The sequence below is a fragment of the Myodes glareolus genome, chromosome 18 (assembly GCF_982192425.1).
Source record: "Myodes glareolus chromosome 18, mMyoGla1.1, whole genome shotgun sequence".
NCBI lineage: Eukaryota > Metazoa > Chordata > Mammalia > Rodentia > Cricetidae > Myodes > Myodes glareolus.
The window spans coordinates 36,610,430-37,709,384 of record NC_142043.1 but is presented as its reverse complement, the minus strand read 5'-3'; the positions used below and the strand labels follow the sequence as shown (position 1 = coordinate 37,709,384).

Here is a 1,098,955-nt window from a genome sequence, read left to right as displayed (position 1 = left end):
AATGCATTCATGCTAGATGCTTAAAATTGTGAAACTTGTAAAAAAAAAACACACACACACACACACACACACACAAAAGTACATTTCTATGACCTTGCATCTGGCAACCGATTTTTCGGGATAACAGCCCCCCCCCCGAAAAAAACCCCACCAGCAACAACAACAATAACAACAAAAACTAGACCTCTTCAAGTGTGATACCTGTGAAGATACTATCACAGAATACTGAAAGTCAAAATACAGAATCAGAGGGAACATTTGTAGTAAAGACCAACTACCCTGAGCCATAGAGAAAACCATCTGAGCCCTCCGGTTATGCCTGAAACCCTGGGGGCATTGAACCTTACATTCACTCTGGGGGTTCTCATATCTACTTACAATAAAGCTCAAAGAATATATTAAGTAAGATAAGAGAGTAATAAAAACACATGATATAATGAGAATAATTAAAAGATTACTATAAAACCAAGTTATCTTAAATTTATGAGTTATTTATTCCTGAGAATTTTTATTTAGTATTCAGACCAGTAAACCAATGGGAAGCAAAAGGGTGGAAGGCAAAGCTGTGGATGGATAGAGAGGTTTGTTGTATCTGGAACAGAAAAGAACTCGTACAGCTAAGTCATAAAGGACAAATAATCCACTTAAAATGGGTAAAGGGCCTGAACGGATTTCTCCCCAAGGAGATGTATGCTGGACCTGTAAACATGTAATATATTGTTCAATATCACGAGTCATTAAGGGTATATAAATTAAAAGCACAATGAGATTCAGTTTCACATTCATTATGGTGGCTGCTGTATCAGCTTTCTTAGCTGTGACAAACACTTGAGCAGCTTAAAGGAAGAAATTCTTGTCTCGGCTCGCGGCCTCAAGGCTTCCCTTAACAGTTATTTGGATCAATTGCTTTAGGCTTGGGGTAAGGCTGAATACTGTGATGGGTGGAGCGTCCTGTGGTAGCTGCTCACCTCAGAACTCCCAGAAAAAAAGAGAGAAAGAGAGAGGTATGTCCCATAGTATGTCCCAAGTCATCCGCACCTACTTCTTGCAAATTATTCCCATTTTCTTTACCACTACATCCTAAAAATCTCCTAATATTAGGAGTCCACCTAAGACTAACCATTGATGACATCATGGCCCTCAGGATCCATTGTCCCCTCAATGACTGGATCTGCCGGTTGGGGGCCAAGTCTTCAATACATGAGCCTCTAGGAGAACACTCCACACACAAACCACAAACACTGTAGTTTAGAAAAGGATCGGAATGAAAATATCATGTGCTGCCTAGAAAAAGTAGAAACCAGGACCTTCATATCCCGCTGGCGGGAATGGGCAATGGTGCAGGCACTTTGGGAAACAGTGTGTGCCCTTCTCCCCAAGATACACATAGAGTTGCCACAGAATTTGGCTGTTCGATGTGTAACTATATACCCGAGAGAAACAAAAGAACTTGTACACAAATATTCATAACAGCATTTTTCATCAGACCTTCAAACTGGAAACGACTCACGTATCACCTGAATGGATAAACAAAACACGGTATTACTTACATGACGGAATAGTATCTGGCCATACTAGGCATGAAACACTGGCACAAACCCATGAACGGGCCACAATACAATTGTTCTGGGTGAAAGAAGGCAGCTCCAAGAACCAAGAATTCTGTTTATATGAATATCCAGACCAGCTAAAGCTAGAAACAGTGAAGAAGTCTTCTGGGAGTGGGATGGCTTGGAATTTGGTGGATAAAAGGTCTGGGGATGATGAAATGTTCTGAAATTGATGGCAATCAAGTTTATATTTTCAATTATATATCCAATTTTCAAGTGGATACTTGAAAATTCAGTCAGTGTACACTTTAAACGGGTAACTGAATGGTAGGTGAAGTATGTCTGAATGTTATTATCAAACATGATAAAAACCAGCAGTGTATTGTCCAGTTCTTTCTAGTTCCAGGTTCATCGTTGTGTACTTCAGGCCTGTGCACCCTGACCTTGGACTCTGTCCAGCTCATTCTCCCAACCTCCACAGTCCGATTAGGATGCTTTCTTTTGTCCTAATGACCCAACCTTGAAAGATGTACTGTGCCTTTAATATTACCACTAATCCCACCCCCATCATCTCTTAACACTCAGCTCTGGGAGGTTCTGATTCACTGGTTCCTCCCTTCCCATTTCCGTTGCCTTTCTTTTTTTGTAGCTCGGTCTTAATTTAGCATATTCCATAGCCTTCTTTTGGTCATAATAACCAGTTACAAATTATGAAATATGAATTGTGAAAGATGAAAAGAAAAAATGGAACTGGAGTTTAAGGAGGGCTTCCCAATTTCCTGGTGGAGGACCACAAAAAGACTATGCAGAAGAACACCAAAGGCCTGAAGGGAAACTCAATGACAAATGAGACAGGTTATCTTGAGGAAACTGATCCCGTGTGCAAGGAAGAGGTTCCAAGAGCTTCACAATGGGCCTGCAATTGCACAATGCAAGTAAGTTCCTCCAGACTGGAGGTGACACAGGGATATACTTTTGTACTAATTGGTAAATAGCTATCATTCTGAGACCCCTGGTTGTCCCCTACCATCCTCGTACCCCTGAACAGCCCCTCTGACATATCCACCCACAGCCATGAGATCCCTGGAGTCCTGTGAATGACATTCTGACTCATGGCTCTGACTCTGCAGCCAGATTAACTTTTCTATTTTTTTATTTTTTTTCTAGTTTTCACTCCGTGGATTCTCAGGGTCTATTTTAACCTGACCTTGTCCTGGCTGGGCACCTATTTCCACCGCTTCCTGCAGTGCACTCTATACATGTACAATCCCAATTCCACATTTTAGTGTATACTTTCCCCTCTCTTCCAATATGATGAAGTTTTCTGTAACTCAAGATCATGTACTGTATTATCTAAAAAGTTGTTCTTGAGTTCTTCTGCCAGAAGTGGACTCTCCTTCCTTGCTGTTACTCCCCTGTGTGTGGATAACTATCTCAATTTCTTATAGCCAAGGACCTAGAAGTTAACATTTCAGATAAAGTTGTATTATTATTATTATTATTATTAGTAGTAGTAGTAGTAGTAGTAGTATATTATTATTAGTAGTAGTAGCAATATTAGTAGTATTAGTAGTAGTAGTATATGTGTGTATATGTTTATGTGTATATGTGTACCACATGAGTGCAGTACCTGAAGAGGCCGAAAGAGGGCATCAGATCTCCTAGAACTGGAGTTAGAGGTGATTGTGAACTATACCACATGTGTACTGGGAACCACACTTGGATCCTCTGAAAGAGCATTGACTGCACTTATTGCTGGAGTCATTTCTCTAGCTTCTTAGTTAAGACTGTTTTTTGGTAGAAACAAACTAAGTCTGCTCCCTGGACATGGCCTTCAGTAGCCTCTAGCTACTTTATCTATTGATCTGGTTAGTTCATCACTTGAACAGGAACTCAGGGGCTGTAAGCTGTGAGGCCTAACACTCACAGAAGACTCTTCGGGTTAGTATTTTCCTGTTTGGTTGCCGAGGGACTGAAGGCTCGGACAGATCAGTAGACATGTGTCCCCAGTGTCCTCCCCACACTGGGAGTAGACCCACGATGGATGATGTACTATAGGTGATCTTCAGTGTACATAGCCTTTTCCAGTTCCTGATTGGTTTCTTTGAAGATAAAGTTCCATGCCCTGTTCCCACGGACCCTCTTCCTTTCCCTTAGCCTCTGGATATGGTGGCCTTGACTAACTCAACCCTAGCTCCTAGCTCCTCCTAGCCTGTGATGCTACTGCAGCCCTGCCCACATGCCCCTCCATCCTTCTTGACTGTTTTCTTGGTGTGCCAGCTCAGTCCTTGTATGGCTGGTTCAGACTTGGTCCTGCTGGGGTTTTGACAGAGGCAAACTTGACATTTTGGAAATTCTGTGGATGGCAAATAAATGAATGGAGAAATTCCTGAAGCAGTGCTCAGACCCTGATTTTTATTATTGAACAAAAGAAACTCAAGATGGAATGGGGATGGGATAAAGTAGGCCAAGAGGTCATTCAGAGACTGCCTCGTCGTATCTGAAGGCTGGCGCTGAGGCTACATGGCTGATGCCCACACTTACTCCGCTTGTTTCAGGCCTCCATCATATCTCTTGCCGACCCTCGTCTCCAGGCTCGCCCGTCCTACGTCCTCACTTTTCTACTGGAGGAGAATGTGTGGGAAAAGGTTATCTGTGGTCAAGGAACCCTACTGATCTCTTGATAAACTACAGTATTACCTTAAGTAACCTAATATGGTAATCAGGGTTCCAGCTTTCAGCTGTGGGAATTAGGCCTATGACAGCTGAGCCAGTAAAAAAACACTTGAACTTAGGCAGCTCCGTGAAGATGAGGCGAAGGGTGGAAGGCAGGGAACTTTGCAGGGTTATCCAGGTGGGGTGGTCCATTCTATTGGAGATAAGTGTAGTGGAGGGTCTTCTCTGTTTGGAAACACTCTCCAGTTGTGGATTTTTTCATGCCTTGGTTACCTGGAATTCACAAACCACGTTCTTTCACAGCTGTATATGAAGCCTTGCAGGGGCCGTTTGCCCACATTACTTGCTGTTTGCTGGGGCACTTTTCCCGCGTTATTTGAGGAGAAAGGGCACATTGGTGGTTCAGTAGCATTTCTTCGCTAGCTCTGAGTGGGAGCTGTCTGCAGCGTGCTGTGACTGTATGGAGAAAAAGAGGGCAGGACAGTCTTTTAAAATGAACTTTGGGCTGGCGCAACAGCTCAGGGAGTAAGAGTGTTTTCTGCACAAGCGTGAAGACCTGAGTTCAAATCCCAGCACCATGCAAAAAGCTGGGCCTGGCTGGGCCCATGCCTGTAACCCTAACATTGTGCAGGCCGAGAAAGCAAGATTACCAGGGCTTTCTGGCTGCCAGCCTAGCCCCAAGTTTCCAGAGAGACCCCGTCTCACCAATGAGGAGGAATGTGATGGAGCAGGACACACCAGCACACATAAGTGAACACACACACACACACACACACACACACACACACACACATACACACACACTCTCTCTCTCTCTCATACCACTTTGACTTAAAGCCTGGCTCACACCCTCATGACTGCCTGTGCCTCCTACTCACCAACAGTCTATTCCAGAAGGTTTAAATAGCCCCTGGGAAGTAGTAGCTATCCATCCTCAATGGCAGGGCCTGACTCCCACCACGCTTCTGAAAAAAGAATCCACATTTCTATCTGAGCCCAGGACCCGCATGAATGACCTGCAAGGCGTGGGAGTAGAGTCCGGGCTCTCAGGCCCTGATTTACATCTTTGTCTGCAATTAGCCCTTCAAGCTTTCTGAGAACATGAGCGTCCCCCTCCTTCATTAATGGGAGGAGAGCTGTTCTCATCCCTATGGGAGGAAAATTGCCCAGAAATGTGTGTAATGGTTTTTTTTTTTTTTTGATACTTAAAAACATTGCAGTGATTTTTCTGCTTCCAAAACAGACATGTTGATAACTTTTCCATATGGTAGTTTTCTGGGATGATTGCTAGCGGCTTGGCAATTTTTAATATTAAATTCCTAGCCGTAAGCAGAATTGCATCCAGTTTTAAACGCATCGGACCAGTTCAGGTTTCAGAAACACCATCATTTACCCATATTGTAAACGTAACTGTGGCCGCGACTGTGGCTGGAAGGTTTGTGTCTCCCCTGAAATGCTTTCAACATTTTCTTATTAAGATGTAATCGTCAAAGCTGGGTGTGGTGGTGTATGTGGGAAGCAGAGGCAGGAGGATCATGGGTTTAAGACCAGCCTGAGCTACATGAGACACTGTCTCCCAAAACTAAAATCCAAAGTGGAAAAAAAAAAAAAGTGTACTCACTCTACATAGGACTCCTGTACAGGGTGAGATTTGAATTTATGTTGAAGTCCTTACTCACAGGCCAGGCCTTCTGGAGGTGATCTGGCCTGGGGAGTGCAGCTTCCGTGTGTGTGTGTGGGGGGGGGGGGGTCGGCGCATCTATAGGGAAGCCTCAAGGACAGAAGCCATGTCCTTCCCACCACATGAAGACACAGCGAGAAGCTGTGTGTGAACTTGGAAGTGAGCCGGTGCTGGAAACCTTGTCGTTCCGCTCGTCCTGGACTTCCAGCCTCCGGTGCTGTGAGAGTAATTTTCCGCTGTTTCTAAGTCAGCTGGCCTATGTTTCTGGTTGTTGTTTGCTTGTTTGTTTGTTTGTTATGGCAGCTGGAAAAAGACCCAGAAGCCCCCAGTGCTCCTGCTGCCTGTCTTCTGCCAAGGCGGCTTCAGGCTCAAGGGAAACCTGGGGTGCGTACTCACAGGCGCCCCAACAGGCGCCCTGTGCATGGTTCCGAGGCTCAGCTTCGCATTTCCCCCAAGTTGCCTTTTCCAAATCCCATAACATTCTGTGCGTCAGCGTTGCCAGGGCAGATGCAGCCAGGCCCAGGATAGAAACCTTTCTTCCACGCAGAAATGACTCTCAGGCAGGCAGGCCTGCCTCTCTCTCCGACAACAGGCTGTCTCACACAACTGAACATTTCAAAATGCCTTTTCCTAAAAATACCAAAAACACTTGCAAAAACCCACTTCGTATCACTTATCTTTGCCCCGGTGGGTGGTATTTGCAGTAGCAGAAATCACATTTATGCACGCAGCAGAAATGGAGACGACGATCCTAAGAACGGCATGGGAGCTGGAGACTGCCCAAATGTGCGCGATGTCTGACATGGGAGGCGCATCGCAGCCAGAGTTCCGGGACATCCCTGCTGAAAACATGAATTCTCTTCAGAGAATTTATCAATTCTCTTGTCCCAATGGCTCCTGTGAAATTTAAATGGGGGGGGGAACCCAGTCTTTTGGGTACACTATTTCTACATACCTTCTCCTTCAGTGACTTTTTCTTTCCCGTTTGCCCCCACGTAAATGAATTCCTTTTGATTTGGGGGTGCTATATGAGTTAAAGTGTATCATTGCTATGGTCTAATGTCTGATGGAAGCCATTGAAGCGAGAGCTTCTTATTTTGTTCTTGGTTTTAGAGGACTCAGTCCATGGTGGGCAGGGGTAGTGGAGCAGCCCTTTTCATAGCAGAAAGAAAGAAAACAGAACTCCAGGGCTTTCTCTTTTTCTCCTTTTTTTCCTTCTGTTTGACCTCCCTGCCTGCTCAGGACGGTGACACCCACATTCAGAATGAGCCTGTCTCCTGTTGGATATACCCTCACAGACACATCCAGAGCTGTGCCTCACCGAGGTCCTAGGGGACCGTGAAGCTAAGGATGCTGATGATGAAGACAAGCCATCCCAGAGCCGAGGCAAAGTGGTGTTGGGTCTCTATTCACATCCGGTGTTAGATGCGCTGTAATGTACTAGCCCACAGATGCTGTCATGCTGTGCAGAAAGCAGCTTCACAGAAGCCTTCCCGAATGGTCCTCTGGGAAAGGGTTTTTGTGGGCCACCAAGGGGTGTTTTATCTCAAGGCTAGGCAGATCCGTGCCTGAGGGCTTGCAGTTGAGTTTTCAGAATTCACCATCACTGCTGAAGCACATTTATGAGGGATGGGCTGTCCCTTCAGGATTACCAGGAATGGTGAGAAAAGCGCCCTTCAATAAGGTCATAGAATTAATGTCCAAAGTCATGCAGTGGCCACTCAGCTAAGGAAGTTGTTGTGCTCCTGGTGTAGGAGTGTTGCCTTAGACAACACAGATGGGGTGCATGCTCTTTCTCTGTGTCACCCAGCTCAGAGTCCTGGTCACTCGTCTGATAATGTTTGCTCCAGTCTGCCCCAAACCCTAGTGGCCAAGAATTCGCAAAGTGTAAGCTTGGGTTTCCCAGCTCATTCCATTCAAGAGAGCACTTTAGGACAAGATGGAAGCCTGGAGGGATGGCTCAGCCGTTAAAGGCTAGGCTCACAGCCCAAATAAGATGGATCTGGAGGTCAAAGGATCAACCCACAGCAGCTGCCATGTGTGAAACAGACTCAGGACAGCACCAGGCATAGGGGAGGGTAGAAGTGGATGAAGAAAATACATGTTCTGGGGACATGAGGTTCATCTTTCATATGGATTTGAAAGCATATGGCTGCTGGCTAAGAGTCCAGTATGAGGCAGCTGGTGGAAAACCTGGGATTGGGTCTCTGGTCCTAGCATGAAGGATCTAAATAGCATACGGCCTCTCTGACCACCTGGAAGCCCTCCATGCCCACCACATTCAATGCTCCTGGAAGGGCAGAGATGTCAACACCATCACGTTTTTGTTTTTGTTTTTTCCCTATTAAGGGATTCAGAGGTCACTGCAGCACTTGCTTCCAAACTGCTCTTCCTCCTCTCTTTCTCCTAGGTGGGTGTTTTCCTGGGTTACCTTGCCTCTGAGAAGGTGGCAGGTGTTTCTCCTCCCTGTTGGAGCCCCGTCCACACCTCTCTTGTCTAAAATGGAATGTACCGGTTTAGACTGATTTCCATGTGCAGTTAGGGGGAAAAAAATCATCTTGTGAGTCTAGCTCTTCTTTCTCTGTTTTCTTTGTCTTTTTAGTTAGCTTTTGAAGAAATCACCAGGTTCTTAAAGCACCATGGAAACATTAAGAGGAGGCAAGCGATAACAATAGGATGGCTCTGTTTGTTTTTCCCCCTCTGCTTTTGTGTCTGTGTGTATCACCATCCTGGATGGAGGGGAGCTAGACGTAGCTATTCTCAGTGTGTAGGAGGAAGTTGTGGTTTGAATGAGAATGTCCCCCATAGACTCACACATTTGTGTGTTTGGTCCCCAGTTAGCAAAACTGTCTAGGAAGGATTAGGAAGTGTGGCCTTGTTGTAGTGGGTATGGTCTTGTTGGAGAAGGTACATCACATTGAGGTTTTAAAAGCCCATGCTGAGCGCTCTCTCTCTCTCTCTCTCCCTCTCTCTTTTCCTCTCTCTTCTCTCTCTCTGCCTGATGCCTATGGATCAGGATGGAAAGCTCACAGCTACTGCTCCAGCATCATGCCTGCCTGCTTCTCACCATAATGGGGATGGACTCAGCCTCTGAAGCTGCAAGCAAGCCCCCAGGTAAATGTTTTCTTTTAGAAGATTGCTTTCACTATGGTCTCTCTTCACAGCAGTGACCAAGGTGGAAATGCAGAGACCAAGGTGGAAATGCAGAGAGTTGAAGTTCAGAGAAGTTAGATACTGTGAAATCACACGGTAGCTCCAGAGTTCAACCCTGGTCTTGTGACCCTAAAACACGAGGTCTTCTCCCAACTACCTCACTCCATTGGCACAATAGGGTCATGAGAGACAGCTCAGCAGATAACAGGGGTTGAGAACCCCTGCTGATCCATCATGAGGTCCCAATTTGGACACTAGGACCCATGTCCAGTACCTCTCAAATGCTTGTAACTCTAGCCTAAGGTGTCTGACTTCTTCTTTTGGCCTCCAAGGGCACCACCACACACATGTACACATATGTACTCATGCACACACACACACACACACATATAAATATTTTAAACATTTAAAGATACAGACAACAATAGAAGCAGCTAGGAGGTTTTGATACTGGGTGGTGAATATGTCTGTGTTTGTGTATGTGTGAATGTCTGCAAAGGCTCATACAGATTCATTTAATTTTACATAAATGTATATGGTAACGCAAATGCAGTACATTGTAAGGGTATTGCATTTTATTTAAAAACCTTTGTTAATATTACTATTATCTGTAGTTGTGGGCTGTGTGTGTGTGTGTTTTGTGTGTGTGCATACATGACATGGTGTGAATATGGAGGCCAGAAGAGAACTCAGTGAAGTTGGTTCTTTTGTTCTCCCATTACATGGGTTCTGGGAATCAAACTCAGGTTGCCAGGTTTGTACTGCAAGCTCCTTTATGCACGGAGTCATCTCATTGGTCCCAGGTATTGCATTTTCAATTGAGAACTTCCAAACTGGTAACTTACCTTGTCAATATCCTATTGTTTACCTTAGCAAGACAGGGGCAGCAGGAGTCCATGCCTTTTGTGTGCCACATGGGACCAAATTGACAAGATGTCTACAGAGAGTGGATGCCTCAGGGATCAACACACGAGATCAGATGATCTGAGGTGAACGGAACCTGGCTTTGCCAATTAGCACCCACCATAGACTGTCAGTTCCATTTGTCATTGTTAAGACCAACAAAGATATCGATTTTGTGGCCTGCCTAAGGCCCTTCAGAAAGTTCACCAGGATCCAGCTGGCTGTGTCTGAATTAGCCCTGAGACACTCAGGAAGAGATGGACCCTCCAGTCAGGGGCGGAGGATCCAGGAAAGGGGCTGGGAGTTGGGAAGGAAGCCTGAGAAGGGCTAGGGAGAGGTAGGGGATGTGGGGAAATAGACACTGGGGAGTCCCGAGCCTCTCGTGTAAGCAGCCTCTTGCTAACTCCTACCTTTGAGGAGCCTCTAACTGTGAATCTGATGATGTGAACCACCAACGCCTACCACCTACAAAGCATCCTTCAGCTTCAGCGCCCTCTTGGTGTGCACAACAGCACCTGCAGGCAGAAGGAGCTGCCTCTGATCACTTTTTAGCGAGTGTCTCTCACGCTTAGGGAGCTGGCACTGAAAACTCTCTGCTCCACATTCCATATGTGTTTGTTTCTGTGACCTGGATGGGTTCACACTAAATTGTATTTGTAAGAGGGAATAACACTTAGGGCAAACGTGAGACACACACTCCCTTGCCCCGCAGCTCACTCTCCAGCGTAATGGCCCCCTCTTAAATCTCTGTAACCAGTGGTGGGCTTCCCTGTGTCACTGCGGTCCTTCCCACCTGCCTGTAGGGAGTCCTCACCAGCCTTGTTCCTCACCTTTGCTCTCTGTGTGACCTCATGAGACAGCCAGGGAAGGAGCTGTAACAGGTGCCAGGATCTGCCCACCTCTTTCAGGGTAGCTGAGAGGGTGGATAGGAAGGAAAGTCATCTTCAAGTCCCATGCTCTGTGTGACATGTTCCCTGGCCTCTAGGCAGTGTCCGGATCTCCCAAATCTCTCCACCTCAAGACTGGGACCATTGCTTCCTAATAGTCTCGGGAAGCTGGGGGAGTCATTGCAGGGTCACAACTCACACTGGCTCCGCGCATGAGGCAAGATAGAAGTGCAAGAGAAAAGGTACGTGCTGCAGGGAGCCTGAAAGACCGGGTGCTTTGGAGGGGCTGGGGGGTATATGGTGGGGTATTTAAAGTCCTGCATGTTCTACGGCAGGTTCATTTGACAGAGAGAACAGCACCTGCTGGGTTGGTTCTCCAGGGTTGCAGGGATAATCACCACAAGCTCTGTGGCTCACAGCCGTGAAAATCTATTCCCTTGCAGTTCTGGGAGCGGGCGGTCCCAAATCCAGGATTTGTCAATATTAGTTAGCTAATGCGCTACTAGCAGATTTGGACATTGGATGCCGATTCTGCCCTTATCATCAAGAGTGTATAAACCTGAGGGCTGGAACAGGGCTCTCATTACTGCCTGGAGGAGTGGCATGTGAGCCATCCGGCCCTGGTGGAATTGTGACATCCTGTACTACCTGGAAGTGCGTGGATAGATGACTATCTCAATGTGGCTTCAGGATCAGGAGTCCCAATTCCTACAAGATCATAAAACAGGAGGCTTTAAAAAAACCAGTGATCAAAGACATATGCTGCACCATCCTGTAAAAGTCTATCCAAAAGAAGCCTGTCAATCACTTGGACAGGATAGGTCCAAGCTGCTTACAATTGAGAATTTAGAAGTAGCATGAAGTCTGCCTAAAATCCAGATCGGCACAAGGATGCAGCCACTATCCGCTCTCGTTCACGGAGAGGACCGGACAAACTCTTCCTGCCCTTCCCATGGCCTTGTGCGTCTCATCTGAATTCCTTTGATATGATGAGCACAAGGACCAGGAAGCTGGGGATCTGGAATGCCATCCCAGTGACACTGGTATCCACTTTGCCTGTTTCCAACTGGAAATTAGTGTCGCCAGAAATCGCTGGGTTTTTTGTTGTTGTTGTTTTTGTTTTTTGTTTTTGTTTTGGCTTGTAGATACATCCTCCAGTTTCTGCCTCTATGGTCATGGGTCCTTCTCTCTGTGAGTGGCTCTGTATCCCATCTCCCTCTCTCTTCTCTTGAAAGGAAACCAGTTCTGGAACTGGAGAGATGGCTCAGTAGTTAAGAACATGGGTCACTCTTGCAGAAGACCCAGGTTTGATTCCCAGCATTTACACAGTGACTCCCAACTACCTGTAACTTTAGTTCCAGAGGATCTAAGGCCTTTTTGTGGCCTCCAGAGAAACTAGGCACGCATGTGGCGCACAGACACACATCCAGGACAAACACCCATACACATAAAAACCAAAGAAACAAATCTTAAAAAACTAAAAAGGACAACAGTGCTCCCTGAGAGCTCCAATCCAGGAGTTCAATCAATCTGAGAAAGTCTGTAAAGATGCTGCTTCCAAACAAGGTCGCCCTCGGTGGTCCTGTGGTTAGGACTTAAGGATATGCTTTTCTAGGGGAGACACCTATTCTAGAAACAGTGAAAGCCCTTTATTACTGTTAAGACAGTAAGAGGTGGTACTTTCAAATGCTGGAAATCATGGCGGGGTTTTGAGTAAATAAAGGAAAACTAAAAGCTATGGAGCAGGTATTACGTTCAGGTGTGACTGGAGAGAGGCTTGAAGTAATGGAGAAATGGCTAAGTTCTGTTTTGTGCCCTCTGACATGGTTCTGGAGCTCACCTCCAGAAACTTGACACCTACAGCGCCATGCTTATTCACTCAGGAAAGAAAACACAGCCTTGTGAAAAATAGCCTGCTCGCAAAGCAATCCTTCCTACTTGACCTTGAATAGAGAAACACAACAGTCAGAAATCTGCCTCTGACGTCGGTGAGCATCAGGTCTTACACCTGAAATTGTTTACTACGCTAAACAAAGCACCCCTCACCCCTCCTCCCCGCCTGCCCCTGGCACGCTCCACATCCTGGTTATTATTCTACTTTCTTAAGAGCAGGATGAATAAATTGTTAAGTGTGTGTGTGTGTGTGTGTGTGTGTGTGTGTGTGTGTGTGTGTACCAGTCCGTTTACTGTGGCTCCTTACACAAGCATGAATGAGGACTTGCAGGAGAATGAGAGAGCCAAAGGCAGATGCCTCACGTTAAAGCCCACCTCCTCATGAACACTGTGTACCTAGAGCTCCCTGTATGTATGATTTCCCGGCAGCGCGGCTGGAGAAAGTCCCCTTTCTACAACAATTGCTTACTGATAACCTTGGAGAGACGGCCTTGGACATTTTGTAACTTTCTGAGATTTGTGGGTTTTATCCATTTTATTAGCTTCCCAAGACTTGTGAACATCCCTTTGTCCCCAGGAAACACACACACACACACACACACACACACACACACACTCGTATATTATATCTCAGCCACAGTTTCCCCTTCCTCCTCTCCTCCCAGGCCCTTCCCCCACCTCCCTCTGTTCCAACACCCCAATCCACTCCTCTGTTTCTGTTCAGGAAAGGGCAGGTCTCTCATGGATATCAACAAAACATGACATATTCGGTTGCAGTAAAACTAAACATCTCCCCATGTATTGAGGCTGAGCAAGGTGACCCAGAATGAGGAGCAGGGTCTCAAAAGCCAACAAAAGAGTTGGAGACAATTTCTGTTCCCTTGTTAGGTGTCCCACAAGAGGACCAAGCTATGCACTGTAACATATATGCAGGGGGTCTAGGTCAGTCTCATGCGGCTCCCTGGTTGTCAGGTCTGACTCTGAGCCCCTATGAGCTCAAATTAGCTGATTCTGTGAGTTTTCTAGTGGTGTCCTTGACTCATCTGACTTCTGCAATCCTTTCCCTCCCCTCTTCTGCTGGATTCTCCGAGTTCTGTCTCATGTTTGGCTGTGGGTCTCTGCATCTGTTTCCATCGGTTGCTGAATGAAGCCTCTCTGACGACAACTGGACTAGGCCCCAATCTGATGACAGGAGAAGGCCAGTTCAGGCTATGCACCCACTGTTGCTAGGAGTCTTAGCTGAGGTCAACCTTACAGATTCCTGGGAGATTCCCTTGTGGCAGGTTTGACCCCCAAATGCCCCCTTTCCAGTAGTCTCTTTCAGTACTCTCCCCTTCTACCCCCCTCACATGATCATTCGTGTTCCCATTTCCATCTGCCCGCAGTCCAGTCATGAAATCTCTTTATTTCCTCTTCCCAGGGAGATCTAGGCATCCCCCCCACCATGGACCCTCTTTGTTACCTAGTCTCCCTGGGGCTGTGGATTGTAGCATGGTTATCCTTTATTTTACAACTCATGTCCACTTATGGCTGAATACATACCATGTTTGTCTTTCTTGGTCTGGGTTACTTCACCCTGGATGATTTTTTTTTCTAGTTTCGTGATTTGCCTTCAGATTTCCTGGTGTCCTGATTTTAACAGGTGATTAAAACTCCATTGTCTAAATGTACCACATTTTCTTTATGCATTCCTTGGTTGAAGGATGTCTAGGTTGCTTCCAGATTCTGGCTATTACAAATAAAGCTGCTATGAACATAGTTGAGTAAGAGTCCTTGTGGTATGATTGAGCGTCCTTTGGTATACCCAAGGGTGGTATAGATGGGTCTTGTGGTAGACTGATTCCCAGTTTTCTGAGAAACCACCACATCTCGTCTGCATGAATGAACTGTAAAGCACCGCAGACTAACACATATACCATTTTTGTTTTTTAGTTTAAGTGATTTATTTCATGATTTTCCCTTAGGAGGCAAAGGTCTTTCCTCAATGGAGATTCATACTTGTGATTTCAGATCTCTTTATTTGAAAGAGGGAGTTGAAGCACTCTATTTATACAAATGGACATTTTTTAAAAATATATTTAAAAATTTTTAAGTGTGTGTGTGTGTGTGTGTGTGTGTTCACTCACATGTGCATGTGAGTGTAGTGGCCTTAGAAGTGGATACAGGATACATAAGTGGCCAGAAGGGGATAGAGGATTCCCCTGGAGTTGGAGTTACAGACGCTTTTGAGGCACTTGATGTGGATGCTGGGAGATGCATGTGGAGCCTTTAGAAGAGCAGCAAGTGTTCTTACCTGTTGAACACACCTCCAGCACCAAGACAACATTCTTTTTAAATGAAGAGAACTGTCGAAAACCAGAAGATATATTTTGAAACAAGTGGATAAACTCAATAGGATGCACCACAGACTGACTACAGGGAACAAGAGAGGCGACAGAAATGAGCCAGGCTTTAAGGTCACAGCAAGTGCATGTTTCCTAGATGCGTAAAGGACAGCAATGGAGAGGCTGAAGCTGCCCTACTAGGAATGAGGATAATAGGAGACATTGGTTGGAGTGAGAGCAGATTAGAAAATCTGAGATTATTGTAGAAATAGTGATCTTAAAGTCCCCAGAAAAAAAGTGCACAGAGGTAGACAAGTAAATATGGAGGTGAGACGGAATTCACCTTGGGGTACCAGTCCAAGAGTCATCTGTATGGATAAGATTTGAGCATTTGGGAGATCGGGAGGGGAAAGAGACAAAAGAAGTTGGCTGAGCACAGAGCACTGAACACTGTCTATATTTAGGGATGCTGTGTCCAATGGATTGAATGTGTATAAACTCCAAGATTCATTTATGGAAACTCGGTGTGAAAGTGTTAGGGCATAGGGCTTTGAGAAGTGGTCAGGACATGATAGTGGAGCCCTTACCAGTGGCATCATCAACTTAAGATGAATCCAGAACAGCAGCCAGCTCTTTCAGTCGTGTGACCCAGAGCAGGGTCCATTCCAGAACCTGGTCATGCTGGCTTCTGGTCTCAGGATTCTACTTCTAGAGCTAAGAAAGGGGTTTCTGTTGTTTACAACCCACTCAGTCTATTTTGTTACACCAGCCTGCTCTAGTCTGTTTTCTGATACCATCACATATCAGCACAGACGATGTAGCTTATAAACAATAGAATTTAATTTGTCACACAGTTCTGGAGGTCGAAGCTCAAGGGACCATATCTACTGAGGGTTGTTCTGCTGGGTCAGAACTAAAGCATGGTTTATTAAAAACTCAGAGAGAGACATTGGGGTTCAACCTGAAGATCTGAAAAGCAGAAAAGCCAAACACTGGCTCTTACCTCAACCTCAGTCTGAAATGGCGATCCTGCCTCCAGGCAACTCAGAATGAGACTGTGGTCTGAGAGTTGTCTCCCCCTGCCTTATATGACTCTCTAGGACTGGGATTAAAGGCGTGCACCACTGGGATTAAAGGCATGCATCACCCAATTTCTATGGCAACTATTGTGGCTATTGGGATTAAAGGTTCGTGTTGCCATAACCTGGTCTGTAAAGCTGACCACTGGGACTGCTTTACGCTCAGATCTTCAGGAAGTCTTTATTTATTAAAATACAGTTGAAATGCTACTACATTTCCTCTTTTTGTCTAAAATAAAAAAGAAGGCTGTAACTAATATAAGAAAACTATATACAATAAGTACAATGACTATATACAATATATACAGGCAATAAATATATCAACAATGTCTAGTTCATATGCATTAGACAAATTCAGAGAAAATACTTCATATCTGTCCTGTCTTGGTGAGTCCAAAGTCTTGTACCTAATTTACTTTTTATCATAACTTGCTTTCTGTGCCTGGTAAATTATAACTATAGCTATCTAATCTTCAACTCCCCCAGAGACCCAGAAGGAAGTGATATTAACTGAGTAAGCAGGAATTGCAAGCAAGCAACTTCCAAAACCTGTGAGTTCAAAGTCTTGTACCCCTTTCAGAAACAGCTGGCTGCCTGGACAGTCACCCAAAGTTCCTCTGCAACATTGGGGCACCTATCTTCAGCCCAAAGGCCTATATATTCAATAGACTTTTCTGTGAAGCAGGGTATTTTGTGTCCTGCTTGTCTAATTAGGACAGCGTACTGTCAGCAGTCAAAGTAGGGGTATTTTCTTGCCCAGTGGCTTACTTTTGCCACAAAGAAAGTAAACTCCATGTGGAGTTTCTTCGACGCCCATCATCTTCTCTGAAGTAGATTAGTGCTGCCAGGAGTAGATATGTTCCATTGTCATAAAAAAGAAGAACCTAGGTTATTAAAACATCTTAAATGTCATATTCTGTAGACCTCTGAAGTGTTTGAAGATGACATATCTATCTAAATTATATTGTTGTTTGACCTTGAAAACATACAAGTTATATTACACTAGGTGATTAACTACTAACCTATATTTCCTTATTATCCTAAACAGTTGATAATAATTTTCAAGGACTAGAAATTTGCATTACATTGTTAAATGAACTATATAGGTAAATACCTTGAACAAGACTAGAAATGTATATATAATATACTTTAATAAAATTAATCTTAATTTTGTATCAATATACAAAATTTGCATACAATATACAAAAGTAAAACCAATGTAAAACATTTAAACGTTTAAAACTAATAGTTGCTTTTAAAAAGTAGATTCAATAATCTACCTTTTATTTTATCATGTCTATATCCCCTTTTTCTTTTTCTTCCTTTTCTCCTTCCTTCCATCCTTCCCTCCGTCCCTCCCTCCCTCCCTCCTTCCCTCCCTCCTTCCTTCCCTCCTTCCCTCCCTTCCTCTCTCTCTCTGTCTTCTTTCTTTCTTTCTTTCTTTCTTTCTTTCTTTCTTCCTTTCTGTTTTTTTTGAGTCAGGATTTCTCAGTAGCTATGGGGCCTATTCTAGAACTAGCTCTTGTAGACTAGGCTGATCTTGCACTCACAGAGATCTGCCTGCTTCTGCCTCCTGAGTGCTGGGATTAAAGGAGTGCACCACCACCATCTGGTCTTTTTTATTTTCCTTTTTTTTTCTCAAAACAAGAACCTTGAATCTAATTTCCTTTGTTTAGTTCTTTTTCCTGACCATTATCCACAACACTTGTAACCAACACATTAAACAAAACCAAATATCCATAATTTATTTTTAGGGAATGTGGGCATAGTTCTCCAGGCTACTTCCTGCTGATTGGGGTCACTGATAATTTTATGAGGACTCAAAGAAAATGTAAGAAAATGGTCTTCCTTGATCAAACCTTCATTTTTTTTAACCAAAAATGAGTCCACAGCCAATCAAACCTTACTTTTCTTAACCAATAATGAATCCACAGCCAATCAAACCTTATTTTTCTTAACCAATAATGAATCCACAGACTCTCATTTCCTGAAGAAATAAAAGCAAAACCCCTTTTCCAAAGTAACATATTTTTTTTTACTTAAATCTTGAAGTCAAAACATTTTCAAAATATATTGGTTGGGTTAATTCAGCAGCATTAATAATCAAATACCTTTTATCAGCAATTGCTCCTTCCTCAGGAGTCAAACAATTCAAAGACAACCCAGTAACATACAATTCCAGATTCTCTGTGTATTTTCCATCTTTACATGGATGCTAAACTGGGGTGAATGGGAGCTGAGAGCCCAAGTTTTTTTCCCAAACCAGCTAGATTTGGGTTCTGATTCCTAGAGCTGGAATTCTAATCCCTGCCCTGGCTTGGGTTGGTGGCTAAAAAATGTCAGGCAAATGGATTTTTCATAAATTCATGCCACAAAAAGTCGAGTGCCAAATAAAGCACGGTTAATAAAAACTCAGAGAGAGATAAAGATCTGAAAAGCAAAACAGCCAAACACTTTTACCTAACCTCAGTCTGAAATGGCGATCCTGCCTCCAGGCAACTCAGAATGAGACTGTGTCTGAGAGCTGTCTCTCCCTGCTTATATTCCTCTCTAGGGCCGGGATTAAAGATGTGTACAACTGGGATTAAATGTGTGCATCACTGGGATTAAAGGTGTGCACCACCCGATTTTTATGGCAACTAGTGTGGCTACTAGGATTAAGGGTGCATGCCATTTTGGCTACTGGAATTAAGGGTGTGTGTTGCCATAACTTGGTCTGTAAGGCTGGCCAGTGGGGCTGTTTTACTCTCAGATCTTCAGGCAGTCTTTATTTATTAAAATGCAATTGAAATGCTACTACACATAACTTTGCAGAGGACAACTCACAGTAAGAGAACAAGCCGGGGAGGGGAGAAGGAGGGACAGGAGGTTTCATCCACACCCACAGAACCCTCCTGACGTAAACATCTCTCGGCACTGTTAAAATAACAATTAAATTTCAACATGCACCCTAGAGGACCAATTAAATTCTTGCATATTGCTGTGGAATATTATTTTCAGGTGTGTTACATTTGTTTATGCTGTGGAGCATTTGTTTAATGATGTAAAGGTGTGTTGCTTTTGTTTACGTTGCGTTTGTTTAACTCTGTGAAGCTGTGATTCTTTGCCTGTCTAAAACACCTGATGGCCTCATGGCCAATAGTGAGGCAGGAGAAAGGCTAGGTGGGGCTGGCAGGCAGAGTATAAATGCAAGGAGCAAGAGCAAGGAGGAACAAGAGAACAAGGAGAGGAGGATGTCAGGGACCAGAAACCCAGCTACACAGTCAGCTACAGAGTAAGAATTAAAGTAAGATATACAGAAGTAAGAAAAAGAAAAGGCCCAGAAGCAAAGGACAGATGGGATAATTTAGGAAAAGCTGGCTAGAAACAAGCCGAGCTAAGGCCGGGCATTTATAAGAAAGAATAAGACTCCGAGTGTGATTTATTTAGGAGCTGGGTGGCAGGCCCCACAAAAGAGCAAACAGCCAAAAGAGTAAAAAGAGTAAAACCAACAAGAACGTTTTGGTGCTCCAACATGGGACTAGAGTAAAAGAAAATACAAGAACAGCATGGCTCTAACGGACTAAGTAGGGGACAAGGGCTAGAGGAGAAGCAGGGGATGGCACAGTACAAAAGATTGCTCTTGTATGGGCTGTACCTTGTTGGATAACATGACAGTCCAGCTTGGGTTGTTCTAATACAGACCAGATTGTGCCCAATCACACAGTGCCCAATGAGGCTCATGGCTTGGGAACTGGACTCAGCTGCCTGAGAGGGCAGACCTGAGATCTTGCAAGCATAGAAGTGGGGTTCCATGCAGACCCGTGGGCACAGAGCCATTGAGCAGAATGAGCTGGGCAGCTTGAGAGGATAGAAAGTGGAATCCTGTCGGAAAAATGGAGAGGTGAAGACTCTTGCCAGTCTTGGGAAGAAATTTGAATAAGACAGCCTTAAGGATACAACAGACCTGTGTTCCAATTCACTTGTCATGTGGTACCAACTGGGAGTTGGCCACCTGTCTAAATCAGTCACTGTGCTTTAACCTTAGTCTACAGAGTCAGATTATGACCAGGCAGGATGGTTGACCCTGTCTCCATCCTAACCTGTCCCTGCAGATGGCTCCTGGCAATCCTTGTGAGGACTGATCTGTGGCGTGCCTGAAGGTCAGGTGGGGACTCTGGGAAGACGCTCAGCTCAGCCTACTGCAGCTCTTGGAATCATCCTTGCCTCATCATGGATATCCCGTTCTGTGCTTGCCTTATGTTCCTGGTATAGTTATAAATGAATCCATCCAATAATATTAGTAGAGTGCCAGGCATTGCACTCACGGGACGGAGCATGACAGTGTACAGTGGTACACTTAGAAATGCTAAAATGGACTGGAGACATCAATCAGCAGTGAGGTGCGCTTACTGCTCTTGCAGAGAACCAGAGTTCAGTTTCCAGCACTCACTAGGTGGCTCACAGTCACCTCTAACTCCAGATCCAGGAGATCTGATGCCTCTTCTGGTCTCTGCTGAGTACCTAAATGCACATGCAAATACACATAAAAATAAAAATTTTAAAATTGTTTCTTTTGCTTTTTGTGATTATAATATTATTAGATCATTTGTCCCTTTCCTTTATTCCTTTTGCTTATATATCCCCTGCCCCACCCTCTTTCAAATTCATGGTCTCAGGCAACTAAGGACCCCAAGGGTAAGAGGAACAGTCTGCCTAGGGAGGGCATCAGTCGGTTATTCAATACCAAACGGTCAACCCTGAAAATATACGTACAGGAAGCATCATACAGACTGGGCATGTTGTATTTGTGCATTTCAGCATACTTAAGTCAGAAATGGTGAACATGAACCCATGACACTGCATACCTATGACCCAACACTCTTGAGATCTGGAACACCCTGAGCTACATAGGAAGACCTTATCGCAAGAAAGAGACAAAGAAAGGAAGAAAAGGGGAGAAGAATGAAAGAAACGGTTAAGGGGGCAAATTTCACATTGTATATATTTTACTATAATTTCAAGAAAAATGGAAATATACCAGATTAATTTTTGAATTACTAGGGCATACGCATTTCTCCCCAGCACCAGATTTCTATAACGAATGAAGGCACTTTAGAAAAGATATCTTTGAGTATCACAAACAACTCACTCTCCAATGTAGTTTGGGAAAAATGAAAGGACGGTTGTATCTGGCACAGAAGACCAAGGCTGCTCCCTTGTGACCAAGTGCTGTGAGGATGGGGAGCTAATACTATCAACTTCTTAGTGTTTACAGTTCCCAGCATCAGTCCTTGAGTTCACAGCTACTACATCATAATACAGCTATTTCTCATTACCACATGACCTGTTGTAGCTCCGAACACAGTGTGGCTTTGAGCAGTTTATGTAATTCCTTTGTGGGCTTAATGGATTTGGATACTAGGGCCCTCCCTTGGTAAATTTTGGATCTCATCTCACAGTCAGTCCATCAAGGTTCTTGACAAAACCCTATGTGGAGTTGGAAATGTTCTCCAGTCTTACTATTCAACATGGCAGCTCGTGAGACCAAATTAACTGAATTTGGAATCTTACTGAAACTTCAGTTGGAACAGCCATATGGCTAATGATTACCATTTTGGAAAGAAACTAGACCCAGAGAGGGTACGCCAAAGAGTGCCTGCCTTCCGAACAGGGCTAGAAATCTCCACGTAATTGTTGTGGGAGTCCTGGCTTCCTTTTAGAAACAGGGCATGGTTGATAAGGAGGTGTAATGACTGGGGCGGTCCTCTGAAAGCAGGTTCCCCAGGAGGACTGAACCCTTCAGGACACAGAAGGAGCGGTGGTTCTCAGTGAAAGAACTCAGCTCGGCAGGGAAGCTCTGGAGGTAGAGGGAGACAAATGCATCTTGGCCTTTGGATGTCTCCAGACCCTATAGTTAGCCCTTCTCCTGGAACCGGACTTGGAAGAACTGGTCTAAAGAAGTGAAGCATTAAATCCAACTTCTCGTTCCTTCCAAGGACATTTTTCTTGTGCCTATAACCACAAAGAAAGCACGAGACTGCAGCAACAGCCTGTGGAATGCCAAGCCCACTAACAGAGACCTCAGGGGGTGGCTCGAGCAGTGTGCAAGGAAAAGGCTTCTCTCCTAAGTAATACTCAGCCCTCCTTCTTTTCTTCATCATTATTCCTCCCTGAGATTCTTCTAGAGCATGCTAAGGGATCCGATTTCATGGCCACCCATGCCAGGCCTTACATGAATCACTTGGAACAAACAAAGCCCTTTAAAGAGCTTACAAGCATAGACAGGCGCACTAGATGCCGGCCTCAACTGGCATATGAATCTAATCCTTAGAATGTACGTGTAAATCATTCTGGGTCTTTAAGATAATTCATGGCTTATATTTTAAATAGAAGACAGAAGAGAATAAGGATTAACAAGAAGCATGTGTGTGTGTACATATGTTACATGTACATATATACATATTTAGACTTACATATTTTATAAAGCACACATGTATGAGCCAGACAATATAGAAATAGAAATTCAGTGCAGTCCAAATGAAAGATTCAAGACTTTTGCTGTTCTTCTGCTACATAAAATAACTGTCTACCGTGCTTTCTTGAGCCCTCCTACAAAACTGAAGAAATACGAGCCCGGCCTGTAACCTCAGCTATTCGGAAGGCTGAAGCGGGAAAGTGACAGGTTCTAGGCCTGTCTGGGTGACAGAGTGAGTGCCAGGCCAATCTGGATGACTTAGTGAGGCCTTGTCTAATAATAAAAAATATGAACTGAGGGCGTGGAATAGCTCAGTAGTGTGGTACTTTTTTAATGTGGAAAATTCAAAGTTTAATTTCCATTCTGGAAGAGAGAGAGAGAGAGAGAGAGAGAGAGAGAGAGAGAGAGAGAGAGAGAGAGAGAGACAATAAAAAGAAAAAAATACCTACTCATTTAAGTATTCAGATTCATGGGCATATGTCATTTACAGGGATGAAAGCACACAGACATAGAGACTGGCTTTTTCATGCAGTGTGCATAGAGATTTCTATCTTCCGCATGCGCAGACAGTCCTCCCTTTGTCCTGAATGCATTGCACTTATCATGATGTAACACATGGGAGCGTGTTCCTTTTGAAAAACTGATAGAGCCCTGCCACTTCAGACTATGACTTTATTTGGAGACATATTTACACAGGGAAGCAAGTTACGGTGAGGTCAGTATGAGAACCCTTCATCCCAAACGATGACCTCATATAAAACAGAGCAATTTGGGTGGAGAGACAGACACAGGTAGAGGGAATGTGTTACAAAGAGCCCAGGGCAGAAGGAAAACAACTCCAGGTAAAGGGGAAATGTCAAAGAAAAATCATTCCCTCTGGCACCTTGTACTTAGGCCTTCAGACTCTGTAACTGACACAAGAGGTTTCTTGTCTAAGCCACTCAGTCTGTGGCCTTTGTTATGACAGTCTCAGCAGACCGGTGCAGACTGTACATCATAATTTACTTCACCAATCCCTTTGATTTCAAGAGTATTTTAATACATTAAAAGAACTAATTACAGTAACTTCTTTTCCAGATGGTTAAGCTTATCTGCTTAGTTTCCAGATTGGATCATCAGGCTTGGGAAGTGACCTGTAAACGAGGTGGCTGTGCAGCAGGTGAGATGCTCATCTTGATATCCCACCTCATAGTGAAGCTGGGTGTCAGGACAGGTACAAAGCACACTGTCTGCTCTATGCTCTACGGTACTACGCCTGTAGCCCCTGTGCCACTACAGGTGGGTAAGCCAGCCGGGATCTGGGCTTGGAGACTTAAAAGCACACACACACACACACACACACACACACACACACACACACACACACACAGAGAGAGAGAGAGAGAGACAGAGAGACAGAGAGAGAGACAGAGACAGAGACAGACAGAGAGACAGAGACAGACAGAGACAGACAGAGAGAGAGACATGGACAGGGGTCATCCTTGGTACAAGAATGCCAAGTTTATTGTCCTCAGGGGAAGCTTATCTAGGGATCCTTAACTGATAGCCACGCCCTAGCTCTCAGGATCTTTCAGCTTCAGGCTTCATCAGAACCCACTCCCCTGCCATCAGGGTCTTGTGCTCAGAGCAACTGCAGGCACAGGTAGACAAGTTGTTTTGCTCAGTTCACTCCAGCAGGCAAAGGGTCTGAGGCAGGCAAAGAAAGTCAAGGGGCCAGAAAGCTACAGTTCTCAACAGACAGGTGGCACTACTGGTAATCTGGAAGTCACAAGAGAAATTCTCCCAGGATTAAGCTTGAAGCAAACTTCACAGAGAGGTGTCACTGGATTTGAACAGAACTTTGATTCAAGAAGCCCGTGTAGTGGGCATTTGCCCCTCCTATGACCTTGGGCTGTCTGGCCCAATAGCTTGTGTGAAGCTCTAGTCTGTAAGGTGTATAGGATACTAAAGTTTACATGTTATAGTCATCCATGTTTGTCATACTTATAGTTACGTTAGTTAGGGTCTTTAGATGCACAGAAATGTACTCCACATAGATAGGCAATCTTCAAATGCTTCAAAGACCTACATAGTATGGCATTTAAATGTTTTAATAATTTAGAACTCTGTTGACATGAGACACAAGTGCTCCTGACAGCACCAAGTTATTTACGAGAGGATGATGGGTACCGAAGACACTCCTTATGGAACTTGTTTTCCTCTTGGCAAAACTGACCTATCAGGCAAAGAACTCTCCTCGCCTTGACTGCTGACAGTGTGCAATGCTGTCCAAACTGGACAAGCAGTATTCAAGGAAAAGCGACTGCTGAACTTTGCCAAGGTAGGGTAGGATAGTCTTTTGAATTTTTCTGCTTCTGAAAATGGTCTGACAGATATTCTAGGCCTATAGCCAAAGTCGGTTGCCCCAACATTGCAGAGAAACTTTGGGTGACTGTCCAGGTAGCCAGTTGTTTCTGTCATTTCTTGCACCTTTTGGAAGTCACTTGCTTGAACTTCCTGCTTACTCAGGTAATATTATTTTCCTTCTCAGGTCTTTGATGGGGTCTAGATAGTCACTCACTGTCCTCTCATATTTTTGCTAAGGTATTTTAGGTACAAGACTTAGACTCCTCAGAATAGGATAACTGTTGACATAATCTCTGGCATTTGCCAATTACCTATTAACTTGTACATTCAGTATGTGTTACTTGCTTGATGTTTTTCTTGTTGGTTGTAGTTCTAGTTTTATGTTATTATCCTTTCTTTTTCCTGAACAAAACTTGATCATTGTTCTTATTGTATATAGTTTTGTTTAGAACCTTCTTATTTAGACAAAGGAGGACGTGTAGTGGGTATTTACCCTTCCCATAACCTTGTGCTATCTGGCCCAATAGAGGCAGAGCTTCTTGCTTGCTGACATAACTCCTTAAAAATAAAGAGGAGGCAGGTGCAGTGTGGTGGTTGGAGACTGGAGTGCTGGTTCCATTCACACACACCCCAGGGGCAGAGAAGAAGAACTCTGCAATTCTCTACTTTTATTCAGGCTCTTGTAGATTCACATACTTTTGCCTATACACCTGGACGAGGGACCCAGACACCACTGGGTGACTCTGCTTCTGACTTCAGGCCTGCCTCTCTCTGAATATTTGCTCAATTCTTCTCTTTCAGAGGTCTTTTTCCTCTGGCTATAGAAGGCCTCTGATGAGCTCAGCCTGTGCTGTGGGATAATGCTCTTGTACACTATAAAGATTTGCCACTCATATTAGTTTAATAAAATGCTGATTGGCCAGTAGCCAGGCAGGAAGTATAGGAAGGGTAACAAAACTAAGAGAATTCTGGGAAGAGGAAAGGCAGAGAGACTCAGTAATCATCCAGACACAGAGGAAGCAAGATGAGAATACCTTACTGAGAAAAGGTACCAAGATGCATGGCTAAACACAGATAAGAATTATGGGTTAATTTAAGTTGTAAGAGCTAGTTAATAATAAGCCTGAGCTAATAGGACAAACAGTTTATAATTAATATAAGCCTCTGTGTGTTTCTTTGGGACTGAATGACTGTGGAACCAGGCGGGACTGAAACTTTGTGCTCCAAGCCTGGTTTCTGTGTTCATCCAGGATGTAACCTATTACACCCTGATTGCTGTCTCATGGCAACTTAAAATCATTTGGATGACAGGAATGCACTAGTATGAAGAAGGACTAGTATGGGGAGAGGGGCTGCCTTTGTAAAAATAGCAGTCAGTAGAGAGTCTACCTGAGACTCTTAATTGGTCATGATGTGGATGTTCTGGAAGAAGTGAATGTTGAGTCCTGTGTCACTTGGAGAAAACCTAAGGTTTTGTGATACCTACAGAAGGACTCTCAGCTCATGTATTTTCTTTGGACCACAGAGAAAATCCAGTGCCCAAGCAGAGGTGCTTTCAACAGGTGAGGTCTACTAGACACAGTCCTCTGCTGCAGCTGAATGATCTTGCAGGCTGCAGTCAGGAATAGTGACAGCATTGTCAAAACAAGGCTGGATTTTGTCTGGTCAAAAGGTGTGCTTCTGTTGCAGCAGTGGAGCTCAGAATTCACCGAGAGACATAGCAGTTAGGAGATGTTTCTGGCACACAGCTTAGAGAACACCCGGATTAGCACTTAAGGTTATTGAGAAAATACCTTTTGGTCACATGCATTCTAGGATGTTATGTACTTGACATTCATCATCCTTGCTAGCCTGGAGTTCATTTAATTAGGATTCCCTCCCTTGTTGCCTCTTTTAAAACTTGGCCTTCTTTTTTGATTGCAATAAAATTCAACAAAATATCAACTTGGCTTTCTTATTTGGAAGCTGAGAATTCTTTCTGTAGATGGATAGTTTGGGAATAAGGGGTTAAGATGTATGGGAGAGGCCATCAACATATCCGTAAAACGGCATTATTCTGTGAGGCTGGTATGATCATTCATGCCAAAAACTGTGCTCAGCCCACAAAAAAAAAAAAAAAAAAAACCAGACATCCAAGGTGACGACACATATAGGTTCCTGACATTCAGGTGAGATCATGACAGCCACACACCCTTGATGCATGTGTTTGGAGATAAGGATTGCAAATCATATTCAATTCTGAGGTCCTAGTAGGGAGTTCCTGGTGCAAGCTTTGATTTTCTGAATCTCAGCATCCTTGCTGGCCGGGTATTGCATTTGGCCAGCCAACAGTAGCAGGAGATACAATCCTTGGGGAACTACATTTAGGCAATGCTGAATGGAAACAAATTTCAGAATGAGCCAGCGTGAAGTAAAATTGTGTTTATTAGAAAAGAGACATTATATGTACATACTTTCAAAGTAAGTGTAGGCATTCACACACACACACACACAGAGAGAGAGAGAGAGAAAGAGAGAGAGAGAGAGAGAGAGAGAGAGAGCACTTTAAGTATCCTTCGCTATAGCCCTGTGTGTTATATTGTCCCATGATTATAATTTAATCATCAGATTAAAATCTAAATCTTAAGTAAAACTTTAAAAGAGTTTTTAAATGAACTATTTTTACTTATTTTCTTAAACTATTTTCATTGTTAAATGAAATTGTAAGGTGGTTTACGAAGTGCCCTCTTTAGATTTATGATGAGATAGGAGTGCTGGAAAGGTTAAATACAAAGGTCATTTATGCTTTCAAAATTCTTTATTAAGTTTGTTTATGTAAAACATGTCTGTGACCAGAGGTTAACAATAGATGTCTTCTTCTATTGAGCTCTTTTGTGATATTTTGTTTCTGCTTTCACAAATAAAGCTTGCCTGAAGATTAGAGTATAGAGCTAATCACACAGTGAGCCATGGAGGCCAGGTCGTGGTGGCACACACCTTCCATCTCAGCACTCAGGAGTTAGAGGCAGGCAGATCTTTGTGAGTTCAAGACTACCCACGAGATTGAATCAGTCTAAAAGAAAAACAGCCAAGTGGTGGTGGCTCACACCTTTAAATGCAGCACTAGGGAGGTGGAGAGGGAAGTTATATGACTTGGCGGAGAGAGGAATATAAGGCAAGAGGAGACAAGGAGCTCAGAATTGAGTCTGAGTTTTCGTATAGATGGCATTTGGTCCGAGGACTTGTAGAGACAGGAAACAACATTCAGTCTGAGGATTTCGTAGAAGTAAGAACTAGTGGCTGGCTGCTCTGCTTCTCTGATCTTTCGGCTTTTATCCCCTAAATATCTGACTCTGGGCTTTTATTATTAAGATCAATTAGATTCATACTACATTCTGCCTTCTATTTTTTTGAGACAAGGTTTCTCACTGAGCACAGAGCTGGCTGATTCGACAGGACTGGTGGCCAGTGAGCACTGGGACACTTCTGTCTCTGCTTCCCCAGCTCTGGGATTACAACTACTCATGGTTGTGTCCAGCATTTTTTAGGTGGGTTCTGGGGGATTGAACTCAGGTCTTTGTGCTTGCCTGGCAAGCTCTTTATTAACTGAGCCATCTCTCCAGATTCCTATTTTATCTTAAACAAGAGGGATAGATAATCCAGGTGCAATATGGTGGACACCTGTAAGTCCTATCACTTGGGAGAGGGGAGGTAGGACAGTAGAGAGCTGGAGGCCATCCTGGGCTACATAGCAAGACCCTACCTCAAAAACAAATCCCAAAGCCACAAAGAAGGGACAGGTGCTTGCATGGCAGGGTGGGGGAGGGGCGGGATGGAACAGCATGGGACACATTTTCAACAGTAGGACATAAACATTTCTTTGTTAGGTATTTGAAATAGACCACCTGGGGCAACCGACCCTACCATGAGTCAGATCAACAAATCAAGGAACCATCAGCATCTGCTCTGTTGAAAGTAAGTTTTAGAGCCACAGCCAAGGGGTTGGAAGCCACAAGCCACATAACCCTTGGGGCCACCCCCATCTACGTCTCAGTTCTTCCTTTTTCTGCCCTCCTCCATGGAGGTCACTGGGTTTCCACCTCTCCAGGGCACTGTTGGCTTTCTCTAGTTCTAAAGTCCTTTCACTAAGTCATTTATTGTATGCAAGTGACTAATCATTTTAATGAAGCTGGAAACAGAGGAAACTCCTTTAGGGTAGAGTGCGGAGGAAAGGTTTCTTTGCAGACAGATCAGGGGCAGTCACAGGAAGGTGGGGAACAGGGTCCCAGGAAGATAACAAAAGACCCATGATGGGAATTCAGCAGGGAGGTCAAAGTAAGGAAGGTTGGTGGGAGCTAGCTCAGAGAGGTAGACAAGATGGTAGGCCCTGCGGTCCTTGGTTTTACCCGTGTATTTTATTCCAAACCTGACTGACTTTGCAGAATTTTTAAATTATGGTTAAGTACATATATTTTACAATATAACAAATATTTCAACAGCTTAACTGTTTTTGAATGCACAATCCAGGGGCATTAAGCACATCTACACGGACCTGTAGCAGTCACCACTGTATAGCTCTACAAATATTTTGCTCTTCCCAAACCAAAGCTCTGTCTCTATCAAACTTCAACTTCCTGTTTACTCTTTCCTCAACCCCTGGAACCTATTCCTGTCTCTGAGAAGCAGATTATTCTAGACACCGCATGCAAGTATCATGCACCTTCTTGAGAGTGGCTTGTTTCACTTAGCACCACATCCTCAAGGTTCATCTATGCTAGAACGTATGTTTGAACATTCTTCCTTCTTATGGGTAAATCATTCACCTGTGTACATACTACCAAACTGACTTCTGTTGTTGTTTGATGTAGGGTCACACTATGTACCCTAGGCTAGCCTCGAAGTTGTTATATAGCCTAAGATGGCTTCAAACTCTCTTCTACCCCAGGCTCCCAAGAGATGACACCATGCCCATCACCCTTTGATGGATGTTTGGGCCATCTCCTCCTTGGAGCTGTTAGCATTGTGAATTTAACTGTTTGAGAACCTTGTTTTTGTCTTCTGGAATATTCTAGCTAGATCATATGGTCCATCTAGTTTTAGTTGTTGGAGAAAACTCCACGTTGTTTCCATAGTGACTCACCACTTTGCATTTATACAACTGTGCACAGAGGTCCAGCTGCTTTGTGGCTTCTAAATATCTGATATTTTCCTATTTTTAATGAAGACAATTTATTTTTTACTTATGTGTATATATGTGTGCCTACTTTCTTGTTTTTTTGTCAACTTGACCCACACCTAGACATATCTGGGAAGAGAAAATCTGAATTGAGAAAATGCTCCCATAATTTCGGACTGCAGGCATTTTCTTGGATAATGATCAATATGGGAAGATTCAGCTCACTGGGATAAGTTCCACCCATAGTCACAGGGTTTGCATAAGAAGCCATCTTGAGTAAGCCATGAGGGGGAAGCCAGTAAGTAGCACTACTCTATGGCTTCCGTATCAGTTCCTGTCTTGAGGGCCTGCCTTGGTTTCCCTCAATAAACTGTGACTCCAGGATATGTAAGCCAAGCAAATTCTTTCCTTCCCAAGGTGCTTTTGGCTATGCTGTTTCTTTACAGCAGTAGTAACCCTAACTAAGATAACCTAAGCCAACGTCTACTTAGAAGACTCTCAGCCGTAAGTCTCACAAACTGTTGCTTTTCTTTTCTTCCCAGATGGTTTTTTTTTCCCTTTCCCAGTTGTTCAGTTCTTGGTCTGTGCCAGAGACTGGAATTAGGTCTAAGCGACCCCAGCCCTAGAGGACCACTAGCACCCCCATTATAAAAACAAGGTCCATGGAGGGATGTTGGTGGTTGCAGCTGCCCAGACTGGGCCCAAGCTCTGCTGCTTTCACAGAATTATTCCTCACCAGCCTTGAAACACAATCCAAAGACACTGGTCCCAGAACCACACAGTCTGCAGGATGCAGCCGCCTTCACAGAGATGAGAGCAGTAGGAGCCAGAGTGAAGGGTCCAGGGTTGGCTCAGCCCTCACGGTGGAAGTCTTGAGAGGCAGGAGGAATCGGCAGATTGGTGGTAGATGTGGGTGTGAGGGAAACAGAAGAGTCAAGGAGACCAGAGATCCCCTGTGGGAACACTTGTGAGTCCAGTTACTTTCCCTACCCACAAAAGGGAGGCTGGGTAGGAGTGGGGCAGTCACCTCCTTGGATAACAGGAGAGCAGCCTACAGCAATCCAATGGTCTATATTCATTTCATGCAGATTTCTGGTGTTTTATTAAACAATAAATGATAGAAGAGAAAATAAGGGAGGAAAAGGAAGGGAGGGGAAGCTAGTACGGAAGGTGGAAATGGAAGGAAGGAAGGAAGAAAGAAGGAAGATGGAGAACTCACATTTAGACATGGTGGAAGTGAGCTGGACATAGCTCTCTCCCTACCTTGAGCTAGGGAAGGCCCCAACATTTGGCTCCAGCAGTGGTTGGGGAAGCGAGTGTAAAAGAGCTGTTTCCCCATGAATTAGTCCAGGAAAGGGTCCACCTAGTACCTAAGGCAAAGAGGGAGCCAGGAACTCAGAATCCCCAGGCTGTGGGGAGGTAAGCACTGTACTCTCCATCCTTTGCTATGGAAGGAGCAAGGGCAAGGTAGGCAGGCTGGGAGGAGCCTGGTTAGGGAGGCTGGACTCACAGCATCGGCCTAGCCAGAATGCTGCCAAAGGAGACTGCTTCAGATAGGCTCGTTTGGGGGAAGGCCATTACTTCTTATCTAATGATTATGAAGTATATGTATGTGTATGTGTGTGTGTGTGTGTGTGTGTGTGTGTGTGTGTGGTCTGAATCTGTGTATCTGTGTGTGCCCATCCCTTATGTAGGCTAGGCTAACTCCTGCCTTGGCTTTCAGTGTGGTAGAATCACAGGCTAGTCCCACCATACCCAGCCATAATACTTTTAAAAGAATAAAATGGTTTTGGCCTCACATTTAAAGTAGAATTTCCTGGTCAGTCCTGATGGAAACGATGCGGACTCACAAGCAAGCGCTTCCACTGTCGATTTTGAATAATTTAAGACTATTGCCTTGCATAGGTCTTAGTACTGTATCCTTGCCTCCTTGGCTGGAACACAAGCTGTGTTTCCGGGACATCTCATGGGGGAGAGGCTCACCAACGGAATGATGATTTCTTTTCACCAGTTTAACTTAAGAATTCATTTACTTAGGACAATGACATTGCCACTTGAGAAATATGACGCTCCCAAGATAGGCTTTGCCTACAGGGCAGGGAAGCATACGTGGGAAGCCCTCTGATCACGGTCTATTTATACCCCATGCTACACATCTTGAAGAAAACATGTCATCATGATGGCTTTCCTAACTACACCCTGACACAGAACCACTACTGCCCTGGGTGCACTAAACCCTGTTCTGAGACCTTGCTTCTAGGTGGACCCTACAAACTTGCCTCCTTTAGTTAGCTGACTATGAGCAGCCCTAGTTCTTCTCAGTGGTCTTTGTTTTCAATACTGTGCAACTAAAAGAGATAAAAGGAAAAAAGATATCAAGACCTTTGAGCCTTCAAACTCATTTCCTCTCTGGGCTCTGACTTTGGCTAACAGTCACAACCTGGCCAAGTGCCAGCTCAGACCAAGTGGGGGCCAGCATAGAGAGATGGAACAGTTTCTCCTCGGGATCTGCCCTGCCAGGCTCTGAAACCAACCAAGCCAGAGGGCTATGTGGAGACTGAGCAATGACTGCCTTCAGATGGGCAGGTTTGGGGACACACAGATATGCTGCTAGAGAGAAAAGAGGTACCTAGGGGAGGGGAGAGAGAGGGTGAACGAGACTGAATGGACCTGAGAGGGCCCAACCCAGGGTGAGCACTCAGAGTGAAAAGCCAGGAGGTGAGATTGGGAAGTTGTGAGTGAAGAAGGACGGAAAGATGGAGGGGCCACAGCAGAGATTTCAGGGCATCCTATGCCACCCTTGAAGGAATATGGACACTGTCCCCTTTTAAGTGGCTGCTGGACTTCTGAGTTTCAAAGATTGCTGATTGTTTGGTTGGTTGATTCCTTTTTAAAATACATCTAAATTGGGAAATGATGAAAATGAGCTATGAGTGTGGTTTGAACCCCCCAAGGTCCAAATGAGGAGCAGAAGGACGAAGAAAATGACAAAGGACTGCGAGGGATGCTATCACCCACTGATACAAGGGGTCGGATCTAATGAGAGTTTACAAGGGCAGTTGGACTGCGACTGAACGAGCACGTGATCCAACCAGATTCTCTGAATGTCGCCGGATTTTCTGAATGTGGCTGGCCCGGAGTCTTTCTGAGAAGCCATTGACAATGTCACTGGGACTAGTTTCCTCTGCATATACTGGATTTTTGGGATCCAGTCTGTTTGGATACTCACCTTCCTGGACCTGGAGGGAGGGGGGACGATCTTGAACTTCCCACAGGGCTTGAAACCCTGACTGACCTTAAAAAAAAAAGAAAAAAAATATATTAAAGAAGGGTACAGGTTGTTAATTAACAAAAAAAAAAAAAAAAAAAAGGAATATCTCTCCCAAAGTTCATGTGCTGCAAACAGTCGCCAGTGCACCAGAGTGGAGAGAAGAGGCTTTAAGAATGAGTTTGGATGGGGGTGATGGCTCAGCGGGTAAAGGGAGTTTATATCCCCAGAATCCATGTACAATGCCAGGCATGCTTGCAGGTGCCTATAACCCCAGGGCCAGGAGGTAGCGGAGAACAGAGAAGCCTCTAGAGGATTTACCAGCCAATAGCCTAGCCAAGTTGGCAAGCTCCAGGTTTGGCGAGATAGTCTGTCTCAAAACGTAAGGTAGTGTGTGACTGGGGAAGACAGTTGGTGCTGATGTCAGGCCTTCGTGCACGTGCACAGTAATATCTACAGGTACACACTCAGGTACGCAACAGTGAGAGCAAGAACGCCAATGAGCGAGAGGCTCGGGCCGTGACGTAAGAGCCCTTCTCTATTCTGGATATGAGTTCATTTTAAAAGTCAGTTAGGCCCCATTTGAGCTTCCACTCTCACGCTTTGTCTTCTGCTACGCAAGGAGATCCTTGTCAGATCACACGAGACCCCCCCCCCCCCATCTTAGACTCTCTAGCACCTGGAACTGTAAGAATCAAGGCTTCGGTTTATACAACTAATTAATTAATCAGCTAATCAATTAATGTATTTTGTGGTGCTGGTGATGGAGCCCAGGCAAGTGCTCTTCCACAGAGCTGCATTCCCAGCTGCGTGTTTGCATAATGAATGACTTAACCATGGGTCTTGTCACAGCGGCACAGGATGAATGGAGGCTGTTTTTTGACCTTTATAGACACACAACTGTCTCTGCCCAAACACTATGCATCATCGCGGACCCAAAGGCTGCCCAGCTCTGCCGTCAGCAGCGGGAGCAAGCGGTGCCGAGGTCAGGGCCACAGCTTTGGAGTCACAGGTAGGCGGGAGCTGAATTGAATGGAAACTGGGCGTCAGGGACACAGCTGAAAAGCTGCAGTCTCGACCCCGTAACCTCCGCTGTCCACGGCTGTCATGTTTATCCTCATATTCACTGGACTGAGAATGGCCTTCTCATTAATCCTTCTGCTTCCACCTCTTATTCTTGTATCCCATCATCCATTTGACCACCAGAAGAAACACGCCAGAGTGCCCTGATCACTCCTCTCTGGTTAGCCACCCTCAGCTCACTAGCAGGGAGAGGAGCAGCCCCGATGCCCAAGGTTGGCCTTGAGCATAGTCCATTTGCAGTTCTGACCTTGTTTGACCTGCCTGGCTCACAAGTCTGCGGCTACAATACACTTGCCCTGCTGCATCCTTGGCCTTGATCTTGCTCTGTCCAGAGCAGGCTCCTCCTGCCCTTGGCCCCACAGCTAATACTTCCTGTCGTGCTGGACTCAGCAGAAGCAGAGCCTCCACACAGGACTTTTCCTGAGCCCCCGGTAACTCTCTCCTAAGTCACCTGTGCTTTTCCTTCATGGCAGTTACCATGGTCTGTGGGCAAAGGTCCCCGAATCGTGCCCACATTTGGAGTTCTGCTAGAAGGACTCACAGAACTTAGCGTGTAATTGTACTCAAAGCTAAGATTCATGGCAGAGACACAGGACAGACACCTTGCTACACCCCAGGGAGGAAGAGCCCGAGTCTGGAGAACCCACTTGGGACTTCTCTCTGAGGTCTCCTTCCAGAGTCCGCCAATTCCCCACCAATGAGAACTCAGCCACAGGTGTGATTCCTCTCCCCAGAGAAGCCCACTAGAGACTCATTAGTCTCGACGTTCAACGTTCTGAGTGTTCATTAAGTTCAACGTTCAACGTTCTTATTATGGTCTGGTGGCCTAGGCACCTCTGCTTGGTGCTTATGTAGACCGCCTCCTTCCCAAGACAGGTGGTCAGCATTAACCTCACTGCTTGCATAGGCTGTGCCCAGGGAGCTGTTATTACCAGTGAACTTCTGAGTCCCTAGATGCCAAAGGGCCAGACAGTCGGCCTGCCTGGCTGAGCCCTGGGCTGCTCCTTCCAAGTGGACTTGTGTGACTTGGATAAGCTCCGTTGCCTCTCTTATCTGTAGCAAGCGGCTGCACGATAATTAATCCTGCCAACTTGACAGGATCTAGAGTCAGCTAGGAGACGAGATTCTAATCACGTCCCGGAGGGGTTATCTAGATTAGGTTAATAGGGGTGGAACAAGCCACCTTAACTGTATATGGTACTGTTCTATGGGCTAGGATCGGGCTATAAAAAGAAGGCAAAGCCAATGCCAGCACCATTTCTGCTTTCTGAATGTGGGTATAACATAACCAGCTACTTCCAGATTCTCCTAGCACGACTTCCCTGCCACGATGGACAGTAACCTTGAGCCAAGATAAATCCTTCCTTCCAGAAGTTGCTTTGTCAGGACTTTTTTTGGTCACTTAATAGACAAGCCTTCAATACAGTGAGCTGACAAAGAATCGTGGCTGCTCAATGCGTTATTTGTTTGGCTGATGAAGCCTGGGAGAACAGGCCTAGCTTAGTGGGTAGCTAAAGAGGGAAGCCAGTTCTCGAGCCATTGATTACAGAGACTAGAAAAACAAACAGAGTGGTTATTCTTAGAGGCCAAGGAAAGAAAAGGCAGAAGAAAATTGAAGTCTTTGGTCTGAGTGGCGGGGGGGGGGGGAAAGGCATTATTGGAGATACAGTTGTTGAGTTCGGGACAACAGTGGCACTGGATCAGTCTTCCAAAGTTCTTGTTCATGATCATTGGCTATGTAGTTATCAATCAGTCATGCAGGTCTTCAGTTTCTCTTTCATAAAATATTCTATGAGTAGGTACTGCTAAGAAATGCTACCTCCCTCAAGTGTGGATAAATGACCCTGATTTTTGCCTGCTCTGTGGACCCTACCTACCTCCTTCCAGAGTGTCCACCTAACCCAAGCCCTGTTTGCTAGCCAAGAACCTCTTCTCAGCCCCATGAGTCCCCACCTTCGCTTTGTTGGTGCAACTGTTCCAAGCAACTTCAGAGTGGCTTAGCATCGGTTAGACAGAAGATTCTAGGTTGAAGGGACAAGCTAGACTGTGAAGATAATTTGCACAGACATCTGAAATTGGATGTTGTAACAGTTCATTTTCTGTAATTATAGCATATTATCTGAGGCTGGACAATTTGGAAAGAAAAGAGGTTCACTTAGTTCACTGCTCTGAAGGGATGGGAATGTGATATTGGCAGTGACTTGGCTATGGTGAGAATCTCATTAAAAATGGCCTCACAATATCAGGGGTGCAGAAGAAAGAGGTCATGTGGTGAGTGGGAAGCAAGCAAGCAAGGACCGACTGTCTCGCTCTTTGGGTAGCAATTACCTCTCACCAACTAAGAAACCAGCGTTCATCCGGTATGAGCGTTCCTTCACTGACCTACTTTCTTTCTATTAGACATACCTCCTACAGTGGTACCAAGACTCCAACACATGATTTCTGGGGGAGAAGAGCAGACCTTAGCAGGCTGTAACATCCAGGGCTTGGAAGCAGAGAGACTCCAATCAGGAGAATGCTGGATGTCCATGAGGGCAGCAGAAGTGATCTGGGAACAGAAGGAGGTCATAGCAAGCCAAAGTTATGGAAGTCAAGAAATCCTGGTGTATATGGTAGGAAACAGCATAGAGAAGTGTGCAGGCCAAGAAGCAGCTTAGATTCCATATTTGAGTGCAATCCTACCCAGTCATTATGTTGGAGCTCTGGATACTAGCATTTACACTGGTATATTAATTCCTCTCATACTAACTTTGTGACTTCAGACACGTCCCTTAACCCCTTGAAGCTGAGTTTCCTCTGTTATCTAATAGGAGACCAAAGTGCTTGAACGGGACAAGTTCCCCAATAGGCGCTGGTATTCGAACACTTGGTCCCCAGTTGGTGGTACTGACTGTTTGGAGGTCTGACTGTTTGGAGGTTGTGGAACCTTTAGCAAAGAGACCCTTGCTGGAAGAAGTACATCATGGGGACAGGTTTTGAGTATTTATTGTCTTGTCCTACTTGCTGTTTTCTCTCTGCATCATGCATGAAGTCGAAGATATAATTTCTTCGTTCCTGATCCAGCTGCCATGCCTGCCCGCTGCCATATCTCCATCATAATGGACTCATTCCTCTGGATCATAAGGCAATTTTCTTCCATGGGTTGCTCTTATTAATAATGTTTTCTCACAGCACCAGGAAAATAATTAAGACAAGGACTGATATTGCCGACCACATAGGGCTTTCTGGGAGGGCACTGAATGTAACATGGGCTACAGCAGTTTTTGATGTATGTACATGCCTAGGAATGCCAGCTAGTGTAGAATGTTTTCACAACTCTTTATTGTGGTCAACCAGATGACTCTATCTTCTGGCCATAACAAATCAGAAAGCCTTATGGCAAATAATTTCCTCTTAAGAGGGATTCTCCCAGGGAGATTACAGTTGGCAGCTCCCGCTCTCGGAGCTCCGCCGCCTTCTCTGTGTAGAACACGCACAGCCCTGCACCTCTGTTCGCACGACATCTGACATCCTCTCTTTCAGAGCATTCGGGGTTGTTTCCATATTTAGGTCCTGTTAGAATGTATCCATCAATCTCCACAGTCGCTTGATGAATTTTAATTCCTTGCGGACTCTGACTCTTCATAGAGCGTGGTCATCGTCAAGGAAAGTCTCCTTAACGATGTGGTTTCTGAGCTCCTCAAGTGTGTGCCTGACAAGCGTCCGTCATTCATCATCCTCAGAAACATGGGAGTATGAAGGAATGAAGTCATCCACCAGGAAAAGCTCAGAGTCGTCTCTCGAACCCTGGGACTGCAAAGGTCCCCACCCTCCCCTTCCTGTTCCCTGCGGAGAGAGACATACCAAGCCACCTTTATCCACTTGGGTCCCCCTTTCCTGCCTCTAAGATGAGCCTCTCCATTACAGAGATGATGAAAGTGACATTTCTTCTAATCACAGAGTGTTTGAGCTCATTTCAACAATAGAACTTCCAAATGTATCCCGTGAAATAAGCCTGGGGGATTTGGAGACGTGCGTTCTCCCTCAGCTTATTATATTCTCACTACAGTTTCCACCGGAGTCCTTTTGTCGGCGGAGAATTGAATACCAACTTTTGACAGGCAGAAACACCGTCTTCAAGCTGTAGATGAATGCCAGTGTTCAGAGAATGGTCCCCCTCCCGCCCCCACTGTTTTCTGGTTAGAAAGCACCACCCACCTGCCTCACCTGGGATGCTGCATCTGGCTTCCGCCAAATCTTGCTTAGTCTCTTCTCTGCCCTTCCACTGTGCCCCTTTACCACCTTCTCTGAAGCCAAGGGCGTTTACAAGTTGGACTGGGGAAATTAAGGAATGCAGAGAATCGGAGAAATAGTCTTCTCCAGGTAAGAGCCCGTCAATTGGTTATCTAATACCAAGTGTTAAGCCCTGAAAACATGAATACTCCAAAGAACGTTATGCATCCTAAACAAGTTATATTTAGAAATATGTGTGCACATACACATACGTATGTAACAACAATTAATGGAAAAAGAGGGCATGAGTTTGAAGGATAGTAAGAAGGTATATGGGAGGACTTGAAGGGGCGATAGGGATGTAGCAATTGTACTATAATCTCAAAAACAAAAGGAAAAATAGGGGTGTGGATTTGGGGCTGGAGATGTAGCTAGAGTGTTTGCCTAGTGTGTGAGAAACCCTGGGCTTGATTCCCAGAACCATGTAAAACTGGGTGTGGTGGGACATGACTGTAATCCTAGCACCCCAGAGGTGGGAGGAAGGGGGTCAGGAGTTCAAGGCCATCTTTGACTATACAGCCATTTGAGGACAGTCTGGTATACATGAAATTTTATCTAAACAAAGAGAAGATAAACAAACAAAAGCTAGAACGGATGTTCTTGTGAGAAGCTATTGCTGGCTTCCTCCCTGATAAAGTCTGACTCAGTTTGAGGCCATTGGGCTTTGCTGGCACGTATGCCTGTGCCCCACAGTGTGTCTGGTGCCTGAGAAGGCGGAAAGAGAGTGTCAGAGCCCCTGGAACTGATGGTGTAGACAATAGTGAGTAACCATTTGGGTGCTGGGACTCTAACCCAGGTCGTTGGGAAGAGCAGCAAGTTTTCTTAACTGTGGCATCATCTCTCCAGTTCTTTCCACTCCAACTGATGAGACAGTGTCTCTCAGTGAACCTAGAGCTCACCACGTTAGCAGGACCAGCTGACCAGGAAGCCCCAGGAATCCTCCTGTCCCTGTCATTCCAGCACTGTGTGCTACCAAACCCGTTTTGTGTGTGAGTGTGTGTGTGTGTGTGGGGGGGGGGGTCCTAGCTTCAGTCTTCCTGCTTGCACAACCTGCACTTTATTTACTAAGCTATCTCCCCATCCCTCCCAAATTCCTTTCTTGTAACTTTCTAGCAGACGGAATTCCCCATTCTGAAATAAAACAAATAAATACACTTAAAAGGTAAAATGAAGGGGAAGCTGTGGAAATAGCTCAGTAAAGTGTTTGATGTACATGCATGAGGTTCCCGAGTTCAATCCTCAGCACCCACATTAAAAAAAAAATCCAGGTATGGGAGTATGTGCTTAGAGTGAAAGTGTGGAATATATATGCATTAGAGTACTACTCCGCGGTAAAAAACAATGACAGCTTGAATTTTGCATGCAAATGGATGGAAATAAAAAAAACACTATCCTGAGTGAGGTAACCCAGACCCCAAAAGATGAATATGGTATGTACTCACTCTTTAGTGGATTCTAGACATTAATAAAGAACATTGAGCCTATAATTCGTGATCCTAGAGAAGCTATATAGGAAGGTGAATCCAAAGAAAAACATGTAGTTATCTTCCTGGATATTGAAAGTAGACAAGATTGCTAGGCAAAAATTGAAAGCTTGGGGTGGGGGGTTGGGGGTAAGGGGAGATGGGGAGAAAGAAGTGAGAAGGGGAGGATGGGGAGAGCTTGGGGGAATGAGATGGTTGGGATGGAGGAAGAGTGAATATGGGAGCAGGGAAGTATAGATCTTAATTAAGGGAGCCATTTTAGGGTTGGCAAGAGACTGGACTCTAGAGGGGTTCCCAGGTGTCCAAGGAGATGTCCCCAGTTTGTTCCTTGAGCAGCTGAGGAGAGGGTGCCTGAACTGGCCCTATCCTATAGCCACACTGATGAATATCTTGCATATCAGCACAGAACCATCATCTGGTGATGGTTGGAGATAGAGACATAGACCCACATTGAAGCACTGGACTGAGCTCCCAAGGTCCTTATGAGGAGCAGAAGGAGAGAGAATGTGAGTAAGGAAGTCAGGACCATGAGGGGTGCGCCCACCCACTGTGATGGTGGGGCTGATCTAATGGGAACTCACCAGCTGGACTGGGACTGATGGAGCATGTGATCAAACAGGACTCTCTGAACGTGGCTGACAAGGAGGGCTGACTGAGAAGCCAAGGACAATGGCACTGGGTTTTGATTCTACTGCATGTACTGTCTTTGTGAGAACCTAGTCTGTTTGGATGCTCACCTTCCTAGACCTGGATGTAAAGGGGAGGACCTTGGACTTCCCGTGGGGCAGGGAACCCTGACTGCTCTTTGGACTGGAGAGGGAGGGGGATGGGGAGTGGGGGGAGGGGGAGGGAAATAGGAGGAGGGGAGGAGGTGAAAAATTTTAATAATAATAATAAAATATTAAAAAATAAGTGCAATATCTTTTAAATTCTTTTAAAAATTAGAGTTGGTGGGTAAACTTCTTAACATGTTTTACAAGACCAACCTATTCCCAGGCTCATGTTGAACCATCTTTCTTTTTTTTTTTTTGAAAGTAAATTTTATTAAATTATAAAAGTTTCCATTTCCGCCCCTCTTCCCAACACCCTCCCACTCCCCCCACTCCCTCTCCTCCTCCCTCTTCGTCCCTTAGGGCAGTCAGGGTTTCCTGCCCTGTGGGAAGTTCAAGTTCCTCCCCCCTCCCTCCAGGTCCAGGAAGGTGAGTATCCAAACAGACTGGATCCCCAAAATCCAGTATATGCAGAGGAAACAGGTCCCAGTATCATAGTCAATGGCTTTTCAGAAAGACTTCGGGCCAGCCACATTCAGAGAATCTGGCCAAATTCCGAGAATCTGGTTAGATCACGTCCTCGTTCAGTCCCAGTCCAACTGGCCTTGGTAAACTCTCATTAGATCCGTTCCCTTGTATCAGTGGGTGATAGCATCCCTCGCAGTCCTGATTACGTTTTTCATGTTCTTCCTCCTTCTGCTCCTCATTTGGACCTTGGGGGGCTCAGTCCGGTGCTCCAATGTGGGTCTCCGTCTGTATCACCGTCCTTCGCCAGATGAAGGATCTATGGTGATAAGCAAAATATACATCAGTATGGTTATGGGCCACGGCCGATTCAGGCACCCTCTCCTCTGTCCAGGGAACAATCTGGGGGATCTCTCCTTGGACCTGGGATCCCATATATAATCAAGTCTCCTGTAAACCCTAAAATGACTCCCTTAGTTGAAATATATTCTTCCCTGATCCCATATTCATCCTTCCTCCCTCCCCCCCATCCCAGGCCACCGAGCTTTCCCCATTCCTCCCTTACTCCCTTCTCTCTAACCCTCTCCCCTTCCATCAACCCTCCCACCCCCCCATGCACCCGAGGTTACCTGGGACTCTTGTCTATTTCCTACCTCCTGGCAGATAGCTAAATAATCTTCATCAGGTTCATCTTCTTATTTAGCTTCTCTAGGATCACGAATAATAGGCTCAAAGACCTTTAATTATGGTTAGAATCCACTTATGAGTGAATACATACCGTGTTCCTCTTTTTGGGTCTGGCTTACCTCACTCAGTAAAGCGTTTTCTATTTCCATCCATTTGCATGCAAAATTCAAGATGTCATTGTTTTTTACCGCTGAGTAAAACTCTAATGTGTATATGTTCCACACCTTTTTTAACCATTCTAATATTGAGGGGCACCTCGGCTGTTTCCAGGTTCTGGCTATTACAAATAGTGCTGCTATGAACATAGTAGAACAAATGCATGTTAGGGAATCTCTAGGGTATATTCCCAAGAGTGGAATTGCTGGGTCCTGAGGGAGGTTGACTCCCAGTTTCCTGAGAAACCGCCACACTGATTTCCACAGTGGCTGCACAAGTTTGCATTCCCACCAACAATGGATGAGTGTTCCCCTCACCCCACATCCTCTCCAGCATAGGCTATCATTGGTGTTTTTGAGTTTAGCTATTCTGACAGGTGTAAGATGGTATCTCAAAGTGGTTTTGATTTGCATTTCCCTGATCGCTAAAGAGGTTGAGCACGACCTTAAGTGTCTTCTGGCCATTCGAAGTTCATCAGTTGTGAATTCTCTGTTCAGTTCAGTACCCCATTTTTTAATTGGGTTAATTAGAGTTTTAGTGTCTAGTTTCTTGAGTTCTTTGTATATTTTGGAGATCAGACCTTTGTCTGATGAGGGGTTGGTGAAGATCTTCTCCCAGTCAGAAGGCAGCCTTTTTGTCCTACTGACAGTGTCCTTTGCTTTACAGAAGCTTCTCAGTTTCAGTAGATCCCATTTTTTCATTGTTTCTCTTATTGTCTGTGCTACTGGGGTCCTACTTAGGAAGAGGCCTCCTGTGCCTATATCTTGTAGACTACTTCCCACTTTCTCTTCTATCAGGTTCAAAGTGGACGGATTAATGTTGATGTCTTTAATCCATTTGGACTTGATTTTTGTGCATGGTGATAGATATGGATCTACTTTCATTTTTTTACAGGTTGACATCCAGTTATGCCAGCACCATTTGTTAAAGATGCTTTCCTTCTTCCATTGTATACCTTTAGCTCCCTTGTCGAAAATTAGGTGTTCATAAGTTTGTGGGTTAATATCTGGGTCTTCTATTCGATTCCATAGGTCGACTTCTCTGTTCTTATGCCAATACCAAGCTGTTTTCAATACTGTAGCTCTATAATAGAGTTTGAAGTCAGGGATGGTAATGCCTCCAGAAGTTCTTTTATTGTATAAGATTGTTTTGGCTATCCTGGGTTTTTTGTTTTGCCATATAAACTTGATTATTGTTCTCTCAAGGTCTGTGAAGAAGTTTGATGGGATTTTGATGGGGATTGCATTGAATCTATAGATTGCTTTTGGTAGAATTGCCATTTTTACTATGTTGATTCTCCCAATCCAAGAGCAGGGGAGGTCTTTCCATTTTCTGGTATCCTCCACAATTTCTTTCTTCAAAGACTTAAAGTTTTTGTCAAATAGGTCTTTCACTTCCTTGGTTAGAGTAACCCCAAGATATTTTATGCTATTTGTGGCTATCATGAAAGGTGATGCTTCTCTGATTTCCCTCTCTGCTTCTTTATCCTTTGTGTATAGGAGGGCAACTGATTTTTTGGAGTTGATCTTGTATCCTGCCACGTTACTAAAGGTGTTTATCAGCTGTAGGAGTTCTTTGGTAGAGTTTTTGGGGTCACTTATGTAAACTATCATATCGTCAGCAAATAACGAAAGTTTAACTTCATCCTTTCCAATACGAATCCCCTTGATCTGCTTATGTTGTCTTATTGCTATTGCTAGAACTTCAAGCACTATATTGAAGAGGTATGGAGAGAGTGGACAGCCTTGTCGTGTTCCTGATTTTAGTGGAAAGGCTTTGAGTTTCTCTCCATTCAGTTTGATGTTAGCTGTCGGCTTGCTGTATATTGCTTTTATTATATTTAGGTATGATCCTTGTATCCCCAGTCTCTCCAACACCTTTATCATAAATGGGTGTTGAATTTTGTCAAATGCTTTTTCAGCATCTAGTGAGATGATCATATGGTTTTTTTCTTTCAGTTTATTTATATGATGGATTACATTGATAGATTTGCGTATGTTGAACCAGCCCTACATCTCTGGAATGAAGCCGACTTGATCATAATGGATAATTTTTCTAATGTGTTCTTGGATTCGGTTTGCCAGTATTTTATTGAGAATTTTCGCATTGATGTTCATGAGTGAGATTGGCCTGTAATTCTCTTTCTTGGTTGTGTCTTTGTGTGGTTTTGGTATTAGGGTAACTGTAGCTTCATAAAAGGAGTTAGGCAATGACTCTTCTGTTTCTATATTGTGGAATACGTTAAGGAGTATAGGTATTAGGTCTTCCTGGAAGTTCTGGTAGAATTCTGCATTGAAACCATCTGGTCCTGGGCTTTTTTTGGTAGGGAGATTTTTGATAACAGCTTCTAATTCTTCGCGACTAACAGGTCTATTTAGATTGTTCACCTGTTCTTGGTTAAACTTTGGTATATGGCACTTATCTAAAAAAATGTCCATTTATTTTACATTTTCCAACTTTGTGGCATATAAACTTTCATAGTAAGATCTAATGATTCTCTGAATTTCCTCTGTGTCTGTGGTTATGTCCCCCTTTTCATTTCTGATCTTATTAATTTGCATGTTCTCTCTCTGCCGTTTGATTAATTTGGATAGGGGTTTGCCAATCTTGTTGATTTTCTCCAAGAACCAGCTTTTTGATTCATTGATTCTTTGGATTGTTTTCTCTGTTTCTATTTTGTTGATTTCAGCCCTCAGTTTGATTATTTCCAGTCTTCTAGACCTCCTGGGTGAATCAGCTTCTTTTTTTTCTAGATCTTTCAAGTGTGCTGTTAAGTCTCCAATGTGTGCTTTCTCCGCTTTCTTTAATTGGGCACTTAGTGCTATGAACTTTCCTCTTAGCACTGCTTTCATAGTGTCCCATAGGTTTGAGTATGTTGTGTCTTTGTTTTCATTAAATTCAAGAAAGAGTTTAATTTCTTTCTTTATTTCTTCCTTGACCCAGGGGTGATTTAGTAGTTGACTGTTCAGTTTCCAAGAGTTTGTTGGCTTCCTGGGGGGAGCATTGTTGTTGAATTCTAATTTTAGTCCATGGTGATCTGACAAGACACAGGTAGTTACTAATATTTTTTTGTATCTGTGGAAGTTTGCTTTGTTACCGAGTATGTGGTCAATTTTCGAGAAGGTTCCATGAGCTGCAGAGGAAAAGGTATATTCTTTCCTATTTGGGTGGAGTGTTCTATAGATGTCTGTTAAGTCCATTTGATTCAATACCTCCAATAGATCTCTCAATTCTCTGTTTGGTTTCTGTCTATTTGACCTGTCCATTGGTGAGAGAGGAGTGTTGAAGTCTCCTACTATTAGTGTGTGTGGTTTGATGACCGCCTTGAGTTCTAGAAGAGTTTCTTTTACATATGTGGGTGCCTTTATATTAGGAGCATAGATATTCAGGATTGAGACTTCCTCCTGATGAATTGTTCCATTTATGAGTATGAAATGTCCATCTCCATTTCTTCTGATTGATTTTAGTTTGAAGTCGATTTTGTTAGATATTAGAATGGCCACACCTGCTTGTTTCTTAGGTCCATTTGCTTGGAAAACCTTTTCCCAACCCTTTACTCTGAGTAGGTGTCTGTCTTTGTGGTTGAGGTGTGTTTCTTGTAAACAGCAGAATGTTGGATCCTGTTTTCATATCCAATCTCTAAGTCTGTGCCTCTTTATAGGTGAATTGAGTCCATTGATATTAAGTGATATTAATGACCAGTGGTTGTTGACTCCGGTCATTTTTTTTTTTTTTTAGGTAGTAGAGTGTATGTGTTTTTCTTCTTTGATTTGTGCTTGTAAATGGTTGCTAGATGTTCGAGTTATTGTAGGCTGTGTTGGGAATGTTGGATTCCTTCGGTATTGATTTTCCTTCTAATATTCTCTGTAAGGCTGGATTAGTAGCTACGTATTGTTTAAATTTGTTTTTATCCTGGAATATTTTGTTTTCTCCGTTGATAGTGAACAATAGCTTGGCTGGGTATAGTAGTCTGGGTTTGCATCCATGGTCTCTTAGTTTCTGAAGTACCTCTATCCAGGATCTTCTGGCTTTCATGGTTTCCATAGAGAAATCCGGTGTAAGCCAGATAGGTTTACCTTTATAAGTTACTTGACCTTTTTCCTTTGCAGATCTTAAAATTTTTTCTTTAATATGTATGTTTTGTGTTTTGATTATTATATGGCGAGGGGATGTTTTTTTTCTGATCCAGTCTATTCAGTGTTCTGTATGCTTCTTGAACCTTCATAGGACTATCGTTCTTTAGGTTGGGAAAGTTTTCTTCTATAATTTTGTTGAATATATTTTCTGGGCCTTTGATCTGCAGTTCTTCTCCTTCTTCAATCCCTATTATTCTTAGATTTGGTTTTTTTATTGTGTCCCAGATTTCCTGAATGTTTTGTGAAGAGAATTTGTTGGATTTGCCGTTTTCTTTGACCAGAGCATTTATTTTCTCTATGGTATCTTCAGATTCTGAGATTCGTTCTTCTATCTCTTGTATTCTATTGGTTATGCTTGATTCTGTAGTCTCCGTTCGTTTACCTAGGTTTTCCATATCCAGCCGGTTCTCGGTTTGTGTTTTCTTCATTGCCTCCATTTCAGTTTTCAATTCTTGAACTGTTTCCTTTACTTGTTTGATTGTTTTTTCTTGGTTTCTCAGGGTCTCATTCACGGATTTACTTATTTCTTCAAACTTTTTGTTATATTTCTCATCTATTTCTAAACTCATTTCTTCAAACTTTTTGTTATATTTCTCATCCAATTCTTTAAGGGAGTTATTCATATCCTGTTTAAGGGACTCTATTGCTTTCATAATGGCACTTTTTTCCACTTCTTCTGGGTTAAGGTGTTCAAGTCCTTCTGATGTAGGGTCCTTGGGATCTGGTGTTTCCATGTTGTTTTTCAGATTGTTGGATGAGGTCTTGCCTTGGCGTCTGCCCATCTCTTACTTCAAATGTTCTCTATTGGAACTTCTGTTACCGGGTCAGGTTCCCTTCTTGGGCAGGGACTTCACTGACAGAATGCCCACCTTTCCTCAGGCAGGCTATTGAAGCACAGGCACTCCCTCTTTCCGGGATGCGCTTACAATGCAGGCTCAGCTTGCAAGGCAGCTGAGATGGGGAAATTTTATGGCCCCAGGGGGAAGGGAGAAATATAGGAAATCGTACCTGGATGGGAGCTGGGATGGCAGGCAGGAGGGGGTAGCCAGCACTGCAGGGCGACCTGGGCGACTGTGGGGTCGGGGAACGCCAAAGCTCCTCCTCACCAGGACCCTGTCAATGCCCGAAGCAAACTCACCCCACCGATGGCCCTCTGCTAGAAGTCAGGGCCCCTGCTTGTCAGGAATGTGGCTGAGCTGGCACCTGGTCCACCTATCCTCAGGGAGGCCTTTAAGACCCAGGAACTGCCTCGAGCCGGGCTGCGCCTAGAGCCCAGGCCTAGCTCGCAAGGCAGCTGAGCTGGGGAAATTTTATGGCCCCAGGGGGAAGGGAGAAATATAGGAATTCGTACCTGGATGGGAGCTAGGATGGCAGGCGGGAGGGGGTAGCCAGCACTGCAGGGCGACCTGGGCGTCTATGGGGTCGGGGAACACCCAAGCTCCTCCTCACCGGGACCCCCACCGATGGTCCTCTGCTAGAAGTCAGGGCCCCTGCTGGATGGCAGCTGGGATGGCGGACGGGAGGGGGTAGCCAGCACGGCAGGGCGACCTGGGCGTCTATGGGGTCGGGGAATGCCCAAGCTCCTCCTCGCCGGGACCCTGCCACAGCCCGAAGCCTGAACCATCTTTCTTAAACAATCCAGGCCCACCTGCTTAGGAATGGTACCATCCACAGTGGATGTAGGTCCTCCCCCAACAATTAGCAGTCATGGAAATGGTCCCACAGACATGCCCACGGGCCAAGACGATAGAGGCAATTCTTGAATGGAGGTCCCCTCTTCCCAGGTATGTCACCACATATTAACCACCATAATGGACATTCCAGCTTAGACAGAAAGAGAATCTTTTCTCTGCTCCCTTCTATCATCCTTCCCAGTTTTATGTCAACTTGACACAGCTAGAGTTATCTGAATAGAGATAATCTCAATTGAGAAAATGCCTCCGAAAGATCCATCTGTAGGGAGTATTCTTAATTAGTGATTGATGAGGGAGAGGGCAGCCCATGGTGGGTGGTGCCATCCCTGGGCTTGTAGTCCTGGGTTCTATAAAAAAAGAAGGCTGAGCAAGCCATGGGGAGCAAGTCAGTAAACAGCATCCCTCCATGGCCTCTGCATCAGCTTCTGCCTCCAGGTGCCTGCCCTACTCGAGTTCCTGTCCTGACATCTTTCAATGATGAGCAGTGATGTGGAAGAGTAAGCCAAGTAGACCCTTTCCTCCCCAAGTTCCTTTGGTCATGGTGTTTCATCACAGCTAATAGTAACCGTCACTAATCCCTCATCTCATCTCTTAATCCCTCAAAGGCTTTGATGATGCCTACACTTGTGAGCACAGACATGCTTTGCTCATCAATTCAGACACTAATGTCTTCTGGAAATCCTCATGGACACACCAGAAATGATCAATTATCTGAGCATCAATTAACTTGACACATGAAATCAATCATCCCAGTATCAAAGTGCTGCAAGCTCTAAAAATAAGATTTGATTGATCTAGTTTTATTATGCGCAAGCCCATGTGACTCTGTGTCACAGATCTGAAACATGGTCGGGGTGTACTGTTCATCTCTCATGGAAAGGTGGGTGGGGTCTTCACACAGCAGGTGTCTGGACCCGCCACACTAACCCCTGAGGTGTGAAGCAGGATCTGAAGGATGGTACTAGCATGGAAAAATGTATGCTGTAAGATTAAAGGGAAGAATGAAGACCGCACAACTTCCATTTAATGTAACTCTTATATGAAAACAAAAGTTTTAAATTCTGTGTATAGAAAAATATTTAAACACATAGCATCATTTTGGTAGTTGTTTTGGAAGCTGCTGCCATAGTTTATTTTGTCTTTTATATCGCCTTCTCTGAGTTTCCCACATTTTCTATAGCAGGCATATTTATATTTCTAATAAAAATCAGCAAGCTGTGATGTTTTTGTTGTTGTTTTAAGATCTCAGAATTGTCTTCTTTCTAGGACGTGTGCTCTGTCTTTGCTTTGGAACCATTTCTCAGGGGTAAAATAGGAGCCTGAAACATTGTCATTATTCACAATGTGGCGATTGGACCTTGTGATGGTTCTTGATACTCTACAAAGAAAAACACTTTATAAAGAAGAATTGTATCCAACCCAGTTCAATTAATGATCTATCATTTTTAAAAAAGTAAAATTGAATGGATTGTGAAAATGCAGCCCGTATACACAATGGGATTTTTATTTGGCTGGAGAGAAAAATGAAATTATAAAATTTGCAGGGAAACAAATGAAACTGAAAAACTATCTTACCTAGTGAGGTAATGCAGGCTCAGAAAGACAAGTATTGCACACATTTCTCTCCCATTAGCTCCCCTCTTTAAATTGTTAGATTTGTGTGTTTCCATTGTAGTGACTCTCTGTAGAGGCCAGGAACCTAAAAGCGGGCCATGTTGGGAACAGACACGGACGTTAAGGGGAAGACAGTAGAAGTAGAACATATGTTACAATATGGAAAATAGATGGGAGAGAAGAAATGCTGGGGGTGGACAGGTTTAACTGGGGATTGTTAAGTTCTCTCGTACTGACAAAACTCTGCCATTGCAATAATCCAGATTAGCCCAAATCAGACCAAATTAGAAGATGCCCAGGTTTAATGGATGCCAACACTCCCGGAGGCCCCTGGGAAAACATGGAGAGGGGGGAAGGAGAACCAGAATGACCACCGGAGAGGGATAAGGGGAGACCACATGTTTATTCTCTGGGGGGCAGTTTAAATAGCCTGTGGGAGTGGTCTTGACTTTCCCTGGGGAGGGGTCATTGTTTGGCAGACTTTCTTGGAAGAGGAGTTTGGATTGAGGCAACTCTCAGGGGAGGGGGCTTGAAATGGAACCTTCCACTCAAACATTTCAAAATGAATGCCAGGGGGCTGGGGTGAAGGCCCTAACTAAATATTCCAGACTCTTTGTATAAAGGGGTGTCAGGGAGCTGAGGTGAAGCCCCTCAACCAAACATTTTAGACTCCTTGGATAAAGGGGCACCAGCTCAAGTCTGGATACTTCCTGTGGGCATGCAGCAATGTGGGAGAGGGGAGAGCTGGGAGTTGGTGGGCTCATGCTGGGCAAGAAGTATGGCTGGAGCGGCATCCGGTTTCCTGCCATCTTAGAGATTTCAGGCAGCTGTTCCTTGAGGGAGATGAGAAGGCAGGTGGCTAGGAGAAAAATATATTGTTATTATTGACCCTATGAATGAAGCTAGCTATTATTGACCCTATGAATGAAGCTAGCCATGGGAAGGGTCATTAACTGCCAAAATGAATGGGACAGAGAAGTGCCCTGGTTGTACAGAAGAGGCACAGGTGACTGAGTGAGACACAAAAGCAGATATGCCCTTTAAAACCAGATTTTAGTTGGTAGGTGTCCTTTTGAGCCAGGAGAGTTGGTACCAATGGTGGAGTCCCAGGACCTGGTGTAGGTGTTGGCATTGTCTGGAAGGCCCTATGTAATTTGACCTTGGCCCAGACTGCATGAGTGACCTGTACAATATGACTGAAAATGGGTGGGGTTAAAATATGCTCTGGAGACTGTTAGTTTTCTTTCTTTCTTTGTTTTGTTTTGTTTTAAGAACTTATTTCTTGATAAAGCAGCAGAACTTTTCTGGGAACCTGTAGGTATCTGTAAGACAATTAAAGGGAATTGGGAAATTGGATCTCTGAAGATACACATGAAATCTGTTAATCCTGGACTATGAAACCTGTGAAAGAGGTACACCTGCCTGTTATATTTTTAGCAGGAAACTTAACAAATGAAGTAATGAGCTACTAGTACCTTAAGTCATCAAATGCCATTAGACAGAGCTGGGAGGGATAAATGAGCAGAAAGGAGACAGCTTTTTTAGCTATGCAGGCAATCCCAAGTTTCTCCGTAATCGTTGGAGAACACCAGCAATAGAAACAGTACTTGTCATTAGTTGCTGAGTCCAAGAGGCCTGAAGATTTTCCTGTGGGGGGCAGATTTATTCTACCTGTCCTGGCAGGATGAAAGGATCAATTCCCCAATGTAGTGTTCAGGAAGCTGATGAGGTGGAAGGCTGTGCTTTGCTGTGTGGTTGGTTTTGCCATACCCCAAAGCAAGCCTCGAGGCAAGTCTTCTGTACCCATGCAACTTCTTGGAGGAGCTATAGGATGCTGCAGGAGCTGTCATGTCTCTGTGTTGGAAGCTCTTTTGTTAAATGCCATACTCTCGGATCTGTAAAGGCACTTGAGAATTGGGTACCATTACCTGTTAGTTATATTTAAACTAGACATATAAGTTAATTTTAGACATGTATTTTCCTCAATTAGTTATAGCTTGCCAATGCTAGTAAATGTAAGAAGATTAAAAGGAATGTTTTAATAAGTCAAAGAATACTAACCCATATTGGTACTTTTGCCCGACATGGCAGTGAGGTCAAAATGGAGGTTACCCATGTGTTTGTATTTTCACAGAGCTGATGTAATCTGGAGAGATGGCAGTGGGGGATGAAAAAAGGGTAGCTGGAAGGGCTAACCAAATTTTAGTATGAATGAAAAAAATCCCTATGAAAACCTGCCACTTTGTAAACCAATTTTAGAAAGATGACAAAAAGAAAAGAGAAAGAGTTAGAGCAGAACTACATGGTACAGGTAGATGGCACTTCCCCCCAGAAGCCATAGGTTATTGAGCTAAAATTCCACTGCACAGTATGGGATATTTCCCTATGAGTTGTTTGTGAAGGAGGCTCCAGAGACTCTTCAAAACAATAGAGGACATTGTCTTTGCTCCTGGTTGTTCTGATGGTCCAGTGTTGTCAACTTGACCCAATCCTGTATCACCTAGGAGATAGGGCTCAGAGGCTCCTGAGGGATTATTTAGATCAAGTTACCTCTGGCAAGTCTGAGAGAGTGTCTTGATTAGACTAATTGAAGTAGGGAATACCTGCCCTACAGGAGAGCATCACCATTCCCTTGCTTGATTCCTAAATTGAACAAACAGGAAGAAGCTAACTGGGCTATGCAACCATTAGTCTCTGTCTCTGATTGTGGTTGTAATGTAATCACATCCTGATGTCAAGACCACCTGCCATGATAGACTACACCCTCAAACTGTGAACCAACACAAATTCTTTCTCCTTTAAGTTGTTTCTGTCAGAGTATTTTTTTTTAATCACTGCAACAGGGAAAGTAATCAGGCAGCTGCCCATACAACTAGATAGTAAGATCTTATTTGTGGAAATACCACACACTTCGGTTGCAGGACCTAGAGAAATTAAGTTGGAATGAATCTGAACGCTTCCTCTATGCCAGCCAGCTCTCACAGTGTTTGACAGTGCTGTGCAGGCTGCTCATGGAGAAAAAACATCAACAATCTTCCCTAGTTATGGACCTGGCGTGCTACAACACCGACCTGCCAGAAAAGATTTGCCTGGCATGCAACAGAGGCATGATGTATAGGGGAAGCCAGCTACTTTATGACTGCATTTGAGGCCTGCTCCACAGGAAGGAAATAATGCCCAACACTGTAAACCTTTTTCTTATGTCCTGGGTAATGTGTTCTAAGACCCACCCCCAATTTGTTCTAACAGATTATAAAACTCTCCAAATCCTGTACATACTATGTTTTATGGTTTTTCCTGTGTCCACAGGCCTATGATAAAGTGTTGTATGCATTAGGCACTCTTACTGACAACAGCAACTACCAAGGAGGTAGAATAGTTATGGTGATAGGCTATATTAAATGTTTTATGACTGTAGTCTTTCTTGCTCAGTATCTTTTAAAGACACTCTCCATTGTGTATATTCATTGTGTGTGGTACTGTACCATAGGGTCTTTATGCGAGTGTACAAGGTACATTCAGTGTATTCTACACCACACCCCATCTTTTCTATCTTGCCCACCCCACTCCCGCCTGTCCCTTGTCTTTTTCTAGACAACTTCAGGTCTACTTTTGTGTCATACACACATTCCTAATTTTATGTATCCATAGAAAAATCTAGGAACCAGAAATGAGAGAATGCATCCAATGCTTCTCTTCCAAAGACAAGCTTCATGTGTTTATCTCCAGTTGCTCCAATTTTCCTACAAGTAACGACTTTGTTCTTTGTAGCTGAAAAAGCTGAAATGTGGTATGTATACCACATTTCTTTCTATTTCTTTCCTTCTTTGTTCTCTCTCTCTCTCTCTCTCTCTCTCACTTTGGTCCACATATGCCCCACTACTGAGCCATATTCTCAACCCCTATTTACTGCATTTTATTTATCCATTCATCTATTGACACATCCTTAGCTTGGTTCCATAGGTTGGCATTGTGAACAGTGCAGCAACAGACATTGATGTACAAGTGACTTTGTGATGCGTTTACTTGGAGTCCTTCAGGCAAGCACCCAGGAGTTGTACAGCTGGGTCATGATGTAGCCCTGTTTTTAGTTTCTCAAAGGATTGTTTTCCATAGTGGCTAGTCTAGTAGTTTAGGTTCCCTCATATTTTCATCTACATTCTTGTCAGCATTTATTGTTTGTTTTCTTGACGACTGTCATTCTGATTGGGAAGAGATGGAGTCTCAATGTAGTTCATTTTAAGATTTACTTATTTTTATTCTCTTAATTACATGTGTGGGTGCATGCATGCATGCGTGTGTGTGTGTGTGTGTGTGTGTGTGTGTGTGTGTGTGTCAGTACCCACAGAGGCCAGAAGTGTCAGATTCTCCAGGGAACTAGAGTGATAGGCACTGGTAAGTCATCAGACATGGATGCTGGGTCCTCCAGAGTACTGCACATACTCCGAACTGCTGAGACACCTTAAAGCTCTCAACACAGTTTCATTTCATTTTACTAAAGTCTCCTGAGGTTGAATATTTTTTCTTATATCTCTTGGCTGTTTGTAGTTCATTTTGAAAAGTCTCTTCACTTCACAGCCCATTAATTGATTGGATTGCATGATTTCTTGTTTGATTTTTGAATTTTTTGCATTATCTAGTTATTAATTCCACATTAGATGTACAGTTAGTAAAGACTTTTCTTCCATTCTGTAAGATGTCTCTTCACTTGAGTAACTATTTCTTTAGCTAGCTACATGAATTGTCTTTTTAACAGCCTTTTAAAAGGACTTTTTACAAAGTCTGTCCTATGTGTCAATTGTTGGCATTTTTTTCTGTCTCTCCACATCTTATATATACTATATATCTCTTTCCTATGACTCTGTGGGAAGACACAATGTCTACATGATGAAGTAGATAAATAATAGATTGAAATGGAGTACTAAGCTACCTCACAAGGTTGACTGGGACACGGAGTTGACTGATACTCTGATAGTTGATCTGTTAATTATCTGACACTTGCTCTGTAGCCAAGGGTGAGGTAGACTGTACAGCAAGAACACACTGAACAAAGGGATGATTCACTGTACTGAGTAAGATGGAATAAGATTTCATGCTACTCACGATGCTGTGCAACTCAAAACTTACAAATTGTTTACTACTGGGGTTTCCCACTGAATGTTTTCAGACTGTGATTGACCACAGGTAAGTTAATGGGAACCATGGAAATATAAACCACGAATGAAGCAGGCATTTGTGTGTACTCAACAGGCTGTCTTGGTCATTTTTAGGTTACTGTTATAAGACACTATGAACAAAGCAACTTATAGAGGAAACAATTTATTGGGGAAATCTCATGTTTTCAGAGGGTGAGTTTATCACCATCCTGGTGGGGCGGTGCAGGACAAGTGTCTATATTCTGTCAATTATGTTTTAAATTAACGCTGATTGGCCAGTACCCAGGCAGGAAGTACAGGCAGGACAACCAGACAGGAATTAGAGGCGGGTCAATGAGAACAGGAGAATTCTGGGAAGGAGGAAGCTCATTCCTCCCCAGTCCTGTCCCAACTATAGAGGAAGGAAGATGTGATTGCCCTGCTGAAAAAGGTACCAAGCCATGTGGCTAACATAGATCAGAATAATGAGTTAATATAAGTTATAAGAGTTAATAAGAAGCCTGATCTAATGAGTCAATCAGTTTGTCATTAATATAGACCTCTGTGTGATCTCTTTGGGACTTAATGATTGCAGGACCGGGCAGGACCGAAACCCCGACAACAGTGGGGAGCATGGCAGCAGACATGATGCTGGAGCAGTAGGGCAGAGCTCACGCTTGGTCAAAAACACGAGCAGTAAGAGAGTATGTGTTAACTGGGCGTGGCATAGGCTTTTGAAACCTCAAAGCCTACCCTCAGTAATACACCTCCTCCATCAAGGCCACACCTCCTAATCCTTCCTTAAACATTTCAACCAACTAAGGACTAAGGACTCAAATAGATGAACATATGGGGGCGAGTCTCATTCAAACTACCATACAAGCACCATTCCCTAAATTGTAGCTCCTCACACATTAACTCAAGTTGTTCCAACAACAAGCCCACAAAGGAGATCATGTTCTCATTTCTCTGTGGAGGAAACTAGGGTACAGTGAGACTGACCAGGAATTTGAGCCCTGACAGTCTGACTTCTGAGCCCCCACATTCCACAGTGCAGGAGACTGGAACTAATGACTCAGCAAATCTTATGAAATGAAGCAGCAGTGTGGTTTGGAGCTGTTTCAGCCAGGACCCACCTTTCTCCCCCTTTCTCCTCATGCAGGCATTAATGGACTTTGCACTTTGCCTAACAAAGGTGGGGTGAGGTGGAATGGCTGATGGCTTGTACCCAAAGACTGCAAAAACTCCTGTTAGTAGCGGTGGTGTCTTGTGCTCCATCTTAACTGCTTGTTTGTTGGGCTTTCTAGAACTGAGGAGAATTCTGCTAAGAATCCTTGATCAATTAAAATGAACTCTGATTCATGCATGCCTCTCGTTCCTCTTCATTTACCGACAATTTTCTTGGGTTAGAGATGCCCAATTTAACAGAGAATAAATTAGTGGCCCCGAATAAATTTTAGGAAAGCGCAGAGAAAACACTCCCTTGCCACATTTGGCAAATTGAATGCACAAATGAGCTCAAGTTCTTAGAAGAAACTCCGTTCTTAGAGATCGTCCCCACCACGCATGTGTGAGGACAATTGCAGATTAATTAATTTAAGTGAATTGGAGGACATAAACACAAGAGAACATTTTCTGAAGATGGCTTTATTGGGGTTTTAAATGGAAACTGTGGATTGAAGTCTATTTAAGTGACCAGTCCATTGAGCAGGCATCTTATTTGTATGCATGGGAAAGCCAAGCAGCTCATCCAAGATGCTGGCCAGGATGGTGCTGATGGGAGATGCTCATCATTGCTCCCTCTTTTTCCATTGGCAGAAGACCAACTGAAGACTAGAGGTGTCATGTGGCTACGAGAAGCTCCAGGATGATGTACAGAGGGTCAGTTGACTTCAGTCTAGGAGGGTGGCCGTGCAGCCTTAGGTGGTCATGTCTGGAGCAGGATGGACATCAAAGTCTTCACTGAACCTGCTGATAAATGCTTCAAAATAGTAGACATTCTTTATATGTCCCACAGGGAGCTCAGGTTTTGTTCAGTAGATAATGAAGATACACCCCAGGGAACAAAGATAATTATAGTCCGTGTTTTGCTAGATCATGGAAGCTGCCCCAAGGAGAGTAGACTACAGATTATAGGAAGACTCAGAGCTGATGGCACAGAAATCTATTAGGATGAGGTTTTCATTGTCTAGGTGAGAAATAATAGAGAGAAAAAAAACCCCGAATTTTAAGGTTCTATTATGTACCAGTCTGGGCATTGCACTGGATTCTTTAATGGGGTGGTTTGAATAAGAAATGCCCCCCATAAACTCATATAGTTGGATGTTTAGGGAGTAGCATTTGGAGGTGTGGCCTTGTTGGCAGAAGTATGTCACTGAGGTTGGGCTTTGGGGTTTCAAATGCCCAAGCCAGACCCAGTGGTTCTTTCTCTTGCTGCCGTCTGTAGAAATCTCAGCTACCTCTCTAGTGCCATGTCTGCCTGTATGCCACCATGCTTCCCACCACGATGACTAAACCTCTGAATTAAACGTTTTCCTTTATAGGAGTTACCGTGGTCATGGTGTCTCTCACAACAATAGAAACCCTTGACTTGAACTTTGATTAAGGCCTGTGAAATTCCTGTACAACACCATAATTGTTGCTAATTCTGTGAGGGACTGAAAGTTACCACTGGGTAATGGACATGCTACAAGAAATGGTCTCCCTGACTCTGTCAGAGTTATACGGGCAGAGGGATGGTGAGGGCCAGCTGTGTGAGAGAGGTCCTGGAGGGAAGAGTGACTGAGTGAGGGGACCAAGAGTTGGGAGACACCAAGCACTTTTAGGTGCATAGAGAGGGCAAAGCCAGGAAAAGAGACACGGGGTCATTTAATATGGTTCAGGTCCAACTACAAAGAGCTTGTGTTTGTCAAGCCTTGTTATTAGCAGGAGGCTCAGTTCACAAGGTTCAGCGAGATGCGCGCTGAGAGCTCACTGCTGGAATGAGCTGCTAACATAGCATTCTGCTTTTGAGAAGGTAACTGAAGGGGAGGAATGAACACTCAACCCCAGGAAAACCCTGCAGTTGTCACAGGGGTGGATGGTGAAGCTTGGAAGCTGGCAGAGCCTGAGGCAGAAGCAGGGAGAGAACATTTCTTTTTTCAGATTAGGAGAGATGAGTGCGTCGGGAAGTCTGGAGGATGGAAGCCGATGCATTAGGTTTTTCAAACAGCAGAGAGAAGAAACACTAAAGGTGCCATCTCCTGTAGGGGATGCAATCAAGACTCTGTGGCAGGTCCCAGGCTGAATGCCTCATTAAGCCCCATTAAGTGCCACTGTAATAGCATAAAGTAGATATTTGCATCACCCCCTGTTACAGGTGACCCAATGCCCTTCTTCTCTGCTTCCGACTTGCTGTGCAGTTTTGCTCAGGGAAGCCATGCACCCAGCTGCAGTAGTCACCTTGTCCATTGTCATAGGCCTGAGCTCCCAGATGTGCCACGTGACCTACATCTGGCCAGCGTGTTGTTCACTGACGTCCATAGGGTGGACTAAGCTACTGTTTATTCCCCTTTAAAAACAAAACGACACACAACACTTCCAAGAAATGGAGTCAGCTGGCACACGCCTTTTGTCCTTGGCGCTTCCCTCCTTGAAGAGAGTGCGCGGATAGAGTATTTGATGACATCCAGTGTGAAAAACTTCTTTTTCAAAATGTGGGAGAGCGGGAACAGTCAAGGAACTTGGCTTTTTATATTAAATGGAACGGCATCACTTCAATAATCCATCTTAAAGGAAGCACAGTTGGCCTGCACAACGGTCCAGGACAACACACCCAGCACAGGGGACTACTTTTTACGTCAGCATCTTGCCAAATGGATGACCGAAAAAGGGAAACAGTGAGTCAGCAAGCAAGGTTGTTGTTTATGTATTTGCTAATGCACAGGGTGGGAACTGTTGGCTGAATTTGGAACAAGTGACAAACTATTTTGGTAAAGGGTTGACCCTCAGGAAGGCGGGAAAAGCTTCTGGAACATAGGTACCCTCCCTTTGTTAGGGAGGGGAAGGTGTCGCGTAACGTGCTGTGAAGAAAGCTGAGGAAGAAAGTCTGCAAGGACCCTATCGGGTCAGACTTGGTTTTGTTTTGTTTCTCAAGACAGGGTTTCTCTGCAGCTTTGGAACCTCTCCTGGAACTAGCTCTTGTAGACCAGGCTGGCCTCGAACTCACAGAGATCCACCTGCCTCTGCTTCCCAAGTGCTGGGATTAAAGGCCTGTGCCACCACTGCCTGGCCAAATATTTTTTTTAAAAAACAAACAAACAAACAAACAAAAAAACAAAGGATCTCATAGCTACCAGGCTGACTTTGATGAGTAGCAGAGGACTGTGAGCTTCCGATGCTTCTCCCTCACCTCCCGAGAGCTAGGATCCCAGACATTGCCACCACTGCTGGTTTATGCCATGATGGAGGGCAAACCTGCGCGAGCTAAATAAGCCTCCCGACTGAACCTACTCATCCAGCTCCAATTTTCATTTTCATTTTTTTTTACAGTGCTGGGGGATCAAGCTCACAGCTTCACATATGCCAGGCAAGCGCTGTCCCACGGAGTTAAGCTGCTTCTCCAAGGGCTTATTTTCCAACCATTTAGCACTCGGGTTCTCCTCCTTCTCCTGTACGAGATCCAGTTTGGATAATGGTCCGAGTATACACAGAGGGCGATAATAACGCAAGTTTCACAAAGCCGTGTTTGACCTTCGTGGGACACCCTGACGGCTCCCCTTCTTTATTCCACTTCACTGAAAGATAGAGCTTTAAATACCCAACGGCGGATGGGTATCCGTGACCTGAAGAACTCCGGATTTAAAGTCACAAAAGTGGCATTCTGGGAAACCACAGAGGATTCTGGGCGTGGCAGCTTTCCTTGCACACGTAGCTTTCTTTGCACACTCGCTCTCGGTCAGCAGTGATGAAGTCTCGGTGAGGGTGATGAAGCCTCTTGGGCTTCATTTCTGCCAGTTCATCAGAAGGCTGCAGGGCAAGATGTGGCTATCTGGAGACTTGCCTGTGGGGAGAGGCCGACAGACATGGCTAATTCCTAAAGGATATCTGAAGTTAGGTTCATGGCATTTGTAACTGAACGATTTCAAATGTAAATTTAAAAGTAAAATTCAGAATCCACATAGGATTTGTCTGAAATTGCCTGGGATTCCTCACAGGCAGAATAGGAATGAGGGCACCATACATGAATCCTAGAATAAGGTAGAAGGCATGCGGGGCTTTGTGAGCTTGAAAACACTTTTGAGACAACCTCTGGGGGCTGACTAAATACTGAGGCTGCTGCTGGCTACTACAGGAACTTGTAGACATTCCCCTGACTCTTGGGTATTCACTTTGACAGCAGGTCAATGCTGCGCCCTTTGCTGGCTCTGTGGGAGTAGGCTTCAGTGACTTTCCCTTTAACCAGTGGTGGGATATCACACCTACTACTTCCGGTTTGAATGTGAAATGTGTCTGTAAGCTCAAGGGTTTGAACATGTACCCCAGTTGGTGGCGCTATTTTAGACGCTTGTGGAAGCTGTAGGAAGTAGATCCTGGTGGGAGGAAGTGCATCACCGGAGGCGGGCCTTGAGGTTTTATAGTTCTTCCTAACTTCCTGTCTATTCTCTGCTACCACAGATACTGTATAGCCAACCTGTGTACTTGCCAAAATGCATACCCTGCAATCACAGACAGTATTTCCTCTTGAGCAAAACAAGGTTCTTTAGTCAAAGATTTTGTTACTGCAACAAGAAAAATTAGCAAATATATTACATGGTCACTCAGTGCTCTCATTATATGCTCACAATGTGCCGTGCATGGCTTATTATCTAGCAGAGAAAACAGATGTCATATTCATAATTAATTTAATTTGGGTAACTGTAATCTTGGTTTTTGGATAGTCCTGGTTTAACTCCCGCAAGCTAGTTATATTTATAAGGAGATAAATTGTGATTCTTAAATATCTGATTTTGAAATAGAAGGTCTATGGCTCTCTGGTCCAAATATTGGTCTCTCAAAATTCGTGTGTGCAAAACTGGATCACCAATGTGATAGTGTCAATTGGCGGAACCTCAAGGAGGTGATTAGGATGTAATTACTCGGGTCTCATAAGCAGGAATAGTAGCTGTGATGGTTAATGTTGGCTATCATTCTGACTGGATCTTGAATCGCCTGGAAGGCAAGCCCCTGGACACACCTGTGAGCAATTATCTACTTTAGGTTAGCCTCTTGGCATGCCTGTGAGGAGTTATCCTGAGTGGGTTAAATAAGGTGAGAAGACCCAACCTAAATGTGGGGACTTGGGCTTAATAAAAGTCCCACCATTTCCTTGGGCTGGGGACCTGGACTTAATAAAAGGAAGAAAACAACCTGAATCCCAGCATCCATTGCTCTCTGCTTCAATACAGCACCCTTGTAAAGGAGGAGCAAGGATGCTAGTCCCCTCTTCTATCACGTAAATGCACAGAGAAGGATCTCTCTACAAGCACAGGCCCTCGCCAGACACTGGATCTGCTTCCCTATTGGCTTCCAAAACGGTGAGAGGTAAGTTCCTATGGCTTATAAATTACGTCAGTGAAGAGAGGTTGTCATAGCATCAGGAATGTGTTAAGATAATGGTCTCTTCTGCTTCAGCATCATTAACATATCATCTAGTTAATGAACTCTAACGAGTTGTCTCTAAAATACACATATCAGCGCTCATATCCCATTCATTTGTTCATTTATTCTCTCGTACGCATTTTGGGTGACCCCACGGTACTACACACTGGTTGACAGAGGCAATTTGATAGGGGTTGAGAGTAGGCATGAGGAGGTAGCTATACAAAGACAAAGAGGAAGAACAGTCTGGGAAGGAGTCAGGAAGTAGAAAGGTTCTGATATTCAAGTGTGGAGGAACAGAGAGTTGGTGTATCTGGAAGACAGTGACTGGGGGTTGGGAAGGTGTAGCCAAAAGGGAAACAGGAGTGTGGCCAAGGTCCAGATAAGCCTTGCAAGCCATCTAACAAGGCTTGGTTCTTCTTTCAATCGCACTGGAAGTCATTGGAGGGCTTCACAAAGCTCTCTCTGGTTACTGTGTGACCAATAGACCACAGAAGTGTGGGAGGAGGGAGGTGGGGACCTGTGATGAGGACACTGTGATTATACCAGAGGCAGATGATGTCCGACCAGGACAGTAGAGACATTGCTCCCCTTCTGTTGAAACAACAGGCATCTCTCCAGACCCCAAACTCACGCTTTGCTTCTCGGACAAATTTCCAAGAACTTCATCTTCTGCTATTAGACTGAGTCTATCTCATTGAGGTGTGGCAGGAAAATTGAGGAGATGCCATTGGTTTGAATGCCATAGGACCAAGACACCAAAGCCCCCTCCCAAGTGCAAGACTCTCATGCATGGGCTTCCTGTTATTTACCTATTTTTGACTTAATGATTAAGAACAGACATGTCCTCCAATCTTTAGATAAGACTAGGAAAGACCGTTCTTAAAACCTGCTGTTATTTTTTTATGTATGATCAGTCAGGTAAGTTATTTGAATTCTGCGGCTTAGTTTTACGTCTATGTAAAGGAGACAATATCTGTGGCTTGATTGGACTGCTGCAGAGATTAAATGACGTGAGCGTGTAACAGTCCATCCTATTCACTCCCCTCCCCTCTCCCCCGGCTTTAGCTCTGAGGATCTGCACGTGGCCAGGAGCATTCCCAGGCTGCCATCTAGTCCTATACCAGTGTTAACAATGGGTTTGGGCTCTGGATGAACTGTGGACGATGCGCTGTGAGGAAACATTTGCTTTGGAGTATTCTTGTAGAGATTTCTTCATTCACAGGCAGAGACACAGTCAGCCTCTTCCATCAAACATTGCTGTTTTGAAAACAACGGCAGCCATATTGCGACTGAAGGTAGAACCCGAGGACTGGAAGGAGGGAGGACCTCCGATGTTGAGTTGCTGGGTTGGAGACCTAGGCGTCATCCTACGTTGGTACTAATATCGTGAGAGGTAGTGAGCCTTACTTATTGCTTGTGCTGTCCTGAGTTTTCTGTTGGAATGGAGAGATGGCTCAGTCATTAAGAGTTTCCTGTCAGCCCTATTGAAAGCACTGCTGTCACTGCTGCGCAGTGCCCAGAGCAGGACTGAAAGGTTGTCTTCACGGAGTCCAGACTCTACCAGAACCACTTCCCGTCTGTACCCAGGGTTATAACACTTCTTTTGTTCATAGTTAGGTCAGGTATTCCACAGAAAGAATACAAGGTGGTTGGACGGACCTTTGTCGTCTCAGCCACACAGCATTTAAACAAGCAGTGGCCATCCCTACTATATGAGGCAGCAAACGGAGCTGCCAGGCAGAACAAGGTAACCAGGATGTGGCCCTATCCCCAGGGCTCAGACAAGCAGACGGAATGCACTGCTATAGCAGAATAGCCAAGTCTGAGTGACTTTTCATCACACATATTTTTTTTTCACAATTCTGGGTGATGGAAAGTTCAAAGCTAAGGGTCCAGCAACTAGGGAAGTCATCTAGATGCCCATGGCAGAAGGTGGGCAGGCAAGGGAGTGGAGAGAATGTTACAAAGTTGAACTTCATTGGTCTTTTTGTATACTCTAGAAATGACAGGGTGGTGCTTAGGAAAAGAAAATGCTCTTGAATAAAATAGCTAATAAATTACCTCATTGAGTTTTTAAAAGATTTATTTTTATATGTGTACCTCTGCATCTGTGTGAGTGTATGGCATGTATGTTGGCAGGGTGGGGGTGGGGGTCCCATGGAGGTCAGGAAAGCGTGTTGGATCCCCCAGAGCTGGAATTACAGGTGGTCACGAGCTACCTAATGTGGATGTAGGAACTTAACTCAGGCTCTATGCAAAAGCATCAATTAATCTTAACCCACTGAGCATCTCTCCAGCTCTGAACCTTGGTGATTATCAAATAGAAGCTCATCAAAGGGTGGACTAGGTAATAAACACAGCCTATATGGTGCTGCAAGAAATCTTAGAATTATCAAGAGGAAATAAAAAAATAAACATGAAGTTCATCTTCACACCAGTATTATCTACTGGAACCCGATGTCTTGTTAAACCTCCAACATTTTCTATTTATATGAGGCGTGGTGAAAATAGAAATATTATAAATCAAAACAAAATAAATGAAGGCTACTCTTGGGGTGAAACACGTAGATTATTAAATGTTAGCTTTCTCTCTCTGTGTGTGTGTCTTAATTTTCTTTTGTTTGCTGTAAAATCAACAGATAATCTTTGAATAAATGAAGCTGTCAAAATACTTCTGGATAAATCCCTCGGGTCAGTGGAAAGGACTCTGCTCCTTCAGAGTGTTGAGTAGAAAATCACAGTGTGCAGGATGGCGTGCATGAGCAAATTAGCCCCCGTAGGATTCATTCTGTGGGAATCCTACTCCAAGGTCCTGAAGGCTGACTTCCCATTGTATGAGACTCTGAAAGCCGCCTACACGCCAGACAGAGCTGTCCTCTTAAGTACAAACTTCACCCGTGTCGGCCTGAAACACGACTCTTGCAGTTGCTGGTCTTTGGGTCATTAAAGATGGTCACAATCAAACTCACTAATTTATCCCTTGAAAAATGGAACTCCATGCGCCATGTGGCCCTCATCTCTGGGGAAGTGGAGACCCACTTCTGATTCTTTGGCTAAACATCAGCAAATAATGTAGTGCAAGAGAAAACCCAGAGGCCCAGAAGTCTGAGATGGAGGAAGCTTCACTCTGAGCAGGCCCTGGCTGAAGCCTGAGGGACCATCTCTGGGGAGCCGAGGAAATTCACACTGGCCTAGACCCAAGACAGCTGTTGAACTGGTCTCAGGCAAGATTTATCTGGCTGCCAAATAAGAGTTAGCCTTGCCGTGGAAAGCTCAGTGCATACACTCTGCTCCGTGAAGTTGCTCAGCAGTCTGTGTGAGATGGATTGTTCTCACAGACCCTCAGAGTTCCCTGTAGGCCAGATTCCCTCCCCGTACTCTCAGGCTGAAGATTCCAAGTCAGTCACTTCACAGACTCCACAAGGCCAGGGCTCAGGGCTCCTCAGCAGCTTGACTTCCAATTCTTCCACATTTGCTTCCAGAAATGTCTTTCTGTGAGAGCAGCCGGGGGTGGCCACCTTCCCACGCCCCCCAACTGGGTGCTGCCATAAGCCTGCCATGACTTCCCTTGGAATTGCGGTGTTAAGGGTAGATCTGTGAGGCTGCAGAGCTCTGTGGAAGACAAACCGTTTTGTGTCACTTTCATAGGTGAGTACAGTGTGTTGTGACTGCCCGGTACTAGCTCTTTCCCCCAGTTAACGCCCCTCTTACTTTCAAGTCTTTGTTTTGGCCTGGGTTTGTGCGGGCAGCCAGAGCTGTGGTGCATTTATGGTTACATGGACGTGTCATATGCAGAAGACAGCACTTCTTGGCTCTCCTCCCCACCCTCCGGGTTTTACAGTCTTTCTGCCTTCTCTTCTGCAGTGTTCCCTTAGCTTTGAAAGGAGTGATATAGATAAGCTACTTAGGTCTGAGTTCCGAACAGTTTACTTATTTTCAGCACTTTGACCGGATTCTGTGTCCCTCTATTAATACCTACCTTCTGCAAATGAAGCTGATTTGCAAGGCTGAGAGCTACAGTAATCCAGGGATATAAACATATATATTTAGGAAGCAGTTTAATAATGTCCATTTGGCAAAACACCAGTTGTAAATTCCCCTATTCAAGGGCCAATGACCTCCATAGCTGTACAATTTTGGCTATGTTTAGAGCCTCAAATCCAAACAGAATATGGTTGGTTACCCCAAACAGACATGCTGCTACTGTGTCAATGAACACATTTTGCCTGGAAAGTGAGTATGGTACCACGCAGGGTCCACTGCTGAGGAAGACTACCAATGAATTTTTCCTTCTAGCAGATAGCCTAGTATCCTCTAGCACTGTGAACCCACAGCAGCAGGGAAGAAGCTTCCAGTTTCAGCTTGATTTTTCTGTATCCTATATCCAAAGTATGTGCTGTCTCCAGCGAGAGGATCTTATTGAATGATTAGCCTTGATGTCATGTCATCTCTCACTGTCTTCATCCCTGACTGACATATTTGGATATGGGAATGAGTACGGTGATCCCTGCCATGTGATCGGCCAGCTTCATACTCCTGCCCCACATTTCCTCTAACTGCTGCCCTACCTTCCCCATCATGATGGAGAGACTCTTATCTCTCTGGAACGGTAGCCAGAATAAACCATTTCTTCCCAACATTGCTTTTGGTCATGGCATAACCCTATCAGAGGATTGAGCACTGCTGGGCTCCTGAAGGGCAAAGCTTCCCTGGGGCACCACAGCTGCTTGTAGCTGGTCTAAGGGAAGCGTGTTTTGACCAGCTCTTCTAAAACTTACAGAAAAACATCAGTGGGTCCAGCAACCGGCAGTGTAATACTCAATGTTTATGTCACAGACCTTACTTTGTGGTTTGGATGTGGTTTGAGTGCATTCCCCCAAAGATTTGTATGCAGGAAGTTTGTTCCCTGGTGTGACATTGTCAAGTTGTGGAACCTTTAAGAGGTGGAACCTAGGGAAGGACAGTTAGGTCATGGGACGGAAGAATGAACGGAATTCTTGCAGGATCCTGACTAGCTGTGACAGGAGCAAGTTGCTGTAAGAAAAGCAAGCTCAGAACATGTCCTACCAGTGAGCCACAACCCTGGCCTTCCATTTTATATTTTAAAGCATCTTCTTGATGAGATTACATTTTTATGTATTTCCAAAGAGGTTTTCGTTGTTGGTGGTGTATTTGGTGACTCTGAGACTCTTGCCGGATGATTCCAACATCAGATACATTTCATGTTGGCATCTGTTGATTGTCTTTAATTATTCAAGATGAGCTTTTTCTGGTTTGTGGCATGATGAGTAATATTTGGAGTCCAGGACATCCTGTCTATTACATTAGGAGACTTAGCATCCTATTTAAATCATCACCCTGTTTTGATTTTGTATGTAGGTTCCGGCGACTTCCAGACGACTGAGCTTCCAACAATAGTTAAATGTTTTGAGCATCTGTAGTATTCTTTGGGCTGCTTGGTTAGGCTGGTATTGATGGAGCTCACATGGGTCCTGTTGGAGCCCTGAGGGGTGAAGTGTCTCTATGGGGGTGTCTCAGTTATATTCCTGTTGCTTCAGTAAAATATTCTAGAAGAAAGGGTTTCTTCTGGGTCACCTTTGAAGGGTTTAGTACATCATGGTGGGGTAGGCAAGGCAGAGGAACTCAAGGCTTCATCTGGTCAGTCACATTACATCCTCAGCCAAGAAGAGTGTGATGAACGCTTGTATTAAGCTATGTTTCTTTTTTATACAAGCCAGAAACCCATCACAGTGAATTGTTCCACTCACAGTGATGGGCCTTCCTATTTCAGCCTAACCTAGATAATCTCTTCTAGATATGCTGGTAGCTTGACTCCTGGGTGATTTTAGACCACATCACATTGACAATGATTGCTAACTGTGGCAGTTTGAATGTAATTGTCCCCCATTGGCTCATAGGGAGTGACACTCATAGGAGGCGTGGGCTTGTTGAAGTAGGTGTGGCCTTGTTGGAGGAAGTGTGTCACTGGGGAGGTGGACTTTGAGGTTTCAGACGCTCAAGCTATGCCTAGATCAGTTCAGTTCCTATTGCCTGTATGCCTGATCCGGGATCTCTGTCTCTTTTTAAAAGAGAAATATACCACGCCCCAGTGGGCTGGTATTTCAGTGGCTATTGGCTGACGGAGTGGAAGGCGCTCCCTGCCGCGGGCTTGTGCTTCAGCGACTATTGGCTGAGGCAGTGAAAGATACTCCCACAACACCTGTAGGTCAAGATGTAGAACTCCCAGCTCGTTCTCCAGCACCATGTCTGCCTGCGCACTGCCATGTCCCACCATGATGATAATGGACTAAACCTATGAAGCTGTGAGCCATGCCATTGAATGTTTTCCTTTATAAGTGTTGACAGTGTCAAGGTGTCTCTTCACAGCAAAAGAAACCCTAGACACTAATCATCACAGTGGAAGAGGAGAGAGTCAATCCCAGAGATAAAAGGCTTCTTAGACTGTGTGCCTCTTGTGGAGTTCTACCTTTTGTTGCCCTTTAATTGCCTGGAGAGGGACAGGAGCCTCAGACCACTGGGCTAGGCTTTTTATATGATGGAATCTCTCCTCCAAGTTCATTAAACTCCTAAGGAGAAGTTTTGAGTTTCCAGTGGTAGCTGTCACATGCCAAGGGAGCCTTCCTTTAGATTTGGTTCTGTCAAGGTCCTCCTGCTTGTCAAGGTGTAGATTCTAGATGGTTTGAATGAGATATGTCTCCTATATCAGCTCATTCAGTTTGAACAGTTATTCTCCAGTTGGTGGCAATGTTTGGGAAGGTTATAGAATTTTAAAGAGGTAGGGACTGGAGGAAGTACATCACTGAAGATAGGCTTTGAGGGTTTACAGCCTTGCCTACTTCCTGACCTCGTTTTCTGCTTCCTGTGTGGATGAAAATGTGATCATCCAGCTTCATGCACCTGCCCCACATTTCCTCTAACTGTTGCCCTACCTTCCCCATCATGATGGAGAGACTTCTATTTCTCTGAAATGGTAGCCAGAATAAGCCATTTCTTCCCAACATTGCTTTTGGTCATGGCATAATCCTATCAGAGCAGAAGGTCATCAACTCAGAAATTCACAGGAAAGCAAACTTTGTGGCATACACATTTTAACCCTGAAAACTGAACCCTAACTTTACCTTCCTGTGTCCCCTTCAAGGGTGAAAGGAACACACAGTGCAGGGGAGATGTCAGCACTCATGAAACAAGTTGGGAGCATGAATATACAATGTAGGTCTACCTGTGTGTCCTGAGTCTGACCCTTGCATGATCCAAGGATGGAAGGGTCCTTTAGCATGATGAAGGTAGTGTTTGCCCATAGGTGTCCTCAGACTTCACCCCCTCATGTACACCCTCTAAAGCAACTCCCTTCCTTGTAGAGTGTCTTTGATGAAACTATAAACAGCTTTCCAAGGAGAATGCAGAATGACCAGAATGGCCAGGGAGAGAAGGCTGGACACTGAGCAGATGAGACTCTGAGCTAGCTGTTGAAAACACCAAGGGGACTGTTATGGAGGAAAGTTTGAACTCACACTGTCTTGGTTAGTTTTATGTCACCTTGACACAAACTAGAATCATTTAAAAGGAGAGAGCCTCAAATGAGAAAATGCCTCAATAATAGTGGTTCTCCCATGACAAAGAAACAGGAATTGTCATTGATTTTAAATCAGTGTTAAATTGTATTTGCTGTCTAATAAAATTGCACTCAGCTTCGGAGATAAAAAGTAAAAATTAAAAAAAAAACAGTGGTTCTCAACACTCCTAATGCTGAGACCCTTTAATATATGGTTCTTCATGTTGTGGTGACCCCGACCATAAAATTATTTCATTGCTACATCGTAGCTGTAATTCTGCTTCCGCTCCGAATCATAGTGTAAATACCTGATAGTCAGGATAACTGATATGTGACCTCTAAAGGGGTTTTGGCCCACAGGTTGAGAACCACTGCCTATAAGATTAGGCTACAGGCAAGCGTAGGAAGCATTTTCTTAATTAGTGATTGATGTGGGAGGGTTCACCCATTGTGGGTGGGGTTACCTCTGAGCTGCTGGTTCCAGCTTCTATAAGAAAGCAGCCCGAGTAAGCTATGGGGAACAAGTCAGTAAGCCCTTCCAAGACCTCTGCATCAGCTCCTGCCTCCAGGTTCCCCCCTTGCTTAAGCTCCTGTCCTGACTTCCTTTGATGATGAACAGTTACATGGAACTGTAAGCCAAATAAACCCTTTTCTCCCCAGCTTGCTTTGGTCATGGTGTTTCATCGCACAGCAACAGTAACCCTAACTGAGGCACCCACACTGTATTAAAAAGAAAGCATTCGGTTACTGATTCTTGCTTCTGTGTCCACCTGTTATTAAAGTATCTGTGGATAAATGGACTTTCAGACTCCTGCCCACACCTGTTCCTAGGGGTCAGCTACACCTGGTGAGAGCAGGCCACGGAGCTGCCCATCTGTTTGGCCAAGATGAAGCGTAGTGCCGCGTGAGCAGCAAGGCTGTTCCGTTCCCTTTATTTTGCCACACTCGCTTTGCCAAGAAAGCACAGGCTGGCAGCAAAATGTGAACAAGTGTATTTTATGTATCTTTTAAACAAACCTGCCTATACTGGCTTGTCATTCAAATGTATTCCAGCCAAGACATCTTACATTGGACATAGGGTAATGGAACCCCCCCCCCTTGTCATTCTCAGCTCCTGTTTGAATGAATCACCCTGATTGATGACATAGTTACATGGCATTCTGGAAAAGGAATTTACTTCCCAGACTCCTCTGTAGCTCATCCTGGCTACATGACTAGGTTACTGTCAACAGGGTGTGAACAGAGATGAAAGTACATTTTGCAGGAAGGAAGGATGCTCCCACCCATACTCACGATCACCTTTCTAGGGCTTAATTGGTGCCGAGTTGTCTGGGGGAATTCTAACCATGGCACAGCTGGCAAGGGGGAGGCTGAATCTCTGGGACTGTACAGAGTACAGCTAGGCATCACCAAGCGGACTTAAATCACAGGCACATAGAGCCATTATCTCGTGTGTGGATTATGATCTCAGGTCCCCAGAATGCAAAACCGTGAGGACGAAAGGAATCGTCATGCACCGGCATCTTGTCCTGTGCATCCTGCATGCGTGACAGCTCGGCTCAGGGAGGAACCCTCTAAGCTGATTGTTACTGATGTTTCAATAATTTATGACAGCTCCAAGCGGTAGGACAAGGATACGGGCAGAGGTGACAGAACAATGGCTTTATGCAAATCAGGTCTGAAGAAAAGACTATTTTCAAGATTAAAAAAAAAAAAAGAACTTTTAAACAGAAAGCCACCTGGAGGTCAGTAGAGGCCAGTGAAGGCAGAGTGGTCACTGCCTAGAGGGAAGACTTTCCCATTCAGACTTGTGTTCTGGCAGCTGGCATTCTAGGACTATGTACTAGGCGGATTTCATTGGAGGCTTAGGAGACACTGGTGAGGAAGGAAATACAATGCCATGTTGAATTTTCCTTCTGGTGTGATAAGGGTAGAGAGATGATTCACACACACACCTTCTCCCCCCGCCCCCCCCTCTCTCTCTCACACACACACACACACACACGTTAGACCTCACCATGGGCTATCTTACACAGTGGGGAAACCCTTTCTCCAAAGGTGCTGTGTGTGTAAGGCAGAGTTCTGAACAACAAAGAAGCAGTCAGGTGAAGATCGGAGAGAAGAACATTCCAGGCTGTGGGACTTGAAGTACAAAGTCTGTGAAGCAGAGCAGACCTTGACACACTGGCAAGGACAGAGAGGGGGCCACCGAGACAGGAGCTCTCAGGAGTGACCGGGAGCAGATGATGTGCAGGACCTGAAAGCCAGGAGAAGGAGGGGCTTTGTATCCTCGGGCGGACAGAATGACAGCGACGACAGACATCAGTTCTCCATCACCTGTCTCTCTCCTCTCTTCTGCCATCTACAGATGGTTTCCCCTCAATAATACACATTTTAGTCCGCCACAAACCCCAGGGCTCTGACAGGAGCCTCTGTAATTACATTTAACCCGAAAACATTCAATTCTGAGGTCAAGGGGAGGAAAAAAATCTTCAAATGGAAATGAGGAATGATCTTGAGTAAGTGATGTCTTTTTTTTTTCCAAAACCAAAAGAATAATGGTTAAAACGAATTTGTGGCTCAGTTTCCTTTACTGTTAAAGAAGTCTATACTTAGTCTGTCAGGAGTGCCATGAGACTCTTATAAAGTTATCAGAAATCAGGCTCCTTCCGGTTCATAATCTTCCATATCCAGTGACTGAGCTTTACCTTTTTGGTCCAAGAAGGCTGTTAAAACTGCATTTATTACATCTTTGCTCCAGGTAGCAGTTGGGACAGATTTAAAAAGGAGGCAGGAGGTAGGTTGTGTGCTTGCTACCTTTAGGGAAACTTAAGAATCGACATTTCCTGTTGCTGTTACTTTTATTTCATTGCCAAAATTTAATCATATGGATCCACCCAGCTTTCAGGGGCCTGAGGAGAAACAGTCTTTGAGATCGGCGGTAATGGGCTGTAGTAGAAATTTCAGCTCCCTTATTAAAGAAGGAAAGGATGGCTTTCAGAAAGCTGCCAGCAGCCTCTGCCATGAGTCATTCCTCTTCATTCTCAAGTGTCACGTGTTTTATTTAGTTGTGAGTTCACCCTGGGCAGGCCAGGGAAAACTCTTGAACCATCTAAAGGTGGCAACTTTGATTCGCAGTGACCTAGGTATGCCTCCCCAGGACCCCACTTGAATTCTGACAAAGCAACTCGGGGAAAAAAGTGATCATTTTCGCTCCCAGTTAAGGTTTCATCTGATTGTGGTGAGAGTCACAGTGGCAGTTGGTCACATTTTATCAGCAATCAAGAAGCAGAGAGTCACGGATGCTGCTAGGGCTAGTTCTCGCCTTCCCTCCAGGGAAGGGTGCTGCCCACAGAGGTCACCCCACCTCAATTAAGTCAAAATAATTCCTCATAGGCATGGCTAGACATCATCAAAGTAGCCCCTCACAGTGAGCCTGGAAGCAGATAGCTCCTGTGTGATCCCAGATCCTGTCAAGTGAACAATCATTACTAACAGACACACCCTCCTCAGAGTCCAGCAGCAGAGCTGTCACCAAAAGTCTACTTGGTGCTCTACAAACTAGACTAAAGTTATCTATCTAGTTCAATAGCCATCAAGTGGCCAACACTAAGAGGTGGTAAAATGCATGAATGGATGAAAGGCAGGTGCATTAAAAGACGAAGGTTGGGCTGAAGATATGGCTCTGCCGTTAAGTCCTGCTCTGGCACAGGGCCAGGGTCCAGATCCTGGCACCCACATGTCAGTTTGCAACAGTTTGTAACCCCAAATCTAGGGGGTCCAATCTTGGCCCCTGAGGGCATTCACATACCTAGCGCACACACATACATGCAGGTAACACACATACATAAGATAAAAATAAGCCATTTCATAAATGTTTTAAAAATACTTAAAAAGATGATCTCCCTTTCTGGGGAGTCAGGGACATCACAAGCAATGATAATGCAGTAGTCTGGAGAGGAGAACGGTGGACCAGGGGGCTTGCTACTTCCCGGGGTAGCTTGGAAGACCCCCTGTTGAACTCCTAGGACTGGAATATGAAATGGCACTCTGTCCAGATGTTCCTAATCAAGGTTCAGAGTCAAGACAAGGGTGTCCAGAGAAAAGGGAGCTGGGAAGTTGGGTTGAACCCCTTTGGGCACCGCAGATTTGGCTGCACTTGTCCTTCGGAATGAACTTAGCCGGGAAGTATGTCTGAAAGTTCAGCCTTCATGGAATGTGCCATCTCCACTGAGGGATTCTACGGAGACTGCCAAACAGCTTATCTCAATCTGACTAACCCATGCAACAGCAGCAGAACTAGGTAGAGTTCTACCCTTTCGTGAATATTTACTGTCTGCCCCAGGTCATCTGGAGCGACAGTGGCCTCAGGTTGGCTTCAATTCCTGTGTTCAGAGGCTTAAAGTTATGACCAGAGACCCACAGCTGAGGGATATATGCATTGTGAATGGTGCTATAGGAAGAGAGAGCCAGGGTCAGAGGGCTGCATGACACTGTTATCCAAACTCTGTCTAGGTGCAGTGAAGAAGGTAAGAGATACTTGGGAAAATAGTCCCTTGGAAGATATTTTATAAAATAATAATATTATAATTATTATATACACAATATATCAATGATGTCATTATATTATATGATTTATTAATATTATGGTAATTAAACTTATTATTATTATTAATTTGCTAGGGTTGGAGAGTTGGTTCAGCACTTAGGAGAACTCACTGCTCTCAAAGACAACCCAGGTTCAGTTTCCAGTGTCTTGGTGGCTCCCAGCCATTGACAACTCCCATCCCAGCTCTTGGATGCCCCATCTGGTCTCCTTGGGCAATGGTCTTACATGGTGCACTTGCATGATTGCAAACAAAACACTCAAACACATAAAATAAAATAAATAATAAAATAAATCCTTTTTTAAAAAAATTGCATAAAGGGGTTGGGAAATGGCTCAGGCAGTGAAGTGAATTGCTTATTATGCGATCATGAGCCCCTGATTTCACATGACCATAACTCAAGGAAAAGCCAGTGGCCTCTGTCCGTAACCTTGGTACTGAGGGCCAATGAGGCGAGCAGATCCTGGGGACTCTCTGGCCAGCTCTTCTAGCCAAAACATTGAGATCCAGATTCAGTAAGAGACACTGTCCCCAAAATATGAGGTGGAAAATGACAGAAGACTCTTGATGTTGACCTCTGGCCTCCATTGGCACCCATATGGGTGATATCCTCCTTTATATATTCACATACACATAGCAGTCATTGGAATAAGAACACATAGAATAAATACATTCTAAGCATACAAGTCATAATTGAAAGCAATTGATAATACAGGTCTCTAGACCTTACCTTGCTTACCTACAAGGTTATATTCATTGAGTGGTAACTCCCCACTCCCTCTCCTCAGTCTCCAGCAGCCAGTGTTGTATTACTGTTAGAATGTTAGCTATTATTATTACTATTATTAGTTATTGTTATTACTGATTAGTTATAGCTACTATATGTATTATATAGTCTATGAAACAGTGATTACCATTACCATTATGATATACTATTATATATACCCAGGTTGTAGATATCTCCTGCAGGTAGAGTCCTTTGGAATGCCTGTGACTGGCTTATTTAGTTGGCATAAACTCCTTGAGGCTCAGTGTGGCTCAGCACCCTCTCCCATCCTCAGGCTGAGTGCCATTCCCTGGTGTGTATGTGTCATGCTTTCTCTCTTTATTCATCTGTTGGTAAACATTTTGGCAGTTTCGACATCTTGGTTATGAGGACTCCTGCTCCAGGGAACATATGCATAAGAACCTCTCAAAGATCTTGTGTTTAACTTTTTTCATTTTCTATGTGTTTCTGTATGTGGTGTGCATGCATGTCTGCATGTGTGTTTGTATGTGTAAGGGTGCACATGCAAGCAGCTGCGTCCGTGGAGGCCCACATTGATTCTGAGCATCTCCCTCCATTGCTCTTCTGATCTCTTCACTGAAGTAATGTGGCGGTTTGAATGAGAATGGCGGCCGCAGGCTCATATGTTTGAGAACTTGGTCCAAAGTTGTTGGGACTGTCTGGGGACGGTTAAGAGGTTTGGCCTTAATGAAGGAGGTGTGTCCCTGGTGGGCTTTGAGGTTTCAAAAACCCATGTCATTACCTGTTAGCTTTCTCTTCTTCCCCCTTCCCCCTCCCCCCATCCCCTCACCTCATCATTGTTGTCTCAACACGCTGCAGTGCCATGCATGCATGCCTGGCACCGGATGGCCATGGACTCTAACCCTCTGGAATCTTATGCCCCAAATCAAATGCTTTCTTTTGTACATTGCTTTGGTCATCGTGTTCTGTCCCAGTAATTAAAGAGTAACTAAGATAGGAAGAGTCTCCCAACCCAGCCAGTCTCTACTTGGTAGGGCTAGACTCCATAGTGTTTGCTCTGGATGTTCTGTTTCAGCCTTCCAGGACTGGAATTTCAGGTGGGTATCCAATCCTACTCGGAAATTCTATGGGTTCCAAGAATCCAAAATCTGTCCATATGCTTACAAAGTAAGCTTTAACTTCTGAGCCATCTCCTTAGTCCTTGACACTCTTGGTTAGATATATAGATTATATTTTAATTTCATGACTTAAATCTAATTGTATGTTTTGGGGAGGGCTTTATTTTTATTTTATGGGTAAGGATGTTTTGTCTTCACACATGTATGTGCACCACATGTATGCTTTGTGCCTGCAGAAGCCGGAAGAGGGTATCATATCTCCTGCAACTGGAATTACAGATAATTGTTGGCCTCCATGTGAGTGCTGGGAATTGAACCTGGGTCCCCTGTGCCAGCTCTCTAGCTCTGGTTTTAGTTTTTTGAGGAACTGACTCATTTCCACAGAGGCTACACCATTTTACTTCACCACTAATAGTGGATAAGGTTTCCAATGTCTTCACAGACACACACACACACACATGTGCACACACAGGCTTGCACACACATACAGAATACATATATATGCACAGACATACACATAGGCATGCACAGACACATGTGCACATGCATGCATATACACACTCACCACATTAAACTAGCCACCCTAATAAATGTGGAGTAATATTTCATTGTGGTTTCAATTTGCATTCCCCTGGTAATCAGTGCTGTTTGGCACCTTTGTCTATTCCTGTTGGGTTGTGTGTCTTCTTTGGAAAAAAGTCAAATCAAGTTCTGTGCTCTTTTTCGTTGTTTTCTTTTATGCTGCACACGTTCCTTATATATTTTGAATGGATTCTTGTCAGAGAAATGGTTGTAAATGTTTTCAGCTATTCCACAGCATCCCTTTTTACTGGTCCTTTGCAGGGAAAAAGCCTTTCTGTGTTAGTTCGTGGTTTTGGTGGCACGGTTTTGGCTTTTACCACCAGTCCATTTCTTCAGCCCCAGAGTTGCCTTTTTTAAAAATCAATTTGAGAAACGTCGATTCCTGTTTACAGAGAGAATTCACTTTAGTGGGGTTTTAGCTTCATCCCGTGATTTTCCCTTTGTTCTTTCCGTATTTTTCTTTTAATTAATTGCATGAGTTACACTGATGAACTCTCCGGTGTTGAGCAGATGCTATAGTCTCAGGATGGAAGCCAGTTGGCTGTGGTGTAGCATTATTTTCATAATCGATGAGATTGATGTCCTCCAATTCCTGAAGGCATTTTGAATCATGTCCACAAGGGATATGGATTTGTGATTTTCTTTCCTTGCGATGTCTTCATCAGGTTTCGGCATCAGAGTAATAATGCTGGTTGAATGGAACAAGCCAAGAAGAAATTGTTCCTTCCTCAAAGTTCTGAAAACATTTGGGTAGGATTGGTGCTATTTCATCCTTTCAAATTTCTGAAAAAAAAATTGCAGGGATGTCATCTGTACCTGTAATTTTCCTGGTGAGGATGTTGTAATTGTGGCTTTAATTTCTTGCATATATAGAATCCTTCAGTTGGTTTGGCTTTTTGAGATAATTTTGATATTTGTTGTTTTCAAGGAATTTGTCCATTTTATCTATGTTGTTGAATATATTAGCATAAAGGTGCACAATATTTCCCACCCTTTTAAGGGCATCTTTTAAATACAATTAATGGACAATAACTTGTGCATATTGATGGGTAGTAGTCTAGAGAGTTTTGACATATTTGAAGCCATGCTATGCTGGTTTCGGCTCACTGTGAAGGCGGACCTCTTCCCTCCCATCTTCTCTCCTACAGGAGCTTTTCCTGACCTTGCAGGAGCTGCAGCTGGTGCCCTCCTCGATGTTGGGGAGCTTTTTCTACAGGCTCACAATCTGCACATCAGCCCTCTACGAGTAAGGGCTGAGGAGCCCACAGACAGCTGCTGTTCTCTGTTCAGTACTCCTCTCCGGCAGTCTGCCCCGTCATCCCGAGCCACTTCATCTCCCGGGGCCACGAGCACCACCCCCATGCACAGGGCCTCCACCAAGTTGGCCTCGTGTTCCTTATCCCTGCCTAGGCCTAGCACCTCTTTACAGATAGCTGGAGAGTCAATTACAGGATTCGTCTCTCGTTGCTTTCTGCCTCTTGGAAACCACTGGCATACTACATGAAGCCCAGTGCATGACAGACTCCGTTCCATGTATTTCTTCCAGCTTGTTATACTGTTTTGTGTAGGTGGATAAATCTAGCGACTGCTCCATGGTTTCAAAACTGTTGCTCATTGCCCAGCACTTTTGGCATTGTTACACCGTCTAGATTAATTTACCATTTTTGAAATAATCTTCTTTATTTTGGTTATTTACCACGTGCACAGGTCTGTTTACTAATAGCCCCACTCAAACTTTCTTACGAAAAGCACTTTTCCATTCTATAGCTTTTGCTCTCTCTTTTCCACGTTTGGATACACTGTTCTCACACATGTATGTGTCTGTATAGTCCCTGCCTCTTTTTCTTGTAATGTTTGTTTTTAATTGAAGATTCAGGCTAACCCCACTCAACAATTATTCTGTGACAATGGAAATGCAAAGAACGTTCTGTCACGATGGCTTCTAAGCACTTGAACTCTGCCTAGAATCATAGAGGTGCTAAATTGATTTTGTTCAGTTGTAAATCAATGTAAACAGTCCTGTGTAGTTAATGGCTAGTGCCTTAGACAAAGAGGGCTGATTATGGACTATGTATATTTAATATATTTGTTAATAAGGTTGGACTGAAGCTGGCCATCTTGTTCTCTTTTTAATTCTTTTCCGAGAGTCAGGCTAATAGCCTTGCATTTGCATGGCCCTGGGTTCCACAGCCAGCACTGCAGTTTCCATTTCTACTTTGTTCATGTATCTTATTTTCCTCTTTAAATCTACATTTTTTAAAAAAATATGTGTATCTATGTGTGTGTGTGTGTTGAATAGTTTTATGTCAACTTGACCCAAGCTACAGTCATACGAAAGGAGGGAACCTTAATTAAGAAAATGCTTCTATAAGATCAGGCTGTAGGCAAGCCTGTAGGACATTTTCTTAATTAATGATTGATGGGGGAGGACCCAACCCATTGTGGATGGTGCCACCCTTGGGCTGGTGGTCCTGAATTCTACGACAAAGCTGAGAAGCGAGTAAGCAGCACTCCTCCATGGCCTCTGCATCAGCTCCCTCTTCCAGGTTCCTGCCCTGATTGAATTCCTATCCTGACCTCCTTTGAAGATGGAACAGCAACGTGGAAGTTTAAGCCAAATAAACCCCTTCCTCTCTGTCTTTTTTAGGACTTCTTTTGCTGGGAGGAGACACCGTGATCACACCAACTCTTATAAAAGAAAAACATTTAATCAGGGCTGGCTTATATTTTCAGAGGTCTAGTCTATTATCATCATGGGGAAAGCATGGCTCTGTGCAGGTAGACATGGTGCTGGAGGAGGAGCTGAGAGTTCTTTATCTGCATCCACAGGCAGCAGGAAGAGACTGTCACACTGGGCATGGCTTGATCATCTGAGACCTCAAATCTCATCCCGTAGTGACACACCTTCTCAAGCAAAGCCACACCTACTCCAACAAGGCCACGCCTCCTAATAGTGCCACTTCCTTTGGGGACTATTTTTATTTAAGTCACCACACTCCTCGACTTGCATTTTGGTCATGGCGTTTTATCTCAGCAACACAAACCCTAAGGCAGTGCATCTGTGTGTGTGTGTGTGTGTGTGTGTGTGTGTGCGTGTGAAGGCATTGGATACCTGCCGGTGGGTTACAGGCAGTTAAGCACACATGGATGTGCTTAACTAGTAGCTAAGCAATCTTTCAAGCCCAAATGTCTGCCTTTTTGTTTCAAATAGTTTTCCTATGATTGTACTACTGTCTTAGTTCGTGTGAACTTATTTTGGATTTTTGTCATATCCATTTTTAATTACCATCTGCCTTTAAATCACAGCCCATCTCTACACACTGTAGAAGTACACCAGGGTCTCTGGGACCTCCACAGCCAAGTGGAGGCAAGAAGGTAGTTTGGTTCAAAATGACTCAGTAGCCAGTGTTGGTTCAAGCTTCAGGAGTCCGACCCCAAATAGTTTATTTTAGGCATATTTTAGCACAGCAAAATTTGGCGAAAACTATTTTGGTGATAATTAACTTCATCACATGTGCACAACAAAACACATATAATCTCCTTGAGGAAGGAAGATAAATACAGACCAGATGTGATGATATCAAAACTCTTTGTAAAGTCCATGTAGATCCTACAGACTGATTGAGGAAAAATAGGTTTACAATAGGGGGGGGGTCCAGTGGCAGAAAAGTCTCTGGCCACACAGACAGTGGGAAGGTCACCAGGTCAGTAAGCCTGTCTGATCCCAGCCTTCTGAGCGGATAACCGGTATTGCATTCCTTTTCTTAAAGGGACAATCCTACATAATCAACATTCCAAGTTCCTCAAGTGCTTATCTATGAGCCCAAAGACCCCCATGCATGCCTCCTACAGCAGTAGGCCTCCATTTCCCATCCATCACATTTTGTTATGTATTCATGTATTTCCATAAATCTTATCACCCCATAAGATATTATTAATTTTAAACAATGAATTATCTCGAGGATTTTTTAAAACTAAGAAAAAATTGTGTCATCTGTTTCTTCATTCTTCAGTCACTTCTGATTTCTTGGTGTAAATCCAAGTTCCCAGCTGGGGTCATTTTCCTTCCCTTGGAAAACTTCATTTGCTGCAGCTCCTGGTACAGCCGTGTTGGTGAAGAGTTCCACCAACTCTTGGACTTTTGATTGTTTCAAAAATGCTTCCATTGTCTTCATTTTGAAGAATTTTACTGGGTATATAATTCTTGGATGGTTTACTTTTTGTTCTGTTGTTAAATTTCACTTCATTGTCTTCTGTTTTGTTTATAGTTTCTCCCTAGAAATCTTTATCATCGTGGTAGTTTGAATAGGCATGGCCCCCACAGGCTCATGTATTTCAGTGTTTGGCCTGTAGGGAAAGGTAACGGTACTATTAGGAGTTGTGGCCCTGTTGGAGTAGATGTGGCATTGTTGGAGGAAGTGTGTCACTGTGGGGGAGGGCTTTGAGGTCTAATATATATGCTCAAGCTATGCCCAGTGTGGGACAGTTGCTTACAGATAAAGATGCAGAACTTTAACCTCTCCAGCCAGCATCATGTCTACCTGCACGCTGCCTCGCTTCCCACCATGATGATAATGGACTAAACCTCTGAAACTGTCAGTCAGCCCCAATTAAATGTTTTCTTTTATAAGAGTTTCTTTGGTCATGGTGTGTCTTCACAGCAATGAAATCTTCACTAAGACAATCATCTTCGTGTCTTTGTAGTTGAATTGTCTTGTTTGTCTGGTTGCTGCAAATATTAAGTTCCTTATGGTTAGGTTTCAGACATTAGATTACAGTGTTAACTATATGGACTTATGTATATGAGTTTATGTGGGGGAGGGGACTCTGAGGAACTTCATAGTATGCACGTTTCTCTCTCTCTCTCTCTCTCTCTCTCTCTCTCTGTGTGTGTGTGTGTGTGTGTGTGTGTGTGTGTGTGTGTGCACCATGTGTGTGCTTGGTGTCTGTGGAGATCAGAGGAACATGTCACAACCCCTAGTACTGGACTTATAGATTGCTGTGATTGTATAGATTGTATTTACTATATGAGCACTAGAAATTGAGCCCAGTCTTGTGCAAGAACAGCGAGTGCTCTTACCTACAGAACCTTCTCTCCAGATCCTGAGCTCACACCTTTTTATAAGATGCGGGGCTGGGGGTTTACATTTCTTTATCTCTATGCTCCTTTTCTTCCTCCTCCTCTTTCTTCTTGGGGTTGCAGCATTTGCATGTCCTAGGCTGCCTGCTGGGTCTCTGCCGTCATTATCTGTTTCTAGAAGTCTTTTTTCCCTTTCTGATATTTAAGACAGGTTGCTATGTCTTCAATGGAGTCATGTGTATTTTCTCCTCCAGTGTTTGGTCTGCTATGGGATCAACTACCTGTTGATAGAAGAAGAGACTATGCAAAGTTACAGAGATGGGCACAGAAAAGGAGGCTTTGGGGACCTCAGGGGTCCATGTGGCCTCACCATGCTGTTGGGGAGGCCATATTCTGAGCGGCTCCATGGAACCTCACAAAACATGAAGTAGGATTGCAACCCATTCTCACCTGTGAACTCTCCCCAGGACTGGCTTTCCCAAGTCCCTCCTCTCTTTAAGAGGTAAGTTCTCACCACTGAGATTGACCAGATTGACTTTGAACTTGGCACCCTCCATCAGTCTCCTAAACCTTGGGATTGCAATATTGCACCACCACACCCAGCTGTCCTCTTTTGTAGCACAAGGGGGGATAACCACCTTCCTATCTTTCTCAGAGGCAGCCTCTCTCGCTCCCTAATTGAAACAATCTCTTGGTCCACAGTATGTGGCACTTGGCAGCCCACCAGTTCCCATTGTACCCTCGTGCTGTCGAGGTTGCCCTGAAAAATGAAGAAATTTGAACTATGTAAGGGAAAATAGGAAACTATTTCTTGCCAAATTTGTTGTGCCAGGTCCTTAAGATTTGAATAGGATTAACAATTGACTAAGGAGCTAAACGTTGATCTATTATAACAGCCCCCAGACCTCAGTACCACTGATGCCAAGTTAGAGGCACCATTCTGACCTTAAAACCCAGCACATAGATCCCAAAACTTTTCAAAATGGGAACAAAGACCTAATCTATCAAAGACCTGGTCTATCGTTCTGGAAATGTTTGTAAACACATTAAGCTTACTTCTTGGCTTCTGTAATTCTGCTTCTTGCTAACTGTAGTGTGACAACCAAAACGTGGGTTTTGTGCACAGAAAACAAAGGGCTGTTAGGCTCAGGGCTGCATGATTTGGGCAAGTTCCCTAGGTAGCCAGAAGCTGGCAATAAAGACTTTTGCCACAACTGTAAGCAAAGGGTGTCTGTGTGGTGGTCTCTGGCGGGCTTACCTGGCAACACTATCAGTGCAGGTTACAGAGCCGAGTCTAAGTTTGTGCCAGGGTAAGGCATAAATCAGTGTTTTTATTCAACATACAAATCATCTGAAAGCCTCTCTCATTCATCATTTGTTATTTGCTTGCAGGAGAATGTTAAAGCAATGAGACCAACAGCCTTCCAGAGAAAATGCTTTGTTGCTGTTCTGAGGCTTTTCATCACCTATACTAAGAGAACTTACATAAGGAAAGATCCAGCTCCATCCATGAAGTACATTGTTAAAAATATGACAAAAGCCGATACCTCTTCATCCCTAACTTCCCAGGCTCGCAGCTAACCAATCAGGACAAATCAATTCAGCTTGGTCTTTGTTAGCTCTTTAAATTTATCACTTAGAAGTACAGCCAGAAAAGTGCGTCTTCCTTTGGTAGTCAGTATTTTCAAGGAAATGACTTATGAAAACATATGTTTCCCCTCAAACATCATTTCAATTGGTAAGGGGTGAGTAAAAGACATATTGAATAAATTCATTTGAATGAGTAATTTCAGGAATGAACTGTTTTAACACAATGGACAACAAAGTAAAAAAAGTAAATTGTATTTTTTTAATCATCATTTGGGAGGAATAAATTAATTAATGGATACCTGTGATGGCTAATCTTGGTTGGTAACTTGACTACAAATAGGATCAATTAAAACCCAAGCAAGCCACCTGGGAGGGTTTTCCAGATTGAATCATTGAAATGGGACCGTCCACCCCAAATCTGAGCCACACTTTCTGGTGGCAGCCTCTACAAAGGGACATGAAGAAGGATGCCTTTGCTTTTTGCCTGCTTGCCCCCAGTCTCCCTGGCAACTTTATCTATCCTATTGCCGAGGCGCTCCTTCACTGGTATTAGAGCCTATGTAGTCAGGATTCTCATGCTGCCTGAAGACCAGCAGCTCCTAGGGCTCCTCCAGGGCTCCAGCACCAGACTCAGACCGCAGAGACAGCCAGTCTCACAGATGGAGCAACTACCAGATTCTTGGCCTTTATATCAGGGGACAGCCATTTTTGGAATACTCAGGACACATCTGTAAGCCACGTTAATAAATCACCTTTACATATTTTACATTATACATATATCCATGCTATCAGTTGTGTTCTTGTAGAGAACCCCGGCAAATACAATAGCCAGCTGACAGTACACAACCTAACAAAATCTGTCAGGTAGACTAGAAACTAAGAAGAAGGAGAATCAGGCTCCTGATCTGCCAGGGATGGACTAAAGGGGGCTCCACAAATCATTTAACAAAGCCATAGCTTCTCCTTTTTGCATGAGTACAGTGTTATCTACCTCATAGTATTTTGTCAGTATCAAATGTCCAGAAATATACGATGGTATTTTATAAACTTCAAATGCTTCTTGTTTTAGTTGAAAACTAGGATTTCAAGACATTAAGGCTCTTGAGCACTGCCCCTATGAGAGGAGATCTGAGCAGGGTCTAAATTCTGCAGCAGGCAAACCCCATCTTTGCTGTTGCCATAGGATGCTGTTGTCTACAATTTCACCCCCGATTACTACACAGTCCAGATACAAAGAAAATTACAGGGAAAAAACCCGTATAGTATTTTAAACAAGTTTATGATTTGGCGTTGGGCTGCCTGCGTCCCACAGGCCACAGGTCGAGCACACCTGAAAGACAAGTTGGGTCTGGCATGGTAGCACATGCCTATAATCCTGGGGCTGAAGAATCACCACAAGCTAAGGCTAGCCTGAACTACATAGCAAAACCTTGTGTCATAAAGCAACCAACACAACAAACCCAAACAAGTATTCAAAAATAAGCAAAAAAAAAAAAATCAGATGGATCTGGGAGAAATGGCAGGAGGAAGACGTTCACTCCCAAGAAGCTGGAGGTCAGTATGACCCAGGAAATGCACCCCACAGGGAGCTAGCCCTCTCTCCCAGGAGCTTGCTTTCCAAGCCTGCATCAGGACCACTCTGAAGAGAGAGGTGAAGAACTAGGCTTAAAAGAGCATGGCATCCGGGTCATTCTAGCTGGAGACAAAAGTGATCTTAGATTGGTTTAGAGATGAAAGATGAACCTGTAACTCACTGTCCCAGCACTGAGAATCTATTTATACTACTTTGAAACAGGATACCACACAAAATGTTTTCCACTTCGATAAAATTGAAATCACCAACTCTGTCTTTTATTGATTCTGAGTTCTGCTGTCAAGTCTGAGAACTTCAGCTTCAAGTTGGGAAGATTTGGGGTTGTTTCTCTCTGAAAATTTTAGCATCTTGTGTTTTGTATTGTCTAAGTTAGGCATAGGGTGAAGTGGAGCTTCTCCACTTTCTAGATAATCAATTTTTTTTGCACTGTCGTAGGAATTATTTATATTCGTGTTTGTTTATCCATTCTGTTGATCCTTGCATCTCTACATCATCTTAGCTGTTGTAGTTCCGTAGTCTTAAGATTGTAGCATTCTCTCAAAGTCAGTTTGGCCAATGTAGCTTTTTCCCACATGGATTTAAAAGTCAGTTTGTCAAATATAAAGAAAGAATTCTGTCAGAATTTTAACTAAAGTTCCACCAAAACTTAATACCAATTTGGGAGAATTTTTTTTCTTTCTTTGTTAAGTTTGTATATCTATGAACATGGTATATCTTGCCAGGTTTTTATGTTTATTTTTATTTCTTCCATCAGAATTTGAGAGTTTTTAGTATATAAATTTTAAGTGGTTTTTTGGAAACATACCTACTTATTCTCTTCCAAGGGGAGATTTTATCTACAATATTTTGTTTGTCTTCAGTATGTCTTATTAACATTCAGAAGTATTATTAATTTTGTATATTGATATTATATCCTGAAACATGACTAAACTCTGTGCTGTGTATCTCATCAAACTTTATATACTGAAGCCCTGACCCCCACTGAAACTCCATCTGAAAATATGGGTGCTAAGGTGGTGACTAAGGTGAAATGAGGTCGTTATGGTAGATGCTAATCCAATAGCATCTAATTATCTAATAATCCCTAATTAGAAGAGGAGATGGCATTGAAAGTGTGCATATAGAAAGCAAAGGTCATGAGGGGACACAGTGGGAGGCAGCCATTTGTGAGCCCAGGGGACCTCTCTCCCCAAACCAACTTTTCCAGCACCTTGCTCTTGAGCCTGAAATTTCCAGATTGTGACAAAATACATTTCTGTTGTCTAGGCCACCCACTCTGCATTATTTTGTGTGGTAACCTCAAAATTAATTTTAAAAAGTTAATCATTTACTCATTTATGGGCAGTTTGAGTGGCTTTCTAAGTCTTTTCTATATCATCTGCATGTGGGGGCAGTTTTAAACCTTCCTGTCCAAGGGCATGGGTTTTCCCTTTTGTGCTTTTTTGGAGATCCTGGAACTCTGAGTAGTACATTGAACACCATGGCGAGGAAGAATGTCTTTGGTACCCGATCTTATTCCTGATTTTGAAGGCAAACCATCAGAATCTACCCCCTGGGTGTGATATCAGCTACAGAGTTTTATTGTTGCTGCTCTGCTACAGGCCCAAGTAATTCTATTTCTAACTTGCTGGGAGCATTCATCATGAACTGATGTTAGACTTTATTAAAATTGTCTTCTATGACAATAATGCATGTGTGTGTAATGTAGATACACCTTATATATTAAATATACATACATAATTTCTTCTTAGCTTTCTAATATAATGAAAAACTTTGAACAATTTATTAAACAAGTTATTGAATGAGACTTGTACATGTGGAGTCCATTCCACTGGTCATGGTAATTCCTTTCACACATTTCTGGATTCAATTTGCTAATATTATGTTGTATGCATACCTAAACCCATGAGAGATGGTAGTCTATGGAGTAAATGTTTGGTAATGCCTTTATTTTGTTCTGTTAGTAGAACAAAATTCAAATTAGGAACTTGGCTGAGACAGGTTTCTCCCTCTCTATTTTCTGGGAGAGATCAGCTATGCTGAGTTTTATTTCCTACGTACATGATAGAATTTGTCAGTGAAACTGCTTGAACTGGAGATTTCTTTGTAGAGGTGTTTAAACCCTAAATCCAATTTCTTCATAACTATAGGGCTATCTGAGCTATCTCTATCATTATGGATGAGTTCTAATGGTTTTAGGAAGTAATTGTTTCATCTAGCTGAATTTGGGTTGTAGGTTCACAGTGTTTTGTTTTATTTTTTTTTTAAAAAAACCCTTTCAAGAGAATAATACCTGTAGTGGTTTATTTTTAAAATACATTGTACATTGGTTTTTATGACTGTTTATCTTGCCAATAATATCCTATGCCATGGTGTTCACATTTGGTCTTTCCAGGTATTGGGAACAATTTTCTGTATAGGAATAGCACCAGTACCTTTTGCCTTGTTGTATATTGTTCCTGTTGGGCATTGTGCATGCAGCTATCGAGGGAATGAATACGGACCTTTGAGGATAAAGTAGGACCTTTGAGGATCACTAACTGGCATGACACAAACTCAGGCCTATGAAATGAGACTTAATTCTCATTTAATTCTCAGGTCTGTATTAAATCCTTAGACGCAGCGCCAAGCACATGATCAGAATACACTAAATACCCAGGTATCAAGACTCATAACTGTCTGTAATTCTAGCACTACTGTCCTAATTTTCTCTCTGTTGCTGTGATAAACACTATGACTAAAAGTAACTTGGAAAGGAGATGGGAAACCATGGAGGAACATTGCTTCCTGACTTACTCCCAGGGTCATGTTCAGCTATCTTCCTGATATAACCCAAACCCACCTGCCTAGGAAAGGTATTTCCACTGTAGACGGCATCCTGCTGTATCAGTTAATAACTAACAAAGGCCCCACAAACATGTCCATGGCATAACTGATTGAGACAATTTTTCAACTGTGGTTCCTCCATCCTAAGTGTGTCAAGTTGAGAACCAATATTAGCCATCACACCTAGGGCAATAGAGAGAGGAGGCCATCCTAGTCTATGTAATGAGTGATGAATTCCACTCTAGATGGAACTACACAGCAAGACTATCTCAAAAAGGCAAAAAAGAAAGAAGAAATGAAGGAAGGAAAGAAGGAAGCAAAGAAAGGAAGGAAGAAAAGAAGGAAGGAAGGAAAGAAAAAAGAAAGAAAATAAAAGAAAGGAAAAAGACATCAATGAATATCAGATGATAACCTGACAGGATACCTGCCAACTTATAGTTTTACCCTGGGCCAGTTTCATTCTCCAGATTTCTCCCTTCAGACTTTTATGTGTCTCTTTTTCCAATCATATTTTACTTAAGGTAAGAGCTACACAACCAAATTATTATTCAAATATCCATTTTTTTAGAATGTACAAATTTCACCAGGAATATGCAGATAATCTGCTCTTCCTAGAATCTGAAGGTGGGCTTCTCTGCAGGTGTGGGCCATCTCCTTCCTCCTCTCTACTCATCTTCAACCCTTTCTCCCTCCTCACCTGTCCCCTCTCCTTCCACCCTTATCCGTAAGAACACTCCACCCTGCCTCGCCCATAGTTGGTCCATCCCACTGCAGTCCTTCCGATGAACACACACAGACAACAAAGTGGTGGCTTTCTGCTTTTCTAGGGCACTCTAATATTTCCAGAGCCTCACTCTTCTTGCAACTGTACTTGTGGGCAACACATAAGATGCACTTTGGAACAAGGACTTAGGTCAAGTTGCCTGCATGTACAATTACGAGAAAGCAACATCCAGAACAATACAGGCCCCTTGTCACTGTGAGGACTACCTTCATGGCTCTCTTTGCATGTTGATGTGTATGGGTTCATACGTGTGCTTGACTGTTGTTAGAAGGCAAGTGTGTGCAACCTATACCAACAGGGGATGGGCCAGCACGCTCTTCCTTTTGTCTCCAGCCAGTTGCTCTGCCCTTATTTATAAGAACACCCACACCCTCCCTTGTCCTGCAGATTTTGGACTTGCCAGGCCCCATAATCCTGTAAAGCCCTTGATTAACTCTCTTGCTACAGGATAGACAGACAGATGATGTATGTATGTATGGATGGATGGATGGATAATATAAACAGATATAATGATAGATATAGATAATATCTATAGCTATTGTGCAGAGATATAATAATGTAATACATTCTCATTCTACTGTTCTTTCTTGAGAGCCCTGACTAATGCCCTATGTGAACTGGCTACAGAACTGTTGCCACAGACAGAAACCAATAGCATTGATGAGGATTTCTCTTTATAAGTCTGTAATTTGGTTAGAGGGTGATCTTGATGTTCTGAATAGACCTGTCACAGAGTACTTCTTTGTCACCCTTACAAGATTTTGATTCCATCTCAGGTCAATAGCAACAGTACCGTGCTATCAAAGATTCCCAGATGGAGGTGTGTCCACACAAGCCTTTAAGACTTAACCTACCTTAAAGGGATGCTGAAGGACTCTAGTAGGCCTAGGCATGGCAAACATGGCGCCGACAGGTTTTGCCTTTAACTCTTCTCCCAGGTTCCCTTTGCCTTGCTAAACCCTTAGATTATATTCCTAAAGCCAGATACCAAGGTCTATTCCCTTATTTGGCCACTTCCTCCTCCTAAAGCTGACCACCAAAGCTTTCAAAATATTAAAGCCCAGCAATCAAAAAGCCCCTTTTGGCTGCCCTAATTAACCTGTCCAGCCAAAAGTCAGGCAGCAGGGAGAAGTGGGGAAGGCTGTGGTGACCCATTGGCTGTAGTGACAGATGCTATCTTCAAATGTGTCAAACTGGTTCAGATGATACTGGCATAGCCTCTTCCCCACAGAGCCCTTGTTTGCTTATCCTGGCTTCTGCAGGTTGCCCCCTCTGAAACTCTGCCAAAGCCAAATACTTTGCTCTTTGGAAGTTATTTCTAAGACAATGACAATGGAGGAGGTGGAGTCTACCTGCAGAAATTCCTAAGGAGCCAAGCATGTTAGAAAACAGCTTAACCCACACTATGTAAACCCCTGGTCTTTGAAAGTGAAACGGGTAGGCTACTAGCTTTGCAGCACAAACTACCCAAACTGAACGTCTATGGAAGTTTTTGGAGCAGTTTACACAAAAAACCAGTGGACTTTTTGTTTTTATTGCTTGGGTTATTTGGGAGAGTGGGGCTTGGGAGCCTTCTAGAATTTAACGGTAGGATAGGAACAGAATGAGACTTCTACATTAAAGAAAAGAGCTGGCCTATATAAGTTCAGAAGCTCTGTCCTTGAAGACTCAATTGTACCTCAAATACCCCTTCCGCACAGCTACAGTGATTTACCTATGACATCAGTTTGGTGTTCATAGTGGAAGCAATAATTGTATCAGATACAGAGTGGGGAGCCTATGGATTCTTGCTCTTGTCTTTAGTCTAACAGTGCGCCCTAAAAAACATGGAAATCCACTATAAACTTCTTCCACTAGGTTCTTAAGAAAAAAAAATAATTTTGTTTTAAGAAGGTAGAGTCAAAAACCTTGGAGTAGATACCCAGGTTGTTTTATGCCAGAGTCCTCTCCACATCACTGAAGACCTCTCTGGAATGGGGACACCACACAATTTGTAATGATTCCCATCAGATCCCCATGAAAGTCCAGGCACCTGAGAGGACTCCATTCTCCAGGAGGAGCAGGGAAGATTGGACTGGGCTGGAGAGTTGGAAAGGTTTTCTCTTCTCTCATGAGCTGGGAAGAAAACATACAGAATTACCCTCATTGCCTACCAAAGTTGCAGTGGAAATCCATCCCATGGGCTGCAAGGCAGCAACAACGGACAGTGACCAGACAGAAAGTGGCACCAGGGATCCCAGCTGTGTATCCCAGAGGGAGGAGGAGCGCACGCTCTCCAGAGTCTGTCATTGCTGGCGAGCATTTCTATTGGCTAAAACGTGGCCATGTTCAAGGCAGGGTGTGGGAAGGGACAAGAAAGCAAGATGGCACCAGGAGTCATTGAGATGATCAAATGCTCTTTGATTAGTGGGTTCCCTGGGCATCCTGATTCCATGGCTAAGTTGAGGAGGAATCCAATTCTGTGACACTACTTACGAATGAGGAAGTCGGGCATTCCACAAATGGCCTTGGCCTTCCCTTCTTCCACACCTCTGCACTTGCGCATGCCAATCCTCCCTTCTGGGTGCCAAGGCGGTTGCTTAGGGTAAAGTACAAGGGTCCTTCTGTCTATCAAAGCAATAAATAAGAATTCAGCGTCATAGAACAATTAAATGTGTGGAAATTAAAAACAAAGCATGGTGAGATCCATTCTGAGAGCCTCGGCCTGTAGGAAGTTTTCAGATGGCTGACCCTTAGAGACACGTTCATTCTAAATGTTCCCTAATCTGCACCACCCAGGATGATGCTAATATACCTGCCAATATCCCCAGAACAAGCTCAACACGGGTGACTTTCCTAGTCGATCTGAAGACTTGGGAGTGTCACCCAAGCATTCCCTCTGGTCCCTAAAGTGCTCAACAGCTGCCTGCTGGCCTGCGTTGACAGCTGTGTTGGAAAGAAAATGAACTCGGTGGGATGAGGTTTTCACATTCAATTACAGTTGAAATTAGGAACAGGAAGGAAGTTAGATATATTGAGCATCAACAATGAGCCAGGCACTATTCTAGGTTTTAAGAATATGGAGCCTAAATTTGAATTTGAAACTGGATGCAAAGCTACATAAAAATAGGCCAGTGGGGATAACTGGTATAAGGTTTACAGATGTTTCTGGAGAGTCTGAAGACTCCATTGGGGCCTGGAGCAGATGTGGCAGTGGGGGAGGCTGCCCTTTACCCGCCTGTTGTTTCTGTCACTACGGCGGCGCCATGAGGGCTGTTGTCCAGAAGAGTCCAGACAAAGGCTCCTCGTCTGTTTTTAGACAGGAAGACATTTGCTCAACTGCTCTGAGAAACGTCCCCTGCTGTGGAAAGAGAGGGGCTGTCGATAGATGTCTAAGGAGGGATTATTGTATTATTCTCTCTGCTTGTCCTACTCAGTAAAGCGTTCGGCTGCCTTTTTAAGACACATGTAGGATCATTCTTGTTGTGGGCTATGCATATGTATCTGTTTAATTTTAACTCCAGTTCTCCACCAAAAGGCAAGTTCATTTACTCAGAGCCTAGACAGAAGGCTTTCCCAGTCCTGACACCTTGCTTATTTGCTACTTAAAGTCTTTGGGAAGAAAAGAACAGATTTTTGCATTTTGTTCCCTTTCCTATTTCTGGGGGGAAAAATTAAATCCTAATTTTTAAATCCAACTGTCCTAATTGGAAGAGGCTCTTGCTCTCTCTCGTGGCAGTCTGTTTATTGCTGGTAACTGTCCAGTGCTCTTGGTCTCTGCCCCATAGAGGATGCTCTCCAACAATGATCTGAGCCTGTTCCAGAGAGGTTGGGAGACCCACCGTAGCCAAGGAATCTCCATCGAGCCCCAGGTGACACACAGGGGCTTTCTTCTATGGCTCCCCCTGGCTGTTCCATCATGTTGACCTGGCTCACACGGCTTGCATCTGCCCACTCGGGGCTGCCTAGCTCCTCCCTGCTGTCTCCATCATCTGTGCGTGCTTATAAGGATAAGAATTGGTGTCATTGAAGTCTAACTCAACAAGTAACTAGGTAGGGCATGAGCCCAGGCTGCCTGCAGCCTGCCCTATCCCCAGAATGCTAGGCTGAGAACTTGCAAGACAAAAGGTACCAGTGCTATTTACTTTAGCGACACTGCAACTATCTGCAGAAATCACTTCAGCATCGATTTGTTATGGTTTATGGTTTCCGATAGGTTTAGCCATGGTCGCCGTTGGCATGGCTGAGCGACTCGGTTCATGGTGGTGGAAGTGTCTGCAAGAGGCTGTTTACATGAAGATGGACCAAGGAGTAAGGGATGGGCAGGGATGACGGACCCCAAGCTCACATTTCCAATGCCTAGGTCCCACCTCTTGTAGTATCTAAAATCTCCCCAAACAGTGCACCCGGCTGGAGATCAAGGGGTCAGACCATAAGCTAGTGTAGGACATTTCAGGTCCCAGCCGTAACTAGGCCTGTTAAAGGCAGAGAGCTCCGACTGGGACAGGGGAGAAGCTTGGGTTGTAGGGCAGAGTTAAAAAAGCAGCGTTTCTCCACACAGCATGGCGATGTAGCTGACACAGCCATCGGTTGGTTGGCTTAGGGATGGAGAAGCCATTGAGATAGCTAGAAGCCAGGGAGAGCTAATGTAAAAGCTTTAGGCAGGATGTATTGGATGGAACTCATTTAAGCAACAAAGAGGCAGGTAATGGGCGGTGTCCAGAGCCAAAAGAGATTCAGAGAGCACAGCCAGCCCGAGGATGAGGAGAAAGAGAAAATAGGTTGGAGTGAAAAATCCATAGTGAGAGACTAGTTGAAGGGTTTTTTTGTTTTGTTTTGGGAGGTTTTCTAGACACAATTTCTGGGGATAACTGCCCTACCTGTTCTGGAGCTCCCTTGGTAGGCCAAGTTGGCCTCGAACTCAAGAGATCACCTGTCTCTGCCTCCTAGGTGTTAGGATTAAAGGTGTGCGCCACCATACCCAGCTAGTTGATGGGTTTTGCTTGGTAAGGTCTCCAGTTTCCTTCTGTTGTTCATATTGAACATTGCTGTTATTGTAATGGAAGAACTCAGAAGAATGGAGCCACTCCAGGCTGACGGCCTGGGGGATGTGTTTGGAGCCTGAATCTAAGATGACGAAGAAGACCTTCTAGGTACCATCAAGAACGGGGGCAGCACACTACTGGCCCCTGGGGGGGTGTTCAGTGTTTTTAGATGACACATGAGTCCTTTGCTATAACCCCCACAACTACTGTCATGCTCACTGACTGCTTCCTTACTGCGCAATCCCGTACTACTTGCTAAAACGGTGAGTAGCGACAGACAGGAGTGGGGAAGATCATAGCTCTTTCATGCTCTGACTATACCTTACCAAAGCCTGGCAAAGAAGAGCTATCGCTGAGCTGCCCGAGATCCTCAGACTTGGAAACAAGCACGGAGGTGGTGCTTCTTTCTCTTATAAATCACTCAATTGATAATTTGCATTGAAACATAGAGACGTGTATCATTTGTATTCTCCCAAATGTGTGCAAGAGATGCATGTTCACAGGAAGAGGCTAAGGAGAAGTGGGCCGAGCTGCAGCAGACCTTAAAGGGAACAGAGGTGCCCTTTCTGGAGACAGGGTGCTGTTTCTGTCCCTGTTTGTCCTGGCTGGGGAAGGATTCATCTCTCTCTCTCTCTCTCTCTCTCTCTCTCTCTCTCTCTCTGTCTGTCTGTCTGTCTCTCTGTCCTGGCTGAGGAAGGATTCATAAAGGTCGTGGGTCTAGGAGAAGAATCTCTCTCTCTCTCTCTCTCTCTCTCTCTCTCTCTCTCTCTCTCTCTCTCTGCCTCCCTCCCTCCCTCCCTTTCTCCCTCCCTCCCTCTCAATTTTAGTTTTTCTGTAGACCAGGCTGGTCTCGAACTCACAGAGATCCATCTGCTTTTGCTTCCCTAGTGCTGGGTTTAAAGACGTGCACCACTACCGCGAAAATAAAAGCATCTTGACACACTGACTTGATCTATGTAGGGGCTCTAGATAACACAAATGCAGAGATGAAAATAAAGAACACTGAGGTAAGGGCGTTGATGAGAGAGAGTTGGCAGACTTGGGAGGGAAGTAGCTGAATGTAAGGGCAGCAGGATCAGAGCAGAAGACACTGTAGGGGAAGTAGAGGATCAGGTCAGTACAGAGTAAGGAGCAAGGAATCCATGGAGATTTCAAGGAGGCAAAGGAAGTCAATATTGGGAACACTGGAGTTCTTTGGGATGTCAGAACAATAGACTGTGACATATGTACACAAACAGAATTCAGAGACAGTCCCTCAAATTAAGCAAGACTGGACTCTACTCACTGGATGTTCCTGTACCGTTTACCAGGAAGCTTTGCCTTAGCGTGGCTTCCACGTGAGATGGAGTCTCTAAGGCTGTTGGACCTATAGGATGCCTCATTTGGACAGTGAAGCACAACACATTAAGACATGCGCAAGGAGAACAAAACTCAGGGTGAACTCAGATTTCATCAAAACAGCATTCACCGAGAGAAGAGGACAGAGAAACATTTAGAAGATATTTAAGGAAAGTGCAAAGCAAGAATTTTATATCATCCAAGCTGTTCCACAATTATAAAGGCTATGGAAAAACACTGTGAACACACACGCTCTGCTGGGGAGAAACGCCTTGAACACGCAAGAGCTTGGGAAGCAGAGTTCTGAACCCTCCGAACTTGGGTCAACTGAGAAGGGACGTAAGGAAACATTAGCCAAGAGTCTGACTATTAAAAAAAGTTGACTAGATATAGGGTCAGGGATAATGTAAACTAGTGAGTAGAATTCCTGATAGAAAAACAGTCTTTTGTGTCCTGACAAGATAGAAACAATATGACAAAATCGGAACAAGAGAGTTCAAGATGGCAGGAGCTATAGTAATCAATGCCCTGACAATATCAATTTAAAGCTGAAGAATCAAATATCAGAGACGTACGGTTTATTTTCTGTTACTACAACATAATCCCTGAGGCTGATTAAATGAATTCTTGAGGTTCAAGGACATTGTGTCTCAGCACGGCTTTGGTGAAGAGTTCATGGTGGGTGGCACATGTGACCATAAGGATCAGAAGAGGAGGTCACATCAAGACTTGTCCAGCCTTGTGACCTCCGCTGGGACTCTCATCATCTAGGGGTACTGCAGGAATTCACAGCACTACTCTGAGGACCAAACTTCCAACACTGGAGCCATTGCGGGACAGACCACATGGAAACCAGAACAGCTCTCAGAGTGAAAATATTAATAATGGCAGTATTAACCACAGCAGAGGCAGAAGGAATAAAAGGAATATTATTTTTATGCTAATCATCAGAATTTAATTTCCTTCTTTTGGGGTCTGTCTTCCTCCCCTTTCTTCTTTTTCTTTCTTCTCTCACGGGATCTGGTGCAGCATGTTGAAAGATTTTACATTGCGGTACAGAGAGTAAAATCACGTGACAGATCTGAGATGCACTCATCTACTGTGTCATTGAATATAAATCGAGACACCTATGGGGACAAATGCTTTGCAGACTGTATCATAAAGCAACTTGATTTAAATGGCTGAAAAGAGGCACACCAAAGCGGGGAATCACAGAGGTTGAATTTGGAAAAGGATAGGCAGGCAGTCACAGAGCAGAGCAGTCTAGCATTGTCAGTCAACCTGAGAGCCAAAAATAAATGAAAAAGGTCACAAATATGACCGAGAAGGAATTGTTGCAATGATAAAGGATCCATGTATAACAACACTGCCAGTAAATATCTAAGCACAAACATATATGAGCAAAAACATTCATAAGGTAAAAGTTACCGAGGCTACAGGAGGCGTGGAAATGTGTCGGCAGCAGGAAGCCTTCCCAACTGTATCAGACTGATCAGTTTAAACAACAAAAGTAAGCAGAGTCAAAGAAAGCTTATTTTGATACATGTCAAGATCTGTATCCTGGAAATGGAGAATTTCCCCTTTTCAAGGATCCATGGAATACTCGTGAGCACTTATCATATAGTTGCCTATAATGAAAATTTCCACCACCTTATCAAAGTGAAAAGAGTTAAGGAAAAACCCTCTGATCAAAATATAATTAAACTAGATGTTGGGAGTGAATCAAGAGACAAAAAATAAATGTTCCTTCTATCTAAACTTTTTTAAGAAGAAATAACTCTTTTAGACAATTGTTACATCAAAAAAAGATATTGTGGGGAAAAGAGCTTGAACACTCTGTCTATAGCAGAGGCTGGAGCACTGGCTCTGGGTTAGGATGGTTTGCTGAGCTTCTGGAGGACCTGAGTTCAGTTCCCAGCACTCCCAGAGGGCAGCTGACAAGGGCCTGTAACTCTACTTCCAGGGGATCTGACTCCTTCTTCTGGCTTCTATAGTTATCTATATACAATATATATTTGATAAATGTATATATATATATATGTTTATCAGTAAAAAGAAAAATCAATCATATTGAAAAGGCTATTATGGCAATGGTGAAAGGAGTCACACCCTGAAGGGTTAATGTCAACATAATCCAAGGAAGAGTGAGAATTATTTTAAACAATATCCTTAGTTTCCAACGTCATGATTATTTTAAAATCTAATTATCAATCATCAACCTAAACATGTTACTGAAACTGACTTCTTGAGGCATTATTGATACAGAGATGACTGCCTATTGTCAACATACATACTCCATTGACCTGAGACACAGGTAGCCACCTGTAGACCCATCACAGGATCAAGATAACAAGCACACTTGTCAAATCCTCTAAAGATCCCTTCGTGCACTTTTGCAATCCACACCCCCTCCTTGCCTCTCCCAGGCCTGTCCCCAGCTTCTAACCTACTTCCTGTCAATAGGGTTTAGTCTGCAATTTCAGAATCTAAACACATAGAATCACAAGTATGTGACTTGGGCCTGGCACCCTCCACTCAGGGTTGCTCTTTTGAGATTCACAGAAAATATTTTCAGATGTGGTGGTGTGGTATCTGGGATGTGCCTCAAAATTGTCTAGAGGCATGTATGGGTAAAAACTAAAGATAAACTCTGAACATGTACCTCTGCTTGCGCACACACAACTATGTTTGATTGTGAAGTGACAGCCATCATACTGAAGAGAGATTATGAACATAAGATGTATTATACTATTCTAACAAATGTGTGTTTTGGATTTTCTAAAAGACAAAGGTTTTATTTATTTATCACCATTATTATTATTTGTATAGGTGTGTGTGTGTACGTGGGGGTGTATGTTGAGGTCAGAGGTCAACCTACGTACTCATTTTGTATTTTTGAGACAGGGTCTCTCTCATTGACTCTGAATTCACTGTATAGGCTAGGCTGGCTGGCCAAAGAGCACCAGAGATCCAGCAGCCTCCCCAGAGTTGGGGTTACAATGTGCACTGCTATGTCCGGCTTTTACAAGGACTTCTAAGTATTGGATCCAGGTCTTCATGCTTGCACGACCAGCCCTTTACCCATGGAGCCACATTCCCAGGCATGAGAAGACAGTTTTGAAAATAACGTATGCTCACCTTGCTTTTCTTATGCTGCGTTACATAATATTCATACATGGCTTGTCTTGAATTCTTAACTCTTATTTTTAAAAATAAGTTTTCTTCATTTTGTTCTTCGAGGATTTCAGGTCTACTGAAAAGCAGAGCCAATCCTCCATTCAATTTAAACTTTTTTTTTTTTTGAGTACTGGTTATTACAGGATGTCGTGGATACTTATGGCCTTAGGAGGAGATATGACTTACCTGGACGGCTTGTGGGATGAGCACCTGCTAAGGAGAGATGTTTTCTGGTAACTGAGGGACAGATTTGCAAACCTGGCAGTCTCATTTCCCAGAACAGGAAGCATGAGGAAGAATGGAGGCCAGAGGGAGTGAAGATATGTGCTGTCCGTGAAATCTGGTGACATACGCACAGCAAATACTAAACCAGGATGTGTGCATATTCTCCTTTCCCATGGAAATAGTGAAAATACTATTTAAGTATTTTAAATACTTAATATTTATGAAATACTATTTAAGTCTACAACTGTAGTACTTTGAATGTGCCTGAACTCTTCTGATAAAACGTTATTTGAAATCACTAAAAGCAAAGAAAACAGGCCAAAACAAACAAACAAACAAACAAAAAACAATGTACTCAAGCAAGCTTCCCTCAGTGCTAATGAAAAATTTCCTGTCCTGAAGAGCTGATCAGATCTTCTTTCACACAAGCAAATCTATGTCTGCCCTAGTTTCTTCCTTGAGAAAAGTGAACGCCACAATTTGCTTCTCTAGTTCATATACACCAGACCTGTCTGTCCCTATGTGGATTCGTAGAATAATGGCTAGTGGAGACTGTTACCTTTGAAAGCCTGCCTTCCAGTGTTTTCTAGTGCGGCCTTGGCTTGGCCAAAGCACAAAGGAATGATGGCAGGAAGAAGGCAGGCAGAGGCACACCGGGGCTTGCCCTCTAAGAATGCTGGATCCTATGTTGGCCAATGACTCCCGGCTGTGGGGCCTGCCCTGGAGTGTGGTTGATAGACTCAGTGACATTCCATTGGAGAAAAAAAACTGGGTTTTCCCTTTTCCAGTAGGTATCGATCGCAAGTAGCTTTGGGAACCAGCCACCAACGCACAAGAAGCCCAAATCTGCCATGTGGGAGACCAAGTGACCTGAATGGAAAGGCCACCCACCCTAGCCTTTCAGTTACCCCACAGCCCACCAGTCATGTGGGTGGAGCCATCCAGCAACCTGACTTTAGAGCCATGAAACACCCCAAATGTGACAGAAGAAGCTTCTGAGGTCCCTCAGTCCACTGACTCACAAAATATGAGAAAGCTAAGGTTTCCAGCAGGTCTTGCATAGGCTTTCAGAAGTGAGAGAGTCGGTACACACGTCATTGTGTATAGCTCTGTCTTTGGAAAGTCGGTGTACGTTTTCACAGGCAAACCACTGAGCGGGAGGAAACAAGACTTCTATATAAGCTGTTTGCTTTTAGTACCAGGCTAGATTTAAAAAAAAAAAGTCTCTCTTGCTCATGAATTTCCTTGTGCAGGAGCAGCTGTCCAACAGATGGCACAGGCAAGGATGCCCAAAAATGGGGATGCTGGAAAGGCCTTTGCATAAAGGATGTTAGTCTGGGTTGAAATGGCTGCCTATGGCTTCTCGGGATGACAGAACCCCATGACAAAGTCAACCATACCCTACAGAGTCCACTCCCCAGGCCCCGCTGAGGACCAGGGCGGCACCAAAGGGAGGAGAAGGCCAGGCCTAGACGAGGCAGCTGCAGAAGAATTGTTCCTGCAATGAGCCCACCTTGGGTCTGGGACATTTTGGCCTTCAGATGCCAGGTTAGGGGGCAGAGTTAAAGAGCAGATGAAGGGGGCTTCATCTTAGTGGAGCCTGGGAATGCCTCACCATGTGGGCCTGGGCAGCAGCATATGTATAATCCCAGCAGGGCCCCTGCCACAGAAGGGAAAGCCAAAGAGAATGGAATGATTCCCTGGGAGCTTTGCCCTTCTGTGTTTTGCAATCGTTTCCTGTGTATATATTCTTCTCCTGAGCGAGTGAACGTGTTCTAGCTCACCGCAGTGGGTGCAAACAGACCCCACCCACCATTTCCTGGGTGTGGGTGCTGTGGGCAGACACCAGAGGAATTTTTAAAAGAAGCTGTGCTATTTAGGGCTTTAGGATCCGCTATCATGCCAAGGCAGCAATATGTCTGCCCATGAGAACTTCCCACCATCTAGCAGAGGAATGCCATTTCCAGGGCTCACATTGAGTCAATGCGCCTTTCTGGCACATTCCTTCTGAGAAACCATTCTGTGATTTCCCTTCCAATGAATTTCCATCTCAGGGCTGGGGCATGTGCCTCACCTTCTGATGTGAAACTTAGACCCCAGCCAGATTCCACTCTAAATGGCTCTAGAGTTGGGTTAACACCAAACGTCGGCAGGAAGGGGATGTTGTTGTCATATCTGCGGGCAAGTGAGACATTTGTCAAGAAGGTTCTAGATCTACTCGGTTCCTCTGGAACATAAGCTGAAATAGAAAACACAGGAAATAAGACTTGGTGGCTGGGAAGGACAGCTCTGACCCGCACAGAGCCTGTGTGCGCGCCATTCAGTGAGGGGCCATTCCGAGAAGAATGTGGAAGGCTATTTTAGGGGAAGGAAATGGATGTCAGCAGGTAAGCTAGAATGGACCTTCAATCATTCATGTGTGTGTGTGTGTGTGTGTGTGTATTTGAGAACTTCAAAAACTCAGAGGCAAAGTCCTATTTTTAGAGCCTATTGTGCGAGGCCAAGCAGGGAAGAGTGGAATGTAATGTGCTTCTGGCAACGATTCCCTGCTAAACAGAGGGCGCAGGTAACGAGGGCAAAAGCAATCACTGTTTTCTGTCCTCCAAATTCAGGGTGTTGGAAACAGAGCCTTCTGAACCACCGCCCAGTCAAAGGACTAGCTTTTTCCTGCCTTTCATCTGAGAACTCCTTCCAGATCACTTGTGGAGGGGGACAGTTTGGCAGCATTGTAGCATATTTCCTCCTAGCACCTTGCACAGGGCTCCTGCTATTTTGTTGAAAGGTCCCAGAGTTCAGTGCACACGGAAACACTGCAGTCAAATGCCGAGTCCCGGTCCAGACAGCAGAGGGACAGTTCTGCTGATCCAGGACCCCTGGCAACTGTTTCCAAAATGTTGGGTTGCCTAGCAGCCAGTGGACCTATAAACTGTGCTCCTGAGTTGAGGGAGTTTGAGACTTTGGGGATCAGAAGGACTTGATGTAGGCTTTGGGTAAAGCTAAGTGGTAGCAAGTAATCCCAGAGTCTAGCTCTTTGACTGAGAGACTGACCTGAATGCTGTGACCACCGCCAACTAAAACAGTGCTGAGATAAGAGAGGATACTCACCTCTCTCTCTCTCTCTCTCTTTCTCTCTCTCTCTCTCTCTCTCTCCCTCCCTCCCTCCTCACCTCCCTTTAAACCACAGCATAAAGGGCTTTCTAGCTCTCTCCTTCAACCATGGCCTCTTAGCTTCTTTTCCTGTGCTGTGGTAAGACACCCTAACAAAAGGAAATTAGGGCAGAAGGGATGGATTTTGGCTAACAGTTCAAGGGTAGAGAGCCTCATAGCGGGGGAAGTCACCACAGCATCATCCACACTTCCAGAGGCAAGAGCACCCTGTGCAGGGTCACGTGGCCTGTGTCTATACAGCCGCCGAGGTATGGGTTGCACACTTACGAATGCGCCGATTAGCCAGGCAGATCTGGTGCCATCTCTTGGCTGAACACAGTAGAGACAATCACGTGGCGGGAAGGAGAAGCAGAGACCAGTGACTAGTAGTCTGTCTGGAGCCTAGAAAGATCACGCCCGCAGCCAATTTGGCCAACTTCCTTCTTGGCACTTTGCACACGTGTGTGCCTCAGGCACTTACAGATGAGTGCTGAGAGAACACTTTTTTAAAATACCACCAAGTGTCCCTGTCACCCTCCCTCCCCCCACAAAGAGGAGGGGAGAACATTCTGGCAAGGTATATGCCTACTCAGACTTGCCAGCTCCGTTGCGGAGCTGGGAACTGGTTGTGGGATTCTGATGCCAGAATCAAGCAGTAGCCAGACAGCTCCAGTTTGCAGAACTGCTGTGAACAGGAGGCATCCCTGCTCTCCCAGCCTACTTTCAGTCTATTGTTCAGTCCTGAAAGACAGCCCTTCCCCTTCGGGGGCATCCCAGAGAATGGTTATCCTGCCATGGACACCTTTTAGCAGTTTCTGAATGGGACAAACAATTCTCCATTGAACATCAGACTGTGTGCTGGCCCCGCTTGGACAGATCCCCCAGGTTTGCTGGCCATGAGGATAACGTTGGACTTTCTCTCAGACTCGAAGGTAGTTCCAGCAGTTGGGCTAGATATAACAAGATAATTCATAGAGAAAATAAGCTATTTCGTGTAGAGCATTTCCCCTGCCTCTACTCTTCATCCCCCTGAGAGTTAAAATTCTCTAGGACTCGGGAGAGGACTTACTCAGTGGGTAGAGTGCTTGCCACGGAAGTATGGATGCTGGAGTTAAGATCCCAAACCTTCACATAAATGATTGCGGGTAAGGCTGTGGTCTTGTAATCCCAGCAGGAAGGAGATGGAGGTGAGGTGGAGGATGCCCGGGGCAAACTGGTGAGCTCTAAGTTCAGAAGAGAGACCCTGACACAATATTTAAGGTAGAGAGCAATTGAAAATTTACCCAACTCTACCTCGGACCTCCACACCACACAAACATGCATGTACACACACACAAACATTTTCACAAACAGCAAACTTATGTGTGTGTCACACGGTTGCGCGTGTGCGCGCACGCACACACACACACACACACACACACACACACAAAGGGGGAGGGGGTTAGATGTCTTTGAAGGAAATGCTAAGATCCAAGGTGACCCCTCAGGAAGGTACACACTGAGGGTGTATTATATTTTTGTTGGCACTGTTAAAAAGTACCAGAGGTTGGGAACTTTATGAAGAAAAAAGGTTTCTTTGGCTCACGGTTTTGGAGACAGAAAGTCCACGAAGAACAAGCAAAGCTTAGCTTTCTGTGAGGTTGCATGTCATGTTAAAGGCATGTGCAACAGGGACAGACCAGATGACTAGACCAGAAGTCAGAGAGACCCAGATGTTTTTGCAACAGCTTGTTCTTGAGGACCCTCACTCATTCTGCAAGACCAGCATCGATTCCTTCCGAGAGAAGATGCTAGAAAGCCTGTGGCCTTATTCCTTCCCACAGAGGTTCCACCATCTCAATGCTGTCATACTGAAGAGCAAGCTTTCAACACAGGGGTCTTTGGGGGTGGTCAAACCTAGAAAGTCTTTATTTACTAGCCGGCAACTACACTGGGTGTTCAGGACCCCAGTGTAACCCCAAGTCTTTCTTAGGGTGAGCTTTTAGAGCCCCAAAACATGTCCTGGACTGACATGCTTGGAGAGATGGCTCAGAGGTTAAGAGCATTGCGTGCTCTTCCAAAGGTCCTGAATTCAATTCCCAGCGACCACATGGTGGCTCACAACCATCTGTAATGAGGTCTGGTACCCACTTCTGGCCTGCAGGCATACACACAGACAGAGTATTGTATACACAATAAATAAATAAATATTTTTTTAAAAAAAACAATAACAGTTAGCCAGAAGTGGAACTACAGAAGCCAAGAAGCAAGGTTGGTGCATTTAGAGACTTTCCCAGAACTATGGGCTTTGATGGGTTAGAACTTTGTTTTAGTTTTGGCTGGTGAAACTGTTTATATGCTGAGTTTTATAGCCTGAATGAGAACCTGAAGTCTTTTTTTTAAATTTAATATATATATATTATTTATTTATTAAAAATTTCCACCTCTTCCCTGCCTCTCTTTTCCATCCCCCTTCCCACCTCCCCCTCCCCACCTTCCCCTCCCTCTCTAGTTGTAAGAGCAGTCAGGGTTCCTTGCCCCGTGGGAAGTCCAATGTCCTCCCCCATCCATACAGGTCTTTAAAGGTGAACATCCAAACAAACCAGGCTCCCACAAAGTTAGTCCATGCAGTAGAATTAAATCCCAATGCCATTTTCCTTGGCTTCTCAGTCAGCCTTCATTGCCAGCCACGCTCAGGGTGTCCATTTTGATCACATGCTCCATCGCTCCCAGTTCAGCTAGCCTTGGTGAGCTCCCGTTAGATCAGTCCCACCGTCTCAGTGGGTGGACGCACCCCTTGTGATCCTGACTTCCTTGCTCACATTCTCCCTCCTTCTGCTCCTCATTTGGACCTAGGGAGCTAAGTCCAGTGCTCTAAAGTGAGACTTTGTCTCTATCTCCATCCATCACCAGATGAAGGTTCTATGGTGATATGCAAAATATTCATCAGTACGGTTATGGGACGAGGCCAGTTCATGCACCCTCTCCTCTGCTGCCCAGGGAACAATCTGCTGCCAGGGAACAATCTGGGGATCTCTCCTCGGACCTGGGACCCCCTCTAGAATCAAGTATCTTACAAAGAGAACCTGAGGTCTTGATTTCACCCACCCCACGTATATTTCCTGTTCCCTATCCTTCTGGGTTTCCACCCATCCATCCTGGTTATGCTATTACCTCTAAAGTGCATTCTGTACTTTCATAATTTTTCACTATTTTGCTGTGCTATTGAGGCTGAACTTTATACAAAGACTCCAAACATTACTTTCAAATCCTTTTGCAGGCTTTCACTTTTATATTATACCTAGCGTGTCTGTCTCTCTATGAATAAACAAATCACTCTCTGAGCGGGAAGAGAGAATGAGTTCCCTTTGTTGTGGGGGCAACTCTTGCTTCCGTGACTGTAGCATGAATGCATTTCCACCTTCCCTCTGACAGCAGCGGGAGATGCAAACCACACCCTTCTCCACGCAGATGCAGAATGGGAATGTGCCCCTGAAAAGGCTCACCTGCAAGCTGTCTGCCTGGCGTCTTGGTCCATGGTTTCCAAGGTGACTGCCAGGGTGCTGCTGAGCTCTGTCCAAAACCGTAATAGAGAGCGGCAAAGCACAGAGGATCTAGATGGGCAAGTTGTGAATGAACGTGGAAGGAGGAAGGACAGTGTGCCACGCGACCAGCAGGTGACGATGAGAGCATCCTGTCCTGTCATGACATCAGTTCAGGGATGACATTTCATAGCCATATAACATGTATCTGCCTTAAGGAAAAGCACGGTATGGCTTGGCAATTTTTAACTCATGGTATGTGTTTTCCAAGAAAATTAGAATAGTCTAATTATTTAGCAGTCTCCCTCTTGGCTAACAAACCACGTTGCTAACACCAGCACAAAATGTCCCTACGGCTCCAAACTGCCTATTCATTTAGGAATAGGAGAGGGTGTGTGTGTGTGTGTGTGTGTGTGTGTGTGTGTGTGTGTGTGTATGTATGTATGTGTGTGTGTATGTGTGTGTGTGTTCGCGTGCGTGCGCGTGCGTGTGTGTGTGTCCCTGCAGGTGTGTGCATATATGCATGCAGGTATATATATATGTGTAATCCAGAGGACCTTTCTCAGTCTTCTCTTTTGAATAAATGGGCAGCACCATTCCCTAGGCAGGAGTTCCTAAACAGTGTAAGAGAAAGCTACCTAGAAGGGAGGGAAGGAGGGAGGGAGGGAGGAAGAAAGGAAGGGAGAGAAGGAGGGAGAGAGAAAGGGAGGGAGGGAGGGAGGGAGAGAGGAGGAAGGGAGGGAGGGAGGGAGGAGGAAGGGAGGGAGGGAGGGAGGGAGGGACAGACTTGTTTATTTTCTCTCTGCTCCTGACCGTGAATGTGAGGTAACTAGTGGCTTGGACTCCTGCCTTGACTTGCCTGCGATGATGGGCTGTCACCTGACATTGAAAGCCAAATAGACCCTCCCCAAGTCCATGTTTCTGTTTGTCAGGGCACTTTCGCCACAGTGACAGAAACGAATCTAGGACAATTCCATTTTGAAACTTGGATTGAGATAAAGTGTCTGAAAGTCTCCAGGCCCCTAGGAAGAAATGTCTGGTGGGTGATTTGAAGTCTGTTTCCCGGGCCTCAGAAGTGAGATTAGATATTCTGATCATCTTTCAAGCTGCAAGAAAGAAGAGGGGCCTATTGGGAGAGAACGGCAACGTGATTGGGTGTTCTGATGTAATTCTGGGAGGGTCTTTCAATTTGCACTTCCCTGAGGAGAAAAAAAAATGGCTAGAGAAAGAAAGGAGGAGAGAGTTGACCCAAGGAGGGAGTGAGGCTGGAGTTACAAGAGGCCTTCATCCCTTCTTGTCTTCCCCACCAATTCTTTTCCCTCCTCAGAAACCTCACAGACCTGCAGTCCCCACCTCTGCAGGAATGCTGAAGCCGAGGCAGCCTCTGCATGTCTCCCCCTCTTCTGAAGAGGAAATGAGACTGTCAGGGAGAGGCACGGCAAGGGTTGATCAGTGCTGGACAGGAAGGTAACCTGTTAGGACTAACAGGAGGAGGTGATGACTTCCCATGAAGGAAGCCCAGAGATGTGATGGCAATGAGACCAAAGGATGGAGATCTGTGGGACACTTTTGTACACAGGCCAATTAGGAAGGGTGATCAAGATTGAGGTTATGGTCCAAGGGGAAATCAGATGGGGTGGTGGCAGAGAGAGAAGCTATGTCCTGCCAGAGAAGCCTGTCCTGGATGTTCTTTAGACTCGTATTTATTTTTTACTATGTGTCTGCCTGTGTGTCTGTCTCTGTCTGTGTGCGAACAGGCATGCATTCTATGACACACATGTACAAATCAGAGGATAACCCTATAAGGTCTTTCTTCCTTCCACCTCTGTGTGAGTTCCAGGGATTGAACTCAGTCGTTAGGCCTGTGCAGTTAGCATCTTTACCCATGGGGCCATCTCACGCTCTGTTATGGAAAGTTGGTTTTAATGTCAACTTGCCACAAGTTGTTAGAATCACTAGAATAAGAAGCCTCAACGGAAGAACTGTCTCTGTTACCTTGACTGGTGTGGAAAGACCCATCCAGGTTGTGGAAGCTCCTGCTGGTAGAAGATTAAAAACCAGGGCAGAAGGAAGGTTGGTCACTGTTTGCCCGCTTGACCTTCCCTCTTAAGAGGGAAACTGAGATCAGTTTCTGCTGCTGATCTCAGAACTACGTTTCCAAGTTTCCACTGTGACTAGGTTTTTGACACCAGGCTTGCACTGCTGGGGAACCCAGCTGCAAGCACTGAGTACTTTTTGCCTGTTGCCACCCAGTAAGAAAGAGCGCGCATGCTACTGTGGGACTGCTTCATCTGCTGAGGCACCCAGCACCAAGCAACTACTTACTTCTCAGCCCCTTAGGTGTGATGCAGCTGTTCTTTCTGTCCCTCTAGAGCACTGGTTCTCAACGTGTGGGTTGTGGCCCCATTGACAAACTTCTAACTCCAAAAATATTTACATCATGATTCATAATATTAACAAAATTATAGTTATGAAGTAGCAATGAAAATAATGTTTTAGCCATCCTGTACAATAAAGGAACGTCTGGAGGCATCACAATCTCTGACTTCACTCTACTACAGAGCTACAGTACTGAAAACAGCCTGGTATTGGCATAAGAACAGACAGAAAGACCAATGGGACTGAATGGAAGACCCAGATATTAATCCACACACCTATGAACATCTGATTTTTGACAAAGAAGCAAAAATATCAAAGGGGAAAAAAGAAAGCATATTCAACAAATGGTGCTGGCATAACTGGATATCAACATGTAGAGGAATAAAGATAGATCCATATCTATCACCATGCACAAAACTCAAGTCCAAATGGATCAAAGATTTCAACATAAAGTCAGCCACACTGAACCTCACAGAAGAGAAAGTGGGAAGTACACTTGAACACATTGGCACAGAAGACCACTTCCTAAATATAACCCCAGTAGCAGAGACATTGAGAGAAAAAAATTAATAAATGGGACCTCCTGAAACTGAAAAGCTTCTGTAAAGCAAAGGGCATAGTCAACAAGATAAAATGACAGCCAACAGAATGGGAAAAGATCTTTACCAACTCCACATCAGACAGAGGACTGATCTCCAAAATATACCAAGAACTCAAAAAATTGGTCATCAAAAGAACAAATAAACCAATTAAAAATGGAGTACAGACCTAAACAGAGAACTCTCAACAGAGGAATCTAAAATGACTGAAAGACACTTAAGGAAATGCTGAACATCCTTAGTCATCAGAGAAATGCAAATCAAAACAACTCTGAAGTTTCATCTTACACCTGTAAGAATGGCTGAGAGAAAAACACTGATGGAAACTTATGCTGGAGAGGTTGTGGGGTAAAGGGAACACTTCTGCATTGCTGGTGGGAATGCAAGCTTGTATAGTTGCTTGGATATCAGTGTGGCGATTTGTCAGAAAATTAGGAAACAACCTTCCTCAAAATCCAGCAATACCACTTCTGGGTATATACCCAAAAGATGCTTAATCGTACCACAAGGACATGTGCTCAACTATATTCATAGCAGTAGCATTGTTTGTCATAGCCAGAACCTGGAAACAACCTAAATGCCCCTTGACCAAAGAACGGATAAGGAAAATGTGATACATTTACACAATGGAGTACTACACAGCAGAAAAAATAACGACATCTTGAAATTTGCAGGCAAATGAATGGATCTAGAAGTAACCCAGACCCAGAAAGACAAATATCATATGTACTCACTCCTAAGTGGCTTTTAGACATAAAGCAAAGAAAATTAGCCTACAATTCACAATCCCAGAGAACCTAGATAACAATGAGAACTCCAAGAAAGACATACATGGATCTAATCTACATGGGAAGTAGAAAAAGACAAGATCTCCTGATTAAATTGGGAGCATGGGGACCATATGAGAGGGTTGAAGGGCAGGGGAGAGGGAAGGAGGGGAGCAGAGAAAATGTACAACTCAATAAAATCAATTTCAAAAAAGAAATTAATTTTTTGGTCAGGGGTCACCACAACATGAGGAACCGTATTAGGACGGCATTAGGACGGTTGAGAACCACTGCTCTAGAGAACCTGACTGAGGACTGAGACACCCACTCTGTTCCGGGTGTTTACATGGCCCTCGAAGGGATTCCTCTTCCCAGGAGCTGATATGGTGGGAATGAATAAAGCATGTAAGTGGAGGGGGCAGATTCTGTGCAACTGGAGAGGTAGAAGGCAACAGGGAATGACAGGAAATGGCTGAGCAGTGGTTCCTGGTGAGGAGAGGACAGGTCCAGGGCTGGGCATGCTGCAGGAAGGTTGTCAGGAATAGAAGAGCCCCGCACGATTAATCTGGAGTGCAGAGGGACCAACGAATGCACGGCTGTGTGCGCCAGGCCTTTCCTTTCCGGCTACCAATCAGCTCTGAAATCACAACACAGAGACTTAATAGTTTTGAATGTTCGGCTAGCTTAGGCTCATTTCTAGCTCCCTCTTTGTCTTAAATGAACCTGTTACTCTTTATCTACTTTTTACCTTGGTGCTTTTTTACCTTTTCTTACTTTGCTGAGGTCTCCATGTCTGGTTGGCTGATGGCTGCCTGGCTTTGGCCCCAGGTATGTCCCTCGTTTTCTCCTCTCATTCCTTCTCTTCCCAAGCCTGTCTCCTCCTGTTTATTCTGTCTGCCCACCAATCCTGCCTACAACCATTCTGCTTTTTATTAGAGCCATCACGGGACTTAGGCAGACACGGAAAGACAGCATTTCATAATTAAACAAATGCAATATAAACAAAAGTAACACACCTTTATACAGTTAAATAGTCTGCAGCAAAAACAAATGTAACACATCTTTGCCCAGTTAAAATCATGTTCTACAACAGCTGTGCACGCTGAAAAGCAGGGATCTTGGATCAGGGGCCGTCCCCTAGGGAACGTGAGGCAGAGACTCGGGCACTGTCAGTGGGGGGCTAAAACTGAGAAAGGACTGGATACCAGAGAAGGGTTGAAGGAGAAAGGTTGACAACACTGAGTTGGTTGGGAACTGAGCCACCCATTGACCAAGTCTCCGGTGTCTGTCTAATCACCCCCACACTGAGGCTTCTGAAGTCTATAGTGTGGCCAGGAATTCGGCTCGAAGGCCACTCTCTGACTGAAGAACTGTCCTGATTGGCTGATGTGGCAAGCCTGGGCCAGCTGGGTCCTTTCTGCAGAGAGGGTTCTGCAAAGGCCCTGACATGCCAGGCCTCAGCCTGAAGGGACATGGCTCTGGAAAAGACGCCTTTCAGGAGAGATCCTAGAGGGATTACTGAGTCCACTGGCGGAGTGAGGGATAATTATCTGGAGCTAGTTGTAAAAATACCACAGCTCTCCACCAACGCACAAGTGCCTAAGCCTGGCCATCAACACACCATCCCATTGCTCTCTCTGGCTGACTGACTCTGGATGGAGAGGGATGGGAATGGTAGAACTTCAGTGGAAGGTGCTAGTTTGTATCTTTCCTTGATAGTCTCTTTTTGGTGACACATTATCGTCGTAATCTCCTTAATAGTTTAGATGAGATTTTCATTGTTCATCGTAACGTATTTATACTAGTTGATTTAAAATCGCTGCCTAGGGCTGTAGAGATGGCTCAGCAGTGAAGAGCATGCAATGCTCTTGCAGAGGACCCAAGTTTGGTTTCCGGCGCCCAAGTCAGGTGGTTCACACAGTAGCCTATGCCTCCAGCTCTAGAAGAGCAGACAACTTCTTGACTTCGTGAGTACCATAATCACACATGCACATACCCACATGCAGATACACACACAGAGCACTTTTTAAATTTTTAATAAAAAAATAAAATCTTTGTTTATACTTTCATAGCCGTTTTTATTCCTTAATGTGGATCATGTCATTGTTTTAACAAACAAATACTTATTTACTGAAAAAAAATTAAAGATTTATTTAATTTATATGTGTGAGCATTTTGCCTGTATGGAGGTGTGTGTGCCACATGAGGCCTACTGGCTATGTGGCCAGAAAAGACCATCAGATGCCCTGGAACTGAAGTTCAAGTCACGATGTGGATGCTGTGAAGCTGACCCGGGTTTTCTACAGAGCGGCAAGTGCTCTTGACTGGCCCCATAGTGTCCTCTTTCATTCTGTTGAGAATGTGCTATTTTAGGCAATTCATTATAACGGCTGAGCCTCGGCGCTGCACCCATCCTTTGAGAGCTATATTGTCACTTTCGCTTGTCTCTTTGATCACGCGTCTAGTGACTGAGCTAAATCATCTCTGTGCCATTTATGTCCTGTGTGCCAATGCCTCTGTGCTGTCAGGTTTATGTCGAGTTGACACAGGCCGGAGTCGTTCTGAAAGCGGGAGCCTCAGTTGAGAAGACGCTCATACCAGATTGGTCTCTAGGCAAACCTGTGATGCATTCGCCGCGTTCTCTCGATTGATTGATGTGGGCGGGTCCAGCTCACTGTGGATTGTCTCACCCCTAAGCTGGTGGCCCTTGGCGCTATAAGAAGGCAAGCTGATTAGGCAATCCATGAGGACAAGCCAGCAGTACACACCATTCCTCTACACCTCTGCTTCAGTGCCTTACCCTCGGTGATGGACTATTACCTAGAAGTGTAATAGGACATAAACCCTTTCCTCCCCAAACTGATTTTGGACATGGCATTTTATCACTGCAGAAGATACCCTAACTAAGAGAACCTCTGAGGACATTGCTTCCTCCTGAGGCTGACTACCAAAGTCCAGCAATAAAAAGGATTCACCTAATTTGATTCACTCTTTGGCTCACCTAATTAACATGCCCAATTAAAATTAATCACCTCATCCTAACTCGGGTTTCCCCCTTTATCTTTATAAACCGTCATTTGCCCATGGGCCCCTTCTGTCTGCTCTCTATCCAGAGGCAGTCCTTTGGCCCTCAGGGACAACTACCCTCCCCCATTTTTCTTCTCCTCCCCTTCTCCCTCATCCCCTACCTTCTTTACCACCGCACCCTAGCCCACTCTGACGCAGACCTCCCCTCTTTCTCTTCTTAAGAATGCCAACTGCGAGGTCATTTGCTGCTGTTTATCTGAGTCAGAAAGCAGCCACTTTAACTTTTTTTTCCCGTGCTTAATAAAGGATCTCTCTGTGAAAACAGGCGTTTGGTGTGGTTTGCTTCTAATCTGGGGTCTGGAAGGGAACCAACCCCCGATGTGCTGGTGTCCCCTTCAGTCTCCAGTTCAGTAAGAGACTCTGTCTCAAGGCTATCAGTGAGGAGGAGTGTAAAAGAGAAAGACAGCCAGTGTCCTGCTCTGGCCTTTGTATGCATGGGTTCAAGGACCTGAGTATGCTTGCGCACACGCACACACACACACACACACACACACACACACACACACAGGGTGGGGAGACAGGACTTAGTGGACAGGGCACACATGACTACTGCGTTCATGGGAAAGTGGAGACATTAGGCAAGAAACTGAGGGTAGCAACGCTTTCAACAGGGAAGAGTAGATGCTGTGGATTCTCTGGTCTGGGACCTTCTTCCCAGTCTGGGGCCAGGCTAGGCCTCCCTAAAGCAGGGTGTAGGTGGGGAGATTTAAGAATGCTTTATGCTTAATGCATGGTAGGACTCTGGCCCTGAGTGAGCTCTCAGCCAGAACCTGGGGGCGCTGAGTTCAGCAGCGGGTACAGAGGGCAGGGGTCTCCAGCAGTAGCCCTGGACCCAGATGGGGTTTCTATTCTCTGAAAATTACTGACACCGTATGGGGTGGTCTCCCAACAGCCCCCTCAGTGAGGCGCATGCTCTCCGCTAGCAAAGCTCTCTGCTTGTGGGTTTTCTGTCATCGCTCACAAAGAAAAGGATCTTTTTGTTTACCGAGAATAAATAGCTATTCGGAGTGATGAAACAGGCCCGATTGGCACTGCCCTGAGAGGGGTAAGTAGGTCAGGATGTTCCTCATTTGTGTGTTTCTTGGAGGCAGGTTGACGTTTCTCTTGTTTTGAAAAGATTCTCCAGAGAGCTTATTATCTAGGGGAGAGGTTGGTGGGCGCCCTTCCAGGGAGTTCTGAGGGGGCCATGCCAGAGGCTTGTGTCGAGGGGAGCAGGAGGGAGTAGGGAAGGAGTGTGGGGGTAGGGAGTGGAAGCAGAGATGGAAAAAGAGATCAGAGCCAATGTGGCCACCCGGCCCCATTCCACCACCTTGGACACAGTGGACTTAAATCACTGGAGAGTGTGAGGCCAAAGCGGGTTCCAGAAGCAAATGGCTCTGTAAATAGTACTTGTAGTTAAGATGATAGAAACCCTTGAATCTGGATGGGACATGCCTTTGTAGATATTTACAAATTACCCAAGTGGATTCTGCCCATTTTCTCCCAGGGTTGGCTCTGAGGTCATCTAATGGCTCAGTGGGGTGAACAGGAAAAGCAGAAACCACCAAAGGCCCAGGCTTTGACAGGGATGAGAGAATTAATGAGATGCCAGTTCAAAATACTCTCATTAGTCCTTGATTGACAGATAGGAATAACACGTAAAGGGAGGCTTAGGACTCCGTTCCTGAGTCTCTGTCGCTGTCACAAAACACCCCGACTAAAAGCAACTTTGAGGAGAGGGTCTAGTTAGCTTCCAGTTCCAGCAGGAGAGAGTCTGTCATGACGGGAAAGGCAGGACGTGAGGCAGGAACGGGAAGCTGCCCTAGTTTCACAGTGTTCAGAGATGAGATTTTGGGGAGTCAGTGGGGACTATAAAACTGTGACCTCATACATGGGTTAACATATTGGTAGATTTGTAGGTTAACTGGTTTCAGAGAAGGAGATTGCTTTTTCTTTGCTTCCTGGTCACCATAAAGCAGCTTCGCTTGATCGAGTACTCGCTGCTCTGTTGTTGTGCCTTACCACAGACTCACAGGCAAGCACAGACTGAAGTCACTGAAACAGTGAAGATAACCCTTCAATATAGTGGTTTTTTAATTTATGTTTTATAAATAAAGCTTGCCTAAAGACCAGAAAATAAAACTAAGCCAGTAGAGGCCAGGCAGTGGTGGCACACACCTTTAGTCCCAGGATTTGGGTAACAGAGGCAGATAGATCTCTGTGGGTTAGAGGCTACCCTGGGCTACACAAGATCAACGCAGAAACAGATCTGGATGGTGGTGACACCTTTAATCCCAGCACTACAGAGGAATATAAACCGGGAAGAGACAAGAACTAGCTCTCTTTTCAGTCTGTGGATTTTTTTTTTTAGATTTATTTATTTAGTTTACAGTATTCTGTCTGCGTGTATGCCTGCAGTCCGGAAGAGGGCACCAGATTTCATTACAGATGGTTGTAAGCTACCATGTGGTTGCTGGGAATTGAACTCAGGACCTCTGGAAGAACAGTCAGTGCTCTTAACCTCTGAGCCATCTCTCCAGCCCCAGTCTGTGGATTTCTTAGAGGTAAGAGCTCTCTAGTGGTTTGGAAGCTTTGCTCTTCTGATCTTCAGATTGAACCCCAATATCTGTCTCTGAGTTTTTATTATTCATGCTACTTTTGGCACCCAGTGTGGGGCTTGAACCCACAACCCTGAGATTAAGAGTCTCATACTCTACTGTCTGAGCTGGCCAGATGGGGCTGGAGCCCCACTGGTAGCTCTAGCAGGAGCCCTATGTACAGTTCCAGCCTGTGCTGGTGGCATTTTTGTGAATTCATACCCCAAACATTTTTATTTTTGGTACTATATTTATTTGGTATTGGAGTAGGTGGGCCTTCTGTCTATGTGTTACTTTTATTGGTTAATAAAGAAACTGCCTTGGCTTTTTGATAGGGCAGAATTCAGATAGGTGGAGTAGACTGAGCAGAGTGTTGGGAGAAAGAAACAGAGTCAGGCAGATGCCATGATTCCCCTTCCCAAGATGGACACTGGCTAAATTCATGCTGGTAAACCACGGCCTCATGGTGGCATACAGATTATTAGAAATGGGTTAGTCAAGATGTGAGAGTTAGCCAATAAGAGGCTAGAACTAATGGGCTAGGCAGTGTTTAAATGAATACAGTTTCTGTGTAATTATTTTGGTTGTAAACTAGCCGGGGAGCTGGGATCCCAGCGGGAACGCAGCCCACCGCTCCTTTTTGCAACATGGTATTATATTTATTTTTATTTGTACTACACTTCCCTCCCTTTATGTGTCTCCCCCAAGCATTTTGTCACAGCGATGGGGGCTGAGCAACAGGGTGGATGAACTTTATCAAAGTTGGTTGACCCTTACAGGGTAATGAAAATCTGAGACACTCAGCCTTCCTTGGGCCCATGGTGACAACACCTTACTTATGTACTATCTCTAGGTCCAGAAGAGAAGCAAAGACTTTTGCAAACCCCGCCCCCCAAATTCATTCCTAGCTCACATCTCAGATGCCCTACTGGATCTGTGTCTGAAGCACAGTGATGACCATCCATAAAGCAAGGGATGGATGCTAGAGGCTGGGGGCCATGGAAGGAGGCATCTTGGTGTTGGAGGAAACAGGAGCAAACTGAAATCATACTCGAGTTTCTAAATTCCCAACAGCAAAATTTGTTTTGATTTACACACCCTCCAGCTTTTAACATCAGCCTTAGTTCTCTTGCCTGACCCAGAACATTTTGATTTACAAATTGGAAAATAAATGGGTTTGCACATCCTGGGACTGTCTTACAAACCACTCCAATAAATTCTTCAGCAGCAGCTCTCAGCTCTTAGCCACTTCCTCTCCATTTGGGCTGCTCTGTGAATTATGGGTGAATAAATCACGTTTTAGAGAGCTCCGCTCCTGCAGCTACATTCTGCTCATTAGTCTCTCCTGGAAAAGAGGCCTTGGGTATTCTGTTAAAATTAGGCAAGAAGTACGTAGCCTGTTTGGCAGGTCGGGCTTTCTTACTAGAATCCTGTTTTCTCTACAAGGCTGAGCCTTTCTCACAGACCCGTCTCCCACTCCCATCTCTCTACCCTTTGTGCTTTCATGGGCATCTTCCACCCTCTCTTTCTTCTGCAGTTGGTGACCCCCTCTGCCTCTCCAGCAGATGCCCAATTTGCAATAGTCCTGGGGGGCGTGAGTTCTACTTTGAAGGGGTTTTTCCTTCCCCTGCAGGCTCACTGGGTGGCCACCTGAAATACAGGCAGGATGTTCTCCCCTGTGCAACTGCCAAGACCCACGCTTTCCTGTCGCTAATGATATAAGCATCAAAGACTCCTTGGAAGGACTGGGAGGGGGCAGGTCACCTTGAAAGGCTGGCTTACCTGCAGCCAGAATCTCATCACTAGCTCGCACCACAGATTCAGTACCAGTAATCTGACCAGCCTCCGGGCTATGTGCAGAAAAATCTTTGACTACACTGGATTGTAAAGTGCATTAGTTACTTTTGTGTAGCTATGGCCAAGCATAGCTAGAGGGAGGAAATGTTTATTCTGCTCACAGTTTGAGAGGGCTCAGTGCATTGGCACTTGGCCTCATGAGTTTGGATATACCATCATGGCAGGAAAGGTTATTCAGTGAAGCCCTGCTGGATAGGCAGATGTGTACATAGGGAGATAAAGAACGGAGAGGAGAATGAGGATCTGGAAGAAGCTTCTAAGGCACAATCCCAGTGACCCATTGTCTTAGTTAGGGTTTCTGCTGCTGTGAAGAGACACCGTGACCATGGCAATTCTTATAAAGGAAAACATTTGATCGGGTGGTCTTACAGTTTCAGAGGTTCAGTCCATTGCCATCCTGGAGGGACATGGTGGCATGAAGGCAGACATGGTACTGGAGAGGATCCTTGAGTTCTACATTTTGGTCCGCAGGCAACAGGAGGGAGCTGTCCCACTGAGCATGGCTTGAACATATATGAGACCTCAAAGCCCACCTCCAAAGTGACATACTCCCTCCAACAAGGCCACATCTACTCCAACAAGGCCATACCTCCCTATGGGCCTTTTGGTGCCATTTTTATCCAAACCACTATACCCATATCCTCTAACGAGGCCCTTTCTCCTTAAGTTTCTAGAACCTTCTGAAACAGCATCACCAGCTAGGGACCAAGCATAAAGTCTCTGTGTGTAATAAAGGACCACTTCATATTCAAGTTGTAATAAATAATATCCTTAGAATGAGTGTCTGTTTTAGAACCTCAGATTTATGAGCAGGGTTAGTACAGGAGTAGGGAGGTCTCACTTGAGAAGGATGGACACAATCTATCCTTACTGGCATCCGAAGGAGAGAGATGGGCAGATGCATACCTAGGGAAGAGACTGCAAAGACACACATGGAAAGTATCAAGGCAGAGAGAGCAATGATGGAGCAAAACACCGGAGACCATGAGGGATTGATGCTAATGCCAGAAGCTCGGAGAGAGGCGTGGACAAGATTCTCTCGACACCCAATGGCAATGAATCCTGAGAACACTTTAATTTTCTGGCCTTCTGAACTGTGAGGGAATAGTTTTCTCTTATCTTAAAGCAGTAGTTTTCAACCTGTGGGTGGCTACCTCCTTGGGTCGATTTGTAGCAATGGAAATATGCCATGCATATCAGATATTTACATTATGATTCCTAACTAGCAAAACTATAGTCATGATGTAGCTGTGAAAATAATTTTATAGTTGGAGGTCACCACGGCGTGAGGAACTGTAGTAAAGGGTTGATGATTAGGAAGTTTGAGAACCACTGTCGTAAGACAATAGCTGTTCGTGCTTTGTTATGGAATCCTCAGGAAACAAATACACTGGTCTTTTGAGAAATCTGGAGGACAGGTGTGTGCTTGTGGCTGAAGTTTGCAAAGGGAACCTCACTGTGAAAGCTCCTGTTCTCTCTGGTCCCCTCCTGCCAGGGAGCCCCTGAAGCTGTTGAGGAAACTGGATATTGACTAGGCTGCAGTTCCACAAATGGGAGGTCTATGGTTATTTGCAAAATAAAAAATATAGACCATTATCTCACACACACAAACTCTCACACACACACACTAGAATGTAGGTATGGTGGTATATACCTGTAATTTCATCACCTATGAAGCCAAAAATGGAAAGATCTCAAATTCAAGGTCGGTGCAGACTTTATAGTTAGCAAGCCTCACTCACCCACTCAAACTATCTAAATGAATGAATGAATAAATGAATGACCTAAAAATTTAGAAATATACAGAAATGTAAGAGTAAAAAAAGCATCCACAGAGTAACACAGAGTGGATTTACTTTGCATGTTTGTATTGCTGGTGCTTTCTATATCTGCTTAAAATATATGTGTATACTCAAAAGCATTCGGAAATCCCCATCTTGAGGTTATGTTATTCAAGTTCCACAACAGGAAGTTTTTAAGGTGTAGTATTCTCCACATTTTTTTTATGAATCAAAAATATAACTCAGAGCCCATATAGCTTGTCTAAGCAGTAGTAAAACAGAGTTGGTACTTATATGCCCCTTTCCAAATCCCATTGTTCAGCTCTTGGAGTTGAATTAAGACCAAACAGGACACAGGGCCTGGACAGCAGTGATGACAGAAGAGGCACCATACTGGGATTTGTTTTGGGTTTTGTTTGTGGTACGGGAGACTGAACCCATGCTGAGTACACTAGCAAGTACTCCATGGTTGGGTTAGAGATCCAGCCCTTTTCTTGACTTTCCTTTTGCGACAGAATTTCCTATATAGCCCACACTGGCTTCAAACTTGCAATCCTTCTGTCTCAGCCTACTTAGTAGCTGGGATAACATGCATGCATGCATCCAGATTCCCTGCAGTGCTGTGTTCATGTCCCATTTCCCAGTGGCTAGTATAGATGCCAACTAATAGCCAAAACAGTTGGATAACCTATGACCCATCAGCCCTGAAACCAGGAAGTATGTCCCTTAGATCACAGACCAAAAAAGTTTAGCCACAAGAGTTGAGGTATGAGGAAGGTTCAAAAGGAGTGTTTAGCTGACCCTGCCTCCTGAAGAGTGGGCTTAGGGGCAGCTTCCCTTGAAACTCCAATCATAGTAGAAGATGGATTTTGCATACTGTGAAGAACTTGTGAGAAACATTTCAAAAGAGATCTTCTGGAAAGACTACACACGTCCACATAGTGCTTGACACTGCATCACCTATTGAAGGCCATCATTTCCTTGACAATGCATTAAATTGTTGTGACAACCAACAATCAACCTAGGCAGAAAGTAATGTTTTCTGAAAAGAGCTAAAGATGATTCTATCAGTTTCTACCCCCAAGAAGTGCTTTCCTCTGCTCTATTTCTCTAAGTGGGATTTGGGAATAGAACACTTGGAAAAGAGAAATATTTGGTGCACGTATATCCCAAATCCTTGGACCTGAAGATCGATCTGTGAAGCGTATCCTCACTCAGAACCATAGACATTAACATGTGCACAACACCTACTTTGCTATGTGCCCAAGATAACATAAAAACAGGTAGGAACACAGTAGTCAGGGTGATATGGTTCTTTGTTATTGAACAGGAAGAGGATAGAAAGAGATGTTAGTGCATGTTCACTATAAGTGATTAGACCAAAAGAGGCAGTCCTGGTCAGTCCTGGTCCACCAAGGAGAGCTAAAGCGGGCTGTTCCAGGGTCATGGTGTGAGGACAGAGAGAAGCACAATACTAATGTCATGGTTCAGTCTCTCTTCAAATTTCTAAAAATGTCAAACCATTTTCCTTACTGGGGTCTCGTAAATCATTCCCAGGCTTGTAAAAATAGAACAGGCTGTGGTTAGGTGTGACGAGGGAAAGCAGGGATCATCATCGTGGCAGGATGATGGAAGGGGGTGTTGCCTGACTTTCCCTGGGTGATACCGGCATATGTCAGGGTTTGGTGGGCACTGGGGAGAGGTTCCAGATGCTTGTATTCCAGAACAAGAAATTGAATAGACCCAAGCTGAGAGGAAGAATTTATTAAGGAAGAAATCAGGCAGGAGCAGTTTAGAAGTTCAATGACAAATACAATACAAAGCATCCAAGTTCCCATGTCACACTGGGGGCTTTTTGAGTCATTGGCATGACTCCCTTGCATAGTGCAGGCTTGCTCACATGATTGATCTTTTGCAGGGAGTTCTACATACAACTTTATATATTACAGGTCTCATTAGGTTGTTCAACTCCCTCCAGGGGTGTGCGTTTCACAGTATTCCAATGAGCCTAAAGTCACCTTCATACATCCTGTAGTATCTTGTGCTTTTGCAGGGGCTCCAACCTGTTTGACTTGGCCCTGTCTGTTTATTCAATACTAATTTTGGAGCTTTTGTGGAAAAAAAAAAACAACCTGAACCTCACTCTATCCTTCACTCCTGTCTAGCAGGGAGATGTGAACAAATGCCTACTCATTCCTCAGATAGGGTACAGAAAATAGGCCAGGGAAACGATTCCATCAAAGGGTAGCTTGTTGAATAGATTAACTTACTGGGGTCACTTCAAGGAGCAAGGGAGAGAGGTTACTTCCAGGTGCATAGGTAGCTCTCGGGCAGCTGCATCACCAGAAAGCCCAGCCCAGAATGAGTGACGTCTCACTAAAGCTGCATCCCTAGAACTTCCTGCCCAGCTTACAGGCATCTCCACGAAAGAGTCTCCCCTTTCTCAGTAAGTGATTGCGGTGTATAAAAAACCGTGAGGAGGGACCTTGTGAGTCTTTTAATTCTCTAGGCCTCCTGGGCCACTCAAGTTCTATGAAATTCTGGAACCTTACAATTTTCTTAGTTTCCCGAGTCTTAGGAGCTGCTCTTCTGCCTTCGGGAGGACTATCTCAATTTGGAGAAAATAACCCCCCAACAGGGTATTCTTCTAGAACAGCCTCCACAAGGTCCACTTGTGGTACAATCCCTTGGAACCATAGCACACTCTAGCTGCTTCTATTTTCTGCCAGAAGCAGTTGGCTTGAGGATCTCAGGACAGCTAATGTAGTGGGAAGCTCCGCCGTCTTTTGAAAGCACTGAGGTCCTACATGTCAAAAGTGTTCTGCCGGGAAAATGGATCTGTAATACACTTAAAAGCTACGAAGTGTCTCCACCTTCACGCTTGTGTAAGAAGCAGAAGAAGCTGCTGCTTTATTCTTTTTACTTATTTAATTGATTTGTCTCTCCTTGATCTCACCTCCTGTGAAACACACAGAACTCAAAGGCACTTGCATGATTTGATAAATCCACACTCTTACTGAATTGCTGACAGCATCCCAGAAAGCCACCTAATGTCTCCCTTTTTGGGTGAGCACTGTCTTTCCCTCCCACGGGAGGTATGTAAGCTGTGAACTGAATAGCGGTATCCTCTGAACATTCCTGTGTTGGAACTTAATCCTCAATGCCATAGGATTAAAAAGTGAACCCTTGGGAGGTTATTAGATCATGAAGGTAAGACTCAGGATAAGCACCCTTGAAACGAGACTCCAGAGGCCTCCCCACCAGCCACCACTGTATAAAACACAGGGAGAAGTTGCCTGAACTAGTCAGTTTGACATGGCTTAGAGCTGTCTGAGAGAAGCAGCCGCAATTGAATAAATGCCTAGTTGTCAAGTTGACCTATGGGCATGACTATGAGGGGTTGTCTTGATTATTAATTGATATAGAAAGGTCCAGCCCATTGCAGGCAGAGCCACTCCCTGGGATCTATAACCAAGTTAGCTGAGCCTGAGTCAGCGAGAAAGCCAGAGAGTGTGCCCCGAAGCAACTTTCTTCCACCTGTCCTGACTCAATGATGGGCTATGGCCTGGAAGTGGAACCCAAATGAATCCTTCCCTCCCCAAAATTGCATCTCAGTGTTTCATCACAGCAACTCAAAGAAAGCTAGGAAAGCATCATTCATGAACCAGAACCCGAAAGCAGATCCTCTCCAGAAGGGAAACTGCTGGTGCTTTGATCTTCCCCTCCCAGCTTTCAGAACCAGGAAACAGAAATGCCTGTTGTTTGCAAGACACCTAGGCTATGAAATTACAGAAGCCACAGTGCACTGTAAGACACCTAACATGTGACCTTCTAGAAGCCACAGTGCAGCGTAGCACACCTAGGATGTGCTATTGTAGAAGCCACAGTGCACTGTAAGACACCTAGGCTGGGATGTTTTGGAAGCCACAAAACACTCTGGCTGCTGTTGACAGTCAGAAGTTGAACCTGCTTGTGCCACGGCTTCCTGTAAATGAAACCACACAGGACATACTCTTTCGCGCCTGGCTTCTTTTATACATTCCGTCCTCCTTTTTAAAGATTCATGCATGTGGTCAGGTGCACTAGATGTCCATTTAGTTATTGGGCAGCCTTCCTTTGTTTGGGTAGTCCAGGATTCCTTCAGTCATTTCGTGGTCACTTCAGCTCTTTCTGGTTTGGAATCACGATAAAGGCGCAAGCGTTTATTTGGGTCTACACATGTATTTTTATTTATTTATATTATTCTAATATGATGTCCAGGAATATAATTTAAAAGAGATAATGGAGATAGCTGTTTAATATTTTATAAGAAACCAGCAAAGAAGTTTCACTCTTTTACATTCCCATCCTTTGTAATCATAGAGTTTTGAAGCAAAATTATTAATTGCAAGTTTGGATTTCTTTAGGAAATAAAGGAAGTTAGTAATTCTTAAACTTCTTTTTAATTCAGTTTAATGGTTATGTCTTTGAAGGAATCTGTTTCATAGGTGATTGAAAATACTGGAATAAAGTTTCTATACTGTTTTCTTACTATCTTTCTCATCTGTAAGATTTGTAGTGATGGCTCCTCTTAGATATCTAAGGCGGGCACTTTCTCTCCATCTCTTTCTCTTTCAATTAGCCTGGCTACAGAGTTACCCATGTCAACTTTTAATATCATTGGTTTCTTCTAGTGTTTTCCTTTTTGTTATTTTATTTTATTTTATTTTTCTATTTTTAAAATTGATTCTGATTATTTCTCCCAACTCCTTCAAGTAGTATATTATAGGCTTATTTTAATTTATTCTTTTCTCATGTAATTAATTGCTTCTATATATTGCCCTCTAAGCTACAAGTCACAAATAGTAATCCAATATTTTTATTGATCTGAAATATTACTTTTGGTGTTGTTGTGACTATGGTGTGTATGCACGTGTATTCACATATGTGTGTGGGAGCACTCACTCAAGCACATACATGTTGAAGCCAGAAGTTAACATTGGATGTCTTCCTCAATTGTATTCCACCTTATTTCTAATTTATTGTTGTTGTTATTTTTATTATTGTTGTTGTTTTATTATTATTATGGGGATGTGGGGTGTGTGTAGGAATTGTGCATGTCAGAACACACCAGAGGAGGTCAGAGAACAACTTTATATAGTTGGTTCTACTCCTTCCAGCTTTATGTGATGTCTAGGTACCAAACTCAGGTCATTGGGTTTACAGGGAAAGTATCCTTACCTACTGAACTATGTCACTGGACCTCATTAATTTGGGGAATGATGTCTCGGTGAAACTGGAGATTATAGTTTCGACTAGATTGACTGACCAGTGAGCCCCTGAGATCCACCTGTCTCTGCACTACCAAGTTCTAGATGCCTGCTGCCATGCCTGCCTTCGATGTTGATACCAGGAAGCTGGACTCTGGTTTTCATGGTTTTGCAGCATGAATTTTACCCACTCAGTCATCACTTCAGACCCATTTCAGCTGCTAATCGCCTTTCTTCTTTCACACACAGAACAAAGCTTTATTTCCAAATACTTGTTTGGAGACTTTCAGGTATTTTATTAGTAGTCACTCTTCCAATTCTGTTGATGTCAGGGGTGTTCTTTGTTATTTCAACACTTTAAAAGCCTATTTGAGACATTTTAAAGTGGCTCATTATAGCTTCCATCCACGTATTCCTGTTCCTGCTCTCTCCCTTTGTTCCTCCCTCCTTCCTCCCTTCCCTCTCCTTCGCAGGCACTTTGCTCTACAACATCTTCCAGCAAGGTGCTCTGCCTCCCAGATCTGCAGCTATGGGCCCAGCAGCCAGGGATGGAGAGTTGAAGCTGCAGAACAACCAGGGATGGAGAGATATGCAGAGAAGCCAGGGATGGAAAGACAGATCTGCGGCTGTGAGTCCAGCATCCAGGAATGGAGAGTTGAAGCTGCAGAACAACCAGGGATGGAGAGATAGATCTGCGGCTGTGAGACCCAACCAGTCTTTTCCCCTTTACTCTTCTAGGATGTCTTGTCACAGTGACGGAGCACTGACTAACACCAATGTGGAGATAGAACCATTTAGACTCCACCACCCGTTGGTCATTAGAAGATGCTCCTCTTTGTCTCTGAGAACATTTCTTGGTGTTTACCTTGGCAAATTAAGCACTCATTTTTTTTCCCTACAGTTAGCGAAGGCAGGCTCTGTCCTTTTTCCTTCATTGACTTTTAACTCTTCTGTGCCTTTATTTAAAGTGTGCATCTAGTAAGTATAACATAAATGAACTGTTTCCTTGTATCCAGCCTGGCGAGCCACTTTTAATTGAAATGTTTAACCAATATCATGATTTGTTTTCTATTTATTCATTTTATACCATCTGTTCAGTATTACTTCTCCCCCTTTCTTTCTCCTTTTAAATTAGTTGGACAACATTTGCTCTTCAGTTGTGTCTCCTCTACTGACCTTGAGTTTTAGTGGTTAGTGTGGAGATTTATATCTGTGTGGCCAGCAAGATGACTCAGAGGTTAAGGTGGAACCAAGCAAGTATGATAGCCTGAGTTTGGTCTTCAAAGCTCATATAAAGGTAAAAAGAAAGAACCAATAACCCTCTCTCTCCTCTACCTATTTAATATCTATCTATCTATCTGTCGATCTGTCTGTCTATCTATTTATCTATCTACCTACTCTGTCTAATTCATGTCTATCCATAGTTAATATTTTAATTCATGTAGACATGTAAGAATCTTCTATACTCTTCCATATTTGTACGACTTGTTTTACACTTTAATTTTAAATTTAAATAGTTCATATAATTTTTTCTTAATGTTGTAGTTTTAGACAGTAAGCAGTGTGGGAAGAGAGAAACAAGAGTGTTCTGCCATCATTCCACCTGTCTTTACTAGTCTGAGATCCATTCAGTTCTTACCTGGTTTCATTTCCCTTTGGTCAAATGAGCTGCCTTTAATTCTCTTAATCGTGTGATATGGTGAAAAATTTCTTCAGGTTCTGAGTAGTTTGAAAATACCTTATCTTTAACTTTTTAAGGATGTGTCTTTGGGAAACTGTACCATGCTATCCAAAGATGTCACCCCTTTTTGTTTATAATGCTCAGGACTTACTAGGGTTGAAGCCTGGATATAATTCTTCAACTCTGGAATTCTTTTGCCATTATATTTTCAGCATGTTTGCAGAAATACTTCCTGGCTTCTCTTCTGAAATTAAAATGATCATGTTATATTTTTTCTATCAGTTTCTCTTGTGGGAGAATTATCTGTATTCTGTCAATCATGTTTTAAATAAACGCTGATTGGCCAGGCAGGAGGTGTAGGCAGGAAAACCAGACAGGAAGTGGAAATGATGCAAGGAGAGCAGGAGAATTCTGGGGAGGAGGAAGTTGATTCCTCCCACTCCTGCCCAGATTACCGAAGCAGCAGGATGTGAGCTGCCCCACTGAAAAAGGTACTGAGCCACATGGCTAACATAGATCAGAAAAATGGGTTAATCAAGATGTGAGAGTTAGCCAGTAAGAAGCCTGACCTAACGGGCCAATCAGCATTATAACTTACAGAGATCTTTGGGTGATTTTCTCTGGGACTAAACAATTGTGGGGACCTGGTGGGAGGACAGAAAAACCCCCAACAAGCAGGCCCCTCATGTTACATTCTCTAGAGTCATATTTGTCTGCTTATTATCCCCTCACCTTTGCTGCAAGCCCTGAAAAAGCTATGTAGTGGCTTCTGGAGGTTATCTGTCCAAAGACTCCACTCTTCCGTCATCTTTGCACCTCTGATGACCATTTTCCTCTTGGTATTGAGTGATGGTTTCCGCTTCTCATTTGTCCAGTGACTTTAGCTTGTGTGCTGTACATTGTGAAGGCAAAATTGTAGAGAGGCTATATTCCTTTCCTTCGGGAGCGCCAAACATTACTTTGGCAGGCAGTTAATTTCCCTGCAGCATAGATTGGTTTTCCACTTCAGTAGGACAAGCTAGCTTTTCTGAGGTCTTACACAGAATGCCTAGGATCCTGACCTCCTCCACCCTCACCCAGGCGTGGTTTCTTCTCTCTGACTGATAGAGTATCCCGTGTTTCCCACTGTGGGATCATCTCTGGACCCATTCACTTCTCAGCTCCCACTACTTGGTCTCTGCTGGACCTGTAGATTCCCTTGTGCGTGTAGAGCTTAGTGTCTGTTACTGACTCAGGGGGGCCCTGCACAGATCTCCAGGATACCTTCCACCATATAATCCCCTCTTTGGAACCTTCAGCACTCAAATTCCAGCCTATCTCTTCGCGACAAGCAGTATTTTTCTTCTGCTAACTGAGACTGCTAGTCTTTAAGGTAGACAAGGGGAATTTATCCACTGGGCACTAAGCAGGCATCTCGTATCATCAAAGCACAGTTTAAACCTGTTGAAATCATGAGTGTTAATGATAAGTTCTTTACTTCTTATTGTAAGCACTCCTGCTGTGTGCTTCCCTGTAAGTAAGCAAAGATGGTGGAAGATAGGGCAATTTGGCCTCATATTGGCAGCTCTTAGATTCTTTCTTGTTGCCTTGTCTACCTCAAACAAAAGGCCCATCAGTCAAACAACCAGGTGGACTACCCTTATTCCAGTAACAGCTGCTTCGAACACCTTGAGAAAACTACATAATAATTGGTGCTCACTGCCCCACGCCTTGAAGGCACAGCCTCACCCAGGGCTTTTCAAACACTCTATACCAGACCTTTTCCCATCACAGGCCTCAGTGAACTCTCCATGACCCTAAAACTATTTCCAGCTAGGCTAGAACAGGAACATTTGCCTGGTGGCCTAGCAAAGCAAGAGCTGTGATCGGTGCAAGTGCAACCCTTTGTTAACCTGTGATGTGTGCTGTAGCTGGTTCAAACACCCACGTCTCTGACTATACAAGAACACTGTTAGCGCTCGGAGGAACTCAGCTAGAGTCATCCCGCTGTGCTGTCTCCTGAGGCATTGCAACATTAGGCTCAATAAAAGACCACCTCTGTCAAGTGGTCTTCACTTGCTGACATTAAGTCAAGTGCAGTGCAGGCAGCATTGGTAACATGAGGAATGCAGTAGCAGACGGCCACAAGGAAGCAACAGCAGAGATGGCAGAACTGGAGCCATGGGATGCTGAACAGGCTAAGCCACAGAACTGGGAAGGCGGCTGGCAGCTGGCGGCTGGCAGTTGGGGCTGATGAAGCTGGATGATTGAGAATAGCCAAGGTGTTGGGGGCAGAAAGATAGCAAAAGAGGGCAGAAAATGGATGCTGAAAAGGATAGGAGGGGCCAGAGAAGAGAGCCTGTGTGCCCTGGATGCTGAAGGAGTTCTAGACAGTTGACAAATTTTTAGGGCCAGATGTCTTAGACATGCCAGACCAGGTATTGTCACAGTGGTCAGTGTTAGGGCTGAGGAATTCTAACACCTAGCCCTGTCTGCCAACGCTGTAACACGACTTCAGCCAAGGACTGAGGAATCCTGACTTCCTATGCCTTTGCAAGAGCTGTCACATTCTAGAGACTGAGCATCCCATACCCGTGGCCTGTGTGAAAGCTGTCACACCAGAGGGCACCACCTGCCGCTGTTCACGTCAGCCCGCTGCCCCCGTGCTTGCTGTCAAACGCAGTGATAGCAAAGTTGCCAAAGGCCAGGGCTTGAAGAATTCTTGCTGGCTCTGCCTGGGTAGAGTGAGGATCCCAACCAGTTGGGTGGAAATAGTTTCCTGTTTTAGTCTACTTTCCTGCCACGCTCCAGGCCAGCATGTCTCAACCTGTGGTTGCGACTCCTTTGGGGGGTCCAACGGTCCCTTCACAGAGGTCGCCTAGGTCACCAGAAGACACAGATGTTCACATTATGATTCATAACAATAGCAAATCACAGTTAAGAAGTAGCAATAAAAGTAATTTTGTGGCTGGGGGTCACCACAGCATGAGAGACTGTATTTGAGGATCGGAGCATTAGGAAGGTTGAGAAACACTGGTCTAGACTGTATTCTTGGGTAGGAACCTGGAGCACCAGTGATGTCATCCCATCCTCCCCCAGGGGCCGCGATCCCATACTATTGGTTGAACAACAGTAACAATTGGTACACTTTTCCTCCCTCCCTCCTCTAGGTCTTGTGTTTGCTTGTGGTAAGAACATAAGTCCGATGCCCATCATAGACTAAACCAGAACCTCAAGAAGACCCCAGTTTAGACGTGGAAGCAGAGCTGTGGAAACCCCATATGTATTGTCTAATCATGGTCAGTCAAGCTGTGACCTTCGGAATCCTGAGGGACTCCTGGCTTCCTTCTGCTTGTAGGTCTCTCCCTGACACATTTCATGATACATGGCAACGCAGGAAGTGCGGCAGCAAGAAGTGCTTGTTCATGCTTGGATGTAGCCTTCAGACACTTTGGGTAATAAAAGACCACTGGGGAAGCTTTGGGCTTGGTAGTCCTTAGTTGGAGTCAGATTCTCCATTCAACCTGCTGCTTTGTGTTCCTTCCTAGTCACCTTCTCAGTTCTTTATGAAAAAGGGATAAAAACCCTCCCCTTTAGAGGGGTTTGCAGTGATGAATTAATGAGTGTTCAGGAGTGTGCCTATGTAGAGATGTATTCCACAGGTAACATGTTGTGATGCTGGAACCTGGGGCAGATGTTGTGTGGCCCCCTTCCTTCCTCCTTCCCTCCCTCCGGCTCTCTCCCTGTATACCAAGCTGGTGGTGTTGTTCACTGAGGCAGTGGCTCTTGGTGTTATTATCTTTGAATCACTATACAACTCTACAAACACCCTACTTCCTTGAGCCATGTTACTGTCCCCCTCGAGACTGTGACTTGCCGGCTGCCTGACTCTCCATTCCGCAGTAGAAGATGCATTAGGTAAGAAAGCATACAGTCGGAGGAGAGGGAGTGCTTAGCGCGGCTGGCAGTGTGATGTTAGAGACTAGGAGACAATAGAGGAAAGTTACCTTCAGGAACAACTCAGCTGGGAGGAACCCAACCCAAATAACAAAGGTTTAAGTCTGGCATCAGCCTATGAGGATCTCCCTTGCTGGACTCAACACTGTCCCAAGTTCTCCAACCTAATCTGGCTTGTTGATAAAACCTTTTGCTGTCCAATCAGCCATCATTTCGGTCATCCCCTTGTCGGGGTGTGGAACTTCCAGGGAATCTGTAAATGGTTGACTGCTCAGGACCAAGCCAAAGAAAGGATCTCAGTTGAGGAAGTCTATCTCCAATCACTCCCCCTTCTCCTCTCTCCTCTCTCCTCCTCCTCCTCCTCTTCCTCCTCCTTCTCCTCCTTCTCCTCTTCCTCCTCCTCCTCCTCCTCCTTTTCCTCCTCTTCTTCCTCCTCCTCCTCCTCCTCCTCCTCCTCCTCCTCCTCTTCTTCTTCTTCTTCTCTCTCTCTCTCTCTCTCTCTCTCTCTCTCTCTCTCTCTCTCACATCTCTTTCTCTTAATAGACATATGGCCCAGTATGACTGAATGGTTGAGCATGTTAACCAAGCCATCCCAAGTAACGAAGTGACAAGCATCGGCAGGATAAACTCACAGGTTTCTGTGTATTCCAGGCTCCTATGGACCTTGGCTTTTGGCTTCTTGTTACCCAATTCCTAGCACCCATCCCTTTTCCTCTAGGTTTCTGTCAACTGTACTCTTGTCTATTCTCTTTCATACATCTTTGCTGGTAGCAATAGACTATCCTGATTTCTTCTTCTTTAACCTTGTAATGTGCCTTACGTTTATACCTAAATGTTACCCTACTACATGAGACTCTGTCTTCCTTCCTCTCTCAACTTTAAGCTCCCATGATGCCTTTGTTCTCCCATATTTTATTGGATGGTGCTGGGCATATAGTAGGTACTTAATAAGTCATTGATAAGAGAAGGTGTGACTGATTTTATCTAGGACAACAGAAGTAACTTCTTAGGCCTGCATTGATTTGCTTTGCAAACTTTTCAGGAATCAGTACCAGTCTTCAGCAGGGTTGTCTTCAAGGTCTTATGGGCTCAAACTATTGATGCCAAATCAACGGTTTATTAACCAAAGCCGATCAATTTTATTCTTGATATTTTTCTGCACTGGCAGAAAGAAAGTTCTTGACTGAGAGAGGAAACTACCAAACTAAGAATAAAAGCAACATCAGTACTAAAGGGTTTTAAATAAAAATCCAGATGAAATCAGCCATAGGCAAGTGGTTTCCCATCCACTGATCCCATCTCCAACCCTCTGTCACTGCTGGCAAGATTTCCTACCCAGCAGGCAAAGTTCACTGGAGTCTGGCAACTTGCTGGGGTAATCACATTCTTCTCAGACATTTGGATCATGGGAGCTTTAAAATGGTCCACACCGCTTGCTAATTTCTAACTGGGATCGGAGTTTTTCTGGTTCTCACTGACTGAAATGTCTATGCCAATTAATAATCTATTCACTGAACCAAGGGTCATGGCGTATAGCTTGGCTTTTTCTCTCCATTGCTTCCCGCTGTGTCTCCTAGGTTCGTCTGGAACCTGTGAATTGGGACAGCTCTTTACCCCAACCCACTGTGGGAAGACACTGCACAGATTGCCTTGAGTTCCTTCCACAGCGTATCAGGCAGGTAATATTTTTCTCAGCTTATAGATAGAAAGTGCGACCCCAAGAGGCTGGAGAACTAATGGCAGGTGACACTGGGATTGGTGTTCCTGGTAGAACATTCTCAGTTCCGGTCAGAGCCCCACCTCCAGGGATTAGGTAGATGCACTCATGAGGACCTGAGTGCAGATATCCAGCACTCATATAAAAATCTGCACACATTTGTTACCCCAGTGCTGGGAGAGTGGCCAGGGTAGGTATCTTCCCAGGTTATTCTGAGTTGTGAGCTCCATGTTTGGTTAAAAAAAAAAAATCTCAAAGCATAAGGTGAGATGACTCTGATGTTGACCTCTGACCTCTGACCTCCACATGCAGATATGTACATGTGCACCTACATGCACATACACACACAGGCACACACACACACACTCACCAGCTCCAGTTGACTTAGCAAGATACTGATCCCCACAGCTGAGAGATGTAGATCTGAGGCAGAGGAATTGTCCTTAGGACTCATTCCTTGCTCTCTTCATACTCCATGCACTCCTTCCATTGTGGAGTCAAGATAGTGGACAATGTTACAATTTTACATCATATGTTCACAGCTAGTTCAGCGAAAAGATCACCTCTCTTTTATAAAGACGGTTCCATCAAAGGTTCAGAACTGAATCCCGGTGGTCTGGTTTAAATGTCACATGTATCTAATGTTTAACCTTATACACCCCAATTCATGCCTTGATTAAGCTAACTCCCAATCAAGGGATATTTGGTGGGGGCATCTGATAAGCCGTTGGATCGTTGTGATGGAGCCCTCATTAAAGAACCCTCAAAGAGTTCCCTTCCCTTCCCAGAATGTGCAAACACAGGGAAAAGATGGCTGTCTACAAACCGGAAGTTTAATCTGACTACACCTTGGTGGGAAACTTCTAGCCTCCTCATCTGTGAGAAACAAACGCCTGTCATTGATGAGCTGCCTAATCTGTGGTCTCCTGTCTGAGCAGCTTAAATGGACAAAGAGGCCATGCCCAGGTCTGAGAAGATCGTGTAGCTGCATAGCTTGTTTAAACTGTGTTCATTCCCCAAACTGGGACACAGGTAGGACCACACAGCTGAGCCAGAGGGCCCAGGTAGGTGAAGACAGGGACGTTACCAATAGAATGGGGATGGGTGGCTGGAAGGCAGAGAAAGGTATGTAGCCCCAATGTTAATGCTTTGTCAACAGTTGTGTTCCTGAGTCTTCCCCTCAGGCAGTAGCTGGAACTATCCAGGCCGTCACCTCACTGAAAAGGCAAGGAAGAACCCATCCTAACAAAGTGACCCTTCTTTATCTCTGTATGTTCAATGAGTGAGTTATGAGGAAAATAGAAATCTGACCATTTTCCCCCTTGAAGAGTTCTCGTAGGTTCTGGGGTACGCATGTTTACCTCGGAAATCAGGAAGGGGAAGTGCATACCACGTGATAAATGCTTACCCTGTACCTATCCCTGTAGCAGAACTGCCACTGCAGAAGGTTCGCCTTTCTGGGCTCACCCCTCACGGCAACCAGAGGCTCTGACCCAAGTCATGCTGCTCCCCAGATGAAATGAATCCCACAACAGGTGTCCATCGGTCTCGCATCAACCCAAGGGGCTCCTCCCCGAGATCTTTCTACACAGATCCACTCGGACTTCATTGGCTGCCGGGTTCTAAAGCCAGGCTACCCAGGTGCGTGTCTCCTCCCAACATCGTATCACAACCCCTGACCTCAGACAAACTACGTGGCCTCGCTGAATGTCAGTGTGCCTTAGCTATAAATAATAGGTATAACTGATGTAGTTAAAGTAGTTAGCACAGACCTCGAGCGTCCCCAAAGCAAAATCAGCGTTGGCTAATACGATCTCAGCTAAGACTGTGACAGTTAAATGAGCTGATACCCATGCCGCTTAGAACAGCTACTGCCACATGGTCAGCGCTCAGCCAGTGTTCTCACTGCCGTTATTTACAAAGCAGCAAGACGTAGGGATACTAGCCTGCTGGCTAGTCTCACAGCTGCGGCTGCCTGGTCCGTCCATCTGAAGGACAGTTAAATGTGACCATAGTTGTGCTTCCCCAACACAGTGGGTCTTGACTCAGTGGAGTCACCCAGGAAGCACTGGTAGTCCTGGAGACCCGAATCGGTGCCCAGAGACCGAGGGAAACATAACGTTGTTCTGTGGAGGAGAGGGAATGTTTCCATGCTTTCCCAGTGGTTCCAGTGGATAACTGGGGATGGAAACCCTGGCCTAGGGAGATTAGCTGGTGGAGGACACACTAGTTTGCCCAGTAGGGACAGAAGAGTTGAGAGAAGGGGTGCCTTGTCATGCGAGTTTAGAAGGGAGGTGTGCACAACTTCAAGAGCACAGATATGGTCCCCTCAAAGGCATCCCAGTGAGCATCAGACCAAGGACAATCAATGGCACTCATAGACCCAACCAGGGGCTCAGCTTCTCTAGAGAGAGCAGAGCCCAAGCTTGTGCAGAGATGAATCTTTCCAAGCTGGGTGGAGGAGACACAGCTCCAAGCTAATCTGCTAACATTGGAATTCTAACTCTGGCCAAGATGACATGTCCCAAGGGAGAATTTCTTAATAGGCAAGGGCTATTGATGGGTAGTTGCAGAAAATGCGAGAGTCCTTACAACTTGGTAGGTGTTAGGACAGTCAAATAAAATAAACACACATTCCCCTGCTTTGTAGGCTAAATTGTCAAGAGAAAGGAGAGTGCAAAAATAGGAAGGCGCCATATGGGCACCTGTGTACAAGCTGCGGGCACTATTGGCTAGTGTGGCATGGCGAACGGAGCCCGCGGTTAGAGGATACAGGCTCTAAACACAACTGGCAATCATCACACAATGGCTGTACCCCATGTGTTTCCATCTCCTTGGGGAGCCTGTAGAATGACTCCATTCCAGTCTCTACCCTTACATAGCCTGCCTTATCCAGGTAGGAATCTGAATAAAACTCGAACCACCCTCCTCCAGCTAGATTCAGCATGCAGCTAGCATCTAGACAATGACTCTGACACCTAGGACAGAGCTGAACAGTGGAAGGAAGGACTCCAGGTGCACAAGAGAATTCCAGGGCCACAAACTGGCTTCTCCAGCTCTACCATTCTCTATGACTTTCTGAGTGTCATCGGCCTGGTGATGTGTCAAGGGAAAGAGACAGGACTTTCAGGGGCTACGGCAGGTAAAGGGCTCTGAGTGCTTGCACTTGTCCATTTTGAACAAAGAAAGTCCTGGCAAGGCAGGACTTGGTTTGAATTACTATACATCAAAGAACAAGAAGGATTAGAAGCATATATATCCTTCATCCCAAGCTCTTCCGGGCTGCAACTGAGGGTTTTGTAGCAGGTGGGCTTTGCTCCCCTATAAACTATCACAGGTCCTGAAAGCACCCCACGTTTTAGCAGCAGGAAACCGGTCTCCAGGGCTGCCAGCAACACTGCAGGGGGACTGAGTGGATAAGCTCTGTCCTCCAGGTCAAGCAGGGCTGGGGTGGAAGGGAGTGTCTGCCAGATGCATTTTCCTCTCAAGCACCTCTCCAAAGGACCAAACTGTTCCCATGGTAATTTGAGCCAAACAGAGGGAGAAGTGGCTCCTTGTTGCATGGTCACTTAGACATAAGTGTGGTTTTTACATAATTTCCTTTGACTGCATCTGTTACCACGGATCACACCCCACCTCCGGAGTGCACCGTGCTATTTTTTTTTTTAAGTGGAAACTGCGGGAAAGGGCACCTTTATCAAAATATCAAAATTGCCCCCTCTTTCTCTCTCTCCTCTCTCTGCTTGGAAGCCATCAGATTGATTCAGCTCAAGGCTAAATATAGGGATGACTAACAATGATTTCCACAAGAGGCTTAGAAATTGCTTGTAAGCGAGCAAACGGAAAATAGATTATCCAGCAACTACATCAACTACCATTTAAGACAACAGCCTAAATCCAGCCACTGAGAGGAAATGAAAAGTAATGTACTCTTCCTCATCCTGGCATTAGCTCAGCATCAAAGCAAGGTTGCCTCGGACGCTGGGTACCGCCAGGGCCATCATTCCTCTTTGGAGGAGTCCCTTGGGAGGGCTAGATGGAGAATACAATTCCATAGCAGATCCTGAAGTGAGTTTTCTAAAAAAAAATTGGGTAGTTAATGAGCCCTGGCTCTGTTTGTCATAGACAATGAAACTGTCACATCTTACAATTCTGAGGATGCTGAAGAAAGATAAGTCAGAGAATGCAGCAGAAGGTTAGGAAATGGCGGCAAGTCGACACCAGGCCCAGAGTCCCAGTCAAACAGCGCTCCCCATAACCATATCCCCTAATTAGCCTGGAGGGGAGCACCATGTGTGCCCAGCCCGGCAGGCACATCCACCAGCATCCTGATGCTGGGATGGAGGGCTACTAGCCTCTGCATTGTGTCCTAAGGGTTCTACTCTACTCAAGGTGAGAGGTCCATGGACCAATGGGATGTGACGGCCTGAGTTCATGTCCTCAGCCATGGAGATGTGAACAACTGTCATGCCCCACTTCTCATACAGCTTGGGCGCTAAGAAGGTGTTTCTTCTTTCAGCTATTGTGAAGAATGTAAGGAAGATCAGCATATGGAAGATACACAGGATTCAGATTTTAGGGTCCTTGGTGATGTTCTGTGGAAATACAGCCTTACGCGCTTGTTCACACAGCTTTTAGACTACAGTCTCCTAGGGAAACAGTGGTTTAGTCACCTGAGACTGCTCTCTGAGTCCCATAGAATATGTGGTGACAGGCCATACACAGAGGAGAGGTTTGCCTAGTTTATTTCAGAGTTGGAGGCTGGAAGCCCATGGTTGATAGCCCTGGCTGCTTGGCCTCTGAAGACGGCCTACTGGCTGTGTCAGAATGTGGTGGCAGAGACACATGTGAAAAGGTCACGTGATAAGGATGATGGAGGATGGGCCACTACATGTACATTGATGTCGTCATCAGAGGGCAGGTGCTCTTAGGACTAACCACCTTCCAGTAAATTCTATCTCTTAAGGAGTTGCCATCTCTCGGCATCACCACACAGGAGAACAAGCTCCCAGAGCATGAACTTAGGATGCATTCAAACCACAGCACCCACAGAGCCTGAAATCTTGACCCTGTGGCCATTTATAAACTCACCAGCTCTAGATCTGTCTACTCTATGCTTAGGACATCCCCACTTTCAAGTGTTCTACCCACAGGCCCCCACTGCAACTGTCTGCAAGGCGGGGCTTCTCTGTTTGTTATCAAGGGAAGCTAGAAGCCAACTGTCTACACTGAGCCAGATGGTATTCCCTCTGTCCTTTCTGGGATTCTTAGTATGGAAAGTGGGGCTGGAAGATAAAGGAGATGGATCTGAGTGGGAGGCCCCCAAACTGGCCCTCTCTGGCCTGGATATTCCAGCATAGAACCTTAAGGAGTCCAATGATTTGATGTCAACATTAGGCCTTTGGGGTGTAAGAAGATGAAGGAAGACATTTGTAACCTGTCCCTTTCAAGGCTCCTGTGTTTGGATACTTGGTTCCTGGTTGGTGATGTTGCTTTGGGAGGCCATGTGCCCTCTGGGACATGAGGTCTTTAGGGTGAAAGTAAATCAGCATGTGGTCCCAGAAGGCCATACCTTCCCCTGGTTCTGGTCTAGTTTTCTTTGATTTTGCTGTTATACTGAGTAGGCCCAGCCCTTATATTCTCTATGCTTTAAACTCTTTCTGCTTCCCTGTCCATGTACCTCTAAAACCAGAAACCAAAATAAATCCTTTAAGTTGCTTCTGTCAGATATTTTGTCACAGTTATAAGAAAAGTAACAAATGAGAATGGGCTTAGTTTTATTTTTTCAAAGATTTATATTTTTTTTTTAATTGTGTGTATGCCTGCATGACTGTATGAACGCAAGCAAGCAGTACCTATAGAGGCCAGTAGAGGGCAGAAGAGCCCCAGGTCTGTTGTGAGCAGCCTGCTGTGGGTGCTTAGAACAGCATTTGGCTCTGTTGTAACAACAGCAAGCAGTCTTAACCCCTGAGCCAATTCTTCAGTTCTGGTGAGGTTTTTTTTTTTTTTTTTTTTTTTTTTTTTTTTTTTTTTTTTTATCATGGTCAGTTGGCTGTACCTTTTAAATGCTTACGAGAACTACCCGAGGACCTTTATTTGTCTTCATGCGTTGGAGTGCAAACTGCAGCTCTTCCCATACAAATGCGCTCTGGGTCAGGAGTAACTGTCATCACACTTACCCAGTCCCACCCTATGCTTGCAAATTAATGAATTGTGAATGTGCAAAGAGAGACAGAAGCAAGTAGACCTCTGTGAGTTCAAAACCAATCTGGTTTACAAAATGAGTTCCAGGCCAGCCAAGGCTACACAGTGAAATCCTGCTTGAAAAACAAAACAAACCAACCAGCCAAACAAACAAAATGCTATGTTGTGGGAAAGGCCCAAGAAAGACACATCACTGAAATAACAGAAAAGAGCTAGGGTTGGGGCAAGAGGTGCATGCAGAAGTAGGAGAGCAAATAAGTTCAGTTTCATGTGTGCCCACTTTGCTCTGCTTTTGGAATCATAGACATGGTATACACCTTAATCATCAAACACTTAGAGGGGAGGGAGATGAAGTTCCAGTCCAAGGAATAAGACACCAGGCCACAGTCTTGACCATCCATCAAAGGCCAGGAAAGTGACTGTGCACTGGGCCATTTCACTTGAAAACAGTTCCGCTCTTATTGCTGTTTGAGATTTCCCACTTCCTGCTTTTAACTGACACCCCTCTTGTCCCTTCATAGTAAACACAGTTTCTGCTCATTGGGAGCGCTGCACTGAGAGTTCCATGTGAACCCCTTCTCTCATCCTTGTGAAGAATGCCTGAAAGAAGCCGCTGCTGTAGGGTCTTCTAGAGCCATCGTTCCTCAGTTTTCCCCTTCATGCTGGAGAAGGCATGCTAGAGCCCACAGTAGTCGGAGTATATGCTGGAGGCCTGACATCTCTGTGGAGCAGGCAACAAGGAGAGCTCAGAAAGCTGGTAGCAGCTTCCAGGCCAGGACGCCACTTCTGCTATGTCCCATGTCCCGGAGGTTCCACAACATCCCCCAAACAGCACCTCCTGCTGGAGGCCGGGCTCAAGCACATGAACCAATGCAAACATTTTAGATCCAAGTCACACTAGGTGTTATAACTTTACAAGGATGATTTCATTTAATGCTCACAGAGGCCCAGTGAGATAGATATTCCTTTAGCTATAGATAATGCAACTGAAACTCAGAGAGGGCAAGCCATTTGCCTGAAGTCACAAAGAAAGGGAGTGCTCCTGATTTAAAAAACAAAACAAAACAAACAAACTGGTAAGCCTAACTTCAGTGCTCTCCACATGTCAGGTTTGCCCATAGTGCACAGACTAGATGAAGGAATACAGAAGAACACCCACCGCAGTTCCTATAACTGGGTACCAGTTCTCTTCGGGAGTCTATGCTGGGTGGAGTAGATACAGCAGCAGGCGTGTGCCGTCTGATGTGCTAAAACGTGAACCTCACTCAGTGACAAACAGTAGGAAAGTTTTCAAAAAGTTTTAAGTGAACTTGTCTCCATCATATCGTTGTATGGCTTCTAAATATAAAACAGAACACTGCAAAGCGCTCGAGGTTCTGGGCTTCTCTGTCCTACATCGCCACACCCTGCTGAGTTCACTGGCCTGGCATTCTTTCCCTGCCGAGTTCACTGGCCAGGCATTCTTTGGTGGGAATTTTGGGAAGCAAATCCCTGTGGCGTGTTGTGGAGAATAGCGCAGGGTCAGGCAAAAGAAAGACCCAGGGGAGGGTTTTTGAGCCGTACCTCCTTCTGTTAGGGTTTATTTTGACATGAGCATGAGGATTTGTAGGACAGAACACTGAAAAGCGCTGTTGTCTCCGTGCTGGTAATCCGAGCTATTTCAGAGGCTGAGGCAGGAGGATTGAAAGTTCAAGACCTCACTGGGTGACAGAGTTCAATTCAAGGCCAGCCTTGTCAAATGAGTGAGAAACTGTCTCAAAAGAAAATGTTTAAGGCTCTGGATGCAACCCAGGGGTGCGGTGCTTGCCTGCCATGTACTCCCCAGTACAAAGGGGGGGGGGACGCTGTTGCCAACAGGGTACATAGCATCATATGGAAGAGAGAGAAGAAGAGGGAGAAGGGTCCAGATGTATGGGAGGGAGGTTTAGTGCCTCAGATGGACAGAGCCCGTGGGGAACTGGGAAGAGGAGAAGGCAGTGGAAGTGTCCGTCTCTGTGAGCATACCATCCTGGCAAAGGCTCCACCACACTCCCACCTCTGGAAGATACACTTACCAGGAGGATGCTTTGGAGAGAGGCACATATGATGTGAATCCCAACCTGCCAGGAATCAGCAAGTCCAGAAATCCAGGGCAACTTTATCCCAATCCCTGGCAAGGGGCCTGTGTCCCTCAACTTCTTTACAGAGCCCTGTGGTGGTCAGCCGACTGGCCCATGAGACTCTCTGAGTAGATGGTGTTTCTGGGTGTGTCTGCAAAAAAGCATTTGGGGGTGAAATTGTCATCTGGGTCAGTAGACCATGTAGAGCAGATTGCACCCCCACAGTGTGGGTGGGCTTCAGCCATTCTCTCGGGAGCCTGAATGGAACAGAAAGTAGAGGAGAAGGAATCTGGGTTTGCACCCTTCCTACCTCGTAGCTGGAGCAAAACATCTTACTTCATCTTCTGCCTCAGGTTGGGATTTGTACTATCGGCCTTCTCGGATCTCAGATGTTCAGTCTTGGGTTGAGTTATATCACCGGCTTCATGTGTCTCTGGAGAACCCCATCTGAACCTGGGCAACAGTAAAACAGCAAGATGACTATAACTCTCGAAAATGAACATGCTCGGGCATTGTTCTTGGGAGAACATCTACAAGGGGACAGGATCCTCCGAGGGAGAGGAGCCACTGAACAGAAGAATGCTGGGACCAGAAGGGTCCACTAGGGATTTGGGTTATAGTCGTCTGCTGGGGCTTTGGCTTTGACAGGACCAACTCTGCACCTGCCAGGCCTGGACCAGCCTTTCAGAAGAGTTTATTGTCTTCACAAAGCATCAGCTTCATGTCTCTCGCTGTCAGCGCTGTGAAGTCCTGATCCCACCCCCCCCCCCACACACACACACACAGATCGACTTGAGGCTAAGTGGTATTTGGTAAATGGAGTTTATTCCGTTATTGGAGGTGAGGCCAGGATTAGCAATGCTGTGGATTTCAACACACCTGAAGTATGGCATGAAAAATTTCCTTAATACTGAGTTCTAGTTTTAGTTTACTGTCATCTGAGAAGATCCAAGAAGTTGTTTTGATGGATTTGTATTTGTTAAGACTTGCTTCAGGGCCTACGCTGAGATCTGTTTTGGAGAAAGCCTCGGGTCCTGCTGAGAAGAATGTGCCCTCCATAGCCACCGGATGAAGCAGTCTGGAGAGGGACCTCTGCTGAATGCATTTGGCTTGCAGTCTGCTCTAATGCTGATGTTCCTGTGATGAGGCTGGTTTTTGTTTCTGCGTGGATGATCTAGCCATTGATTAGAATGAGTTGTTGACATCTCATTATTGTATCCAGAAATACCTGTCAGCAGTGTTTGTTTTATGAAATTGGGGCCCTGTTGCTTGGAGGATATATAGTCTCAATTATTTCACACACACACACACACACACACACACACACACACACACACACACACACACATCCCTGTAGCATATATAATACCCACCATTTTTTTTTCAGGAATGAGTCTTATTCTCATGTTTATTGTTTTCTATCTCACATACTTCCTCCATTCCTGTGTCTGAATCGTTTTTCCTTTTTCTTTCTTTTATTTTTTATTATTGATTTTTATTGAGCTCTACATTTTTCTTTGCTCCCCTCCTTTCTTCTTCCCTCCCCTTCAACTCTCTCCCAAGGTCCCATGCTCCCAATTTACTCAGGAGATCTTGTCTTTGTCTGCTTCCCATGTAGATTAGATCTATGTATGTCTCTCTTAGGGTCCTCATTGTTGTCTAGGTTCTCTGAATATCCATCATTATTATAATATCCATTACTATCATTATACCAAGGTATATATGTTATGTAATATTAAACACATCACTGATATATACATTATATAATGGTACATAACGTATTATATATGTGTATATATTATACATAATATGTATGTTTATGTAAATATAAACAAGATAATTATGATGTTATATAAAATATTATAATATCCACTAATATTGTTATAATTTTCACTATTATTATTATTCTACATTACTATTATTATATCTTTACCTCATTCTACCTCATTTGACCAATATGTCTTAAAGTGTCTATTAGAAGGTGTTAGGGATCCCATTTGCTTGATAAACAAACTCTCTATCAGTGTGTGTGTGTGTGTGTGTGTGTGTGTGTGTGTGTGTGCCTGCCAGTGAAGTATAATTTCTTATATTCAATAGGTATTTGGAACTTGGGTTTTTTGGTGGTGATGGTTCCTGCAGGTACTGGAAATTGAACTGAAGGTCTCATGAGTACTAGGCAAGTGATCTAATGTTGAGTCCCAGTCCCAGACCTCGTCTTTTCCAATCAGCTGGTGAACATCTTTTAATTTACATAAAGCTATTATTCAGAGAGATTCACTGATTCTTGTAATTCTGCTGGTTGCTTTCCTGGTTAGTTCAATTATTGCTTCTTGTCGGTTTCCTCCGCTATTTGTAATAGGGGTTTGGTAGTTGACTGTGTCAAATGTGAGTGACTCCCAATGCTAGTTTTGTGTGTTTGGATGTGTGTGTGTGTGTGTGTGTGTGTGTGTGTGTGTGGTGACAAATATCAGGTATTCTGTTTAGGGCTGAGCATTCAGCAGTCACTTATTTTCACCACTTCAACCATTTTGAGTCTCTCTATTAACCTCTGGCCACTACAATAAGAAGCTTCTCTGACGAAGGTTGAGTACTCATCTATGGATAGTTACATAAATATTTAGAATGCAGTTTTACAATCAGTATATTTTTTTATGATAAGTACAATGAGCAAAAGCATAAGTAGTTGGTTGCCCTCTGTGGCCTAAGACCTCCCTAGCCATGGCTTGTAACCAGATTTATAGTACCAGACCTAACGATGAGTGGGCCTCAAATCTAATTAAAAAGTGGTTAGTTCCCCCATAGCATCTGTAGCATCGGTGGGCATATCTGGGCATAGCTTGCCTGGAAGGTCAGGGTCTTCTTCATTTAGCAGCTCTTTTTATGCTAGAGTCTTATATGTGGTCTCTTAATTGTGTCCCGGAGCTCCCAAAGCTGTGGCCGTCTCTGTTGTTGGTATTTACTGCAGCATTTCCCCAGTCTCATCTTTCATCCCTTCGCATGAAATTATTTAGTGCAAATGGCGAAGTTGGTAGAGTTTAGATAAAGTTTAAATAAAGAAACTGGGGTTTCGGGAAGATAGAGGTCCTGCTTAAAATTACAAACCTTAGACACTGCCACCCATCAGCCGTGTGACCACAGACATGCTTCTGTTCCTCTCTGAGATTCGGGCTCCTGGACAATAAGAAGCTAGGAACTGGGCTGTTGCAGACAGCAGAGATATAATAGGGAGGTTGAATGGTGTGAGGAATGTACATTTCTCACAGATAACTACTAACTCTTATTATATTACTAATAATTAAGCTATTATTATACTACTAATAATTACTTTTTTAAAAGCCTTTGTCAGAGCTAGGTGGTGGGAGGATGAGAAGGTAAAATTAGCTACAGTCCCACATAAACTACGGAAGTGGATTTATGACAGAAAATCAAAGGCAGCAATTCCACCCAGGGCTTCTTCCTGTCGTGCCAACGCCACATGCACTACGTGATCTATTCCTCTCAACAATCCCTGTTATTTGATGAGGTCCCTGCAGCTCCTCCTGCATTAGGAACTTACCTCCGCCCCCGTCAGTGCATCAGTGTTGGGGTGTGAGGACCTAGTACGGGGTGGTTAGGCCCACGTGAATGGATCAATGTCCTTGCCTTGAGTGTGGGCTCATTACATTCGACTCTCTCTTGTCCCCCATTCCACATGACCATCGCCCTCTGCCACGTACAACACAGCCCCAAAGTCGTAACGTCAGACCATGTTCTAGAATTATCACCAAATAAATCCCTTTTCTTTACTATTTCCCCAGTCTGTGAGTGGTGCTTAATCTTGGTTGTCAACTTGACTGTATCCGGAATCAACCCCCAACTAAGAACCATGACCCTATCAGGTGCTGTGAGGGTGTTTCCAAGCAGGAAATCTACCTGAGAGGGGGAAATCTACCCCCAAAATGGGCAGTACCTTGCTGCTGTACTGGCCCGGATAGAGAATTGAAGGGAAAGCGGATGCTTTCTCACCAGCCTTTGCTCCTGGTTGATGAGGTCGTCTACCCTGTTGCTAGTACTTCCATCCTCGGCGGACACTACAGCCTCCATCCTCCGCGGACACTACAGCCTCCACCCTCTGAGGGCACTACAGTCTCTACCCTCTGCAGACACTACAGTCTCCATCCTCCGTGGACACTACAGTCTCTACCCTTTGCGTACACTACAGTCTCTACCCTCCACGGACACTACAGCCTTCAGCCTCCATCCTCCGTGGACACTACAGTCTCTACCCTTCGCGTACACTACAGCCTCCATCCTCCATGGACACTACAGCCTCCATTCTCCGCGGACACTACAGTCTCTACTCTCCACGGACACTACAACCTCCAGCCTCCATCCTCCACGGACACTACAGTCTAGCTTCTTCAGCTTTACAGCACAGACTTGAAGACCAGCAGCTCTCCATTGAATCCTCTAGACCTTCGGGGCCAGATTGGGATGGAGCATCTAGCCCCATAGACTGAGTACCTTTCACGTTGTCAGTCTCTCCAGCATACAGAAAGCACGGCTAGACTACCTGCTCATACCGTGTAAGCCAATCTAATAAGCTCTCCTTCGAAGATATGTTCATTCCATTGGTTCTATTTCTCCAGAGAACCCTGACAAATACAGTGATTCTCTACTAGCGCAGAGAAGTACCCATAGAGGCTTGTCTGGAGGGCAGAGCAGGAGCTGAGGAGGCACTGAACTGTGGTCAGCCCGTCAGGGCAGAGAGGGGTCTTTGATGTGCCACGGGTAGGTAGAAGGCAGGCCATTGCCAGACTCCTTTCCCCTCCTTGCCTCTTTAAGTCTGGCACCTTGCTGAATGCACTAGAAGAAAGGCCACGAATCAGAAACTCGCTGACTGACACACAACCTCGACTCAGAGCTGGAATAAAAGAAGTGACACTCTCCCAGTGGCGGAAGGAGTTTCTGAACAGAGACATGATGCTGACTTGACAGCATGCCTGGGAAGCCACAGTGTACTTCTGCAGAGGCGCTGCATCCTGCCGGCCTGCGAACGCTCTCCTCATCTGCTGCTGCCCTGGTCTCTGAGCTACCCCTGACAGTTGCTCTGTAACCAGCCACATCCTCTCTGCTGTGCACTCACAGTTTCTCTCCTGCAGCGGACACCATTCAGACTCCCAAGGCCCGAAGGTCTGCCTTGCCCTACTCCTCGTGAGCACACCAGTTTTGAAGCATTTCTGGACTATCCCAAGCATGTCCTGCCTAGAAGCTTCATCCTGGCTGATCCCTCTATCCATTTAGCGCTTCCTTCGGGGATCTGATTCCTTTCTGTTGTGCAGATGGCAGCTCAGGCAGTTCCTCTGCAGAAACTCTTCCCTTGCCCCACAGTTCTTTTTGTACTCTGAAGCCAATCACCATAACAACAATCTCTATCAAGGTAGCAGGTTAGCTCCTGTAGAGAACTACCAAGTACTCCATGCTTAGAGCAGCACTTGGCACAGGGACAGTGGGCCGCAGGGATATTCGTTAAGCCATGCATTGTGTAATGAAGACTTCTGGTTGGGGTGAGTGTGGCCCTTGCTGAAGGATGCTCAGGCAACCCAGAGCAGGCTCTGCAATTTGGAGAAGCCCTCATCAGACTGTTCTTATGGCCACCACAAGTTAGAGCTGTTTAGGTGTCCGATATAAAATAGCAATACAGTATTTACCCTTCATAACTGGCTTTTTTAGCATAGAGCCCTCAAGGTACACCCATGTTGTAGCATACAGCAAGACAAAATGTGAAGAGAGAATCTTTGGGTTCAGTCCCTGTGCATCCCTGTCCATCAATCCTGCTTTACTTTAAGCCACCCGCTCCCCAAGCCAAGATAAATTATAGGCCTACCTCAACACTATACAAATCAACAGGATGTTACTAAGAGCTCACAGCCTGGAAAGTTCTGAACTGAGACTGTTAATGACATGCCATTAGCACCTTTGAAGAATTCACAATGCAAAGAGAAGCAAGCAATTACAACTGCCTTACTCTGTTCTTTTAATACATCTTGAGAATTGTGCATACCTACATAATAAGTAGAAACCAAAATTTTAGATGAAAAATATTTTATAATTGCTGAAATAAAACCAAGTACTTACATCTCTTGTGAAACATATACATCTTTATACTGAAAATTATAAACTGGTAATGGAAAAAAGTCACAGAGGACCTAAATGCTTGGGAAGAAATATTGTGTAATGATTAGAATATTCTAAGTAATAAATACTTCAAGTTTCCCAAGTTGACTTATAGATTTAGCATTTCCATCAAAATTTTAGGAAGTTTCTTTTAATATACACAAGCTTATTGTTAAACGTCTTTAGGAAGCGTTTAGAACAGCCATGAGGACATTGAGTGGAAGGAATCATTATACCGTATGCAGAGCTGCAGTAGTTGGGACATTCTTCTATTGGTATCAGAGAGACAGAGAGAAAATGAATGGAATAGAGAAGCCAGAAAGGATCCAAGAAATATGTTCAATTAATTGTCAACCAAAGAAAGAGCCAACATAATCTTGACCGTGGGAAATGAACTCCTCAGTAAATGTTTCTGGAATAATTTGACTGTGGTAAATAAAAACAAACAAATAAACCTTAACCTATACCCAAAATGTAGAAAAATTAACTAGGAATGAATTATAGACTTAAATACAAAATAGTAAAGCTTTTAGGAAAAAAAACGGAAATCATCAAGCTTCAGGACAAGGTTATTGTTCTTAGACTAGGCACAAAACATGATACATAAAGAAAACATCAATACATAGGTCTTCATCATAATTTAAAACTTCAGTTCTGTGAAAGCTCATATTAAGAGAGAAATCTACAGATTGGAGAAAGCGTGGCGAATCCCATGTTTGATTAAATTTACCCAGAATGCATAGCAAGTCTCAAAGCTCAGCAATCCAGTAGAAAGAGAGCCAGAGGTACACACACTGAAGAGGATGTACAGAGGGTCAACAAGCATGAAAAGATATTCAACATGATTGGCCATGTTAAAGACACAAATTAAAATCGCAATGGAAGCCAGGTGTTTGTGGCGCATACCTTTAATCCCAGTACTTGGGAGGCTGAGACAGGTAGCTCTCTCCATGAGTTTGAGGCCAGCCTGGTCTACATAGCTAGTTCCAGGCTAACCCAGGCTTCATAGTGGGACCTTGTTTCAAAACAAGACAATATAAAAACTACAATAGGGTGTAATATCACAGCAATCTACCAGAAAGGCTAACATAAAAAACTAGAGAGACCATGAAAGGACACTGGGGGTGCAGAGAAGTTGGGTCACTTACATGTTGTGGGGGAGGAATGAAAGTTCACAGAATTCTAAAAAGCATTTGTCTAGTTTCTTCTACAACTAAAAAAAAATGAATGTAGCAAGTATAACTTTAGGAAATGGTCCTAGAAGACTGTTCTTACCTCCTCTTGCCCCTCAAATCCATCTCACGTGTCCTCTAACAGTGACTTAGCAACTGTGGTATATCCATGTCAAGGTACGTTACTCAGCGATAAGGAGGAAGGCATGGTTGATACATGCAATGAGTTGGATCGATTTCAGTTGAGTTGACAGCCAGTCTCAAAAGGTTGCATATCATATGACTCCACTTACATAAGATCTTGGAAGGGATAAAATTGTAGCGGTGGAGAAGGCTATCCATGGACACTATCCATAGGGTTTATCAGTAGGTATTTGGACAGGGTAGCACAAGGGATCCTTGGGGAAATATGTGTTGACTAGTAGAAGTCATGAATCCACAGTCTGTAGAACATATATGCATATGTAAGAGAAGTGAGATTTTAGTGGAGACAATGTGTTGCATGAACGTGAACTGGGCCTAGCTACTTCATACTACTACAGCTATGTAAGATTTTACCTTGAAGGGAAACCAGGACAGGCTACATTGGATCTCTCTGTATTGTTTTGTTTTATTTTTGACTGTATGTAAATCTACTATTATCTTCAAAGAGTATGTATATATATATGTATGCAAGTATATGCATTTTTATGTATATGAATTTTTCATGCATGACTGTGCCTTGTGTTCATGCAGTGCCTGAGGAACACCAGTAGAGGGCTTCAAATCCCTTGGAACTGGAGTTACGCATTGTTGTGCATCGCCATGCGGACAGTGGGAACTGAACCCAGGTACTCTAGAAGACCAACGAATGTGCTCTTAACAGCTGAACCATCTTTTCAGCCCATCTTTAAGGATTATATTTAAAATACACATACCTCTGAACAAAAGTATTCCCATATAAGTGTACAGATTGTCTTCCCACTTGAAAGGGATAATCAGTCTTGTTTGCCTCATATAAAGAGGATAGAAGGCTAAAAATGGTTAATGCAGGCAAGAAAAGAGCCTACCGTTAGTCCCAAGACTAGCTCTTTTCAAAGTCAGCTGGGGATACACTGAAGATGAAGCCTTAATATGCCCATTTAATCTGGGAGAAAATTTAGTTTCAGAAATACAGTATATGCAACTTAATAGTCTTAGACTATCATCTAGAACTGTTCGGTTGTAAGTTATAAAAATTGGACACAAACTGAATTAAAGGAAAAGTGTCATTGGTTGAAGTAACTAAAAGTCTTGGGGCTTGAGGCACAGCTCAGTCCAAATGCTAAATCCTTGTTTTGAGGATTTCTTATTCTGTATTGGATTTATTCCAGAGTTGGCTAATCCCAAACAACTACGAAGGCAGCTTTCCTTCACCAGCGAAGCTGTCCCATGAGAAGTCTCTCTCCTCTCATCCAGACTCACTCTTCTGTCTTGAATCCCATACCTAAAAACATGGACAAGTCTAATCGGCCTAGCCTAAGTCCCATACATAATCAGCTTTGCGTTATTATGACAAATGAATACATCAACCAATAAAGAAAAAAGGTTTGCCTATGTTCACAATTTTTAAGGTTTCAGCCCATGATGGATTGGCCCAACTGTTTTGGGGCCTGTGATGAGAGGCATCCATGAAATAAAAACAACAAGAAGGGGACTAGCAGCCCAGAGTCCCTTCATGGACACGTCTCCAGTCTCCAATGACCTATGACTTCCTTTTAGGTCCACCTGCTCCCAGTAGCTCCTAGGCCTGAGCTTCAATACTTCAATATGGGGACTTTTAGACACCAAACACAACACAAGTCTACCCCTGACCTGATATCTAGACTGAGTGCTGGGGGGTTGGCCATACACAGAAAGCTGTCCTCCTCCTTCATATGCCTCTTTCCCCATCTGCAGATGCTGACCCGCTGCTCAGGGGAGTGTGTTTGGGAGTTAACAGCTTTCGAGGCCACTGAGGAAGAAAGCCCCCTCCCATCTCCCTAGTGGCACCACAAAGGTAAACATCTGCTTTGCTACTCTTAGGATTTAGGTGATCCTGTGAAAAGGTGGAGGCATCTGGGCTCTGTTGAAGACCATTAAGAGAAAGCTACTTCCTGCTGTTTAAGATCTCAGTTCTCCCTCAGCTCTGGGTAGACATCTGACATTCTCAACTACCTAAAACATCGCATACTGTCGCCTCCTCCTTTTAAGAGTCTAGATGAACTTGTCAGCCACCTGAATCCACACCTTCCTCAACCCTCAGAAATCTAACTCACCTGAAGACATACCATGGGGAGGGGAGGATTAATTATCCCCTTAGTGAGACAATGCGCTTGTTCCAAGAAGCCCCTCCCAGGACAGACACTGGCAGAGCTTCATCATGTAGCACTAAGAGTTGGCCCATGTCTTGAAGCATAACTTTTCCTTTCCGTTTTCATTCCATCTCTTTTTCTTCCCAGTGTTGTCCAAAGTCTGAGCATGCCCTCTCCCTTACACACTGGGCTTCTCACCCATTCGCTGAAGCTCTCCCCCAAGCCTTCACCCATGCTCCACTGCTGAGCCCTCCAGATGTTTGGGGTCTCGAACTCAAAAAGCAACCCTCTCTTTCTCTTCCTCTCCCTTCTCCTGCCAACTGCCGAGATTTTTGCCTGCCCTGTTGTTTTTCCTCAAAAAGAAAAACAAACGAACAAAAAACTCTAGTAAAACTGTCCAAGAACCTTAAAGAGGGAGCCTCAGTGTCCCTGCCAATGCCAGGGGCTAGAATTCTAGGCTGTTCAAAGAACCTGGTAGCATCTCTTTCCCAAGCATGTGGACCTTCCCGCTTTAAAAAGCAAGGAAGAGACACATGAATTCATAGATGCAAATAGCTTTGCAACTTGCCCATAGGGTGAGATGCAAACACCAAGGCCTCTCACCCATGCCTCACTCCCCAACCCTGTTTCAGGATGCGTCAGTCTCCCCAAGTCACTCAGATCCACGCAGCAAATCCCGATCCATTGTGTAGCGTCGCCATCTGGGACTCCACTGCCAAGCATCCCCACTAGGGCTGTCCCTGCTGGGGTTGTCCCCCTAGAATTGCCTTCCCCACAGAGCTGGTGAGAAGTTGCTGGGGAAGGGAGCCCCATTCCCAGGAACACTACTCCTCAGTTATCCTCGCTTCAATTGCCTTCTCCAGCTGACACATTTAAAATTAATGAGGAATTTGTTCTCATCCAACTAACTAGCTAGGGCAGCAGGCCTATTTTCCCCTTCTAAATGAATCTTGTAGGTAAAAGAATGAAAAAAATAAAACATGTTTCTCTCTCCCACCCCGGCCCCACTTTTCATGGTTTTTTGGCAGTTCTGAGCAGAGCCAATATGTAAAAATACAGACACTTTAGTGCTCAGTAATTAGCCCAAACTATCCCAGGCAGAAGGAGTTTGCTGATGAGAAGAAATACTGGGGGGTGGGGGGGATGCACAGGGGCATTATGGGTATTGAGACTTTGAATAAACAACTTCCTGTACTGGGCTTCTATGAGCAAAGCGGGCGGGGAGGCTGGGTAAACTGAGCTTGGTTATTTTCTGAAGATGTGGGCCACTAACAAAAGGATTTCTGCTGTCTCGTGGTGTGATGGATGAACTGTTTGTGTCCCCCTAATTGAGGTAACCAAATTCATATGTGGAAACCCTGGCCTCCGGTGTGACTGCATTGGGAGGGGCCTCTACCACGTGGACCCTAAGCTCAGAATTACAACCTCTAGAACAGAGAGTCACAAAGTTGTCATAAGTCGCCCAGTCTCTAGGTGGTACTCTGGTATAGCACCCCACACTGAGAGTACAGATTTGGAATGGCAGGTCTTGAATGCTTCTTGGCATCTGTGCATATGGAGGGGTGAGAATGCCTTCAAGGATCGCATGGGTGTTGGACCCTAGATACTGTGTGAGGATCCACAGCGTCCTGCCCATGACATTCTCAAAGGACCTACCTCACAGAGTTGAAATAATCTTCTCACAGGGTTTTCTCCCACATGGCCAAGTGACCTCTTTAAAGGAAGGCACCACAGCTACCTCAACCTTGTACCATGATCCTAACACTGTTAGGTGCTCAGTGGTAGCGTGGCTATGCATGCTTTGTGGGATCAAGCAGACATACATCGGCGGGTCATCCCCAGCCTACAAATGCCCTCTGTGAGATGTGGGGATAGATGAGAAGATGTGTCCCTCTTTTCCTAAGCAGAAAGGCCTTCTGGAACATCCTGCCCCAGGGCAAGAGAGTCCTGGGCATTTCTACACTGCTCATGAGTCATGGTGCATTACATTACCAAGCAGGGTTCCCTGTCCCCTACCCACATTGGGACTGAGATCTTCACTCTTAGCTGTCGGTTGTTCTGTTTATGACCACTCTCTCTGCAGGTTAAGAGCCCACATCTGAAGGTCTGTCCAACTTGTTGACGGTCACTCAGCCAGGTTTGTGACTCCCAAGTGTGCAGTCACCAGGGGCTGGAGGTAAACGTGTTTCTAGTGATCTACTGCTATGGTGTGGATCTGAAATGCCCCCACAAGGCCACGTGTTAAAGCTTGGTAACTACCCTGTGTTTCTATCTGGCAGATAAAGGTACCTTTAAGAGATGGAGCCTGGTGGGAGGAAGTGAGGCCTTTGGAGTGGCTATTGGGACCCTGGCCCCTTCCTATTCTCTCCTTCACTTCCCACCTACCAAGAAGTGGGAAGATTTGCTTCTCATCTCTCCCAAGCATGAAGGGCTGCTTTGTCACAAGCCCCAAAGCAATGGAGTCAACTGACCACAGACTAAAAACCCTTAAACAATGAGCCAAATAGATCTCTCCTTGATTGTAGCTAATTGTCTGTTATTTTGTCGCAGTGACGGGAAACTGACTTAACTCTGCACCTCACTCTGACCTCAAGGGGTCAATGGAGAGATCTCACTGAACAAAACTACCAATGCACATTAAGCTCCCAAACTGAGGGGCGGGTCTGGGTCGTGAGCCAGGAGCCAGGACTAAATAGGATGTGAAAGGTGGCAGTTCTGAGGACAAATAAAGACCGCTTGGGAAATATGCAAGCAACAAAGCATTTCTAATTATTTTCTTAATTAAAATGTAATTGTAAATATGGGTATATTGCTGCATGTTTGCCTGTGCCTGGTGGCTGCAGAGGCCAGAAGAGGGCACTGGAAACCCTGGAACTGGAGTTTTAGATGGTTGTGAGCCACAGTGTGGGTGTGGATACTTGGATCTTCGGAAGGGCAATCAGTGCCCTTAAACACAGAGCCGTTTCTCCGGCCTCCATTGCTAATCCTTGAAAGTTCACCAGGACCCCCATTTACCTGCCCAGAGCAGAGCGGGAGTCAATCACAACCTTCTTATCCGACAAATGAAATCAATGCTCAGCTGATTAAAATGTCTACATGGGTATGTGAGCCCTGAGATGGAGTCCCTCCTTGCGAAGAAAACATAGGATGCCCATTTGCATATAACTTTCGGACAAGTAAGGAAGCCTTGAGTTTTAGGATAAATAAGAAAACATTGTAGTGTATCTCATGTAGCATTTGGAATGTGTTTACACTAAAAAAAACTACTTACTGCTTGTTTTTCCAAAATTTTAATTTAACCAGTAACTTGGCAGCCTTGTTCCAAGAGGTAAGCACTGCTGCTGAATCTGCAGTGTGCTCTGTTCACAATCAGTGGCCTCACACGGGAGGATGTGGAGGCACCAGACTGTCACCTGTGTCGACCCAGAGAGGCGGCTGAAACTCTGGAGAGAAAGCCACCTTGACCACGGAGTGAGTCCGCAGATCAAAATGACCCAGTTGGATCAAAACAAGAGAACAGAAAATAATCACACTTGGATAAATCCCCTTGGTCTTCAAGCTTGCATCCCGACAGCACTGGTCGTGTTTTATAAGCAAGACTCTTGGGAGACATTATAACAGAGCTAGAGCAACACAATGGCAGAGTTCAAGTGTGGGTTCAGTCTGCCAGCCTCAGAGATGCCGGATCTGTTTCGGCTGGCTCTGCAGATTTCTTTGACCTCCAGGTAGAGTATAAGACTGGAGACTTCGGGCAGGGTGTGAAGGTGGGGAATAGGGGAAGGAAGGGAGATAAACCATGATAGCTACAGAAGGATAACCAGAGCACAAAGGGACTATTTACCCAGTAACCTGTACAATGGGGAAATGTGACTTGTTTGCTTTTTCAATCACCAGGTTTAATGATCACCAAGGGAAAGGCACTTGTGAAGTGAATGGCATCCAGAAGGTGATGATTGGGAGACTGAGATGAAAATGTTTTTGTAGTTAATGCCAGGCCAGGATCCAAGAATTTGACCTTCATTGGTTGTGTATACCATGGGACGACACCAAGCCCGTGAGAGGCAGAACTGTGAGCCTGCTTTATAAATAAGGCAACTGAGGCAAGGAGTAAGTAATTAACTTGCCCAAAGTTACATAGCTATCAAATTGCAGGGCTAGTATTCACATCCATGTTAGTCTGAACTCTAAACCAAAAAGGGTTCAAATGGTCTCAATAGGCATAGAACTGAATGGAAATAGAACATGGCATATTATAATTGTCAAATGCAGCTGGTATTTATCTAGCCTATAGTATATCTAAATGGCTCTAAGTCCATCGTCTACATGACATAAGGTAATATGAGCTTATCATACTCTAGAGAGGTTGAGTCTTCTGTGGAAGATCACACAGCCAGAAGATGCAGGAGACAGGATGAGAACGCACGTCTACTCCAAACCTAGTTCCCCATACAGAGAAGCAACGCCCTTGACCTAGTTAGAGTTATTGCTGTGATGAAACACCATGACCAAAGTATCTTGGAAGGTAAGGGTTTATTGACTTACACATCCACGTCACTGTTCATCATCAGACTAAGTCAGGACAGGAACTCAAACAGGGCAGGAACCTGGAGGCACGAGCTGATGCAGAGGCCACGGAGAGGTTCTGCTTACTGGCTTGTTTTTCGTGGTTTGCTCAGCCTGCTTTCTTATAGAACCCAGGACCACCAGCCCAGGGATGGCCCCACTCACAAGGGGCTGGGCCCTCCCTATCAATCACTAATGAAGAAAATGAGTTTCTTCACTGAGGTTCTCTGCAGCACACAACACCTGTCTGAGCTCTATGCACAACCACACAGTTCGTGAGCTTTGGGCAAAGGGCTGGAGGTTGAAACACACAAAGACACACCGAGACAGACAGAGAGACAGAGACGTGGACCTCTAGTCACTGGTATGAAGCCCTTTATTCAATAGCACCATGGAGGTTTATATACCCAACAGTCAAGTGGCCAACAGGTGAAAACCTTATCCTCTGATCCTCAAGGCCAAGGCAACACGTGCTCGTGAAGCAGAGCTGGTAAACAACTTTGACACAGCTTTCAGTAACTCACATCAGAAGGAAAGTAAAGATCTCTAGAAGGGAAGAGCAGCTGGAGGCCAGGACTCCAAATGGTCCCAACATCTCCCCCTAAATTTTTTATAAGACAGAAGACACTCCTGTCTTACATCATTTCAGAAGAGTAAACCCTTACCTGTCTTTGGGAGGCCCCTTGCTTGTCTCAGACGGGCCCTCTTCTGTAGAAGTTGCCCGTCTATGGAGGAGTTTCTTTGTTGGTGCAGTATTTGCAACCAAACCTGGGGTATGTCCGAGTTACTGGCCAACAGGCTCAGAAGGACTTGCTAAGTGACCACGTGCTGCATTCTCATGGATTGTCTGATCTTACACAGGATTCAGAGACGAATGCCCATGGCAACAGGCATTAAGATTGCCAGCAAGAGGGTCCCAAATCACTACTGGACCCCGCCTCCGATTTGGGCTATGGTATTCTACCAACCCTTTGGCTAAAACAGGGCACACAGGTATCGACAATCTGGTGTGCTAATTGTAACATTCCAAGGGCTATTCAAGTAACCATTGAGCTGTTTCACCACATAAGAGACATGCGCAATATGAACAGGTGTCACACAAACGGAATGATAAGTGTGAGCAAGACATTTGTTGTACAAGCCATAAGTCCACCCTGCTCCTACAATCGGGCAGTCTGTTGATTTAAATTCAACTCACCAGTTTATCCACAGTGTCCGACACCGGTGATGTTTGTGCTATTGCCGGTCCTGCGACCGCGGCTGCAGCAGCAAACACCGCGATGACAGCAACCACTGCAGCTGTCTCTCCAAAATCTCATTTATCTCCATACAGGGGTCATCTCAGTCTGCTTAGTCTTTTTGGTAATTGGCCGTGGGACGATGGCTGGTACCCGAATCAACAAGGCAGCACTGGAGTGGTCATCCCAGCAGTCGCCCAGGCCACAGTTCCTGAAAGAACAACCAAGAATAGCTTTTCCCCCAAAGGTGCTATCCCATGCTTCAAAAAGGAAAAGAACAAAGAAAGAAAGAACTAAAACAAGGGAGCAATAATTTGAGACAAGTAAATACTATCAGTATATAAATTAATTGACTCATCAGGAAACATTTGTAAGGCTGGAATACAGGCTGCTATTTCAGCTGCTTGAGCAGAAACATTGCCAACAGGTGTTTGGGATACTAGGCTTTGAGAAACTACCACAGCATTTCCTCTGGGGGAACCGTCTGTAAAAACTGTTCGAGCTCTCACCGGAGGCCTAGGTTTTACTATCCGTGGAAAGATAACAGGATGATTTTTAAAGAAACTTAACAATAAATGTTAGGGATAATGGCTATCAATTATTGCATCCGTTGATAATAAATACAGAGTCCAATCATCATTCTATTGCTGTAAATGTAACAATTGGTCTTTATCATAGGGAAGTACCATTTTGTCCGAAAATTTGCCAAAGGTTTGTATACTCATTTCCTAGCTTTCCAAAGCAGTTGCAGAACTAACTCATAATATGGTGTAACAATACGAGAAGGAAAAACAGGCCTATGCACCCACATAATAGGTCCAACTCCAGTTGGTGCAAAATGAGATGTTAACACTAATAATTGTATAGGTTTATCATAATCTACGCTTTGTAAACGCATCTGTTCTATACTCTGCATTAAGCAATTTTAGAGCTCCTTCAGCAAATCCTACCAGCGTGCACCACCACAACTGGCCCAGGCAGCATGCAGGCTCAGAGACCTTCCGCAGCTACTATGTGGGTTGCTCGGGTGCTGCGGGAAAGCCTACTTTGCCCCGCGGCTGCCTTCTTGGGCAGCCCAGCGGGGTCTGTGCTCCAGCCTGTCTCGGCTCCAGCACCTGTTGTCACATTTACTGATACTCCAGGCACCGCTGTGGCATCCCCCAGGCTGGGCACCGACTGGGCCAGGGTTATGTGCCTTTCGCCACAGCCGCCCAGCGAAGCTCTGCTCCAGATGCCTTCTAGCCCCAGCTGCATCCGTTCTGGGTCCAAACTGGTGCATGGAGGGGAGTGGAACTCAGGGAAGCAGGCTTGCTGCTCCAGAACCACTGAAGCAGCCCCACTTAAACCATCTTTTAGGGAAGTTGGGCTTTGTCAACCTGTCTAACTCCTTCCTGCTGAGCGGGGGCGCTGGGTTCTTGGGGGTATTTTACTGCAACATTTCAGGAGGTCTCGGTGAATCAAACCACATGAATCTCAAATAAATCCACAGATTCTCAACTTCGGTGGAGACAAAAGCAGAACCTCTTTTCCAAAGCATCAAATCCTTAGGCTCGTACTTTAAAGTCAAAATACCTTTCTTAGCAGTACCCAGAATCAAAGGTCTTTTTCCAGTCCAGAACACAAAAGACACCACAATCAATACAATACAATAACATACATCTGTACACATTTTATCTTTTAGAGGTCTTCAATTCACCTTCCCACCTCCTGTTTCAGAGGGTGTCCTGTCTTAATTCCCCAATACATCCCTGCCTCCCCAGAGACGAACCTGTCCGCTGCTTACCCCTCTTTCTCGGTTGGAACCCTGGAAACCGAGCGAAAGACGTCAGGATTAACACATACCCCAATCCACCCTCACCTTCTGAGGGCGACCTCTCAGTGTTCCCTAGTTCTGTGGAACCTTCAACTGCAGCGCACAATGCCTGTCTGCGCTCTATGCGCTACCACACAGTTCACGAGCTTCAGGCCAGGGGCTGGAGGTTGAAAAACACAAAGGCACACCAAGACAGACAGAGAGACAGAGACATGGACCTCTAATCACTGGTAAGAAACCAGGACTCTAAATGGTCCCAACAGTTCTCTCCTCTCAAAGGATTTTAGTCTGAGTCAAGTTAACATAAAGCTAACCACCACAGCCCTTTCAAGGTACATTTGCAACTTGATGAAATATTTCCTCATGGTGGGAACTCTGGAAACACTTTGGCGTGAGTCAAATGATATCTCCTTCTTTGCTGCCTCTCTCTGCTGGAAAGCAGGGCTCTGAGCCCTTTCTTTCTCTGCCTTCTCTCAAACAAATTATAAAGGAGGAAGGAAGGGCCCGCCTTTGTGATGGAGGACACGGCCCAGAGCTTCCTGGCCCTCAGGAGGACAAGATGTGGAACTTACCAGCATCTGTCATGGAGGGACACCTCCCTATCCAACCCTGATGGTGAGAGCTTCGATCTTGCAGAGGTCTGGAAGTAAAACCCACCCTCTCTGGTTTTATGGGGGACATTTCTGCGTTGCTTTTTAAATTGGCCCTTTGGTTCAAAACCCGCTTCTAAGCAGGAATGCTAAGCTGTGCAGTTCAAGCAGCCGGCTTTGAATACTTGTCTGCTCTGGCCAATTTTCAGGCAGAAACCAAACCCATCATTTGTTCTTTTCATGGAAACAGAACCAAGAGAAGTGAGCCTCTAATCCCTCCAAATATTTTCTTCTTTCCAATATCTGGGTGTTTTTTATTTACAGCTCATCCCCCCCCCACCCTCTCTCTGTAGCATGTAACTAGGTTTGGGGTTCAGTAACCTCCACAAAATAGCACGTGAGAGAGACAGACAGACAGACAGACAGAGACCACTCAGTGTCACAAGCCTCTCGAAGCTAGTGCAGTACATGCCGTTGTCCTTCCTTCTCACCCGCAAGTATAGACTGTGGTAGCTGGTGCTTTCTCTGGCACAGGGGAGAATGCCTGGTAACGAATACACTGGGGGGAGAATGTGCTATGAAGATGAAGGTGGCAATCTACAAGCCCAGGAGAGAGAAGAAGCTAGCCTGCTGATGCTTTGATGTGGGACTTCCAGCTTCCTAAGCCTGAGAACATGACGATGAACTGTTGGGTCCAGTGAGGCGGAGCTATGTTGTCATGGCAACCCTTGTAAACGAATAGTGTTGCCCCATGTCTTGGCTCAGGACTACTGGCTCCAGGGCAGGTGGTCCAGGAGCCTCTTTAACTGTGTGTTTCCTTGCTCCCTAAAGTCAGTCTTTCCTACATCTTGCCTCGTCTGTGACAGTAATCAGAGCAAGAGGCCAGCAGAGACCCCAGGACCCCAGAGACTAACCTAGGAGCATCCAGATGTTTGGGGCGGGTGGAGAGTCAGAGAAGCTGCTGATCTACCACAGAGCATCTGTGTGGTCATGGCTGATGATGTCTGCTCTATCAGGGTGGAGCTGCTGAGCTTAGTAGCTTCACTAGGGTTTCTGGTAAGTAAAACTGGGAATTGGATTCTTTCCTTGAAACAGGGAGACAAGCTAAAGGTCACTCTGGAGGAGCGGGAACCCCCAGAGAAAGCAGCTCTCTCGACCTCAACCAGGAAAAGGAACTGATGCACCCCAGGATGTGGGGATGTGTGATGCTCTATTCATTGCATTAAAATCTGTTAGATTCTACTCAGAGACCTGGGATCCACTTTCAGTCCATATCTACCACCCCCATTCTTTCAGGGTTGCTCTGATACAGAAGAAACTCAAAGTAATAGAGTTGATGTTATTACGGCTTTACTAATAAAAAGACTTGCTTGGGAGACATTATGTCACACAGGAGGAATTTAGGTACGGGAACACTGCCTCCAAAATACCCCAAGGAGAAGCAGTCTGCCGACCAGGCCTGTTAAAGACAAGGGAGACTTAGGATGCTACAAGGTAAATGTTTGTTCACTAGGAGTGACAGCAGCTAGCCCCATCCCTACATCAAAGACGATGCGTCTGATGACTCAACGGGACAGTGCAGGATCACAGCCAGCATTAAAACCCCCAGTTGTCTCCCTGGAAAAACATAGTTCTGCCAGGCGGGCAAGATGACCCAGGTAATAACTGTTCAACAGGAACAGCATTAGGGTACTTAAGAAATAAGTCTGGCGATATCTTCACTGTATAACTCTTCCGTCTGCCCAAGCGGCCAGACTAGCAGTCTCCCGTCTCTGTTTAAATTGCTCAAAGTGTAACCTGGGGCCAGACCTAAAAGAGGTTTGAGGATTTCACGCTATGTAAAGTGCGTAAGACTAAGATGTATGTAAGTTAGTGAAATCCGTTTGAGGCCGACTCCTCTTTGGACATTAACCATGGCTGGCCCCATGCCTTTACAGTAACTTTTTCCATTAATCCCTAAGGGTGTGGAGTGAGTCCTCACCGTGAAGGATGCTACTTCTGCGGCAGCACGAGAAGCAGGTATCTTGTGAAGAACCAGGCGGCAGGGCTACAGTGAGGATCCTTTGAGTCATCCCTGTGCTCAGAGTCCCAAGGTCCGAAGCTTCATGGAACCAAGGTCCCTCGCTGACTCTGGGACTCTTGAGGTATGAGGTGAAGCCCCTGAGGGTTGCAATGATTTGTCCTCTGAGGTCCTGCATTCAACAAAACCTCTATCCATTCATTCTTTTGGAAATTCACCAATTCACAAGCTCCCCCATTTTTTGAAAAGTCAAAGAGTTCAGAAAGAACAAAAGCCAAGAAGGCAAGATAACATTCAGTAGACATCCAGTTGGAGGTTGAGGAGCAAGAGCAATCAGGAACAAAATGCAAACCTATACTGCGGCACCATGCATTATGCCCTTTGACGCAGAGTTGGTTCCCAGCCTTCACCTTGGACCACGAAGCCTGAAAATCAACTCAAGCCCCAGCACTCTTGCAGCTGCCTCAAGGTCACCAGATGACATCACCTTGAATACTGGCACTAAGCCTAGCTCATGGTCACAGCTACCATTTATCTAGGGTCAGGCAGCTGGTGGCCTCTGTTGGCTATCTTTAGCTCTCTCACCCTATAGGCATGATTAGGCATCATTGCCATATTCTATCCAATGGAGAGACTGAGAAGCAGGAAGGGCTTCTTAAGACTTCACAGTGGGCGGCGACTGGGAATGGGATTGGAACCTGGACCTGTGTTCTTCTGAAGTAAGCCTGTTAGGGTCCTTATGAGCAGGCATCTCGAAAATGCAGGTCCCTATGGTTCCTCTAACACAAAGGCCTGCAGAGGAGAAATTTCACTCGAGAGAGTGACAAATGGCTTAGAGAGAGCTTCATGGTTGTGATTTCCAAGAATCTGCCCTGACTCCTATTCTGCTGTGGAACTGAACACAGTTGAGCGGTAACTCATAAAGAAGAGAGGCTCATTTGCCTCAGAAGTCCAGGACTTATGAGGTCAGCCTTTGATTGATGCACCCAAGGACCCTGGTGCCACATCAGAACAAGGTAGCAGGCAACACACAGCCAGATGGAGCTTGCATGCTTATGTCTCTCATAAAACCACTAATGTATCATGGGGAACCCATTCTCTGATTTCATTCACTCCCAGACCTCTCCTAATCTCTCCCTACGAATCCTGTCAACATGAGAACTGGGGTTCAAGTTTCAGCATGGTGTTGGAGGGGGACATGCAGCACAGCAGATCCAGGTGTGTGTTTGGAAGGGCATGCCCCCCGAGGTCTGATATGCACAATGCTGTACACTGTGTAGTCTGTAGTTCTGCTTCTGGCTTCTTCTTGCTAAGTGATGTCTATCGACCAGAATGTAGGGTTTGTCCTTAAACGGTCATCCTGAGCAAGGCTTGGGACCGCACTCAGGTCCTAAGCTCCCAGGGTAGTCACCACCCAGCTAATAAACACTTTCTATTGGTTTAAGCCTGTATCGTCTCCTCTGGTGGATACCACACAGCCCTGGAGAGAAGTGCTGTGGCCCCAGACTTCGGAGAATCAGGATTCCAGAAGCCAGGGTGATTCTCTCTCTGCCTGTTCTTGCGAAGATCACTTGATTAGCAGGGTCTGTTTTGAAAGCACATCTCCAGACAAGAGCTAGGCAGGAACAGAGAAGGTTTGTGAACGCAGATGCTCGTGGACGTTGGCACCACCGCCTGGGTTCTCCATCAGCCATCTCCGTGACATCTTGCTTCACAGGGGCAACGTTCAGCCACAGGGATCTCCTGTAAACTCGTGCTTCTGAGGAACCTCCTTAATTCTACCCTCAGATCTGAGGGCTAAGAATCACTCCCCTCAGGCAGCCCTCGGCTTTGTTTTCTCTGCGGCAGCCTTGTCTGAAATCATTCTACTCATCGGGTATATTGCCCAGACAGGAAAAGTAGGTCAGGGATTAAAACAGAAGAAAGGGTTTTCCAGAAGTATTACTCAAAGCTATTTTGAACTTGAGATTGTGAAACGGAAGAATGTTTTGTGGGGACGGCTGCTTTCACTGATGACTTAGGCACAAACACTTGCCAGTGCCGGAGTTTTCCATCCGTTTGAACACGTGATCTCACGGCTGCGCCCTGAAAGGATAATCTTGCCCTGTGGAAGAACAGACTTGAGATCTAAATTCTACCCCAGCGACGCCACCTTGAGTACCCACAGATGAACAAAAGCAAGGGAAGCCTGGGAACTCTGTGAGTGCACAGACTGAGGAAATGGGGCTTGATCAGCCAGGTGTGTGAGGGCTAGGTGCCATCCAGCGTGAAAGCAAAGCTACCGAGCAGACGTGTCCAGCGTGTCTCTGCATGTCTGACCAGCAGGAGGAAGACCGCAGCCCGCTCTCCCCTGGCCCAGCTCTGCACCACGCTAAGATGGAGTCTTGGCTGCTGAGAGGAGTATATATCTTTAGGGGAATGAATTGTGGAGTAGAATCAAGGCGGCTGGGTTGAAGGTAGGCTGATCGAATTCAAAACTCCCTGCAGAAAGAGGCCTTGAGCTCAGAGCTAACAGAAGCAGGAATACCGTGAGAGTTTTGCCTGCCCACAGGAGTCTGGGCATGAGGGTAAGCCATGACCTAGAATCCCAGGTAGCTCAGGAGAGGTGGTGATCCACATGATAGGCAGCCATGGGCCCTAGTGTTTTCGGGAGAAACCACACGGGACAGTTTCAAGCCAGGCTGGGATGGGGTCGGGCTCCACTGGGGTAGAGGCATTAGCTCATGGAGTCCTGTGTTTCTCTTTCACAGGGGAAGCAGGGGGAGAAGGAGGCGACAGCCTAGCATTTAGCTCCTGAGAGATTTCCTGGAAAGTGGCTGGTTTGGCTCCCATTTTAACCCAGCTACCAGGTGCTCTCATTGGAAGTAAAACTGCAGTGGGGCCATCGCTGTGCCTGGTCAATAAAGTGACCCTACTTCCTGAAAGCACAATACAGCACAACTCCAAAGAAAGCAGTTAACACGTATGCGTTGTGACTCTGACCTCATAATTAGGCGTCATAGCCATACATATGATAAATGATCACATCTAGAATATACTAGGAACTCAAAATAAAAACCTAAACACCAAGAAAATAAATGATCCGATTCAATCATGGACTGTAGAATCAAGCAGAGTTCTTCAAAGAAGAAATAGAAATGGCTAGGAGATATCTTTTAAATGTCCAATTGAAGCATCAATCTAATTAACCTTTATCAGTAAAAAAATTAGGGGTCAGATATTGAGGTAAAAACCTGGGAGATCAAAGAAGCAGGGAGCAGCCATGTCTCCTACCTCTACTGTTCCTCTGTCCAAAAGGCTGAGATCCTCTCTCTGCCCTGCCTTACTACTTCCTGTCTCCTCTCTGTCGACAGTCCTCCAAACCTCTATGGTTAATTTAGGGCAGCTAGTGGCTAGCTCCACCCTCTGACTCCAAGCAAGCTTTATTTGTCAGAACACAATCAAATATCACGTAGCAGTCAACATCCTTAGCCGTCCCAAGTGCTAGGATCAAGAAGACTAATGATAACCAATGACATCAAAGGCAGGCCAGGATATGAGGGTGGGGGACACGTATTCACTGTTGGTGGAAGTGCAACCCAGTGCGGTCACTATGGAAATCAGCGTGGAGATTTCTCAAAAAGCTACAAATAAACCTACCACATGGTACAGCTATACCCTCCCGGGCAGGTACCCAAAGGACTCTGTATCCTACTACAGAGATACTTGCCCACCAGTGCCCATTGATGCTCTAGACACAGTAGTGAAGTAATGGAAACAGAGTCGATGCATAGAAACTGGTAGAAGTATGAAGAAAAGGTGGTTCATAGGCATAATGGACTTTTGTCCAGGGGTAAAGAAAAATGAAATTTGAAGGTAGAGAGATAAAAATGAAAAAAAAAAATCATTCTGAGTGAAGTAGTGTGAGTCAAGGAAGAAATGCTGCATGTTCTCTGTCCTGTGTGGAAGCATGTTTTTGAATCTTTAGATCTGTGTGTTTAACTTGGAGCACCTATAGATGTCTGGGAACTAAGAAGGGACATTTTAATGGAGGGGGATAGTAGCACATATGTGACATTAATGGGGAAAGGGGAATAAGAGTACGGGAGGCTTTAAGTGGGGAGGTGAATACATGGAGGACACGACAGAAATGAGTATAGAAAGGGGTAACTAAAATTAAAAATCTCTGAAATATCCATATGTAAGCCTACTAGTTCAGAATTATATATATATATGTGTGTGTGTGTGCTCTTGAGACATATACATATATCTCTATATCTTATATGTATATGTCTCAAAAGCTTAAATGAAATTACACAATATGGAAGGACAATGTTTCTCCCACATGCCATAGGCTATCATACAGAAAGCCTGTACTAGGTATAGGTTACTGTCTTAGTAAAAGTTCCTATTGTTGTGAAGAAACACCATGACCACGGCAAATCTAATAAATAAAAACTTTTAATTGGGGCTGGTTTACAGGTTCAGAGGTTTAGTCTGTTGTCATCACGGTGGGACATGACAGCATGCAGACAGACATGGTGCTGGAGAAGGAGCTGAGAGTTCTACATCTAGATTGTCAGCAGCAGGAATAACGACACTGGGCCTGTCTTAAGCATCTGAAATCCCGAAGTCCACCCCAGAGACCAACTTCCTCCAGCATGGCTGCATCTACTCCAATAAGGCCACACCTCCTAATAAGGCTACTCTCATTCAAACCACCCCAGTTACCTATCTCTGAGTTGCTAATTGAGGGGTTCTAACAGACTCCCCAAACAATAAAAGTTATTGCCATTTCTCTTGGTTATACATTAGAACTTAATGGTAAGACCCTACTTCTGAAGACACCATACTTTTGAGCTATGTGGTACGTATTCAAAGACTCAAGCTGGTACAGATCTGGAAGCTTCTTCCCTATTGTCTGGGTTTCATAAGACCAAACAGATGCTATGTGAACCCTGTGAATTACAATAGTGACTGGCTTGAGAAAACATGCCTATTATACAATAGCTCCATGACAGTTATTGGAGTAGCCAACCACTCTCTGCTTGGATTTAATGCCTGCTCTGCAAGATACTCTATCATGCCCGCTACTGTAAACCAGGCTAAGAACCCTTGGCTGGGAAGGTCATAGGCCCTGGGGGAGAACCTATAGATATTATTTTGGTTATGGACACAGTATCAAACTTCCTTCTAAATACCTATCATTATATATAGATTAGTGCAGTCCTCCACCTTCATCAAGGAGTCTGCATACTGCTGTAGATGACTATTAATACAGACTCATAGCTTGTGAGTATGAGGAGAATCAAAGACTTCAGAGTTTTCAGCCCTAAGTGAGACATCTGCATCATACCTCCTCCTGCCAAGGCTCAGATACAATCACAGAAGAGGGCACAGAAAGACTGTGAAACCAGATGTTGTGGAAAACTGCTTCAAAACAGTGTTTTCCGTTGCACATACAAAACGCACACTGGCTATGACTATAGGCATCAGACCAAAACAGTAGGCCTTCCAGTACGAACGGGGGAGGGGCACACAAAGTTCCACCCATTACTATTGGTAACTGGTGGTTACTGGGAATAGAAGTGGGGATACAGCTCCTGATAAACTACCCATGTTCCAGTGGGTGACCTTATGCCTATGTACACAGGGCAGCGCTAAACAGACCCAATGGGTTAGGAACAGAGGACGGGCAGTTGGGCGCAGAACAACATGGCTCTCAACTGTTGATCCACCTCTCTATCCCCTGCATTTCCTCTTTATGTAAGTTGACTTTTATTCTGCTAGTTGCTTCCATTGAGACAGGCAGACACTTTTAAAGTCTGAAAGTTTCGTTCACCAGTTCTCTTCACCGGTGTCATTGGCAGAATACTCAAGACAAGCAAGATCAAATATTTTGAAGTTTTTTTATTATATTTTCCTGGGGGAGTTCTGTAGTTTTAAATGGAGTTAGGCCACTAACCCATTTGCAGTTGACTTTCTAGGTGCAGTAATGTAAGGTTCAAACTTCATTCTTTTGCCTGTGTACATCCAGGTTTCCCAGTCTCGTAGGCTGAAGAAATCATTCGTTTCCTAGTGTGTGGTCAAGGTATCACTGTTTCAGACAGTTAAACCATTCAGTATGCAATTTACTTCTGCATTTTTATTATCTTTTCTCTAAAGTAATACTTTTTATTTTTTGAAAATTTCATACATGTATATAATGTGTCTTGATTATATCCTTCCCCTAATTTCCCCTCCAAAACCCTCCAGGATTCCTCTGTTACATATTCCCCTCAATACCATCCTCTTCACTTATTTATTTATAACCTTCTGGACTCAATTGGTATTGTTCACGGGATGAGTTTGAGAACAGGGGTGGGCATGAACAAAATGCATTGTAGGAAAGTTTCAGAGAAATAATAAAAATATTTTTAAAAGAGAGATCATAAAGTTGGCAAGGAGAAATGGTGAGTGGTATGAGAAGAATTGGAAGGGGGATTGGGGTCAGAGTTTGATCCAAACATGTTGCATGTGTACTTGACAGCCTCCAATGACAAAAAGAGAAAGAAGAGAGGTAGCTTCACAGAGGGAATAAGGTGGTAAAAAGCGAAGGATCTAATCCTTAATCATTCTGAACAGTTAAAATGCATGAAGTTCATGCACTATTAAAGAAGAAGTCCTTAGCGCTGGAGGTGGTGGCTCATGCCTGTGATCCCAGAACGCAGGAGGCAGAGGCAGAGGAACTGCTTTGAGTTCTGGATCAGCCTGGCCTACATAGTGAGGTTTGGGCAAGCTTAAACTACAGAAAGAGACCGTGTCTTGGGCAGAGGGGAGGAAGTACCTCTGAGCTGGTGGAACCCACCTTCGGAGTCGTCTGGGGAATGAAGAAAAAGATGCAGACAACTATGTGAAATGTTTATAAAAGGCCACAGATCTCTCTTTAAATAACCTAAAAACGCCACTTTCTCTCCCTCTAAAAGGGTCTTTGAGAAAGGGCTTTACTGCAGTAACTGTGAAGTCTTCCAGTTGCATGAAATGGAATGTTACTTCATTTGGGTTGACCTAGCTAAAACGAATGTGCTCTCAACAGAACCCATCAAATAAACTTGTAAGAACACTTATTATTTTTCCTTCTTAGCATTTGCTTAGTAGGTTTTAGGGAGATGCTCTGGACAGCCAACATTTCTTAAAATTGCTGTCCAGGGGAAACTGAATTGGTAATTTCCTTCTCTCAGAACAAAAATGTTCCTATAATAGGCAGTGACCTTTAAAATCATTTCAGAGATGAATCTTTTCTAAAAGTAGCTGTCGCATTCTTTAAGCATTTGCATTTAACTGAGTGGAGGAATGAGAAGCTTGACAGTTCCGTGGGGAAGACAAGCAGAGCCTGGAGTCATCTGTGATGATGGAAGGGGCAGATCCAGGGGAAGACGGCGGCTAGGGTGAGGAGGATGCTAGAAACAAGAAGGCAGCCATGAGGACTAAAGGCTCAGGAAAGATGGCTGTGGTTGGCGTTGGGGAAGGAAAGAACTCGTGAGTTGGCTGCCAGGGTGCTACCCTCCTTGTTTTGCATGCTAGACATTCCTGTGTGTCTCCCATGGTAGCCTTAAGCAAATGGAACATCTAAATCTCAAAAGTGCTTCAGCCTGCCCTCCACACTCACCCCTCCCTCAGCGCTGCCCTAGCCCACGACCTCTCCATGTGCTAACCCAGTGGAAACTTTGCAGCGGTCATGGCATGTGACATGCCAACAGTCTTTGGCAAGGCAAGCCGCTCTCCCCGTGGAGCATTTTTTTTCTTACTTCCAGGGTCCCGACTCAGCATATCTGCATCCTGTCCCCGCCCTGTCACCAGCAACCCCCCACTATGCAATATTGATGAGACAGGTCCTTAGAGGTTTGGGTCGCCTTCTTTACTCACCTCTTACTCTCTGCATTGACTACAACATGCAGAAGTTCCAAGGCACTGGGGAGAACAGAAACAAGGGCACCTCCATGCTAAGAAAACCCTAACGTTCAGAACCAAGGAAATTCTTCCTGCCCTTCAGATTGAACCAATAGTGACCAAAGGCATCCCTATTAGCGCCAGAGAAACCCCGCAGACCAAACACTCTGAAGGTTGGACTGTTATCCACACCATAGCCTAGGAAATCAAGGCAAGCCACATACTAAACCTAAACAGAGGGTTCTAGTCTTATTTTTGTTGCTTCAATAAAACACTGACCAAACCAACTTGGGCAGAAAGTGTTTATTTTGACTTACAGGTTTACAGTCTATTACTGAGGGAAGCTAGGGCAGGAGTTTAAGGCAGGGACCAGAAGACAGGAAACTAGGTGGAGACCAGGGAGGAACGCTGCTTATTGACTTGCTTACAGGTCCAGCTACCTTTCTTATACATCTCAGACCCACATGCCAAGGGATGGCACTGCCTACAGTAGCCTGAGCTCTCATAGCAACTAATGTGCTAGATAGTTTTATGTTAACTTGACACAAGCTAAAGTTATCTGAGAGGAGGGAACCTCAATTAAGAGAAATGTCTCCATAAGATCAGGGTCCTAGTCTGAAGGTGTTTTCTTAATTAGTGATTGATGGAGGAGGACCTAGCCCATGGTGGGTTGTGCCATTCCTGTGGTAGCAGTCCTAGGTTCTGTAGGAAAGCAAGCTGAGCAAGCCATGATAAGCAAGCCAGTAAGCAGCACCCCTCCATGGCCTCTACATCAGTTCCTGCCTCCAGGGTCCTGTCATGCTTGAGTTCCTACCCTGATTTCCTTCAGTGAAGAATTATGATGTGACTGTAAACCAAATAAATCCTTTCCACCCCAGATTGCTTTTGGTCATGATGTTTCTTCATAGCAATAGTAACCTTAACTAAGAAATTAGAAATAAAGAAAATTTCCCCACGGACATGCTGATATATTAATCCAATGGAAGCAATTCCTGAATTGAGGTTCCCAGGTGTGTCAAGTTGACAGCTGATGCTAGCTATGGCACAGAGTGACTGATTGCTAATAGGAAAGATGAATATAGGAACCAGAGTCCCCTAACATATAGCTAAGATGTAAAATGTCCACATACAGTATTTAAAGGCTCATAAAGATAATAAATCTCAACTCAAATGAGCAAAGATAAGCAACTGTTACCAGCCAGCATCATGGTAAATCAATATCAGAATTATTAAGGACTTTAGACACCATTAAAATTCTTCAATGACCAATCATGTATTCTTTTGAAATGACTAAATAATTAAATATCTGAAGAAAGAAAAAATTATATAGAAAAGTAGCCAGGCCTTGCAACACAGGCCTTCAGCCTCAGCTAGTCGGAAAGGTAAGGCTATATGATCACAAATTTGAGTCTTTTCTAAGGGACTTGGAAAGAACTTGTCTCGGAATAAAGCAAAATTTTAAAAAGGTTGGATTCGGCTTGAGAATAGAGTGGACACTCAATATGCTTGAAACCCTGGGTTCAATTCCTAGGCCCTCCTTCTGCTCCCACTTACAAAACAACAACAATAAAAAATAGAGCAAGTGAAATCATGAAAACACAAATATAAACTATATAATAGTAGAATATCCAAGAAAACTTGGTACGTGGGCTCAATAGGAGAGTGCCACTGACATGTTACAGTACTGGAAGTAACCTTTATAAAAACTATAAAGAGACAGAAAGACTAGGTAAGTCAAGATGGCATTCTAGATTTGCTCATAACTTTTGTGTTCCAGCTGGGAAGGAGGAAAAGGGTAGGGAGCAGGGGATGATACGATCTCTGAAAAGGTTTCAGTTTGGTGAAAGACACAAAACCCTCAAATCCAGGAAGCTGTGAAAGTGCCCAACAGTATAAACCCGAATCGCTCCACACCAAATGCGCATTACAATTTCACCTCCTGAAAAATAAAGTTAAATAAAAAATATCTTGATGTCAGTGGAAGAAAAATAGCAGCATGCAGGGAGACAGATGAGAGTCCGTATCTCGTAGATGAAGTCAAGGAGACTGGGAATTGGTTTCTCAGAGACAAAATCAGGCAGGCCAGAAAGCAGCCCCACAACACTCGTCAAAGAGCAGGAAGAATCACAGAGTCTGTATCAGGCAGAGTTACCCATCATGAGTGAAAGGGACACTTAAATGTATTTTCTCAGATGAAGAAAAAGTGAATCTTTTCCTAGCAATCTACATCCCTAGGAACCGAAAGACTGGCTAAAGGAAGGTCTTCAGGCAGCAAATGAGGAAAGAAGGAATGTTAGAGTATGCGGGAGGAGGAAGGAATCATGGGAAACATGAAGATCTGCACCCAGATGCTAGAGAATCGTCTTGGTTGGGGCTCTACAAACAGTCATTTGATGGTGGAAACACTGCAACCCTATCAGACAACTCAACACAGTGATATTTAAAAGTGAGAAGGGAAGAGGAACCTACGTGCAACACAGGTTCCCATGCCCCAGTTAAAAGCAAAACACCGAGAGCAGTTCTGTAATTGTCAAGGCAGAATTCTCAACTTGCTCAAGTAAACCACCAAGAAGTCAGTAAACGTGATAGGCTAAACAGCAGTAGAAGAAACTAAACTCTAGGGGCTGGAGAGATGGCTCAGAGGTTAAGAGCATTGCCTGCTGAGTTCAATTCCCAGCAACCACATGGTGGCTCACAACCATCTGTAATGGGGTCTGGTGCCCTCTTCTGGCCTGCAGGCATACACACAGACAGAATATTGTATACATAATAAATAAATAAATATTTGTTAAAAAAGAAACTAAACTCTAAAATGGCACACTGAGTGCACACACCCTCGTCACATGGAGTGTGAGTGGTGATGTTGGGGTTGGTGGCAGACTACATTATTAAAAAATAATTCACACAATTAAAACACACACACACACACACACACACACAAGAAAAGAATAAAGGAAACCCACCCACCCAAACTTCTATGACATAGGTTAAACTGGAAATAAAAAAAGATTATCAGACGAGAAGTCACGCGATGCATGCATTCACATCCACTACCTTATGAGCACACGGTCGGGTGAAAGAGCTTTAGAACACAGGGAACCACTGCTGGAAAATACGCAAACTGCATAGCTCACCAAGTGAACTAGCAATACAAAATAATACAAAATGCCAATGCACCAAAGAATCACGTTTCAAAATACGTGCAGCAAAAACATCAGAGCCAATCACACAAACAGACAATTTCAGATCTGTGGTGGAGCCTTTAACAATAGAATCATGGAAAGGAAAATTAGCAAGGACACAGAAGATCCGACCGACAAATCCGAAAAACAGCAGAAATGACATAATCATCAAGAGTATTCCAGAGCCTTTAGACAAACAGATGAGAACACGCCTTTTCCAGGTCCCGCGGAACGTGTGTCAAGACAGACCACTCATTTTATGAACCATAAAATAAATCTTTAAAAGTTTTAAGGAATTGTAACTGCAGACTGGAATCTCTAACTACAACAGGATCATACAAGAAACCAACAAATAAAACAAATGGAAAATAACATTCTGCCGCTTATTTTCTGAAGCCGACGTCACCCTAATCTGAAAACTGGGAAAAAGACGTACAAGAAAGCCACAGGCCAGCAGCTCTCAGGAAGGGAGGGCTTTAAATCCTGGACCAGTTCATCACAAAATCCATCCCATTACATGGAGGAATAATTGCACTCACACAAGAGGGCTTTCCTCCAGATGTGCAAGACTGGTTCAATATTCAAAGCAGTCATTCAGCCAGGCAGGTGGTGGTGGTGGTGGTGGTGGTGGTGGTGGTGGTGGTGGTGGTGGTGGCAGCGGCACATGCCTTTAATTGAAGCACTTGGGAGGCTGAGGCAGGAAGATTTCTCTGAGTTCAAGGCCAACCAGGTCTACAGAGGTAGTTCCAGGCCAGTCAGGGCAGTCACACAGAATAACCAGTCTCAACAAACTAAAACCAACAACAAAAGCAAAGAAACAACAGAAAAACAGTCATTCAAAAAACTAATATAGAAATATTACATAGTTCCATTGACTGATGCTAAAAACGAATTTGGCAAAAATCCAATACCATCCATAATAAAAATGCCAACACGTTAGGAATAGACAGAATTAACTTTTATAGAAACAAAAGTCACAATTCATAACTCACATAGTAGGGAAATATTGAATACCTCAGCTCTAAAGTCCGGCCCAAGGTAACGTCCACTCTTACCACTGATTCAACGTAGCACTGGGAGCAACGGGGGCAAACTGGAAGACAAAGGGTGTGTGTGTTACAAGTAAAGAAATTAAACTACACTTATAATTGGTATGCTTGAGTCCACAGAAGTTTTCCACATCTTTGATAAAACTTTTAGAACTTAGAAGGGAATTCAGCAATGGCGCAGGTCACAATTAACAGAAGTGAATTGTATTTCTATAAACTAACAACAAAAATGTGCAAGTGGAAATAAAATACATACGTCATTACTAATAATTGTAAAGAAAATGGAGTACCTAGATGTACACTTACCAAAACATACATAGGGTGTCTACACTGAAAAGTATAAAATGTTGATGAAAGATATTTTATAATGTTGTTATATTTATTTTATGTATAAGCATTTTCTCACATGTTTATGTATGTATGTATGCATGTATGTATGTATGTATCACTTGTGTACCTGGTGATTGTGGAGGTCAGAGGAGGGTGTTGCATTCCCTAGAATTGAACTTAAGGACGGTCATAAGCCACGATGTGAGTGCTTGGAACTCAACCTGGGTCTTCTGCAAGACCAGACATTGTCCTTAACCTCTAAGCTGCCTCCCCTTCCCCGAAAAGAAACTCCTGAAAACCCTACATAAATGTGGAATCATGTTCAAGCTGTGCTTTTTGGCTGGAAAACATTATATAGTAAATACGTTAGTTCCCCACAACTTAACCAGTAAATTCAAAAGCAATCACTGTCAAAAATCCAAGCAAGGCTTTTTATAGGCATAGACAACCTTAGTTTAAAATGTATATAGTAAAGCATAGATCCTAGAATGACAAGGAAGAAAGTGAGTCTGAGCTCCACCTATTATAAAGACTTAGAGATAACTGAGGTTCTTGACGGAAGGCTAGGCCATAGATCATGGAACAGTAATACGCTCAGGAACAGACCTACACAAACACACCCACACACCCGAATTTGACATATTTTACAAAGAGAAGTCGGTAGAGGAAGGGCTGTTTCCATCACAGCCAATGATGGAGCAACAGAGCCTCTGACATAGCAGTTCTTTCTTCTAACATTTTTTTTATTTTACATGCCAACCAGAATTTCTCCTCCCTCCTCTCCTTCCATTCCCTCCTCAACCACTACCATCTACCCTCTCCCCATCCACTCACACCTCCATCTCCATTCAGAAAGGTGCAGGCCTCCCATGGGCTTGCACATAACATTGTGATGGAGGAGGGTTATCTGTCTATTGTGTTATTTTCATTGGCCAATAAAGAGATTGCCTTGGCCCTTTGATAGGACAGAAAATTAGGTAGGTGGAGTAAACAGAACAGAATGCTGGGAAGAGGGCAGTGAGGCAGACGCCATGGAGCCAGCCACCAGGTCAGACATGCTGAATCTTTTCTGGTAAGCCACCACCTCATGGTGCTACACAGATTATTAGAAATGGGTTAATATCAAGATATGATAGTTAGTCAGTAACTAACTCTCTAGAGATAATGGGCCAGGCAGTGCTTAAATGGATACAACTTGTGTGTTGTTATTTCTGGGACTAAGCTAGCCATGCGGGAGCCGGGTGAGGCGAAAAGCAGGCCTGCCCGCAGCTCCTTACTACAACATTGCACATCAAGCTCCTCCCCTGTTTAATGGCTGGACAAGGTAATCCAAAGCTGGCACCATAGACAGGTCCTGACCTCACTGCTAAGAGTCTTAAAAACAGACCAAGCTGCACAACTGTTACACATATGCAGAGGTCAGTCCCATGCAGGCTCTGTAACTCTTGGTTGAGTGCATGTGTTCTCGCAAGCTGTCTCTGCGGGTTCCTCCATCATGACCTTGACCACACTGGCTCATACAATCCCTTCTCTGTCTCTTCAGGAGGACGCCCAGAGCTCAACCTAGTGCTTGGTGGCGGATCTCTGCATCTGCTTCCATCTCCGTGATGACAAAAAGGGTAGTCACCAATCTGATTATAGTAGATGGCCAGTTCACCAAATCCACATCTGACAGAGGGCTGATCTCCAAAATATATAAGGAATTCAAAAAACTAGATTTCAAAATACAAATAATCAATTAAAAATGGGGTACATATCTAAACAGAGAATTCTCAACAGAAGAATCTCAAATGGATGAAGTGCACTTAAAGAATTGTTAATATCATTTTTTTAAAAAAGTGTTTTATCGAGCTGTATATTTTTCTCCATTCCCCTCCCTTACTCTTCCCTCCCTCCTACCCTCTCCCATGATCCCATACTCACAATTTACTCAGGAGATCTTGTCTTTTTACACTTCCCATGTAGATTAGATCTATGTAAATCTCTCTGAGGGTCCTCATTGTTGTCTAGGTTCTCTGGGATTATGAATTGTAAGCTGGATTTACATTGCTTTATGCCAAAAAGCTACTTATGAGTGAGTACATATGATATTTGTCTTTCTCAGTCTGGGTTACCTCACTCAATATGATGTTTTCTAGATCCATACATTTGCCCGCAAATTTTAAGATATCATTATTTTTTTCTGCTGTGTAGTACTCTGTTATGTAAATATACCACATTTTCCTTATCCATTCTTCAGTCGAGGGGCATTTAGGTTGTTTCTAGGTTCTGGCTATAACTAACAATGCTGTTATGAACATAGTTGAGCACATGTCCTTGTGGTACGATTGAGCATCCTTCGGGTAGATACCAAAAGTGGTATTGCTGGGTCTTGAAGAAGGTTGTTTTCTAATTGTCTGAGAAATCGCCACACTGACATCCAGAGGGACTGCACCAGCTTGCACTCCCATCAGCAATGCAGGAGTGTTCCCTTTTCCCCACAACCTCTCCAGCATAAGTTGTCATCAGTGTTTTTGATCTTGGCCATTCTTAAAGATATAAGATGGAACCTCAGAGTTGTTTTGATTTGTATTTCTCTGATGGCTACCGATGGTTGATCATTTCCTTAAGTGTCTTTCAGCCACTTTAGATTCCTCTGTTGAGAGTTCTCTGTTTCGGTCTGTACTCCATTTTTTTATTGGATTATGTGTTCTTTTGTTGACCAATTTTTTGAGTTCTTTGTATATTTTGGAGATTAGACCTCTTTCTGATGTGGGGGTTGGTGAAGATCTTTTCCCATTCTGTAGGCTGTCGTTTTGTCTTGTAAATCATGTTCTTTTCTTTACAGAAGCTTCTCAGTTTCAGAAGGTCCCATTTATTAATTGTTTCTCTCAGTGTCTGTGCTGCTGGGGTTATATTTAGGAGGTGACCTCCTGTGCCAATGCATTCAAGTGTACTTCCCACTTTCTCTTGTATGAGGTTCAATGTGGTTGGCTTTATGTTGAGGTCTCTGGTGCATTTGGACTTGAGTTTTGTGCATGGCAATAGTTATGAACCTATTTTCCTTCTTCTACATGTTGATATCCAGTTATGCCAACACCATTTGTTAAACATGCTTTCTTTTTTCCATTTTATATTTTTACCTTCTTTGTCAAAAAATCAGGGTGTCGGGGATGTGTGGGTTGATATCTGGGTTTTTGATTCAGTTCCATTGATCATCCTGTCTGTTCCTATGCCAATACCAGGCTGTTTTCAGTACTGTAGCTCTGTAGTAGAGTTTGAAGTCAGTGATTGTGATGCCTCCAGAACTTCATTTATTGTACAGGATTGTTTTGGCTATCCTTAGTTTTTTGATTTTCCATATGAATTTGAGTATTGTTCTTTCAAGGTCTATGAAAAATTTTTCCAGGATTTTGATGGGCATTGCATTCAATCTGTAGATTGCTTTTGGTAAAACTGCTATTTCTACTATGTTAATTCTACCTATCCAAAAGCATAGGCGATCTTTCCATTTTCTGATGTCTTCTTCAATTTCTTTCTTCAAAGATTTAAAGTTCTTGTCATATAGCTCTTCCACTTGTTTGGTTAGAGTTACTCTGAGATATTTTATACTATTAGTGGCTATTGTGAAGGATGATGTTTCTCTGATTTCTTTCTCAGCCTATTTATCATTTGTGTAAAGGAGGGTTACTGATTTTTTTGAGTTAATCTTGTATCCTGCTACATTACTGAAGGTGTTTTATGAGTTGTAGAAGTAGAAGTTCCTTGGTAGAATTTTTGCAGTCACTTATGCAAACTATCACATCATCAACAAATAATGAGAGATTGACTTCTTATTTTCTGACTTTTATCCCCGTGATCTCCTTTTGTTGTCTTATTGCTCTAGCTAGAACCTCAAGAACTATATTGAATAGATATGGGGAGAGTGGACAACCTTGTCTGGTTCCTAATTTCAGTGGGATCATTGTGAGTTTCTCTCCATTTAGTTTGATGTTATCTGTTGCCTTGCTGTATATTGCCTTTATTATGCTTAGGTATATCCTTGTATCCCTGCTCTCTAAGACCTTTATCATGAAGGACTGTGGTGTGAGACCTTGGTCTGTATTCTGTCAATTATATTTTAAATAAACGCTGATTGGTCAGTAGCCAGGCAGGAAGTATAGATGGAACAACCAGACAGGAAGTAGAGATGGGTCAATAAGAACAGGAGAATTCTGGGAAGGAGGAAGCCCATTCCTCTGAAGTCCTGACCCCATCACAGAAGAAGCAAGATGTGACTGCCCTGCTAAATAAGGTACTGAACCACATGGCTAACACAGATAAGAATAATGGGTTAATATAAGTTATAAGAGGTTATAAAAAGCCTGAGCTAATGGAGCAATTAGTTTACAGTTAATGTAGACCTCTGTGTGATTTCTTGGGATCTAACAACTGCAGGAACCAGGCAGGACAGGAACCTCAGTCAACAGGAATGTTGTATTTTGTTGAAGGCTTTTTCAGTATCTAATAGAATGATCACGTGATTTTTTTTTCAGTTTTTTTTATATGGTGAATTATATTGACAGATTTTTACATGCTGAACCATCCCTGCATCTCTGGGATGAAGCTGATGTGATCATGGTGGATGATTGAATGATTTTTCTGATGTGTTTTGGATTAAGTTTGCCAGTATTTTATTGAGTATTTTTGCATCAATGTTCGTGAGTGAAATTGATTCTATAATTCCTATATTTCTCTTTCTTAGTAATGTCTTTATGTTGTTTGAGTATCAGTGTAATTGTAGTCTTATAAAAAGAGTTTGGCAATGTTCCTTTTGTTTCTCTTGTGTGGAATAATTTGAGGAGTATTAATATTAGTTCTTCTTTGAAAGTCTTGTAGAATTCTGAGCTGAAACCATCCGGTCCTGGGCTTTTTTTTTTTTTTTTGGTTGGGAGACTTTTGATGACTGTTTCTATTTCTTCAGCAGTTATAGGTCTATTTAATTTGCTTATCTGGTCTTGACTTAATTTTAGTAAGTAATATTTATCCAGAAAGTTGTCCATTTCCTTTAAGTTTTCTAATTTTGTGAAGTACAGGTTTTTGAAATATAACCTAATGATTCTCTGGATTGCCCCATGTCTACTGTTATGTCCCCCTTTCGTTTCTCATTTCGTTAGCTTGGATAAAGATTTGCTTATTTTGTTCATTTTTCGAAGAACCAACTCTTTGTCTTTTTATTGTATTGTTGTCTTCGTTTTTCAGCTCTCAATTTGATTATTTTCTGTTGCGTAGTCCTCCTGTGTGAGTTTGCTTCTTTTTGTTCTAGAGTTTCAAGTGTTCTGTTAACTCACTAGTGTGAAATTTTTTCCAGCTTTGTTATGTAAGCATTTAGGGCTATGAACGTTTCCCTTAACACTGCTTTCATTGTGTCCCACGAATTTTGATAGATTGTGTGATCAATTTCATTGAATTTAAGGAAGTCTTTAATTTCACATTTATTTCTTCTTTCACCCACTGATGATTCAGGAGAGCATTGTTTAATTTCCATGTGTTTAAGAACTTTCTGGAATTAATGTTGCTATTGAACTCTAATTTTAAGCCATGGTGATCCAATAAGATACATGGGGCTATTTCAGTTTTTTGTATCTGTTGAGGTTTGTTTTGTTACCTAGTATGTGGTCAATTTTTAAGAAGGTTTCATGAGTTGCTGAGAAGAAGATGTATTATTTTATGTTTGGATGAAATGTTCTATAGATGTCGGTTAGGCCCATTTGAGTCATAACATCTGTTAGTTCCCTTATTTCTCTATTAATTTTCTGTCTGACTGACCTGTCCAGTGGTGAGAGTGGAGTGTTGAAGTCTCCTAACATTAGTGTATGGGGTTAATGTATGATTTAAGCTTTAGAAGTGTTCCTTTTACATATGAAGGTGCCCTTGTATTCGGGCATAGAAGTTCAATATTGAGATTTCCTCTTGATGGGAGAGAGGGGCAGAGACAAGGGGAAGAGTGAAACAGAGAGAAGAGGAAGGAGAGAGTTAAACTCATTGCCAGTCTTACTGCTTCAGAGTCTCCGTAAAAACACCTGCGTGTGTATGAAGATGTTTCTGGAACACTTTAACTGAGTCAGGAAGACTCACCCTGAATGTGAGCAACACCATCCATGGCTGGGATCCAGGACTGAATGAGAAAGGAAAGTGAGCTGAGCATCAGCGATCATCTCTCTCTGTTTCCCGACTGCAGCTGCCGTGTGACCAGATGCCCCTGCTTCTGCTGCAACGTGACCTGCTTCCCAACTGCAGCTGAAATGTGACCTGCCACCCCTGCTTCTACTGCAGTGTGACCTGCCACCCCCTGCTTCTGCTGCAGTGTGACCTGCCACTCCTAGCTTCTGCTGCAGTGTAACCTGCCACATCTAATTCTGCAGCAGTGTGACCTGCCAATCCCTGCTTCTGCTGCAGTGTGACCTGCCAGCCCTGCTTCTGCTGCAGTGTGACCTACCGCCCCTAGCTTCTGCTGCAGTGTGACTTGCCACCCCCAGCTGCTGCTGCAGTGTGACCTGCCACCCCCAGCTTCTGCAACAGTGTGACCTGCCGCCCCTAGCTTCTGCTGCAATGTGACCTGCTGACCCCTGGTTCTGCTACAGTGTGACCTGCCGCCCCCAGCTGCTGCTTCAGTGTGACCTGCCACCCCTAGCTTCTGCAGCAGTGTGACCTGCCACCCCAGCTTCTGCTGCAGTGTGACCTGCCACCCCTGCTTCTGCTGCAGTGTGACCTGCCGCCCCAGCTTCTGCTGCAGTGTGACCTGCTGCCCCTAGCTTCTGCTGCAGTGTGAGCTGATGCCCCAACTTCTGCTGCAGTGTGACCTGCCACCCCCAGCTTCTGCTGCAGTGTGACCTGCCACCCCAGCTTCTGCTGCAGTGTGAGCTGCCACCTCTGATTCTGCTGCCAGGCCTTCCCCATTGTAATAGACTCTAATCACTGAGGTGTAATGAATGTGTCCCTCCCAAGCTGCTTTTGCCAGGTATTTTGTCATAATGATGATGAAAAAAGTAAGAGGGGGGAAGACCCACTAACCCTTTGTCCCCTAAAACATACCAGCAATGCCCTCACTTCCTCCCACTGGGCCACACATCCAGAGGTTACATATCTCACAAGGATGTCACAGGCTAGAGGCCAGATCTTTAACACATGAACCTTTGGGAGATGTGTTAGTTCTAAACCATAACACCATGTAAAGAGTTCTTAGACTTAATGCCAAAAACACTGTCTATGGTAGAAAAAAAAATGACAAGTCTGATTTTATCTAAAGTAAAAATTTACTGTGTATGTAAAAGACTTATCATAAGAGGATTTTTTTAAAAAAAAAGTTGCAAACTAGGAGAAAATATTTGCAAATCACATGTTCAACAAAGGATTAGTATCTAGAACACACACACACACACACACACATATATATATATATATCATAAAATTTTACAGCAACAGAAAAAGCAATTAGGAAAGGACAGAGATGTACAGATGACAAATAAACAGGAGGAAGAGGGCCTGCAAAGTTTGAACTAAAACTTCTAGCAGTGATTCACTCAAGTCGGCATCTTTGACAACACTAAAAATTTGCTAGGGTGAGGGGGAAGCGGCTCCCCAGTGAGCTGCTGGGAGAAGAGTGAGCTGGAGCAGCCACGGTGAACGGCAGGGCAGTGGGCTAGGTGTGCAGCTACCGTGACTCTGCACTGCCATTGCACACTCAGCTTTCAGCCTGCAGAAGCGGACATTTGTGTTTGCACAGAAACCTGCATGAGCAAGCGTAATTAGACTAGTTTTGTTTGCCATGGTCCCAAGCAGGATGGCCTTCAACAGGTTAAACAAACTTGTGTTTCTGCCACGTCCCACGGAATGATGCTGATATGGAGACAAGTGACCTGAGCGCAGGACTTAGGTGAACCTCCATGACTTGCTGGGTGAAGGAAAGCACCTGCAGATGGCTACAGACCCTCTGGTGCCAGTTACAAGACATCCTGAAATGACATGCTAGGAGAAATGGAGGACAAATGAGTAGATTTCGGATGGATGCTCGAAGCAGGAGGGAGGCAGGGGTAGCTATGGAAGGACAACATGAGAGCAAACACAACCTTTCAAAACAATTCAGAGTCTTGGCTGTGGTGGACTTAACCCTCCTGGAAGGATGAAGATGAGAGAGGATGTGTGCTCACACACAACAGAAGTTTGAGTTTCAGTGGGCTCTAAGGATGCCACTACCCTAGAGGTAATGATTTGGGTTAGCCTTTGGCTTCACTGGGAAAGCTGGGAAGAGTGGGTACGAGAGTTCCACGGAACTAATAATCTACTCATGGTGAAGACTAGGACATCTTCCCACTTCTCCTGTGACACGTGGCACTGGCCCTTTCCTCTCAGGAATTCCCAGCTAAGGCTGAGCATTGCCCACTGCCACTGATAAAGTAGATGTGAAAGAATAGCGGGGGGTTTTGTAAAATTCCTGGAAGAGTTTCTGTTATTTTTGTGTTTACCTTTTCCAATAACAATTTTCTATGTGACAACATTGTAGTATCCTCTCTATACGTGCTTCACACAAACACACACACACACACACACACACACACACACACACACCATGCACACCTGCGGTGCTACTGCACTATTGCCATGGTACCACAGAACTCTCAAATGATAGTTCTCATGGCAACCGTCAGAGCCGCTTCTCATGAGTACTTGTAAAATCTCTGAGCATGATTCATATTCTGATCCAACTTCTGCCAGGGAGCCCTTTCTTCTTGTGTTTTTTCTTTTAGCTTATTCTCAAACATGTTGTGGTTATAATTTGACAAATGGTCAATGCTATTTTGTCTGAAAAGTCCCTATACAGGGTCCACCTATGACTCTAGGTGAGAAATAAATGTATTCAATTCAATTCAACAGATGATGAGCATTTTCTATAGAGAAGGTTTTAAATGGGTTTCTAGAGAAACAAAGATGAATAGCTCGTGGTTGCTACTCTCTTGTAGATAATGGCATTTAGAGTCTTCATGTCAATGCTGTAGCAAAAGTCAACTTTGGTGTGTACCATTAGTCAGTACAGAAGTGGTAATTTAGGAGTGTGAAGGAGACTTTCTAGCCGGAAGACACCCTAGTGGAGAGACAGAAGGGTTTTTGAAAGAGTTATGAGTGCAATTGCTAAGAGTATGCTGGGCCTGCCTGCATCCAGTCTAAATCCCACCTTCACCATTTGCCAGCAAGTGATATCAGGTTAGCTCCTCATCTTAAGAATCAGAAAATATTGTCAACCACTAAGTGACCTACTTCGCACAAAGCCTGGAGCATAGTACTTTGTGGATGTTGAGTAACTATTATTTGAGTTGGCATAACTTTTTTTAAAGATAAATAAGCCATGAGGTCTCTTACTGAATCATCTTCAGTCTCACAGATGTGGGAGGTACATATTTAGAGGGCTCTTTGGATATTGGGATGAGTGCCTTAAGAGACCAGAGGGAAGTCTGGACCTGTCTTGGACCGTTTTCTGTTGTATGATAAAATACCAGGGACTTATTTAGTTCACTGGACTGAAGGAACTAGGGCTCGAGAACTTGGGAAAGATATTGTGGCTGTAGTGAGGCCTTCACAATGATGGGAAATTGTGAGAAAGTAATGTGATCCAGGGGAGATGCCAGGCTTCCTTACAATCACATTGTCTCAAAATAACCAATCCCTATGATGCCCTCTTTAATCTCCTCTGAGGTTGGTGTTCCATGGCCTAATTACCTTCTACTCTGCCCTACCCCTCAAGGTTCTACAGCCTCCACACTGCCACTGTGAAGACCAAGCAACCAACACATGAACCACTGAGGACAAACCATGTCCTAGTGACCTTACACAAGAGACTACAGGAAACCACCACAGGTACCTCTAGGTTCTTATAATGCCTTCCACTGATGCTTAGGGCAGATTTCATTTACACCGTGGCTAGCCAAGTACTAAAGAGATGTGTGCTGAACATACTAACAACCTCAGTTGACTGCACCATGTTCATCTCTGGTAACTAGCCCATGGCCATACTCTGTGTACACTACAGAAAAAGACCTTGTATAGAACAATATTCCCCCTACCTCCCATGAACCCCACCTCACCCCTGTTCTGAGAAAAGACCTACAAGAACTCCATCAACATCATAGCCCCTTCGTGTACACACATTCTCTGATGACTTCTGATCCCCTTGGGGTATTTCTTATCTCCTGCAACTTCCCCCGTTTCCTGTAAGGTTCCTATGGGGTTCTGGGAAGCAGAGAGATTGCATCTTATACCTCAATGCACCCTTTCCTGCCTGACTAAGCTGAGTCAGTTCTGTGATGCAGAAATGTGCCTTCCGGGATCCTGTGGTCCAGACAGTTTCTTAGATACAAACCAGTTTTGTGCCCAGTAGCCCCAGCTTTGTTCTTGGAGCGTGGTAGAATGTGTTATGTTTGGCTCTGGTGTCCATCACTTGTACTTTACCCAGAGAACATTTGAGTAGGAAATAAATCATAGTTTAACATGGCGGAAAACGTTTAGACTTGTGAGTGTGAAGTCCCGGAACGTTTTCTGAACATAATAAGAAGAAGCTGTCTTGTTTCTCATGAGTAAGAATGGAGTGGGCCTGGCGTGCCATTGATACTTCCTGGACTACTGCCACCTTCCAGGAAACCTGGTTAGCAGTAAGGTACAGGGTCTGGGGCCTCTGCGCAGCCTGCCCATCCCTGCTGGCTGTGGAAGGCAGCTGTAAGTAAAGCAGGTGCCATTCTGAGTAAATAGTACTCATTTTTACAGACTGAATCTAGAAAGAGGGGGAAGTCATTTAAATAGTAGGGCAGAAGAGAAGGGTAATTTATCGGATAGAGTTATCAGAAACCTGCCAAAGAGGCACAGGCCCAGGGGTGAGGAGTGAATCTGGGGGCAGGACTTCCCAGAGTGGGGGATCTGAGCACTGGGTGGGCCATCTCTGTTTCTCCCAGCCGGTTACAGTATGCATCTGTCCTTAGGGTCAGGATAGTTAGAACCAAGTCAGTTGTGACATTTGGGGCTCTCATTTCAGAGCCAACATCATATGGGAAGAGAACCCAGAGACCCATTCTACCCCAAACCCATTTTCCACTCTCTGGGGGTGTGTTTCCCACAGCACCAGCTTCGAGACCTGGAGCAAGCGTTTGACAGGACAGTCCTAGTTTGTAGACAATGGATTCCTTCCCACGTAGTCAAAGTTCCCAGATCTACCATCTTGATTCTGATCAAAAAGCAGAACATGAGGGTCGAAATTCCTGGCAGCCTTGGCGTAGGAGAGACGGCTACCTTGCCTAAGCAGACTTGGGGCCGGATATCTCCAGCCCTCCTTAGCTTTCTGTTGGTGACACCACCCAAGAGTCCATATTTTTCTGAGGGACGAGCTCTCTAGCTTCTGGGGATGCTGCCAATCTTTCTCACCCTGTCATGAAAAAAAAAATCCTCCAAACTGTTTACATTATTCTAGCCTGAACTCCATTCTGGATCCTTCACATGAATTTTCTGTTAAAAAAAAATAAATCCAACCTCCTGGCGTTGAACAAACATTAACTAGATAAAGATTATTCTCGTCCTGTCCTCTCATTGCTCAGACTAAGGCCATGCTTGAGGAACTAAAGGGCTCCTTAGTGACCAGGATGGCAGGAGTCCTGCAGGACAGACTGCCAGTGTGGCCGAGCCTGAGGGACCAATGTGAGGGAGCAGCGTGGAGTCCTCTGCAAGGGCAGAAATGGGACAACAGGTGTCCCTGGGGACTAGGGAATAAATGTCAGCGTCACCCACATGGCTCCAGGGCCCATCCACAGGCCCCTGTATTCAGCCTCTACATAGAAAAACAGTACAAAGCCATAGGCGGGGAAGCCTCACTCCAGAAAGTATGGAAAGAAAAAAGAGATTGAAGGTTGAATCCACTGTGGGGCGATCAGAGCATGCAAGCCCCACCCTACCCTGAAGCTTCAGCATGACAGACAGCAATACATGGAACCTTCCACCTAAGGGTACTGGAGGCTGGATGCTTAGGGTCCTGCCAGGGACTCAGGTGGGGGCAACTCTTACCCTGAGCTGCCAAGTTTCTTTACCACCCTGCACGGCTATGCTTCCCATGATCCATCTTGTTCTTTGCTAAGTTCTCAAGCCATGTGCATATAGCCTACAGGCACGAGGGGGAAAATGCCTCATATTTGAGCTCCTCATTGCTCGGAATGCATCCACTGTTCGTTGCTTCTATTCGCTGCAGCTGTTCACAGTTGCAGTGAGCAGATGTCCACAATTGCAGTGTAGAGACTCTCCTGGCTTGTCGCACCCTCTGCCTGCATCTTCACCTATAGTTAGCTTACTCTCATTCTGAGGGGCTCTCTTGTCCCCAGAATGCAGGTTCTTCATATCTGGCTCCTCTTCCAGGGACTCTGCCAGCACTGCCCTGGCTCCAGAAGGGCTGCCCCTTGCTGGCATCAGACCAACTGCCTTTGTACACAGGTTTGCACGGGTGACCCACTGACCTACTTTTCGGTGCTGCCTGGCATAACTCAGCATCTTTGCAAGGCAAGTGCCCTCCTCCTCGGATCTCTGATCTTTAGATTGAGTGACAGGAAACATGAGGGTGATGGCCCGGAACATAAGAACATAGTATATTAACAGTCGTCAGACTGGCTCTGTTTAATTGCACCAACGTCATTCACTGTGAGAAGCGTGATAGATTTATCTTTATCTCTCTCAGCTTATAGCTCTTCCTTCTTTCACACCTGCCCTTATTTTGTTTTCATAATTAAAGAAAAACAAACTGGTTCATTGACTCTGAGACTTTGAACTTGGCAGAGATCGATTGATTGATTGTGTGTGTGTGTGTTTCATTCACAGGGTTGGGCTATCTGGATTGAATGGGTCATTCAAACTGAATGAAATTTCCAGAATGTCTTGAGTCATCTACACACAACAGAGCCTGAAATGGCCCAGGAGGAGGGAAAAAAATGCTGCTTGACAAAATAACAATACAGACAAAACCAAATCGATGCGGCAGTCCGAGGCAAAGTCCCGGCGGTGCGTGCTCTTTACACCTTCACAGAGGGCTGCAATTATGGAATTGCTCTCTCTGCTGTATGAGTGGGTCTCCAAGAAGGGGACGACCACCAGGAAGCAAGATGACGCATGAGCTGATAGAGTTGTGCTGAGGAACTGGCACACACTTAGGCGTGGTCCGGGAGGCGGGAGGGAAGGAAGGCCCCTGTTGATAGAAGGACGCATTTCCAAGGGGCAGGCAGAAGGACAGCGCATTGGTGTCTTCTCCTGCAGTAGCGTCTTTGCTGTCAGTGTGATCAACCAGTCTGACCAAAACAGCTTTCACTTTAAGGAGGAAGAGGTTCTCTTGCCTCAGGGCTCCAAAGGGATAGGCAGAGTCCGTCACGCTAGAAGCAGGCTGATCACATTTCATCTGAACACATGAAGCAAAGAGCAGAAAGTCAGGCAGGACTTAAAAAAAAATAATCCTTGGAGCCAGAGGGGTCATGGACACCACAGGAAGGCTCACACAACCAACTAACCTGGTCAAATAGGCCCTCACAGAAAGGGATCCGGCAGCCAGGGAGCCTGAGAGTGACCTAGGCAGTCTGCATAGGTTACAGTTGTGCAGCTTGGTCCTCTTGTGTGATTCCTAACAGCAGGAACAGGGGCTGTCTCCCACTCTTTTACTGGCTTTTGTTACCCTACTTCTCTTACTGGGTTACCTTGCCCAGACTTAATACATAAGCTGGTGCTTAGTCTTACTGCAACCTGAGTTGGCCATGTTCTTTTGATACTCATGTGAGGCCTGCTTTACATAAATGGAGTCTATAAAGGAGGGGACTGGGGAGTTGGGGGGGGGCATAAGGGAGAGGAACTGTGAGGGGAGGATGAGGGGGAGCTGCAGCCAGGATGTAAAATAAACAGATGAATTTTTTTAAAAAAAAAAAAGCCTTCATAGCCCCACCTCCAGAACATACTTCCTCCAGCAAGCTTCTACTTCCTAAAGGCTCCACGACCTCCCCAAACAGCGCCACCTAGTGGAAATCAAGTCTTCAGATACATGAGTCCATGAGGGACATTTCTCATTCAAACCACATCTCTGGAGGAGAGACGGAAAAGAGAAGAGTAAGTGAGGAGAAAGCCCTTTCCCCGCCGGAAACACTGCTGGAAAAATGTGAGCAAACATCTGTTAACTCATATAGTGCACTGACACAGACCAGAGACACCATTCTAGTCACAACCAGCTTCCTGACCCAATGAGTGATTGGAGCTGCTCTTAGGAATATTGGTGAAGCGTTACTTACTGGGACATGGGTAACTCAAAGGCACCTGAAGGTCCACTGCAACACAGCTGATTAGCTCAATAAACCTGCACCCCAAAACCCCTGCAAGTGTCTAGGGGTAGGATAGGGTAGGCACCTCTCCCAGAAACTGTCCACTGATTTTATAATGCTAGGGAGGGGCCTTGAAAATTTTTTTGAGATTCCTGGGCCTCCTAAGTTGTGTAAGTCCACCAATTCCCTCCAGGAAGGAATATTTTAATTCATAGAAAATAACTACACGAGACCCTTCTTTCTTTTCTCTTCTTTTTTTTTAAAGATTTATTTAGTTTTTATGTATTCAGTGTTTTGCCTGCACGTATGTCTGCACAGCAGAAAAGGGCACTAGATCTCATTACAGATGGTTGTGAGCCACCATGCGGTTGCTGGGACTTGAACTCAGGACCCAGAAGAGCAGTCAATGTTTTTAACTTCTGAGCCATCTCTCCAGCCCCCATAAAACCCTTCTTTTAATGTACTACTATTTTCCAGTTACACCAATAATGTAGACACTGACTTCACCCCATTCCTTAATCCCAGTTTCAACTCTTCCTGGTCCCATCTAGAACTCTTAGGCATCACTTGCACTGTGTCTTCCCCACAAATCCAGGCTGGAGCATTCATTGGCATGGCTCTCTTCTGTCTCCTGGAGCTGTTTGCCTTGACTTTCAGCCTCTCTCTCTCTGTCTCTCTCTCTGTCTCTCTCTCTGTCTCTCTCTCTCTCTCTCTCTCTTTTTCTTCCTCCCATGCTGGGCCTTCCTCCTATGAGTGGCCTCCGGATAAGGACAGTCCCTGTTCTTTCTGGTACATTCCCCACCCCTCCTTGGTTCTTCCAGTGCTATGACCGTACGGTATTTATAAGATGGCAGTAATTAACATGCTCCTCTAGGATGACACCTCAGACTAGCCCTGAAAAGCCATACAGACTGATCTAGAGCAGAGGCCTTGACTTCATCCCTACCATATCTGCTTTTCTCCTCGTTTCTCCATCTCTTTGGCTCCCCTCTGTTCTGTCACCATCTGCATCATCAACAGTTCCGGGAAGCCCGACCTTCACAGCCCACCCAGAATCTGCTGGCTTCTCTGCAGAGCAGTCACCCACCTTGAACACCTTATCTAAGTCATTCCCACGGCCTACTAAATGGGTTCTCAGTAAAAATGAAAAGCAATCACCTCCTGTCATTGCTCTTGGCGACCTGCCTCGCTCAGTACAAATCTCAGTGGCCCTTTGTTGCTCTCAGCCTTCTTTTAGACCCCGTTTCTTGTTATGACTTTAGAGGGGTAGACTCACAGAGCAAGTGCTATGTTTTGTTCATGGACGCATCCCATTGTGTGCAATATCTGTGTTCTCTTTGCTCCCTCCCCGATATCAGCCCTTTTCTTATCACTACTGGAATAGACTAGTTGAGCTTTGGCTCACAGGAGGGATCCAAGGGCTTCACCTGGTGATAGCTCTCTTTCTGGTAAAGTTTCAGCATGGTTCAGAATGTATGTGCATCTCCTCTGGTCTTTCTTCCTTGGATTAAGTTTCTGCCCTCCTAATATATTCACAACCACACCTCACCTGAACTACTCTTGTGGCCTACTAATCCCACAATGAAAATTAAACTTCAACATGAGATGTTGAGACAAGCCACAGTACACACACACACACACACACACACACACACACACACACTTTGGGAAGCTGCCAAAGTATGGGGCTGCCTGGGTATGTAAGTGCTCAGTTCAGATGAGGAAAGTGAGGTGCGGAATAACTAATATGCTCCCTCCAGAATATAGAAAATAAAAGGGTCTTTTTGTAGCTTGTTTGTCACTGAATCTGTGAAGGCTCATGCATTTGAACACTTGGTTGCCACTTGGTGGCATTGTTTGTGTGTTGGGGGGTGGAGGGAATCATGGGACGTTTAGGAAATGGAAGCTTGCTGGAGGAAGCACACTACTGCGTATGGCTTCTGAGGGTTAATTATCTCACCTGCTTTCTGTTTCTGCTCTTTGCTTCATATGTCCGGATGAATGTGATCATTCCACTTCTAGCACAATGGACTCTATCTCTCCCTCTGGAACGGTAAGCCAAAATACCAATCTATCCCTCGCTGTGCTGGATTCACAACACAGCATTATCTTTTCCAGATAATCAATACAGTTCTTCAAACTGCCCACTCTACCCTTTCAGGTAGCAAAACCACTCGCTGTTAAGAAAGCACCCACACACACATGACCTTGGACTGGAAAAACAATCACAATCCTTATCCCCCATCCTTCTAAAAGTTATAAATTAGTGGATCGGGTTGCCTCTTTAAGCTAGCTCAGACCATCCGCTATCCTGACCCTCCAACTCCCAGCCAGGCAAAGACACAAATATGTCTCTTCCAAACTTAGAAGAAACTAGCTGTAAGCCCAGAGGTGACGAGGAGACGTGACTCAGAGGAAATCCACTCCTGCTTCCTGATAATCCCTGAAAGCCTCAGAACTTGCACCCACTTTGTCTGCTTCCAACTATGTACCCAAGGGGTTCTGACTCCTTCTAAGTAGCAGAAGTGCCTTTTACTGCAGAGGGACATAAAGTAGCACTTGTTTTGCTTTGAAAGATGAGATGACCATGATGAAAAAGTCTTCAAGAGTATCTGAGTCTTTAAGATACAAAATAACAACTCTGAAAACTCTCAGGAAGAACCATGCCTGCCTGATCCCTGCCACAGCTGATGGGAAAGGCAGCTGTGTGGCTTAGGGTTGCTGTCCAAGTCTTCTACAGGTTTCCCAGGTTCCCACTCTAACAACTGAGCCTCTCAAGGCAACAGGAAGGAGCTGTGCTGTTTAGGGAGAACCAGCCTGTGTTCCAGGTAGAGCAGTGGTTCTCAGCCTTCCTAATGCTGAGATCCTTTAATACAGTTCCTCAGGTTGTGATGACCCCCAACCATAAAAATATTTTATTACTATGTCATAATTATAATTTTGCTACTGTTATGAATTGTGATGTAAATATCTGATATGTGTCCCCCAAAAGAGTCTTGTCCTTCAGATTGAGAATCGCTGAAGTAGAATCAAGTCTCTGGTCTTCCTGGGTCTTAATGAGTTGGTCATACCACAGGTCATTGTAGAAGGACACCCTGTCCAGCCACCCCCTTGCCAGCAATCCAGGGTGCTGACAATGACTGAGGTATGGATGATATATGTTCCTCAAGCTCAAGTATCTGCGAGTGATTTCTTTTTCTTTTCTTTTTTAAATTGATTTTATTGAGCTCTACATTTTTCTCTGCTCCCCTCCCTTCCTTTCCTCTCCCCTTCAACCCTCTCCCAAAGTCCCCATTCTCCCAATTTACTCAGGAGATCTTGTCTGTTTCTACTTCCCATGTAGATTAGATCCATGTATGTCTCTCTTAGGGTCCTCATTGTTGTCTAGGTTCTCCAGGGTTGTGAATCATAGGCTTTGCTTTATGTCTAAAAATCACATATGATATTTATCTTTCTGAGTCTGGGTTATCTCGCTCAATATGATGTTTTCTGGATCCATCCATTCACCTGCAAATTTCAGGATGTCATATTTTTCTCTGCTGTGTAGTACTCCACTGTGAGTCTGTGTGTGATCTCTTGGCGGTGATGTCTCTGCTGCTTCAGCATGGGAGATGGAGAGGGCGGTAAAACTGGAAGACCTGTACTGATTATCTGTGGGAGGTCGTGTTGCACTGGGAATCCAGCACAGCAGGAGGAAGGCACAGACTCAGACCCAGTAGAGCTAAGTAGGGACCTAAACTTCATTCTCATCATCTTTGCTCTAGAGAGGGTTTCTTAATTGCTCCATGCATCAGTTTTTTTTTTTTTTGGCTGGAAAAACGTCAGGAAGAAGATGTGATGGTGATCCTCCTCCTCCAGATTCGTGTATTGAAACTAGCTCCACGAGATGATGCTCACGGGGGGCAGAGCTCCATGGATGGGATTGGTGCCTTCATAAAGGGACCTCAGGGGCATCCATGGACCTCTCTAGCTAATATGAGTACAGGCAGAAGGCCTTCTTTGAGCCAGGATATAGAATCACACTTAGCTAGCAGCTCTTCTGCTGTTTTGAACTTTCCAGGTTCTAGAACTAAGTTTCTAAAGCACAAATGGAGAACATATTCTTATGGCATCCTGGGCTGACTACTGCAGATAGCACTTCTCAGGGGAGGAAGTGGCCGGCTCTTTTCCCTTCTCCATAAGTAGAATTATGGCCTGCCGGGTACCATCTGTCTATGTTCCGCTCCCCAGACTCTCCCGCAGTGGAGATGTAATTAGCCCTGAACACAAGAGCAAATCAGTTGTGTTCCCAGGCTATGCTTGATTTTCTTTAAAAAAAAATTTTTTGGAGATTTATTTATGCTGCTTTTCATGTATGAGTGTTCGCCTGCATATATGTACATGTGCCATATGTGTGCTTAATACCAGGGTGGGGGTGGCCAAAGAGGGTCTCAGATCTCCTGGAATCGGAGGGACAGTTGTGAAGCAGTACACAGGTGCTGGGATCCTAACATAGGTCCTCTGGGAGGAGTCTGCGCTCTCAACCGCCAAGAGTCTCTCTGTGCAGCATCTTAAACCATCTCCTCAGTCATGGTCTCTATTTCTGACGGCTTGAACAGAAGTGGCCAGCGAGAGTTGGACGCCACGTGCAAACAACGGCAGAATAGCTACCAGCCTGACCATGTGGGCTCCCATACTGACTCTCAGATGGCCACTTAGAGAATGGAAATACACAATATAAAAGCACATGGAGTTTGGATTGTGTCCTTAGTTATGAAGGTTTTCATGCTGACTGAAATAGTGCGGCCTGCATCGCAATTTCCCAAGAAGTAATTAGCATCTTATGCCAACAAAGAAGGGAATGGAAGGGTAATTAGCAGGTGACTTTTTCAGTCACCTAGAAATATAAATGCGAAGAAGATAGATGCAACAGCTCTTTCCTAAACTTAATTTTGGTATGTGTTTGTGTTTCCTCCTTTCTCACTATGACAATGACACCTTGGTTAAATGCGTCTTCAGAACGGTCTAGGTGTCTGACCACTGCAGAACACACGGCCCTTACAGCTGTCACTCAGCAATCCATGAGCTTCCCTGGTTGCCTGGTTACAGGAGCAGAGGAGAAGAAGAGCTATAGGGAGAGGTGGGCAGGGAGGAGGCAGCCCCAGAGTTGTATCAGGTGGACTTTAGGAGAGTGGAGATGCCAGAAATCTTTCGTTTCAATCAGCACAGAGGCTTTCCCCAGCTTCACAGCATGATAGCCTATGCAGGGTAGGGTGGGGTTCCCTCGGCTTTCTGCCAACATCGATGAACATGCAATGCCCACAGAAAACCACTAGAGTTATTTTCACTGATCCCTAGACACGAATGAGCAAAACCTGAAATATCTCTTGCTTCCATGGCTGGAAGTAGTGAGTGTCCATTCTCCAGCGGCTGACTGAACTGACACCAGAGGTCTCCTTGATCTAACCAGAGGACATAGGAAGCCTACAGTGCTAAGCTCACCTGCAGTAGCCTGAGGCTGGAGACTACTCACATCATAGAAGCATGTGGGGTCCATCTCTAAATGTTGAGCCAGATAAAGGTCTCTGAGAATTGCTTGACTCCCGGTCTAACAATGGACCCCAGAACTCTATACCACCCTGTCACCTCTAAACCAAATCTAGCGTTATCCATAACATGGATGTTCTACATGTATGGTAAAGGTATGTAGACAGCACATTAGCAGAGGGGTCCCAGGCCTAACCCTGGGGCCAGAGATCTTCATTGTTCCGTTCAGTTCACAGGAAGCACAGCCTTGCTCTAGCATCTTCTCCTTCTCCTACAGAGGAGAACTCTGAGCAAATAGAGAGAAATAAGATAGTAAGGTGCTTAGCATGGAGTCTTCCACAGGACGTGTTGGGTAAATAGGATGATAATACCCGTGACTCCATCTGTGTCAATCTGATTTTCATTGTTGTGACATGTGCCTGAGAGAAAAAATGCAAAAATATAGCAAGATGGATTTGGGTTGAAGGTTTCAGAGTTTGGAGACTGTAGTAAGGCAGAAAATCACGTCATGGGATAGGAAAGGACCAAAGCTACTCACCTCACGGTGGCCAGGAGACAGTGAGAAACAAGAGACCGAGATCCTAGGGTTGTTTTCAACGGTACACCTCCAATCATCTACAGACCTTCCACTAAGGCTCTACCCACTAAGGGTTCTGCCTACTCCCAATAATTCCAAGGGCCAAACCTTTGGCACATAAGCCTTTGGAGAGCATTCTAGATCAGACCATATCACAGGACTCAGGACACTTAGAAGGGTAGGTCTGTAGAGTGTCAGAGACTCCCCAAGTCCAGCCTACACTTACTCTGCCTCTGTTTGTATTCGTTTGTGGGCACCTGTGATTGGAGGTGCCCAGCTCTGGATTAGATGCCTCCTTGGGGCTATTTATTTCCGTCCTCGCCAGAACTCCAGCATGCAGGTGTGTCTGAAAGCAGGTGCTGGCCATCTCCATCTGTACATAGGACCCAGAGGTTTCTGGAATACAGAATGTGCCCTAGCTCAGGGCAGCAATTTCCCCTGCTCCAAGAACAAAGTGAGATCATCTCCTTTGCCAGGGGGGATGAGTGGCCACAGTATTCAGGGCTTTGAGTACTAAGAGAAAATAAAACACCCAGTCAATGTGTTGCCTGGCTTCATCTTAGTGTGTGTGTGTGTGTGTGTGTGTGTGTGTGTGTGTGTGTGTGTGTACATGCATGTGCTTGATGTGAGCTTTCAACTTTTACATAGAAAATCACACAATTTAAGATTTCGTTTTTTCTCTGCAAGAAGAAATCACGGGACTTACAAGGTGTGTGAGTGGCTTAATGAGTAGGGAAGAAGTCAATGCCAGCTTTAGCACTGAACTGAAAGAAATAATGCGAGTAAAAATGTCCTAATAAGCATCTCAGCATGGACAGAAGTCAAAGCATGTGCGCATTGTGGGGTGAAGGTCGTGGTCTCCAGATGAAGTGGCACGGAAGTGGATGACCGTGTGTTTTCTGTTGCTATAATGAAATACTTGCACTCAATTGATTCAGAAAGATCAAACTCTATATGGCTCATGTTCTGGGAAAGCTGGAAAGTCCATCAGTTGGGGACAAGCAACAGGAAAGGACCTTCTTACTACATGGCAGCTTGGGAGGAAGAAAGGTACAGTGAGAAAGAGCAGGTATCAAGTTCATGTCTCTCTTCCTTTTCTCAGGAAGCCATTGGTGCCATTGTAGAAGTCATGACCTCATCTAAGCCCAGTCACCTCTCCCAACCCTATTTATGCATGGCATCAATACATGAATTTGGGGACTAGTTTCTAGCCATGCCTTTTTTGGGGACACATTCCTGGATCATGAAACACAGACAAAAGCAGGGCAGGAAGAACCTCAGGGGAGCATATGGTACAGACAAGGGTCAGAGCACTATATCCAGATACACCATTGGCAGCAAGCAGGAACTTGGTGTAGAAGGACAGGGCCTGAGTCCCTGCTCCAGGAGCTCCCCTAGGACGGGGTTATTCAGAACCAAAGCCTGTGCTAATGATTTGGACCAGTGGGCAGTGGAGGACAGGGCTGGAGGAGAGCAGCTTGGCATCCTACCCCAGGAGACCTGGTACCCGAGTGGATGTGGTGAGCAGGCAACAAAGCATTGGCTTAAACATCACTGCTACACAGAGATTTTTGGAGAGAGCCCAGAGAAGGCAGCTCTTCCGTGCTCTGACAGCACATCTCAGAAATCTTGGGAAGGATGTCTTTCGCTCATACTTCCATCAACAATTCCTTTCTCCAAAGTAGGTCAGAAGCTCCAGAGAAACTTGCAGAGCAGGCATTGGATTTTTCTCCATCTTTAAGTTCAAAGAACATGAATAAGTTTGTTGGAAGAAAAGAAAATCATGATTTTAAAAAAATAAATCTGGCCGGGCATGGTGGCACATGCCTTTAATCCCAGCACTCGAGAGGTAGAGGCAGGTCGATCTCTGTGAGTTCGAGGCCAGCCTGGTCTACAAGAACTAGTTCCAGAACAGGCACCAAAGCTACAGAGAAACCCTGTCTTGATAAACCAAAAAAATAAATAAATAAATAAAAATAAATCTATAGTACTAGGCACAATGGAAACGGAAAGCTGATAGAATTAGGGAAAACTTTGTAGCCCAGCAAACATCCTTTTGTGAGGTCCGACATCTTGCTCAAGGATGGCTCTCTAAACAAGGCAGGGCATGGCCTTGATCACAGAAACAATAGGACCAGATGAGCCACCTGACCCTCTGTGTTGCAAGTTTGCATCTGGCCCCAATTATGACCAACTCTTCTCACTGAATCTGCCCTTCTACATTGGTCACAGGACAATTTACTTTCTCAGTGAACATCGAAAGCCTCCTGTATACTCCATAATCTCCCTTATTAGGAGAAGGAATTCCAGGGGTAAGGTGTCCCTATTTCAATGTGATATAAGAGTTTTAAGAACCAGGGTCACACGGCATCTTTCTTTGTATCTTTGGTGGTTCGGGACTTTGTCCACAGTCAGACCCTGATGAATACCTGCTGGATAAATAACTAGCTACAGACTTGGGGTAACATCATATACCTGGGAGGCTTTGGGGCATGAGTTGAGAGACGAGCCCATCCTGCTTTCTCACGGCCTCGGTACATCAATTGACTTGTCCACCCACATCCCCACTGTCTCTAGGTACCAGCATCATCGCATTGACGTATCATCTCTTTCTCCTTCTCAACCCATCTGCTTTGGGTGAGCTTGAATGGCTCTGGTGGGCATGTGGCCAAACCTGGAAAACCCCAGTGCACAGAATCTAGTGAATGACTTATCGTGTTTTGTATTCCGGAGGCAAAGGACACCTACGTTAGAAAATGATTTTATCCAAATACTCCCAGATGGTGAAATTCATAATAAGCTGCCTTCAGTGGCCATGGTCTCTCCTTGGAAAGGATGACAGATGACTACAGTACAGGTTATCCTGTCCTCAGACACTGAAGAACATTTATGCAGCCGACTCATTTAGAACAAATTAGATCTCATCTTACGTTGGTACAGCTTCCACGGGAACAAGAACCTCTTTGACCTGACACCTGGACCCAGCTCTGCTGCTGGAAGATATGTTTCCAAGTTTGCAAAGACTCAGGATGGAAGTCACAGTCCACCCTGAGATCTCAAGCTGCAAACACCTACATTAATACAAGCCAGAGAAAGAGAAAGAACACCCACGGCTCGGTCAGCATGTTGACTTTGGAATGAGACTTTCTCATGGTATGTCTCTGCCTATAAAATCCCATAGTTCGTGGTCAGGTCCAAATTTCTGCTTGGGGAGTGTCAGTAGTTGTGGTGACTTGAATGAGGATGCCCCACCCATGGGCTCATGTATTTGCATGTTTACTGCCCAGTTGATGAGCTGTTTGGAAGGATTAGGAAGGTTGTCCTTGTTGGAGGAGTTGTGTGCTCCTGGGGTGGGCCTTGAGGTTTCAAAAGCCAAGGCCAGGCACATTCTCCCCCCCACACTTCCCTCTCCCATTTAGAGATTAGGATGTAGCTCTCAATTACTCCTTCAGCACCATGCCTGCCTTGTTTTCCACCATGAGGATAATGGACTCACCCTCTGAAACTGTAAGCAAGCCCCCAATTAAATGTTCTCTTTTATAAGAATTACCTTGGTCATGGTGTCTCCCTACAGCAACGGAACAGTGACTAATACTGTAGTCAACTTCAATTTCCTCTCAACTACACATGGTCTCTGTTTGGTTTGGAAGACCCTGGTGAATGCCCACAAGATGCTGCTACTGTCTGCATCTGTCTATGATGTTCCAAGTCAGGGGGCATTCAATTCTCAGCTCTCTGAGAGGCCTCTTTTGGTCCATGGTGTTTGTAAGAGTCATTCAGCCCACCTGAGGGTCATGTGTGCTCCTCAAGATAAGGACTTAAGAGGGACCACCAACTTAGGAGTGAGATGTTCTGTTTCCTTGTGTTGGGCCCTGGACAGGGTAAAAGAAGAGTATCCTCAGAATGTCTTCCTCACAGCTGTCTTCTCTATGTGAGGCCTCCATGGATTGAATTCCACCATAAGCAGGAAGGGGAGAGGTAAGCAGCGGAGGTTGCAATGGAAGCCATTCTCACTCAAGAATGTTTCCAAGGGGGCTGGAGAGATGGCTCAGAGGTTAAGAGCACTGATTGCTCTTCCAGAGGTCCTGAGTTCAATTCCTCTCTATAATGAGAACTGGTGCCCTCTTCTGGCATGCAAGCATACATGGAAGGAATGTTGTATACATAATAAATAAATAAATCTTAAAAAAAAAGAATGTTTCCAAACTAATCTGGAGGCTGAGGGGATATAGCCTCACAGAGAGCTGGACCTTTTAATGAGTCAAACCCAGAGATGATGCAATGAGCTCTGCCCCAGAAATTCTTTTTGATTCTTTTATTGCACCAAAAGTCTTATTTTACTGCATCTGACATAGAGAATGAAGAGTGCAAAACTCATCACCTTAATTATTGATAAAGCAAAATACAGGGAGTGTCAGCTCTGCCAGGAGCATGGTCCCATGTCCTGAATGCGTATACTGCTCAGCGGATGATGGTGGCAGGACCCTCCCCTTCCCCAGGAGGAAGCTGCAACCATGCATGCTTATGGTTGCAGCTGCAGAGTACTGAAGTTTCCATCCTCTTTGCTTTCACACAGAATGCCCCTTCCCAAAGGGACATTTCTCTCATCTCTCTTCTCACTGAAGCTTTTTTTTAAAAAAAAAAAAAAAAAAAACATAGTCATAGGAATTCTCGGATCCAGTCAGTTCCTTCCCCTGTGGACCCTTCAGCGTTAGCATGACTCGCACTCTCTCCTCACATCTTGCCTGACAAAGGCTGCTTTCATCATTAGCTCTGATCTGTGATTGTATCCACTTCAATCCTCAGTGACCCCTCGCTTGTCAGGTGCTATAGTTTGGAGATGAGTGACCATGTGGCAGGCTGGCGATGAGGTTAGGGGACAGGAGCACATCTGAGAAAGACACCTGCAGGGTCCCCACAAGGGCTCCTTGCTTCCATGCTTTCGGGTGCTGTTATACATCCTGCAAAGGCACCTGGCTTTCCCTGCCTGTGCTCAGAACACCCCAGGGACTCCCGCCTAGCCAGGTCTTTTCCAGGGATAAAGAGGCAGAGGCTGCTCTGAACCTGCCAGTACACTAACTACCCAGAGGCAAAACATCGGGGCCCAGAGAGTTCTAATTTATTTCAAATGAGAAGGAAAACTGAGAATAATACTATGGCCTGAACTTGGGACATATCCATCTTCATAGCAACCTACTCAGGAAATCAAGTTTTTAATGCATTTCTATAGAAGGAGGGAGCCACAGAGATAAAAATGCCCAGGCACAGAAAGCCATCTGAGACTCTGAAACCCAACTTCAGAAAATAGTAAAGAGGTGGAAAACCAAAGCCCAGACATATTTATTGCTCCTCTCTACTTCCTTCCCTCCCTCCCTATATTAGTTCATTTTCTGTTTTCTGTGATAACATGGCTAACTGAAAGCAACTTAAGGAGGATGGGTTTATGTTGGCTCACAGTTCAGAGCAACACAGTCCATCACTGTGGGGCACCACCCATAGGGGACATGCCTGTTCTCAGCTGGCTTTCTTCCCTCCCCTTTGTCTCCTGTATTACATTCAGAAAGGTGCTCATCAGATCCCTCTGGAGATCTCTTTCTCTCTCACACACTAAGGTGTGTCTCCTTAATGCCCTAGGTGAGGCAGGGGAGATGGCTCAGTTCATGCTCCAGGGACCTGAGTTTGAGCCTGAAAAACTCCTCCAAAAAAAGCCAGGCTGTAGTGAGGAGTTGTGGGCAGGCCTGCTTTTCATCCTGCCCAGCTCCCGCATGGCTAGCCTAGCCCCAGAAATAATAACACACAAGTTATATTCATTTAAACACTGCCTGGCCCATTATCTCTAGAGAGTTAGTTACTGACTAACTCTCATATCTTGATATTAACCCATTTCTAATAATCTCGTGGTAGCACCACGAGGTAGTGGTTTACCGGAAAAGATTCAGCATGTCTGACCTGGTGGCTGGCTCCATGGCTTCTGCCTCATTGCCCTCTTCCCAGCATTCTGTTCTGTTTACTCCGCCTACCTAATTTTCTGTCCTATCAAAGGGCCAAGGCAGTCTCTTTATTGACCAATGAAAATAACACAATAGACAGATAACCCTCCTCCATCATTTCCCCTTTTTCTGTTTAAACAAAAAAGAAAGACTTTCATTTTAACATAGTAAAATTACACATAACAAAACAGTTATCAAGCAAGAACTACAGTCACAATATTTATAACTATATCTTTATCATAATAATGGAGAACTATGACTATCCATTCTTCAACTCCATCAAAGACTCCAGAAGGATATATTACCTAAGTAAACAAGAAGTAAGCAACTTCCAAAACTCTAGAAATGACAGAGACATCTCGTTGCCTGGACAGTCACCCAAAGTTCCTCTGTATCGTTGGGGCATCCATTTTCGGCCTTTAGGCCCATAATATCCAGCAGACATTTCCATGAAGCAGGAAATTTCAAAGGCAGTTCAGTCACTATCTGCTGTGTCCTGCAGAATGTCTCACAGACTCTTTCATGAATCAGGAACCCCGAAAGATCATCTCACCTTTAGGCAAGTTCAGCAGTCCTCTCTCTGCGGGTTCTCTGTGTCCAGTTTATACAACAGTCCAGGCAAGAGCAGTTTCTTGCCCAAAATGGCTATCAAACTCCATAAGGAGCCTCTTCAATGCCCATCTTCCTCTTGAAGTAGATTGGTGCTGCCAGGAGCAGACGTGTCTCATTGTCATGAAAAGTCCTAAGTTATTAAAACATTAAATGCCATGTTCTGTAGTCTTTGAAAGATATGAAGAATGCCTATCTGAAATATATCTATGCACATCTAGAAAATCAAACTAACATTACTACAAGCTTGACTATTATCAATGATTATCCATTAACAACCTATATTTTTAATTATACATTACATTTTTAAATGAACTACACAATCACAATACCTCAATCAAGAACAGAAATATATATACATATAACAAAATTGACCTTAAAATCCATACCAATGAAATTATTCATATCTATATCATATCCCCCTTTAAATGTAAAAGAACATTTATAAACAATATTTGGGAATATGGACGTAGTTATTTCTCTCCAAACTTCTTCCTGCTGCATAGGGGCGCTGTTAATCAGGTCTTTCATGGTAAAACCTATCTGCCAGGTTCATCTCAGTTGGCAGTTGAGTGAAGTAATTTCTTGAGGGTATTCACAGCAACCTTTCAGGAGGACGTGGTCTATCATACCATATTGGGATAGAAGCAATCCACAGGGTCTCATCCTCTGTGAAAACAAAAGAAGAACCTCCTTTCCAAAGCATCATATTCTTAGACCCAAATTCTGAAATCAAGGTATTTTCAAAATATCTATCTTGGATTAATTCTGCAGCATTTATAAGCAAATGTCTTTTGGCGACTGTTGCTCCTTCCTCAGCATTCAAACAATTAAAAGAGAGCATAATAGCATACAGTATCAAGATTCTCTGTGTATTTTCCATCTTTATGATGGCTTTATTTTAACCTCTATTTCTTTTATTTTTACTTTTACTTTTTGAGACTGGTTCTCTGTATATCTTTGTCCTGGAATAACTCTGTAGACCAGGCTGTCCTTGAACTCAGAGATCCCACTGTCTCAGCCTCCCCAGCACTGGGATTAAAGGTGTGTGCTACCACACTTTGAACTCACAGATATCTTGTCTCTGCCTCCCAGGCATTGGGATTAAAGGCGTGTACTACCACACCTTGAGGTCACAGAGGTCAATCTACCTCTGCCCCTTGATGTCACAGAGGTCAATATGCCTCTGCCTCCCAGGCATTGGGATTAAAGGTGTGTACCACCACACCTAACTACTCTCTTTCTTCCTTTTTTTACATTAAGAACTTTTAGCTTGCATATATATTTTTAACACACTGTAAAATATTTAGAGGTTTTCTTCCTCTTTGAATCTCTCTTTACTGCATATCTCTCTTTTTCTGACCACATGAGCCTTTAAGGAGAGGACTAAAACTGTGGCTTTTACGGCTGGAATTAGCCCATTTGTTAGCTTTCCAGCCCCGTGGCTGAGATACCAGCCAGAGCTGTGTTCACTGCCACAACTCTATGGCATTTCAAGGTCCTTGCTAGCAAGCAAGCTGCAGCATTGTGCTCACAGACCACACTCAGTCAGACTGCCTGCCTGAAACAGTCAGAGATTGCCCTGGCAGGGCAGCCCAGAAAGACAGCATTTTAAAACAGCACAGCTTTTTTCCTGCTATGGCTGAAACCAAAAAGCATGCATTCAGCTTTTTATCAACACCGTTTAAGTATTTCATGGCAGGACCTCTTAAAAGAGCTGCAGGATTTTGCAGCTAAAGCTGAGTCAGGAAGCCTCTCTTAGATGAGAGCGCTTGCTTGCATCTAGCAAGCAGAGCAGACCCGAGAAATTGCTGCTACCAAGAAACCATGCTTTACTCTATTCATTCCCAAGCTTTCTCAGGCTTTTTGTGGATTCAGTTATCCACGTCTGGGCGCCATCTGTAGTGAGGGGCTGTGGGCAGGCCTGCTTTTCATCCTGCCCAGCTCCCGCATGGCTAGCCTAGCCCCAGAAATAATAACACACAAGTTATATTCATTTAAACACTGCCTGGCCCATTATCTCTAGAGAGTTAGTTACTGACTAACTCTCATATCTTGATATTAACCCATTTCTAATAATCTTGTGGTAGCACCACGAGGTAGTGGCTTACCGGAAAAGATTCAGCATGTCTGACCTGGTGGCTGGCTCCATGGCTTCTGCCTCATTGCCCTCTTCCCAGCATTCTGTTCTGTTTACTCCGCCTACCTAATTTTCTGTCCTATCAAAGGGCCAAGGCAGTCTCTTTATTGACCAATGAAAATAACACAATAGACAGATAACCCTCCTCCATCACCAGGCTTTGTGGCATGCTCCTAATGCCAGCAAAGGGAAGTAAAGTAAGTAAAATCGAAAAACCTGGGGTTCAAAGGTCAGCCAGCTTAGTCTTCTTCTTGGCAAGTTCCAGCCTGGTAAGAGACCACATCTCAATCAATCAATCAATCAATGCAGATGGTGTTTGAAGGACACAAAAGTTGAAGCTGTCCTCTGGCCTCCACACACATGCACACACGTGAATACACCCTCCCCCGACCCACACATAGGTGTTTCTTAATCCTATAAAGTTGACAGTTATACAATTAATTATTATAGTCTCCCTTCCTGTCACGTGTCTATAAATGTAGCATGAGGGCCGACTTGTTGGGGTTTCTGTCCCACCCGGTACCCCACAACCGGCAATTCCCAAAGAAATTAACATGGAGTCTACATTAGGTTATAAACTGATTGGCCCATTAGCTCAGGCATCTTGTTAACCCTTGTAACTTATATTAACCCATTATTATTATCTATGGTAGCCATACGGCTTGGTACCTTTTTCAGCTGGGCAAGTTACATGCTGCCTCTACGGTGGTCTGCGCAGGAGTGGTGGAGGGACTTCCTCCTTCCTGGAATACTCCTGTTCTCATCGCCCCGCCTCTACTTCCTGTCTGGTTGACCTGCCTATACCTCCTGCCTGGCCAATCAGCATTTTATTAAAATACATGATTGACAGAATACAGATAATTCTCCCGCACCACATAAAATGTGTGTTTGAAGGAGTGGCAGGACAGCCTGCGCTACTGAGGGATATGCAGGTAAAGGCTCCAAGTTCTGTGACCAGAAAAGCCTATATGATACCCCAAAAGACCCCTTGTGCTGTTTGATTCACAGTGCCCAGGACCAGTCTAGGGCTGAGCATGTGGATTGGCCTTGGTGCTTATACCCTTTCTATCCTGTGGGCAGCTTTGTTCAACACCAACTCGGCGGGTCAAAGACCTTTCACATCCTCTCTATGCTGTGAGGGACACCAAAGCTCACAGTATATGGCTTGTCATGTCACACACACACACACACACACACACACACACACACAATAAATGCCATGTTCTGAGATGGAATCAGGAGAGAGATGAGCTTCAGAGCCCAGTGTAGCAAGGCAGGGAGGGTCTGGGTGTGCAGGTGAGTGATATAATTGAGTTTATATTTTAGAAGGATCACTCTGTCGCATGCAGAGGACGGATTGTAAAGGGAATGAAATGGAAACAGGATGGCAATCAGAGAAGCAGCATTAAAGCACGGGAACACGAGGATCTGAGTGCCTTTGGAGGCAGGATGATTGACAAGCAGCAAGTCATATGAGCAATGGTGACATAAGATCACTGAGCCTGGAGTTGGGGGTATAGACTCCCTAGATCATAGGAAGAAAGAGAAGGTCAGAGAGGGTCAAGGAGTGGGGAGAATGTAGGTTCTCCGGGTATGTGTTATTTTAGGGTGCCAGAGGACACTTGAGAGAGTGAGGGGCATAACAGCAGGGGGGTTCCCTACAAGAACCCCCATTCTTGCCCATTCTCCGCATTACTAAAGGCACCATAACAAATATGCCAAATTCCATTCATTTATCACTTTTTACTTTGTATTGGCATAGATTTTCTACAGTATGGCTTTCTAGGCCCCACAACAGAGAGACTTTAATTATAAAAATCACAGGGTAACGGCAGCATGCTGCATTTATTGACTGACTTGATCTTTCCAATACCCCTGTACCAAAGGTCTTAGTATCTACCCTAAAACCCCCCTTCATCCATTAGTCCCCAGACGGGTCATAAAGGTGCAAGGTGACAATCCGGCATCCCATACCTTCACTACTTCCATCCCTGAGACAGAATACCCAACGTAAACTATGTGAAGAAGAAGAACGTTTTATTTTGTCTTACCATTTCAGGGGCTTCAGCCTGTGGTTGGCTGGCTCCGTTAGTGTGGCCTGTTGGGAAACAGAATATCATGGTGATGGGATCGCATGTCACAGGAGGCTGCATGCCTGACAGGAAACACAGAGAGGACGCCTGCACACATGGGATTCCTCTTCCTTCCTCTTGTCCCATGGGGGCCTTCGCCTTCAGCGTTCAGATTAGTGTTTCCCTTCCTTAGTTAATCACCTCTTGAAATGTCCCCACAGACACTCAGAACAGCGCTTTACTAATCTAGGTGTCTCTCAAGTCAACAAAATTAACCATCACACGGAGGTAAGGTTGAAAGGAGAGCAGAAGGGAAGACAAAAAATCTTCATTTCTACCCCCTGGCTACTCCTTTGCCACCTTGGGGAAGTCACCGACCCGTCTGATTCCACAGAGACCCACACTGTTGGTATCAGGAACACGTGGATGGAGAGAGTCAGGGCCTCAGGCTTGCACTGACTTTCCTGGATATGGAGAAGACCTCCTCTTTTACCCTTCACCCTTTTACAACCATCTGGGCCAAAGGGGAAAGAAGTTACAGCCAGTTGTGGCTTCAGCTGGGACCTCTCTTTGCCATGGAGGACAGCCCCGGGGCCTACCCGATGTCCCTTCCTAGTGTACCTCATGTGGCAGATGAAGGTCCAGAGGACATCTCAGTTTCTAAATATCAGTGAAATGATAAGCGTCCCCTCTCCGCCACCTTTCATACCTCAACAAGAACACAACCCCATTCTCTCTATAAGCTGCGCAGCTGGGACAAGGCTCCCCCAGTTCCCATCCCCACTCGCAGGCTTGCTACCACTGTTTAAGCAAGATCCCAACCTTTTCAGCCTGAGCCCCAAGTTCAGGTCCCTGCACTGAGGTAGAGGGATGAGCAAACAGGGTGGGTAGTCTCTGGGGTTCGGGAGGCTCAGAATCAGCCACAGCAACCAGAAGAACAAAGTCCTCCTACTGCAGTGATTCCCTGGAGAGGTTGCCATGGTAAAGAAGGATGGTAGAGCAGCTGGTGCTCTAAGAACCATCAGCATTATCAGAGGCTACCGGTGGTGCACACAGACCCACCCAGCTTCATCCCATCCAAACAGTGTGAGGCAGCAAAGGCTTTTTTGGTGTGTGTGTGTGTGTGTGTGTGTGTGTGTGTGTGTGTGTGTGTGTGTAAGAACACAGGGTCTCGAGAATGCAGCCCCCTGGACATGTTTTCTTTCTAATGACCAAGAATCCAAGTTTGGCTCAGTTAATTCTGAGGCTCAGCGTTTACTTGTAAACTTTGGAGGCTTTTTGAAGAAACCAGCAAATTTAGTGTGTGACTACTGTCACTCAAAACATAAAATTGGATTACCAAGATGCAAAAGAGTAACGCTGATAGGAAGAGATTCTCACCACTAGGTCCTGTCATCAGGATGAGGAGAGGATACCAGAGAGCTTTATGGCCAAGCGACAGGGAGAGGTTTTGAGTGGAGAAAGTCCTGGGTGGCCATTTTTTTCCACCTGCAACTCCTTCTCCTCACACATCCTCATTGGTGGAAACCTGTATTCGAGACTCTGATTGGTGGAAACCTAGGTAGTGCTGCTTCTGATAGGTAGGGGCCTGCTTGGTTGCACATTTCTATTGATGAATCCATGTAGAGTACAGATTTTGATAAGTGGGAGAGTTGGAAAAGCTGGTCTGCTAACTATCTCAAGCCATCACACTGCCTATATATAGACAGATCATTTCCATATTGCATCCAAAAGAGACATGCAGCCAAGGGTAGAGCTCAAACTCAAAACACCCTCCTCATGTTGCTAAGCCTACAAGAGTGGGATGAACACAAGGCAGATAATCTCAGAACAGGCATAATTTAATGACCAAATAGGAGGCAAATACTCCAAGCGGAGGCAAGAAAACAAAGAAGATTCTACAAGATTTAAATTCATTGTGAGAAACTGTTTGAAATTCAAGTAATTTTGTACTCTAAGCCTCTGCTACCAAAAGTCCCACAGGTAGTTTAACTCCTCTGAAGCTTGAGTCTCTCCTTCGCAAAATGTGGCCTGGTGACTCCACAGTGACATTGTGTTAAGTGCCATAACCGCCACGAGATCACTTTCAGGGGGTCTGTAGGGAACGCGGAATATCATCGTTCAGTAGATGAAGATTATGGTGAGCAATGTGTTGTGAGCACTGTGCGTGGGAGATGATGGAGTGGATCCAGAGCTGGGAGAAAGAGAATGCATCAAAAGCCTTGTGTGGTGCTACCCCCTCCTTCGGCTCCTGCCAAGCTCACTATCCACCTTCCTCAAACAGGTTTCTTCTGTTTGAGACACAGACACAAGGCAGAGAGAAGGAGATGGGAGCAGTAGCCTGATGGACCACAATCGAATGTGTACATGTATGTGTGCTGTCTGCGCTGGCCCAAGGGGACACAGAGTAGGTGATGTTAAGGCTGGAAGAACCCCATGCCTATTATCCCTGACCTTTGTAGCTTTGCCTATCTTTGGGTCACCCATCACTAGACTTGCCATCTCCCTACTCCTGGGACATCCCTAGAAACCATGGGCCTCCAAACTCTCCTTGTAGCCCACTGACACTGTGGAAAGACTTTTCTTTCGACTACCGTGTTCTCAAAGTCAAATGTTACTAATATAAAACTTCCTACATTCCTGCAATGGAAGCAGAGGAAGGTGGGAGCAGGAACTCAGGTCACCCCTGCCTACATACTGAATTCAAGGCTATCCTGGGATAGAGATCCCGGAGGTGGGAAGGAGAAGAAGAGTCAACATTAAATTGCCCATTAGACCAGGAACTAGAAAATCTTTTTTCTTCTACATAACATTTAGGAGAATTGTATTTGATTACATTCAAAAGGCTCTCAAAATCTACCAGCAAAAGAATAAAGTTGGGAAAATAAGTAATACTTCGGTACACATTCAAAACAATCAATTCAGTTTTTGGTTTTTTTTTAACTTCATTCTAAAAAAATAAATTAAAAAGATGAATAAGGTTTGGCTGATTTATTTTCTTCTGTTTTAAGCCAGTAGCTTTGGATCTATTCTGCTATTACAAGACACTTCCAGCACACAAAAAAGAGAGCCGGGGGGGGGGGGGGGGGGTTGGTCAACCAGAGACAACATAGAATCATCTAAGAAGGGAGTCTCAAGAAAGGGTGAACCACATGAGACTGCCCTATGGGCACGTCTGTGGGAGGCTGCCCTGATTGTACTAACTGATGTGGGAAATCCAGCTCACTGTGGGCGGCACCATTCCCTAGGCAGGGGATTGAAAAGGGGGAAAAGGCGAGCTGAGGGGTAATTGTGCATGCGTGCAGGCATCCTCGTCTGCTCCGGCTGTGCATGTATGACCAGCTGTTTCCACTCCCTGCCTTGACGTCTTTACAATGATGGACTGTAACCTGTCACTGGGCACCTGCACAAGCCCTCGCTCCCCTGGGTTGCTTTCTGTCAGGGTATTTTCATAACAGAAGCAAAACGAGGACAAAGAATGAATAATCAAACGACCTTGTATTTATCTACTATGTCATGTCAACAAAATATGAATTAGCCTGTGGGTGGGGGTGCCTTTTATTTCTGCTTTGTAATGGAAATTTTCACGTTCAAGGGATTGATTAATTCAAGTGTACTTGTAGGCCCAAATTCGCCACTGGCTAGACTCCAATTCTTATGCTACTTGAGGAACTTAATGCCTGTCCCTGACCATCCAAGAGGTTTGTCTTATTATCATTCTCACTGTGGGGAAAGAGAAACTTAGTGTGTCAGAGCCGCTACAAAGGCAGGTCTGTTAGCTATCAGAACCCGGGCTTGGAAGGACATTTCTAAAATGCTGTGGGCCCAGCACAGTGGTACATGTCTGTAATCCCAGCCACCGGACAGCTGAGGAAGGAGGATTGCCATATGTCAAGGTCAGGTTGAAATACATAGTCAGATCCTGTCTCAAAAATGCAGAATAAGCAAACAAGCAAACAAAGGACTCTGAAGTTCATAGAAGAAACCCAGGTCCTTGCTTCAGCAAAGTAAACAAAACAAAACAAAACTCCTAAAGAATATTCCAAGGCCAACTGGAGACATCCCATCATTGCAAGCAAAATGAGAGAAAATTCTTTTTTCCTGATTGGAAAATGGTTCGTATCATTAGCAAAAGTGTTTAGGTAAAAGATCTTTTAGAAGATGATGGAGCCTGAACCTGGTGGTCCACTGGTTGGTGTTTCTGTATTCCAACCTCAGTCCTTCATAGTGAATCGTCCCACTACTATTTGAGTGAACCCAGCAAACCATGAATCTTATCTACAAATAAGAATTATTGTATGAATGAATTTATAAATATTAGCCACAAAGGAGAGCATTTTTGTTCTTATTTTTGTTCTTGTTTTTGTTGTGATTTGTTTTTTAGAAACGATCCCACTGTCTAAAGACAAAGCCTTGGTTTTCCTAGACACCATGTAGCTCAGTCCAGCCTGGAGCTCACAGAGATCCTACCTGCCTCTGCTGGTGTTAAAGGCGTGTGCTACCACACCTGATAAACGAGAACATATTTTAAGAATTAAAATTAACAGTGATGCAGAGATAATCATTTTTACAGTAACAACTGAGGTTAGGGCAATAATAAGTATGTATCTCTTGGGAGCTTAGACTTTAAGATAGCTACAGAAGCTAAACATTCGTAAAGGACTCTCTGCCCAGGACTGTTTTTCCTTACCAAGCCTGGAGGCTCAACCAAAGCAGGCCATAAACTCAACAGGTGCTCGATTAAAAAAAAAAAAAAAAAAAATGTCAGATGTCGCTGAAAGCCCTAACTTTCCACAGCAAGGCGGACTTTACCTTAGCTCATCATGACACCTAGTGGTGACTGCTCTCCCCTTTTCTCCAACAAGATTATCAGGAAAACGCTGTTTCCTTGAAGCAAAAGCCTTCTGAGACTCAGCTGTGAGCCAGAGACATTGACTGCCTTGGATGTCGGTACAATGATAGAGTACTTGTCTAACATGTATGAAGGGTCAATTTACAGTATCACAAAAATTAAAGAAACAACAACACAATCTCAATAAATAAAATAGGTAAAGAATTGTCCTTCTTTTCAGTGCCGGGAATTGAGCCTAGGGCTTCACACGCACGAGGCAAGCATTCTAGCATAAGTCACAGCTCCAAGTCCCTTCTTCCTTGTTTTTTCTCGAGACAGAGTCTCTTCATAGTGTCCAAGGGAGCCTTGAACCTACTCTGTCCCAGGCTGTCCTTGAATTTGGGGTCCTTCTGTCACAGCTTTGCAAATGTCCGGGGCTACAGGCCTGCACCACCAGGCTAGCCTAAGAACAAGCCTTTCTTCCAAACGTATCTCTGACTCCCTTGACTCTCACCCCCATTCCACTCCTCCCAAAGTTTCCTGCCAGGTTGGAAAAGCTCAGTCTTGGGCAAGAGCAATCCCTGGACCGGATTTCGGGCTGCCACTCTGGGAGGATGACTGGACGCTCCACCCATCCTGACCTTCACTCGCGCCGCAGAAGGCCTCTCCCTCAGGAAGCTTCTGCCTCCTCCGGCGTCCTGAGTCCCACCAAGGTCTTGCCTCGCTGCCCAGGGCTGTTCTTTCCTTGCTGAAGTAGCTCTGGAAGCTCAACAGGTGCTGCACTAAAGGTTCTAACTTTCCACAGCAAGGCGGACTTTACCTTGGCTCATCATGACCCCTAGTGGTGACTGCTCTCCCCCTTTTCTCCAACAACAAGATAGGCAGGAAAACGCTGTTCCTACTGTTGAAGCAAAAGCCTTCTGAGCCCAGCTGTGAGCCAGGGACACTGAACGCCTTGAATGTCAGGTGCCTGCCCTCTGTGGGTGTACAGGCCAGCGACACTCACCCCTCCCCAGTATCAGCGTAGCACTGACATTGCCCCACGGCAGGAAGGCAGGAAGCGGCCCAGGAACCTGAGGCTCCCGCATTGTGAGACCGGCGTGGAGAAACGCGGCTGAGCCGTGGAAACTGTCCCTACTGCATGGAGTATCCTGCTGATCATCCCCTTCCAGCATGATTCGGTCCCACGTGTCAAGGTGGTATTCCAATTTCACTCGTCTTCAGCAAAGATTCCCAGAAAGGCCATAAGCAAAGCCATGTTGGATTCTTTTATTCCTCCCCATCCTCCTCTGCAAGGGAGGGCGAGGGAGGCCCTGTCGCGCCCTCAACCTTCAGTTCCCCCTGTGTCTGCTTCTGCTACCTCTTTAAGCAAATGTTGAGAATCAAATCTTAATGCGATAACATTTGGGAAGCAAACTAGACCTGGGAGCCTCGCTGTACAAGCATAACCAAGCTGGTGAAAATGTTCAAATGGCAAAAACAAACGGGAGGCATTTTCACCTGACCCCATCCATGGAAGTGCCGTGCAGGGCCAAGGCTTATGATGGAGTTACATCTCAAAAACCCACTCAAAAACCAAATGCTGAAAATGCATTTGCTACATCTAACTTACATCACAGTATGGCCCAGTCCACCTTAAACACGGGGCACTTGCCTTGGCCTGCAGCCAGGCAGCCTTCTAACCCAAAGCCCATTTTGTAACAGCACATGGAGTAGTTTCCGTAACCGAATGGGCATGGCACCGACCGGTGTGAGGATCAGAATGAGCCCGTGGCATGGGAAACCCAAGGAACTGATTTTATACACTTGTAAAGTTTAAGAACTGGGAATCAAGCGTTGTAGGTCTGGTTTTGGCCAGGAGATACAAGAGAAAATGGAGAAATATTTCACTCCGTATCACTGCCATTGATCAAAATGAAACACAAGGCAAAAAAAAAAAAAAGAAAGAAAGAAAGAAAGAAAGAAAGAAAGAAAGAAAGAAAAAGAAAAAAGAAGAAGAAGAAAAGAATCAACAACGTCTTCTGGTTAATCCTGTTGTCAATTTGATTGGATTGGAGGGCAGCTGAGGCATGCATCTGGCCAGGTTTGTGGGGGCATTTATTTCTAGAAGGGTCAGCTGAAGAGGGAGTACATTCCCACCGAGAGGGTGGCACCTTCTGGTCCGGATACAAGAGGTCTGGAGGGAAACATGGCTGCTTCGCCTGTCCACCTTGGCTCCTTGCTTCCGAGAACATCCGCTCTGCTGTTGCCGCTGCTGCTGTCATCCTTCACAGGCCACAAAACCCAGTGTCTTTGGCCTCCAGTGTGGAGTGAAAGCAGAGGCTCTCCTGGAACCGTGTAGGCTTCTGTTGCCAGTCCAGGAGGGCAGAGGCGTCCAAAATTATGAACTAAGTAGCTACCAGTTTCTCAGGCTCTCTAACGTACCATATACCAAAGTGCCAGTGCCCTTACTAGGTAAATAATGGTTCATCTAGCCTGATTGTCTCCCATTCTGCAGGCTGTCTCTTTATTCAAAAATAGGTAAATATAAATAAAGCAATAAAAATAAAGGGACATGAAACGTTGATTTGAAAAGAAGTAGTTCTTCCAAAGATATGCAAATTAGGGTCGGAGGTGTAGCTAAATGGTAGAGCTTATATATACACGCACAAGGGTTTTATCCTCAATACTTCACCAAAAAAAGGAGACACAAATCACCAATTATATGACAATTAAAATAAAATCGTTTCATTTAAAGGCAAGACATTGAAGACCTGCAAAGTTTAATGCTAACCAAAGTATCTGTGGAAGTGTTAAAGTGGTATGTTTTCAAAGAAAATGTTCATATAAGATGTAAAATAGTACATGCATTTATCTTTTACCTTGTAAATCACTCCTAGAAGTAAATCCTAAGAAAACAGTTTTGAAGACAAAGACAGCCTGCAGAATGGGAGAAAAATCCAGCTAGATGAACATGACAGGATTAGTATCTAGACTATATAAAGAACTCAAAAACTAAACAATCGAATAACCCAGTTGATAGACTAGCAAAATCAGTAAGCAGTTCCCAAAAGTTGAAATACAAATGATCAATAAACATATTTTTTTAAAATAAAACAAACAAAAACTGGAGGCTCACTTGCCATCTGAAAAGTGCAAAACAGAATTACATTGAGATTTCATCTCCCCAAGTCATAATGACAGTCACTAAGAAACAAGTAACCAGAGATGCTGGTGAAGCTAAAGGGACTCTTCTACACTTCTGGTGAACATGCAAACATGCCCTGCCACTATGGAAGCTGGTAGGCGGGTTTCTCAGAAAGCTACACAGACCCAAGATATGGCCCAGTCATGCCTACCACTTCTAAATCCTCACCCAAAGGCCTCCAAGTCAGCACATCTCAGAGACACCTGTGCACCTGTCCACAATGGCCAACTTATGGAACCAGCCTAGGTGTCCAGCCACAGAGAACGAATTAAGAAAATGTGATCTATGCACAAGCTCTCTTCCAGCTAGAAAGAATAACCAGTAAAAGTAAGAAACTTTTACTGTTTGTAGGAAAACAGACACTGCTAAAGGTCTGTTTAATAAGGTTTGTATTAAGCAGAGCAAGCTAGTCTCAGTGATTCTGAGATTTTATACATTAATAGATGCATAAAATCATGTGTGCTGAGAAAGAAGCAAAGCTGTCTAGGGATAAGTAAACAGGGCCCAATAGGAGTGGGGAGAGTTAGGGAAAGGGAGGGTAGGAAGAGTGTGTGGGTGTGCTCAATGCACAATTTGTACTCCCGTACAAAAACATCCTTACGAACAATGTTCAATGAAAAACAATAAGGCAACTGACTAAGAACACAAAGACACATTAAAGCAAAGGTGTGTGTGTCCTAAAATAATTTGCTGCCCGTATAGTAATAATTTTTATTTATAAAGCTGATAATTTAATAATGACATAACAGATCACTGATCCTGTACTATCCTATCTCAGTTTCAGATGTGCTAATGTGACTCTATGTTTTTAAACATAAATACGTGTCACCCAGACCACACCAGTGAGCCTTATCAGCTGGCAGATGTGAGAGTTCCCTGTAAGCCCACATAGAGACTGCACGCAGTTGCCTGCACATTCACTGTTCATCCTGCCTACTTAGCTCTTCCTTTCCCCCTTTACTGTCTTTCTTTAGGTCCTTGCCAGAATCCTGAGCCTAATTGTCCTGATACCATGGGCATTCTTCCTCTTACTGAAGGCACCAACCCCATCTCCACACAGCTGCTTGCAGACCCCACCCCGTCTGTCTCCACACAGCTGCTTGAATACCTCCACTACCGAATCCACCGCTTTCTTAGACCCTAACTTAAAAGGCATTATTTCTTCTCCATCTTCCCCAGTAGCTACCAGAACTTGCAACTTGCTTGCCTTATTTTTGCTTTTCTCTCAAACTCTTAATAAAATGGTTTTAAGCTTAAAGGAAAGGGAAGGAGAGAGACAGACAAACAGACAGACAGAGTGGACTGGTTTTACCTATGGCTGGATGTAGGATGTTTACTTTCTTTGTAGAGAGTTTTAAATCTAGACAACAAGCGTGCATTGTTTTAACATTTGAAAAATGTAAATTAGCTTCAGAAGGAAATAATAAGCCCCACCTTGATCAGCTCAGTTTCATTCAATGCCTGACAGCTGAGGAACATACAGGGGGAATTAGAACCACAAAGAAGCTGCATTCTCGGACTCAGGGTGAACTCCACGGTTCGCAGTTCCCTTTGGGGGAGCGTGATCTTTCCTGTCAGGCCCAGGACACTAGCCACAATGACAGCACCACACACTCCATAGGCAATGCTGATTCATAAAGCTCACCGCCATCAGCAAGTGGCCTTGCTGGGTTTCCTGTGTCACGGGTTTTCCTGTCTAGAATGGATCTTTCCCTGGGCTCCCGTTTTCAGTAAATGTAATTACATCCTAATGGCATCCATCTCGGTCTGTCACTTTTTCCACTGCTCCTATTTTTAGCCAGCACAACGGGAACATTTGTCCTCCCATTCACTGATGAGTTTTTAGGCCACGCTTTGGCTTTTAAGATGACAGTTGCCCTTAATCTCATTGCGGATTCTTGAAATAACAGCCTGTAATTAAGACAATGGAGCACAGGCAAGCTCGTGCAGTAGCAAGGGCGGCTCAGCACTGAGAGCAGGACTCAGCAGCTGGGCTGGACTGGAGAGCAGGCTCTGTCGGGCTGCCCATCTGCGACAGGAAGTCAGCCTGGGCTATTTCCTCCTCAGGACGTGTCCCAGGGAAGTGGATCTGCCTCTGGTACAGTGTCACAGGGCTGATGAATCAGCTGAGCTCTCCACCAATCCAAGTGCAATGGAGAAGTGGGTTTCCCCCGCCCCCTTGGACCTTGACCATCTTGAGAGTTTTAAGTCCTAGAATGTCACAGAGGCCACACAACTTCCACTTGGGATGCTCCCTCTTGTAGTCCCTGACACGCAAAGCTCCCCGAGAGTCCCCGTGTATCCAGCCTTCTAACCACCTCAAGCAGGCCTCAAGCATTGGAAGGATGGTTCAGGCCCGGCCCTAGAGCTCCAGCCAGCCTCTCGGGTCTTCCGTACTGAGACTCATACACCGTAGAGTGTGGACGAACCATATCTACAGGGTCTGGGTCCATGAAATTTGTAGAGTCCATGGTAGCTGTGCCATATATAGCCAGGTCCATGGGCTGTTGGGCAGCTGTGGAAGCCAGGTCTCCAGACTTGATGTGCGATTTTAATAGCACTTTCCTGGATTAGAGGAAGCAAGGTAAAATATTAGCTTGCAGTGTAATTCCAACTCATCTTTCTCTCACAGCCCTGTGGAATACACACACACACACACACACACACACACACACACACACACAAAAGTCTGGATTTCTTCAGTCCAGTAAATCAAAACTCGACCAAAGTGTGTCACGGAGGAGACAGAAGCAGGTGACTTTAAATTAAGCCAAGCAGGAGAGAGCCTTTAAATTAAGGGCACAGAGTTCCAGAGTGCCAGCCTTAAACCCCTGGACAGTTAATTTGCTCAAATCTTTCTGCCCAAAGCTATTCATGACCTCAGGGACCCATTCAACACCTCTGTTCTTTGTAGCTGGATGTGAACTGAAACGCTGGGGCAATCGCCTCTTTTGCATACCTTAACATAAATCTCCTGTGTGCCTGCCTATTGTCTCCCTAGGAAAAGCCAACCTCATTAAGCATCATTGAGACCAGCCTCAGGAAGACTCCTGATTCTGACCTGATTTCTTGCAGGCCCAGAGCAGGCACTAATTTACATCACGCAGCCAGTGCTGCAGCCTTCGGCTTCAAGCCCCCCTTGGCAGTCATTTGATTTGGGTACACATTTGAGCTCCCCGACCTCCGTGCTCCATATTTCTGTGTGCTTACTCAGCAGGCCCGCTGTCTCCAAAAGAGGACACGCAGGCAAGAGAGTGGCCATCAAGGACCTCTTAGGAGCTGAATTTCTCTGCTTCCCTAAGTGCCGACATGTGTTCCGATGGACATCTGGCTGGTCCTTTCCAAACGAAAGGAAGACTGAACAGGAATGGCCTCTTTACACACCAACTGTTTGCACTCAGTCCTTCATTCTCTCGCTCACTCTCGCTCTCCTCCCCCACCCCATCATGTTCCTGTTGGCCTACAGTTAGGTTAGCAGTGGGTCACACAAGAATAAGCAGTCGTGGGAGAGCTGCATCTATTTGGAATTAGATTGTCTCGGGTTTTTCTATTGCTGTGACGAAACACCATGACCGAAAAACAAGTTGGGAAGGAAAAGGTTTGTTTGGCTTGCACTTGCATGTCATAATCCTTCATTGAAGGAGATCAGGGTGAGAACTCAAACAGGGCAGGAACCTGGAGGCAGGAGCTGATGCAGAGGCCATGGAGGGCTGCTGCTTACTGCCCTGCTCCTCATGGCTTGCTCAGCCTGTTTTCTTATAGAACCCAGGACCACCAGCCCAGGGACGGCATCACCCACAATGGGGATGGGCCCTTCCCCATCAACCAATAATTAAGAAAATGCCCTACAGCCAGATCTTATGGAGGCATTTTCTCAATTTAGGTTCCCTCCTTTCAGATAACCCTAGCTCGTGTCAAGCTGGCAGAAAACTGCCGCGCAGCTTCCACGTCTCTGGAAGGACACCCCGACATGACCCAGAACTCATTTCAAAGGTATGCTCTCCCAACCCACTGACTGAAACATAAACATACATCCATTGACCCCGGAAGCTCATTCTTCCCGGACTTTGTCACCCAGCAGGAGCAGAGGCAGAATAGAGCCTGGGGGAGGCTTGGAGGGAAGAGAGAAACAAATGAAAGAGGTCCCAAGGGACACTCCCCTATATTACAAAGGCCCTTTCTATTTTGTGCTGTGCCTGCTTCTTCTCTCAAGCTGGCTCTAATGCCAAGAGAAATGGAGTATGTGCCTTGGACCCAGATGGCCTTCATCCTGCTGAGTGTGGGCACTGTGTGCCCCTCCTGAGAATCCACCTCTTAAAATTCTCCAGAGATAAAGGGCAGGCCCAGATGACCCAATAATGCTCCAACCCCCTCACTCCTGTTGATACCATCCCGACATTCAGAGGCTGAGACTCCTCACACTGATGAATGGCCAGATAAAACCCAAGACTGATACCATCATTATTTTAATGAGAAGTCAGTGAGGGATAACAATAAAATAGCAATTTCATCGCTTGAAGAATGGTTCTGGAAGCGATGAAGTCACATGTGACAGCTTAGAGGCTTCGTGTTTTATATGGAAAGGCTTTCTCTAGCTCAGACAATAGAAAGGAAGGAAATGATCCAGAGAGACGAGTATTTCTTAATACACTAAAATAATACGGAAGAACACAGAAAATAAATACATTATTTACATAAACACAAGGAACACTGTGTGATGGCAGACACATGAGACATAAGGAAGAGGGCATTGAGTGTCCTAAGTGAGAAAGCTAGAAGACACCGCCTAGAACATTCCCCTTAAATTTTAATGATGTGCGTACAGGTTTCCAGGTTCTATGACACTCAACTGAGAATCACAAGGAGCAGACAAAGAAACTAAGATCACATTGCAAAAATTTCCTGTGCTAACATCTCAAAATAAAATAAGACAGGATGCTGATGCTGATGACAGAAAGACCACAGACACCAATGAAACCTGCTTATCTTCACTTTAATTCCCACAACAAGGACACGGATTGGTTCCTCTGTGTAGATGAGGAGACTGAGGCCCAGGAAGGCCATGCTCTCTCTATCGACACTATGAGAGGCTTGCAAGCATAGAAAGCAAAGAAGCCATGTATTTCAGGAAGATTGGCGCCTTTAGCGTTCCCTCAGACCTCAGCCTGACACGTTCCACAAGTTCCTCAGTTGGCCCCGAGGTAATCAACCCACAGGGAAGGATCTGGACCCAACCAGCAGAGATTCAGACCCATATATTATTGTTCTTTTTAAAAATAATATGATATTGGGATGGCCCGGGTGGCCTGCAAGCCAGGCAGAAGCTGCCGCCAGAGCAGTACAGGGTCCCCGGGGCGAGCAGCAGAGTCAGGCGGCTGGATGCAGTGGACGGCAGAGTAAATGGACATAAGGCTATACATAAAGCTAGACATTTATTACTTAAAGAAAAGGAGACATAGACAAACATAGAGAGAACAAAGACACACGTACACACGTATACACTACACGAAACACACACACACACACACACACACACACACACACACACACACGAGAGAGAGAGAGAGAGAGAGAGAGAGAGAGAGAGAGAGAGAGAGAAGATGGCGGCGAGGGAGGTCTGAAGTGACTGGGGTGGACGTGGTTAGTTCTTAAAGTGACCCAAAGGAATAACATATATAAGCCAGAAAGCCCAAGAACTGCTTCAGAAGGTCCTAAATTTCCATCAGATCAGCTTGTGGTTCGCCGGTTTTTTTTTTTCATTGTGCAACTAAATTGAAAGAAATAACGACCCGTTTCTTGGGCTGGACTAGAGCTCAGCAGAAGAGTGCTGTCCTGGTGTGCACAGGACCCGGAGTTGAGTATCACACTCACGGGTGTGGGGAGTGCTAGCTACTTATTAGCTATAAGAGCCAGGCAACTTAGTAAGTTTTTCTGTCCAGCTATCTGAAAAAAAATAAATAGGTGAAAATTGGAAGAAAATGAATGTGCTTGTTCTGTTTCTTACTGACACCAGGGGAGTGAAGGATGGACGCCGCACAATGCCTCCAGCTTGGAGCTGGACGCTACTGTCACCTCACCTCCTGTCCTACCCAGCTCATAGCTCCACCTGCTATTGACACGACAAATATAGCTCTCACCTTAAAGGGAATAAGAGGTAGCTTATCCTGGAGCCACCTTGACTGGTCATGGCAGGGAACACAGATTTAGGCGACCCCAAATTCCATGCTTCAGCGTGGAATCAGTTTCATGGAGTTCTATAGATTCTACAGAACAAAAAAAGGTCATAAATCAAGGTCAGTTTAAAATACATTGGTGGTAGGTACAGCAAGATGGAAGAAGCTTTCCTATATAGCCTAAGATGCTATTTGATGGTCTTCTTAGCTTTGGGGTTGGTGGAACTTAATAGTCTGCTAAGTAGTTAGATTCCGAGAATTTGTATCCCTTAGTCACAGGGCATTAGTTCCGACACAGAAGTGGGCAAGGAATGGCTATTCCGGGGACTAAAGCTAGCCCAAGATAATGGAGTTAGCTGCTGGGACCTGCAACATTCCAGCCTCTCCACATCACTGTGACTTCAATCAGCCATTCTTTGCAAGCATAGCTTCTTTTTAGGAATTCTGGTTTACATTACTTATCAAAGCAATGGCCAAGCCTGCTTTGGAAAGATGTGGCATAGTCCAAAGTGGCACAAACTTGTGTTGAAACTGTCAGACCACCTAGAGCTGAAAATATGTAACATAGTTGCTCTTAAAACCTAGGGTATCACCTGTGTGTGGTGACATGCGTTTAATCCCAGCACTCAGGAGGCAGAGGCAGTTGGATCTCTGTGAGTTCAAGCCCAGCCTGGTCTACAAGAGCTAGTTCCAGGACAGCCTCCAAACAGAGAAACGCCCTCTCAAACAAACAAACAAACAAATAAAAACCTACAGTATCTCTTGCTCCAGAAAACTTACTGTAGGAGGTTGGGGGAAGTTTGGGAGCCAAGCCATTCATTTCTCACACTGGGTTCCCAAGAGAACTGGGACATCAAATCGGAGTCAGTAAAGGAGAGGACCTGGAGGTGCCCCATCTACTGCCCGGATGAGGTGCTCTCAATAGGACATTTCGTCCAGGTGCTCGCTCGCTCTGGGTGAGAATAACTTATCCTGCAGATGTCTTAAATTCCACCAGGAACAACGTTGCACTGAGCCAACACATCCATTTGTTAGTCAACTTTTTTCTGCACATGAGCGTTCATATAATAAATACTGCGTCGTTACTTTATGCCTCGGGTGAGAATGTAGTATCTGCTGCATGGCTCAAATCATTCCCGCTTTAGCCAACAAGAGATCTGATCATTGATGCATCATCCCCACTGTTATGGCGACAGATCTTCCTAACTGTCAGGAGCCACCTCAGAAAGTTACTCAGCTAAAGTTTCACTCTTTCTTTAGGAGGTTGTACTCACTTTAACAAGTACCCAAGGGATCGTAACAACATCACTCTTATGAGGAAGTTGGCATCCTCAGCATGCTAAAGTTTAATAAACTTAATAAACAGACACAGAGGGTTGACGTCTAAAAGCTAGAGTGGTCAAGTTAAAATAAAATAAGCTGATACATCTTTACCACTCCGGACTCAATCTACACCATTCACTCTCAGCACATTCCCTCTCAATTTTAGCATCTGTGAAGTCGTGGTACAGTCGGAAAAGTTTCCTTGACCCTAGCAATTGGGATTAAAAATTGTCAGTGTGCGCCACCTACTGGTGGGATCTAGAAAGCACCAGCATCTTAACAGGCAAGAGAGGTTCAGAAGTTGGTATCAGGGACTGGGGGCTGTGATAGGCCTGACCATGTTTTTGTTTGGAGGAACTTGCACTTTAATACTTTGGGTTATGAAATCAGAGCAGTGGTTCTCAACCTTCCTAATGCTACGACCTTTCCTCCTGTTCTGGCGACCCCCAACCATAAAATCATTTCACTGCTACTTCATAATTGTAATTTTCCTCTGTAATGAATCATAATGTAAACATCTGATATGCAGACTATCTGATATGCAACTCCAAAGGAGTCATGACCCACAGGATGAGAACCACTTCTCTAAGGCAAACGCAGTCTCTAACTTCCCAGCTATCCGCCACTACAGAGACCCGAAGGCAGCAGCGCTCCCACAAGCCACGCTGGGTCTTTACAGTGACAAACTCCTTAGACTGTTCCAACCTTGCAATTCAAACCTCACGAGCCCCTCTGAAGCCAACACCCCCAAAGGCGTGCTTCAATTCAGCAGTGTGAGTCTCACATAATAAAGAACCAGGCATTCTCACACTCAAAGCGGGGCTCTGCACATTGTCAGCCTTTTAATTACAACAAAAAATACAATGTGCGCTATAATCTGAACAAAGCCCGTGTCCTTAGACTCTTCCGTTAAGACTGTAATCAGCTATACACACTACATCATCCAGCAAAAATATTATATTTTTCTCTTATCAATGTCAATTTGACAGGATTCAGGCTCACTAAAAAACATGCTGAAACTTTTTACTGAGAGATAAAGCTTACATACATGTATGCTTAAACCTTCTTCCCAGAAACCAAATCTAATAGGATTTCATAGCCAGAACCAGCCGGTATCTTTGTAGGTGTCCTGTTTTTGTTTCTGAGACAGGGTCTTGGTGGTATAGCCCTGGCTAGCTTGGAACTTTGTAAACCAGGCTGGCCTTGAACTCACAGAGACCTCCCAGTGCAGGGATTAAAGGTGTGTACCACCACCACAAAGAACAATTGATATTTTGGCAGCCTGAGAAAATGTTAGTTTAACTAGAAGGAAGACTTAACTGAAAACAAAGGTGGCAGCAAGTTGAAATCTGTAGCTAATTGATAAAACAGTGTTTGTCTTAAAAACATTATCAGTCATTTCTTCAAACAGGACACACATTAAGATTTTTCACCCATGTGGAGATTACTCCTATGTATGTATTTTAGTTGATAATTCTTTTGCTAGCTTTACAAAATGAAAATAAACAGCATAACTATAAAGACTCTCATCTTTTGCAGTTATTTTATTTATTTTATTCACATTATTTTTTAATTAAAAAAAATACTCCACATTCCTTCCTACACAGCTGCATGTCAAAAACACTACACAGTTTGCTGAAATACATGTAGGAAAAAAGATATTTGGCATAAAGCTTATTTAAATTTTTCTTAACAAAACATTATTAATTCAGAGTTTCAAGGAATTTAATAAAATTTTCAGTGATGATTATTTCTCAAATGTACAAAATTTAAATATTATAAAAAGGTTAAACTAAAATGTGAAAACTTTTTGTTTTTTCCTCCTTAGTAAAAATTCAGACAATATGTCATATCGAGAAAGTTCAAAAGGTCACAGCGGCTGCCATCTCAGTCGCCCTCGGAATCGCTGTCCCTTCTCATGGGGACAGGGCCTCGTACTGAGGACAGCAACACGTCTTTGATGGGCTTCTTGGGGTCCTCCTCCAGGTCCGTCTTGATTGCTCCCGACTCAGACAATTTCCACTCCAGCTCTGTGCGACAAAGAAAAAGCAAATCACACAAGGCACCAGGTCTCCTCCAGGGGGTCCTCACCCACAGCCCAGCAAGACAACTTAAATTTTTCCTGACAGGTTAAAAAAAATCAAAATCTGGTGACCATTTTAGTGCCACAGTTCTGAAGTACCAAAAAGAAACTCTTAGAAAGGAAAACTTAATAACTGTTTCAGAGATGACCAAATGAAACACTGTATCAACTGGAACCTGTCTGAAAATTACAGTAAGATACAAAGAACAACATGGCGGCCATTGCCATTGGAGAGGTGGCTCAGCGGTTAAGAACACTGCACTGCAAAAAAACAAAAAAACAAAAACAAAACAACAAAAAGAAAAAACCAAAAAAAAAAAAAAAGGAAAACGGGTTACAGACAGCTGGCCGCGGTGGCACATGCCTTTAATCCCAGAACTCGGAAGGCAGGAAGGCAGAGGCAGGCAGATATCTGTGAATTCAAGGCCAGCCTAGTCTACAGAGAGTTTTGTACAGCCAGGAAGCCAGGGCTACAGAGAGAAACAGGATGTTGGATGTTACTACACAGTAAGTGTGGCACCTTTTCTCAGTCGCTCTCACACACCTCCTTCGGCGTGCACCCTCCCTTCTCCACAAGGACACAACATAACACCAGGCCTTCCCAAGAAGCCAACAGAAGTCAGGGCTATGCCTTTGGCTTCCCAGCCTTCAGAATCATGGGTCAAAGTAAACCTCCTTCAGGTGTTTTGCTTTCATAAAAGAAAATGGACTAAGGCATAACCTCACCTCACAGTGTAACCACCAGGGGACAAATGAGGTACATATTAGTTTATACTATCGAAAGCCTCTGAACACTGGAATATAACGGACATGTCTTACATGTGTGTCCACGTCCGTACTTTTCCAGGCTGAATAACTGAATGTTAAAGTACATAAAACCATGCTGAAAAAGTACAGTTTTGAAGAGAAGTAAAGCAGTTGGACAGATTGTATTTCAACAGAGATGAGGAATTTTATGTGACAGAGATGCTGCTAGCCTCAGATTCTGTGTCACACACCACACATATCTCCGTGGGTATAAGGCAATAAAAAATCTTCCTAGAGATAGAATTAAATTAAATTCAAAATTAAAAAGTACTGGGAGTAAGCTGGGTGCTGGTGGCACACACCTTTAATCCCAGCACTTGGGAAGCAGAGGCAGGTAGATCTCTGTGAGTTTGAGGCCAGCCTGGTCTACAAAGCAAGTTCCAGGACAGCCAGGACTGTTTCACAGAGAAACCCTGTCTCAAAAAACCGAAACAAATAAACAAATACAAAACCTACTGGGAGTCAACTAAGACTACACATAGAAGCAAGTATCATTAACATGTGAACTAAATTAAAAACAGAAACTGTGATCTTAAGCTGCACCTAAAAACAAAACCTTCAACCAGATGAATGAAATGTATTTGGTGCTACTATGAAGAAAAGGTGAGTGTTTAGCGTGCCTCCTCTCACCGAGAACAGCAGATCCCAGCTCTGTTCCTCGTGACTTGGCTCAGCCGTACAGAGGCAGAGGCAAACCGGACAAACCATGACACCTAGCTAAGAAACTGGCACTCCCCGTGAGGAGTGTCCCTGCCCACCTCTCACGACACCCTCACGCCGACAAGAGCCCCTCACCATCTCTCGTCAGGTTCATGCCACCGAACACCAGAGGACCAATGAACTGTGCCTTGATGTCGCCTGCCAGATAGACGAAGAGCGTGGGCAGATTCCTGTCGGGGTAATTGGGTATGCAGGTCGTTGAAATGGCTTTGACGAACTTTACGTCGGGAAACTTCCTGGCGAGCCCGCTCAAGTGCTGGTTTATCAAGGAACAGAGGGGAATCCTGGGCACAGGAAGAGAAAGGAGAGCAGCTGTGACCTCTGAGTAGACAGGGCAGCGCCCACTGGGCCTGCTACTGACACAGAAACCTCAGAAGGGCTTCCCGGGTTGCTTGCTCCAGCAGAAGGAATTCACAGTTCTAAAACAATCCATTCTAGTGTGTTCAGGGAAAGTGAGTAACTCCAAACCCAATTTAATTCAGCAGTAAGTCTGAGAAAACAGCTTTGATAGTTTTGAAAGCTGCCGTGTCTTCCTGTGAGAGTCGTTTAGGAAACACTGATGAGAACACACGATGTGATGCGTATGAAACAGGCCGGAAAGGATGCCCTGCCTTCAAGTGACTTCTAAACAAGCACCCCATTCCAGGTGAAGGTGGTACCGGAGGCTACAACAGCTCTCAGCAGTGATCTCAAGGTCACCCTGGCCACCTGGAGGTCATCGGTCTCAGACTTCTCAAATGTCAATTCCTCTACGTGGAGGGGTAACCTGATTTGGGCTTTTGTGCTTTTTGTTTTTTTAAGATTTGGGTCTTGCCATGTTACCCATGCTGCCCTTGAACTCGCTACATAGCCCAGGCTAGTCCTGGCCTCTGTCAGTCTTCTGGCCTCAGCCTCTCATGCTGGGAATGCTAGCATGTACCACCGCAACTGAACAATTCTTTTTTTTATATATATAAAAGAAATTTAAGTCCTTGTTCTATGCTTTTAATAGACACACATTACTCACAAATATTAACTTAAAAGTCTTAAGATGGAAGCTGAGTGCATCTCATCTCCTTCCGGTCTACTCAAACATCATCTCAGTGAGGTATCCTCTGGCCCAGCTGAGAACTTTCTATCCCACGGTCCATCCTTCCTCACCCTTCCAGTCTTGTTCCTTTACTTTTGTTGCTACTGAAATATAGACCTTTGTCCAGCTGTGTTCCACTAAATCTCCATTTCCCAGAACACCCAACACACGAAAATCACTCAATAAACACAGGCTGGATTCACCTTACATCTTCCTCTAAAAAACATTCTATATGAAGAGGGCAAAAGGATCAGCTCTGCTGGTCAACATCTCTCAGTCAGGAAGGGCTAGGCCAATCAACCACAAAAACACAGAACACAAGTTCAGGTAAAAACCACACAAACAAAACATAAGAACAAAACCTTCTATATAGGTTAAGCCCCATACAGGCTGAAGAGAACGTCAGCCCAACACTTTACAAACACGTGGAGATCAGCTCACCCTTGCTTGTACAGGTGTAAGATCACCCATAAGCCATCGCCGGCTCTGGTAACTTCTTGAACATAATCCTTCCCTGAGATCTCTAAAACTTCTCCAAATTTGTTCTTCAGCTGAGTTGCTTTCCACTCAGCCAGCCTTTGCTGCCTGCACAACAGGAATAATATTAAATACACAGATGAACAAACGTACACATGCATGCACGCACACGCATCTTTCAGGAGCAAATCCCCGTGAGGCTGGTTGCCCTGCCTCATGGTAAAAGTCTGAGCCCAGTTTGCACACGCTTTGGTGTCATCAAACTGCCACACAGCCCTGTGGATGGCACTAACCGGTACAGCTCAATAGCTCGTTCGTCCTCCTCATTGAACTCATCCTCGTTCTCCTCCAGCTCCTCCAAAGTCATCTCTTCATACGTTTTCACTGGATTTAGTTTCATTGACAGGAGCGTAAAAATGAAAAGATGAATAAACAAACATACATCTTAGCGTCTTTGCTTTTCTCTTATGTGTGTGCACACAACTCCTGAAGGCCCAGCCCACTCAGATAAGAACTAAGGTACTCTTTAGAGAGACAGAAGTGCCACCGCCCTTCTTAACGTCATGTTACTCTACAAAGATACAAATGACAAGTTTCCCAGATTCAGAAAACAAGAGTCCCGTTTGCCTGGAGCTGCCTGCTCTGGTCTCCAGCAACACGCTCATGGGCTGGATGTCCTAACACTCACGTCGCCTAGACTGTGTATTACACTGGCAAACCATCCTGTGCTGTGTGCATTCGCTGTGAGGCTGTCTCTAGAAATGGGGTTGTTTCCCACCCTGTCTCAGACCTGAGTACCAGTGCCCGGCTCTGAAAGCCTTCTCTACTCCTCAGACTACTCAAGCCTGGCAGGCTTCCTTGCCTTTTCTCTCTCACATGGTACAGTGATCCATCAGCAATTCTGCTGGTCCTCCTTCAAAACCCACCCAGCTCTGACTACTTGTCCTCGCCTCCACCACCACAGCAGCCAGTCCACGCTACTGGCATCTCCTCCTGAGTTACCGTATTACTTTCAGACTGCTCTTCCTGCTGCTGTTCCAGCCAGACATGCTATGCTCAGTAAGATAGTACTGTTAAATATAGGGCATGCACTGCTTCAACCTCCAATAACCCCAGCTTGGCAGAAAAAAAAAAAATCTGGGCTCTTTACCAGGAGAGTCAGGTTCCAAGTGGGTGGGCTCTGGGAAGCTTTGTGAACTCTCTACTGCTTCCCCTGCCGAAGCCCCCCTCAAGGATTTTCTAGGATCCCGGCCAGCTTTCCACTCGCTGAAGCAGCTTCTCTCACCTCGCCTCCTTCAGGTCTACTCAAATGTCACCTCAGTGAGGTTCCCTCTGGCCCAGTTAAGAACCCTCTCCATCCTATTTCCTCACCCTCCCAAGCCTCACTCCTTTCACGTCTGCTGCTAATGAAATACACAAAAATCAATATTCAGTAAACGTAGTCTGAATTCACCTTACAGCATCTTCCTCTAAATAAGCGTTCATGTATGAACAGGGCAACAGGACCACCATCTCTGCTGGTCAACATCTCTCAGTGGGGAAGTATCCACCCCACCCCCGCCAGGCACCTGTCTGTCATTCGGATGCCTTGGCCTCACGGGAATTCTCATTCAGAATGTATCAGGCTCCTTTGGACCAATGCTGGGAGAATCTGATGCAGGAGGTAAGAACTTTGAGAAAATCCCTCTCTCAGACACCATGTTCTATCTCAAACATCTTAAGCTTCCTCAAACTAGGTAAACTATTCTAAGTCAATAATCTTAACCAATCCACAAAGATTAATAAAGCACAGCCTCCAGAGAACAGACACGACAAACTTGAACAAATTTCGATGGCACTGTCCAAAGTAGGTCAGAACAACAAGTCGTGTGCCCATGTGACAGACGAGGGCTGTGGGCTGCGGGGCCGTGTGCCATGTGACAGACGAGGGCTGCGGGCTGCGGGCTGCTCACTCTCCGCTCTGCAGGTTATCTATCTAGCTACCATTGGCAATGCTGATGCCAGGGCTCCAGCTCTGGCCCTTGCCCAGAAGGTCTTTATTATAGCAGTTGGTGGCTTGTTTCCAAGCCTGACAGACACAGAACAAAGGAAGAAAGAGAGCAAGCTCACCCACTGACTGCTGGAGGACTGCCTGCTCCTCTTTTTCTGCCGCCTCCTTTTCCAGTTCTGTTAGGCTCTCCTTCGGGGGCAGGATGCCCTTCTTGCGTAGGATGTCATTCCACTCGGTGTCTGCATTGGGGTCCTGGAGCAGTAAAGACAAGGACACGGTGAGGGCAAAGTCCAGGAGAGAAGTCACAATGTGGGGTGGCAAATGGGAAAGGTGGCGAACGGGAAGGAACTCAAGCTGAACTACTCTGAGGCCTACACCTGAGAGCATCAAAAGATCTCCTACCCCCCTGTAGTCTCTAGAGGAAAACTCAGGAAATGATGGGCGGATTGATGTCAACACTGAAACCAAGGTTTTGACCTACTTTCTGCTTAGTATTTTCATTCATACTTTAGACAAATTTTATTTAGAACTATGATAAATTTCTATGATATTATCCAAAGTGAATCTGACCATAAGATCACATGGTCATTTGACAGACTTGGACTGCGGGGTTGTAGGGTAGCTTCTGAAATCTCCCAGTCCTGAGCTTAGGGAGCTGAGGACTCGAGATGCCCCCTGACTTTTCTGAGACCTCACAGAGACATGATTCCTGCAATAAAGTTTACGTGGCTACTTGCACTGTTTTTAGTTTGTTTGGTTTTGTTTTTGTTGTTTTTTTCAACTTGAAACAAACTAGTCATATGAGAAAAAGGAACCACAAAAGTCTCATCAGTCTAGCCTGTAGACAAGCCTGGGGGCGGGGACATGTTCTTGACTGACAACAGATATGAAATGGCCTGGTCCACGGTGGGCGGTGCCACCCCCAGAAGAGAGGTCCTGAAATATAGAAGAATGCAAACTGAGCAACCCAAGGGGAACACGCCAGTAAGCAACATTCCTCCAAAGGTCCCTGCTCCTCAAGCCTGCCTCGAGGTTCCTGTCTGAGTTCTTGCTCTGATTTCTTTCAATGATGAACTGTGACAAGGGAGAGGTAAGATGGAAAAGAAAAAGACAAACAAAACAAAACAAGAACAACAAACCCTTTCTCCCTGAGTTGCTGTGGGTCACGCACCAGCAGGTAAATTACTCATTTGGGCAGTAACTAAGAAGGATGTGCTAGTGGCCAGGCTGCACACAGGAGCCACTACCGTCAAGGTGACGAGGTAGGCTGTGAGCATGCACACGTGCAAACTAGATATTGTTATCGAAAGAAGCCGTGCCAAGGGCAATGGCAAACAGGTTGTTGGCCTAGAGCAGTGATTCTCAACCTGTGGGCCGCCACATACATGCAGATACCCGGCATATCAGATATTTACACCATGGCTTTTAACAGGCGCAAAATTACAGTTACGAAAGAGCAACAAAATGTTATGATGCCCCTCACCCCAACATGAGGAACTGTATTAAATGGTCGCAGCATTAAGAAGGTTGAGAATCACTGGCCTAGAATTAAAGGGTCCCCATTTCACAGAGCAGACAGAGATGCTCTCCAGAGAGGAAGGACATTTATTATTGCATGAGGGTGAAGAGAAATCAGTCAGAGTGAAAGAGAAAAAAATAGCAAGCTTTGACTGAAGTGTGATTAACAAGCTTACTTAGGAAATATTAGATTATATAGAAATAAGAAAGCAAATAAGAAACTCTCTGAATTGAGGTGACAGAGCTAAAACTGAACTATTGGCTGTGCTGGCTAGGGTTTATGTTAACTTGACTTGAGCGATAGTCATCTGAGAGGAGGGGCCCTCAATTGATAAGATGCCTCCAGAAGGCTGGGCTGTGAGCAGAGAAGCCTGTATACGGCATTTTCTTAACTAATGATTGATGGGGGAGGGACCAGCTCACTGTGGCACCATCCCTGGGCTGGTGGTCGTAGGTTCTATAAGAAAGGAGACTGAGCAAGCCATGAGGAGCAAGTCAGTCAGAAGCATCCCTCCATGGCCTCTACATCAGCTCCTGCCTCTAGGTTCCTGCCCTGATTTCTTCAATGAAGGATTATGACATGGAAGTGCAAGCCAAACAAACCTTTTCCTTCCCACGTTGCTCTTTGTCGATGGGATTTCATCACAGCCAGAGTAACTCTGGCTAAGACAGCTTATGCTGCTGTAAACCTGCTAACCCCTTCCTGTTTCTAAAAGGGGTTTACATCTATCTGGTCTCCTTCCTTGGGAAGTGACCACCACCAATATCTGCTTGTCTTAACTAAAAACCTGAAAATTTTATCTTCAGCAAAAACACCACCCTGAGATGACCACAAGAATATGACATTGCCTATGCCTACATAAAACATGAAAGATTTCTCCTTGAAGCTGGGCCTCTTTAAACAACAGGCTACAGCTACACGCTAATGAAAGAAGTTTTACCTTTATCTGTGAGTGCTGAGACTTTCTCTTTAAGGAAAGCTGAGCTACCCTGACCCAACAAGAGGTACGAGGAGACCAAGAAAACAGCATTTCAGGCAGAGTGACCAGCAAGTGGAAAAGGCCCCAAAGCAAAGACACGGGGACATCGTGAACTTCTGTCTTGAGAGGCTACAGTAGACTTGGGGAGGAGGTGGCAAGGCTGACAGATTTCTCTAAACTTTACGGGTCTAGAGGATAAATCTGGAGAGTAGACTGTCCCCCCACTCATGATGGCTTATGTTTATTAAACACTAAATGCTAGGCACTTCCCTTCAGCTGAGTCAACACTGCCATCTCTGACCATACCACCCTGAACCTATCTGATCTCTTCTGATGTCAGAAGCTAAGCAGGGCCAAGCCTGATAGTACTTGAATTGGAAGCTGATACCGCCATGCCAAACTGAAGAGGATCAAAGTGGTCTCAGACCTGAAACTCGGATACCCCACTATTCTGGGTTGGCACGGGTTGACAGAACACTGATAACAGGGCTCAGAACTTGGTTCATTCTATGAACTCAACGGAAAGGTCGTGGGACCACCAGGCTCTAATCTCACTTTCGGGTCACAATCTGGCTGAGAGAGTGATCAGGGCCATAGGTATGGGTCCATTCTATCTTGACGAAAGGTCCAGAGAATTGGAACTTCTGTTCCTTCAAGGTTATTGTCAACTGTTCAAATAACAGGTATGGCTAATACAGAGACCCGGTATTTCAGGTATTAAGGAAACAAAAGTCTAAGGATCCAACTAGGTTCCTACCCCCTCAGGGAGGTAACTATGAATCTCACCCAGGAGTGGTTTGCCTACAGAATGCTTTGGACTAGGCTGTGAGCATTACTTGTCCTGTTCTGGCAACAAAATATTTAACTAAGAATGTAGCTCATAATCCTTCAACTGGTCTGTTCATTTCCTTGTATCATGGCAATGCAGTTTTTATCTTCCTCCTACCTTTTGGGGTCAGGGTATTTAAGCAAATGGAAATTAAACGCGGGCGACTTTCAGTGGTCACTGTAAGTCCCTCCCAATACTACCCTTTGCTTCTGTCTCTTACTTCTCCTGTATCTATGTTCCTTTTGCCTAATAATTTTAATCCTCATGCTCCGACCCTGGAACATAAGAACCCGCAGCGGCAGAAGTCATCCCAAAATGGTGGCTTGCAACAAGAAAGGGCACAAGAAAGATGACGTTTTCTTTTAGAGAGGTCAGTGGTGAAGAGTGCCATTTTTAAGCAGGAACCCAGAGAATCGACAATGCAGTGGAGTTCAGAGCACTTCCTGGACTTTCTCCTCACCTCCAAGGGTACCACACCTGGTTTGTGGCCACCTCTTCCAACCTCCAATGGGGGAGCCCACAACTGTTTGCCCCACCTACCCACCCTCAAGACTCGCAGTTAAACACAGCCAGGGCCTTGGACGGTGACAACTGTGGCTGTCACAGATATTTGCTCTTAGAGGTTATTTCTGTGGCGTTTTCTAGCATTTTTTGGACTTTTGTCCAATACTATCAGCAAATTCCAGGACAAAACAGAGAAAACAAACAACCCTCAGAGGTTCTGATTTTCTTCATTAACACTAGAAGTTAACACGAGAAGTTGGTCCCGGGGTTCAGCTCTGGAAATCTGGAAGCACCCCCCAACAAAAATACTGACGTTAGATAGTCAGCTCTAGATGGCAGAAGAGTCGAGGCCTTCACCAGACCTGGAGGAGGACGACCCCAAGGTCAGGGGCCCCCAAAGGACAGAGATTTGCTGGGCCGGACACACCGGAGCAGGAGCACCCAGCCCGAATCTGGCGAGACTACACCCACCCTCTCGCAGTGCGCCTGCGCAGGGTTCTCTCGCGGCCTCGCCGCAGCCTGCCGAACTAGATAATTAGTGTAGACCTGCTTCCAGATCTGGTGCGAGCCCACCAAACCAAACGACCCTCGCCTTGGGGTTCCTACCACGCCACGCTCACCTGCATCTTGCCTCCACTCACTCAGATCAATGCTCAGCGTGACAGGCCCTCGGAATCCTCTCCGCGCAGGCGCGGCACCGCCTCCCCTCCGTCCTTCGCCCCGCCCCCAGGAGCGAACTGGAAGAAGCCGAGGAGGAAGTGAGGGCTTGGAGTCTGCGCCTGGACTTCTGGCTACCGGTGCGACTGTGTGAAGGACTGGACGTGCCCCCGACGGGTGGGACTACGGGATTGACGTCACCCGGGGCTGGTCCCAGGCGCTACCTTGTTAGGGAAAGCGGCTGGTGAATGGGGCTGGCCTGAGGAGGTACCCATAGGTCCTGCAACTGCCCTGCAGCCAACCCGAGCCTGTCTAGACGTCTCTTCTCTACGGACTGGTCAGAAACAATTGCCTTTCTGGGATCCGATGCTAGGATTGAAAATAACACCGGGTCGCCTGGAAGTCGCTCACTGTCTTTTCTGTGGTGGATGAGGTGAATTGCTCATGAGGTGGTTTACTGAGACCATATCGGCAGTTATCGCGGTAATCAATGGGTTCCATGCCTCATTCACTCCTCACAAAAAGAAAAGGCGCCGGTCATTTTATCTGGTTGAACACCAGCTGTGTGTCAATGAACAAAAACGCAGGCGACAGGCTCCAGGGCTTGTTGTCCATATCATTCCAAACTGCCGTTGGGAGCATCACTCTTCCCTGGTATTAAAAGCTGTGTGTGTCTGCATTTGGACGAACTTGCTGCCTCCTGCTTCCAGAAGGCCCTAAGCACTCCACAGGGCTCCCTACTTTAGCTGGGCTTTGGAATTACCCAAGAACCTCAAAACTGGCTCACATCTGTAATCCCAATGCTCGGGAGACTGCGGCAAGAGCCTCACTGAGCATCACTGAATTCGAAGCCAGTTTTGGCTAGTTAGCTTATTAGGGGTGAATTTGATCTTATGGTGGCTTCTCTCCACCGTATATATCCTGTACAGCCTGCTTTAGGTAATTGTTTTCTCATAGCGACAGAAACCCCAACTAAAACACATAAAAACAACAGAGAACCACACATATATCCAATAGCAACAATACCCCCAATTCATCTTTACCTTAGCATCCCCCCAAAGAAACTGATTTATTACTCAGAACGTATTTCCACTAATTTACATTTTTCTTTCTTTTGAATAAAACTTTGAGATGACTTCACTCTCCTTATTTCTGCAAGTGTGTATAAGAACGCCGAGTTCTCATGAAAAGATTCGCATATGTGTGAGTCGTGTGTGTGTACAAGTGTGCAGAGGCCTGAAGTTCACCTTCAGTGGTTTTCTTGATAGCCTTCTGCTTCATTAATTTAGTAAAGGTCTTTCACTGAATCCAGAGCTCCCTAGTGTTGGCTAGTCCTGGAAACCCCATGTGTCTGCTTCCCTTCTGGGATGGCATGGGTTGTCATGCCTGTCCAGCTTTTATGTGGGTTCTGAGGATCTAAACTTTGATGCACATGTCTGCACAACAAGAGATTTATCTAGCCAGTCAGTAGTGGCACACGCCTTTAATCCCAGCACTCGGGAGGCAGAGGCAGGTGAATCCCTGTGAGTTTGAGGCCAGCCTGATCTACAGAGTGAATTCCAGGACAGGCTCCAAAGCTACAGAGAAACCCTGTCTGGAAAAACCAGAGAGAGAGAGAGACAGACAGACAGACAGAGAGAGAAATGTATCTACTGAGTCATCTCCCCAGCTCTTTCTTGATGTTTTGCACACATATCCTTAGGGTTGGTCTGCCCGCCCTTTCAGTGCTGAGAAAGGGAGAGAAGAAAGAGAGAGAGAGAGAGAGAGTGAGATTCTGAAGTGGTCCATAGTGTGCTGACTTATTAACAGGGATGGAACTCAGTTATCTCACAAGGACTTTCCTGGGACTCGTGATTATATGGGGTATTATCTTTAGTTTACAATAGCAATTCTCTGGCTGAAATATCTGGTAATTATGCCCCTTCCAAAACCTGCTCGAAAAGCTGCTGCAACTGACATGGGGGTCCAGAGATTGTGTGTCTTTATCTTTCGGGACTCTAAGTATAGAAATGATTCTGCTCACCCATGGTTCCTCCTCCTCCTGAGGAAAACAGGAGCTCAGTCACACGGCATGCTGAACTCAGCATGTCAGTCCAATCTAAGACTGACATCAGGTGGATCTGTAAAGACGCACCTGAGTAGCCATGGTTACAAGAGCGCTTAAAATGCAGACTCTTCACGTGAACCATCACCAAAGGTGGGATTCTGTGGGTGCTGTCAAATAACCTGGAACTCCATGGCCAAACATGATTTGCATTTGCTGGTTAGATTCCTTGTGTATGGTTTCCCAGCCAGTGACAAACCATACTCCTCTTCCCTCTTCTCATTATCTCCCGTCTCAGATTATTTGTCTTTAAAGAACAGCATGGAAAATGCGTGCTGTGCGGCTATAGACGGCAGCGCACTGCCTGCCTCTGTCCATTTGGAGTCTAGAAGAGTTCAAAATCATTGATGGTGGCAGTGGGCAATGACTAGCTGCTAAGAGGGTGTCTGCAGTGGAAATGTTTGGGAGTTTAGGAACCGTGGGGACCGAATACAAAAGGCAAATACTGTGATGGAAACACCTAGGGGAAAGTTTTGGCAGCCCACTGTTTCCCCAGAAGGCTGGCTGACTGTTGGAATTCTGCAATGATTTCCCAGGGTAAGGAACAGAATGCAAAGATCATATAGCTTTGGATTTTTTTTTTTTATAGCTTTTGCAGTTTCATAAGGAGTGATTCACAGCTTTGTTTTATATGCCGAAAGGGCTAGTTCTGGGACATCTGGTTCTGCAGGAATGAGGAAAGCTCAGCAATGCTCTTTGGATGACTACGTCAGCCAATTAGAATATTGGTGGGGGGCTGGAGAGATGGCTTAGCGGTTAAGAGCATTGCCTGCTCTTCCAAAGGTCCTGAGTTCAACTCCCAGCAACCACATGCTGGCTCACAACTATCTGTAATGAGGTCTGGTGCCCTCTTCTGGCCTGCAGGTATACATGTAGACAGAATATTGTATACATAATAAATAAATAAATATAAAAAAGAATATTGGTGGCCTCTGGGCAACACTTGGTTTAACTGGAAGGAAAATAGTCATGAAAACCATCATAAGCATTTTTGTAGCATTCTAAAGACGTCAAACAGGGTGGGGGAAAGTTAGGTACAACTAGGTAATGTAGGTTCTTTGTCAACCAACAATGAATTGAAAATATTCAAAAATGAGTTGCGCTGGTACTTAACATACAGAAACATCTGCTATTAGTCCCTAAATTTATTATAGTAATTATTTACTGTGCAATAGGGATTTGACGAATCCAGAAGTTGGTAACAGCATTTGGGGGTATTGCTGTGATAGATCTGACCATGTTTTGGGGAGAAATGTGGAAGGACTTTGGAACTGGGGACTAGAAAAGACTTTGAGTACTGAGAGCTAGGTGGAGCTTGGGAGATAGGACTGTTGAGAGTAGAGGAGAAGACAGAGGCCTGGCTTGGGAAGTTTCAGAAGAAAGTTGAAGATTCTTTTGGGGCTCTTTGCTATTTTGAATTAAGCTTCTGCCATTCTGTTCAGCTGGGACTGAAGAGTCAGCCATGATCAACAAGAGACTAGCAACACTGAGGTAAAACCTTTACGCCACTGGGACAGTTGATGCTGGTTAGCGGGAACTGAGAAATTAGTAGCAGTTAGAAAAAGACCAGCCAGCGTCATTGATGTGCAATCTTCTGGGATTCTCAGAATCAGCCCACTGAAGCTGTGTTCCAGAAGTGGTCGAGGTTCTGTCTTGTGTTGGAGCTGAACTTGACAGTTGACAAGGGGTCAGTTGTGCTGGCTAGATTGATGTCAGCTCGACACAAACTATAGTCGCTTAAGAGGAGGGAATCATAATATCAGACTGTAAGGCATTTTCTTAATTAGTGATTGATGGGGGAGGGCCCAGGCCATTGTGGGTGGTGCCATCCCTAGGCTGGTGGTCTTGGGTTCTGTAAAGCAGGCTGACCTCTTTCTATGGCCTCTGCATCAGCTCCTGCCTCCAGGATCCTGCCATGTTTGAGTTCCTGTCCTGACTTCCTTCAGTGATAAACATCAATATGGAAGTGTAAGCCAAAGAAATCGCTTTCTCTTCAACTTGTTTTGGTCATGATGTTTCATTACAGCAACAGAAACCCTAACTAAGACACCAGAGAGGGCTTAGATATATAGTATAAACTGAGAGCGAGAGAGACAAAATAGTCAATTTATCAAGTAAATGGAAGCCAATATCATGAGCAATCATGGCGATTATGGTAACTGATGAAGGAGACACAAACTGAAATTTATTTTGAAGAGATAAAGTTGGTGTTAAACCTATCAAAAAATATATATTTATCAAATAGCCAGGTGGTGGTGGTACACACCTTTAATCTCGGCATTTAGGAGGCAGAGGCAGGCAGATTTCTATGAGTTTGAGGCCAGCCTGATCTACAAGAGCTAGTTCCAGGACAAGCTCCAAAGCTACAGAGAAACCCTGTCTTAAAAAAACAAAACAAAAAAAAAAACTGCTCCACTGTTATGGTCTGTCTGTCTTATTCCTTTAAAAAAACAAGCCACACCCACTCCCTCTCCCATCCATCAAGCTGATCTTCAGCTTCCAGCCTGAGTCCCTTCTCCCCACCCCTCTCTCTCAGAGGCAGCTTGTCTCTCCCTTCTTTCCACTTTTCCCCTTCCCTTCCATACCCACTAAATAAATATCCAACCTCACTCTGCATGACTTGCCTATCCATCTTGGTCTCTCACCTGTCACACGGCCTGAGATCTGGCTGCCTTCGTGGCCTGCCGTGTCTCAGGACCCACTGCCTGCCACTGCTCAGGGACCTGTGGCATGGTCTCATGGACCACTGTCCACTGCCGCCACTCGGGGACCTGCAGCATTTTACTTAAACCGTTACATTCACCAAAGTTAAATATGTCCTGACATTATAATAGTGCATGCCTCCTATTCCCCATATCCAGCAACCAAAGGGTTATCCAAACCACAAATCAATAAAGAAACACAAGTTAATCTGCATCACAGACCAAATGGACTAAAGAGACATTCACAGGACATTTCGGCAACAGCTGCAGAATACAGATACTTCTCAGGAGCCCATGGAACTCTATCTTCTAAAATAAGTCACATTTTAAGCTATTAATAAACACTTAACAAGCCAGGTGGTAGCGGCAGAGGCTACAGGGGGGAATCTCAATGAGTTTGAGGCCATCCTGGGCTACAAGAGCTAGTGCCAGGACAGGCACCAAAAATACACAGAAAAACACTTTCTCGAAAAACAAAAATAAATAAATAAATGAGCACTTAACAAATATAAAGAGTTAAAATAATTTATCTCACCAGGTTATGATGGAATAAAACATTGAAAGTTGGTAACAAAAGGAAAACAAAAAATAATACCAGAAAAATGGAGATTGATCAATACACTCTTGAATAACTAGTGGGTTTCTGACAAAATTGGAGAGGAAATTAAAATTTTTCTAGAATTAATTGAAAATATAAATACAATGTACCAGAGGTGTTGTAATATGGCAAAAGTAAGACTTTAAGAAGTCTTACTCATAAATGTTCTCATTTAAAAATCAAGAGAAAAAACTGACTTCCATATGGTGTTTGAATATTAAAAATCTATAGATTCCATGTTATACTAAATGGGAGGAAACCAGAAGTATTTCTTCTGACTCTCTCTCTCTTGGTTTTTTGAGACAAGGTTTCTCTGTAGCTTTGGAGCCTGTCCTGGAACTCTGTAGACCAGGCTGGCCTCGAACTCACAGAGATCTGCCTATCCCTGCCTCACAAGTGCTGGGATTAAAGGTGTGTATCATCATTGCCTGGCTCAGAAATAGATTTTTTTAATAGGTCCTAAAATGTACATAGAAGCACAGACAACCTCAAATGGCCAAAGCAACCCTAAACAGAAGAGGCACTGCTGGGTTTGTCACAATACCTGATGCCAAACTATACTACAAAGCCATAACAACAAAGCAGCATGGTACTGGCAGACAGAGAAGGCATACAGTCCAATGAAACAGAATAGAGGAGCCATAAGTAAGCCCACACAGCTTCTCTCAGCCAATCTTCACTGAAGATAGCAAGAGCACATATTGGAGAAAGATACCCTCTTCCACAGATGTTGCTATGACAACCAAAAAAAGAATCACATGTCAACGAATGAAATGAGATCCCCAGGTTGAACTCTGTACACAAATAAATTCAAGTGGTTTCCAAGTGGATCAAAGACGGCTCAAGCCTTTAATCCCAGCATTCAGGAAGCAGAAGTAGGCGGATCTCTATAAATTTAAGGCCAGCCTGGTCTACAAAAGCTGGTTTCCAGGACAGGCTTCAAAGTTACAGAGAAACCTTGTCTCTAAAAAGGAAACAAAACAAAAGCAAAAACAAAAACAAAAAAATAATATCTTACTTTTAAATATATTTTTTAATAAAAATATAATTATATCCCTATCCCTCCCACACTGATGGCCTCCTTTCCTTTGATTCTTATTGTTACATATATACACATATATGTACAAATAAATACAGCCTGCTGAATCTCTTTTTATTGCTTGTGTGTATATGATTTCAGGGCTGATCACTTTGCAGTGGACTCCTCCCTAGGAGAGGCTGGTTCTCTCTCATAGCCACTAGTTGCTGTGGTTATTTTTCTAGGGGTGAGACTCGATGAAAAAATTTCCCCTCCCATGTTAGCATGTCTATTGATCTTCTTCATTGCTCAGGTTTTGCTCAGACACATGGGCTTTGTTTTTATTACATGGCTTTGATACACTCAGATGTTCAGACATTCCTCATTTCATTGATGAATGTGTAGGTGGTAATATTTTATATTTTAATTTATGCAAACTATTTGCCAGTCTGTGCCATATGATGTGTGTTGTGCAGATGGTGGATGTAATGGTCTGTCCTGTCCCTTTAAAAGACAAGCCCCACCCATTTCCTCCCCCATCCACCACCTAGGCAGGCTGATCTTCCTTAGACTTCCTGTCATGCTCCCTCCCTCCCCTCTCTCTCAGAGGCAGAATGCCTCTCTCCCTTCTCCCCTCCCTTACCTCTGCTCTTCTCCCTTCCCCCTTCCCTCTTTTACCCCACATCCTCTCCAGCATAAGTTGTCATCAGTGTTTTTTATCTTGACCATTCTTACAGGTGTAAGATGTAATATCAGAGTTGTGTTGATTTACATTTCTCTGATGACTAAGGATGTTAAGCCTCTGTCTTCTCCTTGTTCTTACAGTTCTATGGCATCTCCAACTCTGCATTTCAGCTGCCTAGCTTGTCTTTTGTGGGTATATCCCTTCCAATATTTGCCATCCCTTAGGTTCTCCCTGTGAAAACAGACTCCCAGGACAGTTGTTACTTCAGCCCAATGATCTGGTGTCCACCACACTGTGGTTCTCTACTGCACAATCTCATGCATCTTGGTCCACAACTGTGGTAACAAGCCTCATGCATCTCAGAGAACAAGCACCATGCATATTCTCTCTAGCATTCTGAAATAAAGCTTACAAGGTATATTTTAAATAGAACAGTTTTTACACAAGAAACATAGTCTTTACTAGACTTGTTAAGATTGGCTCATCCAGCCATCCTCAATAGGACAATTAAAGAGTGACATGCAGAGTCAGTGAGGTCTGCATAACTAAGCAGTCAGGGCCAAGGCGTGGTCCCACCCACCAGGGATCATCGTCATCTCAGCCCTAGGCTCTCATGTGAGGTGGGCTGACGAGCTGTCAGAACTGTGAAATTACCCCTACTGCCATCAAGACTCTAAATTTTCCTTTCCCCTAGCGTGAGATCAGAAATTATAATTCCTTGGAGTCTATTATTTTAATAGATAAGCAACTAAATGGAGGCTATGGGTGTTTTTACTAGAGAGTGTCTTCACTCTTACCTGGATAGTTACAATCCACTTCTCTTTGCTCTTTGACCTGAATATTGAAGAATCTCTGAAGAATTCCTGAAATATGATTGTTCCTAAAACAAAGATCCTAAACACAATATAAGTAGGAACCAAGACTGGAAGACACCCAGGTAGTGGATATCCTCAGGTAGCCATGTATAAGAACCATCTCCCCAATTAAAAACTCAAGGAATGGTGCTAGTGACCACAACCAGGCTTGTTTCTTATACAAGTGCATCTCATAATGCAGTCACAGAATCCTTGTTCAATGAATGATGTGGGGAGTCCTTCTATGTTTTGCTTTTATTGGTTAATGAATAAAGCTGTTTCTGCCAGTGGTTTAGCAGAATAGGGCAAGGTGGGAGTTCCAAGCAAACAAATAGTGGAGGAGAGAGTAGGCAGAGTCAGGAGAAGCCGTGTTGCCTGCTGCCAGCGACAGACGCCTCCACTGGAGCCCGCCAAAACTTAGCCAGTAGGCCACGACCTCGTGGTGATGCACAAGTTAATGGAGATGAGTTAGTTTAGGATATAAGAGCTGGCTAGAAAAATGCTTGAGCTATTGACCAAACAATATTGCAAATAATGTGGTTTCTGTGTGATTATTTCAGGCCTGAGCAGCCGGGAACGAACTAACAGTCTCCCCCAACAAGTGAAGGCGAACAGATGTCAGCCAGGGTTTCAGACAGCAGACTTCCCACACGGCAGAGCTTTGTGGCTCCTACCATTGTTTCATCTGAATAGAAGTGATTTTTAAAATAGCAGAAATAGAACCTGGGAAGGAATGTCAAGAGACGCTGAATCCAGCCATCCGACCAGTCAGTTTTTATACCCTGCTTCCCGGCATAGCTCTCTCTCCCCTCAGTGTCTATCACTCTTTTATCCAGTGTCCAGAATTACCACAGCAGGCTGAATGCGTCCTTCTCAGTAATTACCCGATGTCAGACTCCACAACTCTTACTCTTTTTTCTTCTTAAAAAAGTTTCTTCTCCCAAAGAGCACAGACTGCTCTGGCTTGTAAAGCTGCTACGGCTCAGCCTCCTAAGATGAGACTGCTGCTTCTATGTCATCCGTGGATGTGTCCTTCCTGCCCATATTTCTTTCACACTCCTTTGCTCCCTGCCCTCTTTGTTTGGCCTCTTCGGTCCCCCCTTTTATTTGAATCCCATTTTTCTACTTCCTCTCTAGTAACACAATACTACCCACGAGTTTTGCTTTTCTTTTTCCTTTTCTCTCCCTTCCCACTCATACTCACCATTTATCCCTACATTGCTGACCCATAAGTGGTAATTGTATTTTAGTTGACTGTTGTTCTACGTCTACATTTACGAAGGTAGGTAGGTAGGTGGGTAGGTAGGAAAGAAGGAGAGAGGGAGGGGACACACAAGTCACAGTCCAGGTGAGGAGGTTAACCTGTGAGTCAGTTCTCTTCTTTCACCGTGTGGCTTCCATGAATAGAACTCAGGTCAACAGGCTTAACAGCAAGTGCCTTTACCCATGAGTCATCTCACTGGCCCTAGTGCTCTACTTATATGGATAGTGTCTGTTGCTGCATTATTATTATATTATTTTAGGCTATCAGACTCTACCCTCAGCTGTCTCCTAAATAGGGGAAGATGAGCCACAACCTTACCATAGCTTGGGCCCTCCTAAATATTGCAAACTCTTCAATGAAAGACTAAAACTGACTTAAATAAAAAGTCTAACCAGTGACCTAACTCCATATGTGCAAATCCTAATGCAAAAACATAGGTAGCATGGAAAATAATACATGTCTCTTCAAAGGTTACTAAGCCTACAGTAAGAACTCCCAACAAGAACGACTTAGATGAAACGCCAGACAAAGAATTAGAAGGAAGAATGATAAATACAATTTCAAAGAAACAAACAAGAATATGAATAAATAAACAACTGAATGAAATAAGTATATCAACACAGTATATGAAAATGGAATTCAATAAAGAAATACTAGATGCCAGACAGACACACACACACATGGACACACTTTAACTCACTATTCCTGAATAGTAATTTTAGCACACCATAAAAAGACAAAAATAGAAAATAATAAAATCCCAAGATTTGCTCCTCATCTTATTTCAGGGACTCTACAGTCAGGTTAAAATTTTTCCATGTTGTTTTTGACACACAGGACATAAAGACATTTTCATTTACTTGGAATGTACTTTTTTTTAGCTAGAATTCTCCTGAGGGGCACCAAGACAGTACACACTTCATGTTCTTCACATATCAAAATAGATCCCCTCTCAACATCTTATTTCTCATGTTCCAAATGGTTCAAGAGTATCCCACCAGCTAACAAGAGCCTTGGAAGCCAACATCCTTATTCCTTCCCTGTCACATGGCAGATGTTCAAATTGTTCAATAGAACTTCAAATCTTGTCAAAAAGTTGTCATGCAAATGGTACAATAGCCCAGATGATTCAACAAAACTCAATATCTCAGAAAAGCTTGAAGGGCAACCATTTGCCAAATGTGTTAGTTATTCCTTTGATCACTATCAAATACCAGACAAGAAACAGTTTAAGGGAGGGAGAGTTTGCCCTCAGGGTGGGCGCCATTCATTTGTGGTGGAGATGGCCTGGTGGCAGAAGGTGCAGGAGGGGAAGACCTGGTGTAAGGAGGGAAAGGCATGGTTGCAGGAGTGGGAGGCATGGGAGTAGGAGGGGAAAATCTGGTGGCCGGAATAGGTTATGTTGCATCCACACTTAGGAAGCAGACAGCACCAATGTTCAGTTCACTGTCTTCTTTCTATTCAGTCTGAGACCCCCAACCCATGCAATGCCTTCGTACACCCATAGTTAGGTAAGTCTCCCCACTTCAGTTAGCCCAATCTAGACAATGCCCACAAGTATGCCAACAGGCTTTACTTCTAAGAGTTTCTAGATCCTGTTATGTTGACAATATTAACTATCATACATCTACATGGCTCAAAGGAGCCTCCAAACCAACAGGAAAGCCCAATCTGGTCCAACCGGGGAAGGTTTAGTAACTGTCAGACTCTCTTAAAATCTAAAGCAAAAGTATCAACTTTGGGTTCTCTATTCCACCAAATATAGGTAAAAGCAATGGAAGCCATTTCAAGTAAAAATAATAAACAGCCCTGGAGTAAGATAATTCCATCAGCTTTTTCTTCTGACCCAGCCAAAATTCTCACTAGAGTTTTTAAGGCCAAAACCTGGCCCTTGGCAGCCCTAAAAGCTAAGCTTGGCCACCTGTCCTTAAAATGTCAATTAAATAGGTAAGTAGTTGCTGCGGATCTCGGAGCCCAGTTCATGAAACAAGAATTGGAATCTTCAAAATCTTCAGCAGAGGAGGCCTGGGGCATAAAGAGCATGGGAGAAACTCCAAGGATCCAGAGGGTCTTCTGCACTGGACCTTTATCAAGAGTAATGCATGCACCGGGCAGTGGTGGCACACGCCTTGAATTCCAGCACTCAGGAGGCAGAAGCAGGTGGATTTTCTGTGAGTTCAAGGCCAACCTGGTCTACAAGAGCTAGTTCCAGGACAGGCTCCAAAGCTACAGAGAAACTCTGTCTCGAAAAACAAAACAAAACGAAAAGAATAATGCGTGCAAACATATTATAGTCATTAAACTGTAGTGACAAGGAATAGAAGGTTCTGGTGTTGTGCCTAAGTTGAGACCCCCCAGAGATACCATCAGGAACCAGTGAAGTCCAGTATGCAAAAGCAAGGTTTATTTGTTTTGCCAGCTAGCTGGGAGTTCCTCATGACATACATCACAGCACAGTAGAGAGCTCCCCTTCCTCAGTTGGGGTTGACATACATATGCAAAAACCGCAAGCCAGGTTTACTTAGGGTCAAGGGGGTTGGTTTTACTGAGTACAGGGTATGGACTACTTCTGCTTCTGCACATGCTCCCTACCCTCCCCCCAAGCAGTTATTTCTGCTCTTGTCTAGACCACAAATCTGGGGGTTGACAGGGAGCTAGCTGCTAGGAACAGCTGGTCTGCACTTTTGCAAAGGTTCCTGTTTCCAAGTAACTCTTGATGCTGCAAAGTTTCTGGAACCCAGTGCCTTAACCAGCTCCTGATCAAGCAAAGTTTCCTCAAGTTTTCTGTGTCCTTACACTGGTTAATAGATTCCCATAGAGAACAATAATAAGGCCCAAAATACAAGGGGACAGAATAAGCCCATACATCTCCAGAGAAACACATCCCAGCCTCCTGAACGGGAAAGACTGCAGGACAGATCATTTCCCGACAGGCTTCAGGTGCCCACAGTCACAATGCTCTTAGATACAGAATGTGTTTTTCCTCAGACAAGGCTGTTGGCAGCAATAATGCAAAGCAGAGAAAGATTTCTTCTATGTGACCACACTGAAAACAGGAACAAATAAAGAGGTCTAGTGACCCACATGTCTATCGTTGGGGGTTCTGACATGAGGATTAAGCTTAAAAAGAAGCAGGTATGGTCCCTCCCATCACTGACCCACCCTTGTCTTGGTCTTCTATGAAGTGGTCTGACAAGTTGTTACAACCATGCGACATCTCTCCTTGGGAAGCAAACTTCTCTGGTTGGCACCAGGGGCCCCAGCCCTTCCTTCCCTTCCTTGGGTCTATGATTTCTTGGGAGACTTCAGTTTCTCAAAGCCCATTGTTTTAATAGTCTGGTGGAACACAAATGCCTCTCTTTAAGATATCTTTAGTCTTAGCCGGGCGGTGGTGGCACACACCTTTAATACCAATACTTGGGAGGCAGAAGCAGGCAGATCTCTGTGAGTTCAAGGCCAGCCTGGTCTACTAGAGCTAGTTCCAGGACAGGCTCCAAAGCTACAGAGAAACCCTGTCTTAAAAAAAAAACTCTGCTCTTTTGGGATGATTACAAAAGGATCTAGCTATATAGGAGAATATTATGTTTTCAATATGAAAATATGAAACATATTTTCATATTGAAAACATAATATTCTAGCATAGTTTTCATAGCTATGCTAGAAAATATAATCAAATAATCAAGTGATTATATCAATTCCTAATTCTAAAAGTGCCCATTTTCCCCATTTATGTCCCTCTAATAGATAAGCTATATTATAGATTCATCCAAACCCAAGTAGAATCACCATGAGCACAGATGATGTGCGCGAAGACTAATACTGTGCTTTGCCTGAGTGACATCACGGGCATGGTGGCTTTGTCGTCTAAGCCAGTGGGAGAAAATGGTAGATTTCCAAAGTATAATTTTTTCTCAATGTGAAAAAAGGTGTTTTCCTAGAAAATTTGTGTCTAGAAAAAGTAGTGGAAACTGAATAAAAATCCATGCTCAAAAGCAAGCAGGTTTCTTAGCTATGTGAAAGCCCCGTGCTGTTAGAAAATACGGCTTCCCTGACTCTTACTCACGAGTGCCAGCAGGAACCCACCCCCAACCCAGCTGCCATGGCAGCCAAAAGCCTCCTCTTCATTTCTGAGATGTCACTCCCGGCTTCCTGCCTAGTGACGTCATAGCCATCATTATGTCACAGCATAACACATGGCTCATGGGTTTGTGGTTATTTTGGTGTGGACAGACTGACCATGGCTAGTCCCCACCTGGGACTGGAGAGAAGGCTCAGTGATTAACAGCACTTCCTGTTCTTGCAGAAGACCTGAGTTCAGTTCCCAGCACCCATGTGGGGTGCCTCACAACCACCTGTAATTTCAGCTCCAGGGGATCTGCGATTTTGTATAACTTCACTCTGTGATAACCGCACAACAGAATTGCCTAAGGACAAATTCTGCTTTAAGACTCAGTAACCAGGGGGCTGGAGAGATGACTCAGTGGTTAATAGCACTTCCTGTTCTTACAGAGGACCTGAGTTCGGTACCAAGAACCCACATGGTAGCTCACATGTCATGGGGTAGCTACCAGAGAAGACTGCTTGGGCACTGGTTTGAGCGAATAGAAAGTCTTTAGTAGCTCACTTGGAAGACAATGCCCGTTTCTGACCTCCACAGGCACCAGGCACACACATAGCACTCATACATACAGACAGGCACAATACTCACACACATAAAATAAATATAAATAAAATAAAATAGTCCAAAAAAAGATTCACCAGCCTGCTGAATTTCTGTCTTCAATATTTAAAATTTAAAAAAAAAACCCAACATCTGCCCAAGTGTGGTGATTTATGCCTTTAATTCCAGCACTCAAGAAGTAGAGATAGGTGGATCTTGTGAGTTTGAGGCAAGATCAGTCTACATAGTTAGTTCCTGGACAGTTGGGACTATATAGAGAAACTGTCTCAAACACACACGCGCGTACACACACACACACACACACACACACACACACTCAAGCTGCCTTTCTCACTCATCCTCCACTTATAGACTCATCTCTCAGAGCCCCTTCCAGCAAAGCTTCTGGTCAAGCAATACTTATAGCTCCCCACCTTATCATTCTGTTGCTCAACTCCCTCAAGTCAGGCTTTTGTTCAGTACTTTGGTGAGCTAAAGAGAAAATGCCACTCAAGAGTTTGAACTCTTCATGTGTTAGTATTCTACTACACTTGGGTATTATAAAAATTATATATTTATTAATTTATAGATTTCTATGTCTTATAAACATAAGAAATGCTATTAAGGCACTAATTGCAATAAGTTTATAAGAGCACTAGCCAAACTCATTTATTCAACAGAAGTTACACAAAAATCTTCTTAATTTTAAAATCTTTAAAAGTATTTGTAAGTCACATGGTCTTACATTCACCATGGAAAGAAATTGAAAGGAAAGATTTGCTTAGATTTGTTAAAAAAAAAATAGACTTGGATGCTATCTCTAAATAGTTTTAGTCAGTAAAAATGGATGTTTCACCTTGCTAAGTACCCCAGAATGAATAAAAAGCTTCCCATGATTACTTTGTGTTCCGTGGGGTGAGAAATCTTTTTCAACCAGTTTCTGCTCTTATATATTAAATTCTAGAGGGGAATCATTGACCTAAGTTAGGTAGATGTATGTTATACATTTCTTAAAAGAAAGACCAAATTTGTGTCAGTCATATACTTTTAAAGCACCATTGTATTTTAAAATAGAAAAATCCAGAAAGAATGTTTTCTCCTTCCCACTTCCCTAGATCTAGCTAATTTACTGTCTTCCTATGGATTATAATACTGCATAAAAGTCCTCTGACAAACCTGTGGATCATGTCTCTGAAGAGGATCTTAGGTTGAACTTGGAGGCCCAACTTTTAATATAAAATTATGTTAGGATGTGTGACATTGACATGTGTCAGTTCTAAGCAATGAAGGTGGGTTCTACCTCTATTGCCTAAGGACTAAGAAACCCAAGATGGATTGGACAGTTTAGGCATCTCCAATGACTCATTCTAAGGGATGCTTTGCCTAGTAATATTGGTCAATTTTCTATTATCATAAGAAAATGCTTTAGGCTGGGTATTTTATAAAGAAAAGAAGTTTATTTGGCTGACAGTTTAAGATTCTTCCAATTCTGGTTAGATCTAGTGAGAACCTGATAATAAGGCAGATGGCCCTAACACATGCAGGAAGCAGGGCTTGTCTGGTGAGCCAGGAGACCAAAGAGAGCAGCCTTCTCATTTACAGCAATGAGCTTTCAGAGGAACTCACTGGGATCCAGGGGAGCTGTTTCAGGGTTTTCCAAGATCAGTAGCTTTGGCAAGATTGCTCGGTCTCCTCCCTCAAAAGGACCCTGTCCCAGGTTCCACACTCCTCTCCAGATTGCCATTTAGAACTCAGCCTTCAATTCATGAGTTGTTGGTAGGCATACCACATCCAAAGCGTTAGTCTAGTCAAAAGAAAGTTCAAAGGAAAAGAGGAGCATGGGGACCACTAAGGAGCTGATGTCAACAAGCCCCAGCACTTGCAAGGTGGAGACAGAAGAATCAGAAGTGCTGGGCCATCCTCAGTTACGTGGTGAGTTCTAGGCCAACCTGACTTTATGAGACTTTGTTTCAGTAATCAAAAGAAGCAAAAAGACTTTAAGGGGTCAACAGCAAGTAAATCACCTGCTGAACAAGCCTGACATGACCACCTGAGTTCCATCTTTGGAACCACATAAATGTAGGAGAGAAATGATTTGGAAAAGTTGTCCTCTTAACTCCCACATACACATTGTGACACGCACATGTGCTACACACACACACACACACACACACACACACTCCTCAGAGAAGCCTGCTGTTTCCCTCTAGTATAAGAAACTATATTCTAGCTCCAGGCTATAATCAACATTTGGATGGAAACGGTGGAAGAAGGAGTCATTAAGAGTATTTCAAGCAGCCAAGCAGAAAATGCTACTGAAGTTTTCCAAAATGCCACAGACATTTACTTCAGCAGAATGCCAAGCATTATGAAAATTATATCAACTACATTTCTGGTGAACATAATTTGGAGGAATGAATGATTAACATAGTTGGTTTAGTAAAACACGCTTTTTATAATCATAGAGTCATAGACGGAAAGATAACACAAAGAGGATTGTTATAGAAAACACTAGTAATTAAATCCTGTTTTTCATGGTGTCAGGTTCCACACCTGTGGCTCCAACTAATTTGTAAGTAAAAACATCAAGAATGGGACTGTGCCTATTCTGATCACGTTCAGACATTTCCTTGACTCAGTGTATAACAAGTTTATGTTGCAGGAGTCCCAATGCCCAGCTTGGACTTCCTAGTATTAGGCAGCATTTCAACGTGATAGCCAGAGACCATAAAGGGACCTGGGCTTAGCTGCTGCCTGGCAAGTGAACTCTTATATTAGACATAAGAATACTGTGAACCTGTGAACGGGGCCAGGATGCCCTAGAGCTAGAGTCATAGGTTACTGTGAGCTTTCTGACACAGGTGCTGGGAACCATGTTTGGAACCTCAGGAAGAGTAGCAAGTGCTCTTAACGAGTTAGTTATCTCTCCAACCAATCTAATTTCCTTAAGTGAAATAAAATTCCTGACATCTTAAAATATAATGATGATATTAAATACATTAAGTATATTAAATATATTAACCATCTGAACAAAGAATTTGCAACTAAGCAAGCGAAGTGATCAAGCATAGTACACAAAGGGTGGAGAGGTGGGTCAGTGGTTAAGGAACTTACTGCTCTTGCAGAGGGTCCAGTTTCAATTCCTGGCACCCGCAAGGTGATTCACAACCACCTGTAACTCCATTCCAGTTCCAGGGGATCTGGTGCCCTCTTGTGACTTCCATAGGCTCCTGCATGCACATGGTGCACACATTTACACTCAGGCCACATACACATAAAATAAGAAAGACTAGAACACAGATTTGTAACAGATAGAGATCCATAGTGAGAGGAAAGAAGAATTCCAACACACACACATGCGCACACACACACACACACACACGCACGCACACGCGCACGTGCACGTGCACGCACACATGCACACACTTCAGAAGAAAAAAGGAAGAGGACACCATGATCACCCACAGAAGCAGAATGGACCCCCTTCCAAAGCTTGGCTCAGATGCACACAATCACTTTGTAACATGTACCAGCCTAGTCTGAAAAGCTTTGATTCACCCAGTGCAGGCTTCCGGAGAAAGCAGAGCAGACTTCCCCAGCTGGTCCCAAGAACTGGCTTGTGAAAACAAGAAACGGGGGGCTGACTTGAATGTCAGGGTGGGAGAGTATGTGGTGTAGTAAGGATCCTGGGGGTAGGTTTGAGTCTTCTGCTCCTATCAGGGTTCTGAAGAAGCTCTGTGACTTTCTAAGCATTCTAGCCCAGGTGTGGGGCTTCAAAGAAAGAAGCTAGCCTATGAAAGCAAAAGGGGGAGTGACCATCGCCACTACAGAGGAGGGAAAAAATGTCCAAAGATGTAAGGCCAAAGGAGACTCAAGTTTGGAAGCAAACTGGGTCCTGGTCCAGATAAACAAGGCTGAATCCACACACACACACATAGAGTGTAGTAAGTCATAAGACACTGATGTGCAGTTTATTATCCATTTGTCCTCAGGTTCCTAAGAACTAACCTATGCCTCTAAGAACCCTGCTTCCTTGGGGCTGAAAGATAGAAAACTACATTTCCAAAACTCCTACGCCAGCGAGGTACTGACTGTATTCTTGGGGTGTAAAATCGGGAGAACAGGAGAGCATTCTGCCTGTGGTGTTGCTCCTGGCCCTGTTGGGGGTACTGGATCCCTTCCCAGACAGCAACAGAGGGGAACTCTGTGCTGTTTATGCACCCCATCCCCTTGAGAGCAGCTTCTGGCATGATAACACCCCACTGCTTTGCTGCCCTGTCTTTACTTTCAATGCTTTGAAGCGGTTCCCTGTACACATGTGCATTTGCTTGGGATATTCAGAATAGTTTTATTCAGTAGTATTTTCTAAACGCTGGAGATAAGCTATGTTTACTGTACTAGTTATTTTTCTTGCTGCTGTGACAAATGCAGCTTAAGGAAGGAGGGAAGAGAACCCTTTGGCTCACGATATAAGGGTCCAGTCCACCAGAGCAGGACAGATAGTGGTAGGGCATCAACTAGAGCACTGGTCATACTGCATCCGCAGCCAGAAAGCAGGGAAAGATGTGAATGCGAGGGTTCAGCTAGCTCTCTCCTCTCTAGGATGCCAGGTACCCAGCCCAGGAAAAGGTGGTATCACCCACATTTGGGATAAGTCTTCACACTTCAGTGAACTTAGTCTAGGAAGCCTCTGACAAGTCCAGGGGCTTGCTTTTTTGGCAAGTTGCCACTCAGTTGCTGCATCTATGATGTACACTCTGGAAACTATTGCCACTAATGGTTGTTAAGTGCTTGAAATGAGACCAGCATGTCTGAATAACTAAATACTTTGTTTTATTTAACTTAAAATTGGATTTGAGCTGGGTGGTGGTGGCGCATGCCTTTAAGCCCAACACTCGGGAAGCAGAGGCAGGTGGATCTCTGTGAGTTCAAGGCCAGGCCGGTCTACAAGAGCTAGTTCCGGGACAGGCTCCAAAGCTACAGAGAAACCCTGTCTCAAAAAACAAAAACAAAAACAAAAAATTGGATTTGAATAACCACATATGGCTGGTGGTTCTGGAATTAGATCATACATTGTTAAACATGGTCATCAGCTGTGTTACAGTTGGAGAAGGAGGATGCAGGTACTCCCTTCTTGAATCAAAGAACTTACACAAGCATCAAATGAGGAGGCATGCGTTGACAATTTAGAGGAAGTATCATAGACCAAGAAGAGAATCCTAACAAATACTTTGATACTCATGGCTTTCTCTGTCATCAGATTTCCCAGCATGCACTTATCTCAGGGTGCAAGAGATTACAGCATCCTGCTTTACCACAAGTGGAGCACCAAGGAGCATCAAGCACAGAAAACAGCACCCTTTAGGAAGAGAGAGTGCATCCCAAGACAGGCTCTTCAAAGTCTTCCAGAGTGTCAAGATCACATACTTTGAGACCTTCCTTCCCAGTCAACCCCCAAAGCTATGAGTGGAAAATGAATTATATAATCACTGGAGTCAAAGAGGTACATCGGGTCCTCCCCTGGTCCAACACCCTCTCCATAGTACATCGTTTAGAAAAGACAACAGTTCTAAAGCTTTTATCCTTCCTTCTGCCTCAAAGTGAGCGCCACCCCATGGCCCAGCCTCCTGTGCCCTGTCCTCATGTCTAATAAAGTGCACCTCTCCCTAGGCTGGCCTCCTACTTAATGCTTGGAGCAACTCTGTGCACATTAATGTGAAAACACTATCAATAGGAGCTACATGAAAGTTCTGCTCTGTGTCTCAGGAAGGCTTCAAGCCTATTCCTCACCCTGGGGTAGAGAGACCACTGATGATTAGGATACAGTGAGAGCTGGGTGCAGGAGAAAGGGCATCACATCAAGTCAAGGATTTCTGATGGGGTGGTACTCTCGACGGCTGCACCTTTGGGCTATCTCTCCATTGTGTTATTCTTGTGTGAGACAGAGGAGGGGTGTGCACTGAAAAGCATCAATTAGCCAACAAGGACTCCGTTTCCTCTTTGCTGGTATTGCTACACATTCCCTGGCACCTGGAAGAACAGATGCAGCTTTTTAGGAGATCAAGTTTTTGTTTTTGTTTTTTTTTAAAAAAAAAAACAAACCCAGAGCCCTACTTTTGATGGTGACCTGAGCCACTTAGAGGAGAAGCAGCTAGGCCCCAGGTTGGAGGGCCTATGGAGGGACAAGGCTGTGGGGCACAGGGTGTGCTGGCTCCTGTTTCTTATAGGAACCTACTGGGTTCTCCCATAGGTGATCTTGCGTACCTCCTCTTTGTAGCTACAGTGATAAACAATGTCCGTCTCTTTGTGTCTTCACCTCTTACTGTGGTTGCCCCTTGGAGGAGGATTTTTTACCATTATATCCACAGTAGGGTCAAATATTTATTGAAGGAGACTTGCTTGTCTTAGTCTACTTCCTCCAGTCATCTGTCTCCAGGCTGTACCCTTTTCCATCCAGAAGGATCCAGGAGTCAAAAGGCACAAAGCCTTCTGCACATGTTTGGAATCCTCCCTCTGCGATATTCACGGCTACCCAAAGACATCCATATTCAAGAATCAGACTCAGAGGTACCTGCCAATCTTCAGTGTCTCATGACCCAAGTGCAGGAGCTGGTTAGAAATGCGTCTCTGCCTGACAATAAGAGCAGAGTGATCACATCCAAGTGTCTCAGTTAGGGTTATTATAGCTGAGACCAAACAATGTGACCAAAGAAATTTGGGGGAGGAAAAGGCTTATTTGGCTTATGTTTCTACATCATCAAAAGAAGTCAGGACAGGAACTCAAGAAGGACAGGGACCTGGAGGCAGAAGATGGTGTGAAAGCCAAGGAGGAGTGCTGCTTACAGGCTTGCTCCTCATGGTTTGCTCAGCTTGCTTTGTTATAGAGCCCAACCCAGGGATGACACAACCAACAATGGATTGGGCCCTCTCCAATCAATCACTATTTTTTTAAAAAAAATGTCTTTTAGGCTTATATATAGCCTGATCTTATGGAGACATTTTCTAAACTGAGGTTCTCTCCTCTCATATGACTTTCGCTCTGTCAAGTTGGTGTAAAATCATCGAGCACATCAAGATTAAGTCCAGTCTCATCATGTTGGTCATGCACAGCAAATGGAGCACTCAGCAGACTATACTTGCCAATAGCCATCTCAAACATTCTTCTAGATTTCCTCAGCTTCCCAAGATCAGAACAGATACCTGGAATAATCAACATGTAAAGACCTATACTTTAGGTCACGGCTTTAGATATTCTTGTCTATAATCAAGTGAATCCATTGCTTTTAGGCTATGGTTGAGGATGCCAGATGGTAATGGCAGACAGTATGTAGAAGAGTAAAACTGTTTATCTCATGGCTGGAAAGCAAAAGAGAGAGAAAGAGAAGGTGACCAAAGTCCCATAATCCCCTTGGAGAGCAAGACTTCAGTATTCTAGAGAGACCTCCCATTTGTTCACACCTCTTAATAGTCCTACTGTGCTCAGAAACACTACCACCTTGGGAACAAGTCTTTACCACAGGTTTAGAGGATATGAAAGAACCAACCTTTAGCATCCCTAGAGCTCATGTCCGACATAATGGTAGTGAAACCTGCAGCTTTGATCTAGATCTATTTTGAGAGCACTCAGGTTCCGGGCCGTGTTCAGTGCTGCACAGGTACTGTCTCAATATAGGTTACATATTATGCATTAGTGGGCATGACTGAATTTTAGAATGTATTTGAATTGCTGGTATTTTTGGATTTGAATCTAAGACAATACTTAGAAGGTGCCTGTGAGGCACCAAATGGAAGCTTTTCTCTTATGAATTTGTGTTTCTTTCAGCGTATAAAGGCCACTCATATACAGGAAGATCCAAGAATAAGCACACCTTGACCTATTAACTAATGGTGATTCATGCTGGTTACTCAGGCTGCTTACTCACACGGTCCTTCTAGAGGATGCTGCCATCACAAGGACATCTGAAATTAGGCTTCGGAAGCAGAATTTTTTGAGCATCTAGAATCTATTTTTATAGCAACAAGCACAGGCACTTTTGTCACATCAAATGACTCAAAGCCACTGAAATGCTTACCAATCCATTGTTGAGTCTTAAGAAGCGAGCAAGGAGGCTGTGATTCCTTAAAGTATCAACATGAGTTAGGAAGGGATGAAAGGGGAGGGAGAATCAGAAATCACGACTGTAAATCAGTCTCACGATCTGGTTTTGAAGTACAGTGAAGATCTGGCAATATTCAACTGCCCATGCCTAGCACTGACCTCTTATTAATCAACCCCCAGGCTCCAAAGGACCTCTGTTCTCACATTCAGAGCAAGCAGCACAAGACTTCTGGCTCTCAAGAACTGATTATTTGAGGGTAATGGAAGGAGTCGACATTTTCCTGTTTCCTAGGGTTTTGTTTGCAGACTCTAAAAGTCAGAGATGAACTTTACAGTTCATGAAGTTTACAGTCAAGAAGCAGAGAGCCCAAACCACCTGTCACCAGCTGTAGATGGTTTGATTTTGTTTTGTTTTTAGCTCTTTTGGGGGCCCACCATCCAGCTGCGAAATAAACACACAGAACTTACTCTTACTCATGAATGTCCAGCCTTAGCTTGGCTTATTTCTAGCCAGTTTTTCTTAACTTAAATTATCCTTGTTTGGCCGGGGGCTTTACCCCAGCTCCTGGCATAAGCCCCCTCCCCTGGGAGTTGCCTCAATTCAAATTCTGCCTCTGAGAAAGTCCGCCAAACAGTGACCCTTCCCCAGAGAGGGTCAAGACCACTCCCACAGGCTATTTAAACTGCCCCCCCCCCAAGAATGAACACACGATCTCCCCTTTTCCCTCTCTGGTGGTCATTCTGGTTCTCCTTTCCCCTACTCTGTATTTTCCTGGGGAGCTACCCGTAAGTGCCGGCATCCATTAAACCTGGGCATCTTCTAATTCAGTCTAATTTGGTCTGATTGGAATTATTGTGTCGGTGGAGAGGTCTGTCAGTCAGAAAAAAACTTAACATTTGTGGGTCCCACCGAGATGAGCTGTTTTTCCCACTGGCCTAGGGCTACGTGTTAGAAAACATCCTTCTCACCCATGCTCTCTGCTAGGCTAAGATTGGCTTCATCTGGGTGAGTTCCCCTTTTGCAAGTACATGCCCCTAGTGCCCATGGCTCATTACGTTTATGTTTGTCTTTGGCGGGCATCTGTGGAAGCCACAGTCCATGCCAAGTGCCCAGCCTCTCAAGCTGCGAGGCAGTCCTCACTGAGGTGGAATTGTGTGGGTGGAGACGTCTGCCCATGTATTTCTCAAGTCCCTCTGTTTTTGACTCAATAGTCTTTATCACCGTGGGTGCATTGTGGTAGGCATTGAGTTCTGAGACTTGGCATAGACTTGTAAAAATGGTCTCTTATGATTCAAAGCCAGATCTCCAAAGGCTTTGGGCTGCCTTTTACAAAAATCCTTTCAAATTGGGGCTATCTAACACCTAACATAAAACAAACAAGGCCCCATATGCCCATGGTTTCTAGATGCTGTGCTCCCGCTCCCCCCCCCCCCACTTCCCAACCCCCTCCCGGCTTCTCTAGCTGTTTATTGTTTGCCTCCCTTCCTGGCGTTAGTCTTGTCATGCTGGGACTCTCTGCAGTGGATCCGGATCCTTTTTCTCTCTGTCCTTCCCCTCTAAAACTTTATAGGTATTCCGCCTTCTGCTTCTGTTCCCTCGCAGCTGCTAACTGGGTCCTTAATGGGACCACCTGTGTGCTTCCCTGGCTTCTGTTGCCTACACCAGGATTTTTAAATTGGTCAGCTGACACAGGTTCCTAAAAAAAGTTTTGTCTGTTTGTTAAAGTAATGTGACCACACTATGCTTTTATGTCTATCTGTGTATGTGTGTTTCTTTTCTATAGTATGTTTGTCTTATTTCTCTGTGTGCATGTTTTAAGATCTGTAAAACTTATAACTCTAGATTACAACAGATCCGGAAAAATACAAACACATGGGCAACCTCCATTTTGACCTCACTGTCATCTTGGGTAAGAGTACCCATGTGTGGTAGTGTTCTGTGACTTATTAAAATATTTCTTTTAATCTTTTTATATTTACTACCATTGGTAGGCTGTAATTAATTGGGTAAAATATATGTCTAAATTTAACTTAAATGGCTAGTTTAAATATAATTAACAGGTAATGATACCCAATTCTTAAGTGCCTTTACAGATCCAAGATTATGGCATTTAACAAAAGAGCTGCTAACACAGAGGCATGCCAGCTCCTGCAACATCCTATAGCTCCTCCAAGAAGATTATTTGTTACAGAAGACCTTCCACCTCAAAGCTTGTCATTGGGTATAGAGGAGTAAAAGGAGAAGATGAAAAGGAGGAGGAGCAGGAGAAGGAGGCAATGAAGGATGAGGAGAAGTAAGAGAAGACAGAAAAGGAAGAGAAGGAGGAGAAGGAGGAAGAAGAGGAGGAAGAAGAGAAAGAGGAGGAGGAGGAGGGTCCTTTGTAAGTTGGTCTTTGTTCAGACATCAGGAGAAACCTGTAAAATATGCTTGAAAATGGGTAGGGTTAAAATAGGCTCTGGAGACTGTTAGTTTTAACCAGAACAGATTTCTTGATAAGGCAGCCAAACTTTTTCAGCAACCTGCAGGTATCTGTAAGACAACTGGAACGGGAACATTTTAGAAGACAATTAAAGGGAATTGGGAACTCTGGATCTCTGAAGATACACCTGAAACCTGTTAATCCTGGACTATGAAGACTGAGAAAAAGGCACACCTGTCTGTATTTTTAGCAGGAAACTTAACAAATGAAGTAATGAGCTACCAGTACCTTAAGTCATCAAATGCCATTAGACAGAGCTGGGAAAGGTAAATGAGCAGAAATGAGACAGTTTTTTCTTTCTTTCTTTCTTTTTTTTTTTTACTACACAGGCAATCCCAAATCTCTCCATAGTCTTTAGAGAACACCAGCCTTAGAAGCAGTATTTGCCGTTAGCTGTTGAGTCCAGGAGGCCCAAAGATTTTCCTGTGAGGGGAAGATTTACTCTACCTGTCTTGGCGGGATGAGAAGATCAATCCCCCAGAGTAGCGTCCAGGAAGCTGATGAGATGGAAGGCTGCTTTTTGCTGTGTGGGTGGCCCTCCAGACAATGCCAATACCTGCACCAGCTCCTGGGACTGCACCATTGGTACCAACCTGGCTCAAAAGGACACCGACCAACTAAACTGGTTTTGTAAGGACATATCTGCTCTTATGTCTCACTTATTCACCCGAGCCTCACTTGTACAACCAGGGCACTTCTCTGTCCCATTCTTTCTGGCAGTTAATGACCCTTCCCATGACTAGCCCCATTCCCATGACTAGAGCCAATAATAACTATATATTTTTCTCCTAGCCACCTGCTTTCTCATCTCCTCCAAGGAACAGCTGCCTGGGTTTTCCAGGATGGCAGGAAATCAGATGCTGCTCCAGCCACACCTCTCTCTGAGCGTCAGCCACTAACTCCCAACCCTCCTTTCTCCCATATCGCCCCATGCCAGCAGGAAGTAGCCAGACTTGAGCAGGCACCCCTTTATCCTAGGAGTCTAAGATGTTTGGTTGAGGGGCTTCACTTCAGCTTGTTGGCACCTCTTTATCCAAAGAGTCTGTAATGTTTGGTTGGGGTTTCACCCCAGCTTGCTGATATCCGTATATACAAGGAGCCTCAGCAAAAATACTTCTTGCCAGGGTAGGGACATGAGGATCAGAAAAATAAGTAAAGAGTACAGAGACACGAGTAAAAATAATAAAGCAGAAAAACATAGAAAAATATCAGGAGGGAGTTAGAGTGAATACTGAAATTGCCCACGTTTAATTTTCATTTACTTAAAATATCCCAACCCCAAAAGGTAGTAAGATTTTTTTTAAAAATGAATTATTATAATATAAGGAAATGAACAGACCAGTTGAAGGTGGTGGGTTGCATTCATAGTTAAGCATTCTGTCACGTTCACATCCTAGACCAAAACATTCTGTAGGCAAACCACTCCCTGGATGGAACCCATCGTTATCTCCTTAAGGGAACTGGAACCTTAGTTGGATCCTTAGACTTTTGTTTGGAGTAGAAACATATCTACTTCTCTATTTCTGAAATATAAGAAAAGGATATTATTGTCCATACCTGTTGACAATAACCTTGAGAGAGCAGAACTCTCTGAATTAGATCGAGATGAGACCTTTGTTTGAGGTAGAAACAGACAATAACATTGAAGGAACAGAGGTGAGTTTCAACTCTCTGACCTTTGGACAAGGTGGAAATAGGCTCACATTTTTGGGACCCCTCAAATGTGTATTTGGATATTGTTAAATTTTTTGTGTATTAATTGATAAAATCTATGATTTTTTTTCTTCCTTACCCAAAAGATGGTGTCATAGGGTTTGTAAATGTAATAAAACACTGACCAAAACTAACTTGGAGAAGAAAGTGTTTATTTGACTTGTATTTCCACATCACAGTCCTTCATTGAAGGAAGTCAAAGCAGGAAGTCAAGGCAGGAAACTAGAAACAGAAGCCATGGAGGAACACTGCTTACAGACTTGCCCCTCATGATTTGTTCAGTCTGCTTTCTTACACAGTTAAGGACCATATGCCCACTGGAAACAGTGCCCAGAGTGAACTGAGCCTTCCCACATTAATCACTAATCAAAGAAATGCCCCCACTGTCTTGCCCTCAGGCCAATCTGTTGGGGGTGCTTACTCAGTTGAGGTCCCCTCTTCTCAGATGACTCTTGCTTGTGTTCAGTTGACAAGAAAACTAACCAGGACAGATGGGATGGATTACATTGATTATCCAATGCTGGAGCAATTATTGCTTCCATAGAACAAATCCTATTTCTTGGGGCATATTATTATTTTATGTTATATATTATTTTTATATGATATTGGATTAAATTTGTCAATACCTCTTCAAAAATTTGTGTGTGTGTGTGTGTGTGTGTGTGTGTGTGTATAATCAAATGCTGTTCTTTCAGCATCAGGATTATTTTGGTGTCAGAAGATATGAAAGGAAGTATTCCATAAGTTTTAATAGCTGGGTGATATTTTGGAGAATCAGCACATTCATCTTCAAATGTTTGGTCTAACTCATCAATGAAACCATATGTGTATTCTCCTTTTAGAAATGTTACTAGCTGCTGATTCAGTTTTGTTAACAGATAAAAACCTACCATTTTTTTATATCCCCTTGTGAATTCTGACTGTTCTTATCGTTTAAGAAAGTGACTCATTTCAACAGAATTAGCAGCTTTGTAAGAGTTCTTCATAATACCCCTCTGTTATCTCTCAGGGGCCAAAGGAAACAATGGTGGTTTGCTTTCCTTCTCTTAAGTTGCTATCTCCGGCATTTTGCGACAGTGATGGAAAGCTGCTTTAGCTGTATAATACACATTTTTGTAATTCATTCTTTGGTTCAGCTATATATTTACTTCTTTTCTTTTTACTTGCTCCATCGGTTAACTTATACTTCTTCATTTTCTTTTGGTGGGAGTGTGTACATGTGCAAATATGGAGGCCAGAGGACAACCTCAAGTGTCTTCTCGGTTGTCCCCATCTTCTTCTGTGAGACAGAGCTTCTTGTTTTTAACCTGGAACTTATGATGTGACCAGGCTACTAGGCCAGCGAGCCCCAGAGGGCCTCTTGTTCCAACCTTTTCAATACAAACACACAGCAGGACAACAGCATTTGTACACGGGTGATGGAGGCCCAACAGGTGATCATACCTCCACAGCATGGACCTGACCCTGTGAGTTCATGTCCCACGTTGGCCTCCACAACCCGTGTACAAATGCTGAGGTTAGAATCTTCAACTGAAGAGTGGACTAATTTCCTTCCATCCCGTCGAATTTTACCTCCCATTTTTTGGCATGCCGTTGTGAGGCTCCTTGTTGGTAAGGTGGTTTTATCGGAATGCCTATCATGGTGAAACCATTAGGCTGTGCCTGCTTTATCATTGATATTTTGACTTCCTATGACATCTACTTTGTTTGAAGTTAACATAACATATTATCTTTTATTTGATTGATGTTATCCTGGTATGCCTTTCTCTATTCCTTTACTTTTCAGCTACTTGAATCTGTATAGGGAACACATAGTTTGGTCTCACTTTTTATTCCAAGCAACAATCTGTCTTTTAGTGAGTCACACTTATGTGATTAATAGCACGGTTAGATAAATAATTACCATGTGCATGATTTTTCTAGTCATTACCAGCACCATTTGTTGAAGATGCTTTCTTTTCCCCTTGTGTAATTCTAGCTTCCTTGTCAAAAATCAGGTGATCATAGGTGTGTGGACTAATATCAGGGTCTTCAATGGACTACCATTGATCCACCTGTCTGTTTTTATGCCACTATCAAGCTGTTTTCATGACTATAGCTCTATAGTAGAGCTTGAAGCCAGGGATGATGATGCCTCTGAAAGTTCCTTTATTATACAGGATTGTTTTGGCTCTCCTGAGTTTTTGTTTTTCTATATGAAGCTGAGTATTGTTCTTTAAAGGTCTGTGAAGAATTGTGTTGGGATTTTGATGGGCATTGCATTGAATCTATAGAGTGCTTTTGGTAAGATTGTCATTCTTATTATGTTGATCCTACCTATCTGAGAGTATGGGAAATCTTTCCATTTTCTGATATCTTCTTCAATTTCTTTCTTCAAAAACTTAAAGTTCTTTTCATACAGATCTTTCACTTCTTTGGTGAGCATTGCCCCAAGATATTTTATGTTGTTTGTGGCTATTGTAAAGGGTGATGTTTCTCTGATTTCTTTCTCAACCCCTTTATCATTTGTATATAGGAAGGCTGCTATTTTTTTTTTTAGTTATCTTGTATCCTACCAGTTACTAAAGGTATTGATCAGCTGTAGGAGTTCCCTGGTAGATTTTTTTGGGGATCACTTATGTATACTACCATATCATCTTCAAATAGCAAAAGTTTGACTTCTTTCTTTCCAATTTGTATCCCCTAGATTTCCTTTTGCTGCCTTATTGCTCTATTTAGAACTTTGAGTACTGTATTGAATAGATATGGAGAGAGTGGAAGCCTTGTCTTGTTCCTGGATCCTTGTTTTGTCTTGATCATAGTGGATTATTTTTTTGATGTGTTCTTTGATTCAGTTTGCAAGTATTTTATTGAGTATTTTTGCATCTGTGTTCATGAGGGAGATTGGTCTGTAATTCTCTTTCTTAGTTTAGTCTTTGTGTGGTTTGAGTATCAGGGTAATTGTAGCCTCGTGAAAAGAGTTTAGCAATGCTCCTTCTGCTTCTGTTGTGTGGAACAATTTGAGTAGTAGAGGTATTAATTCTTCTTTGAAGTTTTGGTAGAATTCTGTGCTGAAGCCATTTGACCCTGTGCTTTTTTTTTTCTTTTTGGCTGGCACCCTTTTGATGACTCCTTCTATTTCCTTGGGGGTTATATATCTGTTTAAATTGTTCTTTTGGTATGTGGTACCTATCCAGAAAACTGTCCATTTCTTTTATGTTTTCCAATTTAGTGGAGTACAGGTTTTTGAAGTATGACCTAATGATTCTCTAGATTTCCTCAGTATCTGTTGTTATGTCCCCCTTTTGTTTATAATTTTATTAATTTGGATATTCTCTCTCTGTCTTCTGGTTAGTTTGGATAAGGATTTGTCTCTCTTGTTGATTTTCTCAAAGAATCAGCTCTGTGTTTCTTTGAATCTTTGCATTGTTTTCTTTGTTTTTATTTTATTAATTTTAGCCCTCAATTTGATTATTTTCTGTCATCTACTCCTCCTGGGTGAGTCTGCTTCTTTTTGTTTTAGAGCTTTCAGGTGTGCTGTTAAGTCACTAGTGTGAGATTTCTCCACTTTCTTTATGTAGGCACTTAGTGCTATGAACTCTTCTCTTAGCCCTGCTCTCATAGTGTCCCATAGGTTTGGGTATGTTGTGCATTCATTTTCGTTGAATTCTAGGAAGTCTTTAATATTTTTCTTTATTTTTTTCCTTGACCCAGGGGTGTTTCAATTGAACATTGTTCAATTTCTATGAATTTGTAGGTTTTCTGCAATTAGTGTTGTTGTTGAATTATAGTTTTAAGCCATGATGATCTAATAAGATACAGGTTATTATTTCAATTTTTTGTGTCTGTTGAAGATTGCTTTGTTAGCAAATATGTGGTTAATTTTAGAGACTATTCCATAAGGTGCTGAGAAAAAGGTATATTCTTTTGTGTTTGGATGAAATGTTCTATAGATGTCTGTTAAGTCCATTTGAGTCATGACATCTGTTAGTTCTCTTATTTCTCTGTTAAGTTTCTGTCTGACTGACCTGCCCGTTGGTGAGAGTGGAGTTTTGAAGTCTCCTACTATTAACATGTGGGATTTGCTGTGTGATTTAAGCTTTAGTAATGTTTCTTTTACATATGTGGGTGCTCTTGTATTTGGTGCACAGATGTTCAGAATTGAGATTTCATCTTGCTGATTTTTTCCTATGATAAATATGAAATGTCCTTACCTATCTCTTTTGATTTACTTCAGTTTGAGATCTCTTTTGTTAGATATTAGGATAGCTGCACTCTGTGTTAGATACTAGGGTAGCCGCACTCTGTGTTAGATATTAGGATAGCTACACTCTGTAATTCTGTAACATGAAAAGACCAGGACATGAGGGAGCCTGCTTGTTCGTGTTTTTCTGTCCTGCCTGCCTCCCCCCCCTGCTGTTTAGTCCCAGAGAAACATCAATTACACAGGAGATCTCTATAAGTTATAAAGCTGATTGGCCCATTAGGTCTGGCTACTTATTAGCTAACTCTCACATCTTGATTAACCCATTTTTCTGATCCATTTTAGCCATATGGCTCAGTACCTTTTTCAGTGGGGTAGAGCACATGCTGCTGCTTCGGTGATCTGGGCAGGAGTGGGAGAAATCAACTTCCTCCTCCCCAGAAATCTCCTGCTCTCCTTGCATCATTTCTACTTCCTGTCTGGTTTTTCCGCCTACACCTCCTGCCTGGCCAATTAGCGTTTATTTAAAACATGATTGACAGAATACAGACAATTCTCCCGCACCACTTCCCCCTCTTTTTTTTTTTAAAAAAAGGAAAATATCCATAGTTTATTTTTGGGGAACGTGGGCGTAGTATTCCAGGCTACTTCCAGCTGGTTGGGGGGCGCAGATAATCTTATGGGGACCTAAAGAAAATTTAGAGTTATGATCAAGTCCTGACTGAAGTATCCTGTGAGTCTTGATCATCTCAGGCAGCAGTCTTGAACCTGTTCTGGATGAAGAACTCAGACATCTGGACCTCTGTTCCTACCGGAGATTGCTCAGGTGGTCTCCCTTGGTCAAAGATGATTTTTCTTAACTCTGAATAAATCCACAGCCTCTCATTTTCTGTGGAAACAAAAGAAAAATCTCTTCTCCAAAGTAACATACCTTTTGACTTCAATTTTGAAGCCAAGGTATTTTCAAAATGCCTATCTTGGATTAATTCTGCAGCATTTATAAGCAAATATCTTTTAGCAGCTGTTGCTCCTTCCTCAGCATTCAAACAATTCAAAGAGAACATAATAGCATACAGTATCAAGATTCTCTGTGTATTTTTCATCTTTATGTGGCTTTATTTCAACCTCTATTTCTTTTATTTTTACTTTTAACTTTTGGCTTTTTGAGACAGGTTCTCTGTAAATCTTTGTCCTGGAATTCCCTCTGTAGACCAGGCTATCTTTGAACTCCCAGAGATCTGTCTGTCTCTGCCTCCCAGGCTACTCATTCTTTTTTTTTAAACTCTGAGAACTTTAACCTTTAGCCTGTATATATTTTTAACACAATGTAAACCATTTAGAGGTTTTTTTTTTTTTTACTCTTTGAATCTCTCTTTACTGTATATCTCTCTTTTTCTGACCACATGGGTCTTTAATTTGCTAAGGAATATGGAGAAGACAACATTCAAAAGCTCCTATGGCATTTCAAGGTCCTTGCCAGGAAGCAAGCTGCAACAATGTTTCCATAGTCAGAATTGCCTGCTTGAAAGAGTCAAGAGTTTTCCCTGGCAGGATGGCCCAGAAAGCCAACATTTTAAAACAGCGCAGCTTTTTTCCTGCTATGGCTGAAAACTGAAATGCTTTAGTCTAGTCTTTCCCAAGCTTTCTCAGGCTTTTTGTGGATGCAGTTATCCACGTGGGCGCCATTCTGTAAACTAAAACGGGCCTGGCCTGCTTGTTGGGGTTTTTGTCCTGCCCAGTTCCCCCAGCTGTTTAGTCCTAGAGAAAAATCACACTGAAATCTCTATAAGTTATGATGCTGATTGGCCCAGTAGGTCTGGCTTCTTACTTGCTAACTCTCCCTCACATCTTGATTAACCCATTTTTCTGATCCATTTTAGCCATATGGCTCAGTACCTTTTTCAGTGGAGTAGAGCACATGCTGCTGCTTCGGTGATCTGGGCAGGAGTGGGAGAAATCAACTTCCTCCTCCCCAGAATTCTCCTGCTCTCCTTGCATCGTTTCTACTTCCTGTCTGGTTTTTCCGCCTACACCTCCTGCCTGGCCAATCAGCGTTTATTTCAAACATGATTGACAGAATACAAAGCTGCACTCTGTGTTAGATACTAGGGTAGCTGCACTCTGTGTTAGATATTAGGATAGCTGCACTCTGTAATTCAAATCACAAAATCATAAACCTCTGGTTTTTCCATCCCATTTTACTTCCAAGTCTGCATTTCCAAATCCCCAAGAACAAGCTCAGCAAGGCGAGATGTCTTGTAGCACGCTTGCTTGGACCCCACTTCGAGGTCCTAAGGTGAAGCCAGTAGTCACTGATGCTACTTCCCAAGCCTCATAAGATGACAGCAAGCAGAAGCTCTGCTCTTTTGGAGTGTATAGGCCCTTCATGGCAACGCTTCTCACTGGTTCTTTGTATTCTGAGGGCTATATATGAACACAAATAAAAGCCTCTTTACCAAATCATATGTGTGATTAAGGTTAATTAATCTAGAGGAGTATTCATATTGTTATAAGCTAAGCTTTACTCCAAGAAAAGGAAGCTTCTTCCCCAGTAAGCATGGGAATGGTACGGACGTTATTCATCTTTAAGAGACTGTCCTGGAGGCACTCACCCAGCGAAGAGTTTAATGGGGAGAGCTCACATGTCTGAGGTATCTCTGGGATACATGCACTAGAATCAGAAAGGCATGTTAAAGGGGAAATTATTGAGCCTCCTTCCCAAACAGAATGGTGCAGCTTTATCATTGCTCAGAACCTGCCCCAAGGGAAACAGCTTGGTCAAGTTGCTGAGGGGCTGGGCAAATTCACTCATTCCCATGTCACCCCATTGGATGAGATCATTCTGTTCTCTAAATTAAATGAGATGGTGACAAATCATGCTTGTCTTCAGGTACAGAAACCTGGATGAAAGCCTTCTTGGAATTAATACAAAGTAACCTATCCATCGGCAAAGTGCAGCCCTAGGTGAGAGGAAAGCTCAGAGCTGGGGTGGGGGCGGCTGTTTCAAAGGTCATTGTGTACATTAAATACGCAGTGGTGCAGGCCTGAGAAATATGCTGCCCTCAGGCTGGAATGGGTGCCTAGTGAATGTTTTTCTCCGTATTTTACCACAATCTCACACATTGCCGTTAGTCTACCAAAAACAGACGATGGCACTCCTCCTTGACCTTTGAAGGAACAAAGACACAAAGTGATAAACGACACAGTCGAAGTGACGCACATGAAGCATGCCCGTGTTTCACTCCAAGTCCTAGGCTACTTATGGGTTCTTGCTACTGTCTGTTGTGCCTTTCCTTTAGGGCTTAGTGGTGCAAAGGCCCGAGGAATACACTAATTTATGCCAAACATGCAGGGCCTCCATCGCTGTTATAGAATCCTGGATTTTAAACTTCGTGTAATCGCATGTCTTATTTCTGTCTTCTTCAATCATAATTCAGATTTTTTTGCTGTGTCAAATACTTTTCTTGGAATCTCAGTCCAAACTATTTAGTCTCGTAGGAGAAAAAAAAATTTAGTTTTACAGGAACAACTTGACCTTTGGTGAGAAGCGTTTTCCGTCATTAAAAACACTATTTTTGCAACACGGGTAAGTGGTGGAATACATTACCGTGGCTTTGATTGGCAAGTGCATGTCACTACATCTCATCTCTACAGCTGCACCTGTCTTAATATTGGAGTTGATGCAAGCTAAGCAAATGGCCTTGAAAAATGGTTCTGTTAGTTATAAACATCTTTGAAGTGAAGTTGTCTCCCCAAATTTAACCACAGAAACACCTGGATTCACCTCTGTGATAAAAGTGGAAGGGTCAGAAAAATCCATGGAGAAAACAGAGAAATGGACAAGGTTATTTGGGGATCCTCAACAGTAGAGACCCAGAGAGGAAATCGGAGTAACAGAAGCATATGCTGGGGATACTCCTTTCTGGGGTCACACTTGCGGGGTAGTTTTAAATGTCAACTTCTACAACCGAGAATTATCTGGGAAGAGAGTTTCAGTTGAGGAGTTTAGATCAGGTTAGCCTGAGAGCAGGCCTATAGGTGGTTGTCTTGATTATTAATTAATGTAAACAGACCCAGCCCATAGTGAACAATACCGTTTCCTGAGCAGAGGGTACTGAATTATACAGGGCAAGAGAACAGTTAGATGGACAGACAAGCAGGCAGCCCTGCTGTATGGGACGGGACTATGGGACGGGATGTGACTGGCTGTTTGAGATGCTGCCTTGCCTTGCCCCCAAAGATGGACTGTTGTCTAGAATTGTAAGCCAAATAAAAATTTTCTTCCCTTACATTGCTTTTGGTCAGCACATTTCATCACAGCGAGAGTACAGTAACTTTCACCAACATTTTTTTCAGCATGTTGGTCTGCGTAGATCAGCACACATGCACCAAGGCTTGAGTCCTGACGGCACATGGCTTGGTGAGATCAACACCCTCTCCAAGCTTCAATCCCATCCAGCTCACAAAACCAGATCACCTCAGCCACACCACCCACAAGTCAGCATCAGCCGTGGGTAAATCCCACACAAGTATGGGTCTGGGAATCTTTCCCTCCACAACTGAAAAACAAAACCAGACATGAATCATTCTGTATGGAGTTGTGCTGTCTAGTTGGCTAATGATCAGTTTGAATGTTGTTCGTAAGTTTTCATTCTCTGTTTTTCTTGTTTGTTTTATGTTGTTCATTTTTTTATCTCCCCCTCCCCCAGACATCTAGTAGTTAAATCTCTCTGGGTTTTTTTGGCACATGCATCTGTGATGAGTGTGTAGTGTGTTCACATGTATGTGAACATACATATGTATGGGTGTGCTTGCATGTGTACACAAATATGTGGAGCCTAGTGACTGATATCAGCCATCTACCTGGTTGACTAAGCCAGGGTCTCTCACTGACCCTGGAGAGACCAGGGTCTCTAGTCTAGATCTCCAGCTTGCCCTGGAAACACCTTGTCTCTGTATCCTGGAAGCCGGCTGATAATAGGCAACTCACCCTCCCATCTTTTTGGGGGCTGCTGGGGTTCAAAACACCAGTGTCACACTCACACAGCAAGAGTGTTATTCATTGAGTCACCTCCCAGGTCTCTAATCAGTTTTTTCCTCTTAAAACTACCAATAGTTTTATAGATTAATTATTAGCCTACTGTGGTTTAACTTCTTTCCCTCCAGAATTTATCTCTATGACTCTCCCTCACTTTTCTACACCTGCAGAAACCTTCTCCTACATGTCTACATCTAAGCTAGTACCACCACTATCTCTCAAACCTCCAACCCTGTCCCATATACCATACCCTCCTTTTTTCATTGTTTCTTGGTTTCACTACTTAAATATTTATTTTATTGATTTTAATGTGTGTGGAGTGGTGTGGGATGTTATGTAGTAGGAGGCCATTTGTTCGTTCCAAGCTGCCCAGACCACAAAATAATCACTCAGAAACTATATCATTGGTCAATGACTTAAGCGTTTTGCTAGCTAGCTCTTATATCTTTGGTTAACCCATTTCTATCAATCTGTGTTTTACCACATGGCTGTGGCTTACTGGCAAGGTTCCAGCACATTTGACTAAGGTGGTGGCTCCATAGCTTCTCGCAACTCTACTTTCTTTCTCCCAGCATTCAGTTTAGTTTTCTCCGCCTAGCTCTACTCTGCCATATCACAGGCCAAGACAACTTCTTTATTCATTAATCAATAAAAGCAACACTAGACTTCCTACACTAGGGTTAGATAGATATGTGTGCATGAGTGTGAAAGAGGGAAGTACCCGCAAAGGCCAGAGGAGTTGGATCCCTGAGCAGGAGTTGTAGGTGGTTGTGAGCCACCTGATGTGGTTGCTGGGAACTGAACTTGACTCCTCTAGATGAGCAGTATGTGCTCTTAATCACTGAGCCATCTCTTCACCCCTGATTTCACTACTTAAATACTGATGTCCTTTGCTCTAAAATCTCAATGACTCTTATCTTCTCCCATGAGTACCCTAATGCTGTTGTCTCAAATGCAAAATGGTCTGCTATACCCAGATAAAACCAGAAACAATGTTAAACAATGTTAAATAAGTGTGATCTATTACCAGATAATTCAGAAATTCCAGCGAAGAATTCTTTGGGAGTATTCAAAGAAAAAAAAACAAACACATGATAAAAGGGGGAAAGATGCCACCATTCAACAGAAACACAAAGTATAACAAAGAAGAGCTGAAAAATAATCCATTATGCCCCACACAGAAAACCAGGAAAGTCCCAAAACTGACAAGAAAAAAGAAAAAATACACCTAAATCATCAACAAACAAAAACCCCGGGAAAAATCCTTTTCAGTAATAACTTTAGCTCAACAGTAAAAAGACAAAAACTGACTGAATTAAAAACCCAATTGTTTTCTCTAAGAAAGCACACTTAGTTAACAAAGATAACCCAAGACTGAGTGTCAAAGGGTAGAATCCAACCTAATAAGTAAACAGAAACCACAAGCAAGCAGGCATAGCAATCCTTATGTCTGATAAAGTGGCCTTCAAACTAGAACTAGTCAGAAGGGATAAAGAGGTAGGTTTACTACATCAAGAAACATAGCATTTGTAAATATCTGTGCACTCAATATCAGGGTTTCCTATTTCCTAAACACTAAAATGTGTAAAAGGTCACATAGGCCTTGACACAGAAATAGTGGGAAATCTTAGTACTCACTCTCAAAATTAGATAGGTCCTCCAAGCAAAAACTCAACAAAGACACTTTACGAGATAAAGAAAGGAAACAACCAATAATCCAACCCAGCTGTGTTGCCTATGAATCACAACAATGACCAGTATGGTGCAATTACCCTAAGAATTCATATAGTAGTGACACATTTACCCTGTTGTTAACCAACTACTCCTTCATTAGACTTAAACCCTGCTTATATGAGGGAAATCACGCCTAGTCCTGGAAGCCTACCTAGCTACCCAGGTCTAGTGAAGTCATGGACCTCGGAGGAGAACCTGCAACTGTCACTTCCCAAATCAGCGTAGTCCCTAAATTAATAAATATTTATTAATCACTAAATAAATATAAATATGTATCCTTATGCACACAGATATAATTGTAGTCCTCATCTCTCATCAAGGAAATCTCTCTTTGCAACAGAAAGAGACCATTACAAAAGACCACAATTAATCAAAATGCAGAGTTACAGGGCCCATACCAACTGATATATCTATTACATAATTCCTTCACTAAGTTTTTTTTTAATTTTTATGATTTATTTATCTTTTATGTGCATTGGTGTGAAGATGTCAGATCCCTTGGTACTGGATTTTCAGACAGTTGTGAGCTGCCATGTTGGTGCTGGAAATTGAACCTGGGTCCTCTGGAAGAACCGTCAGTGTTCTTCACCACTGAGCCATTTCTCCAGCCCCCCTTCACTAAGTTTTTAACATCAAAACTGATTTGTTTGTTTGCAGTTGAACTGAAGACCTCATACATGCTTGGCAAACACAATACCACTGACCTATATTCCCAGATACATTTTCTTTCGAGATAGGATTTGGCTAGGATGGCCTTGAGCTCAATGTGGATTCCTGGTAGACACAAGACTTACAATCCTCTTACCTCAGTCTCTTAAGTATTAGGGATTCCAGATACTGTACTCTGCAATATCAGACCCAAATAACAAACTATTTTTTGAATTAAGATGTGTAGATCATTTTAGACATGCTTATATTGTTCATCGATTAGCATAGACACAGCTACTGCATACACAGAGAGACCCAAAATATTTATATGAGTTTTCTTTATTTGCAAAAGAAATTTGCTTTGTTGTAGTTTTGTAGAACCAAAGCAATGATGTTTTAAAAAGGAGTGTAAAAGGAGTGTTGGGGGCTGGCATAGTGGCTCAGCAGGTAAAGGTGTTTGCTGACAACTGCCTGACCCTGTGCAGTAGAAGGGGAGAGACAATTCCCACAAATCATCCTCTGATTGCCACACGCCCAGACACACCACCCCCAAATAAATAAATGTTAAGAAACTTTGCCAGGCGTTGTGGCACACACCTTTAATCCCAGCACTTGGGAAGCAGAGGCAGGTGGATCTCTGAGTTTGAGAACAGCCTGGTCTACGCAGTCAGTTTCAGGACAGCCAGGGTTATATGGTGAGATTCTGTCTCAAAACAACAGCTACAGCAAAGGCACAAAAGTCCTATCCTAACTCTCTGCTTTATTAGTGATTGCAGAAGGAGGAGTGGTGGGCTGCTTACCGCCGCCCGGCTAGCTTTACCTGAAATAATTACATGGAAACTGAATTCATTTAAACACTGCCTGGCCCATTGTCTCCAGCCCCTTATTGGCTAGCTCTCACATATTAATTAACCCATTTCTAATAATCTGTATATCACCACGAGGTCGTGGCTAACGGGGAAGATTCTAACCCACGTCCATCTCAGAGAGGAGAGCCATGGCGTCTGCCTGACTCTGCTTCTTTCTCCCAGCATTCTGTTCTGTCTACTCTGCCTACCTATGTTCTGACCTATCAGACCAAGCAGTTTTCTTTATTAATTAACCAATGAAAGTAGCAGATAGATAGAAGACCCTCCTCCATCAAGTGATGTGTATCATCTGTAGAAAGTAACATGAGTATAATGCACTTTTGTTATATTTATCCCCACTGCCCTCTTGAACACGCACCTAACCCTCTTATTCCCTAACACTTCCTTCCCCTCTACCCTTATGTCCTTCTTTCCTAGGTCCTACCATCTCTCTACTTTCTTGTCTCTGCTGTTTCTGAAGAGAATTTAATGGATGATGGTTTCAGGATTCACTACACTTGATGATTCTGTTTTTCTTCCTGACTCCAAGGTTTCCTTCTTTGATGTTTAATAATTTGATTTATTGATTGAGTGTGATTCCTTCTTTTCTTTGTCTCCCTTGAAGTTCACAGAGTTTCTTATGCATAGATGAATATAATCAAATTGGGGTAATTGTGGCCATTATTTCTGAACACATTTTTTTCTCTTCATTTTTTATTCTTATTCTCCAGGTGCTCTCATTTCATGTATGCGGCTGTGTTTAATAGTGCCTCAGCTTCCTCGGAGTCTCTGTTTATTTTTCATATGCTTTCCCCCTCCTGTTCTCAATCAATCAGAATCACTAAATTTCTACCAGTCATAAAGCATATTGATTCTTCTGTCAACTCAGCATACTGTGAGCCCATCGTGAGGTTCTCATTTCATGTATATCTTTCAATCACAGCATTGTAATTTGTGATTTAATAAAATAATTCCTATCTCCTTATTGATATTCTTTATTTAATGAGGCATTTTCATCTTATCTCCCTTTAATCTTTAAGCATGCTTTCCTTTATAGCTCTCTTATTTTTAAGTCTCTCTCTCTCTCTCTCTCTCTCTCTCTCTCTCTCTCTCTCTCTCGTGTGTGTGTGTGTGTGTGTGTGTGTGTGTGTGTGTGTGTGTGTGTGTGTAAACTGTACATACTAGGGGACAAGTATACCTATGTCTGTACAGCAGCCAGAAGAGTCCCATATTCTACACTATTACTCTCCATCTTATCCCTTTGAGACAAGCTGTCTTGCCGAATCTGAAGCTAGGTTAGAGGCTAGAAAGCCTAGGGACTCCCTCTTTCTGCCCACCCCACAGTTCTGAACTCATAGGTATGCAGTCATGCCCAGATTTTTATGTGAGTTCTGGGGATTTGAACTCAGATTCTCATGCATGTGTAGTAAGTACTCAACTCTGCCATTTCTGAGACCCCACTGTATATCTCTGGAAATATTTAAAAAAGTGATTTTGGATTCTTTGCTTGCTGTTTTATCATCTCAGTCCCTGCAAAGACAGTTTCTGTTGCTTAATTTCTTTGAGTGAGTGTATGAACCACACTTTCTGGTTTCTGTATTTTTCTCGTAACTGTTTGAAAAGGGGACTGTAGAGAGATGCTACAGCAAGTCCAGATGCTGATGTCTACAGCTGTGTACTCATCTGTTTGTTCAGTGACTTGTCTGGACCACGCCATTGAAATCTGTTTTTCTTTTTTTTTTTTAGTTTCTTTTTTTAAAAAGATTTATTTATTTATTAAGTATTTGAAATCTGTTTTTCCACAGTGTATGACTTCTGATGCCCTTGCTCCGCTGCCAGTGAGCTTTGGGTGCATGCACAGTCTTGGTGACCCCGGGGCATGACTGGTTAATAGAATGTCTCTTATGCCCTCCTTCCTTGACTCTGCCAATTGAGCTTCTGTTGAATGTTTTCTATTAGTGTCAGACTTTTCCATTGCTTTTGCTAATGCCTTGGAGCATAAATTGCTCTGTCATCGGAAATGAATTCAGGTCCCCAGGGAAAGGTAAGACTCTCTCTGACCTCTCTGGGCCGTGGAAGCTGTCAATCTGGAGCTAAGGAGAAAACGAAGAACAACTGTATGTGGATCCCCTCTCCAAAGCAAGAGATGTGTGTTAGTGGTCGGAAGAGGATGCTGAGAACTGGGCTTCACAGTGTGACTGCTCCTTAGGGTGGATTTTCTGAGCCATGGATGACATGGGCCATTGGAAGCCACTGATTGACAGACCTACCCCTGCCATTCAACTCCTGAGATTCTGAAGTAACGTCCATCGATCTGTGATGGCTCCACTCCTCACCAGCTGCTCTGCTAGGACCCTTTCTGCATAGTGGGAATTGGGAGTGAGAAAACAAGTGCCACTACCTGTAGGGGTCGCCGTTCTGCGCCACCCACCTCCCACGAGTTCCATATTGTCCTAGGGGTTGAAACATAAGACGCACGCACACACAGATACAGAGTTCCAGTCATCCTCAAGAAGAGAATGCCCAATTTATTCAACTTGATCCAGGGTTAAATACCTTTGGCCCTAGTAAAGGAAAACTCCTCCCACCCAGAGGGGGCTGGGGAAACTGGCATCTGTGGGAGCTTCTCCCCAGGCAGGTGGTCGAGGGTTCAAGGCAATGTCAGACAGGTTAGATGGGCCTTGGCCCTGAGCTTCTTTTAGGCAGGTTGAGAAATTACCATTTTAAAGCAATATAGATCCCTTAGGCTAATGTACCAGGCTGTAGCAGAAGCAAGGACAGAACTTAGCAGGAAGCTTAGCTGGTTAGCGTAAACATTACTTGCATCCTGTGTTTAGGCCTCAAGGAACAGGGAGGACAGGGCCCTACAACTACCCCATGGCAATATAGGCCATTGGGTCTGCCAAGGATGACTGTCTGTCAAAACCTCACATAGTTCTTCTACCCCAGAGACCTGGGCCAGATGTTAGCTACTTCTTGATTGCCAAGGTCACTGAAAGTTCTTCCATGAGACAGCTGTAGAACAAGAGACAAAATCCCTGGCTTGACCACCATGCCTTTCCACTTCTCCTATTAAACTGAGTTTCTATAAATTCTGTTGAATTAGAACTTCTCAGTTCCTTGAGTTTATCTTGAGTTCAATGTCACCTTGAGTCGCACAATGAAATCTTAAGAAACCAAAAGTTGAGGCTGGGAAGATGGCTAGATGGGCAAGGGCACTTGTCTGTAGTGCTGTAAGATCCTGTGTTTGGATTCTAACCCCCACATAATAAGCCTGGCATGGTCTCACATGGACCTGTAAAGGGGTGACAGCAGAGACAGGAGGACCATTGGGGTTCTGTGATGCCAGCTTAGAAAACACAAACAAAAACATGAGCAGCTTCAAGGAGAGACTCTGCCTCAAAACAATAATATGGTGTGTGATAGAAGAGGACATAGAGCTCGCTCTGTGAGGTCTGATTTCCAATGTCAAAAACAAAAGAGGGTTTCAGGAGGACTGTGCAGTTGAAGAGAATATGAGCAGTTGAGGTCAGATAAGACAGCTTTATTTACTAGTATACAGATAATGAGGAAGACAGCCTCTGACAGACACCAAGGCATACACTGTCACACAAAGACTGAACATAGGCTGGCCAGGCACACACACGTGCACGCACGTGCCACACACACACACACACACACACACACACACACACACACACACAGGCACACAGGCTGCATGGAAGTAGATACACAGGTCTACAGGCAGAGATGCATACAAGCAGGCCAGCAGACCCTCGGGTTTTTTGATCTCAAGGATCACACCAAAAACGGTATTTTCCCAGAAACAGTTATATTACAGATTTTAGTACTGTTTACTTTTGAGTTCTCCAGACATCAGAAGCCATCCAGTTTTTTGTTTTTGTTTTGCTGATTCAAAGATGTCCATGCCACCTCCCCCCACATGCACATCCTGCTGAAATCCTGTGTCCAGCATTTGCCGTCTTGGTCACATATCTATATCATTGCCATGGTGTCTAAGCATAATCCAACACTTAGAGCCTTCTGTTCCTCTGGCCTTTGTGGTGGGCATCTGTATCACATACAACACACACATACACACACACTTCACTAGAAAAGTAATAATAATAATAATAATAGTAATAGTAAGTAAACAGGGGCTCAATATGTTCAGGATGAGGCAGCTAGCTGAGTCTTCAGATTTACATTACCATTTGAAAGCCACTGTGGCAGGAAAGCTGTCTTCATCATCAGTGACAATGAGGATTTGAGTGTGCTCAAATGTTAAGTGATATTCATTGATTTATTCCTTAATAAACAAGAGACAAGGAACAAACCAAATACATACTTGCTGTCGGTGAACACTAGGGCTGTACTAGAGAGAGCAGTTTCCTGTCATTGACCTTAAGAAACCACTCATGCTGAGGCACATGTGAATTCTGCTTTCTCTAGAGACACCGCCCCCCAGCTTTATCCTGAATTTAACTTGGTTGCTTCACAAACCATCCTGTTGTTTCTATGTGCATGTCCTAATCGGGCTTTGCAAGCCATCGATCCTGTGTGTGGCTCATAATCGCAGGGGTGGTGGGAAACATGAAAGCAGGGCTTTCTGAGATATTTAACATATGTTAAACCCAGTTAGGGAATCATTTGAAAATTAATCAGATTGAAAAAACAAAAATCAGATTGAGTTGAGAAGGCCTTGTGGTTCCAGCTGGAAAATAGACTTGGATAGATTCAGCTTCAGTATACAGTTGGAAAAATGTAGCCATAATCATCTTAGTGTGACCACTGTTTTATTATCCACCATGCACCAGAACTTTTTCGCTACACCCAATTGTACTATGGACATCAAAATGCTGAACCATTCTGACTGAGGACAGTACCCAGTCTTTACATGATCCTGTCTCAGACTCAGTATCCACAAGACTCATTCAGCTTCTCACCCCAGAATCTCCATGGGAATCCAGGCTTTAAAAAATCTCCCTCTGTGGAACAACACTGCACAGCTCTGTAGAAGAGACGGCTTGTTTGTTCCTGGCCACCCAGACCCGAAATAATTACGCAGCAACTATATTGTTTACAGCTTGCTTGGTCAATAGCTTAGGCTTTTTATTAACTAACTTTTACATCTTAAATTAACCCATTCCTATTATTTTATATTTTACCACAAGGCTCATGGTTTACCAATAAGGTTCTGGAGCGGGCGTCTTTTTCCTTCAGCAGCTACATGACATCTTGACTCTGCCTACTTTTCTTCTCTATTTCTGATTGGAATCCCTGCCTTACTCTATTCTGCACTGTCATGGGCCCAAAGCAGTTTCTTTATTAATCAATATTAATGACATCAAGGAGCCCCACTGTGTCCTCCTTCAAGGGGTCTATTGATCATGACTTCATTCCTTGAAGCAAAAGGATGGGTTTAATATTAAACCGAAATACCAAGAGTTGGCAAAGAGATCATAGAATTGAATAAAAATAAAATTGCTCAGAAATGAAAAATTTCAACCCTCCAAAGGAGTTTGTTTGTACCACATATATTTCCTTCTTATATTTTACTCAAGACCAATGCCTCCATAAAAACTAAGGAAGCCAGAGTGATTTAACTGGTTGGGTAGAAAGAGAATGTAAAATGCCAGCTCAACTGTACCAATTCTGCCTACCCAGACTCCTCACACAGTCCTAGCACTACCGCTTAGCATAGCCAATGCCTGTCTCATGCTCACACAGGCTATGTTCTATACTGGTAATGAATCATGGGTTATGATGATATAACCTGTAACTGTATGAATTCGTATCCAATCAGCCCTGTGTTCTCATCTTCTATCACCACTAGACTCAGCCCATGGGCAATACTACATCCCTGACCAACAGTCTCAGTTGTGAGAACTAAAGACACTGGAGCCAGTGCGACCTGGGTTTGAATTCTGACTCGGCCATATAGTGAAGAATGCCAAGAAAGGGCTTAACTTCAGTGTTCTCTAGCCCCTTTGGATAGAATTCTCAACAGAGCAGATAGCGGTCATCTGCTCACCAAGTCCACCGAGTCTTCCTCTGGGTCACACAGCTGGTTTTCATCTCTAGGCTCCTTTGCAGCAGGCCTAGCAACGTGATTGACCTCACATGACATGACCTGACGCCTACACTCTCCTTCCCGTCTTCCTCTTGTCATTTCCCATCAGTAGGAATGTGGAAGGCTATTTAACCTATCTAGGGAAAAACCCGTAAGGTGGAAGGGACCAGAGTCATTGCCATATTAGAGCTGAAAAAAATTGTCCTGTTAAGTTCCTGACAGTCTACGGTTTATCTGCTACAAAAGTTAGCATAATTCTAACATGCTGCTTCCAGAACTGCAGGGTTTATTACAATGCATTTACTCTAGTGCCTGGAAGAGTATGTACTTAGAAAATAGAACCATAGGCCTCCACATGGAAACTCATAGTAAATTTTCTATGCTAGAACAGCAGCTTGTGTGGATGTGTGTTTGTACTGTGTAGGCAGAGCACTACCAACAACTTCTATTAATCTTTGTGTTTAATCATAGCAGCATTCATATGACAGCTATCATTTTCTAGGCTCACACACGAATAAATGAGACTCAGAGAAGTTAGGCAAGTTTTGCAAAAGTCTCACAGTCTCACAGGCAATAGCTAGTGACAGAACTGAGCCCCTGGCCTGGCTCTTAACCACTATATTAAAAAGTTAGCAAGGGAGAAAATGATAGTGTGCCCAAGGGCTGATTGCTAATTTGATGTCAGAGAAGAAGATAGTTCAAATCCAGTCATGGGTGGGGCTCCATCATCGTGGTCTCAGACTCTCCTTGAAACAAACTATGACAACACTGAAGATGATCAGCAAGCACTGAGTGCACAAGAGGTGTCAACAGCGGTCAAATTCTTCGTAAAAATAATGTGCTGAGTCATGGGAGATAGTGAAGTCCTTTCTGGGTAGCCACGAGGACCTGGGTTTGATCTCCAGAACCCAGGGTGAGGGCACACAAATGTGCACACACACACACAATACACATGCAAGCATGCACACATGCATGCACACATAAACACATACACACACACACACACACACACACACAAATAATAAAACATTTAATTCTCAGGACAATTCAGTCAAGTAGTTTCTACTCTTGGTCTCATAGAAATGGCAAGGAAACAAGCCCCAAATGGTGAGATTTTCCATGACACAGGTATAAAGGTGAAATTTGGACACAGGCCTGTTTCCTCTGTGATACTTCGTGTGACGGGCACAGAGTGCTGGTTATCCTTTAGAGGACCCTGCTTCAATTCTTAGCACTTGCATGGTGGCTCAAAGCCATATGTGACTCCAGTTCTGGGGGATCTGATGCCTCCTCCTGACCTCTGTGAGCAATGCACACACACAATGCGCAGACATACATGCTGGAAAAACATCCATATGCATACAATAATAAAAATATAAAATAAACAAAGTCATTCATTTCTCAATCACATTAGCAGATATCATATTTGGCAGTACAGATGCTGGAATATTTATATAACCACAGAACTTTTATTAAGAAAAGAAGCTTTAGACAAGTGATTCTCAACCTTCCTAATGCTGTGCCCTTTAATGCAGTTCCTTATATTGTGGTGATCCCCAACCATAGAATTATTTTCATTGCTACTTCATAATTGTAATTTTGCTACTATTACAAATCTTAATATAAATTGTGGAGGCCCAAAAATGTGAGCTTATTTCCACCTTGTCTAAAGATCAGAGAGTTTGAACTTGCTCAAAGTTGTTAACAAGTGTGGCTACACACCCTGACCTAAGGTGTGATTGCTTGGCGTTTTGGACATTAGATGGCCTGTACAGGTAGATCCACTCCACCCTGGCCAGAGGTCAGAGAATCCAAGCACTTCTGCTCCCTTTTTTGAATTGAAAAGTTTGACCTAGGGAGTGGCTGCCTTCAGGATTCTTGATCTGGGGTGGGTTCACTGCATAAACGACAGGCCGCTTTTCTCAAGAATTAATGACTTGATGTCTCAAAGTATTGAAGCAAGTAGCTGTTCTAGTTGTCCTTTGTGTAATATTAAGGCTTCTTTTGTCTTCTTCTCCCTGTTGTACTGGCGTATAAAAGTGTAAGGAGAATTAAACACGGGCGATTTCAGTACTCACCGGAACTCCCTCCGGATGCTGTCCTGTGTTTCTGGTTTATTATTTTCACTTGCGTATTCATTCTCTTTACTTATTTTTCTAATCTTCATGCTCCTACCCTGGTAAGTGGTATACTTGTTGAAGCTTGTCTCTGATATATCTAATAAATATCCGATATATAGAAAATCTGATATGTAACTTCTGTAAAAGGATCGTTTGACCCCAAAATGGTTCAATCCCCAAAGGGGTTGTTAACCACCACCTGAGAATCACTGCTTTAGACATTATTATTTATTACTATTATTATTATTATCATCATCTGTAGCTAATATTTATTCTTTGTGATGTGATATTACTATGCTAAGCCTTTTGTATGCATTACCTTATTTAAATTACACAAAGAAGGCACTAAGTGAATGTTGGTATTATTGCTATTCCATTCCAAAGGTGAGGAGATTAAGTTGGGGGCAGAGCAAAGACAGAGGTTAAGTAACTTGAGCAAGATCTCAAACCAGAATTTAAACTTGGGCATTCTGACTCTAGAGCCAGTGGTTTGGCCCTTTCCTTTTCATCATGATGAACTTTGAAGCTACAGAGCCAAAGTAACAGGCAGAGAAGACCACATGGTAGGAAACCAGGACCCCAAACAAACCTTCTCTCCTTTTAAGTAATGCACATCAGGTATTTATTACAGAAACAGAAATCTGAGCAAATCACATCAAAGTCACCCAGCTAAAAAGCAGAGTTAGGATCTGATGCCAGGATCTTAGCTTATCCTAAATCTATGTGCTCAGTTATCCAGCTTGCTTCACTCCCAAGTCAGTAATTTCTCAGAAAACTATTATTAATGTAATATGCCTATTCCCACAGCCTTCCAATAAAAATAAAGATGCTTTATCAGTGTTGATTTATTTTTTATACAACTAAGTATTCTGGAGACGATAGAACAACAGAAATGTTGTTCAATATACACATGAAGTAACTCTCCTCTTTCATTGGAATCCTGCAAAACAAAAGATGTGTTCAGTGTAAGTGCAGCCACCATCAGGATTAAGATGAGGGCCAGATACAGGTTATGATAGACGTATTCTACAGTTATACAGTGATGTAGCATGTTACAAGCACCGACATTGTTTTCCTCGCAAGTAGTCCTTATGGTATTTGTTGCAAGATATTTGATGACACTATGTAAAAATATATCACTGTAGTTGGTTTATTAAAAATCTAAATGGCCTAAAATGCTAGGCAGAGGTTAAAGGCAGGACTTCTGGACAGAGAGAGCACTCGGAAGAAGAAAGGGGGAGTCACTAGCCAAATGCAGAGGAAGCAGGACATGTAAAAAGAGAGGTAAAAGCTATGAGCTGTGTGGAAGCCTATAGACTAATAGAAATGGGTTAATTTAAGTTATAAGAGCTAGTTAGAAACAATCATAAGCTAAGACTGAGCTTTCCTAATTAATAAGAAGTCTTTGTGCCATTATTTGAGAGCTGGCTGGTGGGACAGAGAATATTTATAGATATTTATATTTAATAGTATAGATATTTATCTTTGGTATTGAATTCGTTTTTTGGATTTATATAAATCTTTTGGCCTTCAGCAACACCTTACTCCTGTTTTTGCTGGATAGTTCCATCTCCCCGGGGTGATGGCAGCTTCCTCAGGCACCTTGGACTCCTAGCACTCTGATGCTGGCAACAGATAACTTTCATACCTTCATGAGGCCAGGTCCTCAGGAGAGACAGATCAGTCTAGAGTTGCCACTATGCATGAACTTCCTTGTCTGAAGGCCTCCTTGGAGTATCACCTCAACATACCAGGGTAGTGTTTTCTTCACTGGAGGGGTCAAATGGGAAGGACGGGGAGCAGCTCGGGTCCTAATCTCTAGCACAACTCTCTCCGAAAATGACAAACGTCTCAAAACCTACTGTAAAAGCAGCTGGAACACAGCTGGTAGAGTTTGCTTCCACCAGATTGGATGGTGGGGAGGTGGAGTGGGCTTCTATGTGCTGTAGACAGGCAGAGTCCTTTGTTTGAACAATAGCAACCCCACCTTCTGCCTCTACCACCTCCAGGTCAGACATAGGATGCTTGCTTAGAAGAGAAAGTCTGCAACGAAACTAACCTTGCTCTGTCTACTGGAATTTGCTGTCAATGTCTCTTCCATTCCTTGACTGAAAGAAAAAAAAAGTCAGGGCAAAGGAGAAAGTCTTATAAACACTGAGACACAACTTCTTGGACATTTTTCTCTACTGAACACAAAGGCCTTGTTTTTCTAACTGAGCTCTCACTCCCATCCTTGGAGACTTACACGGCAAGTCTGCATCCATCTTCTTGGGCAATGCTCTAGGCTCACACCATGAGACTTAGCTCATGGTGAGACCTTCTACTTTCCAGACATCTCAGCCTGGAGATGTAACAGTGATCTACTGCTTCTCAGAATTCTTCCCAGAAAACAGCACATTTGAAGGTCAGGAATATGAAGAAGGTAGACACTGGGGACAGGTGATAAGGATTCCCATGGGCAGGGATGTTCGGGGAACAAAGAACATAGGTGGGACTTTCCATGCTGTTTCCCAGAGCCTCTGTGGGACATGGTGTGCTGTGGGTTGTCAGGAAGACTAGGGGTTGCATATTCTAATCTTTTTTTTTTTTTGCAGGATACTACAACTTGGAGTAGTTATGGATTAAGTCTGACTCACTCATATTTTTATGCAAATATTGAGAAGTTGAGGCCTTGTGTGCAGTTAGTGAATACAGCAAAACTGAAAACTCCATGACTTTAGCAAGGACTTTTCTGTCACCTGGAAAGGAAGATGGCACCTGGACTCCTCATACCAGTGTGGTTTTAGGTCACATATCTGCTTGGGATTGTGGGCTCTGATTTACCCAGTATCTGTGCATCAGCAGAAGTCCTTTCCCCTTGACCGCCAAGCTCCTAGACTATGGACATGCCCAGCCTATGTCTTGTTGCTCTGTTTCCCCTGCAAGCTTGTAAGAATTTTTGGGTGAACCATGCCCCGCATGGAGAAGAGCAATGCCCATCTGGTCCCGGGATGACAACAGTGAATACAGTTACAAACAGAAGAAGAAAATGTGGTATACCCTGAAAAGGAAAAATGGCCGCCCCCAGGTGGAAGTGGAACCCTGCAACACAGAAACACAAACTGTTATGCATCACATTCTAAGTCAAAGAAACATCCTTGGAAAAGGTTTCAAACAGGATGGTCCCAGACCAGCAGCATAAAGATACCTGAAATACTTGTTATTAATGAAAATTCTCAAAGTCCATCTCAGACCTATTGCATCGCAGGGAAGAGCCCAGCTATCCCAATTTAACCAGATTCTAAGGCATGCTTAAGTCTGAGCTTCACTGGTCTAGGGGATTGGCACTGGCTGAAGTATTTGTCCTCTCTCTAAGCTTACACAATGGCATGTGGCTCCCTGAACCAGAGAGGACAAGTCCCTAGTAACAAATGGCCCAAGTGGCTCACCTGTGAGACTAGAAACGAAATATTAGCCATGTTTAACATTCACCCCATATTTCCATAATCACTTTCTACCTCAGGACAAGCCCAGGGACCCTCAACTTCAATGTTTAGAGAGGATAACCAGTGTCCTGTAGGGAGATCTGTTCTATCTAAATGGGTCTGGAAGAGTTACGGGTTCCAGCCACATCTCTGCCCTTTTTTCTAGAACTTTCTGGAAATCAGTGTTCTCACGAGGTTCACATGCCTTCTTAGGAAAGTCCACAGTAGCAGTCCCGAAATCCTGTGAAGGAACAATGTATAAATTAATTCATCAGGCATCACACCCATCACCTCACACTGCCCTAGAGTGATGGTGCCCCTTCCTGGTTCCATTTGAAGATCGCCAGAAGACAGGGGCAGAAAAGCAATCGGGGAGAATAGTTGATAGTGAGGCCGGTTGCAAGTTCCGGAAGCAAAGCTCGTTCACTCAACCAGTGTTGCAGTGTGGGATTTAAATAGGTCTCATTTGCTCACAACTCTGAATAAACCCAACTCGGCAATGTACTTCTGATTTAAGCGAATTTTCAGTGTCAAGTTATTTTAGCATCTTCCGCTCAGTTTCCATTATAACTTGGTTTAAGAATGGAGTTAGAGTCCAGCGGGAAGCCTGCGTGCAGGCGGCAGGGAGATCAGGCAGTGTTCTAGTGACTGAAAAATTTCCCGAAGTCTTAGAACTACTGGGTTTAAATCTAGGAAGTTTCTGGACCAAACAGGATATGTTGGCTGCCACAGCTGGACTCAAGATAGCCAAAAGAATTTTTTTAATTAATTTTCTTTTTTTTTGCTGTCATACACAAAACCTTGATTAACAGTTCTTTTTTTGATTAATAGTTTGAACAGGGTCAGCCATTACTGAAACTGTCCTTACTGAATTTAAGGGGAAAGAAGTAACTTAAAACAGGCAGGGAAGGCGGCAGAAGCAGGAACATCACCGGGGCAAATTCCATGACGAAACAAAAGGACAGAACTGAAAAGCAACATAAAACAAAAACAAAATGAACCAAAAGCAAAGGAAGAGAGGGATGGGACTGGATGGGGCTGAAGCACAGGGTCCCTCCCTTAGCCTTTCCAGTCACAACAGCATGGGGTTACAGCCGGGAAAGTCAAGGTTAGGGGACCAGTGTTTCTGCCCACAGCTCTCCCCACAAACTGGATATCGGGATTCAGGGAGAGAAGAAAAATGAGCAATACAGGGTGACATCACACGTTTTCCGTGGTGTCTACAATAAGCTGTAGTATTATGGTGGGAGGAAACAGGCACATACTGGATGCGGCAATTTTTTCATCCTTCTGCTGGAGAGCTTGGCAGCCAGGCGCATCAAGGGGTGCACGGGCACAAACTGCAATAGAGAGAAGCTCTGAGGCCTGAGAGTCTTAGGGAGGAGATGTAACCTCGGTGACTCCGGTGGAGAGCCCAGGGCTATGCACGTCCTTCTTGACTCGCCTCTTTTACAGATGGGTTTAATTTTCAGAGTAAAATCAATTCTGGAGCCTAAGCTTGAAACATTTATGTTTTCAATAAAGAGCTTGCTTGCCTCGATACAGGTTTCAATTCCAACACACCACTTAAAAAAATCTCCCCTCGGGATAAGTCAGCGGCTTACCGACATTAACCCTAAGCACTCTGTCTTAGCCTCAAAGTAGCGGCTGCCCTGGATTTTTTTTCTCTCCTCTGATGTGTTGTTCTGGGGAGGGGGTACCAGGGCGGTAAGCATCGGGCTCTACACTGCTTGACTTCACCTGTCTGCACACTCCCAGATAAGGGCGTCTGCTCCCCGGTGTTTTGGTTTTGTAACAACCATGGCCTCTCCCCTTTGTTCCTTTTTGCTTTGTGATAGCTGGTGCCTCCTTATCCAATCCCATTCCTAGACCCAGAACATCAGTGAGTTTGTCTCTGGGAGGAAAGATACTTTGCTGAGTATTTGACAATCTTTAAGAAGACTTGGGACGCCCTGAGTATATAAATAAATGACTTTCCTGTAGTAGAATGTCAGCTGCTGGGACAGTGCATTCAAACTAAACTCTAGATTTTAAGACCTCCCCAGTGTTTCTCAAATGCCACCTGGCAGAAATTCACCTACACAAACCACTCTTGAGGGTCGCTAAGAGTTTTAACAAAGTCAGGCAAGCATGATGACGCACACCCGGAATCTTATGACACAGTAGGAGGAAGCCCAGCCTGGACTACATAGTGAGAACTTATGCCCCCCCCAAATGGGGGTTGGGGATGTAGCTCGGTGACAGAGTGCTTGTCTACCATGCACAAGGCCTGCAATCTGAGCCCCAGAGCTGCAAACACAGGTTCGAGGTGATCGTTGACATTCCCATTGGGCATCGACACCCTAACAGTCACAGAAGATGGCATGTGTGGATCATGGGGGAGGGGCGGGGCGGACAGCACGGTATGTATCACACAGTAGTCTTCAGAATGGAAAGATGGGAAGCACTAAGAAGCAATGGGTGTTGTGCTTACTAGGCTCTCCTTGTGATCATGTTTAAGTACACGATTGCAAAAGCCCTCTTCTTCTTTAATCTCCCTTTTCTGCAGTTTCTTCTCTAATATTTCAGATCTGTCAGTTACCCACCATCCCCACCCCTGACGAGAAAGTGACAATTCTCCCCATCCTGGGCAGGGAGTGGGAACACATGGAGGGAGTTATCATGCGTGGGTATCTGGGCATTCCCTGCCTAAAGCTTGGCAGTGCATGTGCATAAATTCAGAAGGCATAAAAGGTCTGCAGAAGAGCATCGTTTGCACAGAACGTATAATAAAATACTGACCTCAGAGTTAGTGGGATGCTTTGGCTTCTGAGTTCTGGAGTACTGAAATAAAAACTGAATAAATAAGAAAGGGATATTACCACCAAGTGTCACTTGCTCCAAATATGGCACAAAATACGTGTCAGGCACCACAAGGCACTCACTCTTTTGTATACAACCTGGTTTTCCTGGAAAGAGAATTGAGAAGAAAGTTACCTGGAGTTTTACTGGAGTGGGTATCTGATGACGTTTTCAGTGTAAGTCACACTATGAGCCTGACTGGATTTACTCAAATATCATGAATCAGTCAAGACGTAGTTGACAGCAGGGCTGTAGTGGGGTACGCCTTTAAGTCCTGTGATCAGGGGCAGAGGCAGGTGAATCTCTGTGAGTTCCAGGTCAGCCTGGTCTACAGAGTGAGTTCTAGAGCAGCCAGGGCTATATAGATACGCAGAGAAACCCAATCTCAAAAAAAAAAAAATAATAAAGAAAAGAAAAGAAAGAAAGGAAAAAAAGACTGTAGCTGATTTGACACAGATTTTTAAAATAAAGTTCCTTTTACAAGTCATCTCTTCTTATCTTTTCAATCTTAAGGAGGAAAGTCTTTCCCCTATTTCATAAAAATCAATAGTTTATTCAACTCTTTTCCAGCTGCCAATCAGACTTCTCTAGATTTCATGTGTATCCTTTTTACTTCCTTCTTTTCTTTTCATAGAAAAATGTATCAACTTTTGTCAGGTAGCATTTCACTCATTTCCCCAACTGTAATGCACACATTATGAGGGCAGGTAGTTTTGTGTGGGTTGCCACTCCATCCCTAGTACCTGGCGGTGCCCTCTTCTCCTGCATCTCTCCCGATTTAAGGAACAAATGGCTCTCTGGTCACAGAACCTATTAGCTTTTCCCTGTCTAAATTCCTTCTGATCTCATGGGATAAAGAGAAAAGCTGAGCTTGAAGTGTTTCTGCACAGACATTGAGTGTAGAGTGCAACCACTTCCCGACTTGCTTGAACGCAGAAGTTTCCTACAAAGATCAGGCTTACTGTTGAGCAGTAGTGCATAGGAACCCCAGCAATTCACCCCAACACTGGACAGTTGGGGGCAGCAACTAAGCCCAGAAGAGGCAATAGCTCTCTAGTTATAATTTCGAAGTGTTGGCATCTTTGTTCACTGAATGACTGTTTTTTTTTCATCTGTAATCAGAAATAACGGGTGTGGTTGGCTCAGGAGAAATGAAAACGGTAGAAGGAAATGCAGTCCAGCTAGGTCCTTGCACCCTGGAAACCCCTCAATCCAAATGGATGCTGCGGCTGGCCATGGGACAGCTACACTTCCACTGCCCCTGCTTCGGCTGGAGACACCACAACCTTCATATAAAAGCATAAAAGCCACTGTTCTGCAAGGTAGGGAAGTAGTGGGAGTTGGGGGCCTCCGAGTTCTCACTTTGAGGCTTCGTTCAGATACCAGAGCTATAAAGGTGGTTATCTATAGTCATCTCCAAACATGTGCATAGTGGCAAATTGAAAGCAAGAGGCGCCTACTATATCTTCATGATGTTTGAGAGAGATGGTGGCACTTGGATTTTGAATGAGGAGTAGCTGCCTCAAGAGTGGCTAATGGCTATCTTTTACTAAGCTGTGGGTGCAGTTGAAAGCACTTTATGGAAGTTAGAGCTCCCATTCCTCAGGGTAGGTGGACTTGTTAGAGCAATCGCATGCATGCAACAGACAAGCCAACTAAGGTGCAGAGACAGCTCCGTTTGAGAGCCTGGGCTGTAACTACAGGCTCCCAGGAAGGCAGAGACATTACTGAGTAAAGAGAAGGCTGTATCAAGAGTTAAAGGTCTGGTGTGTTTGGGCTACAGTGAGATGTTGGATGTGACTGAACTGTGTGATGTTGTGGGCTAGGAAGTAAGTAGAGAAGAAGAAATGTTACTCAAGGTGAAAACTGATGGGCTATGCTGAGAGTTGTGAACTTGGTCCTAAGACCAATCTTTCGAAGCTTCAATTAGCCAGCATTGACTTTGTAGCCACTGAATTACTTCTGTTGCGGTCACTATAGTTACTGTTGGTACAGTCCTTCACATGAGATGTACTGTGTTAAGAGCTGTTACACCACAATGCATCAATTTATAATGTACATCATAGTATATAACTAATTTTATGATATAGATAACATAATATTAATATATATGAAGTACTAATATTTCATGGTAATTTCTATCAAAGACAGAAACTTAAAATTGTATTTTTATATACACACATACACATACATACAGCATTCTCTAGTGGACAGCAAAAACCACATATTAAACATAAGTTATAATGTAAACTTACATACTGATATAACCACAAGAGCTAGCATATGTATTAGTTTAACCTTAGGTTGGTTATAAAGTATCTTCCACTGGTTCAGAAAGTATACCAGTTGCTAAAAGACAGAATGAGGAAAAATAAATCAAATACAAAATAAAATAAAATTCTTTAGCCAGTAGAATTCTCTTACAGCATGTTTAAAATTCTAAAATCGTTCCATTTGTGAACTTTGAATTATCTCCTCACACAGTGCAGCGAATTTCAGTTCAACTCTCAGGATGTCTTAAATGAGGCCATGCAGCAATCGCAGTGAGCTTCTGCCGCAGCCAAATATCTGATCTTAAAATAGTTTTAAATGAACATTAACCACATGATATTTTCAAGGCTGAGACTAAATGCAAATCTCAAAATGCTGCATAATAGCATACCTCAAACTCCACAATATCCAAGCCATCTGGAGAATCAGCTAAAGGTTGAGAAGCTCCTATAACAAAAGACAATCAAAGCATCAATTCTAGAAAGAGATCATAGCATTTGCTTCTGCACCCATGCCAGAAAAATTATACAGAGGTCTTAACAGAATCCATCTCAGAGCTGAGCAAAAGGAAGTCATTGAGAAATCAAGTTAAAAAGTCAACAGAAGGTACAGTTAAAAGGAACCAAAGAGATAAAACACCTCTACCTAATACTATCAAATCCAAGATGTGCAGCAACACAGCTTTAAAACTCCATGTGTTTGATGTAATGGGAGTTGCTAGTCCATCTGCTAGAAAACTAATAAAGAAAGATAAAATACTTAGGGAGCAAATACGTTTATATTTTGGTGAAATTTGTGAGGATCAAATACCAGAAAGTAATATTAACAAAATGTATGCATCTAATCAGGATTTTTAAGACATGCAGGTGCCTGCCTCCACTCTACCAGTCCCTCCAGGGGTGTTCTGGGGAGAATTTCTACCAGCATGTAATTGGATCCTTACAGCCTCCTTCTGACTTACATGAACACATCTTTTCTTTTATTACACTCAGAGGTTTATGCAGCTGAAAGAATCCATAAGAGTAGGCCAACACTAACAAAATAAGATTAAATACATATAATGTCCTGAACTTGGATACTTTATAGCGTGGAACAAGGGGCATATGACTCAAGAGAAGTTTATTCTAGCAACAACAAATATATGTACATACAGTCATGCATACACACACACACATACATATACACATATATGTATGTACACATATGTATTTACACTGTGGGTCATTTGTTCTCTGCAGTCTGAGACAAAAGAAATCTAAGGCAATATTCCTGCATATTCCAACAATGGTGTTCAAGCCTTGAAGAGTAATACCCTGATTTGAAATGGTGGAAGGTAATATAGAGTCAATGTAGTTTTCTCTAGCAAGACTGAAATTGGGATACATATGTTAAGTCCCTTCAGTGATTTTGACGACCGTCACAAGCAAGAAATCTTCATCTAATATTGAATACTCCGATAGACCTTAACAAAAATCCCTGATTGGAAGTCAGATGCGATCAGGGAACAGGTTAATGGAAAGATATTTTTGATAATTATGATCATTTAGTAATGCAAAGTACTGCAAACCTGTCCTACAAGTTCTTATTGGAAGGTCTGTGCTAATACAAAAATGAAGACCACAGGATTCTACCCTCTGAAAACAAAATCAAATAGGAAAAATAGGGGATGGATATAAATATGAAATTTCAACAGCAAACTATGAACAAGATTCTGTTGGAGGCCAGAGGGACAGCAGCTGCTTGTCCTGGGCTGGCTGTGAGCTGCAGATTAGACAAAGCAGCAGAGAAGAACCTAGAAGCCTGGCTGGAAAACCACAGAGGAGACCTGATGCTCTGGAGATTTTAAAATGATACCATTTCTCACATTGCCCAGATGTTGCAATTACTCTTTAGGGCAAAACAAGCACATTGTAGTTCAAGGTTCTCTGTACCTCTAATTCAAAATTCTAAAGGAAAAGCTCAAATTTTTGTAATCCTCCTCTGTTTAAATCATAGACTTTCCTCAACGGCCTACTTTCCTACATTCTGGCTGGAGATGGTGATCTAATCATGACTGAGGACCTCAGACCTTCTCCTCACTTCCAGCTCCCTACAAACTGCTCAGAAATTGAAGAGGGACAGCGCCCGGTCAGCACCGCGGACAGCGCCCGAGGGACTGGCAGATGCTTGCCTTCAGGTTCCCCTGAGCTCTGAGAACCGACTCCCACCCGGATACAATTCCTTTCGTCTGTAGAGCTGCTCTCTGCTTTCTTCGGCTGCCCACCAGCTTTCAGTCTGAGGGACTGTAAACCTAACTTTCTTCCCTGTGTTCTCGTCTCAGTATCTCTGAAACAGACCACTAAGCGGGGTCTTACCCCAGTGCGCATGGAGACCATACCCTTCAATTTTCATCACCACAGACTCAAGACACTCCTGGGGCAAGAGTTGTTTCATCCCAGTATCTTTGGAGAAAGTCTCTGTGTAAAAGGCTGTGGGTCTCACTGTGTCCCTCACCCTGGTTGGACACAAGTGCCACGCCTGAAAACAAGAGGGTAGATGTAAGAATAGGTGGAAAAAAAAGCTCAACTCTTGTGAGAACGACCCTGCAGGGTAAATATCCCAGTCTCCTGTAGCACTCAGGTCAGGCAGATGTGGTGTCAGTCCCCTTACCTGAGGAGGGAATCTGCAGCATACAGAAGCAGTAGATGACCAGGATGGAAGGGAACTGGGAAGGCAGATGTTTCATTTTCGAGGTCTGGCTCCTCTTTGCGGGCCACAGATGTGTTGTTCAGAGAGGCAGTGAGCACTTTCCCAGGGTCCAGAGGCAGGGATGATACTGCATCTGTCCAGCCCAGGGCAGTAAGGAGCCTTATTGGCAGCATCCTAGTGCCCATTGGCTGAGCACCAATCAGCTTTGCGCAGGAGGACCCAGGCTTTCTCATAAATGTCATGCTGGGCCCTTATTTGTAGAATAATATCCTCCTAGTGTAAGCATTGTAGAGTCAAGCCAGCAATAAAAATAAGAAGTGGAGAGTCATAATTGTTATTCTATAATGACTTGAGAAAAACTTCTGACTCAGGAAAGGCCTATTCCCCCTTTCTTTCTAAATCATAGCGCTGGACATAAACCCATAAACCCTTGTATGCTGAAGTCGTGCTTCCTAAGAAACTGCTTATTTTTTCTGTAGCAACAAGGGTTGTCTCATAGTCTTTGGTACATCTAAGAACAAATCCTCAAGTCCTAGATTGGATAAACATTACAGGGGGACAAAGTTCAATTAGAATATTTCATCATTTCACCCTTTTTCTATTCCATGTCTAACCATAGAAAGCTCTTTTGTAGAAAAAAGTAATTAATCAACATGTTTACACACGAACCAAACAAGGATGATACCAGTAGATTTGCTAATGTTAATGGGGAAAGCACATGGGGTCCTCAACCACACACAAAGATCTATAGGGAACTAAAGAAGGCAGAGAGTGGGAGAAATAGTCCTACCCAGGGAAGAGCACACCAATTGATTATTCAATATTAAATGGTTAGCCCTGAAAACATACACACAAATAACATATGGACTGAGAAGGTTTTCTTTATGTGTATGCATGCATAAACAATGAAGAGAAAGGCCATGAATTTGAAAATTTAAAAGAGGGCCTGGAGGGATGTGTGGGAAAGTTGGGAGGGAGAAAATGAAAAGGGGAAATGGTGTAATTATATTAGGATCTCAAAAAATAAAAGAAATTATTTTTAAAAAGTAATCTATCAACCAAAACACAATTTTCTACAGACTCAGGCAGCTGTGATGAAGCACTCTTTTAATATCAGCACTTGGGAGGCAGGAGACAAGTGGATCTCTTGTGAATTCCAGACCAGCCAGGTCTACATTGAAACCTTCTCTCAAAACTAGATAAATACATAAATAATCATGGTTGGAAATTTACCTCTTTAAGACTTTTTCAGATTCATTTCCACAGACAAGTTAAATATTTCAAATTAAGTTGGTAATTAAAAAAAGCGTGATAGCATGGTTACATAATAAATAATAATAATAATAATAATGAATTGATTCCATGTGCTGAGTTTATGCACGCTGGGATCTGTTATCATCTCAGGTAGGTGAGCTTGTAATCGTCAAGGAGAAAAGCACAGTACACTGGTGCTGTCCTAATCTTATGAATGGAGAAACTAGATCCGGGAATCATTAAGGAACTCGCCAGACGTCACTCGGATGCTAAGGGCCAAAGCAAGAAACTGGTCCCAAGGGCAGCTGAGTCGTCTGTCTGTGGGTCCATAGACAATGAGATTTGGGTTGATAAGTTACTACTTCTAAAATAAGCGCTTTGGGAATCCTGTGAGACAGAAAGTAAATGAATGAAAGTTTCTATTTCTTGCCAAAAGGATAGTAAAATGGCAAAAAGTATTTTAGGTGTTTTTCATTATGTTTATCATTAGTTTTACCCTGTTAAAGGTTACAAGATAACTAATAGCCAATGAAGGCTTACAATGTATCTCAAATATGTTAATTTGTTTTTCTTTGATGGATTTTCTAAATCATTTAAATTGTTTTAAACATTGACTTAATTTACCTGAGTCAAAATTTTTAAATGAATGAAATTTTAAGGAACAGTTTTGATCAGTGCCGCTCTCCGATCTCGTCAAAGGAGTTGCTTTGTACAATGGATGGCTTTGTATTTGTAATGTTAATGCAGAAATTCACAACTGGCCAAAGTGCAGAGAATAAGAGTCTATGGGGTGTTCAGTCACAAATGGGACATCTACATTTTATCTCTGCCCCCAGGGCTTAAGCACCATAGAGAAAGGGGAGAAAGATTGTAAGACCGAGGTTGGGTAGTATCATATTGAGAAGGTGTCATCTGTGTCTGACAGAACTCCCTCCCTTGTGAGCTCACAACAAACGGCTCTGGCGGCCTCCAGAGGACCTGCCTGGGATCAAGCCAACCAATGCTCTGGTTGTAACCCCACCTCTGACTGAGGAACTATGAAGAGCGACAGCTTCTAGAGGAGGTGCCGTCAGTTTTCTTTAAGGACGTACGTAGCTCCCAATAGAGTGACCAAGTGGATGGCCCCACAGCTAGGAGCATGTGGAAAGCCCCAGCTAGAGTCCATTGGTTGTTTTAAAAGAATCCAAAGACAAAGTTGGGGTGGAAAGGAGATAGGGATGTGTGACGGCTATTCTCGGTTGTCAGCTTACCTACAAAGAATTACCCAAAACCCAAGTGGCTGTGCCCACCTATGGGGGATGTTTTTCTTAATTAAGTCAGGCTAAGTAGGAAGACCCACTTCTAATCCTGAACTGAAGACCAGCTGAGACATCAAATCTCACGGACCGAACAACTGCTTGACTCTTTGACCTTCCATCCATAGGCACCCATTGTTGAACTAGCTGGACCACAAGCCTGCAAGCCATTTTAATAACTCTCTCTCTCTCTCTCTCTCTCTCTCTCTCTCTCTCTCTCACACACACACACACACACACACACACACACACACACACACACACACACACGTGAGCATGCATGCGAAAACACAAACACAGCATACATAATATAGACATATGGAGAACAATTCTATATGTTCTGTTCCTCTAGTGAACCCTGACTAATATAGGATGCATCTGGGTGGAGCTACAGGGAGAAATTGAGGGTCAATATGATCCAAATACATTGTATGATATTCTCAAAAAAGTAATACAAGTGTTATTTTTGAAAGAATATTTTTGAGTGAGAGTGGCTCAGAAGGAATTATTTGTGTCTTTAAATAGAGTGTTTTCCAAAAAAATTCCACTCATAAAGGAATGGGAACTGTGACGCCGCTTTCATCACAATATCTTTTCTCCTTCCTTACGTCAGCAAGAAACAGAAACTTATATTTATTATGATATGTAAAATTTTAGTTCAAGAATAGCACCTGGTCTTTACAGGCCACAGACTATGCCACTTATATTAAAATATACTCATTGACCCCCAGAAAGCCTTTACTGAACGAAGGCATCTATGAAGGAGCATCTTTTAAGGGTCAACCACTTGCAAACACTGGAGATGTTCAACATGTAACTAGTAGCAATCATTTGCGGTGACTCTGTTGTCTGCCAGCAGGTGCTTATTGGACATCTGGAGTGTGTCGAAAAGATACACATGCTTTTCAAATAAACCACTGAAGCGAATAATCCAAAACAAGCGTGTTTTGCCCCATACTAATTCTCACATATTTGCATATGCATATTTGGTCCACACGAGTCCTAAGATATTCAAGACAAGGTGTAAAGTATCACATGGAATGTTAATTCAAAAATCTGAAGCTAGAGGGGAAAAAAACCCTCTGTACTTATAATACTATTCCTTGTACACTGCTTTGAGCTCTGTTGTGCCCTCCGCAATTTATATTGTGTTGAAGGTGCGTGCCTCAGATAAACTGTATGTAGAAGTAGAACCATCAGTATACAGTTCAGTGGAGCTGTAAGAGATCTCTGGAGCTGTAAGAGATCTCTCCCAGGCTTTCAGGGACGTGGAGGAAAGGCCTGAGAGGGCACCATGGGAAAGGAGATCTTTCCACAGCCACGGAGGGCAGCTTACCAGAAACCAACCCTGCGCAGCTGTGAAAATACAGATCTCTGCTGTTGAAGGCCACAGTCTATGGTATTTTGTTGTGGTAATTCAAGCAGAATAATACAGACACAAAGGAATTTTCTAGACAAAGAAATAAAAAGTAAAATCAAGATGTTAAAGTCGAAACCCCTCACACTGCTTCCAAATGGTGCCTGTCCACAAGAAAAAGTATCGATTGGAAACTGATGGAGTGCTTAACAAATGGTCAGATTTAGAGAAAGCTATTTTCAGGTGTGATTTTCTTAGGCATGCAAGCAAACTTTCCTCATTTTTGATGTTGACCTCAGTATCTTGTCACAGTATGGAAAGCTGACAAACACAATGCCTTCCATGTATAGACTAACAGTCTAGAGCCGTATAAACTCCATACTTCTGGGGTATTAAGTACTTCTGGGGTACTTAATACCCCAGAAGAAGAGGTCCCAGAGCAATGGGACAGGCAAGTAGGAAGCACAGCTATTTCCTGAAGTCTGGAAAAACTATTGCAACCAGGCAACCCTGTGCTGCTCACTTTTCTACCTGCCTTTTCTCGGAAACCCCAACAAAGGCTTTATCTTATCTTCAGACTCACCTTACCTTCAACTCTGCCTCCTGCTTCCTGGCCATCCTGGTGCCTTTCCCTAAGGGTCTTTGTGGAACAGCGAACCTCTTGTGTCCAGGACATCTGAGTAGAGATGTGCCTTCACTTAGGATGGGGTTAAAACTGCACAAGTTGAAAATGTACTTAGTGTTATTCCTTATACTCTGGTCCCTTTAAGGCCTAACCACGCCCACTCCCAGCCACTTCTGACCTCCCTCGCCGCCATCTTAACTCTACCTCTTCTGTCCCCCGTCTCTTGGCATGTGCACACGTGTCTTTGTCTCTCTCTATGTTTCTCTCCATGTTTCTCTATTTCCTTCTTTTTAAGTAATAAATGTCTCCCTCTTCTTTAAGTAATAAATATTTAGCTTATTCTTAGCCTTACGTCTATTTACTATGTCCTGTGAGCCTTTTATCCCCTGTACCCGCCCGCATGACTCGCCCGCCGCATGGCGGGACCAGCCTGCCACCCTGGAGATCTTGCAGGGACCCACAGCCATCCTTGTCGGACTAGCGGCTGCTCTGTGAGCCTGCCAGGGAACACACCCGCCTCTTTTAAAAGAACAATACTTAGTACACCCAACTGACGGACATCCCGGCTCGGCAACTGCCTACCCTTTACCCTGGTGATTATGAGGTTGGCAGGGAGTTGTGTCCCTTTTGTGCTGCCTCACATTGCAAGTTGGGATTGTGCCGCATACTGCTAACTCAAGAAAGAACCAAAATTCAAATTATGAATTAGTTTCTGTTGGATAGGTGTGGTTTCCACATGATCATAAACCAAAAATGTCATAATCTGCTATTTTCGATAAAATAAGCTTTGTTTAAATTGTTTTTTTCCATGTGTATGCATGTGTGTGTGAGAGAGAGAGAGACACACACACACAGAGACCAGACAGACAGAGAGACAGACAGAGAAAGATAGAGAGAGTCTGTGTCTATGTGTAAATGTGTGAAGGAATATTGGTGCCATGTGTGTGTCTGGAAATCAAAGGACAACTTGCAAAAATAGGTTCCGTCCTTCAACTATGTGGTTCCCAAGGGTCAAGTGGTGTGGGAGAATTGTCTGTATTCTGTTAATCATGTTTTAAATAAACGCTGATTGGCCAGGCAGGAGGTGTAGGTGGGAAAACTAGACAGGAAGTGGAAATGATGCAAGGAGAGCAGGAGAATTCTGGGGAGGAGGAAGTTGATTCCTCCCACTTCTGCCCAGATCACCGAAGCAGCAGGATGTGAGCTGCCCCACTGAAAAAGGTACTGAGCCACATGGCTAACATGGATCAGAAAAATGGGTTAATCAAGATAAGAGAGTTAACTAATAAGTAGCCAGACCTAATGGGCCAATCAGCTTTATAACTCATAGAGATCTCTTGTGTGATTTTTCTCTGGGACTAAATAGCTGGGGGGCAGGGCGGGAAAGAAACCCCCAAACAAGCAGGCTTCACTCATGTTACAGTCAAGCTTAGGTTATCAGGCTTGGCCACAAGCACCTTTAACCACTGCCCCAAAATTTTGTGTACTCTTTGTTTTGTCCTGCCTCTCCTTGAAGCCATACTTGCCCAACATCTAAAAGAACATAAAGGCTGGGCGCGTGTCTCAATGGTGAGCTGCTTCCCCAACATGCTAGAACTCTGGACTGAAAAAAAGAAAATTATGAAACGCAGAGATATGTGGCTGCTTATATATAAACTTACATTAGAAAATGGTAGAGGGGCTTAGCAGCTAAATAGTGCTTACTGAGTAAGCCGGAGGAACTGACTAAGAAACCATGTTTTTGTTTTCTGTTAAAAACCCAAACAGGATGTGCAGGAGGTGTCCCTGCATTCCTCAGTGATTGGGAGGTGGAGACTGGACAGTCCTCTGGGACGTTTATGAGCCAGCCAGTCTGGAGCACCCAACAGAGCTGCACTAAAGCAGGGACCTGGCCTCAGACCTGGTGGAAGATAAATGTGCACCACGACTGGAAATCATCCCTTGACTTCTTCACATGCTTGTGGGACAGCGTTCACAGAAGTGTGGTTGTCTGAGGAGACCAGAAGAGGGCTTGGGATCCCCTGGAACTGAACTGACAAGCAGTTTTGAGCTGCCCCATACGTGTGCTGGGAACCCGGTTTAAGTCTTCTGGGAAAGCAATACTTACTGCCTCTGGAAAATTGGCCCTTAAGCAAAACTTAAAATAATAAAACCATAAAAGGAAAAGATTAACAAATTGCAGTCCATTTTTAAAAGTTCTATATTTTATCAAGGTACCACAACCAACACGAACAGGAAAAATATATATAAGTATATTAGAACTTCATAAAGAGACTTGCCGGGCAGTGGTGGCAGACATCTTTAATCCCAGCACTTGGGAGCCAGAGGCAGGAGGATCTCTGTGAGTTCGAGGCCAGCTTGGTCTACAATAGCTAGTTCCAGGACAGGCTCCAAAGCTACAGAGAAACCCTGTACTAAAAAGCAAACAACAAAAAAAAGAGTCTTATAATCAGATGGAGGGGTGCGTTGTGCATCACAGACAAAATTGTAGAGGAACTTGACTAGTAACATGTAAATACATGCAGCTCTTTAAAAGATTTAGAAGGCTCTGTATGCATAGATGGAGTAAGTTCTTTATAGCACAATTTAAAAAAGAAAAATCATATATAAAATGGTATTTTACGTGCTCTGGTAACAGCTTCTGGAAACAAACTAAAGTACAGCCATCTAAATAATCAGGTCAGCAATTTGGGTGATGCTCCAGGTGAAGTTCTTACAGCATGGGCAGGGCTTCAAGGGGCGGTTCTCTTTTTGTTTTTTTGTTTTTGTTTTTCAAGACAGAGTTTCTCTGTAGCTTTGGAGCCTGTCCTGGAACTAGCTCTTGAAGACCAGGCTGGCCTCGAACTCACAGAGATCCGCCTGCCTCTGGCTCCCGAATGCTGGGATTAAAGGCGTGTGCCACCATTGCCCAGGTAAGGTGTACCTTATCGAAACAAGTGACCTCATTACGTGGAGCATCAACCATTTGAATAATGCATATGCCAGAGAGCTAAACTAAGAACACTTTCTTCTTCTCACGTTAAACTAGATTCCCTTTGTAAACGTTTATAATATTAAAACTCATCAGGCTTTCAAAGAACTGAACTTTAATCTGCAGGATGTAAAAAGCTTGACTTGTAAAGCACTGATAAATTTCCGTGTTCAAAATATAACTTGCTAAGTTCCCTAGTGGCACCTGACAGCCTTCAGGAACACCTTTGGTCCAACGTAAATTAAGATAGGGAAAGGAAAGATACATTTACCTAGGTGGGGCTGACCCCTATGAAGAAAGATAAATTAACAAATGAAAAGCAAGTTGAAGTGTCGTGAAATCGCCTTACGATTTTAAGGGCGGCGTCTCCGGTTCGTAAAGAAACAGCTTTAGTTCAGGTTGAAACAAAATGTATGTGGCAAAAGTATTCAAGGATGGACTTGGGTGGTGTTTAAATTTTGAGAGTGGGTCCTCATTCAGGTTGATAGGGAGCCTGTTCTTAGTGCTCTGCACCTCCAGAAGAATAAAGGTGCCCTCTTGGATGCAGAGAGCACCCTCACCAGACAGTGCCAGCATGTTGTTATCAGACTTCTCACCTTCCATAACTGTATGAAATACATTTCCATTCTTTATTAATTGCCTAGCCCTGGATATTTTGTTATAGCTCCACAGACATACTAATAAATATGCCTCTTGTGTATGAGGGAGGTACCAGGAAAGAGGAGCAAATCTCAAACCGGAAGTTTAAGTTCTGAGAAGGCTGGTTATGGTGTGGGCGTGGTTATGGGGAGCAGTCCAAGAAATACAGTGAGTGAGGCTTGTTAGGCTCCAGTTGGTAAGAATTTCCAGCTGGTTATTTTGCTCATCCCTTCTCCTGGCTGCAGACAGAGGCTGTCTTACGCGTGAATATTTCCTTTTTAGATGTGATTTTTCTCTTACACAGAGATAACTTCTCTTTTAAGAGCATCCGTTGTGACTGCTGTTTCCCAGAATAATCAGCTCAGAATATTCTTTACGCAAAAGAGGCTTATTTTGGAGCAGCATATTATCATCTCCCGCGGTCACATGTTTCAGGGTGTCAACTCCCCATCTATCTGAAGAGCGGGCATTCTTAGAAAGATTTATTTCAGAACCTGGCTATCAAATCCAACAAAGCTGTTAGGTGGCAGAAGCAGCCACCCTCTCCCATTGGTTGACACTGTCTCTGTCCACTTGAATGTTCTCTCTTCCCTTCCTGCCTTCTGACAATGCAGCCTCGACCTTGTTCCAACCTCTTCATCTGCTTTTATTCTGGGATTCCCCCCCTCAGGGGATTTCATATTTATTAGGATGTAAAAAAAGACCATCATATTTCAAAACACAAATAAGCCCTATCAGGCAACCATACTGCTTTGTGTCCCTAGCCACAATTAATTAACAAGACAGGATAAGAACCTCTTATCCTACTGCCCCCAAATAATTTCCATATTATGCAGAGGTCCTGCTTTACAGTCAGCCCTTGTCTTGAGCCACGTGATGTTTCGCCTGTTCTGATCTCCCAGTTCACTGCTGACTAGAATATGTTTTCTCTTCACACTTCACTGCCCGCTTCCCATGACATGAAAACAAAAGAACTTAAACTAAGACTACAGGCTATCCGCAAGTCAAAACGATTTTTATTTATTGTTTGCCAAAAACTTGTTTAAACCTCATGCATACTCTAAGTTAATCAGACTGTACCCAGGCAACATTGGAAAGAGGTTGAAATATTTCAAACGTTTCTAAAACATATTTAGTATTTATATAACATAAACAAAAAGCACCAGCTCTAGACACTAGGGTTTAGGGCTCATGTTTTTGCCTCTAAAAATGGAAACTATGCAGACCGAGAACCCCGTGTTGTCTAGTGTTCTCCTGAAACTTTATACTTGGAACTTTGCATGCTGGGGATGTTAAAAAGGCAGATGATCTGCCTGTGAGCCTACAGAGCTGGACCACACAGGCTAATTTCTGCCCAAATCTCCTCAAAACAAATAGGTCAGAATGGATGGATCTTTGCTTACTCACTTTTAAAAACATTATACTAACAACTTTAAAAGATTTCAAAATGTCTTTGTTCCTTTGATTTCTTTATTTTTCTCCATTAAAAATATTGTTATACAATAATTCTGATTATAGTTTCTCCTCTCTCTACTTCTTCCAGTCCCTCCTCCCTCTCCCCACACCCCCTTCTGTCTCTCATTAGAAAACAGTCTTCTGAGAGATAGTAATAGAATAAGATAATAAAAACAAATAAATCACAATAGGACAAAACAAAGGAGCAGAAGGAAAAGAGCCCAAGAAAAGGCACAAAAAACAGATAAAGACACAGAGACCAACACATTCACACATTCAGGAAGTCCATTAAAACACAAAACTGGAAGCCATAAAATATATATGCAAAGCCTGTAGGGTGAAAAACAGTAATTATAAAATAAAATGTTTAAAATCTCTGACATGACATTATGAGGCAAGAAACCTCCAGAGATGATACCGAGTTCACTTTCTGTTGGTCATCTCCTGGTGGGCATGCCACCTGCCCCTAAGAATAGTTTGTTTCCTTCCTGGAGACTCCCTTGGAGGAAACTGATTTTTCATTGGCAAGTGGTTCTTGGTTGGAGATAGCGTCTGGGTTCGTGATGAGCGCATGTATTCATTTATTTCGGCTTTAGGGCAGCGTCCAGTGCAGACCTGCGCAGGCCCTGTGCATGCTGCCTTAGTCTCTGTGAGCTCATACGTGTGACAGTGCTGCTGTGTTTGGAAGGCCTTTTTTCCTTAGTGTGCTCCATCCCTTATGGCCCTTATTCTCTTTCCACATCCTCCTTCACAGGCTTCCCTGAGCCCTGACGGGACAGACTGGATAGAGACATCCCATTTAGAGCTGAGTGTTCCACGGTGTCTCTCACTCTCTGCGTATTGCCTAGCTGTGGGTCTCTGTATTTGTTCCTAGCTAATGCAGGAGGAAGCTTCTCTAAGGACGACTGAGCAAGGTACTGATCTATGAACGTAGCAGAATGTCATCAGGAGACGTTTGAGTTCTACATTATTTTTATGGAACAGTAGTATTTGGTTTTTCCCTGTGCCCCTGAACTATTTAGTCTTGGTCACCTAAGCAGCAATGGGCATGGGTTCTATCTCATGAAGTGGGCCTTAAATTAAATCAGATGTTGCTTGGTGACTCCCACAAGCTTTGTGCTTGTTGCACAAGCAGATCTTACAGACATGATGACACTATTAAAGATCGAAGATTTTGTAGGTGGGGAGAGGGGAGCTATTTACATTTTCCCTTTAGTAGTACACAGAGTACCTTGTAGTACCAAGAGCACTAGCCAGTCTGGGTGAAAACTCTATTTCTCTGTGTTCAATGAGTTGTGTATGTAATATTCTGTCCCTTTAAGAGACAAGCCACGCCTACTCCCTTCCTGCTTGCAGCCTGAGAGCTGCATCTTCCTTCTTCCTGACCCTGAAAAGGCTGCCTCTGTCCCTCTCCCTCTCTCCCTCCTCTCTCTCTCTCTCTCTCTCTCTCTCTCTCTCTCTCTCTCTCTCTCTCTCCCCATTTTCCCCTTTTTTCCTTCCCTTCCATAACCCACCTAATAAATGTTTAACCTAACTTTACTCTGTATGATATGTTTATCCATCTCTCTCGCCTGCCCGCTGCAGTCACATGGAGCCTGCCGCGTGGTCTCGTGCGCCCTCTCTGCTTGGGACCCTGGCAGCTTGTAGCAAACCCATCTGCGTGGTGTGCCTATTAGTCTGCCCCTTGCCCACCCGCCACCCACATGGCTAGCCGCCGGGGATGCCCAGGGGACCAACCACCTTGGTTTGTGGGGACTTGCAGCAAATCCATAACAGTGTAGGTGTTATTTTCAGCAATAGATTCTTGCAGTCAGTTTGTGGAGAGCAACCTGTAGCCTTTGCAATTCCCTGCATTGTTTAGGGATTTCCTTGGGAACCCCTTTGGTCAACAAGTCAATTAGATGTAAACCATTCCTGGTACTGAAGCTTCATTTGGTGATGAGAGATGCCCAGTTGAGACTCTATATCGTCCATTATTTGGTGATTTTATTTAGATCATCTTCATATATAATTTATATGTGTGTAATTTAGCAGGTTTCTATTGTATTAGGTTTCCGTACAACCCCTCAAATGGCCCTTAATTTTAGCTAGTCCCCCTGTCATCCTCTCCTTCCCTCCCCTCCCTGTCTGATCAGCATGTTCCAGTCACCCCCTATCCTTAATGATTTCTCCTTCCTCAAGAGATTTGTTCTTCCTCCCTAGTCCCTTACTACACAGCAGAAAAAAATAACGACATCTTGAATTTTGCAGGCAAATGGATGGAGCTAGAAAACATCATTTTGAGTTAGGTGACCCAGATCCAGAAGGACAATTATCACATGTACTCGCTCATAAGTGGTTTTTAAACATAAAGCAAAGAAAGCCAGCCTACAATTCACAACCCCAGAGAACCTAGACAACAATGAGGACACTAAGAGAGACATACATAGATCTAATCTACGTGGGAAATAGAAAAGGACAAGATCTCCTGAGTAAATTGGGTTCGTGGGGACCTTGGAAGAGGATTGAAGGGGAGGGGAGAGGTAGGGAGAGGAGAAGAGAAAAATGTAGAGCTCAATAAAAATTTTTTAAAAAAGAATAAGAATATAGAAATGTGGATTCCAAAAATAAGAAGATAAAAATAAAGTTGTAAGCCTAAGAGAATGAGAGCAGACTGCCAGCAGCTTTCTCAGCAGCTATTAACAGTGGGTTATTTGTTTTACAACAAGTAGCTCAGTCTGCAAGCCTGAAGCAGTCCTGTACAAACTGAGGATTGCTCTGCAAACTGAGAATTAGCCCTAAGATAACACTCTGGTCACCCGTGACCAACAACAGGTATGAGGTGAGTTAGCTTTTAAATGATGGGATGTACCTGACTTTTTGGTTGTGCATTGTCCCATACCCTTCCCTGGTATGTGAAACTAGCAGTATCAGAGGAAGTGCAGAGCTTTGGTAAACACTAGCAGAAACTGCCAGGAAAAAAACAATGGGCTAAATACAAACACTAGTTTAACTGAAAAATTCTGTAAATGAAAATTGTAAAAAAAAAATTATTTCTGAGTTTTACCTTGAGATTGTAAAAATTCCTTTGTTTATGCATAATAGTTGTTACTTCTTACTATAAAAAGGGAGAGTTCAGAAACCATTCTTTGCAACAACCTTACAAGTCCATCTCTGACCGTAGTCTCAGCTAGCTGATAATTTTTTTCTGCCACATGAAGTTTTATTTTTTTTCCTGGAATAAAGTTTGCTTCTGGTTTACTAGACTTTGGTGGTCTGTCCCCATCTTTGAGCGACTCTCCCATGAACCCAACACATTTATCTGCAAATTTTATAATTTCATTTTTTTAAACCAAAGAGTAATATTTCATTGTATAAATGTACCAAAATTTCTTTAATCATCTGTCTGTTGCCAGACACTTAGATTTTCAATTCCTGGCTATTATGAATAGAGCAGCAATGAACATGGCTGACCAAGTGTCTTTGTGGTAGGATGAAATGACTTTTGGGTATATGCCTACAAGTGGTATAGCTAGATCTTGAGGTAGATTAATTTCCATGTTTCTAAGGAACCACCACACTGATTTCCACAGTGATTTCCACAGGTTTGTACTCTCACCAGCAATGCACAAGTGTTCTCCTTTCTCCACATCCTTACCAGCATGAACTGTCATTTGTTTTACTGACCTTGGCCATTCTGACGTTATAAGAAGGAATCTCAAAGTAGTTTTGATTCTCATTGCCCTGGTGACTAATGATGTTGGTAATGAACATTTCTTTAAGTGCTTCTCAGACATTTGAATTTCCCCTTTTGAGAATTCTCTACTTAGATTTGCACCTGTTTTTAATTGATTTATTTGTTTTCTTGATATTCAATTTTTGAGTTCTTTATATATTTTGGATATTAGGCCTCTATCAAAAGTGGAGTTGTTTAAAATACTTTCCCATTCTGTAGGTAGCCACTTAGTCCAAATAATATTGTCCTTTTTCCATGAAGAAGCTTCTCAGTTTTATGGTGTCCTACTTATTGATTGTTGATCTTACTAATGGTGTCCTGTTCAGAAAGTCTTTTCTGTGCCAATGAGTTCAAGGCTGTTCCCCAATTTCTCTTCTATCAGGTTTGGTGTATCTGCTTTTATGTTGAGGTTCTTGATCTATTTGGAGTTAAATTTTGTGCATGGTGATGGATATGGATCTCTTTGGATTCTTCTGCTTGCAGACATCCAGTTAGGTCAGCACCATTTGTTGAAGATAATGTATTTATTTCAAGTGTGTGTTTCTGGCTTCTTCATTTAAAAAAATAATGTGTCCACAGGCATATGAACTTATGTCTGGGTCTTCAGTTAGATTCGGTTGATCAGTATATCTGTTTTTATGGCTATCCCATGTGGTCTTCATTGCTATAGCTGCACTACAGTTTGAGGTCAGGGATGACAATCTCTGCAGCAGTTCCTTTTTATTGAAAATTATTTTAGTTCTCCTGAGTTTTTGTTTGCCTCCATATGAAGCTAAAAATTGCCCTTTCAAGATCTGTGATGAATTAGGTTGGAATTTTGATGAGGAATGCATTGAATCTGTAGATCACTTTTTCCAGATTGGCCATTTTTCCTATTTAATCTCACTGAGCCATGAGCATGGGAGATCTTCCCATCTTCTAATAGCTTCTTCGATTGATTTCTTCAATTTCACTTGTTTGGTTATAGCTAATGCAAGATATTATATATTTTTGAAGCTATTGTGAGGGATGTTATTTCCTTGGTTTCTTTCTTAGTCCACTTGTCATTTGTATATAGAAAGCTACTGATTTTGTGAGTTAATTTTGTGTCCAGTTACTTTGCTGAAATTGTTACCAGCTATATGAGTTTCCCAGTGGAATTTTTACAACACTTATGTATACTATCACATCATCTGCAAATAAAGGTGATTTGACTTCCTTCGTTGCTTCCTTCCTTTCTTCGTTGCTTCCTTCCTTCCTTCGTTGCTTCCTTCCTTCCTTCCTTCCTTCCTTCCTTCCTTCCTTCCTTCCTTCCTTCCTTCCTTCCTTCCAAATCGCTTTTCCTGGATCCCCTTCAGTTGTCTTACTGCTCTAACAAAGACTTAAGTGATGTAGGATTCCCCTCTATATGCTCTGTATATGTTTTATTACCATTGGAATAAAGAAACTGCTTTTGCCTATGGCAGGGCAGAATATAACAAGGTGGAAATCCAAGCAGAGATAGAAGAGGAAAGAAGGCAGAGTCAAGTAGATGTTATGCAGCCACAGAAGAAGCAAGAGATAACAAACCACAAGCCTCGTGGTAAAATATAAAACAATAGAAATGGGTTAATTTAAGATGTAAGAGTTGGTTAATAAGAAATCTGAGCTAATAGGCCAAACGGTGTTGTAATTAATATAGTTTCTGTGTGGTTATTCGGGTCTGGGCAACCGGGAACAAAAGTACAGTCTCTGTTTATACTTAAGTACTGTGTTGACTAAGTTTGGAGACAGTGAACAACCTTGTCTTGTTCTAAATTTAGTGGAGTAGCTTTGAGTTTCTCTCCACATAAGTTGATATTGATTACAGGCTTGCTGTAAATTGTCCATATCATGTTGACATATGTTCCTTGTATTCCTAATATCTCCAGGACTTTTTAACATGAATGGATGTTGTATTTTGTCAAAGGTTTTTCTGCATCTGAAGAGATGATTGTGTGGTTTTTGTCTTTCAGTGTGTACATATGGAGGATTACATTGATGAATGTACATATATTGAACCATTCTTACATTTCTGGGATGAAGCCGACCTGATTATTGTGGACAATTTTTTTGGTCTGGTCTTTGATTTGGTTTGCAAATATTTTATTGAGAATTTTTGCATCTAAATTCATAAGGGAAATTGGTCTGTAATTTCCTTTTTTGTTGTATCTTTATGGTTGAAGTATCAGGTAACTGTGGCTTCATAAAACAAATTGAATAATATTTCTTCTGGTTTTTTTCCAGAATAATTTGAGGAATATTGGCATTCACTTTTCTTTAAAAGTCTGGTAGAATTTTGTGCTAAAACCATCTGGCCCTGGGCCTCTCGCAGGGGGGTGGAGGAGGCTTTTAATATCTGTTTCTATTTCAGTAGGGATTATAGGTCTGTTTAAATTGCTTATCTGATCTTGGTTTAACTTTGGAGCGGACATGTGCCAAGAAAATAATCTATTTCATTTAGATTTACCAATTTAGTGGAGTTCAAGTTTTTAAAGAATGTCCTTAGGATTTCCTCTGTGTCAGTTATGCCTGCACATAACTAGTTCATCTCTAGTTTTGTGAATTTGGATATTCTCTTTTTGCCTTTTAGTTAGTTTGGATAAGGGTTTGTCAATCTTACTAATTTTCTCAAAGAACTAGCTCTTTGTTTTGTTTTGTTTGTTTGGTTTGGTTTGGTTTTTCAAGACAGGGTTTCTCTGTAGCTTTGTAGTCTATCCTGCTATTGTAGACCAGGCTGTTCTCACACTCAGAGATCAGCCTACCTCTGCCTCCCAAGTATTGGGATTGAAGGTATGTGACACCACCGCCCAGCCCAACTCTTTGTTTTATTGATTTTTATATTGTTTTCTTCCTATTTTATTGATTTCAGCCCCAAGTTTGATTTCTTATTTTATGTTCCTTTGTGTGTGTGTGGTGTGTTTTCTTCTTTCTGTGGTAGAGCTTTCAGGTGTACTATTAAGTTACCAGAATGAAATCTCTCCAATTTCTTTATGTAGGTACTTATTGCTAGGAATTTGCTCTTAAAACGCCTTCATTGTGTCCCATAATTTTTGGTAGCTGTGTTTTCATTTTCATTCAGTTCTAGACAGTTGCAAATTTCTTAATTTTTGTCTTGTCTCATTTTTCATTCAGTAGAGAGTTGTTCAGTTTCTGTGGGTTGCAAGCTTTCTATCGTTTCTGTTGTTGAAATCCAGCTTTAACCCATGTTGTTCTCATAGGGCTCAGGGTATTATTTCAATGTTCTTGTATTTGTTAAGAAATATTTTGTATCTAAGTATGTATTTAGTTTTTGAGGAAGTCCCATCAAGTGCAGAGAAGAAGGTCTATTCTTTTGTGTTTGGGTGAAATGGTCTGTAACTATCTGCTAGGTCCATTTGGTTTATGACATCCATTAGCTTCAGCATTTCTCTGTTTAGTTTGTACCTGGATGACTTGTCTGTTGACAAAAGTGGCGTATTGAAGTCACCCATTTTCAGTGTGTGAGGGTCAATAGTGGTTTAAGTTTTAGGAATATTTCTTTTATGAACCTGGGTTCCCTTATGCTTAATGCATGGATGTTAAAAGAATTACAATGTCTTTTTGGTGGATTTTTTTTATAAGTATGTAGTGTCCATCCCTATTTCTTCTGAGTAGTTTTGGTTTTAAGTCTATTTTATCTGATATTAAAATGGCTATGCCAGCTTGCTTCTCAGGTTCATTTGCTTGAAATATCCTTTTCTATCTTTTATGTTAAGGTGTGTTTCTTGGATTCGACAGAACAGATTTTGCATTCATTATGTTTGTCCATGTCTTTTTATTGGGAAATTGAGACAATTAATTTTGAGATATATCAATGAGCAGTGTTTGTTGATCGCTGTTATCTTGTTCTTGTGGTATTTGGAGGTTTTTTTGAGGGGGGGTTGGTTTGGTTTGGTTTTGCTATTTTTTATTTGCTTGCCTGGGATTATTTTTTTCTTGTGTTTTCTTGGGTGTGGTTAATCTCATCCGGTTGAAATTTTCTTCCTGGTGCTTTCTGCAGGTTTGGATTTGTAAAGAGATACTGCTTAAATTTGGTTTATCTTGAAATGTCTTCTTTTTCTGTCTATTGTGCTTGAAAGTTTTCTGTCTATAGTAGCTTGGGCTGGTATCTGCTGTCTCTTAGAGTCTGTGGAACATCTGTCCAAGCCCTTCTGGCTCTCAGAGTCCAAACTGAGAAGTCAGATATTATCCTAATAGATCTGCTTTATATGTTACTTTATCTTTTCCCCTTGCAGCATTTAATACTCTGTTTAGTATTTAATACTCTGTACATTTAGCATTTTCATTATTATGTGCCAACAGTGACAGCAGGACTTTCTTTTTAAAAAAAAAATATTTATTTATTTATTTATTATATATACAATATTCTGTCTGTGTGTATGCCTGAAGGCCAGAAGAGGGCATCAGACCTCATTACAGATGGTTGTGAGCCACCATGTGGTTGCTGGGGATTGAACTCAGGACTTTTGGAAGAGCAGGCAATGTTCTTAATCGCTGAGCCATCTCTCCAGTCCTCTTTTTTTTTTTTTTTTTTTTTTGGCTTTTTAGAGACAGGGTTTCTCTGTAGCTTTGGATCCTGTCCTGGAACTAGCTCTTGTAGATCAGATTGGCTTCGAACTCACAGAGATCCCCCTGCCTCTGCTTCCTGAGTGCTGGTATTAAAGATGTGTGCCACCACCACCCAGTTAGGACTTTCTTTTCTGGTCCAACCTGTTTGGTGTTCTGTATGCTTCTTGTGCCTTGATAGACAGCCTTTCTTTAGGTCAGTGACATTTTCTTCTGTGGAGGCCCAAAAATGTGAACCTATTTCCCCCTTAACCAAAGGTAAGAGACTTAGAACTCACCTCTTTTCCTTCAAGGTTACTGTGTTTCTACCTCAAACAAAGGTCCCACCTAGATTTAGACCAAAGAGTTCTGCTCTCTCAAGGTTACTGTCAACAGATGTGGCTAAAAGCCAGACCTTGTATTTCAGGAATAGAAAAGTAGATATGTTTCTACCTCAAACAAAAGTCTAAGGATCCAACTAAGGTTCCAGTTGTCTTAAGGAGGTAACATTGGATTCCATCCAGGGAGTGGTTTGCCTACAGAATGTTTTGGTCTAGGGTGTGAGTGTGACTTGTTTTGTTCTAGCAACAGAAGGTTTAACTATGGAGGTGGCCCACAACCTTCAACTGGTTTGTTCATTTTCTTGTATCATGTTAATGCAGTTTTTTGTCTTATTCCTACCTTTTGGGATCAGGGGTATTTTAAGCAATTGGAAATTAAATGCGGGTGATTTCAATATTCACTGGAACTCCCTCCCAGTATTATTGTATGTTTTTCTGTCTTATTATTTTCTTGTTTTCATATTCCTTACTAATATTTCTAAATTTCAATGCCCCTACTCTGGCAAGTGGTATTTTTGTCAAGGCTGGTCCCTGACATTCTTCATTAATTTTGTTGAAAATATTTTCTGTACCTTTGACCTGGGTTTCTTCTCCTTCCTCTATTTGTATTATTCTTAGACTTGATCTTTTCACAGTGTCCCAGATTTCCTGGATGTTTTGTGCCTAGATTTTTTTTTTAGAGTTAACATTTTCTTTTGCTGATGTATCCATTTCTTCTATATTATTTTCAATGCGGGAGATTCTAACTTCCATTTTTTGTATTCTGTTGGTGAGGCTTGCCTCTGAAGTCTTGTTCTAGATTATAAATTTTTCATTTTCAGAATTTCCTCGGTTTGGATTTTCTTTATTGATTCTATATCCACTTTCAGGTCTTGAACTGTTTTATCTGTTTCTTTCCACTGTCGGTTTGCATAGATTACGCGTTTCCTCTTTAAAGAAGTCTATCTCATTGCTAAAGTCTACTTTAATGTCTTTGTTTTGTGCTTCAGTTCCATTGCATTTCTTGGTATCTGCTGTAACAGGGCTGCTGGGCTCTTGTAGGGACGTACTGGCTGCTATTGATTGTGTTTTTAAGGCGTTGTCCAGGCACCTGGGTTGGGAAGATTATAAATCTAGGTGCTGTTATCTGGTCTTGTCTTTGTTGGGAGGGTGTTTTTGTTATGCATTTATTAAAAATGCTGCAGGATCCCTGGTGGTAGTAGGCAGCAGAAATGCTGTAGGTCCCCAAACAGTGGTAGTGGGCCATGTAGCAGCAGGTAGTGGTCCCCGAGAGCAGCCAGTCCCAGGCAGAGATGGCTGCCCATCCCCGAGCAGTAGCTGGTCCCAGGCAAGGAGACATGTGGCAGGCAGGCAAGAGACAGAGACATGGATAGGTACGCCATGCAGAATGAGGTAGAATATTTATTCAAGGGGGTTCTGGAGGGGGGAGGGAGAAGGGGAGAAGAGGAGAGAGAGAGAGAGAGAGAGAGAGAGAGAGAGAGAGAGAGAGAGAGAGAGAGAGAGAGAGAAGCGGGGAAGGGGAGAAGAGGGGAGAGAGGCAGAAGCTGCCTCTGAGATGATAAAGGAGAGAGTGCTCAGGCCGGAAGCTGAAGATCAGCCTGCCTCAGCCGATGGGGGAGGGAGTGGGCGTGGCTTGTCTCTTACAGAGACAGCACAATCATTACAGTTTTGTTCCTTGCTTACTGCTGTCTTCTCTGGTTCTTAGGAGGTTGTGGTGGCTGTATGTTGTCTGGTAGGGAATACTTCTGAGATTCTGTCCAGTGTGACCTGAGGACTCCAGGATGCTTAGGAATGGGGATGAACTAGAGGGGGCTGAGGGAGTCCACAGGAGGAAGAAATTTCTTCCACCAAACAAATTAATGCATCAGCTTTGAATTCAGCTTCATCCAGACTCTCAGGACGCAACGGGGTGCAGTCAGTCAGATTCTTTGCTAGAATATGACAGGAACAGCCTCTAGTTCAATTCCTGATAGACTTCCTGCTCCCCTATGAAACCCCACGAGCGCATCTTTTACTGTCATATTTCTACAGGCATTTTGGTTTTCTGAGCTCCCACCAGAATGGTTCATCAAGCTCTGCTTACAGCATTGGTTAAGAATTTAGACTCATGGGCTACAAGAGCTACCCCATGGGTCTAAATTCTTCATTCTTCCCAAAAGCCAATTTGAAAGGCCCTGGGGTCACCAGGCCAGCCAATAGTCACAATGGACCTACTTCTAAGGGCCAATTTTCTGTATCAGTTGTTTTTCCCATCACTGTGACTAGAGACCCTTGACAAAAATCCACGTAAGGGGTAAGACATGTTTCGGTTCATATGTTTTGGTCTGAAGGTATGCAGTACATTGTGGATGGTAAGGCAAGGGAATGGTGGCTTTCTCACTGCATACCTTTTATTCAGTGTTGGCCTCCAAACTTGCGGTGATGTCACCCATACTCACAGCAGATCTTCCCCTTTAGTTAATCCTCCTTTGAAACACCCTCACAGGCACACCCAAAATTATGTCACATCGGTTCCTTGGCATTTCTTTTATTTTCTTTTGCATTTGTTTACTTTTGTTCGATGCATCAGAGTGTTTTGCCATTATGTATGTACGTACACCCTGAGTGTGCATTGCCTAAGGAGTCATCCAGAAGGGGACATCATATCCTCTAGAACTGAAGTTACAGATGCTTGTGAGCCACTATGTGGATGCTGAGAGTCAAATCTGGGTCCTCTGCAAGGGACCAAGTGTTCTTAACTGCTGAGCCATCTTTCCAGCTCCACTAGACATTTTAATCCAATCAAACTCACAATTGAAATTTATCATTATAGCTGCTATCACAACATACTTAAAGCTGGGACTTATAAAGACAAGCAGTTGATCTAGTCACAGATCTGGATGTCCAAGGGCATGATGCTGGCATCAATTCAGCTTTGGCGAGAACCTCGTGATGAATGTCATGGCAACAGTGGGAGCACCAGGAGGAAGAGATCAGAGAGCAAGCAGAGCCCAGTTCTGCTGGCTTATCACATCTCCATAGGAATTAATGGAGCCTTCCCAAAGCAACACTTTTTTTTTTCCAAGACATGGTTTGTCTGTGTAGCCACATTTAATTCACCAATTAGTGAATTGAGGATCACTAAGCCTCAATTCTTTTAATTCTTTTTCTTGTTGTTGCTTGCTTTTTGTTCATTTTTTTTTTTTTTTTTTTTTTTTTTGACAGGGTTTCTCTATATAGCCCTGGCTGTCCTAGAATTTACTATGTAGACCAGGCTGGCCTTGAACTCACAGAGATCCACCATCTCTGTCTCCTAAGTTCGGGGACTAAAGGTGTTTTCCACCCCCATCCCCCAGCTTAGCCTCAATTCCTAAAAGTTCTATTTCAGTCCGGGCAGAGCCAGACAACTTCTCTTGTTTGCTCGGCAGCCCATTTTCCACTCCCTTTGGAGACCTGCCTTTTGTCTGTTATAGCGGATAACTGGCTATTATGATCACAGGTTCCCATTTCACCACCATTTAGGGATGGCCAGGACACAAATTAGCATTTCTATTCTATCTCGGGAAAATCCTTACAATGTCTTATGCCAAAAAAAAAAAAAAGGTTAAATAGCAGAAGAGTCCTCTGTAGTAAAGGGAAATAACTTGAGTGATCTCAGTTAAAACCTGACTCTAGCTCTTGCCATCTGCAGGATCTGTGAGGTTGCCTCACCGCTTACTTTAAATGTCCTCATCACTCACCTGCAGGATATGAGGTTTCAGGAAAGCATTTATGACTCAAATTTGTCATTTAGAGAAGCAATCTGCAGCAATACTTTTGACTGTCTCTCTGTCCCGCTCCCCAGGTGTTCTGTCTTTCCGTCTTAGAACCGACTGTAGCGATCCCGGAAGTGCTCTCAGTCTTAGTCAGATGTCGCAGGTTAGGTTATTTTCATTTCAGGACTATACTGTAAAGCCATTTAGCTCTCACTCTAATCGTATTCCCAGATTTCATGTTTTCATTACCCATCCTGAATAGGATATGCTCCCAGAACGCATTGAGGCATGTATAAAACCCACTGAGGAGGAAGCAATCGGTTCTCAAAATATAAAATTGGACGGCGCCAGAACATTTATCCCTCTACTTTTATTTTTGTAATCTCTGTATGTTTCCTGCACACCAGCTCATAGACTGACTTGGTTTCCCTTTGGCTGGATGCTATATAATCCTTGGAATAGTACCAACTATACATTATCCAGTGGTAATGTCAGTCACTGCCATATCTGTCGGAAACCAAATCCCCAAATTCCAAGCCCATTTCATACCAGTAAGCATTGAAGCATGTGTTTGAAAAGACTCAGCTGCTTTATGAATCTTTAAAGACTGGAATCTGTCATCAAACGGAAAGTAGAGATTGTTTTAAACATCTAGTAAGCATTTGGATTACTTCCGTTGGAGAGCCAAAAACCAAGTTAAAAAAAAACTTTTAAGTTGGCTGTTTTAATGAATGATTATATTTAAGTTATCATGTTCACAGATACCTTTAGGGATTTTTGATGTAGGAGATGTTACCAATTATTGGAAAGGTGGATCTATAATAGGCATAAATAGAAAATTAGGGGAACAGGGGACTTGGACCCAAATACTAACATAGTGACAAGTTCCTCAGACTCAGAGTACTAAGTAATCCAGCACCCAGGAATGCCAATGGGCCTCTGACACACACTCAAGATAGACAGACAGAGAGACAGACGGCAAATAAATAAATTAGTTAATTTGCTCCAAATATACAAGGCTGGTTCCAAATTGAAAGATTGTTCAATGTAACCCACTGAAGAAGGCTGAATAAGAAAATCTATAAATTTCATCAATCAATGTGTCAAAATGTTTAACCAAATTGAACACTAGCTGGTGACAAACCAAGTTTTTAACAACTCAGAAAAATGGAAAAAAATGGGAACTTCTCTAACTTATGAACAAACTTCTACAGAAGCCTCACAACCAACCCTACACTGAATAATGGAAGTCTGAACAAATTCCCCCGGGTCTGGAACACCACAGGGATGTCTGCTGCCCACTACTCTTATTTGACACTGTGTTATAAGTTATGCATATGTCCAGAGCAAAAGGACATCATTCAGACATAAGACATGCATACAGTTTGAAGAGGGAAAATAAAACTGTCCCCATGTTCAGATATTGTTGCTTATCTAGAAAATCTTTTATAAAATATTTTTTTAAAAAGTAAACTGTATGAGAACGTGTAAGCACCTGCATGTATGTGTGTGCACAGTGTGCATGCCTGGTACCTGCAGAGGCCAGAAGAGGCCATTGCATCCCCTGAACTGTAGTTAAAGGAACTTGTGAGCTGAGCTGTCATATGGGTGCTGGGAATCCAATGCAGACCCTCTGAAAGAGCAACGATAGCCCCCAGAAAATCTTAGGGCGATGAATAGCCCTAGAATTAATAAGTATATTATATATCCATACCTTATTCACCGGTTTAATTAAATTTCTATATGTGTTGACCACTGTATTATTTCTTTACCACTCTAATATAAATTAAAACGGAGAAGCCTCACAAATAAAAATAGAGTATAATGGATTATCATGAGACAAAAGTCATAAAGAACTTGGCTAGCCATCCCAAATTCCCTCCCTGAGCCCCAGACCAATAACAGCCTGCCTACATGCCAAGAGTTACTACTATCCTGACTCCCAATTGCTCTCTTGGGGTTTCTCTAGAGTTTTCTCATACATATTTCTAGTTGAAGACTACAGTCACAGTTCTCCATATAGGAAGAAGAAAATCAAGATGTCATTGACTAAGTTAATAAAACTCCTAGTTCTAAATTAAAATGGAAAGAATCAGAGTCTATTTATGAGGGTTGGTGAGATTGCTCACTAGGTGTATGTGTGGGATTCCCATCTGTATGTTGTGAATATTATTGCTTAATAATATTCTGCTTTGAGCCTTTAGTAGAGCAGGACAGAGCAGAGCTAGGTAGGGAAAACTAAACTGAATGCTGTGAGAAAGAAGGTGGAGTCAGGGAGAAGCCATGTAGCCCCACCAGAGATAGATGCCGGAATTTACTGAGTAAGCCACAGTCCCATGGCGATACATAGATTAATGGAGATGGGTTAAATTAAGATATGAGTTAGTCAAAATATGCTTAATCTGTTTTCCAAAAAGTATGACAAATAATATAGTTTCTGTGTAATTACTTCGGAAGTCTGGGCGACTAGCAAATGCACAAGCATTCTTCCTACTACAGGTTGGTGAGACTGCTCACCAGGTGTAAGCGGTTGCTATACAAGCCTGGTGACCTCTATTTGACCCCCACAAATCACCATTCTCACACACACACACACACACACACACACACACACACACACCACAAACACCATGCATGCACGTAACAATAATAAATGCATGTTAGAAATAAAAATAAAGACTATTTTTGAAATATATACCCATATTCCCCATATATTTTCCCTTAGCTTGAAGTAAAAGGCAAAACGACAATGAACAAGTCGTTGGCTGTAAGTCTACAACAAAATATTAGTCCCCAATGGTCACTTATTATGGAACAGGGAAAAGCATTCTTTGGAGAGAAGACTCCAGCTATTAGATAGGAAATATACAGGAACGTGTTACAACACCAGACAATGAGAGTGTTCTTAAAAACGACAAACAGACAAGAGTCAGCCAGGAAGAGTCAGAGCCAGTTGAAGGAGACGTTAGCAGAGCCAAGATAAGACATCAGAGCTTCATTTCTGCTGAATTCCATGTGCTGAACCCCACCAGGAGCCTGACTGGCCCTGCCTAAAGTCCACACTAGAGATGTGTTGTTCTCCCAGAGGCATCTGGCTTTCTCGACTAAGAGGCTACAAGCTTCCTCAGATGCTCTCTGTGGTGGCGAGGACTGGTCTAATGAAACCCCTCCTTCATCAATGCAAGCTCTAGTGAGAACTCTATTTCGAGAGCCCAGGACAAGCAGTACTGGAACTTTAACATCCTATTTTGACAATACTGGAACTTTAACATCCTAATTTGAAACTCAAAGAACTGTTGTAGTTAAATATCAGTGTTTCGTATGATCTCAAAAGAGAAGCAGAAATCAACACTTGCCAAGACCAACACAGTCCAGAATCTTGCCAAAGGACTTGAAATCAATTCTAACCCAGTCTGGACCAGTTGCCAAATGTCAGAAAAGACAAAGGATACAGATTATGGTGACTGAATCACAAGGGGCAATTGGTAAAGTCCAGACTGTGAGAAACTCTGCCAGTCATAAGGTCTAGTGGAAGCCAATGAGAGTTGATAGAAAAGCAGTGTTCACAGTGAGAGCCGACTCCAGATCTATCCAGGAATAACATGGTTTTCCTGTCTTCTTATAGAATGAAGTTCTGATGCAAAATATCATATAATAATCTAATTTTATCTCCTTAAAAGCCATGAATGCTTTGCCCTAGGTGCTTAAATATTTTTTTTCTTTTTTATTAAAACCCAGTACTTTTACCAGAATGTCTTTGACTGTTATCTTCAATATTTACCAGTTTTCTAATTCCTTCTGCTTTACTTCTTTTCTTTCCAGCTACTGCGTATTTGTTCTTGCATTATATTTCTTATTTTCTCTTCATTTCAAAACTTCCAATTTCCTTTCATTTTTAATCTTCTTTTGAATTTTGCTACATTTCTTGAGGCTTTCTCATTCTAATTAGGTTTTCTTTCATGCCTTGTGTGTTACAACAGTGCTTTGGTATGTGAAGTTATGCTGCTGACTTCTGAATTTCATAAGAAAAGGAAGAGAAAAAAGAGCGAGCACCAAATGTTGCCCTTCCACGTCAAAAGTTAGGCACATCCAAAGTCGTATTTAGAAATTTATAGTTTAAATGCAAATATTGAAAAATGGAAATGATGTATAGAAGTTAGCGAAGCTTCTTTCTCAGAAAAAGAGCAAAAATAAAACTTAGCTAGTAACCCCAGTTGTTTGGGAGAATGGTACAAGAGGTTCGCAAGTTCAAGGCCAGCCTGAACAAAACAATGTCGTGTAACCCTGTCACTTAGCTTTTAAAATTTATTTATTTTTATTTAATATGTGTTAGTGTTTTGCCTGCCTGTATGTCTTCATACCATGTGTATACCTGGTGCTCAAAGAGGCCCGAGAGGGCTCTGTTTCTACTGGAACTGGAATTGTAGGCAGCTGTGAGCTGCCATGTGGGTGTTGGAAATTGCATTTAAGTCCTCTGGGAGAGCCACTAGCTAGTGCTCCTAAAGACTGGTCCATCTCTCCAGCTGATTTTTAGGCCTTCAGAACTGGTTTGTAGGAGGGATTTAGGAAAATTTGGAGCTGGGGGCTAAAAAGTCCAAGGATATATATACTGAGGTCAGGAGTGAGGATTGTGGGAGATCAGAGGAGAAGTCAAGAGAAACAACACAGGCAATGTAGTCCAAGCTCGTGAGCTTGTGGGGAATAAGGACCACACCAGGGGTTGGACCAGAGGCCATTCATGTTACACTCCAGCAAAGAATCTGGCCGTGTTTTGAAAACTTGGGTGAGGCTGAATTCAAAAGGCATAGACTAATTTGTTTGACAGAGGAAGTTCCAAGCTAGAATCACATTCAGGCTATGGAGTCTTTATTACTCACTTTGTTACGAAGATTTACATCAAGAGAGAACAGAGTGTGGAGCCAAAAGATTGGTGCATTCTGGTACCATGAAATCGAGTCCTCAGGAAGGAGGTTTTCCGATCAGTTCCAGCTCAAGGCCCTCTGGGCCCTTTGTCCGGAGTACGTGGTGTCTTTCACAATTGAGACTTACCTTCCTCTAGGGGACCTCTAGGGACAACCAAGAGCAGCAGCAATAACTTGTAATGTTTGGGGAGTCACTTGGACAACCCTGACCAACCACTCAAAAGAGGGTTTTTCATGCCCAGTGTTGGGGGTTTTGATCTAAATCTCAGAGATCATTGCAGAAGTGGGGTTTCATGGGTAGGATGATTGTAAGATCCAGAGGAACACGGAATTTGCTAAGCTATGGTGTCTCCTAGAAGTGTCAGAAATTACACCCATAAGGCTTCACCAATATTATTGCCAAACACGAGTTGAACAAGGATGGCAATAGATAAGCCGATGGGGGTGGAGGAAAACACCAGAGATCTCAAACCTACACAAAGGATGACATGAAACAAAGAAATACTGAGAGAGGGAGTCTTGACCAGAAAAACACACACCAGTTGGTCATCCAACACCAAACTGTCAGCCCCCAAAACTATATGCTAGGAACATTATATAGACTGAGCAGCTTGATACTCATGGATTTAGGAGGTGTGTGTGTGTGTGTGTGTGTGTGTGTGTGTGTGTGTGTGTGTGTAAAACAGCAACTAATAAAAAGGAAGGCCAGGAATTTGAAACAGAGTAAGGAAGGGCATATGGGAGTATTTGAAGGAAGGAGGAAAGGGAAGGGAAAAATTATGTAAGTATATTATAATCTTAAAAATAAAAGAAATAATTTTTAAAATAATGTACACCTATATCTATATCTAGATAGATAGATAGATAGATAGATAGATAGATAGATAATCTTTAAAATACTAAAAGGAAAGTATTTGAACAAAGAGAGACTCTAGGGCATCCTTCTTGAGCAGTGTTACCTAAGTTCAGCCATGAAATAATACCCCGTGGCTGTGACAGGATAACGTGACACCATTCATGTAGAACTAGTGTTTGCAAATGTGAAAGAAACAAGAATGAGGGGTTCACAGAGGCCTGCACCAAAGTTCCAGGAAGCTGCTCAGGCTAGGAAACTTGTACCAGGATTGAACTCCCTGAATGAATTTCCTAAGCAGGCTGTGTGTGTAGCTGGAAAGGTGAATAAAGACCCTGGGATATGGAAGATGCCTAGAACCCGGAAAGACTTGTTGAAGAAAGTGGCAGGAACTGAGATTTTATGCCCCAAAGGCAAAAGAACTGTAAGGGTGGGTCTGTCCAAACCCACTGGAGCCCAGATGATACCACCAAAAGCCCCAAAAGCCCATATGTAGCTGAAACATTTGCTGTTGACTCTGTTGTGTTTAGGTCTTGCTTTGGTCCAGTCTTTCATTATTAGACTCCTGTTCCTCCCATTTGAAATATTAGTATCTACTCTGCTCTTGTATATTAGAAAAATGCAACTATATTACAGGTGACCACAGTTAAGAGATTACCTTGAGTCTGAGAACAGATTTGAACTTAGACCTTTCAACAGTGTTGGAATTGTTAAGTCTTACGAGACTCTACATGCCTCTTACACCATGAGATGGCCATGAGTTTGGGGACCAAGGGAGAAAAGTTACAGTTTAAAAGTGATGTGTTTCAGTGTCAGGTTGACAAGGGGTAAGCTTGTACGGTTAATCTTTCTCAACTTGACTGGATTTAGAAATCCCTGAGAGATACACCTCTGGGCGTGTCTATGAAGGCATTTCCAGAGAGACTTAGCAGAAGATGGGAAGCACATCGTTTATGAAGTGGTGGCATCCAATGGGCTGGGGACCAGAGGAAACAAAAGGAGAGAGCCTGATGAGGTAGGATCCAGCTCTCTCTGCTTCCTATCCAGCCAGACGTGAGCAAGTAGCTTAGTATTACTATGGCCACAGTTGAGAGTCACACTGGACACAGTGCCATGACAGGCAGAAGCCCCTGCATTGCAAGTCAGAATAAATCACAGCTTTAAAGTTGCTTCTTGTCAGGTATTTGGTCACATCAATAAGAAAAAATAAGCTAACATATCGTTTTTCTCTTTAGCAATATAAAAAAAATGGTATTAATATTAGAAATCTCCACCTACTTTGCAGGGTTGTGAGGATTGCATAACAGTATATCTAATCTTTGGGATTTTTCTCAACACCCAATTCTATCCATAAGTAAAGACAATTTGACTTCTTATTGCTACAGACACCTGATAATGTCTAAATCTTCACCTATTCAGTCAGCAAAGCTGCTGTTTGCTATACAACTTTTTGTGCTGTCTTTGGGTTGGGAAGATTTTTTGGTGATGATCCTGACTAGATTGTTGAAGTTCTCTTTTATGTCATATTTGCCCGTAATTTTTAACACGTGCTAGTATTGAGTGTTGTTATTGGAGCACTATAAACAGCTGCCATTCTAGAGTGAACATTGAATTCTAGTAAATTCTCGGAAATGTCTTTTCTTTATTTAATTAGGTAACCATACTGTTTTATTCTTTCTATGTGGGTTTTTTTAAATATTAGAAATATTAATTCCACCTGGGCATGGTGGCACAAGCCTTTAATTCCATCTCTTGGAGCAGATGCAGGCAGATCTCTGAGTTCAAGACCAGCCTGGTCTACAAAACAAGTTCCAGGACTTCCAGGACTCTGTTACACAGAGAAACCCTGTCTAAATATGTATATGTGTACACATATACATATATATATGAATTCTGTACATAATATAAGGTATACATTGCTATAAATACAATGCATTTTAATGATTTGGTAGAAAAATTTGGTAAACAGGATTAATTACCATAAAGAAAATACATTTTAATGGTTTGGTAGAAAAGTTTGGTGAATAGCATTAATTATCATCAGATGAGCTTTATTGGAGGGAGATTACAGCATCATATTCATGACAGTGTGATGAGACCCTGAAGAGAGAGACAGAATCTTTTATTACAAATAAGAGCTTCATTAGGAGAGCCAGCGATCAGGGAGCACATGACTGGGTACCAAAAGAAGACATCTTTCAATTCTAGAGGATAGAGAGAGTTTCTTGTTCTTACAGGTTTCAGGACCAGAGAGGGGTTGGAGGCGGTCATATTATGTGACCTCGCCTACATACCAGAAGTCATAAGGTAGGAAGTCACTGGGTAAATGGAAAAGTCTAACAGTTGTCTTGAACCCCGGTATTGAAGATAGCTAGGCTTACATCTATAAGGCAGGGGAGTCTGCAAGGGCACATCACACTTCATCCATCAAATTTCTATCCAGGAGAGCTGCAGCAGAGGGCATGGCCTGATCACCAAGAGCCAGAGGCTCCTGCAGCCCAATGGCATTGGTCTGAGAACAGTTAAAAATGTCCTCAGGAGAGCATCTACTGTTCCTTGTAATAACGTTCCACATCATTGGTTTGAAAGATGTTTAGACCCACACTGAAGGAAACGCACATTTTATTGCGACCCAGTGTGCGTGGATGCATGGGTCTGTGTGCGTGCACAGTAATTGCTTATGAAAGGGTTGCTGCATTTAATGGAAAAGAGGCACTATTTTCTAGTCAGTGTCCTTCTATCATTTTAAATGATGGCAGCGGAGCATTAAATCTAATTCTCAACCGATGTCATGTGTAGGTTGAAGAAGCATGGCTTGCATGTCATATGCACTATAGAGGCACAAGCTGCTACTACCCCCATTCTTGCTATTAACCTCTGACCTCCAGCACCTCAAGCAATGCCTGGCACGTAGCATCTGGTAACTGTCTGTGAATGAAGAAAGTGGTTGATCAGTGCCCTTGGCTGAGTGCTTTCAATAGAGGGCTCAGAGGAGTGTGTCTCGAAAAGCATTCTTCACCTTGATTCATAATGAATGGGGGTATCACCGAGGCCCATCTCTGCTTCTTAAAATTAATAGCAAAATAAATCTGTCAGCCAGCAGGAGGAAGAAAGGCTGGGATGTAATTACCATCGCCTGCACATATGCCCACTCGCTCATGCATGCAAGGCATCTCTCACCCCACTGTCACTTCATCAAGGAAATTACCTGCGGGGCCTAATGGTGGCTGAGTTCTACCTTGAACTTGGATTCTGCTTTTTATTACCAAGGGAGAGGCTTACAGACAACAATGCAGCACTGAAAAGCTGTCTTCGGCTCTTCCAAGAGCAGGAGTAACCAGCAAACCTTGTCTACCACAGAATTTCTCAAATGAGGATAGGTTTATTACAATCAGTGTATAATTTGAAATGGTCTGTTCCAATCAAGGGGACTACATCATCAAAATTCTTCAGTTGACTTTCAAAAGCATTTTCAGCATCCAGTAATGCTATCCAACGAAGAGGGAGTATGGGGAAATCAAATGTTTCCATTCAAAGAGAAAAATACAGATGAAGTGCCACTATTCCTTTGTGCGTTTCCGAGTCCCTTACCCTGAGAGCTCTCAAGCAGGCAGGGACGTGCACCCGGGTTACTAATGGCAGTTGTTTCTAAGACACTCTGTGCCACTGCCAGAGAATTGGGGAAGTCTTTAGACTGGAAACCAAGAGGGCTTAGCCCAGAACTGAATGTGGCCCTGACAACGAGGAATAATGGAACTGCAGGGAATTTATGATGGCTGTCTTCACTGAGCAAAAAGTGTTACAGAACAATTATTGCAGAATTTCTCTGTTTTGTCCCCATAAAGGCTGTTTTTAAATTAATATAGCGTTTTACAGTTCGTGATGCCTAGTACTGGGAGCCTGCTGTAACGCAGAGGCGTGACTGAGGCAGCGTTCCAAACGCTGCTCTTATTGGACTCACTGAGGGAGGTTGGTTGGTTTGTTTGTTTTTATCTTTGAGTGTCCAGTCCTAACCAGAACCTGCTAGAGTAAAGTCCACCAGGGGACAGAACTCAGAGAAGTACATTTGCTCCGCACACTCAAGGTGGTTTCCTGACGGCTCCTCACGGATAGCATTTTCACCGGGGCGCGTCTTGGTGGGAAGGAAAACAGAGCATGCTCGTGGTGAGTTCCAGCTTTCCATTCCGTGTAGAGCCTTTCTGACATCAGCCCTAAAAGAATATTCAGCCATGAGACAGCAAGGCTTGCTGCTTACAGTCTGTGCACGCTTTATTATTAATAGGCCTTATCTGTGAGGGTTCCATTTTTCCAAGCTGTATGAACTCAATATTAGAAAAGAAATAGAACCAATTTTTCAAAACGTCAACCCAGAAATACTTTGCCATTAGAAATGAACCCACTGTTGCATTCTGAGCAACACACTTACTATATATATATATATATATATATATATATATATATATATATATATATATATATTCTCTCTCTTTTTTTATTTGTTTGAAATAGAGTCTCCCTTTGTAGTGCAGGCTAACCTGAGCTCACAATGTTCTTGCCCCTGCCTCCCAAGTGCCAGATTATAGGGTTATAACACTACACCTTGCTCTTGTAATGTTATCTTGATTTTCATTCTTCTTACAAACTAAGGGACAGAAAAGGAAGGTTCTAGTCTTCCACAATTATAGAAAAATAGTAATTATATTTTCAATCAACTAGAGAGATATTAATTACCTAGCTATATGCCACATATATGAATGCCACATATACAAATATCAGTGCACTCGTTTCTTATTTTCTTCTTAAATAAACGCTTCTATGTTTTCCTTGTTTGATATGCTCCACTTCTTACCTAAATATACATGTGTAACTCACAGTGGCTGCGGTTTCCCATCCAGCTCACACAGAAGAGCTGACAATGTAGACCAGAAGAAAACACAACAGTCATTCAAAATGGCAGACCCATTTCCTATTAGAAAACTGGGTCCCGTAAGTTAGGTGATGTACCACAATCTCCAGCTGAACCAGCATGGGAACCACAACTCCTGAAGTCTGAGCATTCTTTGCATCTACAATTCTGTTCACTAAAAGCATAAAGCTAAAAGGATGTAGGTGTGTGTGTGTGTGTATGTATGTGTGTGTAAGAGACAGATAATGGTAAGAGTCAGAGAAAGGCTTTTCAGAATTGACTTAAGCAACTGTGGATGCTAAGAAGTCCTGACATTTGCTGGACAATTGCAAAACATGGGGGTAAAACTTACCACAGGTCCAAAGGGTAAAGACTCATAGCTGTAATGTCCAATGAGAAGACAGATGCTCATAGTTCAAGAGCAAAGAGAGTCCACCCTTCCTCCACATGCCCATCCCATCCCTGCCCTCAATACATTTGATGACTTTCTGAGCTCTGGTGAGTGCAGGCCTTCTCTCTCAACTACTGATGCAAAGGTTGACCTCTTCCATAAACACTGCCACAGAAGCACACGGGACTGGTATTTTAGGAGCCATCTTGGGAGTCCCTTAGCTCAGACAACTCAACGGATAAAATCAAAGATCGAAGAGAAAATATTTCTTTAAATCATTTTACATACACATATATTAGCACTGTTATTGAGATATCATATATCACAAAGCACACCCACTCAAAGTTGTAATTACAGTGTGGTCACAGACCTATAAGTAATCATTACAGAATATTTTCATTGTCCCCCAAGGAAACACTATACCTATTGCTGCTGTCAGACCAGGGCTTGGACTGCTCACTGTTTGAAAGTCAATGTTCTGGAGAAGAGACAGGAAGTAAGAAAAGGGCTTATTTAAGGGTCACTGAGGATGAAGAGTCTGTTCCCTCAAAGCTACCCCTTTGTGAATTCAGGACCATGAGAGGTTTATATGTAGAGAAAAAGGGGGCTGCCCTGGTTTGCTTTCTGTTGCTGCGATAAACACCATGGCCAACAGCAACTCGGGGAGGAGGAAGTTTATCTCAGCTTACACTTCCAGGTTCTCAGGCCATCACTGGGGGAGACAGGACAGGAACTCGAGGCAGGAACTATAGAAGAAGGCTACTCACTGGCTTGCTCCAGAAGTTAGGACTTCTCTTTAGCTAGCTTTCTTATCTAGCCCAGGACCACCTGCCTGGGAATGGTGCCGTCCATAGTGGGCTGTGTCCTCCTACAACAAATTAGCAACCAAGAAAATGTGCCACAGAAATACTCACAGGCCAATCTGATGGAGACAATGCCCCAGGGGAGACTCCCAAGGGGATAGCTGGAGCCAACTGGCAGAGAAGTGCAGTGAGGAAGTAGGCAGGAAGCTCACCTCCTTGAGTCATGCATGCATCTAGGCCCCCAAACCATCTTCCTTACTCAGATGTTGCTTTGCTTTCTCTTCAGTCTGGAGAAATGGCCATCGTCTCTTGTGCCACACGTGTAGCTTTTAGATAAATTCATTATTTTTCTTTTAATTGGATAACAGTATAAAAAATTCTTGATCCATACTTTGATAGGATTTAAGATTCAGCAGGTGTTCCGGCTTCTAAGAAACCAAGGAAAGATCACCGTGGGGACGTCTTGGGACCGATGCTTGATGTGCATGTTCCCCTCTCTGAAGCATCTGCCTCTAGGAAAGATCTCAGTCACTTAACAGGATTTTGTTTGTTGTGATTTTACAATTTTTATGAGCAAAGGGGGGGAAAGGAAATCAAGAACAGTTTCCTGAGGGGAAATTTTGCAAAATAAAGCTAGTCCTAAACAGGTGATAAAACAATAATGTAGTCTTTATTGCCAGGTCATTAATAACTGGTGTCGATTTCTGGCCCTCGTGGACACTCAGATTTCCTGTCTCTATAGATTTTTCTTCCTCTCGACATTTCATACAGACACATAAAATATGCAGTCCTTTGTGGCTGTTTTTCTCAATTAGCACAATATTTAAGGCTCACATTCGTTATAGGATGCATCGGTGCTTCATTCTTCTTGGATGCGGAAAGATACTCTATTATACGGGTATATTACTTTTAAAAAGCATCCATTGTTTGATGGGCATTTGGATTGTTTCCTTGAGTACTGTGCGTAATTATGTGAGTGTTTGTGCATTCATACAGAGACATGCTTTTATTTCTCTTGAGGATTTTGAGCATATTCTGGAAGAAGTGATTTGCTGGAGCTTTGGAAACTCTCTTTTTAGTGTCACGAAAACACAATTAGTTTTCTAAAACAACGACCATTGTACATTCTCGCCAGCAATGCATAAAGCTCTTTTCCACAATTTGCTAATAGTTGTTTCTATGATTTTTATAGTCATTTTAGTGGATGTGAAATGATAGCTCATTAAGACTTTGATTTTCATTTCCCGGCTAATAATGATGATGACCGTCTTTTCATGGCTTATTGGGTATTTATACAGCTGAACAAATGTCTAGGCAGAACTTCTGCCCACATTTAAATTAGGCTATCTGCATTTTTATTATCAAATTTAAGAAATCTGCAGATAACTTAGGTATTAGTCTGTCATGGTCAGGATCTCAAATGTTCCCCAAAGGTCATGTGATAAGGGTTTAGTTGCCAGTCTGTGGAGGGGTCAGCAGCTATTAGGAGGTGGATGTGCAGTTGGAGGAAGAGGGACCATGGCCTTGAGGGCATACCTTATTCTGGTCCTTGTTTCCAATTCCCCTCTCCCTCTGTAATTCTTCACCTTGTTCTTTCTCTTTTCTGCTCACTCTCTCATTCTCTTCCACACATTCTCTTTCTCCGGTTCTCTCTCTTCCCCTCTTTCCTCCCTATCCTCTCTTTACTGGGATTAACTCAACTACACTCTCTTTGTCCTAATGTTTCACCTGATCACAGGCCCAGAAACCACAAAGCCAAATGACCATGGACAGAAGCCTCTGAAAGCATTAACCAAAAGAAATCATTCCTTCTTTAATGCCAATTTTGTCACATATTTCTTTCATAACCACAGATATCTATCACACAGTTCTTTATTATGTGTTTTTCTATATGAGATAGGTGGGTAGTAGATAGGTAGGTAGGTAGATAGGCAGAAGATAGATGATAGAAAGTGTTTTCTCTTTGGTTTGTCTCTCCACCATTTTGCTGTAGCTTAGAACCTTAATCCCAAAAGTCATATGTTAATAATATTTGGGGTTGGGTCCATAAAGAAGTGACTGGAAGTTCTCATGTATAGGTCAATAATAACCTAACACCCATACATGAATCCATTGTGAGTGAATAGGTCAATAATAACCTATATATCTATAAATGAATCCATTGCAGATGAACAGGTCCATAATAATCTAGCTATCTATAAATGAATACATTGTGTATGAATAGGTTAATAATAACCTACACGCCCATAAATAAATCCATTGTGAATGATTAGGTCAATAATAACCTACACACCCATAAATACATCCATTGTGGATGAATAGGTCCTTGAGAGATCAATTTTTGTTATAAGAGTGAGCTCCAGCCTTTCTAGCATGATGGGGAGCCTCTCTACTGTGTTGTGGCACAGCAAGAAGGTCCTTGCCAGATGCAAAGCAGGCAGATGCCAGCCCCATGCCCTTGGCATTTTCTTAGAATCTAGAATTGTAACGCAAATAAGTGCCTGTTCTTCATACATTACCCAACCTGTAATGTGTAGTTATAGCATCAGAAAACAGATGAAGACACACCTTGGAGAAAAAAAACTCTAAACTTTGAAAGAAGTCTGTTTGTGTTTTCTTTTGTGATTTGTGGTTTCAAAACCCACTAAACCTAAAACTAACTGACCTAAAAACTACTCATCTAAAATCCACTGCTGAACCTTAAACAATGTCTGACTAGCAAGCACTGTGCAGCCCAGGCAGGCCTTGAACTTGTGACTCGGGTCTTAGTCTTCTGAGTTGTTGGATGCTAGGCCTGTACTGTCATTCCCAAATCAAGTTCACCAGTTTTTGTCATCATTAGAACTAATAAACAATTTCAGCCACTCTGTAGGACCTGAACACGACGTCAGTGCATTCTGACTATGGCCTCTATCATGCTTTCATTTCCATTCTCTTGAAAGCATTTCCCGATTTCACTGGTGAATTCTGTTTTGACTCTTCAGTTACTTGCAAGTGTGCTGTTAAGTCTCTGTGTGTTTACGACTTTTGCGGAGTTGGCTTATCACGTGGCTTGTGCATCATGGAGAGAGCTCTGTCGTCTGGAGGGCAAGGCATACTCAGATGCTGCTTCAGAACGAGATGCTCTATAGATAGTTGCTCTGATTCACGGATGAGACAAAGGGGAGCTAGGCAGAATTAGCGGGTCACTTAACACTCTGCTGGCATTTGATTTTAGGTGTCAGTTATTTCCCCAGAGGCCTGTGTGTTACAGGCCGTTTGTGCTTTCCTGTAGAAAGGGATCATAGTGTTGCAGACACCGGCACCTTGCCCAGGCTCAGGTCAACAACACCCACCACTGCTGGTGCACCGGGGTGTGGGCTCATTAGTGCCACAGCCAGGTCATGTCCAGAAGCAAAAGTTCAGCAATTTCTTATGGTTCAATGACATAGACCCCAAATTTCCCGACTTTTAATCCAGTGGCGTATTTTGTTTGTTTGTTTTGATTTGGGTTTGTTCACATTTCCTAATAAAACGCAGTGAGCACAAACTCGCACAAAGACAGGAAAGTAGGAGGGGGGCTTGAGAAGAAGGGACTTGATGAGAGATGGATGGGGGTAACGACGGGACTTTGCTCAAAGAGCATTATGTCCATCCTTATGAAAGTGTGGAAGAATACATAAAAGAAAAATTTAAAATAATGTGATGAGTCATGGCATTTCATTTCCCCAACATTAAAAAATTATTAGTTGTTAGCTATTTCCTTTTTTTTTTTCCAAATTTGTTCTTTGAGAACTTCATGTGCAAACACAATGAAATACTATCCTATCTATCTAACCTCTAGTCTCTCTTCCAGCTTCTCCCAATTCTCTACCATCAGGCTCCCCTCCCGACTTTATGCCTTGTATTTTTGTTTAATGAACCACTAAGTCCATTAGTGCTGCCCATATGTGCATGGTGGAGGAGAGCATCCACCGGAGCAGGGGTAACCTACCAGTGGCCACGCCTCCTAACAGGGGACACGCCTCCTAACAGGGACATGCCCGTCAATGAAGAATGGCTTCTCCTCCACCAGCAGCTAGCAACTGCCAATAGGGCCTCCCTCTTCATGCTGACAGTTCAGCTATCATGATCTTGTACATGTCTTCTGCAGGCAACCACAAATTCACCGATGAACTCCCCAGTACCACCCCCAAACCAGTTATCTCCAACTTTGAATTTGCACGCATGATTAAAAAATTCTGGTGGTGGTGGCGCAAGCCTTTAATCCCAGCACTCGGGAGGCAGAGGCAGGCGGGTCTCTGTGAGTTCAAGGCCAGCCTGGTCTACAAGAGCTAGTTCCAGGACAGGCTCCAAAAACTACAGAGAAACTCTGCCTCAAAAATAAATAAATAAATAAATAAATAAATCTAGGACAGACTTTTTTTTTTTATTTTACAATAAAGAATTGGGGTTTCTTTCAGAATAGCAGTTCCCAAATATTATGATCTAAAGACCCATTTACACACTTGAAAATGTTCAAGGATGCCTCAGAGCTCTTGATAATCTCAGTTAGGTCCACGTATGCTTAAGAGTATTAGAAATCAAAGCTGCAAGATTTAAATAACTATTAAATCACTTTAAAATAAATATCCCCCTTATGCCCATTACTACAAATAATTCATATTAAAGAAAATAGCTATATTTTCATTGACTACAATTTTGCAAATCTCTTTAGTGGTTAATATTACTAAACAGATGGATTTATACACTTCCATCTGCATGTTGTATGTAAGAATTTGTTATTTTAGTCCAGAAATATGAAGGAAATTCTTCACATAGACAAGAAGGACAAAAAGAGAAATATTTTATTATTTCTAGGTAATTTGGGCTGTTTATCCTTGGTATTAACACTCAGCAGGTCCAGCTTCTTAGACATTAGTGTACCATGGAAACCAAATGTCTATCAGTGAGTATATTTGTACTCTGTGACAACAAGTCATCAGTGTAGGGGTGTTTCCTAACACAACTCATTCTCTGATTCCTGAGACACTGATGGGTGTCCTCCAAAGCAATGTGAGCATGAACTATCTGGGACCAAGGTTCAACAGTTCGGGTTGATATTTTGGTCTCACAAGACTGCTTTTACTTTTATGTCAGTAACCCACTTCCTCCAGCAAGGCCACACCTCCCCAAATTTCCACTTCTTCTCAAACTAGCACCACCATCTGGGGACCAACGCCTTTTGAGACTATCCTGAGCACTTCCTATTCAAATTGTACCACAACCCCATGTTTGACAACTTGCTAGAACAACTCATAGAACTCACTAAAATGGTTTACTAACTACAGTGGACTCATTGTAACTCAACAACCACCAAGTAGAGGTGATGGATGCATGGGACAAGCTTGGAGGGAGGAACACCAAGCTTCTGTGCTTTCTCCAGGCAACTCACTCCCCAGCTCTTAGATGGGTTCTCATGCAGGTTCCTTAAGAGACTCCATCTGTTATTAATGCAGTCTTCAGTCCCTCTCTGAGTCCCAAAAGATAGGGCCCACAGTCCCTGTGTTCTATTCTAGACAGTTCTGGAAACCAGCTTACTTTGAACCTGTCCAGAGTTGTCTAAGTAGACCAAAAGGCATTCCTGTTTCCCTGGAGGTCCAAAGGGAATTAGGATCTCTATATCAGAAAGCAGGTAAAGGCCATTTTTCTATCATTATATAATATTTTTAAAAGAATGGTAGATGTAGGGCTGGAAAGATGGCTCAGAGGTTAAGAGCACTGACTGCTCTTCTAGAGGTCCTGAGTTCAATTCCTAGCAACCACATGGTGGCTCACAGCCATCTGTAATGAAATCTGGTACCCTTTTCTGTCCAGCAAGCATACAGACAGACAGAACACTGTATACATAATAAATAAATACAGCCGGGCGGTGGTGGCACATGCCTTTAATCCCAGCACTCGGGAGGCAGAGGCAGGCGGATCTCTGTGAGTTCGAGGCCAGCCTGGGCTACAAAAGCTAGTTCCAGGACAGGCACCAAAAAACTACAGAGAAACCCTGTCTCAAAAAAATAAATAAATAAATAAATACATCTTAAAGAAAAGAAAAAAGAATGGTAAATGTAATACTACCAGTCTCAGCAGAAAAAAAAAATCTTTCAATTTTGAAATGTTGTTAAATTCACAATGGTGAATGAAAGTATTCCAAAATTCTGAATTTATAAAAAAATACTAAATTTTATTATTGGCAAAAATATTGTAACTCATTTCCTTTGAAGTATCGAGCTCATTTCATTCATTTTGGAGAAAAAAGGGGTGTCAATTTCTCAGATTCAATTGATGTGGGATTCCCCTCTGTACGCTGTGAATACCATTAGTGAATAAAGAAACCACCTTGGCCTATTGATAGGGCAGAACTTAGGTAGGTGGTGGTGGGGGGACTAAACTGAATGCTGGGAGAAAGGAGGCAGAATCAGGGAGAAGCCATGGAGCCACTGCCAGAGACAGACATACTGAAACCTTGATGATAGGCCACGAGCCTTGTGGTAAAATATAAAATAATGGAGATGGGTTACTTCTAGATGTAAGAGCTACCTAACAATACACTTAAGTGATTGGCCAAGCAGTAGTTTAAAAAATATGGTTTTTGTGTGATTATTTTGGGTCTGAGTTGCCGGGCAGCTGGGAAACAAACTAGCACTCTTCCTACAACATTCAATAGCTACAACTTATGAATAGTTTGTTCTTTTGAAGGGGGGGGGGGCCTGTGCTCAAATTCCTGCTCCAAAAGAGTTATTTATGCTGCAAAGCATCGTTGGCTGGACAGCCTCTACCCTTTACCATGCTGTAGGACTGCTTCTGTGCACTTCCTGTTGGTTATTTTTTGTGATGGTTCCTTTTTGTCAGCAGCACAGAATCTAGAATCACCTGGGAAGATAGTCTCATCGAGGAATATCTAGACCAGGGTAGGCTTGAGGGTATGTCTGTAGAGGATGGTCTCGATAGTGTTGATCGAGGGGCAAAGATGCAGCCACTGCAAGCTGCACTGTTCTCTGGGTTCGGGTCCTGATCGGTGTAAGCATAAAGAAGACAGTGAACATTTGTCTTCTTATTTGTCCAAAGACAAGTAAGCATTCATGAATGTCATCCCCGCTCTGCTTCCAGACCGCTGACGCACTACGACCAACTGACCTCGTGTTTCTCTCACCATGACGCGTTCTGCCCCTCCACAATGGCAAGTCATCATACAGCCTTTTTTCCTTGTCTTGGCTACTTCTCCATTGCCATGATAAAAACACTTGTAGAATAGTTCCAGAGAGTTAGAGTTCATGACCATCATGGCCAGGAGCACGGCAGCAATCAGGCAGGCATGGTATTCGGACAGCAGCTGTGAGCTCACATCTGACCCACAAGGACAAGACAGAGAGAGAGAATTGAGAATGGTGCGGGCTTTTGGAAACCCCCCAAACCAATCCCCCAATGACACATTTCCTCCAACAAAGCTATACCTCTTAGTCCCTTCCAAATAGTTCTACCAATGATTCAAACATTTGAGGGACCATTCTCATTCAAACCACAACACTCCTCTGAATTGTCAGGGTTTTTGATTTTTTTTTTAGTACAAAAACAGTCAGAATGTATTTATTTACTCTACACTGTTAAGGACTTTTGGAGACTTAATTTTAAAAAAGACAGTTCAAGATACAGAATTATATATATAAATCAAGAGAAGGAATAACCATCTAAGCAAAAATAGAATGACGATACAAAAGAAAGGCTGAACAGCTTGGGCCAGGGCGCTTAACTGGAGATGTGTTTTGAGTAGATTTCTTGCAGGTACTTCCTCTGTATATTCAAGGGGCTATAAATGTTCGGTTCACTTAGTGTGCTCTGGATTCAGAGCAAGATGACATCATACAGGTCAGACCACTTATCTCTGAGGACGGCAGGCAGATGTTGCCTTAGGTGTCCAGACCGGAGCTGTTGCAGGTGTGAGGAACATGGTAAGGGTAGCCACTGGGGGACTTTAGGGGAAGATTATTTCTCAGATCTTTATTCATTATATCAGCTTCTTCAGGGATGGTCCCTAGTCATTTGAATAGATTATCTGACTGGTTACTGCTGTAGCCTGTCCTCCACAGGGTCTAGGAAGCACTCTAGCTGGTCTGGGCTCCTTTGCAGATGTGGCAGCAACAGAGCCACCATTTGGGAAGTCCATCTGCTGGTGTTAGCAGGAGGCTCCCTTAAGTTGTTTTTCATTAGGACATTTTTATCACAGAAAAAAATGACACTAGAGCCCCATAGATCACAAGAGATATTGCTGCTTCCTATAGGACATTTTCATTTGGTTTGTACTGCAAGAATATGATGCGGAGGAGTGAACTCTCAACTGATCGAGTTTCTCCCCCACTCCTAGGATACAGGCTGTGTTATCAATTTGATCGTTTGACAGTGAACACGGCAAATCATACTCTTATGTATAACAAAACAATCATTTTGTCATTACAGGTCCCGTGAAAACACTTTAGAGCTGATCCCGGGAAAGAATGTATTGGGAAATGGGTGAAACAAAGGGTTTCAGCAGCCTCTGACCTGGGAAGGGGATTCAAAGGCTCTAGAGCACCCGTATTCTCCTGGGCGTTCCACCCTTGTCTTTAGAAGGATCTGTTAGCTAAACCATGGGAACTAGTAACTCACGACAGGACAGTATAGAGCTGCAACCGCAGTAGCAATGGCTGAGTGGACCACGGAGCTGAGCCCATGGTGCCACTCCAGATGGCAACTAACGGTGTCAAAGAATGTCCTTGCGAATGTCCTGAATCAAACAGGAGCACCAGTCTCACTGGCATCTTTTAATGAGACAGAGCTGACTTCTTGGTTCAGGCTGGCTTACCTCAAAGAATTAAGGTCCCAGAAACTCAACAGCCACCCTTGTCACTCTGAGCCAGTGGATCCCGGATTCGCTGTCTTAACAATGCAAAGAATGACAAGCAAGGGGAGCCATGAAAAGCTGGCAAATCTTCGGTGGGATAGAGAAGCAGCTCCCTATGAGGGAGGAGATTCAAAAGTGAGACCTCCCTTTAGACCCTGAAATTAAGCCCGATTGGGTTGGCTGGAAGACTTTTGTCTACCTGAAGAGAATGGATGTGGGGGAATCTGGTTGGGGGTGGGGTAAGGTGGGAGAGAAAGAGCAGACTCAAGGAAAGCCTGCTGCTGGGACGCCAGCTGGAGGAAGACTTACAAGGGGAGGAGTGGAAGAAGAGAGCTGGGGGTGGTGAGATGAGGGAGGGATTTAGGGAGGAGGAAAGCGGCTTAAGAACCTGAGCGTGAGGGGGCAAGGGTTCCTGGGCAGCCATTGTCAGGACAAATGACAGCCAATGGTCAGTCATAATCTTTAATCAATTGGGCCTTTTAAAGTTCACAGCTTCTGAGTTAAATCTACAGAGAAAGCGTGGTCCAGTACTCAGAGCCCAGATCTGTGCCTGGGGGCAGGAGAAGAGGCTCTGAGCTAAACCTAAGGCTCTTGAGCCAGTGTCACAGACCACAGGGGTCTCCTCAATGTCACCGATCACAGTGATATACTCCCCGCGGTCGCTGTTTGTTTTGTTCATGGGGAGGCCTTCTGCTAGTCTACAGATGACTCCTTCTGAGATGAGTTTACGGAGAAACCAGCCCTGCCACTTTGTAAAGGTTTTCCTGCAGAAGCCTCTTAACCTTATCTGCGGGGGGTGGGGGGAACGGGGACAGGACTGTACTAACCCCGCCTTTTTTGGGGGGGCAGGGTTTTTCTGTGCTGCTTTGGCTGTCCTGCTTTGTATACCAGTTTGGCTTTGAACTCAAGGATTCACCTGCCTGTCCGCCTGCCTCCCTAGTGCTGGGATTAAAGGTGTGTGCCACCATGCCCAGCTAGCCAGCCTTCTTCTTCTTCTTCTTCTTTTGAAGTATTTCTCTTTATTTATTGATTTTTTATTGAGCTCTACATTTTTCTCCTCTCCCCTTCAACCCTCTCCCAAGGTCCCCATGTTCCCAATTTACTCAGGAGATCTTGTCTTTTTCTACTTCCCATGTAGATTAGACCTATGTATATCTCTCCTAGGGTCCTCATTGCTGTCTAGGTTCTCTGGAATTGTGATTTGTGGGCTGGTTTTCTTTGCTTTATGTCTAAAAGCCACTTATGAGTGAGTCCCTGCTTCTTAAGCAGGCTTTAATCAGACCCAGTAAAAGTTCCGTCAGGACAATTAAGAAACTACGGATGGGGCTGGAGAGATGGCACAGTGTTTAAGAGCTGGTACCACCTTTGCAGAGAACCTAAGCACCCACATTGGGTAACTCATAAATCCCTCTTAACTCTAGCTGGAAGGGATCCTGTACTCTTCCGGACTCAAGTGCACATCCACACATCCACGGACACGCACATAGTCACATAATTAAAATAATAAAAAGAATTAATTAAAAAGAAATTATGGAGAGAGGAAGGTATGGTGCCTGATACTTACTCTGCCCTATACTCCTGAGTCAAAAAAAAAAAAAAAAAAAAGCAGAAGCCGGGTGGTAGCACACACCTTTCATCCCAGCACTTGAGAGGCAGAGGCAGAGGCAGGCGGATCTTTGTGAGTTCGAGCCAGCCTGTTCTACAGAGCGAGTTTCAGTACAAGCTCCAAAGTTACACAGAGAAACCCTGTCTCAAAAAATAAAAAAAATTAAAATTAAAATTAAAAAAACCAACAAAACAGTAAGAAAAAAGCATAATTAAAAAACTAAGGAAGAATACAGACTTGTGCTGTACCAAGTTAAAAATTTTTCAGAAGGATTATTGATCTATTTATGTGGGGTTTTGTTTGTTTGCCTTTTTAGTTACCTTTTTCTAAATTTTGGATTTTGTTTGCCTTCTCAGAGGTGTTTTCTGGCACGGTGTTGTTGGTGCATCTGTTCAATTTCTCCACAGGAGGATAGCTGGGAACCAATGGGAACCAGAGGACCTGGGATGATGGCTGCGTCTGCCTCCTCCAAGCTTCCTGCGACGCGGACGCGCGCGCAAGCACGGCGGCGGCGGCGGCGACGGCGACGCGCGCGGGCGGGCGGCGACGCGCAGGGCCAGGCCCGCACTCCGGGGCTACGGTGGGCGGCGGCTTCGCGCCCCGGAGCCAGCGCGCACTCGGCTTCCTCCTTCCGGCGTGGCTACATCCCTGCACCCCGCGCTCCGTGGCCAGCGGCGCGAAGGTTTGGGGCGGGGCTGGCCTCCGGGACATCGGGGACGCCCACAGGCCCCGCGAGGCCGGAGCGGAGCTCCGACAGACGGGGAGGAGCGCGCGGGTACCGGCTGCACGGAGGGTGAGCTGGAAACCCTGGGACGGCGGGTCTCTCTGAGGTGCAGTCCCCCACCCCCATCCCGGGTGTTCAGGAGGGTGATGGAATCGGTTTTCCCTGCCGAGCTACCTCGACACGTGCTGGGGCGACTTAAAGACGTCCCTGGATGGAGAGCTTTCCGGGCAGAGCTTTCATCACTTAATTATGCAACGAGGCGACGTCCTTGTGCGGGATGCAGTGATGAATGGAATCAGTAATACTTGTACCGTCCATCATCTACCTCTGCCACCCTGGGCTTGGGATTTGCATTTGTAAATTTGGGGGTGGTGGAAAGAGGAGAACATTTTCCGTCTTGGGTCCCGGGAGCGTGATGCGGGGGGGGGGGGGGGGGGACACGGACGGGCGGGAGAGGACGGGAGGGAGGAACCTGTGCAGCTTTTCCGAGTGAGCGCACGGTTGAGCGCGACTCCTGTGGCGCCACGGGAAGGACCCGCTGGAACCGCAGGAGAGCTGCCAGCAGGTCCTGCGTGCTCCACCTCAGACTTTCTCCACCAAGAGGCCTGACAGAAGTTGAAGGTCTAGACATCAATTTCTGCACTTTCTGGCTGGAAACATGAAAAAGGTTTTCCAAAGGCTGGTGCTTTTTTCTAAGTCTACTCCAGGCAGGAAAGGGCTGGGCGGTGAATACAAAGTCACGCAGCCAGGTTCTGAGCAGCTGGATTGTCTAAAAAATTTGTCCTGACAAGACAGAGGCTCTGGACCACAAGGAGTTGGGTCCTTGCATTGGTCTGTTCGAATTGTCAGAGTGGGGCTTGAGACATGGCTAAAATGAGGCAGGTCAGCTTCGTTCTGGCTTGCTGATCACCAGCCAGGACTTCATCTTTTTTAGGTGAGTGGGTTAAAAAGAAGAGACACAAAGAGAAAATGGCTTTCTACCTTGCGTCCCCTGGATAATTAGGATATAGTTCATCTTGAAGCAGAATTGGAATTTCAGGATGAAAGGAAACATCTTTGCATGTTTGTTCTTGAACCCCAAAGAACAGAATCTTAGGGAAATACCTGAGAAAGTCTCTACTTCCCAGAAACGAAAATAGGGGTTCTTATAAAACTGAAATCTGAAAGAATTTGTAAATATTCTGGGCCATTTTCAGCAATAATCGGGTCATTTTTTTTAAGCTTGAGGAGATTATACAATAAAAAAAACTATGAGAGAGCCAGGAATACAGCAGGGAGAGAGGACTCTATGAGACCTTATGGTCTCGAGATCCAGTCTGTTTTCTCCTCACACCATCTAAATTGTTCAAGATATGTGACATGAGATGCCTTTAATTTTAACATTGAGGATTTTTTTTAGAATAAAGGCTTTTTTTTTTTTGCTTATTTTGCCAACAACCCTCTTAAATTTATGATCTCTCTAATCCCTGGAAGTTGACTTTTAACCCGTTATTCATTTATCAAATGTCTTTCGTCTAGAATCTGTCAGGTACTAAAGCCTGAAGGAATCTGGAACCCAGACTGTATCTGTCATTGGAATAATGGATGGTACTGTATAAAAATTATTTACCCAGTGTTGGAACAAATGAGACAATGGGATTAGATTGCTTTTTGATAAAAATATTTCATTAATAATTTTAATTTTTCATACTAAATCACAAGATGGCCTTTAAATAGTTAGCTTTCTTGGCACACTTGAAATATATTCTTGTTTATTAAAAAAAATTCAGATGCTACCTGCTTTCTGTGAGGGACCTGTTATACAAAATACAGTTGAATAGTCCCAAGTGGCCGTTTTCAGTAGAAACTAAATTATATTAAGAAAATTCACCTAACTTTCAGTGGTGGTTTTGTTACTTTGTTTCAGTTTTGGTCCTTTTGTTTTGAGATGGGGTTTTATGTAGCCCAGTCTGGCTTCAAACTCTGTGTGCTGCTAAGGGTGGCCTTGAATTCTCACTGTTGTTTTAAATCATCCTACACAGGGCAAACCTCCAGCAGGGCAAGAACAGCATGGGAATGTGACACCTTCAACCCCAGGCCGCAGATGGTTCGTGATGGAAAATGTGAACCCAGCAGGTATTTAAGATCATTGCTCTTCAATATCCGTAGGGCTTCCTGTCTCGCTTGTATAGAGATTTTAGGGAACTTAAGCATCTGATGATGAATATGTGCATGCATAATTAGAAATATCTCCTTAAATATACTAAGGGCACACACACACACACACACACTCTGCAGCTAGCACTGAGTTGGTGCCCGGGTTGGGGAGGGCCCCCCCCCCCCCCCGCACAGCTGTCCTGTGGAGGTGTTCACGATACTCCATCACTCATAGCTTCTGTGTTGACCGTTGTTGGATTTCTCACTGGACAGAGTTAGGATGTGTTTTCATCCTTCTCAACAAGGACAACCCAACCTCCTAAAGCAGGGTTGGAAGGACTGCAGCAGAGAAGATAAAGAGAAATTCTGAACTCAGGTCCAGAGAAACATACGCTATGAATTTGAAGGCTCCGTGATCTGTAGTATAACTCTATAGGACAAGTTCATACGCTGTTCTGTGCCTTATTAAGTTGTAATTTAATACATCTGTTGCTACCCTACAATTCAGAAACAAAAAGTATGACCGAGAGATGATACCCCCATCATATCAACCTTGGGCTCTGGTCCTCTTCTCCCCATTGTCCTTCTAGGGGTGACAGTTCCTTGTTATTACCGAATTGTATGACCCTTCCTTCTGGTCTGGAAGTGTTGCAGAAGTGAACACTGTATCTGTGAAGCCTGAGGTCTGTGTGATAGGGTGAGGACCGGAGCTTCCACCTCAGCCCCAGAGGGCCCCAGCGGCTCTGCTCCTCAGGCCTCCCCTAGCCCCTCCTGCTCATGTTGCACCAGGGACACTGGCCTCCCTGGAGCTTTCAGAATTCCAGACCCTAGACTGTGGCTTATTCAGCTCTTCCTGATTTGCTCCATTCCCCTTTTCACCAGTTTTGGTTTTAATAAAAAAATAATCTTTATTATTTTGAGTTATACATTCAAATATACAATTTCAGTCATTTTCTTCCGGGTGTTCGGTTCAACTCATTGTAAATAAGGAACTGATATATAAAGTCTTGGTATAAAAACCTTCAGGGTTCTTGTCGGGAGGGTGGGTGGAGTGCTCTTTTCAGTGTTTATAATTTGTGCATGTTTTTACATTTTTCACACACACTACACACAAGTGTATATGTGTGTATAGTATGTGTGCTAGTGTATGTGTATATATATATATATATGTATACTGTGTCTGTGTGAGAGGGAGGGAGAGAGGATACATCATGTGGAGGTCAAAGGTCAAAGGACAACTTTGGGGAGTCAGTTCTTTCCTTCCACCATGTGGACCCCAAGGACTGAATCCAAGTCCTCAGGCCTGGCAACAATCACCTTTGCCCTTGAAGCATCTCAATGGTCCAGTTTAAGTATTGTTAAGGTTGACGTAAAAGAATTCAGAGTCACACAAATGCTTAAGCAAAGAGGCTACCCTGAGCAGGACCTACAGTGCATGGCAAGCCAGCCCCTGCTAAGTGAAAAGCGCTGACCGCGTGAGCCGAAAATCCTCAGAGCCCTACCAGCGTGTGGAAAGGAGCCAATCAATTGGGTGATAGAAAAAAATATATTCAGTTTTGGAGGGAGACGCTGGTATTTGTGGGCAACCAATTGTCTGTTGAAAAGTAACTTAATGTCTTTTAAACTGCAAAGCAAAAAGTAAAGAAAGAAAAGAAAAGATCCTGGGTCATCCATAGCTTCTTAAAATGTACATCTTAATTAACTGCAAAAATTTCCTGTCAGTCTTTGAGGATATTCAGGACTAGTGAACCATGGCAGAAAAAAAAAATTAACTGTTGGCATTCTGGAAACAAGAGCCTCATCTCATGTGAAGAGATGAACTGTCACCTCCCACCTTGTAGGACTAATGGAGCCCAGGGTCTGGCCTTTCTATGCTGTGCTGCCTGAACAGCCCTGCCGTGAGAATGATGATGCTTCCTTCTAGTCTCTCCAGGGAGTGCTTGCTCCCCGCATTTATGTGTCTGTCCCTTTGCCCCACTCTTGAATGATGTAGCCAGCGTGTTTGCTGTAAGGCACCTCGCTGCTCCCAGTTCCCCGGGTGTGGCGGCCCATAGTCACTTAGCAGTTGGTGATACTGGAAAGACATCACCGTGCTAGTGGAAGGCAAGTGGTCATTTCCAGCGTTGAGTGCCTGGCAGGCAAGCGCTCTGCCAAACCCACCCTCTATCCTGGAGGCCCCAGTCTCCCTGCTCTTATCTCGCTCTGTTGCTAAGCCCAGATCTTTCACCTAGCAAGTCTGTGTCTCTGTTAGCATTCAGGAACGGAGCAGGTTACCTTACTACATTATGTGAGTCGCTGTGTTCTCAGGGGCTCAGATCAGCACTTGGCGACTATTACTGAGTGACTGAATGGCTAAAGCCTATTTAAACAGAGTTGATTGGGCTTGCGTGCCATGGGACTTTTTTTTTTTTTCGGAGCCTTTTCCTAAACCAGTGTGAGCATATTAAAAGCAGAGTGAAGGGTGGGATTAGATTTGATCACAGAGCAGGAAAGGCTTCGTGCTTCAACCGGGGAAAAGCACAGACAGCTGAGAAAAGTGAATCTCTAGGTGTCCCTCTTTTCAAGTGCAGGAGAGGGGAGGGTCGCAGCAAAGACAGTACCTGCACTGTGACTGTCATTAGTAATTGCAGATGTTCATATGCACGGTGCCTCTCTGTAGAGAAAGAGAAGAGAGACTTGGACTACTTGTGGGTCCTGCTGTATTTTTTTCCCCTCCCCTGCTTCTCCATCTCGTCTCCAGTTCTGCCTGTGGGTTTTCAGAGCCCACCCTCTGACTTGGAATCAGATGTTGGCATCTTGACATGGGTAAGTACCACTTAGTGACTGGAAAGAGGAAAGCGCGGAAGACGGATATGCCAGCTTCTGGGGGCTGAGGCTCTGTGTGCAGGAGCATACTGTGACCAGAGAGGTGTGGGTACGCTCAGCTCTGCCCCCACCATCAGCTGGAAGTGGCTTAGCGGGGTTGCATTGGCTCCTGGAACAATGGGGAGTTAATTACGGAGAATGTCAGGCTTTTTAAAGGCTATTTGTCACCTGGTTACCGGAAAGCGGTGGCCTTTCATGGAACCCTGGAGAAAGGACTGCATGCCAGCTTGCAGCCCCCTTGCAGATGGATATTGTGAGCCTGGACCATACACCCTGGCATGGTGGCAAGCCCCATGAGAAGGTTTATATTTAGGGGCGCAGTGCAGAGGCTCAGAGAAGTGAGACCTGGGGGTGCTTTTTTGGTTAGAAAATAGGGCACATTGTCATAGGATTTCTTTTCCCGTGGGTAGCAAATCTTAACTCTACAGAGTCGAGTTCTCTCTAGATGGGAGAGCCAGAGAAGAGGGTGACAGAGATACTGACGGAAGATGGCCTTAGATGCTAATTAAACATTTTTCAGCTATCTATTGAGAGCACATGTAATTCAGAGTATCGTTGGACTTCCGTGGCTCCATAAGATTTTGCAGCCAGTCCTCTTTAAATGGAAGGAGAACGCCTATTACTCTGGAATGTGCCAGGAATCTGCATTTTTCACTAGGTCCCAGAGGGGTGAGGAGGGGAGAGGACTGGTGGGGGACAGTGAAGTTTGAGGAGGCTGAGTGGCGAGAGTGACCGGAGCAGCAGTTTCCTGTCTTAGGTGCTCATGAGAGTGTTGTACAGAGCTCGGAAACCTGCTTTGGTGTCACCTCCACAGATGTGGCCATACCCAGGGCATCACTGTTTCTCGAGGTCTCTGTAGTGATTCTAACGTGCAACCAAGAATGACAACTACAGGCCTCAACATGAAGCCAGACTCATTAGATAGATGCGGCTGTAATCACCAAGGGAGTCACATGTTGGTTAGCTAGACGTACCTCTCTCCAAGACTCATCAAAGCCGTCCAGACTGTATACGGTGGGTCTTACTAGCTCCCTCACTGGTGTATGGGGGAGGGGGCATGCCTGTGTGCACATACATATTGAGGCCAGAAGTGAACCTTGGATGTCATTTCCCAGGCACCATGTATGTGCGTGTGTTGTGCCTGTGTGTCTGTATATGCACCATGGGTATTCAGTGACTGAGGCAACCAGGAGAGGGTTAAGATGCCCCCTGGAACTTGAGTATAGCTCAGCTATAGACAATTGTAACCCCCTGGGTGTGTATGCCTACTGGGAACCGAACCCGACTCCTCCACCAGAGCATCAACTGCTGAACCATCTCTCCAGCTCCTACCTTGTTATTCTGAGACAGCGTCTTTTGTTAGCCTGGAGCCCACTGACTAGGGTAGGATGGCTAACCAGTGTGCTCAGGAACCCTGCTGTCCCCGTCTGCCCAGCACAGGGCTTTTGAAACTGTGCCACCACGCTCAGCTTTTCTTTGTGGGTTCAGACACAGGTCCTCCTGCAATGAGCCCTTGACTGAGCTCCCTCCCCAGCCCTTCACTCTGGCTTCTAGGGATAGAGATGTAGACCAAGCACTTAGCCAGGTTGACTTGGGCTGATTAGAATGCTCCCTCCTAAATGGAAATGGACCATCGTCAAGTGAATATTGGCTCTTTGCATCTTTGAAATTTACATCAAAATTTAAAATCAGACTGCCCCACTCCCCATTTTTCTGTATGGTGGCACAGGTTTGGATATGAGAAAAAGCCTGGATTTTATAACAACTCTGTTAGGGCTGGTATTTTCTGAGCCACATCTGTTCTGCCTTGACTGTATCCTGAACCACTCAGTTACTCAGAAGCATGCTCCCTAGCAGGGAACTGTCCTTCTACCTCTTTAGGCTAGGGCTCTCCCTGATTCATTTGCCCAGGTCATGGCCTCTTGCATTTTCTTATAGTACCATCTCCCTCGAGTATCACCATGTACCACTTTTCTGGTTCCTGTGGGTTTATTAGACTTGAGAATCTATAAGGACAAGTGAGACCGTTGTATCTCTAACACCTATTCTATTGGATGAAAGAACATGCGTTTTCCGAGTGAAAATGAATTGATTAATTTTTAAATTTCTTTGTCCATTAAACTTACATATTTATGTATATACATACATATATATCTGTGCTAAAAATAAAATAAATCCACTGTCAAAAAGAAATAAGGAATTATTCTGGGGATGAATGTGAATGACTATGGCCTGGGAACATGGATTCAAATACCACATGCTAACTAGTAACAATTCCATCAAGTTTTATAGTAACAGAACAAAGAAAATCACTCAGTTTTCAAATACATTAACATCGGGTATGTGTGCTACAGCAAAGTAGGGCAATCTCTACTACAGACCTCAGATATTATCTGGTGGCATTCCTAGCCTTCCAGTTGGTGGAAGCTAGAGATCTGTTCATACATTCTAAATGGTTTTATCACTTAGTCACAAGGTTGTCAGGTCACACAAAGACCTGGGAAGTAAATGAATATTTAGCATGCTGAAGATCGGCCAAAATAATTTTCCTGGAGATCTGTCACAATCTAGCTCCCCACAATCACTGAAGTTTATTGTTCTGTAAGATTTATTGTTCATGTGTACGCATGTTTCTGTATGCATGCAAGTGCAGGTGAAGGTACCCACAGAAGCCGGAAGATGGCGTTGGATCCCTTGAAGTTGGAGTTATGGGTGGTTGGGAGCTGCCCAACATGGGTGCTGGAAATTAAACTCTTGTCCTCTGAAGGAGTAGCAAGTGCTCTTAACAGCTGAACCATCTCTCCAGCCCTGCATTGAAGTTTTAAATCAGAACATTTAACATCAGTGTGATTTTTCTTTCCCTGGGAACTTCCTAGCCTCCTCACTTCTGAAGGCCCTATGTTATAGAGAGGAGTAACGTAGGAGCCTAGAGGAATGAGTGTTTTGCGAGAGGACCAGGCTACAGTTTCACTGGTCTACTCACATTGTATGCAACTTGGAAGCCAAGGTCTGGCTTATGCTTTAACCGTGTTCCCTTGGTTTACACCTTTTGCCCTTGTGCGTGTGTTAACCACTATATTTTCTCACTATAGGCCATGAGCAGGGGAGCTAAATGCTTAAATATTGTATGTCTCCCCTTCCCTGGTTTTACCAGCTGTGGTGTACCTATCTGGTGAGCACCATAGGCCATGCAGTCTTCTTTGCAAGCCTGATTTAACTGCCCACACCCCTGCCCCAGACTATCCTGTCATAGGGAAAAAGTACCAGCTTCATCTGTCAGATATGATTAAAATACAACAGTCCAGACAAGTGGAGGGAGGTGCTCCAGCCGTGCCTGTAACCTTGTTTCCTTTAAAGAAAGCCCACATTCAACAAAACCACAGTGGAGTGTTTGGAAAGGGTGTTTGCTATATTATTCTCTGCAGTTCATGCTTAATTATTTATCTTTTAAAGCAAACAAGAATTAACCAAGGAAGGAAAATATGTGTTTGCTCAGTGTTCCAGTGCCCATTGGCACACTGGCCAGCTCATCAGTTTTTCCTGGCTAGGAAAGCCCTTACCTCCTTTCCCCAAACTGCACATGGTAAAGAAACTTTGGCTAACAGTAGCGAAGTAGAAAAAAAATTAAGCAGCAGCTAAAAGAATCAGGGTACATGTGTGTTGGTGGCATTCTTTGGTATTTTATTCATTTTATTGTGAGAAGGCTATGTGCTGTAGAAGAATCGTGTTTAAAATATAAGTATGTCTAAAGTAAAAGTGACCATCTCTCCATCTTCTCGGGGTACTACTCAGTGCATTATGGGTGTGCGCATGCACATTGTCACGTTCTCAAGTACAGTGTGTGCATATTATTTTTATTAACAAATAGGATCAGACACCAGTCCTGGAACTTCCTTTTCTGCGTAGTGACCATGTATGTTGGCACTGGGTCTATCCAATAGATTTGCCTTTTAGTATAGTGTTTTCTTTTAAGTTTAAAGTTCTTGAACTCCAGCACGATTCATTAACTCTTTCATCAGCGTTTTTAAAGATTGACTTTATTTTGATTTACGTATATGTCTGGGTCCCCGTGGGTATGAGTATATGAGTGCGGGTGTTTGTAGAGGCCAGAGAGGACTTTGGTAGGATCTCCAGGAGCTGGGGTTGTACAGGCAGTTGTGAGCTGCCAGACTTGGGTGTTGGGAGCCAAACTCGGGTCTTCTGGAAGAACAGCCAACGCTCTTGACCACTGAGCCATCTCTTCAGCACAGCAGCGCCTTTTAAGTTAGGTGGAAATTCAAGAACTTGCACACAGGCTGACTTAGAAAACACGATCTGAGTTCAGTAACACTGATGTTCTAAGAGCTCTTGACGCTTCCTGCCATCAGATATTGGCCGATAAATTGATATTGCCTCTCATGTAGAGGCTGGACTCCATTGAGTCTTCAAGGTGGCACCCTGCTTTAGAAAGATGAAAAAATAGGCAAGCTGCATCCTAGGGTCTGTATTCATGAGGCGCTGTTCTAGTCCTTGGTGTGTTAATCGGTTGTCATAGGCTCACATACTTGGAGGGGCAGCAAGCAGTGCTTAGCAAGAGCCCAGGGCAGCCGGGTGAGAGACACCAATGTTGGGACACCAGTGGGGCAGTGATGAGGGAAGCTGGCCCTTCTTCTCCTCATGGTATGGGGAGCAGCTTGAACATCAGTGGTAAAGAGCCCATAGCAGGACGTGGGATCATGGGTTAGCAGGACGTGGGATCATGGGTTAGCAGCCGTCTAGCCTGGGCTGGTCTTCAGACGCTGGCAAAGGCTTGGCACTCCTGTTGTTTTTCAGAGGACCAGTTTGAACAGGGGCTTGCGTTTCTGCCCGTGAACTTTTTAAGTCCTCGTGTCCCACAGGAGACCCTTGTATATTAAGAAGCTCAGGCAATGAACTGGAAAGTGGAAGGAAGGAGGTAGGAGCCTTGTAATTACTTCTCTCCCTCCCCAGCGCCTGCACAGTAGCTGGGCTGGGAAAGAAAGGGACCGTCTAAAATGTCAGCTCTGAGGACATTTTGCACACATCATTGCATTGAAAATTGTTAAACTTTTAGAAACTAAAGAGCACACTGAATGTTACTGTAAGCTGTGCGGCTGTTGCGATACCCAGGCAGACTCTTCTGCGGGAGCCTCAACACCTTGGCACATGCATAGGTGGTAGTTTTCGCCATAGAAATGAGAAATTTGGGGCCCAGAAAGCAAGTCTGCAGCCACCAGCTAGGGAGCAAGGAGGATAGACATGCCCTGGTACCAGCCTAGCCAAGAACACCTGGGATTCCTTGGTTTAAGGCTGCTGCAGAGCAAGCATGACTGGACTTTCCAACCTGACTCTGGAGCTTCTCCCAGCAACACCAGGCTTCCGGCAGTGCCTGTGAAGCTCCATGTTTCAGAGAACTCTTTGTCTATCCCTTCCAGCTTCCTGTAGAGGTGGGTGGGTCCCGTGGCTACACCAAATCAGAAGATCAGTTCCCACTGAGAATTATATTCATTAATATAAAACCCCTCAGAGCCTGAAGCCAGGTGCAGGGGTGCTCAGGGACCAGAATGCCCAGGCAGTCCATGGGAAATGAACAGAGCAGGTACCAGAGTGGGCAGTCCCCGGGGGTCACCTATCACCTGCTGTGCAGAGTGAGCAAACCTGGGGCGGGAGGGGGCAGTTCAGCCCTCATCTCACAGTGATATGTCCTCACTCGCAGTACATAGCTCAGGAGCGAGTGGGCCATTCAGCACAAGGGCCTCTTTGTTCTACACTGGACCCAGCTCCCCGAGACTCAGTCTGGCCTCTTTACCCCTCTGCTACCCCACCAGCCTCTCTGCTGCAGGATTTCTCAGCAGAACACTCCCATTCAACCCTTGGCCACGCCTCCTCCAAGTGTCATGGTCCTGAGGACAAGTTGAATGAACTTGGGACCGAAGGATCTAGCACAGCCTAACCCTCGCCTGTCTGTAGGAGGAAAAAGCAGGAAATCATCTGGGATGGCATCTCTACTCTCCTTCCCTGACTCCTTGGGACACTCTACACTGCTGTATTCATTTCTGGCCACCACAGTAGAAGGACACAGAGGGATCTGGAAAGGGTGACAAAGGGTTGGCCAACCTGGTTTACCAGGGCCTACAGTAGGAAGAATGACCAGTAGGTCATTCTTCAGTGACAGGCAGGGTCCTAAGTGGGAGGACTAGGAGATGAGAAAGATAAAGACAGCAGGGGTCAGGGGGTCCTGTAAAGGCAGCGTCTTATGCCAAGCAAGCTTATTAAGAAGTACAGCATCTTATACACTATTTTAGGGAGAAAAATGGAATGGAGTCAGCAAAAAGCCGTCATGGGACAAAGCCAGCAGGAAGCTAATCAGTGGTGCACAAGGGGAACAGAGGGTACCTCAAGGATGTCAGAGAGGAGGATGCAGCAGTCTGGGGACTGATAACCAGTAGCCCCTTATGGTGGAAAAAGGTTCTCAAAATCCAGCGCCACAGCTCCCCCAAGGCCCTGGCGCCAGGCCATTTCTGGCTCTGCCAAGCATGTTCCTGGTTTAGAGAAGGAACTACTTTCTGTCTCCATACTTCTGGGCCTCAGGGAAAGCCTTGGGTGATCTAGCCCACAATATGTACTAGTTCTTTGTTGACATAGCCTCATCTTGTGTAGGCCCTGGGAGGATGAAGGCCTCGTGTCTGAGGTGGACTGTGGGGGTTGAGGCCTGAGAGGCAGCCTGAAGTCAGCTGACTGAGATTAGAAATCCTCATTGCCCTGAGCCACCCCATTGAGGAGGTAAGAGAGAATGAGACTTTCGGGAGACTTGTGGTGGCCTACCCACAAGTTCCCTACCCTTCTCATGGGTAAACTGCAACCACTCAGTTAAGTCGAAGTTTCAGAAAATGGCTTTTTCACTCCAGGTGTGTCCCATGTAACATTTAAGACCCATCTAAAATTTATGTGTTGTTTCCTAGAAACTTAACGAGGCATGTCACATTTCTACATATTTACCCTGGCAACCTTCCCTGGGGACATGCAGGAAATACTAGACCCTATATATAAGCACAGAAAAAAAAAATAGAGATTTTGTTGTTTGAGTAGATTCTGTAACTGTATTTATGTGAAATTGAAACTAAACCAAGATCCTATATTTTTATATAATTTTGCAACCATACTTGGAGACCCCAGTGAAAACACAGTGGACCACACATGTGGGTCCCTGAGAGTACTACAAGACACCCTGGGAAGGTCCATGCAGCGTGGGAGGTGGCAAGCTCCCTGGCAAACCGTATGCAGGCAAGGATGTCAGAGATCCACTCACTAGGTGCTGTGGAAGGAACTGGGTCTCAGATGCCCGGTCCCCGTGATGCTCCAGAACACAGCATTTGGGAAATAAGGAGGGTTATTATTTTCTGGGTCTTGGCTGAGCTCACAACTTCTGAAATCACCCACTGTTAGCAGCAGCAGACTGGACACCATTTCTCTTGTCTATATTGATGGCTGACCTCAGTCTGCTGGTGCAGAGCAGCCCAGTTTGCTCTCTTTACATGGTCTAATCCTGCTTCAAGAAGTGCAACTTGACTGGAACATGCTTGTTCGTCCCTCCTGCTGAGGACTGACAGTGGTCTCCTGGTTCTCTGTGCATCCTTGCGGCAGAGCAACGTCTGTGATTGGCTGAGGACAGAGAGATGTGCCCTACATCACTATCAGGTGATAACATGAAGACCACTGTCCCCCAAGTTCTACACAGGTCCTTGAAGGCAAATGACTTGAGGTCATGGAAGGACAGATGATTGGTTAAATTTTTTTTTCTCAGATTCTCATGCTATGGATACATCTTGTCCAACAGTCAGCATTTCTAAACACAGCATCTTGTGATGGCCTCAGCATGGTGTCCATACTCCAGGAATTGCCCAACAAAGATCTAGTCTGGTCCTTGGCAGGCCTCCTGCTGGGCCTTCCCTCCTTCGGGGCCCTCCCAGGAACTTCTTGTGACATTGACCTGGGAGACAGGAGTCAGGAGGCAGATCCGCAGTAGCACAATCTCCTGGATTCCAGAATGATATTTGCTCATTGTCATTCCCCTCCACTGGGTGTTGAAAGTTGACTTAATTATAAGATGGGCCCTTCAGTAATATTCATTAAATATGAAATGTTAAATTAAATGTCAAGTCAGAATACTCACTGTAGCAAAGGTAGAAGTATTCTTAATGATTTTGGTTCTGTTAATTGAAATCACCAGTGTGACTTTTTTTTGCTTCAAGTGACAAAGTCATCTCACTTGTGTCTTCTAGGAAGGATCATTGAATGGCTCCTGTTTGACAACATGCACCACCAGTGGCTGCTGCTGGCTGCATGCTTTTGGGTGATTTTCATGTTCATGGTGGCCAGCAAGTTCATCACGTTGACTTTTAAAGACCCGGATGGTAGGTATGCTTTGTGGCAGAATGGGTTTATAGCAAGTGGAATTCTTCTGCAGCACTGTGCTTAGTCACCAAGCATAAAGGACCGCTGTCCTGACCAAAGGCTACATGTGGGCGTTCAACGTCTTTGTATAACAGAAACCAGAGAGAGGAGGGGAGGGGAGATGGCCATGCTGAGGCCCTCCTGAAGAGGTTCTTTCTTGGTGGCTGAGTCACTGTATCACCTTTGGGATAGAGATGCTTCCTTCCTGCCGCACCTCTGAGCTCCTGGCAGCGAGGAATGTCTTAGGCTCCGCCTCGCATCCTGAGAAACCCATCTGTGTTTGCTCAGCCAGAGTGGCAGCTGTTTCACACTGGAGACATGCGGTCGACGGTCGTCCTCGGCATCCTGGCAGGAGGGCTGTTTAAATATGTGTTGCGAGGCTGCGTTGTAGGATTTCATCGCCCTTTACTAGGTGGAGGAAGATGACACAGGGCTAGGTTTGCTCTCAGGCAAGCTGCTTCGTGTTCTTGCTATTCGTTAACCTACGCTTCAATGTCCGCTTACAACATGGGTACGCTCCCTGCTCTGACAGTCATCAGCTGAGGGTCTGGTTAGGAAAAGGCGAGCTGCCATGTGCAAGGAGTTGTGAGATGTTGCACTTCGGTTCTGTGCCTCTTTTTCTGGGCCAAGCGGAGGAGCCCAGGAGAGGAGGGACATGGTTCATGTGAGGACAGCTCATTAGTGCTATAGATTGGCCAGAGAAGCCGTTCCCGGGAGCTGAGCACAGTTGTGTGCCGCCTTCTGCAGCACACCGCTCATTAGAGGTACGTCTCTACCGGCAGAATTCACCTCTTCCATCTAGTGGCTGTGCTGACCTGAACTAACCTGTATCACTGTGTCAAACAGTAGTTTGACCACTTGGCTATAGGCTCCTTTTATATCACCAAGAACCCTGGTTATGGGCCTAGCTATTTTAAGGGCATCTAACATCCCATAATTCTCCATCCTCTCTGTCCCACTTTACCGGCGGAGAGACAAAACTGGAAGCAGATAGGAGGTATATGGGAGAAGGAGGAAACCCCAAAGTTAGCCCGTATGGTTTACACTCAGGGATAATTACAGGCTCTTAACATCGGGCACCACCTGCCTGTCATCCCAAGTTCCATTATTGTCTTCCTGAAATCCCTGGGAGAAAGCTGGCGAGGTTTGCACAGCCCGGGGCAGGGGTGTTACGCTTGCTGTATTGGACATCCAGAGCCATCACGTGGTGCTTGGGAGCAGGGGCTCCATCAGAAGAGTGAGCTTCACATCTTCGAACAAGGCGGGAGTCTGAGCCGCGATCTCGGGGTCACGGTTTGGAGATTTGGGCGATGACAGCACAGTCAGTGTGGTGATCTCTCGTGCAGGCAGAGAACTGTTTTCATCCTGGGGGCTTTTCACAGTCAGCTGCCACGTTCTGTGACCTCTGATGGCCCAGGTCAAAGGCAGATTTCTGAGATGGGAACCGGCCCCAAATGCGGAACCGCTAAAACGCAGAGAAGAACATGATCCCTAGATCATGTCTCTTAGTAAGGAAGGCACAGGCACGGCGGGGAGACTCACACGATTAAATTGTCTGTGGTTTAGTTTGCTTTAAAAACCAGGACAGTGTATACTGTATCTCAATGAGACGTCTGTCAGTCATAGTTAAGCCTGGGGACACACACCTTCCATTCTCGCTACTCTGGAAGCCCGTGCTGGGGACTGACCTGTGAGTTAGAGAGCAGATAGAGCACACGTGAGGCCCCATCTCAAAAGAAAAACAGAAACAAAATAAATAAATAAATAAATAAATAAAGCAAAGCAAAGCAAAAATAAAAATAAACACACTCTTGCATTTTAATGTTCTCTGACAGGAGCTTTTAAAGAACTCCTTCCCAGTGGGCTCTGGTAAAGGCAATTTCACCGTCCTGGGAGGTAGCAGCGTTTATGCTCACTGCTCTCAGAAGGGCAGAGACCTGAACTGCAAAAATTTAAGAGACAATGAAAGTAAAAACCCAAGAAGGGGGGATGGAGAGATGGCTCATCAGTTAAGAGTATTGCCTGCTCTTCCAAAGGTCCTGAGTTCAATTCCCAGCAACCACATGGTGGCTCACAACCATCTGTAATGAGGTCTGTTGCCCCTCTTCTGGCCTGCAGGCATACATGTATAATATATATATATTATATATATATTATACATGTATAATAAATACATATATATATATATATATTTAAAGCCAAGAAGGAAACTTAGAAGCCTTCCTTAGTAGAGGTCAGAGGACAACTTGTAGGGGTGGTACTCTTTTTCCATCATATTAGTCCCAGGGATTGAACTCGGTCATCAAGCTTGGCACCTGGCACCGTTACCCACCTAGCCACCTGTGGTGGTCTGAAAGGAACCGGCCCCTAAAGGAAGTGGCCCTTTTGGGAGGTGTGGCTTTGTTGGCATAGGCAGGCCTTGTTGGAGGAAGCCTGTCACTGTGGAGGCGGGCTTTGAAGTCTTTTACTTAAGCTTTGCCCGGTTTCACAGTCGGCTTCCCGTTGCCAGGCCAGCACCACGTCTGTCTGCCTGCTGTGTCCCACTGGGATGCTAATGGACTAAACCTCTGAACGGGAATGTTGGTTGTTGGAGTCTTTTGCTCTTTGAGGAGCCCACCACCCAGCTCCCAAATAAATCACACCGGAATCGTATTCTTTCTTATAAGTGCCCGGTCTTAGCTTGGCTTGTTTCTAGCCAGCTTTCTTAATAAACCATCCCATCTATCTTATGCCCCTGGGCTTTTTCCTTTCTCTCTTTCTGTATACTTTTCTTTACTTCTTACTCAGTTCTGTGGCTTGCTCTGTAGCTGGGTGGCTGGCCCCTATAGAGTCCTCCTCTCCTCCTTTTCTCTCTTCTTGATCTTTTTTTTCTCCCAGATTTCTCCTCCTATGTATTCTCTCTGCCTGCCAGCCCTGCCTATCCTTTCTCCTGCCTTTCTATTGGCCATTCAGCTCTTTATTCGACCAATCAAGTGTTTAGACAGACAGAGTAACATAGTTTCACAGAGTTGAACAGACTCAACATAGAAGAATTCAGCACATCCTTGATTCATTAAACAAACGTTCCACAGCATAAACGAATGCAACACATCTTAAATTAATATTCCACATTATTAATGTGGAATTAATTAAATGTTTTCCTTTATAAGAGTTGCTGTGGTCATGGTGTCCCTTCACAGAAACAGGAACCCTAACTAAGACACCACTTGCTGGCCTCACCTTCAAGATTTTAACTGGGACAAAAACTCTAGCTCACCAAACAGCTCTGCCCTAAGACTAATGATAGGCAATTCCTCTATACTCTGGCATTGGAGTTGTCATATAGCCTACTCTTGAGTGCCTTCAGAGGCAGGGCACAGTTAGCCTCTGCTTACCCCAGCATGAAGCTCAGGGTAAAATGCCCTCACGCCATAATATGTTGTAAACTAAGATATCACAAGGATCCTTGGCTATCACGGGACTTAAAATACAAGTTCCCTGTCATGGCTCAGAGGGTATGTTGTTGTCTTCAAAGTATCTGGTCAGATCACAAACATCATTGTTCATCGGGTTCGTTCTTCAATCTTAATTCTGAGTAAATTTATGCTGCAATATCTTGCCAGTCTAAGTGATTAGGCCTGGGTGAAGAGTCTGGAAGTTAAGTATACAGTGCCCACCCAAGGCATCAAAGAGGACCCTGGGCTGGGGGTGCTGTAGACGTCTCTTGTCTTCCACCCTGGATCCCTTTGTGACCCCCTATAGAGGAGACCTCTCAGTCTCTTGGAACCCTCAGAGGTGTCTGTGAACTCCTGGCTATGGGTTGTTTGCTTTCAAGCCATTTTGGCTTTCGAACCAAGGGCCCTGCATGGGTATCATTGCGAGGAGGTGACGTCCAGCCCAGTGGTCGCCAGAGAGAAGTTCCCATGCTTATTGGATGGCCCTTGGTTCTGATGTTCAGGGAACACAGTAACACGGCTGGCTGCCCTTGAGTTACTCTTTCCTGCTGGCTCTTTTCTCTTGGAGCTGGATCCCTGGTGTGGAATCCCGGCCACGTTGTGTCTGTGTTTTCTTCACGCCGACCTGTCCATCATGATTTCCCTGGCCACCTGCCCTGCCTCTTCTGCCCTGCTACGTATCCATGCTTGCTGCTTTTGATGCTACCGTGGTTTCTGTCAGCTCAGCGGAGAAGCCATATTGATATTTGTGCAATGATCTATCCTTATCAAATATCATTTCTACTGAACAAGAATCCGGTGTTAATAACCAGATTGTTTCAAGGAAAATAAATCCAACCCAGTGATAAGGATTTAGTGGCATGATTTGTCAATATTTGAACTAATAAGCAATCCTGGAGTTGGTCTGGGATATTTGGACACAAAGTTTTCTTTTATCCGTTGGACTTGCTCTTTCAGTCTTAGGCCTGATTGCAAGCCCTCAGGTTGCTTCTAAGTGGCTGAAGTGTAGACCCCATGACTTTAGAATATGTCTGCCTGCTGCCCATAGCTTGGGTTTGTGGCTGAGCTAAGAGGCAGGAGGCAACATCATTACAGAGCACAGAAGACAGCTGGGGGACAGTTGTGACCACTTTTAGAAAGGCAAAGCAAAGTGCAACTCCCTTCACAATTGTAGACATCTTGTTCAAATCCAGAAACAGCCTCCATTATGACTGTTAGCAAACATAATCTTAGACGTGAAGATACCCAAACATGCCTTGGGGATCACAGCCCTTCACCCTGAAGCTGGAGACCTGCTTCTGAGGGGCAGAATAGAGAGAGGGACCGACCTCTGGTCACAGCAGCAGTGCTTGCTGGCAGCTTCTGAAGAGAACGCCCCTCCAGCAGAAGGACAGAAAACAAAAGCTAGGCCATTCTGCTTTCTCTGTCTGTAGTCAGGTTGGGTTGGGTTAGCTGGAGAGAGAATCCCGGGGCCTCAAATGATGAAAATGTTCACACTAGGGTTGGGACTGACAGGCGAGCTGGGGCTGGAGGGTGAGAGGTTCCTCAGTGGCCATGACCTTCTGTGTGCTCTGAGCATGGGAAATAGGTGATTTTCCAGAAGCCTGGGGCAAGTCAGTTATTCAGCATTCAGAGCACATTTCTCTCTACCCAGAGCAAAAGGAAACACAGGTTTCACAAATCCATTTAGCATGTCAACACTCAGAGGTGACAGGTTGAATCTGTGGGGGTTGGACCAGTCAGCGTAGGTGTCAGAGCCCCTGCAGTGCAGCTAGGAGCACTGGGGCGGGTGGCTACATGACTTTGGCCGCCAGTATTCCTTGGCAGGCTCAGAACAGCTTGTGCGTGTAGCTTCCAGCCAGGTTTGCACTTTTACACAAATGTAGACAAAGAGGAAGATGGCTGTGGAGTTCATGAAGCAGGGATTGTAGTAGAGCCCAGTAACTGAGGGATGGGAGCAGGGCTGTATTAGGGCACAGGATGGTGCCTTCTTTCTCATTGTGCCGAGGAGCACCAAAGCAGCGTCGGCAGATGCTGTGTGCTGCAGGGAGGCAGCTGTTTAGCAGCATGCCTGGGTGAGGTCACCGCAGCGCTGCAATGAAGAGCACTGGCTGCTCTTCCAGAGGATCCAGGTTCAATTCCCAACACCCACATGACAGCTCACACCTGTCTGTAACACCAGTTCTTCTGTTGTCCTTGGGTACCAGGCACATATGTGGTACAGATACATATGTAGACAAAAAAATCCATATATACAAAGTAAAATCAAATAAAGATAAAATTAATAAAATAAATTTAAAAAAATAGCTAGACTGGGGTGGGTGGCCTGGGGCTATAGCAAAGTAGGCAACATGTAGGCATCCCTGAACCAAGATGGGGGATGTTTTTATTAAGGGAAGTAATACTTTTATATATTTTGTGTGCTTTTATTGTATATTTATGTTTCTGTGAGACATTGAAAGCATGTTTGTTTTCAGAAAGTGATAGGTTATGTCCAGATTCTACTTGAAAGGTTTCTACAAAATCTGTTTATTTCAAGTTTCCTCGGCTGAGTGGCTTGTAAACCGCCCTCTAGGCTGACTTACAGTCACGTGACTCCTGACAGCAACATAGAAACTCTAGCCTGACTGCTGGAGTTTCGTTTCTGTTTTTCTGTTTGTAAATTAATTTGGGTGAGGGCATGGTCTGGTGGTCACCAAGGAGTGGCATACAATTGTAAGAAATACCGCTGAGGGACTGGGGAGCTGACTCAGTGGGTTAAGAGCAATGGCTGCTCTTGGACCTAGGTTTGATTCCTATCACTTACAATGCAACCCACAGCCATCTGTCACTCCAGTTCCAGGGTATCAGTGCCCGCTTTTGGGCCGCCTTAGGCACCAGGAACACACATGCTACACAGACATACATTCAGGCAGAATAACATATGTAAGTGGTTTTTTTTTTGGTTTTTTTTTTTTTAAAGAAAGGGAAGTAGCATGGGATAGAGAGAGTCTGTGTTCAGTTTACCGCCTGTCCTCACGAGGCAACTGTTTACAGAGCTGCACAGCAGTCGCGATACCGGCACAGATACAGCCCAGGTGCAGAACACCTCTGTCACCGTGAGGGTTCATGTCACCCTTGGTGATGGTTGTCTTTTCATTTTGGTTTGAACTATTATTTTTTTAATCTAAATCTGAAGTTCATTATCTAGCCCCGGTGGACTACAGCCATTCACTTTCCTCCTCCAGACCCTGAAGCACAGGGATTATACAGGTGTGTGCCACTGTGCCTGGCCGCGTTGGCCTTTCTAGTCACACCCACATCCCCCTTCCTTAGCCTCAGCTCTTGAGCCTCTGTACAGTTGTGTCATTGCCCTGTAGCTTGTGACCTTCTGACTTTTCAACACACACATGATTCCCTAGAACCATTTGCATGTTCGTAGCGTTATCAGTGATTATTTTGCCTTTTTTATTGCTCAGTTGTGTTCCGCTGTGGGTGTATCCCTCTGTGTTAGTTAGCCACCTACCTGTTGAAGGGCACATGGGCCATTTCCAGTTTGAGGATATTACAAATGAAGGTGCTGTAAACATTTGTCTATGGGTTTTTGTTTAAACATAAATATTTACTTCCCTATAATAAATGCTAGGAAACACAATTGCTGGGTCTTGTTACCATATTGGGTTTTTTGTTTCGTTTTGTTTTTTTAAGAGAATTACCAGACCCTTCTCGAGAGTAACTATTCTGTATTTCATCTCTGCAGCATTGCCTCCATGACCAGGTTTCTCTGCATTCCAGCCTTTGGTGTGGCCGCTGTTCTTTCTCACGTACTCTGATGGGTCTGTGGTCCTCTCTTCCTGTGATTCTGGTTTCTGTGGTCACTGATGATGAGCATCTTTGGTGAGGTGTCTCTGCATAGCTTGATCCTTTGCAGGTCAGCTTGTTTATAGTTTCTTAAGTGCCGGACCCGTTGATTTCCTTGTGTCTTCTGGATGTGAGGCTTGGACATGCTTTCTCCCTGCCTGCAGCTTGTCTTTTCCAATGGGCTTTTATAAAGTATAGGTTTTTAGCTTTGATGAAGTTAAGTGTTCTAAGGATTTTTTTTTGTCCTGCTTGTTCTTTTAAATTTCGTGGCTTTGTATTTTACAGTTAAGTCTCCTAGCTCTTTTCTGGAAAAGGTGTGAGGACTAGGTAATGGCTCATTCTATTGGTTGAGGTTCACTTGCTCCATGTTCCTTTCTTAAACTAACTGACCCCCCCCCCCCGGTTGGGTTGCCTTTTCCAAAAGCAATGGCTGAGTGGGTGTAGCCTTTCCTGGAGGTGGCGTTCTATCCCACCAATTTCGTGTTCAGTGCTCTGTGAGAACATATCTGAATCATTTGTCTTCCAGGATATAGTGCCAAACAAGAGTTTGTTTCCCTGACAACCATGCCGGAAGCACGGAAGCTCAGAGGAGAGAAGCGTTTTCCTGAGGATACAAAGGTGAGCACCAGTCCTGTCCCTCTGACCGAGACACTGCTTTCCTTAGGGTCCACTGCACAGTGGCCCTGTCCCATGGCAGCAGCTTCCCCCAGCGTCTCTCGTAGGCTCCTACTATGCCATTGCAGCCAGATTTATAGTGCAGGGGGAGAATTCCTAATCTGAAAATCAAGTGTATGAAAACTACCAATCTGAAAATCAAGTGTATGAAAACTACCCAATCTGAAACTGAGCACCAAAATAGCATCACGGTGGAAATTTCCATGCCATAGAACTTTGTTTTATGCATCGAATTATTTAAAATATTTTCTATTGCTAAGGTCATTGCTTAATGCTACTCTCCTCCCTAGTGCATAAAAGGCCCTGGACTCAATTCCCCAAATTGTATACAATTATTTTCAGGTGTATATAAAGCATAAATGAATTTCAGGTTTGGACCAGAGTCCCTGAGATATCTTTTTTTTTCCTTTCCTTTTCTTTTTTTTTTTTTTTGTTGATGGAAATATTCCAGAATCCAAAAGAAGTTCCAAATCCAATGCACTTCTGTTCCTGAGCATTTGGATAAGGGATAGCAAAGGTCATTCAAGCCAGAGTCCCTTGGTTTTTTTCTCTGTGTTTCCATTCATTGGCTTGGCTTTGGTGAGGCCAGTGGTCCTCTATGCTGCATCCCTCACCACGAGTCCTCTGAAAGTATTGCCTGTGCTGAAGCCCTTCCTGACGGTTGGAGTCTTGTCTTCACTGGGAGAAGGACTATGTTGAATAGGGTCAGGAAGAAACTGAGGATATGAAAATTGAGAATATGAAAAGTGGAATTTGAGGGTGAGTGGAAACATGGGACCAGCCTCCAAACTGTATGAATGAGCAACTGAACCCATGACAAGGGAGAGGCCCTCAGGTGGCATGGCAGATAACAGACTCAACCCAGGCAGTCAGCGTTCATGGAGTCCTTGATGCCTGGGTACCGACTGCATGCATTCCTCTGCAGGGCCACTTTCACACATAATTCTTGTTGTTCCCTGTGCAGGGACAGGGGTGTACTCAGGACAGTCGCTCCCTTTGCCAATCCTCGTGCCGGGTCTGGAAGGTCACAATTAGGACTGAAGGGATGAAGTGTCTGCTGCTAAAGATGTTTGTCAGCCCGCAGCGAGCCTAGGGAAAAGGGCAGATTGCTGCCTGCTTCACAGTGTGAACCAGGCTAATTAGAACTCAGGAAGAACCGAGACGTTCCAATCAGAGCAGGTGGCTCTGTCAGCAAGACATTCGTGTAGTAAAGGTCAGGTCTGCAAAGCTCTTCTGAGATAACCCAAGGGCATCTTTAATAGAAAATATTTCAATATGTGTTTTGAGAATACCACAAGGGCAGGTGAACTATTTGCAGAGCAGTTCAAGGCATGGGCCCCATTGAGAAAATACCCTGTAGTGGTCCCTTGCTATTTCAAGATACCTCGTAGAGAACACATACCTTCTTGTATTTAGAAAGAAAAGGGGAAGTGATGTGGGATTCCCCTCTGTATGAGATGAATAGATTTTATTGCCATTGGTTAATAAAGAAGCTGTTCCGGCCAGTGGCTTAGAGTAAAGCCAGGCAGGAAATCTGAACAGAGATAGAGAGAGAAAGTAGACCGAGTGATTGAGATGTCAGATGCCAGCCAGAACTTTACTGGTAGGCCGCAACCTCGTGGTGATACACAGATTAACAAAAATGTGTTAATTTAAGATGTAAGAGTTAGTTAGTAAGAAGCCTAAGCTATTGGCCAAACAGTATTGTAATTGATATCGTTTCTATGTGATTATTCGTGTCCAGGCAGCCGGGAAACAAACGAGCAGTCTCCTCCTACAGGGGCAGAACCCCCAAATACCACCTATACACTCACACATACACCCAAGTCGTGATCAGTAAGGGTTCCTGAACACGGGTTCATGTGTTACTGGTACAGCTCCTTCTGCCCTATCCATGCCCCCTCTGCTCTTCCAGTCTGTACCCCTCCCTCCACACACACACACGGGGACTGTGCTCATGTACACACGTGCACACATGCACATACACTCAGCTATGACTTTCTTGGGTATCCCCATAAGACCTTGTAGCTGTCACACACCCAGTCAAGACTTAGTCGCTATGGAGGGAATGGTCCTGTTAACCTTCAGGGCTGTGAAAGATGGGGTGAGCCCGAGCCCAGGACTACTTCTGTGGGAGAGCCCCATACACGGCCTCTTCTCTTGGACCTCCAGCTTTCTCATCTTCTCAGCTTATCCAGACAGCCTTCTAGGGAAGTCACAGGGACCAAGTGGACATCTGTCTTCCTGGCCACCTGTCCCCGTGCATCTTTAGAGCTCAGCCAGGCTGTGGCGAAGGGGCTGGGAAGGGCCTGTGAAGTGGCAGGAGGTGGTAATCATTGCTCTGGAAATGGAAGGAAAGCAAGAGAAGGGGGCTTCAGAGGTTCTCTCCTGCTTCATACCCACAATCCCGTGCCTCCTCTGTCCCTCTCTCTGGCAGCCAACGGGGAAGCTGCTCTCGGATGGCCATCCCGACCAGCCCCAGGTTTATCTGGAACGCCTGGAGCTCATCAGAAATGCCTGCCGGGAAGAGGCTCTGAGGAACCTCTCACACACTGAAGTCTCAAAGTTTGTCCTCGATCGGATATTTGTGTGTGACAAGCACAGGATTCTTTTCTGTCAGACTCCCAAGGTGGGCAACACCCAGTGGAAGAAAGTGCTCATCGTCCTAAACGGTGCGTGTGGCATGGGGGAGGGGGAAAGTGGTATCAACGGCAGCTGTGGTTTGGTCTGAAAAGACCCACAGTCTTCCCGAAGGTTCCCTTTAAAAGCTGGTGGTGGGGCTAACTTTGTTGTGTTCTACAGTGCTAGGCATGGAACCCAGGGCTGTGTGTATGCCAGGCCAGCAAGCATTCTGCTGCTGAGCTACACTCCTAGCCAGCCTCTGGTGGCTCTAACTGGGATGTTTGGATCACAGAGCCACGGGCAGGATTTCCTGGGTTTTCGCAGCTATAGTTTAACCACCTCCAATTAGCCCTTCTTATTCATGGCACGCGTCTTGAGTCCGCCGAGGCCACCACACGCTCTGAGGTATTCTGTAGTCAAAGGGCCCACAGCCAGAGCCTGGGAGGAGACTCCAGCCCCCTGAGCTTCAGGCAGCTTCACTCACAGACCAGCCTGGCTGGGTAGACAGAAACTGCTCCGAGTTTTCTTCTGTAAACATAAAGCATTAAGTTAGCTTGCTTCAGAGAATCTGAAGTTCACTGGGGAACAAATTAAATCATAGAAAAATGAGTTCATCCACTATGGTTTGGATGATTCACTGCTCTGGTTAGACACATGTTTATTAAATCCCAATTCATCTAAACTGACCTAAAATAATTATCAGCTCTGTCTGTTCAAATTCAGCTCCAGCTGGCTGAGCTCCAACAAACAGCATTGGGACTTCTAGTCAGAAATCATACCCCAGGTACCTGGGGAATGATTCTTGTGGTTCAGCCTCATACACGTAGATCCCAAGTCTACTCCTGGCAACACTAGCCAGCGTTTGCTGCCATTTGCCCTTTGTCCAGATCAGTTGGAGGGCAAAAAGGGCAAGGCCTCATCTTCTACGCAGTTGAAGTTAATGTACTTCTGAAGTAATAGACCAGTGTGCTGGATTTTTGAATGGGAAATCAACGCTACAAATCAAATTGACAACAAAACATACAAGAAAGACTCGCAACAAACGTGCAATGTTTGTCAGAATCATGTACTGTGATTTTATGTATTAGTTATAGATTATTTAAATTGAAAACAAAGAACCCTTTCCTTGACGTCAATACCCATAAAATGATTAGTGAGAATAAAAATTGAACTTATTTAAAGAAGGCTTTTATTATCCAACTCATTACTTTGTTTAGTAGAGAAAGTCAGCTTATTTATTTTAAAACAGCATGTATTTATATAATCTTATTTCCTAAAAAAGAAAAAAATAAACAAAAGCAAAAAGCATAGCCATGGGCTCTCCAGGTCATATAAAGCTGGAAATTCCTGGTGGCCATCCTCAGCTGACGCCCAGTGTGCTTGAATAGTGAGTGGGCCCAGGCACGGATCCAAAGCTCCGGGTCCTCCACCATCCCCTTGTGTAAACTGATGACGTAACTGCTCCATGCTAAGGCTACAGGTAAGGTTTTACTGTAGATATGAGAGAGAACAGCCAGCAGTATCTGGAAGGGTCCAGAGCAGAAAACATAGAAGGCTAAACACGGCCAGCAGACAGGACCTGGCCATGAGAGAGGCAGGGGCAGAGCAGAGTTGATGGTGGGGGTGGGGGATGGGGGCAAAGAGAGGGAGACAGAGAGATAGCATAGCTGAAATAGCAGGGTTCTAAGGGGAATTGAGTAGCTGGGGGAGGGAAACCCGTGAGCTGGAGAAGTTCAGGGCAGGGGAAAAGGTGAGAGGAACCAGGATGCCAGCATGGGCTCTGAACTGTGTAACAGGCATTTGTGATGCTAAGGGAGCCCAGAGGCCAGCATGTGCCTTGGTACGCTAGGCATCCGTCCTGCCCGTGATAAGGGAGATGGCTCCTTTCGGTAGTATGGGGAAAGTACTACACAAGTTCCCAGGAAGGCTGGCTTTTGTCTGACTGCCAGAACCTGGGGAGATTGCTTTTCCTTTGGACCGGGGCATATCTCAGTGCTCTGTACTAGGGCGTAAGTAGTTGGGAGGGGAATGAATGAGTCAAGGCTGTGCCTCTTGCACAGGTGACCCAGGAGAGCTTCCTCCTTGTGGGGACTCAAAGCTTGGCAGCTCAAAGTCAGCACAAAGCTAAATGTTACAGCTCACAGATGCTGGCTAAGCCCTTGGCGTCCCAGCACCTTTTGTTTCCATTTGTCTTTATTGGGAAGAGAAAAGTCTGCCCAGCCCCCAGCTCCCCTACAAAAACCTGGTCCCCCTGCTTCTTCGAGTATGTCCTCCTTGCTTCGGCCCCCAAACTCTAGCCAGGGATTTTCATCATCAAGTGTCTTTGCCTTTTGTCATGTGGGATTCTTGAGGAACACCATTGGTCTAATAGTGATGTGCTACACCAGCACAGCCTGCCATGGAGACCAGGACTGTGGATACTACAGGCCACGCCCCTCCAGCATCTCCTGCCATCTCAGAGGAGAACAAGCTCTTTCATCTTTTAGGGAGATTTTAGCCTCTAGGTACAGTAGCGGGGCTGTGTGCTGTCAGTATTCTGTCTGTTTCCTTCCCCATTCCCCACACGACCGTCTTTCTTCCAGTTAGCTGATGGATTAAAAAAAAAAAGAAAAAACTGCTTTTCTTTCTGTTAGTCCCCCCCAGCAGGAACAGCTGGAATCCAAAGGTGCACAATGGACACTGGAGGGGTGGCTTCTCATGTGTGCTGGGGAGGTTGTGGGGCCTGAAATGACATGGACACGCACCCCTGAAAACCACACTGAGCCAGTTCATGCTCACCTTCTCCTCTTGTTTACCCCAGGAGCATTTTCTTCCATTGAAGAGATCCCCGAAAATGTGGTCCATGACCACGAGAAAAATGGCCTTCCGCGTCTCTCCTCCTTCAGCAAAACAGGAATTCAGAAGCGGTAAGGGCAGCTTCTTCAGAGGGGACGAGGGAGGGCCAAAACTCTTGCAGCAAAGCCCCAGGCTCAGTTTGTACTTGTGGTGTGATGCGCTCGGCTCAAAGGACCGCAGGGCCAACTGTTTCGTCTTGGTGCGCAGCGGCCAACAATATCCTGAGCGTGTCCTGCTCACTGCGGCTCAGCAGCCCTCCCGAGGATTTCAGAACACCTTTCCCCACCCCGTCACAAAGGCCGTTAGAGTTTGTGTCAGCTTATTGCCAGAAGCGGACAGTACTTTGTGTTTGGATTTTGTTAGGTTTTATGAGCTCCTTACTAAACAGGGTCGATTCTCCATTATAAAGAAATTGCTGCATTACTTTCCCAAGGCTCCATGCCCACTTCTGCACACACTTCCCGCTGGGGTCACCGGGTGAGCAGGTCCCATCCCAGGCGATGCAGGAGACGAGCCCCCTTGACTGTGGCAGTGGTAGAGTGAGCAGCTAATGAGTGAGAGAGTTCTCCCATGTTAGCTGTGAAGTGGGGTTGTGGGAGGCTGCTCGTTCGTTCCAGGCTGCTTAGACCCGAAATAAACACTCTGAAACTGTATTATTTGCAATACTGTTTGACCAGTAGCTTAAGCATATTGCTGGCTAGCTTTTATATCTTTGGTTAACCCATTTCTGTTATTTTAAATTTTACCACGAGGCTCGCAGCCTACCAGCAAGGTTCCAGCTGGCAGCTCACGTCTTTTCCCTCTGGCAGCTACATGGCATCTCCTGACTCCATTTTCTTTCTCCCAGCATTCAGTTTAGTCCCCTCTTTCACCCCAGCTCTACTCTACTCTGTTAAGGCAGAGTCTTTATTCATTAGCCAATAAAAGCAACACATATACAGAAGGACTTCCCACACCAAAGTGGCTTCACAGAGCCACACTGAAGGGGCCAGAATTCAAGAGCTACCCTTAGTATCAGGTGAAGCCTGGGTTTGGCCCTCCCTGGCTTTGTCGGCCCTTTGTTTTTCATTGTGTAACTTTTCCTTGGGTAACTCGGTCTTTATAAACTTTGGTCAGACATCACCCTGAGTGTAGACTGTCCCTCTGGGCTCTACGCATTTCTTTATAGGGCTTTCTGAGCATCCATGAATTATGATAGGCAAATCGGGAACAACAGTTTCTGGCTTTCAGGTAAGCATGTTGTGAGTGTAGTTTGGCCACAGATACAGGGTTGTCCTTGTCACCGTCAGTGCCATCACAAGCCCGTCAAGCCATTGCCCCTGCTCTGCTGCGGCCACGCTGGGCAACTCGCCCAGGGTGCCTTCCCTGTTGGAAGTGTACAGTCTGGCTTCCCGTTCCTTCTTCCCATTCTTGCCTCTTATGCTGATTGCCGCTGGCAGTTTGGGGTGCAGTCTTGAAAGCTGTGCCCATAAAATCAGTCTCTGGCCTCAGTTAATAACTGACCTACAGTTCTAGCCCTGTTGACTTGTAAAAGCTTTTAAAGTTTTGAGCGAGCTGAGTGAAACAGTTTCACATCAGTCCCAGAAGATGAGTGCTATGCTCTGAGCAGTTTGGTTTGCCTTCCTTTCTTTTTTAAGACTCACTTTATATCTGTGGTGCTCTATCTGCATATACCCCTGCACGCCAGAAGAGGGCATCAGATCCCACTCACTAAAGGGGGCTCTGAACCGCCATGCAGATGCTAGGAATTGAACTCGAGACCTCTGGAAGAGCTGCCAATGCTTTTAACCGCTGAGCCATCTCTCCAGCCCCAGTTTGGGTTTCTAAGTCTCTGTTTCCTCACCTATAGAATGGGTTGATAGCAACACTCAGTGCACAGAACAGAGTGCACACTGTGTGGGGGACACTTTTCACAGGGCCCAGCTTGGTGTTACTCCCTCTACCTTCCCTACCTCCCAGAGCATCAGTTTTGTCTCTTATTTGTTTTTCCTCAGATTGAAAACATACTTCAAGTTTTTTATTGTAAGAGATCCCTTTGAAAGACTGATTTCCGCCTTTAAGGATAAGTTTGTTCACAATCCACGCTTTGAGCCTTGGTACAGGCATGAGATCGCCCCTGGCATTATTAGAAAGTACAGGAAGGACCGGACGGAGACCCGGGGGATCCAGTTTGAAGATTTTGTGCGCTACTTGGGTGACCCAAACCGCAGACGGTTAGACCTTCAGTTTGGGGACCATATCATCCACTGGGTGACCTACGTAGAACTTTGTGCACCCTGTGAGATAAAGTACAGCGTGATTGGACATCACGAGACCCTGGAGGAGGATGCCCCATATATCCTGAAAGAGGCTGGCATAGACCACCTGGTGTCATACCCCACAATCCCTCCAGGCATCACCTTGTACAATAGAACTAAAGTGGAACACTACTTCCTGGGCATCAGCAAACGAGACATCCGGCGCCTCTATGCGCGTTTTGAAGGGGACTTTAAGCTCTTTGGGTATCAGAAGCCAGATTTTCTGCTAAATTAATGCGTAAGACCCTTGAATTCTTGCTAGATCGAGGACTGACTAGTTGGAGGTCTTAGCACAGAAATGGAACTTCCTTCAACATCCCTGTGGTTCTGTGATCAGATGGTGTTGGGCTCTGATTGTTGTAGCTTGGATGTCAGATGCTCTGAGGTCCCTGTGTCGCATACACCACCACCACCACCCCGCCACCCTGGGTCACTAGCCATCACTCCATGAGAGGTTAGGAAAGACTGTTTGCAGACTGGCGGGCAGACCCAGAGGAGACAGTGTTAAAAGCTGTCCCATTCAGTGTTACACTGCCATTGGCACTGGCAGCTGAGCGGTGGCCAGGTGGTGTCACCCATGACCTGTGGATTGTACGGACCCAGCACTTTGAAGAGAGATGGAGGCGCTTAATGGCTGCAAAAGTTACTGGAGCCCATGCAGACTCAAATCTAAGTCATAATGATCCCCTTTCCTTCCGTCTTGGAACACCTGTAACCACAGACACAGATAATATACGCCCCTCGAGCTTGAGGCCCTGTGGCATTTGTTGGGGATAGCTCCAGAACAGTGTGAACAGTCTCTTTTTTTTAAAAAAAAAAAAAAAAAAAAAAAAAAAAACCTCTGACCCTCCAAGCACCTGCTTCATTCTGCAAAAGAGATTCCCTTCCGGAAAGTGAGGGGGTTTCAGGAACATCTTAGGGGACTGGGAACTTGGCACAAGGAAGGAGGAACTGGACGGTCCTGGGAGCACAGGCTGCTGTGGAATCCGGTGCCTATGCCTTGGCTCCTGCTTTTATCTTGGAGTGAGCAGCAGGGAGTTTCCCACCTGGCTCCTCGTGAACCTCACTGTCCCGAAAGGGGAGAAAGACCAAGCATTTCCAGTGCAGAGATCCCAGCAGCTGCTGACGACAAGCGGGCCACACCATGCCTGGCCTGCAGAATCCAGCGCTGTCTCCACACTGCCACGTCCGCTCATGTCGACAGACAGGCTTCTCCAGCCCCGGTTCTAACAGTGCCACCATTCCGGACTGAAAGGCCACAAGTCGGATAATCAGATTCAACAGCAATAAAATCTTGGGTGAGGCCAGTCTGGTAACCTGCCCTCCAGGCTTTGAGGCCAACCCCAGCAAGAAGAAAGCCACATCAGCCATGTCAGCTGCCAACCAGCAGCCAAGTGCTGCTAAAGATGACTGGACAGTCTACCTGAGGAAGTCTCTGGCACATGCATGTGCCCAGGATTGGGAGAAATTGTGCTAGCTTTTCCTAAAGGTCACAGCCCTCTTCTCCGAAAGTCTTCCTAAACGTGTAAATGTGAAAGTTAAATAAAATTTAAAATATGTGCCAATTCCGACCAGTGGAGAGGGGGCTCCAGGGCCACAGGTAACCCCTGATGGCTTCAGGCTGAGGCCAGGGATGGGGCTGTGGACTGGAATGAGGCTCAGCCTTTCCTAGTCAACCGACACGCCAAGAACGTAACATTGGGTTGTTTTTAAATGAAGTTTTAGCACAGCCTTCGTAAAATCACTCCAGACCTAAACTGCTGATCATCAACCTCGTCCCTGCTTTTGACAGGCAACAGTGTTAATAGCGTGTGTGACGATGGTGTTGATAGCGTGTGTGAAGTTAACGCCTTTCAGGTAGTCCTGATTAAAGCGGCATTTTCTCTCGTGTGGCCGACTAGATTGATCTGATTTTTCTCTTTCCCTCCTTTCTGCCATACTGGTCATTTTCCTAACACACTTTGCTGAATAAGTAACTATTTCTACCACAGTAAGTCGGGAACAAGCCTGCTCCGCACACCTGATCCCAGACAGCCAGCATCCCCAGAGTGGCCCAGCCTGATACCCTCCTCCCAAGGTCTTGGGAGGCCCTTCTTATCTTCAGAAATTGTGTTCCTCTTTCAAGGAGGCATTCCTTTCCCCTGTGTCCCTTGAACCACTGCCAAATTCATTACAGCTGGGGCTTCGGTTGCTCTGCTCCCCACATTGCTGCACGGTCGGACATTGCGCTGCCAAGCCTGGCCTCGGCCTTCTCATCAGCCTGCCTGAACTGACACGGGGCCTCATAACTCAAAAGCTGTCCTTGCAGGCTGGGAGCAGCAGCTGCACCTTCTAGACCCATTGGGTGGTAGAGTCACCTCACGTCTCTGCAGAGCCAACCAATCAGCTCTTGGGCTTGGTCCTTCCCCTTCAGCTTCAAGCTGTGGAGGGTGCCTTGCCCAAAGGACTCTTCCAGACCCTGCCCCTGCCCTCTGCTGTTGGCAGCTCACCTGCTGTCCTTGAGGCTGTAGGAAGAGAAGCCGCTCCTGTCTCCAAAGAGCCTATGGGCCGCTGTTTTTCTCAGTGCATACAGGTGTCTGCAGCCTGCCCCCTTCCCTGCTATCTGATTGTCTTGTTTTTCTTTGGGGCTAGTCGGGGGGGGGGGGGGGGGTTCTGCTGACTTGCTCTTATCACTCTTCCTGGCCCTTGTAGTCATCAGAGTTCTCTAGAGAAATAGAACTAAAGAATGAATGTGTGTGTGTGTGTGTGTGTGTGTTTTACTAGAATGGCTCAGAAGCTATTCTAGTTGTCCAACAGTAGCTGTCTTACCAATGCAAGGTCTAGTAATTGTTCACCACACGAGGCTGCATGTCTCGGCTGATCTTCAAGATGCACCAGAATCCTGAAGAAGTAGGTAATGCCATCGAAGGAATGGGCGCTTGCCAAAAAGAGCAAGCAGGCCAAGAGCAAAAGCTTCCTTCTTCCATGTCCTTTCTCTAGGCTGCCAGCAGAAGGTGTGGCCCAGATTAAAGGCGGATCTTCCCACCTCAAAAGATCCGTGCTAAAAGTGAGTCTTCCCACTTGACATGATTTAATGAAGAAAAATCCCTCACAGGTGTACCTTGCTGCTTGGGGTTTAGTTAGTTCCAAATGTCGTCAAGCTGACAGCCAAGAATAGCCATCACAGCTTCTGAAGAGATGACCAATTTTAGGACCATGGTTCACACCCACGTTCGTCTCATGTCATGGCTGAGAAGCCACACCATTAGGTTCCATCTCCACTTAGTCTCCCATTCTCTACCACCTGACAGGCTGAGAATGCCCAAAGGCTTCCTATTTTGGTGCCCTTTTGCTTAGTAACTAAGTCTTGAACTCCCCTCTCTGAACTCACGTTTTATCACACAGATGGCCCTCAGTTCGCGATGGTTACTTCCTGATAGAGTCATTGTAAGCTGAAAATACCCTGAGTCAAAGATGCATCAAGTACCTTAACCCGTGGTCATGGTAGCTTAGCAACACAACACACTGTGGGTCGCCAGTTGTTGGCTCTTGTGACTGGCAGCTGACTCTTGCTGCTCAGCATTGCATATGGCTAACCTGGGGGAAAGGATCAAATTCAAAATACAATTTCCACCAAATGCGTATTGATTTCATATCATCAGAAAGCAAAAAGGAAAAAATGAAAAGCAAGTCAAAATATCCCTAAGACGAGTGCTGTCTGTATACCTCGTCAACACCGCTCCCCCCGGTACCCTGCCCAGAAATCTCAGCGAAATATTTGATTTCTTCACTTGCAAATTTTACCTATGCCACCAAAATCTCCAACACAGATACACGCCAACCAGGTTCTTTACCACTCTGTACAATGTCCTCTTCTCAGCAGTGTGTTCCTGAGACCACCCAGAATGGCCCTTACACTACTTTCTCTCCAACTATTATTTTGGGTTTTTTTCTTTAAAAGGAGTGTGTGCACCTGAGTATGTGTGTGCACCCACATATGTATGTATCAGTGACCTTGAAGGCTAGAAGAGGATGTCAGATCCTATGGAACTGGAGCCATCTTGTGGGTACTGGGAACTGAACCCAGGTCCTCTGCAAGAGTAGCAGATGCTTTTAGCCACTGAGCCATCTCTCCAGGCCCCAATGTATATGGAATATTCTCTAAGAAGACAAAAGCTGTCTCTACAGCTGTCTCTAAGAAGACAGAAGCTCCTCTGTTTTCTGAACCCTCATAGAATATCCTAAAATGTCCATATTTCTTGCCTGCACCCCAGAACTCCATCCTCGATTATTTATTTCAGCAGCTGCTCCCACACTTTAAACTATTTAATACAGCAGCAATCTCGGTGCCAATTTCTCTCTTGTTCTGCCTGGGGTACTGGAAGAAATCACCGCAGCGTGGGAGGCTTAACTAAAGCAGTTTGTTTTTCATTGTTCTGGAGGTTAGGATGTTCCAGATGAAGTGCAGACTGACCCTGTTCTTGGTGACTCGCAGGCAGCTACCCTGCTGTCCTCAAAAGGCAGAAGGAAGGGGAGTGCTCTGCTCTCCCCACCCTTCAAAGGATACTCGTTTCACGTCAGCCATGGATACTCACCCCACAGTCATGACCTCTTCTAAATCTATCGCCCAAGGGTCACCATCTCCATACACCATCCCCTCGGGGATTGGGGCTTCAACTTGTGAATTTTAGCAGGAAAGGGGATTTAAGTCTTAACAATGATCCTCAGGACCCAGACTCTATTTATCTCTGTAGCTTCCAGAAACACTAAGATGACCGGGTATGGCCATATATAGTCTGGTGTTTTGATGCCCTTGGCAGTCCCTTTGTATTGGTGTGTGTGTAACACATTGAACTCCCCTCCTCTCTCCTCTGCTGCCAGCATTCAACTGGAGCCTGAGCCGGGAACCAAAGCCCCGTCTACCTTCACTGCATCTCCCAAATTCAGAAACAACTCTTCTGTTTTCAATCTTCTTTATCTTTTAAGTTGAGAATGGGGATGTGATGTAAAATACCAACTCCAGCCTCTAGAGGAAAATGTCAGTTTTTTCATCCACTTAGTTGTGTGTATTCGTCACTTTCTGTTGCCATGAACAAAAATGCCATGAGGAAGAGCAACTTAAGGAAGAGTTCACTTTAGCTTCCAGGTCCAGAGAGATAGCGTCCATCGTGGCCGAGAGGGTGAAACGTTGGCACAGTGGCAGGAGCAGAAGGCTCGGAGATCACATCTCTCCTGAACATTGAAGTGAAAAGAGAGATCAGGAGGCTATAAGCCCAAAAGCCCACCCTCAGCGACTTACTTCTCAGCAAGGATGCATCTCCTAAAGGATCCATAGCCACCAAACAACACAGACTGGGACCAAGTGTTCGAATACAGGAGCCTGTGGGGGCATTTCTCTTCCAAACCACTGCGGTGTATATGCCAGTGTGTGCACTTGGGTGTGTGGTGTGCACACATGGGCATGTGGTGATCCAAACCACCGCAGTGTGTGTGCCTGTGTGTGCACTTGGGTGTGTGGTGTGCACACATGGGCATGGGGTGATCCAAACCACCACAGTGTGTGTACCTGTGTGTGCACTTGGGTGTGTGGTGTGCACATATGGGCATGGGGTGATCCAAACCACTGCAGTGTAAGTGCCTGTGTGTGCACATGGGTGTGTGTGGTGATCCAAACCACTGCAGTATATGTGCCTGTGTGTGCACATGGGCGTGTGTGGTTACCCAAACCACTGCAATGTGTGTGCCTGTGTGCGCACATGGGCGGGTAGTGATTAGAGGATCAGGGTCTCACCTCCCACTGTGTGGCTTCCAGGAACAGAACTCAAGGGATCAGGTGTGGTAACAAACACCTTTACTGGCTGAGCCCCCTCACTGGCCCTATAGTTGCCACTTTCTAAATGTGTGTTCTCTCCTTTTTCACGTGTTACTCTTGTCCTTCGAAAAGCAGCAACGATGAGAGGCAGCCTTCACTTCCGCCATTTCTTAAACTAACGAGTTTAATACACATTTTGGGATCTTTGTACTTGTTTTAAAAAGCTGACATGTGAGCATTGGGCAGGTTAACATCACATCACACTACTTTGGAAATTAGGGCATAGGGCTCTCCTCTCCAGCCAGTCTTGGCTGGAATTAAGACTGAGACCTGGAGGAATTCCTCCAGCTGCTTCAAAGAAAGCACCCTCGGCGACTTACTTCTCAGCGAGGATGCACCTCCTAAAGGATCCATAGCCTCCAAACAACACACTGACTGGGACCAAGTGTTCGAATACAAGAGCCTGTGGGGACATTTCTCTTCCAAACCACTGTGGTATATATGCCAGTGTGCGCACTTGGGTGTGTGATGTGCACACATGGGCATGTGGTGATCCAAACCACCGCAGTGTGTGTACCTGTGTGTGCCTGTGTGTACACTTGGGTGTGTGGTGTGCACACATGGGCATGGGGTGATCCAAACCACCTCAGTGTGTGTGCCTGTGTGCCCATGTGAAACCTGAAGGAGCAGAAGAAAGGAAATGTGGGTACCCATCCCAATACTGTCTTAGGGTTTCTATTACTGTGAAGACACCATGGTCATGCCAACTCATGTAAAGGAAAACTTTGAATTGGGACTGATTTGTAGTTCAGAGGTTTAGTCCATTATCATCAAGGTGAGAGACATGCCAGCATGTGGGCAGACATGGTGCTGGAGAAGGAGCTGAACGTTCTACATATGTATCTGTAAGCAGCAGGAAGAGACTGAGCCACTGGCCTGGTTTGAGCATCTGAGACCTCAAAGCCCACCCCCTCTAATGACACTCTTCCTCCAACAACCTAACCTACTCCATACCTAGGCCATACCTCATGCCTCCTAATGGTGCAGTGGCATTATTCAAGTGAGTAGTACTCACTTCCTATGAGCCTATGGGAGCCAATTTCAAATCACCACATCCCACTCCCTGGCCCCCAGAGGCTTGTAACCATATCATAATGCAGAAATGCATTCAGTCCAACTTTAAAAGTCCCCATAGTCCATAAACCACCAGTAACACTGTCCTGGTAAGGATATTTATCTGTATGCATAAGTCAGATGCAGTTCTTCGTGCCTGGGTGAGACACTCATAGGCAATGCGTCAAGATCTGTTGTGGGAGTAACTTCCGCTGCCTCAACCAATAGTCACTGAAATACGAGCCCACAGTACAGTGGGAGCGACTTCCACTCCATCAGCCAATAGCTGCTGAAATACCAGCCCACTGGGGCGTGGTATATTTCTCTTTTAAAAAGAGAAGCAGATTTGGATCAGGCTCTCTTGGTTCCGACTCTTGGTTCCGGTGCTTGCTCCCGGCTCCTGCTTCAGGCTCCTGCTCCCGGCTCCTGCTCCAGCGACTAGGCTCCCTTCCTGACGGTTTATGGTGTATGTAAGTTTTACCCCCCAAAATAACCCCTTAAAACATAACTGGTGTGGGATTGATTCGCCGATAATTGACGCCCAACGTTTGGTTTAAGAACCGCCCCATCCCCCCACCCCCAGCTCGGCCTCCCAGGATACACAGGTCCGGACAGTCTCTGCCGGCTTACTTTGCCCTGTTTGGCACGGATTTTTAAATTTTTCCTTGCAACGTGAGTCAAAGAGCTCACAGCGCAAGCTCCCTTTGAAGTTCCAGCAAGCTGTTTGAAACCCCTGCCACCCGCCATAACTGATTAGGAGTGCTGCAAGCAGCTTGACCCTTAATCCCAGCACAGGGACACGGGGCCCAAAGCACTAGGCCTCTTTAGCAACAGTGCAGTGGCTGTGTCACGACCCTCTGCATCCGGTTGAACAGAGCAGCAGGGCCTTGTTTATTGCCTTGTTTGTTGGCCACTAGAAGCTCTCTGACCTTTTGTGATCTGTGGATTTAACCTCTGGATTTGAGTGTATATATTCTAGAGTTTACTTCCTGAATCAACACCACTGCCACATGGATTCAGGTGCGCCCCACCTCCTACTGGTAGGCAACGGTCATTACAGGTAAGATTTTTCTTTTCGGTTGAAAATAAATACATACATACATACATACAAGTACAATTTCCTTTGATTGAAAATGTCAGAAAATATTACTATCCAAAAGTTCAGTGGTTTTTTAAATTGCGCTATGGAGGATATTCTGAAGGATGTCTCAGATATTCCTCTTACTTTGTTATTCCTGGGATCTGTTGCTTTTCTGGTGTTTGGCTATTTTATAAGAAAGATACAGTCCTTACAGACTGAATCTACAATGCTGAGGGCAGAGATTAAAACCTTAAGAACAATTCAGACTGATACCAACCTCCTCAAAAAAGAGTTTGGAGATTTCAAGGAAGAAACTAGATCAGAGTTTGGAGATTTCAAGGAGGAAACTAGATCAGAGTTTGGAGTTTTCAAGGAGGAAACTAGATCAGAGTTTGGAGTTTTCAAGCAGGAGACTAGATCAGAGTTTGGAGTTTTCAAGCAGGAGACTAGATCAGAGTTTGGAGTTCTTAAGGAGGAGACTAGATCTTTGTTTGATATGACTCGGTCAACTGACCAAAATATCAAGAAGGTACAGTCTGATATTGCTTCTTTAGAAGGGAGCTTCACTGCTCTGGAGGAGGGGACAATCAAAATGACTCGTAACCTCCAGTCCATGACTGTAAGTGCTGAAACATTAGCTGAGAGGATTATAACCATTGAATGTGAAAATCGGACTTTATCAAAAGGGTATGATAGATTAATTGACAGGATTTCCATACAAGAAGGCACAGTACATGCCATGAGGATTATGTCCAAGGAGGATATCGTATCTCTAACGGACAAGCTCCACGCCTTGGAATTATCAATGAAGGCGATTGTGTCCAAGGAGGAAATAGTGTCTCTGACGGACAAGCTCCATGCCTTAGAATCGTTAATGAAGGTTTTGGAGCATAATACTGGACAGGAGATTCAGGACTTACAGAAGGCAATGGTGAGCAGATTTAATAAGATTGAAGAAATCATAGACTCTGATGAACAGGAACAAAAGGTAGAAAGGCAACCTTCACCTCAAAAAACTCTCAGTCTACATAGAGTTATACCTGCCTTTCCAGTAATAACATGAGAAAAGATAACTGACTCCAAAACCCCTAAGGTCATTAAAGAACATACATGGGAGCCTATACGTATGAATGATCTGAAAGAATTTAAACAAGCAATTGTGAATTATGGACTACATTCATCCTTTGTTAGGGAGATGTTAAAATCCTGGGCTCTGAGCAACAGGGCCACCCCTCAAGATTGGAACCAGCTCACATCAGCTGTCCTCGAGAACGGACCTTTATGGCATTTCAAGTGCCTATTCAAACAAGAGGCCAGACTTTTACAACAACATGAATCAGCGAAAGGAATTGAGGTTTCTCTAGATCAAATTCTAGGGGAAGGACCTTACTCTGATCCTCAGGAACAAGCTCTTTATGATGAAAACATTTTATCCATATGTGCTACAGCAGCTCTAAGGGCCTGGGACAGGGTGCAAGACTCAGGTCAGAGAGTAGAATCGTATGTCAGGGTCAAACAGGGTCAGAGAGAACCCTTTAGTGACTTTTTGCAACGACTAACTAAGGCTGTACAAATAGGGATACCTGATCCAGAAACAAGAAATATAGTAATTGAGTCTTTGGCATATGAGAATGCCAATGTAGAATGCAAAAGGATCCTGGGGCCTTTAAAGCTCAGATCAGCGCCTTTGGACGAATGGGTTTTACATACAATGAATGTTGATACATTTGATTATGGCAATGAAACATGGGTACAAGAAGCAATTTCCAAAGGTAAAAGGAGACATCAGATTACAAAATGCTTTCATTGTGGCAAAATGGGACACATGAAAAGGGACTGCAGACAATGGAATTCCAGGAATAATGCCTCTTCTAGGAATAACAGGAATAGGAGGACTCAGCCTTCAGGTTTATGTAGGAGATGTGGAAAGGGCAGGCATTGGACGAATGAGTGTAGGTCAACAAGAGATAAACAGGGCAACCCATTGCCATTGGGAAACTCAATAGGGGGCCTCTCGAAGGCCCCCATGGCAAATGTGGTCCAGTCATTTCCGATCACTGCAGAGAACATGCCTCTTCAGGGAAATTAGAATGCCCCATGCCTGCTGTTAAAAGCAAAAACGGCCTGAAGGATGAGTTAAATGTGGTGAATGAATCAAGAAATCTAAGAGGACAAAGTAAACGAATATTCTGGCAGACTTCTATAAATGAACAAAGACCACAGCTAAGAGTGTGTGTAAATGACAAACTTATTACTGGCTTACTGGACACAGGTGCGGATGTAAGTATCATTACACCAGAGTCTTGGCATCCACATTGGCCTCTTCAGGAGGTAGATATTCAGTTCTTAGGAATTGGAACCCTATCTCGAGTAAGACAAAGCACGAGATGGGTCAATTGTATAGGTCCAGATGGACAAATAGGAAAACTAAGGCCATATGTAGCAAATATTGCAGTGAATTTATGGGGCTGTGACCTATTGCAGCAATGGAACACTCAAATTAACATTCCTACTGCTTCCAGAGCCTATATTTCTGAGGACAATATTACAAGATATTACAGATGGCGGAAACCAGCCATTAGAGCTATACAAGAACACAACACAATTGATGGCTCTTCAGAGGTACCAACAGCCATGCCTCTACAATGGTTGACTGAGAAACCAATATGGACTAAACAGTGTCCTTTAGCTGAGGAAAAGTTACAGGCTTTAGAACAGCTGGTACAAGAGCAATTAGATGCTGGACATATAGAAGAATCTACCAGCCCTTGGAACTCTCCTGTGTTTGTTGTTAAGAAAAAATCTGGTAAATGGAGAATGGTGACAGATCTTAGAGCTATCAACAAGGTTATTCAACCAATGGGCCCTCTGCAATCTGGAATTCCTCTGCCCTCCCTGTTACCAAAGGGATGGCCTCTTATAGTTATTGATCTGAAAGATTGTTTCTTCACTATACCATTACAAGAAAAAGATAGAGAAAAGTTTGCCTTCACAGTGCCTACCTATAATAACTCTCAGCCTGCAAAGAGGTACCAGTGGACCGTCCTCCCACAGGGAATGTTGAACTCTCCCACCCTGTGCCAATATTTTGTAAGCCAACCATTGAAAATTATACGCAAACAATTTCCTAAGTCCATAATATACCACTATATGGATGATATCCTGATATCTGATCAAAACAAAGATACCTTAGAAAGGCTGTTTGAAGAAGTAAAACTAGTATTACCTAAATGGGGATTGCAAATTGCTCCTGAAAAAATTCAGAGAGGAGATTCTGTTAATTATTTAGGTTATAAAATAGGCTTACAAAGAATTAAGACTCAAAAGGCATAAATCAGGAGAGACCGGTTACGAACTCTTAATGACTTTCAAAGATTATTGGGAGACATTTCCAGTCTACGACCAGCTGTTGGGATAACACCTGATCTAATAATTCATTTAAACAAAACCTTAGATGGTGACAAAGATTTGAATAGTCCCAGAGAGTTAACAGCTGAAGCAGAAAAGGAACTTATGATGGTTGAGGAAAAATTACAGGAGGCACATGTAGATAGGGTGGATCCAAATCTTAGTTGCATTCTAGTTATATTACCTTCCAGAATTTCTCCTACAGGAATTTTAATGCAGAGGGAAGATACTATTTTAGAATGGATCTTTTTACCACACAAACCAAGTAAAAAATTAAAAACTTATGTGGAAAAAGTCTCTGAATTGATTATAAAAGGAAAATTGAGACTTCGTCAATTAGCAGGTATAGACCCAGCAGAAATTATAGTGCCTTTCACTGCTGATGAGATAAAAAAGTTGTGGGAAGACAATGAACCATGGCAAAGAGCTTGTGCTAATTTTTTGGGAGAAATCAATAACAATTACCCAAAAAGCAAGAGACTTAACTTTATAAAGAGAACTTCTTGGATCCTCCCTCGAATTGTCCGTGATGCTCCAATAACCGGAGCCCATACATTTTATACCGATGCTAATAAATCAGGGAAAGCAGGTTACAAATCAGAAGAATTGAGTAAAGTGGAACAAAGTCCTTATGATTCTGTCCAGAAGGCAAAATTATATGCCATCCTTATGGTGCTTAGGGATTTTAAAGAACCTCTTAATATAATTACTGACTCACAATATGCAGAAAGAGTTATTTTGCATATTGAAACTGCTGAATTTATACCTGATGATACAGAACTGACCTCATTGTTTATCCAGGTACAAGACATGATCAGAAACAGGCTCTGCCCTATGTATATAACGCATATCCGTTCCCATACGGGTCTGCCAGGTCCTCTAGCACAAGGTAATGCAGATATTGATCAATTATTGATTGGTAGTGTGCTGGAGGCATCTGAATTTCATAAAAAACATCATGTCAATAGCAAAGGCTTGAAAAAAGAGTTTTCTATTACATGGCAACAAGCTAAGGAGATTGTAAAGAAATGCCCTACTTGCTCTTTTTATAACCAAACACCATTGCCTGCAGGGACTAATCCAAAGGGTATTAAAAGGAATGAAATTTGGCAGATGGATGTGTTTCACTTTCTAGAATTTGGCAAATTAAAATATGTACATCACACCATTGACACTTATTCAGGCTTTCAGTGGGCAACCGCTTTAAGCTCAGAAAAAGCTGACTCAGTAGTCACACATTTATTAGAAGTTTTGGCCATTATGGGTATACCTGCACAAATAAAAACAGATAATGGTCCAGCTTATGTATCTAGGAAAATGAAATGATTTTTTGCTTATTATAATATTAAGCATGTTACAGGTATACCATGCAATCCTACAGGTCAAGCAGTTATAGAAAGATCAAATTGTACTATAAAGGATATGCTAAACAAACAGAAAGGGACGAAAGATACTCCCAGAAATAGATTGCATAATGCTTTATTAACCTTGAATTTTCTTAATGCTAATGAGAAAGGAACAACAGCAACAGAGAGGCATTGGATAATGGAAAAAACTTCTGAACTAAACCAACCTGTTTATTTCAAAGACGTGCTGACCTCTCAATGGAGACCAGGAGATGTGCTACGTTGGGGAAGGGGTTTTGCTCTTGTTTCCACAGGAGAAGAAAAATTGTGGATACCATCAAAATTAATAAAGGTTCGATTTGAAGAGGAGAAACCTCTTGGAAAGGAGAAATGACAGCTCATCCACAATGATGATATTCATACAGTTGGTAAGAAAAACATATAGAATGGGGGCAGGGTTCTGTTCTTATCTCCACAGGAAAACACTGATTTTTGAAAAGTTCAAGGGACCCTGGATATCTGAATACTGACAGATGGAAAATAATGGCCCAATAAGGACTATCAAGAAAACTGAATAGGTTCTGTAAGTAAAATATACTAAATCATATTTCTAAATTTATAGAGCTGGTTTTAGAGTTGGACTCTGGCTCAGTCCCTCTCTAATTCCAAGCCTGTTGTTAAAAGAAAAACCCAGAGTTTCTGGAGTTTCTGTCTCATGTCAAGAGCCATGATATGGGACAGAAAGGAATATGAGTTTAGAAAACATCTTTACTTTTCTTCATATCTATCATACCTTTCATTAAATATATCTATCATGTCTTTTATTGAATATATGTATGTCTGTATATGTCTATATGATTAATATATGATTATATATTATCATAATCATATAATATATGATATTAATATATGATTAATATATATGATTAATGTTTAAGTTTTCCACAATGAACAATAAGTTTTTCCTGCAGTGACATTTGAAGTTTCCAGGAAGAAGATGGGGCCCATAACAACAACTCCACCTGGTTGATATGACATCATGATACTGATAGCGCTACTACAAGACCTGTTTTGGGTACCAGCTGCACAAGACGGTTCCAACGTGCTGAAATGGTGCACATCTTGTACAACATTCTGGCCAGACCTCCACAAAATACTCAGAGACTATTTGCAATTTTAAAAGACATTGATCTTGAAATTTAACCATCATTTTACTTTCACAGGATCCCCCAGAAAGAACGTCGCCCCCATGACAGCTGGAAGTAATTCTAGAGAACGACGTCCCCTCTCCCAGTAAAGTTTGTCCTTGGGTTTAGGGACATCATTTAGGGGTTGGTTATAATTAGTATAGGGTTGAAGGTTGGGGGAGGAATTTTATAAGCGCAGGAATCCTTAAAAAAAAAAAAAAAAGAGGGATAATTGGATTATGGGATAATAGCTTTGTACTTGTGAGTTATTGTTTTTAGACAAATATATTGATATTGATTCTTATATATTGATATAAACTTAAATTATGTTGACTATTTTATGCATGCATGCTTCTACCTCTGTTTAAAACATTTTTATGTATTGACATATATATATCGTATTGATATGTGTATATTTTACCATATTGCATTGTACACTTCTACCTCTGATTAAGATACTTATATATTGTTTATGTATTGATATATATATTTACCATATTGCAATGTATACTTGCACATTGTTTATATTTGGAGGTCATATTGTCCCCATTTATTGCACAGTTGTTTACTATTTCAGTCTTTAAGTTAGATAGATATTGAGAATAATATAGATCAATAGTCATCTAAGTTTGTCATTTATAATTAGACTAATCAGGTTCTTTAGGTACATAGACATTATATTCAGTATAGATAGATAATCTTCAACCTCTTCAAAGAGCTGTAGAAAATGGCCTTTAATCTAACTCAGAGTTCTGTGGTAGGGAGACACAATCGCTCCTGGCAACACTGATCTATTCCCGAGAGAATGTTGAGCACCAAAGACACTCCACCTGGAGCCTTTCTTCTTGGCAGAACTGGCCTTTGGGTAAAGAAATGCCCATACCTCAACTACTGACAGAGTTACAGAGTATCCGTAAATGGATAAAACAGGACTGTCATATCCTGCCAAGACAGGATAAGATAGTTTTGAAAAGTTCCTTGCCTTTGAAAATGGTATGTCAGTTACGTTAGGCCTTAGCCAAAGTTGGTTGCTTCAATGCTGCAAACGTGATTTTGGGTGTTTGCCCAGGTAGCCAGTTGTCTATGTGATTTGTTACATGTTCTGGAAGTTTGATTGCACTTCCTAATTACTCAGGTAACATTATTTCCCTTCTCAGATCTTTGATGGGATTGAAGATTATATAAACGTAGTTACTTTCCTTTCATGACGTGGCCAAGTTATTTCTTATACAAGACTTAAGCTAGTTAGAATAGGATATTTGTATTTATTGTATATAATTGTGTAGGTTTGTATTTACTGTATATAATTTCGTAGTAGGCTTAGAACTCTCTTACTTAAACAAAAGGGGGAGGTGTTGTGGGAGTAACTTCCGCTGCGTCAACCAATAGTCGCTGAAATACAAGCCCACAGTGCAGCGGGGAGCGACTTCCGCTCCGTCAGCCAATAGCTGCTGAAATACCAGCCCACTGGGGCGTGGTATATTTCTCTTTTAAAAAGAGAAGCAGATCCGGATCAGGCTCTCTTGGTTCCGGTGCTTGCTCCCGGCTCCTGCTCCAGCGACTAGGCTCCCTTCCTGACGGTGTTTTACCCCCCAAAATAAATAACCCCTTAAAACATAACTGGTGTGGGATTGATTCGCCGATAAAGATCCTTGCCAAAAATCATGCTGAATATCTAGGAGCTCGAGGAGAGTCTCCCTTCTGCAGTCCTCCATGGTTTGTACAGGATAAACAGATTTGCAGTTCCTGACTCAAACTGAATAGCTTCACACCAATACTGGAGTCAGGTCACTCGGCTCAAGAGACCACGTGGATATGTATACTCACAGACAATAACAGACCATGTCAGTTTACATATGACCATTTCAACAATGTTCTGTAGAGGTTTGAATAAGGATGATCCCCGTAGGCTTATGTAATTGAATGCTTGGTTATTAGAAAGTAGAGCTGCTTGGGAGGGATTAGGAGGTGGGGCCTTGTTGGAGTAGGTGTGGCCTTGTTGGAGGAAGTATGTCCCTGGGGGTGGGCCTTGGGGTTTCGAATGCTCAGTTCAAGCCCTGTAGCTCTCTCTTCCTGCTACCTGTAGATCTGGAGGTAGAACTCTCAGCTCCTCCTCTAGCATCGTGTCTGCCTGTGTGCCACCACACTCTCCACCATGACAGTGGACTAAACCTCTGAAACTGTAAGTAGGCCCCAATTAAATGCTCTCCTTCACAAAAGTTGCCATGGAACCCTGACCGACTGTCGTGTGGTATTTTGGTTGCATTCTGATGATCCCAAGACAACCGATGGAATTAGCTTTGGATCAGAGGGCAGAACTAGATACTAGTTGACCCAAATCTGAGTCCCATGAACATCAGTGTCCCCTGAAAAAAAATCACCATCTCTTTCCATTTGTGCACTTTTGACTTTTCCAGAAATGTCATGCACCTAGGGTTACAAATTCTGAGACTAGATTCCGTCTCTCCATAGCTATAGTCTCTTAGGGTCACCTGTGTTGTGCGTCTAATCATAGTTGGTTGCTTCATTACATGGGTGAGTGTTCATGCAAGGGGAAAACCACATTTAGTTTTTCCATTCAGTCCTTGATAACTGTTTTAGGTGTTTCCAGTGCTGGGCTTTCTCCCAGTGGTTATCGTGGTTGTGAATACATGTGCAAATCTTTGAGTGGGTGCCACCGACCACCCCAGCCAGGGATGGGGTTTTCTGGGATGTGATTTCTCAAAGACCAGGTGGGTAAGGATTCGGTGATGACAAACAGAAACAAACACAGAGGCAGTTTGAATCTGAGTGTATTTTGCTGCTCTCAAACGGGTTTTTATACAAGAAGAACAGGTATTACAATTCTTAAAAGATGTGTTCATTGAAGCAGTTACAAAGAACAATGATCATAATCATTTGGCACAGGAAAACATAAAATCAATCAGGTATTACATTTCCTAAACAGTGGGTTTAAAGAATCAATTATGACCAAAACAGATAACATCTTAGTTACTAAACAATGGGTTCAAAGAATCAATTTTGACACCAAACAAGGACAAAAAGTCACTTACAGTTAATGAATGACTCTTAGGTCCTGATCAAGTTCATAAATTTTCATGTGCAATCCTTAACTAACGTCTAACTTCTGTCTCCTTAAAAATCCTCAAAGTTCAATTTAAAACTATACTTAAACAATGCTTTCTATACCACAATGTCAAAGCCAACCTCATCTACACATGCATAGCCAAACAAATTCATCTACTGTCAGGAGGATAGTCTATCAAAGTGTTATTTTATAATTATGTAAATGATTATGAAGCAAAGTGCTGAATCTCTTAGAGAAGAGGTTATGGCCAGTGACCCCATTTCAAGGGGATGGATTCTTATCCAATTTTCTTGCTTAGAATTTTGACCCAGGCTATCACAAACATCTCATAAGTATAGAAAGTAAATAGAAGCAGACAAACTGCCATGAGAACTATGGCTCAATAATTTTTCTCTGGCTAGAGAGTTCCACAACCCGTTCCAGGAGACCTCCTCCCTTTGGAGTCAAATGCCTCAGTCTGTGGAACTTGTCACACAGATTCTCCTGGGGTTGGTGTGGCAAGTGGGTAGTAGGTTATTGTGTGATGCTAGCTGCTGGGTCGCAGACTTTTATTCTATGTATGTGATGCTGGAGCTTGAATGAAGAGCTAGCATATGGTAGCCGAGCATTTTATCCCTGGGCTCCACCCCAGCCCTAGATATTTTTGGATGGAAAGAAAAATAAGCATTATGACTTTGAGGAAATTTCTAATGTACATCAATATTACACAGACGATTAAAAAAGAGTTAGATATAGGCAAATTACATTTGTTCCTCTGGGAACGAGGGTAAAAATGGAATCTCATGCTATAGTGAAGCCCATGACTTTGTGTGCTTTTTTAAAAAACTAATAAAAATAAGGTCTGGAGATGTCTCAGCAGTTAAGAGAACCGGCTGCTCTTGCAAAGGACTGAGGTTGGGTTCTCAGCACCCACTTGGCAGCTCACAACCATCTGTAGCTCCCGTCCCAATAGGTATGATACCCTTTTTTGGCCTCCATTGGCACTGCAGAGACATAACACATGAAGGCAAAATAACCATGCACATAAAAAAAAATTCTAAAGAAAAACCTAATGAAAATGAAACAAGTGATTACTATGCCTTGAAAACTTAAAATATGAGGAGACTATTTCAGCGACACATGCTCTAGTTTTCAGTTATTTAGTAAGTATTAGATACGTAAAATCCAAGGTTGTGAGCAGTTAGGCCGAGAGCCATCCCACAGAAAGGCGAGGAGGACTGCAAAGCCCCAGGGCCAACTGCTCTATGTGACAAGAGACTGACACCCCTTCTCTTTCTTCCCATAAAGCCTGCATAACCTGCTGTGATCCGTTTAATTACGCAGAGTGTCACACGTTCAGTGTTCCCGCTGGTTCTCACTGGTCATATAAAGAACCAGACCAAATATGGACACTCATAAAAGTGATTGAGAACCTCAAATCTGTATGTTATTTTGGACTCCATCTTCTTACTCTTAAGCCTTACAACCTGTGGGTGGTAGTTTCTCGGCCAGCTGCATGCCCCCATTTCCCTCCAGGGGGCGCTGCTCTTCCTTAGCTGGCTCCCTCTGTAAACGCATTCTCTTTGGCGAAAATTACTTAAGATCTTACTGAAAGCCCTAAGGATGTCAGAAAACGCCGCTGTTTGAGATTAGGCCCGGGATCTGTGGGGTTAGGATTTCTTTGCTTAAGGGAAGGTAGAAATAGAAAGAAAGCCAAGTTTCCAGTGATTGCTAAAAGGCTCTGAGCTGTGAGAGTGGAAATTCCGTCTGTTTTATCGGATTGTAAATTCTTAAAGCAAACAACAGAAAGCTTCCCTTGTCACCAGTTAATCCCCAGCCAAAGGCAGGCAGCACCTGCAAGATTTTGTCGGGCATGGGGGCAGGTACCGTTGGTCTCTGTACGGTTTTACTGTGTTTTCACAACCTTGCCGGAACAGTCCAGGAACAACAGCCATATCTTGCTCTGAAGGGAACAGAGGCAAGCTGTGGGCTCGGAGCAGCTGTTCTGTTAGGGAAGGATGATCTCGGGATGCTCAGCCTTTCTCAGCCTGTCTCAGCCTGAACGGATTTTCCTAGGGTTTTGGGTGAGAGTCTCGCTGTACCCATCTGGAATTGCATATTTATCAGTGTCAACAAAAGCTGCCCAGCCAGGACCGAGAGATGATTAAGCGTTTTGTGCTAGCAAGCAATTTTTCTATTCAAGTTGTGGATAATTATTCTATGAGAAGGGGGGAAACGCAGTAAGCAGAAAAATCAAGATGCCTTTAAATATCTTCATGAGTACATATCTGTATGTATATATGATATCAGTAAGCCAACAACTTCCATCCATGACAAGGAAATATAAAATGGGTGTGCCCTTTGTCTTTGTGTAATGCAAAAGTGTCTCCCCCCCCCCTTTAAACCCTATGCACTCCACAGAGACTGTTTTCTTGTTTGCCCTATTGTTAGACTAGCATTCACTAATAACCCTCGACCTGAACTACCAGAGATTTTGGTCACCCATACAGAGAGGCCACCTGATTCTGCCTTTACAATCTTAATGACAGATGATTTTAAAATTCCCATGGCAACTGCATGGGTTTGTGATGATCTGAAAGAACCTTGGTGGGTCCAGGAGTATGGACAAGAAAAATGAATGATGAGGAGAACTGAGAAAGGACCTAGGATCCCAAAGGATCATGCGTGCCGAGTAGGTAAAGGTCGGACTACTCCCCACCCCCTTCTGCTTGCTTGCTTCTTCACCAGATGGTTCTGAAGCCACGGTATGAGCTGCTTTGAAATGAAAATGTATTGGGATCTTAAGTGTGTCGTGTTCACGCAGCTTGTGTCTCAGGACCTTCTGGGGGAGATTCCCTCGGTGATGCTGTACAGGCATAGATTGGGGGAATCGGAAGGTAAGAGACAGCCACCGGGTTTTGTCTGATCTAGTGTACCCCCTAATAAGGGCTGAGATCAACTCCTTCAACAGGTTCTGAGCTGAGAGATTGTCTAGTGGTTGCTCCGCACAGTTGGTGCCACTGCATACTGTGCATATATTAGGTGGTCAGAGTGTTCCCCAGTTTGTTTTTTTTTATATGCTCTAAGTACTGTGAACGCCACACAGTTCTAAAAACTGTCTGCCAAAGGCCTCTCAGTTAAAGAAGTGATCACATTGATGCTCCCTTCATTCTCCAATGGGGTTCCTTATCCATCCACTGGTCAACTTTGATGCTTGACAAATCCTCCACCCTTTCTTTGGGCATCAGTATGTTCCCCTGACAAAATTGTGGTATAGGAACAACTGTGAAATTAAGAAGCACCACCAAGGGATTATTACATCAGAGACTAATGGCTATTAGGGGTAGATCTTAAATGACCCCCAAGGTTCATGGTTAGACATCAGGGTCCAGTGTTCAGAGATGGGGCTTTTGGGAGAAAATTGAATGATGATGGTTTAAACCATACCAACGGCGATAAATGGTGTTGTTTCCAGCCATTAACATTCCAGATTAGGTATTTCAATGCTTTTGAAACATATTTTTGTTTCATTTGTTGATTCATAGTTTGGGGAAAGGGTATGTCTATGTGTATCTCTCCTCCATCCCCCTTCATACCTATATCTCTCTCTCCTCTCTCTTTCTCTACCACTCTGTTTCTTCTTACCTCTTCCCTTTCTGTGTAAGTCTCTCCTCCTCTTCCTCCTCCCACCCTCTCCTCTTCCTCTTTCCTGACAGCACAGCCAAATATACTCTTGCAGTGATGGAATGCCTCATTGTAAGCCCCCAAACCACACTGCCGATCAGCTGTGGACTGACACCCTCTTAAGCTTCAAACACAGCGCTTAACTCCTGAAGGTCACTTCTTCAGGTATCGTCATGGCAACAGGAGCTGACTCGCGCAGCAGGACAGTGGTTTCTCTGTTCTTTCCCTGCCTTGACAAGTGACTAATCATTTCTCCCTGCTGTAGGCATAACAACACGGCCTGCTAGCTGGAAATGCTGTGCTGCAGAGCTATTGATAGTCCCTTAAATTTCAGTGTTTAGCAAATGACGCAGCTAAAAATGCTCTTAGGACCTTGCGCAAGCCAACCCAGTGGGAGGGAAAAGGTCCCCAAAGCAGGCAAAGAGTCAGAGACAGACCCTGCTCCCACTTTTAAGGGTCCCACAGGAACATATGCTATATAACCATACCATACATGCAGAGGAACTAGGTCAGAGCCACACAGGCTCCCTGATTGTCAGTTCAGGCTCTGTGAGTCCCTATGAATCCTGGTTAGCTGATTCTGTGGGCTGTGTTCTTGTGATGTCCTTGACTCCTCTGGCTCCTACAATCCTTCCTCCCTCTCTTCCGCAGGATTGCCTTACCTCCACCTACCTGTGGGCCTCTGCATCTGCTCCCATCAGTTGCTAGACGATTATGCTAGGCTCTTGTCTGTGAGTATAACAGAATATCATTAGGAATCATTTCATTGACTTTTCTTTTGCCAGTCATATTTGGTTCTATCCTAGGTCTTTGAACTATCCAGCCTCTGGGTCCTGACCTTCCAGGCACTATCAGGGATGGGCTTCCTTTCCTGGCATGGATCTCAAGTTGGACCAGTCATTGGTTGGTCACTCCCACATGTTCTGTGCTACCTTCACGTCTTGCAGGTAGGACAAATTGTAGGTAGAAAGTTTTGTGACTGGGTTAGTGCTCCAATCCTTCCAGTGGAAACACTGACTGATTACAGAAGTTGGCCGGTTCAGGCTCCTTATCCCCCATCACTATGAATCTTTGCAAGGGTCATAGATTCAAGGGCATTTCCATTGCATTAGGTTTCTACCTCATACCCCTAAATGCCCCCCAATTCTAGTCATCTCTCCTAGTATTCTTCCTGTTCTTTTCTGAAGGGAAACAGGGTGGGTGGAACGGGGGAGAAGAGAGGGGAGCCTGGGAGGAGAAGGGGGAAACTGCAGTCAGGATGTAATATATATGAGAGAAGAATAAGTAAATAAATAAATTTTTAAAAGAAGAAGAAATAAACCATACCCCATCACCAAAAGACCTTGGGTGCCTTAGTAAATCATAAGGCTATAGATCCAACGATGACAGTAAAATGCCCTGGTTTTCTTCTCCACTTTGTGGATGATAAATTGGTGCGATTGGGTTTCCAAAAGCATCCCCCCTGTCAGAAAGATGCAATAAATAAAGGACAGTTTTACTCTGAGCAAGACCACCATTAAGCACGAACTTCTTCAAGGCTCAACGCATGACCCACGGAGTGCTAAGAGCTTATCCGAGAGCTTCTGTATTCTGGGAATAGAACGTGTACCCTGAAATCAACTACTTCCTGTTTTCTTTCGAGCGGAGTGTGGTGGCACACACCAGCAAGCCCAGCATTTGGGGGGGGGGGGCGCAGAGGCAAGAGTATCAAGAGTCCAGAGTCACCCGTGGCTACATAAAGAGTAAGACGTCAGAGGAGGAATTAGTTTTCGAGTGACCATATTCAGTTGAGGGTCTTGACGAGTGAGTGTGCACCAACAGGAATCTCACTGCAGAGCTTGGAGCACCGACTGCTCCACAGAACAGGGAGAAGAAGGAGAAGGACAGTTTTTAAAACAAGTCAGATGAACCCAGCTGGCAACTGTGTTAGCCAACAAACAGTAATAATATCACCTGGGTTATTATTTAAATCCTAGCATAGGACTTATTTTACTAATCCATAGATGTGAGCTCCCAATTTGAGCGGTGAGATGTGTGATGCACGGCCGGAAGCACCAGAGGGTCGGGTACAGTGGCGGTGGCGGGGGCGAGACGATGTGAAAATTGGATAATGAGAGAAGGCTGAGCACACACCCTTCCATCTCCCTCCATCTGCTGTCATTATTTCTTTCAATTTTTTTCCCTTCTTGCCTTCCAATTCAGTAATACCTCCCATTATCCCATCAACATAACAAATAAGGACAGCAGCTACTGTTGGGTAAAAGGGGCACAGCGAACCTCACAACGATGAACGAGCCCCGCAGACAATGGCGCAGAAAGATAATTCCCTAGCAATCACAGAAAATTATCTTTACAGAGCAGGCCGGTGGCAAAGCCGAGAGAGGAAGGCTTATTATCAGACGGACGTAGATTCTGGGTAACCATTGGAAACAGATGAAAGGAGGCCAGGGGAGGTGATGACAGTACCCCACACACACCGAGAGGTGTGGCAGAGGATGCGCACTCTTTGGGGGATGCTCCAGGTTCAAGGGCATCAGAAAGAAGGAGCAGCGGAAGGATATCACAACATGCAAAGTGATAGATTGGAAAACTAGGTTCAGAGTAGCCTGGTGGGGCCGGCCTTCTAGCCCAGCTTGTGCCAAGTAGACATACTTGGTGATATACAGGGTGCCCATGATCTACAGATGTTACAACTCATGCACCCTGAGCAGGAACAAGGAGTGTCACTCCAAGATGAGCCGCTCCGCCCCTGACATGGAAGGAAGTCCCTCTTTTCCTCCTTTACCTGGAGGAAAGGACATCACGGATGGAGAAGGACAGCCAATGACATGGGAGGAGGGGATCCCAAACCTCGCGATAAATCAAGAAACAGCATGCACTGTGGGACACAGCACAATGATATAGAAGCGCCACGCCCCCCTACAGGAAGCGCCACGCCCCCCTACAGGAAGAGTCTTGGCAGAATGAGCGGAAAATCAGAAGCGTGTGCAGCAGCCTGCTACTGAATTTAGCTAGCATGTGAAAGTGAGAAAGGCCATACAGGGCACCCTGTCTCATCTCAGCGTAGGGGACATGGGTTCACTGTCAGTTCCTGGAGTTATCATTCTCCAGAAACCTAGGAAAACAAACCTTAAGCTATCAAATATATCAAATAGGCCTGAAAATATTGGCTAAGTTTTTGAAAGACTTTATTATTATTATTATTATTTTTCTTACTCTTCCTACAGTTATTGGCCTGTACAAATTTTCTACATTGCTTTAAACCAATTTGGGGACACTTTTATAATCCTATGAGTTATCTATGTTTTAAAATGGAAGTAATTAAAATTATATTGTAATAAAAAATGTTGTCAACGATTACCAAGTCCCAAAAGCTAAGGGAGAAGCAAGGACCACTCTGTTGCACCTTGATTTCAGACTTCGGCTTCCAGAAATGGAGATTTCTGAGTTTATGTCTTCTAGTTTGTGATACTTTCTTGCAGTGCCTTGAGAGTCAGATAGAGAAGTTAAGGGAAGAGAGAAGAGAAAGGGTCCTATTGTATTCATATTTTATTCTTCATTTACAGCTCTCCTCAAATGTTTCTCTGAAGTAGATCTGTCTGGCATCATTTTCTCCCCTACGCTCAACTTGCCTCTTATTGCATTTCCGGGCCATTTTGTTAAAAACTGGTTGTTTATGTAGCAGTAACTCTGTTATCCATGGGATCCCAATCCCTAACCCTGTCACTATCTGCCTGTTATTAGATTAGTGGCTGTGTTATTGTGAGTATTCATGCACGCTGCAGAGGACTCAATGATATATCCCACTTACACTATCTTTTACAACTACTTTTTTTAAAAAAAAAAATTTTATAGTGACATGATTTCCTTTCCTGGTGGCCCCCTGCTTCTTTATAGGGTGGGAAAAGTCTGACTGCAGTAAATACCTTAAGCATTGTTTATCTATAAATGCCTTTGTCTTTCCTGCATTCTTGGGTCTTAGCTTCGTTGGATACAGGACTTGGGGCTGGTGGCTGATCTTGGTTTCCTTTGAGCCCTTTAAATACCTTATCCTACCATCTTTGGCTTCCACGGTTTGCTGAAGAGTCAGCTGTGATTTCCTGTTATGAGACAAGTTCTTTCTCTCCGGCTGCTTTCGGGACTTCCTTTCCATCTTCGTTTGTTTTCAGCAGTTTTACTATAATGTGTGCATTCTCGGGTATCCTTGCGTTTATCCCACTTATAGTCCAGGGAGCTGCCTGAATTCATACATGGAAGATTTCCATCAACTTTGGACAGTTTGCTTTCTTTACCTCTTCGCATCCACGCTCTGCTCTGCTTGGCCTCTGCCCTCTGCATCTGTTATTGAATGTGTGTTGGCACGATTAATGGCCGCCCGTGTTTCTCTGAGGCCTCTCTCCTGTTTTCACTCACTTTTCCCCCTCCATCTTCAGATGCTCTTTTCTGTCGATTCAAATCTGCTCTTCAGACTCCATTGGAGATTCTCATTTGTTTTGCTTTCCACTGCTATGATTTCTACATTGGAGGGTGTGTGCTTCCATCTTCTTACTGAATACTATCCTTCATGCTTACTGAGTTCTATACTTGTATAACTCTATACTTTATACTTCATATTGAGTTTGTGCTGGGGTGACTCAGGCCATACTCATCTATAGAAGTCTCTCTCTCTCTCTCTCTCTCCTCCTCCTCCTCCTCCTTCTCCTCCTTCTTCTCCTCCTCCTCCTCCTCTCACAGATGCTGAAGGGACCAGTATCTAAACAAAATACCCAAAGACTGAGTTCTCAGCACAATGGAGATATATTTGTACCAGGGGAACAAAGAAATAAGAGATAAAGTCAGGAGATAAAGGATGAGGGAAGGAAAAATGAAAAGGGGGAGAAGGGAAGGATATTTGTCCCCAAGGAAAAAAGGACTGCCTCTGGATAGAGAAGGGGACAGACATGAGCCATAGGCAGTTTATAAAGGTGAAAGAGAAACTCTGTGATAGGATGCGTTGGCTAATTTTGATTGGGCATGCTAATTGGGGTCTTTTGATTTCTGGATTTCAATACTTCAATAGCTGAAACTTGGTAGTCAGCCTCAGAAGGAGGAAGTAGCCAAATATGGGAATGGACTTTGGGGGCTAGCTTAGAAATGTAATCTAAGGGGTTTTTGTTTTGTTTTGATTCTTTTCTGCAGCCTCTGGGGATGGGTACTTTATTTTAAGATAAGTTAATTTAGTTCACAGTTTAGGAAACTGGCAATTTAAGACCCAGTGTTCCCATTGCTTCAGCCTCTTGGACGACCTCCTTGGTTGTCACACCATGGTCGACGGCACTGTGTTGGGTGTGCATACAAAGAGTATATGGGTCTTCCATACAGGAAACCAGCGTCCAGGGAGGGCCAGGCTTTCTCTTTTGATTTAATGACAATTATTCTTCTTATTATTTTTTTAAATCTAAGGTTTTTAGCAAGGCAGAGGGAATGGGGGAAGAACAAGGCTTGTCAGTCAGGTTTGTCATGCCTTTTAGTGGTATACAGTGTAGAGCTTTAAAAGCGCATACGGGAAACAGAGTGATCTAAGTTGGCCTCTGAAGACGCTATGACACCAGATGCTCAACCACTTAAGCTTTCTTAGGGTAAAACTTGCCATTATCTTTAGCTGCCTAGCAGTTTCTTCTGAGATTTTATCTTGGAGGGACACTGTTAAGACACAGGACAGCTCTGAAGGGAGGTGAAATAGTCCATCCTACAGAGGAACTTTGTAAACTCGGGAAATGCACAACACAGTACTTCAGGAAGTCCCTGAAGCCAATCAGATTCACTAGACCCTGCCCCATCCTCACGAAGGTTATATAATCAGTAAGGACTGCTGAGAGATGCTCTCAGAGACAGTGAAGCGCCTAGAAAATGTCCAGACCAGTCAAACTGTCTCAAAGAGACAGATGCCTGCCTACAAACCCAGAAGAGGCTCATCCACCTGAGCTGTCTAGAAGACACAGTCTGTCCTGTTGAACTGTATGAAAGTCATGCAGTGTGCCCCAGGGTTCAAACTGGAGTGAGCTGTCACCCCGCTGGCATTTGTTGGCGCAACTGTCTTTCAGTCATTTCTGCTCCAGCAAGTAACTCCAATAAAACTTAGTGATTTACCTAGTTGGACTTTGGTGGTCTTCTTACTTGGTCTGTTATTGGTTCTCTGAGGTGAGTAGATGTTTGTTCATATATCCCCAGAAATAGTGTCATAAAACATCCTCACACCCAGGTCCAGAACAGTAGCTTGGAGATTTTGCCAAGAATATGAACAGGAGGTGTGTGTGTGTGTGTGTGTGTGTGTGTGTGTGTGTGTACCTGGGTGTGAATATATATGCATGTGACTATGTATATTATATATGAATATATGTGTATATATCCTGATCATATATATATACATATACATATGTATGTATGTATGTATGTATGTATGTATGTATAGTGGGAAGCTGCAAACACTTCCAGAAAGGCTGATATCCTGGGCAACAGAGAAACGTTGGAACTGAGGGTACAGGTTTTTGGCAAAGGCATCTGAAAGAGAAAGATGCATTTACAGCATATATAGGTCAACCATGGATCAGCTGCCTTCAAGAGAGCACAAAACAGGATGAGAAAGAGCTAACTTCTAAAACCGGCTGGAAGAAATGCCTTTTCAAAGGATCCTAAAGCTGATTCGATTAGCCTGTGAAGCAATCTGTGTGCTGGGCATTGATGAATCCAATAGAGAAAGCAACTGGCAATTAGGGAAGCTTAACAGCCGGGCGTAGTAAAGAAAACAGAGAGAACTCTGCCAAATCTAATCATCATTATCCTAAAGTGACCGTGAACATACCCAGGCCCCAACCTATATAGAACAGCATCGGGGGCGTCACACTTCAGCGACAGTGACAGGAATAGATCTCCCCAAAATAATTCAGCCAGTCACTAAACGAGTAGTATTAAGATAAAAAAACCACAACAACAGCGTGTGTGTTTGCGGGTGGTAGTAGTAGAGTTAGTACAGCACGCAATAACCAGTTTCTGCCAAACAACCACAAAAAAAAATCATACAGGAAACAGGCAAGTAGACAGGAAAAATGGATGTGATTGTGACTGCACATCGGATTCTGTGGGAAAAGATTTCCAAATAGTCGTTTAAAATATACTCAAGTACTAATGAGAACTGTGGTTGAAGATTTGAGAGAAGAAATTGTGACAAAATTACCTTAAGAGGTCTCTGGTTTTCGAGAGGGACACCAAGGCAGACTTGTCTTTTTGGTAAAGATTTGTTAGGAGAGTCAATGTCATAGAAGGACAGCCTGGCAGGAACTGCTAGGGGAGTTCAGACCTCTGGGGCTAAACAGGAATTCTCTATTTTTTGTTTCAGAGAGGAGGCTGGGGAGGGGGTAGGGTACCACACCGTGTAGTTGATGAGTATCCCATAGTGCTCGAGTGTGTGTCCCTTTGGTTAACGAGTGTCTGTCATACAGATGTGCCACCTGGAGCCACTGATAAGAGTTTTTGGCAACCTTCTGTCTTAGTAACTTTTTAGTTGCTATGCTGAACTATCAGGACAAAAACATCTTACGGAGAAAAGGTTTACTCTGTGCTACAGTTCTAAGAGGAGACCATCCATTATAGTGCGGAAAGCCTGGTAGCCCAAACGTGAGGCTGGCCAGTCACATTGCATTGGTGAACTGGAAGCAGAAAAAGGACATGAAGTGGTACCAGGATATAAATAAAACCCACACCTAGTGACATTTCCTCCATCCAGGCTCCACCTCCTAAAGACTGTATAACATTCCTAAATAGTGTCACCAGCTGGGGACCAAGGGTTCAAACACAGGAGTCTGTAGGGACCTTTCACACTCAAACTACAAAAACTGCCTTTGCAGGCCAGAGAATTACAGTCCTTCACAGCCACAGGACAGTGCCATCTCTTTTACCAGGGCTAAAGGGATTCTAGCCCTTCTCCCCCTTCCCCTCTGCTAGGGAGGTACCTAGGCTTCTCTGGGTTAATTGAAAGAAAGGACTGTATGTCCAGCGAAAGTCCACAAAGCATATAAACACAGTGTGGTGCCTTTCAGAATTGCCTGGTGAGGCCATCTTTGCTTTTGCCTTGCATCTTTTTGTCTGACACGAAGGTTGAGCTGTGGTCCCACGCTTGGTCACATGCACCAGGGCACCACTCAGAGGCCCCAGGAGGGCTTCTGTTGGGGTGAGAAAGGAGTATTGCAAGAGCCGTGTATTTGATCCTCCAGCCTTCTCATTCCCAAGAGCTCATGCATCGTTCATCCTCAGGTGAAGCTACGTCCTGCCAGAGCCTGTACCTCACCTGGGGTTGAGAAGCAAAGAATAACTAATACTCCATGTCCTGACTCAGAGCTCAGCCAAGGAGGGGGTTAAGCGGGTATCCTAGTGAATTCTCAAAAGACTCCTTGAGATAAATTTTATGAACTTTGTTTTTATCAAAGGTTATTCACAAGTTTAAAGCTTTGAAGTTATGTGTTAAGGTGGGACTAGGATTCAAATTTAGGTCTTCTAATTCTCTATATCAGGCTGTCTCTGGATGGCATCTTCTGGTTTCCATCCTTCATAGCATACTCTTCACCATGAAGTCTGTGAGGACCATTTCCTTCCTTTACTCTGGCCTCAGTTTGTGTCTGTTTTGCTTTTCACTTTGGCTTTTGATATAAGTCCGTAGGGTTCCTTCTGACTTGTCCACTTTGGCCAGGTTTCAATGTTTAGATGAAGGTTGGCACTGAAATTACAATTATCCAGAACATAGAAACTGTACCACCGAGCAGCGTATCTTTAGCCCTCTCCTAATAAGACTTGGTAGGCTGTGGAGATGGAGTAGCACCCCATGAAAATGCCAACTGCCTATGGCTCAGGTTCAAACACTTATTCCCATTCAGTAACTCGAAGGCAGGACCATGTAGTAGATCCCCTCCGAGCGCCGAGATGTAAGGAATTTTCCTTCCTGTTCCTGCTGCACTCTATAGCACAGATTTTACCCAATGACCACCTCGGGTCGCCAAGAAGGAGCTGACTTCAAGATAGCCAGTATGATTAAGACAAGGATACAGTTTTGGGCTAGAGATATGGGTCCACGGTTAAGAGTCAGCATTCCTCTTTTGGAGGACCTGAGTTTGGATCCCAACATCCATGCTGGGTGCTCACAACTGCCTGTAATTCTGATTCCAGAGGACCCAACATCCTCTTAAGGCCTCCACAGGCCTCTTTACCCATATGTGCATATGCACGTATATGTGTATAACTAAAATAAAATATAAATAAGTAAAAAAAGAACAGTTCTGATTCCCCAGGTGCCAGTTGCTGTGACTGCGATGTTCCCTCCAGAACCCATGCTGGTGTTTGTTCCACTTGTAACAGTATTAAAATCTAGGGCCTTGCAAGGCGATTAGGCTATTAGAGTTTCACCCCCAGTGACAGATCAAGAACCATGTCATGGCGGTGAGTGTCCTTACTCTCTTGGGCTCTGTCACATAAATGCATGCTCGCCCCTTCTACCAGCACTGTGCTACTGGACCTCTCAGCCCCCAGCACTGTAAGCTAGATAAACTTCTGTTCTTTATAAATTACCCAATTTTAGGTATTTAATTATAGCTGCAGAAAATGTACTGAGACATAAATTAACCTTGGCAGGTACAAAAGAGCCTGGAAAGGGACTCCTAATTGGGCTGATAATTAGGCAGAAGTTAATTACAATGGATTTCTAAGTGTCACGGTACAGGAGAAGAAAGCCAGCTGGCTGGGCGAGAAGTCAAAGGGATGGCCCTTCTCAAGGAGCGAAGAGGGGAAGATGAAACCCAGCCAGCCGAGGCTGCTCCCGGAGGAGCTGGGGCTGCTCTTGAGTCTGCCCACGACACCTCCCAGTCCTGTGGAAGCTCATAGTTAACCTACCACATAAGACCTCCAACCTAGCCCAGAACTGACGTTTAGTATAATAAGTTGATGTGGGCCCTTGAGACTCCCATTATGACAAACTCACTTCCAGGTGCTGACCCACAACACTCTCTCTCTCTCTCTCTCTCTCTCTCTCTCTCTCTCTATATATATATATATATATATATATATATATATATATATATATATATATGATATATATGGAGGCGTCACCATGCCAGTCCCTGCTGTGCTCATGAGGTACAATCTAGCTTGCTGCCTACCCTCCACCCCCTAATCTGATGATACCCAAACATGATATCATCTTGGCTACCCTAAAAATGACACCCCTTCTATCAGGCCCTTTATACTTTACAGATGATGCTGTGTCTACAGTTTCTTCATTGGATATTGAGTAGAGCATTATCCCTGCTCCTCCATTGATGTCTCTAGTCACATAGCAGCAGGCACAGTCACAACTGGGCCCATGCTTCTGGTGCGATCTAGGGGTACAGGAGAATGGGTTTGACTTTGATGCCAGTTAAAGAAGGGACAGGGAAGAAGTGTTACTGGAAATACTGAGAAGTCCCCAGCCGAGCCACCACACCATACGTAGGAAGTCAGGCTCCACTCCTGGGGTACTTAGTTTTGATAACGAAAGAATTTAAGAATGGACACAAACGGAAGCTTGAGGACAAAAAACAGACTCATACAAGGCCTGGGCGTGATTTATTAGAGTCTACAAGGAAATTCTTAGGGCAGGCAAGCTGTGACTCTCAGAGCTGCCTGGGAAGAAGACGGAAGAAGAGAAGAAGGAAGGAAGCCATTGATGTTTGAGAGGGGGCGGCCAGGGGAGGTCAGCAGAACCAGGTGTCCACGTGGCAGGGAGGGGAGGTTGAAAAAGAGTGAGGAAATGCGAGTTAGGAAATATCAAGGAATTCTTGGGCTCTGGCTAGCATCAGAAAAAGGAGGAAGAGAAGAAAAGAGAAATTTAGATCTCAGCAAGACAGGTAGCCCATGGTTGCTCTTAGGGACTACACAATGGCCTTTCCCAAGAGTAAGGGTTGGGGTAGGGCGTGGGGTGTGGGGCTTGGGGTGTGCATGGGGCGTGGGAAGGACTCTTGGGACAAAAAGAACATTCTAAAGTGAGCTGACCATCTGAAAAGTGTCTGAGTCAGGTCCATGACTTGCCCTGCTGGGTTGACCCTTAAAGGACAAGACAAGCAAATACCTCCATCTTGAGCGGTGATTCTCAACTTGTGGGTCATGACCCCTTTGAGGATCACATATCAGATATCCTGCATATTGGATACTTACATTGTACTCCCTAGTGCGAGCTCCCTGCCCATGCAAAATTCCTAATCAAGCCAAATCAAAACAAGCCAAATTAAGAAATATCCAGGTTTAATGGGAGTTCTGTACTCCTGGGTGGCCCCGAGAAGGAACCGGGAAGTCATGCGAAACGCTACTACTGGGAGGAAGGAAAAGGGACCAAAGGGACCACGTGTTCCTCTTTTGGGAGCTCATTTAAATTGCCTAGGGAGTGGTATTTGGGATTTGGGCCTGCTGGGATTTGGAGTCCAGCAGCTAACTCTCAGGGTCAGCGGGTTAGGATAGATTCAAGGGGCTGGGGCTTAGCTCCCAACTTAACAATGATTTATAACAGTAGCAAAATTTTAGTTATGAAGTAGCAATGAAATAGTTTTATGGTTAGGGCTCACTACAACATGAGGAGCTGCATTAAAGGGCTACAGCATAGGAAGAGTGAGAACCACTACTCTAGAGGTAGATTTTATTCTTTCCATTTCTCTGTTTTAGTCCAGTAGGCCTCAAAGAAGGACTTTTCAGTCCTCCTCTTGACAACTTGATCTTTTGCTATATGCTAATTTTAAATCTCTAACCTGGGCTTCCCAAACCTAACTCTTCAGCCTGTTCTCTTCCTCACTTTGTCAGTCAAAAGCTCAACTCGCCACCCCCAAACCACCCTGCCACACTAGAGAAAAAACCAAATTTCTTTTTTTTATTATTTTAATTTTATTTTTTATTGTTTTTATTGAGCCATACATTTTTTTCTCTGCTCCCCTCCCTTTCTCTCCCCTCCCCTTCCATCCTCTCCCATGACCCCCATGCTCCCAATTTACTCAGGAGATCTTGTCTTTTTCTACTTCCCATGTGGATTAGATCTGTGTAAGTCTCTCTTAGGGTCCTCTTTGTCATCTAGGTTCTCTGGGATTGTGAATTGTAAGTTGCTTTTTTTTTTAATGTCTAAAAGTCACTTATGAGTGAGTACATGTGATATTTGTCTTTCTGGCTCTGGGTTACCTGACTCCATATGATGTTTTCTAGTTCTATCCATTTGCCCACAGATTTCAAGATGTCATTTTTTTCCTGCTGTGTAGCATTCCATTGTGTAAATGTACCACATTTTCCTTATCCATTCTTCAGTCAAGGGGCATCTAGGTTGTTTCCAGGTTCTGGCTATGACAAACAAAGCTGCTATCAACATAGTTGAGCACATGTCCTTGTGGTATGGTTGAGCATCCTTTGGGTATATACCCAAAAGTGGTATTGCTGGGTCTTGAGGAGGACTGTTGCCTAATATTCTGAGAAATCGCCATACTGAAATTCAAAGCAGCTGTACCAGCTTGCACTCCCAACAGCGCAGGAGTGTTCCCTTTGCCCCACAACCTCTCCAGCATAAGGTATTATCACTGTTTTCGATCTTAAAAACCAGATTTCCTATAGCAACTACAGCGCTAGATATTACCTGGACCTCCCCAGCTCTCTTTCCTTCCCCTGGCCATGTGCGCTCAGTTATTAATACATTGGCAAAACACTGTGTTAACACATCTTTTATATTTTTAATTCTTTTTTTCTTTAGATTTTTCATTCTGTGTGTGGGTATTTGGAGGTAAGTGCAAATGCCTGTGGGGGCCAGAAGAGGATGACAGGTGCCCTGGAGACAAGGTCACAAATGACTACGAGCCAGCCAGTGTGGGCGCTGGGAAGCAAACTCAGGTCCTCTGCCAGAGCAACAAGCTCTCTTCAACACTAAGCCGTCTGTCCAAATGCCCTATTTCAGGATTTCCATCAAGAGTTCATTGTTACCTTTCTTTCTGAACATTATGAAACATAACTTTATACAATAAAGGCCATGCCAACTAATGCCAGCCTTCTAGACAATATATGAATGCCTAGAAGTAAATTCTGTCTTATTGTTTTCTGATTCTCACAAAAGTACATATCCCAACAGGCATGATCCTATCAGGCTCATAGGAAATCCAAGGGCTCAGGGAATGCTGGCAGTTCTGTCTGCCTTCAGGTGTAGCAATGAAACAGGAAACCACGGACAGCAGCTGGAAACCCAATCCGGCGAGTCAGAAGAAAGCAACCGAGCACGTCCGCTGTTTTACTTTTGACAGTTTATAAAGTGTGGGCTTAACTAAAGCTTCCTAGACTTAGGAGTGGGAAGAATTTTAAAGATGCTCCTCGCCAGTCCACTAACTGTGGGCTCCAGGCGGAGGCCCTACTTTACACATTGCCGGCAGCTAGCAGATCATTCCTAGATCGGCACAGCCGTATCTGATGGCAGTGGGCAAAGTCGTAAAGCCAGCGCAGCTGCTTGGCGAAGATCCAGCAAAGCTGGACAGCAAAGCCACATCATGGCCGCTGTGCCCCTTTTGATTCTGATCTCCATGGGGGGGGGGGGCTTTTAATATTTGTACAACCTGATGATATTGGATTATTAGGTGTACTAGGTGGTTTTGTGTGTCAGCTTGACACAAGCTGGAGTCATCAGAGGAAGGAGCCTCAGCTGAGGAAATGACACCTTGAAGTCCAGCTATGAGGCATTTTCTCATTTAGGAATCAATAGGGGAGGGCCCAGCCCCAGTCCCAGCCCCAGCCCCAGTCCCAGCCCCAGCCCCAGCCCGTAGTGGGTGATACCCTCCCTGGGCTGCTGGCCTGGGTTCTAAAGAAAGGTGGACTGAGCAAGTCACGGAAAACAAGCCAGTAAGAAGCTCCCCTCCATGGCCTCTGCATCAGCTCCTGCCTCTGCCTGCTAGCGGGATACTGTCCTGTTTGAGTTTCTGTCCTGACTTCCGTCGGTGATGAAAACAGTGTTGAACTGTAAGCCAAATAAACCCTTTCCTCTCCAACTTGCATTTTGGTCATGGTGTTTCCTCGCAGCATGGAAACCCTAGCCAAGACAATGGGAAATTTCCTAGGAATCATTTATGCCTTCTCCCGGGAGTACTGCTCTGCCCCCAGGAAAGAAAGTCCTGGACTTACCGCCCCTCCCACTTTTAGGGAGATATCCTTATCTACTTGAAGGTCTTCCTTACACCTTGGAGGTGGTCGTGCACGTAAAGAAGGCAGAAGTCTCATTAATGAGGCTCTGAGATATTCTTGAAACATCTGTCCCTGCGCGTATTTAGGAACAAGATAGTCAAAACAAAGTAAACTTTAAAACATCAACAAAATTTGGTGGGCTAGAGGAGCTGGCCACAGATCAGATTGCAAGCTTCTTTCTACTGTACACTCAGGCGATTATGTGGCATACACAGCAACAAAGGTATATTAGCTGGAGTTACCTCTGCCCTGCACAGAGACTTATATTGATGGGCAAAGAATGGTGTGGGAAGATGACAAAATAGTGGGTTATTAGGACCCCCTTACTTAGAAAAGCTCATGCAAAGCCTCTGTCTGTGGTGTCATATGACCAAGGAGCAAAAGAAAGTCAGGGCTAAACATACAAAAATTCTATAAAGATGTAAAATGTTTACATTGTATCATGCCAGAAATTGAATAATAGCTGCAGCATCTTTGGCCTGACCATTAAGAGTTAATACTACACTGCTCCGGACTTGTTAGATCTGCCTGAGTTGCTTGGAGATATTCTGTCTAGTGTCCTTGAAGTCACAAGAGTTGTCTAGAAGTGGGATGATGAGTTAATGAGTAAAAATGCTTGCAAAAGATAACTGTTTATTATGATTTATCAGTGATGGCTGAAAGATATGCAAGAGGAGGCTGAACACGTATCCGAGAACAGAAATGATATGATTTATGTTTTGGAACAACATGAACCTGTCCCCGCTTACCAAATTCTGTATAAATAAATACAGATGCACTCAGAACCGGTCAGGCTTCAAGATTCTTACCACCACTGATGGTCTGGTTCAACCTTCTCGCCTACTCCTTGCCTCTTCTCTGGAACCTGTCAACCACAGCCAGGGCTAGCCCCCACCCCCCTGCAAGATGTATCTTTTACCTCTTCATGTTGATCCGACTCATTTTTATGTCTGACTTACACGTCAGCACCTGACTTACTGGTTGAACACCAAAATAACTTGCCAAAATTTTTAGCAACTGCTGTAATTAATGTGTATTTGAAACATAATCCAACGAAGTGTTTCTTAGCATCTCCACTTTTATTCCCAGCAGGATGGGAAATATCATTCCTAATTAAATGCATTGGGTTGACGTTTCCGTCATCCTGGCCTGCCAGAGCTACAGTCAGTCAACTACCCTGTGAAAACCACTCTCACAGATGAAGGCGTCATCTAAAGTGAAGGACTTGTTTTCAAGATGATCTTAAGATTTTATTAGACGTCCCAAGTAAATTATGAAGAGGAAGCCTTTATAAGAGGAACATGTCATGCCAAAGCTGATGAGGGTGCGAGAACATTCCGAACACCATACCACCCTTACTCTGACTTCAGTAACTGCAGAGAACCAAGCCATGGGCGTGGGATTAATGGGTGAGCGCCCAGACCCCAGGACCCTGCCTGCTTGGATGCAGTTCTCAGCACCAGCCTTTCCTAGGTCTCTCAAGTGAGGTGTCTTGATTTCCTCAGTTTTACTTTTATCATAAAATGTATTCGATTTTCGGCACTGTAACAAAATACCGAAGAGAAATAGTGCAGAGGAGGAAAGATTAATTTTGGCTCCTAGCTTTAGAACAGTGGTTCTTAACCTGTGGGTCACAACCCATGGGAAGGGGCCAAATGACCCATTCACAGGGGTCACCTAAGACCATCGGGAAACACAGATATTTACATTACAATGAATAACAGTAGCAAGATCCAGTTATGAAGTAGCAACAAAAGTACATTTATTGTTGGGTCACCACAATATGAGGAGCTGTATTAAAGGGTCATAGTATTAGGAAGGTTGAGAACCACTGTGACCTCTAGGAGGCCAGGAAGAAGGAAAACAGAAGGGGTCAAAGGCACTTCCAAGTCACTTTCCCAGTGCCCACCATGTTAGTGCTATGGCTTGTTGTCATGAAAAGACGCCCTGACAGAGCAACTTAAAGAAAGGGTTTTCTGACTCACAGTTTCACTGTATAGTTCTTCATGGTGGGCAATTCTTGTGGTGGTTTGAATAAGAATGGATCCCCGAGACCATATATTTGAATGGCTAGTCACCAGAGGGAGGTAATATTTGAAAATTTGAAAGGACTAGAAAGACTAGGAGGTGTGGTCTTATTGGTGGAAGTGTCCTTAGGGGTAGACTTAAGGGTTTCAAAAGCTCAAGCCAGGCCTAGTCTCTCTCTCTCTCTCTCTCTCTCTCTCTCTCTCTCTCTCGTGTGTGTGTGTGTGTGTGTGTGTGTGTGTGTGTGTGTACATATCTTCCTGCTGCCTGTGAATCAGGATGTAGAACTCTTGGCTACTTCTCCAGCACCATGTCGGCCTGCATGCTGCCATGCTCCCTGCCGTAACAACATGCTAAACCTCTGAAATGACAAGCAAGTCCATAATTAAATAGTTTTCGTTTCTGTTTTATTTTATAGGAGAGTTCCCTTGGTATCTGCTCACAGCAATAGAACAGCGACTAACACAGAAGCTGGTATCAGGAGTGGGGCATTGCTGTGACAGACCTGACCATGCTAATTTCATGTCAGCTTGACACAAGCTAATGTCATCAGAGAGGCAGAAACCTCAGTGGAGAAAATGCTCCCCATAAGATTAGACTGTTTTAGGGCATTTTCTTAATAAGCGACGGATCATGGAAGGTTCAGCTCATTGTGGACGGGGTCGCCCCTGAGACAGTGGTACTGGGGTCTATAAGAAAGCAGGCTGAGAAAGCCATGGGGAGCAAGACAGTAAGCAGGACCTGGCCATGACTCTGCCCTGACTGTTCTTGATGATAAACCATTATAAGGAACTGTAAGTGATGCAGACCCTTTCCTCCCCGTGCTGCTTTTGGCCATGGCGTCTTGCACAACAATAGTCACCCTAAGACTGTCACGGTGGCAGGAGTTAACAGGCAGCTGATCTCACTGTGTCGGTAGTCAGGAAGCAGACAGAAATGAATGCTGATGCCTAGTGAGTGTCTCCTTTTTATTCAGCCCAGGACCCCATCCCATTCAGTGGTGACACCCACCATGATTGTGGCTTTCCCTGTATCTCTTAACCTAATTTAGAAACTCTTTCACAGACGTGCCCAGAGACATGTTTTCATGGTGAGTCTAACTCTCCCCCTGTTGGCAAGGTAACCACCACCCCTCCTCTCTCCAAGTAGGCCTCGCCTTTTAGTTTCCACGACTTCTCAACACCACCTCAGATTCTGAATCCTTCAGAGCTCCAGAACCCAGTCATGTCCTCAAAGCGCATCAGCTAGCCGCCAAGCCTTTAGCATGTGAGCCTTTGGGGACCATCTCAGATTCAAACTGTCGCCTCAGAGACGTATAGGGGACAGTGAGGAGGGCACGGGGGCTCCTCTGGTTCCTCTTTCCATGGGGAAGGAAGTGTGTCAACACTGGAGGAGGTTTGTGAGCCCAGAGATTGTGCAAATCGAGCTTGCCCATCTGTAGGATGCTGACACAGGTGTTGCGGTGTCCCACTGTGACGTCTGAATATTCATGTCTGAAGTCTTAGCTAAGGGACTGGTTCAGCCTGGCCCTGGGTGCTCAGCTGCTTACATCACCAATCCAAACTGGCGCATGGGCTCTTTGGTCTGGCTCCCCGAACCATTATTTCTTCTTGGGAACCTTCAGAAGTAAGAGAGCCAGGTGGCTCGGCACCGTTGAAAGCACTGCTCTCTCCCAGGCCTGAGCATGGTGAAACCGAGTCTCCAATGATGGGCTTACGTTGATAAATTCAGGAGATAATGCGATCTGCTCAAGTCGGGATCACTGGACATAACACATCAGGGTAACAAATTCATCTCCTCAACACCAGCCAAGCCTTGAAGTCCTAGGCACACACATTGCGTGGGGGGTGGGGGGAGGTAATATTTTTCCAAAGTGTTATTTTATAGGCTGACAAAGTAGCTGATTTCATGTTTGTTCTCAGTAAAATGACAACCACAGACTTATGAATTAACTAGAGTCACTTGATAGGATCAAGTGACTCTAGTTAATTAATGGGGGCAGGGCAGTGTTTTTAAAGGACAGTCTCACCCTTTGGGGATACGCACCAAGTCATCAACAGAGGAATGACAGGCAGTCTGCCCATGGAAAAGTTCAGGGAGGCGGAGCGTGGGAGGGGTCGTGGGTTGCTAAAGCTGCAAGATGGACCAAGGAAACTGCATCATTTAGTCCTCTCTACTCTAGTATTGTGGAAGGGTTCCTTCAGGCTTTAAGGGAGGCAGGGAAGATGATCAAGGAGAGGTAAGAATAAAACTTGGAGCCGGGCAGTGGTGGCACACGCCTTTAATCTCAGCACTCGGGAGGCAGAGGCAGGCGGACCTCTGTGAGTTCAAGGCCAGCCTGGTCTACAAGAGCAAGTTCCAGGACAGGCTCCAAAGCTACAGAGAAACCCTGTCTCAAAAAACAAACAACAATAGCAACAACAACAACAAAGAATGAAACTTGGATCAGCCAGATGTTTGCAGCAGTTCTGAGCCAGGACTTCTAGAGTCTGGTCCGGATCACTTACTTTAGCCATATTTAAGCACAGCACAATTTTGGGAAAGAGTTTTCTTATAGCAATTCAGTCCCAAGTGCACAACAAATATAAGACACATTTACACTGAAATTCTTCACAGAGTATATCTGGCTTCTTTGACTAAGATGGGTACTGTTGACTCAGAAATAGTGCCCAAGATTTAGAGTCCAGGGAGATTGACTGAGACAAACATAATGCCTGTGGGTGTCAGGATTGGCCTGCCCCTGGGAGAGCGTGGAAGTCTCTTAGGCTGTTGTAAAGCATTAGTGACATCCCTCATTTGAATGAGTTTTATGGCCTAGGAGCATAGGGGGAAAGGGCCTGGGATAAGTAAACATATATTCTGGGAGATACAGGCAGAGCCTGACTCATCAGAAGGCGCAGGATCACCAGGCTGTAAACGACATCCTTTTCCAGCCTTCCAAGAGGAAGACAGGTTAAATATCTCTTTCCTTTGGATGATGCCCGTGTGTGTTTCGCTTTCCTGGCTTCTCCGGGGCTTCTCTGTGTGCACAAGCACTTTTCGCCCTCCACAGAGTAGGTTTTAAATCTTCCACATTATAAAGGCCCTTTTCAAAACCCAAAATTATTCTTATAAAAAAAAATGAAACTTTCATTCTCCCACATCAATTCTTCAGGAAATTGTTTCCTGAGCTCTTTTCTTCCTAACATATACGGAGACTCGTAGATCGTGCACACAACTGCTTCAAATCCCATCTCACGAGGTAGAACTTTTTTGCCACTAGGAGGGACCCTATCACTACTCACTCCTTTCTATCTTAAAATCTATTTAATTGTCTATTGATGCAACTGCTCTAGCTTTACAATGGCTTTTATTTACATTCTCTATACTTCTGAGGGACTAGGAGTCTGGACGTCTGAGAGGCAGATAGATAGATAGATAGATAGATAGATAGATAGATAGATAGATAGACAGGGAAAAGAAGGTCTAGATAGATGTGAAGGCTGATCTTGGTTATCGACTTGACTGTATCTGGAATCATCTAAAACCCAAGCGACTGGGCACTCCTGTGAGGGATGTTTTCAATCAGGTTATTTGAAGCAAGGAGACCTACCCGAAATCTGGGCCATACCTCCTGAAGGCAGCCTGCATAAAAGACCACAGAAGGGCTGGAGAGATGGCTCAGCAGTTACAGGCTAGGCTCACAACCAAAAATGAGAACACAGAAGACGGAAGCCTTCCTTTTTACCTGCTTACCCCCACTCTCACGGGCAGGTCTGTCCATACTCCTTTCCTGATATTAGAGTCAGTTACTTTGGGATTCCAATGTAGACTGGAGATCAGAAGCCTTCTAGAACTTCAGTACCAGATTGGGACTGCAGAGACATCCAGCCTCATGGACCGAACAGCTACAGGACTTCCGGCGTTTCCATCATGAGATAACCATTATTGAGCTACCAGATTATGTGTCACAAGCCAGTCTAATAAATCCCCTTTGAACATAGTCATTCTATCAGTTCACCCTAAAGGAGTAGATTAATGAACTCTCACTTGAGCATTTCAGACAGCCAACTTCATGGTTCTCCCATTCCAAGACAAAAATTTCAAATCTTCAACCAGGGGTCTCCTCTGGTAGGAATCAGTCTGCTTCCCTTTCTTCCTCTGGATTTTCTAATCCCCTGCTATAGCCCAACCCAGACAATTCTGAGGGAGAAGAGCCCTATCCTACTCACAGACATGAAAGCTTTTGGACTTTGCCAGACAAAAGCAGATTCTAGAGTTCAGATCCCCTCCTCCCTAGGAAGTCTGTTTCTTTGTGGCTCTGCGGTGTGCCTGGGCTTTTGCTTTCAACAAAACCTGGCTGGGCCTGAAGTCTTGCTTTTTCTGCGTTTTTTATTCTTTAAATCAGCAGAGAAAAAGATTCAGCTCTTGCCAAACTCACTGACCTCATCATGACAGCATCGCTTCCGTTTGTTTATTTTTATATATAAATTTTTAATTTTAGCTTTTTTTTGTAATTCATTAGCGCACTCGCGTGTGGAAAATGTCCCGGTGCTTTGGTATTTCATTAAGTGACGGCAAACTATCTGCAGTCTCGGTATTTAACTACAAAGGGGCTTCCCAAGCATCAGGAGGCAGAGCTGTGGTTTCCTTGGTTACCTCGTCTGACTGCTCACTTACTTGTTATCAAGACCAGCACCACCATCAAGATATCGCCCCTAAAGATTTCCTCATGTGCCTTTGCATGCATGTCCTTTCTCCCAGCCCCACATGACCTTCAGTCCGCTTCCTATTACTGTAGCTTCATTTGTACTTTCAAGACATTTAATGTAATGGATTATTTGCGTGCGTGCGTGCATGTGTGTGTGTGTGTGTGTGTGTGTGTGTGAGAGAGAGAGAGAGAGAGAGAGAGAGAGAGAGAGAGAGAGAGAGAGAGAGAGAGAGAGAGAGAGATCTTTATTGTCTGGATTCTTGTGTTATTGGAGAGCGTAGGGGCAGGATCTCTTTTGCAGGGTCTTATTCTTTTGGGAATGACTGAAAGGTTTGGAAACTTCAGAAGCCCAGGGTCGTCTAGGCTAATGAACCTTGGGAAACAGGCAGGTTCGGAGATGCAGAGAGCGGGTGGAGGGCCATGATGACACTAGGAGGCTCGCTTCAGCACGCGCAGTGACTCGGCTGCGGCGGCGGCGAGAAGAGAATGCGCGCGCGCACAGGCACGGGGAGTCAAGAAGCTGTGAGGGGGTCGCCACGCTCCCACGGTCACTTGGCTGACGTGAGCCACTGGGGCGCGCACGGCGCCTCGCGCGAGCTGGGGCTGAGCCGCGTGCGCTGCGCTGCGCCTCCTGCGGTCTCCGCGTGGTCACCGCGGCTCCGAGCACCCCGTCCGCTGACGCGCGTGTCTGACAGCGAAGGCGGAGGCCGTGCTCTCGTCTCCGGACATCCCCTCTCCTCACGATGAGCCCCGAGCCGGCACCCCAGCCTCCGGAGCCCCAGGGCGTGCGCTGCAGCCTCGAGGAGCCCTCGGCTGAGAGCCTGGAGCAGAGCGCCGAGGCCTTCCTCACCAGCGACTACGAGGCGGCGGCTGAGCTCCTCCGCTCGCTGCTGGCCGGCCTGGCGCAGCCGGACCGTGCCCTGTGCCTGCAGCTTGGGGACGCGCTGGCTCGCGCCGGCCGCCTCCCCGAAGCCATCGGCGCCTTCCGCGGGGCCGCCCTGCTCGGGCCCCTGCAGCCCGGGGAGCTGTCGGAGCTGGCGAGCGGCCTGGCGCGCGCCATGGGCCTGCGCGAGAAGCGGCTGCCGAAGGTGGCGAGGTCCGGCTGCGCGGCTGGCTCCTCGGGGCCGGTGGCGCCCCGCGACCTGCTGGGCTGTCCGCGCTGCGGGCGGCTGCTCTTCAAGCCGGTGACGCTGGCCAGCGGGCTCACGGTGTGCAAGCGCTGCGTGGAGCTGGTCCCCGGGCGGCTGCAGGCCCGGCGCGTGAACGTGATGCTGAGCGGGCTGCTGGAGAGATGCTTCCCCGCGGAATGTCGGCTGCGCAGGCTAGCGTGCCAGGCACGGGGGCTTCAACGCCAGCAGCAGCCCGAGGCCGCGCTGCTCAGGTGCCAGCAGGCCCTGGACATGGGTGAGTCAGCCTCGAGGGTGACCACGGGCTGGGCGGTGGCCGGTGGCGTTTTAATTTCAGAGGTAGTGAGGTGCACAAGGCCAACCAGCCTCACCCTGCAGGATGAGGTCACTTGCCAGGTACATCGTTCTTGTGACTTTTCCAAGACTGGTGTATGATGTAAAACAATGTTAGTCAAAGAGCTGTAGTGTTAGTCACAGGACTTTAAAATTTCTGGTAGGTATGTTAAATAGGGTGACGAAAAGCAAGTGATATCTATTTTAACAGTGGTTTCCACTCTATATCCAAAATATCCTTTACATATCTTCAATATTTAAAAGATCAGTATTTACTTTATTTTTTTGTCCATTGTGGTTTTGCATTCACTGCGCTCCCCAATTCAGACATGATTTTTTTTTTTCTTTTGAAACACTTCACCCATGTTTAGATGTTGGAGAAGATGAGAACTGTCCCATGCACATTCTCCTCCTGGAAATATGGTGGCGTCCATGTGTTCAATAGGACTGGTCTCTAACAGTTTCAAAGAGTACATAAACATGGACGCCAGATGACTGTAAAGGTACTCCCGGGGCTGGGGAGATGGCTCACTGGTTAAGAGCACTAGTTGCTCTGGAAGGGGATCTGCTTTTGGGTTCCTTCATTCACATCGGGGAATTACAACCTACTCCAGTACTTGGCGCCCCCTTCTGATTGCCCTTCTGAAACTGAGCAGGCTTAAAGTGCACGCGAGTAGGCAAAGCCCTCATCCACATACAATAAAAACTAAAATAGGAAACGATTTTTTTTTTAAGTGAGAGCAAAATGGGTGACTTATCGGGGCTCGGTTCTAGCCCGGACCATAAATTATTTCTCTAGACCAGACCCCAACATAAACTCTCTCTCTTGACTGGCGTGGAGGAGACGGAAATAAAGACACAACTCATATGGCTTAATTGGGAGGGAGATTCTTAGTGGTCCCTCATGAAGTCCTGAGTTCACATCCTGAAGAATTTCTCTCGTTTATTCTCCAAACAGCTTTTATACCAACACATGAACTGAGCGGGAAATACACTAACATTCTGTCTCCTAGGTAACCAGGTGAATGGCGTTTTGTCACGTCCGCATCTACCTGTCTGCTGTGTATGCTAGCTGTCACGTAGGCTTGAATCAGCATCTCTATTAGGCATCCTCCAAATTACAAAGAAAGGAGCAACAACATCCCGACCCTTTGTTAGGGCAATGACAGCCTGTCTGCAGGGCTATGTGACCACCTCAGGTGGGCCCTATGGCTTCAGAGCCTGGCTGCCACACCATATAGAAATATGGACCTACAGTGACTATATCCTAATACCGTCATAGAATACCACAGGAAAGGAAACCAACCAGCTGCAGTTACAGACTATACATATGTGCTGAACCCATAAACACAATGCAAAGTGAAAGCTGCTAGATTTGCAGGCCTGGTAGAACAGATCTGTCTGTGATCCCAGCGACTGGGGAACTTGAGGCAAGAAAATGGCTAGTTCAGTATCTGCCTGGGCTGTAGTGCATTCAAAGCCCTGTCTTATAATGAAAAGTTGAGGGGGAATATAGCTCAGTGTCTGAATGCCTACTGATCATGTGTCAGATTCAATATTCAGTACCACTCCCCCCAAAAAAAAGCTGATAAAAGAGAAGAAACAACAACCAAACACACAGGCACCTTTACTGTGTGATTTCACTTGTTGGAATGGGAACAGGCAAATCACTGCAAGGCAGTGTTCTCAACCTGGTGGTCATGAACCTTCCGGGAGTCACCTAAGACCATCAGAAAACACAGATATTTATGTTAAGATTCATAACAGCAAGATTACAGTTATGAAGTAGCAAGGAAAATCATCTTATGGTTGGGGGGGTCACCACAGCATGAGGAAGTGTATTTAAAAAAGGGGTACCAGCATTAGGAAGGTTGGAACCACTGCTATGGGGTGTTAGAAGTAAGGGTGTTGGTTATTTCTGGTGATTGATTGTGAGGAAGCCCAGGAGGACCTGTGGGTAGTGACGCAGTATTTCATGACTTTGGGGATGGAGACATGTGTTAACTTTCTGGTAGTTTCATAAACTCTGTGTCTTAAGCCCTTTATGTACGTTATACATTTTAGAACTCAACCTACAACTGCAAAGTTTTGACTAGTTCAGTCCTTTCATGTGACAACTTATATTAAACATGTCCCATAATCGTTTTCTCTTCAGAGTAGAAGATTAAACTCGGGTTTCCTAGTTTCAAAATTCATGAATGAAAAAGGAGATTGAGGCTCAGTGGTAGAATGAGTGCTTCTCATTCGTGAAGCTGTGAGTTCAATTCCCAGCACTGCACAAGACACACAGACACACACATAGACACACACACACACACACACACACACACACACACACGTGCGCGATGTTACATTTCATGATAATGTTAGCTCAAATTAGAGGTTTGGGTTCAGTAAATAAGGTCATAAATGCTTGGAATTAGAATGTTTGTGTTTGTAGCAGTCATTAGCACCGTGTCCCAATACTTTCTTGATTCTTTCCAAAGACAAGAGCGAATGTTCTGATTCACCCAAGTAGAGGCTTTGTAAGTAATCTTTGGCAATAACTTGTGAATGAAATTAAATAAATACATATGTTAAAGAGAACAGATATGTGTGGGAGGAGAGAGCCGCTTGTTGGTTCCCAGCCACTTAGCCCCAAAATAATCACACAGAAACTGTATTAATTAAATCACTGCTTGGCCCATTAGCTCTAACTTCTTATTGACTGACTCCTACATCTTAATTTAACCCATTTCTAGTAATCTGTGTATCACCACGTAGCTGTGACTTACTGGCAAGATTCCAACCAGCATCTGTCTCTGGCGGGGCTACATGGCTTCTCTCTGACTCCACCCTTTGTTCTCCCAGAATTCAGTTTAGTTTTCTCTGGCTACCTCTATTCTTTTTCCCTGTCAGGCCAAGACAGTTTTCTTTATTAATTAACCAATCGTATTCATAGCATACAAAGGGGAATCCTCTTTGTATTTAAATAATTTAAATTTTAATAAAAAAGGAAGATTTTAAGTTAACATAGTAAAATTACACAAAACAGTTATCAAGCAAGAATTACAGTTATATCTATTTTATCTTCTATCATAACTAAGGAAAACTATAATTATAACTATAAATTTTTCAACTTCATCGAAGACTCCAGAAGGATATAATATTACCTAAGTAAACAGGAAGTGCATTGTAAGCAACTTCCAAAATTCTATAATTGATAAGAGACATCTCACTGCCTGGACAGTCACCCAAAGTTCTTCTGTACTGTTGATAGATGTTGTAGGCATCTTCAGCCTACAGGCCTATAGTATCCAGCAGACTTTTCCATGGGCAGGAAATTTCAAAGACAGTTCTGTCTATATTGGCAGTGTGTCAGTCATTTTCTTCTGTGTCCTGCAGAATGTCTCGCAGACCCTTTTTGTTCTTTCATGAAGCAGGAACCCTGAAGGGCAGCAGTCTCACCTTTAGGCAAGTTCAGCAGTCATTTCTCTGTGGATCCTGCGTGTCTAGTTCATCAGGCAGTCCAGGCAAGAGCAGTGTCTTGCCCAGATGGCTAACCAACTCCATAAGGAGCCTCTTCAATGCCCATCTTCCTCTTGAAGTAATTGGTGCTGCAAGGAGCAGATGTGTCTCATTGTCATGATAAGTCCTAAATTCTTAAAGACTTTTAAAATACCATATTCTGTAGTTTTTGAAAGGTTTGAAGAATACCTATCCTACTGAAATAACATCTCTGTACATCTAGAAAAATCTAACTAACATAACATGACTGCAAGCTTGACTATTATAGATTATTGTCTATTAATCTATATTTCTTAATTATACATTACATTTTAAAATGAACTGTACAGCCATAATACCTTAATCAAGAGCACAAAATTGACCTAAAATTTGTATCAATAAACCAAGATCCATACTCATGCAAATCTCTATAGTATATCCCCTTTAAATACAAACAAACATTTATAAACAATATTTGGGAATATGGGTGTAGTTTTTCTCCAAACTGCTTCCTGCTTTTTGTTGGGTGAAGTAATTTTTGAGGGGTATTACAGTGACCTTTAGGCGGGTCATGGTCCATGCTGGGTTTTTTTGTTTGTTCTCTTTTTTCTGTTTTTTTGTTTTTGTTTTTGTTTTGTTTTTGTTTTTGTTTTTGTTTTGGATACAGGGTTTCTCTGTGTAACAGTCCTGGCTGTGCTGGAACTCACTCTGTAGACCAAGCTGGCCTAGAACTCATAGGGATCCACCTGCATCTGCCTTCTTTTGTTTTGCTTTGTTTTGTTTGTTTGTGGCAATACACAGATTACTAGAAATGGGTTCAATTAAGATGTAAGAGTTAGCCAAAAAGAAGTTAGAGCTAATGGAACAAGCAATGATGTAATTAATACAGTTTCTGTGTGATTATTTCGGTTCAGAAAGGCCAGGGTGAACAAGCAGTCCTCCCCACAACAGATATGAGCTAGGCAGTGGTGACACATACCTTTAATCCCACTACTTGGGAATCGCATGCCTTTAATCCTAACACTAGGGAGTTGGAGATGTGAAGGGATATGGCTGGGAGGAGACAGGAGCTCAAGGCATTCAGTCTGAGGACTTGTAGAGACAGGATACCCCATTTGGTCTGAGGATTTCATAAAGATAAGGACTGGTGGCTGACTGTTCTGCTTCTCTGATCTTCCAGTTTTTACCCCAATATCTGACTCAAGGCTCTATTAAGACCAATTAGAATTCACACTACAGATTTGTATGAAAAGATAATGTATTCAGCAGATAATTGGCTACAAATATTCCTCCATGGCTTCTGCCTCAATTCCTGCTTTGAGTTCCTGCCTTGGTCCTTGATGGACTGTGGCCTGGGATATGTAAGCCAAGTTAACCGTTTTCTTCCCCAGGTTGCTTTTGGTCATGGTGTTTATCACTGTCGTAGAAAAGCAAACTAACAGAACATTTCAGTGCTGGATCATGAGACAATGTGAAGTAGAGCATACGTTTACGGGACACAGACAAAGGTCCTGAAGTCTCTGAGGCAGAACCCAAAAGAAGAGCGAAGAGAAAGGGAAACATTTAAAGGGGGGAGAAAAGAGTCAAGAATTTTCCACAGCCAATGAAAAATTGTGACTCACTGAATCAAGATTACCGAAACAAAGAAGGAAAAGTTTGGAATCAGTTAAGAGAAGATGGACTAGGCTTTTTTCCTTTGAAGGAGTCATAAGAAGACTGACAGCCAACTTTCACATAAAGTTACTGAAGCCAGAAGACAGTGGATTAACATCTTTAGATTGCTGAAAGAATAAAACACAAAATTAAGAATAAAAAGGCCTATCCAGAAGTTGTTTTCCATCTCTAATACCGCTCACAGATGAAAGGGACTCAAGATGCTATAGGCCAAAGTTATGGGCAATGCTGAAGGACATTTTTGGTATTGGGATTATGACACATAGACTTCTAAGGGAAAGGCTTCACTGGTAAAAAAATAAAAATAAATGAATAAATTATCCATGTAAAAGCAGGAAGCCGAGGAAGGAATGAAGACCAGAAATGTAACCCTACAAATGAAAGTGGCATCTCAATAAAATGATGTTTTGTGGCATTTATAATTTATATAAAACCAAAACTGGGAGGATGAGCGATAAACATGGTGTGGTGAATGTGCATCTCGGGTGTGGTAAAAATACTGGAAGTATACTGACAGCGTTTTATGCGGCATTCGATTTGAGCAACCAGCAAAAGGATTAAAAGGTGAAACGTAAGTCTCTAGTGAGATAGCAGATATTTGACCCATTCAACATATAGAGGACCGGAGGTGGCTCAGCAGGTAAAAGACATCAAAATCTGAGTTCTATTCCCAGAAACCACCAGAACATAAAAGGAAAAGGTTAACCACAAAGTCAGTGGCCTCCACAGCAAGGCATCCCCTCCCCACCCCAGTCATAAACACACAATAAAATTTTAGAAGTGAAAAACGACGTAACAGAGAACAAATGAGAAAAAAAGCGACGATTTGCTTCAGCGTTAAGTGATCTGAATGCCCCTCTAGAATGCCGATAGGCTGGATTAAATGAAGCATGGCTGTGTGGTGCTCCCAGATGAGAAAAACTTTATATATATATAAAAAAGAAGCGGCGTATAAAGACTGAGAGCGCCCTGATGTGACAAAATTAGCATCCAATAAATTAAAGGCAAAGTGTTTTAAGAGGGATGAAGATATCTAGGATCTATGATCTTGTTAAACAGAAAACATAAAAAGCTGTGTTCCCAAGTGTTCTGAATCTGACGAGTATGTAAGCACACACACCAAGAATATAAGGTGATAGAAATACATTTTTGTTTTAAAGAATTTAAACAAAACTTTTAGTAATTGATAAAACATGAATAGAAAAGTAGTTAAGAATACATGTTGGAATAGATACATTGGTATTTTTATTTCATAGTGTTGGACCCTAAAGCCCACTTACCAAGGAGGGGTCGCCCTAAGAGACCAAACTCACACCACAGTTGCTGCAAAAGCAAGAGGAATTTTATTTACTGCCATAACAGGACCCCTCAGCCTCGGGAGGAGAAGGACCCTGAGTGGCTGTTACAGGCTACTTTCAAAGGAAAAAAACTGCAGAAGCAAAGGGGGAGTCCAGGAGTCGTTTGTCAGCTATTGTGACTAGCTCATTTAATGGTCAGCTAACTATAATTGATTAATGCCATGGCGTTGCTGGGCTGATTGAGCAAGGAGAAACTCCTGCAGGTTGTTTTGCCCCAGTTCCAGGACCTGGGTTTATTGAAGAAAAACTACAAAGGGGATGGAGAGTTCCAGGGGAAAGTACCCAAAGCTCCAGGGCACGCGTGGGTGATTATCGGGTTCCTGGTTCCCAGGGCAGGGAGAGGGGTGCAGTAATGCTGAGATGCCCCAGAGTCTTTCAGTAGGTGTTACTACATGGAGTACCCACAGAATATATCACCTATTTGAATTCACAGGACCTGTTGCTGTGTAGGCCGATGCCTAGGTTAGACTAGAAAATAAATGCAACAAATTAAAAGGTTGAAATTCAACAGAGGTGTTACTCGAACACTAAAGGAAAAGTAAGCAATAGATAAGTAGGCAGTCGTCAGATATTTGGAAACAAAACAAGGCATTTTTAACGTAACATGTAACGTGTCTTAGTCTGTCTTCTGTCGCCATAACAAAATACCACAAACTGGCCAATTTATAAAAGAAAGACACTGATTTCACATAGTTGTGAAGGCTGAGAAATCCAGTATCAGAGGTTCTTGTTCTGCTGTAGCACAAGGCATTGTAAAACAAGACACAGCAGGGAGCACAGAGCTTTCTTAGATGTTGGTAACTAACCTGCCCTTGTGATAGCCTCATTGGCCTGTCCATGAGAGCAAAACCCTCCTGGCCTGATCTCTTCATTAGGCCCCACCTCTTAATACGCCTAACAATACAGCAGAATTTCAATGTACACTTGGGCAACTTTCAACCACACTGTTACCAACAGGTCAGATTAAAAACTCACAATTAAAGCAAGAAAACGTTTGTCCTGAATGGTAACGAGAACACAGTTATTGAGCCGGGGAGATGACTCAATGGGTAGGATCACTTGTGCACAGATCGAGTTTGATCCTCCGTTCTTACAGGGTCTCAGGAGAAAGTTCCTGAGAGTTGTTTTCTGACATCCACGTGTGCACTGTGATACCCACATTCACTAATTGATTCGTTAGAAAATATGTATTGCAGCACATTGGCTCCTAAACACTACTGCAGTGGTACCCAGTGGTGTTGGCATCAATGCCAGTGACCGTCAGAGGGGTGGTCACTCTTACCAGGGGTCTCTGTCAGGCGGGAAAGCACAAAGGGAACGTCTTCAGTCCTGGGTATGTCCTGGGCGGTTATTGCAGGTTACATGAATAAATGCTCAAAATACACATAAAAGACATGGATTTAGTCTTACGTCGCCCTGAATGAGTATCCCCTGAGGAGTGTTGTTGCCGCTCACTTTTGCTGTTGTTGGGGAACTCAATGCAGGGTCTTTTTTTTTTGTGCTTTAGATGTCAGCTAATTGAACTTCTTTTCAATAATGTGGTTCTCTTCTCTGCTTTCACACACAGACACGTGGAGCATTTACAGCAGAACTTACAGCGGAGTTCATTGGTGACCCTTCTTAAATTGGGGTCGGTTACTGGGCAGATACACACATACAATGTCTGCCATGTTCTCTCTCCACACAAAAGGATTAAAAGTTGCCTTTCCCCAACTGTTGATTTTTTTTTGAGTGATTTATGAACAGTTTCCCTTAGTTTTATTAGTATAAGTCTTATTGCTTAGAAAATGGTTCGCTTCATTTAACGTCCATATGAGGAAGTGAACCTGATTAATTTTGGACGCCAGGAAAAGCAGCCTTTGGAGTGTGAGGAGTAAACTCAGATGCTTTGTTAGAAAAGAATGATTTGAAAGAAGGCAAAGATCTACTTAACCCAGTCAACTTCTAGACTAAGCTACCATAGCCGGTGTAAGCAGAGGAATAATGAATAGTGGTGAAAATGGATTTCAAATTCAGGGCTTGCCTCTAATGTCTGTATAATTTGTCACGAAACTTTATGTTTTGGTTGCCTCTGCACAAGCTGCTCTATAATTACTCTGTTAAGAAATAAAACTGCTTAACAAGTTAAGCTGTTATCACCAAGGCCAAGAATGGCCAAGAAGGCATAAAGAAAAAGCATAAAGCACCACTAGCATCAGAGATGAAGCAGGTGCAGTTGAACACACCAGTTTATAACAGATGGTTGAACAGTATAAAGTAGATGTTCTTATATTGTATGAAAGATCAAAACTGGCCCAGTAGGTTAGTGTGAAAAGTAATCTGAAAGAACTTGGGATGTTGCTGAGGGACTGTCTCATGCCAGCAAGACAAGGACTCTCAAAGCTTGATTCCTCTCTAGCTCTGACTATGAAGAAACACGGGAATATTCCCCTCTCTTTTTATAATACAAAATGTGAGGACCGGCATGATATATGACGTGGATGAGAGTCCTCACTAAATGCCTTTGTATCTGACTCTAGCGGCCTGTTTTAAGAACATAAACCTAGTTTAATAGAGACAATACAGCTAGCATAGTCCACAGGATAGTGCAAGGCACCTCCAGATCCTGCAACAACCTGGAACACAGCACCCTCTGGAACGAAGCCCAGTTAACGTTACCAGTGATTGGGCAGAGTCTTTATTTTTTAATTTAATGGGTGTGGATATTTTGCATGCATGCAGAATGACCCACGTGGGATAGTTAATGACAACCACACTGACTGAACCAATTAGAAGTATTGGGTACTTTTTTTAGCTGATGATCAAGAGCCGACTCATGCCTTGGAGTTTCTTGGTGTGGGTCTCAAGAGTGCCGGATTTTCAAGACAAAACCCATAATTACATCAGTGTCCAGGAGGGAGGGAGGGGGTCAGAACAACATCTGCCTTTTTGCAGGGCTTAATGGTATTTTCCAGACACTACATGGCAATTATTTCTAATTTTCACTTCCACGTAGTTATTTTAGTTTTAGTCTTCACAGACATCAGCTATTCTGGTTAATATGTCTAGACCATGTTCAGGGTCACGGACAGTCTCACAGAAAGCATTACCAATGCGGATGTGGTTATTGGGGTGGCAAGCTGAGGAATGTCATGAAATAAAATCAGGGCAAGATGGCATCACCGTTTCACATGTATGCGCGTGTCGTGCCACCAGAGGCCAGAAGAGGGCATGAGACCCCCTGGAACTGGAGTTGCAGATGGTTGTGAACCACCGTGCGGGTGCTGGCAATTGAACCCAGGTCCTCTGGAAGAGCAGCAGTGCTCTCAGCTACTGAGCCATCTCCCCAGGCCTAGATGTAGTCTTTTGAAGTCAAGAATGGGAGGGGGGATATGTGTGGGCCTGTGGATTAAATCCCTACTGTGGAAGAGGATGTGGATTTGCTATCAATACCTTTGCAACGTGAGAGTGAAGGGAAATGGGGGCTGGAAATATGACAGTAAAAGAAATCTGTTTATCTATGTATGGTATGTCTGTGTAGGAAACTCAGGAAAACCAGTGGCAAATGGTCAGGATCCATATCCATGAGAAACTAATGTAGTGAGCACAGGGTATGAAGTTCATAGATGATTTGTCTTTGAAACTCAGTTTGCAGTTCCAGTAGCTTCTTTTGTTTATAGTTCTCAAAACCTCCAAAGGGGAGATATCAAAATGCATGTAATTGTGCAGTTAAGGAACTTTTACCTAATCTTTCAGATAGAAGTTATTAGTTTGCAGTTATATTTCCCATATAATGACACATTTTTTAAAAAGGCAGATCCCCTGAGAATTAAGAATATTTTTTCTTCCAGGCAGTGAAAAGTTTCCTTAAAATATGTTTGTTAATTTTTCTTATAACCCACAGAATACAATGAATGTTGGCTATATGTACATGGAAGACATTATGAAGCTGAGAATGATGTTAGTGAAGTTGGAATAGGGAGATGGGGTGGATATGATCATATTTCACCATATAAATGTATGAAATTCCCAAAAGTAAAGAAAGCATACTTTTTTAAAAAAAATAATCATATACCCAGAGCTGGAGAGATGACTCAGAAGTTAAGAGTACTGGTTGCTCTTACAGAGGACCTGGGTTTGATTTCCAGAGTGCACAAGGCATTACACAACCATCTGTAACTACATTTGCAGAAGATTTGATGCCCTATTGTGACCTCTGAGGGCACCAAGCATGCATGCGGTGCACAGACTTACATGTAGGCAAATCACCCATACACACACAATAAAAAGTTTTTAAAGATCACTTGCTTATGAGCTCTGTCAGTGCCTCTCAGTTTGGATGTACATTTTCGAAGATGGAACATCTAAGATCTCATTATGGATTATAGCTAACAGATGGACATATTCACTTGATGGTGTGGATGGGAGAGCTTTGAGCCTTAAGGGAAATATTCTCCCTTTACCAGAGAGTTTCATAATAGACCTGTTACCAGAGATGATCAAGAGAGTGGTTTGTAACAAGAATTTTCCTAGGGAGATGTAACACACACCAAAACGCAGATACAGTCAAAGTTCAAATCGTAGAACCAATGAGTTTTACTTAAAGGAGGGGTTACTTACAGGAGCAGAAATAACTCAAAGACAGGTGGATCACCAAAGCCCATACCAGCGAATGGGTGACATCTCATAAAAACTGGATATTTACACTATACTGTACAACTTGAAGGCAGCTCCAGGTGGCTCTGTCTACACCTCTTTAAGGCAGCTTGGCTGGGTTCTGTTCCTTCCAGGCTTCTTGGTTGACTCCTGTTTCTTGCTTGCAGCTTGGCTTATCTGAGAGTCTCCTTTGCATTGTAGCTTGTCTGAGAGTCCTCCTGGCAGCTTGACTCTCAGCAGTCTTTATTGTTTACTACTGAGAGGGAGGGTTTAGTAAGTCTTGCCAGTTTCAGGAACTTCCTGAAGCCGTTTTGTTGTTTACCTTGTCTTAAAAATTAACAACAGGGTGTTTCAATCACAGATCAGTGAGAAACAATTACTGTTATGTTTTGATTTGTTTCAGTTTAAAAAAAAAAACCAAAACCTTGTGACTATCTTCCTATGACTCCTGCTCCCCATTGCCCCACCCTTTCCCTGCCACGCCTCTCAATAACATGTGTTCATAACACAATGTTTTTTGCAGTTTACCATGCCTTAAGCCCTGTCTTACATGAGTTTTTTCCCTGTACATTTGCTTGGCTTCTACATAAACTAATAGGAAGTCTGCTGACCTTTGCAAAGGCCCAGGTGAGACTTTTGAGGTCAAAGTCAGGGCTTCAAGGCAATCCACAGCTGTGTTCAGGAAGAGAGAAAGGGGTATACCTAAGTGCTCAGCACGGTTATCAAGGGAAAAGATCTGCTGTAGCCCCTCTGCGAGGATCCTGAGAAGATGGGGTGGAGTGAGCAGAGTCCAGAGGTGTGAAAACCAGCTGTGGAGTTTCAGCTTTTGGAAGCTCTGGCCTCGTCGAGTTTCCTTGGCACCCTGCCACATCAACACTTGTAATGAGCTATGGGGCATCCCACAGAGAGAACCACTTCTGGACTTCTCTGAGAGCTGTGTTTGACTGTAGTGTATCTTCTGTGTGAGAAACATAGGGAGGAAAGTTGAGAAGGTTCTGAGGTGTATATAATATAGGTGAATTGGCATGCACATGGTTAGGTAGGGAAAAATTATGTTTTACTCTTCTGATCCAGTTTCTTGGTGTGTGGCACGTGTGTATGCATGTGTTGCTGTGTGTGCATTGTGTTCATGCCTATGAATGTGGAAGCCGGAAGCTGGTGTCAGGTATTTTTCTCAGTTGCTCTCTACCTTAGTTTTGATCCGTGGCCTCTTACTGAACCTGGGGCTCCATTTTGGCTGGATTGGGTGGACTACAGGCATACTCCACTGTACCCACCCTCCCTTGTGACTTTGGTGCTGGGGTTCAAACTGAGGTCCTAGTGCTTGGGTGACAAGCACTTGACTGACCAAGCCATCACCCCATCCCTCTCTATTAGGTTTTAAGCATGGATTTCTTAGTGTGCTTCCCATGAAATGTATTTCATATGTCCCCTTTAAATACCTAATTTTCCAGCATGAATTTCTGTAGTCCAAAAGAGTTGAATCTATAAGTGTTTCACATTTTATAAAGGCTCTCTTTCTCTTTTTGAGTGTCTTCCAATTCTAATTTAAAAATTCAAAGTCCGAAATACCCCCCAAACCCGAAACTCAGATTTGAAAGCTTTTTGGATTCAGATTAACGGATTACAGGATTACTTGATTTATTATTGGAGATTGTTCTAGTGCGCTTGAAGGATTAATGTTATTTTATCCTCATGTGTTTTGAATACTTATTTTTGTTTTCCTGAAAGAAAACTCTGTGAATTGTATTCATGTACCCAGTGAACTCAACATGTGATCACTGGGAGTTGTTTTGCGTTTGTCTTTGTCCTAATTTTCCAATTTAATATTTTAATGACAGAAAGCAATGTATCTTTAAAATGCAGTCACTTGTATCTCCCGTCTTTCAGCCCCCGATGACAGCTCGCTCCTGCTGCTGCGAGCTGAGTTATATCTAAACACAAAGAACTATGAGCAAGCCTTGCAGGATGCCGATACGGTCTGTCAGAGGGAGCCTCTCCTGACCAAGGTGATGTATGCTTCTTCATTGACTTTGGAAAAGATCCATTTGATTAAGGTTGTGGTGTATGTACGTGTGTGTGTGTGTGTGTTTGTGTGTGTGTGTATGTGTGAGGGTGTGTGTACGTGCATGTGTGTGCGTGTATGTGTGTGTGTGTGTCTGAGTGGGCATATGTGGATGGGGGTGCACATACCTGTATATGAGGGTGTATGTGTACATGTAAGCGGGGGAGTATGCATACAAGGTGTATGCATGTGTGTGTTTGTGCCATTGCACTCACCTATGTAAGTAAATGTAGAAGCCAGAGGTTAACATTGTAGCGTCTTCCTCAATTGCTTCTCTGCCTTATATTTGGATTCAGGGTCTCTCAGTGAACCGTTGGGATCCTCCTGTCTTCCCCTCCCAGTATGTCACCCTCCCAGCTGTTTTCACATGGCTGGTTGGGATCAGAACTCAAGTGAGTAGGTCTTCACCAAACATTTGAAACTCCTGATCTTCAAAAGATCCTGGTGCAGAGATGAAAATTAAACACGAATTCGGAACAGATAAGACTGTGTGATAAGGGGAAGTTGTACTCAGCACATATGAAGTGATCTTACCAGTTCAGTAAGAATCCACACAACTGGTTAAATGGTTAAGGAATTTGAGCAGTATTTTACGAAAAAGACATGAAAATATCAAAGAAACATAAAAAAGATGCACTGCCTCATTAGACCCAACACCTTCTTCTGACCTCCAAGGTCACCTATACCTGTAACACACACACAGGAACACATTTAAGCAAATGGTGACTGCTGGTATATGGAAATTATAACTCTTTTGCTGTCATAATTCATAATATATTTTAAATTCATATTAATTCATGTGTATGCCTGGCTTTGATCTTTTGTTCAAGATTGCTTTAAGATTAATGATAAATATATTAGACATTTAATTTCTTAGCTATTCAGCAGTTTTTGTAAATTATATAAATTTTGTAAATATCATAAAAAATAAAATTAGGTTGATAGATTCCATTTCTTTCTTAGCATGTCCTTTAGAACTTCTTTGGGCACAAACCTCAGTTACAGTGATAAGCGCATTCTGATTGCAGATGTATTTATTAAACAGTGAGTCTTGTCTTAAGAACGGTTTCACATCCACCTAATCTGAAGATGTAGCAAACCGTTCTAACACATTTTCCGGGGCTTATTGTCTCCAGATGTAGATAATCTTGCTGTGTTTGTCTTTGGGCAAATCCAGGGGCACCATGTAAAAGCTCAGATTCTTTCTGGATTGGGAAGAAGTAAAGAAGTGCTAAAGGAATTTATCTACTGCCTTGCTTTAAATCCCGAATGTAACTCAGCAAGGAAAGAAACGCAGAAGGTATGTGTTCTCGTGAATGACTTCCTCCCTCAGGTGTTACGTGTGGCATTGTGTCGTGCCGGCAGCCCTTGCCTGTAAGAACAACACGTGTAATTTCAAATGCCCACAACAGTGCGATTAGCGACACCGTAGTCACACGTGCCCCGTTTGATGACCTCTAATTAGATATGCAGCAGAATGTCTGCTGAGGTCATGTACACTGCCCCAGTTGTGATGAGAGGTTGACATGTGAGGCCAGGTTGCGGCACACGGCTGTGGAGACAGAGTGGAGATCCTAGGGTTTGTCATTATCCTAGAGTTTGGCTTATGAAGGAGTTCTGCCCCACAGACTGACCTGGGATGTGCAGCAACGCTTCACCAGCATGGTCCAGAAGGTACTGAGTCACGCTTACAGTAGGAATCAGTCCTGGCCAAATGCCTCACAGTACTCACCTGGTCTTTATGTAGCATTTCCAGGGACTGGGAGTTTCTGGTTTACTTTTGTCAGTGTTTCCTGTTTGAACACGGTTTAACTCACACGGCTACCGTCTGCCTACACTGTGATCTCTGCGGATGAGCGCACTCTGCTTTGTGCTGCAGTGGAACACAAGTCAGTTTTTCCTCCCACAGTTGTCTGAACCCACCTTGGGCACTTAAGGACAGCCTGCTTTCTTTGAAACATTTTTTTCACACAGAGAAGGGTCTCTGGGTTCCCTCCTCTGGGCATATTCCCATATTTTCCATTGGTAAGATGGATAGAAAGGGGCTAGAATCTACAGTTCGTAACACATTGTGTATAGTTTCAAAATGTTAGTATTTTAAGAGATTGGTGGCTGGAATATGGTGTTTGTTCTTTGCCATTTTTTACAGACCTGTTTGGCTTGTGTTGATTCTGAACCTCTAAAATATGTTAGAGACCCCCACACACCACCCAGTGGATTTTTACAACGTTGTTTTCTCTTCTTGAAATATTTACAGGTAATATGTGAGGTGTTCTTCTCAGCTTCAGAAAGTGAGCATCCGAATTTGACAGCTTCTACCCAAAGTGGAGCAGAGGCCCACGGTGATGGCCAGATGAATCCCCAGTGTCCTATGGAAGAAGGCAGGAACGCTAATGCGGACAGTTCTGAGGTGTGAATTGCATATGTCTGCTGCTGGGTGACTTTACTGTTTGGTAGTTCCAGGGGCATCAAGGATCACGTGACTGGATGTAAACACTAGTTAAAGCTTTTAGATGAAGTGGGCAGAACTCACGGAACAGCACAGATGGGAGCCCCAGAGCCCCTCAAACTGTTGGGGAACATCTCCAAAACATCAGGAGACCTCATATTATTTTGTCTTGGGGAAAACAGAAAGCAGAGGCAGATCTGAACATGTGATATATAATGTACACATTGATGTATAGGCTATAGATTTGAAGACTGGTCTTCTCGGAAAGAAATTATCCTGCGTTTTACCATGGGAAGCGTAAAGCCCATCTGATTACCTGATTGACAAAGCCAGTGGGCTCGAGAGCACAGGCCCTCTCTCTTCCTCAGAAATCGGTTTTGTGTGTGGGGTTAGGGGTAACCACTGGGTGTCATCTCCGGTTGCTCCCACTTACGTTCTGAGACAGGACCTCTCGCTGACCCTGGAGCATGCTGTTTCAGCTGGCCTGGCTGTCTCCCCTCACACTGACGTGACAGACATGCTCAGCTCTGCCATGCCCAGCTTTCGCAAGCAGATGCAAACCCAAGGCTCCAAGGCTCCAAGCCCAAGGCTCACTCTGAACAATAAGTACTTTCCCCACGGCCCATTTCCAGAGAGTTCTAAGAAGGCTACTGCATGTCGGCTTCTTTGGTTTTGTCTCCCTTGTATCCCATGGCTCTTGAATATCCAGGATTCTCTTTCCTTCTCAATAGAATCCATCTGAGAAGTCTGATGCAGACAGGAAGGCCGGTTCTTCGGTTTTGTATTTTATTCTGGGCCTCCACCGTGAAGAGGACAAAAAGGCTTTGGAAAGCGTCTTCCCAGCAGCACCAAGCAGCACTCTAAAGAGACAGCTCCCAAGTGACACAGAAGATGAGTGTGAGAGGAACACCCCCGAGAAAGTTCCCAAGAAAGGTCAGCTAACTGCCTTGATATTCTGAAATCGACAGGGTAGAGTATTAGTTAGTCCTCGGATGAATTTGTAAAAGATCTTGACACCGTAAAATCCAGAAAGAAATGAGTGAACCAGCTTATTTTCTCGAGTGAATGTTGGTGGGGCTTTATAGTGAGGAAGAGAACAAACCCTTGGATGGTTTTCCCTGAATTCACACCACCTTGGTCAAGTCTTGTATGAATTTTTCTTCAGCATCATTTGTTAACGTTGATATTGAAACATTTTGCCCAGCAGAAATACGTTTGTCGTATGGTGTTTCTCAGAAGTTTGGATGTTTGCTACAACATTTGAATTTTTTTTTTCAGATGTGGATTCCTCACCTCAGGGGAACGTGAACTCTCTGGAGGAGCCAGAGTTCACGATTGATGTGGCTGACTTTGAGTGTGCTCTGTGCATGAGGTGAGCTGGTATAGAATTCATATAGGCCTTTTGAAAAGTGTTTGTGAATTCTATAACCGCATGCAAGGTGCTGTTTTTGAAGATACACATATACACACCTAGGTACGCATGTGTGTGTGAGTGTGAATGTGTAAGTGTGCATGTGGGTATGTAAGTGTATGTGAGTGTATAAGTGTGTGTGAGTGTGTGTGTATGAGTGTGTATGTGTGTGTTAATATGAGTTACTACTGCTATGATAAAACACCATGACCAAAAACAGTTTGGGGAGGAAAAGGTTTATTTGGCTTGCACTTCAACATCCATAGTCTGTCAATGAAGGAAGTCAGAACAGAAATTCAAACAGGAACCTGGAGGCAGGAGCTGATACAGAGGCCGTGGAAGGGAGCTGCTTATTAGCTTCTTCCCCATGGCTTGCTCAGCCTGATTATTTATAGAACCCAGGATTACCAGCCCAGGGGTGGCCTCGCCCACAATCAACTGGTCCCTCCCACATCATTCATTAATTTAAAAAGTGCTCTAAAGGCTTGCTGATAGCCCAACCTTATGAAGACATTTTTCTCAGTTAGGGTTTCCTCTTCTTAGATGACTGTAGCTGGTGTCGAAATAACTTAAAATTAGCCAGCATAATATAGATCAGTAATAATGGATTTATTTTCTAAAAGTTTAGCGAGGATGTATGTACGAGAGGAGTGGATACAAATGACCCCCACGGCTGGAGGAAACTGCATAGGGCATCCTTTTAAGCAGGCGGCTCTTTGGAGCGTCTGTTCTGAATGTGTCCTGGTGGAAACCCATGCTCTTCTTTCTAGGCTGCTCTTTGAACCTGTCACCACGCCGTGCGGACACACATTTTGCCTGAAATGCCTCGAGCGCTGCCTCGACCATGCTCCACACTGTCCACTGTGCAAGGACAAGCTTTCAGAAGTAAGCGGTTTGTGAACTCAGAAGGCCCCTCTTGTGCTGTGATCGATATTTCATGCATCTCTTCTATTATCTGCTTGTTAAAAATCAGACTTTTTTTTTTTTAAATCTAATATGGGTCATTTCCCACCTCTTTCATCAGCCAGAACGTATAAGGAAGCATTAGATGCAGAAGTAGCCAAATAAAGTATTTTTCAGATATAAATCATTGAGTGAGATTGAAAAAAGCTGTCAGGATATATAGGTATCTACTCATACCAAACCGTTTGACATGCTGATATGCTAGCGTGTGTCCGGGTTGTTCCACACTGTGGTCCAGTCTCTTTTAGGCTCTTTCTAGTCATCAATCGCTACTGCCTTTGGTCTGAAACCAAAGTCAGTAAAATGTGGTGTATAAATGGGAGTTATTTATTGATATTTAACCCAAATCAAAACTCTGGAGTCCGTGTGTACTGAGCGTGCAGATAAGGGAGATGAAATGATAGCATCGCAGAGCTGTGTGCTGGCTCTGTTCTCACTGGTCACCTCTGCATTAATTATCTTCCAGAAGCACACACATGCAGTTTCTAGATAACATGCCTTCTCCTCCCCTTTCTCACCCTCTAGCGCGCACACTGAAGCATACTCCTAGGCGAAATTAACTTCTCCAAAGTCTGACGTGGCAGGAGAAGGTGTTAAAATGAAATAAAATGGAACTTAGACAGCAATGAGGACACTAAGAGAGACTTACATAGATCTAATCTACATGGGAAGTAGACAAAGACAAGCTCCCCTGAGTTAATTGGGAGCATGGGGACCTTGGGGAAGGGTTGAAGTGGGGAGGAGGGAGGCAGGGAGGAGAGCAGAGAAAAATGTAGAGCTCAATAAAAATCAATTAAAAGAAAACAACCACCCACATAAAATAAAAGAATAAAATGAGTATAACTTTTTAATTCATTGCCAAAGCATGTTAAAAAATGTCATCACCGGGGGCTGGAGAGATGGCTCAGTGGTTAAGAGCATTGCCTGCTCTTCCAAAGGTACTGAGTTCAATTCCCAGCAACCACATGGTGGTTCACAACCATCTGTAATGAGGTCTGGTGCCCTCTTCTGGCCTGCAGACATACACACAGACAGAATATTGTATACATAATAAATAAATAAATAAATAAATATTTAAAAAAAAATGTCATCACCATTAAAACCTCTCTAAAACGCGTGTATCTACTTACCTTATGTTGCATGATGCACTTGCATTATTAAATTGCATTCACATTGCAGATTTCTAGACTTTTCAGGGGTTGCAGGATGGTTATCAGTGCTATGCTGTGCCTTACGTTCTGAGTGTACGCGGCAGTTCACTAGGGAGCTCCTCCATGGTCTTCCCCATGCTAGTATCTTCTCTTGCTGACAGGCACACCTCCCCGGTTCTCTGATGCACTCTTGTTTCCGGGATCCAGGGACCTGAGGACCGCTCCCTATGTCCATGAGAACCAAAGCTTGCCTCTGCGACCGTTTGTAACACAAGCCTTTTGCTTGCACTTTTCCCGCTGTCTCACGAGGGCTGGGTGAAGACGCAAAACCTGTACATCATGTCCATGGATGAAAATGTCACAGTAATACCCATCGCTCTGTGTGCTGACCAGAAACTCATAATGGAAGGAAAAATACAGGAACATCCTGGTCATTCACTAAATAAAAGCCCCTTGAGAACAAAATCTTCAAGTGTCCAGTTGTTATTGTATTGCCAGGGAGCACTTGTCACCCAAACAGCAAATGCCCGGCCACCCCTTTCTCACATGTACAGAACAAGAGCCAGCTCAGTGGTGATCATCGTCCTGTGGGAGTAATTACCACTTGGTATCATTTAACATGACTTTTATTGTCACAGTTGTTGGCAACCAGAAATTTTAATGTCACTGTTCTGGCGGAAGAATTGATACTCCGGTACTTACCAGATGAGCTGTCTGATAGGAAGAGGATTCACGATGAAGAAATGTTGGAACTATCGAAGTAAGTGATTCTATCACAGGAAGTCGGGCTTCAGTGCAGAATACTGAGGACAATCTTCACTGACACCTTATCTTAGATTTTGGGTTTTTTTTTTCATAATAGAATTTTTTTGGCCTTTAAATAGAAAAAGTTAGTTGGAAAATATTTGTGGGTCTATAAGTGTAAGTCATAAGAAATATTTCAAAATCTGTTTTTTGAAAGTTGTATATTTGCTTTCTGTGTCTGAACATCTTTCTAAATGGAAGAGCAAACATCAGAACAGGAAGCAGGATTATGACTCATGGAAATTTCCTCTCTCCAGCCGGTTAAAGTGTGTGTTTCCATGTAGACCTGGTCGATCCACGTCTTATGTAAAACTTGATGCCTTTGTCTACTGTGTACTTTCTGCTTTGTGCAATATTTTAAGTATAATCCAAAGCTGTGTGTTTTGCAAGCACAGTACTATAACACAGGATGCTCTCTCATCATCAAACATGACATTAAAGAGGACAGCCTTGGCTGCAAACTGGCTGAGTGGAGACGTCATCGCACACTTAGCCCTGAGTCAGGCTCAGATGCTGTTCTGCCGGCAGCTCTGGCTGCTATAGCAACTGCTCGCTTCTGTTCTGAACAACTTACGCATCGAAGCTAACGTTTCCCCTTGCTCTGCAGCCTGACCCGAGATGTGCCCATCTTTGTGTGTGCCATGGCCTTCCCCACGGTTTCCTGCCCTCTCCATGTCTTTGAGCCCCGCTATCGGCTCATGATAAGAAGATGCATGGAAACCGGCACCAAGCGATTTGGCATGTGTTTGTCTGCAGAGAATGCAGGGTAAGAAACAGCATCTCGAGGCTCCTGTTTAAGGGCAAACTTCCTCTTTGTCCTGAAGAGCAGCTAAAGGTGATACCTGGAAATCGTTAGTCATTCAAATTGCTTTTCAAAAAGTATAAGCTCATAGTTTTTGGTTTTATGCAAACCAGGCCACCTGTTTACTTATATTTTTAAAGATTTATTTATTTTTATATACATTGGTATATTGCCTGCATGTGTGTCTGTGTGACGGTGTCCTCAGGTCCCCTGGAGCTGGTGTTACAGACAGTTGTGAGCTGCCATGTGGGTGCTGGGAATTGAACCCAGGTTCTTTGGAAGAATAGCCAATGTTCTTAAACCTTGAGCCATCTCTCCAGCCACCTGTTTTCACTTCTTATTGCTTCACCTCAGTTGTCTGGAGAGGATGTTGGGAGGCAGCGGGCTGCTGAGGCTTGATTTCAGAATGTGAGTCCCTTCTTGTCCTATGAGAGGTTTTTCCAGTGCACCGTGGTCTTGACCATGATGGTGTCATATCCAAATGGCAGTTGGTGGTACATGCACCCCCCTAGAGGATTCTGGAGGGAAAAAAAGTCACCTCCTGTATGCTGTCACCTGCTGTGCAGGAGGGCGCGGGACACATAGTCTGTCCGTGTGCCCGGGAGAAAGAGGATAATGTGTTTTAAGAGCCACTGAACAGATCCTACTATAAACACCCAGGGGTAAATCAATTTTTTAAGAGAATACACATGTATGAAGAAAATCCTAAAACTTGACCGATTCACATCTATGAAGCTGTACCTGAAAGGCCAGTGTTAGTGGATGCTAAGACTCGATTTCCATAGGAGGCCGTTTGTATACAGCTTCTTCATTTCATTCATATCCCAAAAGGATTTTATTTACCCGTTTTAGAATCAGTGTGACAGCAAAGGACCAGATAGTTTTGAACAAATCAAATGACCAGAAAGAAGGACAGTCTCCTCATATCAGAATCCTAAGCTGCCGTCAGAACATGGAGATCAGACCTGCTCAAATATGAACTCCAGAGTCATGTAATTGCATGAAGGAGAGAGGACACCAGTTAAAGCTGCCAATCAAAGTAGTGGGCAGTCTCAGCAGGACAGCAAAAGCCTCTTCCCTTCTTTGTGTTACTATGTATATGTTTCTAACAGATTCCTGTTGTGAAAACTGTGAATTGGAAAATGTAAAAGAGAGATTAAGAGAAAATAGTAGAGATTATTTTCACAATTGGGAGCAAGCAAAGATTTTTTTAACATAAGACGCTGAACATGCACAATCGTGTGCAAGGGCTTAGTAAATTAGCATATGTTATGATTTGGTTCATCAGAGGTCAGTAGAAGTAGTGTGGCGAAAGCTACAGCAGTTACTCCAAGACTTCTCAAGCACACCAGAGGGCAGAGGGCACCCGAGTCCCGCTAGCATAGGGCAGGAAGGGAAGCCAGAGGGATAGCAGTGTGCTTGAATTGAGGTAGTTTGTAAAAGCACACCGATGGCCCTTTGTGGAGCAGCATGAGGCCGCCTCTGCTGGGAGCTGCAGGCAAGAGGCGTTTGCCCCACTCAAGGGTTCTTGTCCACAGACCAGGTAAGATGCTCCTAGATGGGATGGGCTCTGCAGCTGAGGCAGACGTGGGAGAGCTGGCATTCGGAGGTTGTTTGCCTATAGCTAGAAAAACACAGAACATCTTCTGGCCGCTTCTATGTATGTGCGCACCACAAGTGGGAACGAGATTGTTCTGTTAGGGAACCAGGAAGGGAAGACTTTATCAGATGTCAAAGTGGTTTGTGACTTAAGAATCCTGGGTATCCCAGCGTGTGAGAAGCAGGCAGGGAAAGCAGTGTGGAGGACCAGAGAGGTCACCGAGGGTAGAAAAGCGTAGAGGGTGTTAGTTCAGTGGCAGGACATGCCCACTGACTGTGGCCACCTGGAGGGTATCTGTAGCTTCTGTTGGGCTTATACGTGGAGTGGTGGGATGTAAAAGGGAGGCAGCGAGACAGGCAGTGACTGTAGACTGCCTGCCTCAGGACTTTGATTGGGCAGTGCACGTGAAAGTGGGGAGATTTTCTGTGGGCCGGGAGCAGAGTGTCTGAGCCACACCAAATCTTGTGCGTACTGGACCCTCAACACGGCCTGACCAAGTGGCTAAAGCACCACATTTAAGATTTGGTCTCTTCCCATACCTCAGATCCTACTAGAGCTCTCACTCAGTTGATGCTGAGGCCTGAGGCCTCTGTCAACCAATCTCCATCTCTAGTATAGGCAGTACTCAACAGAAGGGCACAGTATCGCATTGGATGATAACCTTGCTGACCCGATGTAGGGACACCCGCTCTTCAGTCTGGTTTTGCGTTCCTTTAGAAAGCCAGACTTTAGGGGAAATGAAGGCATTTGAATGTTAAACACACAGTTGCCTCTTTCCCCGCCCGTCCTTTCAGGATTTCGGAGTACGGCTGCATGCTGGAGATAAAGGACGTCAGAACTTTCCCCGATGGAAGCTCCGTTGTGGAGGCAGTCGGGATTAGCCGCTTCAGAGTGCTGAACCACCGCCACAGAGACGGCTATAACACCGCGGACATCGAGTACCTGGAAGACGAGAAGGTGAGGGTCATTTTACAGGGCCTCACCGGCGTCGCTCACTTTGTTTTCCCCTCCGTTGTACGCACAGTGTACGGAAATTTGTATTTCCGTCCTAATCCAGCACTTGGACTCTACACGCATTTTCACATGAGTTAAAATTAGTAGAGAAATCTCCTAAATTGAAATGCCCTTGGGAGCCTGGGCCTGTGGTTCCATGTTTGATATTCGAGTCTGGGGACTGCCACACTTTTTCTATAAAGACCAGACACATATCAGGTGACAATTCTGTCTCTGGTTTCTTCATAGAGTCAGTTGATAGTGCCTTGAGCATTACAAAAATAACTATGCCTCTAAAAATGTATAGACATGTTTGTCTTATCATTATTCCCTAAACAGCAGGGTATAGCTGCACGTAGCATCCACCTGTAATCCTAGATGCTTTAGACTGAAGAAGAGGGAATGATGGAGCCCACGTGTGAGGCCAGCAGGGGCAACATGGCCTAACCCTGTCTCCAAAACAAAACAATAGAGTGTAATAACTGTTTCTAGTAGGTCAAGCAATCTATAGATGACTCAGATGGACATGTGTGGGCTTTATGTCAGTGGTACATCATTTTATATGGACTTGGGTATCTGCGGGAGATATTCTGGCTCCGTTCCCCATAGAAACTAACTGATGATTGTGCTTTCGACCCTGCAAGTCATGCGGTCTCTGCTGCAACTAGTTTCGATTCTTAGGATTAATAAGCAGCAGTAAGCCATATGTTAGACTGGTTTCCAATACAATGTTATTTATTAAGACGTGGTGGGAGTTGCCAGAGAGATGTCTAAGTGGTTAAAAGCACTGGCTTCTCTTCCAGAGGACCCAGGTTCCATTCCCAGCACTCACGTGGTGGCTTGTAACCTCCTGTATCTCAGGTTCTAAGAAAGCAGATGCCCTCTTCCAGCCTCCCCAGAAATGCACAGACATGCACGTAGGCAAAACACTCATACATATAAAATACATACCTCGGGGGAAAGGGCTAACCATGTGGTGATGGCCAGCGTTTAGGTCCCAGCAGTGATTCCTCGTATGGTCCAGAGTGAGGTCGAACATAAAACAGTCGTGCTTGAAAGTGCCTTCCAAAGCTAATATAAAAATCTCTCCCCCTTCGAGAATTATTTTTATCTCACAGAAATAACCAGTACACATATTCTGACAGATAAGCAAAGTGTTTTGAACAGGTCCTCGTGAAGATGTTCAGAGATGTCCATACTGCCTCGCCAGTAGCTGAAAGTGGAAGTGGTCTAGATGCCCCTTGGGCAGATGGATGAGCTTTTCCAGCTCATCCTACGGTGGAGATTTATCAGAGGCAAAACCTAATGAACTAGTATTCCAACAGCACGGGTGAGTCTACAGCCAGGCAGAGACGGGAGCCAAACATGGGAGGCTTCACACTGCGTATTCGCTGCACACAGACAGCAGGCAAAAGCGTTGTCTTCTTGACCACTTCCAGAAACAGGAAAAGCGTGACCTGGAGACAGAAGTCGAAATTGCAAGGTGGACTTTTCACCTGACTGGGAATAGATCGGGGCTGGGGAGTCTTTCTGGGTAGTAGCAGTGTTCTCTGTCTGGTGTAGGGTACTGGTGTGATTGTTGCGCTGCCTTGTACCGTTGACAGGATCCCTTGAGCCCAATAATATCTGTGGCAGAGGGGGCGGGGTGCTTTAGGTCTGTAAGTTACGTTATAACAAAATTAGGAATGCTTAGTAAGAGAAAATACTTTGGATTATTGTATCCCTCTTTTCCATTTTTGCTGGAAATCTGCAATGTGGATATAAAAGCATGTACCCTGTCACATCACACTAGAAGTCACACTGGAGACGTAGACACGTTTGTTCAAGTGGGATCATGCTCAGAACACTGGTTGGTTCCGTCAGCTCCCAGATGCCACTTCTGGTGGCTACAGGCCCTGAGAGCCTCAAAGATCAAGTGACCTCAGGGTGCCCACCTCCAAGGCCCCTGGACCATGGGGCTGGCTGCAAAGACTGATCCAATATGGAAGTTCTCAGGCTCGTCCTAGGAAACCGACAACAGATCTAATGAAGTGTTATTGGTATTGCTGTCAACGACACCTTATTTTTAGTGCAGTGTGGATTTACTTTAAAACTGGCTTTAAAAGCTGCTTATGAAGCAATTTTAAAGAAAATCCCAATCACATATGAAGGTTAATCTGTGTAAGTCAAACCTATGATGGTTCTTTCTGTCGGTTACAGTTTCTGTAGATTTTATATAGCTTCGAGAGTTTTCGATCCAGAAAAGACCTGGGTGGTTTATTCTGCTTTACAAGGCTGTGGTCTTGACTGACACACGTCCATGATAGCCAACAATGAAGCCAAGACACGCCCAACCACTAGTACCATGTTCTGCCAGACCATCCTGTGCAGGGCTCAGGGGGAGCCTAATGGTTGCCTGGACAGTGAGGAGTATCAGATGCCAGGCACGGCACACAGCAGTAGCTAATGTGGTGGTCACAGTGCTGCCCAGCACAGCTCCTGGAGTGTGAATTGCTATTAGGAAAATGGTTTGTAAAATACCAGCCCTCATTCCTTGTTCTGCAACACCCAACGAAAAGTTCCCTTGTGTGTATTTATTTCTTTGTTATATTGTGTGTATGTGCACACACATACCATACAGCACAGTGTGTGTGTGTAGGTCAGAGGATTACCTGCAGGAATATATACTTTCCTTTTACCATGAGGGTTCTGAGGTTGGCAGGCTTGGTGCTGCACATTCTTACTTGGTGTTGCTGTCTTGCTGGTTCCTCTGCATACTTATTTATACTACTGACATTTTAAAAATCATTTAAAAAAATTTTAAAATAAAATGTCAGGATGTTCAAAATGTGTCTTATGTATATGGGTAAATAACTTATGATACATCGAATACATAATCTGTATACCATACATACCCAGAGGAGTTATTTATAACGTTGGATATGCGCTCACATTAGAATCTTAAGAGAAGAACCAGGGTGCAATTCGCAGATCTCAGGCTTATTAAAAAGCGATCATTTCTATAGTAAACATGTCATTTTGTGTCATTAGTGAAGGAGTAAATGTCACAAATCCACCTAACTTGTCAGAGGTCACCAGTGTGCAGAGGCCTGTGTTTGCATGGATTACTGAAATGTCTCTCTCTCTTTTCTGGCCAGGTGGAAGGTCCAGAGTATGAAGAACTTACCGCCCTCCATGAGTCCGTGTACCAGCAGGCTGTTTCCTGGTTCGCTTCTCTCCAGGATCACATGAAGAAACAAATTCTAAGCCATTTCGGGTCGATGCCAGAGAGGGAGCCTGAGCCGCAGGTAGGCTTTCTTCCCTTCTCTTGTCATGCCCTTGTTTCCCATGGCAATGTGACAAGGCTCAGCACTCTGTGATAAACTCAGCAGTGCAGCGCTGTGTACCGTTGTGATCATGAGCCAGCTTGAGTCCTAGCTTCCCAAAGGAGACCCAGTACAGCAGCCTGTGCCTTGTGTAGCAGAGTCGATAGATCAGCAACGTTTTCTATCCGTGCGCAAGATCGCCTCAAACAAAAATCCTTCCGTTAGCTCAGAACACCGTGCTTCATCTCTGTCTTGCGCATGCCAAGCCAGATGTTGAGTACCTGAAGGGAAAACCCCACGGCCATCGCTGTCTTGGAAGCCTTAGGTCCTTACTGACCGCCCAGTAGTTTTTGTTGCAACTGACCCTTCGGGAAGCAAATGGGGCCGTTTGCGGTGTGTATCTAAGCGCCAATGCATCACCATCTAATGACAGAGCCGCTCAGGTGCAGAATGGTTACAAAGTACATAGTTCCTTCCAGCTGCTCACATATGTGCCTCTGGATGGCAGAAATTGTGTATGTAGTGGGAAGGACCAACTTTCAACATGTTTCGTATAAAGCAAAATGTGTTTTGCCTTTCCCCATGTTTCTCTCTTCCGGCTCTTGTTGTGCATCTTTCTTTTCCCCTCTGCATCAGTGCTGTTTCTCAGACTCAGAAGTGTGCTTTAAAGCGCAAGTTTCTTGAACGGTGCCTTGCAACTCCTTACAGGGATCAGACAACTGAATGAAAGAGTTAAGAAAAATTTGCCGGCAGGAAAGGTGTCTGAGCGCACAGTGATCAAAAATTAATTCAGAACTTAGTGCCTAGTGGCTTCGAGGTGTTTTGACAGCATTTGCTTGTGCTGTTGCATGGATTTCACTGCAGCCTTGGCTCTGAGCACGGAGCGTGTGCTCTGCACTGCCCATGCTGTCTTGCCACACCGTGCCAGTGGATGCTGCCTGGATCATGTTGACTCAAGATTCAAGACTCGTGTGTGTTGTGTATTGCAGTGTTTTTTTCCCTGTGTGTATAATGTTCTGCGTTTTACAGCAGCGTTGTGGTTTAATTTGCAGAAAACGAAGACTCGGTGCTTTCCTGCCACCGCTCCGGGTCTCTGTCACAGCAGGGCATCTCTGGATTAGAGGGCTTGACTTGAAAAGTTGTTTGATTTGCTCGTCTAGTTTCTTATCTGTTGCTTTATGAAGTCCGCTGGCCAAAAGAGACTTTGGAGGAAAGGGTCTATGTGGTTTACACTTCTGGGTCCCAACTAATCGCTGAGGGAAACCAGGGCAAGAAGTTGAGCAGGGACTGAAGCAGAACCGTGGAGGGACACTGCTCACTGGTTTCTAACTGCTCATGGTCAGCTGATTTCTTCTATAATTCAGACCACCTGCTTAGGGATGGTGCCACCCACAGTGAGCTGGGCCCAGCTATATCAGTTACTGCTAAGAGACAGTGCTTCAGAGACTGTCTTGTGGCCACGGGCCACTCTGACTTAGGTAATCCCTCAACTGAGAATCCCTCAGATGATTCCAGGCTGGGCCAGTGTGAACAGGTGACGCTAACCAGGACAGTTGCTAGCTTGAATCTCATTTAAAAAAAGATCAATAAATAAAGTTTGGCTTGGGATTAGGACAATATTTCCAGCATTTTCTGAAGTGGCTCCAAACATGCTGTATTTATATGAAGTTGGCATTCTCAACATTGATAGCTATGTAAATTCAGAATATTGTTTGGTGCTGAAAAACATTGACAATGCTCTGTATTCAGTATTTCAGCCAAGATTTATTTTTTGTGTATAAAAATAAGAAATCACATATATCTAATTAGTGTTGAACTTACTTTCATCTTTAATAGACGGTACAATTATGTGTATATAAAAGAATTGTTTAAGAATAATTATATTTATGATTTATTAGTAGTAAATGTTTGATTTGTATTAGCAGATGCAGGGTACCTCTGTGCCTAGAGTTGTAAAAAATTCTTAGTTTAAAAAAATCATCAGTAGCGCAAGTTTAGGCCCTGCTTTAGATTCTAAAATCACCTCCGCGTCCTTCCTGGCCACCCCTTCTTACCTCGCCCTTTTCCCACTGTACTGTGTCAAGATTCAAAAGGAAGGTAGTTAGACTAATCAATTCAAATTAATCTCTAATTGGTGGGTGGACTTACTTCCTACCCCTGCTGTGACGCATTGTCACTAACACAATGGCTGCAGCAATGCCAGTGTTTACCTGACAGAATGTGTGGGTCAGAAGCCCTACAGGTGTGCTTTGCCTTAGCAATGGCAGTGCAGTCGCCCCCTGGCGGTTGTAGGAGAGACTGCTTCTGACATCGTCAGCCTCTGAAGATAGCCTTCCTTGGCATTGCTAAGCCAGCAACGCTCCAGTTCCAGCCCTTTCTTCTATGTTACATCTCCCCTGACCACAGTACTGGAAGAATCCACATGGCTCCATCGGTCCACTAGGATAATCTTCCCATTGTAGTAACTTGGTCATATCTTCAAAGGCCCCATTTCCACTTACAGTCACAGACACTGAGATCTTTGGAGACCATTATCCTGCAATGACAAGGATTTTAGTTAAGGGAGGATATTCTTTGTAAGGTGCTTCTCATTAAGCATTTTGTCTTGTGGGATAAGGGAAGGTAAAAATTTGAGTCCCGTAGTGTTTCTCTAGCATCTTCAGAGATTATAGGTCACCTCTGAAGGGCAGGCCAGGATCTTCTTGGCAGTTACTTGAGATGCCTTTGAGCATTGGTTCATGGGTTATTTCTCACCCTCCAGTTAAGTTATTGAACTTGAAAGCTAAAGCCACTGGGGTCTATTCTCCCTAGCTCCCGGTTGGTACCTCTCTAAAGGGAAGAGAAGAGAATCCGAACTTTGTAAGCAAACGGGTTTAGACTTAAATGTCTTTATTCCAGCACCAGAAACAGAAACCGGCTGAGAATCGACGTTGGCTTAGAGTTCAGCCCAGAATGCTCATTTGATTATGTGAAGTAAAGACTAACGTGCATGTACACATGTACCTAAACAAAACTTAAGTGTGTTATTCACACGTATAAATTCACGATAGTTACCACATCTAGTGATGTGTGTACATACGTGTGTTACACACACCTTGCCACTTAGACTTTAAGTTCGGCTTTCCCGTGGCACTCAAACTTGTCCAAATACTTTTGACCTTTATAACAGTATACCTTAGCTAGCCCACTTAAAACTTGAAAGGCATACAGTATTGGCACCTGGAGGTAACATTTATGATCTTTCTTTCTGGTGGGTGTGCATCGTTATCTGGACACTTGGGAGAACAGAGATGGATAAATTCATGGAGTTTCTCTGTGGAACAAGCTGCTCTCGGCAAGTTTCCTTTCATGTCCTTTCCTCGCACCTTGGAATATGTGGCTCTTGTTCAACAGGAACTCTGCGTTCTCAGGGCCTGATGAACTATGACCTGTTCCTACAGCAGAAGGTGGCATCCTTGCCTTTATTTGTTGGTTACACAAAAAGCTGAATTAGGGACCAGCCTGTGTTGTGGACATTAATTATGCTGATCCCCTCGTGTCTTTCACAGAGCAACTCTAGCGGCCCCGCCTGGTCCTGGTGGATTCTGGCCGTGCTGCCATTGGAACGCAAGGCTCAGCTGGCCGTTCTTGGCATGGCCTCCCTGAAAGAGCGGCTGCTTGCCATTCGGCGAATCCTAGTCATCATTACACGCAAGATGAACAGTCGCCAAGAGATGGCTAACAACGCACAGAGAGATAACTGAGTTTCCTCTGCGTCAAGGTTGCTGGAAGACCCTGTGTGTTTATGAGTTCCAGGCAGGGACAGGGGCCCCTCCTCCTCCCTGCTCTTTGTAAAATGCTTGTCAGTAATGTGATACACGGGACAGACGCCAAATACCGGTTTTCTCACACATTCAAAGTCTGCCTGCTGGACTCTTGACACTGTTCAAAGTTAGTCTGAACCCCCAGTGGAAGGTACAGTGGGAAGCCTCATGAGAAAACCTCTTCAGAGCAGGCACTTCAAGAGTCCAGCCCACTACCACCATGGGACACACACGGTTGACATGTGACATAGGTGTAGAAGGTGATGACATTCCCAGTCAGTGTCTTGAGATGAGAGATGGAGAACGTGTGTGCCACTTGCTAGGCAGTGGATCATTAAAGAAGTGAATCATTGTCCACTCTGTCCCCACGAAGTCATAGTTACTGGACAGAGCTGTGTTCGTGTTTCATGTCCTGCTGTAATTCCAGGTGTTGTAAATTGCATGTCGTAATTAAATGAGTGTTACAAATGCAATATGTATCTTGTGTATAGAAAAGACTGAGAATAGCAGCTATTTTGAGACTATATATTTATAAACACCCCGAAAGTGTAATCAAAATGCATTGAAACTATGTGTGCATTGGGATGTCAAACACACAGCCAAACTTGTTTTCTAAGCAAGGTTTTGTGTGTAGTCAACTGGGAATTTCCTGTCTGATAATTATGGGTGTAGTTCCTGACCTCCAGCACATTTTGGGAATATGGATTGGAATACTCAGACATTACTGCTGTCCTGAGCTGGCTGCTTAGTCTGTAAGGTGAGCATCCTGACAGACAAGACCCTGCTGAGCAAATCCCAGTGACAAGTTCTGCTTCCGCTTCACTCATTCAAGGTGTGGGTTTTTTGTTTTTTTTAAAAAAGTACATTTTATGGTGTGAAATCTTTTTATTAGGAAGGTCTTATGATTGCAGTGATAATGTATTTTATTGTTCTTGCCAATAACTGAAATTCAACTTCACCTTGGTACTTAGAATACAACACCCATCTCGTTTACTATGATCTTCAATGTCATCTTAAAAAGAGGCTAAAAGCCCTTTGAGCAAGCAGTTTAACGCACTACCAGTTCGTGTCTTCTTGACATTTATGACATCATCTGACCATGTAAAACAAAACTGGAGCTCCTGTGGCAGAAACCCTTTATTGGAATTTGCCCATGAAAATTAATTGTTTTTAACTTATTCCCTCCCTCCCTCCCTCCCTCCCTCCCTCCCTCCCTCCCTCCCTCCCTCCCTCCCTCCCTTCCTTTTTTTTTCTTTTGGAAATTGTATTGTCCCCGTTTCCAACTGGAAGTGTCCAACTGTGATCATAGTGTCTGCAGTGTCTGTGCTGGCTTAGTGTTTGGAAAATTTTGCTCTCACCTCTGACTTGTTAAATGTGAGAACTGGTTGTGTTCTTGAACTCAGAACCGTTACGTTGTTCATCCTGATTCTGTCGGCCTCTCTCTCGAGTCTTCTCCCCCCCAGGGTTCTAGTGTAAAATCCCATGCCACAATGATTCCAAGAAGAACAACCAAAGTGTTCGGGTTTTGGCACCAAAGGGACCGAGGTATTATTGCCCCACCCACGCTCTGTTCTGTTGCACACCTCCACACAACGCACAGTGGTAGACCCGGGCTTCTCGGGGAATCTGGTTGTCAGAATGTTTCGGTAGCACAAAATAATGAAGTTGAAGTGCCGCCAAGCTGGGGACATGCTCTCGGAATTGTTCCTGGGTCTGAATTTACAAACAAGTGAATGACGAATGCCATTGAGAGAAACAGTAGATGCCCCAGGTTCTCTACAGATGAGAGGCCCATTGCCTAGGGTCGTGCGGGGGAAGCGCTCGAGTCAGGCTAGGCATGGAGGTGATCCGTGAGTTCTGTTGCACGGGCTGAGGCTTTAACAGTGGCGACTTGTAATAACATTAGATCTCCCCTACACTAGATGTGCAAAACCTGTCTCCAGAATTGCAGACAGTCCCAAAGCTCATGTTTTAGCTGTGTAGCTGAACTTTGGAAAAGCAGTTAATATGTAGCTGCATGCTCACAGATCATCCATTTACGCTGCGCCATGTCAGCTGCTGATTTATTCTCGTGAAATGATTGTTACCAACTGAGACTTGTGTGTAATTTCTTTCAGAACAGGATTGAATGAGTGAAGTTCGTATCAATGAATGCCAAGACTTTTGTCTCTTTACAGATCAGTAGTGAAATATTCATATAATATGGAATAATTCACCCAGCTTCTCTGTTGTTTCTTGTTTGAGACGGGGGCAGAGATGTGTTAGTACGTTTCTTACACAAGGCCAGTTTCAAATGTTGTAATGTTTACCGCATTGTGCTCTTTGCCTGTTCATTTTAACTAATTGAAATTGTGTATCTAATATGTGGTAGTTGGGATAGATAAAACGTACAATGTTGTAAATGTTCTTTAGTAAATAATCCCTCCCAGGTAACGAGGTAAATGACTAGATTGTGCGAGATATTAAATTAGCTTTCTGGTGTGGTCCTAACAAACTGCCAGAGACTTCTGGCTGAAAACACAAGGAATACATGATTTCACAATCGTAGAAGTTAGAAGATGAAGATCAAGGTGGTGGAGCCACGCATCCTGTGAGCTTCAGGGAGAATTTCCCTTGCATCTTCTAGCCGTCCCCCATGTGCCCTGGCTCTTGGATAAACATCTGGGACTTCTGTTTATTATTAGTGTGTGGCCTTCTGCTCACTATGTGCTCGCTCACCCTCTGACTTGATCCCATCTGCAGATCAGCGGTGTTTGCAGATAAGGCCGCTGTGTTGGTTGTGTGTGTTTGTTGGCTTGTTTTATAAACATGACACAAGCTACAATCATCTGAGAAGAGGGAACCTCAGTTTTCTTAATGCCCACATGAAAATGCCCTGTGGGTAAGCAAACTGATGTTTGATATGGGGAAACCTGATCTGGTGGTGGTGGTGCCACCCCTGGGCAGGCGGTCTTGGGGATATAAGAAACCCAGCGAAGCAAGTCATGAGCAAGCCAGTGAGCAACACTCCTGCATGGTTTCTGCTTCAGCTTCTGCCTCCAGGTTCCTGCTCTAGCTTCCCTCAGTGATAGACTGTGACCTGTAAGCCAAATAAAGCCTTTCCGTTCTAAGTTGTTTTTGGTCGTGGTGTTTTATCGCAGCAGTAGAAAAACTAACTAAGACAGCCACATGACCGATTCTGTTTCAACATGAATTTTGGAGGAATGCTGTTCAGCACAGTAGAGATGTGGAACCAGTCCACTACTTAACTACTACTCCATCTAACTAGAGAATAGGCTACCAGTGACTTTTCACCATATACAAACAACACACTCTATTGGGCTGAGAATGGAGCTCAGTGGTAGAATGTTTGCCTGGCATCCACAAGACCCTGAGCTGATCCCCAGAACCACATAAACTGGGTATGGTGTGTGCATGTGGGTAATCTAAGCACCTGGGACATAGGGCAGGAGGATCAGACAGTCGAGATCACACTTAACTACATGGTAAAGTCAAAGCCAACCTGGGCCGTGTGAGATCCTGACTGGAGAAAAAAACAATACAAAACATTACCCTTTAAGATCATCTCTGTGATGAAGAGCAGGTGAGATTCAGTGGCATGGGGCAGCAAGAATCCATCTGAAGATGGAGAAGGAATATCCAGTTGTACACAGGCAGAACCAGAGGCTTTCATAGACCAGTGGCACTTACCACTTCATGCCCATGCTATGTTAGGGATTCCAGATAAGATCAAACACCAAGAAGAAAATGACCAAGCTGAGTTTATGTTCAAATGGGCTTTGTGTAGATATGTCACCTAAACAATGGCAGCCCCATAATGCCTCGCTCATGGGTAGTCTTGAAAGAATCGTGTAAGCTAAGCCTCATAGTGGGCAGAACGGAGGGCAGGGCACCTGCTCGCCCACTCTGTGGGTGAAGAAAAGCAGGCCAAGTCAGAATATAGATGGCCCCTCAGGCAGCACCAAATAGCTCGTCTGGTGTTAGGAACCTGGAAGGCCTGGAAAGCTTGGGATGGGGTCTGATGCAGAGGCATGTTGGAGCATCTGTGGACAATAGACAGAGAATGATGTCTGTCATATTTCGTGTTTGTTTTCTGAAAACCATCCTTTCTTCCCCACCGAAGAGGTGCCTCGTGACCTAATACACAAGATGACTCAGTCATTGGCCACCCAGTGCTGGCTCAGTGGTAGGAAAGGTGAAGGCTGTGAAGGGATCTGATGGTGTAGGCATTCATTTGTCAAAGTTTTCAGAATTACTGCTTCTACCATACAAATCTCCAACTTGCCACAACGGACAAGTCTGAGCTTGCAACAAACTGATCACAATGGATTCCTTTCACCTTAATAAGGCCGGTGGCTCATTCTAGTAGAAATAGACAGATACCCTGCCTGTTCTGACTACAGAGATCTTCAGAAGTGCCACCAGAGTACTCCCAGAGTGCTTCTTTATCAGCACTGGGTATCATGTGTCACTGTCAATGGACTGGAGATCTTTATACAGAGTAAAGGTATGAAACCTGGCTGTGACCAGGGGACTACATCATGTGACTCACCTAGGCTCACAGGAAGTCCGTGTGGCCTGTTACGGGCACAGGACCAACTCAGAGATACAAGAACAGAATGCCACTCTCCAGGATGCAGGAGACACTTAGGGTTAATCAACTTTACAAAGTATTCTGTCCCCGTAGAGGAGGACCCAAGGGTCTGAGAACCAACGAGTGGTACTTCTAATTCCCAGGAACCTCTTGGAACATGCGTGCTTCCCAAAGCCCTAGGTGAAAGCTCTCAAGATCGAAACAGCTGCTTCTCAAGGGAGACTTCCGTCTGAGAAGATGACAAAAGCTTAGCTGAATCACACATCCAACCTAAGTTTCAAGCTGGGCATTTTAAGGATGACCAGGAGCAGTTGCCCTCCTGGTGCGGGGGAGGTGTCTAACCAGGAAGAGAAAGGGATTGTCCAGCTGCTGTCACGCTGGGGAAGAGAAGTGTGGAATGGAGGTGACCCCTGAGATGTCTCTGTTAGGTGTAGATAGTAATAGCCAAGTGTAGTCACCCTAGATGGAAGATGAGGGGCTCACACCTCTCAGTAAAGCCCCTGGGAATAGCTGAGACATCGCTGAGGGCAAGAGCAGACTGGACAGTATAGTGGGAACTGGGGGACACCAGCTGTAGCCCTGCGTCCAGCAGCACAGCCAAAGATGTTGGCATTCAACCCCCCTCTCTCATTTTCTTTCTGTAAGGTCCTAGCTCTCAGATACAGGAAGTCCTGCATGACCAGGCAGCTGTTCTGCCTCCGAGTCATGTACCCATACCCCGCCTCCGTAAGTTTCTCCTAAGAAGGTAAGTCAACAGAGATCTTGCTGGAGATTCTTCCAGAATCTACACTTAAAAGCAAATCAAAGAGGCTTAGTGTGGCCTGTAGCTAGCCTGAGAATGTACTGCCCTGGCTCCTATAACGAAGCACTGCCTGCTGGCCACTGGCCGGCCATGCTGTCTGTCCTCAGGCCCCTGCTCTGTTCCTTCCTAAGCAGCTCACATCTGTGACTGATCGATATGGGTCTATAAAGGCTGGGCTCCGCCTGACACGGGACATCACTGAGGGATCATTCTGGCTATTGAGGTTATTGACGGACTGGCAATGACACCTGACTGCTCTCCTGACACACACCTCCTCCCTTTCTCGTCCATCAGCGTCCGTTTGGGACTCTCCTTCCTTAACAACCGTTCTGCACACCACAGTTCAGCTGGTGTTTTTTAGCTCTGATGCCATGTGTAGATATGGAATAGACAGGCTGCAGACTGTTGAGAGCAAAAGCTAGTATCGGTTGGAGGAATATCTAGTGACCACATCAAACATGGAGGGGTACTGGCAATTAAAAATCAACCAGGGGCACAACCAAGGGCTGTGTGGACTTTCCTTTGTCAATGTTAAGCCCTCCAAAGCCAGAGGACTGGCTGAGGCAAACAGGGAAGCCCTCCCATGCTTTGGAGTTTCTGTATCTCCAGGCTAACACTGTCCCAACTCATTCACAGCAGAGTTTCTCCTTGAGATTGGAGGAGCAGCAGTTGGGCAAAGAAAAGACAGGTTTAGGGGAAAATGGGTCTTTTTTTTTTTTTAAAAAAAAAATGTTCTTTCTTATTTCAAATCATGGCTGCATGTCTTCTTCAAAAAGTGTGTTCCAGAACATTCCTTCCTCCATTTATGGTTAAGAGTTCACATTTACGGCTCTTAAAGGATAAATCGCAACAGTCTAATTTTGGAGTATTTTAATTGATTTTATTTGCCATTTCAGAACAGAACCAGACAGACACTAGGGGGAGAAGTGATTCAGAGTTCCCTGTCCTGTGTCTCAGTCAGGTTTTATTTATAGCCAGAGGAAAGGAAGTGAGGTGCGGGGAAACAGAAGCAGGACAGACCCCACCAAATCACCTACCTATGTTCAGGGGACTTAAGATTATGTGTGGGAGGGGAAAAAACCCTTCCTAAGCTGTGTCAAGCTCAGAAATGTCAGCAGCAGCCATAGGCAATTCCTTCCGGATCCATACATATCTGGGGTGGCATTAGGAGAAACTTCTCCAATGCTTCTGGTCCACTTGCGCTTATAAACATGGATGTGGCTTTAACCAATCCCTGTCGACCCTCCCAGTTCTGTGTAAAAGTCCCCTATTTCCATCTCCTGCATCTAGAGGTCACAGGATTCCCTTGGTCTCACCTGTCCCTACAGTGCAGGGATGGATTGTGAAAAGGTGAGGGTAGGATCCTGCAGGGAAAAGCAGACCTGAGAGTCAGCCACTTTGAACACAATGATGTTCACAGCCTCTCCAGCAGTGGCTGAAGGATGTGCTCAGACCATGCCAGGGGCTGTGGTCTCACAGTCGTGGGGGGCGGGGACGCCTAGAGACAAACTATCCTAAAAGCTCAACACACAGAAGCTTGATGGAGAATAGTTGTCACACCCTGCAGGCAGCTATGCTTGGCAATGGCCACATGGGGTCACTGCATCCTCAGGAATGAAGGAACACCAACCACCTACCGGCAGGATGAGACCTCCCCCTTTCTTCCAAGCTGAGCTTCTGGGACCCAGTCCCCGCTGCTGTTGGACGTGGTGGGCTTTGAACGAGGGAGCAGCCATCTGAACTGCTCCTCTGATTCTCTCCGGCTATTCTAATGACTGGGATTCCTGCACCTTCTGCATGGATTCATGGCTCAGGAAGCTACAGAGCCTCTCTCTGGGAGGAAACAACTATCCAATAAATCAAGGTCAAGGCCGGGGAGTTGGGAGTCCAGTGTGGTAAATCAGTTTCTGGCTTGATCTGCTGGTGATGGTGTCATAGAACCATCCTTCACGATGAGCAACCTTGGGCTAGCTACCTGGAATCCCGCATCCTTGCTTTGTCTTATTTACACACTAGGGATTGTGACATATACCTTGGGTTTGGGATTGATGCACATAACATCAGGGAAGCCTCGGGTGAGCAATCTGCCCTGACTTCACTTCCAAGTTTGGGACCACAGAAAGAGGAGAGGGGAGGAAGAGGGAAGGGGAGGAGGAGGGGAGGAGAGGAAGAGGGGAGGGGAGAGGAGAGGAGAGGCACTGCTCAGAGCAGCCTGGGGAAGACAGGGCCAGAAGGACCACCGAAGCTTCTGATGCTGAGGGAAACCTCTGCTGCCTTCTCTGGTAAGCTGCAGACACAGGGGTGGGGCTTCTGTGTCGTCATTCAGTGGGGCTCACATCTTCACAAGTCTTGGGGCTCACTGAAACACAGCCTTGAATGTTGAGGGGTTCTTTACTGTTCTTTGAGGATGCACCTCATTCTCTGAGGATGCACCCCATGAGATCTGGACTTACTCTTCTTTCTTTCCTGCTTGGTCTAAAGTCAAGGGTGAATTTCTGTTTGGTTTGGAACTAGGTCTTGGGAGTGTCCACAGCACACCCCCACCCCCACCCCCAAAAAACTTCTCATATCATTGCTTAGTTCATTTGTTCATTTTTGCCTGCCGGTGATTTAGTTTGACTAATGAGTTATTGGGCTTGGAACTGCAGCAGTGTTTCTCAAAGTCTGTTCTCCGGCACCATTGGCATCACCTGGAATTTCACGTGGCAAACCCTGGGCCCCTCTCACAAGCTCAGGGATGGAGACAAACAGGTGTTAACAAGCTGGCCTTGCCAGGGTGCGTTTCAGAGGCACTGCTCTGAGGGGCGGGGAGCCGTCAGTGTGCCGCCAATGTCACCCGCCTTAGAGTGGTCCTCTGCTCTTTGGCATCCCTGCCTTGCCCACCTCCCCTCATCAGCCCCCGGCATTGTTTTCTCTCATCCTCTCTGTCCCCTGCTATGGCATCTGGCAGCGCACAGTGACAGGTTAACCAGACATAATTCCCACTGGTTCGTAGGGAAGGGATGTGGCTCCCCTCCCCTCCCCTCCGGCCCAGCTTTCCACCCGCAAGACCCGTGACTTTGTTAGGAACTGCTACAAGCAGCAGAGTAAGTCCCACAGTGCCAGAGGTAGGTGCCAGTGTGTGCTGCGCTACTGAGACAGATCCACATGACAGAGGCGAGAGTGAATGGCTAACGATCATGGCCACCGTTGATTTAGCCGTCATCAGAGGGGCAGTGATAGCCGTGACAATCACAGCATGCCACAGCCACTAGCATGTGTGGGCTGTTCACAGGGAGACCCCGAGATTTCCACAGTTATTGTTACACTTCACAGAGGAAGGCAGGAGGGAGTCTTGGAGAGTCAGGCAAGCTTGCCTACATTCACACACTGGGGAAAGAGGGCACAGGCCTTTTACCCCACCCTAGCAACCTCACCCTGGGCCGATATCACCCCAGATCCCAGGACTTTAGTGCAGGCCACTAGCAGTTTGCTTTTAGGTTGACCAAATCTGCACACCGTGTCTAGATGCTCATCGAGTGAGTGGGCATCCCCCCTCAAGTCTAGATTTATTCAGCCTCTGGAGGTGAATCAAAGGGGGGCTTAGCGACTGCACTTAGAAGCCACATTGGGGTGTCTTCTGTGACTTGGGAGACGGAAAGTCTCATTCATCCTGGGGCTGCTGTGAATGTGGATGAGGTATAGAACATGGGGTGAATCTGGGAGCCCAGGAAGCCACATCATCCATCTTTCTGTGGCAGGAGCCTGCCACTAGGCCCCACAACCCAGAGGCCTGTGGGTAGGCAGTTCTCAGCCCACCCAAGCTTTCAGTCTTACTTCCTGGAGAAGACAGGTATGTCTAGCCGTGGGGCTTCTTGGAGCCGACCCCTAAGAGCCACCCCTATTCCACAGCACAGCTGGCCGAGCCCAAGGTTGGGGAGGTGGGGTATAGGTGTTGGCCGTCACCTCCTGTGTGGACTCGGCCAGACTACAGCCACCATCAGAGCCTCCAGTCTTTGAGTCTGCGGCAGGGAAGCCTAGACGTAAACGCGAAGAGAGCAGCATGCGGGAGGGTGGAGTCTGGCTGGTGCACGGATCCTAGGAAGGGCAGACTGTGACTTTGGACAGTTGTCTCAGGCACCTTCCACCTGCAAAGACATTTTACTTGCCCATCGGCTCATGGAGAGAGAGTTGGTGGGAATCGATGGTGTTGGCAAATTTCTGAGATCTCAGTTCCAAGCCTGTGAAGCGGAACCACCCCACACAGTCTCACGGGTGACACAGCAGGGGTTTCCAGCAGGCCTAGGCAGAGCTAAGGAGGTTGACAGCTGGACTCCACTACAGCCAGTCCTGGCCTTTCAAGGTCATCTACTCAGGACCTGGCACAGTTTTCTTGTTGTCCCTCCCACGTGCCACGTGCTCTGGGTGCACGAACTCAACTGGAGCTTGTGCCAGACTCTGCCTTTGAAGGTCGTCTTTGCATTTCATCTGGGTTCCTGCAGGGCGACAGACTTTTTCCTTGGGAGATGGCACGGGCATGCGCGCGCACACACACACACACACACACACACACACACACACACACACACATCTACTCACCCCAGAAAGGGAGCCCACAACAGACCAAAGGCACTGGTGTCCAACTTGGTGAGCCAATGGGTTTTTAATTGAGGTTACTAACAAGAATGTGGGGGAGGGGTGACTTACAAGAAGCAGAGATGACTCAAAAGCAGGGCCTCTGGGAAAAGCCCACCCCCGCATGGTGACCACTCATGAGGCTCTGCACGGCTTACAGGAAGCTAGACAGTCAGAGAAGCCTCTGCTCCGGCTCAGTGGTCAGGATCTCTGCACCCAGCAATTGTTTACTTCGGTTTATATAGCCAGGCTAGGGCGCCCCCCAGAACTTTCCAAGTTTTGTTTTCCTAGACATGTTGCCCTTTGCGCCTGGAGCCTCCCCGATCTCTCTCCGGAAGGGAATGTTTCACTTCTGAGGAAACAGCCACACAACAGGACCTCACAGATAAGCCTCCGAAACAAAACTGAATCTTGATCCAACCTTCACTAATGAAGGAGTCCAGCAAGGTGCACCCACTGAAGTGTGGGTACCCAGGTGTCAGGAGGCAGTGACCAAGCCTGTGTCCATCTCAGGCGTGTTTGGTGGAGCCCAGTTAGCCAGCCGTTACAGGTGGGATGTCGTAAAGCCCGCCTTCAAGGCATAGCCGGGGTTCTCAACCTGTGGAGCGTGACCCCTTTGGCAAACCTCTATCTCTTAAAATTATTTACACTGCGATTCATAATGGCAGCAAAATTATCATTGTGAAATAGCAACAAAAATAGTTTTATGGTTGGGGGTCACCACAAAGTGAGGAACTGTAGTGAAGGGTCTCAGCACTAGGAAGGTTGAGAAGGAATGCTGTGTAGGAGGAAGTGGGGGTGTATCCAGCGCTGCTGGGAGCTCTTGTGAGCTCTTCAATTACAGCAGATGCTCACTGCAAAACAAATAAATAAGAAAAATGGCATTTAAAAATACAGTTCACAGTGTATATTATATACTATTTATTATATAAAACGCACATGACATTTATTATATTTTTGACATTACATGATTAATGGATTATCTGATATGTTAAGTAATTTATACGCACACAATCATTTCTTTTATTTATTTTTATTTTATTTATTTATATTTATTTATTTAATTTATTTATTATTTACTTTTAGGAAACCCTCACTAACTTTTAGTGTTGAAAATATCTTTGCTCTCGTGATGGTGGCAGAAAGTTTTGGTTTTATCACCTGTGGGATAAATCAAACACTTCCCAGTGGAGAAATAGCTCTGGGGTAAGAGAGGTGAGTGGTCTTTCCCTCTGAGGCACTAGAGCAGTGGTTTTCTCCCTTCTTAATGCTGCAATCCTTGAGTTCAGTTCCTCATGCTGTGGTGACCCCAACCTTAACATTATTTTTATTACTATTTCATAACTGTAATCTTGCTACTCTTATAAATTATAATGTAAATATCTGTGTTTTTCAATGGTCTTAGGTGACCCCTGAGAAAAGGTCGTTTGACCCTCCAAACGACCTTTGCCATTGCCCTTGAGGGATACTGTGGTCTCTGCTTCCACTGTCCTGTATACAGTATGTACTCAATAAATGCATACTATCTCATAACTTCTCATCAACCCAAAGCTGTTGGGCTGTGGATCCTGAAGTCTGTTTTGGTTTTATTTTTTAAAATTTTATTTATTCTATGTGTGTGACTGTTTTGTCTGCATGCATGTCTATGTACTACATGCATGCATGCCTGGTGCCCATATAGGTCAAAGAGTCCAAAGAGTGTATTAGATCCTCTGAAACTGGAGTTATGGAGCGCTCTTACCTGCCTGCTGAGCCGCTTTTCCAAGCGCCCATAGGGCTGTTTGCTCCTTTGCTGGTAGATGCTCGAGTGTATCTTGGATTCACAAGGGCTGTAGCAAATAAATTCCTGGCTAGGAAGAGCTTCAGTTAGAGAGTGAGCACAGGGCTCAGCATTCTGGTGAAATCCAGAATCAGGCCAGCCCCAGGGCCCAGGAGGTACGGGTCAGGGGATGGCTGGGCCTTGTAGGGAGGCATTTCTAGCATCCTGGGACTCTGACCCACATGCGCATAGTTAGTTCAGAAAAAGCTGTGTTTGTGATCTGATGAGATTTTTACCCGTAAGAGGTCCCATGTCATAAAGCTAAAATGCAATAAAAAAAAAAATAAGACAAAGCCATGGGAGTAATTGGAGTTTTCTTCAGGAGCCTTGGGTAAGCCTGCTTTAGTTTATTGTTTCCCTTGATCAGAAGTGCACCACCCACCTGGGACAGGCACACATGCACGCGTGCAACACACACACACACACACACACACACACACATACACACACACTATAAAGCCACCAGGAATGGCGTTTAGGGAACTGGTGCTTTGCATGCGCTAGCTGGGAGCTGGGTGTTGGCAGAGCCCCTGTGAGATGTGAACACGGGCACAGAGAGAGCCCCAGTGGCCTGCCCAGGCATAGGCAGTGTTGTAGCCAAGGATCTGAACCACACAGTAGGACCTTCAACTGGTCTAGCTCTGCCCTCACCTCATCTCTTGCACGTGAGGAGCTGTGATGGGAAGTTTTATGTCACTTGATTGTGTGTCTGGGTGTCTGCCTATCTATCTATTTATCTATCACCTCTCTGTCTGTCTGTCTGTCTGTTTATCTATCACCTCTCTGTCTGTCTGTCTATCTATCTATCTATCTATCTGTCACCTTTCTGTCTGTCTATCTATCTATCTATCTATCTATCTATCTATCTATCTATCACCTCTCTGTCTGTCTATCTATCTATCTATCTATCTATCTATCTATCTATCTACCTCTAGTTCTATCTCTTGACTCTGTCCCTGCAGGTTCTAAAGTCCCAGTCTTTCTCTGTCTTCCTGTTTCCAAGTCTGGCCACTCGGGGTGATGCAGACTCCTAGACCCTCTCCCTTCCACCTGACAAGACACCCAAGGACTGTTCTGTCCTGGGAGCTCCTGTGATAACCCAGTCAAGAGAAGCAGGGCCCCGGATGAGCATGTGAGCTCAGTTGACAAAGGTTCCAGTCTTACAGTTTGTATCAGCTGCTCGTTATGACAGGGTAACGGTGCCAGGGCCTACGGACCGATTTTGGGGATGAAATGCTGTGTGAAAGCAGAGGAGAGAATCCAAACCATTGGCTTCGTTGTCAATGCTATCAAATCCTAACACGCTTCATTAGGGTCATATTCATTTTTATGAAATGAAAAGTTATAGGTGATAAAGCAATAGAAAAAAATGATTCCTTATAGGTGCTGAGACTGGTGTGTCTTCCCTCCAAATGTGTGTTCACGCACATGTATGTCCATAGATGACGATGAGTCTCACTCTGCTCCTGCGTCCCGCAGCTTTGGTGTCCCATTCCGTGAGTACAGTGGATGCTGTTGAATGTGGGGCGCCTCTGAGGAGATGGCAGATGGAAGAAGAAATCTCCTTTGTTTGTTTGTTTTCAAGATAGGGTTTCTCTGTAGCTTTGGAGCCTGTCCTGGAACTAGCTCTTGTAGACTAAGCTGGCCTCGAACTCGCAGAGACCTCTGCCTGCCTCTGCCTCCCGAGTGCTGGGATTAAAGGCGTGTGCCAACGCCCAGCAGAAGAAGAAATCTTAATTGCTCATTTTCACCCTTAATCGTGTGTGTTTTACATGTGCATGTTTATATGGGTTAGGCATGCGTGTGGAGGTCAGGAGATAACCTCAGATATTGTTGGTCCTCAGTCTCCACCTTGTCTGATGCAGTGGCTTTGTTTGCTTGTGTCTTCTTGCGTTGTCCTCTGATGCTATCTTAACTGAACTAGCTAATCCATGAGCTTCTGGGAATTCTTCCCATCTCGCATCCCAATAGGAGCCCTGTTTACAGAGAAGCTGCTTCACCTGCTTTAGGTGGGCTCTGGGGATCTGAACTCAGACCATCGGCATCAGCAAGCACTTTACCACTGAGCCATTGCCTCAACAGTTTTGTCCTTAATCTTGAGTCTGTCCTTCACATTGTCTGTCTGCTGTTCCTCCATGAAAAAGTTTTTAAAAAAATCCAGTCTGAATTGGCTGTGTGTCATATGCTCTGAGTTCTGGAAGATAAGCGGTGGCCAAGTCATGCTCAGAGAGGGAGGAGGCAGAAGCAAAGCCAGAGTCATTAGGGTGGGAAACCACTATGCATATTATGGGATGGGCCCATGCCATCCTACATTGGACCAAACACATAGACTGTCCAACCCCAAAAGCAAACGCTGGTGACACAGTGGACCTTGGGTGGTAAGGACATGTCCTGGGGTTCATCAGTTATAATGAGTGGGCCACTCTGGTGGGGGACGTTTGCAGTAGCGAGACTGTGTGGGGAGGGACCCAAGGCATCCTGCAGATCTTTGTACTTTCCTCTCCATTTTGCTGGAACTGAGAGCTTCCTAAGAAGCAACAGCTCCTAAAAAGAGATTTGAGTACAGAGAGGCATCAGGTAAGAGCTGGCAAAACTTTCCCCTGAGGAGGGACTTTCTCGCTTGTGAAAGGAGAACCCAACTGGGGTCGCCATTTGAGTAACCGAGGTGAGAAAGCCCAGTGTCCACTCGAACCATTATTGTCACTCGGCAAAAATAGCCTCGGGGTTGATTTTCTTCTCTTCGTCAAATGAGTCTCTGTGGGTTTGCGGTTTGTACTAGTCAGAGTGTGAGCAGAGCTCTCACTTCTGGCTTCTTGTTTTCACCAGGGAGCGAGCTGAGGTGTCACAGGAGGTGAGGTGGCCATCTGTCCCAGGTGTTTTGAGAGCCACATCTGGGCCCAGGTTCTTTCCTTCTAGCATGGTATTAAGGCCCCCCGTGGGAGGTCCTGCCTGCAGGGTTGGACAGTAACTGTGTTAATGTGCTTCTGTGACCCTGAGCTGGCCAGTGTGACCCTCAAATACTGTGCAAGTGGCCTTAGAGAAAGTGGGGGCTATTAGCGTGTCTGGGCAGCTGGAAGAGGCGGAGATGAGGGCTTCTTTTCTGCACCCTGGGACCTCAGCCCAGGCTGGGAGCGCTTTGGGCTTGCCATGGTGTCAGTGAAGGGCTGGAAGGAAGGTTAGCATGTCTCCAGAGCTCTGGTGTTTTTGAGTCAGTGGAGGAGCAAGGCCAATAGGGAGCAGTTTGGGCTCCCACAGTGGTAACAGACACTCACCTCTGTCTCACGGTCACACACCAGGTCACCAAGCCTGTCTGGAAACCAGTGGCCATGTAACAGTCAAACAGTGTGTGTCTGAGCTTCTGGACCGGGTGTGCCCTCTTACTAGTGGCGTTCTATGCGTCTGCTTTGTCTCCAAGGGAATAATTAACTGGTGTTAGTGAGATAGCAGAAAATTGCTAATTATGGGAATGAGTTAACTGTGCTCTTTGGGAACTTGTGGAGCCATCATTAATGGTGACAGGGAAAATATTTCACTGTTTTGTGCACCCGGGTTCTCAGGAGATAGGGGAGTATGAGGCTTGGCAAGGAGCTATACCAGGAACCCCTGTTCCGGAGACCCCAATTTCCTTTCAGAAGGTGGCTGAGGGGGCACTTGCCAACGTTCTGTGTGGAATGAAGAAGGCAAAGGGGTGTCGAAGAGTTGATCTGTCCCATTCCAGCCTCACACTCTCTAATGCTCACACGTACATACACACTCACACATCATAGTCACACACACTAATTGCTCCCCACATACCTACCAACACGCTTATGTACGTTTGCTCACACCTCAAAACTGAAGTACACACGCTCATACTACTTGTGTGTGTGTGGTGTGTGTACTCAGTCATACCTAGTCACTCGCCTTCCTCCACACACATACACACACATGCGCGTACACATACACACTTCAAACCAAGTGAGGTCTCTCTTGCTGGTTCCAGAAGGAATTTGGACCCCTCAATGCCTTGATCTCCAATGTCTTGGATTAGATCCTCTGGTCTTGGTACCTTGAGAGGCTAAACTCTTTACCCTCTGTGTTCTCTTGGTGCTAAGAGGACTGTGCTCGGAGAGAAGCTGGCATCAGAACATCAATTCTGCTAATACTTAAACTACAAGAAGTATCACAGTGAATGATGCACAGGTATGCCTTTGTAAAAGCCAATTTCCACTGATGTGTGTGTCCTATCTGTAAATAGTTTGTGACAGGTGGCCCAGTTCTGTACCATGCAGAGCTTGGTGAACCCACAAGAGCCAGCTGACATCAAGTTAAACTCTCAAGGGCAACAAGACCGAGGAGTACTGTGGCTTTAACTCACTGGGTTCCGAGCCTTGCTCTGCATTAGAATGAAAGGTCCTGGTGTCTAATCAAGCACCAAAACCTGAACTCTAGTCCCGTCTTTCTAAATAAATAAATGGATAAACAGAGCGATAAATCCAGGGCTTCTTAGAGCAATGGTTGCATCTAGAGCAGGGTCAAGAAATAAAAAGCTGAGCCTGGCGTGTTGTGTGGTGAGGAAAAAGGAAGTTCTCAAAGAACATAAAGATGAGGGTGTCCCAAAGCAACGCAGGCGACAGCTGGAGGAGTTCCCAGTGGTGAACACTGCAGTAAACAACTACAGGGCCAGAAGAAAACAGTGTATAAAATAAACGGATCCGCGCCGATGCAAGCAATGACTGAATAAAATAAGCAAGTGGGTAAGAAGAGAAAAATTCCTTGTCTGCTTTTTCAATAGTGCGTGTAGACGCCCTTCCTTCAGGGAGGTGGAGGATGACTCCCATCTCTTATCTGTGGGCTGTGTTTGGTGCCTTCTTGTGGTGGTCTGAATGAGAATGTCCCCAATAGACTCAGGTGTTTGGGGGCTGGAGAGTTGGCTCAGTGGTTAAGAGCATTGCCTGCTCTTCCAAAGGTCCTGAGTTCAATTCCCAGCAACCACATGGTGGCTCACAACCGTCTGTAATGACGTCTGGTGCCCTCTTCTGGCGTGCAGACATACACACAGACAGAATATTGTACACATAATAAATAAATAAGTATTTTTTTGAAAAAAGACTCAGGTGTTTGAACACTCGGTCCCCAGCTGGTGGCGCTGTTTGGGTAAGTGTAAGAGGCAGGGTCTTAATGGAGGAAGTACGTCACTTGGGGCAGGCCTTGAAGTTTCAAAGCCACTTAGTCTCAGTTTGTTCCCTCTGCTTCCTGCTTTAGTTTAAGATGGGCTTCTAGTCTTGCCATGATGTCTGCTACTTGCTGCCACTCTGCCCTACCGTGATGGAGCCCTACCCCCTCTGGAAATGTAAGCCAAATGAACGCTTCCTTCTCTAAGCTGCTTTGGTTGTAGTGTTCTTATCACAGCAGCAGGAAAGGAGCTAACACGCTTTCCAAGACTCTGTGAGAACAAGAAGTTACAGCTTTACAGGGCGGAGACCCGAGCAAGCCAACCGCAAGAAACTGAACAGGGCCGATACAGACAGCAACGCTGGGCAAACAGTCTAAATCCTCCGTTGGCGGTTGTCTACCAGGCCCTTCCACAAACTCATAACCCTAGCCTAACCATGAGAAAGACATCAAAGAAGCCCCAGTTTTGAGAAACAGTCTATAAAACTCCTGACCAGTATCCCGCAAAACCATCAAGGACAAAAGAAAAAAAAAATTACCAAGACTATCAAACCTAAGAAAAGACTGAGAGTTGTCCCAGTTTAGGGGAGTCCAAGGAGATGCAAGGACAGAAAAATGATTTGGTAAGAACTACGGAAATGAAAGGGAAAAAAGTGAACCTTAGTTCATAGTAACCCTTTGATGCCGGCCTGATAAAGGAACCCCCCCCCCTCCACCCCATGATGTATTTATGACCCGGAAAGAGTGAGGAAGTGGTGGGGACCTTCTCAACTCCCCCAGAACTCTGCGGGTATTCTAAAACAAATGATTATACATTAGAGTCAGAATCGGGGATAGAATGGACCCCAGATGCTTCTGATGTGAGCTGAGTTGGAGAACCTACAGACCCTCTTGTACAACAATGCCCGAGGCAGCACAGGTCCTTGGACTCCTCCAGCTGCTGGGCAGTTCCAGGCAGGCCAGAGGATTCTTTCTCTTCCTCACTAAATGACTCAGAGACCCAGGCTAGGGGGCAGCTGCTGTGTTCGCTCAATATTGTCACATTAGACATAGGACCAAAAGAGACGAGGTCTCGGAGGGCTCTGACACACACACACACACACACACACACACACACACACATACACACACACACATGGGGTGGGGGTGTCTTCTTGTTCTCATACCTCACTGGCCAGATTTAATAACCCGACTCCACAAATCACAGCACATGCAAGAAGTGTGAAGGACAAAGTCTCCCTCCAAGAGCCCTAAGAGCAACCATAGTGAGTATTCAGGAATTAGCAGGAGAGACAGAAAGGAAGATGTGTTCTTCTTGATGCATGAGCTGACTGAGTCTGGCTGGCCCTCATGCCCTGCCCCTCCCTCCCAGCCTGATGATGGAAAATGGGTCTCTTATCTTTTGTTCCTGGCTTGTTGGCCAAATCAGAACTCAATTCTAAAAATCCCTCCTAGCCTCCCGTTCCCAGGAGCAGATTCTGATCAAGTTCCCCGAGCTCCACAAGATGCATTTGTTTTCTTGAGGGTCTGCTCTGAATTCCCTGCTGCTCCCACGCCCTGCCTCCCCATTCTGAGAAGTCAGTGACCAGTGTGGAGCCTCCTGACCTCCCAGGTGGGCTGAAGGACAAGCTGACAGAGCCATTGCTGTCTTGCGCCTGGGACACTGGAGCATTGTCTAGCCACTGCAAAGGAGCTTGGACAGGACCTGTCCCACCACAAACACCTGAGTTCTCAAAAGGGGTCAATCCACCTGGCCACATGGCCATGTGACCAACAGGCTTCTAAAATAGCGAGGCTTTTCTTTGGAAGATCTGGAAGAGCAGTATTATGGTCTGGGAGATGGGAAACAGGTCTGAGAGTAAGTGAGGAACCCCAGGGAGTTGCCACCTAAGTTCATTCTGACCCTCCTTCCCCATTCACTGAAACCCAATGTTGATTTAGTTCAATGTGGAAGCCTCATAAAGACCAGACACTGGAGAAGTGCCTGGTAATTCGTGTTGAGTAGAACACTAAACACCATGGCTTTGGGCTGGAGAGATGACTCAGAAGTTCAAACTGTTTGCTGCTCTTTCAGAGGGTCTGAGATCAGTTCTAAGCACCCCTACCGGGCAGCTCACAACCACCTATAATTCCAGCTCCTGGGATCTGATGCCCTCTTCTAGGCTTCGTACACACACACACACAAACACACACACACACACACACACACACACACACACACACACACACACGGCTTAGCTCTTGTAGAATTTATACTCACAGGAAAAATCGCTAGCTGTTAAGTGTGAAGGTCTGGAAAATCTATGTGCCCATGTTCTAGAGTTGTGTAGACACACTGCAAAAAGGAGAAATTAGCCTTGTCTAGAGATCCAAGAACTAGAAAATGGCATTTAATATGAAACTTAGAGCATGCAAAATGCTTGGCCATATGAGTGGATGTGTGGCTTAAAGATTAAACAAGGCCACACATTGTGCTCCCTTCCTCCCACTGGAAGATGGAGTCTGATTCTCCTTCCCCTTGGATCTGATGTGACCTTAGCTTTACCTAGAGAAAGTGGCAGGTGTGACATTCTGGGTCTTCTGAGGCTCAGTCAAGAGAAGCCCTAAGTCAGGCTTGGTGACACACACCTTTAATCCCAGCATTTAGGAAGCAGAGGCAGGTGGATGCCTGATCTGCAGAGTGAGTTCTAGGATAGCCAGGCGCTACATAGTGAGGCCTTGTCTTAAGGAAAGAACACACACATACACACACACACACACACACACACATACACACACGAGAGAGAGACAGAGACAGAGAATCAGAGACAGACAGAGAGACAAAGATAGAGAGACAGGCAGAAACAGAGACAGAGAGATAGAAACAGAGAGACAGATAGAGCCAGAGAAAGAGCCAGAGTGACAGACAGAGGTCTAAGCACTGACTAGACTTTTCGGAACTCCTGTGCACCATGAAGCAGATGTCCTGTAAATGTCTGACTACCCAGACACCATACCGTTAAGAAGCCAAGCCAGCTGGTGGAGAGCAGCGTGAAGGGGGCATCCCCATCCATGTTCTGCTGGTCCAACTTATCCACACAAGGGAATGGAGAAACCTTTAGAATGTTCCAGCCCCACCACCGTCGGCCTGTGACTATAGAAGACCAGAACAGGAGCTGCCCATGTGAGGCTGGTTAGTCCTTGGGGTTATGAAAACTAGCCATTGGTTACTGCTTTACACCAAAGTGTAGGGAGGGTGTTTCTATAGCGAGGGGTAGCTGCCGAGGAGAAGTGCAGGTGAGTGGCGGTCCCAGGCAGAACCCTGGTGTGTGGAGAGGCGCCGGAACTAAAAGACTATAGCTTCTTTTTAAAAAAAGATTTATTTATCTTATATATGTGAGTGTTCTATCTGCATGTACATCTTTATGACAGAAGTGGGTATCAGCTCTCATTACAGAGGGTTATGAGCCACCATGTAGTTGCTGGGGAATTGAACTCAGAACCTCTGGAAGAGCAGCCAGTGGTCTTAACCGTTGAGCCATCTCTGCAGCCTGAGAATATGGCTTCTAAAGGTTTCAGACTCATCTGCTCACTTCTGGCTGCAATGCTTGGCCTCCGGCACATGACAGAGAGGAGGTGGGGTACTACATGGGGAGAATTCATTTTTTCATTCTTTTTCATTTTTAAAAAAAAATTAAAATATGACTTCATTCTTGCCTTCCCTTTTCTCCCTCTAATTCCTCCCATGTACTAACCCCGACCTCCTCGCTACCTCTTGAAATCATTGCCTTCTGTTAATGTTGCCTTTGTGGTGTATGTGTATACATCAGTGTGTATGTGATTTCGGAACTGACCACTTGGTATGGGACAGCCAATTGGGGGACTTCTTCCATGGAGGACTATTTCTTCTAGGCTCGGCATTCCTCATTTGCGCTTTCCCCTCCGTAGGGGTTGGGCCCCCACAGAGTGCCCCTCCCCTTTAGTATGTCTATTGGTGTTCAGGTCTTAACACACAGCCATACTGTTGAGGTATCCTGGGTGACGCTCCCCTGCCGTTTCTAGGAGACAGCATCCCACAGCAGCCTTTCCCGTGTTCTGGCCCTTACAATCTTTACGCTCCACCCCCACCCCCCCACACCTTGATGTTCTTTGAGCCGTAGATGCAGGATTTGTATTGTCCATGTAGTCATTGTAGAGGGGAGGGGACGCCTAGAACTTTTGAACACACCCCCAAAAAACTACCTGGTTTGGAGAGAGGTGAGTGACTGGCTCATGCATTAGAATCCCATATGTCACCTTGTGTATGGGTTCATTCTATTTCTTCTGAGAAGAGGCCCCCAGAGTTGGGAGTTTTAAGAGCCAGTGGTTTCAAAGGGACTTTTCAAAGCCACTCAAAATTACACAAAGCGGCTTGTAAGACACTCCTGGCTGAGGGCAAAGTAAATTCTTCAAAAGAAGAATCAATCAAGGGAAGTAATAGAATTTGAGTCAAGAAGTGTAGGTTTTCTACTTATTCGATGTTAGTTCATAAAAGTAACATTTTCCCTCTTAAGTTCTAAGGGTAGAGTTGAAAAACATCTGGCTAGATTAAATGTGAAGAAAATAAAACCTGCATTCCAGAGGAAGCTGCCAGCACACTGCCTTTACCAGCCTTTCTCTCCAGATTGCCTTGGAGTCTGAGGGGGGTGGGGGTGAAAGACCTGGCCTTGCCAGGTGTGAGGTTGGGCCTCCGGGCCTGCTCATAGCAAGTCAATGGGGCCTTGCTAATAGACTTGCTTTGTCTCCAATGCACAACCACTGGCTTCCCTCTCAGCACCTAGGCTGCCCCAGCCTCTAGAGACAATAACTGTCTTAGGTCAGGGTCTTCTACACCCCTGGGCTGAGGGTGCCCTGTCTTGTTTAGGGAAGTCAACAGGAAGTTTTCCAGAAGGGGGAAAGAGAAAACCAGCAGGAGGTGTGTGTGTGTGTGTGTGTGTGTGTGTGTGTGTGTGTATCCGTGTCCTTCCCGTCCCTGTTCCCGTCCCCTGTTCCCCCCTCCTTCCTTCTGAGGGACCTGACCAGAGCCTGGCAGTTGAAGTTTCTTTTCTTCCCAGGGTAAAGTAACTCATATCTTACACTCTTTCCAGTCCAAGAAGCTGGAATACATTTGTAAATAGGACTCAGCTTGTCAGGCCTTTGCTTACCTATGCCCCACCTCCACCCCAGTACACTCTCTCAGAGTACAAGGTGAGGGAGTGACGGCCCAGAGGGTTTTCCCCTTTCTTTTCCCTTTCTTCCCCGTCTTGTTCTTTACAAAAGGTCAAGGCACTTGGTTCCTGGGGAGCTGAGCACATAACCACACCATCCAAAAGGCTGTGTCTTCCCTTTGTGGCTCATCATTTGAGGCAGGAAATAGCTAGACTGGGACTCTCTTCCCTCATCCCCCTTGCCCCTGGCACTGCTTGGAGAGTGTTTCTGCCCTGTGGGGGATCCCTTTTCAGCTCTGACCCAGTCAGGACAAGACTTTTCTCTACAAAAAGGCTAGGACTGAACCCCCTAGTTAGTTTCTGAAGCAGGTCAAGCCAGGAGCTAAGAATCAGAGATGAGTCCCTCACCCACAAGACCAGAGCTCGGCAGCCTGTAGGGGGCGCCACCTTGCAAATAGAGAAAGGCAGTTTGCAGAGCTTTTGGAAGAAGTGAAGCTTCCTCTACAGGTAGGTCAGTGAAATTCCCAGGCTCGACTTTGATTCTAGAAATAACTGTGCAAATTTTCTAAGGTAGGAAAATCTAGAAAAGAAAAAAAGGCCCAAAGGACAATAGGTTCTCTTCTTCTCATGCAGTTAAAGATCTTTTGCTTGGTGATGTGGGTAACTGAAAATTGCTGTCAGAATTTCTCTGTGTTACCTAGCAAGTACGTCCAACCTTTTGTCATGGTGACAGGATGTTAGCTACCGTGTCAAATACAGTGACAAAATATTCACCACACACACAGGCACACACACATGCCTTCATCATATTGTAATCTAAGTTTAAGAGTTTGTGTTTGTGTTAGGGCACACTCATAGCTACTTTGGGGTGCATGCTGCCTGTGGGCAGCAGGTTGGACACACCTGCTCCAAGAACCGCTTTTATGCACCGGTGTTTAAGTTACCTGGATAATAAACTACCCTCATTCTAGAATAGCCATCAAGAGTTTTTCACTATCTTTGTGGAAATGTGTGCAAACGGGAACGTCTCTAGGTGTGTCACCTATGAGTGTCTAGTCTGAACACCCAGGAGAGCAAAATGGATCCACGGTCATGATGGCAGGTGATTCTCTCCTCCTGGTTTCCCATGTGATATGCATGCGTGCAGGATGGAAACCATTTAGCGGTGTTCCAAATCTATCCCAAGTCAAGATCCAATGAGAAGGTGACTTACTCAGGGATGCAGTGTCCCAAAATGCATGGAGTTAGGGGATGGAGGACAGGGCGGGGAATGATGACATCATTACCAGGTCATCTGAAGCACTCCTTGGAGTTAGGGGATGGAGGACAGGGCGGGGAATGATGACATCATTACCCAGGTCATCTGAAGCACTCCTTGGAGTTAGGGGATGGAGGACAGGGCGGGGAATGATGACATCATTACCCAGGTCATCTGAAGCACTCCTTGGAGTTAGGGGATGGAGGACAGGGCGGGGAATGATGACATCATTACCCAGGTCATCTGAAGCACTTCTTGGGGTTAGGGGATGGAGGACAGGGCGGGGAATGATGACATCATTACCCAGGTCATCTGAAGCACTCCTTGGAGTTAGGGGATGGAGGACAGGGCGGGGAATGATGACATCATTACCCTGGTCATCTGAAGCACTCCTTGGAGTTAGGGGATGGAGGACAGGGCGGGGAATGATGACATCATTACCCAGGTCATCTGAAGCACTCCTTGGGGTTAGGGGATGGAGGACAGGGCGGGGAATGATGACATCATTACCCAGGTCATCTGAAGCACTCCTTGGGGTTAGGGGATGGAGGACAGGGCGGGGAATGATGACATCATTACCCAGGTCATCTGAAGCACTCCTTGGGGCTCTAGGTAGAATGTTCTGGGCTGAGACTTTGGAACCCTTTACCTGAGAGAGAAGACTCACTGAGTCCCCCTTGCTAAACATCTCACTCAGTGTGCGACTGTCATGCACAGGAAGGTGACAAATCTGTAAACCAGTTCCCATGGGCTGACTTCACTTCAGCCTTGAGACAGGAAGTCTTGAGGAGCTTCGGTGTGAGTCGCACAGTCGGCTCATATCTGTGCAAAAACCTGGCTTCTGTGGCAGGACCTGGATTAAAAATAAGACCAGTAAGAACCTTAGGGGTTCACAAGGATGGTCCTAAACCTGCAGGCCTCGGCAGAGAACTGGGAAGTCATTCCCGTGACAATCCGCCGTACAGAACAGAACACTGCAGATCCATTGCAGTTTACAGCCCGCTGGACCAGTCTGCCCGCAGCTTGATCCCTCCTCTAGGTGAGTTATCCAGGACCAGCAGTGACAGGAAGATTTGGTTTCCAAAATCAGCAGACAACTAATCAGGTCAAGTACAGCCGTATGTTCAAAGTTCATTTCCATCAATGCGTGTGGGTTGGTTTCACTATAGAAGCAGAATGAGAGACGAGAACGCCTTATTCAGGAACTTTCCCCGAGTTTCGGAAACGGAGGGCACCGAAGCTTTCCCCACCATGGCTAAACACAGGCACGTGCTTTGCCTATGGTCAATCGCCAACACCAAATCTGCATCAGACAATCCTGAGGTTTGTTGGTTTTAGTCTTAAATGAAATGTGAATAAGATTTTCCCAGAAAACAAAAACAAAAACAAAAAAAAACCAAAACGCCGGAGAGTTGCAAGAGAGTCAAAAGGGAGAACAACACAGAAAGAGCTAGCCGGGCGCGCGTGCGGGGAAGGGCCACAGCACCCTTAACCAAGTATATAGTAAGTTACTGCACACTTGAAGGCAGGGTGAGGAAGGAGATGCAGAGAAAGTGTTCCGAGCCTTCAAAAAGAGGAAGCTTGGCGCTGAGGAAGCAAGTTATCCTTCCCTGGCAGTAGAGGGCACTGTCGAGCAGAGTTTGGCTGCTGCTTGGCAAGGGGCCCTGCAGAGAGCAGTCAGGGGCAGGAGCGCTCATTGATCAAGCAGAGGGAAACCATGTTTCTTAGGATGCCACTCGGAATATGTGGATACCAGGGGCAGATTTGCATTTTTAAAAATGTTATGCTAATATATTAATATCTCATAGCAACAGAGAAAAGGCTTTGGACCTTCCATGGAGTGAGTCTGGATTCTTTCCACAAACCCTTCTGACAGGTAGCGATTTATATAAAATGCTCAGAGGAGGCTGTAATAGATTTTGATACATATTTCATAATATTTTCTAGCACAGCACTTGATCTCACAGGCAGATTCATGAAAATGCAGTATTTATTATACAATATCCATGTTTTATTAAACCTGGTTACATAGCAAGGGAGACGTTTGTGGCAGAAGCCTCAAGGCTAAGCTGGGGCTGAGCTCTCCCCCCCCCCCCAGGAGCCCAAGAAAGAACCCAGATGTTGAGTGGTATCCTGGGCCCTCAGCTCTGTCTGTAACCTCCCTCCCATAGCCCCGGGGAGGCCCTGGTTCTTCTGATGAAAGGAACAGGCTCACCACTCTTCCCCTGGCCATAGGGCTGAGCAGAGTATTAATAACCCGTTCAAAGAGAGAGGCCCTCTATCTTATCAGAAGTAGAAGGGAGTCTAGCTTGTTATCCAGTCTGCCGCCCTCAACTTATCTTCAGAGCCACATGGCAGAATGCATCCTTCAGTCTCTGCAGCACCGCAAGGCTCCCAGCCAACCTGCCCTCCTGGAAACCTTGGAAACCTGAGGAGGGCTCGCTTCACACAGGGCCCTCTGGGCCAGGAATCAATCGGTCTGGCTCCCCTCTGATCTCCCAGGGCTGTGCACAGGAGGTCCTGGCAGCTGGAGTAACTCTACTCCCGCACAACCGTTCTTTTCTTTCCCCCGGACAAGATTTATAAGGCACGGTTTAGTCTTACACAGACAGACATTCCCAGGAGGGGCCCTGAACTCCCAAGGACCACAGCCCTTCTGCTCCCTGCTAGTCAGCTTGAAGATGGAGGGTTAGATAAAGCCCGGTTGGTACTCAAGGAAAAGGGATTTTTTTTTTTTTGTATGAGACAATGCATCTCTTTAAGTGACTTGATTGATTACACTGACCCGAGAGAGCTGGGGAAAGGAACAGCGGTACAGCATGGGTAGGTGCTTGTCTGCCTTGAGACTATGGAAAATGGGAATTGGATTTGTCATCCGTCAAAGCTACCATCCAATCAAGCTGTGTGACCCTGGAACAGGTTGCTTAACCTCTCTGTGTCTTGGCTTTCTTACCTATAAAGTGAGGGTATTAACTCCTGCACAGAGCTACACCGAAATGATGAATATTAAGCAGCCTCGGGCTCAGTGAGTGTCAGCCATTGTCGTGAGACCGTTTCGTTAGTTCACTCAAGCCACGGTGCCAATGACCTTACTGCTATTGTTGTTTCTGTCCCGATAAGTGGGTGGACAGCGTCACTATGTAGAGGGACCATCTCCCCGGAAACAAGCAAAAAGTCCTTTCCTTGGAACACTCCATAGCGGCTCAGCGCGTGACTGCTAGGGGTGGCAGAGCTGGAAAGGAGATTGAGTGACACCAAATACTGAAGATGCACCCGTTACTGCTTTGGTCGGTGGTGGGTGGGTGGGGGTTAGCGAGTGGCTTTTCACAGAGATCAGCCACACTCACTACGGAAGCAGCCTATGCCTGTTCCACTCTGGGAGCCCCGGATGTGCTCAGCCCACAGTGGTTGTCTTTTATTTACCTGGCGATGCCGCCCCAGACAGCCTTGGCCTTGAGGCTGATCTGAATAGCAATCAGTTTCTCCTGTCTCCCTTTCTGTACAAGAACCTGGGACACTAATAGCATCCCCGGGGAGGGCTGCAGCTTGGAGGTGTCTGCAGGATCTGTGGTGTCTGTAGCTGATGCCCGATTCAACCTCATTCCTCCTCCTGAGCAGTAGCCAGGATAAAAAGGATTTTTCAGCTTGGTGGGCAGGGTTGTTTTTTTTTAAAAAAAAAAAATTAAAGAAAGATAAACATTTGATTCTGTCGGTAGTGGTGTGACATTCGTGTCGTAAACAATTACTCAAAATTACTCTCCATAGGACCTTCATTTTACTTTGTTTGCTTTTGAAGTCACCCTAGGAAAATGACTAACGTCTACTGATATGTAAACTCAGGACCTCAAGAAATTGTAGCAATATCCCAGAAGCCACCCTAAGTTTCTAAATGAACGACTTGCACTGGGGGAGGTCATATAAATACCCGAAGTTCTGGGCTATTTTAAGGAGATTTTAACAGTCTTAAAATTGGGTGGCACATTCTTTCACTGCCTGGGCATTTGCTATTTGCACATCTGGATATGAGTCCCTGTCACCCGAAATGTTCTTCCGGGGTAAGAGTCTCAGTGGTTTCAGCCTATGGTTCCTTTGGGTCTTGTGTGCCCCCTCAAGCCCTGCACCTAGTGCTGGAGGGCAACACAGGAATAAAGTGGCAAGAGAAGCAGCCAGGGACTTGCTAAAGTTTGGGTATCCATCCCTGTGGGCTTCCTGTCTGCCCACATCTATCCCCCAACCTCCTGAGAGGCCACAGATCATTGCTTCAGGGTCTCCTGGAGAGGTTTCCATTCCCGCAACTAAATTTATTCCATCAGGGAGTTTCCTTTGCCCAAGTCTCACTGATGCCGTCATTACGTCGGAGAGAATGTTATGGTTGTAGTCAAAAACAGTAAACTAGAAAAGACAGGCTGCATTACAGCCTTTCACTCTGTCCCTCAGGAAAGGGCCAACAAAACCTGACTGTGAGCATGACCTGGCAGGGCCCTCAGAGGACAAATGGAAAATTGTCCCTTGCCCCAAGCCATTTTAAGCAAGGCGGTGGGGTCCACAGATATCAACTAAGTGTGCGCAGGGAGAATAGCTTTGTATTACTTCACTGCAAGGAGGTTTTTTTTTTTATTTTTTTGAGTGCATGGATGAAGGTCCTCCAAGAGCTGTTACCAACCACGGGAATCCACGGCTTCTCCTTCCGTGAGCTCGCTCCTCACAGTCCTTAGGCTGTTGGGGTGACGTGGGAAAAACTTCAAATATGGAATGCATGTTTCTACTTTCACCCAGCACAATGCATATCAAATTACAGAAGAAAAAAATCAGAATGTCTGGAGATAAAATTAGAGTGCGGAGTTTAATCAAGTCATCAGAGTAAATTGCCACGAGATTGGGAATGTTCTCATGGCCCTAATTCTGCATGTGTTCCTTAAACAAAGGACATCATGGTTTGATTCTATTTGTTTGGAGGCCTGTATTCTGCAAATGTGTGTTTTTCCAATATGATTTAAGACATAAGAATGGTGAGTGAAAGTTAGGCCGTTTTGTCAGATACGTTGATTTTTCCAACTGGCAATTACAGAGTCGAGCAAAGCACGGCTCAATGTAACCGATATGCATTTAATCTAGTTACCATCTAGTATTTGGGATTTTGTGCTTAGAGTATCAGATCCCTGGGGTTTTGTGCTTATTTAAAGCCTGTCAATTAAGACACAAGTATCTTCCCCAGGAAGCCCAGAGCTGCCTGATCCTCCAGAAGGGAGCCAAATGTACTAAGACCCAGGACTGTGTTTCGGGCTGAAAGCGCATAAGTCTCCCCTTGCCATATTAGTGCAGCTAAACACCTGAGATCAGAAGACTCCCCAGGCAGATTTGGAAAATGAGCAGTTATGTTTGTTTCTGAGGATGGCCACGAAATACCACAGGCTGCTTCAGTAGTAGGAATTCATTCACTCATGGGCAGTTGAACACAAGGGTCCACTCCATGCTTTTCTCTGTGCCTTGGAGGTGGATACCTTCATGATCAAAATGCCATTGCCTTTGTATGTGTGTGTCCAGATGTTTCCCCCTGTAACAGGTGTGCAGGTATGTGTGTGTATGTGCAAGTAAGCATGCACATGTATGCGCATGCATAAGGAGGTCAGATGACAACCTCAGCTATGTCTCCCTCTTTTGAGATAGGGTCTCTATTGGCCTGGAGCCCATCAATTAAGCAAGGCTGACCTGACCATCAAGCCACGGGGATGCTCATGTCTTCATCTCCCCAGCACTGGGATTGCAAGTGCTGGGATGCCACCACACCTGACTTCTTCAAGATGGCTTCTGGATTCAACAGATGTGCTTGTGTTTGCAAGGTAAGTACATTCCCAGTTGAGCTAGCCTTTCAGCCCCCAGCTCTCACGTTTTTGTGGCTAGAGATCTGCATTACCAGCTATGTCTACACTGACCCTGTGTAATGTGATTACCTTCAGATGTTACAGGACATCGTCCACTGGCTCTTCCACGCCTGCATCAAGACACCTGAGCCGATCAACTTATAAAGAGGAAGTGAACATTTTGTTTATCATTTTGAAGGTTTCCATCCATGCCTAGTGGGTGCCATTGTTTTGGACTGTAGTGGAGAGAGCCTGGAAGAGCTGCTCGCCTCAGGCAAGGACAACGGGAGGGGCAGAGGGAGCCTGGTGTCCCACAGTCTCCGTCAAGGACAGCTCCTTCAGTGCTCCAAAGGTTGCCTTGAAGCCCCACGCTTTAAAGATTTTCATTATGTCCTATCTTAGTTAGGGTTTCTATTGCTGTGAGCTGTGATAAAACCCCATGGCCAGAAACAACGTGGGAAGGAGGCGGTTTATTCCAGGGCATAACTCTCCGGTCACAATCCATCACCGAAGGAAGGGATGGCAAGAACTTAGGGCAAGAACCGGGAGGGTGGTGTTAATGCAGAGACCACAAAGAAACACCGTTTGCTGACCTTCTGCCCATGCCTTGCTTAGCTTACTTTCTTATGGCGCCTGGGACCACCTGCCCAGGGATGGTGCCACCTAGAGTGGACTGGGTCCTCATATATCATACAGACTTGCCTACAGTAATTCTATGGAGGTATTTTCTCACTTGAGAGTCCCTCCTCCTAAATGACTAGAGTTTGTATTAATTTGATATGAAACTAGCCAACACACCTCCAAGTAATGCCATGGGCTACAGGTCAAATCTTAAATCACATGAGATTTCCAAGGACATTCCAGATTTAAATTATAGAAGGGTTTGGGACATCGGCATGTGGCTGAGGGGTGACGTTATTCAACTTATAACATCAGTGAAGCCTTCTTCCTGGGCTACATGATTTTGGAAACTGAGAACCACCCCCAGCTCCTGCCCTCTGTTCACTCCTAAAGCCCCCTCTTCACCCTCTTCTTCCACAGGTTTCTGAAAACTCCTTTGAATCTTAAGATAGCTTCAGTTTCCTTAAGAGGCAGCAGCTAACTCCCTCACGTAGTGTCTCCCAGACTTCCACGTTTGACTCATGTGTAATTCTCTTGTATACAAAATTTCATATAGTAATGCTCTAACTTTGTCATCTATCAGAGGGTAGGTGGGGTTCATACGCTCCCCCCACAATGTGACTAGCGCTGTCATAACCCAAATGAAGAAGAGAGGCAGGAATGTGAGGCCAGACTAAGCAGGCTGAACCCTTGAATGTGTAAAGCCTCACTCATACACACAGTGACTCACAGCGGAGAGCCTCACAACTACAGCTGCTCCCTCGGGCACCAAGAGGTGATGTGACGTAGTTTTGATCACTTTGCAATTACCCCTAAGGTCTCTCATTGGCTTTTGAGTATGTGTTAGGATTAACCTCTTGGTGTATTCCAAGGAGCATCATAGAGAGAGAGAAGTAGAAATCCTGCTTTGATCATGGTGTCTTACAGGAGAATTCTGTGGTGGCTAGGGGCAGGGAAGCAGGTAGATGGAGATGCATGGGAGCTACATCTGGTAAGAGCCAAAGGCAGTCTTCAAAGGCAGTGATAGTGGAGTGATGGGAGGCAGACAGCTTAGATTCTGGATGGGTGACATCAGACAAGTTCCTGACTTGTGAGTGATACTCTCTCTAAGTCCTGTCCATACAGGACGGGCTGTCACAGAGTGCCCACCAAACACGCCATGATGGCTCTAACATCATAGGCGACTTCATCCTCCCTCCCAAGCCCAACTCTAGCAGTCAGGAAAGCTGTGAGCTCTGCAAGCCAATCCCCAAAGGACTCCGAGGCTGCGAACTTGCCTTTGCTCCAGACGCTGCACTTACAGTGTGAACCGGTCGGGTCCTCCAGTTCCCCAGACTCCTGACCTGCTGTGGAGTTCTGCATGCACAGCCAGGATTGACTGTACAGCTTCCTGAACAGCAGGGAGGCCAGGCAGGCAGGGAAAATGAGAGTAGCAGAGACTGCACACCTGGGCTGCATCAATGGCCACGTTGTAGAGTGAAGCGGTCCTCTGGGGCCGCTGTTTTGTAGCTGTGTGTGTCAGTCATCACGTCGCTGGGCCATGGCCTGTTTTTCATACTTTGTCGTTAGTGTGACTCGCACCCAAAGGAACTCCTCTCTGGCTGCCCTCCCCTAATCAAGGCCCTTCACTGTTTGTCCTTTCTTCCCGGCAGCATGTCTGTCCATCTCTTTGCCTTCCCCTGTAATTTATTTCAAACAAGTAGAGATGGGAAAGCAGAAATGTCCCAGAGTGGGGGAGGACAAGTAGATTATTCTAGAAAAGTCTGTGAGGATGCCTATCCAGTCTGGGGTCCTGCTTCTTATGGATGGCAGCAGCCTGTGCCTGACATCTGACCCCGCTGGGAGATATCAGCATGCCAGCTCACTCCTGTTTGACAGTGTGCTGAGCCTGTCTCAACTAGAGGGAAGCTGAAAAGAGAGTCCCTGCTCAAATGTGCACTGCGGAAGAGGAAGCCACTTCAGGAAGCTTAACTCTTCTTTGGGGGTGATGGTTGAGACAGGGTTTCTCTGTGTAATCCTGGAACTCTCTTTGTAGAGAGTAGGCTGTCCTCAAACTCAGAGATCCACCTGTCTCTGTCTCCTAAGTGCTGGGATTAAAGGCACGAGCCACCACCACCTGACTAAGCCTAACCATTCTTTTTTTAAAAAAAAAATATTTTTATGGTTTATTTAACTTTATTCTATATGCATTGGTGTGAAGGTGTCAGATCCCCTGCAACTGGATCTTCAGACAGTTGTGAGCTGCCATGTGGGTGCTGGGAATTGAACCCGGGTCCTCTGGAAGAGCAGTCAATGCTCTTAACCGCTGAGCCATCTCTCCAGCCCCAAGCCTAACCATTCTTAAGGGTACACATTTTCTTGCCATTGAACACGGGATCTCAGCAGAGCTGGCCCACAGATGGGCCTTCATCTCACCTTGTTTACTCACAAAGGACATATATCTCTCCCAGCCTCTGGAAAACGTCTCCTTACGGGCCCACATGTTCTCAAGCGCATTAAAACAGCCCCTGCAAAGGTCTGGTGCTTGAAAACGGGTTTGATCCAGAGTAGAGGGGGATGGGCCCTCTGATTACACAGTACCAAGTTTTAGAGACTCAGGAAATTTACAGGAATTGCATAAGCTGTAACTTACAGAGAGACTAATGAAAGGCACAGGGACAGGGAGCATAGGTCTCTGTTTCCTTCCTTATTCCTGCTGCTGTGGATTGTTCTGGGTGTGGGTTCCTCCTGTCAGAGCTGTTGTGACCACATATTTACTGTTCATGTCAATACCCAGAGCCCCAGCGTGTTCTCGGGATAGGCTGTATAGTATTCCACCATGGAAACGCACAATTTAATGTTTGTCCTTAGGGTTTGTTTGGCTCACTCCTCCACGTTTCCACGTGCAACTTTTTCAAAAGAAAACAAAGTGCATCCTTAAGTCTGAACCTTCATAGGCGGCCGTAGAGGCTGACATATTAGAGGTGGAAACACGGGATAAATCAGACATGTGATCTGCAACCAGCTAGTATTGCTGACTTGTAAACCCGTGGTCATGTACACCAGCATGCTCTCTGGACATGCACTGGGGCTGGTGTTTCTTGGTCTTCCTCCAGTTTCCTCAGTCTGAGCAATGGAACACATATCACTGCAGTTCGATTGGTGTATCTTCACACACACACACACACACACACACACACACACACAAACACGTGCACACACACAAACACGCGCACGTTTCCCCCTTCTAGCAGATTCTGCTTCTTGCCTCTTCTCTCATCTCTTAGTGCATGGACAACAAGTGCCCAAAAGGCAGAAGGAGGGATAAGACGAGCCTGGAAGTCAGGACCGCAAGGGGTTGGCCCACCAACTGAGGCAGTGTGCCTGTTCTAATGGGAGCTCACCAAATCCAGCTGGACCGGGTCTGAATGAGCATGTGATCAAACCGGACTCTCTGATTGTGGTTGACAATGAGGGCTGACTGAGAAGCCATTGATAAAGGCAATGGCTTGTTTTTTACGGCATGTTCTGGCTTTTTGGGACCCTAGTCTATATGGATGCACAGCTCCCTAGACCTGGATGTAGCGGGGAGGGGCTTGGACTTCTCACAGGGCAGGATTCCCTGCCCTCTCTCAAGCAGGGTGGGAGAGGGAGGAAGGGGTGTGGGGGAGCAGGAAGGGATTGGGAGGAGGGAAGGAAGTGTAAATAATTGAATGGAAAAATAAAATTTAAAAAAATTTCAACAACAACAACAACAAAATAAGCAGAAAGGCTTATTTTATCTTATTTAACAGGAGCCAAATGCACACCCAGCCGGCAGAGCCAAGGCCAAGTGTCTTTCAGAATACAAGCACTAACACACACTTCCAATGGTCCAGTTATGGGTTATGAAATCATATTAAAAAACTCACACCCAAGTTGGTCTCTGTCTCCTGGAGACAAATGCGAGTGAGAACAGAGATAAAAAGGACACCGAAGCGCGAGGCCTTTGTGCCGCAAGGTGTCCTCCATCAGTCAGGCCCAGCGGGTCACACTGGTAAAGGCCTGGCTCAGAGTCTCCCTTCTGTTGGCCTGCTGCCACCTCCGTATTTTCTAACCTTTCCCCACTTCTGAACTGTTTAGCTCCTTCTCATCCAGCACCGGCCTCATGCTGCCAGATCCCCAGCAGGCCTCATTCATGACCCGTGCGGGTGGATGGTTCTAACTCTGCCCTGAATCTGAAGAGCCCTGGAGTGCATGGGCGTCCACTCTGTCCAGATTCCTTAGCCAGCCTGACCTCCCTCCCTCCCTCCTTCCCTCCCACCTTCTCCATTTTAACCCTCCCCTAATGACTCTTGGAAATGAGCCAGTTTCAAAACTGGCAAGGAACCCAACTTATCCAGGTGGCCTCAAGACCACCCCTAGAGCAGACTTGGACCTCTGCCCCTGAGAGGAATTGCTCACAAAACACGCTCTGTGTTTCTCCTCTCAGACACATATTCCTGGGATTAATATGCCACCACCTTCTCTGGGGTCCCTGCCTGACGGAAGGCAAATCTGTGTATACGCATGCGCCCAGCAACTATATCTGTTTATTGTTCGTTAGTGGTGCTCTGTTCATGACTTTAATTTCTGTAGCCTGGTTGTGTTTGGCTCCCACAGTACTTGACCTGAGCCTAAGTCAGCCCACTCTCACTAGGATTCACACCTGGAATGTGTGAATAACATAACTCGTCAGCCTCTTTCTGAAAAGAGGAAGCATACGAAGCTCATTAGTTTCTCAAACATTCATTCAGAAATTAATTGCCAGTTTTTATATCCCATCAGAACTTTCCAGGTCTCTCAAGGAGCCGTTCCTAAAACCAGGACTTTGTTACCATGGTGGAATACATTTGCTGTGAGATGCCATCCGTCTATATAAAACGCTCTAGGATGCCATCCATATAAAATGCTCTATGGGGAGGGGGGTTGGAGAGATGGCTCAGAGGTTAAGAGCACTGGCTCCTCTTCCAGAGGTCCTGAGTTCAATTCCCAGCAACCACATGGTGGCTCACAACCATCTATAGTGAGACTTGGTGCCTTCTTCTGGCATGTAGGCATACATCCCAGAACACTATATAAATAATAAATAAATTTAAAAAATAAAAATAAAAAAAACACTCTAGGATGCCATCTGTATAAAGCACTCTAGGATGCCATGTATATAAAATGCTCTAAGATGCTATCTACAAAAAGGGAAATGTTCTGTTCCTTTCATATAAAACTTGAAAAATATTACTCACAAAAATGTACATGAGAACTTGCTGGTTTGTGAAGGGTCAGAGGGATTACAATACAAAGGACCCAAATATAATTGAGAAATAAGGAAACATGATATTCAAAGATGGAGTGTCAGACTGAGAGTCCAGCTCAACGGTAGATTGCCTTGCCAAGTTCCCGAGTTCAGAGGGCTCTAATAAAAGCAAACTGAGCAAACCATGAGGAGCAAGCCAGTAAGTAGCAATCCTCCATGGCCTCTGCTTCAGTTCCCGCTTCCAGGTTCCTGCTTGAGTTCCTGCCCAGTTTCCCTCAATGATGGGAAAAAGTTGGTTTTGTTCAGTGTTTTGTCATGGCAACAGAAACCTAACTAGAACAGCATTTTATTTACTCTGATGTGCAACCCTGTGCCAGTTCATTTACCATCACAGCCTTTATTGGTTCATTCGATGGAGGTCCATGGAGTCCCCTGTTCAGGGCCAGGTCTGACATCCTGAAGTATTATGCCTTAACGTCTGTGTTCTAGCTAAAGAAAACACAGTAAATGAGTAAACCAAGGGACTGTGATAAGAAGCCACCGGGACCTGTAAACACAGTCTTGCAATAACATCACAGCCTTTAGGGCAGGGTTCTTCCATGAGGAGAATAATCCCAGGGATTATTTGTGAGTGGTACCGGGAAAGTGGGTGGGAGCTCACTGCAGGACTTCAGGAGCAGGAGGATGGCTTGGATCATCCCGGGAGAAAGGGAGGAAACAGGTGCTCGTTGGTTGGGTCCTCAGAGCCTGCTAGTAGGGATCATGGGTATGAACGAGGAGGAGAAAGTGGTATGGCTGTCAAGCTCGTAATTTGCATTACTGGGTGAACTGAAGGTGCCAACACAGAGGTGAGAGGCCCAGGGGAGCAGCAGGTTTGAGGGCAGATTGAGCTCTGTTGTGGACAGGCAGGATGGTGTCCATTAGACATGCGGGTAAAATATGGCAAGTCTGAATAAGCGGAATGAATTGGATCTGGGATCCAGAGCAAAGTTGTCTAATGGAGAGTTACCAACACCTGGACAGCACCTAAAACCATGGAAATGGATGAAGTCACTTGGGAGGAGATAGTGCGGATTGTTGACAGACAGGTCCTTTGAGAAAGCACACGATTTGTAAAATGATAAGAGAAGGGGGCCCATGTGCTGGACCCCAACCACAGGCTCTCTGTCTCTCAACAGACAGTTTGACGCATGTGTGAAATAGGGCAGAGATCTCTTACCAACGATTTATGTCATCTTGTGAAGGGGTGTTGTTATTCTAGAGCCTCTTAAAAGTGTGGCGATTAAAGCCATTTTGGACAATTTTGATTTGAAAGCTTGACAGGCTGTGTATCCACAGTTCAGCATCTAAATCATATAATAAAAAAGTATTTAAATTAGCCGGGCAGTAGTGGTGCACACCTTTAATCCCAGTACTCCAGAGGCAGATGCAGGCCAATCTCTGTGAGTTCAAGGCCAACCTGGTCTACAGAGAGAGTTCCGGGACAGGCTCCAAAGGTATACAGAGAAACCCTGTCTCAAAAAACCAATCCCCCAAAAGTATTTAAATTTATTTAACAACACACAAGAAAAGAGTCTTATTCTCAACAGCAGCTAAAAGTTGGTGAACATTTACAGACCACTGTACATGTTCTCATATCTTCTTTGGGACGGCCCTTTCTCACCAATGAATTGTTTGATTTCCAAGACTTTTTGATACGGTTTTTTTTTTTTTTGATTGTTTGTGTTTTTTTTTCCGTTTTTTGTCTTATGGAGTCTTGGCATGATTGCATGATAGTCAAATAGAATAGTCTTTAAATTTGAGAATTTGGTGTATGGCCCAGGATATGGTGTGTCTTAGGGAATGTTCCAAGAATACTTTAAAAAAAAAGTGTGTGTTCTGATACTGGGCAGAGGGGAGGGGGTTCTTTGAATATTAGATCCTGTTGGTCAAGTGTATTATGAATATATTTTCCTTTTTTTTTGACTAATTTGATTTCTAGAAATTCAGCTGCTAAGAGGGAGTTAGTTAATTCCCCAACTATAAGTCTGGGCATATCACGATATATGAAAGCTTAAATCTGCCATGTTTTTGTTTTCTGGTTACTCTTCTCTGTCTCTCACCAGTTGTCTTCCTGTAGATTGCCCCCACACTTCCGGGGTTCTGTCTTGACTTGTTTGGGGTGTTCCTGCATGGGCCTTGCTCTGGACATTGTACTAGACTGCTTTCTATTGTTCTGATAAAACACTGACCAAAATCAACCTGGAGGATGAATGGGTTTGTTTGACTTACAAGTTGCAATCCGTCACCCAGGGAAGCGAGGTCAGAAGCTACAGGCAGGATCCTGAAAGCAGAAACCGAAGCAGAGACCATGCTTCCTGGCTTGATTCCAGGCTCGTGTTGTTCAGATACCTTTTTTGTTTTGCGTTTCAAGACAGGGTATCTCTGTGTAGCCTTAGTCGCTCTTTGCTGCCCTGGAACTTGTTCTGTAGGCCAGGCTGGCTTCGAACTCACAGAGTTCTGCCTGTCTCTGCCTCCCAAGTGCTGGGATTGTGCACTACCTCTGCCTGGCCAGATACCTTTTCCATACAGTCCAGGTCCACCTGCCTAGGGATGGCACTGCCCACTGTGGCCTGGGCCCTGCCCGAACAATCGGCAATTAGGAAAATGATCCCTAGACATGCCCACAAACCAATCTGATGGAAATTATTCCTCAGTTAAAGTTTCCACTTTGCAGATGACTCTGTGATTGTGCCAGTTTTCAGCGGAAGCTAACTGTGACACATAGTTTGACTTAGAGCCTATTGATGTCTACAGTCTGCCACTTCAAGTGGGCTGTGGACAGACACCTTACTGCCGGTGAACTTCCTCCATCCCTACTTTGACTTAGGTATGAAATAGCAAATTTTTGTTTCCACAGTCAAACACAATTTATGAAATTTATAGATAGCCTCCAGAATACTATTTTTTCTTCTTCTTCTTTCCTTTCTTCTTCTTGATGCTCCAAGATTCTTTTATCATTAGGCTTCCACTTGGAAAGCTGGCTTCGGCTCTCCACACTGCACATTCTTTGGGCATTCCGTCATCTGACAAGCAGCATGTTTCCCATTTACTGCTGAAGGATAGTTTTACCAGATACAGAATTTGTGGCTGGCAGGCCTTTTTCTCTCAGAATTTGAAAAATGGGCCATTTGCTTCCTGCCTCCCTGGAGTCCCGGGGATGAGAAATTCGCTGTCTTCAGGTTAGCGCTCGCCTTGGGGAATGCGGCATTTTCCTCCGGCCTCTTTCAAGGATTTTTTAGTTCATCTTTATTTTCTAGAAGCTTAGTTACGGTTTTGTTCCGGAATGGACGTCTCTGAGTGTGTTTTATTGGGCGTTTACTTGGCTTCTCCATTTTATGGCTTTTAGAGCTTTGTGCCTTTTGCCAAATTTGGAGAGCTTTTAGCCGTTATTGTTTGAAATCTCTTCCAGCTCCGAGTTCTCCGGGGCTAAACCTACGAAAGTGGATGGATCTTTGGTTGTTGTCACAGGTCCTGGAGGCTTCGGTTTCCTCTTCTCTCCCCTCACCCTCTAGCATGTCTTCCTTTACCAATTCTGTTCTCATTCACCCTACTCTCCTACAGAGCCCATACCTGGTAAAATTATAAACCTGATAACAAAAGCATTTTCAGTTTTATGGTTTCTAATGCTATACATATAATTCATTAGAAGTATGTACTATATGTGTATGATATATATTAGGTATATGTTTATGTGTCTATACATCTTTCATTGTCTTGCTGGGGTTTTTAAATTGTTTTGTCTGTCAACAGAACCTGCCACTGATTGTTCAAGCATGTTTATGGTGACAGCTTTAAAATCCTTGTCACATGTACAACCCCAGCATCTGCTCCATCTCACTACTGATAAGGCTTGGTTTCCTTTATCCGTTGGATAGCTGGTGATTTTGTTGCTGTTCTTTTTTTTTTTAGGTTATAAAGCTGATTGGCCCATTAGGTCAGGCTACTTATTAGTTCTTATGATTTATCTTAACCCATTATCCTTATCTACGTTAGCTATATGGCTTGATACCTTTTTCAGCTGTCAGCTCACATGTTGCATCTTCGGTGATCTGGGCAGAAATGGCGGAGGGAGCTTCCTGCTTCTCAGAATATTCCTGTTCTCATCGCCCCACCTCTACTTCCTGTCTGGTTGACCCACCTATACTTCCTGCCTGGCCAATCAGCGTTTTATTAAAATACATGATTGACAGAATACAGATAATTCTCCCACACCACTTCCCCTTCTTTTTTTAAAAAAAAAAACAAAGGAAAATATCCATAGTTCATTTTTGGGGAATGTGGGCGTAGTATTTCAGGCTACTTCCTGCTGATTGGGGGCACTGATAATCTTATGGGGACCTAAAGAAAATTTAGAGTTATAATCGAGTCCTGTTTGGAGTATCCTGTGAGTTCTGATCGTCTCAGGCAGCATCTTGAATCCTTTCTGGATGTAGAACTCAGACATCTGGGGCATTTGTTCTACTGGGGATTTCTCGGGTGGTCGTCCTTTGTCAAACTGGATTTTTCTTAACTCAGAATGAATCCACAGTCTCTCATTTTCTGTGGAAACAAAAGCAAAATCTCTTCTCCAAAGTAACATACCTTTCGACTTCAATTTTGAAGCCAAGTTATTTTCAAAATACCTATCTTGGATTAATTCAGCAGTATTAATAAACAAAAGTCTTTTAGCAGCTGTTGCTCCTTCCTCAGCATTCAAACAATTCAAAGAGAACATAATAGCATACAGTATCAAGATTCTCTGTATATTTTCTTTTTTTTCAAGTTTATTTATTTATTTGTTTATAAAAATTTCCACTTCCTCCCCTCCTCCCCATACCCTCCCATTCCCCCCACTCCCTCTCTTCTTCCCCCAACTCCCTCTCCTCCTCCCTCTCCAGTCCTAAGAGCACTCAGGGTTTCCTGCCCTGTGGGAAGTTCAAGTTCCTCCCCTCTCCCTCCAGGTCTAGGAAGGTGAGCATCCAACCAGACTAGGATCCCAAAAAGCCAGTACATGCAGACAAAACAAGATCCAGTGCCATTGTCAATGGCCTCTCAGTCAGCCCCCATGTCAGCCACATTCAGAGAATCCAGTTTGATCACATGCTCATTCAGTCCCAGTCCGGCTGGCCTTGGTGAGCTTTCATTTGATCAGTCCCCTTGTATCAGAGGGTAAACACACCCCTCGCGGTCCTGATTTCCTTTTTTATGGTCTCCCTCCTTCTGCTCCTCATTTGGGCCTTGGGAGCTCAGTCCAGTGCTCCAATGTGGGTCTCTGTCTCTATTTCCATCTATCGTCAGATGACGGTTCCCTCTGGTCCTGCCTTTCTTGCTCACGTTCTCCCTCCTTCTGCTTCTCATTTGGACCTAGGGAGTTAAGTCCAGTGTTCCAATATGTGTCTCTGTCTCTATCTCCATCCATTGCCAGATAAGGTTCTATGGTGATATGCAAAATGTTCATCAATATGGTTATGGGCCAAGGCAAGTTCAGGCACCCTCTTCTCTGCTGCCCAGGGAACAATCTGGGGACCTCTCCTTGGGCCTGGGAACCCCTCTAGAATCAAGTCTCTTGCAAACCCTAAAATGGCTCCCTTAGTAGAGATATATACTTCCCTGCTACCATATCCATCCTTCCTCCCTCCCCCCCATCCCATTCCCCCAAGCCATCCCCAATCCTCCCCCTCTCCCTTCTCTCTAACCATCTCCCCTTACTTCCACCCCCCTCCTCCATGCACCCAAGTTTGCCTGGCAATCTTGTCTACTTCCAATATCCAGGAGGATAACCATATGATTTTCTTCAGGTTCACCATCATATTTAGCTTTTCTAGGATCACGAATTATAGGCTCAAAGACCTTTAACTATGGCTAGAATCCACTTATGAGTGAGTACATACCATATTCATCTTTTTGGGTCTGGGTTACCTCACTCAGTAAAGCGTTTTCTATTTCCATCCATTTGCATGCAAAATTCAAGATGTCATTGCTTTTAACTGCTGAGTAAAACTCTAATGTGTATATGTTCCACACCTTTTTTAATCATTCTTCTATTGAGGGGTACCTAGGTTGTTTCCATGTTCTGGCTATTACAAATAGTGCTGCTATGAACATAGTTGAACAAATGCTTTTGTAGTATGATAGGGCATCTCTTGGGTATATTCCCAAAAGTGGAATTGCTGGGTCCTGAGGGAGGTTAACTCCCAGTTTCCTGAGAAACCGCCACACTGATTTCCACAGTGGCTGCACAAGTTTGCATTCCCACCAACAATGGATGAGTGTTCCCCTCACTCCACATCCTCTCCAGCATAGGCTATCATTGGTGTTTTTGAGTTTGGCTATTCTGAAAGGTGTAAGATAGTATCTCAAAGTTGTTTTGATTTGCATTTCCCTGATCGCTAAGGAGGTAGAGCATGACCTTAAGTGCCTTTTGGCCATTCGAAGTTCATCTGTTGTGAATTCTCTGTTCAGTTCAGTACCCCATTTTTTAATTGGGTTAATTAGAGTTTTAGTGTCTAGTTTCTTGAGTTCTTTGTATATTTTGGAGATCAGACCTTTGTCTGATGAGAGGTTGGTGAAGATCTTCTCCCAGTCAGAAGATAGCCTGTTTGTCTTACTGACAGTGTCCTTTGCTTTACAGAAACTTCTCAGTTTCAGGAGGTCCCATTTATTCATTGATTCTCTTATTGTCTGTGCTGCTGGGGTTCTACTTAGGAAGTGGTCTCCTGTGCCTATATCTTGTAGACTACTTCCCACTTTCTCTTCCATTAGGTTCAAAGTGGTCAGATTAATGTTGATGTCTTTAATCCATTTGGACTTGAGTTTTGTGCATGGTGATAGATATGGATCTACTTTCATTCTTCTACAGGTTGACATCCAGTTATGCCAGCACCATTTGTTAAAGATGTTTTCCTTCTTCCATTGTATACCTTTAGCTCCCTTGTCGAAAATCAGGTGTTCATAGGTTTGTGGGTTAATATCCGTGTCTTCTATTCGATTCCATAGGTCGACTTCTCTGTTGTTATGCCAATACCAAGCTGTTTTCAATACTGTTGCTCTGTAATAGAGTTTGAAGTCAGGGATGGTAATGCCTCCAGAAGTTCCTTTATTGTATAAGATTGTTTTGGCTAGCCTGGGTTTTTTGTCTTGCCGTATAAACTTGATTATTGTTCTCTCAAGGTCTGTGAAGAAGTTTGATGGGATTTTGATGGGGATTTCATTGAATCTATAGATTGCTTTTGGTAGAATTGCCATTTTTACTATGTTGATTCTCCCAATCCAAGAGCAGGGGAGGTCTTTCCATTTTCTGGTAACCTCCTCAATTTCTTTCTTCAAAGACTTAAAGTTCTTGTCAAATAGGTCTTTCACTTCCTTGGTTAGAGTTACCCCAAGATGTTTTATGCTATTTGTGGCTATCGTGAAAGGTGATGTTTCTCTGATTTCCCTCTCTGCTTCTTTATCCTTTGTGTATAGGAAGGCAACTGATTTTTTTGGAGTTGATCTTGTATCCTGCCACATTACTAAAGGTGTTTATCAGCTGTAGAAGTTCTTTGGTAAAGTTTTTGGGGTCGCTTATGTACACTATCATATCGTCAGCAAATAACGAAAGTTTAACTTCATCCTTTCCAATTCGAATCCTCTTGATCCCCTTATGTTGTCTTATTGCTATTGCTAGAACTTCAAGAACTATATTGAAGAGGTATGGAGAGTGGACAGCCTTGTCATGTTCCTGATTTTAGTGGAATGGCTTTGAGTTTCTCTCCATTCAATTTGATGTTAGCTATTGGCTTGCTATATATTGCTTTTATTATATGTAGGTATGATCCTCGTATCCCCAATCTCTCCAACACCTTTATCATAAAGGGGTGTTGAATTTTGTCAAATGCTTTTTTCAGTATCCGATGAAATAATCATATTTTTTTTCTTTCAATTTATTTATATGATGGATTACATTGATAGATTTGCGTATATTGAACCAGCCCTGCATCTCTGGGATGAAGCCCACTTGATTATAATGGATAATTTTTCTAATGTGTTCTTGGATTTGGTTTGCAAGTATTTTATTGAAAATTTCTGCGTCAATGTTCATGAGTGAGACTGGCCTATAATTCTCTTTCTTGGTTGTGTCTTTGTGTGGTTTTGGTATCAGGGTAACTGTAGCTTCATAAAAAGAGTTTGGCAATGACTCTTCTGTTTCTATCGTGTGAAATACATTAAGGAGTGTAGGTATTAGCTCTTCCTGGAAGTTCTGGTAGAATTCTGCATTGAAACCATCTGTTCCTGGGCTTTTTTTGGTAGGGAGATTTTTGATAACAGCTTCTAATTCCTCACGACTGACAGGTCTATTTAGATTGTTCACCTGGTCCTGGTTCAATTTTGGTATATGGTACTTATCTAAAAAAAATGTTCATTTCTTTTACATTTTCCAATTTTGTGGCATACAGGCTTTTGTAGTAAGATCTAATGATTCTCTGAATTTCCTCTGTGATTGTGTCCCCCTTTTCATTTCTGATCTTAGTAATTTGCGTGTTCTCTCTCTGCCGTTTGATTGGTTTGGAGAGGGGTTTGTCAATCTTGTTGATTTTCTCCAAGAACCAGCTTTTTGCTTCATTGATTCTTTGGATTGTTTTCTGTGTTTCTATTTTGTTGATTTCAGCCCTCAGTTTGATTATTTCCAGTCTTCTACTCCTCTTGGGTGAATCAGCTTCTTTTTTTTCTAGAGCTTTCAAGTGTGCTGTTAAGTCTCCAATGTGTGCTTTCTCCATTTTCTTTAATTGGGCAGTTAGTGCTATGAACTTTCCTCTTAACACTGCTTTCATAGTGTCCCATAGGTTTGAGTATGTTGTGTCTTTATTTTCATTAAATTCAAGGAAGACTTTAATTTCTTTCTTTATTTCTTCTTTGATCCAGGGGTGATTTAGTAGTTGACTGTTCAACTTCCATGAGTTTGTTAGCTTCCTGGGGGTAGCATTGTTGTTGAATTCTAACTTTAATCCATGATGGTCTGACAAGACACAGGTGGTTACTAATATTTTTTTGTATCTGTGGAAGTTTGCTTTGTTACCGAGTATGTGGTCAATTTTCGAGAGGGTTCCATGAGCTGCAGAGAAGAAGGTATATTCTTTCCTATTTGGGTGGAATGTTCTATAGATGTCTGTTAAGTCCATTTGATTCAATACCTCCAATAATTCTCTTATTTCTCTGTTAGGTTTCTGTCTGATTGACCTGTCCATTGGTGAGAGAGGAGTGTTGAAGTCTCCTACTATTAGTGTGTGTGGTTTGATGACTGCCTTGAGTTCTAGAAGTGTTTCTTTTACATAAGTGGGTGCCTTTATATTAGGGGCATAGATATTTAGGATTGAGACTTCTTCCTGATGGATTGTTCCTGTTATGAGTATGAAATGTCCATCTCCATCTCTTCTGATTGATTTTAGTTTGAAGTTGATTTTGTTAGATATTTGAATGGCCACACCTGCTTGTTTCTTAGGTCCATTTGCTTGGAAACCCTTTTCCCAACCCTTTACCCTGAGTAGGTGTCTGTCTTTGTGGTTGAGGTGTGTTTCTTGTAAACAGCAGAATGTTGGATCCTGTTTTCGTATCCAATCTCTAAGTCTGTGCCTTTTTATAGGTGAATTGAGTCCATTGATATTAAGTAATATTAATGACCAGTGATTGTTGACTCTGGTTATTTTTTGGGGGAGGTATAGAGTGTATGTGTTTCCCTTCTTTGAGTTGTGCTTGTGAAGGGTCGCTAGCTGTCTGAGTTATTGTAGGCAGTGCTGGGAATGTTGGATTCCTTGGGTTGTGAATTTCCTTCTAATACTCTCTGTAAGACTAGATTTGTAGCTACATATTGTTTAAATTTGTTTTTTTCCTGGAATATTTTGTTTTCTCCGTTGATAGTGAATGATAGCTTGGCTGGGTATAGTAGTCTGGGCTTGCATCCATGGTCTCTTAGTTTCTGCAGTACCTCTATCCAGGACCTTCTGGGTTTCATGGTTTCCATAGGGAAGTCTGGTGTAAGTCTGATAGGTTTACCTTTATAAATTACTTGACCTTTTTCCTTTGCAGCTCTTAATACTCTTTCTTTAATCTGAATGCTTTGTGTTTTGATTATTATATGGCGTGGGGATGGTTTTTTTTTGATCCAGTCTATTCAGTGTTCTGTATGCTTCTCGAACCTTCATAGGAATATCATTCTTTAGGTTGGGAAAGTTTTCTTCTATAATTTTGTTGAATATATTTTCTGAACCTTTGATCTGCAATTCTTCTCCTTCTTCTACCCTTATTATTCTTAGATTTGGTTTTTTTATTATGTCCCAGATTTCCTGAATGTTTTGTGATGAGAATTTGTTGGATTTGCTGTTTTCTTTGGTCAGAGCGTTTATTTTCTCTATGGTGTCTTCATAATCTGAGATTCGTTCTTCTATCTCTTGTATTCTATTGGTTATGCTTGCTTCTGAAGTCTCTGTTTGTTTACCTCGATTATCCATATCTAGCTGGCCCTCGGTTTGTGTTTTCTTCATTGCCTCCATTTCAGCTTTCAATCTTGAACTGTTTCCACTACCTGTTTGATTGTTTTTTCTTGGTTTCCTAGGGTGTCGTTTACAGATTTACTCATTTCTTCAAACCTTTTGTTATATTTCTCTTCCATTTCTTTACTCATTTCTTCAATCTTTTTGTTATATTTCTTTTCTATTTCTTTAAGTGAGTTATTCATACCCTGTTTAAGGGACTCTATTGCTTTCATAATGACACTGTTTTCCACTTCTTCCAGAACAGGGTGTTCAAGTCCTTCTGTAGTAAGATCGCTGGGATCTGGTGTTTTCATGTTGTTTTTCAGATTGTTGGAGGAATTCTTGCCTTCGCGTCTGCCCATCTCTTCCTTCAACTGTTCTCTATTGGATCTTCTGGTACTGGGTCAGGTTCCCCCCTCTGATGAATCTTCTGCTAGAGGATCAGCGCCCCTTGCTGACCAGGATTCTTGCTGAGCTGATGCAGGGCCTACCTTTCCACCCCTGGCCTTGTTGTTGTTCTTGAGACCCCTGTTTTAGGGTTTTGGGGTACAGGATACTTGCATGGGCTGTCCTCACAATATCACTTCATTTTCTCAGCCACTCTGACCGTTTGGTTCCACTGGGTTTATCTGGCACTGATGAGGGTCCAGGGTTCCCCAGAGCTGCCTGGAAGGAATTGTCCTAGGCTTGTGAGGGTCTAGACTCTGTTGCCACTGGATATACAGAGGACATCCTGGGAAGAGAGACTTCTCACTGGCCACCCAGCCACCTATGCCTGTTTCTGGCTTGTGGAGTCAGAGGTTTCTTCCGGCCAGGGATTCTTAAGACAGATTCCTTGAGAGCTACCCAGCTTCCTTGCATGTCAGTGAGACAAAAGACACTCTTGCTCTTCCCATGGTGAAGGAGTGCTTTCCGCTGGCCTGACCCCTCTCTGGATGTTATTTCTTCTTTCATCCAGGGGAGGGACATCTGCCTGAGACACTTTGCCTTATAGCACTGGGAGATGGGAAGGCAACATGGTCTTCCTTTGTGAGTGCACTGAAACAATGTAACCGCCCCACTGGGTGCTTCCCAGCTTGCCAATCACTGAGCAGCCAACCTCTTTCTTTGGCTGCCTCTTACAATGAAGAAGAAATTTCTGGAATGTAAGATTCAACACAAATAGCAGAATCCAAGTGATGAGGGCTTCAGAAAAACTAAGCAGTTTTCCTTTATAAAAGACCTTGAAGGGGAAAATGAAAAGACGAACTACAAACTGGGGGAAGACATTCCCAAGCCAGCCACACAACCTGGGAAGGAACAGCATTGCAAAACCAAATAGCGTCAAGAAATGAGAGGACAAGCCATAGACCAGGAGAGACTTTGTCAGGCAAAACCCATGCCTGACAATATTCAAGATACAAAGATCTTCCATGAATCAACAGTAAGAAAATAACTCAAACCGGGCATGGTGGCGCACGCCTTTAATCCTAGCTCTAGGAGGGCAGAGGCAGGCAGATCTCAGTGAGTTTGAGGCCAGCCTGGTCTACAGAGAAAGTTCCAGGACAGCCAGAGCTGCACAGAGAAACCTTATCTTGAAAAATAAAAGTCAATTTTAAATCTGAAGAGGCCTGTACAGACACAGGGAGGGAAACACATCTAAAGGTGTTCAAGAGCAAATTGAGGAATTGCAAGTTAAAACAGCAGTGCAGGACCGTTCCGAACAGCAGCAGCTCTGAGTGCTGGGCAGGAAGCTGAGCAACGGTCCTGCTCACTCATTACTGGTGAGGATGCAAACGTGGCAAAGGCAAATTAGCAGCTATTTTTCTAAAAAGAGACTTTGTCTCAACAGAAGGTCTAATCACATGCTTGGTTCTTACCCAGTTGTACTAAAAACTCATATTTGTACAAAAACCTAAACATGATTGGTTAAAATAGCTTCATCTATAATTACCAAAACCTGAAAGGGAGTAAGATGTTCTTTGGTGGGCAAAGAGTAAACAGTGCTATATCCGGTACTGGAATACTCTACAGGACTAAAATGTGTTATTAGGCCATGAAGAGATGGAGGAAACATAAAGTCATATCACTCATTGAAAGAAGCCAAATGCAAAGGGCTAAAGACTGTACAAACCCAACTTCGTGGTATTCCAGAAAGAGTCAAAACTGTGATAGAGACTTAAAAATACCTCAGATGGTGGGCTCTGGTGATAATTCAGTTGGCAAAATGCTTGCCTTGCAAACATAAGAGACTGCATACCATATCCCCAACCCACAAAGGAATATCTGGATGTGGTGATACTGTATTGGAATGGGGAAGCAGAGAGTGCAGAGCCCTAGGGTTCTCAGGCCAACCCCAGCCCCCTAGATGGATTAGCAGGCTCCAGGTGAATGAAAGACCCTATCTCAAATAAACAAATAAATAAAACAAGATGAATGGCACCTGAAGAATGAGATGGAGGTGGTCCTCTCATCTCCACATGCACACACATGTACATGCACCAGCAGGTATGGAGAGTGGGGAGGGGAGCACAGGGAATGATTGTTTAGGGTGGTGGAGCTACTCTTTGAAACTGCAATGGGGAAAAAAAATAAAAAGAAACTGCAATGGGTCGGTACACGTCTTTGTTCCTTTGTCCAAAACCACACCAAATACAGCACCAAGATGGAAGTTCACATAAACCACGGACTTCTGGTGACAGCGATGCTTCAGTGTACATTCATCCATAGTGGCAAGGGTCCCAGTCTGCCAGGGGATGGTGGCAAGAAGAGGCTAGGAGTGCTTGTGTGGGGAGAGAATGCTATGTCACTCTATTTTCTTTCTGCTCAACTTTGCTACAAGCCCAAAACTTCTCTCAAATAAGAGTCAAGTTAAAAAACATACCTAAAAAAAAAAAGCCAGGTGGTGGTAGCGCACGCCTTTAATCCCAGAACTAGGGAGGCAGAGGCAAGCAGATCGCTGTGAGTTTGAGGTAAATGTGGTTTACAAGAGCAAGTTCCAGGACAGGCTCCAAAGCTACAGAGAAATCCTGTCTCAAAAAAGAAAAACAAACAAATAAACAAAAAATGTTAAAGTATCACACCTGTACACACAATTTATATAAGCCCTCTAAAGAAGCACATGTGCACACACAAGTTTAGAAAATGTGTAAAAGATATGAAGAGACATTTCCCCCGAAGGGTTCAGATGAAAAATAAACCTTTGACCTCATTGACTTTTGGGGAAATGCAATTAAAGCTTCTACAAACATCGAAATAGCCAAAGTAAATATAAAATAAAAAATAGTGCCAATACCAAATACTGGCAAGGAGAGGAGGAAATAGAGTCACTCATGCCGTACGCTGTTTGCGTGGGCACAAAATGGCACAAGCTGTCTTCAAACAGTTTACCACGCTTTAGTCAAACTAAACACCCAAAAGCTGGGCACCAGTAATTCCTGCCCCAGGAAAGTTAGGGCAGAAAAACCAGGAGTTCAAAACCAGCCTGGTAACCGTGTCTCAGAAAAAAAAAAAAAAACCTCTTGAAACAGACCAACAAACAGCTAGTCAAACAGACCAAACAGCTGGATGTGCCACAATCATGTGACCAGACATTCATGCCAGAGGAATGGATACTTGAGTTCACACTGAAACCTTTGTACCAACGCTCATGCAGCTATTTTCGGTGATAGCACAAAACCGACGACAAATGCCCTTCAGTGGGTGAAAGGTTAAACAAACGGAAGCAGCCATGCCATATAGTGCCCTTCTGCAACAAATGCAACCAAACATGGATATGTGTGACCACTTGGGAAATCCCTCCCATGCATTTAGGGGAACTAGAACGAGAAGGGGAAAGTCCATTCTAAATGGTTCTAGTTTATGTAATTTCATTCACATAATCTGGCTGAACTAATTAGAGAAATGGAAAACAAATTAGAACTTGCTAGAGGTTAGGGACAGAAAGGGGTCACAGGGAGGAAATGGCACGTCTGTGAGAGGATCATGGTCGTAAGCAGGTTGATCTGTCACTTGCCTGTTGTGATGCACACCTGAATCTACAATCGGGATAAAACTGCACAGAACCAACATATGGGTACACATGCACCTGCACAGGCACACACATGTGCTCGTGGGCACACACACAATACATACAGATGTTCATGCCTCACAGAGGCACATAGAGGAACACACACATACACACATATGCACACACATATAGGCACACACACAGGTGTGCATGCTCAGAGACACAGAAGCACACACAGGTACACATATACAGACACACCCACAAGTTTGCATGCTCACAGCACACAAACATGCATAGGTATAACACAAGTGTGGATGTTCACACATACACACACGTAAGCACACACACATATAGGCACACACTCAAGTGTGCATGATCACACACATGCCCCCAACACAAAAGCACACACATACAAACACATAGGCACACACACATATGTGTACACACCCACAAGTTCAAGCAAGGCTGGAACAAGATTATCAAGATCCTTGGATCTGATTCATGGCTATGATAGTGAGCTGTTGGATTGCGTCATGTGACAAAAGGGGGCGTTGTGGTGCGGTGCCCCTCTGTGTCATGTTAGGTCTACAACCATCTGAAATGTTTTCAATTACCTGAGTGAAAGTCAGTGGACAGTTCACCCTTGGTGACCTGAAGCTGAGCTCTGTGCACGCTGGTGCACATGAGTGTGATTCAATACCTTAGTACTTAAAACCTGAGGGCACCACGTGACTACTGGCTACTTGGCTATTGACCTCAACTCACTTGTATCTGGGTCATAGGTAAAGAGCAGACTTAGTTGGACCTCCCACTGTCCTTTCTCTCTTCCTGAGCCCCCAAGTCCAGCACCTCACCAGCTGCCAGCACCGATCCTGAGAATAGACAGCCTGGCCTACCTGATTGATGTTTTTCCTATTGACCATACTTTTCAGTAATGGGTTGTTTCTAATGTGAAAAATGGATGTATTGTGGTAAAAATTAAGTATTTCATATGCTTCAATTCCCATGAGTAGATTTTAAGTATTATTACTTATCAAAAATTAAGCATAGAACCCCTAACATGATGCACTTCAATAATTGTGTGTCTAGATGTTTACCACAATATAAGTCACAAACAACATTACAGAGTCATGCTGGGTACCCATTCCCAGATGGATGGGTAAATAGAGTGTATACAGATGGAATAGTATTTCGTCATAAGGAAGAACAAAACTGTGACATTTATAAGAAAATTGGTGGAACTGGAGATCATAATGTTACAAAAAATAAACCAGACTCAGACACATATTGCATTTTTTTCTCTTACATATGAAATCCACAGGGTGAAGACATCACAGAAGGAGGGGACTGTGAGAAAAGGAGATAGGGAAGAGGGAGAAGAGGGATAAGACAGGTGAGACAGGAATATGAACAAAGTCTGTTATCTGCACGGTTGAAAATATTTCAATGAGCCCGTTCCTTTGTATAGATAAATACATTTAAAATGTTTAAACAATAACTGTGCATCCCGCTATTGCTGAAGTCAGGGAAATGGTGGAGAAATGTAAGAGGTTTGTAACTGAAAGAGCTTATAAATCAAGCACTCTTAGAAGCTTCACTGGGCCTTTGGAAAACCAGGCAAAGAGCACTAAGTCCATGTGTTCTGAGCAAAAGTTAAAACTCCAACAGCTCCTTCAAGAAGTATGTGACACCTGCCATAACCTGTTAATAAACATCCTTTCCGTGCCTTTGCCGTGTAAGTAATTATCTTTCTTGTCTTTCGTTCCCCTATTGTTGGTATATCCTGAAATGCTGCTCCCAGGAGCAGTCTCAGAACAAAAAGAAAGAACATTTTGATGCAAACAAGACTTAGCTTACTCGGTTTCTTCCCAAAGACGTTACAGAAAATTGCATCCCATGGAGGAAGGGTCAACCCAGTGCTGTTGTGCTTTAAAAAAAAAATGTGCTAATTTTGTACCGGGAAAGTGGTATCCCGGAGTTCCTTTAATTTGCTTTTCCTGGGTTGTTAGGTGGCTAAAAGCTGCCCCCGCTCCCCAGTGTATCTTTTAACAGTCAGAACTCTATTTTTAAAAATTGTTTGCGTGCTTTGAGTAGCACCTGTGAGCAATTCCTCCCATTTTGATGACTGCACACCTCCCTTAAGTCCAGTTATAATTTACTAGGCACTTTTCCTACTGTTGGGAATGAATTGTTGGTGCATATTAGTTTTTTGTTTTTGATTTTGTTTGATGACTTCTCATATCCATACAGCCTGCTGTAAGAGGGTGGATTCTGTGACAGTCGCTGTGTCCACTGTAGCGGAACTCAGTCAGGCAGAAGGACTGCCTTTGAAATGAATGTAATCCCCTGTAAAAATCAGACACTGTGGAGACATATCGATAGGACTAGGGTGCTTTGGAAGAAAAAAATGGCATAAGGAAACGTAGATGGGTGGGACGTCTGTTCTGTTTTATAGACATTGTTCCGAGTCGGTCTCCAGAAAGAATCCGGGAACCAGCCAGGTAGATACTGGAGGGGTTAGAATCCAGGCATAGGGCATAGATGATGTAAAGACCCTTACACAAATGTGAGAGAGAAGTTACGGAGGCCACGGGGTCCGACTGTGGCAGGTGAGAGGAGGTGGGTGAAGTCAGATCACACAGATGGCCGAGGCACAAGTAAGAAGAAGTGAAGCCTTCAGGGACAGGACTGAAGACAGGACCGACATGGTAGAGATGATGGGGCTTCATTTTGTAAATGTCTCTGCACGCTATCTGCTGTCTAGAATAGATTATAGAGGGACATAAGGGGAAGCTAGGAGGTCAATTAGGCCATTGCAATATTCCAACAAAGGTGATGATAAGTGATTAAATATTTAATATAGTCTTGGGAATTGACTGATCATGAGATTGGAAAGGAAGGGAAGTCGGTGACAGCACATAGTGAACAAAGAAGTGACTGACCAGTCCCACAGCTGGACAGCCCAATCTCTAGGCAAAACCCTGAGCCCCTCCTCCACCTAGCTCAGCTGCACCAGTCTTTCAGTGGGAAGACTGAGGCAAGCAGGCTGTTCCGGCACTCTCCCCACACCCGGCCCAATAATCTAAAGTCCCACTCTGCCACCAAATCCACCCATCCCCTGAGACCTCAACAGATCCCTGAGACATAGACAGAGACTGCACAGAGTGAACCAAGTGTGACTCCCTGAGACACAGACAACACAGACAGCAACTGTAATGACCGATTCAAGAGAGGATTCCTGAGACACAGGCACCAATTGCAATGATTGGAACAGGAGGCAAAGAAACTGTCTGTACCATTTGTAGGAAGAGATGGGTAGGCACCAATGCAAGAATACATTCAACAACTTAAAAAGTAATATGGAAACACCAGAACCTAGTAGTCCTACAACAGGAAGACCTGAACATCCTAACCCAGAAAAAGCAGAAGAAAATGACCTTAAATGTAACATTATGAAGATGATAGAGACTCATAGAGAGTAAATGACAAATTGCTTTAAAGAAATGAAGGACAAGTCAAACAAAAAATTGGAAGAAATCAATAAACCTCTTAAAGAGAACCAAGAAAAACAACCAAGCAGGTAAAGCAAACAGTTCAAACAGTTCAAGACTTGAAAACTGAAATAGAGGCAATAAAGAAAAAACAAACCAAGGGAATTTTGGAAATGGAAAATCTGGGTAAATGAACAGAAACTACAGATGCAAGCTTAACCAAACCTAAGAATAATAGGGATAGAAGAAGAACCCCAACTCAAAGATATAGAAAATATATTCAATAAAATCATAAAAGAAAACTTTACAACCTAAAAAAGGATATCCCTCTGAAGGTACAAGAAGCTTACAGAACACCAAAAATGAAAACCAAAAAACAAAAAAAAAACCCAAAAAAACAAACAAAACAAAAACAAAGACTTCAACATAAATCCAGTCACGCAGAATCCCTCACAGAAGAGAAAATGGCAAGCAACCATAGGCACAGGAGACCACTTCCCAAATAAAACCCCAGTATCACAGATACTGAGAACAACAATAAATAAATGGGACCTCCTGAAACTGAGAAGCTTCTATCAGGCAAAGGACACAGTCAATAAGACAAACCGGCAGCTTACAGAATAGGAAAAGATCTTCACCAACCCCACATCAGACAGAGGACTGATCTTCAAAATATATAAAAAACTCAAGAAACTAGACATCAAAATACCAAATAATCTAATTAAAAAATTGGGTACTGACCTAAACAGAGAATTCTCAACAGAAGAATTCTCAAAAGACACTTAAGGAGTTGCTCAATATCCTTAGCCATCAGGGAAATGCAAGTCAAAACGACTCTGAGATACCATCTGACACCAGTCAGAATGACTAAGATCAAAAACACCAACAATAGCTTATGCTGGAGAGGATGCAGAGTAAGGGGAACACTCCTCCATTGCTGGTGGGAGTGGCAACTTGTCCAGCCACTTTGTAAATCAGTATGGCAATTTCTCAGAAAACTGAGAATCAATCAACCTCAAGACCCAGCAATACCATCTTGGGCATATACTCATACCATCAGGATATTTGTTTAACTGTGTTCATAGCAACATTATTCATAATAGCCAGAACCTGGAAACAACCTAGATGCCCCTCAGCTAAAGAATGGATAAAAAAAGAGGGTATATTTACACAGTGGAGGACTACTCAGCAGTAAAAACAAATGACATCTTGAAATTTGCAGGGAAATGGATGGAACTAGAGAAAAAATCCTAAGTGAGATAACTGAGACCCAGAAAGATAAACAAGGTATGTACTCACTCATAAGTGGATATTGAACATAAAGCAAAGGATAACTAGCCTGTAGTCCATGACCCCGGAGAAGCCAAATAACAAGGAGAACCCTAAGAGAGACATACATGGATTACCCTGGGAAGGGGAAATAGACAAGATATCTTGAGAAATTTGGGAGTGTATGTGTATATGGGGGGGGAGGCAGCAAGGAAGGGGGAGAGGAGAAGGGAGGTGGGAAGGAGAACATGAGGGAACGAGATGGTCAAGATGGGTGAAGGACAGAGAGGGAGAGCAAGAAAAGAGATATCTGATTGAGGGAGCTATTATGGGGCTAGCAAGAAACCTGGCACTAGGGAAACTCCTAGGAATCCATAAGGATGACCCCAGTTAAGACCCTAAGCAATAGTGGAGAGGATACCTGACCTGGCCTTCCCTTATAATCAGATTGATGACTGCCTTAATTGTCGTCATAGAAGCTTCATCAAACAAATGATGGAAGCAGAAGCAGAGATTCACAGCTAAGCACTGGGCTAACCTCCCAGAGTCCAGTCGAAGAGAGGGAAGAACAATAATATAAATAAGAGTCAAGACTACGATGGGGATACCCACAGAAACAGTGACCTGAGCTAGTGGGAGCTCACTGACTCCAGACTGTCAGTGGCGGAACCTGCATAGGCCCAAGCTAGGCCCTCTGAACATGGGTGACTGTTGCAATCTGTGGAACCACTGGCCACCCGAGGACTTGAACTGACTTTATGGAGCCCCTTCTCTTTGGAGGGATACTTTGCTCAGCCTAGATATAGGACAGAGGGCCTTGACCCTGCCTCAAAGTGATGTGCCAGACTTTGTTGACTTCCTGTGGGAAGCCTGACCCTCTCTGAGGAATGGATGGGAAGTGTGATAGGGGAAAGGTGTGGGGAGCAGGAGGAGGAGAGGGAGTGGGAACTGGGATTGGTATGTAAAATGAGAAAAGATTGTTTTATATATATATATATATATATATATATATATATATATATATATATATGAAGTCAAGGATGACTAAATGTGGTTTGGTTTTGGTTGGTTGGTTGGTTGGTTGATTGGCTGGTTTGTTGATTCTGCTTGTCTTTGTTTAGTGTACTATGGCATTCATTCAGAAGGAGAAAGGGGCACCATTGCTCCGGAGCCCTGTTAAGCCAAAGGCGTCTGAAAACACACAGTCGGCCATGAGTCTGCCAGCCCCGAAAGTGCTCTGGGTCAGAGGCCTGACAGTGAAAGCTGTGAGCAGAGGCTGGGGTGCTCTCAGGAACAGAGCACAGGATGGGCGATGGGCATGCGTGAGTCTCCGTCTTCTACCCACAATGCTTCTCTGCTCCCCACCCCTATAAAAGGATTGCTCTAGATGTCCTGAGTGATAATAGATAGTCATCCTTCCAGAGAGTGTATATGTATAGAGAGGAGCCAAGGTCTGGGACCCAAGTCCTGGTTACAGTGATAAAGAGGAACAATCTAGAAGGAACCTTAAGACAGAAGGAGTGTAGAAAGGATGCTGGCATCCTGGGAACCAGGTAAAAAGAAAGCTGTCCGGAAGAAATAGTGAAACTAGCTGGAGGCTTGGAACTGAGAGTGGGTGAAACAGGAAGACGCAGGCAGAGGTGATGATGAGAGCCAAGGTCGCGCTGCACTGGGAGGAAGAGAGATCCGAGAAATACAGAGTAGAGCTGTAGGCCCCATCTCTAGGAGCTTGGCTACCAACAGACAGCAGAGGCATGCCATGGTTCCCAGGGGGATGTGCTTGCTACAAAATAGCCTTTCTTAACTTTTAGTTGAGAGATATTTCAGCATGACTACATTCTCCTACCCAGAGAAAGAAAAGGGCGGATTTCATCCTAGTTGGCGTTTGACCAGGGCAGAGGGAAAAGCCAGGGCATAAGCAATGGCATGGCAGGCCCCTCCAGAGTCTAAGCTAAGGAAAGGAGAAGACAAAGATACACAACATGACGGTGATGCTCACTCTCACGCAGCTTGTTTCACACTCCAGCCCTTGGGCAATAAGGATGGCAATACCTTCAGCTGGTGGAACTTTGAGGGAGCGCATGTGAGTGGAGGAGCAGTGGTAGTAGTAGTTAGCTTCTATTTAACATCCTGGGGAACACTTAGCTTTGCCAGACACTTCCGCCATGGAGGCCAAGCCTGCAGCACACAGCGCTCTGTGAGAACACCCTTAACCCGATCCCTGCGGAGGGCAGATAGCAAGGCGCCTGCTCTCGCGTAGTGAGAAGAGCAACAGTCATGGAACTGAGTCCCATGCAAAGCTGTGGGGACCATCAGGCATTTTAGGAGACAATGGAGTTTGGGATGCTGTCACTTTCCAGGGAACATTTACATAAATATTTGAAATGAAGGAATGAATCTGGAGGCCCTCCGTGGGGGGAAAGAACGTGCCAGATGGAAGGGATTAGTACAAAGGCAAAGGCAAGAGCATTCCTCAAGGAAAGGGTGTGCTTACGGAAAGGGCAGATCCTGTCAGGGATGGGGAGGTGTGGTTGCTAGGAGAAAGAGCACAAGGCAGGTTAAGGGTAGAGACAGAGAGGCTCCTACAGACTCCTTGGTAAGAGCTGATGGTGGCTTGTTCAGGAGAGGAAGCCAGAAAGGTTAGCCCCTCCCTTGCAGAATTACCATTCTGGGGGACGAGGTCTATATGACGTCGACCAGGAAAGTCCAATTATCTGGAGACAGTTTGACAAACTGTCCCCTGAGGAATAAACTAGGTGAACAGGGGGTGGGGGAAGACCACTCCAGGTAGGTAGGGATTTAGTAACTGTAATTCAAGAAGGCCTGAACTTGGTTGGCTCATGCAGTCTCGGAGGCTGAGGAGTCCAGACTGGGGAGAACGAATGGAATCACTCCAGCCTGAGTCAAGTCCAAGTCCAACAGCAAATGAAGGCAGATGTCTCTGCTCCTGAGGAGGGGAACTCTTTCTTACCAAGCCTTTTACTCCATTCAAGACTTGGATGAGTTGGATGAGGCCCACCCACAGTGGGATGGGAAATCTGCTTTGCTTAGTCTACAGATTCAGTCTTTAATCTCCTCCAGAGGCAGCCTCACAGACATAATGTTTCCCCAAGCATCTGAGCGCCCAACGGCCTTGTCACATTGGCACATAAAATTAACCATCCTGGAGGGGTGGGGCTCATCCTAGGAATGTGTGGTTGTTTTACCATTGCATAACAGATCTGTTCTGTTCATATTGCTGAAGAACAAGAACCCACATGGCCAGGTCAATAGAAGCAAGGAATGCGTTGGGCAGTATTCAACACTCCATTATCATAAAAACATTCACTAACATAAGAACAGAAAACAAAGTCCTTGGACTCATAAAGGGCACCCATGAAAACCCAGGGCCAGCCATAAAGGTGAAAAGCTCCCTGTACCATCCAGGATATGACATAGATGTCTGCTCCTGCCATGTCTGGTCACCATTGTGTTCAAGGTTCCAGGCAAGACAATCAGGCTGAACAAACAATGAGGAGCGAGCCAGGATGCAGAGTTCCTTCACGGTCTCTGCTTCAGTTCCTGCCTCCAGTTCTTGCCCCGACTTCCCTTCGTGATGAACTGTGGTTGGGGTGTGGAAGCCAAATAAACTCTCTCCTCCCTGAGTTGCTTTTGGTCATGGTGTTCTATCTCAGCACTAGAAAGTAAAATAGGACAGTGAAAGCCGCGAGAATGTGGGGTCCATTTCTGAGGAGAAAATAGAACACACAGGGGCTAATTACCCCGGGTCGTGTGCTATCAAATGAGTGTGCCATTCAGCTTGGGTTCTAGAATTCCTATGTTTCTCCAACTGTACAAGTATGGACAGAGTTCACCTGCCTACCTCAGATAGATTTTTCATCACAGTTAGTATTTTCCAGTATGACATAATTATCCAAAAAAAAAAAAACGATTTTTAAAGCATTTCCTAGACCAATTGAGACAGGAAGAGAATGGCAAGCATTCCTTTTGTGAATCAACATCAGAATGCTTAGCATAGTCACTTGCCCCCAGAGGCCACATCCGGCAGAGGATGCATGAGATTGGTATGTCATGAGGCCATGCTTGAGAATTTGCTCTTTTAATATAGGCCACCTTCTGACAAATGAATTAAGGCATGTCGTAGGAGTAGCCCTTGCTGGAGGCTGACGGTGCCTGCATTGACTGGACTGCTACATAAGAGAAATGCTAATGATTTTAGCATGCACACTGTTCAGAGACCTCAAGAACCTACCTTACCCGAGAGCACCTGTGACAGTGGCCATGAAAGTAGGTCAGGGAGCTTTTAAAGATAAATATTCTTGTATTTCCATATTAAACAGTATGTAGGTCATTGCCTACCTAAGGGCTTGGTTCATACTAAAGCTAAAATAGTCAGAACTGTGACTGTCTGGTAGACTTGGGGTTTTAGGGACTGAGCAAATGGCTGCATTGGAAGCAGGGGGTAGGGGTGGGTGTGGGAGAAAGATGTGAGGAAAAGGTATTCTGAGGACAGGAAGGACTGATAAACGGTGACCTTGGAAGGCATCGTAGGACACTTGCGTAAAAGGGATGGTCAAACTTCTGTGAGCAAACATGAAGTACACCCCCCCATCATTGGTGTATTTATCATCCTTCGATCCATCGTCTCTGGCTGGCAAGGTGGCCGGCCTTTCAATGCCAGGAGCAGTGAGCTTAGACTGGCGGTACCACGAGATAGAAACTGCATGTTCTGCTCCATTGGCTGTTTTAGTAACGTGATCTGGAGTCTTTGCATCACCTGTATATTGGAATCCGGAGGTGGAGGGGGGCTATGATTCTCCAATCACAGTTAAGACTCTGGCAATGGGGGTACCAGATGTGGGTGAAGACGTCTCCGTATCTGCTAATTAACCTTTCTGTGATCTTGGGATTTCCTGCCTGTGTCTGTGAAAGCAGCCAGGTTAGAGAAAAGCCTTTGTGGGACACAAAAGAGAAGCGTGCCATTGTGCTTTTATTGAGACATCTGGGGAGTTCCTTAAACATACAGCATAAAAGAACCTTATTTCCAAGGCATGAACGAGAACAATTGCATGAAGGGATCTTGGCCACGTGACGGCATTTCTCTGGGCCTCCATTTCTTCATCAGTAGAACAAGATTCAGGCTGGCTATTATATCAGCTGGAGGATTCCCTGAGGACCCTCTGCTAAGGAAACCCTGGAGTGTTAGAGGATGCCAGCAGGAGAATGGCTTTACATATTACTTCAGCTAGGGCTCTGCCTCCAAGCAGAGCTGTCCAGGCCCGTGGCTGCCAGGAAGCGGTTTTTCTCAGGCCGTGGTAGTTACAGCTCTCAGGTGTAACCCGATCCTGTTTTCACAGTGCATGTAGCTTGTGGGACACATCAGAAGCAGAGGCTCTTGTGTTTGTGTCCTGGCTCAGCCACTGACTGTGCCAGGCTGCTAGGCAACTTATTCAACTTTCTGAGTATCTAATTCCTTTTCTTGGGAAAACAAAATGACAGTTTGGTAGGGTCTACTTAGTGGTGGTTTAGTTATAAAGGTTAGCTAGAAATTTTCTAAGCATATGGTATAGAATATAGAAATCTCTTCAATAAAGTTTAGTTTAAATAGCCATCTTAGACAGAAGAACCTTCAGGGATGCTTCTGGAACATCTCTGCTCTGGTCCTATGTGATGACTGGCGTGCAGAAAACCAGAAGAACACATGTGTATGACTTTGGGAGTAGAAAAACATGAAGCAAGGCTCTAGATTTCTCAGGCTGATGCTTTTCTCAGTCATAAGAAAGGTGAGGAAGCAAAGTCCCGAAACAAGAGAGCTGAGTAGTAGTGAGAACCGCATTAGATTGTGAGAGACCATTCTCCATCTTCATGAACGAAAGGTTGATGCCTTCAGATGTTGGGTGTCTGAATCCATCTTATGTTGCTATAATGAAGTTGGATACTTTAAGAAAAAAATAGGTTTGTTTAGTTCTGGAAATCGGAGAGCACAACCCCAGAATCTTCTCGGCTCTCGTGAGAGTATCCTGATACATGCTAACACCATCTTAGGGGGATGGGGACAAAGAATTTAACGGAAGTACCAGGCTTCTTTATAAGAACCCAATCTTTTGAAAGCTTACCTGATCCTATTAGCCCTTTATCAGTCTATTCTGAGGGTGGAGATTCTATGCCCTAAATGACATCCATGAGGTCCCACCTCTTATGGGTTCTACCACCTCAGTATGCTACACTGGGGACAAAGTTTCCCATGTAAAACATGAACCTCTGAGGGACAAGCCATGTTAAATCTTAGCACTGGATATGCTTCCAGAAGATAGTTCTTGGTTTTCAGGACATTTCTAGGTAGGATTGGGCAGGCACTGAAGTGCTTTGGTCTGTGATACTAAACCCGTGTTTCACCATGCACAGTCTGTCAGATTTCTGAGCCCGGCTTTGGCCCCAGCATGGGTCCAGTGAAGTATGTTTTTAACTTGCTGCAGGCTGTTTTTCCAAATACTAAAGAACAGCACCTTTGCAGGTAAACGTTGCATTGTTGATTCCAGCCACAGGCACGAGGCGGATGTAGTGCTGAGCAGTAGGAGGTTAGCACAGTGAGAGGATGCTATACCCTCCACCGAGGCAGCCATCACTAAAGAGATGATCTGTATCCCTGCCTGCCTTTGCTCGGACAAGCTTGCAGTCCTTGTCCCAGCAAAATGAAGGGACCTCCAGGCTTAGGAGGTTTTGCGGTCCAGCCTTGTTATCACAAGAAGATTTTTTCCAAGTGGTAAATTCACAGAGGCTGTACTGAAAAATGATGAAGGTCAGAGAGTATCTAGAACTTTCAAAAGTTATAATTAAATGGTAATGATTTCATTCTAGAAAACGACAAGCGTCTAAGCAGCTGCTAGGCAAGTACTGGTCATTTTATTAATAATTTACTTCACCAGGAACTCAGGAAAACACCCCAGCTTCGTAGTTGAGCTAAGCCTGGCCACACAGAAAGTAGGAACTCATCAGGAAGCTGAGCAATGAAGAACTCAAAACTCATCTTTATAGATTTGTCTGTTTGGAAACTTAAAGAGTATTTTTTTTTTATTTGAGAGAAAAAGCCTAAGGCAGACAGGCTGTATATCCAAGCAGCTACCCGGAAGAGAGAGAGGGATGGAAAGAAAAGATAGCCATGACTTTTTGAGGTAGTGTTAAAGAAAGAAGGAAGGGCCACCCGCCTCAGCTGCACTACCTGATCAGTGGACAAGCCTCCTGCGAGCAGGCTGCTCCAAAGTTACCCCTTCGAACCTGTAATCTACAAGTCCCACTCCACCCTTGAACCCACCCCATTGCCAGAGACCTCAGTAGATCCCTGAGACACAGACAGTGACTACACAGAGCTGACCAAGAGCAGCTGCCTAAGACACAGACAGCAACTGCAAGGATTGAACCAAAAGGCAAAAACACTGCCTGAACTATTTGGAAGAAGAGATGAGTAGGTGCCGATATAAGAATACATTCAACAGCCTAAAAAGTAGCATGGCATCACCTGAATGAACACAGTGGTCCTACAACAGGAAGACCTGAACATCTTAACCCAGAAAAAGCAGAAGAATATGACCTTAAATATAACTTTTAAGATGATAGAGACACAAAAGAGGAAATGAAAAATTCCCTTAAAGAAATGGAGGAAAAGACAAACCAAAAATTGGAAGAAGTCAATGCATCTCTTTAAAAAAAAATCCAAGAAAAACAATCAAACAGGTGAAGGAAACATTTCAAACAGTTCAAGACTTGGAAACTGAAATAGAGGCAATAAAGAAAACACAAACAGAAGGAATTCTGGAAATGGAAACTCTGAGTAAATAAACAGGAACTACAGAGGCAAGTATAACCAACAGAATATAAGACACGAAAGAGAAAATCTCAGGCATTGAAGATATAATAGAGGAAATAGATTTATTGATCAAAGAAAAATTTAAAATCTAACAGACAGAAAATTTAAATTTAAAATTTAAAAATTTAAATCTAACATACAGAAAAAGAAAGAATATTAAGAGCTGCTGCAAAGGAAAAAGGCAAAGAAACATACAAAGGCAGACCTATCCGAATTATACCCGGCTTCTAAACAGAAACTCGGAAAGCAAGAAGGTCCTGGACAGATGTGACACAGGCACTAAGAGACCATGGATGCCAGCTGAGACTGCCATACCCAGCAAAGCTTTCAATCACCACGGACAGAGAAAATAAGATATTCCATGACAAAACCAGATTTACATAATACATATCCACAAATTCAGCCTCATAAAAAGTACTAGAAGGAAAACTCCAACCCAAGGAAGTTAGCTCTACCCATGAAAACACAGGCAGCAGATAACCTGACACCAGCAAACCCTAAAGAAGGAAAACACACAAAAGCTATTACTGGACAATAGCAGGAGTTAACAATTCTGGGCATTAATATCTCTTAATATCAATGGACTTAATTCATCTATAGAAAGACACAGGCTAACAGAATGGTTATGAAAACAGGAGCCATCCTTCTACTGTATACAAGAAACACACCTCAATCTCAAAGATAGACATTACTTCAGAGACAGTTATTGCAAGAACCACGGGGCTTTTGGATGATATCCAAAGAGAAGAAAAAGAAAAGGAAAGATCATTGCCTTGGATCTGGAACTCAGAAAGGAGACAAATTTAACAGTGAGGCTCTGTCAGAGGCTACCAACCACCTTTGCAATAAGCACTTAATCACCGCTTGAGTTATAGCTTCAGCTTTGTACCCAAACACACTTCTTTGTCAAAGACATAGAGCATCATGCTTTGGAGACAAACGGTGGCTTCAGGGGACATACATCAGGGTGTCCAAGCCAACTCCAACATTAGGTAGTTCTAGCACCTTGGGCAAGCGACTTCATCTCTCTAAGCGTCTTCCTTACCTGTGAAATGGAGGCTAAATGAGCCTCTTCCTTTGCAAGTTTCTTAGTTCTTAGACAAGATGAGAGGCCCTAAAACATAACAGACTGCGAGCAAGTGGTCCCACATAACTGTATCACAGTGCAGCGGTGTTGTATAGCTTCCTCCCAGACTGAAACTTTCCATCCAGCAGAGAAGCTCCTTAAGGCAGAAGGCAAACAACTTAAAACAGCTTCAGGAAGTCCCTGAAATTGACCAAGTTCACTAGGCCCCTCCCTCAAAAGAGTAAAGAATAAAGGGAGTTGAGGGTCATGCTCAGACAAGCTAACCTGCAAAGATGTCACTTGAGACCACACCACCTACCTGGAAGAAGTAGAAACCAGCAGAGTTGCCTGGAAGAAGTTTAGACCAACTGAGTCATACAGTCATATGTAAAGGACACTCCGATCTATTGAACTGACCACAGGCTATGCAGTGTGTTCCCAGCTTTTTTCTCAGTGTGTTCCAGAGTTGTTATCTCTGCCAGGGTGGACTTTGGTGATGCAGCTGTCTTTGAGTAATTTCTGCTCCTGCAAGTAACCCTTCACCTATATTTCTATAAGTAACCCCAATAGAACTTATTGTTTTGCCAAATAAATTGGACTTTAGTGGCATCCTTACTTTATTCTGGGTTGGTCTTCTTATCCGGGGCCAATGCTTACATGTGTTACATCTCTCCAGGTAAAGGTCTTCTTACACAGCACGCAGTCACCTGCCTTCTCCTAACCTCAATCTTAGAGGTGTTTCGATGCCCAGTGATGCTGGAGAGGTGGGGGGAAAGAGGTATACTTCCTCCAGTTGGGAAGATAGAGACACAACCCAATAAATGACAAGGAAGCAAATGCTAAGTCCCAAACAAATGGCAAAGAAAATTATTCTAGGCTTAATGCTACAGAAGGCCAGCATCTGGGAGGTCCAACTCAGATGTTACTCAGTTGAAACAACTCAGAAAGCCAGAGGTTTTCAACTTTGGCTACATGGGAGCACTGTCTTTGTCACCTAAACTGCTTGCCACCATCGGAATCCAACTCCCAGACATTCAGTAGGCTTGTCACTGAGTCTGGATGTCTATGTCTTTGGAACTCTCTTACTTGATCTGCCATTGCTGAGACCCCAAAGCAAGACTCATTCCCTCCAACATACGAACAACACTTGGTCACTTCCAAGCACTTCTACCTCCATGGTTTCATGGGACCAGACAGGTGTGGAAGGAGGAGTTAGAGCCTTGGCCTGGGAAATATGACAGTGGTGGTTCTCATCCAAAGAACTTTGGGTCTGCGTGATGGGATTCGTGGCCACCAGTGCTATTAATGCCACCATTACACCGATTCCTTTGTGGGACATGACTGTCTCTTTAAATACATCTGCCAGGGTAAGTGGATCGGTGTCTTGGGTGTAATTTGAGGTACCTCCCAAACAAATCTTATAAAATTACAAATACAAAATACAAAAGCTTCGTTAGCTTCTGGATGAACTAGCCCCTTTGGGCGGGGGGCATCACAAATGTTTAGCTTCTTTCCAAAATAGGTAAGGTGCCTGGAGTCCCCTGATAATAGGCACAGGTCTGGTGTTGGAACCTTGTCATGTCTTCATCGCTTCTAGAAACCCTGGTATCAGCCCTATTATGAGTCATTTAAATGTTTTTACTTGAATGTTGGTCCCACAGTACAGATTAAACTTGGCTGACCCCCGAGTGGCAGTTTGTTTTCACTCCTAGGTACTGCCCCTAAGAATTTCCCAGGACAGATGCTGGGCGGAGGGTCGGGGAGAGTCTAAGTCTGTGGAGCGCAGCACTCGCATCAGAGGGTGAGACTGCCCTTAGATAGCAGTTCCTGGGCATACTTCCAAAATACACAAGGGGAAACCTCCAGAGTGCCTTACTGTCTGCCTCTAGCCAAACTGAGGTCTGGCCCCACCAGAAAAATGTGCTGAGAAAGAGCAACGGTGAAGTGTAAGCCCTTCTAGAGAAACAGGGAGTTGCTCCTGTGAGCAGAGGAGGCTTGAAGTCAGGCTGAGGAGTCCTCTTGGGGATTCATGGAGGGCAAGAGAGACAGGCTGGGGAGAGACTAGGACTGGACCGGGGGAAGCACCAAGGAACATTCTTTTCTGGGAACTCACGTCAAACCAGGGGCTGAGGAGTCCAGTGGATTTCCGGTCCTCCCACCTGAGCCTTTGGGATGTCCTCTGCATCCTCTGGGATGGAAGATTTTGGTCTGTCCTGGACCAGGGCTCATCTTCCGGCTCTTTCATGTCCACATTGATAGTACAGCTTTAGACATACTATCTTGTAGCAGGTTTTTCTATCTGAGAAATGAAGAGATAATTATAGCCTCTCTCCAAAGTGGTTGTGATGATTAGAGATGAAGCATGCAAAAAATAGGGGCATGGATTAAAAATCTAAGCCACCTAGAATTTTATTCATAAGTAGTCTTTTAGAAAATTTTATTTGGTTTCAAAGAAGTGAGGAACAATACCGCTTATTCTCCCAGGGACAGACACAGGGAGCCTCATGGCAGAATTGGATACCTACCTAACCCACTACATCACAACGCTGCACACAGGTGGTCAATGATTTAAAAAGTGTGTTGGACAGATTGGAAACCAGCCATTCGAATGCTCAGAACTCACAGGACCTAGCAGGACTCTGTTAACAAGGGACCACTCACCAAATGTTGCACTGATAACTGTTAGTAAGGAATGTATACCCACATGGGCTTGATCAGAATGTCTGGCTTCACTATGTAAGGCAAGTCACAGAGAGGCCATGGAAGACCTTCTATGAAAAGGAAAGGATTCTCTATGGTACCTCAGATGATGCTGATGAGAGACTCTGGAGGAAGCCAAGAAAACTGACATCTAGACCAGGTTCTGTGGTTGCCTGGTGTGTGGCTAGAATTGCCATTACTTTTGCTGGGGTCCAGGAGGTCGCTCATTGGGCAAATGGACAATGGCCTGTGTGGTCCTGAGACCACGTATACTCTGTATTCTTCAAGTGTAATAAACTATAAAGAACATCTAAGGAACTGACTTTGGTTTTTATTATCAAGCTATAAATACAGTCAGTGAGTAGAAAGGATGAGTGAAATCAGCTGTAGATGATGTTTGCTGTAGACCCAGCAAAAGTATTTGCATGAGAAAATGGTGTCCCTGGGCTAGCGCTTAATCTCTCAAGATCTATAGACTAATTGTTTAGAATCTCACCCACTGCAGTGGCTCCGTGTCACCACCTGAAACCTTCTGATGCACACTGATCATGGCCTCTGACTACCATTCCCCAGCACAAGGGGCCAGAGCCACTCGGAAAAATGACAGGGAAGAACAAGATGGAACCTGATCACCTTGCAGTGCCATAAAGGAAGTACTGAATGAAAGACCCAGGCATGTTCAATGGACTCAAAGGACAGAAGCCATCTGCAAAGGTGGCCACTGACCAAATCTGGGGCAATTTGAGCACCAAAATAAGTCATAACATTAATATATTGTAATCCATTAAAATAGCATGAATCCATACATCCATGTCTGTGCACATTCAGACCCTGATGAGTAGGCAGTTATGTGGTCTGTCACTTCTTGCTCAGCATGAGGAAGGCGAGACATTGAACCCACACCTATTTCTAACTGGTAAATAAAATAACTGCTCAGCCTCAGGAGGATTTGTCACCTATGAGGGAAGAGCATTAAATTTTAGACTTAATGTCTATTCATACCCATGTGTGGCATGAATTTTAATTAGTATTATTAGTAAAAAACCCAGAGTCAGATATAGGGGTTAATGCTGAAGATCAGAGAAGCAAAGTGGCCAGCCACTGGAGAGTTCTTTTACCTCTACCAATGCTCAGACCGAAGGGCTATCCTGTCCTCAGACAGGATCTCTAGACTCCATCTGTCTCCACTAAACCTTAGACTGCAGCTGTCTCCTGCCTTATGTTCCTCTCTCTGCTCAGCCATATCACCTCCTTAGTCCTGGGATTAATGGCAAGCAATCCCAAGTGCTAGGGTCACCTTTGTGTGAGCTCTGTTTCTCTTTTAGACAGATTCGATCTTGTGTAGCCCAGGGTGACCTCGAACTAACAGAGATCCCCTCTGCCTCTGTCTCCTGAGTCTTTGGATTAAAGGTGTGTGACACCATTCCCTGACCTCTAGTGGCCTAGCTCTGCACTCTGATCTTCAGGCAAACTTTGTTTGTGAAGACAGAAACAAAAAAATCACTATAGTGTATAATATATATATAAATATAGATATATATATAGTATGTATGTATACTATATATATAGTGTATAGTGTATAGTGTGTATAGTGTCGCATGGCCTGGCATGCTCCCCTGCCCCACTCCCCGGCTCTCTCAATTTCAGATCACATAGGGATAAGGAGATGTCCAAACCCTTCCATCACCGTGTGGAGTACACGGCACACAGTCGTACTGCTCTTCTTGTCAACAGAGTGGATCTACTAGCACGTGAATGAACACAACAAAAGTGCTGTATGTGCGCACATGCTCTTCCTGTAACTGAATGCTGTGCTCCTTGAGCCAGACATGCATCCTCAGAACCCTCTTACCATGCATGAATTTCTTACCCAGGTGGTGCTTCCCTGCTTTCAGTGTTGGTTGGTTACATTCTTGTGAAACCTTGTCTTGCAGCATAGCCTGACTACCCAGTGAACATGAAACATACATAAACATATGGGGAAATGGGAAGTCCTTTTTTCATGGCAGAATGTCAACAAATATGGGTTGTGGAGTTAAGGAATGATAGGGTTTGTGGTGGCTGATCTTGAGAGCATCTGGAGGGAACTAAAACCCAAGCAGCTGGGTACTCCTGAGAGAAATTTTCTTAATTAGGTTATTTGAAGCAGAAAGACCTATGATTTTCTCCCCTCTAATAGAATATGGTCAAAACAATTGGAGGTCAACGGCTACATACACATCACTGTGACTCTCGTATAACATGTGTCAATGGTAACATCTTGTTGGAGTCTCTCTCTCTCCCTTGCTGGTTTTGAAAAGTCAAGTTACCATGTGTGGGTTGCCTACATTGAAAGGGACTGATGGTGACCTCCAGTTACTGAAGGCAGCCTCCAGTATATAGCCTGCAAGAAATTGAAGTCCACTACCTTATGGTTTAAGGACTGAACTCTATTCAGGAAGATGACTTTCTCCCCAGTCAAGCTTGAGATGAGACCTTGACCCTAGCTGACAGCTTGACTCCAGCCTTGGGCAGTCCTGTGTGGAGAACTCAGCTAGGCACTCCAGACTCCTCACACTGCACATGCTCCAGGATAGCAGATAAGTCTTCTGAGCTGTTGGATCTGTAGTGATCTCTCACAGCACACACGGAGTTGCATATGTGTGTCTTGTACAGTGATATCCTTGTCCATGAGAATGTCTTCTTGCACATAGGGAATTGTTATACCTCCATTTTTCTCTATAGAGAACAAAAAACAAAAACAAACTATGCAATATGCTTAAAGAGATAGAAAGTCTATATGACAAGTTTTTAATAGTTTAAGAGTCTAGATAAAGATTATATAAGAGCAATTACTCTGATGTGCTGAGAACAAAGTCTTGCCTGATTATGTGACCTTCTACTGTCCTGAATGTCATTACTTCCCTTGAATTACCTATGTCCCCATGATTGTAAAAATACCAAAAGATGAAGAAGTCACACCTCTGCCTTCCAGTGTCTCCCCAAGAATGAGTCTTAAGCTTAACATCAGGATAGTCACACTTTTGTTTGTAAAATTCTTGTGTGTGCTGTTTCTCTTGATTTGGGGGAAAGGGACAATATAAATTTTGACATAGTATGTCCTATCCTTCCTTGGAATCCAGAGGTAAGTTAATCTTTTTTATTTCTACTCAGTTTTTTTTTAAAATTTGGAATGTGCACTTGCCTGCCTATGCCCATGATTCATTTGTACTAATGTGTAGTGGGTTAAGAAGTCAGGTGTGACATTCTGGTAGGCTAGAGCATCCCATTTGTTGTTTGTTGTTTGTAGCATTTTCAAGAGAAGCACTCATTCATTGTTTCAAAATGCATGATTCATATAAAAAGCCAGTTAGGTTTTAGAGCATCAAGGCTACTGGAAGTTACTGGAAGTGATGGCCTGTAATTATGGTGAAGCTTTGGACAACCTATTAGCATATATCCCCCAAAGATTGTCATCCAAAAGACTTGCTTTGGATAGTACCCAAGCCCTAACCAGGGTATTATGCAAATTTTGCCTTGAGGACTGCGGAGTTGTTCTAATATTAAAATCATATTGACAGAATGATGGTTTTGGTTAAACAGCTGAGATGCCACAGTCCACAGACAAAGCCCTTTGTTGATGGAGTAGAGTCTGCAGAAACTAGAAACCAGCAGGAAGTTTCCTGATAGCCGCAGAGAAGTATAAGGCACACCTCTGCCACTTACAGAGGACTTAGAGTAACTTCACCAAAGGTGACATCTTGGGAAGGGAAGGTCCAGATAGCCAAGTGGTTCGGATTTGACATGAATGAGGTGATCTGTGCCTTGGTGTATGTGTCTGTTCTTTCCTACAAGGGGAGAGGTTTTCAGAATCTGTGCTGTCTCTGTCATGCAGAGCCTGCCAGAACCTTCTCCTAGTCCTGTTCTATGTTCTGTACTATGCTAAACCTCATTGTATTTCAGGATGTTGGACCTCTGAGAAGTAGCTATTGGTCTTTTAATCCATGGGCAAGACAATAGTTGGCAGTGTTTCTACCACAGAAATGATTCTTTTATTCCAATGTGCTCATTTCCTGATAACAGCTTAGAAGGCAGTTCCTCTCTGTCCCTGAACAGATGATGGCATTGTGGTACTTCTACAGGAATTGCCAGCAGCATCCGTCCTCTGATGGGATTGGACCCTCTGAGAGAAGCCTAAGGTTTGGGGTGTTGCATTTTCAGTCCTGGGTGAAACAGATGAACGGTGTAATCTCTGTGTTTCCTAAAAGAGAGACACTGTAATCTTGCATTTAAACTAGAAAGTGTCCCCACCTCATTGAAATTCAGGCCCGAGCTCTGCATGCTCCGACGGACCAATACATCCGGGATCTCTTTCTGGAATTCTAGATGCGGTGATCTCTGGAGAGGTTTTCTATCTGTTTCCTTATGATACTAAGCTGTTAGTGAGGCTTCATTACAGCTCCCATTTTATGCTAAGCTGTGGGTATCCCCCCCTCTTTGCTGGATATCAAAAATTCAGTAGGGCTGGTATAAAAATAGGATTGGCTTCTACATCAGACTGACTTTCTTGACAGCATATTTTGGAGGAGGTTTATAATGATTCCCAAACTGTTTTCACGCTAAGTTTGTCCTGAATATTGGCTCTGGTTGTTGATGATAATGCTGTCTTTTATCAGATGTGGTGTGTGTGTGTGTGTGTGTGTGTGTGTGTGTGTGTGTGTGTATGAATGTGCATGTGTGTGCTTGTTCAAAGAGACATGTGTTGGGGTCCTGCTGGCGGTGTTTACTCCTGGAGGCAGAAAGCACGGTCACCTATCAGCTCAGTGGCCCTGAACTCATAGCAGATCTACACTCTCTGAATGCTCAGTTTTTGACTTGTTATTATAAAAACAAAGCAAGCAAGAAAACAAAAACCAAGCAAATTAGCAAACAAAACATAGCTACTCCTATGGCCTCCTAGTCCTCTGGGGAAAATATTTAGTGGCCATGTGTGTTAACCAGAGTGAGACTTCCTGGGCCCACATGGGGAAGAGAGCTGAGCTTCCTGACTGATTTTCCTGTCTCCTTTAGGGCTGGGCTTCAGCTCACTAGCACTGTGCTTCTGGTGGGATCCTGGCATGCCATGCTGGTGAGGATGCAGCTGAGGACAGCGCCCGTGGAACAGGAGGATGGGCTGGGCATATGACAGACACACAAGTGACAGACAGGATGTTCTAGGGCTAGGCACAGCACTGAAGCCCTGTGCCATCATTTCTAAAGTTAATCTTTAATTTTTACTCCCATCTGCAGGAGCCCGACTACTCCCGGCCTGGTGTCCACAGGCTGGTAACATAATCCACAGGGACAGTTATACCATTGTAATGGGTTTAGTCATTCTCTGCTCAGCATCCTCTTTTCCAAAGTACTCACCAGACAAATAAAGGGAAAGATCAGTATCTTTTATACCGTAATTAAAGTATCACTTTTGCCGACGAAGCTGGATCATTCCCCCAAAGCGTTGCTTACAACAGTAGTGATAAACACCCTTGTTTGCTGGAACGCCCAAATGTTAGCTCCAGCACCTCTCCGCAGTTGTTCATTTGCTCTGCTCGTTTGGAATAAACAGGCTTATCTCTCTTGTCATACAACACTGTCTTTAATTTAATGGAGATGTTATTAAGATAAAAATCTCTATTCAATCCCATATTGTACCATATTAACACACACAATTAGTAATGCTTTCTCGGTTATGAAGAGAGATGATGGTTGCGTTTAAGCTAAATTACCTTTTATCATGGCAGCACATGAAGAAACCTACAAATATTTACCCAAGTGTATGTTAATTCTTATTTAATTCTAACGCTGCTTTTATCAATCAAATTAACCAATGGATTTTATTAAAGGGAATGTTATTATAGAGCAGACCTCCCCAAACTGGATTCCATCTGCTTTTATTTATGTAACTTTGATGGTTTCATTTTCTCTTTCATTTCATTTCTAATTAAGAAGAACACGTGGAAAATTGAACAGTTGGGCCTAATTTTGGCAGTATTTAGAATAATTAGAACTCTGTTCTTGTTAATATAAAGATTGTCAGTGTTGGAGCTATGGGGCCCGCGTTGTGCTTTTGAGCTCCGCTTCACGTGGCATCTTGCAGAGACACTCAGCAACCCAAAGTGATGGTGAAGGGGTGATGGCCCCACGCTTCCCACTCCCAAAGATGAGGTGCAACAACTCCACATACCACCGTCAGCACCTCCAAAACCAGTTTAGCTTAGTGAATTTACATTTAGGGAAGCTGAACAACTTTTTTGTTGATTTGTGTTTTCAAGACAGGGTTTTTTGTGTAACCTTGGCTGTACTGGAACTAACTAGACCAGGCTGGCCTTGAACTCACAGAGACCCCCTTGCCTCTGCCTCCCGAGTGCTGAGATTAAAGGTGTGTGCTACTACCACCCAACTGCCAAGCAACTTTGTTTTGTTTGTTTTGTTTTGTTTTTCAAGACAGGGTTTCTCTGTAGCTTTGGAGACTGTCCTGGAATTAGCTCTTGTAGACCAGGCTAGCCTCAAACTCATAGAGATCCGCCTGCCTTTGCCTCCTGAAGCAACTTTTTAATGTTTAATTAAGTGTGCATGTGAGTGCAGCGCCCATGGAGACCAAAGAGAATACAGGAGCCCCTGGGGCTGGTGGTACAGGCAGTTGTGAACCACAAGCTAGGGTGCTCCAGGCCTTTGCAAGAGCAGTACACATTCTTTTTTTTTTTTTAATGCATATGAGAGTTTTATCTGCATATGTGGTTGTGCCCCATATGCATGCCAGGGTGCTTGTAGAGGCCAGAAGAGAATGTTAGATCTCCTGGGACTGGAGTTACAACAGTTGTGAGCCATCATGTGGCTGCTGGGAATTGAGCCCAGGTCCTCTGGAAGAGCAACCAGTGCTTTTAACCACTGAGCCATCTCTCTAGCCCCTGAGTACAGATTTTAAAATACCACTTGCAGTCTGAAGGGACAGAAGATAAAAGCAGGAACAATCTTCAGTGCCGGATCACTCTCTCCAGGAATTTTCTGGAATGGATGCTTTTAATTATTTTCTGTAAATGAGAAAGACTGAATTCAAGAAAACTTCTTGTATTAAGGAGTTTCTAGACTTTCTTGGTCTAAGACCTTCTGAATCTCCACTTCCTTGACCTTGATCCAGATAAATTCCACACACAGTAACAGTGTCTGTGGGAACTGGTATAGCATTGGGTCACTGGGAGTGTTAGAATTTGACATATGCTAAGGTTTTTTTTTTTTTCTTGAGTTCTGGAAACTTGCAGCGAGACAGAAGCTATTCTCACATTTTATTACTCGTAGAAAGGAAGCTAGAGCAACTTGAGAGATGTTTCCAAGTGCAGTCAGCAGGCAGGTGGCCCCTGGGATTCTCAGCAATAGTAGTGGTGGAGCGGGTGTCCCTGCAGGCATTCAAGTGTGGCCCGTGACTCCATCTGTCTTGGGCACTTCCGCACATAGCTCTAACGACAGTCAAGACAATGCAGTGAGCTAGGCAAGCCCTTCGAATCAGCCCTGTCTTGCCAGATGGGACACTGATCGTCACATCCTTATAAAGACCCGGATTCATACCCCAACAGAAGAGGGCAATACAGTGCAAGATTTCATAACCCTGCTCAGAACATACATTTAAAAACTTGCCAATTACTTCTTTCTGGGTTTTTCATTGACCATTTTCCAGTTGCAGTTGACCACAGGGTGGCTGGAACCTTTGCAGGCAAAACTGTACACAAGCAAGAACTACTGGAGTGTTGCAAACACAGCGCAATGACGACTATCATGCCTGCTCTCCAGACTGCAATTTGAGTTATTTGTTTTTATTCTTTCCAAGCAAAACACCTCTGAATATATTGGTGAGAAACAGATGAGAAAACTTCTGTGGCTGGAAAGAAATGATCTCCTGCTCTGGAAACGCCGATGGAGCCATCTCCGAAAGTGGACACTTTCTATTCAGGGCACCAGACATTTATAATTTTACAAACTTCAAATCAGCTAGGATTGTCTTTTATCAAAGTGGAAACTAATCATTTGGATTTGGTCCATATGGACCAATAGTACAGGTGAACCTTGCTTGTAACAGAGGTGACATTTACTTCCACTGAGCAGGGGCAGCCACCCGAGAGCGGGCCAGTTGTGTAAAACTTTAAGACCATTCTGAAGCCATGTCTGACAATTCTGAGCCCTCTCAGCCTCCATGGCTTAGTGCTTCCCCTCCTCCCCTGAGAACCAAGGACCTAACAGCTACACATGCACGTCTGTTCTCCAGAAATTGGAGAACATTCTGAAGCCATGTCTGACAATTCTGAGCCCTCTCAGCCTCCGTGGCTTAGTGCTTCCCCTCCTCCCCTGAGAACCAAGGACCTAACAGCTACACATGCACGTCTGTTCTCCAGAAAACATCTTTAAGATGTTGACTCAGTTCCTGAACAATTACCCCATACACGGATGCTTTTACTCAGTCCCTGAGAAACAGGGTCAAAATGACCTCTTACCTCAACTGATCTGGCAACATCTCTCCAGCCAATTATTGGGAATTGAATAAGCCAATCATAATAGTCAAAGAACAATCCCCCCCCCCCTTGCTTCTGTGGCCTTCTCCTTTAAAAGCAGCCTGTACCAGCTATTCGAGGTCTTTCGGCTTCCCGAATGCTGGAAGACCCTGTCATGACAGAATTAATAAAATCCTCATGCTTTTACATCAGCTGTGGTATGAGGGGTGGTTTCTGGGGGCAAATTGTCCTCCGTGTTTGGACTCTAGGGTCCAACAGTTGTACTGTGTTTGTGCTTTTGTAGCCGTTCCAAATGACAATATAATGTCACCAAAGTCTTTAACCTCTATCCCTTTAACCAGCACTGCACAGTTATGGACAATTCATAAAATGCAGAGTCTGGTAACTTATGGCAGAAAGCACATGTTCAGGGGAGATCCCAGCACTGTGCAATGGCATGTAACATCAACCTCCTCAGAGATCTAAATCAGCTTATCAGTAGTAAACATATTAATTTGACCCTGAGGGAGAAAAGGCGAGAGCAAATCAGCTAGAGCGAGCCATTTATACCCTTCATTTCTGTGGATGAATTCTCCATTTATTTCTGTCATGCAATCAGTCACGTGCCAAATAGCTCCAAAAATCTCATTTTCTGTCTCTATAGCATATAGGCCACCTTCCCTTGATATGCCCTGTTTTTAGGAAGTAGAGATGGCTTGAAATTGCAACTCAAATACGAAGGGGAAAAAACGCCAGATCTTCTGACAATTAGCAAATGCAACCAGCTTATTTGCAATCAACATATACTTAATGCCTTATTACCCTAATGGAAGTTATTGTAGGTGATGATAAAATTGGCATTATTAAGTGATGAAAACCTTTTACCTTCCGTTTGGCTCCCCCTGCCCCCGCCCCATCTCTAATCTACCTAAATTCAGTCCTAATGAGAGAAACTAGCTGGAACTGCTTAAAGCACTTAGGCCAATCAAGAAAATACCCACAGGAGCACAGACGCTGGCCTCCAACTTCAGGCGCTGGAGGCAGAAGGACAGTGGGGAAAGCTCGAAGCATATTGCAAGTGTGCACAGAGTGTTTGCCCAGGAGTACACTTCTATTTGTGCCCAATCAGCTGTTTTGCTCTTGACCTGTGACCACCAGACCTTGTGTCGGAGAAAGAGCAGAGATGAAATTATCTGGCAGACAGAAAGGAAGTAAACCTTGTGCATCGGTTAAATGAGGAAGTCCTTGGGGACACGTGAAAGGGCGGCTGGACCTGGGTACCAGGAACAAGTAACAGCTACCATTGTCCTTTCTGTACATACTGGAGACGACAAACTCTGGTCCTGTGCACATAGGTGGTTCTTTAGCAACACACATCAGTAAACTTAAGGGGAAATGTATATGTATGGATGCCTGGGTAAGTCAGAACCAACCCTGGCTTGTCTGCTGAAATCTCTGACGACATCTTGGTGCCTGGTGGCGGTGAGGTTGGTGGTGGTGAGGTTGGCGGGGCAGACATGAATGTGCTCTAAAGAGTAAAATGCACAGCAAGCTGCTGGAGATGGAGACAGGGCAAGCCTTGGGCCGGGGTCATGATGTTCTCTAAGGACAGAGCATTGTGCCTATAATAATCACGTTTCTTCCCAGACTGTTAGCTTGCAATCGGTGGTGCCTTTGCTCAGTTATCTCTTTATCCTTCTCGGGACTGAGCTGGAAGGAATGCAGCAATCGCTGACTTCTCTCGCTAGGGTTTGCAGAGAGGAGTCCCTGAGTCATTGATTCTAGCCCTTCTCATATTTCCAGCGTCCCTCTGCTGGGGTCCCTCTGTCGTTCATGAGTCTAGAGTTTGAAAATCCTGGGTCGTTTCGATTCTGACTTTTCTGCTCCCCCAGTTTATTAGTAAGCAAATTTTGTTCTTTCTGACCGCAGTGTCCTTCCCAGCCCCTCCTACCTACCTACTCCTGGCCCTCTCACCTGCCGGCAGCCTGCTGCCACAACGAAACTAATGGTGCAGTGTCGGGTCCAGATCCCACTAGAATGTCTACAACCACTGAGTCTCACAGGCATTTGTCGATGTCCCCCGACTCATGAATGCAGGGCTGGTGTCTCAGCAGCCACCAGATACTTTGCTTTGTCCAGTTCAAAGTCAACTCAATTTTTTCCTTCTCTGAATACCTGGCATTTTCAAACATATTGTTTGAGACTCAGGGCATTTTGATGTATATTTTTTTAATGTATGTTTTATTCTTATTTGGTTTTGGAGAAGGCAAAATCATTAACTGACAACTATCGGAAAGATCCTGAGGAGGGATGTGCCACCGTCCGGAGCCAAACATGATACACCAGGAATGTTAGAAGGCAGAGAAACAGGAAGCCCTGAGTCAGGGTGTTGTTTTGTTTGTTTGTTTTTTGAGACAGGGTTTCTCTGTGCAACCTTAGCTGTCCTTGAACTCACACTGTAGACCCGGCTGGCCTCCAGCTCACAGAGATCCCTTTTGCCTCTGCCTTCTAAGTGCTGGGAATAAAGGTGTGCACCACCACTGCCCTGCTGAGTCGGAGGGTTTTGTTGTTGTTTTGTCGAGTTCAGTCTTTTATTAAGCCTGAATCCCCTCAGACAGCCACCTTCTATGTGTGCATTCTGAGCACTGGGGAGGGGGGCAAGATCTGGTGACCAGACAGGCGTAAGTGAGGATTTTTATCCTTTAAAGGGACATGGTGAATGTATGTGCATTTGTGGAGATGCTGGGAATGAGGGTCTAGCACTAGCACATGGGTGCTCGCTTCTTAGGAGCCGCTGAGGAAAGTGAAGGCGTGATCAAGGCCCCATATCTTTAGGGTCCCTCCTTTGGCTCCCCTCCGCAGACTATGGTCCTTCCTTGCAGGAGGTCAGAGACCCTTCCTAGTGCTAGGAATTCCTACTTCTGGCTGCTGTATATACACTCTGAATCTTGAGACTCACTTAAAGCTGGAACCCTAGCCCCTAAAAGGCAGGGTTGTGGCTCTGACACAGAGCTGGTACAGCTGAGTACGCACATGTGGGGGAGGTCACTAGGATGGGCTGAGCACTGGAAAGGCTAAGAATTGCCTGTCTTCTTTGTCCTGGGTACCATTTTTGAGGATGTGGGTGAACTCTGTGCAGCTGAACTTGCCATTCTTATCAATAGATGCCTCATAGGACACTTTGTCCAGCCCCTCATCTGGGAAGCTGTTGCCCATGGCACCTAATGGCTCTTTTAGGATGAATGAAACCTGAGGCCTCCTCACCAAATCAGGTGAAGGTGTTCTGGATGTGTGCGCTGTTCAGCTTTTCCATAAGCAGAGTGAGAAATGGTGGAGATGATAGGCCATAGTGCCTCGTTGACCATGCTCTACAGGTACCCATCCATTGGGCTCTTCCCCAGAGAGCACAGCGTGTCATTCAGGTTCTCCTTGCCAATGATGCTGCCACAGTTCCGGTCAATCATGTTAAAAGCCTCCTTAAACTTCTGGATCCTGGACTGGTCAAACTTTGGGACGACACTGGATATAGCCCACTTAGGTCACTTTTTTTGGTGTCCTTGCCTTTAGTTGACTTGCTGGACATCTTGGTTTCAAGTGGATGGGGCTTCCCTGGTGCCAAGAAGATGCTGGAGGGTATGGGGGGCGGCTGACAGCTGTGACTCTGGAGCCAGGGGTTTATTATGGTGGTTTCTTCAGCGAGGAATGGGTGAGGCAAGATAAATGGGTTTAGCGTTGACCAGTTTGAGCAATTTCAGTGAATAGAGGTTCTTGTTAGTTGTCTGACTTGTGGTTCTGGGATGAAGGGGCCATGGTGTACAATATAAGAACTTGACCAAGGAAGCAGTTGGGGATATGTCGGTCCCTATAAGTTTGGCCTGGCCCCAACATGTAAAAGTATCGGGAAACAGAGGGGACGAGGGAAAACCATGATGAATACAATGGTATAAGAAAACAAAAACAAAGACTTAAGCTGTCCGGTAGTAATTAAACCAGCGAATCTTATGCTTTTGTCTCCTACCCTGAGACCTAGTCTAATATGACCCCCTCCTCCCAGTACCAGATTTCATCTTGATATGCTAGGAAACACTCAGTGCTGATGAGAAATTGAACAGACTTTCGTGTCTGATCTCTGGAGAAACGCAGTTCCTCACAGTGGGATGTGCCCCACACTTCCATCTCTGTTGGTGGTCACCAGGGCCTGAAAGCTGCTGTGGCCCATTTCCTTTACAATTGGCTATTAAGATTCAAACCAGCCACCCGATCAGCTGGTCATTGCCATTTGCCAATTCATAACGCTTAAAATAGTCTCAAAAACTATTTTGTTAATTTTTAATAGGCTTTTTCTGTGTGACTGGATGCCGTATCCTGAACACAGCCACTATGCCTAGCCCCGGATTTAAGAACTTGGTCAAGCCCCCGAAGGCAGTTTTCCACGCCATAGATCTTTATTCCCGTTTTAGGATGACATAAATTCTGCCTGGTTACCCGCATCTCTATTCTGTTCACACTTAGTCATTAGTCAGGTTTATTAAAGATGGTGTCTTCTTCAACACACCATTACAGGCAAATGTGGTTTGCTTTCTGAATTCATATGGGGAATATTTTAGAGAACAATCTCACCTCTGTTTTCAGAAAAATACAAGGAAAAGATGAAGATTGCCATTTCTTATAAATTCCTAAATAGCTTTCTTTAACAGAGAAACATCTTATTTAGTTTTTTAACCTATTAGCAATTGCATTTTAGTAGATTTTAAGATTAAAAATTTAGTACACATAATTTTAAACTCATAAAATCAGTTTCATTGAAATGTCATATATATTATATGTCAGATTCATGTATACAAATATCAGCATAGATATGTATGTGTATGAATACATGTAGACACACGCATGTATATAAACATGCAATATATGCACATACAGATATAGACATTTATCTTACATTTATATATATTTGCATATATCTGATATTAAAAATAAAATGGATGCACATGCCTTTAATTCCAGGACTTGGGAGGCTGAGATAGGTGGATGTCTGTGAGTTCAAGGCCAGCCTGGTCTAAAAAGTGAGTTCTAAGATAACCAGTGCTGTTACACAGAGAAACCCTGTCCCAAAAAACCACACACATACACACAAAAGATATAGATGAAAATATGAAAATCTTTAATGACTAAACTTCCTTCTGGAATTTTCTTCTGTGTTAATAAAATCTGTCATTCAGTATGATGGTGTTTTAAACACTCTGTAGATTCTCATATGCAAGATTAGGGACATCGAACTTAGACTAAGCTGGTTGCACATAAAGCCCAAAACACGTAGGATCAGCTAATGCCCAATTTACTTGTTACTGAGGGTGCTCACTGTCGACTAGAGCTTGCCCGTGTGAATGCCAGCAATGACTGTGGGCACTGCAGTAAATATTTTACGGCTTCTCATTTAGTCCTCCGACGGCCTCTGTTAGACATGCGCACTGAGCAGGGGCTCGATGAGCCTGCGCATCTTGCTGAGTTGTCCAACTCCAGAGCCCAGTGTGCCGACTCTGTCTGTGACCCAGCAGCTCGCCAGTGGATGCCACCAACACCACACTCAGTTACAGGGACTCGGAGCTCTGGCCACCCTCACGGAGACCACAGGCTCTCTTGGAGCAGGACATGTATGAACTATATACTACCCCCGAACCCCAGTTTTAGCAATGCAAACATTGCAATCACTGCAAGATAAGGTGATTTCCCTCCCCACGAGGGCGGTGCTCAGCTGAGGAACACTTAGATATAAAGCACAGATTTCCACCTGGGGGTTCCAACAGAGACCTGGAAGGCCTGCGCTCAACGCTTGGCTTGCTCTTTGCTTGTTAGAGTAAAGCTGCTTAACCTCTTTGAGTGTCAGCTTTTTCATCTCTCCAAGATGAGGAGGAAATCTGCTTCCTGGAGCGCTTGTGAAAACAAGTAAGAATTCGTGGCAAAAGTGTTTTGTAAACTGTTATCAATACAAACTCAAGCAATTAAGAAAATTTCAGTTGAATTTCAAAACACCTAATGCCCAGATCCAGAAACTCCTAGCTGCCTGCTCTCAGGTATTTGTCCCAGGGCCTCCAGACCTGCTGGGGATGGAATTTCATAGATGCTAGTGGCTCAAGAATAAACAAACATTTCTTTGCACTCAAGGCTCTCTCCACCACACTTCATAAGTCATTAAGACAGAATGCTATTCATAGGCAGGTCCACAATGCGGATATTCATAAGAGAAAATGTTGACACCCCAAACAGAGGCCTGGCTGGGTCCAAGGAAGGGAGAAGGACTGAGACAGGGAACTGGCTCTCCTAAAAGAAGGACTTGACCAAGGGTATTATGGTTTGAATGGTGAAATGCTCCCGTAGGCTCACACGTTTTACTAGTTGGTGCATAGCTGCAGGCAGTATTTTGGAAGACTGTGGAACCTTTAGGAGACAGACTCACACTGAGGTCAGGCATTTGAGGTTTTCTAGCCTGGCCTCACTTCCTTTCAATTCTTTGCTTCCTGATCTGCAGAGATGTGAGTTAGCAGAGCAGCAAGTTCTCACTGCTGCAAAGACAGTGACCACCATGTCTTCCCTACCAGGATAGATGGTATCCCTCAACCATCAACCAAAAGTCTCTTCTCTATCAAGTTGCTTTGGTCAGAGTAATTCTTAAAGCAAGTAATACAGAACATACCGAGAAGTTGGATTATTGTTGTGATTATCCACGTGGTGGTTAGGCCTTCAGGAATAGTTTGTGGGAAGAATGTGGAAGAGTCCTGAGCTGTGAACTGGAGAAACATTAGAGTGTTCTCAACAGAGCTTCCCAAGTGATTCTGGGAGTGATTCTGGCTCAGAGGGTCAAAATGCCATTAGAAAGGAGTGAGGGAAATATTATTCTCATGAAGTTTCAGAAGGGAGTAAGAACTCAGTTGGGCACTAGGCTGGAGGACAACTGTAACCTGAAAGAATCTGGTTACAGTCATCCCGTGTCCAGAAAACTGGGGTGAGGCTGAATTAAAAAGTAACGGACCAATTTGTTTGACAAAGGAAATTTTAAGACCGGATAATTTATTTAGGCCATGGTATGGTTATTGCTTGCTGCATTTATTCAGACTTACAATGATAGAAAGCAGAAAGATGAGTAGAAAGATGGGGGAAAATCATGCACTCTGGTGCAGAAGGGAGTTATGATCTCAATTAAAGTCGGGGATGGAGCAGTAGTGGAAGAAGTGCTGGTAACTGTTTAAAAAGATAGCACTACTAAGGAGAAACCTCGGCCTTGGAAAAATGGCAGTAAGGGGAAGTGCCTTCAAGACCCCACCCACTGACTACTCCAGGAAGTAACACTATAGATGCAATTGAAAATTTTCCATTGAGGACATTTGCATAAAGCAAGCTTCAGGGGCCAGCATTGCAACCAAGAAGATGCTTAGAGGCTGTTGTACCCATGGTCCAAGGGGTCCAGGCTATATCTTGAACTGACAGAAGAACTTGAGTGTCATGCTGGTTTTGCAGGCAATCAGGATGCAAGAGTAAACAGGTAGTTTGTGCTTGCACAAGATTTCTGAAAGCTTAGAAAATAAGTATCAGAATCATATAACCTGATGGAACACCTGAAAGGGCTGTGTAAGAGGTCATAATGCCCAAGACACAGTGGAGACCCCAGAGAAGCCAGGTGTGTGTGAGATCATAATGCCTAAGATGCAAAGAAGACCCTAGCATATCAGAGAAGTCAGGTGTGTGTGAGGTTATAATGCCCAAGATGCAGCGGAGACCCCAGAGAAGTCAGGTCTGTGTGAAGTCAAAATGCCCGAGATGCAGTGGAGACCCCAGCGTATAAGAGAAACCAGGTAGTTGGTATATTTGCCAAGGGAAACAGAAGGTATTGGATGTGGTGTGCTCAGGAGAGAGACCACCTGTGTCAGAGGTAGCATTACTGAAGGGAAAGAGCCACTCAAAGCCTTTGGAGCTCAAATGATGCCACCAAGAGTCCCAGATGTTAGACATCAAGCTACAGGATTTAATATTTTCTCAGATGGCCTTTGGTCTTGCTTAGGGTTTAATATTTCCTTGCTATGCCTCTTCCTCTAGAATGTGAAGTGTTTATTCTGAACTATCGAATGTTGGAAGTATGCAATTTAAGGTTAGGTTTTTGTTGTTGTTGTTGTTGTTGTTGTTGTTATAAGGGCTCACAGTTGAGAGTTTGCCTTGAGCCTCGGAACAGATTTTGGAATTTGAACACTATTGGACTAAAAGCAATTTGCATCATGAGTTTGCCAGGAGCCTAGGGGACCAGGAGTAGAATGTTACAATTTGAGTGTGAAGTGCTCCAGTTCCCAGCTTGTAGCCCTGTTTCAGGAGGAGGTGGAGTGGAAGGCTTCTTGGGTGAGTTTATAGCCTGTCCCCATGTGGCGTGTGCTTTATGATCTGCAGACAAGTGATCATGCAGGTGATACATGCTCCTACTGCCATGGAGTCCCCCACATCTTATTTTCCCCTGCACAGTGGACTCTCCTTACACCATGGGCCAAAATAAAACTCTCCTTCTTAAGTTGCTATTTTTGTTTTTGTTTTGTTTTTCAAGACAGAGTTTTACTGTGTGGCCCTGGCTGTCCTAGAACTCACCACTCTGTGGACCAGGCTGTCCTCGAACTCAGAGACCCACCTGCCTCTGCCTCACGAGTGCTGCTATGCCCTGCTAAAATCTTCATTCTTGAAAGCATGTACCGTTGTGCTCCTGAGATATGATGATATTTTATTGACGATTCCCTTTCACTGTGGCTATTGAATGTATAATCTGCCCTACTAGAGGGTGGCAGCAAGTCTGACTATTGACAGGGAGGGGGAAGATGTATTTTTGGAGACACATTTGGCAAAACTCATCAGCTTCTTATAAGAACGGAATGAATTTTCCTCTATTTTTAGCTACACATAAACCCTTTTAATGGGTTTGAGCTCAAAACTCCATATTTGTCGTGGTCTAACATTTTAACCACAGGAGGATTTGAAGAAACAGCTTGCTTATCTAATTCTACGCATTCAAGGATCCGCAGAAGGACAGGACTTTACTACAAGACCCTGGTGTTGTGGCGACCCAAGAACTGGGAACCTCGGGCTGTCCACAGATAGAAAGGAAAGGAGTCAACTCTGTTCTCTTTGAAGCAGGCCCCAGGGGATAAAACATCCACTGCTTTTATTTATTTGGAATATGTAGGAGGACATGATTTAAGTTCTGACTGTTATAGAGCCGTGTGTGTGTGTGTGTGTGTGTGTGTGTGTGTGTGTGTCTTAAAATGAAAAAAAAAGGAAAGGATTCCTTGCAGGATTAAGGTCATTGTCAAGCGCAAAGCATTTGAGGCTTTAATCCTTTTAAAATCTTAACACAGAGAGAAAGAAAGAACACTTGTCCTAACCTATAAACATGGCTAGGGTTATGTAGAGCTAGAGAGGAGGACCCAACACAGGCAATCAGAGAGATGAGAAAATGATCAAGTTTAGCAAGGGCAATCAGGGTCATGACCAAAGCTAAAATCATACAAGGCTACACCACATCCCCATCCTGGCAGCAGCACTAGAGGCTAGAAGAGCAAACACCAAAGGACGATGTTCTTGATGTCAGAAGGAAAGGGCTCCAAAGGACAACATGGGGGTAGAATCAGAATAATGTAAGCTATCTGAAAGGACATTATGTCTAGGAGCTGAGGGAACTGGAGATGGAGAGGGAAGACCTGGGGACCAATGGAACCCACTTGAAGTTTGCTGGGGCTGTAGAGCCCTTTTCATGCCCTCTTACTTCAGGGCAACTAACTTGGATGAAGGAAAAGCATCCCGGCTCAGGCTGCATTAATCTGGAGGTCTCCCCATCTTTGTTCCACCTTAACTGAAGGAGCAGAGTCTAGATCACCTTGGATCTAGGTGATGCTGCCAACTCTATGAAGTGTACCTGTCATATCTCCATGAACTGACTTTGGTAGAAAGGCCAGTGCTCCCTGAACTACTGATGAAAACCTCAGCTTGTCCTTTCCAACTCTCTGTACACCTCTGTCCAAACTAGGTGATACCTCTACGTGCCTGGCAAACAACCAGAAGGTGAAAGAATGGGATGTGTTCTCGCTGTCTTTCTAAAGCACCTGGGCACACCAAAATATTATCCTCTCCCCACCTCCCTACCCACCCGATTTTATTTTCTTTCTCTGTCTTTTAAAAACAGATAAACAAACATGGCAAGAAACACCTGCAAAAACACAAATCAAAATGAACAGAAGGCCAATAAGATAGAAAAATGCCTCACAAACAAGCAAAATGTGACAAAATCGTCTTACAAAAACGCCATTTTGTTTGTTTTGTGTTGGCTGTCTTGGGGCCTGCTGGACTTGGATATCCTCACTGAGACTCTGTTGGAGAATGCTGGTTGTTCTTTTGAAGTGGGTATCAATTACAGATAGCTTCTTGGTTAACAGTAGGAGCCTGTGTCCAGCATTGGGACCGGTGCATTGGGACTGGTCTGACTTGAACCTATGCAGGCTCTGTGCATGCTGCTGTAGTCTCTGTGAGTACTTCTGGGTTTCCTTCCTGTGTGTCTGGAAGACACTGTGTCGTTGGAGTCATCCATCACTCTAGGCTCGTACAATCTTCCTGCCTCCTCTTCCGCATAGCTCCCTGGGTCTTGAGGGGAGGACTGTGATGAATTCATCTCATTTAGGATTGAGTGCTCTAAACTGAGTACTCTCAAATAGAATTGAAAGTTCTCTCTCTCTCTCTCTCTCTCTCTCTCTGTGTGTGTGTGTGTGTGTGCATGTGCATTGTCTATTTGTGGGTCTCTGCGTTAGCTTTCACTTACCAAAGAAAGGCTCTTCTCTGATGAGAAAGTACTGATCCTCTGTCAGATGCATAATTAGAAGAGATATTTTTCCCATCCTGTAGACTGCCATTTTGCCTGAACGATGCTATCATTTGCCAAACAGAAGCTTTTCAGCTTCGTGCGGTTCCATTTATTAATTGTTGTTCTTGGCGCCTGTACTATAAGTGTTCTGTTTTCTGTTCAGAAAGTCCTTCCTGTGGCAATGAGGGCTAGCCTATTCCCCGTTTTCTCTCCTATACGATTCTACTCTGTCAGATACAGGAATCTGGGCATGTTCTTGCTGTGTCCTCTTTAACTTCCCATGAACCAATGAAGTGGGAAGATTCATCTTATGTTAGTCATTAGGAAATTAAGCTGTATTGGCTCCACTGCTTGCCAAGATCAGAAGCCTTTCTAGATCATATGTCTCTCAACTCCGCACGTGAAGGAATCACCACAGCTCCACCCCAACCACATGGCATGGTTTTAAGTATAATTCCTTTTGGAATTATAACATAGTTATAAATTACTCATTTTAAGCCTCTGTATACTTAAAATGTCAGAATACAGAGAACACCTCTATGAGTCTGCCACACACTAACATGAACCAATAGAGAAGTGGAAATTAGCCATGTTACCCAGTCAAAAACACTTTTTAAGAAATATTTTTAAAGATTTATTTTCTCTGTGTGTGTGTGTTTATGTGTGTGTGCGCATGTGTGTGCATGCATGTACCTGCAAAGGTCAGAAGGGGGCAGTGGATTCCCCTAGACCTAGATTTTAAACACAGCGCCAGCACTCTGAGCCCTTTAATATGATTTTAAGGTGTGTCTGTCAGTCCATTTCTAGCTGGAGACCTACACCATATCTGGCCCATAGATGTTAACCAGGGAGGTAATAAAGTGCACCACAGTGTCTTGTTTTGGTCCATGTAAATACACTCAGGCATTAAGATTCTCCTTGTGAACCACAGGGGGACTCTGCTCCAGATTTTACATTCTCAACTCTCACAGTGGAATGATGACCTCTTGAGTCCCTCCCAATCTATCATTATTTGATTCCCTAATGTACAGAGATCGACCCCTTTATGGATTGTCTTTTCTGTAAGGTGTGGTGAATCTAGTCTTCATAAATTTTCTTTGTTTTATATGAGTAAAAAGAAAGGCCAAACAATCCACATTTTACCTTTTAAGAAATTATTCTTTGGGGAGGAGGGAATTCATGAATGTCTGTGTAATTCAGCAGAACAGAGAAACCTACAACCACCACAAAGCCAGTTTCCCTTGCTTCCCTACAGTAAGGAAAATAGCAACCTCTACCGTCATAGATGTGTAAATGCCAGATAGTGCACTCAGTTGTTGTGGAATATTATTTTTAAGATGTGTTACATTTATTTATGCTGTGGATCACTTGCTTAATGATACAAATATGTGTTACATTCCTTCATGTTGTATTTGTGTAACTCTGTGAAGCTGTGTTACTTTGCCTGTCTAAAACACCTGATTGGTCTAATAAAGAGCTGAATGGCCAATAGCAAGGCAAGCAAAAGGATAGGCAGGGAGTGCATGCAGAGAGAATAAATGGAGGAGAAATCTGGGAAGAAAATGGAGAAGCAAGAAAAGAAGGAGAGAGGACACCAGAGGCTGGCCACCCAGCAACACAGTCAGCCAGAGTAAGAAATAAAGAAAAATATATAGGAGAAAGACAAAGATCCAGAGGCAAAAGATATATGGGATATTTTAAGTTAATAAAAGCTGGCAAGAAATAAGTCAAGCTAAGGTTGGGCATTCATAAAAAAGAATAAACCTCTTTGTGATTTATTTGGGAGCTGGGTAACCTGCCCCCAAAGAGCCGAGTAAAGAGTGAAAAAACAACCAACTACACTCGGTAACTGAAAATAAAACCAAAAATCAACACTTGTGACTTTTAACATGAACTGTCCCCATGAGCACTTTTGTTTGAACTCTTGGGCCTCAGCCGCCAATGCTGTTTTGGGAAGCCTGTTAGTTTGTTTTCTATTGCTGTGATGGAACACCCTGGCATAAAACAAGTTGAGGGGAGAATTTATTTTGGTTTGCATTCACAGAGGGGGTACAATGTATCACAGTAGAGAAGGCTTGGCAGCAGGAGTGTGAAGCCACCTAGTGGTCCGGAAGCAAGCAGGAACAGGGTTCTAAAATCCCAAAGCCCATCTGCAGTATTGCAGTCCTCCAGCCAGGCTCCACTTCCTAAGGATTCCATACCCTTCCCTAACAGCACCTCCAGCTGGGGAGCAAGTGTTTAACTATATGAGCCTGGAGGGAACATTTCTCATTCAAACCATAATGCAAGCTATAGACCCTTAAAGGAGTCTCACTGAGCAAAGCTGACTGCTACAGGGAGGGCACAAGCGATCTTTCTGTAAGCTCGCTGCTTCCAGGTCGGTGGAGAAGTGAGCAAGCAGCGCCCTCATTCCCCTGCTGCCCACAGGTATGTTCTCTCATCATGAAAGACCATGTGCCTTCACATCAACCTCTCCTCACTTAAGTTGCTTTTATCAGATAGTTTGTTACTACAGTGAGAAATAACTAGTACAGAAACAAAACTTCCAAACCGTTGTGTGCTTTTTGTGGTTGATCTGATTTACACGGGTGACTGGGTTCACAGATGCATGGACATGAATCCTAACTGGAAATGGATCCATCACTTTCACACACATAAAAACAGCTGCTGAATATACTAAGGCAAGCAGCAAAACAAAGCAAACTTCCAAACTGGATAAAATGTTAACAATCCTCTACTCCCTAACTCAGCCTCAGCGCCCGTGTACCGGGCTGTGTTAGGTGATAAGGACAGATGACCCTCAAGGAATTTATAATCCAAGTGGTGGGGGATCTGACAAGAAAATGTGTGCTTAGTGTTGCTTTGTAAACATACAGAAAAAAATACAGTTCAAACCGGGAGGGGACAGTCAAGGACAACCTAAGTCAGGATTAGAAATTTCAAATACCTGCAACCTCGGGATGCCGCCAACTTTTTATTGTTACCATCCCTTTAAACTGCAGGCCAACATCTATGCACCACATGTTAACCAGGTTAAGGAGACAGAGCTAGGGGAGGAGGGAGGTACATATACTAGGGACAGAATGGGAGGACCAGTGTAAGAACAGTTTTAGGTACAAGAAGGTAAATTAACAGTCCAAACAAAGCCCTCTGAAAGGTGAAAATTTGGTGCAGCTAAAGAATTGAATGAGAGGAAGACATGGCAGTAGGCAAGGCTGTCCAGGCAAGCAAGGTCAGTGATACAGAATCTTGGTGCTCTAGTATGGTAGGCACTGCTGGCTGACTCACCACCAGCCATGCTTCTCTGGGACTGAAAGGGAGGGAAAAGTCCCTCCCTAGAAGGATCTAAGCCAACCATGGTAATCCCATCCACCTTCCTAAGAACTGGCTTTGCCGCTGACAGAAATACTCAATATGGTAGCTAATCCTCCAAGGGTTACTGGAGACACTAACAGTACTGAGGTCTGATTTATAACTATGTTTGATCTATGCATGTCTGGCTGTGGTAAAGCTTTATTAATTAGGTACAAATAATTGACAATAATAGCTAATAATAACATTGAGCAATCATAACAATGATAATGACCAAGGGTGTGCAAATGGGTCTCTTCTTTCCGTGTCTTACTGTCTTAGCAACTATAATGTTTGATTTTTTTTTCTTCCCATACACACTGCACTGAGGACTTATCTTTTTGTTTAAATAAATTACTGTTTAAATAAATTACTCTATGGCATATCCGAACCATCAGCAGCCCTATTCTTTCCCTTCAGGCCAAAATGAAGTAAAATGAGGGTTATCGGAACACACCACTGCAATATTGCAACAATTAATCTGATCATTGAGATAGATAATACGCAGTTGATGTTGGGTGATATATATAGTGTGGATATGCTGCACAAAAAAGACGATTCTTGGCATGCACAGAATGGTCTGTGACGATGTGAAAATTCATCAGGATACTCGGAACAACATGTCATTTATAACTTGTCAGTTGTTTACTTCTGGAATTTTCCATATAACAGATTCAGTCAGCAATTGACCTTAAGTAATTTAATTCTTTGACGTCAAAACCACAGACGGATAAGGAAAAGGCTAGTATGATCACTAAATGAAGGATGGAGGAACGGGACTTTCTACAGAAGTTTCCTTGTTGATTAAAAGTCCCATAGGAGGCATCCCTTACTTTCTTTTCTTGTGGGTATAAGCATCCTGGCTTGCTATCTTGGAGTCAAAGTTTTGTTTTGTTTTATTTTGTTAAAAAAAAAAAAAGCTAGTTTGAAAAGCCAGACCAATACATCAGAAAAGTAGAAGTACCCAAACACCCCATCTTAGGAACTGATTTGATAGAGCCTGCACAGTCCTTGTTTGTACCTCCACAACTGCTATGGGGGCATTTTTACAGCTGCCTTATAGTCACCCATTACCCATGGTTCTTACAATCTCCCACTCCGTCTTCCACAGTGATCCCTGAACTGTTGCTGGTTCCTCCCACTGTGCTTGTGATACTGTTGCATCAGTGAGTGTATCTCTTCAAGCCAGTGGTTACTGTAGTTCCCAGGGTTCCCAGCGGGCTAAATTCACTTCCTTTCTCCTCTATTGTGTGTATAACACCTTCCAGCCCTGTGAGAGTGTTCATGTCAGTATCATAGTGATTTCCCCATGTTCTATGTGGTGTCTTCAGCAGTAGGATTTTACCAGCAAGTTCTGGAGATGAGGAGGTAGGTATGGAAGAAGGCACCAGAAGTGGTAATAGCTGAATTCCAGTTATTTGAGTAGCTTTGTGGTTACAATGTGTTATAATTTATGTTTTTATATACTTCTATCTACATTGTATTTTCCAGTAATAAAAATGCAAGTGGATTAAAATAAACCCACAATGAATGGGTAAAATGAATTTTGGAAATTCCCTTCTCTTGGAACCTGCATTTGTTTGTTTGTTTGCTCTTGTTATATGATTCTCCTAAGTGTTTCTATGTTTTCACTAACTCCCTTCTAATACTCCAAGAGCAATTTTAATGTGTAAGTCACAGTTGCAAACTTCTTTGCAAGGTTTTCTACATCAAATAAACTGAGAACAGAATTCAAGGAAGAATTAAGAGGTTAACCTGTCCCTAAGCATTAATAGAATGTGTGTTCAAATGTCTTCAGTACACAAGCAGTATCCATGTGACTCCTCATAGCTCAAAGCAATTCTCAGAACTTGTTGCACATGAGCCTGTTGTTCACAGGAGGCCTACAATAACATCCGCCCAACACATTTCAAGGCACCACCCTGTGAACTTGTGTCTTCCCCATGATTACCTGTGAAGATCCTGTCTCCGATAACCAAATAACTAAATTGCAATTTCAAAATGAGGAGTTGAGCTCCAGCCGAGCCTCCGTATTGACTGATCCATGCACAGATCTATCACTATTATGGTTTGTCAATACATGCCATCATTTCGAAGGCACGCTCTTTTCTTACTTTAACCTTTCTGGAATTAATACCTTTCAGTGACACCTTATGTTCTTGGCTAATGGTCCTGGTTTAATTGTTATTACCTGGGCAGACACTGACACAGAAAACTTAAGTATCAAAAAGTGCAGACTGGAGATCAGCTGCCTGGATGAAAATCTCAGAGACCACAGTGAAGCACTGTTTTAGCGTCTTCCAGCTAATTTGACAGCTAACAAGCCACCAGGACATGGTGGGGAGATAGGAGGCCAGACATAGGTAGCAGTATTTCCTAGTGGGAATCATACTTTTGGCTCCACAGAAAGAGTGCTCGCCAAGGAGTCATTTCTTTAATTAAAAAAGATTTTATTTATTACTATTATTACTACTACTGCTGCTGCTACTACTATTATTATTATTATTTTGTGTGTAGGCATTGCACAAAAATACAGGTGCCCATAGAGGCCAGAAGAGGGCACAGTATCCCCTGGAGCTGGAGTTACAGGCAGTTGTGAGCTTTGCAGTTATGAATGCAGGAATCTGAGCTCAGGTCCTCTAGAAGAGTAGAACAGACTCTTAAACACTGAGCCATCTCTCCAGCATCTGCCCTGTGCTTTTGAGGGCTTCCTTAAAGGTGCTGAGCTGCTGGTGAGTTTTGTGCTTCTACATCAGAGGTCAGGACATGGAGTCGGAAATGTGAATCAGGAAGTCAGGCCAGGTGAAAAGACCCTCCAGGAAAGCCTGTAACCATCAGTTATATTTACATTTCTACTTATAAAATATAGGGAAAGTAATATGTGGGAAAACTATAAGAAATTAGGTCGGTTACCTAAAATCAAATAGTAAATGGAAAATAGAAAATACTGATGAAGATCTGAAGACACTAGAATGCTTATCCATTGACTCCATTGGGGTAGAAATGTAAAATAGTAAAACCGCTATAGAAAGCAAGAGCTCAGTTTGTCACAGTATTAAACCCAGACTTCCCATGTGGACATTCCCCCCGATTGTTTACACCCAAAAGGATTAAAAGCAAGAACTCCACAGATATTGGTACACCCACGTTTACAGCAACACTGATGGAGACAATATGCGTCTTTTATCAGATGCACACACACGCAAAATAGGGTATGTCCATGCAATGGAATATGATTCAGCCTTATAAAGGAAGGAAATTCTGCGACATGCTACCAAGGGTGGCTACTGTGCTCTCCAAGGTTGACAGTTTCAGCATCCCACTGATGCGACATGGATGATCTTAGGTACTTAGCAACATCCTGCTGAGTGAAATAAACCAGTCATAAATTCGGAATGTCTAGAGTATATAAATTCATAGAGGGAGAGAGAATAAAATAGTTGTTAGTGGAGGCTGTAAGGGAAGCAGGATGGAGAATAATTAAGTATAAGTACAGAGTTTCCATTTGGGAGGAAGTAAAGATCCTGGCGCGGGATGGTGCTGGTTACTACATGACGCAAATGTTCTTAATACCACCGAACTGCACACTGAAAAGTGGTTGTTTACACCACACACTTTACCACAGTAGAAGCAGCCAGGTCTAGTAAGCCAACATAAGCTCTATTAATAGCATTTTTAAAAGACTCTCCAGTGATACGGCATTCTGCCCAAGTTAGCTGAGAACATCCTTCTTCTTTAGTGGTCTATAAAATGTCGTGTTGTCTGGACATGGCATTCCAGATCTGTGAACCACAGCCGCATCCCTTCCTTCAACTTCGTTCTATATATACAACATTCTAGTTAGAACTTCAGTTTTAGTAAGGAAAAGTTGTCTCTTACAGCATCACCCCTGGTCAGTGGTGAGGATTTGCTTCCTGGCCAACTCAGTTCTAGGATCAGAGATTTGAAATGCCCCGCTTTCAAAGAGCATATGGCAGTCACTACACTGATTAACAACAAAACCCCAGTAAAAATAGTGGTAATAACCTTCTTCCTCTTCTCGTTTATTTATTTGTTTAGTGTGTGTACGTATGTATGTGTGTGTGTCTCTGTGTGTTGTGTCTGAGTACCTGTGTGTGTGTGTCTGTCTGTGTGCACTCCATGGTACACATGCAGAGGTTCGAGGACAACTTGAAGGAGTTGATTCTCTCCGTCTTCCACGTGAGTTCCAGGACTCAAACTCAGGTTGTCAGGCTTGGTGGCAAGTGCCCTTATCCTCTGAGCTGTCTCACGGTTCCGTGTGGTTTTGTGTGTTGTTTGGTTGATTGTTTTTTTTTTGTTGTTGTTGTTGTTGTTTATACATCCTAACCAAAGCTTCCCCCTCCCTCTTCTCACAGCACCATGTAGTTTCTGAATCAGGTAAAACCAATCCAAAATGTCTAGGTAGAGCCGTGAATGGTCATACATGCCTGCAATGAGGAGGCTGACCGCAAATTCAAGGCCAGGCGGAGCAACTTAATGAGACCCTACCTGAGAAGGAAACAAAATTAAAAAAAAAATAGCTAAGATGGTATTGTAAGCCCTAAGGCAGGAATCTGAGATCAAAGTTCAAGTTTAATTTTGTGTGGGCCAAATCCCTGTGCTCCTGTGTCCCCCATCTGGAAGACGGAATGCTTAAAATAAACCGAAGCCTAAACACTGCAGCACATCCCTGGAAATAGTCAGGCAAAATGCACGCAAAGGGCAGTGCCAACAGAATAGCAGAGGTGCTGTGCATGTGCCCAGCAAGGGGCTCCCTTCCGTCCTAGCAGAGAAGGAAAGTCCCAGACATGCTGCCCAAGGTGGGTGACAAGTTTTCACACCCTGCTGGTGCAATGTGGGTGATCTTAGAGACAACCTGCTAATAAGGAAAATAAGCTGGTCAGAAAGGTAGACCTCCTGTGAACTTCCCCTTACACAGGTAGAACAGAAACATTCAGAGACAGAGAAAGAACAAAAGAGTGGTTAGCTTAGGCCAGAGAGGGGAGCAGGGTGGGAGAGAACTGCATTTACTTGGTACCTTTGAGACTATCCTGGACCACTTACTGGGATCCTGTCTTAGAACAACAAAGGCTTCTAGGTAGAAGAGTCAGCCCTGGAGTGGGACTCTGCAGAGACTTCTTCCCTTCACTGTCTGCGCTTCCTAGTGACTGGTGGGAAAAGCAGGTGGGTGCCTGCATTTGGGCAAACAGCCTGTGACTAGATACTCCGTGTGCATGCTTAGGCCTTACCCTGGCACCTCCCAAGCAGATCCTCCATTTTCTCGGCCCTTTTTAGATACCCTTAGTGGTCACAGGTTGTTATGCCAGGATGGAAAGTGCCCGGGTCTTGTTGCCCAAGCCATTGGGAATGTGATTTGAGCAAAATCAGCATGGTCATCACTTTAGATTTTGCTTTTTAATTTGGGGATTAATCTACTTTGGCTATAAATAAATAAAAGAAGAAGCAAATGTGAATTCAATTAAAATTCTTCATATCTTTGAAAATTTAAAAAGAGGGGGGTCACTGCAGTGTGCCCCAGAGACCCAAAATGAAAGAAGAGATTTTTTTTCAGTCATGGCAGAAGCATAAGAATTCAGAATTTAGAGACTTGGGTATAATTTATTTTGAGAGCTGAAGAAAAATATATGATGTTATAATCCATCCCTATGACCACCCCCATGAACCCCCTAAAACACACCCAAATAGTCTATATGCCATGCAAGAGCGTTGCCAGGACATCTGAACCTGATTCTGGATGGATCCGGTAACATGGAAACAAAACATGCATCCCTGTAAGGAAGCCAAGCCAGGGTGGAGCCTGGGTGTGTGGACCGTGCCGGCAGTGAGGGTCCGAGCTAACCAGAGATCTGTCTTCAATTATGTCAACAGCAAGAGAAAAGAGAAAAGAGAAAAGTGGGGCTAGGCAGAGAGCAAGAACCCCCCAAAGCTGAGACTTGCTAGAGTCCTCCCGGGAAGGTGAACTCTATGGCTATTCATTTGCTAAACAGCATTGATGTTGAGGAGAAGGGGTCACCTCTAGCAAGGCCCGATAGAAGGACCTGATCACCCAAAGCTGCATCCTTGGGGTCCCAGGAAGGATGTGAGGAAGGGATAAGGGTAAAGGGGGTGTGTGGAGGAAAGAGGAGAGTCAGAGGGGAAAGGGAGGGCAGAAAGGAAGGTGAATCAAGAAGAATGAGCAGAAAGGAACTTATTAAACACCGCAGAGTGTTCAAATCTCTCTTAGTACTTCAGGAGAAAATATTCCAAAGATCGGTTGACATCTAGTTTATAACCAGAGGACTTAACAAAAGTAAAACGGTCGACATGTAGGAAGAAAACAAGTAAACTTCTGAACTCCGGAGCTTCTGGGAAGAGCTTTCAACCACCAAGCGAACACTTTTGAGAGCATTGTATGCTAACTTCTGATTCAGAGATAAAGGTGAGGACATTGGCTGAAGAAGCAGTGGTTGTGCGGTGATTACCCTTGTCCAAAGTGAGAAATGGATTGTGGGGGTAGATTGGGGACAGAGATGGCAGAAAGATCCCTGATCATCTCACGACCTTGCAGATGCTACATCCTCTATGTAGGAGGCTCTCCCTCCGGTAATGTGTCTGGCTGCTTTCCTTATGTCTGCCAATTCTTTTCTCAGTGTCTTCTCCTGGAAAATCTTCTTTGACCTCGGGAAGCTCCCCCTCTTTGCTCCACTGTTCATCTCTTCCATCACAGTTCTTTCCTCTGGCATTAAATTATATATCTGTCTGACTTCTCATATGGCCCATGCCTTATCAGGTATCCTGTGTTCCCAGGACCTTGAAGAGATACTTCAGAGCTGGAGAGATGGCTCAGCGGTTAAGAGCATTGCCTGCTCTTCCAAAGGTCCTGAGTTCAATTCCCAGCAACCACATGGTGGCTCATAACCATCTATAATGAAGTCTAGTGCCCTCTTCTGGCCTGCAGGCATACACACAGAGAGAATATTGTATACATAATATATATATATATATATATATATATATATATATATATATATATATTTAAAAAAGAGATACTTCAGTCAATGTTCAACAAACATCTGCTGTGTGGTCTTACTAACACATTAGTAGCAAGTGGCCTCGTGGAGGGCTACTTAGAAAAAAAAGATTTGACAACTCAGAGTATGGGTATTGATGTCTGGTAGCTTGCCTGGTCATGGCAGAGCTCTGGGCAGGCTGGCATGGGGTTCAGTTTGGACTCTGCTAATATACTATCCACTAAGTTGGCGTCATGGGTGGGGGAAGCATCATAATGGAAATGGCAGGGAGGCAATTTTGCTGATAAAATACACAGGCAAAGGAGAGCACGTTTGTTGGAATAAACACAGACAATTGGTTATGGAGGGGAAAGGGTCAGATTTGGTTACCCTTCAGGCAGAAAGAATCTGGAGGTTGGCTTGGGAAGCAGAAGCTTCCTTGTGCGTTTGAGATTAAGAAGGACCATTCTGTTCACCCTCCCCTGTTTCTCTAGCGTCATCATTTCCTTCACCGCTATCCTGCCACCTCTCTGAAGTCGGGTAGAGTAGGAAAGAGTTCATGAAAGAGGAGCCAGCAGGAAACAGGTAAGCTCACAGGTCAATGCAGGTACTCCTCAAGTGTTGTGTGCCGATTACACATTTAATGCACCTAGCCCATGGAATACCCTCGCTTAGGGAACACAGCACACTAGAGCACCATTTCCCCTGTCCTGCCTCTGTCCAACATTGTCAGAGACTGTTGTCCTATGTGCTCACTTGGAAAAAAATCCAAATTCAAAGTACCTTTTGTCCAAACTGTATCACTTTCACACTAGGGTAAAGTTAAAAAAGAAAAAGGAAATAAAAGAGGATGTTCAATCATTAGAAGTTGGGGAGCATCTGGTATGTCATTGGGAAATATCCTTTAAATACTCCCTAAGTTTAGACTTGTGATAGAATTTCTCTTGGTTCATTAAGTAAAACTTAGAAAGGAAACCTTTCCTCCCTGCTTTCAGATTGGAGAGTCTGCCAGAACAGGTGATGTCAGAATTCCTTTAATCATAAGTTAATGACCACCCATTGTTCTTAGTGTCCTTCCAGGACCAAGCACAATAGTGTCGGCTTCCTCCAGTCGAACCATGCTGCCTCCTCTCATAAATGAACATCACCAAGCATATTGGATCTGTATCACCCAGTTTCTGGAATAGAACGCAGAATTGATAGGCACGTCCTTATTTCTCCCTACAATATGTATTCTTGTATAATAATCTCCCTCCCTTTTCCTGGGGCCTCTTCCAGCCAAATGATGACAAACAGAATCCAAACACCACTTGTGGGAGAGATGGTCTTTTATTAGTTCTCAGAAAGGACTTAATTTCCTTCCAGACTCCTCTTTGTAGGGGGAGCCAGCTGATGGTTGAGGGGGAAACAAACAGATCCGAACAGCGAGGAAGTACGATTGGACTTGGACGGTAAAATAATTACCAGCAGGGACCTCCAAGCAGACTTTAGTTTACCCCCAGGAAGAATTGTACTCTTACAGTTTTGTGATAGATGAAGACTGGGGTTTTAAACGCTGTGTTTATATCTCGTTTGAAGTACTGGTGCTCCAGAGATAGGGGAGGAAAATAAGCCTTAGTTTCATATTTCTATCTTCTTTTTTTTTTCCTGAGGAGTTGGATTCTGTCACTGATTTCTCCCATTGAGGAGGTGTGGGGGTGTCAGGAAATGAGGCTGAGTTCTGTTTCATTGCTCACACTCGGGGTGATTTAGTCTGCTATAACCCCCTGCGTTCCTTGTTCTGGTACATAGCTTTTTTTTATGGCCATAGAATTTTTTTGCACAAATGATTCCAAATCCCAGTTCATTCATGTCTCAATTCTTTTTGTTGTTGTGATGTTGCTTTTGTTCACTTTTTTTTAAAACAAGAACTGAATTCGAAAGGAGCATCCTTCCCACTGGCTGTTCACCTGCCTGCTCGCTCTCTGACCCCGCAGCTTTGCCGATGTGGCTCGGATTTAGCAGCCTCTGTGTTGGGGCTTATTTCCCATTAGCTCAGATATTGCGGATCATTAGTGGGTGCCAGCAGAGGCTGCGGGAACGAGTGGCCTCCAGCGCTTGTCAATTCACTTTGCTGCCCGATTTGATGAGCTGCAATGAGCCCGCGACTGGGACCTTTCAGCTGCCCGGGATGATTGAACCGTTACACGAAATGAGATTGCGCATAGAGCCGAGGCAGAACCATCTCGCTGGAGACTGGCATTGATGTGTATCTCCCGAGTCACCCACGGGAAAGCAAAGATTACAGCAGCTGGCGGGAAGCCAAGTGACAAAGACAGCCCAAGGCAAGGCTGTCTGATGCCACACGTTAGAGGCTTGGACAATGGCCCAATTATTATGCCGAAATCCAGGGCATGGGCTACCCGACATTGAATTTTAAACTAAGTGCAGGAATTGAAAGACTACCCCTGTGCACATTGTGTGACAGACATAAGGTGCAGGCTGCACAGGAATCCACACTATTTCTCCCCAGCAGGAGGTTCCTCTTCCAAGCCTGCCCAGCCAGACTATCATGATGGAAGTTTAGAGAAGCTGGCCTCCTAAAAGGAAAGAAGAACCCAGGTACTCAGAAGGCCTTTTTCCCTTTCCCTTCTGGGGAACATACCCTCCCTGAGCTGTGCCTGAATTCCCCCACCTGCAGTGGTTAAAGAGCCTCTGGATTCCCCTGCCCACTTCCCCCCATTAAACAACAAAGCAAATTATCCCAGAATGCCTGGGAAGAAAGCCACCACTTAATGAGAAAGGAATGGGAGCCCTGGTATGGCTTCACTACGGTGTGAGCTGCTGCCAGAGACAAAAACGCAGAAACTACCCTGGTTGTCTGTCACAAAAACAGTCAATCAATTTGCAGGAATCCACCAAGGTAAATTTATTATCTTTCTGACCATGAAGGGTGACCTCAGGGGCATCCCCAGTGTTCTTGGTGGAAATCTCCAGTTCTCAGGAACCTTCAGTCCTCGAGAAATCAGGACAGTTGATCACCTGCCTTTTAGCTATGAGCGTGGTCATCTGGGCTATCACACTGCAAAACACAACTAAATTTTTTTCAGACCTGAATTTCTTTTTTTAAAAAAAAAGGTAACAGATGACTTACTTCTTTAGTTCTAGCTAAATATAAATAAATATAAAAATAAATATAAGCAATAGTAGTCCATTTCTCCGGGAGGGGGACCATCTGTGATCCCAGCTTTCTGGAAGTTGATTCAGAAGGATGGCAAGTGTAAGTACAGTGTGTGGTATATAGTGAGTTACAGGGCCAGCCTGTGCTACACAGAGATATCTAGTCCTTTAAAAAAAAATTCTATGTGAATTAGTTTAAGGGGGGTTTTGTTTGTTTTTTGTTGCTGTTTTAATTGTGTGTGTCTGGGTGTTTGCTTGCATGCCTGTGAGCCATCTCATGCAGTGCACATGGAAGCCAGAGAGGGCCTTGGACCCCCTGAAACAGAAGTTGCAAACTTGTGAGCTGCCACGTGGCTCTGGAAACTGAACCCAGGTCCTCCGCAAAGCTGCAAGGGCTCCTAACCACTGAGCCACCTCTGCAGCCCCTGTGGGAAAGGGTTCAGAGTGAGTCCCAGAGACTCTGGAGCCAGGCCACCTGGACTTGAACCCAAGCACTAATGCCGGTGGGCTCCGTGACCTTCAGCGGGTAGCCATTTAGTCGACTGCCGCTCAGTTTTCTTCCCTGTGAAGTGGGGTTATTAGAACACATCTCGAAAGGCTGTTATCAGAATCAAATGGGATCATAAACAGCACCTGACACGTAATAAGTGCTTAATATGCTTTAGTGCCCACAGTCATTATTGTTATTATCCTTAATTTTTATCATGTCTCTTTTCATAAACCCTGAATTACAGCCAAATATAGCAAAGATTAAGATAAGTGTTACCCCTAAGTATGCATTAAGCTTCATGCCATTAGGTAATCGTTTCAATCCCTATTCTATTAAGCATGGTCTTCTTTAAGGATGATGAATGCTGGTGTCCCAGTTAGGGTTACTATTGCTGTGATGAACACCATGAGCAAAGCAGCTTGGGGAGGAGAGGGTTTGTCTGGTTCAGGCTTACACATCACAGTTCTTCATCAAAGGAAGTCAGGAACTCAAAAAGGATAAGACTTTGAAGGCAGGGGCTAGTACAGAGGCCATAGAGGGGTGTTACTTACTTGCTTGCTTCTAGTAGCTTGCTCAACCTGCTTTCTTGTAGAATCCAGGGCCACCAGCCCAGGGGTGGACCCACCCACAATGGGGTGGGCTCTCCCACATCAATCACTAATTAAGAAAATGCCCACAGTCCAATCTCAGGGAGATTGTCTACAGTCCAATCTCAGGGAGGCATTTTCTCAGTTGTGACTCCCTCCTCTCTCATGACTCCAGCCGTGTCAGATTGACATAAAACTAGCCAGAACAGTGGGGATTTCCTTCTGGACTTTGCATGGGCCTTCTAATATTTCCTGTCCTCGGTCACTTCCACTCCATCCTGCCCATAGAGGGACTCCTTTTTGTCTCCTAATGGACCCTCTTTCAGGGTTTTCCCCTCAGTCTGTAGTTAGAAACATTTCAGTCTCTACTCTGGGGCTTTTGCTGTCCCAGGACACACATGTACACCCGCATGTACATACATACCCCAATGATGCACATTACATCCCTAATGAGCTGTGGACTCCAGCTTATTCCCAAGGAACTCAGCATAATGTTTCTGCCTTTTCCACATGGCTTCCTAGTGAGACATTTAGAAAAAGGAAGTGCTGCTCATAAAAGATAAATACATCTGCTTTTCCTTCACTATCATATCACAAATATTAATTATGTAAAAGATTACTGCACGTACCTAACTCTTGGATAAATGCTGGTCATTAGCATGGTATTGTTCATAACCAGGGCTTTAAAGTCTTTGGGATGCTCCCTGAAACGTTGTTTTATTTACTGAGGAGGTAATGCATTGGTTCCTTCAAATCATCTGTCCTGGGTGTGTGATTGTCTGGTTGAGAGGGAACAACTCCCATGTGGAGCATTTGGGACTATGTAGACGTCAGGACATGTCACCTAGAGGTGGAAAGTTTTTGGTCAGACACTTTGATTGAGTGGACACACAGTGCCAAGTGATCAGTCAGGTGACGGGGGAATCCAGCAAGAAGGTGAAGTCCTGACCCTTGAAGTAACATCTGAACAATTGGAAGAGACTTGGGGTTATTGGAGGGAGCCTTGATGCTCAAGACAGAAGTGGAGAGAGGGAGGGTGGAAGTGTAATGGGCAGGAGAGGGGACAGGGTATGGTAGTGGAGGAAAAATGAGGAAGGGGGAGACCACAAAAACAAGACAAAGCAAGAGAGGAAGCAGGATGCTGCAGGTTGGGGACATTCCTGCTGTAGTATACAGATGTTTGTCTGCCTGGAAAGGAAGCAGATAGAAAGGGTGGTGAGGTTTTGTGGCTGCAGCCCACATTTGCCTTATCTCCAGCCCAGGCACCTCCAACCGAAGTGGATCTGTTAGAAGGGTTGCAAAACGGTTTATGCATTGGCAAGGTTCTGGCAGGACATGGGGAGGATTCACCAAGTGTGTCGTTAGATGGCTTAGGAAAGGAGCTACTCATAAGTGTGGGCGGCCAGGTTTGCTGATGTGTGTGTCATTCCAGCAACTCAGTATGCTGAGGGTGGAGGACCACTTGTAGCCAGGAGTTTAAAGCCAGTGGGTTGAGACTTTGTCTCTCAAAAATAAGACAAAGTATCGGTGATGGGTAGAGTTTAGGGCAATCAACAGAACAAAAACAAGCTCTAAAGCCCTAAGCACGGAAAACCAGGGCCAGGGCAATCACAACTAGAACTAGGCTGGGTTCATGGAAGATGGATGAAGTCGTGGAGGGTGGATCCAAGGCAGTCTAGAACATGGGGAGGTGGGATGTTGGCATGTTGGCCAGATCAATGTTCAGCTCACTCTTCTCCTACCCTCCCATCTGCAGGTCCCCCGTCACTGACTAAGCCAACTATAAGGCAGGAGGGACAGCCATTACTAAAACTCACACAGACTGGCCCCCAGGGCACAGAGCAGGAAGAGGGGATGGTGGGCTTGAAACAATAGGAAGTATTTGGCAACTTTGCCCTTCTGCCACTTAGCATCTTCCCTGTTTGTCATTCTGGAGAAGATTGCATCGTCCAGTGAGGGACATGCGCAGTCTCCTCAGTTAACTGAGGAATCAATTTGGTTTTGCATTTATTCCTGCAAAACCCGAGTCTTCCATGGCCTCACACTGATGTCTTTGCCAGTTTTCAATTTGTCCAGAATATCACTCCTCTTGCCCCTTTCCTGTCCCCTAGAAGCCCCCCTGTGTTCCCTTTGGCTATCAGGCCAATCTTTAGTCTTGCTTCAATTATTATCCTTCAACCAGAACCACCATGCAAAGACCAGGAACATCTGGCTAAACCATCAGTCTTCTTGCTTGTTACCCAGGACCCCCCCCCCCCGACTGTTTCAATAGGAGGGATGAAGCAGAGAGACTTAAGTCTGATCTACCCATGACCTAAGCACCCTGTGAACATTCTGTCTCTTCTGCTAATGTCAGGGTGGCAGTTAAATCTTAGTGTGAGTCTCAGAGAGGACAGACCATCCAACCAGTAGTGGGAGGCAGATTAACCACAGGATAACGATGTGATGCTCAGGATGTGGGGCAGAGCAGGGCACAGACTTAGCACATCAGTCACTTGCTTCAACATGTCAGGGATTAAGCTCAAAACTCTAATAATTCTCAAGAAGTCTTGGGATTCCATAACAATGGACTCAGGGCCCTCTGGCTAATATTCACAGTATTCTATACTTCTTTGAACCTCTTGCTGAAGCCTCCAGCTACCCTACACATACCCTAACTGAGAAATTTTTGAACTGTGAACTGACTTACAGTGAGACCTCAGGAACCTTGAGTGCCCACTATGGTAATTTAAATTAGATTTCTTCCCACAGAAGTAGATTTTTGGAGGGAGGTGAGGTGTCCATATATGATGCGGGATTCCCCTATGTATGTTGTGACTCTGTTTTATTACCATTGGTTAATAAAGAAGCTGTTTCAGCCAGTGTCTTAGCAGAGTAAAGTCAGGCAGAAAAACTGAACAGAGATATAGAGAGAATAGGTGGAGTCAAGGAGACACCATGTAGCTGCCAAAGGGGAAAGACCCAGAAAACCTTACACAGCCTCATGGCAGTACATAGATGAATAGAAATGGGTTAATTCAAGATATAAGAGTTAGCCAGGAATACGCCTGAAGCACTGGACAATCAGTGATGTAATTAATATAGTTTCTGTGTGATTATTCAGGTCTGGGTGGCCAGAAACTAACACACAGTCTCCGTTTACACATACACAGCAAGCAGCATTTTGGAAAGGCACCGCATATGTCCTTCCGAGAGAGCCAGCTCTTGTCTTATCACCACAGCCACGATTTGTAGGCCCTTATCCCCCAAACTGTGGCCCCACCCATTCTTTCACCCACATTGCCAAGAAAAATTGCTGAGTGGTGTGGGGTCGCGTCCACCCCACTCCACACCAGGACCTGCTCCTGCTGAGGGTCTGCTTTGCCATTGGTCCGTCCCACTCACGGGGTTCAGACAAAAGGAAATTGGGTAACTTTTGCCTTCAACCCTGACACACCGAGGTAGGAGTTCTGTGTGGCACATCTTGGGGATGAGTTTCTAGCAGCAGAACAACGTGGAGTTGGAATGATCTGTGCTTTGGAAAAGACTCTCTGGGTGCCACATCCGTTCACGTTATTTGTAGACTAGAAATGCCTTTGGAAATCTCAAGAGCTGCGATCCCATCTTCACCACCACCACTACTTGAGTAGCTCCAGGCAAGCTATTTAATCTCCCTGTCTGTTTGTTTCTAAACTCCTGCCTGTAGTTACTCTCCCATCTTTCCCTCCGGCCTCCAGAGTTCCTCCCCTCACTCCCCACCCCCACCCCACACAGGCTGGGGGGTTCAGACCTGATCTGGGTAGGCTGGCTCTGTCCTAGGTAGGTGGTTTGGAGCTTCAGTAGCAGCGAGTTATCCCTGTCTCTTGACTGGCAGGTGAAGAGGCTGCTGCAGGCCAACGTGAATAAGCTCTGGCGAGTCCTCCCAGCACTGGTTCAACTCCACTGTCTTCCATTTCACTCCATGTTTCTCTCTCTCCAGGCTGGACTTACACTCTCTCTCCTACCTAGTCCGGGCTGACACATACTTCTTGTACTCCGCCCTTCTCTCCACTCTGTAGTTGAGGCTCTAGCCTTGCCATGTTGCTTCCATTTAACATATCATGCTTGTTGCTTTTCTTCCTTACAAACCTCACTTTTCTAACCATTCATGGCATCTTTCTCCACTCCTGTACTTCTTCTCAGACTCAGCTCCCAGGCCCTGCCCTCCAGGCTCTCCAGCCCCTTGTTGGATGCTGGGCCAACGACAGAAACACACGCTCAGAGGAAACCCCCTGCGTGTCTGCCCGTGGGTCACAATCTCAAGGTTTTCTCCACCTCTAGTTTCACCATTGTTGCCTGAGACAACAAAGTTACTTGGCTCTGCTGGGGCCTGTGTACAAGGACATCCTTGAGAAAGCGTTTGTGAAATTTCTGTTACTGGAATGTGGGTTAAAAGGCTTGCTGGGGTGAGCCGCTAAATCTTTACAAATGTTTAGGATAAAGCATAAATGAGAAAAATGTGTTCGGCTACATTTTCGTTTCTAACTAGTGTTCTTAATTCTCTTCTACTGAAATGTAAACCTTGGGATTCAGCAGAATAAGAGCAGGTCAGATGCCAAAGGGCCCTCTCTCTCTGTCTCTGTCCCCTGTCTGAGGGGTCTTTCTTCTTCATCACGAGGAAAGTTAATATTCTGAGTGCTCTTGTTTAAGAATGATACACTGACAGCGGATGGCCAATGCGATCTTGCAGACCACCAGCTGGCTGACATTTTCGAGGTGCGTGGGACCTTCCATGGACTAAAAGAGGTACTGACAAACTCATATAAGATAGCAATGAGATAGAAGCAAGTTGTGGGAGAAACCAGGCTTCTGTGGTTCTAAAGGATTTTAAAATAAAGTGTAGATGTAGTCTATATAGATATATGTTGTGCTGGTTAGTTTTTTTTTTTTTAATCAACTCCTCATAAACTAGAGGCACTTGGAAGAGGGGACCCCAGTTGAGGAATTGCCTCAGTTGGATTAGCCTGTCTGTGAGCCATTTTCTCGACTAGTGATTGATGTGGGAGGGTCCAACTCGTTCTTAATGGTGCCACACCGGCTCAGTAGCCGTGGGTTAGATGAGAAAGCCGTGGGAGCAAGCCAGTCACTAGCACTCCTTCACAGTCTCTGTTTCAGTGCCTGTTTCTAGGTTCCTGCCTTGAGCTCCTGCGTTGACTTCTCTTGGTGACGTACTGTGTCCTGGGAGTTGTAAGAGGAAATAAACCCATTGCGCCTTGAAGTTGTTTTTGGTTGCAGTGTTGATCAGAACAATAGGAAATGTGGAGGGGGGGGAATCCCTTTTTCATCTGTACCTTATTCCAAAGGTAGCTATTTTTAGGAATTCGATCATCATAAGATTTACCGAACACTGTATTTTTTGAGACAGGTTCTTACGCTGTAGCCCAGGTTGGTGCTGAACATGAAGTCTTTCTACCTCAGTCTCCTGAGTTCTAGGATTATAGGCCTGAACTACAATTGCGTGTTCAACAAGTGTGTGTGTGTTTTCTTGTGGAAGGCTTTCTCATGAAAAAATCTCTTTGTGAAATTTGTTGGTGTTTATTGTCTGTCATGGTGACATATTCATTGCTCCTGGTCTAGAAGAGACAGGAAGACTAAAGCCCACCATGGCCTGTTGCTCTGTCATTCTCTCTTTAGTCACTCGCTAGCTAAGAATGGCTTCTGCTTTCATGAAAGCTTATTAAAAAAACAACAGGTCAACGCAAAAGAAACAACATGGCCGACAAAACCTAAAATGCTTTCAACTTAACTCTTGGGAAAATGGTTTTTCTGAGTCCACCTGTCTGCCTTCTGACCTATCGCTATACCATAGCATATGGGTTCATTCATTGATTCTAAGGCTACGGGATGGTTTGGATTTATATCTGTTACACCATTCATGAGAAGTTCTTGCACACTGGTTTCAGTAAGTGCGTGCGCTGTTCCTGCTGGGAAGACCTCAGGGGTATCAGGCTGTAAGCTATGCAGACATTCAACATGCATATGTTCATATTAGAACATATAAGAACTGCTGCCCAGTGACTGGACAGATGTGCTGTCAGCATCCGTGGAGGTCTGGTTCCTTCACAGCCTTGCCAACATCTGATGTTGTCGACTTCATTTCAAATATTTGGGGGTTGAATAGTAGTATCCCCTGTGGTCTGAATTTGATGACTCATCATGTTGACTGCTTTCCCCCACAGATATTGCACCCTGCTGTGTTTCTTTTCTGACAAAGGTATTCAATGTTTGTTTGTACCTATTTTTCCACTATTGTTTCTCTTCCAAATCAGTTTTTAATCCTGAATTACAAATATCTTGTTCTACTCAGCCATGGTACACATTCCTTTTCGATTGTATTGAGTGGGGATCCAACCATTGTCTCATGAACGCTAAGCAAGGGTTTTGTCCCGAGTTCTACTCCCTCCTCAGCCATTTATAGCTAAACTTCCTAGTGGTGTTCTTCAGTGAGCAGAAATTATTCCTTTAACTTGTTTAGTTTCCTTTGCTACTCAGTTTTCTTCCTACTCAGCACTTTCTGTATTCAATTTAAGAAATCCTTGCTCAACTGTGTCAAAAGAATGTTTCCAAATGTTTTCTTCTGGTTTCATTCTTTACCCCTTGCATTTATGTCTATAATTCATTTGACATTGATTTCTTATGTCAGAGTTCGTCCTTTGTGGACAGTCAATTGGTCTAGCATTGCTTTTGGAATACCTCAGTCCCCCACTGCGCTACAGGCTTGCTTCTGTCACGAAGCTGTTCAGGGTAGTTTGTGTTCGGCCAAATAGACCATGTTCAGGTCTGTTTCTGGTTCCGTTGCATTTCATGAAAGTTTATCTATGATTGGATGTGAACTTCAGTTTTCTTATTCATCAGGATTGTGTTGGAGTATCTTGGACTTTTGGATTTATATACAAAGCCATTAAATCAATAAATGAGAAGAATGAGATTTTTGTAGTTAAACTATTATGACATGAGCTCCATTCATTTAGGCTTTCTTTAATTTTTCTGTAGATTGTCTTCTAATTTTCAACTCTGGGGAATTGTGTAATAATGGTTAAATTTATTCCTAGTCATATGATATTTATGACTTATAACTTTTTTCGTGTGTGTGTGTGTGTGTGTGTGTGTGTGTGTGTGTGTGTGTGTATACACATGAGTGCAGACACCCAAAGAGACGGGAAGAGGGCATTGGATCCCTCAGACTGGAGTTACAGATGGTTGTAAGCTGCCTAATGTTGATGCTGGGAATTGAACTTGGGTCCTCTGGCAGAGCAAGTACCCTTAACTGCTAAGCCATCTTTCTAGCTCCTAGATCCTAATTAATTTTTTTGAACATGATGTTTTTATTGATTTTTTGGGACTTTCATACAATGTACTCTGATCATACTCACTTCTCATTCCTCCTAGGTTTTCTTCACCCTTGAATCCTGCACAAAAACGAAGGAAAAAAAAGAAGAAAAAAAATACACTGAGTCCAGTTAGGGTTGCCTGTATACTCACTGAAGCACGGTCAAACTTCCATGGCCAGTGCCTTAAAAATAAACTGAGTCCTTTCCCACCCAAAACCCTTCCATGCCCCCTCTCCAAGTCATCAACTGAAGAGCTACTCTACAGCATATTTTATTTTATTTTATTTAAATAGTATCTTGTTAAATTTTAATTTTGTGATTGCTGGTTCCACATATACAGAAATCTGATCCCTGGACATTGACTTTGCATTCATGTTTGCTAAAGTTACTTTTAATCCACATTTATAGAATTTTGTCTTCATAGACACGCATGTCGCTATGAAAACAGCATTTCAATTATTTTCTTTCCCGTCTTATTTTTTCTAACATCCTACAACTGGCCATATTATGTGCAGTATGATATTGGAGAGATGCAGCTGTAGTAAGTATCCTTTTCAGATCACGGAAATAAATGCCTTCAATATCTTCCCAGTGAGTATCACGTTTGTCATGCAAATTTTTTAAATACTCCATCACACTAAGAAAGTTTCCTTTTATTCCTGCTCGATGGTTGTTGTTTTAAAATGAATAAATAGGTCCTGACAGTGGCTGGGTACTTGTTATAAATCTGTTCTAATAATTGCCTTTTTATATCTAGTCTGACAATATGATGGATCGCTCTGAATGATCCCATGTTAAGCTAATGTTGTATCACAGGATAAACTCAACTTCCTCATGATTATTTATATTTTGTACAAATTACAAGAGGGGATTTGCTAATATTTTCTTTAGACTTCTGCAGTGTAAGGATTTTTTTTTCTTCTGGTTCTGCCCTTGAAGACACGCTGGCCTTGCAGAGCAAGGTAGAATAAACGTACTCATTTTCTGATCTCTAGAGGAATGGGTATAAAATTAGTATTATTATTCTTGCACGTTTAAACTTACTCACAAGTCACTATATCCAGGCTCCACACTTTTTATAGGATAATTGTGGTGTTTAAGTTTGAATATGTATCATTAAGGTAAATGGTAGATGAGGATCTACACAGATGTAAACAAGCTGCTAAGTTTGAGTATTATGCACCCACGACCCTGTCGTCAAGCACAACAGTCAAGGTCATGGAAACTGTCTGTCATTTCTGAGATTCTCCTTACTCTTCTGTTCAGTGTTTTCTCTGACTGCCCCCCCCCCCCCCCGTCGCCGTCCCTCATTGTCAAATCACTTTCAATCATTTGCGTTTCTCCAAATTTAGTAGAAGTGAAATCACACGGTCTGTTCTCTATTTCGTCTGTCTTCTTTCACTCAGCGTAACTGACGTTCATCTGTGTGTGACATGGATTGACAATTCGTGTTTTAAGCTGAGTCATTCACCACTCCATATTTAACCAATCACCTATTGATGTGCAACCAGGTTGTTTCCAGTTTGGAGCTATTACAAACAAAATTGCTATAAATATTGTTGTGGACATATGCTCTCATTTTCTGTCTTGTTTATCTAGTCGTCGAGTGGTTGGGCCATATGGTATGTATATGTTTAACTTTTGAAGAATCTGCCAAGCTGGTTTTCAAAATAGTTGTGCCATTTCGCATTCCCTCCAACAGTGTGTAAGGACTCCAGTGCTCCACATCCTGCCTGACACTCGCTGTGCTGAAGTTTTAAGTTTAGACATGCTAATCTATGTATAGGGCTAGTGCATTGTGTCTTGAATTTGCATTCGCTAGATGAATATGTTGTGCATCCTTCAAGGGTTTGACGTCTACATATTTGAGTTTCAGCTCAAATTTTTGCTCATTTTATATTAAATTGCTTGCTTCCTCATTATTAAGTTTTAAAACCTCTTTGTAAATTAAAACTCTGGGTCTTTACTAAAATGTGGGACTTACGAATATTTTCCCTCACCCCGTGGTTTATTTTTCATTGTCTTGAAAGTATATAGTGAGGCCAGGCCTGGTGGCACACGTCTATTTTTCAGTAATTGGAAGGCAGGGGCAGTGGATCTCTGAGTTTGAGGTCACCGTGGTCTACAAAGCAAGTTCCAGGAAAATTAGGGTCACACAGAGAAATCTTGTCTCAAAAGAAAAAAAAAAACCAGAGAGAAAAGTTTATTGTGAATTGGGGTTAGAGAGATGGCTTAGTGGTTAAGAGCACTGACTGCCATTGCAGAGGACATGGGTTCCAGCACCGACATGGCTGCTCACGACCATCTCCAATTCCAATTCTGAGGAATCTGACGCCATCTTCTGGACTCTGTAGGCACTGCATACATGTGGTGCACAGACAAACCTGCAGGCAAAACATCTATTCACATAAAATAAAAACAAACATATCTGAAGGAAAAACAAAAATGCATTGTGGAAAGCAAAACTACTCAATATTGATATAAAATTCAACACTGATTTCCTTTTATGGATTCTGAATTTGGTGTTATTGATGAGGCAAGACTATAACCTTCCTCCCGGGTACCAGAGGTTGTCAGTGCTCAGCCTCGTCTCTTGGCCCTAAGGGGCTGCCTGACTGTATGCCCGCCAGGCACCCCAGGCTACCCTTTGAGCATCTTTACCAGAATTTACTCTGGATCGCAATTCTGTTTAGCACCTCCCAGAAGCAGCTTTTAACCAAATAGAGAACTGTGTAATACTCCGGCTTTGGTCCAGAGTTGGGTTTCTCCGTGGTTCCCTACTTCTCTCCCCAGCTCGGGGCGGTGACAGTGACTTGGCCCCACCCTCTATGGCTGCTTTCCCTTCCCAGTCTTTCTCCACTCCTCCCTATGGTTTCCTTCACTTCCCCAGGAAGGTCTTGACCCAGGAGCCCTTGCCTAGCGGGGTGGGGTATTATCAGAGCTTGGGACCAGGAGCCAGGGTCAGAAACCGCTTCCTGGTGAGTGTTAAAAGAAGCACCCTCACTGTTGAGCTTCCTGGTGGGGCAAGTGCTAGCGTACTGCCTCTTGTACCAGACAAGAACTTGTCTTTTGAAGTGTAGCCTGGGCTAACCTTTAGCCCTTTGCTTGCATTTGTCTGATATTAACCAGCAGGAGGTTGAAATGTGGGAATTATCCTGACTATGTAGACCTAAACAGATAGGAATCATTGTCCGAGATAACGTTTATTTCTGATCTTCTGATGGACTTTTTTTTAAAGAATCAGAAAATGGGCTTGGGGACAGCTCAGCAGGTAAAGGTGCTTATTGCGGAAGCCCGAGGATATGAATTCAGTTCCTGAAACCCAGGTAAACAGCCAGATGCAGTGACTCAAGGTGCCATCCCAGCTGTCCTATGGGGAGCAAGGAGGTAAGGAGCTTGGCATACACAGTACTGTGACTGCAAAACCCGGAGACTGCCTTAGAAAGGTGAGCCTCCTACACAGGAAAGTGTGTCCTTTGACCTCCACACACATGCCGTGGAACATACATGCCCATCCCAATGCACACACTAAATAAAAATAGTTAAAGAATGGGAAGGTTTTTTTTCTTCTGCTGTTGAAAGTGTCATCAACACAGACTGTTTTCTGGCTTAATTTCTTTCCGCCAGTTCCATTTTGCTCACTAAACTTCCACTGATGTCAGGTGATGCCGTGAAATCGGCCGTGAAATCGGCGGTGAAGTACAGCTTGCGTGCTTCACAGCGATCTCAAACTCATAGTGCCAAAAGGATATCTTCTCATGATGGGGATGTCCATTGTTACCAGCCAGTTCAGGATGCTCGCTCATGTGACCCAGGCAACCATTTTCTACCCAGCTTTTCTTAAATTATCCTGTCTCCCTTTTGCCTCTGGGCTTTTATCTTTCTCCCGTTACTTCTTACTCTGTGGCTTTCTGTGGAGCTGGATGGCTGCCCCTGGTGTCCTTGCTCTTCTCTTTCTACTCTTTTTCTTCTCCTGTTGATTCTCTCAGCCTGCCAGCCCCACCTGTCCTTTCTCCTGCCTATCTACTGACCATCAGCTCTTTATTAGACCGATCCAGGCGTTTTAGACAGGCAAAGTAACACAGCTTCACAGAGTTACACAAATGCAGTATAAAAGAATGCGACACATCTTTGCATCGTTAAACAAATGTGACACATCTTCACTATTCCACAGCATAAAGGCATGAAAATAATTCTCCACACACAGAGGTGCAGTCATTCTTTTTTCTGTCTTCTTAGAAAATGTTTCCAGCATTCCTACAGTACGAAATGGTAAGTAGGCACACTAGCCCACTAACTGTTATCCAAATCACCCTAATTATGAGAAAATGTAGGAACGTTGAGTTATTAAACCAGAGGGTGCATAACGAATTGAACGCCATTAATTTGCTTCCATTCAACCATCCACCTTCAGTTGCCTGTGAGCAGTCAGCATAGTCTTAGATGCTTTCTGCGTGTCTCTGTAGGTCCAGGATCTCCCATTTGCAACCTGCTTGTATTTTGGAAACTCCTTCTTGTAAATATAATCACTGTCATCCCACACCAAAGAGACGAGAACATAGGGTCTCCCTGTAGGAAACAGCTTGATTTCCAGTTGTGTGGGTGTTGTCTTCAACAACAGGGCTCTGCTGTCAGTTTGCAGAAGACAGTCTCTTATCTCAGCAACAACCTGGGTTGTTTGGGGATTTCCATGGGATTCCCCCTTGCTAATGATTCAGTTGAATGCCACTTGGACTTGCCCCTAGAAGTCTTGCCTTGGTACAAGAGTTGGCCATTTGAGAATCCATATCCCCCATTACTAGGAATTATAATTATTGGGATCACATTCATAGATCCAGGAAGTTCCCACTGCACTAGGTTTCCACACCACTCCCCAAATGCCCCCCAATTCCAGTCATTTCTCCCCCCATACTCTCTCTCTCTTCATCTCATCCCCCCCATCTGACCCCTATTGCTCTGTCCCCACCCACCTCCAGTCTTCCAATAAAATCTATTCTATGTCCCTCTACCAGGGAAATCCCTGCATCCCCCGCCCCAGAGCCCTCCTCTTTACCTACTTCTCTGGGTCTATGGATTATAGCTTGCTTATCATTTATTTAACAGCTAATATCCTCTTGTAAGTGGATACATATCATTTTGTATTTCTGGATCTGGCTTACTTCACTCAGGATGATTCCCTCCCCCAGTCCCATCTATTTGCCTGTAAATTTAACGATATCATTTTTTAACAACTGATACTCCATTATGTAAATTATCACATTTTCTTCATCCATTCTTCTGTCGAGGGACAGCTAGGTTGCTTCCAGTTTCTGGCCATTGCAAATGAAGTCGCAATGAACATGGTGAGCAAGTGATCTTGTGGTAGGATGGAGAACCCTTTGGGTATATGCCCAAGAGTAGTATAGCTAGGTCTTGATGTGGATCAGTTGATTCCTAACTTTCTGAGGAACTGCTATATTGATTCTCATAGTGGTTGTACAAGTTTGCACTCCCACCAGCAATGGAGGAGCATTCCCCTTTGCTCCACATCCTTGTCATCACGAGCTGTCACTTGTATTATTGATCTTATCCATCCTTGACAAATGTAAGATGAAATCTCAAAGTAGTTTTGATTTGCATTTCTTTCCTTTATGGCTAAGGAAGTTGAAGATTTCTTTAAGTCTTTCTTAGCCATTTGAGATTACTCTGTTGAAAATTCTCTGTTTAGATCTGTACCCCATTTTTATTAGATTATTTGGGGTTTTGATATCTAGTTTCTTAATATGTAATGACCTTCTTTGTCTCTTTTGATTGATTTTTAGCTTGAAGTTTATTTTGTTAGATATTAGGATAGCTAGACTCGCTTGTTTCTTAGGTCCATTTGATTGAAATATTTTTTTCCCAATCCTTTACTCTGAGATGATGTCTATCTTTGAGGTTGAGATGTGTTTCTTAGTTTCTTGAGTTCTTTATTTATGTTAGGTACTAGTCCTCTATTGCAAGTGGAATTGGTGAAATTCTTTTCCCATTCTGTGGGCTTTTGTTTTGTCCTACCGACAGTGTCCTTTGCCTTACTGAAGTTTTCAGCTTCATAAGGTCCCATTTCTGAATTGTTGATCTGAGTGCCTGTACTATCAGAAAGATGTCTCCTATGTCAATGCATTCAAAGTTATTTTCCACTTTTTTTCTATAAATTTTAGTGTATCTTGTTGTTGTTGTTGTTGTTGTTATTTTCTAAGACAGGGTTTCTCTGTGTAGCTCTGGCTATCCTGGAACTTGTTCTGTAGACTAGGCTGTCCTCAAACTCAGTAATTGCCCTCTCTCTGCTTCCTGAGTGCTAGGATTAAAGGTGTGCACGACCACCACCCAGCCAGTTTATCAGGTTTTATGTTGAGGTCTTTGGCCACTTGGACTTATGTTTTATGCAGAGTGATAAATATGGATCTATTTGCATTGACCAGCACCATTTGTTGAAGATGCTGTCATTTCTCCAGTGTATATTTCTGGTTTCTTTATCAAAAATCAGGTGCCCATTTATGTCTGGGTCTTCAGTTCAGTTCCATTGATCAACATGTCTGTTTTAATGCCAATGCCATACAGTTTTATTACTGTATCTCTGTAGTACAACTTTAATTAGGAATGGGGATAACTCCAGTATTTTATTGTTGAGGATTGTTTTAGCTATCTTGTACTTTTTGTTTTTCCATATGAAGTTGAGAATTGTCCTTTCAAGGTCTGTAAAGAATTTTGTTAGAATTTGATGGGTATTGTATTGAACCCATAGATTGCTTTTGGTAGGATGGCCATTTTTCTATGTCAGTTCTACTTATCCACGAGCATGGGAGATCTTTCCATCTTCTGATATCTTCTTTAATTTCTTTCTTCAAAGACTTGAAGTTTTTAGTCAAACAAGTCTTTCATTTGCTTGGTTAGAGTTACCCCAAAATATTTTACATTATTTGAGGCTATTGTGAAAGGTGTTGTTTCACTGATTTCTTTCTTAGTCCATTTGTCATTTGTATATAGGAGTGCTACTAATTTTTTTGAGGTAATCTTGCCAATTTCCTGAAAGTGCTTATCAGCTACAGGAGTCCATGGTGGAAATTTTAAGGTCACTTATGTATACTATCTTATCATCTGCAAAGACAATACTTTAATTTCTTCCTTTCCAGTTTGTATCCCCTTGATCTCCTTGAGTTGTAGCTAAAACTTCTAATACTATATTGAAAAGATATTGAGAGAGTGCCCAATTTTAGTGGAGTTGCTTTGAAGTTCTCTCTACTTAATCTGATGTTGGTTATAGGCTTGCTGTAAATTGCCTGTATTATGTTTTGATATGTCCCTTATAAATCTAATCTCTACAGGATTTTTATCATGAAGAGATGTTGGATTTTGTCAAAGGCCTTTTCTGCATCTAATGAGACGATCCTGTGGCTCTTTTTTTCTTTCAATTTGCTTATATGGTTGATTATATTTTCTTATTTTCATATGTTGAACCAACCATCTCTGCATGTCTGGGATGAAGACTAGTTGATCATGGTAAATGATATTTTCAATGTGTTCTTTGATTCTGTTTGCAAGTATTTTATTAAATATTTTTACATCTAAGTTCATAAGAGAAAGTGATCTGTAATTCTCTTTTTTTGTGAGTCTTTATGTGATTTGGGTATCAGGGTAACTGTGGCCTCATAAAATAAATTGGCCAGTGTTCCTTCTGTTTCTATTTTGTGAAATAATTGGAGAAGCATTGATATTAACTCTTCTTTGACATAGGAGGAGAAAGGTTGGAGGAGAAGGTCTTCATGATCTGTTGGGGGATGAGAGAGAGAGGAAGACCACTACACAGTAAGCTTCCCGCTACGAAACTGAATGAGGCTGGAGTATTTGGATTTCAGAAACAGAGAGGTGTGGGTCTGTTTCAGCCTATTTATTGTCCTGGGAGGAGTGTCCCTTGGGTTAGCAGGGGGTGCTTGCTGGAGTTGGGGTCTGGGACAAAGCAACAACTTGGGGGAGGTAGGCTAGGAGGGGGGATGGTTCATGGGATGGATAGGAGATGTGGACAGCGATGAGGAAAGGCTACAACAGGTGTTCTGTTGCAGCACTAGGGACAAGACTAGAGGATTGGGTCTTACAGGAACAGAGAGAGAGGAGAAGGTCTGTGGGCAGCCTACCTGGTTTTCTGGCAGGCTGAAATTATTTTTAAAATATTCTTACCCGAAAATTATACCCAGGCAATCACAAGAGTTCGTGAGAATTTAGTGTTTCTTTTCAAATGTTCCAATAATCAGACTTTAAATACATAAGACTGCACAATAGAGGTGAAGAGATAGACACACATGAAATATTAATTCGCATGCTGATTGAACGCCACTTACCGATTTGAAGCTCGCTATGCCATCTTAAATTTGTTTTGATAATACGGGGTAGCAAACCCTGTTACTATAGTGGTTTCAATGCAGTGTCTCGTTGCTTTTATTTTTCTGCTGGCCGACATGCTTTCATAACATGTATGAGTTCTTATCACTGTCCCGTTCTTTCGCTATCTCATTTGTATGCAAATTTTCTCCTTCGCCCCTGCAACTTACTCTTTGGTAAATGCTACCAGCAGATTGAGTGTCTGTAATTACGCTCGGTCCCTGTCTGCCCTATTTGTTTCTTATTATATCACCACTGCAGTCTCTGCTTCATGTTCTGGCCATGAATTACAGACTGGCTCAGGCAGCAATTTTTCTTACGGCTGATGTGATGGGCTGGTTCTCCTCTCCCAGGGCATCCCCCGCTTACAAGGGCTCTTTCTAGACTGAATGTGTGGGGTCTGTTCCTGCTTTCCTGTGTTAGTCTCTTTTTCTTTCTCTTCTTGATCTAATTTTTAAAAGTAGAAGCCTTTTGGCTCTAACAGATAGGATGTCAAGCGACTCACTTCATCTCTTCCTGTCCCTTCCTCAGGTTGATTTATGCAATGCTAAAAAAAAAGAGGTGGAATTACTTTATATACACATGTTTGTTTTAGATTGTTTATAGCGAGGCTGAGGAATCTAATGAAATTTTCATGGGAGACGCTCATGCCAGGACTATACATAAACATGATGTGTATAGATTTACATGCAAATATAAACACAGTGTGTATACCTGTCTTTATAAATGCATGCAAGTTTATATGACTAGAACATAAGCAGGTACAAATAAGCATATGTGTGTGGGGTGCTGAAGAGCAGAGAACTAGAGAGAGATCAACCCTGTATTCTAGAATTATACTATTTTAACTTGAACCCTAGATTCATTCTTAATTATCTCTTTGGCCTCAACTTCTTACATTTCTGGCCTCCTTTTTCCTTATTAGGAAGATAGTAAGGGATTATGGGAAGGATTGAATCAATTTATACTTAGAAAGTTTCTCAATGCACGATAAGCTTCAATAGACATCAGCTAATTTTATTATCACATAAGACAAACAAGAAGTATAGTCTATAACGGGCATCATTTGGATAGGGTCCCTATTCATTCAGCTAGACTTTCTGGGCTCAGGATCAGCCTCACTGCTGGCTATGAGATGCACTCAGGGACACATGAAGACTGTAGCACGGGGCATAATGTCACTGCTCCGTGCACTTTTGTTTGCTTGTTTTTGTTTTTTGTTTTCTCAAGACCAGGTTACCCTGTGTGTAGCTTTGGTTGTCCTGGAACTTGCTCTGAAGACCAGGTTGGTCTTGAGCTCACAGAGATCCATCTGTCTCCGCCTCCCAAGTGTTCCCCACCAACCAGCTGCCCCGGGCACTTGTGTCCAGGCAGACAGGGAACTATGCCCGGTACTGCTAATTAAGTCTTCTGTAGCCATGACAAACACCTATGTTAGTCAATGTGAAAGGCTTAGTTTTGTCTCCTGGATTTTGCTTTGCTTTAAGATTTAATTTTTTTCTTTTTAATTTTTTTTTATTTCTGTATGAGTGTTTTGCATGCATGTATGTGGGCCGCATGCATGTATATATGTGTGCCACAGGCATGCTCATGGAGGCTAGAAGAGGGCATCAGGTCTCCTGAAGCTGGACTTACAGGGGTGTTGTGAGCCACCCCACATAGGTTCGGGGAACAGAACTTGGGTCCTCTGTGAGAGCAGTGATTATCTTAACTGCTAACATCGCTCCAGGGTTAGTAGCCTCAATCCATGGTTCGTTAGCTTTATGCTTGGACGCCTGATGTGAGGAAGCTGCTCACATCATGTGTGTCAGGAAGTGCAGAGACGGACAGGAAATGAAGAGGGCCAGGAACATAGAAGGGCATGTCCTCCACGACCTAACTTCCTCCCACAAGGCTCCACCTCTGAAAGCCTTGAGCAGCCCCCCTTGGAGTCCTTGTAGAAGCCATAAGGCGAGAATAAAAAGGTACGACAGCTGAGACCCCACTTTCACTTGGCACAGAGGTAAAGCAAACTTGCTTGTGTTAGATGAACAAGGCATGCCTAGGGTAGGGCCCTCTTAGCTAGGGAGCATCCATCTGACGCTCTTCTCTTCTCCCCAGCAATAGGTGCCCCCGGTGCCGTCAAGTCTGTAAAGGACTGAAAGATTCCAATCCACTTTGGCAACAGCTCTGTCTCCAGGGGAAGACATCACTGTGCCTCCCATTTTACAGATTGAGAAACTGAGCTCAGAGCTGTTGGAGCTTTCTCCCGGGCTCACGATGAATCTGGAACACAATCCAAGCTCAACACTTATTTTCCACAACGGAGACCCATTTTTTTTTCCAATTTATTTCTTCAGTTAACAAATGGTTGTTGAGAGTCTGCTCTGTGCAACAAGCCCTGCAGCTACTGGGAAGAGGGAGGGGGACAGGCACAGTGCCTTTTCTGTCACCCAGGCTGAAGACACACGAGTATGTCATCGACTGTAATTAAGTGTGGTGGGTGACGTGGCCTGGGAAGTACCTTTGTTAGACACCGTACGGAATATTCTGTCAGGATCTGGAGATAAAGCAGAGTGGATGGGTCTGAGGGTCTGTCGCTGGTGACTTTCTGTGATTGCCCTAAAGTATTCAGCCTGTCGCCCAGGCTGGAACTGCCTGCTGGATCAGTTGGTGATACACACTCCTAGGAGCCAGTTAGGATCTTCTAAGCCCTTCCCCGGCAGTTCAAGGACAACAAGGTGTGTGGCTGACAGGGCTAGGGTGTTGCTGGGTGAGCTGTGGAACCTGGGAGGGCGAAGTGAAGTGGGCGTGGCTAGAGCAGTTTGCTTGAATTCCTGTACATTAAAGGGTGTGCCCCGGATGACCTAACTTCCTCCTCCTAGACCCCACCTCCCAAGGCTTCCCGGTGCTTCTCAATAACCACAGGCTACAATGAAGCCTTTATCAGGCCCACTTAGAGCCCACATGTGAACAGAGAGGGGGGAATTCATTTTCTCAGCTCTATTGCTGTAATCCACTCTTCTTATATTAAGGAAAGATTATGCCTTGCTGGAAATAGTGAAATGTGTGCATCTTAGAAGTAGGTTACAGTAGCAAGGTAAACAATTAAAATGTCCCAATGCTAGTCCGCGCTGCTGAAAGAGCACTTACTACATTCTACACACAGGCTATATTGTTTAATTTCTAAATCAGTCTGGGCTGTAATGACTTAGTCTATCTTTTGTTGTTATAACAAAATGCCTGAGGCTGAGTAATATATAAAAATTCTGGAGATTCATGGCTTCTAGTGAGGCTCTCGTGGCAGGTGACATTACATGTGGGCAGGGAGGGACAGATAATGCAAAGATAAGAGAGAGACAGAGAGAAACAAGAAAAGTAATAGTTGGGATGGAAGGGGACACAAGCACACACACACACACACACACACACACACATACACACACACGGTGTGAGGACTGGTAGTGAGGCGAAAAGAGTAGACTTTCATTATTCTCTCAATCTTTTATAATGATAATCTGGAGATAGTCTGGAAAAACACTCTGAAGCCTGTCAAAGGGAGATGCTCAAAAGTCATTAATTTCCACAATTCTGATCTTATCTCCTCTTCAGTAAAATGTCTTCACAACATACTGTCATCAGGAGCAACTGCCCAGGAGTGACCCAATACCCCCCAGAAGATGATATACAAAGAAAGGAGACAGAGGTATGGTCTGTCCAAAACTGCATGTGCTCAAAACCACCTGATGGTGAAATGATTCCTCTTATACTATATGAATACTACTTCAGAAAATTCAACAATCATAGCGTAGTAGACACAAACTCAAGTCCTTTCTTCCTGCACCTCAGTGAATTGTCTTGTAGATTGAGGATATACATACCCTCCTGCGGATTAAGGCAGTGGCCAGGAAACCTGAAGGGAGGGCCTGGGTGTGGAAGAGAGGATTTACTGAGAGCGGTCTCAGAGATAGAACTGGCAAGGCTTTTCAACTGCAGTTTGCAGAGTCATTGGGAAAAGGAAGAGTCTGGGCCGATTCCTCATTGCTGGTTTGGAAAAAAGGAGAAAGACTTGCCTGTGCCCAGGGAATCTGCCGATGCTGAAACTCTGGCAATATTGTAACTGGACAGGGGAGGCTCTAGTTGGGTCCAGGATTCCATCCAACTTAAGGGTAAGGAAGGCTATGTTCTAGTGAAGAAAACTTGGGTCAAAGTTGAAGAAGCTGAATTATCAGAAGGCAGACATCTAAATGTAGGAGGCGAGGGGAATGGAGGAACAACTTGGGAGCACAGTCGGAACGCTTGACAGGTCACGTGATGAGGGGTGTGGGAACGGAGAGATCAGAGTCTCACTCTGACCAACTGAACCTGAGGTTCCTAGGGGACATTCTGGACGAACAGCAGAAACTTGTAAACAGATGGACATGGGCTTGGCAAGCAGCATCTAGCAAGCAGAGGAGGCCACCCATGGAGAACATAAACCAACAGCCTGAAAAATGGAACCTGGGGGAGGGCATGAATCAAGAGTGTCGCTGGGGAATGGAAGTCTGCCAACGAGAGAAATGACCTGACAAAAACCAGGAGGGTGTGGAGTCACAGTGGCCAAAGAGAAAGTCCCAGAAGAAAAGAAATGCTCAGTGGTATTAAATGCTATGGAGAAAGCAGACTGAGAGAACTGGACAATAACCGAGTGTCCTCGGGCAAATCCCCCTGTTATTAGTAGAAGAACGTCGAGACATGAGAACGTGTGAGGGGGCAGCGTAGACCAAAGCTCCACCGCCATGGGTGGACTAATGCAAGGGAGACAAGGAGATGAAAACCTTCAAAAAGCGCATGTTTAATTCTTTGTATTTTTCCATCAGTTCTGTTCCTCCTTTCCCTATGAACCTTTGTTCTGGAGCATTCTAGGGAACTTTAACAGTTCTAGAGGCCAGATGAGCTCTGGTCCTTTGGTCCTTGGATGTCCGGGCAGTTGGGGATCCAGCAGTGGTTCGACAAGACGTTAGACCTGGCTCTAGGAGGTGACTGAAGGGTAAACCCCTTGGAGTGTGAGTATAAGGACCAGCATTTGCATCCCCAGCATCCACATAAATGCTCGGTGGGCATGGTGGTTCACTTGTAATCCCAGCAAGAAGGAGGTGAAGACAGAGGGTCCTTGAAGCAGTCTGGCTCACTGGATGGACCAAACCATTGAGTCCGGGTTCAATGATTTCCATACAGAAAATGGAGAACAGTTGAGGAAGATGACAACCTTTGACCTCCAAAAGTACGTGCATGACCTCCACATAAGCGCATAGACCCTGTAAACACTTTGCGCACGTGCACACACACACACACACACATACCACATACAGAGGAGAAAAAAAACTATGTCAGGCAACCTACTGAAATCAGTACCTGATGATAAGACTGTACAGGATTCCAGAATGTTCCTGGATGTTTTTAAACAGTCTTCTTTTTAGGATTAGATGGGGGTGATAGAGACCTTCTTCCCTGGCCACAATGACCATCTCAATCTTAGTTGGTTTTTGTTTTTTGTTTTTTTTTTTTAATCAGGAGGTCTCCCAAGCAGGGAGTTCAGGCTCCGCTACCAGTCTCCTGCCCTGGGGCGGGGAAGAGCAGGGGGCTGGGTGTCTGCTGCAGTAATTCGCCTCCACACTTTCACATCCTCTATCAACACCTGCACACTTGGGTGGTGACCACACGAGCTCTTCCTGTTTGTGCAGAAAGTGCCCTTCAGAAAGCGTGCCAGAGAGGAGGGATCTCCACACCGCCTCACAAGAGAGAAGCCGAACCATTGATTTGGAAGAGAAGAAAGGGAGAGTGTGGGTCGAGAGGTAAGCTGGTCTGCGTCTGGGTACCTGGGGATGTCGTGGTTGGACTTTGTGCCCTGCAGGGTAGGACTGTGTACCCAGGCCCATGCTCCTCAGGGCCTGGCAGTAGGGAGCATTCCCGGCCTGTCCTACAAAGGGAATCCAGACCCGAGGCATGACCAGATAACGGGAAAGGCACATGTGGAAAGTAACCAGACTAGACCATGGCATATGTGTGTGCATGCAAAGAAGACACCATCTAGATGTAAACATGCTCTCACACACTCTGTGATGTGATGCCAGTTGGGCCCATGGGTCTCAGGCAAAGTATGTCGAACCTTGTGTAGGCCTCTAGCTATGCCTCAGTGATGGAATCCATGACGGGGTCACAGATTAGATCTGAGGATGGCCTCCCTGGTGACTTCAGAACCTGGCTACACAAAAGAGAGTGTGGGTAGTTTAGACTAATGGCACCGTTGCTTCTGCGGAAATAAGTTAATGCAAGCGTTAATAACACTATCTTTGCAGCTAATAAATTTACACCAGGCACGTTATGTATATACACAAGGCACATTATGTATATATGTACACACACACACACACACATGCATTCAAATATTCATGTCCAGAAACACATATCACATGATATTAAATAACATAGCAACTATATTTTTGAGATCAAAGAAAGCAAGTATAACAAAGGGGTTTTTCCTGTATGTGAATTCTTGTTGTTTGAATCTTAACAATATAAAACATGCAATCATGGTTAGGTATGCATTTTCCAGAATGCATTCCATTCAAAGCAGAGCAATCCTACAAGATAGGGTGGGTCACGTCACATGGGGCCTGGCATTGCAGCAGGGATAGTTAAGAGACAAATGCCGATGGACCGAAGTGGTCGTAAGCTCATGCTTGGAGTACCAGTCGTACACACTGAACAGTCAATTTAAAGAGCTGGTGTCTGCTTTTACCAAAAGCGCCTGCTCTGTGGTACAAATTTAACTGCACAGAGCTGCTTTCCTCCACATGGGGCCGTCTGGGCTCCCCCATCTCACCACCTAAGTGAGACTGCAGTGAAAGTGAGGAGAGCATTCTATATTCTCGGGGTTTGTTTCTGTCATCTGCTACTCCCTCGCTCTGGGCATTGTCTGTGCCTAGTATTCGATTGTTGCATGCCTAGTTTTATTTAATTTGCATTTCAAAAATAGAACAAATGCACTTTGCTCCTTTGCTAGACCTGGTGGTTCAAAACCCAACTCTAGTGAGATGGATTTGAACAGGCCAGCATGCCCCTGTATCCTGGGTCCATAAGCTCTTAATTGGACATAATAACAGCCCCTACCCCCGAATAAAGGGTAGACTGAGTTACTACATGTAAAGTGCACCAGCTGCCCTGGTCACTCTTGGCACCACCTCTCATGCCGTGGAGCTGGTGGACTTGAAGGGAAATGTGAAAAGGTTGGAACGGTGAAAGGGTAGAAAGTTGGGGTGGGCTTAGGGGGAGACACTTAAGTTAGAGTAGCGGCACCACAGTTCTGACTCTGAGGGCTGCAGAAGAGGGAGCCCTGGGCATCCCTGCTCATGGGTTCCTCTCATTAGAGAAAGCAATATGGAGACATTGTGTTTGGCCACACAAGTTCACATATCTCCTGTCCATCCGTATGCACTGCAACCTGGAGAGTTGGTACCTGCAGTTCCCTTACCCAGTTGATAGCAAGGAGCATGTTCAGTGTCTCTCATGTGTCAATGGGGAATTTGCACATTTTCTCATTTTACTGCACTCAAGTCATTATGAAATTGTGCCTATCTTTGAGAAGAGGTTAATCCATGTTCTAAGGTTGCGGACCTTGGAAATGATAGCATTTCTATTTGACTCCATCCAGATCCATGTCCTGAGCCCTCAGACATCACCTCCAGACTATAAGTCATTCTTGAAACATGACTGATGAGGAAGCCAAGTTCAAGACCATTTAAGAATCAGGTTCAAAGTTATAGTGGGAGTTAAAGGCACAGTGGGGAGCTGAGCCAGATCTCAGTTTCTAGACTTTTCATTTTCAGAGGAAGGACTCCTGGGCTGACATCCTGCCTGCTAAGGTTGACAGCTAAGGGCCTGACAATAAATCACTCTTACTCTCCACACTTCAGTTTCTTTATATGTCAAGTGGATTCAGTAACCTACTGTATACGGTACACACAACTTTATGAGGACCCAATGAAGCTGGGCAGACACATTTCAGATTCACACAAGGAAAAATGTGGATGCTGTTTTGAGGGAAAGCAGATTGAAAGGAAAGAAAAAGTATAGATATGCCAGTTCTGTTTTATTTTAATGACTTTGTATGTATGTATATGTGTCTGTGCTCATGTGAGTGCACATGCATGTTTCTGCACATGCTTATGAAGGCCAGAGTCAATATCAGGTGTCTTTCTCAGTCACCCCCCCCCTTTAGAGGCAGGGTTTCTCACTGTGCCTAGAATGCATTGATTTAGCTGAGCTGACTGACCAGTGAGCTCCAGGTATCCACCTATCTCCATCTTCCCAGTTATGGGTTTATAGGCTTGACGCCATGCCCAGCTTTTATGTGGGCACCAGGGACTTGAACTCACATCCTCACACTTGCATGACAGGTACTTTACTGACTCACCTATCTCCTGAGCCCCTGATGTTGCTTCTTAATGACAGGCCAAAAAAGATTCCTTAGCCCTTCAAATGGCACTGGTAACAACGGTCCATGATTTGTGAAGTCATTTCCATATATGAAATTTTATTTCTGAGTTTTGGAGAGTTATAAGTTATAAATCAGATCGTATTATTCTAAAGATAAATCAAGTGCAAATATTCTATCTACTTTCTGAATTTGAGTAAATCTGATAAGCAAAGGATATTATACTATTTTTGGTTTTGCTTATTTAATTCTTTGCTTATTCACTTAACTATTGGTGAGTGTGCTTTCAAAGTTTTAAAGCAAAGCTTGGAAATTTTACCAAAAGCTTTTCCTCTCCTCGAGATAATAGCCCGAACACATGCTCTTTCTAAAACGAAACAGCACCACTTTTCTCATGATTAAAATATAAGCAGGTGTTTGTGCACAAATACAAACCTATTAAAAGCCTCTTTCACAAATACTCCTCTTTATAGCTTTTATCCGTGCTAAAAATGGGGGATTATAATGAATGCAAGGCAACTAGACTCCTGCAATAACTAATAAACATGACAATTTGATTTATTGCTGTTCCTCTGCTCTAGCCCGTTGACAGACTTTTCTTTATGGAAAAATTACCATGGTTTAAATCTCTATCATATGGTACTTAATTCAATCGGCAATATGTTACCAATTAGATCCTGCTTAAACTACCATCAGCCAGCAGACCACGGAACATGTTAAGTCGGATGACAATTAGAGCACTGGTAAAAACGCTTTGTGGCAGCTTTCCCTGGGCTAAGGAGCAAGGCAGACACAATGGGCAATACAAAAAGAAAAAGAAAAAGAGTCAAATATGAATGTTTGTTTTTCCTACCCTGAGAACTGACGTTGTTTTGAATCCGAAAAGCAAACAGGAAGTTTGTGTTTGAGTTGCTAGCCGTACACACTGAAACTTCTTGTATTGATGTTTCTTATATTGCTACTCCAGCGCTTCTTCATGGTTCCTACATCCTCTGGCTCCACCTGATGATACATTTTGCAAACTGAAGGGCCTTCTTTCCCCCAGTCCTCCCTCTCATGGACATGGAGTCAGTCTCCGTGTGTGCTTTTGTTTTCACCTTTCTGCTGGGTAGATAGATGTTGGCCGCAGTGACAGAGACATCTTCTGAGGTAGGAGGGGCCACCTCACCTTAGTTTTCCCCTGGCCCCTGTATTGAATGGTGCTGCTGAGCAGAAAGACACTCACCTGAAACAACAAGGGAGCCACGCAAGTTTAACATAGACCACAGAGCTGGAGAGAGAGCTTGGCAGTTAGGAGCAGTGGCTGCTCTTTCAGAGGGCCAGACTCTGGCTCCCAGAACCCAACCAAGCCAGGCGACTTACAACCACCTGAATGGAACTTCAGCTCCAGGGGATCTGACACCCCTTGCTTACCTCTGCAACCACTGCATTCACATAGGCATACTCCCGACACACACCCCACAGCGCACCACATCACATCTCTCTCTCTCTCTCTCTCTCTCTCTCTCTCTCTCTCTCTCACACACACACACACACACACACACACACACAAATCTTTTAAAACATTAAACAAAATAGATGAGGAAAATCAAGAAGTTAAAGCTCAAGTGGTGAGAAACAGTTAACGGTGAAAGCATAGCAACTGTCTGATCCTTGTGAGGTGACCACTCTTGCTGCTGCCCCACAAGAGTGTCACTTATTTAAACATCCCTAAAGGGGAGGAGAGGGGGTAACTAGTCACCTTGAGGCTTAGTGCCTGTCTTTTGGGAGGTAAGGTTAGACCCTATTGGATTTCAGGTCTTACCTAAGCTGCCCACCAAGAAGCTTCCTCAAACAAAGACTGGAGCAGGACAAGGAAGGCTGGATGGTTGGAGGTGACAGGAAAAAGTCACAAGTGTTTTGTGCTCTCTGGATGGAGGCTGGCTTGCGACACATGGGTGAGCTTGCCATTGGTGGTTTGGTTCACGTAGATCAAAGTACAGGGGAGAGAAGTGAAAGAATGCCACTCCCACGTCCTGAGTTATCCTGGTCTCTTTGTTTCTACAGCTGGAGTAGGGACCGAGGCCAGGGAATTTCTTTAAGGACCTGGCCAATCATATTAAAATTCCTTCTAAATTATACTAATAGGCACTGCTTCCCTTCCCTCTACTCTGCAGGGGGCATTTTTAATGGACATTTTCTGAGTCCCTACAGCAACCCTGTAGGAGAGATACACACTTCTTTCAGGTATGGAGAAGAAAGTTAAGTGGCTTGCCCAAGATAGATGTGAGGCCTAGGTCTCTCAACTCTAAAATCTTCTACACCAGCCTTCAGAGAATCTAGACTCTAGTCTGCACATGTGTGGGACTATTTGAATAGAATTCCTCTGCTCCTGGAAAGTGTGAATGTATATAGGAGTGTGTGTAGCACACACGTGTGCAAATGTACATATGCGTTTGAATGTGTACATATGTGTCAGAGTTGCAAGCGTGTGTATGTGTGAGTGTGTGAGTATTCATCAGTGTACGTGCTTGTGCGTGTGTGCTCCCCAGGCATGTTTAACCAGGATGAAAGCTGAAAGTTGGGGCTTCAGAAGGAAAACAGCCCAGATGTTATAACTTTGCCTGGGCTGTCCTTGTTTTCGAATACCGTGACAATATTTTCTCAAGCAAAGATCAAAGGGACATATGGTTTGACTCATGGGTTAACAAAGGGAAAAGTATTTGAAATTGGGAGTATCTGGGACATGTTGAGATGTGTGGCTACAGTTGCTCTCAGAGCACCTGGAAATCATGGAGGCTTTGGGAAGCGCCATGAAATCCTGGCGCTAAGTTCCATCCTCTTCACTAGCTTTCTATATAAGTCCGTGGTTGGAGGCCATGTGCCGTGCAAGGAGCGCGGGTACCAAACACTGTTCTCACTGCTGGTAAAATCATTAGAAATAGTGAGAGAATTCCTTCTATGCAAATGAACTTCTTATAGCTGAAACAGAAAGAAAATACAAAGGAGGGCTTTGCTTATGAAAGGCAGCAAAGTTTAAATACTTAGAAAAACTTCACAAGGAAACACTTGGGCATTTAAGAGAAAAATGTGCAGAATCAGCTTGGGGGTTTTAAAACATATGGATGACTACACCTCAGCTCTTACTAAGCTAATTTATATGTATAAAAATAATAAAATGAGGGGCTGGAGAGATTGCTCAACGGTTAGAGCACTAACTGCTCTTCCAATGGATCTGGGTTCAATTCTCACCACCCACCTGGCAACTCACAACCATTTGTAACTCCAGTCCCAAGGAATCTAACACCCTCTTCTAGCTTACAAGTTTACCAGACATGTGTATGGTACACGGACATACATGCAGGCAAAACACATAAAGCAAGTAAATAAACACATGTTAAAAAATTATAGCACGATCCACATCTATTTAAGGAGGGAAGGGACTTGACAGAACTGCAATGAAAATTCCAGATGAACTTTAAGGAATTGCCTGGTTGTTTTTGGAAAAGGGAGAAAAGCAGGACGCAGTGTTTGCCTTGCCAAAGACAAAAACTCCGTCGGTCACAAGTTCCAGGTGGATAAACACATCAGTGAAGGAGAGAAACACACCCATGCTCACTCACGCATATGAAAGTTTAGTACATGAGAAAAGTCCCGTTTTCGAGCAGTCAGATCAAGAATGAAGACAGTAATATCAGGCCCGGTGGAGCCTCATGAGACTCGATTCTTTAGCTCACTTGGCACAGATGTCTGCATCCTCTTTCTCAGACGCGCCTTCCTCCCAGCTCTCCAGACCATCATTCTTGGTTCTTTTCTCAGCTCACCTGCAAGTGCCTCGCCTCTGCAGACTCTTTTCTGAGGCCCTTCTCCCACACTTCCACCCCTCTACCTGCTGGAGAGCTCTGACTCCTGTAGCCTGCACTTACTCCCCAGATGACCAGGTTTCCGTGTGACCACCGCAGCCCCGTGGGCGCCCACACTTAGGCTGCCAGCCTTGGTTTCTCTTCTGACTGTGCTGGTACCCTTGGCCTCTCCATCGAATCGAATGCACTTTCAACTTGTGATCTTAACATGCCCTTTCTCTAACAGCACCCCAACTCTTCCTACACTTCACCACATCTCAGTAAAAGCTCTTCCCATCAGGCCCACGCCTTGGAGCCATCCTCTGCCCCCTTCCTTGCTTGTCCACGTTTGATCAGCCAGCGCACCCTGTCCACAGATGCTTTGTGCTTTGACCTGTGTCCACATCAAATCACTTCTCACTCTCCCTGCTTTTGCTTCTGCTTCCGCTGCCCAAGACCCTAAGCCTGCTCTTCAAACTCAGTTCCCTCTTTCTTCATACACACTCTCTCTCAGTGCTCAGCCCAGACCCAGAGGAATTCTTGTAAAACTAAGTCATAACATATGATTGCTCAAAACTCTCCAGTGGAAAACCTCACTGTCTCAATCTCTGTTACTACATAATCAACTAGCTTAAAAAAAAACACAGCCTTAAAAAAGAAAGAAAGAAAGAAGGAAAGAAAGAAAAGGAAAAGAGAGAACCCTTCTGAGGATGTGTCCAGGGGCTACCTGTGGAAACCTGAAGTCCTGCTAGATCAGGAGGCAGCTGCTGCCTGTACTGTGAGGACTGAGGGTTTATTTGTCCTCCTTTCTCAAATAATCTTAAACAGAACAACAGCAACAGTTTTATTTTGTTCAAGATGTCATAAGTTAGGGCTTCTCATCAGTCCAGGGACTGCAGGGATGGCTCAGCAGTTAAAATGCTTGCTCATCTTACAAAGGAATTAAGTTTGGTTCCCAGCACCCATGTAGAGTGGCTCATAACCACCTGTGATTCCAGCTCCAGGGTATCCAATACCCTCTTCTGGAGTCCATGGGCACAACACATATGTACAGATACACATGCATGTGTGAATACACATGGTGATAATTAAAAGTAAAACATAAATCTTTTTTTTTCAAGTCTCAGCAGTTTGGAGCTGGCTGGGCTCGTCCTGTTTGCTCTATAATCCATCCATCCATCCATGTATGTATGTGTATTTCTATCATCTATCCTTTAGAGCCCATACTGTGACTTGGATTTCTCACTTAATGCTCATCAAAGGTAGTTACATTTTTCCTCGTGTAACTGGCTTCTAAGAAGCAAGGAGCAGATGCCATAACTGTGAAGGGCTGCTCCCTAGCCTGGCAGAGAACCCTTCCTGCCCTTTTTATATTGATCAAAACACACGGAAGACCTGCCCAGATTCAGACATTAGGAGAGTGCTTACCTCCTCATGGGATCATGGATTGAAACGTTAGAGAAGAACACTTGGCACACGGCAGTGGCTGTCTTTGAGGAACAACCTGCTATTGTCACAAATACAAAGTGTAGCTCCTTACAAGATTTAACTGGGAAGACATGCTCTAATGGGCACCTCTTGTACTCTCTTCTCAACGTCTGACTCTGCTCCACTCGTGACTTCTGTGATATTTATTTCATTTACTTAGTTTTGAGATGGGAGCTCACGATGTAGCTAAGAAGGACCTTGAACTTGTGATCTTTCTTCTGCCTCCACTTTCAAGGGCTGGGATTACTGGCATTCACTGCTACGCCTGACCTCTTTGCCATCTCTTGCATGTTCCTACATCTTACTATATCATGTGCTGTTCTCTCTGCTTGAAGCTGTTTCCTGCACATTAAATCACCTCTCCTTTCCTTCATATTCCCATAAAGCAGCACCATTTTAGATAGTTCTTCCTTGACCACACCGTGTAACCATGTAACCTGGTGCCTCCCTCAGCACCAGCTAATATCTCCTCCTCCCCTCTCTTCCTCCCTCTCCATCTCTCTGTGGGTATTTAACCTTCTCATTATAATCTGAGTTCCGCGTTGTATCTCAAGCACCTAAAGCAATGTGTTCATAATATATCTAGACACATTCTTTTTTGGAGGGGCAACTTTAACTGAGTGATGTTGGGATACTGTCTGATTACTATGCATGGAGAAGAAGAGGATGAAACTAAATACATATGTAATATACCAAGACTAAATAGAGTTTAGAAGAATCCCAATGTAGGATGATAATACTTGGGAATTACTAGAGAAAATTTGTGGAACATTAAATGATCTTAGGATGAACGTTTCACAAGTCTGACACTAAATAAATGAAGTGTAAAACCAAGGATATACTTGAGTCTATAAAAAAATCCAATTAAAACAATAAAGAGTAAACTTGCAAAACTACTTAAATACAAAACAGAAGCTTACTGTCCTTAACATATATAAAGAGCACTGTCAAATAAATGCAAATAAAATGCAAATACTGAGTAAGCACCCAAGAAGCAATTGAAGCACATGTTGCCCTTAAGGAACAAGGTAGGGTTCTAAGTACTGACACTGGGTGACTCACAATTGCCTATAGTTTCAGCTTCAGGGGCTCTGACACTCTCTTCTGGTCTCTTAGGGTACCTGCACGCGTATGCACATGCACAAACATTGCTATATATCTTTGGGGAAAAAAAATCTCCTTGGTGTCTTTTTATTTGCTTTGCTGCCTGCATGCGGACAGTAGTGGAGGCCAAAAGTTTAAGAAAAGCATCAAGTGAGGCAAATGGAAAATTGAGCAAATGCTACTCATTAGCATAATTTCTTTCTTCAATTATGAAATAAATTAACAGGATTCAAGTTTTATAATCTGAATAATATATTTTATTCAGTAAGCCATGAAACTGTTCCAAAGCACTGAGTGTGGTTTTACAGTTTTAGTGCTGTGTCTTTGGAGTAGACTGGCCCCATTTCAAAGGCAAAACAGTCACATGTGGCCCACGACTACCACGCTGGCTGGTGAGGGGCACGTATTCATTTGGCATATGCCGCTTTGATGTTTTGCTTAATTTAAAACTAAATTAAAGGGTGGAAGGCATAAAAGAATAACTTTCACTGCCCCTCCCCCACTAATTCATCATGTCTCATTGACCCTTCTCTTTGATTAACGAGGGGGATCAAATGCATTATCTGTCTGTTCTTCTTTTGCTTTGAGGATGATGGTGACAGCAGCGGTGGCTGTGGTGGTGGTGGTGGATACAGCTGAAATCTACTGTCTGAGAAACTTTCAAGTTTTCATGGCATTGCTATTGGTTGTTGTGCTGGACTCGTTCCTCCTGAGGCTCCTCAGAAGAGTTCAGCGCATCTCGTGCGCTGATTAGGAGCTGGTTGTTTGATTAGGAGCTGGTTCGCTATGTCAAGAGCAAAGAATGTTCTACCAGACCGTTTGTCTGAGTGGGGCAGGTTAGTCCTTGCTTGGGAACAGGGAGGGTGCTCACGCAGGCTGAGGTGGCAGGCTCTCTATTCCCCCCTGACTATATAGAAAAGTATAGCATAGGGGTTCAATGAACAGATACACGCGCCTTTCTTAGACTACCTGGCTCATAGTAGGTGCTCAACTAACACTGTTCTAAATGTTCTATCCTCTTCTAATGCCGTGGTGGATGGGGTTTGAAAATGCTTGTGCATGCTTCCGTGTATTTGTGTGTCCGTTCTCTGGGGACGAGAGTCCACTTCCAGGGCATGCTCTGTTTTATTCCGCCATCTGACTCGGAAGAATAACAAAGAGAGGTCACTGCAAAAGCTGTCCAATTCTTGAGAAATCTATTTGAAGAGAGCATCCTCTCCTAGGAAAAGCGCCCTTTCGTCGTATCAATGACACCGACCTGAAAAGCACACTCATTTGAGTAGCTTAGGGGCAGAGAAAGCACCATAGATGTGTTGAGCCGATACTTCCTCAGTCAGGTTAAAAATAGTTGAGTGTGCTTCTGAGGGCTGGGGTTTTGGGGATTAGCGGGTGGTCCCGTTCCTGTGTCCATCCCCCAGTTCTTCAACAGCGTATTTATGATGCGGGCTGGAGAAACACGGGACTGAAAAAAAAATTGCTGTGGAATTTCTGGCCATTAATTTTATGAGTCTATTATCCACTCTTTATTGTTGTCTGGCCTGCTATTATATTTTTGTACATTAAAAACAGGTTGCTTGCTAATCTTTGTTTTAGAACTGAAGAGGGGGTGATTAGCCTTTTGACTGGCAAATGTCCTTTGTCATCTCAGTTGAGATGGCCTTGGGGTTTCTGCGAGGTCCTCACGCTTACAGAAGCCACGGGGGCAGCGCACGGCCCCATTACCACATTAGTTTATCTCAGAACCTTGTAGAAATATCCTGGGAGAATTTGTGCTCTGAGACGTGGGAGATAACAGTCCTTGAAACTGCTCCCGGTGGCACCCAGAGCCTTTTATGTCTGGGGCGATGCACATACTGGGCATTGTTGTGGGACCTGAGAGTGCCCGGCTAAGGACGAGTGGAGGTTATAGTACATCCTGTTCTCCGTTTGTCCAGAGGAGAGTGTACTTTTCCCTGACGGTGTCTTCCAAAGGCATCAGTCTTCCAAAGGCCACAGAGCCCTGTGCCTCTGTGGTACACTGTTTGAAGCAGGTATCTCTGCTCTTCTCTGGAGGATAAATTCCGTGCCAGGCTTGACAGCTATCCACAGCTGCAGACAGCGTGCATTAGTTTTCAGAGGATGCTTCCAGTAAAGTAAGAATCCACCCATTGATTCCACTAATACTAAATATTAATGAACTTCTAGAAACTTTGTTCCTCCCATCCCCTGGAGACAACCTATGCTATTGTGATGCTACATGCTTTTAGCTGACAGGGAACAATTGGAAGTGTCTTACCAGGGGATAGGGAGATAGCATAGATGGGGAAGTGACAAGCCTGAAGACCTGAGTTCGATATCCACCACCCATGTCAAAAGCTGGGCATGGTTGGGGAATGGCAGCCGTCTCTGCCTGGGACTGGCTGCTCCCAGGGCCCGCTGATTGCTGCCGCATGGCCCGCTACCACCATTTAGAGACCTACAGCATTTCTGCTGCCTACTGCCGCCAGGGATCTTGCAGCATTTTTAAAAAATCATAACAGTATTGTAATCCCAGTCTGAGGAGGCTGAGAAAAGAGGATCCCTGAGGCTCGTTAGTCCGCCATTCTAATCTAGGAAAGCCCCAGAACCCAGTGGGAGATCCTGTCTCAAAAACCAAGGAAGATGGCTCCTGAGGAACAACAGCTGAGGCTGACCTCTGGTCCTCAGGCATGAACACAAATGTGTACCTGCACATGAATGAATACACACATGCAGCAAAGAAAGTGTCAAAAAAAAAAAAAAGCACAAATATCCTACCAGTCACTCATGGCCACACGCACTCCCCGCTTTCACTACAGGACAAGTTTTATGTGGTAGAATTACATCAAGGCCAAGTGTGCAGGTTTAGGTCAGTGTTCGAATCCCAGCAGAATCCCCTAGTGTAAAATAGTACTAGTTATGGAGCATTCCCTACGTGCCAGGCACCGCCAGCAGCCAAGTGAGCATGAGCAAATGACTTCTCACGCTGCATCTCAATTTGCACTTCAGCGAGAACAGGCACGGCGATGCTTCTCCCACCCGGGCTGTTGTGAGGACTTAGCAAGGTTATACACAGTGCACGCGGGGTGCCAGAGCCCACTGCCGTTTTAGTAACAGTGGCTGCGGTGTTGTTATTTAGATACTGGACCTGCTGCAACTTTAACACAGCAATTACTTGAAGAACCAGTAAATTAGACGTATTAGGAAGAGGGTTAATTCCTCAGGCTGCTGGAGCATTTCGTGAATCACAATAGTAATTTTCTAAATGGCTCTGAGCAACCTGGAAAAGAGCACGCATGTGGTTCAGGCCTCGTTGATTTCCCAGAGAGTAAATTGCCCATTAGAAAGGCCTGACCATTTCGTGATCGTAATGTGGACTGTATACACACCACACACACACACACACAGAGAGAGAGAGAGAGAGAGAGAGAGAGAGAGAGAGAGAGAGAGAGAGAGAGTGAGGGAGAGGGAGAGGGAGAGAGAGAGAGAGAGAGAGAGAGAGAGAGAGAGAGAGAGACCACAATACCAGGAAAACTACAAAGCTGACGGTTTTGTCTAAATAGCTGTGATTTCTGGCGTGGAATATAGTGTCAAATACATGATCTGGATTTTATGTCCAGCTGATGGTCTACACTGGCGAGTGTAACTGGTGAAGAAGGTACAGATTTAAATGATATGATTTCTCTGAGTTTCTGGAGGGGGTTAAGATCAGGATTCTCTAGTTTGAGAATTGATGACATTGAGACAGATCCCTTAGGTCTAGGGGGTACCCCTGGTAACAAGGTAATGGTATCAGGGAGACTCTGAAAGAAGGCTAGGCCTGTTCGCTATGGACCTAGGTTGTGGCAGATACTTCCTTTGGTGCCACAGCTTCCTCACTCCTGGCAGGATTTGGTGGAAAGGCAACTGGGACTAGTCAAGGTGACAGATGGCCTGGAGCCCTTGACCACTGGCCCTGACTTCTGACCCTACTTCTTCTCTCTGTCCTCTAGAAATGTATCCACAGGAAGGAGACGGAAATGAACCGTCTCTGAGCTGAGATGGTAGCGGTCACTAGGGCTACCGTGCTCTTTTCTCAGCTTGCTTGGATCAACAGTCATGATTCTGTTCCATGACTGCAGCCACAGAAGCCTCGCCACCATGATGTTTTCAAAGAGTGAGAATTATTTGAAAGTCCGTCATTTCAAACCTAAACTTCTGTGATCTCAACTCTAGAGTCCGGGGTTGCCTACTGCTGTCTTCATGGAGACACCCAAGGTTATGGAGCTTGACATGTTCCACACATGTCATGGCTCTACATTCAGAGTTTTCTTAGAGCCAAATGACAAGAATTAGCTCTGGCAAATGTCTGGAGGCATGCTTTCGAGAGCAGGCCTTCCCTGGGTGAGTCACCCTGGTTGTCCTTAACTGACCAAAAAGACATCAGGTGCCTCCTGTGACTTCGTTCCCATGGGAATGAGTGAGGAGAAACAGAGAGAGACAGAGTGATGAACAGATAGACAGATGGACACACGGAGAGAAACATACAGCCAATGACTGAGGAAGGGAACTAGCAAGCCAGAGCCAAGATCTGTATGCTGTGTAAGTACTCACTTTCAGACACATTTGGACTCTTTGAGGTGTGGATGGAGCTGCTTCTCCATGCTTCTCTCTCAGCTGCTCCTCTCCGGCTGTTTATTCTGAAGCTCACAACATTTATGTAGTCAGTGTGGAGGAGTGTGTGAGGTTTACAGGTCAGGCAGTACAAGGTCTGGGGTCAGGAATCTGCAGGAAGTGATTGGCAGTCATCAGAAGATCTGCCCTGGCTAGTTTCACGTCAACTTGACAAGCTAGAGTCATCTGAGAGGAGAGAACCCTATTGAGGACAAGTCTCCATAATATTGGGCTGTGGGCAGGCAAGCCTCTAGGGCATTTTCTTAATTAGTGCTCAGTGTGGGAGGGCCCAGCCCATTGCGAATGGGGCCACCCTGGGTTCTATAAGAGAGCAGGCTGAGCAAGCCAGTAAGCAGCGCTCTTTCATGGTCTCTGCATCAGCTCCTGCCTCCAGGTTCACGGCTGACTTGAGTTCCTCCCCAGCTTCCTTTAATGGTGACCCTGAAATAGCAGTGTAATCCAAATAAACCCTTTCCTCCCCAGCTTGCTTTTGGTGTTCCATCACAGCAATAGAGACCTTCACTGAGACAGGCTCCCAGCTGTGGATCTGTGGCACCAAACAACCTCTTACCCTGAGCTGGTATCCCCTCTGACTGAGTCTATAAAAGGGGAACACCCCCCGACACACACACACACACACACACACACACACACACACACACACACACACACACATCCATAAAAAAAACAAAACCAAAAGCCAAAAAAAAACAAGTAATGTCAGAACCCCATGAGACCAAGAGCCTCTCTGAAGTGCCAGGAGAGAGGATCGAGAACAGACATTCTCGTTAAAATGGGCAAAACGCAGGTCAGTAATCCTGTATTTCTGGGTATCTCAGTCACAGACTCGAAACACTGGAGCATCACTTGCCTTTCCTCTGACTATGTGGACCGGACTGTCATCCTGGAGATGATGGGATGAGGTATATGGTCCTGCCACTGTGCGCAGCTGCCAGTGATGCTCCCAGAACTTGGAAGAGCATCCCGGCAGCCCACTGAAACTCATTTATATGCATCGACACTGTTTTCATCTTAGACTTTAAACAACTTTAATTAATAATACCCTCCTCCCTCAGTGTGTCAACATAACTCCACCTTTTCATTTTGAAAGAACTTAAGTAAATAAAGAAATAAAACATTCAATTATTGGAAATAGAAATGAGAACATATAATTGATTTCAGAGGCGTTTGCTACAGAAATTCCCTGAGGCTTCTGACTACATTTTATTAAGAAAGCATCACACGTTTATATTTCTACATTTCTAATGTGATAATGTTGAGTTTCTCGGGGTGGGGAATGGTATTATTGAAAGAAAAATAATTATGACAAGTGTTAAAGATTAGTGAGTTGGAGTCCCCGGTGGACCACTACCATCCTGGGAGTGAGCTAAGTGCCTTAGGAAGCACATGAACTCTTGTCATTGAGTAAATTGCTGCCTCGATGCACTAACAAGGACCCCAGTGGGTTGGAAGAGTTAACTAGAGTCCCAGAGCTCAGCCTAATCCCCACACAGCGTTTGTGCTCTGTGAGAATTTTGATCTGTGTTCCTCCACGTTGATCTCCATCTTCTAAGAACAGGTATTTCTTCAGGAGCAGAGCGGGTACCTGTATATGGACAGCTGGCCCAGCCCCTTGCCCTAAGAGCCCCATAAATTCCTCTCTGCCTTCTGGAACAGAATATGCTCAGCTACTGGTTAGGGCCCCAAACTGTTCTGATATTTCTCTGCCCCTCTGCTGAAACAGTGTCACAGCCTCCTGACAAGCACAATGCTCCCGATGGGGAAGTCCAGCCATCCTGCCAGCATTCCCGGTTGTCATGTGACTTCTTCTTGGGAGGTGTAAAAAAAAAAAAAACAAAAGCAAAAACAAAATCCATCTGTACAGATAGGCAGGATATCAATAAACCGAAGAGAGAACTCCCGCCATGTCCAGCTTGTTCAGCCAGTGAGTTTATTTTATAGAACTCAAATGAAGCCACACCACCAGAAAGTTCCCTAGGTAACTCATGGACAGGTTTATCACTCAGTGAAGGGTCACACCCACAGTACGGATGACTCACAAAACCCTGGACTACTGCAGGGGTTCCCTGGGTGACCCCTCGGCAACTACCCTACAGTAGAGTCCCCTTCTCCAGCCATTCTTTACTGTTAACATAATCTTAGTGAAGGGAGAGGCCTCGTGAGTCCCATGAGCCTCCTTTCCTCTCCGCGAGGGAATGTTAAAAGGCTTGATCTCAGGAAGGTCCCAGTCAGTCTGATTCAATGTGGCATTGTTCTTATCAACCCAGAGGAAACAGGCACCCACCAGTTTATCCCATTCTTGGTAGGCAATACACACACACACACACACACACACACACACACACACACACACACACACAAGACTTGACCAGGAAGCTGGCCTCTGAGACTCACACTCTACTCTCCTGGGTCTTTGTATCTCTGATCTTCAGATTGCTCAGCATTGTTTCCTTCCTTGGCTGATTCCTTCCACATCCCACATTATCCCCACCATCCCACCCTTCTCCCCCACGCACGCTCCATTCTTGCACCCACCTTCACAATTTGTATTTTCCTTCCATGGAAATAGTACGTTCATCTGGTAATCACTCCAGCTGCAAAACTGCAGCTCTGGCTTTTGCCCTCCTCATCCCCAGACCTGTTTTCTCGGACCTGGCTTTTTCTTTTGTTTGTTTCTTCGAGACAGGGTTTCCCTGTGTAACAGTCCTAGCTGTCCTGGAACGAGCTCTTGTAGACCAGGCTGGCCTCAAACTCACAGAGATTCACCTGCCTCTGCCTCCCAAATGCTGGAATACAGGTGTGCACCACCACCATCCTAGGACTGACTTTTTCGTTCTTCATTTTTAGGCAGCTGTGTTGGGAATGGTGTCCATCCAGAAACTAAGGAGACTCCATTGACCGATTGGGACAAGATATGGTCCCTGCTTCAGGAAGCTGATTTCATTCTCTGTTCTCCTTGCGCTGGCTTCACGCAGATGACATACTTATACCTCTATTGTTGTTGTTAATTTTGTCAGCCATAGATCGTATTCAGAGTTTCTTTAAGAAAAATGTTGAGAATTTAGCTTAATAATTTTTACTTTCTCCTTCCAGGAGTTGAGACATGCCTAGCACCTAATACTTACTATCTTCATTCTCCTTGTGTTTTTAAGTTTTTATTATTTTATGTGTGGAGGTGTTTTGCTTTCACATATTCTGTGCACCGTGTGTTTTCAGTGTCCGTGGAGGCCAGAAGGTGGGCCCCTAGAACCAAGGTTACAGGTTGTGAGTCACCTCGAATGGACATTTGGGTCCTCTGAATCGCTGAGCCATCTCTTCAGCACCTTCTCCTTTGTACTTTTTTTGCTTCTCTCCATTTCTGGTTTAATTGACTTTTGGTCACCTATCTCTAACTGCCCCCCATTACAGGTCCTCCCTCTTCTCTTCTACCCCTCCCCACTCTCCATGTCACATTTATTTAGACAAATGTTTACTTGCTACTGTGTCTGGAGGTTGCTTCAGGTCTCCACAATCCATTCGTAGACAGAACAAAGTGGTCCCTGAAGAGCATCTTGTTTTAGCTGAGTCTCATACCATGACCTGTGGGCCAATCAAAGCTCCCAGAAGCAAGGTTCAGTGGAATTTCTCTTTGTTTTTATGTATTCCAATGCCACGACATCTTAGCTTGTTTCTCTTGTGAATTCTGACGTCATACTTTTGGGTTTATTGTGTATTCTTCTGCCTGATTCTCAGAGTTGAAATCAGTGTTGTTTTCTTGTTTTATTTGTCCTTGGGATTAATTTCCCACAAGCGTCTCTTCTATTGTGCTCTCTTTCCCCCAGAGAATGCGTCCTGATCCCTCAGCCCCACCTCCCACCTCCATGCTTCTTTACTGGTAGCCGTGAAGCCTGTGATACAATTGTCATGTCAACTCCTCCTCCCCCGGGGCTCTGGACTGGTACACAGTGGTTTAACCTCATTTTTTAACCCTGTTTTAATTCCCTGGAACCTATCTTTAGACACCCTTAAAGAAAAGAATGCATGGAAAACAAATTTGCTGAGATGCTTTTTGATGAAAATAACATTCTTCTTTCACACATGACTAATACCTGGCTGAGTCTAGAAGCTTTGGGTAACTCCCTAATTCTGTGACTATTAGTCCATTGAGGAGTCAACATCTTACCAGGTAATGCTGCTGTTTTCAATAACTGTACTGGGTAGTGGAGAAGACTTTTAAATATGAAGGATGCTGTCCTTCAACTTCGAAAACATTTTTCCTTTTAATTATTTCTTTGATTTAAAAAGAAAAGTCATACAAGAAAAGTCCGTAAGAAAACCTCGACTGACTTTCTAAGGTCCCTCACAGTTCTCAATGCTGGCTTTCTTTTCTTGTATTCTGACTGTAAAGAGTTTTTGGATTCATTTTCTAATCCACTGAATCGAAGATTTCCAGACTTAAAAAAAGAAATCTGTGCTTTCTTTTGCAACCACATTTGATTCTTACCTCCAGGGTGCGGCATTTTCCTCTGGTATTAATTAGGGTACTTTTAATTTTTTTTTTTGATTCTTTCTGGATCATTCTTTTCTCTTGGTGTCTTTGCTCATGGGCTGCCATTTTCTTGACATGTGTGGTGACTCTTGGTTTTGAATTTCTATTAAGGTGGAAGGGTTTGGGTTCTGGAAATGGCCCAACAGTGAAGAGCACTGGCTGCTCTTCCAGAGGACCCAGGTTCAATTTCCAGCACCTGCACGGAGGCTCACAATCGTCTGTAACTCTATCCCAGAATATCCATGGGCACCAGGCATGCATATAATGAGCAGACATACTGTAAGCAAAACACCTCTACACATAAAAACAAATTAACTAGCTAAGAGGGAACGGTTAAGCCATCATATGCTGTTCATGTGTTCTTGGTAGAATTATGGTCTGGCAGGACCTCTCTTTTAGAACAGAGTGTGTGTGCGTGCACACACACGAGTGGGTGGGGGTTGTCTGCTAGGAAGCTACTTTAGGTTGGGATCATGGGGACCCACGATCACCCTGTACTCTTCTGCGTGTCAAAATCCGGATAGTTTTATTCTTTGGCTTTAGTAGGGACATGAGGCTCAGTGACTTGGCCATGGTTAGAAAGCTAGCTAATGGTAAAGCCAAAATTGAAACTGAATAGGCCTGATAAACACACATTCTCAGGCCACAGTGCTCAGGAGTTCCAGTGTCAAGCAGGAGTAAGTGACATTTTGTGCTTACAGACTCTCATAAACTGTAAGGCGAACGCTGTACCTCTCCATCCATATGAGCAACCATTGTCTTTTCGCTCCCTCTTCTAGAATTAAGCACTCCCTGAGAAGATGCAATAACAAAGTTTCATTCAAAGTCAGAAGGTGTCTAGGCAGAACTATAGTGCTGTAGAGGTCTTTGTGGCTCTGTAACTGGTCAAATCATGGGTAGACATTTTAGAATTAATTTTGGTAAATGCTAAGACAGTGCATTAATTAATTTTGGTAACTGCTAAGATAGTGCCGTAGAGGTCTTTGTGGCTCTGCAAGTGGTCAAATCATTGGTAGGCATTTTTAGAATTAATTTTGGTAAATGCTAAGACAGCCAAATTCTTCCTAATTCTGAGGGTTCTCCTGGTCACACAGGCTATGCTACCTCATTACTCTAGATCTACCTTTTGAGAATCATTGATGACAGATGATGATTTTATTAGAAAAATTGCTCATATATATATATATATATTTAAAGCATTTAGTCATCATCAAGGGAATTCAACAGTAGTTTCTCAAATTCCCACTTCCCTCTGTCTTCTGAGATAGTAACAGATGTTCTTGTAAAGCAATACAATGCCAAGTAAGACTGATGCACTCTGAGGTTGGTGAAGTTAAGTGGTTTCCTTTGCTTGACCTTCTTGGCCCTTTCATTGTAATATGAGTCATGAATCTCGAAGGGATTTAAAATTTGGGAAATTCGTATTTTGGGAAATGCTCAGCTGAGGGGGAAAAAAATCACATTTTGAGAAACATTGAGTTAACATATTGAAGAACCATTTTGCTTTTCTCTCCTCTTCAGAGAACACTTGTTCTCACTCACTCACACCTGGGTCAAAACTTGGATCCTGTCATTCCAAGACAAGCTTACGTGTTCAGTTTTTATGGCTTTGACGGGGCAACTTCATTGTTCCACCCCTCCAGATTCTCTGCCTCTATTCTATGGCCATTTCTTCAAAAACTTCCCTACAAACCTTTCTTTTCTTTCCCTTATCAACTTCCTCCTCCTCCTCTTGAGACAAGGTCTCATCACTAAGGAGCTGACCTTGGTTGACTTGGAACTCACTAGCTAGACCAGACTGATCTTGAAGTCAAAGAAATTTGCCTGCCTCTGCCTCCCATGTGGTGGCATTAAAGGCATGGGCCATCTGTCATACCTGACTTAGTTTTAAAAATAGATTTGTTTAGGTTTAATTTATGTGTGTAAGCGCACCACTTCCATGCAGTTCCCATGGGGGCTGGAAGGAATGTGGGGTACCCTGAAAATGAGGCGACATAGGATTTGTGAGCTGCAGTGTGGATACTGGGAACATAATGGGGTCCTCTGCATGAACAGCAAGTGTTCTTAACCACAGAGCCATCCCTGCAGTCCCTAACCTACAGTTTGTAAGTTAATCGTTGTTGTTGGTGTGTAGTCATTCTACACATTAATGGGTCTCACAAAGACAATTTACTCCAAGTGTGTAATGTACTTTGACCGTATTCATCATGCATATCCCCCCCCCGCTTTTCTCATTCTATGCTCTGCTTTCATATCATACACAAAATTGGTTCTACACCTCTGAATGTGACTACATGGAACTGAAAAGCTTCTGCACAGAAAGGAAATAACTGATCCAGTGCAGAGGGAGCCCACAGAATGAGGGAAAATGCTTGCTTGCTGCCTACCTAACAGAGGATTAAAAACTAGAAGGACTCAGAAGTTGAGTTCAAGCCTTGAGTTGGGGTTGGAATCCTTAAGGGGATGGGCAGAACCTGTAATATAGTTTCCTACTAATTATGACCAGTCAGAGATATTGCGGGAATATGCGTTCTAGTTGGATCCAGACGTTTTTATTAGCATACCTGTTACTGGTACAAAATAATGGGTTTCGTTACAATGTTTTCATACATGTATACAATGCACTTTAATCAAATTCATCCCTCTGCGCCCTGCTTGTCCCTAGAAGGTAATTATTCACAGACCTACATTTACAAGAGTGTTTGTTGCTTTCCATTTCATCAATTGTGAGCCACTCGGAGAAGCTTCTTATCAAGATCTAACAATGCTTTCTGCTTTAGACTATTTATTGGACATCATCACCTACACGACTGGATGATAACCATCAATAGCTAGACTCCTCTTCTTCTATTCCCATGGGCTGTTTTTTGATATTTACTGCTGTTTTAATTAGGTCCTCCAACCCCATCCTTATCTGGATAGTCTACAGAAGTAAAAGGACTCCATTTTAACAGAGAGATGCTATTAGCAATCTATCTATTAATTTGTGGGAAAGTCCTTCAAAACCTTCCATTACTTTCTTCTGTCATTGGCTGAGAATTTAAGGTTTCTCAACTTAATACTCAATTGGGGAGTCCATAGAGTAGCCATCAACCCCATTGCTGGTTTGTAGCCTTGGGTTAAATAATTTGTCCCTGTAAAACACAGTGGCTGTCCTGTAGAACAGGGCTAATGGCAGTGCCTACCTCATTTGGCTGCTATATGACCTGCCACTTCGTTAACACTCAATGCTTGTTAGCAACTATTAAGCCACAATTAACTATTGTTAAACTCCTTCATTGTTTGGGAAAGTCTGCCAAGAACAACACAAGATTGTTTGCTGCTTTTATTGACTTTTCACAGGGTTTTGACTCTGGGGTCAAGACCAGGTTAGGAATTGCGCAGCATGGGGTCAATGAGGATGCCTAGTTACTGATGTCTCAATGGACCTGCTTTTAAAAGCCAGCAGTGGGAATTGGTCTCTGAAAGAGCGAATAATCTCTGGGCATGTAAAAGAGGGCCTGGCAGCTTAAAGAACTTTAACAACAGAGCCCTGGAGGTTAATCACAGGACCTTTTCACTCTGCACCTAAGCCTTACCTGTGGGGAAAGAGGAAGCTAGTAAAAAGTCCCTGAAAACAATTAAGACATTCGTAAAAACTGAAACAGGGAGGTAAGAGTCACACATCTCTACCAGGCTGGGTGCTCAAAGGCTACATGCAGACAATACCAGACTTTCCCTCACTTACTTGTAATTGACCCCAGAAGGCTAGGAAGTATTCCAGTGGGCCCCTGGGTGGTGTCTCCTAACCACTGCTAGGACTTGGATGCATTACCAAGCAGGAATTCCCAGCAACACAAGTTTATAACCTAGGAGTGTTTATCTTGGCAGGCATTACCAAACATTTAAATGGCTCCAGTCCAGTAAAAGTAGTTTTCATTAAGTGAGTGCTTATGCTAGATATATCTTTGTAATATTATTGCACTTATTTGCCAATAAAAAAGCTATAATCATTAGCCCAATTTTATCAATGGGAGGAGAACAAGAAAGTTGAAGCCACGTAAGGTCACACTGCTGATAGAATCATAGGAAGGGTTTAAAACAGATTGGTTGGCTTTATCACCCATTCTCTTTATAAGCAACATTCTTAATATAAAGATATGAAAGGGCTAAAAAAAATAGAAGTATAAATCCCCTACTAGCATGGCTTCAACTATATAAAGAAAAAAAATTGAAACTTCTAATTGCAATGAGAAATCTTACCAAACTTAAAAAAAATAGCTCTAGTAGACAAAATCTGCACAAAAGAATGTGAATACACAATTGATAAACATGTAAGAAGCATCATACCAACAACAGCATAATGCATATACTTTTAAAACACAAGAACATTTTACAAAATTGAATATCTGTGGGAAGTTTCAACACATTTTAGAGTATCAAAATGATAGACAGGGGTATGTATACTCTATAGTTAAATGTAATTGAACTGTGAGATATTTTCAAAAAGAAAATTAGAAAAGTCTACATTTGGAAATTAAGAAATGCACTATTGAATAAATGGTTCATCTGTCAAAAAAGTCACAATAGACATTAGAAACGATTGTACTTTGAACTAAATGGTGATGAAAATTTTGTACCTCAAATCTGTGCTTCGGGACTGGCGAGGTGGCTCATCAGCTAACAGTGCTTACTGCTCTTGCAGAGGACCTGGGCTTGGTTCCCAGCACCCACACAGGCAGCTCACAGCAGCCTGTAACTCCAATTCCAGAGGATCTGGTACCCTCTTCTGGCCTCTGCAGGTATCTGTGCACGCAGGTACACACACACACATACATACACATAAAGAAAGATAACTTATAACTTCTTTTTGTCTGTGCGTAGAGGAAAATTAACAGATATAATAACAACAAAAGGCTATACATCAACAAGTCATACATCCAGATCTATAAATAAAATTAAAAACAAAAATCAGCAGTTAAGAGTCAAATAAAAGGTATTATAAATATGAGAGCAGAATAAATAAAATAGAAGACAAACACACAGAGCCTTAAGCAAAGAACCTAGGAGGTGGTTCTTTAGAAATAGTAATAAGGATAGTGTTCTATTGACACTTGGATCTTGAATGTTCCCCAATGGCCCATGGTGCTGTAGGAGGTACAGTCTAGGGGAAGGAAGTCATGACACAAGGTTGATGGTCTTGAAGGGACTGTTGAGAGGCTGGTCTTTTCCTTTTCTGTGCTCTGCGGCCACAGTAAGGGACCGCTTTCCTCTAACCCAGGCTCCCTGCCATGATACATACCTTGCTGCAGACAGAGAAGAGCGGAGCTGAGGCACCATGGGCCTCTGAAACTGCAAGCAAAATTAAATATTTTCTTCTTTTAAAGTTAGTTATCTTGCATGCTTGTTGCAATGACAATTGACTAACAAAGCGGGGAAAGAAAGCCACAAAGAAGACATGTTAAGAAAGGCGGGTGGGAATGCCCACAGGTCCTGTTACTATTAAAAAGATATTAGGGCAATTAATTTGAAAAATTTCACGATTTTATGTGTATTTCTGAGACATGCAACATCAAAAATAATAGAAAATAAAATTAAAAGTATTGAAAAGTTCAATTTATAATTTAAAATCTTCTTTTTAAAGATTTAAAAGGACTCCAGCCTCAGATGATTTTACTGGTGAATACTATTAATTTTTTTATTTAAAATCATTCCAGAAAAATGTAACTCCTTCCAAGGATTAAAAAAATAAGGTAAACTGTCTAGTTTTAAAAGACCCAGGACCAAATAAGAAAATTATGATCACTTAATAAGGCTAATATCAGATATGGTTGTTTAGTTTTGTTTTGTTTTTTTGTTTTTGTTTTTTGAGACCAGTTTCTCTGTAGCTTTGGAGCCTGTTGGCCTGGAACTAGCTCTTGTAGACCAGCCTGGCCCCAAACTCACAGAGATCCGCCCTGCCTCTGTCTCCTGAGTGCTGGGATTAAAGGCGTGTACCGCCACCGCCTGGCACAAATTGAATCTAGTGACAAAGACAAGAATAGTGGAATGCTGCCTTAGCAACAATTTTTGCCTACTTCATGAATATAGGACTTTCTTTTTTTATTTTGAAAATTAGGTCGTGTAATTCACTTCTTTGACCACGAATAGTAAAATGGAGTCATGTAGTATAATCGGTTCAACTAACAGCATAAAAATTTTTCCTCTAAAATTCACCATCAATCCATTTTACTAAAGCAAGTAAATAGATGTAAATTTCACAAATGAGCAATAGATGGGAAATCCCTTCGTCTGACAAAAGGTCCAGAAAGAACCATATCCACTCATAATGCTATTAATTAGCTTAGTTCTCTGATGATTTCATTCATCATGTATCCTGGTCCCTCTCTTCCCCCACTGTTTCTTATTTTCCTCCAATGCCTATCAATATCCATTCCTTCCTACCTGTCTCTTTCTCAGATTCTTGATTTTTGGTTTGGTGTTTGGACCCGTTGAGTCTAACTAACACCATCGGTGTGACCATTGATTTAAAACTATCCTTTGGAGCCTGCTGGGGGGACCAGTTATATCCACAAATGATGGGGCAGTGACACTCCCTTTTCCTGAGTCTGTCCACAGAAGTAGTTTAGCAGGGAGGCATCTGGTCTCCTGGGTCTGTTCCTCATTCTTGCCTGGCTGTTGACCGGCCCATTCTTTATAGATTCAGTGCAGGCAGCTACCATTGTTAAGAATTTGTGATTGCAATGACCATGTCATGCCCAGAGGATGGCATTCCATAACTCTTCTCCCTGTCTTCTAGATCTTCCATTCTTTCTATCCCATCTTCCCTGGGCTTTAGAGGGAATAATACAATTATCTTCCTTAGTGCTGAACACTTAACTGTCATGTAGTCTCAGGACCTTGTATAGCCATGAACCTTGGCATTCACATTAGAAAAGAGAGGCTTCTCTGATTAAAGACGAGAGGGTCTATGGATACAAATGTTTATACAAATGCCTTCTAAAAGGCAGCTCAATGCTGTGTCGTTGAGCTGAAGAACAGAAGTAAGTTCCCCCTGAAGGGCCTATGACCTTGCCTGCAGGTTTGCGGTAGCACGTATGGATTGTTTCCCATGGAGTGGGCCCCAAATCCAAAGAATGGCTGATTATTCCCTTGGCAGTTGTGCCACTGCTTGGCAGGTTGGTATTGTACTTCATAGGGGTCATAGCTGGGTAAAACCTTTAAAGTTTTGTTTTCCCCTGCATGGCACCTTCTGGGACTATGATGGCTAACTGGCAAGAAGGAAGCATCCAGCTTGGTTCTACCTGAATTTCTCATCCAAGTTGTGTGGTGTCCTCAGAAATAGGGTCTTATCATCTATCAGTGTAGGCAACCAAGAGAAATGCAGGGACACACATGCCTTGTATAGGAGCCCTCTAGGGCCCCCTCGACTAGCAACTCCTAAGGAATACTTCCCACAGCTGTTGCTGTAAACCTCATAGCTTTTATGGCCACCATCACTGTTTTGCATTCAAATGTGAGTTATCAACAAATAAGTTAAAAAAGAAAGAAAGAAAAAGATAAACGAAGGTATAAGTTTCCCAAGGAAAGCAGCCAACGTTTACAAATAACATACTTCCACTATTGTGTGTATAGAAAATAAAACTGAATCTACAATGGATTATCAGAATGAATAGGTCAATTTAATCAAACACCTAGGAAGTAAGTCAGGCTGATATTTAAATCTCTTTGCAAACAAATCACTAAACATTGCAGATATAAATAAAAGGAAACCAAAATAAACACAGACATGATCTGCTTGGACACCAGAAGACTGAACACATCTAGATACTCACATCAATTCAGTTAAGAGGCAAACAGACATTTTTGTACACATGCATATATGTGCATGTCTGTAACTCGAGACACTGCTTTTAAAACAATGATGGTATCTTAGTGAGGGTTTCTATTGCTGTGAAGAGACGCTATGACCCCGGCAACTCTCATAAAGGAAAACATTTAATTGGGGTGTCTCACTTACAGTTTAGAGGTTTATTCCATTATCTTCATGCTGGGACATGAAGGACAGCAGGCAAGTAGATACGACACTGGAGAAGTAGTTGAGAGTCCTTTATCTTGTAGGCAACAGGAAGTGATCTGAGATACTGGGCAGTATCTTGAACATAGGAGACCTCAGTGCCCACCTCCACAATGACACACTTCCTCTAACAAGTCCACACCTACTCCAACAAGGCCACATCTCCTAATAGTGCCACTTCCTTTGGGGACCATTTTCTTTCAAACCACCCCGATGGTAACAAAATAGAGTAGGAATGCATGGCATATTGCAAATGATAAAGAAGGTGGGCATCGTGGTTCTACAAGCCATTGGTGTTTATTAGAACGTGACAGTACTAAACACATATAGACAAACAGACCAATAAAAATGGAGCAGTCACAAAGGACTTAGACAAAGGCCAGAAGACTAAAAATACCTGAACGCTTATGTGTGATGGTTTTTCCCATGGCAGGGACCCCTCAAACCAGCTCACACTAATTAAGTATCTTGGGGTGGGGCAAGCCATTGGAAATTTGTCCTCCTGGAAAATCTAATCTGCAGAAAGACCTGAGAACCAGTCCTCTCAACATACACTCACCTCACACCTTACATAGGGCTCCCTAAATCTTTATGAGTGAATGGTGTTTTAATGTTTTATTTATAATGTATTTATTTAGTGGTGCTGGAGATTGAACTCAGGGCCTCACACGTGCTACTGAGACTAAGCCTGATTCCAGTTTGTTGTTTTCACTCTTTAGGAAGACGGAAAACCTGACAGCCGTGTATTACAAGACTCTGAAGTTCTCCCGAAATAGTTCTCCCAAATCTCATCCCTTCTCATCTCAATCCGACCAAGTCAGATTTTTCATACTGTGTAGCCATTTCCCTTTTTCCTCAGTTTCCCTCACCTGCATCTCTATCATCTTGTTTAGCAAACAAAAGTGGTTTTTGAGGATTTTCATTGAAAAGTGAGGGGAAATGGAGGGTATTTAAAATTGAGCCTACCCTCTCCTTCAGATGCTGTTCTTTATGGCTTGTGCTTCCCTAGGTATCTGTCAGCAATATAATCAGAAAAGAAAAGAATTTTCAATTATGGAATGATGTCAAGGCTGAGCTCCGAGTTTGCTTGGAGGCCCTTATGACTCCAGGCTCCAAGGAGTCAATATCTACCCACTCAGCCAGTGAAAAGGCGCGAGAGCAGAAGGGTGTCACCAGGACTGCTAGAATGGAGCAGCTGCCTGGGTGTATAACCTTAGCAGTTATAGGGCTCCTACTCAGGAGGACCTTGTCTTAGTTTAGAGCTTGCTGTCAGTATTTGGACATTCTTCATAATTTATGAGTAAGATGCTACACTTTCATTTTGCAGTAGGCTGTTAATGAGACAGCCAGTTCTGTGCCTAAGGAAGGGGGTTTCAGACTGACTTTCTGGATTTTATAGCTTAAAACAAAACGAATAATAATAATAACAACAACAATAATATAAACAGCCACTTTTCTAATGCTCCTGAAACACTTTCTCTGCCTTCTCAGAAGCTGTTTCCTCTTTCAGCTCTGTAGTCTTCACGGCTATGGCAGCCGAGAGTTCTCTTACTATGTTGTAGAATCTCTGATGCTTGTTTCCTGTTCACGACCAACATTTTTGCGACACCCCAGAAAGACTTTCCACCACCTGGCTCTGATGCCTCGTCTTGTCTTGGTGCCGTTTCTTCTCCTCCATTCTCTGCGATGCTGCACTTGGTCTACTCTCATCCTTGCCCATTCCACACCCTCCGGTGATGTTCTGATCACATAGAGCCTTCTCTGTTTTGGGATCCATGGCCTGCTGCTTTCTGGCGTCTGATGGCTGTCATGTGCTTTTCCTTCTGCCTGGAAAAACTCGTCTATCATTATAGCACTCTGTTCACATTGACCTTTATTCCATTTGATCGATCCAGATGTTAGCTTTCATTATATTATTTATTTATTAAATATATTTTTATAATTTTACATAAATATATATTTATAATTTAATATATTTACTTATGTTAAAACTCCAGTGCTCTCCCACCCATTCTTTCCTTCACGGTACCTTAGACATTCCTCTGCCCAGCAGACTGATATGTACCGTGGGATGCCATGTACGTGGTTTGTTCTCTTTCCATACCCCCTCCCAAATGAGTCAGTTCTTGATTTGGAATACAAATAAGCCAGTCTTCATACATGGATTCCCGAGTCCATGTACCTCCCTCATCATAGTCTGAATGCATTATAACATAACCGAATCTAGCTTCCTTGGTGAGAACGCATCTGCCTTACTTATGGTGCTAACCTTGATGCTGCTTCTCTGGCTCCATAAATATTTGCTAAATTCAAAGATGAGTGAGTGAATAAGGGTGTATGGATACGATCCTTCTGACTGAGGCTTTTGTTTGTTTGTTTTTAACTTCGAATGTCTCCTTATCTCCTTTCTCGACCCATTACTTAACACATCCTAGGCTCTCCGTGCTCATGTGGGAAATCAATATCTGCAATGACTCGTGTGGTCATTGACCATTCCCTTGGGACCTGACCCCATGCCCTGTGCCTGGAAAATCATCCCTGTAAGTACAGACCTGACTTGGGGCTGCATTCCTCCAGGGGCGAGGGCGTTTGCATCTCAGCTGAGACTCTCTCAGGTCCAAGCGGATGCTTTTCCCTCTATGTTCTCCTAAGCCCAAACCAATGCTACATTGGTACTGTTGTGACTGTTTGTGCAAAGCAGAGAGAATTATAGCAAGCTTTAGAGAAGAGGAGGAACCATGAGAGAACACTGGGGGCTGCCCTTGCTTTTGTTGCTTCTGTAGATAGCCAGGGCTGGCTCTTTAGCATGGAGTTTTAAGAGACTCCTCCACTATTCACTGCCAACCTCTTCCCACAATCTCCCTCTATTTTCTACTACCCATTGTGTGGCTTCTCCCTGGGGACCATCAGAGTGTCAGGTATCTCCCTCCTCAGTACTTTCCTGCCTCCCTCTCTTCTGGTGAGCATTTTCCTTCTTAGGTCAGCTCCAGCTTCTGTCTGAAGCGCTCTTCTCTCAAGAAAGCAAGAAATTGGGGTTTCTCCCACTCCGGTGTCCAGCTCTGTTTCTTTGTATGACATCCCCAGGGACTTCTCTCTGCTAGAGTGCTGAGAAGATCATAGGAACCAATAGACTCAGGGTTGTACGGAAGATTGACAGGAGGGCTCCGGGGAGACTGAATGCTGAGCTGCCGTGCTTACTATCGTCTAGTGACGGTCTAGGAAAACTCAGAGAAATCAATGTGCGTCCCATAAACATAAGGCCAAGTGTGGTCCTAGCCAGGCTGGAGCTCCTCAGAAATGGTATAGGGGGTGTTTTGAGAGAGGCAGCTCCGTATCGTTAGAAATGCTCACCCCAAGGTTGCAGACACCATTGGCGTGGGAGAGATGCCGAATCCTGTAGGAGGCTAGCCACTAGCTACAGAGAGCTTGCTAGGGTTTCCTCTTTACTTTCAAGCTTCTGCAATTTCATTATAGGGGTCTAACCCTGTAATGCAGTTTAAATTTCAAAATACTGTACTTAATTAGCTGTTTTTCTAAACTCCTTCTGAAGTAAACGAGTTTCATACAGTGGTAATTAGTTTATTGGTAGAAACAATAGCAAAGTCTGAAGCATGCATATTTTTGTGAATGTGGCAAAAACACAAGAAAGCCTGCCTATTATTATTCCTTCACTGTTTTCCATAACTGAGATCTTTCAGTATCCCTGTGAGGTTGTAACAATAACTTAACCTGGTTAATAAATAATGTGGAAATAAAGAACAACTAATAATAAGGAATATTCCACAAATACTGGAGCCGGATTAATCAGTCTTGGGACAAATGAGCATGAGTTTCTTATTAATTGACATTCTTACAACCGGAATGAGCCCAGAAGGCAAGATCATATTTAAGGAAGCAATCATTGTCTTTTGTAGGTCACAATTGGCTCTTTGGCACAGCTGCTCCTGTTGGGTCACTTGGTAGCTGGGACACTTGGTAGACCTGTGCTACAATGTGTGCGGTACACTCAGGGAGCTGTGGCTTCTCTAATCAGTCAGCTACAATGATCAAAGCATGACAGGAGTGACTCACTCACAGGAGGTCTTACTATGCTTTGGAAAGTACAGATATTGGTGGTCAGGCAGTCAGAGTTGTCCCGGAAGACCGGACAACTGAAGGAAGACAGAAACATGGAACTGGCATCCTTTTAACTTCTGATCTGCCACATTAGTGTCTGCTTTGGCTTTTAAAGTTCACAGCAGCTGCTTCTTCTCAAGCCTCAGACTGAATTCTGGACAGGAAGAAGGAAGTCACCTAGAGGAAAGGGTAGTATCCATTCCAAGTAAAAGACCATTCTGGGAAACTGTAGCAAGCATAAGCTCATATCTCATTGGTCAGAATTGTGTCACATGTTCAGTTCTTTTTCTCATCTTTTATTTATTTACTTATTTATTAAAAATTTCCACCTCTTCCCCACCTCCCTTTTCCCTCCCTCTCCCCACCTTCCCCTCCCCACCTCCCTCTCCCTCTCTAGTCTTAAGAACAGTCAGGGTTCCCTGCCCCTTGGGAAGTCCAAGGTCCTCCCCCATCCATGTGTTCAGTTCTTGGTAAGAAAGACTGGAAATACAGTGATTTAACTGTATCTAACTGTATCTAACTGTATCCACCTACAACCATAGCCAGACTTTCATTCTCCAAACCAGACTTAAGTTTTGGTGTTAAGCAGGAGGGCAGATAGGCCAGGCAACTGGCAGCCTCTGCCTTGCTTGTTTGTGCCTGGCTGTGGTGAGGTAGGCTTTACTCTCTGTTTCTTGAGAAGACTTCCGGCATGGACGCTAAGCTATGGAGGATGCCTCCATTCCAAGGACTTTATGTGGGCCTTATACTGTCCTTTTCTCTATTGATAGCCCCAAGATACAATTTGAAACATCTCTGGTTTCAGGCTGGGAGCCATCACTGGCCCCGGGAGGCTGCTTGAGGACCATCACATTTACACGAGCATGTCTCCTGTACTGAAGGAAGGACTTAGTACCCTCAATCATGTTGTGACTTCTCTCCCATATTGCACCCCACCCCCAGGTGGAACCCAAGTCCCTTCCTCCTGGACACACTGTTCTTGCTGTCTGTTAACACTCAACAGACAGCCCGGCAATCCTGCTTAGAACAAAACAACACCTTGAGATTGGTTACAGGCCAACGGGAGGTCTTACCTTTAAATAAGAAAAGGTTTATGGTTCCCCTGACACATGTCAGGGAGGCCTGTCTGGCAGAACTCAGGAAGAACAACTAAAACCAGAAGGCTTGCATTTTAGAATCGTCAGGGACGAAAACTGACAGAGACAAAGACCATCCAGTCTATCCTGCTGCAGAGGAAGACTCCTGAGCCCGGAGAGAGTGAGAGTCTCACTGATGCTGTGCTATGGCAGATCTCCAAGACGGAGCTGGCGGGAAGGAGAACCCCAGAGCAGGGTAGAGGGCTTTCTTTGGCTTTTGACTGGGTCTGCATTACATTCATTATTTAAGCACCTGTGAGCATGGGGATGCTCTGATGCTATAGATAATTAAGGCAAAAGCTACAGGGCGGCATATGGTGTTGTGGCTACCAGATCTGATCCCCAATCTGCCATGCTTTGGTTAGTGACACTTATCTGTTCTTTAGTGTACTCACTCGCAAAGGAAAACCATGGCAACATACCTTATGTGCTTTTGGGAGGATGAGATGGAATTGATATGCAGAACAGGATCCATTGACAGTGGGTAGAGATGCTTGCTCTTGTAGGGCTAGTTACCCACTACTCCAAGCAAGTTCATAGGCCTTGAATCTTGCAAAGTTGCCCGGTGTGCATCTTGAAGAAGTACGCCAAAGAGCCAGCGGAAATACTATGGTTTAGTCTGGGTGGTTGATTCTTGTTCTTCTCATATCACGAAATGATGGATTAGCCTGCCAGCCAGTCAGTGCGACATGAAATACGTGAACTGTGGTAACTGTACACTTTTATGAAAAAATGGTCTTTTCTGTTTGTATTTGCTCTCTGAGTAGGAGTGACTGCCTTGGCTTTTCTTTTTAAAAATATGATAAGATGAAGTCCCCCCCCTCCAATCTTTGTAGCAGCTTATGAGAAACAATAACACTAAAGATGTATATGCATAGAACTATCATGCAAATCAACTTCTGTTCTTAACATTAACAGACTCTAAGTTTGGCAATACTTTAATTTTCTAAAAAGTGCTATGGTAGTTGACCACGTTTTGAAATTGCCTTTGTCTTGTTTGATACTTGAAAGGCATGAAAAATTTCCCTCCACTTCCTCGCCCTCTCCCAGGGGTCATTTCCCCCTCTCTTTTCTTTGCCCTGCTTGCCCTCTGACCTTGCCTAGCTCCGCTGTTTCCACGGACTTCTGAATCTAATTAATGTCTTAGTGGCTATATAAATGAATTATGTAGCCAGGAGGATGTTGGAAACTTTGAAGAAAGTGCATTCCTTAGGGAAAACCTGGTTTTCTTAAAAAAAAAAAAAATAATGGAATGCACATTTCCAGGTGGTAGGATGTGAGTACTGTGTAAAACCTCAATCATACACTCACACTTGATAAATATCCGTTGTCTGACAACAGACAAAACCTTAGAAGCATCGGATTTGACATCTGGGCAATTCTCAGCCATTGTGGAGGGTGGCTGAGCGGACAGATTATCCATATATGTTGCCATCCCAAACTGGCTTCAGCCACCTGACTAGGATATTGGCTTCCCTCCCCCTTCCCTTTTCCAGTCAATTTACAACCGTTCGCAGGGAGTATGCTCTCAGAGGATCTCTGAAATGGCCCTGGCTGTCCGTGGCCCAGAATATTCTACAAAACTCTGGACAGCAGGAAAGTAAGGAGGAGGGGCCATAGTGAAGTTCTTAACTAGAGGATACTGTCAGGGAGCCCAAGGCAGAGATGGTCCCTTTGCCCCATGTTTCCATGGAAACAAAGGAGGAGTGATGACAGCCAGCACAGCCGCACCATCTGCTCAGGACCTGGAGAATAAGGGGGAAAAAAACCAGAAAGGTACCTTGGATCCCTGGCTAGAGCCACCTCTGAGCTACCTGTGAAGAGGAAAGGAAAGACCTGAGGACACTGGAGCTCCTGGCTAGATTTAAAAATCTATCCTGTCCTGGGGCTTGGCATATTAACATCTAATTTGCAAGCAAAAAGCCTGGAGGGGTTATTTGCAAATCCTTGATAGAGTTACAAACACCCTGGAAGCCTCTGGAAGGAGAAGCTGATTGAGTGAGGTATCTGCAGCTTCCCTGGACTAGGAAAGACTGGTGTTGTGAGAAGTGATGGGAGAGGAGAGGGAGGGCGGGCTGGAGAGCTTGAGGAGGCTCCGTTATCTTCCTGGAAGGCCATCCACAGAGCTAGCTCTTTTGTAGAGGAATGGCAGGGTTATGATGGCGATGATAATGATGTTGATGATGATGGTGTGTGTGTGTGTGTGTGTGTGTGTGTGTGTGTGTGTGTGTGTGACAGAGAGAGAGAGAGAGAGAGAGAGAGAGAGAGAGAGAGAGAGAAAGAGATTGATTGTACTGCTTCCCCAAAGCCATCTTTGAGTTCCAGTCATGTCTTGAAAATGTCATGAATTGATAATGTTAGGCCAAGTTTCTCCTGGTTCTTGAGCAAGGAAAACTCAGGGAGATGCCATAGATTTGCCTCTAGGTGCATACAGGAGGCTTCCAGTTCCAGGGGAGCAGGATGAGGATGAAGTCCTTGCCAACAGCACGTGTGTGCACTGTGTTGAGCAGGATCCATTTCTTATTCATTTTATTTTGTGGATTTCGCACAAACCAGCCAACCAAAAAGCCAGCCAGCTTTCCAGGGAAACTCGGTAGTCCTTTCTCAGTGGCCCTCTCCTGGGCGGGTGGTTCCCTTCAGCTCCCAGTAGGACAAGTTGCTTCTCCCTCAGGAGAAAAGTCCCTTGGGTCTTCAGGATGTACAAAGGCTACAACAGTTTCAATTATTATTATTATTTTTAAATTTAGGCAGTCTCTTGCTTCTTTACAAAACAATAAAAACTAACTAAACAAAACCCAAGCAAAGAAAAGCCCCCAAACCTTCAAACAAAACCAAACTCACTACCAAATGCAGCAGCAGCAGCAGCAGCAGCAGCAACAACAACAACAACAACAACAACTCAACAACGCAACAAATCCAAACCCCTTGACCTTTAGTTCTGGCATTCCAATTCTAGAGTGTACCAGCATCTCCATCTTTTCTGTCCCTTCCCCCTTTCCTTCCCTACCTTTTTGTCTTCATTGTCTCAAGGTTTAAATTTTGACTAGGCTAGGTGCTTGATTTGGTTCAGACACTCAACGGTTCCATAAAGTATAAAATAGTAAATTCTTCCAACGAGTCTCATTAACTCGTCTACATTTTACTAGGGAAAAGTATTCATTTTCAATTTATTTCCATCATAGCGTAGGCAAAAAACAGTATTTACAACAACATTTTGGGCTTCTTCCAAAGCCCCCATTCTCCAAGTGGGTTCTATTCACAGAAACATCCACCGGAAATAAAACACTAATGCATCTGTCCTCCAGTTAAAGTTCCCAAACAGAAAATACATTATTTGTGAAGAAACATTTAAAACGTACCCACAGTGAAATTACTTTAGGCTCAAGTACACTTAAATGTAAACATCAGGCCCCAGAGTTGAAATTCAAATATACATCTGTCAGTTGCTACATAGCTTTTTTTGGAGAGACGTTTTATGAATAAACCTTCTCCCAGGCTCTAAACCCTCTTGCTTTCTTGCGTTTTCTGGGACCTATTTATCTTCAGTGACTGCGAGGAGGCTTGAAACTGTATCCTGAACCTCGAGCACGGCATGGGACCCGCAGTAAACATGGTTCTGTTTGTTCTTCAGCGGCCTCTTTTGTATAAACAGATGTGGTGGGAAGGGAAGGGAAGCCAGGGGCGGAGGTCTCCTTTCTGGAGAAGATTCCCAGCTGCAGCCAGGAGCCCAAGGAACAGGACACATTTCTTGTTCAGGCCTTGGAACTTGCAGTTCTTCCAGACAGGGGCCGTTCCCCTCTCGCTCTCCTCCACCCTCCATCCCCAGCCTTTGTTCCTGGGAAGGCTGTCTCCATGTGATGTCTATAGCTCACTTTTGCCAGAGCAAACATTTCCAAGAGGGTTTATGCTAAGTAGTTATCTGTAAGGCAGATTTTCCCCCTTTTCTCCAAATACACTGTAGACTAAGATTTTGGACTCCAGCCCTTCACACCTGTACTTTTTCCTATATTCATATTCCCTTTGTTCTTTTGTAGCCTTCGACTAAGGGGGGGGGGGAGGTAAAGGAGGGAAGTTGTTGGCTTGTAAAATAACAATTCCATTCCTCCAGACTGATTTGATGCAGACTCTGCCTTCATTTAGCGATTGATATTTTCGCATTCTTTCTGGATGTTAATAAAGGAAGAACTATTTATTCCAAAGCTGGGGGAAGAAAAGGATAGGGTCGAAAGCTTTGCGGTCCAGTTTCAGACAGGAAAGAACTCGAAGTGACCTTTTGACTTTCTGTGACCCGAACTTCGTTAATTCTCCTTCAGGTGTGGATGAAGTCAAGAAGAGGTGCTCCTAGGTTGATTTCTATCAAAGGGGCTAATTTTTTTGGCGGCCCCACACGGTGGCTCTTCTTGTCTAGAAAAGGAACAAAGGGCAACACACTGCAAAAGCTTCCTCTAAGCATGCGGGTTTGGTGAAAGCAGTGAGCTTTACTTGGTGCTGCTCTCTTCAGGAATTCTGGGGAATCCGGAACCCAGAAGCTGTAGCCAAGAGCAGGGGAGGGACGCCCCCCCCCCGCCCCCGCATGGGTTCCTCATTTTAGAGCAGAAGCATAGAGTTGACTATAGATCCTCTCTACATCTACACTTTCCACTCTCAAAGTGTATATAATAACGAGCGAGAAGGGAACATTCTTTCAAACCAAGGGAGTAATAATAGCAAGGGCTTGATTTTTTTTTTTTTTTTACAAGCCACAGTGGTACTTTATCATCCTTCCAGCTGACAATCTGCCACTCTGCAGACAGGAGAGGCGTCGGGAAGTTTGTAGTGGAAACCCAGAGGCCTTTCCAGTATGAAATAAAAAGAAAGGAGGCTGGTTTCCAGGGACCGGCCAGCTGAGAGGTAGCGGGATACCTCGCCCCCCCCCCCCCAAACCCCGCGAGGCCAAACTGCTGCTGAGAGCAGGTCTTCTTGGAAGACGCTTCCTTCCCGCTTCCTCTTTTATTTCACTTAAGTTACTGGCTCCAGATATTTGAAACGATTTGTTTTCGGCGCTGCCGTGGGCTGCACAGTTAACTCTCACCGCGCCTGGGGCGGCCAGGGCATTTCCTTCCCAGCATCCATCCACCCCAGGTCTGCAAAGCTGCACACCACCCGAGGCAGCGCCCCGCCGGTTCCGCTTAATTCGCGAAGGCCGAGGAAGTACTCGCAGGACCCAGGGCGAGGGCGGGAGGCAAGGGGCTGCGGCAGGCCGGCCCCGGCTCCGCAGAGCATCATTCCTCGCCGTCCCCTCCCTCTCGCAGGACGTCCCCTGCAACCCTTGGGGCTGCCGAGGGTCACGAGAGATGGAGGGGCGCGGGTGAGGGCGAGCCGGAGGCCGGCGGCAGGGCAAGAGAGAGGGCGCGGGACCCCGAGGAGCCGCACAGGGAGCGCGGGGAGCGCAGGGGCGCGCGGGGCGGGCGCGGCGCGGGGCTCACGACGCGCGCGCGCCTCGGCCTCGCCCGCGCACACGCGCCTCCCGGAGGAGAAAGAGGCGGGCGGGCGCAGAGCACCGCGCCGGCGGCTGCAGCGGGCCGGGCCGCCGCGAGGGAGGGGCGGAGGGGCGGAGGGGCGGAGGGGCGGAGGGGCTGAGGGGCGGGCGCAGGCCGGGAGGGGGCGGCGGCGCGTCGAGCTCACGGCTCTCAGCGAGTGTGCCTGCGCGCGAGCCGGCGAGCGGGTGAGTGCGCCGGCCGCTGCCACACGCCGGGCCGGCCGGGAGTCGGGGGCCGCGGGGGTGCCGGGCGCTGCGAGCCGGGGAAGGGTGGCGGGCGGACGGCGGCGGCTCGGGCGCGGCCGGGATGCACCTTAGCGGGCGCCTTTCGTTGCAGCGCGCGGGCGGCCCGAGCCTTGGCGGCGGCGGCGGACACAGCAGCGGCTGCGGCGGCGGTGCTGACACCTCCCACCATGGACAGCTTCGACTTAGCCCTGCTCCAGGAATGGGACCTCGAGTCGCTGTGGTAAGTCCCGGTGCTGAATGCTCAGAGAGCCGCGGCGGCCCCGCGCGCCCTCACCTGGGCCGGGACGCCGGGTGCCCGCCGCCGTGGGGGTGGGGTGGGTCGGGGGCGCCCGCCTAGCCGGCTCCTTGCAGCCTTGGCGGGCTGGATGCACGGCCGCCTTCCCGTCAATTTGTCGGTCTCCCTCCCTGTCCCCTCCCCTCGGTGCTGCCTGCGCCAGCTCAAGGGGCCGGTGGTCTGGGTGCCAGAGGAGGAGCGCAGCGGTGGAGGGAAAAAGAAGCGATTTTTAGAACGTGTCACTGATGCCCGAGAACCCATCCCTCATCCCGCAGCCCCTCTCAGCTCCTTTCCTTCGGATTGTGCTCCTTCCAGCTCTCCGAGAACCTCAGGCTCACCCCTGTGACCCCCTAGAGTTGGTACCGCTGCGAAGTGCTTTTGAGAGGATGCTCTCTAGCCTGTTCCCTGCATGCCCCGAGTCTTGGCGCCTGCATCCTCCCTCCGTCTGCCCTACCCACTCCCACTCGAGATGGAAAAGTGAACACCCGGGGCAGGAGGCCAGTGTGTCTCCGTACCCGAATTCCAGAGGCCTTGGTCCAGGGAGACTCGTTTCCCGGAGGTTCACAATTCCTTTGCACCTTTTCTTCACACCTTCCCAGGACTGAACTCCTTGTCACTCCTCACCCCGGTCCCTTTTTGTCAAGCTCAAAGCTGGCAGCCTGGAATGCACTTGGAGTCCCGATTCTTGGGATGCTCACATTGGGGAGCTTCTGTAGGTAAATCACAGGTAGAAGCAATTGAATTCCAGTTGCAGTTGTCTGAAAAAAAAATTTCATTGGCTGCTTCAGCATCCCTCACATTGCCCCCCCCCCCACCCTCTTAAATGTTTCCAACCAGCCCTATTCAGGTGGTAAAATTACTGCTTGTATATTCCTGGAGGAACTTGTGTTATGTTTAATATTTACGGGGATGAACATCTGCTGGAACAAGTGTATTAACTGCTCTCTGTTCTGCCTCTGGTAATCGCTGATTGTGGAGCGGTTTCCTTCTTTTTAATTCAGTAAAGAGTTCACATGTGTCTAAAACTGCAAGTGGTGTGCACATGAATATGCAATGCACAATTTTAAAAGCTAAACTGCTTTATGATTTATGGCTCATACATCGATGGTATGTGGCCATGTGGCTCTTTTCAGTGATTTAGGCTCGCGGTGACTTTTATTTTCCTAAAGACAGGTGTAACAAAATAAACTAGACACAAAGCTTGCGCATTATCGAGCAGTTTCTTATAAAAGATCCGATGGTGACTCCAGCTTGCTCTGCATAATGCTAGCGCCTATAAAACACACAAGGATGGGCTCTAATGCAATAAAACTTGTATATATTACACTGGCAACTTCAAAGAGCTAGTGTAGAGAGAATATGGAACATGTTATTACTCTATAAAAGTTGCTAATTACTGTGTTGCTGTTCCTGGGGTTATTCCAGCCTTTCATTTACAGATAGCTATTATTTTACAGGTTTACCTTTTGAAATGTTGGTTTCTGGCACAAATTCAATAGCTTCCCAGATAACAACTGTCTTTCTAAAGACGACTTTTGCTTTTTAAAATGTAGGCAGGCTTGTAGTCAAAGGGAAGAACTTACTGTTTTGAGATACTTTTTTGCTGCTTTATCCGTTTTCTGGTTCAAATTGAACTCCTGTAGGTGTTTATAAGTTGTATTTTGAGATGATCAGTGATAATCTATAGACCTTTTGGGGTGAGGACTCAAGCTGCGTCCTCAGTCCCCAGTAAATTACCCCGAACACTGTCACAGAATTTCTGCTGAATTGACCTGAACTTTATCCCATCTAAATTGTTATTATTTATTTGTTCTTTCTTTATTTTAATTTATTTTGAGACACGATCTCTCAACGTAGCCCAGGCTGTCTTGGAACTTGCTGTGTAGAATGGGCTGGCCTCGAACTACACAGAGCAGTTTACCTCTGTTTCACTAGTGTTAGCATTAAAGACGTATACCACAGCTTGAAAGCATTTTTAAAGCTTTTGTACACTCCAGTATGTATACATTATGGCTTATGAAAGCACATAGGATTTCTTGACTGTTGATAGTAGAACAGTTTGGCTTAAGAGAGTGTTTAATTTTGCGGATATAGAATTTACATTTATGAAAGCTTACCTTCAGGTAAAGTTGAAGATAAGCCAAACTATTTGAGTGTACATTTCAAACGTGTTGGACATTTTCTTAGTGATATATCACTTTTTGCATGGCATTTCTAACTCAGTTTTAGGATTTATTAAAGATTTTATGTTTATAGTTTACTTTTAAGTTCACGAGTGATCAAAAATTAAAAAAAAATAATCTTTCTGTCTCCCGCTCTCTCCTTCCCTTTCTCCCCCTTTTGCTTGATTTTGAGAGACGGTCCTGGTGTGCAAACCAGGATGGCTTCAAACTCAAGGCAATCTTCCTGGCTCAGCCTGCTGAGTTCTGGGGTAACAGACATGCATCACTCACACCTAGTGCATTTGATTACTTTCTGTGTGTCTGATATTTTCATATTTTCTTGTTTGAATCTGATAATATCTCTGAAGTGATGTGATAGTACTCTCATTTTGTAGATGAGAAAATAGATTTAAACTCTTTGGTAACTATAGTGAGATAAAAAAAATGACAGCAGATATTTCAAAACTGATATTTACCGAACAGTATGAGTTATCAGTGACATGTACATCATATGTTTTATCTCATTTGTTCTTCAACAAGAAACTTGCAAAATAAGTACTGCTGTTGGTCTTTTTTTTTTTTCAGACAGGGAAATTGAAGATGGAGCGATCAGGTAGCCTGCCCGAGTTCACACAGTTCAGACTTGATTAAGAATTAGCTTCAAGGCCCACTTTTCTGGTATCAATCTTATGCATTTTTCAGAATACTGCAAATTCCAATTGATGAAGAGAGGCTTTTAAAAGAATTACAAAGTAAGACCTTGACGATTGCAAGTTAAAGTTGTGTCAAAATATTAAAAGAGAAGGCCAGAACCTTAGATGATATTGATCTTTAAAAAAAAAAAAACAACAAACTGAAAGCAGACTACTATGAGTTAGGAACTTATGCCTCTTAATTAATTTGTGAAAAGAGATATAAATTTTAAATAAAGACCACTGGGCACTTTCTTTCTTTTGTCATAACCCCCCCCCCCAAGAAACACCTATCTGTGAAGAGAGGAGTTGCAAGTTAATAGCAAGATACTCTTGTTATCTATTTATTTGCTTGTTTGTTTGTTTATTTATTCAGATTGTTTTTTTCTGAGACTGACATTTTCTGTATAACAGCCCTAGCTGTCCTGGAACTAGCTCTGTAGACCAGGCTGGCCTCGAACTCAGAGAGATTCGCCTGCCTCTGCCTTCTGAGTGCTAGGATTAAAGGTGTGTGCCAACCCCCTCCCCCTGGGAAGATACTCTTATTTATTTTGATACCTAAACAACTTTTTCTAATTGGCCAAAATCATCTCACGATGCCTAGGCTCTGTGTGTTAAAAAAAAAAATACACAGTATAGGTAATTTCATTGTGATCACTAAAAAGTATCTTGATACTCCCCCCCCCCCCCCGCCTTTGGTCAAGATGATACTATGTCAGCTCTCCTCCAAAGGCAACCTTTTAAAAAATATAAAAGTAATAAATAAAAAGTAATAATAATAATGAAAAAACTCAATTTTTGCCTTTGCCTCCTCTACCACCCATCCTAGTCCCAAATACAAACTCTTTTGACTCCCTAATCTAAAACTAGACAACAACATGCACAACCCATGTTTTACCCAACTTTGTACCCATTAGGAGTCATCATGAGATGGTTTGGACAAATGAAGAAAACTTTCCAAAACCAGCTCATATTTGTTCTTCTCTAAATGCGAACACCTTTCCATTACTAGGAAGAAAGTTGATCAAGATTGAAATAATAAGTATTAAGAGCTTGCCTATTACTCAACGCTGTCTCTTACCTCCACAAACTTCACACAAGCCAGCATCCCTATTCCTCCCTTCACACAGGCGCTCCACACCCCCTTAAAGCCAAACCTCTGACATTATAACACACAGGACAGATGGCCCAGCAGTCAACAATGTTTATTGCTCTTCTCATGACCTAAGTTCAGTTCCCAGCACCCACACAAGGCAGCTTATATTACTTTGTATCTCCAGCTCTAGGGGATCCAGTGCCCTCTGCTGGTCTCCGTGGGCATTTGCAGCATACACCCACATAGATACATCCACATAAATAAAACTTAAAATAGGCAAAAGAAAACGTAATGCATGTGTTGCTTCATATTCATCAGTGTGGCCAACTCAGTAAATGTTCACATAGTAGGCATTACTATTGGAGAGATACTACAGGCTTTAGAATGTTTTGGACTGAGACCATTGACAAACACGTTTAACACTGAAATTGAAGCTAAATGTGTACTCTTGTGAACATGAGTACATGTAACTGAAATAGGGGTGCCAAGATATACCATTCATCATACGTGTGATGCATTCTGATATCTTCTAATGCATTTTTTCTTTTTAAAACTTTCTCATTCGTGGGTTGAAGCCTGCAATTTGAGACCCCTTTATGAGGGATACAAAGGAGAAGGTCCTTTAGGAGTTTACAGAATGGCTATGTACATAAATATCAGAAATACAAAGCAGATAGTGCCCACTGGAGGGGGCATGGGCACATCTTGTTGAGAGAGTAAACTATGCGAGGCTTCGTGGCGCTGAAATACATCTTGAGGAAGTAGAATTTCAAGGAGGAAATAGAAGGGAAGAGAATCCATGGGGAAGGAATAGTGCAAGTAGACATACGGAGTGTGATGCTTATTTGAAGAAAAAAGTTACTATCTGGGGCAGGATGAGGATCCATTGCACTCCTGTCATGCTGCCAGAAGAGGCAGGAGGAGGCCGCAGCAACATAATAGCTTAAGGGCACTTCCAATGGCCAAGCAATGCTCTTGACTTTTCAGATTACTTCCCAGGAAACAAGCCCGGGGCAGGCTTCCACAAGGCCCGTTAAGGCTTCCACAAGGCTTTGCATATGTCAGACGACTCCAGAAACTTCTCATCTTGGCACTCAAGTTCCTGGACCTTTTTTTTTTTTTTTTTTTTTTTTTTGTACCATCTTACATTTTGAGGCTTCTCTCTGTGGCTCTTCCCTCCCCTTGCACACACCTTTAATCACTGCACTCTGGAGGCAGAGGCAGGCGGATCTCTGTGGTATTGAGGCCAGCCTGGTCTACGGAGCGCGTGCCAAGACACGCTTCAAAGCTACACAGAGAAACCGTGCCTCGAAAACCCAACAGACAAACAAGGCCCAAGAGGCAAGAGGGGAACGCCAAGCACAGGCGTCCTGAGTTTCCTGGAGCTGATTGACCTTTATTCTCATTGGCTAAAAGTGACGATATAGTCTATGGAGGAGGCTTTCATTGGTTAAAGGCATTTGCATGCGCCTGCCCTGAGCACGGGGGTGGGAGTGGGGATGAGGGGGTGAGGGGCCTCAACAGACCCTAGGGTGAAATCGTTTTCGGAGATTCCTGCCTCCCAAATTGTGGGTGGCGGTGTGGAGGAAGCAGGAAGGAGAGGACGGACCACTCTTTTTTAGTGACTGGCAGCCACTCGGGGGAGAGGGAGGGCGTCTGAGAGTGGCATAGATTGAGGAAAGCAAGGTGGGGAGGCCGGTTAGTTCAGGATGCGAAGCTGATGAGTGCTGGCGTGGGAGACAGGGATGTGGGGATAAAGGAAAGGATGCGCACTGGATGTCTTTGGGTTTTAATCAGATGCCTTTTGATGACAATGAAGATGCTATTACGTGTGAGGAAACGGTTGCTTCCTGTGTTCCAGATTCTCCTTTGTGGAATGTAGGAGGGTTATAAAATGCTAAGAATCTATTTTGGGAGAATGTCCCTGTGAGCCAGAATGTCTAATCAATGACACTTCAGATTAGCAACTCAACAGGCCTTTCTGCGTAATATAGGTTAAAATAACCGTCAAGTTATGAACAGCAAATCCATTTCTCAGTATGAAGTACTAGATTATTTTATGCTTAAATAGGATTTCAAAATTAGGAATAGATTTGTCTAGGTTTTGTTCAGCGGGGGAAGAAAGCCTGGGTGGCAAAATTAAGGCAATAAAAGAACATAATATCATTTTATATAAAATAATTTTTCCTTCTTTCATTTCAAAGCAAAACAACCATAAAATTTACTTTCAACATTGACTAATCCCTTTTGTCTAGAATTGTAATTGGAGATTTTGAATTCAACTAGCTTCAATCTTGCTTTCTGTTTGGTCCTTGACAGGCAACTCAGTAACTCCCATCCCAGTCTAAGTCTTCATTTAATCACTTAAAACAACATGACAGTGCTTATTCTGGCCTACCTCATACAGATGTGATGTTAAATAATAAAAGCATGAGTTACTCTGACTCTGTGAGTGCCAAATATGTCTCTTTTAGACCCTTTGCTTCCTTAAATTGTCTTTTGTTTTTATAAACAAAGAAACTTATTGAGAGACCACATGGGGTTGCTTCAACTGTGTGTGGTACACAGTTCTTTGCTTGGCATTGGAACCCAGGGACGTACTTGAGTGAGAATTAGGTGGTTGTGCATCATAGTCCAGCAGATAAATATGGTTGCACTAGCAACTTTTTAAGACATACGAACCATTACATAATCTCTGAATATATGGTATTACCATTACATCACATGGCTTCATTTGGCACTGTGGGTCTTGGTACATTATGTCAGGCTAATAATCATAATTTAGGTGCATTAGAAATGAAACCCACAGTTATAGCAGGCCATGAGGATACCACACCACCTAAGAAGTGAGATGAGTTTTCATGTAAAATCACTCACACATGGGATGTTCTAGCGGGTCTTGGGTGTCTGAAGGTGGTACACTAGGTGTATGTGCGGGTTGGTGGGGGTTTGTTCTGGTTTGGCTGTGGGCCAGAGTATTGTGTGAGCATTGATCAGGGATGTGGTTGCCTGGCATAGGGATAAGGCATCCCTGGATAAGTGGGCCAGCAGTGGTGGGCTGTAGTGAGGAGGGGGCCTGGCTTGTTTGGGTTTCTCTGTCCTGCCCGGTACCCCCAGCTGTTTAGCCTCAAAAGAAAATCACATAAAGGACTCTATAAGTTATAAAGCCTGATTGGCCCATTAGGTCAGGCAACTTATTAGCTAACTCTCACATCTTGATTAACCCATTTTTCTGATCTATTTTAGCCATATGGCTTGGTACCTTTTCCAGCTGTGAGCTCATATGTTGCTTCTTCGGTGGTCTGGGCAGGAGTGGTGGAATGGCTTCCTTCTTCCTGGAATACTCCTGTTCTCATCTCCCCACCTCTACTTCCTGTCTGGTTTACCCGCCTATAATTCCTGCCTGGCCAATCAGCGTTTTATTAAAATACATGATTGACAGAATACAAATAATTCTCCCGCACCAGTGGGCTATCCCCGAGACTCTGTGCTGGCTGGTTTGTATCAACTTGACACAACTTGGATTGGCGGGAACTCCAGTCCAAGGAATGTTTTCATCGGACTGGCCTGCAGGCATGTCTGTGTAGCATTTTCTTAACCAATGATTGGTGTGGGAGGGTCCAGTCCATTTGGGGCATGTGTATAGACGATATAAGAGAGAAAGCCGAGCAAGCCACGGAGAGCAAGCCAGTAGGCAGTGTTCCTCCGTGGTCTCAGCGTCAGTTGTTGCTTCCAGGTTCCTGTCTCTAGGTTCCTGCCTCAGCTCCCCTTCATCATGAGCTGTAGTCTGTAAGCCCTTTCCGCCCCAAGTTGCTCTTGGTAATGGTATTTATCACTGCGACAGAGCCCCAAACTAGGGCAGACTCCTTCCAGCTGCTAACATCTGAGCCCCTTCCCATTCCTGGGAAGTTGGAGTCAAAGCATGCAGAAGGCATTAATTGTATTCACTTGGGTATCGCCCCCACTGCAGTCTCTCTACTGACAGGTGGAGAACGCAAGGGAGGGGACTTAAACTTCTTCCTATAATTTCTCCCCAGGAGATTCATTGTTAGCGGAGGTAAACAAAAATGACTCTAATTTGGAGACCATACTGACGTTTCCACTCTCAGTTATGTGCTTACCTTGATACTGAAAATAATTTTGTTTTTGTTTTTTTTTTATGGGCAGGAAATTAGTTTTCAGAAACCCCCTGGGGGTTGTAATGTGAGCCTGTTAGTCTTAGTTAAATTTTTCTTGTCATACCTGTGCTGTTTACCTCAGTTAGGAACTGACAGAACAAATTTTCTGTCAGTGTTCATTGAAATGTTAATTAGCTCCCTGACAGTTAGATAGAAAAACGCTTTCCTGTAGTAGATCAGCTCCAATTCAGAGAAATAATCTGTTTTTGTTTTCAAATTGGAAAAATACATTTTTTTTCTATAGAAGATATCCAGAGAAATTAGAGAGCAAGGCCACAGAAAGCCGTTCTGAGAGTAGAGGTTAGCGCACTTAGCAGACATCCAGGGAATGCTCCCGAACTTTAATGGGTATCCAGATAGCCCAGGGATCTTGTTAAAATACAGATTTTAATTTAATAGGACCAAGGTGGGGCCGTGGGTTTACATTTCTGATGAGTTCTTGGGTAATGATGCTTCGTCACGGAACAGACATTGACTTGCAAGGCCCGAAAGCGTGCATTTGAAGACATTCCCTTTCAGAAGACTTCGCATTCCCTTTCCAGCTGGGGGAGACTTGTAACATCCTGATGCTGGAAGGTTAGTTAGAGGCAGCATTTAATTTATCACTGTGTCTTTTTAAAATACAATTCTGATGAATGAGGGGGTGGTTATTTATATCCTAGTGGGGACATAGTGGGGAATAAACATAAAACTTAAGCAAACACAACTTGTAATAAATAGACCGATCCTGTTTTATAGCCTTTCAGTCCTTGTCATTTCTCCTAGATCAGCTACTGCTGCTGCATCTGAAGGGAGACGGAGTATTGAGACGGTCCTCAGACCTTCTGGATCTGTGGGGACACATCCTGGATGCCCAGAATGGAGATCAGATGTCCCCATTCTTTTTCATCCATTCTGCCTTTGGGAGGAAAGGGTGGAAGTAGGAGCTTACAGAGCAGCCACAGTTTACAGAATTGTTGTCCTACTTGGTGGCTGTAGTCCTAAATTATGGCTTTCCCAGTGTCCTAGGAGAAATCTCATCTCAAGCTCCATGGAAGCCAAGGGTAGGTTTTAGATTCCCCAGTCAGGGACCTTCTATAGCCATGTGACCAGAAATGCTCCCCTCTGCCATTACTGGATAACCATGGGTCAGTTAGGTGGGGAAACTTCACTGCAGTTTCCTTGTTTAATCCAACCTTATTGCAATAGAAAAATAAGCATCCGTGGAGCTAATGAAATACAGCATAGCTAGCTTTGCATATTCTTTGAAATCTGCGGGAAGGTCACTGGCTGAATTTTATTAATGAGGGTGTGCTCATACGTGTGAACACACATGTGCCCCCACATACTTCCATTCTCGGACCAAGATAGAATGTAAGCAATTTAATGTTTCAGATTGGAAAAAGAAAAATGGCTTTGGGGATAGTGGGGCAAATTTAAATCTGTGGCCTTAGGGCTTGCAAATTGGTGAAGGTAGCGCTTGCAGAAGTATTTAGTGTCGTTGGAGCTGTGGATGTTATTTGTGCTCTTTGTGTGCGCGGTATTTATTACCTTGCATGTCACAGACCGCTGTGGTAACTGATTTGGTGTAATCGTATCTTGAGCATGCAGCATTATTTTCTTCTAACGTACCCTGCTTATATTGTGAGGGCCAGCAAAGGAGACTGTTGCACATAAAGTAGGTGCATGTTACGGTGATCAAGTTTGTAGTTACTGATCTGGCCTGTGTCTGTGTCTTCTAATTAGTGCATTCTCTTTCAAGTTGTGTCTGGTTATCAACATGTAATACAGATAATGGGGTCATATAGACAGTCCCCAAGTATAAATAAATAAAGGACATTTTTAGACTCAGCGCTTTGTTCTGTTAGGTCAGAAGAGCCTTAGGAAGAAATAAGGTAACAGAGATCAACTGGGTGCTGAACTTGGGTGCCATTACACAGGCTGTTGACTCAGAACCCTTGCTTTGGCTGTAAGCGCAGGGCCTAACTTGCTTATCTTCCCATTACCATGTCCCATGGGATGGAGGCAGCCTTTGTCCATGAGATGGAGGCTGCCTGTGCCATTTCTTGGAACCTTGGATGTGTAAAGTGTGGGTAGATCTTGAGGACTTGAACTCAGCCTGAGGAGCAGGCATCCCCACAGTGCTAACTCATCCCCAAACTGCCAGCTCGGTGGTTACCTACAGAGAGGCTCTGTGTTCTGAATCCAGTGGGTACACAGACCTTGCTAGATTTTCCATGTCTCCCCAGGATGCTGAGACTTTGGTCCTTTCACTTTCTGAAATGCCCCTCTCCTGCCCTGCTGGGAGGTAGAAACAAGAACTCAAGCAAAGGCAAGACTTGCCATTGCAGACCCTCCTGACAGAATATGAGCGCTGTCTGTCTTCTAGGAAATGAACTACACCATCCCCTGAAATGGGCCCTCTGCATCGTTCAGCCAACCCGAATGCCTTCTCTCTGGGGTTAACAATTCATGTCTGTAGACTGGTTATAGTCCTGACCCCGTGACCCATCTGTGCTGCCTGGCTCCAGGTTCCAACAGTACAGCCGAAGTTAGTAGGGCTATGTGGGAGAGTTCTCTTCTGAGCTACCTGCCAAGACCGCCAAGCTTGTTGAGTTCTTCCCAGAGCATGGCCATAACCCACGAGGCAGTTTATCTTTGTGGCATAAGGACTGTCTGTCTATTTTTTATTTTTATTTATTTATTTATTTATTTATTTATTTATTTTGGGTTTTCAAGACAGGGTTTCTCTGTGTAGCTTTAGGGCCTGCCTATCCTGGAACTTTCTCTGTAGACCAGGCTTCAGGCTGGCTTTGAACTCACAAAGATGCACCTGCCTCTGCCTTCTGAATGCTAGGATTAAAGGCGTGTGCCACCACCACCCAGCTTTTCCTTCCTATTATAAATAAGTAGAATTTCCTTTGGTATGAGCAGAATACCATTTTTTTTTTCTGGAAAAGCTGTTGAGTTTTATTTACAACCCAGTCACCTCCTTCCCTTGTGATTTAAAGCCTAATGTTGAGTACCAGGTTCCAAGTGCAGATAGAAAATACTTGGAGAGGCAGTTGGTTGTTCTTGGGGGACAGATGAATAAGAACAATGTATAAGGGCACACCTATGAAGAGGCCATGATGAAACAAACCTATTACTGTGTATTCTAACCTAAAAGGGGGGGATAAATTAAATATTTATAGTATGGAATGAAATCTAGCATTTAAGTTTCTAATATTTAGATAATCAGTTAATGTAATTAATTTATATTCTTTTCCTTACTCACATCCCTCAGTAAGATGAAAGCAATATTTTAGAACCCTAAAATATTATACACAGTAATGCAGCACGGTATGAGTGCAGTCTAGGGCACTCTCAGCAACTCTTTGTAGCCTTCTTTCTCTAGGTCTCTAGGTTTCTGGGTTGTGATGAGCTGCCGCTGCTACAGCCCGGCTCAGAAGTATGAGTAGACCTAATTTCTAGTCCGATGTGTTTATTCTTTAGCTTGTAATAATTTTTGAAATGACCTGCCTGATGTCTGGGGATGTTTAAAAGGCGGTACCATTTAGGGAGGATGTCTTGGAATGAGTGACAGCTGATGGATCTTAGAGGATGAACCAGGGCAGAGGAGTGCAGTAGGCATTGTGGTGTCAGCCAAGGCAGAGGGGAGCAGCAGGCCCTAACTGTGCTTGGTGAAGGTGAGTTAGATTTGAGGAAGCTGGAAAATGAAGTGGGGACTAGTCCCAGAAGGACCTTGCCTGGCATCCTAAGGAGCTGGAACATTTTCTTGTAGATTCTCAGTCATGGAGGTCAGCGAGCAGGTAAATACCGTGGTTGCTATTTGCATGATCTTATGTCTAGAAAGGCATTGTTCCTGGATGAGTCTTGTGAAGGGGGCCATGTCTGGAGAGTCAGGAGGTCAGCATGGAGGACAGGGAGGAAGGAGAGTGTGGAGAGACATTTAGAGGGCATTGTCAGAACCTGAGGGTGGACTGAATTGGCACGATCACGGGGCCAGAGGTGTTCTTCTGGGAGATGTAGCTTGTGTGATCAGATCGAGAACATAGGAAGAGAAAACCGAGAAGGAAAACTGAAGAATTTCCGTCTAGCTCCATTGTGTTTCGGTGCACGTGGGCTGGGAAGTTAGAGTAGTTGACGGGAAAGTTGCTGGATGATCCTGACCTGCAGGACGAAGGTGAGGATAGAAGTAAAGATTTGGACATACCCAGCCTTTGGGTGCTGGTGAAAATGACAAGACTGTCCAGGAAGAATGAGATAAGGATGAGGAGCAGGCCTGGGATGTGTGGGGTAGCGAGAGGGGATGCAGTCTGCTAGAAAGGAGGAGGATGAGGAAGCTGGAGAACTATGAGGCCTAGACACTTGGGTTCAGGGCCGGATGCTCTTGTCCAGGTGTCTGCGGTGACAACATGCCATGATGGTTCATGAGTGGGCAGGAGGAGTGAGTGATGTGGTGAAGTAGATCCGGGAAAGTCCTCACTTTGGAGGGAAGGGGAAACACCTCTAGAGGCAGCTCCCACACGAGGATGCAGGGACTGTGCCCACCGTAGAGTGCATTGCTCAGCAGTGAAGGGCTCTTCCTCCTGTTCCTCCCTGCTTTGGATCTCTCTCTTTCCCTCCCCTTGCTCCTACTGCAAGGAAAGGAAGCTCCTCAGCCGTCGCAGAGCTGTGTATGATGAAATCCTCGCCGTGAGAGGTAACAGATAGGTGTCTCATAGCTATTGTTAGTGACTTGGTGAGAAACTCTGCATCAGCCGCTTCCGTGGAGATCTGTCATACGCTCTGTAATTTAATTAGAATGTTTCGAAAGTAATTTTGATTCAGAAGTAATTGGGTAAGGCTAAGTCACCAGAAAAAAAAAATTAGTGAAAACTTGTCTAATTGTGGAGAATTTAAAATGGATTTTTAAGAATTATTTGCAAACTTAAAAGACTGGCATCCAGGAGACCCAGGATGTTATAGTGACAGACACTTAGTGACAGAATGCCCTTCCATGGGTGTTGAGGGTGTTAGACCAGCTGGCCTCAGAGAGGTTCCAAGGCTCTTATTGATAAGGAAGGGTCATGAGTCTTCAAATGTATCGTTTTTTTGTTTGTTTGTTTGCTTTTTCCTCCCCCAAGACAGTTTCTCTTTGTGACAGTCCTGACTGTCCTGGAACACGCTTTGTAGACCAGGCTGACCTGGAACTCACTGAGATCTACCCGCCTCTTCCTCCTAAGTGCTAGGAGTTAAAGGTGGCTCGTTATTTTCTGTTCTTCATAACCTGTGAAGTAGGTTCTACTCTTCTTTGCTTTGAAGGGAAACAAAGGAACATGGCACATTACACAAAGCCCACGGCTAGGTAGCAGAGCTGGCGTGTCCACTCACGAGGTGTAGATCCATAGCCACTGTCCAACAAAAAGCCCCACTTAATGACTGTCATGGAGTGTAAATTCCAGGGTCTCATCAACTCTAACGTATTTGTGAAATTTATAGATGTGCATGTCAAACATCTATTTTATCTATCCGGCGTATCCACAGACGTCTCCAACAGACACAGGGGAGTTAGTTGATGTGTATGAAGCATCTTGAGATTTATCGTGAATGTTAAAAATCTGAATAACATAGTAGCTATCCTGGGTCCAAGTATTGTGGGCCGGTGGAATTTGAATTAGCAGGCTTCCCTGTGCATGAATTGCCTGTAGGTCATTATCATTTTGGGTTCCACTTCTTTATCCATATTTACTATGTATAAAACACACTGTCTATATATTTCCCCTTAATTATTTGTATGCCCATAAAACCACTAATTTGACAAGTTTTATGGTGGAAGAAAATGGCAACAACTGTTTGCCACAGCTGGTCACATCTATTGTAATACCTAAATGTAACTCTATTAATAACAGTGATGATGGTGCCGCTATAAAACTATCAACACTACCTCGGGAAAGCCACCTGAACCTGTGTGGGGGGTTTTGAAATGTAGCCTGTCTCTTGTCGCCGCCTCTTCCTTTCCCCATCCAGTCAGGCTGTCCTCTCGCTGGAGGGCTGATCCTATACAGATGTGCTCTGGCAACACAGAAGAGTAAACAGGCTTAATTTCTGTCGTGAGATAGTTTGGTAAAGTAAAATTCATAGATTCTTGGCATAATGGACTACGACAAATTGAAACAGATGTCAGAAATAACCATAGATGATGCTTTCTTTAAAGATCTTTGAGAACAAGACAAATTAAATTTTAAGGAAGATTTAGAAAATCCACTTGGCAGGCAAAACTCCAGAGAGGCACCATTTGGTTACTGGAAAGACAAGGACTTTGGGAGCCAACCTGTAGGAGTTCAGAGTCCAATAGTCCCTGTAGTAGCTGTGTTTTCTTTAGTCACCTCACCCCTTGGAGCCTCCGTTTCCTTGCTTATTCGTGGGAGCAATACTGCTACTGATTTGCTAACAGGTTTAAATGAGATCTGTATTAGTAGGTGGACACACAGTAGGTCTTTTAAGATGGCAGCTTAATAGTTCTTCTAGCTGAACTAGCTGCTACATCTATTTTGTTCCTTAAATGACATTCAGAGGTGTTGCGTGAGTCACCAAGTTTTTATCTCTTTTAACTGATTTTCCCCCCAAATCTGCCAACAGTCTCTTCCATTGAGAGTAGGATTTTCTTGGGCTTCTCAGTCAGGTGATATTGAAGCCCTAAGCACCCCAGAGATGTCAGTGGCTAAGGTATAGTTCTGTCCCACGACAGTTACGGGTAGTTACTGCCTGTTCTTTGCTGGACACATTGGCAAATATATGTCTTTTGAAGCATGCCATCCTGAAGGGGAAAAGGAACTTCGTCAGGATGTGACGCGTGACATGCTGCTTCTAGTCCACTGACCTAGTAAGTCCTACAGACAAGCCTCACCCAGCAGTGTGGACTGAAAAGTATCTCCTTCGCCCAACATAGCAGTCGGTCTTAGGGACAGAGACATGGCAAGTTGTGACGATGGCCTTTCAAGCCATTCATCAGCATTTTCCATTATTATTAATCAGTATTTTTAAACTAAATTACAACATATTTCAAAAGAGCATAGAGAGCTCTCATGTGGTGTGTTCTATATTATAAAATATCTTTACATTTTGTCCTGTACTTCTGTTTTTACTGAAGTTTATCCCATCTTTGAGTATCCATGGCTAAAAAGGGGATTGGTTGAAACACACATGCCTACACTCTCACACACAATAACAAAACAATAAAAACCAGGATAGAAATGTTTCAATCCAAATAGACAAAGTTTTCTTGAGATAGGTTAAACTATTAGGGGTTTTGTTTTGTTTAGGAGTATGTGGTTATTTGGTCTTTCATAGTTAGCCAATTTGCTTCCACCTTATAAGACTTAATACTGTATATTCAATTATGTCCTGATTGCTAAATTAATAAGTTAGTTTTTCATTCATAGGAAAACTAAAATTGTTTTAAATTTTAAATTAATAAATTTAAATTAAATTTTAAATTAATAAATTTAAATCAATAAATTTAAATTAATAAATATATTAATTGGAAAGGAATCAGTTGGTTTATAGAGAAATGCTTATTCTTTTAATATGACCTGTATTCCTTGAACCTGGCTTTGATCTGGGAAAATCTTTAGAGAACATAAGAAGAAATGTGAACCAACAACAAACAGAGAAGAACTGCCCACTGATGAGAGAGAGAGCGAGGGTGTTCCTGTGGCCTTCAGGTGGAGGGGGTGAAGGAATCCCCTGGCATTTAGTGTGGACATAGCCTACCTTCACCTTTGCTGCACTTTCTAAAGTAATTCATTTCCTGAAAAGGGCAACTTTTTTTCCTGTAAGTTTTGTCTTATTACTTAGAAATATTCTCAGGGCTGTTGGAATACTATCATTAAGTTTGAAGCAGGAAACCACACACAACAGCACTGTGAAACATTTAAATGGTATTTAAGCTCCATCAGACTGGGATAAGGTAAAAATATAAAATAAACAATAACAAATGGAGTTATTATTTTTTAATCTGTGTGAGTGTTGAGATACAGTGTTTTGAACTGGCTGCCACTGCTGTAAAGTACTTGGGAGAAAACCCATTAGATAGAGTTAAAACTTGAGTAGATTAGCTCTTCTTTAATGGGACCAGAAGACCTTCTGCTACATCAAAACCATTTCTAATTCTCGTTAATTGAAAATGACTAGCTTCCTTGTCTGTAAAAACATAAGGCTCTTTCCTTCCATGTTTCCAGAACTATGTGTCTACCAGGAATTACTTCTTTTAAGCAGTGATCTTTTACATAAAACATTTAAAAAGCAAAGTAAGTTCTGAATGACATATTTCTCTGTCACAGGTCGTGATGAATGAAATTGAGCGTGTAAGCGCTTCAGGTCCTTTTGTATCACGCGCTACCAAATGTTTTTTGTTTATTGTAATAGGCTAGAATTGTTTTTAATAAACTTGTCGGATACAACTGTGTGTGTATTAGGATTTGAGATCCTAATGGTGTGTGTTTTTAGATCTCATATGTTCATGGTTGTGTGAAGGAGCAGGTAGAGCCATTTTGTTTTTGCATTTTTAATCTAGCTGTTTTTATCATGTTCAGTTGACCAGGCTGGGACTTCCAATAGAATGTCAGATAGGAGTGGTTAGAATAGATACCATGGTTTTCTTTTGATCTTTGGGGGTGGGAGGCTTTCGGTTGTTTAGGATTGTAATTTTATCTGTAGGTTTTCTATAAATTCCCTTAGGCTAGAGTTCTCTTCTGTTTCTTTGCTGTGCTGGAGTGACTTTGTTAAAGATCCTTTTCAGAGTCTATTGAGATGATATTCTATTAACATATGGTTTTATCAAGTAACTGATGGTCCTTTGTTGAGGCAGCCTTACATTCCTGTAACATCTCATTTGGCCATGGTAAATAATCCTTATAAATGTGTAGCAGAATAATTTTTGCTAATATTTTATTAGTTGACCTTCTTTTTTGAAATCTAGTTTCCCTCGATTCTTCTTTAGCAGTGGAAGCTCATGACTGTCGGAGACAAAAATGAAAGAACAAGATTTCCCCATGGAAATATGAAGGCGTCATTGCTGTACATATTTGGAATGACTGTCCTTTAAGGATCATCAAGTCTTAAAATGTGCCTAAGTGTTCAAGCTCAGAACTTTTATATAATGCTTTCCTAAAGAATTTTAACTTGAAATATGCTCAAGGAATTCCTACATATTTTTAATATGACACATTTAAATTTTATGTCTTGACCTTATGAAAGTCATTCTTTTTGGCCCCACTTAAGTTTCCTAATCAGTGAAGGAGATTTAGGGAACTAGTAGTTAAATGGTATGTGCATCTCCCTCTATGATGGTACCTGATGAGAAGGTACAATTATTTAATAAGTATGAACCTGTGGACTTTCTTTTTAAACTCACTTCACAAATTCAAATGCCTTAAGGGGACAAGCAAGACCAAATAAATGTCTGAAGCAGTAACACAGTTATATGTGACTCTGCTTCTGTACATTCAAGGTAAAACAAACAGTACCATGAACAAATCAACACAAGCCTCTACAGTCCTGCTCTACAGGATTGGTCATTCATGAAGTCGGTGACGTAGCTTATGGCCTGAGACCGTATGTTCAGCTCTGCTATTAGGATGATCCTTAACTTCTCCACAGCTTTGTTGTCTCATTAAGGAGATGCAGATAATGGACAAGTCACTGATCTCCAAGGGCTGCTATGAGAGCATTACATGATGTAATATCTAGAAATGAAACAATCAGGTCCGCTCTCAGTGTAAGAAATCTTGTTTCTTTTTCTGTGGTTTCCATTTTCTGAGGAAGATATTTTCGTGTTCCTAAAGTTTAGTGGCCAGCCGCTGAAAATTTCCCAATGACCTGACTAGAAATGCCTCCTTTTCATAGCACAAACTTGCTAATAGCTGTGAGATCCCTTATCTGAACTTGAATTGTTGCCTGGGTTATCCCATCGGCCTTCCAGTCAAAAAGACTATTGTCCCAGCCTCTTCACCCGTAGGTTCTGTCAGATATAAGTCCTCGTGACAGTCCTGCACTACGCCTCAGAATTCTCACAAACTCAGTGTTACCTTTAATGGCTTTCTGTGGTTTCCTTGACAAATAATCAGAAGGTCAGAACTTGTACTTTCTTGATATCTAAGCGTTTGAAATGGTTTGATTTCTATGGTTTTCTGACCACAGTAGATCAAGCTCTGGTATCTTTAACATCCTGCAGAAAGCTTTATCAGTACAAGATTTTTACCCAGTATCTGTACGGGATCTACCAAGTAGCCTGGCCACAGCAGTGCCTGTCGGCAAGCTTTCCAGTTTTTGCATCAGCAGATCACAGCTACCCAAACCCGAGTCTCATGTTGAGTGAGCACCTACTGCGCGTGAAGTTTGGTAATACAGAGAAAAGAATGTGACCCTTACTCGGAAGGAACATGCATGCAGTCCTGTGGGAGAGCAACCAGAACTATGAAGCAACTGACTTGTCAGAACGTTGGCTCTTTCTGGAAAAGGACTGCGAAATCATCTTTCTAGCCCTTTTCCTTCACTTTAACACCAGAGAAAGCTGATACCTATAGCAAACCATGCTAATTGCTGTGATGTAGTTCAAGACTGTTTAAATCTGTTTTTTCAAGTCAGCTAGACTCCAGAGGAAGGGGTTTAGAAATTTGTATTTGGGTCCCAGTGTTTCTTTATTGGACCTGGGAATGGTAAGAGGCCGGACAATGATCTCAAAGGTTAGGGCTTATGGGTCATTTTAGACGAAGCCACATAACTCTGTGGCATTTGGCAGGGAGTTTGAACCTTAATAGAACTAGACGACCTGATTGTCAAATGCAGAATGAGAACCCTTTTTCTCAGTGTTCTGCTGTAGGAGCTAGCTGCTTCTGTCTGTTCTCTCTTTTTTCCTGTCTGTGCTTCCCTTTTCCTTCAGCCCCATTCTTCCTCTTTCAGCCTTGTGAATCCCAGGATCCTTAACCTGGAGGTCAGGGAACCCCTCACATCGTCAGTGCGCTTTTCTTTCTTCCCTTTCTGTCTTCTTTGTGGAGGGATCCTGCAGCTTTCATCAGACCCCCAGAGACATCCGTGACCTCTGCTTCTGTGCCAGTGGAAGCTGCTCTGGCAGCAGCCGGTTTCCATTAGGAGCCAGGGCCGAGGTGGAGCTTGGAGAACTCTGAGAGCTGGATTCCTTTGTTAGTGTTTCCAGGCGCTGTGGAAACTTTGGGCACCGACAGGGATGCTAGGCAGAGCTGTCCTGCAAGGCAGAGCGACTTGATTGGGAGCACAGGATATCTGCATCGCTTCCTGACTGCTACCCCAGCAGGAGGCTTGCAGTGATGTGGCTACAGCATGCACAGGAAGCCAGGGAAATCCTAGAGCCTATAGGGTGCTCTCCTCTGTTCCCGCCTTATGCCTTGGTGGGAGGCAGGTGGTGGATCTTTGCTGTAATTGCAAACAAGCTGATTGACACCGACCTTCTCAGAGTGAGGCACAGCAGCTACAAGAATGCCTGTCTTCTGTGTTTAAAATGAAATTAGGGGCCAGTGTTGGGTAGAAAGCTTTAGGAATCGGAATGCCTCCAATAAAAGGCATTTTATAAGCACAAATACCATACCCTATCTCAAGGACTTTTCAAATATTAATTATAGTTACCCTGAGGGTCGCTCTTCAGTGATAAACTCATGACCAAATAGCTTTACTTGTCTCTTTCAGAGCTGTAATGAAGCCCTTGATTCCCCCTTCATTATGCAGTATTCAGATTTACCACATAACAGTTTTAATGTAATTGATGGCTATGCACTTTTCGTTGCCGTGGTGGGATCAAGGACTTCTTAATGTGGCCAGACAGCAAGAGTCCAGAGTGCACTATTTATCCCCGGGAGTTAGTTGGAAGCCAGGACATGTTGGGGACATTCAGTTAAGTGTGGCCAGTCCCAAGGCCTCATCAGGATGACATTCTTTTGGCAAGTGCGTATGATAAAGCCAGAGTTAGACTTCAGGGATTTGGGCCTTGTCTATATTTAGTATACAGAGATTCCCAAGAACTGTCATGGGTTAGGGGTTCCCAGCTACAGTTCCTGTAGAAGCTAGATAGTTTAGTCATAGAGGGACAGTGACGCATGAATATCATTTCACCATGCTTCAAAATTTCATGTGTTTAGTTCTTTATTTTTAGAAAGGACTAAATTGTTTTATATCGAAAGTCTCTAAATGAGAAATTAAAGAAAAAGCGTTTAGGTATTTGGATACGAACAATATATCAGGGGAAGAAATGTCAATAAGGATTTCTTTAAGGGCACTTAAACAAATGTACAGTCCAACATGGTACACACCTGTAATCCTGATGTTGGAAGGCTGAGATAGGAAGATCATGAGTTCAAGACCAACCTAAGCCACTATAACTCACTATAGTCTAGGCTGGGCTACATAAGGGGGTCCCATGTCAAAAAGCAAAACAGAACCCCAAAACCTCAATTAAAAGCAAAACCTACCATTGTCGTATTTTTCCCCTAAAAGACAATTCCTTTATAGGTGCTATTATTGATCAATGAGTTATTGATCAATGAGAAGGCAAATACAGGCGTACCTGTGGTCAATGCCCTTTATTACAGCCTGATTTCATATTACTATATGTACCAAGATACTATCTTCTAAATAGGGTTGTGTGAAAATTCAGGAAACATATTCTCACAGCCGACCTAGTGAAGTACCATATAGTCAGCATCCAACAAATCCCAACCATCTTGTCACCAATGGTCCTTTACTCCAGGAGGTGATAAAGTCAGAGACAATGTGAGAGGTTGGGGTCCAAATCCAAGTTCCCCTATCTCCCTTTATCCAGCGACTCTAGATGTGGGGGGAACATAGGCCACACATTCCTGACCCAGGTGGTAGAAGAGTCCAGGCTTGGGGGACATTTGAGCAGGCACATTACAGTACAGTCACCAGAACAATGTAGGGGAGAAAGTCCCCTGGGGGAGCACGTGGTAACTGATGTGGGATTTTCTTGCTGCCCAGTCTAGCTTGGCTTGGCTGCCCAGAGACTGATTCTCTTCCTATTTCTGGATCTGAGAGAAGAGAGAACAACTTGCAGTTGTTGGGAAAGGACGATAGTTAGAGAAAAAAGAGGCTTCTATATCAAAGTAGTTTTTTCCTTTATAATTGCCTTGCTTCCTGAGTGTAAACACCCGAATGCCTGTAGACTGTGGACTTGGTTGGCCCTGTTCATGGTTCATTGCTGCTGCTGCAGACCGTGGCTCAGGTGGCTCTGCTGCATTCTGAACCCCATTGTTGTTGACCTCTGTGTGGGTCTCAGATCTCTGCTGCTATCTTGAACCTCCACCTTGGTCCTGACAGCTGTCTGCTGGGGATATGCGGCCTGTTTCTCCCCTAGGCAGGCCTTTACTCTGGTCCTCAACTTTATTGTGACCGTCATCTTATTTATTATTATCATTATTATTATTACTAATTTATTTATTTTGCATCCAGTCCACAGTTTCCTCTTCCTCCTCTCCTCCCAATCCCTCTGCCGATCTCCCACTAGTCCCCTCCTCATCCGTTCCTCCTCCGTTTGTCCTGGAGCTGTCTTAGAGTCAGGTTCTTGCCCTGATGAAGGCTCTTCTTCCTTTTGTCCCCAGAAGAGGACAGCCGATGTCCTATGATCAGAAGAAGAAATACTGTATGCGGACTCTTTTTGTTAAAAAATAATTTATTTATTTGTATTTTGTGTGTGGTGGTATTTTGCCCGCATGTATGTCTGTGTGAGGGTGTCAGATCCCCTGGAACTGGAGTTACTGGCAATGGTGAGCTGCCATATGGGTGCTGGGAATTGAACCTGGGTCCTCTGGAAGAGTAGCCAGTAACCACTGAGCCTTCTCTCCAACTCCAGATTCTTAATCTTTATAAATTGGTTGTTTAGCCCAGGCAATATTTGCTATTCTCTTTAAGGTATGTGTCACCTGAGGCAAGCTGATTCGTGCCTGGCTGAATTCTGTGTGTGTTTGTGTAAAACAACTTAAGGGCAGAAGAAGTTACATTGAGTTCATGCTTTCAGAGCATTTAGTCCATAGTCACTTGGCTCTGTTTCTGAGCCTGTAGCGAGGCAGTACGTTATGGAGACAGAACATGGTAAACAGCAGAGGATGTTTATCTCATGGTAGCTAAGAAGCTGGGACAGGAAGGGGCAAGACGCCACTGCGAACCATCCCCACGGACATATGCCCTACAGCTAGGCCCCACCTCCCTAAAGTTCTAGTACTCTCTGACTATTGCCACCAACTGAAGACCAAGTTTGCAATACCTGAACTGTTAAGGATGAAATTCATATCCAAAATACCATAAGCAGTAGTAGTTAAGAATGACTAGTAATTACTAGCCTCTTGCTTTCATTCTCTTTAGTCCTTAGTAAACAAACACAACGGGCATAATTGCTTCTATTGAAGGAATTAATACAGACAGGAAAACTGAGGCATAGCTATTTCTGCCCATTAATGGCATTGGCTTTGGTCATGTGCTCTTCCATGTCATTGTGATTTGGAAGCAAAGCAGGTGTTCTGTCTCCTATAGGATATTATTTCCTGACAAAGGAAATCAGACCTCATAGCCAGTAACTCGGGAACTCAACAGCCAAGGATGCTAATTTCTTTGTACTGTAAGTCAGGTGACATCCTAGTGACCCAGAGCTCAGACACGGCCGATCCAGCCATCGGACTTGCTCTGGATCCAGAGGAAAATGAACTTAAGGAGCAAAAGGTGGTGAGGGAGCTGGACGCTAGGGAGAAGTTTCAGCAGTATGTGAGCAGGATGCGGCAGCATCACGACGCTGTGGAAGGGAGAGTCTCGAAGGGTCAGAAGAAGGTGTGCTTCTGACTGCAGAGAACCCCTTATCCTGAGAGCTGAGCAGGGCCTCCATTTCGATCGAGTCCAGCAAGTGCTGATTGTGCAGTGGTGGATAAATAAAATGTGGTGGCAGAGAGGATGTGCAGATAGTGTGTGTCCTTGGGGAATTTATGAATTCTCGCTGAGAACCTTGAAAAGTGTTTGGTGTTTTCTAGCTAGCATTTCACACCTCAGGATTCTGCATCTAAGATTTCAACCAACTAACTAAACATAAAATATATTTGGAAAAATTCGATCTAACATATGTAGACACTTTCTTTTCCCTTCTTGAACAACACAGGTATCAACACAGTATTTACGTTGTATTAGGTGTCATGAGTAATCTAATGATCATTTAAAGTACACAGGAGGCCATACATAGGCCTTTTAGATAAGGCATAAATTCACAGACTTTAGCATCTATGGGAGTCTTGGAATCAATCTCCTGCAGGTACCAAGGGACTCTCCTGTAAACAAAGCATAATTCCATTTGATATGTTAATTTTTTATTCTTTTAGAGATGTCTACAAGTCAGTTTAACTCAGTTCATTCTAAAGCTAAATGGAAATGTTCCTGTGTTCAGTCATAACACTGATTACATAAAAAGCAAGGCTCCATGCTTGGCTAGGAGCTGCGTGTCTCTGAGACACAGTAGGGAGTTCTGCTTCTTTGTCAAATCCAGGGGCTGGAGAGGCGTTCTTGTAGAGAGAGTTCTCTGAGTGAAGGATTGAAATAATGATCTCTAAGGTCACTTCCTGCTCACAGTATAAGTTTTATTTCAAAATAATAAAAACAAGCCTTCTGAAAAGGCTGTGATTCTGAGGTGATAAAAACATCTGCATGGAATTCATAGAACTTGACAGCTTGTGTATTGACTTACATACCTTCTGCATTTCAACAGAAACTCAAATCTCCAGGTGTCAAGATTGCAGTCTTTACTAATACAGGATCCTGTCTTAGCCATTAACTGAGGTTGGATTGTGAGGCAAGGCTCCTGGAGCCTGTATTTGTTGTGCATTTGCTAGCTGGTCTGGGTAACTTCCTAGTTGAAATATCAAAATATCTGTATCTTGCTAATTGAAACATTTATTTTAGAGGAGAAATTTGCAAGGGGTCTCTGGTCAGCTTAGGGATAAAGTGCTGTGAGTTTGAAGGACAGAGTCCTTGGCCATACAAATTAAAGGAGAGAAATTTCAAGAGCTGTATTAGAGGGCCCCTAGAATCACTGTTAACTCGATGTCATGGTGTCCCTGAAAACACTGGGTTCTGCTTTTCGGTGCCTCCTGAGGACTTTGTCGTGCCAGGAGTCTTCAAGTGAAAGCCTTTGCCTTGCTGGTTTGTGTTACCGGAACATACAGTCCAGCGCTGAAGTAGTAGAGAGATGGACTTTAGGTAGCAGCTAGACACCTTTCCACATTTGCTCTGCTGTCCAGACCTCCTGGTTTGATTAGCACAGGAAGAAGGAAGTAATTAGCTCCATTAGCTTCCTATTGCTGCTGGAAGGAGTCCTCACAAATTCCGTGGCAGAAACCGACACAGATTTATCATCTTGCAGTTCTGAAGACAAGAAGTTGGAAGTATATCTCACTGGGACCCTTTCAAAATGTCAGGATGTTGGAGACACTTTACTTCCTTGCTGCGTCTAGTGTTGACTGGACTTCCCATCTTTTTTAAAATCATTGTCTCTTTCTCTGTCTTCCTCACTCTGGACTGTACTTTCTAATCCTTCCTCCCTCCCATCCTTCTTTCCCTCCCTCCCTCCCTCCCTCCCTCCCTCCCTCCCTCCCTCCCTCCCTCCTTCCCTCCCTCCCTTCCTCCCTCCCTCCCTCTCTTCTTCCTTTCATTGGGACACTTGTGATTACACAGAGCACACCTGGAAAACCAACCAACTCAAGATCCTTAAACATAATCCCATCTGCAGGGCTCCCTTTCCATCGAAAGGAACACATTCTTGGGTTCTTGGAATTCAGAGGGGGACACCCTTGGGGAGCCATTCTTCTTCCTACCACACATACATATTGTTGATAGCTCTGTGTGACCTGTTCTTCCCTCTCTGAAGAAATATTGCTGGTACATTAAATCACCTTTATCACTCATGGGGGACCTTCAGCTTCCCTGATCCAGCCTCTGGTGTTCCTGCAGGAGGTGATTAACAGGAAAGGGGAGAAAACAGGGAAAGAACCACACATCTCCTTCTCAGTTCAGGGGTGTGGAGGGAAAGATAAACGGTATTTCAGCACCAGAGCTGCAGTTATTTGAGATGGTTGGTCACTCTTTTTTAAGTTTTTCTGTACTTGGCCACACCATCTTTGATGTAGAGGTATTTAAGGCCAAGAGGCAAGCCTTTCTTCCAGCCCTGGGAAGTTATCTGAACACTCCCTAGAAAAGAAATTCCTACACACGCAGCTTGACAGGGACCTGACAGTCTTCCTTGTTCTGACTGCAGAAGCCCTAGGAATCTGTACTCATTATCTCAGTGGTGACATTTTAATTGCCACTGTATTAGATAAGGTATCTCAGCTTGTAGTTGGGGAGCTAATTGAGGATAAGGCACAGTCGGGAGAACAAGCCGGTGACACTTCAGGTACATCTTCACTGTCAGCTCCAGTGACTTGCGTCTGTATGTTGATTGGACGGCAACATTCGTGTCATCAGAAGAAACTTATCTGGCTCCTGAAGATGTGTAGGTTTCTGTGGTCCACTGTCATGCTAGAAGCACACTGGCCTGCTTCTAAGCCAGACTTCATACAACCTGGAGTGAGAGAGAAACACTGACCTGTGTTTGCAGAAGGACTCTGAGCAGTTTGGTGATGGTGTGTGCATTTAGCAGGCCAAGTGCTTCCAATAATATACACATAGGTGAGTCCTGAAGACTCAACAACCAAGACGAAGCCAAGGCCAAAGCCCCCCAAATCACTACTGACCTCGTTTCCACTGCTCTGGGCCTATCCTCCAGGCACTAAAGTATTATGCCAGCACCATGCCTTCAAAAGACACAGAACATCTTAGAAAGAAGATACTAATGGGAAATGTATTCATTTGAGACTCTGCTGGATAAGAGTATGGTAATTTAGCCAATACCTATAAAGAACAGTTAAATTTAGCAACATTTATAAAATAGAGAATTTGAGGTTTTCCTTTAATTATGGTGAAATTTACACCCTCATTTCCCCAATTAACTATTTTTTTGGGGGTTGGGTATTGTTGCCATGGCTAGAAATAGTGTGGTTTGGGGTCTGATGGTATTGAAGGAGTAGAAGAAATGTTTATTCTACAAGCTCTCTTGTGTTTGTGCTGGGTGCAGAAGTTTATAGTTAGGAGATTTCACACGATGTTCCGAGAAATAAGAAACAGCACGGAGAATGAGCTTGGCTTCCTTAGCCAAAATGACTTTCCGGGGAAGAGGGGTGATGCTGTTACCCCTCAGAGCTTGTGCTTGGTGCTTGATGGCTTGATCCTGTTGCTTAAGTGGGTTTTGGAAAAGGAGGTCAGGATGCTTGCCATGGTTTACCTGGTGTTAGGGTTTGCATATGAGATGTCCCCTCAGAGGGCATATTTATATATTGAAAGTTTGGTCCCCAGTCAGTGCTGTTAACAGGTGATTGGATTTTGAGCGCTAACTTTACCAGCAAATGAATCCACTGATAGATTGATAGCCGAAGAGGCAGTTAGGAGATGGGACCTAATTGAAGGACGTAAGTCATCAGAGGTATGCCTTGGAGGGCTATATCTTGATCCAAGATCCTTCCTCTCTCATTTTGTGTCCTGGTTGATCTGTGTGTAACGGCTCTCCTCGGGTCCTCAGTTGTGCTGTTGTGCCTCACCGCAGGCTCTGAGTCAGTGGAACCAAGGGACCGTAGACCGAGGACTCTGAAACTGTGAGCCTAAATACTTCCTTTCTTTAGAGACAGGCTCTCGGTGTGTAGCTCCAGCTGGATTTGAACTCATAGAGATCCGCCTGCCCGAGTGCCGGGATTAAAGGCCTGTGCACCACCACTGTGCACCACCACTGCCAGCTAGGAGAACTTTTTGATTTTTAATATTTAAATGGGAACACCGTTACCCATCAGGCTTCCCGATGCCTCTACTTACCTTCTTCTCCATGTAACCCAACTGTGGATTTGTCATTTACGTTTCAGTTTCCGAGATATTTCTTAATTTCCCAAGGTCAGAATTTGTGTTGGCAAGCGAAACGAGGTCAGTAGTGATTTGGGGGGCTTTGGCCTTGGCTTCGTCTTGGTTGTTGAGTCTTCAGGACTCACCTATGTGTATATTATTGGAAGCACTTGGCCTGCTAAATGCCCCTTAGGTTCAGAGTTCAGAGACACATTGAGCTTCAACCTTTTCCCAGGTGTAATGAGATAAGAGCCCTGCTAAATCAGAGTGTTGTAGGCAAGATACTAGGACGTGTAAACTTTCTTTAAGATACTTATCTGTTAACAAGCTACTTTTCAAGTCATCTCATCTCTCCACGCTGTGTGGATCAACTGTGAAAACAGTGTTTAGCCAAGCCTAAATATAAGTGTGTGGAAGTACAGCCATGCAGTTGTATTAGCATAGCTGTTTTTCTGGAGACTGCTGTGTAGTAGGTGAGAGGTTAGGGTTTGAAATACAGGCTGGGAAGGTGGGCCAGCTTCCTTACGCAGCGCTCAAGGAGTGCCAGGAACCCATGACAGGGAGCAGGAAGAGAATAGAAAGGAGAAGAATCTAGAATCCCAGGAAGTAGGACTTTCTCGAGAGGGAGGAATTGGAGCAGAGTCAAGTATAGCAGCCACCCAGCTCCATGAGAGCCCTCTGTGTGCTGAGTTAGGTGGCTGAGACTGAGTCTGCATGTGAGGATACCAAGGCTTTGAATGATGTAGTATCTGTTGCTTGGCTGAGCCACAGCAGGGCCCTGGCAATGGCCTTCCTTCTAGGATTGGTCTAATTTGTAGGAGATGAGCTCTTGTGGTAGTACATAATAGCATCATTGACCCCTTATAGCTGTGGGTCCCACACCATGGATTCAATCAGCCTCTGATTGAAAATAGTGTTAAAAATGTATCCACGCTGAACAGGTAGAGACTTTCCTTGTCATTTTTTCCTAAACCACACAGTACAACTATTTACATGACATTTACATTGTGTTCGTTATTGCAGGTAATCTTGAGATGATTTCAAGCACACGGGAGGATATGTGTGGGCTGCATGCAAATACTATGCCATTTTATAGAAGGACCTTGCTTGAGCGTCTACAAGTTATAGTGTCTGAAGGGAGGTCTTTGAACAAGTTTCCCAAAGCGCTTACAACAGTGTCGCTCAGAGCTTTTTATTTTCCATACTTTAACAATTTGTCTTTTCACTCCTCTTGGTTATTGAAGAAAAATATTTCATTCTTGCACATTAAGCTAATTCTTTACAACCTTAAACTTTAATGTGACACTTTACAGTTTTTAACTGCAAAAAGATGAATTTGGTTCTCACGAAGAGGCCGGTGACACCAACCATTCAGTTGTAGGCAGTGACCTTTGAGTATTAGACATCCATAATTATTCTTTTAATTTTTAGCTTCTGAGAATGACATGCGAACTTGCTTTTGCTTAAGGTTAGCGTTTCAGTTGTTTGTCTCTAGGTTCATTTTATTTAGCTACAGAACACATTTCGTCGAACTTGTGGGTGGACAGAGAAGATGCAAGGTACCTGTATGAGTTTGCGCAGGCTGCTGTGGCTAAATATTACAGGCTGTCTACAGCCACAGCTATTTGCTGTCTCCTAACTGGAGACTGGAGACCAGAGATCAGGGTATCAGCAGAGTTTGTCCCCTCTGAGGACTTTGAGGGAGAGGAGAGCCCGTTGACACTTTACTTTTGTTTCTGGTAGTTGTTGAGTCTTTGGCCCCTCGATGTATCATTTGGATCTTTACCTTCACATTTGCCTGCTTCTTTCCCCAGTGTTTCCACTACATTTATATACCTATATTGTTCATACCCATCCCCACTACCTTCCCCCACTTTCCTTTGCCTTCTTCCCTGTCTCCCTCCTTACTTTATGCCCTTTCCCCCACTATTATTGAACCTGAGGTCATTGAATCTGCCCATGTGCACATTGGTATACGGCCATCCACTGGGGCATAAGCACCTTACAAATAGCCACATCTCCAAATGGTAGTGCCCCTTCCTCAGAAGTCATCAATTGCCAGTAAGCTCCTTTGTGGTAAAGGTAGGGTCTCAGGACCCCTCCCTTCTCCATGCTAGAAATTTGGCTGGCTTGATCTTGTACAGACCCCAAGCAGTTGACCCCAGCTTCTGTGAGTTGATGCACGCGATGTCCCCAAACCAGCGTTTCACATCTCTTCTGTCCTCCTGGCAGCTTTTTTCATTTGTCTGTCTTCTATTCCCCAGAGTTCACTGAGCCATAAGCACTGTGTGTTAGGGCTTCAACGTACAAATATTGGGAGGGTGGGATTATAAAACTCAACCCACCAGAGCATGGTGGACTACAGTACGGTATCGTTATCTGAGGCTGAGTTTATCCTCAACGTTTGAACTGTGAACGTTAGTGTGTATCTTATATTTTGAAAAGAAATCTTGCAGTGAAGTCCAACAACGGTTTCTTTATATTTTAATATTTACTCGATTGTCCGTGGCAGTTAGTGCAGGAACGGAAACGGAGAACAAAAGGATGCAGCTACGGAAAGACGGTGTCAGGAAGTGAAAGGAAAATGCCAGCGATAAGACATGAGCAGCCGCAGTGGCAGTCTTGAACGTGTGCTTCAGATGGATGTTTTTCTGAATGCAGAAAATCTATGATGCACTCCTCCAAACTCTCTTCAATGTAATAAGACCAAACAGTTCAATATTAGTAGTGTGGTAGATTCTCAGCTCTCAGGGCATGAATCTTACAGTTAATAACAAGGGGGAACAGAGACAGCTGTCAGATTTACACAGGAAGGCATTCAGGGCATACCCCATCCTAGTCTGAGGTTGGCACATCAGGGCTTTGCCTCCTGGTGTACCCTAGGCAGTGAGCCCACCCAGCCTGGTTCAGAACATGGCTCTCTGCCTGCCTCCTCCATCTGCAGCTTCTTCCCTCAGAGGCCAAGAGGTTAGTTCGAGGACCATCTGAGCATGGACCTGGGAGGCCAACATGTCTCACTCTGTGGTGAAAGTGGGAGTGGTTTCGCTATCTATCTCCTATGGCAGAGGTTTCTAGGGTGCAGTGGCTATTTCTTTGTTTCTATTTAGTAACCAGTGTTCGAAGGTAGGAAAAATAAATGATAATTATTGTTGCCGAGTTGAGCAAGGCGGGTTCACAGCCGGTATGACCTGCAGATCTCCACATCTGTGCAAGGTGTGTTTGAATATATCCTCCCTGGGACTCTGAAATGGACAGGACATCTTCGTAGGGAAAAGCTGATTTGCAGGGTAGGTGGGGGGAGGAACAGCACAGTTGTGTTTTAAATAAAAGTGTCAACACATTTACTTCATGATTTTGCATTTTTGCTCAGGTCATTCTTCAGCTGCATCCCTTATACTTCCTGCTCATACCAACACCGATGCTTATTTGTTTATTTGTTTTGCGTGGGCATGCGAGTGTAGAGTGCATATGTATGTATGTATGTTTGCTTATGTATGTATTCATAGAGGCCTGAAGTTGATGTCTGGTGACTTCTTTGATTGTCACTTTATTTATTGACATACTTTTTCTTTTCCCCACGGAACCCAAAGCTCACTAGCCAGTTTGGCCTGGGATCTCTGTCCCTTCCCTCTCAATCCTGGGATTATAGACAGCCGTGGGACTTTTGACATAGGTTCTAGGCATACTAACTCTGCTTCTTGAGAGGCAAGCACTTTATCCACTGAGTCACCTCCCCAGCCCTGCCACCTTCAGAACCAAGATATTTCCACTGGCCTTCTCATGTGTGCAGTGTCAGGCTTGAGGCAGAGCATGAAGGTTTTATCCCTTTAGCCCAGGACTTCTGAAGACCGTATGTTCCCTGTAGATGAATCAGTGGTAAAGAGGCTGTATGCTCTAGTGTACACTGTCTTCTTCAGTCCTAAGGAGCCTGCGTTTGGAATACAATGTGATGGAGCCTTCTCGTTCGCAGATGGCTGAGTGGATCTCTCACACTTAACATTTTAGACCCTGCTCACATGATGTGCTTAGAATTTGGAGACTTAAGCCCCTTCCCCATCTCTCCTACTTCCCATGGAAAAGATCTGCCAGATTTTTCTTATCCACAATGTTTGTTTTAAAAAATTTTCTGTATTTCCATGCCTATCCAGCATTTTGTGCACATTTTGTTTCTCTTAAAAAGTGGATGTGTGTTATTAGACCCTTGTTTATAAGAAGCTTAGCCTTACATCGCAGCACATTTCCAGTCCCAGGTTTTTGTGCAGCAGTTTCTAAACTGGGCAGCCGTTTAAAGTACATATTTGGTTTCTTACCTACAGTGTGCTAAACAGAGCTACTACCTGAGTATGGCTGCATGAAATGTTCATCCCTGTCAGCCGTTTACTGAAAATCAGAAACAGGACGCTCTCTTGTGAAGCAGATCTCGTTTATTAAAATAAAAAAAAATAATTAGCAGGCAATTTCAGCAGAGGTAACAGTTTAGGATGCAAAAGACTTCACTGAAGAGGATCTTCAGGGAGTCGATCTTCTAGGCGTTAAGATAATTACTTCATTCAGCAAATCTTGGTTGAGCAACTACTATGAACCGACGCTTGTAATTATGTGACATAAATGAGCGCAGGAGAAGTGGCAGGCAGCAGAGGGTTTTAGGAGCTACGGCCAATTAGGATCAGTCAGAAATGAAGATAAAGCATTTTTAAAAATCATTGTGTGTGGAACAGTCTGGAAGTGGAATTAATGATTAGAATTCAGCTTACAGCTTTTCAAGAGTGCGTCTGCAGGTTGAATGATGAAGGGTTCAGGGGAGCCGGCGTCTGGGCATAAATGAAAGGCAATGCGATTCTGTCTCTGTTATGAACAAGAAAGTTGACCTGGGGCATAAACATGACTGCTCCAAAAAAGTGATGTATTTTCTAAAAATGCTCAGATTTCTACTCAGAACAATTACAGCGAGGATGTGTTGTTCACATCTGTGAGTCAGACGGTTTTAATCTGCGAAAGGTTAAGTGTTTGACAGTTCCTTGTTCTCACATCCATATTAGCTCCTCGGAGTTTAACCTTTAGATGTGCTTAAGCAATCACACTTTCTAGTGTGTGTGTGTGCACATGCCTGTGCTTATGAGTGTGTGTGTGTGTAAAACTGCCCAAACAAGCAGTCTAATAACTAGAAATCCTGGAACGCAGGGATGTTTTCCTCACTTTATAAATTTCTCCCATTATCTCCTTTCTTCTTTTCTGTCTGGCGGTATCTTAACACACACTCCAATGTCTAAAAGAAGCAACTCTACAATTAAAAAGTCGAAGCCATTTGCAGCAATATGAACGTCAGGACAAGGATGGTTTTTCTACCTCAGTGCCTTAAAGGATTTTAAACGAGGAACTTGACTGTTGGATACGAAGGAGAAAAATGGGATCTTTTTTTTTTTTAATCTTTACCTCAGTGTATGAGAATAAATATGAATTTTAAACTTTGTAGAGCAAAGAACTCATATATTCAGCTTGTAATTGTTACAAAAGAAGGGAAATAAACCGCAGGCTTTCTGGCGCTCTGTTCAACTTTGAAGTGCTTCTTGAGTCATTTCAAGGTAGTGTTCACAGAAAGCACTCCACTCAATGGATTGAAATTCTCTCACATCAGATGTCTGCATTGCTTGAAGAAAAGAGCTCCGTTAGAAAGCAGGAAAGGCCCGCCGTGAACTCTCCGTACACTGGTCTCATTTGTAAAGGGTTCTCTAGCCTGCTCAGGAGCTCAAAGAGGATATCTTACTTACAGAGTTCCATGATGCAAGTAGGGTAGTACGCTCCTGTTTTACAAATGAGTCGGTAGGTTAAAAAAGTTTATTGGTAGGTATCAAAATTGGCCAACTAGCAACTTGCGGGAAGCTTTTCAAAATCCGGAGATCTGGTCTTGCCTCTAGAGACTTAAGATTTTGAGGTTCTAGTGTGTAGAGAGTAACATTTATTTATTTATTTATTTATTTATTTATTTATTTATTTATTTATTTATTTATTTATTTATTTTGGTTTTTTGAGACAGGGTTTCTCTGTAGCTTTGGAGCCTGTCCTGGAGCTAGGCCTTGTAGAGCAGGCTGTCCTCGAACTCACAGAGATCCACTGAGAGTACCTTTTAAGATAGCTCTTCCTGGGGGTTACCACTAATGGGTTCAGAGGGCACAGATTAGAAGGACCACTCTGTCACAGAGTCCTGATGTGAGAGAAGTGAGACTGTGATGGCATCCTATGGCACTCTGCCACTCCTGATGTAGACGTGACTGTCACGTGCTGCCGCGATTACCTCGTGCAGTGCTAGCTTTCCTGTTTCTGGAGGTCTTTCTAAGGTGGGCCCTTCTGCCAGCACCCTTCACAGGGCCCCTGAGTGTCCACTGGCAGCAGCTGGAAGGAGACGCTGCAGGGTTTTTAGGTAGTCCTGCTCTGGATGAGCTGTGCTAATTATTAGTAAGTTCTGCTCAGGGCATACTAGGTCCTGCCTTTGTCTTTCTAGTTTTGAGCTCTGAAGCTGCCTAGGAGAAGCCCCGACTTTGGCCATGGCATCCCTTTGTGTATTTGTAATAAGTAGTCTTTCTGTTGATATATTTCCTTTCTAGGTTGTGTTAGAGGCCAACATAATTCCCTCTCAACCGCCAAAAGTAAATTTCTTCATAGCCTCAACAGACACAACCAATCCTAAACAGTTCCCTAGTTTGTCAGGGACCTTGGCTGTGGCTGTGTCTTTCTCATGTTTTTTCTTTTATGCCTTACCTGGATTTTTCAGTTAATATTTTTGGTTTTTACATTGTGTAGCTATCTCTGAGTCATTTGTCTGTACCACACATCTAAACTTTGTTTGCCCAAAATGATCATTCACACTTCACATGAGAGGCATCATGACAGCGCAACAGGAGCGTGGGGCACTAGGAGAAAAGTTAGTTGTGCTGTGGTGATCCACAGTTTGCAACCCTGGGCTGTACGAGGCTGGCCTTGGCAGGAGAAGAGCAGACTGTTCATGAACAGTTCCTCCACTGTATTAAAAGCAAACATATTTTTCTCCTATATTGAACCCTTCAGCCTTTTGTGTTTAAACTCTATCCCGTCTTGTTTGAACTCTTTTTCCTGGAACAAACATTTATTGTAGGTAGTGTCAACAGCTGGCCCTCTGTTTGTGTTGACTTTTGTATGTCTCTTCTGGGCCATTATTTAGTTAGCAGAGAATTTGGAGACCTTAATTCATGTCTGTATGTTGTCATCAATGTAGGGCTTAGACAAATGTTTTAAATTTCTGGTCCCAAGTTCTTCTATGAAACAGCTGATAAATACCCTTGCCTGCCTTGTGGATACCCAGAGTCTTGTGACATCCAGAGGAATGTGTCACAGGATACAATATTATGCTCTTATGAATTATTAATTGCAAGTGTTACAAATGCTGCTGTCAGTTTTTCAGTGAAATTTAGAGTCGTTTTCTGTGGTGTGCTATTTTGATATCTGTGGGTGAAATTTTGTTGGTGCTATTGGTTTAGACAAGGTGGAATCGTTAAGAGCATTTGCCACATCATTCTGACCTTTTGGGGAGCAGACTGATCACACAGAAATAACTCTTGATTGGCCTCAGGTGCACTCTGACAGTTGAGTGCATGGGCTCACACACTCACGCTTGTCTGCTGGTTCCCTTTGTTTTCAGGAAGGGAAGCGCTGACACCCCCCCCCCCCCAACACACACACACAGGCTCTCCAACTCCTTCCTTGGCAGTAGATTGGAATGAAAGAAGTAAATGGGAATATTCGTCTGGGTTGGAATGGGTAGGGCATCTGCCAGACCTCAAGAACAATACTCTTTAATCTGAGTCTCAGTGTGAATAGTTACATTCTCATGTGGGTAGCTAAGTGAGAATTGCTTGGTGCTTTGTTAGGGTTTGAAAAGAGGGAGTGTGGCTGCTTGATATCGAGAGAATGGGTGTCTTGTTAGGGTGGCGTCAGTGTTTCTGTAATAATGGGAGTTGGCAGTGAGCGTTTTCCCAGGTTTTGTTTCCAGAAGCTCTCCAACCTTTACCAGGTTCCCTGACTGTCCCATTTTCTTCTCTGTGACATACCAATGTTGGGCAGTACTTCCTCTTCCTTTGAAGATGTGCTGTGGTGGCGTGTGGTGTACTAGTTCCTCTCGTGTCTCTGTGACCACAGTTCCTGATGGAAATAACTGAAGACCATAGAAATTTCTTTTGGCTCACAGTTTCAAAGGGTTTCAGTCCACGATGGTGGAGAAGACATGTTGGAACAGGTGGGCCCGTGTGGCCCAGAGGAGGTTCAGAGCACAGTAGCATAGGAAAGGAGAACCTGTGAGAGATGGGTCGTGGCTATCAGAGCGCTGCATATTGTAAAATAGACAGGAATTATGTTTTCTGGGAATTAGAAGGTTAACTCGTGACCCACCCTTCAGCATCTCCACAGTGACCTGCCTCCATCAGATAGGCCCTGCCTCTTAAAACTTACAGCCTCCTCAAACAGTGCCAGGAGCTGAGGAACAGACATTCAGAATACCAGCCTGTGGGGGCACACTGCAGGAGCAAAGAGGAGCAGGGGGTTAATTAATAGATCACAAGCAAATGTTCTGAAAATCAGAAGGTACTCCAGAAATGATCCCCATTGTTTGATTCTCATTTGGAATGAGTAGAAAGGATATCTTGTTTCTTCAAAGCACTTTGAAAATGAAAGAGAGGGTGTTCCCCCTCCTCAGGGATGCTGGGTCCTGTGTTCTGAAGCTCTCCTTAGGTTTTATTAGCGTGAACTCACTACAAGTAAATGGTGTTTTTACTGGTCTGCCAGAACTCCCTCTGTAGATGGGAACGGGCACATTAAAGTGTAATCAACATCGAGCCACGATATGCCTGCAATAGGGCAATTAGAATTTCTAGCTGCAATAAAGCAGGAGTTAATAAAACACATCTAAGAAATGGAACATAAGATTACAAGTGGCATTTTGGCCCCTATTTAAATGGCAGAGAACAGAGGAGGCCATGGAAACCAAGCCCAGGCCACTTCCAGGGTCTTTTGGCCCCTGGCTTGTGTAAAACTGGGTACTTTACTCCCCCTTTAATGTATTATAGCCTCAGTTTATTCAACACTGTTTTACATTTCGACTTAGGGAAGTTTTAGAATTCAGCTTGAAAAGGAATAGTAAAATGAGTTAAAATTAGATTCATTGATCTCTCACTGTTTCCCCCTTTAAGACAGTCATATGGGTTTCCTGCTTTCTTTTCCTTACAAATCAGAATGCCAGAAATATCTGGAGGGAAGCTTTTATTTTAACCACGAGTGAACTACTGTTTAGCAACATTGACTCTACACATGCTTCTTGGGAATTTTACCACTCTGTAATTGCCTTCATTTCTTTTCCTGCTTAACTATTGTATATAATCACTGATTTATACGTGTGAGCGGTAATAATGGCAGCTGTCTGCTGGCGTGCCTGGAGAACCTATGAAATGAAGCTAATTTTATATCTTCCTCTTTTGGAAAACTTTTTCATGCTTAGTTTTAGACAGGTAAGTGACATAAGAGGCCAAGCTCCTTGAAGATAATACATTTGGAAACTGCTCATCGGTGGGGCTATGCTTCTCTAGTTTTGTTTTTTAGAAGATCCTAATAGATCTTTTGAGGAAAGGTTTTTGAATGGAAGAACAAAAATACCCTAGAATAGGTGGGGCAGAAATTCTGAAGGCATCTGGTTACACGGTTTTGTCTCCCCCAAATTGTTTTCCTCATTAGTCCTGGAATTCATGTTTTGGGCATAGTTGTCATCTAAATTGAACTAAATATTATTTAGCTCGTGATAGGTTTTAATTAAAGTAAATTCATTATAAGAGGGCTCCAGTTATGTGTTATGGAGCGTTCTCTCTCTCTCTCTCTCTCTCTCTCCTCTCTCTCTCTCTCTCTCTCTCTCTCTCTCTGCTGGGATTTCCTTTCAGAGTTACTGATCTTTCAGTTCATTTTCCATAAATGTGCACATCCTACTTCTGTTTCTGTTTAAACCCCCGTCCGTGTAAGGAACTCGGAATTTGATCAACTTTATTAACAATAAGTAATGGAGTGCACTCTTTCATGCCAACCCTTATTTTATTGCGTATCAGCTTGTAGACATTTGGCTATCTGGACAAGCCATCATTTATATCCTTTTAAAAAATATTTATTGCTTCCCTGACTAATTGCTTTTTATGTGACTTAAAGCCTTTTGCGTTGGTGCCATTCGTTAAAACACAGCCAGAAGCAGGCAAAGCAGCCCCATTTTTCAAAAATTTAGTGTCATTTTTATAGACAAATAACACTTGTAAATGATGGATAATAGCTAGCAGGATGCTGCATGGTGTAAAATGTGCATGAATTATGTTTTCTGGGAGTGAGAAGGTTAACTCGTCTAGGAACTAATTGAAAAGCTTTATGGTAAATGCAAAATGCTGTGTGCACATTTATCGACACAACTTAAACCAGCTGAAAAGGGGGTTTTCCTCCCCTGGGGTATTATTCATTATCTCATCCTCTTTTCTGGCTAGCTGTTATTATATAAGAGTATCTAATCATAATGTATCTATAGATTTTTTTTTTTGAACCGAAGTGCATGTCACGGACGCTTTTTATGAGGTTCTGTCTGGTGCATACTTTTCCATTAGACAAGGGTGGAGGTGAGCATGGGCTCCTCAGTGATCGCTGAGGGATACTGCTTCCTGTGGGTGTGGGGGTCATGTTTACTAGTCTGGCTGTGGTTTCTGGCCCCAGGGAAGCAAATGAAGTGGGGTATGCTTGGTTTCTTCGGTAGCTGCTGCTGCAGAGGTAACAGGGGAATATGACCAATCTGGAGGAAGGGTAATCCAGGTTCCTTTCTCTCTGTGTGAGGCAATAGTGTTAAGTTAGAATACACCATCTTAGTAGCAAGTAATAAGTTCAGTCATGCTAGGCGGGGTGGCACATGTCTTTAATCCCAGCCTTGAGAGACAGAGGCAGGCAGATCTTTGAATCTGAGGCGAGCCTAGCTTATGTAGTGGGCTACATAGTTGGACCCTGTCTTAAAAAAAAATTCAGTCAAGTGTTAATATTTGGGTGAGCAGAAACATCACCTGTTTAAAGTTAAGATTTCGTTCATCGCCCAGTTAAGCTCTGGCTGTGGCCATCTACTCTGAGTCTGTTGGGTGAAGTGGCATTAGTGTCTTACATCTCCCTCCTTTGTCCTAGCTGCTCTTTCCTGCTGGGTTAGTGTTGGGGATGAGGAGCTGAGGAAGTCAGGCTGCTGTAGAAACAGAATTTCCTCCCTCACAGCTCTGTTCCCTGGGCTGGGCTGCTTCTCAACATCTCTTCATCTTTTCAGCTTCACAGTAGCCTTGGTTTATTTACTCAGACGAATGTGTATGTGACTTCATGTCTTTTAATAGTCCTGGGAAAGTCCGTCATCCCCCTTCATCCTTTCTACCTCTCTTGCCCCTCCAAAATCTGATTGGACATCTTTCAGCACTTCCCATTGTCCCCCCCCCCCCCCCCCCCCCCGCAGGTTAACACACCCTTTGTATTTTCATTTCCTTGTTTCCCTGAATTGCCTTTGGGATCCATTCCTTCTAGTTCATTAATTCTCTTTTCAGTGTTGGCTAATATGCTATATAATCTGCTAACAAATTTTTAATTTGAATAACTTCCGGGTCTTTACTCGGCCTCTAGGGACTCAGTCTAACTAAAGGTGGTGAGAGAATAAAAAAAAAAAACAGATGCACAGAAAGCTGGGGTTGCGTCGACTGGGTGGGCTCTCTGCTGCGGAAACCACACTCCCCTGGAAGCTCGTCATGCTTATTACATAGAATTGAACAGGGTGCATACATTAGAATCAAGAAGTTGAGGTCATTATAGGTAAACAAGGTGGCAGGGATTAAAGTTATATAGGTGGATCAACTGACAGGTTTAGCTAATTTTGGTAGAGCATTCTCTGTAGGGTAGTAGTCTTTGGTCCCTAAACATCCAGGGGGAGAATGCTGTGGTGGACGTCTTCTACTCACGTTGTCAGTATCTACACACAGCCAGACCAGAGGCCTTGCCATTTCCCCACGGATCTGAGGCTAGGGTCTTTGGAAAGGCTATGCCCTTGTCAACAACACACATTCATTCAAATAGACTTCACTCACTCGGGGCTTCCTACTCTCCCCACAAATAACCATAGGGTGTTTGTTTAAAATGTTGATCCAGTTCTTGTAAACTCAACCTGTTCATTTCGTTAAAGAATTGTGGTTAAAAACTACATTGGAGAAAATTCACCATCTCGACCCCTTTTATATGTACAGTTCAATGAGCGCTATGCGTATTACTGTGGTGCCAATGGCCATAACCCTTCTCAGTTTTCATAACTGAAAGGTATTTTAAAGCCTGATCATTTTTCTCATCTTGTAACTAAAAAAAAAAAATTAAAGCGACATTATAGTATGCATTTATGGACTAGCATGTGATATTTAAATACATTGATACATTGTGTCATTTTCAAGGCGGAATGGCATGTGATGTTTAAATACATTGATACATTGTGTCCTTTTCAAGGCAGGATAAACTCATCTCCTCTGGCACCAAATCTTTGTGTTGGAAACATACCTAGTTTCTTCTTCTGGCCTTTTTGAAATATACAGTACATTATTGTGTGACCGCTATTCACTACAACAGAACACTAGACCCATTTGTCCTCTATCTGTGACTTCGTGCCCCTGGCCAGCCTTCCCTCTGTCCTGCTTTCCTCATGCCTGGTCATTTTTGCTACTCCTTTTTGCCTGCTTGTCTTTGAGATTCTGTTGCTTTTGTATGTGGCTATTTTGTGTTCTGGATCTAGTAATTGGAACATCTGAAGTCCCTGGAACGTTAACATCTGTGGTTTGTTGTTTCCTTGGACTCTCCTCAGTGCTGATGCTGTTTTGTTTCCATGTGTCTTGAGTAAACCTTAATTGCCAGCTCATCTTCGATTGATCTTAATCTGTAGAAAAAAAAATGCCTTGGGTCTTAAATCCAGAATGCTTTTCTCAAAAGTATTTGCTTTTGTTTAAGCAAGAATTTATGTTGTGTCTTGGGGCATCTAAGAACCTTCCAGATGTCTCAGTATAATTATCCAGTACCACCTGATCATAGACTCCAGGCTGCAGTTCCCAGGGTTGTGTTGGAATGAGTACCTCCAGTGGGTCCCTCATTTCCTTGTGCTTATCTCCCATCTTTTTATTGCTTGCTTGCTGTTTGCCCCCATTTTAGAGATGTTTTTCTTTTTTGCTTGATCTGATCCCAATGAAATAATAATAGTTTTTAAATTCAAGTTCTGGTTGACCTTATTGGTTGATCCCGGAGTATTTAGCTTGCCATACTTCAGGAAGACCAAGCTGGAATAAAAGGGCATTCACAAGGGCAGTCTCTTCTCCCCACCTCTTTAGTTAGCCCTAGCTGGGGCATCCTTTGTCTTGTTTTTTTCTTGTCTTTCTCAGCTTCAGATTTCAGAGAATCACACAAGGAGGGGTCTCTAGGGAAAGATGGGCTTATTTGGAAACCTTTCCATCAATTTTACATCCACCTCCCCTGATTAGGGCACCATTGTTTCACTCAGGGATTGGAATGAGGTGCAGTTTTTCTCTAGCCTCTGCCCTCTAGGCATGGGCCACATGCCAGGCCACTAGGCCTCCCAGGATCTAAGCAAACAGTATGGGGCACAGAATGTTTTACTGTGTAGGTTCCCAAGACTCAAGAATAGGTACCCTGACCCCATTGGTGGTGTGATGTGTGGATAAGAGGGCCCCCCCCCACAAGAAACCTAAACTTCATTCTTGCCACTGCCATCTGTAAAGGGGTAAAGAATGTCAATCAAGCTTCAGCTAGTAGTGACACATGGTTGTCGAGGAATCTGTCCAACTCTAACTTTGCAAGTCTCTCTCTGGTTAACTCATTTGAAACTTCCAGCCTAATGTTTGCCCTTGCAAGGATGTACAGGGAGAGCTGCTTCCTATATCATGGTATCCTCCTTGCTTATATTCTTTGAAAGTCAGTTGATGTCATTAAAGATGTTTTTAATCTATGTGTATGAGTGCCTTATTTGCATGTATGTCTTTATACCACATGTGTGCATGCCTGGGTAGGCAAGGAGAGGGTGTTAGATCCCCTGGAACTGGGTTTATGTATGGCTGTGAGCCACCATGTGGTGCTGGGGAATGAACCTGGGTCCTTTGCTAGAGCAGCCAGTGCTCTTAACTGCTGAGCTGACTCCGCAGCCCCATGGTGATGCATATTTTTTGTTTCTGTGGATAAAGTAAACTTTGTTCAATGTGAGTCTGAGACAGAAGAATGATGAGGAACAGAGAACCATCAGAGCCACTGCAGGATCACACACACACACACACACACACACACACACACACACACATACACACACACACACACACACACACACACACACACACACACACAAATCCAAACCCAAACAACAGCAACAACTACAACAAAAGGAACATTTTTTTTTGTTTAAAAAGTAAACAAGTTATTCTTTGAGAATTTCACCACGTATACAGGACATTAAGAGCCTATTTGCTCCTCTGCTTCCTCTTTCAGCTCCCCCCAATCCCTCCAACATGTCTCTCTTTCAGCTTGATGTTCTCCTGCTGCATCCAGTTAGTGCTTCTTGTATACATCTGGATGTGGGGCAACCTACCAGTGACCACAGCCCCAAATAAAAATGATCCTCTGTTAGTTGATGAACTGTCCATGACTCCCCCTTTTTTTCCTCAAAAGTGAAAAGTTTTAACTTTAACATAGTGAGACTCTATACAATAAGAACAGCTATCAAATAAAGGTTACTTTCACAGTGTATTGAATTCCAATTCATTTGTGTCTGGTAAATTTAAAGAAAATACTCCATAATTTATCCTATCTTAGTAAATCCAAAATTTTATTCCTAACTTACTTTCTATAATATCTAAGAAAAACTGCAGCTGTAACTATTTAGTCTTCAACTCCATCAAAGGCACCAGAAAGATATAATATTATTTAAATAAACAAAAAGTGCATTGAAGATGACTTCCAAAGATTCTAGAAATGACAGAGGCATCTGACTGCCTGGACAATCACTCAAAATCCCTTTGTGATGTTGGGGCATCCATCTTCAGTCTACAGGCCTGGAGTATCTGGCAGACTTTTCAGTGAAGCAGGAAATTTGAAAGACTACCTTGTCTATATTGGCAGTTTGTCAGTCACTGTCCTCTGTGTCCTGCAAAATGTCTGTCAGTTTCCTCTGGAAAGCAGGAACCCTGAAGGACCTTCCCACCTTGTTTTGGCAAAGTTCAGTGGTCACTTTTCCATGAGTATTGCATGTCTACTTTATACAACATACTGTCAAGCAGTCCAGGCAAAAGCAGCTTCTTGTCCAAATGACTAGCTTTGCCATAAGGAGTTTCTTACTTTTTAAAATTTGTTTGTTTGCTTTTGAGACAGGGTTTCTCTGTGTAACCGTCCTGGCTGTCCTGGCACTTGCTCTGTAGACCAGGCTGGACTTGAACTCAGAGAGAACTGCCTGCCTCTATCACCCAAGTGCTGGGATTAAAGGCGTGCACCACCACCACCTTGCAGGAGTTTCTTCAATGCCCATCATCTCTGAAGTAAATTCGTATGGCCAGGAGCAGATGTGTCTAATTGTCATGAAAAACCTTAAGTTAACAAAACGTTTTAGATGCCATATTCTGTAGGTCTTTGAAATGTTTGAAGACCATCTATCTAAAATATTTCTCTGTGATCTGGAAAGCATGCTTAGCATATATACAAATTTGATTGCTATAGATGACTAACTACTGACCTGTGTTTATTGTTTATCCTCAATAGTTTGTAATAACAGCTTTCAAACACTAAAATTTTGCCTTACATTTTTATTTTATTGTATTTTATTTTTGGTTTTTTGAGACAGGGTTTCTCCGTTTCAAGCTTTGGAGCTTGTCCTGTAACTTGCTCTTGTAGACCAGACCTCGAGTTCACAGATATCTGCCTGCCTCTACCTCCCTAGTGCTGGGACTAAAGGTGTGGGGCACCACCACCCAACATTGCCTTACGTTTTTAAATGATCTGCTTAGGAACAATACCTTAAACAAGAGCAGCAGAAACATGTATATAATATGTTGTAACAAAAATAACCTTAAGTTTGTATCAGTATAAAAAATCCTTTTAACGTGTTGTAGCAAAAATTGCTTTGAATCTGTATCAATATACAAAAGTCTTTTAAACAAGAATAAAAACATATATACAGTGTAACAAAATTGACTTTGAGTTTGTATCAGTATACCAAAATCCATGTCAGTGTAAAATATCTGAGATTAATAGTTGTCTTTTATCCTATATTCCTATAGTCTCCTAAATTATAGCCAATATCCATGACCCACAAAATGACCAAAGACCACCCATACAACCCCTGGCTCTTGGGAATGTAGGTACAGTCTGCTCCATACTGCTCCCTGCTGGCTGTGGGTGAAGATATCCCCAGGAGTGCCTGAGAAAAATTTGAAGTAATGACCAAGTCCTGGGAAGACTCGTTATAAGCTTTGTTGATAGATATCACCTGTCAAGATTCAGGAGGTCTCCCTTGATCAAACCGGATCCATATCAAACTGAAATGAATCCACAGCCTTTTGTTCCCTGAAACAAAAACAAACCCACTTCTCCAAAATATTTTTTATTTCAATTATATAATTATTTCATATATATATATATATACTTTTAAAATATATAATATTTAAAATTATATTTATAATTTTATAAATTTTATATTTATATATATATAAAATATATATAAATATAATATATATATATATATATATATATATTTAAGGCATTCTTCAAATATCTAGGTTGGTTTATTTCCGCAGTACATCTTTCAATTTCAGGTCTCTTAGCAGCTGTCCTTTGCTTTTTAGCAATCAAGAAATTGAAAGTCAACACAATACAATTCAGGATCCAGAACCCGTGTGTTTTTCCCATCTTTGTATGACCTTTTTCTTTTACTCCTACTGTCTCTTTAAAAACTTTATTTTATTTTTTAAACTATTTCTTTCTTTCCATAACTGCCTATATCCATTTTCTTTCTTTCTTAAGCCTACACATATGAAAAACACCCTAGAACCTATTTAAAAGTTTTTTTTCTACTTGGACCTCTTTTACTGTGTATCTCTAGTCTTTTTTGGCCAAGCAAACTTTAGGCTGCAAAGCTACACCTGATCCTCCATATTCTTTATATGCTGGCTCCACCCACTCTCAGGTTCGGTTGTGAAAGCCAAGCCTACAGCTTGCAGCCAGGTCAGAGGTACAGGACCAGGAACTACATTCAACCTTTAGAGCTCTAGAATGCTGGATGCTTTCACTGTGGCAGGCATTTTTACTTTGCTTTGTTGTTGTTGTTGTTGTTCCTACTTAACTGTACTGATTGCACAAGGGTCACCAGCAGGCATGTACTCTTAAAAGAGCCATAGACTTTTTTTTCTTTTTCAGCTTTCTCAGGCCCTACATGGAAATATGGCCCCACGTTGGGTGACAAAATGCTGTGTGATGCTTTACACCTTTGGCTTTTTGGAGGCCCCACCACCCAGCTCCCAAATAAATCACACACAGAGTCTTATTATTCTTAGTTAGGAATGCTTAGCCTTAGCTTGGCTTGTTCTAGCCAGCTTTTCTTAACTTTAAATTATCCCATCTACCTTTTGCCTCTGAACTTTTTCCTTTTCTTACTTCTGTGTATCTTACTTTCACTCTTCCTCCATGGCTGGCTGTGTGGCTGGGTGACTGACCCCTAGTGTCCTCTCTCTTCCTTTACTTGCCCCTCCTTCCAGATTTCTCTTTCTGTTTGTTCTCTGCCTGCCAACCCCTCTTATTCTTTCTCCTGCCCTGCTATTGACCGTTAAGCTCTTTATTAGAACCGTCAGGTGTTTTAGACAGACAGAGATTCATAGCTTCCCAGAGTTAAACAAATACAGCATAAACAAAAGTCATCTTAAAATAATGTTCCTTGACAGATACTCCTCAACTAGAGGGGCCCCCAAGGCCCCTCCCTTATCCATGCAGAGATGTTGACTGGTTTGATCTTATGCATATCTTGGCCTGTTTTATTTTTTAAATCATTATGCCAGATTGGTCTAGATAAAAATAAGGCGAGGTGTGGGCTATTCCTCCTTTGAGGAGGTGATGTCTCACTCTTCATTTCTTCATTTTACTCAGTTCCATAGAGCATAATGTAGTGAGAAGGTGAAAGCGCATCATGGCCAGCGTCAGTGGTGTAGAACTCTTGGTGGGTGAGAAGAGTCAGGGCCTTCATCTCTGTTTGTTGCCTTCTCCTAAAACCCATAACTACATGCTCAGGAAGAATCAGAAAAGCATCAGAGAAACCCACCATGAGGCACATGCTGCAAAACACATGTCCAGTACTCTTTCATACTGCCAAGTCTGAGAAACTCTCACAGACCCAAGTAGGCGAAGGCACCAGCACCATCCTATGGGATGTGATGGCATTCTGAACAGAAAAAGGGTGTTAAGAAAGTAGAGTTCTGAGATTCAAAGATCATCTTGGTTAGTATTATTGAACCAGTCATGTCTCCTCAGCTGTGACCAATGTACACATTAATGTAAGATTTTTCACACTAAAGTAAGGTAGCTAAGGGGCATATTAGAGTACTATGTACAGTATTTGCAAATGAAAATATTTAAAAAAGTTTCACATGACTCTGTCAAAGAAATGTGTTTATGTGCACATGTGTGCATGTGTGTTAGTATTATATGAATTTTAGCAAAGCCTTTGATTAACTTATAGAAGAGACAAGAGATGCTGTGGAGGAAAACGCAGCACAGTGAAGTATATTGACCTTCACAGTTAAAGGCCTGACCTTTGGAGCCTAACTTGCTAGGTGTGACGTCCAGTTTTGCTCCTCCTAGCTCTGCAACCTTTGGTAAGATGGCCTTTCTGTGACTTTGTATCTCTGACTATTGACTCTTTTGAAGTGGTTGTGAGGAAGAGCGCTATAACACATGTGACTCTCTTATGTTGTAGACATAGCATTCACTGTTTTCCCAGTATCTTTAGTCCCATTCCAGTGACTGAAGGCGACAGGTTTGCAGGTGGCTCAAAGCTGAGCAAGTTCAGAGGACATTATCTATTTTCAGAGGTCAGTGTTGAAATACTCAAGGGTAGCAGGCATACTTCGTGAATTGTTTGGTAGTAATGGCTTCACTTAAGTGTCCCAGACCCTTTGGTGTCCCTAAGTGTTCCTGGATGGCCTGACAGATGCATGTTTAGTTTGTTGTTTTGAGAGCTTCATTTATTTATGGCAAAAAAGGAGACATCACATGCCTGGCCATGTTGAAGCTGCTCTCCCCTGTGCGTTATGCCAGATAGATAGGCTTCCATTGTTCACTGTCAAATGCACTTGCAAGGCCTCTCTGCTAGATCCTGGGTCATGGTCTTCCTTCGTGACACATGATGTTCTGCTGACTTTTCATCCGCGTGGAAGCACTGCTTTAGGGTCGTATTAACCCTCCTTTCATCCTTGCTTCTTTGTTAAGTCACTTTGGAGCTAGAAAAAAAATGAATGTGTACAGTTTTTCTTTTAAAATTAGTCGTCCATGTTGAGATCTAGCTCATGTATCACAGGATTCATCTGTGCAATTAGTAGCTGAATGGTTTGGGCAGAGAAGTTTGCAGCCGTCAGCACAGTCAGTTTTAAAATACCTTTCTGACTTCACTGTACCTTCCTACCATCTGCGTATGGGGCTTTCACTTCACAGCTTCTCTAAGACTTGTTATCGGCTCTCCTTTGGAGTATAGGTAGTCTCGTATCGAGTACCTCATTATGATATTGATTTGAGTATCACTGAGGACTTCTGATAGTGAGCCCCATTGTAAGTACTTATTGGCTGTTGATAAATCTTTAGAGAAACGTCTATGTAAATCCTTTGCCCATTTTAGGTTGGCTGTTTTGATTTTTATTATGGTGTTGGAAGAATTCTTTATAGCGAGGATGAAGGGATGGCTCAGTGCTTAAGAACCTTGATGCTCTTGTGGAGGAGCCAGGTTTGGTTTTCAGGATCTATATACAGGCTCACAACTGTCTGTAACTCTAGTTCCAGGGCATCTGATTCCCTGGTTTGGCCTCAAGGGCACTAAGTACAAACGTGGTGCACTACCACACAGGCAAAAACTCATAAACATAAAAATAAAAAATAAATCTTTTGGCTGGAGAGATGGTTCTGTAGTTAGGAGCACCGATTGTTCTTTCAGAGCCGGCAGGTTCAATTCCCGGCACCTACATGATGGCTCACAACTGTCTGTAAATTCAGGTCCAGGAGATCCAATGCCCTCTTCTGGTTTCCTTGGACATTGTATGCTTATGGTTCCTAGAACTGCATGTAGGTAAAACACCCATCCATGTAAAATTTAAAAATAAATAAAATGGAGGCAAATTCTTAGTATATTTGCTAGGGATGGTGGCAAATGCCTTTAATATAAGAACTCAGGAGGCAAAGGGAGGCTGATACCTATGAGTTTGAGGCCAGCCAAGAAAATTTAGTAAGACTCTTGTCTCAAACAAACAAAAAATGTTTATATATTCTAAGTTTCTTATAAGATGATTTGCAGGTTATTTTCTTCTGTAACCTATATATAAATGTGTGTGTATACATATACACACACACCCCGTATGTATATGTTTAGACAGACAGACAGTGTGCGTACTATGGCAGAGGTAGAGGTCAAAGCACACCCTTGATGTTAATCCTGCCTTTCACTTGGCTTGAGACAGCCTTCTGCTGTTTGCTACGTACTCCAGGCTGGTTGACCCTCGAGTTTTCAGTGGGTTCTTCCGTCCCTGCCTCCCATTCCAGGTCTCTAGAATAATGGATTTATATTCTGATTTCATGTGGGTTCTGGGGACCTAAAGCCAGGTCTGTACATTTGCACTGCAAAAACGTTACCCACTGAGTCATCTCCCAAAGGACACTTCTAAACATAATAGTCTTTGACAGGTAGTTTGATTTTTAATGAAAACCACCTTATTTTTTCTTTTTTTACTTTTGCAAAGGTCTTTTGCTTTCCCACAGAGGGATCAGTGGTTTGGGTATAGACTAGTCAGTGGGTAAAGATGTGCCCCCGTTCACAATAAAACTTTGAACACTAGGTCTCTTCTGCAATCTTCTGGAAGCATCACACATGATCCTGTGTTTTCATTTCTGGAGACATGGGTTAGGTGTGGTCTCCCATGAAAGGCAAGAACATAGAAGCCTTACATGATTCCTTCAGACTGTGCCTGCCTTTCCTCATGATCTGGTTGTTTGTCCTTTCTTCATGGGCTCAGTAGCTCTTAGCCACAAGTGTCTGAGTAGGTACAGTGAGTCTTAGATGTTAGGATGCTGAGAACATGGATGTAGTCTCAGGGCTTCCTTACGCAGGCTGCCATTTCGTCCTGTTGCATGTGGGCATGCATTCAGTCCATTATGGTCTACTGAAAGAAGACATACCTAGCAGATATAACTTAAACTCCAGAAACCCTTGGGACATCAAATGTCTTATGCAAGATTATATGGGCAGTGGAAGCATGGACTAGGCTAGGAGTCCTATGTCTTAGTTTAGTGCCTTGGGGTGCTCTCTTCCTGGAACGTAGGGTGATTCAGAGAGAACCTCACCAACTACATGGTACATACCTTCTTCAAGCTCCTGTCATTGTGTGGACTATGTATTGTTATATAAAACACAGTCTTCAATATACAACTTTTATCCAGCTTTGCTGGTTTAATCAGTAAAGTTTATACATGACTATAAAGGTATATGTTTATTATATTTACTTCTTTTATAGAGGCTCTTATTTTTTATTTGGAAATGGAACTGGATCACCTTCATAACAAAGAACATGATGAAACAAAAGAGTGATCTCTGGGTAGAGATGATCCATGGTAAATGCGGTCTCTGTCACTTTCCAGTTATGTCCTTGGACTTAGTCCTCTGAGCCTCAGTTTCTACTAGAATTGTTGAGAAAAATGTATCACATAACATTTGTGAAATGTTTGTCATTATCATTGGAACATTGGCATCAATAATTGGTTGCTGTTTTGGTAACTGCTACTAACTACTAGTGCGCCCCCTTCCTCCCCCTCTCCTTCCCTCTCCCTCTCTCTCTTCCTCTCTCTCACCCCCCTTCCTCCTCCTCCATGTGGGGTCCTTCTCTGGTGTCCTTTGAAAATAACCTTTGATCAGCCTTTCTCTCAGAGTGTTGGTATAATCATAGAATCTCTAGCTAGTGTGGTTTACTGGAGTAATTTCAGCATTGAATTCTCCCCCATTTTGTGGTCATCATGGTGGGTTCCCGAGGGATCCACGAGGATGGTGGTCTGCGCTGATTCCAGGAGATACAGATGCTGAAGGGGCTCGTGGAGTCATGTCTGCCTTCCTGCCAGAGAAGCTCAGCAGCTCTGCTGGTTGGAAATGCAGCTCGCTTCTTTGCCCCGAGGGGAAACTTTCAAACATCCCGACTCTCTAGTGCACTTAAGGATTTTCTGAATAACCCGGGAGAGACCTGACAGCACTGTGAGGAGTTTACGCCCAGAAGCAAAGCGTGGTGAGAAAGGGATGTGACTCTGAGAGAAGAGGAAGAGCAGACTGTACCAAGGAGGGGTCGCAGTTGCCATGGTACTGTGGAGGGCACCGCGGATGCTAATGATACTGACAGGCATATTACTGATAATAATACTGGTCGCATCTATTGAGCATTTGCTGTGTGCTCTGTGTCCTATGCGAAGTGCTTAATCATGCATCTAATCATTTCATAGGCGTCGAGACTCTATAGAGCAAAACCGAGCATTAGATTAAAGAAATTTTTCCAGGGTCACCTGCTGGTAAATGGCAGATGTAGGCATTTCAACAGAGATGCCTTTCTCTTATTCTTGAGACTGGGAGAGGTGGGGAGCCTGTGATACACTTCACCATTTCTTCAGCTTTACCCCTAGAACCTGCTGTTCACATTGGGCACTTGAAGGCTCTGCTAACGGTGACCCCAGGGCAAAGACATGTGCAAGACTGTCCCAGGCAAACCATAGCTGATCACACGTACATAGCCATTTCCAAACAATTATGTTTGAAGCCAAAATAACCCCAGTGACATAGGCTTATTTAGAACAGATGGCATATTGTAAACAGACGAAGGAAGAGAACGGAACTGCTGGACTCCTATTCTGATTCTATCAACTTTATCAGGAAAATGATCTTCAAACTGGAAAGGGCAGAGTAAACATGGTTAGGAGACATTAAAGCCCAACATAGACAAGATAATGAGAGTTGCTAAAAAAAATGCACTGGGAAAAAATGCTTTCAGGTCTCCTGGGCAGGGAAGAACTTGGAGATTTGATTGTAGAGCCATTTTAGACAATACTTTCAGACAGTCAAGGAGAATAAGATTCCAGAAGATGGAAAGTTATTTCAACCCATGTGTCCCACTTTACAAGTGGGAAAAACATGGTTTAAGAACTGCAAATGGGTGAGATCTAGCCCCGATTCGAGAAAGCAGTATCGAGCTGGTGTTTGGCAGTAAAACCGCAGTGAGTAGTGGGATAAACAGGTTTCTCTCACAACAGGATTTTTCCATGTTTGCATGGGATCATTAATGTACTACATGGAAGGAAGGAGAGAGGGAGGGAAGGAGGGAGAGAGAGACACACACAGGGAGAGAGAGAGAGAGAGAGAGAGAGAGAGAATATTGATCTCTATGAGCCACTTGAGAGTGTCCCATGTCATAGACAAGAAGAAATGTGAGCTAGGTAACTCATGTAGTTTAATGCATTTCTAGTTGCTGAGCAACCACTTCTAAATGGGGTAGTGAGTGGACTAATTCACAAACGGGACCTGAAGCCCACCACTTACTTATGCAAATAAAGTTTTGTTGGAACGTAGGTACATACCTATTGTCTTTGGCTGCTTTCATTCTTCTGTGGCAGAGGGAGCAGTTGTTGCCGAGATTACTTAGCCCACAGTGCCTAAGATCTCTCTGAATCTTTAAAAATTGATTTTTGGCTTGCTAGGATTGCTCAAAATGTTTTTTTTATTAATGCCCTGGCTTCATTTCTCTATATACCTAACTCTACCGTTACAACTGAGTAAGAATTCTTGACGCTGGGCTGGCATGATTTCAGCTTACAGTGAGACCTGAAGACCTCTGAGCCAGGAGGAAGGTGCTATGGAGAATTCTGCAAGGGGTCAGGGGCCATCCCTGCTTCCTCTTAGAGCCTGTGGTATGTAACCTGTCTCTGTAGGAGAAAACCAAGAGGGTTGTCCTCTCGATGAGGGAGTAGGCCGTGCAAAAATTACAATACCAAAGTAGTAAAGTTGATATTGACTATTGCTGTAAATTGCTGTCATTCTGTGGAAGCATTGAGTACCTTGGCCTCACTGTAATTCATGTGGATAGGAATTAGGGTTAACTGCCGAGCCACCCTTTACTAAAGATAGAGTCAAGGAAAACAAAGTGAAATAAAGCTAATAGAAACACCCGGGGGCACTGTAACCTGCAGTTTCTGTGCAAAGTAAGGATGAAAACTTTTCTGTATTCACTCAGACTCTGTCACACCTGTGAATACAGCTAATTCAGCTTTTCTTCTCAAGGAGGATAATACTTAACGAAGAAGCCAACCACATTCTCCTTAAAGCACGGTGATAGCTAGGTGAGGCAGAAAGGCTTGTTGCTAGGAGGTTTCCAGTAGACACGAATAACTGCTGGCAAAAACATCAGTGGAGATCGTGCTAAGGTCTTCCTAAGAAATAGGGCCAGTGGGGTGGATTGCTGCATCCCTACTATTTATCTTTTTAAGGAAATTTATTTTTAGTACCAAACTCACATGGCTATGGAAGTTAACAAGTTTCTAGCTCCTCGGGGTAATTTGGCAAGCTAGAAACCCAGGAGAACCAACTGTTTTGAAAGCTGGCTGCTTTGACATGCAGGGAAAGCTGATGTTTCATTTGAAGTCCAAAGGAAGGAAAAAGATGGAGACCTAGCTCTAGGAGGTGGGAGGAGTTTCCTCTTTCTTGTAGGAAGGTCATTCTTTGTGTTTCCCTCAAGCCTGAATGGTGCCTATTAGTGTTAGAAAAGGAAGGCTAGTTTCCTTAGGTTAAATGTTAGCCTCATTTGAAAGCAACTTCACAAAACCCTCCAGAATAGTGTTTGGAATGTTTAGGTTTTTGATGACCTAACCAAGCTGACAGATGTAATTTGCCCCATGGTGGTCACCCAGTGCAGCATATTCTTTCTGTGGATGAGAAAATAGTCTCAGAGGATATCAGTTTCTCAAAGTAATGTTCTGTCTGAATTGGTGTCTCGGATGGCTCCAGAACCCACGTGTACTCAATCCACAGCCTCGTATTCCTGCTGCCAGATTGCTCAGTAGATAGATAGAGGTCAAGTTCATGACTGTGGCCCTTTCTACCTCCAGCATTGGTTAAACTGACTGTTAAAAGAAATGGAAGATCCATGTCTAGAAGGGAAAACCTAGATCATCTAGAATGTAGAGCATCTAACACTTGACTGAGATGGTCCACGCAGAAGTGGCCAGTGTAACTTAGGTAACAGCTTTGCCTCATGTACTTAGATTTGGGGCTCTGCACTTTTTACATAGACAGCAAAAAGAAAAGAAAAAAAAACGAACCTTTTAGTGCCTTCAAGAGGATGAAGAAGATGGCTCATCAGCCAGATGTTTTGCTAGCATACATTATTAGGGAATTGGAAGACCACCCTCAGACATCCCATGGGGAGAGCTTTTAGCATGTGACCTCCTTTTGGTGAATCAGCAGGTTCGGCCAGAAAGATGCAGGACACTCAAGTCGGTCCCGAGGTTGCTGTTTCTGGCATCCTTCTCAGTGACTGCACCCTGCTCTGCATCAAGAACCACCCTAGGTGATTAGCTGTGCAGGTGACACATTAGCATCCCGCGCCAACAATGGCAAGATGGGTCATCACATGTGTTTTGTGCATCACAGAGAAAATTGAACAGGGAAAACCAATTTCTAACACACTACTCTCCCCCCACACTCATGGCCTTGAGCACATCCAATTTTAGGGATGGCGATAAAGTCATTCCGAATGCTGCTCTCAGAGCCAACTTCTGCCAAACAGCAAAATTTGAAATTCCGTGGTGGCTAACATGCTGACACCCAACAAGGTTCAGGTGTTGTATAAATAAAGTCAACAGGCTGACTTTTGAGTAAAACATAATTTTCCAACTGCTGCCAAGAGGAAGCTAATTGGTGCTAAAAAGGTAAATATAAATGACTTTTTGATTACCTGTTGTTTCAGATTATCTCAGACTCTCTTCATCACGACTGCAGAGACTTCAGAGCAATGCAGAGTAGACTCTCAGGGTAAAATTTCCCCTCTACTTCCCTTCTTGCCACATTACTCCACAAACCCCACTTAACACAAACCCCACTCTCAAGGAAGCCAGGAATTAGTTGCTTTGCTCTCTAATTATTACAAGTGTGTTAAGCAAATGACAGACAGATAAGAGCTTTGCGTATTGCAGGTGTGCATGCCCAGGCAAAATGCACCAGGAGGTTGAGGAAGGCAAGTGAGCAATTGCCCCTGGCTCTGTCCGCCTCTGTCAGCAGACTTCATTTAGGATAATGGTCTGTGGACTTGGAAAAACACTGGGAGTTTCTCAGGATGTACAGATGCATTATTTTTAGTCCCTAAATTGGTGGCGAGCAGACTTAGCAATTGAATGACAATATCTAAATTAATTATAGATAGCTTAGAATAGAGTAGAGCCAGGCAGTGTAGGCACCATGAAAATTTGGTGTTATCAAGACTCCCTTTAAAGATCTAGTCTTTAAATAAAAGGTGATTTTAGAGACGATACCTTTATTATCCTTCTCTAAATTCATGTGGACAAAGGGATGGACGGGGGCGGGGGAGCCATTATTTTTTTTTATACTGTCACTTTGTAAGTTTGGTGTATTTCCAAACATAAAAAAATGAAATGTTACTCTTTTTTCTTTCCCCGATCCACCAAGTTTTAATACTGTCATTTTCCAGAGACATTGAAAGATGACACGATTGCTCATTCTGGGATTAAGGCTTCTTGATGTTACAGATTTAATTCCCTGTGAACTGTGAAAGACGAGAGACGTGAAAACATGCAAATGAGGGGAGGGCATGAAGAATCCACACAGCAAGCTTTCATTCCTGCTCCCATCCCTCAACCCCTGCCCCACCTCTTCCTCTCCTGCCTCGACCCTTAGCCCCCAGTCCTGCTCTGTGATTGAACATCTTGAGATCCTTTGAAAACCCCATTTGTGTTTTTGTTGAATGCATCTGAGGTCTTGGAGGCTCACAGCCTGGAGAAGTATTGATTGCATTTACGGGTCCATTACTTAGGTAAACCAAATAATGTAACTGATCTTGGCTCTAATTGATCAAATCCCCCTCACAGTGTTGGAAAGATTGTAATCTAATTACTCTGGTTGCTGGTTTCTAAGGGGAGGGTTATATTTTGATGAAATTGACCCCACTTTAGCAACCTCGCTTTATCTGGGTTACCCTTTAAATACATCACAGTGTATGCTGTACACACATGAACTCAGAGGCACAGCGTGCGCGCGTGCACGCGCACACACACACACACACACACACACACTCCGTGCATGCTGTGCAGTTCCCTGGGCTTCAACTTGATTCCACACTCACAGTAGATAAGAAATGGAAGCCATGTTAATTTTTATCACTTGAACTCTGTAGCTTGGGAAAGGGGTGTGATAAGATACCCCTGTCAGGTTCAATTCCAGCCTCTCTTGTTTCTCCTGACAAGCTTTGCTTCATCCTAATTCCTTCCTTTTCTGGAGAGAGAAGATCTATTTTCGGCCTCAGAACATTGCAAGTGCGGTATGTTTGAGACCAGAGTTGAAAGCTGTGGAGCTGCTGATTTATTGGCTCCCCGGGTTTTCACTAGCTCGTCACTATAGCAGCCCCTGCTCCCTCCCCAGAGGCATTAAACTCGTTGAGCTAGTGTTTTCCAGCTCTGGTTCAAAATAATCATTTTACTTCCTTGAAAAACCCAATATTGTTTTCTCTTATTTTGTGGTGGGGAGTGGGGAACCTATACCCCAGCATGTATGAGGCCAGAGGATAGCCTGTAGAAATTAATGCACTTCTTCTATTATGTGGGTCTTTGGGGATCAAACTCAGGTGGCAAGTACCCACTGTGGCATTTGGTGCCCCAGGTTTGCCCTTCTTTAGTTAGACCTGGGCTATGCTGATTATTTAAAAATCTGGCCAGGAGCAGAAGTGAACATGTATTTGAGTGGAACAGCTTGATAATCTACTTACCTGTTTTTCATAATTGAGACAGGACCTCCTTCTGTAGCCCTGGGTGACCTGGAACTTGCTATCTATACCAGGTTGCATTTGAATCCCCAGAGATTGACCCGTCTGTGCCTTGTGGGTGCTGGGATTAAAGACTTGTACCACCATGCCCTGCTGAAGACACATTCTTGAATGACTGTTTTGGATAAGAGAAATGGACAAATCATTGAGAGAACTTGGAAATTTAGGAAGTATCTTCCTTCTAAAATGGTGAAGTTACTGGAAAGTCCTGTGTCATTTACAAGAAATGTGGCCATCTGAGCATTTACGTCTCTCTAGGGGAGGACTCTAGCCGGTGTGTACTTTGGTGTGTGTTGTTCTTCTTGTAGACCTCCTTCAGTGGGACTTTCCTCTCACTGGCTCTTTGCCTCAGGGACCCCTGGAAGAGGATGCCTGCATTGTATGGTAATCAGTGAGTATGGCTAAGCCCGTACACATCTCTGTGAGTGGCGTGGAAATATGAGAGGATTGGGTCGTTCGAATGATCCTAGGGGATTTCTCTCAATTGAACAGGATCCTACCTGCACCGCTTCCGTTTTTTTAAGAAATCGTGTTTTTGTTAAATGTAGAATACTGTAATGAAGTAAGTACAGTCAGCTATTCACATCCGTGGGTTCAGTACCCAATATTTCAACCATCTGAAGATCAAATATTGGGGAAAATCACATCTGTACTGAAGATACATAAACTTTTTACTTGTCGCTGTTCCTAAACAATACCACGTAAAGATAGTTTGTCTAGTGTTTACATTTTACTAGGTATTGTAAATCTTCTAGGAACAATTTAATCTGTAAAGGGAGATTTGTGTAGGTTAGCTACTAACACTTAGAAGTGACTTGGGCATCCAAGAATTAGGGCATTTGAAAGGATCCTGGAACCAATCTCTCATGGATGCTTAAGACAGAGAGAACCTGTCTGAAAATTAAGCCAAACATTATTTAGGGGTACATCTTTTCTAACAAGTACAGGATAGCTCAACGCGGCCTGGTGTAGGATGCCTGCATTTGTACAAAATGTCTTAGCTATTCTGGGGGCATAGATGCTTTGTTGAGTCAAAAACTATAAGTGGTTAGAGTGTACGTCCAGGAATGCTGTGAGTGAGGACTGTAAACCATTTACATGTGTTAATGCTGCCCTCTCATTGGGTTTAACATCACTGCTCAGAACTTTACATTGAGAGCCGTGCACTGATGTTTCTAGGAAGTTCAATGGAAGGACTTACGAGAAAGGTACCCCTGATTTGGCCCCTCATCTGACTCTATGATTAGTTCTGTCTCCTCAGATTGTGATTTTAAAAAATTCCAAACTTGTGGAAACATTGAAAATGGTGCAGCGAACACAGGGGTGCCCTTCCCCAATGTTCGTGGGCTCACTTACACTGTGTCATACTAAAGTGAACTGCCCCACAGTTCTTGCTCTGTTGGCTGGACATGTGACAAGCACTGCAGATCCTGACCCTTCCGTTTCTAACTTCCTGTGTAGAGTCACCTGCTCTTACCACGAAAACAGCAGTTTCACATCAGTAAAATTTTATCTAGTCTATACTCTGTATTTTTGTATTACCAGTTGTCTCAGTATTTGCCCTCCTAAGTATTATTTCCTTAAAAAAACCCACAAATCCAATCAAGGGTCTCACATAATAATTAGTTCTTACAGTTCTTTAATCTAGAATAATCTCCCAGTTTATCAAAAGCCTTTGGTGACATGTATTATCTTGCAAAGCCCAACAGTTTCTGGTGAAGTGTTCCACAGCTCTGGTTGACTCCCCTTACAGAACAGTGCCCCTTCCAGAAGCCATAGGTTGCCACATAGAAAGCCCAGTGCTAATTGTGTGATGAGGTCCTTCAAGTTATCGTTCAGGGGTATCCCGGAGACACCCCCCCCCCCCCAAACAATTCTGGCTGTTGCCACTGCTCTTGCCTACAAGAATTTGATGGTAAGACCCTATTGCTGAAGACAACACCCACTTTGATCACTGAACATGGAGAAATCAAGTTAGTACTGGCAAGGAAGCTTCTTTCTCTACTGGATGTCAGTACTGGAAGGTGCTATGTGGGTTGCTGTGGAGAGAAAAGTCATCAACAAATTTACCCAACTGTGAACTTGGCATTGCTGATTTCTGTGCCCAGCCTGGGACTTCCACCCCTCAAACAGTCCTTGTATATGCAATGCCAGGCTGACTTTAGGGAGAAAACATTCTGTGTCATTTGATTTGTAATTGAAATTTCCTTTTCCTATGTTTAGAATAGAATTTTTAAGTGAAATTTGTAAGTATAAATACCAGTAAATAAACTTCATGTTAATTTTGAATAGAATTGCACCGAGTTCATTTGCATTTTTGCACACCATTTCTTAACATTTGCATTAGTGTTCTTGAGATAAATTACCATTGCTAAGGGAACCAGTAGAGCTTTGAGGTCACGAGTGAGAAATTCCACATAGATGTCTCTGCAGAGATACCATCCAAGGGATTTGGGAAGCACTGAAAGAATATGTGTCAGTCTTTAAAACAAGGCTCATTTGAGAAATTGCTTGTGATAAATTGGTTTCACTAATGAAATCATACACTTCCATAGTGCATTATGTATAAAACTAGACTAGGAAATAAATATAATTAAGGTAAACATGCCCTTCTAATTAGTAATTGTTTCTGCCATTTTAAGCAAATTTTAAGAGTCACAGAGAGCTGCTCCTCTGTAAACCTAATAATGAAGCTTGTGATAACAGGTGTAAATTAACACAATGGAAAACATTTACACTGTAACATGCTAAATTAAAAATGACATTAACAAGCCCCATTTTCAAATTCTCTGTAATTAACATTTGTTCAACCCAGACATGAATAAGTGCAGCACAGTGGTGGATGTCTTTATTTATAGCTTACGATGCTTGTCATGGCTTTATCTTGGTTAACTTGTAAGCTGCAGAGAAGCATTCCTTCCCAAACTATGTCATGTTTATGTAATCTTAGACAGCCTGACATGATATTTACCGGCATCATTATTGTGGATAATATGCAGGTATGCCAGGAGAATGACTTTGGTTGGTGGTAAAGCTTGACATGAAATATTGGGAATGAGCTAAGTGGAGAGATACCCAGGTACATTGTAATGGTCCCCATGACATGATAAAATACTAGGATTCCCTCTAGTGCTCCCACTCAATACACATATGTGTTTCTAAGTGCCTTGAATCGATGTTTGTTTCTGCAAATAAATATTATCTTAAAGGCTTTCTTTTATGGTGCTAGTTAATATAAAGTACAAAGCGGAGAACAGCGGAAGCAGCTCTGCAGTTTTAATTTGGCACCAAGGACAGGATGCTTTCTTTACTCCTTGTGGAGGGTTCTGTCAGCACGTGGGAGAGGGCTTGGAGAGCTTCAGCATGGCTGCATTGATAAGCATTGGTTAGCACTGAGTGTTGACTGTTTAAACTCAAGGTTTTAATTACTCTAACTGAGTGGGCTATTTTCTTTTTAAAGAATATCCCTTCATTTTTTTAAATCAAAAATGGATATCTTGATATTCTTTATGGGTATTCATCTTTTGATATTGTATTTTTGCAATTAGATGGCATATTTACTTATTTAATTGACACATCATTGTATATATTTGTAGGGTACATTGTGAGATTTTGACATATGTGCAGTGAGCAGATGATTAAATTAGGGTAATTTGCATATCTGTCACCTCAGACATTTCAGGTTTCTTTGTGCTGGAACACTCAAAATTGTCTCTTAGCTACTTTGAAATGTGCAATAAATTATTGTTCTGATTAGAGTTTTGTAAAAATGTCAAGAATATATGCAGTAGATTTTAAAAATAATTAAAAACATGTTCATTTTGTTTTATTTAGATTAATTAGGATTTTCCTAGAGTTGGGCCCTTGGGAATTTTGAAATTCAGTAACTCTGAAGTTTGGAAACTCAAGGATTTATTGAGAGACAGAAAAGTCGCTCTGTTACTGTGTTCATCCTTGCATAATTCCAGGACAGGGCAGGGAAGAAGGAGGACTGGAGTTTGAGGCCCCTCAAGTGAAGAATGCACTCTTCACAGCATATGAACAAATACTATTCGAAGCTCACTGCTCAAGTAAAGCACACTGAGCGCTTACTAAAAAAGCTGTGTGCACATGTGATGTGGCCAGCAGCTACCAAAATGGAAGTCATAGAGGTTTGCAGGTTGAAGCATTCATAACCTAAAACATTTCATAAGTTAGAGGTATTCTGATTTGGCGATAGTTATACAGATTCTGATTCAGTGTTGACAGAGGTTTCTGTCCCACTGGTCCCACAGCCGTTCAGTCCCAAAGAAACACACAGAAGGCTACATTAATTATAAACTGGTTGTCCTGTTAGCTCAGGCTTCTTATTAACTAACTTTTACATCTCAAATTAACCCATAATTCTTGTCTGTGTTTGCCATGTGACTTGGTACCTTTTATCAGCAAGGCATTCTCATCTTGTTTCCTCTTCGTCTGGGTGACGACTGCAGACTGAGCCTTTTCTCTTCCCAGAATTCTCCTATTCTGTTTACCTCGCCCATGCTTCTGCCTGGATACTGTCCAATCCGTATTTTAAAACCAATACAAGGGACAAATCTTTACAGGGTACAAGACCATTGTCCCACAGAAGTTGGACACCCCTCATCTGAAAAATCTTAAGTCTGTTGACACAATGCTTAAAGTATTTGAAAGCTTGGAGTATTTTACTGTTTCAGATGTTCAGTGAAAGTGAGATGTTCAGCATTATTTTTAAAATATTATTTCAGCCTATCCAGTGTTTAATGTATGTCATCTGTACATCACTGCTTCTGTCACTCCACTTCCATTTTACAGCTACAAAAGAGATTTAGTTACCTGCCCTGAGCCACGAATCAGTATGGGGTGGATGCCCCTTAAAGTATGCATAGTTTGAAGGACCTCACTTAAAATGGTGAATATTAATTGAGGCTCTTGGAGGGGGAGCTTGTGTATCCCTTAGCAGAATACAGAGAGGTCACATGTCGTGGGAGCTCAGTAATGGAATTTTGTTCTGCTTATTAACAGCCCGCAGTTTGGCAGACACCACTGCAGGTAACCGTAGAGGCAGAGGAGGAGCCCACAGTTGCAGCCACTGCTGCAGGTAACTGTAGCTGGTGGGAAGTGACTGCTGGCTTTCTGGTGCTTTCGGTCTCTTACTGGCACTGGACCCTGGAATACTGACAACTGCCAGTGGCTTCCCCTGTCCACCTCTGCTGCCTTGGCCTGTCCTCCCTCCCTTTGCTGTCTTTTCAACCAGCACCGTTACAGCCAAGTTAATGAGGTGCATGTGAGCCTCTGTTGATAAGATTGGAACTGATCCTCTGGGTCCCTGGGGCTCCAGAGGCTTCCCTTCCCAGAGCAGAGAGCTGTCCTATCCTGTGCTCCCTGAAGCTGGTTCCTGCCTGCCTCTTCGTATCTACCTCACAGTGCAAGGGAAGGGTCTGCTCAGCTGGAGGGCCAGACAGCAGCCGGCTGCCCTCGTCTAGAAAGCCAAGCCTTTCAGGGCACAGCCTTTTCTCCTCTGGCACACGTTTATAGTTTATTTTCCAAGTGACGTAAACTTACCGAGTACTCCCACACCGAAGCTCAGAGGTCACCCTCTGAGGTTCATTGTTTACACTGAATACTCAGTTTTATGCCACGCCGATCATCCAGTGGCCAGCGAAGCAGCAAACATCGGGCCCATCCACAGAGAAGGAGGTGAGACGGTATGCGTTTTTCTTTACGGCCTAGGGAATTTTATTATGTTATCCTTCAACTGCTGCAGTGGGTCAGGAAAGTGAACTTATGTTGACGTTTGGATTTTTTTTTTTAAAGCTTCTTGGAAACAACTACAGAGCTTGAGATCTGTTGTCTTCTGTAACCAAGCCGCTGAAGGAAGAGAGAGAAGGCTATGGTCTTTGGAATATTCAGTTATTCCGCACAGAGCTGTTTCCACCCCCAATACATGTCTTTTAGTGGACGGAGGCAGATGGAAAGAGAAAGCTATCTCAATCAGAATGTTTTCCCCAACATGAACCTACAGAGTGTTAGTGTCAGTAACTGAGTGTTGAGGGACTGGCTTCCATGGGAGAGGATCCTGATAGATGTCAAGGGAGGAAAGAGAAGAAAATGTGGGCTATGCCCTGCAGGCACCAAGGGCATGGCAATTGAGGACCCAGGCACCTTGTAGCAGAGGAAAGTAGTGAAAAAGGCTGAAGTCACAGCTCCTAGATACGTGTTCAGTCCAGACCCTGTGGCCAGATGGGAAGAGAGGACTCTGGCGTGGCGAGATCTAATTACTGGAGTCAGATGCTCAGGTGCGAGCTGCTGATTAGGAAAGCCCAGAGCACATGTGCTCTCAGGGGGCTGGCCGGGGTTAAAGACAGCGACAAAATAATTCTGGCAGCGAATTTAAACACGAACCAACTCTGTAAGCTGCAAACATAGAGCTGGAGGCTGGGCTTCCTTACAGCCTAAAACGTGAAAACCGCAGTAACTGCTACAAAACCCTGGCCTTCATGCTGGTTTCCCCAGAGTCGGTGGAGACGGATACCCATGAATAGTGCCTTTTACAGGTTCGCCATTCTCCTGCCTGATGCTTCGGATAGACGCAGTCGTGAAAACAGTTGTTCTGTTGTGTGCATTGGTGGCTAGGAACTGTTTTGTGTTCTAGCATCTTGCTGAGACCTTTTATTTATCCATGTTCAGTTTCTCTGAAAATAAAACAGGAGTGCAGTTTTTGGGACCTTCTTGGACATCGCCACATCACTTCATTTTGCACATTTTGCACTCTCCCAAGCCCTCCCTATCCCTATTCCTTATGTACAGCAGAGCTGTGCATTGTGTGCATGTCTCCCAGCTGGGGAGCAGCACAGTCTGGCTCTTAGGGAAGGATGCTTCCCGAGGCTGTGGGGAACAGTAGCCCACACTGCCATCCCCACCTGCCCTTCTCATTTGAGGATGAGGCCACAACTTTATTCAGAGCCAAATTGATATCCTTCTGATGGAAGCATCTGGTTCTTTGGCAGCTCCACGGGAGTGATCTTGGTCGTTGGAGAGTTTCTCCAGCGTTTATCACACAGTTCTGATATTGAAGGGGTTCCTGGCATTTTAATGTCCCAGTTTCTGGGCATGAAAAATGTGGAAGAGCTGAAGTCTGTTTGCACTTGTAAAGCCTCTTTGAAGTTTTTAGGGATTAAAAGAAATCCTTCCCACTTAACGAAACATTCTTCAGAGTTGCCTTTCACCTGTATTCGCCGGCGGATTTCCTCCTGCTTCCGTTCAGCACCCGCACGTCTAGTAGGTTTACACCAGAGAGAGCAGCCAGTAGGAACTGTACGGGAATGGCTCTTTAAAAACATCAGCTAAGAAACCGAAAGTTACATCTGAAACCTTTCTTCGTGTATGTGTTCAAATGAAGCATTGGCTGAGCAACTGTGAGGGTCCAGGCAGAGTGTGTAGTTCATATATCCACCCAGGTTCTTCAAGTTCTTCCGTCTCCAACCTCAGAGTCATCTTGGTGCAGGTATATTAGAGCATTCCTGCCACTCAAATAATTGTGGAGGCTAGATACTTATTTAACTCACAATTTTGGAAGCTGAAGGTCCAAACTGCATGGAACCAGCTCTGTCACGTATCCTCTAGCTACATCCCGTCTCAGAGCATGGGTCATAACGTGAGCCCAGGTGAGTGGTTAGGGTCACATGAGGCAGGAAGCCAGGGTGAGGACAGGGGAGGCTTCATTTTTTCCTTATAACCTCCTCAAGAGAAGTAAGCATTTCGCCAGTCCTAGGAGAGCACTCTGCTTCAGTTCTACACGCCGCCAATGGCCTTATCACCCTCAGCAGGCCCCACCACCACTACTCTACCGTACTTCTAACAAATCCACCCACGGGGAGCACCTCGACCATGTCCAAAGCACAGCACACGGTCTGTGTTTTGTTTTGTATTCAGTGGGTTTTCCTTTTTCTCCAGAGACCATCACCTAGCCATCATTTCCGTGTCGCTTGCCTGTTTGTCCATTAATATCCTAATCGTTTGATGCCTCCACAGGGGTCCGCACCGTGTCTGCAGCTTGCTTCATCAACAGTAGTTTACGTACCACATGAGTGCCGTGTTCCCATTGTATGTCAGTAACGGTTTCAGACATAGCGGTGGAAGCGAATGGTGTTCTTACGTGTTGGTGGCCAGATGATCCCTCAGAAGCAGAGTGCTTCCCACTGGAATGTTATTTGTGTTGTAAAGAAAAATGAGATGGGAGATGAGGACGTGACAGAGATTGATGGCAGGTGCAGGCCAGCGCTCACTGGGGTGGCCAGGGAGCCCCATTGGCAGGGTGACATTTGACCTGAGATCGGAGAAGTGAGCCACACAGAGGTTTGGGTGAAAAGCCTTGGAAACAAAAGAAACAGCAGGGACAAGGGCTGTTGAAGAGACAAAGAACAAAGAAGGAAGGCCAGCATGGCAGGGCAGTGTGAGCAGTGGTGGGTCGGGGTGGGGGTGGGGGTGCTGAGGTTGTAGGATGAGGAGTGGGTAGCAGGACAGTGGAGGGGCCTAGCAGGTGATAGTGAAGAGTTTGACATCAATTCTCAACGCAGAGGGAAGCCATGGGGAGTGGAAAGCATGGGAAGAATATGATGTCATTAACACGGCAGGGTTTTTCAGTAAATATGATGGTCATAGTATTGAAGTCTGCATGTAATTCTGTGTAATAGTAGCCTGCGTCCTTGCTGTGGTGTAAATATCCTTTTTATGTGTTTGGTTGAAAGCTGAAAGAAATGTTTTATGCAAAATGCGCCATTGGATTGTGTGTGTCTGTGTTTCTACCTGCTTAATACTCATCATTTGGAGAAGAAATATGTAGCTTTAGCCACGTGTGGGCATAAATTGTTCATTGGAGTAGGGCATGCCAATTTCAGCTAAGGTCTCTTCTTAATTTTGATTGTGCATCCCTTGTGGTTACATGTCAAAATATGACACATCAGCATGGGCCCAGCTGGATTTAATGAATAGGAAATCGTGGGATTTATATGATTTGGGGGCATGAGGAGGGTTTTCTAATGCCAGTTCCAAAGATAAGTGGCACAGAGGTTATTTGATTAATTAGACATGCACAAACTCTCACTTCAGCTTCCTGCCCATTGTCTGAACACTAAACACTGCAGATTTGGTGCCTCTGCCCTCCAGAATTAAAATCCAGGGACTTCCTTTGCCATTACCAGAATAGCTAATTATTTGGCATGATGTCTTTCAGGTAAACTTTGATAGTGCCCTGCCTATGTAGTCTTTTCATATGTATGTGATCTCTTCTAATGCATGCATCAAAGGTCCTGCTTCCCAGAGTTCACAGCACTTTGTGGTAAAGACCATCTTCAGAAGTTTCTATAGAATGTACCATCATGTTTGTGGACTTGGAACTTATTTAGGAGACAGAACACCTGAAGATTATATAAACGTGGTTACTTTCCTTTCATGACTTGGCCAAGTTATTTGTTATACAAGACTTAAGTTAGTTAGAATAGGATATTTGTATTTACTGTATATAATTTCATAGATTTGTACTTATTGTATATAATTTCGTAGTAGGCTTAGAACTCTCTTACTTAAACAAAGGGGGAGATGCTGCGGGAGCTCTTTCCGCTCCTTCAGCCAATCGCTGCTGAGAGAGCGGAAAGAGCTCCCGCAGCAAACACCTTTGTGAGATATGTCTCACAGAACCATCAGTCACATTTAACTTTGACCTTTGTGAGGTTATACACATTTGCACAGTTGATTTCTTTGAGAAGATCCTGAGTCCTGGATTGGTTTAACTGTCAGATGAGGAAGAGAGGAGCATGCCGTGCCAGTGTTGACTGGGCAGTGCTGGCAGTGAGCCTCTGCCACCTGGACCACAAGGACATTGAGATACACTGCGTGAAGGGTATTCACTTCTCTCCTCCAGGGAGTGGTTCCCAGTTAGTAATCCAGACCCTTTCCCCCACTTGGGAGATCCAAACCCTACACCTTGGCCACTCTGAAGGAAGTTAATAGTAAGGTTTAGCAATAGCTGTAACAAAGTCAACCCTGGCAGAACCTGATCTACAGATTTTAATGTTTTATCACTGATGTCAGTTTTTCTTGTGTCGTCTAGTGGAATTAAACAACTCCTTTACATAAATTCTGCTTCACAGTGACAGGGTAATGACTTGCCTTTCTACAAAAGATATACATGGCAGGTGTTACTGTGCCCCCTTCACAGTTAAGGACACTGACCGTTTTTCTGTTGGTAGGAATCTAGCAAGTTGTGGTCCTGAGTCCCAGCATGGATGTACCTACACAATGTTTTGTGCTGCCACCATAACTCTTGCTTGTGGAAGGAGCTACTGAATGCAACCGTCTGAAAAGTTGAGCTCTCTCTAGTTTTACATTCTTGGACAGAGACCTGGGAAATATGTATTATTCTAGAGACATTTTTCCTACTTGCATATCTGTATAGCAGAAGAGGGCATCTGAGTTCTAGGATTACTTTTATAGAAGGTTGGGAGCTGCCATGTGGGTGCCGGGAACTAAGCCCAGCACCTCTGGTGCTCTTATCTGATGATCCATCTCCCCAGCCCCTGTTGCAGCGTTTTCATTTCTCCATCGTTGATCATACTGTGTCCTTGGACTTGTGTACTCTCTGAGTCTTGTATATGGTGGGGTCTCCAGGAGCTGTTGGAAGGACAAGAGTAAAACAATCACACCCCTATGATTGTCTTTCTGGAGCAGGTCAGTGTTGTAGCTTGGGTATTTGGTGGGGGGGGGTCTTCCTTTTTGTAGTGCACTGTGTGGGGATATGTCTATGGGATTTGTCCCATTTTGTCCCTGTAAGAAAATGTTAGTCTGATTGGGTAGGCTGTAAGGAGTAGTTGCCACTGTACTTATAAAACACTGGGCATCTAGAAGGTGTGAATGACTATAGGCTTAGAAAGGTCCAACAAGAAAAATAAGATAGATGAGCATACGGGTGTGATAAGAGGAGAGTTGCCAAGAAGGAACTGTGATCACTTCCTGTGATAAGGTGAGAAGATTGTGGAGCGGGGATAATTGTGTCATGATGGTGTCTGACTCCTCAGAAAGAAGACGTGGCATAACATTTGTATTTTTGTGCCTAGGGGTGCTGATCAGATGTTCATCAGGCGGAGGTCGAGAGACCGTATGGGAGATGTCTAAGAAGTAGAATGGTGAAGGTGGAAATGTATTTCTCATATGTTCACCCAGTGTCTTATAGGGAAGTCATCAAGTGTTGTGGAGAAGCAAGTTGACACGCCTCCATCCTAGAGAGAAAATGAGAACAGCTTTAGTGTATGGGAGGGCAGGCTGCTGCGTGAGGGCTAGCTTTGGAGGAGAGACAGCTGGCGTTTTAACCAGAGTCGGGTGAGCAGAGCCCCGTGAGTGCTGTACGCCGGGAGCCGTCCCTGGAGATCTAGCTATGGACACACAGCAGGAATATTTGGGGGGAGTCATGAAAGAGTAGGTCAGGGGGTTCCATGTTATGTGAAGTGTTCAGTCATCAAATCTGGCGGAAATCCCTTGAAAGAACATGAATTTGACAGGAACTATGCTAGGAAGCGATTGTAGATTTTTTTTTAAAGTGTGTGTGTGTGTGTGTGTGTGTGTGTGTGTGTGTGTGGTATCTGCTTATCTGTGCCGGTGCTTGGCACTAGGTTCCTCCAGAACTTGGAGATACAGGCAGTTGAGAGCTGCTCGATGGGATGAGTGAAGAGAATTGAGCCCAAGTTCTTCACAATAGCACAAGTGCCCTTAGTGTCAAGCTTTCTCTCTGGCACCCAGCATAGATTTTTGAACAGGAAAGTGAAGGTGGTATTTCATTTATCCAATTATACATTTCAAAACAGCTGTAAAGTTGTTTTTCTCATTATAAGAGTAAAATAAATTGATTTCAGAAAACTTCAAAAGCACGCACACACACACACACACACACACACACACACACACACACACCAACCCAAAACACCAGCCCCACCCCAATTAAGCAAGAAAAGAAACAGACTGCATTCTCCTGTCCCAAAGACAGAGATGAAGTCACTGACACTTTGTTCCATGGTGGACTTCCTCATGCAGACGTATGTCCTGGTGACAGTGTTGGGAGTTGTTGGGACTGGTGCCAGTCTCTGTACCCTCAACTGTAGGCTATGTGCTGCCTTTCATTCCCATTCCCTAGTGTTTGTAAAGAACGTGGGAAGTAAAGTCAAAACCGCCTTTGTGTTTCCAGCTCCCAAACTGGTTGAGATTGTTTCCTCTATTCTGTGACTTTCTGTAAAGGCTCCTTGCTTCATCCAGCTTTACAGATAGGTGTCTGTGTGTTGCCGGGAGGTGGGGGTATTAATATTCCTGGGCTTTCTTTTCAGTCTTAGAACAATGTGAGACATGGTATTGATTCTGTAATCCTGGAGAGAATGACCTTAGGGAATAGGTTGTTTTGTTTACATCTGTGGGCAAGAAGCATCTCCCTTGTCATGACGGAAAAACAGACAGGAGACATACCTATCTCTGCTGAGACATCCCTGGGCCCTGGTCTGGTCGGTCGGTCTCTCTCTCTCTCTCTCTCTCTCTCTGCCTTTGTTGCTCTTTCATCTTGGTGCTTTCCTTTTGTTCTTCGTGGCTTGATGAGGACTTTCCAAATGAGAGGTCAAAGCCAAAGCTTTTCTGAAGCATTGACTTAGAAGGTTTTTCTTTTACTTGCATAATTGTGAGGTCTGTAGACTTCCAGTTCACATAATTATCAAGGGAAACAAACCCATAAAACCCTTTAAAGTTATACCTGAGAGCATTGTTTTAGACCCTTTTATGTAGCTTTCCTCCGTCTTCCCCATTCTCTCCTTACTTCCTCCCTCCCCCTACCTCCTTCCCTTCCTTCCCCCCTCTTCTTCTTCTTCTTCTTCTTCTTCTTCTTCTTCTTCTTCTTCTTCTTCTTCTTCTTCTTCTTCTTCTTCTTCTTCTTCTTCTTCTTCTTCTTCTTCTCCTCCTCCTCCTCCTCCTCCTCCTCCTCCTCCTCCTCCTCGTCCCCCTCCTCCTCCTCCTCCTCCTTCTTCTCCTGCCTTCTTCTTTTTTCAAGACAAGGGTTTCTCTTTAGCTTTGGAGCCTGCCGTGGAACTAGCTCTTGTAGACCAGGTTGGCCTCAAACTCCCACCTGCCTCTGCCTCTGAGTGCTGGGATTAAAGGTGTGTGCCACCACCGCCCACCTGGCAGCTTTCTTTTCCTCTCTTTCCCAGCCCCTCTGACATGCACACATAGTCATGTTGTACTTCAGAATGTTACCAGCCAGGCTCTCATGTATATGGTGGTCCCATAAGACTGCATTGCCTGGTGACACAGTGACTGCCTTGGTTTCTGTGCCCTCTATAATGTTCACATTGACAGAATTGCCTAACGATGCATTTCCAAGAATACATCCCCATTGTTAAGCAGCAGAAATTCTCTATATTTGAAATGTGTATAGTCACATTTGATACTTTCTCATATGTATGGATTCTACTTGTAGAGTTTTGAATCCTGAGTTTTAATTTATCACTAGAGATCATTACATTTGCTTTGAAAACAGATTGCTAATGCTCAGCTTGTTTTGCCGTCCTGTTGAGTTTCCTTTCCTCGTATTCTGATGGTTACATGAGCATGTGCTGAGCTGAGCGCTTTCACACAGAAGGTATTGCATATACTGCTGACGGTTTCTTTAATTCTTCTGAAATGCATTTTATGTGTATGTTGCTTTGTCTGCATGTATGTCTGTGTACCAGCTGTGTGCCTGGTGCCCTCTGAGGATGCAAGATGACTTTGGGTTGCCTAGAACTGGAGTTACAGATGGTTGTGAACCACTGAGTTGACCAGGAAATCGAATCCTCCTTCTCTGCAAGAGCAGCCAGTCCTCTTGACCGATGAGCCATTTCTCTATCTCCCTGTAGCAAATTCTTACAGATGAAAGTATTGATTGGAAGTTGTGAACTTTTATAGAGTTTTTGATAAATTGTGAAATTTCCCTTCAGAAAGATTTATCCATTTTGGTACCAGAAGGAACATATACAATTTCTTGCTAGAATAATCTAGATTGAAGGCCATGATTTTTAGTTATTTACCTGCCTGCTAGGTAAAATGATAATTATCATTTGCAATTTTCTGTTCTTGTATCATTGATGAGCTTCACCTCTTTCTCTCTCTTTCCACTCATGTTCTAACTCCAGCCTGTGATTTTACGTGTTTATTATCTTTATATATATTAATATCATAACTCTACCTCTTCTGTCTTACATATTTTCCTCAGTTTATCTCTTTGTGTATCTCCTTTTAGACAAGGTTTCATGTAGCGTAGCATATGCAAGGATGGCTTTGAACTCCTGACCCTTTTGCCTAAGGCTTCCCAGTTGAAAAATGCCAGTTAAAAAGTACTATGCCAGGTTTACTGTTGGTTTTTTAACTTTGTGGTAGTGTTTTGATGTATAGAAGTATATACTTTTGTTCTTTTTCGTTGCTTCAATAACTAGGAAGACCTCTGTTTTCCTCTTGTTTTATGGGTTTATTTAGAAATCATGATTCTTTAATTCTATGAGTTGGAATAATTCATTTTTAATATAAGAAAATATGAAAATGTATTTTACTTGAATATTTTTCCTTTTTTGGTTTGGTCATTGGTGCTTGTTTGTTTGTTTGTTTTGAGAGAGGATTTCTCCTAGCTTTCCTGGAATTCAGCTTGGCCTTGAACTCAAAGAGGTCCACCTGCCTCTCTTTCCCTGGAGCTAGTATTAAAGACGTGTGTGCCACCAAGCCCAACTGTTTTCCCTGAATATTTTGTCTGTTATTTCATAACCCCACAGTGAGCTTATTGAAAATCTTATTTTCTTCATCTAATATCCTGAAGTTATGCATTCGAAGGGCTGATGAGACACTAATGGGCAGTTCTATGGCTATTAAATGTAGGGACTGGGGGAGACCAGTGAAGGTCAGATCCTTAAAGTCCTGTGTGACCTGAAGGTAGGAGGGAGACAGTTGCCAGGACAGAGTGTGACCAAGTGTAGTAGGAGGCCACTTGTTCATTTCCCAGCCACCCAGACTCCCGAAATAACTGCACAGAAACTATATTAATTAAATCACCGCTTGGCCTATTAGTTATAACTTCTTATGGGTTAGCTTTTACATCTTAATTTAACCCATTTCCATTATTTTATATTTTATCACGAGGATCGTGGCCTACAGGCAAGGTTCGGGCATGTCTGTCTCAGGTGGCGGCTCCATGGCTTCTCCCTGACTTCGTCCTCTTTCTCCCAGCATTTAGCCTAGCTTTCCCTGCCTAACTAAGTTCTACCTTGCAGTAGGCCAAGCCAGTTTTTTTATTCATTAATCAATAAAAGTAACACATAGACAGAAGGACCTCCCACACCGATAAAGTCTGAAAACCAGCACTTACTGTTTTAAAGCTTGCTCTGCATTTTTAGTTTTGATTAGAATCATATAAATTACCTGTCTCTGTGCATGGAGCGGCCGAGAGGTAGATGAGGGACTTCAAGGGACCGAGAAAAAACCTGGTTGTCCTGGCCATGTTTCTTCAAGCACTGCCATCACTGTCCCATGCTTCTACACTTACAGCATGCCCTGTAACATCACAGCATGCAGATAATGCCCATACATACCAGTTCCCTAGACTTTCAAGGCATCTCAGCATAAGAAGGCATCCATTACAGTGTTAGGTCCTTCATTTTCAGCATCTGGAAAGCTGTACCCAAAGACCCCAATTGCTTAATAAGGCAGTCCCCATCCTTTACGTTCAGAGTATTGCAATTACAGCTACGTGTTAGGATCCAGGGATAAAAATGAAGGTTATTCCCCATCAGCTCCTTTAGTAAACAGAAAGGCAGAGCTAGGACTGACCCTGGTTGTACTTTCTCTAGGGCAGCCTACTATCTGGAGTGTGTACTACCTGTATGCAGCCTTCTCCACTAAGACTGGGTAATAGATGTAATCGGGTTGTTCTGTTTGTGGGAGCCTCAGGGTCATTGGGTTCCTGAAGAGTCATTTGACTGCAGTGGTCCTGCTCATAGTTGGTGAGCCTGGTGACTTTGATTGAATTGGTGTGATTCATTCTTTGTGGTTTGGAATCTTCTTGTACACCAACAAGGCTTCTGGCTAGAGAGGAAGTTTGGCTAGTTCTGTGAGAATTCTCTTAGCTAACAGAATGTTTCCTATAGGATGCTGTAGGGTGAAATATGTTTTACTGACATCTTTGTTTTGGTAAAGTTGATGGGAGGCTAGGTTGGGTTTTGTATCTGTAAGACATTGTAACTTGTGCATGCAAGTGATGCCAGACCATAATTATAATGGAAGGATTTGGATGTGGGTAGAGAATGGGTGAGGGAGAGACATGGCTGGCACAGGTAAAGTACTCATGTTGTAGCTGCGTGCTTTGTAGGTGGCCATGACGATACAGGAGCTGAGGTTTGGGTGTGTAATGATCCCCAGAGCAATGAGCAACAAGAAGAGGATCTGAGTCGTTCCCAGAGGCCAGGAGCCAGGTCCTCACAGTGGTGGGGAGCAACACTCATCCATTAAAATAAAAGAAAACTCACATGAAACAATTAATGCTGGTGACATTTAATACTTCAAACACAGTGGGCTTGAGCGACCTTGTTGGATGAGTGCGTGTGATAATGGGTCTGTGTATTGTGTTGTTTTCTACTTTGGTAGCGTGTACATATCTTTTTAAGGGCTCTTTTATGGGTGCTAGATCAAAAGCCTGGCATCTGTAATTCCACATTGATTCTTTATTATGCAAAGTATATTTTAGTGTCACTCAAAACTGCAGTTGAAAGAGAAATGTTTCTTTCTTTGATATTCTATAAACATGCACCAATATTACAGTCTAGAAAGTCTTTGCAGATTAAATAAATTTAAAAAAGAAAAATTAGGTGTCTCTGAATTTTTGTATTGGCAAAAGCTAATCTTTCTGAGGAAATTTTTAAATAATCCTGAAATGAAAAGAGTTTGGTGTGTTTGAGAATAGAGACTAGTCTGTCCTACTGATTTTGTTGGTTAGATTTCATTTCTGTTTTATTTTTTTATACTTAAGCTTATATTCAGAAGAATGAGAATTATATCGATATGATAATTCTTTGTTGTTTCTATATTCTACATAAAACAATGTTTTACATTTTTCATCTTACATTACCGATCAGTGTACTTTTTATAGGCTGCCGTAGAATTGTTGTTTCTATGTGTATTTTCAGATTGACACGTTGAATAAAGAAATTGATTTTCCTTGGCATAAAACTAAGTATAGAGTCATGCAGGGAAAACCTTTGGAAAACAAATAGAGCAATCCCCTTGTCAATGCTAATGTGTCAGCTCTTCAGGCTCCTTGCATGAGTGGAGTGATAAGCAATCTAAGAACAAGCATTTGGTATTGATTCTCCAGTCTCAAGTAACAAGTTACTGCTTCACTTCTTATTGAGAATTAAATCAAAATAATTTGGTGCCTATGTTATGTCTTATGTGAATTCCTTTGCATGATTTATGCACTGCAGTGGAGAAGTAGACAGATGTTGAAGAGTCACAGGACTTTACAGACGTATAGCTTTTTATCTGTGTACAAATTATCGTTGTAAGGGTCCTTCAAAGTTTTGTAGAACAATGCTACAGAATTTGCATTGTTTTGTTACCTCTGATATGATAAACCTGTATAGATTTTTTTCCCCTTTATGAAAAACAGTAAGTGGGAAATGCTTATTTGTTATGGATTCACAGACCATTTTGTAAATCAGAACTGATTACTACTTGAAGATAATGTGAGAAATAAAAATTCTGTGCTATTTTCTGTTCTCAATTAAAATGGGAAATTTTAGCTATGCACTCTATGTCATGGACATGTTTGACAGTATTGTTGAGAGTAAAGATTCATTTTCAGAATTTACCACCTGATAAATGATTGAAGTTAATTTTAAAGAGTCTTAAGGAATCAATGATACACGTTTTATAGGTGGGATGTTAAAATAAATGCAGTTAATCTTAAATATTTCTCTTAATACTCCTTCTTACTCCAAGGTTTAGAATACAGTTTTAATTTAATTTTATTGTTACTTTTTTCTGGTTTTGTTGTTGTTGGTGTTTTTGAGGCCAAGTCTCACTCTGTATCCCAGACTGGCCTGGAACCTACTATGTATGTAGCCCAAACTAGCCTCAAACCGACGACATTACTCCTGCCTTACTTGGCTTAGTGAGTGCTGAGGCTGTAGGCCTGGGTCTTTATTTTTCTTTCTCTTCTTATTGAGATAGGCTTTTACATAGCTCAAGATGGTCTCCAGCCAACTCTGTGGCTGAGGATGATAAATAGAATTCTTATTCTTCTCCTACTTCCCAAGTGTTAGAATTATGGATGTATACCCCTGCACAATTACATGTAGCACTGAAGATCAAATTCAGTACTTTGTACATACTTGTTCGTGGCTGTCCCTAGCCTTTGTCATCATCATCAGCACCATCATCTGAGCTACTGCCTCAATGTGTAGCCCAGGCTGGCCTTAAATTTACAATCCTCTTGCTTCTATTTCTTATATGCTGAGACTAGAGAAATACACTACTGCACATAGTTTCATACTGTATTAAGGATCAAACTCAATAATCATAGCTCTGAATGTGCTAATGCCTGGATGCTGCTGCTTCTCCCCTCCTCCTCCTCCTCATTCTTATTCATATTTTGAGTCACTGTCTCCATGTATAGCCAAGGCTGGCCTCAAATTTTCAATCCTTTTTCCTCTTCCCTCTAAGTGCTTGGAATAAAGGTATTGTGTTACTATGTCTACCTCAGCATTTTAATTTTTTAATAATGAGATTCTTAATTAATTAATTAATTTAATGAAATTCTTGTTCATGCTACACACACACATAATTTTTTTTTTGAGACAGGATTTCTCTGTGTAGTTTTGGAGCCTATGTTGAAACTTACTGTGTAGACCAGACTATCTTTGAACCCCACCTGCCTCTGCCTCCCAAGTGCTGGGATTAAAGGCCTGTGCCACCATTGCCTGGTGAATGTGTGGCTTTTGAAAGGAAGCTCCACATTCAAGCTTATACATTTGACAAAAGAAGTCATAAAGATATAGTACATCTGAACTCCAAATGAGTTCTAATTGTTGTATGTGGAATTATCATTGGATGTTGGCAAACTGATTGCAAAGTAAGTAATAAAAGTGCAAAAGATCATGAATGACAAACCAGTCTTGGAAATTCATGGTAGGACTTACTTCACAAACTTTATTAAATCTATAGTCATTGAGGCATGTAGTGTTAGTGCAAAGATAGGAATGGAAAGGGTCTCCTCATCTTCCACTTGCTTCTCTGTCTCTCTGTCTCTCTGTCTCTCTGTCTCTCTGTCTCTCTGTCTGTCTGTCTCTCTCTCTCTCTCTCTCTCTCTCTCTCTCTCTCTCTGTGTGTGTGTGTGTCTGTCTGTCTGTTTGTCTATTTGTCCATCTTTGTCTCTGCCTGTGTGTAAAAGACCTTAAATATTACCAGTCTTGGCTCTGCAAAGCCTCGAAGGTGTATGGTCTTTTCAAAGGCTGGAGCTTAGTCAGTTGGATTACTGTATGGAGAAGAGTTAAAAAAAAAAAACAGTCCCAACATTACATCAGAATGGGCTTCAGCCCACAGCTGCAATTGACTGTGCACAGTGTGAAGCAGCGGTCAGGTTCGGTTCAGTGAGTTGATTTGAGCATCAGCAGAACACAGATCACTGGTCCGATTGTACAGAAAGTTGCAGAACCTCAGAACTCTCCCTGGGCATCCTTCTAATCATTATCCTTATCCCCTCTCCAGAGGTAGCCATTATGTTCAATCCCAAGACTATAAATTACAGGCACTTTGTGCATTTAGTTTGTACACCGTAGAGATACAATTATATAGTAGGTGTCCTCTCCTGCTTCTTTCATTCAGTGTTGCATTATCACATATATTTATGTTGTTACATGTAGCTATAGTTCTTAGAGATTACAGAGTGGTGCTTAAAGGCATGGAATAGCCATATATATCATTTGGAATTTTTCTGCATGGGAGATTCATCCTGTCTCTTCCTTACCCCATATACTTATCTGTTTAATAATTTGTTTTTGTCAGTGTACTGCTTTAGGTAATCCAGTACTACTTGATTCCGAACTTGTTCAGATTTTTCTAGCTTTAGCCAGTGGAAGATGTTTCAGCTGACTCCTGAATCCCTTTAATAGATACACTCTATCGTGGTAGTGCTATCTTGAGCAACTTTTTGCTTTTTGCACAGCGAGGTATCTCAAACCAATCTTTATGTATTTTCTTTTTAACCCTACTCCTAAAATTTGCTTATTCTCTAGTAACCCTAATTCTTTTGTTTGGATGATGATGTTAGAAACCATGATCAGAAGCCAGTCACAGTGGTCATACTTGATAATCCCACCTTTGGGAAGTAGAAGTAGGAAGATCAACTATCAGGAGTTAAATGCCATCCTCAGCTATGTAGTGAGTTTTAGGCCAGCCTATGCTACCTGAAACCCTGTATTAGAAAAAGACAAAATATTATCTGTGAAGATGGATAAGAGTACTTACTATGAAAACAGGAAGACACAAGTTCAGATCATCAGTACCCACATACAAAGCTGGATGTGGCTGCATATGTGTGTGTCAGTGTCTGTGTATGTGTGTGTGTCTCTGTGTGTGTGTGTGTCTCTGTGTGTGATCCTTGTGCATGGGGAAAGGGGCAGCATGGAGATGCAAGGACCACTGAGGCTCATTGGCCTGCCAACCTACAGTCTATCCTAATCAGTGAGCTCTAGGTTAAATGAGGTACCTCGTCTTAAGGGAATACGTCATAGAATGACAGAGTAGGACATTGTGCCATGGCACCTACATATGCACATATGCATGTACTTGCATGCCTGTTCATTCATGCTGCCCATGCACATATTCAAAGAAACAACTAAGATCTTGGAGAGTTACGGCTAATGTTTACTGTTATTTCAGGATAGTTAGCTGACACAAAATGGGGTTGCCATTTATGTGTGTGTGTTTTGTTTTGATACTTTGTTTTGATTTTTTTTTTTGAGGGATGGAGGAGAGAATGAATAAGAATATGAGGTTGGGTGGATAGAATTTGGCAGGTCAGAGGGGAAAGAATATGATCAAACTATATTCTATGAGTAGACATTAAAAATACAGTAAGTAAAAACAAAGGAAGAACTTAACCTACTATGGTTGGGACATTTTGGGAAGATACTTTGATCTGGAACACCTCGGAGTTCTACCTCTGAGAATATCTGTGAGGGTATTTACATAGATGAGTAGCTGATGAGGAAAGGCCTACCCTGAGTGTGGACAGCACCACTTCATGGAGGGAGTTCCACACCGCATAAAAGGGCTAGAGGGAGGAAGCTGATTGGACACCAGCTTCATCTTCCTCTGCTGCCTGAGTGCAGAGGCAAGGGGAGCCAATCATGTTCTTAACGCCGTTCTGTCTGTGTCAGGATGGGCTAGATCCTTCCTAACCATGTGCCAAAATAAACTTTTTTCTTCCTTAAATTGCTCTGGCCAGGTGTTAGGTCACAGCAACAGGATGCATATTGCAAATGGGTTATTAATGTTTCTAGATCTCTTTAGCAGATGGTGCAGGAACCCATGTAATAAGTCACTTATTTTTGACTATGTATTTATTATTTTATGTTTTGGGTAATAATTCAGTACTCCTTTGCTTTGTTGCTCAAATTGCTGTAGCTTTAATTCTCCACATGCATCTATCAATGATGTTTCTCTGTGTAACTGTCTCTCTGTATGCCATGAGATGCTTGCCAGCTTGTCCTGTTTAGGTGTTCTAAACAGTTCAGTTCAGTGTCTGTTGTGGAACCAGTTTTTAGGATTTCTCATTTGTAAACAGCAACCACATTTGTTAGACAAGTGCTCATTTCCTTACTCCCTGGCTTATGGCTCATCTCATCCTTTCTGTCTCATTGAATTTGACTGTTTTGCTGCCGTGTAGATGTAGAATCACCCAGTCTTGTCTGTCTGTGTCTGGCTTAGTTGACTCAGTGTAGTGTCTTCAAGGCCCCCACTGCCAGAATGCCAAAGGCCGCTTGGCTTAAATGGTATTGACTTGTTTTCTCCCCCCTCTGAAGGCTGGAGGCTTAAGATCAAGATGTCAGGAGGCTCAGTTTCCTTTGCGGTCTGTGCTCTTGGCTTGCAGGTGGCTGGCCTCTTGCTGCTTTTGCACATGGCCTTTGCTCCGCGCGCTGGCATTCCTGGTGCCTGTGTCCAGATCCCCTCTTCTGATGAGGACACCAGTCAGATTGGATTAGAACCTGCTCTGACAACTTCATTGGAACTTAATTACCCATCCTACAGTCGTATCCTGAAGTCTTAAAGCTCCAGCGTGTGAGTTCTAGGAGATGGGGCATAACTTATCCTATAGCATTGTATAACTCGTAACAAAATCTGATGTCTTTTTAAGTTTGAATGTTATTTCATTCTATGGCTAGGCATACTTCTTTGACCCATCGGTCTGTCAGGAAACACTAGGGTTGCTCCTGATTCTTGGCTGTGGAGTCACGTGGCTGTGTACATGGGTGTGCATTTCTCTAAGACCCTGCTTCCAGTGCTTTTGGATATCACAGCGTCATGCTGTTTTTAATGTTTTGGAGACAATGCTTTTGGATATGTAATGTATTTTAGGTCACAGCACCCTCCTGGTTTTAATGTTTCACATGACAGTCCACAAGGATTTCAGTTTTCGACATCCTCACTATCACTTTGTCTCAAAACAAAGGCTAGTGAGTGTCAGGAATAATTCATATCCAACATAAAGAGTTCAGAAGAAATGTGCATACAAAAGTTAATAAGGTTCATATCTTTTGTGGCTCAGGAGTATCCATTAATAACATTTTTAGATTTCCTTCTATGTAAGTGTGCATGCCTACACAACATATATACTCATCACACATTTATCACTGCATAATTTGAACAAAACTGTTACCCTCTCTCATTTTTTTTCTCATTTAACATTGGACCATGCATTTCCTGTGTCATTGAATATTGAAGTACAAGAGTTTTATGGTTCTATATAAGGATTTAATTATTTTCTGATTACTGCACATTATAATTCTAGTTCCTTCTCTTATATATAGCCCCTTAATGAAAATGAGAGGATAGAAATCCACATATTTTTGGCCATCTACTTTGTTTATATTCCTAGGGAAAGATTTTTAAGGGTAAAATTTCTTTTTTAAAGTCCTATAAATATGTTTCAGGCTACAAAATTATCTTCATTAAGTCTGCTCTGATCTCTCCCATCAACTGTGTGGGCTACCATTGTCGCCTGGCAGTGAGCATTACCGAAGAAGACTTCTCTAAGTCATTTTGGAAAATCTTTTCCAATAACATAGGTAAAAATGATTTTACCTTTAATAGATGCATTTTTCTGATTATCAATGAAAATATGTAGCTCTCAGTATTTATTATTCTTTCAAGAATTCAAGGTATTTAATAATTTATGTGACCAGGAAATGGCATGTTGAATTTTTAGAATTATAAATATTTTCATAGAGAAAGGATGTGAGCCTGCTAATCTTAACCTTTAAGAAAATGTGACACGCTCAAAGTTAATGCTAGAGTGGTGTGGTGTTCTTGATGGCTTCCTTGGTATGTAAGATCTGTGGACACTAGTCAGTGACAACTGCTCAGAATATAAATATTTGGGGGAAAAAAGGAAGCATGCTGTAATCTTAAGAATAAGTCCCTTTGATCTAAAAATCCAGTTTACTAATTATTGACTTAGTAGGAATTATCCATTCTCAAGTGGTAAATAAGGTTTGGCTTACTGAAAGATAAAGAGGTGGTTTTATACAAAAACTGAAAAGCACTGGTAGGATTATAAAGATAGAGATTTGAATGGGGAGCGGCCAAGTGGGGAGTGGGCCGTCAGTCGGTCTGTAGCCGGGAGAGTAGAGTCCAGAGTTCTCAATGTCCTTGTCCTCTAGCATTTTGTTTCTACAAGTCAGAAGTCCCGGGTACCTCTGTGCACTGGTGGGTAGTCTTCATTTTCTTTTTTTCTTTCTTGGAAGAAGGAGACACGTTGAGTTCATGAAGTACTGAAGCCCTACTTACTGCCTTGTGTCATCTTTGAAAAAAAACGTAGATCATTTTGCTGAAAGTTACAGTTTGTTGGAGTAGATGCAGCTTGTCACTATTAAGATAAATAGAGTATTTTTTCCCCAAAACAAAACCATATGCCTTAGTTCAGAGAGAATAAGGATGTCTTTGAACAGCATAGTATTTGTTTGGAGTCAGAGTCTACAGATAACGTTTGTAAGAAGAATGGTTTAGTTCATCCCAAATAGAGAAAAGCAAGGATTCTGGTCTTGAAGTGGCACGTAATCCTGTGGTCTACTTAAAAATGATTATCTTAATTTTGCATTGTATGTGTTGCTAGTTCAGGAGTCAGAGAACAGGTGAAAACTCTCATCCTCCTCGATATTTTAAAAACAGTATATTGAAGAAGAAAAGCAGTAAGTGCTTATATAGCCGCTAATAGAAGCCGAATGTAATTCTTCCCCTTTTAGTCAATGCTTCATGCTTCTTCTCAGAGATGTTATCTTCAAACCTTCATGCACAGGCTACTTTACATAAAGGAGTCTATGTTCTTTTACAACTTTTTTCCTACTTAATATGCATTTTGATTATTTTCATATCTGCACATTTAGATCCATTCCATCCATGGCTACATAGTTTTCAATTGTGTGTAGGACTAGAATTTCTTCACCTTTTCCCTTAAGATTGATTAGTTAATTGATTTTAAATTTGCTTTTGTGTTGCAGTTAATATGTAACGCTGAAGCGAAATCCTGCACATGCTTGGTGTGCAGTTCTAAATATAATATTGTATCAAGGTCTGTATTTAATGATGGGCTGCCCAGTTTACTGTCTGAGTTGGGGAAGGGGTGGGTTTTCTTTCTTCATGGCGGGTGTTTTAGTCACCATGTATCCAGGCATCAGTAATATTTCACGTTGACAGAGCACTTTGATGTTTTCACAGACTACTGTTCATTACCTCATTTGCTTCCTAGAAACTGGTCGATGTGTGGATTAGTTTTATTACCTGTGCTTGACCATGAGGCCTAAGGCACAGAGTGACTCCTGGCTTATCCATTCCTTGACTGTGACTGGGTCTCCTCATTCCAGGCCCAGCTTTTAAATGATTCAGGGCCTTGGTAATTATGGGTGCACTGATAATAAATGTTCTGGTTCAATGAGACTCTTTCCTCTGTCTTTCCTTTTCCCTGCTTCCAAATTGTTTGCTTCTAATTCAAGAAATCTTCAAGTTTGATAATTTTTCCTGCTTGGGTATCCTTTATCTAAAATACTTGGGAGGAAAAGTGTTTAGGTGTCCAGTTTTTAATTAAGAAATATTTCTGTATATAATAAAGAGATACTCTGGGAACAGGACATAAGTGTGACATGAAATTCACTTAGTTAAGGTATATTTTTTACACAGAGCCAGAAGGTAATTTTGTACAATACTCTTAGTACATTGTGTTTTGACTATGGCCTATCATATGAGGTCCAGGTAGACTCTGGGGCATCTTGATGGCTTACAAAATGTTTTCAGATTTTAGAATATTTTAGATTATGGATTTTCAGATTAGAAAAGGTCAACTTATAATATGCTTTCCATTAGGAAATTGTTTTCTGTTAATACATTCAGACTTTTGATTTAAGAGGATAAGATGGTACTTCTGTGGACTTTGTACCAGTCTTACAACGCTTAGCTAATTCTCACAGCCATAGATTCTGACGTTCTAGAGAGGGAGACCCCCTCAGAACCCAGAACCCAGAAGCTAACAGTACTGTTGGCCTCATGCTGACTCAGTGGGGGACTCAGAGATGCTGTCTAGACAGAGACCAAAGACAGGAGAGAATTGAGATGTGAAATGTCTCTTTTCTGACTCTGGTTATGTGCTACCAAATGTCCCACCTTGCCTATTTTAGATTGCCCAACTCTTGCTAAAAGTATAGTATTTTTTGAGGCGGAATTTCTTTCATTCTAAGACTTTTTTTTACATTAGCCAATTTATCCTAATATCACCGAACTGTTTATATTCCCCCCCCCATTACACTTACTTGATAAAGAGAAGTGGCAGGAAGGCAAGGTAAAGACTTTGGAAGGAGCAGCATAACAGAGGAAGCATAGCAGGCCCCGAGTCCTCTTTGCAGTATCTCTTGAAGGGTTGTGATAATTAGCACCATGCATGGGTAGTCCCATCATATATAATGTTTTTGGGATCAAACAATACTTTTATGATAGATCACATGCCTCATGGGAATGGAGAATGTGAGTGAGGCATCAGCTATGGGAAGACCCCTTGCTTTGCTGCCACTGTGTTAGATGGATACGTGGAATTAATCATCTCTACTGTCTGTAACACAAAATGAGTTACAGAGCCACGGAGTTCAAATGATTCATACTTCTTAATGTTTTCCTCTTAGTCAGGCTCAGCTGACTGCAGGGTTTTCACCATCGGAAGCCAGAGACATGTTCTTCACTGTGTGGCGGCTGTAGTCGCAGACATTTTCTTCATGTCTAGCGGGTGCTTTGCATGTTACATAGTTTTTACATGTAAGTGTACATATTTTTTGAGTTGAAAGTATAGCATTTTAAAGCTTACATTGTTTTTACTATCCACAATTGGCATAGAATGAAAATCCTGATTGTGATGATTTTGTGCTTTGGGAAAATTGTTGAAAATTTCTAAGCCCCACATTTTTTAAAGTTATCGATGGAAGGTCTTTAAACTGATCATGATGATGTTTATGGCACATGGGTTTCTCTCTCACTTTTGTATTTATATGGTTATTTATTAAAATGGTTTTTAAACAGTGGTAATTGCTATTTAACAGGTTTACAGACAAGGGTTAAACATGAGAGCAACTATAAACTTCCTTTAGAAACTTCCAGCACCAGGCAGCTGCTCAAAATCACTTATAAATATTATTCCCATGATTGTTAAGTTCCAGAATTATAAAGAAAATTTTAGAACTCCAGGTCTGAGTGGGTTTTAGTTGTGTTTGTTGGTGTTGTGTTATGCCTGTGGGTGACATTTGGAAAAGGAAGGAGATAAGAGGAAACGTTTGTTTACCACATATTTTTATAGTTTTCAAATGCAATTTTCAGTGCCCACTTTGTGCCAGGGACCCTAGGCAATGACAGTGTTTCAGAGGTCAGCATGGGCTGAGGAGGAAGCTGACAGTGTAGTGAGGCATTCCTCAAGAACAGTAGTTATGAAGATGCAGATTTCTTTGACTATGCTGGGATGCGCATATGGGCATACTCTTGGGGAAGGTTTACTAGATGGAGATGTTTGGGCTCAGGGTGAGGTGGGCTGGTAGACAGCAAAGGTATCCAGGCTACTCGGGCTCCGAGAGAGGCTTTGGCATAGAGACTGGGTCATCACAGACCGTCGATGGGGTGAGCAGTGAGTCAGGGTCCAGAGTCAACACCCAGTTTTGAGGGCAGGGCGGTGGCGCGATCACTCAGCTTTAGCGCTGGACTACTCACTGGCTTGACTGCAACAAAATACAGGAGGCAGCTAAGTTTCGATAAGGAAAAGTTTATTTAGTTTACAGTTTTGTATGTTCCAACCCCCAAACAGGCAGTGCTATCAGTATGGTCTCTCTTGTGAGGTTGGTGTGCCATCATGGTAGGAGCATACAGAGAAACCAAATGCTTCCATCCTGAACCAGAGCAGAGAGAAGAAACCTGTTAATGCTTCCAGTGCTCTTTGAAGGGATTGCCGGCAATGACTGAAGGGTCGCTCTTTCCAAAGTTCCACCACTCCCAGTAGCACCACACTAGGGACCAAATCCTTAACATGTGGACCTAAGGGGAGCATTCTATTTATACTCAGACCATAGTAGAAAAGAAGGAGCATTTGGCTGTGGCAGAAAGAAGAGCTAGGGGACATATTAGGATGTCTCCAGGGGTCTTACAGGGAACCAGTGGTGGTTGTGGGTAAAGAGGTGCCAGTGGAGGGGAGAGCTGACACAACTGACCTGTGTTTGGCCTAGAGATGGACTGAATGCTATGGTGGGCAGTAATAGGGTAGGCAATGGTGGATTCCAGTTGAAGCCTGGTGCCTGGCAGTTTGATACCCACAGACACAGGCAGCAGAGCTGGCAGAGACCAGTTAGGGTGGCGAGCTATGTGTTATGCTTGACCTTGTGAACCTATCATGTCAGGGGGAATCAGAACTTTAGAAAGTCATGGGGGTAGCTGGGTAGTTGAATCTGGGCATGATGAGGCGATCCAGGTGTATCCTGAGCCTTATAAGGCATCCACATGAAGATGGCACCTGAAAATGAGCAATGATTGATATTGGTCAGTATAGACCTAATTTCCCTCCCACCCAGTTGCTCAGTCGTTAAGTCCCAAAGAAACACAGAGGCTTATATTAGTTATAAACTGTTTGGCCTATTAGCTTAGGCTTGTTATTAACTAGCTCTTACAACTTAAGTTAACCCATGATTCTTATCTGTGTTTAGCCACGTGGCTTGGTACCTTTTCTCAGTAAGGCGTTCTCATCTTGCTTCCTCTACTTCTGGATGACAACTGCATCTCTTCCTTTCTTTGTCCCAGAATTCTCCTAGTCTGGTTGCCCCACCTATAATTCCTGCCTGGCTACTGGCCAATCAACATTTTATTAAACTAATACGAGTGACAAATCATTACAGTATACAAGAGCATTATCTCACAACAGGTTAGAAAGACTGTCATGGAAGGAGAGATCTAATCTAGATGGAGGTTTCATTTCAAGCCCTGGGAAGCAGAAGGGACTTAGGAGTTCTCAGTACCTCGGGGTTCAGGGAAGGACACCAGGCCAAGACAGTGTTAGCAGTGAGGAGGAAATGAAGATGGTCATGGATTGGTCCTGCAGGGAAAGTTACCTGTAAACGGCAGAGGAAACCGAGCATTGGGGAGAGCCAGCAAATGTAGAAAGCTCTGCCCCAAACTGGCAGACAGGGAAGAGCAGCATGAGAGGAGCCATCAAAACACCAAGACCATGAGAAAACAGGGGGAAAGTAGTGCTAAGTCAGTCTATGGAAAGTGGGGGCGGGGCAGGGCGGGGAGGAGCTAAGTAGAGGCTGAAGTAGGTGAGAAGGGGATCACAGGACACAAAGCAGAAGGAGCATCTGCCCGGTTTGGCAGATGCTCTGCACACAAGGAGCTGAGCCTTTGCTTTGTATCTCTGTCCAGCTTTGTGATGATCACAACATCATCTCTCAGGGAATGTTATTTGTTCTCCGCCGGGGCCCGAGGGCATTACAAAAATTTCACCTTATTCTTCCTTGCCCTGTTGATCTACTAAGGTTTCCAGTTAAGCTGATGAACTTTCCTGAACCAAAACAGAGCCTTCCCCCACTTTCCTGTAACAACAATTATTCGCGTAGTTCCCAGCCATGTTTTCCGTGTGGAAGATCCCAACTGTTGTTCTGTTAGGCTGACTATATTACCCGACGGTATCTGGGCCTATGTGTATCCTTTTTAAAGCTGGCTGTGCTTGATTTCCTCCTGGCCGTCAACTAGTTCTGCACCTGACAGGTAAATTAATTCAGTGCCACAGCTAGAAGTAGCCCGAATTGATTCATTCCCTTGTAGAAAGCCACTTTCCACCAGTTGGTGGTTCTGGGCAGACAAGTTGAAGGGTTGGATTCAAGAGAGCACAGCCCCTTCCTTAAAACTCAGTATTTCCAGGTCTGTGCCCAGATGCCCGATCTCCTTGTAGTATCAGCTTGGCCTAAGCTAAAACCTAAGGCACAAGCTCATGACCCAGAGTGGCCAAGGCAGTGAATGTGTGGGCAAGCATCTTGGCTGAAACACAGGCATGCTGTAAAACGTGACACATCTGTAAATGACTCTTAAACTTCCCAGAAGCTGAAATTGAGAAACATGCTGTAAAGGGAAGATGAAATTTAACTGAGCATTTGCTGGAGGAAAAATGATTTATTGGCTCTAACATGCGCAGCCCTGAGAGGAAGCATCTTCCTCCACCCTCCTCCACTTGGGTCCCAGTGATTGATAGCAACTCTGTGCTGCTGCCAGGGCGGGAACTCTTGGAAATAGCATAGTAGGGACTTTGCAAGTGAGTCCCATTTGGCTAAGTTACTGCTTTTGTGAGGTTTGCTGCATCTTTATATTCTACCAAGGAGAAGATGGTAAATCAGAGTAATTGCTTCATCCCAAGGCACTTTTACACTGTGAAGGAAGAAGGTCCTGTTAAGAAACTCAAATTAACTTCTGCTGGTTAGACTATATGGAAAGCCTCTTTGAAAGCTGCTTGTCACCCAGCTTGGCAGTTTATTTATCATGGAACAATTCCATTAGCGCCTGACACTTGTTCTCCTGGCATGGGGGCTTAGGCTCCCTCAGGAAAAACATTTAACCCTTGGAAATGCAAAGCTGTCATTTATCTGTCATCTCTCGCTCTCAAAATTCACTGGAGGATATTTACGAGAGAGATTTGAAAGTCTTCATTTCCAGGGAGATAGGATGGCGTTTGGACCCAGAAAATGATCAGTAAAAACTTGGTATAAGGTGTTTCCTTCCAGGTTGCAGCAGCAGCTCTGCTGTGCTAGTTACAAAATACTCTCATTATGGTATTATATAATTTCTAAGGAATTCCACATCCAGAATTCCACCTTAAGGATGGGATAATCTAGGGAAATGGGTTTAAATTAAAGCTATTGAAATGTGAGGATGTTCAGGGACAGGATATTCTATCATTGTTAGTGTTTTTTCACTGGAGGTGATTATGACAGGTTTTTGGGTTTTTTTTGGGGGGGGAATGTTTCTTTTTTTCCCTGCAGAATTTGTAAAATTGTATCAATCAAGAGGCAGACCTAAAAGAATGAGCAGAAATTTCACTATTTGAAAATTAACACCCCTCAGCTTGGCATTTGCTAACAAAGGATGGGGGCACCATTTGTCAAAGCTTGTCAGGGGGCTGTCCCCAGGGAGGCAGAGCAATGGAGTCTAGGAATTCTACGTCTGGTGCCAGACTGCCGGGCTTCTAACTGCAGAGCTGCTCCTGGCTGCCCGTGGGATGGGGCAAGTTAGTTAACCTCAGAGCCTCTTGTTTTCTTCATTGGAAAATGAGGATAATGGCTCTTGGGAGTTTCAAGATTATTAAATGAAATAATTCATGTGAAGTCCATTTGGAGTAGCTGTTGTTATTGGAAAATTTAATACAAGTCAGATGTGTCTGGGAAGATTGCATACATCACCTTCAAATTTACTTGGGATATTTGTGGGTGGTTTCTCTAGGTGTGATGTTACAGTTACCCCCCAAAATACGGTATTGAGGTGACTCAGGTGTGGAATGCCTTCGGCTTCATTGCTTTTCTGCAAGAGCAGTCAGAGGACCGAAGGCTGAGGTCTGTAAATGCTCTCAGAAGATTCCCTCCAGACTGAAGATAATAAGATGGAGGTAATCTTTGCGGTTGGAGACAAGCAAGGAAGAGGGGATATACACTTCCAGGCTGATGCAGGCAGCTTGCATAAGGCCGGCAAGCAGAAAGAACATGGGAGCTGAAATTGCTTTACTCAAAAAGGAAAAGCCAGGATAAGTGAGCAGAGACACAGGGATGCTCTTGGGGGACTTAGGGGACTGCTGTGCACGTTAATGAGTGGTTTGCACTCCTTAGCCGGCATGTGAGCCCTGCCACCGTCACCTTGGTTACTTCCCTCACCAGCTCCTTCATGCTTGTAGGATGCCACCAGTCCTATCACGTCCTCTCATTCCTTACCATCGTCACCGTTGTCGGTCCTCGCCACCACCACCAGCCTCCACCGCACCACACACCCACGTCACCCTGCTCTAACTGATAATTCCAAGTCACGGTCAGTCCATCATTGTGGGAAAGAGTGCCGAGGTGAGAACTCAAATCACTAGTCCCACCAAACGTATCATCTAGCGCAGAGAGAGAACAGACTCTTCCTTTCTTCTTTATTGGATTTTTCTACTCTCACCAGGACCCAGCCTGTGAAATGGTGCTGCTCACAGTGGGCTGGGTCTTTCTACATCAATTAATAAGCAAGACAACCCCCACCCCTGCAGACATGCCCACAGGCCAGCTTGATCTAAATAATCCCCCACTTTAAAACCCTCTTCCCAAGAGATTCTAGGTTGCATCAAAATTAATAAGCACACACTCCTATGACCTTCGCCACCCATCCCCTCAACAGGCCTTCCGCCCCTCACCACCATCACTTCACTGATGTTACTGCCCTCATTACCAGCCTCACCAGCATCCTCATAAGCCCGGTCCAGAGCCTTAAGGGGCTGCAGCTGGGAGACTGTCTTTTTACCAAACTGGAGCTCCTACCCACCTTGCCTCTCACCTGTTTAATGGCTTCTCTCACCTGTTTAATCCCGGCTGCCTTTCTGTCCAGCACCTCTATAGATGGAGGGGATTTACAAGTAACATTTTGACTGCCTTGCTTTTCTCTCTTTGGAGACAGGATTACTGATCTTTTAATGTTTGCTTTATAAATAACAAAAGATGGTAATTAGTTTGACTCATTAAATCTAAAACAATTGTTATAAATTTGGAGTGTTTGATTAGATTCCTTAAATTATACAGTGTCTGATGTTGCCAGCTGAGAGCAGCAGTCTGTGAGGCACAGTCTTCTCCTCGCCACCCATTGCTTTCCTTCTCCCTCCTGGTGTCCATGCCTCTGTCGGTGTGTTGGCCAAGAACTGAAAAATGGTCCGTGAAGCAGGCTACTCAGCCATCTTTGATGGAGAGTGTAAGAAGGGGAGAGTGTTGGCAGGGCTTTTCACCCTCTGCTTTGGGGAAGGGACCAGAGAAGCCCACTGTGAAGGAAGCAATAATGGCAGGCTAGCAGCGGGCAAACAAGGGCATGACGTTCTGAAAATAGAATTCTAGCTAAGGAAGTCAGGTTGTTTGCCAAGGGCAAAGGTCACCTCCCCGAACTCATAAAGTCAATCAGCAGCAATCTGTGTCTCTGTACCACTGGATGGTTCTTCTTCTTCCCAACCCTCTCCTAGGCCCAGCCCAGAGCTGATCTACATCCCAATCCCACCCCAGTCTGTGTTGTCATTTCCAGTGCCTGGAAGACCTGGTACTCACACTGCTGATGAATGAGCTCCTTCTCCTTTCTCTCCTCTTTCTGAGACAGCTTCTCAGCAGTAGGGGGGATTGGTCATATCCCTGATTGTCTCCCTCACTTCTGGGATTTAGGAATTGATTATGGACTAAGCCATATTTCTGGTATTTGAAAGGAGCCTTTTAAACTTATGGTTAGCAGGCCAGCATTTTCTACAGGACAGGAGATGGCCACTCTCATCTCTTAAACTCAGCTCTTGTCTCGTCCCTGATGTGATTAGGATATGGTTTGAGTAAATTCCCCAGAGGTCCCCATGATGGAAGCATGGTCTCCAGCTTGGTGGTATTGAGGGGCTGGAACTTTGAGAAAGTAGGGTCTGGTCTAGATGGTCACTGTTGAAAGGGGCTATATGCTTCTCTAGACTCTGGTTAGTTCCAAGAGGGAGCTGCTGCAGAAGTGGGCCTGGGTGGTAAGGCCTCTGGCTCTCACTGTTGTACGCACTCCATATGATGCCATCTACTATGCTGTCATGTAGCCAGAAGGCCTTCGCTGATGATTAAATAGATGCGGCCCCTTGACCTTGGACTTTCAGCCTCCCAAACTAAATGAACCTCATTTCTTCATAAGGTACATGGCCTCAGGTATATTGTTATAACAACAGAAAATGATGGATGCAGAACCCCAACTCTGGAGACTTACCAGAAGTTAGGACGATTTTCGTATAAAGGATAAAACATGATTCCAGTCAAGGGCTGAAGTTGGCTCCATACACCCTTTGCTGACAGCCGCCTCCATGGGAAATGACAGTTTATTTGGAATGAGCGTTCCTATGTGGGTGGGCTGCACATGAGTGAGTACATCAGGGAGGAGGCAGCTCTTCCTGGCCAGCTGAGTCCTCTAGGTCAAGCACTGGGCTCAGCTGGCGTTGTGGGCTGCACTCATCAGCTCCCTTTCTTCCGTGGAGGGCAGCGTAGAGAGACTGGGGGAGGCTAATGAGTGGGCAGCATTCTGACGACATTGACGATGCCATCAGCCTAGTTAGCACTGTTTACAGTCTGTAATTTTGTTGTTTGTCTGTGCTGTAGTTCTAGGTTGTGTGGTAATCCGTGTGTGTGAGTGTGTGTGTGTGTGTGTGTGTGTGTGCGCGTGTAGTGGGAAAAGATAATTTTCTGTTGTTTGGAAACTGTAAGAGAAATTATAACTGCTACCATACTTTTCTTCATTGTACTTTTTGCATGGGAAATAGCTCCTTTTTGTTTCATCTGTTCTGTTTGCTTCTGTGAGGCCTGTGTTTGTTGTTCATTCAGCCTCGTCTTTTATGGACATGGCCTTTAGAAAGCTCAGCTATCTCTTGGTTTGTGGGCAGCTCCTCATCTCTTGGGAGATAGGAATAAAATATTTTGAGAGTCCAAAACACTTGTCTCTCTCGCACGATCTTCTTTTACAACTTATTTTCTGAAATAACGACATCTTGAAATTTGCAGGCAAATGGATGGAGCTAGAAAACATCATATTGAGTGAGGTAACCCAGACCCAGAAAGACAATTATCATATGTACTCACTCATAGTAGTTTTTAAACATAGAAAACCAACCTACAATTCACAATCCCAGAGAACCTAGACAACAATGAGGACCCTAAGAGAGACATACATGCATCTGATCTACATGGAAAGTAGAAGAAGACAAGATCTCCTGAGTAAATTTGGAGCATGGGGACCATGAGAAAGGATTGAAAGGGAGAGGAGAGGCAGAGAAAAATGTAGAGCTCAGTAAAAATCAATAAAAAAACCTACCAAAAAACCTCCATATTTTTGATGGTCTAACTCTTATCCTAAGTTCCTTGCTTTGTTTTGTTTTATTTGTTTGAGATAGGTCTCACATCCTCTTGTTCCTACCTTCCAGGGATTGGGGTTATGAACATGTGTGACCATGATGGAGAGGCCTTCATTTTGAAAGATTAGTCTAGTAATAATATCACCCCTCTCTATCCGTGTCTAACTGATATTGTAAGGACACTTAATGGGCATATGGACAGTTGTTTGTTTTCCTCAGCAAAAGGAAGAAGCGGCCAGGTTCACAAACATTGTTGCTTAGTTCATGTCCTTGCCTTGCAGTTAGTAATAGATTAGCTTTGGAGATGATGGTGCTTTCTTGTCTGGATGTTTCCTGTTATATACCGTGACTGGCTTTGGCTTGAGCCCTGCATGGGACTTAACTTGAAAGATCAAAATCAAGTAAATGAAGAATAATCAAAAATATTTTTATTAAAGTTTTTATTTTTTTAAAAACCTAAAAATAAGTCTTTTAGAAGGAGTTGATTTCAAGGATTCATTTTTCTGGGTTTGCTATGCATTTGTAATAAATAATAAATAACATTATGGTAGTTGACTACCACACTTCTGTGCAAAATAAATAAATGCATTTGGTGATCTACATTTGAGGAATATGATTCTTGTAATTTTTATGGAAACAAGGAAAAACTTAACAGTTGATAGAGATTTTACCATCTGTTAGCCGGGAAGAAACAGCGTGGCATTTACTAACTTTAACAGGTACACCAGCCTGCCAGGAACGAGGATTATCTCAAACTCGTCCCTCATCCCCAGGAAGCTGACCCAGCTTTGCACCTGGAGGGAAATGGCTTCTTTGCTACTAAAGCAGATGGCATAGGCTTCACATTGCTCCAGAGGCATGGGAGCGAGGGGTGGGAGCTGCTCTTTCATGGTGAGAAATGAAGAGAACGGCCCTGTGCTGGCTGCTGCAGGCCTGCGCGTCTGCGCAGGTTCTTCCTGTAATTACTGCAGAGGTGGATTTAGTCAAGCAGCTACTGCCTGTGTGAGCATTGGTGGGAAGGTGAAGGTAAAGACATCCAGGGAGAGATGGAAATTGGGAAGTCTTGCCTTTCTCTGAGAGTGTCATTTGCCGTAAGCAGCTGATATTTTTGCTCCTCAGGCCTGACACAGCACAGGAGGGCTGTGGTTCTTAACTAGGCGGATGGGTGTGTCACCTTTGAAAAAGCCTCTGCTCGTGGAGGCTACAGAGCTCCTTGAAGCACAGACCGAAGAAAAGGCACTGGGAAGCCGGGCTTCCTTTTTGTGCTTCCTTTACTCTCCTTTGACGAGTGAGAGAGATCCTGCACTGGGTCACGTGATGCACAGCATCGGCCTTTTGATGGCTTGTGGAAGGATGGCAGGTGCATTTCTTCTGTCCTAAGGGTGTTCGGTCCTTTCTGTCAGAAGCCATAGTCTGGTCATACAGGCGGAACCACATAGGACACTTTAGTCTAGCCGTGGACTGCATTTTAAAATGGTTTTGTTTTGTCTCTTCAAACCCAAAGAGGCTGGGAATGAAGGTTTATTTCAGCAGGAAGCGCTCACCCCTCTCCTCCAGATGTCCTAAATTCTGGCCTGACTCTTATTCTAAAGCCCTGGAAATACACTGGATCCATAGCCGCTGAGCTGACTTTGGTCTTAGACATTTAAATCATGTTGCAAAATAAACGATAACTTTTTGCCTGACCATAACCCTGCTTTTTTTTTTTTTTTTTTTGGTTGCACCTCCTGTTTGGAGCGTCCCTTAGGCCTTTGAGGGAAATGCTTCTCAGGCCTGTACATACACAGATACCAAATGCTGGCTTGTCAGGTTTAAAGTGTTTTCTCTTCTTGTGGTGTTTGTATTTTTTACAGGGGTGAAGACATCTTAAGCCAGAGGAATGATTCTCTAGTTCTGGAATTTCAGTCATCAGCCAGCAGATGCAGGAGGTATAACTTTGGGTGTGGGGGCCTCTTCAGAAGCCCAACCACCATCATAAACGACCACCTGCCTGTTCATCTTCCATAAGGCATTCCATGCATCGCCTTAGTCTTTGTTTAGTTGGCCTGGCCTGGCTAAGGGTGGCCTGCATGACATGTGTATAGAGGTCTTTGTCTGATGGGTAGCATCCAAGTGCTACCTTCATATTCTCAGTGTTGTATGTGCTGCAGAGAAGGGAAGTTCAGATGTATGTAATGCAAGACTCGCCCTCCCTCCCTCTCTCCCTCTTCCCCTCCCTTCCTTCCTCCCTCCCTCCCTTCCTTCCTCCTTCCCTCCCTCCCTCCCTCCCTCCCTCCCTCCCTCCCTCCCTCCTTCCCTTCCTTTCTTTCTTTGTAAATGCCAGTCAACACTATTCTAAAGCTAGAAGTTGATAATAACTGTTGTTCAAAGCCAACTTCATGCTCCTCTATCATAAATCATGTGTCTTCCATCTTGTCATTGTGTGAAACCCATGGGGTTGTTTACAGAGGCTGGGGGTTCATAGGGCCAGCAGCTACCAGTAACAGCTTCTCTCTTGGCTTGGAAGCCTGGTTCCTGGTTCTGGGAAGGAGTGTGTAGAGGGTCCCCATTGTGCTGTTTGCTGTCACCTCAGCCATGCTCAGAAGATGGCTGGGACATTGGAAGACCGAGCCTCTCTATTGGTAGAGGATTTTTTTATGTAAGGACACTGGTTGGGCTCTCAAGCTTAATAACTTTGGGTAATGTACTAAGAGGATGAATTAAAATGCTAATGGCCTCCTTGCTTGGATATTTTAGCGTTCCCTAATTTTAAATTTAATTAAATGCCTCAGGGGTAGTAGTAGCCTTGCCACAAGCCTGTGTAGTATCACCCCACAGACAGTGACTTTAAAATATGTCCTGGCCACACGGACTGAACTGGCATGAGGAGTACTTTTTTTTTTTTTTTAAATCACCGTGTTTTTTTGTGTTCCCTGACTCTACATGACAAAAATATGGCTGTTTAACTTTTAAAATATTATTATTTTCACAAAATTCTTTTGAACCCACAGATCCTTTTATTTTTAACCATATGTTAATAGCGATACCCCGGATTTCAAGACACCTAAATGTCCTAGCACTTTCTTCAGAACTACCGTCACGGCCTCTCGTTTTGACCGTACAGCAATGCCCTAGGAAATCCCTGCCTCATAATGGAGACACCGAGGGGTAAAGAGGTTTGGTGGCTTTTTAAAAAATCTCCTCTCTGGATCATGGAGAATTTTAATTAGTGGGTAGGTGTCTTGGCTCCCAGCTCATCTCTCTGCTCCCTAGACCAACCTAAACAAAATGATGACTAGGTCACTCTCATTCTTTACCTCTGCCAGGAAATGAGGACAGTACCAATTCGTGGGGATGTGTGTTTCCCCGACAGGTAGTGATGTGTGCCTACGCTAGGCCAGGAGGCCAGTGTGTTTCCTTTCATTAGGAAGAGAACACTTTCTCATCACTCGGCCCCTTTATTTTCTCCTTAGGAGGGGAATGGCACACTTTACTTTCCTCTTCATACTTCCAGTTGTTTGGTGTCTGGCCATTTCGTGATTGTATTCGAGCGAATAGATTATTTATTTTCTTCAGCCAGAAGGCCTAGTTCATGACAGTGATTTAATTCAGTTTCCATTCTTCCTTTGCCTCCTGTACCCCTTTCTCCTAGCACGTTTTTTTTTTTTTCTTTCTCTTATGGTTGGGAGGAGTGATAGTGTCAGATATATCAGAAGGAAGAATTGATTCGGTAGTCGTTTGCCAACTTGACTGATTAGCAGAGATCAGGAGAAGGCTCATAACTGTGAAACCCACGGCAGCATGGGCTTTAACAGCTCTTCGGGGAGCTAGTTAATGATAGAATCACTGCAGAAACACAGACATGCCACACACACACACAATCCCAGCCAGGCGCATTCCCATATAACACTCAGAGGCAGTGTCATGAGAGGAAGTAGGCTCATAATTTCTATTTACACATCGAAGTAATTACCGCGGGCCCGAGCAAGGTGCTCAGTCTGCTGTCAGAGCTGCTTACATAGTTCCTTTCTTGCGGTACCAGGCAGAGGAGTCTAAGTCTGGTTGGAACTTGTCCTATGGATTTTCCCTCTGGGAGAATGTGACTCTCAGGCATGAAGCTCAGTTGGCCTTCCGAGCCAGACTTTGAGCTCATCCGTGTTCCTGTTGTCCTTGCCATTTGTCCTTTAACTAGGTGTCTGTGACTTTGGGCTTGGCTCTTTAATTTGGGGGTTGTTCTCTTCCCTTTCTCCTGGTGCAGCGTCTATGAACCAGATAGGAGTGCATTACGGAGGAAAGAACGAGAAAGAAGAAGCCAGGAAGCGCAGCAGGACAGTGGCGGCTTTAATTCCAGTTACTCCCTCTTCAGTGAACCCTACAAGGTAGATGGTTTTCAGCTGTTCACCTCCCCTGTAGCTGCCAGGAATGTCCTGTGAAGGGGTCGACAGGAAACCCCAGTTAGATTTTGTCTGTTTAGCCAGGGAAGCTAGCCCTGCCACTGTGGTACCCCCACCCGTATATAATGATATTTAGCCAGGGAAGCTAGCCCTGCCACTGTGGTACCCCCACCCCTGTATAATGATATTTAGCCAGGGAAGCTAGCCCTGCCACTGTGGTACCCCCACCCCTGTATAATGATATTTAGCCAGGGAAGCTAGCCCTGCCACTGTGGTACCCCCACCCCTGTATAATGATATTTAGCCAGGGAAGCTAGCCCTGCCACTGTGGTACCCCCACCCCTGTATAATGATATTTAGCCAGGGAAGCTAGCCCTGCCACTGTGGTACCCCCACCCCTGTATAATGATATTTAGCTTGCGAGGCTCTGTGGGCTCCTTTACTTCATCCGTGAAGTGTGACACTAAGACTCACTTATTATGATTTTTATCAATAATTCAGACTTCATCCCTTTGGTTTTAAGATTAATGCCATCTGTTATGTTTCCTGAGCTCTTAAAAACTATTTAAAAGGGTTTAGGTTAGATAGTTGATATCTGTGGTTCATGCAAGGATGAAGGCACCTGTGAGGGCTGATGAAATTGGGGTTTTTCAGGACTGCACAGTGAGGGGAGGTGGCAGCTACCAAGCCTGAAGACCTGAGTTTGATCCCTAGGACCCAAATGGAGAAAGGAGAAAACTGAATCTTACAAGTTGTCTTCTCCCTCCCTCCTTCCTTCTTTTCCCCCCTCACTCGCGCGCGCGCACACACACACACACACACACACACACACACTTTATATAATTTTTTTAAAAAGATGTTGTAAAAATCACTTCTCATTTTAACCGAAGTCCATCTACTGAGACACACTTGCTGTACTCAAAGAGTTCACCTTTCTTCCGAAATGGAGCGTCTTCCAAGGTTCACAGACATTTCAGGATGCATGTAATGCAGACAGTTTAGGGTGGGAGAATTTTGCATATTTGATCTTATATTACTTCTCAGTTTACCCAACTTCTTCTAGCCTGACACACTGTGTTTCCTGGCAAGAATAATTACTTATTTAGAATTTGGAAGCAAACCTATACTGAGCCAAATCTAAGTTTTCAAAAAAGCTTTTAGTGTTTCCGCAAAACATCTATAATCTAATCCAAGGAAGACAATATAGACCATTTTGTGAAGTTATAAGGGTAAATTTTCTAATTTCCATGTTACATACATATCAAATAAATACATATGTATAAATAATAATAAATATATTTTGGTTGTGGCATGATATACCAAGGACAGCTTTCTTGTTTTTCAATATGCCCGAGGCTATCTATTATAAGTTTCCAGCTCTTGAGCAGTGTGGAGGCTTATATCTATCTTCAGAGTCCAAAAAGACTTTGGTTTCATTCCTCAGCTCTCATTCTGAATGTATCTGTTTTGGGCATGTGACCCCACTGGCACCCATGTCTTGTCTCTATAGTATCATGGATTTGTTTTTATTTCTCCAGACTAACAAGGGGGATGAACTCTCCAACCGGATCCAGAATACATTAGGAAATTATGACGAAATGAAAGACTTTTTAACTGACAGATCCAACCAGAGCCATCTCGTCGGCGTCCCCAAGCCGGGTGTTCCTCAGACTCCCGTGAACAAGGTAGATGAACATTTTGCAGCTGAGTCGAGAGCCCAGCCCCAACCCTCATCTGTCTGTAGCACTGCGTCTTCCACACCTGCAGCTGTCTCTGTGCAGCAGAGTAAGAGGGGCACCATGGGCTGGCAGAAGACTGGGCACTCATCGTCTGACGGCCAACAGAGAGCAGGTAAGGAGGGGCATAAGGCAGTTGCTTTGCGCAGATATCAGAGAACCACAATGAGAAGCTGTTCATTGTGCATGGAGTTCCTTATCCTCACCCTCACTGCCTTCTTCTTCCAACTCAGCACAACAGGGCTCTCTCAGGACCTTGCTTGGAGATGGTGTCAGCAGACAGCAGACAAGGGCCAAGCAAGTATGCAATGTGGAGGCGGGCCTTCAGACCCAGGAGAGGACCCCTGCCATGGCGTCCAAGCACAGCAGCAGTGGACACTGTGTTCAGAACTTTCCTCCATCCTTGGCTTCCAAACCCAGCCTGGTCCAGCAGAAACCAACAGCGTATGTGCGGCCCATGGACGGCCAAGACCAGGCTCCTGATGAGTCTCCCAAGCTGAAGTCATCCACAGAAACTGGTGTGCACTGCACATCCTACAGAGGGGTCCCAGGCAACAAACCCGAGTCAGCCAGAGCCAAAGCCAAGCTTGCTAAGTTCAGCATCCCCAAGCAAGGAGAGGTGAGTCTGTTCCCATTGTCAGTTGCATGCAACTAATTAGCAGCATGACATGAAAATGCAGTTTTCGTGTTTCCACCCTCTTACCTCCCCGATGACGTGATAAGCTTTGTAGCCCTCAGACTAAAGTTAAAATTCTCAAATTCATCATGATAGGATTATCTCAAGTACTGAAAATATATGAACATATGTATGCATGTGTTTGTGCATGGGTAGGAATTACTTAGGGAAGGAATGCCTCCTTTGGTTGAGTTCATAGAGTTTCATGAACGAGATGGGATTTACTAAGATATATAACAACAATATATATCAACAACAAAAGACTGTAATTCAGCTTTCAAGGAGGTAAGTTTTTTTTTTTCTGTAAAATAGTTCAGAAACTCTTAACATTTTTTATCAATTTTGAGAAGTTTGATGATAAACTTCTTAAAGGAAGTCTCATAAGAATTTGTAAGGTATTAAGTCAATAGTGAATCTAGTTGATATTCCAGTATAGTAGATGTCCCACTCACTTTATAAGGCTTGTGATTTAGATTCACTCATATTAATTAAACAGAATTCTTACGTGGACTTTTCTTGTGATATAAAAATATTCGGCTCTGTGAGCATATTCTCCGGATGGATGAAGTATTTCAGTTCATACTCTCCTGGTTTACAGTTTTACTTCGTTCGTTGCATTACATAATGTGTGGAGTCGATGCATTGAGTCTGAGAATTCTGCACAAGCCTGTCTCTTGACAGGTGGTGGGAAAGGCAGTGGCTGGCTGCTTGAACGGTGAATCTGGATGGAAAGCAATCTTTTTAAAGTAGCACGTGTCATGCCGTATTCCAGATTGATGACAGTTGTCAAGAGCGCGCGAAGAGGAGTTACGACTGCGTGCCTTTGCTTCCGTTCGCTCCCTGTGATGTAGCATGGGAGGCCAGGCCGTCTTTCTTTAGCAGTGTCCTTAGGAACTGCTAAGTCCTTTTTCCCTTTGACGTGTTCTTCTTTAAAGATGGAGTAATGATGTGACCGGAGTGTTCTTTACATCTTAATTCAGTCTAGTAACCAAAAGAAACAAAGGATTTGGCATTTCCTGTTGTGTTTTTGACAAGACTGAGCATAGCGTTTCTGTGCCATCGTCTTGGAACTCCCCATGGGCCACTTGGGAGATAACCTTGTTACCCAGAGATTGTCACTCGGAGAGAGACTGTCTTTTGTGCTCCAGGAGGTGTTCACTAAGGTTTTAATTAGGATGTGTGGTGACGGGCACCAGTAGCTTCTTTGGATTGCACGTTTATGATGGATTCTAGCAATTAGGGAGCAGGATTCATTAGAAACAATGAAAGCAAGATGTAATTCCTCCAGGCGTCTAAAAAAAATTACTTTTAGTTTTTTTTTTAAATTATGTGTGTGTGTATCTCTGTGTGGGTATATGCGTGTGAATGCAGGTACCCATGAAGATCAGAGATGTGGAATGCCTGGGACCTGGAATTACAGGTAGTTGGGCTGCCTGACGTGGATCAGACTTTAAAATAACTACACTTGTTCCCTAGGCCTTTGTTGGTAGGAAACACATGGATACCACCATAATGAACTGAATTCCTCTGGTTCTTTGGTTTTGCCCTTGTCATCCAATGATCTTTGTTGGCAAAGAAAGTTTTAGCTCATCCTTGAACAGTGGTGACCAACGTAAGCCACTAGGGTTCCATCTACAGCTTTCCTTTTAGCTGACTCCTTTTTGAAATTAAGTTTTCCTACTGCATCATCTTTAGTTTCTTAGGTACCTGTTTACTCATTTAGAACTCACTGAGGTCGTTAGTTCTGGGTAACCCAATGTAGCCTTGTGCAGACACCTGCATGGTATTAAGAAGGCATTTGGTGAGTTATCAGTACTCTGAACATCATCATGATGCCCTCTGAGCATCCAAGATTGGGGACAACGATGTATTGTACACGAGTTTTGTAATTACAAGGTCATACCTGAGAGAAGGAGGCCTAATGTGAGAAATCAGAGTGATACATAGAAATTTTTTCATTGCTCCAATACACAGCATTGAGAACAGACAGCCTGTTGCCTCCCCACATTCTGTCCTGAGAGTGTCAAAGAGGCCAGACATGCATTGATAAGGAGATAACTGGAAGTGTGTGTGTGTGTACTCACATGTGTGAGTGTGTGTACACGTGTGTACTCACGTGTGTGCGTACACGTGTGTACTCACATGCATACAAGATGCATGCAAATATATGTTAGGCATTGTGTAAGTACCTTCCTCCTAAGAGAGTCACGTTGATGCCTCGGTGCAATGTGACTTGAGATAATAGAAATCTACAATGTGATCTCTGCTTTAAGGATATTTATCTTTATGAGTTGAATAAATCCATCTCTAGTACTTAGCCTTTTAATTTGCAATGTATTTCACAGTTCCAACTAATTTTAAAATTGATCTTCTAGTCCCAAGAACATTCTCTCATCATCACCATCCTTGTAGTGGAACAATATTGTTATTTGTCTAAAAATGGAGAAACTTGGAATCTCTTTTGCCTGTTTTTATATTCCATCAAGTCTGTGCTCTTTCCTTAACAATGGCTTCATTCTGTCTGCCGCCACTGAAGGTTATTTGTTATAATTCTTTACTCTCCAATAATGGGTAATTAGTGTAGAAAAATCTATTGCAGTTTGATGTGGAAGTTAAAGGCCTCAAGAGGATTCCTTAACCAATACACCTGCCTCTCGGCTGGTTTATCCCGGTTCAGTTTGGGGTTTAATGAAAAACATATTTTTGTTGTTAGAGCTGAGTCTCCTCTTCTTGACGCCACCCCCTCATTAAGTGAGCCTCCCCTAGAGTGCCACTTGGAAAGGTATCTGTTGTTAGGTGAGAGACAGGGGACTTAACAAACGGCTGAAACATGCATTCTAGAACATCGTAAGACAGGCCATGGCAAATATTTTCCAATTGAAGTGAGTTATTTTTGTTACACACACACACACACACACACACACACACACCATTATTGCAGGTTGAGCCTTTGCGGACTGTTAACATAGAGGTGCAGATACAGTTTTTGTGGAATTCACAACTTTTATAAATCATACATCTATGTAAATACATCTCTAAGACCCTTCCTGGGCGTTGAGGACACTGAAACTTAAGTGTGCCTAGTTTTAAGATCTTCCAGTCTATGACGCATGGGGTACTGTGAAGTTGTTATTAAAATAATAACCTTTTATTTGGAAAAGTACTTTATATCAGACCCGAATTTAGTACCTATTTATATTCTGGGCTGTATGGGGTAGGCTCATACATGACAGAGCCATGGAAAAGCATACTATTTTTACTTGCTGGTTGAAGAATCGAAAGGAAGCATATTAATGCAGGCCCCTGCTTGCCAAGGTGTCCTCATAGACTACAGTCAGCTTTTTTGGAAGCTTCCAGTATCTGCAGAGGTATTCCAAAGCCTGTGCATCGCACTGCTCATTACCCACTAACCAATGGCAGTGATTTGAATATGCTACTGCACAGACCTCTGATGACTGGCATAGGAACGTATTTAAAATCCAAGGGGCAAAGCCAACCCTGTTGCACATAGCTTTGTTGACCTGGAAAGAGGTCTCTAAATTTGAGTGTCAGTCAATGGACTATGTTAGGAGCTTTAGTTGTGATTGATACTTCATCTACCAGGCTAGAGTAACTGTTTGGTTGATTAGATTTGCTTTGTTAAAATCCGCACTGAAATAGTTTAAGATATATTGATTAAACATAGCATTTTCATGACCAACATTTTCTAAAAAAAAAAAAAAATCACCATTTATGTCACAAGTGTGAGTAGAAAAACGAAATGCCGTGATTCTACAAAATAGCTTCCCAGAAAAGCAATTAACTGATTTTGTTCCAAGTTCACAGAAGATAAATGATGTAGGCTTCCTATTTCCTGTCACTCTTGGTTACCTTTGTATGAAAATGGATTTCTTCCAAATTAAAGTCGGCACCAGCCTGTCGGGAGAAAAGGCATGTGCGAAAACAGAGTGTATATTACATATTCACGCCAGTCGGAATTTCTTAATTACAATTGAGATGTATAATGTTTTCAAATCAAAGTATGCTGTCAGATTGCTCCTTGAAGAAATGAGGGGGCTCTGTGGAGCCAGGAGACTCAGTTTTGCTATCTGTTGTAATTTCCTCCTTCCCATCCTTCTCACCTCCACTCTCCATTTCCCATGACTGGGGGAAACAGATCCTGTGGGACAGAGTGGCTTAGCATCATGTTTAACTCTCTGTACTTCCTCCTGTCCACAACGTTGGTATGCACAAACTCTACCCTCTGAGAACATTCACACCATGCTTGTGCACAGTTTCCTCCCTCTGAGAACATTCACATCATGGAGATGCACATGCACAGCCTCCACCCTCCGAGAATATTCACACCATGAATGTGCATGTGCACAGTCTCTAACCTCTGAGAATATTCACACCATGCATGTGCACATGCACAGCCTCTACCCTCTGAGAATGTTCACACAATGGAGATGCACATGCACAGCCTCCACCCTCTGAGAATATTCACACCATGCATGTGCACATGCACAGCCTCCACCCTCTGATAATATTCACACCATGCACGTGCACATGCACAGCCTCTACCCTCTGAGGATATTCACACCATGCACGTGCACATGCACAGCCTCCACCCTCTGAGGATATTCACACCATCCATGTGCACATGCACAGCCTCCTGCCCTCTGAGAACATCAGGCCCTTCCTTGTCCTACAAAGGTTCAGAAGTGTTAGAATCAAATACTCAACTCACATGCATCATGAAAGCACTTGCTTTTCTTGTTCCATGTGGGTCAAAAATTCTGAAGGTCACAATGGAGGTTAGCACATGGAAATACTTCTACTTTTTAGCCCTTTTATGTTTAGCCAGCACATCCTAAAAGGTAAGATACTAAACTAAAAATGACTTCGGTTTCTCTAATCCTTGATTGAAAAATGCCTATTAAAACAGGCCCCCTGTATGAAGGTGCGCTTCCTGTTCCCTCGCCTCCCGGGGATCTTTCAGATTGATATTAGAAAGCTAAGTTTTCTAGCCTAAAGGTGGGAAACCACTTCTGAGGGTAGAGGCAGGAGGATAGGCCCCAGCAGGAGGTTATTAGCAAGCCTGCTTTGTTTCTCCAGTCTCTCTTCTTCCTTATAAAGTCCCCTCCCCTAGAAAACATCTGGAAGGATTGCAAGTCTGGCTTCTCTGAAACCACAGCCTTATGTGTGTGATGATTCCAAATGTGGGGCTAATCAGGAGTCCATGGCCTCTGTGTTTGGTGTCGCCACATAGTCCTGCAAGAGGCCTCACGATGTTTACTTCAGCCCTCTTTGGTCAGAAATCACGTGTGCAGTCTTGCGCAGCTGTGTAAGACACAGGGCGGCCATGGGTTGGAGACAAGCAAAAAATAGGTTCAAATTCCGGGTTTGCAGCCTGTTAGCCAAGTGACTGTGAACAGATACATTCAGTTTGTATCTGTGAGAAATGAGAAAATGGCAATAGTTCTGTGGCAGAGATTGTGTGTGTGTGTGTGTGTGTGTGTGTGTGTGTGTGTGTGTGTGTATGTGTGTGTGTGTGCAAGGTCATAGGGGTGGTTAGTGAAGTAATGTGACAAGGGAAGACAACATAGTAAACCCTGGCAGATGTTAGCTGTGTCAGTGATAAAAGTCAGGGTAGGAAAGCAAGATGGTGTGTGGCTGAGTCTCACAGAGGCGGGGAGGGAAGGAGTGAGGCAGAAGAGAGAATTCTGAAAAAGTATTTTTTGTGCGTGTTTAATAACCAAAATTTTGATGACTTCTGAGATTTCCTTGGGTTAATATAACAAAGCCCCAGTGACATGATTCTCTCTTGTTTAGTGGTAAGCCCCCTGGCCTCCTGGGGTAATTTTCCCAAGTCTGGGATCGTATTTGCTTTTTCTTTGTCTGTTCTGTGTTTTTCCTTGTGAACTGTTGTATCATTGAGCTTTATTTCCAGTTAAATGAAATACAGAATCAACAAGATTTTGGGTGGAGGAAAAGTTAAAATGTTCAGACAGCGAGTACTTAGAATGACTCATTGATCAGAGCTATTGGAGGCACAGCATATTAAATAGCATGTTTAATTGGGCTGAGCAGCAGAATCACTTATCTCCACGTGATTACCCAGCATTAGCAATACCTTTATAGAACACGGAAAGAGTCTCTCTGGTGCTATTTCCAGTCCACTTCCATAGCTGCACGCATGACCTGCAACCTCTCAGCTACCCCTCCACCCTCCACAGTTCTATCTTGCCCTAAAGTCAGGTTTCAGGACAGGTGTGCCTTCAGGCGTGCTGTTGTCTAAGACCCGCCTTTCTGCAGATGCTGTCCAGATTTGAGACTCTGGTAGAGCCGGTGGTGACCTTGTAACAGGGAGCCATGATAAATCCCGTCAACAGCTATTGTACAATGTGAGTGGGTTTATATTTGATCCAACATCTAGAACAGTGATTGGCCTGCAGGCTGCATTCAGTAAAATCCTGGAAGTAATGATGTGTTATAATTACAAATAGCTTTATTGACTTTACTTCTGCCTCCTGATGTCAACCTTAGATTGACAGCCCGAATCTCGGGGAAAGCTATGCATTCACTGGGGTAGAAGATCTATAAAGGCAGGGGTTTTGTCTTGACCTTTGGCTCCGTCAGCTGTGCCCGACTCATCGTTTGTTCTCAGTAGATACTTCCTAAATTAACTCATTAGCTTAAGGGTGTGAGTCGAAGTGCAGTCTTCTCCAGTCCGTACCTACTTCCCCATGTTGAGCCCTCTCTACTTTGTGTTTGTGGGAAGTTCTTACTAGCTTTTATGGGAAGAGGATCTAGATACCCACCAATGTATAATTTATTGCTGCTGTTTTGAGGAGGGATGGGAGCCATATTTACTGATGTAAACAGCAGTTTTGAAGAAGGATGGGAGCCGTATTTACTGATGTAAACACTGCACATATAAAACAAGTCTAAAGCTGTGTTCTGGCCTCAGAAGCAAACACTAAGCGGGCAGTGGCTCTGAACAGATGTTTTGTCCTGTGTCTTCCCTGTTTCTCTCTTTTCATACTCCTCCTTCCTCTGCCCCTCCTTTTCCATGTGGTCTTCACAAACTCCCCCTCCCTGTGTGTGGAGTGTTTGTGCGTGTACGAGTGTGTGTGTTTCTGTGGTATAAGTGTGTGTGGTGTGTGTTTGTATTTGTGTGTATGAGAGTTTGTGTGTGTATGGGTGTGTTTCTCTGTGTGTATGTTTGTGGGTGTGTGAGTGTTGAGTGTGTGTGTTTCTGTGTGTATGAGTGTGAATGTTTGTATATCAGTGTGCGTGTTTCTCTGTGTTCGTATGTTTGTGTGTGTGTGAGTTAGTATGTGTTCTTGGGAGTGGTTTGTTTTCTAGCCTCAGGATAAGAGTTGGACTGAGAGGAGGGTAAGAGTGTGTGGGGTAGGAAGGGTGAGCCCACACTTTCCTGTCCTCTGCTGCATGAACAAAGTTTTAATGGACTTTAACCTTCCAGAATACAGTTAGTACACCCCCTGTGCCTCTAAGAAAGCCCTCAACTCTTTTCCTCTGCTTGCCATGATTCGCATTTCAGTTATTCATGGGAATGTAGTGTTCTGGAATTGGCAAGTCCAATCCACATATTTACCAGAGCTCTGTTGATTTGTTGCCTCTCAGATTGCTCCTTCAGAGACATCGCCACATGCAGAGTTCGTGTGTTATAGCTTCTAGCGTGACTGTGAAACACAGTAAAAGGCTGGCCCTTGTCTGTGTAACAGACAGACACACATAGAAAACAGAAAGGTATACACATTCTGTCATTTGTCCATGTAAGCCCTGACAACAAGTGTAGATCAACTTCCTTCCCTCCCACGATCCTTGGCGCTCTCAAAGCAATGTAGGGCCTTGTATCCCCCATGGGCATTTGATTTCTTGGTTATATCACCCCTACTAAAGCTTATTCTGGTTTTGGTCCTCACAGCCAAAGGGAAACATCTAGCCAACAACCCCAACAACGGCCTGTAGAAGGAGTGGCGGGCCGTATTCCGCCGCCCAGCTCCTGGCTAGTTTACACTCGAAATAATTACACGGAAACTGTATTCTTTTAAATATTGCCTGGCCCATTAGTTCCAACCTCTTATTGGCTAGCTCTTACACATTGATTAACCTATATCTAATAATCTGTATGCCACCACGAGCTCGTGGCTTACCGGGAAAGATTCAGCATGTCTGACCTGGCAGCTTCATGGCGGCGGCTCTCCTGATCCTGCTTTCTTCCTCCCAGAATTCAGTTCTGTCTTCCCCACCAACCTATGTTCTGACCTATCAGGCCAGGCAGTTTTCTTTATTAATTAACCAATGAAAGCAACAGATGGATAGAAGACTCTCCTACATCAAGGGCCTCCTTCCCAGATATAAATGGCTCTAGCCTTTCCTAGGGCTCATGTGGCACATGTCTTTAATCCCCGCACTTGGGAGGCAGAGGAAGGCAGATCTCTGTGAGTTTGAGGCCAGCCTGGTCTACAGAGTGAGTTCCAGGACAGGCTCCAGAACTATACAGAGAAACCCTATCTCAACAAAACCAAAAACCAAACAAACTCCCACCCCCCAAAAAAAATCAAAAACAAAAAACCCTTCATGCTTCGTTTGCGTCCTAGAATTTCATCACTGTTGACTGTGTCCCTTTACCGTCCTCTGATTATTAGTTTCTGTTGAACGGGTCTTTACTGTCTCCCTTTGGTCAGCATCTCATATACGGTCTTGCCACTCTTTCCTATATAATAATAAAGAGAAAATGCTTTTGAGCATGAATTTTCAGGGTAGCCTTCCCTGCTTCATAATAACCAGTTGAACTAATTACTCTCTTAAAATTTCTGTTTTAACCATTTTATTGTGTCTAATGTATGTAGTGGAGAGGGGAGGAAGCTGAGCAGGGTGAAGGGATTTGGGCAGGCGCATGGAGTTGGAATATAGAGAACAATCTGATAAATTAAGGGGCGGTGGAGAAATGACTGAAGGGTTCTAACAGCTCTTGCAGAGGCCCTAAGTTCCCAACACCTACATCAAATGGTTCACAACCATCTGTTACTCCAGCTCCAGGGAATCCCATGCCATCTTCTGACCTGGGCATCTGCTTGTGCATGCGTGTATGCATACACACATACACACACCAAATGAAAATAAAATAAATCTTTTAAAAATGAAGAGGGGTGTTTAGGATAATCATTGAAAAGGTGAGAAGTGTGGAAGAAGAAAGAGATGAAGGGTGTGTTATGAAGATTCTGGGAGCAGGAACATGCCACACGGAGTGGAATGAATGGTTGATGCAAAGGCAAGTATGGGAACACATCTCCTCACATTGGGATGGCCAGAAAACAGTAATTTGGAATAGAATACAGGAGAAGAAAATGTGTTGGAGATGAACTGTCATGAAGGTCTGTTAGGGTACGGGAAGGACTTCTTCACCTTTACTGTGAATGAAAGCTTGGGCAATGTCGAATGGCCTGGAGGAATGCCATGAACTAATCTAGGGAAAGGGTCAGTCTGGCTCTTGCATCTGCAATGGTTTGGAGCAGGGCAGAGGCAGAAGCAGGAGACACGGCTGGAGGCTATTGCACCCACATGGGCATGCTTTTGTTACTTCTGTATCTGAGTACCCGGCAGAAACAAAGGAGAGAGAATATTTATCTGGGTTTGTGTATGTGTTTTTCTTACTGAGTCAAATTGAGAGAGCAAAGAGTTATTTTGGTTCCTGGTTGGAGAGGATGCCAGGAACAGCTCCATACATGGCCCTGGGAGTGAGAGGCAGCTCTTCCTTCACATGGCATTAGGCTAGGAAGTAAGAGAGTGCAACCTGAACCAGGGCCAGGTTATATAACATCGAAGAACTCATCTGAGGTGATGACTTCCACCACCCAGAACATGGCCTTAGACCTCACAACCTCTCAAAATGTGGGCACCTGCTGGGGAGCAAGTGTTCAAAACGTGAGCTTCTGGGGCATTCCAGTCAAGCTGTCACATCAGGAAGAACGGATAGATTGTCACATGCTGGTATTGAGGGTGTTGAGAAGGGAAGGTTGGGTCCCAGAAGTATTTGGAAGGAGGGCCTACCAGGTGTTGACAGTTTGAGTGATGACAGGAAGAACCGAGGACCGTTTTGACCTGAGCTGTTAAGAGAAACAAGATGCTTTCACCTGAGATGAGAAAGGTTGCACGTACGACAGATTGGAGTGAAAAAACAAGAATTGGCTTGAACCCTAAATTTGAAATGTCGCTTAGCTGTGCGGGTGAGGAGGTGAGATGAGGTAGATGGTTGACACCAGCAGGTGTGGAGCTATTGAAGAAGGGAGGCCATTCTGGGTCAGAGACGTAGATTTGGAGTTTTGAGGGTTCACCTGATGACTGACAACTGAGACTGAGTGAGGACAACTTCACCCTGGGAGACGCAAGTGTGGACAAGGCAGAGAGCTGAGCCCTTGCTATAGGAAGGAGTCAGTGTGAGCAGAACCCTCTGAGTGAGCAGAGAAGAGACCAGAAGGAAGGAAGACAACATAGTAACAGTGTTTAGAAGCTGCAAGATAAGGTGGTAGGAAGAGAAGTAGCCATGCCCCTCCCCCTCCCCCCCCCCCCTTGTTAGAATTGGTTGCACAGAAATCTTGTTACTTTGATGAGAGTCTCAGGTTCCTGGGACAGGTCAGGAAGAGGACTTAGAAACTCTGCTTATGAACAGCTAACTCTTTGTGCCAAGTGAAGAAAAAAAATTTGAAAATACTGTCTTAGTTGTAAAACATAAATAACATTAGGAATATAAAGGTGAATAAATTAAATGGCATTATAGTTTGGAGAAATAATGCACATGCAATATTGGGATAGGTCTTTCTGATTTTTTTATACTTATGTGTTTTAAATTGAGTTAAAGATATACATGATAGTCATCACATTTATCTTCCTCACTGTCATAAACACTTCATCAGTTCCATTGCACAAGTTGTAAACAGTCAATGTATGGGATTCACAGGCTGCATATCACAGAGTTGGATAACTTCAGGAACTTTGTCTTCCAATTTACTTCATTCAGATCAACATTTATTTGCTTAATGTTTTCAGTAATCACTTAAGTATTCTAAAGCTTTCTCTTGAATATATTATTTAATAAAGAGTGACAAGTGAATTTTGTCTATATTCATGATTTGTTCCTAAGAAATTGTCTTAACCATTTAATTTCTAATTCTGAAATAAGGAGATGGTGAACAGATACAGATGGCAACAGATACATTTTTGTTCATGTCATTTACTTATTTTCCTTTTGAAATATTTGTAAGTTTTTTCCTCAAATATTAGAAAGAAATTTTCATTTTCTAAATAGTATTATAGGCAACTTCTTAGTTTGTTAATTAATTTTTATTTTAGTAGAGAAATTAAAATTTTCTTTCTCCTTTTGATCTTTCTTTTTTTTTTAACTAGGGTTAGATAAACCATTCCTGTAAATGTAAAGAGTTAAATTGAATATTAAAAATGTAAATAAAAAGATATCTACCTGAAATTTCATTTGCTAAAAGATATAAAGTTTTATTTTGGATAGTCAACTATCAGTTTAATGGGTTTATTAGTACATCCTTTGTAGTTTCAATTAAAAGTGTAGACATTCTATCTTTGTGTAATGTGGGCACTAATAAGACATTCTTGGGAGATGGGAGACAGCAAATCTTACATAAGAATGTCTCTCCTTGCTTGCAGACCTAGGGCAAGCCCTGTGACTATGAGAATTTTGGAATCTCTCTATTATCAGTGTTTTATTGCTGTATGCATAGTATTAGGATTGTCCTCATAGGCTGTAAGCTCCTGGGGCAAGCTCCTTGTCATTATTCTTACCATGATATTCTAGAGAAAACAGTGAATTATTTTAAACTGAGCCACCCAATTGCAGGTTTAGGCTGGAAGGTCAGGTCTTTATGCTGCGTTGTTGTCCTAGTTAGGATTACTATTGCTGTGATGAAGCACCTTGACCAAATGCAAGCTTGGATAGAAAGGGTTTATATGGCTTGCATTTCCTCATCATCGGCTATCACTGATGGAAGTTGCTGGAGGAACTCAAACAGGGAAGGAACCTGGAGGCAGGAGCTGATGCAGAGGCCATCATTACTGACTTGCTCCCCCTGGCTTGCTCAGCCTGCTTTCTTATAGAAACAAGGACCACCAACCCAAGGATAGCACCACCCACAGTAGGTTCAACTCTCCCTATCAATCACAAATTAAAATGTCCTACTTGCTTGCCTACAGCTTGAGCTTATGGGGGCATTTTCTTAATTGATGTTTCTGCCTCTCAGATGACGGTAGCTCACGTCAGTTTGACAGAAATCCAGTCAGTACAGTAGTCATGTGTCCAGGTTCCATTTTCATTATCATAGTAGAGAGGACTGCTTCTGTCTTTCTCCTTGTCTGTCTTCCTGTCTGTCTGTATACCCTCACAGCTCATGAGTTTGTGAGTTCTTAATGGGATAATTTTCTCCAGCCTCCATTCTCAGTACCTTTTTTTTCTTTTTAATAGCATATAGCTGTATAGATAGCATTCACTTTTTTTTTTTAATTCTTTCTTAATTAAAATGCCATGTTTGAATTTTTGGATTGATTCCTGAATGAATCAAGCCCATAAAGTCATGAAATATTTTAGAAATTTTTAAAAATTAGAAAAACATTCACTACTATATTATTCTGGCTTGGTAATTATTCAAGGATTGCCACAAAATGTGTGAATTTGACAGAAGTAGGTATAAATACAGCCAGGAATACCAGTTTCTTTTCGTCAATATGGGAACGTCTCTGGATAATAAGTGGATTCCTATCTAAATTCATGAGTTCTCTTGTGACATTTGGGTTGGGCTTGAAATGGATTAATCTTTTTCTGATAAAGTTTCATAAGCTGTGATTTCTCTGGTGACCACATTTAATTAGATATTAAATAAACTGCTTATCTTTATACCAACAGGTTTATGACTGCATCTCCCCCTCCGAGCTGTATTTTATAGATTAAATAGCTAGCAGAAGTGTGATATATAATAAATATATGTACATATGTATGCACATAAATAAAAAATATATAATCAGTTATTTAGTAAACCATAATATCCTAACATTAGCAATTAAAACATGGTCAGAAGAGATGTCTCATCTGTTAAACAAGGCTTACAACCAAATGACACAAAGTAAAATATGTCCATGCTTAAATGAAAAAAATAAGTATTTAAGGTGAAGGACAGAGACTGAGCAGGTAATCTTAATGTACACATTTCCACAATAATTACTGATTCTATTTTCTTTTTCAGTTCATCCCACCATCCCTCCTAGAAACTGACTGTGCTTCCCACAGTTGTAGACGTGTCATTTAATCTTGTTAGGACTAAGTGTTTGGTATCAGGGTTCTGGAGACACGAGTTCTTCACACCCTCCTTGTGAAGAGTGAGTGTCCACCTTGAAGGCAGTGACCCTTGGCTCAGCTGCTCCCACATGTTTAGCTGTTAAATAGAGATGAGCTGCTTGTCCCCCTCCACCCATGTCAAGCTCTTCAACGGGGACAAGCTTCTCTCAGGCTTCAGATTGTCGAGTAGCAGAGACTCATTTTCTGGAAGAGACCATCCGGGATGCTGATCTGGAAATACCAGGTAACCTTTTGTGCAGATTGAAGCTGTAGAGTACCCGAGTTACTCGCAAGTACTAAGGTCCAAAGTAGAAGGAAGATCAACAATTTGTAGGTTGCCCAAAGGCATAGCATTATGAAAGATTTAATTTTTCTCCGTCCTATTGAATTTCCCCAGAATAAGAGACATCTGTCTCTGGAAATCTCTTCAGTTTCATCACATTTGAAGTAGAGGGTTTTCATCTGTCTTTAATACTTCCTCTGCACTGAAGCAAGCTTCTCAGGAGGACTGGACAGAGGATGGCGAGTGGGGTCACCTCTGGGGAGAAATGCGCACGGTTCAGCTGGCTGTGCCAAGGTTGGACTCAGGGGCTGCCCGAACTCCCGCTTTACAGTGTGTGAACAAAGTGGTATCTTTCGGGACATTTACACCTGAGCAATGTCACAGCTGTCATCTCCCCTTCCCATCTTCTTCCTATTGCCTCTTTTTAAAGACAGGCAGAACACAGCAGGTGTCAGGACCCCAGAAGCTTGGTGCGAAATGGGGTCTCCAGGTTCTCCTTGTGTCTTTCCCATACCCATGTCCCGTGGACCATTCTCCTCAGCAGTCTCTCTCTCTCTCATAGTCTTCCAAATCATGGCTGTCCTTTCCTATTTTAGGTCTTCTTTCCCACTAGCTTTTCTAACTTGTGAATGTCTGTTTCTTCTTCACTCACCACCCAGGGCTGTATTTTCCCATCAACCACCCTGAAGATCCGCATCTACCTGTTTCTTCTTCATCTTACCCCCCACCCAAATGGCAAGCTCAATTTCTCTATAGGGTATAAAGCAAATATTTTTATGGACAAGTATAAATTAGAAATAATTTAATTTGATCATTAATTTAAAATTGTACTGTGGTGGTAAAACAAATGTACTGTTTTAACCATTTTTTTTATGTGAATGTGATTAGGTAGTGTTCAATATACAGTATTTTCACTGTGCAACAAAATTTCATAATTCATAAGGAGTCTCTCCCCATCACCTGAGACACTTGAAAATCCTATTATATTCAGTACAGTATTTTACTATGTACTAAGGTGTTTAAGAACCTGTATTGATTCATTGGAAGTATATATGCAATGAAGTGATTTCTCCTGGAGTGTCCTGGGGCTGGGTGTTCTGAGTGTGCTGTGTCCTCTCCTTTTCCAGGGTGTCTCCTCCGTAAGAAAGGACCCTGTGTCACTCAGGTTCCTTGTGTGTGTGTCAAGTGACTGCTTGGGTTAGGGGTAGAGGTTTAATTTGGGTTTTTTTGAATACTATTGTAGGAATATGGGCTAATTCCCATAATATTCCAATAATGTGCAAGTCGAGTACACCAAGAAAGCCCCTCAGATCTTATAGTTAACATGCCGTGGCAACTAAAATTGAAAGGAGAACGCACGAAACCAGCAAGGTGTTTTTTTTCCAACACTGACTTTTCTGCAAAACAGGGCTTTCCTCCAAGGTCTGTGTTGAGGTCTCCTCCATGGCCTCTAGGCAAGAGCCTTGGTGCTCTCGTTGTTCCGTCTCTAGCCACCATTAACCCTCATTTCATTTAATCTTAGGAGGCCCCTTGAGTGGGATTGCTCTTGTGTTTCATGACCTCGTAACTTCTTGTCGTTAATCTCTTTCCAGCTTCCTTAGACATTCATTTCAATATCAGCCATAGACAAGACTCTATTTTCCGATAATAAAGTAAAGGGAAGATAAATTGTATCGTGGTATTGAAGTTCCAGTAGCTGTCTGACTTTTCTTCAGTGTTCACTGTCTCCTAAGGTTCTTCTTTAGAACTCTGACTTTGACGAATGTCAGAGTTCTCTTGAAAAGGGTATTCAAGTTATACTCGATACCTGTGTATATTATAACTCTCTGAAAAACTGTAGGGTATATCACCCCCTAAATGAGTTCGTCCCCAAAGTACAACACTTCATAGTATTGTGGGGAATTGTTTTCTAGAAAATACTGACCTACTAGGCAAAAATCTTTAATCCATTTGTAGGACCCTTAAAAATTGGAAACTAACTACCCCTTTGGCTATAATCCCAGAACATTGTGCTGGGAATACTCAAAATCTAACAATCATCTGTAACATGAAGGCAGGCTGTGGGGATTTCTGTCCTGCCCATGGCTCAGTACCTTTACCAGCGGGGCAGGTTACATCTTGCTTCTCTGTGGTCTGGGCAGGAATGGAGGAATGGACTTCCTTCTTCCTCGCCTTCTCCTGTTCTACTTCCTGTCTGGTTTTCCCGCCTATACTTCCTGCCTGGCCAATCACAGTTTATTTAAAAAATGATTGACAGATTACAGACAATTCTCCCGCACCAGTCATCCCCTACGATGCCATGCACTCTCCCTCTTCTGTGCTTTTACAGTGAACTTCTCCTTTCTAGAATCCCTAGTCCGTTCTTTCCAGCCTTATTGAGGAAAATTCTTGACAAAACTCGTATGTCATTGTCTTCTGGATTGTGGCAAATCTATTATCCATCCATCCATCTATCCATCCTTCCTTCTGTTCATTTACCCATCTTCCTCATGCCCATCAGTTCACATGACATGCGTTTCCTGGGGCCTCCCACCTTCTCTGTCTCATTTTTGTATCTTCTGTGTGGAGCACAGTGCTGAGCATGCAGGTGCTCCCTAAACGATGTGGAGGGAAGTGGAAAAGTTGTAGGGAAATCACACATCAGTTCCTTTCACAAAAGGTCCCTGGCTGGAGATTGAGAAAACAGTCCATTTTCTATTGTACATCCTGTCAGCGTTCTGGCTGGACATTAAGTTCTTAAACACCAGAGAATACATTTTGGAAACATATGAGTGCTAAAGAGTGAGATCATGGAGAAAAGCCTTCCTTTTGGGGTAGCAGATGATAGTGGGAAAATTCCAGCCCTCTAAGCATCGATATGAATTTGAAATACTTAATTTCATTAAGGAGATGGTCTCCGTTTCCTGAAATTCTGGCTCTAAAAGAATTCTTTAAATTAAATACTCAGCCACATGCGAGTGAAAGTCTAACATTCTAGCTCCAGCTAAAACTGCTAAGTTAAAATGAAATGTTAAAGGAGCTTGGCACCATCCTGGGTCCCCAGCTAAACTGCAAACTGATCCCAATGGGAAGGTCTGTGGATGAATCTTGGGAGCCTTAGCTTAACATAGCAGCCTCACATATAGCCATCTGTTTCTGGAATCTTTGTAGTTGAGAGAACAATCTAGCAAGGAGGTATTTTGCTGCTTCTCATTTGTGGAGTGTGCTGTCATGCTAGGTAAGATCTCTAGGACCTCCCTTGGCAAGCAAGTACCTGACTGAGGAATTACAAGACAAGTATGGTTCTCCAGCCTCTTTGCTTTGAGGTTTAATGGTTTAAGCATTAATCACTACACAGGATCATGCTTTCAGAAGAGAACACAGCCTTTGCAACCATGTTGAAATAGATGAACAAACACAAAGGAGGAGGTTGGCCAGACCCTCCTCTTAGAATAAAGAACTTCTTTCACCTTTGAGTCCTGGTTGATGCATTGGTGGTCACCGATTGAGAAGTGCAGCCGTGAAGCCATTTAGAGCATAGTGTGTGTGGTTATGTTGGCAGTGTAAGCACCCTTTCTGTCCGCCAAAGGCCTGACTGGGTTAAAAGCCTGTATAGACATATTGCCGCCTTTTTCACCACCTTCCTTGCCATGGCAGAGTACATCTTTTTCTTCTGAAGTTACACTCCCGTACCCTAGTGACTGCTTAGCCGCCCAGTTTCAACTTGGGGAAAGTGAAGTTCTTACAGAGAACTCTACCATTTAAATACCAGCCACCCTCAACAAACTACACTTACATATGTTAGTGGTGGGAGTATTTCAAGTCTGAGGTTAATTTTAATTCTAAACATTTATGGTTTTTCATTGTCAATTCAGTGACTCCTATATTCAGTGTATAAGATCAAGGCAGCGAGCATTCCCTTTCCAAAAACATTTTTAATAACACGTGATGATTGTGTGTGCTTTAGGTACTTTTAATAACATGTGATGACTATGCATGCTTTAGGTATTAGAGGTCTTAGGAAATAGCCGGCCAGGTCAAGCAGGCTTTAGCATTCCTTTTCCATGTCAGGGTTAGCTTCATTACATCTCTAGATTTCTGTCTTGTATGTAAAACAGTGTCATAAGTCATTGTTTGGCATGCACTTAGAACCACATTCTATTGAAACCTACATACTTTAAAGTGCTCTCTTGTTAGAAACTAATAGTAGTAACACGTCGCATAATAGAATACGTGTATTACCGTTCGCACCTTTGTAGGGCAAATCAGTTTCAGGTGTAAGATACGAGATGGTCCTTGATATTAGGACAGCAGTCTAAACTGCAGCATTCCACCCGTTTAGTCCTTCAGAGAGAAAAGCCTGTGACCCAGTGTGTGAACAGTTCCTGAGCACAGGACGGAAGCTCTGTGAAGAGCCTGCAACTGAAGCATGTCCCCGGGAGCTGAGGATTGACATTCAAGTCAGGAAGCCCAGCTCACTCTGTAGCTTGTTTCCATTTTTAAAACTCATTGTAGAAGAACAAGTTGTGTTTTTAAAAAAGTGATCCTGAATAAATGACATGAAGAATAGTTGTGTAGTGAACACACCTGTGAGCCCATCACCCAAATTAAGCCCTGGAGCATGGCCACTTGGACATGCCCTCCAGAGACCCTCCTGCTGGGTAACACTCCCCGCCAAGTGAGGCACTTTACTGACTTCTAACAGCGAAGTTATTTTTGTTCATTTTCTTTCTACTTTGTATTATTAGTTTTTGTTGTTTAGTTGTTGTGAGGTTGATCCGTCCATGCTGTATGAATTGGAGGTTACTCTTTCTCTTGGCACTACAGTGGCTGTCCATTAATTCATCCTTGCCTATCACTTTTTACCGTTTCATTAATTTTATTTCTCTGATTTAACTTCACACCAATTTACCTCTGTAAAGGTCAAATGTGATTCCTTTTACTGTGTGTGCCATGCAGCCATTTAACACATGGATAAATGAGGCAGCAATAAATTTAGCAAATTTTATGAGTAAAAGGAATGCATAGCACATTTTCATTATTTGAAAGAGGTCGTGCTCATGGCAGTCCATTGTGATTCTAAATATGGAAGAAGAGTGAATTTGGTACAATGCCAAAATAAATATAGTTGCAAGACGATGGCGGAAACGTAGTTGTATTCAGGTTTGGACGTTGCCTTACACGGCACCATTGATTGGACAATATTTTTAAGGGAACATTCTCCAACACAAAAGGTAAATGTGGTTTGGCTGCCTGGGATAAATTTTCTAGTATGTAAATGCCTCACATCTGTGTATTTGTTTTGCTGTGGACATAACCAGCGAGAGTTTAGTGATGAAATCTGTTCTTAATTACGAGAGCAGCTGTTGGAGTGGTGGCCATTTTTCCCCCCTCCTGATGTGAAGTTGCTTGATTTACTCATTTCTGCCTGGATTTTTCAAGCTTGCTAGTGCAGAAAGGGACCTTTTTGTGAGAGGCTGCAATTTGTTTTCTGTCTGAGAGCCAGTGCAAATGGACTAAATCTACACAGCAGGGTAGTTTTATCTATGCGCCTCACATTCCATAAGCTGTCCTACCTCTGCTCAGCACCAGAGACCTATAAAATCACCCAGCAAATGAGAGGGCTGTTAAGCGTTCTGGCAGGAATCTCAGGCAGCAAGCAGTTCTGTGAATTAACTAGATCCTTCTGGTGGACTTGGGGGGATTTGCTGGGGTGGGCAGAGTTGGACTGTGTGGAAGTAACACAGATGGAACTAATGTACATTTTGTTTTTAGATTTGTGGATTTATTAATACGCCTCTTTCTGTTCCGTTGTTTTTACATCCACAGAGGTAGAGCATATTTATGATCATGCATTTTGTCCAAACAAAGCCAAATATATTAAAATAATCCTTTAGACCAGTTCTTAAGCAACCTTAATGCCTAGTCCAAGCTTCCATAAAAGAAGACTATGCGTATTTCTTATAAGTGTTTCATAGCATAGAAAATAAAGGTTTTGCATGGAAACTGAGTGGGGATGATCTCCTTTAGTATTAAAATTTTCTACTCCAGACTGAATTAAAAAGCCTTGGTGATTCCCCTTTTATGGAGAAATCAATTTGGTTGGAAGTGATTGGTTCTCATATTTCAGTCTTAGAGACATTGTGCTTTTGTTCAGTCTCTGGTATTTGTTCTAAGCTGGCTGGTAGCGTCTTCACCCAGCAGCTTGCTGTGTTGAAATTAAAGGATGCTTATGCTGCTGCCCTGTGAAACTACAGAGCGAGAGACCAAAGCAAAGATTCAAAATAAAGCTGCTCCTTGGGAGGGAAACATTTCATATAGTGTTTCATTTTGTGGAAAGAAGAAAGAGCCCTCTTTTTCCTGCTTGAAAGCTGGTATCTTCTCAGCTTGTAGAAGTGGATTTCTTCCAAAATGAGTGAAATAGGAGCTAATGCTATTTAGGTGAATTCTGATGCTCTCCTCAGAGCTGAGTTAGTGGTGTTGCGAAACTCAGTCTTCTGAAATCTGAATCCCTGGCAGCCTCCTTCCCTTTCTTACTTTAAATCCAGACTGATGTTGAACAATTATTTATTCAAGTAGGTTATTCTGCTAAAGCTCTTTGTGCAAAGAATTCAGGGAAAAGTAAATTTTCCCACCTGAATTTCCCGAGTACTTACACATTGTGCCTCCAGCTCTTTGAAGTCAGTAGGTAGCAGGAGAGAGGTCTTGTGGCTCTGAAGCTGTCCCATTAGATGATGAATAACTCCAGACCTTTGAAGGTCAAGTCTCTGCTTGGTTAGCAGAGATGCTGTTGAGCATTTGATGCTGTTCCAGGATATATTTATAATAATAATAGTGATCATAATAGCAGACATTAATAATTCCCATGTGATCTGTAAGTGAATCATATTATCATACATGAAGAAAAAAAACAGAGATGGTCAATATATATGTGGGTATCATCTTTCATGTAAATTATTGGAAAGCCACAAACCATCCAGAGAAGAAAGAACAGGCAAGAAAAATGAATAGAGTAGGCTCCAGCCAACCTTGTCTCCTCCACCATTGGAGTAGGTGTGGCTTATGTTGAATGAAGTTGTCCCCTTTAAGGTAAACAAAATGAAATGACCACACACTTACACCTGGCTTTTGGGATTGAGCAGAGTTTAGATTTCCCTGTATACATTTCTAATTTTTTAGGACTGAATTTCGATCAACTACCCACATAGAAGTAATCCTTATGGGGGTGAGACTCTTATCTGTTTGTAGGTTTTCCCCTGCATGCCTGTATATGTGTGTATGAGTATTATGCATTTTGCAAAGATTATGCTATGTTTTTTAGGTCTTACCTGTATGTGACAGTTCAAAGTGAGTGGGAACTCAAGAGTGTTCGCAGCTTCTTCTACTGTTGAAGTCTCCCCTGTCTTTAATTCAAAAGATTTCTCTCAGCCATCTTGATTTTATGTATTGTTTTCAGCCTGAGCTCTTCTCCTGGGTGTCTTGCTTTCTTGTCATTGTTACTAGGTTAAAGGCCTCTCCTCCTACACCCTTTTCATTATGTTACCTGGTTAAAGGCCTCTCCCTATACCCTTCTTCATTGTCTGCTTCTTTTTCTCTTTCTCTTTATACAGTTCCAGTAAATTCAGTGTACCAGGTCTAAATGTCAAGGAGATTGGGACCTAAGACCTAGAGGGTTTATAAGGAACATTTTCAGTAGTTAGTGTATCAAAATGAGACTTAGAAGTTAAAGCTGAAATTGTCTTTTTCTCCTTCTGGTTTGTTTGCCTTTGCTTCTCAAACTAAATTCCACAAGGTGGTAGCTTGGTCTCATTTTACCTTTGCTGACACATGCATGGCTTCCTTGGTGTGAAGAAGAGCCTTGTGTTGGGATCATAGCTTGGATGCATATATCCTTGTACTGGCATCTAAACAAGGAAGAACAAACAGACAGACAAATGGTAAGTACTGACATATTCTGTCTTCTCATAGGTATCATTTAGAGGCCTTCAGTTAAAAGGGTCCGAGTGATCAACAGTCAGTGCACAGATTCAGAGTATAGAATACTTCTGATTGTTACCAGTACTGCAGCAATTTCTAACGATGTCACATCGTTAAGTTGAGGAAATAATACAGCTACACATTCTTGTTCAAGTCTTTAAAAAAAATGCTCTCAAATTAAAGACAAATACCCAACCAGAAAAAGAATTGGAGACCATCTTTTGATATCCTTTAAAACATGAAAAGTTGTTCCCTACTTAATCCAGTGCTTTTAGAAAGAGAAAAGTCAAAGCCTGGGGCATATAGTACCCCAAAGATTTCGGTTATCCAGAACAATGGGACAAATGGACATAAAGCCATACAAGTTAATATCTCATTGTCATGCCTCATCACATCATGTTGTAGAAATAAAAAAAAAATCATCCAAGCAGATTGGGGTACAGGTGAAGAAAATAACCAGAGCGGAAGAGCATGGGACAAGATCTCTGATACCTCTATGACCTGGTTTTTACGAAGTTTAATGTCATTGTGCAAGAGAGATGACTCAGCAGCTAAAAGCACTTGCCATTCTTCGAGAGAACCTGGTTCCACTCTGCCTGCCTGTTCCACCAATTCCAGGAGATCCAATGTCCTCTTCAGGCCTCCACAGAGGCCCAGCACACATATGGCACACGGACAGACACACGGGCAAAATGCTCAAACGCATAAAATAAAATGAATCAGGGAAAGTAAAAGCGAATAATTTGTAAAATGTTTAATGTCATGAGGAAATATTTTATAAGTTTTCAATGAAAAGTAAATAGATAAAGCAGTATATAGAGGATGATTTCAATTTTGTGAATGTGGTCTAATGCTGTCTATTACCAGAGACTGCCTGCGTTGGTGGCGCTGTGCCTTATTAAGCTCCTTTTGTTCTTTAGCAGCTGGTTCTTGTAGTGAACCTAAATCACTCTTACCACCAGAAATAACTTTTATGTTTAAAAACAACTCTTATGACTTACAAGTTCCCTAGATTGACTACAGAGGCATGAGTTTCAGAGGATATTTTGGTTAAATAAAATGCAGTGACTGAAAGGCACATAATTTTAGCAGAATCGATGTGGGTAAAAGAAAATTGATAAAGATAATAACTGTCCAGGGAGTCCTAAGTAAGAAGGAAATACTCGGCACCGAGTTTAAGGGCAACAAGCCTGGCATTAATGGAATCAGGACAAGAAAAGCAATTGCCACAAATCAAATTCTTCCTTATGGTGTATCTGTCTGTTACTCCTTTGAAATAAAAAAAAATTGCCTCATATCAGGAGGGGAAAATCACCGCCATTCCCCGTGTCCTTTTGACATACCTGTTTCTCAGATGCACCGGCTCTCTAATCGCCACTGCTTGCTCATCTGTGCCCCATGGTATCCCTGTATTTATACACCGAGGGAAAAAAACATGGAGTTCTTAGCAGTGTGTCTGTGAAGACCAGTGTCTTCTGCTCTGGCTCTTGGGCCGGACACGCCAGAACGCCCTTGAGGATGAAGTGAGATTGCCGAACAGCCGGGAGAAGCCAACACAGCACAGCATTTATTTCCATAAGTGATGTTACTACTATGAATATGAAAATCAAAATCCTCTATTAACTGAAGTCATGCAATAAGCTGAAGTTGGATAGCTTGCAATAACAATAATGGTGCTATAAACCCAAAGGCATCACCATGCGTTTTCACATAAAAAAAAAATTGTCTGGTAACTTAGATTTAATTAAGGGCACACAGTTATGCTAAGGAGTAGTTGAAAATTGTAGATAGTGAGAAATAAAAACACTGAGACCCAGAGCAGGATTTGCTTATCTACATTGCTTATTGCTTTATGGAATTCGAGTTCTTGGTAATGCTGGGACTTCAGATGGCAGAATTGCATTAGGAAAGGACACGCTGACTCTAAGGATGGTGGATTTGAGAAGCAAGTTTTAAAGGTAGAGAATGGACCAAAGAGTTCCTACAGATGCGAGTTGCCTTCCATCACACTGATGTGATTCTTCCTTGGCCCTAAATCTTCCTACTCAGCTTTCCTTCCTTGGCCGCAGTGAGGCTGCCTTTTCTAAGAAGGGATACCTTGTGCTAAAACGAGCTAGTTCCCAGCACTCCCTTTCCCTCAAACAAATGCAGCCCAATATGCATGTGTGCTGAACACTTCCTGCCTGCAGAGTTGGTGCTGGGGCTCTGGTAATCTCAGGCTGGTGTTGCCTTTCTCAGTCCTCTTCATTTTGAGGAGACAAATGGTAACATAACCCTGCCTGGTAAAGAAGCAGGTTCCTTTGGTACCCTTCTTCATTTCTTTTGAGTTTTTGGTAGTCTCCAGTCATGATGCTGCACGTGTTCCTTCTAGTTGGAGGGCCCTCATGTTGTTTCTTACTCCTCCTGGCCTTGGTCATGTTACTTGTCATTTTAGTCTGTTTGGGCTGGTATAGCAGGAATACCAAAAACCGGATGTTGCATCAGATAACACATCACTCACAGTTTGGAAAGTTGAGAAGTCCAAGATGAAGGTCCTGGCAGATATGGTGTCTCGTGCCTCTGTTACCAGTTCTAACCCTATGCAGGACAACTTCCCTTATAATCTGGTCATCTCCAAATGCCCCATGTCTTAATGCTGTCACTTTGAAAGGTTAGTTTCCAACACATGAGTTTGATGGAAAAACAATATTTAGCAGTTAGTGTACTTCCCTAGTGCACGTATGTGTACCTGTAGCTTGTCCGGGGAGAGGAACCTCTGTCTTGCCAGTTATGTATGCCGTTGTGTCAGGGCCAGGAGGGAAATATGAACGGTGGAGCATCTTTAAGCCATCTCCAATGCTAGGTCTAGCCCAGGAGTTTTGTTTTTGGTCTTGTTTTTGAGATAGGGGTCTTACCATGTTGTTACAGGTTATTGTCTAATAAGTGCACACTTCCCACAGAATTGGGAATTTAGATAAACCATTTTTGCCTGGTTCCATTAGTGCTAAATGTTGGTCATTTAGCATATGTTCAAGTTCCTCATACTTTAGTTCAGAGCCCGTTCATTTTGTTGGTTAACACCTCTCTGAAGCCTTTGTGTATCTTAAAGCCAATTTAGTATTGACTTTAGTATCTCCCCAAGAGGAATGATTTCAGTAGCCACTTGCATTCAAAAGAAAAAGCTAGCTAGTGTAATTCAAATTTGATAGATATGAGGCTTTTCTTTTTAAGGAGAAAAATAAGGGGGAGGCAAACAAATAATAGTTGTTTCTCTGTGAACCTGAAGTCTGCCCCTGCCCCGCCTGGAGTGATGTCGAAAGCTTTGCCGCTGCGTTGCCGCCCCTGCAGAATCTTGTTTCTCTGCCTGTTCCCTTCTGGCAGGAGCCAGAGTGCACCTTTTTTTCTTTTGAGTGTGTGTGTGGCTTAAAGATATTTTTTGTGAATTCATAAAGCAGTTATGTGAAATTTGGAGATTTAGGGAACACTGTGAGAAACACTCTAGAGTAAGGGCTCCTTAATTTTGCCAGAACCTCAGCTCTATCTGGAAGAGACCCATTTGAAAACCAGATGAAAATATGAAGAACTTAGAAACACACACACACACACACACACACACACTCTCTTAGCAACTTCTCTGTAGGATTCCATTGAGTACTTGGACCTCGGAATTGAATTCCCAAACCTAAGCTAGGAGGCATTTTAATCAGAGGTGGAGATTAATCATTTTGTATAAAACTCTTAATTTGTGTCCACAAAGCAAAAAGTGAGTCTTTCTTGTCATAAAGGGACAAAGTAAAACAGTTTCTTATTGAAGGCATAATTCTCTGTGACTTAATTGGAAATTGGATTTAATTTAAATTGGAAATGCTTTTTCATCTTTGAGGTATTCCCACCAGAATTTCATGATAGCTGATCGAATTTAATCTTGACTAGAGTTGGCTTTAGCCTCCTCCTCACAGTGCAGAACAGCAGCTCAGATACTGGCTAGGTATGCAGGTGGGGCAAGGCCAGCCTGTCAGTATTCTGTGTTTCCTTATCAGTTAATGATGCCTTGGCATCTGTTTTCTAAATGAGAGAGAGAGAGAGAGAGAGAGAGAGAGAAAGAGAGAGAGAGAGAATCTGTGTGTATGTACATGTGTGTGCATGTGCACATATATGTGGTTATGCATGCAAGAGTGAAAAGGCCAAGTCAAGCCAGAGGATAGTCTTGGTTCTTGTTCCTCAGGAGCTATCTGTCCTTCTTGCTTTTTGAGATCCGGTTTCTCATTGACCTAAGACTTGCTAAGCAAGTTCAAGTACTTGCCCAGCAAGGCTCAGAGACTTCCTCACCCCACCTCTGAGCCAGCACTGAGATAATGTACTGAGATATTTGGGCTAGCATTAGGACATGGGAATCAAACTCAGCTCCTCGTGCTTGCAAGGAAAGTAATTTACAGACCGGGCCCTTCTGCTCAGCCCCTGTTTTCTAACTTGGGCATGCATGCAGCTCATAGGGAAATCCCTTTTCTAGACAGTTTTTTTTTTCATTCTACTTCCACTCAGATAGCCAGATGCCATAGGAGACTGTTTCATTTGCTGGTATTTAGTCTATATACGTATTTACGTGCTCATGCATAGACGGCTACACCACAGACTTGAAGTCAGAAGACTTTCTCGCTGTCAGCATTTAACAAGCAAATAAATAATGAGTAGAAATTTTTTTTTTCAGATAGTTGGGTGATTTTTGATAGACTGCCAGGTTTTCTCTACTTCATGTGTTTTGTTTTTGTCTGTTTTCAATATATTTAATTCTATACTCATTCACCGGTAAGAAATAAGAGGTCAGTGATTCTGTGGCCTGTGGTAGTTTCCACCTCCAAGCCAGCCGTTTGCTACTTACTGTTTTATAGTTGCCATCAGGAACAAAGATCTAAAGAATCATGTGACACAGAAAGTCATCCTGGCCTGTGCATGGGTTAATGTGATTGTCTCTGCATGCTTGTTACTCCTGCAGGCCTCCGCGTTGGTCCGCACACTGATTACTGCAGGTGGAAACTCCTACTGTTCCTGCAGTGACTGAGCTGTAGGGTTCAGGACGTGAGTTATTAACTACCACAAGCTTGAGGTGTCTTCTAGGCACAGGCCCCGGGGTTGCGTCTTGGTGAAGTCCCACTCCCCTATTGCTCTGATAGTTTATTGTGTGTGGCACAAGCCAGGGAGGCAGTGTTTCCGTTTCACAGGTAGCGAGGGTATGCTGGGGAGAGAAGAGAGTCAGCTAGATCTCCTGAATTAGCCTTTCATCTCTGTGGTGTGATGACAGACGTTGACATTTGTGCTCATTTCCTACTTGACTGCTGAACTAAGTCTGGGTGCCCGGAAAGGAACTTTGACCATCTCAGATACATTAATGGGGAAACGTTTACATATTTCGCTAATGGGAGAGGCAAATGGTTGTGGGATCCATCAAGGCAGATTTTAGAGAAGCGTGGTAGCTGCACCCTGCTCGTGAAGAACAGGTTGTCTGTGGATCCTGGTAGTGATTACTCATGCTTTCAGTGGTGTGCCTTTCATCACTGCAATTAGCTTCTTGTCTGGGAGTGTTTGGATCCAGAATCTGCGGTTGTCATGCAGTCGGTGTCAAAATCGCTCAACACTGTGCTCACTTTTGTGCTTGAGTGCGCTTATTGATGAGCACACAGGTGTTAAATTAGATTGGTTTCAATCCATTGTATGAAGTCGCTAGGCACCAACTAATCCCGGCCCTCGCAAAGGTTTCTGATGTCTAGGTAGCAGGAAGATGAGGAATAATCAGAGTTTTAATCAAATAGGAATTATAAAGATTCATTTAATTTAATTTTTTTCCTCTAACACATTTTTGCTTAAGGGAAAAAAGAAAACAAGCCTTTTTTTTTTATAGTAGGCGTTGCAAGAAGACATAGGCATTTTACATGGCCATACATTTGACTCTACTCCTTCTGTGTTATCGTAATTCGTACATATTCAATACTCAAAGTCCTCTATCCTCCCTCTTCACCTCACCCCCGGGTCAGACAATCACAGGTCAAATAGTTCTTTTTGGGGACTTATGTTTAAATGCAAATTCAGAAGGCATCTTTAGAAATTCATGAGCAATTCCAGTGCCTGGGGGCTTCTTCAGTGCTCAGGCTTCTGGCTTGATACAGGACTCTTATTACTGAAATGGCTCATTACATCCTGTGTTCCAGAAGAGGAACCCTCTGCAGACACCTGTGCCCCAGAGCAGCCCACCGCACGGGGCCAGCCGCCAAGCAGGCAAGCTAATTAAAACAATAGCTGCGGGGACAGAGTGCATGTCAAAATACCTGGGTCCGCATCAGGCATGTCTTAGGAAAGAACTGGTTTGAAGCAAATCACAATACAACCCCTTCCCCAAAATCTACCTAGAAAAGGGAAAACACTGTGAATGAGAATCGGGCAGTTAGGGCTCATGCTGTGCAGTTTTAAAAACCCACATTGAAAACGGTGAGAATTATTTCATTGCCACTGAATTTCTAACCATACTTCTCTTCTGTACAGATAGAGGACCATCAAACTTAAGGGAGATTTGGGTCAATTTTAAGTGGCTTTTTCTCCTCTATGCATAAAACATAAGACTAAAGTCATCCATTGTAGGTGGATGGCCGAGCCTGTGGGTGAAAAATATTCATGAAGTATTCATAATTAATATAGATAGTAGTGGCAGAGTCTGTGAAAGAACGTGGTCATCTGCTTCTGTTTCCATTGTGCTTAAACCCTTAAGGAAAGTAGGAATCTTGGATGTGGTGCTTCCTCTCTGCTTTAGTGTCAATGCTGAATGTCCTCTAAGTCCTGTGTTTTGAAGACTCGCCTTCTAGACTATGACTCCTGAGAGGCGGTGGGACCTTTAAGAGGTAGGGCATCTGCTGGTCGGTGGTGACGCAGATCTTAAATCCCAGCACTCTGGAGGCAGAGGCAGAGGCAGGTGGATCTCTTTGAGTCCAAGGCCAGCCTGGTCTACAGAGTGAGTTTCAGGACAGCCAGGGCTATGCAAAGAAACCTTGTCTCAAAACAAACAAACAACAAGAGAGTAAGGACATTGTGGAAGGTCTGTAATTCATCAGAGTCGAGCCATTGAAAGGGCTGGTGACTTTCCAGCTGTCAGTGGTTTTTGTTGAATCACACATCCCTGCCATGATGGGCTACTGTGTCACAGGCTCAGAGCATGGGGACAGCTGCTTATGGACTGAGCTTCCAAAAGTTGAATGAAAATAAATCTTTTCTCTTTATAAGTTGGTTATCTAGGGTGTTTTGTTACTGAGACTGAACTGACTCACACACTTTGCTCAAGTGAAATCTTAATGAAGAATTGCCTTGCCTAAGGAGTGATTTTAGGCACAACTTTGCTATAATAAAGAGAAACATGACCCCAGCTAGTGTGGTGGTTGTTGCCAGAGAGAACTAAGAAGAATATCTTTATGTATGCTGAACACTTCTGGAAGAGCGGAGGGGCTTGCGAATCTAAATGTTTTAGAAATTGGAAATGGTACACCAAAAACACACATTCAAAATATGATGTACAGTTGTAAGATATTTCTGGTAAGTGGCATATATCAAAAGCATTCTGTTCTCTAAGGGAGGATGGCTTGCATGGCTACAGGTACACACTGAGGCGTCTCTTTGTCGTGGTGGTGCCAGAATTAACGGCAGTTTAGTAGTTTTACTGGGCAGCAGTGGCCACAATATCTGAAAGGTGGCCCTTACCTCCAGGTAACTATCCTTACTTTTTTCTTGTCTGTCTGTCTGTCTGTCCGTCTGTCTACCGACTGTGCTTTAGGTCTCCGACCATCCTATATCTGTCATTCATTGTTCCTACTCTATCATAAACTCCCTGTTTTACTTAGCACTATCTGCAGTTACCTTACCCATAGGCAAGTCTGTTGCCTGACTTCTCTATGAATTAAAGGGTGGGTCTGTTTTAATTACTTTTCTGTGCTCGGCACCTAAAAGTTCTTAGTATACTGCAGAAGGAGAACCATCATATGTCAAGTGAATGAATGAATTAATCAAGGTATAACCTGGAAAAGCAGATTAATGCTCTACAACTTTCAGTGTATGGTGCCACTCTTTTGGACTTTTCTGAAGTCCCTCGGTAGCATCTCACACACCCACACTGTGATTCCCACAGGGCTTGCCCGGTATACACCAGACAAGGGAGATGGACATTGTCTGAGGCGTTCAGAAATCAAGAGTTGCACTGACTTTAGGGGTTCTGAATGTAATCAGTTATCTTGTGTTGGCTGGTGTTGCAATTGTTTTTTGCTAAATAGATCTTTTGGCTTCCTTGTGACCTTGAAGATCTAGAAGATGACAGCTGTATCTCCCAAACCTAGAGAGGTCTGAACCTCGTGGCCTGTTCATTGAACAGTCATTGGCTTCAGTGCCAGAGCTAATGCCATGATTATAGTCTCCTGCTGCTGGAGCCATTGCCCATCTGGTATCTGGTCACTAGACCTGGACTGAAAGATTTCTGTGTCACTGGGAAGGACCATGTCATGGTGGGATCCAGTGATGGAATTAGGCCACTTCTTTTTCCAATGTGCATGAATGTGTCAAACTGCTATGGTTCCTTGCTTGTGGTTTATACAGTGGAAATCCATATGAATCTTTCTTTTCTTTTTTATTTCGACCATAAAGCTCCTGTAGCTGGATTTCAGGGTATTTTCCAGATCATTCATACTACTTTAAAACCTCCAAGGAATACACTGACTTTTGTTGCTCATATTTTGGTCTGGCCTTGGGTCTGCTTGGCGGTGTGGGCTAGATGATGAGTTACTCTTTAACTCAAAATGACCTTTAGATTATATTTTATGATTGTATTTTCCAGTTTCAAGTTTTCAGGGCACAATGGATCAAACACTATGTGTTCAATCAACAGAGGACTGCACAGTATGAATTATACAAAAATATGTTTAGCATACATTTAATATGTTTTGAACATACATATGTTCAAATATATGTTTACACTTTGTATATATAAACATAATACACACGTATATGTGTATGCATATACATACATGTGCATGAATATATGTGTATGTATATTTATACATACATATTTTTTTCAGGAAGCTTGTAACCAGGAAGGGAGATATGACATGCATATTTCAACTGGAGAGAAATTGTTATGTTATGGAGAATTTAAAAAATAAGAATTTTGGTGTTTCCCTAGACACAGGGGGAACCATCGTAGGTTTAGAAATGGGAAGAAATGTGGTAGAAATTATGTTTTGGAAGATTGTTCTAGGGAAAGCAGAGAAAAGAGGAAGAAATGAAGACTGACTGATTTAAGAAACTCTTGCCAAAAGAAGTACTGATGGATGGGAATCTGGGCAGTAAAGCAAAGATGAACTAGGCGGGGGAGATGCACCCCGTGACATCTCAGAGGAGAGGGTTGTCTAAAATCTCAACAGCTAGTGGACGTGAGGGGGAAGAAAGTGGAGACCTGGGTTTTTGATCCTGTGACTTAGTCTTGGAATGAGGTGTTTAATGTCATGAGGATGATAGGGGAATAGCAGAGCAATGCTTTACACATTTATAGCCTTTTATAGCTTTGATTGACTGACTGCAACAGGGTCTTTCTTTAGCCCAGGCAGGTCTCAAACTTTCTGTTCTCCAGCCTTAGCCTCCTGAGTGATGGAGTTATGGGGTATACCACTATACCCAGCCACATTTAAGGCTATTTGATCATTGTAACAACTTCCCTGGCCAAGGTGAGAATGACCTTTGTCTTGAATAATGTAAATGCAAATGTTTAGGAAATTTAGGAAGTATGTATGATGTGACTCACGAGAATGCAGAAGCTGGGCTGATGGTAGAAAATCTTAAATGGAAAACCAAAGGAAGCATTTAATTGTTACAGACAGAGATCCTAGAGGTAATTATAAGACCATTCAAATGTTCAGTGGTCTCTTCCGGAAGGTGATTCTTTAGAGCAAGAAGAATAGAAAACTAAAAATACTTCTCTACTGGGAGCAGTGGCACTGGGTACCCTGCAGCAGGATAGGGTAGATAAGCAGTATTTGGGAGTAGAGGAAGAACAGTGTTTAGAAGAGAGGGCCAGGGTGAGTAGTGTCAGATGGTGCCTGCTTGGCAAAACATGGGCTACTGTGAGAATCTAAGCCTGTGAAAAGGATTTCAAAGTAGTGATGGGGGCAGGTGATGAAGAAGCACGATTTGTGTGTGTGTGTGTGTGTGTGTGTGTGTCTGTGTGTGTGTGTCTGTGTGTGTGTGTGTCTGTGTGTGTGTGTGTGTGTGTGTGTGTAGGGTCTCATGCAGCCAAAGCCATCCTTAAACTCCTGATCCTCCAGGTTCTGCCTCCCTAGTGCTGGGATTATAGACATAATTTGCACCACCAGCCTAGTTTGGGGGATATTTTCATAGTAAAGCAGGTTTGCGGTGAAGACAAGAGAGGTGAGTGTGGAGGAGAAAGGATGGAGGCCTGGGGAAGACTGAAGACAGGAACAGAGCTGGGGTGATCCTTGGCGAGTTTCCAGGCTCTAGGAAAGGGGACGAAGCATTTGGGGAGAGGTGAAAGTACAGAGGAGAAAATGGCTTCGTCAGGGTCATAGGGGAGAGCGGTTCTGCAGAAGACAGCAGGGACACTTCTTTCTTTGGAACTGCAGGAGGACAACATCAGTTTTCTGCCAGCCATAGAGTGAATGTCCAAAAGAAAAGCATCTTTCCATGCCTGTCCCTTATCAGAAGGGTTCTTTACCACTCAGAGAACAGCACTATTTGAACACATTATATAACATTATGTTTCCTCTCAGGCAGTGTCTGGAGTGCTACAAAGACAGCTATTAGACTCTGGGGTAGGTCGCTCATACCTTTAGATGCCCGTGTTCTTAACACTATACAAATGTGTGGTACTAGTGTGGCAATTCTTTATAAAATCTCAAAGACCCTAATTACAAAATATAATAGATAGGCCCACTTAGAGTTATTATTTGAATTGGCAGGTTTTTCTTCATCTTCATCTGTATTTGCGTGGTTTGGTCAAAGTGACACACATTTTTAGACTAATAGCTTGTCATTGATAAGTGAAATAAATCAGGCACTGAGAGTCAGACCCTGCGTGTTCTCGTTTATATTCAGAAGCCTAACTACTGATGTTATCATTTCCTGGGGAAGGTTGTGGTGGAGCAGAGGACTGTTGGCTAGGAGGAATACCTACCTTCTCGTGTTTTACAGCATAATAGGTTTGACAAGAATTAATTGCATATATGAAAGTAAGTAGAGAAGATTTTGAATGCTCTGGACACAAGTAAATTTTAAGTGTCTGAGGTGATCGAATGCCGCTTGCCAGATCTGATCACTACATATTGTTTACGTGGACTGAAATATACCATGCCCCGTAAATGTGTGTAATAACTTCATTAAGAATCGAGAAAAACTGAAAGTCTAGAGAGAAGAAATAAGTAAACTGTGTCTCCACAGACAAGAAAGCTTAAGCCTTTATGCAAGAGCTGCCCAAACATGGACCTTTCTACTAATTAGTACCTCTTCTACAAGGTCAACTCAGGTCACCAGTCAGCAGAAAAGGCAAGTGTGGGTGTTGTCTTTGAAGGTGTACATAGAGAAACTTTGTGGTTGGACACCTGGGAAAGTCATGAATGAGGCTGGCTGAGTGCACACCTGAGGGGGTGCTTGGGTTAACTCCCTCTTTTTGCACCAAAGCAGCATGAAATTGGGCGGAGAGCAGAAACCAGAAGCGTGCTTTCCCCCTCCTTGCCCCTCATTGACTCCCACAGAGCAGAGTAGAAAGCAGCAGTCTGTTCCCTGACTTCTTTCCTCTCCTGGACTCCTGCGGAGGACAGCTGGAAGCAGAATCTGCTCCCCCACTCTTCCAGGCTGCTCCTGGGCTCATGCAGAGACTGCAGGAGTGGGGGCAGAGGTCAGTTGACTCCATCCCACTCCATAGCATGCTGTGTGCTCTCTGTTCCCACACACCCTTTAGCTTCTTTGTCAAGCAGCGACACACTGCTCCATTTCTGCACATAACTAAGAAGGTATGGCTTTGGCTGCTTTGGAAGGGGGTGGGGAACAAAGGGAAGGAGGAGGTAAAAGTGGAAAGCTAAGGGCAACAGGCAGAGGACATTCCTCCTCCCTGCCCCAAGCTGCTGTGGCTTCCCACAGGTATTTTATAACAAACCCTCCTACCTCCCTGTGGCTCACATCTTGTTTTACCCATGACTCATGTGTGTTAAAGGCACTCTTGCTTTGTGTTGCTTGATGCTACTGCATGCTAAATTATTTTGTGGCAGTGAAAGCCATCTCAACTTCAAGTTGTACCAAAGCAAAAATGTCAACTAAATTATCTGTAATGAAATCGTTTTCTTTTTTAATCATAGAGTCAACCCAAGTGTGTGGGGAGAATGAGGGAGATGGAGTGCCTTAATTGCAGGCAGTTGGAACACCCAGCCTGAGGTTAAATATCCTTTCATCTTGCATGATTGTGTCAGAGAGTAGGCATTCTTAAGTCTTAAATGCTTTTGGTTTGGGGATAATTAAATTGAGTTAGGGAAGCAAAATGAAGAAAATACATGGTTGAAAGAAAAACAGAATCTCCACCACTTAAGGGCAAAGCAGGTTCTAAAAACTGATGGAAATGAAGCTAATTGCTTGCTGAGCTTGGCATATGTGAGACACTGAAGCATAAGGCCAGAAGAACACAATAGTGATTCTGTCAAAGGTTGCATCAGCAGGAAGGAAGGACCAGTTCATTCTTGGTAGGGGATTGGGAAAGGGGCTTCTGAGCTGAATGGGTCTCTCGGGGAGAACGAAGGTAGAGCATTAGAGGTTAAGGGAATACAAAGCCCAAGTCTTAGACAGACTAAAGTAAATGCCTGAGTTAGTTCAGTGAACTAATGATTACTGTAGCTAAAGATTTAGTTCTTGATTTCCTTAGAAAATGGTGTGCCATTACAACATAATGATGCGTTTAAAGGGAGAGATGAAGTCAGGAACCTCTGACGTAGTCATGGCAATCACTACTGGTGGGTTGATCTAGGAGTCTGGAGAGAAGGTGGAGGACATGGGAGATAGTCCAGAACCCGAACTCAACTAGCATGGTAATTATTTGAATGTGTGAGGTCAGATTTAGTGGGGTGACAAAGCTTGGGGGTATAAATGCCACTCCTGCATAATCTGAGGATGGTGGTACCTTATAAGCAGTGGTGTAATTTCATCTCTGAGGAGAACAGGGCTCTGCTTTCTGCTTTGCCATGTCTAGCAGCTTCCATGGTCTGAACACCCATCAAAGCCATCCGAGTCTACTATGGGAATGGCTGAATGTGGAGCTGAGCTGAGATGTTCATCATCACTTCATAAGCTGGTTTGAACCAGCCCCTATACACCACTGAGCCTAGTGAAATGGGGAAATGACACAAGGTCCAGTTCTGGAAGGAGTTTTTGTGGGAAGAGTCCAGCAGGCGTCAGAAACAGTGCTGGTTTGTAGGGTAACCGTGACGACAAGATGTGTGTGCAGTTCAGCGTCTCCCCAGCATTGAAGAGTGATGGTGGGGAAGGCAGGGGAAGGGAGGACATAGGGAGCTGGAGGAAGGAGACAGAACATAAGGACATCCAGCAGGGAAACACACCTGGGAGTGGAGGCAGGAGGATCAGGAATTAGAAGCTAGCTTAGACTGTGTAAGATCCTGTGTCAAAAATGGGGGCTGAAGAGATGGCTCCATGGAAAAGGGCACCTCCTGTGCTTGTAGATGACCCGAATTCCGCTCCCAGCCTCTATCAGGTGTCTCACAGCTATTCATAGCACACACACCCACATTTACAGAATCTAAACCATGAAAATGAATCTTAAAATTGTAGAAACGACGTGGACTGAGACTGGAGCCCTGGGGACAGGTGAAGGTGCTGTGTGGAGAAAAACAAGTGAGAAGCTGGAGAGAGGCAAAGTCAGGGTGTATGCTGGAGGCACGGTTGTGTTTAGTCAGTGTGAGAATCTCAGTAATGTCATTGGTATAAAGAATATTTTGACTCTGAGTTTATTAATATAAATATAAATATTTTAATCAGAATTGGCCCAGCATGAATTAATTTTCATAAAGTTCCTGAGGGAACATCATTAAACTAATTTAATTCTTTCCATAATCAATTTTCCATAGCAGACCGTTAATCTGTTTCCTTTTTTTCTACTTTCGTATTTGTCTTAATAAAGTTATTTAAATCAAGATCAATTATTTTCTACATAAGCATCATGATAAAGACCTATCAATAACTCAAAAACTCTGCTGATTTTTTTTACTGATTCTACTCTTTGCCATTCCTCATTGTCCATGGGGCTTTTGTTTTGTTGTAAGGTAGGGCCTTACTTTATAGCCCATTCTGACCTGGAGTTTAGTATGTAGCACAGGCCAGCCGTGAACTTCCGGCACTCTCCCTGCCTCGGTTTCTGGAGTGCTTGTATGTCTAGCAATCATCGTTCTTCCTGGAAAGTTAATTTTTTGAGGTTTATCTTTCATTCACTTTGTTGACTCACAGAGAACATTCTCAAGCTCTGGTACTAGAGAGTCATACTAAAGTCATACAGACAGCCATGACAGTTTCATTCCTTCACGTGATTGAATAAAAATTGATGGTTGAATTAAGTTACATTCAGCGTCCACAGACATTTTAATTAAATTTTACATTTTGACATCACTGCAGTTATACACACAGCTGTGAAACAATACGCAGATTTCCTGTGCAGCCTTTTCCCATTTTCCTACAGTGCTGGCATCTTGCTGTACATGTCAGAACCAAGACTCTGGCACTGACACCAAGGTTTTCTCTGTTGTCCTTGCACCTGCAGGCTAACTCCCCCATGGTCATCGTATTGTTCTTTTTCTGTACGGACAGATCTGCTGGATTTAATGCACTGCTGTGTTGTAGAGGATGAGTGCATCTTACATTGAGGCTTTATCCTGTATGTGTTTAGTATATGCCTTTCTCTACATTTCTTCAGCTACACATATTTCGATTCTTTATGTCTTCAAAAGTCCTGTCGATTTTTACTCTGTAATTTCTTCTTAAAGTATTCTTGAAGTGTGTAAAATTGTGCATTAAATATTTGAGTGTCTGGAGATAGCCCTATTGTCTTTGTGCTATCAGTTTCTTGTTTTAGTCCGTGATAGTCTAGAGCAATGGTTCTCAACCTTCGGAAGACTATGATGCCTTGATATAATTCCTCATGTTGGGGTGACCCCAAACCACCAAATTAGTTTTGTTGCTACTTCATAAGTGTGATTTTGTTACTGTTCTGAATCATGTAGACGTCTGATATATAGGGTATCTGATATGGAGACCTTTTTTGAAAGGGTCTGTTGACCACAAAGGGGTTGCGACCCATGGGTTGAGTACCTCTGGTCTAGAGACTAAACCCAAATTAATTTTATTTCTTTTAAGTGTGTAGAAATTTGATTGATGGCACAAAAATATACTATACCTTGATTACTATTCCACGGACACATGAAGGATTGGTTATATTGTTGCTAAAGTGTGCCAATTTAGTCTTGTTGGTTGGTTGCATTTCTCACCTAGCTTCAGGCTGATTTTGTCTTGTGGTTCCGCTATTGAAGGCAGGGCACTGCAACCCCAGCTATAATGGTTGATCTGTCTCTCTGCCTTAGTGCTTTCCATTTTGCTTCATCGTTTTAAACTCTGTTGCTTGATGTGTAAAGTTATACTGCTGTCCCTTTGTAATTATCTAGCATTCCTCTTCATAGAGCTTCTTCACCAAACTTCTTTTATCTCATACTGAGAAGCCACCTCTACATTGTAGGAAACCGACCTTCACATGGGAGATCTCCTGGTGGCCTCCTGCTTTCCATTTCCCCATGGTAGTATGTTTAAAATTCTACCAGTTTTTGCAGTAGGAAATTGATCATGTTGCTTTATCCGGTGTGATGATCTCTGTGTTCTATTTTGGCATTTACATGTACATTCATCATTGAGTCCCTGGTTCTACTGTTTTCTAGAAGTTTCTAATTCTCGTTTCTCTTTTTAAAAAGTTCTTTGCAGATTTAAGAATTATTCTACATTTAATAATTAGGCTAGGGTTTTTTAAAGAATTTTTCTTTGTGTAACTTTGTTAGTGTTGTAGATATTAATCCAATACATAGATACACATATTACCACCCCAATGTCATCATTCTACTTCTTTAGGTAGCCTGTAGAAACCTTGCTATCATTCAAGTATCTCTCCCCTATTATAGAGCAGCTTCAACTATTTGTCCTATGTACACCGTGTGCCACGTCACATGGTGGTATATAATTCTTCCTCCAGGCTGACCATGACCATTTACGTCAGAATAGCAGTGGTCACTAACATGAGATCTTCATGAGATTCTCTTATTAATATGATCTCCTTCACAAGACTCTTGCAACACAGGGCCTATTGACATTCTCTTGTGGAAGGAAGGGGAGTTTTCCAAGGCTCACAGAGCTCATGGGACTAAGGATCCTTCCTGAGGTACTCAGGAAACACCTCTCTACTTGAGGTTATGTAGGATGTGGCAGCTTGAAGGGGGACTTGCGGCTCTATGGTAATTTGGCAGTCCATGTGTCTCCCAGGGGAACTCCTCAGTGGTACAGCTTGCGGTCACTTAACATTTCAAGTAAGGTTTTTCAGTGATAAAATTCTGTATTCCCAGGGCATTTCCTATTCAACCCACTGGTGCTTCTGTAAATAATCCCCCAAACTTGCTGTTTCACCAAGCCAGACTTAGATGTCTGTAGATACCTTCTTCATTTGGGGTGAATTGGCTTATTTTGTTTCATTTTTGAGACAAGGTCTCACTCTGTAGCCCTGGCTAGCTGGAATACATCATGTAGATAAGGCCTCACTACATAGTAGCCCTGGCTAGTTGGAATATATTATGTAGATCACCCTGGCCTGCAGCTCACAGAGATCTGCCTGCTTCTTCCTCTGAAGTGCTGCCATTGAAGGTAGACACCCCCACCCCAGAAGCTGTCATGCTCTGTGGAGTTGAATAGCATATGCCACAGCAAGATCAGTTTAATTCATTCTGCCGTTCTTTTTACAAAGAGAACCTCCTGCAGCCATTCTTTAAGGGCAGGCTTGCTTCTGCTGCTTTCTCGCTTCGTCGTCATCTACGAATGTCTTTATTTATATGTGTTTTTAAAAGATGCTGTCACCAAATACAGACTTCACAGTTGACAGCTGTGTTTGAAACCTGTCATGCCTCCTCTTCCCTCTGCCATGTTCCAGATGAAAACTGCTCTTGCGGGAAGTGCCCATCCCCTTGTTGTGAAGCAACTTTTCTTTTTGGTGTCTTTCAAGGATTTTTGTTTAGTCCTTGGGTTGAAAATTTCAATTATGGTGAATCTTGCTATCGATTTTTGAGGGACTTATCTGTTTTGGGAGTTTACTTAGTTTGATCAGTCAAGGGAAGTTAAAGAGATAGAAGTTTCCATACATCATCATATATTATTTTAATTGTTGTTATGAATCTTCATTTTATTTTATAAATTATTTTCTTTATTTCTTGAAATTATGTTATAATTACATCATAGTCCCCTTTTCCTTTTCTCCCTCATGTTTTCTTTCAAAATCTTGAAACAATCCTTTTTACATGTACATATGTGTACATGTATATATGTGTATGTTCCTAAATACATAAGTATAACTTGCCTAGTCTTCATAGCAGTACACACCAACATTGTGTGTTGGTTTTCAAATCTGTTCACTTGATATTGGATAATTCCTTAGTGTGTTCTTTCCTGGAGAGAATCGCTTCTCCCGATTCTTTAATTGCCTGTAGTTCTTTAGGTAGGGTTGCTAAGTAAATCCTTTTTTTATCTATACTTTCTCCTCCCTTCTGGTATGCTAATGATTTTAAAAATGAATCCTTCTCACATTATCCCACAGATCCATGAGGCTCTGTGCAGTTCTTTCTGTAGGTTGCTTTTTCTATTGCTCAGGTTAAGTGAAATCGATTGATATGTCTTCAATCCTTGCAAGAAGAGTTGGGGGACATGATTCTCCACCGCTCTGTGTAAAACACAGATCCACAGGCAAGTTCAAAATGACTTTCAGTCTCAGTTTGTGTTGGTGTCTGAAAAAATGCATAAATCTGCTAAAGTGGTGATGTTGTGCTGACCCAGTAGCTTGGAGTTCATTACCCCATTTTTCTAATTGTACAGCTTTAATTTTGCTTATCCTTATAACTTCTATTTTTGTTGAGATTTTCTTTTTTTCCGTTTGTTTAAAGAGACACTTTTAAATAATTGATTACTGAAGTGTGCTTTTTAAGGTTGTTTTTTTTTTTTTTTTGTATGTGCTTGCCTGTATGGGGTTTGTGCAGGTGAGTGCAGTGCCTACAGAAGTCAGATGAAGTCTACAAGGGCTCCTTGGAGCTGGAGTTACATGCTATTGTGAGCCACCTGACATGGACGCTGGGAAACATACTTAGGCCCTCTGTAAGAGCGGTGTGTGCTTTTGAGCCTTCTCTTCGACTCATGCTGAAGTGTTTTTATGATGCTAGCTTTAAAAGCCCTTTTCTGATAGTTCAGTATCTGATCACCTCAGTGTTAATGTCATTTGATTGTCACCAAGTTTGAGATTTTTCATTCTTGGTAATCTTAAAAAAAATCATTATTTTGACATTCTAGTTGTTACATAAATAGGTTCTCTCCTTTTAATGTTCTTTTAGTAGCTTGCTTGGGTTATCTCATGCCACTGCTTTGAAGGAGTGGTGTGGGAAAATTATCTGTATTCCTGTCAATTATATTTTAAATAAACACTGATTGGCAAGTAGCCAGGCAGGAAGTATAGGCGGGACAACCAGACAGGAAGTAGAGGCGGGCTAATGAGAACAGGAGAATTCTGGGAAGGAGGAAGCCCATTCCTCTGCAGTCCTGACCCAACCAGAGCAGCAAGATGTGACTGCCTCGCCGAAAAAGGTACTGAGTCATGTGGCTAACACAGATAAGAATAATGGGCTAATATAAATTATAACAGTTAATAAGAAGCCTGAGCTAGTGGGCCAATCAGTTTATAACTAATGTAGACCTCTGTGTGATTTCATTGGGACTTAATGATTGTGGGAACCAGGCAGGACAGAAAACTCAGTCAACAAAGGAGGAAGGAGTTTCCCAAGCTGGTCCCACTAGTGCCTCCGGATGGGACAAGTGAGATCTCAGTGTATTGGAGGATGTGAATCAGAAATGTTTTCTGAGTTGGATGTTGAGGTGATTCCCTTCTTTGGCGCCTAGCTGCCATGTGGTAACTCAAGCCTGGTGGACAAGACAAGCATTCCTAAGTCTGGTACTAGTGGCCGACTCCCCCTGCTTGGTGTTTTGGTGCTGATCTCTCTTCTGACGGCTTTTTGTCAACCAAGTGATTATTGATCTGTGCCTCTTATGGTTCTGGTGTTGACCTGGGATTGTTTCCCCGTCTATAGAAGGGATATCCCTACCTAGGATGTCCCCACCCTGTTGCTATAGACTGTGGGTTTCAGAATGCCAGGTCTTGATTGCCTTATTCTACTTCCTGGGCAAGCACTCCCTGCCCCTATCCCAGCATCCCAGACAACTTGTCTTTTGATTTTCTGTTGTTCAGATTTAGTTTGCCCTTTGTGTTTTCTCCAGGGTTTCCTTGTAGGGTTATCAAAGAGGAATCATTCTACACCATTTGGCTTAGATCAGGAGTCAGCAGATCTATCCATGTCTTTAGGGCCGAGTTTGTATTAACGCATGAAAAACACAGACACAGAATCTCCCCAACCTTTGTATGTCAAGTGGATTGGCTAGCTGGGAACAAAGAGCCACGGAAATGGCAAAGTGAAGCCGCAGATGTCTCATGGCAACATATGATTAATTGCCGGGTGAAACGAGCAGGAAATACCCAGGCTCCAGGGAAGGGGAGATCAATATGTCTCAGTCTGACTCCAGCAGTTCATAACCACAGGTTTGCAGTAGTTAGGGTGCCCATAAGATGGCATGTTCAGAGGAACAAGTCCCCTGGGTGGTAGACTAGAATAGCACCATGGCCCATGTCATCTAGGTCCTGCTTTACCTCAGTGCAGGGCACTGAGAAGCAGATTCTGGGGTACCCCTGGGAAATGGGTGACTTTGAGTATCCTCTCACATGCTAAGAACCCAAAGGCAGAGACTGAAAGCTGAGCAGGTGTCTCCTTGGCTCTGTGTGGTTCTCATTTTGATGCAGGTAATAAGCTCATCACATGGGGATGTGGGGGACTCAGAATCACATGGCTGTATGAAAGTGGGTCAAAGCTTTGACAGCCAGAATGAAAACCGTCAGGCTAAGGGTGGCTGGCTGGCAGAGGCCGAGCCAGATGCTCTTGGCATGTTGGACTGGAAGGTCCTCCTCTTAGGTCTTCCTTTCCAATCTAATCTGGAACCTGTAGCTGCCTCTTGCTTGCTGCCCCAAGCCCCTGTTCCCATGGGAGGATCCCTCTTTGTAGGTATAAGGGTCAAGGGAAGAAAAAGCAAAGGGAGAGGGCACTTAACAGGTAGGCTTGGTTGTCAGGTCATGGTTTTAATAGGAAGGAAAGCATTTGGGGTTGCTGTAAGGAGAGCACACTTAGCATATTGCTGAGAAAATGTAACATCCCAGCAGGATATCCCTGAATCAGTCCATATGGTGCTCATGGTTTTCTCAGTAAACATAAAAAAGAACTGTAAATTCGTGATGCTAAATGAAGTCTCAGGAAGCCTGCTTTCCTTTCATCAGCTATGGGTGTGTTAAGGTGTGTATGACCAGATATTTCTAGTTGAGCCTAAAAGTCACAGTGGACACCAACCTATGTTACCATTATTTTATTGTTATCATTTACATTTCAGGCATTTTAAGATGCCTGTAGGGGAGTGACCGACCAGAAGTTAACACTTCTAGGTTTTTTGGTTTTTTAGGATAAACTTTTAGGTTTATCTTGCCAGAGCTACTTCAGCAGTGCTGGGGATCATCTCAAGTAGTAGACAAACAAGGAAACAAAAAGATGTTGTTTTGCTCTGGCTTAATCTGCATAAATGAAGTTTATTTTACAAGGAAAGAGATATTGATCATATTTTGTTCAAGGGAATGTCTTACAGATATTTTGAATGTAACAGTGAGCAAAATATACAGTAACCCTTTGCTGTGTTTTTTCTACTGTGGGAACTGTTAGTTTTGCTAGATTTCATGTGAGCGTGGCAGGAGAAGGTGCCCTGTAAAGCTCACAGAGGCTTTAGAACGGGGAACAGGTGGGCATGTTGGTGGGAATGACCTTAGGCCTCAGCAGCTTGGAGGCTGAGAACAGAGGATCGAGAGTTAGAGGCTAGCCAGAACTGTGTATTAATTCCCTGTCTTGAGAAACTGATGGTCTATAGCTCAATGGTATAACACTTACTTAGTACGTAAGAGACCCTGTGATTTGATCCTTAGCATCCCAGCAAAACGGTAAAAGCAGAAAGGATATAGACAGGCGGCTCAGTGGTTAAGCATACTTGTTACCCCTGGAGGAGGCCCCAGCTGGGATCCCAGCGCCCAGGTTGGATGACTCACAGCTGTCCGTAACTCCAACTCCAGGAGATCCAACACACTCTTCTGGCCTGTGGGGACCTGTGTGTGTGCATACACTCCCCCCACACAAATAAAAATAAAATAAAAACCCAAAGCAAATTATAAACATACATTAGCAGGAGTAGACTTTGTTTACAAACAGAAAAGGGAGAAATATGTGACTGATTCTCAGGATAACAATGCTAGTAATGATGCCATATGTATTTATGCTGTACACTGTAAAATATAAGTGTGTGTGTTTGTAAGAACTGTCAACATTCTGCTACTGAGCTCTTAGTGCTGGATCAAAAAGTGCTACTTAGGAGGGAGACCTTAAGAGGTAGGTCTGTTTTTTTTGATCTTTACTTCCCTGACTGTATAAGGAGAGCACTCTATTAATGATGTAGGATTTGTTTATGAATGCAGATATGCCTTAGAAATATGTCTTATGCTTGTGAACCTTTTATTATTGTTATATCTTATTTCCCTGGCAAAGCTAGATTTTTCTTGTCATTCTGTGGCCCTCTGTATATTTTATTCTCTACTCTAACTACTTAATTGTCCCATTCTTGAGAGTATTTTTATTTCTTGACTTTTCTTGGAAAAAAAAAGAATGTCTGGTTCTCTGAATACTATCCATTTTTCAAAAACGTTCCCTAGGAAAATGCAGTCATGCCTACCTGCAGGTCAGATATGGTGGTGTTTTGTCCTCCCGAAGGCCTACTTGATACTCATTACTTGCGTATGTTTGACCCCTCCATCACTTCATTGCAGACTCTCTAAGGAAAGGGACTGTTTCTTGTCAAACTTGGTGTGTGCTTGTATTGTGACTGGTAACAGGATTATCCACGTGGAAGTTGCTTAGTAAATATTTATCGAGTAGAATTGTCCCAGGAACATTCAGAATTTTTGAGAATAACTTTTTTTTTTGACTTGCATTACTTCCCCCAGGCTGTCTAGCTACCTTCCCTAAGACTGTCAACACTTATAAAACTTTGTCTTTCTATTGGCTTTTCTTTGGTCAGCATCCCCCTTGACACATACGTATAGACCTTAAAATATCCTTTTATGCAGAGACAGGGTGCTGCACACCAGCCATGGCCTTTGTTCTGGGTGAGTCTCCTTGTTTTGATAGTTGGGTGGCAGTGGGGGAGACTCAAGTCAGTGAGGCATTCTCTGAGCATCCATGAGCCCAAGTAGCATTGGCTATATGACTAAGGTGACTCAGCGCTGAGTCTTCTTGGCAGCCTTCCTGCCTGCTCAGAGGTCATGGACTACCTTGCAAGAGACACACTTTCTGCCTGGCATCAGATGCTGGGAGGTTGCCAGCCAGAACAGGGGCGGTCCCCTGTCCCACATTCTGTTTTGGGATAGCCTTTGATCTATCACAAATCTTGACGCACTGACAATTTGGTACTTTATTGTCAGTTCCAAATTATTTTAGCTGAATCTTGCTTACGTGAAAAGTCTCCTTGGTCTCCTTAAAACTCCAGCTCATCTTAGGAGGCAGTGCTTCCCCAAAAACTCTCTCCACAGAGGCTCACTACCAGAAAGCTGGCGCTTTTGTGGTTCATCACATCTTTTTTATCTTATTAAGGAATGTACAAGCTTGCCTTTCTTTTATTCTTTCTACCCTCCTAAGTTCCATATTTATACACACACACACACACACACACACACACACACACACACACCTTTCTTGTTTGTCTGTCTATGGAGGTAAATCTAAGAGAAGTATCACGCTGGATCACTCTTTTGTTTTTTCACTTATTTTACATGCAACCTTTTTGTTCATAAGTGAAAAAAATTTTAAAAAATAATGCAAATACTTTTTCACATTTGGGAGGTAGGGTCTACATGAATTAAGGCAGATAATTGCTATCTGTGTAATAATGTGCAGGCCCACATGTACATCTGTGTCCCCACCCCACGGTTGGGAAGGTATCTTTGTAGTTAATGAGTGTGATGTAGACTCCTATTTAAATTACATACTCAAGACTGTGCATGCTGTCTTTAGGCCCAGACTCTAGCTGGTGCCTGGTATTTATCGACTACCACTCTTACCTGTTTCTGCCATCTTCTGTAGTTGTGAATTTTATAGTCTGTGTGAGTAGGTACTTAGAGTATTTTTCTTTACACTTGACCTCTTATACATTGTAATTCTTAAGGTGTAAAGCTGAACCTTCTTCGATCAAGGCAACAGTGGTGAGTTTAGTAATGTCTGGGAGTCTCTCGTTTCCTATTCAATCTCCTGTTCCACTCAGAAATGCCTTGCTGAGATTGCACACTGCAGGAATAATGCAAGGCCCCTTTCTCAGGGATGCTGGATGTGCTGTCACGAATGGAGATGGATGCTGAGCACTTGTGTCTCTGGAATTTCCTTAGTGTTCTAATTTTGACTTGTCAGAATCTGGCATATTTAAGGAATGCTGCCAAGTCGTTTGCATTTCCTACACTGTGAAGGCAAGGCTTTTGCAGGCCAAGGGAACTTGTACTGGTTCAGAATCAGATCCTCCAACTCCAGTTGGCTTTTATCTAGGAGATGGTAGGCTTCAGTCAGTGGGCTTAGGCGGTCTGAACTTTGCAGTAACAGACTCCCCAGTTAGTAGCTTTTCCTATTGTAATTTATGTCTCCTTTCTGTGGAGCTCTGTTTCAGGAAGTAGTCATTTATTCTAGGACCCAGGCTCCCTCTGACATCAACAAAGGACGGCCTTGGTGTTTGCTTGCAGAGTCTCCTTCCTTTGTCCTGTCTCTCACCCTTCCCTTCGTCCTAGACAGAGGTTCATAGATTGATTCTTTCCGTAATTGACTGCTTCTCTCGCTGTGTTTGAGGTAACTTTGGATTAAAATAATGTATTATATGCTTATATGCTCTCTTTCATATCATGAACTAGATTTGAACACACACACACACACACACACAATTTACACATTCAAGTCAAAGAGGTACTTATTCATGGGAAAGAAGACCATTGGGAGAGGCAGCAAGGTGCAAAAGAGGATGCGGGAGATGTGAATGTGAACAGAGAACATGACATGAGCCCAGGGAGATATGATGGTCCCCCTCATTTTGTATAATGAAAATATCCTGGTAAAGCAAAAATCTCTCGAACATTGTTTGAAGGCAAAAAGTAAACAAAGCGGAAACTGCACTGTAAGTGGTTTTCCGTGGCTGTTCTGTGTATGTACACTAACACACAGTGTGGTTCTCAGACGTCATTTGGTTTGCCATGGATGTTCTTATGCGCATCTATTTTGCTTAAAGCTTTTTGCGTTTTACAGTGGTTAAAACTTTTGGTATCAAGGTATCTAATATTTGTAGCCTCCTCTGCTTCCAGCAGCAGTGTACAAAAGCTTATGTTCACGGCTGCCTATCTGTAGAGAATTCTCTGGACTCTTTGAGTGTGCTGTAAAAAATCCAAAGGGGTGATTTTTATACCCTCTAAAAAAAACTTAATGCTTCCCATAAGGACTCTGGAATGATTTTATGGCCTGGTCCTGCTTCCTTAAATGTTAAAGAAACAAACTGGCATAAAAATCTTGGCATGATAATTATTATTAAAAATACCATTTGCTTTGCAGAACATTATTTTTGCAGAACATTATTTTTACATTGAAATTATTTTCTCTTGCTATTAAAGTGTGCTCAGACTCAGATAGACGGGAATTAAACATTTCTAACCAGAGCAGAAGTTGGTCTTGTGGGAACCAGAAATGCAACACATGCAGAGGAGTCGTAGGAGCATGAATTTTTTTTTTGTTATTTATAAAACACATATTTGAGCTTATGGCTGTGCCTCCTGTTAGGATGTTAAACAATCATAAGAACTTTTTGGAAGCAATTCCATGAAAATGCCTTGAGTTCTTAGTAGTAAAGAATCACAGAAGAAGCTTAACAGTTTTCTATAAATTTAATTGCTGCCTTGGAATAATTACATCTAGAGGATGGAGTACTGTATATATTTTATTATCCATCAGCTTCTTCTTTTAACAGGAGTGCTTTGCTTTGTGCAAATCAATTATTTTTGATAGTTTCTGTAATTAATGTTTAATTATTTTTTTATTGTCCTCATTTGATTACATCACCTTGGTGATAATTGAAACATTTCTAAACACTGAAAATCTAGACGGTGTTTTGTGTATTACACTATTACCTTGTTAACACGTTAACCAAATTTCAGGATTGGTGCATTTATGCCACCATTCTTTACAAAACTATATAGAGCCTCTCCTTTCCATACTTACAAGTCAGATGAGCCCTACTGCATAACCCAGTGTAGAACAATGTAAACAGTATCTTCTTTTGAAAATTTTTCACTTTCTCATACCACACAATATTGCTATTGTGGTCGTGTGTGTGTGTGTGTGTGTGTGTGTGTGTGTGGTATGTAGTATGTGAGATGTGGGTTCATGCATGCCCAAGAGCATGTGTGGAAGTCAGTCAGTCAGAGGATAACTTTCAGGACTCAGCTCTCTGCTTCTACCCTGGGCTTCAGGGACCCAACTCAGGCTGTCAGGGTTGTGCAGCAAACATTTTACCCACTGAGCCATGTTGCCCATTCTAGCATTGTCTTGTCTCTGGAACTGTCAGAATTGCCAGTTGTTAATTGAATGTATTATTTTTTTTTATATTACAGTCTGAATTTCCCTGAATTTATAGGATGCAAAATGTGTATCAAAAGACATTGCTGGCTCTGTTGGTAGAATTTACTCTTTGATATTTGGGATTTGTTTGTGTTCAGGAGTGGTAAGAAATCTACTTCACGGCAGTAACCACATTCAAAAATACATTTATTCTCCTAGTAAAGCTTAAAACGGCTAGTGTACAGAACAAGAAGATAGGGAAAGGAGAAAAGACAGGACAGGGCAGGGCAGGGACCAGCAAGTCATGTCCATGGTGGAGATGAGACAACCCAGTGGATTGTGGAGTGAAGATCTTGTTGATGTGGAGGAAGGAGACCAAACTCACACGTGCTGCTCTGTAAACAAGACAAGTTAGCATGGCTTGTTTGTTCTTCTGTCACTCCTAGGGAGCTCCACCAGCCCTGGGCTTGCAGAAGAAGCCAGAAGTCGCTGTGATACAGCAGTGATTCCTAATAAACTTAGACCAGTTGTGGAATTGGCCTCTCTGCAATCTCCCTACACACGTGTGTTTTATACCTTTCCACCTGTGTGCCTTATACAGATCAGTCACTGCAAACACCTCCTAGTCAGATGCAGTTGATACGTTCTCAAGCACAGCCATACAGTGTTTGCTTGAAAACCATTTTGAGAATTATCATTTGTGTACGAATAAGTACATCATTGCAGTCAGAACATAGGATTGTTAAACTATAAAATACATAATATTTCTTAGAATTCTAGACATCAGTTCATTTCTGATCAATAAGGAAGCTGTACCTCTCATTACAGTAGTTCTATTTAACCACATAATAAGAAACACAGGTTTATGTTTATGCATGCATTTCTTGAGTATTGGTTTTCTGTCTGCAAATTAGACTTCCATTGTTGTCGAGAGACCTTGTATTTTTTAAAATTCTTGTGAATTAGGGCTAGAAACATAAATTACATACGGTTTTAAATAATCATATTTGTTTATAAGTCTGATTCTCCTATTTTAATTATGCATAATTGAAATATTTGACCAGCTTAATGGCTGTATCTTCATCTATGAATTTGATCCAATGAAAATCTATCTTTCTTGAGAGTCTACGGCAAAATGATTTCATGAACAGAACAACTTGTTGACAATGGGGAAAAAAATCCTATTACATTTTATTCAACCACGTTATTTTCATTGTTCTTAGTGTGACTGTCATCATTCATCCTGAGACCAAATGTTTGTCTCCCACGCCCTAGTCTCTCACGTACGGGATTCAGTGACTTTATATCTCTTTTGCCAAAACATATTTATTCAGTTGCAAAATGTCATATTTTCATTCTTCTGCTCCTGAAATCTCTTTTTAAATATTCGCCATAGCTCGTCCAGTTTTCTTTAACTAGTTGTCTTCCTTTTGACAGGCTAAGAAAAGAAAGCCCAAAACACCATCAATCAACAACTAATCACAAATGCAGAAATCCCTGTCTGATGCAGAAGTAGGGCAATGACCCATTTGATTTGCTGTTAGGTTACAGCTCATGTTTCTGCAGGATGAATCATACTATTCTTTGTTCAAGCTCAGCTGAAGTGGTCCCTCTTGTGCTTAAGAGATAGCTGATGTTATTTCATTAGCAACATGTTGTCTGTCCCTTATACATCAAATTGTTAATGCTAGACTTATATTCTTTTCTTTGTAATTGGCTAGGGACAATATAGGAGTGGATGTGGTTTTATAAGTCCTAGAGAGGATACAGATATCTGAGTATGGTTATTGTGTGGTGCTGTGTCAAGATACATTGTTATATTATTTGACGTCTGAAGCAGTCTTTTAAGAATGGAAGGGTGATAGAGATGCCTGTGATTGTTTCTAACGTTCATACACCAAGTAGAGTTCACATACTTCTCCAGAGTTTTTCTCTTTCCTTTTCGGGATCTCAAAAAAACAAACAAACAAATTTACAATAAAATACCGTGCAAGGGTGTGTTAAATACTTTTGTATGCCTTTATCACCCTCAATTTTAGATAGCCCCATCGGTTTGGTGCTGTTATTTTCCTTTTGCTGATGAGGACTCTGAAGCCTAAGTTGCGTGCCCCAGGTTACTTGAAAGTGGCAGAGCCAAGAGAATAAATACCAACCTGTCTGATCCCCCACCCCCATGCATCTGTGTGGCACAGCCTCATAAGTAGAATCAGACCCTGCCAGGTAGATCCTGTTTCCTGGAATGAGCAGGTGTGAATCTGCAGCCATGCTCAGAAACTTCAACTAATCCTTGTCGTGTCTCCACTTGTGTTTTTCCAGCTACAGTTTTATGGTGGAGGGACTGGATAGGAATGCCGCTGGGTTCCTCTCATTTTCTTTGCAGTATTCTGCAGTTGTGGGGCTTGGGTGTGCTATGAGCAAATTTGGGGATTTGGGTTTTTGTTGTGTATATAAAAATGTGCTATTTTATTTCTGAGCTATTATTATTTTAATTGTGCGTTTTCCCTGGCGTGGTGTGATAGTTTGATCCGTGTATACAATGTGTGCTAAGCAAGTCAGGGTTGTTAACGTCTTCGTTGCTGTGTGCATTGTCTCATGTTTGTGATGAACATCTAGAAAACACACAGGTTCTTGGCACCGTGTTGCCAGCATGAGTTTAATTCTGTGTGACTGCTGGTCTGAGACTGGAGAAGGAGGCTGCCTGCTAGTGGCTCACTCCTGGGTCCCTGAGGACTCTGCTTGTAGAACTTTTGTTCTCTCTAGGGATTAGGTAAGCAGAATCTCTGAGAACTCCATTTGGGGTTCCGAAGAGAATCTGTTCTTCTGTGCAGGCACCGGATTCCTCCTTTCTACCCCAACATCCTTCCTCTGTTGAGTTTCCTTGTTACACATGAAGTCGGACAGAACAAAATATCAAAGATCTGTGCTATTTGCATATAATACTAAGTAGGGGCTTCATTGTACTCCAGAAAGGAGGATGTGTCACAGCATGTGGAGGATGGAGGACCTAGGGAGCAATGCCAGCCTTGGTTATAGGTGTGCTTTTAAAAACCTGCCGGGTTCTGTGGGGACCCAGCAGTGCAGGTCGTGGGTGGCCAGGCCCCCCTTTGTAGAAGAGCTAGCATCCAGAGTACAGACAGCTCAAGGCCCTGCCCAGAATGGAGAACCCACATTGTGAAGCTTCCCATTTCAGACCAGTCTAGAGGGGACATCTTCAAGTCACTGAGAGTTAGACAAGTAAGCGGCTTTTCTTTTTCTTAAGCAAAACCTTTCTGCCTTCAAGGCAGACATTAGCGGCAAATCTAACCTTTGGACTGGGTTATGGCCCTGAGTAAGATGGGCTGTGTTAGGTAGGCTGTGGAGGAGCCCGCACTAAGGGTTCAGGTTTCGTGGGATTAAGTTTTTGTTAAATGTTTAGAATATTGTGAAAGGGGACTGGAGATTTTCTACCTGTCTGACTTTTGTCACTTGGCTGTGCACATATCTTGTCTTTTGTAGAATTCATTCAGCACGTATATTTAGAGTGACATTCAGAGTTCTGCTGCTGTGTGGCCTGTCCCCCTGTCATGGGCTTCATACAATTCCCGATAAGTGCCTCGCATTGGTGAAGTTTTGGTTGACAGCTTCTGTTTTTGGACCCCAAAGCATTTTCTAGAAAGTCGGCTTCCTGTGGAGGAGGATGGCTTCTGTAATGGCTGTTTACACCAGCGTTCAGAGCTGAGCCATTTATAAAAGCCTGGTAAAGGAGGCCGGAGGGTCAGCTGGAGGCTGTTTGGAGGACAAGCCTCATCTGCATCACCTTCCCTGCTGATAGCAGGGGACCAGAGCTGAGGGAGAAGACTGAAATACTTCTACTGGCATCTGTTCATTGCGGCACAGAGAGGAGGAAAGGGGCCCCAGGATGCTTGGGGTCAGTCTGAGCGAGCTCACAGGAGGAAGGTATTAGAGGAATCAGAGCAACTCAGACCTCAGCCCCTCACTACCAGTTACCTGGATTGGACCCGGGCATGCTCATTCCCCTGTAGTATTTGGTGTGGAATAGAAATGGGGTAAATGACTCAAAAAAGGTGTAATCTATACTTTGCCCTGGATGTTTTATTTAGTAATGTGATGTAGAGCTGGGATATTGCCCCCTTCACTGTTATATGATAATTCCATTCAAACTCCATTTTTATATGTGTATATTTTAGGAATATACATTTTATGACTATCTACAGTATTTTTGTGGTTTTTATTTTCTAAATAGTTATATACTGAGATCTAAATCCGGAAATAGGAGCAGTACTGTCTCTTGATGCTTGTCTTGGGGATGCTGAAGGAGGATGGCTCAGGGCAAGGGTAGGTCCCGTTTGTTTCTCTTACCTTCTACTTTCTGCAGCTTGGATACCTGGGGATCCTTTCTCTTCTCCACTGACTTGGCATTCAGTCAGTATGCTAGCTAGTGTTTATGTCAGCTTGGTACACATTAGAGTTTTTTGGAAAGGGAGAACCTCAGTTGAGAAAATGCTTCCATAGTACTGGTCTATAGGCACATCTGAAATGCGTTTTTTTAGTTAGAGATTGATGTGGGAGGGCCTCGGCCCTTGTAGGTAGAGCTATCTATGGACTGGTGGTCCTGGGTGCTTCAAGAAAGCAGGCTGAGCAAACCATGAGCCAGCAAGTCAGTAAGCAGCACGCCTCCGTAGCCTCTGCTTTCAGGTTCCTGCCTGAGTTACTGCCCTGGGTAATAGACTACAAGCTATCAGTAACAACCACCCTCCAACCCCGCAAGTTTCTTTTGGTCATGGTGTTTTACCATAACAGTAGAAACCCTAACTAAGAATAGGCAGTGAGTTTTTAGCCAGCTTTCTGATGCTGTAACAAATAACTGAGGCAACTTAGAAACGGTGTATTTTTGATTACAGCTGTGAAGGTTTCAATCTGCAGTCACCTAGCCCTGTTCACTTTGTGCTGTGGCAAGGCAGTACACTGTGCTGAGAGAAGCTTCTTCTGTTGCCAGGACATGGAAACAAGAAAGACTAAAAGACTGGGTCCGCTTATCCCATTTGAAAATACTTCTCCGTGACCGAAAGACCTTTCTTACCACCCTACCTCGTGAGATTTCTACTTCCTAATAGTTTTCCATGAATCGTAACTAGGGGTCTTTAGAGGACATTGAAGACCTAAAACAGATCAATGAATGTGAGCTGATCATTTGAGCTTGATGCATGGTGATGCTTGGTCAATGAGCTGGGGGCAGGCTGAGCTTATCTGGATAGCCGATTTAACCGTGCTGCTGAGAAGGAAGAGTCTAGACTTACCCAGGCAGTCGAAGTAACTGTGTAAGTCAGTGGCATCATTCTCCAACATGCTCACCTTATGTGTGCTTGGAAGCTTTGTACTTTCTTTTTTCTATGAACATCCTTCTTGAAGTTCTCCATGGACCTGCTCACCCTGCCCTCTTAATTTAGACTCTCTGATCAAATATTGAATTTTGAGTCATCATAGCTAAAATAATCCCAAAGGTCACTTGTGGTTGACCTCACCCTTGTTTTATAAGATTCTTGTTCATTAGTTTTTTTCCCTGTCCTCTTTGACTTTCTCCCTTCCTTGCCATCTAGGACATAAACTCATTGAATCCTAGTTTGCAGTAGGCACTTAGTCTCTGTCTGCTTCATGGGAGAGTGATGTCTTAAAGTAACCGTGGCATAGACTCTGCTTCAGTCCCCAGTAGACAATCAACTGCTTCATGGTGTGGACAGATCAGTCAACTAAGTTTGATACCTTTAACACCTGTCTCACAGAAGGCGCCTTAGCAGATGTTTCATGATAGGGGACAAAGTGACAAACTGTGCTTCTATCAAAGATCATTTGGTTGTCTCTGGATCTTAGGAGGAACAGTATGATACAGATGATGATTTCTGACACTGTGGTGGTAATTAGAAAAATTCCGTATCTTCACCGAGTATGCATAACATGCTCGCTGGTCACAGAGGTAAGTGGGTTAGATGTGACAGCATCCACACACCCCAGGCATTGTCATCCAAGTGTGCAGAAGCTCTGGCGAATCTGGGTTACCTGACTTAGCACATGTGACATGTGCATTTGGACAGAGACGGTCCTGAGTAGTCTCAGGTCTTAGCATTTGTCAAGGAGAATTCTCTGAAATGAGCTTTTCACTCAATATGGTGCCACAGATCTAGCTATAATCTCAGTGCTATGGGCCCCGCCTGAACAATAGAGTCATCATTTAGGAACAAGACTCAAATATAAAGCTTTTATGGACTCTTAAAACCTTAGCATTATCCCAATAGGAAACTGACAACTGCAAAGTGGTTCTTATTAGTGCCATAAACAGACAATGAGAGAAGTACAGCCTTCGCCCCTCACATTTAAAGTGTCTCATTAATCCAGCAGGAACAGCCCCCATGTCAGATGTTTCCAGAAGCACAGATTGAACAAAGAGTACAAGGTATTCATCTGTGGAACTGAGAGAAAGATGGTGACCATTTCTTTGTCTCCTTAGAGGCACAGCCTATGTGGAGCCAGGTGTAGAAGGTGGATTTCTTATCTTTGGATGTTGCATTTCAATTTACAGATATCTGTAAATTGTTTCTTAGGCATGTATCAATTTTAAGGGAACAAGCCTTAGTGTAGAAAAGATCTGAGTTCTTGAGCAAAGTGCAGAAGAGGACTAACAAGGACCTTTCTCCCCTCAGTTGAAGAATGGGGTTCTTTTGTTCCTTTATGTGATTAGCTCAATTAAGGACCTTTGCCTCACACTAGCACCAAAAATCAGAGTGTTCCTTAAGTTTGTGGTAACTGAGCAGTGGTAGCTGTTCTGTGCTAGAAAGGAGAAAGCCAGATGTGCAATAATAGCTCCTCTTGACATTCTGCAGGTACACAGGAGCCTTTCCTGACAGGACTGTTGCTCCAGAAAAGGGGCTTAAGCTGCATTTTTGAGAAATATTGTTCCCTCTCATTGCGCAGCCTTCTTAGTGCTAATATTATAAAAAAAATAGCATCGAAATCAGGAATAGATTGATCAATCCATTGGTTTTATTGAATTGACTCCCACTGCTGTGGGGACTAATAAATCTAATCCACAGGGTAGGTTGGCAAGCAGGACAACCAAGAAGAGTTGCTGTTGCATTCTAATTTAAACGATATTCTTTGTCAGAATTCCTTCTGCCTTGGGAGACACCAACCTGTTTTTTCCTGCGGTCTTTGATTAGATGAAGCTTGTCCTTCTTATGGAGCACAACTGGAGTCTCATAAATCTGTTGATTTTGATGTTATTCTCACAAAAAAAAATCTTCACAAAGATGTCGAGACTGATAGTTGAGCAAATAACTAGAAAGTATGACCCAGCCAAGTGTAGCCCAACACATAAATTGCCACCTCTTCTTCTTCCTCCTCTTGTTCCCCACCGCTGCGCATCATGTGCCCCGCAGTGTTTTGAGCATTTGACCGGGATGAACTCATTATCTCTTCACTATAGTTATATGAGTTTCTGAAGCATAGTTTTCTATATTTATTTTACCAAGGCCAGACTTAGGAACAGGAAGACAAGTAGTTCATCTGACTTGGTCTCAACAGGTCTGTCTTGCCTGTGTATTTTCCTTGAAGACAAAGCAGGTGTCGTCTGTCTGTGGTGGATTAGTGAGTGGTAGCGGTTGCCGTCCCCCAAGAAGTTTCTGTGTGTAAGACTGGACTGAGCACTCTACTCCCAAAGCAGTGAACACATTTCCCCAAGACAAGCCCAGGTAGTCTAGCATGCCCTGGCCAGCAGGGTCAGCCTTCTACCAGCACTCTTGAATCGTTAGGTTCCCAGGATCGATGGCTGCTCTCAGATCTTTCCATTACAATCTCTGCTTGCAACTCTTCTGTATGCTCCAGTGAATCTGTGATTGTTTTCTTTCCTTTCTCTCCCAGCACCAGCCTTACGCCTATCCATCAAATATATATATATATACATGTATATATATATATACATGTATATATATATATACATTTTCTTCTGAATATAAATAATAATTTCAGGATGTTATTTTTTGGAGTCCAGATGTGTGTGGGGTGATATCCTCAGATGCATGCATCTGGAGTATACACTTACAGTGGTATCCCATGTAGGCATTGATCTAATTTGGATAAGGATGAGAGGAGAGAGTGAAGGCCAGTAATTACTGAAGGAAGAAATCTTCCCCTGATGAAAGTCATCGGCACACTGTGTCTAACAAGTAGAATCCTGAGTCCTGTCTCTAGGAATTTCTCCCCAAGAACCAGAGCCAGCAAATACAGCAAATGTTAATCCTCTTTCCTTCCTGGGTCTGAGTTTGAAGTTACATTTTGTTCCTTTACCACTGTGTGATTTCCTCCAAAAACTTGAAAAAGTTCCAACCCATAAACCCCATGAGCACACACGGCATTTCCTCCTGTCTGTGTTGGCTTGTATGCGGATTTGACAGATAAGGCGGTCCTTTTGTTCTGTAATCCTCCTCCATGTGTCTTGGCTATCTCCCTGAAACTTTGCTGGCTTGCCTGTCCCTTTAGTTCCTGGGTGGTCTGATGATGGTAAACCCTACCTTCAAAGCAGGCCAGGTGATGATCCTCAGCTCAAGGAGCTGGTGGGCGGCCATCCTGTGGGCTTCCTGGGAGCCATAGCCAACACAGGACCCCTTCCAAGGAGGGATTAGCCCAGCACCACACATGGATGCTGCTGCTAATCTTTCCACACTGGCCCATTTAGGTCCTCTGATTAATACCTGGTTTATAACCCAATCTGCTTCCCCCAAAGGTCCTAAGAAAACAGAAAGGAAAAGCAGAGGGGAAAACAGAGCCAATGGAAGGAAACATAAGTGCTGGATTGGTTATGATTCCTTCTCTTTTCTGCATTTCCTTGGAGTATCTATCCATTATGTCAGTCTTTATCTCCCCTGGCTCCATAACCAACCATAATGTGTGTGTATTTCTCCCCTTCTGATTCAGAGTGTGAACTTTTGGTCATTATCTGAATTCTTACTTTCCACTCCTCCATTTCTTCATTTTGCTTCTGCTGACTGATACTCGGAACTCCTGTCACCAAAAATGGCTGGTTACTGACTAGGACTTCGTAGAATTTCATGGCTAGAATAAGTTTTCCCAGCTCCTTCTCTGTATCACTAAGCACTCTGATGCCTTATGAACATCTTTTATTGAGATGGACGAAGTACAAATGTATTCTCCTTGATAGTGTGTTCAAGACAGGAGTGGTGGTGTATACCATGGGCCTTTTGTATAGAATTCATGGACATCTGTGGATTCCAAGAAATAGCAAAGGTTTGCAGTCATTGTATGAAACATGAGATTGTCACATTCCTTAACTGGTGCATGGCCTGCCGTCTCTGAAGACCTTGGAGCTTTGAAATCCCTTTCCTTCCAAATACTGAGGCAAAACTGTGTCTTCTCAGTAAAGCTCGTGGAATTTTTTTTATTATTATTCTGAGGACTTCATTTATTTCAGAGACAGTTCTTAAACAAAGTGCTGCCCCTTTCCCCCTTGAGAGTTATAAGCTGCTCATTAAATATTTGTATAATGAATAAGTGAGAATAATGACCATAGATAAGTTGTTTGACTAAGGAAAGTAAGAAGGAATTTTTCAGAAAGTACTATAGCCAGTGACCAGTATGCAAAGGTTAGAAGTAATGAATAGGAAATGCGTCAGGTTGCTGGCTTTTTGGTGGCTGCTCTGCTCAGACTTCAGATAGAAAGAGATTCGGGGGTGGTGGGGTGTCCTACAGATGGGAAGGAAGAGTGCCAGTGCAGGCTGGGGGTGGTAGCGTTTGTTTACATTATTGAGGACCACTCCACCTCCCTCTTTACATTAACAGAGGGGCCAGGCATTTGGGAGACTCACAAATACACCCCCTTCTTTTCATGAATTCAAAACTAACTGGAAAAAAATAAGAGAGAAATGACAGAGGTAGGTAGACATCTCAGTTGATGAAACAGTTTAGAAAAGTTGACCATCGGAGTGTCTCTTTTTTCCCAGGACCTTGGTCAAATATCCCCTCTGCCCTAAGTCCATCCCATGTGTGCATTTTGCAGGTTAATCCTTTTGCTCCTACCCAGTTTTCTTCCTGTGGGGTAACACTGGAACATGCACTTCAGGATATGGGAGTGGTATCCTGGAGGCCCTGTTGTTTTAAGCAGTTGCTTCTGTATCTCTTTCTGTGCTGGGTCCCACCAAGAGAAGATTTGAACTTGGACACTTGGATGTTGAGAACTTTATGAAAACTCATACTCATTATTCATGTACCTTCTAAACGTGAGGTTGGCTGTCAAGTCTAAGACTACGTGACCAAGCACTTTATGCCATAGGCCTAGAGAGACTTCACACTTGATTTGACTGGTGCTGTCTAGGTCATTACTCTCCAGACACACGATTGAAAGAGCTATCAGTTGCTATTCTCCTACTAAGAAGACTTTGAGCAAGCTTCTAGCTCCCCACTTGCTGTGTGTGTGGTTAAGGCCCCTTGCTGCTCCTCTAAACCATTCTTGAGAAATGACTGATTGCCCTGGCGCTGTTGGGAATGCCCCCAGAGTTTGTGTTCATGGATTAAGCTCAGAGATGGCCACGAGGACTTCAGGAGAGTTGTCATGTTCTGAGGAGATTGGCAGTGAGTTGAAGCCCTCCTTGGACTGTTCTGTTAACTTTTTCCCGACACTGAGTACTTTGTTAATTAGTCTTCTACTGAAGAGACCCTTCCGAGCTTAACTTGGAATCACACCTTCAGTTTAAAGCCCCTCCCTTGTTTTTCTGATGGACCTTAAAACCTCAAAACAAACAAAGCCTCTGCATCCTTAATTTTCAGCATGTTGCATTTGCCTGAAAGAGATCTCAGGAAGTTTTCATTACTGTAAGTACATGGCTCCAATTGCCACAGCACTTTCTCCGTTCCATCACATGCCTTTCTGGAAACATAAATCTATTCTCATTATCAACATAGATATTTATCATCTGGTAAGCAAATCCAGTTTGCCTCTCTGTGAAATTACTTCATTGCTTTGTGACTTCTAGGAACACATTCAACATCAGTAATAAAAGGGCTGCATCATATATTAGGTCGCCAAGGGACCAGACAAAGGAATAGTTCAGGATCTCTGGAGCACAGGAACAAAGGGAATGAGAGTCAGTGGTTGGCCATGGTCAACTGCCGAGGCATTTGTAAACTGCTAATCTGCCTCCTTCTCTGAGTAGCCTTTGAACTCCTGAAAGTACCAGCTGATCTCTAGTCTGGACCCCTTGATGGGAGCTGTAGATCCCTGGCTCCCTGACTTTTTTTTGCCTACCTCAAAGCCTTTGCCTACTGGAGTGAACTGAGCAAAACACCTGTGCCTGCTGCTGCTCTGAGCAGGAGACCTTGATGGCAGACTGAGGAGACCTGCAGCTGAAAGATCCCGCGAGTTGGGCCTGGCTAAGGATCCCTATGTAAGCTGCCCCTGAGCACAATAAATGGGGCATTGGCGTTCTTGTATCAAGGATTACCCATGCCCGCATCTCTGTCTCTCTCTCTCTGTCTCTGTTTATGTGTTTTTAAGTCTTAAATCTGGTTCCTGGCTCGCGAACCATCTTGTTGTAGTGGCATGGGTATTGCAGGCGTGGTACTGTCTAGCACGTAGTACAGGAACCTTTGGCTTTTACAAACCCTCACTGAAGCACATTTATTACACGCCAGACAGACGAATTCAGAAGACCGTTCTTGTCATCAAAGTTCATGGCTGAACTGGGCAGTCAGGGTGAACAGACAGAATCCTACACTCTATATACTATATTTCTTCCTACACACGTAGAATTGCATGGAATTTGGAGGGTGACATGGCATAGAACCCAGGCTGTTGCTGTCCCTGGGCCAGGACAGTCAGCACTGTTGGTCTGGCCCCTTGCAGACGGATGGTGGGGAAATAATGTGTGCAGTGTGTAATCGTCATCTATAGTAGAATAGTCTTGGTTATTACTGCTTCCAAGCCTTGTTTTCTCTAATCAACAGAAAACATAGAAGGAGGAGAAATAGCTTCCGAAACATTCTCTCTCAAAAAGAAAACAAGCAGAGTTTACACTGATTATAATACGAGATCAAGGAAGATGAACGAACCTAACCTGTACGGGACAATGGGGATTGTCCAATCCTTTGTACTTGCTAACCCTGTGATCTAGCTCTGAGCTGCTTGCCTAGCCATGGTGTCTGACCTTTATAGGTAGAATGACTGATACAAAACTGCTCCCAGAGATACAGTACATGATTAAACTTCATGATGCAAATTATCTCTGGGCAATGCACATAAATAACCATTATTTTAAATATGTTAATGCTTTCTTGTTTCGCTTTCTGTGGTTTTGGTTACCTACAGTCAGCCATGGTTCTAAAACACGGAATAGAAAATTCTAGAAATGAATAATTCATGAGTTTTAAATTACTTTTATTACAGCATATGGGTATAATTGTTCTGTTTTATCATTAGTAATTGTTGTTAACCTCTTACTGTGCCTAATTTATAAATTAAACTTTATCGTAGGGGTGTGTGTAGGAAGAAATACAGTATACAGCGAGTTGGTAGTATCCATGGGGTCTTGGAAGACAGTGTGTACAGGGGATGGGGGCTGCTGTATTTAGAATAAGGAAGAAGAGACTCCAGCAGCATTCTTCCCACTCTCAACCAGCCATCCAAGCAGGCTTTTTCCTGCTTTCTACAGAAAGCTCTGGTCTTTGCCTGGTCATGCAGTTCAGTATTCTGTCTCTCTGTCTCTCTGTCTCTGTCTCTGTCTCTCTCTGTCTCTCTGTCTCTCTGTCTCTGTCTCTCTCTCTCTCTCTCTCTCTCTCTCTCCATATATATAAAGAGAATTGTGTCCTCTAGCGTTCCTGTCGTGGCCGGAGGCTGAGAGCTGCCTGGAGACAGGATGTGTAAGTCACTTCTAACTTCAACAAATGGATGACTCCTGGTCCTGACTCAGCGCGTCGAGACCTAACGCCAGCCCCACGCAGAGTGATATGGGAAGCACTGTTCCATCTGTGTTGTCATTTTGTTGATTTTTTTATTAGACAAACTGATTCTGGGGTCCTCATAGACAGTCATTGTTTTTCAGCATCTTGAAACTGAACCAGCTAAACAATTAAATGAGGGTGAACCATGCTAGGACTTAGTCTGTGACTTAGGCCTGCTCCCGTGTGAATTTTAATCTAAATGTCAAAGTGGTGACTATTAGAAGTTTCGTGTCTGAATGTGTAACCAAATTTCTAAACTATGGTGAAGAAGAGAAGGAGGCTTGGAGAGAGGGAAGAGAGAGAGTAACAAGACAGGGTAGGGACAGAGAGGGCCTGTCTCAGCTTTCAGGAGAAATGCCTTCTCCTGCATCAGGTTTCACATTCAGCTGCCATGCACCATGTGTGACTGGCACCCCTCAGCACTCAGGTTAAGGAGAGAGCGCCCTGGCAGCTCAGGCTCCCTGCACAGGCATGCCATCTCAGGGTCATCTAGTCCTTGCAATCCACATTTCCCCAGGCTCCTGGAGGCCTTCCTTAGGGGTGCAGGTGGGTGCTGCCCTGCCTGCCTCTCTGCTTAACAGAGTGCAACCTTACAGGAAGAAGTACCTTAAAAAGAAATTTTACCCTGCATATATAAAACATTACTTTATCATTTCGTGGCTGAAAGATACAAAGTTAAACAGCGTGTCCTCTAGCCCTTACCTGTACACTGAGCACTGTCGTCTCAAAGAACTGTGACCAATTTTCGTCTGTCAACAAAAGTTCTTTAACATCCAAATACTGCTTTCTTGAGCTACATGTAAAATTCAACTGTGATCAAAAATATAAAATAATAAAAAATAAAAAAGACCTATGCGTGTCATAGTGCATTTAGTCCTTGTTCTCCATCACAGGACCTGCGAAGCTTCTCCTGCATGCTATAATACTGTGCTCACTGTTAGATATTTGTTGGTAGCCCAGCCTTGTCAGTGGCTTAAGAATACTTTACTAAAGCAATCTTTGATTGTAAAATATTAAATGTAAATCATATTTATTTTAAAAGTTCTGAATTGCCTTGTAGTTTATTGCCTGTGAGCTTGAATCTAAATCAGATGAAGTCAGTGCAACGGGGCATCTGAGGATGCTTTGTTTCAAGAGAACATTTTTCTTAAGTGTAATGTATGTTGGAGAGGTTGGAGGGTTGGGGTGATTAGTTTGAAAAATGTGGGAGAACAAGAAATCAGATTCATTAAAAATAACCAATAGTCAAATTAAGCGAAGGAGAAATGCATCCAGACTCGGTAACGACAAAGGAGTTCTGCATCCCAATTTGGTTTTGAGCCAAGCTGTTCCATAGGTCAGCCTTTTGTCATTGTGACAGAATCCTTCAGATGGCGGCTGTAAGGAGCTAAGGTTTTATTTTGGTCCATGGTTTGAGTTTGTAGTTGGTTGGTTCATCCCTCGGCTTGTACTGAGGCAGAGAGCACATCGGCTAGAGTGGAACAGAGCTTCTCTGTTTATGGCTGCCAAGGAAGCAGAGAGTGGAGAGGAGAAGAGGGTGGACGGAGGCACGGGTAGGCAGATAGAGAGAGAGATTGGAGCCCTGTACCTCTCTCGGGAGAAAACACCACTAGTCCCCACCTTGAGGGTTTCGCCACTTCCTGATCCTGCCAGACTCAGAACCAACTCTCTGACATGAGGGCTTGCGAGAGGGGAGCACTTCACATCCAAACTAGAATTCCTTTAATTAATTATGATTATGTAAATGGTGAAGGAGCTAATAGTTTTCTAAGATTTAATGAATTTACTTCTGTTTATCCGTATCCTTTCCTTAATCATAACCCCCAAGTGGGTTAAACTGATGTAAATTATTTTTCAGCTGTTTCATACTCAAACACTGACATTATAATCCATAGTCTTTTATCCAGGATGTGAAAGCATAACTCCTGCAAAGTGTGCATGCAAGCGTGTGTGCATTCGTGTATGTATGTGTGTGTGTGTGCGTGAGAGAGATTGATTTATGTGTGTGATTCATGTGATCACTGTATGCTGTTGTAGAGCACTGTGTGATCAAAGTTCTCCTAATCAAAGACGGTTGCAACCATGGGAAGCTTGATAGGAGTTTGCGCCAGACTAATTTGACAAGTCCTGACAGTAGGGTTGATAAAATTCCCCGCTCATGTGAACTGAGGACGAGACTGTCTACAGCCCCAACGGAGGTGTTACTTTACCCAGCAGATCGCCAGGGCCTCAAGGGCCGGATCTTGTGTTTTGGCATCTTCCTGTGTCTCCCACTGAAGAATGGGTAGGACTGGCCTTGCTCCCGGAAGTGATATGATAAAAAGAGCCTCCTAACTCCGTGGGTACAGATTGAGTTACAGAGCTTTTGGAGGAGGAAGGTTCTTTCATGGGTAGCAGCTTTCAGGGTCTGACACCGAGAGACGAAGTCCAGCCTGTTCTTGTTTTACAAATATAATTAGGCGAGTGTACGCTGCAAAGGTGACCTATGAAAACACAGCCTTCCCTTGTCAGAACCACTAAAGATGGGGGACTTGCATTTAATGAAGAATTGCTCTCTTCCTGTGTGCGTATCAGAGAGACTTAAAGAATGTTCTTTGCCTACAACATTGAGGTTTTCATAGACTTATTTAGTCTTAAGCTTTAATTTCCTTTCTCAGTGAGTACATCTGCCCCACAATGGCTGTTTCACAGACTCTGAAACATGAAACCACTTCCCATGTGCTCCGGCGGAGGGACTCCCAGTACACACACTCAGGCCTCTCTGATGAGGACACTTCTTCAGGTTCTTACAATTTTAAAGCCACAGAGAATCTGAGCAGGCGTGGTTATGACTCATTTGGAAACCTTTGGAAAATTGTTCAATTGCTCATCTCCCACCTTTTGGCTTTGAAGCAAACCTTGGCTTGCACAGGTAGGGCATGAGTAGTCGGGAGACAAAGGGTGCAGTCTCTTTATCTTTCCCTGTAAGCGGGCAGGTATGCTTGCTCTCCACAATTCTGGGACTGATACCCACAGTCTGCATATGACTGTAAGACTGGGGAGGAAAATGTAGAATTCGATGACCGTTGACTGATGTCATCTGACTGAGATGTTCTGCAGTTTTTTGCTGTTGTTTTTTTGTTTGTGGTTTTAGACATTTGCATGTGTAGGCAAAATTCTTGGGTTTGACCTCAGAAGCTGTATTTTTAAGGGGCAAGGTGAGATGACTCAGGTAAATGCTCTTAGTACTAATACGACAGCTGGAGTTCTCTGGGGCCCACATGTGTGAAGAAAGAACCAACTGCTGCAAATTCTTTTACATCTCACACAAACATACCACACAGATACACACATGACACACATAACACAACATACACATGTATATGCATGTAAATAAAATAATAAGAGTTTTTAAAACAGTGCTGTATTTTCAAAATTATTTAACCTATTAATGTATGAAGAGAAAAGAAACCAGGTTTCCAGAAAGAGCTGATGGATACACTATTGAGTGTGCTTGGTAGTTTTTGAAGACATGGATGGTGACGTGACAGTGGTGACCTGCCTTAACACTCTTACCCCTGTGTGCTTGCCAGACTCTGTCCTTCCTCCACATGTTCCATAGAGCCACAGAAGTCAGAAAGTCATACTCAGTCAAAGTGGTCCTCAACCGTATTCTCCAGTAGAAAGAAGTCTGTGTGTTCTAGCGTATGCCACTCTGTGTGTAGGGTTAGCATGTGTTTATGTCCATTCAATGATATGAAACGGGTAGTTCGGATTTAGGGACTTTATTGTATGTAAAACTTCTGTCTTGGAGCGTTTAGGGACGTGAGAAGTGTACACACTCTACTCCCCACACGCTCCAAGTGTGCCCATGTTTTGTAGAGAAGGGTAGGAGGAATCATGGCTCTTGCACATTTTCTGTCTTTCCTTTCTGGCCTTGCTCTCACCAACACTGTACCTTTTCCAAGCTCTCTGCTATTGTACCTATTGGTTTATGTTATGACTATGGCGCGGTCACCCAGAGTTTCAGGAAGACTACATGATTTATTTTTAATGTCTGATTCCTTGCACAGTTGAAATTGGGGCCCTGCACGTGTTTACTCAGTGTGTGAATGATGACATCATTTTTATATGTGCAGCCTTTCCAGGTTACAACGAAAATATTTGCAGAGGTTGGAGGCTTGTATTCCCTGTAGTGTGCAGAGGATATCAGCACACACCTCAGCTTTATTGGTTCCTGATCCGTCGTCATGAGACAGAGCAAGTCTTTGGGCATGGGTATGCAGTGTATGGGCTTTGGAGTAGCTCCAGTGGCTTCGCTGAACGCTCACTGAGTGTCTTCTCTGGCTTGAGCCAGTGGCGTCAGGGACTGGGTTTTCAGTCGGATTCTTTACGTGCGCATCTCTACTCTCCTCTTGTTCTTTACTTCTGAATCACAGTCTCCACTGAACAGCCTCACTCATGACATAAACTGGACCCCATGGGAAGCCTGGAAATACAGCTTTCCACAGAAGTGAAAGGCTGAGTTCACCCTACTCTTCTTCATCTTTGAGTTGTCCTCCATCTGTCTAAGACTAACTGTGAGCCCTTCATCCTGTAGGCTTCTGAGTACCTTTTACGTGCCGTACTTATAACAGAAAGATTTTATAATAAGTGCTTCTTGAGCTTTAGGGTCTCAAAAGCAGTGGAGAATTCTAGTTTGTGATCTGTCATGGTGAGAACTATTTCTTAGGATAGATTGCATTCTCTGAGGCAAGCATACTTATTAGCATCGTTTATATGGGTGTATCACTAGTAAGCTTGAAGGAATGGGGAGTGATTTGCCATGTTATGTCTGATATGAATTTTAATAAGTTGGATGAGCAAAGGAAAAACAACTGATAATGATAATTATTATAAGAGATTTATCATTTGCATTTGATGCTATAGTTCTAAAATAGAAACTCCTTTCGGAGTATGTACACAAAGCAAAATTAAGTTGGCAAAATGGGACTTGGGGTTTTACATGTCATATTAACAATTTTTAGATCTGAAATGTATGAGGTTGATCTTGTAACATTGCTGTTGATTTATGGCGATGAGCAGGGCAGAGGGTGATTTGAGATTATAAACCATATGATAGACAGAAGGAGGGTGCTAGACTTGGATGCCACACTTCCCATTCCTTTGCCCACCTCGTCTTGACAGCCCTCTTACATATTCCAGACTTCAGTGCAAAGGTTAGGAGTTCAGCTATTGTTTAGTGAGCACAGACTGCTTGCAAAGTGCTGTGTAAGCACTGTGGGAAGAATTCAGAGAGGACTGGAGAGGGGCGCAGAGCACAATTCATGTATTTCAGCTGTGGCTTTGAACTAAGGGGTATAGCAATAATATAATCTGTGATAGAAATAGCAGGCTCCAGAAGGACAAACCGAAGGAGTCAACACACAGGTTGAACCTTGTCAGAGATGTAAGATTTGTATTAATCAGAGAGGAAATACATTGGAGGGAGGGGTGTCCAGAAAAATGTAAGCCCGTGTAACCAATGGAAAATCCCCTTCCTCCTCTAGTTTGTTGTAGAGAGCTTTGTTCAGTGGCACCTACTGAATGCAGAGCAGTGAACCCATAGTAAGAGCACTAATACAAACATCCAGGGGATGACTGGGATGAGTGCTTCTTCGGAGAGTCCTATCTAGGGGGCCTGTTCATTGGAATGTTCATGTGTGAAAGTCAGTTTCTCTCCTCTGTTTCTTATCCAGGAAGCAGAGATGTTTCTTAAAGTGGGATTTTGTCTTCTACAAGTAATTGTTAATTATTTTATTCTTTACCTTTGTTTAATTTTATTAATAATAATTAAAACATTGAAAGAATTCTATGCTGCTTTCTGGGCATGATACCACAAGTGCACTCATGGGCTCACAGCACAAGGACAAGCCTGCCAAAATCCCAGCATACAGAGAGTGGATAATCTCCAGCCCCCATTTTTTAATGAGGAGATATTGGTAGTTGATAGTTACTGGGGGAGGGAGAATCAATTTTCTTCTTTAGGGATATAGCCACTATAGGATTGCCGTGCCTTTCACCCATGCACAGATGGGCGAACTAATTGGACTTATTTCATGATGTTGGGAGGGGAATTTGTTAAAGAAATACAGGGAAGGTTGGGGAAAATTATCAGCGAATAGGATTATATTTCATTGAATATATGTGTGAAAGTCTCATGAATAAATATAAAGCTCTAAAAAGATTAGAAAGGTGAATTCTGTGGTATGTAGCAAGTATATCCAAATATTCACCATGTGCATGCTGGGAAATTGGCACAGACAGTGTGTGTTCTCTTTCTTTGTTCTGTGTGTAATTGTCGTAATCCAAGGACATCAACATTCTTCATTTTGGAGAATATTTTTGCCAAAGCAAAATAGAATTACTACTGCAAAAGCTCTGCTGTAACAAGTGTTTCAAATGACTCACACAGTCAGCCTCCTAGATGTTTTCATATGCAGTTTGGAGAACGACTGTCTCTTGTGCTCTAAGATCCCTTGGATGAATTCTGTGGACTGCCCGTTCCAGCCGGAACTCAGAGGGTTCCAGTCATTGTTGTTTCTTTTGCAAAATCATGACTTAGCTCTTTATAACTTATAACTGCCCCTCCTGAGAATACTTAGGTAGAATGTGAAATGAAGTACTTGCTGGCGCTTCAGTCCAAAGCATCTTTCTTTCCAGCTCTCCCATATGCTTTCCAACACTAAAAGTTCCTATCTAAGAAGCTGACAATCTGTCCTCTGCTAAGCATCACAGATGTGGTGCAGACCTAAGTCCTTGTCGACACTTAGGCACGCAGTCCCGTGACTCTCTACGGAGCCATTTAAGTTTGAGGGACTTGGCGTTTGGTGTGAAGCGATGACAGCTGTGAGCAGATCCCAGCAGATCGGGGTTAAACAGAACCACAGTTGTATCTTATCTTCAGATTGCCCCCATGTTATCTTATCTGTACCGGAGCCCTGCTGCCTGTGGTGAGGAAAAGAGTGTTTCGAAAGTACATTCAATTTGGCTTGATGGTTTTACACTCTTCCAAAGGTGTAAAACCAAGGGAAGAAGCCAAGGGAATGGGGAATGTCTATGTTCTTTAAAAGTGTGCAAAATAAGGGACATTAATAATGCTCATGTCCCAGATGGCACAGAGGTAATAATGAATGAAGCAATGTGACTGTGGTATTCAGGATCGAGCAACTTCTCAGAGGCCTGCAGCAGAGCAGTAATCTTCCCTGGGCAAGAACCCCCAAAGGATTGACTTACCAACCCATAGTACAATCCAAAGAGAAGTGTGTGAGAGGTAAGAAACTATGGGAATTATCTTCACAGAAGTAGCATGAAGGAAAACCATGTTAACTTGAGAAGATTGTGTAATGGTCCTTTGTTCTTAGGAGCGCTGCTGCGTTGTTGTTGGACTGTAATATCTATGTTAAAAAAAAAAGGCTGAGTTTTCAAACATCCCTGTTAATCCCATGATGTGTGTACATATCAAGATACAAAGTGTACCCATCCTGTTTTCTCTAATGTTCTCCCTGGCCTCCAGTCCTAAGCATCGACCTGACTTCTATCACCAGATGTTGGCTTTACCTGTTCTAGAATCCACGGTAATTAAGTCATACTGTGGGGCTTTGGCTTTGGCTTCTCTTCATTCAGCATAACGTTTCCAAGAGTCCTTCATTTTGTTATGTGGATACATGATGATTGAGTTGATCCATTGATGAAGATCTGAACTCTTTTTTTATTTTGGAGATATTGTGAGTAAAATGGATCTGGAAATTGTGCTACAGGCTTAGAGATAGAAATGTGGCTTGATTACTTTTTATAAATGCATAGTTGTAGGGTTGATGCTTACAGACTCTTTAACCTCTTAAAGAAATCGCAGCAGCATTTCTTAAATCCACTGATTTTAGGATTTTACAACTTGCTGGGAATTGAGAAGCATTCTGACCACTCTGCGTTTGGTGGTGTCAGCCTTCATCAGTTCATCACTCTGGTGGGTGGGTGCTGATGTCTTCTTCTGATTTCTGACAGAGGTGATGATGAATGTCCTTTCACATTGCTTGTTAGCCGCTTGTTTACCTTTATTTGTAAAATGCCTCTTCAGTTTTTATCTTTCTTGTATTGTTTTAAAAATAAACAATTAATAGAATTTTTTCTATTCTGAATAGGAAATATATATGTATATATTACATTTTGTGTTCCCTTTAAGTAATATATTATTGGTTCTGACAGTTTTGTTAAACCCCTTTAATTTTGAAGTAACTTTAAAATCACTAAAACCTCAGAAATTTAGTACAGATGTTCCTGAATGTACAGTGGGGTTATGTCTTAGTAAAAAAGCATTATATATTGAAAATAACATAGATTGAAATATTAAAATGTGTTTAGTATGCCAGAGCTCCTCCCCAAACATCGTCAGACAGCACAATAGAAGTAGCAGTTTACCCTTATTGTCTCCGGCTGCCGGGGATCCCTGTCCCAAATGTGGCTAGCCGGAGGGAAAACATCGCAATGCGAAGTATGGTCTCTACTGGATGCACACTGCTTCTGTACCCTTGTGAAGTCAAAATACCGCAAGTCTAACTCTGATAAGTACACTGAGTGTCTGTTTACATTGGATCCAGATTCTCCTGAAGTTAGTGTCTCACATAACCATAGTACAGCTATCAAAGTTAACAACTTGACAACTACACTCTCTTAAGTAAACTAGAGACGATGTTTGGATTTCACCAGCTTCCTCTAATGTCTTGTCCAGGACATAGTCCAGGACACTATGTGACAGTTCATTTTCTCAGCCCCATAGCCTTCCTCTTATCTGCAATAGTTCCTCAGCCTTATTTTTTCCTCTCTTTTATAACATAGACACCTTTGAAGACTACTCCAAGAGATTGTTTTGTAAAATAATCTCCAATTTTCATTTTTCTAAGCATTTCTCCCCATTAGACTGTGATTATGGGTTACTGGGCAGAATGCTTGTTACAGAAGTGATATGATCTTCCCGTTATTTACTTGGGTTTTTCTTTATCTTTACATTTAGGTCTATGATTGTTTCAAAATCTACTTTTGTATTCTTTCTTTTGAGAAAAACCTTCTAGTGTTTTTACTGATGTTAGGCTGAACCTTTTGATTAGTTTGGGGATAATTGGTGTTTTGAAAATATTGAGTCTTCTGATGTGAATTTGTCTGTTTATCTTTGCTATTTCAGTAATAATACAGTTTTGAGTATAAAGTTTAAGGATCAAATATGATTTTCTTAATTTTATTTCAAAATGTTTTTTATTTTTAAATATTTTTGTTGGAAGTATTTTAACTTTTTATAATGTTGTTTAATTGCGTGTTCACTTTCTTTGTTAGGCATGAAATATTTTCTACTTTTTGTGTCAATTTTAGTAAATTGTGTTTTCAGGCAACAGGTCTCATATTATTTGTAGAGTCAATTGTCGTTCCCTTATACTTTTAACTTACTATGTGATATCCACTGTCTTATTCTGACATTGGTGATGCTTAATTCCCCCCCCCCTTTTTTTTTAAAACAGATCTTGATCAGTATTGCTGAATGGCTACCAAGGTTTTTCATGTAACTGGATAACTCATTTATGGCTTTGTTGGTTCTTTTCTGATTGTCAGTTTCCTATTTTATTAAAGTCCTGGTACCTTCTTCTACATATTTGAATTAAGTTTGGGATACTGTATGAACTTAATGGAGCTTCTAGTTAATTAAGAAGAAGAGAATGTTTAATTAATACGAATTGCTTTAAATAATATTTTTAAATATAAAATGTAGTTATAGACCTATGAGGTAGATTGAACTTATTGCCAGTTTTCTGAATGTGAACAAAAGTCACCTGTAGTCCCCAGTCACCTCAGCCAGCATAGATGCTTGCTGATCATGGCAGCTGCGTGGATAGTTGGGTGTATTCTTAGAAAGAATTTCACAATTCACTCTAGACTCGCCAGATCAACACCTCTGTAAATATATGTACAAGAGGGCATACAGCATGTCCTCTTTACATGGTTAGCTTTGTTTTAGATGTGAAAATTAAGCATCTAGCTTTAATTGGTGTATTTAGCCATGGGCATTGGTGTGAGAAACATGCTCATTATATTTGAGATTGACATTGATAGTCTTATGCTTGTGGGTCATCCATACAAGAAAAAATAAGATGCTACAAATGTATTTTTTATCCATTTCTTTTGTGAGGTAGAACATAATAGAGAAAAATTATTCCATAGACTATTTGGCGGGGGGGGGGGGGCAGCGGTGATGAGTGTTGTCCATACTCCTAAAGTGGAGACAGCAGCCTGAGACGCACCATGAGCTGTAACCATAATGACTGGGATGGACAGCACATCCTGCCTTTCATATCACAATAGCTCAGCATTTTTATGCCCCAGATTAAAATGGCCTTTCGCCTCGAGGCTTAGAGGAGTATAGGGTCTTGTGCAAGCATTGTTTGGGGGTGACAGAGAAAACAACATGTTTTGTGTTCATACTAAACTTTTTTCTATTGAATTAGCTTTTTGGTTGATTCTATTCTTCTTTGGTACCTTCTGAAAATAAGGTAGAACTGTAGAAATTTGCTGTTGGAAGCTACTTCCATTAAAATTTGATTTCAAATAACTGATACATTCACCCTTGGTGGTGTGCTGAGACAGCGGTTCTGTATGGCGCCTGCGCATGGCCGTCCTGAATACTTGCATCCTTTCTGTCTGTTTCACTTCATCAATATTTATTTTCATAACGAGCAAATAAATTAATGAAATGTGCCAATGGATTAAAAACACAGGAACAATTAATATCCTGAGCAGTGCCCTAGGCTGAATGGGTACTATTCTGATAGAGACATCCGTTATTGTAGAATTTTGGAGCCCAGACACCAGAACAGTGACCTGATCTGTTATTCTGCCCCTGGAAGTGTCAAAGAATTAGAAGTTGTATAAATAATCAGGGAGAGGACATACTTCCTTGTAGGGTTTAGCGAAATGTGAGAAGCAATGAAAAAGTAGTTTCACTTCAGTTATTGCAACTTATTCGCTGAGGGTGACCCAAACTCTTGACCCTCCCGCCCCTACCTCCCAAATACTAGGATTATATATGTGGGGAACCATGCACAGCCTTCAGAATTATCTAAGTAGTTCAGGATATTTCAGACCTCAGCTTCTCTTTGTCACTGAAACGTGATGGTGCTTGGAAACTTTTCCTCGTGACTTGAAGCTACCATCCTTGTGTCCGGGAGATCTGCGGCAGTACTAGGGCACACGGGGAGATCAAGCTACCATCCTCGTGTCCAGGAGATCTGCAACAGTGCCAGGGCACACAGGGAGAGCATGTTCTCTGCTTTGTTCTACAGAGGCAACGGAACATATTTTTTTAAATAATAGGAGAGAATCGCCTGGTTGAAGGAACCGTAAATTATTTATTTCCCCTAGGAAAAGCACACTGAAGGAGAAAGCTGTGTTTTCTCCCCTTGGCCCCCCTTTCTTTTATCAGAATTGATGGTGCTTTAGCATGTTGCTGTTTGGCTCTATAAGAATTTGTTAGGATTTTTTTTCCTTTTTCCAAGGATTTTTATTTCTGTAATATTTTCAAGTTACAGCCAAGTAATAAATACCCAACAGATTTTTTTGTATGCTTTTTTGTGGGGCAGATAATGCAGGGTCCTGTCAAGTAGCAAACTGTTTCCCATCATTTACTTTTCTTACTAGATAATGCTGTGTCTCATGGAGTTGCTGCAGAATTCCCGTCACCGTTAATGAGATAGAGTCCCATTTCTAGCACCAAGAATCACAGTTAGGGGCACTGTTGTGTCTCTTTTAATGTTGAAAAATCAGATCGCCTATTTAGCAATCCATCCTGAAATCAATAAAGAATTTGAATCATTTATATATCATATCATATCATATCATATCATATCATATCATATCATATCATATCATAAGCTTAGAGTCCAGGGCCAGCAGGCACAGCTAGCACAGGGAAGGAGGATGGCATAGAGCAGAGGGTGTCCTAGGATGCTGTTACAGAGGCTGTGAGAGCAAGGAAGGATTATTAGGAGCGGGTAGAATCTATTTGTTTTTTCAGACAACTTCACTCCACCTTCAGTGCCATGGAAACCTACTATAAGAACCCCCGTGGTATCCTCCTGCCTTCTGTCATCCTGCTGAATTCGGATAACCAGGAATATCCTTCAGGGATGGAGGGCACTAGACTTCGTGGCAGAGGGACTAAGGCAGGATTCTGGGAATTCAAGACCATCCTTGATCATAGCAAGACCCTGTCCCAAAAAGAAAAAAGATGGGAAAGAAAAGGGCATCCAAGGTGGAGGTTTTGCCAATCCCATGAAGCATCTCAAGCCTTCCTGTGGGTATTCACATGCATTATCATGTGACCCAGTGCTCAGAGTCAGGTGTCATCGATTTGGCCTAGGATGGGCCATAGGTGCATAGTCACTTGGCTAAGGTGGCTCCTGCCGATTTTCTCCACAGTAGTTGCTAGTAAGTACTATTACCGTGTGCATCTGAGACTGGTAGACTTTGTTTTTCCCATCATGCTTTCCTTCACTCATTGATGTCCTTGCCTGTGTCACTGCTTGACTAAAGCTCGTTTTACAATGGTGTCATCACTTCTCTGGTTTTCAGTTGGTATTTCTGTTTAGTAGTGTGAATTCTTCTGTAATAAAGACTTTTTCCTTCTGCCTTTTAAATACACTTAATCAGTACGAACTCATGGATTTTTGCTTCATTAATTAGATTGTGGCCATTCATCCACAGTATTTTAATGTTTACTAGATTTGACCCATGGAACATGACCTTCAGGCTAGCTTCTTTCCATGAGGATATATCCTCGTTATGCCTGTCTCTGATACAGCAAGATGTTCTAGAATTATCTAGTAATTCAACAACTCTAGATTTGAAATGAATCATTTCTCAAGGGAGTGCCTTTTTCTGTACAGATGGACTTCAGAGACTAGGGTGCTGATTATTCTGTGTGCTCAGAGCCTGAGTGTTACTGCTTCCTGAGTCTTTCATTAGGCAGAGGTGCGCAGCATATATATTTCATGTACTATCATATGCACGTCTGCACACACACACACACACACACACACACACACACACACACACCTGTTGGAATGACAGTGTCTGTCATCCACCTATCTGCCTACCCAGCTATTTAATACAGAGTCGGAGTTCATGCTGACATCTTCCTTTCCAGTTTATCGCACTGCTCACCTTGGTCTTCCCTCCCCTCTGTGTTTCCAGTGCTTTTGTCCCTGACGGAAGGAAGCCTGCATTTACTGCACAGTGTATTTACTTCTTGGCTGAATATTGCAGTACTCATTCAAAATTGCTATTTTATTCGACAAAAAAAAAAAAAATCAAACCTACTATTTAAGGTTTGTTTACTCTAATCCTTTTGCCCCGAAAGTTTGCAGTGGCTTAGAGTTACGATGGCAAGAGTGGCGGGAAGACTCTTTTTTTCCATTAAATTACTTCAGTGCCACAGCTTTCCTTTGCTTCCTGACCTGAAGGAGAAAGGTAAAACAGCGGAGTCAGGAGGGGTGGCTGAGAGGTTAAGAGCATTTACTGCACTTGCATAGAGTTCAGGTCCTAACACCTGTATGTTTGCCCACAATTACCTGAAACTTCAGTTCTAGGGAATCCAGTGTCCTCTTCTGGGCTGCACAGGCAACAGGCAAGTACATGCTGTGCATGCCTACATGCATGCAAATACTCATTCACATAAGGTAAAAATAAATAAAGCTTTTGAAAAGAAGATGGCAGTGAAGAGCTGTGAGTCCAGGCTGTAGCACAGTTGAAGTACGTGGGGGATAAGATGTGTGGATGGAGGATATTCTGTCTCTTTTATTGTGTACACTTAGTCCTTGTTTCTGAGAAGAGGGCACCCTCACGTGCCTTTGTGCATCCTCCTCTCATGGAGTGTTGGGGCTAGTTATTACTGTATCATAAACCACCCAAACGTATCATAACAAAACAATCATCTTGTCTGCTCATTGACATACGGTTTGGCCCAGGCAAAAATTAATCCTCATATAAAAGTAAGCTAAGAGTTTGCTTTCCCCTGCTGTGGTATAAGGGTACTGTGCTCTGGGAGAGTCTGCTCACCAATGCATTTGCTGTTTCTTCATTTGCTGTTTCTTCATTGAATGGGTGACTTTGTGTGTCTCTCTCACCCTGATCTTAACTACTCATTTGGTTAGTAGTTAGTACAACTACATTTACTTATATAAAACTGTGGTCTCATGAAAGCTCTGAGTGATGGGAAGGGGCCTTGATGAAGAAAAGTCTTCAGAGTTAGTGGCTCAGAGAAGTTATTTATTGGGTCTTAATGGGGCATGCAGCCTGTTTGTAAATTTGAGGATTTGTTATGACAAGCTGTATGGTATTTGAAAGCATATATGCCCCATTTGTGATCTTGACTCATAATTTTTATAAACGTAAATGACCAAGTGGCAGTTACGGCCTGTGCTTGCCATCACACGTAAAGCTTAAGCTGAAGACCAATCTATTGATGGTTAGGTCTATGGGTAAATGTGTTCCCATGGGCTACTGTTGATTTCCCCCCTAAGCCTCTAATAATGCTGTGTTCTAATGTTAATAAATGAAGCCTTTTATGAGCCAATCACTTGTAAAGTTAGGACTGACTCTTCCTCCAGGAATGTGAATGTAACCATGTTCTGCTTTGGGCTAAAAACAATATATTACTCCCATTGATCTCGGAATCACTTGGAAGGAATCCTCTGCTGAGGCCCAGCATCCAGGCTATGCATGCTTCTCTTCTTCCCTTTCCCCTGAGCCCTCTGCTCTGCCAGTCATAATTCTGCCACTCTTAACAAGACGTCTTGATGAATCATCAGAGAAGTTAACCTTTACCATGTCAAGCTCGTAAAATGTTAAACTGCTTTCACATACTCAGTCCCCAGAACTCAACACCGTGGCGCAACATCACTGTTCTTTAACGCCAAATGGAGAGCAGCAGATTTTGTCCCCATGCTGTGGATGCTTTGGGAGCAAGTCTCTCTGGCTACTTGGTGGTCCCAAGTCAGTTCATCTCACTCAGTCGCTGGTGAACATCCTTACAGGTGGATGGCGGTGGTACAGCAGCTTGGGTTTTGGAATGAACATTTTGCAAATGACATAAGATATCTGCATTTATAGCCTGTTTTCGTGTGCAATTTAAGTGTTGCTCAGCCAACTTCACAGTGAATCTGGAAGCATAGGAACATCCTAGAGACCATTGCCAGAGGGGAGTAATGTCTTCCCCAGCACAGTACAAGGAGAGTGGCCGGTAAGTTGGCATTTAACCAGGAGACTTGGCACCTTTCACATTTCCTCTTTCCCTTTAGTTACAAGGAAGCTTAGAGTCCATCTGCAGGACACCTTCACTTAGCAGGTGACAAGTGTGTGAGTTTTTGGAAGTCATTTCCCATCCTTCTCTGAGGAAGAGACACATGAATGGATGATGAAGTTAAAGGTGATCATTTCAGGAGCTCTGACTGCTTTGCTGTTAGCTGGGACTTAGCACTCCATAAGAGCTAGCTGCATGTACTTTTCATGATAATAAAACCAATGATTCTGCAGCTCCTTCCTCCATATCCAAGGCTAGCCTGACAACTGATGTTTAAATGATGAGTCTTTTTAAAGACTAAGAACTGTATGTGTATGAGTAGTTTTGCCGGCATGTATATGCAGTCAATACCAGAATATAACCCTCTGGACCTAGAGTTCCAAATAGTTGTGAGTCACCAAAAGGCTCCTGGGAACCCAAACCTGGTCCTTTGCAAAGACTACCAGTGCTTTTAACTGCTGAGCTGTCTCTCTATCATGACCTGATAAATCTGCAAAGGAAGTTCTCCTTAAATGCAGGGGAGGGTTTAAATACGGTTTTGACAAGTGAATACAGTGTGAGGACCCATCAGATGCCTCCCTCTCACCCGGGCCAGCTGATTTCAGGCCGTTCTCACATTTCTGGAAGCCAGTACAAAGTAAAGAGAAAAACCTAAGTAGGAACATCAGTTGTCAGACACAGAACCATGGCGACTACCCATTGTGCATTCCTCATGCCAGAAAAGTTTGTGATCACACCAGACCTTAAACATGGTGATGTCAGCTGTTAGGACAGTCATAATTAGGATAACACCATGCCAGATGTTAGGGTGACAGAATCCTAAAAGTCCCACAAAGTCAGCATTACTTACCCCTGCTTACAGAGAAGGAAGCAGAGGCAAGAAGGTTAGGACATATTCCTAGCTGTTGAATTACAATATAGTAGTGGCAGACTTCAGACTCACAATCTTTCAACCACCAACGGGACTCTTAAGGACTTCCACATCAACCTGCTTACTCTGACCGTGTCCAACCGTGATATCTGCTCATGTAAACTTGGCAAAACTTCAGTTCCCAGTTATTCAGAGAGAGCTGGCATTGCAATCAGTTGCTACAGTTAAGGTATTTTACAGAAAAGATTAAAATCTACAGCCAGTTGCTGGATGATCTGGGACCCTGGTGCAACCAGTTTCTGAGTGATCGGAGGGCCTGGTACAATCAGTTCAGTGGTTCCTAAGACAAAGCTGAGGCTTCCCTGGAGAAGAATTCCACCCAAGGATGGGTCTGAGCACCTGCAGCCCCCGTTCTAGACAGTCTGTCCTGTGTGTTGTGGACTTGGATGGCCAGTCTTCATAACCATATAGAACTTTTCCTTGTTATCCACCTATCCTTCAAATACATACCTAGACGTTCATCTTCCTGTCCTTTAAGAGTTGTGTCGATGATTACAGAGGGGCCATGTGCTGATACTGTGGTAGCCACCCAGACCTATTCATTTATGCAAATTGTATCTGCATACACTGCATGTCAGGCTCACCATGCATCTGGAATAGCCTCTGTGTCAGCCTCCTGAGTGCTGGGATTACAGGAGTAAGCTACCATGCGCAACTGCTGTTTTAAAAATGATAACAATAACCATCATTAGTCACTTCATATTAACTGAGGTTTAGCGACATGTCTAGCTGTTTTCCCTTTTATAGTCCAGGTCTTCTTTTATCCTTAATGGAGGCAAAACTCAGCCCTTCTTTGTATACTTAGTCACTTATCTGCCATGCCTTTGGTAAAAAGAAGTTAAACATACATGAGAATCTGTGTAAGCTGCCTAAAATTAGCCCAATTCTGTTATGCTGTGTGTAATTTTTACCATTTTACATAATTAAAAAGTTCTTGCAAAACTCAGTCACTCTGTGTGCAAGATAAAAGTGAAGTATTTCCAGTGTTGCCAAGATATTATTCCTTAGATGCTAGTTTAGAGATGCAGTTCTTCTTTTCTGGTTAAATAACCTATATTGTCTTCAATTCACTGACGCACACTGCAGGCTTGGGGTGACTTCTTTTGCCTGCCGATGGAATTTCCACTACTCACTTTCTCCCATTCTATGTAATGGTCATTGGACTTAGGCTCTGAATAAAGAGCTGAATTTTTAGTGAGTATCCATCTTAGTAAGAAACACATACTGTGTGTACAGGCCACGTGGAAGCCCATGAGGGTCAGCCTTTCCCTTCTCTTCCTACTTGACAGAGGAATGCTTCCTACATCAAACTTGATTCCATTGAACAAGTGCTGGCCTCTGATCTGAGGTACCTTTCAGTTTATTTTGCCTTTAACATAACTACCCACTGGGTACTTGTCTCTCTTCGAGCAGGCCTGTCTTACTTGCCCACTTTGCTCATTTTCTCCCACTCCCCACAATTTTAGATCTGACTTTCTGTTTTGCCTGGTGCCTATTAGAAAGCCAAGCGTCTCTCCCATTCTAGGCCGCCACTGCAGCAGTTGTCAACTCTTTTCTCATGGTATGCAGCTGGAGATGTTTTCAAACGACTTTTTCGTATACAGCAACTTGGAAATTCAAAGTGTGCTAGGTTGAAGAGCAAGCCTGTTGATGTTCTGTTTCGCCAAGGACACCACTCATTGGACACTAATAATATTAAACCAAACCACTCGAGGGGTGGAACTCTGGTGTCTTCCTGTGTGGAGACCGGCTTCTGTCCAGGCAGTGGTTAAAGAACAGAATGCTATCCTCTCATTTCTCATTCACATTTTATAATGCGGGTTTTCAGTCTCCTGCAGATTTTTAAAGGCTTGGTTGGTAACTTAATCTGTTGTGTGTGGTAGCATTTAGGCGTTGTAATGAAGCAGTGAAGACTTCGGGGCTAGCGTTGTCCTCTTCATTACTGTACTGTGTTTTCACATGTGGTCACTGTGTGGACAAAGGAATACAACAAAAAGCCTTCTAGGCTAGTGGTTCTCAGTCTTCCCAATGATGCAACCCTTTAATCCAGTTCCTCATGCTGTGGTGACCCCCAACCATAAAACTATCTCATTGCTGCCCCGTCACTGCAATTGTGCTCCTACTAGGAACCGTAATGTAAATATCTGATATGCAGGATATGCAGTCCCTGGAAAGGGTCGTTCAGCCCTCATAGAGGTTGTGTTCCACAGACTGAGAACCAGTGTTCGAGACAAAAAATGACTACTGGCTATCAGGAGACTATAGATTTCAATCTTTTCTATAAAATACCTTAACTGCAGCAACTGATTGCAATGGCAGCTCTCTCTGAGTAACTGGGAACTGAAGATTTACCAGGTTTACATGAGCAGATATTGCAGCTGGAAATGGCCAGAGTAAGCTGGTTGATGTGGAAGTCCTTAAGAGTTTGGTTGGTGGTTGAAAAATTCTGAGTCTGAAGGCCACCTCTACTGTATCCTAATTCGATAACTAGGAACAACCTTCTTGCCTCTGCTTCCTTCTCTGTAAGCAGGGGTAAGTAATGCTGACTTTGTGGGACTTTTAGGATTCTGTCACCCTAACATCTGGCATGGTGTTGTCCTAATGACTGTCCTAACAGCTGACATCACCATGTTTAAGGTCTGGTGTGATCACAAACTCTTCTGGCATGAGGAATGCACAATGGGTAGTCGCCATGGTTCTGTGTCTGACGACTGATGTTTCTACTTAGCCTTTTCTCTTTACTTTGTACTGGCTTCCAGAAATGTGAGAACGGCCTGAAATCAGCTGGCCCGAGTGAGAGGGAAGAGGTATGTAGAACAACACTAGAACCTATGTGAGTTCCTTTCCTCTTTTGCCTCCAGCCACACATTAGTCAGGACTGGGTTTAATCTTCTTTTATCATGCAGGGAGAGTATATCAGCTTTATTTATCAAACACAAGGAGTAACAACAATCATAAAAAATGGTATGGGTCTGCTTCTCTAGTGGCAGAGGAGGGTGTGATGCATGGTAACATCTGGACAAAAACCAACAGCCGTCATTAGGAGCTGCACCGCTGTATGAGTGCCAGCTGAATTCCTAATGATGGGACTCTTAAAGTAACGTATGACTTACGGCGTGAGGACGTGCAGCACTTAATTTCTCCGTTGGTTTATTGCAGCCCTTAACAAGTGTGGCTGCTAGTAAGTAGACAGTTAAATTAAACTCATGAATATCTGTTACAGTTCTTAAAATAAAAGCGGAAACAAAAGCTTGGTACTGCTGTTTGTACCAATGTGTTGAAATGTACAAAGCACCTCTTTCTGGGTGGGGAGCCAGGAATGAACACACTAGAGTGGAGAGAATAAACAGGAAGCCGGTGCGAGTCCTCCAATGCCTGTTTTAGGATTAGGCTCCTAAGATAAGTAAAGAGCTGACAGTGGTGTACTCTTAATTCCTAAGCGGGGAGCAGGAAGTGCATGCAGTTGAGAGGCTCTGTGCAAGGCTCTGCAGCAAGTGCACAGGGCACTGTCTGCCCTCCTGGTTGATCACCGTGACAATCAGGAATGTTGTGTAGGTTCTTTCTCATAACAATCAAAGTTAGGTTGCTATAAGCCTGAGCAGGCACCCCAGTGGCAGCTCTATCAAGACCTGGGCACCAGGTGTGAGGGAGAGCAGCAGTTATCCTCTGGAGTGTACAACACCGTCAGATTCCCACATGTTTCGGGAAGCAGAGTCTTATCATTTGGATGCTACCGTGAAGGATAGAGGGGATCTAGAAAGTGGAGAACAGTCAGAAGAGTGCCAGCCAGGAGAGCAGGACAAGAGTTCTGGGGAGAAGAAACCAGAGGCACAGCAGCAGGGAGGCAAGGAGAGGAAGAAGTCCGAATGGTGGATACTAGCTACGTGGCATAGTCCATGAGAAGCTTGTTCACCACCGTGGACTTCAGACATCTCGCAAAGAGGGCCATGGAGATAACGTTAGTGTTGGATCGCTATAAAGGCTTTTGTGACTGACCATCTTCATGTGGGATATCTTCCACTTCATACAAAGGAGAGAGATTCCTGGGGTGGGGTCACGGGAAAGTGGCAAAAGCAAAGTTCATTATTGAAGAAAGAAGCGAATTTCCCAAGCTGCTATGTTACTTACATTGAAAAATAGATCAATAGAAAGAGAGCTCTCATGTAATTGACAAAGGCACTAGGTGTCCAAATCAGAGCATTAAAATGGCAGGTTTCAGGGCCTGATATTTCTGAATTTACTGGCGTTTGTCTCACAAGATGCTGGGAGTGAAGGGTGAACAATAAATTAATTCAGAAGCACATGAAAAAAGCCCTAAGCCAGAGGGTATTTTTGGATATGCTTTTTTTTCCCCTCCTGCAGTCTAAATTTAGCCAAGTAGAATGCATTTATAAGTGCTGTCCCATTCAGCCTTTAGAAATGAAGGGCTTGCCATTGCACAGGAGACGTGCCTTCTACCGTAGAGGTGGGGCAGGATGCCCTTGCATAGTTGTTCCTGAGATGTAAACCATTTCGCAGTGTGTATCAGGCATAGAGGAGGATACAGAGGAAAAGCTTGGTCTTCGGCCTGTGGAGCCAGCATTTCTGTGTTGAAGATTAGGCTTTGGGGAAGCCCTAGTTTTTACTCCCAGTAGAGGATAGACGAAAACTATGCAAAATGACAGGTAGTTTCCATGATCAGACTTATGAACTCAGGAAGGCAGAATAGGTGTGAAAGACAAGGGCAAGGCTTCCAGACGAAAAATGACATCAGTAAAGAAGTTGTGTAAGACGGTTGATTCCGATTGGGTGAATTTGAGCAAGAAACAAATGCTAGAGGTTTCTTTCTCTCTAGAGAGTAGGAGCGGTTTAAGAGGATGCCTGCAGATGTCAGCTAAGGGAAATAAATACAGTGGAGGAGATCAACAAGATAGGGGTTCCCATTGCTGGCCCAGGAACACTCGTAGCTGACAGCAGTTACAGTGCAGGGCACCTGTCCATTTAGATGGGTATGATGAGAAAGTAAGTCCACGGAGTGTGTTTCCCATCAGGTAAGATGCTTCAGGCACATAAGATACACTTGATGCAAGGAAAGGGCTTAGCCTAAAATTTGGAGGTGCCTTTACCTCACAGTACCTCAAAGGAGCACATTCAGATAAAGCATCCCAAGATCTTGTTAAATAAAACCAATAGAATTGATTGTGACTTTCCCTGTGTGTCTTAAACTTCTTATGCACTTCCTGGGAGCCTACATATTCTTTGTTACTACTACATTCTAAATATGTGAACTGTGATTCTTAAAGCAGATATAACTTGGTCTGTCAATCAACTGTAGATGAGCAACCATGATCTAAAAACCTGAAATCCAAAAGCTGCCAAAGAATCTGAAACTTCAGAGGCTCCAACACAACCCTAGGTTTGATGGTTCAGCATCCACGAACCTTGCTTTGTGCATGAAATTAATAAAAGATATTGTGTAAAGTTATCTTCAGGGTATAGGTGTAAGGTCACATAAAACATAAATTTCAGGTTCAAATTCTAGTCCTCTTCCTAAGGTACTTTGTAATGTTTAAGAAATGTTTCTAAATCTGAAGAAAAAAAAAAAAGATCCGATGTTCAGACAAAAATGCTTCTGGCCCAAATCATTTTGAGTAAGGAAAACTCAGCCTACACCATTACAATATTTTATTGATAGATGCAATTTTCACAGATAAAAGATAAATTAATGTTTTGTTACATTTCAGATGCCCCATTTTTAAAATGAGGAGTTTCAATATTGTTCATTGCCATCCCATGTACTGGGATGACCCATAAACGAGTCTGTAGTATTGGTTTTAGAGTGTATGCTTTCTCACGTTTTAAACGCCACAAATATGGAATGCGTCTCATAATGTTATGAATCACAATGTGCTGGGGGAACTTTATCGTCTTAAATGGCACATATGACTGTGGTGTGTGATTCTAGCAACATCTAAGGACTGTTCAGATGGAATGTAATTGTAAAGTATAATAATCCTACCTTATAAATACCTTATGATTTATTTCTACATATTCACATTTGTTTATAAAAATTGAGATGGTACTTTTAAGACTTTTTTATACCTCTGTTTGTGTGTGTGTGAGTGAGGGGGAGAGGGAAGAGAAGGAGAGAGACAGAGAGAGAGAGAGAGAGAGAGAGAGAGAGAGAGAGAGAGAGAGAAGACACCTTATACTCTAATATAGAATGCTATCTATGTCCTTGGTAATTGTTAAGTTAAGAATAAAGGATTAAAAAAAGGAAATCAATGAGTTAGTAAATCAAACAGGATTCCAAAGTGTCTTAGTGCTTAACTTTCTTATGTTTTCCTCTCATTATGCATAAGAAGCTTTCAGACAGCTTAATCATGTTGTTGTTTGTATTGTGGTGGATGCTGGTAATGTGTAATGTGTGTGTACCTGTCTTGTATCACTGGTTTCTCTTTGGTTTTCATTGGGTGAGTGAAATCCACTTAATCACTTTATAATATTGCTTTAATTAAATCCAGTAGTGAATGTCTGTTTTATTCAAGAAAGTTAAATTTGGAGGTGATTATTCCCTTTAACATAGAATTAACATGAAATTTGTTCAAATGGGACATTTTAAATCAACCTTGATTCACAGAAATTTGATTTGCATGAAGTTGTAATAGCGTGCTTGTCATGTAAAATGAGGTACACCTGCATTATTGAGCCAGTTCCAGAATTCAGCTAAACATATCCAGACCTGTACGAAGCTATGTGTGTGCATGTGTATGTTCAAAACATTATCTGAAAACATTCACCGACGATTAGCTTCATCACTAATTTGTTTTAATCAATTATCCAATTTCTGTGCCCATAAAGGAGAAATTATATTTCTCCTGTTTACACATATATCACATTAGGTGTATATCAAAGAATATGCTGTAATTATTGGAGCATATAGCTTCCCAACCTTGAGAATTTTCAGATACAAATGATGCCGTTTCTTGAAGTTTATATGTTAGTGCATGAGCTTACATTTTTAACAGTGATGAGCAAGTATTAAACAGCATTTAATGGCTGCCACACAAAGGGCTCAGTAGGAACAGCTAGTAAGAGACCATCATGTCAGACTAGATGAAGATTACACCTAAGCAACGATCTAAAAGATGTTCAAGAATGGAGGAGGAGATTTGCAAACCCTGAGAATGTAGGTGAACACAGGAAGAGCTTGGACACAGAGATGACAAGAATTGAAAGAGAGGGCTCAGAGCCCTTACCATAAAGTGCTCACTTGACTGTGACAAGCAGTTGGCCCCTCTGTTTTTTAGGGCTCAGCTGTCAAAGGACCTTGAACAGGGAACTGACCTGGTGAGGTGGGTATACTAGAAAGATTACTTTGGCTTTAGTGAGAAAATCAGTGTATAGCTAGTCAGCTTTGAATGACCGTGATAAAATACTTGAGATCCTTAACCTATAAGGAATAAATTTTATGTTGGCTTTCAGTTGTAGAGATTCTTATCTTAGGTCATCAACTGAACCCAATGTTTGTTTGTTTTTACCCGTGGAAAGAGTAGCATATCATGGCTGAGGCACATGGCAGAGTAAACCAGATAGATAGATAGATAGATAGATAGATAGATAGATAGATAGATAGATAGTCATGAAGCAGACAGGGAGACCATGCATCAAGATGGATAATTAGTACCTTTTAGAGGCATGTCTTTGATAATATAAGAACCTCTCCTGAAGTCCCAGTCCCTAAACATTCATAACTCCCTGGTGTAGGAGGATCTTCTTTGTATGTGTTGCTTTCGTTGGTTAAATAAAGAGACTGTCTTGGCCTTTTGATAGGACAGCAGCTTAGATAGGCGGAGTAGACAGAACAGAATGCAGTCAGGGGATTAAGCCTTTCATACATGTGCCTTTGAAGGACACATCCACATTCACACCACAGCAACACCAGAGAAGGAGATAGAAGGGTGGGAGTTGACTTGACAGATGAGATGAGAATGACCAGATAAAATAAATAGGATAAACACTGCAAGAACAGAAAGGCATCCATAGAGAAGACAGATCTTCAGACAGACTGGGGAGAAAGTGGGCTGAGACCGATTCCAGGTTCCTACCTCAGGCAGATACAGTGGTTGGATGTACCATTCCCTGAAATAGTGACCACAAAGAACATGCCCTCCTAACAAAACAACCTACCATGTTCTATTTGTGCTGCACATGTACCTAAAGTTGTGGGCATCCACTGGAGTGTGGTATAACTACTAGGTACCACACTTTAAAGAAAGCACCCTCCCTCCCCTCCCAGCTGTCAGCTGCTCTCAGCTAAGTTCTCCAGCACCTGAGTTCCTCTCTCCTTCTATCTGAGAAGGCTGACTGCCTGACTCTTAGTGAACCTTGTGAGGCAACCACAACTGCTAGGAGTTTGTGATTTCAGCCATCCTGCCATGTCCAGAGGAATCTCTTCCGGGTTAGCCTTCCCCAACCTCTGCCTCTTGTTGTCATTCTATCTGCTCTTCCATGATGGTCCCTAATTCCTTTGGGATGGGTGTGATATGCATGTTCCATTTGTGGATTAGCACGCTCCAGACATATATCACTGTACCTTGATGCTTTGTGGGATTTTGCCTTAACCAAAAGGAAACGTCCCTGATATGGTCCAAGAGCTACCAAGAGCTGTACTAACCTGTGGTGTAGAGATAGGAACTTAGAGGGCAGTGTAATACTGTCTAGCCAAGAGTGCCTGGCTTGGGAGTTCAGACTACAGGGGTAGCCTACTACATTGTTTTGCTAAATGGAAATAGTTATCAAACTGCCCTCTCTGGTATCAGAATATCAGGGAGACTTTTCACAGTAAAAGTCCATGGCAAATGTGTGCATCCACATGCATATATGCACACACTCTTGTGCACACACTCATTGCTTCAGATGATATGGAAGGACCTGTCCTATGAAGGAAGCACAGATTTTTATGTCTGCAGCTAAGTTGCACTTGAGCCTTAGAAACTGAGCAGCATTGTGCACTCTGGGTTCCTGCTAGCGGCCTGCTGTCATGAGAATGTGCCAGCCCTATTTTGTGGAGATAGTCCAAACCTGCCAGACAGCCTTTCGTCATGGACTTTCCTCCCTTTGACTGTACCCATGGCTACCGCTCTGCTCCTGCCCAGTGCAGCTTTTACAGCTGCTTCTAACCACATTGCCAACATCCTGTGACCTTCACAGAATCCCATGCCCAGTCTGGCCACCCAGACACTTCCAGTCAGTAAATGCCATTGTATCAAGTGCTCACTGTGTCCTGCTGGGCATCACACCAGCCTGCAGGAGATTCGAGTCTCGCCAAGTACTGAGCAGGGTTTCCTCTTGAGTCCCTGAGAAAGGCCTCCTTGGGCCAGGCTCTATGGCAGCAGTGGCCCGGGATACTGTGTGAAGGAAAGGAGAAAAAGAAAGAGCTCCTGAGCGGACCCTTGGTTTTAACCAAGAGGAGGGGCAGGGGTTGGCGAGGACCTAAACACTGTGTCTTAAGACTGAGAAAAAAAATTCGAGTTTGAAAGCCCTTTGAGGTCCAAACTAAATTTGCAGTCCGTTAGCAGTTTCTACATCCCGAAAGCTGTGTGTTCCCTGGGGTATGGTAATTTTAACTCGACTGGTTATGGGGCTGAAATTGCAGTATCAGCCAGTGTGTTCCTATCATCCTGGCTTTGTTTATCACTTGATGGCAATGCTGTCTCTGCACACTGTAACCAAGCACTGCTAGTGTAATTTCTCATGCTAAGTTTACAGCCTTCTCACAGGGTCCCCACTTCTCCCACACTTGAATTAAAATTCTTCCAGAGCCCTAATACCCTATTATAGGCATGATGTTGTAAGTTTGCTGGCCTTGCATTGAAATCTTTATGGGATCATTGTGGTGCAGTTAAGTGGAAGCCCTAAAATGCCACTTCAGAGTACCCCATCCTGTTTTCTGAAGATCCAAATCACTCTGCTATTTCAAAATATATCTGGACAATATCCAGAAACATTTGTCTACTTTGGAGACCTCACAGCTCCTTTCTGCGTAATCAGTTGATAGAAATGACTCCCTTATTTCAACCCCCTTGTTGCTTCATTTCACAAGGACTTGACTCCTGACCCTGTGTGTTTTCTCCATGTGGGCCACATAGATTATGTAGAGCAGTTGAAGGGCTGTTTGTGTGTGCGTGGCTGTTCATGACAGTGCTAAAATGTGAAGCCAATCGTGTGGCTTTCAAGCATCAGAATTGTCAGTTCTTTCTTCTTTCAAGTCCTTATGTCAGCAATATTTCTGTCATGATAACATTTATTTATCAAAGTTTATGCTACTTTGACTTTTTATAAAATACCAGTGAAGATAAATGGATCGATTGACCCCAGGAGCAGTTTATTTATCCCTTTAGTCACACTTCAGTGGCAAAATCAATACTCTTCTGAGATATCTGATATTACAGCAGGGCGGTAAGTAGTGACATTCCTGAGCTATGTGCAAGGGGAACTAAAATTTATTATCAACTTAGATTTTTTAGTACCTGTATTGATTTTCCTGAAGATGCTTGTGAATTTTTATTTATCTGTAGCTGAGCAAGTGACCTTTGTTTCAGGGAACTGCAGTGTAAACTTGCTAAAATTTAGAGTTGGGAGGACGATTGTTCATTTGTGAATGTGGCTTGCAAGAGGTAAAAAGGGGTATTTTTCCCAGAAGTAGCCACCCCTGAAGATAGTCGATATTTTACATATTCTTTTGTGTTGCTAAAACCAGGCATGCCAAATCTATGTACTTACTAAAGACATTTGTGGGCCCAGCACTGGGAAGAGACCTCTAGAGGAAATCATCTTAATTGGAGGTGATGTGAGCAGAACAGAAGCTTGAGGGGAGAGGAGGTGAGGACAGGAGGCGGGGGTGGGGGTGGAGGTTGAGCTGCTGGTGGGAGGAGGCTGGAAGGCCTGCATGTCTCCATGTTGGAACGGGATGACCACAGGAGACTGAGTGCGAATCCTGGCCATCAATGGTGTTGCGTTCTAAACCTCATGGGCAGTTGGAATTGTTAGCATTTTAAGCAGCAATGAAAGTGTAGTACTGAAAAATTGGTAGAAGGTGTTGAGTGGAGAAAGAAGCCCCCTAGGGGAATGAATGGGTTCACTCATCAATCAGGGAAAAGAATGCTGGCCAGAGGCAACAGTGCAGCAGACCCAGATGCTGGCCTGAAGAAAGAAAGGACTAAGGACAAAACACAGTATGGTTCTTGGTCGGCTAAAGAGGTGGCAATATCAGGGAAGGCTTCCAGGAGTGGTTGGTTCTTATCATCTTCCATAGACCTTATAATATCTTATAATTTCTTGTAAGTTTGGAAGAGTAGCTGGATCATCAGTCTTCAGCTTTTAATAGGCTTTCACAATATAATTGAAAAATAAATAAAAGTGTTGGGCCAACATGAGTACCTAAATATGAGCTGAACTAAGAGCAACAATGGACCTGCTGAGGAGCCACGCTGGACCCAATAGTAGATGTGTTTGGTTTTGTGGTCCATATTGACTCCATTGAAAATGTTCATCGCTACAATGAAGCAAGCTGCCATAAATAATATTTTACGCTGTGTTACAATAAAACTTTACTTACAAAAGCAAATGATGGGCAGGAAACAAACTCTAAAAGAGTGAAATGCTGACCTTTTTTTCTTAAACTTTGTAGTGTAAACAGCACTATAAGATTTGGTTCATCATTTTGTACTTAACTTTTATGACTCCTGCTAAGTAATATTGTTCTAAAAATTATAATGCAGCTCAGCATTTAGAGACAATTCATTGCCGAATATGAACAGAGAGGTTTAGTTTTCTGGTCATTTGGAATCTCAAAACCAATAGAGACACAAAGCTGGAGATTCCAAGAATCTCTGAGTATAAGCTTTAATTTTAGGGAGTACTTGTTCTTCTTAGATGGATGAGTTTCTGGTCAAGTTTACAAAAATGTTAAAAATTCAACCCAGCCCTTGCTGAGAGCCTGCTGTTGGCCAGGCATTGCTGTCACCATTTAAACTGAATCGTAGCAACCACTATCTGCATTAGGAGTTGCCATCCACGTAACGAATGAGAAAGGCAATGTTCAGGGAGCCTCTCTCCAGGTTCTTGGAGTCAAATCCAGCAATCCATCTTCGTAGCTCATTCTTCATGGCTACCTAATCTACCTCTCTTTTTATTGAGCCTCCAAAACTTATTATTGGCTCATTAAAGTATACCATTTAGCTCTAAGGGTTACTTCCTTTTGCAAAGAAACCTATGTTTCTAGTATAGACAAAGACTTTAAATGTCATGGGGCCAAGGCCTGGGAAGACAGCTCAGTGGATAAGGTACTTGCTGCACAAGCCTAAGGATCTGAGTTTGGATCTCTGGTGCCCACATAAAAAGCCATCTCTAACCTGCACTGGTGAAGTGGGGAGATGGAGACAGATGGACAGATCCTCAGAACTCACTGGTAAACCACCCTAGCCAGTCTGTGAGTTCCAGATTCAGTGGGACCCTGTCTTCAAACAATAAGATAGAGAGTACTACAGATTCAGTGAGACCCTGTCTTCAAACATTAAGATAGAAAGTAACAAAAGAAGACACTAGGCATTGACCTCTGGTCTCAACACATATGTAAATATGTGTGCATGCACACACACATGCATGTAAATGTTAACATGTATACACACAGAGAATTACTGTCATGGAACCTCAGTGTCGTCATTATAACAAGTTCCATCCTTTCTAAAAAAAAGAACATGAAAAGTCATCCTGACAGGATTCTGTCCTTTGGCAGGTACTCAAAGGAGAACCTGGGTCTCACACCTCACAGACCTGGCGGGACTGCTCAAGGCAGGGATTCCAGAAACTTCGTGTAGCATCTGGGCTGTATGGGAACACTGCCGCCTTCTTTGTGAACCATGCAATCCTCTCTGTGTATCTCAAATGCTGCAGTGAGCAGGAAGCACACCATGCTTGAGCCCGTCACTTCAGTGGGGCTGATCCCCAGGGCATCTGAACCAGAGACAGGAATGAGAGTAGAAGGGGCTGGGCTCTCAGAACAGATAAACCCAGACAGTATCCTCTCAAACCCGAGACAGCGGACCCACTTCCTTTTGGAGGCACATACTGTCCTATCCAAAAGATCAAAATATACCCATAGCCCATGATAAATATATTTTTAGCTATATGTCTATATAAAAATCACTTAATTTATCCTTGATCTCATTGTAATGATTCTCAGGCAAACTTAAGAGTCACTGGGTCAATGAGAGCCTGCCTTTTTTTTCAGGTGTAAGGAACTTTTAAATGGATAGGTATCAGAGAAGCAACCCTTCATGTTTTTAGGAAGTTAGCTAGCCATTCTTAACTTTGGCATTACAGCTTTCTCTTTCTGGTTTGGAGCCCATAAAGTGTCTAAGAGACAGAATGAGCTAGACTTGCATGCAATCCTGTGCAGCCATGTGATTTTGGGAAAAGTACTTCTAAGGCCTTGGATCCTCAAATGTCCTCTTGTGTATAAAATGGGATTATGTCACCTCCTGCAGTGATGTTGCCTATGCCTTTGTAATGCTGAGGGTAACCTCCATCTGCACCTAAGCCCCAGGGGTCAAGGAGTAGGCCTGAGTGTTTGGTAAGCCCTCCCTGACACTTGAAGTCCAGTTGAGGGGATTCCTTCCTCTAACTCAGCATCCACTCAAAATGGGTGGACTTGCCCACCTTTTCTGTGTTTCTTCGCCTGTTTCTTGCTCCTTTCCCCTTGTTCTGATGATGTTCATTTATCTGGATTCATCAATGTTTTGATATCTTACAGCGTTGGTGACCCTAGAGGGCCTGATCCTCCCGAGGCTTGATAATTCCTAAAGCACCAAGCATTTGACCAACTGCTGTAAGCATATTTGTCCTGTTGAAACCAACCAATTTGAGGCCCACAATCCAGCCCCCTCCTTTATTGAACTTCTACTTTCTCGACCCCTATCCCTGCCGTCATCATGAAAGGGCAAAGTACCAGAGAGCTAGAGGTTACCCCTGTGACCTTAAGCACCTGAAATCCCCCAAGCTCCTTTTCTAAGGCTGCCTGCGCCATCTCACTGTTCCTCCACAGAGCACACATAGGAAAGTTCCTGCTCATACCTTTCCCTCTCTCCTCCACCTTCTGACCACTGTCGGTGCTTCTCTGATGTGCCTTCTGCAGTGTGGCACATGCCCTCTCCTCTTGAGAGTGATAAACTGCCTTCCGCGTTATCAGGGGTCCCCAGCTTTGTTGCTTTCGTTTCGCTCACATGGTAGAGAAACCTGTGATTTAAGCTCCCTTCTTGCCCCACAGCCTTGCTATCAGGAAGATATCAGTTCTGGGAATGTTAGGCTCCAGTGATCATAGAAGCTAACTCCCTGTCTGCTCGCATCCCAGGATGGAGGTGGGGAAGATCCAGCTGGCAGGCCAAAGATGCTGCACCTGGTAGGCCAGGGGCATATGGAGGTCACTTCTACCCAGACAGAATTAGAGCACACCAAAGGCTGTTCTCTGACCTCCTGCTGTTTGAAGGACAGCTGGGCAGGGGAGCAGCAGTGTGGGGTTGCATGCATGAGGATATAACTATAAAAAAGGAATGAACTCACAGAAGTAACAAAGTACCCCTCTCTCAAGACCACCAGGGCTTTCTCTTTCCCCAGCTTCAGGAATATTTGATTTGCTTGGTCAGACATCATGTCTGCTCTAGACAGGACTTAGCTTTTTGGAAAAGTCTTTATTGAAAATAAAGCCTTTATTGAAAGTGAGATGAAACAGTCTTTATTGAAAATGAGATGTCAACACATTGTGACTTAATCAACATTAAAAGTCTCTACATTATTCCTTCTCATGTCTTTCTTTTTAAATATTTGATTTACTTCAATTAAAATTAATACTTAAAAATTATTAGAAGCAAATTGCTTAAACATGCAGTCATCCTCATACCTCATACGTATGACGAACTGGTTCCAGTTCTGGACCTCACTGTGGACACACTTGGCTGCTCTAATCTCTTCTGTATAAAATTTTGTATGCTTAGTTGACATCCTATTGAACACATGGCCTTCCATGTACTTTAAATCATCTCTTATGGCATAAGACATTAATGCTGTGTAAATTCTTGAGATAGGGTATCATTTAGAAATTAATTGTAAGTCTGTACGTGTTCAGAGTAAACACCATTCTTCCCAATATTCTCGATGTGTGGTTGGACCCACAGATGCTTAGCTCATAGACTGAGGGACAACTGCATAAAGCATGTGTTAAAAAATTCCCGTCTATACCTACTGACAAATCCCGTCCAACTCCTGAATTGTGCCAAGCATTTTCAAAGCCCTTCTTCCATGCTATGTCACGTCACTGATGGCCGAGTGCGATTGATTGCCTAAAGTTTTCCCACCCATCAGACGCTGTAGTTGAGCTGATACTCTGTGATATTTTGCTGTACACATTTACACAAAACACCTCACGAGCAGGAGGCAGTGGTGACAGGGACCAGAACACTAATTCAAAGGCCCAGCTCTTTAGAGTTTGCCTTGGAAAGTGTTTTCTAGTGGAGGAGGCAGCAGCAGAGAATCTGCGAAGTTAAGCATCAATTTCAGGACTTCTGGGCCATAAGCTCTATTCCACTCTTCTGCATCTAATTTCATATTCATAATTTTGCCTTTTTTCAAAGGAAAGAGAGAGAAAAGATTAGCTTTCTAGGCTCTCAGAGCCGTGAACGACTGCCTGAGGCCCTAGGGAGAGGTTATGTGTGTGTTACGTGATGTTTGTAGTCCTGCCTATAAATCTGTCATGGGGAGAGCACATGTTGAGAGGACATGTGTCAACATCATTCAGAAACAATGGCACCAGCACCTCTGCTAATAAACGGGTTTCAAATCTATTATTCATGGCATCGTAGAGAACGTGCCTCAAAACCTTTTCCTTTTCTTCCAAGATGCAGATTTGTTGGGGGATCGATTCAGGAGATGAGGAAAGGAAAGAATTGGTAAATTGGCACCTCCGTTTCTGGCTAGCACATCTGTCCCACTTCTAGGATGTGAGCCTAAAACTGAGTTCTTAAGGGTTTGAAGCAGGAGGCTGCACCCTTCTGTTCATGAGTCAAATTCTCCCGTCTTTTACTCGAAACTAGTGGAAATGGAAAGTCTGATTTTCTTACTTTAATGGTGTAAGCCTCACTGGAGATGAAGATCCCCGAGGTTGACAAATGGGCCTGTGACGGCTATTGATTGAGGGGGCATTGACTTCTTTGTTCCGCTCTCTCTGGCCTCTCGGGCAGAAGGAGGCCCACGAATAGCATTGCTGTTATTTCCTTGAAAAGCTGTGCTGCTGGGACAAGGCAGCTGCGCTCTTCTGGTAAAAAGCCACAGTTTGGATATACATGTTTCACCCTTCTCGGGAATGGGGATGGTTGGTTAAATCCTTACAAAAGGAAAAATCAGGGTTGCTGAAATTAAATGCCCTCTGAAAATGGGAAGAGTAAAAGTCAATTTATGCTAATTATTTTCACCACATAATCTAAAACATAAGTTGATGAAGAGGAAGTAGATATAATACAAGAGATGAATGTAACACACACACACACACACACACACACACACACACACACCCCACACACACACATATGCACATAAGCACCGGAGTAATTATGGCATTTAACTTGAGGAAATATTCATAGCTTTCTATCTGTGAAATCTTAAATGAGTATACATTGTTTTAAATATGATACAAAAGGTGCAATGCTATCTTAAAATGAGGAAATTTAAAAATTACATGTTATAACCTTTGTTTGATTGACAGCTATTATTCATTTGAAAGTATGTATAATTTTACCTAATTTATCCCAACTGCAGTTCATCCCAGTATTCAGTTTTACTGTCCACTCTGTTCTCAGATTTTCAATTAAGTCTTAGAATATCATATTTTTGGAATTAAATATTTCCATTCTAATATCTTATTTGAAATATATCTTTTCCTCCCTTGCTTTGAAATTCTCTAGCATATTCTGAATGTTAGATGCATTTCTAAGACACGAGATGCAAAGTTCTGGCCCTGGATGGTGGTGTTTGTGAAATTATTCTTATCATACATACTGATTTTATAACAAACATTGAAGATACTACTAGATCTTTAAAGTAGAGGAGGTTGGGCATGTTTGATGCAGCATTTAAGGCCAGGTTTGTTTGGAGTTGAGCCTCAGATGGAAGTCTGTACCCTCTCTTACCACTGGGTGAGTCTCAGCATGTTACCTCATTCTCCTGAGCATCATTTACCCACCTGTGAATGGAGCAGTGCTATCTTCCTCACAGGGGTGTGATAAAGGATACAATTAGGTTATTGTGAAGGAGGTTGCCATGTGCATTTCTCCAGAAGAAGGTGATCATTGACAGTGATTAGAATTATAGGCACAATGGTTACATACATACTTACTGGGCATTAATCATATTATTGATATGACATTACAACTGGGATTTAACACTTAATTTTGACATAGAAGAGCTTTCTCTTTCTGGAAAAGGCAGATGTCCCTAGGTGGTAGTTATATTACAGTGTGATAAGCAAATTTCTAGTCGCACTCACTGCCATTTTCATGAGTAAAAACAATGTGTTGCCTTAAACAGAGCTTCATAAACTAAAAAGAGTCTGAGTTAACACATACAAAAATAAAACTTGCCTGGAAAACCAATTATTAAAAAGACTCCAGGTCCTGGAGAAATTGTCTTTTCATACTGAAAGATGATTCAATTAACAGTGGGTTTCCCATCTCAATAATTCCTTGTTTCCAAAAAGAATCAGTATATTTTACCTCTTCTGGACTCAGGGACTGTATTTTTGTCACAGGGCTGTGTTTTATGACTGCTCTTTGCCTCAGCTTCTTAGGTTGTGTTTCTAGGGATGGAGCCTAAATTGGACAGGGGAGATGGATGTGCCCAAATGAACTCAGTTGTCTCCTGTCAGCATGTTGAGTGCTTTCAGGAACCGTGCCCCAGAGTTTGAACTATGGACAGGTGGTGCACATGCGATGGTGTGACATGGAGTTCGGATGTCCTATTTCCAGTAGCTATGAAATAAGTTAGGATATTTTAGAAATTGGAAGTAACTCAAAAATTAATTAAGGGAAGAGCATTATTTCCGATTGACCCAGGTGTGAGTAGAAACCAATAGTTCAAAAATAGTTTTTCTAAATTGAAGTCTAACAGATGAAGCCTTTAAGGAAGCGCCCCCCCCCCCCACGTCTTAGTGCAGTACACAGCTTTCATTAATACATGTTGTTCTTTCGCCGGTCTATAATCAGAAGAGATCACGGAATTTGCTCTGCAGCAGTCACTCTATATATAATTTGTGTCTGCCTTATTGCCTATGAATTCTTTCTCAGATTGGCCAGTGAAGTATCTTCTGTGTAGCATATAGGTAGACCTTTTGTATGGCCTTACTCCAGTGTCCTTGACGTTAAAACAGTCTTCACGGCAACCATTCATTGTCCCAGTGGTGAATGCACAGCTTTTCATTGGTCTAGCAAGGAAAGGAGGCAGCCAGCAGAGAACAGGATTCACTTAGCTCCGCTCCTCATCCGGGCTTCATGGACATGCATTCAGCTGCTCGGAAAGGTTGCCAAACTTTGCACAGGATCCTTCTATCTCCAAAATAAATATTATTGTTGTAATGGCACCAGTGTTTGAGTTAGCCATTAGCATCATACATAGGGCGTTCATGAGGTGATAGACTGGTTGGTGAAAAGGAAGGATTCCACAATAGTGGACAAGTGCAGCAAGGCAAGGACACTGCTAGCTGTGGAGTCTGTCAACGAGAAGCAAGTATAAGACTCTTCAAGCAAGCAATGAGTCTGCACAGCTTGGTTCTTTCAACCTCTCTGAAGGTAGAAAAGATTTGACTGGAAAAACAAATGAGCTTGGGATTGTGTGTAGACAGTCGTTCGTGAGAGATTTATTGAAATGGATGTTCTTTATGTTTATGTGAAGGATTCAAGAAAGTATGCTGTGAGTCAGGTCTCATTCCTCCCTGTTCCATCCAATAATTAGGAGTAAACTAAACCAAACTTAACTGCCTATGTGATCCCAGTTCTGGACGGATGTGTGTTCCATAGTAAAGGAGGAAATCGAGTTAATTTCTGTCAGGTATGCATCCTGCTTCCCTTTACTTGTAAAGGGACCAGGCAAGTGAAGAAGTAAGTCTTCTCCTATGATACGGTTGATCTCCAGTCTTGTAAGTATGCTCATCTGCAAAAGCTGCAGATGGATTCATGCAAATGACCCGACTGAGCAGCTGCCCAATCAGGATTATGATGCAGTGCATCAACAGGCAGAACGCATTTGTGCATCGTATACCAGAAAAGGACTCTAGATCTTGTAGTGCTTTCCAACTTTTGACAGGGCCAACAAGCTAATTGCAAGGATTTGAAAGACCCAGCGCCTTCTCCTGAGACAGTCCTCCCTGGAACCACTGACTGAAAACACACATCAGCAGTTCAGAACACCTCTGCATGGCGTGCCTTTGGCTGGGAGCAGGGATAAGGAAGGAGTGTTTAAATGCTAAAGAATATTTGAGTCTGTTGTATGGGCCTTACATTGTGTTGTTCTCGGGGTATATGTATAAGGACACTAGGTGAAATCCCTGTTCTCAGGGAGACACTAGTACAGTTACCATGTAGCATGTTCGTAGCTCAGCAAAGAATGAAGGCCCATACAAGGGTGTGTTGGGTGGACTTTGAGGAGGAAGAAAAGAAAAAAGCCTTAGTATGTAAGGTTTCAAATCGACCTGTGGTAGAAAATTGGTTTGCTTTTCTACTTGTGACAGTCATAGTGTACAGTGTGCTGTTTTGATAAATGTATACTTTGTGTAATGACCATATCACAATACTTAACATACCCTGTTATCACAAATATTTATAATATCTTTCTGGCACTCAGAGTATTCAAAACCCAGAGAGGGAAATATTGAGTGACAGTTTGAGAGATTTGGGAAGGCTAAGTGGATTCCCCAAGAAAGAAGACTCATAGACTCTTCAGTGGAAGTGCCTAGATGCTCCAGGCATAGGCATCATGGTGTACACTGGCTGCCCTAAGCTCTAAAGACTAGATTTTCCTTCTAGGGGCAAGAGAGCCTTTGAAGGTTGCTAAGCATGGAGAACAAAGTGATGAAAATTACATATGACTGTTAACATGGTAATGCAAGGTGAAGTTGCTTAGAAAGGTACTGGGCCGTTTCCAGGTTTCAAAGGAATCATTTTAGGCTAGAGAATACCACACAGAGTGTTCCAGTCAATACCCTGGATGGAGAAAGGACTCAGATAGGCCAGGAGGTTAGTGGAAGAAGTGAATACAGTGAAGCCTTCAATCTATGGTGTGGGCCTCCTTTTAGAGCTAGTTCAGGGGATCTTCTCATGCAGTTTGATGGACAGCACAGACATACCCAAGAGCCAACACCGGGATTAGGTAATAGTAATAGGGTATATGTCAAAGTTGCTGAGAGCAGAGTTTAATTTTTTTGCACCACATAAAAAATAAGCACATGGGATAGTGATAGATATGTTAGCTTGATTTAATCATGTCATATTGTGCAAACATACCAAAATAACCATGCAGCCCCTTAATTCACTTTTTACTTGTATAATAGTAAGGCCAATTTCGGCTTATATCTGCTCGTGCCACATACAGTGGACAGAAGGAGTCACTGTTTGTCCCCTGTGCACAAAAAAAAAAAGTGACCCTTTCATGGTCTTATAAGTGTGTACATTTTTCATGTTTTGTGGGTGCTTAGGGGGACAATCAGACTGAGTTCTGTACTACATGATTAACAAGGTCCTTGCAATGAAGAATAACGTAACCTGATAAACTTATAGCCAGTGATCAGGCTTTTCTGCCTCCAATGTAGAATAATAATTTTACCTGGCTTTGTTCTCTTGTCACGCATTCCTACTGTCGAGTTCTTGCTCTCCTGTCTCAGTATACAGCTCTCTGCTGATTTTCCGGTCTAGGATGTTTCTTTGGGGGAAGGGGGAAAGAAAGCCACCCTGAGGGCGAAAGCGGGGAAGTGACAGAAGAAAGACCGTGTTATCTTCCTTCTCTCCTTGAAGCCCTGGTTTGCCAAAAGAGAAAAAGACCTTTGAAAAACGTGGTGGTCCTCGTCCCAACGAAATTGAAGGGTCACTCCAAAGATTAATGATTCTGAGATGTTAATTCAGCAAAGAATTTATTTTTAAAGGCTGAGATTTATTCTGAGCCAGAGGATTTCGAGTTCAGCTGGGGGACTAATGAAGCATGGGTTTTGTTTTGTAGACTTCCTAGTGGCGCTGCCAGTCACTTAACAGGGGGCCTGTTCACCCGGGGTCTCAGATCTGGTTAGAAGTCTATACCTTCTAACTGCGAGAGCCTTCTTCACTGGAAATCTCCTCAGAAAGCCTGCAGGGGTAGCTTATTTCTTTTATACTTGAAAGGTTTTTATGTGTGAGAGTTTCATGTTTTTATGAAGATTCCATACTGGTTCAAACTCATATTAATTATTAATGCATTGAAAAGGTTAAAATGCCCATTTTTCATAATAGGCTTTTTTTCCCCTCCTGGTCCATATATTGTTTTTCTTGCTCATAGTCAAATATAAAAATCTTATTGATATCCTAGCTGATTTTCTTCCCAGGCTCTGGAAGAGGTTTCAACTCTGCTTTAAAGATCTGTCTGTCATTGTTCACCTCGCCCTCCTAGTTCAGTTGTGTATAGAACAAAACCTTGTTCTCCTTTAACAGGAGTTAACATTCACATCATTGCTTAAAACACCCCTTGACCTGCATGCTTGTCTCTTGGTCAGCCGCATATCTCCAAGGCCCCATCACCCCCTGGCATGATCTTTTTCCTCACCAATCACTGTAGCTCTTACATCAGAAACTAATTATTGTGCCTCTTATATTGCCTAAATAGGAATCAACCGGGAGAAGTGTGGAAACCACACCTAGACTGGAACTCCTGTTCTTCACATGGCCCCCTCTCAGGGTACATACAGTCTTGAGATTTGCATTGATTTCAGCTCTATTGTTTTTTTAAAAAAATGCACCTTCTCTATTATATATGGCTAAGTAAATATTTTAGCACAGGGTGTCCAGAGAGATGTATAGACTCTCTGTGTACTTCCCTTGCCCAGAAACATACATCCATAAAAAGAGGGAGGCCACATTTCTAATGTGGGTTCTCAGGGGTGCAATCACAGGGAATGGATACTCTCCCAATGCATGGACCAGACTATCTTTGGGGGCTTATTCCAACCAAGCCTATGCTGGATCTGCCCTGGCAGGAAGCCAGGCCTCCATGTAATGCTACTCAGTAGGTGGCTTCTCTCACAGCTGGATGCTCTCAGCCTTCCCTTGGGGCTATTGCCCCCTCATTTTGACCTCATAAAAATATAGTGTCTTTAGAATGCCTATCATTGCTTAACGATAATTCATTCTGCAGAATGGGATTTCCAAAGCCCCATTGCCCAGATTAATGGCTGTTCCCTGGACATCAGGCAAACCTCAACAGCACAATTATTTGTCTCTTCATTTTATATACATTCACCCACACAGAAGATGAGCTGGAGAGAGACATGGGTGAGCCAAGCTCTCACACAAGCAGGGACAGCTCGAGATTGCAAAGAATGATTTATGGGCTGCAGCAAGAGAGGGTAGAGAGACAGAGGGAGGGAGAGGCAAATGAGGACCAATCATGCTGAAATGAGGCTTGATTTGCTGCTCTTTTCCTTTCTCCGTCTGTTTTTCCTTGGTGCCCCCTCCCCAGCAGAGCGGCTCAGTCACTCCTGTGTGTGCTCATGCATAAATTCAGGTCAAGTAGAAAACCCTGATTTCTCTATTCATCATAGGAATGGGTAATGTTCTTATCGATACATAACAAGAAATTGCAACTAATTTGGCTCATGACCTTATTCTTTTATCATTAATGGTTGAAATGGTGTTTGCTTAGCCATTAATGCATTCAGTTCAGTAAACTAAAGCTGTCTGAAATTTCCACTAATCCTTTCCCATTGAGGGTTTCCTTGGACCAAATCACTTGTGAATAAAACTAAAAAGTAAATGCGTGCACAGGCTTCTAAGATTTTCTGGGATCAAACATCATTTACAGGGCATACCATTTTAAAATGAGATTTTTTTTCTTCTTTTCTTTATATTAAGTCGTTGGCCCCAGAGAACTGGAGAATGAATGAACTGTTTACTGAAAATATGAATTGCATGAACTTACCCCATGAAGTGTTCAAGTACTAAGGGCTTTTTTTTTTCAATGAAAGAAAATTGAACCAATACACAAGTAGAAAATAAAAATAGAAAAATGGTATAACACCTACCTTTTTTTTTAAAAGATGCTTTTCGAATGGATCTGTCTCTGCTATTTAATTTACATTTTGAGGGCTCATTAGGATGATGAATGACATGGCGAGAGAATAAAACATACTTCCTGAACAAAAGACAATGTCGGTAGCCTAATAACATTCTATGCCAGCACTTACATCAGTCAGAAGTGGATGCTATTTATCCCTATGATTATTTAAAAATCATTTTTATTGTCCTTTGTGCTGTGTCCTCTTGTGGGAATTTTAATTCAGAGTTTGACACCTACTTATTAACTTCGATGAAGTGTTGAGTACAAAGGCCTATACTTTATAAAGAATTCTAAACAGCCGTGTTTATATAGCCTGCAGCTGTACACAAATTAGCTCAGTTTGGATTCGTTTCGATCAGAAATAGGAAGCATGTCGGGATAGCAAGTCACCTCTGCTTCTTCGGCAAATCAAGTGCTCTCTGCCGTCTGCCTCCGTCTGAAGCAGCGGGACTTATTGAGTAGACAGAAGGGGACTTTTGCTAATGACGATACAGCCCTTATGCATAAATACATTACTTCCATTTCCTTTGCTTCCTCTGCTTGTCCCAAACAGCACTCTGTCATCTGTCACTGCACACTCACGCCCGTCCTTTCTTCTCTGATCTCCTCTCCCGGCCCACATTTCTACTCCCACACCCTCACTTTAGCTCCAGATTGCTTCTTCCCTAAGCCATCTGTCTCCCTGGCTGTGTATTTTCCCAGCTACTATGTAGGCTTATTTTTTTTTTTTTTGGCCAGGGTGGGTAACACCCTTTTGAAATTGAGTGGGAGGCCTATGTATGTGTGAAGAAGTGCATACCAGGGATCCTAAGATGAGGGATTCTCCTGGTGGCGTTGCAAAAGAGACAGCCCATGTGACTTGGTGTGCGTGCGTGCGTGCATGTGTGTGTGTGTGTGTGTGTGTGTGTGTGTGTGTGCATGTGTGCACGCGCTCACACAGTGTCATTCCACTCAGCCACTTTTCAAGCCTTGGTTTCTACCCACTACCTCCGGATGCCAATGCATGCCCCTTGTGACTCATCCCAGAGGTTTTCTGAAAGGCCAAGTGTCTGTCTGCTTATCCTAAGAGGAAAGACAGCTCTAGTACTGACTCAGAGACCTGGGTGAATCACATCTCTGTGAGATGTCTTGGCACATCCCAGGGTTCAGCGGGCTCTCCTAGGCACGAGACACAGAAGTGGGTGGGGGTTACGCACTCACTGGATTGAGGTGCAGATGGACCTGTGTCCTCCCATAGTCACACCTGCTGGCACCCATCATCTTGGTTTCTGTTTGTTTATTTTTCTTTTATATAATGCTGCAAACAAACAACTCAGCCCTCCCCAAAGAAAACACCACCCACAAAATATCAGGGATGAATTCATGAAAATTTATCATTGTTGCTCCTCTTTTAAAGCTCCCTTATCAAATGGTATTTGCAGCTAATACCTTCTGCAGAAATTCTGTAGAGAATTGAAATTTGAGTTCCTCCTTGTGTGGCTTCATAGCAGTTGAACGAACATCTAAGCATCTTCTTACTTTCATTGTTATTTTAGGTGATATATTAACATTTGGTCCTTAATGACTTTTATATTTTAATGAAAGTCACAATGATAATTAAGGATAGCTCATCCCTCTTAAAAAGAGTATGCAGCCACTTAATTGTTCCCATGGACATTAAAAATAATTAAAATGGACATAAAACTCAAGAGAGAGGTCATGGCATTAAGACAAGGGCTTTTTTATACTCGCAGAAGAACACAGTTCTGGTCTTGAGGCATGTTGGCAGGATCTAATGACTTATAAACCTGACCACATGTGAACTGCTGACCAGTGTCTTTTACTTCCTTTGACAAAATATGAGCATAGAAAGATCAGTTGTTTGTGCCCAGCTGACCTAAGTTAACCAGCCCAAAGGTCAGAATTCCTTGACAGGGCACCCTCAGCCTTTCTTCTAACCACAATTAATGGAGAAATTAGTCATAGGTTACATGTTATACCTCAAGGAACTGGCAGGGGAAGCAGATATGCATGCTGCAGTTTTTACATAGTGCTGCATTATTCATATGATCAATATTGTTGTGATGTACATTTATGGAGCCAGTAGGAAGTCAGTGAGCGTGGCTCAGAAGATAGAAACACAATCCTGTTGATACTCTGAATTTAAATAACACTGGAAGGTGGATGGCAGAGACCTAACAGTTCAGGGAAAGGAAATGGTTTCAAGAAAGGAATTCCATGAATCTGCAGAACTCATTATGGACCTCGGAGGAACATCATAGACCCTTTTCAAAAGCATAAATAATAGGTATCTTTGTTGAAGAATCCAGTCTGGAAAACCGTTTGAGAACTGTGTACTTTATGTCTCTGTCACCATGACCAGCTCTGGAATTGTTTTCAACCCTGTAAGTTATCACTTCATTGGAAGAATCCAAGCAGAGTCCTGGACTGCCTGTGACCATAGACTTTAATGCACATAAAGACAACCTGGCAGTCCTCTAAAGTGACCTAATTTTGCAGCCTCTGGGCTGCTCAAGTTTCTCTCTCTCTCTCTCTCTCTCTCTCTCTCTCTCTCTCTTTCTCTCTCTCTCTCTCTTCTGTCTACATTTAATTCAAACAGTCATGTACCACATAATGGTGTTTTGTTCAAAAATGATCAGGTTGTAACCCAGATGATCCTCTCAGCTTGTAAAAAGCTGAAATGTCAGTATCATGGCTGTCATAACATCCTGGACCACAGAATTGATCTCATGGTTGTGATGATGCCAGTGTAACTGTGACCTATTGAACTGTGGTCATATGACCACACTGACAGTTATGTCCAGTACATGTTCTTGATCACAGTGGTACATAACTATGGTAGTGGTATACATATTTGTCACATCTTTTAATCATCAGTTTGAGTGTATTCCTAAAAACACTATAAAATAGTATGTTGTGTTGCCCCAGCAATAGTCTCAGGTATTTCAGGTTTACCTGCTTGGTTGCATCACAATGCTACTGGTATGGGGTTACCTGTGTCATCAAAGTCTGTTCATGAGCACTCTTGATGGTTAATTATACAAGGGTGAAATAGCTGGAAGACTAGACATGTCTATCAGAATATTTTGCTGGCATTAAGCACCGAATAATGGTGTTTAAAGGTGCTTTCTGTTCACGATGTGTATAGATTAGTGTTGAAGTCTTTACCGTTTATTACTGTAGTGTTCTAACTTAGAAACTCTGAAATAGATTAGATTTTGTGGGTAAGCATTGGCTCATATATGCTTATACTCTTTTGTCTTGGGAGACATCACATGTTCACACAAGAATTTGGTGATGGTTTACTTAGGTCATTGGTTTTGCCTGTTGCTAAGTTTTCACTTTTTTATTTTATTAATTTTCAGAGACCTGAACCCAGAAAGCATGATAATTACAGACAATGCAAATAATCGCTATTGACTGAACACTGGAAAACACATTTCTTTCTTTCTTTCTTTCTTTCTTTCTTTCTTTCTTCCTTCCTTCCTTCCTTCCTTCCTTTCTTTCTTTTTTTTTTTTGGCTAAAACCTATAATACTTGTTGCCAAGTAGTGTATTTAAGAGATGATGAGGCTTTGGATGACTTTAGAAGATACTGTGTTGAGCAATCCATCATGAACGAGTTAAAACGCTGCTAGTGTGTTCCAATAATTAAGTGATTATGGAGTGGAATTTTTCCCTATCTCATGTTGTTTTTGTAAATCTGATTAAATGTGATCATACAGGAGAGAATTCCATTGTAAGAACTATTTCTTCTTAATGTGGTAATTTAGCCTCTTGAAATTCGGCTGAAAGATTTTTGTTCCTTAATCAAGCTGCCTTGATGCTCTTCTAAACTGAAGCAAAATCCATGGTTGATGGGAATATTGTCACAATGTCATGGAAACTCCCTCGTCTTGTTTTTCCCCTACTGCTCACCGTATTGAAATCACATTTTATTGGCTGCTTGGTTTTTGTAAACATAGGACTTAAATGCTGAGCGCTTAATAGCGTTCAGTGAGAGATAACCAAGGTCGGTTGGCCTACAGTGGAAGATAAAGAGCGGCGTGGCGTGTGACAGAAGAAGGGTGACTCCTTTGTGAACAAATGCTCTTAGTCCATAACATCTGTGGTCTCTTCGCAGCCTCTTTATCTCCAGCATCTAGCATGGGTTCCAGCATACAGTGGGCTCTATAAATATTTGTGGCAGGAATGAAGATTGCAATCTTTGGTGGATTTCTTTGGTGTAGAATGGAAGAAATTGGCATCTCGTGTCTAACTAAGTGCCATTGCTCTGTTTGGGAGCACAGGTGTATTTGTTGATAAACTGAGCAGGACATTATACCATGTGTTGTGCTGTTCTTGGGATCTTTTCATTGTGCTCCAGAAGTAGCCTGACTCTGTGTGTCTGGTCAGCTTGCTGTGAATTCTGGAATGATAGAGTCTTTAATAAAGTGCCGATGACACTTTCATCATAAAGGAAATGGCTATCTGTAATGTCACCAATTGTAACGACTCCCACTGTCCCACCCAGAGGTCCTTGGGGCCTCTTTCCTCACACTTCTTGTCAGCTCCTCTAGTTTTCCACAGTGCTGACTTTCACTGTTAGTGCTCCCTACAGCCCCATCACAGCGGGAGGTGGTCCAGGCAATGTCAGGCCAATTCCCCCAAGTGTATGCTCCTAACTGGACTCACTGTCTTCCTCTCTTCCATCCTACATTCCAGTCACTTTCCAACCATCAATTGTGAAAACTAGAAACAGATGACGGGGTCCATCAGCATATCCGTTCTGGGTTTCTACTAATTCTCACCATTGTCACAGATGAGTGGCAAGCAAGAACTTCCTACAAACCTGTCTTTCGCTGCCTCAGAAATATACTTATGTTATACCCTCCTGATCTCCATATACATTGCCTTATATTCCTATCTTCTCCCCTTACCCCACCCTAGGCCTTAGTATCCCCGAAATTACTAGTCTGCACTGTATCCTTATACCAGTAAAATTTTAAGTGCTATTTGAAATCTTGCTGTAAATGCCCATTTTTGATGAGGGTTTATGAATGGCTTAGTAGAAAAGGTGAAGGAAGGGTGTCCTGGACTGTGAAATACAAGGTGCAAATGACCTAAGAGAGGAACCATGTGTATACTTTATGGAAGCTGAAGGAAGTCAGGGTGTCCAAGGCTTAGTTGTCCTGAGGCAGAGTGGTTTGGGATGGGGATGGGGCTCGGTCAACAGAGCCACTTAGGCTGTCTTCATCCAGCCTTGTTGTTAAGACCTTAGACCATGGAAGGTGTTGACATTAAGCAGGGAAATGTTATATCCCTCTCCTCTTACACGAAACAGCCTGGCGTCTGTGTAAAGAATGAAGTAGAACAAGAATCAAATCTGGGAAAATACGTTAGAAGAGAGTAAGACAGAAGCGAGGAGACCCTAAGGTCTTGAAATGTCTCAGCATGTGCGGATTGAAGATGAAGTTGTTCTGTCTTATGGAATAAGTCAGTGTGAATTCTAATTGGTCTTAATCATAAAAACTTGGAACCAGTTATTGAGGTAAATTCTGAAAGATCAGAGAACTAAAAGAGCCAGGCAGTAGAGAGACTTTTTACCTCCACCGAATCCTCAGACCAAAAGGGGCAAGACCCTGTCTCTGTCTCCATGAATCTGCAGACTGAATACTCTGGGCTCCTGTCTCCTCCCGCCTTATCTTCCTCTCTCTGCCCAGCCATATCACTCCTGTCTTCACCTCCCTAGTGCTGAGATCAAAGGTGTGAGCTCTGTTTCTCTTGTAGACTGATTCTGTCTCACGTAGCCCATGGTGGCCTTGAGCTCACAGAGATTCATCTGCCTCTGCCTCCCAAATCCTGGATCAAAGGTGCCACCACTGCCTGGCCTCTATGGCTAGATAGTCTAGCTAGCTCTGCACTCTAATTTTTTAGGCAAGCTTTATTTGTTAGATCACAAGCAAAATATCATCACATTTCCCCCTTTTGTCTAAAAGAAAAAAGAAGGTTATAACTAATATAAAAAACTATATACAATAAGTACACTAAAAATATACAATATATATAGGCAATAATTACATTAACAATGTCTAGCCCATTAGTATTTGAAAAATTCAGAGAAAATACTCCATTATCTATCCTATTTTGGTGAGTCTAAAAGATTGTACCTATTTCATTTTCTATTCTAAATTTCTTTACCACATCTCTGTATTCCCTGTTTTCTTTTTACAATGAGATCCCTAAATCTAATCTCCTTTGTTCAGCTTTTTTCTTGACCATTACCAATAAAAACTTGTACCCAACCCCCCTTAAATGATAATAAATACCCATGACCCATCTTTTGGGAATGTAGGTATGTTCTCTAGACTTACTTTCTTCTGATCGAAGGCACTGGTAATCTTTGGGGGACCCTGAGAAAATTCAGAATTTTGGTCAAGTTCTGAATGGAGAATTCTGTGAGGCTGGATCATCTCAGCCAGCAGCCTTGAAGCCATCCTGGATATAGAACTCAGCAGGTGAACTTTAAGGGAAATCTCAGCTTGACAGAGAATGATAGACATTTAGCAGTGAAGATCAAGAGTTTAGTTACAGATGTATATGTTGAGATACTCAAATGGAAGTGACTATCCCATAGAAAAATGATCCTGGGCTTCCCCAAGAAGTTGGAGATATACAATCACAAGTCATGGTTTAGGTGACAGCTGATGCCAGCAGGGCCAGCCAAGCCTAGGGAATGAGTATGTAAGGAAAATGAGGAAGGTCCTGGACTGGGTCCTTTGTACCATTGAACTGAAGTGATTGAAGGAGTGCTCGCACAAGGGAGAGCCAGCGAAAACCAGAAGCCACTGATGTCGTGGAAACCTGGAAAGCGTTCATTGTAAAAAGAGGAGCTGCTCTGCCAGGCATCCCTTACAAGAGTAGGAAGGCTAGAGATCAAAATAAGCCCTTGTGCTCAGCGGCATGCAGGTCCTGAGTGACTTTCTCATGAACCTCTCTGTGGAGTCATGGAACAAAAGCCACACCAGGGCTATTTAAAGAGTGAATGTCAAAGAGCATGCCTGACAAGTACAAGCCGAACCATGTATGGGGCTCAGTAGATAGTCAGAGAGGCCCCTCCTTTTACATAATCCAGTCTTTAAAGGAACACTTTCCGGCACCCATTTGCTTACATTTACCACTACATCTATATGGCGGACTTGCCATATCCAGCGCTCCCTAATGGTAGGAAATGCTGAGTGCCTACTGTTGGCGTGTCCTGGGGATATCCGTTTATTCCTCCAGTCAGTATGCATTTAGTGAGCTCCTGCTAAATGTTATATATGCTGATTCCAAGAAAACCTTTTGGGAACCCAAACTGAAGGTCTCTAAGTGTTCATAAAGATACAGCCAAACATACAGATCATTATAAATATTTCAGCTAGTAATAATAGTATTTGTAAGTAAATAAATAGAAATAGATCCAGAAGAAGTGGGGTGGGGGCTCCCTTAGATGGGTTGGCAGGCCCACGATCTGAAGGGGAGACGAGCAGGGCTGTACTTCAGAGGAGGAACATCCCTGGCAAGAGAAGAACCTCAGGCTCAGCAAGATCAAGGGCATTGGGCAAAGGAAAGGTTACTGTTAGCCCTGTTGGAGGGTTGGAGGCTAGGGTCCTATGGCTGCTCTGCTTGGAACATGGTCTGGAGGATGTAGAAGGCTTTAGAGAGGAGCAGGGAGCAGACTGCAGCTGTGATAGATGAGTATTCTCAGGAGAACGTCTTATTACTTTGTATCTTGAAATAATTTCACATATGTAAGAAAGTTACAAATAAAGCATTTTTGGCCAAGTTCAGTAATTTTAACCTTTTGCTATGCATAAAGTCATTCCTCAAGTTCCAGAGTTATGTCTATATATAACTATAAAATGCTCAGAGCTTCTGTATTAAATATTTTAGTTTGTACATGTGACCCATACATACTTCCTGCATAGTGTCTGTCCTCTCTGGGTTATTCATGATGTCATGCACGGTAAATAGCTGATGTAGTGTCTTGTTTTAGGAATAATGATAAGAAAAAAAAACATGGAAGAATACTTATGTCAAATAATTTTATGTTTGTAGTTAGTTGAATCGGTAGGCTAAAAATATCTGTAGTTGTGGAAAGTTGACTATATTGAGTAGCTATCTTTGCCTGTATAACTTTAATTGTGCTCACATTCCTATTTCTCTCTCTCTCTCTCTCTCTCTCTCTCTCTCTCTCTCTTTCTCTCTCTCTCTTTCATTTTTCCAGCCATTGAGGGAAATATTATATATGAATATATATGTATATATTCATATATATATGTGTGTAAATCTATTTGCTAAGAACAGTGACCTTTACTTTTATAACTGCCAAGATTAGTCATATTTTGCTCAGGAAATGTAACTTTGATCTAATACTAAATCTAAGGTACACTGTATAGTATGATTTCTCTGCTGTCTGAGGTAAAGTCCCTTGTAGCCTCCCACCCACCACTCACTAGCTCCATGATCCAGATCACACACTTCAGTGAGTTGTATTTCTTTGGTTACAAAAATTGTTGTCTGAAGTTTGTATTTTATTCCACATTATATCCATATTTGCTTTGATTGGAACGTTTTAAAATACTGCCTAGAAAACATGATGAACAGGAAAAGAGAAAGTCATGGTTTTCTTACCTCTCTAGCTAAAGCAACAAATGCTTTTGTCACTAGTGACTGTTTCTGCAAACCATGCTGAACAAGGGAGGACTGAAGATGCACAGCAGGCCCAGGGCGCAGTGACATCTCACCCCTGTCTTGGTGTCACATCTCAAGAGCACAAATGAGTTATTTGTGGTCATGTGGATGCCATTTAAAATCTCTAGTTTTCCGTAAGAATGTATTTGGTGATGCAGCAAACACTGTTGACTTTATCCAGTGCTGATGACTGAGAACACATCTTCCTGGTGGTCTGTAAATGAGAGATGTACTTTGGCACCATTACCAGTCCCATCGGCTAACACAGTTGTCTTGAGAGATGCTAGCTTTTTTCCCTCCTCTGAATCACTATTTTCCTTTAAAGAGTGGCTGAGAGACATCTGTGGCATTTGAACTTGGGTATTTGGGAAACATTTTGTCAGAAACACTTGGAGTGGAGTTGCCACTTTGAGGGAAATAACTGACAGTGTTTTCTGCTAATGATAAAATTTGAGCAAATAAATAATAAAGGTTAGAGTTTTAGAAAACTTATATTTGCCAGCAGGAGATATTTTAACTTACAAGTAGCATATTAAACACTTTCCTGGAAAGTGCAGTGGTGATCTTCACAAATGTGTCTTGGGTTTCATGTGGTAAAGTATGCTAACATATAGGAGAGCTGTATAACTCAGTGAACCAAAACTTCCACATGACCTGAGAGTCTTGGTTAGACTGTGCACTTGCAAAATCCTCTCTCAAAGTATAAGATAGACTAATGGGTTTTGATATGATTTCAAAAGTCATATTACAGCTATTCTGTATCATATCTTAAAACATCTTACACTCATAGTAAAGAAATACTATTTGACTAATTGCTGATCGAAGGTCAATATTGAAGGGACATCTGAAGTACCCTTGTCATGGAGGTGGACAGTGGTTTGCATCAGCTTCCGAGGTTGTCCCTCCATTTACAGGATGAATCAGAGAGAGCTCAGTGGAGCAAGAAGCAAACAAGCATGGTGACGGTAACAGCTGTTGGTAGTTGGAATGAGTTCTCATTATGTGCAGGTTCTTGACTGTGTACTTGACATCGAGAAATCCTTACAAAGAAGGGTCAATGTGTGTCCAGTTCAGCAGCACATAGGCAAAAATTGGGAGATCACCAGAAGATTAGTATAGCCATGGCCCCTGTGCAAGGATAACACAACCTTGCAGTGTTGAGTATTTTTAAAAGACTACTGGGCCTGATGCGCTTCTCAAGATGGGTACCCTGTCATCTCAGAAAGGCATCTACTAGTCGATACCATCCATCTACTTAGTGAACTTACCTCTCTATCTCTGATGTAGCTGTCTGGGAGGCACAAAGGGGTTTGCGTGAGAAGATCTGGAGAATCCCATCCAGGTTCTTTTCAGGGCCAGGGTGCTCAAATGTGGCTTCATTTGACTAGTCTCTATTCTGCTTAGTAGAAGAGGATGTATGGCCTTGTTCTGTCTTCTACCCACTGTGGGAGAAGAGAGCTGAAGGTCACTCACTGCCTCTGGTCTCAGTCTTTGAGGAGTAATTTTGGTGGACCTCAGAGGTAGTCAGCCAACAGGATGAACTTGAGCGGAACCTGGTAAAGAATGGCCAGGGTCGCCCAGAATCCAAGGAGTGTCGTAGTTTGCTTGGATCTGTTTAGCCCAGCATCACTGTTTGAACTAGAAGGATTACAGGGCAAGGTATATGACCTAATTCATTTGTTATAAATTCTTCAGTGGGGTCCTTGCAAACATGCTAAGGGAGTCATTAGTTTTAAGGGCCACCTCTGCCAGTATCTCGCTGCTGTGTTAAGGCCAGCTCTCCCTTGTCTAGTTTGTCATTTATAGAATATCTGTGTGTTCTACTCTCTCTGGGTCTAAGGCACAGCTTACAGTCAGTTCCCAGAGAAGATTGTATCCACCAGGGACATTCTTGGGATATCCAGCTTCCCCTTCAAATTTTTCCTGTAATGTTAACCCTCTGGGGTGAGGCTCTGTTAGTGTACTTTGACTTTGATTGATGTCTGGCACACCCTGGATGCTGGTTCTATAGTGTACTAGTGTCTCTTTGCAAGACAACAAAGTTTTCACCCTCCTAGCATAAAGTAAATGATGTGTTTATATGCTTTTTCGCACTTTTTTTTCCCCGAGACAGGGTTTCTCTTCTGCAGCTTTGGTGCCTGTCCTAGAACTAGCTCTTGTAGACCAGGATGGCCTCGAACTCACAGAGATCTGCCTGTCTCTGCCTCCCTAGTGCTGGGATTAAAGGCATGTGCCACCACCATCCAGCCTTCACAACTCTAGAGTAATTTACAGCCTAAGTTTGTCCGCAGGACAGTTATAACCTGCAAGACAATGCCAGTGATATTTTGGAGTGTGTGTGGGCTTGTGCCCTAAACAGTGAGTCCTCGTTATTGTCCACTCCCTCCTCTCACTTTACCTCCCCAACACACACACACACATACACACACACACACACACACACACACACACACACACACACACGGCACATGACACTGACGGTACCAAGAAAATTATGCTTGAGGAAATACCCTTTTTTTATTAAAAAAAAAATGAATGGTCCTTGCTGAGTTTCAAAAATAGTGTGTTATTATTAATAATGAAAAGCCATTATTAATACATTCTGTAGAGAATTTTCGGGTGAGGCTCTTAACCCTGTCTATCCTGGAGAGTATGTTTATGGTCATCTGTGATTGTCTACTTGATGTGGTGACCATTACTGAAGTGAAACTTCTGAATGAGCCGGGAGGTGTGGCAGATCCCACCTGGAAGTCCAGAATGCAAAACTTAAATTAAAAGTGGCAGCCAACAAGATGGCTCAGAGAATTCTGTCCTCAGGACCCACATTGGGAGAAGGAGAAAACTGATTCCTGAAAGTTGTCATCTGACCTCCACTTACATGCTGTGACACATGACCCTCCCCTCAACACACACATTCACCTGAAAGAAATAAAAACAAGACGTGGCTGAATAGCTCCCTTTTCTTTCTTGAGACAGCGTCATCACAGAAGAACACACCGTGCACCGAAAGTGGCATAACCTTGTATATCTCCCTTGCTTCTTTATCGTCAGCCAGAGCATCATAGACCTTACTCAGGAAGCCAGCGTGGTTCAAGAAAGACACCACCTGAGATCTCCTCCCTGTGCCTCATTGTCTTATTTCTTTCACTAAAACACACAGACAAACACACACACACAGACAAAGAGAGAGAGAGAGAGAAGAGAGAGAGAGAAAGATTCAGCAGGCAGAAAGCAACCCAACTCCTTATCTAGAACTTTCAAAATGAGCTAGAGGGCCCTCCCCCATGTTACAGCTCCCACTTCAGGACACATCCCCTCAGGGCAGCGCCTGTCAGGCTCCCCTCTAAGTTCCCTGCTGTCCCCCTTTTCTGGGCTGGTGTTGAGTTAAATATGAGTGGGTTGCAGCTACTGTCGAATGAGCTTCAGATGTGTGTCTCTATAGACTAGGAAGGCATGATTAGCAGAGACAATTAGCTGGGTTTGGGTTTAAAAGGAGAAAAAAAAAGAACCCAGTTTAATTATTGCCCTAATAGTTATCAGCTCTGGGAACACTGGCTTCTGCCTAAGCCTCTTTGTCATTCAGGAAGAAGGTGGGAAGGGCTAGAAATTAGAATTTAGGATTTTTTTTTTTTAAATTTCTAAAGGAAAGAAACCCAACACACTTTCTGAAGCTGTGAAAGCAGTCTCATGATCTGGTGGATCCCATCTGTGCATTTTTCAGTGACATATTTGAAGTACATGAGCTGTAGTCAAAGGACCTTACAAGAAAGAAAGGAAAGAGCTGTGGGTGTTAATGAGAGGGTCTAGCTTGACAGCTGTGAGGTAAAACTAAGCTAAGCACTCCCTCTCCTTGTGCCCACCTGTCCTGGGGGCATGATTAGCATGCTCACACTTCCTGAAGACAATCTGGTGTTCTGTATTGTCACTCAGAATCCAGAATGTGCCGTTGGTACATCATTTTGTCACAAGGCGGTGACCCTGGCTCTGACCCCTGGAACATCCTTTGAAACCACAGTGGAACTGGTTAGAAGATGGTGAGCTCCTCTCTGTCTACAGTGCTTGGGGAAGGAGGATACGGAGGAAGAGCAAAATAGTATCAGAGAAGGTTCTACCAATTGTAATTCTCACATGTCTCAGGAACCTAACCACTGGCCTTCTCTCAAGGCTGGCAGGGAAAGGGGATTGTTGGCCATCTTCTTGGAAAACCATTCCCTGGGAAGATGGGCTGATATTCTTTCTGACCCCTGGAGTTTTCTTCCAGGCCTGTGATACCTGTAAGTTATTTTTGGTCACTAAGTTTGCTACATAATTCTCAATCCTGTTAAATGTTTATACAGTGTCCAGTGACACAGACCAGATCCTACCACTTGGGTTCATCCTCCTGGGTTTATGTTAGAAGTGGGTGCTTACGAGGGTTAGGGGACGATGCTGACAGGGATGGCAGTACCTTCAGGTGCCCAGACTACTGTTGACTACAATGTCATCATCCATGGAGAGTCATCGAGTTCCCTACCCTCGGCGTAGGCATCTTATCCTGACCAGGTCTGCTAGGCATGGCTGTGCGTCTTTTCTGAGGATGATGTCTTCAAGCCTGGCTTTCAAGTTCCCCGGAGCCCTCTTGAATAAGCGTTGTTGCTGTTTACATTTTGTGGTGTTGGTTTCATTTGCTTCTCTTCAACATTGAATCATTTTGGGGTTTTCTTAAGAGAATTGAATGAAGGAAGTGTGTGGTATAGCTTGTGGATGCTTCTAAGCTCCCTGAGGTAAGGAGCTTAAGGCGTATCTGTTACATGTGCAGCCAGTGTGCCTAAAAGTTTACCTTTTTTCTCAATCTCTTCAGTAGTTGGCCCCCAATGTCTCCAGCAGATTGGAACTTTAGTTTCTGAAAAGTTCTAAGTGTTGGCGAAGTTGCCCTTCACTTGGAGTTCTGCCTCTTCCCCAATGCTGACTGATGTGGTAGGATTTCAGCAGACACTTAAGAGTGACTGTACTGTCCAATATTGGCTATAGCTTTGCCTATAATATTTTTATAAAGTTAATCCAATTTATTATCCATAATGACACCCTTTGAGATACAAGAGTGTTAAATGATGACCTTTTGTTCTTACACACCAGAACAGACATTTTCAATAACTTTCATAGGTCTTTTCTCACTATACACTTCCTAGTATATGGTATATTCGTTACTTTTCTCGGACCGTGAAAGCACAGCTGACGGAAGCAACCTAAGGGAAGAATGATTGATTATGGCTGATAGTTGAACGGGGACATGTGCGGTCTGTCATGTGGGGAATGCATGGTGGTGGGAGCACCCAGTGTCCTTCTGGGTTATCCCAGCATTCTAGATGCACAGAGCGGTGAGCTCTGTGCCTCTGACTTTACTTCCTTTTTACCTCAGCTTGGAACTATCTCATGGGATGATGTTACCTGCATTCCAGATGGGTCTTCCCTCTTCAGTTAAACTTCTCTTGGAAATACTCTCATGGACACACCCAGAGGTGTGACTCCAGGTGATGCTGCTGGTGAAGGTTAACTGTCACAAGTCGATCCCATTAACTGGACACATGGACGCTTTGCTTTTTATTATAACAAATGACATCCCAAACCTAGTACACTGCTGGCTTTTGTCTGTACGTAGGTCTTTCCCCTTTTTTGTTCTGAATAATTAATCAAATTAAAAAGTTCATCATCTTTGCCTCACTGCTGACTCCCAACCATATGACCGTGGACTGCCAAGGTTCAACTCCTGCATTCCTGGAGTTGCATCATGGGATCTAAAATCAAGACCCATTGATAAGTGTTCTGTTACATTTTGTTGGGTTGGCCCAACAGCTTCAAGAGGTCTGAGTTTCGTTCTGTCATCAACCATACGAACTACTTGTGGCTAATGTTAGTTGTCACTGAGGATTCTTCTTCCACTCCATTGCTAGGTCCCATTGTTTATTGGACGAAGCTGCCCATTGTTTTCCTGATTTGGGAGACCCTGCTCAGAGAAGCTGTCCTATTTCTAATGGCTTTACTGTGCCACAATTGTTCCCTCCTCCAGCATGTGAGGTCTGGGCCCCAGGAGCTGACTTTGCCTTCAGGCCCTGAAGTGTTTTCTTTATCCACCCCACTCTGTTAACTTTCTTCCAGTATTTCATATACTTTATGCTTCACGTTTGGTTTCCACCCAACCTCAACACGTTCTCTGCAGCATGGATGGCCCCCAAATACTGCTGTAATGTTTTAGAACCTCATTCTAAACATTCTGGATGTTTCAGAACCTCATTCCTTCTTATTCAGTGCTTGAAAACAATTCGTATTACAATGCCTAAGAAGCAAGAGGTGGCACTCAAGTCACCCCTAAGTCTTCGACTGCAAAACATGCACGACCACCTATTGGTTTCATTTGGAGTTTCTTTGGTGATGCTGAATCTGGTCAGCCAAACTCCCAAAGAATGAATATGCAAGGCCTTGCATCCTATTCCATGTCTCATGAACACTGTGCTATGAAGTGGAGTCCAGGGAGAGACTGCAGTCCATTTCTTTGATACATTACTTGGAGAATCCCCATTAACTAGTACTTAATTCCTTTTCTCAGCACTTACTTTTGATAGGGTGGCTCCTCTTTGAACAGAATGATTTTAGAGTCTAGAATGTGGGTTGCATGGAGAGCAACTCTAAGCAGTCAGCCTTGGAACCGTCAGTCATAAGAACTTGACAAGTTGTCCATAGCATTTATCTTGAGAGATTCTCTCAAAGAACTAAATACATGGTTTCAGCCGTTCACAAATTCATTTCTGGCTTTTTTTCTGTTTTTTTTTTTTTAATAACTGTGTGGAGTGTAGCAATATGGCAGCTGTCGTGAAACTCAACCATGGGCACAATGGAGATACATTTGTGAAAACATTTTGCCACCTCTGATGCCATCTTTAGGGAATAAACAAGGTGGTATGGCTGTGAGAACTTTTATATGGCGCCCAGGATGTGATGGGCCTTGGGAAGAGACTCTCACCTATTGTCTGCCAGTTTTCTGTATGTTGTACAGCAATTACAAAGGTCTTTGTATCATAAGGTGAAAAGAAGCTAAAGGAATCATAATCACAATTTTAGAATCTCTGTGGTTCAGTATGAAGTCAGACGCTACTAGTAGTGGTGAGATATTGGCTAGTGCTGCAGCAATACCATTTTTCTCTTCTTCCTTCCGAAAGCTGATTCCATAGAATTGAGGTACCAACTAGATAGGCTGACAATGTGAACGTTTCTCCTGCTACATCTTGTGTCTTTCTCTGTCATTTGCAGTACAGGGAGTTTGCTCTGTTCCTATGAAGACAGAGCATCTTTGTAGCATATGGATTGCAAATGAAAATAGATCATAAGCCCATCATGTTTGTTCTGTGTGTCCATCCTAATCTGACTACAGGCTGCTCTACTGAGTGCTGTCAGCTGGCTCACACACTGGCCCCATGCTCAGTCCAGTTGTTTCTTCATACCTTGCCTAACAAGGGTCTACTGTGTGTGCAGTCTCCATTAAAGCATATTTATTGTGTCTGGGGATCGAAGTACAACAAACACATTAATAAGTAACTTCTCAGTGCTCTCTATAATGTTGTCTGCACAAATCATGAATGACTATTGGAATCCAAATATTCTTCAGCATATCTAAGCCATACTTATACTTAAGATATTTTGCTTCATGGTTAAAGAATTAGAGTTGGAGTTGAGTGGAATTTTCTCTGACAATTTTGTTTTTATAAAACGAGGTTTTAGATGCATAGGGTGATCTGGCTCCTGAAGTTTGTGTGTATTAAATCAAGACACCATCCGACTTCATAACCCATATGACAACGCTCTTGAACTTAGAGCACAGAACTGTTACTCCTACATTACAGCAGTTAAACATTCAGAAAAAAGGAATAATTTTTATTCATGTCCATTTTTTGTTTTTTGCTTTTCTATTTTGTTTTGTGTCTGCAATAGACCATTACAAAAGCTCTGGACAAGCACTGGGAACACCAGCCTGTTAGAGACTCCCGGTTCTCCTCTTCAGCCTCTTTGATGATACCGTAGAAATCAATGGCTGTACAAAATGAATTGTGGAGTCTTTGCTCAGCAAGGTGTGATGCTGTCTGGGGGATGGATTGATTCTGAATTTCTGTAGTGCCTTTGGTGGAAAACATCTGCCGGGATAATTTATTGAGTGTTCTATTTCAAACTGTATTTATTTTAATAAAAAGGTCTTGTGATACCAGTTTGCCAAAATAGGGTCATTACATTGTAGGAAGAGCTTAGAGTAAAGCAGTGCAGAATGACTGAAGGGGTCTTTTTAATTGCCATGATAGCCATTTAAAAGTAGAAAGACAGGAAGGGGAAACCTTGGGTGTCTGGCACTAGATTTTAATTGAGAAGAGAAAATTGAATGAGTGTAATCACAGCCTCATTTGAGCCCCTTTGTGGTGTCTTTGCCTTCAACAGAAGGATACAACAGTGGGCTTGAAAAAAAATCTATTCAGTGTTTATAAAATATTGTTTTACACTCAGCTGTTGCATAGACTGGAAAGCATGGAGACCAAGAGAGGGTTGTGAAATTTCTACCTGTGTCGTGCGGACCAGCTTCAGGGCCACACTGCGGAACGCTGGGTCAGCCTGCTGGATTGATGCTGGTGTAGACCTAAACAGCCCCTTGACACTAAAAATTTAGGTGGGGCTCTAAAAGTGGATCTAAATAATCCGGGGTTTATGAGGATGCTCTTTCACCTGGGGTGAGAGGGTTGAGATAGAGTGTGTGATCTTTTCTAAGTATGAGACTTAGACCCTATAAAGATACTCTGCAACATAGTTTTGTCACAGCCAGGAGGGGAATCTCCCCACCCCCACGCACACTCAGAGCTCTATGAGTGTAATACTGCTCTGCAAAGAACACACTCTGGGTAGTATGTTCATCCAAGTAAGGCCCATGAAACCTAAGAAGTCTGCCACTTGATTCAGCAACTTAAAAAAGCAAATGCAGTCATACTCAGCTTTTAAGGAGGAAGTGGAATGCTTAGGCATTTTTAAAAAGGATCTTGAAGATTTTTAAATCATCTGTCATTAATGACTCCAGGTTGTAACAATGGAGCATTGAGGAGCTCTCAAAACCAACCAGTGGAAGAAAAAACAATTTGACCAATGCAGGGAACAAAACACCTTTCATAATCTGCTGCAATCACCCGGTGGAGGAGAGAGCTGGAAAAGGGTGGCAGATGGGGATGGTTAGCAGGAAAATGGGTCACAGAATAATTTATGAGCAACTTGGAAAGTTATTTTGATAGTAATAAAAACATGTAGTAAAACTATGAAGGAAAGCATGGGAATGGCATGTGCTCCATCTGGGCGAGCAAAGGGATGAGGAGATGAATGGAAATACAGGGAGTCTAACGTTTATTGTTTGAATGCTGCATCTTAAACTATTCGGGCATGCAAACATTTATTTTACTGTTCTTAATATGTACGTACACATCGTGGGTGATATATTCTGAACTAAAACATTTAAGGAAACAGGGAGCCATTAAATAGAAGCCAGGAATACACTTAGGGATTAAAAATACGACAACTTGCAAATCTTGACTTGTACTGACTCAGGCAGTAACAGCAGCACTTTGAAAGGTGATAACTCACCTGATTTACAGGTGCATACAGTGGGTCAGCGTTCCCATCTGTGGAGAAGGGAATCAGACGGTGTGTGCAGAATGCAAATCCAGAAATTGAGCCCCAAAGCCAATCTTCTCGGTCATTTGGCCATGCTGCCTGCATCACACGCGTCCAGTGAGAGTTCCCGAGTAGCAGATGAAATGGAATCGGAGGGCAGCATCGCTTTTAGAGCAATCTCCCAGTGCCTGTCAGTTGGCTGGCAGCGCTCTGGAAATCTGCTCTATTTCCATAAGGACTGCAAAGGATGCAGGCTTGTGATTAGCTTCCATGTGAGGCAGCTCTGCTGAAGGAAGGAACTAAGAACACACAAGGTGAGATGTTGGCGGAAGGGACACAGCAAACTCCATTATTAAACAGACAGGTTTGGAGAATCTGATATACAGTATGGTCAGTCTAAGTGATAGTCCTGTTTGCCTGACATTATGAACAACAGACACATACACAGAATGATAGTGGTAGATACTAATAAATGTGTTTGCTAATTTGTGATAGTTATTACATGTCAAATTTATATTGTATGCCTCAAAAATATTTACAGTTTTTAAGCAATTAAAATTAAATTTCTCAATAAAAAATTAAATTTTAAAACATTTGAAATGCAAGGACAGTACTTTGAGCATGTTTTCTACCTAACCCAAATATGTTTTGAAAAACTATATAAAATAAAAAAGTAGACATTGAGACAGTATAAATGGTCATATTCTTGGCATATGATCATAGTCCAAGGGCTACTATGATAATCTCTGTAAAAGTTACTGGGTTTATAATTTTTTTAATTTATTTTCTGTTAATAGTGTTTTGCATGCCTGTATATCTATTCACCATGTGTTTGCCTAGTGCTCCACAAAGGTCAAAACAGAGCATTGTGTAGTCAGAAGAGGGCATCAGATCTCTTGCCACTGGAGTTACAGATGGTTGTGAACAACCACCTTGTGGGTGCTGTGAACTGAGCCCAGGTCCTCTGTATGAGTAACAAGTGATTTTAACTGCAGAGCCATCTCTTCCACCCTCTGAAGTTCCTGACTTTAATTGAATTCTTATATCATTAAACGGGAAGGGAAGAAAAAGAAATGTGTTAAAGCAGATAGAAAACAAGCATAAAAACAAAATTAAGAGATAATCAAATAGCAGTGGTGATGGTGATTATTGAAATCCTCTAGGATTTGGTATTGGCTGGGTTATGATAAGTTGGCACATCCAGACATCAGTCTTTCCCAGACTTTGGGGTAACAGAAGTGTTTCATAGGGAGCTTGTTTTAAGTTGGAAACCATTGGCCTAGAGATTCTGACTCAGTAGTTCTGGAATAAGCCCAGCAATGGGTAATTTTTAACAATTCTAGGTAATTTGGCTCACTCTCAAAGGAGAAAAGAAATTTGTATTCAGAGCTCTGTGATTGTAGAGGGCAGAGTGTGGGATGACATGCTCGCAGATGCAGCTCTGAAGGGACACGTGGTCATGTGATCTGAGGGAAGCCATGGAAGCCTGAGTGGGCTGACCAGGGAAATGATTGATTAGGCAAGTGAGGAGTGGTCATAGAGGAAATGCTTCCACGTTTTCAAATGTGCTCGGGGCATAGGAAAAGCAGAGCTGTTTTTCTTTGGTGGATTTTCCAAAATGTGATTGACTCCGTGTTAATAAAGTGGGTGTATTAGGCAGCTAATGCTGACATTCAAAACACCCCAGTTATTAGCTCTTGCTCTTGTCGCTTTGCCTGCCAGTCTAGAAGGAACTCCCAAGACCAGCAGTTAAGAATTGTTAAATATTGTGCTCAGATGTATTCTACAATTCTTTCTTCCTTCACTCACAGCCTACCTAAGGCATATTAATCCTCAGTTCCCACCATTCTGACTTAGCCCTTTGGCTTCAAAGCAAAGTCGTTTGACCAACCAGATTTGAGGACTGGGGGAGGATATCCCACCCATTGAGAGACAGAAGGAGGGGGATTATTTTCTAAGCAACATTCAGTGTAGGACAGTAAAGTAGAGGTAAGTTTCTTTCATTGGTTCTAAGGGAAAAACATTAATAAAATCCTGTATTGGATGCATTTAAGGTCCATTTGAGGAGATCCTGCCCATATGAAAGGTAGAGTAGGAGACACCTGAAGAGAGTAGCCTAGCACAGCAGTCTTTGAGTGGACATCAAAGGAGGTGACTATTCACTCTTTATAGGGCCATCGGGAAGGGTAGAGTGAGTAGGGCTTACAGGATGATTGGGAGTTCTCACCATCCAGAGCAGAATTTGGAACTGATCCAAGCCAGCATTTATGAGTGTTCTCATGTTACGCTCCTGCATTTTCGTGTTTATGGCACCTAAAATCACATGGCACATTCACTTCAGTTTCTTTTCCTAATGAGCTCCTGGCTGAATGACTTGGAAGAACCCCTGCGTTCTTGGAAGTAACGCAAGACCCAGAAAAGAAAAGCCCCGTTGTAGTTGCTCATCTGAAAATGCGATGATTATATTAAAACTATATGCTACAAAATAGCTTGATAATCAGTATAATTATTTTAGGGTTAAATATTATTCAGTCTTACAAACCAACTGTGATCATCACAATTAATGCAAATAAGTAGGGTGCAGTATTGCGTTCTGAGTCACTCGGTTATGCCTGTAAATGAGTGACACAATTATAGGAACAGCTTGCAAAAGGGACCCCAAACATAGACACCAATTATGACTATTCATTTATTTAGACTGAATGATCAGCTTGACAGATTTTTCCCATTGAGAAAATAAATACTCATTTGAGCAGTCTTGAAATCTTTGTACCTATGCAAATTGTCCAATAGATGAAAAGACCTATCTCTGTGTTCTTTTTCTAGGAAAATTGTACAAAGTAGGAAATAGCTAGCCCTCCCCCTCAGTTTTTGATAGAATTTACTATGTCTTCCAGAATGATTCCAGACGCCTGACCTTAAGTGATCCTTCTGCATCAGACTCTGCAATAGCCAGGACTACAGACATGTTCCCATGCCTAGTAGGGTTTGTTCCTTTTGAGTTGTCAGTCTGTCAGGTGAAGGAGAGGGTCTACTGGTCCTCTTTTGCCTGCCCCATTTTCAGCAACAGATGAATTCCATGTGAAAATTCCAGTTGGAACTCCCACCCTCCCCTGAATATACTATCTCCAGAAATCTTTGACTCTTTTAACTGGGCCAGGACATAACTCTGTATAATCTCATACCCAAGTGATACCCCATGTTTTGGAATTAAGATGGGCTCCTAAAAGAGGCACAGTATATAAAAATGCTTGCTTATTTTTAAAGGTCTTAGGTAAAGGTATTTTTTGTAAGATGGCTGTTAAAATTTTAAAACATAATCTTTCATATACTAATATAGTAGAATAATCCCGAAATGCTCCATAATATTGAACTTGTAATATACTATATAAAAAATAATCCCAATATAATATTTTAACTATGTCTTTATCTCTTTTAAGATTTTTATTATTGGTTTGATATCTTTTGGGGACAACATAATATGTGTATAAAAGAATCTGCTAATTTTAAAATACTTATTTTTATGTATTTGAGTGTTTTGCTTTTGTGTATATCTATGCATCATACAAATACAGTGCCCAAGGATGCCTGAAGGGGCTCAGATCCCCCTGTGACTGGAGTTTCAGGCAGATAGGCACTTCCATCTGGGTTCTGGGACTCAAACCCAGGTCATCTGGAAGAGCAGTCACCCAGTGTTCTTAACTGTGGAGCCATTTCTCAACTCCCCATTTTAAAGACATAGTTTGATTTTTTAGCATTTTAACACACATTGTTGGCATGTTGTCTTTCCCTTCAGAAGCAAAAGGCTTTTCATTGTTCTTCATAGACTCAATGATTTCAGTTGTTTTGAATATTGTATAGACTTAATTAAAATTGTGTTGTGGACATCGAGCCTTAGTGTGTTGTTTGCCACAGCTAATGAGCTGATTCATACCTTCGTATAACCAAGTTAATGCTTTACTTAGATTTACTTGTTTTGCATGCTGTTATTTTCTATCCTAAGATCCCCTCCAGAATACTGTATATGTCATGGTAATATTTCTTTAGACTTCTGTGAACTGTGACGACTTCTTAGACTTTGTGGTTTTAATGGCCTTATGGTTTTAAAACTATGATAGGAATTTGTAGGAAAGCCTCTAAATTTGGTCCTGTCTGAGGTTTTACTGATGGTTGGACTGAAGTAAGAGATTTGGAAGACCACAGAAGGAGAGCATCTTTCTGATCATGTCTTACCAAGGATGAGTGTGTCAGTGTGACTTACTGCTTCTTCTGACCTGGATCACTGGGAGAAGTTGGGGGCTTGGTGTTTGTCTCCATTGTGGAGTTATTTTCCATTCTGTGCTGTCCTCTTTGGAAAGAAGTAATTCTATGAAGTTCATACTTACATATGGAGAGTTATATTCTACCTCTTTAAAGACAGAAGAGCTACATAAATTATTTTAGTTCTCTTCTTTACCTATTTATTCAACTGTTGATTAACATGGAATCAATGACACTTATTATATAATGATTATGCAATATAAATATTATATTATATTATATTATATTATATTATATACTTTGATTATAATTCAGTAGTGCTGCAATTTGGTATTCCAGCTTTGACCATCAGCTCTTTTACTTGACCTCTGTGTATCTTCCACATACCCCACGTTGTGTCTTTGCTCATGTTTTGTTAAGTTGTTGAGCTCTAGAGTTTGACTAATGTATCAAATATACATTTTGAAAATATTTCCCCCCAGACTCTGATTCTCCTTGTTTTTTTATTTACCTTTATGAGACATAATCCCTAAAATTTGTCACACATAATGTGCATTTGGGGAATTTTTGTGTGATACAGTTATGCAGCCATCGCCAGGATAAGTATTTATTTTTCTTTGTCTTCCAATGAAACCCTAATCTTTTATCCATTTTTATGTATTTTTCGTGTGTGTGTGTTCATGTATGTATGTATAGATATGGACACCAGAGGTTAATATTTTGTGCCTTTCTAGATCATTCTCTACCTCGTATTTCCAGGCAGAGTCTCTTACTGATCCTGGATCTTGCCAGTTTGACTAGTCTTGCTATTATCCATCAATCCTGAAGGATCCTCTTCACTCTGCAATTACTCCTCACACACTGGGATTATAGGCATACAATGCTGCACCCAGATTTTTACATGAGTGCTGGAGATCTTAACCCAGGTTTTTATGCTTAAGAAGCAAACATGTCTCTTACTGAACCTTCTCCCCAAGTCTCCTACACACTGTTTGAAGAGGAAAAGTCTTCATTTTAAGTAAAATTTGTTGTTGCTTTTGTAATTTGTACTGTTTTGCATCTCTCATAAAGAACTAATATCCTATGGGGACTAGGAAGATGGTTCAGTGGTTAAGGTTAGGCTGCATGCTGCTTGCTGCTCTTGCAGAGAACCAGGTTTGTTTCCCAGCACCCATCTGATAACTCACAGCGACTTGTACATCTAGTTCCAGAGGATCTGATGTCTTCTTCTGGCCTCCTCAGGCATAACATGATGTGCACACAGACATGCAGGAATATGCATATAAAAAACCAAAAATATATTTTTGAAAAGATAGCATTTCAACCCAAAGTCATTAAGGTTTTGCCTCTGTTTGTTTCTGAAGACTATGTATTAATGTCTATTATTCTTAGGTCTAAGACATGTTTAATTCCTCAGTATGAGTCAAAATTCTTGCCTTGTTCACTTTTTTATGTAGGTTTTCTAGAACAATTTTGAATAGATTATCTTTACTCTTCAAGTTAACATCTGACAAACTACCATTTTAATTATTTGGGAATTTTATACTGACTACATTGTGTGTTGATCATATTCCCCTCTCTCTTTTCTTCCTAATACCTCACAGATCCATTTCCAACCCCTTCCAAAGGTTCTGTGTGTTTCCACTTCTCCCCCCAAACTTCTGCCTTTTAAAATCCTTCTGCCTCGATTTCCCTTGATGTTCCCTGAGCCTTGGGAGGAAGAACTAAAGGAGGAAGAAAGATCTGGAGAAGGAGAGATAGTAGAAGACAGGTGTTAGGAGTGGGAAGAGAGGAATAATGGGAGGGAGGTTTAAGTGGGGTGGTGAATGCAAGGGTAGAGCAGAGAAGAGGATGGAAAGGGTTAGCTGAAACTAAGGATGTTTGAAAGAGCCACATGGAAACCCAATTTACATACTTTACATATAAATAATATAGAAATGTGTATTTCACACAAGAGTTTCATTAGTTACCATATAGAAAAAGGATAGTGCTCCTCTCAAAACCATAGGTTGCCAAATAAAAAGCCCAGCCAGGTATGGGACACCTCCTCTCAAGTGGCTGGTCAGGATAATCCCAGTGACTCCCAAACAATAATAAGACTATTGTTGTTTTTTGTGGTCCACAAGTATGTAATGATAATACTCTTTTGCTAAAGACAACGTACAGTTTGGTCACGGGACATGGAGAAATCAATTTAATAGCAACCAGTGAGCTTCCTCCCTGCTGGTTAGCTTTCATAGAACTGAAGGTATTATGAGGACTATTGGAGAAGAAAAGTCATCAGCAGTCTAACCCAAATGTGAACCCTGAAAACTACAGTCACACATGGAATGGCAAAAGATTCCTGTGGCTGTAATAGTGGCATAAATGTCTTTGGGGTAACCAATTACTTTCTAGTCAGACTTGAGACCTGGTGCACAGGAAGAAATGCATAATAGATACTATAATTCTGGTCAAGAACCCATGATTTCAGGGGAGTTCATAAGCCCTGCTGTAGATCTAAATAGACATAGTGTCAACCTGTTTTCTAAATCTGTGTCTCTGTGTCTTTAAAAGTCATAAATAATGAAGTTATATCATTTTGTAGGAAAATTAATATTGCTGGAAATAATCATTAAGCAAATTAAGCCAGCTCTAATTATATTGAGACACATGCTTACCATTTGGGACTCTTAGATTATATACAGATACATAAAATCTTATATATGTATATGACACACATATACATGACATATAAGTAAAAGAAAATTGTCTCTGGGAACAAAGGGGACTAATGGAAGGGAACAAGAAGGGAAGAATATTGGAGTGTTGGGGTGGAATATGTTGAGTGTACAGTGTGATTTGCAAGAAAATATCCTAAAGTAACAGTGATCCATATATATACAACTAATATATACAAAAAAATGATTATAAAATACTATTAAAATATTTGCATAATAGGGAATATCTGTCTGACTTTCCAGGTTTCTCACTGAATACAAGGGAAAGATTTTTTTTAATAATTGAAAATAGATTTTTTTTGTACAATATATTCTAATTATTGTTTTCCCTTCCCAACTCCTCTCTACCTTCTCCCACACAAAAAATCCATAACCTTTCTTTGTCTTTCATAATAATAATAATAATAATAAACAAAATAGGACAAAACATACGAAAGGGGGAGAGCCACAGAAAACACATACAAACTCTGACACACATACACACACACACGCACACACACACACACACACACACACACGTTTAAACAAACAGAAAATCCATAAAAATGAAATTGATTTAACAGCTAACATCCACATATAAGTGAACACATACCATGTTTGTCTTTTTGAGTCTGGATTGCCTCACTCAACATGATTTTTTTCTAGCTCCATTCATTTACCTCTGAATTTTATGTCATGTTTTTAAATAGCTGAATAATATTACATTGCGTAAATTTGCCAAATATTTTAATACATTCATTCATTGATGGGCATCTAGGCTGTTTTCAGTAGGGGCTGTTATAAATAGAGCAGCAGTGAACACAGAGCAGGTGTCTCTGGTGGGATGAAGGAAGCATACTTTGGGTATATGTCCTAGAGTGGGATCGTTGGATCTTGAAGGTAGATCTAGTCCCATCTTCCTGAGGACCCACCACCTTGCTGTCCATAGTGACTGTATTAGTTACACTTTCACCAGCAATGGGCGAGTGTCTCCCATACCCCACATCCTCATCAACATGAGCTATCATTTGTTTTATTGATCTTGACCATTTTGACTGGTGGTAAATGAAATCCCAGACTCATTTTGATCTTTATTTTCCCGATAACTAAGGATGTTGGGCATGTCTTTATGCTTCTGAGCCATTTGTGATTCCTCTTTGGGGAACTCTGTTTTTAATCTCAGTGCTCTACGGTCATGGCAGGCATGTTTTTCCTCCATTGGCTCTGAGTCTTCTGAGCTCTGTAACTCTTACTGTGTCTTCTGCCCCTGGGAGATTTTAGAGCACTGCTCAGTTCTTTTGAGTTGAGCTAAAGGCACCCCTTCCTGGTTTTCTTCTCCATGAGACAAGGCGACTAGCACCTACCCTGAGATACTCGTGGCGTTTTCAAACTTGAAAATACTTTTAATCTTGAGACTTATATGAATCTTAAAAAATCAGCATGCATCTGTTCCCACACCCACCTGAACACTGTTTGCTGGCATGTATAATTGTAGTTGAAGGCATGGATGTGGTCCATGAAATGGGGCTTCCACAGTTGGCCCTGTCACATGCCACATGCCACATTGTATGACCTTGAGGAAGATGCTCCTGTCCAAATGTGGGTAATGATAGAACATGCTTCGCAGAAGTGGGATCACTGAATGATGAGTGAGAAGCACTTTGCCCTGGGCCCGGACATTCATCCTCTCTGGTGAGATTAGCAGTTATGACTGAGGCTGTGTAATCAGTCTCCTAAGTCAGTGGTAAAAACAAGATGTGTTCAACAGTTCTCCCCGGCGCCTACAAGTCCCGTCTTCTGGAACAGCTGATCCATCCGCTCACCACATCATCTTCTCCTTCAGAAAAGGTGAAATGCTTATTGTATTCAAGTATAATTCAGAAATTGTAAACACCAAGGAATTCAGTGGGGGAAAAGTACTCACATAGAGAAAAGAGGCGTGCTTTAGAAACCATTGGGCTGAAGTAGAAATCACAAGCAGGGTGATTTTTTTTTTTTTAACCTGCTGTAGGGCCATATGGTTGCTGAATGTGTTGATGCTGCTTCTAAGATCCTTGAGTATTTTAAACTTGACATGTTATTTTTTTAATGATTTCAAACATCATTTCTTTCAGAGCCTTCCCCAGTGTTGCCGTAATACTGAGCAGATGGCGCGGCAGCGTTTACATTTGCATTTTGCAATACTGCCATGTTATTTGCAAAATTTCTTTTCAAAAACCTGTGATTCTCTCTCTACCTTTTCAGAATGGCTGCAATGAAATTATAAATAGGGTCTTGGGCATGTGGAAATGGCGATTGCATATTGAATAGCGTTTCAATTTTATATTGTTTTGTTTTGGTGTTTATACCCATTGTTATTAGCGTATGCTCTCATTGTAGGACTTCCACTCAGGAAATGATGAGGAAAAAAAAGTCCTCATCGTCCTTGCAGACAAGAGGTACATTAGTGCCGAGAGGAGCCCTGACGACCGTACCAGCACTTTCAGTCTGCTCTGTACTTTCATTTAGGCATATCATATTCTCTGTAGTAGTCATGTGTGTGTGTTTATTGTCTGACCGCTGCCTAGAATATCAGCCCCACGAAAGGAAGACCCTGTTTGTTCAACCCTTAACTTCTGGCACCAGCAAAGCTCCAGTCCTTTGTGAGTCAATGGGCACAGGAGTTAAAAACAATAGCTAACTTTCTAGGAACTATTACAAGTCAGCTAATGCTCTGGGCATGGCTGCTTCCTTCTTTCTCTCTTTTGACTTTTGTCTTATTCTGGGGTGTTTTCAAGGGGAGCTTTCCCACCTTTCTGATTGTCTTACTTCCTTGGTTTTGCTCTGTCCTATTCGTTTTTGGTTTTGTTTTGGTGTTTTTGTTCTAAAAACCAACAGTTTATTATTAAGTAGACAGTCTCTTGGGGCATCTTTTCACTGGGGGCACAGTGGGATTACTGCCCACATAAAGGTTGAAAGCAGGAAGCAGGACGGGCTGTATTATCGATCTGCACTGACTCCAGGCCTTTCCTTTTCAAGGCATGTGACAATGGCACTAAGCCCACCAGTGTCCCCATTAAGATGCCTTGGTGTCTTCTAATTGAGAAATGGGGGACTGCTGAGGTATCTGCTCAGCTCACAGGGTGGTTAATGTAGCAGGAGAGCCATGCCCAGCTGCTGTTGCACCACCTCCCCTTGGTATGTTCCGCCCTTGATCATCATTACTCCCAGTCCGTGACAAGCATACGATGCCTTGCATTAACTGTCTGTGTGACTTCAGGCCAGAGTTCTTTGGTCTTAGAGCAAATAGAGGAGAAAAGTTACTGTTGAAGGTTACCCTCTGCTGTATCTAGGAAAGGACCATTTGCTCTAATTGTTGGAAGTGTTGGCAGGTTGTTTATTAGCAGAATAACAAATCCCGTCTCTCAGCTCAGAAGTGCGGTGGGAGTTGAAGGTTTATGGCTGTGACCAGGTGTCTAGAAGGTTTTTAGACTTGGCTTCGCTGCTGGGTAGGTCTTATAGCTGTTACAGTTTCCGGGAAGAGAAAAAGGGGCACCAGCTCGCCTGAATGAAAACTTTGATTTCTCTACAGTCAGAATTACAAAAAGGGCTAAAAAGCAAGAGGCTTTGAAGTTGATGTTTCACTCCTCTGAGCCTCAAGTTCACCACTAGTGAGTCCATGGATGCCTCAAACAGTGTTCAGAGTAGGAGATGCTATTATAAAAGGTAAATTCCAGCAGACACAGAAATTAAAAAAAAAAAAACTGATGGTTTCCTGTACTACTACTTTTTCTTTTCCCAAAACACAAACCAGAGCAAAAACAACAAATAATAACTGAGAGATTTGGAAAGAGGAATTTAGGAAAGGGGCAGCTGCAATTTCTCTGTGCACACAGGAGATCAGCTATGCTGGAGACTATGCGGATCCCCGGTGTTTGCTACTTTAGCCTGGAAAGTCTGGCTTGTCTACGAGAACCAGTGCCCTTGCTTAGCAAACAAGGCTCCACCTGTGTTTTGGTCCTTTGTCAAAATCACTATTGTTGAGACCTGGCACTTCATAAAATAAAGAGGCTTATTAACATCTCATGAGGGCTGGTGGGCCCAAGTGCACGACACCGGTGTCCTCAACAGGGCTCTTGGCAGCCAAGAAGAAAGAGACACAGCTACATAGGATGAGCAACCGTGTGGTGTGGCTTTGCTCTTTAATAACCCAATCACACACAAAAACTAATTCACTCCACTTGAGCGGGATGAACCTCTGGATGGGCAGAGCCCATGAATTGCTGCATAGGTGTCTCTTCACCTTTCAACAGTAGCTTACAGATCAAGCTCCAGCACCCAAACCTTTGAGGAACATATTGATATCATAGGTACCCGACAGGGATTAATAACCTAAAAAATTTTGCCTAACTATCGTATTTTTCTGACTGTTGAATTTTAACCACTTGTTTGCTGCAAGTTGTTGCTGTGTTGATCTTCCCATTGTGTTGGGAGGAAATACTATGTTGTACTCCTGTGGATAAAATCTTTCATAATTTGCTAAGCACGCAGCTGAAATACTCAAATTTAAAAACTGTGAGCAGGATTGTGATAGAGTGCCATGTTTATAATAATAAAACAATACACATCTAATCTCTCAAATCTCTACCTAATTCAGCTAATTTATTGAACACTGTCATAACTCTTTAGTACTCTTGCACTGATACTACCAAAATAGACTTTGTAATCTCTTTAGGGGATTTACAAATAAATAACTCATCAACCTGTCTGGCAATTTGCCTTTCAACGTTTTCTTAAACAAGCGTTGACTGGAGAGAGCCAGAATTACACGTTCTGGTTTTGTTCAGTGTTGAGGCTTCACCATGGGTTCTGGCATGCAGTGCAGCCCCCTGAGCTGTACCCCCCAGCTCAATGACTATATCTTTTTGTATCTAGAACAGATTTTGTATCTTTGAGTTTGTAACTGTTCTCCTCATTTGACTTCTGATTGGAACCTGGAAACTGCAAGTTCGCCTGACAGACTCACTGTCTTTTTTGGAGGTTCTGATTGTGAAAAGAGAACTTACAGGAACCTAAAATGACCCAGGTGGTGTCCCCAGGATTTCAGGAATCTTCCTTGATCAAACCACAGCAAACCACCTTTTACTCCAGCTTCAGGAAATCTGACACCCTCTTCTGGCCTTTTCAGACCTCTGCATACGTTCATGCACACATACATAAAACACACACACTTTAAAAAATTTAAAAGCTAAATTAAAAATAATACAGAATGAGGAAGTTGGAGTGTCGAAAAGTTAGGAACAGTCCAGGAACCTTGTGAGAAGATATGGGTTTGCAAAAGCCCATGACTCCTGTGCGCTAAACCATTCAGATTCTCCTATGATCATTGAAATCCCATAACAAACTTGGGCATCTATTAGGTGGAGATTCATCTTCCTGCTACAGGGATATTGCTGTAAACATGGTTGGTTTAACAACCATATCAACAGGTCCTTTTGATGCCATCAGTGGTATTTTTGAGACATCGTTTTGGCTTTTTTGTTTGGCAAAGATGCCATGTAAAGTGGCTATGAAATCCCTTCTGATTTATCTTTGCAGTTAAGGCCAGGCAAATTGAAGAAAACTTTGCTCTATGTCTGTTTTCATTGTGGCATTACACTCTAAATTCTGCCTGAGCAGTGGCTGCCCTCACTCCTGTTTACTCTGTAGACTGCCCTGCAGACTTCCCCACTGTCCCCAGTGGCCATGAGTTAGATACTCCTTGTCATTCAGTTCTTTACCCCCATTTAACTTCTCAGTGTCCATATTTAGCCTTAAGCAAAACTTTCTTAAATCCAGTTGTTTTCCCAGTGTAGAAATCAAGTCCCAAACTTCCTCTTATTCTTTGATGCTTATTGTGTTGAGAGAGAAAGGTCGGCAGATAATGGAATCACCTTCATTTCTCTAAGCATTTAAACCATGGTGTTAGAGAAGGACCATGACAATTTTCATGTACTCTTTCTGACTTAATTCGACTGTTCTTGTTGGTTTTACAGAAGCCATTCATTTCTTGTTAAATCATTGCAACATAATCATTAGGAGTACAACAATTAGATTTTTTTTTGTACCAAGCATTTTTGGTTTTGGTAAATGTGGTTGCTGGACCAGTAAGACTGCTTGAGGAGACAAAAGCTTTTACCTTCTCCCTCTGATGTCTGTGCACTGAGCAATCCATGGAGACACAGTATGTGGTCTTGTCATGAGGCAAGTTAAGTTTGTTTGCTTCTGGACCATGGATCAGCTAGGAATTAAGCTGGGCATTAATCATGCATTTCCATCTTATCTGGGTAGGCTCAGAAAGCCCCTAGAAATGTGGTCCAGAGCAAACCCTTGGAGATGGAAGTTTCTTGCTGCAGTGTGCCTTATCATCCCTTGTGAGAAAGAGAGAGAGAAAGGCAAAAGACTTGGGAAGGAGGATGGCCTACGCAAATGGCTTTTGTGTGTGTGTGTGTGTGTGTGTACTAAGGAGCTGATCTTATGGTGCTAGTGGGCTATTAACGAGGACATGTTCTCTTTCTCTGTACACGGAAGCTGTAATGGTATCAGTGTATCATGTGCCATGGTATGATGTCTGTTTCTTTGCAAACTCTTGGTTTGCTAAAGGTAACTTCCTCCCGTGGAATGAGAGCTACATGGAGAAGGATGGAAGTACAGAGATTGCTGTATTTATAGAAATAGTTGTGTTGTGTAGACAGAATGAACCCTTTTGTCAGATCTCACCCTGAGGCTTTGGACAGAAAGACTTGATGGAAAGGACTTTCTAGAGAGGAGGACCAGATGACTTGGTCCAGTGACATTCTTCATGGAAACTCGGTGATGAGCAATCACTTCCAGGGGCTTTCTGAGCCTGCCCAGATAAGAAAGAAATGCACGATTAATGCCCAGCTTAATTCCTAGCTGACCCATGGTCCAGAAGCAAACAAACTTAACTTGCCTCACCACAAGACCACATACTGTGTCTCCAGGGATTGCTCAGTGCACAGACGTCAGAGGGAGAAGGTAAAAGCTTTTGTCTCCTCAAGAAGTCTTACTGGTAACCTGCAAATCCTTTCTCAAATGAGCAAAAAACTATGTTGATGGACTCAGCAATGCGAAGCTGCAAATAACAAAAAGTACCATCTTTAAAAACTAGCCTTTAGATACAGGAATAAGAATACTAAATTTGATTTCTGCCAGGTTTTCAGCTATTAATAATATGAGGTGTGAATTCCTCAGCCTTGGTCAGTCTCCAGTAATTCTTACTCTCCCCTCTGACAGGCTTTGCCCTCTGTTCATGTCAGCTGGATGCAGGGTTTTCATTTTTTTGCATATATTTATGTCATCTTTCATTGGAGAGCATTTGTAGAAATAGTTATGTTGTGTAGACAGAAGGAACCCTTCTGTCAGATCACAAAGACCTGAGATCTGTTGGGGAGAGTCAGGAAAGTGGAGGTCAAGACTCAGCAGCCATGGCATATGACAGGTTGCTCATGAGTCTTATTTATCTTAAAAAAAAATAATCAAATGAAATTAATGGACTGCTTCCAAAGAGATTATAGGCTGGCCTATATTTATCCAAAGGCCTGAAATTTAAAATGCTCCAAAATCCCCAACTTTTTGAGAAATGATATGGTGCCTCAAGTGGAAAATTTCACAATGATAGCTTGCAGTTAAAATACAGGAAATTATTAACTACGTAAGGGCCAAGTAGATAGATTGTCGGTAAAGTGCTTCTTCACAGGGATAAGGAGTTCAGTCCTGAGAACCTAGGGACAATGCCAGTCCTGGTGGTGTGCACTTGTAATCCCGAAGCTGGGTAGGTGATGACAGCAGAATCCCTGAACTTACTGGTGAGCCAGTCTAGCATAATTGGGTAAGTCCAAGTCACTGAGAGTTCCTATCTCAAATGAGGTTGACTCCTAAGGGTGACATCTAAGGTTGTCCTCTGGCCTCCATATGCACTCTCCACACACATGTACCCCCACGCAAACACAAGACATGCATACATGTGCACATATGTACATGCATGCAAAATTAATGTAAACAAAGCATGAATGAACTTTATGCTTAGTCTTGGGTTCCACTGCTGAGGTCACATAGTTCATGGATGTATTTTTGTGCTGGTTCATGTTTTGTCAGCTGGAAAGAGGGAATGTCAGCTCAGGAATTGTCTCCTTCACACTGCCAATTTTGCAATTCTGGGGAGCATTTTCTTGAATAATGATCCATCTAAGAGGACCCTGCTCACTGAGGATGGTACCACTTCTAGGCAGGAGGCCCTGGATTGTATAATTAAGCAAACTGAGCAAGCCACAAAGTGTAGCCAGTAATCAGCATTCCTGTGTGGTCTCTGCGTCAGTTCCTGACTCCAGGTTCCTGACTCAAGTTCCTGCCTTAGCCTCTCCTGTTGATAACCGATAGCATGTAAGCCAAATAAACCTTCCTCCGCAGGTTGCTTTTATCAACTAGCACAATATTTAAGCCTGAAATTGGAAACGCAGGTTAGAATGTTTTGGATAAGGGATTTCAGCCTGCATTGTCAAATGCACAGCTCCACAGTGCTGTTTCCATTCTTGGTTGAAAGAGGATTGATTATATGTCTAACCTGGGGACACAAATTAGAGTAGTCCTAAGTTTCTTTAATTGGCTAATTTCATCAGCCACATTCGATTACTCTTTCCAGCTTGCAAGTCTCTGTGTTTAGAATTTCATGGTTGGAGAAGGAAAATGTGCTTGTGATGACCAGTGATAACTAAATGTGTTTTCCTGTGCATTTTTCTTTATCCTTTAAGTGGATGTGTTTTAGAGTCGTTCTACCAGCAAGGCTTCTGACGCTCACAAAGAGCATATTATCTGCTCTATATTAGATTACGAGGCAGATAGATAATTGGGGGCAGGATGAGATTCAGGAAGACACTAAATAGGAAATGGTGCATTTCAGATGTCTCCCTGAAGGCTTGCCTGGAGAGGAGTGTTGAACAGCTCAGTCTTGTCACCCCTCTTGAGCCTGCTGGTCTTCTTCTCACTGGGAGGAGTGATTTGAGATGAAAGAACGGAGAGGTCTTGCCATGTTCTTGTCGATGTCGATTACAAGTGTTCATTTATGACTGCCTTTTCTGTGATTTCTTTACCCCTTGTTGACCGGGCAGTGTGGAAAGTGACCCTAACTTCAAGCACTGGCCACTTCATTGAGACATGGCCCCACAGAAAAGCACTCAATATCAATTAGTGGCCAAGATGTAAAGTCACTATCTCTGGTTCTTATTTCTTTGAAACATCAATAGGTTTTTGACAAGGACAACACACTGATAGACCACTAAACTTACATGCATGCATTGATTGAAATCATTAGCTTTCATTATCAAAATATAACTATAACTGGGTTACCTAGTCCTGTTGTTAAGACTCAGATAGGAATATTAAATCATTGATTCTCTATCTAAAAATTACTAGGATTAGGAATTGCATAATTTGTTTTTTAAAAAAGTAGTTTGCAATATTTTTACATGTACAATGATGTTGCATGGGTGAGACTAAGTCTAAATGAAATTCATGGTTATTGTCTACTTTATACACATATACTATAGAAAATCTTATGCAATATATTTTTGTACCTGCATTTTGATCATGAGTCATCATTGGAGATGAGATATGGAATTTGCCACTTGCAGCATTCTTTCCCGTTCTTGATACTTCAAATTGAAATTTTCATAAGAGGGCGGTTCGGCCAGAAATCCTTTACTAATATTGCTTGCTCATGAAAGGCTTGATTTATGGGTGTCAATGTGAGAATTAGGGAGTTAAGTGGCCTGTGAGTAGTTTATGTGCTAATAGGTATAAGTTTAATTTTAGTGAAGTAAATAAATGTTGATATTTTAAGAATTAAGCTTTAAGGCAGCTATCATTTGTTACTGTTTTAGGGAAAATGAAGACATCTCTTATGATACAGATGACTGCCCAGGTTGCTTTTTTTTTTTACAATATTCAGAACTTTAATTTTTAGCAGTATTTGTTATTATTTTATTTGTCCATGTATAGTGTTTATATGAGTGCATTTTTATATGTGCATATAGATGTATGAACACATGTAGAAACCAAAGGTTGTCATGTGATAGTTTCTTCTTCTCTCTCCATTTTATTTTTGAAGACAGGGTAACTAGTTGAGCCCAGAGCTCACTGATGGCTTACACTATGACTAGCCAGTGAATTCTGGAGATTTGTCTGCCTCTCCCACAGTTCTGCACCAGGGTTATAAAACATGCCACTGTGCCTGACCTTTTACATGGGCGATGGGGATACAATCTCAGGTCTTCATGCTTGTGTTAAATACTTTATGAACTAAACCATCTCCCCAGAACCCAGAAATTTTGATTTGGAAAAAAATCTCACTTTCTTTATAAGTATATTGGCCACTTATTTTGTCATTCAACAGGTATCATATAGTAAGTACTCTTGTGGTTGTACCAAGTGCTTTGCTAGAGCCTGGTTCTGAACACAGTGAGAGGGTAACGTATCTATAACTTGCTATACAAACCAGTGGTGCCCAGACTGTTTCCTTGTTTTATTCTTTTCATTGAAGGGCAGTACAGGTTGATTCTCCCTTGCCCAAAATGTAGCAAGCCAGAAGTGTTGCAGAGTTTAGATGTCTTAAATTTTGTAATGTCTGCAAATACATGACAAGATATTTAGGGGCTGTTTTTCAAGTCTAAATATGAATTTCACTTATGTTTTCAAATATAACTCACGTGCATAGCCTGACATTTTAAGTGATTTTTGTGCACACACTTTTATCCAACATGAAGTTGAATATGGACTTCTCTACTTATGACATCATACCAAAAAATGAAAACATTTTTAATTTCTGATTTTTAGATTGGTAATGTTTATAGTGTATTTGTTAATATAGTAAAATATTAAAATGATGCTGTTTGTTGTGGGAGGTTTGCCTTTGGAATGATGGGAATATTCTATAACTAAATGTGAGTGACTTGTGCATTGTAAGTAATGCTCTGATGCTGCTTGGTAGCACACTTTAAAATAGTGTTTTGCTTTCCCAACTCTGCCAGGCTGGCCTTGAACTTGGGACAATATTCCTTTGAAGTATGAGATTACAGCGATGAGTCACTATGCCTAGCTACATCTTTTTAAACTGATGCAGTTTGTTTTATTTTTCTTCTCCTTCTATTTATTTGGTTTCACATTATGTGTTAGAATCCAAAGGTATTTGCATCCATCAGGTATGATTTTTCAGTCTTTCAGTAGATTTCCTAAGTTTTTTCTTGTGCATACCTTAGTCCTTTCTTGTTAAAGTTAATCCTCATTTATTTTTCTTTGTATAGTAGTACATGAGATTTTCATAGTTTAAAATTGTTCATACTATTACACAAAAGCACAATTTAGCTTTGTTCATTAAAAAAGTATCTTACTTGCAGTATATTTTGGTCATATACTTTTCTCTCCCCCATCTCCTCCCAGATCCTTTCTCCTTCCCAACTTTGTGTTCAGTGCTCATGGTCTCTTTCTCCTATCTCAAAACAAAGATCAAAGCCCAAACAAAAACTCAGTAAGACAAACAACAACAATAAAAAGTGCACACACACACACACACACACACACACAAAACCCCATTGGGTTTGTTTTGTGTTGGCCACCTATTCCTTAGAGTGGGGCATGCCCTAAAGTGTGGTGGATATACCCAATGTCACTCGATTAGAGAAAACATTCCTCACAGGTAACAATCAAAACATAGCTTTTTTGTTTATGGGAGGGGCTTTGTGTCCACCCCCCGTTTTCCTTGCTGAGACTTTGTCTCATCTGATTGTGTGCAGGCCTTGTGTATACTGTTGCCATCTCTGAGTTCATCATTGCATCAGTCCTGTGTCTGGAAGACACTGTTTTTTTGGAGTCAGCCTCAACTCAGGTTTTTAGAATCTTTCCATATCCCCTTCCTCATAGATCCTTAAGCTTTGATGGGAGGGCTTTGATAAAGAGCCTCACTTCCAGAGCCTTCATTCTTTGCACATTGTCTAGTTGTACATCTGTGTTGACTACTGTTTCCTGCAAGAAGAAGTTTCTCTGTCTAGGGTTTAGCAATGCACTGATCTGTGGAAATGTTGATATGTCATTTTGCTGCTATGTGCATTTTGCAGAATAGGAAAACAGTAGGTTTTCCTCTAGGGATAATAGTCTCAGGTTCTTGACCTCATTGGCAGTGATAGGTATGGGTTCCATCTCATGGAGCATGCCTTAAATCCATTCAAAGGGTGGTTGGTTACCTTCATAACATTTGTGCCACTACTGGACCTGCAAATCTTGCAGGCCAGTCACTGTAGGTCTCCGTTTGTAGCTGAATGATATTGATGATTACTTTTTTCCTCTGGTAGTATGCACAGTACCTTCTAGCACCATGAATGCTAGTCAGTTGGAGTAAAGCTTCTAGTTGTGTATTAAGTCACTTTCTCCATGTTCAGTGTCATAGTAAGTGGTGTCTTTATCACTAGGATCTTACTAACAGATAGTGAAGGATGATCTATAACCTTGGCAATAGTTTTTGACTTGGGGGAATAGTCTATGGGACCCATTTGATCAGTGACTCAACAATATGCAATCCGTTCCTTGCAGGGGTTGTTTTATTTGATGTCGTAAGATGTCTAGCTGGCATCATTCTTTCCCATTATTTGGTGACAAAATGTAAATTCCCTTCATATATGTATATTTATTAGAAAGCTTTTACAGTTGTAGGGTTTTTTTGTATGGTTCTTAAAATTCTTTGATGTTGGTTGTCCCTTCCCATGTTCTCTCCTTTACTCTGCCCTTTCCCTTTGCACTTAATCCTCCTCATCTATTTTCCCCTTTGTCTCTTTATAATCCTTTCTTGGGAAAGAGAACTCGAAACTCCTGCCCTCGTCTCTTACTAGCTACAAACCTCTTAGTTGTTCTAATTGAAACACACATATCTAAAGTTTAAAGGCTAACATCAACTAAAAAGAAACATGCAATATTTGGTGTGTGGGGGTTGGGGCTACCTCTCTCAGGATAATTGTTTCTAGCTCTTACCCATTTATCTGAAATCTTCGTAATTTTGTTTTTCTTAACAACTGGATAATATTTCATTGTATAAAGGCATCACTTTTTGTTAATCCATTCTTTAGCTGATGGACATTTGGGCTGTTCTGGCTACAATGAGTAGAGCAGCCGTGAGCATGGATGAGCAAGTGTCACTGTAGTATCCAGTTAGTTCTTTGGCCATATGCCCAAGAGTTGTATAGTTTGATCTTGTTGTGAATCAATTTTCAGCTTTTTGAGGAATCTCCACCCTGGTTTCCATTTTGTCAGTTGCCATTTTTAAGAGCAAAAGTAAAATGATGTAGGTTTTACCAAGTATATGATTAAGAATTCAGCAGGCTTAGCTGACCACAGTTTTACTTATTTCCCCTGGGATATGATACTTTCAAAGGTCCCTAAAATTAAATGTTAAACTCCTGTGCATTCCTGGAGTACATACCATTAGTCCTGATGTTTTATGGAGTGATATGTGTTAATAATATATTAGGGGGGTTGTATTTATTTTCATGTGAGATTGAGACTTCCCTTTCTTTCTTACTTTCTTTCTTTCTTTCTTTCTTTCTAATTTTATAAAAAAAATTGCATTGATTTCTAAAAATTTCTACATGAAAGAGAAAAAACTTTCGAAATACTTCAGTTACCTGGCTGGAAGCCCTTTGTGAAGGTGATTATTTTTTATGTTGCCTCAGGGGCTCTAAGTCCAAGCTCTTATTTCATAAATGAGTCTTTTCAAAAAATTTCCAATTTCATGTGTTTTTATTAATGTTGTGTTCTAAGTTCATTGTATCTATCACGTTAGACTTTTTTGTTCAAATGTTTTATTTCCTTTCAGATTAGTTTGCTTTTATTTTTGGTTGGTAGTGCCCTTAGTTTGTTAGGGAAAAGCAGGAGTGGGTTGAGGATCTCCAACCACCTGCTTCTTTCCCTCTTTCCTGAAATGTCTTGCTCTGATGGTCTGCTTGTGCCTGGTCTCTCTCGCATTCTGCAGTGAACCCCCGGACTCTGCAATCTGCCCTTCAGTTGGTACTGATAATTCCTCTGTCGCTCTTTTTACCTCCTATGATCGCCCCTTATTCTGCCCCTTTTATCTTGCGTTTGCTTGTCTCTCTCTGAGCATCTGGATGTCTCACTGCTGGTGAGGACACTCGGATTCCCGAGGCTGAGCTGGATGGGAATGGCAGAGCAGAAGGGACAAGTGTGAGCAGCGCAGGTGAGGTTGGGAGGCTGAGCAGCAGAGATGAAACGGGCTCTCCAGCTTCAGATAAAGCCCTGGATGGTGGCATGTTAGGATAGGCGGAGAGAAGCAAAATCTGGGAGACCGTGGGTCAACTGCCTCATTGGTCACAGTCACCCTGTACTCAGAGGGAGGGCTGCACCAGGACTTAATCTTAGAAATGGGGTCTCCCACAGAGTTGTGATATTTCCTGGTGTTAGCGTAAATCTTCGGGATTTTTTTTTTTAAAGTGTTGATAGAACACCCAATTTCTTTGTCTCAGGTTTTCTGTAAATGAAAAGTGGTAAGATTTGTTTAAAAATTGTCCTGTAGGAGTGTGTGTGTGTGTGTGTGTGTGTGTGTGTGTGTGTGTATGTGTGTGTGTGTGTGTGTGATATAAACAATTTCTAAATGTTCGAGGGTCTTTTGAGGGTTTGCTGTCAGGGACGTGGTGAGGTTTTTCCTTGCAGTGTGTCTGATGAAGAGTTAAACTGTTTTTAAAATGTGTCCTGTGCGCAGCTCATCTCCTCCGCCATGAAATGCCATTTCACCCTGATTTGATGGAGCCTTTTCTACTTAAGCCTTGCTCCTTCCAGTGTGCTGTGCTCAGCATGGTAATTAGGGCCTTCGGCTGTCAGGGACTCGGTGCTGCTGGCTGCCTCTTGAGAGCTCCTTTCCCAGAACTTGAGTCCTCACGTTTCTCTGGCAGGCTGTGCAGTGTGTGAGAGTGGTAGGATTCGGGGATGGCATGTAACAACCCAGGCTGCGGAGGAGAATCGGCCAGGGATGCTGGCTTTTAATTGAAGTTTAGTTGGAGTTTCAGTGAGGTGAGACTGTTTTGACAGATTTCAGAATGTAATGATAGAAAAATGAAGGGAGGTTCATCAGAGTCACAGTAAATACGGAGCAACAGCACAGCAACTCAGCATGAGACAACAGCCACAAAACCTCAACAACAACAACAACAAAATACCGAGTAATTAAAATTTACATTGTGCAGCCTCTTTCTCAGTGGGTACCTTTCCAAGGGAAGCAGTGATTTTATTGGGAAAAACGCAAACACAATTTTGGAGATGTAAATTGCATGAACGTTTTAGCCTTGCTCATAAACACAGAAAGTTTTCACACTGTAAATATAATCAAAGCACACAATAGTAGAACTCAGACTTGAGAAAGATCCCCAAAAGACAGAAAGCTCCTCCGATCCCTTTCCCTCTGCTACTCCCCTTCCTACCCCTTCTCTGCATTTGGAAAAGGCCGGGTGTGATTTCATGGTCCCATTTCTGAGGATATATACCCTTCCTGTTTATTCTACTGGCTAGAAAGGACAATGGCTTTTGACTCTTCCTTTCCTCTCCCATTTCCCTTCGCCTTTCTCTGTATATAATGTGGAGGTTAGTTGGCTGAGAGGCCATGGCTAAGTGTTGAATAATGTGTAGCATCAAAAAGATGAAGAAATTCACCTAAATGTTATCAGAATCTTCCATTTCCCCACTTCAAACATGGACCTCAACTCCACTATAGACAGCCCCAGGAGTGAGCATAGGAAGTTTGCCTGAAATAGAAGCATGCTGAAGACATGTGTTACTCCTGCCTTGGCTGCCTCTTGCTGTCGTGGTGGTTTTGCATAGAGGAGCCCTTTACTTCTTTGGACGATAATTTCCCTGTCAGGTTTTGCCTGAAAGAACTCCTGGGTGCCTTTTGAATCAGACTTGCTTCGATATTGTGCCCTGTGGATCCACCCCAGTGTATCTTGAGCCCTGAAGATCCAAGCCACTAGAGTACCTTTCTTGAGGTACCCTTCTTGAGTTCTCAGGAGGATTGTTGCAGAGAAGACACAGGGGGGTCACTCTGCTCCGATTATTCGGGCTCTGACTCAGGAGTGGGACTCCCTGAAGTCCATTGTCTGGTCCTCACTTTGGTACCTTCTCTTGGTGGTCAGCTGTCTCTATCCTGGTCATCAGGTTTACATTGCCATTAAGGAGAACCAACGCCATAATCCTATGTACTCCATCACCAGTGGGGACAGAAGTGCTTTACAGTGCATCTGATACACGTTTCTCTTTGTGTGCCCTTCCTAAAGTAAGGCACTGGGAACTTAGAGGGCAGTAGGGAACATCATTGGAAGAGCCGTTTGTCCCCTATATACATCACAGTGAGGGAAATTAAAGTTTTGTTTTCAGAGAACTTTATCCTTTTTTTGAAATTAAAATATAATTATATTGTTTCCCCCTTTTCCCCTATCTTTAATCCTTTCCTTGTATCCCTTCCTCTCTCTCAAACTCATTGCTGCTAATTCTTTAATTATTGTGTGTGTGTGTGTGTGTGTGTGTATTCCTAAATATATAGATATGACCCGCTCAATCCATATAATGCTATTTGTATGTATATGCCTTCAGGGATGACCACTTGGTATGAGATTATCAACTGGTGTGCTCTCCTTTGGGGAAGACTATGTCTCCTACTTAAGCATTCTTGGTCCCTCTAGTTCTCTGTCTGGGTGAGGACCCCCCAAGACTTCCTCTTCCATGTTTGCCTGTCTGTCACTGCTGTCCTTGTACAGGTCTTGTGTAGGCAGCAATGTCGTTGAGAGTTCATGGGCGTGGCTTCTCTGACATCTCTAGGAAACCTTGTCAGAGCAGACTTCCTGATCCTCTGCCTCTTGCTCTGTTTCTGCCCCCAGAGGAGGCTTCTTAACGGACTTAAACCTGAAGTGTAATTTGAAGTGTTTTCAGTAAGTTGTTGTACCTGGGTAATGTGAGGCTGCATTTTCCCTTCTAATTGTTTCTAAGGTAGAAAATAGGAAGTGTATTGAAAGTTTAGTGTTTGCCTTGTCAGCGTGTCCTCTCAGAAGAGCAGTTGGGGACTTGAGTGTAAGGGAAATGGTTGTGGGTTTGAAGATAAAATTTCCAACTGAGACCACTAATTCTTCCCAGTGCACACCAGAGGGGCCATTCCATGGGCCCACGAAACCATGGCCTGGCTGAGACTTTTCTATGTAGCCGTTGGTGCTCTTTCCTCCAAGCTTCTGTTTCTCAAGCAAATTAGCCTATGCCTGCTTTAAAAGAGTTGGCTTATTTCAAGGACAGTGCTTATGATTGGGGAACATCTGTCAGTGAGAAAATTTCTAAGCTTGACATCACACTCTAGTCTATGCTGTGGTATTTTATGGGTTTTTTTTTTCAAAGTCATGTCAATTTCTTGGGCCTCAGTTGGCAGGGGCAAACAAATCACTATGTCAGAGGAAGTTACAGTCACCTGTGAGACTTTTTCACATCTAACATACTGACCAGAAGTGAGGCGGCATCCATCTCTGTAGATTAAGTAGATTCTGATAAAGTACATTCATGTACCTCAGAATGTCAGGAAGTGTCCTGGTGTGGTAATGAATATAATACGAGAACTTGGGAAGTAGAGGCAGGCAGATGCTAGATTTCAGAGTAGCCTCAGCTGTGTAGGAAGACCATTTCACAAAAGACAAGTTTAAATAAGAGGACCACAGAAAGGAAATGCATTCATTCCTTCCTTAGGTTGACATCAGCTGACATGCATATACAGTATATGCATGTATATATATACACTATATACTGTGTATACCCAGCTTGAAGTGACACAGAGACTTTGCACATTGGGTGTGTTCGAAATGGGGGGATAGTTCTGGGTGTTGAATTGCAGTTGTGAGGAGGCTAGCATGAGGAAGCGCATATACTGAAAATACCAGGGTCAAGTATATCTACTTTGAGGAAACTGTGGGTGAGCTATGACCCAATGGATGCTTTAGAATTAGCTACAGAAACTACAGAAGGCACAGATGACGTTTCTGGAGGAAAAGGAGTTGTGAAGAAAGGGCAGTGGGTTTGATTGACAGAGCACAAAAATGTCCCATTCTGGTATGTCACACTATGCTGTGGTTGGCACCCTTGAATTACAGGACCCACAGAATGACTTCCCCGGGACCGCAGGCTGCACACCCAACAGTAGATGCTCATTGCTTTTATGTTCCCATAAAACCACGTCCTCTGCTCTTAGCTGTGTAACCAGCGGTAACTAAACAGAGTCTGTGGAGCTTAACGTTTTCTCCAATCAGCTCTGACCCTGGGCCACCACCTCAGAGCTGCCTACAGTGCAAGGGTGACAGCAGAGCAAGTGGCTCTGGTGAGATCCGACACCAGCATACTTGGCAGTGCCCAGAGGATTGTGGCTGCTCTTATTTGGTCTTTAGTTTTAGGCTCACCCTGCCTCTCAGAGTAGGATTTGAGGGCTGTGAAGAACTAGGCTTCTATTTAAGCTGTGGTAACCGCCATACCCATCTGGTCCATGGCGTGTATTTCACGGGTAGACTGGATCTGCTCTGTGGTAAAGTCAGTGATTTCCACACTTGAATGAAGCCCAGGGTGGATGGCTCTCAGAACTGTGGAGTTGTTTTGTGTGTGTTTCTAGGAACTTCCCCACTTAAATTAACATAGTGGGAGAGCTCTGAACAGAGTCTGTGGACATGCATATGTATGTGGCTCTGCCTGCCAAGAAAGGGGAGGCAGGCACAGTGAGAACTGCCCAGTGAGCATTGGCCATCCAGGCAAGCGCCTCATCAGCACTCCCTGCTTTACACCTTCCCTTAGGCCAACATTGCGTCCTCCCCTGTCCTCCAGTCCCACTAATTTGGAAATTTGCTTGTCATCCTCTTTGTGGCCATCCTTCCATTTGATCAAGCCTAATTTGTTTTTCCTTTGCTTTTAGGAGAGTAGATCTGGAGAAAGCAACAGCTGTGTAGAAGACATAATTCGGGTAAGGATACTCTTTAAAATCTTATCAATGTGTCAGCCACGCACAGATTTCCAACAGAAGGGAGTCCTGTGGCCATATTACCCAAGGGATCCTTCATGGCTTGCCGTTTGATGTTTACCTGGTCTGAGGACGCCCATCTGAGTCACCTAAGTGACACCTCTTGGAGTGGCCATTCTTCTCAGGGTTTTAGTAGCTCACTCAGGCCTGTTGCCTGTGGTACCCTGAGGTGACGCTAAAGTGATCAGCTAGATGACCAAAAAAAAAAAAAAAAAAAAAAACCCCGCAGATGTTAGGTGAAGAATATAACAGGACTCCCATCTGTATGCACCCGTTTACCACCTGCGCATCCTTTAGTGCTATGTTCTGAGACAGGCCAGGGCTGCCTTGTGATTGTTTGTCTGAGCTTCATTAGAATCAGAAGCTCCTGACTAGAGATAGTGCTGGAGTCTGGAATGTATTTCTATGTGTGTTGCACATTATTAATTAATTTCTTTGGTGCTCTGTTTGCCCATCCTTCCCACTGCCTTCCTCAAGCCAGTTTCTCACAGAGACGGACAAGCTGGGCTTTTGCACTGTGTGTGTGTTTTCCCGAGTGTTCCAACTTATAATCAAGAAGCTGCCATCAACCCGTAGTTTTACTTCACTCGTATTTTTTTCAGGGGAAATCACCTAAAAATTTACAGTTCTTAGAAATCTGATATCACACTGGGCAAAACACCAAAATAAATTATGCTAGGTGGTGTAGTCATTTCCTGTAAAGAGGAGAACATTAACATGCTTCTACCTTTTGGACATCCTGTGTATTTCTTCGCGAATTACCAACACACTGCAGTAGTATTATATAATTACTTGACTTACAATTTATACTTTCCCATTCTGTTCTCAAAAATGGATATTTTTCTTCCCGGAAAGTGTTACTTCACAAATAAATTTTTGTAAATTCACAAGTTGGTCAGAATAATGAAATTTAGTATTTTTTAAAATCATAGTGATTTTCTCTTCTGAAGAAAACTGTTTTTTAAAACATGAAGCTTCATTTCTGACCATTAATTATATTGAGTCCATATTTCATTTTTAAAAATCTATATTGCCTGTTTTGTTTCCGTTTAAACAATGGATCGTATACGATACTGATAAACCTCTCCTATTTTCCTCTTGTTGGGGCTGAAGACTCTTTGGGGCACTCTCCTTTGGTTGGTTGAGTTGTCTATGTTTGTCTACATTCTCCCCCCGTGTGATTGGACATGCCTCCATGTATCATCTCTTGTTCGTTCTGAAGAAATTTGTCGTTTGTCATCCCTTCTCCTTTTGTCTTCCTCCTTGCTCTCCTCATGGGGTCTCCCGGAACAGCCTGGAATCCACGGTTCTGCCTCCACTGCCCAATTGCTGGAATTACAGGGTTGTGCGCTCTCATGCTCAGCCCTGGCCCTTTTTGTTCTTACCTGTAGACAGGACTTGAAAGAAAGATGTAAATAATTTTTTTTATTTATCTTTTTTTATTTTATGTGCATTGGTGTGAAGGTGTCAGGTCCCCTGGAACTGGATTTTCAGACAGCTGTGAGCTGCCATGTCGGTGCTGGGAATTGAACCCGGGTCCTCTGGAAGAGCAGTCAGTGCTCTTAACAGCTGAGCCATTTCTCCAGCCCCAAGATGTAAATAATTTATGCATCAAAAAGTTACACTTTAGGAAGTTGAAACTCATTTTAAGTAAAGCAGATTCCTTCCGTGAAGTTTAGAGCTTTGACTTTTTCTAAAGAGAACTTGGGAAAGCCTTCCTGTCTCCATCCACCCCACTCCTAATCTTCCTACAACAGTGGCTCACAACCTCCCACTTGGTGCTGCCCCTGCCACAGCCCTCTCTCCATGCACGTGTGGCACAAAGAAGAAGACTGGAGCCATGGAGTAGATGAATTAGTGTCCACATATGAGGCTGAAGTCTCCGCACTGGCCCTGTGGGGAGGGAGCTGTATGAGAAGATAGTGAACTAATTGAGCTCTCCTCCTCTTCAAACCCTTGAGACGTCCCGTACTAGAGAAATGGTAGTGGTGTCAGTCATGGGTGGAATCCCTTACACCAAGTCCCACACTCTTCAGGTGTTGCTGGTGGTAGTTGGTAATGGAGGGGTTACCAGAGGATGCAGTGTCCCCAGTGGGACCTGGCCTTTTTCTTGCTGTCCCTTGCCTCACTCAGTTGGTGACTTTCACAGTCATTTTTCCCTCTAACACAAGCATGGGGCTCCTTTTCACTAGTAGTCGAGCACACTTACTGCGTATCTGCCACACACCAGCACCCCTCTGAGTCTGAGGAAGGGAGTGAAAGAACCCTCCGAGCGAACACCATAAAAGCCACCGTGCCACGCTTGCTTTGAGTCTTGGCTGTGGTTGGTTGTCCCTTTGAGGTCTGGTTCCCATGGATAGCCTTTGTAATGCCCAATTTTCTTCATACTTTTTCTGCTCTGTGACTAACTTGGGGAAACCTGATGTGGTCAAGGCCGTCAGGAGTACTTGTTTGAAGCCTCGTTGTTTAAAGGGTAGTGCTCTCTTGTGAAGGAAGCAGAAGGCCTTAAAAATGGCTCAGAGTGATGGCAATCAGAGTTCTCATGTCCTTTCTGTGTGGAAAGGCATCTAAAAAAAACATTAGTGGGCTAAATAGACGTGGCCCCTTGTTCTGATGGAACTGTCTGCCTGCCAGCAGAGGCGGGCACTAGTATTCCAGAGACCCAGTTAGGAAGGACATTACACCAGCTGTGACAGATTCTCAGGAATTGATGTGACCTTACCATATGCTGTATGACCTTTCTTGTGGTTGAGGCTGGTCTCACTGGTAGTTACAAGATAAATAGGATGTGGAGTGAGGAATGATGGGGGGGGGCAAGCAAAGGAAATGGCAGAGTTCAGCCTGTCAGACAGAGCACTGTGAGGACCAGGTAGACCAAAATGACTAGAAAGGTGGTGGAAAGAGATAGGAGGGGCTAGATGGTGCTGGCCTTCTGGGCGTGTATGTTCAGGTCCTGTGGAAGGGAGCCATGAGGTGGTATGGTGACATTGGCCATTTCCGTTTCCTGTTCTGACAGCCATGGAAGGTGAAGGGAAGAGGTAAGCAGAAGTAGCAGTCAGGATGGAAGCCATTGGAAGAGTGTAGAGCTGAGCTGCTGGGAGGGATGCTCTCGGGTGAGCAGTGGGGGCTCTTAGGATTACTCCTATTTTAGGAGGAGGGGGAAGTAGGAATCCATTTATAGACATACGAGTTGAAGGGCATTTCGGGCATCTGAAGAGCAGAGACGAACAGGTAGGTGAGTGTAGCTCACAGCAGACGGCTGAGCTATTTGGTAACACTGCAGATCTGCCACATTTTCCAAGAGAGAAGCTAGAAACCAGGGAAACAAGAACATAAAGGCCCAGGAAGGAAATTCCTCCTGTAAACAGAAGTGAGACGTAAGTGGAACACATGACATGTAAAGGCTTAGACGGATGGGGAGTCAGGGCCAGTTCTCAGCCATCAGAAGGAAGGAAGCTGAGGCATTCTGCTGTAGCAGGGATTCCCGTTTCCATGTGACGGCAACATGAACGCGCCAGACCGTGCCTTGCGTCAGCTGCCATCCTCTCAGGTTTATGGCTCACACTGCCAGCAGCATCTTCTCCCCTCCTTTAGCTTTGCTGAGGTGACTGTTTTCAAATCATTTGAATGTTACAAAACATTATAAAGTACAATTACTTTTTATTCTTACTGAGAGAATTTTAATCCTGGGACCTAATGAATCTGTGCATAATTACAGAATTCTCTTATCCAGGGGCGAAATTATCACCGAGTTCTGTGGAGATGGGCCGTAAGTGCTTGAGGCCCTCGTGGCTGACGTGTGCTCACCGTAGACAGTTCTGCAAGTTGTCCTGTATTTCCCCATGGGAGACTCAAGTGGTGGAATACCTTGGTGCCTTTTGTAGCATCATCCATTAACATAGAATGGCATTACCATTTGTTCAGCCAATAAAAGCCGTTTACAGCATAGTGGAAGAAGTGCAGGGCTAGGATCCAGGATACACAAGGTTTATACGTGAAGGTTTTAGATTACGCATTGCTGACGGCACCCCCACAAAGTGCTGTGCCTTTATAATAACAACCAAGGGGCCAGTGCTTGAGATTGTGGTTTGAATTTAGAGCCTATTTGAGTGTAGCATCTGAACAGATTCCCTTCTTGGCTATCATCTTTACTCACTAATTTAATTCTAGTGTGCTGTGAGGTACCCATGGTGGGGATTTGCGTAGAGTTGCATACTTCTGTTAATATGAAGGGGTAAATGGTACTTGTTTAGATTCTAGGGATTCATTTCCTGACATTTTAATGGAATGGCCTTCATGCGAGTGCAGGAAAATCAATTTTTTCCCGTAGTTTTCCAAAAGCTGAAGATCCCGCCACACAGCATCTCTGGAGAGGTTTGTGCATCACGAGCAGTGTCTTATGGAGTGCACATCAATACAGCCTGTCACATGGCCAGACTCCGGGTGGCGGGACAACAGAGACCTTGTGCTCAGACATCTCCGTGCTCCTTGCCCCAGATGAAAACATATTAGCTACTCTGTGCCTACTAGAACATGAGAAACAAAGAGATGCCTTGTTTTCAGTGGCTTGCCTGGGTCACTTGGAGAACTGGCTCAGGTCACATCTTCACTGCAGGCCAGAGCGGCTTTTTATGAAAGTTCGTACTGTTTCTTTTATAATATTTGATTTGTTTCCAACACTAAAGATTTAATTCTTGGCAAATTAAAACCAACCAATAACAAAAATCAACCCAGGGAGACCTGTCAAGAAGTAATATTAATATATTCCATTATTTATTATAGAAAAATAAGCCAGACAGTAGCATTGTACACTTTTAATCCCAACGCTTGGGAGGCAGAGGCAGGCAGATCTTTGTGAGTTTGAAGCTAGCCTGGTCTACAGAGAGAGTTCCAATACTGCCAGGGCTACAAAAACAAAAGCAAAAGAAAAAAAAGAAAGAAATATGACTAAGAAGTGAGGAACTGGAAAGATTGCTCAGTGGTTAAGAGCACTGGCTGCCCATCCAAAGGACCTCGGTTCAGTGTCCAATACCCATGCAACAGCTTACAATGTGTGTAATCCACCAGGGAACCTGGCACCCTCACGTAGACATACATGCTAACAAAACATCAATGCACATAAAATGAAATTTTGGAAGAGAGGGAAGACGGACGGATGGACGGAAGGAAGGCAGGCAGGCAGGCAGGACAGATGTTAATATAGAAAGTTCAGTAAAGCAAACTATAATCCTAGGCAAGGATAAATCCAGGCATTTCATAGTGTTGTATTTTATGTTTTCTTTTTGCCATGGGGCATCTGAATGTTAAGGACAGAACTTACACATGTTTATATTACACTTTACATCTGTAGATAAATTTTTAATAAAAAAAACATTGTTAGTCCAGAAGTCCTATATAAAGGACTACATCCTACCTACCAAGGGCCTCCAGGTGACTCATTGCAGGACCATCTGGCCACTCTCTACATGCTATGCTATGATTCTGAAGGAGTTCAGTCTCTATAAGAGAGGTGGGTCTGACCCAGTAGGCTTTGGGGTAAAAGCCACGGGAACCCTAGGGTTCAGGGGCCCCTTCTGTGAACATGCTGTGTCAGCTTGCAGTATCTTCATTTCTTGGCAGCTGCACAATTAGGAACGATGAAGTCACTTCTGGCTGATAGAGTTAGTTAGCCAGGGAAATGTCAGCAGTGAGGTTTTAGTTTCTGTCCTAGCAAGGGGAGGTACCTCAGTCTGTTCATGAGTGTTTGTCAACATTTGCAGTAATGTGGTAGGGTTTTATGACGCCCTTTGGGAATTTCAGTACTGCAGTAACGACTGCATCATCAAAAGCAATCCGTTTTTATATGTGTTCCATATATGAGAGCCAGAAAGTAGTCAATGTGCTTGGTGTCCTGGGTACCTGCTGCACACAGGAGAGGCTCAGTGGGTGCGGGAAGCAGTTTAGGAGAAGAGAACAGAAGAGGGAGGCAGCAGAGGTGTGCTCCGGTCCTCAATAGCACTCCCAGGCAGGTGGCTTGCAGAGTTCAGCCCTGCCAGCACGGAACAAGATGGCGGGGTCGGAGTGATGCTGAAGTGGTCTGGCTCACCTCCCTGCCCAGGCCACGGGACTACCCATTGCCGTTCCTATAACCCATCAAAACGCTTGGGCTGTCCTCATTGTTTTACCTTTTCTGTGTTTACGGGAGCAGTTTCAGAAGAATAGGTGCTCATGTGAGAGACATGTGTGCTAGGAAGTGAGCAGACTTGTCTGTGCCCACAAGTGAGATTTACCGCTGCGGTGTTGTCTTCATAGAGCAGGAAGTATTAATGCAGACAAAATCACAGTAGGCAGTCATACTTTAAAACGTACAAATCACCCTCAAAGACATCACTTATTTTTATTTCATCTCTTTGAGTTGACAGGTTAAAAATAACGTATGTTTTAGGGGAACTAGATTCTGGTGTTGTGTCATACAATGGGATGACACATTATGTATTACAGAAAAAGTTAGAGAAAGCATTTCAAATGTTCTTTTTACAACAAAGAAACGATAGACATTGAAAGGAGTTGTGTGTCTTTACTGATTTACACGTTATGCAATGTTTATATAAATTTTAGTTTACTGCTAGAGAACCCTGGGGCTTGCACCTGCCAAGTGTGTTCCAAGCCCCACAACCGCACCCCTGACCCCCACAATCTGTTTTCAGTATGGGTTTCGTTCAAGTGTTCTTCTCTAGTAAAAATTTTAAGATGCTGGATTGGAACCCAGGGCCTTACCAATACTATGCAAGCTTCCTAATACTGACTGAGCCACATCCTTAGTTCCTGACTTTATTTTTCCTTATGATTTATTATTTAATATGGAACATTTATATGTTTAACAACTACATATCTTCATCAGACTTTGAAAACTTTATAACAGGGGCTAGAGAGATGGTTCAATAGTTAGCAGCATTCATGCTCTTCCCGAGGACCCAGGTTCAATTCCCAGCACCCATATGGCCACTCTCAACCATCTGTACCTCCAGTCTCAAGGGATTAGATGTCCTGTTCTAGCTCCATGGGTACCAGGCATGAACACGGTGCACAGACATACTTGCAAGCAAAACACTCATATACATAAAAAAAGTTGATAAGTGAAAGTTTCTTAAACTTACAGCATAGAACATTAGCTTTAGAGTTATTGTATCGTAAGGCGTTGAGAAGGCTTAGGGTCCCAATCAAGAGGCATCTAGACATGAACGTATCTGCTAAAGTGACGTCAGGACCTAGACTGTGAAGACAGATGAGATCGCACTTGCTTGCAGAAATATCTGGGAAGTGTTTACGTGTGTGTAAACTTGGTGTCAGACAACCCCCGGCATGCAGAGCCCTCATCTGTGGCCCACATCATCTCTGCCTGACATTTTCAGTGCTCACTCTGACCTAGAAATCCCGTCAAACAGATCACACTTGCAAATAGGTCCTCACGTCTACCTCACGAAGCCCTGCCCTAGTACCATTACCGCTCAGATCTCCTAAGGGCATTGTGTCCCCCGCCCCCCAGAATCATTGCCAGGGTTAGCGTGTGAACTGCGTGGCCCGAGTAAGGTCAGGCCATCTTCTCAGACGGGTCCTACTGCTAACTGGACCAGCATACCTGCTTGATCCGTATCTCCACTGGCCTTAGCTGCCCTGGGTTATTTCAGGTCTGTGGAGTGGAGCAGAAGCATGTCCAGCAGCCAGCAGCAGAGGTTACACTATGGACCCTGTGCCATGCAGCAGAAGGTGAGGCCCCTGGTTTCTACCAGACCTGCCTTCCAGGGTAAAATCACAGCAGCCTCTCTTCCTTCACCCCCGACTAGAGCTCTCTGTCAGCATGCTGTTTCCAGACAAGGCATCTGGTAGTCTTACCTTGTCCTCATGAGTATTTTCTCAACCTTCATCCTCAATTCCCCAGGGGACCTTTTTGGGGCAATGGTGTTTGGAACCAACCCAGGAACCTACATGGGCTAAATAGCAGTCTACCTCCAATTTAACCCCAGCTCCCAAGGAAGCTCTTTAGTAACATTTTTCTAACATCCTCCTCATGGGCTTCTTGTCACCCCAGGTGTTCGGTATCTGTTTATACATTACATATCTGTTAGGCTTTCTGCTTATGGGAAGCTTTGCAAACTGAAGAACCATTCGGTATGACCAGCATTTGGGAAGGTTTGGCTGGGTTGGGCCGTCTCTGCTTGCTCTGCCCTCTGCCCCCAGTGTGTCCTCACTTGTACAGACACTTCACGTTCCCTGTTCTAGGCAGACCAGTGTCTCTCTTGGGTGTTCTAGGACTGACTGACTTCAGCTTCTCACAGTCCTGGGTACCAGGACAGCTGTGAGAGAACCCGGCAGAGACCCCACCTTCCTGTAGCCCTGTGATCCAGGCGAGACACTTGCATTCATCCATCTCAGCCCTCCGACCTTCTCTGTGCTCTCTTCCCACTTGGGACCAATCCTCTCCTGTGATCCAGCCCCATCCTCTGCTGAAGCTGACTCAAGAGGTAGCAAGCGTTTCCACTGCCTTGTAACCACGGTCTCCTAGCTAGCTTCTGCACTCAGAGTACACTTGTAAATGTTCCCAAAGTATTTCAGTGTACAACAACAGCTAAATCATAGGAAAGGAGCGGGTTTTCTCCAGAGCCACATTCCCTGAGGCTCTTCCCTCCCTCCCTCCTAGGTAGGCCAGCCTCTCATCAGCTTTACTTCATTTGCCTTCAGGCCTCCGCTGTATAGATTTCACCTACCATACCTGCACATCCGTGTGTCACAGCCCCAAGCATGCTCGTCAGGAGTTACAGGGATGATGTTCACCACAGCACCTGTGGTAAAGTGTTTTTACCATCTCACCCCACTATACCCTGTAGGATTATCCCTTGCTTTGTGGCCCTTCCTTCCTGTATCCATCTTGGATGCCAGTTTCCTTGGGTTATCTCCTGCCATTCTTCTCTTAGGGTATCTCTGGCACACTACTATCCCTGGGCTCCTGATAAAGGCTTCCAAGTGCTGGTAGGTGTCGGATGCATAACTTGAACCCAGCTCTGTGTCCTGAATTTCATGTCCACCTGTCCAGCTAGCCACATTTCCACGTGTCAAGAACACCTCTCCCTTAACTTTACCTCACACCTCTACCACCCTTTCCTCCAGTGTGAATTATTGTAGTCACGTGACTGCTAACACGCTTGGATTTTTCTCTCTCATTGTCTTCTCATTCAATTCTTCCCCAGGTCTGTGAGCTGTCGCTTCCTCAAACAGGTCTAGTCTCTCTCTCTCTCTCTCTCTCTCTCTCTCTCTCTCTCTCTCTCTCTCTCTTTCTCTCTCTCTCCAGTCTCCTGCCCAGGTCAGGACACCATCCTTTCCTGCCTAGACCTTCCAGAAGGCTCCCCACTAACCTTTAGCTTCTAGCCCCCCTCCAGCTAGTTCTCCATGGTGCAGGCAGAAGCGGCTTTCCAAAGCATACATTTCATTCTCCTCCCCCAGGCTCAGGACAGTCAGATTTCTGTATGTGAATTGCAGAGTCCTTTGTGATCCACTCCTGCATGGTTATTCCAGCCGTGCTTCCCCAGCCTGCACCCCATACTTTAATTCCTGTTCTACCAGGGTGTCACCACCACTGCAGTCCGCACTCCCCACACCTGACTCCTGGATTCTGCCCTACTTATCTTCAAAACAAAACAAAACAAAACAAAACCACCTGACTCCTTTTTACTTGACATAACACTTCCTCTAGAGCCTTTCTCCTTCCCCAGGTCTGAGATAGAGGCTTCTAATTTGTGTTCTTAAGAACCTGAATTCATACTGCAATACTTGTTACATGGTGGCCTTTCTTATCCCTCATCGGTCCATCTCTCTTGAAGGGCTGACACTGACCACCACATAAAGAGATGCTTAATAAATGCTAGAGAACGAAAAGGAATGAATGAGTGAGTGAATGAATGACTTCACTCTGTGCTTGTTACTTGTTTCTCTTCTTCACCCTGTTGTCTCCCCACACTGTAACGAAGGTGTTTGAGATTTTCCCTTAAAACAGCTCTTCTTAAGGGCTGTCAGCACCACTGTATGTAGAAGAACCGTCACACAGCATACAGTGAGCAGAAATGCAAGAGAGATGAAAATTAACCGCTAGTGATCTGCGGTCAGAAATAGAAAGGAATCTAGTCATTACTTCAGCGTGTGGCACATCAGGAAAGCCCAGGGCTTTTGTATCTGCCACTTGTGTCTTGATTATCTTTTATGAGATTGGGTTTTTCATTTTGATAGATAATGAATTTTACAAGTTGAAGAAATCAAGATAATAAGTTTGCGAGGATAATTTGGTTAATTAGCATGTTGCTACTGTGGAATCAAGGGCTGCGAGTCAAAGCGATTTCACTGCTAATGTGGTCTATGCAAAGCATCTCTTGGAAAAATTAAAACATCCACCCAGAGCGATCAGCTCAGGGCACACATTTAAAACTTGTATTTATTATGAAAACCACATGCAGTGTTCTCTGTTACTTTTTTTTTCCAAATTGAGGGTTGTAGAATTACATTGATTTGCTGCAAATTACCATTGTATGTACACAGATCTCTGAAAAATAATTTCTAACAGAGAGAATGATAGCTTGAAGATAGAAGAAATGGAAGACTTGAAAGTGAGAGCATCTATCCTGATAACTGTTATATATTTTAAATCAGGCAAAATTCTGTACCTGCCCCTGTAATCTTATGGATGTTTAGCTCATTTGAGCTTATGAAACTAATTTTTTCTTTGCCTTGCATGCATGTGTTTTTAGTAAGTTCTACTAGTTTTGGTTTGTGGATGTATAATGCCTTGTTTTCTGATTCTTGGATGCTGTGAAGTGTAAATGCTGAGGAAGCAGTGAGCACAACTCCGACTGATTGAGAACTTTTCCAACATGCCTGTCATGTTTGCATGTTCTTTTGTTCTGGTCTTCTAGGAAGCGGTTCTCACAGCCCCTAATTTTCCAACAGGTAGCACAGTGTCCAGTTTTTTTACTATCCTAAATTAAATGTTTATTAAACATGAAGTTCTCTTCTTTTTATTTGTCCAAGGCTTTATTCGTTTGTACCTTATAACTCCTAGAAGAGGGCTGTGCTTCCGTTTTCTGGTCAGTGTCTCTCAGAGAGACTGCCTTCCTCAAAGTGGGTTCTGAGGATCAGTCAGCAGACTGTGTCTGCGGTCGCTGGTTTAGAATAGATTGTTGTATACTAACACAAACTGTCCTTCTTCCCCGTCCCTACCCGCTATTATCAACCTTTTCTCTCTCCTGAGGATTTCATGGAAAGTGACAGGCAGTTCGCTGTTCATTGTTACAGATTTCTTTTTTTAACAAAGTTTTCATCATAATATCTTTACTTTTTGTGGCAACTCTAAATAATTAGAGATTTGTAGTTCCATGATATTAGTATATAGAGGGTTTTATTTTCTCACATTTGAGTGTCTGTCTGTGAATATTGATTAGGCTTCTGAAATCGGCTTTAAAATATTAAGATCAGAGGGTTGGAGGGCAGCTCACTTCTTGCCTCATGTGCACAAGAGCCTAGGTTAAAAAACAAATAAGCAAAAGCCCCAAAACTTCAGAACATGCCTTTTATCAATCTGTTAATATGGATTCAATCCACAAGACCTTGACTATTTTTAAATATTTTCAAGTAGAAATTTATACGTATAAAGTCCATTCTTTAAATTACCCTGTATCTACTCCTGACAGACATTTTCAGAATAATCAGATATGTGTACCCACTCTCAGAGTTTAGCTTTCTCATCTCTCGGAATAACAGTGTTGGGTCATTTCTCTAAATATGCATTTAAAATTCAGTTTAACAGCAAATACCTGTAAGAAGACAAAACATATGGGCTTTTAAAGTCAGGTTAAATTGCTGTTAAACACTTGTGTTTCAATGACCAGCTCCCACATCCTACCCAACTGCTTCTCAGGAAACCAAATTAGAGATTAAGTGACTGGGGAGGCCACGGCTGGACGTAAATACAGAGTATTCGGAGAGGACTGAAGCTCGGAAGAGGGAGAAGAGAACCTTCCGCTATTGTGTGCCATGAGAATGATACTGCCCAGAAAAGGAGCAGCAACGGGTTCTCTTCGGTCAGAGAGAGAAAAACCTCCCTTCTGCTCTGCAAAGCAAGCTTTATCCTCTTGACTTTTTAACTTTCCCATTTGCTCACTGAAGCCGTCACTACCCCTTGCACACCCTGAGCCCTGAACTCTTGGGGGAGAAAAGACAAGAGATGAAAATGGAGCTAGGTATTGTTGTATGAAAGGAGGAGCCCACTGCGTATGAATAAAGACCCCAAAACAGGTTCCTAGAGCGTTGGAAACAAGTGTTGATGCTAGGGGTGGGGGGAGAGGTCATGGTGGCTGGAGTCATCTGGAAAGATTGTCAGCAGCCCTTGGATAGAGAAATGATTAATCACTTCAACACAAAAGAACACAAAGGGAGATTTGTTAAGAAGAAGCAGAGGACAGAGTATCAGCTCCAGGGGCTACGGGGCTCCTCTGTGTAATAATGCATTTTTAAAATGTGTGCCACATCAAAAGCAAAGTCACATGCCACTGGAGGAAAATCAACTGAAAGGGCAGAGAACAAGATTTTCAGTAAATTAGAAGGAATGTGTAGGAAATGAGAGTAGCAATCATTTGGGTTGTAGAATCCCTCCATCCCCTCCCGAAGCTTAGTGTCTTAGTGTCAGGAAAAACTCACAGCCCCTTGGGTGACGGGGACTAGACCTTTTACTCCTAAGCATGAAAGGAGCCTATATAGTCAATATTTTTAAGTAATCCTTCTTCTCCTTCAAAGCTATGGCTTTGGACTAAATGTGCTCCATTATTGGAAGCCCAAACCACTGGTTCCTGCATCCTGGCTTAATGTCATATCAGTTACTATATTCACTCATGTAGTGTTGTCCCAGTCATCCAGGTGGAAAGAGAGAGGTAGAAAGAGTAGCAGACAGAGGTGGGGTTTAAACTTCGGCCTCCCCCCGCCCCCGTCCAGCCTGGGGCTGTTCTATACCGTGCAGAGTACAGCCAGGCTCCACATGCATGTAGGGGAATAGAAAGGATTCAGAAGGCAGGCCCCATAGCTTGGGTTCCCAGGCACCAAGAGTTTCACTGAAGGCATGTGGTTTTGTGGGAGTGGGCCCCTGTGGCCTCCACCTTTGCACAGATCCTGGCGTCTCTCTGGTAGTTAATGTTTGATATCATCTGCCTCATGTCTCTGTTGTGAGCTGTGATGTTAGGCCTACAATGGGCACGTCCATACTTCATGTGTATAGACTTCTTTCGTGTCATTATTTCCCAAGGTTTCAGTATGATGATCTGATACTTTGTGTCATGCTGCATTTGCTGTTTCTGTGTGGGACAGAACGCAGCTAACTGTCTATGAGACGGGACCAGGGCTTTGGTTACACAAGCCATCACATAAAGGGGCTTGGCAAGCATGGAGACACCTTTGATAGTCCTTATACATCGGCAAAGAGCAAACATAACCAGTTACCTAGCAGCACAACTTTAAACGCCAGCCTGTTACCTGCAGTGGCCTGGGTGGTCCTACCGTCCGTCCGTGAGCTCTGTGGTAAACAGCACTACTCTTGTCAGCCCTAGGAAAAGCAACACTGGATAGCAGTTTCCTTTCCCAGGGAGGGGAACAAGTAAAGGCCTCTGCAGAGGAGACAGCGAGTGAGGTAGTGGTGCAGAAGCCCAGACTCAGCTGCTCGCAGTCTAGATTGCAGTGTGGTGCACGTTACCCACGGCAAAGCTATTGTTCTCATTCGTTGTTGCACATGGCCGTAACGACTCCTGCTAGATGAATGTGCAGAGCCACATGTCCTAGCGAACCCACATGTCTAGCAGTGTGTTTTCATTCTTGTTCTGTGCTTCTGGAGGTAAACCAGTTTGTAAACCTGTGACCAACATAAACATTTTATGGTGAAAATAGTGGCTGTTAGCTGCTAGCATTCTTATTGTTAAAATGACTATTTTCAGACTTATTGGAAAGGAAGTTCACTTAAAGAAATCTCAGCCTAGAAAACCCAGATATGTATATTGTATGATATTCGCTAGATTTTTTTATTTGCTGAGCATTCGTGATTATTGGTAATAATTAACATTAATAGCAAACTTCTCTAAGGAATTTAAATACTAATCTAGTTTCTTTACAAGATGGCATTAACTTGCAAAACAAAAGTGTTAGAAATTGTTTGAAAATGATTGTCAGATAATAAAACATAAAGAATAGAATTTCTTGGAATTAATTGTAAAGCAGTAAGATGTTACCTTGCAAAGTGGTATTTTGAACCGCAGTTCAGGTCCATACACTGAGTAACAGAAATCAATGCAGACTGCACCCCCTGGTGGACCAGTTTTTGACAGGTGGTTGATGGCTTTTTGTCTCTTAAGGAAGCCATGGAATTTTACGTATAGAACATTTGTATCTTCATAGGAACTAAAAAGTGTCTAAAATTACTAAGTTTGATTTTATCTTTGATGGCAACTCTCATCTGTGTGACTAGTTCATGATGCTGACCTGTGTTTGCGTTGAAAAGAATGAATATTCAGCATTGAAAGTAGCGTCTTAGGACTGATTTTCTTTGCTGATACGACCATGCTCAGTATGTCTCTGCCAGGGAATTAACTGCACAGAACTTTATAAAGTTCTTCCCAAAATATTAGCCATCTTTCAGCTTAGAGTTGACTGCCTGTAGGAACACCGATTCCACTGTAAGTTTGGGGTGAGGGAAGCAGAGGACCAGAACATTTGTTAAATGTTTTTACAGTTTTTACAAAACTCATAAGAGAGCTGAAGTCGCAGAGCAAACAGCTGAGTGTTGCTTATATGAGACACTCATCAAGGCCACGACACTGATGAGCCGCCCAGCTAGAAACTCTGAAATCCTTGCTAAAGGTCAGATGTGGCCTCACAGTTGGGGGCCATTCATGCTGGAAGGTTTGCTGCCTCTGGGAGTTTTTGTCTCTACCTGGCACCTGTAGTGGATACCTGGGAAAATCCTGAGACACACACCTAGGAGCATCCATCCGACCCATCTCCTCTAGCTCCCCCCACCTTTTATCAGAGCCTCAGCTTGCAGGAGGGACACAGAAGGCCAGCCTGGAGAACTGCATCCCTCTACTGCAGAGGGAGGGAACTACCAGCTACCAGCCTCTGCCAAGACACAGACTCTTCTCCTCCGCCAGGCCTAGGACACAAAAGCAGGAGGGGTACCTAAAGTGCATTTTGAGGGGGTCCTGCTGGAAGCCTGCCTTACCAGGGAAGGATGGGGGGAAGGTGTGGGATATGTGCAGTGTGCATTACCGCCTACCTGGAGAGTGGTCTAGAATGCTTAAGAAAGACACATGAGTAGCAATCAGAGCATAGGCAGTATCTTTCCTACCAGACTCCTGGACCCTGAGTCTAAATAACAGCGAGGTGCAAGTAGGAGAGCTGTGTAAAGGGAGGTTTCAGAGCCACAGGGAGGCTGATTGCAAGTCCCAGACGGAACTCACATGTAGCTCACTTCCTGGATACATAAACACAGACCTCCACTTACAGCAAAACAAAACGAAAAACAACTGGAAGCAAGGTTTTGTGGCAGTGCATAGAATATGCTTACTTCAGTATATACTGCCATGACAACGTGGTTGTCCGGGAGGGTGTGGATATGCAGAGGCATCCGAAAGAGGGGAAATGGAGGCAAAGCAGTGTTCCCCACCAGCATCGGATATGACACGGATGATAGAACTTCAGAACAGGCTGTTTAAATGACCACAGTTGATACACTACTCCTAAAGGAAAGGTAGGCAGCCTGCAAGATAATACAGGTGGTTTCACCAGAGAGGGGAGAATGGTAAGACAGAGCCAGATAAGAAACTGGGAAACAGGAAACAAAGACGTTGAGGAGCTATCCTCCTTCCCTTCAGCACGTGGGCAAAGGGAAAGTTTCATCGTACGCTGGCGACTATGTCTAGTACTCTCCCTCCCTTTCACTTCACTGCAAGTCTCGCCCAGCCCAGGCTCACTACCCACCTTTGGATATTGGTGCTTGTTGTTTGTTCTGTCATAACATCATGCTCAGTAGCACGCATTTCTGGCACCGTCATCTGGCTCATGTTTGGCAACAAGATAAATATGCCTTATAAAAGGTTTACCAGTTGTTCCACACGAGGGCGGGCTGCTATATGGTGCCCATTATCTAGCTGGGGAAGCCCGGAGATAATCTTGCTATGAATTCCTCTATCCCAAATTAACAGCGTTGTTAAGGCGCTATCCGGACAGAAGCTGATATGCCTCACCTCCTTTGGCTTCCTCACATTCTCGACCATCTTGTTCCTTTCATGTTTTTCCCCTTCGCTGTTTTATCTTTGCAGTAAATTTGGTTTCAGATGGGGTACACAGACCTCACAGAAATAACGAGCCAGCATCTGCATGGAGATCACAGTACCCAAGCCTTATTAAATAGCCAGGGTCAAAGTCGGGTTTTATAACGTCAGTGGGATCAGCCAGCGGACACAATGAATCCTCATTAAGAGCTCGTTCTCTTTTAATTTAAGTAAATGTTTCTTGTCCTTGGCTTCTCAGTGCTGCTTAACTATTTTTTGAAACATCGTGTTAGCTTTTGAATAAAACCGGTCTAACAACCGACGACATGTATTGTAATTTTTTTTTTTTTCAAGTGAGAACGTGGAGGTGGTACAGCTAAGGTCACGGCCTAATCTTTTGTGATGTCTCGTGTGAGCAGCTCCATCCCTTGCTTCTTGATGCTCCTCCAGACTCTGCCTCCAGCAGTGCTGTGAGCGCCTAGGGATGCCCTTGAAAAACTCGAGTAGAGCATGTCATCCTGCAGCTTGGAAACGTTCAAGAGGGGACACTCAGACCTTTAAAAATATGTCAGTTTTCCTGATTATCTTTTTTTTTTCCTGGAGGTCAAGCTTTTCATTTCGACACTTAATGAATAAACTGCCTGTGTTGCAAGAAACGGGATAATGAATGGTGAAAAGACATAATCAGCAATGACTCAATAATTAAGGGAATTGAAATGCAGAGTCATCTGGGAATGCATTAATAATAACACGATTTGTTCCATATGCTAAAAAATTCTGTTTTTAGAAAATCAGTCATTACATATGCTCCATGGCAAAGGGGGGAAAAATTAATGTTGACTAATAGGAACTGTAATTAGACGTTCTGCTTCTAAACAGCTGCATAAAAGATGAAATCATATAGAAGGTATATTTAGATACAAGTCAGAAAGTAAACTGATTATTATTCATGGTGTTGTTAATGGGAATGGCAATTTATGCACGTAGTGGGAATTGTGTTAGGCAATTAAGAGAGGCACACTCGACTTCCCGTTATATGTTTACACTTACATATTTCCTTTGGATCAGTGACTGTCTCTTTCCATATCCTTTGCCAATGGGAGTCACGAAGGATGTGTACACTGAGCATCTGGGGGTCCTGGGGGCTAGCAGGTTTTACATGGAAAAGATGCTGTGGCCAGAGGCTGTTCACAGCTGAGTCCCACGTGGTTCTATCAAGAAGGGCCAGCAGGTGCTGGTGAATCTGTGGCTTCTGCTGATGTTTCATCCTCAGAGTCTGTAGGAAGGGAGACAGTAATGTTTCACCCCAGGAGTGACCTCGTCCATGCAGAGGCCACTGCAGGCCGCCTCTTACGTTGCCCACTTCTTGAAAGGAGAGAGAGAAAAAAAAAACAGAGTAGCTACTGATTCCTCTGCCATCCTCCCTACACATCTTACCTGTTTACTAATTGGTCACATCTCACGCATCATCATGGCATCTCTTGGGTCAGTCTCCTCCTTCTAACCCTGGGAGAGCAAAGGGAGAACAAACTCATTTCTGGTCATGGATTCTCCATACAAATGATGAAGCTTTGTGGGGAAATAAAAGTGTGGCCAACTTAAGTGAAATGCTATAAGAAATGGTGAGATGTGAACTTACCTGGATGTGTATGCCTAGGAACCAGTTTTCACATAAGGCCAAAGCCACCGTGTAGTATCCCTCATTTAGGGATGCAGAGAGTGGAAACCTACAAGGATGCTTGTCTTCTTACCACATCTCCAGTTCTCAGCCATAGTGACTCTGTAGAAGCAGCCCTTCTGATCCTCTCATTGTCCACGGTGTGGACTAGGGTTGAGCCCTGAATTGATGGGTGGGGAATCTGGTGTCTGGAACCTCAACTCTGGAAGAAGCATGAATTACATGTGGAAGTTTCTGGACAACCTCACATCTGTTTGTTTGGTTTTTTTCTTCTATTCACAGAAGGGAAGCAGAACCTCTGGTTTTGGCAGTATAGTTGTTGGGACACTTGCTATGAGGTCTTTGCAGAGTAGGGAGCAGAAAGAGCATAGGATTGGATGCCTGAGTTCCTAGGTTGGGATCTGCCGTTTTTATGGCCTTATGAAAAATCCTTCCTCAACCCAGTGCTCTTATCTACAGATCAGAGCTAACCATACGTTCTTTACCTGTCCTGCAAAGTAGGTGTGAGGTGCTCACAAGAGAGAGGGATGTCAAAGTGCTTTGTAGATGGTGAATCATGTTTTAGATGTAAGGCTATTTTGGGCTGCAACCAATACTTTATGTATTTATCGCCTTCTTTTTAGAACATTAAGTTCTCAGAGGAATAAACAGTCTTCTCAGAGGTCCTTGGTTCATACCCATAGAATACATGGACCTTCATTAATCTCAGTAGATGAATTCAGGCAGATGATGTCCTCCTTATCCCATTCTCCAGAACATGTCGACATGTGTAGGTTACAGGGTGGGGGCTTGAACTAAGGTTACTAATCAGCTCACCTTGAATTAGAGATGGTCCTGGAATATCTTCTAAATGCAGTATGGTTTCAAGGATCCTTGGATGTAAAATAGTGTAGAAATAGAGAGAATCAGCGAGGAGGGAACATGAGGAAGACTTGCTGACTTTGAAGAAAAAGGATAGGGCATAAGCCAGGTAACATATTTGTCCTTTAGGAGGGCAAAGGGGCAAAGAGTCAATTCTCCCCTGGAGCTTCCAGTACAGAAAATGTCCCTGCCAACACCTTGGTGTTCGTGTCTAAGGTCATAAATGTGTGTTGCTCTAGCCCACTATGTTGGCTAAAGGTGATTTGAGGCTCAGAGATGAGAAGCCGCATGCACACAGCTTGACTAGTGCAGAGAAGCATGGTCTGTCAGGCGCTGCTCAAGAAATAACCAAAGCCAAGACTCACCCCAGTCCGCTGGAGGATTAGCAGCCTAATGCCTCGATTTGGGCCTGGTTTGTCCAGGCATTCTGACTAATCCTCCGCTTTGCTGTCACTTCACTTCCTGACTTAAGTAAGCCATAAGTTTATTGCTCTGTGCCCTGTGGGTGTTCCATAAATACTTGGTGACTGCTTGACAGTGTGTTAAAATGATTTCCTAGGTGAAGGAACAGGTGTGGTGAGGTTAGTGGCCAGGGAAGCAGGGGATATGCAGGAGTTTATGGGGTTGCATAGCAACTAGGAGGATGCTCAGCTGCCTTTGTGTTATCTTTGCCTCTAATCAGCTGCTCTTCACACTGAGCATTCCACTCCAGATTAGCATCCAGTGACTGTAGTTCTGATCTGTTTATCATCTGTGAGGTTGTTTTCCAGGTACCAATATTGATTCAAATTCAGAGGACCAATAGTATTTTAGGAAGATCTTGGATTCTGGATGTATAAAATTCATCTAGGCATGCTCACTAAGCACTTACTACACTCTACCACAGATGTTAAAGACGGTACTGTGGGTGAGATAGATTCATCCACTAGGGATGTTATGAAATGAAGTGACCTTTGCCCTACCCACAAGTGGTCTATCGTGTATTACTGGAGAGCTCCTGAGTAAAGTGCTGTATTCAGCAGAAAACTGTCTTAAAGTAGAACATACAGCCCTATGTTAACAGAGTTAATGACCACACATAACAGTGAGTAGTTAGCCCACAAAAGTCACAGAGGTCTGTAAGTTCAGTGTGCACACAGGTACAGCAGGATTTACTGAGGAAGGGCTTGGGTTTTTTAGACGGAGACTGCTTGTTCATTTCCTGGCTGCCCAGATTGCAGAAACTGTGTTAATTACAATACTGCTTGGCCTATTAGCTCAGGCTTCTTATTAACTAACTCTTACATCTTAAATTAACCCCTTTCTATTAATCATTGTATCACCACGAGGCTGTGGCCTACTGGTTCTGGCACCTGTATCCTTCAGCAGCTTCATGGAGTCTCCTTAAACCTACCTACTCTCTCTATATACATATTTCTGTTCAGATTTCCCACCTGACTTTATTCTACCCTGCCACAGGCCAAAGGAACTTCTTCATTAACCAATGGTAATAAAATATATTCACAGCACACAGAGGGGAATCCCATATCAACAGAGGTCTGTAAGGCCAGTGTGCACACAGATAAAACAGGACTTACTGAGGAAGAGCTTGGGTTTTGTTTGCTTTCATGTTAATAGGAAGTAGGTTTTCTCCCTCACTTGTGGTCCTGGGACATTAAAGAATGGCAACTCCAGAACATCCCCCACAACTGCCTTCTTTCATAGCCTCCTTTGCCCTTAGGCGTCAGGTTCCTTTGAAGGCAGGTTTTTGAAATCCAGCTTCATGGCTTGTTAGCTGAGTGTCTCTGGATAAGTCACATAATGTCCATGAGCTTATTTTCTGGTTCTGCTAAATGATCTTAAAGTCATAGCATGATGGAATGAAGCCGTGAGTGTGATCCCCCTTTCGCCTTCACCTTTTCCTACTTGCTGGGGGTTTTGGCTGCCTTAGAATCAAAAACCTTTCCATTCCCACCTTACCCCATCACCTCTGAGAGAGGACACTTTAATCCCCACCCCTTCAACACGGTGTCTCTCCTAAAACCCTCCGCTGTTACCTTCCCTCTTTACTGTCCCCCCACTCCCATGTCCTAAGCTATGCCCTGGAACCTCAAAGGCTGTCTTCTCTTAGAAACATCTCTTTTGTGATTAAAAAAAAAATCCTTTGAGTAACATTATTTCCTGTCTACCGTCAAAACACACAGAAACAAAACATGTGTCTTTCCCTGTTGTCGCCCTGTGTTTGGATGCATACCCTTCACTGCCTGTTGGCTTCTCCTGATCATGGAATGAACCTGTGACCTGCAAAAGAAAACAGAGTTAAACCCCTCTCTTCCTATGGCTGCAGTATCTCTGGGTAGCCATTAAGTCAATCCAGTGTTTTAATGCACTAACAAAAACACATGATTGTTTGAGAGTGTGTTATGGAAAATGACAGCACTAATAGTCCCCATGGAGTTCCAGTTGGTGAAAGTATATTATATAGCACTGCCGAGGCAGGGTGCTGTTTCTGTTTGGGAAACTAAGTTCGTGACGTTATATATCATTTTTATCTCTTGTTGCTAAGCAACGTATAAGGTAGTTATTGCAGTTATGTGGACTTTCTTATTTTTGTTTCCTAAAGCCACTTCTTAATTCTGTTAAATTATCCTCATCATTGATTCTGTGGTCTTTCCGGAGGGTATTGATTGAGGTTCTGCCATGAGCTTAGGGGTGGGAGGTGGTAGTCTGCTTTTGTAACCAGATCGTATGCATTAGTCATCATCCATTTTCTTGTTCATCACCCTTTGTTTTCCTACACAGATGGCAGAGCTCTGGTACCTGCCACCTGATATCACAACAAACATTAGAATAGAGTATAGGCCCTAGATTGAACCTGCTGGTGAATCAGATAAATTTGACCTGCTTTCTAGAATCAGTTTTCTGTCGTCAGTGATCTTGACACCCCAACGATGTCTATTTCTTTGTTCCGAATTACATCTCACTTCTGCTCTGTTTGCTTCTGTTCGTTCTTTGAGGTGACTCCAGAGCCATTCCCACAGGTGTCCTAGGAGTGGTGCTGAGAAGTGGTGGGAAGAGTGCAAAGATCAGCTTCCTGGAGCAGGGACTTAAGGCCTCCTTCCCAGGGCCGTCGTTTTGGTTCCTTCCTTTCTATTCCCTCTGGGTGTAAGGGAAGGGTTCCCACCCTCAAGTTGCAGTGATGGTCAGATTCACAGCAGCCGTGCTGGACAAGTGAGGTGAAGCACTTTGTGATTTGCATGGACTTACTTCCTGGGGGAGGAGCACACAGGGCCATGCAGGGGCAGCCTTCCAGAACACAGGTGACCTTCGCTTCTCACAGGAGGCTGTGACCAGCTTGTCAGAACCACAGGATCTGTGTCTGGTCCCTTGATAAAGGAGGCTGCATGAGTGAGAACATTATCTGTGGGAGCCAAATGGAGGTAGAGGAGAACTTGTGGTCTTACCAGAGTCAGACATCTCCTAGTGTCGATTGTTACTTTTAGGACACACACTAACCTGCAGAAGGCTCTCTTGGCTCTTTTGTTCTAAGAGTGAAAAACCAAGGCAGGAAAAGAATTTATGGTTTGGGACTCAGTAGTCTAATATGAAAATACCTTTCCACCAAATTGAATATTAGAAAAGCCAATGGTCTGTTTAGGGATGTAAGAGTTCTCTGTTCCAGAGAAAGTGTGCACACTGAGTATGTTGTAGCAGCTGGGACATTAGGGCCATGGCTAGTTCAGTCCTACACAAAGGGCTGCTGGGATTTTATCAGACTTAATCAAGAACCAACAGGGGTCTGAATCAGTAAAGTACTTGTCATGCAATCATGAGGGTCTGAATTTAATCTCTAGAACCTAGGTTAAATAGCTGAACATGTTAGTGTGATTTATAATCATAATTCAGTGGAGGTGGGAACAGGAGAGTCCCTGGAACTTACTGAGTGCCAGACCAGTGTGAGACCATTCCCTCCTCTCCCCGCCACACACACATACACACACACACACACACACACACACACACACACACACACAGAGTATAGTGCACCTATGAACAGACACCTGAGGTTGTCTTCTGGCCACCACACACAAATGCACATGGGTACTCCCCCACACATAAGCACACACCCAAGAACCAATAAATCAGATAACAACTCATATACCATGACATTTTTTCCATTTCTACTCTCAGGTCAGATTGTTCATGTCTAGGGAGACAGCTAGTGTTCAGATGAACCAATTTTCATTCACTGGGGACATTAGTCCATGTGCATACAGATGGCAGCTTCTGTCAGTATTTGTTGATGGATGTAAAGAACTTCCTAGGTGGTGCCATTAATAAATACCCAGAGTTGGGAATGCTTGAGGTTAAACATTAGGGCCCTCTGTCCTCCAAAAGCCTCAGAGGATCCCATCACCCTTCAGATGTCCAACTCTAGAGGTTCGTTTTTCAGCTCCATGATAAATGCCATGTTTATTTCCAGAAACAATAAAGATTTATTTTGGAGAGGGGGCACAAACACTCAGTGTTAACTATGCCATGTGTTGTAAGTGGCATTCCTGTAGGGATCTATAGCATTGAATGCAAAGTACTTTCTGTCTACCACACAGTGTGCTGGCTCCACCTTCCCACTTATTCCCCAACAAGGCTACATTAAGGAGATGTTTGCCTTAGTTATCAAGATGACAAAACTTAAATAAATGTTAACAAGGATGCAAAAATAGGGGGCATTCATACACTTGTTGGAAATGTGAATTAGTGCACCATTGTGGAAATCAGTATACAGAATCCTCAGAAAACGAAAATTAGAACTTCTCTCTGATCTGGCAACTCCACCCTTGGCTCTTTATCTGTAAGGTCTTCTCTGTGACTTACTTACTGCAGACAGTAACACAGTCTGTTACTACTGTGAGGCACTTCCATTTGTTCGTGCTGTTGTTTTATAGAGAGGTGCATGGTTAAGATCAATCTTGGTAACTATTTCAGGTTAAGTTGCTGAGTTTTTAAAGATCTGTGAGCTCTACCTGTCTCTGTTTCTCCCTTCCTCCACTCCCCCGCCCTCTCTGGGGTAGGCATGCATACATGAACATGTGCACCTGCATGCATGTGTGTATACACCTGAGACATTCAGCACAGGTGAGAAAACATTCCCTGCACTGAGCATTTATGCTGCTGGATCATTCCACAGCAGCAGCCATATGCATAATTATGAGATAATGGGATAAGTACTCTACTATTAAGTATGTGCAAAGTGTTCCTGGCGGGCCTGAAGAGAAAGGGATTTTCATGCAGGCAGTAATCAGCCCAACCGTTGTGTTGATTGTGGTCAGGAAAATCAATAATTGATTACCGGTTTAGATATGATGAGGACATTTCCTCAGGCACCACATTATAATGACTCATTATTGTGTTTTCAGAAAAGTTTTCAAAAGCCATTGCTGTCCATATCTTCTGTGTTTGGTTCATTGCTCTGGCTTCTGTTTGAACAGCATGCACGTCATCCCATCTTTTTTCTTTGACAGTTTCACTTATGCATATAATGAATTTTTATTAATGAATGTTTTCACCCTTAGTCCTCTTTCTTATCCCCCCCCCAAATTTTCTTCTTCCAATCTTCCTCCATGTTAGAAAAGAATAATCCTAGTGTTGCATGAAGCAAGCAAAGAACAAAGGGAAAATAATTCCACAAGGTGATTCCTTTTTGCGAAGAGCATACCCAGAACCCAAATAGGCCAGTAAATACCCTCAGTCAAAATAGCCTCTGCCTTTTCCCGAAGACTCCAGTATCTCGTTCTATTGGTGGGAGCTCCACTGACGCGATTGGCTAATGGCACAGAGGTCAAGGTTCTGGAACCTTTGATAAAAAAGAAGCAATTTCTTACCACCGCCACCTGCTTCCGACTTTCGCGTCTTCTTTTTATGCAAGACTCACTGAGCTTAGTTGGTCACTCGCTTGAGTACAAGTCGAGATTATTTTCTGACGCCTAGGCAGTTTACCAGTCCTGCACGACTGAAGGAAGCGCCCCCCTTTCTCAGCAAACACTAACTTCAGTGTCTCTCTGGGGATGGGGGTCAGTCTGATTCTCTCCTCAGCACATGGAAACACTACCCTAACATTGCTGCTTCCACAATCAAAGCGGTTTCCCTCTCATGTTAAGTGAATCAAGGCAGGCCATTTTCTTACAGGGAAGGGAATAGTAGTCAACATTTATTTTTAAAAGTGACATTGTGCCTTGGAAACCAAGTATGGACTTTGGGGAGTAGAAATGGATGCACCATTTCCTGGGTTACCATCTGGGTAACGACATTTGTACAAGTCACTCAACTGTTTGAAATTAAGAAAGCTATTACTGTATGTAGGAGTAGACCTCATGTACACTTGGTAAAGATGTTTTTCTATGCCTGATTTTAAAACCCAGCAGCATCTTTTAAGATTTTTTTTCCAACACATCCTGTAAAATAAGTTTTGCTAGATTTTTAAAATTTATTTATTCATTTATCCATTTGTGGTGTATGTGCACACATGCATGTGTGTGTGCATGCCCATGTGTGTGCATGCCTATATGACTTCTTGTGTACTTCGTGCATGCAGGGCCCATGGAGGCCAAAGGACATAGGATGCCCTGGAACTGTAATTCCAGGTGGTTGATGTGGGCGCTGGTAACCAATCTTGGGTCCTCTGCAAGATCAGGAAGTGCTCTGAACTGCCGAGCCATCCCTCCTGCCCCTTTCCTAGAACTTTAATTGTGTTTCCAGTTAAAATTATTTTCAAAGGCCTGGGTAGCAAATTTTAAAAGTTGCCTATTCATACATGCATTATTCATTTAAAAATAATTTCCATAACTTTTTAAACTTGGTAATTACATGTTTTAATTATATAATTACACATTCTAATTATGCCGTTAAATCCGATTACAGTAATTATGTAATTATATGATAATTGGTACATAATACACATGTGAAAACCTGCATAAGCATGTATTTAACAAAGGAAATGGTTCTGCAGAAGATGGCTGAGGGAAGAGTGGTGAAGGAATTGTCTGAGAGGAAATAAAGGTATTGGAGTCATTAATGACTCGGAGTGAGGTGGAATTCCATGTACATTCATAAAGAACCCGAGCTACTACATCGGGCTCTCTTTTCCAGTTTCCTTGTCAGAAGTAAGTGATGACTAAGGAGCTGGGACTTGGGGAGCCAAGTCAGGAGGGGCAGTCCTAGAAGTGAATGTTAGCTGGTGGCATTGGGAGAGAACTGGACCAGAGCAGGCTCCTCCAGCCAGGCTCTTCTGGTGACTTAAGAGGCCGAGTTCTTCATAGAGAGGATCTTGTGCCAGCTCAGAAAAGGGAAGGTGTCTACAGTTAATTGGCTTCATTTTCTTGACTCTAAAGTCTAAAAACAAAAAAAAAATGTGGATGACATTAACAGAAACCCAAGAGAATACTGTATAATAGATTTGGACAAGGGTCACAGAAGAAAATTATCCATAAAATAACAAGTTGAAGTTAACATGTTTTGAAACTATAGTCTCAAAATTATGTAGCTAGTTTCTATGCATGTGAGTTTCTGGGGGTTTTCAGAAAGTATTAAATGCGTGAAATCTATGTTAAAGAGAATCATGCTGAAGTTTGATATATTTTTGCCTTTCTTTATTGAAGTAGAATTGACATTTAATGAACTACACATATTTAGACAGACATGGCATGGTTTCCCTTGGTATTTCCCTGGGGATAGTGACCACAGTCAACTTAAAGAATATGCCCATAATGTTTAGTTCTCCCTCAAAGTCTTTTTGTGATTCTTCTCTTTTGCTCTCTGTACCCGTCCACTGATCTGTTGACAGAGGTTTCTGTCTCACCAGGTCTCACATCCATTCAGTCCCAAAGAAACACCAGAGGCCTACATTAATCATAAACTGGTTGGCCTGGTTGCTGAGGCTTTCTTATTAACTCTTATATCTTACTTTAACCCATAATTCTTGTCTATCTTAGCCACATGGCTAGGAACCTTTTATCAGTGAAGCATTATCATCTTGCTTCCTCTGTGTCTGGGTGGCAACTGCAGACTTTCATCTTCCCGGAATTCTCCTGTTCTGGTTACCCCGCCTATACTCCCTGCCTGGCTACTGGCCAATCCGTGTTTTATTAAACCAGTACAAGTGACAAGGTACAAGACCATTGTCCCTCAGTACTGGTCTGCTTGCTGCTTCTACTGTTAGCTTTCCAATGCTTCATGTCGATAGAATCAGACAGTGCATGCTCTCTTTTTTGGTTTGGTTTCTTTCATGCCAAGTAAATAACTAGGCTGTTCACCTAAATTATTACATGCATCAATAGTAATTATTTTTTGTATAACTAGCAATTTTATTTTCCAACAGGTAATTTTTCTACTACTACTTCAGTATTTTCCTCCCAGACAAAACACAAAAGTTTTAAAACTGAATCACTTAACCCCCCGCTCTTCTTGTCTCCTCACAATTCAAAATACTTAACATCTCTTGAAGGCCAGAATCCTGTGAGATCTGCAGTTAGGCTCAGCACACTCAAACAGGAGTACAAACTTAGTGGGTTTGGCCTTGTCCCAGAAGATGGGCTGTGCATGTCCACTGTGCCCACTCTGACTCTGATTGCAGTGCCACTGTCCTTGTGTGTACTGGGTCGCTTTGTGAGCCTGATGTTTGCTCTCCATCTTTAGTAAAGCCCTTGAGGTTCTAGGTCCACTGACCATCTTTACAGTAGAGGTGTTTATAAAATAAAAACAGGAGGCCTGATGTCTGTAGTAGTCACGTGCAGCCACTCACGATGAGCAGAAAAGCACTACAGTCATTACTTTTTAATCACTATTTATCACCAATACATGTCTTTGTCCAGTTCCTGTGTGAGGACATTCGGGTTACAAGTGAACTGTTATAATGTGTGCACGTGTTTACAGGACACAAAAAGTCTTTTAGATGCCCAGGACTGAAATGGGAGGGTTAAATTTACTATTTAAAAAAAACTCTACCAAACTGCTAGGCAAAGCCTTACACCATTTCTGCCTGCAGGAAAAGGAAATCCACTACTCCGTGTCTTCACAAATACTTGGTCTTTATATTTTTAAATTTAATGTTTTCTCTGGCTGCTTTTAATGTTTTGTCTTCAGCACTAGCTTTGAGTAACTTTACTATGTCCTCATGTAGCTTTCTTCCTATTTCATATGCTTAGAACTGTAGGAGGAGGGCTGCTTGTTTGTTCCCAGCTGCCCAGAACCAAAATAACCACACAGAAAACTATATTATTTGAAACACTGCTTGGCCCACTAGCTCTAACTTCTTATTGGCTAACTCTTATATCTTAATTTAACCCATTTCTAGTAATGTGTATATTGCCATGTGTCTGTGTCTTACCAGCAAGATTCCAACTGGTGTCTGTTTCTGGTAGGGCTACATGGCTTCTCTCTGACTCCACCCTTTGTTCTCCCAGCATTCAGTTTAGTTTTCTCTGGCTACCTCTATTCTTTTGCCCTATCAGGCCAAGCCAGTTTTCTTTATTAATTAACCAATTGTATTCACAGCATACAAAGGGGAATTCCACATCATAGAATTTTTGAGTTTAATATACTTGTGGGTCTATAATTTTGGTCAAAATCAGATTTTTCTTTCATCATTTCTTAAATTATATATTTCTGCCTCCCTCCTTCTTTATGGAATCCAGTTTCATGCCCCTTAGGACATACTCAAATTGATTCCACAGTTTATTAGTATTTTTTCTGTTTTATCTTGCTTAGTTTCTATTGCTATCATTAAGTTCATTGGTCCTTTTGTGGTCTCTATTCTTCCATTAATTGCATTTCAGTGTCTATTTTCATTTAGTATATTATATTGGATCGGGATAATTTTTATATATTAAATCTCATGTATCTGCTTAGCTTTTGTAGATATATAGATCACACTTATCACTGCACAGCCATGCCCAAGAATTCAGATCTCTGTATTAGTCCTAGGTTGGATGGCCCTTGTGGTCCATTTTTATTTTTTTCATGTCTGCTAACCTTCATTTGAATGATAACTAGAACTTTGCTTTTTCTTATTTCTACAAATCTTAAGTCATGTTCTGAGATACAATTGTATGTCTCAAGGAAATGGTTTGTTCCTGCTGAGTCTTGTTTCCACAATTTGCTATGTGGAAAAGGGTATAATTTAGTTTAAGACTTCGTACTGTCTGCTATTAAGACAAGGTTTCTACTTTCTTTTCATTGTTCTTTTTTCTCATCATCACCACTGGTTGCAGATAGGTTTGAGTTTCGTAGAAAGACCTCGCTCACCCCTCCGCTGCCTTCCCTTTAGTTCCACCCACTCCTTTCTTTATCCAGCTCACCTTTTTTTCTCCCCATAGTCTCCTTTTGCTTTCATCACACACATACAAGCATGCACACACACGTACGCACATGTTTTACATATATATAGCTAATTTATTTCTAAAGAATTCAGTGATCCACAAATGAGAGAAAATGTGATATTCATCTTTTTCTGTTTGACTTGATTTGTTTAACATGATCTTTAGCTGCATCCATCCATTAGTGATATAATTTCATTCTTTGTACAGTCATAGAAACTCTATTGTGAATATCATGTTTTTCATCATCCATCTATTGATGGACATATAAGCTGATTCCATACCTTGGCTAGTATGAATATTGCCACACTGTACATGGATGTACAAGTGTGTATGTGGTATCTCTTGTGAATGTTTGTTCATTGCTCGCTTAAGTAGGAAGTATTCCTCTCTTCTACTTGAGAACAATTACTGTTCCTAGCCTGACTGAGCACCTGCTGAAGCTTTCATCTCTGATTTTTTCCACTGTTTTCCCCTATATTTCACACACTTGTCTTTTCAGGACTTGAAGGAGCCCTTCCGCAGATACCCAAGATTCTGACTGTGCAGAGCTCTCTTCCTGGTGCCCTGTTTTGGAAATTTCAGTTAGCTTTTTCTTCCCGGATATTCACCTCACAGTATACAAAAGCTTTACCTACTTCTGCTTTAGCCTAGACATTACCTTCATGCTGGAAACTGGGGCAGTAGCACAGCTTAGCCCGTTTGTCTTCCATTTCTCAGAAATCAATGTCATTGATTGCTTTGTATACAGTGCCCCAGAAGCCTTTGTTGCATATATTTTTTCCAAATAGCAAAATTTCAAATCAAATTCTATTGCTCAAATACAAAAACATACTTAATGACGTGATGTGGTAATATCTAGACAACTCTGCATTTTGATCGACTGTGGTTTTCCGTAGTGGTCTCCATTTGTTGCAAAGACAATTTGCCTTGGTGAGAAGTGAAGACTACATTGGTCTGTGGGTATCAGGATAAAGGCTTATGGACTGTTCTTAGGGATTATGCTGGGCTAATAAATTAGTGATTGTGTGTTCTCCTCCAATAATTATGACTAGTGCTGAGTATTTGGCTAGCTTTCCAGTGCCAGGTATGATCTTTCTCTTGTTGAGAGGGTGTTGAGTTCAATTAGAGAGCTAATGGTTATCACCAACATATGTATGCCCCTGCTGTACACTTAGTGCTATTATACCACGCTGGCAGTTGATGTGGTCCATAGGTGTCATAACCGAGTAGGACTTTCGATTGCCTCCCTCCTTTGGAAGTTTGCATGGTGCCCTGTGGCACCAGAAAACTTAGTCTGCAGGTAGGAAGTGTTTGGTTCGTTTCTGGATCAGGAGTCTTTGAGCCCTGTTCCTTAGGTTCATGGAGTCTTCAGCAATAGGGACTTTAGATCATAAAGCTTCAGATTTTAAAATTATGTTTTTCTGCAGAGGTTTTGGGTAGAGTTGTGAATGTAAAAGAAAGAAGGATGATTGGGTGTATTGGGCAGCCGTCAGCACAAACTCACGGTTCTTTGAAGGAAAGTGAGCTGACTCCAGCAATCCCGTAGATGGGCTTCCTCAGCCGTGGAGGTGACAGTAAACCAGAGCGTAGGTGCTGGACAGTCTCCTAGGTAGCCTCTACCTTTTATATCTTACCAATTTCACAAATATTCCTTCTAGACTAACTTTCTACAATATGTGTCTTGTTTTTTTTTTCTTTCTCAGTTCCTCACAAATGTAAACCAATCAATAAGCTTATAGAATCCCCTGAGATGCAAAACATGACATGGACAATATGATATTCTCAGCACCTGGAGGGCTGAAAGGAGGGGAAAGGAGATTTCCCCATGGATAGCAGAAGGGAAGTGCCATGAGCAAGCGAAATGACATTGTGGAGACGTTAGGGCTGCAGGACTGAAGTTCGGTAGGGAATGAGGAGCGGGGGAGTTGCTTTTCCAGACATCCGTTCTTGTCAATGTTTTAGCGCCTTAGAAACAATCCCAATGCAGACAGTAAAACATAGAGCCTGCTTGGATGGGGTTTAAGCTGGGAGTGACATCATCATCTTTGCACTGTTGAGTAATTACTCTGGTTCCTCTGACAAAGTGATGAATCACATAGGACTTATCCTCCTGCCGTGACTAAGAAATGATACGAAACCTTTAAATTACTGGTTTTAGTAATTGGGCAGCAGTCCATTCAGACTCAAGAACCTGTGAGGGAAAGAGAACCAGGTGGCTCCACCAATCACCGTAGCTGTATCTGGAATGCAGCACACCGGGGTACATTCAAGCAGAGCCTTGAAGTCTCTCTGAGTCAAAGGGAGATAGAACATAGTTTGGAGGGGTCTAGATGGCTAGAATTGATGACAGAAGTCAAAAGTGACAGCATGCTCCGGAAGAGCCCAAAAGTCTCCACTGGGGGCAGGGGTTCCTTCTGTCTTCGTCTGAATGACAATCCTTGCATGCATAACATAAAACTCCATTGGCCCTGCAAATAAAAATGGCCATGAAGCTGTGAGCTCAGTAATTCCCAGTACTCAAATTCAGCAGAGGTACATTTAAATTTTCACAAGTTGTAATGGAAAGACCTCGTTAAAACCTATAGCGCTGACACTAGAAGACCATGCCTTGGTAAGAAAGCTAAAACACCCCCAGTGCAGAGGGATTGGATCTATCCTGACAAACTGAAGTATAAGCTCTCAGATAACAACCTGGAATATTTTTATAAAAAATTCATCCAAAACCTTAAAAGAACACCCCACAAGGAAGCTAATTTTCTCATAGACCCAACTTTAATACTGGAAGGAAGGAAGGAGAGAGGGAGGGAGAGAGGGAGATAGGGAGGGAGGGAGGAAGGGAGGGAGGGAGGGAGGGAGGGAGGAAAAAAAGAAAGAAGGAAGAAAGAAAGGTAAAAAGTTTACCAGTATGGCATCCATGATATTAGTAAGTGTCCATTCTAAATGCTGACAGACAAGAAAGTCAGGCATATGACCCATGACAAAAGAGAACTGTCCAATGAAAATATTTATGGAAATGAAAATTGATCAGATAAAGCTTCACACTGGGTTAGAAAAGCTTCAGGGCTATAAAGAAATAGATGAATACAGCAATGAAAGACATTAAATATATACAAAGTAGATCCTTCAAAACTAAGAAAATTCTTTCTTTGGCATTCTGAATTTACTACATGAATATACTCATTAACAGATGCTTTTCGATACCATTTGGGCTAGGAGTGGACTGGTTTGGAGACTCAACAAATGTGACATCCAAACATAAGATGCCAAGCTGTTTCAATCCTCATACTCACAAACAATAACTTTGATGTAGGTAGGAAAATTCTGTTATGATAAGGAAATAAATGATACTGAGGATCTAAGTGTTTAGGAATGGAGAGAGGGATGGAGGAAGGAAGAAAGGAAGGAAAAGCCAATAAAGTTTAAGACATAGTCACAAAAGCTATCCTAATAGAAACATAGAAAACATACAGGGTGAAGGGTATCAGTGCCTCAGTGACCTGTCTCCTTCACACCCTGGGCTTTTTCAAATGCATCACCAGGAACCAGAGGTAGGAGAGAGGAAAATGCAAAATCTGGAGAAATAGTCTTCAGTTGTTGGTGCAAAGTATAAACCTACAGACTCAGAAAGTTCAACAAAACCAAAGCAAAGTGGCCACAGAAAGCAATTAATGAGTCTTAAATTTTTCAAGGGGCAAATATCACGAACAGGCAAATAGACAGAAAATAGTTGTGTTTGTTGGTTGTTGTTGGAAATACTACAGGGCTTTATGTTTGAAGTATGAGAAACAAACTCTGACACCCCAGACATCTATGCCCAATAAGTACAGCTTTCAAAAATGAATGCAAATTAGTTACTCAACAAATAATGAGAAAACTCTTTGAGGCAAACTAAACTAAATAAATAAAGATTGGCTTACTAGAAGACAATAGCAGGGGGGAACTTGTATCTGTGTAAAATAACAAAGAACTACAGGAATAATGGTTATAATTTTTTTAGTTTTAATTTTGTTTTAAAAAGCCGACAGCATAGCGCAAAAAGATAACAATTCTTTGAGGTGTTTATAACATATTTAGAAATAAAATGAACTTCTTAAGAGTATCAAGTGTAACATGTTGGGCTTGCTTTTGGGCAGGTTTTCTGTCCTGCCCAGTTCCCTCAGCTGGCAAATCCCAAAGAAAATCACACAGAGAGTCTATATTAATAATAAACTGATTGGTCCATTAGCTCAGGCTTCTTGCTAACTCTTATAACTTATATCAATCCATTGTTCTTATCTATGTTAGCCACATGGCTCAGTACCTTTTTCAGTGGGGCAGGTCACATCCTGCTTCTTTGGGGTCTGGACAGGACTGTGGAAAGGGCTGCCTTCTTCCCAGAATACTCCTGTTCTCATTGCCCCGCCTCTACCTCCCATCTGGTTGACCCACCTATACTTCCTGCCTGGCCAGTCAGTGTTTATTTAAAACATGATTGACAGAATACAGACAATTCTCCCACAGCAATCAAGGATGAGAGGAACAAATAGAAGTCACAAGAGTTATGAAGCTCTTGTTTACACGAGCTGGTGCTTTGACTTGGTGACAGATAGAATTTGGGAAGTCGTAGATGCTGATCATGAACAGAGGAACATTTAGGTGAATTAAACAGAGGACAGCAAATCAGCCAGTCGTCTAGAAAAATGTGAAAGAATGATTCAGCTAATCCTAAAAACAAAGAATGGGCAGGGAAAAGACAGAAAACAGCTATCAAAGAAGTAAATTTAAACTGTGTAATTTTATAATTGTTTTAAAGAAAAAATTACCTCAGCACTACTTAAAAGTTTGAGGTTATTATAGTGGATACAACAAAGCAGAGATCACCGGCATGCGGCCTATATGCCTTGGAAATAAATCAAGATATCCAAAACAAAAGATTTAAAATTTTATGCACATACAAATCTTAAGAAAACAGTGACGGGAGGCATTGTTTTTAAAATAGACTCCAAGACAAATATTGTTAGAGAATTAGAGGATAGTTTAAAATAATAAAAATTGTGTAACCAATCATTAGAATTATGTAACAACTTTTATAAAGCCTGTATGTGATAAAATGAACTTTCCATTACATGGTATAAACCCTGTAGAAATATCAGGGAAAGCAACATGACAATTTTAGTCTCGTTACTGGCAGGTAAACATAAACAAAAAAAATTAGTAGGATCATCGAAGATCTTAAAATTCGAGCAAACATGCCAACATGATTCCTGCACCCAGTAGCAGCAAGTTAATGGCTTCATCCGGTGACCTTAGCACGTTCCATTTAGCAGCTGTGTACCCAGTGATCTCTGTCAAGCCCACATATGACACAGGTGGTTAAGTAGACTGTGTTTGGACTATAAAACACACCTCCGTAGATTAGAAGGTTCTGAAGAACAGAAAATACACTTTGAGTTCAAAATGAATTTAGAAATAAAAAGGGAAAAGATAACTGGAAAATTCCCAATACTGGAAGGTTCAATCCTTTGACACCACATAACTCAAAAGAAAAAGAAACTACAGGAGGAATTGAAGCATATTTGGGACTTGCTGAGAAGCCTACCTGGCAGATGCAGCTCACACAGTCTTAAGGGTAGGTGTCCAGACTCTAGTGTTCAGAACAGGAAGAAAGAAGGGTTGAACCTCTCTCCTCTCCCACCCTCTCATCAACATGTTACCACAGATAAATTTTGTGCAGCGGTCCTAGAATGTTGCCTGTCTATGTACAAATAAGATATAATCTTTGTGCCTTGCTTCTTTGGCTTATCAAAGTGTTTTTGAGGTTCATCCATGTTTTACATATCTGGGTTCATCACTTTTTCATGTTGAGAAATACTCCATTGAATGAGTCTAACATAATAGGTTTGTTAATTTGTCAAAAGATCTTTTTGAGTTCCCACTTCCAGGCCTTGTAAGTAAATCTGTTGTTGTGTGCAAGCCTTTATGTAGTTGTATGTTTTCGTGTATCTAAGCTAAATAGAATTGCTGGCTTCTGTAACTATCAGGGTTTCAGCCTTGAAACTCTTAGCATTTTGAGCTAGGTAATCTCTTACTATAGGGACAGTTCCAGGCACTGTAACATCATGGCAGCACCTTTGACCTTTACCCACTAGGTGCAAGTGGTATCTCTTTAGCCCCGTCTCCTAAAACGTTTTCCATCAAGGCCCTGGTTGAGAGGCTCTGTCAAATTCACTAGTTACTTAATGGATATCGTTTCTAAAATAATGAAAGTAAACAGTGCTCCATAAAAGAAGCCTCGCATCCTCAGATCATGAATATGTCTTTGAATTCCTTCACTAGGCAGAGGGAAATCAGATCTCATTCATCACAGAGGTTCTGTCTATTTCATTCAAAACTCCAAAGCACTGGGCCACTGTGTGAAGTGTTGGGTACTGTAAGGTAGCCTTGTTATCAAATTGGTTGCTTTGGTGTGGATGCTATGGCTCTAACACTGTTGTTACCATGTTAGCCTAGTTCTCTGTCCGGTTTTGAAAGTTCCTGAGGCCCTGCCTGTACTATATGAACTTTTCAGAGAATTCAAGACTCTGATGTTGCTGTAAAATTTCTTCCCTTATCTGTGCTGTGTACATATTCTCGGCTGAGAAACATTAACTTGCAGTATTTCAAGGGCAGTTGGTAAATGCTTGAGTAGTCATTTTGATGGAAGAACTTATCACAGGCAGGAGAGGTTTGCACGGGAACGTATGGGTTTTGTGATGAGCAATCACTTCACATTTATTTTTGCAGGAGCCGCCATCCACAGTCTAATTTTAGGTATCATCACCAGAGTCCATGCATGTGTAATTTTGACTGGCTCTACATTGCCTGCATTGTTGGAAGTAGTTGAAAAATTCTGTAATCTATGTTAAAATGCAAAGAACATCATTTTGTAGCTCTCTTCTAATTTGCTTCTGCCACGGATGTTTATTTTCCCAACAAAACTTGAGCAAGTGTGGGAGGACTCTTGTTAGCACTGGAACGTGCCGTGGAAGCAGCAGCAGCAGCCTCCTTGAATAGTGTGACCATCAGCTTCCCCTAACATGACCTGCCAATGCTCACTGTCAGATTTCAAAAGTAAAGTCTCTCCTGATGCCCCAGGAAGAAAGAGATTGGGCTGCACACCTAACCCAGTAAATGTTCAGACTGGTCTGTTTCTCGTTCTCAGAGAGGATAGCCATTTTGTTCTGGTGTCATTTGCATTGTTTCTAAGGCTTGTAAAAGGAAGACAGGACTAGTCTAATTATCAACAGCTTCTTAAAGAAATTATGACAAGTCTTCTATAAGGCTTTTCATAATGTAATCTAGCCTGGCTATTGTTTTCTAATTACAGCAGAACTGGAATGAGCCTAGGAGGCAGCTTATAGATAGGGAATGAATTCAGGGGCTGGCAGGAGCTTGGCCCCAGAGCTGATCTGTAACCCAGCAAACAGGCAGTCCTGTCTCCCACTGAACTCCAAGGTTTCTCTCTGCTCTGCCAAGACAACCCCCATCCAACTTTGAAACCCAGCCTAATGATGTCCCATCAAACTGCTGTCTTCCTCTGCAGGTTACATATCACAGAGAATTACGAATTAGGCAGCTCAGTGATATGTTTCTGAAACAGAAACGTGTGACCTGTCTGTGGGCAGCGAGGGGAAGCGGGAGCTGAACGCACAAAGCACATTGCCTTAAAGCCCTGTAAGCCAGAGAGCAAAGCTGCATGGTTTTCTCTGCAGACAGAAGCACAATGCTTCCTTCCCACTGCATGTTCAGGGGCAGCTCGGTGTCGGTGCCTTGTGCTGGAAGATGGCTGTCTGGACAAGGCAGCCTTGAGAGAATACCCACACCATCATTTTCACTTGCTTGTATCCTCTATACTTCAGCCTGGCACTTGCTGGTCTCTGATCTAAAGGGTTGAGTTTGCAAGCATTTTGCTAATTATGACCCAACAAAGCACTTCTGGCTTCGGTCAGAGTGAGCAGGGTGTGAGCCAGCACGCGGCCATGGCCTCTCGTTGCCATCTGTGATTTAGAGCAAAATCTTTGCGAGAAGTATAACTGCCTGAGTTACTGCTCTTTTATATGTTTTTAAATGAGAATGTAAAGGCCAAGGGCGCTTTTTTTCTCATTTAATACTATTAAATCATCATTAAATCTCGTACTGAACACTGGCTGATTTTAATGATGCCCTCAAGTATCCATCCTGGTGCTTGACTGTGTTAATATTGTTGTATATATGGATACCATAAATAATGCCTAGCTAAGATGGTACGAGAAGCATTACTGTGTGTATCGATAAAAGCAGTCGTACTAATGAGACCAAGTGTCAGGAACAGATGGCGTGGCGGGAACCCAGCCACTGCAGTTCAAGTTCCACGGAGTTCCATGGCAGGTTGAGGCCAACCCTAAAACCAGCCCAAATCCTCCAAATATTTTACAGCAAATTGGCATGGGAGGATTAATTTGAAGTTCTAGTTTATTTTTTCATTATCTGACTTTATTGCACTGTGGAATAAAAGCCAGGACAGCAGTTCAGTATCTATTCCATTTAATGGCTGCACGCCCTGGCATCTGGGCAGTCATAGTTATTGGCTGCCTAGTTCCTCACCACAGCGCTCAGCTGAACTCGTCTCTTTGCCTTTCAGGACAAAGACAAAGAATGTGAAAAATGTTGGTCTCAAAAACCTTCTGTCGGCTGGGCGTGGTGGTGCAGGCCTTTAGTCCCAGCACTTGGGAGGCAGAGGCAGCTGGATCTCTGAGTTCGAGGCCAGCCTGGTCTAAAGAGCGAGTTCCAGGACAGCTAGGGCTGTTATATGGTGAAACCCTGTCTCAAAAAACAAAACAACACAACAACAACAACAACAACAAACTTTTGTCATTTTAAGGGTGGACTTTAAAAAAAAATCTGAATTTTCAGTATTCTTTTTGCCTTAGGATTTCATCAACCTATAATCATTGTAATCACAACTAACATTTATGGAGCTACCAAAGTCCACCATATTTGTGGGGAATATCTTCTAAGACTTTGTCTAAAAGCTTCAAACTCTGGATATGCTGTTTTTGCCCTAGATATACATGCCTATGATAAAGAGCAGCGTATAAATTAGGCACAGCAAGATATTAACCATATTGATGATAAAATAGAACAGTTATACTATAATAAAATTTATTATAGGTATGAATCCTTTATTATATACATTCATATTAGTATATGTGAATCATTTATTTTCAGAGTTTTCTGTTGATGAATTCAGACTATGGTTGATTGTGGGTAACTGAAATCAAGGGAGTATGGGTGAGTTCTGCTGGACAGCAAACTGGTGTGCTGAAGGTGGCTTTAGGACTGACTTTTTATGTGACCTTTAGTTCCATGAATCATATACAGATTACACAGTTAGCAATGTATGATACCCCTTCAGGAGGATTTCATTCCTACAGTCCTTATTTCTTCGTGAGGAAGGGGAGCCTCAGACGTGAAATAACTTTCCCTAAGGCACAGAGCAAAACTTGCAGGTGACTCTAAATACAGTGGGTGAGCTAAGAGCTCCAGCTCTGTTCCCCTGCGCTGTGCAGAGAGAGTTTAAGACCGAAATGAAAATCCCTGAGGAATATTTGGGGGATGCTGGGCAGAAACTATGCAAATGGGGTTCACGTTTCTAAAAGCCAGGTTATTCATACATAATTTGAAAGCTTAAATAGACTATCCCCAGAAATTGCTTCAGCACCAGAGAAGACTTGGAAGGTTCCTGTTGAGTTGAAGTTTTCCATGGATTTAGGGCCAGAAGAGAGGGCAGAAAACTTTTCATCTACTAGGCTTCTTGTACCTTTTAAATAGCTGCTGGAAACCAGAAGAGAATTAAAAGTATCCCCATTTCACTGCCTCCTGGCTCTTCTGGTGAGTTTCCATTGTAAGGTGAGGAGTGAGGAGCTAGTTGGGTTGTGATCTTCCTGTGTTGAGCTAATTTTTGGAGGATTGGAGATGATTTTTGAGCCAGTGCTATCCTAACAAAGGTAGGTTGAATTTACCTTGATGCTGTGTTTTTAAATTTAGAGTTGGCCACTTAATTTCCATGGGACACCGCATGGCAGCTCCATTACTGTAATTCCCTATTACACAGGCTTCTTCTGGCAGAGCTCCTTGTAGTTTGGAAATAGGAATGACATAGCCCCAGGCTGAGGAAAAGCGGATAAGCCAGTCAGGAACCTTCACTCACCTGAGCTCACTCTGTTCCTGCTCTTTTCAGTGCTCTGAATATGTTAGCATTTTCCTGGGCATGCATATCTACGATAAAGTGTAGTTTACAAGTTGGGCACAGCACATGATTAAGAACAGTATCAGCTGCCATGGCATAGGAGGGTCATAAATGAGAATGAGGTACTTAAACCTCAGAAGAGTCCCAGTATCACCACTGTGTATAAACACTCCAGATATAGCCCAGGAAACTACATTTCAGATTGTCTTAGTATAGAACTGCAGAACTGAATTGAGGAATGAGGAAAATAAAAAAAGAAGACAGCAATAATACGTTTGCAAAGAAAGAAAACTTGTACAGCTTCCTTGTTGTGTTATTACAGAGATTTAAACTCTGGTACCTCAGACTCTACCATGATAGGAGACACTCCAAAAAAGGGGCAATTCGAAGAACACGGACTAAGTTTTAGGGCATAATGTTCTTACTCTAGGTCCCCAAACAAAAAGTGCTACAAGCTCTGAAGCCCACTTTATTCAGCAGAAGAAGATTGTTCCTGTGTTAAGATCCTTGTATAGCTTGTCCGTCCCAATTTGCTGATAGCATGCACTTGTAGACCTGAGAAACATCACCTCTCCCTGCTGCTCCAACTTCACATTAACCTGCTGTATGCAATGACAAATGAGCACGTGTGGTTTCCTTCGCTGACCCCTTGACCTTTGGGTCACCTTTTGCTCTCGTGCCTTTCTGGTTCCTGTGGAGACGAATTCCCAGACCTGTGCTTAGCATCTCCTGCTGGTGCTGTGACTTCTGCTGGCCCTTCACATGGTCCCCATGTATGTTCCTTTAAATCTGTAGCATGCTTGGGCAGCCCACTAGGATTATTTCTATTTGGGAACTGTCTAAGGAGATAAAGTCTAGAGAATTCTGGGTCATGTGGGCTTGGATCAGGTTGGCAGATAGTGCATTCAGTTCTCTAAGGGTTTTGAAACTTAAATAATCATCCAAGCCAGGGCAGCTAGTGAGATGAAAGTTTCTCCTCTTCTAGGAACCTGCAGTGGTCTCTGGGTGTTTTCCCAGAGTGCCTTTAGGGATCCTTGGGTGCACCACATCATGAATTATGCCTGCCTCTAGAATAGCAGATAATTTGAAGACTGATTCTCTTAGCTGAGAGATGCTGCTTTGGTCCTTAGAGCAGTGTAAACCTGAAAGGGGAGCCCTCTCACATTGTGTGAGGTTCTTTACTCTCCCGTCGGAAGAGTCCGGTGCCCTCCTCAGAAAGAGGCCTGCTCTACACATCCTGAGAGAGAGTGAGTTTGCTCACATTGCAAGGAAGCTGCAAGAACAAAACTGCGGAGTTGACGCCTCTACCCTCCCCTGGGCATTGTTTGATATACCCTCATAATACTTCTGAGAAGGAGGTTCAAAACAGACAGATGTCCCAGGTTTCCACTGTCAGAGTGAAGGGTGGAGGGGTCTTCGTCCCTTTAGATTGAGAGCCCCTGGGAGGTAAGATTAGCAGTGCACCCCGTGGAGAAAAGCTCTTGGTGCCATTTTGAAGTTGAGTAAACAGTGACATTTTTCTCATCTTAATTTCTGCTCTTTGCCTTGCCAGACTGGGTTTGAGTTCCAGGAAACCACTCCCTATCATGTTCCTCATTAATTCCCTGGATCTCCAAGAATGTCTCTAAACAGGAAAGTAAGACAGACTTTTGGGATGGTTAATGGCATGTGTCTGGTAACTGTCCAAGCTGGGAACACACAGGTCCTCTGTCTACTCATGAACCAAAGGAAGCATTTGTGCCCCCTGCCTTTTGTTCTGGTTCTCTAAATGCTGTTGAAGGTGAGACAGAGACTCAGTATTTAAGATTCTGAAACACCAAGAGTACCTTCAAAAGTCCAGGCTCTGAATTCTCCCTACATGGCCTGGATGTGCATGTCTAGGGATGGAGCTGTTTGTCTGCAGATAATCAATTAAAATGTCAAGCATCAGGACAGGCCTGGACCTTGGATAGGACAGTGACGGTAAAGCATGTGAGAAACAGGGAAATACGCTCAAGCCAGTCTGCTGACATCGCTGGGGAAGCGCATGAGGTTGTTGGAGGTTCCTGGTCCTACAGTGAGTTGTAGCTTGACCAGGGAGGCCTGTGGGTACTCAGTAGAGCTTTGTGTTATTTCTCAAAAGTTCTGATTTTATTTTTACCATTTCCATTTTGCTCGCCTTCTCACCCACCCCCATCTCAGCAGAATTGTTGTCTTTAAAAAGAAAACAGAAAAAGGGGTGAATTATGAGAGGGAAGGTTGGGAGAGACTGTTTGAAAGTGAGGGAGACACAAATTGGGGAGACACTGGGAACCATCAAGAGGACGATAAAAGAGAATGATGGGAAGCAAGTAAGATCAGAGTACAGTATATGACCTCTATGTGTGAGAATATCACAGTGAAATAGAGGCCTTTTGTTTAAACAAACTGACAGCGGGCCCTTTTCCACAGATCCTTGCCTTAGGATACGGCGGTGAAATTTCATATTAGTGAAGGAAACAAGAACCTGATATCTGATCAATACATTAACACCTGTTGGTGATAAGTGCTGAAAAAGAAAAATAAGGCATGGTGATGGGAGTGACTAGGCAAGTATTATTTATGAAGCGGAATCCAGACACAGCCTCTTTTCTGCAGTGAGACCCTTGCCTATGCGATGGTTGCATGGGTGGTATTGGCTCAGGATGAAAGTGGAGCTGACAGAATGCATGGATGACTGCATTCACAGTGGACGAGTGGGAAGGGTTAGGATGAGCCCGGGCTGCTCTGAACACCTGGAAGAAGGAAGTTACCATTGACCAAGATGGGAAAGATTGTGGAAGAAGCAAGTTTTTAGTAGAGATCTCAAGCTTGGCTTTGAACATGTCGAACAGATGCTGGGGGATGTTAAACAAACAAATGTGGAAACCAAAGCAATGTCCACTAGCAGAAGTTAATTTTCCCAGGATGGACACACTCAGAACATAAACATTTGAGAGGTTGAGGGTGTGGTTGGTTATGAGGCTGGGGTCTGGGATGGACAGTCACCTGAAAATCAGAAGAACCAGAAGAACCTTGCAAGTGGAAACAGGAAGGGAGCAGCCCACTGAGGAAGGACCCCAAGTGCAGAGTGATTCATGAAGGTGAGAATTAAATTACCAACTTAAACAACATTGCAGGAGGGGACTGAAAGTGATGGAGACCTGGTCGGCAGACCGTGTCACTCTGCAAAGTACAGACAGAGAGGAGACAGCTCTTCTGAGCATGTCAGCTATCACGAGGATTGGGAGATGGGACAGTTAGTCAAGCACTGTCACAGGAGAGTGTATGATGAGGGAGGAAATCCTGCCGCTCCTATAGCGATTAAGATGATGCACAGGAAGGGATGGGGACCAGGTGACCGTGTGGTGCTTCTGAAGCTTCGCTGGGTTGATGATATGAGAATCTAGGTTTGATGAGATCATATGATAGAGATCTACATGTACTCTGTGCTGTGATTCAGTGTAACTGAAAGATATGTTCTCTGTGTGTCTGACTATGGAGCCTGCAAATGGGAGACCTGGTTGGCTCACGTTGTTTGTGTCTGAGCTTCAGCATATTGACTTGTGAAATGGAAATTTATAATTACAATCTCTCAGGACTTTTTTTATTACAGAATTTCTCTGAAAAGTGTTTGTAAAAATTCTCTGAAACACTGTACTGATGATTTGTGATATTACTAGTATATTGGTTTTCTTCCTGTTACAAACTGCCTTTACCATTTCTGTCTTCTTAATCATTTTATAATTCTATTAGCAAGTAATAATTTTACATAATAATGAAGTACAGTATGATAATTTGAAATGTATATACAATGTGTGATGATCAAATCGGGAAATTCTGATGCTGGTTTCCATCATGGTTCTGTATCCTGACCTGATCAGTTCATATTGTGTTCTTCTATCAAAATATCGCACTCTGTCCTAGAAGTATATACAACTAAGATAATGTCATGAATTCAAATTTTATTTTATATGCTAACAATATAATAATATACCACAACTATAACAAAAACTCTAATACTCTCAATAGTTACTAGAAAAGACTGAGAGAAAACCCAACACCTTTTATGATGAAAACATTAATAAATTATGAAGAGTTAGGCTTCCTTAATCTATAAAGGGTGTTTTTATTTCACATCTATCTGTATATATAATATATATATTGTATGATATGGATTTTACAGTTTATATATATATATATATATATATATATATATATATATATAGAGAGAGAGAGAGAGAGAGAGAGAGAGGAGAACCCATAGCCAGTGTCATACTTACTGGTAATATATAAATATATAGGCAATTAAAGGAAAGGCAACAGGAAGCTGGACTGAAAGCATAAGGTGTTTGTGCAAAGGACCGTGTTAACAACATGAAAAGGAAAATTCATTGAAGGAGAAAATGCTGTTTCAAATTGCAAATCTGATAAGGAACTGTTGTCTGCTTATTTTGAGTTCCTAGGGAGCTTTCTTGGCGCTTCTTCTTCTCATCACTGAGCAGGGCTGTATTCGGGTAACGGTGTTTCTTGTCTGGTTATTGACCGCACCTTCATTAAAGGCATTATGTGCACACTACAGAGATACTTCCTCACTTTGGTGCCATTGGATACCCTTTCCTTTTTAGTCGTTTCCTAGTTAAAATGCTAAAAACTACAAGTCCCATGAGATTTGTACATTACAATGGTATCTGCAAATGCTAGAGAAGCTACTTATATACAGGTGGCTTTTCTAAACAACCTTCCATGTTCTGTGTATGTCCTTGTGTGTGCACTTAAGTATGAATTATATACACAAAGATCCCGCCATAGAAAAACTCATGGTAGGTCAGTAAGGTAGGTGAGTACTTAGACAAAAAGTGTTGATATGCACATAGATGGGAAAATATGAATGGGAGCCGGGAAGACAGGCTGCCATTGTCCTAGTCCATTGTAGAAAGTTGGGTGGAATTACTCTGATATATAGCAACATAAATATACATACATGAATATATACATATATGAAATATATGTACACGAATACTCCTAGAGATTTCTAAATGTGTTATTTATCCCCACTGTTACCTTCCATTTCTATCCAGCCATCGTTTTTTCTTTTTTTAAATCAGTTCTATGTCCCTTCATTTTACAACAAACATTTGTTGAGCTTTACTCAATGCCTGGAACTCTGTAAGATGCCGACAATCGTCATTTACCAGTGAGAGGGAAGGATAAAGTCAGTGTGCAGACAATAAAAGACTGTGTCGGGCTTATCTCTAAAGGGGAGATCTATGTCACGCTCGCGAATGTCTGCAGTGAAATGATCTGCTGGACATAACAGGGCTGTGACACACGTGAACTCACAGAGCCTGTGACTGCACACAAGCAAGAGACCTGCACAAGGTCTAGCCAGCCGAAAGCAGCCTTGGCGGGGGAGGAGCTCAGGGAGTCCCACCACACTGAGGAGCTCTTGGCAAAGGAGAGTTGCTGGAAGTGGGAGAGCGTCAGCTGCCTTCTGGATTCAGCCCCTAAGCAGCTACCCATGCTCGAGGGGATAGTGCTACACCCATGCACATGCAGGCAGATCTAAGTGGACACAGTGCAGCTGAAAAAAAATTAAATGATATTGGGAGGTAAAGGTGGTTGGGGATGGAGAGTTGTAGGGGGAATGGGAGATAGATTTGATCAAAACATACTATATGTTTGAATGACATTCCCAAACAAAAATAATTGTTCTTTAAATTGTATTTTTATGTGTTTGGGTATTTTGCCTGCATGTATGTATGTATGTGCACTACTTGCATGCCTGTTGCCTACCAGTGCCAGAGAGAGCATTAGATCCTCTGGAACTGGATTTACAGACAGTTGTAAACCATGGTGGAGGTGCTGGAAATAGAACCTGGGTCCTCTGTAAGAGCAGTCAGTCCTCTTAACACCTGAGCCATCTCTCCAGCCCCTCAAACACATGTTTTTAAATAAAGAATGAAGAATAAGGGGAAGTGGGAAAGAGTGGAAATGGGATGGGGCATGGATGGAGCTCCAACCAGTGGTCTTTCTGTTTTCCCACTTCAGAGACCGATTGACTTTTGGACTTGGGCCTGGAACAAATCATCTGAAGCCTGTCCTTATTATTCACTGAGACCAGGCCAGGTGGGCTTGCATGTTACCATTTGGAGCAAGATACACTGACAGATTTCCCAGGGTTTTGGTTTTTTGCTTCTGCAATGTGGTGCGAGCTGAGTTTGTGTTCCCATTGCCTGAAGGCATGTCCGCTCTATAAGGCCACCAGAGCTGGTTACAAGGTGGCTGAGCCATGTGTTTGCATCTAGTTAGGGGCTGCAGGGAAGTCACCTGGTGAACACCTGCTCTCCAGAGCCTTTTCATGGCTTCAGACAACAAAGGGACTAAGGGAAAAGTCTGATGGGTAGTGAAGGTGGAGAGTAACTTTAAGGAGAGGAATGTGCAAAGCCAGGCAGATGAGAAGGATATCCCAGTGTCGCAGTTCAGGGACATCAGTGTCAAGGCAGTATCTCCTTCTTGGAGCCAGAAGACCACTGACTCCTCAGGACCCTGCCCCTAAGCCCCAGCCCATCATTGCACAGTCCGCTGATGCCCACAGCCTAGGGTCTCAGGCCTTGGAACAGACAGCCTTGGTCTGCTGCCAGCTGGTCCAGGTCTCAAGTAGGCGGGACGGTGCAGCACTTTTGGGGAAAGGAAACTTTGCTCTGGATAGAAAGTGCTGGCAGCTAGCTCCAAGTGGCATTCTCCTAGGAGGTGCCTGGGTCACAGGCAGGTGGAGAGGAGAACCTTACAGGAACTTGGCACAGAGTCTCGGTCTGTGTTTACACCCTGCTTCTTTCCTGTGTTCCTGACTGATGTGTTCACAGCAAGCTCCGATGTCACTCCTTTCCACGTATTGCCCCCCACTGCGGCATTTGGATTTGTGGCTTGTGACTACGGGAATTACATCTATCCCGTACACGTGTGTTGGTAGGTTCCTGTCTGCCCGCCTGCTGTAAGCTCATTCAGAAAAGAGCCCGTTATTTGTGTTTTCTGTGCCCTGGGACACATGCCGCACATGGCCCTGCACAAAGCCAGCTGGTGCTGGTGGTGGTCTCATCGCGCCCCCCCCCCCCCCCGCCCCGGCAGGGCCGCTCTCATATGCCTCAGAGCTGAGCCCACTCGAATTTGGCTGGAGGCGACCACTGAGCTCCAGCTGGAACTGTTTGTTGCACAGACTTGAATAATAAAAGATTATTTTAGTAGATTTTTGTTTTTGTTATGCCAGTGGTCCTTTGTCTGTGAGTCCAGAGTGGAGATAGCGGGGAGGCCCTGCTTTCTCACGCCCATTCCTGCTGCTCTAATTAGGACTGCAGCATGAAATGCACTTCACAGGTGCAGGAGTCATCCTCGACAGGTGATTATGTTTTGATTTTTATCATTGCTTGTAAAACAGAACAGGGAAAGAGATTGCATCAGGCTATAAAGTAAAGCATGCTCCACTACAAATGAGATATTAGTGTTAAAAATTCCTGAATGTTGCTAAATATTTACCCAATACAGGGTTTCTGCCTTCTGCCAACCTGAAGCGTGTTCTTGGCAAAGGCACCTCATCTGGAACTCTGGAATCTCTCTGCATTGCTCCTCTGAGTACATAAACACAACCATCTGTCTATCCTAGGTAAACAGACTGACCCCTATTCTTTAACCAAAAAAAAAAAATCCAAAAACTCTGTTTTAAAGTTCTTGAAATTTTCCCAAAATAATCCTGACTCTGCTGGCTGTGTGCAGCCAACGCGAGCAGTTATGAGAGATCCCAGCAATGTGGAATGTGTTCCCTTTTCTCCCTGTGTCATTTGAAGCCCCTCTGAGAACTGTATTTCCAGTGGTCCCCTTCCCTCTTTTTCTCCCACCTCTTGCTGATACATTCTTTTATTGTCCTTCTGCGGGAGATTGATATTTTCAAAGCATCAGATTTGTTTTGAATTTTATGCTGCATGGAACCAGACTGGGGTTTGCCACCCTGTGAATAAAAGTCGGGTCAGTAGATAGTGATTGAATTCCCTCTCGGTGATAGCCAGTAGCTTCATTTTGGGGGAAAATATGTTTGGAGTTTTTAATCTCTTCTAGGAATGACTTACAGTCCTTGGAAACTGAGAAACTAAATACTCGAATGTGCTCCTCCTAGCTCAGAAATCCTCAGCGAGCTCATTTGAGAAATCACCACTTGAGACCACCGGTGGCTGAGCATCCTGCCTGGGATTCCAGTCCAGAACAGCTCACTCTCATTTCTTTGGCCACTTTATGAAGGGACTCTTAACTCTCCGAATCCAGTCCCACTCTGAGAACTCCCACACCTCCACCCATCTGTGCAGACCCAGTACCCAGAGAAGCCGCCAGAAACAGTGGGAGCAGGACAAGCGTGGTGGAACTCGAGCTCTCTCACCTGTTACTTCTCCATGGTTTTCTAAGGAGCTCCTCTCCCCTCTCTAAGCCAGTCTCTGGGCACAAGGCCATGACCAAAACGGAGTGCTTATCCCTCAGTGCTTTCCTGTGTCCCCGCTCAGTGGACCCAGTGTGAACTGTACACTGTGTGTGCTCTAGACACAGAGAAAGGGGCGTTACCCCAAACATGCCTGTTCTATACTTAGGAAAAGGAGGTAGACGGGAGAGGTTTCCTGAGTAAGGTGCTTGAGATTCGAAGGTAATGTGCCAGGTGGGCACACATCAGAGTGGGATTCGCTGAGCCTTCTTCCCATGAACCAGATAGAGACTCAAGCAAGGAGCAGCTGGAGGCCCAACGCTTAGCTCTTGGACCCTTTGCTTCATGTATTCCTTCAGATTAAAATGATCCCTAGATGCAGGCTGGCAGGCTGGGAAAGTTGACTGTCAGCTTTTAGCCTGCATCAAGACTGATGGTCTCCCCCTTCCCTGTGGTCTATCCTTCCATGCCTGTCTCTTTCCCTTCCCTGTGGTCTACCCTAAGACTGTGTCTTCCCCTTCCCTCTAGTCTAACCTGCCATGCCTGTAGGCAGCATCTTTTGTGACAGCTGGTTTGAGAATGACTTGGAGACAAAGACCTTAGCTTTTTCATGCAGAGGAGAATTACAGATTAAGACAGGAAAGGTTCGACTCTGATGTAAAATAGTACTGAACTTTAACCAAATCAGTTCAGGCTTGTGAGAGTACATTTTTTTAAATGCCACTGTGCCCCCTAAATAGAGAAGAAAGAACAAGTGTCAAAGGGAAAATGAGGTAAGTTTGGCAGAACCTGAGAGCCGGAGGGTCTTGGTGACATACCTTACACATTTCCAGAGTAAATACTTTCTAGCACTCGGGAAAGCTGCCCCACCCAATTTTCTCCTTTTTGTAAACACTTTGACTCCTATGTTCTCTTTTCATGGAATTCACTGATGAGAAGCCAGATATCCAATGAGCCAAGTACATAGTCTGGCCAGGGACAGAGCAGGTTGACCTGGCTCCAATTGTACACTCATGCCCCTGACACCAGGCCCACATCTCCACACCACTACTGTCTTCCTATCTTTTTCTTTTGTCCCCGTCATGTTGCATTGGGGTCAGAGAACAGAGCCTAGAGTACCCGCAAGAGGCTCGGAGTGCTGTGAATCTCTCGGGACTGTGTGTGCAGCCCTACTTAATTGAACTGTTCTGCATTCGGAAGGATATGTGTGATACCTGTACATACTCTTCTGTCCCACAATTCCCGTTAGACGCTCTAATCAGTCTTACAAACGGGAGGAAGATGATGTAGACTGTATTCAGATGTGCTGCAGGGTGACTCTGTGGCTGAGGTAGGCCATCCGAGTCTTCTATAAGCAGGCATCATTGCTTGAGATGTTGGAAACACATCACTTCCTTGGGGAGACTTAACCCCTAGGTTCCATGGTTCTCTGTAGCTATGAGACCTGAATTAAAATGTCCTCATTCTAAACCCAGTGTTGTTACTACTTGTTTATGTGATGTGATTCTTTCTCTGTGGCCTTTGAAGTATCTGAAAGAGCCATGATTTTAAGACACGAATATCATATGAATCCAAACTCAACTTGCTTTTTGGGAAATTAGCTGCACTAGTTTGTTGGTGTGCTTCACCTGGAATAACCTTCCCTTTCAGAGGTGGCCTGGGCAGGCATGCAGACCTGAGGTGTCTTACTGCTCATTGCTAAATCGGAACAGCTGGTTCTCGGCCTGTCCATGACTTGGACACTCCTTTTCTTTCAATATTTTATCTGTCTGGACCCCACAGTGCCACCACCACCACCACCACCACCACCACCACCACCACCACCACCACCACACAGGGTCATGGTGTCACACTGGATTCTTAACCTCCCCTAAGCCTGCTGCATCTTCTCCACCTGATGCCTGCCCAGGCTTCTCTTAACCAGTCTGCTCTGATCTGCAGAGCATAGTTCTACTCCAGGGAATCACCCCATTTTCACATCTTTATAGAGGTATCCCTATGCCAAAATGTGGCCTGTTCCCAACATGTGACTCAATGATATCAGAAGATACATTTTTCGTGGCTTTTTTTTTTTGAGGAATACTTTGGGAATGTAGGAAAATAATGGCACATTTCACCAATTGGGCCATTGTATACTTGCCATATAATGCCTATGCAGAAGGAACTCATGATGTTAAATAAGAAAGTTGCAAAAAAAATTGAAATAGTCAATTTGGTAAATGCATGGTATTGTGAAACTGTCACCATAATGGAGTTGCAGTATACTTCGGCACCCCAAGAAGTCAGCAGCATGCTGGGAGGGGTGGTGCACATGTGTGTTTAGAGGTTTGGCCTGGCGTGTTTTCTGTCATCCAGCAGTTTAAGAACAAGAGTGCTGCCATCTCTGGTCTCTGCTGTATCTCTTGGTGGGGACACCATGCTGAGCCCCTGGGAGACAATCACCTTCATGTTAGCATTTCTAAGGGCTCAAGAGAAGCATTGCTGTGGTGGCCTTTTTAAGCTTTTATTGCACCAAATATGCTTAGAAATCTGTTTCTTTGATTCAGCATCAAGTTTGCCACCAGGCAGTGAAGTGTGCCTGTCATGTGTTTTTGTAACTGTGCAGTGCAGAAAAGCATTAACCCTGCCTCCCAGCAGTAAAATTTTATTACTCACCTTTTTTTTCTCAAAAATCATTTTTTTCCCAAGTATCTTACTCATTTTTACATCAGGAGTTCTTTCTATGTATGTATAATATGGAAAATATATAATGAGCCAACTGGTAAAACAGGTCATTAATTTTCTGTGTTCCCAAAGTAGTCTTTAAACAACAGTGTGAAAAAACATATATTCATACATCAAAACATGCAAGGGATATGAATAAATATCTTATAAATAAGAAGTGAATATCCAATAAATATGGTATATTGACCATTAAAGGCAGAGTTAAAACAACAGTGAAATGATCTTTTCCCTGTAAGATTGGCAGTAATGTAAAAAACATCTTTTAAAGAGAGCATCAGAATGATTAGAAACAGGGACTGTTTGTGAAGATGTACAATGTTGGGGAGATATAAATTGACAGATTAAAGGGGAACTTTGATAATATATTAAAATCGCAAGTATTTATGCCATTTGAACTAGAAATTTACTCAAAGACTAAATGCTATTGAAGAATAAAGAACTGCAAATAGATACAGGCCCAGAGATTTTTTTCCAAAGCATCATTTGTAGTGATGAAGAAATGACCACAATGCAACTGTGTCATGTGAGTGAAACAAACAACATCACCTCCAGGCATCCCTTCAGAAGGAGGTACATCCTAGGTGGTACTGTGAAATAGAGGTGTTCAATGAGAAAGAGCAGATCACCCAACAGCATGGCCCCATCACAAATGAGTGAGTGGGAGGAGAAACTGCGGTCGGGAGGTGAAACAACAGGCTCCTGGAACCAGTGCACAGGCATTCCTGCAGTCACACACACAGGCACATGCATGTATTTGTGTGTGACTTTCGGGTTAGTGTATATTCGCGTGAAGGCGGTATTGGTACACAGTGTTTAGCCTGTTCACCGTGCACTTCATAGATGTTAATATCCTAGAGGGTTTCCACACTCCTGGTCTTAAATTTTTTTCCATGTTTCACTTTCAAATAAAAAGCATAATTTATCCAAGCAGAAAAAATACCATGAAGATACTGTTTGACTACATTAAAAATTAAAGTGAGATCATATGATCTAAGCAGACCACGTATCCCATGTGAAATTAAAAATGACATCAAATCTGGAATAGAGACACATACATACAAACTGTTAAGTCAGGAGCCCTCACACGGCTCTAGTGAAGGCAGAGGGTGCAGTTGCCCCATCCAGGCCTGGGATCCCTAGAACCCTCTCCCCACCGCTTAAGATGCTAAATGGCCCTAATAAATGCAGCTCAGCATTTGAGGAGATGACCTTTGTGCTGATGCACAGTGCTATTGTTATTGTCCTCCCTGGCTCCTGATTTTTTATTTTATTGATTTATCTTTTGGTTTTTTGAGACAGGGTTTCTCTGTAAGTTTGGAGCCCCTCCTGGAACTAACTCCCATAGACAAGGTTGGCCTCGAACTCACAGAGATTTGTCTTCTTCTGCCTCCCGAGTGCTGGGATTAAAGGCCTGCACCACCACCATCCGGCTCTGACTCGCTCCTGATTTTTAAAACATTTTTTTTATTTTTGGCTTTTTGAGACAGGGTTTTTCTGTGTAACCGTCCTAACTGTTCTGAAACTAACTCTTATAGACCAGACTGGCCTGAAACTCACAGAGATCCTTGTGCCTCTGCCTCCCGAGTGCTGAGATTAAAAGGCTTGCACTACCACTGCCCAGCTCTAAAACTATTTTTAATTAGTGTATAAAGTAATGTATGACATTACAGTATATGTGCTCCTCATATTGACCACTACAGCTCCTTCCTTTGTCACCTCTTCCACAGCCTGCTTTCTCCCTCTGCTTTCATGTCTATGTGGACATGTGTTTAGTTAGATCTAGAGTCTGTATATGTGAGAAAGTACAGTGTCTTTATCTTTCTTTTTTCCTTTTTCTTTTTTCTCTTGCTTTACTGCCTTGGCTAAAAATGCAAGCAGTATTGAATGAGAGTGGAGAGTGACAGCATTGTCTGGCTCTTGATTCCAGAGCAAACATTTCAGTTTGTATATGTTTGTCACCTGTAGCTTTTATTATGTTGAGATATGTTACATTTTCCCAGGTTCTTTGGAGCTTATATTGGGAAGGAATGTTGAATGTTGCATTTCCTGTATCTATTAAGATGATCCTGTGATCTCTGTTTGTATATGTATTATATGCATATGTATATATGTATGTATGTATATGGTATTAAATTCATTGGTTGGCATGTGTTAACCCACACTCTAAGACACGGTTTTATTGGTTATAGTTTTATTGTACATTGTGCATACTATCTTCGGTTATATTACAAATTGACACATAGCTAATTATTATGTATATTGTGTCCTTCTTTTGAACCTTACGCTGTCTAAGAACAGGAAATATTTCTGTTGTGTTGTAGATTATGTTTTAAGACCTAGGGAAGTACCTAGCCCACCACCAGTGCTTATAAGGATGTAAACTCAAGTGCACTCATAGAAACTGAGTTGATTGGTTCTGCTAAGTCGTCCTGTTTCTCCTGGTTACAAGCATCATCTCAAGATAGGAGACATCATTGTTAGTGAGAATGTTGTGAAGTCTACACTCTATTTGCTCTCCTGCAGATTGGTGCATCCTTTTGGCCTTCTTCTATAGGACATTCTCTGTGAGATCATCATCATTTGCCAATTCCCTGAAATTATTTTCTTATTGATGGAGCACCCCTCCTCTTTTCCCTTTGGTTTCAATTGCTCTTTTCTACTAGCTTGGCAAATTCAATCTTCTAGGATTATAAGCTCACATTTCTTCTAATAATGTAGTTGGTGGCAGGGCATACCTGTAAATCCCAGGACGCAGACAGATGAAAGTAGAAAGATCACAGCATAGTGAGCCTTCGGAAAGACAAACCACACAATAAAACCTTACAGAATAACTGTTATTCTGTTGTATTTTGACCCTGACATCTGACATCTCATGCAGCTAAAGAACCGCCCCCTAGAGGTTGGATGACTGCTGGTGTTTAGTGTACTTCTGGTGATGTTTCCTATAAAGCCACTCTGTCTTTAACATTCATCCTGGAGACTGACAGACATTCCTGCTGACCTGGCCCACCTCTGCTACTCAGTGATAAAGTCGCCTCTCCACCTAGTATTTGGATAACGTTAGCACAGTAAGCCCCGCATCTGCAGTTTTGTCTTTGGCAGCTTCACCAAGGTTCACGAAGATCCAGAAGGAACTAGATAAACCATTTGAGTTGTGCCCCAAACTGGCACATGTAATAAAATCTCTCCCTGCCCTGCTCCATGCCACCTAGGATGAATCTTCCTTTTGTCCAATGTGTTCATCCTGTGTACACTCCTGGCCTGTTGATTACTTAGTGGCCCTGTTGGTTATCACAATCCACCATCATTCTATCTTGGGGCTGGTGTTCAAGTGATTAGTTAATAATGCCCCCCAAGCATAGCTAAGAGGGGGAGGAGCTGTTAAGTTTGTAGATGTATACATAGGAATAGACGGAGTTATATGTAAGATTTCAAGCATTCCTGGGAGTCCTGAAATGCATCCTCTGCAAGTAATGGAGTCTCCTGTAGGCAGAAGCCATAATAGTCAAAGGCGACACAGCTGGGAAACATTTGAGAGGTGATGGACCTGTGCCGTGGGCCTGACTGGCCTCACCTTTATGCTTTGAGTAAGAAGTCCACCATTCCTGGGGCTTTTCTCCTGGTACCGGTGGCTCAGGTTTATTTGTGGCCAGTCTTGCCCATCCTGCTCTGTCTTGTCACCTGCCCTGTCACTGCAGTGCACAAGCCTGCACCTCTGTGCTCACAGCCTGCCCCGACTGCTGTGCCTTCTCATAGCCACTCTGTGCTGTGCTGGGGGTTTTCCTTAGGCCTAAAGGTGATGCTTTCAGCTCCTAAACACCACACACCAGCAGCGCTTAGAAGATGGTGGACCCCGGTGGGTCTTACGTATCTCTTTGGAGGAACACCCCAGACACAAAGACTCACTCTCCCTCCCTTCAGCGGCAAGGGAGTGGGAAAGCAAATTATTGTTTAATAAGCATACTTTTATTATGCCTTTTATTTGACTATGAATAATTTACCAGTTAAATATTAAATAATTAACTGAGTAAAATAGATTTAAAAACAAACTCATAAATGCCTCCTTTATTTATCCTTTCTCTTCACAGAGCCCAAGCCAAAAGCTGCCAACAGTAATTATAAAGTTGGTATTATACTAATAAATCTTATTGACTGAGTACATACAGTGTGACAGACATTCCAGATGCTTTGTATACTTACCACTGTTTTTATTAATCCTTTAGCTATGGTTAATATTATCTTGTAGATGACAGCAGTAATAGTTGGGAAAAATCTATCCACGCTGGTCTGTGACAGGGCTGGTATAACATGAGGTTCCCCATACACCAGCCCTGTTCCCATTCCACCCTTCTGTGATTGACTACATGGGAGTTTGTCAAATGCATTTTCCCGGGTTTGGGAATAGATTACGTGGAAACATGGCCAAAAATGTGTTTACCACCCTCTTCCCCTTTTGCCCCCATAATCTTCCTGTCTGCTCAGAGTAATGAATGCTGTCTTTTCCTTTAGCTCTGTATGAAAGAGCAGTATGACTGTTGCAAACCATAGTTCAAAGATTAATTATAATCTGTGTGTCTACCAGGAGGCTAATTTCTGGGTGTTTGTGCTATTCTGCAAAGGTATTATGTGAGTCAAAAATAAGATGATAGCAGTACAATTAATAAATACCATGACCTTTCCCCTCAATTTGCCCACCTAGAGCTAATGTGATGCTCAGAAATGGCACAGAGAAGAACCAAGTCCAGACAGAATTTGGGAAACACTCCCCAATGTTCCTCAAAGACATCTTCTTTAGATTTAAAAAGAATTTTTTGATTTCGAATTGGTCCAATTACCGTATCTCATCGGGAGCACAAATAGGAGACTAACGGGTGTGTGGGATGGAGTCACTGTCCCCTGGTTTGGACAGGAGTCGTCCAGCCCGGCAGCTGGGCCCTGCATGGCAAAGCCATCTGCTTTAAATTCTGAGGACCCAATTTAAGTTCTCATACTTTAACATTTTAATCCACCAAGAGTTATAAAAACAACCCATAGGCTGAGGAATGAGAATTCTAGTGTTTATTAAACACAAGTAGTAAAGTGACATAGAAAGCCAGGTGCACTTAAAAATAAAGTTTAAAATGTATTTTTTTAATTGCTGCAAAAGGTCCTGAGTGCATCTAATAAGGACTCCTTTAACATTGGGGTACTAGAGAGTAAAACGGGCTTCTGCTGTGCTCTCACCCCACAACGACACAACCGCACCTACAACACGGGATCTCCCCCAGAGGTCCAAAATTAGGCCTCTGACATGAAAACAGCAATCAGAGTCCTGTCTTGACTTTCTTTTTGGTGGAGAAGTCTGCGTTTCTAGGGACAGCTCCAGTCCAAGAGATGAAAAGTGGATTCTTCTTCAGTGTGGGATCTGTGTTCTGTCATCGAGCAGCACTTTAGACAGTACAAGTAAAATACAGGCTGCGTGCTTTTTGTCCTCAGCTTTTTGAATGGGATTCTTCCAAGCAAGGAAGCAGGCAGGCGTGCTGTGCCGCTCTGAGGGACCCTCAGTGTTTCTGCCTGCAGGCCTTCTGTATTTTGCCTTTATCCCTCCACATGGCTTGCTCTTTCTGCGTGATACCAAAAGATAGGTCATGGGCCCTCAGCATCACTGGGCTCTCCATTCTTGAATCCAATCATTCACTGATCAGAAATATTCACAGAAAGGACTGCGTCTCTGGTGAGCAGGTAGAAACTCTTCTCCTTTGGCGGTCTATGCCAACAGCTTTTCACAGAGTATTGACATTGTGTTGGTACTGAAAGTCGCCTGTAGATGATTTACAGGTGTCTGAGAAGATGTGCATGGGCCTGATGCAGCTACTATGGTATGTTATATGAGGATAATTTTTTTATGAGAAAGTAATTTTATTAAATTATAAAAGTTTCCATTTCCGCCCCTCCTCCCAACACCCTCCCTCTCCATCCCTAAGAGTAGTCAGGGTTTCCTGCCCTGTGGGAAGTTCAAGTTCCTCCCCCCTCCCTCCAGGTCCAGGAAGGTGAGTATCCAAACAGACTGGATCCCCAAAATCCAGTATATGCAGAGGAAACAAGTCCCAGTGCCATTGTCAATGGCTTTTCAGAAAGACTCCGGGCCAGCCACATTCAGAGAATCAGGCCACATTCAGAGGATCTGGTTGGATCACATCCTCGTTCAGACCCAGTCCAACTGGCCTTGGTGAACTCTCATTAGATCAGTCCCCTTGTATCAGTGGGTGATCGCATCCCTCGCAGTCCTGATTTACTTTTTCATTTTCTTCCTCCTTCTGCTCTATGAGGACAATTTTTGACAGCTCTTGATATCTATGGGGTCTCAGAATGATTTATTTCTCTTTAATACCCAAGGATCTCCTTCATGGTTAACTTTGACTCACACTGACCCTGTTCCTGCATTTTAAGTTTCAAGAAATAAAAATTCACTATGGTTTTGCTAATTCTGTCTTTAAATTATCAGTCATTTGTTCGTAGCCACGTATAAATCAGTTGCAGTTGTGGTCCCTGGCATTTTAGCAACCCTCACTGTAGAATTTTTTAAAGTAAATATTTTTAGAATGTACATTTTTCTCCCAGCATGTACTGCTTTTTGTCCAGAAGCTTTCTGTGAGTAGTATTTCCATTTTAAAAAATGGTGATTTTTATTATTTTTGTTAGTCTTTGAAATTGGAGTTGAATGCTGTTTCTCAGACCGATTCCACTGGACTGTCCATTTTTACCCCTTGCTGCCCAACCAACTTCACTGTAGACAGCTTGCACTGAGTTCTCACACCCTGGCATCGCACTGTTTCTTGCTTGCCAAGCTCTAGGCCCTTCATCCATAAAGTAGTAGATTAAGATATCTTTGAATTTCTGTTCTTGGCTGTGGCTCCGTCGCCTTGAGAAAAGCCAGCTACCCTTCCTGCCTGGACCTGAGGTGTCTATGTGAAGGCCAACGCTGGCCTCTTCCTCGGGCGCCCTATGTGGGTTGACGGTTAAGATAAACTCTTCAGATCTACCAGATAAAGAGCATTTATTTTTCTCCTCTTATTTCCAGACTGGCACCAGTCCCTCCAAGTCCAAGACTTGGAGAAATGCTGCCCCCTTCCCCCGAGGCCAGTGCTCTTGTATGCTGCCTGTACAGGAGAAATTGGCAGGGTCATGAAAATTACCGTCTTCTGTTGGTGGTGGTACTCATGTGACGCTGGAGTGTCGTCGCATGAATGATACCTGTGAAGTAGCTGAAAATCTGGGTGGTTATTCTGGTGTGGAAACTGAAGATGAAATTCTGCTCTGAGCTATAACTACCAGGACCACACATAAATAGCAGCTTCAGCATTTAACCTTTTTACTCCCAAGTGACAGAGTTAATCCACGGTCCTATTTAGAAAAGAATGTTTCCAAGAACAAAGCTGTGGCTAGTCACCCACCCTTGCCACCCCTTGCCCACAGACCTTTCCCTCCTACCCCTGCTATCCCTCTACCTTACGTTCCCTTTTTCATGTTAATGTTTTTGTTTGTGTGTTTGTTTTGTGACAAGTTCGTTTTAACCAGGGGAGCCTACCAGGGTCACCAGGGGGAATATATATCTGAAGATAGCGACTCTCTCATCCCAATAGCCATCAATAGCCACCAGTTTTGGCAGGGAGAGAAAGGATCCCATGAGCCCTTTGCCTATCCATGAATGGTCTTGGGTTGTGCAGGTCCATTCAGCTCCTATGAATTTACAATTGCAATGGCTCTGCCATAAAAGGGTTTGATGGCAGGTTTGCATGCACAAGACAAGACATGGTTTATATAGGGTCCTTTGTGATCCGGGTCTAGGCTTCCCCTGTGGGGTCCTGGAATTTATCACCTGTGGGTTAGGGGGACTTGGCTGTAAATAGTACAGAGTACTGAAGGACAGATTCAGTGTCAGGAGTGGGTGCAGCTGAGACACTGGGTGCAGGGCGGAGAATCCCTGTCCTTGACGCAACACTGTATTCTTCTCTATAAGGAAGATAATATGAAGCAAGCTGAGGAGAAACTGAGCAAGAATGAGAAATCTTACCCTTTTCTCATTATTATTTGTTATTTTATTTCTTGACCTGAAATATACTTTCATAGAATATGTATTTATCATATTCTTTTTTTCTCCCCCAAACTCCTCCCAGATCTTTCTCCCACACACCCATACACCATGCTTCACGTTCTTTCTCTCCCTTGAAAGCAAACAAAATAGAGCACATGCAAAAACAATCCATGGAGTCCACTTTGTGTTGGTCAGCTCCTCCTGAGCATGAGGCATGGCCTGGAGTGTTCACTTCAGTGAAGAAAACTGCTTCTCCTCCACCACCACCACCCCCTGCAGCTATAAATTACAAGTAGCTTCTTGTTAGGGGTGGAACTTTGTGCCGTCTCCTTTTCTCCATGTTGGGATATTGTCTTATTTGAACTTATACTGATCTTGTAGGCTATCAAGTCTCTGAGTTCACATACGCATTAGTCCTGTTGTGCCTGGAAAACACTGTTCCCATGGAGTTGTACACCACCTCCGGTTCTTACAACATCTCCGCCTCCACTTCCACGTAGATCTCTGAGCTTTGAGGGGAGGGGTTTGATAAGGACACCTCATTTAGGGCTGAGGGCTCCCAAGTCTGTCACACTCTCTGCACATTGTCCAGTTATGCATTTCCATGCTAAGTGCCCTTTCCTGTAAGAAGTATCTCTGATTAGAGTTCAACAGTGCAATGATTTCTGGTTATCGCAATGTGTCATTAGAAGTCATTTTATTCCTTTGTTCATCTAGCAGAGTAATAGCCGTTCCCCTAAAGTCCATGGCCTGTCTAGTCTCAGGTTCTTGGCCTCATTTACAGTGTCAGCTATGGGTTGCAGTTTGTGAAGCAGGCCTTAAAGGTTATCTCATAACGCCTGTGCCACTGTTGCACCAGAGGATATACTTGCTGACAGGTTGCTGTTACAGGCTACAGAGGTTGAGCTGTATGAGATGGATAATGACTTTTCTCCTCTGGTAGTTCGTGTAGTACTTCTAGCACCATGGATACTAGTCAGTGATGGTGATGCTTCTACTTGAGCACCAGCTTGATTTCCTGATGTAAGTATACGGTGTCCTTGGCAATAGGGTCATGTAGAATAACCAATAGCAGTGATAATATCGTGTGATGGAGGGATCTTTGCTCACACTTTAAATCAGCGCCACAAATAAGTTACAAATTTCATTTCTATCAGGTCTTATTACTTTATCAATTTCTTTTATTTTGTCACAGATATGTTCTTTTCAGAAAACCTATGGACCTTTTTCCAAAAATAAAGTGCAAATCACCCTTAGGAGTCATAATTTTTAAATAACTTCAGTTCGAAAACATACAACTTGTATGAATACTTACTAACTAAACTCTAGATTACATGTGAATGATACCTTATTTCGATATTTTTTAAACAGATACTTTGACATCTGTTCTTATGTCTTAGGCCCCCAATAACTGAAGCTTAGGAATAAATTGTATTTCTCATTTTAGAGGCAAGAATTCAGAAACAGTGTGATAGTAGCCCATGATATCCTTGATGAATGCTTAGATACAGGGCTCTATGCCGTGTTATCTTGTCCATTATCTCATTTAATCTTTGTGCCTGACACATGAAATGATGTTCCCTTTCCCTTTGCTCCTAAGATATCACAAGCAGAGATGCAGTTGATAGTAAACTTCAAAACTTGAAATTACCATGGCGTACTGAGCTGTGACTTGCTCAGCTAGTAAGTGACGAGAAAGAGATGTCTGTTTGCCCTGATTTTCCTACACATCCCTTGTAAGTAATTTCAGTGAAACACAGTGTATCTCATAAAGTCATTGCACAGTATACATACAAAACATTTTATGTTTGTATTACATTAGAAACTTACTTGAATAGTCATAAAAGTTCATATTTTGGGAAATGATTATAAACTTTGGTGTCCATTGCATCTCTTGCCCATGCTACTCATTTATGTGCTTGATAAGATTTGTTAGATAGATAAATCCTGTTGAAATGCTTGGCAGTACTTAAATCAATATTAGCAAGTAAGTTAGCATTGACATGTTAATGTTCAGCTCAGCTCAGCTTCTATGGAGCACCTACTATGTAAAATGCTCTAGCCCACACTAACATAAGTAGCTCCTTTGCCTCAGAGAAACTTACAGTCCTTTAAGGGCTTGTGTTTATAAAGTGTTTCTAAGCACTCTTGTGAGCAGTTATTAGGATTCCCATTTGTTGATTCTGTTAAGACTGGATGATCTTGAAAGAAGGTATGAGTGTTTCCTGAGTATGATTTATTCAACATGGAAGAGGAGTATCTATCTAGGCATATTGAGGTGTGTACGTATAAAAAATATACAACATGAAACAACAAATCCTGAGAATTGAAGGGAGAAAAGGAGAATGCTTTGGAAGGGCCCGAGAAAGGAACTCTTGTGTGTTACTGGAATAAGAGGAGTATCCGCAGTGGAGGGTAACTAACTGTAGTGAGCCGTGAGTATCCGCAGTGGATGGTAACTGTAGTGGGCGGTGAGTATCGCAGTGGAGGGTAACTGTAGTGGGCGGTGAGTATTACAGTGGAGGGTAACTGTTGTGGGCGGTGAGTATCGCAGTGGAGGGCAACTGTAGTGGGCGGTGAGTATTGCAGTGGAGGGTAACTGTAGTGGACGGCGAGAATTGCAGCAGCGTGTTGGGGTAGGCACACATCCAAAGCAGGCACTTCATGAGCAAAGAGAGATTCGCTTTCTGTGTGTATTACAGAGTAGTAAGTGGAATGAGACCGGCACAGGTCCCTCTATGTAGCTCTCTCGTAGGAGGCTGAGAGCTCTGAAGGCAAGTGCACTGGAATGAAACTAGAATTCTGGAGTGCAAGTCAGGAGACCCAGGGCCACACTGCAGCTGTGACATTTACGAACCAATTGAATAGATACTCTTGAAGCTGCCTTCCTCACCTCCAGTGTGAAATCATAATTACATTAGATGGGTGAGCATGAATAAGGCAGCTTGCATGGAACTATCATGAAACTGTTAGGTCCCATCGTCATTTGTAGTTGTCATTCTCATTGTGATCCCGGTATGTGTGTGATGGTGGATTGTGAAGGTTTTGGAGCAGTGAGGTTCCTTGGCACACAGGACAAGTCACTTACCATCTATATGGAAGAAGGACTGGTGACAGAAAGAGAGAGTAAAATGGGAAGTTATTAAGTGGAATAAAATAACGACAAAAATAGCTACATATCATGGTAGCTCATAAACGTAAAGGGAGGAAAGGCAGAGACCCTGAACATATATACTTCAGTTTGGCATGCATTCACAAATTCAAAATACACAACACATAGGCTTGGTATTAACTCTTGGGACCATCAAACAAATGATGCAGCCTTTGCTGGAAGGAGGGCTGTTGCTCCTCCCAGGTGAGGTTGGCATCTGAAGGCGTCAATGAAAGTTGGGGAACCATGAGGGCAAGAGGTGGCTCTAAGGATAGGAAGAGGCTGGGTGAGACCAGCAGCATGCACAGAACTCAGGGGTTCTTGGGCCTTGGGTAGAACCTTAAGTACACTGAGAGAAAGTGGGTGAACTTGAGCGGTTGGTTTCCTCCTCTAAAACTAGAGAAGTAATCAGTCCTGCCTTTGGGGGTTATTAGATGGTTATGCTAAGCAAGTCATGTAAAACATTTCTATTTCAAGTGTTTGATTAATGTAAGATAATGTTTTACTGGTTAGACAGTTGGAGTGATAAAAGAGAAAGATTCCATAATGATTACAAGAATTCTGACTGGAATAGGTAAGAGAGGTCGGTCCATTCAACCAGGATCTAAAATGCAGATGAAAAGTTTGTGTGGACGAGGCCATCAGTGATAAATATGGTGAGTTTGAGTTGGCTGTAGAACACGCATGGTAAGGGACTCAGTAGACACCTACAATGGGCAGTTGACTGTCTGGCTGCATACTTGGGCAACATATACATCAATGATTTCTAAAGCCTCAGTCATATCCAGAATTTGCCAGGAAATAGAAAGTAGGCTGAACTCAAAGCATTTAGGGAATAGTCAGGGAGAATGGTCAGCAGAAATGAATGGAGAGGAAAGAATCTAGAAAATAGAGGTGATGAGGTCATGGGAGCTGAGATAATTAGGGCAAAGCTTCATGAAGAAATGTACATTCAGGAGAATCCAATGAATTTGACCATTGGAAGGAACTTTCTCAGAGCTGGTTCTTTTGAAAGGTGGATGTTAGGTCTTGGAAATAGGAAGGTGGGTTGTGAATTCATCAGGATCCATTTCATTATTCTTAAGCTACACACGTTCAATATTAAGTAGATTCTTGTGTATATATACTTGTGTGTATGATTTGCAGCAAAATATGATCAAATGATACTTTTAAAAACAGCAAGGAAAGTGGCTATTGACACAAAATATAGATTTACAAATGGCTGGAGGAGAGATCAAGATTATTCACCAGTCTTAAGAAGCCAGGAGGAAGATTAGGTTAAAGTGAAAGGAAGATGGCAGGATCTAGACCTCAGGAAGAGAGAGGACAAGGTAGACAAACAGGTAGGGATTATAGGTGAGGAAGCCATCTGGCTTGAGTTCATGAGGACCTGTAGATCTATCCTAAAGAGCACTGACATCCAGTAGCCTCTGGTTGTTGTCAAAGACCCAATAGAGAAGAGTTGGTTGTTAGGAAGTGAGAACCAAACAGGCTCAAGAATCACAGAGCACAGGAGCAGTGTCCAGGGAACATGAAAGGGGCAACAGACTAGAGCCAGGGTGAAGGCTGTCCTAGCTAGCTTGAAGTCTTGGACCTGGAAAGTCTGTCTTGGGTGTGTGTTATCACTCAGTGCCTTTTCCTTAACATCCACTCAGATCAGAGAAATTGGGGTGGAGATTTCATATAAAGGTTGTAGCGAACCTAAGAGGTTCTCTTGGGTTCTTAGAGAAGTCAGCTAAGCTGTCTGTTAGCTGGTTAGTGCTAGGTATTGAATTTAAAGGAAAAAAAAATAGGCTGTACTGAATTTTAGACAGGAGAAATTGTCTTACTCTGAATCTGCTCAGGGAAGACTGGAGAGAACCAAAAATCTCACTCTTTTTTTTTTTTTAAAAAAAGGGCTGATTTTTCAGAGTTAAAGTCAGCGATATGGATCAGTATGATAGATACAGACTCAGATCATATCGAGAAGGGGGTGTGAATTGCTTGGGGACCGCTACAAGATGGTTCTCAGAAGCTACAGTGGGATCTTGTAAAGGTAGACGGGGAAAGCGGCTCAGGAAGGAGCCTCTGCGCTGTTATAAAGGAATGGGGTAGAGGGAATGACGGAGCTTCTCTAGTGAACGAGCTGAGGGTGTAAACCTCAGGAGAATTACAGTGCAGACAAGGACAGCAAGCCAAGAGGAAGGGACATGTGTCTCCTGTGACTGTTGTTTGTGAGGTCAGAGGCAGGATGAATGGAAATGTGTGGGTGGACAGATAGGGTGGGGGGAGAGGGAATGAAGAAAGGGAAAGATTGCCACCCCAACTGGGACAAGAGAAGAGATGGTGGTTATAAATACAGTCGGGGCTGATACACTAATGCTGTAACTTAGTGGTCTGAGCCCTGTGCCTGCCCACGGGTCAGTGTTCTACAGGGAATGAGTCAGGGATCAGGATACAGATCCAGGAGGACACCAGCCCTGCCCTTAGGATCACAGCTCAGTGCTTTCTTAAAGCTTGTTTGCTAGCGTTGTTTAGTATGAACTGTATAATAAATTCCTTTCTGAAAGTGCCACTTGTGAGAAGTGATTTGTAGGACATGTTCTCAACAAAGCTCAGTCACTCATAGTCCATTAACCTCTTATGTCACTTACTTCTGAATAGCTAGAAGGACACAAATACTTCATCTTTGGGCTTTTTGTAATAAACACAAAACTTGCATAACATATATAACATGCTGATGTGTCAAGAGCATACAATAACTGGAGGGAAGTTGAACGTGTTGGGGGTGTACATGCAAGCCTGGTGTTTATCATGAGTGATTAGTTTATATTTTATTTATCTATTTTGACCCCTCAAGATTACACTGTGAATAAAAAACTGATTGCAAAGAAAGCTGGAGTGGCCTTAGGACACTTCAGACAATTCATAATGGAGGAAAAAAATGGGTCACGTATTTGTAATTGATGACTAGCTTGCTCTGTAAAAGATTTGACACCATTTTATTTTAGACAGTAATTTAAATGAAAAAGGAAAATGAGAAAATTTGTGAAGAAAAAAGGAGAGATTGTACTGTAGAAGAGCCAAGTGGTAAAAAGAACATGTTAGGGGGAGTAAAGAAAACCCATGTGTGTCTTGATAGCTTTCTTACTTGGGGAGCAAGGATGCCACTCTCAATACAAATTCAGCAGTCCTACTTCCTCAGAGGAGAGGTGTGAGGAGATAAGGACGTGGGCCCTCTTGGTGTGTGCAGACTGGAGAGGGACCAGTGGAAAGCCTGTCGCTAAACCCTCCAGCATGTGTCATATGTGTCAAGGTGGGAGATGGCGGAGGTCCATTAAGTCCTTAATGGGTGGTTTAGAGTACTCACCCTCCCTTGGATCTTGTGTGAAATCTGCCCCATCTGAGGTTCTGCAGAAAAGGGTTCCTGGGGGAAGAAGCCACAGACTATCCTTCGATTTCCCAAACCCTGAAGGATCCTTTCTCAACACCTTACCTACCAAAGGTTGGTGAGAACACAACCTCCCTTCCACAAAGCGGATGTCTTACTTTTCCTTTTAAAACATCAACTTTGGCTCAGGCCTGCTTAGTTTTGAAAGTGAAGGCCAATTAAAATGCAGGGTTCAGAACCTGTTTTCAAACTATACTGATTCCCTTCGTCATCAGAAGTCAATTTAATCCCTTAATAAGTTATTGATGGCAGCTGAAGGAAAATGCTAAGCGTGAACAATGCGACCCCCTCCCTCTCCCATAGCTCAAGGAGCAGTGTGAGAGAGCCTGTGACGGATGACGGCACACTGAGCTCAAGTTGTGTTCTTAATACTGGCTTGTAAAGTTGGCATTGCTTCTCTCTTTACTCCATGTATGTGGCTTGTTTCATTCCCTCCCCCTCATTTCCTATGAAGTGCAATGATTTATGGAACTTGTTGGGAATTTCTTCTTTATCTCTGATAGTTTAGACAATTCATCCAATAAGGAGCACTAAGATTTCTACTGTCTTAAGCATGCCTTCAGAAACATGCTGTGAATTCTGTGTAATAATTTGAACCTCTTTTTGAACGGCATGAAGATGGGATGGTCTTCTCTTTTTAAGGTATTTAGGGAGAACCTTGGAGTCAAGAACTGGCCATTCTCGGATACACTTCATAGAAATGAGTTTCAAGTCTCTGTTATAAACATTCCCTCTTGGCCTTTATTTATTCCTGTCACTTCCGTGCCCTCCGAAGCATGCCCACATAGTACTCTACATGCGTCTGCTGTCGAGTCCTCTGAAAATGGTGTTTGTTTCTCCCCCACCTCTAGGAGATGACCTGGCTTCCTCCACTCTCTGCTATTCAAGCTCCGGGCAAGGTGGAACCTAGCAAGTTTCCGTTCCCAAATAAGGTGAGCACTTGTAACACGAGAGAGAAACCCCGTGGCTGTGTGGACATTCGGCGTCTCTTCCCCTGAGACGTTCTTGTCAGAGGCCTGTGATTCTGGCCTTCTGTAGTTTGTAAGGATGTATATGTTCACTGAGGTGGGTCAGTGAACAAGCTTGTGACCTCAGTTTCCATATTCTGAAAATGGTTGTTTTACCTAAGTCAGTGGTTCAGCCTTCCTGATGCTGCGACCCTTTAATACAGTTCTCATGTTGTGGTGACCCCCCCAACCATAAAATTATTTTCATTGCTACTTCATAACTGTAATGTTGCTACTGTTATGAATCACAGTGTGATATCTGTGTTTCCTGATGGTCTTGGGTGACCTATAAAAAGGTCCTTTGACCCCCAGGTTGGACTGATCTAATCTAAGTGTGTGTTTGTGAGACTGGAAAGCATCTTGCAACCATTCACACAGTCAATGAGATCCTGTGTCCACAACCCACTCCCTTACACCAGAAAACTGTTTTTAATGGTTAATCTTAAAATGAATGCCTTAGAATTAGAGGCATGTAGTATTTAATTGTGCCTATCCTTATCCAATTTCCTAAGATTTAAAAGGGATGCCTATGTCTTCTAAAGGAACTCAGCCACAAGACACACTTAAAGTATACCTGAGTCTAGTATGCTTCCCATGACTTTTCTAAATAGCTAAGTACTCTTTATCAAAGATCAAATTATACAGTTAGAAAGGAAGGAAAGTAGGAAACTCGGTGACATCCCACAGCCAGTATGTTCTCTATAAAAGTATCACAGCCTTCTAGAGTGAATTATTGAAATAATTGTTCATTTCCATTACCAAAAAAATAAATTCTGTTCTAAGAATTAGACTTTGACTGCTCTCTCTTTACCTCTTCCTCCCTCCTTCCCTCCCTTTCTCCTTCCTTTTCTCCTTCCCTCTCTTTCTTGCAAATAGTCAAACCCAGGGCCTCGCACCTGCTAGGCAAGCAGTCTCCCAATGAGCCTCCTAAGAGCTGATTATATTTCCCTTAACCAAGTGTACTGGGAAGACCTTCTGAATGACTGTGGACAGTATCAAAATATTGGGTAGTATAGATTTGCCTACTCCATTCATAGAGGGAGGCCTGTTGTTTATGATCTATTACTGCAAACACCAGTATCACAGGTACTCTTTGTGAATGTCCCCTTGTGTGCCTGCCATTGCCTGCCCCCAGTAAGGACAGAAATTATGATATCGAACCCCTGGAAACCACATTTACACTTGGCTGTGTTTCAGGAAGTCTTTTTATGTATCCTAGCCAATGATTAATACTATCCAAGGTTTTATCATTGTGCCTGTATGATGAATGAAAAGTTGATATCTCATTGTTTTAATTTGCATTTCCCCAATTACTTCTAGCTTCGGCAATGGCTATTCTTCCTCTGTGGATTGCCCATTCACATCCATTGCCACTTCATAAAAATGATTTGTAGTTACTTCTCTTATCTTGTTCATTTGTCTAGTGCATATAATGGAATCATTTTGTAACTTTATTTATGAGCCTTTTATCTAGAAAAGTGTTTAATTTTTCTGTCAGAGGGAAGAAAACCCTCCCTTTTCCAACATTCTAACAATGGTCTCTATTTCTAATTCTAACATTTTTTTTTAATTTTAAAAAATGTAGATGGTGGAAGTTGGGAGACAATAACTTTCATCTTTGTAGCAGTTAGTAAATTACCATAGCACTGTTAACACATAAGCCCATTTTTCTCCCTGGAATTTGAAATGTCCTATGTGTGAACATTTGAATTTACTTTAGGTCTCACTATTCAGATATACCCACATGCGCTCTCTGTCTCTCTCTCTCTCTCTCTCTCTCTCTCTCTCTCTCTCTCTCTCTCTCTCATACACACCCCAGGACTGACCCCAGGACTTCAAAGTCTAGCTCTGACAACATAGTAAGACTCTGTCTCAAAAAAAGAGACAAGGATGGGGGTGGGGAGGGAGAGAAGGCAGAAAGAAAAAAGTGTCATAGTCTGCACATAATCTGACCTGAATCCATGGCTACCCAGAATGCAGTCAGACAAGCTTTGCTTTTTAACTATTTGTTTGTTTGTTTGTTTCCAAGACCATGTTTCCCTGTGTAGCCCTGTCTGTCCTGGATCTCACTCTGTAGACCAGACTGGCCTCGATGTGACAGAGATCCACCTGCCTCTGTCTCCTGAGTGCTGGGCTTTCTTAAATACCCCATCTATGACACTGTGGTGATAGAAGGGAGCAGGGCACACCCTAAAGCATATTTTTCTCTTGTTTCTATCCCCAAGTGTGTTCTGTTTAGTTCCATGTAAATACTTTAGGAACTGAACTCCTGAGGTGACACTGAGACTTTAAACTGCTGATGCAAAAATGTCATTTTGATGGCATTATGAATTATAGTTAACAAATTAAAATACAGTAAAGGGGCCAGTAAAATTATTCAACAGGTTAAAGGTACTTGCCGGCCAGACCTGTTTTCCTAAGATCAATCCCTGGAATCCACATGGTGGAAATAGAGAATTGTCTCTTGAAACTTGTCTTTTGACCTCCAAAGGCACACTTTGACACACATGTGCATGTATGTGTGCAGGCACATACACACATACAAATGATCTGCCTTCTTTTCAAATTTTAAGTGTATGATACAATCAGTATAATATTAACTACAGTTTTATTTCTGGTATATTATGCTACAGATCATTCACACATATCACATATATGACATGTATATGTGTATGTCATATATATTAGATGTATGGTGCATTTATATAAGGTCTATTATGTATTTACATATGTGTATATAAATGTGTGTGTGTGTGTGCTAAATGAAAGCCAAAACTGAAAGGAAAATGCTGTATTACTGCTTATGATTCTACTTCTGTGTAGAATCTAATATAGTCAAACTTAGAGTACCTGAGGGTAGAATGCCAGTTTCTAGGGCCTACAGTAAGCATGGAAACACACATCAAAAAGTGTATTTATGTTAACAAAGTGAGTGTGTTCCAGCGATCTAACATATGATGATACACCTGTGAAAAATTCACATTTGAAAGCAAATAGCTAGACATTAACTAATTTGTTTTTACTGAGAAACAAACTCTTATTTATTAAAAAGGCAGAGAATTTCAAATATGAGTGGAAACTCCCCTAGTTAGGACCCCTGTGGGGGTTGGATGGGACTCACCCCTAGGCTGTTTGTTTATTTTGAGTCCCTGAGAGAGAGCATGTAAATGATCTATGGTCCAGGAGTGTGGGTGATCTTACTAACGCCTCCTCTCACACAGCTTCCCTGAGAATACTGATCATCGTCTTGTAGGATAAAATAGAGCTGTCGCCTGCTTCTACAGTAACCCCGCCACACTTAGTGTCTGAGGACAGCACACATTTATTGTCTCACTGCTCTGGAGGGCCAAGCTTGAGGTCATCAGGCCCTGGGCAGGGCTCTGCTCTTTAGGTAGTCTCCAAGGACAGTTTCATTTCCTCCTTTGCCTGCTTCTGGAAGCTTCCTTGCTAAAGGCTCCGTTTACTCTGACCTGAAGCTGAAAGTCTTTTCTTTGTCCCATCCAGTCCCAAGAGACTGGTTTTGCTCCTGCTCACCAGTCCCCGCAGGAAAATATGAATAAAAAATGAAATAATCATTCCGAGACTTAATATTAATTATAGTCATTTGGCTGGTGGCTCAGGCTTCTCCCTGGCTAGCTCTACATATAAATTAACCCATTTCTAATAATCTGTGTATCACCACGTGCCCGGTGGCTTTACCAGTACTGCTCTGACATCTTACTCATTCAGTCGCTGCTGGTGTCTCCCATGACTCTGCCTTCTTTCTTCCTGTACTCAGTTTAGCTTTCCCACTTAGCTGTATTCTGTCCTGCCATAGGCCAAAGCAGCTTTATTCATCCACCAATAAAAGCAACACATATTCACAGCATACAGAGGGCTTCCCACATCACTGACTTCTGCTTGTCTTGGCTTCTCTGACTTCCTCCAACATCCTCCTTTGTCTTAGCAGGAATCTTGAAATGATATTTGGCCTACCTGAATAATTCCCTACTTTAGAATCATTAGCCAAATTGCATCAATAACTGCCTTTTTCCCATGTGAGGTGGCATATTCGCTGGGCCATGGAATTAGCAGCTTCACCATCTTTGAGGCTGCCAGGACTCTGCCTATTACAAAGAAAGTTTTAGCGTTTACGATAGAGCGCACTACTGCTGTGTGTGGTGCTAGGGTAGAGTCCACAGCCTCGAACACGGAGGCAGGTGCTTCCCCACTGGCTCTGCTGGCGGCCAATCCTAGAGTGCTTCTCTCTGTACCCTTATCGCTTGATTAATGTGCTGACAACTGGACAGTGCCACTAACTGATTAGACTACTAATGTTTGGATTATCGAGCTAGAACTGTCTATGGTATTTGAGGGGCAAAAAATCTTCAAAACGACTAATGAATAATGGAGCCAAGACCTTATTATGATTAAGGGTGTCATTTGCTCTCACAAAAGGAAAAGTCCATTTTACTGCACTGCACATCCTGAGTTTCCAGTGTCACTAATTTAATTAGCTAAACACTTCTGAGAATTTCTTCATTTTGTCTAAGTATTAAAAGATATATACTAAAGCAAAGTCAGTTGATAATGAACTTGGCTTTCGTTTCTGTCCTCTCGGGATTTGATTTGGAGTCACAGTTCCCTAGACAAACACCGCCCGGCATTTCTGCCTCGTTCTTCAAGTCTCAAAAGTAATTGGATTTGGTAAAGAAAACAATCCATGACTCCTGTAAATTGGCTGCCATTCATTACCAGGTATTTCAGCCAAGAGAGAAGAAAATGAATTCTCTCTGCCCCTTTCCCCTTCATTTTGCAGCAATCTCATAACTTGAAATGCAAATAAAGAGCTGGAAAGTGAAATATGCTTTTCAGTCTGGGTAGGAATACACATCCCAACCCAGGGGCATCTTGGGAGCTTTCACGTGGCTAGGAGTGATGAATCTGGCGGATCAGCCCTCATCTGGAACTATTCTTGCTGAGTGGTTTTCAAAGCCTTGCACAGAATTCTAGCATCATTATAGAAATGAGAATTGACTGCCTTCCTCTTAATTCACCAAAAAAGAGAATGAGAGCCAGGGAGTGTGAAGGGAAGTGCCTGCCGTTGGATGGCTTATCACACATCTCCTCCAGGTTTCTGGCGTGCCTCAATTGCCAAATGAATATTTGCACTAAAGCTTCACAATTCACGTTACCTCAAAAAGAAACATTTAAATTAACTATAAATTATATTTTGTCAACGTGAGCCTTATTGGCGCAGAACGAAAGGGAACAGACTGCTTGGGGCCAGCAAAGATGCCTCAGCAGGCATTGGCCCTTGCTGCCAAGCCTCAGGACCTGTAGCTGAGGACCACGTTGGGTACCAGATGTAGCACACATTTTAATTGGTCTTAATAGTAAAGTCCCAGAGTCAGATATTAGGGGTGAAAGATCAGAGAAGCAGAACATCCAGCCACTAAAGTTTTTTGTTTTTTTTTTCCTCTACTGAATCATCAGACCATAAGGGGCAATATCCTGTCTCTGCATGCACTCAGACTGAATGCCGTGAGCTCCTGCCTTATATTCCTCTCTCTGCCCGGCCATATCCCTTCCTGTCTCCACCTCCCTAGTGCTGAGATTAAAGGCATGTTACTGCCAAGTACTGGGATTAAAGGTGTGAGCCACCACCGCTTAGCTCTGATCCTCTTTTAGACTGGATCAATCTCGTGTAGCCCAGGGTGGCCTTGAACTCACAGAGATCCCTCTGTTTCTGCCTCTCACGTGCTGGGATTAAAGGTGTGTGCCACTGCTACGTGGCCTCTATGGCTAGCTAGTGGCTAGCTCCACACTCTGATCTTTAGGCAAGCTTTATTTGTTAAAGCACAAACAAAATATTCACAAGTACCTGAGTTCTATCCCCATAACTCGCATCGTAGAAGAAGAGAACTGATTCATAGAAGTTATCCTCTGGATGGATGGATAGATAGACAGACAGACAGACAGACAGACAGATAGATAGATACGTACGTACGTACATACATACATACATAAATTTATTTTGAGAAAATTAAAGTGACTGCTGAGTGAACAAAAAACCTTCCAGAATTGTACAGTCACATTTCTTTTGTTAATTAACTTCAGGAGTCATACAAAAATATTAATTTTTTCCATTTGTAGCTTTGGGTAATTCTAGTGATGAACTGATCAACAAACAATGAGAAATGTGAGTGGAGTCATCTTCAAAAAGTTCAGCAAAGCAACACCAAGGGCTGGAGAAAGGGTCCAACAGTGATGAGAACTTGCTGCTCTTACAGAAATAGGGTTTGGCATGTCAGACACTCACAGCTCTGGGGCGTCTGATCCCTCCTGCTCTCACACACACAAATCCACACACACACACACATATACTTCATTTTAAAAAATAATTAAAAATAATAAAAAAGTTTAAAAAATAAAAAAAGAAATGATCTTAGCATACCTGTATGAGTACTACCGTCCTCCAAAACGATAGTTGAAAAGCCTCTTCTTTCATTGATCTACAGCTCATTTCAAGAGGCCCAGAATTGGTTTTTATTTTACAGTCGATGGCATCTTATACTAATTACCAAGGTTTCCTTTCATGGTAGTCAGATTAGTTCCTTTCTCAATCTGTGGCCAGAGATCCAGACACAAGTGAAGGGAAAGAGGGCTCATGTAGGCTCCCAGTTTCGGACGATTCAGTTCATCCTGGAGGGAAGGGCCTGTTGAGCAGAGCAGTCCCTATATACAGCAGGGAGAAGAGGAAAGACATAGTTCAGGGGACATGCTCAGTTACCTTATTTGTCCACCTAGACCCTACCTCCCACCCATCACCACTTCCTAATAATTCCACCATGTCGTTTGTCTACAAGTCAGAGCCCCGTGGTCTAAATAACCCTGGAAATCCCTCGAAGACATAGCCAGCAATGTGTTTTACTAATCTCTTAGGTACTCCTCAATCCAATCAAGTTGATAATTAGCATTGACCATCACAGTGGTACATGAGCTGATGTGTCCTCATTTGATTTAAATGACATGGTGCATTTTATGAAACATGTTATTCATTACCATACTTCACTACAGGGCTCTCATGAACACCAGTGCACCTAGTAATTTCTATCTTGAGCAAAATCACAATTTTGTATGAGTTAAATACCACATGTAAGGGGTTTCAGGATTCCTAAGATGCCATTGGAACTCCAAACTAAGTCATTCTTTAAAGGCAGAAGGGCTGATTCTCCCCACTGTGCGCTTGACCACCAAAATAGCATGTTTGAAGTGTGACCCTGACAAGCTAGAAATGGCACAGAAACCTGAGGATGTCCTGATAGGAGATGACAGCAGTTTGTTGGGTTTTTTTTTTCTGGCTCCATGAAGTTTCTTTGTCAATTATTACAGAGTCATGTTTGTATTAAAATAGTCATCAAAGGAAGACTGTTTTGACCTTATCAAATGTCTTTTTTACATGTGTGCTTTTATACCTCAATAAAATTTTCTTTTTAAAATTTCATACTTGAAAATCAAACAAAGAAGCAACTAAGTCTCACTCAGAGTCAGGAAGGTCTCAGAGAGCAAGACACTCTTGAATTACAGAAACCAGTGAGACGTAGGTCCCAAGAGGGACCTTTGGCAGAACACACAGGTTGAAGCACTCAGACAGCCTCGTGACATCACTTTTAGCCAGAGTTGGTCATTCATATGCATCCTTCACTCTTGACTCACAGGACTCACGGGCATAGTCTTTAGCCTAACAGAAAGGTCAGGGAGGTGGTGAAAAGGACTGGCCCTCTCCAGGAGTGCACTAACAGAAGGTGAATCACCAGGGCGGAGACAGCCTTGAGGTAGGATCTACAAGCATGTTGGTGTCTGGATAGTTGGCGTGATCATAAAAATGGAAAGGACTCCAGCTTCTGGACCCTTTGAAGAAAGCAGTTATCTCCTCCTACTTTGACCCAGCCTGGCACTGGCTTCCTGAAGAAGGAACAATTCCACACTGTGGAGGCCTCTAGGATTTCACAGCTAACTGGATGGGGAAGGGTGGCAGATAGTTTATCAGGGTTCAGACAGCATCTGTGTTTTCTTAAAGAAATGAATGCCTCCATGAACAGACTATTGACTCACTGGGCCAGCTGTAGTTAAGAATGATGGTCAGGGCCGGGGAGATCGCTCTGGGTAAAAGTGCCTGCTGTGCAAGTCTGATGACCTGAGTTTAGATCTCTAGACCCCCATGTAAAAAGCCAGAGCAATAGCAAGCCTCTAACCCCAGCACTCACAGGATGAGGCAGAAGCTTGTGGGCTGGCTAGCCTGGCGTATGTAGTGCAGAAGTACAAAGAAGAGAAACACTACCTCAAACAAGACAGAAGGTGAGAACAGATCCTAGAATTTGTCAACACACACACACACACACACACACACACACACACACACACACGAGATTTCTTTTCTACCCAGAGAATAACAACCTAGATATATTAGGATTTAATGAGTGAGTTAGTGTTTTCTTTGCTAATATCTGGTAGTCAGTGTACTACTCAGAAGACATCAGTGCAGTGGGAACAAAGTCTGAGTTCATTCATATCTTTGCTATACGGTCTTCTGCAGTGATGTTTTTGCAACCAATTATTTCAAGTATATTCTGCTCCTCCTTCTCTCCCCCATGCAAAACGAAATAATAATTCATTAATTAGAGGGGTTTTTCAGCTAAAATTTGATCTTCTGGGCTGTAGGAATGCTGCTTCCTGTGAGCTGCGAGCTCATCCTGACTCTCTACTTCAAAAGAGGGGAAGCTCATAGCTGTTATACAAGTTGCAGGATATATCAGCAAATGAGCGTCCTACTCCTGGTAGTGTGGGCAGAGCATCAGAAAAGGCCTCCCTGTCTGTTTTTAGAAGAACAAGCTGAGTGCCGAAATTTATGTCAGACCATCCTTGTCCATTGATGGCGAGTCTCCTCCGCCTAGAGCCACAGCCTACGCACAGCACGGAGAAGCTAACTGACTGAGGCTCAGAATGTTTTCTACAAATTAAAGCTAAAACAAACTGTGTCCATATATAAACTCCAAATTAACTGGAGAAGAAGAGCACACCAACCCATCTGGAGTCTTTAATTGTGGACGTTTATTTTTTGTATTACAGAATGTACCCAAAGTAGGCCAACGTCGCTTTGCAGATTAGGTTTCAGCCCGTCACTTCAAGAGTGGTGTATTTATTTCATCTTCACACTCTGATTTTCCAAAAGCTGAGCTCCAGAGTAAGCACTAAACTCGTTGCTCTTCTGAAGGCAGATAGCTCATTATTACCTAAGAAAGGTTCCCTGGGCTTCTGTATAACTCAGACCACACAGCTCCTACCCAACAGCCTGGCTCATTTTATCCTATTTCGGAGGGGTTCCTTTCTAAAATGGACATTATTACTTAGGTTTAAATATCACTGGTCCTATTAAGTGTCTCCCCGTGCCTGATAGCAACTGCATTCCTAGAGCAAAGTGGTGTAGAAATACATCAAGTCATATATTAGTAGTTAATTCCATTTCACTAGGTTTTTAATCCACATATCAGAATTATATAGGAGTTTTAGATTGTATGTACTGGTACACGTTTTATTTACACTCTTACCATCTTAGTTCATTCTTATATTTCATGTTAAAAAAACAATTCTTACAAAGAAAGAAAATTTAAATTCTCAAGACTGAAGTTCGCTTTTCATTTTAATACAAATAAAAGCAGACTCAATCTATTTACCTGACTAGTAACTAAATCTAAGAGACAGAGTAATACTGGATTTATGCCATTGCAAGTTAATGCTTCTGCATAATCACCTTTGTGTCCATCTCAATGAGATCACAGTTGCTCAGTAGAGTGTGTCCAGTCAAGATGGGGCTGGCAGCCCTCGTCTGCAAAGGCATTAGAAGTAGGACACATTCAGAGGCAAATGAGTTGGGTTCAGAGACATTAATGTAACGTATCAGTGACTAAATCTGGGAACTAAACTCATAAATTTCATAGCAGAAAACACAAGGTTATTTCTCTATAACCTTGGTTTCAGGGATAGATTCTAAAATGCAACCCACCAAAGTATGAACAACAAGAGAAAAATCAAATAGATATAAAAATGTAAAAGTTATGTGCATCAGAGGACACTATCAGTAATAGGAAAAAGATTAGAAAATGGGGGAAATATTGTCAGACCATATATCTAGTAAGGGTATAGAATCAACTGTGTGAGGACCTCTTTCATCTCAATAACAAAAAGGGAAATACTACATAAAATGATGAATTACTTGAATAGGTATTTCTTCAAAAATGAAAATAGTCATCAACTGTGTGGAAAAATGCTTAACATCTTTAGTTTTTAGGCAAATACAAATAAAAAGCACAATGAGATGCCTTTCTTCCCATACAGAGATGACTACAAAAAAAACAATTAAAAATAGAAAGTGCTGGCAAGGATGTTGAGAGATTGGAGCCTTTATACATTTCTGATAGGAATGTAGGGTTTCTGCCACCACGGGAAACAGCTTGTGCTTCTCAAAACACTTACAAAAACTTTCATAAGACCCCAAATTCTACCTCTAGGTATATACAGAGAAAGATTGAAAACAGGAGCTGTGTGTTCTCAGTCAGTAGCAGCACAGCTCACAGAATATAGACACTGTGTGCTATCAGCAGGGGTGTGCATAAAATATCATCTTCTATATCCCATAGTTATCATCCATAAAATGAACCATAGCACATACCGATAATCCTAGCACTCAGAGGCCTGAGGTAGGAGGATTATAAGTTCCAGACCAGCATAAATTGTATAGTGAGACCTTGCCAAAGAAAGAAGAGAGGAAGATTGGGGAGGGAGGGGTGAAGAGATGGCTACTGAGACCAGTTCCTACAAGAATGAACTTCCAGTGCAGCATTCTAACTGAAGAAGCCAGACTCAGAAGGTCACAGATTGTGCGGTTCTAGGTAGATGAGATACCAGAATGGGAAAGTCCAAAAATACAGATGGAAACGGGTAGGCTGCTAGGGGCTGAGGGACAGGGAAAGGGGGCTGTAGGGGTAGTCATTCAACACCTTGAAAGTACCACAAGCCACAGAATTTCTTGTTTCCCAAATGTTTGTTTTGTATGATGTGAATTATCACCTCAATAAAACATAACAAAATTCAATAATAAAATCTGATTGCAGTTGTCAGCTAGACTCCCAGGACTTCTTAACAAGCACGCTCATGTCGATGTGTCTCGTGACAGTAGCTGGTAGAGTTTTGAATGGAGACTTGGTTCTGAATAATGAGTAATATATCATGTATTCAACTTTAATTTGGAAAATGGAAATAAGAGAAATGATATTTCTTGTTTTTCTTTTTTTTTCCAGGACTCTCAACTTGTATCCTCTGGACACAATAATCCAAGTAAGAACTTGTCTCTAAAGCTTTCTGTGGAGAGGGCAGGGAAAGATGAGCAGTGGGTGTCACAGAAGCCCCCAGGAAACACAATCAAGTGAGAGAAAGAGAGCCTTTTCTTTAGGCACCGCCTACATGTGTGATGAGGCTCTTGATGACCCCAAGTGTGGGTATTCAAGGGGGAGGAGGCCAAAGCATAGAGTAGTACATGCCAAGGGGATTCCAGAGGAGAAGAGCACCATGCTCCATTGGTCCCTAGTATATGTGAAGGAAATCAATTAAAAGGCAAGTAACGAGATGCCTAAATTAAAAGAAAATGAATAGGCAAAGAAATCCAAACAAAAGGCGTCACAATAAATGACCTTAGACTCTATTAAGTAGACACGCACTTGTTAAATATACTGTGCCTTCTTCCAGAAATAGGCAGGCTGGGCTGGACAGCAAGGGGTCCCCATACTGAATCAGTGGTTGATGAAGCATGTGAGCTCTGTTATCAGAGAGGGAGCATTGTGTGAAGGAGAGCTTTAGTTCTCTTCTGTGCCCTACAAGTTGGTATTAATGTTGTCTGTGGCATTAAAAATGCATAAGCTCCCTGTTTGTGTCTTAAAAGCAAACTCATGGAGACCAGGCATTGTTGGCTTCACGAGCAGCCAGTGAGCTGGGAACAGGGCAGCCTTTGCTAGTTACAAAGCTATGGGAAGATAAAAATCACTCTGAATTGGTAGAGGCATCTGTGGAACTGAGACTCATCCACTTGACGCCTGTAAGGCAGGAGAGTTTGGGAGAGAAGATGTCCACACAGTGTACTGGGAAGCTCCATAACATTCATGCCCAGATAGAGAAAAGTTCATTGGGGAGGGGGATGATGGCAGTCTGACACAGGACTTTCTGGGAGCACGGGTACCAGTGAGGAATCTTTGTAATTCTTCTGTGACAAGTTCTTGATGTTTAATAAGCTTCTGCTTTATAATATTAGGATATTAAGTATGTTACTGTATATTCACATATGAAAACACATGGTGTGTGTCTGCATTTTATAATTTGGGAGAATGCTTACTCAGGTGGCAGGTTGATCTTAAGTACTTCCTCCTCTCCAATTTGGATTCCTCACTCAGTGACTAGGATGCTGTAGAAATGGAACTGAATTAGCAGCAGCCCTAGTTCAGGAAAGGGGCCCTTACTGAAAAACAGCCCTGAGCAATGAAATTATAACTTGGACAGAAAAAGAAGCAACAAAGAGTGTGTGTTGGTATGGGGAAGAGCATTTGGGAGCCCCTGGGCAGGCTGTGGGTCTCCCTTGAATCCCAGGAGAACGGAAGGCGTGGATTGTCATGATGGACAGCTGGACCATTCCATCCCTGTCACCTTAAGTCCCCATCCTAACTAGTGCACATAGAATTTTCCACTTGATTTTCTTTTTTTTAAAGCTCAAAAAACCAAAACCCCAGTAATATTTGCTTAAGAGATGAGCAGTACTAGATCTCCTCCTAAAAAGAAACAAACTAGACTCTTAAGATGATGCTAGATCTGGAGTGGGCGTAATTCAGTGCTGGAAAAGGGGGCAGCTTTGTCTGCAAGATGACTAACCAAGAATTCTGTACGTGCAGAGTAAAGTATTTCCCGCCTTGTTTGGGAGCAAAAGGAGGTGTTGGACTCCTAGCTCACCTCCTCTCTTGTGACATTCCAGCCAACATACCTTCTCCTCTCATAGATCAGCCCTTTACTCCCCATAAGGCACAGGTGTTCTAGAAAGCTCCATCAGTGTTCTGGTGCAGAAATCAACACCTCCCTTGAGTTGAGCACCCTATGGATCAGACCTGTGAGCAGCAGTGAGCACTGAGAGGAGCCCTGACCCCAGAGGACATCTGTGTCATTCAGGGCAAGAGAAGGAGAGGTGTGAGTGTAGCTCAGTCTGCAGAAGGACCTGTAATTCATCAGCAAAAAATAAGTGGTTGCTGATTAAATGACCTTAAGAATGATCAATAAAATAAAAATTTAATAGACTCTCACAAAAGCAATAAGCATTAGTTCAAGACCCAAATCTGACATAGACAATTGAAACCTTTTTGTTTTTCTGATAAACAGATAGAAGTCAAAAGAGGCTAAAGTAAACAGACAACCAGAACAGCAGCATCCAGTTGATAGGAGTACAAGAAAAAAGTCAAAAACTAAATAACCTCAAATAACATCCCCATGAAAATAAGCAACATACAATTTAAAAAACACTTTATGTAAAAAAAAAAAAGAGGTTATACTCACAACCACATGTAATCCCAGATCCAGGAGATTCAACGCTCTCCTCTGACTTTGTGTGGCTAACACAGATATATAAGTAAATACTAAACCTTTTTATTTTAAAAACTATGTACAGATACATAAGTAAATATTAAACCTTTTTATTTTAAAAACTAGGTAATTAAAGGCAAAATTAGATGAAATGAATGTTATTATAGTGTATGTTTATAGTGACTAATTTTAGAAATTATGTGTTTGATATAAAAATTTCACATACATAACCTAAACACTCCTACAACTATTTATCTAAAAAATGGCTTAGTCCTTTTAAAAGTAAAATCATTTTGCACAGTGGTAAAGCTGGTTGCTTCTTACCAGGAATTCCACCAAGCACAGCAAGAGGTAACCTCGGGCTGGCGTCCTCTTTTGGACGGTCCAGTAGGAAGGGTGGCAGCTCCCCACTCCCTCAGACCACCATAACCTTTGTCAACACTCGACAGAACTGTACAAGAAAGAAAAGTTGTAACTAATTTTATTCATGATTCCAATGCATAAGTATCCAAAGAGGATGTTTGCTAATTAAATCTAGCAGTGTATAAAATACATTTCAAAGTATAAGAGCTAAGAAATCCTATTTGTTCTGGTAACTCAAAATCAGATTCTGTTCAAATAGTGATAGAATTTATCATAGTTACTATGAAAAGGAAAAATGCATTTAATCCAAGACATTGAAAAATATTTCATAAAATTCTATATATGTAACTTAGAAAAAAATGTCTTAGCAAGTTGGGCATAGAAAAATAACTCATTTCTGCAAACAGTTATCCGTGTCTGTAAGGAAGAAGTTCCTAGAAATTCTGCTCCTTTGTCTTTAAGTGTACCCTCTACAGCTTAGGCAAAGGCACCATTTCAAGACTGATACCTCAGGATAGAATCCTTGGCCACAGCCATAAACTAAGAAAAAAGAAGATGTGGTGTTCATTAGGATGGAAACATCAGAACTCATCTCCCCAAATGATGTAATCATCAATATATTGATAGAACACTGAAAACCCTACAGATGAATTATTAGAATTAATAAGAAGATTTAACAATGCTGTATTCACAATCAATTGCATTCTCCTGATTTAAAAATAAAAGAAAAATCACAGTTAAAAATATCTGACATTGGCACAGAAATATAACTTACTAAGCAATGAATCTGAAAAACTACATAAGAAAGTGATGGGAAAAAATTGAAAACTATGGAGGAATATTACAGACAACCTCAATGAATAGACTGACTAGTATCGGGTTCAGACATTAGAAGGTGTGATGTAAAAATTTATACTTCTCCATACATTGTAGATTCAATACAGTGCCATCCAAGTTCAAATATTTGTATAGATAGAAGTAGGCAATCTGGGCCTGTAATTTATATGATAGAGCAAAAGATGAGAATGGCAAACACATGAAAGAGAATGAAGCTTGCATCTTGTCTTTACCAGCTGTGTCAAAACAACCAAAGCTACACGGTAGAGGTAGCTAGACTAGTGGCGTGACGGACCGTGAATGCATGGGAATTGTCACGCTGAAGCTAGCACAGTGGCCAGTGTGGATAGACGGCTGTCTTGTGCTGGAATACTTGGGATGGGAAACAATGAAATTACGTCTCACCTCGCATCATGTACAGAAGTTAACCTCGGGTATTTTTCAAAGACCAGTAAAACTGTGCTTTTAGAGGGTGGTAATGGAGCATCTTATCTGTGTCTTTGGTCAATGTGAAGATGGAAAAGGAAACTATTGGCAAATATCATTTCATTAAAGTTAAAAACATAGTTCAGTCAGAAATACCAGGGGGAAAAGTAAAAGGCTAAACACTGGACTCTTTTCTCTTATTATTTAGGCTTATAGTTTGTGTTTGTGGTGCTTAACAGGTCACCATGTGTGTTGGGACAATAGGTCACTGCATTGAACCAAAACTGGGTTTTATGAAATGGTACAAAAGAACCAGTACAAAATCTGGGTCTCATTGGTCCTTAGAGGCATGCAGGCATCACAGTGAAATTCTATTCCACACTGCTGTATTCCTTGAAGGATTGTAAATTTTGACTCACTAGTCTGGGACATAGCAAAGCCCTGCAGTCCAGTGCTTCTAGTATCTGCAGGGAAAGATGTTCATGAGTGTTGCAAATGCATCGTTCATATGGGTCAAGGTATACTTCTGAAACAAGCAAGATGCTGCTAGGTGCAAGGCTGAACCAACCCAGGGCTGTGTCTGTCCTGAAAGCTGTTCTTGAGCGTCAGAAATAAGTCTCCGAAGACCAGGTGGCAGCATGACTCCTTTCATGTAAAGTGTAGAAGCAGCAGTGACTGAGAATGTATTCCTGGGTGGTGAAATCTATCCGGAAAGAAAGGGAAGGTTTAACTGGAGTCCTCTTTCTAGGTAGCTGGCAGGAAAGAGGATGCAGTTCGCTGGGCCCACTCAGGAGGCACAGGATTACTTGCGAATATTTATTTCCAGCCTGGAAGTTTTTCTCATAGTCCATTTTAACCTATACACATCCATTACATACGCATTTTATGTGCACTAAAGGTACATAGTGTTAGAAATGCTAGGAAAGGCCTGGCCTTGACTTGAGAAAAACTAACCCATGGAATGGTGGACTGTAAGAGCAAGAACCACTGGCCGTAGGTGCCAGGAGCATTTACATTCTTCCGATGAGGAGGGGTTCCTTCTGCATGAGTCATCTCTTACTCCCTTGTATTATACTGAAAGGGCTCATTATTGGTTTATAAGTTCTCTAATTGACCTGATAGGCAAAGGGAATGATTAATTCATTAACTCAGTTAATATTTATGATGGCTTATTATGATTATGATTAAACAGACTATTTTAAAATTTGACTGTGAAAGGTATACCTAGCGTTGAACAAGAAAGGATGGAAGGAAAAGACATGTGGGTGAGCCTCTTCACTTTGCACTGTATAAAAACAAAAGCCAAGGGCCTACAGAGATGGCTCCGCTGTTCGGAGCGCTTGCTCTGTTCCCAGCACCCATGTGGTGGTAGTTTGCAACTGTCTTTTCACAGTTCCAATAGGTCTGATGCCCTCTTCTGGTTTCTGCAGACATTGCACTTCTGTGGTGCACAGATACGCACATTAAATAAAAGTACATAATTATTTTTCAAAAGAAGCTGATTAGTCAAGAAATAGGAGATTATTCTCTGTTCTTTCTTCAGAACATATGTATCTTTCTCTTCTTTCTTAATGTGAGAAATAAAAGATTAAACAAGCTTAAAAGTTAAAAGTATATATTAGAAACAGCTGAACCAGTGAAAATGATAGAGGGAAAATTTGTTACATTAATGAGAACAGATAAAATCTAAAGTAGATACATCTAACGTTATAAAATATTTGGAGTAATAATTGAAGGATAACAGAATTAAAAACACGAGTGAAGCTGCTGGTTTTCTCCGTGCTCAGATTCTCACACTGTGAGTGTGGATTCCCGTGATGGACAGTGAAGAAAAGGCCAGCACAGACAGGTGTTCTTTTGTGAAAACTTCAGCAGAATACAGTCCTACTGGGGGACCTTTTCTAGTATTTCAGTAATTTCAATAACGTTTCAGTTAAAATTTTAAAATCAAGGCGTGGTTCCTCATAATCTCCTTAGAAACTACATATCTGGCAGTTTTTCTTTTATTATCCTTTTTACTTTTTAAATTCTCTTACAGTGTATTTTGATCATTTTCATTCTTCTTTCTCCAAGCCATCCCAGATCTTCCCCTCCTCCCTTCGTAGCCAGCTTCATGTTCTTCCTCTTCCAAAAATTAAAAGACAAGATATCAGATTGTAACAACAGAACACAAAGAACACTGAACTCCACGTGTCCAAACTCTTTTCTGTCGGGAAGATGGCCACTATGACACCAGCAGTGCATTTGGTGTCTCTAAAACAATGTGAATTAGATTTGGGTTTTTATTTTTACCTCTGCCAGGCAGAATACCAGGCACACAAGAGCCCTCAGTATGTGTAATCAGGGAGGAAGCTACTGTCATTGAGTGGCCTGTTGAGTGATTGAGCTGTTCCGTGCCTCAACATATCTTCATCCCAATGATGACTGTACTGTAAAAATTCTAAGCTACCCTCAGCGCAAAGTTCTTCTACTGTCCATTTTAGTGACAGGCATCAGAAGACACATGTGGAACTGAAAACATGTATTATACACACACACAAGTGGTGGATAGCTGGAATGGTGGATAGAGGGAAGGAAGGAGGGTGAATGAATAGGAAGGAAGGGAGGAATGGATGGTTGGGTGGATGGGTGGGTGGATGGATGGATGGAGGCTTTGTGAATAAAGATGCTTGTTACCAAGCCTGATGACCTGCACTCAATCCATGGGATCCACCATAGGTAGAAGGAAAGAACCAACTCCCACAGATTGTCCTCGAACATACCTGCCATGCCACACACACACACACACGCACATTGGATAAAATGTAAAAGAAGGCTAATATTTTATATATATATTGCATATGTACATACACATTTTCACATATATCTGTGTGTTCCTTTCTATGGTTCATTTTCCCCTTCTTTCTGTAATTCTATTTCTTTATGCAAAATGACCACCCTGTACTTCTTCTGCCTTGTTTTTAAATGAGCAGTGCAGCCTCTCTCTCAAAGAGAACAAAGTGGTAGCATCCAAGAGCTAACTTGAAGGTGACTCCCAGATACCTTCTTTTCAGGGTGCAGGTACCCACTCGCCAATTCTTGGTCTTGAGACTTGGTTACCTCACCTCTGTCACTGTCCCTTGGGGCCTGATGAGGTAGTGACAACTCTCAGTAGCTCAAGCCCTTGAACGTTTCAAATGAACTTCAGAAATTGCATCACCTAAATTTTCAAAAATGTTGGGGGTTTAATTTGCTTGTATTTTCTACCAGAAATGCAAAAAAAAAATGTATTCCCCATCTCAGTCTTGACCTTGCTTTTCCCCAGAAAGGGTCCCTCTCTTTGAGCACTGAGGTTGCCAAGAGCAGCCACTATCAGACTGCTCCTGCAAATGTCCCTCTTGGCCCTCCCTATTCTGTTTTCCCTGTTGCCACAACATAAGTGCTGCTAAGAGCAGAGACAATCGGCTGCAGCTTTGTCCCCGTGCTGAAGACAGCCCATGATGCCTCCAGCCCCCAGGTCCCATGTGCAATCCAACCTGGGTCCTCGCAGCCTGTGGGCTACTTGGCAGCATTCTTGGTCAAGGTAAAACATTTACTCAGACGTCCAATCAAGGTCTTCCTTTGTCTCATAATGATTCCTTGTTCTCTGACGTGAACTGTTGGAAGCGTATCTTGTCTAGTCCTGCCCAGCCCATTTGATAGCCTCCATCATAATGGTGCCTTGGTGTAACTGCTGGCAGCTGTTCCTTGGGAAATGTAACCCACTTCTCCAGACTCAGGGGAGGGGGGGAGAGTCAGTGGATATGAGAAGAATTAGACCCTCGTTTAGTTTTGTCTTGGATAATACAGGTGCTGTGGCTGTATTTTGGGATTGTGACAGGAATGGGGGTTCTTCTGGGAAAATGATTCTGGAAAGTACTAAATTAGGTTATTTTCCAGGCCACTTGACCAGACCTTACACGTCTCCTAAATGAACTTAACCACTGCTCTGCGCAGAAGACCCAATCAATCTAATAGAAAACTCAGGGTGTTAGAGCAAGCATTAGTCTATTATGTTTGCTTTTAACTCAACATGGTTTTTCCTGAGTCAGGAACCAACTAGTCTGCTTGGTATCAACATAAGTGTTGTGAGTTTTTTTTTTCCTTTCCTTTGAGCGTGTTTGGGACTGAGTAACTGTCTTCTGTGAGAGTTCTGGCAGTGCATCGACACACAGCAGAGTTATACCTGAGATTGCTTGTGTGTAGCTGTCCTCCCCCCTCACAATTGCTTCAGCTACCATAGGAAAATACAGGATGGGCTTTTGAGCTCAGTTAGGACAGTTTCTTTGGGAGGTTTGCTGTATAATCCAGGTGGTCGTTCCCCAAATGATACCACAAGCCTGTGTTGGGATAGGATAAGTGATCAGGTAGAAGGAGCTGAGCAGAAGCAGAGGGCCCTGGAAGGTGTCAGGCCTGATTTGAAAGCAACAGCAAAGAAGGTTGGCTCCTGCCACTGGACCCATCTCCTGCCGCTCAAAACTTTGTGCTGGGTTTGCCCAGCTATTGCACTGCAGACCCAGCATGAACAGCTCTTTTTTCCCTTCTGCTGCCACAAAACCAGAGGAGCTCCTTACCAAATGAGGGTGCACATTTCAAACCACAGTTGGCTTAAGGATTAAGTATTACCTTATGCCTGTTGTGAAAAGAATTTGGACTCCTTCCAGACTCCTAAAACTAAATCCCCAATAGCCACGTCCCATGGAGATGCTCGTTTACTTGCCTCTCAGATGGTCAGAAAGGATTTCTGGTTTATATCTTATTCGGCTTTTATTGGGAGCCCCAAAATCTGCTGCCAGAGTTCTCCATGGGGTGAAATTCTTGGACATTTCACAGCTATGGCTTCAGTGCTCTGTGAAATTCTCTCCAAGTTCCAATTCAGCCTGACCCCATTTGGCTTGTGTTAGCAGAAGGGATCAAAGTTCAGAGTGCTTTGGATGTACAATGCTAATGAATTTATTTCCTTAAACTTTTCTGTAAAGTGTAGTGGAGAGAAACTGATTCCATCTGTAAGATATTCATCTTCTGGCAAGGTCTGCGCTCCATGTCTCTGCTTGTTTGCAAATAGCTCCTTGGTACCTACTCAAGGCTCTGTGCCTGGGCAGTTGTATTGCCAAAGCGAAATTATTTTTCACATTCGGTTCCCAAACAATAAAAGATGTTTTAAAAGCCTCCCGCTGCCCATTTTGAAAACTTGTTAATAGGAACATAGAAATACGTTTAATCTTAAATCTTAAGGACTGGGAGACTGATGTTGGTGTTTTTTTCTCCACTTCCTTTTTAAGAGAAAGCTGACGCGGAGCCGGAGAGTCCAGACAATGGCACATCGAATACATCGTAAGTGTCTTTCACGTTTCTCTCTGAGATGGCTGTTCTTTAATATGCCGTATAAAATGAAACAGGGCAAGTATCTTGTAATGGTGGTAATCATAGTGGAAGGAGGCCCATGGTTCTCCTTTTTCATGATAATGTCTTTTTAAATGCTTTTGGGTACAGACACACTTTGAGGTTTTATGCCTTAGCATTGAAAAGGGGAATCTTGCAAATGCAAATGTTCTTCTTTATAAAGTGGAAATATAATTAGACTAGAGAGTGTGTACTAAGGGAGGATGGAGATAAGCCCTTTAAAATTTGGCTGGAAACTTTTAACACTGACATAAGGTTTGCTGAACTTTCTACACATACTGGAGGACATTCTGCCCCATATGCCCGTGAAGTACCCAAGTCGTTTAAAAAGCCTGCCATCTGCAGTCCCACCTCCGAAATATGTGGCAAACACAACTATAGATATCTCTGAGATCTCAAGAGCTCATTGATGTTTTCAAGTAAAGTACTTCTTAAACATGAGAAAAGACATTTAGAAGGTGTCTCGTTTTTGCATTTTTAGCTTTCCCTTCTCAGTACCGAAAGAATATACGTATGTTTTTAATGGTTAATATGATAGCGCATTGAGATCCCCGGAGCTCGGGAAGCAGCTCAGTTGGTAAAGCGCTGAGACATGCGGTGTGCGCTTTGAATCTCAGCACTGGGGAAGATGCTTGGGACTCAACAACTAGTCAGTCTCGCCTTCTCGGTGGACTCCAAACCAGTGAGTGACCCGATGTCAGACAGTAGTGCTATCATTCCTGTTTTCCGATACACCAGTGCAGTACATGATGGCAGCGAAGCAGAAGCTAACAAACGGCCATTGCAGCCTCAAGCATCCGTATGGTCTTCCTCCTTGAAAACATTTACTTTGATCACCTTTGGGGAGTGAAAGATGTTTATTATAGAAGTGACTTTGTGATCACATCTGTTCCTGGATCATTGTTCTCGCTCCTAAACACCTGACGTGCTCTTGATTAGCAGCCATGGTCTGTGGTGCAGATTTGTCTTATCTTTTGTCCAGATCTCCTTCTGTCTATAGCACTCCTCTGGCTTACACAGGGAGGCTGGATGTTCTGTAGTAGATATGACTATAGGTTGTGTCTCTCAATATACGACCCTAAACGTTCTAATGAATTTCATTGTATTTTCTCATGAAATACTAGTTATGACAGTCCTAAATGGTTAAAATGTTGTTAATTTTTTAAGTTATGCTATAGAATATAATGGGAGAAGAGTTTTAATGCCATCTGGAGGCATTCTAGAGAACTGAAAAGGGTAGAGTCACTGAAAATTGTAGCTATTTTGAGTACCATTTGGACAGGATAAGAATGCATAAACTAGAGTATGCATTTACCAATAGAACTCGTGGTGAAATAGTTGTGTTTTGTCCTTTGATAAAACATTGATCATTATAAAAGTAGCAGTCTTTCAAAATCATTTCCTAGATAGACAAAATAGCATCAAAAACTATGTTAGTAAACCGTCAGCATACCATACCTAACTTTACATGTTTTAAAAACCTTGTTCACCAGACATCAATTTGACTCACATAGTTTGATGTGCTGTTAATGGTCTCCTTCATTCCCTTATGCATTTCTGTAGCATCTGCTCCCTGAAATGTCAGTTCCCACTGCTTGGTGCTTCGTGTCTCCTATTGTGTAAAAATAAGTAGGCTGTGTAAGGAGTTAAGTTTAAGCCCTCTGGTGGTAGGAAGTCCTCAGCCCACCTCCCTGCCTCTTCACTCAAAGCGGTCCATTGTCACTTGCTTCATGGTTGTCACTCAGGCCAGGTAACAAAAAAACAGAGCTGAGGTTGCAAGGATCTCTTAGACGTGGGGCATTGTGGACTTGAGTCTTGAGAGTCTCTCAGAGCCCTTCCGCAGTCCTTCTGTTATACTCAGGCAGGAAGAACACTGTGACAAACAGCATAAGAATGCCTGGGTAGGGTTGGTATTCGTGTAGATGATATTATATGCACCTACTCACATGTATATGTACATATGTACATAAACAATCATACACAGACACACAGACACACACACACACACACATATCTCCCTCATTTGTATTTTACTGTGATAGGCATAGCAGTAACACTCTGCCCACATTACATATAAGGAGTCTGAGGATCAGAAAGGTTTCCCAATTTAAAGGATAAATTAGGGCATAAATGTGCCTACCTACCTTACTTAGGAATGTATAGTCTTGAGACAAAGTCAGGCCATGAATTGGAAACAAATTTTGAAAGTGTTGAACTGCCCTTTTTAGAGATGAGTACCAGTCAGGGGCCAGTTATAAAATATCACAGACTTGATGGCTTAAGCAACAGAAATGTATTTTCCCACAGTTGGTTCAGAAAGTCCCCCCCCCCTTCTGACTGTTGGGAGAGGGGCTACCTGCATTCCTGGCCTTGTGTCCTTACCTCTCTATTTGTCTTCCCAGCATCTCCTTCCTCCTTGCATGCATCCTTCTCTGTGCCCCTTTTTATCAGAACACCAGCCACATTGGTTGAGACCCACCTTGTTAATTTTAGGCCTCACCATGATGGTTTCATTTTAATATGATTCCTTCCATAAAGATCCTATCTCAAGATGAGGTCACGTTTTGAGATAATAGTTTTGGTTTGAAGAGGAAATGTCCACATGGGTTCCAGTTTTGAATACTCGGTACCTCCAGCTGGTAACACTAGCTGAAAAGCCTTTGGAGACATTCACACTGGGACTTAGCTGGAAGAAGTTCACATGGGGGGAAATCCTTGAGAGTATCTTGTTTTTGTCCCTTCTTCCCCTTTCTCTACTTTCTTTGTCAAGGGTCCCCACTGTCATGATAGTCTGCCAAAGCTCATACAACCAAACAAGTGTGGGATGACCCTCTGAGACTGTGCACCAGAATAAGCAATTTCCTCCTTTAAACGATTCTTTCAGCTTGTTTATCACAGCTATGTAAAATAACCAGCACGATACTAAAGTTAGAGCTTCAGCATATGGATTGCTGGGGAGAGACAAGTCAACCCATAGCACCAAAGGCCACTTAGGGAAGGGAATGCTTAGGAGTTAGGATTTGACAGGAACAGAATGTACAGATTTCGGAGATTGGGGCGAAGGGAAATAGCCTGAATAAAACAGATGAAAAGTCACAGCTTCCACAGGGGCTGAGAAGGCTCACACCGTGGCTGCAATTGGGCAAGGCATGGTGGGACACACCTGCAGGCCCAGCACTTGGGAGGCAGAAGCAAGAGGATCATTGCGAGTTCAAGGCCAGTCCTGATCTGTATGGTGAGTGCCAGGACACCTAGAGCCACAGATACAGAGCAAATCCTGTCTCGATAAATACATGGCTTTAGGAGTTAGAGCACACTTTCTAAAGAAGCGTCCTTCTTCCTTGTTAATTATAATGAGCTTCAGATGTGCATTGCATGGTAGGACAGATGAATTGGGGAAATACCTGAGATTTCCTTCAGGATTGATGATCCAAAGATTGAAGACGATGAAAAGAGCAATTTAGTATTTAGATACAAACAAAACCATAAATATCTGTGAAAGAGTTTTGGTTACATTAATGACAGGAAAATTCATGCTAGTTGAATTCCCCTCCTCTTGAGTATTTGAAAACGGTCTGAAGTCTAAATTTATTAAGGCAAGTATAGAATATTTGATCCAGAAAGGAAGCAAAGTGAATTGAGTGAGAACTCCATTTGGATTGCCCCTTCCCTGGGGGCACTCAGCCATTCACGAGAAGCAGCAAGAACTTAAGGAGGGAAACCACACTTGCAATGGTGTGAGATGTCAGAGGATGAAGTCCCCAGCTGTGAAAGATCATGGCCATTAGGGGAAGAAGACGTTTCATAAAGGAAAAGTGATGAGAAAGGGACAGTAGTGTATAAATCCCCCAAGTGCTTTAATGGCTCTAATTTGCATTGTTGTGGAGAAGATACTTGTGAGCACAGTGGGGAACAATAACTAGAAAGCTGAAAGGGACCAGCAGAGAGGGCAGCTACTGCCTCAGTTGTGAATTCAAATCTCACCCAGGATACAGGTTTGGGGTAAAACTTCAGTTTTCCTAAACCCAGAAGGATCAAGCTTTGAGAGCAAAGTGAGGCTAGAGAGACAGGTCAGTGGTAGAAAAGACATACTGTTCTTGCAGTTTGGGTCCCAGCACTCAGGTCAGGCACTTCACAACACCTATAGCTCCAGTTCCAGGGAATCCAATGGCTAGTTTTATGTCAGCCTGACACAAGCTAAGGTCGTTGGAGAGGAGGAGCTCCAATTAAGGAAATGCCTTCTTAAGATCAGGCTATAGGCAAAACTGTAGGGCATTTTCTTAATTAGTGATTGATGGGAGAGGGTCCAGCCCATTGTGAGTGATGCCACCCTTGAGATGATGGTCCTGGGTTCTATGAGAAAGCAGACTGACCAAGCCAGTGAGGAGCACTCTTCCTTGTCCTCTGCATCAGCTCCTGCCTCAAGGTTCCTGCCCTACATAAGTTCATGTCCTGACTTCATTTAATGATGATGCATAGTGATGTGGAATTAAAAACCAAATAAATAGCTACAGAAAATATAAATATATGAATATGTTAAAAATTATTAATGCCATGAAAAATGATATTTTGTAATTTTTGTGTGTATGCAAAAGTAAAATATATGGCAGAAGCAACATAAGTGATGAGGGTCCTACATTTCATGTGAAGCAGCACAATATTAAATCTAAGTACACTAACTGTAAGACCATTATACATAGTGCAGTACATGGGGATATCACTGGAAATGAATATTGATTAGACCTTATCTAAAAAGTAATTGCAGAAATTTTTAAAAATAGATTAACACAAATGGTGATACCACAAAAAGTCCAGAAACAAAAGACGGAAGATAACAATAGAAAACTAGCCAATCTAAGTTTGGTAAAAATTCCAGCTTGAGGGGGAAATGCCATGCTAGCTATAAAATCAAGACTACTTATTGTTCACAGTCCATACTTCAGATATAAAAATACAAATAAATTGAAGCCTTGAAACAAAAAAAAAAGGAAAATAAGAAAGGATGAACTGTTAATGTAACAAATGCAAGAAAACTGAAGCAAATGTCTTCATACTACTGCCAAATAGTCCATAAGACAAAGGACATAATAACTGTAAGACATTGAAAACGGACATTTCCTAATGCTAAAGAGGAAGATAGGATATTCATCGATATGCATGTACAGATCGACTCAAAAATATGACAAAAAATAACTAGACCAGCATCGACGTTATGGACTCCACAGGGGCTGGGAAGGCTTATACTGTGGCTGCAATTGGGCAAGGCATAATGGGACACATCTACAGTCACTTGGGAGGCAGATACAAGAGCCTCCCAATGTATACAGATACATTGCAAGTTCGAGGCCAGTCCTGATCTGTATGGTGAGTGCCAGGACACTTAGAGCCACTGGTACAGAGAAACTGAGAAAAATATAAGTAAAACACTATTTTGTGGACTATATGAGCATCAGCACCCACTCTGCCCTAAGTATGCAGACAGTGCTATACCCACGACGTGCAAACACAGGCTCTTTCCAGAGGCACAGAAACGCCCATTGCTGCTGGTCTGGCAATGAGCAGTGGAAAAGTCTCAGCTTCTGAGTATGAAAATATCGTGGCTCGTGCTCCATGCTCACACAAAGTAATGGTGTTGTAAGTCAGTCCTTGGCAATAAGTATCTTTTAAATCTCAATGTTGAGACATGATCATAACATTTCTAAATATTCTTTGCATCAAAGTATACATCACAAATCAAATTAGAATGTAATTTTAACTGAGCAAGGATGAAAGTGCCGTTGATGAAAAATATGTAAAGTTTATTAAGACGGTGAGGACAGTAAGGAATTTAAGACTCTACTTACTTATATGAGGAAAAACCAAGGCCGATATCAGTGGCTTAGGTTTCTATATTAATAGGTTAGAAAACTAGGGATGATTCAACACACATGCTGTTCTTTCAAAGGACACAGGTTCAGTTCTGAGGACCCATATCAGGCAACTCACAACCACTGTACCTCAAACTCCACAGGAAATCTAACACTTCTGGCCTCTGTGGGCACCTGTATTTACATGCATGCACTCACACACGTGTCTAAAACTAAAATAATTTCTAAAACGAAGAAAAAAGTATGAAATGCATTCATTATCTTATATGCCAACCCAAAAAGTGATAAAAAATCAAAAAAAGAAGAAACTAAACCTAAGATTAGTAGTAAAACATATAATAGAAAAGTAGGGATCACCAAACAATACGAATAATTAATAAAAATTTTTTAAGAGTTAGTGAAATTTACATATTGGCAAGATTGATCTAGCAAAAAAGAGAAAACACAAATTGCCTTCACAAGCCATGAGAGAAGATAGCTTCCCATCTCCTATGAATCTTTAATTAGTAATAAATATATATGAACCACTACTTGGGAATTAATTTGACAACTTAGATCAAACAGTTTTCTTGAAAAGGAAATAGAATTATCATAATGGTCTCAAAAATCAGAATGCCATATTGGCATTATTAAATAATCGAATCCACAATCAGACCTCCAGGAAAACACCTCCAGTGTCAGATAGTTTTGCTGATAATGGTCATATTTTTAAATAAAAAATGCTTATCAACCAATGAAACACCATCAATGAATTATCAGAATTCCATGGACTCGGGAAATAAGAGAAAGAAAATCCAGTTCATTGTATGAGACCTGTGTAACCTGACACCAGAATCAACTTAACCGTGTAAAGAAAATTGTAATCCAGAGTGCCTCATAAAACATTATGCAAAATCTTTAAAGCATTAGCATATCCAATCTAGTGTTCAGGAAAAGGATATAACTTATTATGACTAGGTAATATTTACTATAAAAGTATATGGTTTAACGTTAAAAATTAGTTAATGTAATTTACAATATTGATAAAATAAAGAAGAGATGTAAGTGGGTACAGCAAAAGCACATGACAAAAAAAAGTTAAGTCCCATAAATGAATTTTTCTTAAAAATGAGTTACCTAGGACTAATGGGAAATATATTCACTCTGATGATTGAAATCTATAAAACATTAAGACCTGCTTCTGTGCTGGTCCAGACATTTTCCTCCTAAAACAGAAATCCGGCAGTGCTGTCTGTGGTTGTTGCCTCTGTTCGGCATTGTACTGGAGATCATCGTCAGTACCATAGGACAAGAAAAGGAAACCATGGACATAAATATTAATGGAAAATAACACAAAAGCAGAAAACCTAGAAGTTAACCGTAGGAGCCTTGATGAGGAGCTAGGGCATCAGCCTATAAATGCCCAATTTCAAAACTTAATCATGATAGTAACTTGACATAGTGTAGCACTGACTTAAAGTAGACAGATCTGCGGAGCAAAGCAAGAGTCTGAAGGCAGGCCACACACACAGGGAGCAAAGCCGGCCAGCCAGAAAGCCAAGCCTTTCACCAAATGATACCAAGAGAGGCAGCGAGGGAGCAAATCTCCTGCCACATGCAGCCGAGATGGGTTATAGACCTCAGTATAAAACTGAAATGGGAAAATGTCTAGGGGAAATCATAGAACAGTGCCTCCACAGCCTGAAATAGACAAAGTCTCCTACAGAAGTCATAAAGCTGGACAACAGAAGGGAAAATCCTAGTAAATTGACCTATAACAAAGGGAAACTATTCCATCCCAAGAACAGGGCAAGCCAAAGCAATCTATAACCTGGAAAATAACAAATTCAGAATATATAAGGAACTCTGAAAATCCCCATAATAAAATAATGAACATTTTAAGTGGGAAAAATTCTCAAAAATACCAGAGGAGATATGCAAATGGTCATTGTGTAGATGAAAGGGTGCATTTCACTAATTATGCTCCTAGGGAAACACAAATTAAAGCCACGATGAGACACTACTACCTCCTCGTTTGTGTGAGTTGAATTAAAATAACTGACAGCATTCAACAAACAGTGGTGAGGATATGGAGATATGGAAACTATGCACTATTGCTGGTGTAAAATGTTTAATAATTTTAAAGCTCTTATAGACAAACACTGTATGAACTAGCAGTTATTGGGGGGAATTAGCATAGGAGAAAATAAAAGCATGCGACCTTAAAAGAGATGTGTACAAAGCATTTATGGCGTCATCATTCATAATAAGTAAAAATGGAACACCTCCAATATTCACCAGTAGTGGAAGGATAAACGATTGTGATATATCTATACAGTGGAATAATACTTCCAATCAGAAGCAACAGGAACACATAACGCAACAGGTTTGCACTGCAATGCTGTGTGAAATAAAGACGCCAGACACAAGAGAATGTAAGCAGGGGGAAAACTACTCTATGGACGTGGAATTTATAGCATCAGTTGCTATGAAACGCTGAGGGCTGACTGAGGGACCACAACTACTAGAGTAATAGAAAACTGCATGAATCAAGTTGAGCTTTCTTTTTTTTTTAATTTACTTATTAAAAATTTCCACCTCCTCCCCGCCTCCCTTTTCCCTCTCCCTTCCCACCTCCCCCTCCCCACCTCCAAGGATGTGCAGTTAAGATCTTTCTATTCATTTGGATGAGGATGTAGTTTATTTGGTAAAGTGATTTCATCCCGTACACAAGGCCCTGTGTTTGGTCCCTGGTACCACATGCACCAGGGCTGGTTAGACATGTCTAATCTCAGCGCTGTGACTGATGGAAGCAGGAGGATTAGAAGTCTAAGGAAAGCCATCCTCAGCCACGTAGCCAGTTCAGGGTCAGCCTGGGATAAGAAGGGGAGGGAGGGAAGAAAAGAAGAGAAAACTATGTGTTTCACTGTGTCTAAATTTTATATTGAAAAGGAAAAGTATAAATAATAAAAATGCAGAACAGTTTTTCTACTGATAATCAACCTACTTTGAGCACTTTCATGGACAAGCTACAGTTCTTAGTGTTTGATGCCCATCAAATAACAAGCCTTTTTTTTTTTCCAAAAAGAGACTGATTTAGATAGGTAACTTAGAAACCAAAGAAGATACACAAATGGCTACTAAGCATATGAAAAGGTGCATTTTACAGCTTAGTCTCGTCCTAGAGGAACATACATTGAAAGCACGACGAAACACTACTGCATCTCCATTTATATGACTTGATGATAATTGGCAGCACCAACACACGGTGGTGAGCATGTGGAGCAGCACAGCCTATCTCCTTTGCTCCAAATAAATAAAGTGGGAAAGACAGAACTCGAACCCAAGGCTCCACTCCTAGGAGCAAAGTTCTCAGCCAGTGTCCCACTGGCTCAAAGCCACATGTGCGTCTTCAGACATGGTAACCATCCTTGGAGAAAGTTAGTAGTGTAATCCCTGAAGAGGACGAGGCCAGAGTACCACTAGGTAGTCATCAGAGCTAGAGAACTCCAGGACCCTACAAAGCCCACGGTTAGGCGGATTGCTGAGCTGGCTTTTACGGAGGGCTGCCAGTCAAAAAGAACGAACACTCAAGTCAGTGGCCGTGGCTCAGACATGCAGACAAAACCCCAAGAGAATGTTCTTTTACATTTGTGGATGTCCCTCAATTGGCTGACATAAGTATGAAGATTAAAAATGACCTTCTTGGGGGGGGGGAAATGACCTTCTTAAATCAGGGTAATAGGAGCAAACAAAAGGGTTAAACTCCTAAGAGGGGAAAAAAAAGCCAAAATGAGGCAGCAGGAAATGGCCCATCCAGGTGCCTACGTCGTACAGAAGAGAGTTGGAAGTTATTATAAGCTAGACTAAATTGCAGCGACCCATGAAATGTTCCTTCTTCAAAAGGTAATATATGGAAAGTGCCCATTACCAAGCCGGCACCCAATAACTCATTGTTACTGCCATTATAACGGTATTTATGGTGTATAAAAGCCTGGAAACAGCCCTGTCTCTGTGGCTGTTCAGAGCTTTATTAGAAGCTTAATTTATTCTTTAAAACAAGTAGAGAACTTCGAAAGGATGAAGGGTATTAAAGACAAAGTGGCAGAAAGTTTCTTAAAGGATTTCCAGTGAGGCCAGGGCGACCAGTCGTCTCTAGAATGGCGAACAGAACAAACTCCTCCCCCAAGCCATCACAGGACAGGACCCCATGACTTTGCCTCTCTCCGGAGAGGCTGTAGGCCAACTCTACCACTGACTTCTCTTTAAAACATCTTGCCAGGCATGGGCATCGCTGACTAGGGATGTGGGCCTGGGTGAATCTACCTTGGTATGTAGCATGCTATCGAGCTTGCACTAGAGAGCTTGTTCATAGGGTGGAAGCTGCCTATTTGAAATTTCCATGCTCATAGCAAAGTTACCTTTAAATTCTTAAGTATGGAGAAAATGGCTGCTAACCGTATAAGGAAATATGTCACGTATACATGTACATTTAATAATGAGGTTACATAAACTGGCCAGCTAATCGTAGAGAGATGAAAGTCTACTGGAGAATGGCCCCTCCTCAAAAGAGCAGGACATTTTCCCCCTGAGAAACTTGAGACCATGGTGATATTTATTTTGGCTGCAGCAACCTGTGTGTAAAATGATGAATTGTGGCTGATCTTTCAGCTTATTAGGTGTCTGTCCCCGGAGACCTCCTTTCTGTATCTGTTGAAGTGATTTGCCAGTATCCTGTTAGCTGGAGAGCTGAGAAAGCCAGGAAAACACAGCTTGCTGGAAGGGACTGGCCAGATCCTGTTTCACCCACTCAGACACCAAGGATGAAAAATGAGCAAAGGGCTCCTCAGCACCCCAGACACCATCAGACCACTCAGTGTGTAGATGCCTAAGCTAGATGCAGGTCTATAAAGGAGCATGGATCACTTAAAGGCCACCACGAGCAGCCTGTATGCACTGAAGAGTAAGCAGGGCCCAGTACCCACTGGAGGAGAAAATATGCCAAAGTTGTCCATTTTGCCTAAGGGGGAGACCGGGTGTTAGGTTGGCTTGGTTCAGCTCTCATATGATGATGTGAGAATTCTAATTACAAATTGTGTCCTCCCAGAGTAAGACTAGAAACCTTGTCCTCTGTGATCTTATACCTGGCTGGAGGCTTGGACCCACGGATCAGTAGAGAGAAGCCTCTAACAGGATTAAGGAATCCATTCTCCTATTTGATTCTCTGGGGACTCACACTTCTCTTCCTGGGTTCCATCAAACATGCTTATTTGGGTTACTCAAGGTTTTTTGATTGTCTGTCTTCTGGACTTTGTAATGTAAGATTTACTATCCTAGCCGGTTTTTAAGTGTATGGTTTAGTAGTATGAGGTGCATTCTCTGGGGTTTGTTCCCATGTTCCTCATCTGACCCAGAGCTGAATTCCCACACAGGCTAAACTGCAGCTCCCATCTCGCTGCTCTCAGCCCCAGGTCCACTCTACCTATGGATATTTGCCTATATGGGGGCACTTTTAAATAAGTAGAAAAACATAGTGTTTCTTGTTTGCTAATATACTCAGTTTTATAGCTGATATACTCGTTTAATTCATATTGCATCATGTGGTATAATTTCTTCCTTCTCAAGCCTAAATAATATTTCACCGTGTGGTCTAGACTATTCCTGACTTGTGAAACTTCAAATTGCAATTTTTATTTTTTCTAATCTTAGCGGGAGGGAGAAGACAACGTCACATGCCATGGCACATATACCAAAGGACAGCTTCTGGTGTTCAGCCTCACCATCCACCTTTGACACAGTCTCTCACTGCCTCTGCGTATGCGAGGCTGGCCAGTCTGTAGACTGTCGTTCTTTAAAAGACTTCCGGGGTTCTCCTGTGTCTGCCCTCCCATCTCACGCTCACCGTGATTACAGATCCGTGCTTCTCCATCCAGCTTTGCCTGAGTTCCCGGGATCAGAACTTAGCCTCTCACTCTTACACAAGTACTTTATCCACGAGGCCATCTCCAGAGCCCTTGCTCTGTGCTACACAGCCAGGACAGAACTGGCCTGTACACACCCAGATAGTACTCCCCAAAGGGCCCAAGAACATCTTTATAGGACCTACAAAAGTTTCAGCTAAAAGAACTGACACCTAGAAAATTTTAGAGTCTAGTCAGGCTTGTAAAGGAGCTGTGTGGGCTCTTTATGATGGGAGAAGGTTTCTAGTGACTCCTAAGGAGACCACACACACAGCCGGTGATGGGCATATTACTACAATGGGCAGTCCCCTAGACTAGAGGAAGGTGTGGCACATTTGCAATGAGCCCTTTCAGCCCACAGAGACTGTCCTGGCAAGCTTCAGTTGCTCTGAGTCTCAGTGACCTTAGCAGATGGTAACTTTTTTTTTTTTTTTTTGGAGGAGACACTTGGCTGTAGAAGAGTATGTTTCTTGTTACCACTTTTATTGGCTGTTGTAGACAATAAATAATGCCTGACATTAATGGGTTGGTCGTGTTTTCGCCTGGCACAGCATTGTCTTTCCTTCTTCATGCTCTTTTGTAGGCGCCTGCCCCTGCCCCAGCATTCAGAGCATAGGCCTTACTCGGTGCCACAGTACCTAGATGAATAAATGAATTGATACCGAGAACACGGAATGATTGGCACACATTCCCTCTCCATTTTGTGCACTTTCTCTCAGAAACACTTTGAGCTCCATTTGTTCTCTCTCTTCTACACAGTCTCAGATCAAAACCTTTGGAACACACAGCTAACTAAATTCACCCTTGTCCCATATCACAGCTCCTCTGTGTACGCCTGGTATGTAGGATATTCCCGTAGATTAAACACCTATCTGGTGCCAGGCACTCGACTAGACACATTGTTCTGTTTAATCCGCAGGACAATCCGATGAGGTATCTTATTATACTGTTACATCTCTTATTACACAAGAAGAAAACAGGATCTCCAGGCAGTGAGCTGGCTCCCTGAGGCTGCAGTTGGCAGCAGCAGAGCCAGGAATCTGGCTGCTTGCCTGGCTCCACGGCCGCTGACAGGCACTGCTTTAGGTCTGTGGCTTGGCACAGGGGACCTCTGAGGTAGAAGAGCAGTTGTGAAGGAAGAAATCCCATTTCTAAACAAAGGGCTGATAGTTCCCTAAAAAGCTCTTACAGCCCACCTCTCCCACCTACCGACAAGAGAGTGGCCTCCAGGAGGGCCTGTGAGGATACAGGGAGAGCCAGGCTCCAGGCATCCGTGCCTGCAGTATCCCGCACGGTGGTGGAGGTAGCCAAGGAACAGTCTGGAATTCTCCTAGCAGAAAGTGATTTCCCAGCCTCAGCCCACCTGCTCACCTCAGAAGCCCTCTGCTTCTGGCAGAGGAAGTCTCAGTGAAGCTGTGCCCACGGCGTCTCAGCAGAGAATGTAAATGTCTCAGCCTCTACCGCTAAGGCTCTACCACAGAGGATTACCCTTCTGCCTTATCTCTGACATGACTGAAGTAGCCACAGAACAAAACATACAGGGGTTAGGGCAGATGGCCAAAATTATGCATGCATGCCTAGCCTCGCCTTTTTATTCAAATTTTTAAAAATTCTTGCTTTAAATTTTTAAAAATAAGGGCTCTGGAATTCTAAGCATTCACACAATAAAAGGTGACATGCTGTATACTAAGTGGACCCTATACTGTACACTACATGTGTTGTTTAAAGCGGTTTGTTTGTATAATAGGGACAGTGGTGTGAGCTGAAGCATCGAGTCACCCTTTAGGTGAGTCAGCTCAGACTCTTCATACCAGCTCAGCTACACAGCAGCCCCTCTGTTTCATAGATGTAGGAATAGAGGCCCGGAGAGCAGGGCACACAGGTGCAATAGACAGGCACTTGTTGGGGTTTGTTTTGTTTTATTATCTGCCTGGGTGTTTGGCCTGCAATGTGTGTCTGTGCATGCAGTACCCAAGGAGGCCAGAAGAGGATGTCAGATCTCCTGAACTGGAGTTACATGCAGTTGTGGGCCACAGTATGTGTGCTGGGAATCAAACCTCTGGAAGGGCAGCCAGCGTTCGTATCCACTGAGCCATTTGTAGCGCTCAGGCCAGGGTTTTAACCGTAGAAAGTACTTTGTCTACAGACACTGAATTACATTTAAAATACAAAGTGACCACAGGCATGTGCAATGGTTTAGATGTGGTTTGTGCCCAAGGGTTCATGTCCTGGATGCTGGACCTCTGTTGTGGTGTGCTAGAAGCTGGGCTCCCGTGTAATGATATGGAAGTGAGTGAAGGAGAATTTAACATAAGAGGTGGGACCTGATAGAGTCTTTAGTTCTTCGGGGTTGTCTTCACTTCGAAGGGAAAGCTACTTTCTTGGGCATCGCAAACCCTGAGCCTGACACCTAAATCTCTGGGTTTTAGCTTTGTGATGTGATCTTACCCATACTGCTGTTATTGCCATCAGCCTCAAGGTCCTCACCAAAACCAAGCGTTTAGAACATGGAGCCAAACAAGCCTCTTAGCTTTGAAAAGTTACCCAGCCTAAGGCATTTCAGTGTAGTAGCAGAAAATGAAGTAATGTAAGAGGAAGCCCAGCCATTGGGTAATTTCACTTGAAAGTTAGTTTGACACAAAAATTAAAAGATTGATTAGATCTATTAGACTAATTATATTTAAGGGATATGAGATAGGGGTATTGGTTTTGGTTTTATTTTTTTATGTGTTTGTTTGTTTTGAGTTCCCAAGAGTAAATAAAATAATAAAAGTAAGAAAAGAAAAGACAGCAATAATTGGGTAGAACGAACAACCATATGCCTTTGCTTCTTAGACCAATGTAATGAAAATTTCAGAAGCTATAGTTCGAAAAATAAAATTTTTTTAAATGAGTATATACATAAAATATTCATAGATTTGGAGAAAAAAAATCACCCATTTGACCACAAGACATAATTGCTTTTCATGAGCCATTTGTGAAAATGGAGACTTTGACCGATTTTGTGCATTTTATCTACATTTTCAGTGTGATTGGGTCACATGATCCTCACACCCCAGCATTACTGACCACTGCTTTGACCACTGTGCCAGTGTTGTTCCTAGGCTCTGGGGTGGAGGGCTTCTCAGGAAAGGCATCCATGCATGAGAAGTTTCTAATCAAGCTAGGATCTGATTCCTGGCCCAGGCTTTTCAGGACGCCATTGTGGACCGTCTGTTTTGGCCACGAGACTTCAACATATTGCCAAGGCAATGAATAGTGATATGTCTCTAAATAACCACACAGAATTTAATAATGTTGTGTCATTCTGGATTTTCTCAAGTATTCAAGCATGTCCATCAATTAATAAACAATGTAAGTTGTCTAATTTCTTATATTTCCTTTGTTTTAGAGGTCTGAAACAAAGCAATATTTCATCTTTTCTTTCAAATATCTGCTAAGTGATCATTTTATAACATCCTGAAGAGCATTTTAATTCCGTTGTTCTGTTTTCTAATTATCACTATCGCTGATCATGCTTAATCCCTCTGAACAGAGAAACAGATGCCTTGTCCTTAGAAATACTCCGTTGATACTCAGTGTTCGAAGAAAGACAATCAGCTTCCACCCAAGCTTGCAAGGGTTAGGAGCTGCACTGAGGTTCACCAATGCCTGGGGACATTGGTACAAGTGCTGGCCTGGAGTGGCACTGAGAGGGACCCCAACACCAAGCTGGACTTTGTTCATATCATGATGAGCTCTGCTCTGAGGAGCTGTCATTTTAGCATAGTAGGTTACAGTTAAGATAAAGGAATGCTGTGGATAGTGTCTGAGGCCGAGAGCACTCAGAGCAGGAATGCAAATGGATACCTTTGTTTGTTTGCTTGCTTGTTTGTTTTTTTTAATTCCTCTCTTCAACCTCTACATAGAGATGCCAGATAAAATATACGAAACCCGGTTAAATTGGAATTTCAGATAAACGAGGAATAATTTCAGTGTGTGTCCTGTGCAATATTTAGGGCATGCATATGCAAAAATATTACTTACTTGTTTTCTACATAAAATTCAAGTTTTAAGTGGGAAGTTCCTTGAGTTTCATTCACTAATTCTAACACTCTGCAAACACCACATACTCTAGGCCCAAATGTCTTAAAGTATTAATGAATAAAGAATAAAAGATAAGTGGAGACGGGAGGAGAGAGACAGAGGCAGTAGGAAAGAATGAATGCTGGATACCTGCCAAGTAAAATAACTAAATTCTGAAAACTGAGGTCATAGGATGGAAAATGTCTGTTTCACGGACTTTTGAGCCTGAATATTTGCTCAGAGAGAGAGAGAGAGAGAGGAGAGAGAGAGGAGAGAGGGAACTTGTTCTTTACAACTGAGCACCCTGCACATCCAGGAAGGGGAGATTTGGAACCTGAAGACCCTTAACCTTGGGACTTGGTTGGAAGACTGCGACCCTTTATTAATTGCAGGTTTTGTTTTTCCCGCAAGATGCTTTGGCAATGGGATAGCAAGGAAAGGTACCTAACTTCAGCTCTTGTTTCTAAGACGTCCTTGAAACTTCGTGGTAACCTTCTGTTTGTCTCGTGCTAAAAAGCAGAAAATGATCCGCTACCTGGTAGGGAGAGGAATTTGCCCTGTTTGAAAAAAACAGACTGGCTGTGAAGCATGAAGATCTTTTTTTCTTTCTTTCAAGTTAAAAATATTAACTCACAGCTCAAGACTGTGAAAAGTTTTATTTTTTCCTTTATCTCTAACCAGATGAGTACTCTAACCAAGAAACCTCTCGCCTTCACCTTGGACACGTCACATTGTGACATTGTTCCTAGGAGGTGGACTTTAACTGTGCGTGGGGGGAACTAGTGGTTGGAATGTTGAGCGTGTTATTTCAGTCACGTGTGCTAGGCTTTGGCCAACTGAACCACAGCTGGATCAAGCCTCAAACAGGGTAAGAGTCATTTCGTGTTACTGGTTTGTCTCCTGTATTGGACTGTTGTGGTGGCTGTGGGGGAAGCATAGGCTGCAGGTTTGTACTAGCTGTGGGGTATGCTAGCGTGAGTGTCCTTTAGAGAGGAAGGTGGGTGGCTTCTGTGCCATGACCTGCAGTCTAACACATGGCAGTGTTGGGATGGAGGCGTCAGCCTTGGATCACTGTTTCATTTGGTATGAAAGAATCTGTACTGTTGAGATGACTAACATCTCCCTAAAGCCAAACAGCTAATATGGGAACCTCTTGCTTCTAATAGTTGGTTTTTTGCATCTTTGCTGATTTGTTTAAAAAAAAACTCATGATGTAAGAGATTTCTTGACCAAATTCATTATAGATCTTCCAGATAACCTTTTTCAAATTTTTAAAATAAAAAGCATCATATCTTTTTTACCTTTCAGCTTTTCAGTTAGATTGTCCCGCACCTTACTAACTCTCGTAAGGTACATTGTGGGGTTGGTTCAAACAAAGAACAATGACATTCTACATGCTTTCCATTTAACAGACTTCAACAAGCTCCCAAAGCCAGTCTTTTTCCTAAGGGCCAGCGATAGCAGCATTTGAAAACCACAGGGAGAAGCCACAGGGAGCCACATGGCCAACCTGTGACAATCAACTTATAAACCAGTGCCATTTTGATGGGAGAGAAAACCAAAGAAAACTTCCAGGTGGTCTAATGGCCAGTTGCGGGGTACATGGGTGTGTCCCAGCCAAACAGTTTTTCCTCCAGTCCAGCCTCCCAGCTAGCATCATAGACAGGATGTAGGTCAGACCACTGGAGAAGCTTTTTTTAAATATTAGGGGATAGAAAAATGGCTTGGTGGATAAAGAACTTGCCATGCAAGCTTGAAGGCCTGAGATCAAATTCTCAGCACCCACATAAAAGCCGAGTGTGGTGGTCTATGCCTGTAACCCTGGTGGGGGAGCAATAGAGAGAGGAGAATCACTGGAGCTCACTGGCTACCCAGGCTAGTCAAAACAGAGAGCCCCAAGTTCAGCAAGAGTGATCCAGCCCCCCAAATAAAATGGAATGTGGAAGCTATCCACCATTAGCCTCTCACACACAGGTGCTTATAGTCACCCACATACAACACGTACACACACAAGCTGGCTGAAAGGATAGATGAATAAAGAAAATGAACTTGAACTCACTATGTAGCCCTGACTGGCTGTGAACATGGCAATCCTCCTGCCTCAGTACCCTGAGTAGTTGAGACAGCAGGCCTGGATTCATTTATGATTTTGATAATGACTGTAAACCACAACTACAGGAACAGGAAATGATGTGTTTGAGATGGGATCTTGCTATGCCCAGGCTGGTGGTGTCTAATTCCTGGACTCAAGCAATCCTCCTGCCTCAGTCTCCTGAATAGTTTGGGCCAAAAGCATTTGCCAGCACTATCAGCTTCTTTAATTTTAATTTATTAATAACTCAATGACACTCTGTCTCAAATGAATAAGAAAAAGCAGAAAATGAAAATAACTTAGAAATTAATCAGCTGATGAATGGATAATTAAAATGTGGTAAATATAGATAATAAAATTTTATTCAGCCATAAAGAAAAATAAAATTAGGAACTCTGCAGGAAAATGGATTTGTATGGAAAGTATTATATTGAGGCATCCCAGACTCAGAAAGACCAATAACCACATGTTCCTCTCTCATTTGCAGATTCTGTTTTCTAGTTGTGTGTACGTGTGTTGTTTCAGTGTGTGTGTGTGTGTGTGTGTGTGTGTGTGTGTGTTTTGGAAGGAATGTAGGTAAAGGGCAGGAAACTAGAAGGAGTAAGGGTCTTTAAAGAAAGCGTGGAGAGCAGAAGGTGATAAAACACACGTGGTCTAAAAGTGGAAAAGACATGGGGCAAAAGGGGAGGGGATCAACAGAAACAGAGTGTACATGGAAATATCACAGTGAAATCTGTTGAGAGAGACAGATACGGGGAGGAGAGGGTCAGAGAGAAGAAAGGAAAGGTGGCCGTGGTAATTTGTGTAACTCAGTGGTCGAGTGCTTGCCTTGGGTGTATTCTTCAGTACTACAAAAGATGGAGTAATGAGAGGAGACAGGAAGAGGAAAGGAAAGGAGAGGAGAGGAAAGGGAAAGGAAATGTTCGAACTCAGGCAGCTCTAAATGTGATGTAATTATATTAATTATTGAAAATACTTCAAAGTGCAAGGTCCCAGCCGTCATCCATTAGTCTCATTCTGTGTGACTGAGCTTGAGACAAGGAATCTGTGGTTTTTAACTTTCCCAGTTGGCTTTGATAATTAGATTAGAAATCCACCACCATCCTAACTCAATCAAATTCTTTGTAGAGGTTTGCTTTTCATCCACACGTTGCATTTGGAGCTGCATGTGGGACTTGCCTGCTTCCTTCCAATCTCAAAAGAAGGCCTGTCTGGTTCCCGCCGGTCCCTTCCATTCCTCCCAGACCTCCATCCTGTTTTCCTGGAAGCTCTACTTCCATAGAGTTAGATTTTCCCCAAACAAAATAAAATCAGTCATACCCATTAACCACAGTGTGTTAGGTAGCTTTTCCCCTCTTATGAGATAACTGAAGTAAGCTAACTTCGTAAGAGGTGCTGTGTGCTTAGCTGTAGGTATAGAGATTGAGAAACATGTTCCTGACCACCACCCATCTCTGAGGAGTGCTTCAGGGCAAATCACTGTGGCAAGAGCACAAGACAGAGAAAATGAGACAGGAAACACAGAGCACAATTCAAGGGTTCAGCTCAGACTTTCACGACTCACTCTCTGTAGAACTCACTCCCAGAGACCAGCATTTCCTTCCAGAGGTAGCATCGCCCCCATTGGACTAAGTTCTTCCCAACCAAACCTGACATCTTTAATGTCCCACCATTTCTCAACAGTGCCATCCTGAGGACAAGACCTTAGGAGGCAGGAACAAACAGCATTCCACCCACACCATAACTATAATAGCCATCCTTCTCTTTGGGAATGTGTCCCAGGATCCTTGATGGGTGCCTGGATCCACAGGTCAAGCCACACTCTGTGTGTGCAATGTCTTTACTGCACATACCTATGTCTGGTAAATTTTAATTTGAAACACTGGCACAGTAAGAGATTAGCATCCATAACTAATAATAAAATAGAGCCGTTATAATATTATCATTCTCCTCCCAGTGACCTCAACCACTCCTGTTCCTTTAACTCATTTGATCAGATATTGTTCATATCAAGGTCTCTAAACGGGGCATCTTCCTGAACCTTTTGAGCAGCCCTTCCAGTCTTCCACTGAGACCTCACACTGTGCACCTCACATTCTCCTCCTTGCTCACTCACCACCCAGCTCTTGCCATTGCCTGCATTGTCCAGCGAAATCACCCTTGGTGGCCTGGGTAAGAAGAGCAAACATTTAGTCACCAGGGAGTGGAACTCTTTGATAGGATTACAGCACGTAAGAGGTTAGGCCTTGTTGGAGGAAGTGTGTCACTTTGAGGTTTCGAAAGCCCACGCCAGACCCAGTCGCTCTCTTTCTCTTTCTCTGACTGTGGATCCAGATGTAGCTCTCAGTTACTTCTCCAGCACCACACTGCCTGCTGCCGTGCTCCCGACCACCGTGCTCCCTTCCATGATGACAGTGGAGTGGGCCTCTGAAACTGTCAGCCAGTACCCAGTTAAATACTCTTGTAGGAGTTGCCTTGGTGGGAGCTGGAGAGATGGCTCGGGTTGAGAGCACTGGCCGTTCTTCCCAATGACCCGGGTTCAATTCCCAGCACCTGCATGGCAGTTCACAACTGTCTGTAGATCCAGTTCCAGGGGACCTGAGACCCTCACATAGGCATACATGCAGGCCAAACACCCATGAACATAAAAATAAACAAATATCTTTTTTAAAAAAAAGTTGCCTTGGTCACGGTGTCTCCTCACAGCAGTAGAACAGTGACTGAAACACCTCCCAAACCAAATCTTTATACTCTTTCCAGACTCAGTGGCTAGCTCTGTCTGCTTCTGTTTGCACAGCTTCTCGCACAATCCTGCCCCTTTAGTTTCCTTGGCCACTGGTTAGGGTAGGTCCTTTCTGTTTTAGCCTTTGCCCACCATGAAAACCTGATCTCCCACCACCAGCTTCTTGATTTCTTCTGTGTATAATCCTGCCAGATTAATTTACATCAGACAAGATTTGGAGCATTCAGGGTGGCAAGGCTGTGTCCAAACTAACTTCCATAAAGGATGGTTCTGATCATACTGTTTCTCTGTTTTATAGCATTCAGTAACTAAACTAAGATTTCTGTTCGGATTTCTAGCCTTCACTTAGTATCTTGTGTTTTCTTCCCTCAGTTATTTATTTCATTAATTTTCTTTTCACAATGCTGGGAGTTTTGAGTCTTGGAATTTGCTTGTGCTAGACCACGCGGCTACAACCCCTAGGTCTCTATTTATATTTTTCTGACCTCATTCCCACTTTGCATAAAGCACCAAACAAATTAATAAGCTTGCTATTTCTCTTAATATGTCCCCAGATAAACCTTCTCTGCTCCTTTGTGTGTGCCATTCTCTGTATCCAGAGTGGCTTCTCTTGATTTTCTTTTGACATTTTCTCTTGTCTCTCTCATGAGACCCTACGCCATTTCTCCATGGCAGTGCCTCTCTGGCTCGGTTTCTCCCCCCACCATCATGTGAAGTATAGCAGGTACCTGACCTTGCCTTGGTGTTTTTACTCACTATCAAATGAAGATACAGTCAGCCCTTGGTTTTGAGGGTGGGGATTGGTTTCAGGAAGATAGCAGAATCCCTTAAAATGGCATAGTATTAGTGTGTAACCTGTGCATGTAACTCCCAATCTGATTTTACCCAGTAAATACCTAACCTGATTATACCCAGTAAAGTTATGTGTACCTAGTATACACAAGAATTCACGAACACTTTAGCATTAAAGAAACAAACCTGCAAGCTACACAGATGGATGAAAGGCATGTAAATACTTCACTGAGAGGGACGGTACAGGTGATGGAAAGATAGAGGGGAAGGCAGGGAGCATTCTTGATCCTTGAGAAAAGTCTAACTTAAAGCCACAATAAGATGTTCCTACACCTATCGCAGTAACTAAAATAAAGAATATGCCAACTACAAGTGCTGGCAAGGATGTAGAGAAGCTGGATCACTAAACATAGCGCTGCTACAAATGTACAATGCTACAACCACACAGAAAAATAATAGTTTGACAGTTCTTTTTATGGCTAAAAAAAAAAATGGACCAGAAGTCATACACTCAGGCTTCCATCCCAGAGAAATGAAACCTCATTTTCACACAACTTGTACATGAAGGTTCATAGCAGTTTTATTTGTAAAAGTCCCAAGCTGGAAACTAACTCGATGTTCACAGCTTCATATATTACTCAGCAGTAAGAAGTCTGGACTGTTGAATGCATGATAAGTTGGATGTGTCTCAAGGAACTTGGGCTGAGTGGAGAAAAGGATAGTTTCTGAAGAATTCCTCAATTCTCCATGTATGTAGTAGTATCTGTGCAATACCTAAGTATAAAGATGGGAGGAGGATCTTGGTCACCATTGGTTGAGAATGAGAAGTGACTGCCAAATGTGGCTGATAGGACCTTGTAGAGATGGTGAGGCCAAATGTCTTAAAATGGGTAGATGGTTGCACACTGTCTCATGTGTGCTCATCTACACACATGTATAACTGCTAGAACTTGAACAAGCACTATATTGAACTCCAATGGCAGTCACTTAGTTTCAACAACATGCTACGGTCACAACAAATGCTGTTATTGGGTGATGTAAAGATAGAACACATTTGAAATGTGTCTAAGGACCAAGTCCAGTACTCAGTGCCAAAAACAAAGACATTCACATTGACAGAATGAATGTCTTTGTTTTCGGCACTGAGTATTGGAAAGGGCGCTCAGGACATGTGCGTCCTGTGGCAACTTCATATGAATCTGTGTCTTAAAACAAACACACCAGTGTATTTGCCAGGCATGATGGTACACACCTTTAATTCCAGCACTTAGGAAGCAGAGGCAGGTGGATCTCTGCGTGTTCCAGAACAGCCAGGACTTCAAAGAGGAACCTAAAGAAATAGCAATTCTATTTGTGAATGCTTTCTTCTAGTCTCAGTCTATCTTGTTGATAGTAACATATAATAATATGTTAAAATTAATAATATGTTAATAATAATAATAATAAGTGAAAATAGAGCAGAATCCTCCAGTCTCCCCAGCATATCAGGCTTCAGGGAGGCATTAAGTTTTTGAATATTCTTTTTCATTTCCTGGGCCCAGGCAGGCCCTTGGCTCTCTCTGTTCATATCACCAAACATCCCTTTTGTGTGCTGCCTGCCTTTGTGGCCTAAGCTGAAAGTGCACCAGAGTGCCCAATGAATATTTAGCTACCATTGTCCACCATTGCCTTAGGTACATAGCCACATCTGACACACTCAAACACATAGCCTGTCTTTGCCTTAGCTCAGCTTTCCTTTGCCCATCCTCAATCCCCTGGAATCCTAGATGGGCTGTTAGTCAGCATCTGCTGTCCCTTTGTCCTGGGTGAAGACATAAAATGGTCCTAGGAGCTTATGAAATGCACTGGGCGCCTCAAGATCTAAAAGCACGTGGCTGACTTTTTTAAAGCCAGGCAATTTAGTCAGGCAGCTTACTCTTGCTGAAATGAAGGCTAGCCCCAGCTCAGAAGACACACTATCTTTGATCTTTCGGTCCTTCACGCTCTCATCCTTATCCACTAATATGCAACAAGTTGGCTTTTGGCAACACAATTCTGAGCATCCTTCAGAACATTATCTTAAGTCCTGGAATTTTCCAAATCCTGATACTTTATTCTCTCTTCCCTCTTCCTTGTGTTCCGTTCAATCCGGGTACTTCTTAAACCAAGCTGACAAATCCATTTGAACTGAGACTTTAATAACTATTAAAAAACCAAAGTGTAAATACGTTTTAAAGGTATAACTTCTAGGGGCTAGAGAGATGACCCAGTTTAGAATGCTTACTGCTCTTCAAGGACCCGAGTCTGGTTCCTAAGCACCTGTGTCAGTTATAACCACCTGCAATTTCAGCATCAAGAGAACTGATGCTGTCTTCTGGCCTCTGATGACACCTGCACCCTCATGTGCACTTACACATAGATACACAAAGACATGTATCATATATATCATATAAAATCTCTGAGGCTCACTTTTTCTCCATTCCTTCATCTTGCCATCTTTGCCACCTTCACTGAAGGTCTTGAATGAGTGTCTTAACCCAGACACACCAAGGATGAGACAGTAAGAGTAATAATAAGCAGTTTTGAAGCAAGTCGTCCTGCTTGGTGGTGTTCGTGGACATACTCTCACTGTCTGGGTAGTCAAGGTGGGTACTTGTTCAGAAACCATGAAGGTTATTTGTAAAAGCTTCTGTTTCCATACCAAATTCAAGCAAGAATTCCATGCAGGGAGGTCCTGTGTCTCGGGAACACCAGGAGGAACGAGATAGAGATGATTAGAATCCTGTACATCCTGTTGACCGCTTCTCAGCTGTTGCCTGGGAACAGTTCTGAACAGAAAGCACTGTGATGACTCCAAAGAGCAATTTCATAAGGTCAGCAGTATTGTGAATAACAATTCCCACTACCTATGGCCATAGTCCTGGCTAATACCTGTGCTTAAGGGGTAGAGAGCAGAGCTCCCTATTAACCCAGGACTCAAACCAGTGGAAGACTGTCATTGTCACCCATAACTTTAAGTCTTGTGACTTCAGACACAAGCTGACTCTTAGTTTAAAATCTCTCAGGTATTTTTTTCCCTAAAATCTGACTCATTGATTAATGCAGATCAAGAAAAAAAGATCATTAATGTTCATTAAAAGGTGACATGCTTTTTCTATCACTTTTAAAAGCCCAGGTAATAGGATGGATTTTTGATGCCATTACTAAATATGCCTCATTTTACTTACAGGGGCCATGTGCCCCCTTCCTTATGTGTCCACGTTTTGTCTATGACTTGGTAGCCTAACAAAGTTTATAGTCCAAATTCAAATGCTAGAGTTAGATTCTTTCAATTAACTAATACAATATCGAGTCATCACCTAGTTGGAAACATATTACCAGATTTCTCCAGGTTCCAAATCAAAATTAAGTTAGACCTACTTGAAGACTGCTAATAAGAGTCTATCAGCACCATGGAGCAATCTCTCCTTGGAAATAATGCTAAATGAACTATGGGAACCTTATAAATTGCTGGGTAAATATGTAAATGATCAGGTGCTTAAATGGATTTTAAAAGAATTGTTGGCAGCTGCTACACCAATACAAAAGTTTTCTGTTTTCTCATTATCAAATATACCCAAGCATGCCTGATCTTCCAGATGAGTCAACAGCATTGGATCATATTTTGCTAGAGTAGTTAGCCAGGATCAACACCCTTGGCATCAAACTTGAGGAAGACTTTCCAAAGTCTGCCAGTGTTATGGCAACAACATCCCAGCATCCTCACACCCAGTTTTCCAAAGCATGAGTCAGTCAGACTCTCGGTCAGCATTCTGTAGGCAGCCTGCTTGGTCCCAAGCCTCCCTTAGAGAGAGGATTCAGAGAAGTGCAGCAGTCCTCCAGGTTAAGGAATGAACATTTAAAAAAACACAAATCAGCTTCTGAAGAAAAAAAAAGGAATGCAAAGGAAAGTTGCAAGATGCTTAGCTAGATCCTGTTATTGCATAGATGCAACTGGAATTTCATGCTAAGAAGCAGTGTAATGGTGGTCCAGTTCTTACCAGTCGGGGCCAGGAGAAGCATAACACTTCATCAGGGTCCAAGTCCTCAAAAGACACGCACACTTGAAATTGGGTTTTGGTGATATTTTAGGATACAGGCCATCCATTTATTGACAGCATGTAAATTCACAGAGTGACATGTCTGGGGGCAAGCTTACTCTTATTCACAAAATAATGCTCTTAAAAACCCCTCCAGTTCTATTATGTTGTCTCTAGAAATAGCCTAGGAGGTGGAGCTGGTTTTATTGTTCACATTGTTAAGGAACCACAGGGCGGCGTGTGTTTCTCTGGTTGATAGAAATCAGAGAACACAGATTCCCTGACTACACTCATGACACCTATCAGGGCTGAGAGACCCTAAAAGATGTTCCTAGCACCTGTGTCTCTAGCAGCACCCATTTTCCTCTTGTTCTGTTTTCCCAGAGCCTTTCTAAAAACAGTGTGTGGCCTGTTTGGAAAAAGCAGTTATGGCTGGGAGAAGTGCTTGCCTTGGAGACTTGAGCTCCAGGTTAAACCCTAGAACATTGGCTTTTTTTAAAAAAAAGCCAGATGTGGTGGCTCTGTGCTTGAGAGATGGAGACAAAAGGATCCCTGGGACTCAGTGCTCAGCTAGCCTACCTACTGGATGAGTTCTAGGGCAGCAAGAGACCTTGTGTCAACGAAGGGAAGGGAGGGAGGGAGGGAGGGAGGAAGGGAGAAGGAAATAAAAAGTTGACATTATCTAAAGAACAAGAGCAGAGGTTGTCCTTACACACATGTACACAAAAACATACCAGAAAGGGTGGGGCAGGGGAAAAAGAGTGTAGCACAAATAATGAAAACCCAGAATCAAAAATTGGGGTTCAAGCTGAAGGTCAGAAAAGCAAAGTTTTCAAGTCACTGGAGAGCTCTTACCTCTACCAAGGCTCACATAAACAAAGGGGCAATCCTGCAATGCTTTCCACCAACCTCAGACTCCACCCTCCAGTGATCTCCTGTCTCTTCCCCTTTATATTCCTCTCTCTGCCCAGCCATATCATTCATGTCTCCACCTTTCTAGTGCTGGGATTAAAGGTGTGTGATCCCAAGTACTAAGATCACCTTTGTGTGAGCTCCATTTCTCTTTTAGATAGGTTCAATCTTGTGTAGCCCAGGGTAGCCTTGAACTCACAGAGATCTATCTGCCTCTGTCTCCCAAGTGCCAGAATTAAAGCTGTGTGCTACCACTCCCTGGCCTGTATAGCAGACTAGTATGGCTGCTTTGCTCTCTGATCTTCAGGCAAACTTTATTTATTAAAACAAATAATATACTACTATGAGAGGGGATGGATGTAGCATCAATTAGCATTAACCTTCAAGGTATGGACAGAAACCCAAGCTTGTATTTTATTTTCTAGCCCTGAATCTTGCATTAATTTTCTTTCTCTGTAAAACCTCTGGGCATTTAACAGTGGACTTTGGGTTGGAAGGTCTTATTCCTAGCAGGGGTCTTCAGTCTCAGCCACATATTTACACTCTCACTCTCAACCCCAAGGCAGAAGGTAACAAGGGGCCATCTCATCTACCTGCACACCACCGGCTGGGTAGGTAGCAGGGTTCCCTTGGGCATTTAAAATGCTCAAATCTGGGGCTGGGAAGACGGCTCAGCAATTGAGAGCAATGCTGCTATTGCAAAGGCAGGAGTTGAGTTCCCAGTACCCACATCATATGGCTCACAGCTGTATGTAAAGCTAGTTCCCAGGGATCCCATACATTCTCTGACACACAGATGCTTCTATCCACACATACATGCTCGCATATGATTAAAAATTAAAATGAGTCTTTATAAAATTCTCGAATGTATCTTCTCTAGCTTCTCCTGCTTCCTCTAATTGCTGTTCACTAAGGGACAGATGAACTTTTTCCCTGAAACCAAATCTGTATGATGGGAGGAGATCTTGGCCGAGACACCTTGTGTCTTCAGAACTTCTGAGTCTCTGAAGAAATGCTTGGTGGAGCCAGGAGCAAGGGGAGCTAGCCATGCGCTGGCTCATACCCCAAGGCTGGTGGAATTGTATCGTGAGATAGCTAGAAGTCACATTTCATGCTTTCCTGAGTCTAAGCCCTGCCTTCCAGAGACCACGTGTCTAGTGCACAAAGAAGCAAGTGCAGTCAAGACAATAAAAAATATGACATGACACCTTCTTTTTATAAGAATACGTTGCTGAGACATACCCTGGATTAGATGTTTTCATGTATCAAATGCAGTGTAGAGCTGGGAAGCTGACTCAGTTACTCGGGTGCCTTCTGTGTAAGCATAAGGACCTGAATTCAGATCCCCAGTGTCCACATAAAAGCTAGGAACAGTGACACAGAGCTATAACCCAGTGCTAGGGAGTCAGGGACAGAGACAGTAGATCCCTGCAGCTCATTGGCTGGCCAACCTAGCTGAACTGATTAACTCCTGGTGCAATGAGAGACCATGTCTTCAAAAATAAATTAAGTGAGATCAAGGAAGGCATCTGATAATGGATACATGACCTCCCCATGCATGTCCCCATGTAAGCACACACATCTGCACACATTAATACACATATAAATGTAATGCCATGTAAAGTTATGTAACAGACATGAAGGATAAGTTCCCATGCCCAATTTTATCCTATTTTCTGAGAAACAGCATTGCGACACTCAGAGTGTGTCGGAGGAGCTAGCCAGGAATGAAGTGTTATGTTAATGAAACTTTCTACAGTTCTTCCAAGCAGCAAAGATTTTATGAGCTGTTCTGTCAGACTGACTTTACAGGCTATTCATTTAGGATTTTATCTGTACCCTTCACCAGAAAAATAATCGATTCTGCCTGCAAGGGTTTGGACAACTGACTACAGTCTGAGGCAGTCAGACTGAGGGATGCCTATCATCCCTAGCAAAGGGGTGACTTGTGTTTACTAAAGCCTTGCCGGGTGCCTTGGGATGCTCCTCCAAGCTATCTTTTTTCTCAGATTCTGAGAGTTCTCTGGCCTAGGAAAAGCAATGTAATAGCTGGACATTTTCATTCTCACATTTACTTTGTTCCGCTGTCTGTTTCTTCCCTTTTTGCATGGCCTTAAAATGTCCGTGAATGCCTGTAAATCCTTGTGTTACATATTACAAGTGAAGAAAAAGAAATTATAAATGTGGTGCAGGGCTCTACATTTAAGAAATCTGTGCATTGGCGTGGTTGGGAATAACCATATTCATTTACAACGGAGAAAAGTGGGTGCAGAGGCATCCCTGCTCCTCCATCCTGGGTGGCAGCCTCAGAGGATGGCTGGCAGCCGCTCACACACACACCAATCAGAAAGACATTCCCCAGCTTATTTTTCCTTGCAGTCTAAGAGCACACGGCCAGGCTCCCTCAAGAGACCTGATTAAGAAGAATGTGTTCCTGCACATAGGTGGAGGTCACTGGCAGGACTCGCCTGGTCGTTGGAAAGCTAATGAAGGAAATGAATCAAACTGTCAGTGACTGAAGGCATTAGTGTGATACTCTCCCAGTGAAGAGTGGGGTTGGGGACCTGAGCCCCCAGATAGGAAGGCCTGGCCTAGCTGGGCACATAAGAGCTGTGCTGTCCAACAGAGAGCCACCAAGTGCAGGTGGCTGTTGAGCACCCATACTATGAAGCCCACAGATGGAGCTCAGCTGGTAGAAAGCCAACCCAGCATGTGGTAAGCCCTGGATTCGTCTCCAGCACTTCATCACCTGAGGTATTGGCACAGGCCTGGAATCCTAGAAATCCAGATGGAAGCAGGGGGAACAGAAGTTCAGTGTCACCCCTAAGAGCCCAGTTCTTGGCCAACCTAGGCTACCTAAGATCGTGTTTTAAAATGGACAATCTGACCAGAGATGTACTGTGAGATAATGCCACATGAAAAAAAATAGAAACAATAATATTAATACATTTTATTATGTGTTAAAATGATAACATATGCTATATGAGGTTAAATAAAATATATAGGCATCCTTATTATCAATGGTGATTGGTTTCAGGATACCAAAACCCAAACATGCTTAAGTCTTTTAACAGAAAATGGAATGATGTTTGTATAGAGTATATATATATCCTCCTGTATATTTTAAATCATAATCAAACATAATACAATGTAAATACTGTGTAAATAGCTGTATAGCACTGTTAGGGAATATGGATGGTCGGAGGAAAGCCCATCCATGTTCAGTACAGTTGCTTTTTTTTTTCTATTTATGTTGGGTTGAATCCTCAGATCTAAAACTCATAGACTCTGTCGGCTTTCTTCAAATTAAGATTGCTTCTTTTTCTTAATATGCCTGATAGAAATTTAAAATTTTATAGGAAGATCACATTATATTTCTGCTAGATATCATTATTCTCAAAAATCAATCAGTGTGTGAATGGACAGGGAAGAGGCTATGGGAAGTAACACGTATCAATTTCTTCAACGTGATTACCAGGCTTTCCCGGGACCTTCTGTTTGTTTGTTTTGTCTTGAAACAGTACCTCATACTCTGAGCTGACCCTCAAATTCCATATGTAGCCAAGGATGGCCCTAGTCATTCTGCCTCTACCTCCCAAGTGCTGGGACTACAAGTGTGTGCTGCCTTGTCTACTTGTGTGGTGCCAGGGATAAGAACCATGGGCTTCGTGTATACGGAACCCGCAGATGTACCGACTACAGTACATCACAGCCAGACTCCCCATTCTGAAGAGCCTCGTGGCCCTTCCACCAAGGCTTCTCCTGGCTGCCCCAGGCTCAGCATACACTCACATACACCTCCCTTCTTCCCCTCCCTTAAGCCCAGCATGCTAAACTCCTCTGGCTACTGCGGTGGCTTACTGCTCATGACATACCAAATGTGTCCCCTGCTCTGCGTCTGCTGTCCAATTAGTGAAGCAAGCATGGCTTTTGGTCAGAATTTTATTTTGAGTCCATAAAACCCTTTGAAAATCCAAAATATCCCTCTATAATTTCTTGGCTAGAATGTTATAACAAACTGTTCAGGAATGAAAATGTAAATTTAACATGGAAAAGACTGGAGTTTTATATAGGATGATTTAGCCAAAACTGTAATGTGTGGGAAATAAAATGAACTGTCTAGGTACTTTTCTTCTTTGCCAAATAATGGTCTGGTCCTTTTTATTCCCTAAAATGTCTTTAATAACTTTATTTTCTTGGTAATAAAGAAAGCTGAAGGACCTTGGATCACAGGACAGGGCCAAACTGGAAACATGAGCTAACCACTTGACTAGATTTCACAATTATTGGTGGGATGGGGGCTCGAGATGATGGAACTGTGCTTTACACATGCATTTCCACTGAGCCATGTGTCAGGCCTTCATTCCCTGTTACTGCGGAGCCACCGAGGCTGATGAAGTGTGTGGTGTAATCAGTAATGCTCTTTCTCTCTCACTGATCACCCGTCCAATTTTCCTTAGTTAAAATCCCCTTGACTTGTAAAATGTTAACGTTTTTAACTCTATATGTGTGTATACATATAATATATATATATATATATGTAGTTGCTATAAGTAGTAAATTGATTAAAATTTAATGTGTGAACAGTTTCCATATGACAATTAGATTTGGCCACATCTTGGTTTTTTTTTTTTAACACCTTACTGTCATCATTTTTCAGTGCACAGATATAGAAAGTTGTATCCAACTGAAGCATATACAGAGAAAAAGACTTGTCTTGCACAAACACATTTAAGGTTCCACACTTGCGGTGATGACACTAGAGTGACGCTCAATGCTAGCTTTGTCACTGTTAATTATAGAATTCTCATCTCTTCTGTCTCTTATTTCACCCAGTTCCTTTCTGTGTGGATTCACAGAGGTCTGTGAATTTCCATTGATTTGGTTGGGAATTTGCCCAGCTATTGAGTTCCTGCTCTGTCTGGGGCCCATGCTAAACCGTAGAAAAGAAAAACTAATAATAAGCTGACATAGTCTCTAATTAAAAGAGAGTGTCCTGCCGAGGATGAGGCTGAGGCATGGATGGGTTCAGTGTAAGGTGACAAGAGATTTGATAGAGGTAGTCATTGACATGGGCTCAGGGCGTACCAGGCCACCTTCCAGATTCTGGTGTGGCTCAAAGCTTTTACACGGAGTCTGCTCCTCATTGACCTGATACCCCGCCTCGCTAAAGAATTTGGGCATTTAATACATTATCTCAATCCTGAAGGAGTTTGGAGAGGAAGGGAAACATTAGGGACTAGCCTAATAGGATTTGGAGCAGATCCTCTCCTAACTGGAGATGGAGATGTCTGGCGCGTGTACAGCCCTCTGTGTGGAGTGGGCCTTTGGAGTGTATTTTCAGAATGGAGTATGCAGAGAAGACACTGCACACAGGACTATGGGATCAGGCTTCCCTTCTCTCCTTGCCTAGAGAACTCCCCGAACCTTCTTGAGCTCGTCCTGTGTACGTCACCCATTGATCCCAGATACAGCCCTGATCTCTTACCCCCAGTAGCCCTTTCTCACTCTGCCAATAAGGGTGTCTAAATATAAGCATGAAGAACATGTAGCTGGGTAAAGGGACAAGGCCAAGAGGCGAGCAGAATGCACTGTTCTGTGTCTCTGCACACAGCAGGGCATCCGGCTTGTGGTAGAGTTCAGTAAGGATCAGAGCCAAGCTTAGCTGCTAGAGCTGGGCCCTGGGAATGGAAGTAGTTGGTAGTCCTCTTTGAATGTGAACAGGAGGAAGCCTTGCTCCAGGAATAGGGAGGATGTGGGCCAGGGCAGCCCAGGTAGTCACACATGGCTGTGCTAGAGCCAAGCTGTTCTAATTTCACCGCACCTGTAGGCGCCACTGCTAGCTCTTGAGGCTGAGTACCAGCCACTGCTTCCAGAGCTTTCTTTTAGGAGCCCCGAGAAAGCCATTGAGAAATGTCCTTAAAGATTTCTATGCTGTAGATCCTATTAGTCTGTGGCAGGACCAGAGTCTTTCCTGAGCAGTAGACATGAGCTACATACCTTCTGAAACAGCCTTTCCCCTGCAGTGACTCTTCTGTCTCTCCCAACACTCTTGAGAAAGTGGGAAGAAGGAAAACCCACCATATATAAAGTCTTCAAAAAACACACTTCTTTCTATAAAATCTTTGGTTGTACTATGAGAATTTTAACTAAAATACATTGTTAAAGTCGCATTTCTCTGCATGCATGCCCACTTGTTTCTGCAATACATCCTAGCAGCAGTGCATAGCCATTCAGTCTTCGGTGCACAGCCCTGCATTCTAAAGCAGCAGTGCATAGCCATTCAGTCTTCAGTGCACAGCCCTGCATTCTAAAGCAGCAGTGCATAGCCATTCAGTCTTCAGCATACAGCCCAAGGAGGCCTGGGGTTCTCAGCAGTTTCTGAAAAAGCCCTCACTATTATTGGCATGACTCCACCATTGACAGATTGGTCCAACCACTGGTTGTTTTTAAAGTTGATCCAGTTGACATGTTTCTACTTAGTAACAGTCAGTAAGTTTATCCTTGTGAAACAGTCCCACAGCCTTTTAGATAGACTTCCATACTTTACCGCCACTATTTTTAGCTTACTAAGATTTTAATTGCATTCTTTTCCATTTGGAATCCTGGATCAGGACCTATTAGAGATCTACACTACTATGTATTTTTTTAAGATACATAAGACAATGTAGAAGGGTACAAAAAATACATAGTATACATATATGTATCTTAAAAGAATAAATATTTTATTTTTAAATGCTGACACCCTGTCAGAATCAAACACCAATAAGAATAAAATTTATAATGAAAATATTTGTATTCAGAAAAAAGACTGGGATTGCGATCTGGGATACACAGGCAAAGGCCAAGATATGTCTAGGGAATTTTAGTAGTACAGAGAAATCCACACAAATTACATTGGAAATTCATTGGCCCTTTGGGTGCTTCAGGGAGGTGGTCCTCTCTGATTGGTGAGTGATGGCAGTTACTACATAAATCTAATCTTCAGGTCCTAGTTGGCAATTTTATTGATAGTTACTAAGTGGGAATAGCCTCTAAGCAGAGCAGGCTGTTCCGTGGGGTTAGTTCTGGGCATTGGTTCCCGAAGTCACTGTCTGTGGCCTGAGCATTTTCCTTCTTTTCACATGGCTCCCCAGCTCCATTTTCTCAGAGTGTGACAAGATAACTCTCCAGAGCTCCCAAACACCAGAGACACAGAAAGGAGGAAGATGCAGGCAGCTGTGGCTCAGGAGACGGGAAGGCAAATAATTACAACATAGGGTGGAAAGTGCACCAACAGACATGTGTACAGCACAGGGAAATTAATCCAGGTCGCCGAGCAGGGAGGTGTGCCCTTTGGGCATCGTCTGAATAATACATAAGGAAAAGAAGAAGGGAAGGCGTCAGACAGGAGGAACACTGATAAGATCCAGAGGAGAAAGCTGTGAAAGGCTTGCCGTGGGTCCAGTGTGGGTCAGGTGAGGCAGGGCTGAGAGAGCTGTGGACATTCAGGAGCCAGGCAGTGGGAACTTAAGTTTCACGTGGAGTATGGGAAGATGAGAGCTAGACCTCCGAGGGAGGACTGGAAACAAGGAGAAAGGAAGCTGTATCACCATGAGAGGTGACATGTGAACTACTGCTGTATTCCCCGGGAAAGGAGAAGGGGGTTTCCAGAGAGGGGCAGAGAAACGGAACAGACACCACTAGGAGGTGTGTTGTCTGCGGGAAGGAGAGAGGACATGTCAAAACCTGGGTGTAGACGGCCAGGTGGGTGGTAGTGCCACACTGAATATAACACTTAGGAGTGATAGCTGAATATGAAGTAAGCAGGCAGTGGATTCCAGTTTTAGGAAAATAAAGAGACACATTCAAATACAGGCTAACTGTTTGGTCAACAAACGTCGATTATGTGGTTATTCGACGCCAAGCATTTTTCTGAGAATACCTCATAAGATAGAATAGGGAGTGTAGCCTCCAGAAACCAAAGTCTAGAGATGCCCACGTAGCTGGCTTGGCAGAGCTGGCACTTGGTGGAAGTGGTCACAAATGTCATACAAGGAGATGAGAACTGGCAACAAAATCCTCAGGTGATAGAAACTTCCAGGGAGCAGCCCAAAGGAGTAGAAACACTGAGGAAAATGGGAAGTTGTGGGTAAAGAAAACCAGGGAGTCCCAGAAACTACAAGGAGCATGGCAAGTAAAGAATACCCAAGTGACCAGGCAGGACAGGCACACGTGTCTATTTGATGTGACAGCTGAATGTCCTCGACAGCATACGCGTGTATGTGAGGACATGTGGATAACTATAATTTGAAAAGGAATCTATTTTTGCGGTCAACAATCTGAAGGATTTGCTAGCTCCATTTGGGCCTAATTTTCAGCACTTTTGTCCGGATAATGACAGTCCTTTGATCTGTACCTGGCAGCTGTGTGTAACACACACCAGCGCTGTTCCTCTCGGCCTCTCCCTGCTTCTACCAGAGGCAGCAAAGACTGATGGGAAATAACGTTTTTACCAATCTTTTGAAAATATCACACAATGACTCTTTATCGTATGACTCCTCTCGTCTCTGCTATCGACTCTGTATCCACCCAGCTTTTCTCTTCTTTTCCCATTGAGTCCAATTTGTGTTGCCACCAACTCTCATGAGCGGGGCCTGCTCTGGCTTGTTATCCACCTACCAGGGCCACATCATTAAACTAAACTGACTCCTCTTCCAACAGCTATCAGATGCTCCTGAGATACTGGTGGGCTTTTACATGAAGCTCCTCCCATTCCCCATCACTGGAATTTTGTCTGATTTCAGCTTGTATAGGTCTTGTGTGTGCGCCACAATCTCTGTGAGTTCAGATGTGCAGCTGACCGGTTGTGTGAGAAAAGCATTATTTCCCTTGACGTTATCTACTGCCTCTGACTCTTCCAGTCCGTCATCTGTGACGATCCCTGAGCCTTGGGCCTCCAGAGAGATGTGATGTATGCCGTTTAGGCTGAGACTCCATAGCCTTTTATTCTGTACACATTGACTTCTTCTGGGATCTGAACTTCTTAATGGGGTTTTTGGAAACAATAGACTAGGGTTGGTTTAAGACCTGTTGTAGAAATAAATATGTAAGAGGCTGGGAAATGGGGTTAATGCTAGAGCTCTTGTTGAGCATGCATGATGCCCTGAGTTCCATCTTCACCACTGGAAAAACAAACTTAAAGAAACATACAAGAGTCCATATTGATGTAGGAGTGAATGGGGGAAGAGAGGTGTAGAAATAGACCAACATCCTATATGAAAGAATTCCAAATAATTTATGAGGGTGGGGTCCTGTGAGGAGATAATGCATTATTCTCTCCTTCTATGTAAATCTTGCTCAGGTCTTCCATGTGTGGTCTGAGGAAGGAGTAAAAGTGTAGCTTTAAGGTGGTGGAAAATCCTGGCAGACACCAGTTCCACTCTGTGGGGAAGCTTAACATCAGTGCTAAGTCATGCAGTCTTGACTGGATGTGGGAAGAATGGTGGTTTACCTCTGGGGTCATTGCCTTACCCTAGCACCTAAATGTAACCAGAAAAAGAACAGCACATAAGCCAAATATGGGGAATTCTATAAAATGCATGGCCATCTCTCCTCACAGTGGTCAAAAACATTAAAAGCCAGACAAGTCTAAGAGGCTATCACAATTAAGAGGAACCTACCCAGACATGCTGGCTAAGTATAACATTTTGTCTTGGGGAGAGCCTGGGACAGAAAGAGATCATTAGAGCCAAGAGTCATAGCTGACATGTGTGGTCTCAGCGCTTAGGAGGCTGAGGCAGGAAAGTTTGAGGACAGTTTAGTTAAAGAGAAACATATTATTCTCCACCACCCCCAAAGCGAAGAAAGAACATAAGGGACTATTAGGGGGCTGGAGAGATGGCTCAGAGGAAAAGAGCACTGGCTGCTCTTCCAGAGGTCCTGAGTTCAATTCCCAGCAACCACATGGTGGCTCACAAACATCTATGAGATCTGGTGCCCTCTTCTGGAGGGCAGGCATACATGCAGACAGAACATTGTATACATAATAAATAAATAATTTTTTTTTAAAGAGGAGGACTATTAGGTAAGAAGCAATAAATTAGGATTAGGTGTGGACTTAAGTTGGTATGTCAGTCTTGGCTTATTTGTGCCAAATGCACCATCAAAGCTGTTAGATCTTGACAGTAATGGAAATAAGGTAGTAAGTATGAACAGTCCTTAACTTAAAATGAGCTGATCCCCAGGAAACCCATGGTGGGTCAATACCCTATGAGAAATGTAAATAATATACCTATGTTACCTATCATCATGACTTAGCTTAATCAATTCTAGCCATGCTCAGAGCACATTAGCCTGCAATTTGGGCAAATCACTTAACACAAAACTTATTAGTAAAGTGTTGATTAGCATGTCATTTTTTGAACACTGCTGACAGTGAAAAACTGTGAATGCTTTTATGAACTCTCATACTGTCCTAAAGCCAGAACATACTAATAAATATATCATTGTGGTTACAGGACAGTGTATGTTTAAGAAAACATCCCTAGAAATCTAAAACTTAGTTTCTTTTGAAATAACAACAGTTGACCCACTAATTTCTGTCTTCTCTTTAAGCGCCCATGTGTTCACACTGTGTGCTAGACCCTCAATGCAGGAGATCCTGACACCTCTCCATCTTGCAGACAAACCCCCACAGCCTCTCCCATGGGCATAGTATTAAGAGTTCAGCCTGAAGGCTTGCAGCGTCACACTGAGGCCAGACAGCATTCCCTCTGGGCTCCCTGACTTGAAGTATCACTTATTCTTTTTGCCCTAGGTCATCAGACAAACCCACTTGTCCTGCTGTCCTAGAGTGCACTTTGGTTTAGGTAGCACTTGTGTGGTCTCTTGCTGGTCAAATGGAATCAATGACCGTGAGAATAGAGTTTATGTAGCTCAGGGGAGTGCTTGCCTAGCAAGGTCAGGCCCTGGGTTCAAGCTGCAGTACCACAAAGAAAAGGGGGAAAAAGCAGTCTCACAAAGTGCCTATTCCAATACATTTAGCTATGTGTTTAAAAAATGTAAAAATGGGTAATAATGATGAAATTGCTACAACAGCAAGAAGTAAATTTATGTTAAAAAACACTTGTCTTTGCTGTATAAGTTATTGTATTTCATGATCTTCTAGAGCCTTCTATTTACTCTGGGTTTAATATTCCATACTTGGAACACTCAAGGAACTCTTGTAAAAGTTTTTGAGGAGGCTGGGCACATGGCTCATGAGGGCAAGTGCTAGCCACACACACTAGCACTTTTGAATTTGAATTTCCATCTTCCATGGCAGCTTCCACTGCGGTCCCAAAACTCAGGGGCAGAGACCAGGGGTTCCCCAGAACAAGGAACATAGCTAGAGTAGTTGAATCTGTGAGCTCTAAGATTAAGTGAGAGACCCTGCTTCAAAATATAAAGATGGAGAAAAGTCAGGGATGACACATGTCAGGTAGAAACTGCCGAGGCTCTGCTCTCAGGGGGCCAAGCTCCTGTGCTAAGGACCCATGGGAGCCAGTGCTGTTTGGTGTCAGTTGGACATGCCCATCTCTGCATTTCCAGCAGGTCCTCGGGGTCATGGTTACGAGCATCTGCTGCAGTGATGTAAGATGAAGGTACAGTTGTCCACCTGAGTTCACACTGTAACTGAAAATTCCCAGGAGCATCATTCCTTCGGGATCATTGTTGCTGTTGTTAGAGTTTTCTTTATTAGTAGCTTGGTACAGTTATAGGCTGAAAGTGCTTACAAACCTATTAGAATGGGGTTGGATTTGAGTCGCCTCTCAAGATGCAGTGTGAATCCTCACAGGCAGTGCCCACAGCATGGGGTATAGAGAAACACATCACAGCAGGCAGGAAGGAAACCCATGCCACAACACAGGAGGGACTCTGCATGCTCACTCAGAAAGGAAGAAGCTAGCTGGAGCCCTGAGTCCCAGGGGGTGAGAAGTGTGCCTCAGATGGAAAGGGTTTTTCAAAGGTAAGCTTTACAAACAGATACCACTTAGTGTTGACCTTAAAGCAATTGATTTTCTGCTGTTTTAATCAAAACATATTCCCCAAGATTCTTGACTCGCCAAAACCAGGAAAATAACCATCTTGAACTGCAGTCCTGTCTGTTTTCACTCCTTGCCTCCCGTCCTCCATCCGTGAACAGAACCATTTAGACAGGGTTCATGCCGTACTTTCCAGGATAATCTGTGTTCAAGACGGCCTGCTTATTTTCCTAAGCAGCAGGTAGAAGCACTGCTGTTCCACAGTCAGCATCTGTCCCAAAGATCCTCGTGCCCACTTAAAATTTTCTGCATGTTTTATTTTCTTGGCACTTGAGATTCTTTTCTGCACCCTGGAAGTCCAACAGTGAATATATGAAAATGTGGGATGGGTGACAGAGGCCCGGTGCTGCATCTGTGCTCTGCCTAACCCTCGGATATGGCCGATCCAAAGAACCCTGCTTCCAACCCTGTAATAAGAGCCTTGTCTGTAATCAGTGTGACGGGGCTTAATTTGTATAGGATGTTCCATGTGTTCTCTTTTACCTTAAGCTAACCTCCCCCCACAGAAATTCTGGAAAGTAATTCCTGTTGACTGAGCAATCATGCTTCCCTTGGCAAAAACGAGTTGTATATATCTGATAATGGGTTTAGGACATTTAATATACCTAACCTAATTTTCAAGTCTGTTCACTTTTTTTAAGTGCTGAATTAGTCCCTCCGTATATGAGGGTTTTTTTTTTCTTTTCAAATTGTAGTTTTATATATTCAAGCCACCTGGATTACTTTTATAATGAAAAATTCTGGAAGTAGCAGACATAATATATGCTACATATTATGAAAGTGTTAGCATTAAAGCCAAATTCATGAGAATGTCTTAGTTAGAGGATCATATACCAATCTCCAAGTCCAATGAATGGCTAATAGGATGCATTTTCTTTAATATGGATCATAAAAGTCTTTTTCTCCTCTTTACATTTAAATGACAAGTTTATTACTTTTGCAGCAGGGAGAATTAGTAGATCAGAGCAAAAGCTTTCAAGTGACAAGAAGCAGAACGTGCTGAGGGTGTGGATTCCAGAACCTAGACCACTTGGTGGCTGTGTCATGGGAGAATCCAATTCCAGATATGTCACCATCACAGATTCCTCACAGCTTAGGACAAAGTGGTTAGACAGCTTTAATGGATGGTTGGTTGGTTGGTTGGTTGTGGTTGGGTGGTTAGTTGGTTGGTTAGTTATTGTGGTTGGTTAGTTGGTTGTTGTTGGGTTTTTTTTTGACACAGTTATCTCTTATAACCCAAGCTAGCCTAAAACTAGCTATGTAGTTATCACAACTTCAAATGAGCTCTGATCCCCCTGTCTGCTTCTGCCGTCTACCCTCTACTCTCTGCCTCTGCCTCTGCCAAGTGCTAGAATTATAGGCCTGTGTCACCACATTGGGGTCTTTGATAAATGTTAAATGGCATCATGAATATCTAAAGCAAGGAGATACATGACTTTTTGTCCTCAAGATATAGTTGGGGAAGACACGAATTAAGTGAGTTCAAGTATTAGAAAGGTATTTGATAATCTTAGGCCTTGGATAGCAGAACTTTCCTCATAAAACAGGTGTATTAGTTACTTCCTTGTTGCTGTGACAAAAATGACTGACAGAATCAACTTAATGTATTTTTTCTCAAGGCTTCAAAGAATGTTATCTATCATAGTAGGGACAGTATGATGAATGGCTTGGTCTAGGGCTGTGGGAGCTTGATGCTGCTGCTCCTTCACATTCTAAAGATCAGGAAGCGGAAAGGGAGCCATGCTAGCAATCACCAAGGCCTGCTCTAAAAGCCTTCTGCTGGCCTTGTCCCAGGAGTTCCACAGCCTTCCGTAGCATACCACCTAGGGACCAAGTATTTCCATACACCACCTGTAGGGAGCAGTTCTGACCCAAACCATTATAACTGGCAATTCTCGCTGGAGCTAATATTGGTATAGTCTGTATAGTGAGTGGGCTGTGTCCTTCTGTGACTCCACAGAGGCAGGAGGATCAGGAATTCAAGGATATCCTTTGCTGTGTGGCAGTTTAAGGGCAGCTTGGGAAGGATACCAAAGAGTTTATAGCAGATACAGAAGAGAAGTATAGAATACTGGAGACTTACAAACCAGAGAATATGCCTACAAGGGAAGAAAACAGGGCCGCGATTGCCTGATAAGGAAGAAAGATATGGGCCTGGTCCATCATTTATCACCTCACAAGGCTTCTTTTCTGCCTAGCCCCAGTCAACAGTGAGCCAGAGACTTTTGCAACTTCATGGTTTTGTTCCCTAAAAATAATGTGTTCTTTGGAAATAGTGAATAAATTAGCAATCTATGATCTGTGCTGGAAACAATAAAATGGACCTAAATTGTAGCACAGTTAGTAATAATATGGAATGGGTAATAAAATGCCAGTCATAGTACCGAGTTGTTATGAGTGGTTACTGTGTGCTAAGCACTGTACAATGTGCTCTGTTTCCCAGTGTGATTCTCACAGCGTTCCTAGAAGGCAAACAGTTTTGGGTTTTCACTTTATACACCAGGAAACCGAGGCAGAGCAATTTTAAGTTCTCTGGACAAGGATACATAGCTAGTGTGTGATAGGATGGGGATGTGAAGTAGTGCATCAGGCTCCCTGGTTCCAAACGTCTTGCTGTTTATTATGCATGTGGGTCAGAGTTTATCTGGACAAGAGACACCACTGGAGGTATTTCAAGTAGGAAGACACTAACATAAAGAATTGGTGGCTTCCAGGCTCATCAGGGAAGGGCAAGGGACTCTTAGGTCAGGGAGCCAATGGGGAGAAATTGGTCATCAGAAACTCATTGCAGAGCAGCAATAAATGCAAGAACTGCAGAAAACTGCTAACAGTGCTCTCAGATGCCTACCATGCCTGTAAGTATTTTACGCAGAGTGCTGCTGGGATCCTCTACGGGAGTCATGGCAGCCATATGCTGAAACTGGTACAGCTGCTTCTCTGCCCTGGGAGCAACAGTGATTGTTACTCTCTGGCTTTCCAAGCACCCGTCAAGTGCCTCTCAATGGTGACACCTAAATTAAAACGGTGCTGATGGGGCTTTTGGGAAATAGAGTCCCAAGGCCTCTGGCCCTTGTGGCACAGAAAGAATGGTGTTGACTCTCCACATGCCAGAAATGCCGTATGCTGCGTCGTTTGGTCTTGAAGAAACTTTGAGAACGTCTCCAGTTGGGAGAAGGTGTGATAATCCAGATAATCTCTGTGGCCTCCTATAAACTAAACAACAGGCCAGGAAATGACGTCAGATTCTTCTGTGCTGCCAATGGTTTCTGAAGAACTCTAAATTGCATCACAATCCCTAAGTTAGTTCCTGGGTAATAATGGGGTTGTACCATTTATTAGCCCCTGGGAAAGCACACCACTTCACTTCGAGCATTGGCTAATTTTTTTTCCACTTTAAAGTGCAGGAGGAGTAGAACTGAAGGGCTTTGTATGCTAAACAAGTTCCCTGCCACTAAGACTATCTCCCTAGCCCCAACACACTCTTCCTCAAATAGAAGGTGAGGGAAAGGCAAATCAAGTAAGTCAGTCCACAATTCTAGCATGGCTCACTAGTTAGACACAAAATTAGGTGCAGAGTGAGTCACTTAGTCCTACCTATGGCTTAGTGATGGCCTCAGCGCAGAATTGAGAAGTCATCCAGTGAGAATTATGTCAGTGAGACTAAGTTATGGCTAAGGTATTTGGGGTGCGTGTGCCTCAATCCATTTAGGCTTTTACAACAAAATATCCTAGAAAGTACCTTGGACAATATAGCTTATAAACAACAGAGGCTAAGGAGCCAAAAGTCAAGGAACTAGACTGAACATCTGATGAGGCCCTGCTTTCTAGTTCATAGGTAGTACCTATTTGTTGAGTCCTCATATGATAGAGCTCTTTGGGCACTTTGCTTGTTCATTTTGTGTGGCTGAGAACTGGAGATTGAACCTAGGATCTTGTAATATAACACAAGTCATCTGCTTCTGTGTCTCATGGCCAGCCCTGCGATTCTTCCTAAGAGCAGTAATCTCATTCACGATAGCCTATTTTCATAACCTAATGACCTCCCACATCATCATACCACAATGCTGGTGACTAGGTTTCAACAAATGAGTTGACCATGGGAGTTTATCAAAAATATTGATGTCTATGGCCAGTCCTATGAAACCAGAACCTCTAGAGATGTGGCCCGCAAGTCAGTATGTTTAGAAGCACCATGGGCTGTCCTACACCTTCGTGGAGCACCTCTGCAAGCCTTTGGAGTTGACATACATTTTTACCCAAGTTTTCTCTTTTGAGACTTGCATACCGTCCATCCCAATTTATTAATGGACCAACTAAACCTTTGAGGTGGACTTTACCCAGGGTCAGGGGCTATCCTTTAGCTTGTCTGGTGCAGTCCGACTCATCCTGTTGATAGTGTTCTTAACCCTCATTACAGTTTAGAGTCACCCAGGGCACTTTAAAAAGTCTGGACACTCAGATTGCACTCCAGACATATTAAGTCAGAATATGCAGGAAGAGGAGAAGCCAATAGCTCTGTGTTTTAACGATTCCCAGGGGATTCCAACATGCAGTAAAACTCAGTAATGACCGTGTGATGGCATTCTCGGGCACTGTGATAGAGCTTAACGTGCTTGAATCTGTTAATTGAGAGATTATGTGTTTTGTCTTCTTTCCTAATTCTAACAACCTACCTGTTCAAACAGATCTCTTAATTAGGGACTCTCTTCACAATTAACATGTCAATAACAACAGCCACAAAAAAAATATATAGAAGCTGATAATTTCAAAACCAAAGAACAAATCTTAACCTAAGCATTTATGACCCTCCTAACGCCAATGCACATTTACCGTCAAGAGTTACCAGTTAAACAGATATTTAGTTAGCAAGCAGAACAGATACCAGGCTTATTAATTAACTGATAGGAGTTAATATTCATCGTCACAGACTTGAGCTAGATGGATATGCATGAATACCCCTCTGGTTTAAGTACAGGTTCCTCTTCAGTGAGGATTCAGTAGAGAAATGTCCGTCATTGGATCTGTACAGCCAAATGCATTTTATGCCCCTAGCCTGGGCCCTCTGAACTCTCCACTATCCTCCCTCCGGGAAAGGATCATATTCTTATACATATGGTGTTTACATTCACTTGTCCTTAGAAACTCAGTCCTTTAATACAGGAAAACCAAGTTTGGAAGCTCATTTTCTACAAGTCGATGTAACAAAGATAGGAATTATAAAACCTTCACACAGAGAAAGCATTTCCTGTGGAAGTGAGGTTTCTAGGCCTCTGTTGTCTTTTGATGGAAATGATAGCATGCGGACAGCCCTCTTTTCCTGTAATTCCTTCAGGAAGAAGCGATTTTAAAGTCTAATGTGTTCGGGAGATGCGACCTCATCACCGTGGTCTGCGCTGCCCTAAATGGAAAAGACGGAATGTCTTCACATTTTCAGAGGCACACAAGCAGCATGTAGCACTTGTGGGGTGTTTTTCCAGGGGGTGGAGTTAAGTGGAAGGACTATGGGGTGCTCAAGGAAAGGGGAGACCATGTTCCTATCCTCTTTTCAAACTGATTCTTTTCAGGCTGCCAGCTCCTGCAGCTAGAATTCTATTTCCAAGTGAAAAGAACAAGTTATGCACTTGAAAACACAGTTTAAAAAAAACTAAGAATTTCAAATAGTCTAAGTGTGCCTGTATTGCATCCGAGAGAAATGGGAAGTCCATGAAGCGTGGGTAAGTCCATGAAGCATGCGTAGCAAGTGCATAGACTCCCTTAGCCAGGTGGTCAGGATTTTACAGATGTGTCGCAAGCTCTTCTACTGTTCTGTTCTCCCAGGACAGTACCCCTAAATCCATTGCCCAAAGTCCCCTCCCCACGTGTCCACTTGTAGTTGTCATAGTTTCCATGTCCAGGCTCTTCGGTGATGTCATGGTTTGCAGGTGCATTGTGGTGTGTCACGCATACACTCATTTGAATCAACAGTGAGATGAGTCGGTGACACATTTGGCTCAGACACCGCGAGCCAGGGGGATGCTGCTGATGGGCAAAGGCAGCAGCTGTTGGAAGGGTGCCTTCTGCCCCTCTTAGCTACTACACTCTTTCTGGAACGTCGTCACTCCCACAGGCTTGTCCCACACACCCTATCAGACAGTATAAGAGAGCTGAGACAAAAAGAACTGAGGACATTCTGGGAATTTGAACACCTCACCTTCTGACCCCCCTCCCCCCCAAAAAAAATGAACTTGTTTTACCCAATAGCCACATATACCTGTTGGGCACATATAGATAGATAGATAGATAGATAGATAGATAGATAGATAGATAGATAGATAGATAGATAGATAGATAGATAGATAAAGTTATGATGCAGAAGTACCGTATTGACATAAACATATTAGTCCCACCTACTTATTTTTAAAATCACTATTAGGAAATGTCTCACGTTATTTCTAATGTTGGATGTCTTGAATGGGAGCTACAAAGGTTCACCTCAAGTCACTGAAGGGCAATCTTCAAGAAGAGACACACTAAATACCTACTATCTGCTAATATACCAGTTACTTATTCATGCCTCACAATTTACCCCTCAACCTAGTACCTCAAGACAACATCCTTTATACTATTGTTTCATGGGTGAAGAATCTGAGTCTGGCTTAGCTGGGTCCTCTGGTTCAAGACCTGTCAGGGACTGCAAACATAACGCTATCCAGGACTGAGGTCATCCCAAGGCTTGCCTGGAGGAAGATCTACTTCCAGACTCGCTGCTGTGGATACCAGCAGGATGCAGTTCCTTATAGGACTGTTGGATTGAATGCCTTGGTTGCTTGTTGGCATCCTGTTGACTAGATGCTCTCTTTCTCCAGCAGTCTGCCTGAACTTGGATAAAGGGAAGGAGCCAGCAGATTCAGAGTGTCTCCATCTTACATTTAGTGATGAGGCAGCTATATCGCAAGAGGATAGATGACTTCCTAGCTCTCAGAGAGCTTGTCAGTGACAGACGTCACACTGAAATGCAGGCCAGCCTTACAGCTGCCATAAGACCCAGTCCTTCACCCTCAACTCTCACACCGTGTCTCTGACTGCTTCCTCTGCTGTTGAGTCTTTGATTTCACTTCATTAATGACATGTAGATAAAGATGCTATCAGAAAAGGCAGTTGATTGAATTATGGATACATACGATCATCCCATGTCTTACCTAGGATTGGCAGATTTTCTAAGTAAGATTAACCTTTTTGAGGATCAAAAATGGTTGAAAATAAGATGCAGTTCTGAAAAGAGGATGGGCCTTTGTAGCAATTTCACTTGATAAGTAACTCAGGGATGGACATGGCAGGAGCAAATCATGGAAATTCCACTATAGCAGCCAGAGCAGGTCCTGGAAATGAGAAACATACGAGCAAGTACTATCTCGCTATGAACCAAATTGCTTCAGAGTATGTAGAGATCCCGGGAACAGAATACATTCCAGTGGGACATTGCTGGGTTATCTAGACCACCTCGTCTTGATCCTGGGTTCTCCCCCTTGCCTCCAGGCTAGGCCACCTCATTCATCTTCAGCTAGGATGTGCTTAGTCAGTCATCAGCTCCGCCACAAGAACTTCTCCAGCCTTCTCAGTTCCCAGATCCCCAGAATGCTATCGGCAAAGCTGTTCCAAATAACTACAGATGGGAAGGCAATCATTTGTTAATGAAAATTACCCAGCCAACCAGTGGCAGCAAACAACCAACACAGGACTTCAGAAAGAATAAAATGAGATGCCTATTACTTCCTCCAATGTTCTAGGGCGTGGAGTGTACTGTAAAGAATGCCTATAAAGAATAGGCCTGTCTACAGCTGTCTAATAGATAGGCTGTGCTGGCTAGGTGTTTTTTTAAAGTTTCATATATTTTATATTTTGATCATTTTCCCTCCCCTACTTCCCTACATCTATCTATCTCTCTCTCTTTCCCTCTCTTCTTCCCTCCCTCCCTCCGCACTGTTCAGCAGTACCTGCGTAGGGTGAGGCTGAGCAATGGAGCAGTGGGCACCTGTCTTGATCTGCCTCAGTGGGCACGGGTGCTTGCCACCAAGCCTGACAATCTGAATTTGAACCCTAGAACCCACATGGTAGAAAGAGAAAAATCATCTCCTGCAAGTTGCCCTCTGCAGTATACACACCAGGACACACTTATACATTCAAACACACACACATACTCACACGCACACGTGCACACACACATACATTCAATATTTTTTTAAAAGAGAAACTTTTGTCTTAGCAGATTTTAAGTAAAACAAAATATATAAAGTCTCAGTCACTTCATTACACGTTAAAATGTCCTACCTGCATCCTGGAGGTGTCAAGAATCTCAGTCACTTGCATCTGACTCTACTGTGAAGCCACCATGCAGCTGTATCTAGCAGTCTGCAGCTCTGTAGATATCAAGATTGTAAAATCCCACTTCTCAGTATCTCTGGTTAGGCTTCTAGTCTCTGGCGTCAATTTTTCAACGTTTAATTTTATTATGTGTTTTTTATCAACATCTTTGCTGTTGTTAAACAGCATTAAAGTCTACCTTAGTGACTTCCGCCTGTGTGACCAACAAAGGGTAGACCTTCCTAAATACTGGGATGGTAGGCTTGTTTACTAACCTCTGTAGACCTAAATCAACTTTTAGAAGCTAAAATATATACCCCTACTGTAGTCACTAGGTGAAATCAACAAAGATCTTCAAGGAGAGCACTTAACCTAATTTGTAGTCTTTGTTGTAACATCTTTATTTCTCAGCCTCTTTACCCCTGTGAGTTTCTTAAATGTTCAGAGACCCTGTTGTCACATTGTCAGAAGCAAATGCAGTTGTCTCTTGATGTCCATGGGGGATTGTTTGGTTCCAGGACCTTCCTCCTATATCAAGATCTGTGAACACTCTACTCCTTTCTACAGAATGGCATTGGATTTGCATGTAACGAACTCACACTTTCCCATAGCTTTAAATCTTCCCTTCAGACCTAGAACAACCAATCCAACATCAATGCTGTGTTCTGCCCTGTGGATAGGAGATAATGGCCAAAAAATGTACATGTTCAATCGCAGTTATTTTTTCTAGATGGTTCTGATCAAATAGAAAGGATTTTTCCCCCACATTGTGTGATGGGAGAAACCGTTTTCTTAGACTCATGGAATCTAAAGCAGGATCACCAGGTATAGCCCTCACCTTCCACGGGGTAAAAACGGTGCCATATGTCACCTATCCCCAAAGCTTAAATGTTTCATAACTGGGTCAATGCCCTGACTGCCCCTGGTCCCCACTTTATCCCCAAAGTCACTGACATAGTATGAAAATAGGACTACCTGCCTATGGTGGGCACGTTTGGTAGCAGTCTTCAGAAGCTGACTTGAAGGAAGACATTGAGGTCTTTAGATACAAGAGCTCAACACCTTCTAGACCAGTGTCTGGAGCCCTGAGCTCACAACAGTGGACTCTCCCTGCTCTTAGGCAAACAGCTCTGAGTGCACAGTGCACATTTCAGAGAGTGTATCTCTGAGCCAGATCCCCTTGGCAAGGGACGAATCTGAACACAGCTGCACTCCGAAGAACTAATCGCAACAACGCTGATAGAAGCTGTGTTTCATCGCTAAGAACAGTAGGGTACACAGTTGCACTTCTCTGTCTGCTGTTGGCCCTCACGGACTTGCCGCAGGTCAGGGCACATGGTGGATGGTGACCTGTGGAAATGCCTCGTGGACTCTTCAGAAGCGCCCTGCTGTTCATTGCCTTCTACTCAGCAGATCCTGGAGTAGGCATTCTCTCCAGCACTTCGGCTGTGAGGGGCCTGAATAAATGTCACTCGTGACTCAAGACTATGGCTGCATGGCCCTCAGCAGAATTCTTACTCTCCTACTTCCTTTACCATGAGCATTCCCAGACAGGCCTCGGGGCAGAGCCTAGCCCTTAAGCCTGGAAAACACTGCACAAACAACTGTGAAATTTAAACTTCCCCGGGAACAGTCCCTGTTTGGTTCTGTGTCTCTACAACAAGCAACTCTGAGGGAGCCCCATCTCCTCCTGTGATTGCCATGAGGGTTCATTTTCGTGCTGTGACTATCTGTTCTTCCCTAAGTACATCAGAGGACTTACAATACAAGCGGGTGGCGGGGGAGGGATAGAAATCAGTATTGAAGGATTTTGAATCTAAGTGTCTGCATCTCTCTGTTCATTCTTTCAGAATGCTAGAAGATGACCTTAAGCTAAGTAGTGATGACGAAGAGAGTGAACAGGTAAGGTTTTCTTCTGTGTTGCTGTTTTGTCCGTGAGGCACAGATGAGGGTAAACTGAGACCCTAAATCAAGATCTTCTGTGATACTGGGCATTGTGCTGCCATTCATGAGTTTCTGTGTAGCTGGGCCAGTCTATTGAAATGTCCTGAGCTCCGTTCCCATTAAAAGCTTTCTTTTTGTGATTTCTTTAATGGCATAGAGACCAACAATAGTGTTTCTAACAAAACTGATAGAATCAGGCTTCCCTAAGAAATGTAGATTCCTCTCCCCCCCCCTTTTTTTTACATCTTTTGGCAAAGATAACTGGCCTTCTTGAGATCAAACATGTGACCTTACACTCATCAGCATTCAGTGGGGAGGCTGTACCATTAAATATGGAGGAGCCTTATACAGATATTATTAACAGTGAGAAGGAGCGAGCACAGAGGTGAGCGAGGATGATGAATAAAAAATAATCACGCGCAGTCTCGGCTGTTTGTCTTAAATGATAAATGTGCTTGAAATAGTCTCCCTTGCTGTTGATTTACCAGCTTGAGACATCAGTCAGGGGGGCTATAAATAGTCTCCTGATCAGTCAGTTAAGGTGAAAAAATATCCACTTAGCATTCATCTCATTCACTTCTGCATCTCAGGAAACATTTTTATCTTAAAGCAGGTTTCAAAACACTAAAGACAGATTTTCCTGCATTCCTTTCATTTGCCCCATCACCTCCCTTGCCTTTTGTTGAATTTGGATGAACAGTGTAGGTTGGAGAGACAGTTTGGAGAGTTCTCTTTCTTCCTGTCATCTTTATGTGGCTGGGCTAAATGCATGTGCCACTCAATTGATTTTGAAATCGTGAACTTGATTCGAAGGTGTCACGAAATGTTGTGCACGTGATTTGCTGTCTAGGCATGCAAATACAAATAGTGTTTATAGAGAGCAAGCCAAGGGGAGAGAAGATCCAGAGGAACGTTACTAAGATGTGTGCCTGAGCAGAACGTGGGCGTTCACATAGGGTCACAGAAGACTTCTCCTCTCTCTGAGACAAGCTAAGGCACCGGGTGCAAGAAGACTCCATGAATCTAGTAACCCAGTTGGCAGACAGAGAACATCCCTAGAGAGGAAGGTGAGCTGGGCAGAAAGGCCTCCTAGACTTGGAGAATTTTGGAGATGCAATAATTTGTTTCTAGATGTCTATGCCAGGCAGTCAGATCCCCACAGCTCAGCAGTCATCAACGAAATGCAAAACAGACACACTTCTAATTTCGTTTTCTCATCTATGTGACTAAAAGAAATGATTTCACCTCTATTTTATACCACTGAGAGGCTCAGCTAGGTACAAATGGGTTTAAGCATGCAATTTGTGGGTAGTTCATGTTAGAGAAAGGATACACGGGCTAAACAGTTCCTAGAGCTGTTTGCAGGAAATACTTCCAGTGGAAATGCAATTTAAGAGACTCATTATTAATGTTGTACTATCATATTCTCTAAAGTCAACCAAATCGTTTGTTTTATTGTCTACTTCCCAGACAACAGTCCTTGGTTACACTGTACTGTACTGGTCAGACTTTAGTCTTGTGTTTCAACCTTTGTCTGTGTTTTACTGTTTTAGTAAAAGGAACACTCAGAATGAATGATCTTTACACAGTAATCAACAAAACTCCAAACAATGTTTCTGCATCTGATAACTTAAGTTAAATTATCGACATTAATCATATTAAGCTCTCCTATTTGGATCTAAAGTATACTCTTATGTAATCACAAAATCATAACTCCCCCACTGTTTTTACTGATTAAGTTTATTTAATAATTCCATATGTGTATGTAGTGTATTCTGTTTATTCTGCCTTAGAGACTGTTGGGCTCATACTTTTTAGTATGCAACTAAAAACAATAACTGTCTCCCCTGCCCCCCAGATTCTATCAGTTGCCAGTAGTTCAGCAGGGAAAAGGTAAACGTCCCATGACTCCTTTCTGGTCCATGATTGGCTGTTGGCAGGCCTTCCCAGTTTAGGCTGCTGTGGCTGCTGTGTGATCAGGTTTTTTGTGATGGCTATAGCATGACCTGAAGACAGCATTTCACATCCTGTAGCATGATTAATAAAAAATCCAGAGACAAATATTGGGAATCAAGCTGAAAGATCAGAAGCAAAGCAGCCAATCACTAGAGAGCTTTTACCTCTACGAAATCTTTAGACTCAAAAGAGCATAAGTTCCTATCTCATCCTGCCTTATTCTTCTCTAGCACTGGGATTAAAGGCGTGCTCCACCACTGCCCGGCCTCTATGGCTAACTAGTGTGACTGCTGGGATTTAAGATGTGTGCCACTACAGCCTGGCCTGTTTGACTGCCTAGTGTGGCTAGCTTTGCACTCGGATCTTCAGGCAAGCTTTGTTAGATCATAAACAAAATATGACTGTAACATCCTTCTCCCTGTCTTTAAGCTCTTACCCTTTTTACATTTCCTCCACGGTGCTCCCTGAGCCTTGAAGGGATCCCCCTACTTTCAGAAAAAGACAAATGACAATACTTGCCCCCGGAAAACATGTAGCCCATACAAACATGAAACATATACACATATTTTATTTCTTTCTTCACACATTTGTTTTCAGTGATCTTTCCAGGTACAATCAGAGTTCCCCTCTTCCCAGAAATCTTTTCAAAAGACTTTGCATACTTCTCTGCCCGAGGAAACAAGATGAACTTAGTTGTCTTTGTAAACATTGATGCAGTTGACCGGTGTGGTCACCCAAAAATAAAGATGTCCCTAAGGGCCTTGGGTTGCTGCACGTGTTTGCCTCACACTTGGGGCGTTGTTTGAACACCCTTGTCTTCCTGTTGCTTTTCTCCTAATTGCTTGTGTGCTCTTAGAGATGAAGACAGAAGGCTAGTTTAGTGATGAGGACCACTGAAGCCTTGCTCCAGGGTTCAAGTCCCTGTTCAGCTGCTGAGCATCTCAGCAGTGTTAGCCCAGCTTTTCAACCACAAAGGCCTTCGGCACTCCTCTTGTGATAGTAGAAGTCCCCATATCAGTCATTCTTGCTGCTGTGACAAAGCGACTGCGAAAGCCACTCAAAAAAGGGAGGGCTTGGGGACTCACAGTTTGAAGACACACAATCTTAAGATTGCATGGTAGCATCATGAGGCTGCTGGCCACACTGCTTCCACAGTCAGGAAGCAGAAAAGAAGAAGATGCCCAACATGGACCTCTGCCCTGCATGCACAGGCTCATGCAGGAACACACTCACAAACCACTTCATACAACTTTTTATAGTAGCTACAATGGTGCATTATGTAGACATGGCAGTTCATTGATTCTTTTATCCATTTTCTCCATTAATATCTTATAATTACATCCATCCCAAACTTGACGAACATGGACAGTGTAGAATTTAGTCTTATAACCTCTGGAGTTTTGTGGAATTCGGGAGACTGTCTCCCACATTAGCCCAGGCAGGCCTCCGACTTTTGATAGTCGTCATCCCTCAGCTCCTCCAGTACTCAGTCTCCCTGGCATCAATGAAGGATGTGTGTCTTAGCCTGTATTTCTTCATCTCCACTCTGCATTCCATAGCTGACCTGTGTCTAGTCAAAAGGACCAATCTTTCCTCTTCCTGCCACATCCCGTTCTTATTTTCCTGCTGTTGTCAACACCCTTCCCTCATGTTTCAAGAGGGTTCTGTCCCATCCTGTCAAAAGTTTTTCCCATTTCCTCTGCTCCTTTGGACCTTGTCTTCAGCCCCTGCCTTACCCATTAAGCATAACCCTTCTCTACCACAGCTGCTCCACTGGAACCAGCGCTGACCTAAATGCCTGTCTCTTTTCGTCCCTTGCCCTACCCTAAAGTGGCATTTTGTTGACCACTGTTCACTACTTCCTTGAAGGTCTGATACTGCATGCCTCGCGCCTGTGTCCTCCCCTTCACCTCCCGCCCATGCCCTTCCTCTCTGCCTGGTCCTTCTTAGAATGGTTTGCTGCCTGCTCACTCTCCACCCAGTCTGACAGCGTTCATCCCTACCTTTTCCTTTCTAGCTCTACTCTTTTTGGACATCCCTGTCCTTCCTCATGACTTAGTTTTTATATAATGGCAGCTTCTATGCAGCCTCAACTTTGAACTCAGGATCCGCTTCTGAGCCTCTCACACTCTTTTCTATTTGACTCTTTCACATGCCTTCCAAACTCGAGCCGTGCCACGTTGAATTTCTGGGGTTTGCCTGCCCTCTGCCCAAATGTTTGTCTTGTGATTGTTACCATTTCCGAAGCTAACATTGCCGGATGCCCATTGCTCAAGTCTAAAATCACAGACTCAGCCCTGATAACCGTTCCTCACTCAAATATGCCTTTCTTCTCTAACTCCTCTAAATGTAACTTCCAAAATTAAATATTACTCTGCCATCCTAACTCTTTCCATCCTAACTAGTGTAAACCATCCTTGTGTGAACTGTCATCTTGATGTTCTCCAACTTCTGTAATAGTTGTTACTCACTGATCTTTTAAAAATGTGTGTCAGATCAAATCATTTATTTTTTAAAACTATTATTTTTAATTTATAAGTGTATCTTGATGTCTGTATGGTTACCAGATGTATGCAGTAACCATGGAGGCCAGGAGAAGGCATCAGCTCCCCTAGAACTAGAGTTAACAGGCATTGGTGTACAGCCTAGTGTGTATGCTGGGAACCAAACGTGGGTCCCGCACAAGAGCAGCAGGTGCTCTTATGTCAGCCAGCTCTGACTCCCAAATCATTTTTGATCTAAAATGGATTTCCTCTCCCTCCGGGAGAGACATGAAATGCTCGTGCCATGGCCTCTACAGCCTCCACAGTCCAGTCTGGTCCACATCTCCCCCTACTCACTGAGCACTCAGTCTCCTGGGCCTCGCTCAGCTCTTCCAACAAGCCATGCTCATCTTCCTCAGGGCTTCCACAGGCCTCTGCTCTGTGCTTTGCCTGGTTGATGCCTGTGCTCCTGAAGGTACAGTACATAAAGTACATTGCTTTCTCAGAGAGACCATGGCATGTGCTTTTCTCAGTAATATTAATTACCCTTTCTCCAGGACCTCATTCTAATTTTAGTTATGGTGCATGTGTTTACTTTCGACAGTAGCTATTCCTATCAACAAAACTGAAAAATCGCTGAGAACAGAGTCTGCCTGGCTCAGTAGAGGTTCTCTCTGTTGACTGGATGCATAAATAAACACAGAGCACTGGCTTAAATTGGGATTTAAGGGACTACGGACTAACCTCCAAAAGCAAAGATGACCTTTGTTCTGCCTTTATTTCTCTTACTAAACACGGATATTTTTTTCTAATCCCAAACATTAAATAAACATGTTGAGTGACAGAAGGAAAATATAAGACCTAAGATTATAAGGCAGCTGTACATGAATTTACAGATAACATGCCTACTTGAGGGGAAAAAAGGTGTCTATACTATCTGCATGGAAATTCTATACACATTTCATACACACATTCATTTTATGTCAAGCAATATTAAGGCTACAAGGTTTTCTCAGCCATTTCCATCTGATGCTTCCAAAGCCGAGAGACGGATCTCCTCATTGTCTCTCTCAGAGAAAACAGAATTTTGTATCCTCAACTATGGCAAGGTTTACTTTATAAGGTGGCTGTGACACCCTTGAAATGAAATCGTACTGTCATAAAGACTCTTAGAATTCTTCACTTGATGAGGTCTGAGCAGATCTGAGAAGCAGATTCCTGGTTTGTATGTGTTTGTAGTAGATCCCAGCAGTTAATTGTCCCCTGGAAAACTGTGAAGAAATCAGAAGACTTCCAATGAAGTGTCTCTGTGCCTTAAAGGAGTCCATGGTGGACTTGGAAGAGAGAGGAATCCTAGCGTGTGTCTCACCCTCTGGTCAAAATGATAATCTCTACCTCTTGAGTCTGGGGAAGCTTAGGAAGTGAGACAGAGCAAATCTCTAGACAGGATTATTGCAGCTGAGGCATGAGGAAAGGGACACATGACTGAGACTTTTGGCAAGTAGTAACAGAGAGCGTCAGCTGCTAGCAGGGTTTCCCAGATGACAAATCTGGAGCTCAGGGAGAGCAAGGGAACAGCAATCCACTCTGAATGGCGACGTCTGTGCCTGCAGCTCCAAGTAACCACATTATCCACAGAGATTGGGCCGCAGTCTTTTCATTTTAATTATATAAGTGCATTTTTCTCTTCAAATGAGTGTAGTTTATCCACTTAAACTGACTGTTGTAATTTTACAGACAGCGATCATCGGATTTAATCTGTACAGGGGAATTTCTCTCCTGGCCTAATTGATTTCTCAACACAGTGAAGGAAAGTTACCTTTTAATCCCCAATCAATATTTGGAGAGCATACAATTAATTTAATAGATATTTATGTCATTAACATAAATCTGCAAGCTAAAGAGGTAATTATTTTCTTATTTATAATGCAGAGGGTAATAATCTTGTCTGTCAGGAAGAATCCAAAGCCTCTCTGCCCCTGGCGTGTCCAGACTGCAGGTAAGGGCCGCTGAGCCCCACAGTGCAGCCATGGTGTTTCACTTGGCCTCTGATGGAGTGGCAGAGAAATAGACCTATCTCGGTTCTCCGCTCAGGCCTAGAAGAGTCACTGATGACTCATGCCAGCTCGGGGTCAGCTATTAAAAGCAGATTTCTGCTCTTCATCCCCACTCCCTTGTTTCATTTTCATATGGCAACTGCATAACAGAAAACAGAGGTTTGAAAACATTGAAAAGGAAAACTTTAAAGGCATTGACAGTGCGTGTCAGTCAGTGAGCGCATGACGCGGTCACGGAATGAAATGCAGCCGGGAAGGAGAGGTCTCTGCAGCCCAATTCCTCTCAGTGAGTTTTTTTTTTCTTCTCAGCCTTAGCTTGGTTGATGTGGAGGTTCTTGGCCTGTGAAAATTTATTACACACAGAGTCAATCTGCATTCCGGCAGCCAAGTCTGAATAAATAGAGTCATTGTGCTTGTCTGGGATTTGTGGCCAGAGTTCATCCAGTCAGCGTGACATTCGCATCCCAGGAGATTCATAAAAGCCAACACCCTGGTATGTGTGCTTGGATCCTGCCAAAACTGTGTAGAATTATATAAACAGGAGTGGAAGCAGTAATCAGGACCAGGTTTGGAGGGCATGGCTCCAAAATCAAGTTTCTCTTCCATGAGAAATGAAGTGTATTAAAGATGTTATTTGTATCCAAACAAGAGCTAGACAATTTTTGCATAAATCATTCCAAGAATAGTCTTAAATGCCTACTAAGCTCCACATATCCATACAAGCTGCTGGCTTGTTGCTCAAGATGAATTACACATTAGTAATGTTTGTTGTGCTAATTGAACTACAAAAACTTTAAGTAAATTTTCATTGCCAGAAAATGCCTTGTTTCTGAAGGGCTATGCAAAAGGCTGTATATTATATATTTTAAACCTAACAGGAGCACCGAGGGGGGAGGGAGGAGTAACTTATATTTGGTTCTGTTTCTAGTCTTGTAATCACGTTCCTGAGTAAGCACTCAATTTGGTAGCATTGCTGAGATCGTTTCCCTTCTGTATGGAAGTACAATTGAAGACGCCTGCCTGTCAGATCTTTGTCATACCTGTCTAGGAAGGAGTGCCCATCTGAACTCAAGGAAGTTAGACTTGAGCACAATCAGGGAAGCAAATGTTAAGTGTTCAGCAGGAGGGTGGGCTTGTTTATCAGCCCTACTGTGCAGTTAGGTAATTCATTTTATAAGCAAAATCTTTTTGTCATCCAAAGCAAATAAAACTTTCTCTCTCAAATAATGGAAACCCCTGAAAGCCACACTTCTAGTCAGCTGTAATTTCCAAAATTGAAAGAGTTAACTTAAATTTCACTGTCCAAAAATGTGCAAAGCCTCATATGCTGTTCCATAAAATGTTCTAGAGACCTTCTCTTTGGGGGCTCAGGTGAGATTTATAGAAGCCCAGGCTGAAGAATGTGCCTCTACTTCAACCTCAACACCGTGAATGGAAATCTGAAAAATGAGAAAATTATATAAAAATTAAAAGGTGATCCACTGAATGTAGGCAAACAAATGATTAACACAAAGACAGGAAACCATGGAGTTTGCTAAAACTGTAGACTTCACACAGGAGCTATATTTTTTTAAACTAAGGCAAGATTTTGTTAATAACAGATGTCGGTACCAGTACCACCCACCCAGACCCTCCTCTAGGAGCTCAGAGAAACCAGCCTCGGGAGCTCATGGCCATTCTTCAGCCTAGCGTTCAGGGGCACTGTTGGCTGGCGATGAAAGCGGGATTCTCCCTCCAGAGCAGGTTCCTTCAACTGGGAAGAGTGACTCTTCGTGCTGTGACTTCGATGATACTGAGCTTGGGGAATTTTTGTTTGTTTTCTTCCTTAGCTTGTGGGGGAATGCCAGCATCTAGAGTGTCTGCTGTCTTTGTATGCTGTTGCATCTCTCCAGGTGGGGGAGAGCTCCTGCAGCAAAGGAATTAACTGCAGTTAGGTATTCAGGTGTTTGGTCCAGATAGCATTTGGAAATTATTGTTTTCATTTTTGTTGTCCTAATTTTTCTTCATGTGTGGTAGGGGGGGCTGGTTATCTCCGAAGTACAGCTCTTCTCAGGAGACTCTCAGCCTGGAGCAGCACAGAGACGAGCCATTTTTGTCATCCAAAGGTTCTTGGCACGCCCTGGTTCTATCCAGACCAGCTCTGCAATCCATTGGTTGTGTTGAATGGAATAAAATCATCTCTAGGAAACAGATCAGACAGTTGTTAAAAGTGGGTCCACAGCACTCCATAGGTGAGCTAGGCTCCCAGACAGAGCCCCCAAATCATTAGAAATGTGTTTTGGGGTGGCAAAGGAAGAGACCACCATTCTCTTAAAAATACTTTACTCTTAATCAGTAGGGTGTGCTTGGAAGAATGAACACATTCCGAAAGAGAAAAGTGTATTTGATTTTTATTCTAAAACAGTTGGTAGCTGTGTCTTTTCCCGTTGGCTGGGGTTAGACCTGACATTCTTACTTAATTAGAACTGGTCAGTAAGACATGAAGGAGGCTGTGGGAAGGGGCTTCTGCTCCAGGGAGAAAGGGTTACTGCTCCAGGCCACCAAAATCAATAATACAGTTTTGGGTCTTTGTGCAAACAAATGTCTTACTGGGTGGGAGTGATTAAAACATTTTCATGAAAGTCTTACCAGGTGAGGAAGGTAAAACGATTTTAATTCCTTATCCTAAAACTAAGTTTTATAGTATTTGATAGGAAAGGCTCATATTTGATACTACTCACAATCATTACCACAACTGAAGCATGAAAGGTACAGTTTAACCCAGGATTTCTCCCTGGGGAAGGTGGATCAGCCCTGACTCTGGGTTTATCGTCCTTTAAGGTATTGTTCTTAAAAGTCCAAGGCAGTTCTAGAAAGACTGTGTGCACTTCCATAACTGGCTGCAGAGCTATGTTCATATGGGAAGTGAAAATTCAAATTCCAGTAATGCACTTGGAAGTGCTTCTTCTTTCTCCTGCATGATTGATTTGGAAGGTACAACTGGCATAATCTTGATCATTACAAACCTACTTTTACTCTCAAATACTGGGTATTTTTTAGTAGAAAAGTCTGAATATAATGTAAATCCAGGCTTAGTTATGGGTTCCTCAGTCACAGATGGCAGTTCTAACAAAGCTACCAAGATACAGATTGCAGTTAAAACAAAGCTACCAAGGTTATTTATTTCACTTTCCTATGTGGTCTTCATACAGAAAGAAAGTAGCATGTGTAGACTGTGCTTGCATTCACAGTTACTGAATACCCACCAAGTCCAGTGGAATGCTAAGGGAATTCCACCAAAGCATCATACTGAGGTAGCAAATGCGACATTTGTAAAAGCTCCAAAAGCATTTGGAAGCTCACAGAGTGAGAGATGACTCATCCTAGTATCCAACTGCTAGAGCAAAGAGAACCTCAGTGAAGTTGTAGTAGAACCAGAGCCCGATAGGAAGACTGTGCGGGAAGGATGGAGGGATGATGATTTCATGGGACTAGGGTATATTTGGACAAGTGGAATAATTTCAAATGTTCTGTAACATAATAAAGGTAACTATGGTTGACAACAGTTGTTCACATATTTCAAAATAGCTAGTAGAGAAGATTTTGAATATTCCTGACACAAAGAAAGTATAAATGTTTGAGATCATATAGATGCTGTTATCCTGATGTGATTGTTGAACATCATAAACACATTGACACATCATATCACAGTGGTCCACATTAATATAATATGTTTCATATTACCATACATCAATTAAAGTTTTGGGTATATTTTTAAGTGACAGCTATTGATAATTCATCACCATTTGGATCTTATGCAAGTTGTGGCTGCATTCAGGTTGCCAATGTGGAGTAAGTCCTGGAAGCACAAAGTGACTGAAGCCCAGATGAGTAGGTCACAGAGCCATAGTAGAACCTGCAGGGTTTAGCCAATACTCCCTCCACCTGTCAGAGTGCTTGGAACATCACGCAATAATTTCTGCACACTCGAGTCTTAATGGGGGCATGGAACATTTGATCTGTCCCCAACCCAAGTCTAAATAACCAGCTAGTTTGTAACTTACAAAGCTATATCAGCTTTTTGTGTTTCCCTACCAGCACCACCTTTAATGCAAAACTTCACACCAGCAAACCCAGTGATCCCATGTGTAGCCCAATGATTGCATTAAGTCTAACCCAAATATAAAAGTCCAGAAGGACTCCTCAGACGATGGAGAACTTAGTATTCATTACCAGTGACTAACTTTGTTTCTTTAACCTAATAGTGTATGTCATGATTCTAGACAATAGGCTTGTCTACTCAGGTCAGACCTAGAGGCCAGAGAACCTTCTAGAAGGTAAGCACGTGCTTCAGACCTGTGTTCTAGCATCACCATCCACATTCCAAGTTTAATCTCCCACTGTTGAGAACTAGAACTGTAAAGGCGCACCATCCTGTAGACTCTCTCCTAGAAGCTCAGCTGGCTTTGTAAACACGCGGGCAGGCATGCACTTACATGTATGTGCTGCCTTCCTCTGAGAAGACACTGTTGTCCTCCCAGAGCTCTGTCTCAGAATCCAGATGTTGGTGCTACCCTCATGCAAGAGCCCGCTCTCAATTCAGAGGGCCAGTAAGCTTAGCTCTCCATTCCCCGGAAGCAGCATGTATCAATAAGGTTAATCCTAATTACTCTCCAGTGGCCTTTGGTCCTACCCACACCTAATACAGCCAGTCCTTCTTTAGACAGTCCTCTCATGATCTTCTAGAGTTGTTGGCAAGGTCGTAAGTGAGATCAATTCTCTCTTGAATGAACAGCACACTCTACGTCTGTAAAGGAAAGGGCCTGCAGGACCCAACAGAGCCATAGGAAGCTCAGAGTCTGTTTCCTCCAGGGAGTAGAACATCCTGGGAATGCTTAACAAAAGCACTTGTGCCTTCCCTAAACCCTCAGAAGCCTTAGTCATGCCCAGAAGTTCACATCCTCACGTGTAAGGAAGAATGCACTAGGATCTCTGCTTTCTATCATCTTAAAGGTAGTATGGAAAGCCAAAATTAAAATACCATCTTGCCCAAGTGGCGAGCTCCCCAGAGGTGAGTAGTACTTCATCCTGTTACAGATCCAGGGTCCCAGGAGTAGGGCACCAAGTGGAGAGCTGAAGAAACAATTATTAAAAAAAAAAAAAAAAAAAGAACTAGACCTCAGAGTTAGGCGGAGTCTAAATCAGGGGAGAAGCGCTAGGAAAGAACCAGAAAACCTTACACATGTTGGCTTGCCTCTAATTTCGAGAGCCACAGCTGTTTGTCCTCCGCTGCCCCGGTTCTGCCGCTGGCTTTCTCTGCTGATGAGTTCTGTCCCCTCGGAAATTCTGCCTTGTCCATGTACGACTGCTCAGTGTGGGTTTCATAAAGAGCAAGCAATGTTCACACAGACCAGGCTTTATTAGAACAGCCAGACAGCCCGGGGTACCCGGCCAAGGCAGTTTTCTCCTCCTTCCTCCGCCTGCCATCTGGTTAGCATCCCCTGTCATTCTCAGAGTGTTCTCACACAGAGGTTAGGTTATTGTCCTCCCTGGCTCTGCCTAACCGTGGTACAGAACAGGGTGAGGAGGAAGCCTGCTGAACAGAAGGCTTCTCAGACGCCATTTCTAGAAATGGACCGTACTGATGCTTACGGAGGAGAACGCCAAGAGGGGTAACAATAGCAAAGTGATGCATCCAGGACTTTAAGCTGTATGTGTCGGTGTTATGACTCTCATGGGTATTTTGCAGAAGAGGAGGGTATGTGTGTATGCGTATTCATGTGTCTGTGAGTGTGCATATGTGCGAGGAGGCCGGAGATCTACCTTAGGTTTTGTTCACCTCTATTTCTATTTATTTCATTTTTTTAAAACAGTTTCTCACTTTATCTGAAACTTGCAAATTCTGACAGGCTGGTTGAATAGTAAGCCCCAGGATTCATGCCCCCCACAAACCACCAGGCTGGGATTATCAGTGCATGCCACTGTATCTCCTCCTCAGGCTCTGGGGTGCAAGCATAGGTCCTTACACTGACGAAGCTGCCACTCCCTATTATTGGTGTCTGTTTGCTTTGCATTTAACAACTTCAGTCTACTACTTCATGCTAACACCCACAATCTGTCCGTAAACATCCACATGTGCTGAGCTTAACAGCACAAGACCCACTCTATGTTTACCCATACTCCTACACCCCAAGTCCCACATCTCCACGAGTGGTCTCTAGCCACACCAGGTGCGCAGGTGTGAAATCTGGTGCCAGTGCCATCCCTGACCTGCCCAGCTATATCCTGTCAGAGACAGTCCCCTCTATTAGAGCTGCAGAGTGTAACCATGTTCTCTCCATCTTCATTACTGTAAGATAGTTCCCTTGTCTGATCATCGTTAGCTTCGTAATAACTTCACATCTAATCCTTTCTTCTCTAAACTAAATTGCCACACAAAACAGAATCCAGTGTGACATTGGAAAATAGATGCTGTATCCACAGTCCCTCCGCTGTATTTTATTATAGAGTCACAGGAAGTTACACAGAATATACAAGCATGCTTTACCCAGCTTGTGTCCACGTAAACCCTTTAATGATCTCCTGTTGTCTTATACAACCACAAGCCCACACTTGACCTCTGTTGCCCCTGAAATTGACCTCTTCTTGCTCTGCCATGGTCCCACTGCCCTGCGGAGCTGTACCACAGTGACCTTGTACAGTTTCTCCCCTGAGCCAGGATCTAAGCCTGATGCATCTTTTACTCTCATGCTGTTTTCTCTGCATCTAGCCCTTCTTCCTCCCCCTCCCCCATGTCTCTGGTCTAGTGGCTCTCCTTTTCCCTCCCCCATGTCTCTGGTCTAGTGGCTCTCCTTTTTCCTCCCCCATGTCTCTGATCTAGCGACTCTCCTTTTCCCTCCCCCATGTCTCTGGTCTAGTGGCTCTCCTTTTCCCTCCCCCGTGTCTCTGATCTAGTGGCTCTCCTTTTCCCTCCCCCATGTCTCTGGTCTAGTGGCTCTCCTTTTCCCTCCCTCGTATCTCTGATCTAGCGGCTCTCCTTTTCCCTCCCCCATGTCTCTGGTCTAGCGGCTCTCCTTTTCCCTCCCCCGTGTCTCTGATCTAGCGGCTCTCCTTTTCCCTCCCCCACGTCTCTGGACTCATACTCTTTTTTTCCTCCAGGCCTTGTTATTCCAGACTTAACTGAGTGTGCAGTAGCCATTTGTCAGTCATTTTGCTGCTCCATTGTGTAGCCTGCTATCCTCCCCCAGTCATGGGCACTGTGATCCAAACTATTGTGTGCTTGTGGACCTTTCATGTGTGCCCCAACCCAGACTCAAAGAGATACCATGAAGACCTTAATCTATTTTCTCTTCACCTATGCCATGTCCAGTGTCTACACATTGTTAAATTTATTATATATCTAGGCATAAATTCTATTTACACCGCAGAACTGGATGGCTCTGAGCCACCTCTGAATGCCAGCCTCTTCCTTCCTTTTGTTTTATCCCCACTCCCCATCCCCGTGTCTATGGACTTGCCCCATGTTAGACCCAGGTACAAAGGGGTGTTTAATTTCCTCTTCGATTTCCTTTCAATAACAGATTGTGACTTGCAATTCATTTAGCATACCCTGGAACCAAAATATCTGCTGATTACGTTTCAGAGAGCCAGCCTTGTTAAGATAAAGACAGAGAGAAGATGTCATCTCTTGAAGGGAGCTTGGAGAGGGACTATTTCTGGCAGAAAACTTGTTTTGTCTTAGAGACTTGAGCTTCAGAGTCATTCATGAATGACTAATGCACTCAGGAGAGATCAGTGGAGCGTTCTCTTAACCTTCTCTAGTGACTCCGCGGAGACTGAATCAGAGGACAGCTAGAGGAAAAGCTGATGGGAGATTAAGGAAGCAGAGTGTGGTCACAGCGAGGCAGCTCTTGAAGGAGCAGAACTGAGCCGTCCGTCTGATTTATGGCTTCAGTCATGAGTCACCTGAGTAATGTTTTTTCTTGACTCTATATTTTTATATATGTTTATTTCTTCTACTATTTTCCAACTGTAAATTAAGACAGGGTGCAAAAACTGAAGGATTTGGTTTTGTTTAGGAGAGTAGGCTCAAAAATTTCTCAGTAATCACTCCTTGCTTAGGTGAAGTCATATACCTGTTTTCTAAGAGTGATTTTAAATGTTTAATACATTCTCGTTGCCTTTCTTAATGGATGGTGATTGTCCTCTGTAGAGTATTTCATAATGAAGAATACTTACAATGAGAAGTACGGTCAAAACTCAAGCGTTTTAAAAACAAATAAATAGTACTTTGAGCAGTTGTGCTGAGTCCCACGGTGTTGACAGTGTGTTGACATTCATCACACTGATAGACTGGAAGAATGACAAAAGACATTGACGGGTGGATGCTGAGTGCCCAGTCTCTAAGCCAGCATCCTGTGGGTTTACTAAAAGAAAGCCAGTCTTGTCCCAGACTTTCCACCCGCCAACATAATCCTGCGAGGTCATAAGCAGGGGCCACTCTATGGGATGCACCTCAGGTGTGCACGGCCATTTCTTGGTTCTGTGTGTCTTCCTTTGCTCTCTGAATCCTTTTCCAACCAGCTACTCATCAACATTTGCCGCACCCCTGTCCTAGAAGTCAGTAGGAAGAATCTCTGGAGGCAAGGAAGAAAAGAGTCAATTAGCTTTAAGTTCAGACTGGATCATTAGTCCCGTCCCTCACGGCTCTTGTGAAGGTACGCACACATGTGTGCAGATGCTCCTACATGTGAAGGCCAGAGGTCACTTCGGTCACTATCCATGTCTTTTGTTGTTGTTCCTTAACATTGGAACTTACTGGGTAACCAGAAATTTACGGAGTACAGCAGTCTCATTGGCCGCAGTTTGCTCCTAATTTTGCTTAATAGGTAGCCAGTGGCAATCTCAAGTTCCTCCATTCCAGTCTCAGTGACTAACGTCAACTCTCAGACCACACATTATACCTCACCTAATGTAAAAATACACCGTCACAAAGTGGCTCAGAAAAGGCTTAAAGAGGCTGCAGAGTTGAGAGAAGCCGTGCTGAAGTCAGAACCAAGGGTGAATCTGTAGGGAGCCCAGGATAAGCCTCCTTAACCACAGGCAGCCACAGAGCCTGCTTAAGCACAGAGGTGTCCAATGCAGGTCCTGATGGCAGCCCATCAGCTTGAGGGTCAGTTGGAAGTGGGCTGCGTGACACCAGCAGGAAGACTGCATTTGAGACTAGACTGGTTACAGGACAACAGTGGCTGTCAGCCTACTTGCTCCCTTTCAGTCTTGGAGGGATTCTTTCTTTTCTCTTCCAGGGCCTCTCACTGACCTGGAGCTCGTTGGTTGGGCTAGACTCGTGAGGAGTAAGCTCTGCAGAGCTGGGATTGCCATGCACATGTGTGCATGTTTTCACAAGGGTGCCGGGGATCCAAACGCCAATGCTCCTTGCTTGTACAGCAGGCCCTCTACCAAGCAAGCCAGCTCCCCGGGTCACTAAAAGCTCTTTAAAAAAAACAAACAAGCAAAACTGTTGTCACAACATCATGATTGTGCCTAAAAATAACAATGATCTCATAATGCCGTGTTATTGTCCAGACAGCAATCCACTTCCCAAATATGGAGACCTTTAGTAAATCTAAAAGAACACAACAAAACAAAACACAAAACCAGTCAAAAATGTTATCTTCAGGGGCTGGCAAGATAGCTCCATGGTAAACAGTACGTGCTGCGAGCTTGAGGACCTGAATGCAGACCTCTAACACCTGTGTAAAACACACACACACACACACACACACACACACACACACAGCATGCCCACAATATGCTTACAGCATCAGCAGAAACAAGTGGATCCAGGGAACTTGATGACCAACCAGACTACCTGACATGGAGAAAATGGAGAGCTTCAGGTTCCCTGAGAGACAGTGAATCAGGGGGACAAGACAAAGAGCATTGGAGGAAAGTACCAGTGTCCTCCTCTCGACTCTGCCCACGCATCCATAGGTGTGCCCAGCATGGGCACATCAGCGAGCACACACGCCAACACAGATTTACGCCTTCGTTGATAAAAAGTTTTTTTTTTCTTACAGGAAATGAGGATAAAATAATGGAAAACTAATTTCAGGTGATAGGAAAAAAATTACTTCAGGTCTTCGCTGTGTTTCCCGAGACCGCCCCTCATAGCCAGGGATGTGTACTTAGCACCTCCCCTACTTCCGCCTCTTATGGGCAAGTGTGCCTTGGTGCAGCAGAACCCAGAACCTTCCTTTCGTGATATAGCAGGGCTTTCTACTATGTTGCTAACAGTTGCTTGACAAAAATGTGTGTGGGACACAGGTTTTTCTGAGATTGTTGATTGAGCGCATAATTTAAAAGTCAGAATATTAAATAAACATCTCTGTCCTTTCTTCCAGCAGGCAGCCCAGAGAACAGCTCTCCGCGCTCTATCTGACAGGTACATTTTGTCATTTTTATGAACTATAAATTGCTTTATGAAACATTGAGCCCTATTTATTGTGGCATATAATTCATAATCGGATTTTGTCCCTAAAGAATCTGTGAACTGGGATGTTAAACATTCTGCGTGCCTGGATTTGCCGTGCGTGCATGGGGTTTATTACTGCAGAAATCGTCTTGTTGTATTTCACATAAAGTATGAAGAATCCCTTGTTGTGCTGTGAAACAAGAGACCAGAAACTTGGGGGGAAGGCCTGAGTGGTGCAGTAAATTCTGAACTTTGGAGTTGGTTGAGAGCCAAGCTCATTTTTCAGCAATAAGTACTTCATTTATTTTGAGGTGTTTTCTTCACTCTTTCCATATCTTTTCACCCAGAGGACTCTGTCTTTTGATAAGATTTCCTCTTGAGTTGTATGCCTATAAGCCAGCCACTCGCGGTCTCCTGCCTGACTTCTTAGGTCTTGACTTGTTCCTCCTGCCTTGTGTTACTCAACTGGAATTTTCACCCTACTTTTTCTGAAAGGAGAGTGCCAAATGGAGAAATATAGATTTGCTTTCTATAACAGACGAAGGTTGCAGGGGGAAGGGGAGCGGGGGATGATGTGTCTCAGCTGACTGACACATACCTCAATATGGGCTAAGCAGCCTTTGCCCCTCCCTTCCTTCTGACTTCAGCTCGGCACTCCTCCCAGGTACAGTTTCTCGCTTAGATGAATTATCTGAAGCATGTGGGTGAAAACCATGTCCTCTGAGGAGGCCTGAACCTAAGTTTGTTTATTTCAGCTAAAGAGCCTTTGCCCAGTGACAGCCACCTAAGTGTGCCTGCTCTGAGAGCAGCTGCCGTGTGATACGGAGCTCCTGTTGGGAAGCCCACAATTCCTGGGCCTTTTGATCAGGGAGATCAAACTCAGAGAGAAAAACCCAGGATCCAAACTCACTATGTGACATAATCAAACTCTCCCTACACATATTTCTCTCTTCGTTTTATCTTCTCTCTGGAAATGAGAATCTTTTGACTTAAATGCTTTGAACAGCAAGGGAAACTTAGATTCACACAATGACCTTTACTAATACATGTAATACTTCCTTTTGGGGGGTACAATGAAAAACTTGTGATAATATAATATAATACAATATAATATAATATATATATGATAATATCAGTGTTTCTAGAGCCCTGATGGTATACTACAAACCACTGATTTACACCCTTTGGCTGGATGAAGTTTCTAATATAAAAATATATACTTGATAAAAACTATGGATATATACAGTGAGAAGCATCATGACAACCTTTGTCAGAATGAACCAAACCGTCTTTTAAGAAAATAGGCATTCCCTTTAAAGTCGTACAGGATGCATCAGAAACTAGTTGAGACATTCAAAGGTTTCTCCTCAAATGCCTTAGCCCTGGGAAGCCAGTGTGGCTAGATCTTAATGAGGAACCCTTTGTTTGACCTCTTTCTTATTTTCTCACTAAAAAACCCCTGTCAAGCTAGTGCCCTGCCCAGAAGCAGGGGTTCCCATTGTCACTGTTCCTCTGTTCCCCAGTATAGTAGGGATATTCCCCTATTCAATCCAGAAGGTTTTTACTCAGAATTAGAGGAACTAGCCTCACTTCCAGGTGATGACTTGGGTTAACGCACTGCTCTGGTGATGCAATGGTGAGAAGCTCCTGTCTCCATATTTCTCGACATGCAGAGCCACTTGAGAGTCGTGTTTTAAGCCTGTAGGCGTGTCTAGCCTTTTGACGTTGTGACACAACATTATGACAAAATTTGTGTTCAGAAATTAAATAACTGAGTTACCATTAAAAAATGTTTTAAGTGAGCTTAGGAGTCTGTGTTGGTTGCGTTGGTAGCCGTCCCTAGGCACATGTAGATCATGGCTGCAGGTTGGTCACCCCTTTAAGGTATGAAGATAAGGGTGCCTTGGGCAAACTGAGATCTTGTGGTTGGCTTGTTTAGCTCATCAAGAATTTTACCCCTTCCTCCTTCTCTGAACACATTCTGTTTTCTGGGGCATACATGAGAGCATTTGAAATCATTTGAAGGATGTTCACTGTGTTGCCCTGGCTTGCCTCAGTCTTGCTGTGTAGACTAGGCTGGCCTTGAAGTCATAGGGATCCACCTGCCTCTGCTTCCTGAGGTGTGTGCCACCACATGCAGCTCTTATATTGTATTCCAGGCCAACCAGGACTACATAGCGAGACCCTGGTTTGTTTGTTTGTTTTTAAGAGAAAAATAAATTATAAAAACTCTTCAAAATTGGGACTTAAAAACAACTACTGAATTCTTTGGATTCATTGTTGTCTAGTTTTTTGAAAATTAGAGAATAGTAACTGGGCACATATCAGCTGTCTTTTCCTATCATATTACTTAATATTTTGAATAAACCAATGTTTTTCAAAAAAAAACATTGTACCTTAGGTCCACATCATTGTATTAAAAAAAATGAATGAAATGTATGCCCTGGCAGTGCTGAAGCATGCATGGGCAGCCCGTATATGGTGGTTCTGTTGAGCTTGTCCATATTGGGTTTCATGGTCTAAGTTGATGAGGACAACTGACCAGGTCTCTTCCTCTAGAGGGCACCAGATCTCATTACAGATGGTTGTGAACCACCATGTGGTTGCTGAGAATTGAACTCAGGACCTTTGGAAGAGCAGGCAGTGCTCTTAACCACTGAGCAATCTTTCCAGACTTGCTTAATATTCTCTCTGTCAGATTTTGGTCACCCCAAATCATGGCTTGTTCACAGTAGCTTCTTAAAGCATGGAATAGTCTATTAATTACTGGTTGCTGTAACAGCCTGTCTGATAAAAACACCTTAAGGAAGGAAGGGTTTATTTGAGCTCATAATTACTTAGCATCACGAGAAGAAAGCCATCATGGCAGGATCTTGGAACAGCCAGTCAATCTTGTCCCTGGTCAGGCAGCAGGTAGCAGTGACAGCATTCACTTCCTCCTTCTTCTTTGGTCTGGGATTGCAGCCTGTGAAAGTGAGCTGTCCTCAGTTGAGGTGGGTCTTCACACCTCTGTTAACCTGCTTTTGGCCTTCCCTCAAGGCATGCCCAGAAACGTGTCTCCTAAGTAATTCTATGTCCTGTTGAGTTGACAATGCAAACCATCACAGTCCATCCTACACCGAATTATAGAGACCCTTCTGACATTCTAAACTTTATTTGGTTTTAGCCTGTTATCACTTCTTTCTATAAAATTCCATAACAATTACACAGCATTTCCATTTTTATGCAAATGACAAAGCCCTTTTCAGACCTCGCCTGTTTTCTAAGTTCTTTGATTCTAGAATTGAGAAGAGAGGCCCAATTGGCTCCAACCATGCTTCCTTGGACCCCTTACTCTTCTTTGGAAACTCCACCCCCAAATCATTGCCTAACCATTTGCTCTCAGCTTTGAATAGCTCATGGGTACAGTGATGTTTACCAAGGGTGGCATCATGATCTTGATGAAAAAGCAGGGTTTTGCTGACCAGATTGTTGGGAAGATCTGGATTTGCATTGTAAGGTCAGCTGAAAGAAAGCCCTCCAATGCTTTGACACCTGGTCCAACAAGACCAACTATAGGGAAAGGAAAGGAACGAGTTTCCCATTTCCTTCCTAAGATAGAGAGGAGTTCTCATGCCTCTTGGGTACTAATGGTTGTCATGATATCCAGGGACTTTGTGAAGAGTCTCCTTTCCATCCTTTCCTATCTCAGAAGTTACCTGGTTTGTCTTCTAAAGACACATCCTACCCACTAAAGAGGCACAAGTCCAATATTTAATCATATAGAGGAAACTTTTTAAAGTGAAGTTTATCTTTTTTACTGTACATTTTAAATTATACATATTCATAGGCATGATATGTTGATACATGAGCACTTTGTGTGATATTTTACTTAAATTCAGAACATCTTGGAGCTGGGTAGATATCTAAGTAGTTAAGAGAAGATGCAGCTTTGATTTCCAGCCCTCCATGGTATCTTACAACCCTCTGTACCCCAGATCTAGGGGATTCAAGAGGCATGCACCTGGTACACATAGATGCATGCATGCAAGACATTCATACACATAAAAGTAAAGTGAATTTTTAAAAAACTTAAGGTATCTATCTCCTCAGACATTATTTCTTTGTTGAAAATATTCAAACACCTTTACTGTAGCTTTTTTAATGATTTTTTTTTTTACATTTTGTGTTTGTGCGCACATGTCCACGCCAGTCTGCTTGTGTGTGGAATCGGTCCTCTCCTTCCACCCTGGTCTTGGTCTCAGAGATCAAGCTCGGGTCATCAGGCTTCGTGAGAAGTAACTTTACCCCTGGAGCCATGTCTTTAGCCCCATTCTAAGTTTTCCAAATGCACGCAGTCCGTCATCATTATCTGTAGCCAAGCTACTGTGCCCTGGTGTGCTGGAGGTTAATACCCAGGCCAGCTGCTCCAAAGTTTGGGGCGTCTCATAATCAATAAACAGTCTTGGAACATTAAAGATAGAATACATCCATTGCCTAGCTTTAGAAAAACCACATCAGATATCGACCCTAGCAATGGACTTTGTGTGTAGTTCAGTCCAGATAGTCACAGCAGAGCACACCAGGCCGTATGAGAAACTGGACAGCGGCCAGTTCACCCGGACCTCCCCCGAGACAACAGCATGTGTTGTAGGAGGATGGACTGGTATGGGTTTTGTTCTTTTCTACACTCGGCTGTAGGTTTTCCTTTTATATTTTTGAGAAGTATGAGGCCCACTGGTGTCCCCAAATGATGGAATCAAGAGGCAAACCGGGGCAGGAGGTGGCAAAATTCTTGAGGAGATAAATAAGCCAATTATTAGATATTAGTTTGCACAGGTGTTCTGTCCTCATCCTCTCAAGTGCTTTCTTCTTGTGGGCTGCTGTCCTTGTTGGGCGTGAGGACAGATGAAGGAATGAGGGGTAAATGGACACTTGGTTTATGTATAAAGGTGCAGAGTCCGCACTGCAAAAGCTACCGCATTATTGGTAACATGGAGAATATGCAAAGGGCTGTTAGGAAGGAAGGATGTGTATGCAGCGTATGAAGAGCCTTGGGTATGATTAACTTCTCTCTGGAAGTAGTAAATAGCAGACAACTCTGATCAGAAGAGAGATTCGTGTGATTTATCAATCCGAGCGACTGTTCATTTGCAGAGAAGCTGGAGGTCAATCTGGAAGTCTACGGCCAGAGGAGCATGAGGAAATTGCCGGGACTAAGAAGTTAATCATACCCTGAGACTGCTTCCATCTGTCTTGGGGCGACAGAGCCTCTGCACGGAGAGCAGGCATGCTTTATAGCAGCAGATCAGGAATTAATATTTTCTGTGGAACCTCGGGCATCATTTGCAGCAACTTGGGTTTTATAAAAATGGAGCATAATTTTGTATGAATAAATCACGCTCTGTTAGAAATGTGAGAGTCTGAAAAAAAATTGCTTGATTTAAAAAAAATAGAAGAGGAAGAATCAAGAAAGCCAACATCCACGCAGCCGTTGAAGCAATGGCACTTGGAGGGCAGGGATGGCCATGTGCTTAAATTGTGCATATAATCATTTTCTAAAATGCCAGTGTGCAACTCCAGCCATGGCTACATTTTTATAGCTTTGGAGACACATCACCCGGCTATAACCTGTCTGCCCATCTGGCAGATTCTCAGATCCAAGATCCATTTATATTGAAATCCAAACAACTGCCATGGATTTATTCATTTATTCCACCATCCTCACTGAGCGCATGCAGCATGCTCAGCGGGGTGCAGTGCCCAGGCTGAAGTGCATTAGTTGAGAAGGGCTTCTGCTCAGGGCTTTGGCAGCCAGAGGCCGGCCGGGTGTTGGTTGGGTTTACAAAGAGGGAGGCCTGGTTCTGCTCATGTGCTGCTGCTTTCCAGTTTTCCCTTTCGCAGATAAATTTCATGCATGGAGTCCTATTTTCCGTGGGGAAGTCTAGAAAGAAATGGAGTAAATGACAAATAGCCTACAGTTTCGGGAACTCCCACCTAGAGAGTGGAAGGTGAAATGACCTGTGTCCAGAAACACGTCCCTGTTTGGAGGGACTGGCTGGCGGGCACTTCTTCTCCAGCCTCCTCTTGTGGCCCCCTAGTCAAAGTGGCCGGCTTCAGCTAGGTAAGGGAATTTAGTGAGTTGGAGAGGGCCGCCAGCTTTCAAGTGTGCTCCAGGTTCTGTTCTCTCCAATGGGAGAGGAGAACCACAACGGCTGTGCACTGCTACTAATCGGTCCCTTCTTTTGGAAACATTTTACATGTATTTATTTATTTATCATGGATGCCTGTGTCTCTCAGAGGGCAATTTGAGGAATGTGATGCTCTCCTTCCCCCTTGTAAATCCTGAAGAATAAACTCAGGCTCAGTGACAAGGACCTTTACCTGCTGAGCTATCTCGCTGGCCCAGTTGATCACTAAGCAACACAAAGAAGAGATGGGGCACTTTTAAGGAAGTTTTAAGCTCACAGCTCTGACTGTTAAAAGTGGCAGGGTTCTATCAACCATGCCTGTGGGGCTCATGTTCTCCAGTGTCTTTAACACAAAGGATTCCTAGTCATGACGATTTGGGATAGCATGCACGTCACAGGTTTGCAAAGAGCATTGCCATGTAGAAGCTCTGTCCCATTTATTCTATCATTTTATAATCTTCAGAACAGTCCTGAGAGGTGTGTGGAACCCTGGAAACAAAGGTGAATGTAAACTCAACCACGCGCAGGTGGTATGACTCACCCAGGGGCCACACAGAAGCAAGTGGCCCAGCTGTGATTAGAACTCAGGTCCAACCAGTGCAGTTTCACCTTCCTCCACACAGCAACAAAACAACAAAGCAAACTTTGAAATGTCAGGGACCTCTCTGCTGTAGACATAGCCTCCTCTTGCATCCGTGTGTTATTTTTGCCTTAGTCATCTCTTTATCGCTAGATAAACCAGGGGAGAAATTATTGGGTGGATAAATGGATGCATAAATGAACGAACGAATGAATGAATGAATGAATGTGGTTACATTCTGGTGTCTGAAGACACCAGATTCTGCTGTCTGTGGCTCCCAATCCCCAGGTGCTTAGAACGTGGCAAAGAAAGTAGAGTTGTGTGTATATGGTATGTATAGTGTTCTCTTGGAACAGTTGTGTGTCAGCATGCTGAGGGCGTCACTGATACTATTCATTTAATCCTCACCATAACCCTCTCAGCAAGGAAGAAAGGATTCGACATTAGGGCTATAAAGAGACGCTGTTGTCAGTAGGATTCCATTTCTCTTCATATTCTAAACTGCTTTCACTAAAATCCTTCTGCATCTGGGTTTCTATTAATAGACCCAGGCAACTTTCTTCTGCATCTCAGAGCACCAAAACAATCGGTCTGACCCTGGAGTCGATGCCTTTAGCCACTTCAGTAAGCAGAGCCCCTGCCCCCGTCAAGTCATGAGGAAATCAGTGACCTAGGCAGGGCATGTGAAGGAGCAGAGTCCTTTCAGAGCACAGAAAGGGGAACTGAGGGATATTTTGAGCGTGACACGAAGGAAAATTATATTAATGGCTATGAACGGGCATGGAGTGGAGCAGAGAACGAGGAAGCAGCTGCAGGGCGGCCAGAGAGTACTGGCTTTGCCCTGTGTGGGGTGGGGGTGGGACCAGCTCCACATAGCAATCCCAGCAGCTCCTCAGAATGGGAGCCCCATCTTAAAGAGTGGGTATTGCTCTGTACAAACTGTCATGTAATCCTGAGCAACCGCTTGCCTTTTTTTTTTTTTACTTATTTTTGTTTGTTTGTGTTTGTGTGTGAATATGGGCATGCACAAGCACACACAAGGTGTGTGAATGGCAGTCACAGTGAGCGGGGTCCGGGATTGAACTCTAGAAGTGTGTTCACTTGCCGAGCCATCTCTGCAGCCCCTGCATGCCTCTTAAAACCAAACAGTCCAAGAGTGTGTGCATCCTGCTCCAAGCCTCCTGACCCAGCCGTCCCTGACCTCTCTCCTCTTTGGTAGACATCACAGAACAAAGCAAGTAGGACAGTGAGAATTGGGTAAAGCAGTCAACATCTGGGCCTAAACTTTTCCAGTTACAATAAGCAGAGCAATGACCGTGGCCTCCCTCTAGGCTTGTGGACGGGTGCTTTGTCCCTCTACCTGCGGAGAGATAACCCCACTGCCACAGCATTTGGGAACACCTGTCACCCGGGTACCAGGGGATGCTCTTTGTCTCAAGTCCTCCTAGAGGTTTAGCACCCAGAAGAGAAAAATAGAACATGGGTCTGTTGGGAAGCCATAACCAGCCGTAACAGCTTGTCTGTCCATCCAAGGAAAGCTGGTATCAGCAAGTCTCCACAAACAGCCCTGACTAGTTCTCACCCGCTCTTGTGTAACATGCTCTAACCTAGCCTGTTCTCGCCTAGGGCCCTAGATGAGGTCCATGCATACCTCTGGTAGACTGGCCACAACTGTGTTTCTAGCATCATCATCTTACTTCGTTCATGTAGAAGACATTTTCTGACACTCTTCCGGATGACCGCTCAAGAACTGGCCCGGTTTTCTTACTATAGAGCAAATACTCCTTATTATTTCTAAATCAAACCACCGTTCTCAGGTAGAGCACCTTGTGGGGCCGTGAACAGAGCCATGTGTGCTAAATCTCTCTGGTCCTTAACAGGGCCCTGTGATATCCATCGGCACTCACAAGCAGAGACCCTTCGCTTTGCTCCCCCCCCCCCACTCCTATAGGGCCATCACATAATTGTCCCTCACAGCCCTTGGGTGGCCGTTAGCCCAGTCAACTGCATTAACACGACATTAACAAGGGGGGCACCCACAGGCTAGAGGATCTAAAGCTCAGCTTTAACACACACACACACCCAGTACTGATTTCCACAATAAAACTAAATGGCTCCAGAGAAGCCATTGAGTCGTATCAGGTAAATAATACACAGTTTAAAAGGTCCCAAACATGCATTTCACGCAACAGAAGAGAGTCCAGGAAGAAGTTACAGGCTTCTGAGTAAATAAATAACGAGTTGTATAAAGCCACTAATTGCTCTTTAAAATGGTTTAGTGGGTTTGAGAGTGCTGGAGGATTAATACAGACTTGTCACCTGATGTCTGGCCAGGGAGGAGTTAGCCCCAGGGTCCTCTGGGTGAAAGTGCTTTAACCCGTTAGTTAATGCCCAAAATTGCCATGAGCTCATGGGTGACATAAGCTGAAGTGTACATAGAGGAACTTTGACTTCTTTATAAAGAATAATAGGGGGTGATGTCTGTGACAACATGCATTTGCTTAATACTAGTGACATGCATGAGGAACATGGTTAAAATATGTGATATGTATTTGCACAGTGATATATAGATATATAAATATATATGAAAATGCTCTATTTTTCTCTAAAATTTTCATATATATGTATATATGTGTGTGTGAATATATATATATATATATATATATATATATATATATATGAAAGTAAATAGGCCTGCAGATACAGGCTGAGATCTCTAATCCAAATATCTCAGATCCAAAATGCTCCAAATTCCAAGATTTTTGGAGCACCAACTTAACACCACAAGTGGAAGATTCGCTGCTACGAAACCTTGCTTCATGTATAGCATTACCTAAAACACCACCCCAGATTGCCTTCAGAATCTCTGTATAAGTATATTTGAAACAATTTACTTTACATGTAGACTTGGGTCCCAGTGCCAAGACATCTTCCCACCCCAGCTCTCTGTCTCTGTCTCTGTCTCTGTCTCTCTCTCTCTCTCTCTCTCTCTCTCTCTCTCTCTCTCTCTCTCTCTCACACACACACACACACACACACACACACAACACTGAATCATCTGAAGAAGAATTGAAGTCTGAAAGCATTCTAATGTCGGAAATCTGGGAAGCTCCAAGGTGGCCTCTCCTGCATAGCAGGAGATCAGTGTCCCTGCGTGGCTTTGAGGTCCTGGGGTTCCCATTGAAGCACTCTTTGCTCAGATAGGATTAGAAGTGACCCTGGCCTTCTAGAGTGAGATGAAGCAGAGGCTAACTCACTGCCCATCCTGCTCCTCCAGCTGCAGTGACTGCTAGGGAGCACAGCTGATTGGCACCTTGTTCATCTGTGCTGCTGTGTTCTGTAAACTCTCAGAAGGGCCAGAGGGAGCCAGGTCCTCAGGCTTCAGTGACAGGACGATTGAACACACTGCCCTTGGCTCGTCTCACCCAACATCATCCCGCATTGTGTTCCCTCGCTGCTGAATGCATCCTCTCGGGCTTTTGATAAAGTTCCCAGAGGCAAGATATTTAAACCACAGGCTTTTTTTTTTCTTAGTCTTTGTCACTTGGTCAACAAGTCCTGTGCCTTTGAACACCTTTGTAGTTGTCCCTTCTACACCAAGGGTAGTGGATGTTCTATGTGTCTCCTGTTTATGTCTCATTTAATTTTACTTAAATTTACATAAAATGGTTGCCTTAGGGTTTATATTGCTGTAAGGCGACAACATGTAAAGAAAACATTTCATTGAGGGTGGCTGGCTTACAGTTTCAGACGTTTAGTCCGTTATCATCGTTGCGGGGATCATGGGAGCGTGCAGGCAGACATGGTGCTGGAGAAAGAGCTGAGAGTGCTACATCTTGCAGATATCAGGAAGTTGACTGACTCTCACACTGAGAGAAGCTTGAGAAAAAGATCTCAAAGCCTGCCCCATGGTGACACCTTTCCCACAAAGCCACACCTCTTAATAGTGCCACTCCCATGGGGGGAGTATTTTATTTCAAACAACCACAATGGTACATGTGGCTTTTCAACACAAGAGCCAAGAAAAAAGTTATTGTATAACAAATATATTTTTTCTGTCATAGCTATGTATTAAAAAATAGAACTTTATAACTACATATTTATGAGAGAGACACTCCCCTATACTTTGTTGCAAACTGCTTTGATTATAGACTACTGCCCTGCAGGAAATGTGTTACTATGTGGTAGTTGCTGGCCAGTTGTTTCAGAATGTTTAAAGTGACCACCAGTGAAGGTATGGCGTATAGTTGTCACCTGCTTTGAACTTCAGCATATGTAGCTGTCATTCTCGGTGACCCCAGTGTGATCAGTTCAGCAGAACACAAAGGAGATCCCAGGGTAAGAAATTGTATTAGGTGGGGGACTATGTGAGTATGGAGGCCCGGAAACAACCTCAGGAGCTGTCTACCTCACGTTTTGAGGCAAAAGTCTCTTACAGGGCTGGAGTTCTGTTTGTCTAGGCTGGCTGGCCAGGGACCCTAGATGATTTCTCCTGTCTCCCCAGAGCTGAGATAACAGCTAGACCTGACTTTTTCACCTGGGTGCTGGGGATGGCACCGAGGTCCTTATGTTTGCACGGCAAGCACTTTACCAACTAAGCTGTCTTCCTCAGCCCACCAATAGTCCGTTTGACAAGAGCAGCTCTAAAAACACCATGTCTTTAGTGCACACATGGTTCTGAGCACGGCTGTCACTGTCAGTGCCCCAGAAAGCCAGTGAGAGAAATATGCAGAACCGTGTGGTGAGCCATTTCATAGGCTGGGGTTATTGTTTCGTGTTTTGTTCAAAACTCAAACTACTTAGTTGTTTAAAATGGGAATCTATTTAAATCATTTCAGCAGTTCCTTTTTGGATTGAGATCTCCCAAGTCCATAGAGTCCCCGTTCTCTGGCTTTCTGAGCCTTACAGACAGGCCCTCCATCTCCATAACTGCCCTTCCCTCTCAGAATGTCCTTTAGCCAAGCGTCTCTCTGAACTTGGGATCACACAGCCACTTAGACCTTACTGCCCAGCCAGCTGCTAACTACTGTCTCAGGGCCTGCCCCTCTCGAGAAGGCCTCCCCTCCCAGTGACCTGCTCCTTTCATTCCTTCACAGAGGCAGCCTCAGGCTAGTGCTGGCCACTTGCTCTGGCTAGCTGGCCTCCGATGACTGTGATTTGGAGCCACTACACGTCCCTGCCGCCAGGAAAGGTTAATGTGCTCCTGCTGGCTGGAGCAGCTTGACCTTTCTCTCTCTGTCCAGCTCCCTGCCCTGTGCTGATCCTAGGCCAGTATCTGGCAGCCACACCACATCCTCCTCTGACAGGCAACATACAGTGTCCATCTCTGCTTGCCCTGGGCAACATCAAACCCCTGCAAAGCACATCCTGCTGTTGGGGGAATCTACCAAATCCCAAGCGGATCTCTCAGCCTTGTCCCCTTCTCCACTGTGATTGTCTAGTTTCCTTTTGTGTGGTTTTCTGATCATTGTTCCTCTCATCCTGAGAGATAAGATCTAGTGTGGCTGTGCTCACTGTAGTCAGTTGGGCTAAAATGTTGAAACAAGCCTGTGGAGACCAAAGTCATGGCCCCTCTGGTATATTACAGGCTAGGTCGGCCTGCTTGCTGGTCCTGGTGTAGCAAATCAATGGGGCTTTCTGAAAAGCTGCCCAGGCTGAGAGTCTGAGGCCCTGCCGCTCCCCCATGCAGCTCTCCTTGGCTGGGTTCACTTTCTTCACAGCCAGTGAGTCAGTGAGCCACTTGAGGTCACAGCTCTTCCTCTTACCGTGGAGACACTCACCCTATTCAGCTTGCCTAATCCCAGAGCTCAAGGAAGCCAAGGCAACTAACAGTAGACACTACATGAGCATGGCAAATTGAGGTGTTAGTTACCCGAGAGGGTATCAGAAAGAGGGCCAGGCTTCGAGTCACTGTAACCGAGCTAGTTAATGTAATTGTAAAAGAATGAACGTTAGAACACAAAGGAAGCTGTTAATGTGTCCTCTCTCACAAAGGTACATGGTCTTCTGGGTTTGGGGTTTTCTCTCCTCCTGGCATAGCATGCTGGCTTGCTGTCTCCAGCTCTGTGCTGACATCTCTGTCACCATCCCATATCATCCCCAGACAGCCTTCTTCTCGGGGTGTTCCTATCCTCATCTTGCATACGGGAAACTAACGTTTCAAACTGTTGAATCACTTGCCACCCAAAGTTCATGAACACAGTACGGTGTGGTACCCACTGGAGCCAAGGTTTGAAGGGGCCTGATGTTTTTCTCTTGGCTTAGTGGCTGCACATGAATATACTGACATCTTAATGATTGCCTATGGTCCCACAACCCCACAGTCACTGCCTGCTGGCCACTCAGGTGGGGCTTCCAGTCCTGGGCCTGGCTCTGCCACAGCCGCATTATGTAGGTTTAAATTAATTCTCTGTTGCTCTATTTATCAATAAGACTCGAGAGTCAAAGACTGGGGTGAAAGCCTGCTAACTCAGAGAGGTTGAGTAGCAACTAACTGACCTTGCTTTTTGGTCAGAGACACTGGAAGAGACAGATCTCTTCCTTCATCTCAGAACCAAAAAAAAAAGAAACGCCAGACTCAGGTCCCCACCCTTTCCTTCCTGTGTGTCTTCTCTATCCAAACTGCTGGCTTCACTATGACAAATTCCAGTCGGCCAGTTGCTGACTCCACCCCCGGATTCAAGGTTTAACTTTATTGTCAAGTCTCCAGAATGTAAGAGTGTGATCAGAATATCCCACATCAAGGGCAGTGTGTCCTTGGATGGGGGAGACCTGCCGCACCACAAGCTGGTTGCCTGGGGTCTCCTTCCCTCTCCACCCTACTCAGTCCCTGAAAACAGCACATACTTCAGCTCTCCTTGAGTCGTACACAGCACGCACAAGAGGGCTACACCCAGGGCTAGGGCTGCCCTGCTCTCCTCCCCAGAAGATGGACTCAGATGGAGGCTTGTGTGGTACAACGTGCCTCACCCAGCTTGTTCCACCCAAGCAAGCAGGTCCAGGAATTTCAGCTGCCTTTCCATGCTCTGTACTTAAAATAAGAGATGACAACGCATTTGAAAAGTGCATTGGTTGGGCTTAGAGCCAGTGGTTCTCAGCCTTTCTAATGCTGCAACCCTTGAATAAAGTTCCTCATGCTGTAGTGAACCCCAACTGTAAAATTTTCGTTGCTACTTCCTAACTATAATTTTGTCTCCGTTACGAATTGTAATGTAAACATCTTTGTAGATAGCTCATAAGTTGAGAACCACTTACTTAAGCAGATTGAGGTGAGAAGGAAAAAAGACACAAGTCAGTATTGTTTCCTAAGATTTCTAGTACTGGGGAGATTTTCCCCTTCCAATTGTCTAGAGATCTCGTATCTATTCACTAGTACTTTGAAATGAAAGACAAATTGTATTCAAATATACAGCAGGTTTTCGGAATGTACACCCACCCATGTATCATTGCTTTGGAGACCAACCGTCAGCTGTGCCGACTTTCTTGCCCTTGTAAAATGCCGGTGCTAAAAAGCAGAATCAAGCACCCTGTTCCTTCTCTCCTCTTAATCCCTTACCTCCAACCTGGGACCACTGTAACAGTGATTGAAAAGGTTCAAAGGAGCAGTGGTAGTAAACACTGTCATGTAAAAGAAATTACTAATACGGCTATTCTCACCCAGAATTATTTTTATCACACAGAGCTCCAATTTAAAGTCTAGTCTCCACTGAGAATTCTTTAACCTCCCAACTGTTGCCATCTTGGTTACCTGGAGGCCGCCCAACACATTCTCCTTACCTTTACATTTCTGCCAGCAGTAGTCAAGCAGATCAGTAGCTGATAGGCTACAGACAACGCCTGGGTCCCTCCGAAGACTTGTGTGTGACTCACAAAGCTCAGTACCCTTGGCTTCTGTGACCTGGTCCCAGTGGATCTGCGATTGTAGTAGCACACGTGACCCCATATACTCAAATTTATGACTCTACCCTTCTATTAGTACAGATGAGGTTTTCTTCGCTAGGTTGACAAGGCTGTAGAGAAATCAGAACCCTTGTGCAGTGCTTGTAGCCTTCTCCATGGCACAGCTGCTAAAGTATGATAGCACCTCAGATTTTAATAAATCTCTCTTCCAGTATTTTGGCTCACATCTTGAGGGAACGATGAAGACCTGTCTACTAAACTCTTCATGACTATGACAGGCTCCTACAGGTGCCCTTATGTTTTCTGGTGCCATTGTAGGGTTTCGCTGGCAATCCACCTTCCTGTGTTACCCTTCCCTGTGTGAGCTTCTCAGCGACTCCCCATCATACTTCAGCAGGCTTTTAACTTCACCAGGTGAGGATGATGCTCGTGAAGATCTTGTACTGTGGATAGAAGAGTAGCCTCCAAAAGAGAGTGGGCGGTGAAGCCTGAACAGACAGACAGCCTTGCATGCCCCTGATTCTCTAGTGAACTGAGTGCTTCTGCACCTCCACCACCTCTACAAATTCTTCCATTATAGCCCTAATCCACCGTCTCTTAGAATTAGGGGGTGAGAGTTTTTAGGAGGTAATTCGATTTTAAAAAGGTCATGCATTCCCATGATGCAACTAGAAAACATGCACAGCGGAGAAGTTTAATAAACACACAGTCATGGCTATAGGCATGCCAGAAAGAGCTCTCCCCAACAAATACGTGTGCTAGCACCTTGATCTTGGACTCCCCGGCCTTCAGAATGTCGAGAAGTATCTTACTTAAGCCACTCAGGCTGTAGTGTTCCTTACAGCAGTCTGAACAGACAAAGACACTACCCTAGACACTGTTTCATTTCTTAGTGAGCATACAGAGCAACAAGTATCATTGTGGTGTTTCACGCACACCTAATTCAGCAGTAGAACACTCACCTATACACTGTGTTTTTAAAGGCCAGCTGTGTCTAGTACAATAGGAAGTGTGGCCTAGTAAAGCACTCTTGCCTAGATGTGCAAGGCCTGTGTTCAGTCCTCAGCATACAGGTAAATGCATGTGGTCTAAAGAAGAGGGCTTGCTTTCCAAAGGAATTTCCTACCTTTTTGTGGACTGTGAGTAGAAGATCACAGGAAGTATGAGTATGGAAGGCAGAGGCTAGAAAGCGGAGCAGCTTTCTTTCCAATAAAATACTACCATTTACATTCCAACAACATTGCTAATAGGATAGCATCCTCCATTGTCTTTCTGTCCACATGGCCACAGAGCGCGCCAGCTGTAACACTCTGCAGACCCCTTAGTAACAGCATTCTGTCCACCTGGGGTGGGCCACATCTGCTTTGATCGATCTCTCTCTCTCTCTCTCTCTCTCTCTCTTTTTCTCTCTCTCTTATAAGCACTCTAGCCTGTTCCTGTAACCACTTGACCACTTCAGAAATCAGAAGTAGCCAGATGGTGTTTCAGCCATCGAGCCATGAACCGGTTTTATTTCAGTAGGAAGGTGATCGCATAAGGTTTGCTGCTCACCCGGAAACCCTAGGAAGCATATTAACTCTGCGTTTTGTGGCTTTGGAGTGGACTCCTGATATTTCAGCACTGTGCTCCTTTCATCTCCTGACGGTTCACACATGAACGGTTGTGTTAAGTTGCTTTTAAAATACAACTCTGGCAACTTGAAGGATGAACCCCCCAGGTCCCCAAGCTTTCCTTGTCTGTCATTAATTGTAATTAATACTCTGACCCATCATTCCAGCTAGGATCCTTCCACAGGACATTTTGAAAAAAATTCAAGGGGACAGTCTCCTGCGTGGCAGTTAGTGGTGATGCGGTTTCTGCATGTCACTCATCTTCCTGCATCACTCGTCCTCAGTTCCTGCTTTGCTGCATGCGCGCATGTGCTGTTATACAGGATGAACAAGAAAGGCCGTACACCCGAGGTTGCCAGAGTTAGCCCATCAAGATCCATTAACAATGGATAATTTCATGGTATAAATGTCTTCTTGAGGTTGCCTACTATCCGGAGTGTATCTGTTCAATCTCAACAGGTGTCCTGCATTTCATCCGGCAATCCCATACAAACCATGTTTCACTTCAAATACCATCAAAAAGGAAATGTTCTGTAAAATGGTTTGATCTCTGCTGGAAATTGCATAGGAGAAAGTCAAGGGCTGGAGCAGTGGCTCCTCCATTCAGAGTGTGTGCTGCTCTGAATACTGTATACCGTATACTCTGTATACTGACCTGAGCTCAGTCCCCAGCACCCACAGAGGGTGCCTTACATCTGTACTCGTGCATATACCCACACACATACACGTAATTCCTAAAAACAAAGTAATAAATGTTTGACTTAGAAAAGAAACAAGAAAGGGAAATGTTGAGATCTCGAAGGGGTGTGCAGCAAGGCGTATGTGCAACACCAGCATGCCCTGCTTTTCCATGCCTTCCTTTATAACTGATTTCCCCGATTTTCAGCTCCCTGCAGGTGCTGGGCCTGTTTGGAAATCTAGCTGGAGGTTGCAGTTTGGGGCTCCTGGCTGACCTCCTTCCTCTCCCCTCCTACAACACATGCTCTCATAGGAAACATCAGACTCCCACTTTCTTTGAAGTGTAGGCTACTTCTGCACCAGTACCATGTTCATTTGGAGCGCTATTCTATGTAGTATGTTTGCCAAGTTAGCCATGCAAAGTACTGTCTGCTTCCGAAAAAGCAGAAGCCACTGAGATTTTCAGATCTGTTTCCAGTTGTGTTCAGGCTAAAGAGATTTTCCCGTTGACCTCTAATCACAGCGGGCTATAAGCAGAGGGCCTTGCTCCCAAGTAATGGCCTTGGTACTGAGAGATCCTCATTAGTAGACTGTGTGGGTGATGCTTTCCTTCAAAGTCTGTTTCTTAAGCGCTGTTACTCCCTTGGATATCACATCATATTAATTATTCATTGGCTAACTTTTTTCCAGCAGTAATTAATGAGATAAGTTACACAATGGAAATTGTAGTAAATATAATATAAGGCAATTACTGAAGTAGTAATTTTCATTCATAATTATTTTAATTACATGAGAGCCAGCTTATTTCAAGCCCTGCCTCCACTGAGCTTCTAAAGCTGTCTCCCAGACGTTTTCTCCCACCTCTACTTTAGTGAGCAGGCAGGGGCATTCAGGCAGATGGGTAGCCGGGAGGCACTAGACAGGGCCTGGGCCCTTCGGAAGGCTGATATGTCAGGATCCTGGCTTCAAAAGGAAGACAAAGGCTGAAGAAATCTATGGCTGCCAGCAAGAACAGCTAGATACCTTTCTACTCTCACAGGGCCCTGAACTCAACTATCTGTCCACACACACACACACACACACACACACACACACCTGACTAGTGCTCCATGGTTGCCATCTTGAAATTCATAATTAATTTTGTCTTTGATTTGTAAGTGAGGTCCGGTGCAGCAATGGAGCACATTCCGGAACATTTAGCCTCTTCTCACATCCACCAGCTCCCCTGCCCAGCCCCCTGACCCCACCTAGCCTCCCTCTGTCCATCCTACACCACTGCCATCATGTACCACTTTTCATAAGGGCATAAGTACATGGCAGGGCCAACCAGCACACCTGGGCCCACACACGGCAGCCGTGTTCTGCCGCGAGATGTCTACATGATTGCATTTCCGGTGCGAGGCTGGGTGGGACTGAACTTCTCACCACCCAGATCTGGGAGCCTAGTACACCGCAGTGAGAAGGTCACAGTACCGCTGAGAGCCCAGAGCGCACAACATAGATAGCAAATAAAAAGGCCTTGCCCAGCTGAAAGACCAGGCAAGAAGTCTGTGTGTTGCTGCCTTCATCCTGCCGTTTGCTTGAACAAAGGGCTCGTGTTTGCATCTGTTCTGCGTACTGGTGGCCATTCTTACTCCAGGGCTGTGGAAGACGGTGGTTGTGTCAACTAGCCACTAGGTATAGCCTCTCTTTTAAGTTTTTAAAATCTTAATGAGGTATGTTTTTAAAAATTCATATCTCTTTTATTATTCCAAGGTCCCAAATGCGTTTTGTTCCTAGATGATAACCTAGGCACACACTGCTCAGTGCACTAATATCTGATTAATTACCCGCCTTCTGGGAGGCTCAAACTTACCTTTCTTTCATTGAGAAAGAAGGAGCCCTCCTTAGAAGAGAGACGTTCTGATCAGGATGTCAAAGCAAAGTTGCTCATGGGGTGTGCCATGTCCACAAGGACTGTCTCTGTGCTTCCGAGTCCCTTGCCCAACCTTGGCCTGACTCTGTTTCCTGCTTCTGAGTGTGCGCTCACTGGGAAAACAGGCTGCAGCTGTACAGCATGGTTGTACCGAGCCCTCATGCATGGACTCAGCCCTACTGGAAGGGCTCCATCAGAGCAGGTGAGGCCGGGCTGAGAGCTTTATGGTATTTTTAACTATCACTGGGTGATGTCATTTCTGAGAACCATGTTGCTCACATTCCTGGGAGAGTGGAGCTAGGAGCCTCAAAGCCCAGCCTCATAGGTGTAATACTCAGGAATAACAGAGCATATGAATGATGTCAGCTGTTCAAGATGATCTCATCATCTTTTTCTTTTTCCTACCACCATCCCCCTTTACCTGCTGACAAAACAGTCTTGCTATTTGAAGCACACTGTAAAGAAACAAAGATTATTTTTATGGGCCTTTATTCAACAAGAATGTTTTCTCTGCAGTCCACCCTCACAGGTTGGGCCCAGTCCCAGGTCTAGATATAGGTACCATTTTTAATCAAGAGCACCCCTGACCTCCCCTGAGGTGTAGCCTTCTTGGTAGAGTGGGCACAAAAGGAAACACAGAAATTGCAGGAGAGCCTCCACTCTACCAGTGACTGCTGAGATCCCATCCAGTGTGCTCTTACTAAAGTGACACAAGATGGTTCTCTCTAAATCAGGTTCAGCATCCATGAATCCAGTCAACTTCAAGTGGAACGGATCATAAACGTATTTTCTCTGGTCATTATCCCCTCAGCAATACTGTATAACAGGTATTCAAAGAGCACTGATAATGCCCCAATGATAGGATTTAAGAGACATGAGAGGACATGGGAGATGGACCAGCAGGTAAAGGTGCTTGCAACCAAGCCCTACCTGAGTTTGATCCCCAGGTCTCCGACGGTGAAAAGGGAGAAAGAACCAGCTCCCTCGCTCGATCTCTGAACACCGTCTGTGCTCTGTGGCACAGGCACACACAACAAATAAATGAAGACTACATAAATCAAGTATACAAGTAGGGTCTGTGTAACTATCATGCTGATTTGTAGAAGGGACTGGGCATTAACATGATGAAAACTGGCACTCTGTGGGTGTCAGTTGCTTATAGAATTTCTCTTTTACCCGACGTAGAAAGCTAGTCAACCCCAACTTATTTTTTTCCGCCCTCTTCCTTGCCACTGATGTCTCCAAATAGAAGGACCATTGGTTCCATGAGGCTGGACAGAGGATAGTGATTCCACTCACTGGCCTGAGCCAGGTGTGGTTGCTCCCCAAACAGCTATCCCTGTGATCACTGCCTCTAAGTCACTTCCATTGCACCCACTGTGCTCTAAGCTTGCCTCTTCTCATGAAGGTTGAGATTGCTCTCCCTTGGAGTTTAGGGCTCTGCCCAGGTCCCACTGTGCCCAGGGATTCCTTCCTACAAACCTTACTCATCTTTTTCCCCTTTTTTCAGTTAAATCTAAGAATTACATCATAACACTTAGGACTCCACATTGCTAGTCCTTTCAGACCCCTCAATGACAGGGGCTTGGTTTCACTTTGTGCTTCCTGTGCCTCAGCCTCTGGGATCTGTGCCAGATAAAAATGCGTAACAAGCAGCACCAAAATTATGATGGCGGAAGAGTCCTTATGGACCCAACACTACAAGTAAAAGTCCCTAGTCAAGCATGACTGCAGACAGATCCTAAAGTCACTCTGCCTACATCTGGGAGGCAAAGCACAGCCATCCATCCGTACCCACAGAGATTAGCTCCAGGATACCCCTTGTAGATACCTACACCTACTAATTCTCAAATCCCTCATGTCTAACAGCAGAGTATGTAATAGCCACGTCCTCCCGTGTACTTTACATTCTCTATATTACTCGTGACCCATAACACAGTGACAGTGTTAAGTAGCCACCATATCACACTCATTAGGAATTAACAGGAAAATGGTCTCTACATGTTCAGTACCCATGCATGGTTAGGGTTAATATATTTTGATCACTGATTGGTTGAGTTTGTGGATGTGGAGTACCCTGTAATGGTTGACTCTGTGGATGTGGAGTCCCCTGTTGGTGTAGGAGAGTCCTCTTTCTATGTGTTGCTTTCATTGGTCAAGTAAAGAAACTGCCTTGTCCTTTTGATAGGACAGCAGCTTAGATAGGCAGAGTAGACCGAACAGAATGCTGGGAGAAAGAGAGCAGAAGAGTCAGGCAGACGCCATGGCTCTCCTCTCTGAGACGGACGCTGGTTAGACTCGTGCCGGTAAGCCACAGTCAAGTGGCAATATACATTAATGGAGATGGGTTAATCTAATATGTGAGAGTTAGTCAATAAGAGGCTAGATATAATGGACCAGGTAGTGTTTAAATGAATACAGTTTCCATGTAATTTTTTCAGGTGTAAACTAACCAGGAGCTGGGCGGCAGGAAGTGGCCCGCCATTCCTTTTACTACACCCTGTGATTGGTTAGACCTGTGGATGTGGAACCCCCATGTGCACAGGGCTGACTGTACATACAGTAGTGGCAATGTCAGTCCTTATCTAGACTCTAGAGGCCATGAAGCCAGGAACTTGGTGGCATGCGCCTAAATGCTGCATGATGCTCCTATATGCAAATATAGAAAGAGAATACAAGGAAGCATTTTGAAGCCATCTACTAACTGTTGAGTTAATAGATGTGAGTGACTAACAACCCTAGTGCAGTGGTCTCTGGCCTTTTCTTGTCCCCCAGCCGCTCAGCAGCCTGCCTGGGGAATAGGAAAGGAATTAAGAGTATAAGATAACTTTAACTTATAGATTGAAATTCTAGTACTGTCAGCATTGAGAATAAGTAAGGTGAGGGTGTCTAGTTTTGTTTTGAATTAACTATGTATTTCTTAAAGTTTATTAGAAGAAAGAAAGATCGTAGAAATCACATACTCAAGCCCTTCTCTTAACAGATATGGAAGTTGAGACCCGCAGTGAAGTATTATTAGAACTGGCCCTAGAACTCAGACATGAAGACTCTTGACTGAATGAATGGCTCTGCTGGAGTCTTTGCCAGGAAGGCCTGTCAAGCTTACCCTGTCAGTTGTCTTAATCTGTTTGCTGCTGCAATAACATAGTTTCTGAGCTTTGGTACTTTTTCATGAGAAGAGGTTTATGTGGCTCATGATTTCAGTCCCTGGCAATTCTAAACAGCACAGTGCTGGCATCTAGCAGATATCCTGCAGCTATGCTGCAGCGTGGTAGATGAGTGAGTAGAAAGGGCATGTGGGTTAAGGAGGAATCAAGAGACCTAATCCAGCCCTTCAGGGATGGGGCTAATCCCCTGAGAGCACAGTACTCCACGACCTGATCACCGTCCACCGCACTCCCTCCACCTCCGCATCGCCTCACTAGGATCCAAGCTTCTGGCCTTGGTGCGACCCATGCTCTCAGTTCCTGCAGGAGCCATAGCAGTTCTGAGCAGGTGGGATGATTAGATTGTCTTATTCACGGCAGGGCTGCCAGCATGAGAAAGATGCCCAAGACCAGCTTCCCTGCCAAGAACATCTCTACCCACTTGCCTTACCCTGTGACCAGCTCTTTGCAGGAAAACCAGAAGGGCTGACTCTCTCAGAGCCTGGAAGCTGTGTTCCCTGTCTAAACTAATGTCACTTGTCCTAACTTTGTATGCAGCTCATTTGGTCATGGCATGTGACAACATTCAAGCCAGTGAGGCAAGAGAGGTGATCTGCATAAGAGAAACCCAGCCAGAGTTTCCTTCCTCTATACCATCACTGTGTGTGATGGTTGTAGCCTCAACGCAAACCTAGAGCAGCAGAGGGAAAGACAGGGAAGCCTTGACTTCCTGGGCAGGACCGTGAACCTCTGAATTGATGAGTCCTGGAACCATTCCCTTGGGGCCTCTGGTTTTAAGACCTGTCTCTTGTGTGGGGGTTTTTTGTTTTTCTTTTTTTCTATTTGGTTATGGTCCCTGATCCCTGTCTCCAGACACACACAGTCTATCATTAATACTTACCTCATCTTTGAAAAGGCTTAAGAATGGTACTTCCCATAGACACACCTGAGTGACATTTTACTGGTTTGTCCTGAACATCCTCACCCCAGGAACAAGCCCAGCTCAGTTTACAACTGCTGACAAGTTCACAGTTTGAGCTGATTCAGCCACAAGTCTGGATCTCAGTCTGTGATTGGATTCCCCTTGCGGTCCCCTCAATCCTTAAACCTTGTGCCCCTGAGTGAGATGCAAATTAAACATCCGCATGCTGCTGACACTTAGCCGCTGACTTTATTTGCTTTAAAACACAGGAGAGACATGGAATTGCTTTGTTCACAGAGCTCAAGTGAGGAGGAGGGTTTTCAACTGCCAGACCGTTTCAGAGAGAGATCCAGGCACTGCCTAGCTCTGTGCTCCAACTGCCTCCTTTATCCTAGATCAGAGCTGTCAGGCTTTGCTTGGGAACATCCAGGTCCCTGAGATTTAACATGGACGCCCTCAGAGGCACTGTGGCTGGCTCATTTGCTGGGCATTGTGAACGTTTGCACCATGCTAATCATTCTCACGGGCCCCTTCCTGAGCAAGCATGGCGGGATTCCAGGACAATATCAGATGGACAGTATGGGTAAGCGCCAGGTCAAATCAACGCTGGGGATGTAGCTCATTGAGAGAGCATTTGTAATTAACTCTGGAGGCCCTGAATCCAATCCCTAATACCAGAACAATCAAAATGAAAACAAATGTTTAGAAAATAATTGGAAACTATAGATAGACCTACTTGGTTAAGCTACCATGATGGAAGAAATAATACTAGCTCTGTTTAAAATGAAATAATAAGGGGAGGAAGGGAGAACTGGGTGGGTATGTAAAATGATATAGATAGATAGATAGATAGATAGATAGATAGATAGATAGATAGATAGATAATAAAAGGGGGAAAATAATAGCATTAACTATATGCTAAGCATTGTGCTAAGAACACTTAAAACATTTTCTCATTTGGGCTACTCAACAACACTATGAAGCTTGTTCAACTATTAACCCTTTAATACTCATGAAAAATCTGGCTCAGAGAGATCAGTAACTTCCCCAAAGTCACAGAGCCATTAAGCAAAGTAAGGTAAAATGTGAAAAAGTCGTAAGAGGGGCTTGAAAATACTTTCAAAGAACCATACAAATGTAAGCATTCTCACTATTAGAAGTGGTGGAAACCAAGTTAGAAAAGCAGCAAGTGGATGGTATGGTCCACAAACAGCTCTGTATCCCAGTGAAGCTGTTTTCTGTTTGCTTTTTTTTTTAATGTAGTCAAAGAACTTAGATAAATTTTTAGTTATGCATGGGGTCTAGAGTTCCCATTGGTCAGCAATCTGGGACTTCACTGTCTCAGGAGCTGAAAATCTATAGAAGTGAATTTTAGCATTCTATAAGTAAGTCAGGAGTAGCAGGTATCTAATAGGATGCAGCTGTAAATGTTGTAGTTGCTGGGAGGCTCCTCAAGGGACATCTTTCTTCGTGGACTGTTCTACTGGACATTGGACTGACAGGACCCAGGACTCTTGCAGATGTCTTTCAGAATGACTTTTCTTCTATGCACAGACAGGATGTACAACCCAGAACAATTAGAGTGAAGCTCAGGAAAGCGATAAATTACCACAGCCCAGAATCTCTCAGCACTTCATTGGTCTGCAGGTGGCTGAAGAGCATGGAACGGAGACGTTCTGCCCCCACATCAAACAGACACAAGACCAGGGGAAAATGGCTGAATGAAGGAAGTCGACCATATTGTCCTTACAAGTGGGCCAAATGAAGCATGTGAAGGTTGTCTATCCATGTGGAGCAGCCACTGGCTCTGAGCAGCTGGACCCAGCCCAGGCCCTTAGCATGGCCTCCTCCCTCACCCCTGCTCAGATGGCCTCTCATCATCACCTGGACAGCCCATACATCTTCAGCCTTCTCTGCTGAGAAGTGTAGTGAGGGGCTGCGGGCAGGCCTGCTTTTCGCCTCACCCGGCTCCCGCACGGCTAGCTTAGTCCCAGAAATAACAACACACAAATTGTATTCATTTAAGCACTGCCTGGCCCATTATCTCTAGAGAGTTAGTTACTGACTAACTCTCATATCTTGATATTAACCCATTTCTAATAATCTGTGTAGCACCACGAGGTGGTGGCTTACCGGAAAAGATTCAGCATGTCTGACCTGGTGGCTGGCTCCATGGCGTCTGCCTCATAGCCCTCTTCCCAGCATTCTGTTCTGTTAACTCCGCCTACCTAATTTTCTGTCCTATCAAGGGGCCAAGGCAGTCTCTTTATTGACCAATGAAAATAACACAATAGACAGATAACCCTCCTCCATCAGAGAAGGACGAGTTGTCCTAGCCGGTCCCAGCTCTCTGACGCCACAGGTCCCAGGCCACATCACAGTTCATACCACTATATCAGAAGAAAAAGAATGAATTCCACCCTTAAGGCACTCACTACACCAAGGAGCACTTCCTGACACACTGTCCCCAATACAAGGGGTGTGACTATGTGCCATCAAAGACAGCTGCTGCTTCTTGGCCCCATCTCTTAGTTAGAACCTAGGACAGTAGGAGGACACAGCGTTTCGACCCCGCCTTCAGGATGGTGTGTCCTTGGGAAGGGTTTCTGCACTTCTGGGGGGCAGAGAATGACAACGGAGCATGACATACTTAGAGCTGGGATTCTAGACGGGGGAAGACCCTGCAGGACTCCGGGCTGGCCCCTTCAGACTGTAGCTCTGAGTGCCCTGTGTTGGCAAGGCCCTAGGTGTCCATATAAGTATTTTCTTATATGTGAATATTAACAGAAAATACTTATGTGGATACTTCTCACATATGCCTTACTTACTAACTTAGTAAATATTATTTTATATATGTTGTATTGTAGTATATTTAATACAAAATATTACTTGCTAAAAACTGTCAACAAATCCAAGAATGTTTGAGGAGCAAGCCGAGGAATTTTGTATATTATTGTATTTTTCCTTTTATCTATGAAGTGCCTGTCTTCTTGGCTGGACTACATGGAGGCCTTTATCCAGATGAAAGTAAAATTATACTTAAAAATTATACTTTCATTATATTTAAAAATATTTTTAAATATTACCCAGAGCACCAAACAGTAGTTTTTATATCTTGGTCCATCAGGAAGACAACATTCCTCCCCACATCCTAAATGTCAGTAGCGTAGACTCAAGACTCTCAAGGTCAAGAATGCTTTGGCACTGTTGAGGCAGAAACCCCACACCGTGGTGCCCATCTCAGTGGGAGAACTCATCATTATAAAGGATACAAACCTAGGAAGTGACCAGGCACCCTCGTAAGTGACACCTCTACTGTCTGGTGTCGGAATCTAGTGGTCAAGCTTTATGCACCCAAGTTCTTCTCACACTGGCATCTAGACACAGGCCCACACTCCCAGCAGGACTGTGTGTACGGCTCAGTGGCCTGAGCCAGACCTGCACTCCATTGTTTGTGTCAAAAATGTCTCAACTGCTACAACAACATCCGCAGTAAAAGAGGCATAATTTATGTCCAAGTTTATGGACCTTCTATATTACTGAATTTCTCTCCTGCTGAGTGTGACAGGTTCTGTCAGCTTTTATCCTTCTCCGAGGCCTGCAGAAGGTTCTGGGGCCCTTTGGGACATGCGCAGTGCTATTTAAGTCTTCTTTATGGCCTTTACCTCCACCCAAGCTATAACCAACTCCCATGCCGCTGGTTCTGGGTACAGGAGTCACGCTGCCTGCCCTACACCTCACCTTGTCCACATCTGCTCACAGAGCTCCCAGGGTCTCCTCCAGAATACGACATTCTTCCATGCTAATCCATAGCCCCTTCCTACTCTTCTCTTTCTAAACCTCAGTATCGCATTATCCTGTAGTGAAAAAGTCATCTCAATAAGCATTTGATCAAAGGTTTGGTTTGAGAACTGTAATGACTATTGAGAAAGTAAAGCAAATGGAACCCCTGCTGATGGCCTGCAGCCATGGGTATGGTTTGTTCAGAGGCAAAGGGAGAGTCCGAGGTGGCTCTATGACTAATGAAAAGTAGCTGAAGTTAGCCTTCAGCTCAGGAAGTTGGTAACAGTGTCATAAGACAAACCTGAAAATGTAGAAATAAGCAAAGCCATAAAATATTAGACTTATAATATAGATTAATATCAGTGTCTTTGAAAAAAATAAAAATAAATAAAATCAGCAAACCTAGCCACAGTAGGTGACCAGCACTAAGGATGCTAAGTAGGGGGATTGCTACAAATTCAGCTTGTGTGACACAGCAGAGAAAAATGTAGATAGAGGACCAGACAGGGGCCTGCAGGACTATAATTTAAAAACAAAAAACAAGCAAATAAAATACCATGAGAGTCCCAAAAGGAGTGAAGAATAACTGGTTCAGAAAGTATTCAAAGAAAAATGAATTTTTAAAAAAAATTCAGTTTTTACAAAATAAACAAACCTCTCGTTTTCAACAATTAAATAAACCCCAGGTAGGATGAAGCCAAAGAAATCCAAGTCGGGACACATGAATTAGTTACTTCTCTCATTGCTGTCTAAGAGAGGAAGGTTTGTGAGTCATCCATCAATCACAGGACATGCGGTAGAGAGGTCAGCTGTAGCTATGCCAGCAGGAAGATGGCACAGCTGACCTCAGTGTGTCCACTTCCCACTGATTCAACCTGGGGCCCACATTCAGCATCATCTCTCCTCGGCTCTTCTGGAAGCACCTCAGCGTATGCCTAGAGATGCATATTCAACAGTCAGATTTTCAACAACGAAGGCCAAATCCTGAGTGTAGACGTGCGACTCAGCTGTTTGGATGCTTGCCGGGCATGCTCAAAGCCTGGGTTTGCTTCCCCAGCACCACTTACACCTGCCATGGTGGTTCATGCCTATGATCCCAGCACCCAGGAGGCAGATGCAGAAGGACCAGGGGATCAGAATCATCCTCCGTAGCTATATAGTCAGTCTGAGGCCTGCCTAGGCTACAGGAGATACTGTCTTTAAAAAAAAAAAAATTAAGCAGTGAGAGATAACAACCGCACGTGTAGGGAAAGCTGTACAAGCCCTTTCAGTGACGCTGGACCGTGATGTCGTGGCGGCCACAAGAAAGTCACACATCTTTTTTCTTTTTTTTCTTTTTTTAATATTTATTTATTTATTGTGTATACAATATTCTGTTGTGTGTATGTCTGCAGGCCAGAAAAGGGCACCAGACTTCATTACAGATGGTTGTGAGCCACCATGTGGTTGCTGGGAATTGAACACAGGACCTTTGGAAGAGCAGGCAATGCTCTTAACCTCTGAGCCATCTCTCCAGCCCCCCACACATCATTTTTCAAGTGCTGAAGGAAGAAAACTGTCTTGACTGTCAGTCTATATCCAGAGAAACCCTTCAGGAATGACAGACGCTTCAACAGGAAAACCAGCAGATTCACCCTAAAGGCTAAAGACAGTTGAAGGAACGTCTTCCATGAGGGGAGAAGGGACCTTGACATATCCAAAGAACAGAGCAAAAAGAAAATATGAAACATAATTCTAAGAAATATTCCCTCCCTTGGGCATTCTTATTTATGTATTCATTATTCTTTGTCAATTTCATGCACATATATAGTGAATTTTAGTCATTTTCGTCCTTCATTTCCTCTGGCAGACTTTGTAAGTTGCATCTGATGATTGAAGCAACGTTAGAAATGCCGTTCTCCTGATGTGACTGTTACATAGTGGACACCTATGTTGAAACGTCATCATGTGTTTTGTAAATATTCACAACTGCTGGGTTTCAACTAAGCTTTTAATTTAAAAGAAATAAAAATTAAATTTAAAAGAGAGAGGTCGCCATATTAGTGTCAAGTTAAGTCAACTTGAAAGTAAAATAAATTACCAGAGACTGAATGCAGAGTAAGGTAATAATAAACATCTCAATTCCCCCAAGGCTGACACCAACTAACAGCAAAGAGAGAAAATATAATATGTGTTCAAGATCTGGAGATGTGGATCAGTGGGTAAAAGCACTGGCTGCTCTTCCAGAGGACCCAGATTTGACTAGCAGCTCACAAACTTCTGTAATTCCAGTTCCAGGGGATCCTGTGCCCTCTTCTGCCTTTGGGGCTACCAGACATGTACATGGTACACAGACATACATGCAGGCAAAATACTCAAACACATAAAATAAAAAATTATGTATTCGAGTAGTTAATTTATGTATTCAAGTAGTTTAAAAGTATCTTTCCAAAAAGTGACCTATCCTCAAACTCAATCAGCACATTGCTTGATATTGACATCTACACAAAACGTTATACAAAAATAGATAGCAATTTTATTTCTAACAGCACAGTGCTAGAAACAGCCAAAATGTCCCTCCATGGATGATTGGTCAAATGACCATGGAATATGACTGGGCAACAAGGACTAGACTGCTAATAAATACCAGTAACTTAAGTGGGTCTCAGCACATTGTGGTGGTCGTGTTTTTAAAGGGCCCGTTTCATTTTTCACTCGGAAGCTGTGAAAGCCAGGGGTTCTCATTCAGTCTTTCCTGTGAGATCGAGGGTGTGTTGTTTCCATTTTGGGTCTTTTCTCTTATGGCCTGTATTCAGACCTGGGCCAGGTTCTAGAAGGGATGCGTTATTGTCAACTAAGTCAAGGCCTTGGCAAGCACATCCCCCAGAATAAAGCTGGGCCTATCTCAAAGGTGTGTTTGAGACATCTGAGTCCAGATGCCTGCGACAACAGCAGACCAGTTCATGAAATCACCGAAGTGGAAACTTTAAACTTTACTAGGGAGCCTGCTTAAGTTATAACAAGTGGAATTTAAAATACATTAAAAGGTATATTCTCTGAAAGGAAGAAATGCTGAAAATTGGGAAAAGCACTGAAATCACCTCACATTTTTCATACTAGAACCAAGAGATTGTAACTTTGTGGAAAGTGAGACCTCTTAACATCAGCTAAGTCCTTAGTTTCCATGTACTTATCCACTCTGGAATGCTTGTGGATACCCATTCCTACTGAGCTATGCTAAACTCTGATACCCTAAAGACTTTGCTTTTAATTTTGAGGGACTTTGTTTTGTTTGGGTTGATTTCTTTTGTTTTGTTTTTTAAGAAGGAGGCCGTTTCTCCTGAGTACATAACGGTGCCATACCCAAACCCTGAAGTCAAACGCCCGTCATAAAGGGGCCGTCTGTGTATTCACTCCTGGCCCCAGAGGTATTGTGAACCTTTCAGCTCTAAGTCCTTGGATCCCCCAGATGTTTTTAAAAATAAAATAGTTATGCCAGTAAAATTGCCATCTCAAATCGGTTTCCTGATTTAAGGTAGAGAGACATAGACTTGCGAGGCTGTTCTGCCAGCCTATTTCAGATCAGTGGTTAGGCTGTCATCATCCTGGGCTGACGGGTCTCACCCTCAAAGGAGAACGGCAATAAAGGAAGGCAGCCTGTGACTGTGTCCCCAGAAATGAAAGCCCCGCCCTTCAAAAGACAGCCCTTCACCCTGTGGTACAGGCCATGGGGAGTCCCATCCACCTTGGCTGCACTTGTACAATCTACACAGTATCGATTCGAACAAGCAACAGGTACTGATTGAGGGCGTTGACCATAATTTTATAAAACTGATCAAAATAATCTTCGTTCATCTTTATTTCCTGGCCTTCAGCAAATGTCACCCTAGAGTATGGCACGGAGACCCATCTCTGTGGTTGCTGCCTGTTCCCACCATCTTTTTCATGAGGAAAAATCTCCTGGGCTATGCGCAACTTTGTTCCCTATGTGTTTTGTTGTTGTTGTTATTGGTGGTGATGGTGGTGGTGGTGGTGGTGGTGGTGGTGTGTGTGTGAGAGAGAGAGAAAGAGAGAGGGAGAAAGAGAGAGAGAGAGAGAAAGAGAGAGAGAGAGAGAACCCCAGTGTGTTTTAGGGGTCAACCAAAAAACTATGACTATGAAGCCCCGATGTTCAGCCCCCTACCCCCCCCATAACTCCATTGATAGCAGCCCCCTCCCATGGCAATAGTCATCGCCATTCAGTCACCCATTCAGTCACCTGGAGGGTGGATTTTCACTCGTGAGGAAATGATATTATTTAGTCCCTTGAACATGAATTGTCTCTTTTCCTCTCCATCTCAAAATCCCAGATCCCTTCCTCAATGTCAGACACTAGTGACAGGATAGAAACCAGATCTCTGCCGCTGAGACAAAGCGCGACCCTGCAGGTGTTATGTGATGGTGAAGGATTCAGGCAGGTAGTATGTGTAGACCAAGGCACTGGCAGGGAGACATGGAAGCCAGCATGGGCGTTTATGTTCAAGTTCCAGCTTCCCTAACTCTGCCAGTCACAAAGATGCTTTTATGGCCAGATTCCCTGGGATGGTTTCTTTTCTTGTGGTTTCCGTAAGAGAAGCAGAGACTCCAGTATTTCTCTCCTCCCAGCTCCACAAAGGGGAATTTATGAGATTCCCCTTAGGGCAAAGCATTCTGAGATTTAAGGGATGGGTGGAAGGAAGCCTTTACCATGCCTGAGCTCCTTGACACTTGAGACCATAAACCCTAAGGAGCCCCCAAACCTCATCCATCATGGAAGTTCAGTCCTATAGAAGCCTATAATCACAGTTGGGAAGTGGCAAACAGACTGTTGCTGATTCAACACCTCAAAGGTGAGCAGCATTTTCTGAGATTAAAGCTTGACCTCAGAGGGACCCATTCAGTAATGTTTAGTTTTAGTTTCATAGATGGCCTGGAAAAGGTTGAATTATATGTGAGTACTGACATTTTATTTTTGACTGAAACACTCTTCGGTGGATCCCTGATATCTGGATTTTTTGGTGGTTAATTAATTACTGTTTGAAAGTATGGATCAGATATCCCTGTTGTCGCTGAGCATAGAGGGACGATGTGTCATCGTTGGGTGTCAGCTGGAGATGCCGTTTCTATAAAGCCATTGCTCTGGGGGTGATTCTTTTAAATGTAGGATGTATAGATGTGTTTGTGAAGGATCACCAGCTCTTCCGTGAAGGACTCAGAAGCTACCGTTCACACACCACGCCAGCACCCGTAATGACTAACAGCACTGGACTCTACAGTGGGGGGGAAAAAAGAATGAAGCAAGCAATTTAACTTTTGACAGTCCCAAATTCTCTGGAAGCTTCCAGCAGGCCATGAAACAGCAGATCCCTATGGCCTTCCTGGCAGCCTCCTTGCCATCTGACATTGCCCTCTAAAGCAAAGATAATGTTACTTTTGACAGTTTGCAAAATATTTTGAGGTTTTGGGGTTTTCTTGAATTTGTGTAAGTGTTTAGAACCAGAGATGCATTTGAAAAAAAAAAAAAACATTCTGAGAACAGCAGCAACATGGAAACAAGTGCTAGGCTGGGACAGCCCCTTCCTCTGAAGTCGCCACACATCTAGCCAGTGCCCGGTGACCAAAGGGACTGCTCCTTCTGGGTTTATTTCTGTGTCTAATTTTGTTTGGTTTTGGCTGCTTTGGGCCTCGCCAGTTGCCCTGTGAGTCTGGGTCCTGGTTGACAGATGTGTGCAGTCTGCGCCTCCCCCTGCCTTTGCCAGGATGGCAGCCTGCTGGTGTTTCCTGTTTGCTCATTTGGCTTTCTTTCCCTTTCCTTCCTGGGGGGCCTGGTGGACCAGCAGCTCCCTGGTCCAGCAGACCAACTGCAGAGGTTCCGTGCCATCCAGCAAGGGCAGCAGCAGCGGCAGTGGCAGCAGCAGCAGCAGCTCCTCCAGCGACTCAGAGAGCAGCTCCGGATCCGACTCCGAGACCGAGAGCAGCTCCAGTGAGAGCGAGGGCAGCAAGCCTCCACACTGCTCCAGCCCCGAGGTAGGCAGCCGTTGCTGACTCCCGCTCCGGCTCCAAGGCCAGCGACTCTCCGGCCCTGGCTTTCATACTGCCTGCCTACCCCACCGTCCTGCTATCCCCCAACCTGGAACAAGCTGTTGGGCTGTGGGACTCGGCTCTCTATTCCCCGCTGTGTCCCCTTCTCCCTGTCTCATGATGACACCGCTTCGTTTCAGATACAAAGCATCAGCTTTTACTGTCTAAAAATCTCTATTCGGCTCCCAGAAATTTCCACATATGCTATAAACATCACTGGCAGGAAATAACCCACGGCTGGGGTCTCCCCCTCAGGGTCATCCCAGGCAATAACCAGGCAGAGAAGTTTGTCACTTGGGAAGTGTGACTACCCATAAATCACAGGCCAAAGAGTTTTATGCGTTGGGCATGCTTAGAATCTTACCTTTCTGCAGTTTGTCACGGATCAGAAGAACAAGAGCTATAAATATTAATAAAACCGCCCTTACTATGTTTTCTTTGTGAAAATAGAAAGGGAAAATTAGCATCCACCTACAAATAGTAATGAAACCTTTTACAGCTGTGATCGGTATCTAAGGGGAAGATTTAGGTGCCTCATATAAAAACATTATAAGGTACCAATAAAAACCATTGCTGTTTCTACTTTCAGTGAAATGGAGGAAATTAAACAGTAACTCAGAGTCCAGGGATTCTTGGGTGGGGGCCGAGAACCAGGTCCTCAGGCCTGTGGAGCAGGCTTTGGTTTCCAAATAATGAATAAAACTGCCTCCTCTTGAGAATATAAACAGCTGACATCACTATGGGTTGTGGGGTGAAAGGCTTTGTTTACACCCTCTGTGCTAAGGGGCCGAGATCCCAAATAGGCCCTGAAACACGAAGGCAGACCCACTCGTGAAAAGTTTACCTGTGAAAAGCAGGTGTGGGCACCTGTGGAGCATGCCCACCCAGCGTCATGCCTGTGCCACCCCTGGAAGAGTTACGTCCCCATTACAAGTTCACAGAGGGCCCCTCACACCCATGCAGGCTTTTGTTCTATGCCCCCACAACCCTTCTTTGCTCTCCGGCCCCTTTCTGCATCATGGCAAAGCTCGCCGTTCATCCTAAAATAAGCCTTCTCAGAAGCGTGTTCTCTCATTTCCACGAAGTTCCCACCTGTCTACCCAGCTGTGTATGTCTCTGTATCTGCCTCTGTCCATAAACATAAGATCAAAGGCCTTAGCTACACTACCTATTTATTTCATCCTGACTATTCCCAGAATCTAAGCCACTATCCCTCCCTCACCATTCATTCATTCATTTTGTATTTAGTCAATAAATAGCGATAACCATCAGCCGTAGTACTTGGCTTGACTTGGCTTGGGAATGTAAGTTACATGACAGAAAATGTTCTGTCTGCCCAGAGCTAGCATTCCAGTGGGAGTTATCTGAAATAGAAAGGCATAGGAATTAAAGAGAATAAAATACAGGAGATAATTGAGCTTTATTAGTGTGCACCTTGTACCACACAGTTTGTTGAGAAACTCCAGAATATTGAATTATAAAGAATAACAGAGCTAGGCGTACAGTCCATGCTAGCATACTTGCCTAGCATGCTCAGAGCCCTGAGTTCAGTGCCTGCTATCAGAAAGGGAAAAGGAGAGGAAGGGGATAGTAGAGAAAGTGAAAGAAAAGTGCTGCATCCCAGGACAGTAACCAGCCAGGGGTGGGGTGAACCGAAAGGGGTGGGGTCTGTGAAGCCTATGCTGGTTTTGCTCTGTGACTTGGTTGGTTAAAATCACAAGTGACTAGCCTTGCTTTCGAAAGACACTGAAACACGAATCCTAGGGCTCCTGAGCTGCCTAGAGTTTGGCTGGAGAGCAGGACTGTGCTCTGTCAAAGCATCAAGCCTGCAATTCTGGGCGGTGGATGCAGGCTTTTGTCAGTTCTTTCTGAAGAGCTCAGAAGTCCCTGGCTAAAGAGGGGGGCCTCTGAAGTCTGAATTGAGAGAGCATATGAGATTTCCACTTCCGTCCTTCTCTGTGGAGGGAAAGCAGGAGCTGAGTAATGCATTAACCACACTACCCAGTCTTCCTTTCTGCTGCAAAGGATGTACGTACTTGTTGGAATAAGAGTCAGGTTCTTTGAGCCTCTCCCTTTAACCCAAGGTGAGCACAGACACGTAGCCTGTAGGAACAAACATTGTGTGGGAGATAAGCATCACCGTCCTACGTAGCAACGAGACTCTGCTTCTCTTGGAGGTGGCTGGCCTAGACGGCCTGGCAGACATCACAGAGCCCTGTATCACAAGCCTCATGTGATGGGCCAGCTCCTGACAACCACACTCCTCAGTCCACTGCTCAGACTCAACTTTTGCTGCCTTGGCCCTCACTTCTCTTGCAGATCATCCTTTTCCTGGGAGTAGAGGAAGCATGTGTGTTTGGATGTCCTCACGTTCTTCCTCCACTCTGTCAGTGCTTAGAAAGCTCCTTGTGCCCCACAGAGACTCCTTAAAACCGTTCTTTCTGAATATGATTGCTGAAAACCATTTCATTGTCTATGAATCACCCCAGCATGGCCAGGCCAGGTTTTGGAGCGTCATCACATAAAAGCCTCTGTCAGCATGTACAGAGCTGTATCCCCTCTGGGCTGCCCTATGCTGGACTGTTCTCAGCCTCTCATTTCTTTCCTTTGGTTTTTCTTGCATGGGTTTTCCTAGCATTTTGTATATACTCTTTCATGCCAATGCTTCTCACAGGTAGGATCTGCTTTTCCATGCAGCTGCCACATTGACTGCACACAGGGTTTCCTGGCCCAGGATTGCCAAAGTCCCTACAGCAAGACCCTGGTCCCATCATATGGGTTCTTGGATAAGGCGGGTTAATGCCGTGTCTTTATACTGGATACCTCTGAACCCTAGATCCTGCTCTTGTAAACTCCATTTTCCATTGTGACCGTTCCTAGTGGATCTGACCATGACAGGTCTTCATGAAGTACCTGAGCAGAAAACACATTTTAGAAAAGCCCACTACAGATTCCTTTTTACAGTCAGCAGAACCGTGAAACACATTGCTTGTACTAACAGCAGCACAGGCTGTTAATCAGGCACCTCCATGCCACATGGCAGTGTGTGCTGTAAAGGAGTTAATGAAGTGGGAATGTTCATGGTGAGCTTGTATGTGCTAGGGCAGAGAGCTCTGGTCATACGTAGAACCCAGTGAGCCACCAGAAAACAAATCCAAACCCTGGGTGGAGGTCTCAGTGCTAACCTCAGGATTTGGGTATCACCAGTGCATGGTAGTGAGCTGGAATGCGAAGTCTCAGGTTGTCCCCTACATGGTCACTGAACTGTCTTTAGAGCTTCCGTGACCGCAGTGGCCTCCCTTCCACCCTGACAGCCACAGTTCCAGCACTTCTCCCTAATCTCTGAGAAATAAGCAGTATAGACTGAGAGCAGGAGCATGGCCATCAAGCTCCCAGCCCTGGCGCATGGCCCAAGCCTAAAAGAAGTGTAGACTGCATTGATGCCCCACATCACATGCCCATGAAACAAACACCGCAAGGCTCTGCCACTGTGTGTCCGAGAAGACAGCGGACATTGTCTGCCAAGACTCATGTTTTCTCTGAGAAGCGTATCTAAAACTCTTGTTTTAGGTTCAGGACCGACGCTTCTCAAAAGAATAAGATCCCTTTCAGGAGGCGACTCAGAGAGTGCCAGGGGAGGGGAGCCAGCGAGCGCAGAGAACCCACTCTGCACACCTGGCAGAGCCTGGGAACCGTGCGGCCACAGCGGTATCACTTAGCCTTTCTGAGCCTCATCCACAAATTAGAGATAGCGTTTCTTATCTGTAACGATCAAATTGGAGGAGGTATGCAAAGTGGGAGGCACGCTGTAGGTGCTCTAGCGATGGTAGATGGTTCCAATACCAGACGATGGGCTCTTGAATGCCAGTCTGGGAATTTGGATTTTGTCTAAGAGGCAATAGGAGGTTATTGTAGACCCTTGAGAAAGGGAATGTGATTTAGTGATGTGTTGAAAATGATACTTCAGACTGATTCATTCAGCTGTGAAGTACAAGGGGGAAAAAAATGACCCTAGAGTACATCTGGCAGTGGGCCCGTCCTAAGTGTATGAAATTCTACAATTCGCTGTTAATGGTCCTACTCTGAAGTTCCAGCGCGACTCTCCCCACATGCAGCTGTGTTTAGGCTACAAATAGACTTCTGTGTTGTCTCACACAAGAGCTGTGGAAGCGTGGGGTGGATGGGGGACCTAGTGTCAAACGCAGCAGCAAGTATCTGAGTGCTGTGTGCTGTCTGGTGACTGAGCCCTCTCTGCCACACAAACTCATTCTTCAAGGCCCCTTCTGCTTCCACAGACCACATGGCACAAAGCATTTCAGGGAGACAAACTTGGAACCTACGCATGTTTGCCATCAAATTAGCTTTCAGGGGCCTGTAGCTGCAGTTCAATAGGTAGACCTAGCATCCATGAGGCCCTGAGTTCCATTCCCCGGGCTATGTAAACCCAGTGTGGTAGTTCACACGTGTAATGCCAGCCCTTGGGAGGTAGAAGAAAGGGGGTCAGAAGTTCAAGGCTATTCAAGGCTGCTTATTAAGTTCAAGGCCAGCCAGATTCTGTGCCCAAAAGAAGCTAAAAATAGCTTTCGGAGGCTCTTCAGAAGGTTCAGGAGCCCCCTTGGAAAGAAGCGGTTCTGTGTTCCTTATTTTCCCATTTGCCTCCACTGTAGTCTAAGCCAGGCATCCTCTGCAGGCCTCTCTTCTTCCCTTTCTCTGGAGAAGCCAAAGAAAGCAGAAAATCACACGTAACATTCAGAGGCAACAAGAACATAGCAGCTTGAGTACCCCAATCCAAATGCTCTAAAGTCTGCAGCCCACCAAGAGGGCCGCCATGGGGCCGCAGGTGGAAAACTCCACACCAGGACCCTTGGGCTGCTTTAAAAACTGTACAGAATTACTGCCAGGAGGTTGGGAGGTAGCCCGGTAAGTAAAGTGCTTGATGCACAAGGGTGAGGAGCCGAGAACCCCATAAAGCCAGGCATGGTCGCTCATGTCTGTACTCCTAGGCCTTCTGCAGAGATGGGAGGGAGGCAGACCCAGGAAAATCCACGGAAGGAGGCTGCCGGGCCAGCTAGCCATGGCAGCACCAAACAACAGAGACCCCACCTCCAACAAGATAGAAGATGAGTGCTAACACCAGAGTTTGTCTCTGACCCCTACATGCATGTTGTGGCATGTACTGAAACACACTTATGCATGTATATACATCACACACAGACAGACACATGCCATCAGATAGGTATGAAGTTTAATGACTTTTATTTTTATTAATTTTTTAAATTACATTCCAACCACAGTTTTCCCTCCCATCCTTTCTCCCACCTCCTCTCGCTTCCTCACCCCCCATCCACTCCTCCCAAGGGGTAAGTAAGGGCTCCCATGGGAAGTCAACAAAGTCTGGCACATTAACTTGGGGCAGGACCAAGCCCCTCTCCCTTTCATTAAGGCTGAGTATGGCATCTCATCATAGGGAATGGGCTCAGTTAGACTTGGGTTCCATCTCTAAATGATAATTATATACAAATAGTCTAAAATCCAAAAATAACACAAAACCTGAAGAAGTCAAGGTCCAAAGCATTTCGAATAAGGGAGACTAAGCTGATCTCAGTGTTAAGAGCGACCAGCAGGAAGTCCCTGCTCCCCAGCACAGTTGTGATTGGTAGACACCATACTTGTGGCCAGTTCCTGCTGGCTCCATCCCCTGATGTTATTAGAGGTTTCCCATCTCCCTAACTGTGTGTGCCCTCAACTCCTGCAGACCTGTCTAGCAACCTCATATCTCAGACACACCCTCTCCTGGCCCACTTAGATATGTAACTATACTCAGAGCCCCAAGCTCTGCTCACAATATGCACCTCATTCTTGAAAAATACATCTTGATATGCCAGGGAGGATCTTAGAATTTCCTTTGTTTCAAACTTTTTCTCTCACATCAAAGAACCTGACTGATTCTGCCTCTAGGTTTATGACTGACAAGTTTGAAACACGATGCTCAGAGGCAGAAGTGGAGATGAGGGGTGTTGTTTACTTAGCAGGGGCAAGGGCCAGCGTGCCATCACAATGATCGATGATGGATTGGTTGGTTGATTGATGACAGATAAGTAATAGGTAGGCAAGTAGACAGATGATAGATAGATAGATAGGTATAGATGATAGACAGATAGATAGATAGATAGATAGATAGATAGATAGATAGATAGATGTGGATGGATAGATAGGTGATTGATTGACAGGTGACAGATAAGTAATAGGTAAATAGATGATGGATGGATAGATAGATAGATAGATAGATAGATAGATAGATAGATAGATATGGGTGGATAGATAGATGATTGATTAATAGGTGACAGATAAGTGATAAGTAAATAGATGATGGATAGATAGATAGATATGGGTGGATAGATAGATGATTGATAGATAGGTGACAGATAAGTGATAGGTAAATAGATGATGAATTGATAGATAGATAGATAGATAGATAGATAGATAGATAGATAGATAGATAGATAGAAAATAGATAGAAATGATGAGTAGGGTAGGTAGATGGGTATATGATAGGCCTGAATCAGACACATTTGTTCTAGGTCAGCAGTTCTCAATCTGTGGGTCATGACCTCTTTGAGGGTTGAATGACCCTTTCACAGGGGTCGCCTAAAACCATCGGGAAACAGTTGCTTACATTACAATTCATAACTAACAAGATTATGGTTAAGTAACAACAAAAATAATTTTATGGTTGGAGGTCAACACCACGTGAGGAACTGTATTAAAGGGTCGCAGCCCTAGGAAAGTTGAGAACCACTGGGCTAGGCTAGTGTCTGGCCCCAGATGCAGTGGACGCCATGGATTCAGAGAGAAGAGACCACACAGGGGAAAAAAAAATAGTGACTCTGACTCTATAAATGTTTGCCCTGTGTCATTCACAGTCACAAATTAGAAATAGTCTGGCTGGAGTTCCCTCAGAAGACATCTTTTCTATTTACTGTATTAAATCCTAGGAGTTCATAAGTGAGCTTTTACCAGAAATCAACATTCTCTGCAAAATCGTAACTTTTCTCCTGTTTGGAACATAAGTCCTTACAGACTCAAAACTATAGGCCTCTTTGGGAGGGGGAGGGGAATCAACACAGCCCTTCCTGTTCTGTCTCAGAGCACTCTGCACCCTCCACATGAGCTGATCTGTAGGTCAGAGTCTGAAAACCCCAACCTCCCGTGATTTGCTCTGAGCTAGCAAAATTGCCTCCAGGAGCAGTCTCTGAAGTCATCCGTGCCCAGATATTCCTAGCAGACCGTGGCAGAAGAAATGGCGGAAGCAGGCTGAGGGTAGATGCAGTCAGGCTACCGAGGCATACAGGGCACACCGGGTGCGTCTGAAAATGGTATTCCCTGCTGCCAGTGAGCCACCCTCCCGATGATGCTGCTTTTGTCAGTAAGCACCTGTGGCCCACCTGCCTTCTCTATGTAAATTGTATGCTAATGGAGGGAGATGATTCTAGGTTCACAGATTTTTCCAAAGGTGACAAGTCAAAAAGTAAAGAAAAGTTTTGGCGTTCAGGGCCTCATAGTTATTACTTCCCAATTAAATTCACAGAATCTCAAATTTAGGTGTATATATATATATATATAAATATATATAAAATGATATATCTACATACACATAGGTAACTGTTTAATACGCAGAAGTTCTAGGAGTAAGCTGGAGAGTGCAGTGCTGCCCTGTTGTTTTATTAAGTGGACTCGAAACGGCTTCATGGATACCTGGTTGCCAGGGGCCAGCTGGGCATCCTCTGTACCAGCAGAGGGCTGCCCCACATACCTGGGCTTCCTTTCACCTTTTGTTGTCAGACCATTCAATTTTAGAGAATGTCAAGATCAAAACAGCCAGGGCCCCTTTCAAGTGAGCTTGTTGTAAAAGCTGTTTTGTTTGTCCCGGGTTTTGTTTTCAGGCCGAACCTGCGTCGTCTAACAAGTGGCAGCTGGATAAATGGCTAAACAAAGTTAATCCTCACAAGCCGCCTATTCTGATCCAAAATGAAAGTCACGGCCCTGAAAGGAATCAATACTACCCGCCCGTGAAAGATGAAGGGCAGGACTGCGGGAAACTCCCTGAGATTTGCCAAGCCAGCCTGAGAGACAAGGACCTCAAAACTGCCTGCAAGGAGGAGCAGCGACCTAGGACCGCAAACAAGGCCCCTGGCAGCAAAAGTGTAAAGCAAAAGTCTCCGCCTGCCGCTGCAGTGGCTGTGACCACAGCTGCCCCGCCACCTGCAGTGCCCAGCGCACCCACGGAGAGCGCACCAGCACCCACCAGGAGGTCAGCGGGCAAGAAGCCCACCCGGCGCACAGAGAGAACCTCAGCTGGGGACAGTGCCAACTGCCACCGGCCAGAGGAGCCCGTGGCCCCAGACACACTGGGGGCGAGCGTGGTGGGACCCCCAGAGCCTCCCAAAACCAGGCCCTGTGGTAACAGCAGGACCAGCCACCGCAAGGAGCTGCGCTCCTCCGTGACCTGTGAGAAAAGGCGCACGCGGGGGCTGAGCAGAATTGTCCCTAAATCCAAGGAGTTTATTGAGACAGAGTCTTCCTCTTCCTCTTCCTCCTCGGACTCGGACCTGGAATCGGAGCAAGAGGAGTACATCCTGTCCAAGACTCAGAGCACCACTGGGAACGAGCCTCGGCTAAAGGAGGCCACCAGCAGCACCAGCAGCACCTCCCGGGCCCCTGTGGGCTCCATCAACGCCAGGACCACCAGTGACATTGCCAAGGAGCTAGAGGAACAGTTCTACACGCTGGTCCCCTTTGGCCGGAATGAACTGCTTTCTCCCCTAAAGGACAGTGATGAGGTCAGGTCTCTCTGGGTCAAAATTGACCTGACCCTCCTGTCCCGGATCCCAGAACACCTGTCCCAGGAGCCTGGGATCTTGAGTGCTCCTGCAGCCAAGGACAGTGATAGTGCCCCCGCCAGCCATGCGTTAGACACGCCTGCCGAAAAGACTTTGCCAAAATCCAAGAGGAAACGCAAGGTAGGCCTAGAGCTGGGAGGCTTTGGGAGGAGCAGTCTGTCTCTCTTTGCACTTGAGGGCTAGGGATAGACCGTAGCTAAGCTGCTGGGCTGGGCTGCAGGTGGCTGCCCTGTGTGTCGTCCAACCATTGCATAAGTAATAGATATACATACACATACACACACATAGATAGATAGATAGATAGATAGATAGATAGATAGATAGATAGATAGATAGATAGATAGATAGATAGAGATATACATACACACACATATATACACATATATATGTATATCATATATATATGTGTGTGTGTATATATATATATATATATATATATATATATATATATATATATATATATATATATATATATATATATAGTGATCTAGGGAAGTACTGCCCCAGCCTGAAGAATGGTTAGTTATACGGGCAGCATTTACTGAGTGTACAGATACAGGCTGAACATCGAGCACAGGGAGACTGAACATATGGTGAGCCCCATTCTTTGCTGAGATGGGCAGGATAATGCTGACAGTGGAATCACTCATGCACTAAAAGGCCTCATAGAATGTAAGGCTGTTGACCGAAGTGGAAGATGAAATCCACTATCCCTGAGGTCGTCAGCCAGGGCATCACCGGCAGGTGTTCCTTCCCAGAGTGATGAGAAAGAGCTTCAAAGCAGAACAGGGCTGGGAATCAGATTCTGGGGAGGAAGGATGTTTGTAGGCACAGTGGTCTTTGGGTCGAGTGGCACTTGAGGAATGGATAGGCTGGGCAAGTGAGGCTTGGATCGACAGGCAACTCTAGAATGGGAGAGCCCAGGCAACCTCTGGCAGTGACTCAAGGACACAGCCAGTTTTGAAGCTTTCCAAATTGGGAAATACTTACTCCATCAAGCCAAGTTTGAGAACTTTTAACAACCGCTCCCATGGCTGTGTTTGGAGTGTAACAGAGATACCTCCACTGGTCAAGTACTTGCCAAGTAAACGGGAGGACCTGAGTTTGATCCCTAGAACTCCTGTAAGAAGCTGGACAGGGAGGTGCATGCTTATAATCCCAGCATAGAGAGGTGAAGACAGGCAGACCCCTGGGACATTCTCTAGTGCCTTAGTTCCCAGTGAAAGATCCTGTTTCCCAAAACAAGATGGCTAGCACCTGAAGTCAAACTCTGGCCTTCACATATACATGCATGCTCACAGACACACACACTCACACAAGCTAATTCAGATCACAAAACAAAAGCAGCTAGCAGCAAACCAAAGGTTACACTACTTGTGGATTGTTTGAAATGCCATCATTACCAACAGCAGTTACCACATGCAAATGTCCCTGAGAAGGATACTGTTGAATACTTAGGGTTTGTCCAAGGTTATGTCAGTTGAAATGGACCCAGACCGTGGTTGGGCCCAGATTCCCATACTCAGTAATGCATCAGCCTGAGTTTTGTATAGCCATCTTCCAATTTCCAAAGGGCAATCTGTTCTGTCAACAACAAAAAGAGACACTCTGCACACATGGGTTTTACAGCCTTGATTAACAGTGGTGGGTGGGGGCAAACTGACTCAGCAAGTATCCGCTCTTGGGCCATGCCATTCAGATGGCCTGAGCAGTCCCAGACTCACCATGGAAGGAGAAAGCAAACTCCCAGAAGTTGTTACCTGATACCCACATGAGCACCGAGGCAGGCACGTGTGTGCATGCACACATACACACATGTGCACATACACACACATGTGCATGCACACACACACACTAAATGAAATAACTTGGAAGTTATGTTTATTAGGCAATTTTCCTGGCCAAGATGAAGATATTCCTCATTTTGGAAGGGTTTCTGTTAAAGGCATAGTCTCTTCCTAGTGACAGTCATCTTTATTACCAGCGAGGAAATCTATTATACAGGCACAGAATGTGTTTCTTCACAGAGTAGCACTAAACAACTTCCTTCTACAAAGAAGAATTTGAACCTTGGCAAAGAAAGACCACCAAAGGGCAACTACTTCCTTTGTTCTTGATACATCCACAAAGGCCTGTTTTCAGTGTTTCAAACTTGTGTGTGTGTGTCTCTGGGTGTGGGTGTGTGCACACTCATGGATGTGCCACAGTGCGCATCTAGCAGTCAGAGGACACACCTGTGACGATTCTCTCCCTCCACCATATGCATCATAGGAATTGAACTCAGGTAGGCAGGCTTGACAGTAAATGCCGTTACCTTACAGAACCAATTATACCAATTGGCCTGTGTGCCAAGACCAGGGGAACTAGCCTCCCATTCAGTCGAGAACATTGTCATTCCGTATGCCTCCCATTCTCCATAGGAGGGTTGGAAAGGGCAAATGATTGATTGGACTCCCTACACAGAACAACACAGCCGGCTCTCACCCCGCTGAAGCCCTATACCTGAGATCCAAGGGCTTAATGTTTGCTTTGGACCCTTCATGGGGCCACGATAACAGCATGAGCTTCTAGGATCCCCCGTTGGCAGAGGCTGTGTGACACAAACATAGTTAAAAGAGTCAAGTTCTCTCTGTCTTTGATACTTGCTTTTTTTCCTCCTGGAAAACACCCATACAGCTCCGAGGGTACCACACTGGAGATGGCTCTCGTTGTCTCCCCAGGAGGGGCACTTTGGGCAGTGTATTTCCACTATCGCCTAACACGGTAGAGCCAAACACTTTTTGTGCAGCAAGAACTCAACCCAAGTCCTTTTTTATCAAAAGGAACTTGAAGATGTTCGGGGCCAGAAATTCCAAGCTAGGAGGAAAGCTCACCAGGCAGCAACCTCTGCTTGCCGGTCCCTAAAGGCGTTTCTGTCAATGAGGCAAAGCTGGGCTTTCTCACCATCGTGACTCCAATGAGCTTAGATGAAGCACACTTCATATGCTTTATTCTGATACCAAGAATGCAGGGATGAGTGATAGAGATGCCTCAGTGTAATCCAGAACAGAGCTGCCTTGCAGAGCTACACGCTTGGTGGCTTTTGTCATCCGAGTTCTGATCGCGACCTGATGACGTTCCCTTTACTAAGCCCAGCACATGTGAGCGCCAGGGAGCCTATGCCAGGGGCTTTGCTCTTGCCTCATTCTCTAGAGAAGGTGGGTGGGGACACCTCCCAAGAGGCCTTGCTGTATGACAGGCAGTGCCACATAGCTCACTGGCGGCCCTCAGAGTCCCAAGTTGATTGGCTTCTGTTTATTACCGCTCAGTGTGACAATGAAGATGACTACAGGGAGATAAAGAAGGCCCAAGGAGAGAAGGAGAGTGCTTCACGCCTGGCCGCCTCTGCTAATAACACCTTGTCTGGGAGCCACTGCAACCTGAACATCAACAGGTAAGCCTGGTCCTGTCGTGTCCCGTCCCCCCCACCCCCCACCCGCCACTCCACCAAGGTAGCGGTGAGCTGGACGGGGCCACTGGATCTGAAAGTCACATGCTGTGTTGAGGAAATAGAAGATCCTTTTTATTATTCTAACCTGAGTCTGCAGGCTTGCTTCCCTCAAGTCAACCAAAAGCTGTATCAGGCCCTTACCTGTAACCAGCAACCAATGACCAGGGATACACAGCTCTGAGCTCTGTGCTCCCCAAAGATGATCTCTCTCCCCCCGAAAACTTGATAGCCAAACCTTCCAAGCTCCTACTTTAATAGTAACTGCAAAGGATGTAAGACCATAAGAACCTGAAGTTACACCTAAGCTCTTGGGTGTAGACAGGTTGTAGGCTTAAAAAGGATCTGTGCTTCCAAGGTCAAACCGCTACCCAGTGACTCCTCTAAAGGAGCAGACCGGGCCACCACACACTACCTCCCTCTGTGATAAATGGTCCTCCAGCCAGGCAAGGTCCCGGGCATTCATTAAAGCAAGTCGTTTAGCATCAGTCATAGAGGCTTTTCCATTTAGAAAGCACCTCAGCCCAGACCCCGCTTTCCCTCTGCTGAGACACTTCTCACTCTCCCTGACTATACACAGAGGGTTTTTAAGGGGAGATTAATGGTTCTGCACAGCACATAAAAATGTAAACCGAAAGGTTGGGGGAAGATGTAGAGCAGCGCTGAAAGGCAAAGAGGCGGCTGGAGAGCAGAGGCACACAGGCCCGTGCACGGTGGGGATCACCTTGAGGTCGCTTCCGGAACCCTGCACAGGAGGGAGCAGACTCAGGGCTTCCACAGTCTTCTGTGCATTCCCACAGACTAGGGAAACAGGCATGAAGGGACCCTGCCCCCAAAATATTTTTTGTGCATTCGTCTAGTAAGTGCCATAACTGCGGCATAGCAATGAACACAAATGATATCGCAAGGTGTCGGAGACAACTGGAGTATAGCAAGAAAAGACCTGCAGTTTCTGCCGAGACACGATTGTGGGTATTGCTAAGATGATCCAGCTTAACCTTGCTTCTAACTAAAGGAAGTGTTCTAGTGAGAGAGGAGGATGGAACTTTTTGTCATCCAGATTCATGGACCTCAAAAATCTTGCTCTCATGACTGTCTGGCAGAGCCTCCCAGATCTGAATGTTTTGTTGACACTAAGTAATGACACAGAATGAATGAAAATGCAGAGTTCTTTCTGGAAAGGGCGGTCTGCGAACCTCTGCAATTGTGATTTTACTGCCTGTTTGACCACCGCAGGAGGACACAGAGCCGATCGCCCAGCTAGGAGGCTCTCCGTAGGATGCTTCTTTGGCCCACTTGAGTATGTAAACTTGCAACAATGAAGAAGCACCAGTCATATATACCCATGATTACATTTACTGTCACGGTTTGTTTTTCGTTACACATAAAGAATGTAAAATAATAGATACTTAGAAGCAGGTCTTTTTTCACTCAGATGTCAAGAAATGATTGCTTCTAGGCTTTCCACATCCATCCTTAACAACAGCATCCTTCCCTTTGGTAGACACAACATTGGGTTCATCCAGAACAGTTGCCTATAACATGTTACGCAGTACTTTTGGAACTAGAAATTGTCTCCACGTGTATCTATTTGTGTGGTGTTTATAAAAGCTTTGCTGTTTGTTTTAGAGGCTAGTACTTGAGGTTCCCACTGTGACTGCCAACTAAGGAAATTGCTTTTAGAAGTGACTTTAATGACTTGTTTGCTCTGATAACCAACACACACAATTAACCTGTCATAACCCCAAGAGTTACAACTAAATTTTCATTGGTTGTACCATTTTGTTGTATTTGTTGTTGTTTGTAAACTGTATTAGTTGATTCTATGTGTTTCTTTAGTTAGCAGTGATTGACTCTATTTCAGGATAACATCTCCTCCACAAATGATTCTTTTTTTTTTAATACAGAACACACAGATCCCTAGCAATAAGCATCATCATCACTGTTAAGACTTTAATATAAGTGAATCTGCCCTCTCTAATGGTTGATGTTGGAGAAATTCTATTTAAGAATAGACAGTAGTCTTTGAGGTAAAGATAAGGTTTCAGGTACCAGTTGCTTTGTTCAGTGTTTATTCTGGTCAGTCTCTGGTGAATTCAGAAACTCAGCTGTTGGAAGGTGGCTTCAGGTCTTGGAAAACCCTGCCATTTTGTGACTGTACCCTACAAGCTCAGAAGCTGGCCAGTGCCCTCTAAGAAATTAAGAGTTTGGTTACTGCTGTTGACTGCTGATTGACTTTCCCAAGCTTCCTCACACTGTGAGGAAAAGCTTGTTTGTTCGGTGTTTGTAGGTACCTGGCTGAAGAACTCAAAAGTGTGGACGTGTTACTCTTCTTAGTCTTACACTGGCAGGAGCTCAAGATTGCTGTGTGTCCTAATAGAGGCAAGAAACAGTGCATAAGATTTGTTTATCGTGTTCTGTGGTCCTAGTGCCATAAAGTCACTTCTACCATAATAATTCCCAAGAAGCTTCTTCCTGCCACCAGATTTTAAATGGGGGGATTGGGTCGTACAAGAAGCATGGCCCTTTTTCCTGTGCACACTGCGAGACTCTGTTGCTGTTTCTCTTTTCAGCTTGGCAATACCAATAAACAAAAATGAAAAAATGCTCCGGTCACCCACTTCGCCACTCTCTGACGCCTGTAAACACAAATACTCCAGCGAGGACCTGACTTCTTCCAGCCGCCCTCACGGCAATGGGGTGTTAACTTCTGCCTCTTCCAACAAAAAGCCTAAGGCTGACAGCCAGCTGCAGTCACATGCCGGAGACCTCACGGTTTGTCCTTGCCTTCTTTTCTCAGTAAACTCGAGTGAAATTCTGAGTCAGCCCACCACGCTGTCCTACACTCATGCTGGAGGCCTCATGATGAGCCCCTGAAAGCGACTTCCGGGGAGATCTGGCAGAGGAGAAGTACTCCTCCTCTCTCCACAGAATACGAAGGAAGAAGCCTGCCCAGTGGAAATTCAAAGCCCCTTCTGCTTATAACACCTCTAGGAAGCTATTTTAGATCCCAGAATAACACCGGCCCCAGACAAAGAAAATTGGGAGTTTTTTTTTCTTTAATTTTTGCTTTATTTTATTTTTTTTAAAAAGAAAACAAACTTTTTTTTCATTTTACACACCAATCCCAGTTCCCACTCCTCTCTTCCCATTCCCTCCACCTTCCCCCCATCCCGTCCCTTATTCACTCGAAAATTGGGAGTTTTAAACCAGCCAGTTCCTGTGCTGGAAACATGTCCTACCCATACATGACACACGTATATTTGGGACCGAAACACGTGCCAACATCACAGGGCTCTCAGCCTGCTCTTGTCTATCGGTGAGATGGCCAAAGAGGGAGGTTTCTAACACCGCCCTTCACCATCCATTCTAGGATGGTTCTAACGTTCCCCTGGGTGAGAGTAGAGGTATTTTAGCTTCAATGTGATCTTGGGTGAGTTGCTTAATCTCTCTGAGCCGTTTCTTTACCCAGGTCCCTCTAGATATCACTGACAGTCCCTTTAGTTCCTCCACATGGCCTCTAAGAGCGGCGTCTCCCAAGGGTGTTCTGTAATTCCAGATATTCTGTCTGAGTTCACCCTGTGCCTGTCAAAGCCAGTAGGGCTCTGTGAGGATAGAGAGAGAAAGCTTAAGAATAGGGCTATGCTCCAGGCTGTGGTGGCACACACCTTTAATCCCAGCAGTTGAGGCAGAGGCAGGCAGATCTCTCTGAGTTCTGAGTTTGAGGCCAGCCTGGTCTATAGAGCTAATTCCAGGACAGCCAGGGCTACAGAGAGAAACTCTATCCTGGAAAAAAAATGGTCTATGCAAAGAAAGATCTTAGGCAGGGATCAGTACTTAACATTTTCCCCATGAATTCAAGATGCAAAAAAAGTTGGCAGAAGGTTCTATGGGAGCCTGAGTCTTAGCATATCTTCAAACCATGCCTTTCTGTGCACCCACATTTAGAAGCAATTATCTTTAATCTTAGGCAGGAAGAATTCAGAGAGACTCTGCTAGAGAAACATGGGATGAAAAGCTATCTGTTCAGGTTTTAAAACAAAGCAGAAGTCTCCTTCACGTTTGTATCCGTGTACCATGGTCATCTGGGGTGTGCCGAGAGGTTTAGCCATTGGCTTTTTTCACTTTCTCATTCACCGCGTGCTGCTCTCTGTGCAGGGCCTTGTCCTGGGCCAGGTACCGTGCTGTGCTGTATGGTGATCACTCAGCAGATTCACCTCTGCGTCACCATGAAGCTGTGAACCCAAGCCCTCACTCCACACACCGTTACTATTAGCACCTGAGAAAGTTGCCTAGCCTGCCCAGTCTCGGTTCCCCATCCATAAAAGGAGCACACGACCTCCCTTTTGGTGCTGCTGTGAGAACAGCTATCTGCCCAGTCTCGATTTCCCCACCTGTAAAAGAAGCATGTGACCTCCCTTTTGGTACTGCTGTGGGAACAGCTTTTGACAACAGGTGCAGAAGTCCTCAGTATGAGACTTAGACACATACAGGCTGGACACCCCTAATCCAAAGGGCTCCAGAATCTGAAACTTATTGAACACCAACATAATTCTGCAAATGGATCATTCCTCACCTGATCCCTATGGTAGGTCAGAGTCAAAAAGAATCACAAAACTGGTTTAAAGCATACCGCAGATAATTGCTTTAGTGTATATATAACTGCTACATGTATAAGGGGAGACACAGATGCGTTTCATACTTAGACCTGGGTTCCATCCCTTAAATATTCAACCACTTGTGGTTCTCAGTATTTTGATTAAAGAATATACAGCCTGTATTACCTTTTCTCTATGGAAACAAAATCACCATCATTTCTAATAGTCAACAAGCAGTATTCTGTAGGTGAAAAGGTGTGCTGTCTGATGGCTCTTTCAGCCAGGTGGCCAGTGTCTCAGTGACTTCTCCATTATTTTCTGTTTAGAAAGCAGCTCACAACAGTTCCGAAAATGGCATCCTCCATACCAAGTCACGGCCACAGACTGAGCCATGGTCTCCAGGTTCCAATGGCCACAGGGACTGCAAGAGGCAGAAGCTGATCTTCGATGACATGTAAGTTTGGACCTTCTTAGTATGGTGAGGAAAGAAAGTATGATGTGGCTGTTTGCCTTTGTGTGATATGATAATTTAAATGTCCCTCTCAAATGAAGCGCTAACTTAATGTGAACCCCTGAATAAGCAAGATCCCCAGGGCTAATGGAATTGATACTCAAAACCTGAGGCAAACTGCCCTAATGGGTCTTTTTTTTAAATTATGTATATATTTGTCCGGGTATGTGTTACATGAGCATGTGCGCTCATGGATCCCCTATAGCTACAGGCAATTAGCTGCCCAGTGTGGATCCTGGGACCAAACTCTAGTCCTCTGCAAGAGCAGAGCTGCTAAGCTGTCTCTCCAGCCCCTCCAGTGAGTCTTACATCTAAGGGTGTATATTATGAGATGTTGGTGACTTTGTGCGATCAGAGGGGGGATAAAAAAGTCCTTTTGGTTTTGTAAACTGTAATAGCAAAAAAATAATAGTGGTTTACTCCTGAAGGCTGTTTCCTCCCAAGATGTAGGGTCTTTGTTAACAGTGTACACAGACCTTATGTGGAAAAAGCAGCCTGGAATCCTTTGCCCACTTCTCCTGCTAACAACAGAATGCATCTTCCGTACCCACCGTCATTTTAAAGGGATAAAGGAGGGGATGGTGGCTAAGAATGTCCAACCACGCTCTTAGGAGGCTGAAAAATCCCAGTCAGAAAGGCTGAGATGATGCTGACGATCGTTTGGCCCCCAGGGAGAAAGCAGGTCAAGGAACACCTAGGAGGAGGGGATAGAGTTTCACAAGCTCAGCCTGAATCCTGCTGACCCCTTGTTAGCTGACCCACAAGCGTGTCACATATCTACGTGAGGCAGGATACCTGAAGTCTTTGGGGAACCTTGTGCAGGAGATTCCTGCCCTGCTGCTGGCTTCCATTCCAACTGCAGAGACAGACTACAAGCCCTAAGCCCGGAAGTCAAAATACTAACTGGTCTCAACATCTCTCAGCCCTCCTCAGAAGAAAATAATAGTATCAGTGACTACTATTGTGCTTCCCTCCTTCGGGGTATCACAGAAGACGCAGCATCTCGGGAGCATCAGGCACCATGCAGGAGCTATCACTCCCCTGCCCACTCTTTGACAGCCCTAATATAGACATGGGGTATTTCCTTCTCTTTCAGCTTCCCATATTGAGTCTTTTAAGTATTAATATCACTTTATACATCAACCAGGGCACAGAGTTTGGGGGTTGGAAGTCAAATCCAAATCTTCGTGTCATTTAAGAAGCACATGCCAAGTTATCTCACTTTGGGGGATTACATGGACATCCACAAGGCCCAGGTCTCTTTTCATGGTTACTGCAGCTCCATGCCAACTCCATGCCCCTCCCTTAGCTGCTACCCCCTACCTCCGTTCACTTCCCCTTTGCTGAGCAGAATGACTGGTGCTCATTTGCCCTCAGGTCAGGTTAGGATTTTGTGCTGATGATTGGCCCTGTGAAATTTAGCCATTTTTGAAAACAGAGGCAACTAAAGTGATATTTAAGGGCATTGTGGAATTTGTGTTTTGATGTCATAGCTGATAATAGACATATTAGACATTGGGATGTTCAAAACACCAAACATCTCTGGGCTATGGTTTAGGGAGAGTGATAAAGATGAGAAAGAAACAAGAATTTATGAGAGAATTAATTCAATGACTACTTCAGTGTTCAAAACTGAAGACTAAGTCAGAAAGAGGAGCAACTGAATGGTTATACCAATCTGAAGTTTCTTGAATTTTTTAATAGGGGAAATTGTTTCTCAATATGTTCCCTGCCTATACCAATGGAGAGGCTCTGCCTGTTAGCAAGATGTGTAATTCTGGTTGCTGACTGTGCTGGGACTGTCTTCTGTTAGGGTATGGCACAATGAAATAGCAAAGCATTCTTAAATACCCATTACATGGAGAGCTGTGGACACTTGCCCCAAATGATTTGAAATCTCTAGTAGTAAAATACACATGTAATTTAAACAGTCACTGATCTAGAAAAAGCTGTGTGAAGAGTTTTGTTTGTTTGTTTTTGTTTTGCTTTTTGTTCTTTTTAAGACAGGGTCTTTCTGTGTAACAGTCCTGACTGTCCTGGAACTCACTTCGTAGACCAGACTGATCTCGAACTCACAGAGATCCTCCTGCCTCTGCCTCCTGAGTGCTGGGTTTAAAGGCATGCACCACCACTGCCCGTGGGACAATCTTTAAAACCCAAAGGCAACGAACCAACATTGTCTCTTCCTTTAAACCATAAAAATAGCTCTCCCTCAAGAGATCAGAGTCACTGACATATGCAAAATGTCGTGCATGTCTCGCTGCGGTATTAAGTGCCTACTGAGCATCAGGCACAGGCAACAGCTAGGATATGATGGATTTGTTCGCCGTAATCCTACAGTCAGGAGAGAAAAGCACATGGATGGGACCGCTCCTGTGACCACTAGAGCCACACTTCCTCCTCTTCCCACTTTTTCTCATCACCCTTCTTTTCCCCTTCCTCCTTCCTGTCCTCTTTCTCCTACCCCACTTTTCTTCCTTCCCTTCTGTCATAATTTGCTTCAACTTGACTCACCTGGAAAGAGGAAACCTCAACTAAGCAATTGAGAATGGCCTGTGGGTGTGTCTTGAATGCCCAGCCCACTGTGGGCGGTACCATCCCTAGGCAGACAACAACAAGAAGCCTCTTCCTGCCCCACGTGGCTTTTTCTGTCTTTTCCTTCCCTCCTCACTTTCCCCCTGACAACGTCTGCCCTGACAGCCTCCTTGATCAAGAAAGTCCTCGGCTCCTGTCACTTTCCTTGGCTTATATTCACGGAGGGTGACAACAAGCATGGAGAAGAACAGAGAAGCTGCCAGAACAAGGGAAAGGGCCAGCTCATTAGGACCAGAGAAACTGAGGAGGTGGTGGAGAGCCAGTTAGAGTGATCCAGAGAGGACCAGATGCCAGGCTGTCATTTGGTTCTTAAAGCTGCGTCGTGTAGCTTGAAAGAAAGGAAGGAAGGAAAGAGAGAAAGAATGAAAGAAAGAAGCTCATCCTTTTGTATTATAAATACTTGTTAATGGTTGAATAAACATGCGATTCCGACAACAACTGAATCCACCAGGCTGTCAAGAATGAGCACTGAATAAACAGGGCTGAATTATAAATACCCTTCCCAGGGGAAGCCCTGGATTTTTTCTTATCTTTCTCTTTCTCCATGAACCTGCATGAAAGTCCGTTTAAATTCCTGTTCTTACACATCTCGTTTCCTGTGTTTCTTACCAATTAAGCCCCAGTTAGAGCTTTGGGGATGCAAATGAACCTAAGGGGCTAACACTCACTTCAAAACTGGAATCAAGGTCGGCTTGTTCTTGGTAAGCTGCAAGTGCAGACCAGCGGCTGTGCTGATCCTCCTCCCCTGACATTCAGCAGAAGCATGAAAAGCGTGACAGCTACTACTCCACAGCCTCCGTAGGAAGGTGGCACCGGCGTGATTAACAGACTCTTCCTTTAAAAGACAAAATCTGTGAGAATTTATGTCAGGGAGTGGCGACGCTCGCTTCACCGCGCAGCTCAGGTACGGGTCTTATTAGTACCAAGCCGTGAGCTATATATTATTTGGTGTCATAATTAGTGACAAGGGAGCTTTGGCCAAGGAAAATTGAGAGGGATCTGGGATGGGAAGCCTCCGTCCAGGAGTCCCGAATTCACGGAGCTAAGTGGTAAAGGGCTTGGCGGCGTGAAATAAAGCCTGGCTCCCGCCAGCCATATTGCTGCGTTGGAAGCCAGCAGGGCTGGAGGCCAGCACTGCCTGCTGCTTGCTGAAGGATGTGCTGTCCCCTGCCCATATTTCACATACAAGAGACAGTCACGACCAGAGCAGTCAGCCAATCCACCAAATGTCCCATCTGTCCCCACGACACCAATAATAGGAGCGGAGCTACCTAACCCTCGGGGCACGGAGTGGAGACTCCCTGGGACACACAGTGCTGAAGACCGTGAGCTTGTAAAATGTGAGTGGGAGGAGGGGTGGGCACTTGACATTTGTAATGCAATTATGTGCAGCAGTCTCCTTGCTAAAAGGATTTTAATTTTATAGAGGACGGGAAGATTCCCGTATATGAGAGGTTGAATCTCCTGCAGCATGATTTAATCAAAGGAAGCCAACCAGAATTTTTGCATAGGCCGTGTGAGAGCCAGGCAGGGCGATCTGGGGACCTTTCCATGGCACTGTTGTTTTGGGGGAGACCCTTTCCTCATTGCTGCAAAGCTGGACCCCCTCTTTTTGTTCCTAAGGAATTATTTCCATTGTGAATTCCTTTCTCGGGCTAGGCCCTTATTTTATTTTGGCCAATGGAAAAACAAAAAGAGAAACTCCAGGTGGGAGGAGAAGGACATCTCTCTCTTGATGAAATCTTCAGGCTTTGCTGTAATTGATCATTTTAAATGTCCAACCCAGAGAGTAATAACACTGAGGCTGATGATTCTCCATTTCAATAAAAGTTTCTTAAGTGATTAAAAGCTTGCCTCCCTTAGCCAGCACAACTGAGTCCTGTGGGGAGCACGAGGAAGGCTCTCCTCTCCTGAGAAGCCAGGGTCCAGGCACTTAGAGTTCCAGTCCACGTCAAGGTTGTAGGAATGAAAGCTGCACCCGAATCCTTGTTGCTTACACACCATCTACCTGCATCCGCAGGGGTGTGTGCAGACAGCCAACATTAGCCCCTGGGAGTCCCCCTGTCCTCAAACACCCCCCCCCCCCCGCTGCCAATAGTGACTGCTGGAGGGGGACAGGTGGCAGAACACTCGCCCAGCGTGCATGAAGCCCTGGGTGTGACCCCTGGTTCTGCAAGCTAGCACTACCAAGCAGCTGTGTGTGAAAAAGAACTATTTAACCCCTTCCATGGTCAGTCTCCTTTTGGAACAAGCGCTTCAAGGCTGAGGGCACAGTCACACCCTGAGGTGTTACAGTGTCACATCAGCTGACATTGGCAGTATCAGACGAAAATTCCTTGGCTGTCATGGTTTCTGCTCCTCTGTCTGATGTGGATTTCAGTGTCTCCAAGCAAACCTTGTCCCGCTCGCTCCACACCCAGGAACCTGTTTGTTCAAACACAGCGAGCTCTCATCCCTGCCAGTTTGCACAAAACATACTTGCTCTGTGGAAGGACGGCCTTTCAGAGAGGTAGGAATTACAGAAAGCAGCGTGCCAGCTTCTCCATGGGAGACCATTCATCTCTCTCTCCCCCTCAGCCACGAAGGAGAACAAAAAGCAAAGGCTGCTTCTAAAGCTCATGTGCGAGGAGATCTGTCAGGTCCCTCGCACCCTGCGGCGGCTCGGAGCCAAGGCCGCATGTTTGTAGGTGGCGGTGGTGGAAGAAAGGGAGGAAAGAAAGTGTACCGTTCAGATCCAGTACACCGATGGCTTTCGTTACCGAGAACTCTCAGAACAAAGATGCACATGGCTGTGCACCGGCTCTGCCATCAGCCAGTTCTGATTTCTGTGGCCCACTGGACGCAGTTCCGTTCACAACGTTTAATTGCACTTTTTTTCACGTGCCCATGGCCATCGTGAAGTACTATGAAAAATAATGCGAGCGGTAATATTGCAGAAGTTTAAAAACTCTAGATTTCCCACGTAAAAGCAGATTCAGTGGAAAATCCATTTTATACTGAGATGATGAGGTTTTATTTCAAGAACCTTTGATATATTAGATTCTGTACCTGTGACAGCGGTGAGGGCAATTTCATTTTTCCTTCTGACTTGTATATGGCTGTAGAAAGCAATGCCTTCGGGTTAGTGTGCATCCACAGCCACCCTGGACAGTCTGAGTGAGTGGCATCCCAGTGGTCCCAATGACTTTATAATGGCCTGATTTAAGAGCATAGCAGTAGAAATCACCTGAGAGGAGAAAATGGGCCAATCTTTGGGCAATTTTCAGTGCTTAGTACAGTGAGCCCTCCATTATATGCAAAAGGGATTCTAACAAGCGTGTTTGTAAATGGTCCATGGATGGCACCGGGTTTTCTTTTAGCGTGGCAGGTTACTGTTGTAGCTGCCAGAATCCGGTCAGCAAATGGGATGAGTTCCTTACCTCCAGGCACTGCTGTGTGTCTGTGACTCAGGCTCCGTATCAGGCTTGGAAAGCACATTCCTGTGCTGCAGGTAAGAACAGCATTGTTTGAAGAACCCGTATTAGGGGCTATCGGCTACCACCACCTCGAAGAGTAACTTAGAAAGCCTGTGAAGTCTAAGATGGCATAGCTTATGACCAAAAGAATTTCTTTCCCATGAGAATAAAATGCATTTAAAGTGACAATCTTATAGTGGTGAGGTCTACAAAACAGGACACACGGAAAAGGACCAAACTTGGATACTAGAGTGTAGAGCAGATAATGATGTGAAGAATTTCAAGTTGCCATGGAGACAGTCTTCGGCTCATTGGCCATGATGCTGCACCCTCTCAGAAGGCACCACTCTCCCCTAGGCTCGGAAGAAATTCAGTACGATTCGAGGATTACCGTAGGCTGGAGAAGAATGCAAAGGTCACCAGCATGATTGCTGCTGAAATGTGCCAGGGACCAAGCTGCCCCATGCCGTAACTGTAGCGCTGTGGACATGGAAGGTAATTAATTACCCACAATGTATAGAATAGCCAAGTTCTCTGTGACGTGGGAAGGACCGGGAGAAACATAGGTGACGCTCCTAGGAACTGTTCCTGGCAATGGTCAGACTTCGTTCCTGATAAGATTTGGTGAACACTCAGTGAATGAGCAGAGAACAGACTATTCCAGACAGGGGAAAGGAAGAGCAGGGCTACCAAACAGGAGCGGCATGCCATCAAAATTAATTGAACTGTCCCAGATTTTACTCGGCATCCCTGGTGAATACCTAACCTGAGCTAAGATTTGACCTCAGAAGCCCCAGAGATTGATTTGGGAACTGGAGACACAACAGAAACCGTGTTTGGAGTTGAACCCTAGAACCTAGAACCAGAGTTGATAAAAGCCAGCTTGGAAGGTACATCTTTAAGAAAAGAAGAATGCTTAACAGGAACCTGGACACATCTGGCAACAAGAGAGAGAAGTGAAAACTAATCCCTCCTCAGCTGTAGGCCCTGGGATCTAAGGCTCAGCAGTCAGTCTAGGCTTAGACTAGAGGTGAGCTCTGATCGTCTGTGTTGGGATGGGAAGCCAAAGAGCAAACGCGGCAGCACACCCGTTCCTGCTGATGCTATGACAGCAGATGCATGTCACGACTCAACAGTAGACCGTGGATTTTTGGATGTCATGACTCCAAACCTGCAGGATCACAGCCATCTAGAAATGATCCCTAACCCACAGACTTCTGATTGTCACCACTGGCTTGTCACTTTGAACCATTACACTTGTGTCACTTCGGGATGTTGGTAATGAAGGAGGTTGTACTTACTTGGGGCAGGGTATTCATGGAAACTGCATAATTTCTGCTCAGTCTTACTGTGACTCTAAAAATGCTCTAGGAAATGTGTTTGAAAGCGAAAGCAAGCAAGTAGTAATGGCGAAAATTGCCAAAATTTGAATCAGTAAGTATGTAGCCAAAGACTGTCAAGGCATCTGAAAAGCCGTTCAAGTGGAGTTGTGGGTCCCTCAGCGATGCGCTCGAACAGCAAAGGTGGAGGCAGCAGGCCCGTTTTACTGAGGAAACCTTCAGCCACACCAGACACCCATCAAGGGGAATGGAAGGCTGTGGACCTGCATGGGAAGGAGAATGGGGAGGGAGCAGTTGCCCACAGACAGACAGTTACGTTCGGGAGACCGTGCGGTTGTGTTATCTCTTCTTTGTGGTGACAAACCAACACGTCAGTCCCAGTAGGCTGCCACAACTCAGTCAGTATTTGTAGAGAAAAAGAGGCTGGACACGAGGTCCTTTTGTTGTTCTTTCCCATGGTTTTTGACCCAAAACTTATTATTAGTTTTGATCCTGAGCTTTGTTTCTCACTTTGACGAATAAAATGTCATGTTTTGGTCAACCCGCGTTTATTGTCATAGCACATTACTGTTTCTCTAGGCATTCTGATCTCTTTGAATAAAGGAATGTTCTGATTACCTGGTATTCCAATGAGGTAAATGACCCATTAGAATCTAAAATAAGACAGTTTAAAATAAGCGTATCATAATAGGTTAAACAGTCCATGACTAATCTCTCTGGTGACATCCTATCCCCTGGTTGGTATCTGCTGTTTATGAGTAGGTCAAGTTTATTGATTACCTAACACACAAAATACAAAGAAGTTTATGCTGATGGCGTCTAAAGGATGTGAAAGGTTTTTTTTTTTTAAATTAATCTATTAGACAACATTTTAAAGGCACCGACCGATGATGAGTGGCTTAGTGTGACTTAGGGTTGTTGTGCACATTCAGATCGGTCTCAGGACAAATTACCCTCATCTCCCAGAAGAGTCGGCGCTGGCCAGGGTTATTGCTTTAATAATACACATGTCTAATGCTCCTGTTTACCAGCGAACTAATCAGCACTCTGGAGGATACATGCCGTGTTTGCATTGTTACAAGGTAGACATCATTTTACAATTAACTTCATTACAACTGAAACATAATCATACTCCATCACAGTTCTTGGGTTTTCACTGTGAGGCTTTAAGACAATTAACTATATGTGCACACAACTCTAGGTACTATTTATGCATATAAACGGCACACGCATAAGAAAAGATAAATACTGTCACTCATACATTTCTGTGAGATGATTACGAGATATATTTGCAGTTCTTAAGTTAAAGGGGAGTGGTTTTCTGTAGAGACTATGCAAAATAAGAGTTTTTCACTCTTTTCTTATCCATACAGTAAAAAAAAAAATCTTATTCACAAATTAGGCACTAAGGGACCACATTAAAGCAACTATAAATATAGACTATCTACATGTATTGAGTGGGTTTTGAATTGCTAACTTAGGAGAAAAATAATGTATTTTGTATACAGGCTGTAATTTGAAAGTGCAAAAAGTATACATGACTCCATATTAAGCAGAGTTTTTAAATTGTGCCTTATGTTTGAATGAAAGAGAAGCATATTTTCAACAGACCTTGCACTTAAGCAATAATGGCATCTAATATTCTCTCCTTGTAGGCCTCGTAGTGCAGATTATTTTATGCAAGAAGCTAAACGGATGAAGCATAAAGCAGATGCGATGGTGAGACCCTTTTCTTTCCAGATTTGTTCATCTAAATTGTGTTTGTACTGCAGCTTTATCGCTGGGGCAATACAGCCGGGGTAATTATAAAATCTATTACAAGGGTGGCTGGGCCTGCTAAATGGGAAGATGTTTATATAATCAAAGGCTCATAGCCCAATAAATTATGACTTCACTCGGTAATGTCGAACTGGAAGAAAGCCCTGGATAAATGAATATTTCTATTTAGTCTCAAGGTTTGAATAGTAACCAGAACCAGTGGAGTCAGTGGGCAGAGCTATTAGAAATAAATTGAATTTGCATTTTCCTCTCTAGCTGGCCTAGCTGGCTCTTCCTTGGCTCAATCCCACAAATCTCTTTTCAGGATGACTAGTGTTCCCTGTGTACATCTGTGTAACATGGGGGGGGGGCTGCTTGTTTGTTGGGGTTTTCTGTCCCGCCCGGCACCCCAGCTATTTAGTCCCAGAGAAAAACCACATAAAGATCTCTATAAGTTATAAAGCTGATTGGCCCATGAGGTAAGGCTTCTTACTGGCTAACTCTCATATCTTGATTAACCCATTTTTCTGATCTGTTTTAGCCATGTGGCTCAGTACCTTTTTTAGTGGGGCAGATCATATCCTGCTGCTTCGGTGATCTGGGTAGGAGTGGGAGGAATCAACTTCCTCCTTCCCAGAATTCTCCTGCTCTCCTTGCATCATTTCCACTTCCTATCTGGTTTTCCCACCTATACCTCCTGCCTGGCCAATCAGCGTTTATTTAAAACATGATTGACAGAATACAGACAATTCTCCTGCACCACATCTGCCCAAAAGGAGTGCATGCCCTGATGTGTACAGCATAGACACCGTCGCCCACACTTAAACCTTAAGGTCAACATGACTTGATCTTTGCGAAGGATAGCTTTTCTGACTTGGGTGATCTATTTTGGAGACCTTAAGGATTTCTGGCAAGAAATAGACTTTTAGTTTGTTTGGTTTGGGTTTGTTTGCTTTCTTAGATCACACGGTAGTTTCACCAGGGCTCTCCCAAATGGATGCCTTTTTTCCCAAAAATTCTAGTCCTCTTCTCCTTCAGATTCATAGCAAAGATCAGTCAGGGGACTGGAGATAAAGGTGGTATCTCAGATACCTTTCAGAATGTGAGTCCAGTGAGGAAGATACTAAATCCTACCAGCTGCTCTCCCAGCGTGCCTGACGCTGCCCACCACACAGTTAGCACCTAACATCAACTGCCAGGGAACGCTGGGGTCATGTGGACATGGCCAGTGAATATCAAAAATAGAGACAGTCACATAGGACAGCTCTCGTCCACACAGCCCCATAATCCCAAGGTCATCCAAAGAAGCTGATGTGTGGATCTCTGTGTCTTCAGTACCCTGTTATTTTAAAAAAAAGAAAAGAGAGAGAGAGAGAGAAGAAGGGAAGGAAGGGAAATAATTAATGCATGGCCACTTTTTGGCAAAAACATTACACTTTTAAATCATCGTTTTAAATATGGTGAGATTTGCTACCTGAAGCCGTCATCCAAGGCTTCCTGGCTCTATTCACCTAACTCCATCTTGCCCAACTCTACCTTCCCTATCCCTTGGCAGCCTCTCATCATGCCTCGTTCATGCCAGCCCACATGTCTGTCCGCTCACACGATCACACCCACACCCTCAGTGTCCTCCCCAGATCCAGCCAAGTCATTCAGTTCCTCCCTCTATCATCTCAGTCTCCTGCCTGAAGCCTCCCTCCCCCACTCTCTCCCTCCCATCTTGCATTAGACTCCTCTGTCTGTGTTCCGTCCATCACAGACTGCCTTGTGTATTGAACTCTCCTGTGGTGTACAGTTTTTGCTTTCTAAATGTCTTATGCGTCCCTGGAAGGAGCTTTTGTGAATCAAGTACATGTACCCCAAAATTAAGTGCTTTAGAATGAAATTAGTTCCTTAACAGCATTGCCATTGCTATGACTTACAAGTGTTAAAACTTTTATTCATTAATGAGTAAAAATTTATTAATTTTCTTTCAAGACAGGGTTTCTCTGTAGCTTTGGGGCCTGTTCAAGAACTAGCTCTTGTAGACCTGGCTGGCCTTGAACTCATAGAGATCTGCCTGCCTCTGTCTCCTGAGTGCTGGGATTAAAGGCGTGCACCACCACCACCGCCTGGCTATTTAATTTATATTCATTTTCAAAGAGGTATCATTGTTAATGAAAGTCGGTGATGTATTTTTATATTTATTTGTGTTTGTAGTAGGACTGAGAGTAGTTAAGAGTAGGGATGTGGTTTGTTTCTTTGATGAACAAGTCATGGGGAAACAGAGGTGATTCTGCAAGGTGAGAATATGCGACTTTCTAGAGCAGTGGTGTCTAGAGCCAGAGCCTCTGTTTGTAGCTCCAGGCTTGGGAGAACTCGGGGCTGCACATCCGACTCGTGGCTGCTGCAGAGACAGCACCGACAGCGACACCTGGCCTTTCCAGGTGTGTCCAGCTGAGCGGGCTGTGTTGCAGTTTCTGTGCTGAGTAGCATAAATATATGCAGTGTGGAGAACCCCAGGAGTCGTTCTTGTGGTTGAGTTTCAGCTCTGGGTCGTGTTTTGTGAAAGTGAAATATAGAACCTTAAGCAAATCTCCGTTCATCCCTTCTCAGTCTTCCCTTTCGTGGGGCTCTGTGAATAGTGATGCACGTGGGGACACGGAGTCCCAGATAACATGAGGCAGTGGTCAAGGCCCTGAGCCATCATTGTTGAGGCTGGAAAAAGCAGGCATGGAAGCCCAAGTGTGGATCCAGACCTGTGAACTTGGACACACATCTAGCACCAAGGGAGAGGACAGGGAGTGAATTTGCCAAGCCACTGGGGAGAAGGAAACGGAGCTTGGCAAAGTGGAAGGAAGGTGTCCCGTGAATTCTCCACTCTCTTGCCTCACTAGAGTGGCAATCTGAGCAAATAACTAGCGAGGATTTACACTACGTCCCTTTCATCCAGGGGAGGTGGGCCCCAAGCTCCCATAGCATGTCCTCAGGCTGCAGATGGCTCAGAGATTTACACACTGTTTCATATACATGCGTGTCTCTGATATACAGCTAAGCACAGGAAGACACTAACAGTAACTAGTAACTGATAATGATGTAGGACATTAATAGAGAGCTGTGATAATAAAATGTATAAGCTCATGAATTATTTATTTCTGGAATTTTCCTCATAACATTTTCAGACCTTGCTGACCACAGGAACCTGAAACCATGGGAAGTGAGCTATGGATAGCAGCAAGGGCTACATAGCTATTTCTTCTTTCTTTTTTTTTTTTTCTCTCAGCTCCATTTCACGGGGTTTTGGAGCTCAAAAGTTGGGTTTCTCAAAGCATATAAACTATATGGCGATGCCCCTTGTTTAAATAAACAAAACAACAAATTAAAAAAACCTTCTATTAAGGAAGACACCTCTGATTGTGTTGTCAGGTGGAGAAGTTTGGAAAGGCCTTGAACTATGCTGAAGCAGCCTTGTCCTTCATCGAATGTGGAAATGCAATGGAACAAGGCCCAATGGAATCCAAGTCTCCGTACACCATGTATTCTGAGACGGTGGAGCTCATCAGGTAAGTCTGCTTCCGGCAGAGCTGTGGGGGAAGCAGGAAGGATATACTACATATGGGGAACACTAAGAAAAGAACCGCAGCCTGCAGTATCGGCCGCTGGGGACCAGTGTTCATTTCCTAAAATAAGAATAGGGAGGGACTTACGACTTTCACGTAGTGTGCCTCCCTATTTTCTGTGTGAGGCAAGGCGGGCGTCCCCTGCACAAAGCCTCCTTGACTATCCGAGAAAGAGGCAATGTCGGAGTGAGCTGGGACGTGTCCTCTCAGCTAGGAAGTGCTAGGTGTGGAACTCATACTATCTAAGCTGCTTGGAAATTAGAAGTCAACAGGGACTAAAGTGGAGATAAAAGACCACGGTAGAAGAGTTGCCCAGCCACACAAGCCGCTGCGTTCAGTCCTCACCATTCAAATGCATAAATGTGTTCATTCATTCTACCTCTTAGAAGGGGTGAGGAAAAGATAATCATAACATCATTCTAAAATGTGTAGTATACTTAAAATGCAAAGAAAAACCTGCCTGCAATTCACAACCCCTAGACAACAAAGAGGACCCTAAGAGAGGCATACGTGGATCTAATCTACATGGGAAATAGAAAAAGACGAGATCTCCTGAGTAAATTGGGAGCATGGGGATCATGGGAGAGGATAGAAGGGAAGGGGGGAGGAAGGGAGGGGAATGGAGAAAATTACATAACTCAATAAAACAATAAAAATGTGTAGTATACCTAAGTAGATATTTCTCAGAAGAAAACATATAAATGGACAATCAGAGTATCACTTAGCAACAGGGTATTAAAACCAGAGGCAGACCCCAGTAAGTAGTCTGTGCTTGTTAAATATTTGAGGTTAAGTAGCCAAACCATGGGGCCTACAGTGAATGTCAGTGTCATGTTCTGCTTAAAGACTAAAAAAAAACCATGAACAAATAAATCATAACCACGTCGAAAGCCCATCAGACACACAGGATGCAGATGTGCCACACTCTACATCCATGGACACAGGCCACCTTGTCCAGACAGAGAACGCAGTTCAGAATGAGTGAATCCCCGCACTGCACAGAAAATGCAGCCAAGGAGAGATTTCTCTACCTGCAGGACGACTGTGGCTAGCTAAGGATAAGATGTGCTTCAGAGCAGCTCCGGGAAAGGTTGCTTGGTTAACATTCTCACTAAAAAAGAAAAAAAAAACAAATTAAAAGATGATGTGCTAACCTCCCTGGCTTCTCGGTATAGAATGGGAATATGTATCATAATGTCAGGTGGTGCCCCATAAAATGTAACTAGTTATGCAGTCTTAATAAGGAGAAAGCCAGCTATATGACTATGGATTTTGTAAATCTGTGTCTTACCCGTCAGACCTGGCTCTCATCTCCCTAGCCAGGAGACACTGGGGAACCAGGAGCAGGAGCAGCGGCATCTCTCTCTACAAGTGAGAGAATCCCTGTCTCTCAGGACCCCAGAGGGCAAAGGACCATGACCAATTCATGAGAACAAAGCCACCTTGAGATTCTCACCCCTGCGCACTGTTTTGTTGGGAATTATATTCCCAGCCCGTGTACTTCCAGGTCACATTCCAACTATAGCAATCATAATCACAGAAGATCCAATTTTTTTTTTCACTATCACTAGAACCCCAGAATGAGAGGAAAAGAGAGTGGGGCAGAAAGCGTATTGGAAGACATGCTGGCTGGAAATCACTGAACTTGTCAAAGGACAGGTTCAAAAAGCCAGGAAAGAGCCAACTGGGATACACTTAAAGAAGCACATACCAAGTCACAGCATAGCAGCATGTGACAACAAACCCAGAATCCTGGAAGTAGCCAGAGAGAAAAGGCGTGTTGTCAGTAATAAAACCACTTCCGAGGACAGCAGTGGTGTCCTCTCTAGGGCAGGAGGGAGTGTGCTGGTCTCCAGGTACAGAAAAAAGGGACTGTCTGGCATTAGGTCAGGCTGACACAAGTAAAGAGGAAGGAGGAATCCCCTGATTTCCCTCTCGTGTTCTCAGAGCATGAGGGGAGGGTTGGAAGGAAGGCACAACAACACAGCAACAAAACCAAAACCAAAACAAAACAAAAAAAAACTAATTTTATTTGGAAAATGCCATCATGTAACCTAATTATTGTAAACTAATAAAAAAAAAAACTAAACTAAAAAAATACTATTTTAAAACCGAGGGAACGTCTCAGTAAAAAGGGGAGAGTGGAGGAAGCGCTCTCGGCGTGCCTAGGAGGAAAGAGCAGAAGTGTGGCTGTGTACACAGTAAACGGTTCCTTCCAGGGAGTTTCGTAAATCATATTTGATGGGTGAAACAAAATTTATACCAGCATCTGGTACTCAAGATAATATTTTATAGAAGAAGGGGCAGTAAAGGCTTCTATGCTTCAGTCAGACTGTAGGTCACACAGGCAGGGTTTTATCCAGGGTGAGCGCTGGGGAAGCTGCAGAGGGATGCACTTGGGACCTAGAAACCTACCGCAGGAGGATGGCATTGCTGTTTCAGCCGTTTTCAGCAAAGCACGTGTTCCGCCAAGCGCGTCACGCTCTCCCTCTCAACCGCTGCACTCTCTGTGACTGGTGGGTTAGTCTCACTTTACAGATTAGGACAAAGACACTGAGATGTGAATACATCTGTCTGAACTCTATGAGTAGCTGAGATGGGACTTTAATCTGGGACCTGGTCACCATTGCACACAATGCCTCCCTCGCCTCTCAGGATTCTGAGGAGGTGCGCAGATAATTCATTGAGAGGAAGCAGTGCCCACAGTCCTCCTACTCCAAGAAAGACACTTGCTTCTCAAAACCCTTGTCAGTACACAGAAAACTAGACAGGAACACGTGTTGCAGACAGCTACCCTGTCATCAGTTAAGAGCTTCGTGTAAGCAGGTCAAAGTAAAGTAAGCATCCAAGTACCAGGGTGAGCTTCACCTGCGTTCTCGGTGACTCGGCAGAGATGAAATGTAGGAAAGCGGACGCTTTACCATGCTGACGAATGGCTCTTGAGCGTGTAGCACTCAGAAGAGTTTGTCCTGTGTCATTAACAAGCGGAAAGTGGTACAACATTATGAAAGTCCTCCCCAGTCGCCACAGTAGGGCTGTCAACTAGCCTTAACGCACTATGGACGCCCACGTATTGGGGCCGGAGAGCTGGCTCTGTGACGAAGAACACCTACCCCTTCTACGGAGGACCCGCATCCCAGGCCCAGAACTCGCATTAAATGGCTCACAACCACTTAGGACTCGAGCTCCAGGGATCCAGCAGCCAGTTCTGCCCTCCATGGGCCTCCACACTCACACATACCCACGTGCAGACACACACATGTGCATAAATTTTAAAAAAGGAACAGAACATGTAAGTGTGGGGTGGAGAGAGACCGTCATAGGAGAGGTTCCATTGATAGCCAGAAAGGACTTTTAAATTTCTCGACTTTTTTTTATTTTATCTTTTTTTTTTTTTTAAGGTATGCGATGAGACTAAAAACCCACTCAGGCCCCAACGCTACGCCAGAGGACAAACAGCTCGCTGCGCTTTGGTAAGTATATCCCCAGCTCTGCAAGCAGGGAACCAAGCTCCCTGTGTTTCCAGACACCTCTAACCCGCTAGTCCCCAGCTACTCCAACAGCCAACAGGTCCACATTTCACGGCAATACCCTAAATACAGTGGCCAGAGGAACAGGGCGTGAGTCGTGTCCCTCGCCAGTCAGGGCAACCGAAAACAGCAAGCTCCCTGGTTCAGAGAAATAAAGTGAAGAATAATAGACACCCAGTGTTGACCTCTGGCCTCTACACGTGCATGGACAGACACGCACACACACATGTACACATATGCACACACATACCCATGTAAAAATATAAGTGAAACCAAGTAGGTCCCCCCTCATTCATTTGAATGAGATTTTTTTTTCCTGTGTTTAACACTTTAGATGCAGTCAAAATCATTGGCGAGTTACTTTGCATGCCAGATCAGTATGTACGGATACTCACAATCCATTAGAGTTATCGATACACTGAACTGAGGGGCAGCTCGCTATACTTAGATAATAAAATCATTTCTTTCATACTGGCTAATGGGTAATCGATCTTCCTGTGCTTAGGACTGCAGTAATACAGACTGTGCAGTGGTAACTCCCCGCGAGATCTGCTCTGAAGGCCCCATCCCATCCCTCACATTGAGACCCCTCCTCTCTGGGTCTCTCCCAGCCTTGTCCATGTAGCCAGTGTTTTGTTCTCGGCAGGTTCACTGAGCTCAAGATCTAATCTGAGAGATAGAAAATCAAATGGAGTCTCAGACAGCATAACAGCCACATCAACACAAGAGAGTCTCGAGCTGTTTGACATAATTTCGTCTGGAGTCTGAAGTGCTAGCGAGCTGGATCAGGTTGTGCTGGGCTTGTTCGAATTCTAGCACGTCAATACCTGATCTCAGCCGGGGAAGAATTACGAGTGAAAAGCACGGGAGACGAGAGAATTAGTCTCGGGAAAATGCTAAATATGCCCTTTTCTTTATTGGAGTACCATGATGGGACTAATAAATTGATGGCAATTAATAATTAATGTTGGAATATAAGTTTGATATAAATAATTATACAGAACATTGTAGAAGATAGGCGAGCGTAACTAGCCTTAGATTGGTACTTCTGTTGTTTGCAGTGCGCTTTATTTGAACTCATTACAATCTAGTAAAGCGTTAACAAGCAGAGGTAATAAAAATCTGTGAAATTGCTGTCCTGTCTGCGAAGCCAATAGCTCACCCTATAAAGCGGCTCTGTGCTAGCGCTCCCTCGGCCTCTCATGGAGAGAGACTGCCCTCTGGTGGCGGGAGGAGAAAGCAGCCTGACCCTGTTCCCAACAAAGAGCTCTGGAAGCTGTTCTTAGGCATCTGGCGGTAAATGTGTGTACAGAGACCTCTATAGATTTTGAATTATGCTTTTTGAACAAAAGGAGCATCAGATACTCGTACATATACTTAATATGGGAACATTTGAGGTGTGTAAGTGTGATGGAAATACTGGGTTGAAAATGACAGGACTTGTCACGAAGCTTCCCTGCAAAGGTTACATACATGTCCCCTCTTCTACTACAGCTACCGATGCCTGGCTCTCCTATACTGGCGGATGTTTCGACTCAAAAGGGACCACGCTGTAAAGTATTCGAAAGCACTGATCGACTATTTCAAGGTACTGCCTGGAAAATAAGCATCGTGGTTGCTTGTGCTGCTGGGTCTCCCTGACAGCTCTCTGTGAGAGGCCTCGTGCAACCCATTGCATTGGGGCTAAACCCGTCATCTCTGTTCTCCAGAATCACCCCATTTATGACATGCTGTGGCTTATTGGGCTCAAAGAATGGGCCTTGAGAGCCCAGCTAATTTGTCCCCCTGCCTTCATGTCCTTATTTTTGCAACCTGTAAACAAAGAGTGTCCAGTTACTCACCCCCAGTGACCTGGGCATTGGTCCTTAAGGCAGCTATAATTCTTTATGTCTACATAGAATTCTTGGAAGTAACTACTGAGACCCACTCCCCTTAGTCTCTAGGAGCTTATTTAATCTTTGATGCAAATGTTATTTTTAAAAATAGGAAATGGCTTGTTATAGCTCAGAGACCTTTGATAGCAGTGTGGAATGATAGGGATTGAATCGCAACCATGGCAACTTTTTGTCTCAGAGAATGAAATTCTTTTCACTAGAAGACTACAAAATAAACAAACGAAAACATCTTTTGGATATAGCATTGCAAAGTGATCCTGAAGTCAATCATTCATTCAAAATGTCTGGGCTTCTTCTCTGTGTGAAATGACACCACCACTGTCTCCACCACCCCTTTATCGCACACAAGCACATGGCCATCCTTTTCAATCCTTTATCACCAATCTACACACCTCAGAGACCGGCCAGATGACCAGGCTGTGTCTAGTGCCCTACCAGCTTTCTAGTTGACTGCCGCTGGGCACCCCTGGTCACCGCGGACATGAGATCCGGCATGGAGATTTTCCTTACCAGGCATGGCGGGCTTGTCTGTGATCCCAGTGCCCTGGAGGCAGAGTCAGGGGAAATCATTGCAAGATCCAGGCTACTTGGTCTACATGGCAAGTTCCAAGCCAGACACACACACAGAGTGAGGCCTATCTCAAACACACATGCGCACATGGGGGAATGGTTTTCAGGAACTCGGAGTCTAAGAGATGAATTACATGACAAAGCAAAAACAAAAATGCTTGACTAAAGAAGGACACTGAATTCTGTGACCCAGCTTTTAAGGAATCAAGAATAGTTGTTCATGTTTGTATCCAGTCCAAAAGTAGAAACAAAATGGATAAAAGAACAGAACAGTAAATCAGATTCTGTTACTTGAGTTATTGGCATTTGCGTTCCATCAGTCCTATGTTTTGAAGCATATTTTGAGTGGCAGATTGTATTATTAATAGTGTACAATGCGATGCTTTGATGTATCGTACACCTGGGCCCGTTAGATGGCCCCAGCTGGAGCATGCGTTCATCATCCCGCCTCTTAACCATCTCCATGATGGGAACATCTCAGATCCGTCCCTTTCTTACAGTTCTGACCACGTGCTTTTAGTGGATCTCCAAGACATGTCCTTCATGTTGAAGCTTTGTACCTAGTAGGTGCCCTTGGTTCCAGACTTCAAAGACCATTTAAATACTGATGGAGGCCAGAAGCCTTGGGGTTACAGTTATCATTTGACTGTGGAGAATATGCCTTAGCAGTACATAGATATTTCTGAAAAGGAAACGTTAGTCTTACCAATGTGCTTTGGTCATGATGCTTACAGATAGGGGAAGAGCCAGAAAACCTCCATCCCATTTAAAACCCTTTCTTAAGCTATTGCTGCAACCCCCGGGGCCTCTCTCCCTCTCCCACATTCTGTCCTCCTGTCCAGAGTGCTGAGCAGAAGGAACGTAAGTGAGGAGTCTCCCATCAGCTAGCATGTCACCCATTCTGACAGGAAAGGAGAGGGGATCCCCTAGCGTGGCATTCTCGTTCTAGCTCTCTCCGTGAGACCAGGGGAAGTGGCGGTTTGTGATTCCGCCCTGGGTCTACACTACTGAGAGCCTGAAAGGCCGGTTCTTGCCATCTTGGCCGCTCCTGCACTGATACTGGACAGCCAGTCACTTCCTGAAGCTCCTTCTGCCAGAAGCACATTGTCTCAGGAAGCGCTGAGTGCTTGCTCGTTCCTGGAAAGGAGAAATGGCACAAGCCCCGTAGAGACTGTCACTTCCCCTGATAGCTGTGGAGGCTGTAGACACAAGCAGATCAGGCGCTCAGACAGGAGACCCTTCTGTACTTGCTGATGCCCCTTGCTTAAGGAAGAACTTTCTGAACGTTTGTGCTGGACTGGTGTGCTGCCTTGGTGAATGAAGTCACTTGGCATCCAGCCTGCCTGATGATTTGAGTGTAGTCCCCAGGACCCACATATTGCAGGAGAGAACTGACTCCCACAAGTTGTCCTCTGACCTCTACATACCATGGCATGCTTATATACATACATACATACATACACACACACATTCAGACATACATATACATACAAAATATTAAAAATTATGTATTTTTTTCTTTTTATTCACTTATTTGTTGCTAGTTTGTTCCTGTTTTGTTGTGGTGCCCGGGATTAAATCCAGACACCAGCCAAGTTCTCTGTGACTGAGCTACACTCCCAGTCAGGAAAACCTCCAAATGCCTGGTGCAGATGCCTAGTGCATGACATGTAATATCCTAAATCAGGCTCCCTACGTCCATCAAGGACTACTGGTAGAGCTGAGTGGTAGATTGCCTTCCTGTAACACGTGGGCTCAGTACCCAATACCACCAAAAAAATAAATACGTGAAAACTGTATGTCATAATGAAACCTGTCAGGGCTATTAGTCATGCTAATATTTATGTAAATAATAAGGTATCACTAAGTGTCAGAATTTTTAAATTTTCTGTTCGGAAATATATTTGAGGCTATCACTTTAGGAGTATTCTCTTATTCCTTTAATATGAACAATTTGTTGTTGTGCTGATGGTTGTTGTTGTTGTTTGAGGTAGAATCTCTCCGTGTAGCCCTGGCTGTTTTAGAACCTAGTCCGTAGACCAGGCTCACCTCAAACTGAGAGTTCCACCCGTCTCTGCCTCCCGAGTGCAGAGGTTAAAGGTGTGTGCCACACCCAGCATTAAGAGGGATAATTTTAAACTTCATATCTTAAAACAGTAGAATTTGACAACATACTTCCTCTGAAAGTCTCTGTAAATGATCCTTAAATTTAGACATAAGGCATTCTCATCGTCTCATTGTGCAGTAGGGAAGAGCTCCCACTCTTTCCAGAAGATTTAGACTCATTTCTAATTTTAAAAAAAATCTCTGGATCGGTTCAGCATTCAAAAGACCCTTGCAGTTATGGATAATTTGGTGCCTAAAATTCATTTGTAAAAACCGTCCAATGGGTATGGCACATGTGTCCACGTGTTGCTCACACACATATACACACTCCTTCATACTGGCTTCCATGGAGGAAAAATGGCCCTGTGATTGTAGCCCCAGGTCTGATTTCTGGGACTCGGCACTGACCTACACGATGGTGGTGGTCACTGGCTCAGTCACATTAGAATGTGCTGCTGTCTCCTGGTTATCCTTAGCCAGTGGCACTTACTGTCCATATTTTTATTTCCCTGCAGAATTCATCGAAAGCTGCCCAAGCCCCGTCTCCATGGGGGTCCAGTGGCAAGTAAGTTCACTTTCCCTAAACACAGTAAGCCGTGTATTGCATGATGCGCTGCCCCGGGGGGACCGCCCGCCTCGCCTGCTCCCAACCTCTCCACTCTGGCTTTTCTACCTCTCTTCTTCCAGGAGCACTGGAAGCCCATCCCCCATGTCTCCCAACCCTTCTCCCACCAGCTCCGTGGGGTCTCAGGGCAGCCTCTCCAGCTCCAATGCCCTGTCCCCATCCACCATCGTCAGCATCCCCCAGCGCATTCACCAGATGGCAGCCAATCACGTCAGCATCACCAACAGCATCCTTCACAGCTATGACTACTGGGAGATGGCTGACAACCTGGCCAAGGAGAACAGAGGTGTGTGCATAAACCTGCGGGGGATGGGGACCCACCAGGTGGGGCCAAAGCTGCCCCAGGGGCATCAGTGATCAGATTTCATGGTTTGTGGGAGAGGAAAAAACTGGCACCTGCTGCATGAACCTGCTTTTACCCTCACTGTGGAAGAGAACGTAGAGTTAATGAGATGGCAGTACACACGGATGTAGGTGTGCGGACGTGGGGTTTTCCAGTCTAGGCAATGAGCTTCTTGAACGGAGACTGTGTCTCCTTTTAATCCGTGCTCCCCAAGACGTAGCCTAGTTCCTAGAACACAATTGGGGGCTCCAAAAATATCAAATATATGAAATGGATGAGGATGAATATTACAAGCTTTTTAGCATCTAAACTGCTAGCCAGGTCTGGTGGCCCAAGGCTATCATGTGGTACTCCGGAAATTGAAGCAAGATTTCTAAATCCAAGTCCAGCTTGAGCTACCAAGGGAGTTTCAGTCTAGCCTTGGCTATATAAGTAAAACCTTATATCAAAAAAAGTGTTATTTGCTTACAATAATAATAAGAGATTATCTTACATGTATTAGTGAGTTACTACTTTGAAAACAACACTTGTTTTGCTAATAGTAGAAGTAATAGGGGCCGGTGAGATGACTCAGTGGATGCAGGCCTGGCAGCCTGAGCTCAGGACCCGGAACCCACAGTAGAAGGAGAAAAACACACCCAGAAGTTGTCTCTGACCTCCACATGAGTGTGTAAGCACCTGCCTTCCTCCCTCCGTCCTCCCCACCTCTCTCACACACACACGCACACACATGTGCAAATAAAAACCTTAATGTAGTAATGGGCGTTTTCTGTGGCTAAGTCTGAGGAGCCTAGGAAAATATAGAGGGGAAGGTTTTTAGGTAGTCGGTAGATGGCCAGTCACAATTGTATGATATTATAGTGATACGGTGCTCATAGAATCATGAAGTAGCCTGATTTCTCAGTCCTCCTTTGTTGTCAGATATTTAAGTTGCTTCTAGTTCTTCTCCGACTGTGACAAATAGTGTTGCAGTAAATCGTTGTTTCTCTGTGCACACGTGTGTTTGTGTGTGTGTGTGTGTGTGTGTTTGTGTATGTGTGTATGGTTTTTCAAGACAGGGTTTCTCTGTGTAACAGCCTTGGGTATCTGAAACTTTGTAAACCAGGCTGGCTCCTGCCTCCCAGGTGCTGGAATTAAAGGCGTGCACCACCACTGCCCAGCTCTTATTATATGCTTAAGACAGAGTTATAGAAGTTAAACCAGGGCAGGGGCTGTCAGTGAATAAAGATTTTTTTTTGTTGTTTTTGTTTGTTTTAGCTTTTGAGACAGGGACTCACTCTATAGTCTAGGTTGACCTGGAACTCACTGGGTAGCCAAAGCTGGCTTCAGGCTCACCATGTAGTCCAGGTTGGCCACAAACTCATGATAATCTTCTGGCCTCAGTCTTTGGAGGGTAATCACAGGCATGAGCCGCCATACCCCATTTTATCTTGATATATAAAGAATTGAACAATTCGCTCCTCGCCCTCCAGCAACAGGATTATAGTTATAATCAGATGATAGTATAAACCCACAAGGGCCAGCAGAGTGTCCGTGGAGAGATGGGGGGCGGATGGTACAGATGAACACTCCAAGGTTGAAAGTCCAGTGTAAATGCTAGGAGGCCTCAGGCCCCCAGGAGAAGCTCGCTAGAGGAATTTAATGGAAGACGGTTTTGAAAAAGACATAGTTCAGTGGCTGGAGTGGACCGAGATGGGTATTTCAGGGATGGCACTGCCCACCACCTGCCAGGTGCCTCCTACCAGAGGTCTCAATGACATGTAGGGTACACACTGAGTCCTGTTCACCCACCCTGACCTGTTCTTCCTCTGTCCTGTGCCTGGATTTCTTCTCCTAGACAGCTTCAGTGCTCAGTCTCTCCTCTCCGCTCTCTCTCTCTCTCTCTCTCTCTGTGTGTGTGTGTGTGTGTGTGTGTGTGTGTATATATATATATACACACACACATACATATACACTAAGTGGCCTCGGATACTTTTTTCCAAGAAGCACTGTGATTCACCCATGATAGCAGGGCATGAGGATTCATCTGGCTTGTCTTTCCCTTCCTCTACCCACCTTTCCCAGAAAGTACCTAGGTACAAAATCAAGGAGACAGCAAACAGAGACTGTCCCAAGTTAGAACGTAGCTTCAGCAGTGGTGACTGCTTGGTCCTGACCCCTAACTGACCCACTGCCCTGGAGCCCCCACTCTTTGGACCCACTTTGGGGACTCAGGCCATGACAGTTGGTAGTGGGACAATGGAGAGCTGAGCCCCACAGACATCAAGCTTCACAGGCATCTATCTACCAGAAGAAGGTAATAGGAACACAGAGATCCTTTGCAATTTGGGTCCATAAGCAGTCATTTATTTGGATGTGGGGTTTTATTTTGTTCCCGGGAGATGCCGAGCCGCATAAACAATGGAGAATGCTGAAAGTGATGAGTGGATTCTTTCTGAAGTTATCCAGGCCCTGACCTCCCCCATCACACGTCTCTCTCTGTCTCCTAGAGTTCTTCAATGACCTGGACTTGCTCATGGGACCTGTCACCTTGCACAGCAGCATGGAACACCTGGTCCAGTACTCCCAGCAAGGCCTGCACTGGCTGCGGAGCAGCGCACACCTGTCCTAGGGACCACGCCCTTGAGCCAGACTGCATTTTCCTCTCCTCGGTGGCTCAATGTTTCTGGACACTGTGCTACTGACATTCCCAGCCCACAGCATTTCCCAAACCGCGGTGAACGTTTCCTCAGAGTCCAACAGTGATCCTTTTCTGGGGCGTGTGTGTTTAGGTGTGGGTTTGTACGAAGCTTTCTGCGTGCGTGTGCGTGTGTGTGTGTGTGTGTAAAGATCAACAGCTCTTCAAAACACATTTTGTCTGGTTCCTATAATCCCAAGCTAGACAAGTGATTAGAGGTTCCTCACTGGAGGAAATCCGCGTAGCACGCGTGTACTCACACGCTCACAGACACCTCCCACCCCCAGTGCTAAGCCATTGCCTTCTTAGACAGTTCCACCAAAATCTCATGTGTTGCTGAACCTGGTGCGATCCAGCACACCAAATCATAATTGCTGGATGAGTTGAACCTAGCTTTTCTATTATTACTTTCAGTATTATATACAATTCCCCAATTACTTTTGGTTGTTGTATATTAATGAGTAATTGAATAATGGAAACAAGTCAGTTATTTTTGTGCCAGAAGTTCACTAGTTTGCATGTTACCAAATGCCTTGCCCCTCTTCCCATATCCTGCCCCGGCCCTCATTAGCTACTGAACTGAACACATTATAAGCCAGCGGAGTCCCACAAACTTCCCTTGCCTTGTCCCCACGTCATATGAAAATGGCACCAGGATTCAGGGATAGCTCAACAACCACAAAAGCAACAGTGACCATTTTGGTTCTTAATGAAGTCCGCCCCTGTGGCAAGAAGCCCTCCAGGCACAGGCGCCTCCTCTTGCTGCCACTGTGACTCTGAGGCTGCTGTCGTCAGCCAGCCCATCTCAAGTCTTTCCTCTCTACAGTAGCTTTCTCACAGCCGTCTCGGCCAAACGAAGACGCTGTCTGGAAGGTGCCAGCCCTAGATCTGACCGCTGCCTACAGGACTGGGAGCGGTTTGCCGCGGTGACTCCGTCCGCACACAGTGGGTGGCTCCAGGCCTTAGTGCATTTCAGTTTGGAGAATACTTTCAGGCTTTCGTTACCAAGCTGCTTACGGCACAGGGAAAGTTATCCCTTTGGTGATCCCAACTCTGGAGCAGCAATGACCAGAGTGTCTTGCATATATCTTGAGCATCTGGTCTATGTGTGTCTTGACCATGGTTCTTTTCTGGGTTGATTTTTTTTTTGTCGGATTTTTTTTGAGTTTATGTATTTAGTTTTTCAGCATCTTGTTTACAGTTTCTGTCTGAAGTTTGTTTTCCCATGTTTTGTCATACCTTAGACTTAGTCTTGTTAAATATACGTGGACCTGAAATATTAGTATAAAGAAACAAGTCCTGCCAACAAGGTGTATCTTGCCACACTATAAAGACAAACTAATGTCCTTGGGTTTACTGGGCCCCACTCTACCACATCAACCAGAGGAAGATAGGTAAGGCCACCTCTGCAGTCCACTGTTGAAGGTGGCAGGGTCCCACAATGTGTGTCCTGTGTTTCCACTGTCTCCCTGTGAGTTTAGTTATGTTCACATTACCATTCTGTCAGCCTTCTCAGTAGGTGGTTGATAAGACTGCCCTCATTCCCCAGCTCCCAAGGCAGAGTCGACATTGTACAAACAGCTGACCATGGTTTGGATTCCCACCAAACTGAATTATGGGATTTGCATTTGACTTTGGCCCTCAAACACGTGAAATTTTTAGCTGTACATGGACTTTGGATGTTTTGGGCCAGAATTTTTTTTTAAGATGGACTATTTGTGAATACATAATTAGGTATCTTGGGGGAGAGGACTCAAGTCTAAACATGAAATTCATTTACCTTGTATCCTTGAAGGCAGCGTCTGCGGCATCGGTTGTAAGCTATGCCCACGAGGCAGGTATGGGATTCACCACTAACGTCATAACTGCTCAAGGAGTTATCGATTTCCGAGCAGTTTGGGTTTCAGATTCTTGAAATGGGAACGCCCCACCTCCATTCCTACGTTTATATTTATCTCTGCAGCGCGATCCATGTACCCCTTTCACTCAGTGTTGGCAGGTTTGTGATCTATCCTATGTGTAAATCCGAATATAAGAACTTTGAATCACCTTTTGTGCAGGAGTGGGACTTTGTTCTAGTTGCTCTCGGTGAAATCTGGTGAAAAGGTCAAACTCTCACACAGAGGGATGCCCTCAAGGGCCCCTGCACAACCTTGGGGAGCTTTCCTAGTCCTGCCTGTCTTCAGATTTATAGGCTTAGTCGTGACACCGATGTAATCTGCATCCCTGGAAAGCCCCACCAAATTGCAAAGGTGGCCTCTGGCTGGTTGTACCAGTACAGATTTGATGAACACACTGGGAGCTGTTTCCCCTCACACCCCAAAACAAAACTTGGAGAAAGAGGTCTTCTGGGGACACAGTCAGAGCGTCCAGCTCCTATCCCTGTCTCATCTCATCAGTGAATCACGTGTCAGGCCCAGGATAGGTAATTTTATGAAGAAACCATCTTCCATTTGATGGGACTCAATGTTTATAATTCTGTTGAGGAGCCATCTTCCATTGGATGCTAGGAAAGTCCTCCATAACAAGTTCCTTTCCTTAAGTTGGCTTGCAAATGACACATCTTATGTTTTATAACTATAAAAGTCCTACATGTTCATTCTAGGAATGCAAATAATGCCGAAATGTAGAAGATGTTAAGTCTGTGGTTGCTCAGTGATCTGTAGCCTTCCAGAGGGCTTCCATTTAAACTAACATTTGTTACCCCTTGTTTCTCTTTGAAGACATCTTCCTCAGACATTCCACCAGAGTCCAGCCGGTCTTATCTCCCATGACCTGAGTAGATGCCACCTCTTGTCACAATGTTAGACTTAACCTTTGAAAGGGGGGTAGCTTACAGGTGACCCTGAACAAACTTGAGCCTTAGTACTCTGCACAGAGGAGTGTCCTGTGCAGGCGTGCCTGGACAGAAAGGTTTGCTTAGGACAGGCGCGTCTGGAAATGTTCACATTGCAGATGGAAACTTGGACCCACTCCTGAGAGGAATGTACTGGAAATAGACACTAAACAGTTGACAAATTATGTGCTACATTGAGCACATGGAATGCAATGCAATGAGGTCTTCTGCACTAAAGCATATCCTATATCTGCAACAATGGTGTGTGTGCTGTATAAGAGTGATGTGTGCATCTCTGACACCCGTACAAAATAGACACAGTCTGTATAAATGCATACATTTAAAAATATATATGTACAGTACCGCTGGCATAGACCTGTAGTACGCCTGACAGATATTACTAGTGCCTAATACTGAGTATAAGTCACTGCGTGTCCACATCACCTTGGAAGTGCAGTCATTGTTATAAAACCAATCAATGCAGCGACATTATCTATGAATCACATCCTTAAAACTGTGCAGTAGCATATGCATATATATTTTTAAATAACATTTTTCACAGTTTTCCAGAGTTACCATTGAAATCTGTATCGCCAAAAAAAAAAAGAGAGGAAAAAAAATGCAAGTTTTTTTTTAATGATGTAGACACTCTTCAGCCCCAGTGATCTGCGTGTGATTTCCTATTTGTAGATACTCCAGAGACCTTAGCAGTCACCAGCCTTAATGCATGTACAGGATATTATTGTGACTTAATTTATCTGTAGTTTTTAATCCATACAAAATTGGAATTTATAAACGGACTTGGATTGAATATGTCTGCCTTTCTAAGGTTGCAAACAATACATTAAATGATTTATGTTGTACGTGAGAGAAAACGAGTTGTACATTTAAAAAAAAAAGTTCGCCAGTTTCTCTTAATATTTTACGAGGAGACTTTAGAGTTGAAATATTTTCAAAGCAGGATTCTGGCTCCCAGCTTGGAATTGATTTAGAGGCAATTTTGTTTCATGAACCAACCAACCTTCCTTCCTTCCCTTCTCTCTTTCATTTGTTTATTTATTCTTTCCTTTCCTTCTTCCAGGCCTTGAACGCAGGGCCTCACACATGCTGTAGCTCCCTGCACTGAGCTCCATCCCCAGCACTTCCAGTGTAGCCTCCGTGGGTCGTCATCATTAAGTCTGATATGTCTCAGTAGAACTGTAGTTCACGACTTCCCCTTCCTTACCCACATATATCCATCCTTCCTTTCTCCTCTCCCACCACACACTTTTTTTGGTATGCCAAAGAGTGCTGATGAGGAAAGCAGAGAGGAGAGGTTCCTGGTGGCGACTGCATGGCTGGATGCCTGCTCAAGTAGCCCCGAGATTCCGCTCTAATCAACACTCTTTAATGGCACAAGTCAGCTCTTCGACTTCTTGTGCCAGGCTTTTCCAACTTAAACAACACGGCAGAATCGTGTTTGCAGTACTTGCTTGAGATAATAATGGAATTGTGGATTGAGCTGAAATATTAGACCAGCGGTGGCTAGGACCATGACCTAGTACCTACGTAGTGAGGATGCCAGCCTTTTTTTTTTTTTTATCTCCCTCCCTCTTCCTTCTCCTCTCCAAGATGAAGAAGCAGAAATAACAAACACAAAATGACTTCTTGACCTGATCCAGTCCGTATCCTCAGGTTCGGGTGTCTTACCCACTGTGTCCCGTGACACAGTCCATACAGTCTAGAGAGAAAATACACAAAAGGTTGGACAACTCAATTCAGCCCTCATCAGCCAAGCAGAGGTGACCAACCAGGAAACACACCTGGTCCCCAAAGGTGGCTAGGACAGGGGACTTGTCCTTACTAGGGACCACTGAGAGCAGTACTCTTTGAGAAGTGGGCAACCTTCCAAACGATAGCTGCCTTTCTGTCAGATAACTTGTTGGTAACACTGTCGGAGTCTATTGCTGTCAGAATCCTGTTTCAAAACACACCTCACTCTCAGTCAAGCCTAGACAAACTGGAGTCTTGAAAGACATCCTTTAACATAAGAGAGGGGAGGGAAGCCTGGCCACAGAAACCTCATTTTCAACCATTTGGAGTTGGCATTTGGTTCCTCAGATTCCCGTTCCCAGAAGGGCACTTCTGACAAGCAGCAGAGGAGTTTCGATCTGAGAACTCAGTGCTCTCTGTCCAAATCGTGTGTCTGTCGTCGGAACGGTTAAGTTGTTTGCTTGGCATGAGGCACATTATAAAACTCCATTCTCAAACTAATTACATCTGACCACGGTTTCAGTTTTTATTATTTAATTGGCACTTTCAATACCAAGGGGTAAATTTGAGGTCAGCTGCAGAGGGATTTGCAGTCACAGCTCTTGGCAGTAATGGGAATCAAGGGATTAAACCTCTGTGTGTGATTCGGAAAGTTCATCTCTTAGAGCCAATTTTAAAAACAGTGATGTGAAGGATGAATTTAAGGTGTTAGTCCCAAATAAAAGCAATTAGGCATCTAAGATATAGCTGGGGTCCACAGGGCATCAGAAGTATTGATGAGGCCCTGAGAAGCTGAATCAGGCTCGTTCCTGCTTGCTTTCAAAATACGAAAGCTCGTGGAGAAATGGTTGGTACCCGGATAGGATGTAAAGTATCCTTCACGCCTGGAACTCTCATTGTTATTGATGAAAATCACTATGACATTCTACTTCCTTATCAGACCTCAGTGCTTTTTCAGTTTTTCGTAAAACAAATTTCACCAACATTTATGAAGTCTATATTTGAAGATGAGCAAAGAGAAAATCCTCAACACAGGACTGTTTGTGACTCCGTGGCATGGCATTCCATCCACAGTAGCCAAGGGTGTGTGCATAGTCTCGGAGCCTCCTCTGTTACCTTTGCCTGAGAGCATGAGTACCACAAATGTGGCCACGTAGTTGAGAGGTCAGTGATTCCGAACATAGAACCTGATGCTGTTTTCCAACGCACGCACACCCTTTCAGAGTCATTACTGAGTCCCTTTCTAGTAGAGGTGGGAATATTGACACTTTGCGTAATTTCAAGTTGATTCCCTGGAGTTCAGGGTTTCCAATTCAGTTCCAAAATGCACCCCTTGGAGAACTGGATTGATTGTGTTGTTATTCTTGGGGTGCAAATTCTGTAAGTCAGATTTAGTATCTTGTCCTTCAGTAGAACAAGTCCAAGAGACATAAAAAAACTGCAAAGCAGGAAGTCACTGATGCTGGGGACCGCGGAACAGTCACTGAGTGCCTAGGTACTTTCCTCTACCCAGTGACACCTAGCCCTTGAAGAAAGCTGCCCTTCCTGCTTCACTGGCCTCTGTGAAGTGTGGCTCAGCTCACCCACTGCCCCACTTAATGAGTGTAAGGATCAATAGATTGGCACACACATGTTCAGGTGCCCCCATCACTCAGCAGGGTTCAAGCATCACCGTATACCAGAAACGGTGACATAGCCCTGTAATAATCTCAGCACTTGAAAACCTAAAGCAAGAGACTTGTGGGTTCAAGGTCATCTTCAGCTATATAGTAAATTCAGTGTCACATTGGATATGGAGCAAAGGCCTTATTGTGGAAGAGGCAAAGGACCTACACTGTGCAGGCATCAGGTGTGTGCTGTGGAAGAGAGAACTTTCTGGTGGGATCTGGAACTGACCACAGGGTAGCCACAACCCCACTCTCAAGCACATAAGAGAGGAGCAAAGACACCCAGGGGACAGAGTTGCTGGGGAACTATCCTCAACAGCATCCATGTGTGTTGTCAGGATTCGGAGTCCTTTCTGGTTGGAGGCAGCCCCATCAGAACATTAAGAGGTGTCACAATGGGCTGGAGAGATGGCTCAGCGGTTAAGAGCGTTGCCTGCTCTTCCAAAGGTCCTGAGTTCAATTCCCAGCAACCACATGGTGGCTCCCAACCATCTGTAATGAGGTCTGGTTATGAGGTCTTCTGGTCAGCAGGCATACATGCAGACAGAATATTGTATACATAATAAATAAATAAATATTTAAAAAAAAAGAGGTGTCACAACCAAATTTCCACCTTCATCACCACCCAGCTTTGGCCTTAAGTTAGTGGTCTCCAGATGGAAAGGGAAAGAAGCCACTTGGGGCTCATGACCTGACATCCCCCATGAAAAACCACTCAGTGCTCCAGTTCAAGAATCATGGTGCTCTCGGGCATTGCCCCTGGAGATGGGGAGATCAAGTTCTCTTGGTGGGGGGATGGGAGTGGACAGCTGCTCTGGGAGGCTTGTCCCCAGAAAGAAGGTCTATCACAGGGGACTTGGAAAGAGGAAACCTCCCACGGGAAAGGGAATGGTTTTCTCTAGTGGGTTAAGTGGCAGCTCGACATAATCACTTAATTGCCAGTGGAACTTCAGTCAGAGCCAGGAAAGAGGAATGTCATACAGGGGAACTCGCTGCTTTTTGTGACACGCAACTAGACCCCAAATATTCTGACCCCAGCATCTGGACAGACGGAACAGGTCCAACTGATAACTTCACACCACTAGGGTCACAGCCCTATGCATAGGGATTTTTACTTCTTGTCTAATATTAATTAGACCCAGGGCCAATGTGTCTTCCATGCATCTCCAAACTAATGCTTTGAGCTTAACCAAAATAAGCATGAAAAAAAAAAAAAGCCCCTGATACTGTCTAGAGATACCCTCCCTGTTCTCTCCCCAGTGAGTACAATGACTGCTGGGAGACCTACCCTGATTTAAATCCAAATAAAAAACTGCATTCTTTCCCACAGGAGCCCAAGATGTCACCCTATGTGACTCTCAGACACTGGCTAGGTATCAGCACATTCTTGTTGGAAGGACCTGTACCAGCTGGACACTCAGTCGGCCATCACCTTTTCTGAGGCAGGTGTGAGGAATATTCCTCTGAGAGGGGAGCAATTACTTGTTTTCCTGATTCTGTAAGAGTTTCAAGTTGCACCCTTGAAGTTGGCCTTAGTCGATAAAGGAATTTAAACCTCGACTGTTGCCCATATTGCAGAGGTGCCAACTTAGCACCTTTATTTATTTATGCTGTTTATTCATGCTGTTCCTGGGGCTGACAACTCGGATTCAATATTCCAGAGTCAAAGGACAACGCGGTCAGGTCAAAAACCATCTCCAGTTCTGCATCTCAGTCCTGGGGAAGCCATCGGCAGTTCACAGTGCTTACCTCCCACCAGACTTGGCCAGTGATCCAACTTTAACAGTCACAAAGGCAAGTTACAGGGCCCTCATCTGTGCCTCCCGTGGGGACCAGCCTGGAGCTAGCTTAAGGGACTGAAGGGAATTTTAAACAGGTCAATTCTGCATGGCGATGAGACTTGTGGAAATGTCCACAGAGCAGCGATGGAGATGCTGCATTTATACAGTCCAATATCTCTGTGTTCTGTCCAGTTGCTCTAAATTAAAACAGCTCAGATTCATCTGTGCTCTGTGACATCCATCTGGTGTGCTTGTCCGTGTGTTATAAAAATCCAGAATCTGCGTTGAGGGTCACTGTTTTATCTGAGTAGTGGTTCCATGAGGCACCGAGCTTTCAGCCACTGCTGATGAAGCTGTGTGCAGGTTCCTGTGTCTGAGTGTGTGACAAGAATCTTAACACAAGCAATTAATAAAGACTACTGGCTTTAATAAAGAATGCTTACTGCCCCAAACCTATGACTGTTTTTGCCAAGGGCATCCCAGTGCATCCTGAGTTAGCAGTGCAAACCCTAAGAGGCCTCGTTTCCCAGGCTGCTTCGAAGATGTCCACACGCCTGCAGCCTAATGTCTCCATTTGGTGGTTGCTCATAGCCGCGTCCAACGGTGAAATCTTAAACCCCCTTTTCAATGTCTCCTTCTCAAAGCATAAAAGTTGCTCCCATACAGAGTAAACAACCCTCTTCCAAATCATGACTCCACAGCAGATGGAGGAGTAGGTGCCACATCCGTCTAATAATAGTAAGGCTCTTTCTAGTGGGAGCTTGTGTTTTGTCTGAATCCAAAACTTCCAGGAACAAAGATGATGAAACATTAACGGCCTTTGTTACTGTGTTGAGCTTCATACACGACTGTTCCTATGATTCCCAGACCGCCTTTGTTACTGTTCTGAGCTACATACATGACTGTTCTTATGATTCACAAGAAACCCAAACAGCACAGTTCCTGGAATGGACACGCCTCTTACTGTACTGTAACAGAATGAGCCTTAAGGATTTGTTAAAAGAAGTTTTCATGTTTAGAGACAAATACTAACTCATCATCAGAATGACCTTTTTAATGTCTTAGTAAACCTTGAAGTTGGCATCTGCCTCAAATACATCCTAGTGTCTTGAGCTTCTTTCACATGAGATGTTTGGTCTCATGTGACACAGCAGGTTTTTTTGGTTAAATATAATCAACCAGCCAAATAAATTACCTTCTCACCAGAAAGAAGTATGCATCCACGGAAGCTTCTACAGCAGATGCCAGATTTCGAAAGAAACACTTACCAGTCTGAGAATGTTCTCAGTTAGAGATGGTGTCGCTTCGGAGTGAAGATGAAATGAAGCAGAGTTTGGAGGGCCTGGGACAGCCTTGCTAAGAGATGTTTCATTTCTGTGCGTGTCAAAGCTTTCTCACACAGTGTGCAATACTCAAGTGCAAACCGTTACTTTTCCACAGTGCAAACACTAGACAAACATTGAAAATATTCAATGCGGTACTGGGGAGATGGCTCAGTCAATTAAGGGCATTGGCTGCTCTTCCAGGAGACCAGGGTTCAATTCCCAGCATCCACATGGCTATAACATCAGTTCCAGGGGATTCAATGCTCTCTTCTGTCTTCCATGAATATGAGAGCGCACATGGTGCACAGACATACATGCAGGAAAAACACCCAGACACAAAATTTTTCAAAAACAAAACTTTTCAATGCAAAAGGCTCACCAGTCACTGTTGTTAATTCTCCCACTGACTGTAATAAAAATACCCTGACCAAACCAACCTAAGGGAGTGAAGATTTACTTTGGCTCACAGTTCTCGGGTCCAGTCCATCATGGTGGAGAAGGCACATCAGTGCGAACTCAAAGCATCTGGTCACAGTGCATCCACAGTTAGGAAGCAGCGAGAGACGGATGCTGGTGCTCAACTCCCCTTCTCCTTCCTATGCAGTCTAGAACTTCATCACATGGAATGGTAACACCCACAGGTAAGGAGGGTCAGCTGCCTCAACCCAAATAATCCCTCAGAGACATGCCAGAGGCTAACCGACTCTAGATCATCTCATAGGCGAGCCTAGAAGCTAACCTACTCTAGATTATCCTTACAGGTGAGCCTAGCTAACTGACTCTAGATCATTCCTCACAGATGTCTCAGAGTCTTGTCTCCTTAGTGGTCCTCAGTACTGTCAGGTTAATAATAAATATTAACCATCATTGTGGTTTTCCTTTTTAAAAATTTTTAATGAAATTATTTTTATTCGTAGGTACATGATATAGGTAGATAAGACTTCTCCTTAATTCCCACTCAGTTTTACCCAAAGATAGCTGCCTATCAACTGGGAATGACCACATGTATGAGTTGAACTATGCCCCTACAGTTGAACTTTCTTGTCAAGAACATCGGCTCCCCAGTAATGGCATGCTATTATTATTATGTGACTTATTAATTATGAAAGCTCAGCCAACTGTCAGGCGTGCAAAATGGTGTAGCTTCTGGGATGTTTCTTGGGTCCTCAAAAAGTTAAACACAGAGTTTTTATGTGCGCCAGGAATTCCACACCTAGGCATATATCTGAGAGAATTGAAAAAGAATCCATTTAAAACAGCTACATGAATTTTTTCATAGCAGAATCATTCATAATAGGCAGGAACTGGATAGTCAAGAAGTGGATGCGTCTCTTCACAGCAACTGAAACCTGTAATGCTTCTTGTAAGTTTTTCTTTCAGATCAGATCTGAGGATGTAAAAATTCTGAACATTCAAAAACTGTTGAAAATACAACATTTGCATACCCACAAGTAGCAAGTGCTCTGCCATCGTGATTCTGCTTGCTATGGATTTTTTTTTTTAATTTAAATAGTGATCTCACTAAGTTGTCCGGGCTAGTCTCAAATTCCTGGGATCAAGTGGTCCTCCTGCCTTACTCTTCCAAGTTCTTGGGACTATGCCCACGCATCACCATGCCTGGTTTGGGATTCTAACATAGGGATGCTTTCCCCAGAAGTTGGGAGATAATGATTCTTGTCCTCTATGCTGTCCTGTCTCTGCTACAATGAGAGCCCTCCCATCAACCTGATTAGATTAATAACTACCTAAGAGGTGAGTGAAGACTCCTCTGAGTATATCTGTAAGGGGGTCTCCAGCAGTAACTAGATCCTGAAAGTTCTACCTAACGCATGGACCAATCCCTCCCCGGATGGATTTACAATATGATATTATTATTTCTAGTTGATGGAAGTAGTCCTTAAGACTCTGTCTTGTTCTAGTCCTTTCCTATAGGTCCATTTAAGAAACTCCTTGCCGGGTGGTGGTGCTGCACGCCTTTAATCCCAGCACACGGGAGACAGAGGCAGGCAGATCTCTATGAGTTTGAAGTCAGCCTGGTCTACAGAGCCAAGTTCCAGCTAGGGCTACACAAAGAAATCCTGTCTCAAAAAAACCAAGAAAGAAAGAGAGAGAGAAAGAGAAAGACAGAAAGACAGGAAGACCGAAAGAGAGAAAAGAGAAAGAGAAAGAAAGAAAGAGAAAAAGAAAGAGAAAAAGAAAAAAAGGAACTCGTCCTCTGTGTGCCCCCTACCGTGAACTTCTACACCTAGAAACAGCGTTGGCTACTATGAACTAAAAACTCCGAAACCAAAAGCTAAAATAAAATTCTCTTCCTTTAAGTTGTTTTGTGTTTTGATCCTCGCCCTGCAGAGTCTGCAAACACATCCTTGAGGTCTGAACTAGCACCGTGACGTGACTGTCTAGCTAGAGTGTTTTGTTTAGCTGTGTTTGTCTGCGATTTTGCTCAGCTGTCTGTAGGCGCTATCTCTGCGGGGCTCCTCCCTCTGGGGCACAGTCTTCCTGCAGCCGGCAGCATGCTCTCCTTCCATTGCTGGCTTTCTATTTGTTGAACAAAGTTGGGAACCTGGGAGCTCAGCTTCTGGTTCTCCTTAGCTTCTGACTCTTGCTGGTCAGGGGCTCCTTGGCTCAGCCCTTTGCCCCCACACCCATCTCAGAGTCACTGCTTCTGCCCGTTTATAGAGATCTTTATTTCAATCATCAATTTTTTTCATTTCCAAGCTCTCTCAAAACCTTCCTTTTTATGGGGGTAATACCATTTTATTTCTCTCCAAGGAGTCTAATTACGTGTGTGCCAAATTCTTGTTGTCTGCTCTATTAACTCGGTTCCTTTGGTGTAAGCTTTCCTATTAGATGAGGTTGATGATTGTCTTTTATGGCTGTCTTCAAATGTTTGGGGTTATTGACTGTGATTGCCAACTTGGCTGGATTTGAAATTACCCGGAGAACAGACTCCTGAGCTTGTCCATGACAGTGTGTTCAGAGAAGTTTAGCCAAGGAGGGAAGACCCCTAGGATGTGAATGACCATCCACTATGCTGGGGCCCCAGACTGGATAAAAATGAGAAAAGAAGTCAGATGAGTGCCCGTGTTCGCTCTTCTCTGAGTCCTTGTCTGTCCAGATGGAAGGAGCCCCAACCGCACACTTCTGCTGTGGTTAAGTTCTGCCACACCTTCCCGCCGTGATGGGCTCTGCTTTCCAAGCAGTAGGCTAGACTAAATCTTCTCCCTGCAGGGTGCTTTTTATCAGGTGTGTGGGCACAACAGCTTAAAAAGTAGCCAGGACATTGGCTTTGTGCTCACCTCTGCCTTTGCTTTCTCATTGTGGCCACTGAGAGCCTTCCATTTCCTGACTCTACATCTGGCCCCTTGGATGCAGTGGGTACACCAGCTCTTTGGATGATGCCCAGGCTTTACAGAACTTCTCCATCCAGCCATATAAGCTAGGGCACTTACCTCTGAGCTGGAGCACTCATCTCTGGGCTGGAGCACTCACCTGTGAGCTGGAGCACTCACCTCCAAGCTGGAGCACTCACCTCTGAGCTGGAGCACTCACCTCTGACTTGCTTCCCGTCCTGATGGTGAAGAGATGGTTGTGTCTACCTGGTCACAAGAGATTTTCATTCCTCAGGTACCTCCCCATAGTCTTGCCCCTCAAACTTGTCACTGACTGAAACATTTCTGTTCTAGTCTCTTTCATCTTGCTACAACAGAGTACCACAGACTTGATAATTATGGAAGTTCAGTTGGCTCATGGTTCTGGATAATGCAAAATTGAGCAGCGAAGACCGCCTCTGACTAAGGCCTTCTCCGCATCGTAGCATGAAAGCAGGTATCACAAGATGAGACACGGTGAGCAGGGGCAAGGGAGTGGAAGCCAAACTCCTCATTTTATGTGGAAAACACTCCATGACAAGAGCACTAATCTCTTCACGAGGGCAGAAGCTTCACTAAGTAATTACCGCTTAAAAGTCTGCCTCTCAACTCTGTTGCTTTGGGATTGATTCCAACATGTGAAATCTGGGAAGCACACTGAAATAGTAAATCTCCCATCTTCCTCATTCTGCATGCCCTCGGGGCTGTCATTTCCTTTCTCATAATGCTCCTGGTCTTCACCCATCTTTCAGGCATGCCTCTGTAATCCCAGATGTTTCAAGACAAGACACTCTTCCTTGTTTAAGGTATCCATGGTATTATTGCCGTCACTGTTCTTATTTCCTCCTCTGACTTCTTTGACATAAGGTTTTGCTGTATCAAACTCATGAAGTCAAGCAAAACTCACTTCCCGATAGCTAAGACTACAGGCACCTTCCCTGCACGTGGCTTTCCATGGCTGTCTTAATCTCCTCTCCCATTTAGAAACTCCACATTCTGATGTTTGCCTGCAGCAGAGACTTCCATGGAAGGCTTGGGGTGGATGCAGATGGGATGTGTTGCATTTCAGGGGCCTGCTCTTCTTCACACTCCATCAGACTGACTTTCTGAGATCTTCCACATTCCTGGAACCCTCATGGAGGCAGCTAACTGGCTGCCAGTTCTGGTTGGCCCACCCTTCCCCATTTACTCTGCCATTCATCCTATGGACTATTAGCACATCTCTGCTCTACTGAGCATGTCCAGTGGGGACCCAGGGAGCTCTCCATTTGGTTTGGTTTGGTTTGGCTTGGTTTTTTGCCCTTCGTTGCTTCAGCCATACCTGTGCGCCGAGTTATGAAGTGGTTTGGGTGCATCCATCTCTAGCTTAGCTTTTAAAATACCCGCTTGGAGGGCTGGGGCGATGGCCCAGTGGGTAAAGTGCCTGCCACACAAACATCAGAACCAGAGTTAGGCTCCCCAGGTTGAGCAAAAATGACAAACCACGTATAACCCCAGGGCTGGGGCAGGGCAATAAAAGTCAGGAGACTCTCAGAGTAAGTTGACTGAAAGAAGAGTCAAGTCAGCAAGCTCTTGAGTAAGAGTGAGAGACCCTGCCGGGCGGTGGTGGCACACACCTCCAATCCCAGCACTCGGGAGGCAGAGGCAGGCGGATCTCTGTGAGTTCGAGGCCAGCCTGGTCTACAAGAGCTAGTTCCAAGACAGGCTCCAAAGCTGCAGAGAAACCCTGTCTTGAAAAACAAAACAAACAAACAAACAAACAACAAAAAGAGCGAGAGATTGTACCCCAATATATATGGTGCAGACTGATTTAGAAAGGCAACCTCTCTCTCTCTCTCTCTCTTTCTCTCTCTCTCTCTCTCTCTCTCTCTCTCACACACACACACACACACACACACACACACACACACACACACACCAGGAGGCAGAAATGGCATGGCATGGACAGACTATGCCAAAGCAATTTCTATCATTGCTTAGAAAGAAAAAGAAGGTAAGATTAGGCAAGTGGTTCTCAGCCTTCCTAATGCTGCAGCCCTTTAATACAGTTCCTCACGTTGTGGTGACCCCCAACCATAAAATTATTTTCATCACTATTTCATAACTGTAATTTTGATACTTTTGTGAAGTATAATGTAACTATCTGTGTTTTCTGGCACCCCCTGTGTGTTGGGGCCATTTGGCGTCCTGGCCTCCAGCTGCCCTTCCCTGCTAGAGATCTTTACTTTCCTTCTGATTTGAGTTACTGAGAGCTGTGTCAAAGTTGTTTACCAGCTCTGCTTCACGAGCACGTTTGCCTTGGCCTTGAGGATCAAAGGATAAGGTTTTCACCTGTTGGCCCACCTGACTGTTGGGTATATAAGCCTCCGTGGTGCTATTGAATAAAGGGCTTCTTACCAGTGACTAGAGATCCGTGTTTATGTCTCTCTATGTGTCTTTGTGTGTTTCAACCTCCAGCCCCTTGCCCGAAGCTCGTGAACTGTATGGTAGCGCATAGAGCGCAGACAGGCGTTGTGCGCTGCAGCTGTGAAAGCGGCATTCAACATCTCCCAATAGGTCATGACCCATAGGTTGAGAACCACTGATTTAGATTGTTCCGAGCCAATGCTAGCAACACAGTATAGATCAGAAAACTGCCCTGGGATCCAGAAAAGCCCAGATAGCTGTCAATGCTGGGACACAAAACTGAACCACCTCAGGGGAATCTGGATAGGAGAGCTCCTGGTCTGAGCAGTGGCCGCTGAGTTGGCTGAGCAGTGAGGTGCTGGTAAAGGGTGATCGTCCCCTCTACCTACCTGTTGAACCCACCATGTAGGAAGGCGGCACACAGAGTCTTTAGGTTCCTCAGGGAGCAGCTCTCTAACCTAAGGCATTCCAAATGTAGGACTTTGAGACATCTCAGTGTTCTCAGCTGGTGGCTGGAGTCACTTCCATGTAATAATGGCTATATGTAGCAAATAGGCAAGACATATGGAAAGTATCCTTAGTGCTGACTGTCTGTGTGGACCATGAGACTGGCCAGTGACAGGAAGTGTGGCTCATGACGCCTGGAAGACTGCTCCGTCTCCTGGAAGTCCACCTCCAAGTGCTTTGTAAAAAGCCCATGATTCCCTCCTCACACAGGAAGTACCCCACACATCCAAGCCCACCTGTCACGTTCATGTCCTCCCATTGGACAGGAGGAGCGAGTGAGAAGTGGGGCACCAGGGAAGGCACAGGGTCCTGTTGTGGAGAGAAAGGGAAGGCCCAGTAGACAAGGAATCCTGCAGGGACTCTGACCACCCACTGCCCCAGCCTTTGTCCCGTACGAGTCATTGATGCAAAGCTGTATGACTCTAAAACGGAGCCCAGAGCCCTGAGATGGTGAACTTAACATGCATATTCCGTGTTCATTCTCCCTTTGCCGGGAAAGACAGACTCAAAGTGGAAACTCCCCAATGGATAAGAATCGCAGTCTCCCTGGGAGAGTTAGTTCAATATGTCTACCTTGGGCTTGAGGTTGTAATTATGATTTAATGGAGCGCCGCTTCGTGATGTCTTTTTCCTTCATTTCATGTAAATTAAGTGGGAATGCATGTGTCTCTATTCCTAGAGGGAGTTGGCGAATTCATTAGTTATTGTCTGGGAAGAGTATCGCAATAAAAAAGAACTCCAGAAATGCAAGGTACTATTATTATTAGGTGGCTGCAATTTGTAAATCATAGTGAATGGGTTGTTTTGTTTTATTCTGCTTTGTCTGGGTGTAAAAATTCAGCTTCAAACCCTGAATTCAGCAGTGGCCAACACACATAACAGGAAATGTACGAGCCACAAATGGAGGTGTTTCAGTGGTTCCCATTTATCCGCCCCTTCCCCCCCAAAATTAGGGAGGTGTTGTGAAGGTGGCATACAGGGAGACATGGTGCTGGAGAAGGAGCCCAGAGTTCTAAATTTGGATCATCAGCAGTCGGAAGGGAGAGACACTAGGCCTAGCTTGAGTATTTGAAACCTCATAGCCCACCCCAGTGACACACTTCCTCCAACAAGGCCACAGTTCCTAATAGCGCCACTCCCTGGTGACCGAGCATTCAAATCTATGAGCCTATGGGGGACGTTTCTATTCAAACCACACAGAGCATCATCAGACACGGTAAGATGAATGTGTCACATAGAATAAAAGCTGTCTCCCACTTTGGAGAGCCATCGCAATTGACAGGAAAGAGAAGAGGCAAGAGTTCTATATGTGGAAGGCAAGAATTCAGGAGGGTTATGGACAGGATGAGCACCAGAGAAGATGCAGATTCACACTCTTTCCCCATTCTCCCAGACTTTGGTCTGCAAAGGGTATAGATTTCTGAGTTGCTGAGTCAACGGATGAATGAACCAAAGAATGAGTTGATTGGTTATTCCTGTTCTATAAAATTTTCATGTCTAAAAAACATTTTTCTTATTGCAATGATCTATTCTAGATTTATGGTTTTAGATCCATCACCAAGAAAGAAGCCCTTTGCTATGGTTTTATCTCCAGTCCAGCAGCGTCACCTTACCGGTAAACCATGAGCCTTGTGGTAAAATAGAAAATAATAGGAATGGGTTAATTTAAGATGTGATATTTACTTAGTAAGAAGCCTAAGCTAATGGGCCAAGCAATGTTTTAATTCATACAGTTTCTGTATGACTATTTGGGGTCTGGGCAGCCAGGAGACAACCAAGTGGCCCCCACCAACATGAGATCAACTGCACAGTTGTGGCCCAGAGAACTTTCTTGTGAATAATCAGAAAGTTGATCGTAGCTTAACACCACATCACAAGGCCTGTGTTGTCCACCTCACCTCCTCTGGCCAGCTGGCTATCACATGACCTCATATCAGTGCAAGAAGAGAAAGGTGAATACAGTACGCTGAGGTGTACAGATGATGGCTCAGGCAGCAGAGGGCTTGCTACATGAGCACTGAGACCTGAACCAGCCGGTTCACCAGCAGCCACATAAAAGCCAGGCATGGCAGTGTGCGCCTATGATCCTGGTGTTGGGAAGGCGGAGACAGCGGGATCCCTGAGTTTGCCGACCTGCTGTCTAGCTGAATTGACAAGCCTCAGGCTCAATGAGAGACCCTGACTCAAAAACTGAGAAGAAAGCAGTGGAGAAAGACACACGTGTTGACCTATGACCTTCACATGTGCAAGCATGCAAGCACCTGCATCCTCCCTTACACGTTTACACACACACATACAACACAGACACATACAAAGATTTTTGAGAGACACCATAAATTCACACAATTTTATTAGAGGATAATGTTAAAGCAATTCTATTTTTATTAATTATTACTAAGTTCTTTCTAGGCTTAGATTATAAAGTCAAGTATATCATAGGTACAAGGAGAGAATATGATATATACGAATGAGATCTATTACTGTCTGCAGGCTCACACCCTCCTCGTTAGAACATATTCCCCAAAGGTGAGGGAGGAGCTACTATCTATACCCTGCCTTAAAAACCCTCTGTGCTCCGCTGTTTGTCTTGCATCCCGACTCCCCAGCCTAAGGAGATCAGCACACGCCCCTGGGTGGTCATCTAGAAGAACCAGAAGCCACACATTTGCTTTTAGAACATTTGCTTTTCTTTGTCTTGGACAAAGGAAGGGCTCAAGCCCTGATGTCATCCTTGACTTCAGTTGTCAGCTTGATGCAAACCTAGAGTCACCTGGGAAGAGGGAAGTCTCACCCAAAACACTGCCCCCATCAGAGGCCTGTGAGCATGTTTATGAGGCATTCTCTTAATTGCTAATTGATGTAGAAGGGTTCAGCTCACTGTGGGAGAAGAAAGCAGACTGAGCAAGTCATGGAGAGCAAGCCAGAGAGCAGCGTTCCTTCCTGGTCTCTGCTTCAGTTCCTGTTTCCAGGCTCCTGCTCTGTTTGAGTTCCTGCCTCGACTTCCCTTCATGAGGAACTGGGATGGAGATAGGAAAGCCATGCGAACCCTTCCCTTCCCAAGTTGCTGTTTTGTGTTTAGCATAGCAGCAGGAAAGCTAACCACAACACCTCCTTTGCACCGCTCATGGCTGACTGGCGTGGACTCTCAGGGAGAGTGGGCCAAAAGCTGACACTGCAGCCACTCTAATAAATCCGTCTTCTTTCAGTCATGTGACTCTAAAAGGCATAAATTGAAACACGCACTTCAGATTGAGTTTACTCAACTTCGAATGTAATGTTTTGTCACTTAGAGGACCACCGGGTAGCTCAGGACGACGTTTTTTTCATGCCATGTTTCTACAGGCCCCTCCGGAGCCCTTTGCCTAGGAGGGTGATGTGTGCTTGGTAGCAAAACAACTTCTACAGTTTGTGACTTTTTGCGCCTGTTTTAAATTGAGTGTAGAGAAGTCCCAGAACTTGCAGATAAAACAAGAAGTCAAAGGTGAAGACGATCTTTTAAAACCTGAACAATTCCCACAACAGACAGATTAAAAAAAAAATCCCTTGCTGCTTTTTTTTGAGGCATCCCACCTCTCCTGAAACCGTCAGTTTTAGTCACATAAAAAAATGGGGGGGGGCAGGGGGCTAAACACATCCCTCAAGTCAAATCCTCTTCCTCTCCCACCAGGAACCTCCCATACACGCACATGTATATTTGCATGTTTGGGTTCATCTGCCTCCCCAGTTCCTAATTAAAAACCGCTTAAGGAATTACTAGCTGACACCTTGATAGGCTTATTAGTCTGCTAATTCTGGCTAATGAATTTACTACAAATGGAAGAGCTTAAAATAGCGCCCCTGTATCATCTCGCAGCTCCGTGGGTCAGAAGTCCGTATAGATGGCTGGGTTCTCTACCTTTGATCTGAAACCCAAGTGTCAGCCCAGCAGGACTGGGGAAGAAGCTACTTCTAAGTTGTTTCTGGTTGTTGGCGGCCTTCCTTCCCATGTAGCTATAGGACAGAGGCCTCGTGTCCTCGCCGGTGTTGATCAGGTCGCCCTCAGCATGGAAAGGCTTCTCTCGGGCTCCAGTTTGTAGCTATCTATCTTCAAAGTCAACGAGGGCACTTCCAGTCCTTCTTAAGCTTCGAGCCTCTCTGATCTTTCTCCACCAGCCAGAAAGAAATGCGCTGCCTTTAAAGGGAAGGGATGCAGGTGCACCCACCTGCGTAAGCTCCCTTTTGATTATCTCAAAGCCAAGCCAGTATTAGCTTTAATTACATCTCCAAAATTTCCCTTGATAGTAGCGTGAAATGATCTGGGTTGAAAATCTTATCAAAGTCCCAGACCCAAGAAAATATAACACTCATTGGGTAGAGAATTTTGGGGCACTTCCTACTAACTGGATCTGCACAAGACAGAAACTAGAAGAGAGACAACTCAGAGAGGAGGGGAGAGGCCTTCTGACGACAACCGGACCACACCCTGAGGGTGCAGGGGTTCACTGGGCACAACCTTCCAGTTCAGACACACCCTAAACATCGGAGACCTTACTGCTCCATAGGACTAACGGGTCTCTGATCCTACAGAAGTCTTCTGCACACGTGATGAAGTCCCCTCCACGTAACTTTAATCCTTCATATATGAAGGTGGATAAGCCATGCAACCCCCAGCCCCACCCCCACAGACGGTAGATATAATTGTGGCATTATGGCTCCAGAGATGGCTGCTTTGTGCACCAATTGACAATGGCAAGGCACGCCCTTTCCCGATATCTAGTAGTGTGTTCTCCCTGTTCCTTAGCGCGGCTTTCCGCTCTCATGCAGTGACAACCTTGGTTTTTAGTGGGATGCCTAGAGTGGGCTGGCACTATCGGAGAGTTCAATTCGGGTGCTCTTTTTTTTTAATTTATAAAAGTTTATTAATTTATAAAAGTTTCCATTTCCACCCCTCCTCCCAACACACTCCCACTCCCCCCATTCCCTCTCCTCCTCCCTCTCCATCTCTATGAGCAGTCAGGGTTTCCTGCCCTGTGGGAAGTTCAAGTTCCTCCCCCCTCCCTCCAGGTCCAGGAAGGTGAGCATCCAAACAGACTGGATCCCAAAAATCCAATATATGCAGAGGAAACAAGTTCCAGTGTCATTGTCAATGGCTTTTCAGAAAGACCCCGTGCCAGACACATTCAGAGAATCTGGCCACATTCAGAGAATCTGGTTGGATCACGTGCTCGTTCAGTCCCAGTCCAACTGGCTGTGGTGAACTCTCATTAGATCAGTCCCCTTGTATCAGTGGGTGAACGGCACTCCTCACGGTCCTGCCTTTCTTGTTCATGTTCTCCCTCCTTCTGCTCCTCATTTAGACCTTGGGGGCTCAGTCCAGTACTCCAATGTGGGTCTCTGTCTCAATCTCCATCCATCAACGGGTGAAGGTTCCCCCTGGTCTTGCCTTCTTTGCTCACGGGGTCTCTTTCCTTCTGCTTCTCGTTTGGACCTAGGGAGTTAAGTCCAGTGTTCCAATGTGGGTCTCTGTCTCAATCTCCATCCATCGCCAGATGAAGGTTCTATGGTGATATGCAAAATATTCATCAGTATGGTTATGAGCCAAGGCCGGTTCAGGCACCCTCTCCTCTGTCCAGAGAACAATCTGGGGATCTCTCCTTGGACCTGGGATCCCCTTTATAATCAAGTCTCTTGTAAACCCTAAAATGATTCCCTTTGTTGAGATATATGCTTCCCTAATCACATATCCATCCTTCCTCCCTCCCCCCCATCCCAATCCCCCGAGCTTTCCCCATTCCTCCCCTACTCCCTTCTCTCTAACCCTCTCCCCTTCCAACAACCCCCCCACCCCCCCATGCACCCGAGGTTGCCTGGCACTCTTGTCTACTTCCAATCTCCAGGAGGATAACTACATGATTTTCTTCAGGTTCACCTTCTTATTTAGCTTCTCTAGGATCACGAATAATAGGCTCAAAGACCTTTAATTATGGCTAGAATCCACTTATGAGTGAATACATACCATATTCCTCTTTTTGGGTCTGGGTTACTTCACTTAGTAAAGCGTTTTCTATGTCCATCCATTTGCATGCAAAATTCAAGATGTCATTGTTTTTTACCGCTGAGTAAAACTCTAATGTATATATGTTCCACACCTTTTTTAACCATTCTTCTATTGAGGGGCACCTAGGTTGTTTCCAGGTTCTGGCTATTACAAATAGTGCTGCTATGAACATAGTTGAACAAATGCTTTTGTGGTATGATAGGGCATCTCTTGGGTATATTCCCAAGAGTGGAATTGCTGGGTCTTGAGGGAGGTTGACTCCCAGTTTCCTGAGAAACCGCCACACTGATTTCCACAGTGGCTGCACAAGTTTGCATTCCCACCAACAATGGATGAGAGTTCCCCTCTCTCCACATCCTTTCCAGCATAGGCTATCAATGGTGTTTTTGACTTTAGCTAATCTGACCGGTGTAAAATGGTATCTCATAGTTGTTTTGATTTGCATTTCCCTGATCGCTAAGGATGTTGAGCATGACCTTAAGTGTCTTTTGGCCATTCGAAGTTCTTCTGTTGAGAATTCTCTGTTCAGATCAGCACCCCATTTTTAAATTGGGTTAATTAGAGTTTTAGTGTCCAGTTTCTTGAGTTCTTTGTATATTTTGGAGATCAGACCTTTGTCTGATGAGGGGTTTGTGAAGATCTTCTCTCAGTCTGAAGGTAGCCTTTTTGTCTTACTGACAGTGTCCTTTGCTTTACAGAAGCTTCTCAGTTTCAGGAGGTCCCATTTATTCATTGATTCTCTTATTGTCTGTGCTACTGGGGTTCTACCTAGGAGGTGGTCTCCTGTGCCTCTGTCTTGTAGACTACTTCCCACTTTCTCTTCTATCTGGTTCAAAGTGGTCAGATTAATGTTGAGGTCTTTAATCCATTTGGACTTGATTTTTGTGTATGGTGATAGATAAGGATCTACTTTCATTCTTCTACAGGTTGACATCCAGTTATGCCAGCACCATTTGTTAAAGATGCTTTCCTTCTTCCATTGCATACCTTTAGCTCCCTTGTCGAAAATCAAGTGTTCATAGGTTTGTGGGTTAATATCTGGGTCTTCTATTCGATTCCATAGGTCGACTTCTCTGTTCTTATGCCAGTACCAAGTTGTTTTCAATACTGTAGCTGTGTAATAGAGTTTGAAGTCAGGGATGGTTATACCTCCAGAAGTTCCTTTATTATATAAGATTGTTTTGCCGATTCTGGGTTTCTTGTTTTTCCATATAAAATTGATTATTATTCTCTCAAGGTCTGTGAATAATTTTGCTGGGATTTTGATGGGGATTGCATTGAATCTATAGATTGCTTTTGGTAGAATTGCCATTTTTACTATGTTGATCCTCCCAGTCCAAGAGCAGGGGAGATCTTTTCATTTTCTGGTATCCTCTCAATTTCTTTCTTCAAAGACTTAAAGTTCTTGTCAAATAGGTCTTTCACTTCCTTGGTCAGAGTTACCCCAAGATATTTTATGCTATTTGTGGCTATCGTGAAAGGTGAAGTTTCTCTGATTTCCCTCCCTGCTTCTTTATCCTTTGTGTATAGGAGGGCAACTGATTTTTTGGAGTTGATCTTGTATCCTGACACATTACTAAAGGTATTTATCAGCTGTAGGAGTTCTTTGGTAGAGTTTTTGGGGTCGCTCATGTATACTATCATATTGTCTGCAAATAACGAGAGTTTAACTTCTTCCTTTCCAATTCGAATCCCCTTGATCCCCTTATGTTGTCGTATTGCTATTGCTAGAACTTCAAGCACTATATTGAAGAGGTATGGAGAGAGTGGACAGCCTTGTCGTGTTCCTGATTTCAATGGAATGGCTTTGAGTTTCTCTCCATTCAGTTTGATGTTAGCTGTCGGCTTGCTGTAAATAGCTTTTATTATATTTAGGTATGATCCTTGTATCCCCAATCTCTTCAACACCTTTATCATAAAGGGATGTTGAATTTTGTCAAATGCTTTTTCAGCATCTAATGAAATGATCATATGGTTTTTTCTTTCAGTTTATTTATATGATGGATTACATTGATAGATTTGTGTATGTTGAACCAGCCCTGCATCTCTGGGATGAAGCCTACTTGATCATAATGGATAATTTTTCTAATGTGTTCTTGGATTCGGTTTGCCAGGATTTTGTTGAGAATTTTTGCGTCGATGTTCATGAGTGAGATTGGCCTGTAATTCTCTTTCTTGGTTGTGTCTTTATGTGGTTTTGGTATCAGGGTAACTGTAGCTTCATAAAAAGAGTTTGGCACTGACTCTTCTGTTTCTATATTGTGAAATACCTTAAGGAATATAGGTATGAGCTCTTCTTGGAAGTTCTGGTAGAATTCTGCATTGAAACGATCTGGCCCTGGGCTTTTTTTGGTCGGGAGGTTTTTGATAACAGCTTCTAATTCTTCACAACTAACAGGGCTATTTAGATTGTTCACCTGGTCTTGATTTAACTTTGGTAAATGGTATTTATCTAAAAACCAATCCATTTCTTGTACATTTTCCAACTTTGTGGCATACAAACTTTCGTAGTAAGATCTAATGATTCTCTGAATTTCCTCTGTGTCTGTTGTTATGTCCCCATTTTCATTTCTGATCTTATTAATTTGCGTGTTCTCTCTCTGCCGTTTGATTAGTTTGGCTAGGGGTTTGTCAATCTTGTTGATTTTCTCCCAGAACCAACTTTTTGTTTCGTTGATTCTTTGGATTGTTTTCTGTATTTCTATTTTGTTGATTTCAGCCCTCAGTTTGATTATTTCCAGTCTTCTACTCCTCCTGGGTGAGTCTGCTTCTTTTTTTTCCAGAGCTTTCAGGTGTCCTGTTAAGTCTCCAATGTGTGCTTTCTCTGTTTTCTTTAATTGGGCAGTTAGTGCTATGAACTTTCCTCTTAGCACTGCTTTCATTGTGTCCCATAGGTTTGAGTATGTTGTGTCTTTATTTTCATTAAATTCAAGGAAGACTTTAATTTCTTTCTTTATTTATTCCTTGACCCAGGGATGATTCAGTAGTTGACTGTTCAACTTCCACACGTTTGTAGGCTTTCTGGTGTTCGAATTGTTATTGAATTCTAACTTTATTCCATGGTGATCCGACAAGACACAGGTGGTTACTAATATTTTTTTGTATCTGTGGAAGTTTGCTTTGTTAACGAGTATGTGGTCAATTTTTGAGAAGGTTCCATGAGCTGCAGAGAAGAAGGTATATTCTTTCCTATTTGGGTGGAATGTTCTATAGATACCAGTTAAGTCCATTTGATTCATTACCTCTAGTAATTCTCTTATTTCTCTGTTGAGTTTCTGTCTGATTGACCTGTCCATTGGTGAGAGTGGTGTGTTGAAGTCTCCTACTATTAGTGTGTGTGGTTTGATGACTGCCTTGAGTTCTAAAAGTTTTTCTTTTACATAAGTGGGTGCTTTTATATTAGGGGCATAGATATTCAGGATTGAGACTTCCTCCTGATGAATTGTTCCTGTTATGAGTATGAAATGTCCATCTCCATCTCTTCTGATTGATTTTAGTTTTAAGTCAATTTTGTTAGATATTAGAATGGCCACACCCACTTAGGTCCATTTGCTTGGAAAACCTGTTCCCAACCCTTTACTCTGAATAGATGTCTATCTTTGTGGTTGAGGTGTGTTTCTTGTAAACAGCAGAATGTTGGATCCTGTTTTCGTATCCATTCTCTTAGTCTGTGCCTTTTTATAGGTGAGTTGAGTCCATTAATATTAAGTGATATTAATGACCAGTGGTTGTTGATTCCGGTTATTATTTTTGTGTGTGTGTGTGTGTAGTAGAGTTTGTGTGTTTCTCTTCTTTGAGTTGTGGTTGTGAAGGGTCGCTAGATGTCTGGGTTATTGTAGGCAGTGTTGGCAATGTTGGATTCCTTCAGTTGTGATTTTCCTTCTATTACTTTCTGTAAGGCTGGATTTGTGGCTATGAATTGTTTAAATTTATTTTTATCCTGGAATATTTTGTTTTCTCTGTTGATAGTGAACAATAGCTTGGCTGGGTATAGTAGTCTGGGTTTGCATCCATGGTCTCTTAGTTTCTGCAGTACCTCTATCCAGGACTTTCTGGCTTTCATGGTTTCCATAGAGAAGTCCGGTGTGAGCCTGATAGGTTTACCTTTATAAGTTACTTGCCCTTTTTCCTTTGCAGCTCTTAATATTCTTTCTTTAATCTGCATGTTTTGTATTTTGATTATTATATGGTGAGGGGATTTTTTTTTGATCCAGTCTATTCGGTGTTCTGTATGCTTCTTGAACCTTCATAGGAATATCGTTCTTTAGGTTGTGAAAGTTTTCTTCTATAATTTTGTTGAATATATTTTCTGGGCCTTTGATCTGCAATTCTTCTCCTTCTTCAATCCCTATTATTCTTAGATTTGGTTTTTTATTGTGTCCCAGATTTCTTGAATGTTTTGTGAAGAGAATTTGTTGGATTTGCCATTTTCTTTGATCAGAGCATTTATTTTCTCTATGGTATCTTCAGAATCTGAGATTCATTCTTCTATCTCTTGTATTCTATTGGTTATGCTTGATTCTGTAGTCTCCATTCATTTGCCTAGGTTTTCCATATCCAGCCGGTTCTCAGTTAGTGTTTTCTTCATTGCCTCCATTTCAGTTTTCAATTCTTGAACTGTTTCCTTTACCTGTTTGATTGTTTTTTCTTGGTTTCCCAGGGTATCATTCACGGATTTACTCATTTCTTCAAACTTTTTGTTATACTTCTCATCCATTTCTTTACTCATTTCTTCAAACATTTTGTTATACTTCTCATCCAATTCTTTAAGGGAGTTATTCATATCCTGTTTAAGGGACTCTATTGCTTTCATAATGGCACTTTTTTCTACTTCTTCTGAATTAAGGTGTTTAAGTCCTTCTATTGTAGGGTTGCTGGGATCTGGTGTTTTCATGTTGTTTTTCAGATTGTTGAAGGAGGTCTTGCCTTGGCGTCTGCCCATCTCTTCCTTCAAATGCTCTCTCTTGGATCTTCTGGTACCAGGTCAGGTTCCCTTGTTGGTCAGGTACTTCACTGACAGAAGGCCTACCTTTCCTCAGGCAGGTTATTGAAACACAGGCACTCCCTCCTTCCAGGTTGCGCCTAAAGCCCAGGCCCAGTGTGCAAGGCAGCTGAGCTGGGGAAATTTTATGGCCCCAGGGGGAAGGGAGAAATATAGGAAGGTGTACCTGGATGGAAGCTGGGATGGCAGGCGGGAGAGCTTAGCAGGGTGGAGCCACCTCTGCAGGGTGACCTGGGAGTCTAGGGGGTCGGGGGAAGTCTGACCTCTTCCTCGCCGGGCTCCTGCCGCGGGCCAGGAGCAAACTCACTCCTGCGATGGCTGTCTGCTAGAAGTCAATGCCCCTTGCTGGTCAGGAATGTCACTGAGCTGACACAGCTCGGGTGCTCTTTCTAACTTCATTCTTCCTCAATTGTTTAAAATCCTTCAGGCTCCCTGTCTCCCTTAGACCAGGGCTTCTCAACCTTAGTACTATTGACATTTGTGGCCAGATGTAGGGCTGAGTTCCTGGGCATGTAATGAATGCCGTCCCACAAGATACAACACTCAGAGGAGGCCCTAACGTGTGAAGACTCCGTTGTCATCATCTGTGGCTCTTAAGGATCTTTAAACTTGTAAGTTAAATACGAAAGAGCAAAGGAGTATGTCTATGAGCAGGGAACCTGCCTGAGAGTCACAGTCATGGCCCTCGTTGTTCTGTTTGCAGACCGGTGACAGTCCCAATGCCCTATGAGCACAGAATTCTAGTGGGCATGAAATGCATGAAGGTTCAGTGACAATCAGAGCAAGCAAGAAAGAAATGTGCTACACTTGTGACTGAGTAAGCCTGTGGATCTCAACCTTCCTGATGCTGTGACCCTTTAATACAGTTCCTCAGGCTGTGGTGACCCCCGACTATAAAATTACTTTCGTTGCTACTTCATAACTGTGATTTTGCTACTGCTATGAATCATAACGTTGTAGATGTTTGTATAGATATCTGTGTTTTCTGATGGTCTTAGGTGACCCCTGTGAAAGGGTCATTCAACCCAAAGGGTCACAAGCCACAGGTTGAGAATCACTCAACTTACTCAGTAAGCAGAACCCTTCATGGCTCCAAGATGCTTTCCAACTGGAAACTTGCTTTGAATGCTCTAAAAAATAAAGTGGGGGGGGGGTGCTGGCCACCAAGAAATGAAAATGATAAATAAGCTAACATCTCTCATTCACGTTCCATCCCTGAACTTGTCAACTACTGAAAACCTGAAAACAATGATGCAGAAGCAGAGTTTTGTGGCTGATGGGGCAGGGAATCTCAGAGGTAGGGCACTGGCCTAGAACATGCAAAGCCCTAGATTTGACCCCCAAGCTTGAAAAACAGAGCAGAAGGGGGTTTTACTAGTAATGGTAGGTTGTCTGTTAAAATTGAATTTCAGGTAAGCAACAAGGGATGTGCTTATACTGGAATTTTTATATTGTGCTTAAGATTCAGATGAAACAGGTTATCTTGCCTTTTATTGGATGATCCTACCTGGCAGGGAAGAGGAGGCCAGGACAGCTCCCAGTTCCCTTCTTTTAACTCTTTCCTCCTTGAGGTAGCGGCTGGGTCAGTATGCCGCTGTGGAGTAGAGGAGCAGCAGACATGCGAGCTCTGTGCAGCCTTTCTACTCTCCTGGAGAAACAAACACATACACACAGGCCAACTACGAAATATGAATAGGGCCCCGCATGTGAATTAAGTATCCTTGTGTTTGTTGTTCAAAGCCAGCTCTGTGCAATGTGAAGATACTGGGGACACCACACGCTGATGATTTCACCTTTTTTTTTTTTTTTTTAGCTTTTCTCTACTTAGAACAACACTGGGTAGCAAATAAAAATAATACCGTGACAATAATTAGAACGCAGAGAAAAAGAAAAGACTTCCGCATTGGATTTTCATTTTTTGTTTGGTTAGTTGATTGGTTTGGGGGACTGGGTCTTTTTCACATAAGCCAAGCTGGTCTCAAGCTGCCATCTCCCTGTCTCTGCCTCCTAAGTGCTGGGTTCCATTAGACACATATATTTTAGTAATTGTAATGGTGATTTTGAACTAAGAGACTCATCCACCATTTCATTCTGTGCTCCATCTTACAAGTTCATTGGCCAACCTTGGGCTGCCCTATCTGCTGTAGGATGTTCAGCAGCGACCTCCACCTGTGCCCCGACCCACCCGAGGAGAACTCCTGCTTTAGAAGAAAGTGCTAACTTGATTAACGTGTGGGACTCCTGGCAACTGAGCCCTCACCCGTGTGACTCATTATGCTCCTCCCCACAGAGTGCAACAGTCATGCTGAGCCTGCTTGGGAGTCCTTAAACAAGCATCACTTGACTTCATCCTCGCCTCCAGACACCCTCTTCCCACTGCCTAGATCATCTCCCTTCAGCTTCACTCGGGGAACGCATCCCCACCTCAACCCAGCCTTCATCAGCTGCTACCTGTGTCTGCTCTCTGTGAGTATTAGCCACATTGCCCATTGCTGAGGCAGAACACCTAACAAAAGCAACTTACAGAGGGATGTTCTTCTTAAAGTGTGTGTGTCCATGTGTGTGTGTGTGTGTGTTCAAGTGCAGGAGTCTACTAGGGGAAAAGAAGGTGTTAGATTCCCCTGGAGCTAGAGTTGCAGGTGGTTGTAAGTGTCAGATGCTGCTACTAGGAACTGAACTTGGGCGCTTTGCAAGAGCAGCAAGCATCTGAACTGCTGAACCATCTCACCAGACCCAAGAAGGGTTTATTTTGCCTCAGGGTTAAAGAAGGGGTCTATGTTGTGTGACAAAACATTTTTTGGGAGACACACCTATTCACCCCAGATAGGGAGCCCAGGACAGATCAAAGTATAGATATCATCAAAGTTCAACTTGGCAAACCAATGAGTTTTATTGGGGTTACTTACAGGAGTAGAAACGACTCCTAGATAGTTGTAGCACCAAGGCCTACCCCAGCATGGGTGACAGTTCACAAAAGCTGGGAGCCTGGAGCACACTGCACAGCCTGCAGGCATCTCAAAAGGTTGGCGGGTGTCCCTTCCAAGTGACTCAGTTGGTCTAAACCTCTTCCAAACAGCTCAGCTGATTTTTCTTCTTTCAGGAAGCTGGTTAGTCTCAGAGTCCTTTTTGCAGCTTGCTTGTGTGATGGTTTAAAAGAAAATGGTCCCCAAGGGGAGGGGCACTATTTGGAGGTATGACCTTGTTGGAAGTGTGTCCTTGTGGGGCAGGCAGGCTTTGAGGTCTCTTTTGCTCAAGCTTCCCTCAATGTGAGTTAGTTCACTTCCTGTTGCCTGCAAGATCTAGGACTCACAGCTATCCCTCCAGCACCATTTCTGCCTACATGTGGTCATGCTCTGTGCCGTGATGATAATAGACTGAACCTCTGAAACTGTAAGAAGACCCCTTCAATTAAATGTTTTTTAATAGAAATAACAAGCCCTGAGACAGAAGTTGGTACCAAGGACTGGGGTATTGCTGTCATAGGCATGACCATGTGTTTGTTCGAAGGAATTTGGACTTTGTTACTTTGGGTTAGGAAAGGAGTGGAATGCTTTAAGCACTAATTAATGGACCATACTAGTAGGAACATGGAAGACGGGGGTGCTGAGTGTGATCTGATGAACTGTGAGGGGCTACCTCTATACAAAGGAGAAGAATTTTACTATATTACCTAGAGATTGTTCTTATGATATTTTGGTGAAGAAAGTGGTTGCCTTTTGCCGTTGTCCAAAGAGTCTGCCTGAGGCTAAAGTGGAGAATCTTGGATTAATTCCATTGGCAGAAGAAATCTCAAAATAGCCCAGTATAGAGTCTATTGTGTGGTGTTTAGTGGTACTCTCATAAAGATTTATAATAAAAAGGAGCAAGCTAAGCAGGAAAAATTCCAAAATGAAAACTTGGAGGAGAAAAAGAACACCAGAAAGTAAAATATAACTAAATTCTGTATTCAAGGACATAATCAGATTAAGAAATGGAATAAAGGGAGTGGTTATCTCACGGCAAGATCCATGTAGCTAAATTTCCAATTTCTAAAAAGGAACTATATTAAGCATTCCCTTATCCCCAAGCTAAGCACCCAGCCCTTCAGATGATGCCGAACTCCATGTTTTTACTAGGTTGATATTGTTCTTCATGACGTGTCTATTCCTATCATTTGCTGAGATTAAAAAAACACATTTATTTTTTAGGGGGCAGCACGTACATGTCACAGGAAATGTTTGGAGGTCAGGGATAACCTGTAGGAGCTGATGCTCTCATTCCACCATCTGCATTCCAAGGATCCAGCTTAGATTGTCAGACTTGGCAGTAAACCCGAATTCCGGCCCTCATGTCTGTTCACCAAGTTCTCTTACCACTGAGCCATCTCCCCAGCTCTAATTTTTTGAAAAATTATTTTTGATCCATGGTTGACTGAGTCAATGGATGTAGACTAGAGGGGGTAATTATATTTAATGCATTGTTGATTTTGTGTACACTCTTTGTCTATGTAATTTTGTGAGTCTGAGGATCACATCTAGGGCCTTATGCATGTTAGGCAAACATTATATCCTGTATTTTTAAAGATTTATTTATCATGCATGCATGTGTGCCTGCATGCCAGACGAGGGCACCAGATCTCATTACAGATGGCAGTGAGCCACCATGTGGTTGCTGGGAATTGAACTCAGGACCTCTGGAAGAACACCCAGTACTCTTAACCACTGAGCCATCTCTCCAGTCCCCCATCCCTGTATTTTTGTACTACTTCACATCTAATAGGAAGGTATTCCAGCTCAGGGAAGGCGGGGGGGGGGGTGGATTAAGGGTCTCTTTTTTGATCAATTCTCTCAGGAGCATCGTGGACAGCTCCCTTCCACCACAGAGATGGTGTGCATGCAAAGAAAGAGAATTCTGTCATAGCATCCACTTAGCTGGTGGAGACAGTGTACTGTGGAGGCAGCTCAGAGGGCAGTGAAGAAATGGGTCAGTCTGAGGGCAGAGCGCAAGTCTAGTGAGGACAGCGTGTGGGGAGGGGGCGTTCTGATGGCGGTGGCCAATCCCTAATGACTTTCTTCCTGCATATTCACAGGCTGCCACTGCTAGGAACATGTTAGGTAAAGGGGCATTTGGGAAAGTCCAGAGCAATGGTTCTCAACCTTCCTAACGCTGTGGCCTTTTAATACAATTCCTTATGTTGTGGTGACCTCCAACCATAAAGTTATTTTCATTGCTACGTTATAACTGTAATTTTGCTGCTGTTATGAATTGCAATGTAAGTATTGGTGTGTTCCGATGGTCTAATATCACCCCTGTGAAAGGGTCCTTTGGTCCCTAAAGGGGCGCGACCCACAGGTTGAGAACCTCTGAAGTAGAGTAAGACGTAATCTCAGAGAATGTGCAACACAGCCTGGGATCCAGAGCTAGGCTCAGTCACTGAGCTAAACACTAACATTGCTAACATGACTGACACGCATTATTTCTATGAGAGACCGGCGCTTATTTGTAGGGCTTAATTAATGGATTTCTAGAAATAAAAGTGGAACCCGGAGAGCAACATTTCCTACTCTTGCAATATTAGCGAAGCCTCTGGCTGCTTTCCTCCTCCCTTTCCTTGGATTCATTTACTGGCCATTTAGTTGTTAGGCCAGGAATGCAAATGAACAGATGAGAAAGTCCTCCGCCTCCAAATCTAACTCAGCTTTGTAGCATTTACATTGTGCACACAGCTAGTACAGGAGCAGGCAGGTCACATACTTCCAAAGCATAATGGCACAGAATATATATTACTATTCCAAAATTCAGGGAAGTCAACATAGTGAGGAAATACTGGACAAAGGCAAGACCAAAAACAGGCTTGGCAAACTCCAAACTCTGAAGCTCCGCGTCTGTTGTCAAAATGCCCTTCACATCTCCAGCCCCATTCAGCTTTGTTGACTGCAGCACACTTCTTTCTCTTGGGCTGGTCTGCTCCCTGTTAGCAGCTCTCCTCAGCAGGTGTCCCACAGTTCTGGCATCTCTAACATCTTGGGTTCTCCACAGCAATCAGGCTTTACACAATGGCCTCTCTACTAGACCTCCTGACACATGCCTGGCCTCAGCAGCTTTCCTTAGGTGCGGAGGCAAATTTCATGACCCATTTCTTCTATCCTTAACTCTACAGCCAGAACCATGCGGCAGAAGCTGCCAACTTCTGCTTACTGGGTTCTAGAAATCTCCACAGTCTCCCTGAAAAATCAAAATCACAGCGAGGTACAATTTCACACATAGCAGAAAACTAAGATAAAGCACCAAATGTGGACCCAAATGTGAACCCAAATGTGAAGAAACATTACACGCATATTGCTGATGGCAGCAGAAAATGGCACAACAAATCTAGCAAATAGCTTGGTATTTTCTTACAAAACTAGACTTGTGGAGTGGAGAGACGGCTCCATCCCTGGGATCCATGTAAAAATGAAAGGAAAGAACCAATTCCACAAGGTTGTCCTCTAACCTCCACATGCACACCATGAAATGCATGCTCCCAAGGGCACATGTGTGAGCATACACACACACACACACACACACACACACACAAGTTCACTTAAAAACTAGACATGCAACTGACACATGATTCTACAATGGCACCCTTGGGCATTGTTCTAGTTAAGTGAAAACATGTTTACATGAGAACCTGAAGGAGGCCCACCCCCAGAACAGCGAGGGGGGGCACAAACCACACCCAAACACCTGTTATCACAGAAAAGTTACAAGTGGCTGCTTTCTGACTCAGGCAGAAACACAGTAGCAAATGACCTTGCAGGTGTGATTTTTAATGGGAGGAAAACAGATGGTCTATGTCAGAGTAGTCTAGGATGTGGTGGTAAAAGAGATGGGGGGGGGGAGGGGCAGGGGTGTTTGTCCAGAAGGGACACAGGACCGCCTCTGGGTCGAGGGGAGACAGACGTGGCACACAGACAAATGGCAGTTTACAAAAGGGGAAACCCCGTGTTAGGATGAGGTGTTTAATTTTAATTTGGCATGTTAATTAGGTGAGCCAATGGGTACTCTTGACTGCTGGACTTTGGTAGTCAGCCTCAGGAGCAGGAAGTGGCCAAATAAGGGAACAGATCTTGGTGGCTAGCTTTAGGGATGTAATCTAATGGTTTCTAGTCAGGCAGAGAGAATGGGAGAGAAGGGCAAGGCCTGCCAGAGTCACGTGCTCTAGTGGGCCAGTGTCCTTCAGAGCCACGTGCTCTAGTGGGCCAGTGTCCTTCAGAGCCACGTGCTCTAGTGGGCCAGTGTCCTTCAGAGCCACGTGCTCTAGTGGGCCAGTGTCCTTCAGAGCCACGTGCTCTAGTGGGCCAGTGTCCTTCAGAGCCACGTGCTCTAGTGGGCCAGTGTCCTTCAGAGCCACGTGCTCTAGTGGGTCAGTGTCCTTCAGAGTCATGTGTTCCAGTGGCTAGTGTCCCTTCAGAGTCTATGTATGATTGTTCATATCCATTTTTTCATGCTAGCAAATAACTGGGAACAACAGCCTAGCTCCCCTTCAATAAATAACTGGAAACAGCCTAGCTCCCCGTCAATAAATGAATGACTGAACAAGGAAATCAGGTCTCAACCCTAGACAGAGAACTGCAGGAACCAGAGAACACTGAGGGCAGGAGAAAGGGTCTTCCCCAGGGGTGAGTACAGCAAATGGTTGCCAAAAACCAAATGGTCGGCCCTGAAAACATACATGCGAGTAACATTATACAGACTAAGCAGGTTCTATGCATGTATAGGGAACCCATGACAGACCAAATACAACATACGACCATGGTGAAGACCAACTTGGTGAACCAATGAGTTTTATTGGGGTTACGTACAGGAATATGGGTGAAGGGTTACTTACAGGAACAGAAATGACTCAAAGAAAGCCACATGACTAAAATCCACCTCAGTATGGGTGACAGTTCACAGAGCTGGGACCCTGGAGCACGCTGCACAGCCTGCAGACAGCTCAGCAGGTAGGAGAGTGCCCCTTCCACGTGACTCAGTTGGTCCAAACCTCTTCTGGAGAGCTCATTACTGCTTCTCCCACGGCAGCTGGTCTGATCTCAGAGTCTTTGCTGCTCTCTTCCTGTAGCTCAGAGGGACTCTCAGCTTTTACTGCTTACTCTTGTTAGGAGGCAATCTGGCTGGTTTCAGGGACTTCCTGAAGCTATTTTGAGTTGTTAATGTTTTAACCTCAGAGGAAACTGTTAACGAGGGTGGGAGGGAGCAGCGATACATCAATGATACATCCTAGGGTTTGGAAGGAGAAAGTGGAAGAGGGAAATGATGTAGTTATATTATAACCCCCAAAAATAAAAAAAATAAGTTTTAAAAATATGGACTCATAAGAAAGAACCAATCAGTGATACACGCTACAGCTGCTAAGTCTCCAGACGGTTTTGCTGAATGAAGAGCCACCAATGTCAAACATTTACACATATATGACTGCATTTGCCGTTTCTTAAAAAGCTTAAGTTTTAGAAATGT

The 1,098,955-nt window shown here is 43.7% G+C and overlaps 5 protein-coding genes and 2 long non-coding RNA genes across 12 annotated transcripts; 4 read left to right on the top strand and 3 right to left on the bottom strand.

Moving 5' to 3' along the window:
• Positions 1–218,978: 218,978 nt before the first annotated feature.
• Positions 218,979–229,203, bottom strand: Pdcl3 (phosducin like 3). Its single transcript, XM_048430267.3, has 6 exons — positions 229,047–229,203; positions 224,715–224,847; positions 222,899–222,989; positions 222,570–222,713; positions 221,135–221,343; positions 218,979–219,479 (listed from the first exon to the last, which is right to left on the bottom strand). The coding sequence occupies exons 1-6, from the start codon at positions 229,050–229,052 to the stop codon at positions 219,337–219,339; spliced, it is 726 nt and encodes a 241-aa protein (XP_048286224.3). The 5' UTR covers positions 229,053–229,203; the 3' UTR covers positions 218,979–219,336.
• Nms (neuromedin S) lies at positions 229,080–287,204 on the bottom strand. Its single transcript, XM_087897799.1, has 9 exons — positions 287,129–287,204; positions 284,871–284,926; positions 284,507–284,557; positions 282,292–282,315; positions 282,149–282,202; positions 280,633–280,707; positions 279,573–279,608; positions 278,943–278,984; positions 229,080–229,163 (listed from the first exon to the last, which is right to left on the bottom strand). The coding sequence occupies exons 1-9, from the start codon at positions 287,202–287,204 to the stop codon at positions 229,080–229,082; spliced, it is 498 nt and encodes a 165-aa protein (XP_087753925.1).
• A 5,606-nt stretch (positions 287,205–292,810) lies between these two features.
• On the top strand, positions 292,811–293,874 carry LOC148119117 (uncharacterized). The gene is made up of 2 exons (XR_015735405.1): positions 292,811–292,919; positions 293,466–293,874. It is a non-coding gene; the product is annotated as an uncharacterized LOC148119117 (long non-coding RNA).
• Positions 293,875–332,163: 38,289 nt separating this feature from the next.
• Positions 332,164–362,931, top strand: Chst10 (carbohydrate sulfotransferase 10). 2 transcript variants are annotated; one of them, XM_085679545.2, is made up of 7 exons: positions 332,164–332,280; positions 334,233–334,326; positions 345,492–345,623; positions 353,464–353,555; positions 356,050–356,284; positions 359,035–359,140; positions 361,064–362,931. In XM_085679545.2, exons 2-7 carry the CDS (start codon positions 334,305–334,307, stop codon positions 361,599–361,601), a joined length of 1,125 nt encoding a protein of 374 aa, XP_085535671.2. In that variant the 5' UTR covers positions 332,164–332,280; positions 334,233–334,304; the 3' UTR covers positions 361,602–362,931. The 2 variants fall into 2 exon arrangements, with proteins under 2 accessions (XP_085535671.2, XP_085535672.2); XM_085679546.2 differs by having other exon boundaries at positions 332,233–332,317.
• A 40,683-nt stretch (positions 362,932–403,614) lies between these two features.
• On the top strand, positions 403,615–438,074 carry Lonrf2 (LON peptidase N-terminal domain and ring finger 2). Its single transcript, XM_087898096.1, has 12 exons — positions 403,615–404,409; positions 417,509–417,627; positions 418,861–418,983; positions 419,941–420,093; positions 420,864–421,065; positions 421,411–421,504; positions 422,314–422,428; positions 424,296–424,417; positions 425,069–425,227; positions 427,658–427,820; positions 430,994–431,143; positions 434,710–438,074. Exons 1-12 carry the CDS (start codon positions 403,749–403,751, stop codon positions 434,902–434,904), a joined length of 2,256 nt encoding a protein of 751 aa, XP_087754222.1. The 5' UTR covers positions 403,615–403,748; the 3' UTR covers positions 434,905–438,074.
• A 118,331-nt stretch (positions 438,075–556,405) lies between these two features.
• On the top strand, positions 556,406–1,067,489 carry Aff3 (ALF transcription elongation factor 3). 5 transcript variants are annotated; one of them, XM_087898092.1, is made up of 24 exons: positions 556,412–556,543; positions 593,961–594,089; positions 686,466–686,540; positions 688,850–688,970; positions 690,524–690,836; positions 690,955–691,340; positions 836,141–836,188; positions 902,399–902,479; positions 913,894–913,930; positions 923,134–923,185; positions 971,978–972,029; positions 988,953–988,990; positions 1,021,561–1,021,747; positions 1,029,745–1,030,821; positions 1,034,010–1,034,134; positions 1,036,762–1,036,963; positions 1,039,113–1,039,240; positions 1,048,343–1,048,406; positions 1,051,851–1,051,987; positions 1,055,446–1,055,517; positions 1,057,069–1,057,162; positions 1,060,661–1,060,710; positions 1,060,833–1,061,056; positions 1,063,603–1,067,489. In XM_087898092.1, exons 2-24 carry the CDS (start codon positions 594,037–594,039, stop codon positions 1,063,722–1,063,724), a joined length of 3,738 nt encoding a protein of 1,245 aa, XP_087754218.1. In that variant the 5' UTR covers positions 556,412–556,543; positions 593,961–594,036; the 3' UTR covers positions 1,063,725–1,067,489. The 5 variants fall into 5 exon arrangements, with proteins under 5 accessions (XP_087754221.1, XP_087754218.1, XP_087754219.1 ...); XM_087898093.1 differs by having other exon boundaries at positions 988,950–988,990; positions 1,060,881–1,061,056; XM_087898091.1 differs by having other exon boundaries at positions 988,950–988,990.
• Positions 980,098–983,975, bottom strand: LOC146890766 (uncharacterized). Its single transcript, XR_014998287.2, has 2 exons — positions 983,787–983,975; positions 980,098–980,747 (listed from the first exon to the last, which is right to left on the bottom strand). It is a non-coding gene; the product is annotated as an uncharacterized LOC146890766 (long non-coding RNA).
• Positions 1,067,490–1,098,955: the final 31,466 nt, after the last annotated feature.

Bases quoted from the DNA above. Each gene is read 5' to 3' on its own strand.
- Pdcl3 (XM_048430267.3), bottom strand. The intron at 221,344-222,569 runs GTGAGCTGATCT...TCCTGTGCCCAG, and splicing joins TTACACCTGTACAAGCAAGG to GATTCCCCTCTGTTCCTTGA. The intron at 219,480-221,134 runs GTGAGGGGCTCT...TTTGTCGCACAG, and splicing joins CATGAACCTGACGAGAGATG to AGCTGGAGTGGAAATTGTCT.
- Aff3 (XM_087898091.1), top strand. From the start codon at position 594,037: ATGGACAGCTTCGACTTAGCCCTGCTCCAGGAATGGGACCTCGAGTCG. The intron at 690,837-690,954 runs GTAAGGAGGGGC...CTTCCAACTCAG, and splicing joins TGACGGCCAACAGAGAGCAG to CACAACAGGGCTCTCTCAGG. The intron at 902,480-913,893 runs GTGAGCACTTGT...TTTTTTTTCCAG, and splicing joins AGTTTCCGTTCCCAAATAAG to GACTCTCAACTTGTATCCTC.
- Chst10 (XM_085679545.2), top strand. From the start codon at position 334,305: ATGGAAAATGTGAACCCAGCAG. The intron at 345,624-353,463 runs GTAGGTATGCTT...TTTGTCTTCCAG, and splicing joins GACTTTTAAAGACCCGGATG to GATATAGTGCCAAACAAGAG. The intron at 356,285-359,034 runs GTGCGTGTGGCA...TGTTTACCCCAG, and splicing joins AGTGCTCATCGTCCTAAACG to GAGCATTTTCTTCCATTGAA.
- Nms (XM_087897799.1), bottom strand. From the start codon at position 287,204: ATGAAACATCTGCCTTCCCAGTTCCCTTCCATCCTGGTCATCTACTGC. The intron at 282,203-282,291 runs GTGAGTGCCTTG...TTATTTATTCAG, and splicing joins ACCAGGTTGTATACAAAAGA to TTTTTATTTCAGTACTCCAG. The intron at 229,164-278,942 runs GTATACCACATT...GGCTTCTTCCAG, and splicing joins GGCCATTTTTCCTTTTCAGG to TTCGCTCCTGGGGGCGGGGC.
- Lonrf2 (XM_087898096.1), top strand. From the start codon at position 403,749: ATGAGCCCCGAGCCGGCACCCCAGCCTCCGGAGCCCCAGGGCGTGCGC. The intron at 424,418-425,068 runs GTAAGTGATTCT...CTTGCTCTGCAG, and splicing joins GAAATGTTGGAACTATCGAA to CCTGACCCGAGATGTGCCCA. The intron at 425,228-427,657 runs GTAAGAAACAGC...CCGTCCTTTCAG, and splicing joins TTGTCTGCAGAGAATGCAGG to GATTTCGGAGTACGGCTGCA.